The following is a 1,153,433-nucleotide window of genomic DNA, read 5'->3' as shown; positions in this document are numbered from 1 at the left end:
AGCACAGTTTAAACAGGCCTTATCGCTATGTGTTCAATCAAGGTTTATGAGGGCTGATAAAGATGTCACCTAGTTGCTTCGTAGGTTCATTAAAACTCTATTCCCTGGTGGGATGGAAACGCAAGGGGGTTTGTTTAATTTTATTTTTTTAAACACAATTTTGGGGATAAATACATGTTGTTCTTGTTTAAATACGGCACTTGTGGACAGGCTCATGTGTGTAGTCAAATCCATTTGCCGGCGAGGAGGGGGTGAGGCTGACCCCCTCGGGCAGCGCCCCCTGAAAACAATACAATAGGCTTTGCCGACACAACAGTCTTTAATATCATAGGTTATCATAATTGCTCATTTAATAATTCAGTAAACATCACTACCCCTGGCTTAGGGGCACCAATAAGCCATTGTGTGCTTTTAATTTTGTGTCCTTTTATGTTACTGGATCATTATAAGAAAAAAGATGTTTGCTTTAGTCTTTCATTTTAATAAGAGATTTCTAACCAAATGCGTTTGACATCATTCCTCTTTCTATGAGTTTTTCCACTTCTGTTAGAAAGAAAAAAAAAAAAGCAAAGTAGCCTGTGTTACCTTTATTCACCTCTAATTGTGTATAAGTAATCAGAGCTGCAGCAGCATAAAACAAGCATAAGAAACAGTCCCAGCTCAGAAGAGCTTTGTGCTCTGTGAGCTTTATTACTGCTTCTACTGAGACCTAAACACTGGCCCAGAACTTGCACAGAGAACACCTCATGGCTCATTTAATATACTTTCTGTCTATTAATAATAAAGCAGAATTGCAGAATAGAGGGTGAGAAATGTTTTAACTTTTCATATCTCCCCTGCCCCTGCTTCCAGTTCAAAAAGTGCCACTGCTTTTTTATTTTTATTTTAAATCGTGGTGAAATACACACAACATAAAATTTACCATCTTAACCATTTTAAAATGCGCTGTTCAGTAGTGTTAAGTGCATTCATATCATTGTGCAGCCAATCTTCAGAACTCTTTTCATCTTGCAAAACTGAAGCTCTTTCTCAATGAAACAGTAACTCCCTATTTCCCTCTCCCCTCCTGCCCCTGGTAACCACCATTCTACTCTCTGTTTCTGTGAGTTTGACTATTTTAGACACCTCATAGAAGTGGAATCATGCAGTATTTGTCCCTCTGTGACTGGCTTATTTCACTTAGCATAATGTCCTCAAGGTTCATCCATGTTGTAGCATGTGACAGGATTTCCATTCTTTGTAAGGCTGAAAAATGTTCCACCGTATGTATATACCACATTTCGTTTATCCATTCATTCATTGTTGAACATTTGTGTTGCTTCCATGTTTTGGTTATTGTGAATAATGCTGCTATGAACATGGATGTACAAAATATTTGTTCTAGTCCCCACTTTCATTTCTTTTGGTAACCCAGAAGTGGGATTGCTGGATCACATTGTAGTTCTATTTTTACTTTGTTGAGGAACCATCATACTGTTTTCTATAGCAACTGCACCATTTTACATTCTGACTAATGGTGCACAAGTATTCCAGTTTTTCTACATCCTTGCCAACACTTATTTTCTGTTTTTTTTTTTTTTGATAGTAGCCATCCTAATGGGTGTGAGGTGATACCTGCTATGGACTGAGTCTTTGTCCTCTTCCCCAACCCCAAATTTGTATGTTGAAACCCCTAATCTCAGTGTGATGTTATTTGAAGATGGGGCCTTAAAGAGGTAATCAGGTCATGAGGATGGAGCCCTCATGAATGGGATTAGTGCCATTCATAATAAGAGGCCAGAGAGCTAGCTTACGCTCTTTCTGCCATGTGCGGATCAGATGAAAAGACAAACATCTGCAACCTAGAAAAGTGAAAACCTCGCTATAACCTGACTATGCTGGCACCCTATTCCTGGACTTCCAGCATCCAGAATTGTGTGAAATAAATATTTGTTGTTAATAAGCCACCCAGTCTGTGGTATTTTGTTATGCTAGCCTGAGATGACTAAGACAATACCTCTTGTGGTTTTGATTTGCATTTCCTTAATGAGCATCTTTTAATACACTTGTTGCCCATGCTTCATGTCTTCATGCCTTTTGATAACTCCGATTGACCACTGAAGGAGATTTGTTTGCTAGCAGGCTGCACGCATTCTGAGACGTTCTGAACATCTCTGCTGCATGATGACCATTTAACCTGAGTGTCTTTGGGATAAAATCACTTGTTCATTTAATATTAATTAAAAAAATTAATTAATAAAATTAATAAATTAATAAAACTTAATACTTTTTAAAAAACTTGTGGACATACCTCTTCTCCACCACAGAAGGTCAGACTCTATATAGAGAATTTTCTGCTCATCATATCCCACAGTGCAGTTTTTGGAGGCACTGGAGGGAAAAGAAGCAAAGTCGAGTTTGTGATGAGGAGGGATGAGAAGATGGCGGTGGTAATGGGGAAGAGAGGCGAGAAGCTGAGAGGTCAAAGGGAAGACTGGGCAAGGAACACAGGGACAAGTTAGAAGGAGGTGACTTTCGGGTTCAAATCCCAGGGAAGAGAGATCTACTCCTGGTGAGGACTGGGGAGGGAAGCTCATGAACTTTTTGTACCCAATGATGGCCACATGCTACAAGGTTTTTAGATAAGATTTGTTCACTCTCTTCGGTTGCATCTACCTAGAAGCAGGCACTGAAGCGAGGGTTTGAATCCAAGTAGTTTATTTGGGAGGAGATCTCAGGAAGCATCAGTCAGAGGGTGGAGATGGGATGCAGAGAAGAGAAGGAAGCCACTCTCAGGGGTGTTTGAGCAGGCTGGGGCAACTGGACCTCAAGCCCCCCGGGGAGCTCTGGGAGATGATGAAGAACCAGCCTCAGAGCCACTCCCTTGAAGGGTGAGGAAGCTGAGCTTCTTGTGCTCTAACGTTTTTGGCTGACAGCTGCTCCCAGGAGTGTGAGCTCCTCACCACTTTTGGCCTGCCGTGAGAGCAGGCACAGACTGAACACAGAATACATCAGGAGGCGTGTTCTGGAAAGTGGAGGGGAGGGAGCAATGGGTGCAACACTGACAGCTTCTACCACACTTAAAACTTCTACTGATGGGACTTCTCTGGCGGTCCAGCTGTTAAGACCCTGCACTTCCACTGCAGCAGGCGTAGGTTCGATCCCTGGTGGAGGAACTAAGATCCCTGCACGTTGCATGGTGAGGCCAAAAAAAAAAAAAAAAAGCTTCTACTGAAAGCTTCAAAAAAATGTTATGTTATTATTATATAATCATATTATTTCTTTATTATTAATATTTTACTGTGTTCATCAATTCTAAGTAGACACCCCCTGCCCCCATTCTAACACTTCTAAAGTTAGAACTCCACTCATCAACCATGGGCCATCTTTCAATTGCTCTTGGCCAGCTGGTGGTTGTGACAGAGTTTTCCTTACCTGTGCATGAATGACCTTGAATATTATTCTTGGTGGCATGAGTGGACAGCTGCAGTCTCTTGATGATTCCAGTCAAGAAGGTATTTAAGAACCACCTGAAAAAGTAATACCCTGATTACTGTCTGGGGGAAAAAAAAACCCTTCCATTGATCTCTTCTGGGGAGAACAAGAGAGCACCAGTGTCAAAACTTGCAGAATGGGTGTCAGCAGCTTGGAAGAAAATTCTGGCTCTCATGTATTAGGTTGCATTGTATGAAATTGCCATTCTTTTGGTCACAGTCAAAGGTCAGCAATTTCATTTGGTTCCTTTTATAAGAAAAGTTGCATCACTAACATTCTTGTTGAGGATGAAATTGTGTGCAAAAGTATGGGCAGTGATGAGTCTGAATTAAAAATCTGGAAGAGTAACCAATTTATTTCACTTATATCTTCTTTCTCTTTATATATGACAAGGATAATATTTGTTTTTAAAAAATATTTTATTTATTTATTTATTTGGTTGCACCGGGTCTTAGTTGTGGCAGGTGGGCTCCTTAGTTGCAGCACGTGGGCTCCTTTATTGCAGCTTGCCAGCTCCTTAGCTGTGGCATGCGAACTCTTAGTTGCAGCATGCATGTGGGACCTAGTTCCCTGACCAGGGATCGAACCCAGGCCCCCTGCATAAGCAAGGAGTCTTATCCACTGCACCACCAGGGAAGTTCCAACAAGGATAATATTAAAAAAAAAAAAATCATAGGGAATACTCTGGTGGTCCAGTGGTTAAGACTCGGGCTTTCACTGCCGTGGACTCAGGTTCGATCCCTGGTCAGGGAACTAATATCCCACAAGCTGTGTGATGTGGCCAAAAAAAGAAAAAAAAATTGTCCCAAGTAAGTCTAAAAGCACTTGCCAAAATATAAAATAAAATTTTACATGATAACAAAACATTGTGTCCTAATGTAAGTTGGTAGTTTTCCTTTCTTTAGTTTTACTTTCCTTTCATAAAATGATGGGACATCTTACAATCTTAAAGTGTCTGAGATTTGGTGAAATATTTTTTTCCCATGGACCTCAGATGCAGAGAGTGAGGTTAATCATAATTCTCAGTTCATGTCACATTTTTACCAGTGGTTTGTAGTAGGCCCATCTCTTATTTTATTATCTAATTCTTCCCTTTTATCATCTCATGCTTACAGATATTTATCCTTTGTTGGTTTTAAACATTGCAAATATCTTCTCCCATTTTATCATTCTTTTAACTTTGTCTATGGTATCTTTGAGCAGAAATCCCTAATATTGAGGTAATTAAGTTGATTTTTTGGTCATTGCCTGATAGCTCATGTTTTTGAAATTTTGTTTAAGGAGTGCTTTGCCCCTAGGTTACAAAGACTTTCTCCCATATTTTCTTCTGTTGACTTTATAGTTTTACCTTTCATACCTAGGCTTGTGAATCCACCTTTGTTTGTGGTGTTAGGTGGGGACTGAGTTTTGTTTTTCTCTCATAGTGAGCAAGTTTTCCCCAGGTATCTACCTAACAATCAGATGTTCCACCAATGATTTGTGGTGCCACCTTTATCATATAAGTCCCCACATATGCATCGGTCTAATTCTGTTCTATTGGCCAGTTTGTTCATGTATACATTACACTGCATTTATTATATTGGCATTTAAATATATCTTAATATATGCTAGGGTAAGTCCCCCTCTTTAATTCTTTATAAAGTCAATTAGCTATTTTTTGTGGATACCTCTTCCGTATAAATTTTTGAATAAGCTTATTGAATTCTTTAAAAAGTCCAACTGGAGGACTTCCCTGGTGGCCCAGTGGGTAAGAATCCACCTGCCAATGCAGGGGACGCGGGTTCGAGCCCTGGTCCGGGAAGATCCACATGCTGTGGAGCAACTAAGCCCATGAGCCACAATTACTGAGCCTGCGCTCTAGAGCCCATGAGCCACAACTACTGAGCCCGTGTGCCACAACTACTGAAGCCCGTGTGCCTAGAGCCCATGCTCTGCAACAAGAGAAGCCACTGCAGTGAGGAGCCGGCACATCACAACAAAGAGAAGTCCCCGCTCACTGCAACTAGAGAAAGCCCGTGCACAGCAACGAAGACCCAACACAGCCAAAAAATAAATAAAAAATTAAAAAAAAAAGTCCAATTGGAATTGTGCTGAATTTGTAGGTTAATTCGGGGGAAAATTCAGGCAATCCTTCCAAGAGCATGGACTATCTTCCTGTTAATTCAGATTATTTTGTACATCCTTTATTAGAGTTTAAATTTTTTTCCTACAGAGGATTTATGGATTCTTGATTTAGTTACTTCTTAGATATTTTATAATTTTTGTGGCTATTGTGAATTGTGCTCTATTTTTTAAAGTTAGATTTTTCTAGTTGATTACCCTTGGTTTGGACCAGAAATAGGGACACTTTTTCTATAAAGGATCAGATAGTGAATATTTTTGGCTTTGTAGCCACATAAGGTCTTCGTTGAGTATTCTTTGGGTTTTTTTTAACAAGTTTTTTTTATTTAACTTTTTTTTTTTGGATGCCTTTGGTATTTGTTGCTGCGTGTGGGCTTTCTCTAGTTGCCGTGAGCGGGGGCTACTCTTCATTGCGATGTGCGGACGTCTCATTGCGGTGGCTTCTCTTGTTGTGGAGCATGGGCTCTAGGTGCACGGGCTTCAGTAATTGTGGCACATGGGCTCAGTAGTTGTGGCTCGCGGGCTGTAGAGCACAGGCTCAGTAGTTGTAGTGCACGGGCTTAGTTGCTCCGTGGCATGTGGGATCTTCCCAGACTGGGGCTCGAACCCGTGTCCCCTGCATTGGCAGGCGGATTCTTAACCACTGTGCCATAGGGGAAGCCCTACAAGTTTTAAAAATGTAAAAATTATTCTCAGCTGGTGTAGGCTTATAAAAACAGATCTTTGAGTGGATTTGGCCCTCAAGGTCTTAGTTTCCAATTCCTGACATAGAACAATGCATTGATTTACATAAGTTGCTCTTTTATTCTATAACTTTGTTGAGCTCTCTTATTCTAATGGTTTTGCTGATTATTGTGTTAGTGTTTTGATCATCTGCAAATGATGATAGCATTTTTATATTTTCCCTTTTCCTTTTTATCCCTCTCACTTTTTTTTTGTTGTTGTTGTTAAGTTGGGTAGGACCTTCACTGTAATAATCAACAGCTCTAGTGATAGTGGGCATCCTTATCTTGCTCTTGTCTTAAAGGGAAGGCATCTCAAGATTCTCTCTTAAGTATATGTTTAGTGAAGACTTTAGTATATAACCTGTACAAAGTAAAGAAATTTTGCTTCTATTCCCAGTTTGCTAGGGTTTTTAAGAAAACTCATAAATGATGAATTTTATCAGAAGCTTTTCCTTCATCATTTGAGATAATGTAATTTGCTTCCTGTAGCCTACTAGTGAGGTGAATGAATTTGATAAATTTCCATATATTGAATCATCCTTGCATTCTTGGGAGAAGCCTTATTTGATCAAAATTCAATTTAGCTATTGTTTTATTTAAGATTTTTCATCTACATTCATAAATGAAAGAGGCCTATGAATTAATTTTCTTATCGTGTCCTTGTCTGATATTGGAATCAAGATTACACTTTATTCTTGCTTTTTTTTTTTTCCACTTGAAGAGCCAGTATCTTTAATAAACAAAGGTGACAATGTTCATTTTCCAAAGCAAACTTCAAGCAAAACAACAACAACAAAAAACTAACAAGAAATGGGATTTTCCAGATTTACCTTGATGGTTTATGCACATTTCTCAGTGAATCATACCAAACATTTACTAAAGATAAAATATATAAATATATCTGTGGACTGAAATTCCCATAAAACTTACATTTTTTCATGATAGTTGTAGGTTATGACTTTATTATGTATTTTTGCCCAGGATGCCGCAGCAGTGATAATGTGTCTTGTGTGCTTCAGTCACCTGATAATCATTTGTCCCATTACACCTGATGTTCACGGGTTCAGGTGCTTTCTTCAAGCTTCCTCCCCTATGAAGTTTATATATTCTTGCTTTTTAAAGTAAAGTTTGTTCTGTTGTGCTTTCTCCAATTTTTTGAGTTGAACTCTTATCTGATTTGCTTATAACCTTTCTTATTTTCTGATAAATGTGTTTAAAAATACACATTTCCCTCTAGTGCTGCTTTAGCTGTGTCCTCCAAAAATTGACATATAGTACTTCCTTATAATTTAATTTTAAATAGTTATTAATTTTCTTTAAAATTAAGTGTTACTTAAAACTTTGCGGGAATTCCCTGGTGGTCCAGTGGTTAGGACTCTGGGCTTCCACTGCAGGGGTCACAAATTTGACCCCTGTTTGGGGAATTAAGAGCCTGAATGCCACGCAGCCAAAAAAAAAAAAAAAAAACTTTGCAAAAGAAGTTACAAAACATAGTATTATTTTAAAATATGCTTTTTAGTTCCAATACTTATACTATTTTTAAGGAAATATATTGTTTTTAATTTCTAAGTTTATTACATTATGGTTGGAGACATAGAATTTATTGAGGCTACCTTTATGGTCTAATAAATGATCTTGTTTTGTAAATGATATGATGTCTTATAATTTATTTATGCATTCTCCTACTGATAAACATGTTAGTTTTTTCCAGTTTTTATAAATATAAAAAATACTGCAACAAATATCCTTGGATCTGTTGGTTGAAATGAATGGAGTCCAGAAGTAGCTCAAAGAATATATTGCAACCTGATACCACCTAAAAGTAATATTTTGATTCAGGGGAAAAAGATGAATTCTTTAATAAATAATGCTGGCATAATTAACAATTTTATATGGGACAAAAAGTCATATTCCTTTCTTACATCATGTGTAGAAATAATCTCTAACTACAATGACTTAAATGTAAAAAAATTAAAATATTAGGAGAAAAGTTAGTAGAATATTCACATAATTTCAGAATTGGGAAAAAAATTTTAAGACATTTTAGAAACCTGGAAATAATAAAGGAAAAAAAAAGTGAACAGATTTGAATGTATAAAAAGTTTTAATGTTTTATGTCTCCATATGACACAGATAATGCTAAAACTTTTTCTATGTCATCCTAAGGTCAAATAAATGTTTAGGTCCTGGATTTTGTCTGGTGAGGACTGGCGAAATCTTAATACAAAGTCTATGTAACTATATCTGTACATAACTATACCTAACTATATAGCTATATCTACATAACTATATCTGATGTTGTTGTAATGGGATTTTCTTCTAATAATTATGTCTCTTGAAATCACATCTCTGCAGTCTGGAAATTTAACAGACCCTATAAAATAATTCTTTACTGGAGATTATTGTGAGGAAAAAGTTTACATAGTTCATACTGCTCCAAGTTCTAAAATGTTTATATATATGTGTGTATGTTGAAGTTTCTTTTAGAGAGAATTGTGGAAATCTCATTAAATGAGGGATGGAGGTGGTATGATGGCCGAAAAGAATTTAAGAGTAATTAGAGTTCTTTTGTTTGGCATTTAGGTAGCAAAATATTTAGCTGTGGCTGGCATGCAAATATAGATTTGGATATTTCTTTTAAAAACGTACTTTGTGGGCTTCCCTGGTGGTGCAGTGGTTGAGAATCTGCCTGCCAATGCAGGGGACACGGGTTCGAGCCCTGGTCTGGGAAGATCCCACATGCCGCGGAGCAACTGGGCCCGTGAGCCACAACTACTGAGCCTGCGTATCTGGAGCCTGTGCTCCGCAACAAGAGAGGCCGCGATAGTGAGAGGCCCGCGCACAGCAATGAAGAGTGGCCCCCACTCGCCGCAACTAGAGAAAGCCCTCGCACAGAAACAAAGACCCAACACGCTAAAAATAAATAAATAAATTTATAGAAAAAAAAAACAAAAAAAAACGTACTTTGTTAACAGACACCAGATTTTTTCTTCTTTGCTCTGATCAGTTGTAAATGGATCAACAAAGTATTGCTTTGCCCCACTGGCACAATAAAGGAACATCCACTCTTTTAAATCACTGGAAAGACATTTATTGCCCTAATTCACTAAGATCAATGGTTATAAATTAGGATGTTTCCTCCGAAGTTAGCTTTATAACCAGAATCTCATTTAATCAGGAAAAGATGATCTAGCTCTAGTCCAGTCTTACCTGTGGATGAAGACACTGGGGCCAGAAAGGTTAAGTAACTTCTCTGAGTTATGAAAAGCACAGCTGGGACTGGAGCCTCCCCATTGCCGTTATCTTGATAGTGAACCAGGCTGCCAACGGTAGGTGGCAGAAAAAGACAAAGGCCAAAGACATTGTCTCAAAGGCACTTAACTTGGGAATGTAATACTTGTCTCCCTAAAGATTTCATACTGTCCTAATATATGATATTTTATAGGCAATACCCACGTCCTGAAACTTTCTTTTGCTTTCCGGGAGAGTCCACTGAAAGCTGGTGTCTGCCAGGCAACATCCCAACTGTATATACAGAGTCCTGACACTTCAAATGGCAATGTTTGTGTGCATTTGGGGAATTGTAGAGTGAACAGATAAGGGCAGGGAGAAGTGACTTATAGGATTTGACTGGACAGCATAAAAAGAGGGGGATGCTTGTTTCATATACCCGTGTTGAATCTATCCTACATGGATCATTAAATTACCTACTTAATTTTAATAATATCGTTATCCTAGTGGAATGTACTTGGGCTTCCGATTCAAGGTTAATTGTGATTTCTTCACACATCAAGCTCAAGAGGCACAAGACGGAGATGAGGAAGTGGAAAAAGCAAGTGGACACTTCTTTATAAAAGTGAGTTGGCTGTGAAGATGAGAGGGAGGATAATTAGGAGGAGGCTTGTGTAAGTTTGCATGGGGTCTAAGAGGAAGAATTATACGATGCATATTGGGTCTCCCACAGATTGCTCCATTCTTTCTCGTAATGGTATACGTTGGTCAGAAGTTTTCAAACGCACACGATGTTGGGGCAAAATGATATCCTGTCGATTCAGTCTCTTGTATCTGCCCCTTGCTTTCTGTCCGTGCTGTTATATCTGTATTTTAGTCATTCATCATCTTTCGCTTGGAAGATTTCAGTAGTCTTCTTATTAGTCCCACCACTCATCACACCTCTTCCTATCCATTTTCTATGCTACGTCCAGTATGGTATTTCAAGAAATACAAATCCTATTCCATTGTTTTTTGAAACCCTTCCAGGCCTCCTGACTGCCTAAGGATAAGGTTTAAAATTCTTAGCCTAGTAGTTAACTTCTGGTCCCTGAACGCTCCACCTGTATCTCCCATTGCACTCCTCTGGTTGGCCCCATACTTCATTCAGTCATTCATTCAATAGCTGTTCATTGAGTGTCCACTGCATCCTTGGATGTCATGGGAACAAGACAGTGCCCCCAAAGGAGGAGGATAGCTGACCCACTTTTCTAGTCCCTACTGTGAGTGTAGTAGAGCTAACCCAAATCACACACCCTTATACGATCCTATATCATAACTCAGTGTAATGTGAAGTAAAAAGGTCCTTGTTTAACACAGTTAAGGAATGAAAAAATATTTGCAAGTCACATGCCTGATAAAGGGTTTGTATCCAGAATATACAAAAGAGTCTCAAAACTCAATAATAAGAAAACAAACAAACCAATTTAAAAATGGGCAAGAGATTTGAACAGGCACTTTACCAAAGAAGATATAGGATAGCAAATGCACACATGAAAAGATGTTCATCATCATTAATTATTAGGGAAATGCAAATTAAAATCACAATGAGATAATACACCTATTGGAATGAGTAAAAGTAGAAAACAAAACAAAATAAAAAAAAAAAACCCTGACAGTACCAACTGCTAGTGAGGATGGAAAGCAACTGGAACTTTCATACATGGCATGGGGTAGGGGAATGCAAAACAGTGGAGCCCTTTGGAAAACAGTTTTGCAGTTTCTCATAAAGTGAAACATATTTACCATACAATCCAGCAATCATACTTACGTTCATTCCAAAACCTTTATGTAAATGTTTATAACAGCTTGATTGGTGATTGCCCCAAACTGGAAACAAAACCCAAATGTTCTTCAGCTGGTGAATGGTTATACAGACTGTGATACATCCACACCACGAAATACTACTCAGCAAGAAAAAGAAATGTGCACAATAACATGGAGGAATCTTAAGTGCATTATCCTAAATGAAAAATGCCAGGCTTTTAAAACTATGCACTGTGTGATTCCATTTGTATGACTTTCTGGAAAAGGTAAAGCTATATGTTCAGGAAACACATCAGTGGTTGCCCGGGGCTGCGGGGAGGGAGGAGTGGTTGACTACAAAGGGGTCAGGTAAAGTATTAGGGGTTGATGGAACTGTTCTATATTTTGATTGTGGGAATGGTTACATGACTGTATACATCTGGAAGAAGTCACAGAACTGTACACTAAGAAGGGTGAAGTTAATGTAGGTAGATTGTGTCTCAATGAAAAAACTCTTTGTTTAGATATAAGAGCCAATGAGCTGTATCTGCAGTTTCAGCTTTGAGTCAGTCCCTCTCTCTGCCGTTTTTGTTGGGCTGTGGGGTTGCTCCGGCTCGTGGTCCACTCCTTCCCTGCAGGGGGAGGGGGCAGCATACTTAGGCAGCTGAGCGAGCCTTGCAGATGGAGCCCACATACTCCCAACCAACTTTGTACCCACTGTACCCTGACCCCAGGTGCCGGAGCCTGTTAAATAGTCTGATGGGTAATTTATTAAATTTGAATGATAAATTAGTGTCATCTTTTTTTCTTTAATCCCACTGAATTAGTAATTCAGATGCATTTTAGGGATTACATTTTCTATCTTTTGCATACTAATGACTGTTCCAAAGGAAATGAGGTAGCTCCTTGGAGCCCTTAGCTTCCAACATCGTTCATTGTTCTATCAGGGTTTCCTTTCTTTTTTCTGGGATTTCTGGTCTCTACCGAAGAGTCCAGGGGAAAGTGCAGATGTAACTAATAGGAGAATTTCTTATCCCTTCATTCTTCTATCCCAGTGCCTGACGTTGGTCCTGAGTTTTGCCTTGGGAGCCGTGATCATCTTACCTACAACTCCTTTGGCTTCAAAGCTGAGTAGGAGGTTCCAAGGACATCTTGATTCCAGAACAAGCAGCAGATTTGCCTTTTCCTTGAATGTGCTTCCCATTTTCTGCTGTCGGGTTTGAATTTACCAGGTGTTAGGAACCAGTACTAAATGAACGAAAATATAATTCTGACCTAGAGAATTACGTTGCTTAAACAGGGACATTTCCCACGTATCCTGGGCTCTTTCTCAATTAAGATGAAAAGAGATGTAATCATTAATTACATGATTATTTTGTTTTAATTTTCTTGGTTTAATCAAGTATCAATATAATTTTAATCTATTTTCTCCAAGCTGAATTTTAGCATTTCCCAAGATGCATCTGGATTCAGTTCTACTGAAACAAAATATTTCCAATCTTAATTCTTTCTACATTAAAGTAGGACTCAGATTTCTCTGTGAGCGTAAACAAGTGCGTTCACTGTCCAGAGCAGCACAGAAGAGAAAGCCGAGGGGCCTCCTTCCCACCCGCTCCCAGTTTAATGGCATGGTGAGGGGGCGGGCAGAGGCCAAGACACAGCGTTTCCTGGAGCCCCGAGCCCTCATGGAAGTGGCTTTCGAGCACTTTCCTTTCCTGCAATGAAGGCCAGCATTCTTTCACAATTCCACAGCTGACCCTGCTGCACAGATTAATTTATTTTTCCTGAATCCATCTTGTCAAAAAATTCCAGGGCCAGGAACCTAGCTATTTCCAAATCAACCTCTCACCCTAGCGTTTCCCAGTGATGTTCTTATTTATTTATTTATTTATGGCTGCGTTGGGTCTTCGTTGCTATGCGCAGGCTTTCTCTAGTTGGGGCGAGCGGGGGCTACTCTTTGTTGCGGTGCGTGGGCTTCTCATTGCGGTGGCTTCTCTTGTTGGGAGCACGGGCTCTAGGCGCGTGGGCTACAGTAGTTGTGGCTTGCGTGCTCAGTAGTTGTGGCTCGTGGGCTCTAGAGTGCAGGCTCAGTAGTTGTAGCACACGGGCTTAGTTGCTCCATGGCAGGTGGGATCTTCCCGGACCAGGGCTTGAACCCATGTTCCCTGCTTTGGCAGGCGGATTCTTAACCACTGCCCCACCAGGGAAGCTCGCCCAGTGATGTTCTTAAGGCAGAGGGAAATATGGTTTGTTTCAGACCAGGTGACTCGGCTGACCCAGGGCAGGTTGTGGGTAATTGTCCTGCAGCTGCTGCCTTGAGTGGACCACTCTGTGAACCAAAGCTTTCTTCAGCTAAGCCAGTGACATGGCAGCTCACAAGAAACGTGCCAAGTGCTCACGCGAGCATTCTTCCTGGTCCACCATCTTCCTTGGCTCAAGGTCAGCTTAATCCTATCTTTGCCAAGACGTTTTCTCTGAGAAATGACGTCACGGGTGATGGTATGTTTCTCCTCTAAGGTTGAAGCTCCTAGCTATATATCTTCGGACACCTCACATAGTGCTTAACATAATACCCGACACATACATTTGCTCACAAATACTTGGGGTCAGTCCGGTGGTCTTCTGAAGCTTGGAGCTGTTTCATCTTTTTAGGAGCATGGATCTACTTTGTGGGCAAGTAGGTGCTTCCCAGGCTTAGAGGCCCCGAACTTTCTGGGAGGCTTGGCTGAGTGTGTCCAGATTTTCACCTCCACTACTATGGTGTCCTGGACGAACTTAAAGCTCTTGTTGTCTTTGCCCACCTATGTCTGTCTCTGCCTCCTTCAGTTTCAACACCATTGAATGGTATTGACACTGATCATGAAAATGATAAAATGGCAACAAGAGAACTGGGAGGCTGCTTAGCTAGTGTGGATTCTGCAGGCAGAGTGCCTAGGTTTACATTCTGTCTCTGCTGCTTAGATGCGTGACCTTGGGCAAGTTGCCTGACCGCTCTGTGTCTCAGTTTCCCATTTGTAAAACAGGGATAATAGTCTCTATTTCATAGGGATGCTGTGAATAATGAATTAATGTATGTAAAGTTCTTAAAATGTCCTTTGTTCTCTATCATTATTGTTGGTTGCATAGCTACCATTCCTGAATGCTTACAAAGTGCCAGGTACAAGTAAGGTCATCTCACATATTTTATTTAAATCCTTACAATGACCTCGTGAGATGAATATCCTTACACCTATTTTATAGGCAAGGAAACTAAGGTTCAGTAACTCACTTAGATCCTTCTGCTAATAAGTGGTAGAGCCAGCATTCAAACCCAGCGCTGGCTGCATCTGAAGCCTTGACCTTAACCAGGTAGCTAATACATCTTCTCATGCTAATGTGGTTAATCATAAATGTGGTACATTTATTCTGGTAGTTAACTCTCTTTTTAATCTGGACTTGGAGGGAAATGCAGACTCCTATTTTTTTTTTTTCCTCTCTGCTTCCATGACCTCTTGTTTCCCATCAGGGGTGGTGAGATACCTTGCCAACATCTTGGAGAGAAGTGGAAATTGAGACAGCCATCTTTATCATAGCTTTCGAATTCTTCAGGATGGCTGGATGTTTGTGAAATCTAGACGGCCTGGGCTGGGGGAATTCTGTGGTTGTACTTTTGTTTTTATTTCCAAATTGCTCCTATGACTGGTTAATCCAGTTGTCTAGAGTTGAGGCTGCAGACATACCTGACTCACTTCTACTATCTAATTAGCTATGGTATCTGACACAGGTCCAGTAGATCTAGGCTTGAACACTTCTTTCTGCCTTACAGGGTAAGCCTAGAGAGTCATTTAACCTCTATGAAGTTCTCTGAAAAGAAATAGAGTAACACTTGAATGTGTTGGAGGGAATTAAAAATATATGTGATGGCTCTTAGTAGGCCCTCTGTTAACTATTTCTTTCAGTCTAGAGCCAACAAGTATTGGCAAGACTTTTGCAATGAATATCAGAAGGGCTTTTTGATGTATCAGACTTATCACTAAGTAGAAAACATTCCAGTATTCTGTGTGTGTCCTCCAGACCCGCATTATATCTAAGCACTAGCCAGCCACTTGTCTGAAATACATATTCATCCTCTCAACACCCATGTAAGATAGGGGTTGTCTCTACTTGGCACTTGAGAAAACTGAGGTTCAGAGAAGTCATTTGCCCAAGGTCCCAGGGCTGATTGATGAGGAGGGTCAGGATTGACCCCTATGACTCTAAAGTTGTGTCATCTATGAAAGGGAGAGCACAAATGTCATTCATTCATTCATCAAATGTTTGTTGGTCATTTGCTATTTGCTTGGCACAGTTTTGGAGGCTATGTGTATAATACAAAGAAATATATGTGGGACCTTATACTTTAGTTGAAGAAACAATCACACAAATATTGCAAACTTAAGAGCCCAAACTCTGCCCCTCCCCCTACCTTGTCACTAAAAAACACTTGAAAATTCTGGATAAAATAAACAGAAATATTTTTTTAAGTAGATAATTATTTTTTAATTCAATAATTTAAAAAAATCAGAAATTTACAGAAAAGTTAGAAGTACAGGATAAGTAATTTTTTCCCCTGGACCATTCGAGATTAAGTTGCTGACCTGATGCCCTAACATCCCTAACTATTGGGTTGGCCAAAAATTTCATTTGGGTTTTCCCATGAGATGTTATGGAGAAACCCGAATGAACTTTTTGGCCAACCCTATGCGTTGGTATTTAGACAAAGAAATTCTCCTATATAACCAAACTACAACCATTAACAACAGGAAATCAACGTTAATACATTGCTACCATTACTACTTTAAGTCTGTGATGATAGAGCACCTCACAGCACACTTTGGCTTTTGCTGGGATGGGGACGAAAAGTTTTACTTCTGGCCTAGAATTAGAACGACAGCAAGGAAATTCCTGGCCACCTCGAGGATCTGACTGTCCCTTCTTTTTTTTTTTAAAGATTGGTGGGGTTTTTTTTTGTTTTTTGTTTTTTTAAATTAATTAATTAATTTATTTATGGCTGTGTTGGGTCTTTGTTTCTGTGCGAGGGCTTTCTCTAGTTGTGTCAAGTGGGGGCCACTCTTCATCGCGGTGCGCGGGCCTCTCACTATCGTGGCCTCTCTTGTTGCGGAGCACAGGCTCCAGACGCGCAGGCTCAGTAGTTGTGGCTCACGGGCCTAGTTGCTCCGCGGCATGTGGGATCTTCCCAGACCAGGGCTCAAACCCGTGTCCTCTGCATTAGCAGGCAGATTCTCAACCACTGCGCCACCAGAGAAGCCCTGTCCCTTCTTTTTTTTAATTGAAGTAACATTGATTTATAAAATTATGTGAGATTCATGTGTACAACATTATATACCCTACAGTGTACTCACCACCAAAAATTTAGTTTCCATCAGTTGATCCCCTTTACCCATTTCACCCTCCCCCCAATCCCTTCGCCTCTGGTAACCACTACTGTGTTCTCTGTATCTACGTGCTTGTTTTTAAACAGAAATGTTTAAATTGTGTAAAAGAGCTCATAGAAATGTAAAGGAAATCCCCAAGGTCCAAAACAAGGAGAGGATGAAAAGCAACATCAACACTGGCGTTGATGTTGGGTCCCTCCTGGGGACAGGAGAGCTGGTAGTGTCTCTAACCTAGAAGCATGGCTGTTAATGCCCAAGCAGTAGAGGGGACCTGAGATCTGCATAAATCTGGGACACTCGAAGGGCCACACTCTCAATGAAAGGGTGAAATTGAGGAGGGGAAATGAACCTAGCAGCAAAGTAAGTCAACAAGGGCACTTGGCCTAGAATCAAGGTGGAATAAGATGTGTCCTGAATCTATAACAATAGGTCCCTCACACGGGTTTGGGGTTTGCGTTGAAACTACCCACGTGGTCCAGGAGCACCCAGAACCCCCACGCCAACTGCCTAATGCAAATATAGTGCTTCTATGATACGACCCCTGGGGCACCTGGTGGAAGCAAACGCAAGATGGATCTGGAGGGAGATACCGTCAACCCAGGCTACACAGGGTTCATACAGACAAAGCCCCATAGAGTATGAGCTCACCGCCCCAAACCCCCAAACACACACACACACACACACACACACACACACACACACCCCCTACACCATGAGCCAGCATCAGCACACACAGTGTCCGTGGAAGACGCCACGGAGTCGCATGAATCTGAAGACTCTGTGAGTTGGGCCTTAAAGGCTGAAGTGACCTGGGCCTGGCAGCAAGTGGACGGCTGCCGTCCTCCGCGTGAAAATCTGACTGCACAAAGACAAGGAGGCAGGTCTTGGCAAGTCCTAAGGCTTAAGGATGGTGAGTGGTTAAGACCAGCAGGAGGTGAAAGTTTTGTCTGGGGGTCAGTGAAAGATAAAACTGAAATATTAAGGCCAAGCTGTGAAGGACTTTGAAAGTCTTACCAAACCTGGAGGGGTGACATGATGGAAATTTTAAAAGAAGTCTTCCCGGAATGTCTGGTGATGCTCAGAAAATGCAAGGAAGGAGTTACAAAGGAGGACCAGGACTTGTATCTGGTGGGACACGTGGCAGGTCGGAAAAAGGGGTATGGGAGGAACATCCTGACTGTGAGGGCTGGAGAAAAGCTTGTAGAGACCCTGCATTTAATCCAAAAGTTTCAAACTGTGTCCTGCAGTGCAGAGCACACCTGAGATTCCTCGGGGGGCCCACGAGGGAGAACAGGTTGCTTATTTTATTTCATGCAATTTGGCCCTACATAAGCTTTCATTTGGAAAAATAATTTTGCAGCTTTGAAAAAAAAAGTAGAGCTTTAAAAAAAAAAATTTACTTTTAAGTAAGCTAAAGTCTTAGGCCAAAATATCCTGGGTGGGAAGGTATTGAGATGGAATAGTTCTCCCTGTAGAGGATCCTGTACAAATAGGTACTTAATACGTAATCTTCTTTGGGGAAGATGTGATAACAGTTGGTCAGCCCCTCTGTCCAGATAACTGTGTCCAGCATATTGTCAGCTTTGCGGAGGTCATTCCCACCCCTCTCAGGTCCTCCAGAACCTTGGCAAAATCAAAAGGAAACGCCCAGGTGTGGTGACACCTGCCCAACCACCCAGGCACTGGCTGGCATCAAAACTAGGACTCTCTTTATTCCATGATATCAAAGGAGAGCGGAGTTCTGCGTTAGAGGTGGCACGTGTACAGGTTGGGGAAGGGTCCCTGCGTCTGGATGAACCATCTTTTCAGCCCTCCGCCTGGGCTGTCGCTTCTGCTCTGCGGCTGGGGATCGCCAAGCAGTTTGAAAGGGAGCAGGATGAAAAAGTACGGGGCTTGCAGGAGCTTCCCGTTGGGGGTGCCTAAGCCAGCTTCGTTAAGCCCTTGGCAAAGGAGGTAAAAGGAGCAGGGACACAGGGGGAGTTTGGGCCTCGAGTTGGGTTGAAACTGCTAGAAGATGCAAATTGATAAATAAACATGAAAACAATGAGGCTCTGCTAATGCTCTGGACAAAGGACAAATTGCTAATCTAACCTCCCTGCCAGGCCGGCTGCCTCAGTGGAACAAAGGCGGCTTTTATAACTTCTGTTTTATTTGTAAACCGGTCCGTTAAATGGATTTATTCTCACCTGCCTCCGAGGGGGAGGGGAGGCGGCAGCTAATCCTTTCTTTCTCTATGAGGCTCAGGGAAACGGTCACCTGATCTGAGCAGGAAAGGTCTCGGAGAATGTGCCAAACTGTAGCCACTTTAGAGCAACCGCCAAACTGCTGGTGGACAATGGGCTCAGTGTCTGAGGGAAGAGGGCTGGGGAGAGGCCAGCCTCTGGCTCGTAACTCACGAGAGGTAACTCTCGAGAGGCCTTGGCTTGCCCGCCTCTCCCCAGCCTCCCAGCGCCAGGGTTCGAGGCCTCCCCGGGACAAGAGGTCGTGAGCGCTCGCTGGCGCTCTGAGAGGGGATCGGTCACCAGGCTCCTTCCTACTGGAGGCAGCCTGCTCCCCGACTTCCCTCTGGAGGGCTGTCCCCCCGGCTCACGGTGTCACCTCATTCATTATTCCACTTGACCGCTGGCGGAGGGAGGCTGGCACTGAGGCCTGACAGCCACGCAGACGGAGCTGGCCCAAACCTAAGCCCACGGGAAATCACAGATCAGGACGGGTCTCCAGTGGCTTCTGGCCTCCTGTCCCCGCCCATCACTCTGCCCCCCCCCCCCGTCATCCCACTCCCTCCAGCTTAAAGGTCAAGGTGTTCTTCTGGCTGGCGTGAGGTGCAAGCCACCCAAGAGGAAGACGGTAACCGCCTCTCTCATGACATGTCCTGCTGCTGTTTCACACACAGGGCCACAGGCTGGCTCTCTTTAAGGTGTTAGAATCGCAGAGTTCTTCACAACCTCGAGATTGAGGACCGGGAGGAAACAGAAGCCATGACCAGAGATTGCTGCCAGAGCCCCAAAGCAGACACAATAAAGGGGTGATTTCAAATACAGATGCAGAATTAACCAGGAATGAGTGGGAGGTCGCCCAGAGGGGGCCTTAGAGATGGGGACAAGGAGGCTTTGGGGCCCTCCCCCACTGTGCCAGCCACTGCAGCTGCTTGAGGTGCAGACATGCAATCCCCAAGGCTATGTCCTCATTTGACAAGAGGCATCAGGGCAAAGACTCTTGGTCCCAACATCTGACTGATGCGTTAAGACTCACAAAGAATTTTCTCTGTGGAGATTTAGATGCCTATTTCAAGGCCCCAACTCCAAGGTCTGGGCCTGGGGCTCGGTCTCCAGGGGACAGTCTGCATTAGTGGAGGGAGAGGACGGGCTGAACAGGGCTGAGCTGGTGTCATCTTACGCAATTTGGATCTGAGGCTTAGCTCACAAAGACCTCGCCCCTCTGTGAGGGGTACCTCCTTTGATCCTGTTGGGTTTTTTTTACGAGTGTCTACACCTCCTTTAAGTATCCCCTGTAATACATTTTCATGCGTGCATCACCCTGAAACTGCTCTAGTTCATGTCTCTGGGACGTCTGAGTGGCTGAATCCAGGGACCCTTTCCGGTCTCCATCTGAGTGGCTGAATCCAGGGACCCTTTCCGGTCTCCATCTGAGTGGCTGATCTCTTGCCCTTGGACCTCTCTCTCCCTGCCTTCCCTGACCCCACACACTCCTGTTTCTCCCCCTCCTCTCAGGCCCCTCAGCTGGCTCCGAAGCATCCTTCAGGGCTCACTTCTCAAATGGAGCTTCTCAGAGAGGAATCTCCTGACATCTCCGTATCTGCCTCGGGCCCCAAATATGTTCCCTCTCTCATTCCTCACTGCACCCTGTTTTTTCCCTCCATATCACCTCAATTTGTGATCAGCTTCTCTTTTATAGGTTTACTGTCTGATTCCCCTTTCCAGACTCGACTCCATGGGGCCACCATGTCTGTGTTGTTCAGACTCTACACCATTGCCCAGTGCCGTTGTTGGCACATAGCAGATGCTCAATAAACGTTTGTTGGGTGAGTGAATGAATGGACAGATGACTGCTTACAAGGAGCTAGGTATGGTGCTGAGCACCTAGTGGCATTTAGTGAACAGGGCTGTTTCTTACCCTTTTATGTGTCTGTATTTACCCCAACCTGTGTTGTAAGGTTTTGAGGCTGTGGCCTTAAGCTTTTTACCATTCTCACAGCTCATGGTGAGGGCCTACTTATGAGACCAGCAGGTGCAGTGTTTAGGAGGGAAGGCTCTGAGTTTACAGTCCAGCTTTTCCACTTCCCAGCTTTGTAAACTTGTTTTTGTTTAATGTCTTTTGCATTGACTAGAATGTTTAGCACAATATGACATGATAATGCTAATGCTTGGTATTTTTCTTTTGTTTCTGATTTTAATGGAAATACTTTTAATACGACGGTGGGCTGTGTGTTTAAGATAGATGTTCTTTGTTGTTTGAGTGTCCCAGTTCTCCAAGTTGAAAATCTATTGAATAGATTTTTAGTATCTCTTGGGATGAATATTTTTTTATTAAAACACAATCTAAGTCTCCATGTTAATAAATTTTCTAATATTAAACCATCTGGGTAATCCTAGGCGCATGCTATTTGGACACACTAATCTATTATGTAATTTACTGCTTTAATTCAATATTCTGAGATTTCGCTTAGAACTTCCGCATCTCTATCAGAGTGAACTTTCGTAAACGTGAGCAAACGGTTCCCACTTCAGGTTTGCATTGTTTCCTAGGCTTCTCTTTGCTGCATGTTCTGGAACCTCTTCTTCTCACTGCATTTAACTCTTCCTTTGCCAACTACACTTTAAGCTGAAACCACACCCAGTTGCTCCTGGTTCTCTGCGTTCGTTATCCTCTTTCATATTAACGTGCTTTCAAAAGGCTGTTTTCTTTGCCTGAGAAGCATCTCCAACCCCCACGTCTGCTGGCAAAGTCTCACTCATGCTTCAGGTCTCCCCGGGGGTCATTGCCTTCATGCAGCCTTCCTCTTCCTCCTCAGCAGAGTTCCCTGCTCCCTCTTCTGTGCGCTTTTAACTTCCCACTTACAGGACTTATCACATTTTATACAAATTATTTGCTTACAGGTCTTTCTTATCCACTAGCCCAATAGTGGATAAGAAAGGCCTGGGATTTGCACATCCTGGGGGTAAAGAAGAGGATTCATGGTGGGGAAAGGGAAGAATATGTTATAACTTCTATTTATATTGTTTATCGCCTCCTTTTCACGTTGCGTATGTTTCATTTGTATAAGTATTACTTTACGTATTTATTTATGTAAATATAAGTGTGTTTTATTATACATGTATGTATATTTACACATTTATATGTACACATATACAACAGATTGCTATTATATATGGTAGGATATGTATATGATTAATAAATGGTTAAATTTACAGAAACTGGGGGTATCTGCTCAATTTTCTTTTTGACTGATGGGGCAAATGATAAAAAACAATGTTGGAGACCACTGCACTAGACAATGTAGAGTCCTTGAAGGTGGAGTTCTGTTTTAGCCTCGGTTCGTATCCTCCACCACTATCACTATAGGTGAGACAAGATATGTGTCTGGTAATGTTTGAAAGGTTGACTGAAAGGGTTGGGAAAAAGTAGACACCTGATAAGTTTTTGTGCTGGAGTTTCCTTAATATGAGTTATAGGGGGCTTCCTGGTGGCGCAGTGGTTAAGAATCTACCTGTCAATGCAGGGGACACGGGTTTGAGCCCTGGTCCGGGAAGATCCCACATGCCGCAGAGCAACTAAGCCCGTGTGCCACAACTACTGAGCCCATGTGCCACAACTACTGAAGCCTGCGAGCCTAGAGCCCTTGCTCCGCAGCAAGAGAAGCCACCGCAGTGAGAAGCCCGTGCACCGCAATGAAGAGTAGCCCCCGCTCGCTGCAACTAGGGAAAGCCCACGTGCAGCAACAAAGACCCAACGCAGCCAAAAATAAATACATAAATAGATTTAAAAAAAAAAAGAAATCTTCAAAGGGAGAGGAAATGAACCATTGTGAATTAGATTCATGTCATTAACTCCCCATTTTCAAATGGGGAAACAGTTTTAAGTGACTTTTATGTAGTATGTTTATATTTAAGGTTAGGTCCATTTGTATTAGACAGAAGGTTACTTTGGGGATCTTGGAGTTAAGTTCTGCTGCCTAAAACGCCCGCGAGAATGAAGATCTTTCTGCAGTGCCTCTGTAATGAGGGAATTTATTAATTGCTATTTTATTTACAGTGATTCACCAACACTTGTAAGAAATATCCAGCTACTGAGACAGGATGCCATATACGAAATACAGCAGCTTTTATGATGATAGGAACAATCTCTCCTGGGGCTGATGTGTAGAATTATTGCAAAGGGTGGTGCTGGAGAGTCTCCCCCCACTGCTGTGCCCACAGGTATCACAGTAGAAGCCGAGAGAACATGGCAGACAGCAGAGGTCTGAGGGATGGACAGACCTGAGACTGCACCCTGGCTCTACCACTCATCAGCAGTTTCACAGGACACCTGACATCTGTAAAAAGGGAAGGATGAAACCTCCGTCACTGGGCCATGGTGAAGATTCATTGAGACAGAATGTGTGAAAGCCCCTCACGCAGCACCTGACACATAGTGAGTGCACTGGTTAAGATGTATTCAACTGTAAACAGAAGAAACCCCAACACACACTGACCTAAATAACAAGGGAGTTGATTGCTTCAGGTCATTGAAAACCCAGAGGGCAGGCTTCAGGGTTGTTTTAATCCAGTCGCCCAGTGATGTCGCCAAGGCCCTCATCCCAGACAGGCTCCCTCCTTCTTGCAAGGTGGGTACCCTCGCTGTGCAGGCCTGCATACTTCCTCATCATAGTCAGAGAGAAAGAGAGAATGTCTCCCTCAACCATGGATCCAAAATCCTGGGCTTCCTTCTCATGAAAGTGAATTTGGTCATGTGCTATCATGCCCTGAACCAGTGGCTATGACATGCCAAGTGTTGACTGGCTCAGGTCTGCATTGGGTGCTTATCCCTGAACCAATCACGGTGCCAAGGGGGATGAAATAACTGATTGGCTCCAACCAATCAGGGCTCACACCTTGAGCTGGGGGTGGGTAAATCCTACTCAGACTTCATGACTGGAAGGGGTTGGAATTCATGCTAGCAAGATACCCACAGGATTACTGCAGCAAGTGCCTAATAAATATTGTTATTGTTCTTTTTGTGTGTGTGTGTGTGTGTGTGTGTGTGGCCATGCCACTTGTAGGATCTTAGTTCCCCGACCAGGGATTGAACCCCGGCCCCCTGCAGTGGAAGCACGGAGTCCTAACCACTGGATCGCCAGGGAAGTCCTGTTATTGTTCTTATCAATGATGAAATTCCACCTTCTGGAGAATGTTTCCTTGAGGCTGATACTGAGTAGTTCCCCCTTTAAATAGTAACCATTGTCTTTTGGGTTCTAAGAAATATTACATTGCTTTATTCAGACCTATCCCCCAGTCAGAGATCCACATTCCTCAAGTGCGTCCTCAATGAATGGTAAGTGGATTTTTATGTCATAGCTGGCCGAGATCCAAAGCTGTCTTTTCTCTGCAGGTGGTGATAGTGATGGTGGTATCCTCATCCATCTGAAGTAGAAAGAGCTGGAAAAAATTTATACGCCATCAGCTCTTTGGACCTGCCACCCAAACTGCTATGGGGTCTTTTATCATGTGGAGTTACCCTCTGTGGGCCAGCTCCACGGAGTGAACATATTACACGCATTAGATGTGAGGCATATTGGGGGCTTTGAAAGAGGATGGACATGAAGCAAAACCACATGCAGACATTTCAGCTGATGAACGGCCTGCGGCTGGGCAGGTCCTGCCAGTTGCTGCTGAGCTCTGGGAAAGGGGTCGGGAGGTAGAATGAAGCAGGGGGCAGTTTTAAACTTCTCGGCCTTTCAGCTGCCACCTGAAGGTAGTAACACTGCCAGTGGGGATAAGAAAGAAGCCCGTTGGCTTTGGTTTCTGCAGATCTTGTTCAGTCTCTGCGAAGGGTAATGATCTCTTACGTTCTTTACAAGACTTTCGAGTCCTTTCTGTCATGTATCTTTATCCAACAGGACTTAGAGCTCAGTATTTCCTCTGGAGGTGTGTAGGAGACAGGATAGATCTTGGGTTACTTTGCCACCGACATCTGTTACACCTCACAGGACAATGAGACTCTGCCATCTGTGGTTCATTTCCCTCCTCAGGGATTTAGAAGACATGTGAGATGCAGCTGTGTTTCCTGAGTGGGAAGCATCGATGAGGAGGTCATTAGGCAATACTTTGTACCGGAGGGAGCAGCACACTTGTGGCTGTATTAGTTTCCTACGGCTGCTGTAGCACAAACTCAGTGGCTTAAAATAATACCAGTGTATTATCTTATAATCCTGGAAGTTAGAAGTCTTCAAATCAATGTGTCGCCAGGGCTGTGTTCCTTCTGGAGGCTCTAGGGGAGAATCTGTTTCCTGGCCTTTTCAGCTTCTAGAAGCTGCCTGCATTCCTTGTCTCAGAGCCCCCGTCCTCCATCTTCAAGGCCCACACTGTAGCATCTTCAAGTCTCTCTCTCTGACCTTTGCTTCCCTCATCATATCTCCTTTTCTTTTTTTAAAAATTTAACCATAGTTGATTTAAATATTGTGTTAGTTTCAGGTGTATAGCAAAGTGATTCAGTTTTATATATATATACATATATAATGTATATATATATATATATATTGAGATTCTTTGCCATTAATAGGTTATTATAAGATATTGAATATATTTCCCTGTGCTATACAGTAAGTCCTCGTTGTTTATCTCTTTTATATATAGTGGCGTGTATCTGTTAATCCCATGATTCCTCTCTTCCCTTTCCCCTTTGGTAACTGTAAGTTCGTTTTATATGTCTGAATCTATTTCTGTTTTGTAAATAAGATCATGTGTATTATTTTTTATATTCTACATATAAGTGATAGCATAAAATATTTGTCTTTCTCTGTCAGACTTACTTCAGTCAGTATGATAATCTCTAGGTCCATCTATGTTGTTGCAAATGGCAATATTTCATTCTTTTTTATGGCTGAGTAATACTCCATTATACATACATATATATATATATATATATATATATATATATATATATATATATATATAGTGACATAAATATCACATCTTCTTTATCCATTCATCTGTTGATGGACACTTGGGTTGCTTCCGTGTCTTGGCTAGTGTAAATAGTGCTGTGATGAACATAGGACATATGAACATATCTTTCTGAATAAGAGTTTTTGTTTTTTCTGAATATATGCCCAGGAGTGAGGTTGCTGGATCATAGGGTAACTCCATTTTTAGTTTTTAAAGCAACCTCTGTTCTGTTCTCCATAGTGGCTGCACTAATTTACATTCCCACCAATGGTGTAGGAGTGTTCCCTTTTCTCCACACCCTCTCTAACATTTATTATTTGTAGATTTTTTGATGATGGCCATTCTGACTGGTGTAAGGTGATACATCATTGTAGTTTTGATTTGCATTTCTCTAATAATTAACAACATTGAGCATCTTTTCATGTGCCTGTTGGCTATCTGTATGTCTTCTTTGGAGAAATTTCTATGTAGGTCTTCTGCCCATTTATTGATTGGGTTGTTTGTTTTTTTGATATTGAGTTGTATGAGCTGTTTGTATATTTTGGAAATTAAGCCCTTGTTGGTTGCATCGTTTGCAAATATTTTCTCCCAGTCCATAGGTTGTCTTTTTGTTTTGTTTATGGTTTCCTTTGCAGTGCAAAGTCTTATAAGTTTGATTAGGCCCCATGTATTTATTTTTGCTTTTATTTTGTTTGCCTTGGGAGACCGATCTAAGAAAATATTGCTATGATTTATGTCAGAGAATACTTGCCTATGTTCTCTTCTAGGATTTTTATGGTGTCACGTCTTATATTTAAGTCTTTAAGCCATTTTGAGTTTATCTTTGTGTATAGTGTGAGAGAGTGTTCTCACTTCACTGATTTACATGAAGCTGTCCAGCTTTCCCAACACCACTTGCTGAAGAGACTCTCTTTTCTCCATTGTATATTCTTGCCTCCTTTGTTAAAGATTAATTGACCGTAGGTGTGTGGGTTTTTTTTCCTGGGCTCTCTATTCTGTTCCACTGATCTATATGTCCATTTTTGTGCCAGTACCACGCTGTTTTGATTACTGTAGCTTTGTAGTATCGTCTGAAGTCTGGGAGGGTTATGCCTCCAGCTTTGTTCTTTTTTTAAGCATATCTCCTTTTCTGACTCTGACCTCCTGCTTCACACTCATAAAGTCCCTTGTGATTACATCAGGCCCACCCCAATAATCCAGGATAATCTCCCCATTTTATGGTCATTAACTTAATCATATCTGCAAAGTCCCTTTTGCCAGGTAAGATAAGATACTCATAAGTTTCAGGAATTGGAATGTGGACACCTTTGAGGGCCATTATTCTGTCTACCGTAGTGGTTTAGTTTCTCCTTCTCTTCTGCCTGATCTTTACTTTTTCCCTTTTAAAATACATTTATTTTTGTTTGTTTGTTTCAAATAGATAATATATTTATAGGGTTTATAAAGAGAAAACAATACCGAAGAAGATATACAGATGGCCAATAAACACATGAAAAAATGCTCAAGATTATTAGTCATTAGGGAAATGCAAACCCGAAACACAAGATACTATTATACTTTACATCCATTAGAATGGCTATAATAAAAAATACAGAAAATAACAAGTGTTGACAAGGATGTGGAGAAATTGGAACACTAGCACATTGCTGTGGGAATGCAAAATGGTGCTGCCACTGTAGAAAACAACAGTTTGATGTCTCCTCAAAAAGTTAAACATAGAATCGTCATATGACCCAGCAATGCCACTCCAAAATGGCATATACCCCCAAAGGATTGACAGCAGGGACTCAAACAGATACTTGTACATGGATGTTCATAGCAGCATTATTCACAATAACCAAAAGGTCCATCAACAGAAGAATGAATCAACAAAATGTGGTCTATACATACAATGGAATATTATTCAGTCATAAAAGGAATGGAGTATTGAAACATGCTACAATGTGGATGAAACTTGAAAACATTATGCTAAATGAAAAAAGCTAGACACACACACACAAACAAATATTGTATGATTACATTTACACAAAATATCCAAAATAAGTGAGTCCATAGAGATGGTAGCAGATTGGTGGTTACCAGGGTCTTGGCACAGGAGGAATGGGGGTGATTGCTTGGTTGGTACAAGGTTTTCTTTGGGGTAATGGAATGTTTTGGAACTTGATAAAGGTGGTGGTTGCACAACACTGTGAATGTACTAAATGCCATTGAGTTGTACACTTTTAAATGGCTAATTTTATATGTGAACTTCACCTCAATTTTTTTTTAAAGGAAAGCAATAAACAAGAAATACATCGAAAACTCTTACTCCTACCTCTGCCCTATCTGCCCCATTTTCCTCCACCCACATAGATAACTACTTTACTTAGTTCCTTGTGTATCCTACTGGTGATGCTTTATGCAGAAATAAGCAGATGTGAGTAATATGTCCTATAATTTTGTCATCTCAAGAGTGCTATATAAACAGAATCATATATTGTATAAGCTTTAGAGATTGGCTTTATTCACTCAGCATAATTCCCTTGAGACCCATCTAAGTTGTTGTGTGTATCAATAGACCATTCCTTTTTTGCTGAGTAGTTTTCCAAGGTATGGATATACTGTAGTTGGTTTAACCATTCACTGGTTGAAGGACGTTTGGGTTGTTTTCAGCTTGGAGCTATTATGAATAATGCTGCTAAAACCATTCACGTACAGGTTTTGTGTGGACATAAGTGTTCATGTCCCTCAGATAAATGCTACATCCTTTTACTTTCATTCTTTCCTATACCATTTTATTTCAAGTGAGTTTCTTATAAAATAGCACATAATTTTATCATTAAAAAAATCCATTCTGCCAATTGATTTGTTTAGACTATTTGCATTTAATGTAATTATTTCTATATTTGGATTTTTATAATAGCTGCTTTAAAGTCTTTGTCAGGTAATTCCAACATCAGTGTCATCTCAGCATTCCAGTTGAGATTCTCCTAGTTTTTTCATATGACAAGTAATTTTGTATCATATTCTGGACACTTTGAACATTATGAATCCCAGGGTCTTATTTAAATCCTATGGAAAATGTTGATCATTTTGCTTTAATAAGCAATTGACCCAGTTGGGCTCAGGCTGCAAGTTCCAACCAGCCTTCTGTGGGTTGTGGTTTCAGGGCCAGTTCCACTTTCAGTCTTTGCAGTGCTATTCAGATCCTTCCTGCACGTGCGCCACCTGGTGGCCAGTGTGGGATGTGGGTGATGGTCTACCTCAGTTTATATTTCCGTCTCAAAGACTTGGGGGTCAAGTTCACACATGTGCCACTTGAGGGTGAGCCCAGGGATTTATCAACAACTTTATCAGGTCACTTCCCAAACTCCTTTCTCTCTCCCATGTCCCCAGTACTTTCTGGCTCCTGGAGTTCCCTTTTCAGTCCTCCAGCCAGAAGAAAAACAGAAAAGAAAAAGGAAAATTCTCCCATTCTCTTTGAAAATTCTCTTTCCTGACCCTTGAGCCGGAACCAGAGGCTTTCTCCTGGAGCCCATGTCCAGCTTCAGACTACCTTATGTCCAGACTGGGCAACACCGAAGCTGACAACATGGTAAACTCGCCCTTGGTTCAGAGGTAATTTGATCTCTGGTCTTCCTGCCCAATCCATCTGCTACTATTTACAGTGTCCTCACAGAACTGCTCCATGCATTCTGCCCAGGTTATAGCTGCGTTCAGTGGGAGAGGTAGGGTGGATTATGATTATTCCATCTTTCCTGAAACCTGGGGCTGAGTTTTGAGTCACATAGTTAATTTGATTAATACCCTATTAATGGCCACTTGGGCTATTCTTCTTGCCTTTTAAATTGTGGTATTTCTGAGAATTCTGTCTTCTCTTATTTCTTCATAACAGTGGTTTTCAACTTGGCTTCTCCTTAGAATTACCTAGTGAGATTAAAAAAACAAAACAAAACAAAACTCAATGTCTAGACTATATCCCAGACAAATTAAACAGAATCCCTGAGAGTAGGACCCAGGCATCGGTACTTAAATTTTTTCTTTTATATTTTACACTCTTTACCCCGTTCCCCAATCCTCCAAACCTGCTCTTCCTATAAATGCCTTATTTCATTTAATATTGTCACCATCCACCAGCCTCTCAAGTTAAGACATTTCGGAGTTGGCCTGAACTCAGCTCCCAAATCCTGCCCGTCCAGTCTACTCTCCATCCTAACAATGCTGACGCAGAAACGTTTTCAAACATGGCTCCATCTTCATTCCCTTAAATCAAGCCCATCTTCCATCTGGATTACTACATAGCCTTGTCAGTTTCCCTCTTATTTCTCTCTCTCTTCTTGGCAATAGCTCTCACTGATGTCAGGGGATCTTCCTAAAAGAAGAATCTCATCATGTTACTTCCCTTGCACAACCTCTGTGGCACCTCCTTGCTCACAGTATAGAGTCTCCACTCGAGCAAGAGACACAAGGCCTGCCATACCTGTCCTGGACTTCTTCTCCTAACTCTTCTCCTATCACCTGTGTACCTCTGCTCCCCACATCCCAGAGTCACACAGGCGATTCCTGAAATACTCCAGGCCCTATCATGCCTTCTTCCTGTTGCTCCTACTGAAATGCTCACACCCTACCTTGATACCTCACCAATGCTTCCACGTTGATGTCATTGCTGGATCCTCTGTGTTTCTCCAACTTTGACCGGAAGTGTATAAAAGTGTAAAATAGTGGCCACAAGCGTGTAAAACTGCACTGAAATTGTCTGTTTGCATGACTGTCATCCCCACTAGACTGGGAATACCTTGAGAACTTATTAATATTTGTCTTTCCAGGGAAGAACACAGTCCCTGACTCAGAGCAGACCCTCAGTGGACATTCAAACAAATGAATGAATTTATAGCAGGTAGTGGCCAAGGCAGCAGCTTTGTGAGTTTAGAGAAGCGAAGGAAAGAGGGTGAAATGTACATATTTTAAAAAATGCAGGAGTGTTTACAAAATGCAATGAGATCACCGAAGTATCTTAGCTAAAAGAGAGTAGTCATTTATGATGTAGGTGAAGGTGTCAGTACTATTTTGAAAAGCATCTTGGACGTTTTCTTGTCTGAAGGAGAAGGAGATACCAGGGAAATAGAATAAGTTTGTAAAACAAGTATAAACTAAAACTCTAAGGAGCTGAGGAAATGCCTCTAATTTGGGAAGCAGCAGCATTTTGCCATATTTGAGTTCAATTCCCAGCTCACCATTTGCTGCTTGGTGACCTTGGGCAAGTTAACTAACCTCTCTGAGTCTTAGTTAACCTGTGTAAAGAACACAATACTTCCTAATATACAGAATTATTTTGAGGATTGAATGAGTTAACACTTATTTCTGGCATGTAGTTAAGGGCCCAATAAATAAAAACATTTTTATTTTCTGGTGATTTAGGGAACAAGTTGGCAGAAGTAGATGGAAAGCTCCTTGGAGAGAGAGCCTCTGGATTCCCGAAGTCTGAAGTCCAGGGATGGGCTGATAAGCCAGTGGTCCTCCCCTGGCTTTGGCCACGGCTCTTGGTCCAGTTGGACTACTCCTTCACTTAAAGAGCTGCAAAACTGACCAAGATCCCGCACAATCCCTTCATACAGGGAGTGACTTTATTTCTCATCTAAGTGTCCTTGACACCTGAAATAATAGAGCAATATTGTAACATGCTTTACCTGGACAGGCCCTATTTGCCAAGGACATTCTAAAAATATACTGTTGGGATTAAAAAAAAAAAAACTCTCACAGGTTCTAAAGTTCTCTGCAAGTGCTACCTTCTAAATTTATGTTAACAGAAATAGCCAGATTTGACATGTCCATTCATAGTATATGAAACATTCAGTTACAAAGATCACTAGCTTACATTTCCAGCATACAGCTCTGATTATATTATTATTGCTGTTCCTTCTGCTAATTTTATTTTTTATTACTAGACCATCATTGTTTACCACTTGTGATAATTATGTTCTCTGATAACTGTGAAAAGTACTGAGTAGCTCAATAAATCAATCAAATCAAAGCAATCAATGTCCCTGAAGACAGTCTTATTGTATCTGTCTGTCCATAATTTCTCCTCTTACTGGGCAGGAGAAAAGAACCTCATCTTGTCAGCATCTCAGTTTCAATAGAAAGAAAGGAAGGACAGAAGGAAAGAAAGAGAATGGACATTAATGGAGACCTTACTATGTGCATTTTCTGTATCTTCTCATTTAAATTCCAGAAGAAAAGTCTTATTATTCCCATTCTTACAGGTAAATAAACTGAGACCAAGAGATTAAATGTCTTTGCCCACTCAAGAGGCAAAGCTGAGTTTTGAATCGCAATCAGCCCACCCTGAAACCTCTGAAACTGACTTTCAGTCCATCCCCAGGCAGCAATAGCAATTTAATTTTCACCTACTTCTCATTTGTCCCTCTTTAACATCTTCTTCATCTGCTTTTCCCTTCTACAAGCTTCCCCACTGTGACTTTCAACTGCGTGATAATTCTCCAGCTCCCAGGCAACAATACATCTATAGGAGTTAATGGAGGACAGACTTGACAATGCATTCAATCCATCTGCAGACTCCACTGTAATGTACATCTGTGTGTGTGTGTGTGTGTGTGTGTGTGTACCACGGAGGCACACAACTATATTTCAAATTAGCAAGTCAGTCATGAGTTACAGCTCCATGCCAGGGACGTCTTTAGATAGCCAGACACACAGATAATCAAGGCATAGATTAACTTGCTCTGACTGTGCAGTAATTTAAAGCTCTCAGCTTATATGGCCAGTTTGTGGTGGTGAAACATTCCTATGGCATATGGTAACCTTTAGTAGAAAGCTCGCAGTGAGAAGTGCGGGATCCCCTCAGACATGCAGAGAACATGTGGTTGGTATTAGAGTGTGGAGTTGCCCCAAGGGTCCATGGGACTCGGCCCGTTTTCTCTCCTTTCCCAGGACCAGCTCAGGACTGGCTTCTCTGTATTTAAACAAACACGCAAGCAAGCAAGCAAACAAACAAACAAACAACCCCAGAACCATGAGACTCTTGGAATTGTAACTACTTGTCAGAATTTTCATGCTGATTTAAATTAAACAGTAGCAAAGGGCTTTAGACTGGGAGCGAGGAGGCTGGATTCTCATCCCTCCTGAGTGGCTCAGTCACAGGGACCCCTCAAGTATATGAGCTCAGTATTTTCTGAAGGATCCCCTCCAGCTCTGAAAACAGTGATTCTCATCATTAGGATCAGAGGGAGTAAAGCTCCCTGGGCTGGGGACTCGAATGCTCAGGCTCTTAGATATTTGCTCTCCCTGAGGAGCAGAGGCCACCAGGCAAAGCCTTCTGACTTCCTCACCCCACCACACCCCTCTCCTACATCTCTTTTCCCATCCTTCTTAGAAATCCTGACAAATGTCCTCCCGGGCAGGGCTCCTCAAACACCCGGGGATCTTGGGAAAGTGCAGATTCTGGTTCTAGTGGTCTGGGGTGGAGCCTGAGCTTCTGTGTTTCTAACGAGCTCCTAGGTAATCCTGATGCTGCTGGCCTATGGATCACACTTTGAGTGGCGTTCTAACTTGCTAGGGCTGCCATGACGGAACATCATGGCCTGGGGGGCTTAAACAACAGAAATTTATTTTCTCACAGTCTGGAAACTGGAAATCCAAGATCAAGATGTCAGCAGGGTTTATTTTCTGGTAAGAACTCTCTCCTTGGCTTGTAGATAACTGTCTTCTCACTGTGTTCTCACATGGCCTTTTCTCTGTGCACCTGCATCAGGTGTCTCTTCCTTTTCTTATAAGGACACTGGTCCTATCAAATCAGGGCCCCACTTATATGATCTCATTTAACCGTAGTTACTCCTTTAAGGCCCTATCTCCAAATACAGTCACACTAGGGGTTAGGGCTTCAACATATGAATTTTGGGGGTGAAACAATTCAGTCCATAACAGAGTACAAGTGTCTAGAGCAGCTCTGGCCCTAGACATAACATGCAAGCCACATATATAATGTAAAAATTTCCAATAGACACATTAAAAAAAGTAAAAAAGAAATAGGCAAAATTAATTTAAATAATTTATTTTATTTAACCCTATATAGCTAAAATATCATTTCAGCATATAATCGATATAAACATTATTGAGGTTTTTTAATACTAAATCTTTGAAATCTGGTGTGTATTTTACACTTAGAGCACATCCTAGTTTGGACCAGCCACAGGTCCAGTGCTCAGTAACCAGTTGTGGTTGGTGGTTATTGTATTGGACCATGTAGATCCAGAGGTAGCCGGTGTGGAGCCTAGGAGGATACATACATGGCTGAGGTAGATTCTAGAAAGGATATTTGACCATTAGAGAAGACCCACTTTCACCAAGTTCACATATTGGTCACAGGTCTACCCCTGTTCCTCCCTGACCTCTACGTTTTCCACCTAGAACAGTGTGATGATTCAAATTCTCTGACTTTTCCACCTAAAAATGTGTGATGGCTAATTTTTTGTCAACTCAGCTAAGCTATGGTGCCAGTTGTTTGGTCAAACACCAGTCTAGATGTTGCTGTGAAGATATTCTTTAGATGTGACCAACCAACATTTCAATCTGTGGACTTTGAGTAAAGCAGATTTCCCTCCATAATGTGGGTGGGCCTCATCCAATCAGTTGAAGGCCTAAAGAGAAAAGATTGAGGTCCCTGGGAAAAGAAAGAATCTTGTCTCCAGACTGCCTTCAACTCAAGACTCCAACATCAGTTCTTGCTGGAATTTCTAGCCTGCCCATCTGCGCTGCAGATTTCAGAGTTGCCAGCCCTCACTGTCACAGGAGCCAGTGCCTTAAGACAAATCTCTCTCTCTCTCTCCATTTACACACACACACACACACACACACACACACACACACATGCACGTACACTCTATTGGTTCTGTTTCTCTGGAGAACCCTGACTAACACAAACAGTGATTCTCAAGCTTTATATATGAATCACCTGGGGATTTTGTTCAGTAGCAGATTCTGATTCAGTAGTTCCGGGGTGGGACCTGAGACTCTGCATTTCTAAGTTCCCAGGTGATGCTGATACTGTGGGTCTGTGGACCTCACTTTGAGTTGCAACAGCACCTTCCCTGAGTTCTCAGAGCATTTGTGAGTGAGGTTAGTTCTTCTAAGAACTTTCTAAAATTAAAGAGTTATTTCATTCCTCAGGAGCAAGGGTTGGCAAATATTTTCTGTCAAGGGCTAGCTAGTAAATATTTTAGGCTTATGGTCATATGGTCTTTGTTACAGCTACTCTACCTTGCCATTGCAGCATAAAAGCAATCACAGACGATAATAATGAGCATGGCTGTGTTCCAGTAAAACTTTATTTACAAAAAACAAGATGTGAGCTGTATTTGGCCCAGGGACCAATGTTTGCCAACAAATGGTTTATAGAATCACTTGAGAGTGAGGTTCCTTGGGGAAGAGTTTTTTTTTTTTTTTTTTAATTTTATTTATTTATTTATTATTCTTTTTGGCTGTGTTGGGTCTTCGTTTCTGTGCGAGGGCTTTCTCTAGTTGCGGCGAGTGGGGGCCACTCTTCATCGCGGTGTATGAGCCTCTCACTGTCGCGGCCTCTCTTGTTGCGGAGCACAGGCTCCAGGTGCGCAGGCTCAGTAGTTGTGGCTCACGGGCCCAGCTGCTCCGCGGCACGTGGGATCTTCCCAGACCAGGGCTCAAACCCGTGTCCCCTGCATTGGCAGGCAGATTCTCAACCACTGCGCCAACAGGGAAGCCCGGGAAGAGTTTTTATTCATCTCGGCACCTCTAGGATCTCACACATAAAAGGCATTGGATAGATGCTTAATGAAAAAATGAATGTATTGAATGAGGTCATTAAGATTTGACTACTCAGGGACTTCCCTGCTGGCGCAGTGGTTAAGAATCCACCTGCCAATGCAGGGGACACAGGTTCGAGCTCTGGTCCGGGAAGATCCCACATGCCGCAGAGCAACTAAGTCTGTGCGCCACAACTACTGAGCCTGCACTCTAGAGCCCACGAGCCACAACTACTGAAACCCACACACCTAGAACCCGTGCTCCGCAACAAGAGAAGCCACCACAATGAGAAGCCTGCACACCGCAATGAAGAGTAGCCCCCACTCACCTGAACTAGAGAAAGCCAACGTGCAGCAACAAAGACCCAACACAGCTAAAAATAAATAAATAAATGTATTAAAAAAAAAAACGATGTGACTACTCATAATTTGCAAAGTGCAGATCCTCCGTTACCAAGTAACTATCTTTTATTGTCTTTTCAGTTTCCGTTTCAGATAGGAAATAAGAATGTGTCATAATTTTTGCATAAGTGAACTTTCTGGCACCTGCTTGCTACCTTCTGGTGCCCTATTACTTAAGCCAGAGAATTAATAAGAAAATAAATTGAATTCATCAGAAAATTCACTAGTTCAGGGTATGATATGGAAATGTGTAATGGAAATATTGTGGCCAAAAAAATGGAAAAATAACAGTGTAAGAATAGCTAACGCATACAAATTAATTCTTAAACTTGTGAAATATTTTACACATATAAAATGTATAACGTAATATATGTGGCATAAAAATTAATATGACCACCAATGCAAGTGGTTTTTATATGTTAAAAATGATTCAAATAAAATGCGCTACATTTGTTTCATTTAAAATATAACATAGGTTCACTTGAAAAAATGGAATTTAAAGCTCTGTGTAATTCCACAAGCCAAGATCAGTAAAAGGCTGTGAAAACTGCAGTTTGGAGTGGGATTTGAAAGTCCCACGTGTTGGCATTATTGAATGATGGATGGTGTTATGAGGTCGCTGCGGCAGGTCGCGAAGCAGCTCTATCGCCTGGGTTCACCTTCTGGGGGATCAGCTGTCATAGGTTGTGCTTCTCACCCTACTGTCCTCTTCCCACTATAAGCTCTAAGGATTTGGGGGAGGACGTAGGGTGGAGTCAGTGAAGGCTCATAGCTCTTAATGCCATCCTTTTGGACGCCATGGTCAGGTACAATGGGCCACATTCTAGCCTCAGGACTATGGCTTTGCTCAGAACAGCAAATTTAACATTTATGCTTATTTCCCAAGAGCAGAGCAAGTTTGGTCTCTATGGTTGCACCTATATTTGCACGTACACCTCACACGAAATTGGCTCCCTCACTATCCAAATACTCCATTTCCACATACTGGGTGATGGCTGGTGATGATGGAAAAGATCTATTAGTAAATGATTATAAAGTACTTGGCTAATCAAAATGAGGGCTAAGTAACCCTTTGATAACCCGGGCCCCGGCGGCCCTTTGTGCGGTCTAGCCATGGCCGGAACCCACGTGATAAGTGTTACCTGTGTCCCCAGCAGTCTGTATTGATTGGATGTACCCCAGGTGCTGAGCACGACGGGAACGGAGCAGAACCCAGAAAATGCAGGTCCTTGGCTCCTATCTTAAAACTGATCATTATGATGGCGTATCCTAGACCGTTGGTCAGTTTTTACTAGCTTTTTAGATAGACACAAGGTAGTTTGTGCATTTGGAGAAAAACATACTTTTATTTTTTAAAATATTTATTTATTTATTGGCTGTGTTGGGTCTTCGTTGCTGCGTGCGGGCTTTCTCTGGTTGTGGCGAGCGGGGGCTACTCTTCGCTGCGGTGCGCAGGCTTCTCATTGCGGTGGCTTCGCTTGTTGCAGAGCACGGGCGCTAGGCGCGCAGGCTTCAGTAGTTGTGGCGCACGGGCTTAGTTGCTCTGCGGCATGTGGGATCTTCCCAGACCAGGGCTTGAACCCGTGTCTCCTGCATTGGCAGGAGGATTCTTAACCACTGCGCCACCAGGGAAGCCCAAAAAACAATTTAAAACGTTTAAAAACACTACCCATCAAACAGATATTTGTATACCCATGTTCGTAGCAACATTGTTTCCAATTGCCCAAAGGTGGAAACAACCCAAATGTCCATCAACAGATGAATATATAAACAAGATATGGTATATATGCACAATTGAATATCATTCAGTCTTAAAAAGGAATGAAATTCTGATACATGTATAACATAGATGAATCTGGGAAACACTTTGTTAAATAAAATAAGCCAGACACAGAAGGACAGGTATTGTATGGTTCCACTTGTATGATGTACTTAGAATAGTTAAATTCATAAAGGCAGAAAGTGGGATGACGGTTGCCAGGGGCTGGAGGGAGGGGAGAATAGGAAGTAGTGTTTAATGGGGACAGAGTTTCAGTTTGGAATGATAAAAAAGTTCTGGAGATGGATGGTGGTGATGGTCGCACAACATTGTGAATACTTAATGCCACTGAGCTGTGTACTTAAAAATAGTTAAAATGGGGGGAATTTCCTGGTGGTCCAGTGGTTAGGACTCTGTGCTTCCACTGCAGGGGGCACAGGTTCAATCTCTGGTTGGGGAACTAAGGTCCTGCAAGTTGTGAGGCACGGTCAAAAAAAAAAGATAAAAAAAAAAAGGTTAATTATATGGTATGCACAATAAAAAAATGTACACACACACCACTACTCAAAGCATTTTCTTCGATGATTTCCATTTAAAGTTAGGAAAACCAAAGACTTCATCTTCAATTTGAGCCTCACCTTCCCTTTTCCTCTCGATGGCTCATGTCCATCCTGGGTGGTCTTTGACCCAGTGCACAAGACCTAAGTCAAAGGCATGTAACCCTGACCTCACCTTGTCTGTGGCCAGAGAGACAGGCTGATGTCAGGTGTTGGCAAAGTGGGGAGGAATGAGAATGGGAGTCTGTGGGGCTGGGATGGGGAGAAAGGCCTCTAAGGTCATAAGGAAGAAATTAATTGATAATTAAAGAAAGATGGCGGCTGGTAGACACGACTGGGACAGGAGACCTCTGGAAGGACAGGAAGTGATCCCTTTGGATCCTAATGAGGACTGCTTTGGGGGAGGCTTTGCGAGGCTCCTGGAAGCGTGGATAAACTGCAACCACAGAGTGGGCCGAGGGGGTGATTTGTGATGCTTAAAATGGTTTGGTCTAGAGCAGAGCTGGAAGCGGCCATACATAGAAGCACTGTGCTCTGTGCTTCCCATGTTTTTGTCTCCTCTTGAAATTCAATCTATTTTCTTAAAAGAACTGGGCCTGCAGTTTCCGAGGTATGAATTGGAAAATTTGTGTCTGTGTAGCTTCTTCCCTCACTCCTCAGAAATCTCTGGAAATTTGTTTCCTAAAGGCTGGAAAGCAGAGCTACAGTGACTGCATCGGTTGCCAAATGACTTGGGTAGTCATCTGAGCCTGTGACTCTGTTCTCTCCGGAAGTGACACCAAACATTAGGTGCTGAGGGCTCCTGGCAGGTGCTGCGGAAAGTGCGGGAAGCCCCTGGCCCAGGGCACCGGAGATTTGCTGCTGCCGCAGGTAGCGAGCAGGAAAAGGGAGAATTTGACAGCTGGTCTAAGCTTCCAGCCCCACTCACCTCCTGGGGTCTCTGCTGCCTAGGATTTCATGCTCAGACTTTTGCTGAACTCCCTCTACTGAAAACCGGCCACTCATCGTTCCTTATGTCCCTCCAGCACCGTCTCCTGGCAGGTGAAACCGAGTTTCTTTTAAAAATGTTTCCTCTGGAATTTCCATTTCAGACACCAGCAAGGCTTACTTAGACCACAGACAACCCAAGAGAAGCGTCTGCAAAAGACACAAGCAGGCATGTCACAGAAAATACATGTGGCCAAGATCCAGAAGCCACCGCAATGAGAAGCCCTCGCACCGCAACAAAGAGCAGCCCCCGCTCGCCGCAACTAGAGAAAGCCCTCGCGCAGCGAAGACCCAACACAGCCAAAAATAATTAATTATTAAGTAAGTAATTAATTAAAAAAAAGAGAGATATCCAGTATCCTCAGGGGTCAGTGAAATGCAAATAAAGTTCACTGCGACATCCTTTCAATTGGCAACAATCAAAAAGTCTGACAATACTAAATGGAGAGGATTCAGATCTAAAGAGAGATCTCTAACGCTTGGCTAGTGGGAGTAGATTCGTACAACGAACTTTGAAAAGTTGATTGGTCGCTAAAGTGCACCGTTTACAGACTTTATAACAGAGTTCCACTCTGTGGTATGCACCAAAGAGTGATGCTTGCATAACAACAATGACAACGACAATAACAACAGTAGAAGGCATGCGCAAGAATGATCAGTCCTGCTCACAATAGCAAAAAACTGGAAACATCAGGAAAGTGGATGAATAAATATTTCACTGCAGTCAAATGTATGAACTAAACAATATATAACAATGTGAATGAATCTGCACATATATTAAGTGAAGAAATAAGTTCCAAAAGACTACAAACAGCATAATACCCACTCCACCCCCTCTTTTTTTGACCACGTCAGGCGGCTTGCAGGATCTTAGTTCCCCGACCAGGTATTGAACCTGGGCCCCGGCAGTGAAAATGCCGAGTCCTAACCACTGGACTGCCAGGGAATTCCCATAATACACTTTTTATAAAAAAAAAAAGATCTTTGTTGGAGTGTAATTGCTTCACAATACTGTGTTAGTTTCTGTTGCACGACAAAGCGAATCCGCCATATGAATACACATGTCCCCGTTTCCCCTCCCTTTTGAGCCTCCCTCCCACCCTCCCTATCCCACCCCTCTAGGTCATCGCAAAGCACTGAGCCGATCTCCCTGTGCTATGCTGCTGCTTCCCACCAGCCAATACACTTTTTTAATAATTAAAAATAACTAAAATAGGGACTTCCCTGGTGGCGCTGTGGTTAAGAATCTGCCTGCCAATGCAGGGGACACGGGTTCGAGCCCTGGTCCGGGAAGATCTCACATGCCCGCGGAGCAACTAAGCCCGTGCGCCACAACTACTGAAACCCGCGTGCCTAGAGCCCGTGCTCCGCAAGAAGAGAAGCCACCGCAATGAGAAGCCCGTGCACCGCAACGAAGAGTAGCCCCTGCTCGCCGCAACTAGAGAAAGCCCACGCGCAGCAGCAAAGACCCAACGCAGCCAAAAATAAATAATAAATAAATAAATTTATTTTTAAAAAATAACTAAAATAAAGCTATATACTTTAAAATATACATATACAGATCATCCTCGACCATCGTTAAGTCAGGGACCATCTGTAGAGTCAATACAACTATTTATAAAGAAGAGTGAGGACGTGGTGATCAGGAGAGGAGGAAGGGGTCGAGGATGCGGTTATCTGGTTAAACTTGGGTTTATTGTCCAGTCGCTTTTATTCTGGGTGGTGGGTTTGAGGGTTTGAGGGTGCTTGTTGTATTGGCCTGAGAATATCTGCACATTTCACTCATCAAGACCCACTTCTTTTTGCTTCACACACCCTTGCCTTCTATTAACATGCAAATAGTCTAACTGCAGGAGCAGCAGAGTATGACTTATGAGTCTTGAATGTGTTTTTAGAACCATCTCAACTGTCTTTCCGTGTCTCTCTCTATAGATTTATTTCATTCCTTGTAACGGCTGCATAGATTTATCTGCCCCATAGTTTATTTAACGTCATTCTTTCATGGGTAGGCATTTAGATGGTTTCTAGGTTTTGCTTTCACAAAAAGATGCTACAGTAAATAAAAATGCTGTAGGGAATATTCTTACACACATAGGTGAGAATGCTGGTACAGTGGATTTCTAGAAGAAGAATTGCTGAATCAAAAGAAACACATATTTACATTTTGGTAGCCATGGCCAGATTGCCTCGAAAATGGTTACACCGGTTTCCAGACTTACCCAAAGTGTGTCATAGTGGCTATGATCGGGTATGTCAGGAAGCCAGATTTTTATGGCTTTCTTTGTTTTCCCTGAGCTGGCCCCGTAGGAGGAATGGTTCTTTGACCAGGGACCAGGGGAGAGTAATGCTCACTCCTGACCTTTAACCTCTCTCCTCTGTGTCCTAATTGGTGATGGGCAGAGACGTGGTACTTCCCTTTGGCAACAGCAGGGGCACTGTCTCTCCTCGGCCCCTGGTCGCAGGCAGGGCCTTAGAACTGGGAACCTGTGTGAGCACTTCTCTTCCCTGGCCTCAAGGGATGCTCTTAGGATTTGTGAAAATGCCTTTGGGATGAAAGATGCAAACATACATAAGTCCACACTTACAAGCATAACTCCGTAAATAATGGCACCGGGGGAGAGGCCGGAATAGAATGTCACAATGTCAATAAAAGCTTCGTCACTCATTCAGAAACTCGACATCTCTGCTTTTGGATTCAGACTTCCCAGGTTTGGTTTCAAGCAATGTGTCCCTCCACCCCTCCTCCTCCGAAGGTCACATTCATTTTTTCAGCCTTGTTTGCAGTTTGATGACAGAAAAGAAAAGACTCTCTCCTCTTGTCCCAACTTTACCAGTTTCATCAAGGTCCATTTTTCACACCCACACAGAACTTTGCCTTTCTGAGGGTAAAGTTTATTTATTTATTTATTTATATTTTTAATATATTTTTTATTATAAATTTATTTATTTATATATTTTTCGGCTGCATTGGGTCTTTGTTGCTGCACGCGGGCTTTCTTTAGTTGCGGCGAGCGGAGGCTACTCTTCGTTGTGATGCGTGAGCTTCTCATTGCGGTGGTTTCTCTTGTTGCGGAGCACGGGCTCTAGGCGCGCGGGCTTCAGTAGTTGTGGCACATGGGCTTCAGTAGTTGTGGCTCGCGGGCTCTAGAGCGCAGGCTCCATAGTTGTGGTGCACGGGCTTAGTTGCTCCGCGGCATGTGAGATCTTCCCAGAGCAAGGATTGAACCCACGTCCCCTGCATTGGCAGGTGGATTCTTAACCACTGTGCCACCAGGGAAGCCCCACTTGGGGAAAGTTTTATTAAGATTCTGGGAGCAAACATCCTCAGTACCGGCCAGTGACCTCACCTGACTGACTTGCCTGGACCTTGGTTAGGCCCTAACTCCTCCCGGACCCAGTCTCCTGGCACCAGCCTCTGTGGGCTTGAAAGCAGGGCTGGTGCCGACACATCACCCCACTAGCTCCGGGGGCTCTGACCTGGGGCAGTTGATTCTTCGCTCTTGTTTTGTCCTTTCAAAATAGAGTAATATAAATAACGGCACTTGGTTTTCCTGCTGGTAAATAAAAATCGAATAATGCCCAAAGTCAGGATGCAGTTGTGTGAGCCACTGGCACCACATAACCCCTGGCAATGTTGATACACAGGCCACCGAGCTGTGCGGTGGCTCCTCGGGCCAGCTTGGACCCGGTGTGGCCCACGGCTCACCTCCTGAATGATGGCAGTTTCTGCCCTGTCACACCAGGAGCCACAGGCAGGCTGTCTTAGAGGTCAATGACACACCAGAGCCAGGGTTTGAGAATCACTTTTCTAAGCCTAGAGGCCTGTGTGTTGGAGGTGTGGCGGGAGGGCTTGTTGAAGGAGATTTGAATTATGTCCGGAGGTGACTCCCACCCTTAGTCTCTCTAGCTTGTTAAACAATATCTAGAACTGATCTGGCCTTGGGTATGATGAGGGTTTTAATTAAGGAGGTGCTATGCGTGATGACTTTGAGTGGCATGGAAACGCAGTGTGTGTTCTTTGGTATTAAATATCACCTTCTTGAGCATAAAAGCCCAGCATGATTAGCAATAATTTAGAATAACATTAAGATAGTAAGCTTGATAATATGATTAGTTTTTACATTTAATACTATAAGTATACAACTATAATATCATGCCATTATAGTTTAAAGGTTATAGTTTACACGATGCAAGCTACAAGGATATAATATGATATTGAGGGAATTCCCTGGTGGTCCGATGGTTAGGACTGTGCGCTTTCACTGCCGAGGGCGTGGGTTCAAACCCTGGGTGGGGAACTAAGATCCCACAAGCCTTGTGGTACAGCCAAAAAAAAAAAAAAGATATTGAGTGCTTACATGCCCCTGGTACTAGAAGCGCTTAATATGTATTATTTCATTCAATCCACAAAGTAGTCCTATGAGATAGGCAATAAAATTTACCCATTTTACATTGTATGCACATAGTAAAGGTCAATAAAGATAAGTCTAGTAGTAATAATTAAAGTAAATTACACTTATTTAGTGTTTATTATATTCAGGGAGCTAAACTAAGCACCTTAACACATATTATTTCATTTATTCCTCCTTATCCCTTGAGGTAGATATTATTATCCCTACGTACTATTTAACTTCTCAACCAAGGAGGAAGTTAAATAATGTACCTAAGGCCACTGAACTATTAAAAAGCTGAAGCTGGGATTTGAAACATTAATACATGGGGTAAAGCAAAAGCCATCATTCAGTTAAGCAGCAGGAAGCTTAATTTGTCTTTTTTGGGCAAATAGAAATAATTTTCTTTCAATTTCCATTGTATTCATAGGTATATAAGGCAAAAACACAGTACAACTGAACATTTTATGTTCAAGGGAGCTGCTCTCTATCTTAAAGTGACCTGTTGGAAAGTAAATCACGTTTCCCACAGGAGCAATGTTGTAATGAAGGACCTTGTTTTGGCCAAGAATTTCACATTAAATAAATCAAACCAATGACCAATAATATGGGGGAAGAGCAGAACCAAACAATAAAATTATACTACTCCAAAGTCAAAGGATTTTTGAGCTCAAAGGGGTCTCAGAGGCTCTATAATAAGTAGTTTTAAGAGTGTTTGTAAAGCAGAAGAACCCGTTTTTCAGCAAAATCTTATTGGTCCCATGTATGAAACAGCTAAAAAATGAGCCAGGCCATTGGTACAGGATGGGGGATTTTACATGTATATTTATATAAAATATATATACTTTTATGTGTATAAAACACACATGTATTTATATTATATATAATACAAATTTATATTTATATATACTTGCTATGTGTATAAAACACACATATATTATAATATGTATCATATATTATATATTATACCGTATATATATACATGCTTGAGTACCTCTTAGGGAAACCAAGCAAATGGTGGCAGCAAGTGGGTTGGGTTGGAGGAATCCTTACATGCCACTCTATTCCTTTATAGTGTTTGAATTTTTAAACAAGCACACATAAATATATCAAGTTGCTTTGCTCTGTTCTTTCTTTCTTCCTTCCCTACCTTTCTAGCTCTACATTGTCCACTCCAGCCCTGGAAACTGCCAAGATGCAGTGAACCCTTGAAAACTTCATCTTTCCTGTTACTTAACCAGCTGTGGGCTGTAGGCATAGGAGTCCACTTTACTAGGTCTTCACTTTGTCATCTGAAAAATGAAGAAACAAAACTCACATGGTTGCCGGGAGGATTAAAGAGAGTCTGTGTACAATAGAAATATAAGGGGAGCTACAAATGTGAGCCACACAGGTAATTTCAAATGTTTTTCGTAGTCACTTTAAAAAACAAGTGGACCATTGTAAATCAACTATACTTCAATACAAAAAAAAAAAAAAAGAAAGAAAAGAAAGTGAAAAAAAGTGACCCATTAGGAGAGTTAGGATTTTTAAAGTATTTTCTGTTTATGTAGTAAAAAGCATTTGTGTGTTGTTAAAAAAAAAAGGAACAGGTGAAATTAATTAATAAATCTTCTCTATTAATTTATTAGATTTATTAATTTATTAATAATTTATTAATTTATTAGAATCTAATTCATTAGATTTGTTAATCTATTAATTAATAGATCTTCTTTAACCCACTGTGTCCAGCATGGGATCATTTCAACATGTAATCAATATAAAAGTGATTACTGAGATATCCTACGTTCTTTTCTTTAAACTAAGTTGTTGAAATCCTCTGGGATTTAACAATCTCAGTTCGGACCAGCATCCTTACAAGTGCTCAAGAGCCTGGATTTTAGTACACGCTTAATAAATGCTAGCTATCATTAATGTTGTACCTTTGCGTGTCTTCACCTCCCACTTCTCTGCTGAACCCTTGCTTATAGCTTAAGACCCAGCCAACTGGCCACATCCCCTGGAAGGTCTTCTTGAGACATCCTGTCCAGATCCCTCCTCCACTCCCTGCTCCCTCAGTGCCTATCTCTCTTGTAGATACTTTATTTGTTTATCTTCACAGACTCTAAGCGCCTTAAGAATTATGACCCACTTTTTGTTCTTTATAGCCCTGGGGCACATGGGAGGGACTGAATAAACGTCATTTGAATGAATAAATGTCATTTGAATGAAGAAGGAGTTGCATGCATACTCCTTTGCTTTGATGGCAGGATGGTTATGCACTGCTTGTTTGTTTCTCTTTCTTTTTGTCATTTAATTTTTATATACTAGCTGGCAGAGCCAGCTCCCCCTTCCTTCTCAGACTTCCTCTCAAGGTCATTTCCCTCAAGCTGGGCCTGGCTGCAGAAAAGTCACGATAAGAAAAGCAAATGTCTTCCTTAAACAGTGGGCCCAGAGGGAAATCATGAAATGTAAGCAGGATCACCCAAATACCTAAGTACCTTTCGTGTACTCTGTTACTTACCTATTATAAACTTTTGTGAAATGGAAAGAGACACTTTTCAATTTCCATTTGGTTCAGGGATTTGAGGCCATAAATAAGAAGGTTTGTGGGCTTCCCTGGTGGCGCAGTGGTTGAGAATCTGCCTGCCAATGCAGGGGACACGGGTTCGAGCCCTGGTCTGGGAAGATCCCACATGCCACGGAGCAACTGGGCCCGTGAGCCACAATTACTGAGCCTGCGCGTCTGGAGCCTGTGCTCTGCAACAAGAGAGGCCGCGATGGTGAGAGGCCCGCGCACCGCGATGAGGAGTGGTCCCCACTTGCCGCAACTAGAGAAAGCCCTCGCACAGAAACGAAGACTCAACACAGTCATAAATAAATAAATAAATAAATAAATAAAAGATCGTGAATATCTTAAAAAAAAAAAAAAAAAAAGAAGGTTTGTGAAATGGTTCAGAAGACGAGAGTGCCAAGGAGAGCGGGAGGTATTTTACTGAGCGTTCTTTCTGGGAACCGACCTTTCTGCAGGGGGAGTTGGGGGCGGGGCACCAGCACGGGAGGGAGGGGCGATTTCAGAAGTAGTGTTGCTGTGTCCTTTGCTCACATTCTCTTTTTCTGTAGCCCAATTCTCACGCTGTGTCTTTTCCATCCGGTTTCTGCCCCTGAGAGTGGAGTTGAGGAGGAGTGGGAATGGATACTGAGGCATCCTGACCCAGGGCTCATTTTCACCTTTTGTCAAAGCCGGGTGTCTGGTTTGGCTGCCATCGGCGCCCAGCCCATCCACGTCTCCTGTAACTTTAAGGAACTGCGGAGTTTCTGCGTTTGATGTGTCTTAACTTTAACACAAAGCACACCAGAGCTGGTTAATGATCATGAACTGTCATGGCAGCCACTCTGCAAAGGTGACAGTGATGGATGGGGCCTGCAGCACGGAGGGAGGTGGCTGGGTGCAGGGGCAGAAGGTTTATTTAAGCCAAGGCTGATAATAGAGGGGGATTCTCAGTCCCTGAGCAGCGGGACTTTAATGGGATAAAAGGGGATGAGAGCCCTCTTTCTGCACCGCCCTTGGAAGGGACAGTTCTTGCTCTCCTCATCTGGTCTACCAAATAAAAGCATTCCTTGGAGATTCAGATCTATTTGAAATCTACTAGGAGGGAGAAAAAAGCCCATTTCTGTGATCAACCTTGTCATCTTTCTTGATTAGGCCTCATTTATCTAAAAGCCCATGTTTGCCGTATTTAACCATTGGAAGAGAAACTGTAGGATGAATTCAATCCTCTGAATAGGCTTGATCCCCTTGGGATTGCCACTGAAATGTGAACAGGAGTACAGAATTCTACATGTCAGGTGGTAACTCCTTAAGTGATTATTGTATCTGGGAAAACAAAATCTATTAAAAAAATAATTTAGTAAAATTTTAACATCCATCCTTGTTTTTGGATTTATTGATCATCCCTAGTGCCCAAACTAGGGACAACATCTATGTTTTCTTTTGGTAAATATCAACATATCAGTATCAAGCGTAAATCTAGTCCTAGCAGACAAGCCACAACATGATGCTTAGCTTCCCTCTTGCCTCAGATGTGGCTCATTAAAATAAGCTCTATGGGGACTTCCCTGGCGGTCCATTGGTAAGACTCCAGGCTTCCACTTCAGGGGGCTCGGGTTTGATCACTTGTGGAGGAACTAAGATCTCGCATGCTGCATGGCACGGCCAAAAAATTAAAAAAAAAAAAAAAAAAAAATGTCTAGGGGAATGGCCTGACCACAGACCCCTTCTTTGGAGACACCAAATTCAGATCACCTGGGAATCTTTAATCTCCCAGGGAGAGACGAGCTATCAGGGTCCACTGATAATTCTGTAGTGGGAGGGCTAATGCCTGATGGAGATGTTTAGTTGTCTCCCCAATTACTAAATTCAGCAGCCCGTGGCCCTCCCCATTGCTGAACAGCATAAACATCAGGTTTTGGTAAATAAACTCAGGCTATCATGCAACTGTCCCACACGCACTTAAGCTGTGACTGACAGCTCGCTTGGGAAGACTTGGAGCCTAGAGACGAAGCTTTTGGGTGCAGAGGCTCCAAGGTTCCAAGATAAACAAACCTGTCGGTGAGAGTGACCAGAGTGTTAGGTCAGTCCAAGGGTCACTTATAGGTCATCCTGCTGGGAGCTTGGTCTCTGCTTTGTGTTTATCCTGGGAGGGGAAAAGCAGGAGGGGCTGGGGGTAGCGGGATTGGTCTCTATTGGGAAAACATCCCTGGCCTGCTCATCAGAGCCTTTGGAAGTGAATCAGCGCCCATCCCTCTCTGAGTAATCCAGTAGAAGGTATGGACGCAGGCTTCTGGTTTTTTTTACTGGAGTTAATGAACAAGTTCTTTTGGAAATACGGATTACAGGATATTCAGGGCCCCACTCACCTGAGCAGTAGGACCAATCAAGGGATTTTCAGAGCCCAGAGTGAGTTAATAGTTTACTGTTATGAAATTGTAGCGGTCAAAACTAGAAAAGTCAATTGAAGGAATGGAAAAACTTTCCTATCTATTCCTCTTCTTGATCTTACCAATTTTCCTGGAAAATATTTCCTCAGTTTTACATTCCTTACCAACTGGGGTCTTTTTAAAAGAATGATCCTACATTTTCTTATTTCCTGCATGGCTCTTTAAGATTGATAGAGAGGTGAAAGTGGGGGTGTGTATTACGACCTCCTTAGTTGATATTTAGCAAAGTAAAGACCTTCACCTTCCCATAGATCCCTCTGTTTGGTCACCTTCCAATTCTCTCTCATTTGGAGGACAGTCTGGCACAGGAGGAAGATGTGACATCAAATGATGGACATTGAGAGCTGATGGCACTTTTTTTGTTTCAAGATTGTAGGTGAAAAAGACTTTTTAATCCAAGATTCAGTTGCATTCTCTGGAAAAAAGCCTTATCTAATAAAAAGTCTAAAGGGACGGTGTTTTCAGATAAACAGAATGCTGGAAGTATTCACAAATAAGCTCTTGGGGATATTGGTAGACAGCATTTAAGTAAGCTCAATTTACAAAATATATAATACATTAAAGATGCATTTAAAGATACACATAGAGATACATATAAAGACATTGGGTTGGCCAAAAAGTTCATTCAGGTTTTTCTGTAACAGCTTATGGAAAAATCCGAACGAACTTTTTGGCCAATCCAATCCAATTAAAAGAACTGAAATCCTATGGAGTATCTATGACCACAATGGAATCAAACTAGGAATCAACACCAAAAAGGTAACAGGAGACTCTCCAACCATTTGGAAACTAAACACAAAGATAAAAGTCCTCTTTTGGAAGTCTCAAAAACAAAACAAAACAAATAGATTGAACTGAATGAAAATGAAAATACAATATATCAAGATTTGAGGGGTACAGATAAAGCAGTGCTGAGAGGGAAATTTATAGCATTAGATGTTTCCATTAGAAAAGAGGAGGGACTTCCCTGGCGGTCCAGTGGTTAGGACTCCACACTTCCGCTGCAGGGGCCATGGGTTCAATCTCTGGTCAGGGAACTAAGATCCCGCAAGCCATGCAGCATGGCCAAGAAAGAAAGAAAGAAAGAAAAGAGGAAAAGTCTCAAATTAATAATCTAAGCTCCCACCTCAAGGAACTAGAAAAAGAAAATAAACCCACAACAAAAAGGAGGAAGGAGGGACTTCCCTGGTGGCTCAGTGGTTAAGAATCTGCTTGCCAATGCACGGGACACGGGTTCGAGCCCTGGTCCAGGAAGATCCCACATGCAGCGGAGCAACTAAGCCCGTGAGCCACAACAACTGAGCCTGTGATCTAGAGCCTGCCCGTGAGCCACAACTACTGAGCCTGCGTGCCACAACTACTGAAGCCCACGTGCCTAGAGCCTGTGCTCCGCAACAAGAGAAGCCACCACAATGAGAAGCCCATGCACCACAACGAAGAGTAGCCCCTGCTCATCACAACTGGGGAAAGCCCGCGCACAGCAACGAAGACCCAACACAGCCAAAAATAAATAATAAAATAAATAAATAAATAAAATGTTTAAAAAAGAAAGAGGAAGGAAATGAGCAGAAAATGCTGAAATTGAAAATAGAAAACAATAGAGAAAGTCAATGAAATAAAGAGTTGATTCTTTAAAAAAAAGTCAATGAAATTGACAAACCTCTAATAAGAGAGACAAAAAAGAGATAAGACACAAATGATCAATATCAGGAATAAAACAGGAGCTCTCACTACATCCTGTTGGCAGGTTGGAAAGAAAAAGAACCTATCAAAAGGGCAATAAGGGGACTTCCCGGGTGGTCCAGTGGTTGACTCCGTGCTCCCAATGCAGGGGGCCCCCGGTTCGATTCCTAGTCAGAGAACTAGATCCCACATGCCGCAACTAAGACCTGGCACAGCCAAATAAATAAATAAATAAATAAATATTTTTTTTAAAAAGGCAATAAGGGAATACTATAAACAACTCTACACCCATAAATTTAGATCTGTGACAACTTAGATGAAATGACCAATTCCTCAAAAATACAAACTACCACAACTCATCCAATATAGAAGAGATAATTCAAATAGCCCTATAATTATTAAAGAAATTTAATTTAGAATTAATTCTCCAACAATAACAAAAATCTTTAGGCAAAGACGGTGTCACTAGAGAATTCTGCCAAAGTTTTAAACAAGAATTAACGCCAATTTTACACAATTTTTTTTCCAGAAATAGAAGTGGGAACACTTCCCAATTCATTTTATGAGGCTAATGTTACCATGTTACCAAAATCAGACAAGGAAAATAGAAAACAAAGAACAAAAAACTACAGACCAATATTTTTTATGAATACAAATTCAAAAATTGTTAATAAAATATTAGCAAATAGATTTCAGCAATATATGGAAATAATTGTACACAATGATGCAGTGATACTCCTGTGATGCAAGACTGGTTTGAGGGGCTTCCCTGGTGGTGCAGTGCTTACGAATCTGCCTGCCAATGCAGGGGACATGGGTTCGAGCCCTGGTCTGGGAAGATCCCACGTGCCATGGAGCAACTAAGCCCGTGTGCCACAGCTACTGAGCCTGAGCTCTGGAGCCCGCGAGCCACAATTACTGAGCCCACATGCCACAACTACTGAAGCCCGTGCGCCTAGAGCCCATGCTCCGCAACAAGAGAAGCCACCGCAATGAGAAGCCCACGCACCGCAATGAGGAGTAGCCCCTGCTCGCCGCGACTACAGAAAGTCCACGGGCAGCAACGAAGACCCACCGCAGCCAAAAAAAAAAAAAAAAAAAGACTGGTTCGATATTTGAAAAATCAATCAATGGAATCCACCATGTTAATAGACTAGAGAAGAGAAATCACATGATGGTATCAATCAATTATATCAGTGAACATATTTGACTTAAGTTCTACATTCATTCTTGATAAAAATCTTTCAGAAAACCAGCAATAGAGGAGAACCTCCTCAACTTGTTAAAGAACATCTGTAAATACCTCCAGCTGGCATCATATTTGAGTGAAGGCGTGAATATCTTCTCCCCAAGATCAGGAACAAGGTAAGGATGTCTGCTGTGACAAGTCTCATTCAACATAGTGCTGGAAGTTCTACCCAATGCATAAGGCAAGAGAAGGAGATAAAAGGCATACAGATTAAAAAGGCAAAAATAAAACTGTCCCTATTAGCAGATTGCAGCCTTCAAGGACTGACCCAAAGGGCTCCTCCCTGAAGAAGCTGATCCGTTTACCTCCACTCAGCCAGAAGTCATCTCTTCTCTAAGCTCCCAGTGTCCTTATTTGCTCCTCTCTTAAGATACCTAACACTTTCTATCACATGTGAGAGTCTAGACTTCACCTTTGTTGCCTCTCCGTGCACTATTCTGGATTGGGTCTAAATAGATAATCTAGAAATTCTTGTGTGAGTAAATGAATTACAGATGGTACCCATCAAGCTGTCTGTCCGCTGGTCCTTGCAGGTTTGGTGGCAGCCCTTGTAGAAATGGCCTGGAGAGACTTGGAGGTTAGAATGATATGTTCTTTTTCTTTTCATCGTGTCAACAGGAAACCTAAGGCATTGGGCATTGACTGGGATTTCACGAGATGTGGGCTGCCCAGTGGGGAGGTATAGTCAGTCCTTCCACAGGGACCTGTGCATCTCCTAGTTTCAGCCCAGCAGCAGAATTGAAAATTGCACCCGTTCCTGTCCCAGTTGTCTTATTTAGGAAATGCTTTTAAAATCCCACCAACTCCCTGATTTCACACTCTGTAGCATACGTCCGTCCAGTCTTGGAAGGGAGAGTGGGAGTGGAGAGAGGGACTCAGGTATTCCCTGTTCCAGTGGAATTGGCCCCAAACCTCCCGCAGCATCGCCATCGCCTCTAGCCTCTTTTCAAGAGAGGTGGCAACCGTCTCTTAGCTGGGATCATCGGCTGCTTAAACAAACGCAACATGGAGGTATTATCCTTTGGAAACTTGGCCTGGGACACTTTACCAAGTGTCTGCAAACATTTAGATGCACAAAACTACCCACTGTAAACGTAGAGCCATTGTCTTGCCTGAAAGTGGCTTAGGGTTGGGGGGTGCGGGGAGAGGAGGTGGTGAGAGTGGGCCCAAGGGAATCCCTCAGCTGGGGCTCTGGGCTGGGGAGTTGTGCTGCTGTTTGTTTAAACAACCGGAGTGTAATTGGGATTGTTTGAGACGCCCAAGATGTTTGGGAAAGTGGGGGAAGGGAGTCAGCTTGCTGGGGGAGAGAGTCACCAGCAGGGACTTTGACAGGTGGCTGGCTGGGTGGTTGTCAGCCTGCTGATTGCAAAGCCAGTGGGAAGGGTGGCCCTTCCGGCTTGACGTGGGCACATCAGGACCTGGGTCAATAGGTCGGACCTCAAAGTCTACAAAATATGAAAGCTAGCCCTAGAGGGCTGGATAGGATACAAGGAATATGTAACTTAAAACCAATTGTCTCTTCTTAATCATAACAATTTGAGGGCAGCACAAACACATAGATATTTGTTTGTTTGTTTTCAGATCTGATTTTTTACAATCCCATAAAAGTAGTTGTAACGACCAACCCAGGTTTCAGCAAGGGAAGGTAAGAATGCTGGCTGAGAAATTCCTTAGGGGGTGTGCTTACGTCATTTCTCAGCACACAGAGGGGCAATTCGGGAGTATTCGACTGGCTGGCCAATCAAAATGTCTGTTTTTTTATTGTAAAGGTCCTACCCTTTCCTTTGACCTGGGGTAAAGGACAGAAAGCGTTAAACAATGAGAAGAATTTGGGAATAATAGAAAGCATCTCTGCAATGCGGGGCCTGGCGAGCGCCACCCTGAGTGATCAGGCCTCACGGGAACCAGCTTCTCTTGTCAGACGCACGTGGGACTTGGGGAGACTCAAACTAGGTGTGACTACTTATTAGGGATACTTACCACAGGGAAGGATTAGAAAAATTTGGGGGCTCCTATTGCATGGCAGTCCCCAGCATACATTGTTTTATTTTACTACCACTACACACCTGTGACACCAATTTGTAGAAAAATAGACAGTGGCTCAGAGGGTTGAAATTAACTGGCCCAGAGGACAAAGCATGAAATGGTCAAATGTGAACGTGAATTAACATCCTTCTGTTTTCAAAACCCTCCTTCCACTGCACCCTCCTCAAAATATCTCCCCTCACAAAGAATGAAAATGTAGAATTCATCACCGCAAGTTAGAAAACAAATGACTCTCTTTTGATATGCTAACGAACATCACACACGTAGGCCTTCAGCTAAATAAACAAGCATTAAGGAAAGGATAGAAATGTTAATAACTATAAAACCTACTGATCTTTCGATTATTTGTCGTTAGAGTGCTTGTCACCTCCTTTTTAAGACGGCTATTGGTTTTCGTTTTTTTTAATGAAGGTTTTATTTATTTATTTTTGGCTGCATTGGGTCTTCGTTGCTGCGCGCGGGTTCTCTCTAGTTTCGGCGGGCGGGTGCTACTCTTCGTTGTGGAGCATGGGCTTCTCATTGGTGGCTTCTCTTGTTGCGGAGCATGGGGTCTAGGCTCGCGGGCTTCAGTAGTTGTGGCACCCGGGCTCAGTAGTTGTGGCTTGCAGGCTCTAGAGCGCAGGCTCAGTAGTTGTGGTGTACGGGCTTAGTTGCTCCGCCGCATGTGGGATCTTCCCAGACCAGGGCTCGAACCCATGCCCTGTGCATTGGCAGGCGGACTCTTAACCCGTGCGCCACCAGGGAAGTCCTGGTTATTGGTTTTTGGATTGCCCCTTACACTTCCTTAAAATAAAGTTAGAGACAACTATTTTGTAACAGATTTAGTAGAGCAGCACTTTACAGAATGCAATGTTCTTTCACCGTTAGCATGAACATCTCTGTAAGGTGAAAATAGCTTTGCAAAGTCTAAAAAATTCCTAGTGGTATTTTGATGAATACTTGAAAACATTGCTTTCAGGGAAAAAGGCTTTGTGTACTTCCTGAGCAGCTCGGTTTTGTGCACACCTGAAGGTCGGCCACTTTTTTTTTAATTAATTAATTAATTAATTAATTTTTGGCTGTGTTGGGTCTTCGTTTCTGTGCGAGGGCTTTCTCTAGTTGCGGCGAGTGGGGGCCACTCTTCATCGCGGTGCGCGGGCCTCTCACTATCGCGGGTCGGCCACTTTTGTTGCTCTGGGTGGCCGGGATCATTTCATGGGCACAGCGAACCACAGAGCAAACAGTGGTATCACAGAGCACAGAACAGCCACTGTTCTGATTCCATGTGGCAACACCATGCTCCTAGGCTCTGAGGGCTTCTTAAGCTATGAGCCAAAGAGCTTTTCAAACTCAGACCATGACCACGCTTGTTTCAGTGGAAGCTGGGAGCTTCTTCTAGCACTTCAGGTCTTTGACACCGGAAGGCTGCCTGACTCCAAACACTTAAAAATGAAAGGTCTCAGCTAAGTCAAGGGGGTATTTACAATATGGATAAAAGTAAACATGGCGAGGCTGGCAGTAGTGTACTAGAGAGTCAGACAGTGTCTTTTTGTCGATCTGTGCAGTTTGTAAAGGATGTGGAGAGTGAGTCTTGGGGACTTGAGGGGCTGTGACGCTGAGCGCTGCTGTTGGGTGGACACTGCTGGCCTCCCTCCGTGCCACGGAGATCACATGGACACCGGGAATGCACCTCCCATTGGCCAAGCTGGGGATGTGAGCTGTGACGGGTGAGCCAGACTTTCCATTTCTTTTCCCCGTGTGAAAATGTCATACTGATAAATTTAAAATAATAATTTTTTGGCATTCTACTGTTCTCACTAAGGCGTACATGGATCCTTAAAGGTTAGGAAATTTTCCTTAGATTAGATGGACGTTCCTTCCATACTCTTTTAAGGGATGCTACGTCCTCCAACCTCCACCCCAACTCCCCAAATTCTAAACTCCAAACGCTCGAAAGGTTTAAACTTTGTTGGTTTTAATGATGGCCATTTACAATGGACAAATATGTTGGTAATGGGTGTTCTTTCCTGGAGGTTTGTTTAGAAGTGAAAACAATGTGGCTAGTCATAAAAGTTTCTATTTATTTTAGGTTGGGTAGCTCAGTTGTTCAGAGGAAGGATGGCCCTTGCCAGCAGACAATTAGATTTCGCATGATGTGTTTAACGAGTTTCATGGCTGAAGACTGAATAGAGACTAACGTCTACAGCTCAGGAAGAATAATCACCATCTTAGTGGATTCAAATTCTGTTGCACAGAATAATCGTGGGTTAGTTTAAATAAGACTCTGCTTCACAGTTATCAGAACATATACTGATATATGAAAATATACTGAATCAAGAGGACTCAGATATCTGGCTGGAGCAACTGGGTAGATGGTGATGCCGTTTTCCCTAGAAAGGCCCTGGGAAAAGTTTATTTATCATGTGTTTCTTCCCTGTTTTGATTGTTTCCAAAATGTCATTCTTCTGTTACTAGTGAGCATTTTTAAAATGATTAAGGAAGTAGGGAGAACAGGTTGGGGTGTGTATGCCTGTGCATCAAGTCCAGTGCTTAACACTGCGTACCCTGGATTCAAAGTTCACGGGATTCAAATCCCACTTTCACCACTGAAAAAGTGGGATTTTCAACTACTACCCCTGTGACGTTGGGCAAATGGATTTATCTTCTGTGTTTCAGTATCCTAAGCTATAAAATAAGGATAATTATAGAAGTAAATAAGATCATATATGTAAACTCATGGGCTGAGCACACAGTAGATGCTCAGTAAATGAAAACCATGTTTATTAGTAGTTGTGGTAAAGGTAGTAATAGTTTTCCTTGGGAATAGCTCAGGGGACAGTCTAAAGAGGTAATGGTAGGTGTGCCCTGACGGGCAAACACAGCAGGAGGGAACACTTAGTACAAGTTCCCAAACGTTGCGTGTGGCTATGAAAAAAACTGGAAGCAAGAAAGCTTTGATTTTGGTGTCTTGGAAAAATTGGTGGGCTGGGCTTGGGAGAGACTGGGGAACGAATCCTGGAATTTGGAGCAAATTCCCTGAGCCCTAATGTCATCGTTTTTAAAATGAGGATTAAAAATATCTAAATGACAGGGTTGTTGTGATGGTAAGTAGTATAATTATGCAAACCACTTGGATGAATATGCAGGAAATGTTTGTTTTCTAAATAGAATCTGCCTTGTACTGAATAATGAATCATTGAAGGCTCACGGTGCTCTGAGCCTGCAGGCCAGAGCAGCCTTTGAAATCTACCCGGAAGGAGCCGGTCACTCCCAGCCTGGCCACAGAACTTTCATCCAGCTGGCCTTTGGTCCTTGTGCTTTAGGGGCAGGAACCTCAGACTCAAGTCTTCTCTGGCCCAACCCTTTCTTAAACCCATTGTTCTGAGAGCCCTTGTGCTATTTGTCCGGTCTAATCCGTTAGCAAAAAGACAAGCTGAATATCCTTCACTTGGATCCCTGGCTTGTGTCCCACAAAGAAAAGAAGTGTTGTGCCTGCAGTGGCCAGTTGCTCTGCCTGTACTTACTCCTCTCTGGCCCCTCTGGAAGGCCCTGGGCAAGGAGCGGTGGCAGGTGCCCGGGGAGAGGTCCGGTGTCTCTGCCTCTTCAGGCCTGTTTGGACTTTGTTCCTTCCTCTCTGATGCCAGGCAGGGCCCAGGAAGGCCCTGGGACAAACATGTCACTGAAGAGCTTGTCACCCCTCCCTCACCCCTACCCTTGGGGATACACTGGACCTAGGACAGCTGACCGAGGGTCCCCTGGACCAGCTCTGGGACCGGGCTGTGAGTCGCCACATTGAAAGTGACCTGTGGGTCAGAGAAGGCAGGGGCCCAGTTGCCTGTCACCCCCCCTCCTCTGTGCCACTAACATCCCCTTCACCTAATTCTTTTATTCATCATTATTTTTAACCAAGACCAGCAGAAAGAATACTATGAGAAACAATTATTATGCCCAAGTTATAAAAGTATGTAAGGCTCGGGAGTTCCCTGGTGGCATAGTGGTTAGGATTCCGGGCTTTCACTGGGAACTGAGATCCCGCAAGACGTGCAGTGCAGACAAAAAAAAAAGAAAAGTATCTAAGGCTCACACAGGTGTGATGTGATTCTTCCCATTTTTTACATATTAAATGGTGAAGCCAGGATCCAAAGCCACTTTTCCTGACTATAAATGCCCCGTTTACTACTCATCACCCTGCCTGCTGCTTTTCCTAAGCCAACCCTTACTGTACGACACCCACACTCTTGGCCTGGCTTGCAAAGACCCCAAGGTAATCAACCCTCCACCTGGGAACCCACCAGGTTTCTCTGCTCCGTCTCCTGGGTGGGGGTCCCTCTGCCCTCTCCTCTCCTCCCTGAGAACACACTGCACTCACTTCTCTGTTCCCTGGGCCTTTGTCTGCAGCATCATTCCCTCCAAATCCCAATATTCCTGAAGTCCTGCTGATTTGGGCTCTTGTACCCTCTACACTGCTGTCCGTTGGTAATCTTTTGTGTATTCGTTGCTTTATCTTTTGAGTTTTCTGTTTAATTTGTATCTTCCTGTTCCTCCCTTTCACTCTACACACATATTGAACTAGATTATCGGGCCCCCGAAGGCATCCAGCATCCGGACTAGCTTATGGTCGCTACAGGGGTTTCCCCTCCTTAGAGCTGCAAAGGCTGCGCCCCTTTCTTGCTAAGTCTACAACATCCTGCTTTGTGAGACAGAGGTAACTCACCATTCATGATCCTCATTATTCATACCCTTACTCTGGTAATTCACATTCGTGATGAAATGCCCGTCTTTCTGAGGTTCTCTATGGGACTGGATTGCTTGAGGAAAAAAGGTGTTAGAGTCAATAAGTTTAATCAGTAACACAAGTAATGTTTGGTGCTCCAAGGAAAAACTCTGGAAAGGCCTCCCCGGGGTCTGCTCATAATGAAAGGAGCAGGCCTCCCATGTAACAGGTCCTCAAACATTCCTACTCACACCTACAGACTTAATGCTTATTAAGTGCTGACAACGTGCAGGGCTGAAAGTTTTCTCCTGCCGTTTACGAGTGTTCATGTTACTGAAATGAGATGGACAGTTAAATATCTTCAGTATCATTCCACATATATGTATTGATACACACACACACATATACACATACACACATATGTTTATCTGTTTTTCTTTTCTTTCCTTTTTTCTTTTTCGTTGTATGAAGTCAGAAAGGTCTGGCTAGTTTCAGAACCCTCCTCTGCTACTCACTTGCTCTGGGACCTTGGGTCCTTCTCTTCACCTGTCTTAGCCCATTTCTCGTGTGTAAGATGTGGACAATATGCCTTCCTTGAAGGGGTGTTGAGAGGCATAATTGAGATAAGGTGTGTGGTCAGGGACCAGCATCTCCAGGAGGTTTGTAGAAATGCAGAGTCTTAGGCCTCACCCAGAGCCACAAATCAGAATCTGCATTTAACAGGATCTGCATTTAACAAGATTCCCAGATAATTTGCATGCACATTAACTCTTCAAGAATCCCTGTCCTCAAGGAAGGAATAATCAGTGTATGGATCTATGTGGAGAGGATAAGAGCATTGTAGAGTTCTTTTCAGCCCTTTTGAGGTGACTTTGGACTCGGAGCGGTGCTGGTTGGAATTAGGTCTTGATAAGGTTCAGAGAAATAGCCTTGGTGGCAGATAGATTCTGAGACAGGTCTGGCGTAGGTATGGCAGAGGCAGAAGGGGAGGGTGTGTGGGCTTTTGGTGAAGGGAGAAGTGGGAAAGGCAGGAATGGTATGAGAAGGGGGAGGTACATGAGCTGGAGGAAGAGTTCTTTGGAGGCTTTGGGAGCAAAGGGAGGAGAGACACAGACAGAAATGAACCTACTTACATAGAATTTGCTAGAGCAAAAACGTTTATAAAAGTCACAATAGCTTATATATTAAACTCAATCCAATATGATATATTCACATATACAGGAGATGGTAATAAAGTGAAATTATGATCAGTTTAGAATCATAGGTGTTGGAGCTGGAAGGAAATTTTACGAATCATCATCGGTCTAATCCTTTTGGCCACAGAAGCCCAGAGAGTTTCAGGACTTCCCACATTTGCCACGTGTAGTGTGATCTAGGTTAAGTGATCTCCTCTCATTAAACCTTTTTTTCTGGGCTGTGAAAATGAGAAAATAAAAGTACCTGAGTTCGTAGGTTGTTATGTGGATCCAATGTGGTAATGCTTGGACGGTACCTAGCACAGGCCTGCTCCCAATTAAATAATAACACATAGTTTTATCACAGCTAGTGACCCACAGGAGGTAGAGAGGGGGAAATCTTCATCAGTACTACTACTAGTACTAATAAATATTAAGACAGTACGTTTAAGATTCAAGGACTTGAATAAATTTCTTGTTGATATCAGTCTGGATAATGGTGATGATTATTATAAAAAATCAACAATAACCGTAACAAAAATTATAATGTCATAAATAACACCCATAGTCAACATTAATTGGGTGCTTATTACATGCCAAGCACGAAGTAAAGCACTTCACTTGGATGATTTCATTTGATTCTACAAACATATATGTTGTTGCTAGTACTACCCCCAGTTTATAAACAAGAAACTGAGGCCTAGAGAGATTAGTAATTGGCCCAAGGCCCAGAGCTTGCGAATGGAGTTGGAATTTGAATTCAGACCAACTGCTCCATAAACCGTTCTCTTAAGCACTGCATTAGCTCCACGCTAAAAAACCCAATGAACGAAATGTTCTTTCCATTGGGTGGCAACATATGTATGTGCTGTTTGTTTTCTGGCCTGATTCTCTAATAGGTTTCAAAGAAAATGCATTGGTGCAGGATAAAGAAGAGAGTAGCTTGAAATCAGAAGGAGAAGGAGAGGAACATCTGTTAACCCACCGTGTGCTGGGCCTGGTGCAGTCACATGCATGAACTCGCCAATGTTCATGGTTCTCCGTGGATGTGACCTAAATATTCACAGGGGTACAATTAAGGCTCAGAGGGATTCAGCCACTTGTTCAACTTTACAGGTTAGTAAGTGAAGGAGCTGGGATTTTAGCCTGAGACCAAAACCCAAGCAAGCTCAGAAAAGGCCTGGATTCATGACTTGTGTTTGTACTTAAAGGAAAATTACAGCCCTCCAAATTTCCCAGAGTCCCTAAGACCCGGTTGTACTCCCAAACTCCTCCATCATAAAACCTACAAATAGTTTGAAGAAACTTCCCCTAGAATTGTCTGAAATCTCATCGTGGAAGGGCACCCACAAAAAACTCCTTTCTAGAAATATTTTATTCTTTAATATTCATTTTATTTATTTATTTATTTGGTTGCACTGGGTCTTAGTTGCGGCAGGCAGGCACCTTAGTTGCAGCTCACGGGCTCCTTAGTTGAGGCACATGGGCTCCTTAGTTATGGCATGTGAACTCTTAGTTGCAGTGTGCATGTGGGATCTAGTTCCCTGACCAGGGATTGAACCCGGGCCGCCTGCATTGGGAGCGTGGAGTCAACCACTGCGCCATCAAGGAAGCCCCTAGAAATATTTTATTCTTAACTTGTGGTTCATCCCTTGCCGATAAGAATTTCAAGTAGCTTACACATGATCAGCTGAACTATAAGAGAATGGGAAACTGAGGTAGGAAAAAGAAGTTTAGGCTAAGAATAAAGTTAGTTGCTGAAATATTTGCCAAAGGGCCTTGAATCAGGTGAGGCGGTCTGTGAGGCATCTTTAATTGAACCGGAGTATGTATTACTCCCAGAGGAACTATAAGGAGAAAAATCCAAGTAGCTTCCAGGGGAATCCCTCACAAATCCACGGGTCATGTGAATTACTATAGGAACTGGGGGTTATTTCAAGGCATATCCTTGCCTTCGACCTGAAGTCTAGGGTGGGTGTCAGGCCCTTCCCTTGTCTGGTAGGTCTCATGATGAGATGGGGGTTCGGCTGAAGAGCCATAAGCCTCAAGTTGTGCAGCAGTTCTTAAGTTCTTACTTCCTTTCTTCTTTGGTACCAATTGCATGGGATGTTTCACTAAAATACCTTTTCTTTGTAATGTGCTCTCTCCGCTGACCGTGCATGTCGTTCCACTGGAGGGTAAGGCACAGCTCTTCCCACAATGCACAAAACCTCATCTCCAAAAAAATGTAACTCCCAAGCTCTGGGCAAAGGGGCCCACCCATAGTGCTTCCCTCATTTACGGCTATCAGCAAAATAGGGCGGGAATCAGCCTATATCCCACGGACTCCACCTTGTGTCAACAGCCCTCATAAACAGAGGGGCCCAGCAGCAGCCTTTGACACCGCCTGGTACTGTACACTGGAACCAGCTTGCACGCTCAACAGAAAGGAAAACAGGTGCCGGCCCTGTTCCGATGGCAGGCCGATAACGCTGCCCCACCAGTCAGGGCGCTATTGTTCTTTCCCTCTGCTCCTTCCCTCCTTCATTCCAAGCAGCCCTGATAAGTTTGTGCATGGGGCAGGCTTGTGTTTGTGTTGGGGTGGTCAAACCCATTACTCAAAGGGAGGACGTGGACTTGCTTTGGGAAGGGCAAACTCTGGTCTCAAGGAGTAGGAGAGAATAAAGATGATTTATGATTAACTAAGTGGCCACACTGTTAAGTTGGGTCTCATTGACCACTGTTTTGAGTCATGGCTCCTTTGTGTGGTTGGTGTGTCTCCATGGGGTGTGAGGCAAGAGCGACCACAGAGAAAGTCAGGCAAGACATTAAAATATGATGAGCGTTAGGGCAGCCTTGCATGTTGTCTCTGAGTGAAGGGAGAGAGGCTTTTTGATTTGATAGGGACCCATTAAACAGGTCTTGTACTACTTGAATGGGTCTAACTGGGTTAGATCCTGTGGGTGTCGCCGGAGATGTAGGGAAACTTATCTGTAAAAGAGTTTGAGTGAGGATAATATTCTCCTTAACTCTCTCCACTATCAAAACTTTAGGCTCCTTTGTGAATTTTCACTAGGAGTGAAGAAGAAGCAAAAAAGGGGGGTTTTCCTCGTACCAGCTGGTATTAGAGCAACAGAGGGTGGGAGCTGGCAGAGGTGTGGAGGTTGGCTGTGTGAATTGCCAAGTGCCCTGGGACTTACATAATTTTTTCTGTTTTGGCCTCTTGGGGGATGTTAAAGTTTAAAGAGTTCGTTTTCCTCCAGAGTTGGCAAGCTAGTAAAATGTGTGAACACATTAAAGAAGCCAAAGTATTACACAAAAGAAGGCAGTATTATTATTTCATTTTGTGCTGACCACAGCTCTGTGAGGATCCCATATCAGATGTTACTCTCCTCATTTTTAATTTGAGTAAATTAGGCCCACGGAATTGAGGGTGCCCATCCAAAGCCACACAACTGGCAAGGGGCTGAGCTGGGAGCAGGACCCAGCTCTCAGAGGGGTCAGCCTGGCTGGTATGGCAATAATATAAAATTTAGGAGCATATGTAGGGAAGGTAGGAATTGACTGACAATTTCCTCTATCATTTAAGAAATGAAATAGGTTTTTTCCTAAATTAAAAATCCCTGATGTGGATACATCCTACACATGAGAACCACCAGCTTTTTCTCCCCCTGGAATCCCCCAGAACAAGAAGCATTCCCTGAGTGGGCAGGTTCTGCTGCACCATACGGAGTGTGTGTGTGTGTGTGTGTGTGTGTGTGTGTGTGTGTGTGTGTAACTTTATCCCAAGTTCCATATTCTAAGATGGAATTCCAAACACCCTTGGCCTTGAAAACACTTTAACAAGTTAATTTCCCAGGGTAGCCTTTGTAATTTTAGTTCAGCTGTAACCCATAGTTAAAACATCATAATTTGCCAAGAAGTCATTTCCAATATTATATATTTTTCATTGCAAATTCATACACGATATTTAGGAACTTTTTTTTTTTTTTTTTTTTAAATTTTTTAATTTAATTTAATTTAGTTTTATTTATTTATTTATGGCTGTGTTGGGTCTTCGTTTCTGTGCGAGGGCCTTCTCCAATTGCGGCAAGTGGGAGCCACTCTTCATCGCGGTGCGCGGGCCTCTTACTATCGCGGCCTCTCTTGTTACGGAGCACAAGCTCCAGACGCGCAGGCTCAGTAGCTGTGGCTCACGGGCCTAGTTGCTCCGCGGCATGTGGGATCTTCCCAGACCAGGGCTCGAACCCGTGTCCCCTGCATTGGCAGGCAGACTCTCAACCACTGCGCCACCAGGGAAGCCCAGGAACTTTATTAAATAGGTTTTATGAGCTAGTGCCGGGACCTAAAGTCTTTTTGTAACACTGTTTCTGTTACAAGAGGTGTTATAGGTTCCAGAAAGCTAACTTACACATTTTGAGAGCACAGACGATTGCCACTAGAAGTCTGTATAGCTGTCTGTACTGACTGTACGGCTGTCTCTGCAGACTAACTTCCCTTATTATAAATTTCTCTGGTACCCAAGGGCATTATCAGGGTGGAGCGTGCTAACATTTATGCTCAAAGATAAGCAACAGGAAAACACATCAAATGTAAAAACAGATGGTACATTCCAAACTTTCTGAAGTCTTGTTCCTGATTATTCTCAGTTAGCCTGTCATCTTCTGTGCTCTTGGCATCTTCTCTTCTAATTTTCCAGCGCCTTAGACACCAACCCCAAGCTCTCTCTGTGGTCCTGCATCCTTGGAAAGTGAAGAGAAGAAGAAAAGACTTCCAAGAAGGCGTGTGCATTAGAAATCGAAGAGTTCCAGGGACGCAGAAGCCCTGTTGTCAGGCATGACTACTCACTTCTCCATCCATCTGGTGTCGCCCAGCCTGTCAGAGAAGAAGAAACACATAGTGGCAGATGTGAAATAACGTTTGATATTCCTTCCAATACTGACATTTAATTATTTGTTACATTTTGATTCACGAACTCTACAAATAAAAGAACTGGCTCTAGTATAACAACAAACAGTTTCGCTGTAGGTGGAGCATTTAATCGTTGCTCATTTTTGGTATTCTGAAAATTGATCTTTAAAGGTGACCTGGTTGATTAGACTATCCATCACTTTACTCTTGATCTTCTTCCTTACTTCATTGAAGAATACAGTATTTACAAACTAACTTATTTTTTGCTGTTAGAAATTGCAGATACACTTTCCCTTTGATCTGTTATTTTAGACACTTGAATTTACATTGAAGACCAAACATCTCTTTTGTTACCTTTAATATTACTTTAGATAATTATTATTATTTTTTTTTAATAAATATTTTAGGTTACAAATACAAATTGACTCTTTTTTTTTTTTTTTAAATTTTATTTATTTATTTATTTTTGGCTGCGTTGGGTCTTCGTTTCTGTGCGAGGGCTTTCTCCAGTTGCGGCAAGTGGGGGCCACTCTTCATCGCGGTGCGCGGGCCTCTCACTATCGCGGCCTCTCTTGTTGCGGAGCACAGGCTCCAGACACGCAGGCTCAGCAATTGTGGCTCACGGGCCCAGTCGCTCCGCGGCATGTGGGATCCTCCCAGACCAGGGCTCGAACCCGTGTCCCCTGCATTGGCAGGCAGATTCTCAACCACTGCGCCACCAAAGGAAGCCCTTAGATAATTATTGATTCTTCCTAGGACTCCATAGGACATGTAGAAGAGTTATGTCAGAACTTTTTTCAGTTGAATTTATATTCTGTGCTTTATTTATATTTGGCTTTTTGAGACTTTAAAGGTGATCAGCCTACATTTATATAACTTTGATAAAGAATAATAGTTATAACTTGGGCTTCCCTGGTGGCGCAGCGGTTGGGAGTCTGCCTGCCAATGCAGGGGACACGGGTTCGAGCCCTGGTCTGGGAGGATCCCACATGCCGCGGAGCGACTGGGCCCGTGAGCCACAGCTGCTGAGCCTGCGTGTCTGGAGCCTGTGCTCCGCAACGGGAGAGGCCGCGATGGTGAGAGGCCCGCGCACCGCGATGAAGAGTGGCCCCCGCTTGCCGCAACTAGAGAAAGCCCTCGCACAGAAACGAAGACCCAACACAGCCAAAAATAAATAATAATAAATAAATAAATAAATAAGCTCATTTAAAAAAATAAAAAATAAATAAATAAAATAAAGGTTGGTAAATGACAAATTAGGGGAGCTAATTAAAAAAAAAAAATAGTTATAACTTATGGCCATTGTGAGAATTCTCCCAGTCACTGCACTAAGAGTACAGCAATTAATATTTTGGCACTCACAAAATGTTAAAAGACGGAGATTTGTCTATATTTTTGAATCCTCTCAACATGGTTGTTTTCTCATATTCTGCTGTGTAGACTGAATTTCAAAACTAGGAATCAAATTTATGTAGTTGCTCACATCTGACTTGAACAAATAAATAAAGTCTGAGTTATTGCCTCGCCAGCTAACTTTAGCCCTGCATCCATCTTCCCATCATAACTTTCCCTTCTGCTTTCTTTGTTAACCCCTCCTCCATTGTGATCACTGTCTTCCCTTTACTGTTGTTCTCATCCTTGTGGGACAAGAGCCTATTAATTAGGAGCTGGTCCATGGGCCCCGATGGGAGCTAGTTTGGACTCAGCTCATGAAGCATTCTTACTTGAGTTGATTCATGACGTGGCCGGGGGCCAGTGGTTCCGTTTTGCTGCAGCCTTTCCGTGAAGGAGCCCGAGCCCGGGGCTGGGGAGCACTGCCGGCTTTTGGCTCTGCTGAGCCTTCCTAATGTGTTTGTAAATCTTTTGAGCTCTATAAGTAGCTTAGCTTACTAGATGGCTTAAGCACAGACCTGGAAATCAGCCACTCTCAAGTTCTGATTCTATATTCCTCATCCAGACTCGAGTGTATCCATTTATAAAACAGTTACGAGTCTTAGTCCCTTCCCAAGGTCCCTAATCAGGTATTTTCCTATTAAGCCTCTCTTTGGAGCCTATGCTTATGTGGAATACCTTCACTTTCTTCTTACAAGTCTGGCATTTCAGGGTCTCTCCAACCTGACTCCAAACCAGTTCTTCCTATTTTCATGCTTCTACATTTTGTTCTGTCCTAAAGGGACTTCACTCTATTTCTTTGTGTGTGTGTGTGTGTGTGTGTGTGTGTGTGTCTTTTTTTTTTTTTTAATTTTTTTGGAGTATAGTTGATTTACAATGTTGTATTAGTTTTGGGTGTACAGCAAAGTGAATCAGTTATACATATACATATATCTACTCTTTTTTTTTTTGATTCTTTTCCCATATAGGCCATTACAGAGTATTGAGTAGAGTTCCCTGTGCTTACAGCAGGTTCTTATTAGTTGTCTATTTTATATATAGTAGTGTGTATATGTCAGTCCCAATCTCCCAATTTATCCCTCCCACCCCTTCTTCCCTGGTAACCATAGGTTTGTTTTCTACATTCGTGACTCTACTTCTGTTTCGTAAATAAGTTCATTTGTACCCTTTTTTTAGATTCCACATATAAGCAATATCATATGATATTTGTCTTTTTGTGTCTGACTTACTTCACTCAGTATGACAATCTCTAGGTCCATCCATGTTGTTGCAAATGGCATTATTTTGTTCCTTTTCGTGGCTGAGTAATATTCCACTGTATATGTACACCGTATCTTCTTTATCCATTCATCTCCTGATGGACACTTAGGTTGCTTCCATGTCCGGGCTATTGTAAATAGTGCTGCCACTCTATTTCTTGACACTGCTTTTTTTTCTGGCTCAAAATCTTGACTCTCTGGGATCTGGACACACTCTCCAGTAAATGCTTTCTTGAACCTCAGGTATTGCAGACAGAAGGAACCTGGAGGACCAGAAAAATTTCAAGGAGAGGGGGTGGAATGTTCTGGGACAGTGAGGTCACGCACCTCAGATCTCTCGCTACTCTTTGAGGGCTTTTCTTAGGACCACACAACAAACTACTTTGGGATGTGCTATTGCAAGTGACTCTGTGTTTTCTTCTTTTGTGTATGTGTCTTATCCATTCCCCTGCCCCCATTATGCTATGAGTCAAGACATTCTATGCTTATATTTCAAAACAAATGACTCCTGAAAGAAAACTATTTCCTCCCTAGAGAGGGTCAGATCTTTAAAACATGAATGAAGTGAAGGTGATATTTATAAAACCCTTTGGAATGAAGGGTGAAAGGGCCTTTAAGCAAACACTCAATAATGGAAAAATCAATGAAAATGTTCTTAGGAAAAGAAACTGGCCAATCTGTCTTTCTCTGTGGGTCTCACATTTCTTTGCTCAAACAGCTTCTCTTCCATCTGATATTTGCAAGGTCTGCTGTTGGAAAAGGTAACATTAAGATGGCAGAACAGTGAATGACTTTTCAGCTTTGTCAACCACTTGTTTTACGTGTCAATGGATTTCCACGTTACCTTGTTTTTGAGGATTACATCTATATTAAGAACATTTTTACTGATGATCATTTTAGAAAGTTATCCGATAAATATTAAATTGCTGGTTAGCTTACTTTACCAAGCCTTCACACAACGGTCTCAGATGCAGCCCATGACCTAGGACAGGGACAGAAAAAGGCACAGATGCACGACAGGTGTAAAAAGAATTTATAAATGGTGGACATTAAAATGGATTGGGTATCTGAAAAGAACTTCACTACAACTGCAGTCCATGTGCACTGATTGGCACTATTAGTCTCCAATCCTGGCCTCAGTTTTGGCTGATACTACACCAGATTGACAAAGAGCATTAATTATAAGGACATTCATGTGTGTGCAAGGCTATTTGTAGGATTTAAAATAGCAAAATTTCAAAATAATCTAGGGACTTCCCTGGTTGTCCAGTGGTTAGGACTCGGCATGTTCACCGCTAAAGGCCTGGGTTCAGTCCCTGGTGGGGGAACTAAGATCCCACAAGCCGTGCGGCATAGCCAAAAAAAAAAAAAAAAAAATCTAGATGTCCATCAATAAGGGTTAGTTAAACAGATAATGGTACATCTACACAGTAGAATAGTATGCAACTGTTAAAGAAAAAAAGGGCAAATCTTCATATATTGATATGGAAAAATTTCCAAGATATATTGTTTGGTTAAAAATAAAAAAGCAAGGGGCTTCCCTGGTGGCACAGTGGTTAAGAATCTGCCTGCAAATGCAGGGGATGTGGGTTCGAGCCCTGGCCCGGGAAGATCCCACATGCCACAGAGTGGCTGAGCCCATGTGCCACAGCTACTGAGCCCACGTGCCACAACTACTGAAGCCCACGCTCCTGGAGCCTGTGCTCCACAACAGGAGAGGCCACGACAATGAGAAGCCCGCGCACCACAACGAAGAGTAGCCCCTGCTCGCAGCAACTAGAGAAAGCCCACGCACAGCAATGAAGACCGAACACAGCCAGAAATAAAAAAACAAACAAGTAAATAAATAAATTTATAAAAAAAAAAATAAAAAAGCAGGATGTTGATCAATGGGTATAGTATGTGACCTTTTGTGTAAAATAAGCCATATGCTAGATATTTGTTCATATTTGTATGTGCACAGGATAATTCAGAAAGAAAACACAAGAGACTGATACTGATAACCAGTTGTTTGGGGGAGGGAAATGGAAAGACTAGGGTGTAAGGGCCATTTTTCAGTGTGAACTTTTTTTTTTTTTTTTTTTCAGTGTGAACTTTTTGTATGGTTGGCAACTTTGTAGTGGGTCAGCTTGGCTAGGCGGAACTACATTTCCCAGAATTCCTTTTCCTGCATGTTCCAATTAGAGTAGGTCCCCAAAGAGATGACTGTGTGAGCTTTGGAGGGTGGAAGTGAAGCAGAAGCTGTTCTGTAGCTCAATATATTGTCTCTTCTCTGCTGGCGGCCCTTGTTGGTGGGGGGCAGCAGCTGGACCCGTGATGAATCAACTTCCCTTGGATCCTTTTTCAGCTTTCCTGACTTCTGAATCAATCTGAATCCTGTGTTTAGCTGTGTGATGAGGGCACCAGATTCTCCTGCAAGACACCAAGATCAGAGGCAGTGAGAATTGACACACGTTTCAGTCCATCCTCGTGGGTTCTAGCACATACTTGTGGGTTCCTGCCTGTTTTTGCTGTCCCCTACTTTACATCCATCTTCCTGTGGACCTCATACGCCAGCATCAGATATGAAGACAACAGTCCTACGGAGACTACTTAACTAGCTCCTGCAATTGTGCATAACAAATCCTTAAGTGTGTGTGTGTGTGTGTGTGTGTGTGTGTGTGTGTGTGTATTTCCTAATGGTTCTGCTTTTCTGATTGAACCCTAATACAGAATTGTTAGATTTTTCAACATGTTCAGGTATTATCAATTCAAAAAGTAAATAAAAATTTAAAATAGAGATTTAACTGTCAGAGACTGAGCATACTATTCAATTCATGTTAGGGACTGAAGGAAGATAGCCTGGATTTAAGTTGGGAAGGTTTGAAGCTGTTACAAAACTGCTGGGGGAAGTCACATATGGTTGGGTTAATATGAAATTTAGAACCTTCTAAGAGAAAGAAATGGGGCTCCAAAGCATGCTGTTATGTTCCTGTGATAGAAAGTTGATCATGATGTGCCTGGGTGTGATTTTCCGTTTTTATCCTGGTTGAGGTTTGTAGAGTTTCTTGGATATGTAGGGTGACTTTTTCATCAAATTTAGGAAATTTTTTGCCATTCCGTATTCAAAATTTTTTTTCTCTCCTGATCTCTGTTCTACATCTGGGGCTCCAATTACCTGTATGTTAGATCACTTGATATTGTTCAACAGGTCATTGAAGCTTTGTTCATTTTATTAAGTCTTGTTTTCTCTCTGTTCTGTGTTGATAGTTTCTAATGACCTATCTTAAAGTTCACTAATACCAACGATCTAATTATTTATCCTCCTCAGCGCTCCCTTGTTCATGCAGGTCCTCTTCTTTCACATTGGTGCAGCACGGTAACAGAGACAAAAAAGAAAAAAAAATGAACAAGCAAATAAATATCCAATTACAGAAGTAAACACGATGGAGAAAACGAACATGATGCTAGGACAGAGAGTAATGGAGTGGGGGGTGGATGGGGAGGTATTTAGAAAGGGTGGCCAGGGAAGGCGTCTATGAAGAAATTGACCTGGAGACTTGAAAAGGAGTTGGCCTTTGAAGAGGAGGAAGGGGTGTTTGAAGAACTGAAAGGAAGCCAGTGATGCTGGAGTGAGATGGACAAGCAGGAAGAGCCTGGCTCTGGATGAGGCTACACAGGTGGGCGAGCCAGTCCTGCAGGGTCTTTCTTTTTTTTTTAAGTTTTTTTTTTTTTTTTTTGATGTGGACCATTTCCAAAGTCTTTTATTGAACTTGTTACAATATTGCTTCTGTTTTATGTTTTGGCCTTTTGGCTGCGAGGCATGGGGGATCCTAGCTCCCCGACCGACCAGGGATCGAACCCGCACCCCCCCCTCACCCCGCATTGGAAGGTGAAGTCCCAACCACTGGACCACCAGGGAAGTCCCCTGCAGGGTCTTTTAAGGCTGCTGAGATCTTGAGACTTTATCTGAAGTGCACGGAAAGCCATCAGGAGTAGGGGGTGGGGAGAGTTTAAGCGGGACCGGGACATAGTGCCTGTAGCCCTGCCTTGTAAATATCACTGCCCATGCTTCGTGTAAAATGGATTAGGAGGTGCAGGTAGGAGTCGAGGTAGGGGGACAGTCAGAGGGTTATTGCAGCAGTTCAGGTGGGGCATGCGGGGTGGTTTTGACTGGAGGGGGCAGCAGTGGAGCTGGAGAGAAGTGGATGGAGTCGACGTTTATTTGGGAGGTAGACTAGACAGGATTTGTGCAGGACTGAGTGTGAGGGGAGAGGGAGAAGGATGAAAGACACACGGCGGGCTGTAATGACCTCCCGCAGCCCTCACAACTTGCAGCTGAGATGCTCGTTTCCTTGTATTGGCCGTCCTAGGACAGGTCCACACGTCCCTGTGCTGAGGGATTGGAGGGCTCTGTACCGCTCAGCCAGGCAATGGGGGTTTTGAAAAGAGGTCTGCGCTTACGTCAGGGCACCGCTCCCAGGTTGTGGGGGAAAGATGGTAATGATGAAAATGATGACGACGGCGACGACGACAACAGCTAGCATTCGTCAGGAACACACCGCACTCTACGAGAAGTCAAGGATCTTGTCCTAAGTCTTGAGGTAGCACATGGATAAGGTAGGATGTGACCCCAGACAGCCTGCCTCTAGAATTTATTGCCTTTCCCATTCTACTATTTAATTAGCTCTGACTGTAGGCAGACGAATCTTCCCCGAAATTGCCACCCAGCACCCTTTTTGGGTGTGGAACCGGTAAGATCAAGTTCAAATTCAATCAGTATTTGAGACAGAGCTTAGAATTGTGAAGCCAAAATTAAAAACCACCACCACCACCACAAAAGCCAAAAAAAAAAAAAATCGGAAAAGGGCGTATCCTGGCCAGCCTCAGAAGTAAGGATCCCTGTCAAAGCCTGGGGTTCCCACTGGCTCTTGCCGAGCCGGGTCACCCCCGCACCCCCACCCCTCCTCCGGCATCTCAGGTAACTCAGCCTCCCGCTCTCCCCCTGCCCCGGGATGAGGACGCGTCAGCTTCGAAACCTTCAGCTGGGAGCTAATCATTAACTGGCCCGACTTCTGCGCTCCCCAGGCCTTAGCTCCCACACTGGCGCAGACACAGGACAGTCTGGGACGCACCCCCCAACCTTGGAGATGGCAGGCCTGTACGGTTTTAATTACAGGGAGATACCCTTATCTCTGGCCAGTCCTCTTCTCCATTAATTTACACCTTCCTTTATCTTTTCTATCTATTGTCTCTGCAATGACCGGTCTCCTCGAGGTGCTCCCGCGCTGTCACTGCCTCAGCCTGTAGGCAGCCTGTCCCTCGGCTGACCCCTCGGGCAGCCTCATTTGTCTCCCTGCCAGCACTCCCTACCCCGACCCCATCCAGGCCCTCTTTGATCTACCTTTGCTCCCCTCTGCCTCCGCCTAGAGCTCTCCTTTCTCTGGTTCAGGCGAGGTCCCTGCCCATTCCAGGAATTCTCCTCACTCTAGGAGACAGGGTTTCTGCGCAGAGCCCCTTTGTCCCCCCCCAAAAGGACGGGAAGGCGAGAAGGGGAAGTGGTCGTTTGCGTCCCCCGAGGAGTGGGCCTTGAGAACACAGAAGACGGGGGCCTCTGGGTTCCTAATCACAAGTAAGGGGTTGGGCAGAGAGGCAGGAAGCAGAGCCAGCTGGAACTCACGCTTCCCACAAGCAGGCGCACGTGGAGCACCTACTGTGTGCCGTGCTGTGTGATGTGGTTCAGACACGAGCCCAGAGGAGCCCTGGGCTGCCAGCTGACGGGCCCCTCCCTACCCCGGACACTGAGAAGGAACTTGGCCTTGGCGGGCGGAAAGCTTCCCCGGGCACCCAGTTGTCGACTCCTGGTGGGGCTGGCCTGTGAAGAATGCCCAGCTCTCTGCTTCTGACTTGGCTTTGTTTTGGCCTGAACCCACCCTCAAGCCTCTTGCTAACCTCCCCTGTTTCCAGTCTCCTTCGAGCCGCAGGATTTCCATGCCCCCCTTTTTCTCTAGGTGTCTCTTCAGTCTGGAATTTCTCCCTGGAATGCCGGTGCTGGGCCGGTCCTGGGCATTCTGCCACCTCCAGCAAATTGAAAAAGAAAGTGTGTCCTTCCTGTCGCCACCAATGTTTGCTGTGGCCTGCAGGGGAGGGGCGGGCTCGCCTGCTTGCTGGAGGGGACCCTCCAGTACCCCGGCCCCCCTGCTGGGTATGTGAGGGAAGTCAAGCCCTTGCCAAGGCCTGTGAGGACCGCTGGGCGGCCCTTGGCAGTAACCCTCTGTTCATTTACAGGTCAAAAGCTTGAGATTAAAAACAAAACCCAAAAAAAACCCCGAAACCTGAACTCCCAAAAGATATATACACAACTGCCACCAGTGGGTGGCAGCCCGTGTGGCTGGAGCCAGACTGGGTGTGGGAGTGAAAGGTAAGGGAGGTACAGGCCTTCCCTTTGGCTCTTCTCTGCATGAGCTGGGGGCCATGGGAAGATTTGGAGCAGAAGAGAGACATGGTCGAAAAGCTTAAAAGAATTGCTCTGATTATTGTTGGAGAATAGACTGAGGAGGCCTGGGAAGGAGGAGGGGAGCCCCCTGGGAGGCCATTGTCATAATACAGGAGGGTGGTGACGGCTTCACCAGGGGTGACCAGAAGGGATGAGATTCTGGGTCTGTTTGTTTTTTTTAATTAATTAATTAATTTTTGGCTGCGTTGGGTCTTCGTTGCTGTGTGCGGGTTTTCTCTAGCTGCGGTGAGCGGGGGCTACTCTCCGTTGCGGTGCGTGGGCTTCTCATTGTGGTGGCTTCTCTTGTTGCGGAGCACGGGCTCTAGGAGCGCAGGCTTCAGTAGTTGCAGCATGCAGGCTCAGTAGTTGTGGCTTGTGGGCTCTAGAGCTCAGGCTAAGTAGTTGTGGCACACAGGCTTAGTTGCTCTGCAGCACGTGGGATCTTCCCGGACCAGGGCTCGAACCCGTGTCCCCTGCATTGGCAGGTGGATTCTTAACCACTGCGCTACCAGGGAAGTCAGGAATGACTTTGAGAGCTTGGCCTGAGCATCTGGAAGGATGCAGTAGTCATGTGCTGAGAAGGTGAAGATATAAACCCATCTCCTGCGCCACGTTTGCATCCGCTTCTGACTCTACAGCAGCTGCATTCACGAAGGGATGGAGGGAAGAACGTGCCTTTGGTGCCTGGCATGGAGCTTCACGCGTTGTCAGCAAGCACTGTGGAGGCAATGGAAAAAAGTGAAAAAGAACAGAAAAGGAGAGCAAATATTTGCCTAATGGTGAGCAGATCTTGGGCTTCCGAGGGCTGAGGACCCTACAGTTTGGGACAATGAGTCAAGGAAATGTTGAGGTTAGTATGAGCATACAGGATTCTTGTTTTGGTGTTTGGTGTCTCTAACTTTATTTAAAAAGTTGTAAAGCGGGACTTCCCATGTGGCTCAGTGGTTGAAATTCCGTGCTCCCAATGCAGGGGGCCCGGGTTCAATCCCTGGTCAGGGAACTAGATCTCACATGCATGCCGCAACTAAGAGTTCACATGCCACAACTAAGGAGCCCATGTGCCGCAACTAAGGAGCTGGTGAGCCGCAACTAAGGAAACTGCCTGCCACAACTAAGACCCGATGTAACTAACTAACTAAATAAATATTTAAAAAAAAGTTGTAAAGCTGTCATAATAATGTCTACTAACAAGAGCTTATCACAGAGATGTAAAGATAAATAAGGTGCTCACTTATAAGCGTGTTTGTTTCTGAACAAATTCTAGGATTGATGCTGTGTAAAAGCAAGTATTATTCCAGGGAGAAAAAAAAAAACCACCTTAGTTAGCCAGCTTTACTTTTTCAGCAATCTTAGCTATTTCAACTATGTTGAGGACAAAGAAGTCAGCAAAGAAAGGACATCCACTAACGCTCAGGGACTTTACAAATCGATGAACCTATGAAGAGCTTCATAGGTCCTCACTTGGAGCCTAGGAACTCTTAGTTTAGAAACATTTGTAACTGACTGTAATTGTCTGGTAGACCAGGCCACAGCAGGGGTCAGTACAGAAGAGTGGTGAACAGTATGAGCTCTGAATTCACACAGCATTATCCCCCCTCTTGCCTCCAGCTGTGTGAAGAAAGGCAAGTTAATTTCTCTCTAAGGCTCTGTGTCCACATCTGTAAATGGAGAATAATGATAGTTCCTGCTTCATAGGGAAATAATGTCTTCATTTAATCCTGAAGTGCCTAGCACAGTGCCAGGTATATGGTACCTGCCTAATAAATAGCTATTAATATTAGGATTATTTGTTATTATTATCAATATCAGCAACAAATTAAGTGCTATAAATTGGAATGCTAAAAGCAATTTTATTTATGTATTTATTTCTTAAAATTAATTTTTATTGGAGTATAGTTGATTTACAATGTTGTGTTAGTTTCTGTTGTACAGCAAAGTGAATCAGTTGTACATATACATATATCCACTCTTTTTTTAGATTCTTTCTCCATATAGGTCATTACAGAGTATTGAGTAGAGTTCCCTGTGCTGTACAGTAGGTCCTTATTAGTTACGTATTTTATATATAGTAGTTGTATATGTCAATCCCAATCTCCCAATTTATCCCTCCCCTCCCCCTGCTAGCTAAAAGCAATTTTTAAAAGTTACAGCCTAACACTGAGGGAAAGAGGGAAAAAATTATTCAAACATAAGCATAAAATTAAAAAATAAAATCAGTGTCAATGTAAAGGAAAATAGCTCAATGCACTTCCATAGCACTTGGAGGCATTATGTTGTACAATCATTACGTAATTAATAATACCCTGAGTCATCGAGGTAATGTTCAGGTAGGGAAGAGGCAGCACACTGTGTTATAAGGCATATTTTAGCTAAAACAAAGTTTTTGTGCAGGCACTTGCGTGCAACAGATTGTGAACCAATAATGCCAAATAAATGAAACTCCCTTATTTGAAAATTTCCAGGGATTTACCTCAATGATGACTTGAAAAATTATTACACATGGGATATGATTGTTTTTGGAAAAATACGTTTAGAGTACATCACAGTCTCCTTACATATAAGCCAATGTAGTCATCTCATGTTTTAAGTATGTTAGGTACAGAACCCTTAAAACTTTACACAGAGAGTTTCCCATGAGATGCATAGAATTAACTGAAGCGTGTGGCGAATAAACTTCTCAGGGTGTAAGTCAGAGACAGAACTGGTTAGAGGCAATAGGTTTTCAAGTATATTAACAACACACACCACACACACACACTGTCACATGACACTTATCTCAGGAAAACATTATTATCAAACCACAAATTAGGATCTATCAGATGAGAAGTCCTGAAGCGGGGAATGGAATAGAATATTTACATTATAGAACTTCCTTGGACCACGTCCTTGCCTGGTGTAGCTCTTTCCCGTTATCTGGGCAAAACCTGGGCTTCCCAGGGCCACGTGGTCCCTCCAGTTTGGGCTCTTGGGCTCATTTCTTGCTCGTTGTCTATTCCAGTAATTCCCTTCTGGGAACTATACTCAATATCTTGTAATAACCTATAAAGGAAACAAATCTGAAAAAGAATATATATGTATATATACATACATATGTAATAGCTGAATCACTTTACTGTACACGTGAAACTAACACAACATTGTAAATCAACTGTACTTCAATTTAAAAAAAAAAGAAAAAAAGAGGAAAAACAATTCCCTTCTGATTCCCAGGCAGGGCCCCCGTTGAGCTCTGTCAACCCAAACAACCACGTGTTGGCTCTTTCGTGGCTGGCGGGGACATGTCACTCCTCTTCAAATCCCAGGTCCTAGCAGAGAATTTGGTCCGCGACAGGCTCTCAATAAACGTGTGTCGAGTGGGATTGAATTAGCACGGCTGAGAATTAGCCGCGCCTCCTCACTTCCTGAGCCACCTGGGTTAGTACCTCCCCGCAGACGGCCTTATCCTGTGCTCCGCCCCTGGGGGAGCCAGGCCGGCTGCCTTCTTCCTCCTGGGGACGCAGGGCCTGGCTGCTTGAAGGCCACAGAGCCAGCTGAGCACATGTGGATTGCCCTGAAGCCGCGTTTTCCCAAGGCTTGGCTGTGCTAATTATTCCTTCCCCTGTTGGTGCTAAAACCTTGGACTAGAAAATGAAATCAAGGGAGGGGGTGGGAAGGACAGAGGGGAAGGAAAGCAGTTACAAGTGGAACAAGGTCACCCATCTGCAGACGCTGTCCACACTCCTTATCTGTGACGCCACCAGCCCCAAGGTCCCCTCTCTTCATTAAAACAGTTGAATCACCTAAATGATAAAATTAACTAAATTCCGGCCTTCTGCCTTAGACACAACAGAGCTTGCCTTGATACGGAGGCTGCCCTGCCTGATGGGATGCGGCTTCTCTCCTCCCTGCAGCCCTGAAGTCGGAGAGGAAACCCAGCTGAGGGTGGGGAAGCTAGTGGGATGCATGGACCGGGACGGTCTGCACCGTTGAGGGGCTGGTGACAGTTTTCCTGCCTGGGCAGTCAGACTGCATGTCTACAAGGTTCTGTTTCCTGGGCAGGTGAGAGACAGAGCTGCCGGCTCCTGCTTTGTGAAAGGCCTGTGACAATACCTCATCATTCCACACCTCTGCGGGGGACGGGGGTGAGCGGGCCAGGTTCCTCTAAGCCAGGAAGCCAGAGCGCCTTGCAGGCCATGATCTGTGTACCAAGGGGAGACGCAGAGAAATGCATGGGCAAACTCTGCCCTTGACAGAGGGACTGGGACGGAAGGGTAAGGTCCAGGAAAATCCAGGAGTTGTGTGATCCTGGGCAAGTCATCAAGTCTCAATTTCTCCAACGGTGAAATAGGAATAGTGACCACTATGTCCTAAGATTTAAGGGAACAGTGTATCTAAAGGTTCTAGCACCTGCTTGGCATATTGTGGTGCTCAGTTAATGTTTGGTTGTTCAATTATTGCTAGGCAAACCCATTAGATAAATATTAATGCAACCACCAAACCCAAAGCAAAAAGTTGGGAATTTCCTGGTGGTCCAGTGGTTAGGACTCAGTGCTTTCACTGCTGGGACCCGGGTTCAATCCCTGGTTGGGGAACTAAGATCTCGAAAGTTGCAAGGCGTGGCCAAAAAAAAGCAAAAAGTTAAAGCAGGGGCAAGGCTGATGTAGAAATGCCTTGTGATTTTTAAAAAAACAGGGAAGCATGAGCATGATAAATGTTATATGCACTTTCCATTCCTCCCCCAACTTTATTGAGCTATAATTGACATATAACATGGTGTAAATCTGAGGTATACAGCGTGATGATCTGATAGACGTATATATTGTGAAATGATTATCACAACACAGTTAATTAACACCTCCATCACCTCACATTATTACCTTTGTGTGTGTGTGTGCGTGCATGAGTGTGTGGTGAGAATATTTAAGATCTACTCTCTTAGCAACCTTAAAGTATATAACGCAGTATTGTTAACTAGGGTCACCGTACCATGATTAGATCTCCAGAGCTTACTCAACTTATAACTGGAAGTTTGTACCCTTTGACCAACATCTCCCCGTTTCTCCCACCTCAGTCCCTGGCAACCACCACTCTACTCTCTGTTTCTATGAGTTTGGCTTTTTTAGATACCACACATAAGTGAGATCATACAGTATTTGTCTTTCTCTGTCTGACTTATTTCACTTAGCACAATGCCCTCAAGGTCCATCCATGTTGTTGCAAAAGACGGGATTTAATCATCCATAAAAAGAAGAAAATTCATTTTTTAATCTAATGATACATCTTGGAGATATGTGAAATCAGTACCTATATATCTGTCTCATTCTTTTTAAAACATGACTGCATGAGAGTCTATTATATGAACTGATATCGATTGACAGATGCATATAATCTTTTTTTTAATAAATTTATTTATTTTATTATTTTATTTTATTTATTTATTGTTTCTGGCTGCGTTGGGTCTTTGTTGCTACGCACAGGCTTTTCTCTGGTTGTGGCGAGCGGGGGTTACTCTTCGTCGTGGTTCGCAGGCTTCTCATCGTGGTGGCTTCTCTTGTTGCAGAGCACGGGCTCTAGGTGTGCAGGCTTCAGAAGGTGTGGCACGTGGGCTCAGTAGTTGTGGCACGTGGGCTCAGTAGTTGTGGCTCGTGGGCTCTAGAGCGCAGGCTCAGTAGTTGTGGCGCACGGGCTTAGCTGCTCTGCGGCATGCGGTATCTTCCCGGACCAGGGATCGAACCCGTGTCCCCTGCACTGGCAGGCAGATTCTCAACCACTGCACCACCAGGGAAGCCCAAGATGCATATAATCTTTTGCTACTTCCAAACTTGTGACCATGAACAGACTTGTACATATTTCATGGAGCACATGCATCAATATACATATAGCCCTGCACTTTCCAACACCTTAACTAGCAACTAGGGTGAAAACATAGAAGGCACACTTTTCAGTTTTGCTGAAAGGGAGAGATAGTATAATTGGTGGGCAGAATTCCATGTCTGTCTCCACTAGACTATCATTTATATAGTTATATATATATGTATGGAAATTATATAGATATAACATATATGTATATAAGTTATCTCTCTCCTTTATGTATTGAGTACCTACTATGTGCCAGATACTGTTGCAGGTACTTGGGCTCCATCAGTAAATAAAACCAACCAAGGTCCCTGCCTTCATGGAGGCGATAAGCTAACAGGAGGAAGACTGTCACCAATAAACATGATAAATAAGGAAATTACATAGTATGTCAGAAAGAGATAAGTGCTGTGGAAAATGGGGAAAAAGTAGAACGGGGTAAGGGGGATTGTAGAATCCAGGTGTGACCTTGACGCTCTCTAAGTTTCATGATGTATTTTTGTGATTTAAAGCATGGCACATAATGGCCAAAGACATTTCAATTGGATTGAACGGAATTCAAACAAATGAAAGTTCTCTAACTGGCCAGGTCTGTAGACTCTCACTAGTCTAGCCACTCTCTGCTGGGAAAATGCCAGGATGCCAGCATTCCACTTAAGATGTGTCACCCACAGGGCAGGACGGGGTGGTAGTATTCTTGCGGATGGTGACATCATACTGTTGTCACAGATGAATTTACAGTCGTCAGAAACCTCTAGGGTAGCTGTTTTTCAGGAATAGTTATTAAGCAGAATAAGCTATCCTTATTCTGTTCCACTTAAGCTTATATTTTTCAAATTTAATGCAGGACTTTTGTGAGTCTCTTCCCTAATAATTTCCTATTTTAGTTTTATTTCATGTTTCTACTCTGTTGAGATGCTGAATCTCAACTTTTGTTGTTGGGCTCTGGAGGCCTAGTTTTTTCCCCAAACTAAGGATTCTGGACTTTATTCTGAGAGCTATAGGGAGTCATTGATGGGCTTTGGGCAGGGGAGTAATGAGGGCAGATTTGTCTTCTAGAAACATCACCCAAGGAGCAAGTGGGAGGGTTGGTTAGAGGGATGCCTGGTGCCAGGGAGGGAAGCCAGGTGCGCTGTGGAGAGGAGAGTGGGGGTGGGTCTTAGCCAAGGCAGCAGTGGTCGGGTAGGGAGAAGCGGGGCGGGGGACATGTGGGGAATGGGATTATACGGCTGTGGAGCTGCGGAGACTGCCTCCCCCCAGAGGGTGACTGGATGAAGCCTTTTACCAAAATTAAGAATATGGTGGAAGAAGTTGATGGGCTTGACTTTGGGTGTGATGATGGTCAGGAGTCTGGACCAGATCCAGATGATGCCGTCTCCCGGGCCTGGGAGATGGGTCTGGCCTGGGGATTTAGATGTGGGAGTTTCAGCTTACTGGGGGAACCAGGAAGGTTACATGCATAAAAGCAGCTTTCAAGGGCTGTCACATGGAAGAGAACTTAGAAGAGCTCTGTGCAGTGAGGGTGGAAGTTGTAGGAATGTGGCTCTCAGGTCAACAGCAGAAGAACTTTCTAATAGGAAGATTACCATGCTATTGCAGGCCATGGCTGACAACCACACAATAGGCAGAGATGACCAGATTGGTCCCTGCTCACAAGGAGCTCTTAATCTTGTAGGGGATCCCAAAAGTGAGATGACCACTGAATGGCCTGTAGGTCCACTAGGAGCTGAGAAAAATCAAAGATTAGCATGAACTAGAAAAAGAAAAAACAATGACTCCCATCAGGATGGGTAATGTTGAATGAATGAATGAATGAATGAATAAGCAAATGGATGAACCAACTCATGGTCTGCACCGAGGGGCCATAGAAGATGAGACGGCATAAAGCACGCTGTCCAAGTATGGTGTCCGGCGTGGAAGTTTGAATTAACACAGGTCAAAACATGCAGCCTCTTTGTGTTTTTCCCTAGAGAGACGACATGAAAATTGTGTTTTAGAAGGAGAAATCCATGAAGGAAAAGAAAGCAAGTCTCCAAGGAGAACTGGATTCTACTTTCTCAGTCTTGGAGTAGTCAGTTCATTGACCAGTTCTATTTCTCCAGTCAAGTTTCTTACAATCAGCAGCCTAGATCCAGTTACAAGTTTTTCCAAGAGCCCGTTGTGCTTTACACCCTACTGCGTTTTGTGGGAGGCCTCCAACATAGGGGAGTGTGTAAACCTTCAGCAAACAGCGGGCAAGGAAGGCAGCGAGGCCCCTCACAGCCCCAGTGATGCAGCCAGAGGAGTCTGGAACACCTTTAAAAGACTCCGCCCCGAAGTCTTTCAGCATAAACATGGGCGCTTTGCCAGGAGGGCAAGGCCTGATGTGGCAGCTCCGAGACTGCCGGTGGGGAGGTGGTGGCCTGGGAGCTCTATCCGAACAAGGAAGGACTCTCCAGGAAGGGGACCAGCCCCGCTCCCCATGCCCCTGCCTTGTGATTCTTCACTTCACCAGCAAGATGCCGTGGGAGGCAAGGGAAGGTGTCAGGATGCATCACCCCACCTTTATTCCTGTAGTCTCTTACCTGTGGGTCCCCTCTGAGATCCGAGGAGCGCGAGGGCCTCCGCTCCCGGGAGCTCTCGGGCACACAGGCAAATGTTGCCAGCAGTGTCTGCAGGTCATGGACCTGGGGCCCATCTGGTGGCCTCAGTTAAAAACCCATGCTGAATCTCTGTCCCCTTTAACACTAACTCCCCATTCCCTACCCCCTGGCCCCTGGCATCTACCAATGTACTTTCTGACTCTGACTTTGACTCTTCTAGGTACCTCGTGTAAGTGGAATCAAACAGTATTTGCCTGCACTTAATGTATATTGGAATGCATTTTTAAGGTTAACTTAATATATTTCCTGCAAACAGATGGTACCTTCTTTTTTTTTCCCCCTGTGTTATACAGTAGGCCCTCACCAGCCATCGACTTCATACATAGTAGTGTACATACGTCACTCCCAATCTCCCAATCCATTCCACCCCTCCTCCCACCTTGGTGTCCGTACATTTGTTCTCTGTGTCTCTATTTCTGCTTTGCAAATAGGTTCATCTGTACCATTTTCCTCGGGAGATGGATGATGGTGAGAGTTGCACAACAATGGAATGTCCTTAGGGCCACTGAACTGTACAGTTAAATATGGTTAAAATAGTATGTTTTATATTATGTGACTTTTACCACAATAAAATAAATGAATAAAGAGTAAACAAGGAGAAAAAAAAAAAAACCTGTGCTGTTGTGATAACAATTTCCTCTGCCTTGTAAAGTTCATGTTTGCACAACGATTGCAAATTTTTTGACAATGGGCACCAGGACTTAAATCATGGTATTCTCCCTGATCTCAACAGAGTTTTGGACACATTCTAGAAGCTCATTAATTATTTGTTGAATTGAATTCTACTTTAGCTACAGGGACAACTGCTTTCTTGTTAACATAGAGAAACTGGGCTTTTTTTTTCTTCCTCAAATGGAATTAATATGCCTCAAAGGGAGAAAAGTACAGATCTACAGAAGAAAACAAACATGCCTTAGGCGGGACACGTCGTAGCACAATAATGGTTCTGCTTCTGCCCTTCCTGATGCAGGCGAACTACGAGGAAACACAGTGCACAGCGGATCTATAACAAGGGGATCTTTACCTGTTTTTTTCTTTCGCCCCACACCTGAGCTGTGCACTTGAATAATCCTGGTTTCTGGAGAGCAGACTACTGTAATGATAATCCAGGAAGTAAATTGCCCTTTGAAAAGCAAGGAAGAAACCAATCGACTAAGTATTTATTTATATTTAATGCTCCAGGGCTTCTGTTTCCAGCTTTGAAGAGTTCCTGGCCAATGCTTCTTGAAGTCATTAATCCTGGGGGCAAATCTAAATGTCTGTCGGGCTGCTCCTGGCCCCTGGAGCCTGGCACACTGTGTTTATAACCCGTGGGCTTTCCAGAAAGACGGGAACGTGCAGAGGGAGGGGCTGGTGGCCCCGGAAGAGAGAATAAGGAGTAGATCTGTTTTGAGTCTGTGCTGGAATCTTTGGTCAGAAATGAATTTTCCAGAATGGATTGATTTGGGTTTTTTTCAAATGGGGATGACCTGTCCACATCCTTCTCCCTGAAGTCAGGCACCGACCCTTGGACTCGCCACTCCTGTCTGCCTCTGGTTCAGTCTGTGGGTCCCTGTTGAGTGACATCAGCTCTGGTCCACTTCAGGGTGACTGACTTCAAAAGCACTTACCTTTTTCTTTTTTTTTGTAATGTGCAAGCAATCTTTGTTCACTATAGAAAAATTAGAAACTGCAAATATGCAAAAGAAAGGAAAAATTCTACGTGTACGTGATTCTCTCAAAGATAATCATGCTTCCCACATTTTATTTATTTATATATACACAGAGACATATAAACAAAAAAGTATTATTCTATGCATACTATTTTATAGCCTGTTTCCCTCACTTTAATATTTTATTAGAGGTCATTATATATATACCGAGACCATTGTTTTTAAAGGCTGTGTAGCTTATCATTGAATGGCCGTGTCAAAATACATTTAACCAGTTCCCCTATTTGGTGATTTAACGGCTGCAGTCGTTTGCTAGGGCTACTGCAACAAAGTACCATAGACTGGGTGGCTTACACAATGGGAATTTATTACCTCACAGTTCTGGAGGCTGGAAGTCCCAGGTGAAGGTGATGACAGGTTGGTTTCTTCTGAGGATGCTTTCCTCGGCCTGTGGACGGCCGCCTTCTCCCACAGTCTTCCCTCTGTACCTGTCTGTGTCCAAATCTCCTCTTCTTATAGGAACACCAGTCATACTGGATCAGGGCCCACCCTAATGACCTCGCTTTAACTTAACTACTTCTTTATTTTTATTTTCTAAGATTTTTTTTGATGTGGACCATTTTAAAAGTCTTTATTGAATTTGTTACAATATTGCTTCTGGTTCTTTTTTTTTTTTTTTTTTTTAATGTTTTGGTTTTTGACCTCGAGGCCTGTGAGATCTTAGCTCCCCAACCAGGGATGGAACCCACACCCCCTGCATTGGAAGGCAAAGTCTTAACCACTGGACCACCAGGGAAGTCCCTTAACTACTTCTTTAAAAGCCCCTATCTCCAAATACGGTCACATTCTGAGATACTGAAGGTTATGACTTCAATATACAAATTTTGAGGGACATCCTTCAGCCCATTTTTAGAAGGCTTACCGTGGGCCAGGAACTGTGCTGATTGCTTCACATACGTCATCTCATTTAAACCCTTAACAACCCTAAGATATAGATACTATTATTAAGCCCATTTCACAGATAATGAAACCGTGGCACAGAGAGGTTCAGTAACTTACCTCAAGGTCACACAGCTAGGAAGTGGTGGAGTTGCATTCAAACCTGCCATTTCAGCTTGAGTCTGTGCTTTTAGGCATTTTGATACCCTTATAAGGTATCACTTTGTAAGTTACTATTTTTACTATTATTTCCTATACACTTATTTGATTCCCTAGGATAACATTTCAGGGTGAATGTGTTTGAGCATTTTTAGCACTTTTAACACAAAAATGCCTTCCACAACACTTGTTGTATTTACATTTCCAACAGCAGTACGCAAGAGGGGCTGCAAAGACTACTCTTGGTGGTTGAGTCCAAATCACCTGTGAGGTGTGTGTGTGTGTGCGCATGAGTGAATGTGCACATGCACATCTGAGGTTTTATAAAACGCTTTACTGAGGAGAGGCACAGACCTAAGAAGAGTGAGCTATGATCAGGCTCTTTGAAGTTTGTCTGTTAGGCCTTCATTCTCAGTTTGTTCATCCTGTTGTGCAAAGAAGAATATAGAACTCCGACTGTTACAAATGAAGTGGGCGGTTTTGATGAACAATGCACATAAACATTATCTTGGAAGTGAAAAGGGAAATCCCATAAAAGTGCTTTTTGGTATATTATTCCCCTTAAGTTGAGTTTATTGAGATACACTTTACAGACACTAAAATTCACCTGTTTTAATTACAGTTCTGTGAATTTTGATACACACATACAGTCGCATAACCACCACCACAATCAAGATATAGGACATTTCTACCAAAAGTTCCTTTGTGCCCCTATGTCATCAAGCGCCTACCCCCAGCCCCTGGCAACTACTGATCTGTGTTCTGTCTTAATAGTGTCGCCTTTTCCAGGATGCTTCATAAATGGAATCTTATAGCGTGTGGCCTTTGGAGTCCGGTTTCTTTCACTTAGAACAATGCATCTGAGATTCACCACCTTGCCGTGTGCATCCTCTTTATTGCTCAGCAGTGTGGACGGAGTAGCGTGGCAGTTAGCCTGGAAATACCACAGGCACATTTTTTTATCCATTATCCAGTTGAGCAGATTGTTTAAAGCTTTTTAATATTGTGAATAAAAGCCACTATAAACATTCCTGCACATGTTTTTGTGTGAACACATTTTCATTAATCTTGGATATATACCTAGATGTAGATTTGCTAGGTCATATGCTAAGTGTATGTTTAACTTTTTTTTTTCTGGCCACGCCGCACAGCATGTGGGATCTTAGTTCCCCGACCAGGGATTGAACCCGTGCCCCCTGCAGTGGAAGCACAGTCTTAACCACTGGACCACCAGGGAAGTCCCGTATGCTTAACTTTATAAGAAACTGCCAAACTCTTTTCCGAAGTGGCTATGTCATTTTGCATTCCCACCTTCAATGTGTGAGAGTTCCAGGTGCTTTGCTCTCTCATCTGCACTTGACATTGGCGATTTCCTTTCCTTTCCTTTCCTTTCTTTTCCTCCCTTTCTCTCCCTCCCCCCACCCCTTTCTTTTTGGTTCAGCCATTTAAATAGGTGTTTCTGTTTCATACATAAGTTCATTTGCACCACTTTTTTTAGTTTCCACATATAAGCGACATCATATGATATTTGTCTTTCTGTGTCTGACTTACTTCTCTCAGTATGGCAATCTCTAGGTCCATCCATGTTGCTGCAAATGGCATTATTTCATTCTTTTTTTATGGCTGAGTAATATTCCACTGTATATATGTACCACATCTTTATCCATTCATCTGTCGATGGGCATTCTTCCAAGACGGGTTGCTTCCATGTCTTGGCTATTGTAAATAGTGCTGCTATGAACATTAGGGTGCGTGTATCTTTTCAAATTATAGTTTTCTCCAAATATATGCCCAGGAGTGGAATTGCTGGATCATGTGGCAACTTTATTTTTAGTTTTTAAAGGAACCTCCATGCTGTTTTCCATAGTGGCTGCACCAATTTACATTTCCACCAACAGTGAACATCTTTTAAAGTGTTTTTTTTTGCCATCCATATGTCTTCTTTGGTGCAGTGTATGTTCAGATGTTTTGCCCATTTTTAAATTAGGTTGTTTGTTTTCTTATTACTGAGTTATGAGAGTTATATTTTGGAAACCAAGCATTTATCAGCTATGTCTTTTTCTCCCAGTCTGTGACTTGTGTTTTAATTTTCTTAACCACATCTTTGGAAGAGAAGACATTAAAATTTTGATAAAGTCCAATTTATGAACTTTAAAGAAAAATGGCTTCATGCTTTTGTGTCCTACCTAAGAATTTTTTGTGTAACCCAAGACCAAAAAGATTTTCTCCCTATGTTTTCTTTTAGAACTTTTGTAGTTTTAGGTTTCATGCTTAGGTTCGTGGTCCTTTTAGAGTTAATTTTTGTGTATGATGCAAGGTATGGGTTGAGATTTTTTTTTTTTTTGCTTATGACTATTCAATTGTTTCAGCTCTATTTGTTGAAACATGAAGGCATCTTAATGACTGACCTGGAGGCAGGTGCTGAAAGGCTGTAGTTCCACAGAAGTCGTGCCGAGCCCAGCATCCTTCCTCCTGCTCAACCCTCACGTGTGACCTAAAGGATGCTGAGAGGGAGGACTCCCACCTGGAGCACGTCTCAGGGGCTCATTAAAGAAGGCACCTGAGATTGAGCACCATCAGGGGTTCTGGGGGCTGGCGTGGGATCCAGGGTTGGCCTCAGGGCTGAGTGGGAACTACATTGGCATCCTGAGTGACATGGTACCTTCAGGTCTGCTCCAGGGGCCTGGAGATGGGTGTCTGGGGCTCTTTCTCATGCAAGATACAGTTGGAAACACTCTTCTGTGTGGCACAGCATAAGAAGGGTTTGGTGCGTCTGGGACCCTCCCTCTAATGTGAGGGAAGCCTGTTTGCAGCCATCCTCGGCCCCCCAGCGATGCACTCTCTGTGCTCCCAGAGTCACATATGAATCTGCTCCTTCCTTGTTCGGATGGAGACTTGGAGGCTGAGAGAGGCCAAGGCGCTTGTTCAAGGTCATGCAGCATGTGAGTCCCGCGGGCCCTGATTTCGTGTCCCGCTGTCTGACTATCCAGCTGCCCCCCAGGCTCGCCACTGACTGGCATCTCAGCTCCTCAAATACACCGTGTCCAGGTCGGAAGTCCTTCTCCTCCCTCCTGCCCTTCACTCCCCCACTCTGCTTCCAACTGCTCTTCGTCCTGCATATCCTCTCTTGGTAATAGTTTACCAACCACTCCGTTGCCCAAACAAGAAACCAGGAAGCCCCTTGACATACCCTCCCGTTCCTCCTGCACCAGCTCAGCCGCCTTCTCCTTCCAGCCCCTCTTACCTGCGTGCCTTGCTTTTTGTCCCCTCCCGGTACTCCGTTGGTTCAGAAAGACACCATCTATCATCTGGACTTTGGAAATGTCCCCCCAGCTGGCCTACCTTCTCCCCAGTCTTAATCTATCATCTGCACCGCAGCCAAAGTGATCTTTCCAGAATGCAGTCTTGATAACGTCCCTCCTCAGCTTCGAACTCCGATCTCGTGGCTCCGTGTCACCTCTCTGATAAAGATCAGACTCCCCAGCTTGACACCCAGGTCCCAGTGTAGGCTTGGGCTACACACCCCTTTGCCCCTTGTACTTTAGCAATAAAGGGCTCTTATTATACGTCTGCTTCTCCTCCTGTATGACCGTAATCTCACTGTAATCATGTGTTTACACACCTGTCTTCCTCACTAGACTGCAAAGTGCTTGAGGGCAGGGACTGTATTTTGCCTATTGTAGCACATTGCACAGGGCCTGGCATGCGGTCACTGCGGTCATTCACTTGATAAACATTTGTTTAATGTCCGCCATCAGGTGTCAGATTTATAGCAAATATTAGGATGTCATTTTGTCCCTTTGCCAGAGTCTCTTAATAATTTTATTTTTAAAATGAATGAATGAATTAATTAATTATTTGGTTGCAGCAGGCAGGCTCCTTAGTCGTGGCATGCGAACTCTTAGTTGTGGCATGCGAACTCTTAGTTGTGGCATGCATGTAGGATCTAGTTCCCTGACCAGGGATCGAACCCGGGCCTCCTGCATTGGGAGCACGGCGTCTTATCCACTGCGCCACCAGGGAAGTCCCCAGAGTCCCTTAATAATTTTAAACTGAAGATTAGGAGGGCCGTGTTTTAGGACAGTCCAAAATCCTGACCACTTTGGAGTCATTTTCCACAGTGAAGACTGGTTGTCAATGAAAATGCCATCAGTGCGAATAATCCTGTTTCGTGCTCAACTGACCATTTTGCTGCCTGGAAAATGTGGTAGATCAAGTGACAAGGCTTTGGGGGGTCTTTCACACTGCTTTGGGAGGAGGGTGAAGAGCTGGGTGATGAAAGACAAGCCTGTCCCAAACAGAATTCATCATTTTGCCACCATCTCTCCACCCCATCCGGGTTGCTTTCCCTGGGTCCCCATTGTCCAATGATGGCTTCACAGGACGACCAGTCTGCTCCCTGGCTTTCCCCCTCACACCTGATGTTCCAGCCTTTCAGAGCTTTTCTGAGCTCTCTGAGAACATCCCAGACACTGTCGTACCTTCCTGCTTTTGTATGAGCCATGCCTGTGGCCTGTAATGTGCTTCCATGTATCCTTGGCTTGGGGGGTTCCGCATGCCCCTTTGGTGTGTGTGTGTGTGTTTATGTGTGTGTATATGTGTTACGTGTTTGTGTGTGTTTATGTGTGTGTATATGTGTTACGTGTTTGTGTGTGTTTATGTGTGTGTATATGTGTTACGTGTTTGTGTGTGTTTATATGTGTGTGTATGCGTGCACATGTTTTTACCCTCCTCGATCTTGCACAAATGTCTCCTCATCCATGGAATTTTCCCAGTTCCTCCTGGAAGAATCAATCCCTAGTTCTTCTTTTCTAGGACCTTTCTCATTGTGGGGATTATCTGTCTTCATGTTTCTTCACATAAACTGTGGGCCAAAGCACAGGGACTGTTTTCTTTTTCTTGATGGATGTTCCCTCCCAGCACAGTTAGTGGTAAAGCCGCTCCCTCCCGCCCTCCCTCCATTCATTCACTCCATTGGCCACTACCAGGCTGGTGTCTGTTTTTCCTAATCTATCTCCCTCCCAGTACAGGGACTTCACAGACAAAAACCACTCCTGGGGGCTGGGCCAAGGCTAACGTCTTAGCCCCGCCCTTGCTTGCCATCAATGCCCTACATTCCTTCCTGACCACCTCCTTGAGTGGTTTCTTTTCCCCTTTCCTTCTTTTTTTTTTTTTTAATTTATCGATTTTTGGCTGTGTTGGATCTTCGTTGCTGCATGTGGGCTTTCTCTAGTTGTGGCGCGGTGCGTGGGCTTCTTGTTGTGGCTTCTCTTGCTGCGGAGCATGGGCTCTAGGTGTGCAGGCTTCAGTAGTTGTGGCTTATGGGCTCAGTAGTTGTGGCTCACAGGCTCTAGAGCACAGGCTCAGTAGTTGTGGCGCACGGGCTTAGTTGCTCTGTGGCATGTGGGATACTCCCGGACCAGGGCTTGAACCCGTGTCCCCTGCATTGGCAGGCGGATTCTTAACCACTGCGCCACCAGGGGAGTCCCCCCTTTCCTTCTTTAGAATGCCCTTGTCTCTCCTTTTATTAGAATTTTCCCTGTTCAAAAACCCAGAGTGCGCAATGAGAGGCGTGCGTAATGAGAGGCCCGCGCAGAGCAAAGAAGAGTAGCCCTCGCTCACCGCGACTAGAGGAAGTCTGTGCGTAGCAATGAAGACCCAGTGCAGCCATAATTAATTAATTAATTAATTAATTAAAAAAAAAACTCCAGTGTGCTCTGAGGGCTGGCCTTCCGGAAACAGACCACTGAAGCTTTCACAGACAAACCTCCCCATGGTGTCCAAGGCTCAGGTTTCCATGCTGAGAACAATCTCATGGGTGCATCTGTTTTTCAGCAATATCAACTCTTCCTCAAAAATGAATAACCAGTCATTTGAAGAGCGAGAAAGATTGAGTAGGAAGGAAATCTGGGGCAAAATGAGGCTAATTTGAGAAGCAGGAGAAAAGGAGATCCTGAGTCCAACAGTAGGGGAAGCAGGAGTGGGGAGTCTCTCAGAGGACCCCGGGGGCCGAGATTTCAGCAGGTTGCTGGTGACCTTCCCTTCTCTCCTGATCCTGTTTACCCCCAGCCCATCTCTCAAGATAGAGTCAGCGCCATCCCCTTCCCTCTCGCCACTACCTTCCACATCCTGCCTGTCCCCATTCTGTCTTTTGCTTCTTCAAAATGTCTCTAAGATCGGTCTTTTCTTTTCCACCCCATCACTTTCCATCCCCAAGGCTGATCTCTTTCCTCTGCATTGGCTCTGCATCTGGGCCACCGGCCCGTCCTCCAAACACACCCCTTTAACGACGCCCCTCTCCGGTTAAAGAAACGCGATCAACCCTCAAGGCCCTCCGGGGCGGGGTGTATGTGTCTCCTCCCCACTCTGCACACTGCGTTCTTCCTCCAGCCTGAGAGAAACACTTCACTGCAGCCCACGGAGCTGTCCCGTCTCCGGCAGCTGCCCCCTCCACTGCTTCTCCCGATGCTTGAGATCATCCTTTCTCCTCTCCTCACACCTGCATCCTGCCATCCATGAACCCATCCTCCAATCTCCTCCTTTGCTTGCATGTCTGCCATGGCTGTCGATCTGTCGCCATCCTGCTACTGGTTAGAATTGTACCGCTTTCAACCGAAAGCCTCTGCAAAATTCACAGGGCCCTGTGATCTGTAACATCAATTGCAAAGACCCAAATGGAACCCAAATTTCTAAGTGCAGGGTTGGTAGTTTAGCGTAAGGTTGTTTCAAGTGATCCCACGGTTGTTAGTTTTGTCCGTCCCCCGCCCCCCCCGCCCCCGACCCCGCAATCTGTCTGCAGCTGCTGGAGGGGCGTCAAGTCTCCCACAGAGTGTGACTCAGGGCGGGGCTCAGGGGGCCTCACTAAACACACCTTAATTGATTTATTGATTTCTTCATTCTGCCTTCTACAAACATTTATTTACTGCCTGCAGAGAACTCCCAAGTAGACTCTTACTTCTCTGCCCAAACTGCGCTGAAATGCAGTGAAAGCCCCCCAGCGCCTGCCTGAAAGGGGACTTTGACAAACGGAAGCAGCGGGAGAGCAGGTCTCGCTGCCTCTAGCTCCCCTGGAGCAGCTCCGTGGGCTGGGACGCACAGAAAGCACGCTTGCCGCGTGCTGTTTGCTCAGCAATAACCTTCCTGAAGCACATGTCTGTTGGTGAGAACTCAGCCTGAAAAAGTCAACAGCTGGCTTCTGGCTGCTTCTCCAGGAGCACAGGGCCACTGCTGCCCTTAGCACGGATCCAGAACTTCCTGTGCTCCGTTTAGCAATTGCACAGCACAGGGAGTCCTGGCTCGGCCTCCCCCTCTCACAGGCCACTGAGGGTCAGGGCTCATGCTAGCTGTCAGGGCTTCCTTGAGGGAGGGAGCCTGGAAACCTATTTCTAGAAGTGGATCCTCTAGTTGCTGCCCCTCCCCACCCGGATGCAGCTCCCAGGGGCTCAAGCCAGAAGCCACATCTGAGTGCATAAGTGGACAGTGGACACTGAGGGCTACGGGGTGGCTACCGGGGCAAAGGAGGGGACAGTGGGAATATTTATTGGCAACAGAAATGCACACGTATCTTTGGTTCACATGGAAAGGACTAGTCAATGATTACATATTTTTATTATTTACCTGGTAAAAATTCCCTGGGGGAAAAAGAAAAAGAGCGAGAGAGACAGGAGGCTTGATGTTTCCCCTGAATTTTAGGCTCTGTTCAGTGCCTTTGTGGCCGTGTTCGTCCCTCTGAAATCTCTGGCTTCTGGGCTGGGCTCAGAGCGGGGAAATCAGTTGGGAGGTCTAAGGCTTGCCGACTTTGGCCTGGAAGAGGGTCTGCTCAGAGCAGAAAGTTCGGAGCCAGAGGGAGGTTGCAGCCCAGCAAGGTAATTCTCCCAGCCTCCAGATGACAAAGGTTGCATTTACACCTGGCCGGGAGGTTTAATCATCTACCATTTCCAAACACAGCAGGCTAACAACCGGCTGGGCTGAAAAATCATAAATTAAAAAAAAAAAAAAAAAAAAATCACCAACAAGAGGAAGCATAAGAGGAAGGAGGGAAGCAGCGGGTCAGTGTCTTTGCTCCAGAGGCCCCTGGGTGGGGGGCCCAGGGTCAGGGGGTCGTGGGTGAAGAGCCACGGGTGGGGACCCTTGTGAAGGCCCAGCGTGAGAGACTGAGCCAATGTTCTCCAGACAAGCACGAGCGGCCCAGTTGCTACGAGCCCCATGAGAAAGTGGCCACCTGCCCACGGTCTGTCTTTCTCACCGTGGCTGTGAGGAAAGATGTCTCTGCCAAAAAGATCTTCCCTGGGGAGCTGGCAGAGGGGGCTGTGCCATGCTGCCGGCTCTTATACGCCATCTCCTTCTTCTTAGAGGAGGCCCAGTTGTCTTTCGGACACCAGATCAGGCAGTCTGGCATAGGGTTGCCCGCTCCCCACCTTGTGCCAGACTGTCTGGGTTCAAATCTCAACTCCAACACTCACTCGTGTGGCTTTTTTTTTTTTTTTTCGGCCATGAGGTGTGGCATGAGGGATCTTAGTCCCCCCCACCCCCACTCCCAACCAGGGATCGAACCCCGTGCCCCCTGCAGTGGAAGGGCGGAGTCTTAACCACTGGACCGCCAGGGAGGTCCCTCACTTGTGGCTTTGAGCAAGTAACTTCAGCTCCCTAAGCCTCAGCTTCCCCACCTATAAAATGTGAATGGTAACTGTCCCTGCCTCATAGGGTGTTGCCAGGGAGAAATGAGATCCAGTGGGTTTGTTACTTCTCGGAAAAATGTAGTTCGGGGGACCAGTGGTCAACTTTGGTGTAGATTGATGGTGGCCGAGCTCAAGGTGTGTGAACCAAAATGATGGTGAATTTCCAGGTGGGGGAGACTTGGAGGCACTTGTGCCCATGGGATGGTGGTTATGTGTTGATTTTTCACGCATTGCTTTGAACACACTGAGAAAGAGCCCATAGATCCTCACTGATGAATAGGAGCTTCATAATAAAGTTTTTATTGCAGAGGAAAGATCAATCTCTTCAGTGATTAGCAGTAAATATTACTGAACGTCTGCCATCTAAATGACACACTGGGTAGTTAAGGGGACGTGGCAGAATTGATCCAGGCCCTCCTCCCTCAATAAATTTACTATCTTGATAGAGGACAAGACATACATGTAAATAGATAACTAACAACTCAAGATAATATGTGTCAAATGCCAAAAGAGTTGTACTGTAGACAAACGAACTTGTGTCTTATCTTCTACTCACTCCTCGAAGACCAAAACCACATCTGTTTTGTTTACCACAATGTCCCTCTGCCCACATCTGCATTATTGCTAAGATTTACTGAGCATTTACTATGGCCCAGGCACCTTTGCCCTTTCTAGGCATTAACTCCTCTAAGCTTATAATACAGACTATAATCGAGATACATTAACAGCCCCATTTTTTTTTTTTTTTTTTTTTTGGCTGCGCCTTGTGGCATGTGAGATCTTAGCTCCCTGACCAGGAATTGAACCTGTGCTCCCTGCAGTGGAAGCTTGGAGTCCTAACCACTGGACTGCCAGGCACGTCCCAACAGCCCCATTTTTAAGATGAGGAATGTGAGGCACAGAGAGATGGAAAACTTGCTTTTGTAATGTCAGACACAGACAGCTGCTCTCTCTCCGTGCCTGGCCTTGTGCCTGGTGCTGTGTCTGGCACAGGGAACGGGAAAACGCGTTCACAGGGGGCCCCCAACGTCCCAGGTGCTGTGCTAGGCACTTTAGGTATGCTACCTCACTTCGTCTTCACAAAACTCCCTGCAGGAGGATCTCGTGATGCTCATGTTAAGGAAGAAGCAGGTCAGGGAGGCTAAGGTCACACCCAAGTTACAGGCTGGCAAGGGGTACTGCTTGAATCTATTCCTGTACCAAGGGACTGACCTGGACCGGGACAAATGTTTGGAGTTCAGAGGACGGGGTGGTGAAGGAAGTCTTCTCCAAGAAGGAGTGGATGGATTCTCCAGGAGGAACCAGATCCACATCAGCAGGGAATGTGAGAGAGAACTGGAAATGAGGCCGGAAGACTGCACAGAAGCCTTGTCATGGGCTCGTGCCAGCAGGCCGGCTGGAGGGAATGACATGTGTGGGTCGGCAGGGGCTGGGACTGTGCAAAGAGGAGAGCAGGGACAGATTATAAAAGGCCTTGAGTACCCGGCAAAGGAGGGGAGATCCTGAAGGACAAGACTCCACAGAAACAAGCTGGCCACATTTTGAGGGCTTAATGTTCCTGGATCTCTAGCTGGGTCCAAACATATGATAAGCCTGGCATGGCCTTTAATTTCTTCAAGCTTTAGTTATATTGAATTACATAACATCTTTAATCAAGGCCACTGGAAAATTACACAAAACGTTTGTTTCATATGGCATGGGAAAATTTTAAAGCCTTGCAGAGAAATGCCAGCACCCGCCCTCCCTCCCTCCCTTCCTCCCTTCCTCCCTCCCTCCCTTTCTTCTTTTTGTACTTTTCACTTAATGGGGACTCTGCAGTTGTACTGCCTTATGATTATGGAAACGGAGTTGGCAGTGAGGCACAGGGTGTGGACTTGTAAGGTAGCAGGAGAGCTCAGTGCTGCTAGAAACCGGTCACTTCAGTGCCAGGGACCCTGGGGTTCTTGCCCCACAGCTCTCTGTACCACTGCCACTAATTTGGGTTCTGACTGTGTGTGTGACCTTTAACAACACCAAGGTTTTTGTTTGTTTGTTTGTTTTTAATTTTTAAATTTATTTATTTTTATTTTTATTTTTTTGGCTGTGTTGGGTCTTCGTTGCTGTGCATGGGCTTTCTCTAGTTGTGGCGAGCAGGGGCTACTCTTTGTTGTGGTGCGTGGGCCTCTCATTGCAGTGGTTTCTCTTGTTGGGGAGCACGGGCTCTAGGTGCGCGGGCTTCAGTAGTTGTGGCACGTGGGCTTCAGTAGTTGTGACTTGCAGGCTCTAGAGCACAGGCTCAGTAGTTGTGGCACATGGGCTCAGTTGCTCCACAGCATGTAGGATCTTCCCGGACCAGGGCTCGAACCCGTGTCCCCTGCATTGGCAGGCGGATTCTTAACCACTGCGCCACCAGGGAAGCCTGACTCCAAGGTTTTATTTTTCTAGCTGTGGAAAGAGGATCTGGTTCTGCTGCCTTTGCTTGAATGAGCATGGGGATGAATAAATCGGTGTTTGCTGAAGGCCAGTGGGAACCCAGACATCACACAAGCACCTCGAGTTATGACTCTGGGTAGAATCCAGATGGTGGAAGTGCTTCTCTAGCTGCTCTGATATGAAAGCAGAATCTCACTCAACACCCAGACTCCTCTCTGTCTGTTACAGGGAAGCCAGGATGGGGATGGAGACAGGGGGAGGAGGGGGAAGTGACAGAGGAAATGAAGACATCTAGACTGTTTTTTGCTCTTTTGTTGGCTTTTCTTATTTTGTTTGCTGTGTTTTCCAGACCTTTGGAAAGTTAAAAAAAAAATGTATGTAACTTCGGTATCTGACAACCTGTACTTCGATGAAAAGTGTCTAAACTTTGCCAACATTAAAATTCAGAAAATGGGGCTTCCCTGGTGGCACAGTGGTTGGGAGTCTGCCTGCTAATGCAGGGGACACGGGTTCGATCCCTGGTCTAGGAAGATCCCACATGCCGCGGAGCGGCTGGGCCCGTGAGCCACAGCTGCTGAGCCTGCGTGTCTGGAGCCTGTGCTCCGCAACAAGAGAGGCCGCGATGGTGAGAGGCCCGCGCACCGCGATGAGGGGTGGCTCCCGCTTGCTACAACTGGGGAAAGCCCTCACACAGAAACGAAGACCCAACACAGCCTAAAACAAATTAAAAAAAAAAAAAAATTCAGAAAATGGAGGTGCTGGTATTTAGCTCTCTAATTTATTATATAACTCTTTGTATTTCTTTTCTTTTCTTTTTTAAATTTTTTGGTCGCGCCCCAAGGCATGCGTGATCTTATTTCCCCGACGAGGGATCGAACCCGTGCCCCCTTGCAGTGGAAGCATGAAATCTTAACCACTGGACTGCCAGGGAAGTGTCTGTATTTCTTTTTCATTCCTTTTTGGAAAACACATTTTTTTAAGGGAGAAAAGGCAAAAATATCTCCTTAAATTACCAAAAAATAATTGTTAAAATGTCTTTCATAGCTATTGTGGAATCTTCTCTCACTTGTTCTAAGCCTCAGAAAAGTCAAATCTGAGGGAGACACGGTGTTGATGGAGGGTCATGTGGAACTTACAGTGGAAGAGCAGACTCTGCTGAAAATATGTTTGGGATTTTCCTCAAAACTCTATTTTCCAAATGGATATTTGAAAACCTTTGATTAAGCAAGCCGGCTTTCTTGTTTTCCTGTCCTCTTACAAGATTCAAACTCAGTTGGCCACCCACCGATATGAATCTGTAAATAGATGAAATCCTCCCTTTGAACACACTGGTCCCTTGCTTGCTATCTTATGAAGATGTTTGGGGTATGACAGCATCAGAGGCTCAGCAGAGACCAGTGTGTCTGCCCTTTGCTAAGGAGACCTGGAAAGCGATAGGTCTCTTGAAGAGGATGGGAGTGCCAGGGAAGGACAGACCACAAAATATTCCTGCAGAGTCTGGCTCCCTGACGCCTTCCTATCACTGTGTGTGTGTGTGTTTGTGGTGTGTGTGTGTGTGTGTGTGTCTGTGTGTGGTGTGTGTGTGTGTGTGTGTGTTTGTAGTGGAAGATACTGATTCTGTAGAGATCTATATTTTCATTTAGACTTGTGCCTTGTGCCTTGCGGTGGCAGGGGAGAAATGAGGAAAACAGAATTTTAAAACATATTATTTTTATCGAGTTAAAATTGACATATAACATTATATTAGTTTTAGGTGTACAACATAATGATTTGATATTTGTGTATATTGTGAAATGATCACTACGTCTGTCACCACACATAGTTACAATTTTTTTTTCTTGTGATGAGAATTTTTAAGATCTGCTCTCTTAGCAACTGTCAAATATACAACTCAGTATTATTGATTATAATAACCATGCTGTACATTACGTCCCCATGACTCATTAAAATTTTTTAATAAAATTATCACACTACCTAAGCCCAATTTTTCTTTCTGCTCCCTTTCCTCACCTTCCCGTGTTCCACATTTTCTCTCATTTCTTTATTTCATTTTTTTCTTTAAATGGATCCTTTCTGCTCCCATTTTCTTTCATTTTTCTCTCATCATCTCCTTATTCTCTAGTTTTGAATTTTTATTTTTTCCTTATTTCTCCTCATTCTACCAGTAAACTTCCTCCCTCCTATCTATTTTCTCTCTTGCTACTCTCCCTGGGAGCTGTAAGTCGGAGAACTTGAACTTGACCTAGAGCACAGCCAGAAGCATCAGTTATACTGCTATCACGTTTCTTTAAAATAAAGTCTGCCAGCACGAGACTTGTGGAGTTTATTGTAGTACACGTGCCCAGGTTCTGCTTTTGTTCTGAATTCTGAATTGACCTTTTGATTTTAAGAGCTGCTAATCAGATGGAGGTGGCTGGCTTTCCAGCAGGTGGTGAGCTGGCGAAGAGCAAAAGGGCCAAACGGGCGACGAGGAGTTGGTGAGAAGATTGTGTGGAGGCCAGTTCAGACTGACTTGCAATCTCTTCATCCGATGGTTACAGCAGGAATCCCCAGAGTTTATGCATGTGAAGGGAAGCTTTAGAAGTAATTTGCAAAAGATGTCACAACTGCAGAAAACTGGCAAAATAATCAAGTTGGGGGTATGGGAGTCTGGAGAAAAGAGCTAACCTAAGCTAAGAACCGTCTGTAAGTTTTTTCCAGAGTCAGCCTTCAGCACCTCTGAATGCCCCCCCCCACCCAATCACTATTTTCTACCTGCCTCTACATTTGTGTTCTTGTGCCAGCAAAGTCGTGGCTTCAGCACAGTAGTGAAAGCTCAAGGGCGAGACTAAGTTTGAATTCCAGCTAAATAACCTCTCTAAGGCTCGCTTACCTCAACCGCAGATAGGTACAGTAGGGCCTGTTGTTAAGGTAGATGATCCAAGGAAAGCGCTGGGTGCTGTGTCTGACCCTAATAAGTGCTCAGGTTGTAATCATTATTCTTACCCACTACTGAGGAAGTCCCGAGTCTCAAAAGGAGTTAATGTTCCTCCCTCCTCCGGGGAGAGTCACAGAAACTCAAGCTCCACCCCAGGCCCGAGCCCAGACTAATTTTGCCCACTTCATCGTGAGCCAGGAACTATGTTGAAGGAAGACGAAAAAAAGTCTTTTACTGTTGAGATAGACTTCCCCCCCTTTTATCAGTTATCTATTACTGTGTAACAAATCAACCCCAAATGGCCTAAAACAATAACAATTTTTATCTACTCATGACTCTGTGGGTCAGCAATTTGGGTTGGGCTCAGCCGGAAAGTTCTGCTGGTCTTGCCTGGGTCTGCTGGTGGGTCAGTGGGGCGAGGGGTCCATCATCCTCAAGGAGGCAAGCCTGGGCTCCTCCCCAGGGGGCAGCCTTCCAAGAAGGCAAGAGCAGAAGCTGCAAGACCTTTGGAAGCCTAGACTGCAACGTCGCACGTCTGCCACAATCTACTAAATCAGATTCAGATTGTGGGTAAGTAGGCTTTAACTCTTGTTGGGGAAACACAGCCAAGCCCTCCTGAAAAGGGACGTGCGTGCAGGGGTGGGAGAAATTATTGTGCCCATTTTTGCAAATCATATACCAAAGTCCACCTCTGGCCATAGTCAGTCACATCCCTCCTCCATAAAAAGCATTTCTCCCTGGGAATTCCCTGGTGGTCTAGTGGTTAGGATTCAGCGCTTTTACTGCCATGGCTGGGGTTCAATCAAAACAATAACAGCAAGCACTTCTCCCTACAGGATTCATTCCATTTGGGTATTAAGCTTGAAGTTCAGGATCTAGTCATTGAAAGTAGGTCCACATCTGGATGAACCTCCTCTGGTATATCATAAAAAACACCATAGTATGTTTAGGGGCAGAATGCTGCAGAGAACTTGTATTTTTAATTTACAGGAATCTGCACCATTCTGCCCCTAAATATACTATGATGAGAGACCAGACAACCACTGTAGACATTTCCATTCAGAAAAAGGGAACAACTAGAGACACGTAGCAGTCACTGGTACATGACAATTCTGAAACCTAGCTGGATACATGCTTTCAGCTCCTTCTACTCTAAGGCAGGAAATATTCTTGATTAGAACCCAGTTTTTTTTTGGTTTTGGTTTTTGGTTTTTTTGGGCCACGCCGCATATCTTGCAGGATCTTAGTTCCCCAACGAGGGATTGAACCCAGGGCTCCAGCAGTCTATTGTTCCCTAGTCCTTGACTCATGGTTCTGTGCAAGCACATACTGGGCCTTCTATAGTCCCTCTAAATTCTACTTGCAAACTGAGTAGTTCCTCCTTTAGCTTATCTCTCTCTCTCTAAGACAGAATCTCCTTACTCAGATCCATAGTTCATTAGGTATATTTTCTATCTTCCAAGTTACCGCAGGCAATATTTGACCAATTGTTTGGTCACTACTGAACACAGATTGCCTTTTCTCCAGTCTCCTTTAGCAGTTTCCTCACTGCATTTCTAGTGCAGTTTGTTCACTAACAATTTTCCTTACCATTTTTCCAGCCTCTGCCCTCTATCTGGTCCTAAAGCAAATGCCACTTATTTTAGGTTAATTATCCCAGCATCCCACTTCTAATACCAACTTCTATATTAGTTGTTTATGGATGCATAACACACCTTCCCAGAATATAGTGGCTTTAAATGATAACCATTTATTTGTTCACATTTCTGTGGGTCAGCAATTTGGGCTCAGTTGTGTAGTTCTTCTGTGGGTCTCACTGGGGGTCACTCATGACTGCAGTCAGATGGCAGGTAGGCTGGGACTGGCTGCTCTTTTGGCCTCACTCACATGGCTGGAACTGGTGTTGGCTCCAGCTGGGCCTTTCTCTCCACGTGGTCTCTCATCCTCAAAGAGGCCAGCCTGGGCTTCTTCAGAAGGGCAGCATGGCAAGAGGGCAAGAGTGGAAGCTGCAAGTCATCTGGGCCCAGAAGTTGTAAATGTCACTTCTGCCACATTCTATTGGTCAAAGCAAGCCACAAGCCTGGCCCAGATTCAAGGGGTAGGGAAATGCACCTCACCTCTCAATGGGAGAAGTGGCAAAGTTGCATTACAAAGGAGTATAAGACAGGGATGGAGGAATTATCTCAGCTATTTTTGCAAAAAAACCTCCCATAACCTTAGTCTTAAACATAATGTTCCTCTTTCCCGTCCCGATCCTGTATGTCACATAAAATATTATTCCTCCCCATATTTATTTATTTATAAGCAGATATTCATTTTTATTTATTTATTTATTTATTTATTTATGGCTGTGTTGGGTCTTCGTTTCTGTGCGAGGGCTTTCTCCAGTTGCGGCAAGCGGGGGCCACTCTTCATTGCGGTGTGTGGGCCTCTCACTACCGCTGCCTCTCTTGGTGTGGAGCACAGGCTCCAGATGCGCAGGCTCAGTAGTTGTGGCTCACGGGCCTAGTTACTCCGCGGCATGTGGGATCTTCCCAGACCAGGGCTCGAACCCGTGTCCCCTGCATTAGCAGGCAGATTCTCAACCACTGCACCACCAGGGAAGCCCCCTCCCCATGTTTATTAACCTGTGTATCATGACCTGAGCTGCTTCCACCATTCAATTCCCCATTGGTTGCCTAGGCTAAAATGGTCAGGCATCCACTTAAAGCCAAAACTCCTCTGCGTCGCTCCCCATTCCACACCTTTTTCATGAAAAGCCAATTAGAAGGTAAGGCCTGGCTGTAGTAAATGCTCTCTCAGGCGCTCCTGTCTATATTTCATAAGAGTGCGCACACACAAGTCACTGTTTAACTTCCCAGGTATTGTATTTTATTGTCTGATGTCTTAGTCACTTCCAGCATCCTGGGAATAAAGTTGGAGGTAGGTGAGAATTACTATCCCTCACATTCTGCCCAGTCTCTGGCTTAGTTAGAAAGAAAACCAGCCATTCCCGATTCCCCATTGCCTCTCCTGTTTGAGTTCGAACGTGGATAAAACGTTGTATTCAAATGTTTCTTCAGCATTTCGTGGATATTCTGATCATCATAAAGTTTCTCAGTCTACCATAGCTTCTCAGTCTTTGTTAACAAAGCTGGCTTACACTGTGAAGTCATTTTCTTTTCTTTTTTTTTGAAGCCATTTTCTTAAGGTGTAAAAATAAATTAGTTGTGATGGTTAAAAATGCTTATAAAAAAATCCTCTTCCATAAAGATGAAATGATTTCAAACCTTTAGAAGTGACCAGAGATCAAGTGGGAAGTTTGGAGCATTACAAGGGATTCATGAAAAAGGCCCATTTGACTGTATATTAAGCTATTGTGCAATTTTCCTACCAAAAAAGAAGAAAACCCCAAAACACTTTCTACCCAAAACAGCCTCAACAATGCTGAGTTTTTCTCTGCACCCTGACTGTCCTTGGTCCGCATTCCCAGCTGCTTTTTGTGGCCCAAATGTCTGTTTACTTCCAGAAGAAACATGTAAAAGGAAACACTCAAGGGCACCTCTTTCAGCATTGACCTTTACAACATTTTGGTTCATTCAGCTCAGCTTCTCTTTATTAAGAACTGACCAGACACCCAAACTCTGTAAGGGCCCTGGAGGAGGCAACAGGAGTGAGAACGATTAGGAAGCACTTGTGCACTTCTACGAGCGCCTCTCACAACCTTACACAACTCTGCAAAGCCAAGAACTTATTCCGCATCGGCGTGAGTTAGCCTCTAACATTTCCCAGGCAGCTGTACCGTGTGGACCAGGTGACACCGTGTCATGGCCAAAGTCTGGACTCAGGAGCCTGACTGCCTGCCTTTGAATCCTCTGGGGTCACAACTTACTAGCTGTGTAACTCTGGACAAGTTGTCCAACCTCTCTGTGTCTCAGTTTCTTCATCTGTAAAATGGAAACAAGAATAGTACCACCCTCTTCGGGTGATTGTGAGGATGACATAATTAGAAGCTTGCCTGGTGCTCAGAAATGTTATATGTATTTAATAAATTAGTTCAGAATGAGAAGAAATTTAAAAAATCTCTTTGATGAATCTATTCATACAAAAGGAATATTAATACATGAAAACATCCAATCAATGCGAAGCGGTGTTGTGAAGAGAGGCTTTGTTTCCAGTAAGTGTCCTTGCTAAGAAAAACTCCTGTTTTCTGGAGTGTAAGATGAGACGGTATAATTATTATAATAACTATAAAATATTATGTCAATACATAATATTTTATGACCCTCCTTGAGGAAAGAGCACATATTATTCCATTTTCTTAGGCATTTCATTCTCCCACACCCATTCTCCCATGGATGATCATTAACGTTTTTTATTTTTTAGGTCGCACGGTGTGGCATGTGGGATCTTAGTTCCCTGACCAGGGGTCAGGCCCTCGCCCCCTGCAGTGGAGATGCAGAGTCTTAACCACTGGACTGCCAGGGAAGTCCAGATCATGAATGTTTAAGTGTAAGAGCTTTGGAGTGAGATACACATGTGTCACTCAGGCTCTGTGACCTCTGAGCTGGTCTCAGTTTCCTCATCTGTAAAATGGGTGTGGAGTTCAGTGAAAGCATTAGAAGAGACAAACAGGTAAATCTTTTAACAGTTGGCTTAAAAAAATCTATTATTGTTATTATTATTATTATAAATTTTTCCCCTAATCTCAAGTCATGTTCTCCAGACTGAAGCTCTGTGAAAGTGGTTACTTTATCTCACTCTTACAAAGGTCATTTATGATAATCAGCAAGTGATAGTTGTTGATAATATAATGATGACTGATGGTAGAAATTCTGGAACTTTTTTGGAGGGCCAAAGGCAGAACAAGAAAAATCCTGGCCTGGAAGAGCCCAGAAGGTCCATTCTGAGGCCAAAAGGGAAGTGGAAGATATGGATGAATCCTGTGCTTTCCATTTCCAAAAAATTCTTTGGTCAAGAGCCCCATTCTTGGCAGTTACAGATTTTGTGATGTTGGTCAGCTTTTAAAATTCGTAACTTGTGATTTCTTTCCTTGGTTGAAATAAATATAATTTTTATATCAAAAAAAAGAAGAGCCCCATTCTTGATCATAAGGAGCTATTCATTACTTGATTCATGTTACTGTTGAAATATCGACTCTGTGATGTTATATTTAAACTTAGTTTTTTCAAGATCCCATTTTCTAGCTTTATGTGAACAGTAATTAACGTTAATAAATGAACTCATTTAAAAGAAAAAAAACCCTATCCTTGGCTTTGCCACTGAGTTGCTGGGAAAACCATCTGCCTTCTTCTGGGTCCTGGTTTCCTCATTTAAAAATTGTGAGGTTATTGTGAAGGTCCTCTTTACCTCTGAGATGCTTGGGGAAGGTCCCAGATGAAACTGGTTCCAGCTGGGTCATCCACTACTCAGTACTGGAAAGGAAACCAAACAGCCAAGACGAGGAATTTCCTTTCAACACGTATCTTGTAATTATGCTGATCTTTAAGCCACATAATCAGTCTGAAAGCAAATCCCATCTCAATGGAATTTATAAAAGGATTAGGAAATGGAGAAAATGGGGGCATGTTAGCAAAGCTCATTTGATTTCATTTCCCTTCCTCCTTTGCTATTTTTTAACTGAATAGGGTGGAGACCCCAAGCAATTCACTGGCTCTCGCACCTGTATTTAATTTTCTCTATTCCTGGCTGGTTAGTGTCTGACCTACTTTTAAGAGGCTCATCCCTTCAGTCATGATTTGCACAACTTTTGTCATCGTGGATTGTGGAGATTAAATATATTAACCAGTGATGCAGTCGATTTAGCCAAAGTCGGCCGCATCAAAATCCCCTCCCTGAGATTTGGCCAAACTCTGAGTCACATTGTCCTGTACGAAAATAAGGCACTTTGAAGGGGACAACGTCCAGCTGTTCAGCTTTGACTTTTGGCTTTAACCTTGGAGAAGGTAAGACAGGACGTTAATTGATTTAAAACGGTGCAGACGTTTGCGTAGCTCTTCAAGTGTTGAAGCGCCCTCACAGGCATGACATCAATGTATCCTGGTGACAATTCTCCGAGGTAGGTCCTGGGAGCATGCTTCTTTTTTAGATAACTTATTTGTGTACACTTTATAATTTTCAAACTGCAATTTAAATTCTCTGGGCAAATTAGTAATTTTGGTGTTGTCATCACAATTTTTTTTTTTTTTTTTTGGCTGAACCAATCAGCTTGCAGGATCTTAGTTCCCCCTACCAGGGATTGAACCTGGGGCCTCGGCAGTGAAAGCGCGGTGTCCTAACCACTGGACCGCCAGGGAATTCCCTTTCATCACTATTTTAAAATGAGCAAATTATGATGTGACGTTTCAGTGGCTTTCCTAAGTCTGCTGCTGCTCAGCGCCTGTCCCCTGTGAACCCAGGTCTCAGTCCCAGCTTGTGGGCCAACACCAAGGTGTTCTGATTCCACACGGGTCGAGGTCAACTCCAGATCAGCCCCTGAGCCTCAGAACCTCAATTTCACTCGCTACTGTCAATCTGATGCCCTCATCAAAGTGCTTCCTTTATAATATCTTAATTGCTGGCCTGCCAGTCTCTACTCTGTTGGTGAATTTAGGACAGGAAGTGTCTCTGTTTCTCTGATGCCCAGAATAGTGTCTGACGTATATGGGAACTCGATACATGTCTATCAAGAGACAAACGGAAAATTCCCTGGCGGTGCAGTGGTTAGGACTCTGCGCTCTCACTGCGGAGAGCCCGGGTTAGATTCCTGGTTGGGGGAACTAAGATCCCACAAGCCGAGTGGCGTGGCCAAAAAAAAAAAAAAAAAAAAAAAAGGAAACGAATAAACAGCTGAATTCACCTCACTAGGCAGATTTTAAACCTTATAAAATATTTTATAGATACCACAATTTTTACTTTTAAATATTTTAGTGTAAATTAGAATTTTGACCGCTCCTGATAAGGAGAATTAAGAGGTTTTGTATTGCAAACCATTCAGTTTTCCTTAGACAAATGTTGTCCATTCACTCCAATCTGAGTCTTGGAATCTTATCAATCAACAAATATTTGAGTATCTACCATGTACCAGACACTGTGCTAGGCGCTGTAGGGGATCAAAGAAATACAAGAGACCAGCCCTTCTTGCAAGGAATTTATAACTTTGTGGAAGGATTGGCTTTTCTTTGTCCACTCAAAGGTCTTCCCATGGAGTTTATAGTACAGATAATAGTCATAGGGGTGGGAAGAACCATGACAGAGTGAACGTGAAGACTTTTTTTCAGAAAGCCATCCAATTGTCCTTTTAGGGTCCTTATATATCAAGGCCCTCAGCTATGGCTGGTTAGCGAGATGAGCATATCCTTTAGAAGTTAAGTCTCCAGATAAATAAGAGGGACACTGCAGAAGCCTACATCCCACAAAATGCAGGAGATGGGGAAGTGTGGAGAATAGTAGTAACCCTTTCATCTTCAAGGCAGGAAAAAATATTGCATGGGTCCAGGACAAACAAGTCATAAATTTCAGGCTTGAGCCCCACCAGAGCTGCCTCCTAAATACGGCCCAAATCAAGGCTGCCAGGACTGAGTCACTCTGGAGCCACACGACATGAAAGAGAAGCTCTTCTCTACAGCTCTCAAGCTCTCAAGCTCCCGGTGGCTGATCCTGTCCCTTCTGAATCCAGCTTAGACGCTCAAGGGCTCCAGCATCTGAAAGTGACAAAGAAGCAGAAAATCAATGACGACGGCCAAGAACATCTTATACGTCTTAACTGGGGGGAACAGGGTCCCCCTGGAGCCAGAACTTGTTGTAAACCCCTCAGAGCCAGACCGAGAGAAAGAAACAGATTTCTTTGGGGTTCTGTTGTTTATGGCTGTGTTTGGTCTTAGAAGCCCAAGATGGGCCTGTAAAGCTCTGACCCTTAGAGATTACAAAGAGAATTACTTTGGTGTAGCCAGACACATCATCTGTTTCTCTTCATTTTCTTTTTAACGTCCCAACTTTTCTATGCTGACAGTATCAGAAGTTATGTAAATGGATTTGTAGGTTCAGATCCTATATGTATTTTAAACAATGAGGGCCAACACTTATTAGGTGCTTTCTCCTGCCAAGCACTGTTCTAAATACAACAGCCTGGGTGGTGGGTACTATTAAATTTGCTATGCCCGTTTTACAGATGAGAAAAATGAGACACAGGAGTTGAGTACAGCTGGTAAGTAGTAAAATTGGAATTTGAACTGAGGTTGTGTGTTTCCAGAATCTGCCCACATAACTACTAAGTTATAGTGATTTTTAACAGTATATAGGCCAGGTTCACATGCATAAAAAAGGAAAAAAAGCAAACCACGCAGTAGAAAATTCTTTCTGAAAGTGTCCTTGGAGACTTAGGATCTGAGTGCACAAAGCCAAAAGGAATTGATAGATCCCTTCTTCTTCTTCTTCTTATTTATTTATTTCTTTATTTGTGTCTGCGTTGGGTCTTCGTTTCTGTGCGAGGGCTTTCTCCAGTTGTGGCAAGTGGGGGCCACTCTTCATCGCAGTGCACGGGCCTCTCACTATCGCGGCCTCTCTTGTTGCGGAGCACAGGCTCCAGACGCGCAGGCTCAGTAGTTGTGGCTCATGGGCCTAGTTGCTCCGCGGCATGTGGGATCTTCCCAGACCAGGGCTCGAACCCGTGTCCCCTGCATTGGCAGACGGATTCTCAACCACTGCGCCACCAGGGAAGCCCGATAGATCCCTTCTCATGCTGCCTGTCACAGTGCAAGATGTCAGAGGGTAGAAGGCAGCCTGCTCCCCCAGCCTCACATCCCCAGGTGCAACCTGCTAGACGCGTTCATGCAAAAACAGAGCTTGCCTCCAATGGGATTGAAAGTGCGCTGGCGTATTGCGTGTCGTGGTGGGGAGTAGAGGCAACTGAGGTGTTGGGGACAAGGTGAGTCTACACTGGTGGATATAAACTATGGAATTCTGTCCAGCATTGGGAAGTAAGGAATTTGATATCGATACACCAGCATGTATTTAAAAAGCATACTGTTGGTTGAAACAGTAAGAAACAGAACAGTCTCTAATCCCTCCATAATTAAAATACATTAAAAATATGTACACAAAACACCACAATGTATCTTTACAAAGACATGTATTCTTAGAGGTTTAAGACAGGGAAAGGATTGGGATTGAGAATCTAAAAAAATAATAATAGGGAATTCCCTGGTGGTCCAGTGGTTACGGTTCCGCGCTCTTACTGCCCAGGGCCCGGGGTTCGATCCCTGATTGGGGAACTAAGCTCCCACAAGCCGCAGAGCGGGGCCAAAAAATCAAATAAAAATAAATAAATAAATAAACTAAAAAGAGGAGAAAAACACAATTCGGAAGTGACATGGTCCACGTTGGGACTGTGGATGGTAAGTTGTTAAACGTCCTATCATTCCTTCCTTCATTCATTCACTCAATCACCTAACAAACACACTATTCACAGCCAAGGGGATAAGAGGCAGGTGGTGTGGGGAAAGTGCAAAGGCTCTGGGATCAGGGGGACCAGGGTTCCAATCCTGCTTCCATACATATTTGCTGGGTGGCCTTGGTTAACCCCCCTAAGGACTAAATTTCCTAATTTGCAAATTGGAAGTGACATCTAATTAATTTATAGGGTTGGTGTGAATAATGTGTGCAAAGCTCCTTACACGAGCTACTTGACCCAGAGTATATACAGCCGGCCCGTAGTAAACAGTAACTTCTAACTCTGCTGTACCGGTGATGGAGACAAAGAAAGTCCCTGCGGTCCAATGGAAGAGAGAACCTTAGACAAATCTGTGTACAAAAAAGTTTACTTACCAAAATTAGTGCAACGAAGGTATAGGGTGCTACGAGATCATTTAAAAAGTTCTGGACTTATTCTGGGGGCTCACTGTTAGGACTTTAGAGATTTTAAAGATATTGAATAACTTAGAAGTCAAATTGAGGAGAACGACCGTGAACACCTACATAGCAGTGTTCAACACCCGCGTGGCCCGTGGAAGTGATGACACCAGGAGCAAGTGAATGTTGAGGGCTGGGCGCGGCGGCCAGTGCAGGGTTCAGAGGAGGGTAGGGGCCTCAGAGAGTAGCCTGTGGGCTGGTAGAAGGGCTGGAGGGCTGGAGGGAAGCATGGACACACGCTGGAGGGACGAGAAAGCAGGATCTGACCAGCTCTGGGAGTAGACCTCATGGCCAGAGAAAGTGGTCTTGTTCAACCCTGCCCCTTTTGGCTAAACAGAAGAATCTCATACCCTACTCACCCCACCCCCAACCCCTGAAGATGCTCATTAACTCGAAATTAGGCTGGTTCCTAGTTATCTTCTGTGGATCTCCATTAGTCAAGATTTTATCGAGCTTTTCTTTCTGTAAGCATTACTGGGACAGCATAGGCATTTGTTTTCATTCCCCCAGACCCCACCCATACATAAAATTATCATACAAACTATGCTTTTCAAGTTTCACCCACCCCTCCCCACCACTGTCTACCCCTAGACCATTGATTGCAAAATAAGTAGTGTAGGTGGGAGAGAGATAAGCTCCCCAGGAAAGTAGGTTAGGGCCAGATAAGAGGGCCTTAGATGTTGCTAATGTCCCTGCTACTGTAACCACTCCCACCCGAGGCACAAATTCTTCCTACAAGAGGTGGGCAAAGGAAGGCCATTTAAGGGCATACAGGAATGGAAGGAGCCCACCTCTGTAGGACCCCCTTCAGATCTCAGTCCTTCTTGGATGGGGAGGAGGGAGCCAGACATATAAAAGAATTTGGCTTGGTCAACCCAGAGGCTGCGGAGTTGGGTAGCTGTTTTCCACACGGTCTGTCTCAGCCCACTAGCTTTTCTTATTCCAGAAAACCAGAAGAAAAGAATTCTTCCCATTCTGCAAGCTCCAAAACCCTCACTCCTTAAAGAGGACCTCAACTTAATGTCTTCAGTTCTAACTTGGGGTCTCTAAGTAGTACCGGGTGGGTGGGTATGGGGGGAGAGGACATTCTCAATTATTTTAATATTACAAATGGCAGAATATAAAAATATAAAGTTATCGAAATTATGCATTACAAAATTTGCATAAAAATTAATGCACTGACCCAGGATAAGATGCATATTATAAAGAGGCTCAAGTCCTTTTTGCTTTGGGCTAGACTTCTGTCTACCCAGTGTGGTGACATTGGTCATCTATCCTGATTGCAAAGGAGTATTTCTTAACAAATGCAGCTTGTTTGGTAGACCGGATCTTCAGTACGTGGAGTCCATGGAATAATAATAATAACAACAGCAACAACAACAATAATAATAATAAAGGGTAGTGGGTGAACAAAGATTGGTAAGTAATTGAAAGAGAAGCAAGTTCTGCTAAGCAAGGGGGAATAAGGACACGGGAGAGTTGCATAAGCCCGGCAGAGCACCTTCTATCCAGGAAAGAGCCACAGTCAAGACCGTGGCATCTGGGAGAGAAGAAGACAAGGCAGAGGTGTCTTGCAACTCATTTCTGATTGACTTTGAGTGGAGGTCACCATTTGTAACCAACCTTAGGAAGAGTTCTGAGTCTCTATCAGGCTTCCTATCCAAATCTGGTGTCAGTTGGTACCTTCTCATCGATGCACATGTTTGCAAGGACAAGCTAAGCACCCTGGAACCCCTTCCCCGTCCTGTCCCCACCCCACTCTCAGCCTAGAGCAGCCACATGCACGTTAGCTCTGTCCAAGACTTGATATTTATTCTCATTCAATTTTCTTGATGAGAAAGACTCTTCATCCACCCATTTTCGCATCCAGTCATTCAACAAGTGTCTTTGCGCAAGGTATTATGGGGCCTGGGGGCCTCCATCTCTGAGCGCAAGGTCTATGAAGTTGATGATGCCCTAAACATTGCACTCCCAGCTCAACGGCAGTGACAGGGATGATGATTCTGACACTAGGACAACTGCAATGATGAACTGTATGTAATTAGCCAGAGTTTGGCCCGGTGGCTGGACGCCTCCTAAGCCTGACTGGCTAGGAGAGGAGGCTGGCTGGGGAGGGCAGGAGCTCCAAGGGGTGACTGTGAGGGGTGGCGGGATAACTAGTTTTAAAGAAGCGATCTGGGCAAACTCAGCCTGAGACAGTGGTCTCTCCCAGAGGTGCACCTCCCTACAGCTTCTGCTTACACACCTGGATTTGGGCTCCCTCCCGTCCTATTTCAGGAAGTGGACCAAGTATCAGTTAGCAGTGCAAAATTCTTGCACATAATGCTTTTCTGAGCTGTGGGCGTCCTAGTGGGTAGTACTCAGGAGACCAGAGATCCAAGGGTCCTTTGACATCTTGCCTTTGTCCCCTAAAATCCCCCAAGTCTAGGTAATTGAGCTTCTGACAGGTGCTGCCTGCCAACGGAGCAGTTGCCTGTACCGCTGGGAGGGTCAGAGCAGGCTTCCTGGTGTCAGCTGACCCCAGTGCTTCCCGAAGGGCAGTGAGTGAACATCGGTGCACTTGACTGAGAACAAATCCCTGTCTGCTCCCCGTCCAATGAGCCAATGGGCCGGCCGACCGGAGGCTTCCTCACAGGTGAGGAGGAAGGAAAACAGGGGTCCCATTGAGGACCTACCGAGCTAGCTCCCACTCTGGCACCTAAAATGGTCAATTTTAGCTGACCAGTTTCATTTCGCAACTCGGTTATGTGATTCCTGAGCATTACCTCTTATCTCTAAAGAGAGGTGTGAAAACAGAACCGACTTGGCACAGACTGGCTGCCTCCAGGAGGGTCTTTGTGTGAGACTCAAGGCTGGTAGGGTGGAAGGGGACCCAGGTGGCCACCCCCTATGCTCCCTGACTTGGCTCTTCCCTTTTTGCTTCCTTTCTTTCAAATCAGATCGGACACAGGTTCACCTGCATAAAAAAGTCGACCCTGCAGGTAGGAGAGAGAACACCTGGGTCACAATGTGGGGCTTTGGCCTCTGCCTGGGGTGAACCTGCAGCCCCAGTCGAACTACTCAAATAGCTCGTGGACACCTCCCAAATGTGCAGCGAGGCTTACACACAGATGTGCGGCCCGCACTGCTCGCCGCCTCTCGGGAGTGCGAAGCAGGATGGCGCCCCGCCAGCAACCTCACAAAGCAGCCTTGTTAATGCTCCTTTAGATGCTCCCGTGTGGCTTCGTCGGAGCAGAGGAGGATCTGTTTACGACGCTGGCTCCTACTGATTCTCCTGGGGGATGGGAACGACAATGCTGGCCTCTGTTAGTCTCTGGGGTGTGTTGGGAGCACTTGGCCAAGGCTTGAGGGCGACCTGTGATCCTTCTTGTTTGGGGTGATACTGAATTACACCCCTGGAGGGTGAGCTCATTCCTGGGTCTCTGAGAACAAGTTTCTGACTAGGTTTGGGGCAGAGGGAAAACTTCAGGCATCGGGTTCATGGAGAAGTCGACCGTCTCCTTGGGATGAGTTGAGGGCAGTGCGCCTCAGAGTTGGGTCCCTGGAAAGCTGGGGCCGCAAGAGTTCACCCAAAATATCCCTGACAGCGAGATCTGTGCAGCTGAAACACATCTTTCTCCACAGTCACTTTAATCGTAGCAGTGGTCTCTCATGTTGAAAAACTCCAGCAGCTGTTTTACTGTAGTTTTAGTTTTCCGCCTCCAGAAACGCTGTGGGCATTTCAGGCCCTTTGTCCTGCTAAAGGGATTATAAACTGAGTAAAAAGAAGCTAGATCAGGAGGTAGGGCCGCAGGTCAGAGAGGACCCCAGGTCAGCCTCCTCGAAGGGCTCAACAGCCGACTCAGTCTTGGATCTCCTCCCACATTCTTCCAGAGATTGTGCTCACCCTGGGGCTCTGCCCTAAGACATACTCCCTGCGCATTCTTATAGGACTTGCTTTCAGCAGACTGAGGGGTCTAACGCAGCTCTTCCCTGATCGTTCTTCATCAAGGGCAATTCACAACGTTAGTGAAGTCAGTGTCTTCCGGGGTGACCTAAAAGGTACCCTTTCAAGAAACTCCCATCTTTCCCCCTTGGCCCCTACCCCCCAGCCCAGTAAGGCCCAGCACCACGCTTCCGCCTTGCAAGCTCTCCAGTTTGGCCAGGGGTCCCTCACTGGGTCCCTCTGTGCAGAGCTCTGGGACCTCTTAGCCCACCTCCTCATCTCCTGTCGGGTCTCCCTTCACCCAGGCTCCACCCCATGGCCAGAGTGAGTTTCCCCGCAGTGAAAAGCTGCATGTCATTCCCCAGCTTAGAAAGTTCTAATAGTTTCCTATAGTTTTTGCAAAAAGCCCTCACAAGGCATTCAGGGTCCTTAAGGATATGGCACCCCCTCCCTCTCTCTTTCCTTACCCTGTGCCACTCACAGGTCGGATTTCTCCAGGTTATTTCTGCTGCACGTCTCTGGCTGTCTTATGCAACTCTGCAGCCCTGCATGACTGTTCCCCTGAGACCAGATCTGCCTTTTCTTCCAGTTTGAATAAATGAGGCACCTTACAGAGGTGGCAAAATACGGGTGCGCAGTAATTGTTTTCTCAGTCATTTTAAATAGAAATCTTCCCAATATGCGTTAGATCTGCCTTCTCAAAGCATTCTTGACAGCATGTAACTATTTTTGGTTGGCTCAGTGGTTCTCCTGAAAAGACTGTGTTGGGTATGGTGGAGAGGGCGCTGGGCCTGGAGTCCTCGTGTTCCAGACCTGCAAAAAGAAAGGATTTGCAGAGGGCATTCTTGTATTAACAGCTTTAAACAACGAGTTTGATCGAAGAATTCTACTTCTAGGGTCCTATCTTAAGTGCGGTTCTCGAGAACAATGTATCGGAGCTGATCAATGGTCAAAAGATCCAGGGAGATTGACAGCACAGAAAATGAGGTAACTCTTTGTAAGAAGGGCGTAGACTTGTATTGCTGACATGGCGGGATGTCCTTGGTACCGGATGAGAAAGTGAGTTGAAAAACGTGAACAGGACCATCCTCAAATATCTGCATGTTTCATGCCTATAGGAAGAGGTCTGGAAGGATACACATCAAATGGAAGACTAGGTTCATTCCTGGGAATGGGACCTAGAAAACAGTGGGAGGAATCGTCATTTTTACATGCTATTTCTTGGAGTGGCTTGAGCGCTGTATTACCCCAGCCCGGTGGGGGCAGTGTAGGGTTACAGTACATGACCTTAATGCTCTGACGTCATTCACACTGACATGATTGAGTTTTCTCTGCCTCCTGTCTGCTTTGTCTGTCAGCTGTCACTGTTCTGCCTGTATCGTGTTTAAATAGGGAATTCTGGAAAATGGGGAGGGTTTTCCAAGAAGCAAAGTCAGAGCCCGCCAGTGGGCAAGGTGATGGCGGAAGGAGACCCTTGTGGTCAAGGACTTCCCTGACATGACCCTGAGATGGCTGGTGTGGGTCTGAGGCTCAACAGCTCATGTTTGAAGTGTGGCGGGCTGTGCAGCTGCAGCGCATTGTTCCTGGCCGTCGTGCTGTCGGGGAGAAAGTCTGGGTTTGGGCTCATGTGCGGGCGTGTGCTGGGGAAGGAACCATAGAAACACAGTCACTGCCGTTTCCAAGCTCTTACTGTGTCAGCACTGGGCAAAGGGCTTTCTATACACGCGCCCATCTAAGCCCGCGATTAATTCTCTCCATGAAGCTAACAGATTAAAAAAAAAAATTCTCTCTCTTTTCTTTCCTCATGACATGAAAATTAGAGCTTACAGAGGACTTCCCTGGTGGTCCAGTGGTTAAGACTCCACGCTCCCAAGGCAGGGGGTGCGCGGGTTCGATCCCTGGTCGGGAAACTAAGATCCTGCGTGCCACATGGCATAGCCAAAAAGAAAAAAGAAAAAAAAAGAAAAGAAAGTTAAAGCTCACAGATAATAGGTGATAAAAGCAAGTCTGACTGTATCCAAATTTCATGCACATTACCGCTCCATGGCCTAAGCTCACAAACCTCGGGGGGCAGACAGTGAGTGAACAGAGACAGTTACTGTAGCCACAATCACATGGGAATTCCGGGGTTTGGGGGAGACGTGTGTGTGAAGATGCTGCCATAACACAAAGAGACAGTGCGGTATGGCCAGTGCGATATGGTGGAAAGAGCGCAGGCCTCGCAGGCAGACAGACCTGGGTTGAATCCTGTCTCTAACTTGATAACATGCGGGCAAGAGCCTCTCTGAGCCTTAGTATTGTCATCTATAAAGTGGAACAACAGCCCCTATCTCACATGCTGGTCTACTTACAGCACTCGGGCCTACCTGGCTTGCAGGAAGAGAACGATTGGCGATGTGGATTTGGACCCCGCTTCGTGATCTAATAATAATAATGAGCTAGTCTGTAACCGAGCAGCAGAGCTACTTGGGCCCTTTCACATACTTTATCCCATTTGACCCTCTCAAGGAGTCATTAAGCTATCTCCCTCCTCCCTTTCATCGTTCTGCTTCAGGCAAGAGTTTTTTACATTCAAGTCTTTGCCTCCTCACCTCCATTTACACCTCAAACCTCTGGAATCTGGTTTGGACCCACCGCTCACTTGGAACTGCTCGGGTCAGGGTCACCTGAGACCTGCTTGGGGCAACATCTAGCAGATGCCTTTCTGTCGCTGTCTTACCTGACTCCACAGTGACGTTCTTCCCTTATGGGTTGGCTCTTTCTCTCGCCCGGTTTTCTTCCTGCCTCTCTGGCCACTGCCTCACTGCCCCCTTCACGGGCTTCTCTTCCCCACGGTCCCTTCCATGTGGTTGTTTCTCGGGGTCTGTCCTAGACCCTACCCTGATCACTCCGAGTTCCTTAATAGCTCCAGAACCCACTGATCTCTGTTCACCCAGCAGCTGGATCCACCTCCAGATCTGACTGGGTCATTCTCTCCTCCGTCAAACCCACCCTTGGCTCTTAGGATACAGACCACAATCTTCACTCAACACGGCTACCAGGCTCCTGACTACCTTGCAGGCCTCATCTTGCCCCAAACCAACTTCTAGTCTTAGCTAATGATCACTTCCTCAGGAAGCCTTTTCTGATACCCCAGGCTGGGTCCTCCTGGTTGTATGTTTTTCTCCACACACCGTACCTCTCCTTCCCAGCATTTATCATAATTGTAGTTAATTACTTGTGTAATCATTTATTTAACGTTTTAAAATAATTCCCTCTAAAATGTAGGCTCACTGAAAGTAGTCCCCATGGGTCTTATTCACCTTCCATCCTGCTGAACTGTCACTCGACCCCTGCGGGTCAGATGAACGGCTCTGTGCCCATTCTCTTCCCCAGCTGTCTGCTTCCTCCCTCCCTCTGGTCCCCATCCATCCTCCAAACTGCAGAGTTATCTTTCCAAACACAAACCTTGATCGTATCATTTCCCTACTTAAAAACCTCCTCTGGCCTCCCACTGCCCCAGATAAAGTTGAGCCCATTCTGCTTCTCTCTCCAGTCTCTTTTTTTTTTTAAATTAATTAATTAATTAATTAATTAATTTTTGCCTGTGTTGGGTCTTCGTTTCTGTGCAAGGGCTTTCTCTAGTTGCGGCAAACGGGGGCCACTCTTCATCGTGGTGCGCGGGCCTCTCACCATCGCGGCCTCTCTTGTTGCGGAGCACAGGCTCCAGACGCGCAGGCTCAGTAGTTGTGGCTCACGGGCCTAGTTGCTCCGCGGCATGTGGGATCTTCCCAGACCAGGGCTCGAACCCGTGTCCCCTGCATTAGCAGGCAGATTCTCAACCACTGCGCCACCAAGGAAGCCCTCCAGTCTCATTTTTAACAAATAAGCTCATCTTTGGAATTCTAAGTTCTGTTGACTTTAACTGAACTCCTAGTTCCTGTAATTGGTCATGCCCTCTGTCCTCTGTCAGGTTTCATATGCCTTAGCCCTTGCTGTCTCCTCTGCCGAGAATGAAGACACACCCACACACCCATTGCTCTGGCTTCTAACAAATCCTTCCAGTCAGCACTCATAGATAGTAAGGAGAGTAGAGAAGTCTCCCTGGCCTGGCTGGGGTGTGTCTCCCTCCCGAGTGCCCCAGTGAAATCCTGTGCTCCCCCAATCATAGGAGCAGCTCAGTGTCTGGGACACGTCTGTCTCCTCTGCTGGATGGCAAGCTCCTTGGGGGCAGGGCCAAGACTTGCTCAGTACTATGTTCTCAAGCCCCTAAAACACAGAGCCTGGCACACAGAGCAGATGCTCAGTAAAGTTTGCTGAATGAAGACTTCCCTGATTTATACAGTCTGTGGCTCACAAGTTAAGCCTGATAGCATTAGAATCGTTAGGGGCCTGTCCCCCCAGTATCTGATAAACACATTGTTTTCTCTAGAATATGGAGGAACAGCCACTTGAAAGGGAGGACACCTGCTCTGTTATGCATTATTTGGTGGTGTCGGGGGTTGGAAGTGGTAAGAGAGGAAAGAGTACTTTTCAGGATGCTCGTGTCTCTAGCTCTCCTTTAAATGCATGCTATTCCTCCCTTTGCTAACATAAAATGAAGTATCTTTCCGTGTTCTCTCTCTGCTCTCCTTACTATCTATGAGCGCCGGTTGCAAGGATTTGTTAGAAAAAGTGGTGAGACCTGCCACTCGATTACCAGCTTAGGACTCTCTCTAGGTCTGAGATGTGTAAAACAGCTGCTTTTGTTTTCTGTCCTAGACGACAGGGAAAGATGTGTCCAAGGAGAAGAATGCTTTCAGTACTTGGGAACTGGATCGCAGCGTCTTGGTCAATGTGTCCCTGACTCTGCAGGTTCTCCTCCGGCCCACCCCGCTCACCTCCTAAGCTCAACTTCAAACAGTACAGCTCACGGTCCCCCCAAAGTCGCCAGCACACCCCTGCTCTGCAGAAGTAGTTCTCAGCCGAGGCTGTGCCTCAGAAAAACCAGGCGTTTAAGAAATACAGATGCCCAGGGCATTCCCTACATCATGTGAATGAGAATTTCTGGACTGGGCTTGGGTGTAAATTTTTTTTTTAATATTCATTTATTTATTTTGGCTGCACAGGGTCTTAGTTGTGGTACGCGGGATCTTCGTGGCGGCAGGTTTAGTTGTGGCATGATTAGTTGCGGCATGGCGTGCCGGATCTTTTAGTTGTGGCAAGCGGGATTTAGTTCCCCGACCAGGGATTGAACCCGGGCCCTCTGCATTGGGAGCGCAGGGTCTTACCCGCTGGACCACAAGAGAAGTCCCCGGGTATGAGTAATTTTAAGAGCTTCTCAGCTGCTTCTAATGTGCAGCCAGTGCTGAGAACTACCACCAAGGCCTTTGCTGCTCCTCCCGACAGAAGATCCTCTCTGCCGGACCCAGGCTCCTGCCTAAAAGATGCTACTTACTTCGTAACTTCTTTCCCGAGGCACCCAAATCCAAATGGTCCTTTTGTGTGATCATGGGTGATGCTCCGTTTGGACCACTCTTATGATAGCTCATTATGGTTCTTTGGGATGGATGTCTCCTCCAGAATATCAGCTTCTGGACTACCCTTGGTAGCATAGATCAGAATGCCCAGAGTATTGTGGAGTTTTAATAACTGTTGATTAGACTGAATGCATTGGAAACCTCAGCTGCTTCTGGTGGGTTGTCGGAGAGTTAGATTCTTTTCTTCATCCACGCTGGGCGGAGAGGCTGCACCATTTTCTCTCTTGCCCTGATAGTTTGCCCTTCATGACGTGGGCCACACTGACTGCAGGAAGTCCAGATGGGCACAAACATTAATTAGAGGATGGGTCTGAGGGCCTTAGAATGCACTTGGAATGGTTCAGGCCAACAAATATGAAGATACTAAAGCAGTGAACTGAACGCTGGCTTGCAGATAGATTGATCAATTGATGAACCTCATAGACTTTATCCTAAGAAAAGAAGTCCCCCCAGTCTCATTTGCTTTGGCACCTGAAGTTTCCTTTTTCAAACTCAGAGCTGCCTATCATACTCCTAACCAGCTTCCACTTTAAATATTCTATCTCAACAAACCTCTAGCCACTCTGCTAGGACCGTGCACATTCTTCCCTGACCTGGAATGGATTTCGAGCTCTCACTGAGAAAATCCTACCTACCATTCAAGGTCAAATTCAAATGTCAGCTCCTGGATGTCCCCCACCAGAAATAATCTCCTTCTCATCTGTGCTTCTAAAATGCTTTCTTACCATCTAATCACTTGTTCATTCTGTAAATATTTATTAAGCACAAAATATGTGCCAGCTTCGCTTATCTGTGGTCTCATTCTATATTATAATTATTTTTGCTTTATCCTCTTGAGGGCAGTGGCTGAATCTTGTCCCCTTTCCTCTCTCTCCTCTGCCCTCCATTCTAAGGACAGGGCTTTTCATAAGGTCACATGCAATAAGAATGCAGCTGACCGAGTTGGGTCTTGTTAACAATATTCTTAGTAATGTGAACTGGGCATGGGTTTTCTTCTGGATAAAGGTATCTGTTTTGACCAATCAAGGCTCTGTAAGTCACGACATCTATGGAAGGTTGGGGAGTGACCTTAGAATGAAAGGAAGCCTCCGGTTAGGGCTCGTCACATGGCACCCCCTCCAAATTCTTCCAACTGCTTTTGTGATGGGTGAAGAAACGACTACTCCAGAGTCTCTTCCTCGGCAGCTAGGACCTGAGTAGTCTGGCAAGTGAGCTGTGATGACTTCGCCGCCATCCAGCTTCCACCGTTTCCACTCACTTCATGTGATCTGTACCCGGCTGTTTCCTGCCAGGTGGGCTCCGTATGAACACTCGTCCACAGACGTTCTGATCTAAGCGGCTGGGGTTTTCCCTCTCCAAGCAAGTGTACAGTGGAGTGTAAGTGCAGACCTTCACGAACCGAAATTCACCCGAGCGCTCTGGCCCAACATCTCCCTTGGATTTCCTCTGCTTGTCTTTCACTTCACCTTTCGCTGGCCATCAAGGGCTTCTCTGGCAAGGTGTTTGCTTTCCTGGTGACTAGGTGAGATCTGCTATTGGGTTTCTTGATAACTAGATTGGGATTTTTCTAATTCTTATGAAGGACTACCAAACCCATTTTCCTAAAAGGGTAGACATAAACCCCACGCTACTAACTGCAGATTTGGAACGTAACAAACCCAAGCCCTGCATCCCTTACAAGGTCTGTCCCAAGTGTACAAGGTCAGGTTCTGCCTTTCTCCTTCCCAGCCTGGAGAGTGCTTTCAGCTCTCAGGGACTTGTCAAGGACAAGAGAAGGAAAGAGACAGACACATAGCAAAACTATGACAAGAGCTGGGAGAAATGAAGGTTGCTGCATGGAAGGGTGGCCTTCGTGTGACTTTGTGCAAAACGTAATTTCTGTGGGAAACAGTTTTTACAAAGTCAAGATGAATTGGTGTGTTAGTACAAAGATTTTTTTCTTCCTTCTACAAATAATCAAGGAAAATGGATTTTTAAAATGTAAACATTCTCTTGTAGTATTTACAGCTTCTCTAATGTTGGGGGACAAAGGTCTCAGAGTTTAAAGTAAAAAGCAGGCACAAGGAGATAAGAGTTCTTTTACAGTTTGATTGTAATCTAAATATAACAGGAAAATCACTCTCTACATAAAGCACCGTGATGGATAAATATCTGGGTGAGATTATTGCGTCTTTTTCTCTTTTTCCTTCCTTTTTCTTTCCTGTGAGTTTTCTTTGTCTTTGAGAAAGGCCTTTCGTGATGAAGACAAATAGCGGTTGAATGAAAAGCCAGTGTTGGGCTTTGCTGATAGAGGGTTTGGGGAAACGATTCGTTTGGGCAGAGAAGCTAATAGGTTAAATGTGAGACCTCAGAGATCACCCAGTCGAATCCTTCATTTTACACATAAGGTACTGAGCGCAAAGCTTCAGCTCATGACATTTCAGGACTCACCTGTGTCAGGAGACATAAGGAATACACTTGCTGGAATACACTTTCCAGCAACCTGGTGCTCTAATGAAAATCCCCTTAGGAAGAAATCCTTCAGTTACCTCGTCATGACCTCTACTGTCTGCATTGTCTTCGGTAGCAGAGTCACTTGCTGATGGAAAGCTCGTTGTTGGGGGGAGGTGTTATTTCCCCCAGGCGTCTAGTTTAACGTCTAGTGAATTGGGGCTGTGCTAGGTCTCACGCTATGGTTGATCCTTCAGAGGGGTCGTATTTTTAGGTTTTGTCGCTGCTCCCTCATCACCCAAAGTCTCACCCCATAGGAAAGCGTTTGGGGAGCCCCGTGGGGGCAGTGCTCATGCAGCTGTTTCCCCCGGGGGCTCAGGGCAGGAGGCTGTGGGCTCACACGCTCAGCAGGACACGCAGACTTCTCCTGCTCCACTCGGCTCTGGGGCTGCTGACAGCACTCGGCTCTGTCCACTGGCCCCAGCTCCCAACCTCAGCCTCTGTTAACCCTGTCTGTCGGGGGTCAGCATGGGCGGAGGGGGGGGATCTTTTGTGAGAAGTGTGAGCCCCCTTCAGCCCAGGAACACAGTGGTGAGTTTGGCCATGTTTTCCCTCCAGGGAGGGGGGCCCAGCCATCCTCCCGACTCCTTGCCTGGACTTCCTATAGCAACTCTTCCAGAGCTGCTTCCCAATCTGCCTGTCGCCGTGGAGCCTGGGATGACAGTCACCATGTCTCATTTATCTCTGCATCCCCATGTTTAACCTGGGGTGAGTATTTAAGAGATATTTGTTGCAAGAAGAGAGGCTAACCGGCCATTCGAGTCTGTGAAAAATAAAACCAAGCCAAACTATAGCTTTCATTTTGATCACTTATTAGTAAGCGGTATTGAGCCCATCCTCCCGGCGTGCCAAGTAGCGCTGGAAATGCAGTTTCCAGTTAACTAATATGACAAACAGAATGGAGTCACTCAATCCAAATGCGTTCACCAGTGGCCTCGTGGTGGGGACTAGACACTCCTCTTTGCCAGAAAGTCACTGGGAGAAAGTCAATGACCTCAAAGTCATCTTGGATATCGTTGTTGCCGTTGGTAATGTCCAGCTGGCGTTAGGTGATGCGTAGGTGAAAAGCAATGGTTGGTCTAGTCATTCTTGGTTTAACCACCCATTTGTGTGTATACTCTGTGTATCTCAAAGAATTTCTCCCTGCAGGGGAGAGAAAGACTCCAAGTTTCCAATCAAGCTGCCTGGTGTCTCAGATGCTCTTTTCCAAAGTCTTTTATTGGTTATGAAGACACTGACTTGTCTCCTGTGTCCTTCTCTATTATAAATCTTCAAGCAATTGTCTGGACGATAGTTTACGTTCTCCTGGAGAAACTACTCTTTACAAGAGATATTGTGTGACACCAGCAACCAAACCCACAAAATGTGTTCGGACCCCCAAATGTATAACGTTTTACTTAAGAAAATAAGCATCAGATATAAAATATGTTTTAGAAAATGCACCCCCCTGTCCCTGCCAAATATTACTGGGTGGAGAGCAAATTCCACCCTTGCCCTCAGGCTTTCAGGCAGGGAGACTCAGGCCGGTGTGGGGGGGGGGGGGTTTATTTGCTCAGCATCCAATGCCAGACCATGCTTGTGACAGTCCAAAACGCGCCGTGAATAGCAAGTATATCACAAGGGTTCTCAAATATGAAAGTGGAGTTGGAACAAAGAGCAGGCACCAGACAGACTTCCTCTGTTAAAGATTATCCAACGTGTCCCCTGGGTGCCAACATTCCCATAAATCCCAGCAGCTCTATCTCACCTAGGGTAACTTAACGGCTTTGAAACCCTGCCCGGGACCTAGTAGCATTCCATCAAACGACCTCATCACAGGGGAATGAACTTTATCTCCGAGACTGTAAGTGTGTTTGCTTGAAAGATGATTTACCGTGCTCAACAATTACCAAATTTCCTAAATTGAACCTGATCTCTTGCTATAATTATATATCTCACAGTTTCATCTAGAGGAATAGATCAACTCTGGGAGTGTAAATCTCTCTGGGTTGGCTTTTAAATGAGTCTGCAGGCTGATTCCCAGTTCAGGAGAAGCAAAGAGGGGAAGGTTTTTCATTTGGGAAAGGTGGAAACCAGAACTGGTGCCCGGTCAGAAAGGCAGGTTGGAAGAACCTCCCTCCCAACTTCTGTCCCATCTTCCTCCTTCCAGATCCTAATTCCTTGTCTCTTTTGCTTTTGGAAAGTGAGGATTTCGAGGTCCATGATTTATGATAGAGAACACTAGTTTCTCTTTTTCCTTTGCCTAGGCCAGTTGGAGAAGCCAGTCACTGGCAGAGACTCCTCTGAACTCTTGGGAGGGCCAGACCCCTCACCCGTCACCCTCTTGATTGTTCTGTCCCTTTACTGGCAGCTCCAATGGCTGCAATCACATAGCCTGGTTCTGGGAAGAGAATAGCCCATATGCCTTGCTAAACTGTGTTCCCTTTGCTGCACTTGCTTTAAGGCACTTACAATCCTGTGAAAGGATAGGGGCTAATCCATGAAAACCATTAGAGAACAAATATAAGACAGTAGAATTCGAAATGAGGGTGGGTAGTCCATGGGTGTGGAAATGGCCTGAAAGGCTTTGTGGCGAGAGTTGATCCTTGAGCTGGGCCTTCGAGAGTAAGTAGGGTTTAGACGGATGAGGAGTGGGCGTTCTAGAAGAGGGAAATGGCACACCATCAGTAAGTGGCAGGCACACGCTCATTTTATAGACGTAGGTCTTCTGTGACATTTCGTAGAAACATGACAGAGCTGGGTGTTTTCGAAAGAGAAAAACAAATACAGTATGCTAACACATATATATGGAATCTAAGGGAAAAAAAAAAAAGGTCATGAAGAACCTAGTGGCAAGACGGGAATAAAGACACAGACCTACTAGAGAATGGACTTGAGGATATGGGGAGGGGGAAGGGTAAGATGTGACAAAGTGAGAGAGTGGCATGGACATATATACACTACCAAATGTAAAATAGATAGCTAGTGGGAAGCAACCACATAGCACAGGGAGATCAGCTCTGTGCTTTGTGACCACCTAGAGGGGTGGGATAGGGAGGGTGGGAGGGAGGGAGATGCAAGAGGGAAGAGATATGGGAACATATGTATATGTATAACTGATTCACTTTGTTATAAAGCAGAAACTAACACACCATTGTAAAGCAATTATACTCCAATAAAGATGTTAAAAAAAAAAAAAGTAAAGCCGATATGCTGTGCTTCTGGAATTGGGCAGTGGGTCTTGGGTGAGAGCTGGATTAGAGAACCACGGAGCTGCTTTCCAGTTCTAAAACATGGTCGCTTCCAGATGCATAGATATGAGTGGGCTCTAAATGTCCAACGGGCATTGTGCCGACCTGAGGTCACGTATCTTTCTTTAGCTGAGGCCACTTATTACAGGTGGCAGCAAGGACCGCGGGGTCAGACACAGCCAGGAAGGGATTCTGACTCTACGCTTAAGAGCTTGGATACCTGACTTACGCTCTTTATAGAAGGGGAATAATGATGTCCTCTTTCCAGAGTTAATCTGCAGGAAAATATGAGGTAATGTACAAAGTGCCAGGGGCTCCATAAATGCTCGTTTCCTTTTCTCCTTCCGGTTTCGCTCTTCTGGTGGGCTCTCTCTCCTCCCGTCTTTTATTTTGCCTGGCTGGAACTTCCTTTCTCACCTCCCCCCACCCACCCCAAATTATCCCTGGGCTCCGTTTGAAGGACCCAAGTGTGTGTACGGAAAGATTAAGCTGTCCTTCTCATAAAGGAGAAACGCATTCAAAATGGGGCACATCAAAAGTGAATGTAGGTGACAAATGTTTATATTTGGAAAGTGCTTCTGCTTTGATCCTGGTTTCTATTTTTTGAGAGCTTGACAAATGTGCCCTCTGGGCCTTGGCTTCAAACATCTTCAGTCAGCAGAGCACTTTGGAGGAGGTGAACTCATTTGATCCTCCACTCTGTGCTCCTCCCAGGCCAGGGGATCCGCCGCCACAGACGAGGCCTCCTGTCTCCCCGGAGCACCGGCCAGAGCCAGTGTGGCCGAGGGGCCGCCTGCCTCCCTCAGGTCTGGCTCTTAGGCCTGCAAAGGCCAGAGGCCCTGGGGGCCCAGCTCCCTTCTCCGGAAGCTCTGGAGGGTTCCTGCCATCGGGAAGGGTTCCCTGACCCTCGGCCTTCCTTCCTCTTCCACGAGGTCACCCCGAACCCTCGCTGAACACCCTCTGACCCATCACTTGGGAAGGTGATTCCCCAAGGGGGGAGTTCCTCAGGGGTGGCTGCCCGAGGAACTGAATTCGGGGAAAAGTCTCCCTAGAATCAGCAACAGGACTGACTGTGCCAGGGTTTCCTAGACATCTTGGACGAAAAGTCTTGACAGAATGTAAGGAACGTGTTTAGCGGCCACGTCTCGCCCAGTTCTTGCAGGTAGGTTATAAAGCCACTCCGCGTGTAAGGTGTCTCAGCACAACAGAGGCGCTCGCGGCTGTGCTGGTTTTCAGCGCCCCAGTCCTGGGGAAGCTGCGGCCGGCCGCGAGGAGGACTTTCACGGGAAGGCTTCCTTGTCCAAAACGTGGTTTCTTTCAGTCCAAACCCATTTCTTCCCACTTTTGGATCTTTGAACTGCAAATGGGACCGAAGGCCACGGAGATGGTATCTGCTGGTCCTGCCAGGGTGAGCGTCCAACCAGTGAGGAGCGGACCCACCCTGAGCATTTCCAGCAGAGGGACTTCAGTGCCGGGAATCGGTTAAGTCGGTGAAGGAACGGCTGAGAAGCCCAACAGGGGACAGTGAGGCAGCCAAGGGGTTAGCTAGAGCAGGGAGCCTGGAGGGACAAAAGAAGGAGGTGGCATTACTTGAGTGTAGGGCTGGGTCATCCGGCAGAAGCTAGGATCACAGTGAGTCCATCTTGCAGGAGCTGCCTCCTTTACTGGCTGAGAGGGAGGTGGGGAGAGTTGCTCGTCTTCCTCCCCATCTCCCACTGGAAGCTCTCATCGGCCATCGCTGAACCCAGAGAGAAGCCAGTTGGCACTGATCTTGGGAACCACCGCCTGCAAGCCTCAGCCACTCTCCCCTCCCTGAAGATTCATAGCAGAGCAGGGGAGAGTGAGAAGGCGCTCCAGCTCCCAGTGTGCAGAAGCCTGCTTTGGGACTTCGTCCTTCTTGGAAAACCAGAAAGTCACAGGACAAGGGGAGAAGGCCAGGGTCCTGGAAAGAGAGTGGTACGAGATTCTGCCAAGCCTGTGCTCAGTGCAGACAGAACAACGCTCCCGTGGAGGTGCTTGCAAGGCACCAATGTTCTCGCAGAAACACTCATCCCTAAATAACTTCTCCAGCTCCCTCACCGACGACTGTGATCCACGCCTCTGTTCTCAGAACGGTTGGCTTTGGCAGGTGACATTTCCAAGAATGCTCTGGCTAGGATTAGCAGGTTATGAATTCCCCCAGGGGGTCACTGAGAAATGTGACTCTTGCATACCTTGATAACTAAGAGGCACGATTGTTTGGCTTCTTATGGTAAATGCTGGGTTGCGGTGACATTTGGGGTATAAGGACACCACGGATTCTGGGAATCTGCAGTCTAGTCCACATCTTTTATTTGATCACGCTTATGCAGCTCTACAGAAACTGCCTGCTTTCTTATCTACATGCATCCTGTGTGTGATGTGTGAGAATATATTTATTGAGAGGTTGTGGCGGGCATGGGTTGCTAGGCAACTCTCTGGAAAGGCAGGGCTACAGAGTTTACACTTCTGGGTCACCTTGGGAAAGACGTTCTGCTGCTCTGGGCCTCGGTTCTCTCTCTTTGGCAAATGGGAGTTATAGATGCTTCCTAATAACCCTGCCACCCTCAAACATGCCCCTCAAATACACACTTTTTGATGGCATTTAGCAGTGACACATTTTTCCCACTTATTTGTAAATATATGTTCATCATAGAAGATTTGGAAAACAGAAATATTTTAAATAGAAATTACCTATGATTCCATAACCCCCAAATAACCATTGTTAATAGTTTTGTGAATTTACCTGCAGCTTTACTCCCCCTAATTGAATATATATTTTATTTTATTTTATTTTTGGCTGCACTGCACAGCTTACGGGATCTTAGTTCCCTGACCAGCGATTGAACCCAGGCCCTGGCAGTGAAAGCGCCGAGTCCTAACCACTGTACTGCCAGGGAATTCCCTTGAGTATATATTTTAAATTGAGGTCATACTGTATGTAGAGTGATATACTTTTCCATCTAATATTTGGTGAGAAGGTGTATGAGTATTTTACTTTTATTATGGAACACGATTTTTTATTATTTATTTATTTATTAAAATTTATTTATTTATTTTTGGCTGCATTGGGTCTTCGTTGCTGAGCACTGGCTTTCTCTAGTTGCAGCGAGCGGGGGCTACTCTTCGTTGCAGTGCGCGGGCTTCTCATTGCGGTGACTTCTGTTGTGGAGCACTAGCTCTAGGTGGGCGGGCTTCAGTAGTTGCGGCACATGGGCTCAGTAGTTGTGGTGCACAGGCTTAGTTGCTCCGCGGCATGCGGGATCTTCCTGCACCAAGGCTCAAACCCGTGTCCCCTGCATTGGCAGGCGGATTCTTAACCACTGGACCACCAGGGAAGTCCCTAAGGAACATGATTTTTAAAAAATCAATGAATAATATCCTCGTCAAATGGATGCACTGCATTTCGTTTAGTTACTATATATTATTGGATGTTCATACTGTTTCCAGTTTTTTCTCTCATAATTATATTGTGATCAACATTCTTCCCATAAATTTAGAGCATAGCACAACTAGAAAGATAAATACAATTAAGAGGTGTTGAACTATGAAGAAGAAAATATTTGCAAAAAAATGACAAAGGGTCAATGTTCTTAATATATGAAGAACTCTTTTAAATAATTATGAAAATAACCATTGCCTTTCTGGTAAAATGGACACAGAAATGATGTAGATGGATTATCCAGTACCTATAAATACATGAAAATATTTTCAAAATCACTGGTAATCAAGAGACACAAATTAAGACAACAATGTGATCCTGTTTTTGGTACCTGTAAGGCTGGCAAAGATAAAAGCAAAACAAAAACCAGAAAGTGTAATGCTGGTGACAGTAATAATGCAGGTGAGAGAGATAGCAGGTTATAATATTCCTCGTGGAAAAGTAAATCGGTATGTCCTTTTTGTTTTTAAAGAGATTTTGTTTATTGATTTATTCGTCAACAATGATCAGGTCCCTACCATATCCGAACATGTTTTTCGTTGTTGGGAGTCATATAAAAATATATGGGACTGGGAATTTCCTGGCGGCCTAGTGGGTAGGACTCTGTGCTTTCACTGCCGTGGCCCGGATTCAATCCCTGGTCAGGGAACTAAGATCCTGCAAGCAGTGCAGCGAGGCCAAAAAAAAAAAAAAAAAAAAAGTGGGATATACACCCAATCCTTATGGAGGTTATGATCAAGAAAGAGGGATCACAGGCGTCCAAATAAAGAGAATACAAGGTAAAATGGACAGACAGTAAGAGGATTGGATTTGGAATCAGAAGACTTGGGTTCTAACCTTGGCTTTGGCCTCTTACTAGCTATGTAACTTTGGAAAAGTCACTTTATCATCCTAGGCTTTAATTTCTTTTTTGGGGGGGAGGGGGTGGTTAATTTCCTTACCTGCAAAATAGGTTGTAGGAGAATTAAGTGAAACTAGGGATCTCAAAATATTTTGTAGATTGCTCATGCTTTCGCATGTAAACCTGGTATCTCTGCGATTTCAAAGGAAGAAGTCATCATTTCCTGTTGGGAAGACTCAGAGGACTAGTGGAAGAGGTGAAATTATCCTAAGTGTTGAACGGGGGTGGATTTTGACATTGTGAGATTGTAGAGAAAGGATGGGCCAAGTGGCAGGAATTGAACAAACAGAGTTGGGGAGATGCAGGAGGGTAAGAGGATTTGAGGACCTTGTGAGTATCTGGGTGAGGTATAAGAGACCTGTGGGGAGTTAAGATAAGCCCCAAGGAAGCTGGATTGGGAGCTAATTGTAAGAGAGCCTTGATGCCAAGTCCGTGAGTCTGGACTTCATTCTGCAGATAATCAGAACTACAGAGACTCTTAAGCAGAGGAGTTACTGAGAGTTAAGGTTGAGGTCCAGGGTAGGGACAAAATGGTAGGTGAACCCAGCACGCAGATCCTGGTTTCTAATACCATTGTCCAGTAAAAGGAACAAGAGCTCCTTGGAAAAAAGGCTGATGCTAAGGCTGGAGCAGGGAAATACAAGATAAGGCTGAAGCATCTTGCAGTGCTGGAAAGTAAGGAAGTAAAATGAAATGAAACGAAACAAAACAAATCAAAACAAAACGATGGGGCACGTCAAAGGGACACAAGACCCAACCTGAGAGAGCTCCCAGTGGCTAAAGCTGGAATAATTTGTGCAATAAAATAAACAATGTCGTATTGGATTATAACCCAAAGTATAAAATAAATATCCATGAGTCCATACTGATATAAATAAATGAGGAGAGAAGAGGCAAATCTTTGTAGAATTCCAAATAATTTACATAGAAACTTCTGCCAGGGGGTGGAGCTAAGTTCCCCTCCCAGCCTCTCCCCACCTGGAGTGTGGGCTGTGCTGAGTGACTTGCTTCTGACTTGCTTCCAAAAGGTAGAAGGGGGAGGGGGTGTAACTTCACGGTGGAGGAATCTGGCAAACATTACCTTGGCTTGGTGATCAAGGTCAATATCTTCAACGATAAGTCGTGTTGATAGCTTGTACTTCTGATGTGATGTGGTGAGAAGGGCACTTCACTTCCATGGTGGTCTTACCCATAACCCCATATAGCCATAAGAAAATTATCAGATAGACCCAAATTGAGGGACATTCAACAAAATACCTGACAGGTACTCCTCAAAACTGTCAAGGTCATTAACAAACTAGAAAAGTCTGATAACCTGTCACAGACCAGAGGAAACAGAAGAGGCATGATGACGAAATGCAATGTGGTATCCTGGACCAGTGACAGGATATCAGTGGAAAAGCTAATGGAATCAGAATAAAGCATGAAGGGACTTCCCTCATGGTCCAGTGGTTAAGAATCTGCCTTCCAATGCAGGGGACGCGGGTTCGATACTGGGTCGGGGAACTAAGATCCCACATGCCACGGGGCAACTAAGCCCGTGCTCTCTAGCCCGCACACCACAACTAGAGAGAAGCCCTCGCCCCACAATGAAGAGGTCTCGTGATGCAATGAAAGATGCCACACGCCCCAACGGAGATCCTGTGTGCCGCAACTAAGACCCGATGCAGCCAAATAAATAAATAAATAAATAAATAAATAAATAAGAAAAAGAAAGCTGGCTAACAGCTCATAATTCAAAAAAAAGCAAGAAAGAAAGAAAGAAAAAAGAATAAAACATGAAGTATAGTTGATAGCAATGTACCAAAGTTGGTTTCTTAGCCATGGGGATCTTGTTAAAAGGCAGGTTATGATTCAGGGGAACTGGGGTGGGGCTGGAGAGTCTGCATTTCTGACAAGCTCCCAGGTGGAGCCGATGCTGCGGGACACGGATGCTGAGCAGCAAAGTGGCAGAGTTTGGAGTCGGCCCTTCATCTTCTAAAGCGCCATCCCCTTCCTGTGAGCCACACCTGGAGTGCTCAGTACTACCCATCCTTAGTTACTGTTACTTGAATTCGCAGCTGGTCAGTGGTTTTCAGTCAATCCCAGCTACACCTTAGAATCATCTGGGAAGCTTTCAAAAAAGCCTCGTCCCAGAATTGTGAAATTAAAATTTCTAGGCTGCTGTCTGGACATTCTTTTAAAATTGAGATAAAATTCACAGAATATTCAGTTAACCACGTTAAAACACACAAGCCAGTAACTTCCAGTACATTCAAAAGATAAGTGCAACCATCACCACTCTCTAGTTTCTGAACCTTTTCATTACCCCCAAAGAAATTCCCTACCCATTAAGCAGTCACTGCCCATTCCCTCCTGCCCTCAGTCCCCAGCAACCATTAATCTGCTTTCTAAGGGTCTGCCTATTCTGGACATTTCATGTAAATAGAATCATACAAAATGTGGGGGAAAGACTTGGTTTCTTAGTCATGGCAAATTTACCGTGGTTACAGAAGATGTTAACAGTAGGGGAACTGGGTGCAGAGTATACGGAACTCTCTGTACTACCTCTGCAACTTTTTCGTAAGTCCAAAACCATTTATTTTTATTTTTTTAAAGTTCATGTTGTTTTAAAAAAACCCTCCTTTTATTTATTTATTTTTGGCCGTGCCACGTGGCATGTGACATCTTAGTTCCCCAACCAGGGATCAAACCCATGCCCCCTGCAGTGGAAGCACGGAGTCTTAACCACTGGACTGCCAGGGAAGTCCCTAAAACCATTTTAAAGTAAAAAGTTTATTTTACAAAAATTTTTTTAAAAGATAAGCGCATACTGCAAAATTCATTGTTGAAGGTGATGAAAAATTCTATGGCAACTTTGATGGAAGGCACTCCCTGGGGACAGATACAAGGAATGAGCTGACTGGAAAGAATTCCTACTCTGGACACCCAATAATTTGACTCCCATGTCCCTTTATTTGATATTAAAGGCTGTGTTTTTTTCCCCATAGCTTAGAAATTTAACCTGGAAAAATAAAACACAAGGACACCACAATGTCTTAACAAAACCCATTCAGAAATTTCAAGTAATTTTCCCTTGTAACACTTCAAGACTCCTTTGATAATGGCTAAAGATATAACTAACCAAGTTTTCCTGGACCCTCATCTCTGTAACCATCTTTTCTTTTTCTTTTTGGAACCGAGAGGATAAAATAAGACAGGAAGAATCTATAGGTTCAGTTTAGTGCCATAGTACATTGTATAACTTCCATTCCTTACCTCCTTGAAGCCTATGATTCTTCCATTGAAATGTCTGTTTACCATTAAATTAAGGGTAAATTAAAAAAAAAAATTAAGGCAAAATGGTTTTTCCCTTGACTCCACCACTCAACCATCACAACTTAAATTTCTTCATGTTTCCTGCCAACAGACCTCTGTGTCAGACCCAGAAAGGGTCACAGGCAGCAAAGAATGTGTCCTCTGGGCTCACCACCTTTCTTCCAAGAAGAAAAGACTCATTTCCCCCAAGTTTCAATTTACAGATACTTCCTGTTTACAAGCTGGCCAATGATGAAAGTTAACTTGGGACCTTTTTTTTTCTCCCCCAAAGACATAATTTGATAAGCACACTTTGATTTCGCTCTTCCATTTTCTCGTTGTTAATGCCCTGTGCCTGAGAGACAGGACTGCTACCTAATTTGCAAGACCCAGGGCCCAGTGAAAATGCAGAGCCCCCTGTTCAAGAATTATTAAGAGTTTCAAGAGAGTGAGAGCAGAGCACTGAGCCAAGCGTGGGGTCTTTTGAAGCCCTGAAGCCAGCCCTGCCTGGGGTAGTTAGGTTATGGGGCTTCTCATTGTGCCCATTGAACCCTATTTCAGAAGAAAAGGGAGGGAGAATTTTAGACCCCATTGTCTCTCATGCATTCAGAGAGGTGCGTAGGGGCACAGAACCAGGGAGGCGGGCTGCATAGAACCAGGGGTCCTTTCTCCAGTAGCTCAGCCTTCTCCTTGTGATCAGAGAGGCTGGGGGTGGGGATGGGGGGAGGGTTCAAGGAGGGACACAGGATGGCCTGGAGTTAAGTTTCTTTAGGTAGGTGACAGGCCCTTCCTCACAACATCAGCGAGGGGGAAAGAGGGGGATGTGCAGGCCTGCTGCGACAATCTGGGCCTCCCAGGAAGTCAACCTCAGTTCCCCAGCTCAATGGATTTTGAGCAGCTACTGAATGCCTGGGACAGAGCTAGAAATTAGACGTAAAAGTAAATGAAGGAAGGGAGGAAGGAAGGGAGGGAGGGAGGGAGGGAAGTAGGGAAGAAGGAAGGAAGGAAGGAAGGATCTACTCTCAAGGATCTGGCGGGGGGAGGCATATGTAGATAGATAATATCAAAATAAATGTTAGATATTTTAAATTTGCTTATTTATTTTATTTATTTATTTTTGGCTGCGTTGGGTCTTCCTTGCTGCGCGCGTGCTCTTTCTAGTTGCGGCGAGCGGGGGCCACTCTTCGTTGCGGTGCACGGGCTTTTCATTGCGGTGGCTTCTCTTGTTGTGGAGTAAGGGCTCTAGGAACGCGGGCTTCCGCAGTTGTGGCGCGTGGGCTCTAGAGCTCAGGCTCAGTAGTTGTGGCGCACGGGCTTCATTGCTCCGTGGCATGTGGGAACTTCCCGGACCAGGGCTTGAACCCGTGTCCCCTGCATTGGCAAGCGGATTCTTAACCACTGCGCCACCAGGGAAGCCCTGTTAGATGTTTTAAAAGCCCTCCTAACCTTGCCTTGGTCTTGGGGACCTGAGACCTGCTGATCTGACCAAAGAAACTGCCCCCTGGCTCTCCACACGCCTGTATTCAACTTGGATATGGCAGGTCAGAGGTGCTGCACATCCCCCAACATCAGCCGGGAGAAATACTCTCGTGGGGTGGACAGCAGGGCCCCCCCACGCAAAACCCTAGTTTCCATGTTTTACGCAAGTTCTGTCTAAATGTATCTTAAAGGTGCTAGGTACACATATGACTAAAAACCTAACATATGCCAGAGTTGGCAATGGATTAAATTTATTATTAAATTCACCAGTTGAGATGATTAAAGTTTATTGCTTTTTAAAAAAATAACAAAGAATCCCATTGAATTATGAAAAAAGCATTTTCCATGAGTCTCTATCACAACTTTACAGTGTCTTCTCAAAATCAGGTTCTTCTCTGGAGCAAGTAGTTTGCCATTTCACATCATAGGATAGGTTGGGGCTATAAAAAGGAACCGACAGATGGTTCCACCTCAGTTGTCATCAATTCAGTTGGCTTACCAAGGTGACTGGTCCCACAACAGATCAGAAGAGTCACCTCTCAGGCTGTAGGGCCCAAGTTTTCCCGATCTAAAACTGATAACGAGGATTTTTATTTGACAATAACAAGCACCCGCGTAGGGACAAAGTCAGAGGGTTTAAAACCAGGACTGTTGCTCACAGGTCTTCATAGCTGGGCTCACACGAGACGGTCACCTCTCTCCTCCCCTGTAGCTGTTCCCCTGCACCTCTCTGACCTGAGTGAGGCTCATTTGATGGCACAGCAAGACTGTCTAAGGCTCCAGGATCCCTCACATCTCCTCATCGTTGTGCCAGGCAATGCGTCTCATACCCATGGTGGCCCACGTGAAACGCTGATTGAACGAGTGAATGAATGATTCCCATCTCTTTCTTGCAAGCAGCTTTGCCAGTACTCTTTTAATCTTGCAATGGCCCTGAGTTGTGGGTAGGGAGGAAGAAAGTCTATTTTGCATGAAGAAATGAAGACCCTGTGGCTAAATGAATTACCCAGAGTGACATAGCAAATTGAGACAGTGCCGGGGCTGCTGACAGCTGCCTGCTTCTTCTCCGTGGCTCTGGCCTACAGACTGGAGCCATTGCCTTGTGTGAAATAACCAAATTATAGTTAAAGTAACAAATGTGGGCTATAAACTCTCCTGATACGATTGGTTAATTATGGAACTTGCTAACTAAGAGTAGCATCAAAAGTATTTGACAATTGACCGCTAACCTCCCCTGAGAACGCATTTTTGGAAACAAGATGTTAAACCCTCCATGAGAAGAGCTGACACCCAATCCATGCTTAGGTATTAAACTTCTCTTACTATCTACTCCTCTCCTTTTCTTTTCTTTTTTTTTGTAAACAACACATAGACACCAGGAACAGTATGTCTAGGATTAGTAACTCCATTTTCTGTGATTTAAGAAGTATTAAAAAAAAACAAACAACAACCCAAGAAGATAGTTTGAGGAAATAAATGTGTTAACCCTCATGACGAAAGAGGTCATTGGTGGTTCCAGGTGTCTACAAAGGGGAACTAATACATCCTTGTTACAAAGAAATGCAGAAGGAGAACCATACTGTGGCCGTACCCTGGAGGGCAGCAGAAATGCCCAGGCTTAAAAAATAAAAGAGTAAACAAAATCAACCAGTCACCATGGAAAAGTGTAAGGTGTACGGGGTGGGGGCAGGGGGTGGAGAAAAGAATGAAAATATGATGCTTAAATTTTTTTTTCTGAAATGAAGTTTGTAAGTAATACTACTTCATATATATGAAATGTAAGTGGCAATAGAAAAATACATATGAATGACCCAGGCTTTTGGGAAAGAGTCAGGGGGCATCCCCATCTCTGGTAGATAATGGGTAACCCATTGCCTAGAATGGTTCGGTTGTCCATTTGCCCAGCTGCAGTAGCGGACTGTTCTAGGCCACCCTGGGAGCAAACGGATGGCACCATGCCAAGGGGGAAGCAGCAGTTATGTGGCCCTGGGGACTTCATTGTTTACTGTTTTCTTATCAGGTGACATTACAATTGCCACTCTACAACAGGATTTACTTCTCAGATCTAATAGCTATGCTTTTTTTTTTTTTTGAAAAATATTTAACATCTTTTTATGGGCAGGGTTGCAAAATGAACTTTCAGTCAAGGATGGAAATACAGAAAGGCCTATACACTTGGCGGTGTTTTGGAAGGTAAACCTTTCCCTCTGCCCTTCCGTTGGCTCTTTTGTTCGTCTCACTTAGCAGATCTGAGAAGAACCCAACCCCCTCGTCAGAAAGAAGGGTCGCTTCCCGACCCTCTGGGCAGAACAGAGGCTTTCTGATGGGCTCCTTTGTGGTGGTTTATGGAGAGGAGGCCTGAATGGGAGCCAGTGCGGGGAATGTTAAATGTGAAAGGTTTAGAGAAGAAAGTCAGAGCGGTTAGTGAAATGCTGACTCAGCTCAAGACTCAGAGCGAGGCCACCGAGTCGTCCTTCTCCCCTTGGAGCTGTGTCTGGGTGGATGTGAACACTCTTCTCGGTGGGGTTGGGTTGGGGGAAATTAAAACCACCCCCCAACCCCGAGTTTGCTCAACGGGCATCACCATTCTCATGAGATGAAGTTCTGCCCCAAGCCTGTATTTTTTTAAATTGAGACGTAATTGACATATAACATTGTATTCGATTTGGGTACCTAATGATCTGATATATGTATACACTGCGAAATGATCACCACAATAAGTCCAGTTAACATCCATCACTGCACAGTTACAATTTTTTTCCCTTGTGTTGAGACCTTTTAAGATCTACTCTCTTAGCAGCTTTCGAGTACACAGTACCGTATTGTTAACTACAGTCACCGTGTTGTACGTTACATCCCCAGGACTTATTCATCTTATACTGGAAGTCCAAGCCCCTATTTTACAGCTGAGACCTCTTTCCATTCTAGTTCCATATCCCCTCTTAGTGCAACTAATGACTGTCGTCATTGCCTCTGTGTGTGTGTGTGTTGGAATGTGAACGGGGGCTAACCATCACTGTGATGGAAGATGGAAGCCTCTTCAGGCTTGAGTCATTCTTGGTTCAGGGGTCTTCATATAATGAGGTGACCATGCTTTCTCATCTGCTCACACAAGCTGGGGAGGCTTCAAAGGAAAGAATTCCTTTCCAATCAGAAGTCTGAGAGTTTTGGTAGGCATGCACCTCTACAACATTTCTTTGACTCACAGAGTTTTGAGAAAGTCCCTTTAGATGAAAACACCTGTATCATAGTGGGCTGGTACACTGGTAGATGCCACTGATTTTATCCTGGGCAACTTATGATGTAATCATATGTTCCAGAATTAAAATTTAAAAATGAAAGTTCATCATATTCTTCCTATCAAATGGAGAAAACAGGCTTCTTTTCATGAGTTAGTTTTTATTTTCTTGTATCTTTTTTTTTTCTTTCTTTTTTGGTCTGGAGGTCGGAAGTGCCTTGTGTAACATATGCTTCTGATGAAAGGTGTTCTTAATTTAAAAAGTGAAAGATAATGTTAGAAATTCCCCCACTTCACTTAAGTCTTTCTGAGCTTTCTAGGCTTCCTGAAAAACCAAACACCACAAGAAGAAAACACCTACAAACCCTTATTTCTTGACATTTAAATCTGCTGTCTCTCTGGGGTAATTCATGTCAGGTTTAACAGTCTGATTCAGAGACCTGGTCTTCCTGGAGATCTCGCAACTCACCAGAAACAGGGCTCTTGAAATACCCACGCCAAAGTGCTGTCAGGACAAGTTGGGTTAGAGACAAGTTATCTTGAGCAGAAAGTCCTGATAAAAAGTCCTAGAGATTTCAATCCTCTTTACCTAATTGCAGAATGGGGTGGGTGGGGAAGAGGTAAAATGGTAGGGGGATTGAACAGCAATCTCATGAGTAAGTTTAATTTAAGCTTGAAGAATTTATTAACCTACTATTGGGTTGAAGTTCTAACCTGAGATCTGAGTCTTTCTCAGTCATATGCATGACTTGGGGGTGGGCAGGGTGGCAGGTCCATTAGTCATGGGTTCGGTTATCAACGGAGCTCAGCATCAGGACAGTGGGGCTCTGTATGCAAGTGTCTCCGCTATCAGTCTGCTTGATATTCGGACTTCGCATTGTTCTCCTTGGAGATTACACCTTCCAACCCACCACCTGATCCCCTTTCGAGTTTCTGTTCTCAAATTCCTCTGGAAAGAAGGACCCCGGAGGTGGCAGGCAGGCAGCTGCCATGTCTGGACAGCTTCCATGTTCTCTTAGCCAGAAAGTGGTGGGAACAACAGCAGTGGCCGCCCAGCCCTGCGCCGGGGAGCCTACCTGGCTTTGCTGGCTGAGGTGTCCGGCTCGAGCAATAGGACAGAGGGGTCGCAGAGGCGAATTAGTCAGGTCGGGTAAGCTCCGGCCAGCAGGATGCTTTGCCGATTACCCAGCTTTCCCCTTTCTTCCATTCCAAGGGGCAAAAAGGTCACGTCTTCATGATAGAATTCTCTGGGGGTCCCCGCCCCTGGACTCCCCCCACTGCAGCTGCCAAGTCTCAGTAAAGATCCAGAAAGGACTTCAGGAATTCTATGACTTTTGTGGGGACAGTCCAGCTGCTCCCTTTTTGGCTAGTTGAACACCCATGATGCGTGGAGGTGAGGGGTAAAGATAACAGGGAGAATGTTCCAGATGCGGGCAGCCAGCACCCGCCAGCTCAGTGAAGGAGGCAGTCACTGGGCGAAGGCGAAGTGAGGGGCCTGGTCGGGATGAAAGATGCCCGGTTGAAAGGGGTCTCATCTTCAAGCAGAAAGCATTTAGCAGCCGTCTGGGCGATCATTTCGGGGAGGGGGAGATATTATGCCAATAAATCGAGGCAATCGCATCTTGTTCCCCACGGTAAACCCTGATAAAATTGCCTGTCCAGGGGAAGGAAAGTATTTCATTATTGTACCTTTGAAAAAGGCTAATCCTCTCTGCATTTCCTCTCTGGGGGAGGGTGTCCTTTGTTCTTGTGCCTCTGACACACAGCTCCTCCCCACCTGTAGTTTCAAAAAAAAAAAAGAGTGTGATTAAATGACCAAGCTGTTCCGTGCAACGAGGCAGGACTCATCTCAGGGACCCTCGTCCATAACCCAGGGCTGACGCCATGGTGCTCTCAGCACAAAGGCAGTCTCCTTTTGGGTGGGGGTCACTCCATCCTCCCAGGGGCTTCCTGGTGGGCCCTGCAGAGCTGACTCTCAAGGGGCAGGCATTCTGAGCGTGGTGGACACACGACCTTCAGGAGACCTTTTAGATTCAGGGGCCACTGGTTACCACTCTGATGACTTCACTCCAGGCCCAAAAGCGTCACAGGGGAAGTCAATGCTTGCACAGAATCCCAGAACTTTGGAGGGGGAAGGGATTGCAAAGCTCATGAGCCCAAGGTCTCCATTTTACAGCAGAGGACAGAGGCTGGGGCTGATTGAGCAGCTTTCCCAAGCTGGATCTACACGTGACTGCCTGAGTACAGGGTGCTTTGCAGCCCACAGGGCTGTGGCCAGAGTTTGCAGGCTCCAGGAGTGTTAGAGAGCAACAGGGAAGATCAGAGACCCCACCTAACATAGCTCCCCAAGTCACTTGAGTCCTCAGCACAGTCAGGAAGTTTCAAGCATCCTTTTATCAGCATTAGAGGTTGTCTTAATCACAAAGTGTCTCTCACTGAGGACGAGAGCCTTTCCAAGCATGAGTGAAGAATGTCAATTTTTCAGTGTCCTCTGTCTCCAGGGTGACCGTTTCTTTCAGGTGAAGCAAAGACTTTACCTTTGCTTAGACTTAGGGTAAATGGCTGAGACCATGTTTTCCAGACTCTGGCCACCGCCTTAGTATGGTCCTAACTCCAAAGCAGTGGTGACAATCAGGTTTCAGACCAGAAAGCTGGGGCTCCATCCCACTGCAGGGGATACCCTTCCTGGGAACAGACTGCATATCCTTTGGGAGACTTACTAATTGTTACTGTGTTGGGGGCAGTGGCTTTCCTGGGGGGCCTGACCACAGGCATCTGTGCCAGTCTTCACTGTGGGGTGAATATCCAGGAAGGTTGATTTTTGCATGAGCAGTTGGCTGGGGAGGTTTGAGTGTGGAGGGAGTGGGGAGGGAAGGGGGATACTGGCCTGGTCCTGGACTAAATCTTTTGGGAAGAGAATGTACTGGAAATGGTAGTGGGATGGGGGTGGGGCTTGCAGAATTAGCATCTAACAGCAGATGTTCTTGGAGCAATAAGACACAGAAATCTCCAAGTACTCAGGCTTCCCCACTCAGCCCTCAGTACTTCAGTCATGCCCTGCCTGTTGTTAGGATTTGGAGAATATTTTGGACCCTCCTAGGGCATTTATCCTCGAGCCTCTCTCATCAAAAATCCTACCAAATTGTCTTCCTTCAAAAAAAAAAAAAGTTTAAAAAAAAAAGAGGTAAAATATCTGAGATCCCTGTTTTACTTTTATTTGGAGTTAAGAGTAATTTTGATACTTTTGATATTAAGAGGATAGTAAAGGATAAAAGATGGAGAAATCTTCAGTGCCTAACAACTCCCCTATATCCTTTTTAGCTCAGAAGTAGAGCAGAGGGAAACATGAGAGCATAGTAGCACTGCCGGGCGGAATCACGGGGCCGGGGAAGACACCCATGAGATCACGCTTCCCTCCTGGGTAAGTCCAAAGATGCAGAGGTCACTGTCCTAGCCATGACCTCTGCGTCGCTGGACTTCCCCAGGAGGGAAGACAGCAGTGCTGAGAGGCAAGGGGAGAGGGCAGGGGGGCAGCTGGGGAAGGGTTATGTGAGCCACTTCTCGGCTGCGTAGGCAGTGGCAGAGCACCGAACTACTCTGAATCATGGATAGTGTGGTCACCACTCATGAGAAGCCCAAGTAAGGCTCCAGCAGCCTAACCAGAGTTGATCGCTTCTCCCAGCAGATAGATCCATTCCCATTTTCTGAATCTCACAGAATTCCAGGTTGCCTTAAATCACCAGAAAAAAATCTGTTTTAAAACCCCAACAGGGGGGCTTCCCTGGTGGTGCAGTGGTTAAGAGTCCGCCTGCCAATGCAGGGAACACGGGTTCGAGCCCTGGTCTGGGAAGATCCCACATGTCGTGGAGCAACTAGGCCCGTGTGCTGTAACTGCTGAGCCTGCGCTCTGGAGTCCGCGAGCCACAACTACTGAGCCCGCGAACCACAACTGCTGAGCCCGCGTGCCGCAACTGCTGAGGCCCGTGTGCCTAGAGCCTGTGCTCCGCAGCAGGAGAGGCCACCGCAATGAGAAGCCTGTGCACCTCAACGAGGAGTAGCCCCCGCTTGCCACAACTAGAGAGGGCCCTCACGCAGCAATGAAGACCCAATGCAGCCAAAAATAAATAAATAAAATTTATTAAAAAAAAAAACGAAAAAACCCAACAGGGAGGGATTTCCCTGGTAGCTCAGTGGTTAAGAATCTGCCTGCCAATGCAGGGGACACGGGTTCGAGCCCTGGTCTGGGAAGATCCCACATGCCTGTGGAGCAACAAAGCCTGTGAGCCACAACTACTGAGCCTGCGCTCTAGAACTCGCGAGCTACAACTACTGAGCCCACATGCCATAACTACTGAAGCCCACGCGCCTAGAGCCTGTGGTCCACAACAAGAGAAGCCACCGCAGTGAGAAGCCTGTGCACCGCAATGAAGGGTAGCCCCCGCTCGCCGCAACCAGAGAAAGCCTGCGTGCAGCGACAAAGACCCAATGCAGCCAAAAACAAACAAACAAACAAACAAACAAACAAAACCAAAAACCAACAGGAGGACTTCCTTGGCGGTCCAGTGCTTAAGACATTGTCTTCCAGTGCAGGGGGTGTAGGTTCAATCCCTGGTCAGGGAGCTAAGATCCTACATGCCTTGCGGCCAAGAAATCAAAACATAAAACAGAAGCAATATTGTAACAAATTCAATAAAGACTTTAAAAATGGTCCACATCAAAAAAAAAAAAAACCTTAAAAAAAAACGATATATGTTTCAAAAAAATAAATAAAATAAAACCCCAACAGGGAATTCGCTGGCGGTCCAGTGGTTAGGACTCTGTGCTCTCACTGCCGAGGTCCTGGGTTCCATCCCTGGTCAGGGAACTAAAATCCCACAAGCCACGAGGCACAGCCAAAAAAAATAAATTAATTAAAAAATAAAACCCCAACATATCAGTGCAGTGCGTCACCCCCGGAACCATCTTCAACCCTCACGCTCTGGCTCGTGACTAGCCTGCAGGAGGTGAAAGATCAGCCTTCTATTATTTGTTAAAGCACTCAGCAACCCAGAAATAAACATGGATGCTGATGTTGATCTGAGAACTAAAGGATATCTTTCAAGTCTAATAAATGTGATAAAAATAAACAACATCCTTTCATAAATTTAATGGAGCATGGCTCTGTGTTTATCTTGTGTCATGTACTTGAGATTACCCCATTGGAAGAAGAAAACACTTGATTAATGCAGGGAGTCTGCAGCGGTTGGAAAATATTTTTCTACTTCCTGCCATGCCCTTTTTTTCTTCTCTAAGGAAGTTATTAGTGGTATACTTTACAATAATGGAAATGCAGCAATTTCTAGTGAGAGGTCCAATACATTCCTGAGTCATGGCTGCTCTCCCACTTGGTAATTAGTTAAAAAAGGATTCCATGTCCTTTTTCTTCCATCCTGTGGCTGAAGAGTTTTACTTTGGGTGTTTATGACACCTGAGAATAATAATGATAGCAACAATAATAAATTTATCACTTATTGAAGTTCTGGACAGAATACTCTCTAGAAATTATTTAGCCACACAATCCTATGAGATGGATACTGTTATTAATCCCATTTTACTGATGAGAACCTAAGGTTTTGAGGTTAGGTGTCTTGCTCAAGGTCATACAGGTAGTAAATGGTGGACAAGGGTGTTTAAGACCAGTTCTAACTCCTATTCTCACTTGAATGATTATGCCCGCCTCCCACAGGACTGAGGCATTGAAGGAAGGGTTTTTGAGCCAGAGTATGAGCCTGAATATGATTAGAGCATCTCCTGGGTACCAGACATTGCTCCAGATGCTGGAGATATAGAACCAAAGCAGACAAGACCCCTGCCCTTCCAGAGCTTGTATTCTAGTGAGGTCAGTGAGATGAGATGTAAAATCAACAAAATAAATGATCAACTACATACTAGTTAAGTGGTGACCTATGATATGGAGAAAAATAAATCAGGACATGTATATATAGGATATGAGAGCAGGGGTTGCAATTTTAAATACAACAGTCAGGAAAGTCTTAGTTAAGATGGTGAGATTTCAAGAAAGAGCTGAAGGAGGTGAGGAAGTGAGCCTTGTTGCTGTCTAGAGAAGGACCACCTAGGCAGATGGAATGTGCAAAGGCCCTGAGGTAGCTGTTCTTGGCAGGTTTGAGGAACCCAAAGAAGACTAGTGTGGCTGCAGAATTACCTGAGCGAGGGGGAGGATGGTAGATGAGGTGAGAGAGGTACATGGAGGCTGGGTGGTGTAGGGCTGTGTGGGCCATACAGTTGCCCCCCCCCCATGCTCAGGGGATACGTTCCAAGAGCCCCCAGTGGATGCCTGAAACAGCAGATAGAACCCAACCCTATATATGCTATGCTTTTCCTATACATACATACCTGTGTTTAAAAGGTATGTATGTATTATAAAGTTTAATTTATAAATTAGCCAGAGTAAGAGAATATCCGAATTGCCAGCATAACTACTTTTGTGCTTTGGGGCCATTATTAAGTAAAATAAGTCACTTGAACACAAACACTGTGATACCATGACAGTCATCTGTTAACTAAGTGACTCATAGGTAGGATGATTCACGTCCTGGGTGGGAGAGAGCAGATTTCGTCACACGACTCAGAACAGCGGGCAATTTAAAATTTATGAGGGAATTGCCTGGCGTTCCAGTGGTTAGGACTCGGTGCTTTCACTGCAGGGGTCTGGATTCAGTCCCTGGTTGGGGAGCTAAAATTTAAGTTCCCGCAAGAACAAAACACAAAACAAACAAAAAAACCCACTTATGAAGTGCTTATTTCTGGAATTTAATATTTTATATTTTCCGACCGTAGGTAACTGAAGCCACGGAAAGTGTAGCAGCAGATGAAGGGGGCCAACAGGGCACTTCACCATCTACTCAGAATGCGATGGGGACTCACTGGAGGGTTTTGAGCAGAGAAGTGACGTGCTCTGACTTAAGTTTTAAAAGGACCCCTCTGGCTACCGCATGAGATGAACTCAAGAGGGGCGGGGTGGAGGCGGGGACCCCAGTTAGGAGCTTCCTGCAGTAAACTGGGTAAGAGATGATGGTGGAGAGTCCCAGGGCAGGAACAAACGAGGGGACGACCAGCAGATGGGTTCTGAACATAAATGGAGACGAATTAGAATTTGCTGATGAACTGTGGGATATGAGATAAAGATAAATGTTAGGATGCCCCGGAGATGTTCATTTTGGGTGAGTCCCACGTGAGGAGTTATGAGAAAGTGACTTAAAATCAAACTAGAGATGTATTTTACCGTGGCTGAGGTCATAGAGAGGCTTGAGGAAGGAAAAGCTTATTTATAAAACAGGCTTCTGGGAATTCCCCGGTGGTCCAGTGGTTAGGGCTCTGCACTTCCACTGCCATGGGCCCTGGTTCAATCCCTGGTCGGGGAACTAAGATCCCACAAGCTGTGCAGCGAAGCCAAATAAAAAATGAAAAAAAAATAAAATGGGCTTCTGTGAGTAACTTTTACTCCATGCAGGCAGCTCATTGCCAAGCAGGAGTCACTGGAAGGGCGGCTTCCAAGAGTATACTTGGTGGATGCAAATGGACAGGAGGTTATCCAGTGTGATAGAAAATTCTGTAAAGATAACTTCTTTTCCTGTCTTTTTTCTTCTAGAGAATATCTTGTCTAACCCAGCCTGAGGGAAGAACATTTGTCACAAACCCTCATCAGGCAGAAACCTACAGTGGTGCCTGAAAGGGGATGGGTCAGTTAGTGGCTCACAGAGGAGAATATTCTGAGGGTGAGGGTGGGCTCTGAGATATGCAAAGCCTGACTGTGAATGGAAATAGGCTTATCAGACCGGAATCTTGCCAGTTCCAGAGGAAGTCGGGAACAAGGAAAGGGGAAGGTTTAGGGGTAGCTGGAGTAGGGCAGAAGGACCTTTATCTACATTGGGAGGTCTAATCCAGAAGCCATGGAATACTCGAAAAGCCAAGGAAGGCATGGAGGTCATTTCCATGGATAAAGGTAGTTTGGGGATTGGGAAACAAAATTAGGCTAGAATTTCCAGAAAGGGCTCTTCTTCTATCCCCACCCCTCCCCTACCAAAGTGCTCTAGACTCGCACATAGATTTTAAAACGAAATCTATTTTTGGAGGGCCTTGGGAGACTTTCTTGACACTTAGTGGGAATAACTGCAAAACTCTGCGGTGTCCCACGACTGGAAAACTCTGGAAAAAACCAGTGGTCTGTGGCACAGTGATAATCATAGCTCACCTTTATGGAACCCTTGCTAAGTGCCAGGCACTGGGAAGGCAAGGAAAGTGCATTTTCTCATCTAATCCTCACTCAATTTGAGGAGGCAAGTGCTATTTTTTTAAAGTAATTTCTTCACTTTTTAAAATGTTAACTATTTTATTCGGCCACGGGGCATACGGGATCTTAGTTCCCTGACCAAGGATCGAACCCATGCCCACTGCAGTGGAAGCGCAGTCTTAACCACTGGACTGCCAGCGAAGTCCCCGACAAGTGCTATTGTTATCCATAGTTTGCAAATAAAGAAAGGGAAGCTTGGAGAACCAGGTAATTTGCCCAATCCCACTGAGCCAGTTAGAGGCAGATCTGAGAGCCTAACCTCCATCCATCACAACCTAAAACCTGTGTTCTCTCTCACTCTGAGGCTGGGCAGGGGACCCGCAAGAGGGAGACTGAAGGGCTTTTGTGGAGGAGTAACTTCTTTTCTCTGTGTTCTCAGAAGTGGGCCACAAAAGGCTGGAAGCCAGTTAACCTTGATTTCAAATTGAGTCGTTAGTTTTCTCAACATTTGACTCAGAAAGAAACACCTCCCTTCTTCCTTCTTGAAGTAATTTAATTTTCACATTATAGTTGAAGGGAAATCCTCTATTTACCTAATGCTTTCCTGTTCAGTCCTTTCAGGCTATGAATCTTGTATATTTTATATACACAAAGGTGACTTTTCCTTCCTTGAATGACCAACGCTTATCAGCACAAGCAACTGATACCGAGCTCATAAATATGTCACTCGGAGTCAGCCTCAGCCTTTCTCTCCTCTAAGCCTAATTCTCATGCAACAGTTTTCCTCCGCCTTTCTTTTCCTGACCCCGTGGAGACTGCTTGCACTCTGGCCCCCCAGCACCCTTGGAGTCTACTTTGGTTTCACTCCCCACGGGCAAATATAAAAATGAGTGACCGCTGCTTCCACGCCTAAGCCATTGCAGCAGGAGCCCGCAGACAATATAAAACAAGGTCCGTGGAGCCAGTGCCTTCCGATTCCAATTAAATATTTCCTGTAAGTCTGTGCCAATTGTGCATCTTGGAAGGACATTTGAAAGCAGAAGTTTGAACTCACGGGGACCCCGTTGCCTTAAAAACCTGTTTCCTGTTTGACAAGATTTTACTAGCAGGAGCAAAGTAGCACATTCAGCAATTGTTAGTGGTTCAGATGTGCAAAGGTGGTGGTTTCCTCTCCTGAGGGCCCACCAGCACAGCCTCATTGAGCTGCAGATTTCTCTCTTCCAGATAAATCTCTCTGAACATTAGACCCCTATTCCAAAGGGCCCTAATGACATTTCCAGGATTACAGGAAATATTTGCTTATCTCCCTATCTGTACATCCTCCCCTGTGCTATCTTATAAAGTTTGAAAAGCTCTTCAAGACAACTTCACAGATGTTATTATCTCCATTTTACAGATGAGGAAAGTGAGGCACAGGGTTCAGATGAGAATCAGTTTTGTGTAGAGTATTTCAGATAGCCAGGGACTAGGTGTTCAAGGTGCTCCTTCTGTCATGACTTTGCCCAAGTTCCTAAAACGTTCTTTGTTTCGGTTTCCCAATTCATAAAATGAGGTAAATGGCAGCAGGAATTTGACATCACAGATTGGAAAGACCTTTAAGTTGGTCCTCAGAAAGGCACCCCAGTAATCACAAAGTGTTATTATTACTTTAAAAATTATCATTATCACTAGTGAAAAAATTATCTTAGGCCTGAAACTCAAAGCACTCCATGATCTAGCCCTAGTCTACCAGTCCGTCAGTCTTTTTTCCAGCCACAACTCCCTCTTCCCGCTCCCCCATCACACACACACACACACACACACCCCACAGAGGTTATCCCTTTTGTCGAAATTTATTTACCCTCTAGATCTTTGTCCACACGGTGCCTTGTACCTGGGACACTCCATCCTCCTGACTGTGGTCCCACTACCTTCAAGAGGGCTCCCCATCCCGCTTGGGGATCAGGCTGGTGTCATACAGAGCATGAGTATCACAGTTGGAAGCCTCGTGTATCATCAGTATGGTTTCAGCAAGTGACTTAGCCTCTTTGAGTCTCCACGCTCATCTCTAAGATGGGCTGACACCCTTTACCTCACTATATTATGAGGACTAAACGACATACCCACGTAACCCCCAGGCCCAGGACAGGCACAGAATATACCTGAGCCCCTACCTCCCATCCCTTCAGCCAAAACTCACTCCTTCCCTTGTGATGTGAATGGACTTTGCTTGTACCTGTCTGACAACAGTCACCAAAGTCTAGCTTGTGTTGTTGTCCTCATGTCTGTCTTTGCTGCCTGCGTGAAACCGTAGGCTCTTTGAGAGTCAGGAAAATGTTGATTTATTTTTGCGTCCACCACTGTCCTCACCTCATAGTAGGTCCTCTGCGCTGGTGATAGAACTTCAGGAATGTTATCGACAGGCTCTCCTGGACCTGCTTGCCTTGTGGGGTGGGTGTGACTAATACTCCTGGTGAATTTGCAGAGCATGGAAGCTGAGCCTTAGAGGGGCCAAGTGAGTGAGAATTCCAGGGCTCATTCCAAGGCTCTGCCTCCAAACTGCCTGCTCTTACCGTGTCCGCTTTGCACAAATTTAAACAGGAACTTTCTGCATGACCACGTGAGTAAAATTTGATAGAGTGAGATTCAAGCATTCAGTTAACAAACGTATAATACTGATACTTTTAATGGATTCATTCTAGGTAGCTAGACCTCTTATTCATATGACATTAATCTCATGAAAGGCCTGAGAGGTGGCATTCCACCCCGCCTCTGCATTTGGCAGCACAATGATGCTTAGTACTTGTGATGTCTTGTGCTAGGTTCTAGAGGTATCCATTAGTGAACACCAAGTTCCTGTTTGTTAAGATCGCAAAGCAGTGGCAGAGACTGGCAAACAGATCATTAAATGCATATACTAAGTTATAAGCTTTATTCTCCACAGAAAGGAGAATAATTTCTCATTTTGGGGAATGAGAGATTATCAGGAACCAGGCAATATTTGAACAGAATCCTGAAGGATGAGAGTTCAGAGGTCAGATAAAGGAGAAAAGGCAATTCTGGGAATAGGGAACAGTGTGTTCAAGGTCAAGGAGGAAAGAACAGCACGGATTTTAGTTGTGGTGGAAAGAGGAGGTGAAACTCAGGCTGGGGCAGGACTATGTGTCAAACCAAAGAGCTTGGCGTTTTTTTCTGTAGGTGATGGGGAGCCATCAAGGGTTGCGCACAGGGGTGGTTGGGGGAATTACTCTGGTGTTTTGTGATGATCGCTTTGGAGGTCTTGGAGCAGGAGGAGATCATGAAGATGCCCTGGGCTATAAAATTTTATCAACATTGAAAGTTATTCTAATACAAATATAAATTAGTTATTATGATTATTATCCCTGGATATTATCAAAATTAAGCTTCTTCCATTTTATTTTATTTATTTATTTTTAAAATTTATTTATTTATTTTGGCTACGTTGGGTCTTCGTTGCTGCGCGTGGGGCTTTCTCTAGTTGCGGTGAGCGGGGGCTACTCTTTGTTGTGTTGCACGGGCTTCTCATTGCAGTGGCTTCTCTTGTTGCGTGCAGAGCACAGGCTCTAGGCACGCGGGCTTCAGTAGTTGTGGCACGCGGGCTCAGTAGTTGTGGCTCGCAGGCTCTAGAGCGCAGTCTCAGTAGTTGTGGCACATGGGCTGAGTTGCTCTGAGTCATGTGGGATCTTCCCAGACCAGGGCTCGAACCCGTGTCCCCTGCATTGGCAGGCGGATTCTTAACCACTGCGCCACCAACGAAGCCCAAGCTTCTTCCATTTTAATGCTTCTTCTTTGGATAAAATTGAGAAGAAATATGCTGTGTATCCAAAACACTTCCTTAAAGGGGCAAAAGATCAAGAAATTTCGCCTTGCGGTATGTTTTGGCCCACAGTATGGTAACTGTTAATAAGTATTTCGTTCATTAGCAGAAATAAGGCTTGTCTGAGGGTGTCTCTCAGGACAGTGTCTCCGGCATTCTCTTTGTGGAGCTGGCCATCCCCAGCACTGCTGCAGGCAGGGCACCGCGTAAACATCCACCCATCTGGCTCAGCCCCACTTGCCCGAAGGAGTGAAATCTTCAGACACCTACTACACATGCGTGTGTATTCTGTGCTATGTATCTGTATATTTTTAAAATAGGGGTGGAGAAGAATACATAGGGTACGGGGGAAAGAAAATCCAGAAACTATCACTGAGCCCAAAGTTTCCAAAGGCTTCCCTTGACCCGCCCAATTCCTGTGCAAGCAGGTCCTGGCTGCCGAGCCCCTGGGTTCCCACCCGCGCAGCCCCGGGGAGGGCCCGGGGCTCCTGTCCCTATCGGTCCCCTGAGGCTGCCTCACCTGACCAAGCCTGCGCAGAAAATGTCCTTGAACAGCTTTTTTTTTTTTCTTTCTTTCTTTGTTTTTTAAACAACACCTGACTGATCCCACGTGAAATATCCTTAACGAAGTGAGCTCACCAACAGATGGTGCTGGTGGGACCGGTCCCTGTGCAAACCCCTTCTCACCCTGGACAGGGCTGGCTCCTCCTGGCTTTCCGTGCCAGGTTTTTAACCTTCCATTTTCAAGGATTGAGTTTCTTGTTTGTTTGCACCTGCTTGCAGTGGCCCATGAGGAAGGCCATCATGTGTAGTAGGGCAGACGCTTCCTGGGAGTATGACCTCCCCAAGGTTACATGGGTGGGCTCACTCCTCCTTTGGGGTCCCCACCTCCAAACCCCACCTTCCCCATGTGCGGCCTGAACAGACCATCATAAAGTTCTAGAGGCTTATTCCAAGGACATCAGGCATTGGCTTTTGGATCAGTGAAGCTTCCAGAACCTTGGAATTGTGCCCCGAGGCCTGGTGGCATTTCATGGTGGTTGGCAGAGCTGATGCAGGCTTGATGATGTCTTTACATGGGGAAGAAGGCCTCAGGGTGACTGACCACCAGGCTGGACATTGGCCTAGGTGTGGTACCTGTGGACGTGGTGAGTCCCAGCCCTGGTCACTGGCCTGCTCCTTTATACGTCGGCCTAAGTCTGAAGGGTCTCACTTCCTCCTGAAATGGAGAGAGAAAGGCCCCAGGGTGCTGGAACACAAGCTGCTTTGGCTCTGCCTAGTTATTACGCCTCCCTCAACTCACCTTGCCTTTCACCAATCTCCACCATTGCCGCCTGGAATCTCCCAGAGAAGGGAGGATGGGAGTGGGGAAGAAGGGTGAGTGTGCATCCCAAAGGTCTCTGGGGACACTCAGGTAAGTACTGAGCCAGTGCAGAGAAGCAGGAAGAGAGCCTGAGCCCGGTTCTTGCTTTGGGTGGAGGCAGCTGGTATGGGAGGGAGAGGCGTTGGAATCCTTTGCTTTTCCACTAATGAGCCTCCGTTTCCACTTCTGTAAAGTGAGAGGGACAGTACTTTTCTCGCAGATGGCACAGGTATGCTCCTCCTATCATTGGTCCTGGCTCCAAGCTTTCCGGAACGTGGACAAGACTGTCGGGAGAGCTCCCACCACCTCCTGTCTGTACCAGAGCTTTCTGAGGCTGAAAGGACTTAAAGGTCATCTGGTCAGCTTCCTGCACTTGGTAAGCGCTCAGGTTAACCTGTGAAGGAAAGCCAGGGTCGTGTTCGAGAGGGCTACCAAAGGCGAGTTTGGAGGGAGTGGCCTGAGTAGGCCCGGGTGATGGAGAACCTTCCGCTTGATGGTGGCGTTCCTGCTGAAGCCCGTCTGCTCTCCACCCTCGCTGGGATAACACGTCAGAATGATAACTCGCGTCCTCCTTCAGACTTCTTTCCCATTCCTCAGAGTCCTTTTCTTTATCCGCAGTGCCTTCTTTTGGATGGCATTTCTTAAGCTTTTAAATATCTAAAAGGCTTTTAAATGTCTAGTTCTGTTTAAAAGGCAGACATGTATATGTGTGTAAATTCAAATAATTCTTAGCTAGAAAAATGAAGTCCAGCTGACTGAATAAGGACAATATTCAGTATTTCACTGGATAATTCATCTGATTTCTTGGAAGGCATGTTTGCTCAAGAGCCAAGCCTTAGTGGTTGCTTGTTTAATTTTGATTTTTTTTTCAATAAAAGACATTACAATGATAAACCAATGAGCTATATATGAGTTTTTAAAATTAAAAATGACAACAATCAAAACCCATTGCAATGCACTGATTATATATAAAGAGGGTGGTTTAACAAACACCTTCAAAATATGGCACAAAAAGGCTGTAAAAATAAGATGTGGAACCAGAGTGGCAAAATGAAAAACATTTTTTTTCCGGACAATTTAGATTTGTGGGGAGATATATTTGTGTTAAACATTTCAAGGAGCCTGCAGCAAGGGTATTTTCTGAAGATATTATTAAAATTTTATCTAAGTATTATAGATTGATTAATCTTATGTTTACTCTCTAGCCCCTCCGCTCATTATTCTGGCACTGCTTACAGTTGACTCATGTTTCTGTGAAATTTTGAGCAGAAATCTGGTTCTTGTTTTTTTTACTTTCTTGTTGTTTTTACTTTATACTGGCGTATAGTTGATTAACAATGCTGTGTTAGTTTCAGGTGTACAGTAAAGTGGATTCAGTGACACATATACATGTATCTATTCTTTTTCCAATTCCTTTTCCATTTAGGTTGTTCCATAATATTGAGCAGGGCTCCCTGTGCTATACTGTAGGTCCTTGTTGGTTATCCATTTAAAATATAGCAGTGTGTACATGTCAGTCCCAAACTCCCTAAGTATCCCTCCCCACCACCCTTCCCCCCTGGTAACCATAAGTTCCTTCTCTAAGTCTGTGAGTCTGTTTCTGTTTTGTAAATAAGTTCAAGAAATCTGGTTCTGGTGATCACCACTCACCTGTCCCAGCTCGAGGTGACTTTGGGGGTCCCTGCTTCACTTTCCATCGGCGGTGCCCCCCCATCCGTGAGCCTGGCTTGACGGCCTTTCCCTCACTGGCTCTTGCTCTGTTGGGATCTTTGCTCTTGCCCCAGGCGCTCACCTGTGTCGTGGGAAGAGGTAATGCGGTGGCGCGGGCCCAGCGTGAAGAGTATGCGTCTCTTGAAGATGCACGTCCCCACACTGAAAGCAGGTACTCCTTATTCTGGCGTTACCCTAAGAACACTCACGGAATAAGCAGCAGTGGGACCTTCATCCAGGGAGGCGGAAGGAGCAAGCCTTCGCTTGGTTTTGGGGGAGCGGCCGTAGGGAGCAACGATGGAGGGGCAGTTACCCTCCCCCAGTGCCTTCATGGCCAGCACTCGCTATCAGCACTGACGAGTTCCCCCCTGGATGACAATGGGTTTGAGCACTGAGTGTCCTACGCCTCCAGGATGTGGGTGTTCATTGCTGTGTGGGTAAAGCACGGCTCAAACTCCCAGTTCCAAGTAATTTTTCAAGCACCACATTTCATAATAAGGCGAAGCTTGGTTTCCTTATTTCATTATGTTTAAAAAAATTTAACTTTACTTATTTATTTTGTGCCTGCACAGGGACTTGAACCCTGGGCCCTCAGATTAAAAGTCTGATGTTCTGCCGACTGAGCTACCCAGGCATTTGTCATTTTTATTAAGACCTCTTAGCATATCCAAAAGGTATTTATGAGGGGTTTAAAAACCATTGAGTAAAAAACCCAAAGAATAAAAGAATAAACTAGAGGAAGAAAGGAAGGATCTCGTATTTCTTGAGTACTTACTATCAGCACTGACTACGTGTCCAGCACTTTACATGATCTTACTTAAGCCTCGTAAGAACCCTGAAACGCAGGCTTTCCCATCTCCATTTTACAGATGGAAGGGGTCCAGGACTCCAAGTGGTTAGGCTGTTTACATGGCAGTGGTGAGCTGTAGAGCAGGATTTTAACTCAGGCCTGAGCAGCTCTGCTCCTCCTTCCTGTCGCCCCCTAACCAGGAAGAGGGCAGCTAAACGCATGGGCAGGTGAGGCGTACATGGGGACATGGGGACACAGGCATTTCTCTGGCCCTCAGTGTCCTCAGATGGGGTTAAATTAGATACTCCTTAAACTGTTTTCAAGCTATAAAAGTATTGCCTATGTAGATCCTCGATAAATGTTGACTGAACCACATTGTATATATCCAAAATTATATAATAGAATTAGATGGAATGGGCACGGCCCAGATAGGAAAGGAAATAATATAATGTCGTGAATACACTAACCTGCATTTAAAGTGTTCATTCAGGGACTTCCCTGGTGGCGCAGTGGTTGAGAATCCTCCTGCCAGCGCAGGGGACACGGGTTTGAGCCCTGGTCCGGGAAGATCCCACATGCCGCAGAGCAACTAAGCCCGTGCGCCACAACTACTGAGCCTGCGCTCTAGAGCCCACGAGCCACAACTACTGAGCCTGCGAGCCACAACTACTAAAGCCTGAGTGCCTAGAGCCCGTGCTCCACAGCAAGAGAAGCCACCGCAATGAGAAGCCAATGCACCGCAACGAAGAGCGGCTCCCGCTCGCCGCAACTAACGAAGATCCAACGCAGCCAAAATAAATAAATATATAAAATTTAATAATAAATAAATAAAGTGTTCATTCATGTGGACCTGAACCATAGAGTAGTTGTCAGTTTTATTATGTATTTGGTCATATTAAAAAGCCATTTTTCTATTGTATAGAATAGGGAACTATATTCAATATCCTATGCTAAACCATAATGGAAAAGAATATGAAAAAGAATATATGTATGTATAACTGAGTCACTTTGCTCTACAGCAAAAATTAAACACAACACTGTAAATCAACTATACTTCAATAAAATTTAAAAAAAAAAGACATTTTGGGATTTCCCTAGTGGTCCAGTGGTTAAGAATCCGACTTCCAATGCAGAGGGACACCAGTTCGATCCCTGGTCGGGGAACTAAGGTCCCACATGCCGTGAGGAAACGAATCCCACATGGGGCAATTAAGCCTGCACGCCGCAACGAAAGATCCCGTGTGCCACAACTAAGATCCAACACAGCCTAAATAAATAAATAAATAAAAAGAAATTTTTTAAAAAAATTAAAAAAGACATTTTTACAAAAGTAGAGTTTGAGCACTTTTTAAGTAAATGAATATGGTTGGCTCCTTTGTTATGCTTTTAAATACACGTCTGGGATTGACATTATAAATCAAATTAATTTTTCCTCAGGTGTATATTTTCAATGGTTTCTATTTACAACGAGGATTAAAAGGTCCCCAGGCTGGTATTACCTGATGTCTAGCAGTATTTGTGTGCAGGCACCTGCTTTATACGTGTATTGGGCATCTCCCCAGATGTCTGAGATGCACAGTGTTCAGTGGGAGCATTTCCTACACGATGCTACGGCTTACTTTGTATGAACTGTTGCCACACTTGTTTTATCTAGAGTTATCTGGAACATTTGGGGCCCCTTGATTTATATGAATGAATGAAAGAAAACCTTTACTGTATCTAAACAATAAAACGATAGCAGGCGAGACAGCCAAACCTGGTAGTGAGGAGACCAGATTCCTGCAGAGTTTCCTGCCTGCCATGGACACACTGGAGATGACTGGCATCACCCCCGGGGTCACCAGTCTAGAGCGCTCTGGGTGTCTGGGGGACCTGCTTTCACCAGAGAACCATGGAGAGGGCGTGTGGCTTCCTGTGATGGGTGGCTCATTCTCCCTACAAGATGAGTGGCACCTGGCTACCCTGGGGTCTAAAGAAGATCTCAGACTTAGCTGGACTTTTGTCATTAAGCTCAGGGGAAATACACACACACACACACACAAACACACACACACACACGAACATAGTATCATAGTATCAATCCCTTGGAGTGCCAAAGAAAATGGGAGAGAAATTCTGAGGCTTGTCTCCCTGAATTTGAATTTCTATCTACAAGGCAGTCTGGAAAGGGAAAATGATATGGCTCCAATATTTTATTTAATAAATGACAGGGCATCCAATTATTCTGGGATGGGTTCTGTGTATATAGGTTGTAGGTCAGAACCATCCCATAATAATCAGCACCCTGGTCCAGGAGGCAAATGCCCTGTGCTCCTCTGCACCCCTATGACTTAGGGTTGTTCTTCTGAGGCATCTTTCCTCCCTTTCGGCTCCAAGTTCACTTGCAGCAGAGCTCATCTGTAAGAACATGTTCATGGGAAGGAGGGAAGTGATGGGTGCCCTGTGCCCTGCCAGGGATGGCTGCTTCTCTGACATACTGGTTCTAGGATTGGGAGCAAGTTTCCAGAAAGTACCTGTTTGAATACACCCAAAGCGTTGTGGACTTCCTTGATGCTCTTTCATCAAATATCTTTCAAAGCCTTATCAATAAATAGAATGATTAATAAATAGAATGGTAGGTGTGGACCAGTGGTTCTCAACTCTGGCTGCCGGTTAGAATCTTCTGGAGAGCTCAAAATCTCAAGGATTTTATAGTTAATTTGATGAATTGAAAACAGAGAAAATGGTGATCCTAGCAGGATATTTCTTTCTGAAACCACCCTCCAGTGCCTCACTTGCCCTTATTTAATTTTATTGGAGTTGACCCAAATAAAAACCTATCTCATCGCATTCACTTCCCCTACCTGCCACCCACTGACAGTGTTAGGAAACAGAATCTGGCACCATGCCTGCCGGATGACACACAAGCCAATGCGGGATGCTATGGCGAATCAGAAGTAGCCCTTCCCTCAGCTGGAGATTCCTCCCACAGGGTCTGAAGCGCTAGCATTTCTAACCCAGCCCCTCTCCAGATCCGCACACCTGCCTGAAATCACTTCGGTGGGAAGAAAGGTCAAGAGCAGGAAAACAGCCCCTTACTCTTGCATAGCCATCTCAGTGACGGAAGTGGGATTGCCTAATTGTCATTTTGTGCTTCTCCACAAAAGAAAAAGAACCCTGGAGTGTTCCAGAGAAGAGGGGTAACTTTCTCTGCATCCTGGCTGGGAAGGAATCTCCAGGGATGGATGGCTGGAGAATCAGAAGTAGGGAGAGCTGGGGACTTGTTCTTCTCGACGGCCGATTTTTAAGTCTGTTTGGCTTGTGTTTCTGCAGAGTAAAACATAAGTTAAAAAGAAGGGGAGGGAAAATTAGGTCTTGAGAGAACTAGAGACTCAAGGAATTACTTTTGTTGTTGTTGATGCTACAGTTAGTCCCTAAAAGAAGACAGAGTCGTAAGGGGGATGTAAACCCTCGCGCCACTAGTTTTCTGAGCAGCTTAGTTTGAGTGGAGCTTTAGCTGCCTGGGAAGGTACAGCAGGTGGTCTCTATGGAGAAACACTCTTTCAGATGGGTTTGGGAATCCAGTGCGCTTTTTTTCACTCCCAAACATATTTATTGTCATCCCTCTACGTAACTGTAGTTTGACAAATGTCTTGGCGATAATGTTGTAAAGGAAAACCTGAGAGACAGACTGCTTAGCTTAATTGCTAACAGCATTCACATCACTTTGAAACTGTAGGACATTTAGGAAAATCTAGCTTAATTCACAAAGAAGATGGTTTCACACCCTGGTTGAGCCGGATCATCGACAAGATTAGATATTGTCACAGTTAGAGACAGAGCAAAAAACAAAACTAATTCAAAACAAATAAAAACAAAATAAAGTTCAGCATGGACTTCAGTAAGAAGTATAAAAGGGTGGCAAAGGCACTGTGGTCATGTGACTTCCCAGCTTCCGAAGTCTGTGCTGGTGCTTTGTGAATATTTAGGTAGGAAGGAAGGGTTTGGTCAGGCTGGAGGGGAAAACAGAGGAAAGGGGTGGGGGAGCTGCTTGTTGCCCTGGGAATGTGAGGGGGAGGGTGGCGCTTCCTAGGCTGAGCGGGGCACCCAAGACAAGGTCCAGGTGAAGGCGCAGGTTGTGTAACCCTGAAACACCTGTACGGTGCTACTGGGAGGGGGTTCGTCCTGTTAATTGAGCCAGACAGGATGCTCGGGGATGTGTGCGACCCCTTTGAGCTGCCCAGAACCCTGCATCTTTCTCAAACACTTTCCAGATTCCAAAATGAATACTTTCAAAGAGGAGTTAACACGTTTGGGGGACAAAAATCAAACTTTGCTTTACTCTTTTGAACATGGAAATTTAAAGAAAGGTATTACTGTGATCATAGATGCACAGGGAAGGTAGACTTAAGAATCTTCATGCATCGTCCCACGTTGTCTCTTGCTCCGTGTTTTACAGTTGAAAACTATAGATTTAGATGGTTGGGAAATATTAAATAAGGAAATCCATGAGCCTCTTTGAGTGTTTAAGGAATGGGGCGGGGAATAGAACAAAATAGAATTGCTATGTTTCTTAGCAGTCAGTAGCAGTTTCAAAATATTCCATGATCCGGGACTTCCCTGGTGGCGCAGTGGTAAAGAATTCGCCTGCCAATGCATGCGACATGGGTTCGAACCCTGGTCAGGGAAGATCCCACATGCCGCAGAGCAACTAAGCCCGTGTGCCACAACTACTGAGCCTGAGCTCTAGAGCCCGTGAGGTACAACTACTGAAGCCCACGCGCCTAGATCCTGTGCTCCACAGCAGGAGAAGCCACCGCAATGAGAAGCCCACGCACCACAACAAAGAGTAATCCCCACTTGCCGCAACTAGAGAAAGCCTGTGCGCAGCAACGAAGACCCAACGCAGCCAAAAATAAATAAATAAAAATTTATAAAAAAAAAAAATTCCAGTTCCAAATATTCCAGTTTCCATGTCATATTAAAAAAAAAAAAAGACTTTCTAGGGCAAGTGTATTTCTCAGACTTATGAAGTAATGTAGGAAAGTAATTGTATCCCCATAAAACAACTCCATTCAAAAGAAGAAATAAAAATACCCTTTAGGAATGGCAAAGGAAGGAAGCTGTGCCTTGTGTCCAAGCACAAATGGGTGAGATTAGCATGATTAAAAACCAATTCTAAAGGAACAGTGTCTCACCACACATCCAAATAGTTCTCATTTCCACTGCTTTCCTCCTCAAAAATTGGATCTTCTAAGGAAAGAAAACTTAAAGTAGATGTTGCTTTAAATTCTTTCAAACTCATGGTCTCATGTTCAACCAAAAGCTCTAATACAGCAAGATAAGTAATAGGTTCATCCAGTGTCCTGACTGGCTGTTTCAAGTTTGACCAGGGGGACTCTCAGCCACCAACCTGCCCCTCTATCTATCCGCCACTGGCTTTAGTCCTATTGGTCCCAAGAAGGAAACAGTGACTCCTGGGCTTGCTGAAGCATCTGGATGTCATGGCAAGTGAGTGATGACCCAAGGAAAATGGAGAAAGCTGAAGAGCTTAGACAAGTATTGCTTTGCCTTGGAGACTCTCTCTTCCATTCACAGTGTTATCTCCTGAGGGCTTTCCAGTAGACTTTAGGAATCCTCTATTTAAATTTTTGTTTTCTAATAATAAGATGAGAAACTCCTTCTTCATTTCAAATGGTAAAATCAAATTTGTTTCCTGGATTTTTTTTCTTTCTATTTTATCTTTATCATCATCATTAGCATTTCATGATTTCATCATTAGAGTCTAATATCATTAGCTTTAAAATAGAAATGTTATTATTTATAATGAGAAATAAAAGTTTAGGAAAATATTAAGAAGTGAAAATAAGAAGAAAAGAGTCACATATATTTCCACCAATCAAAAGATCTAAAATGATGTTTTGAGGTTATTTGTGCTATCTTTTCTCCATATAATGATTTTCTAAAAATTCAACCTAGACATAATATATAGAGAGTGAGAAGGCAAGACACAGACATTCTTGGGAAAAGATATTTGCAATAAAAGTGTCTGACAAAGGACTCATATCCAGAGTATTGAAAAGTTCCTACAAATTAATAAGAAAAAGACAACCCAATAAAAAATGGGCAAAAGACTTGAATGGGTACATGTCTAAAAAACGATATTCAAATGTCCAATGAACATATAAAAAAGTATCCAACATCCTTAATCATAAGGGATATACAAATTAAAACCACAGTAATATAGTCCTACACACCTACCAGAATGACAAAAGTTAAAGTGACTGATAATATCAAGTGTTGGTTAGGATGCGGAGCAACTGGAACTCTCATATACTTCTCATAAGAGTGTAAATTGGCACAGTTCTTTGTAAATGATAGGATTTCCTATTATATACCCAACTATTTTATTCATTCATCCACTGATGGGCATTTAGGTTGTTTCCATGTCTTGGTTATTATAAATAATGCTGCAATGGACATGGGGTACAGATATATTTTCAAGTTGGTATTTTTGTTTCCTTTAGATATATTCCCAAAAGTGGAACTGCTGGATTATATGGTTGTTCTATTTTTAATTTCTTGAGGATCCTCCACACTGTTTTCCATAGTGACTACACCAACTTACAATCCCACCAACAGTGCACAAGTGTTCCCTTTTCTCCACATCCACACCAGCATGTATTATCTTTTGTCCTTTGATGATGGCCATTCTAACAGGTGTGAGGTGATATCTCATTGTGGTTTTAATTTGCATTTTCTTAATGACTAGTGGTGTTGAGCATCTTCTCATGGATCTATTGGCCTTTTGTATATCTTCTTTGGAGAAATGTCTATTCAGGTCCTTTGCCCATTTTTAAAATTGGGTCATTCATCTTTTTTTTTTTTTTTTTGCTGCTGAGTTGTATGAGATTTTGGATATTAGCCTCTTATCTGATAGATGGCTTGCATTTTTTTCCCATTCCACAGGTTTTTGTTTCACTTTGTTGATGGTTTCTTTTGCTGTGCAGAAGCCTTTTAGTTTGATGTAGTACCACTTATTTATTGTTTATTTTGTTGATTGTGCTTTAGGTGTCATATCAAAAAATGATTGCCAACACCCATGTAAAGGAGCTTTATTCCTATGTTTTCTTCTAGGAATTACATGATTTGAAATCTAACACTTAAGTCTTTAATCTATTTTGAGTTAATTTCTGTGAGTGGTGTAAGATATGGGTTCACTTTTATTTTTTTACCTGTGAATATTCACTTAGCACAATTTATTGAAAAAAACTGTCTTCTCTCCATTGAGTAGTCTTGACTTTCTTGTCAAATATTAGTTGACTGTGTATGCTTGGGTTTGTTTCTGGGCTCTTGATTCTGTTCCATTTGTCTATTTGTTTTATGTGGGTACAATACTGTTTTGATGATTATAGCTTTATAGTATAACTTGAAATCAGGAAATGTGGTGTTTCCTGCTCTGCTCTTCTTTTTCAAGATTTCTTTGGCTATTCAGAGTCTTTCATGGTTCCATATAAATTTTAGGAGTGTTTTTTCTACCCCTGTAAAAAATGCCTTTGGAATATTGATGGGTATTGCATTGAATCTGTAAAGGGCTTTTGGTAGTATTGACATTTTAACCATATTAATTCTTCCAGTTCATGAACATGGGATACCTTTTCATTTATTTGTCTTTGATTTCTTTCATCAATTTCTTGTATTTTTTAGAGATCTTTCACCTCCTTAGTTAAATTTATTCCAAAGTATTTTATTGTTTCGGTATGTTAATTCTAAAGTCATTATTGACATCCCCTCAGGCATTCTTATGCCCAGAGCCTTAGAGGAAAACTGTTTTTGATGGTTTGTTTATTTTGTTTTTTGGCTGTGCTGTGTGGCATGTGGGATCTTAGTTCCCCGCCGACCAGGGATTGAACCTGGGTGACAGCAGTGAAAGTGAGAAAGCGCCGAGTCCTAACCACTGGACCGCCAGGGAATTCCCTCTACACTTTTAGAACTAAAATTACTCATTCCACTTCAAAATAAGTTACTTAGGAAAAGAGACTTTAGCATAATGCATGAAGGGCACAGATTTTGGAAACAATGACCAGCTTCAAATTCTGGTTCTACCACTTATTGACTTCCCTATATCTCAGTTTTCTTATGTGTAGGATAGAAATAACACTCACCAGAAAGGACCTATGTTAGAATTCAGTGAGAAAATTAAGGTAGCACTAACCGGTCCTTGGCGCATAGTAAGTGCTCAATACATATCTAATACTATTATTATTAGTGCTTAGCAAACGTGAGGCTATTAGAGCTCAATAGATGATAGCTAATCATTTCACTAGGAAAGAATTCTCAGGGAAAGTGTTTTGATTTCTCAAGTGTTCTTCTGTGGCTACTACTGACATCGACCAGAGAGCTCACTATTAGAGGAGGGAGCTATATTCGGAAGGGCTCAGGTATGTTGTGAAGGCCAGGTCACCAGGACAATGTCACTGTTTGACATTAAGTAAAAGAGAAGAGGAGGTTGAGTTTGGGGCTGAAGATTTCTAAGATGTGAGCAAAGATATACTGTGAATTCTTTTTTTTTTTTTTGATACTGTGAATTCTTAATTTCTCAAGAGATAAACAATACAAGTGTTCCCAGTCTCTGAAGTGGAGGTTCAGGGTTGTGGTAGTGGAATGGCCAGATCAAGGCTGTAGGTGACCTTGACTTACTCAGATTAGTAGGCACAGCCTGGTAGCTGAGGGCTCTGAACCTGAGAAGGTGATCCCCGAGGTGGAGACCTGTGGAGCCAGGCAAGGTGGCCCCTTCCCAGGGGCAGGTCTTGCTGCACCTGTGGCAGTGTATAGAGAGGTTGGTCCTTGGGATGGAGTGGTTGGAGTTCTGTATCTCAGATTTTTGCTCCACTTACAATGTCCTTATTCAAGCCTTCCTTGGACAGAGCCCAGACTGGGGAGGGACCCCTCCCCTGATGGAAGCTGGGATATTTTACTCCATAATCATGCCCCTGCCCAGTGGCTGCTGCCCATCCCTCTCCCGCCCACTCCAATGCACACTCACACCAGACAGAGCCACCTTTGAACGTTTCAGAGGCTTTTAGATCCTGGAAGGACTGCTGCTCTTTAGGAAGAACTAAATTTATCAAACTTAATGTCCTAGGCACCGTGACTCAGGAATTTAGTGACCACCCCCCCACCCCTTTGAATTCATCTTTTTTCCTCGACGTTTTTTTCTTGAAAACTTTCAAGCCTATATAAAAGTTGAAAGAACAGTACAAGGGACATCATGATATCCTTCACTTAGACTCACTGATTCGTTCTGTTGACATTTATTGAGCATCCACTGTATGCTTGGCACTCTGGTAGCCTTTGTGTAAACAAATATGAGTGAGTTCTGTTGCTTGAGCTCAAGCTGCTCATGGTGTATGGGACAAGGTAGAGCATAAGACAAAAAAAACTCTAATATGGCCTGACCATGGTGGTATTCCAGGGAAGTATATTTCAGGTAAAGAGAGCAGCATGGCTGAAGTCATGGGAATTTGACAAGGCCTGGAAGATTTGGGGAACTGCATCTCAGTGATGGAGCAAGTGATTCTGAGCAGAGAGAAGCCCAGGCACCAGTGTAAGATCCATCCACAGAGTAGAGCCAGCTCTGGAAGATACTGAAGCTGACCACTCTAAAAGTTTGAAGCCCAAAATGCTTTCTGAAATTAGTAAAGAGGTTGCCTCTACTTTTTTGGGAAAGAAAAAGAAAATGGTTCCCAGGGCTGGGGTATGCCAGGAATCCTGCCTGAAGTTTCTTGGGCTTGCTCTGCTGATGAGTCAGCCCTGGTGTTGGTAATGCACAAGTTTGGGGACCCCTGGTCATAGTGAGATCTTGGGACCCCGTCCTCTAGAAACAACTTGCTTCCCATTTCCTGGAATCCATCAGAAGTGAGCCTTGTAGTATAATTACCCTAAGTTGTTACAACTAAGTTTTGAATGCAAGGGAATGAACCCTCCTTACTTATTTGAAAAGAAGTGAAGGATGACACTTGAAATGTAAGAAGACTTTTAAAAGGATGCAGGACTCATTTCTCCTTCAAAGGAGAACAGCATCTCCTAGTTTTTCCAAATGACTCTTACATGATTGATGGTACAGGGTAGTCATAGCTGTGATTTCTCAAGTCTAGGGAAGATTTAACTGCTTTTCTCATATTGCAGTCAAGGCAACTAAGTCCTCCCATGCGTATCCCTATTTGCTTTAACTTTTTCATTTAACACTTGAGAAACACATAAGAAAACAACGCATAAGGACGAAAATTTGTGACCTCTATCACCTTTCCTCAGATATCTAAATTTTATATTGTACTGTTGCAGAGAGTGGGGCAGAGGTTGCTGGAAGAAACCTTACTCTTTCTGCTTCTGGGGTTATAAAGAAATTCAGTGGCACTGGACTTATTGGATACGACCTCTTCTCTGTATCTGAAATTTGAGTGTGCCACCCAAGTGGGGTGGGGGGGTCCCACTTTGGCCCTCAAGCTGTATCACAGTGTTTTGCGGGCACAGCAGAGTAGATTTACTAGGCAGATGGCAGCTCCAGATCCACAGGGAAAGGCTACTTAACATGAGAATCTCTGCTGAGAGCCTGTGGTTCCTTCTTATACTGTGCGGCTCCAGGCTGGCGGGGCAACAGAGGAAGAGACGGAAAGTTTACCTAACTAAAGACATGCTAACTGATGAAAACACAGCACTCTCCCTTGTGTTTTACTCCCTAACTGAGGCACTGCAGTGCAGAAAAAGGAAGTTGTCCTTTATATAAAAAAATGAAGGAAAAAAGCCCAAAGTGCCTATTGTTTGCATACTTTCATATCTAATGTTATATTCAGACAGCACTGGATGATTCCTAGCAAGTTTTGGATTGAAGAATTAAACCACTGACATTCTGGAGGGTCTGTTCTTTTTATTCTATTCTATTAAATTTTTTTCCAGCTTTGTTGAGATTAATTTGACATATAGCAGTGTATAAGTTTAAGGTGTTCAACGTGATGGTTTGATACACGTATGTATTGCGAAATAATTACTGCAATAAGGTTAGTTAACGCCATCATCTCATATAACTAACTGCCTTTTTATGTGGCGAGAACACTTAAGAACTTCTCTCTTAGCAACTTTCAAGTATACAATACAGTATTGTTAACTCTAGTCCCCGGGCTCTACATTAGATCCCTAGAACTTACTCATTTTAATGAGGGTTGGCTGTTCAGTGGAAAATACAGGCATTTAATGACACCTTTCTCCAAACAGCTTAAAATCTTGCTAACACAAGGCACACAGAAGTTAGAAAAGATGTAGTGGGTGCTGAGGGAGATGAGAGGAAAGTCACAACACCGACAGCAGGGGAAGTCTGAGAAAGCTTCACGGCTGAGCGACGATGTGCCAGCAGACTTAAACGCAGCAAATGCTACAATATATAAAACATGTGAAAAAGGGTCTGGAAGATATACACCAAACAGTTTAGTTCTGAGGAGGATACTAGGATTAAGTATGGGAGATACTAAAGGGTTCATTGATTTTGATTGCACTCAATCAAAAATTACTTGTATTACTTGTATAATCAGTGGTGTGCTGGTAAATGTTAAAGAAGCAACTCTTTCCAAAAAAAAAAAAAGAAAAATTCATATTGTAGTGTTGTCCTACCACAGAGTTTTCCATGGTGTAAGTACTCCCACTATGGCTAATTTCAAGCAACCAAAGTAAAGTCAACTAGCTCACAAATTCTGAGAAATTTAACAATTCAAGCAATTGTTATGTGCCAGGCTCCAGGTCAAGTATGGGGAAGATGGAGAAAAGATTATGATGCAATCCTTGTCTGCCAGACAACAGACATACAGTGGCAGAGCTAAAAGAGGAACTAGAGGAAGAAGAGATTAACTTTGGCAAGGTGTGGGGAAGGAGGAGAATCAGAGAAGGTTCCCTGAATGAGTTTTGAAAGGTGGAATAATAGGTAACTAGCGGATGGGAAAAGGCCCCAAAGCATGGAAGCACGTGATACATTCAGGGAATTGCAAATTGCTCACTTTGCACAAGATTACTGGCACAAAATGTAGGATGAGGCCAGAAAAGAGGGCTGGGTCCATATTGTCAAAGATGATGAATTTCACTGTGCAGTAGTAATGTGAGCTACTGACAATTTTTGAGAAGCGTCAGGCATTAACTCTGATAGCAGAGTGGACACTAAACTGTAAAGGAGACCAGTGCAATGTTTCAAACGGGACTATACAGTAGAGATAGAAATGCGACAGATCCAAGAAGCCTTTATGAGGAAGAATGAACAGGATAATGAATTGGCTGAAGTGAGTGGAAGAGATTGGTTGCTTGAAGGTTATACCTAGGACTTTGAAAAATGATCACTCTGCTTCCTGTGGGAACGAATGACTTTGTCAGCAAAGAAAGGAAGCATTTTTAAGAGACTATAAAAGTTAGGACTTGGGAGCCCAATTGGTTATTTATCTTGTATCTTACGAGTGACGTTTGTAAGTTTGAAGGTCTGAGACTTGAGTGGCAGGCCATGAAGATGGTTTCGTTTTATTGTATTTGGATTTATGGATCTTATTTCTGGGTAGTTATGTTATGAAAATGATGCACTTTTGATCTGGGAGGGAGGACATCTCAAAAAATTGGGAAATAATAATTAACCCAGGAGTTTACTGGATAAATAATCATTTATCCATGGAGCTTGAAAAGAGAATAAGTAAGGGAAGGGAGGAAAGCACCCAGGTAAGCCTGTGAATCCAGTTACTCTAAAGAGTAATACGCATAATACAGAAAGAATAAGGGAGCAGGGAGGTGCCTGGTGATTCACATGAGAAACCAGTTGGGAAGGAGGCCAGAAACAATACTCAGGGCCTTAGATGTCTATGTACAAACACACAGGGCATAGGTAACAAGCAAAGTAAACTTGAGATTGTAACACCAGGGGTAAACAAGGTGATCTCATTGGAACTTTGTAGACTCAAGACTGACATACATACTTTGCTGTACAGCAGAAATTAACACAACATTGTAAATCAACTATACTTACATAAAAAAATAAATTAAAAAAAAGATTAATAAAAAAAAGAAACGAGACAACTCCTTGTATATCTACATAGAAGAACATGAAAACATATTAAATAAACAAAGTAAGTTACAAATAGATGTACATAATATGATCTAATTTTGGTAAATTAAAGAAACTATTACTATTTTCAAAAAAAAAAAAAGACTGACATACAGTGATGAAATCAAATCTATGCCCATTCAAAAGAAGCATATTTATGAGGTGGGGAAGGAGACTGGTGTGTATTGTAGAGGAACTAAGTGGAAGAGCATAAAGATGAATATTCAGGAGGAGAGGATCAGAGCATTAAAGCAATTACTACACACCATTTGGCCAGAAGGTAATAGGGAAAATATTAAACAGCAAACTTGTATAAAACATTCAGATAAAATCCTTTCAACATTTTTAATGGAAAATCTGACCCTGATTTCTTTTATTTATCTATTTATTTGTTTGTTTATTAATTTATTAATTTATTTATGGCTGTGTTGGGTCTTTGTTGCTGTGGGCGGGCTTCCTCTGGTTGCAGAGAGTGGGTCTCTCATTGCGGTGGCTTCTCTTGTGGAGCATGGGCTCTAGGTGTGCAGGTTTCAGTAGTTGTGGCTCGTGGGCCCTAGAGTGCAGGCTCAGTAGTTGCAGCACGTGGGCTCAGTAGTTGTGGCACGCGGGCTCTAGAGCGCAGGATCAGTAGTTGTGGCTCACAGGCTTAGTTGCTCCGTGGCATGTGGGATCTGCCCGGATCAGTGCTCAAACCCGTGTCCCCTGCACTGGCAGGCGGATTCTTAACCACTGCACCACCAGGGAAGCCGCCCCTAAAAATTAAATATTTTTATAAAGATTTAAAATTTTTAAAAATTTAAAAATTTTAAAGATTTAAAAGTCTCAAGACCTGAGACTATAGAAAATCAAACAGTACTTCCTTTTTTTTCATTGACAAATGTAATGTTAAAATTCATGTGACAAGACAAACAGATTCTTTACAATGGGCAGATGAAACAGGAGGGAAAGGGGCAGAGCACAACCTTTAAAAGAGTGACATAGCCCGAGGACATGACATAAACTGATTAGAACCAAATAGGTCCAAGATGGCAGACCTCGAGCCTCACTATTGCTCATTGTAACACATCAGCTAAATGACACACCCACAGGCGCCATGACAGTTCCAAGGCTGACCATAAAGGTCAAAAAGTGGGTGGTTGCCCAATTTCTGGAAATCCCCACCCCTTCCCCAAAATAGCTGGAATACTCCTCCCACTCATTAGCCTATGACATTACCCACCCCTATAAAAACTGACAACCCCATACTCTGGGGCCACTCTTGCCTTCTGAGATGGCCCATACTCTGTCTGTGGAGTGTATTTCTCTCTAAATAAATCCACTTCTTACCATCACTTTGTCTCTCACTGAATTCTTTCTGCATCAAGAACCTGAGCTTCATTAAGAACCTGAGCTTCCTTAAGTCCTGAGACCAGGTGTGTGATCTCAATTAAAAGACTGTGGGTTCAAGTCCCAATCTGGGTTACACAGTTTCACAGATACACTTGCAGCTCACCCATGGGGTAAACCTCCTAGCCAGGTTAATAACCCCCTATAGCCAAGAATCATGAGTCTGTTAAAAAGGGGTCTGATAAAAAATTCATTATCAGTGGGGAATTCCCTGGTGGTCCAGTGGTTAGGACTCTGAGCTTTCACTGTCAAGGGTGTGGGTTTGGTCCTGGGTTGGGGAACTAAGATTCCACAAGCCATGCAGCCAAAAAAAAATTCACTGTCAGAGAATATCTAGAAAGTGTCAGGCCAGAGGCATGTTGATGCTCTCAGGTGGTCTAATCTCATTTAGAGCCATAGTCCTTCAGTGCCTGGGGATGTTATGGGTTGAACTGTGTCCTCCTCTCCACCCTACCTCAAGTTCTTATGCAGCAGTCCAACCCGGGGCTTCCCTGGGGGCCCAGTGGTTAAGAATCCGCCTGCCAATGCAGGGGACATGGGTTCGAGCCCTGGTCTGGGAAGATCCCACATGCTGCAGAGCAACTAAGCCCGTGCGCCACAACTACTGAGCCTGTGCTCTAGAGCCCGCGAGCCACAACTACTGAAGCCCACGTGCCACAACTACTGAAGCTCACGTGCCTAGAGCCCGTGCTCTGCAACAAGAGAAACCACCACAATGGGAAGCCCGCACACCACAACGAAGAGTAGCCCCCGCTCGCTGCAACTAGAGGAAGCCTGCGCAAAGCAACTTCAACCCCACGGAGGAATGAAAGTGAAAAAGGGGAACCAAGATAAAGCCTAGTGAATTTGGGGCAAACTCAGCGATGTTAAAGCTGCACTCACGGGCTTTCCCAGGACTCATCTCCTAAACATAAAAGATCTGACATCAAATCCGGGGCAATAAGAGCTTAAGAAGGCTGGTTGCCTCCATGGGAATGGCCCAGTGTCTGGGTCAGGTTGGCATGTGTGTGAAAGTCCCCAGTATCTATGGCTGAGTGGGTGTAGGCAAGGCAGTCGTTTGAAAGAAGATTTAGAATTTATCATAGAGGAGGATAAATTTTGGCTCAAAGTTAGGAGAACTTTCATTTTTTCTTTTTTTAAAAATAAATTTATTTTACTTATTTATTTTTGGCTGCATTGGGTCTTTGTTGCTGCGCGCGGGCTTTCTCTAGTTCCTGCGAGAGGGGGCTACTCTTCGTTGTGGTGCGCGGGTTTCTCACCATGGTGGCTTCTCTTGTTGCGGAGCATGGGCTCTAGGCATTCGGGCTCAGTAGTTGTGGCTTGCAGGCTCTACAGTGCAGGCTCAGTAGTTGTGGTACACGAGCTTAGTTGCTCCGCGGCATGTGGGATCTTCCCGGACCAGGGTTCGAACCCGTGTCCCCTGTGTTGGCAGGCAGATTCTTAACCACTGCACCACCAGGGAAGCCCCTGATTTTTTCTTTTTAAAAACATTTGATATTTAAAATATCAAATGGAAATTTGGAAAATAGGAAAAGAAAACAATTCTCCCCACAATCCCACCATCTTAACCAAATTCACCATGTATTTCCTTTGCCTTTCTTCATGTATGTATACTTTAGGTATTGGATTTAGAAAGTGTACATATAATTTGCGTCCTGATTTTTAAAGGAATAAAATTTTCGTACAAACATGTTCCCATTTTGCTACATGATTTCTCATAAGGATAACTTTTAATGGCTGCAGAAGTCCATGGAGTATGTGAAGCATAATAACTGATTCCCCTATTGTTGGATGTTAAGGTTGTGGCTAGTTTCTTCCTTATCAATATTCTCCCTAAGGTTCCTTCCAGTACTGAGATTCTATGATTCTATGTTTAGCAAAGGGAAAAGAAAACGACTTCTCAAATTATCTTCTCCCTCTCTAATTCTTAAGAGGGGCCTTTTGAGACGCCCTGACATGGTATATCAAGCCGCCTTTCTTTTTTCTTTTTTTTTGGCCACACCACATGGCATGCGGGATCTTAGTTCCCTGACCAAGGATGGAACCTGTGCCTCCTGCAATGGAAGCCCGGAGTCTTAACCCCTGGACCATCAGGAAAGTCCCCATCAAGTCATATTTCTGTTTATTTCCTCTGAGTATCACTTTCATAAAAACAATTTTAAGAAATTTCTATCTAGTTGCCTATCTTTGACAGTTTTTTTTCCAGATGTACCAAAAAAAAAAAAAGAAAAAAGAAAAAACCACCAAATTAGAACAAAGAATTCCTATATACCTTTCATCCAGATTCCCCCAAAGTTAACATTTTACATAATACAATGACCAGAATTGGAAAATTATCTTTGATGCATCACTCTTATCAAATCTACAGACCTGATTCAACTTTCACCATTTGTTGCTGGTCTCAGATCCAATGAGGGATCACAGGTTGCAGTAGCTGTGTGCATCTCCTTAATCTCCTTTAATCCAGAACATTTTCTCAATCCTTCTTTGTTGTTCACAACTTTGACACTTTTGAAAAGTACTGGCCAACTATTTAATAGAATGACCCTCAATTTGAGTGGTCTTGTATTTCCTCATGAATTTTTGTGTACCACCAGAGTGATGTTAGGTCCTTTTCAGAGCATCTATGTGGGGAGGCACGTGATGTAGATCTGTCTCATTACAAGAAATGATAACTTTAATTACCTAGTTAAGGTGGTCTTTGTCAGGTTTCTCCACCATAAAGTTACTGTTTTTTCCTTAGTAAATATTATAGGGATGTACTTTGAGACTATGTAAAAATCTTGTTTCTTACCATACTTTCACTAACTAATTTTAGCTTTCGGTGATGATTCATCCCTGAACCAACTATTGTGGTGTTTTCCAGATGGTGATTTTCTACTTTCATTATTCTTTCTATGAATATTAGCTGTGATTTACCTTGGGCAGGCTTTATAGATTTTTTTTTTTTACCTATACAGCCCTAGATTATACTTTTGTTAAAGCAAAAAAAGAGAATATTTACCTACTGCTTATTCTGTTGTTCTTGTTATCCAAACACCTGGGGACCGCCAAAGGTGGAGGTACCCAGACAAAGGCTTGGAGATGATGGGGCATCTTCATGTATCTGCACTGACTCCCGATTTTCTGAGTTTCAGCTAATTATAGATCGTTCTGCAAAGGAATCACAGGCACTTTTTACTACGTGATTTATCCTTAAATAATCGCTGTAAAGTAATAAGAAAGTAGCCATTGCCACTTCCACTCTACAGATGAGAAAAATGAAACGGAAGAGTGTTCATACTCCCCCCAGATCACACAGCCACAGTGCCTGGAGTTTTTTAGTTCCTCTCTGGGACTGTCTAAAAATTACATTACTTCTACTTGTATTTGATAATATGATATGTCTTCAAGAAAAGATGTTGCTTTTGAACAAAATTATTATCAATAAGACTATCATTCTTTTGGCTAATTATTATGTAAATTTTCACCCATTGTAATCCAATCTATTATTTGCAAGCAACAATAGTTATTTAAACAGAAGCTTCTTGCAGACATAAATTACAAAAATTATTTTTATCTCAAGCTGAATTCTTCACGATGACCTGACATTCTAAATACAGAATCTTCCATTTATCCAGAATGGTTAAGAGGTTCTAGTTAACTAAACATTTCTATATGTAGCAGGATTCCCACTCTTCAAAGAATCCAAACACAAAGATGTAGGAAAAGTATTCTTTAAAATCAAATACACATTTTAGGCCACTCCTTAGATGTGCAGGATTAGTCAAGTTACTATAAATAAAAAGAGAATGAAATTTGGCTGGAAAAAAAATTAGACAATATCTTACATTCATATGAAAGGCAACTCTTATTGCACAGTCCCATTAAAAAGGAGGTAGGAGATGAGCGGATTTTTAACAAAATATTCACTTCCTATGTTACCTTGTTTTCTTATCATTTATTTTTTTCTCCTAAAAATAGCATATAGGAGAAAGAAATTTTAGATTAGGTGAACTTTCTGGTGATTGGTATCTTGGAGTTTTTTTTTTTTTTTGCTTCACCATATGGCTTCTTGGGTCCTTTGCTGTGAGAGCTTGGAGTCTTAACCACTGGACTGCCAGGGAAGTCCTGGTATCTTGCATTTTAAAAAGTTCCTAGACAGCTGCTGTTACACCAGCTTCTTATCCTTAGGGTTCCAGTAATTAGAGTTGACCAAGGGGGCACCAAGCATCCACATTTGTTCACATAATCAAGACTCGTGAACCCCGAGTGCCTCAGCCCAGCCACTCCTGCTGATTGACATCGTTTAATTTTATTTTTGTCATTTTTGTATCCCCAGTATTCATCCCTGTGCCTGGTACAAAGTAGGCTCTGGATAAATATTGCTCCCTGATCCACTGACCCACTGACAGCCAGACTTCACACCCAGGGTGAGGGCCCAGCCTCAGCCTTCCTGAATTCCTGGAATTTTTTTTCTTATTTCAAAAACAAGGCACGCTCATTATAGATACATGTAAAATAGAGAAACTCACGCACACACGAAAGAGAAAATAAAGCCTCCCTATCTCACTAGCCACAGAGATGACTAGGCCATAAAGATGAACATTTTCCCATTTACTAAATATTCTTCAAAAACATGTTTTTAATGGCAATAGAATGGTCCATTGTGTGGATGTGCCATGTTGAACCATTTCCTTGTTGTGGGTCGTAGAAATTCTTTATAGTTTGCCACCATTGGCAAGAGTGTTGCAGTGTTGCACAATAAACTCTCTGGCTATTAAAACTGATTATCTCGTTACTTTCCAAAAGATTATGTCCATTTAAGTCCATTTGCGACTGCCCCATATATTTTAAATGCTGACAGTTGAGAAATGAGGGTTTCGAAACAGCTCCTTTCCATTTAAACAGCCTCCAGTGTGATGAGAGTGAACTAACCTTTTCCTCCAGGCTTAACTCTGGGCCCCTGCGAAGGGTAAATCACAGGGGAGTGGATAATTTGGAAAACATTCTTGGAAACCGCAACCCAAATGGAGGAGAGAGAGTTCGCCCTTTTAAAAAAAGCTTGTGCAATAAAGCGAAGGGGCAATGACACCCCAAATTGAGCGATAATAACACAAAACAACCAATATTGTTGTGCTGATTGTTGTCCTTGTATTCATGGCCCCAAATTAAAAGCGATTTTCTCTTTACAGAGGATAAAATCCTGCTAGTGAAAAGGCGAAAGTATTTGGGAGAGGAATCAGTCAAAAAGAGAGAATACTTTTAAAAAAATTTACTTTTACTCTGAGGAATATATTTGTTTCATTCGGAAACAAAAACCTCATTTTCAAAAATGATATATAATAAAAGCCAAATCTTTCAAAAGTTATGTGCCATTATCAGAAAGAAAATTCCATTCTGGGGCTTGTCTTTTTCTGCGACTGCATATTCCACCTCCGAGACTGCAGAGCAGGTGTCAGCTTTGCTCAGGACCTACGGCAGGTATGGTCAGTTTCTAAATATAGCACGTGCCCATCTCTTTATTAAGTCAGCATTTCAAATGACCGTGAGCCATTACAAACAGCTAAATTATTATTATCGCAATACAACAGCTTAACTCTTTTCCATTTAACACTTAATGGGACAATTTATTTCCAGCCTTCCACTTCCAGTCAAGCAAAGGCTGCATTACTTGGAACTCTGGGGAAAGCTCTAGAGATACAGGCCTGGGCTCTGAGCCAGTCCTGCAGTGGGAAACCACCATTTTAGAAAGCGGGATTTTTGGAGTACAGTGGGAGTGAGATTGAAATCAATCTTTATGTGGGGCAATTTTGCTGAAAAGCCTGAGTAATTGACCCTTTCTTTATATTACTTCTGTGTTTTCATTGATTGTCGTGAATCTAATTCCAGCCTATTTTCCAATCACAAGCCTGTTTATTATACTTTATAGCTTCATGGCTCAGGGATGAACACTGTACCCAGTGTTAGTCAGAAAGAGGATACCCTGCCAAAAGTTGGGTATATGTAGTTTTATTAATATGAGGTTGAGTCGGGAAAGCAGTATTAATCCCACTTTCTTTATACATTTCTTTAGACAGCCTCATGGTTGAACTTGCAGTTTTTAGTGAGTGATTGACTACAGACAGATGATTAAAGAGTAGATTCAAAGCCACCACAGTTTCATCTCAAAGCATGCTGGGAAGTCAGTGGGTACCAGAGCCACTTTGTCAGAGGAGAAAGCATGAGTCGAATTCCTAGGGCCCTTGAGTTTTCCTTCGACAAGGAAGTGGAATGAAGAGGGAGACGGAAGACATGTAGCCACTTTTAAATGATGCAGGAAAAGATATATTTTTCTGTTGATATTTTCCTTTTTAGTGGTGGTGGTAGGTCCTAAAGTTCTAAGGTGGATTGAAGGTCTAGTAGCTGGGATCCGAGACAGAGTGGGGATCTACGGGGCTCCGAGAGGATGGGGGTAGAGGGTACTCGAGGATGGAGTGAACAGAGCAGAACATTTCCATTTCCTTCCTCTGATCCCCACACTTGTGTGCCTGCCCCTGCTAATCTAGCTTCCTTAGCTCCACCATGCCATATAACACGTTCCTTCAGTGGCAGGGGCTGCGGTCAACAGGGAAAGATGGTTTAGTGGGTATTGTTGGTTATCTATCCATTTCTCCCCTTCATCCAGCTTAGTGGGCCCACATTTTCATTTTAGTTTACATCATCACCCATGTACTTTGAGGGGAGATGATCTCAACCTTAACTCTTGATCGGCTTAACCCAATCAGCCCATTCCATTCCCAAGCTAAGGTCAGTGGTTCAGGGTTGCATATGACTTACAGGGACCAATCAAAGTGAATTTCAGGACTCCTGCTTAGAGTCCTGGGACCAGGGTTTTCTTCCTCTTCTGCTGGATGCCAGAAGAAGTCCTTTTGCCACCTGAGAGAAGTGACCTCAAGATGAAGTCAACAAATGGGAGAGACACATACGGGGGGAGTGGCAGAGAAATGGGGCAGGAGCTCCTGGATTAAACTGACTCTGAACTTCAGTTACATCAACACATGACCATTCTCACTGCTCAATCCAGTTAGAGAAGAGTTTCTGCGTCTTGGGACCTTTACAGAGGGTTGGGGGTGTCTCGTATCTAGGCATCATATGGTCCATCTCCAGGGGCTGTATCTTCCTTCTGACATGTTATGAATGGCAGTCAATTGCTCATATTAACCAGGAATGTAGATTAAATGGTATATACTTGCAGTGAACAATACTAGAAAACAATGTTCACGCATACAATACTGTATAATGATGAGGGGAGGGGTGGTATTTTGGGCTCTAACCATCATTTATCACATTATCTCTATAAGAAAATCTGCTCCAACTTCTTGGAAGCAACTTACAAATGAACTTTTGGGGATCATCTGGGTCTCAGGTTTCTCACAAGGGTGAGAAAGTAAGTAAAAGTGAGCTCTTGTAACAGGGCAGCATTCTTGAATAATATGGCATCTGCCAATTGTTCGTTTGCCGTTCAGCAAGCTGTATCTTGTTTGTTTTCACAGCAGTTGAGGATTTGCCGTCATTATTTTAACCAGTTTTGAAATTCTAGCATAGTGCTCACATCTTGCCTCTAAATACTTATATACCTTATTTCCTACAGCAAACTCATTTTTTGAGTTGTCAGATTTATGGAAACTTGAGAGATCCAAACAGGCTCATATTTCTAAGCAAAAGCAAATAGTAATTTTCTCCTTCTCTACCCATGGGTTAGTCAAAGCAGGGACTTTTTCTAAGAGCAGAGATATCTGTCATCTTTAGATGGTTTCAACACAAAAATGCAACGGTTCGTAATACTTTGGGCTCAACACTTAAGTTGTAGATTGAAAAACAAGTGGTCAAGTAAGCAGAGAGAGTGCCTTGAAATGAAAGGATGCATGCTTGGAATCGTGATTGGGTAAAACTTACTTCACATATAGGTGGGGCAGGTGATGGCCTACCTGAATTAAATGTTACTAAAAGACTCTTCCCCCAAAATCTCTCCCACAAGACTGCCAAGGAGTCTGAAATTCCACCAATCACGCCTTTTAGAAACCATACTATACAAAGTCTCCGCTGAAACAAGAGTGTATCACCTCTGATGGCCTGGTTATTAGCCCATGAACTCCCAGTAGCCTTACTTAGATCAGCCTGGTGTCTACTTGTTTGGGGCGGGCTGTTGGGAAAGGGAAGAAGGGAAGGATTGAATGTGAGGTAATTGATGACAGTCCCTGTTGGCTACACAGCACTGGGTAGGGGAACGAGAGACCTTTGAAAGATAATCTGACGTATTTCATAGCGTTGCCTTGGACTTTCCCTATATATCTCGATTCAATAGATCTCATTTTCCTTCTTGAGGTTCAGAGGGTGTGGACTGGAACAGCTCTTTCCTCCACATCAATCCCCGTTCTCTGCCCTGTTGTTGCTCATTGTTTGGTCACCTACAAAGAAGTCTCAACAGGACCCCTGTGTGTGGCCCTGCAGTTGCTCCATAGGCAAAAGAATAGCTGTTTGGATGCTGCTTTCCTTGAATGAGTTCCTTAGGTTTATGTCCAGATCTAATACGGATGCAGTGAACCCCTGGTTTGGTACATGGAGGGAGGAAGAGAGAGACAATTCTTTTTTCTTCCTCACGGCCAGCCCACAGTCCCTGCCTCAGTGTGAGAGATGAAGCAAATAAGAGAAAATATGATACTGATGTTTGCTCTTGATGGTTACAGAAGAAGTATAGTTGATCTGATGTGGGTCTGGGACTGTGCTATGAATCTCATTGGGGTGCTTCTAATTAGGTAGGATGTCTTATGGTGACAATTCTTTAAAAAAGGATCCTGTAGGGCAGGAACTTTATCGACGGTATTCTTGTAAGGTGCTCTATATTTTGTGGTGTTGTGTGAGAATGTTTGAACTTCATGTCCTTAGCGTGTCTTGCCCTGTTTCCCATGTATCTGGGTGCTTCCAGGGAGGGAGGACCATGGTGCAGTTGATGGCTGGTTTTCTCCAGATAGGGCACCCGCTCTCACAACAGGCAAGTGCCCACAGCTGAAAAGCAATCTGCACTGCCCCGACCACACAGTGGAAAATGTAAGTGAAAGGAACTTGACATTGGACTCAAATGCATCCTTCAGAAGGGACCTTGTTTCTCTCGTGCTGTTTAACTTTTTTTGGTGTGACCTTATCCTATTGTATTTTTGGTAGGTGCCAGTTATAAATCTGTTTCTTTGTTATACCTACTGGCAAAAGGCAGTTGCTCTCAGGACTGACATCTGTTCCTTAACGTTAGAATGATGGAAACAAAAGAGGACTATGTGGCCAGAACTCAAAACGGAATTTACACCTCCGCTTTGTATTCATGGTGCTGGAGATGCTGTTGACTGTTTGCCATTGATTCTTCTTTTAAAGTGCTCTTTCTAATTGGCTTAATAAATTATTGGCCAATATAGAATTCTGAACACAGACAATATAATGTTCTCAAGTGGCTGAATTAAGAGAGAAAACTGTGGAAAGTATTTTGAAGTTGGAAGTAGTAGAACATAGCGAAATATAAAGTCCATAAAAACTGAGACAGAGTCTGGGAAGTAAAGGAACACGTCTGCTGCAATAATAGCCTCACAATAGCTCCTTTAAGGACCAACCATACAGTACTTGGGATTAGTGAATTTCCACAGGCTACAGTCAGGTTTCGTTTGTATTAGGATTATTGGATCAGAAAGTGGCTTATAAAGATATCATTTGATAATCAACACTATTCAATATAGAATCCCGCCAAAAGTCAACGTTCAAACCTTCTGGTTGAGAATTCTATTTAGGAGGATGTAGGAGAAAAGAGTGAATTTTAAAACTTCAAATAAAGAGATCATTATCTCTAGTGTAGAAAAATCTGATATTAATAATGTTGGAACTCATGCTTTGGGCTTGGAGCGTGGTATCTTAAAACTTTCAAAATGTTCACACTCAAGAGTCTGGCTAGACACTACGTGTGTCCATGAGGATACAAAGATGAGCAAGATGTGATCCGAGCCCCCAGGTGTCGCAGACCAGAGGAGCACAGGGACGCAGTAAAGATGACCCACCTATGACCCACCTCATGTCCCAATGACCACAGTGCTGCCTGAGCATCAAGAAGGCAGCCATAATCGTGAGAATGTGATGGGGTGAGTGGAGAAGGAAGAGGGCCATTGTGTGGTGGAGAAACACGTGTTAGCCTTCGTTGGTTTTAGGATGGATCTCATGGCCATTAGAGTCATACCAGTTGTGACTGTGGACACTTGGGGAGCTCACGAGGACAGAATCGGTGCTGCAACCCCAGGGCCAAGTTCTAGCCATCATGCAGGGCTGCCTCAAGTGAGAAAAGAAGAAGAAGAAATGCGCCAGAAAGAAGAAATGTGCCAGAAAGAGGAACTTTTTACATGTGTTAGCTGTTAAAATATTTGCACCCTGAGAGTTTTATTGCCTCTGCAACCTTCACTTTTGCCTCTGATATAAACACGATATGCTGGGCAAGACCTTATGACTCCATTCACTGATCAAGATATTGGCCCGTTTGTCATTGTAAAGACAGCATGTTGGAAGGTTTTATACACAGAAAGGGTGAGTTTATGACGTTAAATAATCCCCAGTAGGAAATATCTGACATTCTTAAATGTTTCTTCTCATATCTTTTCTTTATGCCTTTGATTGCCTTCCTACTTAACTTTTTTGAGGACTTGGGTCGTCCTCCCTTCCCCCCTCATCTCTCTTCCTCTACGAAGGCAGCCTGAAATAGAAGTTTTTGTTTTTCCTTGTTTATCAAATGGTTCAAATAGTCTGCATGTTGAGCCAGACACTCTTCTAAGCATTTAATAAATATTAACTCATTGAGACTTCATCAAAACTCGTTGAGGAGGCTACTATCCTTACCACCCCTTTTTTTACAGATGAGGAAAATGACAAGTTAGAGGGATTAAGTAGCTTGCATAAGGACCCAGAGAGTGAGCTGCAGAGCTGGGATTCGAACCCAGACCCCCAGCTCTCAACCTCCACGCAGGAGCTTAATCTAGCCATAGTGCTGAGGTGTGGACGGATTCTGCTGCCGGCCCACCAGCTCAACCACTGGGTAGGCCCTTTTCTATTCACCAAGTGTTTTTCACTTCTGCCCAGAGCAAGCCCAGCTCTCTACAGAAAGGTGCCTTTGAAATGCAAAGGCTGACAGCTTTATTTGTGGATCCACACTGTGGTTTTTGGCTAGAGCTGGCTGGGCACCCGCTATGTGGTAGTCAGTCTTTTAAAAAATGGTGTAATATTCCCACTGTTTTTGTTGGATAATTGCACGTCTTTAATTTGTGGGATTATAAACAGAGTAGTCACCTAGCTCAGGAGTAGCCAGAAAAAGTTATTTGATATCCACTAAGTCAAGTTTCTATTTTTATTCACCTCTGTAGAAGTAAACATTGTTATGGTCAGGAAAAAAGCAACATCGTAATATACTCTAATCGGTGTCTCCTGATTGGTTAAGTTAAAAATATGCCTTCTGAAGAACGTAGACAATAATTCAGCTTCTTTCCTAACAGGTGAATACAATTTTCCTCTTAGATATGATGACAGTTTAGCTTTCTAGAATATGAAAAAAAAAGGAGGGAAAAATCACACCTTTTTAATTCATGGATTTGGAACCGTGATTTAAAAAAAAAAACCTGCTTAAATCTCTGCTTACCTTACTCAGAAAATTCTGATAGTTCAAGATAAATGAAAACATTAAATCATGTAAAATAATTACTTATGTCATAAATATTAAGTCCCCATATAGTCACCATATTGGAAATAAGGACATTCATGGTCACTGATTGCTTTTTCTCACTGTTCTGTGATTTAGTTGACTTATGACATATTTATAGGCAAAGAATAGATTATTTAGATAGCACCTTCCATCATAAGACATTTCAGCGGTTTGAAAACTTGAGCCTAATTTAACTGATCAGTCTTTGGAGATGAATCATTCCTTTTGTTTAGCCCATTGGTATAGTATTTAGATTAACTTGTAGGTTTGTGTTTAACCTGGGAGAATCCAAACAGCCAGATCAGACAGGTGTTAGTGGTCTTACTGGGGCCCTGACGGAGCTACACACAAGGAGGAGGACGCAAGTCATTCGTTTGTGATGAATGTCTGTAGAAAGTAATATTTCTACCATTTTATGGATGGAGCAGCTGAGGCACTGAGAGGTTGAGTGTCTTGCCCTCGATCACAAGGCTGTTTAGTAGATCCAGGAAAATCATGTAAGCTGACCAGGATTTTACATCCAATTCTCACCAACTGTAAAATCTGCAAGTTACCATTCCTGTCCCTGCCCACAGGCAGGTTAAAACCGGAAGTTGGAACTAAAATGAGAGAATGTTGACATCACTTTTTAGGGGGAGGAAGCCACCAAGGTTCGCTTTGACTAACAGAGTTGACATTTAGGGGGATGTCGTTCTCTGGAGATCCAGCCCTCGTGGACCTGCTGGCTTTCTACTGATCCCCCATGGCTTTTGTCCATGAGGATTCAATCAGCCGGGGGACCACTGGCTGGGGTGGGGGGCAACAGGACTGTAAATCTGGGAAAGCTGCAAGTATTCAGGGTCTTGAACTTTATCAGGTTTGAATGTGTGATTGTGAAAGTAAAGAGCAGAGAAATGACAGCACTCAGTAAATCAAGTGGAGAGAAGATCACGACTGTCAGAGAAAGAGAAAAACAGGCTCTGGGCACAAACGTGGTGGAAACCTGCACAGTGTGGGAGACTTTTATGTTCCCTCCAGACTTTGCCTTCTGAAAAACAAAGCTCTTTCCCCATCATTTTATCTAGAGAACAGTATTCTTTGTTATGTCCCATGGATTTTTTTTTAAGTTTTCGTTATTGCAGTTTAGATCTTGTTTTAGAAGATGGGATGCTATAAGAAAAAGAAAAACAGAAAGAAAGAAAATCAGTTGGAAAAAGTCTGGAACGGTCTAGATTTTCCTCTGTCAATATTGGGTCCCCTAGCTTCTCACAGATCTTTATTTATTTATTTATTTTATTCCTTAACAAAATGTGATTGATGTAGAATAAGTCTCCTGCATAAACAGCAACACCAAATTGAAAGGCAAAAAGCATGAGAGTAGTTAGATGACCAGGTCAATTTAATTAATTCTTTTTTCTCCCTTATATCTAATGCCAGTCCTCAAGGTTGCCCTCCTTCATGGCCCCATCTGTTAATTCACTCCTATCTCCTGCCAGAAAGAAGCTTCCAGGGAGGGGGCTGCTTCTGAGGACTGGAGTTCTTTTCTCGGAGCGGAGGACAAGCCTTAAGGTTACTATCTTTGTCCTGTAGTCTGCTGCTGGCATTTGCAAGGGGGACAAGGAATTTTTCCTCTTCAAAGGAACCAAAAAAAGTAGATCTACACTTGTCTCCCCCATCATCCTTTCCTACCATAATGCGATAAATAAAGTCCTCACTGCTGGTACATAGAAAAAGCCCAAGACCTCTGGTGAATGGCAGGTCTCAAAGTTGAGTGAGTGCTCAAAGAAGTTCTTTCCTGGGAGTTAATTTAGCTCTGGGAGATAGGTGGGTCTCCCAAAAAATTGAAATCTGATGTAGTAGGTGTGAGTCTATTACAATATAGATATTGGTAAAAACGGTTCATGCTTACACAGTGCTTACGATATGCTGGGTACTCTTAGCCCTTGATACGTAAGACATCTTTTAATCCTCTCAATGATCCTGTAAGGGAGGTACTTTTATCAACCCCATTTTAAAGATGAGGAAACTGAAGCAGAGACTTTAGGCAATTTGTCTTGGTCACTCAGCTAGGAAGGGGTGGGGTCACGATTCAAACCCAGGAAGGCTGGCCCAGAGTCTGGGCTCCTAGGAATTCCCTAGTGTTTGAGCTAGAACACCACCCTCCCCTTTTAATAAGCTCATTGTGAAGCCTAGAGGAAAATCCGAGCATGGGTACTTTTCTAGAGAAAGAAAAAAGACTCAGACATCTCCCTCCATCTTGAAAGTTGTCTGTGGTACTTTGCCTAACCGGCTCTACAGAACTGCAAACCTTCTAGACTGTAAACACTTCAAAACTAGTAGCTACCTCTTCTAGTTCTTCTTTGTGCAGTGCATACTCAGTACTGTCGGGCAAGTGCAGGAAACTGGAGGACTGCATGTGAGTAGACAGCCTTTTGGTCCTAATTCTCTGCATATTTGCAACACAGCTGGAGAGGTCATATTTCTGGGTGGCAAACGCAGTAAATTTTTTTTTTTTAATTTCTTGGGTACTTTTTTTCTTTAATTGATTCAAGGAGGACATTAGTCACTTAGCAAATCTCCAAAAGCCTATCATCTCATTTCTTCTGCTTCCCCAATGCCCCCTGCCCCACTAGGAAACCAGTCACAAAGGTCTCTGAGCTGAGCCAGCTCTGGGGCAGTGGCATCTGCACCCTGACCCTGGAATGGGCATTGCCTAAACACTTAGTGATACCTGCAAAGCCGAGAGAAAGCCCAGGTTTTGCCTGTCTAGTGGGATGGAAATTTCTGCATCTCTCTCACTTTCTTGAGAGCATAAATGGTCCCTTTCCCTCTGATGCTCTGATTTTTCTCACCTCCAGAGGCTGGGTAAGAGGTTAGGATTAGATAAGGTGAATGATTTGGGACTTCACCTTATTTGGAGGGAGAAGTGAGAAGAAAGACATTTTTAACTTCTGGGGCCCAGCATGAGAGGATAGACAGACGCTGAAGATACTGGATTGCCTTTTGGAATTCAGAGTCCTGTCTCTGATGTTGCCAGAGAAGAACAGATGGGAAAGGCAGAAGATGTGGGAAGAAGCCCCACAGCAGTGAAGCCAAGAGTGGTCTCATCTGTTACCCCCCGTTTCTTATCCTGCTGTATTTCAAAGTGGTAGAAAAGGCTTAAGTGGGCCTGGAGTACGGTGGATTCTCCATCTACTTAAGGGGAGAAGAAGCAGCTCTGTGCAGGAAACCGAAAACGTGGCATCTGACTCCCCAAGCCCACTTCTCAGTCCTGGATCAGGAAACTGGATTATATTTTGCTTCACCTTTGGTGCAAGGGAAGGGATTACTCCAGGGTCAGGGCCTCAGCCCAGCTGGCAGCCCGAGGCTTTATGTAGTGAAGCCCGTAGTAATTAATAGTACTAATAATAAATACCACACTTCATAACCAAACTCAACCTGAGGATGGCTGAGTATTTGGACGGCTGCCTCCAACCGCGACACTGTTATTCTGCCTGTCCACACCCTCCCCATGAGCCTCTGTATGATCCCGACGCCGAGTTCCTTCCACCCACCACGTTCTGACTGGGGTTCAAAAGGTCTGCTTCGGACGACCAGAGATGGGAAGTAACACTGCCCCTCGCTCGGCAAACCGCGGGGAGCGGTGCGCGAGGTTAGGAGTGGTTTGGCTTTGCAGTATTATTCGGTATCAGAAAATAATCCAAATGGGAGGTAATTTGGGTCCCACTGAGTTCGGTTTAGTTTTTCTGCCTAGTGCAGGGGGGCTGTGCTGGGGAGTCCAGCTCCGGTCTGGAGTCCCCGGCTCCCGGGACCCCAGGGCTTGGCACTCCCCACTTGGCGGCCATCCGAGATCGGGGCCACCAAGTGGGGTTCTCAGGGTGTCGGGACGCAAGCAGGCCTCGGGGAGGGAGGCCGGCGCCGGTGTGGAATGTCTTATCGGGATCCGAGAGCCACAAGCTTCTCCTTCGCTTCTTTAAGCGATCACGGAAAGACACCTTTCGATCTTTTGTCAGACATCTTGGCCCTTAATAGCTAAATTTATTTGGTTTAAAGCGGCCTTGGGAGAAGCAGGGAGGGAAAATCTTTCGTCGGTCATTGGGTGGCCTAGATAACAAGCTTTAAAAGAGAGAGGGAAGAAGAAAGTAAAAAGGTTAATGGATGAGGGGAGGGCTGGAAGGCGCCCAGCGTGGGGCTTTTACAGCGACCCTCCTCCGGCCGCCCCCTTATCGCGGCCCTAACTTACCCGCGGCGGATGAAGTACATTAAGTCACGTAAACAGCGCGCGGAGAGGAATGCCACCGCGGTGACCTTTCGCGCGCCGCCGCCGCGAGCCCACCTCCGCGCCGCGCTGGCGGCCGCCGGCGGCGCGCGGGGTCGGCGCGGGGCTGCGGGGCCGCGATCGCGGCCGCCCGGGGTCCGGCGTGGGCGCTGCGCCTTCCTGAGTCCGGGGACCAGCGGCGGGCAGGGGGCGGGGAGCCGGGGCACGCGGTTGGGGCGACCTCTAGGCTGCGCACGTCCCGCGCTTCCGCCGTCACCACCTGACATTTCTAAGGAGTATTTTGGGATTTTCGAGAATTAAAAAACAAAACAACGACAACGCCCCCCCCTCCCTCCAACCACTGTCAGGGCTCTGGGCGATGGCCTGCGTCGGAGCGACAGCCACCGAGCTGAATCGGAGAACGCGCCGCCCCGACCCGGCTAGTGGGCCCGGGCGCTGGCGGGGGTGGAGGACGCCGAGGTGACCCAGTGTCCTTTGGCCAAAGCGTCCCCGGGACGGGAAGAAATATGGTACAAGCGAGAAGGCCCCATAAATCCGGTTAAAAACAACAACAACAACAAAAACCCTCTCAAGTTAAAACCTATGCTTTAAAGTCAGAAATCGTATGTATTCTTTTCCTTCCTGAAACGTCGCTGGAGCACCCAGGAGCTTGGTGAAGTGGTAAGAGGATGAGCTTAAGTTTGCGGGCGTAAAGGCGGATCCTCGGAAGACGCGGGTCCTCGTCGGGGTCTCGCGGCTCGTCCGGAAGCGGCGCACAACTGGGCTCCCAGACACCCTTCCAGTTTGGCCGCCAGGCCCCCGCCCCCTGCCCTATTGGCGGCCGGGTTCGGGCTGGATTCGAGTCGCGAAGAGCGGGGTGGCGCGCGCGGCCCAAATAAATCAGCCCTGGGGACAGGCCGCGCCCGGAGCCACCCCGCCCCCCTCCGAGGGTGAGGAGGGCCGCTCGCGGAGGCAGGCTCGCTCCGGAGGGGCCACTCCTTGGGTCTCAACAGTCCCGAGAGAAACAATTTCGTTCCAGATTAGCAAATCCACCAAAAAGAGAGAGGCGTTAGGAAAAGAAATGGAAAAAAAGAAAGGAAAGGAAACACGGAGAAAACTTCTAAGAGCATGACCGTCTACCTGAAGCACTGTGGGAGCCATCGCCAGCTCTTGGGGTGCACTTCTTCCTCTGCGCCCCCCCTAATCCCCCCGGCCTTCCCGGACCAGCTGGGGCGCTCAGAGGAAGCTCAGAGCGCCGGGCCTCGGGTCCCTGGGGGGTGGCTTTGAAAATGTGCCGCTCCCCGGGGCCCCGGGGGTGTTGTCCCCAAGGCCAAAGCCGATGCGTTGGGAAAACTGCAAACTGGAACAGTCAGGCAACCTGGCATTCTGTCTGAATAAACTCCACGGGTCAAACAGTTTTGTTTTATTTCTCTGTTAACTGACAAGAGAAACAAGACCAGTCTAAAAAACCAGAAAACAACTTGTGACCCTGCAAAAGAGCAAACAATGACCTCCCTGCCCCCACCTTTGTTTTAAGCAATGTTCAAAACTGATTGGGAATCTGGAGGGTAGAATGCCTTGTCCTTTCTCGAGCCTGAGAACTCGCACGTTGTGGAGTCGGTCTGCGTCCCGCCGCTCACCTCTGTCTCAGCCGTGCCGGGGCCAGCGCACCCTGTCCCCGCTGCTGCGGATTGGCGGGAAAAGCCGGTCCGTGGGGGTCAACTATTGTCCAAGGAAATTCACACGGTCACCCACGTAATTGCAAATATAAGAAACACACACACGGCAGGAATCAGGTTCGCGCCGGGGGCTCGGTCTCCTCGGGGCTCAGGCTTGGAGGCCGTTCACAACCCGGACTCCAACTCAGCCAAAGGATTTATTTATTTGTTAACTTGTTTTCATTAGAAATCACCTCACTGAGATATGAATTTTTAAAAAGAAAACTTTGCTTTTGAGAGCAAACCTCAGAAATATTTAAGAACAGTTGGACTCAAAGGAAATCAAATGCCCACATCCTTTCTGTAACGGCTTACAAAGGAGCTTCTGCAAAACTCAGTCTACGTAAAAATTTGATCGGAACTCACGTAAAAAACAAAAGAAAGGCATTGGAAGCCCTGGTCGCAGTTAAGTGGACGGCGGACGCCAGGTTATCTGCTTGGTAGACGCATTCGATCGAACTCAGGTTAAATTTTAAAGCCCCTGGATCCTGCTCCAGTCGCCAGCCTCCGTTCCAGAGTTTTCTACCTTCAGTCTTTTCGGAATTGCGGCCACGCTGAAACTGGGAGCCGCCGCAGTGATTGGGGGAGGCAAAGAGGAATGTAATAAAAGTGACTAAATTGGATGAGAACGGTTTATGGACCTTTTCGGTAGCAATTTAAAATTCAAAAGTGTTTAGCAGCAATTTACTACGAAGAATGAAAAAAAAAAAAAAAAGAATCGCCGACTTCCTCGATTCCGCTCTTTCCTCCCCCGCTCTGCCAGGCCCTGTCCCCTTGTCCCCCAGGATTCACAGGTTCATAGCTCACAGTCACATAGAGAGGAAACATACATTTAGCCAGGAGGTCTCACCATCTCTCGAAACCCTATTTTACTATGGCCCTACCTACCCCGGCTCAACTCTGCTCAGGCTCCTCTCTCTTCCCCAACTGGAAACATACACACACACACACAAACACACACACACACACACACACACACACACACACACACACACACACACACAGAGCCCAAACGCTTTCAGGGAGACTGACCTTTAGAAAATCATTTACTTCGATTTACCTTAAAAAAAAAAAGTGTAAAAATCCATTGCCACAAAACAACTGCTCCTGCCCTAGTTAAAATTCTCTCTCGACAGTCTTCTGGGGTCACATCTGTCGGAAGAAATCCTTTTTGTGAGAGAAAGGGAGCGAGACATATATCACGGCTCCTGCCGCGGACGAACCTGCGGCCGCGCGACTCCCCGCTGACAGATCGGCGCTGATAACCCCGCGACGTTCATTTCCAGTCCCTTTGCTGGCTAAGGACCGTATCAGTTTGTACACAGTTGTGATAACCATTTGGAGGGAGCGAAGAAGGGGTGTGTATGTGAGGATGGGGGTGGGGAAGCGGTATTTCGCGCTGGGACCAGGGAAGGTGACCCCTCTTCTTTCCAACGACTTATCTGAGACTTACCTGAAGTTCTCCAGGGAAAGCTCAGAGCAAACGGGACACCAAAACTCGGAGAGCACCTCCGGGGGTGACCGGCGTGGAAACCCTTTTCCGTTCTGCACACTTCATGGACTAAGCTTTACGTACACTGTGACCCCCAAAGTTCCCGAAGGTTAGGTGGGGAGGGCTGACGTGAACCTCCCGAAACTTCCCAGGAATTTAGTACATTTCTAAAAAGCAGGGCAGGGATAGGGAGCTGGGCACTCGAGTTCCTTTTTTCCTAGATCACAGGAGACGAGACCCCCGACGGCCACCACGACCTGAGTGAGCCTCAGGGTCCCGAGAAGAGGTCGGGAAAGTTTAAGGTCGGTCACACACAACTGCGGAGCTAAAAGCTCATTTAATGTGCAGGGAGGAGCGGGGAAGGCCAGCGGAGGAAAGCACTTTCCCCCCTTATTCTGGGGGGCGCGCTGACCAGGGAGCTGGCACGTCTCTCCCGCTGCGGTGGCTGCGTGGGGCTGTGCACGGTCAACTCCTCCAGCGCCACCGCCGCCCCCCCCCGCCCCCCTTGAGCGCGCGTGTAACTGGGGGAGGAGGAATGGGTGTGGGTCGCCAGCCAGGTCAGGCGTTCTGCCACCTCCGCCCCTCCCCCCGGCGTCCCCGGGATCGGCGCCCCCTGTATGGACTCGCCCCTACTCCCAGGATGGTGCTCGCGGCTTAGCCCACACCCGCAGGCTGCGCGGGGCTCATTGTCTGCTCGGGCGGCGCGCTCCCCTCCCCCCGCCGCCCGCCGTCTCCTCCCCACCCTCTTTTCTCTCCTCCCCTAGCTCCCTCCTCCTCCTCTTCCTCCTCCTCTTCACCTCCAGCGCCCAGCTGCTCGCAGAGCGCAGTTCCGACCCACAGCCTGGCACCCTTCGGCGAGCGCTGTTTGTTTAGGGCTCGGTGAGTCCAATCAGGAGCGCAGGCTGCAGTTTTCCGGCAGAGCAGTAAGAGGCGCCTCCTCTCTCCTTTTTATTCACCAGCAACACCGCGCAGACCCCGGACTCGCGCTCGCCTGCTGGCGCCCTCGGCCTCTCTCAGCGCTCTGGAGCCCCCTCCGCCACGGCTGTTCTCCATGCGCAGCGCCCACCCGAGGTTCGGCTGCTTCCTCTCTTGCTCGATCTCTCCTCTTTCCTCCTCTGCACCCCCCACCCGTCGCTGGCCCGTCGGCCTCGGCTCTCCGGCCCTCTGCGGGCCGCGATCGGCTCCGAGGGTTTCTACCTTCTCCACTCCCAGCAGGCACCCAGGTTCCCGGGACACCGCGGACCGACTTCTGGTGTCTTTTCCTCTCCCCGAAGCGCTTATCTGCGCGCAGCCTTATCTCCGAGTTATCTTGGCGCAAAGGGGCGGGAGCCGGCAGTCAGGCGGGCAGAGACTTCTTTCTTGCTATCTAGTCCCGGTCTGTGTGTGGGTATTAATTTTAGTATGGTTATCTGCGATGAGCCCAGGCGATTTGGAAAAGCAGCCCCGAGAAGGCCAGTCCGGCTGTATTTCGCCTCCCTCCTCCACCCCTTCCTTGTCTCCCTGTCATTCTTCCTGCTCTCCCCTTTGGGGTGGCCTCGGCTCCGGGGCGGTCTCGCGTCCCCCCTTACATTTCCCCCTCCTTTTCTCTGCGCTCCGCTCCACCCCGCTACGTCCGATTCCGGAACGGTCTGGCCTTTCCGCGGCTGGGGATGACCGCGGGGTGGGCCGGGGTGGTCTGGCCGGCGTGGCGCGGCCGGCGTGAGTGCACGCGCTGGCGGCTGCAGGGGCGAGCCGTGTCTAAGGTGTGCGGCGCCGCGGGGACGCGGGTTGGGCAGGAGACTCCGGCCCCGCGCGCACCCCGAACTGCCTATGTCCCGAATGTCCGAGACTGCGGTCTCCGCCCTGCGGCCCCACCTTCCAGGGCTGGGTTGCATTTCTCTCTGGGGCTCGCGTTCTGTCTCGTCAGCGCAGTCCGGGAAGCTCTGGGAAAGCCAGTATGGGAGAACGCGGCGGTTTCGTTTTCGGGAACAGGTTGCCTTCCCTGTGCTAATGATTTTCACGCGGGCAGCTCTCATATTGAGGCATTCCGGGCGAGCGACCCCCGTACAGAGGAATGATAAGGCAGCGCCGACACGCACGGCTACTTAAAAAGTTCCTTTGTGTGCCATCGGCCGGGAGGGAGCCACTTCGGGGCGGAAGGAAAACCTCGGCCAGCTTCGCAGTCACCCTTGGGGTCTGGCGCGCGCGCTCATGAAGGATGCTGCGGAGGGGGTGGGAGGGGAGGGCGAAGGGACCCGAGCCGTGCGGGTGAGGGAGAGCTGGTATCCGGGTCCTGGGAAGATCCTGTGGCGGCTGCGCAGGCCCCATGCCCCTCTCCTTACCCACCCTTTGAGCCCGGGGCAGAAACGGGATCTCTGAGGAATCTCATTAGCTAGAGAGGGGAGTGGAGGTGAGATGTTGTGCAGCCTGCGCTTTGGATAACTCCTTTTTTATTTCTCCTCCCGACCCTGTCTCCCTCCCCATCCGGTCTCAGGAGCTAGAAGTCAGCTAGGAGCGGCGCCGGACCGTGGATGGCCTTGACTGACGGCGGCTGGTGCCTGCCGAAGCGCTTCGGGGCCGCGCCTGCGGACGCCAGCGACTCCGGAGCCTTTCCAGCGAGGGAGCCCTCTACGCCGCCTTCCCCCATCTCCTCCTCTTCTTCCTCCTGCTGCTCTCGCGGTGGGGAGCGCGGCCCCGGCGGCGCCAGCAACTGCAGGACACCACAGCTCGACACGGAGGCGGCGGCGGGACCCACGGCCCGCTCGCTGCTGCTTAGTCCCTACGCCTCGCATCCCTTCGGGGCTCCCCACGGACCTTCGGCGCCGGGGATCTCTGGCCCCGGGGGCGCCCTGTCGAGCTGGGAGGACCTATTGCTCTTCACTGACCTCGACCAGGCCGCGACCGCCAGCAAGCTGCTGTGGTCCAGCCGCGGCGCCAAGCTGAGCCCTTTCGCCCCCGAGCAGCCCGAGGAGATGTACCAGACCCTCGCCGCCCTCTCCAGCCAGGGGCCCGCCGCTTACGACGGCGCGCCCGGCGGCTTCGTGCACTCGGCGGCCGCCGCGGCTGCGGCCGCGGCCGCGGCGAGCTCCCCAGTCTACGTTCCCACTACGCGCGTGGGCTCCATGCTGCCCGGCCTGCCGTACCTCCAGGGGGCGGGCGGCGGGCCAGCCAATCACGCGGGCGGCGCGGGCGCGCACCCCGGCTGGCCCCAGGCCTCCGCCGACAGCCCCCCGTACGGCAGCGCAGGCGGCGCGGCGGCCGGCGGGGCCGCGGGGCCCGGCAGCGCCAGCTCAGCCGCGGCGCACGTTTCGGCGCGCTTCCCCTACTCGCCCAGCCCGCCCATGGCCAACGGCGCGGCTCGGGACCCGGGGGGCTACGCGGCGGCCGGCGGCGGGGGCGCGGGCGGCGTGAGCGGTGGAGGCGGCAGTCTGGCGGCCATGGGCGGCCGCGAGCACCAGTATGGCTCGCTGTCGGCCGCGCGGCCTCTGAACGGGACGTACCACCACCATCACCACCACCACCCGAGCGCCTACTCGCCCTATGTGGGTGCACCGCTGACGCCCGCCTGGCCCGCTGGACCCTTCGAGACCCCGGTGCTGCACAGCCTGCAGAGCCGCGCCGGAGCCCCGCTCCCTGTGCCGCGGGGCCCCAGCGCAGGTAAGGGTCGCGCCGCGGCATGGGAGTCGGGGCATGAGGGGGTGTGGAGTAGCTACTTGACTTGCGCCCTGTTTCCAGGGCATTCCTGTCTGGGTGCCCGGAGTCTGGCCGCGTTGTTGTGGTGCTTCTGTTTTGAACGAGAGAGACTAGATGCGCAGATATGCCTCAGTGTCCGGGAGGAGGTCCAGGGACTTGATGGATAGTGGGCAGTTGGAAGAAATGAGCCCAGGATGGAACGGACAGGGCCTGAGCTTGGTCGCAGACTCCAGTTTGCGTGGGTGGAAGCGTGAGAGTCCATTTGGAGGGTAACTTCAGGAGCGTGTTGGGCATACGATTCACCCTCTCCTCCAATACACACAGTTTCACCCAATTCAACTCTCCCAAGGTCGGGAGTTGCGTGTGTTTTCCTCAAGGAGAGTGTTTAAAGAGGTCCATGGTGGAAAAGGACCTAGTTGGCATCTCCCTGACCCTCAGTGAGAGGGAAAGAAGAGAGGTCAGCCTTGTGACTGTCCCGAGGGAAAGCTGGTGCCGGGGCCCTTTTGCTTGGCATCCGCAGGCTGGCGGGGTGTCGGGCTGCTGCTCCCGCCTGCGCCCCCCAGGCTGGGACCAGGGGTCCAGGAGAACTCACACCTATTCTTCCTCCGGAGTTCAGGCCAACAATGTTTCAGTTTCCAATCCCACTCATGCTTTCCATTCCAGTGTCTGGGGGCAGTTTGGAGTGAACTGGGAAAACACAATTGTCAAAATTCCTGCAAATGCCCCATCTTGAAGAGTGTTTGTCCTGCTCTTCAAGGACAAGGGAGGGTGTGAACTGTTGTCTGGCCTGACAGACGCAAGTTGGCTTCTTTCCTCAGCTTCAGCGTTCTGGGTCCTTCTTCATGCTTTCAGAGGTCTCTCTTTGTATTTAACCTGTTTGATATAACCTGACAGTCTCCTAAGACAAAAAATGGGCTTTTTTGGCCGTTGTTTCTTTGAGGGGAGCTGTGGGAGTCAAGAAGTGGCAAAGATAAGGAGGCACATCAGCCTAAGGTACCCTACCTGGCGTTCTCACGCCCCAGGTCTGGGCTTTGCGGGAGAGCCCTTCACTTAGGGACAGCAAGTCTTTTAGAGACCCTAATTAGTGAGGGTCAAGTGAGGCTCTGCCAGCCTTTTGTTCAGAGACAGCCTGGGAATGCTAGTGGCCTGAAGGTGTGAGGGACCTTATTTGAATTGCCCTCTCTCAGTAACATTGGGCTGAAAATCCCCTCTCCTCTCCCTGCAAAGCTGGTCCTGGAGACCATCTTTATGGTCTGTGTTTAGAGTGGGGCGGTGGGGAGGGCTCTGTTTAAGTTTGGAGACTTGAGAGCACAGAGCCCTGTCACCCTTCCTGCTGCATAGGGACCCACATCTGGCTCCCGGGAGCAGAGAGACAGGGAGAAGGATCTTCAAAGGATGGAAGGGGGTGGTGTTTAGGCTGTGAGGTTTCTGTCAGTCAGGAATCCAGCAGGGAATCCGAAAGGTTGTGTGAGTTGGGTAGGGGGCAGCTCTGCCTGCTTGGCGACGCACCTTAGCGTGACCTCCGTTTCCCTTTGCCCTCTTCCAGCATTACACAGGACAGAGAAGCAGCCCAAAAGACATAATCGGAGTCTTTGGATGTTTAAAGTAATTGGTTTTGTGAGAAAAATCCTTTTAGAGGTGGTAGTGTGCAATTACAGACAGGTTGTAAGTTTTTCAATTTAAACTTAGCCTATCCTTTCACTAATTTTTTTCCTTTCTGGGTAGAACACTGCAAAGTTAGAAAAATCTTGTGTAGACTCAGAGCATGTTTCAAAAAAAAAAAAAAAAAGGAAAGGGGTTTGGGAACACCCAGCTTTTGCATAAAGAGTCTTTAAAGAAGGCAGGAAGCTGCTGAGAATAAGCCAGTCTGGGGGTGGGGGAGATGAATGACCCTAACTTTGCTTGTCCATTACAGGTGTTCCCATGCTAGAGAGACCTCGACCCCCAGCGCCTCTCCTCCCGGCTTCCTAACTGATTCTCTGCTTCTCCACTTTGATTTTTTTTTTTTTAAACAAACCATTTTTGGAGGCACTCTTTTTCGAGCAAATGGGCAGGGCTAAAACCTGAGCCCTGAGCTTTCTCAGCCTGCACAGTGCGGGGTGGAGTAGGGGGCTGTTCTCTGGGAACCTGCTCCATTCACCTCTCCCTGGTGCTGGTGATGGTGGGGAGTTTTGGGGTGAGTTCTGTCTCCAGAGGCCAGTGCCCTCCCAAGCTGCCGCTGAATTGGGTTCCATTCTCGGTCCTGGGATGACATTCGCTGGCTTTGCCCTTCTCCCCTGAGTCTGTCACTGCCCAGGGCCACCCAAAGCAGCCAGGTTAGGAGACACAGGATGAATTGGGGGGAAATGGTGAGAGAGCTTCCAGCACCATCAGATTTCGTGATTTATAAAAAGTAGCTTTTTCTTATTTTAGTTATAGGATTGCAGCTGCTGAATGAGGAGTGGGGAAAAGTGTGGAGGCAATGGGAGCTGTAGATTTTACTTTATTAAAAATAAGCAAACTTCCTAAATTTTATTTATCCAAAGTAGACTTGTAAGTTTTGTCTCTGGGTTTTCAGCTGACTAAAGAGATTTACCTGGGGCGTTCACACTGTCTTCTCCGGGACGTCTTTATTGTTCCCAGCCCGGGAGAAGGAGGCCAGGCGTAGGGCTGGGTTCTCCAGGGAATGCCCCAGTTCTCCATGGAGAGGGGCTCTGATAGGTAACATTTTAAAGTCAACAACAAAGACAAATACCTTGTTTAACTTCAGTGTCCTTGAAGTCCTGAGCATTTTACTGATTACCGTAGTCAATAGTGGCTTTTAGGGCGGAGAAGAATAAATCTTTGTGATGTGTTCTAAGTTGCAGTATCCCCATGACAACTTTGAACTCGAGTTATGTGGGAGGCTAGTTTCTTTTAAACTTATTTCTTGAGGAGGAAGGAGACTTGTTTTGCAGGGTAAATAATATTAATGGAATGAAAGATTTTTGTATGTCCAAATCCCGTTTAAAAGTTGATGGTAGACACAAGCTGTAAACTGCTCGTGAATAGAAAGAGAAAGAATAGAAAGGCTTGCTCCATACTCTTCAAATAAGCTTTAAAGTGTAATGTTTATTTACTTTAAAAATTGATTCAAAAATGCTCCTTAAAGAAAGCCAAATTGTAACATTTAAATTTTCTGTAATATAAATAACTCTAGACTGGAGATATTTTAAAGTCTATTTAAAAAGTGCTTGATAAGAACCTATCTCATTTTAGATAATTATTCATATTTAACTGATTCAAGGGGAAGTAATAAATGTTAAAACCATTTACTCTAAAGGCTTCTTTAGAGTAAATTAGCAGGTTTAGGTTAATTGTGAACTCCGGAAAACTAACCAAGTAGCCAAATGACAAATATAATTTAAATAGATGACATAAGTTCAAATTTTAGCGCAGGAAAATAGGAAAAAATTTATTTAGCATTGGGACAGTCCGAGTAATTTTCTGAATTGGTAAAGCATCAACCATTTGTAGACGTTTTGTAGATTGAAGCAGTAAGACCCACTTTGAAATCATAATATTTTAGTATTTGGTCCTTGTGGCATGAAAATCAAGCTTAACATTTATCTCTGTGTTTATTAATCTCTTAGTGATATCCCCACCCCCTGAGGAGACCTGAATCATTTCTAATTAATTGGCAAAAGTGCCCAAGAACAGTATTTCTAATTTCACTTGTCTATTTTTTTACTGAGGAAGAGGAAGAGTAGTAGATACAGCAAATACCTTCAAAAAGTTAACTTGAGATAGAAGTAAAGAAGACAGCCTCACTTTGTCCGGGTGTATTTGTGGGTTAGGGCAGGGGTCAGTGATCACTGTTAATATTGCAAGGCTTGCTGGGGTTTGGCAAGTGGTATATTGTAATTATGATGGATTTCAGTTTTGAAAAGCTTGGGAACAGCCGGAAAGAAGGGGTCAGAGGACCCAAACCGACCTCCCCACGGCTCAACTCTGAGGTCCTTGGAGACGGTAGGCAGATGATTCGGGCCGGGCTTCCAGCTCTGTCTCCGACTGCCCTGGGGTTTGCACTGGGCGCGCCCAGGGGTGCAGAAGTATTGGACAAAGTGTTGGTCAACAGGTCGATCGCGATGACATCAACAGCCGGCTCCCGGCCGGGCCGCCGAGCAGAAAGCACGGTGGGGAAGGCCGGCACTGGGGCTCGGGGTGCTGGGGTGTCGGGGAGGCCCGCGGAGACGGACGGACGGACGGACGGGCGGGCGGGACCTCACCGGCTTCTCGTCCCCGCAGACCTGCTGGAGGACCTGCCTGAGAGCCGCGAGTGCGTGAACTGCGGCTCCATCCAGACGCCACTGTGGCGGCGGGACGGCACCGGCCACTACTTGTGCAACGCCTGCGGCCTCTACAGCAAGATGAACGGCCTCAGCCGGCCCCTCATCAAGCCGCAGAAGCGCGTGGTGAGTGCGAGCGCCGCCCTCCCCTGCGGCCCGGCCCCAAGCGGCGCTTTTCCCCTGGGGCCGGGGTCTCCCCGCCCGGCCCCGCCCGGCCGCACCTGTCCCCGCGGGGGCACCCGGGGCGGGCCGAGCGCCGGCCCGAGCGGTACGCCCGGTTCTCCGGTCGTTTGAGCGTCCATGAGCGCAGGTCCCGAAACCTGAGACCGGGGAACGGAGGCAGCCCTCCCCCCAAATTTACACAAGGAGAGTGACGTCCTTAACTGAAAAAAAAAAAAAAAGGTGTAGTGTGCTACCATCTTTTAAAAGTACCAAAACTCCCTATATTTACAAATTTCTAGATGTACTTGTAAATGCACTGAAATAGTTTTGGAAGGAGATAACATGGAATGAGTAATGTTAGTAACCTCCAGGGAGAAAAACTGAGGCTACAGCCCCAGGTCAGGTGAAGGAAGGAGATTTTTTTTCACTGTGGACTCTTTGGTCTGGTTTGGAGTTTATTCTTGAAAAAAATCATGCTTCTTTGTAACATGCCCCCTCAAATGGATATGACAACAGCGAACCCACAGTCCCTTTCTCCCCACAGCCTCATCCTCTGGGACCCCTTTGACTCTGTCCCTTCTACCTCTGGGCCCCTTCCACCTCTTCTCGGAGCCAGACTAGTTTTAGCTCCAAATTCCATCTGTCTTTTGGACTGTCCTTGAGTCGGGTGAAAAATTTATTTACTCTAACCTTTGTTATTTTGAAATGTAGCTGTTCAGAGAACTACATAGAACTTGAGAAGAAAATGCAGTCTGCTTGTTTTTTGCAAGTAGAGGATTTTCACCATCCCGACACATTTCACTATGTTTTATTAAAGTGTGGGAATTCTGATTTTCTTCAGGGATTAATCTCTTATTGTCTTGTGTGTTGTTAAGAGGGAAAGGGTATTTACTGCTGTAGTGATTGGAGAAAATACATGAAAGCTTTCACAAGCCCCACCGTAAGGCTAACATTTGTTTAGCCAAGCACTCATACTCTAATACCTTTTAAAGTAAAATATTTTACAGTTAGATGCCAGACATCTTAAGTATCCAAGTAATTTATTTAATTGTTATACTCTAATTAGCAGGAACAAATGCTACACATGTTGTTTGTGTTAAATAGATTAGAGTGAAATTGCATCACAATGTAAGTCTGACACCTTAAAGAGAAGCAATTAGTTTTATGGTTGTTTTGTTTTTAATGCATTTAAAATAAAGTGGCCTAGGTTAATTTAATGAGTGTATGTGTCTTAAACTTGTTACAGTCTCCCACAGCTTAAACTTTTCTTCAAAGGGCATCCTTAACTTCAGTGCCTGACTCCCTGTGGTTTTCATTTTTCTTACTTGCATCATATTTAAAAAGAAAAAGTACTGCCGGAAAATATTCCAAGGAAGTTCCTTGTTTTCATGTATTAGCCAATGTATGAACAATGAAACTGATTATTATTTTTTTGGAAAGGCGCATTGAGCTGAGTCCAGAAGGTAACATTTTCTCAAGATTGAGCAAAAAAACTGGCAGAATTTAGGTTCTAGTGGCATTTTAAATTTGATCTAGTAACATCCATATTTAGATGGCGGCATTAGTTTTGTGCACTTACCAGTAAAAATAACTGTTAACAGGAAAAAAAAACCCAGTTTTTAACATCTCTGAATCTATTAGTTTTCCTTCTGTGTAGCAGGTGTCTTGGCAGTGACCAAGGTCAGCCAATGTGCTTTGTAAATGTGTTATAAATGATACCAATTGAAGGGTGTGTCTATCAATTAGTTCTCCTTGTGGGCTTCTTATTTATTGTTTTGCTGGATCTAGTTAGTTCTCAGAATGTTGAACCCAAGTTTGTTTAGCTAGCAGTACAGAACCAATCACTGAATTTGAACTTGTAATACATTGCAAAATAAGAGATTTATGGTGTAACTTGAATTCCTTGTCAGTGATGAATATAGCTGAGATCACTTGTTACAGGAACTTTTATAACCCACTCACCTTCATTTCACATGTTTATGGGGACTGGCTTCACTTATGATCTGCAGTTGACAGTCATAAAGTTCTTTGTTATAATGGCAAATTCTGATAACAAGTTTGCCTCACATTGGCTCCAAATTCCACTGGAAACTGTCATAAATGACCTGTTTATAAAATGAAACTTCCTGTCCCTAGTTTACTGATTTCACATTTATGAAGAGAAAGGAGTGCTCTTCTGGGAAATTATTTTCTTTTAACCATAAAGAAAAAAAAAAGCCCTGATGTGTAAGATTTTATGTTTTCATCATTTTAACAAGCAATTTCCCAAACAGTTCTGTCAGCCAAACATATTCATTTCAACCAAAAGTCAAATTGATTCTTTCTTAGCACCGATTTCTTAAAAAGGTGGCAGTACTAAAAGGCTTCCCAGTGTCTCTTTGGTTTTACAACTTGTCTGTAAAGAGTATGCTACAGCAATACAACAGGATGTGAGTTATAAAAGCAAAATTCAGTTTTAGCTTTTAGATTTGCCAATGAAGATTTTGGAACTCTCTGTCTTTTAATCTGAATATTCAGTGCATGCTCAGTCTGTGTTTTTGTTGTCCATTCTTTATAACTTCTTTTCTTAAATTAATCATCATGGCCAACTTCCCTAATTCTGTATCTTTCAACTTGCTTTGGTCCCTGGATTTTCCCCATAGCTTTTTTTTTTTTTTTTTTTTTAACTGAAATCACAGCAGGTTTTTAGTTGCCAATCTAGGTAATTTAAAAGCAAACTTAGATTTTTGTCATTCTAGGCAGGAACTTATACTAGCTTAAATAGCCCCTCTTTATAATTCACACATAATAATTTAGAGGAAATAAATTCCTTATAAGGATGTTATGGGTATAAAGGGAACATAGAAATCAGGGTGACAGACTGTTGGCCTTTTCTGATAAATTTAACCCTTTGTATGAACAAAAGTTGAGTACTATATTGACAGGCTAAATAAAATATAGCAGCATCACCATATATAAGACAATGCCAGCACTAACACAATGTTGTAAAATTTGCTAATCCTTTGTAAAACGGATAATACAAAAATTCACGCAATAGGCAGTCATGATGATAATTAATGAGATGTATTAAAATATATTTCTTGCCAAAATTTTTGTACATTTTCCAAAATCCATTTCTGTGACTATATATAGACCCTTCTGCAGTTTCTGGTTTATTCCTCTGCATAGATCTGAGAAATAGATTGATATCTCAGTTTTCAGGTGAAGCAGAGACTCCCCAAAGCCACTTAACATGTTGGCAGGCGGTTTGTGACTGCATTTCTTTCTTTTTTTTAAAAAATAAATTTATTTATTTTATTTATTTATTTTTGGCTGCATTGGGTCTTTGTTGCTGCAGGCGGGCTTTCTCTAGTTTTTGTGAGCGGGGGCTACTCTTCGTTGCGCGGCGCGGGCTTCTCATTGCGGCGGCTTCTCTTGTTGCAGAGCACGTTCTCTAGGCACGCGGGCTTCAGTAGCTGTGGCACGCGGGCTCAGTAGCTGTGGTTCACGGGCTCTAGAGCGCAGGCTTAGTAGTTGTGGAGCACGGGCTTAGTTGCTCCACGGCATGTGAGATCTTCCCGGACCAGGGATTGAACCCGTGTCCCCTTCGCTGGCGGGCGGATTCTTAACCACCGTGCCACCAGGGAAGTCCCCTAGAACATCTTTTAAAAACAGAAAAAATCTAGACGTTTCTCCTCAATGAACAATTTCCTCATTTGGGACCAGGTCTGCCAGAGCCTCTGACAAGACACACAGATAGAAAACATTTCTTGTCCAGGAAGCTTGGTTTCCCTTGTGCGAGCAGAATTCCAGAGGAGGGGGCACAGAGAAACTCATTTCTTTACTCTTGTGTCTCAGCCCTCTGACAACAGTGAGTGCAGGCATTGGCCAGCATTGTGACTGCTTTAATCTATGCTAATGGGCTGGAGCAAATCAATCTTATGTATTGGATGGAGCACACTTTGGTCCAGGAAGGTCAACCTAATTACACGTCAAGGTTTTTTTCTCAAGGGACCTCTTATTTGTAATAACCAGGTACATGCTTGTTGATGGCAGGGACGTGATACATTGATGTATGTAGCATATGCATAAAAATCACTTATATGTGTACACTTACTTTCTTGTGCTGCTTTCTAGCCTTCCTCCCGCCGGCTTGGATTGTCCTGTGCCAACTGTCACACCACAACCACCACTTTGTGGCGCAGAAACGCCGAGGGTGAACCTGTGTGCAATGCTTGTGGACTCTACATGAAACTCCATGGGGTGAGCCACCTACTCTGCTCATGTGTATACACGTTCAGTGTCTTGTTTGTACATAGTTTCAGTTAAAAAAATCAGCAAAGGAGAGGGCATAAAAGTGAAAAATCTGATTTTCTATATGTACCTCTGTGACTCGAGGGTCCTGTTAATTATAATAGAAACTTTTATCTTACTAGTAAGAAACAAAAAATACTGCCAATTAAACTGTCACACAAATCCATAGTAAGACATCCCAATTTTAGAAATACTAAAATTTGGGAAAGTGCATTTTAGAATTGATAAGATGGTAGTAAGCTTTAAAAAAAAAGCTGTAAAGTCGAAGTATAGTTGATTTATAATGTTCTTGTTAGTTTCAGGTGTACAGCACAGTGATTCAGTGATACATATGTGTGTGTATAATATATATATTATATACATATAATATATATGTATTCTTTTTCAGATTCTTTTCCTTCATAGTTTATTACAAAATATTGAGTATAGTTCCCTGTGCTATACAGTAGGTCCTTGTTGGTTATCTATTTTGTATATAGTAGTGTGTATATGTTAAAAAACTGTACACTTAAAGAGAAAAAAAAGCATGGAACCAACTAGAAATTCACACTAACTAGTTTATACCTTAAAAAATGCGAATGCAATCAAATACATTTATACTATACAAAAGAGGAATAGCTATATTTGATAGCTATAGTTAGATTCTACATTTTAAGGGTAGCACAAGATATATATGTCAATTTTAAAAAGAAAATTATCCTTGGTGCATGTAAGGAGAAGAATACATGATCTCTTTGAAATAAAAATATTTATTTTTATTGTACGTATTCAGTGTTTTTACACTGAATGTATTCAGTGTTTTTACTCTGTAATTGAAGTTGTTTAAAACAATAACCATTAAGTTGAAGGAGTAAGTTCTCCCTGGCAAATCACCCTCCCTGTTTTTTTTTCTGGAGGAGTCTCTGCATTTGATGGGGAAAGTGTAGTCTTTGTGCAGTTCGAATCTACGAAGTGTGTGCAAAAATTGGATTGACATTTATGCCAAGTTCTTTTAAATGAGGGCTTTCAGTACTGAGGTTGTGTCTAGTTAGTTTGGTTTTTCTTCAATATAATATTTATTAAACTCATGGCCTATGTGAACAATTTTTTAGGTGCCTCGACCGCTTGCTATGAAAAAAGAGGGAATTCAAACGAGGAAACGAAAACCTAAGAACATAAATAAGTCAAAAGCTTGCTCTGGTAAATATAACAAAATACTATTTGACTGTCAAGTATTTGCCAAACTTAGCAGAGTATATGTATATTTATGACGTTAATTTTGACTGTTGCAGGTAATAGCAATAATTCTGTTCCCATGACTCCAACTTCCACCTCTTCTAACTCAGATGACTGCAGCAAAAATACTTCCCCTACGACACAACCGACAGCCTCAGGGGTAAGTGTTAAAACAGTATAGACTCCTTCTAGGCTAGTGGGTTGCTGTCCCGGTATATTATCTCAAATTTTATCTTATCTGGTAGTACAATAATCTAAACCAACAGTTCAGTTTTGTTAGCTGATACCTAAGAATAGTTTTTAGAGGAAATTACATTTAAATGTCAACAAAATGACAAACTTAAGTACTTTACAAACCTCTTAATTAAGATCTACATCATTTTTTTATGGTTAAATTAACCCAAGTAAAGGCAAGAAGTTTTGGTTTGAAGTGCTTTAAATTGTTTTATTTCCAGGTTTTTATCTGAGTTTATATATGTATGTATATGTATATACATTTCTAATGTATATACGTGTATTATGTATTTCTAATGTAGATCAGGAAAAGTACCAGCTCAGTGGTTTTATATATCCCAGTGCCCATGGCATTTAAATTGCTTTTGCTTATCTTATCAACTCCAGCCTTCTTTCTTCTCTTCCTTCTTTACATTAAAAAAAAAAAAATCATCCACCCAAAGCAAAGCTCATCACAATTAGTCATGTGATGTGCTGCTGTATTCACTGATGTTCACCTAACAGTCCTCTGCTGGGCTGGGCAGCCTTGCCATCTTCTAATGCACCTTGATTGTACCCAGGCTTATTTCAGCCTGGTGATCAGCCTGTGAGCAGTTCGGTTTGTGCGTGATTCGCGCCTCTGAGGACAAGGGTGCCTGGGTCTTTGTGAAGAGCACAGACTTCGTTTCAGTAAAGCTGTAATTGAAACTCAGTTTTTCTCAAATGAAGAGCACTTTCCCACCCTAGCGTTTCCCAAATTTACCTGGAATGCCCTTTTAAAATGACCGGGCCGCACCCTGGTCCTCAGCGATCCAGGGCCCGACCTGTGCGGCAGCATTTCACAGCCCCGGGTGAGGATTACACTGAGACTGGTTTAGGACGAAACATTAGCATTAAAATTCCTACTTAGTAATTCTTTTCTACATTTAATTTTGCTTTATTTGGGGTACTTTGAAATACTACAGATTCCTGGGCTCCACCCTGGATTTTCTGAGTCAGCGTCTCTGGGGGTGGGGCTTGGAAATTTGTGTTTTTGAACAATCGCCACAGGTGAAATTGAAACTACTGCCCTCGAGGTGTCTTTGAACCAGGAACCACGGAGCTGGTATTTTTACTGGCTTAAACAAACAAAAATTAAACATTAAAAAAAAGTTGTTAACTGCTTAAAAGTATATTTGATATTTTTCTTTGACTCCTCCAATTCAAACTCTTTTGGACTCTTTTTCTTTAATGAACAAGAAGTTTGTTCAGAGTTTCCAAAGGGAAAAAGCCTTTTTGCTGTTTTTGTTTGTTGCAGACACATGTTCTTAAAGAACGTTTCTAGCCTTTATAAAGGTGAACTCTGGTGAATGACTTTTTTTACAGGAGGGTAAGATGTAACTTCAAGGGTCTAAAGTGGTAAATAGAAGTTGTGAGGAAATGAAAAGGTCAATATTATTTTAAAATATCCTTTATTGTACCCTAAGTCCTCAGAAGCAATTACGCAGCTTAAATCAGGCGAAAGGATGTTCTGGTTTTCTGAAGCGTTGAGGGATCAGCTAGGGTTTCAGCCTCAGTATCTGTCTCCTGGCTAAAAAGTGGATTGCTGCCAGCTCCAACTCACTTTTGTTGGCGCTACTGTCCAAGCTTAGTGTGGCAAAAGCTAAATTTGAATGATAAATGGCACAGAAATAGAGATATTTGCCCAACAATGGGCTTTGGAACCTTAGTGGGCGGAGTCTGTTTTGCCCTTGTGGTTTTGTGATGTAAAATTTCAAAATTGGCTATTTGCAAGTCCAATCAATTTTGCCCTCCAGGGGAGGAACAGTGCAAAGGCAGTGACAGAGTCAGGCCCAGGCTTGTCTGGAAGAAGGACCTTGGGAGTCCAGCAGCTTGTCCCACGGCAGCTTTGGTGTCCCTGCATCTGTCTCTCACTTGGGACCCAGCATGCCAGGGGCGGCTCGTCGGCCAGTGCCTTTGGATGAAAGGCTCCGTTTTCTACCGGAGACCAGGAGGCAAAGCAATTTTAGTATTAAAAATATATATTTTAAAAAGTACTTTAGAGATTGGGGGAGTTGGAGAGCACAGTTCCTTACAAGGTCTTTGGCTGCACGCTCCCCATCATTCCCGGAGCCCGGGCAGCCTCTGTGGGAACCAGCGGTGTGAGCTGCAGACCGGGGGGTGGGCAGTTCTCCGAGCCCAGGTGGCCTCAGAAATGCTTCCTGACAGCTTTTCCCGAAGCTGGTGGGGTGAGGTCAGGGCTTGGCGGGGGAGGGGAGGGTGGGGGGGAAGGATTGCCCATCATCCCCTCCTCCCTCCAGGGACCCGCCCTTCCTGGCCTGGGCTGGCACTGGGCTCGTGGGTTTTCTCCGGATGGCCAGCCCATCATGGAGTCTCCCAGCATCGGTGCCTTCCTGATGTGGGTGTTGACTGCCTGGCAAAAGCCAGTAGACTGGCTGCCTTGGGAAACTGTCCCCTCCAAGGATAATTGTAGCAGACTCAGTGGTTTCCCCAGGAGTGCCAGTGTGTGTCCGTTGATCCCTGGACACTTTTCAGACCCTCCTGGGCCGGCTGGTTCTTCGTGCACGTGGCTAGCGTGGCAGTGGCGGTGCCGTGAAGAGCCTGCTGGAGCCGTTATCTGTGAGCAACTGGCAGAAGCATTTGTGAAAGGTGTCTGTGTTGACAAAGACGTGACATTTTCCCATTTTGGTCCCAGTTTATCACGTTGGAGGGCAGCTGGCGTTGTGAATGACTGCTTTATAGGATTTTGTGAGCGCTGTAGGTGAGGGGGATGTTATTATATCCACACAGCAAGGTTGGGTCCTTCTTTGGCTTGGCGTTTAAAACCTCCAATGATGATGGGTCTGCCCCGTGGATCTCCAGCGGCCCCTGTGACTGACGGGGTGGAAATTAGTCATGCAGGGTTGTCCTCGTTTAATAGGGACAGCCAAGCTACAAAACAAAGGACAATCGTAGGCATACTCCCAGTGGAACAAGGAAACGGGCCACAAGCTCTACTTAGAGACGTAAATGGCAACACACCTGCTCCTCCACCTTTCCTTAATGACTGTGATTTAAAGCACGGAGACCGTTGCAGAGACCGTATGAGACTTGCTGTTTTAATTCCCCTCTGAGAAGTCAGCTGTAGGAGATCACCAGTAGGCATTCCTAGAGGACTTCTTTTAAGTTCTGACGGTCCTGCATGTGGGCATATTCAGTGGTGGTACTATCGTGACCTGGCACCTGAGCAAGCCTGGCTGGAGCTGAGTATTCTGGAGCACACGAAAATCATTTTTGCACTGCTCTGAAGTCTCATTTTGTTGACTTTGTGGCATGTCTTAGCTTTCTGTACGTGTTGCTCCTTCGTGTTTTAACTAGACCTCTGTCTCATTTCTTCTGATGGTCATCAGGTTGCTGACCCTGCTCCCTTATGGCTCAGTTTCTCTGTTGCAGGCTGTGCAGGTGTGGTGTGTAACTTTTGGAGGTGGAGGGAGGGCAGTTTGTCTCCTGTATGAGAACAGGAAGACCCGTTGCTGCTGCCGGGCAGCCTGGTATTAAAATAGCCCCTGTCTTGTTCCTTTGGAATTCTTTTTTTAAATTATTGCAATAAATGATTTATTTGCTTGCATTTATATAATATTTACTATTCATTAGACCTTATTATTTTTCATTTTTCTTTTCCTTATTTTCTCTGTATTTAAAAATTTTTTTTAATTATTTATTTTTGGGGGCCTTGCCATGTGGCATGTGGGATCTTCCCCGACCAGGGGTCGAACCCGTGACCCCCTGCGTTCGGAGCGAGGAGTCCTAACCACTCGACCACCAGGGAAGTCCTATCAGAATTTTATAATCAGTTTCTTGTATGGAATTCTTTGTGTTTGTTAAGAAATGTGTTGAACTTAATTTTTGATACAGTTGATTAATTTTGTGACTTTTGAACTTAAAGATAAATTTCCTCCAAATGTTTTTTTTTTTTCATTCAGTCTGAAGTCTTCTTTATCTGTAGATTTACTGAAAAATGTTTATTTAGTTGACCTAAACAGACATCAGATTTTCTTTGGCATTTATAGGCTCTGTGGATTGTAAGAATATTTAAATTTTTCATTGAATTCCATTTATTGACTGATGTTTTATGTTTGTTGTTATTAGGAGGCAAATATGGTAACATTCTATTTCAGCAGTTCCCAAATAAGATTTAATAAGTAGTCTCTATATATTCTATCCCTCTTAGGACTTGTAACTAAAAATTTGTAAAACTGGGGAGGATACTTCACATATATACACACATATATAAAATGCGTATGTATATTGTATATATGTATGTAACATATAATATACAAAAACTTTATAATTCATCCCCCAACTTATAAAGTTATCTCTTAATTTTCTTTGGGACAGGAAGGATTAATTTGATAAAGTGAGCAATAAGACAATGGCTGAGGATAAAAAAATCACTGAACATATTTTGCCTGCCTAAAAGTAGTTCTGTAGATAGTTATTTAACAAAAATTAAAGCCTACTTAAGTTTATATTAAAACTGCAAATATAATGTTGACATCATCATTAAACATATAATGTTGAAATAAATGGAGATGAACTCCATCTGACTAGCCCTTGCTTTATGGTCATTGTTCCATTTAAGAAGCATTGTGCTACGGGATGCCCTGTTTTCAGTGTAGTAAAACAAGGTCCTGGACATCAGATTGTTGGTAACGTGGTGGTCGTGGTGGGGACACGTGTGTGTAGACAAATCTTCCTGCTGGTCAGATTTGAAAGTGTTTTAAATGAGCAACAAAGTTGGGAGTCGAAAGTAGGGAGCCGTGAATTTTGACCGCAGGGTTGGAAATGGCTTCTCAGAGGAGAGGAAGTTAGAATTAGTTGCGTTGGATTTTTTGCGGGGGAAAAATCGGGATAGTGGTTTCCAGGAAGAAGAAGAGCATGGTAACTATGATGCTTCAGGGACATAGTTTTAGGAATTCAGTGTGGCTGGAGTGTAGGGTATAAAAAGCCAAAGGCAGGAGCTGAGATGGATAAATTAGGTGGGAGGCAGATATTTAAAACTGTTTCAAGTCAATTTTAAGTCAGCCTTAAGTAGGGTCCACACTATGTTCATTTCTAAACGATGGACTTTCTCTACCACCCACTGTGGTGTTTCTGTCCAAAAATGTGTTGTTATACTCCAACAATTAAAACATCCTTAACTGGGCACATTTTGATAATTGATGTAAACAAATGCTAGCATGCCTGTTTGTACATTTTACAAGCAGGGTTTCCTTTCACAATTAATAAGGAAAACTACCTCCTTGGAGCTGGTGATGTGTCCTGACCTGAGGGGCTCCTTGGGGCAAGATGGTTTCAGGGTGGCTGCCAGGTGACCCTTCCAAATGGAGATGTGTTAAGGATGGTGTGTCTAAGTGTAATTCGTTTCCTCACTTTGTGGTTTGTTGTTGGTGACAGACAGCTTCCACAGAGAGAGGGGCAGGCATCCTTAGACTGAGACAAGGACCACATCTCAGATTCCTCTGCTGGCTGGTTCTCTGCCTTTGGGTGGGCCTTGCCCATGTTTGGTCAGTTTCTCAGTGTTGAATAGGTGTCTTCATTCCTGCCTCATTTATCCTTCTGGGACGCTCTATGCCTAGCGGGACCCATTTCCCTACTGCAGTCAGTCCTAGGTAATAGCTTTATTCAATGACCTTGTCAGAAGTAATACCTCTGAGCTGCATGGTGCTAAATCTCATGCTAGAAGTGGTTTGAAAGAGTTAAGTGCTTAAGTGCTCCCGAAGCTGAGGGGCAGTGATTTAGGGACTGACATTTGTTGGGATATCTGGATGTCTTTATAAGGCCTTCTGAAGAAAGGTTAGGTACTTGGCAGGTTAATATTTTATATTCTTTGTATAGATTTTATTTTATATGTTAATATTTGCATCCTGTGATGAAAATTGTAAAACACTGCTTGAGTCACGTAGCTTATTTCTTTATTAGCAAGTTTATATTGCACTGTCTTTTTCTTTGAGTAGCTGAATCACTTTGGATTTACTTGACACTATGATTGGTCACAAAATAATAACTTCTATTATTATTAACTATTTCTGTAGTAGTTAAATACTTGAAAGGAACATTCATGAAGGACCTACATACAGTATGAGTTGCTTTCACGCAGGGGAACTTGAGTGTGAAGAAGAGAAGATTCAAGAGACTGCTGGAGTGGGGACCAAAGTTCCTGCTTAACTCTTCTCTTTTTTTTTTTTTAAATACATTTATTTCTTTACTTATTTATTTATTTTTGGCTGTATTGGGTCTTCGTTGCTGAATGCGGGTTTTCTCTAGTTGCGGCGAGCGGGGGCTACTCTTCGTTGCGGTGTGCGGGCTTATCTTGTTGTGGAGCACGGGCTCTAGGTGCACGGGCTTCAGTAGTTGGGGCACGCGGGCTCAGTAGTTGTGCCTCACGGGCTCTAGAGCGCAGGCTCAGTAGTTGTGGCGCACGGGCCCAGTTGCTCCGCGGCATGTGGGATCTTCCCAGACCAGGGCTCGAACCTGTGTCCCCTGCATTGGAAGGTGGATTCCTAACCACTGCGCCACCAGGGAAGTCCCCCTGCTTAACTCTTACCTTGAATGTTCCATGCTCGCCTTTAGGGTACTTGAGAGCCAGGCCTTAGTGGATTAATTACCGTATGGTTGCTTTGGGGGAGTTTCCTCTCTTTCTCGTATTTTCTCATAAGATTGTGGATGTAGGAAGGCAGGAAACTAGCTTCTGTCAAGTACCTTTTAAGTGCCAGATGTTTTATGTACCCTTTCTCTTTTATTCCCAATTATCACTGTACAAATGAAGTGTTTTTATTTACATTTTCCATTTGGGGGAGTGAGACCCAGTAATAGGCCCAAGGTTATCAGATTAAGAGGCAGGGCTTGGGTTTGGACGCAGGTCTGGCAGAGGCAGAGTCAGTGTTTTTACTCCTATGGCATACTGGATTAATATGCGATAGTATATGTGCTGCTGAAGCTTTTAGAGAGAAGAAATAACATGTTCTTAAAGAAATCTGACTAATTTTGGTTAGTAACTTCAGCATCAAGTACAGCTAGGAACATAGCACTAGGGAAGTGATTTTTCTCATGACCAAATACACAAGGCACATTGTATAAATTTTCTTGTTAAACATTATACTTATCAATAAAATGTATTATAATTCTAAGGCTTTGTTAGTTGGGTGACAGAAAAAATATAATAAGTAGTAAAATTTACTGTTGTTGATGTGCATGTGATGGTAAAAAGTCTCCCTTAAATTATGAAATACTTTAAGATCGTGGTATTAAAATCCTTCTGATGGTGTGATTTAAACCCATACACAGTGAGTGCCAAGTTAGTTGGAACTTTTAGAATGTCCAAATTGCCTTCAATTTAATTTTTACAAAATCATTAAAAAAGCATTTCTTAAGAGGCAAGTGTCCATTTTCCCCCCAGAGTTTATAGTCCAAGATACTTTTTTCTAAATGAATAAAAAGAGTTAAAAAGGCATTAATCTCCCACGAGGGTCGGCGAGAGAGTTGCACTTAGGTATTATTATTGCCTCATTTATAAACCAGGATCCGGAGTGACTCCGTAAGGTCATAAGACAAGCCCGCGTTGCAGCCGGGGCTGGAGCCGATGTCTCCCACCTCTCCCAGGGAGTTGGCAGTCATCACAGTTATTAATATCCCACTCGCCACTTGCTGCTAGCCATGAACATAAATATTTTGTTGGCATTTTATCTTCACTCTCCTTACGTGCCAGGCTCCCTTTCTTTTCTTCTTTCACAGACCCTTCTAATAACTCACTCACGTTCCTGTCTGACCACATTGGCCTTCGCCGTGAAAGTCACACGTCACCCTGGCAGGGAATGTGAAAGCATGTGGAGTTTGCATACTTTCACTTTGATCTGAAGGCCTTTTCTAGACTTCCCTCTTTTTTTTTTTTTTTTTTCTTGTGTGCGTGTGCGCGTGCGTGTGTCATGGGGAGGATGGTGATTAGAAATACATTTACTACATTAATATGACAATGTCCCTGTATGTATATTAGGAAACAGTAAAACTGTATTGCTCTTTAAATAGTTTATAACATATATGTCCACCCAGTTTATCACAGGACTGTGGTTTGTTTAATAACTGACTCATTATCACAATCTGAAAGGCAGAATACTAGGTAAAGAATAAGTGTGGGCTGCCTTTTCATATGGCCTCAAGTGAGAAGACTTCATCTCAGAACACAACTTTTCTTTGCGGATTACAGATGCTTTGCAGTTTTTTTTTTCCCCCTGCCTCTATAAGAATATACAAAAATTGTCACAAAACATGAAATAATGTTACGGAAAACACAGCCAAATTTAAGAAATCTGGCTTAGGATACTCTGAAATGTTATTGTTAAATGAATCTTCGAAGAAAATGAATTCCTTTACTGGAACAAAAAGTAATTTATTATGCGTTTCGTGGGTGTCTGCCAAAAGAGTTACTAGCAATATGAAGATCTAATGGATATGAATTAAATACAATCTGTTAACTCTGTTTAGACCTATTTGTTAATTTTCTCTGAAACTTTAATAATTAAAAAAAGCATCTCCAAAGATAGGTGTTGACATATGTGATCATTCGTGATTCAGCTACCTATCATATCAGGGCCAGTACTCAAAAGAGTTTGTGAGCCTGAGCAAAAAAATTATTTTATTGACCTCAGATTTTAAGAAAGCTTTGAACAAATAACAGGTATTGATTTCAATGTCATGTTGGAGTCTTCTGAGTGAACAATTCCAAGTCATTATCTGATGATATTTAAATGATAATTTACTTGGTGTACTGCCCCTTTTGGTAGTTGTTAGCGTGGCATGGTTTCACCAGAGCTGGTGCACACGCTCCAGAATCATATTTTTATCCTATTAAACACAAAGTACTTTTAATTTAAAGCTCTCATTATGTTTAGTCCCTTGATTCATGGTGAAGCCTGAATACGGTCTGAAGTTTATCCTGGGGGTTCACGGATTAGCAGCTGGAAGGAAGCAGTCAGGCAACCAAGCGCTAGCTCCAGCTCTGTGTGTGACTATAGCAAACTGCCAAGGTTTTCCTCCTTCTACTAAAGGGGAAGAGTAATTCCTACCATCTGGTCCTTAGGAGTGTAGTGTAGCATAAGTGGGAGATGCCTGCAGACCACTTTGAAGCTCAAGAAGAATAGCACTATTTAAATATGACCTTGGAAGTTAATAGCGATGTGCTTTATTTGCATGGCATTTTTTTCATCCCAAGACATTAGACATAAATGTCATTCCCTTTCTTAATGGGGGGAATTTAGAGATGTAAAGCTATTGTGTTAACAAAGTAACCATGTTTAGATACTTGTATTTCCCTGATAGCAACAATTTTTCATTCGTTATGATTCCTAGCACTTTCATAATGCCTTCTTGTAAATGCTGCTTGGTTCTTGGACCGTGGTCTGCTTTGTCTAGTAGATATGGCCAGAGGAAGATGCTCATCTAAGCTCCTAAAAAGCCAGTCTTTAATAAGATCATAATCCACCAGGTTTTAAATCTTACCTCTGGATCTTTTACCACTGAATTTGACTAGAATAAAGCCATCCATTTTGATTCATTTCCAAAGATAAACTTTTTCTTTAGTAGGCCAATGACTTCAAGTTGTGGGACAAACCCTTCTTCTTGCAATTTATATTTGTACGTCAGTGTTTTACTGATAATCCCAGAGTACTTATAAACTTGGGGCCATGCCTTTCTTTATCACAACATTTTTGCTGTGTGTATGTACGGATGCATAAAACAGTTTGCTTCTTTGTCCAGAGTAGAGTGTGTGTAGAATAATTCTTTCCCTCCTTGAAAAGAGCAGCATCCTAGCTATGGATATAACCCTGCCAGCTCAGGCCCAGAAGGGGCACGAGGGGTCAAGGGGACAGCCAGTGAGCTCTCCTCAGTAAGGAATTTGTTTGCTAAATTACAAAAAAATAAACTATTCTGCTAAACACTGAGTTGGGTCATCGGCTGAGGTGACCGTGACTCTCTCTTCTTGAGCTTTATTGAGCCGTTGCGGGAGACTTAGAGGGTTTTGTTGTGATTGATGGTTTTCACGTGTCCTGGTGGAGACAGAACCCGTGTGTGTTTGTGTATCTTCCTAGTGTTACCTCCTCAACTGTTGGGTCACTTTTGTGTCTGGTCCTGTTCCCTCCATCCAAACTGAAATGACCTTGGTTTTTAGAGTGGAAGTTAAGGTTTATCTGAAAGTATTTCTCCTTTGTTAGGAACTTAGACTTAGTTTTTAATTTTTCTTTTGAGGAAGGATGCTATCAAACACCAGAGAGTCTAACCTAGAGGTGAGAGAAGAGAGCTTTGGCAGTGAGGGGCGGCTGGCTTCCCCTCACACAAGGAAAAGCTGTAACCACAACTTGCTTAGATGTGTAGGAAGGACAGACCAGAGGCCATGGAAGCTGACAGACAGCCCGAATCCAAACTGAGGAGGCAGCGTGATCATCTTCAAAATCCTGTGCTCTGGGAACGATCGCTCACCCCCCAGCCTGCCGGGGGTGCCGAGGTTTGTTTCTCCAGATTGTGAGGCGGCATTAGGAGAGATTATAGCATGGCAGGCAGACAGAGCGCACCCCAGCCGACTCCTTTTTGGTTTTCTTCCTCAAAACTGAAATTCATGTTTATAATTCACAAGCCAGAGAGCCTGTGTAATTCTTCTGGAAAGGCTGTGTCCTTTAAGGGTTCCCTTTGCTCTGACGTGTCACCTTTCCAGAGCTGCTTGGTGGGTATTGCGGGAGGCTGTCTCTGGGCCTGCCTGTAATGGGACGTGACAAGTAAAGGAAAAGAAAGAACTGACACGGTTGGTGAGCCCCGTGTGAGCCAGACACGGCTGGGCATCGGCTAGAGGAGCTCATCAAGTCAGAAATCCTTGACTTCTAGATACGTGTCCGAAAATGAGCGAAGGCTTATTTTCACAGCAGAACAATCTGGGTGATCCAAAGATCACTGTGCTGCCTCACGGGCCAGTGGAGATTTTCCACGTCCAGGTCTGCAGCCGCGACTTGTCCCTGAAGTCATTTATTCCTTTAGGAGGGGGGCGTCCGGCCAGTTAGTTGCTGTGGGTCCCCCACCTGACCCGGCCTGCTTGCGGTGCTAAGCCCGGCCTGGGTCGGTGCTGATAACACATTCTTTCAACAGGAAGTGCCTCCATTTTCAGTCGTCAGTGGGAGGGTGGAGGCCGATAAGCTGGGAGTGATAACACAGAACAGATTTCTGCCCCACCCTCGTCTTGCACTTTGATCAGAGAAAGAGCCAGGACCTCGCCTGTCGGAGCTGCCTCCCAAAGAAGGAAGGATGGCTCGGCTGTGGGCGTTCGGCTGTGGGCGTTCGGCGCACTCTCCTCTACTGTTGTTCAGGAACTTTCGGGGGGATTAGGCTGGTTTAGGTTAGTGACGTGCCTGCTTTGGCTGTGTTGAGATGTCTGCGATCTGATCCTTTCAGGGATTTAAGTAGACGTGGGAAAACCTTAACCAATTGGCATTTATATTGTGTGTGTGTGTGTGTGTGTGTGTGTGTGTGTGTGTGTGTGTGTGTGTGTGTGTGTGTGTGTGTACTGGGTCCAGGGTCCTAATAAGTTATCTCTGATTTTTTTCCCCCAGATTGAACTGATTCTTGAGAGGTAGCTCTTCAATATCCCCAATGAAGGGAAGGCACTTAAGATGACAATGTGACAAGCCAGGTTTCTTAAGGAGAGTTGTGCTAATTCTAGTCTTCTTCTGCTGTTAGAATGCCAGTTTCAAGAGCTCAGGTTATACTGACGCACCCATCTGTGTACTGTGTTCGGTGTTTTCACGTACCTGGAACTGTGTTTCACACGTGCATGGCTGGCTGGGTTCCAGCCTATGCCAGGTGGCTCAGAGGTGACCTCAGGGGTGCATGGGGGCCCATCTGACCCTCCCTCCACTCTGATTCCCCCTGTTTTTCGTGCTGCGTTATGACTGTCCAGGCTGGCTCATTTCTCAAGTACTGGTGCCTCATGTTTCTGTTCCTCTCCCCCAGAGTTACATTGCAGTAAGCCACTCAATTAAAATATTCAGAAGGAAGGTATAGATGGCTAACTGGTTGGGCCCTCTCAGGTGGTCCCCAGTCTCCCACCCTACCACTGGGTTCTCTTGAAATACTTTTGCATGCACATGGGTAAGTTGTAATTATGACCTAGTTAGAATTTCTATCCTGCTGTTTTTCACTTAACATTGCATTACAGGATTTTTTCCATTTTGTTACATGATCTTATTTTTAATAATTGCATAATAGTTCATTAAGCGGATATCCCTTCGTTCCCAAACCAGCCTCATATTATGAGACATTATATTATCTCCATGGTTTCCACTATTATAAGTAACCCTGCAATGGATGTCTTCCTGTGGGGAGCCTTTCCGTCCCTTTGAATTTTTTCCTTGTATTCCATTTCCAGAAGTGAAATTACAGAGCTAAGCAGGGAAGAAAGTTCTTGATGGCTTTGCTAACTACCTTCTAAGGCGTGCGCCAGAGTATAACCCCGCCAGCCAGGGATGAGGGGGCTGGCGTTATCCATCCCATCTGATCTCATCATGATGATCTCATTAGGCATTGTGACATGAAATTTCAAGTTATTTTTTACTGAGGTATGACTGACATAGAAGAAAACGCTGTGCATTGCAGCATTCCGTGTTTAAATAGTATATCCCCACTTAAAAATAAGGTTCTCAAACCTTGGGCACAAGTACTTGTTTTATTTTTTTCTGACAAACTCGGATGTTGCTTTTGATTTCAAACAAGCTGATATTTTTTTCAGGAGCTCATCACTCACGTAATTTGGGGTTTGCCTGCCATACAGCTTAACATTTTTGTCTGAACAGAGAAGACAATAGGTATTTCAACAGTAGCTTTTGGGACTGTTGTTCAGGTGTAAGACTAATATTCAGGGTATTAAGGTTTCTTTAATGCGGCTTATTTGAAAAAGGGCCGATGAGCCTTTTTTTTTTTTAATTTTTATTTATTTATTTTTATTTATTTATGGCTGTGTTGGGTCTTCGTTTCTGTGCGAGGGCTTTCTCTAGTTGCAGCAAGTGGGGGCCACTCTTCATCGCGGTGCGCGGGCCTCTCATTATCGCGGCCTCTCTTGTTGCGGAGCACAGGCTCCAGACGCGCAGGCTCAGTAGTTGTGACTCACGGGCCTAGTTGCTCCGCGGCACGTGGGATCTTCCCAGACCAGGACTCGAACCCGTGTCCCCTGCATTGGCAGGCAGACTCTCAACCACTGCGCCACCAGGGAAGCCCCCCGATGAGCCTTTTGAAGGGCTGCAGGAGCACCTTGCTTTCTCTCTGCGCAGAGCTGTCAATGATGATTAGAATAAGGTCACTGTTGAGGTGGTTTTCACTTAGCTCTGGCTGAGTTCGTAGGGCTGCTCCCGCCCAGTGATGGCGGCACCTTGCCTGGTGAAGGATGACATTGGGGAGATTCAGTTAGGTCCACGGTCCTTCACTACAATAACAAAATTCTCATAGTATCAATAGCATATACATATGTAGCCTTGACTATTGTCAGACACTTTCACGAGGGCTTTACGTACACTAATTTAATTCTTTTGCAGCAACCTTCTGACATATGTGCCTCTTTATTTCCATTTTCTAGGTGAGGAAACTGAGGCACAGAAAGTTCTAGGTCAGACCCTCTAGTTTCTCTCTCCCACAGAATCTTTTCTGACTCATTGCTTAATATCCTTCCCTTTCAGCTGTCTTGTCTTGTGCACAGACCTCTCCACATCCTGCATGCTTCCAATTTTGAACACCCTTTCCTCACCCACAACAATAGCTTCCCTTCATGGAAAGTTTAACATGGCAAGGCATTCTGACGCGCCTGCACACATTAGCTCACTTAATCATCACAAACATACATGAGGTAGGGCCAGTTTCCCGAGGAGGGAGCTCAGGAGGTGGGTGGCTGAAGCAGGGTAGGATCTGAAAGTCCAAGCTCGTCCCCACCGTGCAGGCTGCCTGCGGCTGTCCCCGGGCATCCTTTCCCCTCTGCGATTCCTTCTCTGACCTCTTGTTCCACCTCCCTGTCTCAGACACTCATAAACTCACGATAACCGTTGAGTGGTCTTACTTTCGAGTGCGTGCGTGTCCTAGTTCCCCACACAACCTGGGAATGACTGTCTCTCGGCCCCAGGGCCGAGGTGCCCTGCTCATGTTTCTTGTTGCGACTTGTGGTGACGGCGGACCCCTCTGCTGTCTCAGCATTTCTGGCCATTTGGGGTGGGCTGCTTCCTGGGCCAGTCCAGGCACCCCCTCCATTTCAGAAAATAGCACTTGCTGTGGTGAAGTCAGATTTAGTCAGATAAATGCAAATGTGCCTTTTTGGGGAATAGGTAGATAATAACCAAGCTGGGTATGACATTAGTCATTTATAAGGGAGCTCACTCTTTCTACTAGTTGTATGATAGCTCTTTTCTAAAATGAAGACTCTTTTTGTAATTGAATATCATCCTTTTGTGTATTTCTTTGGGGGTTAAATCTGGATCTATGTTGAGTCTGCTTATAGCCGAGGTTATGAGCTAAAAGTAATCACCGTATTTGTACGTGTAACTAAATCCATAGCTTTAGTTTGTTTGACAGGATTATTTCATCTATTTCACAAGAATCTATTTTAAATTTTAGACATCTCAGTGAGTTTGTGAAATTTGCTTCTTTAGGCACCCAAAGCCCTTGGTTTACATCTTTAAGTCTGTATTATTTAAAAAGAAGTTTGGGGGCAGGGGTAGGGATTATTGTTGCTGGATTTGCACAAACCTCCGTTTTTGCTAGGAAAGGGAAGGATTTGTTAGCTGTGGAGGGGCCACACTTGGTCTGTCCAGCTGGGAGGGAATTGGGATGGGCGGACAGGGAGTTCCATGGTCAGACCTCCCGAAATCCTACCTCTCAGTCCCATAGAGTTATTGTGAGGATCAGAGAGAAAACCAGATCTTCTCCGGGAGAGGGTAGGACCACGCTGACTACTAGGCCCCTGAGTGGAGCCACGGAGGGTCTGCGACCCTTCCATTCAGTTCGCTCAGTGTCTGGTGCCCTGTATTTCTCTGAAGTGGAGGTAACATCAACTTGGCCAGACAGATGGATGTTTCAGGATTTAATGGGATTGTGAATGTAGAAAAGGAATGCTTTGAAAAGTACAAGATGTTCTACCTGTGTTAAAAAACAAGTATCAGTAGTTTATGGAATGGAACCCTGAAAGCTCAGAAGAAATAATGGGCTTCAGAGCTTTTAGAAGGAAAGAAAGCATGATTCACAAGTATGTGATTATGGCTAGATTTAAAAGAAAAAAAAGTCAAATGCAACTGTTTTCTCAAACAATAGTCTAAACATGATTTTAGTTATTTTGGTTCGATTTTACTAAATTATATCATGTTTGCTATTTGGCTTTTCTTATTTGGATGGAAGGAAGGAATGAAACAAGAGAAAGGTGACCTTTTGCTTCAAGAAATAATTGCCACGATCATGACAGATATAGGATGTTAGCATTTTCTTTATCACATGGTCTGCTTCAAACATGGCCTGTGCTTCTTGGGAAGAATTAAATCCTGTGTATGCATGGGTTAATTTTCCATGAAGTCAGTGCTCAAAAATTTCATTTATCAGGTCTTGCTGAACTGTGTATCTTTCCTTCTCAGACTTTGATAGAACTGCTAAGCCTCGTGGTTCCGCTGTGTGTGTGTGTGCGCGCGTGTGTGTACGCGCAGTGCTCTGCCTTTTCTCTTTTGCAGTGATTAGATTGTGTGGGCATCCTTAAGGCCTGTTGACCTACGTGGTATGGTTTATTTCACCGTCAGAGATCTGAGCGTTTGGCACTTTTTACAAATAGGCCACCTCCAGTTCCCCTTTCCTACCTGCGTCCAGCTGCGCATCTTGCCTGGTGGTTCCTGCCACGAGTTAATGACGTGAATAGGATGCCGTTTCTAAGAGCAGAAATCGCCAGAGTTAGGTCAAGGGCACCGTACCGCCCAGTGAGCAGCTCTGCCAGCTGTGCTACCGTCTCACTTGTCCCCGAATGTTTACCTAGCAGGGACCAGCTGCCTGACAATTTATTGGTAACTGTCTCTCCCCTTCTCTCTCTCCTTCCCTCTGTCCCCCTCTTCCATCAGGCAGGCGCCTCGGTGATGTCTGGAGCAGGGGAGAGCGCTAATCCCGAGAACAGCGAGCTCAAGTACTCAGGTCAAGATGGGCTGTACATCGGCGTCAGCCTGGCCTCGCCGGCTGAAGTCACGTCGTCGGTGAGACAGGATTCCTGGTGTGCCCTGGCCCTGGCCTGAGCGGCCACGGGGAACAAGAGGAGGACACGGCCGGGGCCCGCGGGACCGCCTTCATGATCTTCTTGGCAAGCAGTCCGGACTGGGCTGAGGATGCTGATTGGACATCTTCTTCTGACACAGGATTTCCGTGCCTTTATTTGAAAGAGATGTATCTCCCACGAGGCTTGCTCAGCCTTTACCACCCCAGCCCTGTCTTGAAGACCCAGGGAGAAGATGGACCGCCTCGGGAGAAGGGCCGGAGCAGCTCACGGCCTCCCCAGCCATGGCCACTTCCGGGGTCGGCCAGGGGATTTGATGCCCAGTGTGCCACTTCCAGAAACCTGGGCTGGGAACCGGGGCCTTGCCTGCTAAGGAATATTGAGAGAGATTTTTAAACAAAAGTTTTATGTGTATTGCCCCAATTCATGTGCGTCTTCTGATCGGTTTTGGTTATTCCAGAATTTCTTCATACCTTTTCCGCCCCCAGATTTCACATGCGTTCGTGGAGAAGACCATTCGTTTGGTACACGCCTCTGGAGGCTGGGTCGGTTCTTGAGGTCTCCTGTCAAAAATATCACTCGGTTTGCAGGACTGCATCGTAACTGTAACATACACTGTGACTGATGTTTCTCTAAGTTCATATTGTGTGACTGACCTGAAGTCAGTCTGAATTTGTAAACAGGGTAGCAAACAAAAGATATTTTTCTTCCATGTATACAATAATTTTTTTTTAAAAGTGCAATTTGCGTTGCAGCAATCAGTGTTAAATCATTTGCATAAGATTTAACAACATTTTTTTATAATGAATGTAAACATTTTAACTTAATGGTACTTAAATAATTTAAAAGAAAAAATGTAAACTTAGACATTCTTATGCTTCTTTTACAACTACATCCCATTTCTATATTTCCAATTGTGAAAAGAGAAATATTTCAAGAACAAATCTTCTCTCAGGTAAATTGCCTTATCCATTTGTTAAGAATTTTTGTACAAGAACACCAATATCTCCCCTTTATTTTACTGTGGAATATGTGCTGGAAAAATGGCAACAAAACTTTACTACCTAACAGATAACATTTGTAAATACTCTAGGCATCTGTACACACTATGATGCGGTCTCTGTAGTGTGACTAACCCACAGGCAGGTTGGTTTACATTAATTTTTTAAAAAATGGGATGTCATATGGAAACCTATTTCACCAGAGTTTTAAAAATAAAAAGGGTATTGTTTTGTCTTCTGTACAGTGAATTCCTTCCCTTATAGTTTCATTTTGATACTGTATGTGGCTATAGCTATTCATATAAAGAAAGTGCATGTGATGTTTGCAAATTGCCTTACGGCCTTCTTTTCAATGAATTGTCCTTTTGGAGCTGTTTTGTACCTTGGTTCATTTGAAGTTGGCACATGGAGTCAAGTTATCAACTTTCAACTTGCATTGGGGACAACTTTATAAGTGAAAAGGACCCAGTATTATAAGGCATTATCTGTGATTATAAGCATTCTGTTTAGGATCAATCCTTAAAAACATTTAAAAAGGCCAGAGTTTCTTTTCCTCTGAATGAAAAATACTCTGTGGCCCAGAAACAGAATGATTTCCTTTCTAGTTCCTCCCTTTTACAAAGTGCTGTGATATCTCAAAAGCTCATCTGAAGTTAAAGTCTTTACACTCAGCGGAAGATATAAAATGATTTGAACAGCCCCTTTGTTTTTTCTATGTTGCTGCATGGATTTCAGGAAATCAGGAGGCTGTTTCACAACACAAAATGATGGCATTTCATTTTGGCTCCCTAACTGTGGCGCATTTTTCATGTACTGATTACAGCGGTCTATGGCGTCCAGTCTGAATCAGGAGAAGGGAAGTCTTCCTTTGTGGTGGGGTGGTGCTGGAAGCCAGACTCAGGCCTGGGATGTGTGTGTGTGTGCGTGTGTGTCTGGGGAAGTCGGGGAAGCTCACTTGTACCCTGACACCCTACGGTGGGCTGGGACAGTGGTTAAGAGAGCAGGGTCTGGAGTCAGACCACGAGGTTTCAAGTCCGTGCTCTCTGTGACCTTGGGCAAGTTACCCAGCTCTCATTTTCCTCATCCGTAAAATAAGGCATATAACTCATGAGATTAAGTGAGATAATCCATGTGAAGTGCCCAGCATGGTGCCTGGCACGTAGCCAGCACTAAGTGTTAACTTGACTTTGAAGGAGGGTGGCGTGAGCTCTTAGCACATGGGTGTTTGGATGTCTGACTCCATGTGGAGTGTCTGAAGTTTATGGCCTGTGAGAGTCTGATCTCCCTTGGCTTACCTGCACTTTTGAACAAACCTGGGGAGAATGAAATGAGGGATCCCCACCAGCCCAGGTGGTGGCAGAGATGGTTGCTTCAGAGATATTAGTCTGAGTTTGGCAGATCGTTTTACAGAACAGGGATGGTCTAACAGCAGAAGGAAATTACCCCCACTGACTCATTTTTTCCCCCCTTCCTCTTCTTACGGTTCTCATTACTTTGAGTGCTTTCTGGTGGGTTGGGAGATGTTAGAGTTAATATGTTTTGATTGGAAAATGAATTTTTCTTATTGGGTCTTCCAAAGGATCTTTTTTTTTTTTTTTCTGGGGGTGGTCTCAAACAATCCTAAGATGCCATTAGGTTCTAAAGTGCCTCTTCTTTTTTTTTTTTTTTTGAACACAAAGTGGAAGGAATTTGTGAAATAAATTACAAGGGACAGAAACGGGGAGAGGGCTTCTTGTGGCCTGTCCTAACACAATGAACTCCACTAACCTGGGCCTTTTCAATAACTTGTTTACCTGTAATTGTATAAAGCGTAAGTTTGATAATTTTTTCCAAATACACAATTTCAGCACTCCTCCCCCAAAGTATAACATACAAAAAAACAAGTTATTTCTCACTAGGGAGTACATTTAAATAGAGGTCCAGTCTGGATCTTGGCTTAAAGGCTCCTCAGACCCATTACTGTGCATTGCAGAATTTATGTCCTCTGTCAGCCCTGGCTGATTTTAGGTCATCTTACATAAGTGAGGGCTCTGTCTGGGGTCTCTCCTCAGGGTCACTTCGTGTTGTTTCCCGGTGCCTATGGGAGGGTCAGGAAAGCAGAGGGAACCATTCATTTTCCCCTGCAAATAAATTAACTTCTTGCTCATGGGAAATGTTTTCCCCAGTCCTTGGAAATTTGATGTAATTTCAGATTGTAGATAAATTTTGCTGCTGGGAGGGCAATACAGCAAGTCTTTGGCTCTGCCAGATTCCAGGCTGCTTTCAATTTGAGGCAGTGTGGTGGCTTCAGTATATATACCGGCATTGCCCACGGGGTCTTCGGATCCCCGTGACTCTGAGAAGGTGTGTGGAGAGAGGGCGGGAGGGCAGAGCAGGGATCAAACATTTATTCAGAATAAGGCAGCTCAGGCTAATTAAAATGCGTTTTGTTTCTGGGTTGAAAGAGCAGGTCAGTTTGGTGACAAAACTAGTTACCTTCTGTTGTTTGGAAGCTCTGATGGGCCATCAGATAAGTTTGATTATTTAAAAGGAGAAACAAATATTAATAAATTTGCTAGGCCAGATCTTTCAAAACACAGTCCATGGGCAAAAATTTGGTACCTGCAGCTCTGGCCAGTTGAGACCCCAGGATGGATTCTGTGTGGCTGAATCTTTAGCTGGGGCTGGTTCTGAGCAGACCTCTCTGCGGTGGCCTCTGGGGAGGAGTGTGTCAGGGACAAAGGGATGGCTGTGGGGACCTGCAGAGGAAAGGAATCGTGGTGTTTTCAGTTGGTTCAACTGCAAGATATTAGGCTAAGAGCCTAAGTAAGTTCATAGGAACTTTGGATAAATAAATTACGGTTGGTAGTTCCAAACAGCTTCGAAATGAAAGCTAGGATGATGGAGGTACAGCTCTGAGATTCAGGTCAGAGTGGGCAACCCTTCCAAGCACTGTATAACATCTCCCAAGTCTGCCCTGGAGAACTAGGGGGACAGCTGCTACTTCACCATTTTTCCGGCTCAGCAGCTGTTACAGGGAAGAGATGGTTCCACAGCTGAAGTCACTATTTTAACGAGATACTTATTTTACGTAGTGGGCTTTTTCTTTTTTTTAAAGAATGAACATTTTAAGAATGGCTAAAATATGGCAATTAAAGATGAAATAATGCTTAATTAGTAGAAGGGCTTCTGTTTCAGTTATCAGTGGTCCCTGTGGTAAGATAATCATCTAGGTATCACTGAACTTTGGGACAGGTCATTTCTTCTTTCTGGACCTTAGTCTCCACAGCAAACATAAAATGGAGAAATCAGGCAGTGTGGTCTCAGGGGTCCCTTCCATCTGCATTTGCTGCCCACAGTCCCATGTGCAGATGGTATGCAATGAAGTGATGGTGGGTCTGTGGTCTGGTCTGGGCTCCCTGAGTCCATGACCAGGGAAGCTGGTGGGTTTGGGACTCCCTCTGAGCTCTTCCGGTCCCTTCACCACCTCGGGTTTTTCTGTGGAGGCAAAGGCCTTCTGTTGCCTTAGGGGACAGTGAGGGTGACAGTCTTGGTCATATTTATGAGCACAGGCGCTTGGTAAGAGGTGCTGCCACCCCCAACGCCAAACCTGCTTGGTTTGGGGCTCCTGACATAAAACTTATACAGCGATACAGACCCAGACCGGAAAATGGAAACGTCTGGCTGCCGAGCAGTCCACAGAACTAGGAAAAAACAGCTTTGCTTTGCTTGGCCCATTGCTTCAATATCTTGTAGTTGGTTTTTTATTTCTTGGAAACAACCAACTTTTCATTGTTGTTTGCCTTCTGTGTCTTCTCTTTAGCCATTACAGAGTTTTCCCTCCTGTCTCTCCACCCCTTCCCTGGGTTTACCCTTATTTTTGTGAATTCTTTTCCTTTAGTACGCCAAGACTGGTCTGAAATAATAATAGCAAATATTTATCTAGCACTTACTATGTGCCAGTTTCTATACAAAGTGCTGCACATGTATTGATTTATTTAATCCCCATACCAAGTGAGTGAGGTGGTACCATCCCCATTTTACAGATGTGTCTGCGGAGGCACAGAGAAATTAAGTAACTTGCTCAAGGTTACACAGTGGCAGAGCTGGGATTTGAGCCCAGGCATTCTAGCTCCAGAGCACATGCTCTTAATCACTCCACCATATTGTTTTTTCACCTTGATTTACAGAGGAATAAATTGAAGAACACAGAGGGGGAGCCAGAACTGTCTGAGCCTTGAGGCTATGCCCTTTCTCTCTCCCCTAGCATCTCAGAAATACACAACTGTGATTTGTAACACAGCCATGCCTAGATTGAAGAAACCTAGTAAGTGTATATGTTTCTTCTAGACGTAAGTTTCTTTAGAACACAGAAGGTGGGTGCGTAGTTGTTAGCTGGAAAGTAGTGAATTTGGAAGTGTGCTGTTTTTGAACATTTCACTTATCTCTTTTTCCTGTAACTTCAAGTAAGGCTTGTTATGCTCTTACCTATTTCAAAAGATTAGGGTAAAGCATTTTGCAAGGTATAAAACGCTAGTGAAATGATTAACAGTGGTTAAAGCCGAACACCAGAGAGAACAAGCAATACTTCGTCGTGGTGTAAACTCTTTCTATGCTAGGTTGTGCCAGAGCATTTTTTTTCAGGAAAACGTGCGCAAGATTTTGGCAGTGGTGTCTTAGGCTTTATCTTTTTAAATAGGTGTTCATTACTGCTTACATCACTGTTGCTATTATTATTTTGATAAGTTGCATTACCAGTGATGCTCTCTGTTGGGGCTTCTCAAACTTCTCTGCATGAGAATCACACACAGTGCTTGTTAGAATTGCAGCCCCTGACTCCTTCCCCAGAGAATTTGATTCTGCAAGTCCTGTGTAAGGCTGAAGAATCTGCAGTTTGTGGGCCTTTGCGTTAATTGAAATTTCTTGAATAGTACACAATTTAAAAGTTATAAATGCGAGTACAGTGAAAAACAATTGCCCTTCTCATGCCTGTTTCCTAGCTACTCAGTTCCTATCCCAGATATAACTTCTTAGTTTTTGTACTGATTATATGCATTGACTATCCGTGCATATACAAGCATATGTAAGTAATACTCAATATTTTTTTAAAACACATGTGGTAGTGTACTGTACACATTGCTTTGCATTTTGCTTTATTCACTTAGTATATCTGGGTAGTTCATTATTTAATCAGTGCCCTACTGAAGAACATTTGTTTCCAATCTTTTGCTATTCAAGCAATGTTGCAATTATTATCCCATATCTGTGTCATTTCACTCATATACAAATATACCTATGAGTTTCTAGAAGTGGCATTATTGAGTCAAGGGGTATCTCTACTTTTTAAATTTTGATAGAAATTGCCAAATTGCTCTTAGAGGATTTTCCTACTTGCACTCTCACAGGCAATTTTGAGTGCCCTTTTTTTCCTTAGTCAAATGAGCCTGTTATCCAACATTCTGGTTTTTGTCAATTCTGTATCTCTGAGATTTGTTTTGCATTTATCTTATTGTGACTGAGATTGAACATCTTTTCTTATGATAAGAGCCATGTGTAGTTCCTTTTATGTGAACTCTTTGCCCATTTCTGTTCATATTTTTACTTCCTTTTTCTACTGGGTTATTTATCTCGTTGATTTGAGAAGTTCTTTGCATGAAGGAAATTAGCCCTTTGTCTGAAATATACTTTAAAGATATTTATTCCTGGTTTTTCATTTGACTTTGTTTATGTTTTTAAAAAATCATGATGATCTTTTCTTTTTTTAAAGGTAATTCAGTTTATCAATCTTCTCTTTTATGATTTTGGAATTTTGTATAATATTTGGGAAAACCTCCTCCACTGTTAAGATTATTTTTAAAAATCCCATGTTTTCTTCTAGGACTTCTGTGGTTTTGCTTTCAAGGTTTACATTTTGTTTTCACCTGGAATTTTTGTTTTTGGTTGTTTGTAATATGTAGAGTATACATATATTCAACCTTATGTTTTTCCAAATGGCAACCTGATTGTCCCAGCGTCATTTCCTGAATAATCTATTTACCTCCCACTAATTCAAAATGGGAATTAAAAAAATGTAGATTCTCATATGTCTATGTATTCTTGTATAAATTCTTATGTGGATATATATTTAACATAAATTTTTATATATATTTGGGTTTATTTCTGGATTTTTCTATTCTGTATCAATAATCTGTTTATTCATGCTTCGATATCAAATTGCTTTGACTATCATACTTTGCAATATATTTAGAGGGCTAGCCCCTTCTTATTAATCTTTTTAAAAATAAGAGTTTGATCACTATTTTTGCTTGTTTATTTTTCCATACAAAATTTAGAACCATCTTGTTCAGTTAAAAAAATGTCCCATTGGTATTTTTATTGGGATAATATTAAAAATTTAAATTAACTTAGGGAGAATTAATATCTTTTTTTGTTAAGTCTTCCTGTGCAAGATGAAGTGTGTGTTTTCATTTGTTCAAATATTTTTCTGTGTCCCTCATTAACATTTTAAACTTTTTTTCATGTAGATCTTGTGCATGTTTCCAGGGAAGTTTATTCCTAGGTGTTTCACACTTTTTGATGTTAGTATAACTCTTCTCATTGGTTGTTAGGTATGCTGAGTATATTAAGCTTGTTTCCCAGAATCATTCTGAATTTTGATATCTTTTTTTCAGTTGATTCTCTTGCGTTTTCTGGGGCAATATGCAGTTTCTACTTGCACGGCCAGTGTATTGGGTGTTGGTGGGAAACCCCTGCTCTTGGTGTTGTCTGATTAAGGAAATACATAAGTGCACTTGTTCACTTAAATCATGGATTTGTATAGCTTTAGAGATAGAACGGACCTTGCTGAGGTCCTGCTGAGGAAACTGAGTCTCGAGAGGTTAAGCCCTGTGTATCAGTATGGAACCTGGGTTTCCAGAGTCCTTGCTCAATGGTCTTGGCTCTGGGCTAGGCTGAGAGATCACTGAGTGAAACTTGAGAACCAACCACTGTGAGTAAAAGCTTGGCCTTTGGCAGAGCCTGGCAACTTCTTACTACTCTGAGCATTGCTTCATTCATCAGTTTAGGAATGAACAAGCTACTGAGACTTGGGCCAGTCTGGTTTTTCAAAGATTGCGTACATCCCCAAACACCAGCTCTGAGTTATCTCCAGGGAGCAGCACAAATGACCATTGGTCTCCAGTGAATCATCAGGCTGCATCTGCTGGAATAAGTGAAAGCATTGTGAGAGCAGGAAATCGGGACAAACACCTACACTTGCTAACCCAAACAGCTTCCCTTTCTGAGCCCCTGGAGATCAGTTATCACCAAATGGAGAGATAGACTCTGCAAAGTTTTTGCAGGCCTCACAGCTTGTAAATAAGAGACTGCATTCTTCATTCTCCCCTCGTGTTGAATCTGGCAGAGGGGAGATCTCTGGCTCCAATCAGCTGGGCAATGACCAGTAGCTGGGCTGGCTGGGAGAGAGTGATGACTCCAGTTGAATGAACTTTGTAAACCCGCTCTACTTAATTCAGAGCACCCTGTATTTTGAGAACACAAGGCATCTTTTTCATGGAAAATCATGCTGGGAGCACCTGCTGTATATTTCCTATCACTTATAAAGCCAAATACCAACTGGTCCCTGTGGAACACACTGCGTGATTACACGATATTTAACATTTCTATAACTCTTATCCTATTTACTCTTTCTTACACATTTATTATTCTTTGTACTTTTACCAGGACTTCCTTTTTTAAAAAAAATTCTATTCTTCCATTTACATTTTGTTAATGACTTGAGTCTACAATGAACATTTCTGACTCTTTGATACCACTAGATTCAGTGATGGACTTTCCAGTTGGGTCCTTCTAAGAGAAATTCCCAAAGGTGCCTCCCCTCATTTACAAATGGGCGAGAGATTCTTTTATTTTGGAACTGACGGTAGGAAGCCTTTATATCTTGGATCGGGGCTGTGGAAGGAGCTACTCCCGGTTCAGCCTTCCTTCCTTGACCTCTTTCAAGCATTTGACATTGTGGCCCACTCTGTTCTTCCCGAAGCCCCCCCTTTTGACTTTCATGATGTTATAGATAAATCAGGGGCTCGATAAAATGGAGACACTGTGGACTTTGGAGCCGTGCAAACCTGGGTTAGGATCCTGGCTCTACATACCAGCTCTGTGGCTTGACCTGGTTACTTAACCGCTCCAGGCTTCAGTCTCCTTACTTCAAGATGAGCAATGTTACCACCTGATGGCAAGGCTGATGGCATCAACCTTGAAGCCTCACTCAACTTCAGCTTTGTGAGGGGAGGAGCAACGTTTGCAACCCCAGGCATGGGGCTAGCGTGGTGCCTTCACGAGACAGACACTCATTGCTTTCTGCTCCCTGTGTGCAGCCTAGAACAACAACATCATTCATTCATTCATTCTCTATCTTTTAGTCAGGATTCTCCAGAGAAACAGAGCCATATGTGTATGTTTATGTGTATATATATATATATATATATATATATATATATATATATATATATATCTTTCTCTGTGTGTGGATATCTATCTCTTTCTTTCTTTCTTTCTCTCTTTCCTTTCTTCTTATCTAAAGATATTTATTTTAAGAAATTGGCTCACTCGATTATTGTGCGGGCTGCCGAGTCTGAAGGTTGAGTTGATGTTGGAGCCTTGAGTCTGAATTCTTGCTAGAAACTCAGGCAAGATTTCTATGTTGCATTCTTTTTTTTTTTTATTAAAGTATAGTCGATTTACAGTATTGTATTAGTTTCAGGTGTACAGCAAAGTGATTCAGTTATATATATATATATAACATACATATATATACGTATATATATAACCTGTATATATACTTTTTCAGATTCTTTTCCACTATAGGTTATTACAAGATATTGAGGGACTTCCCTGGCGGTCCAGTGGTTAAGATGTTGTGCTTCCAATGCAGGGGGCATGGGTTTGATCCCTGGTCGGGGAACTAAGATCCCACATGCCGTGCAGCCAAAAAAAAAAAAAAAAAAGATCCTTAGGTTGTCTTGTATTTTCTATGGTGACAATCATAGTATCTGCAAATAAAGGACAATTTTAAAAAAAGATACTGAATACAATTCTCTGTCCTATATAGTAGGTCCTTGTTTATCTATTTTATATATAGTAGTGTGTATCTGTTAATCCCAAACTCCTAATCCCTCCCCTCTCCTTTCCCCTTTGGTAACAATAAGTTTGTTTTCTTTTTTTTTTTAAGACAATTTTTAAAAATAAATTTACTTATTTTATTTATTTATTTTGGCTGCATTAGGTCTTCGCTGCTGTGCACAGGCTTTCTCTAGTTGTGGCGAGTGGAGGCTACTCTTTGTTGTGGTGTGCAGGCTTCTCATTGCAGTGGCTTCTCTTGTTGCGGAGCACGGGCTCTAGGTGCGTGGACTTCAGTAGCTGTGGCATGTGGGCTCAGTAGTTGTGGCTCGTGGGCTCTAGAGCACAGGCTCAATAGTGTGGCACATGGGCTTAGTTGCTCCGCGGCATGTGGGATCTTCCCAGACGAGGGCTCGAACCCATGTTCCCTGCATTAGCAGGCGGATTCTTAACCACTGTGCCACCAGGGAAGTCCGGATAAGTTTGTTTTCTATGTCTGTGAGTCTGTTTCTGTTTTGTAAATAAGTTCATTTGTATCATTTTTTTTAGGTTCCACATATAAGTGATATCATGTGATATTTGTCTTTGACTTACTTCACTTAGTATGATAATCTCTAGGTCCATCCATGTTGCTGCAAAGGCGTTATTTCACTCTTTTTTATGGCTGAGTAATATTCCATTGTATATATATATTACCACATCTTCTTTATCCATTCATCTGTCGATGGACACTTAGGTTGCTTCCATGTCTTGGCTATTGTAAATAGTGCTGCTGTGAACATGGGGGTGCTTGTATCTTTTCAAGTTAGAGCTTTTATCTTTTCTGGATATATGTCCAGTAGTGGGATTGCTGGATCGTATGGTGACTCTTTTTTTTTTTTTCTTTAAAGGAAACCTCATACTGTTTTCCATAGTGGCTACACCAGTTTACATTCCCACCAAAAGAGTAAGTAAGAGGGTTCCCTTTTCTCCACACCCTCTCCAGCATATATTATTTGTAGACTTTTTTTTTGAATTTTTGAATTTTATTTTATTTATTTTTTTATACAGCAGCTTCTTATTAGTCATCAATTTTATACACATCAGTGTATACGTGTCAATCCCAATCTCCCAATTCATCACACACACCCCCCCCACACCACCACTTTCCCCCCTTGGTGGCCATATGTTTGTTCTCTACATCTGTGTCTCTATTTCTGCCTTGCAAACTGGTTCATCTCTACTGTTTTTCTAGGTTCCACATATATGCGTTAATATACGATATTTGTTTTTCTCTTTCTGACTTCACTCTGTATGACAGTCTCTAGATCCATCCACGTCTCTACAAATGGCCCAATTTCGTTCCTTTTTATGGCTGAGTAATATTTGTAGACTTTTTAATGATGGCCATACTGACTGGTGTGAGGTGATACCTCACTGTAGTTTTGATTTGCATTTCTCTAATAATTAGCAATGTTGAGCATCTTTACATGTGCCTGTTGGCCACCTCTATGGCTTTGGAGGAATGTCTGTTTAGGTCTTCTGCCTCTATGTTGCATTCTTGAGGGGAGTTTTTTCCCTTGTGAAACCTCAGTCTTTGCTCTTAAGGACTTCCACTGATTGGATGATGCCGAGCCACATTATAGAGGGTAATCTACTGTACTCAGTCCAGAGACTGGTATTAGACCAAACAACTGGGTGCCATAGCCTAGCCAATTTGACACATAGAGTTAACCGTCACATTCTACAAGCTTGGCCATCGAACCTTAGTAACTGGGCTTCAGTCTAAGGTTAAAGGGCTTAATTGAAGTAGACATTGTGATGACACAGCTTGGAGAGGGCCTTAGGGATCTGTTAGAACTCACTCAGGATCAGTATTCTGTGTTGGGTATTACTTGGGGACTCTCTCAAGGTTCTTACCAAGGGGGAGTTTTGTAGAAGGGGTGCTGTGCAGAAGTGTAGGAGCTGCCTATTGCCATCCCGTCACTTCTGGGCTCGGCTCTTGCGTGGTCTGGCTGTGTGACCCGGGGCAAGTCACTGGGCTCTTCTGGGCCTCAACTTACTTGTTTACAAAGGGCGACATTTAGACCTGATGTACTTTAAGTTCCTTCCTCACTTTTCAGCACTGGATTTCTCTACTCCTCTTTTGGTACAAGATTTGCAGAGACTTGGTAGGAATTTACAGCTTGTGATTGCTTCACTTCTTTTGAAAATGGTCCCATGTTTTCAAATAGCATTAAGAATTGATGTCACATGTGTTTATTGCCCCAAAAAGTGATGCCTTTTTTATCACTGTGATGTGATGATGTCATTCATCTAGTGAGTACTTCACAGGTATTTTTAAAAATTAATTAATTAATTTTTGGCTGCATTGGGTCTTTTTTTTAAAATATAAATTTATTTATTTATTTATTTTTGGCTGCGTTGGCTCTTCGTTGCTGCATGCGGGCTTTTCTTTAGTTGTGGCATGTAGGGGCTACTCTTCGTCGCGGTGCGCGGGCTTCTCATTGCGGTGGCTTCTCTTGTTGCCGAGCACAGGCTCTAGGTGTGCAGGCTTCAGTAGTTGTGGCTCGCGGGCTCTAGAGAGCAGTCTCAGTAGTTGTGGCACACGAGCTTAGTTGCTCCGCGGCATGTGGGATCTTCCCGGACCAGGGCTCGAACCCGTGTCCCCTGCATTGGCAGGTGGATTCTTAACCACTGCGTCACCAGGGAAGTCCCCATAGGTATTTTTTGGATTAAAAATATTTTTAAAAGTATGTCTCATTAAAAAGACATGTTCATAGTGGAAGCTCCAGGGTAAGGGATAGGTAGACTCCAGGGTAATTATAGGTAGACACACCCTCTGCATTCATTTTCTTGAAGTTTAGCAATCTGTAAAGTATATTGGAAAGAACCAAGGCTTTGGAAGAAGACTGAACTGGACTTAAACCTAAGCTTTTCCACTTACCAGCTGTGTGAACTTGGTCATAGAATTTAACTTCCCTGAGCCTCAGTTTACTCACCTATAAAATGGGAGTAATGGGATGTCACGACAGGGTTGTCGTGAAATTAAATGAAATGCTGTGTGTGAACTGCCAAGCATAACACTTGGCACAGAGTAAACTTGAAATAAAACTGAGTTCCTTTCTCTTCCCTTGGATTTTTTCTGATGTTCTGGAACCCTGCAGTGCCACTAGTAGGTCTGAGGCAAGATGCTCACTTTCAGAGATGTCAATGTCTGCCTTCTCTTAAAAAAAAAAAAAAAGAACCCCACATCAGGATGTGGTCACCTTCTGAGCTTGTCAAACGTGAAAAAGGAGGGTTAAGTCATGTTGCTTTACTTTTACAACAGACGGTCTGTCTTCTAGGAATTGGCCGTTCTTCCATTCTAGGAAGAAGTGATGAATCATTACAAGAAATACTGTTTTCTTTCTCAAGTACCTTATCAATGTAAGTAATTAAAAATAGAACCTTCAGTTGAGAACAATTTTGGGAGGCATCAGAGTGGAGATTGCCATCCCAGGGTTGGAGTCAACATCTTTGAGTTAGTTAATCCTGACTTTTAATCCCTGTCACTCTCTCCCCAAGGCCTCGAAAGGTTCGTATATTGAAAAAAAATTACTTAAAATACAACTTTATGGGGGAGAATGGATACATGTATATGTACGGCTGAGTCCCTTTGCTGTGCACCTGAAATTATCACAACATTGTTAATCGGCTATACTCCAATATAAAATAAAAAGTTAAGAAAACAAAACTAATCACTGGCACAAAAAAAAAAAAATACAACTTTACATCAAAAGACTTAGAATACCATCAGTGAAAGAAATAATGGTAAATAGTGTTCTAACTAACTAAAAACAGGACTCTATGGGTACTGGAGAAAAGCCCTGACTTGCCTGGAAAGTGCCGTGGTGCTGGGGCACTGAGGCCAGCCCACACTGCCCTCTGGCAGGCTGAGCACCAGGGCTTACAACACTTTTTACAGCATCATTTGTGCTGGACCAGGATGGGCTCACTCTCTCTCTCCACCTGGTTTCATTCAAGCCCTAAATTATTGTTAGTTACCATTAATCACTTTCTTTCAACCTTTCTGCTCTTCAGAGAAGATAGGTTCTCAGTTATTCTTTCCTTTGATTGTGGCTGGGGGTCCCGTCACTGCATTCTAAATGTAATTGTAATGGGGACTTCCCTGATGGTCTCGTGGTTAGGACCCCGCGCTTCCACTGTAAGAGGCCTGGGTTCGATCCCTGGTTGGGGAACTAAGATCCCACAAGCCGAGCGGCCGGACAAAAAAAAAAAAACCCCAAGACAAAAGTCACCTCATTAAATGTGATTGTAATGGACACTCCACAGGTAGCTGCAGTAGGGACTTGGTGTCACGTGTGCCCTTAGATCCACATCTTCTTCAGGTTGGTTACTAACCAGCCACCAGTCTCAAGTCCAATTTTACGTGGAGTAAATGAAGACGTTTCCAACAGAGCTGATTGTGACCAAGGGCCAAGGGTTTTGGGTTCTTTCTCTTCTTTTCCAAAGTGGAAAGGCAAGCTCCTCCTTCACCAGACTCTGGATCTCTCCCTACAGTGGATGGCTGACATTTATATGGCGAGAAAAGAGAGAGAAAGAGCGCTAAAGAGGCCTTGAGTGGGTGTTTCTGTAGAGCCCGTGCCCCGTGTTACCCCCCATGTAGTTTGTCACCTGTCCGACAGCTTCTGGACTCTCACCTGGGTGGAGGCCACGGTAGGCGGGACCCCAGGAGGGAGTCCTCCGTTCTGCTCACCTGGTCTGCCTCTCTCTTTGGGCATGGAGGGCAGGGGTCCCGGTGGCCCAGCCTCTGTCCTGAACACACAAAGGCTGGGACTGGCCCAAGTTCCGTTCACAAATTCTTGAAGGTTCACTGCTCACATTCCAACAGGGTCAGGAAACAGGAAGCCACACAAAGGAAAGAAGTACAGAGGGAGAGACCTAAAGACACAGAAAAGATACTCTCTCAAAGCTGGTCTAGTAATTGGCATTCAGCTAACTTCAGGTAGAGAGGACAAGGGAAACAGAGAAGACTGTTTAGATGAAATTTTTTATTTTAATGAAATATACAATCAAAAGAGCATATATGTTGCGTATAATCAGTTTAAAGAATAATTATAAAAATAATGAGATACCACGGTACCCACCACCCAGCTTAAGAAATAGAGCATTACCAGTATTTTTGAACCCCTTGTGGGGCAGAGGGGCAGTTTTCAGTTACCTGTGGCTAACTTAACCCACAGCCAGATGTCTGCATCCACCAGACATTTACATTTAAATATGTCAAATTATCACCTCTTTTGACATTCTCCAGGTAAGAGCTGGTTTTAGCGGCTTGAAAGATTCCCTACTTCCCCCAAACCTATTCATTAACCTCTCCCTGACCCCTGCCACTATTAAGGATTTCCCCCAATTTCTGTCTGCCAAAAAATAGGTTGATAATCCATATAGGGAGACCTATTTCCAAGAATAACATCCATTTAGCTACCCAATCCTTCCTAAGTTCTGTGATGTTGGAGCAATGAACCCTTACAGACTTGAGGAAGCAGCAATACCCCCCTTGGCAGCACAGATGAGGGACTTGACATTTTCGGGCCTTTCAAGGAAGAGGGATGGAAGGGTAAGTGGCAAATAACGATTTTCCTCTCTTTCATATGCAGAATTGAGGCTTGCAACCAAGAATTCTCTTCTTCCTTGTCTGGCCTTTTCCAGAGGGAAGTTGTAAATGGTTTCATCCGTTCTGCATGGGTGACCTTGGGAACTACAAGCTGGGTGTTTGGATGGTGCAGGTAGGTTAGGTCATCCTCAGACAGGTGGCTGAGAGGCCATTCTGAGCAGCACTGACGTCTACCTGCCACTCAAGGTCAAGAAGCATCTTCCATTGCTCATCACTCAAAAGCAGTGATGATGTCACCCACACACATCACTTTATGAGTGTACCTGCCAATCCCTTATTTCCTAGGTGTCACCAGACATGGTTTCTAGGATTTTTAGGTGCCCCTCACCCCATTCCTACACCCTTGCCTGCCGGGCTGAATCTGGACTGACTTTTAGCTCTCTTACCTTTTGCTGCCTCTTCCATAGGACTTTGAGAATGATCTGGATATGAGACCCAGATGGACGTAAATCTGTGTTCCTTGATCTTGTTTTGGAGTGACTCTCCCTCTCCCTGGTGTACTTCCCAGATTCCAAAGACCTTACACTACCAGGTGGAGCTTTTTGGTCCTGGACTCAGATGAACTTCTGGGCTTGGGGCTTTTCTGGGGAGATCTTTTTGGGTTTGGCAGTATCATTGATGGGCTGGGTCCAGGCAAAAGGATAAGAAGCTCCATCTTTGTTATTCCTCTCATCAAAATGTGTGCCACTGTGCAGAAGGCTAGTCCTGAGAGCCTCAGGGCCTGAGTGTGGGACCTTGTCCTGAGTCTACTACAGCTTACAGAGGGCCTCAGAGCCATTAGTGATGACCGGAGGATAAAGTCATTAGTGAGTCAGGTAGAGGCTAAATTGTCAGCTAAGAGCAGGTGATGTGAAGTTTTATACGAATATAGTAATGTGCATTTTTCTGGGGAAAGGTTCATTCATCAGATTTTCAAAGGCACTTGTGACTCAAAGTAGATTAAGAACCAGTGATCACTTCTGATTGCTGGTTTGCAATAAAATAAGAAAAATAAGGAGATACCATTGAGTTTTTCATAAACCTAAAAATTTTAAGAATGCCCTTTATTCTAGGATTATGTCTATTCTATTTTTTTTTTGGCATTAAAATATTCTTTCCTTTTACAGGATAATGATAATAGCGAATAGTAACTGTAGAAAACAGTTCTTTCTCAATAAAGTATGAAGTTGATAACACCCCGAATTACAATTTCTTTTTTCTTTCTCCCTTCCCTTCCCTTCTCTTCCTTTCCCTTCAGAGCTGAGCTATGACTTTAACCTAAACCCACTTAGCTGGAAAGCTCCCAGCCCTGCAAACACAGCTTGAAGCCAGAGTTTTGCTTCTCAAGGTGTGGTCTGGCAGAATGGGTGTCACCTAGGGACTTGTAGGAGCATCTTGGTGCACCCCCGAGACCTATTCAAGCAAAATCTGGATTTAGTAAGATTCTCAGGGGACACATATTCACATGAAACTTTGAGGAGCACTGGTTTAAATGACTTAAAAAAAAACAAACAAACTTGTCCCACATGTTAATAAACATCAAGTGTTTCCTGGCTTGATGGTTGAAGAAGAAAAGCATCACACTAAGAATGACAGAGGGGTGTTTTGGTTGTGGAGAGTGGAGTCCTTGCTTGCTGACTGGTTTGTGAATTTCCTATCCCCTTTTGCAGGCTTCCTTCCTTGAAAACGGAATCTGTCACAGAATGCACAACACCAGGAGTGAACCTAATGTCAACCTTGGGCTGTGGTGATGAAGGGGTTCAGGTGTTGTTACTGATGTGACACCCGGGTGCAGACATCTGCAGTGGGGGGCTGTGCGTGTATGGGGAAGGGGGTACGTGGGAACTTCCTGTACTTTCCACTCAATTTTGCCCAAAACTGCTCTAAAGATATATGTTAAAAACAACAACTACAATTGAATATGTGAGCCCTGAGCTTTGCCAAAGATGGGGCAGCCAGTAAGATAAAGCCTGTTAAATTCTTTTTTTATCCGTTTGGATAATAGGTGCTTTTGAAAGAGAGGATTTTGTCAAGTGCCATGATCTCATCATCTGGCAACATCAGTGGGAGAGGATCCAAGGGAAACCCAGGGTGTTGACATGTGGGTGACTCAGGGCCCGCACCGCTGACGGTGAGCAGCCCGGGCTTGGAGTTGGTGGGAGGGGGCCATGCGGACGGTAATGAGGCCTGGAGGCTCTGGCCGTGGGCTCCTACCCGCCCACAAGTGCCGGGCGCTGGCCTCGGCTTCTCTCCACTGTTCTGGGCTGCGTTTCCTCTTTGTTCTTCAGTGGATGGTTGTGACCCGTGGTAGCTCTTTCAAGGGCTCTGCTAACACCAGGCAGCCCGGACCTTAGTTTATAGACATTCCAGCCCAGTTCCCACGCTGTGCCCTCACCGTCAATTCCTGGGGCAGTTAACATGCCTGAAACACGCCCTTTTATGAGTTTTGTTCAGTTTTTTGGTTTATTTAATAATATTACTAACATATGTATAAAGCTTTTAAAAACGTTTTATTCCTGTATCTCATTTGATTCTCACGACGGTGTCTGGTAAACGGAGGGGTGAATGATAGCATCAGGGTGGCTGGTGCTTGTCCTGCAGATAATGAAGAAGCAGGCATCCAGCGAGGGGAATGACTAGACCCAGCTGCATGCTGGTGGGCGACATGGGTGACGTGGGTTACGTGGGTGATGTGGACAACATGAACCACGGTTCTCAGGACTCTTCCTCGGGCATCCCAAGGTCTCTGGTCTTCTAAGCCCTGGGGTCCCACTTATGCTGCTTAAATACTAACTAGGTCAGCAAAATAGGTGACACTTTACTGGTTAGCCATCGAGGGAGAAAATTAACCCCGTGTGTGTTTGCATTTGCGGGATTTTTCCAAAGATAGAACTTTCAAAGAGATTTAGGATCAGGGTGGAAAACAATATAACAAAGCAATTCTTTAAAAGGACTTTTTTTTTTTCATTTGGCTATGCTGTTGTTGCCAAGCGCTTAAATAAACCTTATTTTTATCCACGGAGCTAAGTTTTAAGAAACAAACTACCTGGGAAAACAAGGCTGAGTGAAATGTTTAGGCGGGGCTCAGGGATGCCAAGCTAAGGTCTCATCTGAACAGAGAGGAAACTGGGTGAAACCACGAGGCCCTCAGGGAAGCCCGATTATCAGGATTTGAGGCAAATGGTCCAGGTGGCTGTTTAGCGTCTTCGAATTTACAGCTTCCATTCCAAGCCAGTAACTCAGCTGGGCCCCCCCCCCCCCCCCCCCCCGGTGACCTGTGTTCCACACCTCGGACCAGTTTTCCCGGAGGTGGCGTATTCATTAGCAAATGTGAGAAATTACTAATTAGCACCCCTCTACCAAATTAAAGCAGTGGAGGTTATAGGTGGGTGTTTAAAAAGAAGACCGATTCCTCCTCCCGTTCTCTTCCCTTCTGAGCTGCTTGGATTAACACGGGAAGAATGCCTCCACTAATGAAACCACCATAGCATTCAAGACTTTTAAAACCGAAAAGATGGATGTAAAAAGAATGCTAAGAAAGTTTGAAAAAAATGAAAAAACTCATAACACTCCCATCCTAATGTGATTGTAGCATTTAGCCTTTGTCCACACGGGGCATTTGGTATTGTGGCAACCTCACTGTAACATAACTATTTAGTACTGTACTTTTCTCTCTTAATATGATATCATACATATGCGTTGCCTTCATCATGATAATTTTCAGTGTCTGCGCCATATTGATCACGTTGACACTTTGAATGTACTAGCCAATTCCTTTGATGAACATTTTGATTCTTTCTAGATTTTCTGTTATTGAGCTGGTCAGCAACATTTTGGTGTGTCGATTCTTTGTCTTCTTTGAAATGGTTTCCTTAAGGAAATACCGGCAGCGACAACTGAAAACAAGGCAGCTGGGCAGATGGTGCCACTCTTCTGCTTCGGTCCACACTAGAGGGAGATGCTCAGTGCTTTCAAACCGTCTCACGAGGCTGCTCTTTGAAGTGCTTTTTCAGTCGCTTTAAAATATGTGTCCTAGGTTCCTACCTACGCTTCTGCCTTCATTCTCTCCTACTCCCTCTCTCATTGGCATTCCTCAACCCAAATCTGCCTCTTGGACTCCTCGCAAACATCTGTCTCCCCATCCCTGGAAGGGTCTCGTCTGACTGATCCATCTTTTCACTCCTGGCTCCTTTCTGAAGATCTGTTCTCGGAGGGATGGAGAGGGTAGGGGAACAACATACATTTGAATTGTATCAGTCTCTGGATCTGATGTCTTAGCTCAATATTATTTCTTATCCCACTTACATCACGAGCCCTCAAGGCAAGGGCCTTGCCTCTACATGCACCGTGGAGAACAGAGAGCCCTGCTGCCACCTGGCCAACGGGGAATGTTGTCGTTATAAGGTGTCAGTGATCGGAGGATGTGCAGAAATGTTCAAGGAGGCTGGACCTGTGCTAGAAATGAATGGGGCTTCCTGGGAGGACCACTAAGGGAAGAGGCTTCACAGGAAGGGGGCGGTTCTGAGCTGTCATCTGTGTTTTCAGAAAACGCGATGTCTGGGGCTTCTGCTACTGGGGGATATTGCCACTCGAGAAGGTGCTTGGATGGGGTGCTGGCCACTCAAATATCGCTCCATGGAGCATTTTGAGTCCCGCCAAGTTGAATTCAGGGGAATGACAAGCAAATAGCTTTGGGATAATCCTTCAATGACGTTGAACAGTGGGACCGGAACTCCTTGACAGTTTCTATATTTTAATACTCGAAGTTTCAGAACGGAGGGTGAACTTGAGAGAGGATTTTTTCAGGTATAAAAATCCCTTGTTGGGTCAAGCCAGCGGGACCATCCATTCTCTGTTGACATCCATTCTCTGTTATCCTTTTTGACTTTATCCTAAGATATTAGTGATATATACCTAACCTTCCTAGATAATTTTAGCTAAGGTCTCTCATGAGTTGAACAGAAATTACATCAAGTAGGAGAGAAATCAAAACCCTATCGGGTAAGGGCCCTTACTTCAGGTTTTACAACAACTTAGCTGAGTAGGATGCTTCTACAAAAGGGTTCTTTCTAATGCAGAATCTGTTTTTGTATTTGAAATGTGTTGGTGGTTATGAATTTGCTGTTATGTTTCTATAAGTTGCATAGGAGGGGTACCTATACTTCTATTTACATATTGTTCTATAGCTCAACAAACATTTTAATATACATTTTCTCTTTATTCTTATAACAACTTGTGAAGTAGATATAGGTCTGCTTCCATTTATAGAAGTGGATGGTGAGGCAGAAGAAGGTAAGGGATTCAGGCACCCAGTTGTTAAGTCAGTTTGAAAGCAGTGTTATGTATTTGTCTAGTGTGCTGTCTCTCTGACATGGAAAGTGATGGTAACTTCTAGGGTAATCTCATCCTTTTTTGTCTTTGTGAGTATTCTGTGATTTGCTCGCACTGTCTCTTCTTACAGTCTTTCTGTCTGTCTCATGGGTATCATTCTTGTGTTGTTAAAATACCAGAGACCCCACTGGACTTTGTATTGGTGAAATGGTCAATACAGGAGGCCCAGAAATGACAGCCTTGGGTATTTTCAGGAAACAGAATTGGAAGAGGGGAGGAAAGGAAAGCCCGGTCAGCTAAAGAACCCATTAGACACCACGTGAAGCCCACGTGAGGTATTTAAACAGAAATGTTCTGACGTGTGGGTTGAAGGAGAGTTGTCACTTCTAAGGTGTTTCTGGAATGCTGTAACTGCTCCAGAAATGCTGCAGAGCTGCCGTGATAATGCTGATTTGATCTCCAGTAAATTGTGGCCCTACCAGGAGTGAACATTTTTACCTCTGCTAATAGAAAAGCATAAGTGTTTAAATTGCATTTTAATTGAATTACGTAAATTGCTCATCTTGTCCTTAGGGTCTCTTGGTACATCCAATATCACTACTGTGTGACTTTGGGCAAGTGACTTCACCTCTCTGTGCCCTAGTTTCCTCATTTATGAAATGGCAGTAATATTAGTCTCTACCACATATGGTTATTAGGTGGATGGATTGTGTTTAAGTGAGTCCCCTAGTCAATAAGTGTTAACTATTATTGCTATTATAAAGGCTAACTTGTCCTCACACATATTATCAATGCTAGGTTTGCTCTACCACTGGTAATGAGTACATTTCCTTTTTCATTTTAAAAAATTGTGGTAAAATATAAACATAAAATTTACCATCTTAACCATTTTTTAGCATATGGATCTGTGGCATTAAGTACATTCACAATGGTGTGCAGAACAGGTTATTTTAAGTGGGGAGTGGACCAGGGGAAGGATGGGCATGGGTGCTGTATGTGCAGCATCCAGAGTGAGGGTCTTGGCCGCCTGCCTTTCCAAGCATAGCACAGCGGAGGCGCCAGCAGGGTGACCGGGCCCTGCACAGAGATCTGGGTGACCGTCGTCTGGAAGTTCTGTGAGCCACTGAGAGGCTGAGCCTGACATTTACGTCGCGTCATCTCTCCACTTTGTTTTTCTTCATTTCACTGGCTTCTTTTGCTCAATCACTTTTTGAACCTGGGAAGTGAAGGCCTGGGTTCAGATCCATTTTGCGGATATTATTTGTTTGAAAGGTTAGCAAATCAGTAGCAGAGAGAACCGTTTAGAAGATCTATGTTCCACGATCAGAGGTTCATGACTCCGGTCTTCCAGGGCGTCTGGATTAAGCCTGGCGTGGAACTCAGTGATTTTACTGCATTCCTTGAAATTGACCAGGCCAGAAGTTTAGAAGGTCAGTTTCTGAAAATCATAAGGTTGTGGGAACAAGCAGACTTTAATAAAAATGGGAAGCCTATACGCCTATCTCTCAGATTACTTCTTCAAGTTGCTGGTGGCACCATCATCCCGTAGCTGGTGAGCATGAGAACAGCTGGAAAAGTGACTGATCTGATGCTTGGCACGTGTGTCTGCAAGTTCAGTCTCAGAGAGATGGTTTGAAATGCATTTATTCTTCCATGTATCCCTTCAACAAACATGTTCTGAGTATGTGCTAGAAATTGTAGTGGTCACTGGAATTCTGCTTTTTAAAAGGATCTCGTCTCCCCCAGAGAGGGTTTATTGCAAGAAGTTTCTAAAATGTAACTTCTCAGGCAAATGCCTTTTATCCCCAGTGTCAACTTTGTTATTTAACTCTTCTGGACCTGTTTAGTTTACAGGTGTCAAACAGACACAAGCTTTTTACTATACGTGAGAGATCCTAGGTTGGCAGACTGTTAAACATCAAAGAGCATCAGCTGTCTCCAAGGTGGCTGTTCTAGAAGTTTCTTAGAGCTCAGAAAGTGAACTATTGGCAAACTAAAGGGTCCAGGTGGGCACACCCAGATGCAACCACCTAGGGGCTAGAGATTTTAGTTTAATTTTTTCTAGCTTTATTGAGATATAATTGACATATATCATTGTGCATGTTTAAGGTGTACAATGTACTGATTTTATATGTGTGTATACCCCAAAATGATTGCCACAATAAGGTTGGTTAACACATCCATCACCTTATGTAGTTACAATATTTTTTTTATGTTGAGAACTTTTAAAATCTACTCTCTCAGCAACTTTTAAGTATACAACACAGTATTGTTAACTCTAATCACCGTGCTGTACATTACATCCCCAGGACCTATTCATCTTATAACTGGAAGTTTGTACCCTTTGACCATGTTCACCCATTTCCTCCATCTCCATTCCCCGCCCCTGGCAACCAACAATCTGTTCTTCCTTTCTATAAGTGTGGTTTCTAAGTTTTTAAAATTTATTATTATTAACTAAGCAAGGGCTTAGTTGCTCCATGGCACGTGGGACCTTCCCAGACCAGGGCTTGAACCTGTGTCTCCTGCATCGGCAGGCAGATTCTTTTTTTTATTTTTTTAAAGGATATTTATTTTACTTTTTTTTTTCTTTAAAGGAATTCCTTTTATTTTTATTTTTTATTTATTTATTTATTTATTTATTTATTTAGTTAGTTTTAGCTGTGTTGGGTCTTCGTTTCTGTGCGAGGGCTTTCTCTAGTTGCGGCAAGCGGGGGCCACTCTTCATCGTGGTGCGCGGGCCTCTCACCATCGTGGCCTTTCGTTGCGGAGCACAGGCTCCAGACGCGCAGGCTCAGTAGCTGTGGCTCACGGGCCTAGTTGCTCCGCGGCATGTGGGATCCTCCCAGACCAGGGCTCGAACCCGTGTCCCCTGCATTGGCAGGCAGATTCTCAACCACTGCGCCACCAGGGAAGCCCGGCAGGCAGATTCTTAACCACTGCGCCACCAGGGATGCCCAGATCCTCAGATTTTATTCAACTTTTTTTGTACCATTTTACCAACCTCTCCCTATTTCCCTCAGAGTGTGTGTTTTTTAGATACCACATATAAATGAGATCATACAGTTTTTGTCTTTTTCTGTCTTATTTCACTTAGCATAATGCCCTCAAGGTTCATCTGTGTAGTCACAAATGGCAGGATTTTTCCTTTTTATGGCTGAGTAATATTCCATCTCATATATATCACATCTTCTTTATTGTAAATAATGTTGCAATGAACATAGGGGTGCAGATACCTTTTGAGATGGTGATTTCACTTCCTTCCAATAAATACTCAGAAGTGGAATTATTGCCAGGTCATATGGTAATTCTATTTTAAATTTCTTCAGGAACCTCCATACCATTTTCACTGCGCCAATTTACATTCTTACCAACAGTGTACAGGGGTTCCCTTTTCTTCACATCCTCACCAACACTTGTTATCTCTTTTCTTTTTGATATAAAGATTTTTATTTAGCCATCTATCCATCTGTCCATCCATCCATCCATCCATCCATCTAGAAAGCATTGCATATGCTCGCAGGCATTAGGAATTTTCATGAGCAGGGAATCATATGTAGAATTTCCCCGTCGAGTCTGACCATGGAAACCCAGGTATTCTGTGGAACAGAGTTTTAGAGACACTAAAAAGTGAAGTGTGCAATACTCTTGCATTTGCTTTAGTGCCTCTCCTATAAAACCTAAACTGACTAGGCTTTATATCTACCGGGGTATTTTTCAAAGAGTAAGATTTTTGGAAAGCAGCAGCTAGACTTTGTTATATCCTAAGATGCTGTGAACTCTCTTCTTCTCCCAGTTATCTGTGGTGCTCAACTTTCAGTTTGGATGAAGAGAATAGAGACATGGGTATCTGAGTGTGCCAGGCCTCCCCTCCTGCATTTTCTAGATAAACAAAAACTGCCACCTTTCTTTCATGCAGAGCCACCTGGCCTCTGGCCTCACACCTGGGATGTTTCATCTCGAAGTATCTGGTGGACCTGCCTTTCCACTCTCTGCCTCCTACTCCTAATTGGAATCCGGGGAGTTGTGAATGTGTGCTTGGGTAGAAGCAAGAATTGTTCCACCACCTGGAGGTTCGGCAGGCACACCCCTGTGGTGTTTACGTTTGTGTGAAGGTGCAGAGGTCCTGGCCGGAAACTCATGTCTTGGATTGGGTCTAACATGCTGGTGATGCCCGGGGAAATGCACCCCCCAATTTCCTGGGGTCCCCAGCTTCTACCCTCTCCCTGAAGTCACCTATCTCATCCCACCGTGGATAGGGTGGTGGGTGATGTTGGGGAGAGGATGAGGAAGGATATCTCCCTTTACGTATTTAAGGGTCAAGGGGTCATAAATGTTTCCTTGGCTGAAGAACACTACTTCCTGATATGTTGCTTGCCTTGCTATTAGGTTTCTTAGCAGGAAGACATAGGTTCTCCTTCCCTCCCACAAATATTCCAAGGTGTGGAGATGGTCACACTACAAAGATATGTAATAGAAAAGAAGATGAAAATGGCTTCAAGTCCCTTCCTGCCTATCTGGAGGAAGTAGAAGAGTGAACCTACAAACAAAAATAGTTGTTTCCCTAAGTTCATAAAAATCGCCTTCAAAAATACAAATGGCTCCATTGTCCTGTATGATAACATGATGAGTGACGTGTTTAAAGAGCCACTTGGATGTAAGCTTTTAGTTTCACGCAAGTACATGTGTCAGTATCATCATTATCAAAATAAGACAATTTATGTGAAAGTGCTCTGTAAACAGTAAAAGAAGTATGTATAGGAAGTGACTCTTGTTGTTCTTGCCCTGTTACGAATGCCACCTATTAAAGCTCTGGTTTTGTGGGGTGGCTTTTCTAAGGCTGGCTTTTACTGCTTAAACCATGTGAATACCCACTCGATGGATCTCCGGAGGCTCCTAGGGTCAAAATATCTCTCCTTGTTGTGTTACCTCAAATTCCCATCATTTGTCCTGCTTGTATGTCAGCTGCACAGGACAATATAGTAAGGTATGCTCATTATAATGTAGCTTATTTGAAAATATAGCAGAGAGAAGAGTTTTAAGGTGTTGGGGCAAAGGACAGATTTATTTTGAAATGGGAAGGTAGGGAGAGGAAGCAGATGACCTGAGGTTGGTGGTGCTCTAGGAAGTAGAAGTCAGAGAAGCAGCAAGCACAGAGCAAAGGAGAAGGAACAGTGAAAACCCTATTCGCTATTTGTGGTTGTTCCCTGTTGTTCAGTTTCAGTGAATCTGACAAGATCCTTGCCATTTAGAAGTTCATGATCATTGGGACAATGGAGATATAGATAAACATAGTGTAGACATTAACACATATCTATGTTAAATAAAGTATTTCCATTATTGTGCATGCAGTTAGTAGGGTGACAGATGGTGGGGAATTCTATGAAATTCATTTTCACATAGGGTGCCTGAAAACGTCCTTGACTCCCAGGGAGTCAGCAGGAAAAAGCAGCCTTCAGGAGCCTTACAGCATGGGAGAAGTTCTAGATGCAGGACAGGGGAGTCCAGGCATAGGATGGGGTTGAAGAGAGGACTTGGACTCCCATAAGGTTAACAGCTGACCTTTCAGCAGAAACTCTGCAGGCCAGAAGGGAGTGGCAGGACATATTTAAAGTGATGAAAGGGAAAAACCTACAACCAAGATTACTCTACCCAGCAAGGATCTCATTCAGATTCAACGGAGAAATTAAAGCCTTTACAGACAAGCAAAAGTTAAGAGAATTCAGCACCATCAAACAGCTTTACAACAAATGCTAAAGGATCTTCTCTAGGCAGGAAACACAAAAGAAGGAAAAGACCTACAAAAACAAACCCCAAACAATTAAGAAAATGGTAATAGGAACATACATATCGATAATTACCTTAAATGTAAATGGATTAAATGCTCCAACCAAAAGATATAGACTAGCTGACTGGATACAAAAACAAGACCCATATATATGCTGTCTACAAGAGACCCACTTCAGACCTAGGGACCCATACAGACAGAAAGTGAGGGGATGGAAAAAGATATTCCATGCAAATGGAAATCAAAGAAAAGAAAGCTGGAGGAACAATTCTCATATTAGACAAAATAAACTTTAAAATAAAGACTATTACAAGAGACAAAGAAGGACACTACATAATGATCAAGGGATCAATCCAAGAAGAAGATATAACAGTTGTAAATATTTATGCACCAAACATAGGAGCACCTCAGTACATAAGGCAAATGCTCACAGCCATAAAAGGGGAAATTGACAGTCATAGTAGGGGACTTTAACACCCCCACTTTCACCAATGGACAGATCATCCAAAATGAAAATAAATACAGAAAAACAAGCTTTAAATGACACATTAAACAAGATGGACTTAATTGATATTTATAGGACATTCCATCCAAAAACAACAGAATACACTTTCTTCTCAAGTGCTCATGGAACATTCTCCAGGATAGATCATATCTTGGGTCACAAATCAAGCCTTGGTAAATTTAAGAAAATTGAAATTGTATCAAGTATCTTTTCCGACCACAACGCTATGAGATTATATCAAATACAGGAAAAAAACTGTAAAAAATACAAACACATGGAGGCTAAACAATACACTACTAAATAACCAAGAGATCACTGAAGGAATCAGAGAAAACCAAAAAATACCTAGAAACAAATGACAATGAAAACGTGACAACCCAAAACCTATGGGATGCAGCAAAATTAGTTCTAAGATAGAAGTTTATAGCAATATAATCCTACTTCAAGAAAAAAGAAAAACCTCAAGTAAACAACCTAACCTTACACCTGAGGCAATTAGAGAAAAAAGAACAAAAAAACCCCAAAGTTAGCAGAAGGAAAGAAATCAAAATGATCAGATCAGAAATAAATGAAAAAGAAATGAAGGAAGCAATAGCAGAGATCAATAAAACTAAAAGCTGGTTGTTTGAGAAGATAAACAAAATTGATAAACCATTAGCCAGACTCATCAAGAAAAAAAGGGAGAAGACTCAAATCAACAGAATTAGAAATGAAAAAGGAGAAGTAACAACCGACACTGCAGAAATATAAAGAATCATGAAAGATAACTACAAGCAACTCTATGTCAATAAAATGGACAACCTGGAAGAAATGGACACATTCTTAGAAAAGCACAACCTTCTGAGACTGAACCAGGAAGAAATAGAAAATATAAACAGATCAATCGCAAGTAAAGAAATTGAAACTGTGATTAAACATCTTCCAACAAACAAAAGCCCAGGACCAGATGGCTTCACAGGTGAATTCTATCAAACATTTAGAGAAGAGCTAACACCTATCCTTCTCAAACTCTTCCAAAATATAGGAGAAGGAGGAACACTCCTAAACTCATTCTATGAGGCCACCATCACGCTGATACCAAAACCAGACAAAGATGTCACAAAACAGAAAACTACAGGCCAATATCACTGATGAGCATAGATGCAAAAATCCTCAACAAAATACTAGCAAACAGAATCCAACAGCACATTAAAAGGATCATACACCATAATTAAGTGGGGTTTATCCCAGGAATGCAAGGATTCTTCAATATACGCAAATCAATCAATGTGATACACCATATTAACAAATTGAAGGAGAAAAACCATATGATTATCTCAATAGATGCAGAAAAAGCTTTTGACAAAATTCAACACCCATTTATGATAAAAACTATCCAGAAAGTGCGCATAGAGGGAACTGCCTCAACATAATAAAGGCCATATACAACAAACCCACAGCCAAAATCATTCTCAATGGTGAAAAACTGAAAACATTTCCTCTAAGATCAGGAACAAGACAAGGATGTCCACTCTCACTGCTATTATTCAACATAGTTTTGGAAGTTTTAGCCACAGCAATCAGAGAAGAAAAAGAAATAAAAGGAATCCAAATCAGAAAAGAAGAAGTAAAACAGTTACTGTTTGCAGATGACATGATACTATACATAGAGAATCCTAAAGATGCTACCAGAAAACTAGAGCTAATCAATGAATTTGGTAAAGTAGCAGGATACAAAATTAATGCACAGAAATCTCTTGCATTCCTATACACTAACGACGAAAAATCTGAAAGAGAAATTAAGAAAACACTCCCATTTACCATTGCAACAAAAAGAATAAAATACCTAGGAGTAAACCTACCTAAGGAGACAAAAGACCTGCAGAAAACTATAAGACACTGATGAAAGAAATTAAAGATGATACAAACAGATGGAGAGATATACCATGTTCTTGGATTGGAAGAATCAACATTGTGAAAATGACTATGCTACGCAAAGCAATCTACAGATACATTGCAATCCCTAGCAAACTATCAATGGCATTTTTCTCAGAACTAGAACAAAAAATTGCACAATTTGTATGGAAACACAAAACACCCCGAATAGCCAAAGCAATCTTGAGAAAGAAAAACGGAGCTGGAGGAATCAGACTCCCTGACTTCAGACTATACTACAAGGCTACAGTAATCAAGACAGTATGGTATTGGCACAAAAATAGAAATATAGATCAATGGAACAGGATAGAAACCCCAGAGATAAACCCACGCACATATGGTCACTTTATCTTTGATAAAGGAGGCAAGAATATACAGTGGAGAAAAGACAGCCTCTTCAATAAGTGGTGCTGGGAAAACTGGACAGCTACATGTAAAAGAATGAAATTAGAACAGTCCCTAACACCATACACAAAAATAAACTCAAAATGGATTAAAGACCTAAATGTAAGGCCAGACACTATAAAACTGTTAGAGGAAAACATAGGAAGAACACTCTTTGACATAAATCACAGCAAGATCCTTTTGGACTCACCTCCTAGGGAAATGGAAATAAAAACAAATGGGACCTAATGAAACGTAAAAGCTTTTGCATAGCAAAGGAAAGCATAAACAAGATGAAAAGACAACCCTCAAAATGGGAGAAGATATTTGCAAATGAAGCAACTGACAAAGGATTAATCTCCAAAATACACAAGCAGCTCATGCAGCTCAATATCAAAAAAAATAAACAACCCAATCCAAAAATGATCAGACCTAAATAGACATTTCTCCCAAGAAGATATACAGATTGCCAACAAACATATGAAAGGATGCTCAACATCACTAATCATTAGAGAAATGCAAATCAAAACTACAATGAGGTATCACTTCACACCAGTCAGAATGGCCATCATCAAAAAATCTACAAACAATAAATGTGGAGAAAAGGGAACCCTCATACACTGTTGGTGGGAATGTAAATTGATACAGCTACTATGGAGAACAGTATGGAGGTTCCTTATTTTTTTTTTTTTTTTTTAAATCCATTTTTTTTTTTTAATAGCTACTTTATTTATTTATTTATTTATTTTATTTTTGGCTGTGTTGGGTCTTCGGTTCGTGCGAGGGCTTTCTCTAGTTGCGGCAAGCGGGGGCCACTCTTCATCGCGGTGCGGGGACCGCTCTTCATCGCGGTGCGCGGGCCTTTCACTATCGCGGCCCCTCCCGTTGCGGGGCACAGGCTCCAGACGCGCAGGCTCAGCAGTTGTGGCTCACGGACCCAGTTGCTCCGCGGCATGTGGGATCTTCCTAGACCAGGGCTCGAACCCGTGTCCCCTGCATTAGCAGGCAGATTCTCAACCACTGCGCCACCAGGGAAGCCCTGGAGGTTCCTTATAAAACTAAAAATAGAACTACCATATGACCCAGCAATCCCACTACTGGGCATATACCCTTAGAATACCATAATTCAAAAAGAGTCATGTACCACAGTGTTCACTGCAGCACTATTTACAATAGCCAGGACAGGGAAGGAACCTAAGTGTCCATTGACAGATGAATGGATAAAGAAGATGTGGCACATATATACAATGGAATATTACTCAGCCATAAAAAGAAATGAAATTGAGTTATTCATAGTGAGGTGGATGGACCTAGAGTCTGTCATACAGAGTGAAGTAAGTCAGAAAGAGAAAAACAAATACCGTATGCTAACACATATATATGGAGTCTAAAAAAAAATGGTTCTGATGAACCTAGGGGCAGGACAGGAATAAAGACGCAGATGTAGAGAATGGACTTGAGGACCCAGGGAGGGGGAAGGGTAAGCTGGGACAAAGTGAGAGAGTAGCATTGATATATATACACTACCAAATGTAAAATAGATAGCTAGTGGGAAGCAGCTCATAGCAGGGGGAGATCAGCTCAGTGCTTTGTGGCCACCTAGAGGGGTGGGATTGGGATAGTGGGAGGGAGATGCAAGAGAGTGGGGATATGGGGATATACGTATACATATAGCTCATTCACTTTGTTATACAGCAGAAACTAACACAACAATGTAAAGCAATTATACTCCAATAAAGATGTTAAATTAAAAAAAATTTTTTAAAAAGAGAGGACTTGGAGCTTGGAATAGAAATTTGCAGGTTGATCACTGAAATATGCAGGAAATATAACATAAATTACCAAGACACTGTCCTGGGTTAACACACAAGGGTTTCAATGTGTTGTCAGAAATCCTGATAAATGTATCTTCTTTCCCTAAACTCAGCACAAATGCCAGGTCCTTTAGTGCATGCAGAGTCTTACTGAAGGGCTCCAGAAAATGTGTGCGGCTTCTGAGCAGACGTTCTGTGCAAGTGAAAATGTATTTGCTGAAATGTATGCCATCAAGTCAGAGCTGATCCTTGGAATATGGACTGTACATGCTGCTGTGTGCTGTGATTTTGGCAAAGACTCTGGGTCCTTCTGGATATTTTGCTTGCTGTATGGGTCTTGAAAAAAATACAGTCTAAGCTCTGTGGCATAGGAGCTGCCACTTACTGGCTGATTGCTTGACTAAGCTAGTTTTTATTTCTCTTTTGGCCTTTGGAGAAATCTTAACTGAATTTACTTTGAAAGGGTTATTTCTTTGAAGTTCATTAAAATATGTTCATTAAAACTATGTTTCCATATTCAACAACATGTTTAGTCAAAACCACTGAGATTCTGCCGCTTTGCGGCTTTGGCCAGATCCTGCCTATGTGGAAGTTGATTCTTAGAAATATGGAGGATGTGATAGAGAAGAAGGTTCAAATTCCCTGAGGCTCAGAGTTGTAATTTATAATCATGACTTCCAAATGGTTAAAATTTCAGAATATCCAAAGCCATTATTTTCATTAACTGATAATTGTTTATTGATGCATGTCTGAGCTCAAACTAAGGTGAAATTTTACCTTTTAATAGCGGTGTTTTAAGTGTTAAGTCCATTTCATCCACATTCAACAAAATTTGAACATCTCCTAAGTGTCAGGCACTTTTCTAGTACTGTCCCAGGCAGACAAAACCCCTCAGTCCGTTCTGAGTAACTTGCTTTTTTTTTTTTTATAAATTTATTTATTTATTTTTGGCTATGTTGGGTCTTCGTTTCTGTGCGAGGGCCTTCTCTAGCTGCAGCGAGTGGGGACCACTCTTCATCGTGGTGCGCGGGCCTCTCTCTATCGCGGCCTCTCTTATTGCGGAGCACGGCTCCAGATGCGCAGGCTCAGTAGTTGTGGCTCATGGGCCCAGTTGCTCCACGGCATGTGGGATCTTCCCAGACCAGGGCTCGAACCCGTGTCCCCTGCATTGGCAGGCAGACTCTCAACCACTGCGCCACCAGGGAAGCCCAGTAACTTGCTTTTTTAAAAGAAATACACGGGGATGTCTTTTGGGGCAAGAAAGTGAGTTTTCCATTGTTAGCATTCTTTCCCTGCCTGCCCTACTGAGTCCTCTTACTCTTGGGGGACTCGACAACTTGCTTGCCCTTATCTTTTATTTTTGGCTGCACCATGCAGCATGAGGGATCTTAGTTCCCCGACCAGGGATCGAACCTGTGCGCCCTGCAGTGGAAGCGTGGAATCTTAACCACTGGACCTCCAGGGAAGTCCCAAAGCTGATTTATTTTTTTGGCCACGCTTCGTGGCTTGCGGGATCTTCCTTCCTTGACCAGGGATCGAACCTGGGTCCACGACAATGAAAGCACTGGGTCTTAACCACTGTACTGCCAGGGAATTCCCATGCCCTCGTCTTACTGATTTTCCCCATTCAGGTCGGAGAACTGGAGCCGAGAGCAGGAGAGGTCACTTACCACCCTGCTGTCCTAAAACAGAGTCCACAACCACCCATTCTCACTCACAGGAGTATTGAGAGGAAGTTGATGGGATGCACTAGCCAGGCCCTTCACCCAGCAGGCACCTTACGTAGCCTGGCACGTGGCTTATTAGGCACGAGTGAATGAATGCACTCATGAACGAATGATGCAGGTTTCCAGAAATTTAGGCAATGGCAAAATGCATCCCAAACCTAATAGATTGAAAATGTTTCAGAAGTGATTTATGTCTTCTCAGGTTTGCTTGGAAATTTCATCTCCCAGTGGTTTGGCGTGCTGTAGATCCAGATCAAAGAGAGTGCTCTGTTATTTATTTATTTTTTTAAATGACCATTTTGTATTTATTTATTTATTTAATTTTGGCTGCGTTGCGTCTTCGTTGCTGCGTGCGGGCTTTCTCTAGTCGCTGAGAGAGGGGGCTACTCTTCGTTGCAGTGCACGGGCTTCTCATTGCGGTGGCTTCTCTTGTTGCGGAGCATGGGCTTTAGGTGCACGGGTTTCAGTAGTTGTGGCATGTGGGCTCAGTAGTTGTGGCCTGTGGGCTCTAGAGCACAGGCTCAGTACTTGTGGCACACGGGCTTAGCTGTTCCGCGGGATGTGGGATCTTCCTGAACCAGGGCTCGAACCCAAGTCCCCTGCATTGGCAGGCGGATTCTTAACCACTGCGCCACCAGGGAAGTCCCGAGAGTGCTCTCTTATTACATAGCTTTATTGTTGACAGCTTCTCACTCACATTATCTTCTTTATGTTGTGGAATTTCATGGTACAATCTAAACCTCTGTATAACCGGCTCCCTCCATACTTATGTGACGTAATCCAATGTACTTTAGGTAACATATTTTGGGTTCAAAGAAGCCTTAAAGAGTATGGAATCTGCGTGAATTCAAATTGTTTCCTGCTCTATTTCTTCCAGCTTGACACCAGGGCAGCTTTATGCTGGCCACAAAATCGAGCTCGTTTCTGAAATGGGGGCTATCTCAGTAACCAACAGGGGGCATATGTTCTTGCATCTTTCTTTTGTTTAACCCAAATATTGACACATTCTCTCTTAAACATTGACAATGCCTGTGAAAAAGCCAAACAGTATTACTCAAATTCGTTAAATCAATGATTAAAGATTTTTAATCTTGTCTTTCAAACAGTAAGAATGGCTGACATGCCTAGTATAGATATGAGTTGTACAGTAACTAAAAACATCTTTTCCACAAAATCCAAGTTAATTATTGCCTGATGTCGATTTACAGTCCATCTCAGCTTAATCCCTTTTGTTACTTAACACGGGACTTATACTGAAAAAAAAAAATATCCTGAAGTCAACTATTTATTATTTTTACCTGATAGAGAGTCATAGGAATTTAGAACTGGAAAAGACCTAGGAAACCTATGGTTTATCTCGGACCTAAACACTGGAGGTCCAAAGCGATCAAATAACTTCCCTGAAATTTCAGAGATAGTTAGTGATGACCCAGGAATGGAACCCAGTTTTCCTGACCAACACCAGTGATTCACGGCAATGCCCACTCCCAGCCGTGACCTCAACACTCCCTCTGAAGAAAGAATTCTCAGACTCACCTTGAGCTGGGAACTCATACAGGTGGGGCTGACCTGCAGAAGCTGCAGCTGTCCTCCTGGGTGGCCTGTTAAGAAAAGAGGAACATTTCTCTTTTTCTAAAACCCGTTCGTTCTAGAGTAGGGGCTGATAGTTTATTTCAAAAGTATTTATCATAGCCATCATCACCATTATTATATTTTGCATTTTATAGGATTAACATTTTCCCGTACTTTCACATGCCCTCTTATCCTCATTGTACCTTTGAGTGGCAGGTGCTAGTGTTCCCATATTGCTGGTGAGGCTTGGGGCTGAGTATGTCATTTGCTGGAGGTCACATAACCAGTAGGTATGAGTAGGTAGTAGGTACAAGCTCTCGCTAGAATCCAGGTCTTTTCACTCCTCTCCTTTGTCCGTTCACTTATATTAAACCTTCTGTTACTGAGATGACAAATCCTTGTGTAACTCTGAGGGAGGAATTTAAATCTTTGATTTATGTTGAAAAACATCTTGGATTATTTGATTCCTGCTAAGTCACTCTCTTTGGCTTCTGACTTTTGCAAAATCCTCACCAAAAGGCTAGTTCATGCCTGGGTTTCTGTTTGGAAGGTTCCCGTTCCAGGTGTCTGCTCTGTGGCCCTGGACTCGACTGCACTGCGTTTCCACTTAGGGAAGATCCCAGGCCAAGCTGGCGATGGTCCTTTAGTTCCCAGAAGACAACACCGGAGGCACCTGTCTCATCTTTTCTCACGTGCGCTTTCCAAATCCTGAAATCTGTGGCTTTCTGGAAGTTTCTGTTAAGATCTCAGGGGCTTATTCTAATGGTTACAAAGGGCTGGTTGGGTCAATTTCCTTAGGGCATGACCTTTCTCTCTGGGAGAATTCTGCACCTACAAATCATGGATGGAACAAGGAAGTATTTTTATTCGTGTGTCCTGCATTCCCTTTTTTCTTTTGAGTAGTCTCCCGAAGGCCTCAGGATTACCCCTCTCGCCCGGTCCTCGCCTCAAATGTAAACAAATCATAAATTCTGCAGTAAAGCAGTGCAAAGGTTTTAAAGACTGTGTTTACAACCTGGCTTGATCTTCTAAAAACCGAACTTTACCCGAGATAGAGAAAAATCCAAGGAAGAAAGAAAAGAGAGAAAGAGCTTGCATCGCCTAAATCTCTCTTTTCACCTCACCGTCCACCAGTCCTGGAGAAACGCATTCCTGGTACTCAGAGCCCAGCGTTCTCACCTACCGACATCTGCCATCCAAGTTAATGGCAGGTGGGTGTTTGTACTGCCCACAAAACCTGTTCCTGGTGATTAATGATCAGTTAGTTACATGTTTCAGATCTACAGGATGGCTTCTGTGGATAGGAGAGAATGTTCTGAGCTTCAGACTTTTTTGTTCTTTCGAGAAGTCTGGCCATGGACTCAAAGGCATCCAGAGCCGTGGATGCAGGGTGACCCTCTGAGATGGCCCTGCCTTTGGGTCCACTTGCCAAAACCTCCAAAAGGCTGCCTTTCGTGCTTCCATTCTTGCAGGAAAGATCATCAGAGAGACAGGCAAGTCAAGGCTATTAGCAGTCCCTGGAAAGAATGAAGGGCTGAACCTGGGAATCTGGGGGTGGCTCCATCATTTAGACTCTTTGGGGAGGTGTCATCGATTTAAAAATATTGAGCGAGTGCCCCATGACCACTTTAATCATCTACCTTGGCAAGAGGATCTGAAATAACATTTACCTTTCTTGTTGTTTTCAATTAGCAGCAAGCAATGAGCGCCGGGTCTGCTGACCTTGCCCCCTCCCCAGACTTCTTCCCCATTAATCCCAGCCGGCCCATCCCTGCAGCCACTCCTACAGTCCCTCACCACCGGGGCTACACAGCCGTGATGAGCTACATACTTTCTTTGGGCTGTATCTGCCTTTATTTTTCACGTGCGCTGGCTTTCTCTCCTGCTTGTGAGTGTAAGAGTCTCAGGATAGACAGAGAAGCACCTAATAGCACAGTGAAGGCAGAGTGACTGACTCTGCCTGGTCATTGGTTGGGAGCTGAATCTAAAAGTCTCCACAGTTCAGCTGGCGAGACAGGGCTCCGCTGGCATGAGAGTCGACTATGTGCCAGTGGCTGAGCCACCAGAGGTGGATTTGCCACCGTCATTGTCTCCATCAGTCCCTGCTAAAGTTACCCAGCAACGAAAATAGTCATCCTCATAATATCTTTGGATCTGGACAATGGTATTTTTGAATTCTGTATATAATTCTAAAGGAACATTGCTATTTTTATTAAACTTGCCTCAAAGATATGCTTGCTATAAAAAACACTTCTTCAAGACACATTCCTGAATTTTCTCCTCTTAACCTCATACTCTACTGTATAGAAATTCTGGACCCACCGCTGGCTACCTCCGTGGGTTACAAAGATGGAGTTTGAGGGGCTCACAGTAAAAGAAAACTGATGAGTCAATATTGGTCAATACGGAAACCCTATCACAAGGCCAGCAAATGTCAGAAACAAACGTTTTATTTGAGATGTCATACATTTCAGGGCGTAGTAGTAGGAGTGTGACTGACGGGTACTTGTTTCAGAAGGGGATGGAGGTAATTTTGCTGCACACATCCTGCCAAGCACAGGGTAAATAAATAACATTCAGCAAGTTAGAATTTGTTTAAACAGTGGGCGTCTCACCGGGTGTCAGAATCATAAATGTGCCTCAAGTTCCTTTTATCCCATCTTCTGCATATAACAATCCTGATCCCTAACTGCAACAGTTTTTTGGATTGCCTAATAAAGCAAACTGTCCTTTAAACACAAACTGTTAAGCGACAAACTCGGATGAAAGTTACGCTTTCAGGAATCCAAACCTCAATGATGCGCGGTGTAAATCCAAAATAATAGTGATTCCTCAGTGAGAACTTTGCTTCAACAACTGACCCCATGTGGTCTGATTCCCCCCAATCTGCATAACAACCTGTGAGATAGATGTGATCATCCCCATTATACACATGAGAAGACTGAGGCTCAGAAGGTAGATAATGTGCCCAGGAGCAGAGCTGTAAGTGCTGCAGCAGCACCTGCATCCAGGTCTGTCTGACAACAAAGCTCCTGCTTGTTGTACTTCACAATATTAATACATAGAATTGGGTTTGGCATGCAAGGGAGCCCGTTGGAATTATATTCCAGATATTTTCTAAACCATTTATTTTATTTTATTTTTTCCTTTTCCACTTGGCTTTTAGGAAATTTTTTAAAAATTGAAGTACTGTTGATTTATAATATTGTGTTAGTTTCAGGTGTATGGTAAAGTGATTCAGAATATATATCTATATTCTTTTTTTAAAAATTCCTTTCCATAGTAGTTTATTACAAGATAGTGACTATAGTTCCCTGTGCTATCCAGTAAATCCTTGCTGTTTCTTTATTTTATATGTGGTAGTGTGCATCTGTTAATCCCATACTCCCAACTTATCTCTCTTCCCACCCCGCCCCCCTTTCCCCTTCGGTAACATAAGTTTGTTTTTTATGTATGTGAGTCTGTTTCTGTTTTGTAAATATGGTGTCACTTCTTTCATTTGTATTATGTTTTAGATTCCACATGTAAGTGATATCATATAATAGTTGTCTTTCTATGTCTGACTTACTTCACTTAGTATGATAATCTCTAGGTCCATCCATGTTGCTGTAAATGGCAAAATTTCATATTTTGTTATGGCTGAATTGTATTCCATTGTATATATGTACCACATCTTCTTTATCCATTCATCTGTCGATGGACACTTAGGTTGCTTCCATGTCTTGGCTATTGTAAGTAGTGCTGCTGTGAACACTAGGGGTGCACGTATCATTTTGAATTATAGTTTTCCCTGAATATACGCCCAGGAATGGAATTGCTGGATCATATGGCAACTCTATTTTCAGTTTTTTCAGGAACCTCCATACTGTTCTCCATAGTGGCTACACCAATTTACATTCCCACCAACAGTGTAGGAAGGTTCCTTTTCTCCACACCCTCTCCAGCATTTATTATTTGTGGACAAGTCATTTATTTTAAAAGGGACAAGGGGGAGAAGGTCATATATGGCTTTATTGCTTTCTTCTCTTCACCTCCCATTTCACTGCTTTTTTTTTTCTTCATTCCAATTCCTCTCTTGGTCACCTCAAGTCCTGCCTAGATCCTATATTTTTTTTTAAGTAATTAATTAATTTTATTTATTTTTGGCTGCGTTGGGTCTCCGTTGCTGCACAGGCTTTCTCCAGTTGTGGGGAGCCGCGGCTACTCTTTGTTTCGGAGCGCGGGCTTCTCACTGAGGTGGCTTCTCTTGTTGCGGAGCACGGGATCTAGGCGCGCAGGCTTCGGTAGTTGCAGCATGCAGTCTCAGTAGTTGTGGCTCGTGGGCTCTAGAGCGCATGCTCAGTAGTTGTGGTGCACGGGCTTAATTGCTCCACGGCATATGGGATCTTCCCGGACCAGGGCTCGAACCCTTGTCCCCTGCATTGGCAGGCGGATTCTTAATCACTGTGCCACCAGGGAAGTCCTAGATCCTATATTTTAAAAATAATTTATTTTAAGATAATTTTAAACTTATAGAAGTTGTAAGAACAGTACAAAGAGACTTTGTATCGTTTTCACCCAGATTCCCCAGTTATTAATATTTTATATGTGCAAGCCCTTTCTCTTGCCTTCTGTCTCTCCATATATACAGTTTAATTACACATAATATACGTAGATAAATAATTAATACGTAGTCTTTTTCTGAGCCACTTAAGAATAACTTGCAGTCATGCTACTCCATCACCCCTCATTATTCCAGTGTTTATTTCCCCAAAGCACGGACACCCCTACACAACCAGCATACAGCCATCCAAGTCACTATCATGTGTTATCATTTCATCCACAGACTCCATTCTCATTTTGCCAACTGTCCCAATGATGTCACTTCTTTCTTTCTTGTCCTGTAGACAATTCAGGGTCCTGTGTTGCGTTTAGTGGTCAAGTGTCTCCAGTGTCTTTTGATCTGGAATGGCTCTTCAGTCTTTCCCTCTCTTTCAGGACCTCGAATGGAATGAGGACTGGCCTCTTGTTCTGTAGGGTGGGCCACCCCGGGGTCTGTCTGATACCTCGTCCTGTCCAGACTCAGGCCGTATATTCTTGGCAGGAATCCTGTAGAAATGATGCCGTGCACTGAGCAATTGTCAGCTATGTCACCGTGGGAGATGTTTCTTACCATAAAGTTTCCATTTTCCCTTCATAAATGATAAGGATTTTGTGAGGAGACCACATCAATATCCTGTTCCCACCAGCCTGAGTCTCCACTGATGACTGCCTTCTGAATCAACCACCTCTATGATGGTTGTCAAATAATGGTTTTCTGTTTTTATCATTCCTTCTGCCTTCTACTGACATTCCATTGTAAGCAGAACTTTCCCTTCTCCATTTATTTGCTTCTTATATATTTATGTATATATATACATATATATAAAGTATTCACATATATAATATATGTGATATAGAATATCCACATATATATGAATGAATGCTTAAATTCCTATGATTTAATGGGCTGTTTTTTTTATTGAAGTGTAATTGACATAAAATATTATGTTAGTTCCATGTGTACAACATAGTGATTTGACATTTGTATGCATTGCAAAATGATCACCACAGTAAGTCTGGTTACCATCTGTCACCATATAAGGTTAATGCAATATTATCAAGTATATTCCCCATGCTGTACGTTACATCCCCATGACTTATTTATTTTATAACTGGAAGTTTGTACCTCTTGATCCCTTTTACCCATTTCTCCACCCCTCCACCCCAATACCCCTCCCCTCTGGTGACCACCAATCCGTTCTCTGTATCTATGAGTCTGGGTTTTGTTTTATTTGTTTGTTGTTTTGTTTTTTGGAGTCCACATATAAGTGAAATCATGTGGCATTTGTCTTACTCTGTCTGACTTATTTCATTTAGCATAATGCCCTCAAGATCCATCCATGTTGTCACAAATGGGAAGATTTCATCCTTTTTTATTGCTGAGTGGTATTCTGTTGTAGGGCTATCTGTTATTATCATTATTTATTTTTGATGCTCAAAGTGCTACATGTTTGACCAGTGGGAACCTCTTCAAACTGGCACTGTAATGTCCCCATCATTCTTTTAGCTTTTTCTTACTTTGTGGCACCACATGTTCCAGACTCATTGCCTCAGGCTAGGAGTCAGTCACTTCTCTAAGGGACTGTTCTTTTTAGAGAAGAATGGAATTTAGAAGCCCAAGATCTGGTTCATACACAGACATATACACACATACACATCAATATTCCTGTACACATATAAAATGAGTGTACACTGATACACCCAATTCTAATCTAACACTTCCATTTCGTTTTTAGCCTTCTCCTTTTCAATATTCATAAGTTCCTTTTCTGATGATGAGAAACAGGTTCCCATGGTCCTTAATATATTTACTTCCTCAGACCCCCATATGTCATCAATCTCCCCACTACTCCCAATGCCTCCTTGGTCGGCTGCCTCTGTGGTCCCCCATTTTTCCCTTCCTGCCTCTGGCTTGGCCACTGGGCCTGGTACCACCTCTGTGGTTTCCCTTCACTCTCACTGCTGCTTCCTAGACACGCCTCCCTGCCCCGACCCCTCCACCGACCCCGCTGCCCAGGGAAGAGAAGGCTGCAGGTCCTATTCCATATGCTCACAATTTAAGCCAAAAACAAAGATATATAGGAGGGGCAATAAGCTTAATAAATACAATGGAGCTTTCTTTTCATTTTTCTTTTAGATAAGCAGTGTTCAGTATTTTCCGTAATGGTGCTGTGTTGCTGTTAAAATATGTTAATAACCACCTAGTAAGCTAGCACGTGGAACTACTTTCCAATTAATGAAGCAAACAAAAGGACTAATTTTTTTTCAATTTTTTAAAATTGAAGTATAGTTGATTTACCATGTTGTGGCAGTCTCTGCTGTACAGCAAAGTGACTCAGTTATACACATATAGACATTCTTTTTTTATATTCTTTTCCCTTATGGTTTATCACAGGATATTGAATATAGTTCCCTGTGCTATACAGTAGGATCTTGTTTATCCATTCTAACTGTAAGAGCTTGCATCTACCAACCTCAATCTCCCATTCCATCCCTCTCCCTCTCCCGCTCCCCGTTGGCAACCACAGGTCTGTTCTCCATGTCTATGTGTTTTGTTTTGTTTTGTAGATAGGTTCATTTGTGTCATGTTTTAGATTCCACATATAAGTGATATCATATGGTATTTGTCTTTCTCATTCTGACTTACTTCACTTAGTATGATAATCTCTAGTTGCAACCCTGTTGCTGCAAATGGCATTACTTTGTTCTTTGTTATGGCTGAGTAGTATTCCATTGTATATATGTATCACATCTTCTTTATCCATTCATCTGTCATGGACATTTAGGTTGTTTCCATGTTTCGGCTATTGTGAATAGCACTGCTATGAACATAGGAGTGTATGTATCTTTTTGAATTATAGTTTTGTTCGGTTGTATTCCTAGGAGTGGGATTGCTGGATCATATGGTAATTCTATTTTTAGTTTTCTGAGGAACTTCCATGCTGTTTTCCATAGTGGCTGCACCAACTTACATTCCCACCAACAGTGCAAGAGGGTTCCCTTTTCTCCACACCCTCTCCAGCATTTGTTATTTGTAGACTTTTTAATGATGGCCATTCTGACTGGTGTGAAGTGATACCTCACTGTAGTTTTGATTTGCATTTCTCTAATAATTAGTGATGTTGAGCATCTTTTCATGTGCCTACTGGCCATCTGTATGTCTTCTTTGGAGAAAAGTCTATTAAGGTCTTCTGTCCATTTTTCGATTGTTTGTTTTTTTGTTGTAGTTGAGTTGTATGAGCAGTTTGTATATTTTGGAGATTAATCTCAAAGGGACTAATTTTTGATCTCTTTTGAGAAGAATTTCACATGCATCTGTGTGGCACTCTTTCCTATGACCCACAATATGTTTTGAGTTTGGTTTCATAAAGTAGATACCATTTCCTGACAACCAGAAAAGCTCATTGTTCACTTTTTCCCCCTTACTTTTTATATGTGTACAAAGAACATTTCTATAAAAATTCTCACCTGGCCTATCTGGGAGGTCAGAGGGAAAAAAAGAAGTTAAAACTCACATATAACTAGGGAAAAAGTGGAAGTTATCAAGTTATAAAGTTGAAATCAGAACAACCATGGGGACCTCAGACCTATTTTTTACCCAGGACTTTTCAGGGGAGTGGGGGGCGGGGATGATGGAAATCTGTGATCTTAAGACTGTTTTTGAAATCCCTCCCAACCCCCAACAATATTACTTTAGCTTTTAGTAAAACTGGTTATTTCACTTTGCAATCTGCTTATTTTGAGGCTTTTTTCTGGTTATTTTGAGGGTTCTCCCATTCAGAGCAATCAGTAAAGAATTTTGAGTAAGTCTGATCTTGAGGTCCTGGCATGGGCATGGTGGTGGGGGGGAACACAGAGTCTAGAATCAGGGCTAAACATGCACGTGGCAGAAGTAGGCAGGCCTGGTCCCTGCTCTGTCACCTTGGGCCAAGTACCTCACTTCTCAGAGTCTCAGTTTCCTAATCTATGAAATGGGGATACTATTATGGAGGGTTGTGTTGAAGAACTAAGAGAGAGAGAGAGCGAGAGAGAATGGGCCTAGACCTCCTGGCACAGTGCTTGCATAGGGAGGGTCCAGTAAGTGGAGGTAATAATTATAAATAAAGTCTAATACTTGGCCCTTGACCTTGGTGGCTCACAATCCAGTTTAGTCAATGCGATTTAAGTACAGGAGAAATCAAAGCACCATTCTGTCATCTTACTCTCCTGGTGTTGCCAATACTCCCAGAACACAAAAGAACTTGGGTATTTTAGGAAATTACAAAGCCAAACAAAACCATGTTCCAGGTCCCCAGAGGAAGGCCTCCCGCACCTGTGATTTATCAGGACTTGCTCCCTGGGGAGACAGGCAAGGGAGCAGGAGAAGCAAGGCAGGGAAGCCAAGGTCCCCAGGCCAGGGTTCGGGTCAGGAGGTGTCCCCCAGGGAGTGGCTTCAGCCCAACTCTGTGGAAGAATCCTGGAAAGTGAGTTACGCCTCAGAATTATCCCAGTACCTGTCCTTCAGTGGGCAGGGCTGCCCTGGGGGGAGAATTCCCAGGCGCTCTTGCTCCCCGCCCTTTGGGTAAAGTGGTTCCAGTAACCTGAGGGCGGTCCTCCAGAGGAGAGCCTGAGGGCAAAGCTGTAGGATTGAAAGCTTCTTGAAGTGGGGGTGGGGAGGGAGGGCTGGGTGGGATGTGGGCGGAGCACTAAAGTTTCTGCCCTTAGACCCCTCTCCTGACCAGGCCTGAGGTGTCCCAAAGAGCTAGGCTGCCCGCCCTCTCCCACCCTATCCCGGCCAGATTGCTCCCTCAGGGGCAGGAAGGTGGCGAAAAGGCCCTGGTGCGTCTGACCTGGTTCCCTCCTCTCTGCCAGGCTGGACCACAGAAACCCGACTCCTGTCCTTTCAGCCCACTTCCCTTCCGCCTCCCAAGCCCTAGGTCCTGCTGACTGTAATTATTACCAGCAAATACGAGTCACGGAACTTCCAGTAAGAGGAGCATCAAGTGTCCCAGGAGGTGCACAGTGAATTGTAGTCAGTATAAGAGAAGGACTCTAGTGAGGAAGAAGAGGGCTGTCCAGGACGGTGGCTGGAGAAAGAGGGAAGTGCTGAGGCTTAGGCTGGCCTTGATGGCAGGCTTCAGACTGTGCAAGAAAGGGGCAGACCCTCCAGTGGTAGTGCTGATGCGGGTAGAGAGTGAGGTATTCACAGAGAACCATGAATCACCCTGTTAGTCAGTGGCGCCCAGTGGGGCGAGGAGGGAGGAGCTGGGAGGGGACCAGTGAAGAGGCTGAGCGGCAGCTGACCACACCCCCTTCCCTGCCACCACCCCCCCCCACCCCCACGGGCCCTGGCCTGGGTCAGGGTAGGCGCAGTGGGAACAGAAGGGACCTTCTTCTGGGACTCCAGACAACTTCGACCAATTTTCAAGCAATTATTTTAGGAGCTACTCATTAAACATCTAGACAAACTGTGACTAGAAATGAAATTGTGACTTTGTCCAGAGGAGGGGAATTTTGACAGAAGGTACATTCTACCGACTATCCATGCTTTGAAGAAGGTAGAATTAAAAATCAACATTCTATCCAACTGTATTCATTTGGTTTTTGGTCGGTGATGCTGGCACGTTTCAGAGACGAATGGGAGTGTGAACTGCCAGTCTCTGCACATAGTAGTCACTTGAATAAATAGAATAATTCTTGAATCGTTAGAATAATTTGCTTAGAGCACATATTGCGGTAGTTTGATTTGAGTCTTGACTCCATACAGTTTTATGCAGGGTGGGGGCTCTAGGCTGGATGTCAAAAGCATGGTGGGTGCTGAGAGCACAGGAGAGGAGTTGTGTTTCAGTCTTCTGAGGGGGTGTTTTCACAGGGGCCAAGGAGCATCCGCTCCCGAGCAAACACAAGGTTCTAGAACGGGAATCGTGTGTACATGTGTGGAGGGAAATAAACCACTTGATTCTCCAAGTTCCTTTAGGCTTTTAATCTTATTGTTGACATAATCTAGTCTAATAAGGAAGAGCTATATTTTAAAAATTAAAATAATTTAAAAAATTGGCTAGAAACTATGTACATATGGCACAAGATTACAAAATATTCAAATTGTACACCATGGAAGGAAATTTCCCCATTGATTGCTGCCTTAGCCACTCATTTTCCCTCCCATGGGGGGAACCACTGTGCCAATTCCACATAAAGCTTTTCAGAGAATCTCTGTGCATTCATGTGCACATTTCCCACAAATGGTTGCAAAATATACATACGATTTTGTCCCTTTTTAAACTAGCACTCTATCTTAGAGATGATTGATAACTATCGGTATGTGTAGAGCTGTTTCATTTTTAAATGTATATTTTTAATTACTAAACAATCATGAGTTATAAAACCTTTAAATAATATACAAATATACAGAATAAAAAGTGAAAGCCCCTTTCCATTCCCTTCCCACGACTTTTTAAAGTGTCTTAACTTATACACATGTGTGTATACACACACACGCAGGGTGTTTTTAAAAACATGAATGGTTTCATACTGTATATATTTTGTGTGACTTTTCTTATGTTTAATATATGATTGATACGTTTATTTCTATAGCTATAAATCTACCTTATGCTTTTAATTTTATTTTTTATTGATAAAAATGTACTAATTTGTTGGAATAGATAATATATGTAAAATTCAAAAGATGTGAAAGGGGCCACAGTGAGAAGTCTCCATCTCCCTCTGGTCCCAGGCATCTTTTTCTCCTTCCACACACAACCACTGTGACTATTTATGCTGTGTCCTTCTAGAGATAGTCTATGCATTTACAGACATATATTTAAAAAAATATGCACACAGATAGTAGCGTGCTATTCATGCTGTTCTGTTCCCAGCTTTTGTCTTCTTCACACAAAGTAGATGGTAGATACTTTCATATCCATATGTATATATATGTTTCACTTTTTTAACAGTCACATGGTGGTGTATTCCATAACAGGGATGTACCGTCATTTATTTAATCTGTTCCTTAGTCATCGGACATGTACGGAGGGTACCTGCTGGGTAAATTCTTAGAATACAAGGCTGTTTGCCTCCCCTGTTCCTCCATGTTTCCTTATCAGTCTGTTCACTCATGCGCTCACTCACTCATTTGTTTATTTACCAATTCTTTCAACCCAGAGCTTGTGTTGTGCTGCCTATCACTCTAAGTTCTTGACTGCTTTGAACCTAGCTTTCTGTAATTAAACATGAGGTTATTTTGCAAGCAAAGACTTGTTCAACTACAGGAGAATGTTAAAGGCCTTTGTATGGATTCCCTGCTTTTTACTCAGACCACCCATAAGCTCCCAATCAGCTGACAGGGCCTCTGGGGGCCCTATCTTCCAGTCCCACCCAAACTCCGTCCCCCTGCCTCTCCCGTGAATGAGTTTGCCAAGGGCTGGGAAGCCAATGGATTGAGTTCCAAGCGCCAGATGAGTAGGAGAGAGGTCTCCTGCCAGCCGGCCGGTAGGTAAGTATTAGTCACACTGGGGCACAAACAAGTTTCTAAAGCCACATTTAGCCAGCTGTGGCCAGCGGTGTCCCAGGGCTGGCTGCCTACAGACACCTCTGGGCCACATGAAGAAAGAGTTCCCATTTGTTGCGGCAACAAAGCCAGCTGCTGGGAATTAGGTGGTGAAGCCGAGAGGAGGAGGGGGTGGCCGCAGACTGAGAGGGAGGCCGAGCCACTCCCTACACAAACAATTCCTTTAAGTCTCCTCCAGGTGGGAGTTGGCACCAGGAAAGGAGGTGGGTCGGAGCAAAGGAAGGCAGCTCGCCAAACCCTCGCCACTTCTTCAATGAAAGAGGGAACCCTTGAGGATGGATGGTCCTGATGATGGAAACAGGGGTCCCCCAGTGAGAGAGGGAGGGGAGAGGCAGAAGGCCATGGCAAATATCACAATGCCCCAACTTCTTCTCTCTTGCATGTGAGATGGAAGAGCATTTTCTAACGTCTTGGTTCCAGTGCTCAACTCAGAAAAAAACTGTATCAGAAATACTGTGTGCTATTTCTCACCAAGACCGTGGACTCCGGGGTGAAAGAGTTAATTTCTCTCTACAGTTGAGGACTACGTTACCAATATTCCTTTCCTTGCTTTGGATGTGCTTCTTACATTCAAATCTCAGAGCACAATCTTTATATTTTTCAATTTCCAGTCTTTAGGAAGTGAATAGTAAGTCCCCCCCAAAAAGGTTATTTCCTTAGGATAGACTCCCAGAAGTGGATATTTTCAAAGCACTTAGAGAATGAAGGCTGTGCTTTCACCTTGAAGGACTTGTCCATGGTTCTTAATCTTTCATTCATTCACTGATTTTTTGATTTAATAGGCCATTAAGTGAACATTTATTTAGTGCTTATTATGTTCCAGGCAAAGCGTTCTCTATGTCTTATCTTACCTCCTCATAATAATTCCTCTAGAATGAAGCCTCCATGCGGGTAGAGCCTTTGCGCCTTGTTCACTGTTTTGGCTTCAGTATGATGTCCCTTTACAGATGATGAGACTGACTTAGATGGGTTAAAGACTTTGCTTAAGGTTTCAGAGCTCATACCAAGCTGAGTTGGGATTTAATTTCATGTGACTCGAAAGTCCTTAAGACGGCCTCCATTCTCTAAAGCAGGGGTCCCCAACCCCCGGGCCATGGACCAGTACCAGTCCTTGGCCTGTTAGGAACCGGGCAACACAGCAGGAGGTGAGCGGTGGACGAGGGAGTGAAGCTTCATCTGCTGCTCCCCATTGCTCCCCATAGCTCTCATTACGGCCTGAACCATCTCCCCCATTCCCCGGTCCGTGGAAAAATTGTCTTTCATGAAACCGGTCCCTGGTGCCAAAATGGTTGGGGACCGCTGCTCTAAAGCACTTACAGTTTAGGGAAGGAGAAGTTATGTGTTCAAATAACTCTCACACAAAGCAGAGGAAATGAGTAGAGGTAAGAGAAAGGTGTTGTGGGATCACAAAGAAAGGATGATTTTTTTTGTTGTTGGGAAATCCAGGAGGGCCTCCAGGAGGAAGTGGCATTTGGACCTGGATCTTGAGGGATGGGACTCCCACATTCGATCTCAGATGTTCATTGATGGAAAAAAAAGTTTGGACTTATTTTTCCCTGATTTAATAGGGAAAAAAATGCAGCCCCATTTCAGATGGCCTTATTTATATTAAGCCTTCTTTAGTGTAAATTCCTAGTGGAGACCATTCCATCCCTGGCTGTGATGGTATCGTGTCTCTGCACGTCTGATAGAAAGCTTGCTGTCAGTGTCCCCTTTCTGAAAGATTTTCCTAAATTGCTCTTCATAGCTTTCTGAATCATGGGGCTTGTAATCTTTTCAGAAGTCACTGTTTGGACTAAATGTTTTTGCTTGTCTGATGCCTATGAAAATCCCCATTTCTTACTAATGGTGGAAAACTGCTCTGACAGTGGACTTTCCCCCTCACCCCCACCCAGCCCCATCCTTCAAAACTGGAAGGGGAGCGTGGATACTCTTTGCTTTTGATCAAGACATGTCTCCCGCCAGGAGCAAGAAAGGATGTGTAGGAGGCAATGTCTCCAGTAGTAACAATAACAAGAGTAATGAGTAAAAGTTCTCCACAGGATCTTGGGCAGCTAAGTTACCCAGGCGTTTATACATGTTTACAGTGTGAGTGTTTTTTTCTCCAGCTAACAATGGTTCCCAAATGTCTTCCTTCCCTGGGCCCCCTCCCAAGCATGTGAAAAGGTCCTGTCTGAAATACAGAGAAGCAGTTTTCAAAACCAGACTTATTTTCCTGCTTGCTTTTGGCATAAAGCTGAGCGGGGTGCCCACTGGCCTTTGGTTATGGAGGCCAGTGCACTCAGGGTGCCTGGGTCCTGACTCTGGGGCTGAGAGCATCATGTGACCTTCTTGAGCCACGGGCAGCTCTTCAGCCAATGCCGCTGCTTCTCCAAGTGACTGAGGAAACTTTTCCTTCAATTCTCCCTTCTCTCTCAGCTCTAAGATAATCAGAGTTGTGACCCTTCTATTTAAGCAACAGACTGTGACTTGAGCAACAATTAACTGACTTCCTACACATCCCTCTGTGCCACCTCTTGGGTGACTTAAGAGGAAACAAGATTCCCTTCTCCCTGGCTCTTCTGGACAGAGCCTCCTCCAGCTCGGGTCAGCCCAGGCTTAGCTGTGTGGCCGCAGGAAGCCTCTCTCCTCCTCCTCACCCGCTTCACATCCTGCTAACAGGAGGATGAGCAGGAAGCGGAGAGTGTCAGGGCGAAGTCTTTCACGCTCACAGCCAGCTCAGGCAGCATGTGGGCCTCTAGGAAAACAATACAAAACTTTCCAAACGGCTCTGCTAAGGGCGCTCTGCAAATACTTTGCACAGTTGCATTAGAAATTGTTAGTCATGAAGACTCTGGGTTACTTTTCTTTTTTCATTTGGCTTAAAAAAAAAAAAAGTGAAGTCTGAGTGTTGCTCTCAGCAGCTCTTTCTGGTTGCTTGGGAGCCCTTTGTGACGGGTGGGACGGGCCACTGCGAGGCCTCTTGTAGGAGACAACCCCTCCGCTCAGGGCCAGGAATAAGGGTTAGCTCACAATGATGCTTTAAATTTGGGAAAATGCTCCTACATACAGGTGCTGGCTGCCGGTTTGTTCTGAACCTTTGGATAGCACATCACTTTTTCAGACCTCAGTGTCTTCGTTTGTAAAATGAAGGAGCTGGAATTTTTAAGATCTGATGTTCTCTGAGTCAGTGAGTCTCTGACGAGACCCACACAGAGGCCCTATGGACTCTCTGGGGGCAATAAACCTCAGGTGCCCCTCAAGCCCCTTCTCCAGGAGGCAGTTCCTCTCTCCCTGCGTGGGGCTGGCCTTGGAAGGCTCTTCAGCAAATCTCCACCCCCTTGGTGTAAGGCATGGTCTGGCGATTGAACTTTCACACGGTGGTCTTCCAGTCTTTATATTTTAAACATAAAGGTGATTAAAAAAAATTTTTTTTTTAGCTCTAGAATCACAAACTGCCCCAAAATGGCACCTGCTTGTAAACACTTTGCTTTTTCACTGACTTCTCTCATTTAAGCACTCTTGTCCTTACTTACTATTACTCCACTCCCTGCATACAGCCCAGCTGGAAAATAACCCCGGATGCTTCTTCCTGACCTCTCCCTACTGTCCATCCCTTTTCTCCTTTAGCTATTGTGGGAGTAATAGGAAAAGGGAGGGCTGCTTTTCAGGAGGTTGGCATTTACCAAAAATAACATTTTCCCTGACTAATTTCCAGGTACTGCCCATTCATTACCCTGGAATGTAAATATATTTGAAAAGCAGACCTGTCCTAAGGCACTCCTCAGCTCCCACGATTAGGAACCTCAGGGCATTCCCCTTTGACTTGAGGCGAGATTAGCCTTCAGAAGCTCCAGGCAAGGTGCAAAAACCCAACTTCCTCTGATTCCAAGCTAAAGGCAACGATCGTGGCAGAGTTACTTCTACATGGGGCCACCCTAAATTTAGAGAATAATGGACATGACAAAGAGAAATGATCAAACTGGAACTGAAAAGGGTCTTTTGGGAGTTATCTTTCTCTCTTGCTAGTGAAGCCCTTTATTCCTTGTTCTGTGTGAGATGGTCTGTGACAAGTGTCTCGCACAAAATGGGTCCTCGGTTAACGTGAACATCCTTCCCTGTTCCCACTGCTTTCTTTCCCACAATGGGTGGATGCAGCTGTTCCTAGTTGACATCCTAAAGGGCTGGGGAATGGAGGGGGAGGAGAGAGGAGACCCGTATCTGCTGGTTGAGAGCCCTCCTCTCCAGAATAAAATTGGACAAATGAAATGGTGAGGTCTCAGTGGATGCCCAGGGCAGCCTTCAAGGAGAAGAGGCAGTCTGAGCGATGTGTTTGAAGGGGAGAAGCCTTGACCTGCCTGATTTGCCCTGGTGGCCCGAAGGACTTTATATTTGATGTATATGAGTCCCAGGTCCTTTCAAAAGCATCACTGGGCTGAACCGTCCTCTTCTTCCTCTGCAACTGCCTTACTGAGTCATATATACTTGAGGGCTTCCCTAAGTGCAAACCATGGCCAAATCACAGAGGCTCTGCAAGGTCAGAGGAGGCCTGATCTCTAGAATTCCCTAAGTCAGAGCCCCAGTGGATAACCAGTGTCTATGAGATTGGAGGCCTGGAAGATTCAATTATGGGCAGTCACAGTAAGGGCATTAACATCAGGCTGAGATGATGACTAATTCCACTCTACTTTAAATTGTTTCTCCTTTAACTGTCCTTAGCTGAGTGTCTGTTACTCAGAAGTTTGGAAATCTAAATTGAAAAGTACCCAAATAAACTCTGCTCCATATTCTGTAATAATCTACATGGGAAAAGAACTCGAAGAAGAATAGATACATTTATACGTATAACGGAATCACTTTGCTGTACACCTGAAACTAACACAACATTGTTAATCAACTATACTCCAATATAAGATAAACATTTATAAAAAAGTACCCAAATAAAACTGGGGAACTTTGAAGAGACTACAGAAGAATTAGCTGTGGTATCCACCGCACCCCGGAGCGTGAGAGACGGGCCAGCCCTGGTAGTCCTGGTTCTCCTTGGCTTACCTGCGTGTCCTTGCTGATCTGGGTCTCCTACTGTCACTGCCCCATATTTACACTTAGGCCAGCTGCAGGGACAGGTCGCTTTTGAAAAGCGTGCAGCTTTCAACCTTAATTGCTACTGTTTTTCTGCTGCTGTGATGCTTTATTGCATCAGCACGTTTCTAAATTTGATGAATTTCTCTGTTTATGGGAGATACCCCTCTTTCTGTGTTCAGGAAAATTCCACCCTGGTCAGGCTCCCAGATCTCTGAGGAGCCCGTCCCTTGGCTGTGTGGCTGGTCACTGCCCTGGCAGGAGCCACGCCATTGGCTCTGGCAATTCAGCCTCCACGGCCTCCCTCTGGCTCAACCTGGGTGCTGCATCCATTGCTCTCCCCACTGACTTGGGAAGCAGTGACTTCTCTGGTTGCCTCTTTACAATCTCAGGAAAAGGCTACTCATCCTGCCTTATGGATTTGGAAGTGAAGTGGTTGCTTCTAAGCAACATGTGGCCAGGAAGTCTGTCTTCTAGGTCAGGTAATCAGAACATGGATTTGTTGAGAACCAACCCTGCGGTGGGCGCTCTGCTAGGCTCCCAGGGTCCAGAGAAGAAAGACCATCCCTGCTTTGAGGAGCTCTCAGTCTGGGGTGGGGGGAGACATGAACTTGTCATTTCAAGACAATGTGATGGATTGAGGGGTGAAGAAGGGGAGTTCCTCTGAAAGTCCCTCAGCCTGTTGGGTTTAGCCAAACCTGCTGTTGTGTCCAGCCTCCATTCTGACTGTTTGGGCTCCTGTTCTGAGTCGATGGTGCCCAGACAGACAGAACTGAATATCCCCCGGACCCAAGCAAGCAGAGCACCGGGGAGGCGGACTTAGCTCAGCCCTGGGACGGGGAGGAGAGACGCCTCGGAATCTGGGTTACTTAGTTGATGACTTGAAAGAGGAGGCAGAGTTGCTGAAGGGGGACGGAAAGGGTGTAACAGGCAGTGGCATCAGCTGAGCCAAGTGAGAAGTGTTAAAAGGCAAGGCTTGCGCAGGCATCCCCAGACGGCCAGGTCCGTGGGGTGGGGGGAGCAGTGGGGCAGAGGGCCCTTTTAATGGTGGGTAAGCTTGAGAGAGACCTGGTCAGATTTTTTAAAAGTATATCCAGTGGCGTAGAGGAAGATGGACTTGAGGGAGGTGAGGCTAGAGAAGGAAGCCTCGTAGGGACTTCATGCAACTAGGGGATCCAGGAAACAGGCAATCCAGCTCTTATGGGGGTTTGCCTTCTCTCCCTCTTTTTCCTAGTTCCCTCTTCATTCACAGCTTTGAGGCAAGTGACTGAAGGACCATCCTCTTCTTCTTCCTTCTCCTTTATTTTGTTTTGTACTTTTTATTTTGAAATGATTTTAGACTCACAAGAAGTAGCATAAATAGTACAGAGTCCTCTTTAACCTTCCCCCAGCTTCCCCCACTGGTATCATCTCTTATAACTTTAGGAAATTATCAAAATCAGGAACCTGACATTGGTACAAAACTGGTAACCAGGCTACAGGTTTCATTCAGCTTTCACCGGTATTTGCATATGTGTGTGTGTGTGTGTGTGTGTTTAGTTCTATGCAATTTTATCTCACATGCATATCTGGATGACCACCACCCTAATCAACGTGACCCCACCAGGGACCTCCTCGTGCTGCACCTTCTCTTTCCCCCTTTCCCTCCTCCACCCCATCCTGAAGGCCATTCTAATGCACTAAGCTAGAGCATTCAAACTGCTGCTGACTCAGAAAGAAAAAAAAGACCCTTCTTGGCACACTTAAGTCCTCTGAGTTTTTCTTCCTTACTATGAATAGGTCACGTCTACCTCCCTGGAGAGCATGGGTGTGGGGGGAGACCCTGTGCTTTGGGCCAGAAGCAGGACTGTTCTTGTCCCCTGGAGGGTTCAGAGTCCTGCTGGCTCCTGAGACTGAGGGCGGGGGCTCTTCTTGCCTCTACTTTATGAGATTTCTTAAATCCTCAGTAGAGGACAGAACTGAGGCTTGGTCAAAAGTGGATATGGTGATTTTAAACATATAATAAGGATGCACAAGAAGTAGATATATGGTCTAATACACGTTCATTTTGTAGACTTTAAATATTGTTCTATATTTCTTTGAAAAGGTCCAGTCTTTCCCAAATGATGAATCGTTAATTCAACAATAGCCTCTCATTCTCACTCAGTGTAGTGTCTATTTGAAGTTCATAAACATCACTTTTATGCAGACTGACCTCACCATAGGTGCATTTCGGAGATTTATATATAAAGCATATATTTCAATATGCAGTAGCAGGTGTAGTGAAACAAAGGGATTATAATATTGGAGATGTCATATAATAGCTTAGATTTAGAAGAGTCTTTTCATGTCATCTGGTATAATTTTTAACTTAATTTACGAATTGCTTCTCCAAAGCTCTGATCTTCGTGGACATCCAGGAATAGAAGCCCACTGGTTCACATGCAGCAGGTTCTTCCGTGTTAGACAGCTTGAATTGTTGGTGCATTTTCCTTTTATTTTGGTCCAAAATTTACTATCATATGTGTTTCATTTATTGGTTACAGTTTGTCCTTTCAAACTACTCAGAATAAATGTAATCCCTTTTCCACACACTGTCTTGTTGGGTTTGAAAGCAGTTCTTGTGTTTCCTTGAAGCCTTCTCCTTCTAGTATAAACACCTCCACTTCCTTTCACTGGTCCTTACAGGCCTTGTTTCCCATACTCTTGCCATCCCATCACTTCCTCAGGAAGTACTCTCGTTTACCCATGTCAGTCTTAAAATGTGGCATCCACATTTTGTCTGTTATCACACAAAGGAAAACAACAGCACAGTTTGACGGACCAAACTATGTAAACCACATGTAGGATATTAAATACTTTCAACAGTTTCCTGCTTTTGTGATGTAAAAATGTCTGCATTTAATCCTCCCTACAAACCCTGTAAGAAAATTAGTCAAATGAACACTTCCTCCATATAGTAAACACTTAATAAATGTTCACTTTCATTATTATTACTAATGTAAAACAACTAACACTATATATTTTAAAAACAGCAAAAAGACCCCACCCCCAAACAAAACCCCCAAACAACCACAAAGTCATGCATCAAAAGGCAAGAAATATAGGGAAGAGTGAATAACCTAGAACAATAAGGCAATTTCCCACACCTTTTTTTTTTTTCTATTGAAATATAATTGGGGAATGTCCTGGAGGTCCAGTGGTTAGGACTTGGCGCTTTCACTGCCGAGGCCCAGGTTTGACCCCTGGTCGGGGAACTAAGATCCTGCAAAAAATAAATAAATAAATAAATAAATAAATAAAATTAAAATTAAAATTAAAAAAAGAAATATAATTGACATATAACATTGTGTACATTTAAGGTGTACAATATGTTACTTTGATACATTTATGTATTGTAATATGATTGCCGTTGGAGTGAAAATTAGCAGTTCTCTCATGTTACATAATTTTCATTTCTTTTTAGTGACTGGAATAATTAAGTTCTAGTCTCTTAGCAAGTTTGCTGATTATACAATATTCTCTCTTTGGTTTTGTTTATTTATTTTTATTTATTTGTTTATTTATTTATTTAACATCTTTATTGGCGTATAATTGCTTTACAATGTTGTGTTAGTTTCTGCTGTATAACAAAGTGAATCAGCTATACATATACATATATCCCCATATCTCCTCCCTCTTGCGTCTCCCTCCCACCCTCCCTATCCCACCCATCTAGGTGGTCACAAAGCACTGAGCTGATCTCCCTGTGCTATGCGGCTGCTTCCCACTAGCTATCTATTCTACATTTGGTAGTGTATATATGTCCATGCCACTCTCTCACTTCGTCCCAGCTTACCCTTCCCCCTTCCCGTGTCCTCAAGTCCGTTCTCTACGTCTGTGTCTTTATTCCTGTCCTGCCCCTATATTCTTCATAACCACTTTTTTTTTTTTTTAGATTCCATATATATGTGTTAGCATACGGTATTCGTTTTTCTCTTTCTGACTTACTTCACTCTGTATGACAGACTCTAGGTCCATCTACCTCACTATGAATAACTCAATTTCGTTTCTTTTTATGGCTGAGTAATATTCCATTGTATATATGTGCCACATCTTCGTTATCCATTCATCTGTCGATGGACACTTAGGTTGCTCCCATGTCCAAAAATATGGAACGCTTCATAAATTTGCATGTCATTCTTGCACAGGGGCCATGCTGATCTTCTCTGTATCACTCCAATTTTTTAGTATATGTGCTGCCGAAGCGAGCATTTGGTTTTGTTTAGACTAGAATCTGTCCCATTTATTTGTTATTATACTAATGACAATCTTTTTTACTTCCAATATTTAAAATTATTTATATCCATTTGTTCATGTTTCATTTCTTACTGTTTTTGTCTCCTAATTTCTTATACTTTTAAAATGAAATTTATTCCTATATATATAATATATTTATATAGTATTCTAGAAGATGCATTTAATTTGGCATTGGTTTTATTCAGATTGTTGATTTTGTTGGCTTTCTTTCATTGAATTAGTTTTTCCCCCTTTGTCTTACCCTTCCCTCTCTAGTGGTTTTCAGATTTCCTCCACCTGTTCTCTGGGGCTCCCTGCCCAGACCCAGGCTTATCATGGTTCTTCAGAACTTTGGTCCTGCAGTGATTGGGGGCTATTACAGAGCTGGTCACAGAACTGGCAGGCAGCCTGGCTCAGTTCGTGGTGGTGGGGAATCTTGTTCTATGTCCATGTCCTTTTGTCCTCCTGGGGCTGTAACTTGCTCAAAGCTTCAGCACAGGCAGTAGTATGCATCAAACTTTTTCTTTTTCTTCCTCTCTTCTTTTCACTAGTGGAGGTGACCTTACCCTACTCTGTCCCCAACAATGGGGAGCATAGCTGTGAGTTCCTTGTCTGGGGCCTGTGGCTTCAGCCCTGCTCCCTCCTTTGCATTGATGATCCATTTCACTGCTTTGTGCTTGGGCTTAGGAATTACACGAGAGCCTCTGTGGACTGCTTCAGGTGATATATAATAACCACTGCCCCAGACCCACCTGCCGGTATCCCTCATCTGGATGTTTTGTGAGGGCTTCCCAGTAGGTCTCCACTGGTTCCTATGATCCATTTTCCATTAAAAATGCACATGGAAAAATGATGTTCCTCTAACTTAAAATCATCCTGACATCCCCTTGCTCTAAAGTTCAAAATCTAAGCGTACTTCACAAGGCCTTGTAAGAGCCAGCCCTGCCTCCGTTCCAGCTCTGTTTGTGCACTTGCCCTTGGATCAGGAATATCAGCTCACCTTTCACCTCCTGGAATCACTGGTCTCCAACATACCTTAGAGCCTTCACGTAGGCCTCGCCTCTGCTTGAAATCCTCTCTCCTCAACTGCATCCTCACCACTATCCTCCTGGTTAAATCCTCTTTATCTCAGATCTCAACTGGGATGTCTCGTCCTCAAGGAGACATTTCCAACCCCCCCTTCACCCCCCAGCTTTGGTGACGCTTTATATACCCTCAAGGGGTCCTATACTTTTTCTTTAAATAAGCTCATCTTTTTATTGGTAGAACTTATTCACATTTATTTTGTGATTGTTAATGTTGAGGATTTTATATTTACATTTTATTATTTCAACTTGAGGATATTTTTATTATATCCCCAGCACCACGTGTGGATTATAACTCACTACAGATTCATGAATGAAGCATGAGGGAATTCCCTGGCGGTCCAGTGGTTAAGACTCCACGCTTCCACTGCAGAGGGGCATGGGTTCGATCCCTGGTCGGGGAACTAAGATCCCACATGCCGCGGGGCAAATAAGCCCTCACGCCACAACTACTGAGCCCGCGTGCCTCAACTAGAGAGGCTGCGTGCTGCAAACTACAGAGCCCATGGGCCCTGGAGTCCATGCCACAACTAGGGAGAAGCCCGTGCGCTGCAACAAAGAGCCCGCATGCCACAACGAAAGATCCTGCATGCCTCAACGAAGATCCCACGTGCCTCAACTAAGACCCGATGCAGCCAAAAATAAAAATAAATCTTAAAAAGAAAAAAAGATCGTGCAGTGTGGCCCCCCCAAAAAACCATGAAGCCTGAGCTCTCCAAGCCCCCACGTGGTCTGACTCCTGTTTCCTCTCTGACCTCATGCACCACTGTCCCCCTCACTCACTCTGCTTGAGCCCCACTGGCTTCCTTGGGTCCCAAGCAAATCCAAAAACGAGCAAGGAGAATTCCATTAGATCTTAAGGCTCACGAATTTTCCTCTTTGGTTCAATGCTCTGCCTTCCGGCCACCCACATGCTCTAGGCAAGCGTCCCCAGCTCCGCTAGGTGCAGGTACCCCCTACCCCAGGCTCTGCCAAGTGACCCTGCCCCCAGGGGCTTTGGGTCATGGCAGCTCAGCCCGTTGAAACCACAGTGGTGGCTCCACCCTTTGAAACCAAGATGGAGGCAGCCCCGATGATCTGAGTCACCTCTGGGGTCATTCTTCTCTTCTCTTGAAGAGCAGCGAACATTTGCAGTCTTATTGTGCAGTCCTGAGGGATCCAAGAAATCCAACAGCCTTCCTTCATTTCATCTTTCGTTTCTCTCTCCCTGGTCTTGGCAGTGTTTCTGCTGGTATAATCCCATCTCTTCCAGGCTTCTTCTGAGGCAGTGGATTAAATTTGTGGTTCATACCCATATTAATCTCCTTAACAAAGAGTGAGTGTTTCAGCCACACCCTTAGTGTTCTCTTCAGAACACGTTCTTCTCATTTTTTGCAATATGAACAGGCTGAGAATTTTCCAAATCTTCAAGTTCTGGTTCTTCTTGGCTTAAATTTTCCTCAATTTCTCTCTCTCCTCTTGCATTTTACTGTAAGTGGTAAGGGGAAACCAATGCGAAGCCTTCTAAACTTTGCTTAGAAATCGTCTCAGCTAAATATCCAATTCGATCGCTTGCTTACAAGTTCTACCTCCCACAAAACACTAGAACACAATTCAGCCGAGTTCTTTGCCACTTTGTCACAAGGGTGGCCTTTTCTCCAGTTCCAATAACATGTTCCTGCTTTCCATCTGAGACCTCACCAGAGTGGCTTTTCGGGTCCGCATTTCCGCCAACATTCTTGCTCTGTTCTCTGAGAGGATGGAGACAGTCTCTCCAGTGCTCCTGTTTTCTTTCTGGGCCCTTATCAGCATGGCCTTTAAGGTCCATCTTTCTACCAATGGCCCCTTCATGGAAATGTAGGCTTTCTCTCACATGCGCCTCGAAACTCCTCCAACCTCTACCCATTTCCCAGTCCCGAAGCCTCTTCCACATGGTAGGTGTTTGTTACGGCATCCTCCTCCCCTCCACGGTACCCAAATCAAGTCTGCTTGGGCTGTCATAACAAAATAGCACCAGCTGGGTGGCTTAAACAACAGAAATGTATTGTCTCACAATTCTGGCCTCTGGAAAGTCCAAGCTCGAGTTTCCGTCAGGGCTCAGTTTCTGGAGAAGGCTGTCTTCCTGGTTGGCAGGTGGCCGCTCCCCGTTTTATTCTCCTCCGCAGCACTGAGCACCGACCAATATTCCATATTCTTCACTTGGTTGTTGCCTTCCTGCTCCGGGAGAGGAAGTGCCAGGAGGGCAGAGCCCTGCATCTGAGTTCACTGATGGATACTCAGTGTTTAGAGCAGGCCTGGCACATGGCAGGTGCCATAGGTATTTGTAGGTATTTGTCAAAGTGAAGGAATGAGTTGCCACCCATTTTGTGTGTGTGTGTGTGTATGTGTGTGTAATAAAATAAGGAAGAATCTTACTTAATATTTACTTTGTTCTTACTGATGAGGAAAGCAAACCTTGTCACACCTGCTTTACATCTAAGATTTTTCTTCTTCTCTTCCCCCTTCTCCCACTCTTCCTCCCCCTTCTTCATGATTTTAAATATTCTTGTTGGTTTTTGTTTCTAGAAGCCTAACAGACATTTCTTCTGGATATGTGTTTGGTTTTATGTCCCTGAGATGCTCCTCTTGAGAAAACACACATTCCTGGTTCTCTCATTATATGTCTTAAAATGGTACTGAGTGACAGGCATGTCCTAGCGCGGATAACATTCAAATCCTAGAAAAGTTTCCCATTGCAGGTGGCAGATAGCGTCGCTGAAGTGGGAATCCTTGCGGCGGTAGACATTTAGTTAAAACATACTAATGAAAGGATAGGAAGATAGTGTGTCTGGTAGCAGCTTTTGTGGTCAGAACCGCTGCGTGTTTGAGGCTTACATCCAAGTGCCAGCGAAGCCATCCTCAGCCCCAGCCTGTGGGCGGAGTCTCCCCCCAGGCCTGCCTGCACCGCCTCCCTCCTACACTCTGCGGGTGGATGGTGACAGACGCACATCTCCAGGCTCTGGCAGGTCCAAGTGGGAGAGTCTGTTTGCACAGGTGCGCCCCACAGCCCGGAGCTGAAATTTGGTTCATAGTGTGTCCCTGAATAGAAAAGCTAAATTTCTTTTGTAATGAATAAAAATCTCCCCCCAAAATATTGAAACAGGTCATAGAGCATTTGACATATTTGGATCCAAGGATGTTCTTGCCTTCCATTGTCACATGAAGGTTTCTTCCTGCTTCAGACAGAAATGGATGCTAATAATCGTTTTTTGAATCTGTTCTGTAGTTTGAAGTATTTAGGGATTGAGAAAAAAAACTAAAACAAACCAACATTTTCTTCCTTCCCAAGCTTACTTTTAGAAGAGTCCCCCAAATCACAGGCGTTCCTTGTCTTTTGGTAGTTAAAAAGGATCTGAATAAATGGTCTTACCTATATTGCCAGTTCAGATTCTGCCTTTGTTCAATTGTACAATTATATTACTATTATGATTTTTAACTATTTTAAAATCTTCATCGCTCACAGTATCTTTAGTCCCAGGTCTTAGAAGAGTTGACGCATGAAGAGGTTTCTGATTGCTGGTACCCAGGCTTCATCAACACAGAAATGCAGCAGTGTGTGATGGTTCGAAGAAAATCCTTCCTGAGTCAGGGTGACAGTCGAACTTTTAAAATTTATGTTATAAACGCATGTCACTTTTGATGTGCCAGGCCTTTTAAAAAGGTTTAAACTGTCAATATTCATTTAGTCCTTATAAAAATTCTACACACTGGATACTAACATTGACCTCCTTCTTCAGAGGAGGGATGGTTTGGGTGTCCTGTTAGCAAGTGGCAGAATTAGGATCCGAACCCAGGCAGCCTGAGCTCTTCCCCACTTCCGGCTTGTGGTGGGTGACCTCGGGTCACATACATTCTCCCCCTTCGTGGGAAGCTGAGGTCCGACACTGCACCCTTCCTCCTGGCACAGCGACATACGGGCTTGGTCACTTTCCCCTCTCCTGACATCACCTGTCACATGCTTGAGGGAAAGGGCGCTGCTCTCCTTGGCTGGGACTGAGCCTTGCTCTCAGCTCTTTCAGGTCATTTGGGAGTTCTATGAGTTCCCGGGTTTCAGTCCCTCCTCCTACACAGCAAGCATGTCAACCTGAATGCCTGTTCTCTTGATGGAATGTCTTCAAATATCCCTCCCTTAGGATGGGAGGCGAAACACTTACCTTTTACCTGGTTGGGATTCCTGGACCCAGCGTGTGCACGAGCCACTCAGTGAAGTAGGCGTTGGAAGCTGGTACTCCAGAGGCCAGAAAAGCATCTCTTTGTGATGGGACTAGATAACGTGACGTAATCCCCTCGCATCCCAAACAGAACAGGCTGTACTGTTTTAGAAATAGCACCCACCTCGGGGCTTCCCTGGTGGCACAGTGGTTAGGAATCCTCCTGCCAGTGCAGGAGACACGAGTTCGAGCCCTGGTCCGGGAAGATCCCACATGCCGCGGAGCAACTAAGCCCATGCGCCACAACTACTGAGCCTGTGCTCTAGAGCCTGTGAGCCACAACTACTGAGCCCACGTGCCACAACTACTGTAGCCCGTGCACCTAGAGGTCGTGCTCCACAACAAGAGAAGCCACCGCAATGAGAAGCCCGCGCACCACAAGGAAGAGTAGCCCCTGCTCTCTGCAACTAGAGAAAGCCCGAGGGCAGCAACGAAGACCCAACACAGCCAAAAATAAAAAAGTAATAAAATAAATTTATTAAAAAAATAAAAGAAATAGCACCCACCTCTTAATCAGTTATTTTAGGGTCTGTGCATCCTGAGCTGTCACCAGGAACCTCCTGAACTTCAGGGGTGACTGAAGGTGTCTGGAGAAGCAGTGTCTTCATGCATTCTCAGTGCACAGGCTCAGGGGGTGGGGAGGCACCCAGAGGTCTGGGTGGCCCATCAGGCGCTCTAAATAGCAACCAGTCAGGCTCAAGCTCTCTTCTTTGAATGCGCTTTGTCATTTCTAATCAGCTCAAAAGAGGATGAGGCATATTCTCCAGGGAGGTGAACTCCAGGGCGTTCTGGAGATAAGCCCCTGGGAGTTTTTATGATAACGTCTAAATCGTCCAACAGGAAATTCAAAGAGAATTGACTCATGCAGCGAGTGGTCCTGCCTTGAGTGTCTGAGGACAGTCCTTCTGCCTTGACCTCTGGACAAGCCATCCTGCTGGTTTTCCAGGTGGGTACGAAGGAGGTGTGCTCTGCAGTGGCTTCTTGCAGGTATTGTGTCCCATGCCCTCAGGGGACTAAAAATAAGTGATTAGAATAACGTGGGTCTCGAAACTGAGCCGGGAGCCAGCATGACTGAGGGAGAGTTGGGGGGCGTGGGGAGAGAAGAGCTGGGATCCCGCTGGGTGGCTTTGGGAAGCGCTCAGCATCCTCCCCTGCAGGCAGACATGGCCTCGGTTTACCGAGGCACTTCACTTGTTTTTGTTTTTTGGCCACACTGCGGGACACGTGGGATCTTAGTTCCCCAACCAGGGACCAAACCCGCGTGCCCTGCAGTGGAAGTGCGGAGTCTTAACAACTGGACCTCCAGGGAAGTCCCTCACTTGGTTTTCATAGCAGCCTTTCCTGCCAACCTCACACTATCAAATGAGGTGATCTTATGAAAGGACAAGGGAAGCCATAGAGCGGTATCTACATGTGCATGGAAGGTGTTGGTGTCATTTATTTCATTAGTTGAGTTTAGGATTACTCTGTCCCTACTTGGCCACTGACTTCCTGGCTTATTGGCAAAACTCTTCTTTTGCTTACTTGAAAATAAATATGACCATGCATGCTCTGCCTTGCTCAAAAGAGTATCCACTGTGAACCTAAAACTGCTCTAAAAATGTCTACAAAAAAAAAAAGTGTCCGCTTATTATTAGCTTCATTCATTCATTCATTCATTCATCAGATTTGCTTATGGCTTGGCAGTTCCTGAGAGTGGTAAGGCCCTAGAAGATTGTATTATTCAATGGAGAGGAATATAAAGATAATTATAATAGTGAGCAATGTCATAGTGGAGTTGTGTGCACACTCATATGGGACACACAAAACTTGTACACTAATGTTCACAACAACATTATCCATAATAGTCAAAAAGTGGAAACAACCCAAATGTCCATCAACTGATGGATGGATGAATGAAATGTGGTACATCCATACAATGGAATATTATCCAGCAATTATAAAGAATGAAGCACTGACGTATGTGTAACATGAATAGACCTTAAAAACAAGAAAAGAAGCCGGTCAAAAAAGATACTGTATGATTCCACGTATTCTATGATCCCATTTATATTGAACTATCCACAATAGGCAAGTCGATAGAGACAGAAAGTAGAGTAGTGGTTGCCTAGGGCTGGGCAGAGGAAGGAGGGGTGACTGCTAATGAGTATAAGGTTTATTTTAAGGGTAATGAAAGTGTTTTCAAATTAGATTGTGATGATAGTTGTATAACTGTGAATATACCGAAATCCATTGAGTGGTACACTTTAAATGGTTAAATGTATGGTATGGGAATTTTATCTTAATAAAGCTGTTAGAAAATGCTATGTAAATATAGGGAAGGAGAGATTAATTTTGGTTCAATATCCGATATCCAGATATCCAAAGTCTTCAAGTTGAAGGAATGTTCGAATCAGCTCTTGAGGAGGAAGTTTCCCAAGTGGAAAAGTATGGGACAAGCATTCTGAACAGAGGCAATGTGACCGCAAAGGCATGGACGAATGAAAAGGAACGGCACCTCTCAGGAGCAGCCAGGAGGCTGGAGTGGCTGGAGTGGAGGCCAGAGTGGCGGGTGGTGGCGGCAGGTGAGGCAGGAAGGGTAGGAAGGGGCTAGACTGTGGAGGGCATTTTGTGTGTGACCAGGAGCTGGGCACTCTCTTGTTCATGGTGCAAAGTCGCTGAAGGGCTTTAGTGATGAGCGCATCGTGATCAGATTTAAGTTGTAGAGCACAATGGAGAGGATGGTTTGTGGTGGAGTAGAAACAGATAGACAGTTATATAGTTTTTGTTGTCATCCAGACAGAAAATAATAAAATCTTGGACTAGTACAGTGTGAGTGAAATGGATTCAAGCCATCTTTGGGAGATAGAATGCTCAGGACATAAAGCCCAATCCTTTTGGAGTGAGGAGAAGGAGGGGGAGGAAGTAAAAGAGGAGGAGGAGAAGGGGGAGGAGGGGGGAGGAGGGGGAGAAGTGGAAGTGGGGAGGAGGAGAGGAGGAAGACATGAAGTAAGGTAACCTGGGTGATTGGGTGGGCAGTGGTACCATTAGACAGAAGCAGAATGCAGCAGACAGGGGGCAGATTTGGGCATATAGCTCATGAGTTCAGATTTAGACGTGTTAAGTTTGAGGACACTTTGAGATATCTAGGTACAGTTGCTCAGAAGACAGTAGGGAATGATCACAATCATTATGAATCAAAGAAAACCTTCCATCCAGTGGTCGTCTGCTACATATAACCCACTGTATAGGCACTTTATATAAATATTTCTGGTCATAATAAGCAGTCTCTACAGAAAGATATAGAACATCGCTTCCATTTTATACACAGGGTGAGAAATAGAGAGGTACTCTGGAAACAGAGATTCTGGAAACTTTGGACATATACATTTGTTTTCTGAAAACTGAGGGAATCATTCACCATTAAAAAGCGGTTTCCAAGCTTGTCAGTGAAGGCCTGGCTGCTACATTTGGGGAATTACCTGAGTGGTAGACAGTGGGGGAGGGGTGTTGGTGTGACACCACTCCTTTTCCCAGGACTATAATTCCATCTCCACTGGACATTTATCCCCTAGAGAAAGAAAGCAATACATTGTCTACAATAGTGAGTTGGGAGTCCAGACCCATGAGATGGAAGGTGGAAGGAGAGACATGAAATACAAACATTTTCCTTCTGTTTTTGGGTCAGTATCCAAAAGAGTTTAGTGACATGGAAGGCTCATTCTTTTATTTGTAAGAGCCCTTGGGTGAAATATAGAAGAGTGAATCTGATATTTTAAATTCCAGGAGATCCCGGAAACCTCCCATCATCTTCCTTTACTTAAACTTTATTTTAAATTGATTCAACATTACGGAAAAGATGGGATTTGAGTAGGGAGAGTAAACCCTTCAACAATAACTTTCCTCCCAAATAATATTTCTTTTCTGGCTATTGTGACTGCCTTCAAGAAAATAAGTAGAATCTGGCCAAGACTGTGAAAAGGAGGAAAGCCAACAGAAAAAGGGAAGCGTTTGTGGGGGGAGCTAGTGGCTGAGAGGACAGGGAGGCATGGGGGAGGATTCTGGAGGCTGAAGGCTCTGAGACGATGACCTCCCGCCATGGCCCTGGGCACCCACCATTCTCTGCCAGGAGGCTGTGCCTGGTGGATATTTCACAAAGCTCTAATCGTCCTCATGTCACCTAGCAGAACTGCCTGACTGATGACAATCTGGTACCCATTGGTCAGGAGCAGAAAAACTCACTCTTTGGAAAGAGAACAAAGTTATTAAGGATCAGAAGAGACTTCTCTAGTTACTTCTCTGATGATCTGAGTTGACTAGACCAGGACTTGAGATGGCAGTAAGTGGCAATTTAGAGAGTCCCAGTCTGAAATCTCCTCCTTGTCTTTCCTTCTCCACAGTCCTGCCCTGATGTTTTTCTTTTTCTGTTTCTCTCCCAGTGTTTGAGTGCTGTCATCTTTGCCAACTGTATAAGTTTTTTAATGCTGCTATAACAAATTACCCCAAACATAGTACCTTAAAACAAAACCCACTTATTATCTCGTAGTTCTGTAAGTCATGAGTGTAGGTGGGCTCCACTGGGCTTTGCTGAAATCAGATGTCAGTTGGCTGGGCTGCTGTCTGGAGGCTCTGGGGAAGATTCTATTTCCAAGCTGAAAATTCAAGTTGTTGGCAGGATCCAGTTACTTGTGGTTGTAGGATTGAGGTCCATTTCCTTGCTGTTGATCAACCTGGGCCACTCTCTGCCCCTAGGGGCTGCCTACCTTCCTTTGCAGGTGGTCTTCTTCATCTTGGAACCAGCAATGGTGCATTCCTTCTCATGCTTTAATCCCTCTGTCTTCTTGCACCATCTTCTTTTGCCACCAGCTGGAGAAAGTTCATTGCTTTCATTGGCCCATGTGACTAGAATAGAACAACCTGGATTATCTCCCCCTTTTAAGGTCAACAATACCATATAATATAACATGATATGATCATCCATCACATTCCCATGTTCTGGACATTTGCGTGTGGAATCTTGGGGGCTGTTCCTAAAAATCCTGTGTACCACACCAACCAGTGGAGTGAAATCAGGTGAGATGAACCAGCCAAAGCAGCATGGGGAGGTGTGCCTTTTTTAACTCCGGCCATAAGAAAGGAAAACTGAGAATCATCTATGTTCATTTGGTGACAGAGTGGAACCACTTCATTATCACAGGGTTCCTTTTAAGTACTTACCTGGTTTAGCAACTTCAAGAAAGTTTAGTAGTTCTTTCAAATTTTAAAAAAGGTGACTGGCCTAGAGGTGAATTTTCCTTCTTTTTGGATTATTTACATATTTGTTAGTTTTCTGCTAAGCTCTCAGCTCTCTTTTTAAACCTTGCTTTTGCTAAATGAAAGTGCAGTATAAGTCACGTTATGGAAAGTTAATTTTTTTTGGTCAAACAATATGGAACCAGACAATAAAATTCAGGAAAGGGGCCTGTTTAAAACTCATGGCCTTGTCTAAACCTCTAAGTGTCAATAAACAGCTTCCCAAGCAGGTGGGACATCGTTTGCCCGGCTATGGTCAAAGGGCCTGGTGTCCTTCAGGGGACCATGGATACCTGGTCTCTGCAGTCACATTCTATTAATGCCTCATTAGACCAGCTATTCAAGTCCTTGTCTTTACATGTTATGTGTTTGGTGAGGGGAGAGACAGATGCCAGTTTCCCAAGAGGGAAAAAAAAAGCAACTGGAAAAAAGGAAATGGCAGATCGTCAAAGAGATAACTTTTGTTTCAATTTTCCCTCCTTTGTTTTCTTTTTCAGCCCTCTGTGAATTACCGTACTTTCCCTTTTGGTATTTTGGGCCATAGATCTCTGCATTAATCTGAACTCCATTTTTTTTCTTTTCCCTAATATTCATCTGGAAAATACCCTCACACCTGACAGCCTTGTTCTAGTGAGACCCACTGCCCGCTTCCAGATTGATTTACCGAGGGAGAGTGGCGTGATCCCATGGCTGGAGTCCCATACTGGAATCCAGGAAAGCTGGGCCCTTTTCCCAGGCCTGTTCACCCCGCCTTTGCAGCGCCTCGAGGTCCCCGCTAACCTGCGCTGCGCCTGCGTGTGCGCGGGTGATAACTGCAGATAAGCAAAGGGCAGCCTTTGTCGGGCCATGGCTCCCAGCTCTGCCATGAACTGGCTGCGTGACCTTGGGCTCAACCAGTGTTCCTATTTCTGAGCCTCGGTTTGCTCTTTTGTAAACTGGGGAAGAGGAGCCAGTAGATGACAAATATTATATGGAGTTTGTGCATTTCAGCCTGGGTGGGCCTCACAGGACAGGCGGGATGTGGCCGGTGGCCCTTTAGGACAAGGCAGGGCTGGGCAGGAGTGGGAAGGGATCAAGCTGTGTTGTCAAGGGTGAGCCATCCTGCTCTGTTCCTGTCTTCTTGTTGTTTGGGGTAATACGAGGGGACCCCGGCTGCAGCCTCGGGTGTCTCCTGACACAAGCAGGCCTGTGGAGGAGAGTGGCTGTCAGAGCAGAGAGGAGCAAAGCCACAGCAGCGGGTAGGGGATAGGCTCAGTGACGCAGGTGAAGACACCCATTTATAGGGCTGGGACCTGGGGGTCTTTGAGGGGGACAGCGCCTCACTGTGGCGCCCTGTCCAGCTACTTTCCCAAATGTTATGCATGCATTTTTGCGTCTAGCACTGACGGCTGAGATTTTAAAAAATATAAGGTGAGCTAAAGGAGCACTGGACTTGGACTCAGACCAATGGGATCTTGGCTTTGAGTTTTGCTTTTTCCAATTCCGTGACCTCGGTTAATTGCCTTAACTTCGGTGCCCCAGTTTCCTCATCTGTAAGATGAGCATAATGCTACCAGCCCTGCCAATTTCTCTGGTTTGCTGTGAAATCACAACACGTGGGTGCACTGCGTAGGCTTTAAAGTGTGTGCTATCATAATTTGGCTTTTGTTTTCTTGTAGGACATTTTAAGGACAAGCTAAATGAAAGTGGCAGTTGGGTGTAGACATTGCAAGACCTTGGCGTGTTCTCTGTCCTCTGAGGGAACAAGGTCAAATGAACAAGTAGCTGAGAATGAAGAGGGTGTTCAGAAGGGCCCACCCCTTCCTCCTTGATTTCTCCTACTAATGGACATCTATGTTTCCACTCAGAATTCCCATTCATTTGTCAGGTACAAGGCCAGATACCAAAATAGCACTTGTGTAGGGCTGGAACTATTAGGGCCCAATCGTTTCTGGGCTTTACTTCTTTCTCTCAACTCCACCTCTCTCAGAGTGTCTGCAGACGTGTCAAGGATGTAGTACAGGCTGGGTGATGGTGCTCAGAGACGGTCCAAACATTACACATGGAGACAAGAATTTCAGAGATGTTCCAGGGCACGGGTGCAAGCTTCACCCATGCAGGCTGATCATCTAGTGCCAACATCAGTGGGGGCTGAAACGTTCCCCACATGCTGCAGGGGACCAGCTTATGCAGGAAAAGGAGGCCAATTCGACAGATGTTCAACTTCAAATGAAGAATTTCGAATACATTCCTGTACATGTGATGGATATCATGGGTCAGCAGTTTAAAATTCATCACTTACACTAACTAGTATATTCTCTTTTGTAAACACACAGGGGTTTTCTAATAGACATTGCCATTGAGTTTCATGGTTTTTGATTAACAGCTGCATCTAAATAATGTCAGGACCACTGAAAATGTCACTTTGAGAAGGTACAGTGGTCTGGAGAACAGGCACAGACTTTAGGCCACCTCTTACTTTCTGTCTTTCCAGTTGTGTGGCCTCAGCAAGCCAGCAGCCTTCTCAGTTTCCGTTCCCTCGTCCTGTCCTCAAAGTGGCGGAGATTATACTGAATTTAGGGGTCATTGTCATGGGTCAAGATAATGTGTGAAAAGAGCTGAACCTGGGTCCCATGGTGATAAGAAATTCGAAATGTGGAAACTTTTGTGGTGTTTATGATTTAGCATTGTAAACTACTGTCAGAATTTTTCCCTTCTTATATGGAATATGATGGACAGATTTAGTAGAACTTCTATGATTTTGTTTACTTAGTATCTTAGCTGATTTCCCTGTGGTGCTTTACCTTAGAAATTATCCGTAAAATAAAAGGAATAAAATAAACCAGTAAAATTTGTATTATGTGCCAGGTAAGCTGCACATTCTACGTGTGGAAAAAATTAATACTCAACAGACCGCAGGCAGTGGGAGCCACGGTCGTCCCACTTTGCAGATGAGAAAACTGCGTCTTGGAGAGAGTGGGTCATTTGAGCACGGCCACGTGGCGAGTGTGGGCAGAGCTAGGACTCAGAGGAGGGTTTTATGACACCAGAGGCCACATTCTCAGTCACTAAACTTTACTGACTCTACTCAAAAGCTGCCTGCTATTGGCACCTCCTGCTTCAGGGCAGTTGCTAAGGTTGTCATGGCCACACAGGGACTGGGGGAAAGTTTGGGGAGATGACAAAAAGGAGTGGGAGCTGTCAGTTTTGTGGGATCCACTTCAGGTGTTTTTCCTCCTTCTCTCTCATGGCTCAACTGCCACCCCATTCCCTCAGCAGATGCCCTGTCCTTGGCATCCCTCCTCCTACATTTATTCCGTATCCATCTCCAAGCTCACCTTCTCTTGGTCACTTTTGGTAGCGCCATCTTGCTCTTCGGAGCCTAGGTGACTTCCAGTTATCTTAAAGTCAGTTCAAGCCCAAGGGGTCTCACGATGGTGCCTACGGTGACCTTCCCTCCCCTTCTCATCTTTCGTCTTCCCTCAGTCCCCACAAGCACATCCCCTCGGGTGCCCTCTGTGAACTCAGCCCATCCCACCTTTGTGCCTTCTCCAGGCAGCACCGGGCCTGCGCTGGGTGCTGGCAGCTCCATCGGCCATAGGGGAGGACACCTTGGCAGCCCTGCAGGCATGTCCCAGGACACAGTCCAGAGGTGGCACTGGGCTGATGGAAAATCCAGAAGTTTTTTTATTCACTCATGTATTCATTTCTCCATTCAACAATTTTTTTTTTTAAATTAAATACCAGGTGCTGGGAACAAAACAAATACTCAGACATAAGCCTGCCCTCACAGTTCAGTGGAGGGGACAGACTCAGAAACAAAGAGTGACAGGTCGGTGGGACAAGTTGGAGTGGTAGCATCACACCATCACCGGGAGTGCGTAGAAGGGAATCAAGGAGGGTGAGCTCGAGGACTGGGGGTTTCAGGCAGAGGGGACAGAGCATATAAAGGCTGAGAGGCAAGAGGGAGCTGGTGCTTTCACAGAAATACACGTAAAACACCGTGACTGGGACAGACTGTGTGTGGAGAGAAATGGCAAAAACCTGACTCATTCTGAGAGCCTCGCCGGCCACCATCCAGCTCGCACTCAAGTGGAATAACTGAGACTTCACGGCCAATACTTACAGAGGTGTGGGCACGGCTGAAAGGAACCAGTGAGGGCTGAGGACACACCCTGGGGCCGGCATGCCTAGAAAGGAAGTGATGTTACCACTTCTAGCTGAAGGGGCAGGAGGAGGAAACGGTTATTAAAACCCCAAGAAAGCTGGGAGACTTCCCTAGTTGCCCAGTGGTTTAGACTCTGTGCTTCCACTGCAGGGCACGTGGGTTCGATCCCTGGTCGGGGAACTAAGATCCCACACGACGCACAGCATGGCCAAACAAACAAAACAAACAAACAAACAAAAAACCCCAGGAAAGCTATAGCTACGAGCCTCGGAGAAGGCGGCCAGATAAGAGTTGGGGACTTTGGTAGAAGAACGCAGCCACTGACAACGCACAGCCTGGCAGGTAGATACAGAGCAGGTGGAGAAAGATGGAGAGTTTTCTGAAGGGCAGCAGAAAACAGCCAGCATGGCAGACATCAATCTCGTCTCCTGTTTCTATCCCAGCTCCCATTCATTGTCTGTCTGACAGACAACACACCTCATTCTGCAAAGGATTGGGCCAGTGTGCAGCAAATCACACAATGAAGAAATAAAATTCAAAAATAGAATCCAGCCCACAGAAAACACAAAGGTCAAGTATGAGGAATGGGAGAAGAAGGCTGGATAATAAAACAAATATGTGGAGCTCATGTGGACTTACAGAGTCAGTGCTGTTGAGCCAGAAATATGAGTCTGAGCTTCCTGGTGGCCAAATTTTGAAGGAAGATGAGGTCAGTTACATAGTTTTACCTTGTCCAAGAGGTGAAAGCCTACGAGTTTGTAGTGGAAGTCTGATTTTCCCTAGACCTTAGCATGAATAGGAGTTTTCTCCATGGGGCAGTGTGATTTAAGCAGATTGTGACCCTAAGAAAATGCCTCCAGCAAATCCAGTTGATGCCCCACATCCGTGTCGTTCGCTGGTCGTGTTGAGCTCATCAGTGCTCATGGATGGCATCCAATCCCTGCCTCTCACTGGATTTCATGCTCCTCGAGATCAGGGACCACACTTCGTGTGTCTTTGCTACCTCCCGTTACCATACTATTTTGAATTTAATCTAGTGAAAATATTTTGAGTATTAACTTTTCTTGTGTCATTGCAGAAACAGCTTCTTATACACTGTGGAGAATAATTAGACCAAGCACAGCCAGCTCCCTAATCCTCCGAACATACCCCCGAGAAGTGGGTGCTCTGGGGTTCAAGGTGCAGTGGAGAGTTGGCATAGGTATTTCTGAAGTGCTATCATCCTCTGGAACCACGCAATGAGGCAGCAGTTCATCCAGTTCTCAACTCAGCCTGAATGGGGTGTAGCTGAGACCAGTGATGCTTAGCATTTGGGGGTCAAAGACTCTTTTGAAAAGATAATAAAAACTAAGGACTCTTTCTCCAGAAAAAGACAAAGGTACACAATTTTGATTTCCGCTTCAGGGAATTCCCAGACTTCTGGGAGCCCAACCATGGATTCCAGTTTAGAATCTCTGGTTTAAACTCTGGGCCTCATATTTCGCAGAAGGGATTTTTCTTCTGGACACTCTGTGGCCCCTTTAGTGATAGGGACAAAGTGATATGCAGGCAGCAAGTTCATCCTATAGGGGGTGAGAGGAGTGGGCCAATTACATAATCAGCCTCTTACTTCCCTCACACACACAAATATTCTACAGTAGCACACAATAAATATGACACATGGAATATTATTCAGCCATGAAAAGGAAGGAAATTCTGACACACGCTACAACACGGATGAACCTTGAGGACATGATGCTGAGTGAAATAAGCCAGTCAGGAAAGGGGAAACACTGTATGATTCTACTTATGATTCTCTAGGTAGCTAGAGGAGTCAAATTCAAAAGGACTGAAAGTAGAATGGTGGTTGCCAGGGGTGGCGGGGAGGAACTGGGGAGTTAGTGTTTCATGGTGACAGAGTTTCAGTTGTGCAAGATGAAAAAAGTTCAGGGGTAGGATGGTGGAGACAGTTGCACAACAGTGTGAATGTACTTGATGCCACTGAACTATGCACTTAAAAATGGTTAAGATGGCAAATTTTTTTTTTTATAAATTTGTTTATTTATTTATTTATTTTATGGCTGCGTTGGGTCTTTGTTGCTGCGTGCGGGCTTTCTCTAATTGCGTTGAGCAGAGGGGCTACTCTTCACTGCAATGCATGGGCTTCTTATTGCAGTGGCTTCTCTTGTTGTGGAGCATGGGCTCTAGGCGCACGGGCTTCAGTAGTTGTGGCATGTGGGCTCAGTAGTTGTGGCTCGCGGGCTCTAGAGTGTGCAAACTCAGTAGTTGTGGCACACAGGCTTAGTTGCTCTGCAGCATGTGGGATCTTCTTGGACCAGGGCTCGAACCCATGTCCCCTGCATTGGCAGGCGGATTCTTAACCACTGCGCCACCAGGGAAGTCCCCAGAAGGCAAATTTTATATTATGTGTATTTTACCACAATTTAAAAAAATTAGGCAAGAGTTTAAAATACAGGAGCCTAAAGATGGAGCGTGCAGCCTTAGGTGTGTATGGAGCGGGGAGGCCTGGTCTCACCTGCTAGCTTTGGCTGGCCATGGACCCCCCTCCACAAAAAAAAAGGAGTCCCTGGGAGCCAGCTCAGCCCTCTCTGCTGCCTGGTGGGCTCCCTGAACTGTGGTGGGTGGTCGTGGCATTGAACACCAGCATGAGGAGGACCTTGATTTGCTTTGGGATGCTTCTGCTGGAAACTTTGGACTAGTGGTTGCAGAATTTTATTTCAGTCCTCCACCTTGTTACTGACATAGAGTTTTCCTATACGAGGATGGCTCGTGATCACCTTCTATTTCCTAAGGCTCTGCACATAATTTCTAAAGGAAAACTGTGGCTGCATAAATGATTCACCATTCAGGAACTCTTCATTTTATAGCACCTATCTTTTTTATAACAGGAAGTAAATATGTGTTGCTAAGCTACTATGTCCACCAAAAAAAAAAAAAAATCACACAGTAGATTCTGTTGTGCTCTTTGTGTTCTGTGAGAGTTGATGATTCCTCTATGTTAATTCAGTCCTTTTGGGAATGAAATTGGGTCATCTGTAGAGAGGTGGATGGATCTAGAGACTGTCATAGAGAGTGAAGTAAGTCAGAAAGAGAAAAAGAAATATCGTATATTAACGCATATATGTGGAATCTAGAAAAATGGTACAGATGAGCCGGTTTGCAGGGCAGAAATAGAGACACAGATGTAGAGAACAAGCGTATGGACACCAAGTGGGGAAAGTGGCGCAGGGCGGGAGGTGGATGAATTGGGAGATTGGAATTGACATGTATACACTAATATGTATAAAAAGGGTAACTAATAAGAACCTGCTGTATAAAAAAATAAATAAAATAAAATTTAAATGATAAAAAAATATTCAGTCCTTTTGTTCTTGACCTCCTTTACCTAAAGTTAATTAGAGTTTGGCCCTAGTGTACTTGGGGTAAACAGAAAAAACAAAAAAAAGGCCTAAATCATAATTTCCCATGAGAAAACAGTGGGTTTCTTTAAACTTTCTCAAAGGTATTTTAAAAGCACTTATTGGCCCCTATTTTCAGTTCTGCACCTATCTGTCTGTCATCTATCTATCATCTATCTATCTATCTATCTATCTATCTATCTATCTGTCTATCTATCATCTATTTATCTATCTCTCATCAATCTATCAACCTATGGTTCAAAGACCTTGCACACGTCAGACTTCATCACATTATTGCAAAGGAAAGAAATACAGAAATTTTAGGGGTTTCAAGTACGTCTTTTGACCCCCTGGGGAGGGAGCATCAGTGCTCTACCTCTGAGAAGAATAAGGCAGGTAGGGATCATTTTAAGATGCAGCTTAAGGGATTTAGATGAAAGGGAAGGAAGAACTGCATGTCAGTTATCCCATTTCCCCAAGATGGAGATCTCAAAATAAAAATGGATATCATTGTCCATAACAGATGCCCTGACCCTCAAGGCCATGGGAGCATCCTGCTGTAATGGAATCATTCCTTCAGTGTATTTAATTTACATGAGCTCAAATACGCGTACGTTTGAGTGAGGAGGGAGCCTGACAACTAGGTCTTCCAGCCCACCCCGCGTCCCACAGGAAGACAGGATGGGGACAGAGGAATCTGCTATTTCGAACTGGGCTTTCTTACACGCTCTCTGTGTAAACATCTCCTCCTGCTGAGTGTGATTCTAGCAGTTTTTCTTCCCGTACAACATGGCTTCCACACGTAAGTCATCGCCTTCATCTGAAGCCAGTGGTCAGTTTCAACTCCAGTGCAAGAGCTGGCTGTGCCGAGCTTTCGGGAGACGGGATGGCCCTCTCCAATGTGATTCAGTGTAACAGGGGTCATAAAGATGGGCAAGAGAAAAGTCATCAAGCTGTGGTATCAAGTACTGAAATGTTTGTTAAGGAGACAAGTCAAATATGTAGAAGACTTTGGTGAAGACAGAAACAGCATTGGGCTTGTGTCTAGAGAGCCTGGACCATGAGTTGTGCCTCTGAATTACAACACAGGTTCTAACTTCCTGCCCAAGAGGTACAGATTTCTGATGAAAAGGAACTTCCAAGAGTAATTTCAACTCTACATGCTTTTCACCAGTATTCTCCCTTCTGACCCTAACTCTCATGGAAATTATAATGGTTAAGAGCCTGAACTTTGGGGTCAGATGTCAAATTCTAAATCCCAGCTCCAACAACAACTAACATTAATTTGACTAAGCCTCAGTTTCCTCAAATGTAATACTAGTTCTTACCTAACAGGGTAGTTCTGTGGATTAAGTGAGACAATCCGCGTGAAGCACTCAGCACCTGCACTTAATGTAATGCAATAGATGTTTACTCTGATTATTCAGGAAGCAGAAGCAATCCAATGCATTGGCTATGTGCCACTGATTTGTGGGAAGAACAAAGGACTGGTTCTGTGCTCTGGATCCAAAGCAATGAAAAAGTTTCAAAAACATATTTGTTTTTTACTCTTTCGTCTGCTATGTTCTCTATACCTAACTTCTAAACGATTTAAATATACGTTTCCTATGCAACTATTCACACAATGGATTCGGTGAATATTTGTTGAGCACCTACTGTGTGCCAAGCTAGGGGCTGGCAATGCAGAGGGAAGGCAGTCTGAACAGGGGGGAGGGGACAGACACATAAACTGGGAGTGATGAGCCAGAGTAGGGAATGGAGTGATGGGGGTACCTGAATGGACTGAGGTGCAGAAAGTGGTGAATGGATTAAGGAGGGTTTCTGGGATGAGAAAGGCATCAAGGTAAGAAACAGTAGGGAACGTTGGGGCAACCACAAGGAAGTCAGGTTGCCAGAGTGGAAATCTGTGCCAATCTGCGAATGGTGGGAAGAGGCTGATCCTGGAGACTTTCCTGCTCCACCAGGGCCCTTTAACCTTCACCATGAAGGCTGTGGGGAGCCACTGATTGACTATATATTCTCATCAAGATCGATCATTCTGTGTGGAGCACGGATTGGAGGGGGAGACCTGAGGTGAGGGTCTGCGGACAGGACCACTGCGGCCACAGGAGCGAGCGCTGGGGAGGGGATGTGGGTAGTTCCCCTGGGGAAGGAGAGAGGCAGGGCCACAGAGAAGTGAATACTAGGTGAACTCAGTAGGACTTGTGATTGCTGGGGTGCAAGTGAGGGGAAGGGAGAGTTGGGGGCGACTCCCAGCCGTCTAGTTTAGACAACTGAGAAAACGGCGGTGCCACCCACTGAGATATTTTTAAAATAAAAGAGGAAGAACATGTTTTGAGGGGGGAAGATGATTTTGCTCCTTTTGAAAGAACTTCCTAGACCTTACAGTCTAGGAAGATAATGATTCAAGTGTGCTTTTCTTTCATTACATCTGGAATTCAATAATCGAAAAAGTTATTTGTAATAACAAAATCTTCAGAAAGCATGTCTAAACAGGAAGTTGCATAGTCGCATATTCTCAGCCAGAACCAAGCAATATCCAAGCTTAAATGACCTTCATGATTTATCATAGGCAGGGGGAGAATCTTTGAAAAAATATTAAGAGGGAGGCTGGATAAAGGAAAACCAAATATAGTAATACTAGTTAAAAAAATATAAAAATCCTGACTTCAGGTATTTTCCACCTTTTCTCTGACATTTAATCATACGCATTTCAACCTCTCTTCCCCCCTCCGCCCCCATTATCCTGTGATGAAGATTCTAGAATAACTGGTGAATAGCAAAAAATGAAGTCAATAGAAGGAAGAGGAAGAAATAGAGCTTGAATAATGCATAAATTGACAATTCACCCACTTACATCAGATAGAGGTTGGAGTACCTAGTATGCAAGCCTGGGAGAAGTTAAGAAAGAATCTAAGGATATAGCCACAAATGAGCAAATCTATGGACTCAGACCCTTGTGTTTCTCTGCGTGGGTGAGCTCCATAAACTGCCTACGTGTCTTTCGAATTTCATGTCTTTTAGATTTAGTCATCTTATTTTGGGGGTGGGTTCTGAATAGTGGTGAGAGACGGTTTCGCCCCCAAATCTGGTTAAATAAGAAACTGAAAGTGGGTTGGAGAAGAGGCATACACGGGCCTTTGCTGGACATGGGTCGGCCAGCAGCGCCAGGCCGGCACACAAAGGACTTCTTAGAGCTATCACTTGACAAAGTGCCAGGGAGAGGGCTGACGTCAGCGGGGAGAGGGCCGCGGGTGGGTGTCCCCCGGACGACTTCCTCCCCTTCCTCTCCCTGCCAGAACCTGTAATCCCTGCCCGGGCAATTCCAGCTCTGGGTGTTTCTTAAGCAACTAGAGCAGGTCCTGCCAGTGTGAGGGGTTGCTACCTTTTACAAATTGTATTCCAGGGCGGCTGCTCGTGACTTTTTCTCATGATTCAGTATCGCTGCCTCACCTGTGCCTTTGATTTCTCCCTCCTCCAGCTCCTTGGAACCCTCACGTCTCTCTGTGTAGTTAGTACCTAGAAAATGCAGTGGTGTTTTCTAATTAGCTCCTCTGCGAAGTGGAGCACTTTCTTAGTTAAGTGCTGTCCCATTCTCCAGTGGTGTCTCAGGTCTGTGTCTTACTGCCCAGCGGTGCGGGGAGGTTTTCGGGACGCTGCTTTCTCTATAAGCATCCTCCTGACCTCCGTCTCCCTTCCCTCCAGCCACACACGCAGCAGGTATTCAACAAACGCTGTGGACGGTGAAGCGGTGCCTCCAATAGGGGTATCTCCTAGTTAAAAAATAAAAAAGTCATATGTCAAAGCACTGATCATAAAGCTTCTATGAGAAATGAAAACAAGCCCCTCCCCCTCAGAGGAGGCCTGGGCAATATTCACAGAAAGGATATAACAGTGACTCTCGGTAAGAGCTTGCTGTGCACCAGGCACCGTTCCGGACCCTTTACATGTATCATCACATAGTCCTCAAAGTAATCTGCTTATTTTTATCCTCATTTTACAAAGGAGGAAACAGAGGCACAGAAAGTTTAAATTACTTGCCCAAGATCGGAATCAGATTTCAAGTTCAGGCAGTTTGACTCCAGAATCACTGTTACATTGCGCTTTGTGTCCCATTTAAATCTGTTTCCACCGACAAGATCATTCTCCTATCATTTCTCCTAGAAGACTTATAGTTTCGTTGTACATTTAGATCGACAGCCATCGGGAATAGATTTTTGTGTCTGGTGTGAGGTCAAAATTGATTTTCCCCTTTGGGATCCCTGGTCGATAGCACACTATTTATTAAAAAGACCCATCCATCATTTTCCTACACTGTGGTAATGTCACCTTTGTCATAAGTCAAGTGACCTTATACATATGACCAGGTTTTAGATTCTCTATTCTGTTCTATCGCTCTATTTATCTTTGTGCTGAAATTACATTGTCTTAATTACTATAGCTTAATATTTCTTTCTTTTTCAAAAAATGAATTAAATTATTTATTTTGGCTGCATTGGGTCTTCGTTGCTGCGTGCGGGCTTTCTCTAGTTGCGGCGAGCGGGGTCTACTCTTCATTGCGGTGCACGGGCTTCTCATTGTGGTGGCTTCTCTTGTTGCGGAGCACGGGCTCTAGGCGCGCGGGCTTCAGTAGCTGTGGCGCACGGGCTTAGCTGCTCTGCGGCATGTGGGATATTCCTGGACCAGGGCTCGAACCTGTGTCCCCTGCACTGGCAGGCAGATTCTTAACCACTGTGCCACCAGGGAAGCCCCATTTGCCGTAGCTTTTTTAAAAAGATACTTAGTTAAGATTTTTACAGATATTTAGTTAAGTTTCCTCTATCCCTAGTAAGCGAAGACATAAAATTATTCACAAATGGGTGTTGAATTTTATCAAATGGTATTTCTACATCTATTGAAATGATCATGGTGTTTCTTCTTCATTCTGTTAATTGGTGAATTACGTTGATTGAATTTTCTGTATTACTTTTAAAAATTGTGGTAACATATACTTAACACAAGATTGACAGTTTTAACCATTTTTAGGTGTATAATTCAGTGACATTAAATACCTTCCCAATGTTGTATACTATTCAATTCCAGAACATTTTTGGCATCTTGAACAAATACTCTGTGCCCATTAAATAATAAATTCCCATTCCCCTCGTCCCTCAGCCCCGGTAACCTCTATTTTACTTTCTGTCCATATGAATTTGATTATTCTAGGTTTCTCATGTAAATGAAATCATCCAATATTTGTCCTCTTGTCTGACTTATTTCACTTAGCATAGTGTCCTCAAGGTTATCTATGTTGTAACATGTGTCAGAATTTCATTCCTTTTTAAGGCTGAATAATACTCTCTTGCATGTATATACTACATTTTGTTTATTCATTCATCTGTTGATGGATTTTTGGATTGTTTATATCTTTTGACTGTTGTGAATAACGCTACTATAAACATGGGTATACAGGATCTGTTGGAATCAATTCTTTTGTGTTTATACCTAGAGGTGGAATTGCTGGATCATATAGTAATTCTATGTTTAACTTTCTGAGGAACTGTCAAACTGTTGTCTACAGTTGCTGCACCATTTTACATTCCCACCAGCAATACACAGGAGTTCCAATTTCTCCACATCCTTGTCAACACTTGTTATTTTTTGTTTCTTTTTTATGAGCCATCTTATTTAGGGTGTGAAGTGATATCTCATGGCTTTGATTTGCATTTCCCTAATGACTAGTGGTGTTGAGTATCTTTTCATGTGCTTATTGGCTATTTGTACATTTTCCTTGGAGAAATGCCTAAGTCCTTTGTCCATTTTTGAATTGGGGTGTTTGTTTTCTTGTTGAGTTGTAGGCATTTTTAATATATTCTGGATATTAACCTTTTACCAGATACATGACTTGCAAGCATTTTCTCTTATTCTGTGGGTTGTCTTCTCATTTTCTTTTTTTTTTAAAAATATTTATTTTTATTTATTTATTTATTTATTTTGGCTGCGCCAGGTCTTAGTTGCTGCACACAGGATCTTTAGTTGCGGCATGTGGACTTTTAGTTGCGGCATGCTTGTGGGATCTAGTTCCCTGACTAGGGATAGAACCCAGGCCCCCTGCATTAGGAGTGCAGAGTCTTACCCACTGGACCACGAGGGAAGTCCCCTCATTTTCTTGATAGTATCGTTCGATGCACAGAAGTTTTAAAATTTGATGAAGTACAACTTATCTATTTTTTCTTTTTTTTAGAATTGAAGTATAGTCGACATACAACATTATTTTAGTTTCGAGTGTACACCATAGTGACTTGACATTTGAATACATTGTAAAGCTCTTAAAACCCTGACTCAGACTGCATCCTCCTCCTGTTCACAACCCTCCAGGACCCTCAGAACGAAGTCCAGCTCCTCAGCCCGCCGTTCCAGGCATGACTTTGCTCATACTCTCCATTCCTTCAGACACAAGAAGGAACCCAGGTTTCCTGGGTCTTCCCGGCTCAGTCCCACCTCAGGAGTGCCTGAAACACTCCTCCCACACTCCATTGCACTGGCTGTCAGAAACGGGACGCCACCCAGGAGAACCTCACAGGCCTGGGCACAGGGGCCTGGGCTGCAGAGATGTGAGCGGGTGCCCCTCACTTGTGGCTTTAGGATTTGGGTGGAGGTCAGGGCGGGCGAAGGCCTGGAGAACGAGGAGGGTCTGTCAGCCCAGCTGCTGCCATCGGAGACCGTGAGCAGAGCAGGGCCAGGTGACAGTCCCTATTCAGGCTCTGGTGTGGGTCAGCAAGCCCCTCAGAGCTGCCTCTGTGCAGGACAGTGATTCCTCTGGGACCTTACCAGCCCTGTCACCTCAGGTCCCACCCAGCCACCTGGAGCCACTGAGCCAATCTCTTATCATCATTTAAAGTCTATAGAATTGGTAGTGATGTTTCCTTCTATTTCATTAATTCACATTGTTATTTTTATTGTTTCTTACACTTTTGGATTCAGTGTACCGTTTTATGTACTAACTGCTTGAGATGGATGTGTAAATAGTTGATTTTCAGCCTTTTCCTTTGGCTAGTAGATGCACTTAACATGACACATTTTCCTTTAGGCATAATTTTAGCCACATTCTGAAGGTTGATGTCTATTTCCATTATAGTATAATTCAAAATATTTTCTAATTTTTTTGTGATTTATTCTTTGACTCAGGGTGGATTTTTAAAAATATTAATTATTTTAAAAGGTGAATTGCTCAATTTCCAAACATTCAGGTGTTTCACTGTGGTCAGCAGATATGCTCTGAATTATTTTAATAATTTGAAATTTCTGGAGAATTTATTTATGGAAAGCATAAGGCCAATTTTGTAGATGTTCCATGCATACTTGGAATGAATGACCACTTTTTTATTGTTGGGTGGAGTATTCTACATATGTCAAATCAAATTTGTTAATTTTGTTGTTCATATCTCCTATATCCTTACTGATTTATTAATTTTTTGCCTATTTTTTCTTTCATATGCTAAAAGAGATTTGTTAAAGTCTCCTACTGTCATTTCATTGTACATTTTTCCCTTAGTCCTTCAGTTTGTGAAACTATATTATTTAGAATTATCATAGTTCCCTGATGGACTCGAGTTTTTATCATTGTGAATATCTTTTATCTTTAGTGGTGTTTTTTGCCTTAAAGTTTACTTTTTTTGATATTAATGTCGTTATAATACATTTTGTTAGCATACGCGTGGTTTATCTTTTCCCATGTTTTACTTTCAATCTTTCTGTGATTGAGGACTTTCAATCATCTCCTCATATTAGGGCGTGTATCTTGTGAGCTGCATAGTTGTTTTGGTTTTGTTGTTCTTGTGGTTGTTATACAGATTGACAATATTTGTCTTTTAATTGGAGCTCTTATTCTGTTTATATTTAATGTAATTACTGAGATAATTTGGTTTATATCTATCTTCTTAACATTTGCTTTCTTTATGTTCACCTGTCTTATGGTACCTTTTCTCTCCTTTTTGTCTTATTTTCTTTTAATCAAGTGTTTTTTATGATTCCACTTTTCCTTTCATTAGCTGGTTTGTTATATATCCTTTTACTATTCTTTTAGTTGTTACCTTAGAGATTACAATATCATTCCTTGACTTATTGGCTTCTAATCTGATTTATATGCTTACCATTTCATGTTAAACAAAGCTTCCTAAAGAATAACGTAACCCATCTCGTCTTCTTGCCTCTTTTTGTTATTGTTGGTATGTATTTTAATTCTACATACATTGCCAACCCTACAAAACATTTTTATTGTTTCTTAATACTGTCAAAATTAATGTCACTAATTTACCCTTTCTATTCATGCATTTCTGTTTTTACCTGGTATTACTTTCCTTATGTAAGAATTTTCATTAATATTTCCTTTTTCTTTTTTTTTCATTGAGATATAATTGACAAATAGCATTATATTAGTTTCAGGTATACAACATAGTGATTTGATATTTGTATATATTGTGAAATGATCAGCACAATAGGTCTAGTTAACATCCATCACAACATAGTATTTCCCTTAATGGAAGTCTGATGGCAATGAATTCTCTGTCTTTATGTGCCTGAAATGTCCTTAATTTATCTTCATTTCTGAAGGATATCTTCAGTCAGTGGATATAGGATTTTCGGTGGGTATTTATTTTCTTTCAGCACTTTAAAGGCATCGTTCCTTTGTTTTTTGTTTGTGTTTTGGTCTGTTGCTCCCCTGAATGTAACGGGTCTATGTTTTCTCTGACTGCTTTTAAGATTTTGGTCTTCGTTTCCAGCAGTTTTATGAGGATATACAAAGTTGTGGTTTTCTTTATGTTTATCCCACTTAGGTTCTAGAGCATCTCTGAATTTTCCTTGATGACTTTTGTGAGTTTTTGAAATATCTAGGATGTTATCTCTTAATACATTGCTTCTGCCCCATTGTGTGTCTTCTCCCTTTTTAGTGAAATTTTCCATTTTGTCATCGATTTTCTTGAACATACAAATCCCAGTTATTTCAATTATTTTAAAGCCTGTTTCGTAACTCCAATATCTGGGTTACCTGTATGTCTGTTTTTATTGCCTACTTATTTTTTGGTCTTGTTTCTTTTCATGGCTGGTAATTATTTATTAAAGGCCAGGCATTTTGTATTAAAAAAATGTAAGAAGTATTCTGGGTGAAACAATCTTCCTCCAGAAAAGATTTACACCATCTTCCAATAGGCAGTTCAAGTAGGACTGTTCTGAGACTGATCTGCAGTCTCTGCAAGGCTTGTTTCTGTTTGGTTTGTTCCTCATCCTCATTTCTATGGTGTGAACGTCCAGATGTCCCAACTAATACCTACTATTTACTAGAGCATTTGTATTTACTAGAGGAGTCTCTTCCTGGAAAGTCTTAAACTCCAATCTTTTTTTCTTAAATCTTCATTGTAGTGAGAATACTATAGCTTCCCTGTGTAGCTTAAGACTTTGGAAAGTACCTCAAAGGTAATTGTCAAATGTTGGACTCACTTCCTCATGAATGGGATTAGTGTCCTTATAAAAGAGGCCCCAGAGGGATCCCTCTCCTCTTTTGTCATATGAGGTGACAGTGAGAAGATGAGGAAGCAGACTCCCACCAGACACCAAACCTGCTGGTGCCAGGATCTTGGACTGCCCGGTCTCCAGAACTGTAAGAAATAAATGGTTGCTGTTTACGAGTCACCCAGTCTATGGTATTCTATTATAGCAGCCCTAATGGTCTAAGACAGGGAGGAAAATTTTAAAAATTGGTATGTAATTGACGTATAACATTCGTTTCAGGTGTACAACATCGTGACTTGATATATGTATATATTGTGAAATGATCAGCACAACAAGTCTAGTTAAAACATCCATCACCACACACAGTTACAAGGTTTTTTCCTTGTGATGAGAATTTTTTATTTACTCTCTTAGAAACTTTCAAATATATAATACAGTGTTATCCACTATAGTCACCATGCTGTACATTCCACTCCATGATTTATTTATTTTAAAACTGGAAGTTTGTTCTTTTTACAAGCTCCCCCAATTTTAATTTTTGTCTTTCCAGTCCTGTGGGATTGCTGAAAGATCTGTTGGTGTCCTGCTTCTTAGCAGCTGTCATTTTTCTAGTTTTCCAGCTTCTTCTACCATTCTACCGAGAATCAACAAATGTCATGGGGGAAAAACAGCTGCATGCAAAATGTTGGGGTTACCTCAAAGACCTTCTCTTCATTCTAGAATCTTGGCTTCTCATGTCCTGGCTGTCCAAGCAGCTCTTTCGCGACCTCAAACAGTTGTTCCTTTGTATTACATTCAGCTTTCTAGTTGTTTTCTTTGGGAGTATTAGTCTGCTAAAACCTACTACATCATAGCTGGAAAGTTAAATTATCAGAAGCGATCATTTAATGTCAAATAATATGGACTTCTGTATTAGTTCTCCAGAGGAACAAAGCCAGTGTAGATACATAAGAGGAGATTTATTATGGGAATTGGCTAATGCAATTATGGAGGCTGAGATATACCACCATATGTCGTCAGCAGCTGGAGAACCAGGAAAGCTGGCGGGGTAAGTCCCAGGATGAGGCTGAAGGCCTGAGAATGGGAGGGCGGAGGCTGGGGGAGGGGAGAGGGGAGGGACAGTGTAAATCCCAGGGACCAAGGCGAAGACCAGGAGCTTGAGGTCCAGAGACAGGAGAAAATGGATGTCCCATGCCCTAGCTCAAGAAGAGAGGAAGACAATTTGCCCTTTTTCTGCCTTATTTGTGCTATTCAGGCCCTCCACCAATTGAATGATGCCCACCCACATTCGTGAGGGCAGATCTTCTCTACTCAGTCTACTGATTCAAATGCTAATTTCTTCCCTCAGACACACCCAGAAATAATGTCTTCCCAGTTCTCTGGGCATCCCTTAGCCCAGTCAAGTGGACATGTAAAATTAACCATTACAGCTTCTAAAGACTTTTGATATATATTATCAAGTTGCTCCCTGGAGGGCTATTCTAATCATGTTTCTGTCCAAAATGTATGATGTAATTATCGTGTACAGACCTCTAAGTTAGTTATCTGTGTGCATGGGATGTCCACTGTCCAGGGGTAAGCTGATGGATAGAAGAGACTGTAGCTCTGCTCTCCAGCTTACTCACAGCACAGGGCCTGACTTATAAGAATGTAGTAGAATGAGAACAGCAAAGTTTCATCACTTTTTAGCTGTGCAATCTTGAGTGGATTCATTTGATTCTGTGAGTTTTAATCTTCTTATCTTAAAAAGGTGTAAAGCTCCTTGTGTTGCTTACACGATTAGTTGAGCTGAAATGTGTAAAACTCCAGGCACGTGACATGTGTTCATCAAATGGGAACTATTTCTTAGAAGTAGTGAGTCATAGATATTGGCTGAATGAATAAATGAATGAATGAGTGAATAAGTTAATGATTTAAGGAGAATGAAGTTGCTTACATCAGGTTTCCATGGGATGGGAAACAGCATAAGGAAATTAAGGCATCTGCAGCAGGGGACGGACAGAGCAGACAAACAAACTTGGGGTGTGTGCAGTGCCAGTGATATTTCACAAACTTGCCGAAAGGCAAAAAGGTAATTGCTAGAAAATAGGGGAGCAGCTCATGGTTGTTCCGTGGGCCGCTTGGAATTGTGGGGGACTTCAGAATCATTTGTGCTATTACTTTCACCCTCTGTTGAATGCTGAGAAAGGGAATTTCTTTTCCTGTCACTTCAAATACAAGTAAATTTGGCTTGCCATAAAGCAAAGTTGATGATGATAGATTCTTTGGTAAAAACCTTTCTTCACATCACTTGCAAAATCATAGAAACCCAGAATCATAGAAATCTCTGAAATCCTAGAGCTGGAGAGACCTCATAGACCATTGGTGCCACTTTTCATCCTCATTGGATGACTGCAGCAGAATTCCCGACAGTTGATCATACACCTGCTGCCTGTTTGCTCTGTACCGTGCCATGAAGGCTCTATTTCATGGGAGGGCCTGTTCCATGTTGGCCTGCCAGGCACGGTGTTCTTCCAGGACTTGAGCTGAAATCAGCTTCTTCATAAAGCCCCTCCGTTGATCTGATGTTGGTTGGCCCTCTAAGATCCCATGGAATAATTCTAATCCTTTTTCCTAAAATGTCTTTTTCAACCATTTGAAGGTAGCCCTCCATGGAAAAAGCACTGGATGAGGATCACAAGACTTGAATTGTAAACCAAGTCCTATCACTAGTAATATGCCATTGTAGAATACTCATTTGATAGAATAGTAGCCCAAGGCTTTAAAAGTTAAGCAAATTGCCCAAGGTCACACAGCTATTAAGTGATGAACTTGCACTGTGAGTCCAGCTTTGCTGATGTTGAAGTTCAAGTTCTTGTCCACTATGTTAGAGGGCATCTGTGTGCTACTGTTGGTTTGTACTGAGCTTGTGGTCAATTAAACTTTAGTCTTTTCTCCCACAAATTTTGGTCAAGTCACATTTTCTCCATTTGGAACTTGTCTGACTCCCTATCTATCTACCTATCTATCATCTATTTATTATCTATCTGTCTGTCTGTCTATCTATCTGACTGTCATCTTGCTATCATCTACCCATCTATTTATTTTTACTTACATGTATAAGTAAAAATAAACTTTTCCTTCTTAAATCTAAAACTGAGGGGTAACCATCATTTCCTTCTTAAATCTAAAACTGAGGGGTAACCATCATTTCAGTCTGCCAAAATGATTACTGGTTTTTATTGTATAACATCTCCCTTCGAACTTTGAGTTATCCACAAAACTGACAATTTTCAAAGCTGAAAAAAGAAAGATATTGCTAAAATTTTTAATGGAATTATATTAGGCAGAGTCATATGACAGGCCATTGGCAACCAGTTGTGAACATATCCAACTGTCCAATTATTTCAATCACGTATTTTCAATTTGACCACAATGACATCCCAACAGACTTAACCTCATTTCCTAGTGGATATGTTTGATGGTTTGGCATCCTGACCTTAGTGAACCCGTGTTGGCTCCACGTGATCACAGCATTCTTTTCTAAGTGGTTCACAAGCCATCTAGTTAGTAATTTTATTCTAGAATTTTGCCAAGATTTGACATCAAGAATTTGCTTTGACCAAACTGTAATTCCCAGAATCTAGGCTTTCTCGAATTTCACAATCAAAAACTATTTTCCAGTCTTCTGGCACCTCTTTATTCTTCATGTTTTCTTCCCCCCAAAGATTGCCAACAGTGGTTGCATAATTACATCTTTGAGTCTTTCAGTACTTCGGATTATGATCTGTCCGGGCTGGAAGGTGTGATCCCACTTGAATCGTGTTGTAGTGAAAAGGGAAGCAGACTAGAGTGTAGACCTCATTCTTGTCTTGCTGCATCATTTGCTGTTATGTGACTTGCAGTAAATGACTTAGTCTATGTAGCCTCTGTTTCCTCATCTGTAAATGGGGATAAAACCTCACAGGGGCTTGAAAGGAGTAAATGAGTTAACAGCTGGGAAAGTGTCTCGAGTAGCATAAGCTTCAAAAATCTGAATTTCCCTTAATGCCTTATCTATCTTGGCGTTCAATTTATTCTTTATATTTTAAAATGTCCTTTAGAAGTTGAAAACAATCCTTCTTGCTGGAGAAGACAAAAGGGAACCAGAACTCTTTGTGGATGAAGATGATGTAGAGCACTGGACTGGGAGGAACACAAGTCACTTATCGGGAGGGTGTTTCATCAACTCACTGTGTGACCTTGAGCAAGTCATGGAATCACTCTGGGTTTTATTTTCATCTGTAAAATGAGGAGGAAGGACGGGGTGGTTTCTTAGTTCTTGTTCTTAGTTCTAAATCCTCTGAATCTAATTTTGCCTTTTGCCATATCCTTGGACTATAGAACCTTCTTCCTGTAGAGGGGTCTATCCTTTAGCCAGTTCTTGATCTGCTTTGTGAATAAATCTCAGGTATTTAAAAATCCCCAGCAGACCCCTTGCCACACCAAACGGTTCTGAGCTGAACCTCTGTCATCTGTAGGTTGATATGGGCTATTAGCCCAAATGAGCCCAGATTAGGATGACAAACCTGCTTGCTGTCTCCAACTCAGCTTATTATTCACTGTTTTGGATTACCCGGGATTTGATTCTATCACTAGCCTAATGATTGAGAATTGATGGCGTAATAATACTATGTCAACATATAGAGATGTTATGGAAATAATGGAAATAATTATGTAGTACTTCCAAACTAAAGTGTTTTTTGATAAATGAGGATGGATTTCAGATGTGAAATACAGCAATTACTCTTCACCCTAGAATGCTGGAAGAAGCCTTTGGATCTACACAGGAAGTCGCTATTCATCAGTTGTGATTAATTTGGAAAAAAATCACATTCCTTGTCTCCAAAATATGAATAATAAGAATTTTGTTTTTATTGTGCTTATTTTCTACTCTGGGAACATTATCCAAAATCTACAGAAAGTGTCTTCTGATCTCAAGGTAATTAAATACATAGATGTCTCTGCTCCTCTTTTCAGGGCAGATTTTACAACATAAATCTTATTTATTCATTTGCATGATGTATACATTAATTTGCTGAAGAAATATACATCAAACACTTATTGTATGCCATGTCACACATGAGCTCAGAAAAGAATTGAGGAGGCATTCCCTGCTTTTAGAGAGGTCTTCATCGGTTAGGGGAGACCTGCTAAGGCTGACAGAAGGGTGTAGTAGGGCTGTTAGAAAGTGAGTTCTGGATCCTGGACCTTTCAGGAGCCTTCTCGGAGACTTGCTCTTCTGTTAATCCTTCTCTCTGCATTCCTGACCTCTTGGCTTTATCACCCAAACACTCTCTCACTCTCTGTGTCTTCTATCTTAAAAATAAACAGCAAACCTCTACTAACTCATCATGTCTCTCCAGGATTACCCTGCTTTTTTTTTTTTTTTTTTTTGGTTGCACTGCACAGCTTGTGGGAGCTTAGTTCCCCCACCAGGGATGAACCTGGGCCCTCGGCAGTGAGAGCATGGAGCCCTAACCACTGGACCGCCAGGGAAGTCCCTTACCCTACTTTTCCATTCCCCATGGAAGAGCTGTCTGCATATGCTGCCTCCACTCACCTCCCGTTCATTCTTTATCCCTCCCTTCATCCCACCAAAACTGGCTTCCAAGCTACCAAATCTAATGGATACTTTTAAATTCTTGTCTTACTTGACCTCTCAGTATCACTTGAACCAATTGGTATTCCCTCTTGAAATACTCTTTTCCTTTGAAAATGTCCTCTCTGGTTTCCTGCTTCTTCTATGGCTGCTCCTTTTTCTTTTCTTCTGAGGGTCCATCTTCTTTTGCAGTTTCTACTGCTGATGTTCCTCATGGTGTGTTTTCGTTGGGCCTTCTTGTCTTGTCTCCTCTCCTTGGTTCTCTTTTCTTCTCTTTTTCTCCCTTTTTTCTCTCTCTCTTTTGAAGTAACCTCATCCTTTCTCATGATTTAAGTTCTACGTATATGTTGAAGAGTCTCAAATCCATAGCTGTAGCCCAATGTTCTTTTCTGAGCTCCAGATGTAAATATTGAACTGTGAACTTGATATTGTTATTGGAATGTCTTGTAAACATTTCAAACTTAACATCTCAAACATCTGAGTTCCAGATCTCCCTCCAAATGTCTGCTCTTTCTACAGGATTCTCCATCCTGGTGCACTACATCTCCGTATGCCCAGGTGCTGAAGGATATCTCTAGCCTACTCCTCCTCACATGTCTTACAGACATCTCAAACTCTACGTGTCCAAAACCGGTCTATTGATTTCCATCCTTGCCACCATCACTCTGCTCTCAAGAATCTTCAAGGCAAAACAAATTTTAAAACACACATACACAAAAGGAAAGAAGGAAGGAAGGAGAGAATGAAGGCAGGAAGGAGTGAGGGAGGGGAGGAAGGAAAGAGGGAAAGGAAGAAGAACAGAAGAGAGGAAGAGACAAAAATAAATCCAAAACCATCTGGTTTTGCTTCACAACTGTCTACTGTACTATTAGAGTCAGAACCTGGTGGTGAGTTTTGACTCTTCCCTTTCCTTTATCCCTTATATTAAATTCATGCAAGAAAAAGTCACTTCCACCTCTGGCCATGAAGGGATTAACAGGGGGTAGATTCACCCTTCCATCTTACAGACTGAAAACTGAATAAAATATATGAAATGATTTTCAGGAGGGTGGACAGCTGGTTGGTTGGAGAAGAAGTGGAACAGGACAGTGAGACCTGAGAGACGGGAAACAATTCATGGAGCCCGAAAATTGATTTCCCAGGCTCTTTCCGAGCACGTTAATACATGTATTTTTTAATTTATTTTTTGGCTGCATTGGGTCTTCGTTCCTGCATGCAGGCTTTCTCTAGTTGCGGCGAGCGGGGGCTACTCTACGTTGTGGTGCCCAGGCTTGTCCCTGCAGTGGCTTCTCTTGTTGTGGAGCACGGGCTGTAAGCACACGGGCTTCAGCAGTTGTGGCATGGGGGCTTCCGTAGTTGTGGCTCATGGGTGCCAGAGGCAGGCTCAGTAGTTGTGGCACACGGGCTTAGTTGCTCCATGGCACATGGGATCTTCGCGGATCAGGGCTCGAACCTGTGTCCCATGCAATGGCAGGCAGATTCTTAACCACTGCGCCACCAGGGAAGCCCAGAGCACGTTAATATTTTACCTACTTGTGTGCTTGTCCATTGTCTGTCTCCCTCCACTAGAACATCAGCTCCAGGAAGGCTGGAGACTTGGCTGTCTAGATGAGCACCTAGCCCAGAGCCCAGCCCATTGTAAGCACTCAATAAGTTTTCTGGATGGGATAAATAAGTGAGTGAACCCTTGATAACATCTGCTCCCTCACTAGCCAAGTCCTATGTATTCTGCTTTTAAGTTGACGTCTCCAATCCATCCACTTCTCTCCAGCTCTGCTGCTATTACCCTGATCCCAACATCATCGTATCTCCCCTGGACAAATACTGTACCTTCCTAGGTGGTCTTCTTACTTCTGCTCTTGCTTTCCTCCAGTCACTTTCTCCAAATTGGTTATTTAAAATGTGAACTTCATGCTGTCCCTAGATATTAAAACATATCAATGGTTTCTGCTCTTTGAAGAATCCACACTCCTTACAAGGGGGTGGTCAGCTCTAGCCTGTCTCCTCAGCCTCCTCCCTACACCTGTGGTTTCCTAATTCAGCAGCCCTTTGGATCCATGGCACACAATTCGAAAATCAGGGCGCTAGATGATTGCAGGTGTCCTTTTAGCCCTTCGTGCGATGATACGATGCTTAGACTTATTTGGCACAATCTAAATTATCCATTAAGATATGATGCTGCAAATTACCTGCAAGTTCAGCAGTTCTAAGCATAGTAACACGTACAAACAGAATGAGAGTGTCTCTCATTGACAATGGGAAAAATGAGCGTTGGGCTGTGAGAATTTATCATTGTCACTCTGGCACCCTCGAGAGAGAGGGACATATTCTAAATACTTGTCTTGGTTTTTCAAGCATAACAATCATGGGAGGCAAATTCTCAGTCTACCAGAACTTTCTAGAAATATCATGAGACAGTATTCTAACTCCTTTGCTTTGATTCTCTGTTGACAAGGCAATGCTTTGCTTTGTTGTTTGGCTTCCTGGGTGGACTTACCCCAAACACAATGTCCAGTTCAAATGTACGTCCTTGCTTTTCAGGCCAGTTTTATCTTTCTCTGTAACTTAACATATTGTTCTCTGAGCTCATGAATCAGCCTTTTGTGGGTTTAATTAGTGTGAATCAATTTACCAGCCATCAGGTCATACAGAGCAAACAGATAACGTGCATTGTGTGGTCCTAGACACTGAAGGACCGGACCAGAACATGAACTCCTCACTGAAGTGTAAGGCTCCCTTTGATGAAGAAATGAGGTCATGGCAGAGCACGGTCAGACACAGTGATATACAGAGTTGACTTAGGCAAAGTCAAAGGAGGTGCAAGTTCTAGACCATGGTCTCAGAGATGGATGGAGAAAGGGAGAAGGAAGTAATTCTAATAATAACCAATATAATTTGATATGACCCATTTCATGTATAGGAAGAGACACATAAGATCACATTCCACCTTTTTTAAGAAAATTAATACATTTTGTACTCCCCACATTCCTAGATAAGCAGGTAATCCAGTCTCTCTCTTTGCCCCTCTCTCCCCCTTATACGGGCAGTAATCCACAGGGTCTCGTTTGTACTTAGCTCCTTATGCTGGCCCAGAACCCAGGTGCCCCAGGCTGGAGGAACCCCCTTGCTGAGTTCCAAGAACACTTTGTTGTTGCTGGTTCTGTCCCCAAAGACGCACAGTGTCTGGTTCTCTGATTTGGGTCACTGCTGCAGGCACCCAGTTGTTCTTTGAAGGGTAAAGGGGTTCGAGTGCTGTCAGACCTGCCCTTCCCCCACAGGATCAGTGCTCCCCTCCTCTCACCAACATGCAAGCCAGGGCCACCCCAAGCTAGCCTGCTCCAAACATTCTCCTTTTAAAATCCTTGGGAGGGCTGGCTTGGGACAGGCCCCAGTGTCCACTGCCACATGGACCCTGAGTGGCCACTACCCTGAGGTCATTGACTTGCTCCCTTCCAGAACCAAGAAGAGCCCGCCCAGGAGACACGTTCTTACTTCCAGTTTTAGAGCCACAGGAAGAAAATTTCTGGAAGATTTCCAATACATCTTGTCCCTGATTTTACCCTCAGGCGTTCAGAAACGTTGAGATCTGGTCTTACAACACCCCATTACACACTCAAAATCTTTAATAATTTTAAAAGTGGATATTTGTGTTCCTTGTTGCTTTGTTATTTTGTGTGTGTGTGTGTGTGTGTTTGTTTTTTTATTCTTATTAGACAAGAAGCTGTAGTGCTGGCTTTAAGAGCTGGACACCCCACACTCTGGCTACATATGGTGAAAAGATGGAGTGTGTGTGTGTGTGTGTGTGTGTGTGTGTGTGTGTGAGAGAGAGAGAGAGTAGATGGACATGCTCCTGCAGAAACACAGGCAGGGAGAGGCTGCCACAGGAATCCACGCAGGCCCAGTGTGCCGAGTGGATAGGGTGAGGGAGAGTGGGTTAGTGGATGTGCAGGGGTGCCATCCACAGAGACAGAAAACTCAGGAAGGGACTCCCTCTGGGGAGAGATGGAGTCCATACGCGATAGTAGTTAGGAATGTGGATCCTGGAGCCAGACTAAAGAGCAGGGAACAGAAACGTGTTCTGCTAAGTAAGCTGGGTGACCTCAGCTTCTTCATGAATAAAAAGGGGAGGTGATGATGATGACGGTGATAGAGGGAAGGAGTTAATATAATATAGCAGTAATAGTAAATGCTGTTAACAAACGTTAGCTTTTGTTATTATCATCATTTTTTCCCATGTGCACAAAGATAGAACGATGTTTTAAGTTTTTTTCGAAACAATTTCTATCTTAATGACCGTGTGAATTGCGTATTCCTAAGAGCACAAATAACTGTAAGTAGTTAATGTTTTCAATGCCCTTGAGCTAGCGCTAGCCTTTTGGGTCTGAGCGGGTGATGGCGGTGAGGTGCGGAGTGTGCCGTGACCAGGATTTTGGAGAGACAGAGGGTGAAGAGGGGAGCCCTCAGGGCCAAGAGGGGTGGCAGAGGGATGGAGAAAGGACTGTCTGAGGGAGAAGGACTCGAGAAGAAAGAGATTGAAAGAATTCAGCACTTTGCTATACAATGTGTACACACATCATTCCTTCATCATGAAAAACAGTGCTGAGTTTTGTTGTTTTGCTCTCTTTTGTTTTTCAAAACAGGCCCTTTTCTATTACAGGCGTCCATGGAAAGAGCTTCAAGGCTCTAAATAAATTACGTCCATGCATTCTCCTTGTCTTCGTGTTTCTTTCTCTCCTAAAATATTAGGTTAACTTAGCATGATTTCCCCCCATTTTGGTACATTTAAAAAATAGGTAGGGTTTCTGCTTGGTCTATCTTCTACTAGTTAACCTGTTGTGTAAGCGAACCTCCTGTTTAGTTTGCATGTTCTTCAAGATTTTCATGTGGATCAGAATCTTACTGAGGGTCACGCTTTGATGAGGGTAACGGCTCCTTCAGAACCCTGAGTGACTGCTCTCTGGCTGTGATGACTTTTGTTCCATCAGCCATGTCTAGAACATTCTGGACATTTAATATCTCCCATCAGTGGATTCCCAAACCAAATTTGGGAAGCAAAATTTCCCTAAAAACTTCATTTAGTCTCTCTTTTCCCCTTTCATCTTTTTTTTTTTCAGTTTTATTGAGATATAATTGACATACATCACTGTGTAAGTTTAAAGTGTACAGCATAATGGTTTGACATATATATTGTGAAATGATTACACGCTTCATCTCATGCAGATACTCTAAAAAGAAAAAGCAAAAGAAAACAGAAAAAAAATTTTCTCCTTGTGATGAAAACTCTTAGGATCTACTGTCTTAACAACTTTCATATATATCATAAAGCATTGTTAACTGCAGTCATCACGTTATGCAGTGCGTCCCTACCACTTATTTATCTTTTTCTTTTCACACACACACTGTATTTTATTTTTACAAGAGATAAATAAACTGACACCAAGCATTGTAAATGGATGACCACAACATAAGCAACAATGATTGCAATTACCAAACACGACACACACTCATACCATGTCATAATATTGACATTCAGTCCAGTAATCCTCCACTGTAACAGCTCCTTTACACTTATTTATCTTATAACTGGAAGTTGGTACCTTTTGAGAACCTTCCTCCAATTCCCCACCCCCAACCTCTGCCTCTGGAAACCACAAATCTGATCTCTTTTTCTAGGAGTTATGTTTTGTTTTTGTTTTTTACATTCCACATATAAATGACATCATACAGTATTCATCTTTCTCTGTCTTCCCCTTTCATCTTGAATTAAATATTTTGCCCCATGATTGAGAGGGGTCCCACAGACTCCCAGCCGGGCTGTCATATTCTCTTACCCCCATGGTTGAAGCTCCCGACCAGGCTTTACATCCTTTTTGCCGCCCAATTTTTGGTTTACACCTGCCCCTCAAACTCTATGTCTCTCTGTCCCTCTCATTTGGTCAATCTTTACATGAAAAAAAAAAAAAGATACCCCTCCTAAAATAGAGGTGTTTGTTTGTTTGTTTGTTTGTTTTTAATAGTTAGTGGTTATACAGATTTTTTTTTAAATAAGTTTTAAAAAATTCATGGCAAATGCTTTTCTTGGGCTTCTAGTAATGTTTAAGCAATAACCTGGCTTTCTCAATTAATTTCTCCTTATGTGATTCCTTTTAACCTTTCCCATTTACTGCTTGTGGGTTGGGCACAGTTCCCTTTTTAAAGATGGGTAACTGCATAATGAATTTTGTTGAGTTTTCTGCCAGAACGTGGAACTAAACCGTGTTGTAACTACTATTACTTAGTGGTTCCTATGAAAATACTTCCTATGTAAGTTCTTATCTGGCACTCAAAGCCAAGACATGATATTTCCTTTGTTTGTGAATTCTAAAGAGCCATCCTTTGTTTGATCCCCGGCAGTGTTTCGTCAGCTTGTATGATAACACGAGATCCACCATTTTTCTGCCTCTCCTGATCTTGTGGTTTCTACACTTTCATTTAACATTTTTAGTTTCATCTCACAGATTTTGGCTTAGTAGACTCTGTAGCCCCATAGTCATGATTTAACCATGAAATTCTTTCTTAGCTCTGCAAGACTTTTCCAAGGTTGTGGTTGATTTTGTGCCTCACACACAAGGTACCTCTTTTCTGGAAACACGCTTCCCCCTCTCTCATGTTTGTAACGGAAAGCTCTTGGTGCATTGTTGATTTTTCTTCTACTAATGATTACCGTGTAAAGCCCCTCACTTTCAGGTCAAGAGCTGAATCCTTTTTAAATATTTTGCATGTTTCTAAGCACAGAAGGTACTTATGTATGTCAGCTTCATCTTCGCCAACCCCAACCCCGTCAGCTGTCTCATTAGGTGGTTCTATTACCTTATTTTCCTTTTTTTCTCAGTCTCAAGCTAAAACTCGTGTTTGTTTACACTGATCAGATTTACCCGAATATTTATTTCGAAAGGACCCTGTCAGCTTTCTAGTGCTAGAAGCCTCATACCAGTTTGTTTTGGATTGAGTCTGTCCTGCCTCTGTAAGTTCTAGTTACTCTCAGGATAACTTTATCAGTCAGGTCATTATCAGGGACTCACCAAGACGGAAGTTTATCTCGCTGTCAAGGAAACATTCTCTGTGGTTGGTATGGCGGTTCTGTTATCATCAGGGACCCCGGCTCCTTAGTGTGTGTGGCCTTCACCCCAAGGCCTGAGATGTCTTCTCCAGTCTCAGCCATCACACTTATATCTCAGTGACCAAGAATGAAAAAGGCACAAGAACAAGCCACGCTCCCTTCTTTTAAAGACATTTCCTGAAGGTGCACAAACACTTCTGCGTATCCATTGACCAAAACTAAGTCTGATGGAGCCACCTCAGCTACAAGGGAGGCTGGGAAATATAGTCTTTATTTTAGGCAGCCCTGTGCCCTGCTGACATATGGGAATTCTGTTACTGAGCAACAAGGGAGGATTAGATATTGGAGATCAATTAGAAATTCCTGATATATACCTTAATTTCAAATAAATTCCCAACTTCTCCCCCTTCTATCATCTCACCTATGGCATCTAAATTTGGGGAGCTATTTATTTTATTTTATTTTATTTTCTGGCTTTGTTGAGATATAACTGACGTGTAATATTGTGTAAGTTTAAGGTGTACAATGTGTTGATTTGATGCACTTAGATATTGCAAAATGATTACTACCATGGTGTTAGCTAACACCTCCATCACATCGCATAATTACCAGTTCTTTTTTGTGGTGAGAACATTCAGGATCTACTCTTTTAGCAACTTTCAAGGATATAGTACACTATCATTAACTGTAGTCACCATGCTGTACATTAGATCCCCAGAACTTCTTCATCTTTTAGCTGGAAGTTTGTACCCTTTGACCAACATCTCCCCTTTTCCTCCACTCCCACCCACACCTCAGCCCCTGGTAACCAACACTCTACTCTCTGTTTCTATGAGTTTGGCTTTTTTCAATTCCACATATAAGTGAGATCATACAGTATTTGTCTTTCTCTGTCTGACTTATTTCACTTAGCATAATGCCCTGAAGGTCCATCCATGTTGTCATCAATGGCAGGATTTCCTTGTTTCTCATGGCTGAGTAATATTCACATATATCTCACATCTTCTTTATCCTTTCATATGTTGACAGACACTTTGGTGGTTTCCATATCTTGGCTATTGTGAATTATGCTGCAATGAACATGAGAGTGCAGATATCTCTTCGAGATCCTGTTTCCATTTCCTTTGGATATACACCCAGAAGTGGGATTGCAGGTTAGGAACTATTTAATTCTACAGCCTTGCCTTTGGGGATACTATGGCAGAGATCTTGAACATAGTTCTTTTATTGAAGAACTTATTCCTGTTCCCATTGGCTCTCTTTTACCCTCCACGGCACCATGAATGATGCCACCTTTGCTCTGGCACTGAAGGTTCAAGAATCTGAGAAGAGATTCTACTCTTGACAGTGTCAAAGGCTAAAGTCTCTGCTAAAGATTTCATTTTCTACTTTTTGAATCTTCTGTTTACCAACTTTCTCTCTCCTAAATCCTCCGCTCACTGGTGGGAGGTTTTGCTCGTTCCCTGCCTTTCCCATTCCTCCTGGCAGATCTCTGTGTTTACATTCATTTCACATATGAACATTTCTTTCTTCCTGAAATTTGCATGCTTTGTTTTCACCAGGTTTTTAACATCTTTCCCAGTGTCTACCTTACTTTGGGCGGAGGGTCTATTTCTCTTTAGATTTTGCATTAGTTGCACCACTTTCACCTTGCTACAGAAGTAACTATAAAAAAGAGCAGAAAATGTCAGGTTTACACGATACTTAAAAGGTCAGTTAGCTGTCTTATACCAGTGATACTCATTCAAGAACCATTTTGGTTTTGAGTGCTGATTGCCTCTCCTAGTAAAATATGTTTTGATTACATGTAGCGCTGCTCTGCTATCCTGTTATAGATTAAAACATGATCTGGAGAGTATATACTATGTTGATGTGTATGCTCCACCCCCCTCTCCCCCCGCAGACACTTTGTAAATTTTAAAGTTATAGGAAACTAAAGCCAACAAGAATATTAATCTTAATTTTAACCATGTGTCTTAGAATTAGAAATTGAAAAGAAAGGTTCCACGATGACTAACTCAGTAATAAGTGTTACAAAATTTAATCTGAAAGATGCATCGTATACGTCAACAATTCCTCCTACTCGGTGCCACCACCGCTGCCCCGTCCAGGGTTCCACTCACTCCTTCCTCTCCTTCACATCTTGTGTACAATCATTCACAAGCACCCTTCCAAGAGACTTCAGAATCTCTTGGATTTGTCCCTGGGTGTCAGTTTCAGCTGCCACCTCTCAAAGCCAAGTCCCTATCAAGACCCATATAAATGACTGCAGCAGCCTCTTAATCAGTCTTTTCATTTTTTCACTTTATCTATCCCACAGGCTGCCGCCAGACTCAGACTCAGATGCTTTCAGCATCTCTCTCCCCTGATGAAGATCTTACACTAATTAATTCAAGTCTGGACTCCTTAACCTGCTAACAATAAGCCTTGCTCAGTAAATCATATTTTTACATTTTCTCTCACAGAGTATCTCACTAAACACGTCCTACTCCAGTAAGTTCGTTTTCCTCATGTTCCCTTCTCTCTTTTACTCGTATTTTTTCCATCTTCATGTCTTTGTTTATGCTGTACCTTCCTTGGAGAAGCTCCTCGCCTCCTCTCCCTTAATCCACATAATCCCTTCTCTTCAGAATCCTGAAGACTCCCTGCTCTCACCCCATCCCACAGTGATCTGTCTTTTATACGTAATATTTCTGACCATGGTTTGCATGTACCAAATTACTGTAAGTGAACTGAAGATTGCTTTAAGGTTGCTATATAGTTGTTCTATTTATACACATCTTCTCTCCTCAACTGGTCTGTTTTATCTGCTTTCCACTCCTAAATGTGTCTAACTGGATGTAATCTGATAATTTAATTTTATTGAAGAAAAATGATGAAATGGGAACCATGTAAGATTCAACACATTTATTTTCATGGGTTTGCTTTAATGTCTTCATACCTTTTCTTGGAGTGGGGTTAGGGTTAAAATTTTTTCATTTTATTCATAAAATCCCACGATGTTCTTGAATGTACCTTTGTTCCTTGTCTTTATGGCCTGGTAATTTCCATTAATTACTCAAGTCAAACAATTATGAGATGCAGATCACACTAAGCTCAAGGGTCAATGAGATTAAACCAGGAAAGGAGAGGAGAAAGTAAAAATGTCCTTACTGGGATCTGTGGCCTACCCTTGTTTGACTTAATTCCCCCAAAATTTGAGAATCTTCAAATCCACTCCTTTAGAACAAGGGACAGTTCCCTATTTGAATGTGTTCCCCTCCTGACTGCGCTATTGATAATTGATTCATGTAGGCTCTTTCCCATGATATTGGCTAAAATATCATGTATCTTAAGATCCCAGATAAGATATTGTGTATAGCCAAGCAAAAATAGTTAGGTTAAGTCTAAGATGAGTTAAAAGGGAGAGACCACTAGGAAAGATGATTTACCTTAAATTGTGGCTCTCGATAACCATTTGTCTTAGCAAGAACTAGGCCTCAAAATTCAGAGGCTCAGGTTAGCTGTTTGGCTTATGTTATGGCTAGAACTGGGACCCAAGAGAGGGTGGCAGTGCCAGGTCAGGCATGGCCTTTAGACCACAGTTAAAGGTTTGTATAGTACTTTATTGCAAGAGCACTGGGAACCATTTGTAGATTTTAAATAAGGGGACTGATTTGTGTTCTAAAAAAAATCACTTTCTGCGGTTTTGGAGACCAGATTTGAGAGAGAAAACAAGGAAGTTACTCAGGACACTAAGCAACAGTCCTGGAAAGATATGATGGTGGCATAAGGTAGGATAGAACTGGATGGATTTGGGATGGAGATGAAGGGATGATTTTTCAGATGGATTGAGCATGAGGCATCAGGGAAGAGAGGAATAAAGGTTTATTAATTAATTCAACAACTATTGATTTAACACCTACTGTGTGCCAGGCACTCTTCTAGGCTTGGAGACAGAGCCGTGAACAAAACAGATCAAGTCCCAGCTCTCCTCAACCTTACACTCCAGTGGACAGAAACAGATAGGGACCAATGCCACATGTCAGGTAGTGATAGTGAAGAAAAGTAAAGCATCATGAGGGGATAAAGAATGACATGGAGGACTAGTTTTAGATAAGATGATCAGGGCATCCTGTTTGCTGGGGTGATATTGGAGCACGGAGGTGAGGAAGGAAGTCCTGCTGCTTTCTGAGGCAAGGGGGCTCCAGGGAGAGGAGGCCCTGGGTGCAGAGGTCCCCAGGTCGAGGTGTGCGTGGCACATCTGAGGAGCAGCGTGTAGCCACCGTGGCCTCAGAGGAGGGAACAGAGAGGAAGTGGGAGGAGACGAGGGCACGAAGACGAGGGCACAGTGGGCAAACCATAGGCGAAGCTCAAGATTTGAGGTTATTTTGAGATGGAATGCCATTGAAGAATTTTGTAGAGAGGAACAGAAACAGAGAGACCAGCTAGAAGGCAGTAGTCTTGGCAAAATATGGTGGGTTTGTTTTAGCCACTGGTTGGGTGTTGATGCCATTTTTGAGAAGGGGAAGATGGAGGAAGAAATATGGGAGGAGAAATCAAAGTTCTGTGCAGGATAGATTAAGGTTGAAATGTCAGCTCGACACACAGTTAGAGTGATCAAGGAGATAGTTGGGTATTTGAGTTCAGAACTCTGGAGAGGGGTCAGGACTGAGATATAAATTAAGAATTGTCAGCCTACAGGTGGTCTTCAGCACCCCCGGACTAGATGGGGTCACCCTGGGAAAGGCTGTCGATGGAGAAAAGAACCGTGGCCCTAGTGTTCTCCCACTTCTAGAAAGTAGCACAGAGGGGAAGGAGATTGGGAAGGAGTGGCCAGCGAGGTTGGATGAAAATCAGAAGAGCTTAATGTTACAGAAGCCAAGATAAGAGAGCTTTTCAAGTTAGAGCCCTCAACTGGGTCTGACTGCCAAGAATCAAGGAGGAGGAAAGACGGGAAAGTGGCCATTGGGCTGGACGATGTGAGGTCACTGGTGACCTTGCCAAGTGGGGGTGAGCACGAAGATGTGCACCGGGGACAACGACCAGCTCTTGGGACAAATTTTGCAGGAAGGAAAACAGACACGTGGCAGTGAGTGGAGGGTAATGCAGTTTCTCGGGATCTAACTCTTTTTCCCGTTTATCTGATCTCTCCTAGATGTTAGGGGGTGGCATCGCCTTACATGGTGTTAGACCAATTTGTATAGGACTGTGGCTTAATGTATTGTTTCTTTCACATGTATTTGTGATTTAAAAGGAGGGACCTTGTCTTTCATATAGTAGATAGTCCAATATATGTGGGGCACCTAGAATACATGAATATTCTGGCTAAGGCAGCTCTGGGGTGTGTGTGCGCGTGTGTGTGTGCGTGTGTGTGTGTGTGCGTGTGTGTACATTGTCTTCACATCTAGGGGGCTGGAAATCTTCCTGACAATCTGTTCGGCATCAGGGATTTTTATCTCCAGATGGGTGTCCCCTTTTTCTTCTTGATAACCTCTTACTAACGAAGAGCCTGGGATGGGAGTTCCATTTACAAATGGTGAATCATTAGAAACAGATTTGTAGGCGGAGAAGCATCTCCCAGCAGCAGAACTTCACTCCTGCGGCACGCACTCAGTTTCTTGCACCAGCGGGCCCAGCGAGCACATCTGTGGAAGGGAAGACGACACTTTACCCGGGTCAAGCCCATCCCGCTCTAACCCCAGCCTTCATCGAAAACATCCTGAAGGCAAACGGACAACTGCTCTGTAGTCCCTGGCCTTGCCTCTCTTCCTTCCCTCCTTCTTTAACAGTTATCTGTGAGACTGAAAAGTCTGCTTGTGTTACAGCTGCCATTGTTGGGCTGTGTGACCCACTCTTTCAGCCCATCTCTGAGCTCCCTTCCCTTTCGGAGGCAGCCTTCGTGGGCGGCTGCTTTTCGTTTGCCTGCCCAGCCTGACAGGGGATCTGCTCCTGCTCTGAGGTGGGGTATTTTTCTGTAATTCAGGCAGTGGAGACAATGCCAGGATCTCCATGCCTTCAGAACCAGGGTGGAAGTCAGGCTGGACCAGTGGACTTGCAGGAAAGAAGACTCAGGCCCTGCCCACAATCTAGAATCTATAATGAGACTCCACCTTCCTGAATCCAAGCCCCTTATCCCTACGACGTTCTGACAGGTTATTTCATCCTTCCCCAGCCGCCTCCTTTTTTTTTTTTTTTTTGGCCATGCCACATGGCATGCGGGATCCTAGTTCCCCAATCAGGGATTGAACCCATGCCCCCTGCAGTAGAAGCGCAGAGCCCTAACCACTGGACCGCCAGGAGGGAAGTCCCCAGCCACCGCCTTCTAAATGCCCCTCACCTGTTCCTCCTTATCACTTTCCAGCCAACCACCAGACGAGCAGAGGTACCTCTTTTGTGATTTTTGCCATATGTATGTACCAGTAATGCTAACTATTTACCTAAAATTTTTCTTTAAATCAACTCACCATTTCACTGAAAATATTTACTTAATAAGGAAATTTTGTTACTATGTAAATAGAAATTCAGGGTAAATAAAAAATAAATACAAATAAAACACCAAATTTAGGTTATCAAATTCTAATTGTATGCTTATTTACCAAAGACTCTAAGCTTGCTTTCCCCTTTTTTTTTAAAGAGAGATCATAAAATATTAGAGTTATTAAAGATATAGCAGCACCAAAGAGACTAACCCCTTGACTTAGTCTGAAGGATTAAAGAGAAGTCCTGTTTGCACAGTGCTGTGAATGTACTAGAAGCTGCTGAATTGTACACTTTAAAATGGTTAAAATGGTCAATTTTACATTATGTTACATAACATAAAAATTTTAAAAATTTAATTTTTACCTCAATTAAAAAAAAAGAGAAGTGAGAAAGAATAATTTTGATTTGGTGATTTTATACCATATTATAGTACTGTGTAATATCTTTTCTCCATCATTTTGATAAAGCACCAGCCACACCAGTGAAGCTGTAATGCGCATGCCTCGGTCCCAAAGAAGCGTGGCTGTCTGAAGCCCGCTCGTCCAAAGCAGTCAAACTTAGCCAATGCCTTCACTTGAGTTGCTTGAATGACGTAGAGGAGGATATATAGAGCAATACTCTTCTAAAGCCCCTATTTGTTTGCTTTCCACTTCTGAAACCTACAACGTATTTGAACTTGAATAATCTACTTTTCAGAACTTAAATTTCTTTATCTGTAAAATAGAGATGCTAGTACCTGTCTCATAGTGTTGCAGTGAGGATTATACAAGAAAATCTTGGGACAGCCTGGCAAAATTCCTGTATGGAATAAATGTTAGTTCTTTGCTCCACACCACACTCAGTTGAAGAATATTAAGGAGGCAAACTCATATGGTTGTTTTATGAATAATTTGATGCTGATGTGATGTGATTTGCTAGAAATCCTTGTAATCTGGAAATGGAGCAACTTAGAGAGTCTGGAAAACAGTCACTATTGAGTATTAAACCAATACTGAAAACAAACAAACAACAACAAAAACAAACCCCTAAACAAACAAACCAAACAGACTATTCTGAGATTCATTTTCAGAATCGCTGATTGTTGAGATACAACTCATTATTTCTGCTAAGACGCGTTGAATCATTATTTGTATCTCTGTTAAGTTTCTACTGAATTCTCTCCTAGTACAGTTCTATATGTTGGGACTTTGCTAACCTGGTTTAATTAATTAATCTTCACGTAAAACCAAAGTATCTTTAGAACATATCTGGGATTTCCTTATGAAACATCATCACTTCTGGTCCTCTCACATTTTGCTGTTTTTGGTCATCATTATTTGTATTGTTGCATTTGGCAGCAATCCTGGAAATACTATTTACTTTATGCTAAAACCATGTCTAAGGAAAAACTGTGACTCCACTGTGGAGTGAAATATGGCAAACACTCCCTTGCATTGTGTTCTTGGTTTTGGATATACATCAAACTGGGAATGATGTATTCTTTCAAACTTTAGAACTTGAGTGCGGGGGGTAGGGAACTTTCAGATGCCACAAACACACTTTAAAAAACATTTCAGAGCCAGCGTTCTCTAGGAAGAGAGAGACAGTTAGATTCTCCAATCTTTTCAACCAAAAAGAAAGGTAAAAAAAAAAAATAACAAAAACCCTGGGTTGGAAAAAAGGAGTACTCTCAGTAAAGGTTTCTAAGGCATCTGAAAAGATGAGCAAGGTATAATTTTGTATACCTCAGGCATAGTTTGGCTTGTGGAGTAACTAAAGCCATATGAAGTGTTTTATGATGGGTTTTACAGTTCATTAGACATTCACTTGCAAGGAGGATCTGTTAACACTGTCGTTCCTGAGGCAGGCATTTTCCTTCTCAAAGTCCAGAAGAATGAAATTCTCTAGAATGAGAAGTGGGGGTTTGGCAAATTAAAGAGAGTTGGGTCTTTCTCTTCCAGGCTTTTAAACTGTGTTTTTAGCAGATGAAATCACTTGGGGAGCATTCTGTGTAAATCTCTCCTGTTCTCTGAGGATAGCAATTCACATCTTTTTTGAAAAAGAACTTTCTAAATGCATACATCTTAAAAATGAAGATGTGGATATATACGTATCTAGAGCTGATGTTAAATGTGTCCCTCGACTCACCATTATTCATCAATATCCCAGGTCTGGTCTGCACACAGAGACAGTCCAACTCTGTGGGTTTGTTACCAGTAACCTAAACCGACTATAAGTTTGGGAAATTCAGGCTCATCAAAGAGGTTTGGTTATGGTATAACTGTTTCACTTTGCTGTACACCTGAAACTAAAACAACGATACTCCAATAAAAATTTTAAAAAACATTAAAAAAAAAGAGGTTTGACTATGAATTATGGTTCTCTGGAATAATACTAGCTATAGGAAGCCAAGCAGATTTTTCTGAGTGCAATTTAATTAATTCTGAAACAGCTTCTCATCGGGGTCCCTGACCTGCAGTAGAACTGGACTGCTCTGAGTTTTAATCCCTTGTGAGTGTTGTGAAATCATCGTGTCACATAAACAAGCAAGCCTCTCGCGGGTTTGGGGTCCACCTTGTTGACAGGTCGGAGACGCAGCCCGGCGTGAGTACCGGGTGAGGCTTGCCCTCACAGGGCTTGAGGTCACGTTCTGTTAGACAAACACCGTCCACTTTCTTTCAGTGCAGAAGGTCTGTGTGTGATTAAGTAGACTGCAGGCTCTTGGCGGTACTCTAAAGAGGAATGAAGCTCTCTCGGTGATTGGAAGGACAGGTGTTGGCTTCCTCCTGCTTTGTTTGGGCAGCGCTGGTGAGCTCAACGTGCCGTTGTTCCTTGAGCATGTCGCCGCTTGGAGAGAAGACAGGCTGGGCGTCCAAATCAAGGGTCAGATCCTGAGCCACCCCCTGTCCCTGCCCCATAGCCAGGGGCACAGCGTTGAGTCCCCCCCCCCCCCCACTCCCATCCGATCCCAACAAGTCTGGGACAGCTCTTCATCCTCTCAGGTAGGCACTCCTGGGAAGAGGCGGAGTTTATTCATTTTCCGGCGCCCCTTGTGTTCCTTTTCTGTCCTTTTGTGACTTTCGGTTACTTTCTCTTCATCCTTAAGCATTTTTTTTTGCTCTGAGTTTCTTTCACCTTCTCTCCTCTAAAAACACTTGCTGGCAAAAGCTCTGATAAACACATTTGCACTGAGGTGTAAATGGCTGATTAAACAATGTGCTTCTTCTCCCAGGAGTATTTGCACTGGAGCAAAGATCTAAATGTCTAAGGGTGGAATTTCAGAGCAGCCAGCCTGGTGGGAGAGGGGCTGAGGGGTGAGGAATCTTCCTGAGGCCACCGTAGCCCTGATCCCAGAACCCCTCAGCTCCAAGGTAGCCGGGGCTGGTGATGGAGGCCTGGGCTGGGCTGCTGGCCATGGGAAGGGCTGGTCCCACAGCCGAGCCCCTGGCCTTGCTCCATGACCGGAGTTTGAAATCGTGAGGCCCCGTCTGAAAATCTTGAGCAAGAATCTTGCTTATCCCAGAGGAATGTTTGAAAACACTATGAGTATTCCATTTGTGGTAAATGTTTCATTATTTTACTGTTTTCTTCAGCTGATGTGACAGACACCTCTTAGTTTTAAGGATTCTTGAACTTGCCCTTTTGTGAAACATCCAGAGTTCCCACATGTAGGTTAGTTCCTGCTGACAGAACCCTTCAGGCTCATCATTCCTCGCTTGTCTGAGTCAGAAGTGTTTTCCATAGTCAAATGCTGACCTCTGGGTAAAAGAAAAATTGCAAAGTCGCAGTGAAAATCCTCCAGGCTTGGAGCACACATCCGTGGGTTGATCGCTACAGAATGGATTGCGGATTGCGGAATTCCTAGGGCTGCTGTCAGGACAGGGAACGCCAGCCCCTGGGGAAAAGCCTGCCCCTCCCCCCAGCTCTCCGACGGGACCTGCGAGCCCCTAGGCTCTGCCAGGTCCACACGTGACAGCTCTCAAAAACAAACAAACAAACAAAACCCAAACCTCCCCATTAAAAAAATCATCAAGCTCCATATAACTAAAAGCGAAGACTATTGGTTAACATTATCTTTTTTCCTAAAGAACAATTCACATCTTAGATTAGTTTTGGCTTCTGTTTTATCCCAGTGAGTTGAAAATTCACTCTGCATTTCCTCTTCTCTGATGTTTATGGGTGCTGAATAACCTGGCAAAACTATAGTGTGTCAGTTGTGTATTTGCCTGGTTTCTTTTTTGTTTGTTTGTTTTAAATTATAGTTGCTAAACAATATTATATAAGTTACAGGTGTGCAGTTAGTGATTCACAATTTTTAAAGGTTATACTCTATTTACAGTTATTATAAAATATTAGCTATATTCCCCATGTTGTACAATATATCCTTGCAGCTTATTTTATACATAATAGTTTGTACCTCTTACTCCCCTCCCCCTATATTGCTTCTCTCCCACTTCCTCTCCCCACTAGTAACCACTAGTTTGCTCTCTAAACCTGTGAATTGCCTGGTTTCTTTATCAGCCTGAGCTTCTTAAGGGCCATTGGCTGAATCATATTTATCTTTTCTTCCCTCCAGGGACTTATGTATAATAAGTTCTCATAAAAAAATTGAGAGGTGGAAAAATGAGTAAAGATGCTTATTTCTAACCCTATTTTTGTAAGTTAAACTCCTTCATTTCCTGGCTGTTTTGTCTACAACACTCTGAACTTCCTATATAGCCATAATAATATTGTTTATACTATAACACACATGAACCTCAGAAACATTATGCTCAGTGAAAAAAGCCAGTCACAACGGACCTCATATTGTATGGTTCCATTCATATGAAATGTCCAGAACGGATGAATCTATAGAGACAGAAAACAGATACGTTGTTGCCTAGGGCTGAGGGGAACAGGGGAAATGGTGGGGGGTGACTGCTAAAGGTATGCAGTTTCTTTCTGGGGTGATGAAAAAAGATCTAAAATTATATCATGGGGATGGTTGCCTAATTCTCTAAATATACACCCAGTGGTACACTTTGAATGTTATGGTATGTAAATTACATATCAATAAGCTGTGAAAAATGAATAAACTATAGTCCTGGGTGAAATGGAAAGAAAATGAGAGGTCTAGGCTCAGACTCCTACTATTCTATAAATGTGGAAAAAAGAAGAATGAATTTTAGAACTTTATAGACACAGTAAGAAAGTGCTTTGTGTGGATGTGAAAATGAAGATGAAATGGGACCTGGTACTGTTTGGGGAAGAAAAAGAAGTTGAGGTGGGGGAAGAATTAACTTTGAAGCCAAGAGACTTGTGGACACACCCCAGTATGAGCTTCAATGACCCAACTTGTGTAATTTCCTCTAACCAATAGAATATGACAAAGGTGATGGGCTCTCATTCCCTCAATTGTGTTTTGTTCTGTAAGACTCCATCCTCGCAGACTGGGGGAGAGATTCTTCTGCTGGCCTTGAAGAAGCAAGCTGCTCTGATGTGGGCTTCCCATGAAGAGAGCCATGTGACTGAGAACTGTGGGGGGCCTCTAGGACTTGGGGGGGTGGGCTCCAGCCAATAACCATCAAGAAGCCAAGGGCCCACAGTCCTACAACCACAGGAGCTGAATTCTGCCAACAACCACATGAGCTCCGAAGAGGACTCTGAGCTCCAGAAGGAATGCAGCCCTGCCAATACCTTGATGGCAGCCTTGTAAGACCCTGAGCAGAAGACCAAGCTCAGCCGTGCCTGGATCCCTGGCCTACAGAAACTGTGAGATAATAAATGTGTATTGTTTCAATCCACTAAATTTGAGATAATCTTTTATACAGCAATAGAAAACTAATACAGAGCTGCTACAAAAAGAAAAGGCAATTTCCAGGATCATTTTAGTTGAAGGACTGCTGGAAGAGAAAACTTGGGGCGATGACAAATCGAGGTTGGGATGGGGACCTTGTTATCGACATTTGCAGAAGGCAGTTAAGATAAGCAAAGATCAAATGACTCAAGGAATATGGGCTTCTGTCCACTCAGATCCGTGCTTGGAGTTCACATCCTACAGACGAGCCAAGAGATGCCTTGCAGAGCAGAACAATATTAAAATATTGACTATCATTAAAATAGTGGTAACAACGACAATGATAATATATTCAAGATTGCTGTGTGCCAGGCACTGGGCTAAGCCCTTTATCTGCATATTTTATTATTTCATTTTAAAGAGACAGCATGGGATGGGTTCCGGCTCTAAATTCAGTCCATCAGGTTCCAAGTTCAGGCTTTCGGTTTACCACGCACGCAACCTTCAGCGAGTCACTTAACACCCTTTCCTCTCAATCTACGCATTTGTAAAATGGGCTTTGGAATAGTATCTACTTCATAGAGTTGATGTGAGGATTAAATGAAACCATCCTTGTCCCGCTCCTGGACCAGTGCCTGGCACATGATAAAAGCTCAATGACCGCTAATTGTCGTTGCTACTGTTTATTATTGTTGTATCGCATGGTAACTAAGAGTCCCTCCTCTGCCACTTATTCATCAGGTGTCCTTGGGCAAGTTACTCTCAACTTCAGTTCTTTATCTCTAAAGGGGGGTAGAAACAATACCTTCCCCATAGGATTTTCTTGAGGATTAAATGGTGCCTGTGGTGCCGCGCTGTGTGCACTGGTCTGACAGGTGACTCAGTCTTCATTCCCCCCATCAGGGTGGAACTATGCCTCCTGCCAAGAGGCCAGGTGCCGAATAGGACCTTCTGGTCACTTCCTTCCTTCAGTAATTTTGCCTGCAAGCTTGGGAAAAGGCATCTCGCATAGCAATCAACCTGTGTCAATTCTCAGCCAGTGTTAGTTACTGTTATTACTGCATATAATCATCACAACTCTATCAAGTTAGGTTCTTTTTTTTTTTTTTTTAATACATCCACCATCTTGTCTCATGTTAGTTCTTTTTTTTTTTTTTTTAAACTTTGGGTTTATTTATTTATTTATTTATTTATTAATGGCTGTGTTGGGTCTTCGTTTCTGTGCGAGGGCTTTCTCTAGTTGCGGCAAGTGGGGGCCACTCTTCACCGCGGTGCGCGGGCCTCTCACTATCGCGGCCTCTCTTGTTGCGGAGCACAGGCTCCAGACGCGCAGGCTCAGCAGTTGTGGCTCACGGGCCTAGTTGCTCTGCGGCATGTGGGATCCTTCCAGACCAGGGCTCGAACCCGTGTCCCCTGCATTGGCAGGCAGACTCTCAACCACTGCGCCACCAGGGAAGCCCCTCAAGTTAGGTTCTTTACTACAGTCATTTTATATATGCAAAAACTGAGGCATAGGGAAGGCAGCTCACCTAATGCCGAACAATCAGAATTGAAAGGCAGACCTGCCTGATTCCAAAAGCAAGAGTGTTTCAGGAAAGCATATTTTGTATGGACGACAGAGGGTAAAGACCCTTAATTGGGGTCGAGCCAAAGAATAAATTTGGAGATGAGAGTTGGCGGAAAGTACGTAAAGAAGGACAGTCAGTAAATGTAGGTGATCACAGGGAAGAAAAGGAAACACAGGCTAAATGAAATTTTGGTAAACAAGCCCATGGCACTAAGATACATTGAATTCCTCTTATTTTTTACAAGTAATGTTATGTTTTTACAACAAAACAGTGACACTGGATTAAGAGTTCTCATTTCCTGGCTCAGGGGTGGAACGCGTGGACAGCCTGAGTGAGCATTTCTGTGTCTGATTTCTGTGGGCTGTGATCTGAGACAGACACGATTACAAAATCTCTCAGTCTAGCTGGAGTTGGTTGGGAAGAAGGAATCAATTGGCCTCTTTCTGAAGCTAAAAGAAGGAAGACAACAAGCAAGTGGGATGAAGTGGTGCCAGGGCCACATGCTCTGCTTTGGGCCAGCTTGTATCCTGGCTTGACTCTTCGGAATCCCAAGACCTCCCTTGACAGTCTTTCCTACTATCCAAGTATTAGCGTCGCACGAGATCGACCTTTGGGGCAGCCCCAGACGTTGCCAGATGAATACAATTTTATTTGTGCAACGAAGTTACCACCCCAGGGCTGACTGAGTAAACAGCCCTGCTAGAGCGATTTTGTAATAAGAGATAGACAGACATGGTGACATCCTGGATAGCGATGGGGATGGAGATGATGATGATGGAGATGATGATGATGATGGTGATGACGATAGTGATGATAGCTACCATTTATTGAGTGCACTGAGGCATTATCATGGGTGTTAAGAGCATAGACTCAGACTCCAGATTGTCTAGGTTTAAATTCCAGGTCTGCTACTTACTAGCTGTGTGACTTTGGGCAAGATACTTCATCTGTTCCATTTTCTTCACCTATAAAGTGGAGGTAATTACAGTACCTGCATTATAGACTTGTTGTAAGGATTATATGTTGTGGTAGGCAATATGTGTGTGTCTGTGCATGTGTATATAGTTACATAATGTATAAAGCACTTAGCACGGTGAGTGGTAGCAATGCTTGAGGGCTTCCTCTGTGATAAATGCTTAAAGATATGATCTCATTTAATCTTTACAACAGCCCTATGAGGTGTCACTTTTTCCATTTTACAGATGAGGAAACTGAGGCAGAAAGAGACGTGCTACAGGTCACATACTGATGGAGCCAGATTTAAACCTGGAGTGTCTGACTTCAGAACCTGACATATGCAAGGGTCATCTCGCCAGAGATTGAAGCAAAGGAAAACCTACCCACAAATATCACGGTGCCTGTATTTCTCTAAATTATCCTTAATTCATATGCCAGAAGAGAGAGTCAACTACGAACCAGACCAATATCTGCATGATTTTAGCACAAAATGAGTTACAGCCACTCTAGTAGAAACCTGAACTTTACATGGGATACCTAAAACACATGCCACTGGATCAATGAGTTTTACAACCCACAGAGAAAGGTAGATTGAGTCCGCTGGGGAGAGAAGTTTCATTGAAATGAGAATCTTTCCTCTTTTCTCTCCAAGTGTTCACACTTATCCAGGAATGGTGAAAATTTCAATGAGGTTGCAACTGGCGAGGAACAAAGAATCTGAATTAGGGGCTGTGCTTCCCCACCCTACCTGCACTTGGTTATCCAGAGGGTGTCATTTGGTGCCATGAGGTTTAATTTGTTCAGAAGAGAGATGGGCACCTGCAGTGCTGGGCCCTGCATTAGGCGCTGAGGGCTCAAAGGTGAGCCGTCCTGAGACCCACAGGTGAGGAACGCTTGTCCCACGGAGGGGCGTGTGCATGGAGCACAGCGGTCCAGGAGCGGGAGGGAGAGGTGTGTCTCTCCACAGACAGAGGAGTCCTCGGAAGCTTCATGGTGGAAGTGAGCTGGACCCCGTGAATGAATGAGGGCTCACGAAGCAGAAGGTAGGATAAAGGCCATCCAGGTTGGAGAAACTGTATTTGCAGAGGTATGGAGACTGAGTGAGACTGCAGTCTCAGGAAACAGAAGGAAGCTTGGTCTGGCTGGAGCTGAGAGTGAAGAGAGAAGGAGGAGGGAGAGGATGTGGGGGAATACGTAGCTGTTAAGGTTGATGGGGGCCAGGCTGGGAAAGGCATTGTATTCATGTCCAAGAGTGTGGACTATAGCTTTGGGAAATGGTACTGTCGACAGTCAGTGACCTGACTGTTTCCGCGTTAGACCATCTGAAGATTGCAACAGGGAAAGACTGGAGGAAGGGCAACCAGAAAGGAGGTAACTGCAATAGTTCATGACCAGAGATGAGGAGAGCTGGAATTAAGGAAACCGTAGGAGGTTGGAGTCGAGGCAGAGGGAGAGAGGTGGGTGGTGCTAAAGCAGCAGGGCTTGCTCTCAGGTCAGACGGGGAACTTGAGGGGGGAAGACACTAAGAGTGACTCTGAGGTTTCTACTCTGGACAGCTAGACACTAAACAGGACGCACAGAAGGAGAAGTGGCACAAAGAAAACGAAATATCGAGTTTGAGATGGATGTGGCAGAGTGGGCAGGGCGTGTGTCTTACCAATTTTTGTTGCAGGTGGAAGGCAATACATTCATGGTTGCTGAGTTTGCTGGATGCTGGTTTGGGAGCCAGTGGGGACACGGGCAGCGGCCCTGGGACCCAGGAGAGTTGAGGAGGAGAGACCCAGACTTGGGGTCACTAGGATACGGGTTGTAGATCAGCCACAGGTGAAGGAGCTTGACCAGGAGTGTTGGGGGCTGCTGAATGTGAGCACCCACGCTGCAGGAGGAGGAGAGGGGCTGGAGAAGGAGACCTGGGCGAGTCACAGAGGCAGGCAAGAAAGTGAAAGTCAAGAGGGTAGAAAGGTTTAAGAAGACAGGGGTGGGTTTTTACTGAGCTCTGACCGCCACAGCAACAGTCAGCTCTACCCACCACCAGAGCCTACCATCAAGCCTCTTAGATAGCCTCAACCACCAGAGGGCAGAGAGCAGAAGCAAGAAAAACTACAATCCTGCAGCCTGCGGACCAAAAACCACAGTTACAGAAAGATAGAGAAGATGAAAAGGCAGAGGGCTATATACCAGATGAAGGAACAAGAAAAAACCCCAGAAAAACAACTAAATGAAGTGGAGATAGGCAACCTTCCAGAGAAAGAATTCAGAATAATGATAGTGAAGATGATCCAGGACCTCGGAATAAGAATGGAGGCAAAGATTGAGAAGATGCAAGAAATGATTAACAAAGACCTAGAAGAATTAAAGAACAAACAAACAGAGATGACCAATACAATAACTGAAATGAAAACTACACTAGAAGGAATCAATAGCAGAATAACTGAGGCAGAAGAACGGATAAGTGACCTGGAAGACAGAATGGTGGAATTCACTGCTGCGGAACAGACTAAAGAAAAAAGAATGAAAAGAAATGAAGACAGCCTAAGAGACCTCTGGGACAACATTAAACGCAACAACATTCGCATTATAGGGGTCCCAGAAGGAGAAGAGAGAGAGAAAGGACCAGAGAAAATATTTGAAGAGATTATAGTCGAAAACTTCCCTAACATGGGAAAGGAGATAGCCACCCAAGTCCAGGAAGCGCAGAGAGTCCCATACAGAATAAACCCAAGGAGAAACACGCCGAGACACATAGTAATCAAAGTGGCAAAAATTAAAGACAAAGAAAAATTATTGAAAGCAGCAAGGGAAAAACGACAAATAACATACAAGGGAACTCCCATAAGGTTAACAGCTGATTTCTCAGCAGAAACTCTGCAAGCCAGAAGGGAGTGGCATGATATACTTAAAGTGATGAAAGGGAAGAACCTACAACCAAGATTACTCTACCCGGCAAGGATCTCATTTAGATTTGATGGAGAAATCAAAAGCTTTACAGACAAGCAAAAGCTAAGAGAATTCAGCACCACCAAACCAGCTCTACAACAAATGCTAAAGGAACTTCTCTAAGTGGGAAACACAAGAGAAGAAAAGGACCTACAAAAACAAACCCAAAACAATTAAGAAAATGGTCATAGGAAGATACATATCGATAATTACCTTAAACGTGAATGGATTAAACGCCCCAACCAAAAGACATAGACTGGCTGAATGGATACAAAAACAGGACCCATATATATGCTGTCTACAAGAGACCCACTTTGGACCTAGGGACACATACAGACTGAAAGTTAGGGGATGGAAAAAGATATTCCATGCAAATGGAAATCAAAAGAAAGCTGGAGTAGCTATACTCATATCAGATAAAATAGACTTTAAAATAAAGAATGTTACAAGAGACAAGGAAGGACACTACATAATGATCCAGGGATCAATCCAAGAAGAAGATATAACAATTATAAATATATATGCACCCAACATAGGAGCACCTCAATACATAAGGCAACTGCTAACAGCTATAAAAGAGGAAATCGACAGTAACACAATAATAGTGGGGGATTTTAACACTTCACTTACACCAATGGACAGATCATCCAAAATGAAAATAAATAAGGAAACAGAAGCTTTAAATGACACAATAGACCAGATAGATTTAATTGATATATATAGGACATTCCATCCAAAAACAGCAGATTACACATTCTTCTCAAGTGCGCACGGAACATTCTCCAGGATAGATCACATCTTGGGTCACAAATCAAACCTCAGTAAATTTAAGAAAATTGAAATCATACCAAGCATCTTTTCTGACCACAACGCTATGAGATTAGAAATGAATTACAGGGAAAAAAACGTAAAAAAGACAAACACATGGAGGCTAAACAATACGTTACTAAATAACCAAAAGATCACTGAAGAAATCAAAGAGGAAATAAAAAAATACCTAGAGACAAATGACAATGAAAACACGACGACCCAAAACCTATGGGATGCAGCAAAAGCGGTTCTAAGAGGGAAGTTTATAGCTATACAAGCCTACCTAAAGAAACAAGAAAAATCTCAAGTAAACAATCTAACCTTACACCTAAAGAAACTAGAGAAAGAAGAACAAACAAAACCCAAAGTTAGCAGAAGGAAAGAAATCATAAAGATCAGAGCAGAAATAAATGAGATAGAAACAAAGAAAACAATAGCAAAGATCAATAAAACTAAAAGTTGGTTCTTTGAGAAGATAAACAAAATTGATAAGCCATTAGCCAGACTCATCAAGAAAAAGAGGGAGAGGACTCAAATCAATAAAATCAGAAATGAAAAAGGAGAAGTTACAACAGACACTGCAGAAATACAAAACATCCTAAGAGACTACTATAAGCAACTTTATGCCAATAAAATGGACAACCTGGAAGAAATGGACAAATTCTTAGAAAGGTATAACCTTCCAAGACTGAATCAGGAAGAAACAGAAAATATGAACAGACCAATCACAAGTAATGAAATTGAAACTGTGATTAAAAATCTTCCAACAAACAAAAGTCCAGGACCAGATGGCTTCACAGGTGAATTCTATCAAACATTTAGAGAAGAGCTAACACCCATCCTTCTCAAACTCTTCCAAAAAATTGCAGAGGAAGGAACACTCCCAAACTCATTCTATGAGGCCACCATCACCCTGATACCAAAACCAGACAAAGACACTACAAAAAAAGAAAATTACAGACCAATATCACTGATGAATATAGATGCAAAAATCCTCAACAAAATACTAGCAAACAGAATCCAACAACACATTAAAAGGATCATACACCACGATCAAGTGGGATTTATCCCAGGGATGCAAGGATTCTTCAATATACGCAAATCAATCAATGTGATACACCATATTAACAAACTGAAGAATAAAAACCATATGATCATCTCAATAGATGCAGAAAAAGCTTTTGACAAAATTCAACACCCATTTATGATAAAAACTCTCCAGAAAGTGGGCATAGACGGAACCTACCTCAACATAATAAAGGCCATATATGACAAACCCACAGCAAACATCATTCTCAATGGTGAAAAACTGAAAGCATTTCCTCTAAGATCAGGAACGAGACAAGGATGTCCACTCTCACCACTATTATTCAACATAGTTCTGGAAGTCCTAGCCACGGCAATCAGAGAAGAAAAAGAAATAAAAGGAATACAAATTGGAAAAGAGGAAGTAAAACTGTCACTGTTTGCGGATGACATGATACTATACATAGAGAATCCTAAAACTGCCACCAGAAAACTGCTAGAGCTAATTAATGAATATAGTAAAGTTGCAGGATACAAAATTAATGCACAGAAATCTCTTGCATTCCTATACACTAATGATGAAAAATCTGAAAGAGAAATTATGGAAACACTCCCATTTACCATTGCAACAAAAAGAATAAAATACCTAGGAATAAACCTACCTAGGGAGACAAAAGACCTGTATGCAGAAAACTATAAGACACTGATGAAAGAAATTAAAGATGATACCAACAGATGGAGAGATATACCATGTTCTTGGATTGGAAGAATCAACATTGTGAAAATGAGTATACTACCCAAAGCAATCTACAGATTCAATGCAATCCCTATCAAATTACCAATGGCATTTTTTACGGAGCTAGAACAAATCATCTTAAAATTTGTATGGAGACACAAAAGACCCCGAATAGCCAAAGCAGTCTTGAGGCAAAAAAATGGAGCTGGAGGAATCAGACTCCCTGACTTCAGACTATACTACAAAGCTACAGTAATCAAGACAATATGGTACTGGCACAAAAACAGAAACATAGATCAATGGAACAAGATAGAAAGCCCAGAGATTAACCCACGCACCTATGGTCAACTAATCTATGACAAAGGAGGCAAAGATATACAATGGAGAAAAGACAGTCTCTTCAATAAGTGGTGCTGGGAAAACTGGACAGCTACATGTAAAACAATGAAATTAGAATACTCCCTAACACCATACACAAAAATAAACTCAAAATGGATTAGAGACCTAAATATAAGACTGGACACTATAAAACTCTTAGAGGAAAACATAGGAAGAACACTCTTTGACATAAGTCACAGCAAGATCTTTTTTGATCCACCTCCTAGAGTAATGGAAATAAAAACAAAAATAAACAAGTGGGACCTAATGAAACTTCAAAGCTTTTGCACAGCAAAGGAAACCATAAACAAGACGAAAAGACAACCCTCAGAATGGGAGAAAATATTTCCAAATGAATCAATGGACAACGGATTAATCTCCAAAATATATAAACAGCTCATTCAGCTCAATATCAAAGAAACAAACACCCCAATCCAAAAATGGGCAGAAGACCTAAATAGACATTTCTCCAAAGAAGACATACAGACGGCCACGAAGCACATGAAAAGCTGCTCAACATCACTAATTATTAGAGAAATGCAAATCAAAACTACAATGAGGTATCACCTCACTCCTGTTAGAATGGGGATCATCAGAAAATCTACAAACAACAAATGCTGGAGAGGGTGTGGAGAAAAGGGAACCCTCTTGCACTGTTGGTGGGAATGTAAATTGATACAGCCACTCTGGAGAACAATATGGAGGTTCCTTAAAAAACTAAAAATAGAATTACCATATGACCCAGCAATCCCACTACTGGGCATATACCCAGAGAAAACCGTAATTCAAAAAGACACATGCACCCGAATGTTCATTGCAGCACTATTTACAATAGCCAGGTCATGGAAGCAACCTAAATGCCCATCAACAGACGAATGGATAAAGAAGTTGTGGTACATATATACAATGGAATATTACTCAGCCATAAAAAGGAACGAAATTGAGTCATTTGTTGAGACGTGGATGGATCTAGAGACTGTCATACAGAGTGAAGTAAGTCAGAAAGAGAAAAACAAATATCATATATTAATGCATGTATGTGGAACCTAGAAAAATGGTACAGATGAGCCGGTTTGCAGGGCAGAAGTTGAGACACAGATGAAGAGAATGGACATATGGACACCAAGGGGGGAAAACTGCGGTGAGGTGGGGATGGTGGTGTGCTGAATTGGGCGATTGGGATTGACATGTATACACTGATATGTATAAAATTGATGCCTAATAAGAACCTGCAGTATAAAAAAACAAACAAAACAACTAATACTAAACTTTCATTGGGTTATTTGTATGGAAATATGTTAATATAAATGTTTCAGACATTACATGAAAAAAAAAAAAAAAAAAAAAGAAGACAGGGGTGGGAGTGTCAGGTGCCACCAAGCGGCCATCGAGGAGAGACCCGAAAATCGGTGTTGGGTTTTCTCATCAGGAATCCTTGGAGAAGCCAGCAGAGCACCTTGAAGTGTCACCGCAGGAGGAAAAAGGTGTGGATGGGAGGTTGTTAGGATCAAAGCCGGTAATTTATGTGGAAGTGCAGTCATTATTGTCCAAGGGTGGTTACCCGTGTCGGGAGTCCGGTATAACTTCATTCGCGTCATGGGAGCATTTTACAACCTGCCGTCACCAAATCCTGGAACCTGGGAAAAGATGTCGATTCTGCTGACATTGTTCTTGGCGTTGATGCTGATGGCTTGTGGAAGCCAATGGTAGAGGAGAATTTGGAGGAAATGCAAAGATGTGTTTGGTGAAAAGAAGAAAGGAAATCTTCTCAGCTGCGAGGAACAGCAAGTGGAAAGTGTCAGAGGCTGCAGGGAGCCGGGCGGGTGGGAAGTGAGGGTTTGCTGGTCTGAGGTGAGTGTCTGGCGTGAGGCGCAATGGCTCTGAAAGCCCGTGACTAAGGCCTTGGATCTGACCTGAAAGGCCACTGGGACCCACGGTAGGTTTCTGAGAAATAGAGTGACGTTATCAGAACAACATGGTATATGCAGCATCAAGGTACACGTTCCGGGCTTGGTCACCCAGTCTGCGACGGAAGTGACGGTGTTTGCTCTTGTCCCACAAACTCCACAAAGCATTTTTGGCGTGGGCGGCTGACACCACACTCAATTGCACATGCAAATACAGTAATTATGCCTGAAAAATCAGAGGTCAGCGGCAGGCCAGCAGAAGATTTGGCCTCTCTGCTTCCAGATTTTGAAATAGCAGATATGCACAACTCACTGTCTTCCACCGCCAAGACCTTGTTACACACGCTGGCCAGGATCTCATTTTACAATTTCCCTTCTTTTAAAGAGAAATCCCCACACAAAGGCGATTCTGGCCAACTAAGTGCCTTTCCCCCCAGCGTGTGGGTTGTCACAGGTCCCGCCCCGTCCCCAGGCTGCTCCCGTACCTGCCGGTCTCCTGGACCCGCCGCGTCCACGCCACAGAGGAACACCACCACGCAGACGATGCCAGGATTTCCTTAGGAGAAACGTTTTGGGAGAGGAGGATATCACGGAGTCCTGAATCTAATATGGCACAACAATCTTAAATATTCCAGACAGGAAAAGTTTTTTGTCAAAGCTTCTGACAGTTTAAACTTTAAAGCTTCAGCAAAACTTTTAAACTTTTAAACTTTGAACCTGTTTGAACCTCTCATGATTTATGAATTATTAAATGTACCACTGAAAATCATGGACTTTAACCAGTAAAGCTTTCTGCTTAAAAGCAACTGAGAAGATGGTGACTGTGGGAAAAGCAGAGGGAAGAGAGGGCCATGGGGTTTTTATCCCAGGGATACTCCTCTCGGTTGTGTAAAACCTAAACCCAGAAAATAGTTAGGCCATAAAAGGCTCAGACCAAGGCATACAATGGAGGAGAGAGAGCAAAAAGGAAAATGTAAACTGTCTGAAAATAGTTACATAAGTATATCTAAATAAGAGTTGAGCTAATATGTACATACACTATACATTTTATATATTGGTGGTGAAATATACACAACATAAAAGTCACCCCACGTTAACCACTTTTAAGTACACAGTTCTGTGGCATTAAGTGCATTCACAATGTTGTGCGGCCATCACCAGAATCCATGTCCAGAAATTTTTCATCTTCCCAGACCAAAACTCTGACCCCCCCCTTAAACACTAACTCCCCTTTCCTCCCTCCCAAGCCCTGCTAACTTCTGTCCTAGGAATCTGAATATTCCAGGTACATCATATAAATGGAATTTATACACACACAAATATTGTATGATTCCACTTACATGAGGTACTTGGAACAGACAATATAATATATATGTATATATATTGCTACATTTATAACATAATAATAAGCATGAGGAGGGTATAAGTCAAGGAAAAAGTTGAGGTTTTCCATGCATTACAGACAGAATTAAAAGGCAAGCCAAGTGAGTTCAGATAGAAAAAGAAGTTGGTTGTAATTTATGCTCCCAGAGGGCACAATTCATTTCAATCCCCAGGAGTCCGAATCCCAGTCAAAATGTCTGGGCTGAGTTGAGCCCTGTGACAGCCGGGTCTTGGGGACTCTGGAGGGATGACGGCGGCGGCCAGGCTGGACTGAGGAGGAGTCCGTGGAGCATGAGGCTGCCTGGAGCCCAGGCTCGTGTACGGCACCCCCTGCTCCCAGCGCAGAGACTTGCTTACTTCCTGTTAGTGTGTTTCCAGGGACTTAGTAACCAGTTCATAGCAACTGCCCTCGCCTCACAGCATCAACTGTAAACTCTTTTATTTCCCATTATTGTAATGATCGCTTTATATAATTTTATGTCTTTTAAAGAAGTTGGGAGGAGAAAGTACATATTTATCAATTTGTTATATTGGCTTTCTTATTTACGTCATGTAGCTCTCGTCATTTGTGTCTGTGGGTTTGAGTGACTGTCTGGTATTTTCTTACTCCGGTTCGGCTTCCCCCCGCAGCCTGCCCCTCTCCGCCCAGCAAGTGTGAGCTCTGCACACATCTTAGCAGCCCCCAGCAGAGCAGGCGAATTTAGGAATTACCTAAAGACTCTGTACAGCCACAGCTTTCACACATTTGACCCAGGCAGGCGTGGTGCCACCAGGAGGTGCAGCCCGAGAGCTGGCTGACAAATTAGCAGGGATTTGTTCCTTTAATAACTTCCATTGTTACCAAGATGAGCTCGAGCCCTCAAAAGTCTGGGGCGAGGAAAGGTACATCTCATGAGGAAGAAAGGAGCGAAGGCAGGACTGCTAAATGGGTGGGCGCTCCCACGTGGCACAAGGGCACGAGGTCCCCAGGAGGGAAGAGGGCGGGACCCTGAAAGGGGAAGGGTGGGGCGGTAGCGGCAAACCGCTTGCGTCACCATTTGCCAAGTGCTGCCCTTTACTTTACCTCTTGGAGAAAGCCTGTCTCCAGGACGTTGGTCTGTCGGGGAGGGTGAACAGATTTGCCCAGAGTTGCCTAAGTGATCCCTGCATCTACCCGGTTCCCCCGTCCTGGGGTAAATGTGCACACTCTCTGATGACTGAATTTCTGCGACAGCTGCAGGTTCCCGCTGGGATTCTGGCAATGGCCCAAAAGGTAGGAGGAGGACCGGGCCGGGCAGGGTTCCTGCTCCTCCTACCGCACCAGCTGGCAGAGGGCAGACCCCGACCACCAGCAGGTGGGGTCCACGGAGCCCCAGAAAATTGGACTGAGCTGTGCGAGCACCTCCTGCTCGTGGTAGAGTGGGGCAGGGTGAGAGGAGAGGTGCCCCAGGATGGACGCTCAGGGGACCACTCACTCCTCCTGCCTGTGCCACCATCATGGAGCCGCTTCCTCAACAGGAGAATTTTCCTTTCTTCTCTGGTGGTGGCTTTCCTAAATCTAACGGAGGTTTTGTTCCATGACGGATCTCTCAAGGATCTTTGTGCCAAGGGCAGCATACACGTTCCTGGGTTTAGCGGGTGGCCCCGCTGGCCGGACGTCCCTGAGATGTGTCTTACAGTCTGTTGCTTAACTCTGTCCCCACCCCAGGAGAGGGGCACCCACCCCCTCCACGTTCCCCAGTTGCCAGAGAGTGAGCTGCAGCTCCCTCCCCTTCTCTGACTCCCCACCCCCAAGCCCAGGCATCATGGTCACAGGACACTGGAGAGAATGAGAACAAGATGAAAAAGAGGGCAAGATGCCACAGGACACTGAATGGAACTTGAGCAGCCTGGACTTTTAAATATGGATTAATGTCAACAACCAGAGCATCTGAACTGAGAAAGAGGAAGGAGGAAAGGCATCCCTGAGGTCTGCAAAGGGGAAAGGTTTGGACGAGGGAGCCCTAGTTACCGTCCCACCATTTGTTGACTGCTGTGTAGCGACCGAGCGCTGGCTACATATTTTATTTATTTATTTTATTATTTATTCTCTTTTTTTTTCTTCAGAAAGCATTTTATTAAATCAGAACAAATATTCAGGCACAAAAATACATCAGTTTATTTATTCTCTTTTAATCTTGGGGGAATTCTGGAGCCAGACTGCCTGGGTTTAAACTCTGGTTCCATCACTTACTTCCTATGTGACCTTAGACAACTGTCATAAATAAAATACTTTCTGATTCAATGTCCTTGGTTGTAAAATAGAGATAATAATAATACCTAGCTCACAGGGTTGTTCTGAGGATTCACTGAGACAATATTCGTAAATCTTTTAGAACGGTGCCTCCTGCACAGTAAATGACATTTAAGTGTTGGATATATATGTCCATCCGTGTGGATAAAGAAACTGAAGCTCAGAAAGGTTAAGTAATTTGCCAGAGGTTGCCCAGCCAAGATTTGAACCTAAGCCTATCTGGCCATTTCGCTTGTGGTCACCTTAGCGAACAGGAAGGAATGTTTTCAGAAATAGGATTCTTTCTCTGAGATGATGATGGTGAAGACAAATGCTTAACATTGAGCTAGGTGCCTTATATACATTATTTAATTTAATTCTTTTTATGGCCCTTTTTGTTATATATCATCTTCTCCACATACCTTGTTGAATGATATCCCTCTGAAATTCATGTCTACCCAGAACCTCAAAATGTGATCTTATATTGGAATAAAGGGTCTTTGCAGATGTGACTAATTAAGATGAGGTCACACTGGATCAGGGTGGGCCCTAAATCCACTGACGGGTATCCTTATAAGAAGCCCATAAAAAGACACAGAGACACATGGGAAGAATGCCAGGTGAGACAGGGACAGAGGCAGTGACAAACCAAAGAACACCAAGGAATGTGGCAGCACCAGAAGCTGGAAGAGGCAGGATACTCCTTCCCCAGAGCCTTCAGAGGGCGCATGGCCTGTTGCCTCCTTCCAGGGTACAGAACTGTGAGATTTCTGTGGTTTTAAGGCCCCCAGTTTGTGGTTCTTTGCTACAGCAAAGTAGTCCCTGCGGGACTCATACACTCCAAGTTGACACTTGAGAACCTGAGGCTCAGGAAGCCACGGGATTTGCCTAAGGTCAGTGCACTAGTGGCAGCAGACCTGGGACTTGAACTTGGGTCTGTCTGCCTCCCTGCACCACTCTGACATCCTCCAGCGAGAGCCAGCGTCAGCATTAGGGCTCACCGTCCTGTGCGCCTGCCCAGCACCGTGGAGCCTGGTCTCTCCTGCACTCGATCCTGTGGTCCAGACAACGAACCGCAGGTCGCTCAGAGCACCGGCTGGAAGGAACTGAGAATAGCAGCCACAACTCCCACATTACTTGGGGGAGAAAAACCACCAAAACCTTTGGAGAGAACTTCTCAGTGAAGCAGGTATTAACTTAGAGGGTTTTCTTAAGTACGAGGTATATAGACATTTATTTCAGAATAAAGTTTTAGCCCCGGGGAATTACTTTCTCTCGCCAGTGCGCAGAATCAGATTAGTGAGCATTCCTGGCTCGTGACTCTTTATCATCTTCGGTTCATGCACGACTTTGCTGCTTACTTATTCCCTCCATAACGAACACCCATGAAGCCACCAGTAAACCCCAGGACGAGAATATTGACAGTAATTCACAGCAATCTATATTCTCCTCCTTGTCTTCCCCCCTCCCTCCTTGTAAATAACCACCCTCTTGAACTGTGTCTTTATTATTTCTCTTTAAAATAAATCCTCCTGTCAGATGTGCATATGTGGCCTGGCCATTTCTTCAGCCTTGACTTTTCCTCCCCTCCCTCCTTCACTGCACACCAGGCACAGGGGCCTCCTTCCTGTCCCTCAAACATGCCGAACACACTTCCACCCCAGGGTCTTGGTACTCACCCTTCCCCATTCTTCTCCCCATGCCGGGAATCCCTATTCACCTGCGTCCAGGCCCAAATGTCACCTCTCAGAGTTACTGTCTCTGACCCCTGCCATCTAAAATAGTGAACCCTTCACCCCCATCTCCTCACTCTGCTTTACTTTTCCCCTTAGTACTTGTCACTGGCTGACATTATATAGTTATGCATTTGGTTATATGGTTAAGTATTTGGTTATTATCCCACTATAATATAAACTTCAGAAAACAGTGGGGGGTTTTTTTCTGTTTTGTTCATTTCTGTTGCCCTAGTGCTGGGCATATCGTAGGTGCTCAATAAATCAATTCAGTTCTTCTAATAAACCAGCATCTCTTCTGGTAATAAACCAGCCCCTACATTCCAGGAAATGTGCTAGGATACACAGCTGGACAGAGTTCTGTCCTTGCTCTTCAGGAGTTTACCGTTTAATGGAGACACTGAAATATGAGCATTAATTCTGCAACATGATCAGGGTTTGCACAAATTGCTACAAGAGTTATGGTGGTACTGGAGGACTTCCTGGAGGAGATGGCATTTGAGCTGAGACTTGAAGGATGAGTAGACTTCATGTTCAGGAGATAAAAGTTAGGTGTGGCCTTGTGGGAAGAGGCAATAGTACAGGCAAAGGCACAGAGGTGCTAAAGAGCCTATAGGCACTTCTGCTTGGCAGGGCAGAGGTACAGGAGAAATGAGGCTGGAAATGAAGGCAGAGGCCAGATCACGCAAGGCTGGCTGTGCAACACGATATAGTCTGCACGTTCTCCTGCTTAGACCTGGGGAAGCATCAAGGGATTTGAAACAGAGGAACAACAGGATCTGGTTTGCATTTTGGACAGTTCACTGTTTGCTTCCCTGTGAAGATTGGATTGGAAGGAGCGGAGGATGAGGCAGGGAGAGTGCTGGGAAGGCTGTCACAGGTGGGCAGGAATCCAGGCAAGAAGCAGGAAGCAGACCAGGGGCCATCGATCACTGAGTGGACTCTGGTGGAGGTGGAGGGTGTGAGGGGTGCGTGTGCAGTGCTACCAAGTTCAGTTGTCCATGTTCTGGGTTTGGGGTCTCTGTGGGGAACCCAGGGCTACCCTGGTGGTGCCGCTCTGCTTTGTTATTCTTCAGGCAGAGTATTCGTGAGTGCTGTTTGGTAAGGAGGACTTTACAATTACGACCTCATTTTTATTAGCAAACCTTCAAGGGACGCTGTTGTTAGAGCTTGTGTCTGAGTGACTGAACGTCACAGACTGAAATTTAGACTTTTAATCCATTTGGGAAAGACTGCTGTGTGACCTTGGGCACTCTCCTTACCTCCCAGGACTCCACTTCCAGGACAGGGGAGGGTGACACCCACTAAGGTTCTATGACTCACTGCTGTTCCAGACACCACGCTGCATTCTCAGGAGGTGGGGATTTGAAGGCGGGCACGGTTTCTTGTCAGTTTCTTCCTCTTTGAATTAAGCTTTGCAAGAGTCTTGGGGGCTACCTGTACTCCAGTTTCTTCATCCTGGCTTGGTAACCGGTGGGTGTGGACTCGGTAGCCCAAATGGCTCACTGAGTAACGTTTCCTGGGTCCTTGTAAGCGCGAGGCACTGTGCGCCCGCTGACTGCATCCTCGGATTGTCCCATTCCCTTGCTCATCTTTGCTGGCCCCTCCAGCAGGCCTCGCTGCAGACCCCCTGATTGGAGACAAAGGCGTGACTTGCAGAGAAACAAGGGTCAATCTTGAGGCGTAACTGACCAGTGTACGAGGACAACAGAGGCTGTGCTCCAGATTAGGTTTCTTCTCGAGCCTATCAGGTCATCTGATAGCTCATTCAGCCCTCAGGCGCCCTTGCTATTTGTACAATTGCAGTTCTTTTTTAGAAGGGACCCAAACCAAGGCTTAATCCTGCGGCATTTTTACACACACAAGGGCTTTTTGTTCCAAGCTTTCCCGCATGCAAATAATGATTTCGAAGCAGTTAAACAAATCTCCTGGCAACACACTGAGGCCCGTGCCTGGCTCTGTATTTTGCAAAGGGAGCAGGGGATCAGGGGAAACCAAAGGAAATGTTTCATTGTTAGGGGGGCGATTCTGGCCAGGTTCTTCTGGGCAGGTGGATGACCCCTGACTTCAACCTCAACCCCTCTCCCAGGAAGGGGAAATGCTGGGATTGGCAGGAAGAGGGGATGAGGCTGGAGATGAAGGTAGCGAGGGGGGGGCTTTGGTCAACACTGTCGCTTTTTGAGGGAGGGGAGGAAGCGGGAAAATGCATTCTCTGCTGACTCGCAGAGAGAACTGACTGTCTGGCCATTTCCCTCATGATCATGGACATTCTCCTCCGTGAATAAACAGAGAAGGAGACAAAGCAGAAAGAAGACTTCTAAGTAATTCCAGTGAGCTGCGTCTCCAGCCAGAGCCAGCACATTTCAAAGACACCACGATGGCCTGTCAGCCGCAGTGTTTCTCTTGGTCCGAGGTAAAATATGATACGGAGGGATGAGGCGAAAGTGTTGGAAGGAGAGGATGAGAACTCGAAGCCAAGGAAACAAAGGTGGAGGAGGAGGAGTGATACTCCAGCAGGGAGACGGGCTCGGGGAATAGGGGGACAATTCTGGCCTGAACCTAGAAGGTAAAAATGTCATAACAGGCGAGCAGATGTCCTCTGGCCGAGAGATCAAAGCTGTTGCACTTGGAAAGTGGTCACGATCCATTTTAAAAGGCGGCCATCCTCCAAATGGATGTGCAGTAACCAGTGAGTGTGATGGCAAGAAGTACTTGGGTGGAAATCCTCAAAATCCATGAATTATGGAACTTTCTTCCTTTTCCTAGGAGATTAGTAATGGGTGGGGCAAGGATGGAGGCCAAAGGGATCTAAGGATCACAGGCGAGGAGTCCCCAGGGCTTCCGAATGGAAGCTGGGGTTATGTCTCGGACATGGTTGTTGATACTTGCACAGGTAGTGCTTACTCAGCACTAGTTCTGTACGTTCAGAGTCCCAAGATCAAAGGATGGAGGACGGGGCTTTCTGCCAAAAAAAGTAGCCCATAAAATGGTTTATTAAGCCCAGAGAAATGAGCTTTGGCAAGAACACTCTCTTACACGTGCAGAAAAAGTGATCAAGGTAAGGAAGCCAGTAAAAATCTCTAGCAGCTAGAATGGTGGACGGTTTTCAACCTAGATGAAAAGAAAGAACAGTCATCATGATGACAACCACAGTCAAGTGACATTTCTAGCAATGAGGGATCATGACTTCAGGCCATTTCCTCAAGGAAAGTTGGTTGTGGTTTGGGAAGTTTTGGCTTTTCTGGGGCTGCTCTCTGAACAGCGGGGCTGTTGATGGATTTGTAATGACTGAGGCCTGGTGGCAGCACCACGATTAGGGAACAACTCAGAAACCAGTGGGAAAGGCTGGGTCTCAAGGTGGGTACAGTCCTGCCTGACCCCCTCCCTCTCCTCCCCTCATCTGTCCTGGTTTTTCTGACAGTCAAAAGCAACCTTCTGCCGAAGCTTAGCTGATGGGTTTGGGGATGTCATCTGTTTGCGGTCAGGGGTGTTGAGTAGAGTTCAGTTGCACCTGTGCCAGTCTTACTGAGGTGTTTCTAAATGACAGGTGAGCCGGCACCTGTTGGGGGATGGAAACACAGAAAGGAGATTGGGAACTGACGGTGTGGGCCGTGTAACTCTAAGGAGGGGTCTCAGGGAGCAAAGGAGGCTGAAGTGATTTTCAGAAACGCAACAAAACCAAAAGGTGCATTTAAAGAAAAGAAGTGGAATCCACCTCTCAGAGGACAGTAACCTAGTTCGTTGGCTCCGTTTATGAAGCCCTCAGGGTCTCTACCTTCCTGCCCACACCGTCCTGCTTCTGCACCGCCCTCGGTACAAGACTGCCTGCAATTCCCCAAGTGGACTGTAGGAGGCAGACTCTCAGAGGCCCCGATGATCCCCACCACCTGGTAGAATCCCATCCCCTTGAGCATGCGCTGGCCTAGCAGCTTGCTTCTAATTATGATAAAGGTGATGAGATATGTCACTTCTGTCTCGCTGGCAGACTCTCTATTGCCCTCCTGGTTTGTACGTTTCAGTGGGGTCACTGGCCATGTTGGAAAAGACCATGTGAAGAGGAACTGAAGGCGACAACCAGCCAGAAACTGAGGCTCACAGTCCAAAAACCCCCAAAGAACAGAAATCTGCCAACAGCCATGTGAGCTTGGAAATGGATCCTTCCTTGGAGCTGGGTTGCTGCCTGTGAGAGGCGGTCACAGGAGAGAAACCCCCTAAGCTGAGCGCAGACTGCTGCCCCACAGACATGGTGAGATAATAAATGTGTGTTGTTTAAAGCCACCGAGTTTGCGGGTAATTTGTTAGGCAGCAATAGATATTAATAAAGAGTCCTTGAAATTTCATAAAAGTGAAGTGGTGTAAAGCGAACTTCCGAAAAGCAGGGGGTACCTGTATTAGGGGATGGATGAATGAACAGTGGATGAAATGAGTGTGTGAAGGAATGCATGACGACAAAAGATGCGCAGCTCAATTTGGGGCATTTTGGTGTGGGATGCAGGAGAAAGGTTCTTACGGGTTCCCTGTTGAGTGGCTCAAGGAGCCTCCTCAGAGCTGGAGAGGGCTTGATGTGAGCTGCAGGCTGGGGCCAATGCAAGAGCGTCTGGGGTGCAGAGAGGACCAGCCCTACTCCGAGGGCTTAGGAGGCGATGGTGGAAGGGTCCAGCCAAGGCTGGAGGTGAGTGGCAGGGGTTGCCAGGAAGCAAACAAGGTGGGAAGGTGACCCTTGCCCCACAGGCTTTGGGAAAGACCAGAGACAGAGCGAGAGAGGGGAAGATATGGCAGGTGCCCCTGGAAGGAGGTTTAATGCTCAGATGCAAGCCCAGCTCATTACGTAATGCAGGCTTATGCTTGGGACGCAGTTCAGTGCCATGAGATTGATGTTGTGCCCCTGGTTTAAAAATTCTTTTAAAATTTTACATGCTATAATATGTTTGCTTGCTTATTGCTCGGGGCACACAACACATCATCTTGTTTAATGCTGCAGCTGTGGATTTAGCGGAGTGGAAGGTTTGTGGTTGGTGTTCATTTAGAATGTGCTGAACAGCCGGTTTCCGGACCCAACCAGGAAAAAGAGCTGCTCAAAGAAAGTCTGAAAGCTCATGACACAAAAGCTTCAGACCTAGGAATGAGGAGGGCCTCACCCACCACCAGCAAGAAAGCGGTGAGCTCAGGGGGCTCACAGGAGGGATTCAGAAATAAAAGCACATCCCTTGACTACTGAAGCCTCTGGTTTAGAACCTGGGCAACTGACAACACACTGGCCTGGATTTGGGCTCCCTTTTGAAATATAGACAGCAGCAGGATCCTTAGGGTCTCAAGATTTCAATGAAGTGCCACTGATGTAGCCACACAGGCTGCCACTGAAGGGTCCTGGAGGCTGGGGAGTTAATAGAGTTCAGAAGCTCACTGCACTGTGGTCAAACAGCACCAGAGTTACAGTTTTCTTGCAGAGCATGAAGTTGAGTTTTCATATTTGGAAAAATGGCCGAGGTTATTCCTACAGAGTGAAAAAGCTAAACTTTGCCATGGGAGAATCACCTTCCTGCTCAAGATACTTCCTCACCCAGACTATTGCAACATTCTTCATTGAAGAAGACAGTACTTGAGCTTCTCAGAAAGGAATAATTAAATTTGTACCCAACGTAGAACACAAGCTAAAGAAGGACCATTTGAATGACATTCAATATATATATATTTTTCTTTTTTCTCTTTTTGTGAGTGTGTTGTGTATGCTTCTTTGCGTGATTTTGTCTGTATAGCTTTGCTTTTACCATTTGTCCTAGGGCTCTGTCTGTCCATTGTTTTTTTGTTTTGTTTTTGTATAGTTTTTAGCGCTTGTTATCATTGGGGGATTTGTTTTTTGGTTTGGTTCCTCTCTACTTTCTTTCTTTCTTTTTATTATTACTTTTTAATTTGTTTATTTTTAATAATTTATTTTTATTTTTTACTTTAATAACTTTTTTATTTTATTTTATTTTTTCTTTCTCTCTTTCTTTTTTTCTCCCTTTTCTTCTGAGCCGTGTGGCTGACAGGGTCTGGGTGCTCCGACCAGGTATCAGGCCTGTGCCTCTGAAGTGCGAGAGCCGAGTTCAGGACATTGGTCCACCAGAGACCTCCCGGCTCCACGTACTATCAAACGGCGAAAGCTCTCCCAGAGATCTCCATATCAACGCTAAGACCCAGCTCCACTCAGCGACCAGCAAGCTACAGTGCTGGACACCTGATGCCAAACAACTAGCAAGACAGGAACACAACCCCACCCATTAGCAGAGAGGCTGCCTAAAATCATAATAAGGTCATAGACACCCGAAAACACACCACTGGACGCAGTCCTGCCCACCAGAAAGACAAGATCCAGCCTCATCCACCAGAACACAGGTACCAGTCCCCTCCACCAGGAAGCCTACACAACCCACTGAACCAACCTTAGCCACTGGGGGCAGACACCAAAAATAATGGGAACTATGAACCTGCAGCCTGCAAAAAGGAGACCCCAAACACAGTAAGTTAAGCAAAATGAGAAGACAGAGAAACACACAGCAGATGAAGGAGCAAGGTAAAAACCCACCAGACCAAACAAATGAAGAGGAACTAGGCAGTCTACCTGAAAAAGAATTCAGAGTAATGATAGTAAAGATGACCCAAAATCTTGGAAATAGAATGGAGAAAATACAAGAAATGTTTAACAAGGACCTAGAAGAACTAAAGAGCAACAAACAATGATGAACAACACAATAAATGATATTCAAAATTCTCTAGAAGGAATCAATAACAGAATAACTGAGGCAGAAGAATGGATAAGTGACCTGGAAGATAAAATAGTGGAAATAACTACTGCAGAGCAGAATAAAGAGAAAACAATGAAAAGAATTGAGGACAGTCTCAGAGAACTCTGGGACAACATTAAATGCACCAACATTTGAATTATAGGGGTCCCAGAAGAAGAAGAGAAAAAGAAAGGGACTGAGAAAATATTTGAAGAGATTATAGTTGAAAACTTCTCTAATATGGGAAAGGAAATAATCAATCAAGTCCAGGAAGCACAGAGAGTCCCTTACAGGATAAATACAAGGAGAAACACGCCAAGACACATATTCATCAAACTATGAAAAATTAAATACAAAGAAAAAATATTAAAAACAGCAAGGGAAAAAAAACAAATAACATACAAGGGAATCCCCATAATGTTAACAGCTGATCTTTCAGTGGAAACTCTGCAAGCCAGAAGGGAGTGGCAGGACATATTTAAAGTGATGATAGGGGAAAACCTACAACCAAGGTTACTCTCCCCAGCAAGGATCTCATTCAGATTCGACAGAGAACTTAAAACCTTTACAGAGAAGCAAAAGCTAAGAGAATTCAGCACCACCAAACCAACTTTACAACAAATGCTACAGGAACTCCTCTAGGCAGGAAACACAAGAGATGGAAAAGACCTACAATAACAAACACAAAACAATTATGAAAATGGTAATAGGAAGATACATATCGATGACTACCTTAAATGTAAATGGATTAAATGCTCCAACTAAAAGACATAGACTGGCTGAATGGATACAAAAACAAGACCCATACATATGCTGTCTACAAGGGACCCACTTCAGACCTAGGGACACATACAGACTGAAAGTGTGGGGATGGAAAAAGATATTCCATGCAAATGGAAATCAAAAGAAAGCTGGAGTTGCAATTCTCATATCAGACAAAATAAACTTTAAATAAAGACTATTACAAGAGACAAAGAAGGACACTACATAATGATCAACAGATCAATCCAAGAAGAAGATATAACAATTGTAAATATTTATGCACCCAACATAGGAGTACCTCAATACATAAGGCAGATGCTAACAGCCATAAAAGGGGAAATCGACAGTAACACAATCATAGTAGGGGACTTTAACAACCCACTTTCACCAACGGACAGATCATCCAAAATGAAAATAAATAAGGAAACACAAGCTTTAAATGACATTAAATGAGATGGACTTAATTGATATTTGTAGGACATTCCATCAAAAACAACAGAATACACTTTCTTCTCAAGTGCTCATGGAACATTCTCCAGGATAGATCATATCTTGGGTCACAAATTAAGCCTTGGTAAATTTAAGAAAATTGAAATCGTATAAGTATCTTTTCCGACTGCAACGCTATGAGACTAGATATCAATTACAGGAAAAAATCTGTAAAAAATACAATCACATGGAGCCTAAACAATATGCTACTAAATAACCAAGAGATGACTAAAGAAATAAAAGAGGAAATCAAAAAATACCTACAAAACAAATGACAATGGAAATAGTACTGCCCAAAACCTATGGGATGCAGCAAAATTAGTTCTAAGATAGAAGTTTATAGCAATAAACTTCTACCTCAAGAAACAAGAAAAATCTCAAGTAAACAACCTAATCTTACACCTAAAGCAATTACAGAAAGAGGAACAAAAGAACCCCAAAGTTAGCAGAAGGAAAGAAATCATAAAGATCAGATCAGAAATAAATGAAAAAGAAATGAAGGAAACAGTAGCAAAGATCAATAAAACTAAAAGCTGGTTCCTTGAGAAGATAAACAAAATTGATAAACCATTAGCCAGGCTCATCAAGAAACAAAGGGAGAAGACTCAAATCAACAGAATTAGAAATGAAAAAGGAGAAGTAACAACTGACACTGCAGAAATACAAAGGATCATGAGAGATTACTACAAGCAACTATATGCCAATAAAATGGACAACCTGGAAGAAATGGACACATTCTTAGAAAAGCACAACCTTCCAAGACTGAACCAGGAAGAAACAGAAAATATAAACAGATGATTCACAAGCACTGAAATTGAGACTGTGATTAAAAATCTTCCAACAAACAAAAGCCCAGGACCAGATGGCTTCACAGGCGAATTCTATCAAACATTTAGAGAAGAGCTAACACCTATCCTTCTCAAACTCTTCCAAAATATAGCAGAGGGAGGAACACTCCCAAACTCATTCTACGAGACCACCATCACCCTGATAACAAAACCAAAGATGTCACAGAAAAGAAAACTACAGGCCAATATCACTGATGAACATAGATGCAAAAATCCTCGACAAAATACTAGCAAACAGAATCCAACAGAACATTAAAAGGATCATACACCATGATCAAGTGGGGTTTATCCCAAGAATGCAAGGATTCTTCAATATACGCAAATCAATCAATGTGATACACCATATTAACAAACTGAAGGATAAAAGCCATATGATCATCTCAACAGATGCAGAAAAAGCTTTTGACACCTTTTCAAAAATTCAACACCCATTTATGATAAATACCCTCCAGAAAGTAGGCATAGAGGGAACTTACCTCAGCATAATAAAAGCCATATATGAAAAACCCATAGCCAACATCATTCTCAATGGTGAAAAACTGAAACCATTTCCTCTAAGATCAGGAACAAGACAAGGTTGTCCACTCTCACCACTATTATTCAACATAGTTTTGGAAGTTTTAGCTACAGTAATCAGAGGAGAAAAAGAAATAAAAAGAATCTAAATCAGAAAAGAAGAAGTAAAGCTGTCACTGCTTGCAGATGACATGATACTATACATAGAGAATCCTAAAGATGCTACCAGAAAACTACTAGAGCTAATCAATGAATTTGGTATAGTAGCAGGATACAAAATTAATGCACAGAAATATCTTGCATTCCTCTACACTAATGATGAAAAATCTGAAGGAGAAATTAAGGAAACATTCCCAGTTACCATTGCAACAAAAAGAATAAAATACCTAGGAATAAACCTACCTAAGGAGACAAAAGACCTGTATGCAGAAAATTATAAGACACTGATGAAAGAAATTAAAGATGATACCAACAGATGGAGAGATATACCATGTTCTTGGATTGGAAGAATCAACATTGTGAAAATGACTATACTATCCAAAGCAATCTACAGATTCAATGCAATCCCTGTCAAACTACCAAGGGCATTTTGCACAGAACTAGAACAAAAAATTGCACAATTTGTATGGAAACACAAAAGACCCCGAATAGCCAAAGCAATCTTGAGAAAGAAAAACAGAGCTGGAGGAATCAGGCTCCCGGACTTCAGACTATACTACAAAGCTACAGTAATCAAGATAGTATGGTACTGGCACAAAAACAGAAATATAGATCAATGGAACAGGATAGAAAGCCCAGAAATAAACCCACACACATATGGTCACCTTATTTTTGATAAAGGAGGGAAGAATATACAATGGAGAAAAGACAGTCTCTTCAATAAGTGGTGCTGGGAAAACTGGACAGCTACATGTAAAAGAATGAAATTAGAACACTTGCTAACACCATACACAAAAATAAACTCAAAATGGATTAGAGACCTAAATGTAGGGTCAGACACTATAAAACTCTTAGAGGAAAACATAGGCCAAACACTTTATGACATAAATCACAGTCAGATCCTTTTTGACCCACCTCCTAGAGAAATGGAAATAAAAACAAAAATAAACAAATGGGACCTAATGAAACTTAAAAGCTTTGCACAGCAAAGGATACTATAAACAAGATGAAAAGACAACCCTCAGAATGAGAGAAAATATTTGCCAATGAAGCAACTGACAAAGGATTCATCTCCAAAATTTACAAGCAGCACATGAAGTTCAATGTCAAACAAACAAACAGCCCAATCCAAAAATGGGCAGGAGACCTAAACAGACATTTCTCCAAAGAAGATATGCATATTGCCAACAAACACATGAAAGGATACTCAACATCACTAATCATTAGAGAAATGCAAACCAAAACTACGATGAGGTATCACTTCACACCAATCAGAATGGCCATCATCAAAAAATCTACAAACAATAAATGCTGGAGAGGGTGTGGAGAAAAGGGAACCCTCTTGCACTGTTGGTGGGAATGTAAATTGATACAGCCACTATGGAGAACAGTATGGAGGTTCCTTAAAAAACTAAAAATAGAACTACCATATGACCCAGCAATCCCACTACTGGGCATATACCCTGAGAAAACCATAATTCAAAAATTCATGTACCACAATGTTCATTGCAGCACTATTTACAACAGCCAGGACATGGAAGCAACCTAAGTGTCCATCAGCAGATGAATGGATAAAGAAGATGTGGCACATATATACAATGGAATTTTACTCAACCATAAAAGGAAACGAAATTAAGTTATTTGTAGTGAGGTGGATGGACCTAGAGACTGTCATACCGAGTGAAGTAAGTCAGAAAGAGAAAAACAATCACTGTATGCTAACACACATATATGGTATCTTAAAAAAAAAAATTGGTTCTGAAGAACCTAGGGGCAGGACAGGAATAAAGACGGAGAGGTAGAGAATGGACTTGAGGATACGGGGAGGGGGAAGGGTAAGCTGGGACGAAGTGAAAGAGTGGCATGGACATATACACACTACCAAATGTAAAATAGATAGCTAGTGGGAAGCAGCCACATAGCACAGGGAGATCAGCTCGGTGCTTTGTGACCACCTAGGGGGTGGGATAGGGAGGGTGGGAGGGAGACGCAAGAGGGAGGAGATACGGGGATATATGTATATGTATAGCTGATTCACTTTGTTATACAGCAGAAACTAACACACCATTGTAAAGCAATTATACTCCAATAAAGATGTTAAAAGAAAAAAAAGAATGTGCCGAATGAGAGGGTGTTTGTACTGCCAGCTTTGGGTGGAGGTAACATGGGAAAAGAGAGAGCACAGAAGACCCTGCAGCAGAGGGGCGAATGCTGATGGCTGGGGAGGAGCCTCCCCTGCTTTTTTTACACCTGGATGGTGGGGACCCCCCCACCCCCGAAGGAGAACTTGGTTACTTACATATCCCCTGAGCTCTCCCCGACCATCTAATAAGCACCCAGCATTGTAAGGTTGGGGATACTGTGACGAGACAGGATAAGGTTTCTGACCTTTACGAGCTTACAGCCCACCAGGCAGGGAGAGCAGGTGGGTGAGGGTAGCAGACATGTAGACGATTCCAAGTCAGTAGGTAAGTGCTCCTAGCGGGGAAGGGCAGGCTCCGAACACAGACTGCAGGGCGCTGTCAGGAAGAACTTCCCAGAGAAGCTGCCCTGGGCTCAGGCCTGGAGGACCGAGGGGAGAAGGATGAAGAAGAGAGAAGAGAGGGGGTTGGGGAGAGGGAGCATGAGTGCACACAAGGCCTGCAAGTGTTCTGGAGGGCCGGGTGCACACAGGCCAGCCACCGTCAGCAAGGCAGACAAGAAGAGCTGCCCTGTCACGTTTGAGTGTGGTCTCTGTCCTGTAAATGATGGGACTCAGGAAAGCAGGGACGTGATCAGATGGAGGTGGGCGCTTTGGAGTGGGATGAGCCTGTGGAGGGAGCCTTGAGGAACCCGCAGGGGCTTCCAGCTGAGAATGGAGGAGGGAGGAGGAAGGGGTGAGTCGGGAACATTCTCTTTGTGGTCCACTAAGTAGCTGGAGGGAGAGTATCCTCATGTCCCCACTTGCAAAGGAAATTGTCTTAGTCAGCTTAGGCTGCTGTAACAAACTACCACAGACTGCATGGCTTAAACAGAAATTTCTTCTCTCATAGTTCTGGAGGCTGGAAAGTCCAAGATCAAGGTCTGGCAAGGTTTGGTTTCTGGTGAGATCTCTCTTCCTGGCTTGCAGACAGCTGCCTTCCTGCGATGTCCTCACACAGTAGAAAAGAGAGAGAGAGGGAGATTCCTCTTATTATAAGGTCACCAATCCTATTGGGTTAGGGCCCCACTCTTAAGCCCTCCTTTAGCCTTAATTATCTCCTAAAGGCCCCATCTCCAAATACTGTCACGTCAGGGGTTAAAGCTTCACCATACACATTACATGGGACACAACTCAGTCCCTAGCAGGTGTTTTCCTCTAGAGCCAGGCAGTGCACCCAGGCCAGAGATAGTCCAGGCTTCCCCCGATCTCAGGCCACATGACCAGGCAAAGGGCCAGGGCTCTTCTGGGCTTTGAGTTGGGCGCTGGGAGCATCTGCCTGGATCTGAAGTGACTTAATGCCCCAGGGATGCTAAATGACATTTCGAAGCACTGACCTTTCAGAGCTGACGGGACCCAGGCCCTGCAGCGGGCGTGATGCTCGTCATTAGAGGCGATCGACCTGCCTCGGTGGTGCCTGCTGGCCGAGAGTGCCCGTTCTGCTGCTTGTGTCCTTATACGAGGTCACTTCAGCCCCAGGGAGAGGAGAGCGTTCACACCCATTATCTCACCAGCGGCGTGGTGGACGGAATGCCTCTCTCCAGGATGGGCTCAGATGTCAGCCTGTAAAAACCTATCCAGAGGTTTGGGACCCAACAGACTTGCCCTGGGTTCCTGAGCCTCCCCACGTTGGGTGGACGGAAGTTCCTGAGCTGCCAGCAGACTTGCTTCAACCACAGAAAATTCCCCTTCTCAAGGCTCCCGCATCTCCACTCACTGGTTCGGTGGTACCTTTGGCATCTGGGAGTGGGGACAGTGTGTTAAGCAAGGGAGAGAGTGAGGCAGTGGCAGAGAGTGTGGAACAGATGCCCGTCCCTCTGGGGACCTGCAGGCCTGCGTAACCTAGCCAGACCCCATTTGGGGAAGTAGCCCACCTCGAAAACATAAACTGTTTTTCTATTGGAAAGGAATACAAGCACTTTATAAAAAGTTAGAGGGCTTCCCTGGTGGTGCAGTGGTTGAGAACCTGCCTGCCAATGCAGGGGACACGGGTTCGAGCCCTGGTCCAGGAAGGTCCCACATGCTGCAGAGCAACTAAGCTCGTGCGCCACAACTACTGAGTCTGCTCTCTAGAGCCCGTGAGCCACAACTAGTGAGCCTGCGAGCCACAACTACTGGAACCCGTGCACCTAGAGACTGCTCTGCAACAAGAGAAGCCACTGCAATGAGAAGCCCACACGCCACAACAAAGAGTAGCCCCTGCTCTGCAACGAAGAGTAGCCCCCGCTCGCCACAACTAGAGAAAAGCCCGCGCGCAGCAACGAAGACCCAACGCAGCCAAAAATAAATAAATAAATTTATAAAGAAAAAAAAGTTAGAAAATATGGCAAAGGATAAGGAAGAAAAAATTGTCCACAATCAAACTATTCAAAGCCCCCACTCTCATGATCATATGATATCTTGTTCATATTTTAATCTATGATATTTTTGTTTGTTTCATCAAGTTTTAACCATGTAATAAAAATAATTTTATCCTGGATTTTAGAATTTTCAGTTAATATAAGCATTTTAAAAGTTATCACAAACTTTGTAGACTTTATTATCATTGCCCTTTTTTAACTTCTTGAATTAAACTCAAATTGCTTTTATTTATTTATGTTTTTGCAATTTAGTAATGTAAATGTTTCAGGCAATGATTTTTCCTTTGGGAAAAGTCTGTTTGGGCAGTAGTGTATATTTACTAATAGTACTTTCTAAATTTTCTGTGTCCTCAATTTATATCTCCTATTTCACTTGAGTTGTTTATGAAGTATTTTTAAGCTTTCTAAATGGCAGGTTTTTATTCATTGAAGATCATTTAAAATGGCCAATATTCAAATTGGTAGATATATTATTCCACTTTGCTGTGCATCTTCAGTTGTTAACTATTTAATTAATGTGTGTTGAACATCTTTGTACATGAATTTCTTTACCTAGAACATGAATTCTAGTGCTAATCGCCCTTAAGGGAACTAAAGTTGATTCTTGGGGGTAAAATAAATCTTACTCCTTTAATGGATAAAGCACAGATATAAATGCAATACATAAACATATAGTGTATCTTGGACTTACCTGGTGGCACAGTGGTTAAGAATCCGCCTGCCAATGAAGGGGACATGGGTTCGAGCCCTGGTCCGGGAAGATCCCACATGCCGTGGAGCAACTAAGCCCGTGTGCTACAACTACTGAGCCCGAGCGCCACAACTACTGAAGCCCGTGTGCCTAGAGTCCATGCTCCACAGCAAGAGAAGTCACCGCAATGAGAAGCCTGCACACCGCAACAAAGAGTAGACCCTGTGCGCTGCAACTAGAGAAAGCCCTCACAGCAACGAAGACCCAACGCAGCCAAAAGTAAATAAATTAAAAAAAACAACATATAGTATATCTGTGGTATAAAATGTACTGATACATACTATCTCCAGCTATATAATTGTTTTATCCTAATTATCCCTTAGAAAAAAATACAATCTATGAAGTATCCACAAAAGAAGACTTTTATAATCCAATTCTCACTTTGAACATTTAATGAGTAGTATTGTTAAGAACACAAGCTTTTTTTTTTTTTAACATCTTTATTGGAGTATAATTGCTTTACAATGGTGTGTTAGTTTCTGCTTTATAACAAAGTGAATCAGTTATACATATACATATATCCCCATATCTCCTCCCTCTTGCATCTCCCTCCCTCCCACCCTCCCTATCCCACCCCTCTAGGTGATCACAAAGCCCCGAGCTGATCTCCCTGAGAACACAAGCTTTATAATCAAACAGGAATGAGCTGTGTGACCTTGGGCAAGTCACTTCACCTCTCTGAGCCTCAAATTTCTAACCTGCAATATAAGGATTTTAATCTACTGTATCAGCCAGGGTTCTTGGTTATAAATAACAGGGATTTATTCTGACCAACTGAGGTACAGAAAGACTTTTCTAATGGGATTTGAGTAGCTCAAAGAATCACTGAGAAGGCTGGATCAAACCAGGCTCAGAAAACATGCTGGAAACAAGGGACGATCCATCTGCCCTACTGCCTCTGGAATCCAGATGTTGCTACCAGGGCTGCTGCTGGAACAAATTCTCCCTGTCTGCTTTCTTTCTGCCACTTATTCCTGATTAAAATCTGATGGTTATACCAGGTCACATGTCCATGTCCTGGTTGCTGGGGGTGGGGGGTGGAATGGGGGAGGAGAAAGCAAGGGTCTGGGCTTTGCAGCAAAGGGTCTGGTCAGCAGTGCGAGAAAGGGAACCCAAAGCTCGTAGAGGGAGAACCTCCCCACACCTGAGAAGGGGGATCAGATGCTGGGCAACCAAGAACACAAACGTCAAAAGGTTTCAAGATGTCTTTTACACCACTTTAGAGGGTCTTTGGGAGGATTACATGAGCTGATGCATTTGGGAAGAACTCAGTAGATGGAGGCTGTTTCTACTATGTAACTATTCTTCGTTATAATTCAACTCCTGGCAAAACCCGTCTCCTGGAGTCAGCCCTACCACCTCCTCCACGTAGCCAATCCTGCAAAGTCCAGAGCAAGTCCACGTTCATCAATAACCCTCTCCAGACTCAATTTCTCTTCATCCTACCTTCGCACAGCCCTTTTCTTCCATTTAGTACTTAATTAGATATGGTCTCATCTTTCTCTGGAATTTTTTCCCCTAGGTGTGTATCATTCTCCTACATGGAGCAGGTCACTCAGCAAAAGGAGGTCGCTGGTGGCAGCGTTCAACCTCCCCACCCAAGGGCTCAAGAGCCTGTTTTCTCTGTGACCTTGAGGTTGTTGCCTTTTCTTTGGTCCAGTGCCATCCTTGGTGGTGAGCTCTGTGTACATATATCCTTCATTTGTCCACGTGTTCATTCTTCCAACATGTATTTATTGATGGCACAGGTGTAACGATTGAGGAAACAGAAAAAGACACCTGTTCTCAGAAGGCCTGCAGTCCATTGCAGGGAGTGTATTGTTTCCTTGCTGTCTTGTATTTCCAAGAGCAGAAGTCAGACCAGGCAAAAATCACGATGCGATTGAGGCTGCGTTCCTTTCTGGAGGGCTTAGAGGCGATTCCATTTCCTTGTCTTTCCTGGCTTCCAGAAGCTGCCTGCATTCCTTGGCTTGTGGCTCCCTTCCTCCGTCTTTAAAACCAGCTAGGATGCATTTCTCTGTCGTCACATCCCCTTCTTACTGACTACAGCACGAGAGGTTCTTTTTAAAAAAAAATTTTTTTTAAGGATTTGTGTGATTACATTGGGCCCACCCAGATAATTCAGAGAATCTCCCCATCTCCAGCTCCTCAATGCACCTTCAAAGTCTCTCCAGGCATGAGGATGTGGGCATCCTTGGGGGCCGTTTTTCTGACAAACACAGGTATGTGCACAGCTAACTAGTTCAATGTTATGAGATGTTCAAATAAGGAACCCTGGGGGTTTAGAGGAGAGAGGGGCCACCTGAACTGAGAGGAGGGAGTGGAGAAGGCAGAGGGGAATGGGGATCCTTCAGGTCCGTGAGCCATTTTTGACCATAAAGCTTTTTGTAGAGGGGTGAGCAGATATCGGGCACAGGAAGGTAAGTTACAGACATCCGTTTCCTGATTTATACTGATTCAGAAGATCTTTTCTTAGCCACTGTTACCTTTCACCTCACTCATGGGATGATGCTACTTTAGGGGTTCCAAGCAGTATCTTTTGGTCTTGAGCCCAAGGAGCTGTGACCTGGTGGAATGGCCTCTTACATCTTCATGAACAGCTCTTAAAAATCAGGTGGGCTTCTCAATTGTCTCTCTTCACTGGAAATTTTTCTGGGCCACCTCAGGAAAGTCTCCTGATTTTCCAACCTAAACATGAATCTTTCTTAATTCTCTGGTTATAGACAGCATCTATCTATCTAAATCTATCTATCTATCTATCTATCTATCTATCTATCTATCTATCTATCTGTCTATCATCTATCATCTATCTATCTATCTTCTATCTATCATCTATCCTCTAACCACCCAGGTCCTTACCCTGATTACATTTTCTAGCTTACTTGCTTTCCTGGAATCTCTAAAAATGTATTCTTAAAGCCTGCTCTATTTTTTTGGGGGGGATTAATTTTTATTGGAGTATAGTTGCTTCTATTTTTTTTCCCCCAATAATTCCTGGACTTATTCCTGGAACTCCCTCACTGCAGACAAATTAGAGAAGAGACCAGTTCCTTCCACTCCAGTGTTATCGACCACACCTTAAAGGGGGGTCTCAGAGAGACTTGTCCCTTATGCAGAGCCAGACCAGAACGAGGGGCCGAGCCTCTCTGACTCCAAGCTTGTGTCTCCTCAACTCTGCAGAGCTTACCCACTACTCCCGACAGGAGCTCCCACACCAGGACACACACACACACACACACACACACACACACACCTGTTTAAAGAATAATGCAGTACGTAGGAGTTCCATATAGGATGCTGGGAGTGCCACAAGACCACACCTGATTAAACGCCCAGTGGCTGGTGCAGACAATAGGAAACTGAGAGAAGGAGAAGGCACTGCGGGGGGCCAGGCTGGGAAGAGGCGGGAAGACACAAGTGATGGAACAGCGATGGCGAGATTGGCTCATTCCAGGGAGCCGCACATATCACAGCTCTTCAGCACAGGCCCAGAGTCCCCAGGGGTGACTTTCTTTTTCTCTCTTTCTTTCTTTTTTTAATTATGTGTAGGTATCATGCAATTGGGGTTTTTTTTGTTTTGGTTTTAATATTTATTTATTTATTTATTTTGGCTGCGCCGGGTCTTAGGTGTGGCATGCAGGATCTTTAGTTGCAGCATGCGGACTTCTTAGTTGTGGCATGCATGCGGGATCTAGTTCCCCGACCAGGGATTGAACCTGGGCCCCCTGCATTGGGAGTGTGGAGTCTTACCCACCGGACCACCAGGGAAGTCCCCCCAGGGGTGACTTTCAATTTGATCTGTAGCCTCCAGAGCTTGGGGGCTGCATTGCTGATATGGTCCAGGGTCACACACGCTGGTGGACCACGTGAGACCCTTCGGAAAGTCCCAAGTGGCTGCCAGATTGTCTGCGAATTTCAGCTCCTGCTGTAATATTTGTGTTGATACCTGTGATAATGGTGTCTATCTCCTTGGACATTAGATGCATACCAGCTCCCTCCTGAGGGGCCCTTCCAGCTCCTTCGAGCTATTTCCATTTCCTCCCTGAGGCTGGGGGCCTCCACACCTGCACACAATGAGCAAGACCCCCATCTCCTTGCCCAGATGGTGGGAGACAGCTTCTGTCTTTCAGTTTGAGAACAGAGATGAGTTGCTTTTTTTAGCTTTGCATGGGAAAGTCCAAGGAAGTGGGGAGAAAATGGATCCGCCAGGAACCTTTCCCAGCGTGGCTCTCCTCTCAGCCAACAGACAAGGAGTCAAGAGGAGAGAAGGGAGGCGGCGAGGTCTCGGCCACTCCATTAAACGCCGGCGACTTTGAGGTCCTTCCTGGAGCCGCCTGCTTATTAGGGACAGTGGAGAAACCATCCTTCTTAGGAGGGCAGATGTCCTTTGCCTGCGACAGGCCAAGAGGAAGGACGAGAAAGGAAGAGATGAGAGATTCGTTGTCTTTGGGAAACAATGAACCCCATCAGCAAGGCCCCGCGGCGGCTGCCGTGGGCACCGAGCAGGATGGGAGGTGGCCCAGAGCGCAGGGCCGGGGTCCAGCCACAGGGGATGGGAGGAGGCCCAGTAAGACGGACAGAGAGGAATTCCCTGGTGGTCCAGTGGTTAAGACTCCGAGCTCCCAATGCAGGGGGCGCGGGTTCAATCCCTGGTTGGGGAACTAAGATCCTGCATACCAAAAGGTGTGGCTGGGAAAAAAAAAAAAAAAAGATGGACCGAGAAAGTGTGACAGCAGACGGGAGGCAGGCCCAGCGATCAGTCGTCTTCAAAGGGAGGGACAGGCACAGCAGGGAGGTTGGCAGAGCGGGGAGCCCCCGGGCAGTGTGTGAGGTGTGCAGGGGGTCAGGGAGCCCACAGTCAGTAACGGGCCCCCGCTGTTGGGATGAAATCAGGGACCAGGCTCTCAGCCTGAGGAAAGGGACCTTGTAGCAAGACAGGAGGAAATGAGGTGTCAGGCAGGTGACTCTGGCCTGGAGAGACAGCTTGACATATTGGAGTGGGACTTCAGGCAGACCTGGGCTCAAGTTCCGATTATGATTCTTATCAGCTGAGTGAACCGGAACCAGTTACTGAGTCTCTCTTACTTCGGGGTGCCAATCCATAGGTTACTGCACGGGGGCAGTTGTATTCAATCGTATTTAAATGTCCTGTTTGGGGAACGATGCTGACACCCCAAGACATGGATGGCAGCCAGGGAGAGCCGGGGAAGCTGGGGGCTGAGCGGTGTGGGCCACGCCCCCTCTTCCCCTTGACCCCCTCCAGTAAAGTCTCCAGTAGTGTTGCTGACCCGGTGAATGATTTGGTGTGAAGAGATCTTTTGGGATAGCCAGAGGAAGGCGTACAACTGTGCCAGGGTTGGTGTGGAGTAAAGAAGCAGCATTACACTTGAATAGGGGGTTGGGGCCTCAGCTGACTTCCCAGGTTCAGGCAACAAAGGGCTCAGTGATACAGACTCCTTGCAGGGCACCTGCAAGAAGTCATAGTGTCGGGCTTCCCTCGTGGTGCAGTGGTTAAGAATCTGCCTGCCAATGCAGTGGATGCGGGTTCGAGCCCTGGTCCGGGAAGATCCCACATGCCATGGAGCAACTGGGCCCGTGAGCCACAACTGCTGAGCCTGTGCTCTAGAGCCTGCGAGCCACAACTGCTGAGCCCACGTGCTGCCACAACTAATGAAGCCCGCGCGGCTAGAGCCCGTGCTCCGCAACAAGAAGCCACCGCAATGAGAAGCCCGTGCACCGCAATGAAGAGTAGCCCCCGCACACAGCAACTGGAGAGGGCCCACGCACAGCAATGAAGACCCAACGCAGCCAAAAATAAATAAATAAATAAATAAACAAATAAATATATTAAAAAAAAAAAAAGTCATAGTGTCACTTGTTAGCCAGGGAAGCTGACCCAGGGTTAGATGGGACCCCTCTGTCTGCGCTTTAGGTTTAAGGAGGAGCTTCAGGCACTAAAAGGAAGCAGAGGCCCAGATACTGCCCTGGGTCTGGGTGGGGTGAGTCAGGTCAAGGATGACCTGGTGCTGAAGGCCCCAGGACCGGGCTGCTGGGTAGTCAAGGGAGGGCTGGGCGCAGGGCAGGGCAGGCTTTGCCATCTAGAACGGCATCGTGGTCTTCAAATGCTGCTTCCAATCTTTCTTGAATTTGACTGATGCCAGACTGAGAAAAGAAATTATGACTACTCAAAAATGATTTTAATGTTCACGTGTTGAAGCCAAACCTCAGGGTTTAAATAAACAGCTCAGGAATCTCTGTTGCTCATTCAGGGGACAACACGGCAACGTTGTATTTTTCCCTCTTATTTATTTAAAACTCTTGTTTTTGACTAACCTGGCGTTTCTTTTAACCTGGCAGCACATCCATGTAAAATACTGAAACATAAACGGAGGTAAAGCTCAGAAAGAAGAATGTGTGAACAATTTTGTACATTCGTAGCGTATAGACTTCCAAAAGCTGACCTACAGAAGTTGAAGGCTTCTCTTCTCCACCCGTAAACATTTGAAACTTTTTCCTTTGATAAATACCTGACATAGAAAATTAGGAGTACTGACCATTTACAACTTTATATTTCCTTGAATATAGATGCACCCCAAACACAATTTTCTCCCTCCAGGGACATTTTGAAAGATGCACCGTCCATTGGAGAACTGGATGGAATCATTCGCTCTCCTTTCCCTGACATGTTCAGTTCAGGTGGTGGGGACCTCTTCCTGGGGGTGGGGCATTGGGGGGGTTGGATGTGAGGCCACCTGATGCCACCGGATGACAAATGCACAAAAGCACCTGGCTTTGAATTCCTTTTGGAGGGGTTGAAAAATGAAACATCTCCTTTCAGTTAAAAATCCCCCTTTAGGGTTGGAAACTGTCTCAGAGTGTGCCCTCACCTCCCATGGCCGTGGTTTCCATGGCAATGCTGTGGGTGTGGATGGAGAGCAGGGCATCCCTCTCCCAGCAGAATGCTTGTTTCTGTCGGAGCTTTAGGACGCTGTCCAGGTTCCCCAGGCACAACCTGGAGACAGGAACCTTGTGCAAGTGCCTTTTGTAAGAGTGTTCCTGGGTGCGTGGTGTGGAGACAGCCAAGGGAAGATGATATGAAGCCAAGTCCTGCAGCATCTGTGAGCAGGGCAGGTGCACCTCCATCCGGGTCCTCCTGCTCAGGGCTCAGGGGATGGAGTGTTTGCTCTCCTGCGTCTGGCTAAGGGCCGCCTTCGGGATTGCAAATTCCCAGGCACTCCCCTCATGCAGGCAAAGTGGGCTCCGGCATCTGAGGGGCCCCCAGTAGAGGTGGCAGTGCCAGCCATGGGCAGGGAAAGCGCTGGGAAACAGTCATCGAAGGGAGATGCTCAGTGATGGCCGTGCAGTCCCAACAGTGAGACAGCCTTATCCTCTTTGTTACTGGTAAGTCTCTTCTTGTCTCCAGAAGTTTCTCGCTTGTTTCAGGATATGAACAAACTACCTCTTGTTAATCCTGATGAGAAACTGCTGACACAAGGTTAGCTCCCACCATTTGATTCTGCTGTCTTGTCATTGCAGGAGAATTCAAGACGGCTCTGGCCATCGGGGGTTTTCTCTCTTCTTCTTGGAGAAAATTCATGCAAATTGGGATGAGCTACCTCTGGCCCTGGTTCCCTGTTCTGTCTCCTCTTTCAGGGCTCGGCTGGGGATGTTGGTGATCTGCTCCAGCTTACCTTTCTGCTTTCATTTCACACCACTCTTCCTCTGTAGTCATGTTTAGTGCCTCCAGCAAAGCTGGATAAGGCACCTACTCTGTGCCTAACACTGTTTCTGGCCTGGAGAGACAAACAATAGGGATGCCATTCCTGCTTCCAAGGAGCTGGTGGCCCAGAATGGAATACAAACAAACAAACAGGTGATAACACTGGTGAGGAATAAGTGTTAGGTACCCAAGTGCAGGGTGCCAAGGGAACGAGCAAATGGGATGCCACCTGGGCTTGGTGGGCTAGGGATGCTTCCTGGAGGAAAGGACATTTAATTGGAGACGTAAAGGGTGAAACGTCATAAGCCAGGAGAGGGGTGGGGAGGGCGGGAAGCACGCTCCAGACAGCATGAGTAAAGGCTGAGGCGAGAAAGGAAAATTCATGTGATTGAACGATAGAAAAATGAGCCAGAAATTGAAAGCTAGAAGAGGTAGAGGTGGGCCTGGGTGAACAGGCAGAGGCCGGCTCTCCCAGCACGCGGTAAGCCAGCTCAGCGAAGATGGGAACCACCAGCAGCTCTGCATTATCACGTGCTCCCTCACCCTGTTCCGGTGCCCCAGTAATTCCAGGTGATGCATCTGCCATCCCAGGCCTCACACTGCACTGCGCTTGCCTGTTTCTTTGTGTGTCTCTTGCATCTGGGCTGTGAGCAAGCTGAGGCGGGACCATCCCTGCACCTCCGGCAGCCCCTCAGCCTTGCAGAGCAAATGCTGCCCATCTGGGGTTGAATGAACAAGGCAAAGCCCCCATCCTCACAGGATGCCCACGGGCTGGCTTGGTCTTGCCAATGAGCTCACTGGAGATGGTTTGGGGTCAGCTTAAGGTAGTTGACAAGAAGGGGAAGAGAATGCAGAGGCAGAGAGGGACAGAATACTGAGAGATGGAGAGAACTAGAAAAGGGAAAGAAAATAGAAGATTTATCTCAGCATTGGGGGCTTCTTGGGGAAAGGGAATACAAGTGCAGTTCGTACTACAACTGGAAAAGAACCACAGCAGATCACCTTCCAAACAAAAGAATACAGAAGGGAAACAGCGCACAAAAGAATAATGGGCTGAGTCAAGGTAAAAAGGCTATAACCGAGGCTGAGTGATGGTGGTGCCTTGAGTCCCTGCCCATCAGATAAGAGCACGACTCCTCGGAGTCCTCCAAGCAAATCAGAAGGGTCAGTACCCGCTGCAAAACTGTGGTTTGCTTTTATGGCTTTAATTAAATTGAATTAACTGTAATAACGAGGGCTTCTGTTTGCCTCACTCTCCAATTCAAGAGGGTCTATTTTAGCTGTTGAGCAGAGTGGTTGTGAGCTGAAAATCAGAGCTGTGTGCATTTGTTCTCATTTTTTCTTGTACTGGAAGGGCAGGCCAATCTTTTAAGAGCCAAATTATCGTCACAGGAATGGAAATGAGTTACACATGGCAGCCCTGAGTCCTTAATCCTGTCACTTCTCCACATCTGTGAGTCCCACGGCATTGGCCAGCAATCTGGGTAAAGTGCAGCGTTTGGATGCCGGAGACCCAGGTCTCTCCCTTTACTAGCTGTGAGATCTTGAGCAAAACCCTACAGAACAGCCTTAAATCCATAAAACGGGAATGATGGCAACACCTACTTCTCGGGGTTATTTGGGGATTAAGTGTTCCACATGACAGCATAAGCCATGCCTGGTATTCAGCAAGTGCTTAATAGGTGCTGCCAGTGACACACATTTGTGAAAAGTCCACAAAATCCCTCTTGTTCTCGGAGGGCTGAAAACAAGAGTCCGTTGCTAGGGAGGTAAAGCCTCTGTCTCCCCTTCTACCGCTTGCCGGTGCCTTTGCTGTTAATCCCGAAATAAGTGCTCATTTGCTCCGGGGTTGAAAGGGACGGTGCGGGCAGAGCACTGCTCTGTCCCCCCAGCTCGTCCCTCTCACTCCTTGGCTGAGCTGACACTCACTGTTGCCCCACGATGACAAGACTCTCCCTCCCTGGACCCCTGGTGTCTGTCTCTCTCCCCCGTGATCACCTCCTGGGTCTTACCTGCAGCTTCTTTTCTAGCTTTCCCTTGAATTTATTTGTATATATTTCAAAATGATCATCATCACAGTAAGTCTAGTTAACATCTGTCACTACACACAGTTACAGAATTTTTTTCCTTGTGAAAAGAACTTCTAAGATCTCCTCTCAGCAACTTTCAAATATGCAACACAGTGTTATTCGCTACAGCCGCCAGGCCGTGCATTACATCCCCAGGATGCATTTATTTTGTAACTGGAAGTTTGTACCTTTTGACTCCCCTCACTTCCTGGTTCCACGCCCTCCGGTGAAATCAGCCTGCTTTGAACTTCACCGGAGGTACATCCTCAATCCTTCTCCACATCTGAAACGTAAAAGCCCTGAACACTGCAAGTTTTTTCATATCTCATAATTCGCATGAGGCCATTATAACCTGCATTTGCCCACCTAGAGTGTCAAGCGGGTTGTGCAGAATTATTAATACGTTTGCTTACAGGATGATACTCAGGACTCCCAGACCTCGCCGTCGGGGGAGTTACATAATTCAAGGAATGCACGGAACTACTCTTCTAAATTTGGAAAAATTCTGAATCAAAAACGCAACTGGATCTCCAGGTTTCAGAAAGGACCCGCACACCCGTAATAACAATGGCCGACCTTCCCAGAGCATTTATGCCGCGTAATCCCCACACAGCCCTGTGGGTAGTTTCTTTTTGCTTCCCCCTTTGGCAGTGACTGACGTGCAGAAAGATTAAGAAACCAAGCAGAGGTTGCACATTTGACCAGCGCAGAGTCAGGGCTGGAGCAAGCAGTCTGGCGGCAGGGCCTCTGCCCTTCTCCACCTCTCTTTGCTGCCTATGTTTTCTGTTTCATCCTCACTGAGATATGAATTACCTGTTTAAACCAGAGAAACATGGTACTTTGTGGTGGTTGAGAACACAGACTTGGGAGACAGAATACCTGAGTTCAAATCCCAGCTCCACCACTTAGCAGCTGTGCGACTTTGAGCAAGTTACTTGACCACTCTACAACAAAAAAAAACAGAACAAAGAAAAATCAACATTCATTCTGTCTTGAAAATTCAAGTACAGAGGGCTGATATATTATAGTGGCTTGTGTTTCTCCTGGGGCTGACTCTTAATAGATCCGCAGTTCTCAAGGACTTTCTGGATGGTGATGGCAGCCTTTGGCAGTGGGAGGCGGGGCTCCGTGTGGCCAAGACTCTCCCATTGCGGCAGGGGGCGGGGTATGATGCACAAGCAAGAGCGGCACGTACTGTGGTTGGGCCCCTGGGCGGGCAGCCAGCCGGCCTGCACTCTACTGCAGCTGTCAGTTCACTCTGTACTTGGGGGACTTTGGGCAAGTAATTTATTCTCTCTGCCTCAGTTCCTCGGCTGTAAAGTGGGGAGAATAATGGCATCCTGTGCATTAAATGAGTGAAGACATGCAGTGTGTCTAAGGCCTGGGACATAACAGGTAATCACCGTGTTATTTATTACTGTTGTGTTCCAATCCTAGTTGTGCAAGCAACCTCTTTGAGTCTTCATTTCCTTCTTATAAAATGGAGCAAAAATACTTACCTTGGGGCCATTAAAGTTTAAATGAAATCGTATACAAAGTGGAGTTTATTGAGTTGGATTTGATAAATGGCAGCCTTCCCAGGAAGAGGTTTTTTTTCCTGAGTTTTCTACACTTTTTTAGATTCTCCATGACATCTTTTCAAATGCAAATCTGGTAACGCTTCCCTGCTTCCTGGACAAGACAAGGTGGGATCATTGCTGGGAATGGCTTGAAGCAGCAGTGAGGAAGGCAGGCAGCCGCCGCCAGCTGACTGAAACAACCACGGAGGGAAACATTTAGAAAGTTGCATGCGCGCTAGGCACTGTTCTAAGCATATAATATCTTATTTCAATCTCAGAGAACCCTTTGAGTTACAACTATCATTATTTCCATTTGCAACTGTGGTCCTCAAGCAGAAGTGGGATTTGGATCCCGGGGCATTGCGGCTTTGGCACTGGCCTTGAACAGGAGCTCTCTGAGGAGAGCGGCTGGGCATGCGTAGAAGGAAGTGAGAAGGGAGGCTGGTTAGAGCGCTGTGAACACCAGGCTCACCTTTGACTTAAAACAATTCCTTGAAGGAAACACGAGTCCATTTATTCTTTGTCACCAAAGCAGCTGCAATCTCTTGTCCTGCATGTCCTTATAATCTTTTTTTTCCCACTTCCTCTCCCGCCTTCCCCTGGCTGCCTCATGGACATGGGCAGGGACAAATGAGGCCAGAAAACTCCAGTGACCGCACACAATGTCCTTCTCTGTGGATCACCCACTCAGAAGGTCAGCACAACAAACACCCCACTGCAAGGACTGTCCCTGGGAAGCTGGGGGAGGTGGGGGGGGGAGTGTCCTGCTGGGTCTCCTGCCCCGCCCAGTCCAGAGCGAGGAGACTGCTGATTGGAGAAGGAACATTTGGGGGAGGGCAGGGATGAGGTGGGGGAGGAGCTGGGAAGTCAGCGGAACACTAACTTTGGGCATATTGGAAGATTATCTAGGAGGCCGTCATTGGAATGAGCTTTTGCCTGATGATCACTGAACACTTTGTTTCCGTAAGAACTAGAGTTTGAGTCAATCACCTTAATCCTCATTATTTTTAAAACCACAAATGTTAGAAATGTAATCCTGATTGTTAATGTTACTGTTTGGGGGAGGTGGGGAGAGATTAGCCAGCCTCTGAATCATCCACATGTCGTACATTCCGTGGTGTAACTAGATCTTATGTTCCTTTTCCCAACCAGAGATACACAGATATACAACATGATTCTTGAAGTAACACCTAGTTTATAAATTATTTTACATACTATTTTTAGGAGATAAAAAAAAAACATTTTGTTTCAGATTAAAAACACTCTCTAAATAAAATCTAAATATCTTTCTTCCTGGGCACAGGTTTCTCAGGTCATGGCTGTAGAATGAGGCTTTCGTTTCTCCCGTTATCGAAAGATTATATGAATCTCAGGAAAAGAAAGCCCGGCGAGTGATTTTAGGTGACTAAATCACCTAAAACCAGTGATTTTAGGTTCATTGATTTTAGGTGGCTAAGAGCAAAGATTTAGAAAGAAGACTTGTTTGGAAGATCTGCCTACTTTGGAGACGAAGAGAGTTTTACTTCTTAGAGACAGAGGATTTATGGATTTACGTTTCCTCCAAAAGACAAATGACCCAGGAACATTTTTTTTCATCAGCACTAGCTCTAATCAATGACCTTTGTTACTAAAGAAATAAATAATCTATAAAGAGTAGCAGAGTTAAAATGCACTGGGTTCTAGTATTTGGGGTTATTTGAAACTTTCTTTTTTCGGGGGAGGGGTTCTCTCTCTAGAGCTGAGCTTTAGCTAATTCCTCGTTATGGATTTATTTTTCCTTTTGCCTGGAGTCTTGATCCACAGGAGACAAATCAAAGAGGTTTAGAAGAATCACAGAATGTCAGGGCTGGGGCCCTTGCAAATGCCCTAGCCTAGTGCCCGGGTTTACAGTTAGGACACGGAAGCCCAGAGGGTTGGAGCGACTCTCCCGGCATCACCCAGCGGGGGCGGCCCAGGGTCCTCGGGGTCGAATCCGACCCGGTGTTCACGCAGCCCTTCTCTGCTCTCGACCCTGGCCTTTGAGCTGTCTGTTCTCTCAGCACTTCGAGTCAGAACCCACTTCTGCTCCATCGGCACTCCCACCCCCCCTATCAAACAAGGGGTCTGGGCGTTTGAAATATTTCCACGCTGGACTGGCCCGGGTTCCGGCTGCTCCGCGCCGGGCTCGGCGAGCACGCGGCGGGGCGCGGCCGGGCGTCTGCGGGCGCGCGCGGCGACGCCGGCCCGGGCGGCCAGTCTCAGCGCCCGGCTCCGGCGGGGCGGCCCCGGCAGCGCCGCTCCAGGCTCGCAGGGGTCAAGTCCAGGTTGCGGCGCAGGAAGGCGGCGGGGGAGGGGCGTCCCGGCCGCGCCCCTACCTCCTCCCCTCCGCGTTTTGCGCGGAATTTTGGGACCGTTCCACCGGCGTGGTATGTCTGCACAAACATCATCAGCCTCCGGAGCTGACACGTTGTGCATTTTTAATTTCACCTTACAAACTGCGGCCTCCTCGCGTTCGAGAAGAGGCTGGAGACCTCGCCTCTCCGCCTTTCTGTTGCATTTCTGGGCGCCGCCTTCTCAGACACAAAAGCGAGAGGCGCGCCTCTCTTTCCTGCACCCAAAGGTGATGTCCCGGCTGCATTCGTAACGCACCTCACTTGTGACATTATATTTGGCTCGGGAGGAAATCTTTTCTACTCACCTGGAACTGACAAAACGTGGCTTCATATTAAAGTTTACTTTTTAATCTCCCGGGGCGGGAGAAGGGAGCAGAATCCTCTTGCCACCAGGAGCCGTGACAAGTGGCGACGGCTGGACCGCCGTCTGGGGCCCAGAGGTCGGGCGCGCTCCTCTCTACTCCTTTGCCGGCGTCCACGCGTCTCCCTCACCTGTGTCCCTGCCACCTTCCATCGGCCCGGTCCTCCCCCCACCTCCCTGCCTCGCTCATTTCTCGGAGCACAAGCCGCATTCAGAACCTCCTTTCAAAGCCACTACCTTAAAATAAAAAAAAAAGATCGATTTCAGCATCCCTAAATCCTCTGCTTTTTTTTTCCCTCTGATGGGAGCGGCATCATTCTCCTCACTTCGGGTAAGAACCTCAAAGCTGAGGAGACTTCTTTCAGGGTTCGGATTTTGAGGCAGATCATACAAATTACGAAGATAAAATCCCTGTGGCAGTTTTGACTTTAAACATGAGGCGAGTTAACAAGGAAAGCAGCAATAAATTCAGTCCGGGGCGTGACCCCGTCTTACAGTGTCCAGATTTCTGGCTAAGTTGTCAATTTGATGTCCCCTTTCTCTGCCGGCCTCTTCGATTCCTCTCTCAGGTTGTGCTGTTTTCGTTGGTTCGCTTTTGTTCCACTGCCAAGTTATCTCTGCCATAACTCTCCACCCACCCCACCCCCATTTTCTGACTCTGTTTTCCGAGTTCCTTAAGCATGACCAGGATAATACACCCACACCTTCCCTGCGCAATCGCTCAAGTTGCTTCCCTGGTAGAAGTTTTGAAAGAAGCTTACACATCAGAACATTTTGTTCATCTCTCCCCACGTACAGGCTGGTGAAAGATGGAAGGACTTGGTATTCGCTGGAAACGAAAACACAGGGAACTGCTGGAACCGATACCAGGATGTTCTTTTCGTTCTTTGCACAAGGTGATGGCATATCCTTCACATTCTATGTAAGAACAGCCCATAAGGACATGTCGCCCCAACTGGAGAAGAGCAATACCAGCAAGGGTTAACCCAGAAGCACTTAATGTGCCTGAGTAAATGGATCAGACCATGTTAGACTAATAGGCTGATCATACTGATAAAGTTTTCCCAAAGATTCTTTCCACTTTATGATTAACAGTTACTTTTCTTCAAAGGCAATTGGGTAAACGGTGTTGGTTTTAGGGCTTGGAACCCTCCTTCAGACAGCTACACACAAGTCTGCATTAAACATGGTATTATCTTTCCTGCTCCATTAGATTTAGAAGGAAACCACAATATCATTACATACACATCACACAGTGTTTTCCTCTTGATGTTCTGCAAGTCAAAAGCAGGGAGATCAAACGCCATCAGCACGCTGAATAAGTGCTTCTTAGAATAAATTGTCCACAAGGCAGATAACTCCAACTGTCCACTGGACAGTGTAAGAAATGAAAGCCAAAGGAGGATTTTCCTCAGCACATGAAGGTTGCTCAAAGCACATCTCTGTTAGTGGCGTAAACTGTCCTCTGCTTCTTGCTCAGCCTTAATAATAACGACAGTAATAATAATAATGATAATAATAATAACTGCTAACATTTACTGGACACTTACGATATGCCAGCACCTGTGCTGAGTGCCTGCATATGTGATCTCATTTAATCCTCACAAAACTTCAGTGAGCTGGGCCCCTGTTATTCCAATTTTATAGATAAGGAAATGAAGTCAGAAAAAGGTTATGTCACTTCCCCGGGGCCACACAGCCAAGAAACAGAAATGACTTTAGAGCACCATTTTGAACTGCCTCCCATACGATTTCCTAATGAAAAGTCAGTGGCAAAGCAAATCAAGAAATGAAAACAGATCTATTAAATGGTTCTGAGAAAAGCTACCATGAAGGGAGCACTTAGTATGAACGAGGCACATTCAATCCTCCCAGCTGCCCCTCAAGGTAGGTACATAGTATCATGCGGCAAAGAGGCTCAAAGAAACAGAGCAACTTTGTCAAGGTCTGGGCCTTTCCTCTGCACCCTGGCTTATGGCCGTGTGTGCGCGTGTGTGTGCGTGTGAGCATGCGTGCGTGCGTGTGCTTGTGTGCGCGTGTGTGCATGCATGTGTATGTGTGTGTGCGTGTAGGGAGGAGGGAGACAGAGAAGTCCACTTAGGGTGAGTAGCAAGACATGAAATCTTTTCTTTACTAATCTGTCATCCTCCTCAAATTCATATCAAGTGACTGCAGTTGCTGAGGTGTCCCTGAACACAGAGAGATGGGGGCGGGGGTGGCCGGAAAGACTGCAGTAAGCCTCAGGAGACAGGGGTCAGGGGATTGTCTCCGAAGGACAGGTAAGGTCTGGATGGTGGGAGATGAAGGGGCACCAGCTTTGCAAAGGGCTAGAGGTAGAGATGGGTATGGTGGTGAGGAACGAGTCCGGCTGAGCTGGGATTCGGTTCAGTGACTGAGCCTGAGTCTAGTTCATCCTCGAACCCCCCTGGGCTAGTGCATGCCTGGCGAGTAAGTGCTCACTAAATGTCAAGTGGAGTTAAATCAGTGGGATCTCCTGGATCCTCTCCCATCACCACACTGTGCCCTGCTTCCTTCCCTCTTCTCTGCCTGCTCGTCTTGGATCCGTCAGTTCCTTGCCACAATCAAGAGACATTGTTAAAATAGAGAAATGGCAGAGCTCACTGGCCAAGTCCCTGACAAGCGCAGTGAATGGTGACAATTGTAAATGGTGCCTGCAGCCACCGTTCCAAGCACTCTATCTGCACTGATTTACTTTAATCCTCTGTGAAGTAAGCGCACCTGTGATGCTCATTTTACAGATGAGAAAATCGAGGCACAGAGCTTAAGTAAACTGCAAGTTAGGGACCGGCCCTGACTTAAACCCAGGAAATGTGGCTTCAGTGTCTGTAGAGCGCTCTGCCTTTGAAAAATAACTGAATGATGCCCAACCGCATCCAAGCCACACACAGCCACCTCTTTGACGTGTACAATTCTGACCGTCAAGTCAAGCAAATCAGGGTTAAGACTTGTCTCAATCAGTTCTCAGGCGTGCCGGCCGTCTCTCTCTCTCTCTCTCTCTCTCTTCTTTCAGCTTTCTTGGACTTTTTGTTTCTTCTCACTCTTAACCATCATGAAATAGCACCAAGTTTAGGCATCAACCTATGTCCTTTCTAAATCCCCCGAGACAGCAGCATGCAGCTCTAGATCATGACTGTTATGAGAAAATTTTCACTAAGATAGGCCCTGTGTGAATCAACCTCAAGTTCAGTGTCCTGCTCTCCTGCAAGGGACTTAAACCCAGGGAAGAGGTCTCTTCCACATGCCGGCGCATCTGTCTCCTTGTCTGCTTGTCAGAGCCTTGCAGAAGCTCAGGGTGAAGAAACGTCCTGTTCCAAACTTCAAACAACAGAGAGGGTTCACCAGCCACTTCACCACCTTGAGCTGTTGTGCAGTTGCAGAGAAATCTGACAGGTTCCTTCCAAACTGGAAACAGGAAGCAGCCACACATGAAATTTTGGACTCCTGAATGTGAGTTAATACATCAAGCAGCTGTACTGAATGTGACCATGAACTAGTGTTCCTCTAAATGCACTTAATAGCACAGCCAAATTTGAACTTCCTGCATTCCCCTGCAAGCATCCTTGCAAATCTGGCCTCTCGGTGACGTGGGTGAGCTGAACACTTTTAGGACTTGGGGACACTGTGTTAAAGTAGAGGCAAAGAACATGATAGAGAAGAGTGACATGTAACAGCAACAAGGTGATCCAGGGAAAGAGATGTGCCATTCTAGCCTCTGAGACGTATATGATGTTCCCGGACATTAAATAAGAGCAGGAAATACTTTGCAGAAGACCTAATAACATAGTGACTATTGTGTATTCCAGTCCAGTGCAGTGGTGGATTTATCAATATGAGGTACAAATGAACCTATTTACAAAACAGAAACAGAGTCACAGATGTAGAAAACAAACTTATGGATACCAAGAGGGAAAGCAGGGAGGGATAAACTGGGAGATTGGAATTGACATATACACACTACTATATATAAAATAGATAACTAATAAGAACCTACTGTATAGCACAGGGAATTCTACTTAATACTCTGTAATGACCTATATGGGAATAGAATCTAAAAAAGAGTGGATATATGTATATGTATAACTTGATTCGTTTTGCTGTACAGCAGAAACTAACACAACATATATAGTTGTAAATCAACTATATACCCCAATAAAAATTAATTTTAGAAAATCAAGATGAGGATGGGAATTTGTAACTGTTTAAAGCAGGGTCCCGGATTTATATTAACCTCTCGTTGGCCAAAGAGATGGACCGTCGCTGGCTCGTTTAGGCAAAGCAGGGAACTGTTTGAGGGATCTTCAAAATCCTTGGGATAAAAGTCCATATGAAACAGTATTCAGGCAACTTCCTCAAGGCTAGGAAGTCAGTTAGTTTTGTATTTCTGCCAGTTCTAGAAATAAATACAATACCTCGCATCTTATTTAAGCCTATGATCTCACTTTGCCCTTCACAACAGCTCCGTGAGGTAAGTGGCCCATAATCTTCTTGACGTCTGTTTTGCAGATGAAAAACAGTCAGAGGGAGATTTAGGGGCTCTGTGCAAGCTTCAGCGTTGTTTATCTATGGGGCCCGGGACCCAGGTCTTTTGTGGATACGTCTCCACTATAGTCACACAACACAGGCTGCTCGTGGTTGTCAGATATTTAATGCAGGATGAGTCCAAGAATGGCGGGGGTTCTGGTAATATCTGAGTATTGAATATCCAAGTATTGGGGTGAAGTAAAGAGAGCGGGGAGCCTCCTCACACCTGGGGATGATATCCTGCTTGTTCCCAGGGCTCCCTTGGCAAGGATAAAGGTTGAAGCGAGAGCATGGGGGCCCATGGGAGTTCACTCCCATCACAGGCTCTTTCCCTTTGTCCCCATAGCTGTCTCTGGGTGAGGATAAGCACCGTGATTCATGAGTTGCTGAAGACTTTGGAGGAAACTACTCTTATATAAACACCACTGATGTGGAATAGCTGTAGAGATCCAATTATTCAAAGTTGACTTTTATTGTACTTTCAAACTGAATTCATTGTCATTCCTCATCTCTTTTTCCTTTAGTTGAGCGTTTCTTTTCTTTTTTCTTCGTTTGCAGACACTCCCATCTCAGTAGCTTAACACAATCAGAACTTAACGTCTTGCTCGCATCAGATCGGAAATGAGTATTTCTGATCAGCGGGCAGCCCTTCTCCAAGCAGCGAAGGTGGGCAGGCGGTGAGGCCTGTCACGTCCGGGCACATCGACCGTGTGAGGTCTCCGGGATCACGGTGCTCATCTCCATGATGCCCAAGGAGTGAGGAGAGCCTGCAGCATTGCACGTGGAAAGGCTGTCGTGGGCCTTTCTGGAAATGGTACCAGCTACTTCTTCTCAGATCCATTGTCTAGAATTTGGTCACACGTACACACCTACCTGTGGCGTGTGCTGGGAAGACATCTAGCCGTGTGCCAGGGGAGAAGGAAACGGGTTTGGAGAAAAGTCAGCAGCTGAGTCACACTGCTTCACATAGGTGATGTTTTTCCTAACAGAGCAACGCTGGGCCATGAGTTTGGAAGCAATATCAGAACGTGCATGATTACTACACGTAAGGATGAACCACTTATGTTAAGTCCAAGATAGTATAGATGCCCTCTACTGCAAATAGACTCTTTTCAATTGAAAAAGGTTTTCAAATAATCAAGCTCATGAAAGAAAATATGGGAAAAACAGGCAGGCAAAAAGAAAGAAAAATGCCCATAGAGAACCACTATTACCATTTGATACATTTTCTTGTAGTCAATAGTTTTAAGATTTTTTTTTTTTTTTTTTTTTTTTTTGGCTGCTCCACATGGCTTGCAGGATCTTAGTTCCCCGACCAGGGATTGAACCTGGGCACTGGGCAGTGAAAGCACGGAGTCCTAACCACTGGACCACCAGGGAATTCCCAAGAATATTTTATAATTAAAATAATTTTATTTAAAATACGTTTCCAAACTATATTTCTATTTATTGATATTTAAACATAGATTTTTACATGATTGCAATAGAGGAGAAGTATAATTTTGAGGCTTACCTTTCTTCATTCTGTCATAACACTTTAATGTTATTTAGTGTTTATTTAGTGTTATAGTATGTTACAGCAGACAGGGGACATTTTTGCACCCATTTTCATGAACTTATTTAAGATTTTTGATATTTTTTTCACACATTTGTACAGTCTTCATAATTACAATCTTTAACACCTTGTAGTTTTAGGTAATTAAATTAAAAATTAAATAATGTTTTTGTTTTACATGTTGATTATTGCATTATTATTATTAAGATTATTTTGCATGTTGATTATTTAACATAATGTTTTAGCTCCTAATGACATTTCCACTTTCAGTAAAACTCGAGTTATAAGTAGAGCTGGAAATATATTAAAGAGAATAGAATGGGATTGTCTATGCTGCGAGGTGGAACTTCTGTCCCAGATTTTAAAATACTAACAACTTTATAAACAGAGAAGATTAGTGGGATAATTGCTATCTCTATGTTACATTGGCTGGTAAAAATATAGGAGTATTATCGGGCACATATTAAAATGTTTACGTGTTGTAACTTCTTAACCTAATATAAGATTCTTTAATATATTAAAGGCCATCTATTCAAAAATAAAAATAATAAAATCCACGAAATCAATGACTTCTTATGCTCCAAATGTTTAAAACCTGTTTAGTTCTTCCTGCATAAAACACCAGCATTCTCCTTCTCGATACTTCCAAGGCAGGGTTAGGTTTTCGTTTTCATGAAGTCTAAGCACGCTAGAGGAAGCAAGCCGTCTGGTCCACAGAGCATCCAGCTGTACAATGCAGGGAATGTCCCTCCTTACTATTATTTTGATCCTCATTTAGACACCCCCCTAGTTTGAAAAAAAATATGGCTAAAAGCTGGGAATCAGGAATTCTCTCTAAGGATCCATGGAGATCTGTTACTGAATTTTTCCTGAATTGCCTGAGGGGAGAAAAAAGTAATTGCTCTTTCCATAGTATCACAGGGATGGAGAAAGTTTTCATTTCCCATGTTAACTCTGACAAATTGGTACTTGTTTCTGGGTTGAGAAGAAGTTTGAGGCCACTTTCAATGTTGAGTTTAGTCCAAGTGCTCTGGGACCAGTATTTTGTGCTGGACTTCTTTCTGAGTTTACCGTATTTGGAAGATTAACCCTATGCAGGCATTTCTCCTGTTGCAAAAACAAAAATGTTAGGTGAAAAAAGTGTTCAGAAAATACTTTAAAATATACAGTTAAACTGCAAGGAAAGGGAAAGTCTTGGGTTTCAAAAACAAAAAGGGGACTCAGAGAGGAGGGAACTATAGCTGACACTAAGATGACCTGTGGGCGTAACGGACGTGGATGTCGTCTCAGCAGCTGGGCGCTGGGGGTGTTAGTGCTTACACGGTGACCAGCCATGGCCTTGAGGACTAACCCCTCAATATGGGACACTCAAAGGGCTCGCAACCTTCCAGAGGGGCTGTCAAAACAGTATCTTTGGGTCAGACTAAAAACTCTGGTTTAATAGAAGCAAAGATAAACATTTCTTCAAAGGGACCTTTGCCCAAGTAAGGGTGCATAGAACTCCTACTGAAAAACAAGTTTGGCTGAAGATAAGCTAAAAAAAAAATCACAAATTCTGTGAGAAACAAGGCCACCATGATGCAAAGTTTCCAGATGCCATAAATGAGAATACTGGCTCCCAAGAATCTGTGAAAATGGAACAATCTGAAAGGGACATAAGATAAAAATGTTTAAAATGAAGAAAAATAAATTATAGAAATAGTAAGAAAGAAAATGACCTTATAAGAAAAGAATAAGTAGATTTGAAAAATAAAATAGAAATTGTAAAAATGAAAAATATAGAAATTTAGAATTCAGTGGATGGGTCAAAGAACAAATTAGTCATAGTCAAAGGGAGCATTATTTAACTCAAAGGTAGAGTTGAAGAAATTGCCTGGAATATAGCACAGAAAGATAAGGAAATGGACATTTGAAGAATCATTTAGCTATATGGATGCTAGGCTAAGGAGACCCAGTACGTATCCAGTTATGGGTCCTGGAATGAAGGTACTTTGAGAATCAAGGAGATTAATATTTGAAGACAGAGAAGCTGATAGTCTTTTAGAAATGAAGAAAAAATTGAGTCCACAGAACAAAGCAGCACAGTCTCTCTTCAGCAATTGTTCTCTCTCTTCTACCCTCTCCCAATCAATTTTTCCCTCTCAGCAATCTTATTACTGTCAGCAAACAAACATATTGCAATAACATGTCATGGTAAAATAAAACAAACTTCTCTTGTCCCCCACCCTCCTCCAGATGCTATTCTATTTCTCTGTTCTTTTCACAACACTCATTCAAAGAGTTGCTTGTATTCCCCATCTACACCCTCTCCCCTCCTAGTGTTTCCTGGAGCCCCTCTAGTCAGAATTTCCTCTCCATCTGTCCACCAAGAGGCCACCCACAAACTCCACGTTGCTAAATCCAACAGTGCAATCTCACGTGTATAATCTCTCCTCACATGTATAATCAGCAGCATTTGACAGTCCATTGCTCCCCCCGCTTTGAAATGCTTTCTTCACTTAGCCCCGAAGGCATCGCTCTCTCTTGGTCCTCCTCATACTGCTCTAGCTGGTCCTTCCCAGTATCCTCTACTGGTTCCTTTTCATCTCCTGACCTTAAGTGGAGGAGTCATCAAAGGCTTAGTCTCTTTTTTTATTCTCTAAGGCGATCCCATCCCCGCATGTGGCTGTACGTGGTAAATGCTGACAACTCCCCAGATTTATATCTACAGTTGGGACCTCTCCTCTGAACTTAAAAGTTTCTATTTCCAACTTCCTATGCTACTGCACCACTTGGATGTCTAATACACATCTCAAACTTAACGTATCCAAAAGGAAACTCCTGATTTCCCCTGCTCTGCCAAACTGTTCTACTTTAAAGTTTCCCATCTTAGAAAATGCCTATTCCATTCTTGCAATTACTTGGTTCACAAAATTTGGTGTGATCTTTTTATCTCATACCCCACAATTAATTCAGCAAATGTTGTTAGTTCTACCCTCAAAATATCTCCAGAAGTTGACCACTTCTCAACACCTCCACCACTATTGCCACCGTTCAGATCTCCATCTTCTTTCTTCTGGACCACTACGATGGCCTGCTGATTGGTCATCCTGCTTCCATCCTTGCTTCTCTACATAATAAAAATGTCTGTTCTCCAGACAGCACACAGAGTGAGCCTTTTAGACATACATCGCATTCTGTTGTTGAAGACTTTGGTGGCTTCCCACAGCCTTTCCAAAGTCCTTACAAACGGACTGTAGGGTCCATGTGCTTTACCCACCTCTCCACTTGTCTGACCTGATCTACTCCCATTCTCTCTCTCACTTCTGTCTAGCCACAGTGGCTTCTGTGCTATTCCCTGACCGCACACCAGGCATGCTCTGACCTCAGGGCTCTTGCATATGCTGTATTTTCAGTCATAATGCTCTTTCCCCAGATAGTTACACAATCGGCATGTCCCCCTTTTCGTCAGTATCTGCTTAAATGTCATTTAGTCAAAAAGGGCTTCCTGATCCCTTATATAGTGCTTCCCCAGAACTCACTATGCCCATACCCTAATTAATTTTTCTCCATAGCACTTATCACTACCAGACATAATGTATTTGTATGGGACTGTTGTTTAATTCCTGTTTTCTCCCACCAGAAAGTAAGCTGCGTGAACATGGGACTTTGTCTGAACTGCTTTCTGCTGGTTCCTAGTGCCTGGATCTGGCATGTAGTAGATGCACAATAAGTGTATATTGAATGATCGGCTGGGTTCTGAGCAGAATATTACACATACAAATCCACACTTAGATGCATCACAATAGAAACTGCACAATAGCCAATAACCAACAAAAATATTAAAAGAATCCAGGGGAAAAAGACAGATTACCTACAAAGGAATGATAATCAGTTGAGAACAGAATTCTCAGATGTAATACCGAAAGACAGTGGAATAATATCGTTAAATTATGGAAGGCAAAACAGTCAACTTAGAATGAGTACCCAGCTAAGTTATTCAGAAGTGAAAGTAAAATGAAGACATTGCAGATAATATAGAATCTATTAAAGAGCCACTTAGGGCTTCCCTGGTGGCGCAGTGGTTAAGAATCTGCCTGCCAACGCAGAGGACACGGATTCAGAGCCCTTGTCCAGGAAGATCCCACATGCCACGGAGAAACTAAGCCCGTGTGCCACAACTACTGAGCCTGCGAGCCACAACTACTGAACCCACCACAACTACTGTAGCCCGCATGCCTAGAGCCCGTGCTCTGCAACAAGAGAAGCCACTGCAATGAGAAGCCTGCGTACCTCAGCAAAGAGTAGCCCCCACTTGTCGCAACTAGAGAACGCCCGCATGCAGCAACGAATACCCAACACAGCCAAAAATAAATAAATTTTAAAAAAATTTAAAAAAGAGCTACTTAAAAATATACATGCATTGACCACTTAAATCTGGTAATTTTTCTGAAAATCAGACATTCTAAATGAAAATACCGCCAAGCCTATTTCCCATTATATGAAATGGGAAAAATTCTTTTGATGTTTATTATATACCAACCCCAAACTACTCACTACTTTCCTAAAATACAACCAAAGCAAGCAAAACATTGACCTATAATAATCATGAAAAGCTTAAATAGACAAATGCTTAAAGCATCACTTCCTGATTACAGAATAGTGGGTATGGCTATTAGCAAACACCTGCTTGGAAGCCTCACTGCGATACACCTCTTTAGCGCCCATAACGTGCAGATGCACACTTCGCTGACTTTTCAATATGTCCTCACACGATTCTTTGTTTGTTTGTTTGTTTTTTGCCTTGCCACCCGGCATGTGGGATCTCAGTTCCTCGACCAGGTATTGAACCCATGCCCCCTGCAGTGGAGTCCTAACCGCTGGACCACCAGGGAATTCCCAATTCATTTTTGGTTTTTTGTTTGTTCATTTTTTATTCGTTTTTTTTTTTTTTTTTTTTGGCAACGCTGCATGGCTATCCTCACACAATTCTACCAGTTGAATTTGGAATAAAACTACAGACTCTTCTTTCACATTGCTTTGTTTAAAGTGTTAATTAGGGACTTCCCTGGTGGCGCAGTGGTTAAGAATCCGCCTGCCAATGCAGGGGACACGGGTTTGAGCCTTGGTCTGGGAAGATCCCACACGCAGGGGAGCAACTAAGCCCGTGTGCCACAACTACTGAGCCTGCACTCTAGAGTCCGTGAGGCACAACTACTGAGCCCACATGCTGCAACTACTGAAGCCTGCGCACCTAGAGCCCGTGCTCCGCAACAAGAGAAGCCACCTCAATCAGAAGCCCGCGAGCTGCAACGAAGAGTAGCCCCCGCTCGCCGCAACTAGAGAAAGCCCGCGCCCAGCAACAAAGACCCAACACAGCCAAAAAAAAAATAAAAATAAACAAATAAATATATCTATTTTAAAAAGTGTTAATTAGATTTTGAGATGTACATACACTTTTTCTATAAAAACACTAGCCAAAAAAAAAAAAAAAAACCCCACCACATTGTATTTGGAAATAGGTAAGTCTTACGAAGTTTGGGGATTAAAAACAGGAAAATGTTCATCTAAGTATCAGTTTTCAGGGTAGCCTGTATTTCAGTAAGAAGGAAATTGAAACCAATGGAGAACAAAGACATTAGTAAACATATTTGTCAAATAAATAAGCATTGATGTAAAAAGAACAACAATCCCAAGCCGGTAGCAATAGTACTGACTAACAGGAGAGGGTTAAAAATAAAGTGGGGCTAAGACACCAGATAAGAATATGGCTGGCAGGAGGGGTACGTCCCTCTTGCTTTGTTTGGAAGGAGGATACAGCCATTGGTGACTTTTGATTTTATTATGTGCTCATGTTGAAACTTTTTAGTAGTAACTTAGTAAAATAATAGAAGTACAATTTATAAATTCACATCAGTAAAAGGAAACAAAAAAGAATAAATGAAGCTTAATCCCATACAAGACAGGAACTTGGAGAAAAAGATACAGGAAATGTGGTCACAGAAAACACAAAATAAGATGTTAGAAATAAGTTATAGTATCAGTAAACAAATTCTTCAGTTAAAAGACAGGAAATCTCTGAGTGTATTGAAGAATATGCCCAACCATATTCTGTTTATGAGAGACATGCCTTAAATGTAATGATGCAGAAAGATACAAAAAGATGTGAAAGAATCTTGTAAATCATAAAGTTATCTCCAAGTGGGAAATACTGTTATTAAGTTACATCACTCACCAGTTGATTCCATGATTATCTTTATTAGATCATCTCTCCTGCTAGAGTGTGAACTTTTTGTATTTTCAACACTCTACCCTGGCGTCTGACACACAGTAGGCTCTGAATAAATATTTGTTAAATGAATATATGAGTAAATGAATGAATGAATGGACAAGATAATAAGCGATCCTTTGACTTTTACTATTTATCAGTGTTGGGGGGGGCGGGGGAATGTTCTCTTCTCAAAGTTGGTAAAGAGTTCCATGGATATTATTTAGATGTTGTCAATTTTATTTTTTTATTGCAGTTATTATGAATACCTAGATATTTTGTAATATATTAGGTCTTTCTTATTTTCCTCCCTTCCTCATTTAATTAAACTCAGTGTCACCAATTCTCTTCTTGAAAATGAAATGGTGCCAAACACATCAGATTTTGTAAAGCCTGCTTTGTTAGTGTATATTGCATCTTCTTTCAGTTTTTCTCATTTGTGTTGCCCAAGGTTGTGGTTATGATTATTTCTGAAAATTACAGAAATGTCTTAAAGCAGACACACCCTCATTTGTAAATAATGGTTGTGTCACTTAAAGGGTATGTACAGCTTGGTCACCACTGGAATCAGAACAGCTCCTATCAATGCGCGCTGTGAAGCCGTGTAGGATCGGGGAGGAGTTTGGTGGAGTTCTGTCATGTCCACGCTGGAGCCCCTGGGAGGCGGCCCTGTGCCGGCTTCAGGCGGGTGTGTGTAGAATGTAGTGACAGTTCTTAGTCCATCCTCTGGGAAACTAGAGACAGGAAACACCATGATATCCTATTAATAAAAGGCCAAAACCACTTGGTGGTAATTAGTATCATCCTCATGACTAAACATAGGTGTTAGCCAAGTTGTTCGGGCATGTTTGCTTCTTCTGGAGAAAATGTTATCTGGATTTGGCTTTTATCATTTTGCTATATTAAGTCCAGCTTTACATTTTTGTGTGTGAAATGCTCTAAGAGCATTGCCTCATCCCCTCCGCTTAATTCCAAATGATCAACGTTGAGGCCGAGACCACAGGACACTAAACATCTGGATATTCCCAAACATTCAGGTTTTCGACTGAAGTTTGCTTTTGTTGGTGTGGATTTGCCGGCCTTCCTTTCCACTCTTGACTAACAACCAGCAACAAAAGTTTCCCTAAATAATCCATCTAGGTGTTACTCAAACAAAGAGTCTCCTTACCAAGAATGGGTTATTTGTACAGAAAAAAAGTGACTTAAAATGCTGTATTTCTTGGCTTTGACATATACACACTACTATATATAAAATAGATAACTAATAAGAACCTGCTGTATAGCACAGGGAACTCAACACTCTGTAATGGCCTATATGGGAAAAGAATCTAAAAAAGAGGGGATAAAGGTATATGTATAACTAATTCACTTTGCTGTACACCTGAAAGTAACACAACATTGCAAATCAACTATACTCCAATAAACATTATTTTAAAAAAAAGAAAAAAATGCTGTATTTCCACGTTCTACATTTAAAATCCTTACATGCTTGTTGGTAGGCTCTGGGTCTGGCTGCTCCGGGGCTCCACGGCCTGGGCCTGGGACCCGCTCAGAAAAGGCCTGAGCTGGGAAGCCCAGCACCGCCGAGGGCTCTCGTGGACAGCACAAATCCAAACGGCAGCTCTGAGTCCTGCCGACTGGGACCTTCATCAACAGAGAAAATGGATCATGGGGCTACTGGCTCATCAACCATCCCTGTGCATCCGGGGTTTCGAGGCTTCCTGGGACACAGGACTTTCAGTGTTAAAGGCAGGAGAAGCCTGGGCTGACCCAGAAGGTTGGTCACCCTAGGGGGCTGCAGGGCCTTTCAAGGCTGTACACACATCACCTGGAGCCAGCATGTGATGACCTGAAGTGCCTTTCCTGCACCACCTCTCCCGTTTAGTGCTTGCTGATTCCGTTTACAGAAGATGTATATTCATTACGTCTTCAGTTTTTGAAACCCTGATGGTTCTTCCAGGTCTGGCTAAGATGTCATTTCCCTCGTTAACTCTCCCACGATCCAGTTCTCCATCCCCAATGGACTAGCTCTCTGCCGCCGGAACAGGCCCATGGATCCCTCTCTGAGCTTCTGAAATCCAAAATTTAGCTCCGAAAATGGAAAAATTTTAAGTTACTTGGCTGCAAAACCTGACCTAGCTGATCTGAAGCCCTGTATAGCTGTTATCTCACTAATATGAATAGTCATACATTTTTGCTGCAGAAACATATTAATGTGTATGATGACTGAGGGATGCCCAGACTCTGATGTGGGTGTTAGTTAATAAATGGTACATGAACTCCATTATCTGTCTAGAGTCTGAAAAATTCCTACATGCAAGTGGGCCCGAGGTTTCAGATAAGAAGTAGTGGGCCTGTACCTCTAAAGGGCACTGTCTCATTTGGCCTGTTTGTAGTTAATTATTTGTAAGTTTTTGAGCCTCAACTTCCTCATCTATAAAATGGGAATAAAAAAGTCTGTCCTGACATACAAAATGAAAAGTGTTGCAAACTAATAAAAGGCATCATTGCTGTTACTTCTCTCATCTCCCTTATTCTATCGTGCTTTCTATTTTCGTTGTTTTTGAGTTTCTGCAAAGAACCACCATTTTCATAGCTGTTGCTCAATGAACATTGTGAGACCCAAGTGTAGACAAGCACTCAAAATTACAAGTTCATGAATGATTTTCTCAGTGTCACATCTTGTAAGTCAAACTTAACATTAAAGTAATCCACAATGAATTTCCAGAAAGTAACCAGGATGTGGCGTTGAAATGTTGCCTCTGCCCTGTTGACCATGTGCAGAGCCTGGGTTATAATATATGGAAGTAGTTGCTCACAGAGCATCCTGGAGCATGATTAAAGGAAGAAGTTAATAGACTCTTCAGAGCACAGTGCAGTAATGGACAGTTTATCTGGGGCTGGTGAGAAGGTGCCATAACAGAAGACGAGCCCATTTGGCATTCAGCAGTCAGGAATGAGGTGGCTCATTCAGAGCAGAGGCAGTATCCTCACAATGGGAATTTGACCAGAACAGTCTTGTTCAAACAGTTGGTCTTTAATTTAAAAACAATCCATGGGACAACAAATTCATGCAACAAATCATGGGACGTTATTTGACTGGTTCAACACAAATGACAAGATGAAAGAACCTTGGAACAGAAACTGTATATTTTCAAATATCAAGAGATCTGATATCAGGAAGGCATTGTTCTTAATCCTGAGCAATCTAGAAAAATAATTGGTAATTTGTCACTCTTTTAAAGCCAGTTTTCTCATACATGACTAGCAAATATCAATAGTGTTTTTTTCAACTATAAAGCCAAAGTATTGGAGTTCAAAGGGACCTTGGAACCTCCCAACTCATGCAGATATTCCTTCTTGGGCAGTCAGCCACCTTCTGTTTGACTGTGTTTGTGATGGGGGGATCATTGATTCCAGGGGCAACCTCGTGTTCCAGCAATTCTATTTGCCAGAAAATGATTTATGATACTGACCCCAAATCTTCCATTTTGTAACTCACACTCTGTGGTTTTAGTTTTGCCTTCTAGAATGTGAGGATCAAATATATTTTTCTTCCATGACATCGGCTAGGAGTGTGTTTGGCTACAATGAACAGAATACCTAACTACTGTGATTAAACACATAGGAGCTTGGCTTTCTCACAAAGCAAAATACCTGCAGGTAGACAGTCCAGCTGTTGGAGCTCTCAAGGATACAGGTGCTTTCTATCTTTCTACACTGCCATTCTGAGTGTGATTTCCGCTGTATTCTCCAGTAGGAAAAAAAGAAGGAAGTGAAAGACAGGCCAGTCAACTCTTTCCTTCTTAAAGGACGAGGAAAGCCTGAAAACCTGATTCACCTTTCTCCTTAGCCAGAATTGGGTACGTGGTTACCCCTAGACCGGTCACTGGCCATGGGGAATTATTACTATGGCTGGTTTAGACCCATCATGATTCTATCCCAGGGCATGGGTGGGGCTTCCTCTTCCTGAGACTGAGGGGTCTCTGAGGCATCCTAAGCAGATCTGATTGGTTAGCAGGGAGGAAGGGGATAGGGTGGCGAGAATGGAGGGTGGGAAGGTCATAGAACAGAACCTGCCACAAGCACACATCAAATTTTCAAAGATTGCTCTCAAATCTCTCTACAATTTTTTATCTTCAAGGTTAAAACGCACTCAGTTTCTTTGCCCAGTTCTCCCACCTCCTTTGGTTGGCCCCTGTGTTTGGCTCTAGTGTGTGCCTGGGCCTCAGCCTGGGGCCCTCACGTGTCTGGCACCAGTGCCCAGCACAGCAAGAGTATCGCTCATGGTCAGACTCCGCATTTGCCATCCACATTTCATGGGCTGGTTCTTATCGAGTTTGCAGTCAATTCTTCAGTTTCACAGGAACTGCCCACAAGTCATATCTCTTCTCCAGTATCCGTGTAATTGATTTTTAAAAAAAACCTAAATGAAGCCTACAACATGCTGATTTGGAGGAGCCAATGTATTAAATTACAGTAAGGATTTATTTTGATGAACCTTAAACAGCTGTTCATTAATGGAATATGTTTAGAGGACTAAGACATGAATTTTATAAAGAGCCTTTAAAAAAACTTCTGTAATATCCATAGGTAGCATTGATATCTTTATTACTGCATATGAATTTAAAAGAAAAACTGTCACCTCTTCATGTTTCTTTTGCTTTTCCTAAAACACTTCTTTTCTGGTACATTATCATGTGCTACCACTAGGCCACACCAAATCAATTTGATTTATGCTGTAACCGAGTGGAAAATAGAAAGTAAGACACAATGACTTTAGCATGTTCAATAATAGGTGTGTAGTGGAGAATTAATAGTTTTGGAAATATATTATTTCATGAAATTTTAGGAAACATGGAATCCTAGTTCTAGGTGCTTTTTGGTCTAAAGCATTTTTTATCTAATATAGGATTAGTATGTCTTGAAAAGCAGAAGTGTTAACACTTATACTGTAATGATCACATTTAGTTTTGTGATACCCAGAATATATCCAGCTATCTCTAGGCTTATCATAAAATATTGATTATCAATGTCAATGATTTCAATTCACTTTAATTATATATAGGTGAATAGATATCAATAAAGCTAGATATATAAATGACATGTAGAATTTATAAGAAGAGCAAGGTATATTATGAAACTCTGTATCTAGCATAGGGTACCAAGTATCCAAACCATTATAAATCACAGTGACATATTGTAATGTGGCTTTATAAATATTGCAGTTACTCACTACCATAATAAGTGTGTGGGTCTTAAGGCCTGTCAAGAATATGTTTTGTACATTAGAGTTGCTTCACAATCTGTAAGAGATTGAATCTATAAGAAGCCACTGAGATAGCGACAGAATATTTATTTCACAAAGCTTATGAATAGCTCTGTAAGCAACCTGGAAAGAACAAAACTGGCTTCCAAACCCACATACAAAATTGAAAGGATCATGTGTTTGCAGACTTTTAAAAGTACAGTGCTTTAGAGAAATGTGAGCATGATGGTATTCTGTGAGTTATGCCAATGCGTTGAAATGAATACATAAAATAACAAATTTAAAAAACAGAATTCAAAGAAATACATACACTACTTATAATCATAAAATAAATGTAAGCATTAAAAATAGGAGAATGTATAGAGCTATACAGTAAGTATACTAGCTCGTCTTCTGTTATGGCACCTTCTCACCAGCCCCAGATAAACTGCACTGTGCTCTGAATGAAGAGTCTAAAAAAAAAAACTGTCTCCATTCACAAAATGCCACCTACATACGAACGAGATCTGTTCTGAGAGCACGTTCCTAAATCCAATTTGTTCATAAGTAAGTCCAACAAAGTTAGTCTAGGTACCCAACTAACACAATCGGCTATATACCTCTGCTTTTACGCTTGCTTCCAGACATCCTGGGCTTGAAATAAAGATACTGTACTACCGTACTTTATACAGTACTGTACAGTACAGTACACAAAAGCACAGCCACTTGTAGGGGGTGCACGCACATGACAATGTACACCAGACACATGAACTAACTTACGTGATTGGACATGCGAACGCATGTTCACATCTTTGAAAGTTCACAACTTGAAGGTTCGTATGTAGGGGACTTACTGTAATTAAAAGTTTAAGGTTTAGTAGGTTCTTTCTGTATTTTTCAAAACTAAGTTACTGGCTCCTCCTGGCTATGGCCAGGTGAGAAGGGTGCCAAATTTTGTCCCTAAAAAGCAATTATGGGCATGGACAAGTTGAAAAAACAAACAAACAAACCCATTCGGCACTCAGAGACCAACCACAGATATAATGAATCTGAGTAGCATTTATGCCTGTAACACCGCTAAACGTTGGTTAAGAAATATGGGAATCTGTGGTGTTCTGGCCTAAGGATGCCCCTATTTCTCCCTCACCCCACCCCCAAAGCTCAATCCACACAGAGATTCTGCCAGGGCCAGGTTTTGCCAAGTTAGGACTGGCAGCTTCTCTACCACAGTCGAAAGCAGCTCACTTGATTTAGGGATGTTGGTGTTGTCAGTGGAAGTGACAACCTCAGGGGCAGGTGAGTGAACGTGATGGCTCCAGTCTGATGTCACGGTGGTGAGCAAGACAAAATATTCCTGACTGAGGCTGCCTGAATGCACAGCAAGACAGGAAAGGGCTCAAGCCAGCCCTAGTGCTGACCAACCCTGAGGTTGTGCACGCACACAGAGGAGATGCAAAAGGGCCCAGTGGAAAGTGATGACTGGGAAGACTTGAAAATGACTTGATCTTTGAAACTTTTCTTCTATCCACACACAGGTCCACTGACAGAGGACAGAAGGCTTACTGGCTTGAGGTGGTTGTGTACTACCTCTCTCCAGTCACTGGCTGACCATTATGCTTTGCAGACACAGGAATGACCATAGGAAGCCAAGCTTAAAAACAATAAAATCAATGTAGCCCAAAGTTGTTCTTTGAAAAGATTGAAAAAAAAAAAAGAAAAACTTTTACCTAGACGGACCAAGAAAAACACAAAGAAGACACAAATTTCCAAACTCAGGAATGCAAGACAGGACATCACTAGTAACCTTATAGAAATTAAAAGGATTATAAGAAAACATTAAGAACAATTTTATATCAATAAATTTAAAAACTTTTTGATGAGTGAAATTTGGTAGTTTGTGTCTTTCGAGGAATTGGTTCATTTTATCAAATATTTAAGAAAGAAACAATACCAGTTATATGCAATGTCTTCCAGAAAAATAGAAACGGAGGCTCACCTTATGAGGCCAGTATTACTCTGGTATCAAAACCAGACAAAAATATAGCAGGAGAAGACAACTACAGACCAATATCCTTCATTAACATAGATACAGAAGTCCTCAAAATTTTAGCAAATTGAATCCAGTCATGCATAAAAAGGAAAACACATTATGACCAAGTATGGTTTATTTCAGGAATGAAGGCTGGTTCAATATTTGAAATTTAATTCATGTAGCCATGATATTAACGGACTAAAGAAGGAAAACTACATCATCTTAAGAGACACAGGGAAGCATTTGACAAAATTCAGTACCTATTCATATTTTAAAATTTCAGCAAACTAGGGGACCTCCCTGGTGGTCCAGTGGTTGAGAATCCATCTTGCAATGCAGGGGACGCTGGTTCGATCCCTGGTCGGGAAACTAAGATACCACATGCCACGAGGCAACTAAGGTCCCATGCCAACTAAGACTCGACGCAGCAAAAAAAAAAAAGAAAAAAGAAATTAAAAAAAATTCAGCAAACTAGAAATAGAGGAGAATTTCCTTAATCTGATAAACAGCATCAACAAAAATCCCACAGTTAACATACTTAATGGTGGAAGACCGAGAGGTTTTCCCCTAGGATCAGGAACAAGGGAACATCATCCTGGAAGTCCTAGCCACAATAAGGCAAGGAAAAGAAATAAAAAACATTCATATTAGAAAGGAAAAAAAAAAAAACTGTCTCCATTCACAAATGCCATGATTATCTACATAGAAAATCCAAGGAATCTTCTAGAAAGCTCTGGATTTAATTAGCAAGCTTAGCAATGTTGCCAGATATATGGTTAATACACAAAACTATCACATAATCTATCAACTATCAATGAACAATGTAAATAGAAATTCAAAAATAAGACCAGTTACAATAGCTCCAAAAAATGAAATCCTTAGTAATGAATCAAGCAAAATATATGCAAGTTTGGTATGCTGAAAATGATGAAATACTGATGAAAAAATAAACAAAGACCTAAATAAATGAAAAAATATACTTTGCTTATTGGTTGGAAGACAATATTAAGATGTCGATTTTTCCCATATTGAATATAGATCTAATGCAATCCCAAGAAAAATATCAAAAGGATTTATGTAAATATAAAGAAGCTGATTCTAAAATTTTTATGGAAAGGGAATCAGATAGCCAAACCAGTTTTGAAAATGAACAAAGTTGGAGGACTTCCTGATCTGAAGATTTAATATAAAATCATAGTCCTCAATGGAGTGTTGTATGGACAAAAGGAAAAACACAAAGATAAATGGAACAGAATAGCGAGTACAGAAATAGAACCACACAAATATCGTCAACTGATTTTTGACAAAGGTGCAAAACAATGCAATGAAGAAAGTGTCATCTTTTCAACAAATGGTATTGGAATAATAGAACATTCATTTACACAATAAGAACCTTGACCTAAACCTCACAACTTTTGCAAAAATTAAAATGGATCATAGACCTAAATGTAAGACAAAACCATAAAACTTTTAGAAGAAAACCTTTATGACCTCAAATTAGGCAAATATTTTCTAGATATAATATTAAGAGCATGCTCAATAAAGGAAAAAAATTGACAAAATGAACATCAAAATTAAAATCTTTTGCTTTGAGCAAGTCACCGCTAAGAGAATAAAAAGATGAGCTACTGACTGGGTGAAAATATCTGAAAATTACGTATGTGATAAAGGACTTGCACTTAGAATATATAAAGAGCTCTCCAACAATAATCAGGAAACAAACACTCAGTTATATACATTGGCGAAAAATATTAACCCTTCACCAAACAAGACAGCAAAAAAGTACATGGAAGGAAGTTTAATATCAATAGTCAGAAGGAAATGCAAATTAAAAATGGAATGAGATATTACCACATACTTATTTAGAATGGCTAAAAAAAAAACCCAAGAAAACAAATAAACCTGACAATACCAAGTGCTGACAAGCATTCCAAGCAACTGGAACTTTCATATGTTGTTGGTAGGAATGCAAACTGGCATAGCCCTTCTGGAAAAACTGTTTGGCAATTTCTTATAAAGTTAAATATACATTTACCAGATGACCCAGCAATTCTACTCTTAGATAGTTAACCTAGAGAAATGAAAAGTTATGTTCACACAAAAACCTGTACACGAATATTTATAGCAGTGCTATTCATAATGACCAAAAACTGAAAACAAGCCATATGTTCTTTAATGGGGGAGTGGATAAACAAATTATGGTACAGCCATATAATGAAATACTTCCTCATCAATAAAAATAATGAACTATTGACACATGTAACAACATGGATGAATCTCAAATGTGTGATACTAAGTTAGAAAAGCCAGACTCAGAAAGTTGCCTATTAGAAGATTCCATCTATATGTCATTCTGGAAAAGGCTAAACTATAGGGATAGAAAACAGATGAGAAGGTTTCTAGGCAAGGTGATCCATGGCCATGATTGACTGGGGTGACCCCAATTTTTGTCTAGCCTGCCTTTCTGTCTAGTTTAGTAATTTCCCTGATTTTTAAAAAGTTTAAATGAAGCAGTTTTATTATAGATTACATTAAATGAAGCTGAGTATTTGGTAAAATTTTTCATCCAGAGAAGACCTTCTTCCAAGGCCGTCTAGCAGTGATTGGAATTCTCGCTTGAACGTGCTAGAAATTTTGTAAGAAGACTGGAAATAATCCAGCTCTCTTCTCCTGGCTTTTTTTTTTTTTTTTTTTTCCTATTCTTTCTAGATGCAACACAACGAATACCTCCCTTTCAAGGACAGCATGCAGGGCACTCAGTGATAACTAAGTGTGGTGGCCATGAGTGGTTCAGAAGACCTAGTACATCCTCCTGGTCTAGGGTGGTATTTGCTACTACTGCCTATGCTGGGCACTTGGTGTCCTGCTGGCTGTGCCAGGGCCCAGGCTGTAGCACATGAGATGCAAGAGGCCAGTAGACCACCAGTCTGTCTGCTTCCGCCATGGGAAATGAAGCAAATATTAGGTAAGTTGTGTGTGAAAAATATGTGGGAAATAGATGGTAAGCAGTAGGTCATAGTCCGAATTCTATTCTTAGTGTTATTGTTACTTATTGGACAGTGTACATCACACAGGTTGCTTTATTTTTATTGGTTAACACCTTTCTAAAATTTTATAATAAATTCAGTGGCAAGAAGATTAAAAAAATCTTCTTTTAAAAGAAGTGCATAAAGTGCATGTTTAAGGAAAAATTAACTGCTGGATTTCTATATCTGAAGAAAATTGAAGATGAAAGCATAAGTGACACAAAATACTGGTTGCCATTCAAAGCACTATAGCGTTAATACTGTCCGAACAGCTGAAGAAATATTAGCATCTCCTTCAGGCAATGGATGTGTGCAGTCAGGCCCATTAGCGACAACTGCGGCACTCAGTAAGGCTGGCTGACTAACTAGCTAGCTAACTAACTAACTAACTACCTTTCTTCCCTTCTTCCCTCTCTCTCCCTCTTCCCTCCCTCCCTTCTTCTCTTTCTTCTTCTCTCATCATTTTACTATGTGCATTTTCAAAAATTACAAAAAAGGAGACTAGTAGAATGAACCCTTAAAGCCCCTGCCATCTGGGTTCAGTATCAATATCAATATCTTACCAATTTTGCTTCATCTATCTCCCTCCAACCTTTTATATTTGCTGAAATAGTTTAACATAAATCCCACAGTCATGTCACTTCATCCATAAATTCTACACTATACTTAATGATTCCTTTCTGCTAGCAAAACTAATGCATGTTTATTAAAGAGAATTTGGAAAAGCATAAAGGGGAAATTAAAGTTGCCTGCACTCCTACAATCTAAGTCACTGTTAACGTTTGATGTTTTTCTGTCTAGACCTTTAAATTATGCCTGTGTCTGCGCATGAGTGCATGTTTGCTATCCAATATGCATATGCATGTGTCTATACATATATTCAGAGGCATCTAACGTATCGTATCTATTTTACCACATGTTAATCAGCCTTCTGTAGCAAGTTACAGAAAACCTAGTTCAAACTTGCTTAAACAATAAAGGGGACTTTGGGGCTTTTATGAGTGAGAAGTTCAGGGGCAGGCAGGGGAGGTGCTGTGCCTGGTTTGATCAGCTCTCCGCTCAGTATCTCTATTATTCTTGGTCGTCTCTTGTATATTGATGGGCTCCTTTCTCAGCCTGGCTTCCCTACGCCTGTAAGACCAGGGCTACAGCCTCTCACAACCATCTTCATAGGGAAAAAGAGCATCACTTCTCTTAGCTTCTGAACAAGAGTTCTGAGCTGTGCTCTGATTGGCCCACTCCTGAGATAATCACTAAAACGGGAGACCTGGTATTACCCTGCCTGAACAACCAGCATCCTTCAGAGCTAGAGCTGGAGGGAGATAAACAATGTGTCAGATGTGCAGTGGGGGAGGCATTGAGAGGAGGAATGGATGTTGGAGAGGCAGCGTCTATGTGCCTTATTCTGTGTCTTTCTACTTTCACTGTGTATGTATGTATGTATCTATCGATCCAATCAGTCGATAGTCTCCTTCCCTTTAAGTCTTTGAAATTTTGTTCAAAGCCCCCATTCACATTCAGGGTAAACATACCCACTCCTTGAATGTCCCAAAAGAAACAACTCATGTAAAACCTTGGTGTGTCTGATAGACTCCACTAAAGGTTTGGGGCACATGGGGAGTGGGGAAGAGTTTACGTTGTAGCAGTACAAATCATTTAAAACAATATTAGATAGCTCTCTAATACTGTGGTTCTCAACCAGTGTATGGGGGTGATTTTGCCCTCCCCACTCCCAGGGAACATTTGGCAATGACTGGAGACATTTTTGGCTGTCACAAGTGCTACTGTTGTCGAGAGCAATGATCCTGCTAGACATCCTACAATGTTCAGGATAGCCCCCCACCCCCCCACCAATGAATCATCCAGCCTAAAATGTCAATAGTGCCTTTGTTGAGAAAGCCTGCTTTAAGATAGCTAAGAGTCCCCGGGCCATATTTAATGGTGCTTGACTCTTCCTGCTGGTTCCTTTCTACAGTTCCCTCTTCATTGCTCTCCCTCCTCCCAGATTCCTACTTATTTCTAATATAGAACACTTCAGATATTTCCTTTTTTCTTATCCCCCGATAGATTTTAGGCTCATACTTCCATCCCAAAAGGTTTAATAAAGTATACTCCTCTGCAAATACAGTACACCGTCTAAGAGGAATTTAATTGCCATTTGTTAAGATAATAATCATTTTCAGCTTATTACACACCCATGGGGTTATACTTGGGATAACACAGTGGATATTCTCTTGTTGCATGCTTTGTTCACTTTATAGAGTATCATGAATATTTTTCCATTGCTTACCTAGTATGATGCTGTTTGCCAAATATTTCTGGTCCTCCTTCCTTCTAAGTACAAAGTAGGATCCTACCTCCTGACCCCCTTGTGATGGGTGGGGCCGTATGCCTAGTTTTGGTGAATGAGTTGAGAGCGGAAGTGACTCACAATTTCCAGGTCAGAGTGTTTAATTGCCTAACACCTTCCAGAGCCCTTTATTTCCTTATGGTAGAGGGACCAGCAGTGTTTGAGATGGCACTCCCGCATCAGCCTGGATATCCGAGAGACCGTGATGAAAAGAGGACCTTGTTGGTGTGATCCACGTGTGGCATGAGAAAGAAATAGACTTTTGCTATTTTAAACCACTGGGTTTTGCAGTTGTTTGTTACTGCAGTATAACCCAGCCTATCCTGACTGATACATCTGATACCCAGTCATCACTTCTGCTCAGAGGCTTACTCCCCATCATCAGATGAGGGTGACTGTATTCAAGATCATGGGGGTTTATCTTCATTGCTCTACACCAATAATAGCCACCCTATTCTTCTTCCCAGTGATTAATTTAGGGGTAGGCATGTGACTCTCTTCTGAGATATAGTGGGAGATCTGCTGGGGGCTCCAGAGAAAAGTTTCCCTGATCCTAGAAAAGAGACCTGAAGAGACAGTCCTTTGGGCCTCTGGGCATTGATGTAATTGGATGTGGTGCCCGGAGCTTTGCAGCCATTCTGAAAAAGTGAAGGTTTTTCACTGAGCCACTGAAGATGGCAGAGCAGAGTGATGGAAAGAACCTGGTCCTTGATGACATTATCAAGGCGGGGAATCAACTGACCTGAAACTCTCCCTACCTCTGGACTTCCCGATGTGCGTGAAAATAAAAGCCCTCATTTTAAAGTCAGTTTCAGTCAGTGTTTTATGTTACTTGAAACTGAAAACATCCAAGTGATATATTGTTAGGTTGACTTCTGTAATGTTATTTTAATTGCCTCTAGAGCATGTCTAGACTATAATGTGTTTAATAATCCACTGCGACTTAACAGTTAGGCAATTTTCCACTTTCAGTCACTATAATATAAAGAGGGTCCCTTTCTGCAAATTGTGCCAAATAAAATTGCAAGCATTTTTCTGTTTCCTAAGAACAGGAGGCCTGCTTCCTTTGGAACCAAATCTTCCTTCATTCATCCATTTATTTTTATTTTGTGAGTGCCTACCATGCTGCAGACTCAGGATGGAACCGTAATTTAAAACTGACAAGATCTTGGTCCTCGTGTAGCTCATGAAACCTTGTGTTTCTTTCATTTGGAAAAACCAAGCAATAGATGTGAAACTAATTCCCACCTATTTGTTCTTGGAGAAAATGTGACAGCAGATGCCGTGGGCTGAGCGATTTTAAGTGTTTCGATTAGTAATACAAGGTAAACAGGTATTTTAGCATAAAGAGTTATGGCTCCAGACTTTATAACTTCTTAGGGAAATCCACAATTTTCCATGCATGAATTTAAATTACCTATTCCTTTAAATTATTTATTTGTCTTAAAACTACTTTATTGAGGTCTGACATACAAAAAGCTGTAGATATTTAATACATACAACTTGGTGTGTATGGAGATAAGTATACACCCATGAAACCATTTTCACAATCAATGCCATACACTTATTCATCACCTCCGAAAGTTCCCTCTTGCTCCACAGTCAAAACCATAATGAGATATCACTTCACACCTGTTCAAATGGCTATTATTAAAAAAAAGGACAAGTGTTGGCAAGGATGCAGAGGAAAGGGAACCCTTTCACACTGTTGGTGGGGATGTAAAATGGTGCAGCCACTACAGAAAACAGTATGGGGATTTCTCAAAAAATTAATAATAGAATTACCATTTGATCCAGCAAACCCACTTCTGGGTATGTTTCCAAAGGAACTGAAATCTGGATCTTGAAGAGATATCTGCACGCCCATGTTCACTGCAACATTATTTACAATAGCTAAGATATGAAAACCACCTAAATGTTTATCAAAAGATGAAGGGTTAAATAAAATATGATTTAGCACATACTTAGCGTGTAGAACCTAGATCTCTGGGGATGGTTCACAGTTCTGCTTCTCATTTGCTGTGTGATGTTGGACAAGTCAACACACCACTCGTAGTCCCAATAAACTCATTAACCGAGTGTTGAGATAAAAGTGAAGTCATTTAATTTTTGAGTTATTTTGAAAAATGGCATCATAATGCATGTGAAAGGGCATTATTGACTGGGAGACATATCAACTTTAGTTTTTGCTTGCTTTTGAGGTTAGTTAAGGGGAAAATACTTTGAAAGTTGAGTCCCTAGACATTTGTTATAAAAAATAACATGTTTCTATTTTTTATTACACAATAATATATAATCATTGTTGAAAAAAGAAAACACACACTCGCATAAATGTGCACGTGTGCGCGCGCACACACACACTCACTCCCAATGTCAAAGTATCTTCCCAGTGTCTCACTGACACCATCCTGACCTTGACTGCTGGTCAATGGAAGGCAGTGACACTGTGCATCTTGTCTTTATATAGAGTAAAATCTCTCAGCATTATCCTTTAACTTTCTTTCCTTGTGATTCCTCTTAGGAGGTCCTTCTCCACTCAGGTTGTGTAAATAGTCACCTGTATATTATTCCAGAAATCTGAGGATTTCTTTTGTAAACATTTAAATTATTAGTCCACCTGGAATTAATCTGATATAGGGTGGAAGAGAGGTATCATATTTTTGCAAATGGTAATCCATTTGCAAAATTGATATCTTTGCAAATGACACTCAACACCATTTTTGGAGTGACCCAGCCTCTCACCACTGATTTGAGTTGCAAATTTTTCCATACACTAAGCTACTAAATATCTTTGAGAATGTTCCCACATGAGCTATGTATGCCACTGAATTGACTGTCCTTTGCTCAATCAGTACCACATATTTTAATAAACTTTATAGAAGGTCTTAATGTCTTTATGTGAGGTCTTCAACCTTTCTTTTCCAACGTCAATTGGCTTTCTAGTATGCTTCTTTCTGAAGCTCTTGTAGAATCCTTTTATTTTCATATTCCAGACATCCATGAAAATGCAAAAAACTCCCCAAATTCACAACAACATAAAAATTTAAGGTGACAGACAATATAATGCCAGAGGCAGGATGTAAGATGCCCAAATCCTAAGGAAATTGGAGCTGGATTTAGAAAATCTCCAGAAGATTTGATCTCAGCTTGAAAGATTCCCCTATTTTGCTGCCTCTGAATATACTCTGATTAGGGGTGGCTGCAGGGACACAGTGACAGAGTCTAACTTAGCCCACTCGTCAGTAGAGGCTAATTCTCTGTGGTCAGCTGAAACTCTGGGATTGCCACACTTTTAAAGGAGGAAAGAAGAAAGAAGATTGAGTTCTCTCTCTCCTGTCTTCTCTGTTTTTCCATTGCAATTTTATTCGACTTAAAGCGGAACTTAAGAGAATTCCTAAAAGCCACCAGCACAAGTTAACCTTGAGGCTGGAGGTAATTTCAGTGCTTCCTGTTCTTACTCTGATGACATCTTTGTCTGGACGCAGCCAACAGCCTTCCGGAGACTCCCTGTCACAGCTCCAGGGTATGCTGATTCCCATCCTGCCCGGAGGTGCTCCTTCCCAGAGGTGCTGGATTCCAAGCATCCTCTGCTGCCCCTTAGACGACGAGCCCAGGCCCAGACCCAGCTGGATCATCGTCTGCACAGACTGACCAGGAGACTGAGCCACCTTCCTGTTCCGTCCGGTTTCTGCTTTGCTAGCTTTCCTGGTTGTTGGTGTTTGTTTGCAGCGGAAATCTTGACCGCTCAGCACATGGGAGGGTATATTCTCTCAGGCCCTCATGGCCCGTGTATCCTCTTTGAGAAGGAGAGGTGGAGGCACGTTGCTTTCCTCTCTAGCACATGGAGTGGGACTTTAAGGGCTTCTTTTGCATTGGGGCAGGTACAGAGAGCGCAGGCCTGGGGTTGGCAGCCTTGGGGGTGACAGTGTGGCCTTCTATTTGGGTATTGACCTCGGACCTCAGAGCTTAGGAGGGTGCACCTGACAGTCTGAAGAACGGCACCGCCTCGGATTGGCCGGGTTCATTTTTGACCAGGCCCGTACCTTTGCAGTGGAGGAGGAGAGGGCACTAAGGCCAGTTATGCCAAATTAATTCTGGTAACAGTGGGGTGACACGTTGTGGCCAGATTGCCGTCTCACTCAGGAACAGATAAAAAGTTGAACATCATATGGCAGACATAGGCGCTTGCCCCTTGTAGCCCTGGAGGTAAGTTAGGAACAGATGTCCAAGAGCTTTTCACGACTTCACTATGGTCCCTTTCTCCATGGATGAAATCTTGGTGCTTGGAACTCGCCAGGGCCCACCATGTTCAGATGTTACCTTGTGTCACTCTTATAAACCGTATCTTCTCAACAAAACTTACAACGTTTGTAACTTACGTAGTACTATTGCTCATTTCCCCTTTCCTTTCCTTTTTGTTATTTTTACCATTAGAGAAACTGAGGTTCAGAGAGGTGTAGCAACTTGTCCATGGTCACAGAGCAGAACTCAGATCATGTCACATACCTAGAATGAGGTCTATGAATGCTTGCTGGGAATAAAACTTAATTTAAAGGAAAGTAAAAGAGGTGATTTTGTGCTTTTATTCATTTGTTATTTATTTGTTTACTACCTATCAGGGGCAGAGAATTATGTTTTAGCATCATCCTAATTCATCATTCCTTTTAAGAGTGGTGTCTGTTGTAGTTTTTAATTTTTCTCTTTCATCTCCCATCCCCATTTCTTTCTCCCCTGGAGGCACCACCCTACTCTGTTTGGTACATGTTCTTGAGTGTGTGTGTATATGTACATATATTCTTGAACATACATATAGCATTGTCTTACATAGGGGTGCATGTTAAATTGTATACATAGCATTTCACTATTTCTTTCTTTGTTCTCAATGATTATAAGTTCTCCATAGATGCTTTCTATCCATCTGGCTCCTCACTGCTGAGCATGACATTGTATTTCACAGTACACGTCTACATTTCCCTAATGATGGGTAGACCTGGACCGCCTCTATCTCTCTGCTACACAAATAATGTGCTGGGGGGGCATCCTTGAACATGTAGGAGTTTCTCAGGGGGAAATATCAAGTCACTGTACTTTGTGTGGCAGGTCAAAGCATGAAAGGAGAGCTGGACAGCTGGAGATGGTGTAATATTTATTTTAAATGCAACCAATAGGAACCAGCGGGTACCCCCATTAAAGGGGCTGCTCTACAAAGAGAACCATTAAAATGAATGTAAATCACAGTAGCTTCAGGGACAGTTTAATAACTATCTGACTTTTTATTGGGTGAGCAGGAGATGTGCCAGCTTTCTCCTTACAGAGTCTTCTGGATCTTTTGCAGAGAGAGATTTCTATCTGAACCGCTCTTGAGATTACCGAGGGCAGAGGGCTGCCCTGGGAGTAATGGCCATAAATCCAATTAGTAACTCACTTTCTCTTTTGCCACAAGCTCCATTTCCCCCAAACACACAGAAGATAATTCCACACTCTGGAACCTGGTAAATCCTGAGGGCTCCATGAGAGCACGCCACCAAGACACAAAGGTTTCTTGCATGAGAAAAGGGCTGGAATGATATACATTAAACTGGTAACAGTGGAAACCTCCATGGAAGGGAGAGGGAAAGGTGCTGGGGTGGGTGGTGTGGGACCTTGTCACACTTTATTCTGTACACTTGTGTATCATTTCAAACAAAAATGTGTTCCTGTCTTACTTGTGAAATAAGGAAATGGGGGGAAAAAAACCCTTCAGGCAATCTCTAGAGAATTTCAGCAAGATTAGAGGTGAAAGAAACGGCTTTTTACAGATGAGGAAACTAAGGCAGCTGGGGCACCGAGGTCACGTGAGCCTGCTCCAAAGAGTGGGAGGCGTGGGGCGGGCACTGGGCCTCTGGATTCCTCCATTTGGGTCCAAAGTGGCCGTCAGCACAGCCACTTTGGGGGGAGGGTGTGAACCACAGGAGAAGGGTCTTGGATTCCAGACCAATACCCGTCTGGAAACTTGCCTACTTAAGAAAACAAAGCCTTTAATGACGAATCTTTATGAACCGAAATAAAGAATTGAGATGCCCAGGATAAAAATAAAACCTGTATCAGCTTAATTTTGACTTTTAAAAATTGCATAACGACTCTACTTTTGTCTCCTCTGAAATTGAAAGGATCCACCTTGACAGCAGCTTATCTGGAGGATGGAAGGCATCGTATAGGGTCCTTCCTTCCTCTTATTACATTTACATTTGTTACAAAGATGTTTCTTGCGGGTTGGTAGTTTTGTTAAAATTATGAGTGAAATAAAGATATAAATGACTAAATCATACTTCTGTATGAGCTTATAGAAAAAAGCACAAAGGATTTGGGCTTGAATCCCAAATCTGTCATTTACTAGTAACCTTGAGCAAGTGATCTAACCCTCTGAAGCTTTAGTTTTATGACTAAAAAATATGAATAATATGTAGTTCACACGATTACTGTGCGGATTCAGTAGGCTACTGTAAGGAGAGCTTTCAATACAACGCCTGGCACATAGTAAACACGGAATAACGACGTCTATTAGTATTTTAACAGGTGCATATTTAAAATTATTATTTCCCCTTGGACGACTCTAGGGATCAATGAAATATTTGTTAGGTAAACTGGTATCTTGAATTCCTCAAAAGCAGAGCCTGAGATAAGGATTTGTGTGCAGGGTGTTTATTCAGGTGATCCCAGGAAGTGTGGTGGGGAAGGGAGTCCAGGAAGAGAAGAAAGACAGTCAGTGTACCTCTGTGGGCAACTGGACACCAGCTGGCAATCTGCTTCACCAGCTCCTTCTCCATGACTTGACAGAGGGCATGGCTTATGTTCCAGCATGGTAAAGTCACCCACGACACTAAGTTTACCTCTCTATTTAAAGCTGAGGTAGCTTCTCTCTTAGGCTCCAGTTCTTAAAGTGTAAGTGAAGGAGCTTCTGGAACTCATGGTACTCTTTGCAGAGAACAACACACTCACTGCACAGCATCACATAATTTGGATCTATTTAATTCCAAACATAAATCAAAAACGATTGCAAGAAATATGACCATATTATGAAATTATTAGCACGAACACGCAAACACACATATCAGTTCAATGTAATTGGCGTTTCATGGGTTTCCACTAGTATTTGTTTGCTAATTGATCATTAACTTGTTATCTGCTGGAATTTGCCAGCAGATAAGCAATGGTAGGCACCACAGGTATAAGAAAAATATGTGGAGAGAAATATTAAACACGGATAAAAATTTACCCATTTTTACATTTATCTGAGACAAAGAATTCCTAATTCCTTTTCAGGGACAAAAGCCCTCTGCTTAATTCATAAAATACTGGCATTTGAGAACTCATTTAAAAGGTCAGTTAAATCACTGCATTGCCAGTTCGGGGCAAAGTTCACAAATCAAGGTGAGAAAATCCCATGATTCTTAGCCGCTCGGAAGTTTCCACGAGTGGCAGGTCACAGAGATTCTACTTCACAGCAGCTGTGAGAGCAACATGTGAACTTCTGACCAGACTAGTGGGCAGACACCTACTCTTCTCTTGGGTCACTTGAAACTGTCTATATATAATATGTTGCTTTTACCGGGAAAGTTTTATTTTAATATTTTGCTCTAAATCGGGCAGTAAGCAACTGAATATAACTAATACCACTGCCTCTTTTGCCTACACTGTTCCTTACTTCCAGATATCCATTTCTTAAAACTGGAATGCCTTCTACCATCTTTACTTAAGGAGTTGCTCAAATCTCATGTCCCCACAGAACCATACCTGGTCATCTCAGCCGTCTGCAACCGGGGTCTCTCTTGAATTCTTATGATATTTTCTATGCTGCTCACGTGACACTTAATGTCACCCTGTGTTGTTCGTGGCTTCCTTCTCTCTCTCTCTCTCTCTCTCATGCACGCATACATACCCTTCCTATCTTTCCAAACTAAACAAACACGGTTTGCATTTTATCACTGTTTGTGGCCAGCAAATGCCCTGTACACAGTGAGCTTTTGCAAATATATGTGAATCATGTAATTGGGTATTGCCCCCAACATTATTTACAGCCTCACTCTACCAAACCTCAGTGTTTCTCAAAATTGAATAATGTAGAGATCCCTTAAAGGAAAAGAAATTTGTGCACCTCTAGCGTTGGCTTAAAATATTAAAGTATTAAATATGTTTAAGTATAAAACAAAGCATAAACTCCTTACGTTTACATCTCTAATACAACCATGAAACTGAAAGTTTACAATTAAAGGAAAACAAACCCAATATAGTCAAATTAATATTAGTTTAATGTGACAGATGATACTGTTTTGGTGAAACTGAATCACTGTTCATAGCGTGAATACGGTACTGGCTGCCCTCGTGCAGGCTCTCTGATTCGGGGCGCATGTATGGAGGTTTGCTGTATGGCCGTGCCATTTCCCCATCCATTTGCTCTATTTGAACCACCATGTCATTTGAACTTCCTTTGGCACAGATATATCATTTAGGTGTTAATTCTAACCTCTCTTTTTTTTCTCATTTACCTATGACAATGAATGTACTTCTTGGCATCAACATGGGCTTAAACACAGATACTGTGAAATCTTGTGGCAGTACTTTGTGATAAGGTGACCGTCCAGGTGATGATGATGATTGTAATATTACTAGCTAATATTTACAGGCTATCTTCTTTGTGATAAAGTATATCTAGATTAACTCATTTATTTCTCACATTAACCTCCTGAGAAAGAAGCAATTATTATCTCTGTCTTATTGATGGGGAAACAGAGGCTCAAAGAAATCCAATAGCATTCTCAAATCCATGCTACTCATAAAGAATTAAAACCTAGAAAAGTCTGACGGCAGAACCTGAACACAATACTCATAATAATTTGTTTAGTGTATCATTAAAATGAACACAAACTTAAAATAAGTGTTGTGCAGAATCAACACACGCCAATGTTTGATATTCCCATATGCCCACAATTCATCATATGCTCAGAAATCATGCCTGTAGATTTTTTTGAACCACTAAGGACAGGAGCAGTGACAGCTAGGTAAAATATGAAAGAATTCAGCTTCGTGTCCACAATGAATGAGGTGCTTTACTGATAGAAATGTGTAACTTATTCTCAATAAACGTAATATATTCAAAAGAGTTGGATAATACGTGTTTCCTATTCTCTTCTACTATACTGTCCAAACAATGTCTTCATTCAGAAGTGAATTGACTCTCCCAACGCTCAGCTTCCGTGCAAGCCGCTGAGGACGGCAGAGCACCGAGCTCTCCCTCGAGTCGGGGAACACCCACGACTTCATGGTTTAACCTGCAGAAGCCAAGTTCTCCTGAAATTAGAGTTTGAACTTGTCTCAGCTTATTGATTCAAGTTTGCCAAAATTCAATATGTCCTCACTCAATTTGGGAAATAGGCAGACTGCTTTATTTCTTCTGATTTGCCAAACTAAACAGAAGGATCTCTTAAAATATGACTTATTACTGGTATCCTTCCTTGTTCAATTGACTGGTTCTGTTGGGAAAACATTTGGACACGAAAAGAGTACTGTATACCTTTAGTCCCACCCCCCAGTCCCCCACTCACCCCAACTACAGTGACATAGTACTGTAGATGTGGTCAAATCTCTTGTTATGCTTAAAAAAAAAAAATAGCATGGTTAGCTGACTGTTTTCTGTTTCCCAAATAGCCAACTTAGGAATGAGAAAAAAGCTTGTACATTTCAGACCTGTAAGGAATAGTGATCATTTCCTAATAATACTGCAAAAGACGTTGATTTCTCTGATTTATAAGTCATCTGCTATCCTCCCAGCACATTGCGCTGGCCATGGCTGGACCCAATGAAGTATAAGACAAGGTCTTTATCCTTAAGAATATTACAAGCTTTATGCCATAGACTGGAGTCACACACATCAACAAAAATAGCTACATTCAGAGTTTGGCTAGTATGCCTTCCATCTTAAAAACAACTTGGTAGGGTAAATTCGAGTGTTATAACCCTCACGTAGATGAGGCTATTAGGGTACAGGAGGTGAAAGCTAAGGTCATACAACTAATTAGTGGCTGAGACAAATCTAGAAGTCAGATTTCCTTGTTTGCAGTTTCTCCCACTAGACCCAATTGCTTCTTCAGACCAATGCAGAAACAGCATTCTAGAAGGTATTTAGATTTCTTTCTAAAGGTGATCTGGCTCCTTCACAAATCAAAAAAAACAACAAAAAGCCCAAACATCTGATTTGTAACCGGACCCTGGAGTATCATTCACTGCCTGAGTTGATGACTTCGTTACCAGCTGCTGAAACACTTCCATGCGAAGAGGTGAAATTCCTGCAGGAAATGACTCTAGGCAGTTCTGAATAAGTAAGGAAATTAAATGACTAACTTCAATGTTTCCTGGTTTTTGTCTATCTTAATTAACAATTTATTTTGGTAAAGGAAAAACTGACCAACTTTCTACCACTCAACATGTAAAACTTAATATCTGTTTATAGTAAAAACATGATTCCCACGTCTGCTTTTATTTAAAGAAAAGAAAAATAAATTTTTGAAAGTTTTCAGTAACCATATTTATTAAATGGTTCCTCTTAAAAAAAACAAAACACACCAATTACAGCATATGTGTGTGTGAAATATCAATTTCCTCCTCAGAGTCCCCAAAGGTGAAGGTGCACTTGAGAAAAATGTGTTGATTATTAACAGGGCTAATATTTTTGTGGTAATGTTATTACTGAACATCTACAATAATTAGTTAGAGTTTGGGGTCGATAGAGTAATTGCAGTCAGAATACATTATTGATTTCTGTATCAGATTAAATACAGCATGGACCTAATTGAAAATTTGTACTACTTTTGATCCATGTTTTATGTGATTCTTATTTTGCCTTCATTCATTTATTCAACAATATTTACCTAATGTCTGCTATGTGCCAGGCATTCTGCTAGGTGCTGAAAATACACGATAAATTAAGCAACGCTCTTGCTCCCATGGAGTTGAGGGAGACAGATGATTAACAAAAAGGCAGGGCAATATGTCAGGTAGTGGTAATTACTATGAAGCAAAACAGAGTGGGCTGAGAGTGAGGGAGCGAAGGGGTAGGCGGAGAGTCGGAATCAGTCCCTTTGCAGAAATTTAATGACTAAAGACTTCATAATTCATCGTGGACAAGTATCGTTGTGGCATTCTGTCCTGTCCTGGACTCTACAAATGTTTAAGATAAACTTTTTTGAGTTCAAGGATAATGGGAAGCAATTTTAAGAAAGCTGATTTTTATATCTGTGTGGCTTTTCTTCCCTCTAGCTTTCTTTACTAAATAACATCTCTTAGGAATGAAGAGAATGAGGCAAAATTAAGATTCTCATCACAGGGCAAGTTAACTTTACTACCAAGCAAACATGTACGCAAACTTCTATTGCTAGTGTAGAGGTACCAACTCTATTTTTACTGAATTTAAATAAAGGCAATTGTGCTTGCTGTGACCAGCATGGCTATTAACAACCGTGGGTGGTACCTTTTGTTGAACAGTATAACATGCCAAGTACAGAACTTCATGTATGTTTTTCCTTAGTCTCACAACAGCCCTGCATGAGGTATGATTGTTCCCATCTTATAGGTAAGGAAATTGGGACTCAGACATGTTAAATATGTTCCCTGAGTTTCCAGAACTAACAATGCCAGACATAGTTGGAGTATTATGTCACCTCTGCCTTCTGAAAGGAATGACGGAGATTATCTAATCTAACCCCTTATTTTACATACGAGCCAACAGACACAGCTCTTGTGACCTGCACAAGGTCACAGAGCCAGGGAGCTTGTGACAGGGTTGGGACTAGCTCCAGTGGGAGCTCTTCCTATGACCTGTGCTGCCTCCCTATGAAAGATGTGAAAGCCAAACTCTACAACTCAGCACCTTTATAATAAATGTCCATGGACGTTTATTGGTCAACAGATCCCCACCTGGGAAAAAGGTGAATCTTGACTCCTCCCCCCATACCATACTTAAAAAAATCAATACCAGGTGGATCAGAATTCTAAATACGAAAGGCAAAACAACAAAGCTTTTAGAAGAAAACATGGGAGAATATCTTCATAACCTTGGGGTTGGCAAAGAAGGGCTTACAAGAATGAAGGTTAAAAATGGGCAAATTGGGGCTTCCCTGGTTGCACAGTGGTTAAGAATCTGCCTGCCAATGCAGGGGACATGGGTTCGAGCCCTGGTCTGGGAAGATCCCACATGCTGCGAAGCAACTAAGCCCGTGTGCCACAACTACTGAGCCTGCGCTCTAGAGCTCGCGAGCCACAACTACTGAGCCCATGCACCGCATCTACTGAAGCCTGTGCACTCTAGAGCCCGTGCTCCGCAGCAAGAGAAGACACCGCAATGAGAAGACTGCACACAGCAAACAAAGAGTAGCCCCTGCTTGCCGCAACTAGAATAAGTTTGCGCACAGCAACAAAGCCAAAAATCATAAACAAAAATAAATTTATTTTAAAAAAATGGGCAAATTGCATTACATTAAAATTAAGGAATCCTGTTCACCAAGGGGTACCATTAAGAGAGTAAAAAGGAAAGTCACAGAGTAAGAGAAGATACCTGCAATACATATACCTGACAAAGGGCTCATTGCCTCTGTGTGTGTGGGGGTGTGTGTGGGGGTGTATGTGTGTATTCCTAAGATAATGGCCAAAAGGCAGCTAATCCAATAGATAAATGGATTAAAACGTTGAACACATACTTCACAAAAGAGGATATACCACTAGCTAAATAACATATGAAAGGGTGCACAGCCTCATTAGTTATTAGGAAAATACAAATTAAATCCACAATTTTATATGATTATACATTCCCAAGAAGAATTAAAATGAAAAAATATATTAGGTTGGACTACATGAAACTGCAATTTTTGCAGGTCAGAAGTAGTCAAATATCAACAATTTCATATATTTTAATCTATGCCAAATATTGATGAGGATGTGGAACTTCAGATCTTCAGACATTAGGTGAAGTGTCAGTGGCACAACTCTTTAGAAATCTGTTTAGCAGTGTGGCAGTTAGCTATTGCTGTGTAACAAACTACACTGAAGCTTAGTGATTTAGAAAAACAATTATTTCTTGTTTCATACAAGTCTATGGGTCAAGTGAGCAGCTCTGCTGATGTGGGTTAAGCTCAGTTCATCTCACCTGGGCTTGTTCACACATCTGTGGTCAGCTGGCAGGATGGCTGGGGGCTGGCTAGTAGGACGGCCTCATCCAGGATGACTCTGCTCTCCTCCTCACATCTCTCACATCCTCCAACAGGCTAGCCTGGACATGTGACCACAAAGAAGCAAGAGAGAAAGCCAAAAAAGGTAAGTACTTTTATGAGTTGTATTTACATTGAGTCTTCTGCTGTCCCATTGGCCAAAGCAAGTCACGTGGCCAAGCCCAGCATCAGTGTGGGAGGGCAATATGATGGCATGAATACAGACAGGCATGAAAAATTTGGTCAGTATTTATTCAAGCTGGACAGACATGTAGATACCCAATGACCCAGCAATTTCTCTCTTAGGTATATACCTGACAGAAAGAGCCACATGTGTTCACAAAGAGACATATACAAAAATATTCAGAGCAGCACTATTTATAATAGCCTCAAACTGAAAACAACTCAAATATCCATCTATGTAGAGTGGATAAGCAAACTGTACTATATTCATGTGATGGAACATTATACAGCAGTGAAACGAATGAATGTGACAACATGCAGATAGATGGATAGATAGATAGATAGATAGATAGATAGATAGATAGATAGATAGATTGATTGATTTAAAATATGTAAGCAAACAAACACTAAAACAAATCTATGGTGTTAGCAGTCAGGCTGGCGGCTGCCCTCAAAGGACTGAAGTGACAGGAAGAGGCAGGAATGAAGGGGCTTCTGTGATACGAGTCCTGTTCTATTTCTGATCTGGGTACTAGTTGCATGGTTGTGTTCCTTTTGCAAATGTTCATTAAGATGTACACAGGTGTTGTGTATTGTGTAGTTAGTTTTCTCTGTGTGTGCTTACACTCCTGAAATTTACACAAAAATCAGAATTTTATTTGTTTTTAAATTTGTGTTCTGTTGTCCTATAGAGAAACTCAGGTAATTTTAACTCCATGTATTGCTTCCTCTGGGAAGGCAGCTGCATTTCAAAATTAACAAGAAAATTAGTTGCAGCACCACGATGGCCATCACTTAGTCCAATTCAATTCAATTCAACAGAATAAACATTGATTGCGAAGCTCAAGCCCTGTGTCAGCACGATGGAAGCAAAAAGGTGAAAGAGGCCTCCTTGGTGGCTTTTCAGACCTCAGTGTGCACCTGACTCATCTGAGGAAATGGGAAGGTGTGCTGATTCCTGGGTTCCACCTCCAGAAATTCTGATTTTGTAGGTCTGAGGCAAAGCCCAGCATACAACTTTTAAAATTAAGCACCATGAGTAGAATTGATGCAACACATCTTTGGATTATATCTTTGGAAAAACTAGCAGGGACTAATTATCCAGTGGCAAAGAAATCTATGAATTAAAGAAAAACTAAAACAAGGTACAAAGTATTGATGTAATAGAGCAATTAATAATATTATCAGATGGAAGAATTACAGCTTCTTGAAAGAAATGGGCTTGAGTTGAGTTTGACTTTGAAACTATAGGGCTTTCATAGGAAAGGTTATAGATTTGTTCAAGAAAAATATCCTGAGTGCCTACTGTGTGCCAGACACTGTTTTCAGTACCGGGGATACAGTGGTGAACAGCATAGACCCATATCTCTGCCCCACGGAGCTTATGCTGTAGTGAAGCAGAGTCTTTCCGCAGGCAAAGGGCGGCGTCCACAGGGGAGTACCAAGAAATAAACCAGGAAAGGCAGAAAAGAATGGAGTTGCAGAAGACTTTTTGCATCTAGCAATATTTTTGTATTTTTTAAAAATTTTTTATTTATTATTTTTATTTTTGGCTGTGTTGGGTCTTCGTTTCTGTGTGAGGGCTTTCTCCAGTTGCGGCGAGTGGGGGCCACTCTTCGTCGCGGTGCGTGGGCCTCTCACTATCGCGGCCTCTCTTGTTGCGGAGCAGAGGCTCCAGACGCGCAGGCTCAGTAGTTGTGGCTCACGGGCCTAGTTGCTCCGCAGCATGTGGGATCTTCCCAGACCAGGGCTCGAACCCGTGTCCCCTGCATTAGCAGGCAGATTCTCAACCACTGCGCCACCAGGGAAGCCCTATTTTTGTATTTTAAATGAATATAGTTTCTTTCATTCCTTGGGCTTTATAACCTGCAGCTTTCCAAACTGTTTCCTCGTCAACCTCTTTACTTTGTGAATATTCAGCCACACGAGCATTTTTAGCATCTCATTTTCTAATGTCTATTTAACCTTTGAATATCTGTATTTCAGGTGATAACCCCCATCCCCATCCTTCTGACTAGCTACTTCTCTAGACAATTCTTTGTTATGTGGAAGTTTGGAGGAAGCCTTTTGCTGATGTGAGTGATACTAGTTAATTAGAAGTCATCTGAAAAAGGCACGAGCTTACATTTCATGGTAGTGAAACGTTCTTCAGGGTCGTTTGCACAGATATTTCATTAATAGTAGTAACAATGCACTTGATACTTTTCCAAAGTTTGATGGAAAAGAAAATAGTTCTTTATATTTAGTCTTCCATTCAGGTTTCTCTCCAAATGACAGGGAAATTTATTTCTCTTTTTCTCTTTTCTTTTAAAAATGTTATTGCAGTAAGAACATTCAACATCAGACATACCCTCTTATCAGGTTTTGAAGTGTACAATATTGTTATCTACAGGCACAGTGTTGTACAGCAGATCTCTAGAAATTATTTCTCTTTCATGACTGACATTGTATACCTGTTGATTAGCAACTCCCCATCTCCCCTTCCCCACAGCCCCTGGTAACCATGATTCTATTCTTTGCTTCAATGAGTTTGACTATTTTAAATACTTCATCTGAGTGGAATCATGCAGTATTTGTCCTCTGTGACTGACTTATTTCACTTAACCTAGTGTTATCAAAGTTCATCCATGTTGTCACATATTCTAGGAGTTCCTTCTTTTTTAAAGCTGAGTAAAATCCCATTGTGTGTATATACCACATTTTCTTTATCTATCCACCGATGGACAGTTACATTGTTTCCACATCTTAGCTACCATGAATAGTGCTACAATGAACATGGGAAGGATAATATCTCTTTGAGATTCTGATTTCAATTCTTTGGATAAACACCCAGAAGTGGGATTGCCGGATCATATGGTAGTTTTATTTTTAATTTTTTGAGGAACCTCCATATTATTTTCCATACAGGCTACACCATTTAAAATTTCTGCCAACAGTGTTCAAGGGTTTCAGTTTCTTCAAGTCTTTGCCAATACTTGTTGTCTTTTGTTTTTGTTTGTTTGTCTTTTGCTTTTTGTCTTTGTTTTTGATAATAGCCATCCTGACAAGTGTAAGGTGATATCTCATTGTGGAGGGGTATTTCTAAGTCAATAAGGATAAGTTTTCTTAAGCAAGAAAGTAATTCCTACCTATGAATCTATTGTACTAACATTTTAACGTGTTTATAAATATGAAGTGGAAAGTCAAGAGAGTTAAAGGGGCTCTGCAGTCTGTCTGACTAAAATTTGAATTGCTGCTCTGTCCTCTACTAGCTGTGTGATCTTGGGAATGTCATGTAACCTCTCGCTGGCTCAGCTTCCTTTTCTGTAAAATGGGGCTGTAAATAATCTTGTGAGGGTAACTACTCATTTTGAAAATTGGTTAATAAAGGGAAAGAATAAAGCATTTATCTTATTTTACTTTTAGGGTATTTCAGGGTAGGCAAATAGCTGATGAGGAAAAGTTATTTTTTATATTATAGCTAATAAAGGTGGAAGAAATGACAGAATTAGCAAGTCACCATTTGTTACCCTGGTGAAATTATGGCTCCAGGCAACAATCCTCAGTGGCCACCAAACTATTAGGTAAAATGTTGATGGGAATTTTATAATTGATGGATCAGACTGACACCCCTTCAACCCACTGGTCAATCTTAGTAGGCCCCAGAGTGGGGCAAGCACTCCTGATAGGATGAAAGTACAGAACTGCACTCATTAGCATTTGGCACTGCCTGCCAAAATTTAAACCTGATGTGAATCAGTCCCCTACCAACCAGGTTTTAAAAATGTGGAGGACAGAGGAACATGTTAAATGACACCAGGGGCTACAATTAGCCAAGTACCTAATTAAGGAAGACCTCTAGGAAAGATTACTCAGTTTCTACCACAAATAAACAGCATTAAAAATAGACAAAAAGTGGGGGAACTCCCTTAAGGGAGCCGTCAACCATATGCAATATGTGGATATTTTTATGATTCGATTCAGACTATTCAGTCATAAAAAGACATTTTTTGAGACAACTAGGGAAAACTGAAGACTGACTGAGAATGAGATGATATTGAAGAGTTATTGGTAATTTTGTTAGGTGGGGTAATGATATTGAAGTTTAATTTTTAAAAAGTCCTCACCCATTAGAGAATTTTGAGGTGAAATAACATGCTGTCTGGAAGTTGTTTTGAAAAAACTCCAGCAAAAACTGTGTGTGTGTGTGTGTGTGTGTGTGTGTGTGTGTGTCTGTCTGTCTGTCTGTCTGTCTGTCTGTCTATCTCTATCTGTGTGTGTTGGAGGAGACAGAAAGATGAAAGAGAAGGACAGAATGCTGATAATTTTTAGAGCCGGGTGACGATAAGAGGGGATTCACCATACTATTCTATTTTGTGTGTTTGAAAATTTCCACAATAAAAAACATGTTTTTATGCCAAAGCAAACAGATATTACACATCAAATCTGTATGTAAAATTTCTGTAAAGTTTCAAAACAGAACAAAACACTTCAAACAAAGTTTCAAGCTTTCAGTGGTTTCTTCTCACGCCCCAGACAACCGGGGGCGCACCGTGGTGGCTGTCCGCCGCCATTGGGGGTGGTTGGAAGGTCTGAGAAGCCCTAAAAGCATCAATGGGAACTTTACAATCGATGGGTCAAGCTCTGAAAAGCAGGTGAACTAACGGCGTGTTTTTCAAACCACTCCTCGTGACCTTTATTGAAAAGTAAATTTAGTGGTTCCAGCACTTTAAAAAAAGAAACAGAATAGACAGAATAATTGTCTGGCTGCATTTCCCATAATGGTCCTTCTCAGTTTTTTTTTTCATTAAAATACATTTGGCATATACCATTATGTAAATTTAACGTACACAACATGTTAATTTGATACTTTTCTATATTGTAATATGAGTGCCACTGTAGTGATAATTAGCACCTGTCTCATGTTACATAATTGTCATTTCTTTTTAGTGGTTGGAATAATTGTTCTAGTCTCAGCAAGTTTGCTGATTATACGACAATATCGCCTGTACTCACCATGCTGCGGATTAGATCTCTAGGGCTTATTTACTACAGGTTGCAAGTTTGTTCCCTTAAACAACATCTGTCCTATCCTCCCACCTCCATCCCCTCGTACCACCATTTACTCTCTGGTTTTTACAAGTTTGGCTTTTTTAGATTCCACATATGAGTGAGATCATACAGTATTTGTCTTTCTCTGTCTGACTCCTCTCACTTAGCATAATGTCCTCAAGGTCCGTTCATGTTGTTGAAAATGGCAAGATGTCCTTCTGAATGTGCTTGTGAATCGGCAGGGGATCTGGTTAAAAGGCAGATTTTGACTCAGCAGGTCTGGGTAAGCCTGAGATTCTGCGTGTCTAATGAGCTCCCAGGTGACATAGATGCTGCTGGTCTGAATCATACTTTGATGAGCAAGTGTTTATAGCTCACACACGTGATCTCATTCATATTTCCCCCCCCCCCCATCTCTCTCTCAGATTAAATCTAGGGTGTGATGAAACAAAGGATTCCCAAATCAAAGGGAAATGTATCTTCCTTCATCGATTATTTCCGTAGATCACTTGCTCCCTTATCAGCTCCAAATAAAGCCCTATTAAAAATTGTGACTGATATCCAATCAGCATATGCAGGACAGCTGGCTGCGCCGTAACGAGGCCGAGATGAACTGTTGTTGGGGTGGTTTACGTGGGAATGAAGGTGAACCCAAACGAGAAAAGTGAGCGCCCTTGGAGCAGCGCTCGTGGGAGGCTGGAGCTCCTGGCTGTGGTGCTGTGTGTCGGATGGAAGCCTGGGCTGTGGAGTCTGGGCCACGCCAAACCCTGCGCACGAAGCTGGAAAGACATGGCCCCTGCCCTCAGGGGGCTCACAGCCTGGGGGTGCAACACACAAGTCCCGCCAACGTTACAACAATGGCAGGAGTTACAGATACAAGTGGGAGGGAGGGAGCAAAGAAAGGAAACTAGTTCTGCCTGGGAAGTTCAGGAAGGTGTCACTGACCATGGAGCTGAAGCTTCGAGGTTGAATAGAAGTTTGTTAGAGAGAGAAACAGGTTAAGGGGCAGTCCAGGCAGCAACCTGCATGTGCTTCGCTTGGTGTGACTATGTCGCCCTTTCTTGTGTCTAATCTGCAGTTTTCTAGGCCACAACCTGAAGACAGTCGCCCTGGGGCTTGGGTAGCTCAGCCAGCGGGCATGTCCGAGGCCAATGATATCTCCCCTTTAACACCTAACACCTGCCGTTCTGGCAGCTGTCACCACACGGTGACTGACGAGCCAGCCTTCAGGACTACGTGGCATCTGCTTCCTTCCTACCTTTTCCAAAATGCCCCCGCTGCTCACAGACCTGCATCTGCGGGGAGGCCCTAAACGCGGTTATTTTCTCAGGCTCCCAGAGAACGTGGGCGGGGCCTTGCGAGCGACGAGTCCCCCATCCCTGCACCGCTCCCCTCGCGCCTCCTCCGCCAGCTCAACGTCGGCAATATGCCAATGACGGGAGGAAGCCGTGAACCCGCCACAGCCCCCGCCTTCTCTTCACCTCTAAACCCACCTCCCCCGTTTCCTCATCTCACCCTCTGGCCTCCCCCGGACCTCGGCTCCCTGCTGCGGTTGCTCCCCCTTCGAGGGCGCTACTCCCACTCGGCCTCAGGGGTGCTGTGGCCTCCTCAACACCTCGGTCCGTATCAGGTCAGACCATGCTTCTTACCCCCAGCACAACCAAGACCAGTCAGAAACCTCTAGACAAGACAGGACGAAGATCTGGGGTAAACAAACGGAAGGAATCACCTGAAACCAAATTATCCGCCCAACACTGTAGGACTTCCGCATGGACTTTTAGCTTGAGGGTGCCTCTCTGCTAGTTCTGTGTGCAGAGGGTATTTTCCTCTCTCTAGAAGTTTCTTCAGGTCCTTCTTAAACTCCTCTTAAAGTCCAGACTCAAGGAAGTGAGACCCACAGAGGTCCAGGAGCTCTCTCTCCTGCCCGCCTTCTGACCTTCAACATCCTCCCTGCACAACCGGCTTTCCTGACACTGCAACATCCATCCCATTCCTGAGGCATGGGGAGGGCCCTGACCCATGGCCGGAAAAGGCCAAGCCCTTCCCAATACAACGTAACAAACCCAACCTCTGTAAGAGACGCGGGCATAGCAGCACAGGTGTAGTTTCGTTACAGAATCACCATTGAAGACTACCACTGACCACTTACTCACCCGATTTACTGGTCTCCTTGGTTTTCCTTCTCCGTCTCACTGCAACATTGGACACCGCTGCTCCCGTTGACACTCTTTCACCTCTTGGCATCTGTGATGCTGTTCTCTTCTGGTTTTCCTCTGACCCTCAGACCACATTCTGTTCTTGCCACCTGTACTTCCTCCTCTTACCCACCAGCACTGCCCATGGTTGTGTCCTTGGCTCTCTTTTCTTTATCCTTCCAGCTGCTCTCAGCCGAGTAGGTGTTCGTCCCCAGGATGCCCTAAATGATGCCGGGACGCTAGAGGCACTGACTCTTCTCTCTGCACATGCAGTTCCTCGTCCCCCTGTGGAAAACTCACCCCTCAGACACCTCAGATACCACCTTAAAACACGTATCCTTTCTCGGTCCACCTCTCTCCACTCTAATGTCGCTCCTTCTTTTAAATCCACAATGCATTTTCAACGCTTTGTTTGAACAGCTCATATGTTCCAAGGCCTTATATCCTCACAGCACATCTGTTAACTAGATATTATTATCCCCACTCTACAGTGGAGACCGGGCCTCTCTGAGACCCAGCCACCTCCCCAGGGTCACGTGATTTGTATGTGATGGGCCTGGGACTCTGCATACAGGGCAACCACACAGCTTAGTTGGTGCCTTCTTGGGGGCACCTGTCTGAGAGCACCTTCTGCTAGAGTTATTTTTGTAATTATTTAATTTCTGTGTATGCAAGGCCTTGAAGAGCTTTTTTATTTTTCCTTTCAGCTCCTGGCACCAAGTTTATAATTTGGAACTTTGGAGAGAGTCTCAATTTCAAATATTTTATCTCACTGTACAAATAAGGACTCTTGACCCAATTTGGGGCTTGTAAAGCATGGTCAGTGTCTACAAATGCCTTGAACATTGCAGGAAATCAATAAATATCTGTAAAGCTGAATTGAATAATGTGAATAAACAAGCCAGGCTTAGTTTCAGATTTGAGAGAGAGGGTAAATGATCCCAATCCAAATATGATGCTTTATTAAAACAACACCATAAATTGCAAGTGGTCACTAATTACTAGCACCTGTATGTTTTGAAGGCCTGATGCAACATAGAAGAAGGAAGAACAGCTTTCTGCATCATTTCACTTCCAACATCAGAAAAGACAGGGAAAAGCTGACCATGGTCTAACTTCCTCTGTGTCTGTGACTTTGTTCTTACCATAAAATTATTGTTCCCATATAACTTCCCCTCTGTTTAACTCTCATCCTTTAATTTCAGGGTGAGTGTATCTGCTAACTTGTAACAAATGCTAGTTATTTTCTATTCACCGCTCTAAGATGCTCCTTTAAAACTGCTTCTTATGGGAAGTACACTTTTTCCTTCAAACTTGCTTCTTATGGGAAGTAAGCCTTTTTCCAGACATTTCTAGAAATTGAAACTTAGAGGTATGAACTTATTTCTTCCCTCAATTTTACCACTGATTACCTTTTATACGCCTTCTTTCCAGACAGCATACAGACAAGCTGTGTTCTCATTAGTAGCATTTCTCAAATCACATGCTTGGATGGTGAAGGGTTAATCTCATCAGTAGAATGTGAATTCTTAGTCATTGGAGACAGGCAGGGTGTGCTATCTTTATCATGACCTTTTCTCCTAGACCTTGGGCCTAGTTCATTTCAGAGTTCAGAGTTCAACTTCTGCCATTAAATCTCAACATGGAGTTGCTATCTTCAAATGCCAAAATGCAAGAGACTGTTGGTGTGGAAGGATCCTTGTCATCTATTTGTAAAAAATTGCAGGGTTTTCTTCTAACCCTTCCACTCTACTGGCCTTTTAAATTGTAGCATCCTATATTTCCCCCTTTGAAAGGAGATCAGTTTTTGTCCTAATAGACAAATGGGAGAACAGTTCTCAGAAGGTCTGACAACGCAGCAACAGATAAATTAAATCGCCCTACGTGTTGTCATTCAGCAAAGCCGTTTACAGACAGAGATATTTTGAAGCCATTAAAAAATGCTATTCATCTCGAACTTGCCATCTGCCTTCAGTTTCTGGATTCGTCCATCGTGTTAGCTAAGAGATTAGTCTCAGCGGCCCATTTCCCTCTAGTTCTCCCGTGACACTGCGGGAGCCTCTTATGGGAAGAAGCAATTTATTTTAGCTGAAGGACCACATGGCTAGCTATGCACAGCAATTATACAAAGCGAACGTGTCAACTTCTGCCACAGGAGGCAGGAGTTCCCTTTCTGCTCATTAATAATGAACATGCTTCAGTAAGTAGGAAAATATTTACCAAATAAAATGGCCTATTATAGATGATGCCCCAGGCCACAGAGAACCCGCGTGGCCATTGAGGAAAGAGTGAAGCCAACCAGAAGAAGTAGCCCGGTTACTGTGCTGGGCTGTCCTGGAAGCATCTCAGAACCGGCAGAAGGTGTGACCCGTTGGCTCTCTGCGCAGAAATGTCTAATCCGAAAAGAAGTGGCCTGGTCTTTTCTATATTGCAATTCCACTGCTTCCTTTCCTGGCAGCTGCATAATTGGGAATGCCGCGAAATCAAAAGTAGGAGGAAGGAAATTAGAGCCGGGAAGTGTCAAGTTGATCTACTGCAGCGCTGGGGGGCGGGAGTGCCGGGTAAATCCAACTTTCTCCCCGAGCCCCCGCTTCACCCGCCATTGAAAACTCTTGCTTCGCACACTCCTGAAGCTCTCCGGAGACTCCTGTTTGCTTAGACTGTGACTTGGCCTACATTCACTCAGTCCAAGGACTCTTTTGCAGCCGTTTTAATGAACAAAATCCCTGAAAAGGTGCTGACATTTTAATGCCTCCGATTGATACGTTACATTGAGACAACAAGCTTTGTACTGCATTCAAAGCCCTTGCAAATCCAAATGCTCCGAAGTCTTAGCCACCTCACTCGCACATGGGGTGTAATTTAAAGAGACGTGGAGCACGTGCACTTACACGCTGCTTTCAGTATTGAAGACAGCCGACCATTACCTAATTAATTTTCAACACCCTTATGAGGTAGGTGCGTATTGCCCTTGCTTCACAGATGGGTGACTTCAGGCAGTGGAATGAGAAAATCCAAAGCCTCAGGGCAGAGATTGTGCCTTTGATGAAATCTGCAAAGGGTGGAATGGTGACACAGTAATGATAAAGTAAATAAATAAATAAATAAAAAGCCATTAATAATAGTGTGATGAAACCTGCGGCTTCTCAGCTGGTTCAACATGTAACTTCGCTCTAGTGCTTTACCAAACTCCATTAAAATTTGGTCTACTTGATCACAGTTTTGTGAATTGAATGCATGCACACCCCCCTTCCAATAAACCACAAAGGATGGGATGACGAGAAACAACTTGGCAACTGTACACTGTTTTTGAACTTCAAAGCACTTTAAAAACTTTCAAAATGTTATGAAGTTTTAAAAAATGTAGCCATGAAACACATATTCATTGAGAGGCAATTGCGTGCCAAGTACTGAGCAGGGTGCTTACTGCCTTTCCTCCTGGACTTGCTGTACAATAGGAAATAAAAAGATGAAGGCAGTCACCATTCAGAGTGATCAATGCAAATCAGGGGTACAGACGGTGTGTCATGGGAGTGGACTCACATAAGGGGCCCCCAATCCAGTTCTGGGGAGTAGGAGAGGCTTCCCAGAGAAATCATATCAAACCATATCTAAACTGATAGCTTAAGGACCAGCAGAAGTCAAACAGGGGAGGGAATGGGACTTAGTCACGGCATATTGGGCATAGTGTCTGCTGTTTTAAAACCTTAGAGGAGATAATGAACATGGAATGTTGGTAAGACCAAGCAGCTCAGTTGGGTTAAACCAAGTATATTCTGGAAAAAGGCACCCTCTCCTCCTTCTACACCTTTAGAAGTCAGGTCTCCTTCTAAAGGAGATGGTGCAAGCAAGTGATTTGGGAAATGCTACTGTTGGAGACTTCTCTATGTGCTGTCGGGAAAGAAGGCATGTAAAAGGCAATCGCTGTTAAAACTGAGGGAAGAAATAAGTTTATACCTTTAATTTTCAATTTCTAGAAATGTCTAGAAAAAGGCATACTTCCCAGCAGAGGCAGGTTAGAGGAACGTCCTAGAGGGATGAAGAGTTCCCTTGGAAGTCATGGGAAACTTAACTGATCATAGAGAGGAGGGGAAAAGAAAAAGGAAGAAAGGAAGGAAGGAAGGGAAAAAGGAAAGAAAGAAAAAAAAAGAATTGGCAACTCAGTTCATATGTAATGCAAATAATTAACTTGTAAGAGAATTTGAGAAAAAGATTTCTTAAAGAAGAAAATAAAAATTGACATTAAGTATGGATTTTCATACTTGTTCATTATTCATTACTTTAACTGTCTTTTTAGTTTATAAGGTTGTAGTTCATGGAAAAAACTTAGTTGTCATTCAACAAAAGCAAGTATTCTTTCTCTTAGTAACACACAAGCAACATCAGACACAAGGAATTGAAAGTGGCATTTTTATTTTCACTTGGGCAACTTTTGGGGAGAGATGGCAAAGTAGATACAACAAAATTATGATATCCTCTCATCATGAACCTAATGAAATGGGATGAACAATAAATAAATAAAACCGATGAATCATATAAGAGCAGTACTCTGACACTGGAAAGTGTCTCAAAATGGAATACTCAGGAAATTGATGACTGGCCCAATATAAAACTCCTCCAGAGAGATTTCTGTGGAGATGAGGCACAGACAAAATTCAGAAAAATCTCATTAATCTTTCCCACCCCCATCCTCCTTCCATTTTGGGAGTGGGATATGCCACCGGGGGTGAAGATGAAGCATGCCTTTCCCAAGGAGTTCTTCCCTGACACCCTGGATAAATCATACCCAACACTAAAGAAGAAACCATGTCTCACTGCTTTCTTTTTCACTGACTGGAAGGAAAGCAGGGGAAATTCTGTGGAAAAATCTCCAAAAGTTAAAATTTTCCAACCACAAGTAAGGCTTTCAGCAGAACAGGAAGAGAAAAGAAACAAAACAAAAGCCACTGAAGATGGTGATGGTCCAAGGGAAGGCATAGGAAGCCCTCAGGGTGGAATAAGGGCCCATCATTTCCAAATCCCTTACTTTTATTTTATTCCACTCAAGCTGAGTGCATTCACAGCTGGGGAGAGGCAGGTGATCCAGGGGAACTTTTTTAAACTAGGGAAGATTGTCTCCAACAGAAAAAATGACTTGGTGGCACAGCTTGAATTGGGGGAATAATTCAAAATTTGAGGGCCCCTCTCTAGGGGGAACTCTTAACACAATTCCAGAGAAGAGAGCTGAACCAGAGATCAAATTCACCAACCACAATTAAACACAGTCCTAGATGTATTCCTTTTCCTTGCCTCAGTAAGAGAAAAGCAGAAAGTGGAAGACAAACTATTAGAACACAGACAGAGGTAAGAGATGGGAAAGGTGTCAGGGAAAATCCATATACAATATATACATACATATGTAATATATATATACAATACACATATGTATTATATATATACATACATATATATACAATACATATATGTGTGTATGTATATATATATGTAATACATGTATAATACATTTTATTTGGGCAAGTAAAAGATCTGGATAGAGCTATATCCATCAAATAAGGATAAGATAAAAAGAAATGACACCACAACTATGCAATGACTACAGCAAAAAAGGGAAGGAATTAGCACAGCTTTGAAAGGCAAATGGAGAAATCATTCTTGAGGAAGACAATAGACGGAACAGGAATACTTTCTGTTACTAATGTTTTATACTCTCAAAGTACTGAAAGAGGACAGGAAATCTATAAAACAAGAGATCTAAGTTAGATCTGGATCTTTCTTGACTTAGAGTGAAACATTCTTTTTAACAGTTACATGGGATGTCACCTTCCCATCAATGCTTATTTATGCAGTTCCCACATTTTTTGTTATTAAAAGACAGCATGCTGACAGCATTATTTAAAGGTCTCTGCATGACAAAAGCATTATAAACAAAGATAAAGACAAGTAACAGATTTTGAGAAAACATGCAACATATATAAACTGACAAAGGAATTTTATTCAGACTATATAAAGAACTCTGACAAATCATTAAGAAAAATGTAATCCATCTAATAGGAGAATAGACAAAGGGTGTGTGAAGAGGCAGGGAAATCTAGAAGAGGAAAAGGCAAATGTCCAGTGAATAGATGAAATGATCATCAACCTCACTAATAACAAAAATGCAAATTTAAACAACGGGGTTTGCATTCTGCTTCTGGAAAATATAAAGCACTTCTAGAAGTGCTTTTCTCTAGTCCTCCTGCTAAGTACAGATAAGAACCCTGGGTATTATATATAAAATGATATAAGAAGACTCTGAAAGGTAGCGAGAAGAAGGGAGACCAGCTAGAGACCCTGGAACCCGAGAACCAACAGGGCGTTGAGTCCCCTGGGTTTTCTTTTTGCCTCATACGTCCCAGACTGGGGGCTGGAGAAGTGGGCACCCAGGAAATACCAACAGGCACAGACCAAAAAAAAGCCCAAGAAGAGCCTGCTCTCTCTGGTCAGAAGCCAGGAAGGGGGGGCTTCCCTGGTGGCGCAGTGGTTGAGAATCTGCCTGCCAATGCAGGGGACACGGGTTCGAGCCCTGGTCTGGGAAGATCCCACATGCCGCGGAGCGGCTGGGCCCGTGAGCCACAACTACTGAACCTGCGCGTCTGGAGCGTGTGCTCCGCAACAAGAGAGGCCGCGATAGTGAGAGGCGCACCGCAATGAAGAGTGGCCCCCGCTCGCCGCAACTAGAGGAAGCCCTCGCACAGAAACGAAGACCCAACACAGCCATAAATTAATTAATTAATTAATTAATTAAAAAAAAAAAAAGTAGAAGCCAGGAAGGGGGCAGCCTGGAGAGACAGAACACTTTTAGACAGTAACTGCTCTACCGCAGCTGGATTCCACAGGCAACGCTGTGGCCCTGCCCTCACACCGCCAGCAAAGGCTGAGCGGGGAGCTTAAGCTTCCACTCTAGATGAGGTATAATGACCACCCCTCTGCGCCCCACAGCTCCTCCCCAAGGTTGGGTGGTGTCAGAAAAGGAAGTGAGGGGTCAGGCTTTCATCCCCACCTGGCGATGATGGGATGCCCACCTTTCCATCACTGGGACACTTGGGGATCCTGAACTTCCACCCCCAGATGGGGACTCATATCGAGAACATATAGAGAACACTCAAACCTCAGCTGTAAAAAAACAATCCAACTAGAAGATGTGCAAAAGATATGGACAGACGCTTCACTGAAGTGGATATACAGATGGAAAATAAGCACACATTTAACATACCTGGCTTCAGAGAAATGCAAATTAAGACCACAAAGCAATATCCCTACACACCAATTAGAAAAGCTAAAATAATTCCTAGTGACAACACCAGGCGGTGAGAATGTGGAGGAAATGGATCTGTCTGATATTGCTGGAGGGAATGTAAAATGGTACCACCACTCTGGAAATGAGTTTGGCAGTTTCTTAAAAAGCTGAACACTTACCATACGACCCAGCAATTGCACTCCGGGCATTGATCCCAGCGGAGTGCAAACTTGTGTCCACCCAGAAACCTATATGTGGTGTTAAAAGGCAGCTTTACTGGTGATAGCCCCAAACTGGAAGCAACCAAAATGTCCTATGGCAGATGAATGAGTAAACAAACTGAGGGAATCCTCATCATGGAATACCACTCAGCGATAAAAAGGAACAAATAACTGATAAAAGCAATAACTTGAATGGATCTCAAGGGCTTTATGTTGACTGAAAAAAGCCAATCTCTAAAGGTCGTATACTGCATGATCGCATTTATATCACATTTTCAAAATGACACATAACGACAGAGGTAGAGAACAGATTAGGAGTTGTCAGGGGTTAGGGCAGCAGGAGGGAAATCTTTGTGGTGATGGACTAGTTCTGTATCTTGGTTGTGGTGTTGGTTACATGAATCCATACATGTGGTAAGTGACACAGACTATACACACTTTATATCAATGTCAATTTCTAGTGCTGATATGGTACTGTACTTACATGAGATATTGGGAGATACTGGGTAAAGGGTACACAAACCTCTCTTAACTATCTTTGCAACTTGCTGTGAATCTACAATTACTCCAAAAGAAAAAGGAAAGAAACCCCTATGGGGTGCAATTTTTTGATCAGATTGGAAAAGACTTTAAAATTTGATAAAATTAACTTTTGGTAGAGGGCTAGAGAAGAGGGACAGTCATTCTGAAGGGTAGCTGATAGCATCTATGATGGCTAAATATATGCACAATCTTCCAAGAAATTCTAGGTGTTTCCTCTAAAGAAACACCCATGTGCAAAGGAGAGAGACATACAAGGATTCACTGCAGTATTGCTTGGATGAGTGAAAAATGAGGACGGACTAAATGTCCATCAAAAGTGGAATAATAAGTAAATATGGTAAAGTCATATAACGAAACAAAGCAGTTAAAAGGAATTATTACATTCATATGTAGCAGCATGATGAGATTTCAAAAACATAGTGTTGTATGAAAAAGCCAATTACAGAAGACACATATGGGAGAATACCATTTTTAAAGCTAACACATAAAACAATACTATATATTTTCTTTAGGCAAATATATGTGAATATAAAGATATTAAAAGCAAAGGTAGGGCTTCCCTGGTGGCGCAGTGGTTAAGAATCTGCCTGCCAATGCAGGGGACACAGGTTCAAGCCCTGGTCAGGGAAGATGCCACATGTCACAGAGCAACTAAGCCCGTGTGCCACAACTACTGAGCCTGCGCTCTAGAGCCCGCGAGCCACAACTACTGAGCCCACGTGCCACAACTACTGAAGCCCGCACGCCTAGAGCCCATGCTCCACAACAAGAGAAAACACCGCAACGAGAAGCCCCGCGCACCGCAACAAAGAGTAGCCCCAGCTCGCCACAACTAGAGAAAGCCCGTGCGCAGCAACAGAAACCCAATACAGCCAAAAATAAATAAATTAAATAAATGAATTTTTTTAAAAAGGCAAAGGTATAAAATACTTCACACAGAGTCCTAATCATGCTCACATCTGGTAAGAAGAGGGGAACGTAAGGAGAATATACTCATCAAGAATCACTAGGGTGATTAAAATGAATATGACCTGCAGTCATTTCTTATACAGTTTGTTTTATTCTTTCATTGTACAAGTAATTCACCCCCAAACAGTGACTACTAACATCTTGATTTCTTTTTTTACTTTTTTCCTGTGCATATTTTAACCTAGTTGTGATACTGTATGCGTGTGTGTTTGTGTGTGTGTATAATTTTGAATGCAGAGCTTTTAGAAACCCAACAGAAGCACTGTTCCCTGGTATAAACACTGCAAAGTTTATGCAAAAACAATACCTACCATTTATTGAGCACCAAATGATTTGCCAAGTCAGTGCCCTATGTGTATCACACACATTATTCCTAAATCTCACCCCAATCCTATAAATTTTTATTCTCTCCATTTCCTATGGCTAAACGGACAATAAATCTGAGGCTAGAAGAGGTTAAGCCATATGCCCGAGGTCACAAATGTGGCCAAAGAGTCTGGACTCACACCAGCTGAGGTGTCTCTATAGCTCATGCTACTATGCAGAGTCTAGCAGTCTTCATCCTATGGGGTTAGTTTGACAAACATTAAAGCTGGAACATTTCCACAAAGCCAACTGCGGAAATTCCCATGATTCCCTGCCAATATGAGAGACGGACCAAGGAAGTAAACAGCAGGGCTGCCTTTCCTCAGAAGGGAAAGGGGGAATATTACAGCAAAATTTTCCCTCAAGTAGCCAAAGCTTGGTAAATATCATTCTTCCAAAGCTCCCGTTACGCCACTGCTTAACTCAGGAGAGAGTTGAAGGAAGTAATAGATGACTCCTGACAACAGCCAACATCCAAGAGAGAATATGAATAGCCTCCACTGATAGACAGCCCTCAGAGATGTTAGATGGATAGTCTTGTATTGCCTTTCAGGTCCTTGGTCTAACAACAAGAGCAACAGCTAATACTTCCATAGTACTTACATGCATAAATGTGCCAAGTAGTATTCGAAGCACTGTTATATATAAACTCATTTAATTCTCCATGGTGCCAACTTACACATAATAGTAAAAGGGAAAGAATAAGGCAATAACATCATGTGTAGTATAGTACTGTCAGAAGCAAGAACTTGATCTCCAAATACCAGCATAATTTTTAAAAAATTGGCCAAGTTCTCTTATTAGCACACAGGCTCCACCCAAAGCCCTACACAGCTGACGGTCATCCACAGACCTGAAGGGGAGAAATGATGACACCAGGTTTCTGATGTGTGGCTGCAGTGACATTATCTCTGCCTGTGCAGAGAGAGGGGTGTGCTAAGTCTCCATCTGTGCAGGCCAAGTGGCGGCCATGATATTAATATTTATTGCCCCATTTAGCATTTGCAGCCTGGATGGCAATTCTGAATGATCTTTAACTGGGACACAGATAAATCGCTGATCTCAAGGCAGGGGTCAGTCCTGTAGTCCACGTGATGAGCTGGGCGGGGGGTTACTCCCAGTCTAATGCTGCACGTCTTATCTATTGTATTTATGATTTAATTCTACACAAGTGCTGACTATTAGCAATATGCTCCCTGCCCTGAAGAAATAATTATGCAAAAAGAGAAAGAAGGAGCAAGCAAAAGTACTCTTTGAGCCTCACCTGCCTTCTTGGAGGAAATAGAAATGTATTTTCTCTCCCTTGAGGATGATCTTCTGAGAAATAAAAACGCTTATTTCCAAACTGTAATTGACTATTATTAGCTCCACATATCCTTTGGAGATGTTAACTATCATGTGTTTTCTCTACTTAAGAAATGAGAGGATTAGTGATTTGCCCTCTCTTGCACAATTAAAAGTCAGTTCTAGGAGGTCTTTGACCCCAAGACCAGACGGTTCAGTTAAAGTTAAGTGAAGGATTGAGCAATGATCTAGCTTACCTGAGTGGTATATGGAGAGCAAGTACAGGTCACAGGGACCAGAATTCCACCAGGACCAGAATTTCTTTGGAATCTCAATCTGTGGATATCTCCCCCAAATGCTCCAGAGCAGTGATTCACACTCCAGAAGGGCATGCCCCCCACAGAAAGCATATCAGAATTTCAGGGAAGGGGGAAAGTTTGAAAACGCAAGTCGATTTCATAATGCCATTTTATATATGAAAAAGAAAAGAAGATGCCTCTTGATTTCCTGCATGAAGATAAGTAATCAAAATCAAAGTCTCTTTGAGGAGAGCAGGACATCTTGGTTTTCAAAACAGGGCTGTTGGTTTAGAAATACTGCTCTAATGTTTAAACTTTCAAGTCTAGATTGACGATGTTGTGTAGGAAGCTCAGAGATTAGGCATGCAGGCTTTGGAGCCAGACTGTCTGGGTTCAAATCCTGGTTCTACTGTCTGTGTGACATTGGCAAGTTGCCTTACACTTTCTAAACCTTCATTTCCTCACTTGTAAAGTGAAGATGTAGTAATAAGACCTCATTATAAGGTGTCTTGGGAATTAAATGGTATGATACATGGGAAGTATGCAGCAGTGTTAGACACAGGAAACAGTCAATGATTGTAACTATTATTACTAGGCATCATTTTTTGATTTCCCGTTTTTCTCTGGTCCTATTAAATCTTTTGAGGAACTTCAAGTTTTTGTCAAATGTTCAGGACTGTTCCAAAAGCATTTTCTCTAGTTTTAAGAAATAAATAGGGATAGTGAAGTTCATCAGACATAGTTCTAGTGATACAATAATGTACTGTGTGTTTTGTGCACCTCTCCCTATTTATAATGAATAAACTTTTGAAACAAAGAAAAATGTTCTGCTCACCCACCGTGGAGCAGACACTGCTGGTTGCTGACCCAAGATCTATTTTCCGATGCCTACACCCTTCTTAATGGGACCCCTGGCCATCTCCTATTGCCACATACTTCAGGGGAAATGAAATCTCATCCCCAGCTATAGTGGATGGATCCTGGGTAGTTTAAGGCAACCATGGTGATGTGAGAGAAAAACACGAGTCTCTTCCTTAACTGTAAGCCCAGACTCCTTTTGTTCATGGAAAGATGCATGTACCACAGCAAACACCACACAGATCCAAATGAAAGCCACTTCTTTTTAATTTCTATACCTTTCCTTCCTCTACTCCCACCCCCAAGTTATTCTTTTTTCTCTCTGTTTCTCAGTTCCATTTGAATAAACACATAATTGTTTTCCATGAGGCAAAAATAAAATAAAATAAAATACACAGACATGCAGCATGCTGAGAAGTCATTGGGGATCTTCTACTTTCTTTACTCCTAAGAAAGACACATAAGAAAGGATGCCTTTTCTTCCCCTTGTCATTGTCTTGTTCATATTTGACACCTGGAACTGCTGTTGCCACCTTAAAACCATAAGGACAGCCCATAGGAGAGCAAAGCTGATAGATTGAAGGGGACATAGTGGAAGGATGTTAAGAACCTGGGTCCTTGATTCCATGCTGAGCTGCTGATTGTACCAATATGAAGCCCTTACTGCCACTGGACTTATGAGAATTAATAGATTTCCTACTGTTTAACTGAGATTGAGCTGGTGTTTTCTATTATTTATAGCCAAAAGTATACTAATACACGGCACATAAAATCCACATTAGAATGTCTTAATATAAACTAGAAGAAGTCAGAAGTGTCTCTCTTATGGTCCTAAACACCCTTGATTTCCCTCAATAACCCCTTTCATTCCCATCACCTATAAAGTAATCCTACCCTACTCAAAATAGGTCTGAATCCAAACACTTCTCCCCGTCTCTGCTGCTGTCACTCTAATCCAAGCCCCCATCACTGCTTTCCTGTTCGACAGCAGTAGCCTCACAGCTGAATCACCTGCGTTCATGCTCGCCCCACTTCTGCAATCGATTCTTTTTCAAAGTGAGATAAAATTCACATGACATAAAATTCACCGTTTTAACCATTTTAAGGTATACAATTCAGTGGGTTTTAGTATATTACCAGTTGTGCAATCAATCACCACTATCTACTTCTAGAACATTATCATCAACCCCAAAACAAACCCCATATCCATTACACAGTCACTCCCCATTTCCTTTGCTCCCCAGCCCCTGGCAGCCGCTCATACCATCTATTCTTAGCATCTATTCCACAGCAGCTGGAGCGATATTTTCCGAAGATAAATCAGATCAGGCCACTTCCCTGCTTAAAGCCTTTCAATGGCCTTGAATAATATTTAAATTCCTTAGTTTACCCTGGAAGACCATTCATGACTTGTCAACCTCTCCAATTTCATCTTGCAATATTCTCCCACTTGCTTGCCAGGTTCTGGCCACACACGCCTTCTCGTGTTCCTTGAACATACTAGCTCATTCCTACCTCACTGTTCCCTGTTCAGATGCTCTTCACTACTTTGCAGGTGGCTGCCGTCTCATCCTTCAAGTGGCATCTCAATGTCACCTCCCCGGGGAGTCTTCCCTAAGTAGTGCTCCCTAAACCCACTGCTCTTTGGCGTCACTCCTTTTAATTTTCCTTAAAACTTTCATCACTCTCTGAAATTATGATGTTCATATTCATTTTTTAAAATTAACAGAAGTCCATAGTTTATTCCAATTTCCTTAGTTTTTGCCCAATGTCCTTTTCTCTTCCAGGATCCCATCCAGGATTGCACATTACACTTAGCTGCCCTGTGTCCTTCTGCTTCTTTTGGCTGTCACAGTTTCTCAAACTTTGTTTTTGATGACCTTGACTGTGTTGAGGAGTACTGGTCAAGTATTTTGTAGGATGCCCCTTTATTGGAATTTGTCTGATGTTTTTCTCATGATTAGACTGGGGCTATGGCTTTTGGGGATACAGCACAGAGATAAAGTGCCATTTTACTCATATCATATTCATTTTTTATTAGTTGGTTACCTGCCTCTTCCACTGTTAGAATGTTAAGTTCCATGAACTGTTCTGCTCACAGCTTTATTCCTAGAACCTAGAACAGCATCTAGCACGTAGTAAGCCTCTTTAATTACCAGTTGATTGAATTAATGAATAAACTAGAAAAAAATGACCAATGTACTGCCTTTACACATGCATTTCACTGTTTCACATGTGAAATGAAATACGGGTAAAGAAGATTCTTTGAGCATATGTCAAAGGCACTAAAACCCTTTCAAATAATCTGGCATATCCATGAGATAAATCTAAACCCTCATGTGAATAAATAACTAACCCAAGGTCAATGACGCATTCAAAATCATTAATGAAAATTGATTTTCCTTCTCTGTAGGGCTGCTTCTCTCTGCAGCACCACAATCCCTTCTGCAGAGTCAGCCACGATTCATGTGTTTTCATTCATTTCTACCCAGAGTCTTCTTTTTCCTGAATGATGCTAGCCTTTATGAATTTTTTAAAAAAAGATTTGGCTTGGTTGACCCATACATGAAAAGGGGATGGGTGATTTCATGTAGGTAAGTTTTGGAAGGCAGTAATTCTCCTCAGAACAATGAGCTAAAACATGATGGGAAGCTTGGCTTGCCCTGGAGAGAACGCAGGGAGAGGATGACGGAGCCCAGGCAGCTGAATCAAGGGCTTTGCCAACTGACTTCATGGATGTACGGGAGCAGGAGGCGTCTGTCGGCAGCCAGCTAAATGCCTTTCCAGGAACATGGTGGAAACTGATTAAATATATATGCAATCACATGAATTGATAGGGGGAACCTGGGGGACGTCTCAGCCATTAGAACACCAAACACCAATGGGGTCTCCCTGGTGGTCATGAAGGAAGTTCACTTTCTGGCACAAGCTCTCAGAGGATGAAATCCCTGAAAGGAAGAACTATTTGTATTCCACTCAGATTTCATTTAACCTTTTCTTTTGGAAGCCCCAGTAAGCAAAGGCACATTTGTCAAGGCTTCAAGATGAATGAGGAAAGCTTTTGTGCATTAAACTTGCAGATATTCAGAAGGACTTACTGGAAAGGCAGCCCTGGGCTGGGAGTAGGAAGACATTCACTGTAACTGGCCAGGCAGTGGGGGTCTCGGCTATCATCACCTCCAATGTGCCAATTTCCTAACTGTGCATAATCCCCCAATCAATTGATTTAATCATGAATTTCCCTAGGTAATTAACTGTGTTGAGTATCTCTGGTTAGTATATTCATTTTTCCTAAATATCCCTCAGAGTATGTGTGACTTATAGATCAAACACCACAAATTATAGAAGAAGTTTAACTTACATATCTCATTTAACTAATACTATTATGACATAGTTTGTGTTTCCTTGAGTTTAAGATGCCATCGATGGTAGCACTATGGATTTAATATACAGCATTTTGGGGAGAAAGAAAACAATCACAAGAAGACACATTCTGATTTCAGAAATGTTAATACATGGGGAAATTTACAATATGGAGCTGAAATTTGGGATGTCAAAAACCAAGTGAGTGTTTCTAGACACTGAGAATTCCTGGTGACCTCAGTCTGCAAAGCCTATTCATCTCCCTGGTAACCATGACGCTTCTTGGGTGCTGGGGTCAATGTTTAGTGTTCCAGATTTCCCAGGACTCCTCAATCAGAGCTGGTCTTGGAGGCGGCCTAGAAGACCATCTTGGTGCCACCTCCCCCCCCGATCCCTCTGCTTGCTCAGGCTGGACAGTAGGGTAGTAGCCCTCTCCGTTCCTACACCCTCCTCCAGAGGCACAAGAAGTCAACCCTGCTGCCGCTGCTGGCCACCTTTCTGTTTCTCACTATCCGGTTTCTCGTCCTGACGAGCATCGGTCCCCACCCTCTGTGAGTTCTCTAAGGTCCCTTCTGCCTGATCATTCACTCTTCAGTTTCCACCATTCTCCACATTACATCCTGTATGATAATCCTCATACACTTCCATTTTTACCCAAGATAGGCATTCTTCCTCTCTTACAGCCAAAGAAGAATTCTGGGGTTTTCCATGTTTGCTATAGCATTCTAAAACACCACCAACACTACCATATCAACAACTAGCATTTATTGAGCACTTACTGTGTGCCAGACACTGTACTATGTGTATGGTCTCGTAAGTCACTACAACAAACCTCTGAGGCAGATACGTTACTATTCTTTCTTACAAATGAGGACAATGAAGCCTAGTGGGTAGGTCACTTGCCCAAGATGATACAGCTAGAAAAGGAAGGGCCGAGACACCACCAGATCTGCCTGCTCCATGGAGCAGGGGCATGACCATTGCTCTGTGAGGCCTCTCCTTTGCTAGAAGCTGGTGTACAAGTAGCCCTGGTGAAGGGGCTCCTTGGTCAGATGGAGACGTGAAGGAGAGAGAGGATTTGAGGACCCAGCTCAGGGTCCCAGCTTGGATAACTGGGTAGACAAGCGGTACATTTTGCTCATGTTGGAAATTCAGGAGAAGAAGGTGTGTGAAGACTTTGGCATCTACCTTCTCCACGGTGAGTCCTGTCGTCCTCCTGATGAAGAACTTCAAAGCCCAACTCACAGGCTGGTCCAAACACTCCAGCCAATCCTTTTCTTGACCTCTTTGACTCCAGTGGCTTTCACTTGGACTCCATTTCAGCCATTTGCCCTCTTGGCTGTGCTTGTTCCTTGAGTTCCCTGGAACTTCCCCACAGGAGAAATCTCACACTGGAACAGCCCACTTTCTGTCTGCCTCTGGGGTCCTGTCAGCTCTCTCACTCTGGTTACTTGCACCACACGTGTGCTTCTGCCTCGGTAAGAGCGGCAAGACTTCAGCCTGCCTTTCTTCTCTGCATGTGCAAGTTCCATCCTGTCATACTGCTTTTCCTAAACAGCCTGACCCCACGGTCGTGATCCCTACTTCCTTCTGCAGCCTCTTCTCTTGCCAGGGTCTTGTGTCTCTGCCTCCTTGCTCCAGGCAGAAAAAGGGACTAGATATTTCTCTGATTCTAAGATCCCACCCATTGAAGAGGCAATAATGTTCAATAACAGATTTTCAGAAGAAAGCAAACTCTGCCACGTCGAATATACACAGTAATTGTAAGGAATCTCTGTATTTCAGAAATGGGAAAAATGGAAACAGATCTGTTTTAGGATGTAGGGATTAGGACACTTTCAGTTCTGGGGATTGACCCAGCTTCTTCCATGCTCAGGACTCTGCACATACTGTTTTCTCTCCCTGGAATAGAAATCTTGTCTCATTTATCTTTTTAGCAACACTGTAAGACGGGCATTATCATCTCCATTTTCTAAGAGGGAAACTGTTTTAGAAACTTGAAGTTATTTTCTCTCAGAAGGTTACATAAGTAATGAGAGAATCAAATCTCAAACGTAGGCTTTATATCTTCAATTCCTATTTTCCTTGTATTCTGCCATCCCACGGCCTGATTCATTAATTCCTACTTGTCCTCCAAGACTCAATTACAATACCTGTCCTGCGAAGCCCTCTCTGACCCCCTTTTCCAGGTGGAGGTGGGACTCAGTACCTCTTCTGTGCTTCCCTAGTACCTGTACATTCCTCCACTGTGTTTGGAATGACGAGGTACAGAGGTCAAGCATGTTTTAATTTTGTATCTTTAGGGCCAACTTGGGCTCGGCACATAGTAGCCCTTCAAACAATATTGGTTTCCCTTCCCCAAAGCTGTTCAAAGCCCCCATTGGGCACTGACAGTTTTATCTGTTTCAGGATCATTAGAACTTCAAGAACAACACAAATGTTATCGTTCCTTTTGAAACCTTCAAAAGCTCCCTAAACTATGCTTTCCGGAAGCCTTAAATAGTCACCTTAGAAAGCACTAATCAGTATTACAAATTAAATGTATGCTCTTCTGGCCATGCTATGCTACACACGCCCGAAAATCCTATCAGCTGGGGAGGAAACGAACGTCTACGTTGTTCGATGTTTGGCCCTGACTTTTTAAAAAGCCCACGAGTACGTTTTACTGGTAGGAGCAAAGCTGTGATGATAGCAAAGTCTCCTGAGATGGAAGCAGTAATAGGGGAAATGGAGTCAAAGAACTCTCCCCATGTTATTTCTTCTTTAAAAGAATTGGCCTGGCCGAAGCACTGCTTGGATGACTCATTGATCTCCCCCTTTGGCCCAGGGCAGAGCCTCGCCTGCCTGCTGGGTTTTTGGGTGAGTTTCTGGTGAAGTACACAGTACGCCATGCAGGAAGTGAGGTCACGACTGTTTTGGCAGTTTGGTTGGCGTTTATCCCCTGGTAGTGGCTGAAGTTTATCAGTAGGCTTAGCCTTTGTACTTTGAGAAACCAACTATTATCTCACCCACAATTTAGAATAATAAAAAAGTCCACGGCAGAAAAATGTGCAGTAAGTAAAGATAAAGAACAAACAAGGGAGAATCCAGTGTTCCTGTCGACATTGGCCTCCAGAGCACACATCCTATCCATGGTCTGATAGGGCCAGCAAGAAAGCTCCCCCTGCATTCTCTCCCTCTCTTTCTGGTCCTAGCTTCCAGTCAAGAAAAATTTTAGAGGTGGGCTGCGAGCAGAGAAAACAATGTTATATCTGTAGTTAATGGTTTATGTGCAGTTGCTTCCTGAAGTGACCCGTCATGGGACACAGGCTTAGGGAGACCACATGTTCTTCATCTTGGAGGCTTGTTTCCTCCCTGGGAGCTGTAATCAGAGCAGTTAAAAATGGCACGGCCTCCACAGCAGTTGCTAGAACTGACTAGAAGGACCTGGGCATTGCTGCTGGTCAGGGATCCTGCACCGAGGCTTCCAGCACCAGGCAAGACACCAACTGGATTTCTGATTTGGTTCGAAGTCTGAGATTCTGTGAGCGTATGCGTTACAAATACACAGAGAAGCAGGATTCTCCTGTAACACTTTGCCCCGGACAGGTCTCAAAGACTATAAAGTATGTAACTGCACAAAAAAGTCACTGCAAATCTTACTTTAAATAGCCAAAGCAATGGAAAAGTAACACGATATTGTCATTGAAATGATCTAAGATTGGTTAAACAGCTGAGCCACTGTATTATTGTTAACTGGAAAACACACACATAGATGAAGATGTTGAATAACTTGATAATTTATGGTCATTCATTAAGCAAGTTGGAGACTTCTGGTGCAAATATAGTACTTCTTCAAGAGATGTTGTTTTGTTTTTTGAATCTGGAATATATTGTGGGACTTTGAGTATGTGGTTATAAACTCAGAGCACATATAGGCATTTATAGTTTTTAGGACTATTGTTAAAATTATTGTTAAAAATGATTGAAGGTACATAATGTTGAAAGATAAAAATAAAGCTTGATATAGGATGTGGACCTTACAGATCACCCTGTTACCTGATGTTCTGCAAACATGCTCTGAGTGAGAGGATCACAGCCCACAGTAGCACTGGGACATCTCAGAGGGACTCGGAGTCTCTTAGTGGATCAGTCCTGCCCCGTCCAGGATTGGATCTCCCCTGCTGCATCCAGCTGCAGCTGGTCAGAGTTGCAGGATGGAAGTTACTGACAGTGTCTGTGGACAGTGCCCGTGGACGGTGTCTGTGGACAGTGTAAAGTGGTGGCTAAAGTGCTAGATGTGAAGTCAGGCAAAGCACATTTAAATCTCATATCTGCTTCTTGTTAGCTATGGAGCTTTGGTGAGTTAATTAATCTTTCTAAACCCCAGTTACCTTTTGAGATTATTGTGAAAATTAAATACATCTATGGAAGGCCAATTCACTAACAGCCTAATTTTCTCATTAGCCATTAGGCCCTCAGGTCCCACATCCTTCTTTTTCTAGATTGATTTGTATTATTCACCCTTAAAACTCTCTTGGGGCTTCCCTGGTGGCTCAGTGGTTGAGAATCTGCCTGCAGATTCTCAGGGGCAGGGGACACGGGTTCGAGCCTTGGTCTGGGAGGATCCCATATGCCGCGGAGCAACTAGGCCCGTGAGCCGCAATTGCTGAGCCTGCGCGTCTGGAGCCTGTGCTCCGCAACGAGAGGCCGCGATAGTGAGAGGCCCGCGCACAGCGATGAAGAGTGGCCCCCGCTTGCCACAACTGGAGAAAGCCCTCGCGCAGAAACGAAGACCCAACACAGCCATAAATAAATAATAAATAAATAAATAAATAAATAAATAAATAAAATAAAAAAAAACCCAACTGTTAAAATGTTATCTCATACAATTTCAATGACTAAGTCTAAACTTCTTATTCTGTAACTTGAAGTACAATATATTTAAAAAAAAAAAAAAAAAAAAACTCTCTTGAATCCCTTTTCCTTCTCTTTCCAGCGTCCTGGCCTGGAAATCCCCAACCTAAATGGACCCATCAAGTCACTGCTCAGGGTTTCATCCTAATCCTCTCACCTAATGTGTGGAAGAAATCATTCACACAAGCCTCACACTTTTCCACCCTCATCTCCCTCAGCTCTCAGCATCATTTGACATAATTGGTGCTCCCTTCTTCTTGATTTCTTAACGCCACTTTAAAATATACCTTAAAGTTCTTGGCTTCATTGTTTAAATTAAAACGAGAGTTTCTTTCCTTTTCAAAGGACTATGATACGACTTTTCAAAGAACCAGGACACAATAATTTTACTGAAGATCAAACCGTTCAGCGAATGGGAAGCTCCTTCAAATTTTGGACAGAGCCCTTCTGACCCTGTCTCGAATACAGGACCTATATTCTCACAGTAAATTCTAGAGTCCTGGAACTGTGTTTCCCGAGGACTTAAGAAAACTCAGAAGGCAAGGTCCGCAGTCCCTGTAACCCTCTGTGTCAGCCTCAGAGTTGGTTGTCAGCTGATTCCTCTTCATTATTCTTCAAAGCCTGAGACTTGAGGAGAGAAGTGGCTCGATTCCATTGGTGAATCACAGGACTCCAGAGGGATATATAAATACCTATTTGGTTTTCTTTCAGGTTCCAGCAAGGTCTAAGTGGGTAGGGGGCGGCGGGGGAATGCCCAGTCCCTAGGGTGTTGACTGACAGGGAGCAGACATGATTCATGGGCCCCGCCTCGCTGTGAGAGAAACTCATGGGGCTCCGGCTATAGCACCTGCACTTTCACAAGTGCTCCTCCAGTGCACTTTCTGTCTGCAAATGTCTGCATTCATTTGGAGAGTTTCTTTTTTTCAGTGTCTTTCGCAGCTATTGTAACTGCTAGCTCGAGGGAAGCGTGTGACGGAGTTCGTGTCTTTGCCAGTAGTCCTGGAGGAAAATGAAGCCGTCCTCAAAAATGAGTTACTCACGATGTGAATTCATTGAGTAAACGAAGGCTGAATGAGAATGGGAAGAGTTACTCATATGCTGTAACAGACACTCACTACCATCTGGCCTCTTCATGCCCACATGTTCCTTACTCTAAATGAGGTTAATGGGAATTAATACATATGTATTAGGGAAAGGAGAGCTCCCCGGGGACATGAGCTAACTATCAGCACAGCGCTCTTCCCTAGGTAGACAGCAAGGGTGCTTGGGGAAGCACTGAGTAATGGTGGAAAGATAAATTACATATAGATTCGTCAATATCTTGCCAACTAAGCTTCCTGAATAGGACATTTCTGAGAAAAATGCTGGCATCTCAGCAGTTCCAATAGTTGCCTTTCCTTGTGCTGTTTCACAGGGCAATTCTTTCCACATGGACCTTCCTGCAAATCGACAGTAGAAACATTTTTTTTTAACTTACAAATAAAATGCTTTGAAACTGTATCTGTAGGAATAGCCGTCATTGAGTAGGAAAATCGGTCATCACACGAGGTGATGCTTGATAAAGAATGTCCCTAAAATGTGTGATATGTGTGGCCAAGCTGTGCATTTCTATCCTACCATTAAGAGCAGAGTATAGGAGCAGATATTCTTGCATACTATCTCTCTTATTCATATCAGGGCTATCTCTAGTCCATGCTCTTAATTATTTATATAATGCCCATATTGTGAAATATATATCATGCATTATGAGCGTTAGATGGTGCTTCTCCATGGCTTCTATCATAGTACTCTATCAACCCACTGTATAAACAACCTCTCTCATACACAGGACTGCATGATTACCCTGATGAATTGATTTTGTTCAGACCCTGTGTACATATTAGAGCAATGTTTTATCACTATATAGATATATACACACACTCAATACTCACTGGTGTTAAAATAAATATTGTGACTTTGTGGAGAGAATAGCCTCATTGCATCAGATGGTCCTTATCAGCCACGCAGATAGGAGCGCGCCAGCTTGTAGATTGGTTGTCGTGCTGTTTGGGGTGCTTCCCCTCCTCATCCAAGCCAGGAAAGGGCTCTGTTCTTCATCAGATCAGATGGTCTAAGTCTGTGTGTACTGGAGAAATCTGAAAGCATTTTGTCTATTCAGTCAGTCTAGTTTGGCTACTCCATTGATTAGCATTTATTGACCACTTAGCCGTATATCTGATCACTGTGGGAAATATTAAAAAACGACAATCCTTTTAAAGAACGTAAGCGTGGATGACTGAAGATCGAAATTGTTCCTTCTTAAACTAGCTTTATTGAGATATAATTCACACAGTGTCCAAGTCATCCAGTTAAAGTGTACAATTCAATGATTTTTAGTGTATTCAGAGTTGTGCAACCATCACCACAATCAACTTCAGAATGTTTCATTACCCGTAAGATAGAACAAATGGCAATCAATCCCCCTCCCCCTCCCCCTAAATCTCCCCTCTCCAGGCAATCAGTAATTTACTTTCTGTCTCTATGGAATTGCCTGATCTGTATAATTCACATAAATAGAATCATACAATATGCGGTCTTCGTAACAATTTTTTTTCCCACTGGGCATAATGTATTCAAGGTTCATCCATGATGTCGCATGCAGGAATCAGCACTTCATGCCTTTTCATTTTATTCCCTTTTATTTTTTATTCCTTTTTACAATGGAATAATATCCACATATGTTTTCATTTGTCTTGGGAGGTATAAATATATAATTGCTGGTAATTCGACATTTAATCTTTTGAGGAGCTGCCAGACTGCTTTCCAAAGTGACTGCACCATTTTTCATCACCATTAGCAAACTACAAGGGTTTCAGTTTCTCCACATCCTTGTCAACACTTGTTATTATCTGTCTTTTTGATTATTGCTATCCAAGTGGGTGTGAAGTGTTATCTCATAGTGACTTTGATTTGTATTTTCTTAATGACTAATCTTTTTGTGTGCTTTTTGGCCATTTGTCTATATTCTTTGAAGAAACATCTATTCCTATTCATTGCCAATTTTAAAATTGGGTCATTTTCTTTTTATTATTGAGTTGTAAGGGTCCTTTATGTATTCTAGATACAAGTCCCTTATCAGATACATGATTTACAAATATTCTGTGGGTTGTCTTCTCACTTTCTAAATGGTCTCCATTGAAGCACAAAATTTTTAATTTTGATAAAATCTAATTTACCTAGCTTTTGTTTTGTCACGGTGCTTTTGGTGTCATAAGAAGACTTTACCTAGCCTCAGGTAATGAAGATTTAACTCCTATGTTAAAGTCTACTATTCCTTGTTGATCTTCTTTCTAGTTGTTCTATTATTAATAATTAGGTATAGAAGTCTCCAAATATTACTTTTGAATTATTTCTCCTTGAAATTGTGTCCATTTTTGCTTCTTGTATTGTGGGACTCTGTTGTTAGGTGGATATATGCTTATAATTGTTATAGCTTCCTGATGAATTGACCCTTTTATATTATAAAATGTTCTTCTTTGTCTCTAGTAACAATTTTTGTCTTAAAGTCTATGTTGTCTGGTATCACAATATTATAGCCACTCCAGTTTTCTTACGGTTGCTGTTTGCATGATATATCTTCTTTCCATTCTTTTTCTTTGCATCCTGAATATGTAAAAAATTCTACAAAACAATAAGAAAATGACAAACAATCCACATGCATTACCTATGACCCAGCAATTCCACTCCTGAGTATACACCCAAGACATATATGTGCATATATTTAAAAAGAAAAACCCAACATGTACTAGATTGTTCATAGAAGCAGTACTTGTAATACCCTCAAACTGAAAATAACCCAAGTGTCTGTCAATGGCAGAATGGGTAAGCATTCCTTAGTATATGCATACAATGGAATATTATATTCCAATGAGAATGAATTGTAATGTGGCTGAATACAATAATGTGGCTGAGTCTCACAAACATGATAGTGAGTTAAAGAACACCTACACAAAAGAGTACATATGTATGAGTCTATTTAGATAAAGTATAAATACAGATAAAATTTATCTACGCTCAGCCAGAGTAGTGGTTACCCTTAGGTCGAAGGGAAATTATCCTTACTCTCTAAGTTTACCTTAATTAGTGGAAGGGAAAGTGAGAGGGAATTCTGGGAGTGCTGATGTCAGTGTTTCTTGATCTGGGTGTTGGTAACTCAGGTGTGGTTACTTTTTGAAAATTAATTGATATGTGTGCTTGTCTATACATGTATTATACTTTAATAAAAAGTTCTTTAAAAGGACTATGACTTGAATAATATATGGAATGCTTTGCATTTTTTTAAAAAGTTAGCATATATTGAAACCTGACAAAGATGGCATGAAAAATTTTGACTAAACTCACACAGGAATACGATAAAAACAAATAAAACACTAGCAAATCTAATCTAGCATTATATTAAAAAAATAATGATCTAGGAAACCATGAATGATTCAACATTAGGAAATCTAAAAACATCCTTGAGCATATCAATAGGTCAAAAGAGACAAATGTTATGCTCATCTTGACAAATGTCAAAAGGCATTTAAAATTCAATATCTATTTCTGATAAAAAGTTAAATAAATTGCATATAGAATATTACCTCAACATGATTAAAAAGTTATCTCAAACCAGTAGCTTACATCATGCTTAAAAGCAAAATACTAGAGCAGTGTTTTCCAAATTTGTTTTGTCAAGGAACATTATTTAAATAATAATATGTTGAAGAACTACCAGTAGGAGCACATGACATAGTTATAAAATTATGTTAAGATGGAACTTCTCTTGTTGACTCAGAGTTTCAGCTAAGGCTCCCAAATCTGAGAACAAATCAATAGTAGTTGATTATCTCCACATCCTGCACCTCTTGGAAGATGCTAGATTGTCTGTGCAGAATGGGCTAAGAAATTGTGAAATCCTCTGCCAGCATTAGCCTACTCCCTTCTAGGCTGTAAAAGGGAAGACACAGAATTCATTGTAATTGAAGAGGCCTGTGTTGACTATTTTTTTGGAATGGTTAGTAGGCCATGTATCTCTCCCATGGAGGAGGGGAAGAGGGTCTTCAAGTCAAGAGGCTGGGCTTGTATAATTTGAAAAGCTTGACATGCATCCCCTTATTAGAGAGAGACAGGAACTGGTGAGTTCCCCATGGGCCAAATGGAATAAAGCTGAATTGTAGCATCTTGAAAAAGACTCTGGTCAAGGTGACTCCAAAGGAGAGATAAACCTTTAGAAATCAAGGAGCTGGTTACTAGCAGTTAAAGGAATGGAGCTGTAGGTGAGAGATTTTAGCAATAGTCATGGTGGGTTACAGAGGAAGAAGCCCTGAAGACATTTAAAGACATTTAAGTTGTTTCTACATCTTGGCTACTGTGAATCGTGCTGCAACAAATATAGGGCTGCTAATATTTCTTCAAGATCTTGACTTCAGTTCTTTTGGATAAATACCCCAAAGTGGGATTGCTGGATCATATGAAAGTTCTATTTTAAATTTTTTGAGAAACCTCCATACTATTTTCCATAGTGGCTGGACCTTTTTGCATTCCCATCAACAGTGCACAAGTGTACAATTTCTCCATATCCTTGACAACACTTGTTGCCCTTTGTTATTTTGATAATGGCCATCCTGACAAGTATGAGGTGGTATCTCCTCATGGACTTCATTTGCATTTCCCAGACAGTGAGTCATGTTGAGCATTTTTTCATATACCTGTTGACCAGTTGTATGTCTTCTTTGGAGAAATGTCTATGCAAGTTATTAGCCCATTTTTCAACAGGATTATTAGTTTTTTTGCTTTTGAGTTGTAGGAGTTCCTTATTTTGGAAATTAATTTTTTATCAGATACACTGTTTGAAAATATTTCCTCCCATTCCCTAGGCTTCCTTTTCACCCTGTTGATTTTTTTTCTTTGCTTGTAGAAACTTTTAGTTTGATGTAGTCTCATTTTTGTCCATTTTTGCTTTTGTTGCCTGTGCTCTTGTTGTTATATTCAAGAAATTGTCAAGACCAATGTCATGAAGATTTTCCATGTTTTCTTCTAGGAGTTTTATAGCTTCAGGTCTTACGTTTAAGCCTTTAATGCATTCTTTTTATTTTTGATAAAAAAAAATTTTTACTGTAAAATATACATAGCAATTTACTATTTTAAGCATTTTTAAGTGCACAGTTCAGTGGAACTAAGTATACTTAAAATGTTGTGCAACCATTAGCATCATCTGCCTCCAGAACCTTTTCATCATTCCAAACAGAAACTTCATACTCTTTAATAATAACTCCCCATTTCCCTCTTCCCCTGCTCCCTGGCAATCTCTGTTCTACTATCCATCTATATTCTAGGAACCTAATATAGGTGGAATCATACAATAATTGTCCTTTTGTGTCTGGCTTATTTCACTTAGCATAATGTTTTCAAGGTTCATCCATGTTGTAGCATGTATTGGTACTTCATTTCTTCTTATGGCTGAATAATATTCCATTTAATGGATAATACCACATTTTGTTTATCCATTCATCTATAGAGGGACATTTGGATTGTTTCCACCTTTTGGCTATTGTGAATAATGCTACTATGGACACTGGTGTACAAATATCTGTTTGCTTTCATATTTTGGGCATATACTCAGAAGTGAATTTCTGGATCGTACACTATGTTTAAATTTTTGAGGACCTGCCAAACTTTTCTACAGTGGCTGCACCATTCTACACTCTCACAAGCAATGTGTAAGGGTTCCAATTTTTCCACATCTTGGACAACATTTATTATTTTCCATTTTTTAAATAACAGCCATCCTAATGGGTATGGAGTGGTATCCCACTGTGGCTTTGATTTGCATTTCCTTAATGGCTAGTAATGTTGAGCATCTTTACATGTGCTTCTTAGCTATATGTATATCTTCTGTGGAGGAATGTCTCTTCAAGTCCTTTGCCCATTTTTGAATTGGGTTGTTTTTTGTTGCTGTTGTTGAATTTACACAACTGATTTTTTTTTTAACATCTTTATTGGAGTATAATTCCCTTACTATGGTGCGTTAGTTTCTGCTTTATAACAAAGTGAATCAGCTATACATATACATATATCCCCATATCTCCTCCCTCTTGTGTCTCCCTCCCATCCTCCCTAGCCCACCCATCTGGGTGGTCACAAAGCACCGAGCTGATCTCCCTGTGCTATGCAGCTGCTTCCCACTAGCTGTCTATTTTACATTTGGTAGTATATATATGTCCACGCCACTCTCTCACTTTGTCCCAGCTTACCTATCCCCCTCCCCATGTCCTCAAGTCCATTCTCTATGTCTGTCTTTATTCCTGTCCTGCACCTAGGTTCTTAGAACCACATTTTTTTTTAGATTCCATATATATGTGTTAGCATACAGTATTTGTTTTTCTCTTTCTGACTTACTTCACTCCGTATGACAGTCTCTAGGTCCATCCACTTCACTACAAATAACTCAATCTCATTTCTTTTTATAGCTGAGTAATATTCCATTGTATATCTGTGCCACATCTTCTTTATCCATTCATCTCTCGATGGACACTTAGGTTGCTTCCATGTCCTGGTTATTGTAAATAGAGTTGCAATGAACATTGTGGTACATGACTCTTTTTGAATTATGGTTTTCTCAGGGTGTATGCCCAGTAGTGCGATTGCTGGGTTGTATGGTAGTTCTATTTTTAGTTTTTTAAGGAACCTCCATACTGTTCTCCATAGTGGCTGTATCAATTTACATTCCCACCAACAGTGCAAGAGGGTTCCCTTTTCTCCACACCCTCTCCAGCATTTATTGTTTGTAGATTTTTTGATGATGGCCATTCTGACTGCTGTGAGGTGATACCTCATTGTAGTTTTGATTTGCATTTCTCTAATGATTAGTGAAGTTGAGCATCCTTTCATGTGTTTGTTGGCAATCTTTTTTGGAGAAATGTCTCTTTAGGTCTTCTGCCCATTTTTGGATTGGGTTGTTTGTTTTTTTGATGTTGAGCTGCATGAGTTGCTTGTAAATTTTGGAGATTAATCCTTTATCATTTGCTTCATTTGCAAATATTTTCTCCCATTCTGAGGGTTGTCTTTTCGTCTTGTTTATGTTTTCCTTTGTTGTGCAAAACTTTTAAGTTTCATTAGGTCCCATTTGTTTATTTTTGTTTTTATTTCCATTTCTCTAGGAGTTGGGTCAAAAAGGATCTTGCTGTGATTTATGTCATAGAGTGTTCTGCCTATGTTTTCCTCTAAGAGTTTTATAGTGTCTGGCCCTATATTTAGGTCTTTAATCCATTTGGAGTTTATTTTACACAACTGATTTTTGACAAAGCAATTCAGTTGAGGAAGGATACCTTTCTTTTTTTTTGTTAATATATTGGAAAATGTCTTTTATTCTTTTTTATTTTTGAATATTATTTTATTTATTTTTTATACAGCAGGTTCTTATTAGTCATGCATTTTATACACATCAGTGTATACATGTCAATCCCAATCTCCCAATTCATCCCACCACCACCACCCCTCCCCCCGCCACTTTCCTCCCTTGGTGTCCATACGTTTGTTCTCTACATCTGTGTCTCTATTTCTTCCCTGCAAACCAGTTCATCTGTACCATTTTTCTAGGTTCCACGTATATGCGTTAATATACGATATTTGTTTTTCTCTTTCTGACTTACTTCACTCTGTATGACAGTCTCTAGATCCATCCACATCTCTACAAATGACCCAATTTCGTTCCTTTTTAAGGCTGAGTAATATTCCATTGTATATATGTGCCACATCTTCTTTTTCCATTCATCTGTCGATGGGCATTTAGGTTGCTTCCATGACCTGGCTATTGTAAATAGAGCTGCAATGAACATTGGGGTGCTCGTGTCTTTTTGAATTATGGTTTTCTCTGGGTATATGCCCAGTAGTGGGATTGCTGAGTCCTATGGTAATTCTATTTTTGTTTTTTAAGGGACCTCCATACTGTTCTCCATAGTGGCTGTATCAATTTACATTCCCACCAACAGTGCAACAGGGTTCCCTTTTCTCCACACCCTCTTCAGCATTTGTTGTTTGTAGGTTTTCTGATGATGCCCATTCTAAGTGGTGTGAGGTGATACCTCACTGTAGTTTTGATTTGCATTTCTCTAATAATTAGTGATGTTGAGCAGCTTTTCATGTGCTTCTTGGCCATCTGTATGTCTTCTTTGGAGAAATGTCTGTTTAGGTCTTCTGCTCATTTTTTGATTGGGTTGTTTGTTTTTTTAATATTGAGCTGCATGAGCTGTTTATATATTTTGGAGATTGATCCGTTGTCCGTTGATTCGTTTGCAAATATTTTCTCCCATTCTGAGGGTTGTCTTTTCGTCTTGTTTGTAGTTTCCTTTACTTTGCAAAAGCTTTTAAGTTTCATTAGACCCCATTTGTATATTTTTGTTTTTATTTCCATTACTCTAGGAGGTGGATCAAAAAAGATCTTGCTGTGATTTATGTCAAAGAGTGCTCTTCCTATGTTTTCCTCTAAGAGTTTTATAGTGTCTGGTCTTACATTTAGGTCTCTAATCCATTTTGAGTTTATTTTTGTGTATGCTGTTAGGGAGTGTTCTAATTTCATTCTTTTACATGGAGCTGTCCAGTTTTGCAGCACCACTTATTGAAGATACTGTCTTTTCTCCATTGTATATCCTTGCCTCCTTTGTAATAGATTAGTTGACCATAGTTGCATGGGTTTATCTCTGGGCTTTCTATCTTGTTTCACTGATCTATATTTCTGTTTTTTGTGCCAGTACCATATTGTCTTGATTACTGTAGCTTTGTAGTATAGTCTGATGTCAGGGAGTCTGATTCCTCCAGCTCCGTTTTTTTCCCTCAAGACTGCTTTGACTACTTGGGGTCTTTTGTGTCTCCATACAAATTTTAAGATTTTTTGCTCTAGTTCTGTAAAAAATGCCACTGGAAATTTGATAGGGATTGCATTGAATCTGTAGATTGCTTTGGTTAGTATAGTCATCTTCACAATATTGATTCTTCCAATCCAAGAACATGGTATATCTCTCCATCTGTTTGTGGCATCTTTGATTTCTTTCATCAGTGTCTTATAGTTTTCTGAATACAGGTCTTTTACCTCCTTATGTAGGTTTATTCCTAGGTATTTTATTCTTTTTGTTGCAATGGTGAATGGGATTGTTTCCCTAATTTCTCTTTCTGATCTTTCATTGTTAGTGTATAGGAACGCAAGAGATTTCTGTGCATTAATTTTGTATCCTGCAACTTTACCAAATTCATTGATTAGCTCTAGTAGTTTTCTGGTGACATCTTTAGGATTCTCTATGTATAGTACCATGTCCTCTGCAAACAGTGACAGTTTTACTTCTTCTTTTCCAATTTGTATTCCTTTTATTCCTTTTTCTTCTCTGATTGCCATGGCTAGGACTGCCAAAACTATGTTGAATAATAGTGGTGGGAGTGGACATCCTTGTCTTCTTCCTGATCTTAGAGGAAATGCTTTCAGTTACTCACCATTGGGAATGATGTTTGCTGTGGGTTTGTCGTATATGGCCTTTATTATGTTGAGGTAGGTTCCGTCTATGCCCACTTTCTGGAGAGTTTTTATCATAAATAGGTGTTGAATTTTGTCAAAAGCTTTTTCTGCATCTATTGAGATGATCATATGGTTTTTCTTCTTCAGTTTGTTAGTATGGTGTATCACATTGATTGATTTGTGTATATTGAAGAATCCTTGCATTCCTGGGATAAATCCCACTTGACCATGGTGTATGATCCTTTTAATGTGTTGTTGGATTCTGATTGCTAGTATTTTGTTGAGGATTTTTGCATTTATATTCATCAGTGCTATTGGTCTGTAATTTTCTTTTTTTGTAGTATCTTTGTCTGGTTTTGGTGTCAGGGTGATGGTGGCCTCATAGAATGAGTTTGGGAGTGTTCCTTCCTCTGCAATTTTTTGGAAGAGTTTGAGAAGGATGGGTGCTAGCTCTTCTCTAAATGTGTCATAGAATTCACCTGTGAAGCCATCTGGTCCTGGGCTTTTGTTTGTTGGAAGGTTTTTAATCACAGTTTCAATTTCATTACTTGTGATTGGTCTGTTCATATTTCTATTTCTTCCTAGTTCAGTCTTGGAAGGTTGTACCTTTTTAAGAATTCGTCCATTTCCTCCTGGTTGTGCATTTTATTGGCATAGAGTTGCTTGTAGTAGTCTCTCATGATGCTTTGTATTTTTGCAGTGTCTGTTGTAACTTCTCCTTTTTCATTTCTAATTTTAATGATTTGAGTCCTCTCCCTCTGTTTCTTGATGAGTCTGGCTAAAGGTTTATCAATTTTGTTTATCTTCTCAAAGAACCAGCTTTTATTGATCTTTGCTATTGTTTTCTTTGTTTCTATTTCATTTATTTCTGCTCTGATCTTTATGATTTCTTTCCTTCTACTAACTTTGGGTTTTGTTTGTTCTTCTTCCTCTAGTTCCTTTAGGTGTAAGGTTAGATTGTTTATTTGAGATTTTTCTTGTTTCTTGAGGTAGGCTTGTATTGCTATAAACTTCCCTCCTAGAACTGCTTTTGCTGCATCCCATAGGTTTTGGATCGTCATGTTTTCATTGTCATTTGTCTCTAGGTATTTTTTGATTTCCTCTTTCATTTCTTCAGTGATCTCTTGGTTATTTAGTAACGTATTGTTTTGCCTCCATGTGTTTGTATTTTTTACGATTTTTCCCCTGTAACTGATTTCTAATCTCATAGCGTTGTGGTCAGAAAAAATGCTTGATATGATTTCAATTTTCTTAAATTTACCAAGGCTTGATTTGTGACCCAAGATTTGATCTATACTGGAGAATGTTCCATGTGCACTTGAGAAGAAAGTGTAATCTGCTGTTTTGGGATGGAATGTCCTATAAATATCAATTAAATCTATCTGGTCTACTGTGTCATTTAAAGCTTGTGTTTCCTTATTAATTTTCTGTCTGGATGATCTGTCCATTGGTGTAAGTGAGCTATTAAACTCCCCCACTATGACTGTGTTACTGTTGATTTCCTCTTTTAAAGCTGTTAGCAGTTGCCTTATGTATTGAGGTGCTCCTATGTTGGGTGCATATATATTTATAATTGTTATATCTTCTTCTTGTATTGATCCCTTGATCATTATGTAGTGTCCTTCCTTGTCTCTTGTAACATTTTAAATTTAAAGTCTACTTTATCTGATATGAGTATTGCTACTCTAGCTTTCTTTTGATTTCCATTTGCATGGAATATCTTTTTCCATCCCCGCACTTTCAGTCTGTATATGTCCCTAGGTCTGAAATGGGTCTCTTGTAGACAATATATATATGGGTCTTGTTTTTGTATCCATTCAGCGACCCTGTGTCTTTTGGTTGGAGCATTTAATCCATTCACGTTTAAGGTAATTATAAGTACGTATGTTCCTATTACCATTTTCTTAATTGTTATGGGTTTGTTTTTGTAGGTCCTTTTCTTCTCTTGTGTTTCCCACTTAGAGAAGTTCCTTTAGCATTTGTTGTAGAGCTGGTTTGGTGGTGCTGAAGTCTCTTAGCTTTTGCTTGTCTGTAAAGCTTTTGATTTCTCTGTCGAATCTGAATGAGATCTTTGCCGGGTAGAGTAATCTTGGCTGTAGGTTCTTCCCTTTCATCACTTTACATATATTGTGCCACTCCCTTCTGTCTTGAAGAATTTCTGCTGAGAAATCAGCTGTTAACCTTATGGGAGTTCCTTTGTATGTTATTTGTCGTTTTTCCCTTGTTGCTTTCAATAATTTTTCTTTGTCTTTAATTTTTGTCAGTTTGATTACTATGTGTCTCGGCATGTTTCTCCTTGGGTTTATCCTGCCTGGGACTCTCTGCACTTCCTGGACTTGGGTGTCTATTTCCTTTCCCATGTTAGGGAAGTTTTTGACTACAATCTCTTCAAATATTTTCTCGGGTCCTTTCTCTCTCTCTTCTCCTTCTGGGACCCCTATAATGTGTATGTTGTTGCATTTAATGTTGTCTCAAAGGTCTCTTAGGCTGTCTTTATTTCTTTTCATTCTTTTCTCTTTATTCTGTTCTGCGGCAGTGAATTCCACCATTCTGTCTTCCAGGTCACTTAACCGTTCTTCTACCTCAGTTATTCTGCTATTGATTCCTTCTAGTATATTTTTCATTTCAGTTATTGTACTGTTCATCTCTGTTTGTTTGTTCTTTAATTCTTCTAGGTGTTTGTTCTTTAGTTCTTCTAGGTCTGTTAAACATTTTTTGCATCTTCTCGATCTTTGCCTCCATTCCTGGATCATCTTCACCCTCATTCTTCTGAATTCTTTTTCTGGAAGGTTGCCTATCTCCACTTCATTTAGTTGTTTTTCTGGGGTTTTATCTTGTTCCTTCATCTGGTACAAAGTCCTCTGCCTTTTCTTTTTGTCTATCTTTCTGTGAATGTGGTTTTCCTTCCACAGGCTGCAGGATTGTAGTTCTTCTTGCTTCTGCTGTCTGCCCTCTGGTGGATAAGGCTATCTAAGAGGCTTGTGCAAGCTTCCTGATGGGAGGGACTGGTGGTGGGTAGAGCTGGGTGCTGCTCTGGTGGGCAGAGCTCAGTAAAACTTTAACCCACTTGTCTGTTGATTGGTGGGGCTGGGTTCCCTCCCTGTTGGTTGTTTGGCCTGAGGTGACCCAGCACTGGAGCCTACCAGGCTCTTTGTTGCGGCTAATGGTGGAATCAGGGAGGGCTCACGCCAAAGAATACTTCCCAGAACTTCTGCTGCCATTGTCCTTGTCCCCACAGTGAGCCATAGCCACCCCCTGCCTCTGCAGGAGACCCTCCAACACTAACAGGTAGGTCTGGTTCAATCTCCTATGGGGTCACTGCTCCTTCCCCTGGCTCCCGATGTGCACATTACTTTGTGTGTGCCCTCCAAGAGTGGAGTCTCTGTTTTCCACAGTCCTGTCAAAGTCCTGCAATCAAATCCTGCTAGCCTTCAAAGTCTAATTCTCTAGGAATTCCTCCTCCTGTTGCTGGACACCCAGGTTGGGAAGCCTGACGTGGGGCTCAGAACCTTCACTCCAGTGGGTGGACTTCTGTGGTATAAATGTTCTGCAGTTTGTGAGTCACCCACCCATAAGTTATGGGATTTGATTTTATTGTGATTGCGCCCTTCCTACCATCTCATTGTGGCTTCTCCTTTGTCTTTGGATGTGGGGTATCTTTTTTGGTGAGTTCCAGTGTCTTCCTGTCGATGATTGTTCAGCAATTAGTTGTGATTCTGGTGCTCTCGTAAGAGGGAGTGAGCGCGTGTCCTTCTACTCTGCCATCTTGAACCAATCAACGTCAATATTCTGGTTGTGATATTGCATTAGAGTTCTGCAAAATGTGATCTGGTGCCCCACCTTCATGCATGTCTGTGGGTGAATGCCACCTCAACCTGGGCCATCTGTGCCTCTGTCCCTTTCCGAACTCCTGGCCAATGCTTTCTGATTTAAGCCACAGTAATCAAGACAATACGGTATTGATGAAAGAATAGACAAATAAAGCAACTGAAAGAAACCCAAAAAAAACAAAGAGCCCAGAAACTGACCCACACAAATATAGTCAACTGATCTTTGACAAAGGAGCAAAGGCAATACAGTGGAGCAAAGATAGTCTTTTCAACAAATGATGCTAAAACAATTGGACATTCTTATGCAAAAAAAAAAAAGAATCTAGAAACAGACTTTACACCTTTCAAAAAAATTACTCAAAGTGGATCACAGGCCTAAATGTAAAATTAAAAGCTATAAAACTTCTAGAAGATAATGCAGGAGAAAATCTGGATGACCTCGGGTTTGGTGATGACTTTTCAGATACAACACTACAGGCACAATGCATGAAAGAAATAAATGATAAGCTGGACTTCATTAAAATTAAACATTTCTTCTTTGAAAAAGGTTCTGTCAAGAGGATGAGAGCCCAAGCCACAGACTGGGAGAAAGTATTTTCAAAGACATGTTTGATAAAGGACTATTATCCAAAATATACAAAGAACTTGTAAAACTCAACAATACGAAAACATGTAGCCCAGTTTAAAACTGGGCAAAAGATCTGAACAGGTATCTCAGAAAAGAAGATATGCAGATGCAAATAAGCATATGAAAAGATGTTCGGCATCATATGTCATTAAAGAATCACAAATTAAAACAAGAAAAACAAATAAATAAAACAACAAAGAGATACCACTACACACCTATTAGGATGGCCAAAATCCACCACACTGATGACACCAAATGATGGTGACCATATGAAGCAGCAGGAAGCCTCATTCACTGCTGGTGGAAATGCAAAATGGTACAGCCACTTTGGAAGATAGTTTGGCAGTTTCTTACAAAATTAGTTTCTGAGGTTCAGTTAATTCATCTAAAAAATCATGATAAAAATCGTCACTTGCTGACTGAAGAACAAATAAGATATTGTTCGTAAAAAGAAAAAGCTTAAATACATGTCTTTACATATACACATATATAAGTATATTATACATATATTTAACTTAATACAATAAAATTATGCTAAAATTTCATGAAATTGCAGGAGGAACTTGAAAAAATAATTTTAAAGTTAATCTTTAAAAATAAGATGCAATTTGAAGAATAAGTATGTAATAATACTAAACATTAAAAATAATTATAAACTAAAATAATAAAATAATAGTACAGAGTAGAGTTAAAAATCATACACACACATACATGTATATTTAGTATATAATAAAGTTGGTATCATAAATCAGTGTGGAAAGAATAGTTTATTCAATAAATTGTGTTGGGGTATTTGGTTATCCATTTGGCAGGAAATAGATTTAATCTCTTCCTTAAACCATACACCAAAATAAGTTCCAGATGAGTTAGCATCTAAATGTAAAGAAGTGAACCATAAAAATTCTAGAAGAAAATATAAATGAATGCAAAGGGCATCAAAGGCAGAAGCCATACAGTTTAAAAATGACAACACAAAAATAAATGCACTTCAAAAGCACTGAAAACAAAAATGAAAGGTGAACAAAAAACTCAAGGATCACTGCAACTTTCATAATGGGGAAAGGATCAATATCTTTAATGAAAAAGAAACTTTAAAAGTATTACAGTAGACAAATGTTCAATAGTAGATTGTGCAAAGGACATGAAGAGGTATTCTATATATTACAGAAGAAAGATCAAAGTGGCAATGAAAACGTCCTATCCCACTAGTAGTTATGAAAATGTAAATTAAAGCCACATCAAAAGATTGATTCTTCAAAACTGTGAGGATGAGGAAATGGAGGAAATGGCAAGTCAGCAGGGGCCTGGGGAACAGAAAAGTCAGGTTGGAGATAGAGGTGGGGACTGCCTTCAGGCGGACGGAACTACAGAGCAAAGGTAAATCATGCCAGGCCCAATTGGTATATGGTAAGAAGTATGGTGAAGCTGGGTATTTGGGTGGTAGAAGAGACTAGAAAGATATGGAAGATGTTGTCAATGGTGGGTTTTATTATTTTCTTGAGATGACTTATTGGTTTTTAGGGCTTGGACAGGAAAAAACAAAACCAACATACTAACATACAACAAACAATGAGAAAAGCCACAGCAGTAAAAAAAAAAAAAAAAAAAAAATCAAAATGTACCTTTTTCAGGAAATCCCATCATGAGAAGGTTTTGATTTTGAGGAATGGTTTTGACCCCAAAAGGCAGTTGGTGGACTAGATAAACCCCAAGTTGTGATGGTTCTAACCCTGGAGATCCTCGATCATTCCTCTCTGGAAGGAGAGAATTTTCAGGTTTCACCATTCAGGGGATCATTTTCTTTTACACTAGTGTTTGGGCTCAAAAGAACGGTGCTCAAAAGAATAAATGTCATTCATGAAGAATGAATGTCTTTTAAAGTCCTTTAAAAATTCTTTTTCAACATATTATTTCGGAGGGAGGCAACTTTATATTTGCAATCATCTATAGAAAACCAGTGGCTTCTAAATATTTTCTGAAGGTGACAAGTATGGGGAGGAGAGAGAGAGATAATGAGAATGAAGAAAATAAATGAGAATAATTGCAGAAACGTCAGTCCTGGTAAATCTCTCTTTCAGTCGTCAGAGGACTCTGCTGGACATTTCTGGGTGGCGGTCCCTCATGCTAGATGTCCCAGAGTCTGAGATGCATTCAATTCTCAGGCCAGGTTTCTCTCTGTAGCCACTGACAATCTACAATTGTAAATATGGCCCAACCAATTTCCTTTCCAGTAGTAGACCTTTGCTGCCTTTCCTCAACTTGCATTACAACACTTAGGTTAATTAACTTTCTAGATATTCATGTTACTGCAAGATGAATGTCATACAACTCTCCCACAAGGATTATTCCAAAATTCCTCAAAATTACGATGTACCTCATTTCTTAATAGCAGTTGTTTATGTTCACAGTTCTGTCTCATCTTGGAAATTAAATTCAGCCCTGCAAAGGTGTAGTCTCTCTTTTTAATAAGAAGCCATGTTATATGGGCACCAACTTGTTATTTTGATAGTTTAAGGCAAATTGATCCTAAATTTAGAAATGATTCTTAGCTAACAGTTTATTAAGAATGTGTTAGTGACAATAAGCTACTCACCCTGACCTCCATCTCAGAGGTTTATAATGAAATTCTACCAAGGCTCTGCCTCTCCAGACCCAGCGTGGCTGGAGTCTGGAGACTCCATTCAATGGAATCATTCAATATTGAATGATTGCTGAAAGAGGAACTTCAAAAGCACCGTTTTACAGAAGTGTTCTTCTCACTTCCGTAGCATCTACATAACCACCTTGAAGATTAGAAACCATTCTTGCTCTCTCTGGCTTTTCTTTACTTGACAAGAAAATCGGGATCCTCGTTGACTTCCCAAATCAAAAAATTCTCCAATACAGGGGAGTTTCTTTCCCTGGGAAGTTCTCAAGCTCTTAAACACTGCTTGATGAACTAGTGGAACACTTTTGTAAGTTCTACAATCTGGTATTGATTTACCTTCTTCACCTCAAACTCTGCCAAATTATTATTTCACTGGGGAGGAAAATAGGGATACCACAAAGTGACACATATTCCTAAGAAACTTTGGCAGGCAGCCCTTTCCAACCAGGAGACTACAGTGGCCCGCATCTGTCTCTCCCAGAGGTGACAACGTGTACCAATGTTTCCTTGCAGGGATACATCAGGATCAAAGAAATGATTATTCTTTCCTTGTGTTCATTGGAAAAAAAAAATCTGCTACACAGTTTCCTGAGTGATCTAGCCTGAGTGTCTGTGGGGTTTTCCTGCCATCTATTCTGCAATAGTGAATGACGAGGATCTTTCCTAACATAGTGCTTGATAACTTTCTGGTTGGATGACTCATAGCAAAAGGTGAGGATGAATGCTGACTCTAGGCTCTAATGAGAAGCAGAGACACAGGGGATGGTGAGGCAGTGAGTGATTTTCAAAGCAGACAGGTTTAGGATAACTCCCATTATGGTTACTGTTGACAAAATGCACGGTGGCCTTCAAATACTAGACAGGAAGGAGAACCAAGGATGGTGACCGTGCAAGAACTTCTTTTGAGACCCCCATTGGAGACACTCACAAACTCCCCTGTAGGTGCTGGGGTCCTGCTGACTAGTGTGAGGGGTAGCATCTCTGGCAGTGAAGGCAGAGCGCTGCTAGCAGGCTCTGATGGTACTGAGGGACAGGGAAGAAGCCACTCTTGGTTGGCAAACTCAAAAGGACGCTGGGGGTGAAGGACTTAAGAAGAAAAATTTCATCTTAAGATGGGGGGTAATAAGGATGCTGTGGAAAGGATTTTGGACTTAGGATCAAAGAATCTCGTTTGTAATTCCCACTCTGCCTCTAACTGGTTGTGTGCATTTTGGCAAACCTCATCCACACTTTGAGCCCCAGTCACAGCTTGAGGATGTTGACAGATGTTCAGGTTTCCTTCAGGAATGGTGATGCTATGACATCACTACGGCTGACTAGAAGCTCTTGGTGCAAGTGTGGCATGGTGGAACTGCTAAAGAGGTTCTGATTGCTGGCAGAGTTTGCAAAAATATTGTTATCATCCATTGTAGTCATGGAAGTATTCCTGCGCCTATCAAGTCAGTGGCCCATTGACTTTCTTTCAGTATCTTAGTATACGCCAAACCCTTTTCCCACCACAGGGCCTTTGCTCATGCTGGTCTCCCCACCTGAAATGCTACTTCCCCAAGTTGGAGCCTGGCTAACTTATCCTTCAGATTTCAGCTTAAATGTCAATTCCTCAGTTTAGATTTGGTGCCCTGTGTAACGTTCCCAGAGCACCCAGCACTCTACTTCATTGCACTTATCACAAATACAATTCCATTCTTATTTGTGTAATTATATTAGTTTCTCTTTTTCCCTACACTAGACTCCATGAAGACAGCAGCCATTTTCTGTCTTATTTAATATAATTTACTTCAATAGCCAACACCTGTGACAAGCATATATTGAGCATGCAATAAATATTTGGTATAGATTAAACTGATGGGAGCCCTAATTGCTTTTCTTGAGTTCCTGCAAATTTCAGGCCAAGTGAAGTCTTGGATTTACCCACTCTCTTCCAAAAGAAACAGCCACTGTGGTAACATATTTGGATTAATAACATCATTTAACGTTTTAGTTTGCATAGCATTTCTACTCCACTGGTGTGTTTGCAACAAAACCTGCTTATAATGGTTTCCAGAAGGCCAAAATTTTTCAAACTTGGGGATTAAGTCTGATGGATTGTAAGCTACTCTCAAAAGTTAGAACTTGATGGACTTTTTTTTTTTTTTATTAACAGCATTGAGCTAATCCTTAGTCAATTTGAAAGTGCATCAGCTTGCTCATTTGGTTTGAAGTAACCTAATGAGCTATGACACAGAAGGTAAGTAAAAACAAATAGCATGGCTAACTGAAAATGCTTATTTTATAAAACATTAGGGTTCAGTGGCTTAAAATATTGCCTATATGGAGAACTGGCATTTGAAGGTTTTTTTCCCCCCGCTGTAAATAGTTGTGCAGACAACAAACATACTGTTTTGATGAATAAAGCAACAAGGCTCATGAATACCACAGGGTTAGGGGGACCACCTGGGCTGAGCGTTTTCTAAGAAGAGGAACTTTTGGTGCTAAAACTGGAAGAGTCCCTAGCCAATCAGGATGATTGGTCACCCTAGTACAGAGCACCAACTAGGAATCCCCATCCTTGGGTTTTAGTTTCAGCCCTATCTGTGTGTGTGTGTGTGTGTGTGTGTGTGTGTGTGTGTGTGTGTGTGTGTGTGTGTGGCGGGGGGAGTCCCACCCTGGGCAAGTTCATGGAATTGTCTTTCCTTAGCTGTAAAATGAAGCAACTAAAGAATGACTGATGCTCCTGTCAGCTCTGAAATGAATGGTGTTCAAGATTCTAGGAAATAAGGAAGACAGTAGCGTAGCAATAGTGAAGGTGCAGAAACTAGTGGGAGATAACAATCTTAACGTTAGCACTTGTAAGCCTTGGTGGCCTTAGGACTTCCTGTTGGGGTTGGGGGCGGTGAGGGACTCTGTCCAGAGAGCTGACGGCGTGTGGAAGGCTCTACACACATTTGCTCATTTAATTGACTTACTCCTCATAACAAGTCAATGGGTTTGGTGACTGTGATGTTGTGATTTATAATAAATATATATTTGGTTTCAGTCCATGTTCCAGGCACAGAGGTCCTAAAACACTTAGGATTTCCTAAGTGATGAGAGTGGGAAAACTCTTTTGTTATGTTCATAAAGTGACTCTTTGAAAGTCTCTCAGTAATCTGGGTGGGGGGGGGCGGGGGGCTGGTTGCCTGGGGAACCAACCGCAGGCTTAGAAGATTGGAACTTTCAGTCCCACCCCAGGCCTCCACAGAACAGAGACGGGCTAGAGGTTGAATCAATCACCAGTGGCCAATGATTTCACCGATCATGCCTTCATAAAAACCTGAAAGGATGGGGCTCAGAGAGTTTCTGGATTGGTGAACACATGGAGATTTCGCTAGAGGATCAAGCTCAGAGATGGTAGAAGCTCTGTGCCCCTTCCCATATACCTTGCCCCGAGTTATATCCTTTTATAATAAACCGGTAAATGTAAGTAAATGTTTCTCTGAGTTCTGTGAGTTCCTCTAGCAAATTAATCGAACCCAGGGATGGGGGTCTTGGGAGCCTCTGATCGACAGCTTCGACAGGTCAGAAGCACAGGTGACAACCAGGACTTGCATTGGCATCTGAATAGGAGTCTTGTTAGAACTGAACCCTTAACCTGTGGGATCTGATGCTGTCTCCAAGTGGACAGGGTGAGAACTGAACTGGATTGCAGGACACTCAACTGGGGTGAGAGAATTGCTTGGTGGTGTGAAACTGGTGTCACATTGGTGACACACCCTGGTGCATGACACACTGGTGTCACGTTGGAACTGGTGTCTGAAGTGGAGTGGTATTCTCATGAGGCCTGTTTTACAGGTGAGGGTGTGAAAGAAAAAGAGGTTAAGAGCGAGCTTGCTTGGGGTGGTCACCCAACGGGCGAGCGGTGAACTGCAGAGCGTATCAGCCCCAGCCTTGGCCAGTCTTGCCTAAAAACCCAGGGGCTCCTTCAGAAAGGGCTGGGAGAACAGAAGCTGGATCTGCTGCATGTTCCCTTGGTGTCAACTCACAAGCACCGTCCTCACAAAGCAGCCAACAGCTGCCCAGGGACACGTGATCCTGCACTGGGTTTCCAATAAGAAGAGCCCCAGCCCCAGGCCCTGCCTGCTGAGAGTGTGCGTGCCAGCGTGCGCCCTGGGAAAAGACGAAATGCAGAAGAACACTGAAGACGATCAGCTTTTTCACACAGAGCTTGAACATTTTCAGTCCAGATTGTGACTCTCCCACAGCCAGGCCCTTTGCAGAAGGAGGGGGCCAGGAGCAGGCGCAATTCCACGGGCTGGGGAGCTCACCCCCTCAGAAACCCCCTCCGGGGGCTGTGGGAGTGAGCAGAGTCTCGGCCCAGAAACACGCAGAGCAGGAGAGGGAAGCCCAGAGGAGGAAAGGCACAAAGGTTAGTCCTGCTGGCAGGGAGAAGATAAGGTGGTGGGTGGAGGAGGAGAAAGCTGATGTCAGCCAAAGGCAATAAACAGGCCTTGCACGGTGCCTCAGGGCAGCGCCTCGGAGTCAAAGAAATAAAGCCGTTAATAAAGGAGAAGGGAAGGAAATGACTGCTTCAAGCATGTCTGGGCCACTCAACTCTTTTTAAAATATCTTGAGCAAGAGAACGGAGAGGCCTTGCCCGAAGAGCTAAGGCTTTGTGGGGACAGCAGAGCTCTCGCCAAGGAGCCAGGGGCCTGCTTGTCAGAGACGTGAGATGCAGAAAGCTGTCACTTAAGGAAAAATCCTCCGAGCTGGTAATTTTCTCAAGGGGAGAACTTCGCGGCAGCCTTACACTGATTTAGATAACGCCAGCTTTGAGCCCCTGTTCTAGCTCTGAGACGTCAGGCCGTTTTCCTAGACTCTTCACTTGGAAGTTTCCTCATCTATGACAGGATGCTTAGAACAACAGTACCTTCCCATGCAGGCTCCTGTTGGGATTATATGAGACCCTACAAACAAATGCTCGATAATAGGAAGCAACTTGCATTTGCAGGTCCACAATCTCTTCCCCCCAAAATCCCCAATCCTAAACAACTGAAAACCAAAAGGGCTTTGGTAACTCATCTGGCAACCGTGAAAGTCACGACAGTCAAAGCTAACCTGACCTGATGCTAGACTGTTTATGTTTCACATTTACCCCATTTAGTGGGAATATTCATATATTTACCTACAGAAATATTAATGTGTTTGATTGGTGGTGCCGTCCTAGACCCCAGTGGGAGATGTTACATGATACACAGTATATGCACATTTCTTCTCTGAAATCTAAAAAATTCTGAATCACGTTGGTTCAGAGGGCTTCAGAGACGAGCTTATGGACCCATATCATGGCGACTCTCACATCCACCCCCTCATTAGCAGCAGCAGAGCTCTGACACGGAATCCTGACCTTAGAGGCCAAGGAGAGGATCAGCCTGGGAAGAGGTTCCCGCCAAATTCCATGAGGTCTTGGCTCCATCAGCCCTGCTCAGGAAAATGGCAAAGGGGAGCCTAATTTATTAGCTGTTAATGTTATGCAACAAACTTGATCTCCGAGTTGCAAAAACCCAGTTAGAAGAGGTAAAAATGCAAAGTGATCATAATGACTAAACTGTTAAGCTCAGAAAATATATAAGTTTCACAGGAAGACATTTCCAGTAGTCAGAATGAGACAAAAGCTCATGAAAATTTTTTTAAAAAGAAGTGCTACTTTTATTTCACGTTAAGTTCTTTTTCTACTGTGGTTTAATTTCAGTGTTATCAATTTCAGCCAGGATTTTGAGCATAAGGATATAATAAGTAAGCAGCAAGTCTCTGTGTCTGCAGCTTTCAAAGAACAAAGAGAAATGAAGATCCAAGTTACAACTGGAAATCTGGATATCCAGATGATAGGAAGGAATATGCTAGCTGGGTGGTCAGGATTTGGGGGGTAAGACATGTGAGGATGGTAAGGGAAAGAAGAGTGTGCTACCCACGGCATTGGGCAGGAGGAAACTGGTAAAAAGGACTGAGCACCATCTTGCCTGGGGCTTCTTGTGGACACTGACTGAGTGTGTGTGGACACGTGTGTGTGTGTTTGTTTTTTTTTTTTGAAGTCCTTAATTTTATTTATTTATTTATTATTTATTTTTGGATGCATTGGGTCTTTGTTGCTGCGCGTGGGCTTCTCTAGTTGCGGTGAGCGGGGGCTACTCTTTGTTGTGGTGTGTGGGCTTCTCATTGCAGTGGATACTCTTGTTGCAGAGCACGGGCTCTAGGCGCCCGGCCTTCAGTAGTTGTGGCATGTGGGCTCAGTAGCCGTGGCTCACGGGCTCCAGAGCGCAGGCTCCGTAGTTGTGGCACACAGGCTTAGGTGCTCCGCGGCATGTGGGATCTTCCCGGACCAGGGATCGAACCCGTGGACACGTGTCTTGTGTGCTACATACACACTTTACCACTCCACATTCTATCCTTCACCAAGTCTCTCTCCTCTTCCCCATGAACATACTGGAATACCCGCATTTCTACCCGCCATGCTAAAGTAGGAAATGCACTTTCAGCAACCCTGATGTATCTCGGCCCTAGGACAGGGCTTAGGTAAATACCTCTAACATATCACTGTGTCTTCTTTCCGGGTTGCTAAAGAGGCCAGATGGCACAGTGGTTAGGAGCATGGCCCAGGAGTCCCTGTGCCAGAGTGGGAATCCCAACCCTGTATGAGCTTGGTCAAGTTACTTCATGTCTCTCCATTCAGTTTCCCCTTCTGTAAGATGGGAAATAGCCATAACACCTTACTCATGGGTGGTTTGTAAGGATTAACTGAGACAATTCCTGCAAAAGCTGACCATGGGGGCTGGCACATAATTTTTCCATCCATGGACTCGGTGTCCTCTGCTTCAGTCACACCAAGCAGCCCATCTTGCATGAACATCCCCATCTGCAAAGACAACTGAACCCTAAATAAAAATGGCATTTTGAGGTCTCCCTGGCCAACAGCTGTTAATTTGGGGATTCATTATTTTCTTAATCATATGAAGCCCTCAGTCCCCAAGTCTCTCAGCTAAATTGCCTTGCTGCTCCCTCCTTTCCCACTCACAGCAAACTCACTTCTGGCTCCTTTTTCTCTTCTTGACTCACTTGTCAGTTGTGATAGTGTCCAGGATAATCCCAGTTGTGCAGTTTTGCTTTGAGGGGACTAACAGAATGGGACCCGGATTGAGTTTACAGGCAACATGGCGGCACCACGTCTAAGATGCCGGCCCTGTTGGGGTGCTTGCAAAACTTCCAAGTTTTAATGGCAGACAGGATTCCAAGAATCTATTTTCCAACTTCAGATAAGAAATTCTGGAAGAGAGACCATTCAAACGATACCTATAGAATTTGAAAAATGCTCATTTGCCTTTCTCCTCCTTCTGATTTATGTTGAGAGACATTTCTCTGCTTGCCGGAGCACTCTCCTTTATTTTATGCTCCAGTGCAGTTGCATCATCAAAAATGGGAAGGGTGGGACTACTAGAGGACTCAGCGTACAGCTGGGGACGGGGCCAACACCACCTTGGTCTTTGACCTTGTCCTCCAAAAGCTGGTCAAGACACAGCAAAGGCATTACTTACTAAATCCTAATCTAAAAAGAGTATGGGAATTACTTCAGTAAAATAAACATGAAGGATTTAAAAACAGGAGACGAGAATTAGAAGATATGAGAGAATAGATCCATGGAACGAATATCGTATGTTTAGCAAAAAGAAGAAATGTCTTTAACACTTGCTAGAAAGTCATCCAGAGGTAATTACAACATTTGTTAAGCACTCCCTGTGCGAGGTACAGTGGCAAGCACTTTATGACATACTTCTACTGTGAATTCAGTGACATGGGTATGATGGCTGTTTCGACCGGCCTCAGAAAGAAGAGAAAACTGAGGCCTGGAGAGGTTTAGGAGGCTCATGAGTGGTGGGGTTGGGATTCAAGTTTAAGGCTGTCTGTCGCCAAAGCCAGCAAATTGCTATGTGCCTTTCTCAGTCATCACAGTTTTCTTAGGATTTACTATTTCAGTCACAGTACAACATCAGTAGTGAATGTACAAATGTAAACAGATTTTCTTCCTTCTTTTTATGTTATCTCCTATTTCCTGATGATTCCTTTTTGCAATTGTATTCATTTGTTCAGGTATTTATTTATCCACTCATTCACTCACTCACTTATTTGGCACACCCTACCCCCTCACACACACACACCAGCGATTACTATTATAATCGCTGTCCTTCAAGAATGCATAGTGAAATCTGTTCCAAGTTGGCTACAAAGTACAGATTCACACATTTTACTAGAAGATAAGAGCAAACAGAAATAGAGGAGGAAAAGCAGTTTAGAGAAAAAGGGAAGAGAAGACTCTTACCACTATGAAAATCTGCTCAATAAAATGTTATTTACTGATAGCCATTTGACCACATCCCCAGTGTTTGTAGGCTGCATGGGAAGTTCCTACGAAAAGGAGGAGAAGCTTCCCTGTGTGCTAGGTAGAGACAGTTCACCTGTCTCTGATAACGAGGGAGTCAGAGTCTGTTTGATGCATCAAATATCTTCTGAAACAGCACAAATGCTGCTCCCATACATTTTCTGAGAGAGGGCAGAGCTGGGTAAGTGTGATGCTTGACTGAGGGCCATGATAACTGTCTACAGATATTTAAAGGGTGTAAATGAAGACCTCAGTGCTTTAAAACGTCTTAGTACTCAGTTTACTAAAGATGCAGAAGAAGAGTCTGGTGAGGCATTTCTGAACCCCAGATCCCCAGAAATTTTGTATTTGGTGCCTGGGGGCTATAATCAGGCCAGAGAGAGGGACTTGGTCACTGAGTGCAGACAGACTTTGAAGATTGTGTCAAAGTGAGGAGGAGATGAAGCCACAGAAGACCGTGGTCCATCCGATGGCCTCCACGAATAGTGGAACAGTCGATGTCGAAGGGCGATTCTAGAGCAGTGGAAAGTACTGATTAACTCCACCGAGGAGAGAGGAAAAACAGAGGTACCCCCAACGGTAGGAAGAATCTAGAGGGATTCTAGACTCCAGCTCAGGGAAGTGGAAGGTGGACTGTCCAGCCTGCAGAGAACCAGAGACTCATTTCATCTCGTTCTCCTATGGCCGTCACCTTTCCGCTACGTCTCTTTGGAACTTCCGTGGAAGCGTGGGATGAGAGCGGAGTAAAGGCTCTCAAAGTAGTCAAGTTCCTTTTTGGCAACTCTAGTGAAAGGCTCTCTAGATTAATTTAGAACTATTAATTATTATGAAGTAGTTCAGGTTAAAGTTTCTTGGAACACTTATGGATATCATTTATCCAGATACAGGTCCCACGTTTTTATGGATAATTGGATTTTGGAGACGTGTACACTAATTCGGGGGTGGGAGGAGGATGCTGTCACACAACAAATGGAAACACGTGGAAGGGAATCATGTGGAGTCTTATCTGTTGTCCAAGATGAAGGCTGACTGTACAGAACTTAGATTTTTTAATGACCTGGAAATGCCCTTGGAGAGTCAGTGAGTTGATGAAGCCTTTTGACCCGAGTAAAGTCACATAATTAAGAGATGATTTGTAACAGACCCAGCCAACTACAAGGCATTCAGAGCAGACCAACCCTCCACCCCCCTCCCACCCCCCACCCCCTAAAAGAAAGTCCTCTGGTGCAGATGGCATGAAGATGAAGAGAATTTCCCTAAGCCTTACGTAAGAGGTGGCTAATGACTTTTTTACAAATACTGAAGAGTGTAAGTCCTAAACAAGAGGCAGAATGTCTTAGTTTCAACCAAACACTATAAATGAAGTTAAATGGGAACATACGGTTATTTAACATTTCTATAGGACTGTCTGTTTGCCAAAAGATTTATAATCACTTGTTCCTTAATATTCATAACATCCCTCTGAAGCACAATTTCCCATACTGGGACTTTGAGGCTGTGGGGATGGTGGAAGAATTCCAAGAGGGTCATGGGGATTGGAGCTGTAGTATTTCAAACAGCTGTCTGGTGGCGTTGGAAATTGCTGGCTGGAGGAGGGAGGTATGGAGCTCACAGCATTGTGAGTTCCCTGGGCAAGTCTCCCCCTGAGACCTGGGCCCCTTCTCAGGATCAGGCCTGCCTCCCTGCAGGATCTTAGGCTCTGCCCATTCTCCTCTCCTCAGAAGCACCAGCTCTTGCCTGAGCCTCTAAAGAACATGGCAAAGAAGATTTGGGGACCTGTGTTTGAATCCCAGCTTTGGACCTTGCTCACTGGATGACTCTGTCAAGTTTCTTACCCTGTGAGCCTTAAGTACTACATTTGCAAAATGTTGGATAATCACACATGCTTTGTAGAGTTGTTATAAAGAATGCATAAGAGGAATAATGCAATATTTTTCTTTCTGTGACGGCTTATTTCACTTAGCATAATATCCTCAAGGTTCATCCATGTTGTTGCGTATCGCAGAATTATCTTCTTTTTCGTAAAGGCTATTTAGCATTCTATTACATGTATAGACACATTTTCTTTATCCATTCATCTATCGATGGGCATTTAGCTCGTTTCCACATCTTGGCTCCTGTGAATAGTGCTGCAATGAAAATGGGGAGTGCTAACATCTATTTGAGATCCTGATTTCAATTCTTTTTGATAAATACACAGGAGTAGGATTGCTGGATTATATGGTAGTTCTATTTTTAATTTTTTGAGGAACCTCCATACTGTTTTCCATGGTGGCTGCACCAATTTACATTCCCACCAATAGGGCACGATGATTCCTTTTTCTCCACATCCTCACCAATGCTTGTTTTTTGTTGTCTTTTTGATAATAGTCATTCTGACAGGTGTGGTTTTGATTTGAATTTCCCAGATGATTAGTGATGTTGAACATCATTTCATGCGTCTGTTGGCCATCTATATGTCTTCCTTGGGAATGTCTGTTCAGGTCCTCTGCCCATTTTTAACTGGATCATTTGTGTTTTTGATATTGGGTTGTGTGAGTTCTTTATATATTTTGGATATTAACCCCTTATTGGAGATATCATTTGCAAATATCTTCTCCCATTGAGTAGGTTGCCTTTTTGTTTTGCTGATGGTTTCCTTTGTTGTGCAAAAGCTTTTTAGTTTGATGTAGTCTCGTTTGTTTATTTTTTGCTTTTGTTGCTCTTGCCTGAGGTGTGCTCCTGCTTTTATTCCTGAAAATCCTAGCTTTAGCAGCGGTTGGTGTCTTTTATTTTCCAGGATAATCTGTCTTCCCAGATGATATAACTGAAATGTGATAAGATATTTTTTAAGGGCAATAGGTGACTTCTTGACTTAAACAGAGAATTTACGCCTTCAGATATGCTGATGGCCATTCAATCAGGACCTTACCCTTCACAGAAGTCATCCCATTCTGGAAATTACTTCACACTTTCTTATGTTCCATGTCCTAGTCTTGAAGCTGGATTGAAGAAGGTGGTTGAGGTTACAGAGTTCAATAACAGTAGTGATGATGGTGCCACTAACAGATCAACTGTAGCTCTTTATTTTGGAGCATCACTATTCTAAAGGGAAGGGCCATGTGACCAGAGTTCCAGAAAACTGAGCAATCTGACGACTCAGATACTCAGTAATAATGAAAAAGTCATCATTTAGCGTGTTGGTGAGTCAGGGGAAGGAGAAAGATTTCCTTGCGTGCAGCCCTGCAGCTGCAGGAGGAGAAATGAAAAGCTGACAACTAAAAGTTGTCTCTCATCCATAAAACCTTATGTTTAAGGAGATTTCCTGTTAGCTTCAATTATAGACACGGCCCTCCCCCAACTTAAATTTCTTGCAAACAGCTGATTCAGAAAGCCTCACCTCACTTAAGATGAGTAATCAAAAAGGAACTAGCATGGTATCTATACATGGAGAAAGGATAAAGAAACTAGAAAAACAAATGAGTAAGAGTTGAAAAAGATTCACTAGAAAAATAGTGCCACAAAACAGATGAAATTTGTGACCCAATATACTGTCATGAATTTAATAAGAAAAAAAAAAAACCTAGTGAGGCAATCATCTTTAAAAAATAGAAGCTCAAGTAAAACTAAAAACAAAATAAAAGACAGATAATAGTTCAGAAAATGCTTAGTAAGACAAAAGGAGGTGAAACAAGCACTGGCAGAACTTAGCAAAGAAGGTGACTTAGAAATAAAGACCATGATGGAAGCAGCAGAAAAAAGATCAGTTCAGCTGGAAACACACCAAGTACTCACAGGATGGGAGTGAGGAAAATGAATGAAATTAAATGGAAATGAACAAAGATTTATAAAGGGTTAGCAGGAAGGAGATAGCTATGAAGGGCAGATAGTAGATAAAATATACTTGAAAAAGAATACAGAAAGTGTGGGACAGGAATAATATTTTAATAAATAAAATTTTAACACTTTCCATGTATAAATGACTGGATAATTCAGATTGAAAGGGGCTACTCTGTTGCAGGAAAAATTAACACAGAATGATGAACTATGAGACATATCCTAGAGAAGCTATTGGACTTTAAAGATACAAAAGAATCCTTTGGGCTTTCTGATAGTAACATCAAGTCACCTGTAAAGAGACTTGAAAAAATTCAAGCTGGTCTTAGGTTTCACCACAACACTCAGAAGAGCTAGAAGAGATTAGTCTACAATGCATGACCAAAGAATTTTATACCCAGCAAACCATTTCCAAGTCAAAAAACAGAAGACCAAACTGAAACATGCCAAATATACAAAAACTGAGAAAAATTTAAGTCCCATGTATGATACTTTAGTTCCCTTTTACTATGCTTTTCAGTGCTAATCCATATAAACTAATGTAATTGTAAAGTAAATATACTTGAAACACATAGAACTCTATACCTTGATAATATCATTTTCTAAGTACTCTTTGAATAGTCAAAAAATTGACTATGTTTACAAGGCCACAAAGAAACTTCAGTAAATTCCAAAAATTAGAGTGAATAACAGAAAACCTTCTCTGATCACAAAGCAATTATTTAAAAATTAATAATAAAATTAGGAAAAAAAAGAAAAACCCTTCTACCCGGAAATGCCAAAATACTCTTTCTTGTATAACTCTACCATCAGGGATATATCTGAATGATATTTTAAAAAATAAAAATAGTTAAGTTAGTGTACAGCAGAACCTACAGGACAGAACTAAAGCAGAACTCAGTAAAATTTAAAGGTTTAGTATTTATATTAATATAATGAAAAGAAAGAAGTGCTTAGGCATGTTTAATCAAAAAGTTAAAATTTAACAAAAAATATAAATGATATAGAAGACAACTTTGAAATGCTATTGAGAATCAAAAGATTTCAAGAAATAGAAAGGCATATCATATTCTTAAACAGGAAGATTTAAAGCAAAAACTTCAATTCTCCCTTTAAAAAAAAAATCTGTAAATGGAATGTGAGGCCAGTAAAGATAAGGATTTTTAAAAACTAAATAAGCTGCTTCTAACGCTTGTAAGAAAAATCAATAGGCATTATTCCATTTCTGGTAACAGTAGACTTTGTTATTTAGATTAACCTTTCCACTGAAAACAATGAAAAATTGAATAAAGTATTGAATAAGATTCTTCTTAAAAGCACTGAAAAGCTGACATATAACAAGGAGCTACCGAGTGATTAGCTTTTGCCATGAACATCTTTGTTGATCAGGTTAAATTGCCTTGGCTATGGTTTTAATAGAGTCTCAGAATGAAGACAGAATGCAAAGGCCAGGATTCATTCAAGGTAGAGTGGGGGATCTCATAGGACCCTTTCCCACACTAGGCTGGGAATTCCAAAGGTGAACCAGAGGTAACCCTACTCCCATCCCCCCTCCTCAGTGTACCATAAAGCGAGTTGCCTTGACACTAAGCAAAGCAGGGAAACGAAAAGAAAACAAAACAAAACCTGTCCCTGATAGGATGTCACCATTGAACCTCTGGGCAGCATCTGCACATATTTACAGCCCGAATGCATGCCACTGGAGTAGGCCCAGAAACTTCAAGCTATAAATTTAGTTTAAAGTGAAACCAAACCATAGTGCCCCCTAACACCCAGCGGAAGTAAACTTTAAACGTCTCTAGAGGTAGACACTTTCATCCTAAGCTTCAGGTAGTTTGTACAAATGATTTTTAATGGGCAGTAAACAGTGCAGTTGAAGTCTACTAAATACATTAGAAAGCAAGCCACCATTAGTTAGTGCCAGAAGAAATAAATAGACAGCAGAGGGAGTCACACAACTTCAGCGATTTGAATGATCAGCCACAGAGTGTAAACAGTTATGCTAATTTTATTTAAATAAATGAGAAATAAGCTTTGAAATATCTGCAAGGAATAGGAGACAATAAAAAGTGACTTAGAGGGTTTGAAAAAGACCAACTAGAACTTCTAGAAATGAAAAATATGAAATGAACAAATGAAAAAGTCAATGGATAGGTGTGGCAAAAAATTAGACACAGTAGAGGACAGAATTAGAGAACTGAAGATAGTGAGAATAAAATATATAGAATTGTAGTGCAGAGAGTCAAAGAAATGGAAAATATGAGAGAGAGGTTAGTAGATACGGAAGATAGAGAAGGTCTCTCTTCTTGAAGAAAGTCTCTCTTCTTTCTCAAAAGTGTAAATGGTATTTCAGAAGGCAAGAAAAGAAAAGAATGCAGGAGGGTGGACTGATAAAAAAAATAATAGATCTTAAATTTAAATGAAAATAAATTCACATCAAGGCACAATCACAAAGAAACTGTAGGGTATTATAGACAAAGAGAAGATCTTAAAAGCAGCCAGAGTTGAGGTGGGGTGGTATGTTCTGACTAACGAGTAAGACTAGCCCTACCAGATGTCAAAATACATCTTAGTTTAAATATGCATTTCTCTTTTTAAGAATGGAGTTAAGCATCTTTTAATATGGTTAGAAACCAGTTTTATTTTGGTTTTTGGTAAAATGTTGTAGAGGTTTTGTCCATTTTATATTTGATTATTTTCTGCACAAGATTATTGTTTGTACAAGTTCTTCATACATTAAGGAAAATTTGTCTTATTCAGTGATATGAGCAGAGCAATTTCACTTATGAAATTGTTGTGCAAGACACATTTAAAATATGCTTTTGGTAGTAAAAGTTACTACTATATTTTTTCATGGTTTTTTACCATGTATTTTGTATTATTACTAAGATGTAATACTACTCTTCCACTATCAGGTTGACAAAGAAGAAAACATCTGAGTATGTTGGGTTGGCAAGGATGTAAGCAAAGGGTTCTCTTGCACCTTGCCGGTGAGAATGTTAACTTGGTACTGTCTTCTTGGAGAGCATTTCTTTCTCCACACCAAGATTTTAAATCACATGCTCTTTGACCCAGCAACTTTACTTCTAGGAATATATCTTACAGATATAGTCACAAATATATGAAATAGAGTGCTCAGTAATATTCATTACAACATGGTGAAAACAAAAGCTTGGAAACAACTTAAATCCTTATCTTGTCTTTGGGGAACCTATGAGCCTCGTGCCAACGATTTCTTCCACCACCACCACCCCCCCGCCCCCATCTCTCTTACCACCTCACGTGCACATTACCTGGCACACATACTCTTCAGGCCCCTTGCACATGGGAGAACCTTCGGAGGATCCCTTCCAGCTCACCAACTAATTTTACAGACAGTTCCAGGAGACTGCTGAGGTTTCCAAGATCATAGAAGACTAGAAGAGTAGAGAGGAAGAATCACTAACGACAAGAGAGAGTTGTCAGCTTGATAACAGAAGGCAGCAAAAGTATAAAAAACATCAAAAGGAACCCACCCTGCCCCAATCTATAACCGCCATACACAGTTCAATAGCTTTCTCCTCTTCTGCCTGCAGGATCTTTGAACGTATGTTTTAAACATCCTAATATACCTATTCACCTTTATTTTACTCCACTACTCACATTTCTGCTCAAATTGCCCACAAGAGGGTCATTAACGAGCTTTGGTTTGCTGAATTTAGTGACCCCGCTCCAGCTCTTGGCCTGCCCTGTCAGCTTGTGGCCCAAGGCCCTGCTGCTCTGCCTTCTCTCTCCTGCTATCCTCACCGTGTGACACTGTCGTCTTTCCCCTTTCCACCGGGGATGCCCTTTCCCTGTCTTGCTGACTTGGAATTCTGGGGGCCTCTGGGGTTCTGCCCTCCACTCTTTCCCCCTGTGGGCTCTCTCTCCTGGCATTCTCACCCGCTTCTGTGGTTTCATTTGTCATCTGTAACGCTCCCATATCTGTGATTCCAACCAACCTCTCCTTGTGAATTTCACCTCAATTTAAAAACTGTTTATAGCATAATGCCCTTAAGGTCCATCCATCCTGTTGCAAATGGCAGAATTTCCGTCGTTCTTGTGGCTGAATAATATTCTACTGTATACATATATATATATGTCACAATGTCTTCTTTATGCTAAGTGAGATCAAGTCAGACAGAGAAAGACAAATATTGTATAATTTCACATACACATGGAATCTAAAAAAGCCAAACTTATAGAAACAGAGTAGAGTGGTGATCACCAGGAGCTGGGAGGAGGAAAAGAGGGGGATGTTGGTCAAATGGCACAAACTCCCAGTGATAAGCTGAATACGTTCTGGGCATCTAATGTACCCCATGGTGACTACAGCTAATGACACTGTGTTATATACTTGAAAGTTGCTGAGAGAGGAGATCATAAATATTCTCACCACAAAAAAGAAACGGTAATTATGTGACATGATGGAGTGTTAGGTGGTAGCTAACACTCTGTGGTAATCACTTTGCCATATATAAGTGTATGAACTCAACATGTATACCTTAAACTTATACAATGTTATATGGCAGTTATATCTCTATAGATACGCAAAATGAACAACTGTTTTTAACCCAGTCTCCAAAGCCCATTGCACATGCTTCTCTGCATGAAGTCTTCCTTACTCCCTGCTGGCAGGATAGTGTCAGCCCACCTCCCCTCTCTTCCTCCCATGCCTTCTCAAGGGGGCAAAAATGGGTGCTTGAGAGGCAAAAATCCTATTCTTTTTATGTACAAAGCACGGATCTATGTACAGTATATAAACAGATATATAGTATAGCTGTGGTATTCAGATTTCACATGGGCAGGGAGATTAGAGGAAAACAATTCTAAAAAAGGCTCCTAAAGGGGTAATAATGAAAGGAAAGCTGAGAAACACCACTCTTGACATTTCCACCAGGCTGAGAATGAGACACGCCACTCCTAGTTTGTCTGAAACCAAATGAGTGCTCCCACATCTTGCTCCCAAGTCCCCACCCTACTCCTCCCACGTTCTTGTCACAGTTAACGTCACTGTCAGTGACCCAGCGCCCTTGCTGGGACCCTCAGGCATATTGGCGAACCCCTCGCCCTCAGCGCCCACGTCTAGTCATGCCGAGTCTGCCAGCTGACCTCCCACCATCTCTCCCCATTCCAGCCTCTTGGTCTCATCATCTCTTGCCTGGATCACAGCAACAGACCCCTAAATGGTTTACATCCACTTCCCTACTCCAACCTATCTTTCACTCTGCCACTAGAGAGAATGTTCTAAAACGCAGACAGATCATTTAATTTTTTTTATAGGCTGCTTTTATTAAGTAAAGCATTACATTTCACAGTCACAGCAGTTTATATTTATTATTATTATATTTTTGACCGTGCCTCCACGGCATGTGGGATCTTAGCTCCCCGACCAGGGATCGAACCCGTGCCCCCTGCAGTGGAAGCACGGAGTCTTAACCACTGGACCGCCAGGGGAGTCCCTAGGTCATTTAATATTCATGTATTCAAAGTTCTATTCCTGTTTGCTTAAAATATCAAGTCTCTAGCAGAAAATACAAGCCCTCTGCCCTTTCCTGCATTCCCCTACAGTCATGTTCTATCCTAACACACTGACTGTGTGCTTTCCCTGGAACCCAATCTACACCTTCGTCCCTCCCTGTCTTTTTTGTACCAAGTCTTCTGCTCAGAATTCCTTTCTCCCTTCTTTTCACCTGAACTCCTATTCCTACCTGAAGGCCCAGCTCAAATGTTTCCACTTCTATTGAGTCTCCCCTCACATGATTCCTGGCAGGATCATTTGTTGCTTTCTTTGTGTGTCTACACCATGATGTCCATGTTTATATAACAGTAAATGTAGCACATTACTTTTCAGCTGGACTGTGAATTTTGAGAGTGAGGACGTGTACCAAATCAACACATTTATTGAGAAAAAGACTCTATTTGTAAGGCATTGTGCTGGGTGTCAGAGCAGCGGCAGTGATGAATGAGGATTGCCTCCATAAGAATCTGGTGAGGAAGACAGATTTCAGTAAATTAACAAGTGATCATTTAAATACAGTTGTGATAAGTGCAACAAAGGAAAATCACATGATGTTACGAGTGTAAGGAACAGGGAAATCCACCTGTACCTGAAGGGGTGGAGAGAGCATGCCTGGAGAAAAGACTTTTAAACAAAGAAACAAAAGAGTCAGCTGGGTGAAGAGTTGGGGGGGGCGGGCAGAGATACCCAGGCAGGTATCGCATGAGGATGCTCTGTGCTAAGAAAGCCTGAGATCATGGAAGACTTGAAATAAAACAAACCAGAATCCAAACACAATGTGGGTCTGAAGCACGGCGAGGCCAAGGGAGGTGGGTTTGGATGATACCGTGAACACCCAATACGTGACTGTTGAACGGATTTATGAAGGTGTGAGTTTTCAGGACAGTCCTCGATGCCTGGTCCCTGGGTAAAATGGTCCCCAATTGAGTAAGAGCATTTCCCTGTACCCAGAACTCTGGGGTCAAGTGTCAGTCACATGAATGTGAACAGGGGGCAAAGAAAATATGGAAACAATACGCTCGGCTCTACTTCTGGGTCATCAGCTCACGGGCAGCTTCATCCTGCAGCTTCTCTGTGGGTCGCTGTCATTTTGTACAGCGTGCATTTGGGGCCCCTGGGGGCCCCACAGCTAATCCCACACCAGAGTCTTCAGAGTGTTGCAAGTAGAGATGGAGTCGAGTGAACTGGTTTGTTACGCCAACCAGCCCCATGTTCCGGGAGTCATGAAACACGGGGCTAGCAACAGAAATGACTCACCCACGGAGGCATGTAGTTGGCTGTGGAGAGAGAGAGGAGAAGACTAAAAATAACACTTCCCCTGAAGGGTGGAGCTGGAGGCTCGCGTTGTGTCACACTGGCTGTTGTTTCTGAAAATTCCCGCAGTGGAAGTGGAGAGTGGAGTCATGGCTGCCAGTGGCCAGCCCTCGGCGAGAGAAACAAACCCAGAGGCGGCTCTGGGCAGGTCCCGCCCTCAGGAGAGCTGTGGAAGTGTCCATGCAGGCGGGGATTTCAGGGCATGAGGCCTTATCACTCTACTTCTTCCCAGAAGCCGATGCCTAACATCCTAGAACCCCACATCTTTCACTAAAAACTTTGATCCTCGGTAAACCAGAAGGACGACACATAGGCTGTTATTAACAAAACATTCAGAGGTCGTTGGCGTTTACAAGGATGTTCAGACTTTGTTTTGTTTTACTTTCTTTTCTCTTCCTCCCGCTGTTCCATAGGCTCCATGGGAGCAGGGACCTTGTTTGTCCTGTTCCCAGTTCCATCCTCAGTGTCTAGCACAGGGTAGGAGCTAAATAAATATTTGCTTAAGGAAAAATGGAAGGAATGTATCTAACTCAGCCCTCTTAGCTTGCAGACAAGGAAACTGGGCAGGGAGCAGAAACTTGCCCAGGGCCCCGCAGCCAGTAAGCCGCAGCGGGAGAGAAGCCCGGCCCGACTCCTCACCTGGCGCTCCCTCCACTCCAGCCTATTACCAGGACTCGGCACGGCTACACTGTTTCGCTGCGGGCGAGGGAGACCAAACGTGAAGTCACTGGCCACTGGATTGGGAAAGATTGCATGAAGAGGCTGCTGAGGGCACCAAGACAGTGAACTTAGAGGGGGAGCAGGTGGCACTGAGGGCTGCCCACTAACGCCCCAAGGGCACAGAGGTGCTCCTTTCCTAGCCTACTTTGTTTGCCTAGATTCATTTTTAGTGCAACCTTGGAGAAAGCCGAAGTTCCTGGAGCAGCAGAGGCTGACGGCTTGTCATTGGCGCCAGACCACATGGTCTCGACTGTATGTGGACAGTTCTATAGTCGTTAACACTGACGGCTTGTGTGCTTTTTTCTGTTTTGTTTTTTTTTCCTTTTAATAATCAGACAATAGTTTACATCTGTGTGTTGGCAAGGAGCCATAAAGAAGAGCATCCAAACAAAGGGGAGAAAAGCCAGACTGGCAAGGGGGCTGGGAAGGAAAACCCAGATTCTCCACCTTCAGTCCCCAAGGATGAAAGGATTTAAAGTTCACTGTGGAGGAAGGGGAGACAGGAGGAGGGAGGGGCCTTGAAGAATTACCAGTGGTTACGAAAATGGTCATTTTTGAAGCCAGTTTTCATTTAGGCTCACACTGTCTTGTGGTCTTAAAACTATCTCTCAAGTGAAAGGCTTCCGAGAGGTCGGGGCAGTGGTGGGAGCAGCCGGGAGCGACTTGGTGCTGAGGAGTGGAGTTGAGACAGCCACTTCCGGGGCCTCCTGGCCTGAGCCCCGTTCCCCCTCCTACCCCTCCCCACCCCCCCGTCCCTGGAGCCACCAAACAGAGGAGGGAACAGAGCCCTACCTGACTTGCTGTCCAGGTCCCAGAACAGACGGATTCTCTTTCTGTTCCCAGCCAATGGCGAGGCAGGCGTTGACTCTTGAGTCCTTAGAGACTGGGCCCCAGCTCTCAAGTCTGGGGGCAGCTTTGGACTTTGCTCAGGCCAGGTTGGACGCCGGGTGTAAGAACAGCACAAATATTGGATTACAGTTTTCAGTCCACCCCAGTCTGTGTTTTGGGGCATAGAATTAATAACGATTTGAAAATATCTACTTCTTTGAACAAGCTTCTGAATGGAAACAACCACAGGGATCCATGTGCCTGCAGGTTGCGGCCAGGGTGGGTTTTGGAAACTGGCGCTCAAGCAGCTTGTAGGATTTCTACTTAGACGTAGTGAAGCTCCATCAACTGAAGTCGGATGAGGCTGCTTAAGGGATATCCGTGAAATGGAAGTAGTTTATTATTACTGTTTTTACATTTCAATTTTAGAAATTAACAATCTTCTAATTGTCAAGGACATTACTTGAAGGAGTCTGAGAGGCATATTTATTTCGAATCCAGGTTGTAAACATAAACGTCCAAACCAACGGAACTCCCACACAGACTTCAAGGGTGAAGAGTTTGTTTGTTTTTAAAGCATCTTTAGCATAAGAACATATTCCAAACATACAACAGATAAGGATGTACTCGATAGTACCAGTAATGGCGATGACTTTAATGACTGAGAAAGAATAAAGGAAGCAGGGGAAAAAAATTAAGGCAATACTGACAGCTACTCAGATGGCAACCTACATAAATTAGTCAGTTTCCTTATCAGAGATTTACATGTTAAAACCACTTGATATAACCCAGCAGGAAATTGAACAAGTGATTCTGTGTCCAGACTTGGAAACAAAAATAACCACTCAGGGCCTACACACATTAGTTTGTTCAAACTTGCGCTGATAAAAGTCTTTTTGGCTGGGGCTGTACTGTGCGGTTGTGAGACTGGAGGGCTTGGCAGATGATTGATACTAAAACAATTGCAAATGCTTCATACAGGAAAACACGTTTGAGGAAAGTTTCAGCTGGTCCCCGATAGCCACTAAGATGAGGCCAAGGGAGAGACTGCCTGTGATTTAGTATCCTTCATACTGAAGGAGAAAGAGAACTGACTCCGTCAGCTTTACAAAGCACGTTTAGCCTCTTCATTAGGCGTATCGTCCTCTTACATCCAACACACACATTCTTGTTCACACTCATACACAGATACTTCACATTCTCCTTTTACACTTGTACCCATGCCAGTGTTTCTTAGTATTTCCCCAAGAATGAGAACACTTTTGAAATTTTTGACTTGTAACGACGTTAGGGACAAGCAGACATTTGCCTGTCCAACCCTTGAGGCCAAGACCCCACGGTTCCCCCTGGCAGCCCCAGACGCCTTTCCAAAACAGCCTCTCTCTGGTCTCTGAGAGTTCTCTCGCATACCACATGCATGTTCTATTTATGTTTCTTTGTCCTGAACAAGATTTGGCCCCATTGTGTGGGAGCAACACCAGAAAAGAAAAACAAAATCCATCCACTGAGAGAAAATGGATATTGTGGGAGCTTGGAGAAATTTACATACTTTGCTCATTCCATTTTCTGGTGATGTCAGAGCCAAAGAATATCCCTCTTAAAAAATCACACACGCATTAAAAATGCTGAGGCTCACCAGCTCTGTCCGTCAAGCGGACTGTCGTGCAAAGGAGAAGGAGAAATGTAAATACTCCCCTGCCTGCCCCCCTTCCCCGTCCCCCTTTCGTTTGCCTCATCAGCCTCCTAAAGAACCTAACAAATTAGTCCAGACTCCATTTGGACGGAATTAAGGGCCTGTCTGCAAAAGGGTGAGGGGTATTAATGGAGGGGGTGGGGGGATGGGAAGAGTAGTGGGAGGCGGGAATGTGGTGCTTGAGTCTGGGTGACCGGCCCTGGCGTTTTATGGAGACAGAGAAGGGTCGGCTGACACTTTACAGATTGGGTGTCATGTTCAGGGAATTTGGCATTTCTGCCACAGGGCTCCGGCTGCCCTGCTAACTGCCTTCTTTCTCCCTGCTGGTAAAAGTGCAGGAGAAAAGGGTTAAATAAATGTTTGTGATATGATAAGGTGCTTGTTTATTCAAGGAATGACAGATTATTGGCTCCAAAGGCAGCCCTGAAAAATAGTACAAAGGAACTGGCTCTCCCCTCGCGGATGATGTGATTTCCTCCTAAGATTCTGCTCTTTCCTAGGAACAACTTGCTCTGGGAATGAAGAAAGATGATTTTCCTGTAGTGGGAGACAGACAGCCTTGGTGCTGAGGTTTGGAGCCCCAGAAGCTGGCTGGGAACTGGGATGGCTTGTCTTGGGGGACGCTCATCCCTGCCCTGGTGCAGGCCCGGCATCCCGCGGGCCCTGCCTCCTGCTGTTTCTCAGAGCCTGGGAAAAGGATTTACTCGCTCAGGAGGGGAACGTCTTCCCTAGGAAATCCTGTGTGCAAGGTCTTCTTCCAGACACAGACCGCTGGGTCCATCCCACGGCCATCCTGGCTCTCTGTGAACACGTGATCGCCTGCACGTTCGTGTATTTACACGCAAGCACACCCTTGTCCCATGAGCTTTCTCCTGCCGGGCTCCAGCGATTTCATAGCTGGTCCCGGAGGAGAATTCAGCTCCAGATGCCCCAACAATGAGACATTTCCCTAACGTCTGTGCGCTTTTCTTGGGGGAGGAAACCCCAGTGACGGCCAACCCTGACAATCACCAGCAGGCCTGGCCTGGGGCCCTGGAGGCAGAGATGCCCCCCAGTGCTGTCTGAGCTGGGCAGGCCCTTGCTGTGCTGTACACTCGGTGCTGCTCAGCCCACGTCCCGCTTCCAGATGCCCTGGAGCTGGCTGCTGCCTGCAGAGAAAGAGCGCTGTACCTCCCGGCCTCCCACCAGAACCCTCCCCCCACCCCCCCTCCACCCTGCCCCTGGCATGCTACAGAGAGCTTGTTCGCATACTTGCTGAGTAGAAGGGTTTGGACAAGATGTTTGGCATAGTTCTCATTGAAAAGAACTCAGTGCCAAAGTCAAACACCAAGAAAAAAAAAAGTTGTGATTGAACTGCTGTTTTTCCAGGATCCTGGGAACTACTGTGTGATTTTCACAATAGTCCGCTGCCTTATCAGCCAAGGTGCTTTCTGTAAGACACAAGGCACTGGCCTGGGGAACCCAATGCCCTTCGGGCACGATGACTAAGGCTGACCGCAGGGGCGTTATCAAATATCCACGTTTGGGCTATTTTTATGATTGCATTCAGTACTAATAGGGCTTGTTGAGTGTACACAGCCGTGCGCTCATTCTTGAACTACACAAGATAAGATCCCTGTCCCAGGGAGCTTACTGCCTGACTTTTGCAAAAACCAGATGGTAGAAAATGGTTTCCCTCTGCCCATCAGCAATGATTGAAGGGGTGGAGATGAGAAGGGGTGCAGTCAATTCATAACTCTCCCAGGGTGGGACCTCTGCTTTGGCATTTATCCCATGTGACGTTTTAGTCATGGACTGTCTTTCGCCCATCATCTGCTACTCCATAAGCTGCATCTCCTGGAGCCTCTGAGAATACAAGCTAATTTGAATATCAACTTAATTAAAACATTGTTAGATACATAAAGACGCCTCCCACCAGACACAGACACACACTTTATGTACGTACACACTCACAAATATATCATGGATTCCAAAACTATCCGTGAATGGTTTTTGGTCTGCAGTGGGGACATCAGAACTTGTAGATTTGACCCATCATTGATGGTCATGTCTGAATTATATGCCATGATGCTGGATTAGGAAGGACCAACCGGGACACCCCATCACGTCAATCATGTCGCGAGGACAGCTTCTGAGTCTGCCCCCAGCTGTGCAAGTCAGTAGAGCAGTGGCAACAGGCTACCTGGACCCTCACACCAGCACCACTGTCCCCAGAAGAACTTCCCTGTCTGTGACCTCGTTTTTTTTGTTTTGTATTTTATTTTATTTTATTTATTTATTTATTTTTGGCTGCGTTCGGTCTTCATTGCTGTACACGGGCTTTCTCCAGTTACGGCAAGCGGGGGCTACGCTTCATTGCGGTGCGCAGGCTTCTCACTGCGGTGGCTTCTCTTGTTGCGGAGCACGCGCTCTAGGCGCGAGGGCTTCAGTAGTTGTGGCTCGCGGGCTCTGGAGCACAGGCTCAGTAGTTGTGGCCCATGGGCTTAGTTGCTCCGCGGCATGTGGGATCTTCCCGGACCAGGGCTCAAACCCATGTCCCCTGCGTTGGCAGGCGGATTCTTAACCACTGTGCCACCAGGGAAGCCCTGTGACCTTGTTTTTTTTTTTTTTTTTTTGCTTGTTTGTTTGTTTTTTGGATTTTTAGGGCAGTTTATTTACAGACTATCAAATACAGTCTTTTTTCTCCTGTTAAACAAATGGCTTATATTAAACACATTAGATTTAGGAGTTACGAGACTTTACTAAAAATTCTCGCAAAAAAGCACACCTTTACAACAAATTAACTTAATCGTGAAAAAAATTTAAAGAGTGATTCACTACAGAGCCTCATTTTCAATGTGGCATTTTCAATTAGAAAATTCTTTTTTAATGGGACATTTGATATGGTGAAAGGAATAAGACCCACAAAATGTTAAGTCTACACGATTCAGAGAGCCTGTCCGTGACCCTGTGTTTCAGGGTAGTCCCCTAACTCATCAGGGCATTTGCAACTGCATGAGTTTTCTTGGAGAGCAAAAATAACTTTTATGTCGACGCAGGAACCCTCTAACCAAGGGTGCTCCCCCACCCGCTTGAACCCCAGGAATGAGGCAATTATGTGTTACTTGGCACATGCTTTGTCTTCAGCTGGAAGCCAACCGGAGACTGGCATTTGAGCGGGAGGAGGTGATCTGGGAGGTGGTCTCAGGTAGCACCAGCAGGGGAGTGGGGAGGGAAGCCAAAACAGGGTGGGTGTGCTGAAGGGCAGTCACTGCTGTGGGCACCTGAGGAAGAGTGTAGGATGCATCCAGAGCTCTAGTTTTCTGGGGATATCTAGAAGCTGGGATATTGATCCACCAACTCTGTTTTGCCATTGGCTGAGGGTTGTTCCAGGGGCTCTCAGCTACCAGGCACTTCCAGCCTTGCTCCGCATGCAGGCTCAGCAGACTCCTTTAGCCAGAAAAGGCTCTGAGGAAGAGAGGTGCCGGTGCGTGCAGTGCTGCCAATGTGCAAGGGAATGGCGGGAGCCAAGCATACATAGGCAGAGACCTGACAGAGTCTGCCATGGGATCCCTCCCTCCTTTCCTTTCTTTTAATAAGGAACTCCTTTGAGGGAAGTTATAGTTAAGTACAAATTTGATTGAGGAAGGAATCCATATTGAGAAGTCTAGGACAAATAAATAAATCAGGGCTTCCCTGGTGGCGCAGTCGTTGAGAATCTGCCTGCCAATGCAGGGGACACGGGTTCGAGCCCTGGTCTGGGAAGATCCCACATGCCGCGGAGCAACTAGGCCCGTGAGCCACAACTACTGAGCCTGCGCGTCTGGAGCCTGTGCTCCGCCACAAGAGAGGCCGCGATAGCGAGAGGCCCGCGCACCGCGATGAAGAGTGGCCCCCGCTTGCCACAACTAGAGAAAGCCCTCGCACAGAAACGAAGACCCAACACAGCCAAAAACGAATATAAAAATAAATTAATTAATTAATTTAAAAAAAGAAAATAAATAAATCAATAAAGAAGAAGAGGGGAGAAAAACAAAGGGTCCAGCTCAGCTTTCATTTCTTCTGGGAAAATCCCAAGCCCCTCCTCCCACGTCTCGCCCCTCAGACTGTTCTATGGTTCCAGCAGCACACTGAAGTCATGGCTACCTACACCCATCACCCTGACTTGTAATTGTTGATTCATTTGTCATCTTTCCAAACCAAAGCATTCTTTCGTTTGTTTGTTTGAATTTCTGCATTCCCTATACCAACCCGCTTGGCACTGATAGGTACTTAATTCATCTCTAGGAAATGAATGAATGGTTCCTTTGAAGTATTCCACACTTATCTCTACCAAAAGCTGAAAGGTTTAGCAGTCAGGAAGAGAACTTCCAACCAAGTTCCCTTGGAGTTTTTGTGATTGAATTTGAGAGATCTTTGAATGCCTGTCCTAAAACTTAATCACCAAAGCTCAGTGATTTTTTCAATATCAGGATTCTTCTTATGGAGGAAAAAGATGGACTCCCCATGGAGTGTAAGGGGCTGAGTGAAGTGGAAAGCTCAGATACTCAGGTTGAAAGCCCCATCCCTCAAGGTGAGTGTCCAGCATAAAATAGTAGCTCATTAAACATTCAGTTCCATTCTTACAAAGAGAAAAGTAAAAGGCAACTTTATCATTTATCCTTCCTCTAATTATATAAAAAAAAAGCTTGAAAAAAAAAAAGAGGAGGAAAAAGTCCAGGGCAGGGCAGAACCTGGTCACCACCTCCAACCAAGTCTCCATGATTTGGGCTAGAGATGCTTTTATTCCAGGAACAGGTCTCTTCTCTATTGCAGATAATTTGCTGATACCATGGTGACCTTCACTTGTATCTCTCCTTCAGGGGATTCCACCTTTCTGGAACCCAGAGCCCATTCTGTCCTCAGATGGTACCCATCCCTGGGTTTCCTGCTGTCTGACCAAAGATCAGTGTTGTTCCAGACAAGGCCTCCCTGGGCTGGGTCAGGTCCAGGGGATTCTGCAGATCCCTGTGACAGGCCCCTAGAATCTTTCCCATTATTGACAAAGGAGGGAACTCATTCCTCTACTCCAGGGTTTTCAACCTATGCGCTATTGACATTTTGGACCAGAATATTCTCTGTGGCAGGAGTTGTCCTATGCATTATAAGATGTTTAGCACCATCCCTGGCCTCTACTCACTGGATGCCAGCTGCACCCCTTCCAATCATGACAATCAAAAGTATCTTCAGATATTACCACATGTCCTGTTGGGGTTCAGATCATCCCTGGCTGAAACCCACTGGTCTAATTCAAGCCTGGTGAGGAGTTGGCAAACCATGACCTCTGGGCAAAATCTGGCTTGCAGCCCATTTTTGTAAGGCTTACATAGGAATGGTTGTTATCTTTTTTTTTTCCAATATTTTATTATAAACATTATGAACATACTGCAAATTTGAAAGAAATGTATCTTTGTAAAGAATTATTAATAAAAAAATCAAACAGGGACTTCCCCGGCGGTCCAGTGGTAAAGAATCCACCTTCCAATGCAGGGGATGTGGGTTCGATCCCTGGTCGGAGAACTAAGATCCCACATGCCGTGGGGCAACTAAGCCCGGGCATCACAACTACTGAGCTCGCGCGCCTCAATGAGAGAGAGCCCGTGTGCTGCAAACTACAGAGCCCACGCACTCTGGAGCCCGCATGCCACAACAAAAGATCCCGCATGCTGCAACTAAGAACTGATGCAGCCAAAAATAAATAAATAAAAATAAAGAAAAATTTTAAAAAATCAAACAAAGAAGAACAGGTGACAGAGACTATATGTGGCCCACAAAGTCAAAAATATTTACTATCTGGATTTTTTAAAATGTTGCCAACTCCAGTTCTAGAATGAAGAAAAACATCTTTGCAGCCAAGAGTGGGCATATACCTAGCAAGTAACAATGAATTTTTCTTCTAGACTCCTACACTAAATGTTTCAGTGAGGAAGATTTACCATTCTCTCTCCTGGAGGAACTGTGACCCTCCACGGTGATCGCTTCATAAAGAGGTCAAGTTACATAGAGAACAAACGTATGGATACCAGGGGGGAAGGGGAGGTGGGATGGATTGGGAGATAGGGATTGACATATACACACTGCTATGTATAAAACAGATAACTAATGAGAACAGACTGTATAGCACAGGGAACTCTACTCAATGCTCTGTGGTGAACTAAATGGGGAGGAGATCCAAGGAAGAGGGGATATATGTATACGTGTGGCTGATTCACTTTGCTGTAGAGCAGAAACTAACACAACATTGTAAAGGAACTATACTCCAGTTAAAAAAAAAATTCCTTCCCAATAAAGATAATGTTCTACTTATATATAAAAAAAAAAGATCAAGTTAAACACTGCATGCTATGTGCTTTTCATCACTCAAGGCATGGAAAATGTGTCTTAATATAAAAGTTAAAGTAACTCTAAGAACTGTTAACGAATCTAAAATTTCTGAAGCTTAACACAAGAGTTTATTTCTTGTCCAGACACAGTCTAATTGGCTATCATTTAGGTACATGGGCTGAGGGAAGCTCTGCTGTATTTAACATGTAACTTCTCAAGTTATCCTGGATGTTGGCATCCCACTGGAAGATGGAGAAAGAGAGAATGATGAGACATCCATGGGAAGTTTCTATGGGCCAGGCTTGGAAGTGATGTTCCTCATGTCCACTCCCATGTCATTGGCCAGAACTCAGTCACATGGCTACACCTAACTGCAAGGAAGCCTGGGTGATGAAGTCTATATGTGGTCCCAGGAAGATGGGGGGATGGGATCTGGTGAACACAAAGTAGAGTGTTCCTTTGCTTTGCCACCAGAGGAAACCTTGGATAAAATTGGAAATTGGTCCTTCAGTGATGACAAAGAGACTTGATGCTAAGAGGAAAGCTAATATTTGAAAGCTGTATTCAGAACAAATGAAAACTTGATTGTATGTAATGTCATATAGAACTGCCTGCCTAGCCCTGATGCACTGGGCTTGAAGAACACAAAAGACACCACCCCCTCCCCTCCTCCCCCCACCCCCAAGCTCTGGGCCCAGGGCAAACCAATCCTCTGGACATTAAGTGTCTCTCAATCAAATGCAGGAGTTGGACGAGTTTTGGGATTTTATGAGTTCACATACAGTATCTAAGGACATGGGAGGACAGTGGTAGTATCAGGAAAAGACCCCTCATAGGATCCACCACATTCTCATCACAAAAGATTTTGATCATTAGTCAGACATTGTCTTTTCACAGGATACGGCAAAGGCTGTCTCGGGAAGAACCTGGAAGAATGGCTTGATCCTCTTAGAATCTACTGTGTGAGAAAGGTTACAGAAAACCTCTGTGACAGCCAACGATGCTCGTGCCAGTATAAGCAAAGATGAATGACACAAATGGTTCACTTGTGGGGAGACAGACAGGTAGACAGAATTTAAATTCAACATGGCAGGGGCTACACAAGTGTTCTGCATGGAAACTAACCTGTGGGGTCCAAGCAGGCTTCCTGGAGAGGGGATGTTCTCTTGGAAGCTGAGTCATGAAGGACTGGCTCCGTGAGGAGGATTGGCTTCCAGAGGAGGAGGGAGAAAGGCAGAGGAGGGTGCTGTACGAAAAGAACAGAGCATGAGCAAAGGCTGGAAGCGCTGAAGAGCCACGGGGAGTCTGGTGTGGCCAAAGCTAGAAGTGAGGAGTTGGAGAACAGACAAGGGTCATAAAGGGCCTCATAACTCACGCTAGGGAACCTGTCTTTTATCCCATAGGCAATGGGAAGTCACCAAATGGATTTTTCTTTTTTCTCCTCAGGAGTAACATGGTACATTTTAGATGTATCATTCTCCCTTGTTATGTTAGAATAGTCCCAGAATTGTCTTCTGAGGAAATCGATTTTCTCACTCTTTTGAATGATGAAACTAACACATATACGTTGTAGAAACTTTGGAAAGTGTACCAAAGCATAATCAATAATAGGATAAAAATTACACATAACCTCTTCTTTGCAGAGGTAAACATTAACAACTTGTGGGAACACATTCTTCCAGTCTTTTTTCTATCCATATTTTAAAATTGCTGAGATTACAAGTATATGGTATTTTGTTGTTGCTGTTTTTAAATTGATTTCATATCCATTTCCCTTGTTTCCGAAAATGGAACCAATAAGAAGTTTCCTGACTGGTCGCCCTCCTGGTCTCCTCCCCTCCCAACCTCCATTCTATTCTCAACACAGAAGCCAAAGTAATCCTGTTAAAATGTACAGAAAACTATAAATAACAATGAGGAAAAAAGTTATATATACACTGGCAGCCTAGAGTCCCACTGTTGACACATTGGTGTATCTTTTCCTAGTCTTTTTTTCTGTGAATATTTTAAAATAGCTTAGGTTATGTGGAATATAGTCATTTTTTTCCCTTTTCTTTTAGCATAAGCCCAACTTTTAACAGGAAGTCAATTGTACAAACTAATATTTATAAAGTGTTTCCTAAAGCATTTGCCATTCCTACAATCCTCCAAATAATCTAGACCCCCCACTCCTCCCCTGGCCCTGGGTCAAGAAAGTCCATCTTGGAGCAACAGAGTTGGTCTGAATTGTTTAAATCCACTGTAAAATTGTATCTTAAATTGTATTTTGGTGTTATGTTCTCAGCTTGTAAAAGAGATAGCATTTTTAATATGAAATTTACTGTCACGTTTGCTCTAAGGATGTTATTGAGGTCTTGTCTGCTACATCAGGCAATGTCTCCCTTAAGAGGTCTCAAGAGAAACATTCTTCTCATAGCTTATTGCTAAAAAAATGTTTTGCTTCTCTTTAACAGAGAGCATGAGTTTTAAGGAAACTTATTGACAATGCAAATCAGATCACTCAATGTATTCTCTTCTTTTTATCGGCAACTAGGAGATGAGAGCCGACGTTCTAGTGTATGAACCAGTCTATACTATATGGTATTGTGTAGTATACAGAACAATATTGCATTTTTTAAAAAAAATTTTATTACAGGAAATTTTGGTCCACACACTACACAATACCAACAGTATAAGTTTAATCTTTCAAAATCATCATTTAAACAGCCAAAGACTAAGAAATAAAATTTGAGTCAGTTGATTATTTTTCAAAATGTTCTCAGTGCACATTATCCTTAGTTCCCTTATTATAGCAAAATATACAAATACAGAAAACTACTTCATTTAACAAATAGTAGTGCTTTGTATAGTATCCACGGGAGTAGATACTAGCTCCCGTGTAGAACTTTAAGGCATACATTTGTGTCCTAAATTTTTATTTGGCTTTGTCTTATTCATTCTTATTTTCTATTTCCCCTGATCCCCTGATATATACACACACACACATATTTATACATGCACACACACATAGATACACAGGCACACCTCAGAGATATTGCAGGTTTGGTGCCAGACCACAGCAATAAAGTGAATATCACAATAAAGCAAGTCATACTAATTTTTTGCTTCCCAGTGCATATAAAAGTTATGTTTATACTATACTATAGTCTATTAAGTGTGCAATAGCATTATGTCTAAAAATGTACATACTTTCATTTAAAGATACTTCATTGCTAAAAAATGCCTAAACAATTACAATAGTAACATCAAAGATCGCCGAGCACAGATCATCATAACAAATATAGTAACAATGAAAAAGTTTGAAATATTGCAAGAATTACCAAACTGTGACACAGAGACCCAAAGTGAGCAAATGCCGTTGCAGAAATGGCACTGATAGACTTCCTTGATGCTGAGCTGCCACAGACTTTCAATTTGTAAAAAACACAGTATCTGTGAAGTGCAATAAAGTGAAATGCAACAAAGTGAGGTATGCCTGTTCATACATATCTACATTTATATAAAGAATATCTATACGCATATATTTCCATGATGCACTATCTCTTATGGTATAGTGATTTTTACAACATTTTTGGAAGGAGAAAAGGTCTTGGTAAGCATATTGTCATACAGATGATTGGGCAGGACCAGTCTGGAGGCACAGACTCCAGTTAGAGAAGTATGGCAAAGTGACAGTTTGAGCTGAGGCCATGAATGTTCACATGGAGAGAAGGAAATAGAACTGAGATTTGTAAGGCAGAAACATCCCAACTTAATGACTGACTAGTTGGGATGGAAAGAGAAATGACCTCAAGGTTTCTGGCTTAGACTATAGGGTTACCGATTGGGGCAGGGAGTGGTTTGGAAGGAAATGTGAAGCATTCATTTCTGAACACATTGATTTGAAGGAAACTGTCTAGGACAGCCAGATGGAGATGTTCAAGCTTTCTCTACCACTCCATTAATTTCCATGTATGTTCATTTGCTCTCATTATTTTTCTCTGCCTGAAATACAGCCACCTTTTCTTCTAATACTGACCACACTTGAGCCATCTTTCTGAGCCCAGTTCAGTTCCTACGCTTCCAAGAAGCATCTTTGCCCACATTCTTCTGACCTCTAATAGCACTTGTTGTCAGTATTATGTTTAGAGGAAAGACTTGAAGCCCCTCATATTGCTATTCCACTTGTTCAATCTCTTATCTCATAGGTCAATTCCATCTACTTACTCACTCAGCGAATATTTAGTGTGACCCATCCACACATCCTGTGCCAGGTGATGGGCACACAGTTGATTCAGGCATGGTCCCGGCCCTCAGACAGCTGGCTATCCGTCGGAAGAGAAGATAACACAAAATCAAGTCACTCTAGGCCTCTTGAAGGCACATGAGGTCCACCCTCTTCTTTACTGTTCCTCATGGTGGCTTGCTCAGGCTACACACAGAGCCTAACCTCAACAAATATCATATCAACCAGAAGATTATTGATTCAAGCTTGCAGAAGAGAAACTCCATAGCAAACCTTGGTGGATGAAATTTGATGTCCTTCTGGACCACCAAAATTTTCTTCTTATACAATGTGAGTCATGATAGCAAATAATGCAGGCTGTCCCTAAAATGTGGCTTTCATCTGCTTGGCCATGTTAGGTCTGCTCTGGCTGTGCTCACACCCCAAAAAGGCAAAATCTTATCTGGAGCTCTGACAGGACAGCAATTTTTTGCTCTTGCAGGGTGGACTTGATTTTTAACAGCAGCCTAGAGGAATTCCAGTCATGGCAGTAAAGACCCTTTCTGCTCAGATGCATGAGGCGTGAGAAGCAACTTAGTGGCAGAGTAGAAAGGAGTGAGCGGGGAGTTGGAAAGAGTTATCATCAGGCTTTGGATCAGACCTTAACTAACTGCTTTGACTTGGGCAAGCTGCTCCCTCCTTCAGTGCCCTAATTCATAAAAGAAGGTGGCTAGAAAGGTGATATTTTTAGGACCCTTTGTGTTCTTCTCCGTCTGTTTTCTTTTGTGTGATTAAAAAAAAAAAAAAAATCTTCCAGAATGATACACACTCAGAGTGAGTTCTCTTGTGTACCAGTCATGTTGATGGGAAGATCTAGACACGGACTACCAGCTTTAGAAGTTAGGCAATATTTAGGTGTGTTGTTGAAAAGAGTTGTCTTGGAGAAATTTTTCCACCACATGAGAATGATTTATCAGAAACGGCCAATGACACACACTGGTTGAGGTGGTGTCCTGAAGTCTCCACACCTCCAGGTTGTTGCCCCCGAGGGCGAGGGCGGGGCTGAGAGTCCTCAGTGGGGCATAATGGGGGAAGCTCCGGGCCTGGACTTGCTACTGATGGGGCTCCGGACAAAGTTTGAGATCTCTCTAGACCTCAGTCTTATTTTTTTTTTAACTTTTTATTTTATATTGGAGTATAGTTGATTAAAAATGTTGTGTTAGTTTCAGGTGCACAGCAAAGTGATTCAGTTGTACATATACATATAACCATTCTTTTTCAAATTCTTTTCCCATTTAGGTTGTTTCATAATATTGAGCAGAGTTCCCTGTGCTATACAGTGGGTCCTTGTTGATTATCCATTTTAAATTTAGCAGTGTGTACATGTCAATCCCAAACTCCCTAACCATTCCCCTTTTCACTTTAAAAATAAGGGTTTCTCTTCAATTTCTTGTCTAGCTCTAACATTTTATAAACTTTTGTGAACTGTGTGTGCATATGTGGGTATGTATGTGGTTTGCAGGAAATGTTTTGTGTAAAATTGTAAGCTTTTTTAGTTTTCATAATGACAATGTCTGACAGTTTCTAACATTCTGAAAACAAAGGACTTCTAGCTTTTCTTAGTGCACCATAGAATCGTGAAAAGCGCACAAGCTTTGAAGGCTAGGCGACCTGGATCCAAGTTCCACCACGGCCGCCTCTTACTGAGCAAGTCACTTCTGATTCACAAAGTTCATGTTCCTCCTCCATAAACTGCACATTACATATCCCAGGTGTATGTTTTTGTTGTGATAAGTGACTGGTACAGGTATTGGCACAGTCTGTCTTTAACAGACGGTAACTCTTATACTGTAATGTCTGCAGGCGTAATGAAGACATTTGAGTTTGCTGATGAAATGACTAATGGATGAGCAGTGAAGTCATTTTTGGATTTATTCTAAGAAAGAATGAGTTAACATCTTCTTGATGTAGGAGGAAAAAAACAAATGCACAAACTCTACGGGCTCAGTTTCTTTGTTTATAAAATCAAGGGATGCACCAGATGATTTTTAAGGCCTCTCTCTATGAGTCTATAATTTTGGCTCATAAACTGGATCTGGATGTAATTCCAAAGCAATTCAAAGAGATAAATTCCAAAATGGGGTTTTAAGTATAGCAGCATCATAGCGATAAAGTGTGACTACTTTAGGGGACAATATTCATTTGGATGTATAATTCAAGTCAGGTGATTTTTATAATACGTATTGAATGCTTATTTTACTACATTCCAGTGCATTGGTAACATTTTGTGGTTCCACCTCAGACATGTGGGGAGAACAGGAAAAGATAGCAGAAAGAGACGAAGACAGTATGAGGTAGAAGTTTAGGACAAGAGCAAAGTGATCAGGCCAGGTTGTTTCTGTCTTCTCCTGGCTGGATGATGATTCGCTTTTATAGTTTGTCTTACTTTATGCAATGAATATATTGTTGAAAGTAGCTTAGAAGCATTTGTAAATCGAATCATGTCTTAAGTGTAACATAGCCGTGTTCTACTGAAAACACTTCCATGATAAAACTTTTTGTAAAAAGAGATATTATTCTCTAATTCTAAATCTATATTGGATCTGTTTAAAGGAAAGTTCAACTCTAGTTCTTTTCCTGGAGAGGAAAAGTGATGTCAAGCTACCCTGATGAGGTCCCGTTGTGGGAACAGCTTGTCTGGCCTCCTGGGCTCTCTGGGGAAAGTAAATGGAGAGAAAGAATAGACACATATTCCAGAACTGGACTTTGAATGGGCCTTTGGCCAAACTTGGCCCAATTTCTCAACTGAGAGAGACCGCTGACCAAAACTGAATGCTGACTCAAAGCCAAGTTGCTTTGGACACATTGTCCTCTGCCAGGCAAGCCCAGCGCCCTTTCCCTGAGGTACTTACCCAGCCAGGGGAAGGAAATGCCGGGACAAGCAGCTTCACTCTTTCCCCTTCTACTGCCTGGTTCCAGCTTTTGTGTAGCTCTTACAATTAGGGGAGGGGGAAGAGAGGGGAGGAAAAGACTGGCAAGTGGAAGGAGAGGCAATAGGGCCACCCATGAAGATGCAGGGCTTAGAGAAAGCCAGAAAAACCAGGAGGGAGTTATTGGGGAAGAAGAAAATTTGAACAAACTTGGGCACTAAGGAAAAATGAGGAAAGCGTTCAAGGAAACCACATGAACATGATGGAAAAGAAGGAGGAAGGGAAGAATCCCAGGATGGAACGCGAGCTGGGAAGAGACACAGAGGAGGGTGGATCAAGCTGAGAGCAACTCCAGGTGCTAATCCAGACCCTAAGCTCAAACCTTCTTGATTTAGAAAAATGTTCTGTGATTAACCCTTCAATGTGAAGCCCAGTGTGTAGGAATTTCCTTTAACTGTAGCTTCTTTATATATTTCTGGAATGACAAGGAATTTAGGCATGACAGCTTATTTTCCAGAAAAATTCATGGTAGGACTTCTAACTCTGCAGAGGCTGCATTTGCAGAAATTATAGCAGGAATGGCATACTAAAATGTTGGTCGGGGTTGAAGAGGAGGAGGGTTACTATTCAAAATTTAGGTTGGTGTTCAATTTGAAATCACTGCTTTAGATTCAATATAACTGTAAGCAATTTTTGAACTGTATTACTGGGATACCAGGGTTCCAGTATCCGACATGCCCTGTCCTGGGAAAACCACAAACACACAGGACTCACGGATAATTCCAGTGTCCACTTTACTACTCCATGTGTAGCTATGTGACAGAGTAAGGTCGTTTGTACAGATCTTAGTTCTTTTTGCAGTACCTGTCTTCCTGGAGGTAGACTCGTCAGGCAGAAGAAACAAAGAGGAGCAGAATCAAGTGGTTTAAGCAACCCACACATTACGGAAGCCACCTTTGGGAGATAACCAAAGGTGAGAGTCAACATACTCAACTGCTAAGTCACAGGACCAACCAATCAGATTCGACCCTGTACATAAACAGCCCCTATCAGCCCCAGAGATAACACTCCCATAGCAGCTGATCCTTCTTCACAGAGGTATTTGCACACTTGCAACTATGTACCTAATCATTTGCTATTGTTTGTTCAATATCTGTCTTCCTCTCCAGACTGCCAGCCTATTGAGGGGTTTCCCGAGGTCCTCAATACATCTCTGGGATCAGACTGCAAATACCATACCAGTGACACAGGTAGAAAAGACCTCACCTCGCTGTATTGTGGCTAACTTAAACAGTGGCACAGAATCGTGGAAAAGTCCTTGAAATCAGGGCAGCAGCTGTGCTCATGCCCCAGCTCTGCTACTGACTTGTTGTGTGACTCTAGTCAGGTCACTTCCCCCTCTCTATCTCTGACTCCTTTGCTAGGAAATGACAGGATTGGATTCGATGACTTCTGAGGCCAATTCCAGCTCGAACAGTCTGCGACTCAGCTTGCTTATAAAGTGGACAGGGGAGGTTTGTTTGTGACCAGAACGATATATTAGGAACTGATAAAAGCTGCCAAGTACCACTTAGAGAAAAAAATAGGAACAGGATTTTGTATGAAATATGCTTGGGTTGCACGATGCAAATGTTTCTTTTGTGCGAGAGGAAGGCCATAGGATATGATTACTTGATCCGCCACTAAGCTTCCTGGGCAGCTCTGGCCAAGTTCAAGATACCTGTCACTCGTGTTCAAGGTCCACTGCCTACTGACTTGTCACACTGTTGAATTATGGTCGAGTTGAAGTCCAAAAGGGGAAATATTTTGCAATCTAGAGTTGGACCCTGGAGCTATACGATCATGATTACCAATACAGATTTTCCCAGAAACATTCAGGGCCATACTGAGGAGTCCTCACATTTCTCTGTGTGATTTTGTGAGCTTACTCTGCTAGTGGTGCTGTGGTTCCATGAACATTTTCCTGAACGAGCAAGTGAAAAAATTTCCCTTTGCCTCTTCTTGAACCATTTCTTTTCTTTAATTATGCATGAAATGAATTTTTAAACAAGACTTTTTTGATAGCTCAGTTTACAAAGCACTTTAGAAATAAGGTCATATTTGTCTTCACAGGAAGAGTCATCCGTGTATTGAGCCAGAGGAGAATAAGCCCAGAGCTTCCTGAATCTTAACACAGATGCTGTTTTGACTGTCACTGAGTTCTAAAACTCCCACCATCCTCAGAGAGTTCTTCTTTGTCGGGGTGTTGGCACACTTGCAATTATGTACCTAATCATTTATGATAACGGTGATTATAACACGATGTGTTCAAAGATCCCTGGATAGACATTCAAAAGCCCCAGCTTTTCCACCAGGTGGTGTATGAGCCTGAGCAAGTCCCTGCCTCCCTGAGCCTCAATTTGCCCCCCTGTGAACTATTCAGCTGGGCATCCAAAGCTCTGGGTTCTACAGAGAGCATCTGAGGTCCAGGTGGGAGATGGGTGGGAGGAGAAGAACCTAGAGAGAGAGGGGGTCCTGGGCTTCCATAGCTGGAGCTCTATTTATCCTTTGTACACGTTCAGAGTCTACATAAAGTTTCACTGAGGAAAGGACTCTGCTGCTTACAAAGAGTTTGAAAAGCACAGGATTTGATGACCTCTAAACATACTCTCAGTTCTAAAAAATGTCTTCTGAGTTCATGTTCATGTACACTTGGGAACCCAGATACATACACACTTACTCACACACCCTCCACAGCACAAAAAACAAGACTGCATAACATCCCAAGGCTCATGTTGAAAAAGAATCATATGCAATTTTCTTTTCATGCCCTATCTTCCCCCAAAGGCAGCCCCCAGGTGCTGCTAGGAGTTAGGGAAACACTGCATGTGACTGAGTCTTCAGCTAAAAACCAAGTCAGTTACAGGTGGAGCTTTAACTTTTCGAAGGGAAGCCTAGAGCTCATCTGTCTATCCCTTAACTTTATACATGAGGAATTTAGGGCTTGGAGTGACTTGCCCAAGGTCATGTAACCAGTTAGTGGTGGAGCTGCTATTACAGGCCAAGTCTCTATGTCCCAACCCTGTGTCCTTCCCAGCACGCCATGCTCTTGGAAAGGGATGGGACTACAAATGGGATATTTGGATATCCTGTATTGATGATCCAAAAATAAAAATATTCCCCATCCACCTCTGTGGTATGGGTTGATCTTTAGATCTACTAAGACCTCAAAAAAATATATTGCATGTGTACACACACACACACATACACACACACACACACACGTCCTCTGCCAAGGGGATAAGGGGTAATGAAAAATCCTTGGCAAGTGGATACTTCAAAGCTTCAGAGGGTTTATCTGAATAAGACTCTGAATAGAGTGCAATGTTTTATGAGTTCTCCTAATCCCCAGTAAATGTGCCTTGCCGAATAAGCAGAAACATTTTTAATGACTGCTAGAGAGCTATAGACACAGATCTGTGGCTAGAGCTGGGTTTCCTGGGACATTTAGTCTCCTGCATTACAAGCCTGGAGAAAGAATTTGTATCTGGTTCTGAGCTAATGAATTTAGAGAGCCCAAGGCTTTTCCCTCTGAAGGTTGGTGGTCAGTTACTCTTTATTCAGTGCAAACAACCACTACTTCTACCACCACTCCCTCCACCATTAAGAACATCCTTTCAGCTCATTTTAGCCTCACAATATCCCTGGGAGGGATGTCATATATGAGTCCAGAACCCCTTCTCCAGGTGGGAAGTGGGTGATGGGCCAGCACCTGAGATGGGTCCAGTGTAGTTTGTTGAGTTCAAGCCAGGAGGACGTCCCATTTCTGGGGAAGTCAAGAGGAGTCAAGCCAAGGTATGGGACACTAGAGCTCTAGAGAGACAAAGGTCTAAGGCCATGTGGTTCAAGATTCAGGGAAGGAGACTGACAGCAAGCTGAGAGCATGAAGCTGAGGGGCTGTGAGGGCAGTAGAGCTAGGAGGTCAATTTGAAGCTCTCCCAGCCTTGCTCTGTTGCTTCCCTGCCTCTCCTGCTTCTGGGGCCTCTGGACAATTCCATCTCAGGCAGCAGCTTCAATAGGGTTGGAATTGTAAAAATGTGTCCAGTCATTTAGAGCTTACACCCAGTGGGTAGATGAGCAAAATGGGGCATTTTCATGGCAGGCAAGGTTTCAAGCTCTCGGCTACAAATTCAAGAACTGTGGCTTTCTGAGGTCTGTTTCAGGGCTCACACTGGGTCTCTTAAACTCAGCCTCTCTCTGCAGCAGCTCCACGTTGGTGGAGTTCATGTCATGTCCTCAGTCTCATACCCCTCTTGACAATTAAAACTCCTTTTCAGTAGATGGGAGTTTTAATTGTTACTTAACCACTGTGTAGACTGAAATGCCAAAGCACATCTAGCATGGTTTAACAAAACCTATCAAAGAGCACAGGGTAAGAGAAAGTACCAAATACAGAGAGTGAAGCTAAGTGAAATAGAATTGCTGTTGCCTCTACCTTCTGCAACAAAGGAAACAAAACAGGAATTAGGAAAAGTCAAGGTTAGGTTGGGCATGGCCTCTCCCAAGGCTAAATCTGCAGAAAATTGCTGAATGGTGGAACGAAAATTTAGGAAGGAGAAAGATACACTTTTAAAAATATAATAAGTTCCAAAAGTGATTCATGCAGGATATCTGATTATTTTAGTGGAAATTTAAAAGGAAAATCAGAAAAATTACAATATCTTTCTACCTGAAGTGAAAATAACCTGTGTCCTTTCTTCCAACCTCTCAGGTATGGTAAGTCTTTATTCCACAAAATGGGGAATTTTGGCTCATATTCCATGCTGAAAGCTTGAAGATTTTCATGGCAAGAAGAAGTTGTGGGAAGACACATGGCATAAGAATAAAAGGCAAACTTACCCCAGGAATAAGAAGAGAGGCAGGGACTGCAGAGGGGAAGAGAAAAGAGAGCACTGAGAGAGGTGGAGGGGATCCACATAGAACACTTTTATCAGCCAAGGAGCATTCACATGAGGAGTCCCTGAAAGGCAGTAAGGCTCCACACTTAGATACGGAGCAAGAAGAATACTGAGATAGACAGAGACTGCATCCAGCTTTCCACTCCTCCCCACAACTCTCTAAAGTCTAACATTGAGCCCTTCCTAGAAGTTCTGAGTTTGTGATCCCTTGGACCAGCCGTCTACATTATGATAACTAGGTTATACCTAAGATATTTTCATTATGTGTCTTAGGGGGCCTTGGGAAAGTATCTCTTTTATTAAGAGAGGAATCCAGAGGGATTTGGTAGATGTTCTGTAGTGAAGTTCACGTACTGAGCATATGCTCCAAGGTCGCCTACTTGTTCTGCAGAGTCATGTGGCTTTATTTTGGGTTTGGAAGGTGGAAACACTGATATTATGTCAATTGTATTAGGTATTTATTACTGTGTAGCAAATTTTAAAATGTAACCCAACTCTATGCTGTCTACAAGAAACTAATTTTAAATATAATGATACAGTGGGGTTGAAAGTGAAATAAGATATACCATGCAGATGCTAATCAGAAGTGGTTATATTACTATCAGATAAAGTAGACTTCAGAACAAAGAACACTACCAGAGATAGAGAGGGGCATTATGCAAGAATGAAAGAATCAGTTCATCAAGAAGACATAGCAATCCCAAGTGTGTGTGCACCAAACAACAGAACTGCAAAATATGTGAAGCAAAAACCAATAAAACAGAAAGGAGAAATAGACAAGTCCACAGTTATAGTTGGAGACTTTAACACTTCTTTCTCTCTCAACAATTGATAGAACAACTAGACAGAAAATTAGCAAGAATATAAAAGAAGTCAACAACACCACCAAACAACAGGATCTAATTGACATTTATAGAATACCACCCAGAAGCAAAATACACATTCTTTTCAAGTCCCTAAGTAACAGACAGACCATTCCTTGGACATAAAACAAAACTCAAAAAATTTAGAAGAGTTCAAATTATAAAGACTGTGTTCTCTGACCACAATGGAATCAAGCTATTAATTAATAACAGAAAGATAACAAGAAAATCTCCAAACACTTGGGAATTAAAAAACACTAATATAAATAACCGTAAATAATGCATGGATCAAAGAGGAAGTTTCAAGATAAATTAAAAAATACTTTCAATTGAACGAAAACAAAAATACAACATGATAAAATTTGTGGGACACTCCTAAAGCAGTGCCGAGAGTGAAATTTATAGCACTAAATACATGATTATAAAAGAGGATAGGTCTCAAATCAATCATCTAAGCCCCCACTTCAAAATTTATAAGAACAGAACTAATAAATAAATTCAGTAAAGTCACAGGATACAAAATAAATATACAGAAATCTGTGGCATTTCTATACACTAATAACAAACTATCAGAGAAATTAAGAAAAAAATCCCATTTACAATTGCATCAAAAAGAATAAAATACCTAGGAATAAATTTAACCAACGAGAAGAAAAACCTTACAGAGAAAACCATAAGACACTAAGGAAAGAAATCAAAGAAGACAGAAATAAATAGAAAGATATTCCATGTTCATGGATTGGAAGAATTAATATTGTTATAATTTTCATACTCCACAAAGCAATCTTCAGATTCAATGCAATTTCTATCATAATTCCAATGGCATATGTCACAGAACTAGAACAAATAATTTTAAAATTTGTATGGAACCACAAAAGATCCCAAATAGCCAAAATACCCTTGAGAAAGAAAAATAAAGCTGAAGGTATCAGGCTCCCTGATTTCAAACTATACTACAAAGCTATAGTAATCAAAACAGTATGGTACTGGCATTAAAAAAAGACACACAGATCAATGGAACAGAATTGACAGCTCAGAAATAAACCCACATATATATGACCAACTAATTTTTGATAAAGGAGCAAAGACCATACAATGGGGAAAAGAATAATCTCTTCAATAAATAGTGTCGGGGAAACTGGACAGCCACATGCAAAAGAATGAAGCTAGATCACTATCTTATACCATATACAAAAGTTAACTCAAAATGGATTAAAGACTTCAATGTAAGACCTAAAATCATAAAATTTATATTGAGGGCAAAGGAATTAGAAGAGCTAAAATAATTTTGAAAAGAAGAATAAAGTGGGAGAATTCAGTCCACTCTATTTCAAGACTTATTATATAGTTATACTAATAAAGACTATGGTATTGGTGGAGGAATAGACACATAGATCAATGGGATGAACAGAGAACCCCCATATTAATCCCCACAAATGTACCCAACTGATTTTTGACAAAGGTGCAAAAGCAATTCAATGGAGGAAAGATAGCTTTTCAATAAATGGTGCTGGAACAATTGGACATAGGCAAAAAAATTAACTTTGACTTAAGTCTTCACCTTAGACAGAAAATTAAGACAATCTCAATCACAGGCTTAAAAGCAAAACATAAATCTACCAACTCAGGAAAAAAATAGGAGAAGCTCTTGGGAATCTAGGGCTAGGCAGAGTTCTTAGACTTGATGCCAAAAATATGATCCATAAAAGAAAAAATTAAGTTAGATCATACCAAAATATAAAAATTTTGCTCTGTGAAAGACTCTCTTCAGAGGATGAAAAGGCAAGCGACAGACTGGAAGAAAAAATTTGCAAACCACATATCTGACAAAGGACTAGTATTTCGAAAATATTTTTAAATTCTCAAAATTCAGCAGTTAAAAAAATCAAACAAATCCAAGTAGAAAATGGGCAAAAACTATGAAGAGACATTACACAGAAAAGGATATACAGATGGCATCATTTGCCAACAGAGAACTGCAAATTAGACTACAATGAGATATCACTAATACACATATCAGAATGGATAAAAATGTTTAAAAAGTGAAACACCATATGCTGGTGAGAATGCAGAGAATGGGGATCACTCATTCATTTTTGGTGGAAATGTAAAATGGTCACTCTGGAAAATAGATTGACAGTTTAAAAAAAAAAAAAAAAACTGAAACATACAACCCAGCAATAGCACTCCTGAGCATTTATCCCAGAGAAATAAAGGCTTATGTCCACACAAAAACCTGTACATGAATGTTTATAGCAGCTTTATTTGTAATAGCCCAAAACTGGAAATAACCCAGATGCTCCTCAATGAGTGAATTGTTAAACAAACCATTAAATCCATACCGTGGAATGTTTCTCAGTAATGAAAGGAACAAACTACTGATGCAACAACCTGCAGGAATCTCTAAAGAATTATGCTGAGTGAAAAAAAGCCAATCCCCAAACGTTACATACTTTATTATTCCATTTATATAACATTCCTAAAATAACAAAGTTATAGAAATGGGAACAGATTAATTACTGCCAGGGGTTAAGGAGTGGATAAAGACAAAAGAGAAATCAGTACAGCTATAAAAGGGCAACCTGAAGGATCCTTTGGTGACATTTTCTGTATCTTGACTGAATCTATGTCAATATCCTGATTGTAATGTTGTACTACAGTTTTCCAAGATGTTACCATTAAGAGAAACTTAGGTAAAGGGTACATGGGATCTCTCTGTATTATTTCTTACTGTTGCATGTGAATTTGCAATTATCTCAAACTAAAAAGTTTATTTAAAACAAGTCAATTTCATTTATAATAGTACCAAAAAAACCCATAAAACGCTTAAGAATAAACTTAATGAAAGGCAGGGAAGACTTTTACACTGAAAACTACCAAATGTTACTTAGAGAAATTAAAGAAGACCTAAGTAAATGAAGAAATATATCATGTTCATGGATAAGAAGACTTAATATTGTTAAGATATCAATTCTTCTGAAATTGATTCATAAATTCAATGCAACCCCAACCATAATACAAGCTGATTCTAAAATGTATACAGGGACTTCCTTGGTGGCGCAGTGGTTAAAAATCTGCCTGCCAATGTAGGGGACATGGGTTCGAGCCTTGGTCTGGGAAGATCCCACATGCCGTGGAGCAACTAAGCCCGTGTGCCACAACTACTGAGCCTGCGCTCTAGAGCCTGCAAGCCACAACTACTGAGCCCGTGCGCCACTACTACTGAAGCCTGCGAACCTAGATCCCATGCTCCGCAATAAGAGAAGCCACTGCAATGAGAAGTCCACACACCACAACGAAGAGTAACCCCTGCTCGAGGCAACTAGAGAAAGCCCGCATGCAGCAACGAAGACCCAACGCAGCCAAAAATAAATAAACAAATAAATAAATTTAAAAATCAAATAAAATGTATACAGAAATTCAAAGAAACAGAATAGCCAAAACAATTTTGGAAAAAACCCAACAATATCTGAAGACCGATTTCAAGTCTTACTGTAAAACTCATATAATCAAGACAATGTACCATTAGTGCTAAAATGGACACATAGGTTCATGGAACATAATAGTATGTCCAAAAGTGGATCCACGTATATGGTCAATTGACTTCTGAAAAAGGTGCCTGTGTAATTCAATGGAAAGAGAGAATATTGATGGAAATGTTCTGCATCTTGATTGTGGTGGTGGTGGTTACGTGGGTATATAAGTTTGTCAAAACCCATTGTACACTTCAAGTGGATGGAACTGATTGAATGTAAATCATTGTATGTAAATGAGCATGGGCCCCAAACTCACATCATATAGAAAAATTAATTTGAAATGGATCATAGACCTAAATGTAAATGCCAAACTATAAAACTTCCAGGAAAAAAAATAACAGGAGGAAATCTTTACAACTTTGGTGCAGGCAGATATTTTGAGATATAGAAATCCCTAATCATAAAAGAAAAAAATGGATAAATTTGACTTTCCCAAAATAAACCTTTCTCCTCTTAAATCAGTGATTTGTAATCCTGGCAGCACATTTGAATCATCTAGAGAGTGTCAAAATAAAACACCTATTCCATATTAGTTGAATCATAATATTTTCTTGAGAAACAATGATTTAAAGTATGTCTTTGACTCTATTTTCAAAACATAAGCACAAACATATCTCATGTACAGCTTATGTTTCCTTACATCTCTAACATATGATATACTTTTCTATTTGTATATGAATGTATAAATGGAGAGAGTATATTGCATATACATAAATTAATTTATTCAACTTGCATCCTTGATTATGTAGCAGGGTCTGTGTTAGATGCATGGTTACACAAAGAACTCAGACAATCCCCGATCAGAATTACATGGGAGTCAATATTATAGGTGTGATAAAAGTTGTGTGAATATATGGAGTAAGGTAGGGACACAAAGGGATAGATTCCACCTGGTGTGGTTGCCAAGGAGAGGAGTCAGAAGAAGGGCTTTCATCTGAATCACTTCTTGAAAGATGATTAGGTGTGGTCAGCTGTCCTGAGACACCTAGAGTGACCACACACCCTTCACACGCACTTTTGTGCATATAGAGGCAGCATATATACTTTTCAGTATTCCAAGTAGCCACGTCTACCTTGTAGTTGGGGAGCTTAAGGGAAAAAAATCCACTGTACCTTCAAATCAGTTCTATCTCTTATCTCAGGAGGTCCTGGGAGGGAAGAAGAACCTTTTCCAACTGCCTTCCTTGTACCCTCTATTCTCTTTTCCCAGCCAGTGAGCACCAACAGTCAGGGATTTTCCAACTCTAGTGAAGTCAGGACAGAATTTCTGATAAATGGCCATTTAAATTTTTTTTAATAATAATGTGTTAGTTTTCTTTTTTTAAGATTTATTTATTATTTATTTATTTACTTTATTATTATTTTTTCCCACCGCATCAGGTCTCAGTTGCGGAACATGGGATCGTTGTTGAGGCACGTGGGATCTTTCGTTGCAGCACATGGGCTCTTTGTTGTGGTGCGCGGGCTTCTCTCTAGTTGTGGCAGTGGGTTTTCTCTTCTCTAGTTGTGGCACGCAGCTCCAGGGAGCGTGGGTCTGTAGTTGTGGTGTGCGGGTTACAGAGTGCTTGGGCTCTGTAGTTTGTGGCATGCAGGCTCTAGTTGAGAGGCATGAGCTCAGTAGTTGTGGCACACGGGCTTACTTGCCCCGTGGCGTGTGGGATCCTAGTTCCCTGACCAGGGATCGAACCCGTGTCCCCTGCATTGCAAGGTGGATGCTTTACCACTGGACCACCAGAGAAGTCCCAAGTAAGTTCTTTATTAACTTTTTCCTCTGAGTTCTAGCTCTTATCCTCTGACTTGTTTCCTACAAGCTTCTGTCAAACTCATTAGCCAGGTTAGTTGGAATATACTGTTTCATACTGTGTGTCCTTTTTTTTGCTTTTAGAGAATTGGACTCTGTTATACAACTCCTCCATCTCCACAGAAATACAGATAGCCAAAAGGGGGCTTATTTACTTTTTGTGTTGCTATCAGCATATTTGGGAAAATATTCCATAGATAAACTGAATTCAGGACATTGGGGCATTTGATGGGAGGGAACTATCTATAAAAAGAGTGATTTTGTACAAATAGCGACTGCGAAGGGAAAAAGATGATATCCATGGATACTGATTCACATCCCCAGGGTAAGATATATATCTGTTTATCCACTGAATCAAACAAATAAACATACATGTGTCACAAGGCTCTTTCTTGTTCTCTGTGCCTGAGGAGAAGGGAGGCCTGTGATCCCTTTCTGTAGACTCCCAGTCACTCCTGAGAAACACACCCACATCATGTTTACATATCACAGCCTTCTCACTACTTCACCAAATGCCTCCTGGCCTTTGCTCAGTGAGCCAGTCGGGCTCCCAGAAAATCCCTCATTCTTTCCCAACTGTGCCTCCCCCGACAGATGTTCTATATCAAGAACACCAAGTCCTGCCCTGAGGTCTTAGCCAGCAAAAACTGACGAGTGGCCCTTGCCTTTGGGAGATGATGTAACGTGTTGTGGAGATGCATGCTACAATCTCCCCTCAAAGGCGGAAGACGGCGTGGACTCACAGGGGGCAGGGGCAGGGGAATTGGGTGGGCCATCCCTCTCTCTTATGACAAATGGCTACAGTATGTAAGCCAGCCTGGGAGAACGTCTCTTATCCCAGGCATCTCCAGGAGTGGATTCCACAGCTCTTTGACTAACAATCTAGTTCCCAATACCTCCTGTTTGCAGGACATTCTTCTTCTTAGGATAATGCTGCAGGGTGAGCCAGTGTTCTCTGCTGTGTTCAGCAGTGCTCCCAGCATGGTCCCACCACCTGTGCAGAAGCAAGGTCTCCCATGTCTACGGGGTCCTCTGGTAAGTTGAAAGACGTGTGAGAACCCAGCGGTCCAGGAGAAAATGCTCTGAGCAGCATAAAGTCCCAAAGCCAAGCATAAAGTCCCTCTACACGATTACATGATAGGATAGCCCTCGAGGCCCTCACTTACTTTATGTTCACTCACACATTCATTTACACAAACAACACGATGAGCCCTCTGATTTCTGAGCCCACAGCAAACAGAAGTCCTCAATTCTCAGGGGATCCTGGAGCCACAGAGACAGGCCTAGTGACATTGCCTAGAATGTACTAGATGCTCAATGCAAATTTATTGAACAAAGGCATCGAAAAAGACACAGTTAACAGCAAGAGAAGACCCCCCCAAACCCACCCAATCTGTTAAACTGGATGCTCTCATGCCTTGGGTCTCTTAGGACAAGGAAAAGATCCCTAAATTGCAAACTGCCTGCTCACTGTTAGGTACTTAATTTATTATCTTATTTACTTATTACACAGCCATCCTGTGAGGTATTCAGAACACCATTTCACAGACAAGGAAATGGAAACACAGAGAAGTGGAGTCCTTCAGTCAGTAAGGGGTAAGGCCTCCATCCCAGCTTGGATCTGCCTCTCAACCATAATTTACTACCTTGTTTGAATTGTTACCTATAACTGAGCTCCTCCTCTTCTCCTCCCTGGACACCTATCCCTCTGCGTTGTTTTAACAGATGCCTGACTTCTCTGTTTCTAGTCTGCCCACCATCCCATTCATCATTTTTCAGGTTTTCCCTGAGTAATCTTTATCAAAACCAATGCAGATCACACCACTCCCTGTTAGAAACCTCAGCTGCCCCTCCTTGGTACAGCACCCAAAGCCCTTGGTGAGCTGACCCCAGTTTGCCCCTCCAGAGCCATCTCTGCCACGTCCCACAGCACTGCCCATGCCCTGGCCCATTTCCGGTTCTCTAAACGTACCTTATGCTTTCTTCACGCCACTTCATCGGCTGCGAAGCTCTTCCTCCTCCTCTCAACCCGAGAAATATCACCCAGCCATCCACCACCACCCCATCACCAACACCACCTTCCTCCCCTACCATCAAGGTCCACTTTCGTCGTCTTATCTGTGATGTCCTCCTGAACTCACGTGAAACAGCCGCTGCATCAAATTCCCTCAACACAGCATATTTATTGGACGTATTAAGCTTAGTGTTCAGTAAGTTTTTTTCCTTCTAAGCTTACAATTTCTATCTGTTAGGGATTTTGATTAATTTAGTCCCAATTCCTAGCATAGAGCCAGATACATAGACAAATTAATAGTGACAAACAAATGAGAGAAAACAGTCAATGCTCATGGACTGAGTTATCAGGTTAAATGGAGCTTAGAAACACTGTTTAAGAATTCTGAGAGTGTACAATTTATTTTAAAATTATTTATGTTCACGCACATTTGCATTTGTGAAAAGTGTTGTGCCTAGAAGAGGTCAATTTCAGTAAAATGGAAATACACTTCTCTAGAACACCTCATTTCATCTCAGTTCCAGATGAATGAAGACGTTATTTTAAACAATAATGTGCAATTTTAAAGAAACTCTAGGCCCTGGTCCACAGCATTGGTTCATAGGTGATCTCTAAATAACCAGAAAGATAGAGTTTACATACATATATATAAATTCTATGTATACCTTTTTGGCGATCATCTCAGTCAGCAATGTGGATTTATTGGGATGGTCCCACGCTGGAGTCAGGCAGGCTGAAGGACACGTGACCTGGGCTGACTGGCTCTTTGATGTCCACCTGCACATTGTGGCTTACGGCTCAGTTTCCTCTGCTATAGAAAGGACACAACATTGCCTATCACACAGGATGGTATTAAAGCAACACAATTAAAACCCTTGGGATTAAGATCCCATTAAATTTGAATATGGACAGGATCTCAGGTGAAGTTACTTTCGTACTATTCATAAAAGGAAAGGTTTAGAAAATCAAGAACCATATAAACCACATTGATGGGAGGAGGAGTGTGAAAATATCTAAGCAAATAAACTGTCTTTAAGCCACATCAAACATCAGAAAAGCATTTATTTGCATGTAGATGAATGATATGACTGCCTCTACCTGGAACTATTTTTCTCTTTCTCCTTTTTTCTAACTTTTACTTACACTTGAAGTCATGCCTTAACTGTCACAAGTCTCCACTGACCCCTAGATTAAGTGACTCATTCCTATTATATATTCTTAGACTACCCTACGTCCTCCATTATTTTAATTGCTTGTTTACTATCTGTCTTCCATGCTAGGCAGCAAATTCCACAGGAACAGTAGCAACGATGTCCTTAGCACTTAGCACAGTCCCTGGCACACTGCCAAAAGATATTTATTAAGTGAATGTGTGAACAAATTGGTGATACACTAACTACAAATCACAGGTTTCTCTAAGAAACTTTTTCTGAACAAGTCACTAAATGGAAATAACATTCACCTCTTTAACTTTCTTTCTCCCTTTCTCCTTTCTTTCTTCCTTCCTTTCTTCCTTCCTTTCTTTCTTTCTTTCTTTCTTCCTTCCTTTCTAACAACTATTTATTAAATGCTTACTTTACATCAGCCTCTGTAAGGTAATAAAGTAGACACATTTCTCTGCCCAAAGCAACTCATTGCAACCTGTTCATGTGCATACAGAACCCCCATAATGCTTTGCAGCACTTATCTATTAACATATTGGTCTCCACAGCTAGGCTGTAAGCATCTAGAACTCAAAGTTGGGGTCTTGTTCGTCTTAAATCACCAGAACCTTGCACAATGAGTGGCACAGAGTTAAGTACTTCATAATTGTACTGAGTGGTGAATATTTTAAATGATACAGTTCTTTGGAAACCAACTTGAAAAAATGAATTGTGTCCCTTAAAATACTTATATCCAGTAATTCCAATGTTGCCTAAGTAAATCATTCAAATTTAAACAAAAATATCTGTATAAAAATATTCATTATTTATAATAACAAAAACTGGAAACCAGCTAAATGTCCATCTGCAGAGAGAAGCTTAAATAATCTATAGTATACATGTCTACATGTTGGGATATTGTCCAGGCTTTATAAATGATTCTAAGAAAAAGCATAGGTAAATGATTATGAAATAATGTTAAACTAAAAAAAAAGTATTAAAGTTGTATTTTAAATGCCATATTTATCTGTTGCTTTTTTTTTTTTAATAAAGCCAGCTAGTCATAGGAAACACAATACCTGAATGAAATATACCAAAATTTCATGTGTTTAGTGAATGATCAATGGGCATTTTGTCCTAATTTACTTATGCATAAGTAATTTCCACATTTTCTTAAATAAATATTTTCTTATTTCATAATAGAAATAATATCACTGAAGACTTCCAATTCCAGCCATTATGGAGTAACAGAAACCAAATTTTCCCTCTCCCGTTAAACTAATACAAAGCTAGACAAAATATATGAAATAACCTTTTTAGGTGATGCACAACAGGTACCATAGAGGATAATCCCTAGACAAGATAAATATATGAGGCAATCCCTATGAATGCCCCAGCTCACTGCCTGGAGAGAATTCCCAGGTCACAGCACAAGGAGACAGAACCTACATATCGCCTGAATAGCTCCCTGAGTTGAGGAAGCAGAGTTCAGAGTTTAGTTTAGCTTTCCTAGTAAAGTAACAGAGAGGAGGAAACTGCACAGAGGGAAAGAGTTTCTGAGAACTGCCAAGTTTCCCTTGAGTCTTTGATTGAGTTCTGATCTATGCACTTGTGTAAGAAAACTGCTAAGATTAAAGAAAGAAACACTGGAAAGAAGCAGATGGGAAAATTGCTAAAGCTCATACATAGCCTGGAATAGTTCATTTTCTAGATGAGAGAAAAGAGAGGAAAGATCTCCTATACCTGGGCATTTGGTAGAGTCCTTGGAAGCATATTGCCTCAGGAGTGGGCCAAATGATCTTCAGACTGAAAGTTGTTCCAAATCCACAAAATAGTGGCAAATTCTATAGCAAGCCTCGAAAGGATCAAGCCATTCCCAAGTGACTTAACTGCATTCCAGAACAAAGCATAATAATTTTTAAAGGACTACACCTTTTCCAACCTCATGCAGCTTCACTCATTGTTATAAAATTAACAACATCTGGCATCCAATAAAAAATTACTAGGTGCAAATCAAACAGAAGACATATAACTAGGAGATATATCAACAGAAACATACCCAAAGTGACATAGATGATAGACTTAATACACAAGAGTGTTAAAACAGCTATTATAAATATACTCCATGGTTTCAAAAATTAGGGGAAAGTATGAGAATGATAGGATGTAAATGGAAGATATAAGACCCAGATCAATATCATAGACATGGAAAAATAAATATCTAAGATGCAAAGATATACTTGATCAAATTAAGAAATTAGATACTGCAGAAGATATGATCAGTGAACTTGAAGACAAAGCAGTAGAATCTATCCAAAATGAAATTTAAAAGCTGGGGAAAAAAAAATAAACAGAGCATCTGTGAGCTATGAAATAACATCGAACTGCCTGATGTATATAGAATTTGAATTCCAGAAAGGTGTGGGGGTGATACAGAAAAGTAATAGTATTAAAAATTTTTCAAAAGTTTATCACCTTTTTGATCTTACAAAAAACTCAGGGAAACTGTTATGACATATGTCTGGACCACTATTCAGACCATAAGGAATAAAGAAGGCTTCTCTTCAGGGAACTTTATTTGCCCCTCTCCCCCAACCGCACAACTTCACAACTTTTTATTGAAAAAAACATGTTCAAACCTATAAAAAAGTTGCAAAAATATTACAATTAATGCACATCTACTCTTTACCTAGATTCACCAATTGTTGTCATTCTGCCATAGTTGCTTTCTCTCTCTTCTACCCCCACCCCGCCCTCCCTCCCTCTCTCTCTGTATATATATATGGAAGTTACTGACATCATGATACATCACTTCTAGATACTGTACCTCTTCAAAAGAAAACCCTTCCTGTATATAACCATAATATAATTATCACACACAAAAAATTAAATTTAACATTGTTACAATATTTTTAATAAACATTGCACATTCAAATTTCCCCACATTCAAGTTATCCCAATAATGTCCTTTATAGCTGAACACTTAGTTTTCTTATCTCTTTAGTCTTCTTTAATCTAGAATAAGTTCTTCAGCCTTTCTTTGTCTTTCACGACTTTAACATTTTTTGAAGAATACAGAACAGGTGTTTTGTAGAATGTCCCTCAATTTGGATTTGTCTGTTTATTTCCTCACTATTAGATTCAGGTTAAATATGTTTGGCAAGAGTACTGCATCATATTATGAGGCACATGATGTAAGTCTGTCCCATTGTTGGTGATTTTGATTACTTGGTTAAGATTATGTTTGCCAGATTTCTCCATTGTTAAGATACCATGTTCCCTTTGTAATTAGGAAATAATCTGTTTGGTGAAGTTTTGAGATTGTGTGAATATCTTATTCCCCAATGTGTCAGGGGTCCACAAAACTACCTCCAGTTTTGATATTTTGCTAGGAGGACTCACCAGATTCTGCAAAAATATTCCAAGCCAAATCAGCAAAGGGGGAAGGTGCATGGGGCAAAGTCCTAAGGAAAGTGACACAAGCTTCCAAGGGTCTTCTCCCAGCAACAAGTTGTGACAACACATGCAAAATGTTGTTACCAGGTGACACTCCTTAAAGACTCAGTGCACAAGGTTTTTATTGAAGTCAGGTCATGTAGGCACCCTCTGCATAGCATGTACCAAAATTCAAGAGTCCCAAAAGGAAAGCAGGTGTTCAACACATTGTTGTAAAAACAGTGTAGGCACAGTGAGCCTCTCTTATCCATTCTGGGAATGATGGGAACCCTCCTGAAGTCCAAGTTCCCAGATGCCAGCCAAGGGCCAAGCAGGCCTTTCTAAGGATAATAATCTTAGACCTACTGTGTTAGTTCTTTTCAGCACACCCAACAAATTTTCACCCTCTGATTCTGGCATCCACTGATGATCCTGGTTTAAGTTAATTATTACAATGGTGGTTGCAACGTGATGATTTCCTAACTGTCATTCTTTCTACTTTTATTAACTGGTATTCTTCTATAAAAAAGAGTTTATCTCTCTTGTCCCTACCAAATCATCCTTTTATTATATTATTTTAATTCAATGTGTAACGATCCATTACTGTCATCATTCTTTTTTGGTGTTCAAATTGTCCCACATTTGGCCAGTGGGAGCCCCTTCAAGTTGGCTCCTATGTCCTTTTCGCATATCCCAATGAGTCTGTGAGGACTTCCTTACTTTCTGGCACTGCAAGATGCTGCATGTGAGCATGGAAATTTTCCTCTACCAGATCTAGAATGGTGATTTCTCTAAGTATTTTTTTTTTTTTTTTTTGGTAGAAGGAAATGGTGTTTAGAAACCAAAGGTTATGTGTGCTTATTGCTACTGGAGGGCCATTGATTCTAAACCCATCCAGTGGACAGAGTTAGAAAGCATGATTTTAAAAAATCATTATGCCATACTAATTCCAATTCAATAACACAGGGTTCTTCCTCCCTTTCCCTCAATTCATATTTGTATTAGACTGAATAATATAAAATTTCCTTTTGATCTGACTTACTGCACTCAGTATATCAATCTCTAGGTCCATCCATGTTGGTGCAAATGACATTATTTCATTCTTTTCTATGGCTGAGTAGTATTCCATTGTGTATGTGTACCACATCTTCTTTATCCATTCCTCTGTTGATGGACATTTAGGTTGCTTTCATGTCCTGGGTATTGTAAATAGTGCTGCAATGAACATTGGGGTGCATGTATCTTTTTGAATTATGGTTTTCTCCGGGTATATGCCCAGGAATGGGATTGTTGGGTCGTATGGTAGTTCTATTCTTAGTTTTTTAAGGAGACACCATACTGTTCTCCATAGTGGCTGTACCAAGTTACATTCCCACCAACTACGTAGGAGGGTTCCCTTTTCTCCACACCCTCTCCAGCATTTATTGTTTGTAGATTTTTTGATGGTGAATAATGCCATTTGCAGCAACATGGATAGACCTAGAGATTGTCATACTGAGTGAAGTAAGTCAGACACAGAAAGGCAAATATCATGATATCACTTATATAGCGAATCTAAAAAAAAATGGGTACAAACGAACTTACAAAACAGAAGTAGAGTCACAGATGTAAAAAACAAACTTACGGTTATCAGGGGATAAGTGGGGGAGGGATAAATTGGGAGATTGGGACTGACATATATATACACACTACTGTATATAAAATAGATAACTAATAAGAACCTGCTGTATAGCACAGGGAACTCCACTCAGTACTCTGTAATGGCCTATAAGGGAAAGGAATCTAAAAAAAAAAAAAGTGAATATATGTATACGTATAACTGATTCACTTTGTTGTACACCTGAAACTAACACAACATTGTAAATCAACTATACTCCAATAAAAATCTTAAAAAATAAAAAAAGAAATAAGAAATAAAATAAAATTTCCTTTAGGGGTGTTAAGAACTATTGAATATCAGCAATTCCAAATGGTTCAACCTAGTATATCCCTTCTCCCACAGTGAAGATATTGGTTCTCCTGGGCATCAGTTTTTTGCCATTCGTCTTGTTCTATATCCATTGTCAGAGTAGTTGTTTGGATCAGTTCCTATTTTCTTCTGAATATTTTTATTATCAGATTGATATAATTAGGTTCATTTGTTTCCCTTTGTAGTCAATTTTCATATTTTCCTACCTTTATTATTTAATTTTATTTTTGAATATATAAAACATTAGCATGGTCAAAGTAAAATCATTATTTAAAAGTTAGAGAAGTCTCATTCTCTTTCCTATCCCTTTTACCTCATTCCCTCTCACTGTCTGTGCTTTACAATTTCATTAGTTTTTGGTTTATTCATTTTGTGTTTCTCTTTGCAAAAAAAAAGCATATTCATATATATTTTATAACATATATAACATTATGATATATGTCACATACCATACAATTCACCCTTTAAAAATATACAGTTCACTGGTTTTTAGTATAATCACAGAGATGTGCAACTCTTATCACTAACTCACTTGAGAACATTTCTAACACCCCAAAAGGAATCCCACGTCATTTGCAGTCATTTCTCATTTCTCCTATCCCCATCCCCTGGAAACCTCTAATATACATTCTGTCTTTTATATAAATGGATTGCACAATACGTGATCTTCTATCACATGCTTCTTTCACTTAACATGATGTTTTTAAGGCTCATCCACATTGCAGCGTATATCAATACTTCACTCTTTCTTATTGCCATATAACATGGCAATATGTATGGATATACCACATTTTGTTTATTCATCAGTTGATGACCATTTCAGATGCTTCAATTTCGGGGCTATTATAAATAATGTTGTACAAGTGTCATGTACAAGTTTCTGTGCAAACATGTTTTCAATTCTCTGGATATATATCTATGAGTGGAATTGCAAAATGGTAACTATACGTTCAACATTTTGTGGGGAAAGTTTTCCAAGGTGACTGCACCATTTTATATTACCACTAGCCAAGAATAAGAGCTCCAATTTTTCTACATCCTTATGAACATTTGTTATCATCTGTCATTTATTTTAGGCATCCTAGTGGTGTGAAGTAATATCTCATTGTGGTTTTGGTTTGCATCTCCCTAATAGCTAATGATGTTGAGCATCTTTTCATGGGATTATGGTCATTTGTATATATACTTTTGGTGAAATGTCTATTCAAATCTTTTGCCCATCTTTAAATTTGGGGTATTTGTTTTTTTATTTGTACCATTTGTTGAAAAGACTGTTCTTTCTCTATGGATTGTTCTTCCAATTTTTTAAAAGAGAGATTAGAGATTCTTCAATAACTGATGAAAACAGAACCAAAGAAATACAATTATTTACATCTAATGTGGTAATTTAGAAAATAAAAATGCAAGACATCCCATTAAATTTGAATTTCAAATAAGCAATGAATAATTTTTTAGCATCAGTATGTCCCAAATATTGCATGGACACTGTTATATTAAAAATTATTTGTTGTTTTTCTGAAACTCAAATATAACTGGATGTCCTGTAGTTTATCTGGCAACCCTGTGTAATGTGTCTCCATTTTATGTACCAGGCTGCTGAGGCCTGAAGAAACCATTTATACATTGCACAGAGATAACTGGAAATGTCACCATCATTGGAATGTTATTCCAGTATCTTGCATCATGCATCCAATGCTATGTGACCTTGAATCTGTTTGTCCCTGAATACTTGAGTTTCTCTTATTGCAAAATAGAACTCTTACTAGAGATAAGGAGAGCAAGTAATTGTACATAAGCCCTCTTTACACAGTGTCATATGTTTCCTAATTTAAAAAAAAAAAGAAAAACTATACTGTGATTTTGAGGTTTTTTTACACTCTCTTGACAGTTTTAGAGCCAGTTCTCCTCTTTCTTCTCCTATTCTATCTTTCTTAAAGGTAGGAAATTGAAAATTAACCAGCAGGCTTAGAGGACTGAGATGCAGTCCTGATATATTCTGTAATTGACATATATTCTGTTCAGGAGGAAAATCTCTCTTTGTCTTTCAAATCTGGGAAGAAATTTTTTGACAAGTTGACCAACATTCCCCTTCTCTCACAAGAGAGGACACACTATCCATTAGACTCCAAGTAGACCTGCATCCGTGCCCTTCAGATCTGATGTGGGCTATGAACCAGGTAGCAGAGGCTGCTTGGTAGACCAGGAAGCCACACTGAAGCAGGCTGTGAAAGCTTCTCTTTGTATATTAGGTTCTATGTCAGAATTGTGGTGGAGACCTTGACCTCTACGGGCTGAAACCAGAAAGGTTCCTGTGCCTACTTTGTAAAATCCATTGATTTAATAGATAGCACCACTGTACATCCATGAATGTTCTACTATTTTCTCCATTAAACAGACATGTTCAAAGATTCACAAATTGCTGCGTGACTCTCTGTAACAAATCTGTTTGGTCTTTTTGGAGGGCAAAACTTAAGTGCTACAGAAATGAGACATTTATGATTTTCCTATAAAATCTTTAAATAACAACAAATCTGAATGTCCTCCTTTTTTTGATGATTTCTTAAGATTTCAGAGCAAACCTTTTATGTACAGAAAAGGTCTGAATATGTATTCTCTCTCAGCACTTGATAAAATTCTTTCTTCATAGCCTTTCCCCCTAGGAAAATTTCAAGAAAAACTGATTCTTCTACAAGTTTTTACATAATCCATTCATGTAGCATTTAAGCATGATTGTGAGATGTTTACAGGTCTCAGGTCCCCCTGGAAAAATCCTGATAATGATTATAATAAAACTTAGTAAATTTTAATGAAAGGAGCCAAAGTAATAAATAATCCCAAGAATTTAGAATTCACAGGGTTGAGACTACTTGAAATTTTTACATGAACATCTATCTAGTCACCTAAAAAATAAACATACTGTTTCTTTGATTACTTCAAGAGCATTATGTGTGAAGAGTCAGCCTTTTAGAACTCCTTTAGAGTCTGAGATTTTTTTCAAAAGAAAAAAATTTTAGTTTCTTCTGATTAGAAACTATAAATTTTAAATATGGGTAAAGGGTAAGTTTCTCAAATGACTAATTCTAGTTTAAATTTTGAAATTGTAAGTTTAATTGCCATTGCACCTACTTTTACTTCTATTTCTTAAAACATAATGTAGACTGCTCTACAAAAATTGTTTCCTGCAATGAATACATTACCAGTGAAATCATTAAGAAGCAAAAGCCTCACAGAATAGGTGTTATTATTCTCGTTTTATAAGGAGACTCTGAAAAGCTGTGTCATTTCCAAGGGTCCACAGCTGATATTTTAACCAAGGTCATCAGCTTTGAATTCAAATACACACAACATTAGAAGAAACATTATTTGTAACCAATATTGGCTTAAATTAGCGTTAGCAAGATTAACAACTTTGGCTTTGATAGCTTTGGTGTGGTTGATATTAATGTCAATAATAAATAAGGAGAATGTTGATTTTGAAGGAAGCCTGAGACTTTGAAAGCAATAAAGACTTTGGCATGAAGGAAGGTTCCTTTTTGAAGGACACGTTTACAAGAGGCATGGCAGTTAGTTGATATTCTGAATTGTTGCCAGGATGATCACATACTCAGGGGTGTGTGGATGAGGATCCGTTTCTCCCAGCAGCCAGGGCTCAGACACCCCAGACTGTGGTTATCTCTGTCCTTGATGTTACAGCCTCTGGGGTCAGGAGTCCAGCCTGGAAACAGCTCCTCAATTACCCATTTACAGGAGGCTCTCAGTGTAGCACCCTTGACATGTCCAGATTTCATGTCATCTTCCCTTTGATCTATAACAGTGTTTGAGCTTTGTCGAAACACAGGAGTCAGTGGGGATGGATCTCTTCAGGCTACTATAAAAGCCAAGCTAATTAAGTCATTCAACCCTTCATAAAAATCACCCATGATGGTAATTTGGTCTTCACTTAGCTGAATAAAATCAAGAGGAATTCTGGTACAACTAGGAAGCTACATCCAACATCTAAATTAAGTACCTATCACCTCTTTCTCTCTCTTTACTTCTACTTTTAAAATATGCCTTAGAGGTTGGGAAGCTTTTAGATCAAAGTATACAAAAGAACCATTAACTATTTCTCAGTGTCGATTCTGCTCCACATGAGCCTAAAGGTGTACAGTAAATCCAGAGCAGGGGTGGCCCCTTATTCAGGCTTTGTCTGGAGAATTCTAACTCGGCCCTCAGGATTCTGGTCCTTGTTCTGCCTCATCACATACCCACTCCGGGCTCCACTTTCTTTCTCTGTTAAATGAAGGAATTGGATAAAATAATGGAACTCTAGATCATTTCCCACTCCTAGATTCTATGATTTCCAAATGACTACTGGGAAAATAGCTTCCCACTTTTACTGAAGCTCTCCTCCTATCACTTACGCTCAAGGTGCGTTTGAAGGTGGGGGAGTAGAAGGTGAGGAAGGGGGCCAGGAAGGTGAGAATAAAGTTCAAGGTCAATCAAAGCCCAGGCTGTGGTTTCCTGTCTGTTCTGAAAATAGGGTTTTCCCAAGCTTCAGAGCCAGAGTCTTACTTGTTCCTCTATTAGGGATAACAATCAGCATAATTAACAATGGGTGTGCACCATACAATCAAAAAGACCCAGTGGTATTTGGTAACAAATGTTTCATAAAGGGACTGTTGGCTCCCTTTTGCCTGTGGTTAGGTACAGATGAAAAATGGAAAAGTCAATTAAAATGATCCTAGAAGCTCTCCATTACTTAAAACAAGTAAAAATAACCCCAGACTACACAATGCATTTCAAGACACTAACGAGTAGCTGTTAGTGTTTGCAGATGTTTACTGAACACTGTGAGATGAGATGGTTGTTTACAGAACTTCCTCATTCCAGAGGCTTCTGTGCTACCTAAGCAGCTTGACTATCCCCTATGTGCAAAGGATGTGCTTTTTGAGCACACAAAAGAGCAGGCCCTCCAGTGTCTCCCATGCGGTACAGTGTAGGAGGGAAACTCAGTCTTAGCCAAACCACTGTCCCACAATGAAGGGCCTTCCATGACCTAGAGGAGAATGAGTCAAGTGGTATCAATTCCATGAGAACAGCTGTATATATAGCAGAAATCAGAGGACTGAGAAGACAGGGCCTGGATCAGGAGCCTGTATTAATGCTGAGTGCCTACTATGTGCCAGAACTATTCCTTGGGACTAGGAATCAATGGGGGAACAAGGCCAAAGGGTCCCAGCCCTTAATGGAACTTAAAGTTTAGCAAAGGAGGCAGATTTTAAGGGACTAGGTCCAAGCTATGATTTCCTGGCCATGCAGATATCCGGATTTCCCAAGCTTCAGAGATAGTTGGCATTAAAATCATGACAAGTGCAATGAGGGTGAAGTACAAGGTGAAAAGGAAGACAGATTGGTCAATTTTCAGTGGCATGAGACCTCAAACAACATCCATTTTCAGGGCCTCAGAGGGATTCATAGAACCCTCAGGGTAAATAATAGGAATAAGTGTTGCCACTTTCTGGGTCTCAGTGATATACTAGTGACCAAGTACTTGTCATACATTATCTCATTTAAAACAGGGGTCAGACACTGGACTCTCCACTTTGGAAAGGTTGAGGATCCATAAACTAGGGTATAGGGAAGGTAGAGTTTGGATACAGAGCATGCTTTCATTTGCAAGAAAAGAAAGACTCAGCAGGGTGAAGTGTAACTGAGTTGTCTTAGTATTAAGCTCAGAGTGTGGCCTCATTCTCTTTGCTCTCCTCTCCCGATACAGCTTCTTGGCCAGACATGGTATCACTGGGGCTTGAGTGTGGGGACTGTGTAATTTCACTAATGGCAAGATACTTTTGTAACCCACTGTGTAAAGAGTTAAATGCAAGTATTCAAATTCCCACTAAATATGGATTTTCTTGGACCACTAACAAAGCAGCTCAGTAGACTAAGCAAAGGTTTAGTTTTAAGAGACCTAAAAATAGTGTACCACTAGTATCTTTGTCCAATAACATTGATGATTAACAACAAATGAAAAGTAGAAATTCATTTGTGGGGTATTTATTAGTACCCATGCAAAGCTATTCTTCAGCATAAACCTCTGTTTCCCATTTTTGTTTCTTCAACGTATTCTAATGACAGGAAAAATTAAAAATTAAAACAAATATAAAAATTCTTATGGCATACTTACATTTAACATTAAATTCTAACCAAAATTTGACCAGAATAAAAGAGACTTGGGAAACCATGTAATATTCCAACTGTATGAGTGTGTAAGGGCGAAAGTGGGAGGCAGATAAAATAAATAGTAAGAAAGAGTGACTCATGTCGTTGATAAAAATAGTTGTCCTTTGAACCAAAAATTTTCTAATGCCTAAAATAAGTCATTGTCTAAGGAAGTTTAATAGGGTCAAAATCTTTGCTGTGCCTTTTAAATTATCAACAGATATTTTGGACTTCTTTTGGAGAAAGGAGTGGGTTTGTTTTTTTTTTAATGGTTTAAAAGTTTTCATTGAATTCCCTCCCACATAACACTTAACTTTTTGACATGTGGTCATTTAAAGATATTTTGGATTTTACTAAGTATTGGTGATGGAGAAGTAGGTAGTAGAAAGAATGAAGGTGGGGGGTTCATTGCCTTTGTTCCCTTAAATCTATGGGCAGGTCCCACAGAGATCCCTGAGGATGCTGGTCCATTAGAGTCTGGCTCTCCTGGCCATTGTGCACTAGTTTGATCAATTGGGACTTTTTTTGAGGAAATGGGAGAGAAACACCAATATTTCAGGTGTGCTGAATTAGAGGTAGGGTTTTTATAGATGAAGGAAGGGAAGGAGGAGTGTGCATTTCAGGAAGGAAACACTGTGAAAAGTTGTGGGCATGGGGTCAGGACAAAGGGGCAGCTTATGTAGCCCAGTTTGGCTGGTGCACACGTGAAGTGATAGAAGACAGGAGGGAAAGCAGGCTAGGGCAAATCTCTATGGTCTCCACCTCAATTAAAACATATGACCGAGCAGAAGCAAGAAGAACTACAATCCTGCAGCCTGTGGAAGGAAAACCACATTCACAGAAAGATAGACAAGATGAAAAGGCAGAGAGCTATGTACCAGATGAAGGAACAAGATAAAACCCCAGAAAAACAACTAAATGGAGTGGAGAGAGGCAACCTTCCAGAAAAAGAATTCAGAATAATGATAGTGAAGGTGATCCAGGACCTCAGAAAAAAGAATGGAGGCAAAGGTCGAGAAGACGCAAGAAATGTTTAACAAAGACCTAGAAGAATTAAAGAACAAACACCTAGAAGAATTAAAGAACAAACTAACAGAGATGAACAATACAAAAACTGAAATGAAAAATACACTACAAGGAATCAATAGCAGAATAACTGAGGCAGAAGAACGGATAAGTGACCTGGAAGACAGAATGGTGGAATTCACTGCCATGGAACAGAAAAAAGAAAAAAGAATGAAAAGAAATGAAAACAGCTTAAGAAACCTCTGGGACAACATTAAATGCAATAACATTCGCATTATAGGGGTCCCAGAAGGAGAAGGGAGAGAGAAATGACCTGAGAAAATATTCGAAGAGATTATAGTTGAAAACTTCCCTAACATGGGAAAGGAAATAGACACCCAAGTCCAGGAAGTGCAGAGAGTCCCAGGCAGGATAAACCCAAGGAGAAACACGCCGAGACACATAGTAATCAAATTCACAAAAATTAAAGACAAAGAAAAATTATTGGAAGCAACAAGGGAAAAATGACAAATAACATACAAGGAAACTCCCAAAAGGTTAACAGCTGATTTCTCAGCAGAAACTCTACAAGCCAGAAGGGAGTGGCATGACATATTCAAAGTGATGAAAGGGAAGAACCTACAACCAAGATTACTCTACCCGGGAGGATCTCATTCAGATTCAACAGAGAAATCAAAAGCTTTACAGACAAGCAAAAGCTAAGAGAATTCAGCACCACCAAACCAGCTCTACAACAAATGCTAGAGGAACTTCTCGAAGTGGGAAACAAAAGAGAAGAAAAGGATCTACAAAAACAAACCCATAACAATTAAGAAAATGGAAATAGGAACATACATATCGATAACTACCTTAAATGTAAATGGATTAAATGCTCCAACCAAAAGACACAGGCTTGCTGAATGGATACAAAAACAAGACCCATATATATGCTGTCTACAAGAAACCCACTTCAGACCTAGGGACACATACAGACTGAAAGTGAGGGGATGGAAAAAGGTATTCCATGCATATGGAAATCAAAAAAAAGCTGGAGTAGCAATACTCATATCAGATGAAATAGACTTTAAAATAAAGAATGTTACAAGAGACAAGGAAGGACACTACATAATGATCAAGGGATCAATCCAAGAAGAAGATACAACAATTATAAATATATATGTACCCAACATAGGAGCACCTTAATACATAAGGCAACTGCTAACAGCTATAAAAGAGGAAATCAACAGTAACACAATAATAGTGGGGGACTTTAACACCTTACTTACACCAATGGACAGATCATCCAACCAGAAAATTAATAAGGAAACACAAGCTTTAAATGACACAATAGACCAGATAGATTTAATTGATATTTATAGGACATTCCATCCCAAAACAGCAGATTGCACTTTCTTCTCGAGTGCACATGGAACATTCTCTAGGACAGATCACATCTTGGGACACAAATTAAGCCTCAGTAAATTTAAGAAAACTGAAATCATATCAAGCATCTTTTCTGACCACAATGCTATGAGATTAGAAATAAATTACAGGGAAAAAGATGTAAAAACACAGATGCATTGAGGCTAGAGAATACATTACTAAATAACCAAGAGATCACTGAAAAAATCAAAGAGGAAATCAGAAAATACCTACAGACAAATTACAACAAAAACACGATGATCCAAAACCTATGGGATGCAGCAAAAGCAGTTCTAAGGGGGAAGTTTACAGCAATACAAGCCTACCTCAAGAAACAAGAAAAATCTCAAATAAACAATCTAACCTTACACCTAAAGGAACTAGAGAAAGAAGAACAAACAAAACCCAAAGTTAGTAGAAGGAAATAAATCATAAAGACCAGAGCAGGAATAAATGAAATAGAAACAAAGAAAACAATAGCAAAGATCAATAAAACTAAAAGCTGGTTTTTTGAGAAGATAAACAAAATTGATAAACCATTAGCCAGACTCGTCAAGAAAAAGAGGGAGAGGACTCAAATCAATAAAATTAGAAATGAAAAAGGAGAAGTTACAACAGACACTGCAGAAATACAAAGCATCCTAAGAGACTACTACAAGCAACTCTATGCCAATAAAATGGACAAATTCTTAGAAAGGTATAACCTTCCAAGACTGAACCAGGAAGAAATAGAAAATATGAACAGACCAATCATAAGTAATGAAATTGAAACTGTGATTAAAAATTTTCCAACAAACAAAATTCCAGGACTAGATGGCTTCACAGGTGAATTCTATCAAACATTTAGAGAAGAGCTAACACCCATCCTTCTCAAACTCTTCCAATAAATTGCAGAGGAAGGAACACTCCCAAACTCATTCTATGAGGCCACCATCACCCTGACACCAAAACCAGACAAAGATACTACAAAAAAAGAAAATTACAGACCAATAGCACTGATGAATATAAATGCAAAAATCCTGAACAAAATACTAGCAATCAGAATCCAACAACACATTAAAAAGATCATACGCCATGATCAAGTGGGATTTATCCCAGGAATGCAAGGATTCTTCAATATATGCAAATCAATCAATTTGATACACCATATTAACAAATCGAAGAATAAAAACCATATGATCATCTCAATAGATGCAGAAAAAGCTTTTGACAAAATTCAACACCCATTTATGATAAAAACTCTCCAGAAAGTGGGCAGAGAGGGAACTTACCTCAATGTAATAAAGGCCATATACGACAAATCCACAGCCAAAATCATTCTCAATGGTGAAAAACTGAAAACATTTCCTCTAAGATCAGGAACAAGACAAGGATGTCCACTCTCACTACTATTATTCAACATACTTTTGGAAGTCCCAGCCACAGCAATCAGAGAAGAAAAAGAAATAAAAGGAATTCAAATTGGAAAAGAAGAAGTAAAACTGTCACTGTTTGCAGATGACATGATACTATACATAGAGAATCCTAAAGATGCCACCAGAAAACTACTAGAGCTAATCAATGAATTTGGTAAAGTTGCAGGTTACAAAATTAATGCACAGAAATCTCTTGCATTTCTATACACTAATGATGAAAAATCTGAAAGAAAAAATTAAGGAAACACTCCCATTTACCCTTGCAACAAAAAGAATAAAATACCTAAGAATAAACCTACCTAGGGAGACAAAAGACTTGTATGCAGAAAACCAGAAGACACTGATGAAAGAAATTAAAGATGATACAAACAGATGGAGAGATATACCATGTTCTTGGATTGGAAAAATCAATATTGTGAACATGACTATACTACCCAATCTACAGATTCAATGCAATCCCTATCAAATTACCAATGGCATTTTTTATAGAACTAGAGCAAAAAATCTTAAAATTTGTATGGAGACACAAAAGACCCCAAGTAGTCAAAGCAGTCTTGAGGGAAAAAAAACAGAGCTGGAGGAATCAGACTCCCTGACTTCAGACTATACTACAAAGCTACAGTAATCAAGACAGTATGATACTTGCACAGAAAACAGAAATATAGATCAATGGAACAGGATAGAAAGTCCAGAGATAAACCCATGCAACTATGGTCAACTAATCTATGACAAAGGAGGCAAGGATATACAGTGGAAAAAAGACAGTCTCTTCAATAAGTGGTGCTGGGAAAACTGGACAGCTACATGTAAAAGAATGAAATTAGAACACTCCCTAACACCATACACAAAAATAAACTCAAAATGGATTAGAGACCTAAATGTAAGACTGGACACCGTAAAACTCTTAGAGGAAAACATAGGAAGAACACTCTTTGACATAAATCACAGCAAGATCTTTTTTGATCCACCTCCTAGTGTAATGGAAATAAAACCAAAAATAAACAAATGGGACCTAATGAAACTTAAAAGCTTTTGCACTGCAAAGGAAACCATAAATAAGACAAAAAGACAACCCTCAGAATGAGAGAAGATATTTGCAAATGAATCAGCAGACAAAGGATTCATTTCCAAAATATATAAACAGCTCATGCAGCTCAATATTAAAAAAACAAACGACCCCATCAAAAAATGGGCAGAAGACCTAAATAGACATTTCTCCAAAGAAGACATACAGATGGCCAAGAAGCACATGAAAAGCTGCTCAATATCACTAATACAGAAATGCAAATCAAAACTACAATGAGGTATCACCTCACACCAGTTAGAAAATCTACAAACAACAAATGCTGGAGAGGGTGTGGAGAAAAAGGAACTCTCTTGCACTGTTGGTGGGAATGTAAATTGATACAGTCACTATGGAGAACAGTATGGAGGTTCCTTAAAAAACTAAAAATAGAATTACCATATGATCCAGCAATCCCACTACTGGGCATATACCCAGAGAAAACCATAATTCTAAAAGATACATGCACCCCAATGTTCATTGCAGCACTATTTACAATAGCCAGGTCATGGAAGCAACCTAGATGCCCATTGACAGACGAATGGATAAAGAAGTTGTGGTACATATATACAATGGAATATTACTCATCCATAAAAAGGAACGAAATTGGGTCATTTGTAGAGACGTGGATGGATCTAGAGACTGTCATACAGAGTGAAGTAATTCAGAAAGAGAAAAACAAATATCGTATATTAACGCATATATGTGGAACCTAGAAAAATGGTACAGATGAGCCGGTTTGCAGGGCAGAAATAGAGACACAGATGTAGAGAACAAACGTATGGACACCAAGGGGGGAAAGCAGCAGGGGGTGGGGGTGGTGGTGTGATGAATTGGGAGATTGGGATTGACATGTATACACTGATGTGTATAAAATGGATGACTAATAAGAACCTGATGTATTAAAAAATAAATAAAATTCAAAATAAATAAATAAAAGATATGACCTCAGGCATGTCTATAGCATTCAGCTGATTCATCCATAAAACTGTAAATCAGGAATCCACCTCTAATATTTTTTTCCAACTCTCACATTTTCAAATGCCAGACAACAGCTTCTGATACTGTTACCATGAAGAGCCTTATGGGGCTTCAGGTACAAATTCAAGTGTCATTCACATAGAAGTGGCATTTAAAGCAGTGGGTGGTGAATTTACCAAAGGATAATGTGCAAAGAGAAGGTGAGAAGACCAAGATAAAATTTAGGGTCACATCCATGGTCAGAGGAGAGAAGAAAGAAGAGGAACCACCAAGGAAGTAAAAGCATTATATGGAGAGGAAGGAGGAGAATCAGGATGGGACCCTCCTAACTGGGTCATCTGGTCAGTCAAGGAAGATGGAAAATGGACAGAGGAAACTGGATTTGGCACGTAAGATATGACTGCTGATCTTTAAGGGAACACAGTTAGTGATAAGCATGACTAAGGAAAACCAGCCCACAGATCCGGGCCACACTGAGAAAGAAGAGGCAAGGGGGACTCCAGGGCACCAGGTTCTCATGTGTAGCATTCCAGGTAATATGCCTGATGTCTGGAAGTAGGTAAGTCTGACAAGATCAAGAAATCCAGGTGGAAAGAACTGAAGCTCCTTAGAAGAACTGGATCAGCTTGCTCACCTTTTGGACTCACTTCAACCACTAGAGTCAGCTGGACCAAAGAGAGGTTGGACCCTGCCCATCTCAGGATCCATTTCTTGCCTCTAATGGAGAAGAGAGTTCACAGTGATGAGGCCTGATTTAGTAAAACCCTGAGTGTATCTCAGCCAGTGATTGGTGGCCCAGTACTTTCTTCAGAAACAAGGAAAACAGAAAAATAATTAGGAACAAATGGAAATGAGAGAGAGGAAGGGGGCACTGAGGAAGAAAGAGGGTAGAGGCCGGCTCTTTGCAATGACCCTGAATCCTTGGGTGACCATCTCCCCACAGAGATGAAGTGATGGAGCCATGATGGGGAGCAAGGTCCCCGGAAGTGAGCGGTACTTTCCTCCCCACGTCATTCTATACCCAATAATAAACATATATCAGATAACACACACGTTGAAGGCTGTGCTGTTGGAAGCAGACCCAGGCCTTTGAGAATCCCCTGCACCAAGGCATGAAAAACATTCTCTTCCTTAGCACCTGTAACACTCTCCCAATATGACTGTTTCTCTTAAAGCCATAGGCATCTGTTTTCCACTTTGCTCTTTGGAGACAGAGACAGGATTATGATGTATGATGTTTTCCCTCATTTCCTGCTACGTGCTCTTTTAAGTTTCTGTGACGGCTCTTTTATTCTTTTCTCCAAATGGTGAATCTATGTATGGCCACCCCACCACCCCTCGGGTTGATGGCTGGGGCACAGACTTACAATGGGAATGTTTAGAAGATGGAATGTTCTTTAACCAGCATTGTTTCATCTGCTATTTTTGAAAAAGATCTTTCTACAGATTTCAAGCCCACTTTGCTGGTACAATAGAATTGATCAAATAGAATCTCTCTTCGAAGATGCGGAATCGTGTTCAGCCTCAGAGTCATCGTTTGGTTCACCATGTGGGTCATCACTGACCTCAGTGCTGTGGCCGCGGGACAAACACTGAGGACTGGAGCCAGAGGACTGGCTCTGCTTAGAGCTGTGAGGTTCAGGGCAAGTTGCTTAAAAACAACACCCCCAAGACTCCAAGTCTCAGTTTCCTTCTCTGTAAAATGGGGGATAAAAAAGCAAATCTACCTACTTCACAGGACCACGTGAAGATTACAAAAAGCCTCTGTGAAAGCATTTGCATTAACCTAAAACACTCCGCGCAACTGTAAGGGTTTTACGGAACTAGAGACAATCGCCCTGGGGCATGTGAGATCAGACTAAATCTTGACAGAGACGGGACAGGTGAGTTTGACATGTTGGCTTATTAAAGAAACCCCCCAGTTGGGCTTGACTCCTTGTTATTTATCTCTTTGTCCTACCAGTGCTAGAAAAAAAAATAAACTGAAGTTTCCACTCAAGTTGCTTTTCAGTTAGCTTGAGGGTGTCCCCATATAACAGATAAGGAAACCAAGACTTAGAAAGTTGTTTGTTTTTTAGTGACTTGTCCCAAATCTCATAGCTAGCAAGTGTAAGCATCAGGATTCACACCCGAAATGAAGGCCTGCACAAATAGGCAGCTGGAGCTTCTATTTTCATAATGGCCTAAAGTAGAGAGTGTGCACAGAAAGGAAAATGAGGGAGTATCTGAGCCAATGCCTGGTGGCAGGACCCAAACCCTGAGGTTACGGCCCCCATGCAAGCTCCTGGCAGAGCTGCCCTCAGGAGAGGAGCTCATTCTGATGGGAGAAGCCTGAATGGGGACCTGGGTAGGGGTGCTGCTTGTGGATGCTACACTGTGGGTGTGTGTGTGGGGTGCCCCCCAGTCAGCCCCTTCAGCAGCCTGGGCCAAGGCCCCGGGCAGAAGGAGACGGTCATAACTCAATGCATGAGTCAACAGACGGAGAACTCGGAGCTCTGTGAGAAACAGACAGGGCAAGTCTGTAGAAAACTTCTCTCTCTGGTGGGAGAATGGCGCCGTGGCTGACTGAGACCACCACGACCACGCTGGTGACCAGGTCAGTTGCCGGTCAGGCTCGCATGGGTGACATCCCAAGACACAGCCTGGGACGGGAGCCTCCGCTGATGACGTGGCCATTTACGACTCCTGTTACTCACACACTTCCTTCCATTAAGGGACGGACGTGAGTTACACGGTATTATTATTGCACATGAATTTTTTCCTCTCATGTCATTCCTCTGCTCCCACCAGTGCCTGTTTTTGAGTCAAAAGTTTAGAATCTAACTTTGGATCTAAGCTTTTCTCATTATTCAGCCCCTGTAAAGATAAGCCCTGTTTTCTCTCTAGCTATAGCACCCCCTGCCCTGAGAGGACGCACCGTCAGGCACTGGGTACCAGCAGAGGCTTGGCCAGCAGACGGAAGTGGGCCTGACTTTCACCACCCCTGTGACTTGAGAATGTCATTCTGTGTCTGTGTTGTTAGATGAGAAAAATGAGAACGCAAAGTCTATGGAGTCATTGAAGGGACGACATGCAATCAGTCAGGCCACGCTTTGTAAGTACCCACTACATGGTGGCTGTTGTTATTAATGAATAGTAAGATGTTTCCATTAAAAACAGGACAGAGGATGACTCTTCAACCAAATCTCAAGGGACTGTAACATTTCTGTGCAAATAATGCCTAACTGTATAAGAATGGTCATAGAATCGGCTGCCCGTTCTCTCTCTCTCTCTCAAAGCACTCAAGATTTCTGCCACACCCACAATAAGGCCCTCTGTTGGCTTTCCCAAAACTTTTTTTCTTTAAATTTGGATTTCCCATTATTGTTTATTACCCCTCCCCTTTCTAACATCTGCCAAAGCCCCCTTAACATTTCCCTATCTTTGCAGTATAGTTGGTTTTTGTTGATGTTGTTCTTGTTGCTTTTAGGGAAATTTACATTTTCCTGTTAGGAAATCATGAACTTTGCCAGACACATATGAACAGATCAGTTTCCCATTCATGTTCTGCTTTCCAGGGATGCTGTGAGAATTAGTTAGATGAAGTCTGCAAGACACAGCCTGCTCTTGGAGAAATATGATATATTAATATCACATTTAACAGAACACTGTTTTCACATAAGGCAAGTGACCGTGACCATCTACCTGTTTCAAGTCGGCCCGACTCTGCCACGGGGACAAGTCTGATGGACTTGGTCACCTGTAGCGGCTGAACTCCTTAGGGACACACGATTCCACTCACCAGTAGCCAAGTTTCTGATTAGCAGTAGTGCCAGATTAGCAGCATTATTTCCCCAAATGTTACTAACAGAATGCTAAGAAACTCACTCAGATTTCCCTCCTCAACTTTGTTGCTACACTGCCTGTCTTCCCCTCTCACCATTCTGCAAAAAGCAGAGGTTTTATTTTCCTCTGAGAGAAGAGACTGGTTCTATGGTGGAAATTAAAGCACCCTTGAATTTCTTCCTAATTCTTACAGCGTTTCCCTAGGCTTGATTACCAATATCTGCTAAAGAACTGAATGACCTTAATCCCAAATCCCTTCCATAAAAATGGAATTTTGCTGTAATGAGAAACTGGGTCAAATAGTGTCAGCAGCAACTATTAATACCTGTGAAGGCTAAAAAAATAAACTTAATATTTGGACATGACTATTCTTTTACCATTCTATTAATGGCATATGTTCATAGAAAGTGACATAGCATTGGCCACAGTTATAATTATATAGCGTGATTTTTTTTTTATTCCTGTTTCTCCCTTGTGTGCTACTGTACCTACAACTCCAGGCTGAAAGGAAACACCTTCCAGAAATTGGCAGTGCTCAGAAAAGAGGAGATCAGGTCGACTTGGACAGCCAAAAAAACCATCTTCTTGGTAAAATACTGCACTTTACTTCTAACTAAAAAAAAAAAAAAAAAGCATAATTAGCTTAGTCAAGGCTATTGGAAGGAAAGCATCGCTGGCTCTGAAAAGACAGGCTCTGAGAAGCTGCTGCTAGCCCCAAACTCACTAGGCTGGATACCCGGCATCCCACATGCGGGGCTGAACTGAGCCTTCCCCTCCCGAAAAATGAGGTTTCTGTTTAGGCCTCTGGATGCTATATCAATTACTTTCTTTCCTCCTTTTTCCCTTCACTTTTACTCTCTTTCCTGACATGGCAAGTGATACCAATGTATCTTTTTTTAAATGTTAGTTTTGTTCTTCTTTTGGAGGAGATGAGGACAGGAGGGGGCCGTGAATGATGTCACCAATCTCGTAGGTGACAGTTCGCCCACGTCTAGGAAGCAAGCCATTCTCAGAATTGTTCCCAAGGAGCTTTGCTTTATTCTGTTTCCTCTATCAGCTTCTGACTTCGCTGTTGGGAAATTTGAACTCTTGATGGTATGACTATAAGGAAAACATTTTCTGTTTGTTTTCTTTTATTTCTTTTTATTCTGGGTCTGCTATAAAATCTCTTTGCAGGTCATTGTGTTTTCATAAGGAAAACCCAAGCTTTTGTCTAGCGGTCCTTCTCCTTGTTCCTGTAGGATGGAGACACTGGGAAGGTCTCCTGGTACCATCAGGAGACATCACTGACCTAGCAACAGCTCCCTGTGGTGGGCACATGATGACTGCAGATAAATTGTGAGTGGAACAGCGTTGCCGAGAGTACCTATGCGGGCAAGCCCGCAAAAAAGATTTCCAGTAGGACCCTTTATCTCCAAAGCAGATTAAGGTTCACTTCAAAGCATGACAGTTCTAGCCAAGGTTTTCTCAATAAAGCCATCAGAGCAGACGAGAGGAATCCTATTCTCTCGATGTAATTGGAAATGTGATCCTCAGTATGGTGACGTGGGGGGAGCTACTTTTTCAAACTACACATGACCTCACCCACCCAGAATCATCGCCCTTGAGGAGAAACGCCACCTATGAGAGTGTGCTACATACATGATGGTGAGGAAGTTAAAAAAAAAACTGTTGGGAACCATTAGAATCAGCTGCAGTGTGTGTGTGTGTGTGTGTGTGTGTGTGTGTGTGTGGCCCGTGAGAAAAATTATTCCCAGCCCTCAGACTTTCCTAAAGTATGAACAATGTTAAGAGATCCAACTTTTGATTTGGATTTGAGATTTTAAATTTAATGTGACATATTAATGAAAGCAATGTGTGGTATTTACTCAAATCATCGTTTTCTTCAGAGTAGTGCAAGATTCAGTCATGGATAAATCAGGAGAATACTCGGGACTCTGAAAGAAAAAGGGATCAACAATCAAAATGGGGGAGAAACAAAAAGACACGACTCACAAAAGAGTTATTTGTGAGGCAAAGGATACTGTTTGGGGGAAGTATTAAAAGCTCTGTAAAGTCATAAACTCTATGAAGGCATAATGGTTGCATACTCTTTGCTCACCTTCGGGGCACTGAAGGAAACTGCAGTGTGTGTAGAAGGTACTGGAGCCCCTTGTGGAGCTGGGCTGGGGGGGGGTGTCCTGGGGTCCTGTGCACCTCATCACTGAGCACGCTTCTTTCCTGGTGACTGAATGTCGTGCCATTTAATGACATAGTGCCACTTGATAGTATTTGAATGTAGCTAAGTTGTATTGTTCATGCATGTTAATGCAAGTGAATTGAGAACAACAAAGAATGGGCCTAACATTTTAGTGAGTTTCAATAATACTGGTTTTAGAAGGACTCACATTCTTCTATTTAAAAATTTTCTCTGAGGGCTCTAAAGGGTCAAGCACATTTTTTATAAAGGTGAAAACATATTCCCGAGCAAAATGAAAAAAGTTGTGGTGCAAATGTGAAATTTTTCCTGAAATCTAGGGACACGGAATTATGAGGATTCCACGGAAGCTTTTGGGGAGCTACCATTTATTGAGTGCTTGCTATGTGCCAGAGCAAGTGCTTTACAAATGTTGTTGGGTGAATGAATGAATGAATGAATGAACAATCTTATTGAGTACTTACTAATATTTCCACTTTGCCAATGAGGAAACTGAGGTTTGCGGAGGTTGTAAGAAGCCAACCCACCTGATAAATGTTGGAAATAGAATTCAAACCCAAATCTTTCCAGTTCTAATTTATGCAATGAGGGAGAGATTCAAAACAGAATGCTGGGAACAATCACATATCATAAACCCCTCTCCGCCTTGGGCCAGCTGATGAAGATAGCTTTTATTTTTCTCCTTGGGGTCCCTAATGTCCCCCAGTGAGTGCCAATCTCCTCATTTATTTTCTCACGTTACTCATCTCTTTTACCCACAAAATTCTGGTTGAAATTAGTCTTCATGCTTAAGAGCTTCTAATGAAATAGAGAACTGGGAATAAATGTTCTAATCTTTTTTAAAAGCCCAGACAGAAGAGAATATTGGCCCCAGTGGTCAAAACCCAGACAACTCCAGTTTTGATGGGACAGCTCCCAAAAAGTTCAGATGCTTCCCTGAACTTATCCAAACCTTGGGCGGTCTCCTGCTTTTCCGGAGGGAACATGCTTGGTGGATGATGCACCAAGTTTGAAACACATGGAGAATGCCCTCCGTGGGGACTCTTGGGTCTTATGTGAGGTTAAGTGCTGATTGCACATCAGGTCGCCATGGTATTGCTCCTCTGGAGAACTACAGACTGGCTTTGTTGTGTCAAAAATTAAATATCAACGACACAGAAAGCACTGGAAGTTATGTTAGGGGAAGTCATCAAACTTCTGTTCATAGTCTTCATTTATTAAGCACCTGGCTTCTGCCAAATACTTTCTTAGATGCTTCACCTGTTATTTCATTTAACCTTTTCAACTAACCTGCAAAGTAGTTGTTATCTCCACTTAAATGAGGAAATGGAGGCCCAGGCTGATTAAGCAACGTACCCAGAGTCATATGACTTGTCGGTGGCAGTTGGGATTTGAACTGACTCTGTCCATCTCCAAAACTTGTGCACTTAACCACTCTATGATGTCCCCTGACCAGCCCAGAAGGACATGAACAAAGATTAGATTTGTGGGTAGATGTGTACCCTAGCTTTATTTCCATTTGACTGCAGCCCCCCCTGGTCCATTCTGGAAGCAGGGATGGAAGCAGGGGAGCTGGCAGGCACCTCTGGTTCTCATGTAGCCAACGTGGGCGACATGGCCAGACAGCTGGGCAGAGGCCGCTGGCTTCAGGCCAAGTTAATGAGCTCCAAGGAAAAGCAAACCATCAACTGGCTGGAACTTTTGAGAGGGCATCAGAAAAAGCTTGACAAGATAGACTAAGAAATTCATGGATGATTTTAGAAATCAGGAAGAAAAAAAATCGACACGCAAGCCAATTCCATAAATGCTAGAATCTCATAGAATCATGAAAAGTCCCCCTAACTTGGGCCTGACTTAAACTGTGGTCCCTTCACTGTAGTAATTCAAACTCAACTATTTATTTTGGCTTCTGTCCTCAGTGACTTGTTCTAATCGAAATGCTTTGATGAGATGTACAAAAGGAATAGAAATATGATTGAGAAGCCAGAGAGTAATTTCTTGGTTTAAAATAATTGTGAACATAAACTTTAATCTTTGGCCATGTTATAAGGGCTATCTTTGACTGACTAGGACAAAGACTTTTAAAGATCTTATTTGGAAAAGCATTTTTAGTTTCAGAGTGGGTGTAAATGCACCCAAACACCTTACACAACATATTCCCACCAAAATGCCTCTTATTCTGTCTATAAATCAATGCATATTTGACTTCTAAAACTTCATTTCTTGGAGACTTCTATAACAAGACATGGCTTATAAAATGCTAAGTTTTACTTCATGCTGAGTTTGAACAATATTTATGGGACTTGGGCTCCTGCTTTTCCTACAAGCAAGCCAATATGTTTCTCTCCTGCTATATGGGAAGTACCTCTATTGATCTACATAAACTTCATCTCTTTGTGGTATGCTTACCTGAATTGGATATTATCTTCTTGAAGCCAATAGTAATGGTAAATAATAAGTGTTAATATTTATTAAAATATTAAAATATGACAGGTACCCTCTAGCAGAACTGGATTTAAAACCTGGCCAAGCTACTCGACCACCTATAAGACCATGGACAACTTACTTATCTCTCAAATCATCAGTTTTCTTATCTACAAATTGGTGATAATAACACATTGGTTTGTGCAGAGGAATCAATGAGATGACATATGTTGTATTAGTTTGCTTGGGCTGCCATAACAAATACCACAGACTGGGTGGCTTAAACAACAAACATGTATTTTTTCACAGTTCTGGATGCTAGACCTAAATCAAGGTGTCAGGCAGGGTTGGTTTCTTCTGAGACCTGTCTGCTTGGCTTGTAGCTGTCTGTCTTCTCCCTGAGTCTTCACATGGCCTTCCCTTGTATATGTCTGGGTCCTAATCTCTTCTTTGTAGAAGGAGACCAGTCAGGTTGGATTAGGGGCCATCCTATAACAACCTCATTTTAACTCAATTACTTTTTTACAGACTCTACCTCCAATACAGTCACATTCTGAGGCAGTAGAAGTTAGAATTTCAGCATATGAATTTTAGGGGGAAAACAATTTAGCCCATAACCTAGGGGAAATACCTAGGTTCCCTTCTCCCCACTTCCAAGGTTTGTTATAAAGAAGACACAGGGCATGTAGCACCGGCTCCTTGAGTGGGTTTTTCAGGTTCCTTGACAAAGATACTAAAATGAGATGCCCACTGCTGCTCCTCTAAAGGTCTTCAGTTTAAAAACAGAGGCAAACTGGACTTCACTGTACTTCTCAAAAAGTATATGTCAAGGTACAAAGAGGAGGTTTTAACACCAGAGCTCTGAGCTGCCATTGATTTAATTCCTGGTTAAAGGCAAGCAAAAAACTGCAATGATGATGACAGTGATGATGATGTGACAAGGGTGATAATAGCAGCTATCATTTACTGAGGACATACACATATGAAGCCCTTCCAATGCATCCTCCCATTGGATCTATTACAACAGCTTCTACAAATGGCTAGCTGTGTGTGTGGTCTTTCAAATAAACTGAAGATTTTTTTTTTAAAGGAGAAGACATTGGGAATGTCTACGTGTAAGAAAGGGTAAAATCAGTGTTGATTTCATGAGAGGACTTGCCAGCCCATATGATTATTGTCACTCTAGCCGTAGTTTTGCTGATATTTAAGGACAAATAAATCATGTCTGGATTGACTAGAGAACGCTGACTGACATCCACTTTGGGAACTGGAGCACTTTCTGGAGCACAGCGATTCCTTTACCGGTGCTGGCTGGCCTGGAGAGCTTGAGGCAGCCTGCCTGTGAGTGCTTCTTTACCTAGCACTCTGCATGCAGCCATGAAGACAAAGAAATATCTGTGGAATAAATCCACTGGACTCCGCTCGTGACTCTATGCTTTCAGGATCGGCATGGCTAATGGCTCTGATGTCACTGATCAAGCAGCTCTGTCTGTGCCCCTGTTATGGACACTCAAGAGACCCCCAAGAACGCACTGCTGTGGAATAAGGGGGACCACCACTTGGGCCCTTTGTAATTTATTCTCAAGTGCTTTGGGGCTTTTGAGCAAGAATCTTAGTCATGTGAACATATCCACAAAACAATTGTTGGGAAAGCAGAAAAACCAAACGTTGAAATTTCAAAGTTTTTACTTAAGGGTACTTCTACATCCGCTTCCCAGGAGAGACAGACGTTGCGGCTGCCCTGACGGTGATGGAAACACACATTTTGAAACGTTGCAAGTCATAGAACATCCAGGCCACGGTGATGGATTCTGCTTTGCCTATTTCTGTCAGAAGAGACAGGTTGTCTTTTTCTCATTGAGTTCAGTGCAACCACCTATCAACAAGGGTCAAGTAGGCATTGCTTTTGGTAACTCTTCCAGCTTGAACAATGGCGTAGGGGAGAGAGACACATGCAGGGCGCACACAGAGAACTGCCTTCCGTCAGCTCACTTTCTGGACATGCTCAGGCCTGCGGGCAGGGTTTTGAGTTTCTGGCCTGCTGTCAACCCCATTGAGCAGCAGCCTTGGCTGGGTCATACACAGCATTTTTTCTGTCTGAAGGATGACCTGGTTAGCAAAGGACAAATAGTGGAGTTCCCAAAAAATAATTAAGTCTTTGGACCCCTTTGTGCAAACACAAATCTGTGTGAGGTTTTCTGGAGCGAATGCTGTAGACTGCGTTCCAAAGGCCAAGAGGCAAAACACCACGCCGGTCTGTCACCCTTATTCTCTCCATAAATAGCACCAGGCCTTTCTGAAGCAATGAGACAGTGCATCAGGCAGACCCGTTTCTGGTACCAGCTGGATGGCGGCTTTAACTAATCGACATGCAGGTGACAAAGACCAACGGGCTAGACAGAGGGTGAATTCAGTCAAACCTCAGTATGTTGGACAAATCACTTAACTACTCTGTGCCTCAGTCTTCTCAGCTCTAATGTTAGGTTAATAACTCTTTTCCATAAGGCTATCCACGTAACACATTCACCGAGAACCTGCCCTATGCGTAGTACCATGCTAAAGAATGGTGGTGAGGATTAAAGAAAACAGTGTAAGTGAGGGCCCAGCAGAGCAGCTGCCTCATAAAATGCTCTTCATAAATGCTGATTGACTATGGGAAGGAACTGGGAAAAAGGAAGCCTTGGGCCCGAGTTCTTTGAAAATGTGGATATTTATCAGATTTCTGAATTTTTTTATGAAAAATATTAAAAACTGCTTTCTTCTATGGGAATTATGAATAAGCACCAGAAACAGACAACCAAGACCCAGAGAATTAAGACAGGAACGGTTAGCTCTGTTCCAGCTTAGGGGCACCTTGACTGAGCTTTGACATACGTGAAGAGACACCCAGAAGTATCTGTGGCTTTGGATTTAGGTTCAATTAGGTAGAGAGTGGAGGGGAAAGGTGCCAGTGGGTCAGGGGAAAGTGATGAAAGGAGCAAATTAATATTACAAGGTAAAGTATAGGAGCATTCTTGGGAACAATCTAACAGACATGTTTATCCTATGAGAAGTCTCAGTGATTTCAGCGGTTGGCTGGAGGGAGGGGAAAATTGAGCTAGCATTATTCATGCTCCCAAGTTCAACTCCAGCTTCTAATGAAATAGACAGTAACTGGTAACGCCACTCCTGGTCCTCACAACCCCCAGGGTCAAGGCCTGGCTGGAATTACCCAACAGGATTGCAGATCAAGCCTGGAAACTTGTGCATTTGAGCTTATTCTAGAATGCATGCTTCGGGCAGAAATGAATTTTTCTCAATCTAATTTTAAGAAAATCCAAACTTAATAAGAGAAACTGAGCGCTTTAGATTTTTTTTCTCAAAAGAAGCATTTCTGTGGCAGAGACCAGCCAATGGCACTAATCACACCTATCTCAAGCCCCAGGTTGGAAAGTAGCTTTTATTTTTCTTTAATAGAAAAACAGAAATCCTTTTAAATGATTATTTACCCTCTAGTTGCCCTTTTCTTGTGTTTTGTGATTTCTTTTGGCATTACGCTGCTCCACTAAGGGGTTAACAAAGATGACTTCCCCTAGTCGAGTCAGTGCTTCCAAACACCTCCTGGGTGGGGACTAGAAATGACCGGACAATGCCAACATCATTCAACTGCCTGGCACGCACCTCCCCAAGCCAGGCCCGCCCACGCTAAAATAAGGAATTGGCCCGTACTCAGGGAAAATCATAGATGCATTTCTTCTTGCAGTGATATATGTCCTAGAAGTCAAAGGGTGGAGGTTGAGTATGGAGAGAGTAGGAGACAGGGTGAGGCGTGGATGAGACAGGAAAAGCAAAGGCAAACCAGAGCATTTAATGCAACCAGCTTGTGAGGAGGAGAGCCTCCAAATGCTGGAGTGTCTTCCATGTCAAAGACTGATATTCAGGATGAGTCCAATTTTAGCCCAGGAGAAATAAATCAGCTATAGGGCAAAAGGTTTACGGAGAAAAAAAGTATCATTCCAAGTATGCGATGTCGTTCACATCCAAAAGTTCTAGGTCGACACAATGAGGAACTAATGTGGGAAAAAGAAAGCAGCCCAGCCCCAGCGGCTGTCCTGGTCCTCACACCACGGACGTCCTGGCCCAGCTGGTGGGCGATGGGAGGGATGCTCTGGCCTTGCACCTCTTGATGCTTGGGGAAGGTGGGGTGGGGAGGTTGCTGACTTGTATACCCTTTAATTAAAGGGAATACGACCTTTCCTATGATGATGATGTTAATAAAACATCTCAAAAGAGAATAGGGATGTGCACAGGCTTATATATTATCCAAGCTCTGTGGAAAGCAAGAGGGCTTGGAACAGTAAAATCTTGTTTGCTCACGCGGCTCTGAGTAACTTAAGGGGGGAAGAGCTCAGAAAATAATTGATTAGATGCCAATTCACATAGCTCACTTAGTCTGCTTTTTATTATCAGTATTTCTTTAAAAGGCTAATAGATCCTGTTCTTGACAAGCATGAAGCCAGAAGGTGGGCTCCTATCCAGTGTTTTCATTTTTCAGCCCTCAAGAGGCAATGATCAGATCTTAATATTGAATGCACAAACCACACTCACTGTGTGAACTCTCTAAGAGGGCTCCCCACCTAAGGATAAAAAAAGTAAAGAAGTTTTATTGGAAGGATTGTAAAAGGAAGGGGGAGGAGTCTCTTTGGGCCAACTGATTAGGGATGAGTTGATTTTCTTATAACCACTCTAAAACTGCCCTCCCTGGGGGAAGGGAAACCTGAGAAGGCTGGACTTCAGTGATTTAATTCCTGGTCTATGAATAGCCAAACCTGGGGTGGAGAGGAGCAAGCATAAGTCAACCACTGAAAGAGCATTTGCAAATTGAGCAAAGTCCTGTGAATCTTAGTGTAATAGCTGTGAGCAGAATTTCTTTCTTCCACATCTCATAAACTAGGACTGAACTTAGGAAAACATGCCAATCAACAGATGCTCTCCACAGATTACACGATCTGAAACTGATCTACAAGGAGCCAAACACGATTAAAATGTGCTTCCAGTCATAAGTTCATGACAATGCTTCTCAGAGGCATCACCCTGTCAAGTGAGCACTGAACACATTGTATTCATTACAACACAGTCAAGATCAAGTTGCCACACATTGCATCTGTGTCCGCCATGTAACCAGCCTCATCACAGACCAAATGTGCAGCCCTCTCTCCTTCACAATGGGACTAATGAGTGAGTCTCTGGGTGTGCCCTCGGGGCTTAGCTACTCACTTCACTTACCAGCCCAGTAAATCAAACTGGAAAAGATCTTTTCTCCAAGGAAAAAGACATGCAAGGGCATGGATGGCCTGAAACCTAACCTCTGGGGTTAGCTCCTAAGATAATCCCAGTTCCTTCTGCTGGTAGAATCTCCCTGTGAGGTGCTGGAGGGGCTGGCTGAGCTGGAGTTCCTTTCCAATGTTCAGCTGGTTAGATAAAAATACCTTTCAATATATACAGAATAGCATTCACAGCCTAGCCTCCAGTATAACTAATGTGTAGAAATGGCAACATGGATGAGTCCAGTCTGAATATTTTAAAAAGAAAAGCTGAAAGATTAGTAAATATTAGTATATTTCTGCCCATTAAAAAAAAAAAGGCAATACACAGATCAGTCTCATACGTTAAGGGCATTTGATGTTGCCCATCTATGCCGTTTTGCACTAAGTGTGAGCCCAAAGTGCTCCCTGGGAACCATGAGCAATGGGTGAAAACACTCAAGCCCAGGGAAGGTGATAGGTGAAGGGGTAGGGTGCAAACTCAGCTTTTCCCTTCTGTTAGGAGTGAGATGCCATGAACAGCTTTCCCCCCAGAGTACCTCACAAATATATTAGGTTTTTTTAAAGGGAAGTTAATGTTTGAGCCTTGGTACATTTGTTACTATAACCATAGCACAGTCAATGTGAAACCCAAACATCATTGTGCTTTATTATTCTGCTTTGTCTACCACGTTTTTCCCATGGCGCTTAATACAGAAGTGCTCAGCCAGGTTCTCACCCTTTGTCTGCCCCTCAATGGGATGCATAGTTTTGAAGGCTGATGTGTAGTTTGGAAAAGTAGCCATCACACTTTTATGTGGAGCTTAAAGAGTTGGCACCATCATGCCAACTACTAGTATTCTATATGGAATAGGCAACATTATTTTTTCTAATGTTTCTAATTTAAACCCTTTTATAGGATTGGGTTTGTCCACTTCCTCCACGGTGCCTGTTGTCTTCTCATACTCTTGGCTGACTTATCTTCGCCCCCTGGACCCCTGGGGACACACTCCTAGCTGGGTGGAGTGGCTTCTAAGAGCTGCCAGATTCAGATTGATTTTGTCCTTCACAGAAAAGTAGTTAAAATGTTCCAATGCAGTTCCTCTAAGAGGACTCGAACCTCTCAAGTTCTCTCCTGCTAGTTTAACAAAAACTCCTGGGTGGACATTGAATACCATTAACAGTGCCAAAATTAGATTGGTTTTTTTATAGGAATTATATATATTCTTAAGGCCAAATGAAAGTCCACTATTTTCTTTTTAGACATTTTGATTAGATGATATGTGTGTGTGTGTGTGTGTGTGTGAGAGAGAGAGAGAGAGAGAGACAGAGACAGAGACGGAGATAGAAAGACAAAGCCCACTGCAGAGAGCCAGATCTTGTCCTGGTCTAATGGGAAGTCCAATCTGTATGTTATTTTTCAAAGAGGAGTAGTGAGAATCCCTGAGAATTCACTAGTCTCTTCCAATTTTTATCATTTCACAGTTACTTTCAGAAGTGGCTTCCTAAGAGAATCTCGTTTAAGCCCAGGAGTAAGTCAATATACCAAGAGAAACATTCAAGACCTTAATGCCTTTTGTTTGTAATTTCCTTGTGTGTTTTACGTCCCCCAGAACAGATAAACAAGGGGTGTTCACTAATTAGAGTCAGAAACCTCTCAACCCAAAATGTCTAGAAAGTCCTGTGTTCTGTTAGTTCTAATATACACACATCAGCCATAAGGGATGGCTAATAGTGCAAGACAATAAAATCCCTTCATGTTTTCTGTTTTAGGGAAATCCTGCATGGTTGCACTAGGGTCATAAAAAATTACTAATGTGTTTTCTCATGGCACTGGGCCATAACATAAGGCCCTGTGCAATGGTATTGTGTGCAGCCTGTAATCACAAACAAATGTATTCCACCAGCAGATGAGATGTTATATGAGAAAGTGTGAGAGGTTAGAGCTTGAGCCTTGGTGTCAGCTATGAAGCAGGTCCCTCCACAGTCAAAGACCCCTGAGGCCACGCAAATGAAAACGACAGTGCCTGGGAGGAGGGGGCGGGAGGGGGATGCCAAGAGGGATGAGGTCACCACAATGAGCATCCAGCTTCTCTCTGAATGGGAAATAAGAAAAGACTTCAACTCTGGTGCTATCTGGACATAAAGGACATGGAATTTGAGGGTCAGGTTGGTGGAGATGAGGGAACCCCATGAGGAGGGGACAGGTGACATCAGTGAATGTCCCAGAGGGATGGGTAACCAAATACAGAGCCAGCCTTGCATCAGCTAGTGAAATGGGTGTCTGCTCCTGCCATCGCTTATCTGACGTGTCCAATGTCAGGTTACTGCATGAGGAGGCAAGTGGTCAATGTAATGCCAAGGTCTGTCACCCACTACATACCTGGCTTGGAAAGACACATTCGGGGCTGCTTTTAGAAACCACATATCATTGGGATCATTCTGTCCAGATGAAAAGAAATTCCCATAAAGACGTTAACGTGTTTTACCTTAGCTTTGAAAAGGAGTTTTTGAGGCTGTGAACGGTGACATTACTCCAAGGGAGTTCCTGTGAAAAGTAGAAGTGTTTTCCAGAATCCTCAGATGTGAAAAGAAAAATCCCATAGGAGTAATACAATCAGATTACTCGAAAACAGTGCATTTACCCAGAAATAGTGGTGTGAAGTAGAAATACACAGATTAAAAATCCTGGCTCCACCACTCCCTGATTTTGAGCAAGTTATTAATGCTCTCCAAATCTTGCTTTCCTCCTCTGAAAACAAGAGAAATATCTGCCTTAATGGTTGTTGTAAAAATAAATCTCCCACTTTAATCACTACCTTTATGCCAACAACTTCCAGGTCTTTTCTCTCCAGCCCAAATGTCTTTACTGAGTTTCACATTCATATACTCTCTCCCATCTCCCACAGGCTCTTCAAAACCAAATGCTCCAAACTGAAATCATCATCTTTCTTCCCTCTAACCTCACAGACCTGTTTTCTCCTCAGTTAAAGATGTTATCACGTGCCACCAGAAAACTGAGAGGTCTCTCTAATTTGTGCGCTCCATCACCATTCTCAAATCAAAAAAATCTCCAAATTTCAGCTCTTGCTTCCAGCTTTTTGAAGCTTTCTAGCTATCTCCATCCCTAGTTTGAGAGTCACCATTTCATGCCTAGATTTTTGTAAGCATCTCCTGCAACTAACGTTGGCCTAGTCTCCACACTCCATCCACCGTTGGAAAGAGCAAGTCTGTTTGGTTTGGTTCACTCCCCTTTCTAAATGGCTACTCACTACCCTCAGGATATGTCCTACTCTGACTAGCCAAGATTGGTTTCCTTCTTACCAACCCAGCGTCTTTAGTCTCCATAGTTCCTGGCACTATGAGTTCTCTCTAAACTAAATTTTGTTGACTTTCACTTGTCTCTGGGTTTTCACAGAGGTTGTTCTCTCTGCCTGGAGTCTGCTTCCCTTGCCCTGTCTCCCTCCCCCTTATCTGACTAATTGCTACTCATCCTTCAGATCCCAACTTAGATACCTCCCATGGGAGCCTTCCCTGTGCCCACAAGGTCGGATATGTGCCCGTCTCCTGTGCTGTCAAGTACCTTGTAATCTCCCTAACACTGGCACATGGACCTCATCATACTGGACTTTCCTGTACCGGTAACTTTCCTCCACTAGATTGTAAACTCTTTGAGGATACTGTATCTTCGGTGGTATGTATCAGACCACTCAATGACTATGTATAAAGGAAGGAAGGGAGAGAAGAAGGGAGGCAGTGGGGGAGGAGGTAGGGAAGGGAAGAAGGCAGGCAGGCAGGCAGGAAGGAAATAATTCAACGTGTTAAGCACCTAGCACAGAATTAGTCACATAGCAACAAATGTTAGTCTTCACTCTATATTGATAAAGCACACATATTTACTTTTCTTAACCAGGTCCGATAATTACTTTTCCCACACTTAGCAAAGTGGTAAAGTCTCTTCACACCTAGGTAGGCTAAAAATCTACAGTCAGCCAAGTGTTCCCAAAACCCAACAGGCTACATCAGTTTCAGAAGCCTCCAGATTGGAGGCTTTGCTTGTCTGATAAGGTCTTTATTCTCCTTCACTTTTTTAATTGATAGACTAGTTCCTAGAGCAGTTTTGGGTTTACAGAAAAATTGAGTGGAAATTACATAGTTCTTCTATACCCCCTCACTCCCCACCCACCCACGGTTTCCCCTATTATCAACAAATGGCACTGGCATGGTGCATTTATTACAATTAATGAACCAGTATTGACACATTATTTTTAAAAAAAATTTTTAAACATCTTTACTGGAGTATAATTGCTTTACAATGGTGTTTTAGCTTCTGATTTATAACAAAGTGAATCAGCTATACATATACATATATCCCCATATCTCCTCCCTCTTGCATCTCCCTATTGACACATTATTATTAACTAAAGTCCTTAGTTTACATTAGGTTTCACACTTTGTGAAGATTTTGGGGTTTTGACAAATGTATAATGACATGTATCTACTTTATGGTATCATACGGAATAGCTCCACTGTCCTAAAATGTTCTCTCATTCTCCCTCTGCATCCTCCCACACCTCTGGCAACCACTGATCTTTTGATTGTCTCTATAGTTTTGCCTTTTCCAGAATGTCATACAGTTGGAATCATACAGTATGTAGCCATTTCAGATCGGCTTCTTTTCCTTAGTAATTAGCATTTAAGGTTCCTCCATGATTTTTCATGGCTTGATAGCTCATTTCCTTTTATCATTAAACAATATTCCATTGTATGGATATAACACAATTTGTCGATTCACCTATTGAAGGACATATTGGATGCTTCCAATTTTTGGCAATCGTGAATAAACATTTATGTGAAGGTTTCTGTGTGGACATAGGTTTTCAACTTATTTGGATAAACACCAAAGGGCACAATTGCTGGACATATGGTAGAATATGTTTGGCTTTGTAAGAAACTGTTAACTGTCTTCCAAAGTGGTTGTACCATTTTGCTTTCTCACCAGCAATAAATGAGAGTTCCTGTTGCTCCACATCCTTGTCAGCATTTGGTGTCATCAATGTTTTGGATTTTCGCCATTCTAATAGGTGTGTAGTGGGGTCTCATTTTAATATGCAATTATCTGAAAATATATGTTGAGTATCTTTTAATGTGATTATTTGCCATCTGTATATCATTTTTGGTAAGGTGTTTGTTTGGTGCTGGTCCATTTTTTAATTGGGTTGTTTATTTTCATATTGTTGAGTTTTAAGACTTCTTTGCATATTGTGGATACAAGTGCTTTATCAGATATGTTTTTTGAAAATATTTTCTACCAGTCTGTGACTTGTTTTTTATTCTCTTAATCTCCTTCCCTTTTGAATGATAGTTTTGCAAGATATAGAACTTTAGGTTGGTGGGTTTTTCTTTCAACATTTAAAATATTTCATTCTACTCTTTTGTTGCTTGCATGTTTTTTGATGAGACGTCCAATGTAATTCTTATCCATTTTCCATGATAGGCAAGGTGTTTTATTTCTCTAGCCTCTTTCAGGATTTTCTTTCTGTCTTTGATTTTCTGCAATTTGAATATGACATGCCAAGGTGTGTACTTTTTAGTGTTTATCCTAGCTGGTATTCTCTAAGTTTCCTTAATCTGTGGTTTGGTGTTTGTTCTTGGCCATTATCACTTCAAATATTTTCTCTATTCCATTCTCCCTTTCTTCTCCTTTCGGTATTCCAACTTTGCATATGTTTGACCTTCTGAAATTGTCACACAGTTCTTGGATGTTTTATTCTTTAATTTTTTTTTCAAATTTTTTTCCCTCTTTGCATTTAAGTTTGGGAAGTTTGTATTGACATATCTTGAAGCTCCCTGATTCTTTCCTCATTCATGTCCAGTCTATGGGTCCATTGAAGGTGTTCTTCATTTCTATTGCAGTGTTTTTTATATCTAGCCTTTCCTTTTTATTCTTTCTGAGAGTTTCCATCTCTTTGCTTATATTACCCACTTGTTTTGCATGTTGTCTTTTTCCATTAGAGCTCTTAAAATATTAAAAATAATTGTTTTGAATTCTTTGTCCAATAATCGCAGTATCTATGTCATATCTAAGTCTGATGCTTGCTTTGTTTCTTGCTTGCTTTGTTTCTTCAGGCTGTATTTTTCCTTGCTTTGTAATTTTTTGTTGAAAGTCTGACATGTTGTATCAATAGACCTTTAATGTGAGATTTTATGTTAATCTAGCTAGGAGTTGGGTTGTATTTAATATTTGCTGTAGCTCTAGGTGCTAGAGGCTTCATATTTCTCTTTCATCCTTATTTTATCTCCCCTGTTAACTTTAGGCTTCTGTAAGTTATCCTTCTTAGAGAAAATCTGCATCTTGCAGTTCTTTCAGCTGGAGGCCACTGTTATTATAATGAAGCCCTCTTAGTGGCAGTGGTAGGGGGGTAAATGTGGGGGAGGGGAAGTATTCTATAATCTTATTATTAAACCTCAGTCTTTTAGTGGGCCTGTGTCCCTGAGCTGTGACCTTCACAGATGTTTCTTAGCTATTCCCTCTTCCCTCTTAGATGAGACAGGAAGGCTAGGGGGTGAGGGTGGGGTGGTGGTGGTGAGGGGCAGTCTATGAAAATTAAGTGTAGGGCAAAACTGTCTGTTTGGGGACTTATTTTATATTGTGTGCTCTTACAAGCAGTGTTGGGACCATAGGTGTTGAAAAGAGTGAGAAGGACAAGGCTTTATGGAATCTTAACTCTGTCAAAAGACTGTAGATGTTTGGATTGCCTCAAACAGAATCTGGAGAAAGAACATGGCAACTGGAGTGATCTATGTGATACTAACTGGCTCACGTTTCCAGTGGGTTAAAAAAATGAAAAGGAAAGTCTTGAACTAGGAGAAAAAAATGCAGGTGAAAGTGGTAAGGGAGGCTTGGATAATTCAAGGATTGTGATAGAATGAATGAGTCAACTAGCAGAAACTACAAGTAATGTAAATCATGGTCAGTAAGCTAAGCTACATCAAAGTACTGTGAGTGATCATGTGCATTATCATAACAGAAACTGGCAGTAACTGGCAGTGTGCGTGACCAGTAAAAACCATCCCATTAGAGTACATGAAGTTTATACATTACTGATCTGTTCTGGCTATTTTGTTGCCTTGGACATTTGACATGCAGAGTGAGAAGGATATAACTGAGAACTTTCCCAAAGCAGAACATATCAGATATTTAAATGTTGTGGTTTGAAGCATTTCATGATCCTAAATTAGCAATTAATATACCCAATTTACACCTTCATCCATCTGTTAAGTCCCATTCCATTCCTACCCTAACTCACTACATCTCATTCTTTCTTTTTGATTAACCCAAATTTGGTGATAATAACCATCCCTGTTTGTTCAAGGTCAAGAGCAGGAAAAAAATGGCTCCATGGTTTTCCAAATAATTTGGTTTTTTACAATTAAAAAATTCTGCTTCAGTCTTATTGCCTCATACTTATCTCTGATATACAGGCAAACTCTAAGATTTCTTCACATTTTAGTAAGATAGTTTTGCTCTTTAAAATAGAACTGACTATTCTATAGTGAAGAAACCATATGATAGAGGGAGAACAGAGCCAAGTAAGTGGGAAGGGACAGCTGTCTCATTATACAAGGACATGCTGTATACACTGTACAAGAACATGCTGTATACATTATACAAGGACGTGATGTACAAGGGAATCAAAACAAAATAAAGCGAAACAATACAGCTTCTTGTTCTCTGGGGTAGTGTAAGCAGATATGTGGTCATGGAGACAACTTCCTCAGAGCCTTACTTGAGGCTTTGAGCTTTACTTGAGGCTTGTTTCATGGCCTCGGAGTAAGATGTGACCATTCAAAAGTATTTGTTAATATTTTTCTGGCCTACTATGTGGCAGACATTGTTCTAAGGACTAGGCATATAGCAATTAAAGAAAACAGACAAAAATTTCTCTGTCCACACGGAGTCTACATTTTGTAGGCGGAATTGAGAGCATCAATAAACAAGTAAAATAAGTAGTGTATTGAATGATGATATATGCAATGGGAAACAATTAAAAAGAAAAGGGGAAGAGGGTGCTGGGATGGGGAATGTGGTTGCAATTTTAAGTTGGTTGGGGAAGCCTCCTCTGATTAAGTGACGTTTGAGCAAAGACCTCCAGGAGGTGTGGGATTCAGCCATGTGGCTCCATGAAGAGAGAGCATCGCAGGCAGAGGGAACAGTTAGTATAACATCCTCAAGTCAGGAGCATTCCTGGAATGTCAGAGAAACAGAAAGCAGTCATATGGCTGGAGAGGTATTAGAGGAAAAAGAATAGGAGATGAAATCAGAGAAGTTGTTGGTACCAGGTCACAGAAGGCCTTGTAGAGCATTGCAAAGATTTTGTCTTTTACCCTGAGTGAGATGGGGGTACTATCGGAGAGTTTTGAGCACAGAGGTGACAGTATTTTAAAGGTTCACTCTGCTGTGTTATGGGTAGACTTTAGAGGTACATGGAAGAAGCAGGGAGAAAACTACTGCCATCATCCAGGAAGGAATCATGGTAGCTTGGCTAGGGTGGAAGTAGTGAAGGTAGGTAGAAGGTGTCATATTCTGGATACATTTCAAAGGGAAAGCTGACAGAATTTCCTGACAGAGAGGATGTGGAGTGTGAGAGGAAAGAGGAGCCAAAGATGACTTCAAGCTATTAGCCTGAGCAGCTAGAAGGAAAGGGTTGTCATTTCCTGAAGTGGGAAAAACTGGATCACAAAAAAGTTTAGAGGAATGATCATGAGCTTGGTTTAGCGTCCAATGTTAGAAGGTGAGGAAGATGAGGAAGAACAAGCAATGGACAATGGAAAGGAAGAGCCAGCGAGGTAGGAGGAAAACAGAGAGAATGTGGTGTCCCAAAGATCAAGTAAAGAAAGTGCTTTAAGGAGGAGGGATTGATCAACTATGTCAGCTGTTCAGATAATTCCAGTAAAATGAGGACTAAGAACAGATCTGTGGATTTAGCCACGGAGGATACCAGTGACCCCGACAATCCCAGTGCCCACGATCATGCAGGGTAATACTTTAAGCAAGAAATGAAAATAAGCTTCATATAATTCCAGGCTGAGAAATGAGGAAATGGGATCAATGTCAAAAATTTAAAGTCTGTTTGGCAAGTTCTCTGAACAGTGATGGTGTGACTTGGACCCCATCTCATCTCCTGGCATAACCAATGCTCAGGAACTATGATTCAAGTTTGTTAGTGAGTTCAGGCATGGGGTTCATGCCCTCATCATGTAACCTTGAACCAGTGCCCAAAATGATTTAGATTTTCTCACTGTGAAAACAAATATAATGGTCAGCACTAAACTAAAATCTCAAAGCCTGAGACTTGCTAGCTTGAGGGAACAATGCTGGCACTGGATTTTCTGAAAAGGAAAAGCACATTCCACAACTACCTTTAAGCCTTGGAAATGGAAATTTTAAAAAATAGAGAAAAAAGAAAAACTGCCAATCCAAATGCAAAGGGTGGATTAGGTGGCTTCTGCAAACTACTGAGGTTCTGATAAGAATGGACATTCCTCACTAGCATAATCACCTACTGCCATTTGGAATTCAGGAAGGGTTTTACAGTGAATGAATGGATGACATGAATCAACAAACAGGATTCATTAGTTGCTGTTCAGTAGCTTTCACTGACTAATCTAACCACACACTAAACATTATTTCTTGTTCCTTTGACCCTAACAAAGTTCCTTGAGGATGTATCATGACATTTATTTCTTTATATTCTTTACCACACTTAGTTTAGTGTTAGAACTGTCACTTAATGTATTAGTCAGGGTTTTCCAGAGAAACAGAACCAATAGGAGATATATATATATATGAAGAGATTTATTATAGGAATTGGCTCACATGATTATGGAGGACGGGAAGTTCCATGATCTGCCCTCGACAAGCTGGAGAACCAGGAAAGTCAGTGGTATAATTCAGTCTGACTCTCAAGGTCTGAGAACCAGGAGCATCATCAGTATTTGAGGGCAGGAGAAGATGTACGTCTCAGCTCAGGCAGAGAGGGAGAATTTGCCCTTCCTCTGCCTTTTTGCTCTACTCAAGTGCTCAGCGGATTGGTTGATGCCCACTTGCATTGGGGAGGGTAATGGTCTTTACTCAGTCTATTGATTCAAGTGCCAATCTCTTCCAGATCCACCCTTGCAGACACATCCAGAAATAATGTTTTAGCCATTATCTGGACAGTCCTCAGTCCAGTCAAGTTGATACATAAAATTAACCATCACAGTGTACTAATTTACAGAGTAAAAATATTTTTAAAGAAATTGAACTAACTCAAGTCAAAAAAATAAATTTAGTTTAAATCTTCAAGACAAAGAGATAAGAGAAACAATTCAAATAAACCTTACGAAGCTCAGATTATTATGGTTTGTAAGATTAAATAAATTGGAGCCATATTTGTCATACATTCCTCTGATGTTTTGGTATCTAAGGAGCTTATCAGAAGGCTTCCAACCATTAATCACAAGCCATTATTTTCTGCTGCCAATCACTGGCTTCCGGTGTCCTCAGGGCTACAACCTCATCCTTCCAAGAACCCTGTGTAATTTTGTGTGATGCTTTCTGCCAGGGAAGCCAACTATTTTCTTGGTTGCACAAACTTTAGGGTATCCCAATGAGATGGTGTGACTTTAGCCCCCTGCTCCCCCCACCATACACCCACACACAACCTGACTCTATACGGGCTGCCATAGGAGATCTTAGCTAGCTTTCTTGCTTGCTTACCCCAAAATGGGTACATTTACATCATTGCTTATATCAGTAATAAGAAACAGACAAATGTTGAGAGGTTTGAGGGTGGCCAATCCTAGTCAAAGATAATTCAGGTCATGCTTTTTATTCCCATTCAAGATATGAGTTTATTATTCCTGTGATCGTCATCAGTGGCATTGGTAATAAGAAGGTTACTTTGGAAAAGCAAAATGTTAAACACTAACCTAAGACATAATTTGTGATCTTCTCTGAATTAGTAAAGCAAACACTGTGAACTTTAAAACAACAGAGATGTGTATTCGGAAATAGAATGTTGGTCTTTTCTGTTTTCCCCACTGCTGTGCTATTGGTAACGTGATACTTGAGGTTGTAGCAGAACTTCCAAAATAAACTTGATCTTTAGAGTTTTACAACAATGATGGGTGAACCTCACAAAGTTCAGACATTCTGTCCAAATGGAGAATTAATGTTCTTATGCCAATTTTCTTTACCTCTGAGTTACTGAGTTGAAGTTTTCACAACAAGGGCAATTTCTTGACTATTTCATGCTAGTGATAGGAAATTACACAAAAAGAACAAGTTTTCTCAACAGCCATTCATCCATTCAATAATAATTCACTGTAGTTTCTACTGGGTTGCCTGGGCCTAGATTAAAATATTGAAAATAGGGAATAGGCTGACAGATTTGCAAAGTGAGAAATGAAAGCCCACTCTTCATAGATCTGCAGCCTTACACACCCACTCCTCTTTTGTCCCTCTGTCTTTCATGGAGGCCATCTTTCAGAGACACTTACTCCTAGCTCATCAGCTATGCCCAGCAAGTGAGGAGGGTAGATTTCCCAGCCAGGGCTTACCAAGAAATGAGGAGGAATTTCCTATTCTTATTCTTTGCAATCATAGCAAAAACAAAAACCAAAAAAAAGGGCTTCCCTGGTGGCGCAGTGGTTGAGAATCTCCCTGCCAATGCAGGGGACACAGGTTTGAGCCCTGGTCCAGGAAGATCCCACATGCTGCGGAGCAGCTAAGCCCATGAGCCACAACTACTGAGCCTGTGCTCTAGAGCCCGTGAGCCACAACTACTGAGCCCGTGTGCTGCAGCTACTGAAGCCTGCGCACCTAGAGCCCGTGCTCCACAGCAAGAGAAGCCACCGCAATGAGAAGCCCACACACAGCAACAAAGAGCAGCCCCCGCTTGCCACAACTAGAGAAAGCCCGCACGCAGCAACGAAGACCCAACGCAGCCAAAAATAAATAAATAAAATAAATAAATTTTTTTAAAATTCAATGTAAAAAAAAAATAACAAAGATGTCACTAAAAGATGTTTTCATGATAATGGAATCAAATCCTAAAAACTCAAAAAGTCAGGCATCAAAATTATAGCTGGTATTCTTCTAGATATTGGGATACACTATTGAGACCTCAGAGCAGTGACAATAACGCCTTACATCGTAGGAGAATCTGATACACTCACACGTGCCCTGCTCAGAGGTGACATCTCTGTGAGGAGGACAGAGCAGGCTTAAATGCCGCCCCCCCGTACAGAACTTGAGGTTGTCTTCATGACCACACAGGCAGCAAACTGCAAAGCCAGGGCTGAATCATAATTTCCAACTTCCAAATCCATATTACTACTCTGCCTCTAGGGTGAAATCTCCACTTATGTAGATAGTTTCTTTCTATTTTACCAAATATTTTGAAAGTTAAATTTGAATTGTAAAAGCATAATTTGTGCTGAGGTTAAATCCTGACATTGCCATATATCAGTGGGCATTCATATATTCTCTTTAAATATCAGTCTCCTCAGCTATAAAAAGGGAGTAATAATACCAGCCTCTTAGAGTTGTTGTCAGAATTAAATAGAATAATTCATGGGAAGCATAGAGCCCAATAAGTGCTCGATAGAATATGGCTTTAATTATTGATAATAAAAACAAAATATACCCATTGTGGAAAATGCATCCAAGTATAAAGCAGGAAATAACAACCATCCATAAATCTACCATTTCAATATAATCACTGTACCATTATAACATATTTTCTGGTTTTCTAAATAAGGCTACATAATGCATTTCCTTGTTATAAAAATTTTCAAACATACAAAAGTCAAAAGATAATTACAATGAATACTTACATATCTTCTGCTTAGATTTAATCATTATAAATACTTTGCCATATTTGCTTTATTTACCTATATATGTGTGTATGTGCATGTTTTCACATATATCTGTATTTTTTGCAGAAATATTTTAAAGTAAATTGCATTAATCATTGCATCTCAACCTTAAATATTTCAATATGCATCCCCTATAAATAAGAACATTCTCCCACATAATCACTATACCCATACCACAACAGAATATTAGTGATTATTCCCTAATGTCATTTAATATTCAGTTCATATGCAGATTTTCTTAATTGCCCCCAAATGATATTTGCTGTTTTTCTTCCAGCAAACCAATTCATGCATTGTGTTTAGTTATGTGTCTTTTATTCCAGAACAATCTTCTCACTAATTTTCCATCCCTCTAAGCATACTTTTTAATGATGCATACATTCTAGCATAGACATATACACAGCCATTCTCTTAGCTTTAGACATATAAATTGTTTCTTTTTTTTCTCTCTATTACAAATCATGTTAAGATGAACATCTTAGTTCACTGACTTTTTTTTCACCTTTTCTGATTACTTCGGAATATTTGTTTCTCCCAAAATTTATAAAAATATTTAAGACCCTCCTTACGTATTAGCATATTGCTTTCTAGAAAGGTTTTAACCAGTGTTATCCCCCAAAGTATTTGAGTATGCCAGGATAACTGGGGTTCTCAATGCCTCCTCATCCTCTGGGTCCTGGTTTAAATGTCACCTCTCTAGGGGACATGTCATGGTCATCTACACTGGGTTTGCTCCCCTGTCGTGCTTCTACAGTGCATCTTTCCTAGAATTATTTAGTTATCTGGCTCTTCCCATGGAGGAACAACAAATCTCTACTTGAAAAGGCCACAATTTGTGAAACTGGAAGCTCTGTGAAACTGGTTGATTGCTTTTCTTTTTGTATTGTGCTGATTTTCATAAGATTTCAACATAAAACTTCTGGTTCTTTTAATTTTTGCCAACAGCATACTCATTAAGATTAAATATTACCATATGTACATTAAATATTGCCATGATTATAAAACCAATGAAAATTTACCCATGAGTGAGTATTCTGAAAACTCTTATTTTAAAATAAAATAACCCAAATAACCAATATTAGGTAAGTGGTTAAGTGAGGCAAATCTATATGATAGTACAGTCTGTAGACATTAAAAATAATATTCATAAAGAGTTATATTAACATGGGGGAAATACTTGTTAAATATGGGTAAAATAATTGTTAGAAATTCAGAACGCTAAATATAGCACAAAAAGACTAGTAAGATATAGTTAATGCTGCAGCTATGGGTGATCAAAATTTCTTTTCTTAAGTATTTTCTTTCTTTCTGAACACAGCAGAGCAATGAAGGAAGAAGCTTTGGAAAAACATTATTTAAGCATCCATCATTCCTGTTTACCAAACTATAAAAGAGGAAGGGAGTTTTCACTCATGGTAACTTCTAAACTTTTCAATCTGACTTTTGTAGCATGAATTTAATGTTAATACTACTTCAATATATAAAGAATCTAGCAAAAATAAGCCAACCAGCCAACCAACAAATAAATATTTTGGAATTCTCCATCTCCTTCTGAAGATCTTCAGCCATGTTCTATTACAACAGCATTTATAATTATTCCATTTTTTATTTGTAGTCTCTTTGATAAAACTTATCAGCACCTCTACTTAATCAGATGAAATGTGCATCAGTAGGCAAGCACGTAACAAATGCCTTCACTGTTTTCATCTCGAGCAGTAATTAAAGAACATTTGCTAAGCATTACTGGAGGCCAGCATTAGACTTGGTGTTATATAAAGCAGCTTGCACTTGGCCCCGAGCTCTAGAACCTCACAGCTAATGACCTGTGATCAACAGACTCATCTTCCGTTGAGCTACATGACAAACCCCCTGGACCCAAAGCCAAAGGAATTTACAGCTTTCCAAGGCAACTTGATATTTGCTTTGACAGTTTCACATAGCTTTATCCTGGAGCCAGACAAAGAGCTGAAGTTTCATCTTCACTCGCCTTTCCAGGGATCAAGCTCTTTGATGGAAGGAGATCACTGGGAATCCATCCCTAGGCCTGGAGGTGTTAGAGGCAGAAACCAGATGTACAAATCCTGCTCACTTTGGGCCTCTGGGAAAATACCTACCCATCATTACCCTGATCTACCAGTCTCAGGTTGCCCGTCCGGCTCCAATGTCAGCACAAATGCTGACTCCTCACACTCTGTGTGTCTGGGAGGTGGGAGAAGAGGAACAGGAGGACAAGAGGTGTGGAGAAGAGCCAGCTAGTGACGCCTGCCCAGAGCTCTGGCAGACCTTGTTAGACTCTGGGCTGGTTTTTGAAAGGTTCTACCGCTGCTCCTGCTTGGCACCCAAACGTCTACCATTTTAAAGTAAACTTTTAGCATTCCTTTCTTACTCCCAACCCTGCAAGGTAGGATCCTTGTTTTTCTCACAGCTCCAACATCAACACTCCTTTTGACCAAAACTTTTACAAGCAATAGATAGTCCTAGTGCCAATGTATCTTAGCTAGTTTCTGTAGTCAAAGTGAAACAAAGAAAGGAAACTTTATAAAAATTGGTGTTGTGTAATGGAAACAGACACAATAAACAATAGCCAGCGTGCACATTTAATAACCTAAAGTCTTAGCATCCCAAAAGACTTCTTGAGGAGTCATGTGTAGATTTTTGAGAGGAGGTGGCATTTTCTAATTGGAAGCCCAGGACTGAGGGATTCTCTGAAACAGAAATAGTCAAATAGGGCAGTCAGGTTGCCATATGGCAAAATGGGAAGAAATATCTAGCTGTGCATAAAATGCATTCTCAGAATGGAGACATGACTTGTAGGATATACATAAATATGAAGCAACCAGGCGTAGCCAATATGGCCATGTGTTGGAGCTCCTCCATCAGGGAACATGTGGTGTGTCAGAAGAACTGAAAGAGGTTTAGAGTCGCTAGAATGGGGAAGGAGGTGGTGGTGAAGGTTACTGTAAAAGACAAGTAAAAACAGGTAAGCAGGACAAGTTCCTGAAGGGCCTCATAGGTTCTTTTGAAGAGTTGAAAGCTATTTAACTGTTTAAGCAGAGCTGTTGAATGATTGGATTCATGCTTTTGAAAAATTATTCTCATTGAAGCATGGAGAGTGGATTGAAGGCAGGCAAAGGTAGAGGCAGAAAGACCAGTAGTAATACCCAAGCGAAGGATGACAGTGGCCATGAAGGTTGAGGGACATATATGGATTTGGGAGCTTTTTAGGAGGAAGAATTTACAGGTCTTGGTGATTGATTACAGCTTTGGGTGGAGGAGAAGTATGAAGGAAAAAGAAGAGCTTCAAATGACTGCCTGATTTTGGCTGAGTCATCAGGCATGAAGGATGGCAGCACCAAGCTAATAAGGGAGCCCAGGAGAGGCAAGAGGCACGTTAGGGATGATAATAATAAATTCAGGTTTTGGTGGGTTGAGTTAAAAATATGTTTGGAAAATCTCAGTCAAGATCTTTACTAGGCAGTTGGATATACAGCTCTGAAGATCTGTGTTTTACTTACAGAGTTGGGAGTGATTCATACATAGATAATAAATGAAGCTGTAGGTGTACTGGGGGTGAGGGGAGGTTGTCTAGTAAGGAGAGACAGAAGGGCACATGCCTGTTTGAATACTCTGTTCATTCTTGGCAGCTTAGTGTAAATTCATTTAACAACATTTCCCTAAGAGCTGGAGGGAAGCAGTATGTCACATGGGGCTTAAGGATGACGGAGGGGCAATTGCCCAAGTGGGGAAGAGAAATAATCCTCAGAATGGCCTTCATTACTGAGCACTTTCTACGTACCAGGCCCTGTCTGTGCTGAGAGCTTTATACGCATTGCTCTTTTGAATTTAATTCTTACAAAAATAGCTATTACATGCCATTTTATAATAACAAGAGCAAAACTTGGAGAGGCTAAGTAACTATATCTGCTGTTGGATAGCCGTTAGCTGTACTGGCTATTAAGAACTTGAAATGTGCGATTGAGGGAGTTTTACATTAAATTTAATTTAAATTCAATTTTACTTTATTTTGATTAATTTAAATTTAAAAACTAATACTGAATTCAGTTATTAGGAAACGTTTAAATATGTTTGGAACAAGTTGGGTATGTAAATCAACTTTTCCAACTGCAAGTTTTATGAACTCTAAATACAGATCGAGTACTTCCAATGGAAAACTAGTATCTAAATTGAGCTGTACTGTTAGCATAAAATACATGATGGATTTCAAAGACTTAGCATAACAAAAAGAATATAACATACCTCATTAATAATTTTTTATATTGATCATGTGTTGAAAGCATATTTTGGATATACTGGGTTAAATAATATTCTTAAAATTAATTTCACCTGTTCTTTTCACTTTTTCTGGTGTTGGCTATTCGAAAACTGTAAATCCTCTAAGTGGCTCGCACAAGATTTCCCCTAAAACTGACATGGGGCACACTCCCGCGAAGCAGTGTCCCAGCGACTTGATAGTTTAAGGAGCTGGGCTCCAACAGAGGTGGACGCGCACGTGCAGCCCCGCCTCAGTTGGACCGAATCTCGCCCGGTGCCTACGACGAGCCGGCTTTCCTGTTTGCCTTTTTGAGCTGTTTTCTCTGAGCCTTGAAGAGCCAGGGGCTGTGATGTCACTGTATAAACAGAGGGAAGGGTGGAGGCGAAAGTTGCACTGGAGAGGACCAGGCAGAGGAGGAGGATGGGGGTGGGCACGGGAGGTTTTCAAAGGTGGCGGGGTCTGGAGTGCGTGGGAGCAGCGGGAGACTTCAGGGTCGATAAAGAAACCTAATGGGACTGCCAGTCACTAAAGTGGGGCGGGGACGGGGACGGGGACGTGGCTGCAAGAGAGGGGGTTTGGAAAAATATGGGACGCCTAGAGCTAATTCCCCTGATTAAAAATGCATTAGTTTGGAGGTGTCAGGGACACGCAGCTGTTTTCAAGGAAAGCCTGGCTCCAAAAGGTCCTCCCCGGCCGGGCCGCCTGGCGGCTCCATCTCGGGGTGGATGTCAGCGAGCCCCCGGCCCGCCGACGCTTGTCCTCTCCCTGACAGGGCCCTGGCCAATGTCCTGCTGCTGAGGGTCGTGGTAATTTACATCCTTTCTGTGTACATTAACTTATCTGCAGCCGCGCTGGCTGCGCTCCTTCAGTCAGCCTGTCTCCTGTGCAGCCTGGGAGACTTCCCCCACCGACGGCCGGGGGCTGCAGGGGGAGCCGGGCGGGCGAGTTCCTGCGCCCTCGGAGTAACAACAAACGCCTCCGAGGAGAAGCCCCGCCGCCCGGTCCCGACCTGAGACGCGGAGCGCGGCGCGGGGCCTGGCGTGGGAGGCCGCGAGGGGACAGCGCGGGCAGGGCAGGGGCGGGCGGCCCGTGGCCGGAAGTGAAACACTTCGCGGCTAATTCATGACTCATGACTCATGCGCGGGCTCCTCTTCAGTGACAGCCGGGACACTTACTGGTTATTTGTAGCCCCCCGGCTTTCATTTCGCTGTAATTAAGCAGTCATTTGAGGGTCATTTCATACCAGTTATAGGTTTCCCTGTTTTAATAATGTTTTAAGTTCCAGGGGGGCAACAGGGAGTGGAAAGGGAGGTTGGGAAGGAGGCGTGGAGGGCAAGAGGGTAATCGTCTCTGAGAACGTGTGCACTTTTCATAACTCTTTCCCTGACAGGCCCCAGTGTGGAGTTTCCTCAGATGCCGCCTCCTAAGTTCTGTTTCACAGCGCGCAGGCCAGATCCTCCTGCATGACACGAACAGTCTGTCCTGAGAAGAGGTCTGGCCGGGTTTGAGTCAGATGTTGGATTTTCTTCTTTCCCCTCTGGCACCACACTAATCATTCTCTTTAATCACTGTAGCTTTTTAATGAGGCCAAGTAGGTATTTATGGAGCCGTCTACTCTCTAAACACTAATGCTTGATAAGTCATTTATAACTTATCAGTGGGCTTTGCATGGGCCAAACCCAGAAGAAAGGAAGTGAGAGTAAAATAGAGTCTGGAGTTCGCTAGGAAAAATGCAGCATATCTTCAGGTCCTAGATGGTACCAAGCCCTTGTGGGAAATGTTCAGTCCGTCAGGCATAAGAAGAATAAGTAACAACAGTCTGTCCCAATTTTGTGAAAATTCCCTGGCTGTCATTCCTGATTTTCTTCATCCCACCACTTTCTCCTTTGGCTGGTTCATGTATCTTTGGATATCATTTGAAGCTTCCATTCTAAGGCCAATTCTACAGAGTTCTTTAGAGAATCCTGGCGCCATTACATTTGGAGGGTGCACAGAGGCAAAATGAAAGGACTGGGAAGAAATAAAGGACAGAAACCAGATTTCCTGTCATTGCAAAAGTAGGTGCCACATGCTCCAGATTTCAGTAGAAGTTAAAGCTGGAATACGTAGCAGCAGCAGCAGGAGTGTAGTTGCCTTCCAAAGGGACTAGGAGAGAAAACCCTTCTTAGGGAGGGTAGGAGAAGGAGTGGTGAGGAAGAAATCAAGACAGTACCCCACAGACTAGAAAAAAAAAAAAAAAAAGCATCAATCCATCAACATATTAGTATTTAATATGCATTAAGGAGACTTTTAAAAAGTTTTCAGCCATAAAAAAGGACCATACTGATATATGCTACAATATGGACGAACCTTGAAAACATTATGCTAAGTGATAGAAGCCAGTTACAAAAAACCACACATTGTATGATTACATTTATATAAAATTTCCAGAATATTAAAATGTCTAGAGACAGGAAGTAGATTAGTGGTTGCCTTGAAGGGGGGTAGAGTGGAAAGAGGGAGAAGTAACTACTTCAGGGTATAGAGTTTCTCTTTGGGGTGCTGAAAATGTTCTAGAATTGATTGTAGTGGTGGTTGACCAACTCAATATACTAAAAATCATTGAATTATAAGCTTTAAATGGGTGAATTGTATGGTATGTGAATTGTATCCCAATAAAGCTGTTACCAAAAAAAAAAAAAAAGTTTTCAAAAAGTTAAATAGAAACAGGCCAAAAAAAGTGCTATTAAAAGATTATCTTGCTAAGTGCACTGCTGGTTTCTCCATGACAATGAAACCAGCAGGTAATGTCCATCAGGGCGGGGACTTTGTCATTCTCCACTTGGCCCCTAGTGCCTAGAACAGTGCTCCTTATTGAAGGTACTGGACAAATATTTGCTGAAAGAGAACTTGCAAATAACCAGACTGGCCTAATTCACATGTGTACCATGCTCTCCCTACCATCTCCTCTCTGCATCTTCTATCTAGCTTTCCAATATACCTATTATTATTATCATTACTAATACAGCTAGAAACAATAACTAATACACAAAATTTTATCATTTTGTCCCAGGCACTATACATATATTTGTCTCTAATCCTTATAAAACCCAGCAATGTAAACCTACTGAACCCAGGTCTGTCTGGCTCCCAAAGCTTTAGTCTATAATAAACACTGCCTCTGAAAACCAGTAACCACAAAGGCAAGAAGGAGCATTGATGAATATGTATAGATACTCTGCCAAAGTCACACAAAAAGGAAACCAATTTGGTTTCTGTTTAAACTGAAAGAAGTGTCAAGAAGCATCATAAACACATCACTTAATTGACGATGGATTTTCTTATTTAAAATTATTATATTATTATATTAATATATTTAATTTATAATTATATTATATATTATATTATTATATAATATTACCAACATATGTACTTACCATGTACATAGCCCTGAGTGAAGCACTGGGAAGAGCTATAAAAGCAATTAACAAGCTATAAAAGCAATTAACATAGGCGCTTATACTCACGCCTGCTACAAAGGCCATTGTCCCGTTCCAAATAAAAAAAAGAGTACTCAATATGTTTGTCTAAGTAGTATACAGAAGATTTAAACACACATAATCTGAAAAGTCCTGGTTTCCCAAGATTTGTTCCTAAAATTGAAATATTTTTGTGGAATGTGAAGGACAAGGCCCAGAGCTCTATGAAGAACTGCTTAAATGCTCCCCAAACATGGCTGGGGAGAAACACAAGTAAGAGTATATCCCATGTATTTGAAAGCTACCGTGGTGTCTGCATGGGCTTGAGCCTGCTGCCTGGGTGTCCATTAAATGGTTATTATTTCTCGTGTCAGTAATCCCAGATTCCACACCCACATCCCAACTAAGACTCAGACTCACTAACTTATCTCACACATTTTAGTATATTATGATACCAGCTGGAAATGCACAAAACCTTCTAATCAAAGGTTACCCTGTTTCGCTTTAAGAATTTTGCTCTAAGGTTTATAATACGTAGCCCACATTTTAGCCCAGGTAACCTCTCTGAAACTACTTACTGAAACTGTCACAAAGATCCATAACAGTATCAAGAAAAGATCACAAATAATTGCCAGCAAGCTCTCCTTCCAACTGTTGGGGAGTTCTCCTCCCCAATCTAAACTGATGAGAGGTGTTCCTTCTGCTTAAAAAACAAAAACAAACAAAAATACCTACCTATTTATCTATGTATCTATCTATCTATTTATTTTTCTTAGCTAAGTCTGAAAAGGAAGTACAACACAGCCCATAAATGTGAGGAAAAATCATAGTTCCTCCCCTCTCCTCCATATGGGAGATTCTAGAAGTGAAAGTCCAACCACTTAGGCTCATGAGCTTCAAGAAACTACTCAGGACTTTGGAATGTGCCTAGGTACCATGTCTATGGAATAGCCATCCATCCCTAAGCATATGTGGTTGTCACCCTCTAGTGGATGATCTATGATAACAGTTGGCAGCCTCCTGTGGGGCACAAGAGCAAATGTCATCCAAGACTGACCTATCTCGAAGAGGTAGATGACCGATAAGCCTGCAGCAGGACAATTCAGTCTTGGGTATGTATTTCCCAGGAAAATGGGTGGTCGTGGGCTGTTTATTCAGTCTGCAGTTCCTTGCTTCTTTTGAGTCTACTGTTTGTGTTTCCTACTGGTATTGTGGCATTTTCAAGAACAATACATATTCCCTCAAGACAGACTTCTCCTACAATTGAGATAGTTCTAAGCAATAGATTCCAAGAAGTTATTTGCCTCCAGACTGGCCTTGAAAGCTCTCTCGGTCTGCAGGCTTACTGAGTGTGCCCAACTGTTTAGCTGGTAACGTAGAACCTGCCAATTAAACACCACTCCTGTGTTGAATGGTCTGATCTGCCTAGGGAAGCTGTGGACCAATAAATATTGTCTCGATATTTACTGTTGTATAAGGAGCCTAAATGTAGGGGCCTAAATATAACACTAAAATGAAGTATGGCTTTGAATGCGTACATATTATGAGATTCAAAATATAATAACATGATTTTCCTGCATCCATCTTATCAGGTACCTGAATTGCATTTTTAAATCTGGATGGGAATTGGATTTCTACATCATAGACAGTCTCTAGGAGGGAAGGATTATGGGTACAGGAAATACTCCACATTCTCAAAATCCTACATTTTTGGTGCTTGCATTTGCTCTGTGAGAATATTCTGAAAGAAACCATTTCTCCAGAAGACAAATGTAATTTCCTGAAGATCTGTTTATTCATCAGCAGAGGAGTTGAATGTTTCAAGTCAAGGATAACCTTGGTTCTAAAACTGAGGTCAAATAATGAGAGCATTGTAGAAATGAAATGCCCCTCTCCTCGTCTTACCCATTTGATAGAAGAAGAAACTGAGGTTTGGCCAGGTTAGGTAGTGTTAGCTAATTACAAAGCTGATACCCAGCAAGAGCCCCCTCTACACCACTTAGGCTCCTGCTCTTCCCCTTACATCACTCTCATCTCCCAGGTAGAATTTCCTTAGTGATTGTAAGGAAATCAGTTTCTTAACCTTGTTCATAGTAGTATATATTGTTTGGTTAGAAATTATTTTTTATGGTGGCAAAATATACATAACATAAAATTTACCATTTTAACCATCTTAAGTACACAGTTCAGTGGCATTAAGTACATTCACATTTTTGTGCAACCATCACTACCATCCATCTCCAGAACTTTTCTATCTTCCCAAACAGAAACTCTGCACCCATTAAACAATAACTCCCCATTCCTCCTCCCCTCAGCTCCTGATAACCACCATTCTTCTTTCTATCCCTATGTGTTAGGCTACTCTAGGTCTCTCACGTAAGTGGAATCCTACAGTATTTGTCCTTTCCTGACTGGCTTGTTTCATTTAGAATAATGTATTCAAGGTTCATCCATGTTGTAGCATGTGTCAGAATTTCCTTCTTTTTAAAGGTTGAATAATATTCCATTGTAAGTATATAACACATTTTGTTTATCTGTCAGTAAGCATTTGTGGAAAATATATTTCAAATGCACAAGAAAAACAAATACAAATCTTCTTTAAGAAGTGAACTCAAGAAGCTTCTTCTGCAAGAAACTTGAAACTATATATTTTTAAAGACTACTAGAGATTGCTAGAGTAATTAAAAAATAATTTAATAATTCCATGTAGACTTGTTTTAAATTAAAGCTATGGGATTTTGTTTTCTTATCTTTACAGTCTCTGCTATCACCTCCCATGCTATCCCAACATCAGCATAGGCTCACATGTAAGTACTCAATAAATGTGTGTTAAATTTCCAAGTCAAGCACTGGGAAAATCGAATGTGGTCTATGTTACCATGGTTTTTCTTAAAACATTTCTATTGATCATGTGACAGCAGGACACAAAGTTTCCTGGCAGAAATCTAGTAGAAAGAATATTCTCCTGAGAGAACAATGTGTCCATCAAAATTCTTAATTTCAAGCAACTGAAACTGACTCTAATGGAGCAAGTACCAAAGGAGTTTATAAAAGAATACTGTAGAACTCATTGAATTGCTGGATGGCTGGAGAACCAGGCTTGAGGCTTCCAAACCAGGTCCAAAATGGTATGAGGAGTTTCGTGGCCTAAACTACCAAAGTTTAGGCCAGCACTGAGCAGTGGGTGTCCCATGTGCATGGCTGCCAGAACTTAATTGCACTTAACCACCACCACATCTTCCGTTTCTGCCCAGGATGCAAACCTTGCAGCTCCCGCCATCTCCCAAACCTGGATGTCTGGACATCCACCTCAAAAGCAAAAAGGATTCCATAGAGCCCCTCCTTCAAACTGTAAGTCATGTCTCGGGTAAGTACAGTGATCGATGGGGTGCAGATCACAGGCACATGCCCAGCTACAAAAGTGGCTGGGCAACAAACACATGAAAGGATGCTCAACATCACTAATCACTAGAGAAATGCAAACCAAAACTACAATGAGGTATCACCTCACATCAGTCAGAATGGCCATCATCAAAAAATCTACAAACAATAAATGCTGGAGAGGGTGTGGAGAAAAGGGAACCCTCTTGCACTGTTGGTGGGAATGTAAATTGATACGGCCACTATGGAGAACAGTATGGAGGTTCCTTAAAAAACTAAAAATAGAATTACCATATGACCCAGCAATCCCACTACTTGGGCATATACCCTGAGAAAACCATAATTCAAGAAGAGTCACGTACCACAATGTTCATTGCAGCTCTATTTACAATAGCCAGGACATGGAAGCAACCTAAGTGTCCATCAACAGATGAATGGATAAAGAAGATGTGGCATATATATACAATGGAATATTGCTCAGCCATAAAAAGAAACAAAATTGAGTTATTTGTAGTGAGGTGGATGGACCTAGAGTCTGTCATACAGAGTGAAGTAAGTCAGAAAGAGAAAAACAAATACCATATGCTAACACATATATATGGAATCTTAAAAAAAAAAAAAAGGTTCTGAAGAACCTAGGGGCAGGACAGGAATAAAGACGCAGACGTAGAGAATGGACTTGAGGACACGGAGAGGGGGAAGGGGAAGCTGGGACAAAGTGAGAGAGTGGCATGGACATATATACACTACCAAATGTAAAATAGGTAGTGGGAAGCAGCTGCATAGCACAGGGAGATCAGCTTGGTGCTTTGTGACCACCTAGAAGGGTGGGATAGGGAGGGTGGGAGGGAGACGCAAGAGGGAGGAGATACGGGGACATATGTATATGTATAGCTGATTCACTCTGTTATAAAGCAGAAACTAACAAATCATTGTGAAGCAATTATACTCCAATAAAGATGTTAAAAAATAAAAATTTGCTGGGAAGCAAGTTCTGTGTTTTCTACCTGAGGGAGGTGGGACACTTGAGGAAGACAATTCACCACACAGAAAGGGTGTTCAAAAGGAGCTGGGCTGCCTCTACGGAAGATAAGAACACTGTGTACTCCCTAATATTATATGGCAGAGGAACACATAAAAATCCTAACTAGAATAATTATAATCAGCAATTATTTTCAAACACCATTAACACCTGATCTGGAGAAAGCAGAATGAATCGGCAAGTTTTCAGCCAGTTCATTCAGCCCACACTGCCATTATAAACCTACAAAGCATCACTGGAGAACTTCTCCCTCTAGAAATAGCTTCAGCCTTGATAAGGGAAACTAGAGCTTGATTAAGCAATAATTGGTAGCAGCTAAAATGTTTAAGGAAGGAGCCGTACCTGGTACTTAGATGTCTGAATTATTGTTCTTGCATTAATTCCTGTACATTTTCTTTTATATTGTGATAGTAAAATATGAATAATACATTATTTTAAAAGTATATTCAAGTTGGAAAAGCAGAAGATATATCATATGTCAAAACTTCTATTTTTATTATTCACATTTTATTAATTGACCCCTTTTCCCTTAGTGAAATACCACCAGGCAAAACAGATATATGTCTGGAAGGAAGTCACTCCCTAAGGGCTAGTATTGCTGGCTCTAACCCACTGGAGACACAAACACAAAGGCAGTCACACACATCACAATAGAAAAAAGCTTGGAGTAAGAAGAATCCAGTTTCAACTTACAGTGGATTTTCTCCCAAAATTACCTCAAATGGGTCAGTCTCTAAGTGTCACAAATTGTCATGATTTAAAAAAAAAAAAAAAGGAACTTCTATAAAAACCTATACATCTGAATACCTTCAAGTAACTCCATTCCTGAAAAAGTCACACAGATCAAGGAAATCTACCCACCAAGAGATATGTAAAATAACAAGCATTTTGCCCTACATATTAGTCCTTGGATTCTTCAACTACATATGGTCTATGTCTACAAAACTGGTTCATTAAATATACTAAAGTTGATGGAGGAAAAAAGTTTAATGTTTCAAACATTCCTGGTGTAATGTTACATAATTAAATAATTTGGTTCATTAAAATGTTATTTAGCAGAATTTTCCTTCCTTTAAATGGCTAAGAGCAATGGGGGGCGGGTTGGTGGTGGTGTGATGAATTGGGAGATTGGGATTGACATATATACACTAATATAAAATGGATAACTAATAAGAACCTGCTGTATAAAAAAATAAATAAAATAAAATTCAAAACTTAAAAAAAATTTTTTTAAATGGCTAAGAGCACTATATAAATTTTTACCTTTAAAAAGATCTAGTGTAATCTAATAAATGCACTATTTAAAAAAGAAAATCACGGAGTCCAAAGTAGAAAATAGAAATCATAGGCTAGAATAAAATAATGTTTAGCCTGAAATAAATTTTCAAGATCGTCTAAACTAGGGTTGACAAATACATGGGGGTAAGTATAGGCACTTTCCTAGTTTCTGTCCAAGGCAGACATAACTAATCAAACTCAGCAGTTTCCAGCTGAGCCCAGACATACGTAGTCTCATTATTCTTCTTCCAGAGCTCTGCAGCCTCTATCATTCACTCAGAGTGGGCATATGTAAAGAAACTATTTGCCATCCCTGGTATTCTGAGCTCTTCAATTTACATATAGGTAGAGGCTGAAAAGCATGAAATGACCAAAGTCTTGACCAATGTCACCCAGCTGACAAATGAAAGACTCAGCATTATAACACTGGTTATCTGTGCATGACTTGGATCAGATTCATAGTCAGAATACATAGCACTCAACTGATTGCAATCAAGTCCCTGAATTCCCAAGTTTAGTAATTATAATGCTCCTGAAAGAGTTTATATTACCAACTTTATAATTTCTATTGTGAAAGAAGCAAAATAGGGGAAAAAGGAATCTTATGGCTTATGATTGAGTATGTATAAGTTCATTTATTTTCACAAAAAGGGATTTTTTTGCCTCCTCACTCATAATTTAAAGGATAATGTTAAAGCTTTTACTGCACGTGAAATTATGATTAGGCTAAGGCGGCAAATTAAATGCAATGCCCTTACGAACAGAGAATAGAATATACAGAGACTGGGGCAAAAGAGCTCTTTTGAATGAAATCCTTTTTGCTACAACAAAAATCACAGTATACCACAACACCTGCAGTTTAAACAGCTATTTACCTTCATATAAAAATGATGATGATCAGAAGTGTCCTTTGGATTTAATAATATCTTGCCCTACCCATTAAGACAGCATGGTTATCTAGTGTAAGTTTGATACAGTGTATCCCGTAATACACAAAAACAAAACACAGAAATTAGATGCTTAGAAGTAAAAGCCTCCAAAAAGAAGAAAAAAGGAGAAACCACTCGTGTTTGATAATCACTTACCCAAGATCAAAATCTACATACTGACACATGCTGTTTCTAGATTATTTTTCCTCAAACATAATTTTGTTGTCTTCCTTTTTGGATATTTTTATCAATATAACTTACACACACATTGTTTTAAAAATCAAATTGTGCTAAAAATCTTTTAATAAAAAGAGCAGCAACTTCATTTTCCCTTCCCATACACACACACACACACACACACACACACACACACACATCTCATACCCGTTTATTCTAGTATGTATTTCTGTATTTCTAAATAATGTACTTATATCTCTTGATTTATCCATTTAGAGATATGATAGACAAAAATTTTAGCTCTTCTATATACCTTTTTTCTTTCCCTTTCTATTCAACCAATTTTTGGTTACATCCATAATCAGTGTTTTCATTACTATAACTATGGAAATATTGTTTACTATATTGCTGGATCTTCCAGCAAAGTAGTGTTCTATGATTTAATATTCTTTCTTGTAAAACTTTTAAATTTTCTTAAAGTTAATTGTTGCCTCATATTCACATTTATTTAGTTTTCTTTGAAGCTCTGGCCAAATCTTAAAACACAATCCAACAACTTTGTAAAATGACTCTCAATACAATTTTCCACCAAGTCAAACCTAGAAGTTGCTCTGTCAGTTTCATGTTGTTTTTTCTGGAAATATCCCTGCTCCACCTGCTCCAGTTTGCCTGGCTGCTCACTGGATTGCTTGCACAGCTGTTGCCCTGGTGTTTCCCTTTGCATCTCTGCAGTGCTGGATTCCCTCTTTCCAGGATTCTATGTCTTCCTCTTTCTTGGAATACCCCTTTTTTCTGGCTGTAGCACATCCTTCAAGAATTTCCTGAGAAAGGATGCATGAAAGATAACTTTTTCTGAGACTTTACATGTCTGAAAATGCCCTCACACTCGACTGGTAGTTTATTCAACCCTCACACTCAACTGGTAGTTTCACTGGGTATCAAATTTAAGTGAAAATGTTATTTTACTGATAACATTGAAGTCATTGCTTATTGTTGTCTAATTTCCACGGTGCAGTTGGAAAGTTCTTTTCCATTCTTATTCTTGACCTTTCGTAAATGTCCTTTGTCTCTATCTTTGGAAATTTTTAGAGTATTATTTTAATCCCCTGTATTCTTAAGTTCCACAATGATATGCCTCAGTGTGAGTCTTCTTTAATTTCACTGGTTTAGCACTTGGAAGGCTCCTGTCATTCAGTTGCACAAAAATTTGTCTATCGAGATAATTTGCTCTTCTCTTTATTTTACCTTTCTTTCCATAATGCTTATTAGTAAGCATTCTTAGTAGGCTGATTCTTTGATTTTCTTCTCTTCTCTCATTTCTTTTTCATCTCTATGTGTTTTGATTCTGCTTTCTGGATGAGTTCCTTCACTTTGTCTCTAGATCTTTCAACAGAATATTTTATTTCTGCTATCATATTTTTAATTTGTAAGAACTCTTGTTCTTTTCATATCATCCTTGTCTGTTTCATGGATACAATATCTGAGAATACTGATTATATTTTGCTTTCATGAAGTTTTCTTCTTCTCTTGAAATGTCTCTTTTTCCTCCAAGCTCCTTTGCCCTCCTGCTTATTTTGAACTCTGTCTTTTAAGTTGCGGGATTCCCTCAAATGCCAGGTGTTGCTGGCTGTCCAATTCTACTTAAGAACGAAGCACTAAACATCTGATTAGGAGCTCTGTGGGAAGCAGCCTCTACTGTAGAGTGACTGGGTGGCACCTGCATCTCTGCTAGATGCTCCCATATGTCTGTATCTTTAGGTCCCTCCTCTGAATGGTTTCTGGGTACCCAGAGAAGGATCGTCCTATCTCTTACCTGTGGTAAGCCTGGCTGCATTCTGAAGATCGGGGTATGGGTTTTCACTTCACCCCTTAGTTTTCCTTTTTCAGCCCATCGCTACCTGCTCTGTAATAGATGTCCTCAAATTCAGAGACTTTCTGATTCAGTCTCTTCAGGACCTAAGCCTCCTGTCTCCTGTTTAGAGGGTGAGCATGGGGCAGGGAGCATTCATCTGGCTGCATCAATTAGTGGAAAGAATTCTGAGGTCTACAGCTCCTTACGTGGACTTTTAAGAGACCCCTATCGTTAGCACACCTCCCCCAACCTTTGGCAGAAACTGCTCTGCTCCAGCGCCTTTCCTGGGGTGAATCACCTTGTCACTAAGAGTGGCCCTCTGAAGACATTTTTTGTTCCCTCCTCTCTCTTCTTTGTTGGATGGCTGATGATTACAGAGGTCTTGAAGTATCATTAGAAATGGAGCTTGTGTGTGTTTCTTGCTCTCCTCATTGGATGGTGATATTTGAGCAAAGAAAGAATGAGAGAGTTATTACTTGGCCATCATGAGAGGGGAGGTCTTGAGCACTTCTGGGTGATGTCCCCAGAACTGCTAGGGAGCAAGTTGTTGAGCATCCTGTATTAGTCTGGTAGGGCTGCTGTAACAAAGTACCACAGGCTACATGGCTTCAGCAATAGAAGTGTGTTGTCTCACAGTTCTGGAGCTGGAAGTCTGAGATCAAGGTGTCGGCTAAGTTGATTCCTTCTGAGGCTGTGAGGGAGAATCTCTTCATGCCTCTCCCCCAGCTTCTGGTGGTTTGCTGGCTGTCTTTGGTGTTCCTTGGCTCATAGATGCATTGCCCCAATCTCTGCCTTCATGGCCACATGGCATTCTCCCTGTATGTGTCTGTGTCCAAATGTGCCCTTTGTATAGGGACACCAGTCACATTGGATTAGGACCCACCCTACTCCAGTATGACCTCATCTTAACTGATTACATTGGCAACAACCCTATTTCTAAATCAGGTTACAAACATGGAAAATTTTGGAGGACACAATTCAACTCATAACACATCTCATATATATATATATATATATATCTCTTCTGATCAGGGTGATCCAACATCTCAGTTTGTTCAGGACAGTCTCAGTTTACACATGTCACCCTTGCTTCGTTACTAATTGTGCCTACTTCCATTCTCAATAGCGTCCAACTTAGAACAATCAATGATGTGGTCACCCTACCTATGGTCCATTCTACTTGCATGAAATTATGAAAAATAAAGGATTTTACTATCATTCCCAGTAGATTCTGAACACAAATCTAGGGAACAGTATTTTCATGTTGTCCTATATTTATTTTATGGATAAAAATATATGTATATAGATATATATGGTTTTTATAAAATCTCATATAAAATTAGAATATTACATATATGTTTGTATATATAACAAACTGTGTATATGGTTTTAAAACACACTGAAAGCTTACTGTGATAGAGTAGCATGGTATACAGCAGAATTTTGAGTCTTTAAAAAAATAAACATTTCTTTAAGAAAAGAAAGAAAAAGAAACAAAACAGAGTTTTATGTTACTAACAGTAAACAAACAAACTTCTAACAGCTCAAGAAAATTGGAAATTCAGAACTCCCAGGGTTCACAGAGGCTCTGAATTTGGCCAAATCAACTGCTTCGAACCCATTTTTGTTATGGGATCAGGGACAGCTCAATTTTTTCCATAGCAACCATCTGTGCTGTCATAAACACTACGGGATGGTCTTTAAATGATCCAGCAGTTGCTGGACTACAAGGGAGATAAGATCTTATTAAAAATACAAAAATTGGAGCTAACATACCAGAATATGGAGATGTATTGACAAGGGGATTTGCATTTATATATAAACAGTCCTTTCTCATTTGGCCTCATAAAGAATAGGCCCTGATGGTGAAAACCAATATAGATTAATGCTGGTCTTCCTTAATTAGTTCTTACACAAATCACCTATGAACAGAAAAGGTTGTAAAGAGAGGGAAGAGCAAGTCTAGACGGTCCCCACTGAAGTGTGTTCTGTGCCTTTGTCCAAAAACATTACCCCACTACTAAGGGTATTTCTTGGTTAAGAAATATTTTTCCCTTGAGAAGATAAAAACTGTTGTATTCTTTTCTAATTATAAATTACATTCTTATTTTATAAAAATTAGAAATATATGATCTATAGAAAACAAAAATTACCTGTAACTCTCCCAACCTGAGATCTTTTTAAACTGGAGTCATGCTGAACATAGTTTTATATCTTGCTTTTTTTTTTTTTACAAAGCATTAATACATCATGAGCTTTATCCTATGTCATAAAAAAATGGTTCACAAACATGACATTTAGTGAATGTCTGATAGTTTATCATATGAATGAACCATAATTTATATACCATTTTCATATTGTGGAAGGATGTTTTTAATAAACCTAATTTTTCAATATCATGAGTAATGCAGTGATGAACATCTTATAAATAAATCTTTATGTTTCCTATTATTTTATTAAAATACATTACAGGAAATGAAATTATTAGGAAAAAGGTTATGAACATTTTTAAGGTTCTCCCACTTTAAACAGCCTCTTCCAAAGTTTTCTCTATTCTTACTTGTTTACATTCCGAGATGCACTTTATTTAAATTTTTCACATTCTAGAAAACATTCTTTAGAATTTTTATTGGGATAATGTTAAAACCATAAATTCAAATGGGAAGAACTGACATTTTTACAATTTTCAGAGACTTGGTATGTATGTCCATTTATTCAAATCTTTTATACCTCAATAAACTTTTGTAGTTTTTTCATATTGTTCCCACACATTCCTTGTATTTTAAAATTTTTGTTGCTATTATAAATATAATCTTATTGTTTAACTGGAGGTTGCTGGGATACAAAAAATAGTTACTAATTTTAGAAATATTTATCCTCTAACCAATTTATTTAACTATCTTACTATTTACAACAAGCTTATAGTTGGTGTGTATGTTAACATATAATCATTCCAGCTGAAATTATTATATTTTGACTTTTTCTTTCCAATAGTTATACCCTTTTTTTTTTAATTTTTTTTCTGCCTTTATTTTTTTATTTTATTTTTTTAACTTTTAAATTTATTTATTTATGGCTGTGTTGGGTCTTCATTTCTGTGCAAGGGCTTTCTCTAGTTGTGGCAAGTGGGGGCCACTCTTCATCGCGGTGCGCAGGCCTTTCACTGTCGTGGCCTTTCTTGTTGTGGAGCACAGGCTCCAGATGCGCAGGCTCAGTAGTTGTGGCTCACGGGCCTAGTTGCTCCGCGGCATGTGGGATCTTCCCAGACCAGGGCTCGAACCTGTGTCTCCTGCATTGGCAGGCAGATTCTCAACCACTGCACCACCAGGGAAGCCCTATACCCTTTTTTTGAGTTCTTGTCTCTTCCACTGGCCACAGCTTTCAGAAAAGTTAAGTAGTAAAGGTGATAGATGACATTTTTGATGTGTTCCTAATAAGAATGACAATGACCTCTTATATATTATACTACTAAATATGATCTTTGTTGTTAAGTTTAATACTGGAATAGCGAGCTTGGTGCAAACTGTGACAAACTGGAGAGGGCTCTTTCTGAATGGAGCACACAGGAGATGCTCAGCTTAAGCCTATTATACCCTTTGAAAATGTGGATCTACTGCTAACAGATCTGCCATTTTTTCACACTGGAAACCCTAACCCTAACCCCTAAGGTTTTTTTGTTTGTTTTTTTTTTGCATAAGAGAAAACTTCTGATTTTTTATGAAATCTCTCAATTATAAAATGTTTATAACTAAAATCGTTTCCCCAAAATATATAGGACAAAACAAAAACATTTAAAACAATGGTCCATATTCAGTCCATTGGCAAACTCAGGTTTCAGACAAATATTCTTAACCATATTAAGGTAGGATCAGTTTATTCCAAATCTTCCAGGAGTTTTGTATTTTTAGAAGTGCATGTTATATTTCATCATACGTCTTTTTTTTTTTAACGTTTGTATTTTACTCATTGACTCCATTGTCTTCCTAATATTAAAAAAGTTGCATGTTAGGGATACAGTGTACAATAGTATAGAGTTGAATTTCATTGGGGATTTTTATATTTATAATCAAGTGCAATTCTTTTTAAACTTTCTTTTTTAATATTTGGTTTTGGTTTTGGCATATGTGAGTTTCATAAAGTGAACTGAAGATTTATAATATTCTGAAGTAGAACAGCATAGAAATTATCTGTTCCTTGAAAGTTTGGAGAAAATTCACCAGAATTATCTGGCATAAAGCCTTTTGAATTATTTCTTTAATACGTTTCTCATTTTTTCCTATGGTTGTTACTCTATTTATTATTGAGTTAATTTTGGCCACCTTTACTTTCCTTGAAATGATATTCTTCAAATTTAATATCAAAGAATTTTACATAAAATTCTCTTATAATTTTATCACTTCTTCTGTATCTGCTATTATATATTCTATCTTAAATCCAATGCCTTTCTGGTGGTAGTTCTTTGAATCAATTTTTTAGGGTTTTGTTTTTTTTTTCCCATAGTGCTATTTTCTTTACAGAACCATCTTCTACATTTATTCTACTGAGTTTGTTTTTTTTTTTTAATTCGGTAATTCCTGATCTCAGCATCATTGTTATGTACCTCCTTCTTTCTTAAGATGTATTTTGTTATATATCCAACTTCCTGAATTTGAAGATCACCTGTACAGCATAAAGTTTAATATAGATCAAACCTGACCTTGTAATATGATTCAAATTTCTTGTCCTTGTTTGACCTGACAAAGACTTAGAAAGCTCCCATGACAATTGTGCTTCTGATCATTTTTCTTCTGCCAAGAGCTTTTGTCTATATAGAGACAAAACTCACTAAAAGATAATAATTACTGTATTTCATTGTGAAATTTTTATTTATTAATAAGTGTTCTTTCATTTAATGCTTTTTAGTTTTTAATTAGATATAATAGCACCACCCAGCTATAATAATGGCTAACATTTTGGTCTCTTTTTAGTCTAAATTTTATTATAAAACATAAAATATGATTGATTAATATGTACATATATACATTTTGTTTTATGTTTTAGTCTTCCATATGTACAATGTACAAGGTAAATAAATATAAGTACATTTAAGTGTTATAAATGGTACTTATAAAATTAAGGTTATATTATATGTAATGTTTCCTTATGTACTTTTCCCACTTCACATTATATTTTGAATATTTTCTCACACCTTTAAATGTTTTCTAAAATACATTTTAAAATACATAGTATTCTATCATGGTAATATATCATAAGTTATCTAACCAATGTTCTTTTGGGGTTATTTAGATTTATCTAATTTTTTGTGTTATAAATATTACAACACTAAAAATTCATGTATATACATATTTGTACAGACCTCTAGTTAGTTCTTTTGGATAAATTTCTAGAAGTGAAATGACTAGACACAAGTATATGAATTTTTCAAGATTTGGATATATATTGCCAAATTGCCCTTCGGAGGTGCTGGGATAAGTTCCCACCAGTAAAATACAAGCTTGTTCATTCACTCTTACCTCACCAACATTGAGTATTAAATTCTGCCAATTCGGTGGGGAAAATGTTTTAATTTACATTTCTTTGATTACAAGTAAAGTTGAAATAAGTATTTTTACATATTTGGGGGGTTATATTTCTTCTTTTGTGAATTGTTTGCCTACATCTTTTGCCAATTTTTCTATTAGGGTGTACATCTTTCTTTTTTCTGATTTGTACTTTATGTATGTTAAGGATATAATGACTGTTAGTCATATATGTTTCAAATATTTATTTTCAGTTTATTATTTGTTTTTCTGTCAATGTTAGTTTATTTAATGTATAAATTAAAACTGTCAAAAGTCAAATATTTTCCAGTATTTGGTTCTTTTCCATTTGTGTTTAGGAAAGCCACTCCCACTCCAATATCAGATAAGAAAATCACCTATGTATTTTCTACTTTTTTAAAGATTTTTTTAAAATTTAATATTATAATCCAGCTTAATATATGCGATGGGGTGAAAGTAGGTATATAATTTTGGTTTTGTTTTATTTTTCCCTAAGCATTTAACAGTTCTCCCAGATTCATTTTTGCATGCTAATGTCACTTTCTTCATACAAATTTGGAAGGCTTTTTAAAAAAATAAATCGAATGCTAAGATTTGTAAATACTAGGATCTGTTTCAAGGCTTCTCAAGACTCACTAGTTTTGACTCATTGTGACACTCTTCAAATTATTACATCTATATAATGTGTTTTATTATGCAGAAATGTGAATCCTTGCTATTTAGTTTTGAAATTTTCCTGACCTATCAATAACTAGGTAAAGGTGCAAATCAACTTTGTTCTCTGTATCTTGTTTTACTCTACTTGTAAAATAGTGTGCAGGCAACATAAGCTTTATTTGGCAACAAAGCTAATTCTTCTGTACCACTAACTCCTTCTTCCTAGACTCAATTATTTATTAGAAAAATTAACCAACTTTGGGCAGGGGATACTGGTAATGCTCTGCTTTCTCACCTGGTTATTGGTGAATGAACCTGAGTTCACTTATAAGCCAAAACACCAAATACTTGCGAACTTTGCTGCAGGTATTTTATTCTTCAAGATAAAGTTTACCTTTTTTTTAAAAAAAGGGCACCCCTGAACCCCTGGTGCTCTGGATGGGACCACCCCTTTCCTCCTTGCTACCTGCTCCATACCATCACCACCACCGCCACAGGCAGGAGTTGAGAAGGTCCAGGACTGCCTGCTTGTGGCAAGGCCTCCACACCTCTGTGCCCACCCTGCCTACAATTCTCAGAGCCTTGCCACCGCGATGTGGCAAGGGACCAATGGGAAACATTTTATTATGCTTTTATCTGTGTTTACATTCATCACAAGAAACCCAAGTCCCCTGCACCATCACTCATCCCCTGTACTTTAACCCTCCATCTGTCTTTTCTTCTGACCCCATATCCCTCTCCAAACTTTGAACCTTTTTCACTGCTCCCCTCTGGAACTGAAAGATAGTTTCCAGCAAAATCCTCAAGTCTTCAGCCTCTTCTCTGAAAGCCCCTTCAGCTTCTCACTCTCACAGAACTGGCTCTCCTCCTGAGGACACACTGCCCCTGCAGCCCTCTCAGGAGGACAGCTTTCCCCTGCAACCTTCTCCCAGGGGGCCCGTGGTGGGGGAATGGTTACCCCTGCTCTGAGTTGCCATTTTCTAACCACCCTTCCTCTGTCTTTCTTAAAACTCGCAGCCTAGAATTTCACTTTTTCAGGCTCTAACACCCATCCTCTTCATTGTTGCATTCACCTACCACTCCCAGGTTACTGCTCTTACATCTCCATGTTTTTGCTTTTGCCCCACTGTCACTCTCTCCAACGCTCCTGCCATAATTCTTCATGTTTCAAGATCCACAGGGATGAGCCTTCTGGGATCTTGGCCAATCTGTTCTTCCATCTTTCTTTATCCAGGGATCTCCTCCTCCTGTCCTCAGCCCCTCACCCCCATGCTAACACCCCAGGCTTTACAATTACCTCAACTGCACCTCCTCCATCATCTCGATTTCAAGGATGGCTGCCCTCTGACTACCATCTCCAACCTTTCCGGTTCTCTCTCTATTCTTTTGACTTCAACACTTTTTCATCCCTTCCCACTGAGACCCACACAATACCGTCAGAGTCATGGCTCTTCATCTCTCTCATTTTTTCTTTCCAGCTTTATTGAGTAATAATTGACATATAACATTGTGTAATTTTAAATTGTACAATTTGTTGATTTGATACATTTATATACTGCAAAATGATTACCACCATAGCATTAGCTAACACCTCCATCTCATTATCTCCCTCATCGTCTTCCTTCCTTACCTAGCTTAAATTCTATGATCAGTAATAATTAAATAATTATTAATTAATTATAACCACTCTTTTACATATAGCTAGACTCTCTTGTCCTTCTCTCACTTTGTGGTATTAACCTCCCTATTGAAACTAGAATGTTTACCGAAGAAGAAAGGAGATATAGATTCAATATCAATTAGGTTGAGTAAAAACCCTGTAGACCTGAATTTGAGCTGGAAGTACTGGTATAAACTCATGATATAATTAATCTTTGAAACACCCACATGCATACATTTCCCATCTCTATCAACTGAAAAGGCTTACGAATGATGGCCAACACAATAGCAGTAAGCACCCCTAATGTCCAGACTGTAGTGTCTAAAAATAATTTCCCACTAAAAGTAACCAAGGCTTCTTGGAAAAATATCCATTTTTTGATCTGGGACAGGAAATGTGCAAGATAAGCCTGGAATATCTTTTTGTACAAGAAAGTAAAAAGCCATCAGTGATTTTTATCATGTCTAAAGAGCTCAAGAGCCAATGTCAATAGGTTACCACTGGCCAAAGATAGAACGATTTGAGCATCAATAAGGATAATAACTTCAATGGACTAAAACACATCAAACATGTTTAAAATCCATGTATTCATCATGATACAAAACAAAACAGAACAGATCTTGCTGGTCACCTTTGATAAATGTTAAGAACCAACTTGTTTTGAAAACTAATAAATAAAGGGAAAGAATGAAGTATTTATTCTGCCTTTCCTGTAAGAATGCACCTCAAGTTACTGTACCTCAGTATACATACAAATATCTCTATTTAGAAGTAGCCCAATCTAATAAATGAAGAAAACTGATAAAATTAGAATATTACTATTTGCAAGCCCTAATGAATCAATAGACATAGGAAATAATTATCAGTGACTTCTAATACCACAAAAAGAAAAACAATCAGATATTATGTAGTCTTCCTTCAGAAAAACCCAACTTGAATTTCATCACATCTCTAGATCCAATTACCAATTTATAGGAAATACAGAGGAATAAAGGAATATGATAACTCCATGGGGAGCCAATCAGAAAAACCCAAATTATGGGAAACTCTACAGGATAAATGATCCAAATTCTTCAACAAAAATTTGCAAGGTAAAAAAGAACTAGAGGATGACCCTATAGATTAAAATAAACTTAAGAGATGTATCAAACAACTGTGATATATGGATTTTATTTGGATCCCAATTCAAACAAATGACCCAGAAAAGACTTTAAAGATAAAGAAATATGTACATTCACTGAATCTTGAAGATATTAAGAAATTATTGTAAAATATTTTAAGATATAAAACTTATATGGCTGTATTTTTTTCAAGTTACTATCTTTTAGAGATACATACTTAAATATTTACAGGTGAAATGGTACGAAGTCTTGGATTTGCTTCACAATAACCTGGGTCGGGGAGGAAAGAGAAGTGGGGGATGGATGGAATAAAACTAGTTGTAAGTTGAAAATTATTGAAGCTGAGTGATGGGTACAAGGAGCTTCATTATCCTAGTCTCTCTACTTTTAACGTGTTAGAAATTTTCTATCATAAAATGTCTTAAATAGTTATCATGGAAGAAAAGATTCTCTTTACAATAGGAACAAAAATATAAAGCACCTAGAAAAATGGGTAGTAAGCATATGAAAATAAAACTTTAAAACATTACTGAAAGACACAGTAGAAGACTTTAACAAATGAAAAACATACCATTGGGTGGTAAGCCTCATTACATATAGGTGATTTTCCTAACCCTTCTCCAAAATGTAGTCTAAGAATAAAAGGCAATTCAAATAAAATACAGAAGTGTTCTTTTTAAGCCAGATAAGCTTCATATGACAACAAATAAGTATACATGACACCCCAAAAAATCAGGGGAGGAGGGATAATGGTGAGGGGACAAGCCCTAGTAGATATTAAATATTGTGATACTGGTGCAAGAACAGACAGATCAGTGAAAGAAAAAATAACTTTTAAATAAATTAAAAATACAAGGTAATATTGCATAGAATATGGGTGGCATGTTAAATCTGTAAAGAAAAGGTGGATTATTCTAAAATGGCATTGCATTACTGGATAATCATCTGAAAAAAAAAATTAAACTTGGACATATACCACTAAAATTCTAAGCATGATACAAAACTCAAAAGCCATGAAAGAAAAGATTTATAAATTAGCCTGTATAAATAGCAAACACAACAAAGCAAAACCAAAATCTTAAAAAAAAAAAAAAAAAGCCAAAGTCAAAATATCACACCTCACCTCACAATTTCCTTAAAATTTAAAGAGCTCTTACAATAAAAAAGAAAAGAATAACAATGCAATAGAAACACAGGATAGGATGTAGACACAAATGGTCAGGCTGCAGAAAAATTAATGCAAATGACACTTAAACATGTAGAAAGATGCTCAAGCTCACCAGTGTGAGTTCACAGCACACGGAGTTTTCACGGGTGTGAGGACACAGGGGCTTACATTTTCTGAGTGTGAGTGAAAATCATTAAACCTTTTTTAAGGGAAGTTTGGAAGTATTTCCAAATTTTAAAATGCATATACACTTTGACCCAGAAATGTTGGTGTAGAATGTATATTGTAGCTATACTCAAAATTGAAATGACATGTGCACAAGTTTATTTACTACAATGTTACTTGTCATAGCAAAAGACTGAAAACATCCTGAATGCTCCTCAGCAGGACTGGTTAATAAAGTGTGGTAGACCCAGACAATGGAATACTACAAAGAATGAGGCAGGGCTTTCTGGACCGTATGCAAGGATCGTCTCACATACTTAATATACTAAACATACTGTCATGTGAAAAAAAGTCAAGTGCAGAATACTGCACATAGTGTGCAGCCATTTAGTAAAAAGGAGGGAAAAAAAGTTTACAAGAAACTGGTAAATGTGATTGCCTTTTGGATTTTGCAGCTTGAGCGTAAGTTAACTCTTCATAAATAAATGAAATTAAACTGCCTTCAGATGGTTTTGTGAAGATTCATTTTTGTGAGATGATTTATAGGAAAGTCTGTAAACTTTAAAGTCTATGCAAATACAATTTCGAGAAGCAGTTTGTTACTGGGTATTGGAACATAAGGTCCTGGATTCAAGAACAAATTCTACTTTCTGTACAGTTATGTGTAAGTTACCCAATGTCTTAGAGTCTTGGTAACCATGTCTTGGTTTCTTTACTATTTCTCTGAAATGGTAATAAAAATCCCTTCCATTCTCACAGGCATTGCTGTGAGGACCGTTGAAGACAGTATATTGAAAGTGTTTCGTAAACCATAGTCTTCAAAACTGTAAGGTGTCATGTTTATCGAGTTAAAAGTCTCTGAGTGACACAGTATTACAAAGATGGGCTAGATCTGACAGACTAGATGTGCACTGTCCACTATGGTAGTCACTTGCCACATGTGGCTATTAGCTCTTGAAATGTTGGAAGTCCGAACTGAAATGTACTTTAAGTATAAAATAGACACAGGATTTTGAATACCTAATTTTCAAAAATGTACAATGTTTCATTGATCATAAGTTGAAATAATATTTTTGATATAGTGAATTAAATTAAACATCTCTGAAATTAATTGTACTTGATTTTTTAAATATGCCTAGCAGAAAGTTTAAAGTTACATATGCAGCTTGCATTATATTCTATAGGACAGCACTGGACAAACTTCAGGAGTGACTAGACTTGGAAGGACAGAGAAGATGAGTGAAGAATTTCAGGCATTACTAGCAACATATGCAAACACACAGGAAGATCCCGTGTAACGCTCAAGTTCATGCTACAGTGAAGAGACTGCCTGCCTTGTTGGGAGGGGTCCATGTAAGAAGAGGCAGCATTGGATAGGCAGTGTGAGTCTAAATAATGGCAAACTTTGAGGATCGACCAGAAGTTTGCATCTCACTGGGAGTGTTTATAAAGCAGGTTTGAGTGTAAAGCAAACTGAGGCAGTGCGATGCCTGCCAAGAACTGTCTGGCTACAGTCAACTTGTTATTATCCAGTTGCAGGATGTATGTTCACTGTGTTTGCTCTATTCCAAGATTGTCCAGATTTGAGATGTTCCACTATTGATGCAGAGGAAATAAATGGAGAAGAGAAAGGGGGGAAAGGGAGCTCATATTTATTGAAAGCCTAGAGCACTATGCTAGGCATAAGACATACACCACCCACCTTGTTCTTGTACAATCCTATGAGAACCTGATTATCATCTCCATTTTTCATAAGGTAGGATCATTCAGAAGTAAGTTGCCAAAGGTCATTCCAACTAGTCCATGCAGGACCAGCAGTGGAAGCCAGTTCAGTTGACCAATTCTTATTATACAATGTTACCTATTAAGAAGAAAAGAAACTGCAAACCATGCTTTTGAATCTGTTTTTTCACTTCTGAGCAAACACAGTAAAAAACTGAAGGGGAGAAAGATCCATGTATTCAACAAAATACTGGTAGATTTGAATAATGAACATTCTACTTGTTGCTCCATGACTATAAATAAGTAAGACTTATATGTACTCATGCATTAATATATCTGGGATGGAAGGGTAAATTTCAAATAGCGGCTTTTAACTAGATTGAAGGATTTGTTGTGTTTTTTAAACTGGCCACACATTTAGTGAGAAACTTAGAGTGGTATGACATCACAGTGGTTCAGATTTTGAATCTCTGTGGGAGAAATGGGGGAGGATGAGAGAACCAGAGAAGATGACATCAAGACACGGTGGGAGGGCAGGAAGTGGTTTCTCTCTTGTTCTTCCTCAGGAGGCTGTAAGAAAGTGGGCGGTTTAATATGTAAGAAAGAAATGAGATGCAGATGAAGACCAGAGCCTGAGGTTGTAGAGGTGGCATGAGGAGTTCTATCCACCTGTTATTTCTTTCCCCTTTTTGGAGGGGGGAAAATTTACATGTTCATGAATTTTTAATCTAGAAGATATACATGCAAACCAAAGACCATACACTTATAGAACAATATCATCTCTTCAAGGAAGGGACGTGTCTGGTCAAGCTGTCAGAAACCACCAGAAATCTCTCAGCATGTGCCCCTTTGCTGTTCTGGAAGCTGTGTCAGTTCTTTGAAGCGGACTGTATTTTTCTGGGCACCACACCAAAGAGTGATGTAAACCTCAGAGCCTGACAAGTTGGATCCCAGTTCTAGCTTTTTCTCAGAAAACTTTGTCTGTTAGAACAACTTTTAGAAGAGGCAGAGGAAGAGACTTTTATTGACTGGGATAGTAATCAACAGCCTTAGGATGTTAGAGAAAAACCAAACTGAGGAGATGTCTGCAACTCTTTGATGATAATAATTTTCCTCAATATTTTTTATGACTCTGTATAATAAATACCTAGAAAGGGTTTCTGCAGGACTCTGCAGAAGTGCAAAGAGTTCCGGGCAAAACAGATTTCATGGGAAACCACTGGTGTTTTCAACTGCATCTGTACATGAAAATGGTGATTTTTATAGTGCCTACTCTGTTCCAGGCACTAATGTTAGGGGAGTTATACAGAAGAATAAAACAAGTCGCTGCTCACAGAGAACACGTAATGTTGTAAAATACATAGACTCAAATAACATTACAAGATAATATAAAATAAGAGCACATGAATAGTGTAAATAAGTAGATTACCATAGTATGTAAACTTGTGTGTCATTTGCAGCAAAAAGACAAGAGAAACATGAGCCATTATCTCATTCCATGTAAAATTCTACCTTGAACCCATGGAAGCTGGGGAGGGAGGGTCAGTTCTTGCTGCTTCTTCTGATACCTTTGATGTTGGGAGCAAGATATATCATAGAAAATAGATTTCTATAGCTCTTCCAGAAAAATTCTCTTAATAATGTGGAATATAGATGTCTCAGAATACAGTAAACTCGGAGGATAGGCCCCTCATTGTGAGAAATAAAAATATTAAAACTAATGAATGAATAATTGTTTCTTTTTATTAAATTTATAAGAAGAGGAAAAATAATTGAAACAAACGAAAACTTTGAGGATTAAAGACAGAAAGATAGCCCAATCAGAGTATCTCATTTCTTTGTTCCTAAAGAATAATAATTCAGATTCCAAAAAGCACTATCACTTGGTAGGTTAAATACAGTGCAAAGAAAACATTTCTGAGTTGAGCAAATGAACAGGTGGGAAATACTGGGAAGTCTTGTATCATTCTTATAAATCTGGCTTAGAATTTTCTATCAGGAAAAAAAAATGTGATTTCAGTTCCTAAATGCTGTGAATAAAGTTAGGCAGTTTTGGAACTTTGACTTATGTATTGATTTGGTTTATACAGTCATATAAACTATCCCTTATGCTTAGAAATCAAGGCAGTAGAAATTATCAGTATTTTGGTTATAATTCAACATATAAGAACATATAAAGCCTGTTCCAAACCAGCCATTGGAAGAAAAATGGGAAAACCAAGAGTAATCACTGATGACCCCCAGGGCTAGGGTCAATTCCTAAAACTTTGTCCCTGCTACACAGTGGGAGGGGGTTGAATGTGTGATAGGACCTGACAGCCCTGGTCCTCTAATTTCCCCCATCTCAGTGGCTCCTGTGTCCACCAGCTTACTCAAGCCAAAACTGTAGAACCATTCCTCCTAGTCCCCTTTTCCTTGTCCCCCACATCCAGTGCAACACTAAATCCTATTATTAGGCAGAACTGTGTGAAATTGTCAATGTGACCTCTCTGACTTACAAAAATGACAATTTCACATGATTCAATGTATATTTCTATCTGCAAAATATTTCTCAAATCCTCTCATTTTTCTTCTTCTCTGCTTCCTGGTGGAAGCAACCTCATCCTTCACCTAGACAACTTTTATGCCATCCTAACCAATCTCCTTATTTCTACTTTTATTTCTTCTCCCTAGTTTAAAGCTCATCAATGGTTCCCTATTGCTCTTAAAATACACTGCAAATTTCTAGCCTAGATGAGAAAGCCCTGCATCATCAGACTCTTGCCTACAGCTCTGGTTTCCTCCCAGGACACTCTCCCCATCCCACTCTGTGCTCCAGCTTCACTGAACTCTTGTCACTCTCCTGTATCTTCCTTCCTGCCATGCCCTCTGCCTGGAATGATCTTCTCCTCACTCCAACTGACCAGTCCCACACATCCTTCATCTTTCCATTTCAGTTTACTTCCTCAAACCTGCCTTTCCTTATTTCCCAATCTAATTTGATTTTCCACATTGTTCTCTTTCATAATACTCTGTTTATTTCCTTTCTGGAAACAATTTGTAATTACACATTTATTTTGTTGTTGTATATTTGCTTACCACCTCTCTTTCTCCTAGATTGGAAGATACCTGAGGACAGAAATCATTTCTTCTTATTTGTTTCTTTTCATCAATACTGGGTACAGAGTAAAGTTTCAATAAATATTTGTTGAATGAATTATTTATGAATAAACAAATAAATCAATATTCTAGGTTAAATTGTCGATGAAAAAAATAGATTAGAAAATGGTGTGGATATTATCATTACAACCATTTTGTTAGACCAATCTTTAAAGAAAGAAAAGCTTAGAAGGAAATAAAACAATGTTAACAGTAGTTGTTTAGGTGATGGGACTAGGCGTAATTTGAACTTTGTCTTTTTGCTCTTCTGGATTTTCAAATTTTCCTCAATGAGAATATAAAACTTGAAAATTATATACTTTTAAATGTTGAGAACAATCTTTACTTCCTAGATCATTATCCTCCTTACTTAACAAAATAAAATAAATTTTTGATCTCCAAATATTTATTACAAAATGTTTCCATCTAAATTTTTGGAGGATATATAGTCAATTTACCTCTTTCTGGCATATACCATTTGAAGAGTACATAAGAAGTTTCTAAATAAATCCTTGCTCTATATGAATAGGTGAGAAGATAGTCACTAATTCCTGGTTCCAGAGGGTGGAGAAAAGTAACTCAATTACATAAAAATCTACATGACATTGTTTATTATAGACATGGAATATTAATGCATTTTCCATATAATTTAGTATTACTTGGCATTTCCTAGCAAATCATGCCTACACAGGGCTCTGAAACTATATCTCCAGGCCCCTCAGAACTCAATGTAATCGTCAGTAAAGGTTACTTCCTATTTTCTGAAAAAATTATCTATCTATTCATCCACACCAAATATTCCAGAAACTTTCTCTCCACTCTGACTTCTCCATTTTTAAAATATCAGATGTGTTCACTCAGATAAAAAGGAAATAGAGTGCAAGATTCTTTCACTTTCAAACATCTTTCAAATCCATCTACTTCTTGTCACTTCTCTCCATCTCCAGTGCCACCCCTCTAACTGAGACCACTATTGTCTCCAACATGGACACAGCTACAATCCCCTAAATGGTCCCTCCATCTGTCTTTTTTAAAGACCTTTATTAGGATATAGTTCATACAAAAGAGTGCAGAGGAGACCTCCAAGATGGCAGAGGAGTAAGACGTGGAGATCACCTTCCACCCCACAAATATATCAGAAATACATCTACATGTGGAACAACTCCTACAGAACACCTACTGAACGCTGGCAGAAGATCTCAGACTTCCCAAAAGGCAAGAAACTCCCCACGTACCTGGCCGTGTGTCTGACAGGGTCTTGGTGCTACAGTCGGGTGTCAGGCCTGTGCCTCTGAGGTGGGAGAGCCGAGTTCAGTCCACCAGAGACCTCCCGGCTCCATGTAATGTCAAACGGCAAAAGCTCTCCCAGAGATCACCATCTCAATGCTAAGACCCAGCTCCACTCAACGACCAGCAAGCTACAGTGCTGGACAGCCTATGCCAAACAACTAGCAAGACAGGAACACAACCCCACCCATTAGCAGAGAGGCTGTCTAAAATCATAATAAGGTCACAGACACCCCAAAACACACCACCGGACACAGTCCTGCCCACCCAAAAGACAAGATCCAGCCTCATCCACTGGAAGAGAGGCACCAGTCCCCTCCACCAGGAAGCCTACACAACCCACTGAACCAACCTTAGCCACTGCGGGCAGACACCAAAAACAACGGGAACTACAAACCAGCAGCCTGCAAAAAGGAGAACCCAAACACAGTAAGTTAAGCAAAATGAGAAGACAGAGAAACACACAGCACATGAAGGAGCAAGGTAAAAACCCACCACACCAAACAAATGAAGAGGAAATAGGCAGTCTACCTGAAAAAGAATTCAGAGTAATGTTAGTAAAGATGATCCAAAATCTTGGAAATAGAATTGAGAAAATACATGAAACATTTGATAAGGACCTAGAAGAAGTAAACAGCAAACAAACAAGGATGAACAACACAATAAATGAAATTAAAAATTCTCTAGAAGGAATCATTAGCTGAATAACTGAGGCAGAAGAACAGATAACTGAGCTGGAAGATAAAATAGTGGAAATAACTACTGCAGAGCAGAATAAAGAAGAACGAACGAAAAGAATTGAGGACAGTCTTACAGACCTCTGGGACAAGATTAATGCACCAACATTCGAATTATAGGAGTCCCAAAGGAAGAAGAGACAAAAAAGGGACTTAGAAAGTATTTGAAGGGATTATAGTTGAAAACTTCCCTAATATGGGAAAGGAAATAGTCAATCAAGTCCAGGAAGTACAGAGAGTCCCATACAGGATAAACCCAAGGAGAAACATGTCAAGAGACATATTAATCAAACTATCCAAAATTAAATTCAAAGAAAAAATATTAAAACCAGCAAGGGAAAAACAACAAATAACATACAAGGGAATCCCCAAAAGGTTAACTGCTGATCTTTCAGCAGAAACTCTGCAAGCCAGAAGGGAGTGGCAGGACATATTTAAAGTGATGAAAGGGGAAAACCTACAACCAAGATTACTCTACCCATCAAGGGTCTCATTCAGATTCGATGGAGAAATTAAAACCTTTACAGACAAGCAAAAGCTAAGAGAATTCAGCACCACCAAACCAAATGTTAAAAGAACTTCTCCAGGCAGGAAACAGAAGAGGAGGGAAAGACATACAATAACAAACCCAAAACAATTAAGAAAATGGTAATAAGAACATACATATTGATAACTACCTTAAATGTAAATGGATTAAATGTCCCAACCAAAAACACAGACTGGCTGAATGGATGCAAAAACAAGACCCGGATATATGCTGTCTACAAGAAACTCACTTCAGACCTAGGGACACATACAGACTGAAAGTGAGGGGATGGAAAAAGATATTCCATGCAAATGGAAATCAAAAGAAAGCTGGAGTAGCAATTCTCATATCAAATAAAATAGACTTTAAAATAAAGACTATTACAAGAGACAAAGAAGGACACTACATAATGATCAAGGTATCAATCCAAGAACAAGATATAACAACTGTAAATATTGATGCACCCAACATAGGAGTACCTCAATACACAAGTCAGATGCTAACAGACATAAGAGGGGAAATCGACAGTAACACAGTCATAGCAGGGGACCTTAACACCCCACTTTCAACAATGGACAGATCATCCAAAATGAAAATAAATAAGGAAACACAAGCTTTAAATGATACATTAAACAAGATGGACTTAATTGATATTTATAGGACATTCCATCCAAAAATAACAGAATACACTTTCTTCTCAAGTGCTCATGGAACATTCTTCAGGATAGATCATATCTTGGGTCACAAATCAAGCCTTGGTAAATTTAAGAAAACTGAAATCGTATCAAGTATCTTTTCTGACCACAACGCTATGAGACTACATATCAATTACAGGAAAAATTCTGTAACAAATACAAAAACATGGAGGCTAAACAATACACTACTAAATAGCCAAGAGATCACTGAAGAAATCAAACAGGAAATCAAAAACTACCTAGAAACAAATCACAATGAAAACATGACAACCCAAAACCTCTGGGATGCAGCAAAAGCAGTTCTAAGAGGGAAGTTTATAGCAATACAATCCTACCTCAAGAAACAAGAAACATCACGAATAAACAACCTAATCTAACACCTAAAGCAATTAGAGAAAGAAGAACAAAAAACCCCCAAAGTTAGCAGAAGGAAAGAAATCATAAAGATCAGATCAGAAATAAATGAAAAAGAAATGAAGGAAACAATAGCAAAGATCAATAAAACTAAAAGCTGGTACTTTGAGAAGATAAACAAAATTGATAAACCATTAGCCAGACTCAGCAAGAAAAAAAGGGAGAAAACTCAAATCAATAGAATTAGAAATGAAAAAGGAGAAGTAACAACTAACATTGTGGAAATACAAAGGATCATGACAGATTACTACAAGCAACTATATGCCAATAAAATGGACAACGTGGAAGAAATGGACAAATTCTTAGAAAACCACAACCTTCCAAGACTGAACCAGGAAGAAATAGAAGATATAAACAGCCCAATCACAAGCACTGAAATTGAGACTGTGATTAAAAATCTTCCAACAAACAAAAGCCCAGGACCAGATGGCTTCACAGGCGAATTCTATCAAACATTTAGAGAAGAGCTCACACCTATCCTTCTCAAACTCTTCCAAAATATACCAGAGGGAGGAACATTCCCAAACTCATTCTATGAGGCCACCATCACCCTGATACCAAAACCAGACAAAGATGCCACAAAAAAAGAAAACTACAGGCCAATATCACTGATGAACATAGATGCAAAAATCCTCAACAAAATACTAGCAAACAGAATCCAACAGCACATTAAAAGGATCATACACCATGATCAAGTGGGGTTTATCCCAGGGATGCAAGGATTCTTCAATATATGCAAATCAGTCAATGTGATACACCATATTAACAAATTGTAGGAGAAAAATCATATGATCATCTCAATAGATGCAGAAAAAGCTTTCGACAAAATTCAACACCCATTTATGATAAAAACCCTGCAGAAAGTAGGCATAGAGGGAACTTACCTCAACATAAAACAGGCCATATATGACAAACCCACAGCCAACATCGTTCTCAATTGTGAAAAACTGAAAGCATTTCCTCTAAGGTGAGGAACAAGACAAGGATGTCCACTCTCACCACTCTTATTCAACATAGTTTTGGAAGTCCTAGCCACGGCAATCAGAGAAGGAAAAGAAATAAGAGGAATCCAAATTGGAAAAGAAGAATTAAAACTGTCACTGTTTGCAGACAACATGATACTATACATAGAGAATCCTAAAGATGCCACCAGAAAACTACTAGAGCTAATCAATGAATTTGGTAAAGTTGCAGGATACAAAATTAACACACAGAAATCTCTTGCATTCCTATACACTAATGATGAAAAACCTGAAAGAGAAATTAAGGAAACACTCCCATTCACCATTGCAACAAAAGAATAAAATACTTAGGAATAAACCTACGTACGGAGGTAAAAGACCTGTGTGCAGAAAACTGTAAGACACTGATGAAAGAAATGAAAGATGATACAAACAGATGGAGAGATATACAATGTTCTTGGACTGGAAGAATCAACATTGTGAAAATGACTATGCTACGCAAAGCAATCTACAGATTCAATGCAATCCCTATCAAACTACCAATGGCATTTTTCACAGAACTTGAACAAAAAATCTCACAATTTGTATGAAACACAAAAGACCCCGAATATCCAAAGCAGTCTTGAGAAAGAAAAACGGATCTGGAGGCATCAGACTCCCCGACTTCAGACTATACTACAAAGCTACAGTAATCAAGGCAGTATGGTACTGGCACAAAAACAGAAATATAGATCAGTGGAACAGGATAGAAAGTCCAGAGATAAACCCACACACATTTGGTCACCTTATTTTTGATAAAGGAGGCAAGAATATACAATGGAGAAACAACAGCCTCTTTAATAAGTGATGCTGTGAAAACTGGACAGCAACATGTAAAAGAATGAAATTAGAACACTCCCTGACACCATACACAAAAATAAACTCAAAATGGATTAAAGACCTAAATGTAAGGCCAGACACTATAAAACTCTTAGAGGAAAACATAGGCAGAACACTCTATGACATAAATCACAGCAAGATCCTTTTTGACCCACCTCCTAGAGTAATGAAAATAAAAACAAAAATAAACAAATGGGACCTAATGAAACTTAAAAGCTTCTGCACAGCAAAGGAAAACATAAACAAGATGAAAAGACAACCCTCAGAATGGGAGAAAATATTTGCAAATGAAGCAAATGATAAAGGATTAATCTCCAAAATTTACAAGCAACTCATGCAGCTCAACATCAAAAAAACACACAACCCAATCCAAAAATGGGCAGAAGACCTAAATAGACATTTCTCCAAAGAAGATATACAGATTGCCAACAAACACATGAAAGGATGCTCAACATCACTAATCATTAGAGAAATGCAAACCAAAACTACAATGAGGTATCACCTCACACCAGTCAGAATGGCCATCATCAAAAAATCTACAAACAATAAATGCTGGAGAGGGTGTGGAGAAAAGGGAGCCCTCTTGCACTGTTGGTGGGAATGTAAATTGATACAGCCACTATGGATAACAGTATGGAGGTTCCTTTAAAGACTAAAAATAGAGCTACCATATGACCCAGCAATCCCACTACTGGGCATATACCCTGAGAAAACCATAATTCAAGAAGAGTCATGTACCACAATGTTCATTGCAGCTCTATTTACAATAGCCAGGACATGGAAGCAACCTAAGTGTCCATCGACAGATGAATGGATAAAGAAAATGTGCCACATATATACAATGGAATATTACTCAGCCATAAAAAGAAATGAAATTGAGTTATTTGTCGTGAGGTGGATGGACCTAGAGTCTGTCATACAGAGTGAAGTAAGTCAAAAAGAGAAAAACAAATACCATATGCTAACATGTGTAAGGAATCTAAAAAAAAAATGCTTATGAAGAACCTAGGGGCAGGACAGGAATAAAGATGCAGATGTAGAGAATGGACTTGAGGACACGGGGAGGGAGAAGTGTTAGCTGGGTCGAAGTGAGAGAGTGGCATGGACTTATATATACTACCAAATGTAAAATAGATAGCTAGTGGGAAGCAGCCGCATAGCACAGGGATATCAGGTCAGTGCTTTGTGACCACCTAGAGGGGCGGGGTAGGGATGGTGGGAGGGAGATGCAAGAGGGAGGAGATATGGGGATATATGTATATGTATAGCTGATTCACCTTGTTATAAAGCAGAAACTAACACATAATTGTAAAGCAATTATACTTCAATAAAGATGTTTAAAAAATAAGTAAAAAATAGAGTGCAGCTACTTAATTGTACATATCAATGAGTTTTGACAAATTTACACCTCAGTGCAAGCGCCACCACTATAAAGATATAGAAAGTTTTTATTACCCCAAAATTTCCCTTATGCCCCATCTTAGTAAATCCATTGTATGGAAATACCACAACCTTTTTTTATCCATTTACTTCTTGATGGACACTTGAGTTGTTTCTAGTTTTTGGCTCTTATGAATAACTATGCTATCAATATTCATGTATTAGTCTTTATTTAGACATGTGTTTTAATTTCTCTTGGGTAGCTATCTAGGAGGATTGCTGAATTGTATGCTACACATATATTTAACTTCATAAGAAACTGCCAAATTTTTTTCCAAAGTGGATGTACTATGTTGCGTTCCCACCAACAATGTATAAGAATTCCAGTTGCCACCATCCTTGCCAGTGCTAGGTATCATCAATCTTTCTAATTTTAGCTGTTCTGAAGGGTGTATATTGATATCTTATTGTAGTTTAAATTTGCATTTACCTGATAGTTAATGATGTTGAACATCATTTTATGTGATTATTAGCTATTTGTATATCATTTTTTGGTTGTGCCTCTTTAAATATATTGCTCATTTTAAAAATTGGGTTGTTTGTATACTTATTATTGAATTGTAAGTTTTTTATGTAGTCTGGATAGAATTCCTTTGGCGGCTAAATATATATAGTGAATACTTTCTCACAGTTTTTAGCATAAACTTTTATATTCTTTACAATGTTTTCCAAAAAGCAGAAGTTTTTAACTTTGATGACGTTCTGTTTATCAAATTTTTCTTTAATGGTTCATGCTTTTTGTGTCCTAAGAAATCTTTGGCCACCACAAGGATGTAAAGATTTTCATCTATTTTTTTCCAGAAGTTTTATAGTTTTTGTATTTCCATAAAAATTTTAGAATGAGGTTAGAAATTTTTGCTCCACCCAAAAAGTCCTGCTAGAATTTAACTGGGATTGTGTTAATTAGATCACATTGCAGAGAAGAGATATCCTAAAACTATTGAATCTTCCTATCCGTGAACATGGTCTATCTCTTAACTTATTTAGATCTTCTTTAATTTCTCCCAGCAGTGTTTTATGGTTTTTGTTGTAAAGACTCTGCACTTATTTTGTTAAATTTATTCCTAAGTATTTCATACTTTTTGATGCTCTTGCAAATGAAATTTTTAAATTTTATTTACAATTATTCATTGCTGGTATATAAAAGTACAAGTGATTTTTGTCTATTGACTTTGTATTCTGGAAACTTGATAAATTCATTTATTGGTTCTAGTAGCTTTTTGTAGACTCTGTAAGATTTTTTTCAAACATAATCATATTATTTGCAAATAAAAACAGAATTGTTTCTTCCCAATTTACATGCCTTTTTTGTTGTTGTTGTTTTCTGCCTTTTTGCAGTGACTAGAACCTCTAGCATAATGTTGAGTATAAATAGTGCCCATCCTTGCCCAATACTACTAAGAGATCATTTCGTTTTTCAGAATTTATCATGATGTTAACTGTAGGTTCTTCACAGATATTCTGTCAGTATCAGGTTGAGAGTGTTCCCTTCTATTCCTAGTTTGCTGAGAGTTTTTATCCCAAATGGGCATAGCATCATTTTATACATGATTGGATTCTATATTGCCAATATATTGTAAGGATTTTTGCATTCATGTCTATGTGGTATACTGGTCTTTAGTTTTCCCTTTTTGTAATATCTTTATCTGGTTTTGGTAGAAGAGTAAATCTGGTCTCAAAAATAATTTGTAAAATGTTCCCATCTCTTCTCTTTTCTGAATTAGTTTGTATATAATTTGTATTATTTCTTCCTTAAATTTGAATATAATACACCAGTAAAGACATCTGGATTGAGGTTGTGTGTGTGTGTGTGTGAAAGTTCTCAATTATTAATTCAGTTTCCTTAATATATGTAGGGTTCTTCCAATTTTCTCTTTCTTCTTGAGTCAGTTTTGATAAACTGTCTTTCAAAGAATTTTTCCTTTTCATCTAAGTTTTCCAATTTATTGACATATTTTTCAAAATATTTCCTTATTCTTTTAATATCTATAAGATCTCTAGAGATGTCCTTTTTTCTCATAGTCAGTGTACTTAGCATTTTAATTTTATTGGTTTTTCAAAATACCAGCTTTGGGTTTCATTCTCTTTTCTCTATTGTTTTTCTATTTTTTAATTCTATTGCTTTCTATTTCCTTTCTTCTACTTACTTCAGGTTTAATTTGCTTTTGTTCTTCTAATTTCTTACAATAGAAGCATATGCTTTGGTATGATCTTTTTTATAATTTATAACATTAATTTTATAGCATTATATCTTATGTTTTCCCTTACACTCTGGAGCATATTTATAATAATTATTTTAATGTCTTTTTCTGCTAATTCTATTTTCTCTCTTATTTCTATGTCTGTTTCTATTTACTTTTTTTTTCCTGGCTATGGGTCACATTTTTCACTGCTTTGTATGTCTAGTAATTGCTTAATGATTGTATATGTTGAATGCTGGATTTTGCATTGTTTTTAGGATTGCTCGACTTTTTCTGGTAGAGGGTTATTTGTAAAGTGGTTTAATCTTTTGAGGCTTATTTTTAAGTTCTTTTACAGTATATGTAAAGCACTTTGTCTGGAGGTAATTTAGCCCCATTTCCAAGGTATCACTATTCTGGGGTCTCCGTTAAATGCCTCAAATATTTAATAAGGTCTCTCCTCTTGGCTGAAGGGAATTAGAACAATTCATAGCTCTGTTTGAGCTGTGGAAATTACTTGTATCACAGCTTTCCAGTAATAACTCCTTGAGATTTACTCTTGCTTGGCCTCATGGGTTTTACCCTATGCATGTGTGTATTGATATTCAGTCAAAGCCTCAAGGGAACTTCCGTGCATATTTCTGGAACCCTTCTGAATAATTCTCTCCTCTTGGGTACTCTGATCCCAAAATTCTAAATGCTTCAGCTTCCTGGAATTTTGAAAGATTGCTGAGTTCTATTTGAGTTCATGCTTCCTACACCTAAGACTGGAAATAACCTCCAGACAGAATGCTTTAATGATGACAGGCCTTATATCATCTGTTTTCCTTTTCTCAGTGATTGCAGTCCTGTGCTGCCTGTTGTGTAATATCTGAAAATAGTTGTTTCCTATATTTTGTCCAGTTTTCTCATTGTTTACAGGGGAAGGATAAGTCTAAACCCTATTTATTCCTCATGGCTGAAAACATAAGTCTCTTCCCTCCACTTCTGACATTCGCCATCCATTCTTTACACTGTAGCCAGAGTGATTCTCTCAACACAAATCTGATCATATTAGCCCCAAATTGCAATGATGGCTGCTGACTCTACATGGTTTCATCCCTACCTACCCCTACAGCACCATTTTTCACCATTCCCCAAATTCCACTTTATGCTCCAGCATTATTAAATTACTTCCAGTGTTCTTCAAACACGCTGTGCTCTCTCTCACATCTGGACCATTGCAAATATTCTTCTCTTGATTTAGGATATTTGCCCTGTACCTCACATATTCACTATCCCTGACTAATATCTAGTTGTCTTTTATAACTAATTTATATGTCCCTTTTTCAGAGAGATCTTCCACAAAACTTAGAGTTGCTTTTATACCTGCCTGACACTCAAAGTACTCTGGATTTGACTTAACAACAGCCCTCATCATTTCATTATAATTATTTGTTTAATATCTGTCTTCTCCATTAGACTGTTAAATCCAAATGAAAGTTCAACATTTCTCTCACTAAATCTGCTAAAGCTCCAGTGCCTTGCACAGCAGCTGGCAGAGTAGATCTCAACAAATATTTGATGAATAAATTAATGAAAACATAAGGTAATTAACCAAAGAACTGATAGAGGGAGGGAGAGAGATAAAGGGAGGAAGGAAACAAACAAATAAGCAAACCCTAATGTTTAAAAAACCAGAAGGACCTTAAGGACAGCACTTTTCCATTTCGTTGACACCATGGGTCAAATTTTCCAGATGTCATTTAATTCCTCACTTTTGTTTTGCCTTTGTCCACAGAGGCACTAAAAATAAAAATGGTACATTTGATACCTTTCTCTCTGAGAATCAAGAAGACTCAGAGCAAATGCTTTTCCGTAATGGAGTTTTCAGAAGCAATCATGACGAACAAAGTTTCACAATAATGAGTGCAGTATCTGATGATTCTATTAGTCTGTCTTGGGTAATTCCATGTAAGAGGGAGATCCATTACGCCTCGACCTGTTCTTTGTCACCACTGTTGTTTTAGTGTCAAGGTAAATGAGTGTCCACAGACCTGATATGATATTCATCATCTTAAGTCATGTGAACAAACAAAATTAGGTTGTGGCAATCAAAGATCTGGGAAAGAATGTTTAGAAGAATTGAGAGATTTCATGTTTCATACAAAGCAACGATGCAGAGGTTGTAACATTTTAATTCAAAAGTTGTGGATCCATTGCCTACAATGTAGAAGTGGCCAGCTCATTTGTCATCATTCAGTCCTTATCATTTATCACTTTATCAAAAAGTAAAATGAAATAACATAAAATGTTTCCTTGTAAAGTGATATGCTTCAGTGTCATGTTTAGAATGCTCATAAAAGAGAGGCATTTCCAAACTAAAGCTAAGATTCCCTTATGAAACTTTCTTTGGGTGATAAGGAAGTCATTTATTCACCAAAGATTCAGTGGCATCATAAAATACTAGATATAGCTAAAAGTATTCTTACAGACCATTTGGTAAAATCTCCCATTTTAGAATCAGAAAGTGGTTTTTCAACAGCATCCACTGGTTCTTGAATATCATTTCTCCCTCTGCTGTTTGACTTCATTTGACCTCTGGACCATTCATGCTTTTCTTCTTTCTCCTCCATCAACTCCTCTGTGTCTCATTCACTCTCATTGGTAGCCCAAACTCTCCCAGCAGGCATTTCATCACAGCTCTAACTAGCAAAATAGGTCAACTAATATTCCTGACCTGCCCTGTCCACCATTCCCACCCCACAACTTTGGGCCAGGCTCATGTCCTCAAAGTCCTTTTGGACATTTCTCTGGCAGTCATCTCCTCTCCAGCTAACTTCTTCACGATGACCCTTTCACTGATTCACAGCAGCAAGTCATGCAATGCACTCCAGAGCCATGCTCTCTGACTTCAGGGGGCTCCCAGTGCTGATCGTTGGTTCTTAAACTCATCTCATACTGATGCTCCGTTACACTCCACACTCACAGCATCCTCAAATCATGGGATTTTGTAAGTACCTAGAATCCTAGAGTCCAGAAACTCCAAAGCCTTTATTTTACAAATAAGGAAAAGGAAGAAAGTCCAACATAGGAAGTCACACAGTTAATGATAAAGGTCTGACTGTAATCCAGAAAAGGGAAAACCAAACTCTTTATCCCACTTTAATTCACCTGTGCCCTGACCCTTCAAGTCATGGGTATTCATTTCAACACCTACTGCATCAACAAAAAAGAATCGAGGCGCCTTCAAGATGGCAGATTAATAAGACGTGGAGATCAACTTCCTCCCCACAAATACATCAAAACTACATCTGCATGTGGAACAACTCCTACAGAACACCTACTGAACACTGGCAGAAGACCTCAGACTTCCCAAAAGGCAAGAAACTCCCCACATACCTGGGTAGAGCAATAGAAAAAAGGAAAAACAGAGACAAATGAATAGGGATGGGACCTGCACCTCTGGGAGGGAGATGTGAAGGAGGAAAAGTTTCCACACACTAGGAAGCCCCTTCACTGGTGGAGACGGGGGCTGGGGTGGGGGGGAAGCTTTGGAGCCATGGAGAGGAGCACAGCAACAGGGGTGCAGAGCACAAAGCAGAGAGATTCCCGCACAGAGGATCAGTGCCGACCAGCACTCACCAGCCTGAGATGCTTGTCTGCTCACCCGCTGGGGCAGGTGTGGGCTGGGAGCTGAGGCTCGGGCTTCAGAGGTCAGACCCCAGGGAGAGGACTGGGGTTGGCTGCCTGAAGGGGGCTAGTGTGCCACAGCTAGCCGGGAAGGAGTCTGGGAAAAACTCTGGACCTGCCTAAGAGGCAAGAGGCTGTTGTTTCGGGGTGTGGAAGGAGAGGGGATTCAGAGCACTGCTTAAACCAGCTCCAGAGATGGGCACAAGCCGTGGCTATCAGCGCGGACTGCAGAGACAAGCATGAAACACTAAGGCTGCTACTGCAGCCACCAAGAAGCCTGTGTGCAAGCACAGGTCACTATCCACACCTCCCCTCCCGGGAGCCTGTGCAGCCCACCACTGCCAGGGTCCCGTGATCCACGGATAACTTCCCCAGGAGAACACACAGCATGTCTCAGGCTGTTGCAACGTCATGTTGGCCTCTGCTGCTACAGGCTCACCCCGCATTCCATACCCCTCCCTCCCCATGGCCTGAGTGAGCCAGAGCCCCCTAATCACCCGCTCCTTTAACCCTGTCCTGTCTGGGCGGGGAACAGACACCCTCAGGCGACCTACACGCAGAGGCGGGGCCAAATCCAAAGCTGAAACCCAGGAGCTGTGCAAACAAAGAAGAGAAAGGGAAATCTCTGCCAGCAGCCTCAGGAGCAGAGGATTAAATCTCCACAGTCAACTTGAGGTACCCTGCATCTGTGGAATACCTGAATAGACAATGAATCATCCCAAAATTGAGGCGGTGGACTTTGGGAACAACTGTAGACTTGGGTTTGCTTTCTGCATCTAATTTGTTTCTGGTTTTATGTTTATCTTGGTTTAGTATTTAGAGCTTATTATCATTGGTAGATTGGTTTACTGATTCAGTTACTCTCTTCCTTCTTTTATATATATATATATTTTTTTAAATTTTTCCTTTTTCTCTTTTTGTGTGTATGTGTATGCTACTTTGTGTGATTTTGTCTGTATAGCTTTGCTTTTGCCATTTGTGCTAGGGTTCTGACTGTCTGCTTTTTGTTCTTTTTACTATAGTTTTTAGCTCTTGTTATAATTGGTGAATTTGGTTTTTGGTTTGGTTGCTCTCTTCTTTCTCTCTCTATTTCTGTTTGCTTTTTTTTTTTTTTTTTACTTTTTTATTTTAATAACTTTTTTATTTTATTTTATTTTTACTTTCTGTCTTCTTTTTTCTCCCTTTTCTTCTGAGCCATGTGGCTGACAGAGTCTTGGTGTTCTGGCTGGGTTTCAGGCCTGAGCCCCTGAGGTGGGAAAGCCAAGTTCAGGACATTGATCCACCAGAGACCTCCCGGCTCCAAGTAATATCAAATGGTGAAAGCTCTGCCAGAGATCTCCATCTCAATGCTAAGACCCAGCTCCACTCAACGACCAGGAAGCTACACTGTTGGACACCCTATCCTAGGACACCTTGTCCTAGCAAGACAGGAACACAATCCCACCCATTAGCACAGAGGCTGCCTAAAATCATAATAAGTTCACAGACACCACAAAACACATAACTGGATGTGGTCCTGCCCACCAGAAAGACAATCCAGCCTCATCACCAGAACAAAGGCACTAGTCCCCTCCACCAGGAAGCCTACACAACCACTGAACCATCCTTAGCCACTGGGGGCAGACACCAAAATCAACGGGAACTACGAACCTGCAGCCTGTGAAAAGGAGACCCCAGACACAGTAAACTAAGCAAAATGAGAAGACAGAGAAATACACAGCAGACGAAGGAGCATGGTAAAAACCCATCAGACCAAACAAATGAAGAGGAAATAGGCAGTCTACCTGAAAAAGAATTCAGAGTAATAATAGTAAAGATGATCCAAAATCTTGGAAACAGAATGGAGAAAATACACGAAACATTTGACAAGGACCTAGAAGAACTAAAGAGCAAACAAACAGTGATGAAAAACACAATAAATGAAATTAAAAATTCTCTAGAAGGAATCAATAGCAGAATAACTGAGGTAGAAGAACGGATAAGTGACCTGGAAAATAAAATAGTGGAAATAACAACCGCAAAGCAGAATAAAGAAAAAAGAATGAAAAGAAATGAGGACAATCTCAGAGACCTCTGGGACAACATTAAATGCACCAACATTCGAATTATAGGGGTCCCAGAAGAAGAAGAGACAAAAAAAGGGACTAAGAAAATATTTGAAGAGATTATAGTTGAAAACTTCCCTAATATGAATAAGGAAATAATCAATCAAGTCCAGGAAGCACAGAGAGCTTCCCATACAGGATAAAACCAAGGATAAACACGCCAAGACACATATTAATCAAACTATCAAAAATTAACTACAAAGAAAAAATATTAAAAGCAGCAAGGGAAAAGCAACAAATAACATACAAGGGAATCCCCATAAGGTTAACAGCTGATCTTTCAGCAGAAACTCTGCAAGCCAGAAGGGAGTGGCAGGACATATTTAAAGTGATGAAAGGGGAAAACCTACAAGCAAGATTACTTTACCCAGTAAGGATCTCATTCAGATTCGACGGAGAAATTAAAACCTTTACAGACAAGCAAAAGCTAAGAGAATTCAGCAACACAAAACCAGCTTTCAACAAATTCTAAAGGAACTTCTCCAGGCAGGAAACATGAGAGAAGGAAAAGACTTACAATAACAAACCCAAAACAATTAAGAAAATGGTAATAGGAACATTCATATCAATAACTACCTTAAATGTAAATCAATTAAATGCTCCAACCAAAAGACATAGACTGGCTGAATGGATACAAAAACAAGACCTGTATATATGTTGTCTACAAGAGACTCATTTCAGACCTAGAGACACATACAGACTGAAAGTGAGGGGATGGAAAAAGATATTCCATTTAAATGGAAATCAAAAGAAAGCTGGAGTAGCAATTCTCATATCAGACAAAACAGACTTTAAAATAAAGACTATTACAAGACACAAAGAAGGACACAACATTATAATCAAGGGATCAATCCAAGAAGAAGATAAAACAATTGTAAATATTTATGGACCCAACATAGGAGCTCCTCAATACATAAGGCAAATGCTAACAGCCATAAAAGGGGAAATCGACAGTAACACAATCATAGTAGGGGACCTTAAAACCCCACCTTCACCAATGGACAGATCATCCAAAATGAAAATAAATAAGGAAACACAAGCTTTAAATGATACATTAAACAAGATGGATTTAATTGGTATTTATAGGACATTCCATCCAAAAACAACAGAATACATGTTCTTCTCAAGTGCTCATGGAACATTCTCCAGGATAGATCATATCTTGGGTCACAAATCAAGTCTTGGTAAATTTAAGAAAATTGAAATCGTATCAAGTATCTTTTCTGACCACAACACTATGAGGCTAGATATCAATTACAGGAAAAAATCTGTAAAAAATACAAACACATGGAGGCTAAACAATACACTACTAAATAACCAAGAGATCACTGAAGAAATCAAAGAGGAAATTTAAAAATACCTAGAAACAAATCACAATGAAAACATGACCACCCAAAACCTCTGGGATGCAGCAAAAGCAGTTCTAAGAGGGAAGTTTATAGCAATACAATCCTACCTCAAGAAACAAGAAACATGTCAAATAAACAACCTAACCTTACACCTAAAGCAATTGGAGAAAGAACAAAACCCCTCCAAAGTTAGCAGAAGGAAAGAAATCATAAAGATCAGATCAGAAATAAATGAAAAAGAAATGAAGGAAACAATAGCAAAGATCAATAAAACTAAAAGCTGGTACATTGAGAAGATAAACAAAATTGATAAACCATTAGCCAGACTCAGCAAGAAAAAAAGGGAGAAAACTCAAATCAATAGAATTAGAAATGAAAAAGGAGAAGTAACAACTAACATTGTAGAAATACAAAGGATCATGACAGATTACTACAAGCAACTATATGCCAATAAAATGGACAACGTGGAAGAAATGGACAAATTCTTAGAAAACCACAACCTTCCAAGACTGAACCAGGAAGAAATAGAAGATATAAACAGCCCAATCACAAGCACTGAAATTGAGACTGTGATTAAAAATCTTCCAACAAACAAAAGCCCAGGACCAGATGGCTTCACAGGCGAATTCTATCAAACATTTAGAGAAGAGCTCACACCTATCCTTCTCAAACTCTTCCAAAATATAGCAGAGGGACGAACACTCCCAAACTCATTCTACAAAGCTACCATCACCCTGACACCAAAACCAGACAAAGATGTTACAAAAAAAGAAAACTACAGGCCAATATCACTGATGAACATAGATGCAAAAATCCTCAACAAAATACTAGCAAACAGAATCCAACAGCACACTAAAAGGATCATACACCATGATCAAGTGGGGTTTATCCCAGGAATGCAAGGATTCTTCAATATATGCAAATCAGTCAATGTGATACACCATATTAACAAACTGAAGGAGAAAGACCATATGATCATCTCAATAGATGCACAAAAAGCTTTTGACAAAATTCAACACCCACTTATGATAAAAATCCTCCAGAAAGTGGGCATAGAGGGAACTTACCTCAACATAATAAAGGCCATATATGACAAACCCACAGTCAACATCATTCTCAATGGTGAAAAACTGAAACCATTTCCAATAAGATCTGGAACAAGACAAGGTTGCCCACTCTGACCACTATTATTCAATATAGTTTTGGAAGTTTTAGCCACAGCAATCAGAGAAGAAAGAGAAATAAAAGGAATCCAAATCAGAAAAGAAGAAGTAAAACAGTTGGTTTTTGCAGATTACATGATACCATACATAGAGAATCCTAAAGATGCTACCAGAAAACTACTAGAGCTAATCAATGAATTTGGTAAAGTAGCAGGATACAAAATTAATGCACAGAAATCTCTTTCATTCCTATACACTAATGATGAAAAATCTGAAAGAGAAATTAAAGAAACACTCCCATTTACCATTGTAACAAAAAGAATAAAATACCTAGGAATAAACCTACCTAAGGAGACAAAAGACCCATATGCAGAAAACTGTAAGACACTAATGAAAGAAATTAAAGATGATACAAAGAGATGGAGAGATATACCATGTTCTTGGATTGGAAGAATCAACATTGTGAAAATGACTATACTACCCAAAGCAATCTACAGATTCAACGCAATCCCTATCAAACGACCAATGGCATTTTTCACAGAACTAGAACAAAAAAAGTTCACAATTTGTATGAAATACAAAAGACACCGAATAGCCAAAGCAATCTTGAGAAAAAAAAACGGAGCTGGAGGAATCAGGCTCCATGATTTCAGACTATACTACAATGCTACAGTAATCAAGACAATATGGTACTGGCACAAAAACAGAAATATAGATCGATGGAAAAAGATAGAAAGCCCAGAGATAAACCCATGCACATGTGGTTACATTATCTTTGATAAAGGAGGCAAGAATATACAACGAAGTAAAGACAGCCTCTTCAGTAAGTGATGCTGTGAAAACTGGACAGCTACATGTAAAAGAATGACATTAGAACACTCCCAAACACCATACACAAAAATAAACTCAAAATGGATTAAAGACCTAAATGTAAGGCCAGACGCTATAAAACTCTTAGAGGAAAACATAGGCAGAACACTCTATGACATAAATCACAGCAAGATCCCTTTTGACCCACCTCCTAGAGCAGTGGAAATAAAAATAAAAATAAACAAATGGGACCTAATGAAACTTAAAAGCTTTTGCACAGCAAAGGACCATAAAGAAGACGAAAAGACAACCTTCAGAATGGGAGAAAATATTTGCAAACGAAGCAACAGACAAAGGATTAATCTCCAAAATATGCAAGCAGCTCATGCAGCTCAATATCAAAAAAACAAACAACCCAATCCAAAAATGGGCAGAAGACCTAAACAGACATTTCTCCAAAGAAGATATACAGATTGCCAACAAACACATGAAAGGATGCTCAACATCACTAATCACTAGAGAAATGCAAACCACAACTACAATGAGGTATCACCTCACATCAGTCAGAATGGCCATCATCAAAAAATCTACAAACAATAAATGCTGGAGAGGATGTGGAGAAAAGGGAGCCCTCTTGCACTGTTGGTGGGAATGTAAATTGATACGGCCACTATGGAGAACAGTATAAAGGTTCCTTAAAAGACTAAAAATAGAACTACCATATGATCCGGTAATCCTACTACTGGGCATATACCCTGAGAAAACCATAATTCAAAAAGAGTCATGGGGGCTCCCCTGGTGGCGCAGTGGTTGAGAGTCTGCCTGCCAGTGCAGGGGACACGGGTTCAAGCCCTGGTCCGGGAGGATCCCACATGCCGCGGAGCAAATGGGCCCGTGAGCCACAATTACTGAGCCTGCACATCTGGAGCCTGTGCTCCGCAACGGGAGAGGCTGCGATGGTGAGAGGTCCGCGCACCGCGATGAGGAGTGGCCCCCGCTTGCTGCAAATGGAGGAAGCCCTCGCACAGAAACGAAGATCCAGCTCAGCCATAAATAAATAAATAAGTGGATAAAAAAAAAATTAAAAAAAAAAAAGAGTCATGTACCACAATGTTCATTGCAGCTCTATTTACAATAGCCAGGACAGGGAAGCAACCTAAGTGTCCATCAACAGATGAATGAAGAAAGATGATGTGGCATATATATATAATGGAATATTACTCAGCCATAAAAAGAAACGAAACTGAGTTATTTGTAGTGAGGTGGATGGACCTAGAGACTGTCATACGGAGTGAAGTAAGTCAAAAGTGAAAAACAAATACCGTATGCTAACACATATATATGGAATCTATTTTTTAAAAAAGAGTGGTTCTGAAGAACCTAGGGGTAGGACAGGAATAAAGACGCAGATGTAGAGAATGGACTTGAGGACTCGGCGGAAGGGAAGGGTAAGATGGGACAAAGTGAGAGAGTGGTATGGACATATATACACTACCAAATGTAAAATAGATAGTGGGTGGGAAACAGCCTCATAGCACACGGAGATCAGCTTGGTGCTTTGTGACCACCTAGAGGGGTGGGATAGGGAGTGTGGGAGGGAGCGAGGTGCAAGAGGGAGGAGATATGGGGATATATGTATATGTATAACTGATTCACTTTGTTATATAGCAGAAACTAACACACCATTATAAAGCAATTATACTCCAATAAAGACGTTAAAAAAAAAAAGCACACAATAAAGAATCATCCAGTAAAAACTCCCTTAACTTTCCCAATCTCTACCCCCAACATGGTGGAGTGAAAAGAATATGGGCCTGGTGCCAGAAAGAGCAGGATCCAATCTCAGCTCTGTCATTTACTGTCCATGTGACAGTGAGGAATTTACTAACCCCATTTGGCCGTAATGTCTTCACCTGTTAAACAGCAACAGACTGGAAATCTACCCTGTAAGGTTTCTGTGATGGTTAGGGTTCATGTGTGTAAAACAACAAGTATAATGTATGACAAGGAATTGGTCAATGACAGTTATTTTCACTTTATCTCTCTTTTAGCATACTCTTCTCTCTGCTTCCAAAGTTGTCCTTATTTTCACCCACACCCTCCTCCTTCCAACCTTCTTCCCTCAAAAGATGTGGTTTTCATCCTTTTCATAATGAATCCCTCTTCCTTAGATTATGAGTCTGTTTTCTTCCCCTTGCTCTGGGCTCTGAGCCATTAGCTGTCTATTCTCTCCAGAATTTTATACTCCTCCTTCTCTGGGGACTCCCTTCCAGCTGGCTTCTCACCTGCACAGGACTCCCCTGGCCTTGAAAACATCCTCAGGGGAGAGGTTGCAGGAGAGTGGTTACAACTGGGGATCAGGGAGAAAGTAAGCGACAGTTCTGAGCATGATGTATATTTGACAACTCTTCAAGGGAATTTTGATATGCTTTCTTCCATCCACATTGGAGATATTTCACCTTATTGAATAGAAAAGTTCTAGCTTCCTTATTCCAGTTACAACCAATTTCTGGGGGAAAAAAGTAGGGGTGGGTATTAAACCTTCATATGCCATTTTATAATTACTCATTCACTCTTTAATACTTAGATGGCTTGTTAAAACAAAGGTTTCTGGGTCTCAACCCCAAATTTCTGATTAAGTTTAGATTAGGGCTGAGAATTTTACTTCTGACAACTTCCCAGGTGATGTTGACGTCCTTGTGCAGGGACACTCAAGAACCGCTGCTCCAGAGTCTTGCTACTTGAGGTGAGGCCTGTGAACCAGCCGCATCTCACCTGCGAGTTGTCACAGATGCGGGATCTAGTCCCCACCCACACCTACTGACCCAGAATCTGCATTTTAACAAGACCCATGTGACTCATATGCACATTAAAGTTTGAGAAGCACTGCTCCAGATCAGTGGTTCTTGTATAAATGTTAAAACCGCTGGGAAGTATTTTTTAAATACTAATTCCTGGACCCCACCGCTGAGATTCTGACTTAGTTGGACTGGGGTAGGGCTCCAAACATCAGTATTTTTAAATACCTGGGAATCTCTTTAAAGTGCAGATTTGGATTGAGTAGGTCTGAGGTTGGGCATTTCTAGAAAGCTCTGAGGTGATGCTGTTGTTATGGTCTGGGGATCACATGTTAAGTAGCAATCCATTCCAGAAAGGGCCGTTAATGCTCTCCTCATCCCCAGATTCAACCATCCTTTTTCAACCCTCATCCATCATCTCTCCGCAGCTGTTATTCATTCTTCCTGCTTTAAAACACTAGTTCTCAGCTTTGACTACAAATCGCTGTCACCTGAAGAGGTTTTAAAACTACTGGTTTTTGATCCCACCCCCAGAGATTCTGAAGCAATTAGTATGGGGTGCAGCCTGAGAACTGGAAGATCCACATCTCCCTAGATGATCCTAATGGGAGCAAAGTTTAAGAAGCACTAGTTTAAAACCATTGCCATACTCCTGAGATACAGCACTATTCTATATTTTCTCCTACTTCTCAATCACTTCTTCGTATTCATCACTTGCTACTTTTTCTATCACTCTGGTAGTTTCATCCATAATTACTACAAACATGTATCTGTATCTCTATCTGAAAACTTGACAAGTTCCCCAAATGTGCCACTCTTGACTTCCATATTTGGATTATAAATCTATTCATTCTCATAGTCACCCAGGCTCAAATCTGGACACATAGAAAAGTCTAAACACTTAGAGTTTGATTCCTCTTTCTGCTGTTCTGCCGTCTCCAGCCAAGACCAGGCTGTTTCTTCTCATCTCCTTCAGTGTCTCTGCTGCATGGCTTCTCAATTCCATTTCTACTCACAGCTGCTTCCAGGTTTCATAGTTTTTCACAGCTACTGTAAAAGCCTCCAAAATGTCTCTGCTTCTCACCTTTCTCCCTGACTCAGTTTACACACCTTGACCATGGAGTCAATTCCTCACCCCACTTCCATGGCGTATATTAACATCTCACTGAAGTAGCATTCTCAGGGTCCCACCATGGGAATATTCCAAGGACTTTTTTCCAAAATAATATTCCCACACACACACGTCCAGCCCACCTTACCTGGTGCATTTCTTTTCTTCATAGCACTCATCATCTTCCAACTTTATATAATTTGTTTGTTATGTTCAGTGTCTGTCTCCCACCATTAGAGTATAAGCTACATGAAGACAGATTTTTGTGTCTTTTGTTCTTTGATTTGTCTCAAGAACCTAGAAGAGTACCTGGCACTCAGTCACTATTGGTTGAAGGAATTAATACATTTCAACCATAGTTAGCAATATAGATATCAGCTAATTATTCATAAACTAGGTAAGTCCTGCTACCAAAGTTAGGAGCTCCCTAGCAGGATTCGGTCAAGGCCTTCTCCCTGGGGAGAACTCTGGGCTCCAGGAGGTGGGAGGGTACAAAAATGGTGAGAAGAAGAGGTCAGGGAGGAGGGGAGAAGAGAGGAGTTAGAGAACAGTCATCACACAAGACTGTCACTGTATTGACTTTTGCAGGCCTTCATTTGGTTTGTTCTGAGTGTGTTTATAAGATGTGGAAATCCCTGGTCTGGTCACTGTTCAGCCCTGACACAAACTGCAGAGACTTACAGGAGACCAGGGCTAACCTTGTTACTGGCTGAGGAAGGCTCAACAGGCAAAAGTGACTTCTTTAGGGCCCCCCGGCACCAAAGACGCGCCGCACGCAATCTTTCTTCTCTGAGATTAAGCTGGCCTAGAGCCATGGTAAACACCCAATCTCCCTTACAGGGAGGAAAGATTAAATATCTGATTAAAATTTTTGGCTGCTAATTTATTGAACTTGGATGGATGAACTGTTTGGAAGTCACATGACTTTCCCTGTGTGTCTGCTGCTGTTGTTCCCCAGAAAGAGGTCAGGTCTCCGCGTGGGCGTGTGGGGGCTGCTAGGCCGCGGGGCCATCTTTGAAAACTCGGGGGCCAGTTCTTTCCCAGTTCGTTCAGGAATGTCCACATGGACTGTGGCAGTTTCTGTTTCAACCTCTTTCTCTGTTCTGGCGCTTTGTGGATTTGGTTCGTCTCAGCCCTCCCCCGCCTATTGTTCTAAGCCGGCCAGCGAAATGATGTCATGGGCAGCTTAAAAGTATACGGGAAGTCTTCAAAGCCGAATGACTTCAATATACTTTATTCCGTGGACTCTGGCTGCTGGCTCTCTATGGAAACCACACCCCGCAGACCTGGGGGAGGCAGCCATAGGACTAGAGCCTCTCCTCTCCACCCACCGGTCCATTCTCTCCCCCACCCCCCACCCAACCCCTCACCTCCATCCCAGGGCCTTGGACAGAAGCCATCACCAGAGGAGCGAAGGGAAGCCAGAGGAATAGGAGGTCAAAGGGAGTTTCCTCAGAAAAACGGGGACACAGGATTCTCAGGAGAACCAGAGGTCACCTTTACCGACCTTTGGGTGATAGAGTCAGTCAGGTTAGCAGAACTGCCAGTCATGGCAATGTCCCCAGAGAGGGCAAAGTGACAGCAACCACAAGAAACTAGCCTCAACTTGTAAATGGCAGTGAGAGTGTTGCATTGAGAGTGCTGCCCTGTGATTTGGAGTAGAGTGAACAGGAGGCAGTTTGTAACAGGATAATAACAAAAATGTACACAGGGCTTTACAGTTTCTGCAGCAGGCCTTCATATATATTCCTGTAAGAGTCCATCACAGAAACCTTGTGAGGTATGAGCTCCATTTTACCAATGGGGATCAAAAACAAAAAGCAGAGAACTTTTTTACTTACTCAAGGTCACCAGCTATCAGGGGTGGAACTGGGACTCAAGTCCAAATCCCATGTACTTCCAAGTCCTCCTCTCTGTGTTCGAACTGGGGTCCTAGTTTCCTTTCCTCATTCCTAGTCTTCATAGAAATCACCCCAAATTAGTCTTTGTCCAGCTATCTAGTTTGTAGTACTGCTCCATCTTACAGAACTACTAGAACTTTCCTTTGCCCCCATAAATGACACAGAGTTTGTGCCTGGCCCTGGTGCCTTTGCCTGTCTGCGTCTGCTCAACCCTCCAAGATTTTGGAGGTAACTAATTTCACATGTCCACAGACTGGCCCTTGCCATGGGGCTGGGCATTGCCTTGTCATTATTACATAAATTGGGGACACTGTAGCTCTGTGATACTGGTATTGAGGTAAACAAAATTTACCCAGAACCAGGAACATGACTTTCTAAAGGCATTTGCCATTTTCCAAACACATAAGGTATGAAGTCTTAATTGAGGTCCATAGACAGAATTTAGGGGGTCTGTTGAAACAGGATGGGGAAAAAATCACATCTTTGTTTTCATTCCCTTTCGTTGAAATTTAGCATTTCCCCCAATTATGAATGTAGGCAACATACTACATTAGTATTACAGTATCTGTAACTTTGTCACCAGTAGAAATCACAAATTTTTCAAATCACATTTCAGTTGTAGCAGATACCTCAAAATACCATTTATGTTCATCACTACTTGGAATTATGGTAAATATTAGGCCTGCTACTAAGTCTTGTTGCTTATTGCATTATTGATGAAGCAACTATATTTTAATATCACAAGTTTAATTTTTAGACATTTTGATCACGCAGGCTCCTATCTGCAGAGAAGGAACCTAGCCTCCTTTCAGGATTCTTATCTCCACCTGGCCCTAATTATTTCTTGAAGTCCCTAGGATATTTCAGACTATATTTCCATGTAATTGGCTTCCTTTGTAATACTAAGTATAATATTTTATTCATTTAAAAACATCATTCTGATAAAGAGTCCCTAGGCTTTACCAGGCTGCCGAAGGGGTCCATGCACCAATGAAAGTTAAGAGCCCAGCTGCCATGTTGCTGGAGTTGAAGAGTTGAGGGGATAAAGGCTTGGTCACCTGAACTGGGTCTTCCCACCACCTGCTGGAACTTCACTCTGGGCAGGCAGAGCATGAAGGTCAACAAGCCAAGGCCATGTCTGGTGAGGAACTGAGGAGACGTGGGAAGGTGGGCTCATGGACACCTTGCGGGGCTGCTGTCTAGGCTGATTCACACCTTCACACTTCCCTCAGGAACTGCACGGCCCGTCAGCGTGTGCACTAGTGTCCCTTCTCACTAGCCTCACACCAACACTCCCCAGGGCTGCTGTGTGGCTCCATAGCCACACTACTCACCTCCAAGGCTTTGCCTCTGGCTATCTCGTTAACTTGAGAGAGAGCAGGGTCAGGATGAACTGCTCTGTGGATAGTCATCAAGCCTGATTTCACAGCACATTTAAGTGGCAACTGTACACCACTCTACACAGCAGCCAACTTGAGCACCTCTCCGTGGACCTCAACTGGGAAACAGTCAAGCCAGGTTTGGAGGAACCTGTGTTGTCGGCACCAGGGGGTATGCACAGCTATTAGGGATTTTTGCACAACCTACCTGGCTAAGGTGGTGTGATTCTACAAGGCACTAATACCTATTCACTATACACCAGCCATGCTATTCTATATTCTCATAGCTCAAGTACTAGAGTAACTCTAGGCCTTCCCTGGTCGATGCAGACATAGTAACATTAATGGCCACCTCTCATGGCTTCACGGCCCCCACGTGCATAGAAGGAACCAACCCTTTTTCAAGATCCTTTTCTCTATCCAGCCATAACTATTTCTCTTGCGGGATGTTTCAGACACTCTTGTGAATCAGTGTAGGCTGCATCTTGACTACCACCCCTGCAGCCCGAAACAGGGATCCAGGCCTCTCTTTACTGCTGACTTTGCTGCCCCATGCCACCATGCATACTCTTGCTGATCTCTGCCTCCCCTGACTGAGGATCAACTCTTGGGCACACATCTCAATCCTCTGGGCACTTGGCTACTCAGCAGTTGGCTGAGAAGAGCAGCACCACTGCCCGCAAGCTCCCTCTGCTAGAGGGCACCATGGCGGGCAGCCTGGGCTCAGAGATGCTGGAAGGCTGGCTCACGGAGCAACACCTTCTCTTACACAGATAACCCTTCCAACTCCAGAATGTGCATAGCCCTCCAGAGCAGTGGGGTAGGGACAGGTTCAAGAACGAACAAGCTGGCCATGCTTAGAACTGCACCTTCTTTCCAGCTTCAGCTTAATGTGCCTTTGCTGAATCAGATTCACCATGCCTGACACCCCTTTCCTTCTGCTGAATCCTCTCTTAGAAGGATTCAAAGATATTCCCTTGAATCTACCCTGCCCTCCCTATTATGTTCTCCAGACAAACCTGCGAACATCAAGACCCCTTTTAAGGACCTGTTTCAACTTCTATTACTGGGAACCTCCTCAGACCCCAGAACAATCCAAGACACAGTTGACTGGAGGGTAGAGGGGAAAAGATTACCCTAACTCCACGCCCCAGATCCATCTACATTCATTAGAATTGGTCTCCTTCTGTAGATACTCTTGAGGAAACTAAGTTGTGTAAGCCAGTGAGAGGTCTCTTGCTCTAGCGTTCTGGGCTTCCAGTACAATCTTGGCATTATGATGAAGTGGAAAGAACTTGGACTTTGGGGTTAGAGTGTGCTCAGCTCCAGCAGCAGTTGTTGTTTTTTTTTAAAATAATTTTGTTTATTTATTTATTTATTTTTGGCTGCGTTGGGTCTTCGTTGCTGAGCGTGGGCTTTCTCTAGTTGCAGTGAGCGGGGGCTACTCTTCGTTGCGGCGCATGGGCTCCTCATTGCGGTGGCTTCTCTTGTTGCGGAGCACAGGCTCTAGGCGTGCGGGCTTCAGTACTTGCGGCTCGTGGTCTCAGTAGTTGTGGCTCGCGGACTCTAGAGCGCAGGCTCAGTAGTTGTGGCGCACGGGCTTAGATGCTCCACGGCATGTGGTATCTTCCTGGACCAGGGCTCGAACCTGTGTCCCCTGCATTGGCAGGCGGATTCTTAACCACTGCACCACCGGGGAAGCCCTCCAGCAGCAGTTTTGACAGTTACTAACTGTGAGACTTGGGTAAGATCTCTCTGAGCCCACTTTCTTATATAGATGTGGGAAGTAGTCATATTTTCTTTGAGGGTTGTTTCGAGGATTAAATGGAATACCTAATATATAGCACCTAGTACAATGCCTTGCACATAGTTGGCGACTGATACATCTTAATTCTTATTTTGAATATTAAACTATGCTTAGGTGTACCAGTTGGATGTAAGATACATTGAGGGGAGGTTTCTGGAATTTCACAAGTTTATTAATTAGAAAAATATTTCTTTGCTATTCACTAAGTCCTAAAAAAGGAAATACAAGCAATAGGAAATTGTTTATATTATGAAATAACAAAAGATATATTACTGACTAATCTGCAGAGTAAAATTAAAGTTATACCATTTGATAATAGTATATAATAAAAAGAAAAAGCCAGGGAAGAAAATTTACATTATTCATGTAACTGTATTTGCCAAGAAATATGCCAACTTTTTTGCTGTATTCTCTAACGGTCACATTATAATTGAGGACACTGAGGCTCTCTAGATTAGATCCCTAGAAAATAATAAATGTCATTCTTTCTTCTTCTATCACCTTCCTCTGTGTGTCTAAAACTCAGGCTTAATTATCCACTTTCTACATAAATCCAATTCCATGCCCCACGGTTCCATGCCTCACTGTCTTTATTCCAGACATAAAGTACCCTGGCTTACTTGGAGAGATGAGTGTGGGCTGCCCTTCCTTGGGTTCCCACCTGAGACCAGCAGAATTCCCAAGCCTGTGCACCAAGAGAGCAGCACTGCTGCTATACACTGAAGGTATCCAGAGATCTGCTTTACTTGTCACTGTTGCTTCCTTTCTAGGAACCTCCAAGACAGCTTTCATTGTGACCTGCTTTGATTGGAACCTCCTGGAAATTGTGAGCAATGTTCTACTTAAATCTAGCAAAACCTCACTTCTAACAGAACTGGGGAGAAAGAGTGGGCAGGAAGACCGATGGAATGGGGCAATCTCCCTTCTGTGGCTCCACATGATTTGATTCTGTGACCTTCAAAGTCTGAAAAAGAAAATTGGGTTGATTCATAAACAACCAGGGACTAAAATACTTCTGGTTTCCTTTTATTGTACTTCTGGGAACCAACCGATTATGTTCAGAACTCTGGGTTATTGGTAGGGTTTTGTTTTGTTTTGTTTTGTTTTTTAAAGCTGATTCAGGAACCTTAATGAGTTTTCTGGGCTGTTCATTTTGGCATTTTTGTCTAGTTTTTGTCACCCAATCATAAAGGAAGAGAAAAGGTTCATCCCAAAAGAAGGAAGCCAATCAGTGACCAAGGCTGCCAGGTAAAACACCAAAACAAATATAAAGGGCTGAATTCTCACACATCACTACTCGGTCCATTTCCAGAACAGAACCTGAAAGGTGAGAGGCAGAAGGGAGGCTGGAGACACTGCTCTGCTGCAGGGCTTAGTATTTAATCTCAAGTGGCTGAAGTATGTCTGTGCTTGATTCAACTGAAAGGATGTTGAGGTATTAAACAAGGCCTGTGTAACCCTTAAATATATAGAGAAGGGAGCCAAGAGTTGGTGTAGTCATAATACCTTACACTTCTATAGCATTCATAGTGTTCAAAGCAACTTCATAAACACTCTATATTTTGATTGATTCCTCATCACGATCTAAATAGGATTAGCCCCATTTCTCACTATTTTGTGGCTGAAAGGCTGCTGAAAAGGTAGTCTAAAAACACTTAGGGAAACACTTTGGACCACCCTTCCCACAAAAGAGAAACTTTCCCACTAGTGCTACAGGTTCAGAAAAATGCTCTCTATCATCATCCTTCTAAAACACGAAAGTGTTGGAAAATAATTGTTCTACATTTTTTTACTCTAATGCTTTATATAAGTCAAAACTTGACGGATACTCCACAAGATCTATTAAAAAATACTTTCTTCTCCTTTCTTGTGTTCTATTAAATTTGGGAACCTAACATAAAGCTAACAGGTAAGATAATGGGAATAACATAGCCCCACATGTTTATAACTTATCTCATCTACCAGCAAACTGAAAACTAAATTTCATCTTCTGGGATTATAAGTGCTTGCCACCTAGAAGCCTGCTAACTATTTCTATGATTTAAGAAAAAACAAAAAGGTGTTTTACTCTGTAATGTGTATACAGTTGCAACATATTTTTAAATTTTTTTGGAAATTGATGTGGTATAAATCTTAAATAAACAGTGATAACAGAGGGCAACAAAGGTCTCTAAGAATAGTATTATTTTATATAAATAGATAGAGGTTTGAACTGATAGGCACAAAAATACAAACAAAAATGAGAGTTTCTTTTTTTTTTTTTTTTTTTTACCAGCTCACGGCAACGTTGTGGTTTTCTTTTCTCATCTACAAGAGGTGGTAAGGTGGAATCACGCTCTCTTGGGAGGCAAAGGACCAGGAATCTAGCCTTCCTGTGTCTGCAACTTTAGGTAACACATATGACCTCTGGATAGTGCTCATCAAATGAGGAATAAAAACACATTCTCTATTTGAAAGCAAGGAATTAGATCAATTTGCTTATAGTCCTTTTATTTCTTAAGATCTACAGCCCTTTCATCAAAGCATTTAACTCTAAAACAATTGTGTAGAGTAATTCAAACCCAAACCACAAAAATGTGCCTAAAATTTTTCTAACAGTCCAACCTGATTTTGCAGTGATGTTTGGGAGAGAAGTGAAGTAAGTCACAGTCTTTCTGTCTGGCTCTCATAAACTGTTGCTCATCCTAAAAAAGTAACGCAAGCACCCACTGTGGGTGCGGCACAGAAGATGAAAGCTTGCTGCCTTGTGACTAATATAAAAAGAAGACTGGTCATTGATCTTAGAGAAATTTTCACTTCTAAGTGCAGATTTTTAAAACTCCTTTGCTTTTATGTTTCCTAGGTTACCATAAGCTGAACCCACGCGAACACTTTTATGTATACCCTCTTCACATGTTGGATTAAAGTGCTATGCTATCTTAGATTCCTAACTAGCCTCTTAGCTCCCTGAGATAAGCATCTGTTCCTTCCTCATCCTTCTATCCTCCATGATACTCAACTCAGTGCCTCGCCTGCAGCAGAGACATAAAAACGGTTCAACTGAATTGACCTGACTTCATTATTCAGCTGACTCTTTAGCTTTTGCTCAATATTTCTTAGTTCTAGTTGGGCGCCAAAGCATTGAGAAGATTTTACTAACAACTAAAAATAATACTAAAAGTATCTTCTAGTCCAGAAGAGATTATGTCTATCTCAAATTAAGAACAGATGAGAAATATTAAAATGCCCATTAGAGTACTGTAAAATGTTCCAATTCTTTGTCTGTTTCTGTCATGAATCAGGGATCCCATTTGGAGTTCATCTGCAACTTCAAATTTGCATAAGAAAGGCTTCCACTGCAAAGCATCGGAATCATTTTGCAAATTCAAAATATCCAGATAAGTTGTTCATTCGTATTTGTATTTGTAAATATTTTTTCCAAAATCACTTTTAATAACATAGGCTCATTCTTAATAAAGTTTTGACTTGGGAATTTTTGACATTTCTGAAATAGAAGATGTAGGAAAATATGAAAGGTGTAATTTTCCCTGAAAATAAGTAAAGTGATGCCCACAGAAGATACACAGCCTGTTCAATATTTCCAGGTTGCCTGTGAGGAGGCTTAACTCACTATATTGACTGTAGGGTTCTAGTGGCTGGTTTTTCATCTAATACATTTTCAATAAAGGGATGCCGATCAATCCGCCATAACATCTCCCTAAACTTTGATAGTGTCTCCAGTACGATTTTGATGCCTCAGAGGAAAGCAGATTTGCTTTTTACAGAATCACTCTCAGTGGAGTGCTGTGAGAAAGCTACAAGCTCTACATATAAAACACGAGAGCTCCCTCTACAGTGGTTACCAGCAAAAGTGCCCTCCGGCTGGTTGCCCTATGCTGGGACCCAGATAGAAGCCCACAAACGAAATAAAAACAAAAGGAAGCTCTCTTGGTTTCTTTTCATGAGTACAAAATAGGGTGGGAATGAGAAGGTAGAACTACTCCATTTGCCAAGCAGAGGAGAAGAGTGATGAAAGAAAAGGGATTGTGTAAGAGAATGTAATATGTATAAGCAGATTATTGCTCGTATTTGGTATGAAGTTTTCCTGTAATAACAATGACCAATTTAGTTTATTTCTAGCTATTCATATCCTTGGGTTTTGCTTTGTCTTGTTTTGCTTTTTGTTTTGTTTTGTTTTGTTTTAAGGTGGGAAAGGAATGGTAGAAGGGATGTCATGAAGAGGAGGGAGAAATTATAACACAATACAGAGGCAAGCTGGGCTTCCCAGCACCACTGCAGAGGCACATCCCACCACATTCCTCTGGGCATGATCGACTGGCCAGATGAAGAGCTTCAAGGTCATCAAAGGAAGGAGAAATGAGGAGTTGCCTGAATTTGTGTTGATTGGTGCATTGCGCAGAGCAAGGATGAAACGTAAAACTCAAAGGGAAAGGGCAAAGCAGATGAGGAATTATATTCCTGAAGAAACCGTGCAGGCTGAGAACTGTGAAATGTCATTGGCAGGTAGCCCATTCCCTTTAAGAAAATGTGAAGTATGTGCATTGCAGACAGAGGGGACCCACTATAAACATGGCTCAATAACTCTTTCAAATGAGAGAGAGGGTTCGTATTTACCTTTCAGAGACGCTGGGTCACCCTGCCTTATACTGAGAGAAGGAAATGTCTCTAACACCTTAAAATGTTGAGTGCATACCGCATACCACAAAGCTCGAATATGGCTGATAATGGGCACAGCGGTCACTGAAAGGTAACCAGCTCAGCAGAAGAATTCGTGTGGGTACTATGTTCTGATGACTTGAATTTATGCCCCTTTCCCAGACATCAGAGTGTATTTCTCTATTTAAAAAGTGAATATATTAATAGAATCAGACTTTTTTTAACCTTCAGGCCCAAAATGAAAAGTGGGTGAGAACTTTCTGTCCACCCCCGCACCTGCTCCCCACCTACACAGAGACAACCTGAAGTGCTAACAGTGCTTCAAGACTTCAGTCAGATTCTCCTAGAAAAATAACAGCTGGGCATGGACAGAGATGGGATTCTGGAGTATGTTTGACAGTGTAATCTTCGATAGCACTCTTTATTGGGAGAGACAGAGGAGGGAGGGGCAAAGAAAAGTAAAAGGTTAAAAAGTGAAGAGATGACTGGTGAATAGCTGAATAAAATCTTGTACAGCCATAGAGTTGGACGCTATTCAGCAATCTAAACAGGAATAAAATACTGATACACACTACACCACAGATGGATTTTTAAAACACTATGTCAAGTTAGAGAAGCCAATGCAAAAAAAAAACAAAAACCCATATTGTATGATTCCATTTACATGAAATATCCTGCAAAGGTAAACCTATAGAGGTTTATAGAAGGTAAAATATTATTTGCCTGGGACTAAGGCTGGGAGTGGGGATTATCTGAAAATGAGAATGTGGGACCTTATTGGAGTGATGGGAATGCTCTGAGACTGAATGATGGTGATGGTTGCCCAGCTTCATAAATTTACTAAAAATCATGAGTTGTATACTTTATGCGGGTGAATTTTATGGTATGTAAATTATAGCTTAATAAAGTTTTTTCTTTTTTTAAGTAAATGAACAATTTGGTAGAAGCAGTCACTAATTTGATTTTGTAAGATTTTAAGAAAAGAAAGAAGATTTTCAAGAATGAAAATATATGACTACCCCTTAAACTTCCTTGGATAGGTCTACACCTAATCAAACTAATAATAACACTTTTTTTCTTAACTAAAGTACTTCACATGGTCCACCCCATGCTGGAGTTATTTGTGTACGTATCTCTCGTCCCCTAGACTGTGAGATCTTAGAAGAGAGGACCCCTTTTATATTTATTTTCTACCATCCTCAGTGTAATGCACATTAGCTTTCACAGAGTAGACACATAATGAATATTTTCTGATTTGAAAACAGGATCTTTAGGAAAGAAGAAAGAGCTTAAATGGGGCAAGAGAAAAGATGAAGCATTCAAAGGAGTTAGATAGTATGCAGATAGACGTTTTCTCTAGAAAACCAACTTCCAAATAAAGGTCTCTTCAAGAGAAAGCAACTTTAAAGAGAACCCAGGTCCCTGAGGGAACAACAAGAAGTCTAGGTAAAAATGAAATACCAGAAACAAAAATTTATCTGTAAATACACCACAATATAATCCCTCCACTTATGCACATATTTTTTCCTGAGTACCACCACCACTTAACACACACACACACACGTCAGAAACCACACACAGGAGTAGAAGGCAATGGTGAGTGGAAGGATACATCTTCAATTAATCAGTATTTATCAATGTATAAAATACAGTCCTCTGTGCATGACACTTTACTGCAATGACAACTCAGCTGGAACATGCTCTTCTGCGTCACAAAGGACACCTCTGGAACCAAAACCATCAACTAGAATGGTCAACTAAACATTGGTTCCTAGCCATATGTTTGGTCTGACCTCTTGGACAAAGCCTCGTTAAGACCTTAAGATTCAGGAGTTACTCCAAGGGGCAGAGTGCATGCAGCTACCCAAGTCAGCAGCAGTGCTTAGAACAAAGACTCACATATAGAAATAACCAAATAAACATCTGTCATATTTAAATTTGAAAAGGAAAGGGAGGAAGGAAGGGAGGGAGGGAGGGAGGGAAGGAGGGAGGAAGGAAGGAAGGAAGGGAGGGAGGGAGGAAGGAAGGAAGGAAGGGGGACAACAACCTATGAAAACAGAAGAACAACAAGTAAAGGGGTAGAAAAATAGCATCAATTCAATTTTACAGTTAATTTGTGTGGGAAGCTGGGGAAGCTAAAGATGACAATTACTGTCACATTTTTAAAAGAATTATTATGAAGAAATGTTAAATAATTATTCTAATTCTCCCAAGAGCAGAGAAACAAAGAAAATGCACTTAAATTGCAAGAAAAAGAAACTTCAATTAGCCACAAAGTAAGCTTGTCAATGAGGGTAACTCACAGGTTCCTAACAGAATTCACGCACCATTCATCCCTACAGACAGCTAAGAAGGCAATTATTATTTTTCTCAGTTGGAGTAAATATAGACCTGTCCAAGGCAAGAAGTTGAACCAGGAACCACTTCTGCTCCCTTCCTGATCTCTGATTTTATTCAATTTTCTATTGCTTATCTTCTAAATGTGCTTGTAATAACCTGCCCTCTTGCTAGCACCTTCTTGTAAATGAGATGCCTATCTGGGTTTATCCCAGCTAAATAAACTGAATTCAATAAAACCCATCCTGGGTTATCCTCCAGGAGAGTTATTACTCCACTAACATGCTACTGTTGCTACCGTTACCTAATACTTTAACTTCTCCTTTAGGCTTGAGTTATGCTACGTCGTTGTATATCTAAGATAAGAGGCTGTCTGGAATCTGTTCAATGTTATCGCATAACACGCAGTGACTTTTTTATTGAAGGCATTCCGTGAGTACCTCTGCACTGATGCAGGTTTTATTGAAACTAATTCAGAGATTGTGTGTGTGTGTGTGTGTGTGTGTGTGTGCATGTACATGCATATGTGTACAAATTCATATATACATATATATTTAAGAATATGTATGTATATTTTAAAGATAAATGCTGAACTGAAAAAAGAAAAGTCATAATGTTACTCTTCACGGTTAGTTAGCTAATAATCTGCATTAATCTGTCAGACCAGTACACCCTGTATTTAATCTAGTTTAAACCTTAAAGTGGCAACCCTATTCTCTTAAGTACACACCAGCCCAGTGGGAGTTTGTTGTCTCTTCCATGCTGAGAAACTCAGCCTCTGCCCAATTTCTGCCACTTCAGATCCCTGAAGATGCGGCAATTCCCAACCATGAGGTTCCCAGACGGCTAGGCCTTCACGGAGTTAGAAATTGGGGTGTTCTGATAGAGTGTCCATGTTTCAAAAATTCTAATGGAAATTTTACATCTCCTACAAAGACTACAATAGGCAAATGGTTTGCCTTCTTTGGTTTTGAGTTTTACCAAGTCCTTAAACAATTCTGATTGTCTCATACTTATCAGAAGCTCTGGTTAGCATCATACATGATTTTGATGAATCAATTATTGAGGTAAATTAATTATTCCTTAAACTGTAGTTTGATATAAGAAAATATTTGAAAACGTGGGACTCAAAAAAGAAAAATTATATAAGTTCCCTGATGACAAAAAGGTTTGGTATCCCTACCATGAAAACAGCATTGGGGAACACGAGAGTACTGACCTGGGAATCATCATTTATTAAATGAAGGCATACCCAGACACCTTATGAAATGAAAGTCCAACCTAAAAACAAAGGTAAAAATACATGCCATACTCCTTCCACTTCCTGCCCTGTGATTCAGGGCCCAAAGTCAACATGAATTTGAAACATTCTACAACAATTTCATTACATAGACCTAGATTTCTGAGGCAGCCAGAGAAATATTCTACATCTTTTTCTGTTGCCCATATTCTTACATGCATTCAGAGAACACAACTTCCAGGGAAAAAATGTGCAATAAGTAGGTAGAAGATTAGTGTTGGCATTTTTGTGCTTCCAACCAGGGGCGAAGATAGGAAAAATTTCTCTAGCTTTTTGCTGTGTGGAAACTATGGGTTTTCATGTACTCCATCACTTCTGAGTATCGAGGAAACAAGAGTAGAAAAAGATACCGCCTTAATAAAGCAACGTTGCATAGCAGAATGCCAGCTAGAAACTGGTAATTGGACAGTAGCCCACTGAAAAGCTGCCCTCTGGGCTGTAGATCAAATAAAGGAACGTGACTATTACATGATACAAAGGGGTCGAAAACAGGAAAATCCACACATTTTATGTGGTATAGCCATAGAACGAAAAATTATTCAGTCATAAAAAAGAATGAAATACTGACACACGCTACAAAATGGATGAATGTTGGAAACATTATGCTAAGTGAAAGAAACCAGAAGCAAAAACCACATACTGTATTATTCCACTTATACAAAATATTTAGAAAAGGTAAATCTATAGGCAGAAATTAGAATCATGGCTTCCTACGACTAGGAATGGATGGGAATGGGAAGTGACTGCGAACGGGCACAAGAGATATTTCTGGGATGATGCAAACGTTCTATCACTGGATTGTGGTGATGGCTGCAGAACTCTGTAGGTTCACTGAAAATCGTTGAGTTGTACATTTAAAATGAGTGAATTTTATAGTATGTAAGTTACGCCTCAATAAAGCTGTTAAAATATTTTAAAGTTTCTGGACTCATATGACATGTTCACTGCTGCATCCTCAGCACTCAGCACAGTTCCTGCCACATAGTAGGTGTTTAGTACATGTTTACTAAATAAGTGCATGAATAAGTGAATGAAGTAATAATCAAAGAGTTAGGATAAAAACCAGTTTTATGACTTACATAAAGACCTGTGCATACATGTTGAAAAGATTCATTATATTCCAAGCAAAAAAAACTTATGAAGCCCAAACGTAGATATTCCAATTTTTTTTAATATTATATTAAAGAAGAATTGCTACTCAAATTCAGAGAAAAGGAAAAAAGTTTACAAAGGGTAGCCTAATATTTTTTCTATGCAACAGTAAATATCAGAAGAGAGTGGAGGAACATATAAAAAATTTTGAAGGGAAAAGAGTAACCTCCAAGCATTTTCTTCCCCAGCTAACTTGTCTTTCATATGGGAAAGACAATTTCAAATGTGCAAGGCTTTACATATATATATAAACTACATACCCCTCTTGAAAATGCTATTTAATATTGTATCAGATGGTATAAGCTAAATGAAGCTATAGTTACTAACAACCCCAAAACCTCAGTGACTGAAAATAGCACAGGTTATTCTTTGATGACACTTAGTACCTATGGTGCGGGGGAAGGAGTTGGGATCATCTGCTGATTACTGTTACTCAGAGGTCCAGGCTGATGGAGAAGTTTCGTCTTGAACTTCTCCAGAGGGAAAGAGAGCTCTGGACAGTTCCCACTGGCAAGTCCATTCACAATTCACTGGCTAGAACTAGTCACATGGCCTCACCCAACTCAAAGTGGGTTAAGAAATGAAACTCTAGCACTAGCTTGCCCCCAAGGCAGGGCAGAGGGTGGAGTGAGGAATGCTCCAGTGGCTGCAGGTTTCCTGCATTCACCTGGGTTCATGCAAGCCCAGTTTATTCCACGTCACAATGTGGCACTGGACCTAGGGACTGCAACCAGGGAGAAAGCTCCACCATGGGCCGCAGATGCTACTCCGTCTTAGGGCAGTGTCTGGGTGGGGCAGCAGCCATAGTTGGCGTTTACTCAAGCAGCGCATCAGAAGCAGCCCAGAACTCTGATGGTGGCTGGTTCAACACAGCTCACCCCCAATACATGCCAAGAGTCCATGCGGGCCCACCTGCCCTGTGGTGTGGCTGCACAACAGAGCAGGGGGCAGTGGAGCCTGTGAGGAGTGATCAGCTATGAGGGACAGAGGGAACTTGGACCCAAGGCTGTGTCTGAACAGAGCAAGGGAAACATTATAAATAAATTTAAATGGTATCCTAAAAATATGTGCAGGTAACACATAGAAAGGCAAAAAAAGAGAAAAGAGGATCAAGAAACAAGGAGACAAACAGAAAACAGGTAACAAATGGCAGACTTAAGTCTTAACATACCAATAATTACCTTAAATGTAAATGGTCTAAATACACCAATTAAAAGGTAAAGAGTGACTATAACTAAACATGCAGTTACCAGAGGACCCAGAAACTACACTCATGGGCATTTATTCCAGAAAAGTGAAAACTTGTGTTCATACAAAAACCTGTATACAAATGTTCATAGTAGCTTTATTTATAATAGCCAAAAACTAAAAACAACCCAGAAAAACTTCAGTGGGGGTGAATAGTCCAACAAACTGTAGTACACCATACTATGGAATACTACTCAGCAAATAAAAGAAACAAACTATTGACACACATGATAACTTGGATGAATCTCAAGGGAATTATACTGAGTGAAAAAAGTCAATCCCCAAAGATTAAATACTGTATAATTTCATTTATATAACATTCTTAAATTGAAAAAACTATAGAAATGGCAAAAAATACACGAGTTTTATGAGATAAACAGAAATTTAAACACTGAGTGATAGAAAAAAATTAAGAAATTAATTTTTTAGTTGTGATAATGTCTCTATGGTTTTTTTTAAAGTTCTGATATTTAGGGATACATACTGAAATATTTATGAATGAAATATGATATCTGGGATTTGCTTCAAAACAATTTAGGGAGTGGATGGGAGAGGGAAAAGTGTAGGATTCACCATGGGTTCACAGTTGTTGGGACTAGAAATGGGTATGTGTGGGTTCATTATATTGTCTGTCTACTTTTGTACATGTTCAAAGTCTCAATTATTGTTATTATTAAATAGTAAAAGCACTCGGAAAAAAGTTTTTAAAAACTGAATGTAGATATTATATTATTTTAAATAAATGTACAACATATAAATTTAATACATCCTATCCTATCTAAAACCTAAGATAATATTAACAGAGGCCAAGAATAGTGAGGTGGGAAGGAGAAAGTTAAATTGCACTAAAGGATTTGTTTTAAATAGAGATAACTCAAAAGATACCTCTTAATTCTGACTCTATCAGAACATACTATTACAAATAATAAACCAAAAAAATTGGCAAACCTTACTACTCTAAAACTAAAACCGCAAGAAAGCACCACAGTAAGAAGTTTTCATAGGAGATTTGAACCAAAGCTTTAAGAAACAGATAACTCTTGTGTTAGTTAAACTTATCCAAAATATACACAAAGAAGGTGCATGAGTTATCCATTGCCGCTTAAGACATTGCCTCAAAACTTAGTGATTGCAAACAACAAAATTTATTATCTCACGGTTTCTGCTGGTCAGAAATCTAGGAGTGGCTTACCTGGATGGTTCTTGCTCAGGATTTCTCACCAGGCTACAATCAAGATGTTAGCAAAGGCTGCAGTCACTTTGAGGTTCAACTGGAGGTGGCTCTACTGCCAAGCTCATTCACATGGCTTTTGGTGGACCCCAGAAGATCTACTTCCAAGCTCACTCATGGTGGCTTCTCCACGGGGCTGCTGCATGACATAGCAGCTGGCTTCCCCCAATGTAAGCAACCTGAGGGAGAGTGTACAAGATGGAAGATACAGTATTTTAAGAACCTATTTTTAGAAGTGACATTCCATGGCTACTGCCATGTCCGACTCAATAGATATGAGTCAATGAATTCAGCCCACATTCAAGAAATGGAGATTGCACAGGAGTAAGAATACCAGAAAGTAGGGCCATTTTAGAGGGTGCCTATCATAGAAGGCAACAATTTAAATTCAATTTATGAAATCAGTGATACCAAAACCTGAAAAGAACAACAAAGGAAGATTACTGACTAATCTCACTTATGAATATCAAGGCAAAAATCCAAAATATTAGTAGACAGAATCCAAAGCTTATTAAAAAAATAATATACCATGGCCAACTGAGGAGTATTCCAGAAATTCAAGTAAGATTTCATGTTAGAAAGTATATCAATAAAAACCACCATACTAATACAATAAAGAATAAACAATTGGATTATTTTATACATACTGAAAAGGAATTTCATATAACTCAACACCTGTTGTTGTTTCATATAACAACAACCTGTTGTTGATGGAAACAAACTGCTCAACAAAATAGAAATACAAGGTTTAGTAATTAGTGTAGGCTAAATTGCTATAACAAATGTATCCAAATGATAATGGCTATATTACAATAAAATCTCACTTATAATTTATGTAAATAATAGCATGTGATGGATATTCTTGACCTGCTTCTCCACACCATGACTAATACAGAGGAAAAAGTAAGTTATGAGCAGTTATTAGTTATTGTGAGAACTAATACACAAATTCAGTAAAGTTGCAGTTTACAAAATTAATAAACAAAAATCTGTTATGTTTTTATACACTAATAACAAACTGTCAGAAAGAGAAATTAGGAAAAACCTTCTCTTTTACAATCCATCAAAAAGAATAAAATACCTAGGAATAAATTTAGCCAAGGATGTAAAAGGCCTGTACACTAAAAACTATGAGACATTAATGAAAAAATTGAAGACACTAATAAATGGAAAGATATTCCGCACTCAAGGATTGGAAGAATTAATATTGATAAAATGCCCATACTACTCAAAGCAATCTAAAGATTCAGTGCAATTCCTATCAAAACTCCAATGGCATTTTTCACAGAAATGGAACAAACAATCCTAAACTTTCTGTGGAACGACAAAAGACCCCAAAAAGCCAAAACAACCTTGAGAAAGAAGAACAAAGCTGGAGGCATCATGCTCCCTGGTTTCAAACTATATTACAAAACTATAGTAATCAAAACAGTGTGGTATTGGCATAAAAACAGACAAATAGATCAATGGAACAGAATAGACAGCCCAGAAATAAACCCACACATACATGGCCAATTAATTTACGGCAAAGAAGCCAAGACTATACAATGGGGAAAGGACAGTCTCTTCAATAACTAGTGTTGGGAAAACTGGACAGCCATATGCAAAAGAATGAAACTGGACCACTATCTTACACCATACACAAAAATTAACTCAAAATGGATGTAAGACCTGAAACCATAAAACTCCTAGAAGAAAACATTGTTGGAAAGTTCCTTGACATTGGCCTTGGCAATGACTTTTTGGATCTGACACCAAAAGCAAAGGCAATAAATAAATAAATAAACAAACAAACAAGTGGGAAAAAATAAACAAGCTTTTGCACAGCAAAGGAAATCATCAACAAAATGAAAATTCAACCTACTGAATGGGAGAAAATATTCCAATCATATATCTAATAAGGTATTAATATCCAAAATATATAAAGAATTCATACAACTCAATAGCAAAAAAATAAATAAATAAAACAATTTGATTTAAAAATGGACAGAAGATCTGTATAGACATTTTTCCACAGAAGACATATAGACAGGCAACAGGTACATGAAAAGATGCTCAACAACACTAATCATCAGGGAAATGTAAATCAAGACCACAATGAGATATCACCTCACACCTGTCAGAATGGCTATTATCAACAAGACAAGAAATAACAAATATTAGAGCGGATGTGGAGAAAAGGGAACCCTTGTATACTACTGGTGGGAATGTAAACTGGTGCAGCCATCATGGAGGTTCCTCAAAAAATTAAAAATAGAACTTGCATATGATCCAACAATTCCACTTCTGGATATTTATCCAATGAAAATGAAAACACTAGCTCAAAGAAATATATGACCCCCATGTTCATTGCATCATTATTTATAATAGCCAAAATATGGAAATGACCTAAGTGTACATGAACTGATGAATGGATAAAGAAAATGTGGTATATACACACACAATGGAATATTATTCAGCCATAAAAATGAAGGAAATCTTGCCATTTGTGACAACAATGGATGGACCTTGAGGGCATTATGCTAAGTGAAGTAAGTCAAACTGAGAAAAATAAATACTGCATCATCTCACTTATACATAGAATCTAAACAAACAAACAAAACAAAACTCACAGATACAGAGAACCAAGAAGAGAAGAGTGATGAAAGAAAAGGGATTGTGTAAGAGAATGTAATGTGTATAAGCAGATTATTGCTCATATTTGGTATGAAGCTTTCCTGTAATAACAATGACCAATTTAGTTTATTTCTAGCTATTCATATCCTTGGGTTTTGCTTTGTCTTGTTTTGCTTTTTGTTTTGTTTTGTTTTGTTTTAAGGTGGGAAAGGAATGGTAGAAGGGGTGTCATGAAGAGGAGGGAGAAATTATAACACAATACAGAGGCAAGCCTGTACATCTTGTGTACAGGGCTATTCATTCAGTATTTTCTGTTACAGCAAAATGTTGGACATAAACAAAATGTCCACTAAACAAAATGTCCACTAATAGGCCTCTGGTTAATTATGATAATCCATATATTCAAATACTCTGAAATACTCTTCAGCCATCAAAAAGAATGAGGTAGCTTCAATGTTTTGCTATAAATTGATCACCCAGACAAATTTTAACTTTAAAAAAATACAGAATATGTTATGCTAACATTAGTGTTAATTTACAGACCAGTTTCCAAAGCCAAGTAGGAATAATTTTTAAATTATATGTTTCTTTCTTTTTTCCTTGAATCATCAAAAGTTGATTACCACTACATTTCTGATACTAAATGTTATAACTCATCTTTTAGGCATGCTAATAGAATATCAAGCGTAAGCCAGCAGAATTTGTGTGGGTAGCTCCCCCTTTTCTTTCCACCTTTCCCTAGCAAGTATTCTGGGAAATGAGGCACTTTTTTTCCTGAACTAAGTGTTCTTCACCGTGACGTCATTCCTTCTTCCTTCATCCAATATTCCCAACTTGACCCACAACCCAAACTACATTCTTTTCCCATTGGAACTTAAAATTTCCCCCCAAAATGGTATTTTAACCACACAAAAAAGCCTTCAAACTAAAGGCTAATTTTCATAAATTCCTTAAATGTTATTGCAAAATCACTTGGCAAATGTCTGAGAATGGTTGTAGATCATCATCCTACCTGCCTTAGTTTTGAGAGATGCTGTATAGTATGAATAACTGGAAAGACAGACTTCCTGCAGTAGGCACGTTTGTTTTCAAAACCTATTTTCCAGAATGATTGTTGACTCCTTGGTATCTATTCTTTTTCTTTGCTTATTAGATATCCTGCATTAGAATATGACTCAGCAAAGTAATGCAGCTGCACTCTGTCTTTCACCCCTGATCTGGTTCATCCTCAAATCTTCAACTACCAGGAAATGTGATCGTTAAAATGAAAGTCCTGGAACTCAGATAAAGAATGAATAACACTCTTTCCGCAGGTATAGGCTTTTTACTGGAGCTACCCATGAATTTTGTTATTTGGCTTTATTTTTCATATCATTCACATTAGACATCATTCTTTGTAACTGTCGAGCAAGTGACACTTGTTGCCTATCACCAGGAGTAGAAGTTCAAACACTTCTGCCCACTGCATCTTGGTATCAGAGTCGCCAAGGAAAACCCAGTGCAGTCAAGAACTGGATGGAACACCTCATTACTCACATAGAGAAGACGCAGAGCAAGATCAGCTTCGGTAATGGGTGCTTGTCCCCCATAGCCAGAGGGCCCCTCCAGGCAGCCGCCATAGAGTGATTAGCCTACAGGCGTTCCTCCTGTGCCTCAGAATGAAGGACCCCATCCCCTCCCCACAGGGACAGATATAGTAGGGGTACCATTTGACACATGCTTAAACAGAATAAACGTCCAAAACAGGGAACGATATTCCCACTCAAGGAACCAAGCCCAGCACAGGCTGTGAGGATTCCTCATCTCTTGGTAAAGAAGTGTTCCAGGCCTGAGGCCCATTTTTATGTGGCCAAGTAGGGGTCAAAAGACTGCATGCATGAGGCTGCCTTTCCCAACAGTGACCCTGTAAGTGGTGATGGTTTCCTCCTTCTCTGGGAATGGCCCCATACACAGATCATGTCTATTTATAAGACTCTGCTCCTTTAGCCATAGGTATGGGTTGGTAGCTGACCTAATCTGGATTAATTAGTCCTTACCCCCAAATTCTTGTTGCAGAAGTAAAAAGAGAGGCAGCCTCTCTCTGGAGTGGGAAGCATAGACTGTGAAACCCAGGAACTTTTGGTTGCCATGGTTCCCACTATGTGGAGAAAGCTTATTTGCAATAGGCAAAAATTAAGGCTCCAGTGTAGAGATAAGCAAAAACAGACATGTGAGAAAGAGAGGCTTGGGAGCCTTGAGTCTTGGTTCCAGTGGACACTGCACCTCACTGCATCATTGTCTTTCCCATAGTCATGTGAGATATTCCAATAACCAATTCCAATAAAATTGTTGGCATAAAGATTTCTGTAATATTTTATTATCTATTTACTGGTTATTGGATCTGTAGTGATGTCATTTTTTTCATTTCTGATACCAGCTATTTTGCCTTCCCTCTTTTATCTGATCATTCTTGCTATGGCTTTATCAACTTTACTAGTCTTTCAAATAGAGAAATTTATACTGTTTAGAAGTTCTTTAGTTTATGTTTCTTTTCTCTTTTACTAACTTATTTTCTTATATTTGTTATTTTATTCTTTTTACATTATTTGGTTTTAATTTATGGTTCTTTTACTAACTTTTAGAAATAGATTCCTAGGCACTGGTTTTCAGCCTTTCTTATTTTCTAATGTATTCATTTCGAATGTTCCCCCTAAGTGAGCTTACCTGCAACTTTCAATATTTGATGTCACGTTTTCATTACCATTTAGTTCGAAAGTGCTTTACTGCCTCAGAAGCCTACTGTACTCACTTCTGTGGCATTTTCCTTCACCTTTTCACTTTTCTGAAAATTTTTTCTTAATCACTGGAGTCTATAATGTGAAAGAGTTTTGCTAGGACTTAATAAGGACACAAAAAGATTCCTATCCTCAAGAATCTTGTTGAAAAGTTAAGATGTATAAACATGAACATAAAATAATGAATACATTTGAAATATGGTAAATGATGCATGACTAGTACAGACAATTAAAAAAAAAAACCTGACTGCACTATTTGGAGAGAATTTCATGTAGAATATGGATTTTAGCTGAACCTGTATTTATGGGAGGGATATAGATAGAGGGAGGGGAAGGATAAGAGAGACTAGGGTGAGCAAAGACTTAGTGAATGGAAAGTTCAAAGAGATGTTTGGAGAAACAATGAGTAAATCAGTATGAGTAAATCATACAGAAGAATTTGTGTGATGAAATAAGAGAATTAAAGTTGAAAAAAATAGGCCCATCTCATCCTGTTGAGAAATGAGAGTTAAGTGCTCATGCTTTATTTACACTGGAGAAGAACTAAAAGGGTGTCTGTGTATATGGAGAATTGTCAATAAAAAGGCCTCAAGCTTCCTTAAAAAAAAAAAAAGAAAAAGAAAAAAATAGGCCCATCTTATATATCATTTTGAATATTAAGTTAATGAATTCAGTATTTTCTTACAGAGAATAGAGAATTATTAAAAAGTTTTTAGATTAGCAAACAAAGAATAAGTATTGTAGGAATATTTATCAGTAGGCTTGAGCTGGGTAAAGTGAAAGGGAAATAAGTTAAAAGCAAGAAACCATGAATGGGTACTAGGTCTTTATTGGGGTGATAGTAGTGGAAATTAGAAGATCTACGGGAGAACCTGCCTGGGGATATCTCACTGACCCTCACTGTCACTTTGACTTTAGTGAAGAAGAACAGAAGTATTTCTCTTACTACATTAAAAAGAAAAAACAACTATACATTTGATTTCAGGCTGAGATGAGAATTAGAAGTAACAATATAGGTAGCCTTTAGCATATGTTTTAGTGATTTTCCTTTTTTTGGAGAAAGCCCTTGCTGGTATTTTGAGTGTTATTTTTGTTGTTTCAGACAGTATGTGGGTAACTGTTGCAATTTTCACTTTGTCAATTACATTGGCCAAGAGATAGTGTGTTGCATTTCACCTGATGCCTTCCATATTTGTATAGATCCCAAACCCCAAAGTTCAGCAATAAGCCAAAAATATGCCATATCTGCGTTTAAAGGTCATTCCCCTTGAAATGCATCACACTAAATGGAATTTTACTTCTTGCCAAAAACATTGTGGGCGTCTGTCACAACATTTATCTTCCTTCCATCGACAGCAGAAGTGGCAGAAGCATCATAATACTTCATGTTCAACCTTGGATGACATCAGAAACTCTCCAGCCTGTTTCTATGGATTTTCACCATATGCCTGGAAACTCAGGGCCACTGTTCCCACATTCCCCATCTCTTCATCATCACAGGTCAAGATTCACTTTCTTCGGAAACTTTGCCTGGTTAACCCTGCCCGCTAGCAAAATCATTGACTTAACTCTCACTAGAATAAAATTTTGTACTTGCAAATGTCTATTTCTTTTGCACTGGTTAGTTTCTGTGTTCTCTTATAAACTCTTTATGAGCTGTGAGTGTTCAAAAAATGTCTCATAACTGACCAACTCCTATTCTTTGACAACATATGAATTTCATAGGACTGTATATGAATTTATCTTGTTCTTCATAACTTTATTCTCTTGTATCACCTTCAACGGGCTAATGTAATCAGATCACCTCCTGGAATTCTGAAAACACTGGAAAGCACTAACAATGCTGAGGAGATTATTACTTTTTAAACATTTATCTTCTCTGTTGTTATGCTATAGTCCCCAAAGCTTCCTGAAAAAGGCATAATTTTCTTATTGCTGATGGCGTCAATCATGAAAATGCTGGTGTCTATGCCGAGAGAACTTGTTAAAAGGAAGGAACACATCTTCCCCACTCCTTGTTTCTTTGAGGAAGGATTTTCTCCAAGTGCTTCTGGTTTCTTGGCATACCCCTTACTTTTCATTATGGATATAGAGTGAGTTACACAATTTGATGAGTCTGGGAGAGGAATTAGACATGTACAATTCAGCATCGTTTTATCATTCTTTTCCTCTTGGTAGTCAGCAATGCTCCTCTATGCCAGATGTTTTAGAGGGCAGACACCATAGAGGACAGCCTACAGAGGAGCAGCAGTGCCTGAGGCTGGGTAGGTCAGTCTCATTCCAAGTATTAAGTATTAGCATTAATCTGCCCATTTTTGCTGCATACCTAAGCTTCTAACATCTAGAGTCTCGGTTTCCATCAGAAACTCTTGGTTTATAATCTTGTTCTTTGTCATAAGATTAGTCAGGAAAGAAGTGTGTATATTGGGTCTCCCTACAACCTCAAAGTGCTATCAGACATTTGGCTAGTATTGGCAGATGTTAGTAAGATCCCAAGGCAACGCTGCTCTCTTTGATTGTGGGCATGGCAGACATCTATTTCCTCCCTGAAAGCCTATGCTAGAGTTAGTGTTCACAATGGCCACTGTGATCCCCTACACTTCTGTCTCTGATAAACTTCCAAGTTCCTCTCATTCAACTGCCATGTGGCCTAAAGCCACAAACCAATCTCAAGGAACACATGGCATCCCACAATGATCAATCAATGCCTTCCTTCATCAGGGCACAGCCATTTCCCAGCCTGCCTGATTCTATAATCCCTTTTTGAATAACAACCCAGCAGACATTGTGATCCTACCATGATACTTATCTCCTACTTTCACTAAGAACATTCTAAGTTATGCCCATTAAATTACATTTTTGTAGCCTCTTTCTTTTAAGGAGGTCCCAGCAAGTGGGATTATCACAGTGGAGTGCTTTTTATGCCTCAAAGGAAAGGAGTCTTCTAGTCTAGCCTATAAATGGATGCTTTGGAACTTCTCTGCATACTGACAATGTTTCTACCAATCTAGAGATCAGAAACCTAAAGACTCTTTTCTAATAAACCAGCCTAATTTAAATCCAATAAGAGTATGACCAGAGTCAATCTCAGCATGGACCATTACAACCTCAGAGCCTTACTTCCAAGTGACCTAGAGAGCCTTAAACACAAGTGGGAATAGCACAGGGAGATCAGCTCGGTGCTTTGTGACCACCTAGAGGGGTGGGATAGGGAGGATGGGAGGGAGACGCAAGAGAGAGGGGAGGATATGGGGATATATGTATGCATATAGCTGATTCACTATGTTATACAGCAGAAACTAACACAACATTGTAAAGCAATTATACTCCAATAAAGATGTTAAATAAAAAAACAAACAAACAAGTGGGAAAAGTAGACACAAGTGAAAGCCTCCTTTCACTAGTTCTTTCCTTCCAACTCCCACCCATACCTACCTAGTGTCCAGACCTTTCTTTCTTCTTCTATGCCCAGATCTGGCTGATGTATTTGGAAATAAAATCTCCCAACTTTCACTCACTAAGACCAACTGAGCTTATTATATGATCTCAGCTCTTGTTCCAAGAAAACCAAGATCAATCTCAAAAAGCAGTCTTCTGAACTTGGCAGACACTTGTGTGGGAAAGTCTTTAAACAAAAACAAATTTGTTGACATACTGGGACAAGAAACTCAGAGAACAGACAAAATGTTCCATGAGCCAACTCTGCCCTCAGCTTCAGCATTCATACTTTTCTCAGCCAACAGTCCTTGTTCCACTCTATAGATGAAGCCAACTCATCAGCTTATCATGATTAGGTCAAATGCCTTTACCAAAGGACCAAAAGAACACCAAGACAATCATAAAGAGAATCCCCAACTGCAGAAATCTCCAGCTGTGGTACGTAAAGGAAACAACTAATCAACAAAAGGAATGAAGAAAGGTATTGACAACAAATAATACATTGAGATGGTTTTTGTACTTCCAGTCTCTGTCAACCAATTAGTTTCCTCTGGCCACACTTCCCTTCTCTCCAAGGGTACATAGAGAAGGGTCCCTCTGTCTTTGTTACAGTGAGTGACAACATGACAAAACTTAGAGTTCTGCTTCAAAATAGAAATACAAATAAAGATTAGGGTCCCCCAAGGAAGGAAATTGCTTTTCCTTTCCCAAGCAACAGTGAAGGAGACAGGGAAAGGAGAGTTCTGGGGAATATCAAAATAGCAACAGTTCCTTAGGCAAAGGAAAACTGTACTGCTTAGGGATAGCCCCATACTGGGGAAAGAGATACTGTTAAGAAAACTGATCTTATAAAGGACCAAGGCAGCCAGAAACCAGAGTGAATCCCTTTATACCCAGTGGAAAACACTGGAGGCTCTTGGAAACCCAGTGGATTGACTTATTATTCAAAAGATAATGGAGACGTCTAGGATTTGTGCCTGTGTGCCTCTTTTTCCTCTTGGTTTCTTGGAGAACAGGATCTTTAAAATGGCATACAGGAGCCAGAACAGAAGATGCAAGAATGTCAAATAAATCACAAGCACAGTGCTGCATATTTTTTGTGCTGTGGATTTTCTTGGGTTGCTTTTCTCAAGAGTTAATGAGTGGAACCCAAGAGAATAGCTACTAAGATGCTCAGACTTGCTTGCTTACCCACACTACTTTCTGAGCAAGACAATTCTTTTCTCCCTCAGAAGCCCCTGTCTCCATTGATAGAAATCAATAATAAGAATTAATATCAAGTTCAGTGGCACTCTATCCAAGCAGAAAACTCTATTTTCCAGGGGCGCAAGTGCTTCCTAAACACCAATCCTGAGATTCACAATTCTGACCAGTATGCAGCTAACAAGATAGATTTATCTTCTAAATATCAACATTTGTGTTCAAATCAAGAATAGATCCAACCAATAGTGGAAGGATTAGAACATGCAATTTAATGTCCCATCAATATAACCCAGGACCATTATGTCAGTGCCACAAAAAATGATGTGAACTGATTAGGTGACCACCATTAATGCAAGACATGATGTGACGTCATGCATTGTTGTTGTTGTCCTAATGATTCATGCCATTCCTCTGAGCCTGGACCCAAAGCTATTGTCCACTCATGCCCATAAAATTAGGAGGACCCAAAAGACTGATATTATTTTCCCAGGTTCTCAAATAATAGTAATCCTCTTTGTTTCCTGTGAATAAACTAGTCTCTCCAAAGAGAAACTCATCTACAATAATTAGTTCCCTTATACCTTTTCACAAAGTACAGGACTAAATGTATCCTGTGGGGCTTGCAGCCCAAAACTAGCATTTTCATTACAATGGCATGCTTCAGTTCATTGACAACAATAAATTGCTAATTGTGGAATAATTTCTCTGGTATTTTATAGAATTCAAACATAATAGTTAATAATAATGTATCAATATTGGTTCATATTGTAACAAATGTACCACACTAATGCAACATGTTAAAAAAAAAGAGAGAGAATTGAAGGGGAGGAGAGGGCCTTTATAGGAACCCTCTATATTTTGTACCAAATTTTTCTATAAACCTAAAACTACTCTAAAAATTAAAGTCTGTTTTAAAAAATAGGCAATAATCTGAACAGATGACTCACCAAAGAAGATATACAGATAGCAAGTAAACATGTCAACAGATGTTCAACATTATTTGTCATTGGAGAGTTGCAAATTAAAACAATAATACCACACTATATACCTATTAAAATGGCTAAAATCCAGAAATGGCTAAAATCCAGAAATGGCTAAAACCAATTCTGGAGAAGATGTAGAGCAACAGGAACACTCATTCATTGCTAGTGGAAATGTGAAATGGCATAGCCAGTTAGGAAGACAATTTGGCTATTGATTACAAAGGTAGGTATAGTCTTATCATCCAGCAATCTCAGTCCTAGGTATTCATTCAACTTATTTTAAAACTTTTGTCCACACAAAATCCCACATGCGAATGTTTATAGTAACTTTATTCATAGTTGTCCAAACTGGAAGCCCCCAAGATATCCTTCAATAGGTGAATGAGTTAATAAGCTGGTACATCCATACAATGTAATATTAGTAATTGATTAAAAAATGAATTATCAAGCTGCAAAAGACATTGATGAACCTTAAATGCACATTCCTAAGTGAAAGAAGCCAGTCTGAAAAAGGCTATATATTTTATTAATTCAATTATATGACATTCTGAAAAAGGCAAAACTATGAAGACAGTAAAAAGATCCCTTGTTGCTGCTGGGTCACAACCTCAGGAGCTTCCTGGGTGAAATCTGAAACTGGCTCCCATAGAAAAAGGGCGAGAAATGGCAGATTGCTCCAAATTGGCAGGTGGCAGGTTTAATAAGCAAAGAAACTTTACAAAAAGAAAAAAACCGATTATATTCTTTCAGAAAGTTAACATAAATGAAACAAGGCCAAGTTTATCAAAATTCCTTAACTATAATCTACTCCACAGAATCCCAATGCTGGAAAGAACCTTGAAAGGACACCTAGTTCCTTTTCAAGCCTTCAGAAAAGAAAAGACCAAAAGAACTGGGAATAAAGAAAAAGGAAATTAAAAAAACCCGGATTCTAGTCCTGTCTCAGCCACTAATCCATTTGACCTGGAACACATCACATCATCTTCTTCAAATATAATGTTTTTATACATGTGATGCATACATCAAACCAGATTATATATAAGGTTCCATCCAAAGTGAACATCCATGATTATATGAAATCCAACTACTTTTAAGGTTGACTAGAGAGAAACAGTCTACATTCTGCTTTAGAGATATTTGCCAGGACTTTGTAACTCCAACTAGTGCAATACTAACTGTCATAGAGCTGACATCTGGGGTAATTTTAATCTACACCAAAGTCAAGCTTCTACATAATCATTAAAAAGTGAGAATAATTTTTCCTACTTGAGACAAACTAGGAGAGGGACAAAATGAGAAGACAGAAAATGTGTGTCACCATTTGCTCTTGTTGAATGCAGCATGACTAGAGAGCAGGTGAATAGTACACCTGACCAGGGAGCAGCTCAAATCTCTCTCCTGGTCATTCCTCTTTTGCATGAATTTCATGACAAGATTATATACAATAGAATAATCATTGATTATTCATATAGTAAGTTGAGGTTTTCTGGATCATGATTAGAAACGTATCAGAAGAACATGTCTTACAACTTTTCTGCTTCTAGATTTAATTCTTTATACTAGAACTAAAATACTCAGAGTTGAAATAACTCTAAAAATGAACATAAGTAATTTAAAAGAAAATGTTTAAAGGATATTGTCAATACAGCAGCATAAAATATAAAATCTACAGGTAAATACTGTGTGGCTTAAGATTAATATCATAGCTTTGCATGTTAACTCTTTGGACTAGCAATTTTTTTATGAGATATTTCCAAAATGTAAATTAGTCAGACAATATATGGTGAATGTATTTATATTCTATAAGAGTAAGAGTATTCATGGATATGGAAAAATCTCTTCCCTTTCCAAAAGGATAATTTATGTATTTAAAGAAAAACTTCAGGTAACGGACGAAGTTTCAGAGTTAAAACGTAAATCTGGAGAACTTCCAATTTAAAATGGTACATAGCACCTAATTAAGCCCTTCCCAGTTTGTCATAAAAATAACTTTGAAGACAATCCTAGTTTAAGGAAAACATCCCATGGAAGTACACAATTACTCAAAGATAAATGTATAAAGATATTCACTGGTGTGTTCTTTGTTTAAAAGCCATTAGAAATTACCTAAATATCATCAAGAAACATGTTTAAATAAGCTATGTAATACCAATGAATGGATTAATTTCTGGCCTTTATAAATATTGAAATCTGAATATTTTGACCTAAGAAAAATGCTCATTGCATAACAAAATTTTCAAAATGTCAGACTAGTATCTGTAGTATGTTCCCTTTTTAAAAATAATAATCATAAAATATGTATATATTTTGATAAAGCAAAGAAAAAGTCTAAATAAACATTTGCCAAAAATTATAGTATACTTTCCCTTCACTTTTTACTTATTCATTTATTTTTAACAGCTTTATGAGATATAACTTCCATACCATAAAATCTACCCATTTAAAGTATATCATCCAATGGCTTTCAGTATATTTATGAAGTTGAGCAAAAATCACCTCAATCTAATTTTAGAACATTTTGTCACCCCCTCAAAAAACCTCATATCCATTAGTAGTCACTCCCTGTTCCCAACTGACCTAGGCAACCACTAATACACTTTCTGTCTCTATGGATTTGTCTATTCTGTACATTTCATATAAATGGAATCATACAATATGTGGGTTTTTTGTGTCTGGTTTTTTTCACTTTGAATAACGTTTTCAATGTTCATCCATGTTGTAACATGTATCAGTACTTTATCCCTTTTTATGGCTGAATAATCTTCCTTTGTACGGATATACTACATTTTGTTTATCCATTTGTCAGTTAATGAACATTTGAGTTGTTTCCACTTTTTGGTCATTATGAATAATGCTGTTATGAAGATTTGAGTTCATTTTTGTGTAGATTTCATTTCTTTTGGGCAGATAACCAGGAATAGAATTGCTGGGTCATATGGCTACTCTATGTTTAACTTTTGAGGAACCATCAGATTGTTAACCACAGCAGCTACTATGGAAATTTTACAGCAATGTATGAGGATTCCAATTCCTCTACATTCTTTTCAACAGAGTTATTGTTTGTCTTTTTTATTACAACCATCCTAGTGGATATAAAATGGTATCTCATACTTTTATTTCCATTTCTCTGGAGACTAATTATGTTGAATATCTTTTCATGTGCTTATTGACCATTAGTATATCTCTAGAGAAATGTATATCAAAATCACTTGCCCATTTTTAATTAGGTTGTCTTTTATTGATAATTTGTAATCGTTTTTTATATATCCTGATTACAAGTCCCTTTATATATATATGATCTGCAGATGTTTTCTCCAGTTCTTTGCATTCTTTTCACTTTTTTGATGGTGTCCTTTGCAGCACAAATATTTTTAAATTCTAAGGAAGTCCAACTAAGCTTTATTTTTCTTTTCCCACTTGTGCTTTTAGTGTCATAAATAAGAAATCACTGCCTAATCCAAAGTCATAAAGACTTACTAATATGTTTTCTTTTAAAAGTGTTGTGGTTTTACCTCATATATTTAGGTATTTAATTCATTTTAATTGTTGTTTGTTGTGTAGGGTAGGGGTCCAACATTGGGGGTCCAACATTCTTCTTTCACATGTGGATATCCAGTTGTTCTAGCACCACTTGTTGAAAAGACTGCTCTTTTCCCATTGAATGGCCTTGGTACCCTTGTCAAAAATCAATTGATCGCAATTGTAAAGCTTTATTCCTGGACTCTCAATTCTGTTCCATAAGCTATATTTCTATTTTCATGCCAGTACTACAGTGTCTTGATTTCTGTAGCCTTATAATAAGTTTTGAAATCAGGAAGAGTGAGTCCTATTTTGTTATTCATTTTTAAGATTGTTTTGCCTATTCAAGTTCCCTTGCATTTCCATATGAATTTTAAGATCAGCTTGTCAATTTCTGCCAAAAAAAAAAAGGGCAGCTGAAATTTTGACGAGGATTGCATTTAAACTATGAATGAAAACGTTTCACTTAGAAGTGAGTTCTAACAAGCTGACCATATGAAGATATTATTTGATATTTCAACAGGAAAGTGTACCACACATACTGATCTAAGCCAAGATAGATAAATCTCAGAAACCTCAGCTTCAACCCTGACAATTGCCCAAGCTCTTAACTCAAGGCACTCTGGCTCTTTGGACTTGAACTTCATTTAATTTCACTGATTCAACCCACTCTCAACAGATGACTTGCCTCACCACTTTGGTTCTTCTTTTTCTATTTCAGGCAGTGTTATTTCTGCATCTCCAAGCCTAGCTTAAGTAGGAATTCAACTGATACTGATTTAAAGAGTGATGAGGATGGGAAAGAAATCTCAGTGAAGGAAGATATACTGGCCGTCTGCTCCAGGGCTCACCTCACCAAAGTAGCAGTTTTCCTTTCAATTTTTAGTATATTTTTCTGTTTAGGAAAATACTGATACCCAGTGACTTCTCATCCGCAGGATCATTCAAACAATCTTCAGTGTGCAAACAAGCCAGGGTGGCCCCTGCATCAGGCAGAATCAGGGCAACCCTGCAGGTTGCCTAATTATATTTTATTTCTAATAATCCCTGAGCAGTGCAAGAGCTCAGATAGAAAAATGCCTTCTTGGTGCCATTAAGAGCTTTTTAGGAAACAACCTAAGTGTCTGTCAATGGATGAGTCGATAAAGAAGATGTGATATGTATATAAATACAATGGAACATTATTCAGTCATTAAAAAGAAGGAAATCCTGACATTTGTGACAACATGGATGGAACTTGAGGGCATAATGCTAAGTGAAATAAGCCAGACAGAGAAAACTAAACACTTCATGGTATCATTTATATGTGGACTCTTTTTTTAAAAAAGTCAAACTCATAGAAACAGAGTATAGAAAAGTTGTTGCCAGGAGTTGGGAGGAGGGAAAAATAGGGGGGTAAAGGGCACAAATTTTCAGCTATAAGATAAATAAGGTCTGAGGATCTAATGTATAACATGGTGACTACTGTTGATAACAATGTATCGTATAATTGAAATTTGCTAAGAAAGTAGAACGTAAATGTTCTCACCAAAATGTGTGTGTGTGTATGTGTGTGTGTGTGTGTGTGTGTGGTGATGGGTGCGTTAACTAGATGGGAGGAACCCTTTCACAATGTGTACATATTTCAAATCATCACAAAGTACACTTTAAATATCTTACAATTTTATATGTCAATATAAAAGGCTGGCAAAAAAAGAGCTTTGTATTAGTGTGGAAGGAATGAATGGGGTGAGGGCAGAACACTCTCACCCTGGAGTGTTTCCTTAAAGAGCATCCATTGCTCCAAAAGCAGGGGATACTTTATGGCTGTACAAGACTATTTTTAACCAGGCTGTCTTCTAAACGAGAGAAAACCCAGATGTCGGACAGCATCCTGACACCAGAAGGCCCGTGTCACCATCGCTACGTAGACTGGTGCGGCAAAGCCCTGGAAGCTGGCCTGGGCGGTGTCAGGCACCGGCCAGAGAGAGGAGCTTCCTAGTGTACATCCCGGCTCCTGAGAGGACCTAACCCGTGTGAACCCAGGTCGCAGACCTCCTCAGAACCCTCCTGGGAAAGGCAGGAATACCACCAACCCAAGCACAAAGATCACGTGAGTACAACTGCAGCCCTGCTGAGAAGGTGCTGGAGACAGCTTCATTCCTTTAGAAAAATGAGCCTTTCCTCTAATTTTGTCTATAACCCCAAATTGTGATCGCTGGGTCCTTGATTCGTACAAGTAAGGGAAACGGTTTTGGAGAACAAACTGCCTTGGCCCTGAGAATCATTTCTTACTTGTGCAGTCGAGGACGGTTTATTATAGGTCTGTTTAGTGTCACAGTCAAGGGAGGGAAGGCATAAAACGCTGATCCAAGAAGCCATCTTGCTCTGAGGAGTGATGAAGTACATTTTTGTGTGCTGAGGCACTCTTATGGGTTAGATTTCTTTGCAGAACGAGCCCAAGTAGGCAGGTACAGGAATAGAACGGTTCACTGAGAGATTATTAGTGAAACCAGAGGCTTATCTGGCTCTGTGTCTCGGGGGAGATGCACAAAGAGGGAGAATTAATCCACTCCAAGAAGAAGAAAGCGATGGCGCCTTATCCCTAATTTGATATATCACTCATATGGTGGGTGGGAAAGTTCTTTCAAGTCCTTTTGGCCTGGGCAGTAAATTATCCTCCAGTTTCTGTTTTGTAGTGGTCGGTGAGCTGTGAGTCATACAGTGACTCACAGCGTCATCATCAATGTATATTTTGGGGTGCTCACTGGGTTCTTGGGTTCACACTGATAAGGAAAGCCAGCCTTTGTTGTGACTGATTCTTTTTCCGTGCTACGTGTTTTCTGTGTTTTCTTAGCTGCCACTGCCATCCTGATGTTGTCATAGCACTCAGAATGACAGAAATGTAAAACACTTTCTGAAACCAGGCAGACAAGAACATTATGCATTTGGGGAATTTTAAAATGCACACCCACATGTCGGGCTCACCAACTGTATTTGTAAAATCATTTTTATTTTTATCTTGATTTAGCAAAAGGAAGTACACTGATGCTTTCTTTACGGAAAGTACACTAATTCTGCTGCTCAGTAGCTATATGACCTGGGACATGTCTCTTAAGCTCCAAAGGCCTCGGTTTCCTCGTTTACTGTCTACTCCTCTGATTCTACAGTAACACATCACTGGCTTTCAAATGAAGCCTAGAAAGTACCAGAACACACATCTCTCTTTCAAAGGGCCTTCTCAGGCCATGGCTTCCCCAACCCAGGTTATGACCACTGATGATCTATCTCTCTATGAGCAAATGACTGTCTGAGTTTGGTTTATAGGATATTCACACAATATGTTGGCATTAGCAAGAAATCCCAGCTGGAAACATACAGCCCCACTCAAATGCGATCATCCATTCAACAAACACTTATCCAACACCTACTACTGACATTCTTCTAACAAATTTCTTTTTTTCTTATATTTAGGAAAATTGGTTACTTTTGCCCATAAAAAAATCCCTGCCTGGCACACCTACCATTACTTACCCAATATTGATTCCCCCATTATCCTTCCTACTTAAATCCAGATTTTTGAAGGGTCAGCCAGGTGATCAGCTCCAGGCAAGCTACTCATATCCTGACCTCCCATTTAGCTAAGTGTTTCCACATGACACAAATCTGGCTAATAAGTTGTAATCAGAAGTCTGCTAATATATCGTATTAGATAATCTTGTGTGTTTCCTCATATTCTTTCAGTGTCACCTGTCCCCCAGACCCTCAGCCACTTGCTCCATTTCAGCTGTTGCTGTGGGGACAAACTCCACACTGTGTGAAGTTCTACTGCCTGAATCCCACATCCAGAGTCACTGGCCCTGGCTCCTCCTCCACTCTCAAACTCAGAGGAAGGACCACATTTCAGGACATGGACATTGGTTTCCCTACTAGCTGTTGAAAAGGCCAGTTAACACAACCCAGAAATGTGAAAGAGTTAACTCTTCAAGGAGAGAGCTTCAACAAGAGACAGGAAATGGGAGAAAACCAGAAGATAAAGTCCTTTGCCATTCCTTCATCTACTGGACTATTCTAAGGCATGGTTTTTCTTTCTTTTTTTTTTTAAAGATTTATTTATTATTTATTTTTTTATTTTTGGCTGCATCGGGTCTTAGTTGAGGCACGGTTTTTCTATATTGCTTGTCTGGCGACATCTCACATGGCCAAGAGGGTAGACTTGCTCAAACAACAGTTCTGTCTCTTAGTGCTTTGTGCAGAGACATAGTGACAGGCCTTCATCTTATGAGAAAGAAAATGGAGGGCAGCTAGGACACCAGATTCATAGAAACACCAAAAAAACTATACCTTAATTCCATACAAATTTAACAGGTATAATCTTTGATACTCAGGCTATTTCTTTATTTCTCAATATTAATTTCAGAATTAGCTCAAAGTCCCACATACCAGATTGGCAAGAAGTCCATTATTCCATTTCAGGGCTTCCTTGTCTCTCCTGAACTACCCCAGAACCATGTCCTGGAAAGGAGGTCTGCAGAACTTTCCCTCCAAAATGAGGGAAATGAGAGAACCCTGGTGTCCACCTGCTAATGCTGTTACACAACACCAGGTCTCCTCTCCTGTCTGGCCTTGCTCATCTTACCTATAAAAGATTTTCGCAAGCTCCTGACCCTCAGCTCCTCAGAGTTCACCACGCTCCTCTAAAAGAGGTCACTCAAAGGTAATTTCACTATCCTACAACCTGGTAGCCCTTCACTGCTTTTTCCAGGCTCTCTATTCCCCTCCAAAGCCCCAGTTCTCTCAGAGGCACTATGCAGAGCTGGCTCAGTCCATTCTACAGTGGAACCCATGACCACTGGCCCACTGTTCAGTCCCAGAGACCCACCTAGGAGTTGGGTCACTTTGCTTTTCAATCCCCAAACACAAAACATTCTTTCCTTTCTCAAAGAACAAAGGAAGATGGGCTGAACCCTTCGAATCTTGCAGAGCTATCTACAGATATGTTCAGTGTAGACTGCACATGCCTAGAGCACCCTAATCACAAAGGCTTAATCCCTAGGTGGAGAAAATACCTTCTGATCCTCAAAGTGTGAATTACTACCTCTTATGGCTATCAAAGGAACGCTCAGGTATCCCTCTTGCCAAAAGCTATGAAAATAAAACACAAGTATAGTGTTTAGTAAGTTCTCTCCTACACACACAGTAGCCAGGAAGAATATTTCATGGAAACAAACACTCTGTTCTATAGGGGATCTATAGTAGATCCCCTATTGGTTGTCTGCACAGTCTCTCAAAATCTGGAAAAAAAAAAATCCCTCTACCATCCATAGGGTCAAACAATAGTCTTCCAGTCATAATGTTGTGCCATGGGACCTTGTACCCTTGGTTACAGGTATTGAATCAGAGTGTGGATAGCTGATTCAAGCTTGGGCAATCCAAGTCACATCCTTGGGAACTGGAACTGAGACACAGAGAGACATAAAATGTAAATTCAGCCATTTTCAAAAGCCAAATTTTATACGCTATGGACTGGAGAATAAAAGGAATTGGGTCCACAGAGAGAAGAGGAATAATGAGCAGATGTACAAAGAGAAGTAAAGATGAAAGAAGGAGGAAGAGTAGTTTGGGCATAAAGTTGCTATTTCCAGTTGACTCCTGAGGCTAGCTGTTTTCCCATCCTTAAATTCCATGAGATGCTCTTATAGTCTAATAATAAATTTCATATTTTGCTAAAGTTAGTTTAAGCTGCCTTATGTTATTCACAATCAAGGCTCCTATCAATTATACATTCATAATAGCAACAAAAGATCTAAAAACTTAGGGAAAAAAACTAAATAAAATAGATGCCAGAGCTATAATGAAGAAATCTAAGTGACTACAGATAAATTTAAATTTTTTTCTTATTTGAAGTTAGTTTCTTACAGACAACATATAGTTGGGTCTTGGGGGGGGGGGTTGTTTATTTTGTTTTTTGTTTGTTTGTTTAACCCACTCTGTCAGTCTCTCTCTCTTAATATATTTGGACCAACTGCTTTCTCCATCCCTTATAACATTGCTGTCATTCATCTCACCTGTCCATAAGCTATAATCACCCAATACATAATATTGTTTTGAACAGCTATATATTAGATAAATTAAGAATAAAAAATGAAAGGTTTCATTTTACTTTCATGTATAATTTCTCTAACATGCTTCCTTTCTTTACATAAATCCAAGTTTCTGACCTATTTAATATTTCTACTCTCTGAAGTACTTCTTTTAGTATTTCTTGCAAGGAAGGTTTACTGGTGACAAATTCCCTCAATTTTTGTTTGTCTGAGAAAGTCTTTATTTCTACTTCACTTTTGAAGAATAATTTCACTGGATACAGAATTCTAGGTTGGCTTCTTTCAAGACTTTAAATATTTCCCTCTACTCTCTTCTTACTTACCTGATGTATGAAGAGAATTTCTATGTATTTTTATCCTTGTTCTTCTGTAGGTAAGGTGTTTTTCCCCCTCTGGCTTCTTTCAAGATTTTCTCTTTGTCTTAGGTTTTCTGCAGTTTGAATATGATATGCCTAGGTGTAAACTTTTCGGTCTTTATCCTTCTTGGTGTTCTCTGAGATTCCTGGATCTGTGATTTGGTGTCTGTCATTGATTGTGGAAAATCCTCAGCCATTATTACTTCAAATATTTTTTCTTCTCCTTCTCTCTCATTCTTCTCCTTCTGGTATTCCCATGTTCCCATGAATACATGTATTCCATGAATACATGTACTTCTATTACATGTATTACTTTTGTAATTGTCCCACATTTCTTGAATATTCTGTTGCTTTTTTTTTTCATTCTTTTTTCCCTTTGCCTTTCAGTTTGAGAAGTTTCTATCAACATATCTTCAAGCTCACTAATTCTTTCCTTGGCTCGGTGCAGTCTACTGATGAGCCCATCAGAGTTCATTCTTTACTTCTGTTACAGTGTTTTATATTTCCTTTTAATTCTTTCTTAGAGTTTCCATCTCTCTGCTTATACTACCTATCTGTTCTTGCACATTGTCCAGTTTTTTCATTAGAGCCCTCAGCATATTAATCATAGTTATTTTAAATTTCTTGTGTAATAATTCCAAAATCTCTGCCATATCTGACTCTGGTTCTGTTGCTTGCTTTGTTTCTTCAGACTTTTTTGTTTTTGTTGTCTTTTAGCATACCTTCTAAATGTGGTTGAAAGTCAGATATAATGTACTGGGTAATAGGAACAGAGGTAAATAGGCCTTTTGTGTGAGGGTTTATCTGGCTAGATGTTACACTGTGCTTATTGTTTGCTGTAGCTATAGGTGTCTGAGGCTTCAGTCTCCTCTAGTGTCCTTGTTTTTGTCTCCCCTATTGTACTTTAGTTTCCCTAGAAACTCCTTCTTAAATAGAGTGTGAGCCTTGCAGTCCTTTCAGCTGTAATCTGTTATTATACAGGAGCCCTTTTGATGTCTTGATAAGGTGTGTGGTGGAGGCAAGCATTCTGTAATCCTATGATTAGATCTCAATCTCTACTGGGCCTGCATCCTTAGACTGTGACCTTCACAATGCTTCTCAGTCCCCACCTCTACTCAGATGAGACAGGAAGGTTAGCAGGGCCTACAGCTGGATATTCCCTTTCTTCCACTTCAGTTTGACTGTAAAGTAAATTCCTTTGAGAGCAAACAGAGAACAGAATGCCCCAGGCTTATTTCAAAATGGCTACTTTTCCCCTGGGCATATTTCCAAGTGGTTGCCTCCCCTCTCCGCCTTGCTGGAAGCATGGGGAATTTGTCTTCAGTCTTCACTGTAAGAGAGAACCTTTTGGGGCTTCTGAAGATATAACTTATGAAAGCCTGGGGAAGCTGCCACCCCACTAAGTTTTTCACTCAAGTTAATCTGTACTCAGTCTTCAGCAGTTCAGCAGTATCAGTTTCAGTTTTCCTAACAATTCCTGGCTCCTGTGGCTTCTGCTCCCGGTAAGCTGTGATTCTCTGTATTTTCCTGTCTCCCCAATTTTGGGAGTGTTGGTTTGCCCTGTGACCTCAATTCTCTGATGGATCTAAGCGGAATTATTGATTTTCAGTTTGCTCAGTTTTTTTGCTTGAGAATGAGAGTGACAACTTTCAAGTTCTTTATATGTTGGAGCAAAAACTGGAAGTCTAAATCTTTTTTTTTTTAATTTGGGGGAATAAATGATTTGTTCTTGGGAGGGAGTAATACAGTAGATGTCAATTCCTCCTTATTTAATCTATACGATCAATTCCATTCAAATTCCCATTTGGTTTTTTTTTTAGGATTTGAAAAAATATTTTAAATTCATCTAAAAGATTAAAGATGCAACAAAGAGCCTTTAAAATGTAAAAAATAAGAATTAAAAAGATCCTGTTCTACCAAATATCAAAATGCATTACAGAAGTATAGTAATTGAAACAGCCAGGAGCTATGCCAAAACGTACATCCAGATAAATAGCACAGAATAGGTGATGCAAGCATAGACCAAAGTTCATTTGAGAATTCATTCTATGATTGAAATGGAATTTCATATTAAAGAGTAAAATATGGATTATGTAATAAAAGTTATTGAAGCAACTGGTTAGATATTTTGGGGGAGAAAATGAAGTGAAATCCATCTTGATACCTTGAACTAAAATAAATTCCAAATTGTTCAAAGTTTTAAATAATACAAGTTAAACAGTAAAAAGTGCTAGCAACAAGGAAGATGGTGACTTGAATGCATTCCTGCTGTCCTCCCTTCCCAACTCCAATCCAACTGCAACTGTCTCCACCGTTTTCAATGTTATTTCCTTAATAATTAAGATTCTTAAGGCTATAAAATTTCCTTTGAGTTTAGCTTTATCTGTGTAACATAAGTTCTGGTATGAAGTGTTTTCCTCTAAATTATGTTTTAATTAGTTTGAATTTTCCATTTTTCTTATTCTTGGATCAAAGGGTTAATTAGAAGAGTATCTCTTAAATTCCAGATGGTTAAGTTTTTTGTCATCTTTCTGTTATTCATTTTTCAGAAGTTTTAAAGGAAATTTGAACCTAGAATCTTATACCCAGCCAAACTAGCATCAGAACTAAAAGTTCATAAGCATACAAATATTTAATAAACTGACCACACATTCTATGAATTATTTAATTACATACTCCATAAAATGAAAAATTATTCAGAAAAAAATGCAAAACTTGAAATTAAAAAGTGATGAGCAAATGAATCAGTATATTTTACAATTTTCTAAATGATTATTAGTACATAAAATTGTTACATAAAATAATTATTAGTATGAAAAAATAATAACTAAAAATTCTGGATAGTCTCAACATGAAAGGTTAGGGGCAGACTGAAAGAAGGCAGAGAGAACTGAAAGCATGCTAAATTTCTTGTCTTGATGCAGCAAGGGAGTAAGCAGGGGCTGATATAAATATTGATTAATTTGAGATATCTAGATAATGAGGTAAATTTAAATATGTCCTTTAAATTTTAAGTAAAACTACTAGAAGAATAGGAATAGGATCCTGAACTTCTAAACCACTAGAGAAAAATAGAATAAAGAAAATATGATCAACGTATTAAAAAACGGGGAAGGAATAAGAGAGAGAAAGAGAGGGGAAGATGAATGGGAAAGGGAAGGGAGCATGAGAAATGAGGAGGACAGCGTGGCAAATGAAACTATAAAGCAAGATGTCAGGAATGTATCCAAATATGTCATTAATCACAAGAAATGCAGCTGTGTTAAATTTCTCAATCAGATTGTGGGAGAATAAAATCCAACTCTATTTCAGTTACATGTGTTACACATAAAACAAAATAATTTTTGAAATTTTTTTCGAGATCTGAATTTTCAAATCAAAAATCAGAAAAATTAAAAACAAAGATAGAAGAGATAGCAAGCTAATGTTAGCTAAGAGAAAACAGGTATAAAAATATTACTATTATACAATAGGGAACTTAAAGCAAATAGTATTAAATGTGAAGAAAGAAATGTATTTCATACAGAAAAAAGGCTTACTCTGATGAGAAAATGTGAAAGTTTGAACCTTTTAATACCTAAAAACATAGCTTTAAAATATATAAAGGCTATCAAGCTTCATTAAGTATAAAGATTACCTGGAAAACTTGTTAAAATTGCTTTTTTTCAGGGTATATCTCCATCTCCCTACCACCATTCTAGTCTAACTTACCTGAATTACAAAAACATCCTCCTATCAGGTCAAAATTGCAGTTAAAATTTTAAACCTGAGGAATTAAGTGAGATTTAGAGAGGGAACAGTAACTGATTCAAGGTCACACAGATAATGACAGATCTGGAACTAAGATCCAAGAGTTGGGAGAATTTACTCACAAAAAAACAGCATTGACTCTAATATATTTCACATCAAGATTGGTTTTTCTACAGCTTAGCTTTTGCTCACAGCATTATTTTCTGCACAGAAGCTCTGTCTGGGCAAGACTGACCAAGTGAGGGATGGCCATGAGTCAGAGACTAGACAGACCTATACAAGGGAGTCAGGAAACCATGAAAGGTCCCACTATAGACAAAAAAAGAAGGAAATGAGGCAGAGGGTAAATGTATTGCAGCTGGTAAATAACATAGCCCAGACTCACATCCATTATATCATGCTGTGGAATCTGGAAAAAAGGTTACAGGCAAAAGTTTTGGCAGAATTTTTCATAGTCAGTCAGGTGGTTAAAGACAAGGAAATGTAGCCAAGAGGAATAGACAAAGTACAGCAAATAAATGGATTACGGATTGGATCAGGTGGAAGGTGGGGAGGGTGGTGCTGTGGAAAACCATGGAGAGCCAACTACAAGGAATGGAGTGAAAGACAGGATGTAGTCCTAACAACCTGACAGCACCCAAGTTCTTCAAGGACCAGAATCCAAGGCAGGAATCCCGGCATGAAAAGTGAGAACGGAAACCATCTACACCTACACAGTTTACTGATTACATCAACATGGCCTTACTCTTACACTGTCTTCATCAACATGACATCACTATTCCAGGAACCTCTTGCCCAGGAAGATAAGCATTCAGACAACTACATTATTTAAGTGAACATCAACTCATTCATTTCTACAATAAATAGTAGCAAATGATAATTTACTTTTGAAGACTCTTTGAATCTCTCACCTCAAAACCCTCATCTCTCTATGTCCCCCAGTTCTAAACTACTATATCAGGATTCTTAGCCAATCCTAACCAAGCCCTCATAATTTAAGACCCACATTAAACCACATTCTGAACACGCATAAATATGCCCACCTTGCCCTCCCACCCTCTGAGACACTGCTAAAACTCTCGTCATTGTAGTGCTCTCCTTAATAGCTTAGGGAAAAATAACTTTATCTGTTTTTTTCTTTTTAAGTTCTTTTATTTTTTGGCCGCATCACAGGGCATGTGTGATCTTAGTTCCCTGACCAGGGATCATACCAGCACCTCCTGCAGTGGAAACATGGAGTCTTAACCAATGGACCGCCGGAGAAGTCCCCAGAACAACTTTATCTTACTTATAAGTTGTCTTGGTGATACTTTCAGGGATCCAGCACTTGACAATGTTACAGGTCCATCAAAATCCAAACAAGACATTCTCACTGCCATGGCCCAAGACCCATCTTAACCCAGTTCTCCCCAAATTTGCACAGAACTTTCTTAAATCAGAGGCTAAAGAAAGACTAAAATTGATTGTATAAAGTCTAATAGAAAAAGGACTCAGCATACCTTATCCTGGCCCTTGTAACACTCCTGTCCTTCCAGGCATAAACCCCAATAGACAAGGTATAGATTCATCAGATCATGAGTAAGATAATCTTTCAAGGCTTCCCTATAGTATTGATACTAAATCCAATGCCATTTTGTGTTAAGTGCCTCCTGAGACTACATACTACACAGTTGTAGATCTGTGTTCTGCTTTCTTTAGTGTCCTTTTAGCTCAAAATAGTCAATACTTGTTTGCCTTCTCTAAGGCAAATCAACAATGCACCTGGACCGTGATGCTCCAGGGGTTTTCTGAGGCATCTGCTGCTTTCCATAAATCCTCAGCCAGGACCACAAGGACCTTAACTTTCCCTGTTGTCCTACTCTTTTGCAGTATGTGGAAAACCTTTTGTTGTGTTCTAAAATGAGGTAAACTCTAAGACTGTCTCCATCTATCTATTTACTGTTCTACCTCAGGATAGGCATATTTCCAAAGAGAAGGCAAAATGTTGTCAAAGTAACTTCATTATATAGGACAAGGATTGGCAAACTATAGCCACTAATCAAATCCAACCTGCTGCCTACTTTTGTAAACAAATTTTTTTTGGAAAACATTCACACCCATTCATTTATTTATTGTCTACGGTTACTTTAACACTACCACAACTCTAACAGTTGTGACAGAGACTATATTACCTGGTCCTTTACAGAAAACGTAAAAGTCATGCCCTGATCTAGGATATGATTTATCCCAAGGGAGTCAATCCTTTACTCATAACCAACTACAAGTCCTTCAAAATTTTACTGGGCCAGAGATAATTGAGAGGATTCTTCAATCTCACTGACTCAAGTGTCATGGATTCTCAAGTTTTCTAATTGCCACTCCATTATAGGACTTAACCAAATTCTCAGTAACCAAACCTCTTCCCTTAGAATCTAAACATGAACAGGTCTAATTAATATTATCTCTCCAACAACCTCCCAGTCTGGGCCTATCTAATTATCATAAATCTAATTAACTGGATACGTTCTTGGCATTCTGACTCAACTCTATGGAAACAATGAGAGATCAATAGCTTACTAACCGCCCCTTCCTGACCCAGTGGCAAAAGCCTACCCATCTCCTCAATAATCACAGCAGCTAAACCAGTAGAGATATCTGCTGACTTGGTTTTAGGGTATCCTTTAAATTTGATGGTCCTTCATGCTGTACAGTCTTTCTACTTACTGAAAATACACACTTCTTAGCGAACAGGCTTACTGCACATGAAATCCTATTTTCTCCCTCATATATTTCTAGTCATCATTATAGTAGTTTAAAATCCTGTTATTTTTCTTCCATTACTTAAAATAGGAAATTCGTGACTGTTTAACCTCTGTTCATAAAACATCTATGCCCTAAGTAGATTTATTAGAAACTCCTTTAGAAAACCCAGACTCAATATTGTTTGTTAACAGGTCATATCTTAACACTGATTCAGCAAAATTCTACGTAAGACTATGACTCCTTACCAGAAGCAAAGTCTGCTCAGATGGAAAAACATGGTGCACTCACCAGAGCTTGAAAGCTAGCTAGAAATAGAAGGGAAATTTCCACTGATAGTAGCTATGCTTTTGGATAGTCCATAATTTTGGAATACTTTGTAAATAAGCGTTCTTAAACCCCAACAGGAACCCCAATTCAGAATGGGGTCAACAAATTAAAGAACTTCTGGGTGGTCTAATGCTTCCTAAGGAGATGGCTATATAAAGGTAGGGGCTCATAGAAAAAGGGATAACATGGAGCAAATCCCTGCTACTCTTTATACCAGACGGCAGCACTCACTAAGATTCTAGCCCTAATGGTAAACTGAGAGATTAAATCTTGGGGTGGGGGGCGTTCAAAGAAGCTTTTATAGAATGCCAGTCATTGCATCCAGAGTCAGAAAAGGGTACTGGGAGAAATCCGGATATAAACTGCACAGAGATAATCTCTGGCACTCTGAGAATGGCTTCAAAGAAGTACCAGACAACCTCAAATGGAAACTTGCAAAAATATTACATGCCATGGTTCAGAAAATGCAGAAGAGTTCAATAATGCCACCACAGCCATAGAACTCCTTGCCTGGAAGCATCATGAAATCTGGCAGGTGTTGGATCAGAATAGAGCCATGTTAGATATAATATTGGCCTCTTGAGGGTAAACATGTACTATTTTAGGGGAAGAATGTTGTGCTTAGATCCCTACAGACCTCTCTAGGATCTATAATATTACTCAAAATTAGAAAGCAAAAATCCCAAATGTAAGTAATCTGGTAAATTATCTGAATCTGTGGGCACTTTGGATTGGGGATAGGCTCTATTCCCTTGGTTTAAATTCGGTGCCCTTTGTTCCTGGCTGAGAAGTGAACAATGAACTCTTGATCATAGAATCGGTCCATATTGCAATGTTTAGAGGTATGATCTCCAGAGTCTTAAATGTTGCTATATAACCACTATCAAATGATCCTTCTTTGTGTTTTGTGATGTCCATTACATGATCCATCAAAAAGAACAAGAAAACCCACAGGCATGATGGGTGAAATAACCATCCCCAGACTGGTCTTGATGTTAATGGTCTACCTTTTAGCTTAGGCTGAACAATGATCACAAAGTGAGACACTGAGAAGCAAAACCATTTACAACCACACAGCTTACTATCTACATCAACATGATGTTACTGTTCCCCAATAGTCATTAACATGGCTTTAATATTTTGAGAAACTCTTGCCCAGGAAGATAAAAGTTGCAAATAAACTGTATTGTTCATTTTAGGAACATCCCCCAAAACCCACTTAAATGAATATCAAATGGTTCAGTTCTTCAATAGGTAGAATCAAATGATAGTTTCTAAGATTCTTTGAATCCCCAGCTATAAAATCCTTGCCTTACTAGATTTTCCAGTCCTAGACTCTTATATCATGATCCTTACCCAACCCTAATCAAGCCCTGAGACTGAAAGACCTACATTGAACTAGACTCCAAAACCTCATAAATATCCCAACTTTGCCCCCTGAGGGCACTCCACTCTGAGACATCACTTAAAGACTCTCTCAAGGTCATGCTCTCCCTTACTGAGACAACAGTAAACTCAGCTTTGTTTTGGTGTTATTTTTGAGAAATCATTGTTTAACAAGGGTCACTTAGGGGAGGAGCTTGGTTTTAGTATAAAGAAATGACAGCAAACACTACAAGAATCAACCACAAGGCAATGTGGACCGATGGATTGAAGAGACTTTTTATTGGCTTTTATCAAAACCCTAACTGTTTCAAGCATCTGGAATGGCACTGAGCCTACAGGAAGGGGCTAAGTATTTCTGCTTACAGGCCATGGGGGAGCAAGGCTTCAGGGGCAGCGAAGTAGACAGGTCATTAAAATGTATGCCTCGGGGCTTCCCTGGTGGCGCAGTGGTTGAGTCTGCCTTCCAATGCAGGGGACACAGGTTTGAGCCCTGGTCTGGGAAGATCACACATGCCACGGAGCGACTAGGCCCATGAGCCACAATTACTGAGCCTGCACGTCTGGAGCCTGTGCTCCGCAACAAGAAAGGCCGCGATAGTGAGAGGCCCGCGCACCGCGATGAAGAGTGGCCCCCGCTTGCCACAAATGGAGAAAGCCCTCGCACAGAAACGAAGACCCAACACAGCCATAAGTAAATAAATAAATAAATTTAAAATGTATGCCTTTCGAGAGGGACAAGGACAAGAAAGTTAATTGGAATTTATAAATCTTATCCTATGCACATTTAAATGCTGGAAACTTGGAATCTTGTTTTGAAACTAGGTTTAGGGCAATTCAGGAAGGAAAGGGCCCAAGAGAACTCTCACCTGTATTTCATTCATGAGATAATTTCTCTCATCTCTCTGTGTCCAGGTTTTCCCCTGTGAAAAGTACAAATGGTAATTACTTGCTCTAGTTTCTTCATTGTTGATGCAATTGCTTTTTTGCCTTTGCCCTCTTGTCCTTATATTTCTCTTTTTTTTCCTCCCCTCTTTTTTCTAATTTGTCATACTTTCTTCATCTTTTGTTACAGAAACACGTCTTTAGGGAAACCAGTCATTAGGATGAAAGAACTAAAAACTGAAACGAAAAATTTCAATTTTCAAATAAGAACTTGTTTGATCTAACACGAATAAATCATTTGCACTCTGCTTTTGTTTCAATGCATGTAAAATCGGGTAAAGAGATCAACATTATCTCTAAGTGTTTCACGTTTTCCAGCCGACTTTCAAGTATTGAGAGGCTGATAATCTAACTTTCTTGCTTTGAAAACGGGTATAATGTAAGAAAAAGAACACTGGCCAAGCTTAACAAATCCTGGCCTTTTCAGTTATTACCTTTCTGCCTTTGGGCAAGCCACGGAACCACTGTGAAGCCCAATTTCCTTGCTGCTCAAGAGAGGCTGTCTGCCCCTCCGTGTGGTTGTGAAGAAGCAACAAGATAATGCCTGTAAAGTCCCGGATGCACAAATGGTAGCGGCTGCTATGATCACAGTGTAATAAATATTTATGGATTGGTGTTGGCTTCCTCATTGTAAAAAGAAAACGGAGACTGGGAAGTCATAAAACTGGACGGGCAGAACCATTGCAAAGTTTAAGAAAGTGCTTTGTAAACTAAAACAAGTTGCAATTTCAAACTAGGCTTTGTATTCTTTCTCCTTCTATGTATCTTAAGATTTTTATTGTTTATTAGCAGCTTCAAAGAAAGTGAACTTCAAATCAAGCAGTATTTCTCGTAAGTAATCATGAGGAGTTGCATCAACTGCTTAAAATGAGGTCTGAACTGTCTATAAATGTGGCTCCTCGTGGCATGCGTCTCTCCACCATTTTCACTGAAAATGGAGATTCCTTTCCATTCCCTTTTCTTCCCAGTAAGGTGTTATGAAAACAGGGAGGCTTTAGGCTTAGGCAAACCTAAATTCGATTCGTGATTCTACCTTAAAACAGGAAAATTAATATCTACTCTATAGGGAAACAATGAAGTAACTTTTGTAAAGTGTTCAGTAGCCAAGAGATTGACTCCTTTCCATACAAAGGACCTACAACTTAAAGCAACTTTAGTAAGTTCCTTGATTCTTGATACCACACACCTCAAGTTTTAATCACATTTAACAGACCTACTTTCAAATTCTTCCACTAAATAGCAAATTTTTCAACCTCAGTTTCCTCTTCTATAAAAGGGAGATAATAATAGAACCTAGCTCATAGGGTGAGCAGAACAGCTGAGAAAGTGCAGGTAAATGCTTAACCTGGTGTCTAGCACATAATACATTTTAACTGATAAAACTATAATAATACTAATAGCAATAACATTTCAGATATTTTCTAATTCTCACCGTAACAAACACTTAAATGGGTCAGTGGCAAAGCTATAGGGGTAGTTTGCCAGTTTTTCCTTCTTAGGTTTCCTTGGCTCTATTTCTCTCCTTCCCTTCCCAGGGCAGGTCTGTTTCAGTTCAGCTGCTCGCTGGAACACCTGGCAGTGTGCCCACCCTTGACGTTTTCTGTGTGTAGAGCCAACAGGGTGGGGAATTGGGGGTTTGATCATCTTCACCTCCAAGACATTGGAATCTGTTGAGTTAAACATTGCCCTACTGTTACCATGCCCTCCCTTGCTTTCTCCCCCCCGCCCACCACCACCCCCCCCCCGCCGCCGCGTGAATGAATCTGGAAGGAATGAACCTGAAGTCTATCTTGAACAGCTATAAAACCTTTATGGTACGTGGGCTGCTCCTCGGGGAGTAGGGCATTAGCCTCCCTGTTCATTCCTGGAGTAAACATAACGCGTCAGCGTATTCCCTAACACGGGGTCAACGTCTGAGGGAGCGGGGCTCTCTGTGCCTGGCACCTGCTGGTGTGGAGAGGCCTGCTGGCAGCAATACACCGCAATAAGCTTTGATGACGGCACTAAGGACAGAGCTCACTGCTCCAGTGCCTTTTAATTCGCAAGTAATATTTATCCTCTGATGGCACGTCTCCGAGACTCAACACTTCTGCTCAATCCTCTAAACTTACAGAATTCTGTAAGAATATACTCTATATTCTTGTGTAAGACTATATTATATAATAGAATACATACATATGTATTACAATGTATTATATGGTACCCATGTAGCCAACATTAAAATCACACTGATTTTTCTAAGTGATTTCTGTGAGAAAAACCCAAAGAAGAACTTCTCTCTTTCTTGGAGGCGCATGCTGATTCTTGACTCAGGCTTTGGAAATGCCCTGCTGTCCTGTTTTATGTCATCCATAAAATGCTAGCTCCCTGATGGCAACAGTCAGTCTCTAGACCCTCAGTCTATGATTTATTACAGGTGCCATCTTTGAAGGATCTATGGCACCGTATCATAACTGTTGTCTGTTTACCTGAAAGTTTTCCATTTGTGATAGCAGGTCTGTAACCCTTTTTGAATCTAGAAGGGATAAAGAAGAACATAACTCATTTTACTGGAGGTCACCATTATTCTTCCTTCTCTCTGTCTTTATCCCATGCCAATCAAACAGTCATGTTTTATCTCCAGTCAGTTCTCCAAAGGCTTTTCTGTCCACATAGTCGTCCCCATCTCTATGGCACATTCTTGTAACTTCATTGGGATTCTACTGAAGACTCAGTTAGACTGGTGTCTGGGTAGAAGGACTGTTCATTGCTTATAAGCATCAGGCCACCAAAAGCTGGTGACATCCAACAACCAGCTAGCCATAATGATTGATACATTACAATGACATAAACATGGGAGCTCAGTTTGGAGTGCTAGTGCCATTTTACTACCAAAGATTATGACATTGAGAAGTTCTGCCTCTTAATTGTGGTCACCTAATTACTCCAGAAGTCATGCCATAGTCAGTGCTAAAATAAGGACAGCAGAGGGAATCTCAGAAAAATCTCAAAACCTTAGGCAGAGGAGGAAATAGAAACGCCCTTGGTTGGCAAAAGTAACAATTACACTGAACATTTTACATCAACAAACAAAACTTAAAAAATATTGAATCCCCGATTACAATCCAGAGTTTGATTTATGGTAGATTTAATTACAATTCCTTTCTGAGATGCAAGATAACTGAGCTGTGTACTAATTTAGTCATCAAATATTTTCCATGAATAACCCAAACCAGAACCTATGAGTATATTTCCTCTGAGGTGTAAGTTTATTGTAAACCTTAATCCAATCTGTAGAGTCAAATTCTATAAATTTATACTTCCATTGTGAACAACTGTGAAATGGAAAAAATAGTCCTATTTTTGTATTTTGTATTTTTTGTATTTTAAGTACATTCTACTTTGTATTATTTGTTTTTTCTAAACACGTAATTTTTATATAAAGTTAATAATGTACTGAAAAGTACAAATAAAAGTTACCTATAGTCTCATCATCCAGATGGAACTGATAAGATTTTGCTGTCTTGTTATATGTATAAATACACATAAGTATTTTTTTTTTAATTTGGAGCATACCATTCATACTTTTTTTAAATTTGGAGCATACTATTCATACCTTTTTCACTTAACACTATGCTGAAAACATTTCCCACTTAATGAATATTCTTCTAAAACATAATTTTAAATATCTATAAGATAGTTGGCTATATTAATATAGTGTCTTTTTACTTTGTTTCTCTGACATCTATTTGTATGCCTCTGAAGGCTACAAGCATGCATAGTCTCAAGATTATGTAATTTACTAATCTAGTATGTTCCAAATCTCCAAATACAAAATTTCCAACACTGAGAATAAAATTAACTTCTACACACTCCCGCTACCAAATCTACCAGTGTATCCACATTTGTATACATGTACTCTGCCTTCTTTGCTGCCAAAAGAATGAACTGACCTAAGACCGGCCCCTTCACTTGTGCCCTGGATCCCACCCCCGCCCAGGACTTCTCAGGGACTTCACTCTTGCAACTGTCGCCTCTCTGTCCGGCATCATCAGCTTTTCTCCCTCCTATGATCACCTTCAAACATGCTGTAATGTGTCTCTTCTTAAAAAACTCTCCCTTTACCCTTCAGTCCCCCTCCAGCTTCCACCTCATTCCTCTGTACCCCTATTCACTGCTTCCAACTCCACTCCTCCAATTCCCTCTAGAATAAGAGAATCAGGCCTCACTCCTATCACATCACCAGTTGGTCACCAGAGACCTCCATGTGACCTAATCCAGTGATCCCTGCTCATTCTTTATCTTAATCTCTGAGCAGCACATTCCACAGTTGATCACTGTCTCCTTCTTGAACCAGTTTCTTCATTTGACTTCCAGGACACAACATCCTTTACCTCCCTGTCAGCTCCTACTCAGTCTCTTTTGCTGGTTCCTCCCAACTTCCTGATCTCTAAACACTGTAGGGGAGCAGGAAGCAGGTCTCTTCCTTTCTCCATCCACACTCACTCTCAAGGTCAGTGGTTTTCAACCCTGGTTTATGTTAGAATAACTTGGAGAGCTTTTAAATACTCCCAGTGCCGGGGCGGACCCCCAGCATTATACTCTAGGCCAGAGTTGGTCTAGGATGAGGCCCAGTCATCCATACATGTACGAGCTCTCACAGTGATTCTAATGTACAGCCAAGGTTAAAAACTATTGGCCTGGGCCCTATGTGATCTCATCCAGACCCGTGGTTTAAATAATATCAATACAATGGAAATTCCCAAATATTTATATATAATATACATATGATATATAAATATATAGAGAGAGAGATTATATACATCTATTATCTCCAGCCTGAATTCCAGATTCAAATATCTAACTACCATCTTGACATCTCCACTTGGATGTTTATTAGGCATCTCAAACTTAATATGCCTAAGGCCAAACTCTTGACTTTCTTGCTCCTGCCGTACTCGTCTGCATCTCAGAAAATAGCAACCCCAATCTTTCAGTTGCCAAACACTAAAATATGAGAGTCATCCCCAACACCTCTCTTTTTCTCACACTGCATTTTAATCCATCAGTAAATTCTGTTGACACTACATTTTAAAAATACCCAGAATCTGATCACTTCTCACCGTTTCCATCACTACTGCCCTAACCCAAGTCACCATCATCTCTGGGCTGAATTGTTGCTGTCGCCTCTTAACTAGTCTCACTGCTTTTGCCCTTACTCCCCTAAGTCTGTTCTCAACATAGCAGCCAAAAAAGTATATCGAATCATGTCACCCCTCTGCTCCAAACCCTTCAATGGCTTCCCATGCCACTCAGAGAAAAAGCCAGAAGTCTTTCAGTGACTGCCCTGATCTGCCCTGCCCACCGTGCTTCCCCAAGCTCATCTTCTGTCACTCTTCTCCTTACTCACTCTGACTCCTTACTCAAAGATGACCACTGGCATCTTTGCTCATCCTTGAACAAATAAAACATATTCCCACCTTAGGGCTTTTGCATTTGCTGTTCTTTCCACCTAGATTGTTCTTCCTCCCGATCTCTGCTGGCCATGCTCTCTCACTTTCTTAAGGATCTTGTGCAAATGTCACCTTATAAAAGAAAACTTCCCTGACCACCCCGTATAAGAGAACTCTACTGCCCCCCACCACTACCGTCTCTATTCACGTGTTGTGCTCTATTTTTCCTCATAACATCTCTTACCATTGACAAAACATGTATTTGTTCATACACTCATTGTCTGTCTATATGAGCTCTCTAAGAGAGAAATTTTGTCATTAGTGTTCACTCCTGAATCCCCACCAACTAGAACAGGCCTGACACGTAGCAGACATTTAGTAAATAACTACTGAGTGAATCAAAGAGTGAAGCTCTGGTGAATCAAAAGCTGGAAGACAGAATAATGCAATTCATTTTCATCTTTCAGGGACCTTAAAGGTCATTTGCTACAACCTTATTGTGTCATATTTGAAGAAACCGACCTAGAACTGTTGAAAGACTCACAGCTGGCTACGGGGGGGAGACAAAATAGATGTCACACCCTCTCCTGGTGTCCCCCATTCATTCTATTTTTTAAAATCATTCCTTTCATGTTAGGATAAGTCAACAATAAAATAAGGTACACTTACATTATCATCACTAAGCTAAATTATTGAACTCAACTCAAATACAGAAACTGAGGTCTGATGAAAAGAGGAATTTCAAAGACAGTAAAACCAATAACTAAGCCTAGAATCAAATGAAAAATGGGAAGCACCTTTCCCCCAACTTAACCCACATCCTGACTTCCATGCCACACTAAAATCATCGTTATATTGTATTCTTAATGCCCCTTCAGGGCCTTTTATTGTTCACATTAACAGATAGGAAATTCGAGCCAGAGACCAAGAGGAGAGAACTGTCCAGAAACATTGACATAGAAGTATAATTTTGAGGTGGCTTATGTTCATAATTAACTACACAGAGACATTTACTGAAGGGGAAAAAAGGAGGAGGCATTTCATATTTAATAATCTGACTTTTATCTCCAGTCACTTTAGGTTTTTAGTATGTGTGCAGGACAAGGATGCTAGAAAACATATTAAGCTGACCTATAGGCACCAGATCTGAAGAATGGAGGGAACTTTTTTAACCATTCACATTCTGTTCTTCGGTATAAGCAGCAAATCTGGCTCTGAGCCTGACTCATATAATGGAAGATTAACATGATAACCGGTTGCACTACTTCCTCTCTCCAAAGACTCATCCTTAACTTCCTTTGGCTAAATCACATGGTGTGTTTTTCATTTTCAGTTAAAATAGAGGGGAGTGGCAGAGAGAGAAAGAGAGAGAGAAAAAATGAAGTTTCTTTTAACCATTCCCCCCATTTGAAAAAAGAAAAGCACTCAAACAACAGTCAATTTTCAGTTTGTCTATAAAATAGAATAACTTATTTTTTATTACAGAGAAAAGTTTTTGTTTCTTTAAACACTGCTTGAAATAGTTTCAAAGTGTTGGGAAATCAGTGCATGAATCAAAGACACATCCAAGGAATCCTGTAAATTTCAATGAAATCCTGTTTGCCACAGATTTGGAGCATGTTTCCTCTGTCCTTTTGAACTTGTTCTGTTCTGCTGCTCTTGCAAAATATCCTTATACATACTTTAAAACCTCTAACAGGGCAGGTCTCTTCATAGCTCACTTGCAAATCATTTGGTCACTACGTAGGGACTTGCAGGTAAGTGGGGAACGGAGCTGGATAATCTTCATAGCAGCATTGTTCCTTTCTTCCCCAGAATCCTGAAAAGAGCATTGCAGACCCAGACATAGTGGTTTTATTTGTAAGAAGATCCAAATCTAACATAAGCTCCTGGCACAGACCTTCAAATCTCACTGGCCTTTAAGACATGATGTAAGTAGGACTAGTGGCTGTGAGTACAATGGAAATAGGTAAGCCGGAGACAGGTGGAGGGAAGAGGACTACAGGAAATAGATCCTGTTTTGACTTCAATTTCTGTTTTAATATGAAAGCCATGGAGTTTTTAACCACCCAGTCCCAGGCTGATGGCTAATATTCTGGCCACCCAAGAAGACATCTGAAAAACGTAACAAAATATATTGTTACCAAATGGCCTCATAAGATTTGGTAGTGCGTGCTCACACTTGTGGGGCTAGACTGCTCAGTTCCTAATATCAAGAATATCCCTAACCCATCCGGAGACCTGTCAGCACTACTTAAGAAGGTCCTCAGGGCCTCATCCCGAATTCAAGATCCTTTTCCGTCTTTGAAATCCAAAGGGGGAGCTAGTGTCACTTATCTAGAAAATATATGACTAACAGTTAACACTGGCATGATGTCAACTCAAGTATTCAGTTACTAGGCAGAGAAAAAGTCATTTGGAGAGGAAAAGACACCTGGAAGCTCTTCTATTTGACCTCTATTCAATCCATTAGGTGTTGATTGAATTGAACAATGCACAGTTCTGGGCATATTGACTTCTCCGCCACACCACAACCTCATGTTGACAAAGGACCTTACAGATGAAACATAGATAACTACCTCTGCTGCTGAAGTCAAACATGGGGAGCTCCCTATGGCCCTCAAAGTTCTGAGCTCCTAGTGCCTAGTCCAGGCATCATAAAGACTTCTGGCCTCCTGCTAGCGGTACATCATTAAGTCATAGTTAGCAGGTCTTTTCAGCAAGGAATGAGGGTTCTTCCTTTGGTGAAGTTAGGTTTGCCAGAACTGTCTACGCATAGAATGTATTCCATCACAAGTTACCACCGAGTCCAGGCAAGGGCGAAACCCAATCGACTCTCTCATGTAGGCATCACTGAAGGATGCTAACGAGACTCCCTTCCCGAGGTTGTGGACCAGGTGTTTTCCTGAGCATTAAATTTACGAGAGTTCTACACACGGACACCTTAGGCAAACTGTAAGCATATTTGAAGTTTACCTTCCCCTGACTGTCATCCTTCCTTTGACTTTATGGGTCCTCAGCACAGATGACACCAGGTTTTTCTGAATTTATATACAGGCTGCTGTCTATGTGCTCTCCAATCACTGAGCGGGTTTGTAATGTCTCCCATGCAGATGGGGACTGTGTCATCATTTCCTCCCAAAAAGAAACATCTGGGGACATGCTGAGTCTACAGCAGGTATTTAAACATTCTTTCTGGGCAGGTGAAGGAAAGAATGAATGAATGAGGTGAGTGGGGCAGTGAACGAATGACCACACCTACTTTCTTTTCGTCTCTAATAATAGGTCTTACCTGACTATCTTCTATGGCTTTCCTCGACTTAAAGGATTATCTCACATCTTTTTCTCTTTAGGGAACCAGAGTAAATTCTACAACTTCTTTGTCCTCATATTCTTTCTCTTCACCTCACCTACCCAATCTTACTTTGTAGTCACCACTTGTGGTTTCTTGTCTCACCACGTTATCACCCCATGTGGGTACAGCGTGATCACTTTCCCAGTGATCCTGAGCCGAACTCCAAGGGAGCCCCTTCCACTGCTACTCTCCTCATGGCAGCCTCCTTTGCCCGTGTTCTGATTGCACTATGAGCCTCCCACACCTGAATTAACTTGCCCTGTATATTTGCACATATCAGTATGTTAACATGACCCTCAAAACTCCTTCCAAACTAACGAAGATAATCTTCCTCTCACTGATCTACAAAAACACCTCCAAAAAGTATAAAGCTGGGTTTCAAACCATGATAGAATTGCACACAGTAAGAAAGGGAAAAGAATGTTCAAAGGCATTGAGATGATAATAGAGATTGTGTCTAGCAAAGAAAACCACTTATATTGTTACCTATATTAGAGGTCCTGTATCATTTTTCAAATTTTTAGTAATAATATAACTTTTATGACAGAAAATAAATGTAATTAAATACTACTCAAAATGTCAACTAACCAACAGGATTCATTTTCTCTAAATTCCCCTACGTGCCACAAACGATCAAATACCAGGGTTGCTAAGAATTTACAAAGGTCTTAGAAATACTCTCAGGTCATAGGTCTGCTCATTGACGCTAAAGAAAAGAGAAAACAGAAACTGGAGTCTTTTCCATCTAACTTCACTCATCCTTTGGCAAAGGATCCTCTCATTCTTCAGTAGGTTGTCCATGCGGCTGGATACCCCTCCCCCGCCCCCATCATCTACTTTTTCTTAACAACCACAGCTGGTGATGTGTTGTCCTGACTGGGACAGGCAGTGGTCACAGCTAGAGGACTAGCTGAGCCGGGTGTAAGATCCGGCTCTGACACTTGGCTGGTATGTAACCGGGGACAAAGATAAGCTCCCTGAGTGTTAGTTTCTTCATTTGTAAAGAGAAGCTTTATGAGGTTATTGGGAGGAGTGAGTGAAGTATGTGAAAACACTTTGTAAACTATTTGTAAAGCTAATATTGAATATTTATTGAATGTAGTATGTGACAGTCTCTGTGCTAAGAATTCACATGCCTCCTGTCAGCTAATCTAATGTCAGCACTACTACTTGGGAAAGTCCTTAGGGCTCATCCCAAAATCAAGATCCTTTTCCCTCTTTGAAATCCAAATGCGGAGCTATTGCATTTACCTAGAAAATATTTGAGTTATAGTTAAGCCTTCATTTTGCAGAACAGGAAACTGGGCCTGAGATAAGTTATTTACTTTCCAAGGTCACACAGCTAGCACGTTGCAAAACCCTGGATTAAACCAGGTCTATCTGACCCCAAGCTTTTAACCACCACCTGATTTTTTCTTGTAAAATTCCTTTAACAGCTCTGAACTACTAAGTGGTGACATGTCATGAAAACTATTATTTTCCTTTTTCAGAGTAATTATGACGAATCAAAATGGTAATGTACATTAAAACATTTGGTAAACCATAAAGAGCTAAACAATAGTAGGTTTCTTCAGTCAAACACCATTCTCCAGCAATAAAAGGGTGGCTACATTGTTTATAGGATTTATTATTAAAGCAAGTATATTGAGTCAATAGCATTTATTCCTGTTTATAGAAAGCATAAAAGCTACCAGGGGAATTGCCTATTTAGTTGTGAGCCATGGATTATTTCATGTTTTGTATAATAAAGTTAGAGCTTTTTTTTTTTAATCTAGAATTTCCTGCAACCGGCAATTACAGTGTTTCATGGCCTAAAATACCTCCATGCCCAGGCAGATTTGAGTATCCTTAAACCCCTCTCTCCATATGCTCTCCCGGCTCCAAGCACTGGCTACCTTTAAACTAAATCCTAAGTACTCCCCAAAACAAGAAAAAAATAATATAACTTTTTCCATCACTTTTACATTTCAAAGTCCTTTCTTTATCATTTGATACTCACAGGAATACTAAGTTTATTAGGGAAAGGTATTTTGGTCTCACTTTGTAAGTAGGAAATTAAAATGCAGAAAGGATAAAACATTCATATACAGTCTTACAGGTAGAGTGTCCTGGAATTGAGACTTGAATTCAAAGTGTTGCACTCCCAGGTATTTATCCACTTTGACGTGATTCCATCTTTGTTGCTATGGTACTTCTCCCAGAAGTATCTGCATCTATTCAATTCCATTCAATTCAACAAAAAAATTATTGAGAATCAATTTTGTACCAGGCATTTTGTAGGTGCTGGAAACTGAATGAGGAAAAGACACAGTCTCTGCACCAAAATAACTCCTAGTCTAAAGAGGGACAGACACACCTAGCTAGGAGGCAATCGACTGTAGTGTAGTAAACTAGAGGACTGCTTTAAAACTTTTCTAATTATGGCATAAAAGGCTCTATAGCAGCTAAAGGAGTTTCAGGCATCAGCCGGCAGCTGAGGAGTTATTTGGTAACAGGCTGGTAAAACAAGCTACCTTCAGGGAAGTATGGCTGGTCGTGTAAGGGTGCCTGGCAGGGATCAGGACAGATGAACCTGACATACCCCTCTCAGTTTCCCCATATTCCCTCTAGAATGACAAGCCCACCCGCTGTGACTGTTGGTAGCCTGGTTCTGGCAAATGCTCCATCTGCCTCTTCCACCCACAGCTCTCGCTCCCAACACAGATTCTGAGTCTACCAAATCCCTCTCTCTAACCCAAGACTCCCGAAGCCCAAGAATCCAGTGTGCTCTCTCAACCCTTCTTCCCTTTCCTCACATAGGAAAACCATGCCCTTGTCCTGGAAATCCTTACAGAACCAGCACATCAGGGCCTTGCTTTTTCCCTGGAGACAGAAAGAAGCAGAATCCACAGCCCAGGACCAATTCTGATGGGAAAACCCTGAATGGTGACTGAGAGCATCTCAGATGTGAGAAATTGGCAAAGGGTATGGGAATAGGGGATCCCAGGAATTGACTGCCTGCAGTTCACACACACACACACACACACACACACACACAAACACATCTGTGCTTTTTTTTTTTTTTTTCGTATTTTTATATTTAGGGGCCGCTCCATGCAGCTTGCAGGATCCTAGTTCCCCGACCAGGGATGGATCCAGGGACCACGGCATTGAAAGCACCAAGTCCTAACTACTGGACTGCCAAGGAATTCCCTATCCGTGCCTTTCAATATGCATAAGTGTGTATGGTGTGACCATGGAAATGCCTGGCTCAGCTCTCCTGCTACGGGGGCATAGCTAACTGATGGCCCAGTTGGATCCACCACGGTGGTCAAGCCTAGGCCATGCTTCCAGCTGACTGCTCCCAGCCAATGACCAAAAAGTGGGGCACTAGTGCAGGCCTGTTCCTGTGAGAGTTGGGACTCCTCTTAACATGTGCCTTGGGCTCCTCAATCCCACCCCCACCCCCGCCAGCCTAGCCACATCTTTCTTGAAACTGCTGTGCAGTCAGCGATTCTTCCCACCCAACCTTCCGTCTTCCTCCCCTGCCCTTCACAGGTGTCAGGGTGCATCTTGGTCTGAAGGCTCCCCGGGCCTGACCCTGACCCTGCCCCTTTACGCTTCACAGCCATTTCCCCCAGTAAATCTCCAGCACATCTAATCCCACCTTGGCATCTGCTTCTTGGAGGACCAGAGCATACACACTGTGCTTGACGAAATTTAAACTGCAACAGTGGTACTTTATAGGCCACTCCAAGCTAAGGAATTAAAAATTTTAAAAATCATAAAAAGATGCTTTGGTAGTATACAAGTAATAAGAATTACAGGAATTTATATGAACTGCTCACCATTTATGCCTAATTATCATGTGGAACAATCACAATCATGCAGATTATTAAATACAGGTCAAATTAACTTTATTGTGGATTTGATAAAGGCATTGAATTGTGTTCTTTGTATCTACTAAAAATGACTTTTAAAAATTTTTTTTTAAAGATTAGAGAAGACAACGTAGACAGAGACCAATTGTCTTCAAATTCCACATATCAGAAAGGGACAAACTTTAAGGCATCTCCTGAAGACATTTAGCAGCAAAGATTTGTCCTTTTGCGTCTCACCTTGGATGGTGAGACTTCAAGTATGAGGAAAGAAACCACCTTCATTTCCTATGTGTGATCCTTACAAATTTATTTTTCTTCCAACCAAATATTGCCTTTCTGGGATCGCTCCATATTCTCTAGTGAAAGTGGCTTCATAAAGCAGTTCACATTCTCCAGGGCACCCAAGCCCACGCCTGGAAATGTGGGCCCCTAGTTTGCTAACACTGAACGTGCCAGGCAGCCTGGACCACAAGCAGGCAACGGCTTGTGCTGCCTGAGTCACAGAACCCACAAGCCCAGGATTTAGTCTCCAGACCCTGGCAGCTGCAGGTGAGTGCAGTCATGCCCCAACTGTGAACACATGGGCTTTTCACCTCTTCATGAATCAACACAGTGCCGCTGGGGGTAAGACGGTGCTGTCCCTGGGTCGCAGATAGACAAGTGAGGCAGGAAAGGTCAGAAGTGCATAAGAGAATGCCAAACCCTCACCCCAGCTCCTCTGAGCTTTCTGGTTTGGATCCAATCTCCAAGGAAGCCTTTTTGCCTTGACTCACACTGAGAAGCCAGGGTCGGTAACTTCCCAGGGCTCTGGGGGGCTCCTAACCAGGGTGGAAATTGCCAAGTGGACCATTTTTGTGCAATAAATCTTCAGTGATCTGGTGGAGAGTTGGGGGGAACATTTCTTGGAGATCTATCTTGAAGGTAATCATCTAGGTATTACTCTGGGCTTTTTACATATCTTATTATATTTAACTCTCATTATGACCCCTTTTCCTGGAGAAAAACTTGGGGGTCACGGATGTTAAATAACTTATTTAAGGTCACACAGGAAGTGGCAAAATCAGGATTTGGACAATGATCTGTTGAACTCCAACTTCTCTTTCTCCTTCACCATGTTACTTCTCAGGAGTTTCCTTCAAAGAAAAAAAGGAGCTTTGGGTCACATGGGTTTCCATTTCCTATGGCTACTGTAACAAATCACCATAAACTTAGTAGCTTAAAACAATACAAGTTTATCATCTCACAGTTCTCAGAGTCAGAAAAGTCTGAAACAGGTCTCATTGGGCTAAAAGCAAGGCTACATTCCTTCCAGAGGCCCCAGGAGAGAGTCATTTCCTGCCTTTTCCAGCTCCTGGGGGCCACCAATATTCCTTTCCTCATGGCCTCTTCTTCCATAGTTACATGCATCACTCCAACCTCTGCTTCCCTTGTCACCTTCCTTTTCCTGACTTTGATCCTTTGCCACCCACTTATAAGGACACCGTGACTACGTGGGGCCCACCAGGATAACCTCCCCATCGCAAGATTCTTAATTTAATCACATTTGCAAAGTCCCTTTTCCCATGTATGGTAACATATTCACAGGTCTGAGGATTAGGACAAGGATATCTTTGGGGACTATTTTCTGTCACCACACATGTAGAGTGGGTCCTGTCCCCACCTTGTGTCCTCTTACATAGCCTGCACAAGATTCTTATCTGTGTGTCTAAATCACATAAAATCTCTTGGGGACTTCTATTGGAACCTGAAACTTCCAAGCCGAGTGACATTTCTTTGCATAAAATGGTACATATCTATCATCTGAAAAGCCGAAAATGTAGTTGGAACATTTCAACAAGCCCACATATGGGTACTTCTTGCTCTTTGGTTGTTTTGCTAAGGAGGATGGTGACATCAGAACCTGAAGAAGCTATTAGTTCTCCTTAAGGTAAATTAATTTCATGCTTGAATTTCTTTCTGCTTCAAATGTTGAAAAGTTGACATAACATTTAACTCTTCAGGGTAACGAAGGGCAGTAGTATAAATCATGTCCTTTCCCTAAAACTCTTTTTTTGCCTAAAAGCAAACTGTAATAAGCAGTTAATAAATAAAATAAATAACAAATCAATAAAATGAGGAGCATCATTTCCTACTGGATCAGAATTAACAATTCACCTTGACATTATAATACATACTTGTTTAATATTCTGTCTGTGCCTTGAAACCTGTTAGTTTATCTTTCTTTAGTGGTAATCACCACATACCAAGTATTATATGCATGTCTGGTTTGGGTTTTTTTAATATTTACTTTCCTAGGTTGAAGAAACTCAGGAAAAATAGCACAAACTGTGTAAAATAAGCACGTAAAACTGAATTGTATCTAAATAGATGGGAAATTTTGTTAATACTCTTACAAACCTGTGTTGCTTTAAAAATGGCCTCCACATAACTAAAGGATTTGTCCCACTTTAAGTCTGCAGTGTTGTTCTACCTGAATGCTGGAAAGATGAACTCAGTCTACAGTGTCAGCCTTCTTGCAGTATTATAGGTCCTAGGTGCTAAGTGGCATTCGCACACATGACATACCTCCATAGAGGACCTATGTGGTAATGAAACTCAAAATAACTTGGAGGGGAAGTAAAGCCATAGAGTGATTTATCACTACAGTTACTAACTCCAGTTCAATACCAGACAGAGTCCACTAGTTTTTGATGGAAATATTACAAGCTACAAGTTATATGCAATTCCAGAATGCCAACTGCTACCCTGTTCCTTTTTCTCCTTATTAAGAAATCATGGTGGAATAAAAGTGAGGAAGAATGAAGAATTATAAGAATAACCTTAAACCTTGAATTTGATTTAATTTACTTGAAAAAATAATTACAAATATATTTGTACAGATAACATAAATATGACACAAATATGTGTATGAATATTTAATGATTATAAACATTGATACTTTATTGTTAGAGATAAGTTACTTAATAAGGATCAAGATAGTTGATATAAAGCAGAAATGAGGAGGCCTGGGCTGTCTTCTAAGACCTTTTGTTTTCTACCTGACATTGTCTCTTTTTATGTCTGCTCTGAACAAAGTTGTAAAAGTAGATGAAACATACTTTTGATGTCTCCCACATCTTATATCTGGAGTCCCCCCCAACCTTTGACACCTTGACTCCTGACTCCCAGGACCTCTGCAGTACAATCCTGCAGCATTGGCCATACTTAGAGCTTCTTTTTCCCCAACAAAATTTAACTGCCCTGTGCTTTGTTTCCTAGGACTCTGTTCTCTGCAGTGTGAATATGATCACTAACGAATCAATGTGTTATTTCTCCTCTGGTCACAAATTGCATTTTAACAGGCACTTTCCAGAGTTTGTCTTAACCAAAGGAGTTCATAGGAGGCAGTAGATACCTTTGGTTGGGTACAGCCTGAAATCTCACCCTACAGTACTTTTCCTATCAGTGGAGTTTGTTTTTTAGCACTTTGTCCCTTCCCTTATTATGCCTTTAATAGTATAATGGTCTAGTCCCTGAGAAATGTTTAACTTTTAACTGAACACGCACATATACAGAATCCGGTAGAATCACATATGAGTTCCTTACTTCTGACTCAGGATACCCATTGTAAACCGTACAGAGTTTCACTAGCCTGTGGAGTGGTTCCTCTATCTTATTCAGCTCATTCTACCAGCTTCTCAAACTTCTTTCTTAATTTTGGGGGCCAACAATTTGGTCACCATGTCCCCATCCTTCAGGGATCTTCCCCCTTCTACAGAATCTCTCTTCCTTTATCCTCCACTACCAGGAGCCTCTCAGTCTCTTAAAATTCTCCCCCCATCCTGGGAATCTTTTCTTCACTTTGATCTTCAGAATGGGGTTGTCAGTCATTTCCTTCCATCTGATTTTATTTTTTTCTAGATGGATCTAGATAAGACTACACTCATGAAAACAGAGGAAGAAATGGAAAACCAATCCTATCAGGGTCAAATATCTTCAAGACAATCACACTTTTACATCTCCAAGAAAGACTCAGCATAATTCCCTTGTGTTTTTAGACTAAAAAAAGTCTTTGTCTCCTTTCCCTAGCTGAAGTTGCTCTAATTAGATACGTACATAACTTCAGAAGGGCGATGGACATAGCCCATGCTTCCTAGAAGGAGAGGGAGGGGAAAAATCTATATTGCCACAGTTCATTCATTGATTTTGCAAATATTATTGGTCACTTATGCCAAGCATTAAGGCTAAGGAGTAAATAAGTCAGACTTGGTTCCCTGCCCTCCTGGAGTTTCTGATCCAGATTCTAGAGCTGGACAGGCTTTAAAGACTTTTTAATTCAGTGGTTCCCAAACTATCTACCAAAGATCACTAATATTCTATGCAATGTTAACTGCTGTTTCTTGGGTGAAGTGAAGGGAAGAATTGTGTTCAATGGTTAAGTTAACTTTGAAATGACAGGTTAAACAAAGCTAAGACAGTTTCCTCACTCCAGACCTTTAATATGCTAACACACATGTGACTCTCTTAGGGGGTGGGCAAAAGGATGAGATGCACTATAATAATTTGCTTTCCTCAAACTTACTTCAACACAAATCCTTTTTGAAGAGTACCCACTAACGACAACTGTTGACAAAATATGTTCCTGTAATGCTTCCAAGATCCAAGTCCAAATGCTTCCTTCTGCACATGAGGAAACTGAGGTGGCCAAGAATGGTGAGGGGCAGAGCCAAGACAAGACTGGGTCTCCTTCTTATTATTCCCATGATCTTTTGACCATTCCATACTGTTTGTTTCTACTATCTTCTCTTCATCCTCTGGAAAAACATAAAACATCAATGTTTCTTCCTTCTTTGCTTCCCTCTTTCCTCTCAAATAATGGTCATGGTACTTGTCTTTTCACATGTTTGCTGGGTTTTTCCTGTTATTTATAACACTGGATCTTAAGCTCTTAAATGGCAAGGACCAGCCTTACAGACAATGAAATAATGGACAATTTGTGCTCAGTAAATGTTTGTAGCCAAAAGATGTTGACAACTTCCCGATGCACATCTCCCGCAGCCTCATACAGACCTTCCTTCTATAGAGACCATCCCTCTCCCAATCTAGAACCACTGAGGCATCTTGTCTGCAATAATAATACCTCCCCTAAAATGGGTTACTCTTGGTATACTGCCTTAAAAGTACCATTAACAAGTTTTTAAATTGACTTTGCCTACTTACACAAGCGATTGCATGATTATTAATATGTATGATTCACACATGATTAACTAAGTGCTGGACAGAATATACAGAATATTCAGCCTCTCATATGGGACAGGTTGTATGTGAGAATATTGTGTGAGTACTTGGACTTATGTGAGTATGTGATTAATTATGAAATCTACCTAACTAAAAATTAGGTCATAGGGATATGATTTTAGATTTTAGAAACTTAAGGGGGAAAAAAATCTCCTTTCACTGTCTCAGTTTAAAAGATATCCATGACCCTAATATGCAAGTAGGGGCTGTTATGCTGCCACCTTGTGGTAAGTATGCATAAGAGCCAATTAAATCAATACAGCCGACCCGTTTCTCTAGTGCATTATTACATAATGCCCCAAAGAGGAAAATACTTGAAGTAAGGAGTTATTCAGGAAAAGGAAATATTTTACCATTAATTAAGTGACTCTTGATGTATCATTTGGGCCCTTAAATCAGGTTTTGCTTAATAATCAAACAGCAAATGGTCACCACTGAACACTTACTGCATGTGTGACCCACCCACCCTGCGGAGGAATTTCCAAACTTCCAGTGGATAAAGATGGGAACATGACAGTGAGCTATGAAGCAAGACCTAGTGGGTTATATTAGGAGGTGTAGCCTCAGAAAGTAACTTTAGTTGTTGGATCTCTGTTCATTACCTGCTGGGAGAACAATGCTGATCTGGTCCATGGGTATCTGATAGGTTGGGATTGGCCATCGAACATTCTACTTGCGTGCGGTCTGATGGACCTCATGTGAGAGCAAAATGCCAAGGGCTGAGATGTTCTGCTAAGGAGAGACAGCTAAGTCTACCTCCTCAATTCTCGAAAATCAGCCCCCTTCCCACAGGGCAAGCAAGTCACCCAGAGCCAGATCAAGGTAATATTTGTTCATTCATTCTTTCATTTAACGAATAATTATTCATTCCACTAATAATTATTAAGCATCTACCACATGCCAGGCACTTGCTAACTGGAGGAAATATAATGGTGAGAAATGGTCCAACGGCGAGATACAGCCTCTGTTGTCATGGATTCACAGAGCACTAACTAGATTTGGACAAGGCGAAGGTCAATGAAAAGTGATCATTTCTCATGTGCTGTCACTCATGCCTTCCAACCTGCCCCTGAGGGAACTTATGTCAAGTTCTGAGAGAGAAGGTATCAATAACAACTCAAAAGGACTAGGCAAATAAGAGTTTTAACACTCAAGAGGCTGTAAGAAACTGGGAGAAGAGACCCTCCATGTTAGAGGCCCATTGAAAGATCACAGTTATGGGTTTATCCCACCTGACAGGTGTTTGCTGAGTCTGTAATATGAGCTTAGCACTGTGCTAGAAGATACAGACAAAACCCAGCCAATGCCTCCAAGTAGCTCAATTTTCATTGCAGAACAAGATATACATGAAAAATTAATTAACATGCACAATCACAAAGCAGCTTAAAATAAAATGCTAAAGGAATGGTATAGACAATATGGACTAAATAGAGAAAGCTCCATGAAGGAGGCAGCAAATCTGTCACGAGTTGGGCGTTAAAGAGGGGCAGGAGTTGGATAGGTGGAGAGGAAGGGATAAAGGAAACTCATCCTAGGTAACAGAAACAGTAGGGAGCAACAGGGATGAGATGTGACTGGAAATGTACACTAAAGACCATGGAAGGAATTTGAGACTCACGGTGCCTAATTATAAGTCCATTTTTCTGAGTACAAATAGAAATTTACAACGCTAAAAGAGTGGGTTCTAGTCTGAGAGTTTCTCCTCTGTTCCTTCCTAGCCTTAGTGGCAGATCTAGCCAGTCAGGTGAGCAGGAAAAGTGTCACCAAATAATAAGGTCATCCAACTAGAGCCGGAAGTGGGTAGAAAAAGGCAAAGACCTTTTTCTATCAAGTCTCCCAGCTCCTCTCCCCATCAAGGCTTCTGGTCTTGACCTCAGAGAAGAGCCTGCATTTTTTCTCCAGGAAGCAAGTTCCAGGATAACTGTCACATCAGAAGGGGGATGACACCTTCTGGGAGAAGTGCTCAGAGTAGAAAATGTAGGGCTTAGAGAAGGCATGACCAAGTCTCCAGTAAGGTAGAGAGCTGAGAAAAGATCCATGAGGTTCCCAGGGCACTCACACTGCAGAGGCACCTGGAAAATCAACTCATCAGCATCATCCACTTCCCTTATCTGCTGTGGGTATCTCCTGGGTACCTGTTACCTCACTATTAAGTAACCTGAGCATTGACTAGCTTCCCTGTGTTGTTTCCTTGTTATCTGAATCACATGAGGTTAAATTGTATTCCTTTACATCCTATTACTTAGTATCTACATTTTGAGAATTCAAACTTACAAAAGTATTTAGTAGTCTATGAATACTTACTCTTGACATATGGTCTATTACAGCTTTATGGCATAAGACAGGGATCTGCAAACTACAGTCCATGGGCCAAATCTGACCTGCAGCCTATTTTTGTTAATAAGGTTTGACTGGAACACAAACATGCCCATTATTTTGTGTATTGTCTATGGATGTCTATGGATGCTTCCATACTACAACAGCAGAGTTGAGTGGCTGTGACAGAGCCCATGTGGCCCACAAAGCCTAAAATATTTTTAACCTGGGCCTTTACAAAAGAAATTGCTGACCCCTGGCATAAAATAGATATAATTGATGATTATAAGACAGGTTCAGACTTACTGGCCGAGGTCTTATAATCACTCAGAATCTGAGTTTATCACCTCAAAACTGGGAATGATAATGCCTGCTTTGCCCATCTCATGACACTTCAGTGAGGAATGAGTGAAATAACACGTTAGTATTTATAAACCTTAAATGTAGGGCTCCAGGGCTCCAGAGTCCCTAATCTTCCCATTGCAACTCTGAAGCTGTTCCAAGACACCTTCCTTCCTCTCCAGGTAGAGTGAGCCCAATCTTCCTCTTGGCTGGATTACTCACCTTGGTTGGATTCTCATCCCCTCTCCCACTGCTGCTTCCAAAGGGCTTCCAAATATGCCTTTAGACCCTGCCTGCCCTTTGGTATTTTTGTCACCCACAACAAATTCAAAGGAAGGGAACTCAGTCATTCATCAATGGGTGACAAAGTTTTAAAAGGGATAAGGGAGAAAGCCAAATGAAGATATCAGAAGACCACTGTGGCTAAATCTAAGAATCATTAGGAGATATGCCCAGATGTTTAAAGCATAATGAGAAGACTTTGAAGACAGTGGCCAGAAGTTTATATTTGATTCAATGAATGGTGGGAAGTCCCCAGAGGACTGAGTAATAAGACTAAAGCAGCAGGTGCAGGGAAGGCTCTCAGCTATAGTAGGAAGGCTCCCAAGGGGCTGCCATTCTGTATGGGGCTCCTTCCCAGCCTCCCTTTGACACTGGAACCAGGCCTAAGGGTAACTTTCATGGCCTCCCCACCCCTCACCTTCTGGTTTCCTCGATGATTAAGAGCCTGGCTCTGGGCCTGACAGTAAGCTGTAGCCTCCAACTCAAAGGAAGCTCAGCAAGAATGACCTTGGTAAACTCACTCTGCAGAGCACCGTGGATGTCAGCAAGCATCTCTCGGAGATTTACGGCCCTGAACCTAGTCTCCTGTTACTTAGCAATTCCACTGAATTTTCCATTGAGCAATAAGAGCAGGATAACAGCCCAGCCGCCCAAGGTTAGCAGCCTTCTGAAGTCCACCCAGTTCCACACAACTTCTTCCTAATGGTATACAGAGGAGATTTATTGGGATGTTTTTGCAGGCCAGGAAATTGCTACATGATTTTGTCATTGAAAAAGGAGCAAACGTCACTGCCCAGTTTCTGTTGGACTTTATCCACCTCATTAACTCTTAAACTGGAAATGATGAAAATAGGCTGATTTCTTTTTCAGTTATCAGGTTGGAGGGCAACCCAAACAATATTCTAATTTTATTGTTTTCACTTCAGGGATTATTGATGGCAACGTTAGGGTACAGCTTATATTTGGATTTCCACTTGGTTTCCTGTTCTTGTGGGATTCATTTGAATTGCTACTTGGTTGGACATTCAACATTTCTCTTATTATGTTGGTTCTAAACTAGTGAGGGAAAACTACAATGTCAGAAGTAGTTTTATTTCCACCATCTTTGCAGATATGTCAAAGCTAGAGATCAAAACTGGTTTTTCTGCAAAGAAGGGAAATCTGTAGCTATGCCATCAATTCTAATTTCCATAGAATATCTGTCATCTACTCTTCCTTATAATCAAGGAATTCCCAAGCCAGGCATATTTGTTCTAATACTATTTATGTCTGCCTTGGTGTAAAAGCAGTAAAAAAAAAAAAAAAAAGCATGAAATAGTAACAGTACCATGGATAGTACACACTATATTGGTAATAAGTGAACTGAATGCCCATGACAGCATTCATACATGCCACATTCTCTCCATGACACCAGTTAGGACCAGTGATACAGGGCAAAACAAGGAGGGGATGTAGTCAAAGATGACTTTTTGAACTGGTAGATTAGGAGAATAGTGGGGTCACTACTGGTAGAAGATTGAGAGATTGGAAAGGTACGCCATTTTTTGTGCTTTCCGGTGTTCCTTTTCGTTAGCCATCTTTCTTAAATGCCACCTGAAAAATATGAACACTTTTCTATAATTGCATTCAATATGGTATTTTAGCACCCACTGAGCCAAGGGTGCAAGGAGGAGAGGAAGTACTCCCAAATTTGTGAAAGAGCTCTGGGTTACAGGAGGGAGGGATTCAGCTACGGATGCCTAGGTCCCAGCAGCTGCCCTGAGTCACTTATTCTTTAAATCATAGTTCCTATCTGTCAAAAAAAAGTATGAATAACAAGTTAATACCGTACCTTGTTTTAAGAATTAGAAAGGAGACAGCTTTGGAAAGCCCCTTGGAAGCTCTAAAGTGTAATGATACCCTTTGACCCTCCTCATTCCAATGGAAGTTAAACAGAAAGTAAAACTAGAATATTTCACATAGAAAGGCGAAACAGCTTCCTCTCTAACAACTATCAGCTAGTAATGGACCAAATTATCCATATTGGGTCCCGACGTGTCGGGCCTTCTCAGGAAAGCAGCCCTGTCTGGCTGGAGATGGCCTCCTGGAGTCCTCCCCGGACCTCTGTTTCAGCACAGTCTCCCACCTCCCTCCCTCACACACACATTCTCTGTGGTTGAGGGCTGTCTGCGAAGCTCCACTCCCTTCCTTTTCCCAAGTCACAGTTACAGGAACTATTGCAAGATTAACTCTGTTGTATTAAATTTCAGTCAACAGAATAGCAACTCAGGGTTTTGGCTTCTGGAACAAGACTAAAAGATCTTCTACAAAATATTAAGTTCCTTGGAAAGAATCTTTTAAAACAATTTCTTGTTGGTGAAAAGTGTCAGATCAGCAGCCGCAAAGTCTGAGTTTATGTTGATTCATCTAATAGGTAGTGATTCACAATACTATACAAATATCCCACCGATTTACAAGACTAGGATAAGGTAAATTCCATGTAAAAAGGTAATTTCTTATTCTCATATCGTTATCTTCACATAATGTGGTGCCTTCTAAGTACTTTCACATGAATTATGTCATTTATTCTTGTGAATCTTTAAAATAATAGTGATAACAATGATGATGTATAAACACACCACTTAACCTGCTTTAGCCAAGAGTGTTTATATCTTTTTTTTAATTAATAGACTTTATTTTGATCAGTTTTAGGTTTACAGAAAAATTGAGTTGTTTGTGTCTTTTTTTTTAGAGCAGTTTTTCTTCTTAAAAGCTAAGGTGAATTTTACTGTAATGAAAGTAACTTATTATCCAGAGTGAGAGGCGATGTATAAGATAGTAAGCATGGACCCTGGAACCAGATCCTAACTCCACCCTTATGAGCTCTGTGATCTTTGGTAAGTGAATTCCTTATCTTCTCTGAGCCTCAGTTTTCTCATCCCTAAAATGAGAATAATAATAAACAGCATAATACAGAGGACTATAAGAATTAAATGAAACAGCAAAGTTTAGTACCTAGCACAGGGCAGAGCACAAAGTAGATGCTCAAGAAATGTTTGTTTTGTTTCAATTCACATTGTATCCTTGGAGGCTGAGACATTACTGGATCAAGGTACACCTCCTCTGGGAATCTCCTCTTTTACGTGAGTTTACTCTGCCTGAGGGCTTTTACATTAGACTAAAAAGGAAGAAAAGGTTCCTGTGATCTGCACAGAAGCAGGGGATTGGAGACATCTGGTTTTCCACCCAACCTTGTTAACTGAGCTTTTTGATCTGCTCTGAAGAGATGGGATTAGAGGGAAAAGCCAAAAGAAAATTGAGAGACAGCCTCTGAACTAAGGTAGGGCTATGCCTGGCAGAGAGGAATGGTGAAGGAAACAGCAGTGCACTGGACAGAGCCCAGCTGAGTATACTAAGTGCCCAAGTTGACCACCTAGAGGCCCAGAGGGAGCCGAGCCCAGATGGCACTGACACAATCTGGTAAAATGCAAGACAGTCCAGGAAACTGCCAGGAATGCGTAGGGGAGCCTTGCTGGGCCCTACATGAGTCAAGTGTAAAATATTGTGGGCAGCAGAATCCAGGTGTTAATGCTGTGACCTCATTTGTACTCAAAGGCTATGGAACCTGAAGACACTCAGGTTGTGTCCTCAGCCAGGCCATGGATAGGTGGCTGCAAATCAGTCAGCCGACTCTGAAAGCCTTTTTCTGCCCTTGATGGAGGGAAAGGAGCAAGAACTTTGGAGTCATGCACGTGAAGGGAGGATGATGAGCTAAGAATACAGAAAAGAAAATGAAAAGAGTAAAGATTTATTTGCTAACCAAGAGGGCATTCACAAATATTTCTCCCACATCCCATCCAGAAAGATTTCAAGGCCAGGAAAATAAAAGCACCTGTCAGATATCAACTGATTAAAGCTCCAGGGAAAACCAGCAAATGTCTTCATTTTCTTATTCAAGGACTCTTTTATAATCAAACATAAGAGAAGAAAGTTTTGAGTGGGTGCCTAAATTATAAGATATATGAAATGTTTGACATGTGGCTTAGTTCTACAAAGAGAAACTTCCAAATAATTTATAATGCAATTTTTTTCAGATTTCCACTTTGGAGGAGTCTTAAAATCTTATAAACAACTATAAGGACTACAATTTTTTAAATGTTAAGAAGAAAAGGCTTCCCCATACACTAATTAATACAATTATGTATCTGTGACTTCAGACTTAAAAAGACAATGACTTGTAAAGCAATTAAACTCCAATAAGATAAATAAATAAATAAATTTTAAAAATAAATTCCACTTAACAATAAAAAAAAAAAAGGCAATGACAAGTCAAGGGTCAACTATTTTTGGATCCTCCAGTCTCCTTCCCTGTGAATAATACTTTCACTGAACCAACACAACTCTCTGAGATTGATACAAGTCTTCCGGCTTAGACAAGCAGTTCAGCAGTTCACTTCCTTCCAGTTCTTTCTTTCAGAGGGCAGGTCCTAACATATCCTTTAAAGATGCTATCACCAATACCCTAGAACTTTTCCCTGATGATTCATTAGATAAAAGAGTTCTGTGTGGACAGTTTCTCACAAAGAAGCCAAAAAAAAAAAAAAAAGTGAAAGGTGTAGTAACAAAGTCCCTTAAAAGAATGATCTGATGGTCTTGGAAGCGACCATTTTCCGTGTTCCCTTCTTATATCAAGTCTTAAAGCCAACCACATTAAAAAAGTTTCCATCTATCTCGAAGTGATTTAATTCAACAGTTGGTACCAAGTGACAAAAAAGAAATAACTTCTCTTCAGGGAAAAAAAAGGAGGCGAAACCATACTTTTAAATATGAATTTTCATCTTTACCCTTCCCTCTGTGTGTACAGACTACCTTGACTCAAGGCTAGAAATGGTTTGGCAAGATCAGTTCATCAGGGCTTCCCTGGTGGTGCAGTGGTTGAGAATCTGCCTGCCAATGCAGGGGACACGGGTTTGAGCCCTGGTCTGGGAAGATCCCATATGCCGCGGAGCAACTGGGCCCGTGAGCCACAACTACTGAGCCTGCGCATCTGGAGCCTGTGCTCCACAACAAGAGAGGCTGCGACAGTGAGAGGCCCGCGCACCGCAATGAATAGTGGCCCCCGCTCGCCACAACTAGAGAAAGCCCTCGCACAGAAACAAAAACCCAACACAGCCAAAAATTAATTAATTAATTAATTTAAAAAAAAAAAAAAAGATCAGTTCATCAGTGTGAACAGCTGCCTTGAACTCCCAACGTGGTTTGGTTGAAATTAAGCTTAGAGTTGAATCTTCAAAAGTTGTTAGATAGTGAATGGTTCATATCATGCTTTTCCTCATTTATATACGAAAAAATGTCCTTTGTAATTCTCCCGTGTAGAGTAAGCAGCAAGGTATTATTTGATTTCGGTAAATTCATTAAAAGGACAAAATTAAAGATAAAAAATACAGATAAAGTAATTGAAATATTTGGTAACACAGAACACTTTGGTGTCGACCTGAAGGCACATTTACATTTAAGTTTAGATTTCTTCTTACCTACACCTGTTGAAGTAAGTCCTCTGAAGAAAAAAAAAAAAAGGATCTATTGTACTTTACTAAGCTGTATTCATTTTTGAGTGGGTTTTAGAGAGAACTGGTGAAATTCTCCTTGACTGAATCATAAATAGAGCTAACAAGGTAGTCATAAGTTTCAAAAGTTAATGCAAAAATCCTGTAAAAAGTATTTTGTTTAATAAAAGTTTTTTTTTTAATCATGTAATACTAATCCTTGCAAGAGCACTGTTGCAAAATATATGTTGACCTGAAATAACAATCAGTACAAGATGATGGAAGTGATTTTTCTTTCCATGATATTAGGCCAGATCCTGTCAGATGGTCAACCTATATTTTACAAGCAAAGCAAAGGCACACTCAAGAATAGTTCCATCCTCTTGGGTTCTTGGGACACAGTTGAGTAACTACTCTGTCACATGGTGGTCAGTAGCCTCAGTAGCTGCTACCCCGCTGCCTGTGTTTGACCCACCATAAGGACATGTCACCTCATGCATTGGCAACAATTCTGTATGTGGGTAAAATACTACCAGGGCCTCCCATTCTCACCAAGTAGCAGCCACTCTTCCATCCCCCTGTTAGTCCTTCAAGTATCCCTCCTTCCATCTAAGTGTAATTCCTCCACTTTGCCCCAGATCTCATGCTCTCCTGCCTACCTTCTTGAGAATCCCATGTCAGCTATCACTCCCTCTCTCTGGGAGTTTAAACTTCCCGCTCTTCAGTGGTACCTTCTTTTTATCAACATTTAAATCAGACTTAAGTCTCTTCCACCTTACAAAACCCTTCCCTTCAGTGGCTACTCTCTCTTCTGCTCCTTTCCACAGCTGTGGAATAAATAAATGAATGAATCTCCAACCCCCTCACTCCCTAAACATGCAATTCATCATTTCAGTAAATGGCACTCCCATTTACCCAGCTGCCCAATTTACCCAGAAACCCAGGGCTAGCTTGGACTCAGCACAGTTGTTCTTACCCCACATTAAACCATCGCTCAGCCGTGCAGTATCCCCTGAAAATCATCTTCCTCTCCTACCTCCTGTCACATAGTTATTTCCTATTCATCCTTCAGGTTCCAGCCTGAACATCATTTTTACAGGCTATGCCTGTTATGTTTCCTTTTAAATTCCCAACTAGGCCTAACACATGTCTGGCTCATACTAAGGGTTCATCAAATATTTTGTTGAATAAATAAATGGCATTTCTCAGAAATGCCAGATTAGGTCCCCCTGCTCTCTGTTGTTATGGCACCCCGTAAATTTCATATAACACTCATCTCACTTTTTGATAATTACTTTTGTTTAATGTCCTTCTTCTCCACAAGACGATAAGCTCCCTGAAAACAGAGACCTGCATGAAGGTGGGAATAAGCAAAGGAAGGTCCTAAAACACAGAGATGACTGGCCTGACTATACCTTACTATTACCTTACTGTGCTGGTAATACAGGAAGTTGGTTGAATAAATTGGGGGCAGGAGCTTGATTACAGACGGATGGATCCAGAGAAAGGGACTTCATTCCATTTTCAGATATCACAGGGAGAGAGAGAATATAATAAAATAAGCTGGGTAGATTTGGCCTCATACTTCTATATAAATCATTACAGCACCAGTTAATTTTTAGTTTGACTTGATTATTAAATCACTGTAATTTAGCCAACACATTACTGGTTTTTTAACTTACCAATTTCAAACACTTCTAATTTCAAGCTTGTATATTCTGTATACCACATTGCAGTCTAATTGCTCAAATAATACACTTCATTAATTTACAGTTTAACTGCTAATTTAGAAGAATATCTACCTATATCAATGTAGATAGGTAGATAGACATTCATATGCATGTATACACACACACACATCCATTTTATAAATGAGGAAACTGATACTGCAGAATTTTTTATTTACCTCATGATGATATAATTCATGAATGGTAGAGCCAGGATTTGAACTGAGGTCGGTGTGACTTCAAAATCCATGCGGTTTTACTATTTCATAATATGATATAAATTCAGAGTGAAAAATATTTGTATGAAGAATTACGATTAAAATGAACACAAATTAAGATTATTTTAGCCCAATAATAAGTACTTATGGTAGCTCATGGGTGTATTTAATATTAATTTGCTCACAGGTGATGATAGAAATGTCTACCATGAGGATCTGTCAAATATTCTTTGAACTTTTGCTAGATACAAATGACAGAGCCATTACCTTCAACTTAAACTCATATCCTCCTCTCACCAACAATAATCCCCACTCAAGCCCAGCCAGCTTTATTATACTCTGAATATTTATCTCTACAATTTGAAGATAAAAGTAAGATTGTGCCTTCTCTTTGTTGTGCCCCACAGCAGCCTTTGGTTCTTGAATGAATAAATGAATGACCTGGAATGAGGAGAAAATAGAAACAAGCTCTTCTACCCACTTCCATTTCCAGCACAGGCTAATATCAATAACAAATCATATTCCCGAATTCCAGAAATATATCATCAAAGCAGTGTACATATGCATTGAGAATCCCGAATCTGTGTTTGTTATAATTTTGGTGAATATTAAGTATAAACGTATCAGTCAGTTTGATTCAACTCTCGAGTTGATTAGAGTAAATAACTATGAAGCATAAATCACATAAAACTGAGATCATCAACAGCTAGGATTTACCCCAATACATGAGGAATGGATTTCTAGGAATATTCAAAGTCTTGATGCTACATCACTATGGAGACATGACAGTAGTACAATCAAGTGTGATACAAATTCTCATGTCTGAATAAGCTACTTGACTTTCTAAGGTGAAAGCCCAATAAGTTATTTATAGGCATTCCCATCATAGTTATTTCTTTACTTTTAAAATTAAATTGCATTATTACTTTATAGCCTTGAGGGCACATACATGTTGTCACTAGTGTCTATTATGATCATCATTCCATTAGAGAGTGACCCAGGCAACACTTGGTTCTAACCTATTTAACTGCCTGATCTATTTAATTGCCCCATTAAGGACTTTTAGTCTGTTATTTAAATTATCACTGGCTTTGTCTCGAGGAGTAACAAAAGAAGTATAATTTATTGTTTTGATAGACTCAATGAGGAGTTTTGATGTTCTAACAGACTAAAATTAAAACAGCAACCACCAGATAAATAAGCCATTAGAATATAAACTGAAGAATATTAATAATTATCTCTGTAACTATTATTCTTTCAGCCTCCTGCCCTTCCCCTTCACTGGACACCTCCTCCTTATCCATCCAGACTCAGCATAAACAACCCTTCCTCCTGAATTAGGCCCCCTTGTTATGTGCTCCCTCTACTTTCCCTGTCGTAATACTCACCATGCTTTGCTGTAATTACATTTTTAATGTCTGACTTTGCTGCTAGCTTATAAGATCCTTGAGGACAGGGTTCATGCCTGTCTTGTTTACCACTCTGTACCCAACACCCAGCGCAGTGCCTGACCCACAGGAGGTGTGTGACACATGTCTGTTAAATTAAAATGAAGTTAATTCGATCATTACCAATGATTTGTAGTTTGGATCTTACTGAAACCTGTTAGATTTACTTCCTATTACCTGTAGGAAATTTATGTCTATGGGCAAGGAATCACATACAAAGATTTTCAGAACAGCATTATAATAGACAAAAATAAGAAAATGGATAATTAAATTATTATAGGGATATTAGAGGATATTTCAGTCTATATAAGGTTATATTTCTGAAGTGTTTCTGAATAACATGGGGAAATTCTCAGTATGTAATGCTAAATAATAATAAAACTGATATTTATCAAGTGTTATGAGCCAGCCATTCTTCTAACAGCTTTATATACATTAACTAACTTAATCCTCCCAGTAAACCTACAAGATCCCCAAGTGATTCATATATTCATGAAAGTTTGAGCAGCACTGACCATTCCCCTCATTTTACAGAGGAGAAAAATGGAGACCAAAAGAGTTAACATCCTTTCCCAAGGTCACACAGCTGGGAGGGTGTGGGGTAGGGGACGAGAACAGAAGAGCTGGATTCAAACCCAAGATGCTTGAAACTCAGACCAGTGTTCTTTCTGTTATAACGCATTGTAAAGCTTTGAATTTGATGGATGTTTCTTTTTCTCCCTTCTCCCACCTCCAAATGGTTTTCACCCCATGGAGTACCTAAAGCTTGGCAATGCACAAACGCTGTGTCATTCCCTGAGGAAATTTAAAGTTGGCAGAGGGAGGCTTAGAAATTAAGTGCCTGAAAGCCAGTAACTGGCCCCAGAGATCTCCAAGGACTGCTGTCCAGTCCAAGATTCCACGACATCTGCACCACAGCCTTGAATAGAAACCAGAATGCTGGTATCCAATGCAGTGAGAATTTATTTCATAGTTATCAAAGCAAACCAAAGGTTATCAGTGGGTTGGACATTTAAAGATTAAGTACAGCTGATCGCACTCAGCTCTTATGCAGGTAGCTTAACTTCAGTGGGTCTGGTCTCTCTCTGAAGGGAAAATGGAGGTGTTTATGATCCTGTATCATAATGGGTTCCAGGTGACCCAGGCTAGGCGGCTGAGTCAGGCCCTCTCTTCTTTGATTTACATGGCAGGATCCAGGCCATCCCTAAATTGAAAAGATATAGTAATGAGCAAATGCAGAAAAAGAAAAGAGAAAAAAAGAGCTGAGGGAAAACGTGGAGTGCTTTTCCAAGTCCAAAGTGAGCTATGGCTGCCCTCTCTGCCTCAGAAGGTATGATCATAAATTACTAGCTAATGTTTAGCACTGGGGCTCTGGCTCATGATATATTACAGAAGACAAGATGCCTCCAAGCAGAAAACACTGTAATTGGGGAGCAATAACATCTGTGTCAGTCATGGGACTGCAGTTAAAGTGAACTGAGATATTACAGGCTGGACTGCACATGCAAAGTAATGATATGCACATTTTTTAGCTAAAAAGATATGTCATCAAGATATGGCCCTCTTTAAGTTCTCTGGTGTCATGAGAGCCTGAAGAGTATCAGTAGGACCCCCAGATTTCTGTTTTAACGTTAGCACTATGTTAGCCAACACCTCAAGAGGATTACAGTTTAGAAGGCAAGGAAGCCTGAGGAAATCGGAGTTTGGGCTTAGTTTTCTGGGGTGTTGATTCTAGGTCGTTGTGATGCTTTGCTGCATTGAGCAGGTCACCTAATCTCTCTGAGCCTCCTAATGCAGCATGGTCAAAGAATTACACATGATGGAGCTGGGTCTCAAGCCCAGATCTTCTGGCTATAAATCCGGTCATCTTCCCAGTGCATCTCTGTTATGATGCTGATATTTAAGTAATTATAATACAGTGAGTAGATGCTTATTTATACTGGGACTGAAGTGTGTGCCAGGGACTTTTGTTCCTGGATAGATCAAATAAAAGAAAACTTTCTTGCAACCTTCCATTTAAAAATGTCTCCAGTCACATGATAATTGCTAAAAAGCCAAACCACCCAGAAGTGTTCAGGAAGAGACTGCCAGCTGGGGGTAGTCTATAGAGATCTAAATTGACTTAAAAATTCTGCCCAGATGGCCAGACTCTGAGGTCCCTTTTGACTCTGATAATTGATGATCTTGGTGCTCACTACTGAGCCCAAAGTCCACCTGTGACTTGAAACACCCTCTTTCTTCATAAGTGACTTCATAGACTGAGTCCCAGGCAAATGAGAATCACCCTACTCCTTACCACCATGCTGTGTCTCTTTGGCCCTTGTCCAAACCAGCACAGTGCTCTTAACTGCATCTCTCCACCCACAGGAAAGACTAAATCCACACTATAGAAAGTCCTTGCCACTACACCATGAATTTTGAGCAAACAAACCTCTAGGAGGCTTCATCTCACTTTCATTCCAACCTGCAAATTCAGGTCCCTGAGCAAGCACCTGGGTTTGTTTCTCTGTCTGGCCCTCATAGAGCAATGCCTCAGGTGAACCATCTGCTTGGATTCACCACCAAACACTGTCTTTCAGGTCTACCAGTTCCGTTCTCCTCCTCCTGTCAGGCCCAATTTACACATTTTTGTCGCTGGGCCCCCACTTATCAAAGAGGGGTGCTACGGGGTTACCCTTATGCCATTACTGCTGCCTAGTCCCAGCCAATGTGTGATCTAATCCAACATCAAAGCTACCGTATGGATTTCTTACCACCAAACTACTATAACAACTCTGTATCTACCACCAGAATTCTTTAAAATCTGGTTGTTGTAGACATGAGGTTTCCAAGGGCTCAAATACACCATTTTTATAAACTTATTTGTTTTATTATTTGCTGACTAGTGTTGCCTTTGCCCATATTGAATATCTGCCTCATGTGGTACATAAAAATTCCTTTACTTTTTAACAATAATCTAATTCTTACTATGAAAAAAAATCGTTTAGCATAAATTGACTTATCTCAAGAGCCAAGAGAATATAAAGTATGGTAGATTGGAAAGTCCAGTTTTTGCTTTTCACTGGACTGAAGCCTGGTGGTTTAAACTATTCTAAGGTTGTTTGTGTTTTACATTTATATCTAAGGCAATGCCGTAAGGGTGAAACTATACAGAATGGATCAATACTTAGCACAGAGCCCCAAACTATATATCCAAAATGCATCCTCTTCACTCCCCAAACTTAGGAACATTCTTGACAATTCTTAATGTGTTTTTTGTTTTAATTCATTTATGTCTTATCCTATACAAAAAGGACCTGAAACAGCCTTCTGGAAAGATGGACAACGTCCTCAGGCTCTTTCTTTGGAGCATCTAAAAGCGCTAGCCTTGTGGAGAGGTTGAAGAGAAGACGCTAAGCTGTCTCCAATTAAGAAAGTGTTTCAAATGCTTTGAAATCTCTGATCCCTACAAGCATCCACCTGACAAAAGCACTGGAATAAATTTCCATCGGTGGCAGAAACTTATTGCAGTCAGGGGTGACCAATGAGATGTAAGTGGAAGTTTATATAAGGAGCTTACTCAACTGGGAGGAACAACCCTGGGACCTTTCCCTCTTTCCTCGTTCTTTCTACCTCGTATGTGTCAGGTTGCCAGATTGAGCAAATAAAACTATAGGATGTCTAGTTAAATTTAAATTTCAGATGAACAACAAGTAATTTTTGGTCTAAGTATATCCTATGCAGTTTGGGAAATACTTATACTAAAAAATTATTTGTTGTTTATCTGAAATTCAAATTTAAGTGAGTATCCTGTATTTTATCTATTTTATCATGTCCACAAGAATTTGGACGTGAAGACTGAAGCTCCAGCAGCCATCATGGACCATAAAGAGAACTTATGGCCAAAAGCCACACACCATGGATGATAGAGAGGAAATATGGAAGAGTCCAGAAGACCAGGAAGTGCCATACTAACCCTTGGCCACCTTCCTCAGAACTTTTTCTACATGATATAAATAAAGCTTTATCTTGTTTAAGCCACATTATTTGGAAATTGTTACATGTAGCCAAACTCAGTCCTAACTGGGAAGCTACCATTTCCACATTGTTTTTCCTCTCCATACTCTTTCATGCTCCTTTTTCTCTCCCCAGTGCCCATCCTGTGCATTTTAGGTTGATTTTATTCATTTACGAGAATAAATGGGTAGAGTAAATCCTACACAGTTATTTGTACCCTTCCTACAGCTTAAGAAACAGTTTTAACTAACGAAGAAAATATAGAAATATGACTTGAAGTCCTTTAGGAAAAAAATGTCTGAGGGACTCCCAAAAGACCACCAAGCAATGAAGAGTTCCTTCTAAGGACCACCATGAACATATCGTATTTGGAGAGGTTTGTTTCAGGGAAGATGTGAAATTAGGCAGAGGTAGGAAGTACCAATGAAATTCTAAAGAGAAGGGAATACATTGGAAAATATCCAACACTGTTTTACCTCTAATTCCATGGCACTGTGCATTGCCTTAATAATTATAATTATAGCTAATAATTATTAAACACATATATCAGAACCATACTAAGCATTTTATTCATGTCTATATACATTATTTAACACCCATGCTGACCCCATGAGGTTGATATTATTAGTAACTTTATTTTCCATATAAGGAAACCAGGACTCAGAAAGGAAAAGAAACTTCTTCCAAATCAAAAATCATGCAAGATGTGCAGCAGGAGTTTGAGTCCAGGTCTTTCTGGCTCCAAAGCCCAGATTCTGTGCTCTTAATCATAAAACTGTACTGTTTCCACTTTAGCTGATGATTTGACAAAGACATTTCAGGACTCAGTTCAGTTCTTTCATACACATACGCATGTGTGCATACACACATCAAATATATATGCATATACATATATATAACTCCTGAAGTAGGAAAAAAAGTATACAACTTCACAGGCAAAAGGACTGAGCACATGTTAAATGAATTGGTGCCCCACTTCCCGATATCCTGCACTTAAACGCTGCAGATGAAAGGATGCTCTGCCTGGATCCAGGTCCCTTCTAAAAATTGCTAAAAGCACGATACAAAACACCAGATTTTTATCAGGTTCATTGTTACTCTGAGCCCCGCTTACTGCGTGGAGAAACTGATGTCCAGAAATCAGGGTACCCTAGGAGAGTGTTAGAAATGATAGAGGGTGAGGGGGGAGAGAGTACATCTGGAGAAGAATTAAAGTTTAACTTTGAGTGACCTGAGCATCACATGTTTAACCGTCTCTACCAACTTGCTCTTACCATGAGAACATTTCTGGTTTTATGTTTCTTAAAACCACAGATTGATCAGGCAAACCCACCACACAGGCTCACTTTGTTGTGACTTAGCTTTAGCATCCCCTGAGAAAATCCACAGAATTTGGACAGCACTTAGCCTCCTTGGACCCGCGGACACAGGCCACGATGGTATAACATGATGAAGAGCTACCTCTGAAGATTGCTGAATCACAGGAAAAGCACAATCCAAGCAGGAAAAACGTGCCTTGCACTTTTCCACAGAATTCACCTATTGCAACTGGGGGTGGTTAGGTTTCTATGAATAGGGCACCTAAGGAGAATAGCTAATAACAGACTGATCCAGAATTGAGAAAGAATAGCATGGCATCTTGCCCCAGTCATGAATAGATGACATAACAAAGAGAGAGGAAAAAGAAACAAGGAACTCAGGAGTAATGGGGAGACCAGGGCTCACCAGCCAGGCGTCTGGTAAGCACAGAGTGTGGGAACTTTTCCTTGCCTCTGAGACACATATTGTTGTCCAACAATGGCACGGCGGCTGACGTTGCAAAGCCTCCATTTCAGAGGAGAAACCAGCAGAGGTGTTCTGCTCCTCCTCTCCCCTTTGGGAAATCCTGGGAATTGCCAGCCAGCTTGCAGTATTGTTAAAGATGTGAGATAACAACATGCAGCAAGCCCTGTGTTTATAACGGGCAGAGAATGGGATTAACAGAATTCTCAGGGCCTCATGACAACGTCACGCAGTAAAACTTGCTCTGGACTAGGACGCCAGAGGATAGCAGTGGAGCCCGTGCTCAGACACCAACTTAACAAGAGAATTCGGCAAGTAACCCCACCTCTCTGGCCCTAGTATCCTCACCTGTAAAGCAAGAAGGCTATATTGCCGGATTAATGCAACTCTTCATTCAACAATATTTGTTGAGCTAGAGTTGCATAAGGCCTATGAAGGAAAACTATCATCATAAAAGGAAAGAGAGCAGTGAGTTAAGCTGGCACTAAAGTAAGGTAGTCGGGGAGGCTGCTCTGAGAGGAGACACTGAGCAGAAACTAGTATGATGAGAAGGAGGCAGGTGAAGATCTGGGGAAAGAATGTCCCAGGCAGAAGGAACAGCCATGTGCAGCCATAAAATAGGAGCATGCTTGGCATATATGAGGTACATCAAGGGAGCCAATGTGGCTGGAGTAGAAAGAACAAGGGGAAAAGTGGTTGGAGAGGAGTTGGGGAGATAAGTAGAAGCCAGATCGTGTGAGTTTAGAATCAGATTTTAAGCTTAATGTGTGATACAAAACCCCTGGAGGGTATTTATTGAGTCGAGAGGTGTCCTGAACCTTCTTAAAAGATCACTTTGGCTGATGAAAGTAGAGCAATCACTTACTCATTCAATAATAATTTACTGAGCATCAATATACCCCAGGCTTTGTTGCAAGTGCAGGGGGTTAATCAGTGAATAAAATAGGTCTGTGTTCTGATAGAGATTGCATTCCAGTGGAAGACTGCTTGGAAAACAATTATAGTGGTCTACTGAAAAATGGCAGTGACTTGGAAAAAGGCAGTAGTAATGGGAGTAATAAAGACTAGTCAGATTCCAGATTTGTTTTGAGAGCAGAGCCAAAATGATCTGTTGATAGATGGATGTGGGGGGTAAGAAAGTAAACAATGAAGAATTACATGATTGATTGATTGATAGATAGCAGGTAGATAGATAGATAGCAGGTAGATAGATAGCAGGTAGATAGATAGATAGATAGCAGGTAGATAGATAGATAGCAGGTAGATAGATAAATAGCAGGTAGATAGATAGCAGATAGATAGATAGATAGCAGGTAGATACATAGATAGATAGCAGGTAGATAGATAGATAGCAGGTAGATAGATAGATAGCAGGTAGATAGATAGATAAATAGCAGGTAGATAGATAGATAGATAGATAGCAGGTAGATAGATAGCAGGTAAATAGATAGATAGATAGATAGATAGATAGATAGATAGATAGATAGATAGCAGGTAGATAGATAAATAGATAGCAGGTAGATAGATAGATAGCGGGTAGATAGGTAGATAGCGGGTAGATAGATAGGTAGATAGATAGCAGGTAGATAGATAGATAGATAGCAGGTAGATAGATAGCAGATAGATAGATAGATAGCAGGTAGATAGATAGATAGCAGGTAGATAGATAGATAAATAGCAGGTAGATAGATAGATAGATAGATAGCAGGTAGATAGATAGCAGGTAAATAGATAGATAGATAGATAGATAGATAGATAGATAGATAGATAGATAGCAGGTAGATAGATAAATAGATAGCAGGTAGATAGATAGATAGCGGGTAGATAGGTAGATAGCGGGTAGATAGATAGGTAGATAGATAGCAGGTAGATAGATAGATAGATAGCAGGTAGATAGATAGCAGATAGATAGATAGATAGCAGGTAGATAGATAGATAGCATGTAGATAGATAGATAGCAGGTAGATACATAGATAGCAGGTAGATACATAGATAGATAGCAGGTAGATAGATAGATAGCAGGTAGATAGATAGATAGCAGGTAGATAGATAGATAGATAGGTAGATAGATAGATAGTAGGTAGATAGATAGCAGGTAGATAGATAGATAGCAGGTAGATAGGTAGATAGATAACAGGTAGATAGATAAATAGATAGATAGTAGGTAGATAGATAGCAGGTAGGTAGATAGATAAGTAGATAGATAGCAGGTAGATAGATAGCAGGTAGATAGATTGATTGATAGCAGGTAGATAGATAGTAGGTAGATAGCAGGTAGATAGATTGATAGCAGGTAGATAGATAGTAGGTAGATAGATAGCAGCTAGATAGATTGATAGCAGGTAGATAGATAGATAGCAGGTAGATAGATAGATAGATAGATAGATAGATAGATAGATAGATAGATAGATAGATAGATAGATATCCCTCTGTCTCCCTCTATTTCCCTCTCTCTCTTGCTCTTTAACCTGAGCTGGCTCCTGAATGCATCCTTCTCATCATTCTAATTTCTGCTCAAATGTCACCTCTTCAGAGAGGCCTTCCCTGACAATTTTAGTTTAAAATGCCACGTTAACTCATTACTCTCCTTCCTTTTACTACTGTTGTGCCATTTACTGAAATAAGGAAGATTTGGGGAGGAGTACAGTTTTATTTGGAGTCCTGATTTGGAGGTGTTAAGTTTAAGATGCCTATTTAATATCCAGGAGAAGATATATGTTCAGCTGGTTTGACATATATAGCTTTGGAGGTCAGGGGAAAGGCTGGAAGTGAACATACAAATTTGTGATATCACCTAAGAAAGACAGGCATATATTTAAGAGAAGAAGACACAGTATTTCCTAGAGTATTCCAAAAATTAGAGATCAAGAAGGGGAGGAGTAGCTAGTGAGACTGACAAAGAAGGTGAGTATGATGTCCCAGAAATCGGGTGAAGAAAGTGTTCCAGAAAGAGGAAAGCATCAGCTTTCTCAGCTGCTTGGGTGTTGAGTAAGTATTAGAAAAGAACCATTGGATTTGACAACATGGAGGCCACTGGTGACCTTGAGTGGCTCCAGTGGATATATAGGGACAAAATCCTGATCAAAATGGGTTAAAGAGAAAATGGGAGCCAAGGAATTAAGAGACAGCTCCTGTAAGTTTAGACAGCTCTTTTACAGAATTGGATCATAAAGGGAGTAGAAAAATAGGCAGCAACTAATAAGAGGGAAGTTTGTTTGTTTGTTTGTTTGTTTTAAAGATGGGAGATGCAATTTGAAAAACCAACTCTAAAAAAGATTTTTTGACACAATCATGAAAATTTGAATGAAGACTGGCATAAAATGATATTAAGGAATTGTTATTAATTTTACTAAAAGTGATAATGGAATTGAGACTGTGGTTTTTTAAATTCCGTGTGAAGGATGTATTACTAAATAAAATTAAATCTGGGATTTGCTATAAAATATATGAGCAAGGAAAAGAAAGTTTGGGGAGGTAGATAAAACTAGATTGGCAAAATACAATTGCTGAATTTGGATGATGGGTACATGGAGTTCATTATACTCTTTTCTCTTTCATACTTTCATGCATGTGTCAAAGATTTTAAAATGAAAAAGAAAAAGATGAGAGCTAGTTATATTATGGCAGTCTGCTGATGCCATAATGGTCCAGGGACCTACTAGGGTGATGTCAGAAGAGGCTGAGTGGGAAGCCAGGATTTCCACCACCCCCAGAAGATAGTTAGCCCCCTCTACCTTCAGTGTTTCAGTGGGGGGCATGGAGATAGCAGTAACAACATGCCCTCTCCCTTCCAACCAGCGTGATGTCAGCAGAGGCCTGGGGGAAGCCTGAGCCCATCCACTCCCAGCAATAACAGAGTGCCACCCCCTCCTCAAGAGTCATTGGAGGCTGAATGGGGAACTGGACTTCCAACCCCACTGGGCGGAATCAAGGCAAGACCCCCTTCCCCTCCCAGTGTGGAATCAGAGGAGGCCTGCTAAAACAGAGGATTTAAACAAGATTCATAGTCTCAACACAATACCCAAAACGTCCAAGATACAAATGAAAATACTTCGTCATTCCAAGAACCAGGAAAATCTCAAATGAGAAAAGACCATCAACAGAGGCCAACACCAAGATGACAGACATGTTGGAATTCTCTGACAAGGATGTTAAACCATCCATTATAAAAATGCTTCAACAAGAAATTATGAACACAATTGAAACAAATGAGAAAAATAAAAAGTCTCAAATAGCATATACAAGCACAGCAGGTTAGGAAAAGGAGCTTGCAGAAAATTACTATCTTCCACATTGTTCATATTAAAAAACTGAGTCCCCCAGAGTCAGCAGACGTGAAAAAGTCTTGTCCACATCTGGTCCAGTGCATCACCATCCCTGGGGTCCCAGCTGTTTAAACCATCACATATTTCCCAAAACTCAGGCCGCATTTCAGCAACTCCATAACCTATTGCATCACTGAATGTTTTCCCAGCCTGCTCCCTGGAAAGAAGGATTAAGATTTCAGAGTGTCACTTCAGTAAGAATGTTGTATCCAAAGTAATACTAAGTCCCAAAGACAAAGATTTCAGAGATTCCAAGATTTCTTCTGAAGTTTCATCCTGCTTCCTGGAGTTGTTAACTTGAAAACATTTATCAATACATTACAGAAAGGTCAGTTAGAAAACACTCCAGGGAGATAATCAGAAATGAATTGTGGGGCTCATGCTCTAACCATTTCAGAAAATGTTTGCATGCTTCCTTTCAGCACCACATCCATGGAAGAAAGGGGGTAGAGAAACAAGGAATAGAAACAACACAGCATATAAATCCTCAAAACTTGGTGTTTGTGTTATTTTGTCTACTTTTCAGCCTTGACTCACCGTTCACAGTGGCTATGTCTTTTTAAACTCAAAGTACAAATAAACTTATGTCTAAAATAAAGGGAAAAGGAACTAACATGTATTGAATACTTAAATACTTACTATATGCCAGACTCTATACCAGACACCTTACGTGTTATCTTTTTTATTCCTCAAAATAACTCCATGAAGTAATATTATTATCACCATGTTATAAATGAGAAAGCTGAAATTTAAATAATCAGATAACTTAATGTTTCACACTGCAAAGTTATGGAACTGGATTTTGAATACAGAACTGATGGATTTTTAGGCCACTATACCTCTACTATAACACGAAGTTTCCATACAGGTATTATATTCTCAGAAGGACATTCTAGCTGCGGGCAACTCCAGGCCTCTCTTCCTCTCTTCTACTTAGGGAATTTTTTTGTTTGTTTTTTTCCTTAAGTATCCATTCAAACCCCAATTTTAGTGATTCAACCTGTAGAGAAAATGGGTTTGACTGAACGTTTAGTACATAGACTATTCTTATCTGGGTACTAGACCCTTTTTTTCAGGTACCTCTATTGCTATATCCCCAAGGGGGGAAAAAAATGAAAACAAAAAAACAAAAACAAACAAAAAAAATGAAAACAGAGGAGGAATTTTTTTTAAGTATCTGAAGACAATAAGTTATATAGAGAGAAAATGGCTGTGCAATAGTAGGAGGCATATTTTGGGAAAACTAGGCCTATGATGTCCAAAGTACTGTGCGAAGTATCAGTAAGAATTAAAATACAGGGGCTTCCCTGGTGGTGCAGTGGTTGAGAACTTGCCTGCTCATGCAGGGGACACGGGTTCGAGCCCTGGTCTGGGAAGATCCCACATGCCGCGGAGCAACTGGGCCCGTGAGCCACAGCTACTGAGCCTGCGCGTCTGGAGCCTGTGCTCCGCAACAAGAGAGGCCGCCATAGTGAGAGGCCTGCGCACCGCGATGAAGAGTGGCCCCCGCTTGCCACAACTAGAGAAAGCCCTCGCACAGAAACGAAGACCCAACACAGCCAAAAATAAATTAATTAATTAATTAATTTTTAAAAATAAATAAATAAATAAATAAAATAAAATACAAGTTACAGTCCTGCCCTTCTGGAAGGCTTAGGAGGAAAACATATCACATAGAAAGCTACTGACCTCTAAGTGGTCCAGGAAATTCCTGACATAAAGACCCTGACACTGAAACAATCCAGCATCCAAGCAGCCCCTGACTAGATCTAGGTGCCACTGCCCCCAGGGCTTTCAATTCTCCCTCCTCAAGCAGATCTGATGGGAGCTGCCACTGCTGAGATCACCAGAACCAAGGATGCCCTATGCTCATGGGCAGGGCACCACAATAAGATGGGACCCCCGTGTCAAACTTTTCAAAAAATAACTTTACATATCATCATTAGGTTCCAGTCCTGAATCTTAACAATTCAGTTCCACTGTGAGTTAAATGTGCTTATACGGAGCAGCCGACGTACCACTTGGCATTGCCTGAGCCACCACGTGTAACATCATTCCTATGGTAGAATGCGCTCAAAGGTCTAAACAACCAACTTGCATATCTGTAAGTTAATGAGACAGTGGCCATGGAGGAGGCTGTCAGTATGCATCATCTGGGCAAGTGGACTGATCAGCAGCAGCTTCATAAAAGACCGGATTTTACCCAGGCTCTGGAAGACAGGATTCTGATTGGCAGATGTTGGATAGCTTTTGCAGGAAGGGGGTGATATAATCAGGCCTTCAAAATTGGGAATGGGAAAAATCCACTTAGGGGTCCATGGAAAGAGTAGACTTTTCTCATTGGAACAGAGGGTCTGGTTTGGGGTATAGAGTTTAAGCAGTCGAGGCAGTGGTTTGGTGCCTGTATCAGTGAGGTTTCCATCAGGTGACAAAAACCACATCAATTATTTCAACAGAGAGAATTTAATATAAACAATTGTTAACTAAGTATAAAGTTGTTAACTAAGAGTAAAAAGAGAACTCTAGGATATCACTGAGGTAGCAACTGCAGGAAGCAGCTATCACCCTTAGGCCTGGGGGACAAAAAGAAGAGGGATAATTAAAATGTAGAAACTTAGAGGAAGGGATCCATGTGCCTGGGACCTGAATCTCTGAGGAGAGGCTGGGACTGGAGTCTCTGAAGGGGCTCAAGAAGGCTGATTCTCCAAGGGTGAGGAAAATGGCAAACTGCATTCAGCTGCTACTACAGGAAGGCACTGTGGCAGCAGGAATGAAAAATGAGGCTGAACTACACTCATAGGACTCACAAGCAGACAGGAAAAAGAGAGGAAGCAGCAAGTCCCTGCTCCCCTCTAGCACACCAGTCTCCCTCTAGCGCCCTCTGTTGGCAGGGCCAACAGGAACCCAACTGGCAAAGCAGAAATATAGCCCTCAGTCTCCCAGCCTCAAATAGCAGAGTACGGGGGGGCCTTGAGCTGAGAGACAACAGCTTAAAAACCTCCACAGGGCCGACTTAGAGTGCCTTGAATGCTAGGCTCAGAAATTTTAATTGTCTCCTGTAATAAAAAGTGAGAATTTAAAGTTTTTTGTAAGAAAGTTATATGATAAAAGTGGAATTTTTAAAAAGTTTAATCTGGATGCAATATGTAGGATGACTTGAAATGAGGATAAAAGCAGGAAGACCTATTAGGACACCACAATACTTTAGACTAGAGTCTGAATAAAGCAGGCAAAATGGAAATGAAAAGGAAAGCATAAATGCAAGAGACACTACATACAGAAAACTAACAGCATGTTATGACTGATATTATGAGAAAGAAAAAGAGTGAAAATTCCAAGATGGTCAAATATTCTGCATACAGTTATGTATTATGAACTTGCAAATGCTTCTAGAGATAACTTCCTGGAAGCTCATAAGACTCTGTCCTATTTAGATTATGACGAAGATAGTAGTCCAAGTATGTGAATAAAAAATGAATTATTAGATAATGATATTGAGATAACTGGGTATTCACTAAAAATACAACATGAAACTGTTTCAAAGAGTTCAACAGAGAGACAGAGAGTCTTTAAATGTAATAGAAGAGGGTATAGAAGAGTTATACATAAACTCAGAGCAAGGAAAGCATTAGGCACAAAATCTAAAACTTCAAAACAAATCTGAAAAACAACTACATTTAAAAAAAATAAATTTTATATGAAAAAAACAATAAAGTAAATTGACAAAGGAAAGCTTGGGAAAATATTTGCAATATAAACAAGAGACAAATAATTTCTTCAGTATGTAAAGAACTCTTTACAAATAAACTTTAATGACTAAAGAAGAAAATCAACAAAGTAACAGAAAAACGAACACGAGCTATGGGCAGTTTGCAAATAAAGGAAATATAAACAGTTCTTAACCATGTGAAAAGAAGTCAGCCTTCCCCAGAATAAAAAAATTAAAATATAGTCATACTTAAATATCATTATTTAACTTTCACATTGACAAAGATCAAAAAGTTTGAAAACGGAAAAAGGGTGTGGACAAGCAGTGCTCTCATTCATTGTTGATGGTAATATCAACTGGTACAACTTTTTTGGAGGACAATTTGTGAATATCTTACAAAATTTTAAATGTACATACATTTTTTACCTAGAATTTTTACTAGGAATTTATCCTACTTAGATAACTCCACATGTATAAAAAGAAAAGAATATAAAAATATCATGGAGAGACATAGCAGTTGGTGCATTAGATGACCGTGGTGGTTTTCCTTCAGGTGGTCTAACAGCAAGAAAGCTCAACAAGAAGGGCTTCAGGATATCTGTCTGAAACCAACACCAATATGCAAGCTTTCCAAGCAACTGGCATCTGAGAGCAAGAGGTATCTCATGACAGCAAGGCTATAACTTTGAATGCAAAACTGAGGGTCTTCCAACTTACTTGAGTAATTCCTGACTCTTCCTTACAACTTTACAAATATTTGAGGAAGCAAAGGATTGGGAAACTTCTCCTTAATTACAAGCCATGGTGTGCTCAGTCATGCCCGGTCCAAGCTCGCCTTCCCACGTGTATTAGTTTTCTATTGCTGTGTAACAAATGACCACAAACTTAGCAGCTTAAAACAACACACATTTAGTATCTTGCAGCTTCTGTGAGTGTGAAGTCCAGGCACAGTTTAGCTGGGTCTTGTGCTTAGAATTTCATGAGGCTGTAATCAAGGTGTCGGCCAGGACTGAGTTCTCATCTGGAGGCTTAACTAGGGAAAAATGTGCTTCCCAGCTTATGGGTTGTTGGCAGCATTCAGTTCCTTGCATCTGTAGGATTTGTGGCAACTTGCATTTCACAGCTGGCAAGGGAGGGAGAGTCTACTAGCAAGACAGAGTCTCCTATGATGTAACATAACCATGGGAGTGACATCTCATCACCTTTACCACATTCTGTTGATTAGAAGCAAGTCACAGGTCCCACCAACAGTCAAGGGGAGGGGAGACTACTAGAACATGAATACTAGGAAGTAGGGATCTTGAGAGTCACACAAAAGCCTGTGCAACACACCATGTGATGGAAAGAGTCAATGGGGACCCGTACACTCTGCTAGACCTATGCCAGGGGCTTCTGCCTTGGATGAGCCACATGTTGTTTGTGCTATTGTGAGACAATATCTGTTGGAGCACTACTTGTTATAGTCGAGAATAGGAAACAACCTAAATGAATATCAGTGGAGGACTGGTTAAATATATTATGTTATAGCCAGACCACGCAGCGATTTAAAAGAATGAAGAAAAATACTATGTATAGATCAGAACAATCTGCAAGACATACAGCTAAGTAAAACTAAAGCAAAGCGTCCCTTTAACATGCTACCATTTGTGTTAAAAAAAAATAGTGGGACAGGGGAGAAAATATCACTTAAATGGTATAAATAACTGGTAAAAGCTGCTTTGGGAAAGGAAAATGGAGGATTAAGGAATAGGAGTGAGAGAGAAACTTTGCACTGAATATATTTTGTACTCATTTTTTAACTATGTGCCTATTGCCTAATTAAATTAATAAGAATTAAATTAATAAGAATTTTTTAAGGAATTAATATTAAAATGTTGCCATTTTAATATTAGAGTATACCAAGATAAATCAGTGTCCTGATTCAATTCAATTTTCTTCCATTATACTATGGCCCTGCAGATGTGTTCCTCGGGAAAGGGCTGGTTGGCTAACAATGTATTATCTCTCTGCAGTTGTTTATATTTTAGTAGAGCAATACTCAAAAGACCAAACCACTAATGTTGAATTTTTAGGCAACAAAATGAGCTGTTGGGAGTTATCTGGTGGAGAGGAACCCGCCTAGTGTCAGGAAAGGAAAACTCTCTGGTGCAGGTCTTCCAAACTATAGTAAGGGCTTAGATTTAAACCATTGCAAGGGCCTTAAATTCCAACTTAACTTAAATTTAAGCTGGATCTGGTATCTTCCACCACAGATCTAACTACAATTATATTGTCGTTGCCCTTAACCTTATTGAGAAGTCAATTGCAAACACTAGGGGCTTAGCCTCAGCTCCCGCACCTCCTGCACAAAACACCTATCAACACTTCTGAATGTCTCTCCCCAGCCCCATTCTCATAGGCATCACTCAATCATTCCATGGGACAGACAAATACCACCCAGTTGGTGGTGTGGACAGATAGGACAGGCCAGGATAACTGCCCACAGGCAATCCCTCCAAAGGTGAGGATTAGACTCACTTATCTGACATGAGTTGAATATTCTAATGCTTACCAGCCTGCTGAGAGGCCACACTTAAGACACTGTCAATCTGTGTCCCCAACTGATGTAGGTCCCACTTGGGGGATGCTAATAATTATAAACAATACTCCTTCCAGAGGCACCATGGTCATCCCCAGGACTGTACCTGTGATGACACTAGACATTCATCTGTATGCTCCCCAAGACCACAGCAACCTACACCCTACACTTGGTCATAAGCATCTTCAAGAATTTGAGGAACCACCAGTAGTAGATTATGCAGTCTTCAGACATCTGTGAGATTTCTCTGAAACACAACCATCCTTAGTTACTTGGGGAAAGTCTCCTGAAGGATAACTGACACATTGTTTATTCTGTGGGCGTTTATCCTTCCAGATGGAGTCATTCAATTAGAAAAGCTGTTAAGAAACTTGTTCCTGACTTTAACCAAAGAGATCAGTGACACTAGTTTGAGTCTTAAAGGCATTCAAGTCAGCCTCATCTCACTGGCCAGAGTTATTACTGATGAGAAAATTGCCTTAGACTTCCTCCTCAGAGGCCAAGGCAGAGCCTGTACAATCCAAATACACCCTGCTGCTCCTGGATTAATGCCTTGGGCCGAGTGGAAAGGTCAATACAGAGCCTTCAGGAGAAAGCCACCTGGCTTTCTGAAGTAGACCCTGGTGGTTTGTAGAACTTGTTCAGTTGAGTCCAGGGCCCTGGGAAGAAGTCTGTACTACAGTTCCATCCTGCTGCTTGATGTCCTGTTGATAGTTAGAAGTCTTAATTAAATGCTGTATGAAACTATTGAATGGGATTGGTCTCAGCCTTTGTTGGTCATATTTATCAAATCTCAGCCCTGGCAATTGCCTCTTTCCTCCTACCTGGTGGCTTCCCTGATGCCACTGAGGGGTAAGATACCAAGGGACCTGATTAATGCCACACACACCTAACCTATAAAAGCAGGGGCATTAATAACACCCCTGGGGGCAAACCTTGACCAATGGGAGATGGGAGATGGCAGAGAAATTCTTCTCATATCCTCCTTAAGAAAATCTTAGGACATCTATTCATCATTATATTTATTCTTTACCTATAAAAAAGTAATTAAACTTTACTCATATTGCCTGTTCATCTTAGCACTGGCCCCCACACATGGTCTGACTGGTCATGTGTCACACACATATACCACAGGAGACATCCCAATGGATGAATGGGAACTTCATGAAGGAAAGAAGTTTTCAGGGATATCTCACCCGTTTGCTTGTTTTCCCTATATGGCCACGTATTTCAGTTTATATAGGCCTGGAGGCATGAGCTACCAATTACATCATCTAGCTTTAACTAAACTAGCCCTCAAGAAATGGACAAGTGGCTTAAAAAGATTTCTGTAAAGAAACAGCAAATTGAGGATAATATTAATAACAAGTACAAACAAACAAGAAAATGGCAGAGCAGATTAATCTCTTACCTGTGATATACATTCCTTGTCTACCACACTGCAGTGCCAGTCCAACCAGATGTGGCAGGAAGCAGACCTCCTGGACAGTGCTCTCCTCTCAAGGTCCAGAATGATGTTGTGCAAGCTTTATGTCACCTCAACTCAATGGAAACCCACCACCACCACCCTACCTTAGGAAAAGGTTGAGGAAATCAGAACTGTACTTATCGGTAATCCCATTGGTTTATACATGGGCAGAGACCAAACAGATGGTACTCTCCTGCCAAAGGAAGGAGGAAAGAAGTGTGGGGAGAGGGTGGACTCTTCCTCCCCGGAACTGCTGAGAGGGCAGAAGTCTAAGCAGAGGTTCCCTTTTTATCGAAACATGAGAAGGGCAGATAGTAAACATCCTCCACTCACCTCCCACTGCCCCCAAACAGCAGAGCTCCAGTTAAAGAGATTTGGTTTTCTAGGAGCTTAGAAACTAAGACTGAATAAAAGTATATCCACAAAGAGCTATAATGTAAAAATATATTCCTTATATTAAATAACATCATATTTATGTCAGGGGAAAAGAATGTTCAGTGAGAAGAGCATTTGGGGTAGACTTAAAGGCAATGAAGATAGTCCCTATGAGAAGCAGAGCAATGATCCTGGTTGCGAGGGCATAGATAAGGAGCAGTTCAAAATAACCAGCGAAGGTCTTTATGCAGTAAGGATCCAGGCTCTGATGTGAAAGAAGACTTCTCTGAGGCTTCAGGATTAGCGTAACTCAGTGAAAGCAAGTTGTATAATAGATGGTGATGATATACAAGTATTAGAGGGTGGAAGTCTTGAAAAAATATTTCATATTTCAGGTAGGCTTTGGCAGAAGTTCAGATTCAGGTCAAAGTGAAGCAGAGTAGCATAATGAAAAGAAAATAGGCTTTGGATAGAACTGGGTTCAAATCCCAGCTCTTCCACTTACCAGCTGTGTGACTTCAGACAAGATGTTTAACCTCTCTGAGGCTCACTTTCCTCACAAAAGGGGGACAATATTGCCTACCTCAGAGTTGTTTTGAGGGATAAATAAGATAATAATGTAAAACACTTGGTACAGTGCTTCTCTCCACATGGGTCTTCAGTAACAAAGGCTGTTAGTAAAGAAAGCAGCAACAGCTGAGCTATTCAAGGACATAGACATAAGTAGTGTTAGACTTAAATGAAAAATGACTCTGGTGTTTGTTGCTGGGCCCTCAAGGAGAAGGTATACATAGAAGAAGAACACAGAGGGGATAAAGTGTGGACTTTTGTAGTTTGGCTATTTTCTTTGGAAATTTTTGCTCTGTTTTCAGTTTCCCTCATGGAGAATTCCCTGTGTTGGCCACTTGTGTTTGCCTGCCGCACATGCAAAATTGTCACAGATAAGATGGCATCTCCTTTAGTTGGAAATAGAGCCTCACCAAATGCCAAAGGCCTCCTCAGGAGAGATGTAATCTCACTGTCCAACAGACTGTTCAGGAAAGGTAGCAGAGCATCACTAAGGACGTTCTAGCTCACTTGGGGCCAATGTGTTATGATGCCACTTTGCTTATTCTATGTCAGTTTTACTCCAGTGCAGGCTGTAAGAAAAAAGAAGACTTTTCCAAGACAACACTACCCAGACACACACAGAACTAATTTCAAGGGTCTAGAAAAGTTTTTAAAATCTTTCTCAGAATACTAATAGGCTCCTAGACACTCAGCCATGAGGCCTTTAAAGACTACCAATGAAATGATATTTCACTGATGAGTGCATTCCAAAGGATGGACTGAGACCTGTTTTTTTTCTCCTTTTTGAAATGATTTTTAAATACATAAACACACCAGTGACCTACACATAATGAATTGGTGTCTGGATCTTTCTTGGAAGAGCCTTGGGTTGAAAATCCAAAGCATGTGTGCTCCAAGGCAAAGATCTCAGAACATTTATACACATGTTTTTGGCTACATGTAGCAGGGAGCAATGACACAGGAAGGGAGACAGGGGTCCATGTTCCAGGCTTCTTGAGACACCATCTCATACCAGCCCCATAAGTGTGTTCTTAATTGTGGATAAAGAGCCTGGGGGATCTCCTCAGGGTCCAAGGAAGGAGCCTTCTTTGTCTGAATCACATAATAACAAGAGGTGGAAGAGACTTAGAAATGACCTCTACTGACAACGAGCCCAGGAGAGAATTCTCATCCTCAGCAACTCCATCAGATGGCATGCAGCCTCGGTCTGATTACATCCAGCAACTGGATGCTCATTGCCACTTAGGACGGACCATTTCCATATTTAAACAGTGAAATTTTTCTGGAACCACTTTTGAAACTTGAGCCAAAGCCAGACACTGAGCTATAATCCCAGCTTTCTAGGAAGCAAAGGTCTCCTCCACCATGGGGGTGTGGAGAAACATACTATGAAATTAGAGTGACCAATAATTCTGGTTTGCCCTGGACTGTCCTGGTTTTAGCACTGAAACTCCTATGTCCCAGGAAACTCTAGGTGAAATATGACATAGGGCTAAAAATCACAGGCTTTGTAGTCATAAGGGACCTGAGTTAGAGCCCCAGCTTTACGATTTAACCTGTTTCAGAGCTTTAGGCAAATAAATTCTTCATTCTAAGCTTCAGTTTCCTCATCTATAAAATGGGGATAATAATGTTCGCCTTACAGAGTCTATGTAAGGATTAAATAAGTAGTATATAAGAAGAGTAATGTATCAGAAGAGCTTAGTAGTGTGCCTTGCACATGGTTTATAAATGCTAGCAAGTACAGTTACGAGTATACTTTGACATATATTGACCAAAACTTTCCTTTCAATTTCCAATCATATTTCTTTCATCCTTTGAAACACTGCAGAGCAAGTCTATTCCTCGTCCAAATGAAAACCCTTCAAATATTTGAAGGCTACAGCATGCTCCATGCCACCCACTCTCTACCTCCAACCCTGCACCATTCCAGTCTCCTCTTTTCCAGACTAAACATTCTCAGTACCTTTGACTATTGCTCATAAGACATGATTTCCAGAGCTTTGGCCTTCTTGTTAACCTTCTTCTAGATCTATCAGTCTTAAAGCACAGGCCAAGAACTGAGCACAATCCCTTGATGTGGTCCGCCCAGTGTGAGGACACTTGGATGATCACCTTGTTTCTTCTGGATGCTCTATTTCCAACACATGGCCTCAGATCACATTAGCTTTTTGGCAGCCTTCACCCTGTTGGCTTACATTAATCTGACAGTCAGCTAACACGCTTGGGCCTTTCTCTTATAAGCTCTTAAACGAGGTCTCCCTTGTTCTGGTTTCAGCTGATTCTTTAAGCACAAAAGCAAGAGTCTAAATTTGTCCCTATTAATTTTATCTTGTTGGTTTCAGCCTATCCTCCCCAGTTGTTGAGATGTTTATGGCTCCTTAGCCTGTCAGCCAACATATTAGCTGTTTTTGTCAGTTTTGTGTCATCTTTAAATTTGATAAGAATGCTTCAACCTGTTTATTAAAAATACTGAATTTGAGGCCAAGAACAGAACCATTCAAAAGTTCTGTAAAGGTTAAGTCTGGTTAATATTAAAACTTCTACCATTTGTACAGTAATTGCTGTGAGCCAGGGACCGAGTTAGATGATTATGAACATTACTTCATTTCACGGCACACGATTCTTTAAGGTAAATATGATTGTCCTCTCCTTACGAATGAGAAAACCGAGGCTCAGAAATGTCAAATGCCTTACTCAAAGTCAAACAGCTAATAAGTGTTGTAGCTAGTAAGTTCTGTAGCTGCTCAAAATTCTTTCTACACTGCCATGCTACCTTTGGAAGGGGAGTTGTTGAGACCATGAAAAAAATCTTTAAACCAAAGCCCTATTTGGAACCCCAAGGTTAGGTAAACCCCAATCACCTCCATCCCGCCTGTGGTCTTCATCTCAGTGACCCACAGTCACAACTTAGGGTATAAACCCTTCTCCTCATACTTCTCTCCTTTGATCAGGGCACTGTCCTTCCTTGCTCCATCCTCAACCCTGCTGCCTTCTTCCTACTCTATCCTTTAGTATTTCAGTTAATTTTCAAGAAACCCTCTCTTATGGTTTTACTCTTTTCCTAGTACATTCCCCCTTTGCAACATCTGACATTAAACTAAAACCTAAGGGCAAGACTTCCCTTATCAATTTCTCTCATAGAGACCTACTCATTAAATTCATCAGTCACTTTACAAATACTTACTGAGAAAATTCCCTGTGCTGGGCACTGTGCCAGTAAGAAAAATAGAACAATGGAAAAAAGTGGTCCCTGTCCTCATGGAGCTTATAATCTAGGGGAGGAATAGACATCGAACAACTATACAAGAAAGTACCTAGTTACAAATATAAGTCCTGCAAAGGAGAAGTTCAGTGTTCTTTGAGAATATACAGTACAAGCACCTATTCTAGTCTGAACAATAAGAAAGGCTCCCTCTTTTTTTTTCTTGGCCTCGCCGTGCAGCTTGTGGGATCTTAGTTCCCCGACCAGGGACTGAACCCGGGCCCTCGGCAGTGAAAGCATGGAGTCCTAACCTCTGGACCACCAGGGGATTCTTGAAAGGCCCCCTCTTTTAAAGGGAATATTTATTATATTTGTTGAGCATCTATTATATCTCAGAGAGTAGCAGCACGTATTATATATGACTATCTATTGGTACACAATGTTAATAAAAGACATGGAAGGAAATTAACTTTTATAATACAGTGTGATACCTGATATGTAATAGATAAGCACAAGAGCATTTGTATAGGTGCCAGGAATCAGGGAAAACTTCCTGTAAAGCACTCGGCCTCATTTTGATGCATAAAAATTATTGAGCCAGAGAAAGGGGGCATTCCAGTCAATGGGAAGAACATATGCAAAGCTTCGGAGGCAGTTATATCCTAACACGTTTGGAGATTTGCAAGGAGTTCACCATGGTTAAAGCACAGACTATGTTTCGGGGTAAGGATGATTTTGACCCATCACACAGACGATCCAAGCTTTAAAGGTAAAAAATCTTCAAGGATAGATGGTGCTTCACAAATATAATGTTCAGCTACAAATAAACTATAATTACAACATTTGTGCTAGAAAAAGCTATTTTTGACTGTCTGAAAGAGATAGATGTGTGTGTGTGTTTGTGTGTGTTTGTGTGTGTACATGTAGCAGAGGAGGATTGGAAGTTAAACTAGACTCCAAAATTATTTTATAAACAACCCACAGCAGTTTGACTAGGAATTTGTTTGCAGTCCAGGTCATAACATCATAAAACATGGCCAAAAATGTAGCTGTGACCCTGTATAAACAAAAGGAAAATAAAGTTCAATGATCCCATTACTGATCATTCATACTGGCATGCATCTCATTAATTAGACTAAGTTAAAGTGGGTTTAAGTACCCAACTGATGAAAGGAGTTTTTGTAAAAGTTGGAATGTAGTGCAGCAATTTGTCTGTCCTGGCTGTGTTGCCTACAGACCGTCATTAATCAGAAAGGGAACTATTACTTCCCTATGGAATTCAGCTTCAGTTATTTTCCTCTTGAACTTACCTGGGAATCTTTAACACGGAGAGTCATGCTACATCCATTCCTAATTGGAAAATTTAACTCATCCTTCAAATGTATCTCCTAAAGCTTAAATCCTTCTCTTTATTAGTCAGAATGTACCAACTGCAGTTGAGTTCCTTCCCATCTTTCACATACATCTTTCTGTCACTGTTAAGGATTATGGAAATTAATTTTAAGGGGAGGGCTGAAAGCCTACATGTGGGGCTGTTAAACAAAACCGTATCTTTAGCCACAAATTAACTGAACCAGATGATCTAGAAACTCAACTGTGAAAAGTTTACTCTGCAGTAAGGTTTTTGTTTGGTTTGGTTTGGTTTCTTAAATAAAATAACAATTGAGGTTTTGGGGAAGTGACCAGAGTCTCAAATAAAATCTTGGGCTATCTTTTTAAAAATGTTATACACCAACAAATTATTTTACTTTTGTTTTAAAGACTGCCTTTAATTTCTGACTTCTTTTTTGAATTAAGAAGCCATATCATAAGGAGTATAGGTTACTGAGACATCGATCTTTCCCACCACACCAGGTTCACTACAAAATATTACTCTATTGTTTAGACCCATAACTCATTGTTATTAAAGTAAATAGTAAGCTTATTTCATTATCGGACTGAAATTTTCATTTTCACTTGCCCTCTGTCCTTAGCTCTGCCCTGCTAATACCAATGAGTAAGATGCAAATATAGAAGTTATGCTACAAACAAATTTGTAGACAAAAAAATCCCAAAAGGACAGCAAATATTGTTGATAAAAGAATCAAGGTTCAGAAAGAGCATGAGAGGCTTGAACAATGGACCAAATACAACAAACAAAATTAGAATGAATAATTACAAGACCCTATACATGGGTTCAAAAATTAACTATGCAAGTAGCAGTAAGTATGTAAGAGACTCGGGAATTTTTTAATGATAAAATCAATGTGTCAACAGCATGATATGATTCCAAAAGAAATCTAATGGTGCTTTATGGTGCTCTCGTAAATATATAATATCAATAATGAGAAAGTAGATAGCTCAGTACTGAATTCAACTCTGGGCACACATTAGAGTATGCTTGGGATATGCTTGGTAAAAGAGCCTGAATGCACATTCCAAGAGAATGTGCTCAAGGGACTAGGTTATTTAACCTAAAGACAGGACTTGAGGAGCAAACAGTAGGTATCATCAAATAGTTAAAAAGGGATTCAACTTACTGTGCATAGACCCATGGGGAAGAATTAGGATTAATGAGACTACATTTTAGGAAGACAGGTTTCAGTGCAAAGGAAGGGACTTTTTTGTAGTCAGACAAATAGTGAGGCAAAGATGGAATGGGCTGCCTCCGAGTCCCCTGCCCTTCACTGGTGGTGTTCAAGTTCAGGCTGGACAACCCCAGCTAGGAATATCAGCAAACATCGCAGTGAGGACTCCAGCATTACGTGGATTATTGGACTGGATAGTCTATGATCCAGCCTTTTAGGACAAACTCAGCTATCACAAAGGGACTCATCTGGGCCCCCACAAGGCACAAGATCTCTTTCAGCTGTCATAAAATATAGCCTTGAGTGTGGTAAAGCTGAAAGGAAGCTAATACTTTAGTTGTTCTACATGGGATCTTAGCCAAAAGGTCAAGAAGCAATATATTTTAGTAGTGTGCAATGGTCTGAGAGAGGGACAATTATTTTATTATGTGACGCTTCTTCTAACTGGGTAAGATCATATTCATGTTTCCAAGAACACTGCCCAGAACTTGTGGGGACTGCAGAGTGAAGTAATGCCATACTTGAGCCCTTCAGAAGAATGGTGTGCTGAGAACAAACCCAACTTAGGATCCCTAAACACAAATCTAAGGACCCTTAGCCAGAGCAAAGAATACAAAGATCCATAAAGACAGAAGTCTCAGAGGTTAAGTGGGGAATTTATTTACCTAAAACATTTTCAGACAAAGTATCTTTAATGCTTGGATTTCCATCTTGATGATAAATGAAGCAAACCCACCATGATGTCCTGCTTCACTTTATACCATATCCTCTAATAATGGATGGGGTCTGGGGTGTGCCGTAAAACCTAGAATCCTCATTTCCTCAGATTTTGTTTATGGTATTTTTCTAATTCTGTGAAAATACCTCTCTCTCTCTCTCTCTCCCCACCCCCCCGCCCCAAGAAAATTGCTGTTCCTGATACTTGACACCGTGATCACTCTCAGAACTGCAGAACTAATAGCCAGAAGCATGAAAACTTTATCTCCCTCAAACCACAAGAGGAACAACTAGAAGAAAGGAAAAGCAAAAGGACTCTGTGCTTTAGAAACCCAGGGTCTCTTCAACCAGAGTTGTTATTTAGCTTAATTAAGTAAGAACTTTCTTATAGTCAGCTGTACCCAAGAAAAGAGACTCATAGAAACAAAGAGCAGAATTGTGATTGCCAGGGACCAGACAGAGGAGGGGAGAATGCGGAGTTGCTATATAAAAGTTTCACAAGGTAAAAAGTTGCAAGGTGAAAAGTTCTAGAGATCTGTTCTACAACATTGTGCTTAAAATAAACACTACTGTACTATACACTTAAAATTTTGTTAAGAGGGTAGATCTCATATTACATGCTTTTTACCGCAACAAAAAAAAAACTTTTTTAACAACCTCCTAAAGTTAAGTCCAGCTGGGTTGCAGATTATAAGATCAATGTACAAAATCCATCGCATTACTTTATACAGCAATGGACATAAGGAAACCAAAATTTAAAATAAGATGCCACTTTAAATTGCTCCAAAGAAAATGACACAAAACATGTACAGGATCTGTATGCTTTAATTATGTATATAATGAAAGAACTCAAAGAAGACCAGGATAATTGGAGCGTTCATAGGTTGGAAGATTCAAAATAATAAGGGTGTCAATTCTCCCCAAACTGATGTATAAGCTTAGCACAATTCCAATCAAAACCCCAGCAGGAGTTTTGTATACATAGACAAGCTTATTCTAAAATTTATGTGTAAAGACAAAGGACCTAGATTAGCCAAAACCATGATGAAACCATCAGACATTGTGGAAGTTGCTACTTCCACTTTATTCACTTTGATAATCACTTCTGTGTGACTGCTTCACCTGCATACAAAGGGTCAGGGAACTGATAGAACACAGAACCCACTCACAAATCAACCATTGAACCCAAAAGATTTTATGACCTTGTACCATGTTTTCTTACTCTCTGGTGTAAGATCGAGAATAAGTCTAATCATGAAAAATTCACAACTATTCCCATATTTCCAGAGGCCCTCATATTCCTCTGACTCTGCTGAGGATCAAATATAGAGTAGGTGGTTCTTTGTTCCTCATAATCCTTGAAAAAAAAATATTTTCCAGTGATCCAATCCAGTCAATTAATTTAATTTTTTGTATTGCTTTGAAATAAAAGGATTATTTGTGCATAAAAATCAATCTGTAGCTACGGGACTTGTGGACACTCAGTATTTGTCTCCTTTCCCAACTGCAGTCTTGATTTAGGATGTTTGTTTTGCTGTTGTTGTTGTTGTTGTTGTTATTGTTTTGGCCTTGCTGCGAGGCTTTTGGGATCTTAATTCCTCAACCAGTGATGGAACCAAGTGAAAGCGCCAAGTCCTAACCACTGGACCGCCAGGGAATTCCCTGATTTAGGAGTCAAAAGCATGGAGTTTGAACACACACAGTCTGAGTTTGAATCCTCTATATCCCAGTGACTCCATACTTACCTCTCCGTGCCTCTGTTTCCTCACCTATAAAATGAAAATTAAAATAACAGCCTCATAGGGTTGTTGAGGATTAAATGAATCAGTATTTGCAGAGCACTTAGAATAGTGCCTGGCACATTATTTCAAGACAAAATGTTATTGTTGGATCCCTCTTTAGGTGGAGATCACATGACTGCATTAAACCTTGTACTATTGTAACTTTCTGAAATGTGAAGCTGGCTGTTGTGATGACTGTGTTCAGAAATCGCACAGAGATAAACAGTACCAGGATTTGAACCCGACCTACCTGCTGGTAAGCTAATGAGAGCTGCAAAACCCAGACCACACCATGTCTCAAGCGGTGAAGAAATTTTCCCCTCTGTCCCCCCTGGAGGAGCCCTGGGATTCCTCCCACTTACTAAGGTGCAAAAGAATTGCATTTTGTAGCTGGCCCCAGGATTGTTACACCTGAAAATAAAATTTTAGCCCCATAACTAAAAAATGTAAGTTGTACTACATTCTACACTGTGCCTTCATTGCAAGGCAATGTTCAAATTAAACTAATAATAATCAATAATTATTCATGAGGGGCATAATAATGGCAGATTACATTTATGTATCTTTATCTTTACTAAAGTATTTCATGAATATTATCTCATTTGTTCCTGATGAAAACCTAACAGATAAGAAGTTGAGGTTTCTGCCTATCTTACAAGTGACAACTTCAATGTCACATTCTCAAAAAAGCCTAAGTTATGATTCCCACTATTATTCTCCAATAAAGCACTCTATTTACTCCTGATAATTAGAGGAAAGAGGGCCAGTTAATATAAAGGTCAAAATGGCATTAAAGCTTGTATTGATGGAACATAGAGAAGGGCTTTGTGACTGAAGCATGGGACACAAGATGAGGTTGGAGAGGTAGCAGTGGCCAGATTTTCATATAGGCCTGTAGGCCATGGTCAGGAGATTGGATTTTATTTTATACATAATAAAAAGTCAGTGAAGAGTTAGCAAGAGAACAAAATGGTCCAATTTACATTTTTTAAAACTAGTCTGTTTCTTATACAGAAACATTGTCTACTCATAAAAGGTCTTCTGTGATCACAAGTCACTGACAAACAATATCTACCACTTTTATTCTGCCAACAAACTTTAAAATCTAAAGAAAACAGATGATCTTCTATCAAAGTATAAATTCCTAAAACTGACTCGATGATAAGTTGAACACCTAAGCAATCCAACATCTATAGAATTTGAAAAAATATATACTATAGCTCTACCGTTAAAAATGGCACCAGATTCAGGAGGTTTGCAGGTAAGTTATCTCTAAATTCAAAGGACAATCATTCCCATGTTATCCTATTTCAGAGTCTAGGGGGAGAAAAAACAGAAGTCTTCCTATTCATTTTACAATTCTATCATAATACTAAGGCCAAAACTTGACAAAGCTATTCCAATAAAGAAAACTAGAATACTTACAGTTAACAAAAATTAAAATCTGAAACCAGATATTAACAAATCAAATCCAGGAATATGTTGAAATAGATATATTCTATGACTAAGTAAAGCTTATTCCGGAAAATCAAGATGTCCCAATTTTAAGAAATATATTAGTACAATTTATTAAATTAAAAAATTAAAGGAGAAAATATGCGATTACATGAGTTCAGGCCAGAAAAATTTTTGAGATATTGGAACAGATATTCCTGAGCTTAAAATAACTCTACAAAATAAGAATAGTTTCTAAACTTGATAAAAAATATTAAACAAATCAATAAATTTTGGGGGAAAAACCAAAAATAATTATTTGCAGAGGATTTGGCACATGCCTGGAAAATACAAAAGACTCAACCAAAAAGCTATTGACCCTAATTAAAGAAGTTAGTAAGTTGGCTAGATATAAGATAAGTATATAAAATTTATCAAATTATTTCTATATTAGAACTGATAGGTTAAAAAATAAAATGGTGTGTGTGTGGCGGGTGGGGGTGCATAGTTAGAAACTATTCAAACAATGACAAAACCTAGAAATGTATTTAACGATAAAGGTATAAGACCTACAGAAAATACAGAATAAATGAAGAAACACAAAATTCTAGGACACGATGATGGAAAGAATTAAAAGCATTAAAAAGTCTATCATTCTTGGGACTCCCCTGGCGGTCCAGTGGCTAAGACTCCACGCTTCCACTGCAGGGGGCACGGGTTTGACCCCTGGCCAGGGAATTAAGACCCCACATGCTGTGCAGCGCAAAAGTCTATCGTTCTCAAGCTAACACACAAATTTAACGTAATATCAATTCCGATCCCAAAATATTATTTTGTTTTTGGTATGAGGGTGGGGTAGAGGTTGGAACTGCATAAAATAATTCTCAAATTCACCAGAAGAATAAATGTCCAACAATTTTCTAAGAAAATTCTGAAAAAGAATAGTGATGATGGGACAAACTTGCCAGATATTGTCTACCATAAGGTTTGTGTAAACAAATACAGTAATTTTCGTACAGGAAAGTAGATCAGTGGAACAGACTACAGAACAAATTGAAGTATATTCAGAAATTTAACATTTAATAAAAACAGCACTTCAATTCAGTGGGTAAAGATGTATTCTTTAAAAAAACACTGGAGTTGGGACAAGCTGCTATCCATGTAGAAGAAAATGTTGAATCCTAAAATAAATTTCAGGCATAAGGAAGTAAATGAGAAAAAACTACAAAAATTTTTTTTTCTTTTTTTTTTTTTGGCGGCATGGAGTGTCATGTGGGATCTTAGTTCCCCGACCAGGATCGAGCCCATGCCTCCTGCAGTAGAAGCGTACATAAATATATTTTAAAAGTTGAAACATTTTCATAACCTTGAGATGTAGATCTTCCTAAACAAGATAAGAAACTCAGAAGCCATAAAGAGAAAAAAAACAGAGTAATGACCACATAAAAATCTGAAGTTTCTTTACAGAAAATAAGACTATAAACAATGTAAAAACAATAAAAGGGAGACAAATGGTTAAGTTTTCTAATATAGTCAATCCATGTCTGGAGTATTAGATGAATAGAGAGGAAAGCGATTGGTTCTTATTTTATATTCTTTTAAATGTTGTAATTATGGGTAGGGACTTCCCTGGTGGCACAGTGGTTAAGAATCCGCCTGCCAGTGCAGGGGACTCAGGTTTGATCCTTGGTCCAGGAAGATCCCACATGTTGCAGAGCAACTAAGCCCGTGCACCACAACTACTGAGCCTGCGCTCTAGAGCCCACGAGCCACAAATACTGAGCCCGCGTGTTGCAACTACTGAAGCCCGCGTGCCTAGAGCCAGTGCTGTGCAACAAGAGAAGCCACCACAATGAGAAGCCTGCACACCACAACGAAGAGTAGGTCCCGCTTGCCGCAACTAGAGAAAGCCCACGCACAGCAACGAAGACCCAATGCAGCCCAAATAAATAAATAAATAAATTTATTTTAAAAAAAGAAAAGAAAAAGAAATTATGGGTAACTTTTACTTTTTGAGGTTGTTCAGTAGTTTTCAAATAAAACTAAGAATAATTGAATTGGAAGCAGAAGTCAGATTATGATAGATTAAGGAAGCAAAGGGAATTGATAAAGTAGAAGAAAGTGGTGACAGGAAAGCATGAGATAGGGAAGTGAGGGAAGGTATTTTTTAGATTGTAGGTATTTTTTCATATAGAGGAGAAAGAGCCAGCGGAAGAGAGACATGAAAGATGCAAAAGCAGGAGGGAATGAGACCCAGGAAACAGGTGGAGGAATTACTTTAACATAAGGGAGAGACCTCTTCCTATGAGATGGAATAGGATCTCTCACAGACAAGTTTTAAGGGAGACAGGAATAGAACAGAGATAATGCCTTTCTGCTGATGGTCTCCACTTTCTCTTTGAAGAGGGAAAGACTATGAATATATTGCTGGCTGAAAATGAGAAGAATGAAAATGGATAGAATTCCTAAAGAAAGTAGTGCATTTTAAAATAGCTACTGTAGGGAAAGAAAACAAGCTGATCAAGGACAAATAAGAAGGTTTCTGAGCTTTGTGGAAAGCCTGGTTGGAGTTTGCATTAATGCCAGCCTGGCTGGTCATATAGTTTTCTCCAGCTGTATTCCTAAAACAGAGAGCAGAACACAAACACTGGAAGAAGGATTAACCTAGAGTGAAAGGCTGACTGGGTAGATGGGATGAGCGTGCAAGGGGTGGAAGGAATTGATGACATTACTACGACTATCAGTGAAATCTCAGCCTGGTGGGAAAAGAAATGAAGACGGGGGATCAGATAAACCAAGACAGTGGCTCCCAAACTATATCATGAACAGGGATCACCTTCAGAGGAGTCCAAGAACATACTCTGAACAATGCTAGTCCAGAAGGATAGAGGTGCATAGAAGCAGAGACTTGAGATTCCAAAAGAGTCAAAAATACGGTAGAGGGAGTAAGAATGTTCTGAAGGAAAAGTTAGGTGTGGCTTTGACCTTGGTGCATTTTCAGCAGAGGACGGGAGTTTGAGTTTTCTTCAAATGCTGCTACCACACATTAGATATTCTTCTTTGCTTTAATTTCTCCATTAAAAAAAAATTAAGATGCAATTTTTCCCTCCTTGTATTTATTTAGTCAAGGGTTAACTGTCATACTGAGAAGTTTGAGGTTTTTTTAAGACTGCAAAAAAATGTTTACTCCACTTGAGCCTGAGACCTGATGAGATAATATACCCAGGAGACTTCCCAACCTAACAGTTTTCATCATTAGGAAGCAGATGGAATTTTGTTTGTTGTGGCTTTGCTTTTTTGAAATATGGTTAAAGAATTGGAGCCTATAATGGTTAAGTTAATGTGTCGATTGACTAGGCTAAGGGATGCCAGATAACTGGTAAAATATTATTTTTGGGTGTGTCTGAGGGTGTCTCTGGAAGAGATGAGCATTCAAATAGGTGGACTGAGTAAAGAAGATGCCCTTGCCAGTGCGGGTGGGCATCATCCAATCCGTTGAGGGCCTGAATAGAAGAAAAGGAGGAGGAAAAGCAAATTTTTTCTCTGTTTGAGCTGGGCCATCCATCTTCTCCTGCCCTCAGACACCGGTGCTCCTTTGGACTCAGATTGAATTAAACCAGCTTTCCTGATTCACCAGTTTACATATGGCAGATCATGGAAATTCTCGGCCTCCATAGTCATGTGAGCCAATTCCTATAAAAAAATCTCCTCTTATACAGTCATTCTTCAGTATCCACAGGGGATTGGTTCCAGGACCCACCTTGAATACAAAAATCCAAGGATGATCAAGTCCCATAGTCGGCCCTATGTATCTGCAGTTCCAAATCCACAGATTTAACCAACAATGGATCACGTAGTGCTGTAGAACATACTTATTGAAAAAAATCCACATATAAGTGGACCCACACAGTTCAAACTCATGTTGTTCAGGGGTCAACTGTATATACATATATATTATTGGTTCTGTTTCTCTGGAAAACCCTAATACATTAAGTGATAACTCTAATACTAAACTAAGTGTGGTAAGGAATATAAAGAAATAAATGTCACGATATAGTCCTCAAGGAACTTAGAGTCAAGTTGCTACAGCCAAAGAAACAAGAAATAGTCAGTGAAAGCTACTGAACAGCAACCAATGAATCTTGTTTGTTGATTCATGTCATTTATTCATTCACTGTAAAACACTTCCTGAATCACGAATAATGGTGATTATGCTAGTGAGGAATGTCCATTCTTATCAGAACCTCACTAATTATGCAGAAGCCACCTAATTCACTCTTTGTATCTGGATTGGCAGTTTTTCTTTTTCTCTATTTTTTAACGTTTCCATTTCCATAGGCTTAAAGGTAGTTGTGGAATGTGGCTTTTCTTTTCAGAAAATCCAGTTCCAGCATTGTTCCCTCAAGCTAGCAATTCATAGGCTTTCAGATTTTAGTTTAGTGTGACCATTATATTTGTTTTCATAGTGAGAAAATCTATGTCATTTGGGGCACTGGCTCAAGGTAACATGATGAGGACATGGACCCCTTCCCTGAACTCACTAACAAACTTAAACCATAATTCCTGAGCAGTGATTGAGCCAGGAGTTGAGATGGTGCCAAAGTCACACCATCACCATTCAGAGAACTTGCCAAACTTACTTCAACTTTTTTGTTATTGTTGTTGTCATTAGCACAAAACTTTAATGGATAAATAAAGGACCAGAATATATAGCACCTAACTGCCCTCCAAACTACAGACAATGTTGTCACACAGGCTTTTGGCAATCCAAAAGGAATAGAGTTGAAGCAAGTAACAAGGGGAAATCAATATCTTATTCATGTTAAACCTATCCTAATGCCTCCCTATGTGACCCACCACACAGAGAATCACTCCATTTCTCTTCAGGTAGAACACAGGGACTCTAAACTTTTCATTTATATATATTAACTTTTAAGAACAGAACTTCACTTAATGAAGCTCTTACCTCTCTCTGTAAAACTGGTGGATTAATAGCAGAGTTTCCAAGCCCCTCATGTAGTTTTTTCATTGTACAACATAGTGATTCAATATTTTTATACATTACAAAATGATCACAGCCATAAATCTAGTTATCATCTGTCACCATACAAAATTAGGGAAGCCCAAATTAACAGTGGAGACAAAAGCAAGGACGAAAGAGGAATTTGAAGGCTCTGGCACCTACAGCTATAGCAAACATTAAACACGACCTAACTTACATCATTGGCTCCCCTGGTTCTCAGGCCATTTGGTTTGGACTGGACTACACCACTGGCTTTTCTGGGCCTCCAGCTTGCAGACGGCAGATTGTTGACCTCTCCATAACTGCATGAACTAATGCCTCATAATAAATCTTCTTCTATATCTATCTACCTATATCTGTATCTATATCGATAGATCTCTATCTCTAAATATATCCTATTGGTTCTGTTTCTCCGGAGAACCCAGACTAATACAGACCCTCTCATACTTTCAAGTGACGGTCATATTAAGAACAATCTACAGTACAGTATAGACCAGGATATGCTGGAGGCTCTCTAAATTAGTAGGAGGAAATTGAAATTTATTCATAGCCTAAATGAGCTGCAAGAACCCTTGAAAGTTCTTCTAGTCTACTTCTTGCTTTCTCTACCTCTTGATGCATCTAAATATCCATCATTATTAAACAAAAGGTAATTAAACACCAAACTCCACTTGCTAAGCAGAAACTGAAATTATACTATTCTAAGGCATTACAATTGGAGAAATGACAGCCCAGCTGCCTAAGATAAAGCACTGTCATACTTTCGGAAATTAAAAGATAAAAATATTCTCTCCTTTCTTGAGGTATCTCCTCTCTCCAGCCTGTCTGGAGGTGATGGTCTCCAAAGGCTAAGGCTTAGGGAGGAGAAACAAAGAGGACTATTAGAGTAAAGGCTTTTCCTCCTAAGGAGAGTTGGCCTAATAAAATTATTCTCTCTAAAATGCAAATCAAGACCACAATGAGGTATCACCTCACACCTGGCAGAACGGCTATCATCAAAAAGTGTACAAATAATAAGTGCTGGAGCAGATGTGGAGAAAAGGGAACCCTCCTACACTGTTGGTGGGAATGTAAATTGGGGCAGCCACTATGGAAAACAGTATGGAGGTTCCTTAAAAAAAAAACTAAAAACAAAAAACAAAAAACTAAAAACTAGTCAATATTATGACATAGTATGAGTGTGTTTCATGTATGGTAATTGCAATCATTGTTGCTTTTGTTGTGGTCATCCATGTAGAGTGCTTGGTGTCAGTCTATTTATCTCTTGTAAAAATAAAATACAGTGTGTGTGAAAAAAAAAAAAAACTAAAAACTAAAAACAGAATTACCATATGATCCAGCAATTCCATTCCTGGGTATATATCCAGAAAAAATGAAAACACTAATTTGAAAAGATACATATAACCCAATGTTCATAGCAGCACTATTTACAATAGCCAAGACACTGAAACAACTCAAGTACCCATCAATAGATGCTTGGTTTAAGAAGGCGTGGGATAAATATACAATGGAATATTACTCAGCCATAAAAAAGAATGAAATATTGCCATTTGTAGCAACATGGATGGACCTAGAGAATATCACACTAAGTGAAGTAAGAAATGCATGCTTAAACTATTTCTAAATACATGCGTTGTCTACACTGCATAGAAATCCAAGGGATCTGGGACAGAGTGGGGGTGTAGGGGATGGATGCATGTTGTAGAATGAAATAATATATGGTATGAGAGAGGCTTATAATATACAGGAAGAGACAAAATATTTACATCCTAAAAATCGCCAGTGAACGCGTGTCAAGATTTGTCAACTGTGCAAGTTGAATATATACAAAATGAAAAACAAATATTATAGGATATCACTTATATGTGGAATCTAAAAAATAATACAAATGAATCTATATGCAAAATAGAAACAGACTCACAGACATAGAAAACAAACTTAGGGTTACCAAAGGGGAAAGGGAGGGGGGAGGTATAAATTAAGAGTATGGGATTAACAGATACAAACCACTATACATAAAATAGATAAGCAACAGGATTTACTGTATAGTACAGGGAACTATATTCAATATCTTGTAATAGCCTGTAATGTAAAATAATCTGAAAATATATATATGTAGATTTATATATATATATATATATAACTGAATCACTTTGCTGTATAACTGAAACTAACACAATATTGTAAATCAACTATAGTTCAATTTTTAAAAAATTATTCTCTATAATGACCTGGGAATGAGAAAATTTCTAACTTCCCTTAAGTGGTTCTCCCCCATGCTCAATTTATTCATAGAAAGAATTTTCTTTCCTGTATATTTAAACAATAACACATAAATATTCCAAAATTCTGTGGGAATATAAATGAATTTAATGTAAAAGGAACTGGTCATGCATTTTTTTCACTTAACATATATTGAGTACTTCCTCTGTGTCTGGCACTGCAAAGAGATGAAAAAGGACATGAAGCATCACCCTGACTGGAGCAGAGTCACGGAGAGATGCAACATACAAATATGTGACATTTCACTCAGGACCCAGTAAGGAAAACAGAAACCACTCCAGGTTTTTCAACAAAGACCATTTGAAGTAAGGAATTGGTTGCACAGGTGATGGAAGCATTGATAAAAACAAAGAGGGGTGGTGAAGCACCCCAGACATTAACCAAATCAGGAAACCACTACCACACCTAGAGGATAGAGGAGATGTTAACAGAACCCAGAAACCTCAGAAAAGATGCAGCCCCTGCTGGAAACTGGAAAAACACTCTCAGAAACACAGAAAGAGAGAGAAGGAGAGAGATCCAGCCCTCCCTTCTACTGCCCCCCATTCCCTCCTTCCAGAGCCTCCCTTAGAACAGACTTAGTTGAAGTAGGTTAGTAAGGGAGCCAGAGAAATTGAGATTGCAAAACAAGGGTGAGGAATGGGCCTGAGAACAAAAGGAGACGACTGGTATATGAAGCAACACCCTTGTAGGTGAGCCTAATATGCACTCTTACTTTGTCATACCAAAGCAAGCTTCCAGAAGCCCTATTTTTGCAAGAGAATTCCATAGTCACATGTACCTCCTGGAGACCAGATTGTCCCCAACCAAATCTGATTACACCTCTTCTACGTATCCCATCAGCTTGTATATATTCAACTTGCCCAGTGGACAAATCTTGACACGCGTTCATTAGCGATTTTTAGGATGTAAATATTTTGTCTCTTCCTGTATATTATAAGCCTCTCTCATACCATATATTATTTCACTCTACAACATGCATCCATCCCCTACACCCCCACCCTGCCCCAGATCCCTTGGATTTCTATGCAGTGTAGACAACCCACGTATTTAGAAATAGTTTAAGCATGCATTTCAGGAGAATAGCCTAAGGTAACTGTTCATGAAAAAAATTATCCATGGCCAAGTAAGTTTGGGAAAACCATATATTGTATATTCCTCTTAGAGATTTACAATGAAGGTTGGTTAATTTAAAGACTCAGAGAAGTCCTCCAGGGTTTCCTATGTTAATTAAGTTAACACAGAACACATCTGTTTTACAATGCCTATGAATACACTTTGGTAAACGCTGATTCGGATCATGTCATCACAATGTCAGTCTAAGCATCGGTAGCATTTATTGTTCAGGGCATTGTGTGAGGTACTGCTGGATATATTGGATTGTAAGATACAATCTATTCCCACAGATGATTATAATAAAGTTGAACCAGAACATATAAATAAAGAGATAAATAATAATTTAAGGCACCACGGCATAAGTACCGAAAAGGGTGGTCCAAACAAAAAGTGCAGCTAGGGTGCATGGGAGGCAGGATTGCTATAAGCTAAGTGTTTAGGGAAAGTTCTAGAAGAATATGAGACAAGTTAATCCTCGGGAGAAAACACACACACACACACACACAGAGGCAAAACTATGGATGGCATATTTGCAATAAATAAGAAGACTACTTAAGAGTTTGTACAAGTACATAGAGTAAGAGTGTAACAGACCTTGCTCCAATTTCTATAGTAAGGATCTGGATCTTTATCATACAGGCCAAGAGGAGGTCTTTGAGTGAAGAGGAAACATTTCAGAGGCAAGTGTATTTACAGAAAGTTGTGCTGCCCTCAGCAATTAGAACAAAAACGGCTTTCTTCTTGATCTCTTAGCTTAAGTTTCCCCAAAAAGCAAAGCCTGAGACAAGGTCTGGTGTACAGGTACTTTATTTTGGGATGTGATCCCAAGGACCCAGAGCTGGAGACTGAGAAGAGCACAAGAGGGAAGAGGAGAAGCCAATGCAATCAAGCTCCTTGCCCCTGTGGGAAACTGAGGCTTGATCCCCCAGGACCCTCTAAAAGAACCGTGAAGAATGCATCTCTGAATTGTTCATCCAAGAGATTAAAGTGAGAAATATTTATCTATCAATTCCGATCACCCTTTAATTAAGGGTTGCTCTCACATCTGAAGGTTTGTGTATGCTCCAGAATGCCCAAATGGGTTTCTGCAGGCATCCCACTTAGTATAGGCAGAGCAGCCCTGGAGCAAAAAGTAAGAAATACACAGTGAGGCTCAGGTACAGTGTTTTCAAGTTAACACCTGCATGCAGCTGGTGACCCCAACTATGGCTGGAGTTAAGAGGGGTCCAAGAGGATATCTCCATAAGTGATGTATAATATAACCTCCAAAGGAAGATCAATCCAGTCCAAAACCTTATTTCTAGGTTCCTACCTGATTCCTTTTTCTTAAGTCCTTTGTACCACGGTTCTCGCAGGTGATCAACTCCAGGGTTTTCGCATTGTTTTTTTTTTCCTCCTTCCATTTTCCCCTATCATTCTAAAAAAAGAAAACAAAAATAACCAAATCTTTTGCTTCAACTTATTTATACACACAAAAAATGAATTTTCAGATTTGTTTAATAAGGTACATATGATGGCGAAAAGACCACCAGAAGTTCCCAGACAAGATGTGCATGCTCTGTACATAAACAATTACTTCCATAAGAAATTTTTCAATAACTTTTACACTTCTAGGACAGTTCTGCAACTCCAATCGGCACAAACCAAAGCACTGAAGTCACTGTCCTGCTCATCACTCCAGAACACGTCTGCCTTGGCAGACACCAGACTTGAAGAGGTAGCTCTTCAAAACTGCCAAAACCAGCAATACTCATCATCCATTCATTCAATAAATATTTGTTGAAGACCTACTATGATCCAGGCACTGTTCTAAGCTCTGGGAATAAAGTTTAATAAAATAGACTGTCTCCGGTCTCATGAAACTTACAATCTAGTTGTAGGGGAAATACACAAATAAATATCTAATATGTTGAGTGATAACACAAACTATGGGAAAAAAAAAACAGTATAAGAGAATAAAGGATTGCCATATGAGGAACGGAAGGATGGGTATTATCATTTTATATAGCATAGGTTATAAAATGTGATATTTGCACAGAGGCATGAAGGAGATGAGGGGATAAGCCATGTGGATATATGGGGAAGAAACCTACCAGACATAGGTAAAACAAGCACTAAGACCCTGAGGCAAAGCATGCTTGGCCTGTCCAGGGAAGAGCGAGGAGGCCAGTGCAGCTACAGTAGAGTGAGCAAGGAGGGATGTAAAAGGAGAAGGGTCAGAGAAGCAGCCTCTGGTAGATGGGATATGACATAGGGCCCTGGAGATCCTTATAAAACCAGGTTTTACTATGATTGAAACAGGAAGTCATTGAAGAATTCTGAGTAGAGGAGGCACAAAACAACTTATGTTTTTAAAGGATCATTCTGACTATGGAGAATAGATGTAGTGCACTGGGGTAGAAGCAAGGAGGACAGTTGGGAAGATACGCTAGAGATGATGATGGCCCAGATGAGGATAGTAGCAGTGGGCTTCCTGAGAAATGGTAGGATTCTAATTTTGAACATAGTTACAAGATTAGCTGATGGATTGGATGTGCAGTATAAGAGAAAATAAGGAGTCAAAATGACTCCAAGATTTTTGACCCGAACAACTAGAAGAATGAAGCTGTCATTTAACAAGACAAGGAGGATTGCGGGCTTGGGGTTGGAGAAAATTAAAAGCTCAGTTTAGGGCATGTTAAATATGAGATATTTGTTAAACAAGTGGGGATGTCAAATAGGAAGCTGAACATAGGCAGTCCTCCCCCTGCACAATTCTGAAACTTTGCACAAATTTCAGTTACCACAGTTTCATTAAATAACAGCAGTCCTCCAACAGTGTGGTTCAAATTCCAGTTACCCACAGCGTATTAACTATGAGTAACTGCAGAAAGTACAACTCCTCTGCTTCCTTGGCCCACAGATCACCACATGTTTAACAGATGCACATCATGATCAGCGACCAATCACATCACTTCTTTCAGAGTCTGTCTGTGATTGTCACTGCACATCTTTTTAATTTTTTTTATAAATTTATTTTATTTTACTTATGGCTGAGTTGGGTCTTCATTGCTGCGCGCAGGCTTTTCTCTGGTTGTGGAGAATGGGGCCACTCCTTGTTGCGGTGCGCAGGCTTCTCATTGTCGTGGCTTCTCTTGTTGTGGAGCACAAGCTCTAGGCATGCGGGCTTCAGTAGTTGTGGCACACGGGCTCAGTAGCTGTGGCTCACGGGCTCTAGAGCGCAGGCTCAGTAGTTGTGGCGCACGGACTTAGTTGCTCCACGGCATGTGGGATCTTCCCGGACCAGGGCTCGAACCTGTGTCCCCTGCATTGGCAGGCGAATCCTTAACCACTGCGCCACCAGGGAAGCCCAAGCCATTGCACCTCTTTTATTCAGTTCCCACACAGACTGCAAAGTGTGTTGTTGTGTTGTCTCCTTATCTCCCAGTGATAAACCCACATGACATTCCACCAAAATGGGTACTCAAAAGGGGAAACTGGTCAACCAAGATGAAAATGTAGCAAAGAAAAAAGTGGTAACTCTGGAAGTGAAATTTGAATCAAACATAAATGGAGTTATAGAAGGAATAGCTGACCTGGCTACCATCAAGAGACTCTACATATGCAGCCACAGGTGCCTAATGAAGGCAAGCTATGGACACAAAGGAGGAAAGCAGTTGTAACGAAAAAGATGAAGGTGTCCCGGAGGAGGTGATCCTGGCAAAAACCTTCACTTTAGAGAAACTCTTGGAGATATTTCACAACACTGAAAGCACAGAGGCTAAAATGTTGGAAGCTGATCCAAACTTAGAAAGGACTGTGATAATTTGCCAGGGCATAGAAAAGATGCTGGCTCTGTATCACATTATACAACAGGAAGATGGCAAGCATGGTTCAAACTACTCTTGATAAGTATTTTACAAAGAAATAAAAACTAATTCTCAATGTTTCTAATATTTTAAATTAGCATACTAAACTAAATTAAAAAGTTTTTAAATATCGGTTTTTATTTTTTCATTTCCCTACACATTTATAACTGACAGTAAGAGTTTTTACTTTCTGACAACATTTTTAAGGTTCCAGAAAAATCATAATTTTTCTCATTGATTATTAAGAACACTTTGCACAGTTTCAGTTTGCATGGTCATTTTTATGGTCCCCCAGTGTGCAAAATGAGAACTGCCTGTATGTGAATTTGGAGTTTAGGAGAAGTCCAGCCTGGAGACATAAATTTGTGAATTATCACTGGATAGATGATATTCCAGGATGAGATCACCTTGAGAGTGAGTGTAGATAAAGAAAAGGTCTAAGGACTGGGCCCCGGGGAACTCCAATGATTAGAGTTTAGGGAAAGGAGGAAGAATCAACAAAGAAAGCTGACAGAGAGTGCTAGTGAACTAGAACAAAAACAGAGAGAGAGGTGTCCCAAAGCCAACAAAGGGTTGCAAGGAAAGAGTAATCAACTGTACTGCTGGTGAGACAAGCAAGACAATACCTAGGAATCGACCATCGTATTTGGTTGGCAATATGAAGGTCACTGGTGCCTTGACAAGAGCTGTTCTCAGTAAAGTGATGGGATGAAAGCCTGATTAGAGTGAGTTCAAGAGAGAATGGGAGGAGAGGAAAGGGAGCAATGACCACAGACAACCCCTCTGAGGAGACTCTCTGTAGGTAGCTGGAATAGGATATGAGTCCAGAGAACTGTCTTTTTAAGACGGACACTGTCACAGAACATTTGTATGCTGACTAACACAATTAACTGGAGAGTTGATACTAGGAGATGTTGATGCCAGGAGAAGGAACAATTATTAAAGCAATGTCCTTGAAAGAGAGTAATATCTTATACTCAAGTGGAGAAGCTTCCCCTAGACTCGGACATGGCCTAGCAAGAGGGCCAGACTAAGGAATTCTTCAGGATTCAGTTGGCTCAACTATAAAATGAGACTGGATTAGACCAGAGGTTTTCAAAGTGTGGTCCCCAGACCACCAGCATCAACATCATCTGACAATTTTGTTAAAAATGCAAATTCTCAGGCCCCATCCAAGACCTACTGAATCAGAAATTCCATTCTGGAGGTGGGCCTAGCAATCTATGCTTTAATAAGCCCTCCTGGGGATCCTGATGCACCCTAAGGTTTAGAACCACTGGACAAGATGATCTTTAAAGTATCTCCTGGCTCTATCTTCTGTGAATCTTATGCTTCAGTAACCTATTCCTTCCAATATCTATTAAGATTTCATAATATTGAAATATTATTTTTAAGTAAAAGTTCAAGAACCCAAGCTGTTTTCTAATTTTTGTCAGTCCCCAAGAGCCAAATCAAACAATAATAACATTTATGCATCTTAAAATCATGTTTATTCCAATTTCCAACACAACTTTTTCATGGTAGAGTATTCAACTTAGCTTTGAGGACATCAGTAGAGACATATATCAGTAAAGTATACTTTTTATGAAAAATCTTTGGGAATTAAAAACTATTGCTCTCAAGTTGTTTGGCATTGTTTTGTATTGCTTGGACTACATTATTCCCCAGGAACAGAGCAGACAAGGAAAGACAGGTGACATTAATCCCGTCCCACACTGTTGTTCTTTGGGAACTTGGGTCTCTCCAGCCACACACTTAGAGGAAATTCCATACAAACAGAGGAAGCCAGACTCTTTCTGGGAGAACTTAGTAGCTGACTTACTACATTAGACATTGATGCCTGCTAAAGATAAAACCTGGGAAAAGACCTCAGGTCCTATTCTCCATTGTTGCTGCCTGGGCCAGTGTGTATGTCTCAACCACGCACATTTCCCTGGGTGGGGGGCGTCATCAGTGTGCAGCTGTGACAGGATTGCTGATGTTTACAGTAGCAAGTTAGCACTGCTTTATGCCAAATCATGTTGTTTCTTATTTTAAAGATGAGAACAATTCCTTCTCTCCCCCACTCCATTGTTATTTGGTTTACTAGGCTTGCAGGAGAAGGAAGCAGTAAATTACTAAAGCAAAAAAGTGTAAATCTCACCAGGGTGTGCTCCTCAAATTTGGATGAAGCTTAGCATACCAATCTGATGTGATGATACAGAAAACAGATCCTCTCTGCTTTGTGGTAAGTTGGTTTGGCAAAGTGAAATGAAAGTCATTAGACACTTTCCTGTGTCAGTGTCCGCACTTTTCTAGAAGCTCCAAGTCTAGCCACCTGTCCTAGTGCCTAGTTTGATGGCTCCAGAAAGCAAACTGGTTAGGGAACACTGAGGAGCTGGCCAAGGAGAACACTCTCTCTTGAAGCTTTTCCAAAATCCTTTCCTTATTTAATTCCATTAGTTAATAGCAAATTCTCCCATCAGTGTATGTTAATAATGATGTACTGGGGCGGGGGGAGGGAGGGGAGAATAACAATTTCCTTAATCACAAAAGAAAAAGAAAAGAAAGGAAGATTTACCTTAAAGCACAAATTATTTTCAAACCACATCTATAGAAAGCCAGTGTTAAAAAGAGGCCAGCGGATGCATAAACAACTTACCTATAATCTGAATAAGTCATCTACTTCCTCTATTCAACCATCCTTTCCTGAACAGTGTCAGTTCCAGCCTGGCTCAGCCACCTCCCTCTACTTTAGTGGGTCTCAACCCTGGCTGTACACTGGAGTCACCTAAAGAGCTTCAAAAAATACTGAGGCCTGGGTCCCACCCCCAAGGATTCTGAGGATTTGTAAAAGCTCTCCTTTGGTGGTCCTAAAATGCAACCAAAGTGGAGACACTGCTCTGATGCTTCTCTCTCTTTTCTCCTCAGCTTCCCATCTGCCCTTCAAGACCAGCACCTCGGGCTCCCCCCTCCCCGGGAGAGGATGAGATAATAAAGGCGGACCTAGTAGTTCTTAGGACACTGACTCCCAGATTGACTGATATAATAAGAACCACTCAGGGCACTTAACAAAACATACACATTCCTGGGCTCCTCCCTTGGAGATTCTGATTTAGTAATTCTGGGACGAGGATCTGGAATCTATATTCACCCCCATGAGGTTCATATGAATAGCAAAGTTTGGGAAACACAATTTTAGGTCTTTTCTACCCAAGAAAAAGGTCCATAGACTAGCAGCATTGGCATCACCTGGGACTTGTTAGAAATGCAGAACCTTAGGCCCCATCCCAGACCCACTGAAGCAAAATCTGCATTTTCACAAGCTCTCAGGTGATTCCTATCACATTACGATTTCCCTAGTTGGTTTCCCTTACTTTGATCTCCAAAGCTTTGATTCTTCATTTTCCCTATTAGATTAATTCAGACTCACCTCTCCATTGCAATGATAAAGGATTACTCATGAGAAATAATTATATTGAAACTGATAAAATACATTATCTGAATTATCATAAATGGGCCAATTACTTTACTCTGGTGTTGGTAATATTTAAGATGAGCCTTAGGGAGGCTCAGCATCAACTCAAGAATTGAATGTTGCACTCGGTTCGATAGATAATAATCTATTTCAAAGCATAATAAACACTAATTAGAAGCTCAGGGTTGGAAAGAACTTTAAAGATGACAAAGTCCTACCATTAGTCTGAATCACTACAAATCCCCAATCAAGCAGCTGTCCAGTTTAGACATGAACACCCCTCAATGACAGGGAACTCATTACCTCCCTAGATAGTCCATTTCGTCTTTGGTCAGCTCTGACCAAAAAAAAAGAAAATCATACATTGAAAAATGATTTCCCTGTATTTCTTTTAATTAGAAACGTTTTATTTTGTTTTTGGAAATTTTTGTAGAATTTTAGAGATCATGGGACAGTTTACAGCAAGGATGCAGCTTCTCCACATGTTTAACTTTTTGCAAATACTAAAAATGTTCAGTAGCTGGCAGGGAGCATGCTGGAACTATGTACACACTAGTACATGAAACACATTCCTTACCCTCAACGTACTTGTAGCCTAATGACATACAGAATAAATCAGGAGTTATATACTTTTTGATATGTGATAAAATAGGGGTAATGCAGGACCACAGGAGCTTATCAGAGGGTACCTAACCCAGTCTGGAGGAAGAAAGTCCCTGAGAAGTGACATCAAACCTGAGGCTGAAGCACGAGTGGCTGTAAATCAGTGTTGCCAATTTTTCCATAGTAGGAAATTGTTTTATCTTTTCTCCAATGCTATACTGAATCTCACTTAACTGGCAATAACTTTCTATCTACTTTTGGTTTTCAAAGCCTAAAAGAGGCCAATGCAAAAATGTAATCTTATATCTGACTTAAAGACTCCAGCACCTTCAATGTGTTAGGACTGGGAGGAGAATGAAGGAAAAGGGCAGGCATCTCTTTATCTAACTGGACACAGTAATGGTTTTCTCAGTGTGTCTCTGGTGAGCATGGACTTCTCTTGATGCAAGCTCTCTTATGTGCACATGTGTGAGTTCCTCAGAGGGCCCTGCAAGTCCTCTCCACCACACAGTTCCCAGACACTCCTGCTCTTCCACCCTCACCCATCCGTCCATCCCACAACCGGTGCCCCTTGCTCACAGGTAGTCCTCTTGGCTAGGGTATTGGCAAGATGTCTTAACTCAGCTACTTTCCATGGTGTTCCACTCTCTAGTTTGAAGGACACAAAATCAACACACACAAAAAAATCATATTTCTAAATACTAGAAATAAACAATTAAAAACCAAAAATTTTAAAACAATATCACTTAGAATGTCCCCAGAAGAAGTAAATACCAAGTTGTAAACCTAACAAGAATGTGCAGGTTCTGTGTGCTGAAAACTACAAAATGGTAATGAAATAAGACCTAAATAAATGGAGGCACATACGGTGTTCACAAATTAGAAGACTCAATGTACTTAAACTTCTCCCCAAACTGATCTACAGATTTAATACAATTACAGTCAAAATCCCAGCAGAATTTTTTGTAGATAAATACAAGCTGGTTCCATAATTTAGATGAAGAGGCAAAGGAACTATAAGAGCCAAAATAATTTTGAAAAAACAAGAACAAAGTTGAAGAACACACACTACTGATTTTAAAATTACTAATAAACATGGTAATCAAGACAAGATGTTAATGAAGAAGGAATGCAGCCATAAATCAATGGAACAAAATAGACACATGCAAATATAATCAATTGATTTTTGAAAAAGGTACAAAGAACACCAACAGAGAAAGAATAGTTTTTTCAACAAATAGTTGTGCAACACTTGGACAACAATATGCAAAAAAATTAACCCCTTCCTAAACCCTACACTTCATACAAAAATTAAATCAAAATTAGATCATAGAAATAAATGTAAAACAGAAAACTATAAAACATTTAGAATAAAACAAAGGAGAAAATCTTGATTACCTTGGGTTAGGCAAAGAGTTCTCAATCATGACACTGAACACACAATTCATTTATAAAAATTAAAAAATTGAACTTCATCAAAATTAAAAACTTTTCCTCTAAAGCTCCTCAAAAAGCTAAACATAGAATTACCATATGACCCAGCAATTTCACTCCTAAGTATATAGCCAAAAGAACTAAAAGCAGTAACTCAAACAAATACTTGTACATCCATATTCATTGCAGCATTATTCAAAATAGCCAAAAGGTGAAAACAGCCCAAGTGACCATCAAATGAATGAATAAACAAAAATGTGGTATATACATACAATGGAATATTATTCAGCCTTAAAAAGAAATTAAATTCTGATACATGCTACAACACGGATGAACCTTGAAAACATTATGCTTCGTGAAATAAGCCAGCCACAAATATTACATGATTCTGCTTATATGAGGTACCTAAAATAGGCAAATTCATAGAGATAGAAAGTAGAATAAAGGTTACCAGAGGTTGGGAGTGGGAGGGAATGGGAGTTATAGTTTAAAGGGTACAGAGTTTCTGTTTGGGGTGATGAAAAATTTTTGGAAATAGGTAGTGGTGATGGTTGTACAATATTGTGAATGTAACAAGTCATGCACTTAATAATGGTTAAAATGGTAAATTATATATATACATGCACATGAATTTACCTCCACAATTTTGAAAAAAAACAATTTTTAAAAAATGGGCAAAAGAGTTCAACAGATACTTCAGCCAAGAGGATACAGAATGACAAATAAACACATGAAAAGATGCTCAACATCATTAGCTAGGGATATGCAAATTAAAACCATGATAAGGTATCACTACACACCTACTAGGATTACTATAATAAAAAAAAAAAATCATGTCAATACCAAGTACTGGATGGAACAACTGGCACTCTCCTATGTTACTGGTGGGAGTTCAAAATTATAACAGCCACTCTAGAAAACAGTTTGGCAGGTCCTTATCAAATTAAACATATACATATCATATGACTCATCAATGCCATTCATAGTTATTTACCCTCGACAAATAGAAATTATATTCACCCCGATACCTGTACACAAATGTTTATAGCAGCTCTATTCATAATAGCCAAATCTGCAAACAACTGAAATGTACTTCAATGGGTACATGGGTAAACAAGCTGTGGTGCCTCTATCCAATGGAATACTAGTCCCATCCAATGCAATACTAGTCAGCAACAGAAAGGGACCAATTATTGATACTGTCTGAGTCAGCTCAGGCTGCTATAATGAAATACCACAGACTGGGTTGCTTAAATAACAGACATTTATTTCTCACAGTTCTGGAAGCTGGAAAATCGAAGGTCAAGGTGCTAACAGATTCAGTTCTTGGTGAAGGACCACCTCCTGAGGCAGAGAGAGGGGCTCTGATGGCTCTTCCTCTTCTTGGAAGGGCACTAGTCCCATCATGGGTGCTCCACCCTCATGACCTCATCTAAACCTAATTACCTCCCATAGGTCCCAACTCCAAATACTATCACATTAAGGGTTAGGCCTTTAACATATGAATTTTGAGAGGACACAAACATTTAGTCTATAACAGATACATACCACAACATGAATGACTATCAAAGACATTATGCTCAGTAAAAGAAGTCAGTCTCAAAAGGTTACATACCGTATGCTTCCATTTATATGAGATTGTAGAAAAGGCAAAACCACAGGGACTAAGAACAGATCTGTGGTTGCCAGGAGCCAGGGGTGGGGGAGGATATGACAACAAAGTGTCAGCATAAGGGAGTATTTGGGGTGATAGATCAGTTCTGTATCTTGACTATGATTGTTGTTACAAAATTTCATACACGTTAAAACTCTTAGAGCTGTATACTCTCCTGCAAAAGTCAATTTTCCCCATGTTAGTTTAAAAATTACATTAAATTAAAAATGTTAATGGCAGCAGATTCTACTCAGGGAACTAAGTACCAGGAAACAACATTTATTTAAAACTACAGGTGAGATCAGTACTAGTCTAAGTAGACTAGAGTGATGGTCTGTTTAAGGGAAATCACTTTTTTCAAAAAAGTACTGGAACTGTTGTTAACCTTGCAAATGTCAAAAGAGCAAAGTATGTGGAGACAAATTAGCACCAGCCTGTGAATCCAGCAGTGAGAAGAAGGTTCATGGGGAGGGAAGTAAGGGTTGTTGCTGAAATATCAGTGTCCAGTGCGGTCTGAGCTTGAGGAAAACTAGATTGACCTAATGCCAGAAGAACATGAGCAACAGTCAGATCTGAAGAAGGGAGAGGCAGTTCCTCAGTGTCCACTTTCAAAGGAAGTGATTCAGAGGGCCACTGACTGGGTGTCTGAGCCCAAGACCGTGCAGCTGCCAAGGGAATAGGGCCCCAGGGGAAGTCACTGGAGTGAGTGCTCCCTGGAAGTTGTCCTGTGGAGACCTGCCAGCATAAACACTAACATCCAAGTTAAACCTCCTCTGAATTAAGGGTAAAGGTGAGGGGGGAAGTTTCCAGTGGAATCCTGCCCAGTGGTTAATTACAAATGACAGAATTTAAATCTCCGATGCTTGGGTCTTCTCTGTTCGAACGGAAATAGAGATGGATAAACTGTTTATTTCTTTCATCTACTGGTGGGGATGGGGTGGGGGGACTCTCTTTAGGTGTTTAGTTACAAGGAGCTGTTAATTTAGACTTTCAAAGTGAGGGTAAATTCTTTGAAATAAAACAGAAGATTATAGAGGTGAGTATGTAATTAAAGAATTTTAATTAGGGCGTCCCTGGTGGCACAGTGGTTAAGAATCCGCCTGCCAATGCAGGGGACACAGGTTCAAGCCCTGCAGGGGATCCGGGAAGATCCCAGATGTCGCGAGGCAACTAAGCCTGTGCGTCACAACTACTGAGCCTGTGCTCTAGAGCCCGCGAGCCACAACTTCTGAAGCCCTTGCGCCTAGAGCCCATGTTCCGCAACAAGAGAAGCCACTGCAATGAGAAGCTTGAGCACCACAACAAAGAGTAGCCCCCACTCGCTGCAACTAGAGAAAGCCGGCGCGCAGCAACGAAGACCCAACGCAGCCAAAAATAATTAAAAATAAAAAAAGAATTTTAATTATTGTGTAGAAAATAGTAATGTGGACTTCCCTGGTTGCACAGTGGTTAAGAATCTGCCTGTCAATGCAGGGGACATGGGTTCAAGCCCTGGTCTGGGAAGATCCCACATGCCACAGAGCAACTAAGCCCATGTGCCACAACTACTGAGCCCGCATGCCACACCTACTAAAGCCCAGGCGCCTAGAGCCCGTGCTCCGCAACAAGAGAAGCCACTGCAATGAGAAGCACGTGCACCACAACCAAGAGTAGCCCCCGCTCGCTGCGACTAGAGAAAGCCCGCGCACAGCAATGAAGACCCAATGCAGCAAAAAATAAATAAATAAAATAAATTTATAAAAAAGGAAATAGTGATGCACATACAGTAGAAACTAACACAACATTGTAAAACAGCTAAATAAAAAAAAAAGAATAGTAATGAACAGTGATGGTGTCTTAAAATAGTTTTACTATGTGCACCATGTAGTCTTTGTGTATTTGTTTCTGAAACCCATCCCTTAATTTGGCAGAGTTGTATGTGGATGACTATAATCGTCCACCAGAGGGAGACTCATGACTGTGCTTTCCCCTTGGGGTTCCTTCAGGTTTAATGAGTACTTTGGTCAAAATCTCTACCACATGTTGGTACAGAGAGAGGCAATCCAAGATGGAGAAGAGATTTATGGTTCTGGAATGAGATAAAAGGATTCTGGTCTCCTTAACTGTCCTGCTTTTCCTCTGGGCCTTAGGTGACTTTCTCCTCCTGATCCTCTGGGGTCTGCAAAGCTGAGCTATTTGTCTGCCTTGTAAAGTAAAGCCCTTTGGATTCCTGGCACTGTCCAAGCTGAACAAACTGTATGGGAATACTGCCACCCCACCCACCCACTGCCAAAGGAACGTGTCAGCTCAAGGAGGCATTCACTAAATTTCAAGAGATCCCTCCAGGGATTATAAATGCCCCGATGGAGCCAAAGGCAATCCGACCCTGAGCCACACCATGGAATTTGGTGGACGATGGTTTTAGTCTTCTTTGGAAGGATTCTTTTGCTAATTCACTCAACAAAGAGGAAGACTTTACCGGGACACAGGTATTATTTCATATTTTAAAAGGGGTCTCTAATAATAGGAAAAATCTAACAATGAAATAAACCTGTCATTAGAAGCATGCAAAGGCTGTTCTGAAAACCATCTCTGGACTTCCCTGGTGGCACAGTGGTTAAGAATCCGCCTGCCAATGCAGGGGACACGGGTTCGAGCCCTGGTCCGGGAAGATCCCACATGCCGCGGAGCAACTAAGCCCGTGCGCCACGACTACTGAGCCTGCGTTCTTGAGCTCATGAGCCACAACTACTGAGCCCATGTGCCACAACTACTGAAGCCCTCGCGCCTAGAGCCCGTGCTCCGCAACGAGAGAAGCCACCGCAATGAGAAGCCCGCGCACCGCAGTGAAGAGTAGCCCCTGCTCGCCACAACTAGAGAAAGCCTGCGTGCAGCAACGAAGACCCAACACAGCCAAAAATAAATAAAATAAAATAAATTAATAAAAAAATAAAAAATAAAAAAAATAAAAACCATCTCTGAATAGAACATGTTGTTAATGTAGTTTACATATCAGATTCTAGGAAGTGTGTATACATCACCTTTTATCTGCAAAGGGAGATTCAAAACTAGAAAAGACTTCTTGACAAACAGCTATTAAGGAATGTACCAGTATAACTATAAAGTGCTGCTGGGATTTTTCTCTTCATCATTCTTTTAGAATAAATCAGACATATGTGGTTGCACAATTGCTTTCCATTCATGATTACCTAATTTCCCACATTAAACCCCCAAACCAGATCTTGAAAATAAAATAAAATTAGGCTTCAGGTTACCACGCATGAGGGAACAAACACTTTTGCATGGCTTGGCTGTAAACTTATTTTTTTTTAATGACTTTAAATCCCACCTTATTTTAATATCCAGGAATTTGGGGTCTTGGAGGTTGGGGTAAAAGCAGGGTCATAACAGAGGAGTGCTTTTCCCTTACTACTAGTTACAGCAGACTGGTATGGGGAAGCAGTGACTGGGGTTGGGAATGCAGGCTTGCAAGTCCGTAGTGGGAAAGAAGCCAGGGTCTTAGCATTCTTTTCCTTGGGCTCTAATCAGCTGAGGGAACCAGTGAAAGATGAAGAACAGGATGGGACTGCTTAGTGAGATCCTCTTCAGTCGTGGTTTGTAATGCAAAATGCTCACCCAGCTCAGATGACCGTAGATGTTGCTGCAGATGGAAACACTGGGCTTGCTGGGACAGCCAGGGCACTGCCATGGACCTCGGCACTGGGTACCCAGAGAGTTCTGAGAACATGGGCCCTGTGAAGCTGGCCAGCAGTCATATGAGTGGGAATTCATCTTTGGTTCCAGTGGACATAAAATGACCTGTTTCAGTAAAACAGAAACTTAAGGAGGAAAAACAAACCAACATAAAATGTGAACTTAGCTACATCTGTTTTGGTCCTAGAGGAGCAGAGGTGATCAGAATGACTGCAGAGACTCTGACACCTCACCCCTTTGTTTTGTCCATGAACAGACACAGAATTGTAAGAACTTTTAGAGCCAAAGGTTAATCACAGAAAGGGATCGTTTTCCATCTCTCAGGAACAAAATCTGTACAAGAAATCTGATGACATATCCCTGGATTGACCGTAAAAACCATTTTCCCAAATAACATCAGTAAATTCTGGATCCTATCTTTGGGACTATCCCCAAATTCATTGGGGAAATCATTGTATTAAATCAGTTCGGTTTTACCAGGATATGATACAATTTGCAAAGCTATGTCATACAACCACATAGTTAGCGTGGATGAAAATACTATTAATTAGAGATAAGCATTTGTCCAAGAACTTTCTGTAATCAGATCTTGTGGGGATTTAGCTCAGTACTTTGCCAATTAGAAATTTTAAAAATAGATTTAGTTGTGAGATGGAGGCCCCTGTCTTACAGAAGGAGGTTCTTGTGACTTTTTCTTTCTAAGAAAAAATTTGCTCATTTCATCACACTCACCTTCCTCTCTTCATTAAGAAATCCAATCTTGTAGGAAATAATAAGCAATGAGCTTTAATTTTTTGGTATTATCTTTTAAAAAGACTTTCTAAAAGTTTCCTTTTAAAAGTATTTTAGACTTGATCCCCCAAATAATTATACTTAGGTCAGAAAACTAAAATGTCTAATATACAGAATTCTTTTAGAAAGTCTTTTACAAGATAATAAAAATGTAAAGCTTACTGTGCATTTCTTTATAAAAAATGGAAATTAGACATGATAAAATGATCTAATTTCTTTGAAATCAACTTTTTAATGACTTTTTAAATGACAAAATAGATTTATTTCAGAGTATATTTATGCTTCCTAATGGCAAAGTTGTAAGATAAAGTCCCACAAGAATGAATTCTGGAAAGCTCAATAATAATACTTTTAATTTGTAAGTGCTAACTATACAGCTGTATGTTATAGCTTTAAAAATCATGTTATACTTTACTGAAATGAATCTGACTTAATACAGTCATTTCCCCAATGTGCCCTGGACAAAGCTCAGAGAAACATGTGACCTCACCAAAGGAACACAGCTAGAAGTTGAAGGTAGATCCAGGCCTGGAACACAAGCCTCCTGATTCAGTGCTCTTGCACAGTCATCATGATGCTCCCCACACCCCCAACCCTGCACCCAACCTAGCAGGTGTCTCACACCCTCCTCTCAGTGCTGAGACTGCACCTCCCTGGCCAGGCCTCTCTGATGCAGCCCTTCACATCCCACCTGGCTTCCCTCAGCTCATCCTTCTCTGATCATTCTTCCCTTGCCCTCTGCTAATAAGGCCATGCTAACATGTGTCTGACCTTTTTCTCCAACAAAAAGCCACATTCCCTTCCTTCAACTCCAGAGCTAGAGACTCTGCCTACCAAGGTAACAGTTAATTTGCCTAATAAATGTGTCTGTCTAACCCTAAGGAAAGAAGACTACAGTAGCTCTCCCCACTCCTTGGTGACATATGCCCTGTTTCTAGAGATAGAGAAGAGATTACAACAACATTGAGGCACCCTCCAGGTGTCCTAATTCTCCCTTAATTCTATGCCCATGGCCAGTTATGACCACTAACCATAGATCATGCCAATCCCAACAACCCACTGCCTACCCAGGATGACCTCTACCTTTGAGAATAAGTGTTTCATCACAAAAGGATTCTGGCCTTTGGTTGGACCGAGATGAATGTAACAGTATGGTTGGCAGCTTACAGACAAAATGGAAAATAATACCTTCTATACAGTGAGCACCTGTTATGGGCCAGACACTACTACTGATTAATTGATTAGCTGATTAATAAATTCAGAATATATTCAAGGACTTCCCTGGTGGCACAGTGGTTAAGAATCCGCCTGCCAATGCAGGGGACACGGGTTTGATCCCTGGCCCGGGAAGATCCCACATGCTGTGGAGCAACTAAGCCTGTGCGTCACAACTACTGAGCCCACAAGCCACAACTACTGAGCCCACGCACCACAACTACTGAAACCTGCACGCCCTAGAGCCACATGCCACAACTACTGAGCTCACGCACGGCAACCACTGAAGCCCGTGTGCTCTAGGGCCCATGTGCTGCAACAACTGAGCCCACGTGCTGCAACTACTGAAGCCCGCGTGCCTACAGCCTGTGCTCCGCAATAAGAGAAGCCACCACAATAAGAAGCCCATACATGGCAAAGAAGAGTAGCCCCCACTCGCTGCAACTAGAGAAAGCCCACCTGTGCACAGCAATGAAGACCCAATGCAGCCAAAAATAGAATAGAATAGAGTAGAATAGAATAGAATAGAATAGAATAGAATAGAATAGAATAGAATAGAATAGAAGATAAAATATTTAATTTAAAAAAAAAAAAAATATATATATATATATATATATTCAAGAGTAACCGATTGCATGCTGGCACATTTTGAGATCTGGAGATGAGAGAGCATGTTGTTTCAAGAGGTTCAATAAGATCAGAATATGGAGTTCCAGAAAGGACCAGAAAAATATGAGGCTCAAGAGGCAAGCCAAAGGGCAAATAACAAAGGCGTCTTGGTGCCATATGAAGGATTTTTGACATTGATCTTTTAGACAGAAAGGATGAGAACGTCAGTAAGGTATCAGGATTGAAGATATAGATTTAGTAGTTTTCAGTGCATCCATAATCCTCACCAAAGTATCTAGAAAAGTCAGCATTAGCATTCCTACTTGATATTGAAAGCCCATAGTGCACATCTATTGATTTTTATCTGCCAGAACCCCTTCCCTCTTCATCTAGTAACAGCCTCCCCCTTCTTTTAGGAAACTGCTTCTCCCCACCCCAGGCATGTGATTCAAGTAGAGTCAATGTAGAGCCCTGTGCCCTCCAAGACCAGTCACCCAAGGTGGGTCATTACAGTAGCTTACATTTCTGGCCACTGTCTTAGGGTGACATGACCAGAAGAAGGAAACTTTTACCCAGGTTTCTCTGAATTCTAACTGGGGTAAAGGGCACATAGCAAAATGGCACACATGTCAGTACCTTAATTACTGGCATATAGCACAGAGAGGCAGAACTGCAGTGGGAGGGAATCAAACAGGGGTCCGTAAGAAGCAAAGAGAGGAGCCCCAATCCAATAAGACCTTGGTTCCCGTTGTTCTCTGTTACACACCTGCCTTTCCAATTATATCAATAGTGAATCCCTCCCAGGCTCCAAGCTAGTTCTGACTAATATGGAAATTGAGACTTAGGTAGGTTAAACAACTTGACCAAGGCAGGTGGTAGGCAGAACCTGGAATCAGACTCAGGACATTCTGGCCACTGCACCACGCTGTAGAGTACAGGGTTCTAAGGTGATGCCCACTTTCTGGCTAGAGGAGAATCTCAGACTTTGTGGTTAAGTGAATAAAAAATTTAAAATGAGTCAAGCACCAGGTTCAAAATCAGACAAGCTCAATTACTGCAACAGTAGGCAAGTCAATTAATCTCTTTGAACTCCATTATAAAATGAAATAGATGTCTGTGCTGCTCAATTCATAGGTGTTTGGTTAAGGGGGCTAATACACATGAGAGCATTTTGAAAACAATAAAGAACCTATTCCAAGGTAAGTATTGCCAATCTCTACCAGCGATAGAAATGTGTATTAAATCCATTCTCTCTCTTGCTGCTTAAACTCACAATCGTAGGAGTGGGAAACAGAAATCCAGAATGTTATCTCATCCATGCTAATTTCCATCTGAATAAACAGTCACTTCTGTGTTATTGTTGTTACCAAACATTTATTGAAAGCCAGACAGGGTCTGGGTGCCCTGGAAAATACAAAATCTAGAGAAGTCTCTGGGAAAGTCAGGAAGCCCAGAGCAATGGTTGGCATGGTACTTGGGAACAAAAAATCAAGGTGTGGTCCCCAAGTCCCCTTCAGAATTAACATGGCAGTCTGTCCACAATCTGAGCCTGTTCTGCACTGCCTTTTCCATTCCTCTCTCTCACGGGGCATTTTGAAGACTGGTAAGATAATTCAATGTGCACGTCTTGGGGACAGAGCATGATGTTCTGTAATTAGGCTTGGTTCTGTTTATTGCAGACACCACTTCATTTTGAAAACAGAACCCTGTCTTTTCCTCTGGGGTATTTTTTATATCATAAGGATGTCACTGTTTTTTCTTTGCTGCACAGGTGTACCATGCTTAGACAATAGGAGATTCTTTGTCCTGGAAATGTACATATAAATTACATTTTGTCAAAATCAAATTATATCCAAAATGTAATAGGATCCCTGTAGAGCTCATATAGGAGGTGGTTGTGTGTATAGGAAAGAGTGAAGGGTAGGAGTCAGAAAATCGAGATTCAAGCATTAGTTCAATCATTTCTTACGTGTGTTATTCTCAGAATTCATTTAACGTCTTTGCCTGAGAGTTTTTACATCTGTAAAATGAGGATAAAATGAATCTTTTACCTCCACTATGGATTTTCATGAGCGCCCAGTGAAATGTTTTTAAGAAAGGTAAAGAAAGATTGAAGCCATACACCTGAAACTAACACAACATTGTAAATCAACTATACTCCAATAAAATTAAAATTTAAAAATAAAATAAAACAACAGGCTTTTACAAAAAAAGAAAAAAAAGAAAGATTGAAGCCATGTCCTTTAGGATTTCAATCCCTATTCATAAAACTCCAATTACAAGAATTGGAAACAATGAGGAAGGGAAGGCAATGGATATGAAAATGAAACCATCTCAAGATATAAACCATATTGCTGCCCCTAGTATTTCCTGATTAAACAAAAAGAAAATATAACTGCTTCAGCCACTGTTTACTATCCTGTGCACTGGAAATCACAAGCAGTCCTACACCCAGGCGGCACTCACTTATTCTTACGACAAAGGCCATCAGCAACCTATGAAAAAATAACTCATTCTTATTATCAGAGGTCACAGTTGCAAAAATCATTTGCATATCTTAAGTCATTCATTTACTTGAGGAGTCTTTTATTTCATATATATATGAAATAAAAGTTTATATATAAACTTTTATTTTTATAAACATATATATAAACTTATATGCATATGGAAACAGTATATATATATATATATATATATATATATACACACATATAAACTGTTTCAAGACGGTTCTCAGAATGTGGTTCCTGAGACACCAACATCAGAACCTACCCCAAGGTTACATTTTGAAAATGTAGAATCCTGAATCCCAGCCCAGATCCGGTGAATTAGAAACTGGATAATTTGCATTTTAACAAACATACACACACACACACTCACACACACACAAAATGAACCCACTCCTACACTGTAATTCTAAAGTTAGAGAGCGGTTTTCAAGTTTCCAGGAATAAGAAAAATTATATCTTTAGAAAAACCTGGCTCAGCAGAAATGCCTTCAAACCTCTGGGTTGTTTTTTTTTGATGATAAACATAATAAACAATTCTAGTGAGTCCTGGAAATTCATCATGCTATAAACAGTTAACTAAGACTGTATTAAACCTATTTAAAAAAACCAGTTCCTGCAATTCCAATGTTATATAATTATATATGTGCTCTGTGAAGTGTAATACAAATGTTATATATTATGTACCTAATCATCTGCTGGTTTTAGTTTTAATATTTGGATTATCCATAACACCTGATTTTTCCTAAAATGGGGCAAGACTGTAGTCAGAGCAAGAGCATGATGAACTGGGATCCCTCCTTCTGGGGGGTGGGGAGGGCAGGAACTACACGACTGTAGGAACCAGGTATCTACCAATTAGGCACTCACTCGGCGTGGTGACGGTCGAGAACTACAAAGGGTCTGAGATTTTACCCTGCTTGCATGCTAACCAGTTAGCCTGCCAGTTTCACGGGTGCTGCTAGAAGATACAAGATTCCTGGATCAGAGAAAAGGACTTTAGCACTCAAGCCACAGCAGCAGCATGAGCTTCATATTTGTATCAGTTTCCCTCGCCCCCCGGGTCCCACAGTGGCACAGGGGCAGGGGGATGCCCAGGTGGACGCTGTACATACCATGGGTTTGCATCACAGATGAGGGACCCCAGGTTTAGGAGACCCAAATCTCATAATGGCTGCAAGCAAACCTGCCCAACCTTTGCTCCAGGAGGAGACATTATTATACTGGACAAAAGCAAACCTCTGCTCTGAAGGGAGACACTATTTCTATTTTCCAAGACTGTTCACTATAAAACACCGTTGAAAACATAATCTGGAACAAAAGACTGTCAGTGCCTCTTTCACTAGATGTGCAAGAGACCCATGCAAAATTGTCTCCCAACAGTGACTTCCCAGGTTCTGGAAAAGACCTGGAGTCAGGTAGTAACATCAACCCGTTGTATCATTCATTTGCACCAAAGATTTAGTGAGAGAAAAACCACAACTCCACTCACTACTTCAAGAGAACATAAGCAAAGCACACAGCCAGGTACACAGTAGGCGTTCAGCAAATGCTAATTCCCTTCCCCAGTCTCCCTACCTATTTCTTTCCACATAATCTGACATATTCTCTTAGGTTCCCTGTTTTCAACTTTATAAAAAATATTAAAGCTGAAAGTATGAGCCACAAAGGAGTTTGTCCCAGATGGCCCTACCTATAATTTTCCCAAAGATCTAAAAAACTTTTTTGGATGTTTTGTCCTGGAGTTTGACTTTGTGTTTCTGTGCGTGTGTGATACACTAGGTGGTGCTAATGGCCTGATCTGAGCTGGGACACTTTTTCCAGTGAGGAAAAAGGCTAACTAACCTCTCATTTTGAATAACTGTTTTTATATGTGTAAATCCAAAGGAGTAATTCTCAATTATTAACAACTGTACTTCTTGAAAATATAAAGGGAAAATAACGCTTTAGGTTAAGAATAATCATGGGCCTTTACTTCTTGAAAATATAAAGGGAAAATAATGCTTTAGGTTAAGAATGATCATGGGCCTTTTCCTTCCCAAAATTATTTATAATTACCTACTTTGCTTAGGACAGAATTCAGCTATAATTCTGCAGAAACTGTCATATAATTTTTAACTTTAAAAAAAGCTGAGCCTGAGTGAAATCTTCTAAACTACAAAGTCACCAGTCCCAGAGGAGTGACAATATGGAGAAATGCTTTGTAGAGCAAGGCAGAATTTTCATTCCAGATCCAGGCATGTTTAGGCAAGAATTTAAGACTACAGCCAGCTGCAGGGGAAGAAAATTCCTCTGATAGTCCAGACCAACAAACAACTAAATCACTAAACTAAAAGGCTCCTTTACCAATCTGTCTAATATGGTCAGAAACTTTAAGAAAAAAGAAAGTCTGATCTGAGTTGATTGTTCAAAGACTAGCAGCTTACCAACTAGCATATAAACCAGTGCCAATATGAAACATAAAGGAAGATTCGCGTGAATCATACTTCCTCTGAACTGGATTAAAGGAGAAAATAGTTCTAATTTGTAAATGTTAAAACATCTCTCACCCTTAAATAATTTGCTTATTTGTACAATTAAACACACACACCATCTTTTACTGTCTTTGTCCTTTGTGGATGCTGGCACCATGTCAGGCAGCATCCTTTTAATACCACACTGATGTGCCCCTACTAAGTAAGGTCAAAATAATAACTGTTCCAAATCTTAGCCCCACCTCTGCCTGGTGGAATTTCCACACCAGGTCTTTAGATCTCCATTATATAACTCATGAAACTCTCTTCATGAATGGCTACACCAGGAAGTTTGGCGCCTGGAGGAATATTTTTTTATGAACTAGATTATATTTAAGTAAAGACATCCGCTTCACCTCATAACTGGCAAAGGTCTCATTGTTATAAATAAAAGGAGAAATTAAGAAATAAATAAGCAGAAAAGAAATACAGAGGGAGATAATTGATTGGGAACGTATTAGTTCTTGAGTGGGTAGTGGATTCATTGTCCATTATACTATAAAAAGCATAAATAGACAATTAAAATAAATTAAAGAGCCATTTATGAAACAATGACAGTATTTTATAAACCAAGGACTATGATGAATTCAATTCTATTCAAATAAATAAATAAAATCAAAGGCAGCATAACTTCTTCCACATCAGTGTGACTGCATCTTGCCCTTTGCCCTACCAGATCTTCAGCTCAGTCTTGGATAATAACCTGGGCAAAAATATTTCAGAATCAGGACATCTGGTTCTACCCAGAGCAAGAGGACAGGTGCCTCCTTCCCGAGGAATGAAGTGTGTCTGGGTCAGAAGAAACAACAGAATTGTCCTGGGAGAACATAGAAGCCCATTAAGCAAGGGAGCTAAGGGAGATCAAGGGATCCTTTTGATCCCAGGATGGGGTTGGGACAGAAAAGGACAGACACGGGGCACCCTCCCTGCCAGCGACCCTTGACGGTCAGACCAAGGCATGCAATGGGAAAACTTGGGACTAAGTTACAGAGAGACCCAGCTCAGAAGATGAAAAAGCCTCTGATTTTGCTCAAGGTTCACAAGCAAACACTTTCTATAACAATCCTTGATGTTAAAGGTCTTCTTAAAACTAAAGATCATGTCTTAGTTCCTTTAGTAAGTGCAGAATACTAAATAAAAGTTAAAGCCTTTGATTCGTTATCTGGGGCATACATCTATTTATTTGTTCTTGGGACTCTTCGGCATCATCAGGGTCACTGTAAGGAAAAGGGGATGGAAACACAGAAGTTAAACAGCAACAGACAGAATGGGTTCTGAAGGTTACCTTCATATCCCTAGAGCCCTTCCTATTGACATTTTCCTCACCCTCCTTAACTTTAAGTGTTTAAGATCATGTATATCAAAAGGTTTACTGAATTGGATGTCATCATTAATGTAGGATCTAGTTCAATTACATTTTTCTATACTGTACTGGTCCCAAATGTGAAAGCCTAAAAACTATCTTCATTACACTGTCTCCTGTGACAGCAGGGTACCTGATCCCCTCCCCAAGACTCTAGAATGCTACAGATGAGGATGATGCCTTGGAATCTAAAACAAACACATTAGCAAGTCTCTGGAAGTGTGCAGTAAACGCTAGTAGGGACTTCCCATGCTGTCGAGAAAATTCATCGTAGAACTTCTTAGCCCATAATTCTTTGATGACTTGTTAAAGGAAAACAAATAAATTGGGGGCTATTCAAAGGCAGGGACTATATTCTCAACTTTATTGTAATGCCTCACAGTAACCTAACAAAATGTTTAATTGATGGTTGTTCCTTAATTAACAATTAGCTTTTGTTGATTTATCCCTTCTATGTGCTTTTCAAACAAAGAATAGGGCAGTGTAATGGGGGCTACACAAGCAAGAAGATAACTTTTTTTTTTTAAACATCTTTATTGGAGTATAATTGCTTTACAATGGTGTGTTAGTTTCTGCTTTATAACAAAGTGAATCAGCTATACATATACATATACTCCATATCTCTTCCCTCTTGCGTCTCCCTCCCTCCTACCCTCCCTATCTCACCCCTCTAGGTGGTCACAAAGCACCAAAGCACGGAGTTGATCTCCCTGTGCTATGCGGCTGCTTCCCACTAGCTATCGGTTTTACATTTGGTAGTGTATATATATGTACATGCCACTCTCTCACTTTGTCCCAGCTTACCCTTCTCCCTCCCCGTGTCCTCAAGTCCATTCTCCAGTAGGTCTGCGTCTTTATTCCTGTCCTGCCCCTAGGTTCTTCATGACCTTTTTTTTTTTTTTTTTAGATTCCATATACATGTGTTAGCATACAGTATTTGTTTTTCTCCATCTGACTTACTTCACTCTGTATGACAGACTCTAGGTCCATCCACCTCACTACAAATAACTCAATTTCGTTTCTTTTTATGGCGGAGTAATATTCCATTGTATATCTGTGCCACATCTTCTTTATCCATTCATCTGTTGATGGACACTTAGGTTGCTTCCATGTCCTGGCTATTGTAAATAGAGCTGCAATGAACATTTTGGTACATGACTCTTTTTGAATTATGGTTTTCTCAGGGTATATGCCCAGTAGTGGGATTGCTGGGTCGTATGGTAGTTCTATTTTTAGTTTTTTAAGGGACCACCATACTGTTCTCCATAATGGCTATATCAATTTACATTCCCACCAACAGTGCAAGAGGGTTCCCTTTTCTCCACACCCTCTCCAGCATTTATTGTTTGTAGATTTTTTGATGATGGCCATTCTGACCTGTGTGAGGTGATATCTCATTGTAGTTTTGATTTGCATTTCTCTAATGATTAATGATGTTGAGCATTCTTTCATGTGTTTGTTGGCAATCTGTATATCTTCTTTGGAGAAATGTCTCTTTAGGTCTTCTGCCCATTTTTTGATTGGGTTGTTTGTTTTTTTGATATTGAGCTGCACGAGCTGCCTGTAAATTTTGGAGATTAATCCTTTGTCAGTTGCTTCATTTGCAAATATTTTCCCCCATTCTGAGGGTTGTCTTTTCGTATTGTTTATGGTTTCCTTTGTTGTGCAAAAGCTTTTAAGTTTCATTAGGTCCCATTTGTATATTTTTGTTTTTATTTCCATTTCTCTAGGAGGTGGGTCAAAAAGGATCTTGCTGCGATTTATGTCATAGAGTGTTCTGCCTATGTTTTCCTCTAAGAGTTTTTTTTTTTTTTTTTTTTTTTCCTCTAAGAGTTTTATAGTGTCTGGCCTTACATTTAGGTCTTCAATCCATCTTGAGTTTATTTTTGTGTATGGTGCTAGGGAGTGTTCTAATGTCATTCTTTTACATGTAGCTGTCCAGTTTTCCCAGCACCACTTATTGAAGAGGCTGTCGTTTCTCCATTGCATATTCTTGCCTCCTTTATCAAAAATAAGGTGACCATATGTGCGTGGGTTTGTCTCTGGGCTTTCTATGCAACAAGATATTCTTGACACACTTTCGTGGACCATCAAATTTACTCAAAGATCTGGAGGTATAAGACATGACATTTATATTTTTTAAAAATAGAGTGCGAAAATCAGTATGAATTTTTAAGATAAAATATGAAAATCAAAGACGACTCACACTTGCCGCTGGACATTTGAAGACATACGCTCAGACCCCAAGAAATGCAGGCTCACTCCTTCTCTTTGGTGGAAAAGAATGTGCAACATACTGCCTGATGCATGGTTACACACACACACACACACACAAACAATTTGCTTCTCCCCCCTGCAAAAAATAACTACAGATTTAAACCCAGAAATTCTACTTTTAGGAACTTACCTTAATAAATAATTAAATAAGTGTGCAAATATATGTGAGTGCAGCTGTTCCCTAGGATTGCTTTTGTTTGTTTGTTTGTTTGTTTGTTTTAGGATTGCTTTTATAATAATGAAAACTATTGAACATTCTAAATGTCTCTCCTTAGGAGACTGGTAAAATAAATTATGGAATAAACATACAAAAAAATTTTACTTAAAATAACAGTGTGACCCTACATTTATTGATGTTAAAAGATGTCCACAATATACTAAATGAGCTCATTAAAAAATAGTGTGGGGCTTCCCTGGTGGCGCAGTGGTTGAGAATCTGCCTGCCAATGCAGGGGACACGGGTTCGAGCCCTGGTCTGGGAAGATCCCACATGCCACGGAGCAACTAGGCCCGTGAGCCACAACTACTGAGCCTGCGCGTCTGGAGCCTGTGCTCCGCAACAAGAGAGGCCGCGATAGTGAGAGGCCCACGCACCGCGATGAAGAGTGGCCCCCACTTGCCGCAACTAGAGAAAGCCCTCGCACAGAAACAAAGACCCAACACAGCTAAAAATAAATTAATTAATAAATTAAAAAAAAAATAGTGTGAACAAGAGGATCTCAATTTGTTAAAAAATAGGGACCTCACTGGCGGTCCAGTGGTTAAGACTCTGTGCTTCCACTGCAGGGGGCACAGGTTCGATCCCTGGTCGGGGAACTAAGATCCCGCATGCCATGTGGTGCAGCCAAAAAAAAAATGTATATGTATGTGAATGACCATGTGTTTATATTCAGGAAAAAGTCTGGAATGACATGTAACAAAATAATAATAATTTCTGGGACGTAAAATTATAAGATTTTTTTCTTTATTGTACTTTTCTGTAAATTCTTAATTTTTCAAAATGAGCATATGGCAATTTTAAAGTAATGCTTATTAAAGATATTTATATAACACAAAAAAGTATAAAGAAAAAAGTGAAATAATCATCCCCAAATCCACAAATAACAATTTTTTTCATTAGGTGACCATTATCCTAGGTATGTCTATATGCATAAACACACATAGACATGTAAATTAGATAGATAAATGATAGGTATATAAGCAGATCAATTAGAATTTATTAAAATAGAATTACAGTATACATGTTACATTTTCATAAAGAAGCATTAAATACAACCGCCACTGATTTTAAAAGAAGAAAAAGAAATGGAAGTGCACTAAAAAAATTGCTGAACTTCAGCTAAATGTTTTTTATCACAGTAAAATCTATTATTTCCCCAAATACCTCTCTAAGGTTATAAAAAAATTATAAAATACAAACAGCTTAAATTATTAAATGATGATTAAACTATATGTTTAATATAGACAGTATAAACTGACTCCTTCCTAAGCAAGAAAAGAAAATTAGTAAGTTTCACTTTCCACAGCTTCATTTTAGTTAGTTATTACTTTTATACTCTCAGGGTTTATAATATTTACATTAGCTTAGACAGCTATAATTCCTCCAGTTGTTAAATCTTAGATTGATATATAAATGGATCCGACAATCACTGCCTGTTCTTTTACCTTATCTTTTCCATTCCTGAGTTCTAAATTTTTAATTTATTCTTTGATTATCAGTATTTCATCAGTCTTTCTTTTTTTCAGAGAGGCTTCATATGTTCTGGATTCACTGAGTTCTTGAATGTTTAGGAATAACTTCCTGTTACCTTTATACATGAATGGCAATTTGGCTGGGTATTACATTCTTGGATTGTGTTCTCTTCCTGCCATTGTCTTCTGACATTAAATCTTACTATATGGAATATATATATTCTATATATACTCTGTGTATATTACATATTTTTATATTATATTTATGAATACATAATATCAAATAATATTTTCTGGGCTATTTGTTGGGTTTTCTACTTTAGGGATTCCAATTATCTTTCCGCTATATCAGCTTTGTCTCCTCTATATTATCTTCTGTCTAATTATTTTAATGTATTTTTTGCTTTGATTCTATTAAGCCTTTCCTTCACATCAATAACTCAGTTTTAAGCCATGTCAAAGCTGTCCATTACTCTACCAGATAAATCAGCTCTATATAGTGTTTGTCCTCTGTTTTTTTAGCTCTGTGACCTCCCTTTTCATTTTATTCTTCTATTTGAAAGTTTATTATATGTATGTCATGTTCTTATTAAATCCTTCTATATGCAAAACACTCATGGAAAATTTTTTTCTGTTCCCTCTAATTATATATTTTCTGGACTAGGTTATTCCTCAGTCTTGTTATCCTATATATCTTACTTATAATTTATTGACTTATTTGCTATGTTATGCTTACATAACTGCCACGTTGTCTCTTTTCATGTTAATTAACATCAGAACTTCTGTTCATATCTTCTGTTTGTGTTAATGTGGATGAATTCTCTTTACTCTCTTTGCATCTTACCAAGAACTTGCTTCATTAGTTCTTAAGATGTCCGTTTTGTATTTTAGCATCTCTAAAACCTGAGGACATCTTACAGTTTAATTGGCAGCATTTTTTTTTCATTATTTTGTTTTCTCCTTCTGGGCTACAGTGTAAGAACATCTATTACAAACCTCTACTTTCCTCAAACTTCCAACTTCAAACCACTTTTCATACTCAGTCGATGACCACTTATCCTACTTCATAAAGATAATAAAACCCATCAGATGGGAAATCCCTCAACTTTCCATCACAGAGCTCAAAACTTCATAATTCTTCCCTCCAGTTTCTCCTGTCTAAGGATAACCCTTCCTCTATGTTCTGAATCCCAATTCCTCCAGACTTCTTTGGAATCTCAGCCTTTCACCCATCTCCTATCACTCACGATTCTTCAAACTCTTCTTCTGCTAGCTCCTTCCCATCAAGACTAGGCCATCCTTTAAAAACAAATAAATAACCTCCTTCAGCGTCACATTCATTTTTCTCCTTCAAAGCCAAATCACTTAAAGATCTGCCCAGACTCACAATCTCCATTTGTTCAACTCTGACTCATTCCCTAACCACTTCAATTTGTTTGTGACTCTACTGTTCCTGTAAAAACTGCTCTCAGCAGATCACCGACAACTTCCTTGTTGCTAAACACAACAAACTTCAGTCTGACTTGGGCTCTCAGCAGTATCTGTGGCAGCTGATCACTCCTTCCTCTCAACACTCTTCCCTTAGCTTCCATTATGACACACCCTTCCAGTTTTCCTTCTTCCTCTGATTACTTCTTCTCAATACCTTTTGTAGCATCCTCTTCCTCTGCCTGTCCCTGAAGGTGTCTGTTCTACAAGGATCATGCTTGGAATTTTTTTTCACTCTACATCCTCTCAAGTATATGAATCTATGTGCTTTGATGGTTCCTATTACATCTATAAACTTCTAAATGTATACCCTTATTACCAAATGTCTTTCCTGTATATCTAATTATTTGTTGACTATCTCAGTTTGTAATTTCCACAACCAACTCAGATTTGTCAGGTTCAAAAGTGAATTCAGGGCTTCCCTGGTGGCGCAGTGGTTGAGAGTCTGCCTGCCAATGCGGGGGACACGGGTTCGAGCCCTGGTCTGGGAGGATCCCACATGCCGCGGAGCGGCTGGGCCCGTGAGCCACAACTGCTGAGCCTGCGCGTCTGGAGCCTGTGCTCCGCAACAGGGGAGGCCGCGACAGTGAGAGGCCCGCGCACCGCGATGAAGAGTGGCCCCCACTCGCCGCGACTAGAGAAAGCCCTCACACAGAAACGAAGACCCAACACAGCCAAAAATAAAATATAAATAAATATAAATAAATAAATAAAAGATTACTATTAAAAAAAAAAAAGTGAATTCATAGTCTTCCATTCCAAACCTGCTCTTCCTCTTCAGTTCCCAGCTTCTCTAAATGTCACCAACCAGTTGTTCAAGTCAGATTCTTGGGAAACATCTTTAACTCTGTGTTTTCGTTCTCTCATAGCTAATCACCAGGCCAACTGATTTTACCTCTTAACGAAGTTCTCTAAGCTACTGTCTATCACCACTGCCATTGCCTATTTCAAGTTACTATTCTCTATTTCCACTGTTTCTACAATAGTCTCCAACTGTCTTTCCAAAGTGATTTTACTAAAATTCTGATCACACTACATCCTGTTCCCTATAAAATCTTTCAATAACTGGATGTTGCCATTGGGATAACCTCCAAACACCTAAACCTAGCATAAACGATCCTTCATGATTATGGTCTCTCCATACTTCTCCAAACTCATATTGTGTTCCTCACATTATATGCTCCAGTCATGTTGAACTATTTATAGTTTACTAAAAATAGGTTCCCTTTCAGCTGTGCATGTTATTCTGTCTACTACCATCACTCTTGCCACTCCCCTTGGTCTGGCTAAATCTTAATCATCTTTCCATTCTCAAGTCCCTTCTTCTAGGAAACCCTCTTGCATTCCCAGTTTCAAGTTAGATATCCCCTTCCTAAATACTCTCACAGCATTCTGGACTTCCCTTAACACATTTTACTATAAAAAAAATTGCCTGTTTACTTCTCTAAAGTTGGTCTGTAAGCACCATGAGAGCAAGTATTAAACTGGTGTTAAAAGGTAGGTATTGGTCCTAAATTTTCCTTATATCATCTCTTATTATTAACATGGTTGAAGTAGGCTGTGTATATTATAAAATAAACTGGAACACTGAGAAAAAACTAGCAAAATCAGGTAGTAACCAATCTGGATCATTTATGTTTCAAATGTTGGTTTTCATTCACCAGTGTTTTTTCCACCTGAAATCCTCAGATATAACCCTCTGCATAGGTGAAGAGTCATCCTAAATTGACATAATTCCAACACCACTAGTTGGATTGAACAATTCAGTGGAGTAAAACCCAGTCATTTGGGATTGTTTAATGAAACAACTGATTGAACTGATCACTTTTCAGGGAATGTGTGTTAACTTAACATGAATGCGACACTGTTATCACGTCAGGTCAAGTGCAGAAAGAATTCATTCCCTGTAAGGAGTGAGCAATTTTCACCCACCAGGATAGATGATTATTATAAAAACTTTCCCCCTTATAGTCTACCACCAGGCAATTTGAGCCATGGTGCTAAATTAATATCTGTATTAATATATAATATTCAGCCCAGAATGGTACTTTGTGAAGCAGGGCTCTTTCCTGTCTTGTTCACTATTGTTTGTCCAGTGCCTACACTGTAAGCATTCAGAAAATATTTGTTGAATGGGTTAATGAAAAGATTATCATCAGCTACCTATCTAACTAGACAAAACATTTTGTCATAAAAAATCTGACCAGTCACATTTCATGTCTCAAGCTCTCCCAACATAAAGACTCCTAGGTAGTTATAGAACTGAAAAAGTACTGTTGGCCTCAGTACTGATTTGGGTTCAAGACAGCAGTTTCCAAACTTTAGCATGCATCAGAATCACCTGGAGGACTGGTTAAAATACAGACTGCTGGGCCCCAGCCCTAGAGTTTTTGTGTAGTAGAACTGGGTAAGGTCTGAGAATCTGCATTTCTAACAAGTTTCAAGGTGAAGCTGATGTTGCTGGTACACAGACCACATTTTGAGAACCACAAATTAAGAGAACCAGACTATTTGGTAAGAATAGCCTTTTATTTTGTTGACTGATATATTTTCTGCAAAAATCATGTTTACAAGCAATGGGTTTCTTGCACATGTAACACAATCTTATCAGTTCTCTGGAATTCACATAGTCTCTGTTATCCTGTATGGTATCCAACAGTAAATCTTTCTAGCTCAATTAGTACCTGTCAATTCAGTGGCAAGAAGAAATTCTGCAAGCATGTCATTCTTCTTGATACTACAAGACTATCCAAACATTCCCAATTTTAATTTGCTTTGCTGGGCATTATTTCTTAGACTAGGTTTAATTGCCCTCCACATTATAAGACACTATCTAGATAACTTTTGTCAGTAAAAGCACTATATAACTGTAATTGCTCTTCATCAAACTGAGGTATGGCAGGTGCTTTAATAGTAAATACCTCCAAATGGTAACAAGCCATATGGACAAAATTTTGGCTAACTGGTAAAAATTACATTTACAGTAATATTGTTAAAGTTTCTAGCTTCATCTTTGAAGCCCTGCCTGTGGGACATACCTCTTTGTTAACGATTTTGCAGGTGCCTCTTAAAGGCTAAATAATACTCATCTTTTAGCAAAAGCATAACCTTTTGCAGGTTTTAGAAGTGTGAATCCATTAATACTTTTTTCACAAAAGAAGCATTAAATAGAGGGTAGGATCTTTAGCTGCTCTAGTAGAAAGTTTAATGCGTAATTAAAGAACAAAAGCCTAGTAGATTTGCTAGCCCACATCTTGCTCTGAAAGGTTTTGCTTTCTGTAGAAGCTTTATATACCTCAATAGACGAGTAAAATCGAGAGTTGAACATTTAATTTGGTTATTCAACAGAAGCTCCAAAATTGTTCATGTTGGAGGTGGGAGGAGAGATGGAGAGAATGCCTGAAGGAAAGAAATCACTCTGTTTTTCTCCTCAAAATATCACCTGTAGGGGCCACAGCTCTGCATTAGCCATGCCAACACCTGCTCGGAAGAGTCTTCCGCACCCACCCAGAGCAAGTGCTAAGCAAGAAATGATACGCCAAATGCTGCCAAGGTTGAGTTCCTAAAGACTGGTTTGAGTTGCACATCCAGCAAGGAAGCAGGTTTGGGGCAAGTGCAAGCATCTGAGGATAGCACAGGAAGGCTTTTTGACAGCCCCTAGTTGGGGATTTTCTCAAAAAGATTTGTAAGATGCCAAGTTAACCTTGAGGCTTCTTGCCTTACCTCCTTTTATGTCCCTCCCTGAGCATTCTTGTATAAACTTGTCCTCAGGATGTCTTTCTGCCTCCTATAAACTCCCACCTCTGGGCAGCCTTGGCACCTCTGCCTTACCCTGAGGCCCTTGAATTACTTGCCCATTTCCACATTTCTATGCTTTAAAACCTTTCTTTGAGGCAGGAATGCAAGATACACCACATTCTCCTTTCTAAGTCAGGCAGAGAAAGTGGTCATTTTCAGGCCATGTAGCCTTTCACTCAGGCTATAGACTCTTTGTCCCAGAAGACTTTCCTCCTCTCTGGAAATGAGAAAATGAACTACCTTGACAATTAATTACCTAGTAACGACTAAGTGAGGGACTCAATCTTTTGAAGAACCAGCTCCCAGACCATTTTGATTCACAGCAAAACCCTGAACTGAATCCAGAGAGAAAAGTGGCCAGCACCCCATGCTGCAGGTCGCACCCCTCCAGGTGCTACTGGCAACCAATATCCCACAATCTGCTTGGAATGCTGTAACAAAATACCACAGACTGTGTGGCTTCAACAACATAAATTTATTTCTCTTTTTTTTGTAAAACGGATAGGCTGAGAATTTTCCAAACCTTCAAGTTCCAGTTCTGGAATTGTTTAACAATTTCTTCTCCAATTCATCTCTCTCCTCACATTTTGCTCTAAGTAGTTAGGAGGAACCAAGCCACTCTCTCAACACTTTGCTTAGAAATCTCTTCAGCTAAATATCCAGTTTCATTGCTTGCAAGTTCTACCTTCCAATGCTAGAATATGAACACAATTCAGCCAAGTTCTTTGCCACTTTATAAAAAGGACTGCCTTTTCTACAGTTTCCAATAACATGTTACTCATTTCCATCTGACACCTCAGTAGAAAGGCATTTAATGTCCTTATTTCTACCAACATTAAGTTCATGATTAATTATGTATTCTCTAAAGAGATGGAAGCTTTCTCTCTAGCTCTCCTTTCTTTCTGAGCTCTCACCAGAATTTTCCTTACTGTCCATATTCTTCGATGCACCTCAAAACTCTTCCAGTCTCTACCCCTTATACATTTCCAAAGGCACTTCCACAGGTTTAGGTATTTATTGCAGCAGCACTCCACTTCTTCCTCCAAGCCCCACTTCTTACTGCCAGCCCCACATCTCCCTCCAAGCAAAGTCCCATAACCTACACTGGGATTTCACACTTTTCTTTGTTTCTCTTTCCACAGCCCCCAAAGTTTCTCATTTACCACATGAAATCACACTTGTCCTTCTTTTATCCAACCTAAATAAGATTCTGCCTTTATCTTTATGCTTTAGCTTGAATTTTTGCTCACGTTGGCCTCATAGTTTTCCCCCTATCTTTCTCTTTATTAATTCTTCATCTCTTTTTCAGGATCCTTTTTCTTGCTTGCCTCTTAAATATCTGTATTCCTTAGGTGTCTTTCCTTGGCTCTTATATCTTTTCACTCTAGAAGTTAATGGTTCTTCCCTTTGGGGAGTTAAAAATAAGACAAAAGCTATGGAAGCCTCTTCAAAACATATATTTATTAAATATTTTTAAGAGCTTATTATGTGCTGGGCATTGTCCTAGTTGCTGAGGATATAAGAAAAGAACAAAACACACAGATCCCTGTTCTCATGGGGAAATGCAGACAATAAGTAAATAAGTTTAAATATGTATATGATTTCAAATAGTGATAATTGCCATGAAGAAAAACAAAGCAGGGTAGGGAGAGTCATGGAGAAGAAAGACCTCTCTGAGACGGAAATTTGACCACATGTTATTTAAAACCATGACTCTGGATGAGATCACCTAGGGAGGACAGCAAATAGAGACCAGAAAGCTGAGGACTCAGCTCTGGGGTATTTCACCCTTTCAATTTCAGTAAGAATAGAAAGACCCCGTAAAGCAGACTCAGAAGGAAGCAGTTGGTAAGAAAAGAAAAGAAAAAAAAAAGAAAATATGAGGCTCTGGAAGCCAAAAACAACAAAAAAAAGTGTTTCAAGAAAGAGGGAGTAATCAACTGTGTCTCATGCTGCCGAGAGGATGACTAAGATGAAGATTAAAAATGGTTTATTGAATTTGGCAAGAAAGAAATCTTTGCCAATCATGAGATCGGTTTAAGTGGAATCAGAGGACAAGAGCCTGACTGGAGTGTGTTCCAGAAAAAATGGGAGGTGACAGAGTGATTATAGACAACTCTTTCCAAGAGAATTGTTATTACAAAAGAGCAATGGGAGGAGGGAGTTGTGGGATAGGAACGTGGGGTCACAAGAGACCTTTTTCAGATGGGACATATTACAGCATGGGGATGAGTATGATGCGTAAAGAGTAGAAAATTGATGATGCAAAAGAGAAAGGGGATAATTGCAGAAACAGAGTCCTTGAATACAAGAGAGGGGACAAGATTCAGTGCACAATTCTAGTTAGATAGGGGCTGGAACAGTTTACCTGTTGCAACAGGAATAAAAGCAGAGTATACAGATGCAGAGTAACTGGTAGGTTGGATGGTGAGAAGGTAAAGTAGTTCTCTTACAATTGTTCTTATTTTCTCAGTTAATTAGATGCAAAGTCATCAGCTGAGTATGAGGAGAAAAGAAAGGTTGTAAGAGGTTTGAGAAATAAGATTGCTGCTCTGCCGTAGAAGGATCACTTAAAATAGGTGGTCATAGATTTAAAGTGGGACCGATCAGCACAATTGGATGTTTTCCTCCAGCTACATTCAGCTGAACTTCAGATTAAAAGAACTTCTGCTCTACACCCTCTCTCTGAGTGACTTCATCCAAATTCATGACTTAGCTAACATTTATGTCTCGTGACTCCCAAATCTGTATCTTCAGCCCAAACCTCTTTTTGGAACTCCAAACTCATAATGTCTACTAGATTTTTCAACTTCAAATCTCCCACATACCTCTTAAATTCAACACATCCAAAACTAAAATAGTATGTTTAAAACTACTCCTATAATCCTTGACTCTGCTAATGACCGACCATCCATCTAATGCCTAAAGGAAGAAGCGAAAGTCTTCCTTATACACTCCAGTCAAAGAATCTTGTGGCTCTTACCTTCTTCACATCATGCATATCTGTTCCCTCTAATTTCACTGCCATTTGCCTAAATTCAGTCCTTTGTCACTTTTCACCTGAGTTCCCACAACAGTCTCCTGGCTCTTTGATGCTGGTCTATACCCCACTTAACCCATCTTCTGCACAGCTTCCAGGCTTCTCTCTGGAAATGCAAATCTCATTACCTCGCTCCCCTACTTAAACTATTTCAAAATTCTCTTTAGCTCAAAAAGTAAAATTCACTTCAAAGTGTGATGCTGACTGTCCTTTAGCCTAATATCCTACTAATTTGCCTCATGGTCTTTTCTTCCAGCCATTCCAAATTACTTGCAATTTGTACGTTGCATCACACTTATGTACCTTCAAACATATCCCTATTTTGAAAAATCTTCTCTTCACCTGCTATTACTGCTAGCTCCTAGACCTTCCTCTAAACTCCATCCTGATATTTACTGCAGGCAAATTTCTTATGTACTCCCAAAGCACTGTGAGTATACTATACTTATACTCACTTACCACACTGACCTCACTTGACCCTACATCCCCTCCAGCTACTTCCTCATTTTTCTGCTTTCCTTTGTAGCAAACCCCCTCAAAAAATCATCAATACTTACTGTCACCCCTTCCTCTCCTCCCTTCATCTCTGGAACACATTTAAATTGGTCTTTTCATCTTGACTCTTGTAGCAAAATAACTCTTTACAAAATCATAAATGTCTTTGACATGGCTATAAACAATGGTCAATGCTTAGTCCTCACCTCAGTGACCCATCACAGTTGCAGCATTTGATATAATTAACTACTCCTTCTTTCTTGGAAGACTTTCTTCTCTTGGCTTCCAGGCACCACTTTTTCTTGGTTCTCCTCCTATCTCACTGGCAGCTATTACTCCATCTCCTTTGCTTCTCCTGATCATCTTAATCTCTAAAACTTGGAGTGCTCTTTTTTATCTATTCCCATTCTAGGTGATATCATCACTATCATAGCTTTTAATACCCCTTAGAAGGATAACAGTGCCCAAATATGTATCCTAACCTAAACCTCTACCCTGAACTCTTGAATACCCAACTTAATACATGCATTTGAATGTCTAATAGGCAGCTTACTAAACTCCTTCAGCAATCCTTCCCTTTTTAGCAAAAAGCAATTTCATTCTTCCAGTTGCTCAAGCCAAAAACCTTGGAGATATCCTTGACTCCTCTCTTTCTCCCACGTTTCACATTTACACCACCAGTAAATCTTGTAAGACCTGCCTTCAAAATATATCCACAATCCAACCTACCATGTCTATTCATCACCCTGCTCAGCCCATTCTCTCTCACCTGGGTTATGTAACAGCCTCCCAGCTGGTGTCCCAGCTTCCACCCTTGTCTCCCTTCATACCACAGCCAGAGTGATTCTCTGAAAACGAGTTGTTTCATGTCTCTTCTCTGCTCAGAATCCCCAAATTATTATCATGTTGGAGGGCATAATGGTTTACAAGACCCTACATAATTTAGCCCCCCTACTAACTCCCTAAACTCATCTCCAACAACTCTCCCCAACACTCTGCTACAACTACACTGGCCAAACATGGTGCTGCCTCAGGCCCTTTACACCTGATGCTTCCTCTGCCTACTGTGTTCTTCCCTGATAGCCACATGCTAACTCCCTCACTTCCTTCATATCTCTGCCATCCTCTCAGAGGCCTTGTCTGATTAATTTCCAGTTATACTTATCACTATCTCTTACCTTGTTTGTTGACTGGTTTATCTTCTGTCTTACTCCATTACAATGTAGCGCTATCAGAACAAGTACCTAATTTTATTCACTGCTGTATCCCCTGCACATGTATAGTGCCAAGCACTCAACAGATGTTCCACAGTAAATCAACTAGATTTAAATACCTACTTATGTGTCTCCCCCAACTAGAATCTATACTCTTTTATTATTTTTCTATTCTTTTTTTGAATTTTATTTTTTTTAATACAGCAGGTTCTTATTAGTTATCTATTTTATATATATTAGTGTATATATGTCAATCCCAATCTCCCAATTCATCCCACCACCACCAAACACCCCCACCTGCTTTCTCCCCTTGGTGTCAATACGTTTGTTCTCTGCATCTGTGTCCCTATTTCTACCTTGCAAACTGGTTCATCTGTACCATTTTTCTAGATTCCACATATATGCTTTAATATACAATACTTGTTTCTCTTTCTGACTTCACTCTGTATGACATTCTCTAGTCCATCCATGTCTCTACAAATGACCCAATTTCATTCCTTTTTATGGCTGAGTAATATTCCATTGTATATATGTACCACATCTTTATCCATTCATCTTTCAATGGGCATTTAGGTTGCTTCCATAACCTAGCTATTGTAAATAGTGCTGCAATGAACATTGGGGTGCATATGACTTTTTTTTTTTAAACATCTTTATTGAAGTATAATTGCTTTACAATGGTGTGTTAGTTTCTGCTTTATAGCAAAGTGAATCAGTTATACATATACATATGTTCCCATATCTCTTCCCTCTTGCATCTCCCTCCCTCCCACCCTCCCTATCCCACCCCTCTAGGTGGTCACAAAGCACCGAGCTGATCTCCCTGTGCTATGCGGCTGCTTCCCACTAGCTATCTATTTTACATTTGGTAGTGTATATATGTCCATGACACTCTCTCACCCTGTCACCTCTCACCCCGCCCCCTCCCCATATCCTCAAGTCCATTCTCTAGGAGGTCTGTGTCTTTATTCCCATCTTGCCACTAGGTTCTTCATGACCTTTTTGTTTTTCCTTAGATTCCATATATATGTGTTAGCATACTGTATTTGTTTTTCTCTTTCTGACTTACTTCACTCTGTATGACAGACTCTAACTCCATCCACCTCGTTACAAATACCTCCATTTCATTTCTTTTTATGGCTGAGTAATATTCCATTGTATATATGTGCCACATCTTCTTTTTCCATTCATCCGATGATGGACACTTAGGTTGCTTCCATGTCCTGGCTATTGTAAATAGAGCTGCAATGAACATTTTGGTACATGACTCTTTTTGAATTATGGTTTTCTCAGGGTATATGCCCAGTAGTGGGATTGCTGGGTCATGTGGTAATTCTGTTTTTGGCTTTCTAAGGAACCTCCATACTGTTCTCCATAGTGGCTGTATCAACTTACATTCCCACCAACAGTGCAAGAGGGTTCCCTTTCCTCCACACCCTCTCCAACATTTGTTGTTTGTAGATTTTCTGATGATGGCCATTCTCACTGGTGTGAGGTGATACCTCATTGTAATTTTGATCTACATTTCTCTAATAATTAGTGATGTTGAACAGCTTTTCATGTGCCTCTTGGCCATTTGTATGTCTTCTTTGGAGAGATGTCTATTTAGGTCTTCTGCCCATTTTTTGATTGGGTTGGTTTTTTTTTCATATTGAGCTGCATGAGCTGTTTATATATTTTGGAGATTAATCCGTTGTCCATTGATTCATTTGGAAATATTTTCTCCCATTCTGAGGGTTGTCTTTTCATCTTGTTTATAGTGTTCTTTGCTGTGCAAAAGCTTTTAGGTTTCATTAGGTTCCATCTGTTTACTTTTGTTTTTATTTCCATTACTCTAGGAGGTGGGTCAAAAAGGTCTTGCTGTGATTTATGTCAAAGAGCGTTCTTCCTATGTTTTCCTCTAAGAGTTTTATAGTGTCCAGTCTTACCTTTAGGTCTTTAATCCATTTTACATGTAGCTGTCCAGGTTTCCCAGCACCACTTATTAAAGAGACTGTCTTTTCTCCACTGTATATCCTTGCCTCCTTCGTCATAGATTAGTTGACCACAGGTGCGTGGGTTTATCTCTAGGCTTTCTATCTTGTTCCACTGATCTATATTTCTGTTTTTGTGCCAGTACCATATTGTCTGGATTACTGTAGCTTTGTAGTATAGTCTGAAGTCAGGGAGTCTGACTCCTCCAGAATTCCTCCAGATTCCTCCAATCTTTTTCCCTCAAGATTGCTTTGGCTATTGGCGGTCTCTTGCATCTCCATACAAATTTTAAGATTTTTTGTTCTAGTGCTGCAAAAAATGCCACTGGTAATTTGATAGGGACTGCATTGAATCTATAGATTGCTTTGGGTAGTATAGTCATTTTCACAATATTGATTCTTCCAATCCAAGAACATGGTATATCTCTCCATCTCTTTGTATCGTCTTTAATTTCTTTCATCAGTGTCTTATAGTTTTCTGAGTACAGGTCTTTTACCTCCTTACATAGGTTTATTCCTAGGTATTTTATTCTTTTGTTGCAATGGTGAATGGGAGTGTTTCCTTAATTTCTCTTTCAGATTTTTCATCATTAGTGTATAGGAATGCAAAAGATTTCTGTGCGTTAATTTTGTATCCTGCAACTTTACCAAAATCATTGATTAGCTCTAGTAGTTTTCTGGTGGCATCTTTAGGATTCTCTATGTATAGTATCATGTCATCTGCAAACAGTGACAGTTTTAATTCTTCTTTTCCAATTTGGATTCCTCTTATTTCTTTTCCTTCTCTGATTGCCGTGGCTAGGACTTCCAAAACTATGTTGAATAATAGTGGCGAGAGTGGACATCGTGTCTTGTTCCTGATCTTAGAGGAAATGCTTTCAGTTTTTCACCATTGAGAATGATGTTTGCTGTGGGTTTGTTGTATACAGCCTTTATTATGTTGTGGTAGGTTCCCTCTATGCCCACTTTCTGGAGAGTTTTTTTCATAAATGGGTGTTGAATTTTGTCAAAAGCTTTTTCTCCATCTATTGAGATGATCATATGGTTTTTATTCTTCAATTTGTTAATATGGTGTATCACATTGATTGATTTGCATATACTGAAGAATCCTTGCATCCCTGGGATAAATCCCACTTGATCATGGTGTATGATCCTTTTAACGTGCTGTTGGATTCTGTTTGCTAGTATTTTGTTGAGGATTTTTGCATCTGTATTCATCAGTGATATTGGTCTATAATTTTCTTTTTTTGTGATATCTTTGTCTGGTTTTGGTATCAGGGTGATGGTGACCTCATAGAGTGAGTTTAGGAGTGTTCCTTCCTCTGAAATTTTTTGGAAGAGTCTGAGAAGGATGGGTGTTAGCTCTTCTCTAAATGTTTCATAGAATACACCTGTGAAGCCATCTGGACCTGGACTTTTGTTTGTTGGAAGATTTTTAATCACAGTTTCAATTTCATTACTTGTGATTGGTCTGTTCATATTTTCTATTTCTTCCTGGTTCAGACTTGGAAGGTTATACCTTTCTAAGAATTTGTCCATTTCTTCCAGGTTGTCCATTTTATTGGCATAGAGTTGTTTGTGATAGTCATAGTCATATGTTGCTCATCATAGTCTCTTATGATGCTTTATATTTCTGTGGTGTCTGCTGTAACTTCTCCTTTTTATTTCTAATTTTATTGATTTGAGTCCTCTCCCTCTTTTTCTTGATGAGTCTGGCTAAAGGTTTATCAATTTTGTTTATCTTCTCAAAGAACCAGCTTTTAGTTTTATTGATCTTTGCCATTGTTTTCTTTGTTTCTATTTCATTTATTTCTGCTCTGATCTTTATGATTTCTTTCCTTCTACTAACTTTGGGTTTTGTTTGTTCTTCTTTCTCTAGTTCCTTTAGGTGTAAGGTTAGATGGTTTATTTGAGATTTTTCTTGTTTCTTGAGGTAGGATTGTATTGCTATAAACTTCCCTCTTAGAACTGCTTTTGATGTATCCCATAGGTTTTGGATCGTCGTGTTTTCTTTGTAATTTGTCTCTAGGTATTTTTTGATTTCCTCTTTGATTTCTTCAGTGATCTCTTGGTTATTTAGTAACGTATTGTTTAGCCTCCATGTGTTTGTGCTCTTTACGGTTTTTTCCCTGTAATTGATTTCTAATCTCATAGCGTTGTGGTTGGAATACATGCTTGATATGATTTCAATTTTCTTAAATTTACTGAGGCTCCATTTGTGATGCAAGTTGTGATCTATCCTTGAGAATGTTCTGTGTGCACTTGAGAAGAAAGTGTAATCTGCTGTTTTTGGATGGAATGTCCTATAAATATCAATTAAATCTATCTGGTCTATTGTGTCATTTAAAGCTTGTGTTTCCTTATTAATTTTCTGTCTGGATGATCTGTCCATTGGTGTAAGTGAGGTGTTAAAGTCCCCCACTACTACTGTGTTACTGTCAAGTTCCCCTTTTATAGCTGTTAGCATTTGGCTTATGTATTGAGGTGCTCCTATGTTGGGTGCATAGATATTTATAATTGTTATATCTTCTTCTTGGACTGATCCTTTGATCATTATGTAGCGTCCTTCCTTGTCTCTTGTAACATTATTTTAAAGTCTATTTTATCTTATATGAGTATTGCTACTCTAGCTTTCTTTTGATTTCCATTTGCATGGAATATCTTTTTCCATCCCCTCACTTTCAGTCTGTATGTGTCCCTAGGTCTGAAGTGGGTCTCTTGTAGACAGCATATATATGGGTCTTGCTTTTATATCCATTCAGCGAGCCTGTGCCTTTTGGTTGGAGCACTTAATCCATTCACCTTTAAGGTAATTATTGATATGTATGTTCCTATTACCATTTTCTTAATTGTTTTGGGTTTGTTTTTGTAGGTCCTTTTCTTCTCTTGTGTTTCCTACTTAGAGAAGTTCCTTTAGCATTTGTTGTAGAGCTGGTTTGGTGGTGCTGAATTCTCTTAGCTTTTGCTTGTCTGTAAAGCTTTTGATTTCTCCGTCGAATCTGAATGAGATCCTTGTCAGGTAGAGTAATCTTGGTTGTAGGTTCTTCCATTTCATCACTTTAAATATATCGTGCCACTGCCTTCTGCCCTGTAGAGTTTCTGCTGAGAAATCAGCTGTTAATCTTATGGAAGTTCCCTTGTATGTTATTTGTCGTTTTTCCCGTGTTGCTTTTAATAATTTTTCTTTGTCTTTAATTTTTGTCAATTTGATTACTATGTGTCTCGGCATGTTTCTCCTTGGGTTTATCCTGCCTGGTACTCTCTGTGCTTCCTGGACATGAGTGGCTATTTCCTTTCTCATTTTGGACCATAATCTCTTCAAATATTTTCTCGGGTCCTTTCTCTCTCTCTTCTGCTTCTCGGACCCCTATAATGTGAATGTTGGTGCATTTAATGTTGTCCCAGAGGTCTGTTATGCAGTCTTCATTTCTTTTTATTCTTTTTTCTTTATTCTGTTCCATGGCAGTGAATTCCACCATTCTGTCTTCCAGGTCACTTATCCGTTCTTCTGCCTCAGTTATTCTGCTATCGATTCCTTCTAGTGTACTTTTCATTTCAGTTATTGTATTGTTCATCTTTGTTTGTTTGTTCTTTAATTCTTCTAGGTGTTTGTTCTTTAATTCTTCTAGGTCTTTGTTAAACATTTCTTGCATCTTCTGATGTTTGCCTCCATTCTTTTTCCGAGGTCCTGGGTCATCTTCACTATCATTATTCTGAATTCTTTTTCTGGAAAGGTGCCTATCTATCTCCACTTCATATAGTTGTTTTTCTGGGGTTTTATCCTGTTCCTTCATCTGGTACATAGTCCTCTTCCTTTTCATTTTGTCTGTCTTTCTGTGAATGTGTTTTTCGTTCCACAGGCTGCAGGATTGTAGTTCTTCTTGTTTCTCCTGTCTGCCCTCTGGTAGATGAAGCTATCTAAGAGGCTTGTGCAAGCTTCCTGATGGGAGGGACTGGTGGTGGGTAGAGCTGGTTGTTGCTCTGGTGGGCAGAGCTCAGTAAAACTTTAATCTGCTTGTCTGCTCATCAGTGGAGCTGAGTTCCCTCCTTGTTGGTTGTTTGGCCTGAGGCGACCCAGCACTGGAGGCTACAGGCTCTTTGATGGGGCTAATGGCAGACTCAGAGAGGGCTCATGCCAAGGAGTACTTCCCAGAACTTCTGCTGCCAGTGTCCTTGTCCCTGTGGTGAGCCACAGCCAACCCCCACCTCTGCAGGAGACCCTCCAACACTAGCAGGTAGGTCTGGTTCAGTCTCCTATGGGGTCACTGCTCCTTCCCCCAGGTCCTGATGTGCACATTACTTTGTGTGTGCCCTCCAAGAGTGGAGTCTGTTTCCCCAGTCCTGTTGAAGTCCTGCAATCAAATCCCACTAACCTTCAAAGTCTGATCATCTGGGAATTCCTCCTCCCATTGCCAGACCCCCAGGTTGGGAAGCCTGACCTGGGGCTCAGAACCTTCACTCCAGTGGGTGGACTTCTGTGTTATAATTGTTCTCCAGTTTGTGAGTCACCCACCCACCGGTTATGGGATTTGATTTTATTGTGATTGCACCCCTCCTACCATCGTACTGTGGCTTCTCCTTTGTCTTTGGATGTTGGGTGAGTTTTTGGTGAGTTCCAGTGAGTTCCAGCATCTTCCTGTTGATGATTGTTCAGCAGTTAGTTGTGATTCCGGCGCTCTCGCAACAGGGAGTGAGCACATGTCCTTCTGCTCCGCCATCTTGAACCAATCTTATACTCTTTTAAAAGAAGGACCATATCATATTCAACTTAAAATCCCCTTTGCCTAGCACAATGCCTAGTAAGTGTTCAATCTATTCATGAAAAATGAGTAAAAAGTATACAACTCAATTGCAAGCATGAGTATGTCTAACAGCCCTCAGAAAAAATGGTTAGCAAAACGATGACACTGTCAGCCAAGTGAAGGGAGAAAATGTACTCCTAAGAGAATCTGGGCTCCAGAGGTGGCAAGAGACTCAGGCCAGCTAATGGAGCTTTGCACTCCCTTGGCCACAGTGATGGTCTCAGACATGGATCTCCATCAGAACTATGGCATCTAGGACAAAGACAAGTGATCTGTCTACTAGAACACAAGCTGAGAGGATATAAGGTCTGAAGTCTCTGCCACCATCTTGCTACCACATGAAATTTTAAACTAAAGAAAACACCACAGAAGACAGAACTGGGAAACAGAGAAACCAAATCCTGAAGGCACTGCTTGAGCTCTGAATTCATACTGTCTGAATATCTACTCCCTAGACTTTTAAATTCTATGAGTCAAAACATTCCCTTTTTTGCTTAAACTCATTTGAATTAGGTTTTCTGTCACTTGCTACAGAAAAAAAAAAAATCTTTTTTTTTTTTTTTTTTTTTTTTTTTTTTTTTTTTTTTTTACAGTATTTAGCCAATTCTATTTATAGATATTCAGAAAGCTAAAATATTTTGAAGGACTTCTTTGCTGTTTAACAATAATTAATTAAATATTATATTTTGTAAAGAATGTTGAACATTTCTCCATTGGTATTAGGTTTGCCATTTAGGCTTCTTGTTGTGATTAGCCAGACAGTGCTGTGGATAGGACAGAAGCAGTATTCCTAGAGGAAAATGGAATATACTTTTCAACATACTCTGAAAGAAAATGGGAAGAACACATAAATCCTTTCTTTTTTTTTTTTTTTTTTTTTTCACACACACACACTGTATTTTATTTTTACAAGAGATAAATAGACTGACACCATCTTGCTACCACATGAAATTTTAAACTAAAGAAAACACCACAGAAGACAGAACTGGGAAACAGAGAAACCAAATCCTGAAGGCACTGCTTGAGCTCTGAATTCATACTGTCTGAATATCTACTCCCTAGACTTTTAAATTCTATGAGTCAAAACATTCCCTTTTTTGCTTAAACTCATTTGAATTAGGTTTTCTGTCACTTGCTACAGAAAAAAAAAAAATCTTGATTGACTCATGATCTTTAAAAATTAGTTTCCTGTGCCCCAATGCCAGATATTCTGATTATGTCTAGGCCACGGAATCTGTATTTTAACAAGGTCTCCAGAAGTTCCCAACACGTACTGAGTTCCAAGCAGCAAACCAAAGTCTAGCAGAACCAAAGCAAAAATAATCCATTAAAGACATTAAATATCTTATAAAATAAATAGGAGGGCTGAAAAGCCAGGCTTGGGGCTATGTAGTAAGGAATGAAGTCTAAAATTATGCTGGCAAATTCATCCAGTAGAGCAGTCACTGATGCTGCCAAAGAACATTAAACACTATGGTGTGCACAACTGTCCCCACAAATTCAATCTTGGGGCAACCATCATCACCTCTAGCATTGCTGCCACTACTACCCTGTAAATTCAGTCTGGTTGCAACTACTACTGCAAACCAGTCGACTGCCACTGTCAAGCCAGAAGCTTGATTTTGTTACTACTACCAATACTACTAGAAAGCCAGATACATTTTTCTATAATCCCCTCTCCTTTGCATCACTAGCTCCTCTGCATCACACTGGGATTTTCAAACCCTAGAAAAGAAAACAGTTTATGCCTTATAATAATATTCACAAATGGTCAGCCAAAATAGAATTGATCAACCAAAAGAAGTCTGTTACTCTCTTGCCAATGAGCAGGACATGAAGAGGCCCATTCTTTGCTTGGCAGTCCAGAGTTTAATTTATGCCACTGGCATTGTTTCCCTATTTCTCATACCAAAAGATATTATATTTCTGCTCATACCAAGTATACCATTTTTTTAAGTGATTATTTTATTTTACTTATTTATTTTTGGCTGTGTTGGGTCTTTGTTTCTGTGTGAGGGCTTTCTCTAGTTGCGGCAAGCGGAGGCCACTCTTCATCGCGGTGCGTGGGCCTCTCACTATCGTGGCCTCTCTTGTTGCAGAGCACAGGCTCCAGACGCGCAGGCTCAGTAGTTGTGGCTCACGGGCCCAGTTGCTCCGCGGCATGTGGGATCCTCCCAGACCAGGGCTCGAACCCGTGTCCCCTGCATTAGCAGGCAGACTCTCAACCACTGCGCCACCAGGGAAGCCCAAATATACCATTTTGATCAAACTATTAGAACAATCCAGGCTTATAAATAATTTTATTATTTTTTTCACCAAATTCTTTAGTGAATTTATAAGCTACACAACCTACAAATCCAAAGCCCACAAGCTAAAGATGAGAACCACCTGAAAGAAAATTATTTTAGACACAGGTTCCAGGAATTTGACATAATATTTGGCATACCTACCAAAAAGCTAGTAAAGAGAATTTTCTGTAATCTTACAATATAATTAAACATCAAAAATCTTTCTCTATAACCCCTGCTTTATTTCGCATGAGACTGGGAGATTTTCCTCTCCTTCCTCATGGACATTTGTCCTCAGCAATTCTGTTCAAATTATTCCAGCCAAACCATTGGTCCCATCTCTAATGATTCACTGCTTTGCTCTGCTATCTGTCTGTGGTCCTTCATGGTCTATGACCATGGAACTCTGGAAGAATGAGTTTGACCTCTTCATTAAACTCAATATGAAGTGGCTGTCATGCTCCCTGCTTCTTTCAACATGCAATCTTACCCACCGTCAGCTTTAAGCCAGAGACATGGTGAAAACTCTCAGGTGATGGGTCAGATCGAAAAAGAAGACTTTTCTAGTCCTCTTGCCACAGCAAAATCTGTTTCTCATTATGGCACCTGAACAGCTGACAAAGTCCCAGCAGAGAAATCATTTCGCAGACCTCCATTCACACATGCAGACCCACATGCTAATTAGTAACCTTCAGACACTTCCTTAATCACTGGTAACACTTTTGACTAAGGTCTCTGACCACACCCTATACCTAATTTGCATACTGTCACAATACCATTGGTGGAAGCTGTTGTAATCCACCTTTCCCCTTTGACAGTTTATTTCAGTGGATCCCATACACAGCTAAGGTTCTGAGTCACTGTCTGTCTGTTTTTCCATTGCATAAGCTCAGGGAAGGGCTTTGCATGTGTTTGATGATGGGGCTTTCACCAGCACATTGGTTGGATCCCCTTGGAACACTGCTAGAAGGTATCCCTCCTGAGCACTGAGCTTGTGCCAGCCCTTTGTCTTTTTTCTCATCTTTGCTCTCTGACTCCTGCGCCTTCCCTCACTAGCCTGTTTGGTTCTGGTTAAGTTATAGTTCCTCATGTGCAATTAGATTCGTACAGTCCTTTTCTGGTAGCAAAAGCAGACTATGGGTCTCTTTTATCCAAACACCTGAATTTCCTTGAAAATCTACAGGAGGCTCTGGGTTATAAGCCTTGAATCCAGTCTACAATGACACATTTCATATCCTGCTCTAATCGAACTGCAGGATACATAAGATTTATCAAATAGTAGAAACAGATGAATCTAAGAGACTTCCTAATTATTTTCCCTTATATGAAAATGGAGATTCACAGTATTATCTTAAACCAAAGCTCATTCTAAAAAGCCATTCAGTTCCTCAAGTCGTTTATTCAGTAGATTTTAAATCAAAGCTTTTTTGGATTTTTAACTTAAATATAAGAATTAAAAATTCTTTCCTGGAAAAAAAAAGAAAACAGAGATTCAGAGAGGTAAATTATTTTTAAAGATAAACAGCTATTGAAAAACAGAACTGGGACTAGAACCCAAGTTCAGGGTTATTTCTTCTCTACTACTCTGCCTTTTCTCTAAACTTTTTTCTTTTTGTCCATATGTAGCCTATCTGTTAAAGATAATCTTTGCTTGTAGTTACTTAGTAAGTGATTTAATGGGAGGGAAGGAAGAAGGAAAATATACAACAATGCTTTATACAATGGAGTGATAGGTTGAATAATGCTCCCCAAAGATGTCCTTATACTAATTCACAGAACCTGCGACTATGTTATGCTACATTGCAAAAGAGACAGGTGTGATTAAGTTAAGGACCTTGAGATGGGGTGATTATTCTAGATTATCTGGGTGGACCCAATGTAATTACAAGAACCCTTATAAGTGAATGATGGATGCCAAAGAGTCAGAATCAGAGAAGGAAATGAGATGACAGAATCAAGGTTATAGTGATATGATGTGATGTGAGCACTCAGTACATCATGGCTGGCTTGAAGATGGAAGGGGAACATGAGCCAAGAAATGTGGGAAGCCTCTATAAGATAGAAAAGGCAAGGAAATAGATTGTCCCCTAGAGCCTCCAGAAAGAATGCAATCCCAATGATGAATGCAATCCTGATGACACCTCTATTTTAGCCCAGTGAAGCCCATTTTGGACTTCTGACTTCCAGAACAAAATTTATGAAAAATTCTCAAAAAGGATCCAAGTGATATGCAAGTAACTTAAATGGTTGCCTAAACAAAGTCCAACAGTATTTAAAGAATACAACAAAATACAGCATACCACAATGTAAAACAATGTCCAATATTCAGTCAAAAATTACTAGCTCACCCAAGAAGCAGGAAAATGTGACCCATAATCAGAAAAAAAAAAAAAAAGGATCAATTAAAACAGACCTAGAAATGATAGAATTAGCAGACAGAGCATTTTAAACAGCTGTTATAAATATGCAAAAGTATTTAAAGGAAAGCAGGAATCTAATGAGGAGAAAAGTGAATAAATCAAAAACAAATGGAAACTTCTGAAGAAGAAACATACACACTCTAAAATGAAAAACTCACTGGGTGGAATTAAGAGTAGAATAGACACCACAGAGGAAAAGATCAATGAACTTGAAGGTACAACTACAGAGATTACCTAAACTGAAGTACAGAAAAAAGAAAGGCTGAAAAAAAAAATTGAACAGAGCTTCACTGACCTTTGTGACAATATAGATCTTACATATGTGTAATTGAAGCCCAGAAGGATAGAGGTTTGAGGATATTAAAAAAATATTTGAAGGAATTATGGCCAAAATTTTATGAAAACTCTAAACTTACAGACTCATAAGGCTCAATGAAAACCAAACAAAATTAACAGTAAGAAAACTACTCCAAGTCACACTGTAATCAAATAACTAAAAATAAGTGATTAAGAGAAAATCTTAAAAGCTATTGGAGGAAAAAGGACACATTACTACAGATGAATAGAAATAAAAATGGAAACAGATGTCTTGACAGAGACTATGAAACCAGAAGATAACAAAACGAAATGCCACCTTTAAACTTTAAGCTGATGAAAGAAAAAAACTGTCAACCATGTCATCTAGTCCCAGCAAAAATGTCCATCAAAAATGGAAGTGAAATAGAGTTCTTAAGACAAACAAAAGCTGAGATAAAATAGATAACTAATGAAAACCTATATAGCACAGGGAACTCTACTTGATGCTCTGTGGTGACCTAAATGGGAAGGAAATACCAAAAAGAGGGGATATATGTATACGTATAGCTGATTCACTTTGCTGAACAGTAGAAACTAACACATTGTAAAGCAACTGTACTCCAATAAAAATTAATTTTAAAATAAATAAAAACAAATTACAGATAAATAAAATAAAATAAAATCTTGTAAAATAAAGTAGACCAAAAAAAAAAAGCTGAGATAGTTCATATTCTGAAGACCTGCACTATAAGAAACATTAAAGTCAAAGGAAAATTATATTTGATGAAAACTTGGGAAGACCTTCAAGACAGCTGAGGAGTAAGACGTAGAGATCATCTTCCTCCCCACAAATACATCCGAAATACATCTACATGTGGAACAACTCCTATAGAACACCTACTGAATGCTGGCAGAAGACCTCAGACTTCCCAAAAGGCAAGAAACTCCCCACGTACCTGGGTAGGGCAAAAGAAAAAAGAAAAAACAGACAAAAGAATAGGGAAAGGACCTGCCCCTCTGGGAGGGAGCTGTGAAGGAGGAAAATTTTCCAAACACTAGGAAGCCCCTTCACTGGCGGAGACGGGGTTGGGGGGTAGCAGGAGGGAAGCTTCGGACCCAAGGAGGAGAGCGCAGCAACAGGGATGCAGAGGGCAAAGTGGAGAGATTCCCGCACAGAGGATCGGTGCTGACCAGCACTCACCAGCCCGAGAGGCTTGTCTGCTCACCAGCCAGGGCGGGTGGGGGCTGGGAGCTGAGGCTGGGGCTTAGGAGGTCAGATCCCAGGGAGAGGACTGCGGTTGGCTGCGTGAAAACAGCCTGAAGGGGGCTAGTGCGCAATAGCTAGCCAGGAGGGAGTCCGGGGAAACGTCTGGAACTGCCTAAGAGGCAAGAGACCATTGTTTCAGGGTGCGTGAGGAGAGTGGATTCACAGCACTGCCTCAACGAGCTCCAGAGATAGGCGTGAGCTGTGGCTATCAGCACAGACACCAGAGATGGGCATGAAATGCTAAGGCTGCTATTGCAGCCACCAAGAAGCCTGTGTGCAAGCACAGGTCACTATCCACACCTCCCCTCCTGGGAGCCTGTGCAGCCCGCCACAGCCAGGGTCCCGTGATCCAGGGAAAACTTCCCCTGGAGAACACACGGCATGCCTCAGGCTGGTGCAATGTCACGCCGGTCTCTGCCACCGCAGACTCACCCCACATTCCATACCCCTCCCTTCCCCTGGCCTGAGTGAGCCAGAGCCCCCTAATCAGCTGCTCCTTTAACCCTGTCCTGGGCAGGAACAGATGCCCTCAGGCGACCTACATGCAGAGGTGGGGCCAAATCCAAAGCTGAACCCCAGGAGCTGTGCAAACAAAGAAGAGAAAGGGAAATCTCACCCAGCAGCCTCAGGAGCAGCGGATTAAATCTCCACAATCAACTTGATGTACCCTGCATCTCTGGAATACCTGAATAGACAACGAACCATCCCAAAATTCAGGCGGTGGACTTCGTGTGATTTTGTCTGTATAGTTTTGCTTTTCTCATTTGTCCTAGGTTTCTGTCTGTCTGGTTTTTTTGTTGTTGTTTTTTTTAAGAATAGTTTTTTAGCGCTTGTTATCATTGGCGGGTTTGTTTTTTGGTTTGGTTGCTCTCTTCTTTCTTTCTGTCTTTTTTCTTTTTTTTACTTTTTAATTTTACTAATTTTTTATTTTAAAAACTTTATTTTATTTTCCTCTTTCTTTCTTTTCTTCTCCCATTTCTTCTGAGCTGTGTGGCTGACAGGGTCTTGGTGCTCTGGCCGGGTGTCAGGCCTGTGCCTCTGAGGTGGGAGAAATGAGTTCAGGATATTGGTCCACCAGAGACCTCCCAGCTCCACGTAATATCAAATGGCGAAAGCTATCCCAGAGATCTCCATTTCAACGCTAAAAGACCCAGCTCCACTCAACGACCAGCAAGCTACAGTGCTGGACAGCCTATGCCAAACAACTACCAAGACAGGAACATAACAGCACTCATTAGCAGAGAGGCTGCCTAAAATCATAATAAGGTCACAGACACCCCAAAACACACCACCAGACACAGTCCTGACCACCAGAAAGACAAGATCCAGCCTCATTCACCAGAACACAGGCACGAGTCCCCTGCACCAGGAAGCCTACACAACACACTGAACCAACCTTACCCACTGGGGGCAGACACTAAAAACAACAGAAACTACAAACCAGCAGCCTGTGAAAAGGAGACCCCAAACACAGTAAGTTAAGCAAAATGAGAAGACAGAGAAACACACAGCAGATGAAGGAGCAAGGTAAACACCCAGCAGACCTAACAAATGAAGAGGAAATAGGCAGTCTACCTGAAAAAGAATTCAGAGTAATGATAGTAAAGATGATCCAAAATCTTGGAAATAGAATGGAGAAAATACAAGAAACGTTTTACAAGGACCTAGAAGAACTCAAGAGGAAACAAACAATGATGAAACACAAATTAATGAAATTAAAAATTCTCTAGAAGGAATCAACAGCAGAATAACTGAGGCAGAAGAATGGATAAGTGACCTGGAAGATAAAATAGTGGCAAAAACTACCACAGAGCAGAATAAAGAAAAAAGAATGAAAAGAATTGAGGATAGTCTCAGAGACCTCTGGCACAACATTAAATGCATGAACATTTGAATTATAGGGGTCCCAGGAGAAGAAGAGAAAAAGAAAGGGACTGAAAAAATATTTGAAGAGATTATAGTTGAAAACTTCCCTAGTATGGGAAAGGAAATAGTCAATCAAGTCCAGGAAGTGCAGAGAGTCCCATACAGAATGAATCCAAGGAGAAACATGCCAAGACACATATTAATCAAACTATCAAAAATTAAATACAAAGAAAAAATAAAAGAAGCAAGGGAAAAGCAACAAATAACATACAAAGGAATCACCATAAGGTTAACAGCTGATTTCTCAGCAGAAACTCTGCAAGCCAGAAGGGTGTGGCAGGACATATTTAAAGTGATGAAGGGGAAAAACCTACAACCAAGATTACTCTACCCAGCAAGGATCTCATTCAGATTTGACAGAGAAACTAAAACCTTTACAGACAAGCAAAAGCTAAGAGAATCCACCACCACCAAACCAGCTTTCAATAAATGCTAAAGGAACTTCTCCAAGCAGGAAACATGAGAGAAGGAAAAAACCTACAATAACAAACCAAAAACAATTAAGAAAATGGTAATAGGAACATACATATCAATAAATACTAAATAACCAAGAGATCACTGAAGAAATCAAAGAGGAAATCAGAAAATACCTAGAAACAAATGCCAATGAAAACACAACAACCCAAAACCTATGGGATGCAGCAAAAGCAGTTCTAAGAGGGAAGTTTATAGCAATACAATCCTACCTTAAGAAACAAGAAACATCTCAAATAAACAACGTAAGCTTACACCTAAAGCACAGAAAGAAGAACAAAAAAACCCAAAGTTAGCAGAAGGAAAGAAATCATAAAGATCAGATCAGAAATAAATGAAAAAGAAATGAAGGAAACAATAGCAAAGATCAATAAAACTAAAATCTGGTTCTTTGAGAAGATAAACAAAATTCATAAACCATTAGCCAGACTTACCAAGGAAAAAATGGAGAAGACTTAAATCAGTACAATTAGAAATGAAAAAGGACAAGTAACAACTGACACTGTAGAAATACAAAGGATCATGAGAGATTACTACAAGCAACTATATGCCAATAAAATGGACAACCTGGAAGAAGTGGACAAATTCTTAGAAAAGCACAACCTTCTGAGACTGAACCAGGAAGAAATAGAAAATATAAACAGACCAATCACAAGCACTGAAATTGAAACTGTGATTAAACATCTTCCAACAAACAAAAGCCCAGGACCAGATGGCTTCACAGGCGAATTCTATCAAACATTTAGAGAAGAGCTCACACCTATCCTTCTCAAACTCTTCCAAAATATACCAGAGGGAGGAACATTCCCAAACTCATTCTATGAGGCCACCATCACCCTGATACCAAAACCAGACAAAGATGCCACAAAAAAAGAAAACTACAGGCCAATATCACTGATGAACATAGATGCAAAAATCCTCAACAAAATACTAGCAAACAGAATCCAACAGCACATTAAAAGGATCATACACCATGATCAAGTGGGGTTTATCCCAGGAATGCAAGGATTTTTCAATATGTGCAAATCAATCAACGTGATAAACCATATTAACAAATTGAAGGAGAAAAACCATATGATCATCTCAATAGATGCAGAAAAAGCTTTCAACAAAATTCAACACCCGTTTACGATAAAAACCCTCCAGAAAGTAGGCATAGAGGGAACTTACCTCAACATAGAAAAGGCCATATATGACAAACCCATAGCCAACATCATTCTCAATGGTGAAAAACTGAAAGCATTTCCTCTAAGATGAGAAACAAGACAATGATGCCCACTCTCACCACTATTATTCAATAGAGTTTTGGAAGTCCTAGCCACGGCAATCAGAGAAGGAAAAGAAATAAGAGGAATCCAAATTGGAAAAGAAGAATTAAAACTGTCACTGTTTGCAGACGACATGATGCTGTACATAGAGAACCCTAAAGATGCCACCAGAAAACCAGTAGAGCTAATCAATGAATTTGGTAAAGTTGCAGGATACAAAATTAACGCACAGAAATCTCTTGCATTCCTATACACTAATGATGAAAAACCTGAAAGAGAAATTAAGGAAACACTCCCATTCACCATTGCAACAAAAGAATAAAATACCTAGGAATAAACCTACCTAAGGAGGTAAAAGACCTGTGTGCAGAAAACTGTAAGACACTGATGAAAGAAATTAAAGATGATACAAACAGATGGAGAGATACACAATGTTCTTGGACTGGAAGAATCAACATTGTGAAAATGACTATACTACCCAAAGCAATCTACAGATTCAATGCAATCTCTAGCAAACTACCAATGGCATTTTTCACAGAATTAGAACAAAAAAATTCACAATTTGTATGAAACACAAAAGACCCCGAATAGCCAAAGCAATCTTGAGAAAGAAAAACGGAGCTGGAGGAATCAGACTCCCTGACTTCAGACTATACTACAAAACTACAGTAATCAAGGCATAATGGTACTGGCACAAAAACAGAAATATAGATCAGTGGAACAGGATAGAAAGTCCAGAGATAAACCCACACACATATGGTCACCTTATTTTTGATAAAGGAGGCAAGAATATACAATGGAGAAACAACAGCCTCTTTAATAAGTGGTGCTGGGAAAACTGGACAGCTACATGTAAAAGAATGAAATTAGAACACTCCCTGACACCATACACAAAAATAAACTCAAAATGGATTAAAGACCTAAATGTAAGGCCAGACACTATAAAACTCTTAGAGGAAAACATAGGCAGAACACTGTATGACATAAATCACAGCAAGATCCTTTTTGACCCACCTCCTAGAGAAATGGAAATAAAAACAAAAATATACAAATGGGACCTAATGAAACTTAAAAGCTTTTGCACAGCAAAGGAAACCACAAACAAAACGAAAAGACAACCCTCAGAATGGGAGAAAATATTTGCAAATGAAGCAACTGACAAAGAATTAATCTCCAAAATTAAAAGTGCTCATGCGGGCTTCCCTGGTGGCGCAGTGGTTGAGGGTCTGCCTGCCGGTGCAGGGGACATGGGTTCGAGCCCTGGTCTGGGAAGATCCCACATGCCACGGAGCAACTAAGCCCGTGAGCCACAGCCACTGAGCCTGCGCGTCTGAAGCCTGGGCTCCGCAACGAGAGAGGCCGCAACAGTGAGAGGCCCGCGCACCGCGATGAAGAGTGGCCCCCGCTTGCCACAACTAGAGAAAGCCCTTGCACAGAAGCGAAGACCCAACACAGCCAAAAATAAATAAATAAATAATTAAATAAATTTATGGAAAAAAAAAAAGTGCTCATGCAGCTCAATATCAAAAACACAAATAACTCAATCAAAAAAAAGGGCAGAAGACCTAAAGAGACATTTCTCCAAAGAAGATATACAGATTGCCAACAAACACATGAAAGGATGCTCAACATCACTAATCATTAGAGAAATGCAAATCAAAACTACAATGAGGTATCACCTCACACCAGTCAGAATGGGCATCATCAAAAAATCTACAAACAATAAATGCTGGAGAGGGTGTGGAGAAAAGGGAACCCTCTTGCACTTTTGGTGGGAATGTAAATTGATACAGCCACTATGGAGAATAGTATGGAGGTTCCTTAAAAAACTAAAAGTAGAACTACCATATGACCCAGCAATCCCACTACTGGGCATATACCCTGAGAAAACCATAATTCAAAAAGAGTCATGTACCACAATGTTCACTGCAGCTCTATTTACAATAGCCAGGACATGGAAGCAACCTAAGTGTCCATCGACAGATGAATGGATAAAGAAGATGTGGCACAGATATACAATGGAATATTAGCCATAAAAAAGAAACGAAATTGAGTTATTTGTAGTGAGGTGGATGGACCTAGAGTCTGTCATACACAGTGAAGTAAGTCAGAAAGAGAAAAACAAATACCATATGCTAACACATATATATGGAATTTAAAAAAAAAGTGGTTCTGAAGAACCTAGGGGCAGGAAAGAATAAAGATGCAGATGTAGAAAATAAACTTGAGGACACGGGGAGGGGGAAGGGTAAGCTGGGATGAAGTGAGAGAGTGGCATGGAAATATATACACTACCAAATGGAAAATAGATAGCTAGTGGGGCGCAGCCACATAGCACAGGGAGATCAGCTCAGTGCTTTGTGACCGTCTCGAGGGGTGAGATAGGGAGGTTGGTAGGGAGACCCAAGAGAGAGGAGACATGGGGATATATGTATATGTATAGCTGATTCACTTTGTTATAAAGCAGAAACTAACACACCATTGTAAAGCAATTATACTCCAATAAAGATGTTTAAAAAAAAAGGAAAGAAAACTTGGATCTACACAAAGGAATTAAGATTGTCAAAAATGGTAAAAAGAAAAGATATTTTCTCTTTTATTAATTTCTTTACAGGATAATTGAACAAAAGCAAAAACCATGTATTTGGGGGTATATAATATATGTAAAAGTAAAATGTATGACAATGAAAGTACAGAGGACAATAAGAAAGAAATAGAATTATACTATCGTAAGGATACTACATTAATGCATTATGTGTGAGGTAATACAGTATAACTGGAAGGTAGACTGTCATCACTTAAAGATGCATATTGGAAACACTAAAGCAACCACTAAAAAATAAAAGAGAGAATACAGCAAAATGGACACAAAACCAAATTTTAAAAATATGCAATTAATTCAAAAGAAAGGAAAAAAGGAGAAAAGAACATTGAATAGAAAACAAATAGTAATACAGAATAACACACAGCTTCAGAGACGTGGGACACCACCAAGTGTGACAACATATGCATAACATGTGTTCCAGAAGGAGAGGAGAAAGAAAGGAGAAAGAGTATCTCAAGAAACAATGGTTGAAAACTTCCAAATTTGATAAAAGATATGAATCTTCACATCCAAGAGGCCAAACAAACTCCAAGTGTAATAAACTTCACATACTGGATATGATCCACACCAAGACACATTATAATCAAACTGTTGAAAGCCAAAGACATGAAGGAATCTTGGCAGCAGCAAGAGATAAGTAACTTATCACATACAAGCGATCCTTAAAAAGATTAGCAGCTAATTTCCCATTAGAAACCATGGAGGACAGAACGCATTGGGATGACTTATTGAAAGTGCTGAGAGGAAAAAAAAAAGCTGTCAACCAGGAATTCTATAGTCACCAAAACTATCTTTCAAAAACGAAGGGGAAATCAAGACATTCCCAGACAATAAAGGCTGAAGGAGTTCATTGCTAGTAAATCTGCCCTACAAGAAATGCTAACGAGACTTCTTCAGACTAAAATGAAAGTACACTAGACAGTAACTCAAAGTCATATGAAGAAATAAAGAACTCCAGTAAAGGTAACTACATAAGTATATGCAAATAGCATTTTATTTTTGGTTTGTAACTGCTCTCTTTGTTTCCTGTATGATTAAAAGCCAAATGCACAAAAAGGAATTATAATTCTATGTTAAAGTGTATACAATGTATAAAATTACAATTTGTGGCAATAAAATAAAGGAAGTGGAGCTGTATAAGAACAGAGATTTTGTATGGTATTGAAACTAAATTGATATCAATTCAAACTAGATTATTATAAATGTAGGATTTTTAATTATAATTCCTATGGTAACCACTATGAAAATAACTAAAAGTCTGTACAGAAGAGGAAATGAGGAGAGAATCAAAATAATATGCTAGGAAAAGAATCAAACACAACTGAAGGCAGTATTAGAGGAATTGAGGAACAAAAAAAAAATATGATATATAGGAAAGTAATAGAAAAATGGTAGAAGTAGTTCTTCCTTATCAGTAATCACTTTAAATATAAATGAATTAAACTTGCCAATTAAAAGACACAGACTGCCAGAATGCAAGAAAAGAAAAAAAATGATTGAACTATAATGCTGTCTACAAGAGACAGTTTTGATCCAAAGACAGTTTTTGTCCTGAATTAGAAGCAAATAGTTGATACTAATTAAAATGGGAAAGATTATATGTAAGTATGTGGAGCACGGGTAGGGCGGAGATCTGTAGTTCAACATTGGACACCTTAGGTCTGGGATGTCTGTTAGACACTCCGATGAAGAAATTGAGGAGGGTGGCTATATGAATCTGAAGTTCAGGGGGAAAGTCCAAGCTGGAGATAAATATTTATAGTCATCTTTAAAGTCCAGGAATAAATGAGATGTAAAGAGAAAATGTGTATAGATAAGAGAAGAGGTCCAAAAACCAAGTTCTAGGTCATTTCAACATTAATAGATTGGGAAGAAGAATAGAAATCAGTATAGGAAACAGAAATGGTAGCTGAGATGAGGCAGGAAAATCAGGGAAGCACAGTGATGAATGTTTTAAAAAGAAAGCATCAATTTTGTCAAAGACTACTTTGTCTTTTCTTTTCAGGTCTGGTTTGGGATAGTCTCTCACCTCATAATTGGTATTTGCTCCTCAGAGGGTAGCTTATTATTAAATCCAAAGACTTGCCCATAAGAAACAATTATAATGGGTTACACATGGTTCTAATGCTACGTGTATGTGTGTGTGTGTGTGTGTGTGTGTGTCTGTGCGTCTGTGTGTGTATGACATTAGAGTCTAATACTGAGAAGTAGAATGGGAAAATCATGGACTTTGGAGCTAGTTCTAGCTCCACAACTTTCACACTGGTTTTGTGGCCTTGGGCAAATTACTTAAATTCAGTTTCCTTCTGTGTGCAATAAGGCTAATAATACTGCACCTGTCTCATAATCTACTATGAGAATTAAATGACTTTCTATGGTAGCAGACATTTGGTCCTGTCCAAAACATCCATAAGACATTTGGTCCACACCAAAATGTCCTTGATATTTAGTCCTATCTAAAACCATTAAGCATGAAACAAATGTCTTGGATATTTTGGATAGGATCAAATTTCAAGGACCTCTTGGCATTCACCAAATATCTTAAGGATATCTTCAAGGCTTTCTGTAGGTATATAGACACTATAAGAGCTCAAGAAAGTTTAATCCCTAGCCCTTTCCTGACATAAGAGGATATGCCCATGTCTCAGTGTTCCTTCAGCTACTGAATTGAATATCTTCTCCTAATGACTGGCTTTCCTTCTTCTGAATTAAAATGGTTTTATAAGGAAAATTTTATTACAAGTGCTGATATTTAGGAGATAATGATTTGATTTGCTCTATGAGGCCTCCTTTAGGAAAAGGGAATATTCTTTAAACAAGGTTGCTTTGATACTAAATGGGTGGGGAGGGAGAGGAGGGAAGAGAAAAAGAAAAATTATAAATGGGTCCATTTGGAGCAATGGAGCTCAAAATAACTCTTTGAATATAAATATAATGTAGCTCTTAAATCAAAGCTCCTTCCCCAACAGCTTCACAGCTCATTTACCACTTTTGTTAAAAATTAATTAATTAATTATATTTATTTTTTTTGGCTGCGTTGGGTCTTCATTGCTGCGTGCAGGCTTTCTCTAGTTGCGGCAAGTGGGGCTACTCTTCGTTGTGGTGTGCGGGTTTTTCATTGCAGTGGCTTCTCTTGTTGCGGAGCACGAGCTCTAGGTGCCCGGGCTTCAGTAGTTGTGGCTCGCGGGCTCTAGAGCGCAGGCTCAGTAGTTGTGGCACACGGGCTTAATTGCTCCGCGGCATGTGGGATCTCCCTGGACTAGGGCTCGAACCCGTGTCCCCTGCATTGGCAGGTGGATTCTTAACCACTGTGCTACCAGGGAAGTCCACCATCTTTTCTTAACTCCTGACAGTCAGACCTCTTTCCACATCTATTATCCCTATTAGCTTTTCCCATTCCAAAAGCATGAAGCCTCCACAGGGAATTTTTTTGCTTTTTATGATATTGTGATTTAGGGGGTTGGATTGAGTTGTACTTCTTTGTGAGGGGGGATATGAAGGGGTGAGAAGAGGATGAAGAAATTGTAGAAAAGAGAGGCTCATGAGATGAAACTGTCTGAGAGCCAGAACTCTCCTAGAAAGCTAAGGTGGTAAGTTCCTAACTGCAGTCTTCTCAACCTCTTTTGACTTGGTTTCTCCAGGATGCCTCCTTGCTTACACCATCTGGATTGAGTAATCAAGAAAAAGGAATATGAAAGAAAGTTTAAAACGTTTTATGATACACTGTCAGATCACAGAAAGGGCAGGAAAGTCTCAGTTATGTCACAAAAGATAAATAAGCTTCAAAAATCACATATAGTCTATCGCCCTATTTATTACAGTTTGAGAACTCAAAACTTAATAGTGTTTATCAGCTTACCTGCATATCCAACTGCTGACTCTAGCACATTGTTTCTGTTTTGACCCCTTAGGATCTTATCACACAGCTGTTTATTCATTAAGACTCAGGGAATTTCTACAGCCCTGAACAGGGGTCACTGAAGTTGTAATCTCTCCTTTCTCTGCCTTATCTCCATTATAAATCCAAGGTGTCTTTGGAGATAGATAGGTATCAAGCTATCAAACTTAGCTTGGCCATACAGGCGTCTGGAGAATTTCTCCTGATAATACAGTAAGAACAAAGGATTCTCAAAAGTACAATAGACATATGCAAAGTATGCTTCATCATTCTTGCTTTTTCTACCCAAGATTTATCACTACTCCCAAAATACCAAAGCAGAGACAAAACAGAGATACCAACAGAAGGAATGAACTTGGAGAAACATTAGAAACATAACGATTTGTCAAGATAATAGGAAAAAGCACATACTCCGGCAGTATAAAAAGGTTACCTAAGAGGAGGCAGGCTGAAGATACTTGCACTGCACTGCAGTCTGAGATACCTCCTACCCAATCCTCTGTCCTTCCCTCTTCCCTTCTACACTGACAGTCTGAAGCCTCTTCCTGCCTCCCACTGCTCCCTCCCCCAGTCTCTTTCACGTCTAATCCCACCTTGGCATTTGCCTTGGGTGGATTCAAACTAACACAGGTGGTACAGAGAGCAGTCTGAGAAAACAGGCAGGAAGATGGGAATTTGGAACCCCCTCATTCCCCAAAACAGTAGATTAAGAGAGTGTGATAGGTAGGGCACAGAGAGTCTCTGACACAGGGTGGGGTCCAACTGCTAAAGATTTCACCAGTGATGACCTGGGGAAATGTCCCAGTGGAAGACAACTCTGATACAGGCCCAATTATTCAGGTGTTTGAAAGACAACAAAGTGGCTACAAAGACGACAGAGTTGATGATAATTGCTCATTTGTATTGATGCCCTACAGGGGGTACTGGGAAATGAGGTCCATTGACAAGCAGTTAATGGACTGCTTTTACAAAGAGGCTCTTGTCTCTTGCAGTGGAAAAGAAGACAGGAGAGCAGCAGGCCGCAGATCTGATGGTTAAAGTTGCAGAGTTCTAGCGATGTTTGAATATCAGCCAAAGCAGTACTGTTATGCTAAAGTAAGGGCAGCAACATCTATAAAAAGTCACAGTCCTTTGCTCAGTTCACAGACCCAAGCAAATTTTCAGATCCAGAACCCCTTGGCTAAATCCTACAGAAAGTATATACTGTAATGATTCCTACGAGACCCACCGCAGCAACTTCGCAATTGGAGTGACCCCCACATTGAGTCCTTGGCCTATGGCGTAAGAGCTATCATAGTGGGGAAAGCCAAGTGAAAATCTTTGAAACTATCCTTTCTCACAGCCAACATAGTAAGTCACAAATGCAACCTGGAGATGATGCCAGAGATTAGTTCTGCCATTAATGATCTAAAGGAGGCAAAGATGGTGGCTATCATCATATCTTTATTTAATTCACAAATCTTGCCCTTGCAAAAGCCATCTTGGAGAATGATTATAGATCAAGCTCAACCAAATAGTATACTTGATCATGGCTATTGTGCCAGACATGGTACTACTACCCCTCTTCTAACTTTCCCCTCAGAAATAGGTACCCAAGGGAAGTTGCTCCCCAAACCAATGGAAAGAAGTAGATCTGTGTGGCATGAGGGTTAGACTGTAGCAGTCATGAAAATGCTCTCTCAGGACTCTTGTTGTGGGAGCATAATTGACTAACAGCCTCAGATCCTGTCTCTCTGAATCCATCACTACAATTGCCCCAAGGCCACAATCCCCATAGACTCTCCTCAGCCAGTGATGGAGCACAGCAGAAGTACCAAGACAGGCCCATTCTGGAAATATGCAGGACTCTTCAATGACTGCAATTCCAGGATTCCCCATCAACCTGGCCAAATCTTTCTTGGCACTGCACTGCAGTCTGAGACACCTCCTTGGTCCATCCGTCTCTTCTTCATAATCCGAAGACTCTCCCCCACTTTCTCCTGCTTGTTCTCTCACTAAATCTATTTCTTAGTGGCCCTGAACTAGCACACCCTGAAAGTCTGAGAGACAAGATCTGCATTTCCACTGGCAATGTTGTTTTTATTTATTTGTTTGTTTGTTTATTTATTTTTTGGCTGTGTTGGGTCTTTATTGCTGTGCATGGGTTTTCTCTAGTTGCAGAGATCGGGGCTACCCTTTGCGGTGCGTGGCTTCTCATTGCAGTGGCTTCTCTTGTTGCAGAGCACGGGCTCTAGGCACACAGCCTTCAGTAGTTGTGGTGCATGGGCTCAGTAGTTGTGGCTCCCAAGCTCTACAGCACGGGCTCAGTAGTTGTGGCGCACAGGCTTAGTTGCTCAGAGGCATGTGGGATCTTCCCGGACCAGGGATTGAACCCGTGTTCCCTGCATTGGCAGGCGGATTCTTAACCACTGCGTCACTAGGGAAGTCCCTGGCAATGTTTTAAACTACACAAAATCACAAGGTGATCAGAGACTTACTTTTTTGTGTGTGTGTATTTTGGCCACACTGTGCGGCATGCAGGATGGTTCCCCAACCAGGGATCGAATACCAGCCTCTGCAGTGAAAGCGCCAAATCCTAACCACTAGACCACCAGGGAACTTCTGAGAGACTTACTTATTTCTTTATTTTTACTAAAATAAAGGTAACCTACTAGAGTCTGAAGATGATTAAGAAAATAAACCTGGAAAAAAAATGGCTTTGTATCCTAAAATTTGCATAAAACAGAGCACAAAGGGGCAGATGCAGCCTCAATGCCAAGGTAAATATGCACTGTACTATTGGTGCCAGTCACACAAGTGGGATCTGCCCAGAGCTGGTCTTACTCGTGTGCCTAACTTGTCTGAAAATGTTTAGAGATTGTCATTCCTGCATCAGCATTTTTAGTTTGGGTCTTGGTGCCAACAGTACCTTTAATTTTGTGGTTTCCATTCACCAGCTATTGGCATGGCTGTTGATGCCTACAACCTCATCCAGAGAATAATACTCCACTTCTGGTGGAGTAAGCCTAGATTAGAAGCCATAGTTTGGTGGACTCTGCTCAGATGAGCCAGGTTCTGCCAGGTTTGTGGTTGATTTAACCTAAAATAAAGTGCAATAAAGTTCACTTTCCAGATATGTCCAGGATTTGGGGAGTGGTCTGAAGTTAATTTGGATCCATGAAAGATGTAGTTTTTCTGGAAGTCACCCAGAACTAGGAGATCCTACAGCTATTCTTATTCCTGGTGACTAACAGACAAATCATTTAATGTCTCTGTGCCTTCATTTCCTGATGGATATAATAATCCCTCCCTTTGAGAAGGTTCTGATGCTTTATATATTTATATGGAATGCCTTGAAATCCTTAATTGGTATAAGGGGGATAAAAAGTTCTCATCTGCACCATTTTTAATTTAAGGATAAAGAATTTGGTCGAACCTTGAGGCTTAGTTCATTAGGCTTTCTCGACTTAATTGATCTTATCTATGCTGAAGTCTCTTTAATGAACAATTTATTCACACATTTTATTTTATTTTTCAAGGGTGTGGACTGCATCTAACATATCTTTGGCAGCAGTACCTAGCACTATGATGGATATTTAATAAATGCACATCAACTTGTAGGAAGCAGTGTGGCAAAGTGAAGAAGTCATTGACTAAGAATCCCAAGACCAGGGTTTAAGTTTCAGCTCTACTACTGATGCACTATAGAATCTTCCACAAATCACTCGACTTTAATTTTCTCCTCTGAGGATGAGGACATTGGTGTTAATCATCTCTTAAGTAACATTCAGGTTTTTTTCAAAATAACCTATCACAATTTGTGAAGTTGTTACCCTTTTATATTATCTAATGAAGAGCCACTTTTTTAAAAAGAAGAAATATGGAGACATCTATAAGTAAACACTTTCATATTTCATTTTTCTAAAAATCTGTACTGCTTTCTAAAAGACACTGTGGTATAATTTAAAGAGTACTAGACCTGTGTTCTAAAAATGGATTTGTTATTAAATGTTTCAGGGAATTTGGAGTCCTACATTTGCAGGACTCAGTTTCTTATATGTAAAATTAGGGTATTAGGTTAGATTAATTCTTAAGACTCTTCCTACTAAGGTCTATTCCTGTCCTAACAGTCTATAATTCCTCTAGGTGATATTTTAAAATGTCTTTTTTTCCCTGATTATAATGTTAATTTTAAAATACTCATTTAAAAATGTTCAAAGGTTACAGAAATACATTAAGTAAAAAGTTAAGAGTCCATCATAATGACGTTGCTTAGAGATTAAGTGTTAAAAGCTTGGTGTACAATCTCTCAAAGTTTTCACTGATATATTTACATAGATGTATTGTTATATAATCTACTATTTTACAAAATGACAACATGTCATACATACTTTCATGATACTTTTTTTCATCTAATAATGGACATCTTTCAACCAGATATATGTAGCTCTATCTCATTCTTTTTCATGATTCTTTTCCACTGAATGAATGTATCCAATTTATTCACCTATCTCCTACTGATGAACATTTAAGTTGTTTTAAAATTTTTATAATAGGCATCCTGGGTCATGTATAGGCATCTTCGTTCATCTACTTTTGTACAACTTTGGAAATATTTCCAAAAAAGTGTAATTTCTGGGTGAAATGGTACAATTTCATATGTAGAGCCAAATTGCTCTCCAAACAAGTATTAACAATTTACATCCCCACAAACAATGTAAGAGATAAGAACACTAGGTGGTGCTAAGCATGCTAATTCAGGCTACCATGTGGCAAGAACTGGGGAGGTTTATTATCTAGTTTGGGCCTTTGCCTCAAAATACTGTAAATCTAGACTAGTGCTGACATAAAGGATGTACCCTTAATTTGGGTCTGGTTGGTCCACCATCAGGCATATCACATGTGGTCTCACAAAGCAGAACTAGTGCCAATGTATGGAAATAATAGATAAGTTCTGACTCAATAAAAAGAAAAAAACTTCCTAGCACCAGAATTTTCCCATAAAACAGTGCTCTGCCTCTTAACTAGTGAGTACCTGGTCAATATAGTATAAATGGTGATCAACTGATGTCTGGATGACCTTTTGTGAAATAAGTAGTTAGCTCTGATAACTTCTAAAGTTTCCTTCAGATTCTAAGGCTCAAGGACACACAGATTTGAAGGATAAGAATTGGAGTTAAATCCTCCCACAGATACTTGCCTCTCTGGACTCTGTTTCATGTCCAAATAACAATTTTTATGTTTTCTCTAACCTCCATATTTGAATATTTCATTAGGTTAATTTTTTGTAAGTTTAGATAACTATGTCTTTCAGAGCTCAAGGTTAATATCTCTATTTCCATTCAATTATTCAACAGATATGTATAGTGAGCCCCTACCATGTGCCAGGCAGAGTACTAGCTGGGGACCTGACCATGAACAAAACAGATGATTCCTGCTCTCATAGAATTTAAAGACTGTGCCTATAAACATAAGGCTATATTTGCAGGCAGCCATAAAACATTTATTTTAACTGACTATAAAATTAATTGGATAAGCTGTCCAGTAAATCTGAGTATGTTCATTAAGAAAGTCAGAAATCTGTGACCAATATTTTTAAACCATTTTTCACTGTTTTTTTTTTTCATACAAAAAGTAAAACAGAAAGCAGAAATAATTACCTGAACATTTGAGGTAAAGGTAAGAGCCGAAATAATTATCTAATCTAAAAGTAAAACAAACAAAACACATTTACTTTAGTTGTCTAAGAAACTGCATCTGTGTTCCCTTTTCACCTACAGATCTTCACGGGCCCAAATTCTAAGATTAGAAACCTCTGAATATTCAAAGAACATGAACATTCTCTGGCCCCAAGCCCAACGTCACATTTCCTCTGACAGAAAGGCTACAGAAAAAAGAGAAAACGAGGAGAGAAATGTTCAGAGGATGGCTTGGGTGGAACTGTATGCGTTCATGAAGAAAAGTGCCAACTAGACCACATATGTCAAGGGGAAAAACACCATAAAGAGATTTCCCAAAGAAATCCCTGAGCCAAACCTCACTCTTAGGTAAAAATATCATTGTCTCAGGAAACATTCCTCTCCTATCATGCATGCATGAGCACAATGCTTCCTGCTGAAAGCTCATTCTGAAAATAAAATGCAGTCCCATGGTAAGCCTAGCTTCCCATGAAGGCAGGACAGAGAAAACAAAATCATCCTCACTTTCAGTTACATTTCTTTATTTTAGGTAGGATCGAGAATGTTTGGGAAATAGAAATCCTTTGAGAAACTCTGGCCCTTTGATATACAGCCCCACCAATGAAACTTAGCCAAAGGTTTTTAAATCTCATTTTTAAAACACTCAGCAAGGGAGGTTCTGCTTCACAGTTGAAACTTTCTCTCTGCCCCATCCTGATTGTCTTACAGGGGTCCTTTCCAAGAGTGCTCTGCAATAAATTTCATGCACATCAACCTCTTTCTCAGAACTGTTTCCTATGGAACCCAATCTAAGACAAGATGCCAATAGATTTTGTCGTGAGGATCATTTTCTTTTCAGTGGTTTATTTGGAGTGGAGAATCAATAAATAACATCTAAATTCAATAAATCAAAAAAACAGCAGGGAAATTTTTATAGCTTGGGAGCTTAAAAAAAAAATTGGTCAATTATTTCTTTATAAGATTTCCAACCTGACATTCAGTGCAAACCATTACCTTTTACCCTATGGTCCAAATGCGTCCCTGATCACGTGTAACTAACTCGAGGCATATATAATCCCTCTTCTACAACTTGGAGGCTAACCCACTTGATGTTTCATTTTCACTTAAGACCCTAACTTCTTATCACCCTCAAGGAGAGTTCTATATCCTGATATGGAATGTATATTTTGACTTTTTTTAGGTTGCAACAAATGAAATTGTCAATTTTGGACCTACTAAAACAGCAATTTCATGTGGCTCAACCCAAGCCATAGCTCACTTTTCCAGGCCTCAGTTTCTTCATCTATAACCTAAGGATGTTCAACGAGATGAGCTCAAAGATCCTAGGTCTAAAATATTATGATTCTAAGAGTTACAGGACCAAGTTCATACACAGATACACAGGGGAACATATGCACAGGTGCCATCTACTACTGTAATTTTGCTACAGAAAGAAAAAAATTAATTCATAAACAAGTATTTATTGAACAGCTACTTTGGGCAAAGTGCTATTAAATAGGTACATTTATGATATGCAAATGCTAGAGTTTATTGGGCTATTTATGGAGACAAAATTCTAAAATATTTTGGGGGCTTGAATTCCTTGAGCTTTAAACCAAATTTAACTTTGTGTATGTCAAACACTTGGTCACGCTTAGGACTTCTAAGAGGAATACTTAACAATTACAGTCATAATTTTCTTCCAATGCCCTCTGGAGGCCCTGGGCTGAGTCTATGAATGAGAAGGAACAAGCTGACCCACAAGAGTTTCACAACTTTTTTTGGGCACTCACTTCATTATAAAGGATGATTTATGAAATTATAAATGTGCCAGACTCTCCCAGGGTAGATGCCCACTCTTATGAATAAGCGATAAACCACAAAAGTGCATTAACTCTTAGGCAATCAATCATTCATCCCACAAACACTGCCTGAGTGTTTATTATGTCAGGCACTGGGCTTGGATTTGAGATATGGAAATAAACAGTCCCTCTCTTCAAGGAGTTCACATTCTATTGGATAAAACAGATAAGTAAACAAATACTTGCACTACCTTTTGACAAGTACTTGTGCAAAGTACTATAATGACATAACATGGTAGGAGAGGGGCAATGGAGCACATAATTCACAAAGAAGGGAACATTTGGATTGGAATTTGAAGATATAAATTCCATGTGGTGGGGGTGGGGGATGGATACTATAGGCTAAGAGAACAAGATGTGCAAAATATGAAGACCTGGAAGAATATTCTTTATTCAGAGAAAGGTGGCAACACCTATAGGGTATAGAGTGTGAGGCAAAGATGTTCAAGGAAGTAAGATAGGTAAGGTAGATTGGGACTAGCTTCTGAAGTCCTAAGGCCAATTTAAGAATATAAACTGTTCTGTATGTAATAGAAAACCACCAAGGGGCCTTTAAGCAGGAGAGTAGCATAATCAAATCAGAAAAATTTGAGAGATTATCGAATGACAGTGTAGATGACAGTTTGAATGGAGTAAGTTGGAGTCATCAAGATCAGCTAAAAGTCCATTCTAACAGTATGGAAAAGAGAAGAAGGACTAAATTTAATAGAGTAAAATACTCTATAAACTACCACTGACTAACACCCAGAAACTTAAAATCATTCATGTGTATCATTCATTCCTGAGTTTCATCTATTCATAAATTGATCAATCTAAAATGTCAAAACATCTGGTTTAACTGATTTTTTTTCAAAAAATTGGCCAGTTTTGTGGCATAACATAGAGATAATTATCTGTTCATTAACTGCTACAAACTCATTTAGACTGGGGAGACAAAAAGCAAGTTTTTAGCTTATGGAAGCGTTTTTATGATAAAATGGATACCTAAAGAGTATCTGTTATAGGCAAGAAAAAATTCTAATATTGAATTTAAGTCCTCCTGCCTGAGTATCACATTGACTCAACATATTAACTCTTAATTTTCTACACAGAGAGGAAACTGCAGGGATAATCTAACAGTAGAGAAACAAAAATTCAGAGTTTATTCAGAATCTTTCAGGTAACTCTTTGCAGCAACAGTGCCATCTTCCTATGTTTTTGCTTACATTAATTTTAAGATTTATTTTCCTTATTTGGAATATGCCTATAAGAGGCAGGCCACAAGCAAACTAGGGTACAGAAAACCTGGGAGTCAGCATCTGCTACAGATAATCCACAAATGCACTATACACATAACAACAATAAAATTTTATTCTCAAATTCCAGATATCAGGTAACTGGTTGGTGATATTCTCATTCTAGTTACTTGACAACTATTTAGGATAGAAGGACTGAGGTTGTCAAATGAAAAGAGTGAATCAGCTGCACTCTCATGAACTATGAGTCAAAGGAACATGTTTTTCATGGCCCAAGGCAGGCCAGAGTAAGAGAGAGCCCCTGGGGGTATACCTATACATTGCCAAGAAAAAACTAGAGGTGGTTGCCCAGGGGATGAGTAAAGATGCATCCTGAGGTTGCAGGACTGAATTCTAGCACAGTGGAATAAAAAGGAAAAAAGAAATGGGTACCTACCTAAGTGGATCAGTAAATTTTGAGTAACATCAAGATCTTATCTTTCCATTCTTTTAACAGTGTCTTTTGCAGAGCAAAAATTCTGAATTTTGAAAAAGTCCGATTTATCAATTTTTTCTTTTATGTGTTATCCTCTCAGTGCTATGTCTAAGAACTCTTTGCCTAGCCCAGGTCATGAATAATCTTTCCTATATTTTGGTCTAAAAGTTATATGGTTTTATACTTTTCTTTTTTAACATCTTTATTGGAATATAATTGCTTTACAATGGTGTGTTAGTTTCTGCTTTACAACAAAGTGAATCAGCTATACAATACATATATCCCCATATCTCCTCCCTCTTGCATCTCCCTCCCACCCTCCCTATCCTACCCCTCTAGGTGGTCAAAAAGCACATAGCTGATCTCCCTGTGCTATGCAGCTGCTTCCCACTAGCTATCTATTTTCCATTTGGTAGTGTATATATGTCCATGCCACTCTCTCACTTCATCCCAGCTTACCCTTCCCCCTCCCCGTGTCCTCAAGTCCATTCTCTACGTCTGCGTCTTTATTCCTGTCCCGTCCCTAGGTTCTTCAGAACCTTTTTTTTTTTTTTTTAAGATTCCATATATATGTGTTAGCATACAGTATTTGTTTTTCTCTTTCTGACTTACTTCACTCTGTATGACAGACTCTAGGTCCATCCTATACTTTATACTTAGAGCTATGATCCATTTTGATTTAATACTTGGATAAGGTATGAGGTTTAGGTAGAGGTTAATTTTTTCTTGCATGTCTGTATCCAGTTGTTCCAACACCATTTGTTGAAAAGGACCCTTTCTCCATTGAATTGTCTTTGCAGTTTCATCAAAAGTCAACTGGCCAGGGCTTCCCTAGTGGCGCAGTGGTTAAGAATCTGCCTGCCAATGCAGGAGACAAGGGTTCGAGCCCTAGTCCGGGAAGATCCCACATGCCGCGGAGCAGCTAAGCCCATGTGCCACAACTACTGAGCCTGTGCTCTAGAGCCCGCGAGCCACAACTATTGAAGCCCGTGCGCCTAGAGACCGTGCTCCGCAACAAGAGAAGCCACCACAATGAGAAGCCAGTGCATCGCAACAAAGAGTAGCCCGCACTCACTGCAACTAGAGAAAGCCCGCGTGCGACGAAGACCCAACGCAGCCAAAAATAAATAAATAAATAAATTTATTTTTTTAAAAAAGTCAACTGGCTGTATTTGTATGGGCCAATTTCTGGAGTCTCTTATTCAGTACCACTGACCACCATGTCTATACTCTCACTAACACCACACTATCTTGGTTACTGTAGCTTTGTGTAGTAAGTCTTCAGATAGTGTAAATCCTCCAACTTTATTCTTCTTTTTCAAGAGTTTTTTGGCTATTCTGCTTTTTTTGTCTTCCCATATACATTTTAGAAGACAGATGGATAGATGATTGATTGATTGATTGATTGCTAGATGGATGGACAGTTAGATAGATAATTATATTAAATCTATAAATTGATGTGGGGAAAACTAAAATTTTTATAATGTCTTCCAATCCATGAACTCAGTATGTTGCTCCATTTATTTTATTTCTTTTCTTTCACAAATGTTTTATCATTTTTGGCATTCAGACCCTGCACATGTTTTGTTAGATTTATACCTAAGTATTTCCTTTTTTAGCTATTGTAAATGGTACTTTTATAAAAGAAATATAATTGAGTTTTGTGTTGGCCTTGTATACTGTGGCTTGCTAAACTCATGAATTAGTTCTAGGAGTTCTTTTTTTGTAGATTCCTTGGGATTATTCTAAGTGGATAATCATGTTTTCTGGGAACATGGGCAGTTTCATTTCTTCTTTTCCATCTTTTAGTACTTTTTCTTGCCTTACTGCAATAGCTATGACTTCTGGTATGATGCTGAATAGGAGTGGTAGAGTGGACATCCTTGCCTTTTTCCCAGTCTTAGGGGGAACATATTCAGTCTTTCACCACTAAGTATGATGTTAGCTGTAGGTTTCTGTAAATTCCTCTTATCAGATTGAGAAAGTTTGCTTCTCTTCTTAGTTTGCTGAGAGTTTTTTTTAATCATGAATAGATGTTGAATTTTGTCAAATTCTTTTTCCACATCAATTGATATGATCATGTGTTTTTTTCTTCTTTCAACTATAAATATAGTGGATTGTATTGTTTGATTTGCAAATATTGAACCAGCCTTACATTCCAAGGATAAAATTTACTTGATCATCGTGTGTTAATCTTTTTATGTATTGCTGAAATTGATTTGCAACTATTTTATTGAGGATTTGTGTATCTATCTTCATGGGGAATATTTTCTTGTATTTGTCTTATTTTGGTATATGGGTAATACTAGTCCCATAAAATGAGATTGGAAATGCTCCTTCCTTTTCTATTTTCTGGAAGAGATTGTATGGAATTGGTGTTATTTCTTCTTTAAATTTTTGGTAGAATTTGCCAGTGAAACCATGTGAGCCCTTAAGATTTCTTTTTGAAAAGATATTTAAACAAAATTCAATTTTTCTTTAATAGACACAGTTATCAGGTTATCAGTTAATTCAGATTATCTATTTCATCTTGGTATGCTTTAGGAGACTGCAGTTTTTGAGGCAGGGGTCCATTTCATCTAAGTTGATAAATCTATGTGAGTAGAGTTGTTCATAGCTCTCCATTATTATCCATGTAATGTATGCAGGGTTCTGTAAGGATATCCTCTCTTTCATTCCTGATATCAGTAACTTATGTCTTTTCTCTTCTTTGTCATTCTGATTATTGTTGAATTCATTTTACTGAACTTTTCAAAGAACGAGCTTTTGGATTCATTGGTTTTCCCCAGTTTCTTTCAGTTTTCAATTTCATTAATTCCCTCTCTTATTTTTATTAATTCCTTCCCTATGCTTGCTTTGGGTTTATTTTGCTAGTTTCTTTTGTTTTCTCGTTTCTCAAGGTGGACGCCTAGATTATTGATATGTGACCTTTCTTCTTTTCTAACATAAATATTTAATACTGTAATTTTCCCTCTACTCTCTGCTTTAACTGCATCTCACAAGTACGTTGTATTTTCAATTACATTTGTTCAAAATATTTTCTAATTTGCCTTGAGAATTCTTCTTTGACCCAAGGACTATTTAGAAATTATTTAATTTCCAAGTGTTCAGGATTGTCCAATTAGCTTTCTGTTATTGATCTTGGTTTAATTCTATTGTGGTTGGAGAACATACTTTGTATAATTTCAATTTTTAAAAATTTATTAAGATTTGTCTTATGAACCTGTCTTTTGGTGAATGTTCCATGTTCATCTGAAAAAAAAAATGTATTCTACTGTTATTAGATAGGTGATAAATGTCAGTTAGTTGATAGTGTTGTTTAGTTCTTATACAGCCTTGATGATTTTCTGTCTACTAGCTCCATTACTAAGAGAAAAGCATTGAATCTCCAATACTCCAACTTTGAAAGTCTGTTGTTAGGTGCATACACATTTAGGATTTTTATATCTTTTTTGGTGAACTGACTCTTATCATTAGATAATGTCTCACTTTATCCCTGGTGATTTTTGTTTGCTCTGAAGTCTACTTTGTCAGATATTAGTATAACTACTCCAGCTTTATTTTGATTAGTGTTTTAATAATATGTTTTTTCCATTATTTTACATTTAATCTTTCTGTATCATTATATTTGAAGTAAGTTTGTTATAGATAGCATATAGTTGGATAATATCTTTTTACCTATTCTGATTATTTCTATTAATTGGTGTGTTTAGACCATTTACATTTAACGTAATTATGGATATGTTTGAATTTAGGCCTAGCATTTTATTATTTGTTTATTCTTTCTTTGCTATGTTTTTCCTTCCTCTGTTACCCTATCCCTTCCTTCTTTTGGGTTATTTGAGAATTTTTTAGTATTCTATTTAATTTATCCATTGTGTTTTCAGGGTTTTTTTTTTTACTATTTTTCTTTGTATAGTTTGGGGGGGAGGGTCAGGAAGGGGTTGGTTGCTATAGTTATTACAGTAAACATACTGAACTTTTCTCAGTCTAATTAGAATCAATATTTTTCAACTTCAAATAGAATGTGAAAGTGTTTTTACAATATAGATCCCTTTACCTTCCCCAAATCATGTTGTAATTGTCTTGTGTATTACATCTACATACATTGAAAACCCCATCAGACAATATTATAGTTTTTGCTTTCAACTATCAAATATATTTTAAAGAGCTGAAAAGGAGAAGAATTGTCTATTATATTTACCCAGATATTTGCCATTTGTATTGCTATTCCTTAACTCCTGATGCTCCAAATTTCCCTCTGGTATCATTTCTGGTATTAAGAACTTCAATTAGTAATTCTTTTAAAGAAGGTCTGTTGGTGATAAATTCAGTTCTTTTTAGTTTTCCTTCATCTTGGAATATCTTTATTTCACCTCCATTCCTGACAGATATTTTCACTGGATATAAAATTCTGGGTTGACACTTCTTTCAGCTCTTCAAAATTGTTCCATTTTCTTCTTGCCTGTATGATTTCTAATGAGAAAACTGTAGTCACTTGAATAATACACTATTTTTCTTTTGCTGCTTTTAAAATATTTTCTTAGTCTTTAGTTTTCAACAGTTTGTGATGTGTCTGGGCATAGATTTCTTTGGATCTATCCTGGTTAGGATTCACTGAATTCACTGAACTTTTTGAATCTGTAGGTTTATGTCTCTCACCAAAATTGAGAAGTTTTCAGGCATTATTTATTGAAATAACGTTTCTTCTGCATGCTTTCTCCTCTCCTGGGACTCTAATAACATGAATGTTAGACGTTTTAATATTAACCCACAGATCCTGTGTTCTCTTTTTTTTCAGTATTTTTCTGTCTTTTTCAGATTGGCTACTTTCCCTTGATCAATCTTCACATTCACTGACACTTCCTTCTGTTATCTCCATTCTGCTATTAAGCCCATTCAGTAATGCTTTTATTTTAGTTACTAAATTTTTCAGTTCCACATTTTCCATTTGATTCTTCTTTACGTTATCTATTTCTTTGTTAGGACTTTCTATCTCTTCATTATTTTCAAGGGTGTATGTTGCAGATGACATGGTCTTATATATAGAAAACTCTAAAAAGTCATTAAAAAGCCTGTTAAAACTAGTAAACAAATGCATTAAAGTTGCAAGATACAAAATCAACATATGAAAATTATTTGCATTCTATACACTAACAACTAATTACCTGAAAAGGAAATTAGAAAAACAATCCCATTTATAACAGCACCAAAAGAATAAAATACCTAGAAATAAACAACTAAGTAGGTGAAAGACTTGTATATGGAAAACTACAAAACACTGATGAAAGAAATTAAAAAGACACAAACAAGTGGGAACATATGCACATTCATGGATTGGAAGACTTAATATTGTTAAACTATCTATACTACCCAAAGAAATCGACAGATTCAACACAATCCATATCAAAATTCCAGCGGCAATTTTTACAGAAATAGAAAAAACAATCCTACAATTCATATGGAACCACAAAAGACCCCAAATAGCCAAATCAATACTGAGAAAAAAGAACAAAACTGGAGGCATCAGACTTCCTGATTTTAAAGTGTATTACAAAGCTACAGTTATCAAAACAGTATGGTACTGGCATAAAGACACACATATAGACCAATGAAACACAATAGAAAGCCCAGAAATAAATCCACACATATACAGTCAACTGATCTTCAACCAGGGTACACAATAGGGAAATGATAGCCTCTTCAGTAAATGGTGCTGGGGAAACTGGATATCCATATGCAAAAGAAAGAAATTGGACCCTTCTCTTACATCATACACAAAAATTAACTCAAAATGGATTAAAGGTTTAAATGTAAGACCTGAAACTGTAAAACTCCTAGAAGAAGGGGAGAGCTTCATGCTATTGGCCTTGGCAACGATTTCATGGATGTGACACCAAAAATACAGGCAATAAAAGCAAGCAGGATTACATCAAACTAAAAGACTTCTGTATAGCAAAGGAAACAATCGTTAGAGTAAAAAAGGTGACCTACATAATAGGAGAAAATATTTGCAAACTATATATCTGATAAGGGGTTAATCTCTAAAATATATACGAAACTTCTACAACTCAACAACCAAAACAAACAAATAAACAAACAAACAAAAAACTGAACTAATGCCCAATTTAAAAATAGGCGAAGGACTTGAATGGACATCTTCAAAGAAGACATGCAACGGCCAACTATTATATGAAGAATGCTCAACATCACTAATCATCAGGGAAATGTAAATCAAAACCACAATGAGATGTCACCTCACATGTGTCAGGATGTGGCTACTATCAACAACAACAACAAAAAAGACAACAAGTATTGATGAGGATATGGAAAAATTGGAGCCCTTTTACACTGTTGGTCAGAGTGCAAAATGGTATAGCCACTATGGAAGAGTATGGAGGTTCCTCAAGAAATTAAAATAGATCTACCATATGATCCAGCAGTCTCACTTCTGGGTAATTATGCCCCCTTAAACAGAATCAGGATCTCAAAGAGATATTAGCCCTCCCATGTTTATTGCAGCACTTTTCACAATAGTCAAGTTGTGGAAACAACCTAAATGTGCATCAACACATGAATAGGTAAAGAAAATGTGGCTATACAGACAATGGAATACTAGTCAATCTTTAAAAAGAAGAAAATTTTGCAATGTGCAACAACATGAATGAACCTTGAAGTCAGTCAAAGAAATACAAATACTGTAGGACTCCACTCATTTGAATTTATAGAAATTCATAGTCAAATTCATAGAGTTGAAGAATGGAATGGCAGTTTCCAGGGGCTGGGTTCAGAGAATAATGGAGAGTTATTATTCAACAGGCATAAGGTGTCAGTTAAGCAAGACAAACTAGAGGTTTGCTGTACACCACTGTACCTATAGTCAACAATTATGTATTGTACACTTTAAAATTTTCTTAAGAGGGTAGATCTCATGTCAATTGTTCTTACCACAATAAAATTTTTAAAAAATTTTTAAGGAGGGCTTCCCTGGTGGCACAGTGGTTAAGAATCTACCCGCCAATTCAGGGGACACGGGTTTGAGCCCTGGTCCGGGAAGATCCCACATGCCGCGGAGAAACTAAGCCTGTGCACCACAACTACTGAGCCCATGTGCCACAACTACTGAAGCCTGCGCACCTAGAGCCCGTGCTCTGCAACAAGAGAAGCCCCCGCAATGAGAAGCCCGTGCACCGTGACGAAGAGTAGCCCCCACCCGCCACAACCCAGCTCGCTGCAACCCCGCTCGCCCCAACCAGAGAAAAGCCTGCGCGCAGCAACGAAGACCCAATGCAGCTAAAAATAAAATAAATAAATTTTAAAAAAAATTTTAAAGAGTGTATAGTCTTATTTCTTTCAACACATTTTGTCAGCTAATTCCAGCAGCTATGACACATTAGCATCTGTTAATACTTATACAAGTTGAGATTTTTTTGGTGTTCAGTTCTGTTCCATGTGTGTGCCACCCAGTTACCAGCCTGAGACTTGGGCTGTGGTCTATCCCTGAGTTCTGGTCTCAGAGTCTTTCAAATGATTAAAACTGCAGTACCACTTCCATTAAACTGATATTTGTTTTCTCCATTTGCCTAACTATAAGTAACCTAGTTCAATCACGTGTGAAGTTTGTTGTCCATTGACCCACTAGAGGTACTATTTTGTTTTCAGAAATCAGAAGCATTCTTATGGATAATTTCCAAAACCAAAGAAAACGTTTTGCCAATGTTGTCTCTACTTCCTCCTGCTGTTTTCTATTTCACTAGGCTGAAAGACTACAATACATTCATTCAATCATATAAAGACAAAATGTGTATTTAGGAGAATAAAATAATAGAGTATTTTGTTGCTTGACTCGACAGCAACTTGAATCCCTCCTTACATGGCTGGACCATTTAATTGTGCCATTTAAAGCAACTAATAACAACATAAAACGTCCCAACATACCAAAGACTAGTCAATTCAATGGCCAGTGACACAAATATAGAACTATGTTTGAAAGAATTTTGTGCCACCACCTAATATTTTTAATCACTCCACAGTGCTGAATCATTTAAAGAGATTTCTCTTTTTATGTGCCTAGTTTTTCAATGCTACTTAATGCTTATTAAATCCTAAGACCTCCATAGTCTTTCAAAAAATGAAAATCTCATGAAAGAAGTATAGGCAGGAGCTACTTCTTCCAAAGGCGTATGTCTTATATACTCATATAGAGAGCTAACTCGTTGAGAGCAGAAGTCACATCTTTGTTGATGTATGTTATAGGGCTAAGAATAATGCCTGGCAAATGGAACTGCCAAAGATAGAAAGGAATATGGATTACAAGCCTGGACATTAAAGAAGACAGATGAAGACAGACCATGCAGAAAGAGCTGATAGAAGAAGATTTCGTATGTCTCAAGGCACAATGGAATTGTCTAGACGTAGGGAGAAGTTGAATGAAATTTACCTGTCTTAAGAATATATGGTAGGAAAAGAGTGGCTGCACATGAACATAACTGGCTTTCCAGGTAACAAAGAGAAAAAAGTTATGATTCTGTCTTAGCAAATTAACCTGATGATGATAGTTTAATAAAAACCAGTTTATATAATTTTAGAAGTTAGAAATACAGCACATTTTTACTACATACAGCATTCCTTAACCAATTAAACTTTGATGTACAGCACAAATTTTAAAAAGAATTTGTACAAACTTTTCCCAAGGCTCCTTCTCACTCCACATGTGAAAGACAAATATAGTTTGAAATGGAGACACTAGATATATACTGTTTATTCCAGTAGATATTTACAGAACTATAATTTTTTTTTAATGCTGAAAGGGGGAAGATAGACTTCCACCAGTCACACAGATTGAAAGTAGGAAAGTGATCACAGCAAGAATGTATATGGAAAGCCCACAGATAACTATGAAGATTGAGATTACAACTTACCAATTTAGGGTTTTTAGAATGAGCTAGCTACCTGATACACAGGTTGGAGGTAAGACTCAGTAAAGGGAATACCTGTTTATAAGCAGAGCTATTCCCAAGAAAAAAATACACAGATTCCTCTTTGTGGAGCTGGTGAAGACAACTGTTCCCACACCAACCTACTTATTAGAGTCCAATTATTTTATTTCTAGGATTTCCTCAGAATCTAGAATGGGGTTCTACAATTATAAATTCTCAATATAAAAGAATCAAGTTCAGGGACTTCCCTGGTGGTGCAGTAGTTAAGAATCTGCCTGCCAATGCAGGGAACACGGGTTCCAGTCCTGGTCTGGGAAGATCACACAAGCTCTATGCTCTAGAGCCTGCAAGCCACAACTACTGAAGCCCGTGTGCTGCAACTACTGAAGCCCACGCGCCTAGAGCCCGTGCTCCGCAGCAAGAGAAGCTGCTGCAATGAGAAGCCCGTGCACCACACGAAGAGTAGCCCCCGCTCGCTGCAACTTAGAGAAAGCCCGTGCGCAACAGTGAAGACCCAATGCAGCCAAAAATAAATAAATAAATTTATAAAAAAAGAAAAAGAATCAAGTTCACTACTGTGTAGTCATATTATGTATATCTGTTGTTTGATTCAATCTAAAGTATGCCAGTGGATTTTCTCCAAATTGCACAAAGAATAGAATATGAAGTTTATCATTTATTGCCATTTCTAAATATACTATTTCACTTGCATTAATCACCAACAGAGTGCCTTTGAATATAAGCGGCATTCAATAAATGTCTGAAAGATAAAGGTATAAAAGAATGGGTTAGCTGGACTATAACCCCTGATGAAGGAAAGGAATTGGCACATTATTTCCTGTGGCTCCCTGCACCAAACTTTCCAAGCCAGCACGCCCACAGTGAAAGATCACCATCTGAATGAAGCTTCACAATTGCTCTCTTATTACCACTGGGCTTCTGGCACCCAGTACGTCTTAGATATCTAGTGTTAAGGAATGCATTCTGAGCCTCTGCCGGCACAGGCATGTCACAGTGATGCTTCTAAACCAAACCGGAGCTCAGATTTGTTTCAAGCCTTCACTTGCTTTTGATGGAAGGTGCGCTGGCAGTTGTTGTCATCATTAGCCTTGTGGCAATACTTTTTCCCTTAAGTGTCTTATGTCTCATATGAAAGCTTAAAGCTTGTTAAACAGGGAGGGACTTTGTAATATGTGCCAATGTCAAACAGTAAAGTTTTTATTTTCTCCTGTTGTAACAGCTTTCAAGGTCTGAATTTCCAAATCCTAGTCTCTAACACCACTCAGGATTTTAAGTTAGGTAATGGAGTGAGAATAGGAAGATCCCAATTCCTTTTCCTCCCTTTATGATCTTTATCATAGAACCAGTAAATGAAAGATCTAGAGCCTGCTAGGCACTTGGGTGTGGAATTCTCCTGTAATCTTGGTGTTTATGGGATGAGTGAGCTGTCCACCCACAGTTCTGTTACCTAGAGAGTCAAGATATCTGAACTTATATGAACAACCCAATACTTCAGTGGCATTAACATTTCCATGGCAGCTGACCCAAGTGACACGTAACTAGTGTGTGCACACGTATCTAATGTACGTCCACAGTAACTAATGTTCCTGGAGCACTTACTACGAGCTGGGCAATATATTAAATGCTTTACATCATAAAATATTCACGAAACACTCTGAATAGATATTTATCTCTATTTTACAGGTGAGAAAATCCTGGATTAAAGAGGTATGGAATTTGCTCAAGTTTTCATCCACTATAAGGAAGACTTTTTAAAAAGAATAATTAGCACTGCTTAATATTATGAAAACATCCACTCTACTAGACTGTATATTCCTTTAAGGCAAGAACTATTATCTACTTCATCTTCGTATCTCCCACAATATCTAGAACAATGCCTCACACATACAAACTTCTTAATAAAAGTTTACTGAGCAAATGAAGGCTTCATAGTTCTGAAATGACTGTGTATCTCTCTCTCTCTCTCTCTGGAAATTTCCAATTTTTTCTTATTAGATGATAAGTTTAAGTTCTAAAACCATTACAGTCATTCATACTCTCATACACACATACTTGTTCACCAAGTTTACCAGGATCCCTTTTTCTAATCCCAAAAGGAACAAGCCTTTGAGGCCAATAGCAGCAGCTGCTTAATAGGTGAACTTCAACACCAAGCAACAAGTTGGGACAGGTAATTAAGGATATGGAATCCATTTTAAATTGCAGGGGAAATTTTGGGAAGTAGAATGTATTTATCAGAGTTGGAATTTGGCCAGGATTCTAAGGAAAACACCAATTACTCTTTGATAATATAAAGCAGCATATAAACACTATTTAACTGAATTTCTGACTAAGGTAAGAATTTCAGAGACCCACAGAGGGGACACATCATCCCCAGACAAACTCTTCCATTGAGAAGAGTTCTTTGTACTTTCATAGTAACCTCTTGTATCTAACAAAGAAAACCTCTTGTCAGGTTAGTAGCAAAAGTGAATCCTAGTTAATGGAGTTGAAAGATGTAAGAGGTCTTTCCAGCAGTTCAATCAATTGTGCACATTAAATTCATTTATATAGCTCCTTTTGCAAAGTGTCTCCATAGCCTCAGATATTTCAGTGTAGAAGAGACCCTAAGAGAGCTGATTTTGTCAAAATGGAAACTTTCTCAGACAGCACCTCACTGTCTAAGATAGGTAGGTGTGATCTTGCTTGATGTAAAAGTGAGGGAGAGATTAAGTAACTTTCCAAGGTCTCTAACCACCTTCAAGATAGAAATTATATTAAAGGATTAAACCAAAACATAACAAATAAAAAAGAGTAAATAATCTATAGATTTAAGAGCTATACCAACTAAGTACAATATGTGGACCTCATTTGAAATATAACTCAAAGCAATTGGTTTCTTTTTTAATGAAATTGGAGAAATTAAACACCAATTTAATATTTGATGATATTAAGGAATTTCTGTTAAATGTTAAGTGTAATAATGATAAGTATATTTTAAAGATACATACTGCATATTTGTGAATGAAATTATATAATGCCTAGGATTGACTTCGACATGATATAAGGTGGGGAGAAGTTGGGGAGAGTCTGGATGAAATAAGGTTGTCGATGTTTTGATAATTACTGAAGCTCAGTTATGCGTACACGAGGATTCATTATATTTTCCTCCACTTTTGCATGTTTGAAATTTTTCATAATAAAAACTTCTTAAAGTAAATTAAAATGACTCTTCACAATAGGTTTGAGCATATGTGGTATAATGAGCCATGATGCAAGTGCAATTTCTGGTAACACAACAATCTTCTCTCCTTTCTACTGTCAAGTAATATTGTATCACTTCATATTAGTATGGAACTGTTAAAACAATTTACTTCCATTTCTCTCCTCCTGGTCTTTGTGCTATTGTTTTCATATGTTTTATTTCTGCATACGTTATAAAGCCCACAATATGTTGTTATTATGTCTGCTTTAAACAGTCAGTTATCTTTTAAAGAGATTTTTCTAAATAATAAAAAATGCCTTCTATATTTACTCACATAGTTACCATTTCCAGTGCTCTTCATTCCTTTGTGTAGATCCAGATTTCCAGTTTGTATCATTTTCTCTTTAACATTTTCTGAAATGTAAGTCTGTTAGTGATTAATTATTTCAAGTTTTGTGTATCTGAAATGTATTTTGCTTTCATTTCTGAAAAATATTTTACTTGGTATAGAATTATAAGTTGATAGTTTCTTTTTTTCAGCAAATGCTGCTTCACTATGTTCTGGTTTGCATTGTTCCAACAAGAAGTCTTGTGTCATTGTCACAAGGACATAAAATGTCATTGACATTCTTTATGTCAATAAAGAATACCTTTTTTCTTCTGGACATAATGTGTCTTTTTCCTTATTAGATGACTTTAATATTTGTATCAGTGGTTTAATATTTTCTCCTCATCACTGTTTTTTTGGAACATTTTCTCTTTGTTGATATTTTATTATGGTATGCATTCTTCATAATTCTTGTGCTTAGAATTTGTTGAGCTTCTTGAATCTCTAGGTTTATAATTCTCAGCTATTATTTCTCCAGATAATTTTTTTATTCCTCCCTCTCATTTCTCTTCTTTGGAGATTCCAAGTACATATATATTAGGTTGCTTGAAGTTTCCCAGTTTGCTGAATCACTGTTGATTTTTTTTTTCAGGCTTTTATTCTACCTGTGTGTATCAGTTTCCTAAGACTGGCATAACAAATTACCACAGACTGGGGCTTAAAACAGCAAAAATCTATTCTCTCATAGTTCAGGAGGCCAGAAGTCCAAAATCAAGATGTTGGCATAGTTCATTCCCTCTGGACAGTCTGAGGGAGAAACTGTCCTATGCCTCTCTCCTCCTTTCTGGTGATTTCAGCAATCCTTGGCATTTCTTTCTTTTTTTTTTAAAGAAATTCACGTTCTTTTATTTATTTATTTATTTATGACTGTGTTGAGTCTTCGTTTCTGTGCAAGGGCTTTCTCTAGTTGTGGCAAGTGGGGACCACTCTTCATCGCGGTGCGCGGGCCTCTCACCATTGCGGCCTCTCTTGTTGTGGAGCACAGGCTCCAGACGCGCAGGCTCAGTAATTGTGGCTCACGGGCCCAGTTGCTCCGTGGCATGTGGGATCTTCCCAGACCAGGGCTCGAACCCGTGTCCCCTGCATTGGCAGGCAGATTCTCAACCACTGCACCACCAGGGAAGCCCCCTTGGCATTTCTTGACTTGTAGATGCATCACTCCAATCTCTGCCTCCATCTTCAGGTGGTCTTCTTCCCTTCTTAGGGCTTTCCTCATCTGTTTCCTTTCTCTCAGGGATCACTGTGCTTCACTACCTGATGTCCATTGTCTGAAAACTGTCTCTTCAGATATTTTGTTGTGTTTTAGTTGTTTCAACCAGGAGAGTGAATACTGTGCTGTTCTCTGTCTTGTCCAGAGGAAGCAGTCTTCCACTATTCTTAAGTACAGTTGGCCCTCTGTAACCTTGGGTTCTATGTCTGTGGATATGGAGGGCCAACTGTACTATGCCATTTTATATAAGGGACTTAAGTATCCATGGATTTTGGTATTCATAAGGGTCTTAGAACCAATCTCCCATGGATACTGAGGGAGGCCTACAGTACACAATTGGTGTAAATACTCTCTCCATGAAATTTGGTATTTCTCATCCTGAAAATTACATGTATGTCTCACAAATGCAGTATCTCTTATACAACTAGATCACTAAAGAAAATGTCAGGACTGTTTATTATGATAAATAATTTGGACGATTATAGACTTACTCCTCTTTTGAAGAACTGAATTGCAAATCACTGAGTTGTGCATATCAGAGTTGTTGGAATACACACGATTTTGTTCTGGGGATTTTACCCTGTGGAATCCAATATACATAACTTTTCAGCCCCTTTAAAAGAGGGGAGAAATTGAGTTCAAACAGTTAAGTGTATTTTATCTTTAAACTTTTCCATTTTGCAAAAATTTCATTAGTGGTTTGTTTAGTTTCTCAAAGGCCCTTGTGTCAGGACAAAATAAAATTTGATACTAATAAATTCTATAAGGTAGGTAAGAATTTCTGCTAAGGCACACTGGTAGCTGCCTATAGCAAGACCTTTTAAAGTCTAGTAAATGACAGAAAATATTCTATTTAGGGGATGCCCTAAGCCCATCTCATCACAGTCTCTGTGCTCTCAAAGGGCCTCACTCAAAGTGTCCACTTTAGTGATTTATGAGGAAGGAATGGTATATCATTCACTCTGATTTGTTTTCTTCGAAACATTTGCTGAGTGGTTTACCAAAGGAGAAAATAGATACTAAGTTTGAATGTTATAAATTTCCTGTAGTGGAGTTCAATCAAGGAATACACGGAGAAAAGTTCTAGGTATAAGAACGTACTGAAAGGCAAACCCTTCAGCATTTAATTCTAGATGATGTAACCAAGCACCAGCATAAGAGTCCTTACAACTCTACCCACACATTGTAAGCCTCCAGAATATCTGTCCCTGAAAGCCCAGACATTTCTTTAGCTTACGGCTGCTTCAGGCAGTGAGATTGCTTGACTTGCCATGGCAAGGTTCTGCATATTATGAATATACAGTGGGGAAATTATTTGAATGGACCCAATTGTATATTATGCCATGTCCCACTAGGCCTGGTCAGAGTAAACGTAGTGACAGAGCCTGCAGTGCAAACCATAATTGAATAGACTGTTTCTTCACCATGTTGGGAAAAGACTGTCAATTGGCACATGTAGCTTTTTCTAAGATTTGTGCACTGGATGCCAAAAATGGAAATAGTGACATTCTGAGTCACCCTTATGTCAGGTATTAGATACTTATTCCTTCAGGAAATAAATTTTTAACCAGGAATTACTTCTAATTCCAGTCAAGGCTCAACCCTATAGAAAAAGTTTTCCCTCAAACCCAAGACATTTCTACTTCCAGCAACAAGTTTCGGTTATTCAGGGAAGATAGTCTCTGACTTTTTGTTATTATTTAGAGGATATCTACCTGTTGCTGTGCTACAAAGGACATCTCCTGTTTCTTATTTTGTTCTCAAAGAAAAACCTTCCAAAGAAAAATCTTTTCATTTGTGTGTCTAGTTTTGAGTCAGTCTTCAGGGTTTCGTTGCCTGATGAAATTAGAACAGCAATTCCTATTAGCACCTGAAATTAGCCTCTCAGCGTTTTCAACATAATCTTGAAGGCTTTGCATACTAGATGTCATTTGTTTCCTTATCTGTTACATTTGATTAGAAATAGTGATATAGGTGACACTATTTTTCAGTCTTTGAGAGGGACATATTTATTTAATACTGTGAGACCTGGGGTTTAGCATCTTTCATCTAGAAACCAGTATGAATAAAGCAATTATTAATAGGTATAATGACACTAACAATCAGACTCTATTTTTGATAGTGTTCATACTTACTTAGTCATCTTGAACAAATATGACCAGGCAAGAACCAGCTTCATAATTTACCAAATCCAGTGCAAAATGAAAAAGTGGGGCCATTGTTCAAAATGTCTTAAAAATTTCACAACAGAGCATCAAACCAAGCACAAGACCTTCTGAGTACAGGGCCCTCTGTGACTGCACAATTCACACACACATTGAGCCAAAATCACTGCTAAGGCCCCCTCACATTCTTTTGCTGAATTTTTTACCTATTCAGATGATTGCACACATCATTTTATGATGTCTTAATACCAATGCAAAGTTCACAGTCATGCTATTAGGAAGAGGAAAAATAGCTGTTTGTGATAAGGAAATTAAAACATTTCTACATATTTTATAAATTAGATAATAATCATTATTTAATTATTGAGTTTAATGGTATTTTGGGTCAGACTATTTAAAATGGGTTTTAATGTTTAACCCGTGGTCCCCAACTGTTAAACTCTTTTATGATTCTTATAATTCCTCCATCTGAACTCAGTTAATAAATACTGAAACCAGCTTTAATAATGGGAAGCCAAGGAGCTGAGGTGGAACAGGTGAGAGAAGGCAATGAGCTGAAGGCATTAGCATTTTGATTTCTCATGACTGCATACAGCAAAGACACTGTAACACCTCCTGTCTTAGTTCAGATGGCTATAGCAAAATAACATAGGCTGGGTAGCTTATACAAAGATTTGGGACTTCCCTGGTGGCGCAGTGGTTAAGAATCCACCTATCAATGCAGGCGACACGGGTTTGAGCCCTGGTCCAGGAAGATCCCACATGCCGCAGAGCAACTAAGCCCGTGTGCCACAACTACTGAGCCTGTGCTCTAGAACCTGCGAGCAACAACTACTGAAGCCTGTGTGCCTAGAGCCCATTCTCTGCAAAAAGAGAAGCCACCCCAATGAGAAGCCCACGCACTGAAACGAAGAGTAGCCCCCGCTCGCTGCAGCTAGAGAAAGCCCACGCAGCAACGAAGACCCAACGCAGCCAAAAGTAAATAAATAAATTTATTTAAAAAAAGAAAACCAAAAATTTATTTCTCACACTTTTAGAGGCTGGAGTCCAAGATCAAGGTGCTGGCAGATTGGGTGTCCAGTGAGGAGGGTCTGGTTCACAGATGGCCATCTTCTCACCGTGTCCTCACATGACAGAAAGAGCAAGAGAGCTCCTGAGGTCACTTTTATAAGGGTTCTAATCCCATCATGCGGACTTCACCATCATGACCTAATCACCTCCCAAAGACCCCGCCTCCAGATACTCTCACATTGCGGATTTAGGTTTCAACAAATAAATTTTGCAGGGACACAGACATTCAGTCACAGGACGAGAACTGAGAAAATAAATACCCAGATGTCACCCTCCTTCTTCCCTCAGATTTCCTGCTGGTGCACCCCATGGACTAAACTCAACAAGAGGCCACAGGATAAGGAAGCTTCACATGTAGTCCAGTGGTTCTCAAATCTTATCATGCATCAGAATCACCAGGAGGACTGGCTTCTTAAAACAGATTGGTGGGCCTACCCCAGAGTTTCTGATTCAGTAGGTCTGTATGAGGCCTGAAAATCTGCGTTTCTAATAAGTCCCCAGGTAATGCCGATGCTGCTGTTCCTCAGGCCACACTTAGAAAACCACTGATTTCATCTAAACAGGTCAGCCTCTTTGGGCAGAAAGCAGAGTAGAGAAGGGTGGAGTGTGCAGTTGGAAGACATCCAGCACAGGAACAAAGGAAGCAGGTTTGAAGACAACAGACGTATTCATTATCAAGAAAACAGTTGCCTCTGATGGTAGTTCTTCTGTTTGCTTGGTTTGGGGGGTTTTGGGGGTTTTTTTGGTGTTTTTTTGTTTTTTGGTTTTTGTTTTGCATGAATGCTAAAAGATTTATTTTGTTGCCTTGGTGCAAGCAAAAAGAAGCTTGAAGTATTTTCAACATACCTCCCAAATAGCCCCTTTAAGGGCCCCAAATTTCAGACAACATCTACTCTAGACTGCCACTCACCAATCATAATTGGTGCCTGCAAGGAGGGTGTTGATGGGCAGAGCAGTAAAGGTCCTTGACTTTTCCTTATACCAGGGTTCAAGAGCCGAGGGTGCTCTCTGGAAAGGAAAATCTAGAAAATTGATGGCTTCGATGCTAAATCTATGACAGATGCTTATGAATTTCCTGACTATAAGAAATTATTATTAGGTTTTTGGTGAGTGAGTGAGATAATCCATCAAGACTTGTAGTAACAAAATATAAGGCTAAAGTGGATGGTCAGTTATACATCAGTTATAATGCAGAGTTGGCTATTGGTGGTCTTTACTGTATTTTCATTAAAGGCCGACAATGAGATTATGCTAAAGACAATGGACTCCTTCCTAGCAAAGCAGAAATAGGATGTAAAACTAAAAACTAATATTTTACCCTACATTATGTAAACAAAGTAGAGCATGTCAAAATAATAAATGACCTACTTGGGAATACTTGTAGACAAGGGTTTGATGTGTGTTTGATAGTGGAAAGCTTGTATCAATTTCCAACAGAGATCTCAGAGCACCTATTTTATATAAAAAATTAAAAGCTTTCAAGAAACATGACAAGCCATAATGATTTATCTTTTCAGGTGCTTAACATCAGTTTTAGTTGTGTACTCAATATACACAGCATTTTTTGTTTATTTTGTGTGGGATTTTAAAATCTGGAAGATGTGCACATTTTTTTTCTGCCTTACCTGGGGAGAAACTGATGAGATGTCAGAAGTAGATTAGGTTTAGCTCAATATTTAAATAAAAATCCTAGTTGCTGCATTACTGGGGAGAAGGGAAGTGGTAATTATTAACCTCATATCCTCTATTTATTTACTTATTTCTAGGCAAATTTCTAAGGCTATAATTACCTTAGCATTTTAATTACAAATACTAGTTTAAGACTCAAACCAAATTCCAGAGGCCAGTTGATGAAGCTAAGCTAGTAGAAGCAAGGTGGGCACAGTTATCATAAGGAACAAGAAGTTCATTGTGGAAGTTGGCAGGTGGGGGGAGGCCTGAACCACAGAAAGATATAATTTTTTAATAGGGAACAGTACTCTTGGGGCTAGATAAATGGGCAGGCAAGAAAAGTACAGCTCAATCTCAATGATGGAAAGAAATCAAAGATGGATGAAACAAGAGGCTGATGGTAATTTCACCAATAAAAAGATGCAGTCCCTTGCTTGGTTCTAAGAGCTGAGCCAGTTCTCAGAACCAGAACTCACTGACAAAAGGAGAAGCTAGGGTCCTAAAGATCCTAAAACACCACAACAAGTATAGACAGGAATGATTCTCTTGTTCTTTCCCAAAGACTAGAAACAATATAAATATTAATCAATATGGAACTGGTTGGCTAAGCTGTGGTCCATCCAAACATAGAATACTGTGTAGCTGTGAAAAACAATGAGGCGTCTCTCTATATATTTTTATGTGGGGATCTCCAGAAGATATTATTAAATGAAAAACAAGGTGCAGATCACTGTATACGGTATGTTAACCTTTGTGCAAAAGGAAAGAATACTAAAATATACACACATTTGCCTTCATTTTCAAAGTGAATCAATGAAAAGCTAAACTAAAAACAAATATAAAAGATATTCTGGGGGCTTCCCTGGTGGCGCAGTGGTTGAGAATCTGCCTGCCAATGCAGGGGACACGGGTTCGAGCCCTGGTCTGGGAAGATCCCACATGCCACGGAGCAACTGGGCCCGTGAGCCACAAATTACTGAGCCTGCGCGTCTGGAGCCTGTGCTCCGCAACAAGAGAGGCCGCAATAGTGAGAGGCCTGCGCACCGTGATGAAGAGTGGGCCCCACTTGCCACAACTAGAGAAAGCCCTCACACAGAAACGAAGACCCAACACAGCAATCAATCAATCAATCAATAAATAAATAAGAACGTGAATTTCTTAAAAAAAAAAGAGAAAAAAAAAAAGATATTCTTGGGGTCAACAAATTTTTTTTTGCAACTCACATCAATCTTTATTGAAAACTGCAGTATTAAAACATAATTCTTGTTACAATAAACATACTTTTTAAAAATTTTAAATCAGAGCTCATCTACTCATCAGATTGCATAAAAAATTAAAACAGTATGAATTTACACGTAGTGAAATTGGCTCAGGATGGTTGTTCCATTCTTTTGTATTGAAAAGGCATGGGAACAAAATTTCTCCGTACCTTATTTTACAGCATCAAAAGGAACAGGAGTCACTTTGAAGAGTTTTCACTCGCCAAAGGACAATTTGAGCATGAAAAATAATACTGTCTCCAACTGATTAAAACACAACAAATATATATAAATCCATGAATTAATAATTAATAAAAAAAATTCATTTGTCACCATTAGAGGTTTGCTAAGGCACACAAACTTATTATTTGAAAAAATTAATGAATGAAAAGAAAGAACTAAGCATTTACCCTGCTTTCATACACAAATTATGTTTCAGAGTAACCAAATAATTGATATGGTAAAGTTTTTCTTTATAGAATTCCAGCTAATACATCACCATTTTGAAGCCCCTAGTGAAATAATGGATGTAAGCAACAATCATCAATGGGTACTAAAACCCTAGGTTAAAAGTTAATGGAAGCTTCCTAGTGGGTGGATCAGCCGAGCAGCACCAGCAATGGGACAACTGTTAGCTATCTCCTGATGTGATATAATAGGAAGTATAAGACACCATCTAAGAAACATCCTGCCCCCGCCCAAATCAAACCTGATTATAAACAAGACTTTGTAACTTAATACCAGTTTTTAGGAAATACAGGATATGGAAGAACACGTTAAATGACACCACGAGGTAAAAATGAGCCAAATTCAGAATGCAGAAGATTCTATGGAAGAATGAACCAGCTTCTCCAACAAATCGGAAAAGACAAAGAAGTAGGACCATTACAAATTAAAAGAAACTTGGGAAATATAACGACCCAACACAATATGTAGACTTTGTTTGGATCCTGTGTTTTCCTATGGCTGCTGTAACAAATTAACACAAATTTAGTGGTTTTAAAACAACACAAAGTGATTAGCTTATAAATTTATTATCTTCTGAAGGTCAGAAGTCCAAAGATGGACCTCACAGGGCTAAAATCAAAGTGCTGGGACTGCATTCCCTCTGGAGACTTTAGAGGTGAATCAGTTCCTCGCCTTTTCTAGCTTCTGGAGGCTGTCCACATTCCCTGACTAGTGGCCTCCTTCCAGCAATGGCATCACTCCAACATTTACTTGTGCCCTTATCTCATTCTGTGACTCTGACCTCCTACCTCTCTCAATAAGGACCCTTGTGATTACACTGAGAACACCCAGATAATCCAGGATAATGCTCTCATCCCAAGATCCTTAAGTTAATCATATCTGCAAAGCCCCTGTTGCCATGTAACATAGGTTCCAGGGATTAGGATGTGGACATTTCATGGGGATTGGGGAGGAAGGGGTATTATTCTGCCTACCACAGATTCTGATCAAAACAACGAAACTGTTAAAAAAGACACTTTTCATAGAATTGGGAAAATATGACCATAGGTTGGGTATCATGTATAAGAATTGTTGTTAATTTTTAAAGTTATGATCATGGTATTTTGGTTATGTTTTTAGTGTAGCCCATCTGTTGGAGATGCTTACTGAATTATAAATGAGGTAATATGATATCTGGTATTTGCAATAAAACGCATTTTAAAAGAATAAGAAATAAGTGAAACACGATAGGCAAAATGCTAAAAATTGTTAGAGTTGTACTATAATGACATAGGGTTCAGAATACTTTTCTCTCTACTATTGTGTATATTTGAAAATGTCCATAATTTAAAAGTTTTTTTTAAAAATCAAAGATAATTTAATACGGTTTAAAAGAAAAGGAATAGAAAGGAAAGGGGGAGAATCCAATGTTTCAGTGAAGAGTTCTTGTCTATATATCTTTGCATACCAGTGTGAATGTATGGTAGGATAAATTCTTAGACACAGAATTGCATATAAGATGTCGATAGTAACCTCTTTACATGTATACTAAAGTTGAACAATTAAGTGAACAGAATGTGGATGAGGCAGGTTTCTCACTGTCAGAGATGAAAGATGCAGATAAACAAGAAGAGAAGGATAGGATGAACCCTCTGGTGCTGGATCAGAGTCAGAGACATCAATATGAACTCATGTTCCAATTAATTTATATGCAGATAGATACAGGCCGATTATAAGTTTATGTGCATACATGGGTTAGTATGTATACATATATTACTTAGCTCTGTCTACTGAGAGGACCTAGAAGCAATCAAACCTCAGCAGCAAAGAGCAAATCCAGCACCCACATCTTGGTTTCTAAATGCCATTTTCCAATAAAAAGAACTAGGTATCCTTGAGAAAATGGCTAATTGTAGGATTGGGGCAGGGAAAGAAAATAAAAGATAAGCCTGGAGTTCTTGTAGCACCAGAAAGTAAGGAAGCTCACAAAAAACAAAAGGCTGGGGCATGTCAAAGCAACACAGGAGCCAACCTGAAAGAGATTCCAATGGCCAAAGCTGGAACAATTTGAGCACAAAAATAAATAACATGGTATTGGATTATAATCCCAAATTATAAAATAAATATACATGAGTCACTACTGACATATTTAAATGGTCAAATAAATATAGTGAATGGGGAGAAGAGACAAACTGTACTTACTGTGCATAAATTACTCCTCAATAAAGTTGAAAAGGAAAAAGTAATTGCTGAGTCAATTTACCAGCAGTGTTTACCGCTTAAGTAAAACTCTTTAGACATTTTGTGCAAATTGCATTTTCAAACATTAACTCCAGGATGCTGGAAAAATAGAGTTTTTCCCTTTCTCCATCTCAAGGAGTTCAGAGTGCTATTTCCCATGTATCTAGTGGGTAGACCTTTCTTTAGCTGTCCCAAGGGGACATTACATAGGAATTCGGAAATCAGCTGGCTCAAGAAGAAATAAGGAACCTTTGCTCAAACACAACTATAAAAGGAGAAATTGTTCTTGAGTTTAGGTTCCATATTATATGTTGCAAATTCACTTCAGCCATTGTAATCAAAATCTCAAAAACACTGAGTGTCTTGATTAATACTTTCCTTAAGGCCAGAGGCATGGCACTTACTTATAAGTAAAATCTCCTTAATATCTTCACGTAATGCTGAGTTCCATTCTAGAGTCCACATGAACTGTAGCCACAGTGTAACAGAGAATTGCCAGTAGTAATATGAATACCAAACTCTGGTCTAAAATCTATAGAATTATCAATCCTAAAATATAAAGTGAAACTGATTTTGAAATTGTTAATCCTACAAAAACAGCTTTTTAACACAACTGAAGAAACGGGCTCTTGTTTTTTAAATGAAGTTGCAACATCGTAGAGAAATTCTACAGACACAGGAGAATAATGTGTTTCACAATTAAGTTCAGATCAGTTACATTTGGTAAATTTGACAAAGAAGCAATAATACACACCACCAGTGTGTTACATTCTTCTTTTTAACCAACAAAGCATTGAGCACTTTGTATTAAGCAAAACACTGGAATAAGAAAAAGTAAAGAAGCTAGATTCGTTGCTGATTATTCACTATTTTCATGGAATGTTTCTGGAAAGTTTCTAACATTTACAATGGAAGATGAAGTTTTTAAAACTCTTAGACATGAAAGCAATAGGAATAATAAAATCCTAAAATATACACTATATTTTACTGAAGTACACCTCAGTAACAGTAAATGACAGAAAGGGGGGATTACGCAAAAAATCTAGAGGTATGAATAACAGTAGGAAATTGCTTGAAACTTCAAATTACACAGCTAGAAAATAGAAACTTTGATAAGTAATATCAATTACTATCATTTGCATTGAAGAGATGAAGACTTTAAGTAATTCTGCCCTCCTTTTTCCCTTCTCAGCTATAGCTTGCCCAGTGATCTGAGGTTCATACCGTCCTCTTTCTCTAGGGAATAACATGAAAGTGATTGTTTGAAAATAAAATGAGGGTTTGAAACCCTATACTTCAGAAGACAGAATCAGTTACCTGACATTCAATACCAATCCTCATTGTGTTGAGAATGTCAGTGTTTCACATGCCCCACTCAGGAAAATAGTTGTTTCAATACATGCTTCTGTGGCTTTATTCAGTTTGGTTACACCTCAGGGAGTTTAATTTCATGCAAAGCTTTCAGATAGTGCTTTCCAGTGATAGGAGCAAACACATACCATTATGCAGCAGTTGGAAGTTCAGGAAAAATGAAAGCAACCCAGACTGCTAATGCTTGATGAGAACTTTGGCCTTGCCCTCGAATTAGCTTTCAAGAACTGAGAAAGAAATAGTGTTGGCAACTCCGGAGATAATAAAAAATGTAAACATAATGGAATGAAAGAAGATCTGGTTGTATTTGGGGCTTATATTATGGCCATAAAGGGAAATGGCAACGAGAAATGGATGTCAGAGATTTAACTAAACTGAACTGATTTCACGAGAGGCTTAAGAATCAGCCTGACTGGGAAAAGAGAGGTAAAACACCTGCACTACTAGTCCACACATGAACAATGCATTTATTTTTAAACAAAGAGCAGATAATGCTCAAGCTTTGGAAGGGGAGATCTATTTTTCAGAGAAAGTATGGACACCTGAAAGAAACACAAGGGGCATTGTGTTTAGGAATGAAACATGTGATCTAGGGAAATGCCAGTTTATCCAAGCTTTGGCTGGGTTACTGCTTTGTTAAGAGAAGAGACATATTTTTGAAACAACTGTGATTAACTGAGGTTTAATGTGCCTTCTTGTAATTACCTATAATTTTAAAAGATTACATTGCAGCTTGTAAGCCTGGTTAAAGAACAAATCAAGTGATGTTTTCTTAAAAATACAACTGCATATGTGTTTTATTGTATAGAATTTATCCCCATATACAGAGGAACTCTTATGTTTTGCTATTTACTAATTTTACTAATAGAGTAATTTTATTGATTCAATCTGATTTCTCTCTCTGCCTTTGGTTTCTTAACACGGTCATATCACCATCAGTTATTTAATATTTCTCCAAGTTTATTAATCATGCTAAGTGACTGAAAAATCATTCCACACAATTGTGATTTCAAGTAAGATAAACTTTCACAATTTATCTTCAGTGGGTCTTCTTGCTCCATGTTCTCCTTAATTCAGAGGATAATACCTGAGTGAATTTTCCTTATACATTCTAGAGCTCATAGACACAAGAACTCTGAGTCACAACTTAGCTCAAAGAATGAACATAGATTGCTAGCACTGCTTTTTGAGTCTCATGCTATTTCTGAACAAGAGAGCATTCTCCTAGCTCTAGTCTTCTTCAGCTGTGTGACTTCATGCAAGTTTGATACTTAGCCTCTCCACCCTTATTTTCTCCATCTGTAAAAATGGGGAGCCAACTACCTCACAGGTGTATTCTTAGTATTAGATATTATAGTCAGCACTTACAAGAATTTACCAATACATTTACCAGTCCCTTTGAACAACACTGTTTCTTACACCTTACTCCTTTCTTTTGCATTGTTTTCTTCTGACTGAAATACATCACTTAGTGTTCTTCTGTCACCCATACATATCCCAGGGAGCTGAAAAATCTCTGCTTTAACCTATTTCTATTCTTGTTCCAAAACACCTGATGTTTGTCAAAGATGTTTTACAGTTATAACTCAAAGGAAACACAGTCAACTGCCCTGAACCAGTTCTAGCCTAACTGCAAGGGCAGCGTCTGTGCAGAGGAAACCTAGAAGTGTCCAAAAGTTGCCTTTGCTTCATTACCATGCTAGATCTCTGCCCAAAGTGGGGACTTGTACCTTGCTAGGCACAATTAGTGCCATGTGCAAGGAAGCCTGAGGGACTGCACGCGTCCCGGCTATTCCTGGAAATCTCCACCATTTTCCCCAGTTTCTTATGACACATCTGCCTCTTACCCCATAAAAGTCTCCCATTTTCCTCCCTTCTGGGAGAAGGTTTCTTTAGAGCATGAGCTCTCCCTTCTCCATTCCTTGATCAACGAATAAAGTTTCTGCTCTGCTTTGCCAAACCCAGTCTCGTTCAATTACAGCGATTGGCACCAGGCAAGGGAAGGACCAGTTGGTGTCCACCTGATCTGAGACAGTCAGTAACACTTTCAAAAAGGATCTATGAGACTTAAAAAGCAAACATGGTTACCAAAGGGGAAAGGTGGGGGGGAGGGATAAATTAGGAGGTTGGAATTAACATATACACACTACTATATATAAAATAGATAATCAACAAGGACCTACTGTATAGCACAGGGAACTCTACTCAATACTCTGTAATAACCTACATGGGAAAGAATCTGAAAAAGAACAGATTTATTTATATGTATAACTGAATCACTTTGCTGTACACCTGAAACTAACAACATTATAAATCAACCATATTCCAATATAAAATTTTTTTAAAAATTTAAGTATCTGTGAGTTTTGCTCTTGAATGATACTGACTTTTAAGTAAACAGTTAATTTTCCTCAGCTCTTAGAAGATATTTTGTTGCTGTATCATTGATGCTGATGAGAAATCTTCCATCAGACTGTCATTCACTTATAAGCAATACATCTTTTCTCTCTGTAAGATTGCAGAGGATAATTGGAATTAAAGTAATTTAAGGTTCCTATCTTGTTTACCTGGAGGATAGATGTTGATTAATTTTAGATTTGTTAAGAAATGTACATATTTTAAGAAAACCACTGAAATTAGAGAATATATAGCTATCAAACCAGTTGAGACAAAGAGAATAAACCAGTTGAGAGAAAGATCAAACCAATCAAGGAAGTGAGAAAAGGAAAAAAGTAGGGGGAAAAAAAATCCCCAGAGCACATGGAAGCACAAAATAAGATGATTAAAAACAATTCTAAATATGTCAGTAATCACTAAGTAGGGTAACTCACAAGATACAAAACAGAGACTCCAAAACTGGTATTTTCTTAAATCCAGCTATATGCTATTTATTTATTTATTTGTTTGTTTATTTGTTTGTTTTACTTTTGGCTGTGTTGGGTCTTTGTTGCCGCGCACTGGCTTTCTCTAGTTGCGGTGAGCGGGGGCTACTCTTCATTGCAGTGCACGGGCTTCTCATTGTCGTGGCTTCTCTTGTTGCAGAGCACAGGCTCTAAGCCCATGGGCTTCAGTAGTTGTGGCACACAGGCTTAGTTGCTCCCCAGTATGTGGGATCTTCCTGGGCCAAGGCTCCAACCCGTGTCCCCTGCATTGGCAGGCAGATTCTTAACCACTGTGCCACCAGGGAAGCCCCAGCTATATGCTATTAACAAGAGACATTTAAAACCTGAGAGCACAGAAAGTTTGGAAATAATATTATAGAAAAAGATATACCAGAGGATTCTGGGAAGATGGTGGAGTAGGAAGCACCAGGAATCTGTCTCCCCATCTAGACAACGATTGCACTGGCAGAATCTGTCTGATGTAACTATTTTGGAATTCTGGAGTCTATTGAAGGCTTGCAACTTCCAGGGAAAGATTTGGACAATAAATTGCAATTAATTTTAATCAATCTCAGCTCTCAGCTCCTAGCACAGTAATAGCTACCTATCCCCCAACCCTAGCCATGTGGCAGGGAATTGTGCACATATTCTTGGGGGCAGTTTGCACATAGCTTGTGGGAGCCAGGGTAGACAAAAAGAACCCTATCCTCTAAATATAGTGGATCTGTGCTCTGATCACTGACTGCTGCTTCTGGGCACAGAGGTGCAGACAAAGAGGTGGTCAGCAATTGCTGTTGCAGCTCCTCCCATTGATGCAATCCCTTTCCCTTCTGGCTGAAGTGACTTCCAGGAGGTTTAAAGGGCTAATGCCCTTCCTCCCCACTTCATTTTTCTCTCTTTCCCCTTTTGGGAGTCAGACATTAAAGGCAAGACATTCAAAAATGACAACAAACCCAGGGGAAGGGAAAGAATCTGATTTCCAGAATTACCACTTTATAATTCAAATGTCCAGTATTCAGCAAAATAATCACAAGGCATACAAAGAAACAGGAAAGTACGGCCCACTCAAAGGAAAAAAAAACAACAGAAATTGTCCCTGAAAAAGACCCAATGGCAGATATACCAAAGACTTTAAAACAATTGTCTTAAAAATGCTCAGAAAACTAAAGGAAGATGTGGAGAAGGTCAAGAAAAAGATGTAGGGAAAAAATGGTAGTATCAATAGATATAAAACCTAGAGAGAAACCAAAGAAATTGCAGAGGTGAAAGGTACAATAACTGAAATGAAAAATTTACTAGAGGGATGGATTCAAAGGCAAATTTGATTAGGCAGAAGAAAAAAATCAGTGAACTTAAAGATAGGACAATGAAAATTATCAAGTCTGAGGAACAGAAACAAAAAAGATTGAAGAAAAATGAGCAGAGCCTAAAGGAACTGTGTTACACTATCTAGCAGACCAACATAACACGTTTCAGGAGTACCAGAAGAAGAGAGAGAGAAAAGGGCAGAGAGAATATCATGAAAGACATGAATATACAGTTGACCCTTGAACAATGCGGGGGTTGGGGCACTGACCTACTGTCCAGTCAAAAATCTGCACATAACTTTACAGTCAGTCCTCCATTTCCTCTGTTCCACATCCACGAATTCAATTAACCACAGATTGTGGAATATTATAGTAGTATTTATTGAAAAAACTCTATGTATAAGTAGACCTGTGTGGTTCAAACACATGTTGTTTAAGGGTCAACTGTAAACATCCACAAAACTCAACAAGCTCCAAGTAAGTTAAACTGAAAGAGACCCCCACTGAGACACATTATAGTCAAACTTTCAAGAGACAAAGACAAAGAGAGAACCATGAAAGCAGCAAGAGAGAAGTGAATCCTCATATACAAAGGATCCTCAATAAGATTATCAGTGAATTTCTCAGAAATTTTGGACGCCAGGAGACAATGGAATGATATATTCAAAGTACTCACAACAATAACCAAAAACCTGTCGACCAAGATTTTTATATCCAGCAAAACTGTCCTTCAAAAGTGATGGAGTAATTAAGTCATTCCCAGATAAAGAAAAGCTGAGGTAGTCATTACTACTAGACTTGCCTTGCAATAAAAACTCGAGGGAGTACTACAAGGTGAAATGAGAGGACACTAGATAGTAACTCGAAGCTATATGGAGAAATAAAGATCTCAATAAAAGGTAAATACACAGGCATTTATAAAGTCCAGTATTATTGTAACTTTTTTGTGTGTTTTCTACATGCAATTTTTATGCACTTTTTGTTTTCTACATGATTTAAGGGACTAATACAAATAAAAAATAATAATAATAATTGACCTAAAGCTAGTATTATTGTAACTTTGGTTTGTAACTCCAAATCTTGTTTACTTCAATTTAAGAAAATAATGCACTTAAAATAATTATTAGTTTATGTTTTGGGGTACACAATGTATAAAGATGTGATTTCATAATATCAACAACTGAAAGGGGTGGGGATACAGCTGTAATAGAGCAGTTTTTGTATGTTATTGAAGTTAAGCTGACATAAATTCAAAATGGAGTGTTATAACTTAAGAATGTTAAGTGCAATCCCCATTGCAACCACAAAGAAAATAACTATAGAATATATAAAAGAGAAAATGAGAAAAAAATTTACACACTTCACTACAAAAAGTCAACTAAAAACAAAAGAAGACAGTGATGCAGGAAATGAGGAACAAAAAAACTATCAGACACATGGAAAACAAATAGCAAAATGACAGATAAAAGTACCTCCATATCAGTAATTACTTTAAATGTAAATGCATTAAACTCTTTGATCAAAAGACAGAGATTAGCATAATGGATAAAAGCAAATATGCTGTCTACAAGAGACTCTCTTTAGATCCAAAGACATAAATAGATTGAAAGTTAAAGGATGGAAAAAAATATTCCATGAAAATAGTAACCAAAATAAAGCAGGGGTATATATATTAATATCAGACAAATAGACTTTAGATGAAAAAAATTTACAAGAGATAATAAAGGACATTATATATTAATAAAAGGGTTAATACTCAAGAAGACATAGCAATTATAAACATTTATATACCTAATGACAGAGCATCAAAATATATGAAGCAAAACATGACAGAATTAAAGGAAAAAACATATAGTTCTATACCATTAGTTGGAGACTTCAATACCCCACTCACAGTAAAGGACAGAATAACTAGACAGAAGATATGTAAGGAAATAGGGGACTTAAACAACATAATAGACTAACTAGATCTAACAGACATGTACAGAACACTCTACCCAACAACAGAATATACATTCTTCTCAAGTGCACATGGGACAATTTCCAGGCTAGACTATATGTTAGGACACAAATTAAGTCTCAATAGATTAAAAGATAGATATCTTATAGTATCTTCTCCAACCACAACAGGCTGAATTAAGAAATCAATAATAAAAGGAAAACTGGAAAATTCACCAAATTGCGGAAATTAAACAGCACACTTTTAAACAACCAATGAATTAAAGAAGAAATCACACGGGAAATTATAAAATACTTAGAGACAAATGAAAATGAAAACACAACATACCAAATTTTATGGGATGCAGTAAAGATGGTGCCGAGGGGGAAATTTATAGCTATAAATGCTAACATTACAGAATAAGAAAGATTTCACATCAACAATCTAACTTTGCATCAAAAGAATAAAATACCTAGAAATAAATTCAACCAAAGAGGTCAAAGATCTGTATAGTAAAAACTACAAGACATTAATGAAAGAAATTGAAAAACACACAAATAAATGGAAAGATATTCTGTGCTCATGGATCAGAAGAATTAATATTGTTAAAATGTCCATACTACCCAAAGTGATCTATAGATCCAATGCAATCCCTATCAAAATTCCAATGGCATTCTTCACAGTAATGGAACAAACAATTCTAAAATTTGTATGAAACTATAAAAGACACTGAGTAGTCAAAGCAATCTTGAGAAAGAAGAACAAAGTTGGAGACATCACACTCCCTGATTTCAAACTACATTGCAAAGTTATAGTAATCAAAACTGTAGGGTATTAGCTAAAAGACAGACATAGAGACAAATGGAGCAGAATAGACAGCCCAGAAATAAACCCACAAATATAGTAAATTAAACTCCTGGAAGATAGAGGGTAAGCTCCATGACGTTGGTCTTGGCAATGATTTTTTTTTTTTGATTTGACGCCAAAAGCAAAGGCGCCAAAAGCAAAAGTAAACAAGAGGAACTACATCAAACTTAAAAGCTTCTGCACAGCAAAAGAAACCATCAACAAAATGAAAAGTCAACCCACTGAATGGCAGAGGATATTTGCAAATCATATACCTGATAAAGGGTTAATATCCACAATATAGAAAGAACTCATACAACCCACTAGCAAACACACACACACACACACACACACACAAACACACACAATCCAATTTAAAAAATGGGGGTCAAAACGCACAAACTTCCAGTTATAAAATAAATGAGTCCTGCAGATGTAATGTACAGCATGGTGACTATAGTTAATAATACTGTATTGCATATTTGAAAGCTACTAAGAGAGTAGATCTTGAAAGTTCTCATAAGAAAAAAAATTTTGTAACTATGTATGATGATGGATGTTAACTAGACTTATTATGGTGATCATTTTGCAATATATACAAATATCGAATCATTATGTTGTATACCTGAATGTAATATAATGTTATATGTCAAATACACCTCAATTGGGGAAAAAAACAGTTCCTGGCTTACAGTAGATGCTCAAAAAATATTTGCTGAGTGAAAAAATGAAATCTAATCAACAAACCTCTAACAAAATCTAATCAACAAACCTCGAACAAAAATAAAATCTAATCAACAAATCAAAAAATGAAATCTAATCAACAAACAAAATGAAATCTAATCAACAAACCTCTTCTTACTAAGTGTAGAATTGCTAATACTATGAGAAAAATGATGTACTAAACACTCTAACTTGCTTGATTTAACTTCACTCACTACTTGCAGAGGACTGTCTAGAAAGAGAAATGTAACAGATGGCTAAGTCCCCAACTTGATGCCAAAAAAATTTTTTTAATAGAAAACAAGAGAGATCTCTAGTCAACAACCTAAGTTTACAACTTACTGAACTAGAAAAAGAAGAACAAACTAAATCCAAACCTAGAAGAATGAATGAAATAATAAAGTTTAGAGCAAAGATAAGTAAAATGGAGAATAGAAACACAATATAGAAAATCAGTGAAACCAAAAGTTGGTTATTCAGAACAATCAACACAATTGACAATCCTTTAGCTAGATAGACTAAAATTCAATTACTAAAATTAGAAATGAAAGTGAGGACGTTATTACCAATTCTACAGAAATAAAAAAGATTGTAAGAGAGTACTACGAACAAGTTCATAGCAGCATTATTCACAACAGCTAAAACATGGAAGCAATCCAAGTGTCCCTTAACAGATGAACAGATCAGCAAATGTGGTATATACACACAATGGAATATTATTCAGCCTTAAAGAGGAAGGAAATTCTGCAATATGCTACAACATGGATGAACTTTAGAGGCATAATGCCAAGTGAAATGAGCCAGTCACAAAAAGACAAATGCTCTATGATTTCACTTATATGAGATACTTGGACAGCAAGCAAGGAAATGGGGAGCCCAGTTATAGTTCCACAAGGAACTGAATTCTGCCACAACCATATGAGCTTGAAAGAGGACTTCAGCTCTACGTGAAAAGACAGCCCAGACAACACATGGATCTTCATCCTTGTAAAGGATTTCTACCCAATAGAAATGAAAATACATGTTCACACAAAAACTTGTCCACAAGTGTTTTAGCAGCATATTCTTAATAGCCAAAAGGTAGAAACAACCCAAATGTCCATCAACAAACAAATGGGTATACAAAATGTGGTATATCTGTACATTGGAATATTATTTGGCAATATAAAGGAATGAAGTTCTGATAAAGGCTACACCATTGGTGAACCCTGAAAATATACTATGAAAAAAGCCAGAAACAAAAAAACATTTTGTGTGATTCCATTTATATGAAATGTCCAGAATAGGTAAATCTATAGAGACAGAAAGTAACTTAATGGTCTAGAGCTTAGGGGATGAGGGGTTGGGGGTGTTAGCTAAAGGATACAGGGCTTCTTTTTAAGGTGATATAAACATTCTAAAAATGATTGTGTTGATTGATGCACATATTTTTAGTGTCATATCTAAAATCCATCAAATTGTATACTTTAAATGAGTGAATTGTATTATGTGAATTATTTCTCAATAAAGCTATTATTTTTTTATGGATTAAATGTAAATCCCAAACTGGAAAGCACACAATAACTGAAAAGAAAAATTCACCAAATGAGCATAACAGCATATTGGAGATGGCAATTGAAAGAGTCAGTGAACACCAAGACAAATTAATAGAAATTTTACACTGTGAAGAGCAAATATAAAAATGATATAAATACGTAAAGTGGTTGAAAGTGAAAGAATGGAAAAATGCATGCCATGCAAATAGGAAACATAAGAAAGCTGGTATGGCTTTATTAATATTAGACAAAGTAGGACTCAAGATAAAGAATACTACAAGGGATAAGGCAGGAAATTTCCTGATGATAAAAAGGACAGTTCATTAGGAAGACCTAACAATCTAAATATGTATGTACCTACTAAGAGCTTCAAAATTCATTAAGCAAAAATTAACAGCAATAAAGAAACAGACAAATCCACAAACAGTATTGGACATTTTTAATAACCGTCTCTCAGTAACTGATAAGACAAGTAGACAAAAATTCAGCAAGGAAGTAAATGATAAATCATATTGACCTAATCAATGTTTATAAAACACTCTATCCAATAACTACAGAATGCACATTCTATTCAAGTGTACATGGAAAGTACACTAAGTTTAAAATCTTGCACAATGGAATTAAATTAAAAATTTATTATAGTAAGATATCTAGGAAACCCACAAACATTTGGAAATTAAATAACACAATTCTATGCAATACTGAAGTCAAAGAAAAAATTCACAAGTTAAATTTAAAACATTTCTGGTGTGCTCTGTAACACCCTTCTGCTGCCTTTTCCAGGGGTGGGAAAAGAGTGGAGACAAAGGCTGACGAGGGTCTAATCTAAATTTAGTCTTTTGCCTTCTTTTAACTCTTATTTTGAAATAACTACAGTTTCAGAAAAAGTTGCAAAGGTAGTACAGAGAGGTCTCACCTATCCTTCACTCAGTTCCCCCCAATAGCTACATCTTAGTAACTGTGTATAGTTACTCAAAACCAGGAAATCTCAGAATCAGGATAGTGACAATGTCACATGTATACATTCCTGTGTGTACATTTGATCATGTGTACATTCATGGAACCATTACCACAATTAAGATACATAACTATCACCACAAATAAGTCTCTTGTGCTATCACTTCATAGTCATACTCTCCCCCTACCATCCCTAAACCCTGGCAACCACTAATTTGTTATATCCATCTCATAATTTTGTCATTTCCAGAATTTTATATAGATGAAATTCTATAGTATGTGGCCTTTTAAGACTGATGTTTTTTCACTCAGCATAATGCTCTTGAAATCCATCCAAGTTACTGCATGTGTCAATAATCCATTCCTTTTTATTGCTAAGTAGTATTCCCTGGTATGGCTATACCACCATTTGTTTAACTAGTCACCTATTGTAGGACATTTTCGTTGTTTACAGTTTGGAGCTCTTACAAATAAGGCCACCGTGAATTTTTACGTAAAGGTTTTGGTGTGAACGTAAGTTTTCATTTCTCTGGGATAAATGCCAGGAGTGTGACTGCTTGGTTATATGTTAAGTATATGTTTAGTTCGTCAAGAAACCAATGAACTATTTTCCAGAGTGGCTGTACCATGTTACCTCCCCGCCAGCAATGTATGAGAGATCTAGTTTCTCTACATCCTCACAAGCATTTGGTATTGTCACTATTTTTTTTTTAATTTTAGCTAACGTAATAGGTGTGTTAAGAATATTTCATTGTGGTCTTAATTTGCATTTCCCTAATAGCTAGTGATGTTTAATGTTGAACATCTTTTCATGTACTTGTTTGCCATTTGTATAAACCCTTCAGTGAAGGGAAGAGTATCAAAGTCACCTTGGAAAAGAATTATGTGGAATGGGCAATATTGTTGCTGCCATTTTTAGAAAATACAGTCTGATACAGGCTACTTGGAAAAAGTGGATATTAAGCTGAGCAGGATTTGGATAGGCAAGTAGCAAGGAAAATCATTTTGAGTGTATAATGTTGTATGTACTCTATCATTAAGAAATATTAAAGAATGCAGCATTCTTATTTAGTCAAAAATGTATAACCAGAACAAAAGATATGGAGATATGAGGGACAGGGCACACCAATTTCACATAGTAAAACCTCCTGAAAAGATCCTTTATTAATCTATTTCTCCCAAAACTCACTCCCTCTGGTAATTGTCATATCTTTTCAACCTCCATTCCTTCTCCTCTCCTCTGCAGCCCTACACATCAACCTGTCTCTCTTCTCCTTCTTTATAAAAAGGAGAATGTTACTTCCTTAACTTCTCTCAAACTCTTCTAACATCAGTTCAGAAAAAAATAAAAGGATTATATCATAACCATTCATCCTTCGAATGTTAGGGGAGGAAACACATTCCATACGATATGCAAGGTAACCTGGGGGAGGAGCAGGAGTTTTACAAACAGAAAGAGATAATACCCTAATTTTTCACTGGTTTTCAGTATATAAGCAATGCATTTCTGTCTATACATGCCTAATTAAGTGCATTTATGGATTATTAAACGTAACCCTCAAATGATGGCTTGAAAAGGCAAAGAAAAGGCAAAACAAAGATAACACTAACAAAGCAAGCACGATACCAAACAACAAGAAAGCGGATAAATCTCTTCTTCATCAGCCTACCTTCATTTAAAAACAGTAACAGTATAATCAAATCTGGCAAGAAGCCAGCCAAAATAATTTTAAACTACTTCTTAAATTATTTAAATAATTGCAGTTATCATTAACAATGAATTTTATTATGCACTGAGATGTTACTAGTAATACAGGTACATGTATATAATTTATAAATAAATAAAAATAAAGATTAACAGTCAGAAAGGTTTAGAGACCGCTGGGCTAAGGCATGGGTAGCACCATTCTCTCCACCTCTCTTACCCTACACTACTCCCAGGTTAGACTACTTTTATGAAGGTCAGGCTGCTGCTTTAAGCACCTTCACAGATTCCTTGAGTTCCTAAGTTTCTCTGTTCCCTCTTCCCCCAAGGTGCCTGGAGGAAATCTGGCCTTGGGTACCAACTGAATGACTTGAGCCTGTTTTCCTTTGCCTCAATACTAGATAGATTTCCTGAGTTTCTACCTCACAGTCTAGTTCTTCCACTCAACTTCCAAAGCTGGGACCAGAGCCAATCTTCTAGGTTGAATATGGTTCATCATTTTGATCCTGATACCCACCTGGCTGTCCTCTCCCTGGTACCTAGGAAAGAGCCTGGCAGCCTATGTAGCTGGGACAGAACTGAGAACAGGGCAAAGAATGCCAACACCTACAGTTCTAATGAGTCATTTATGATAACTTGCTCTGAGGATAAAGTTCTTAAAATCTAAAGTTAAGAATAAACTTCATTTACAGGTATTTTTAAAAATAATAATGTAGCCTTAATAGAAAAATTAAGAACCATCTATCAAGTACCAAGTGCCTTCCCAATATAAAGATACATTTACACTGATACTTTTTGAGTCCCACATTCTATTGGTCTGTGAGTTCCTTCAAGACAGGGACCATGCCTCATGCATCTTTGTTTCCCCAGGCTTAGCACTGAAAATAATAATTAGTATTATTTGTAACTCTTGCTACTACTTTTTAAACATTGACTATGTGCCAGGCTCTTGCTAAACACAATGCAAATATCCCATTTAATCCTTTTAATAATCTTATTATCCCTCTTCATGGATGAAGAAACTAGTCTCACAAGCCCAGTAATTTACCTAAGAATTTAACAACTAATACATGGTTGAACAGGGATTTGAACACAGGCCTTTCTAATTTTGAAACCCAAACTCCTAACAACTATACTATAATGTCAAGGAGGAAAGAATTGGAGTGGTAGGAAGAGAGAAGCTTGCCACTGCCTTCCAAGCCAGAAGTAAAAGCATGTTGCTACTTAGAAAATGTGACCTCCAGCCATGTTTCCGGCTAATTACAACTTCTCTGGCACTAAAGACACTGGTCATTATACTCTCAGACATAGGAAATCTCTAACATGTGTCACAGCAAAAAATAAGTAGTAGTGACACAGGCATAAAGGTAAAGAAAAAAATATATGAACTTTTGTAAAGGTGGCTGAGGTTACCTTTCCTTGGTGAGTCTAGTTATTTATTGCTGGCACGTAAAGTGAAGCTATTTGCAAATTCATATCTCTTAATTTGGCACAAGGCAGCAATTTAAAGGAAGAAACTATGGGTGGAAAAAAAGAATCACTGCTTACAGCAGCACTTAGAACCAGAGTGACGCAATTTTCATTGCATGTCTCCTCAAGTTGGAGAATTCATTAGCATCTACGTAGTACTTAGGTAATTTCAGACAAAGCAAGTTGCAATATTTAACCATAAGTTCATTTTGCTTTGTAGTTCTATGACTTCACATTAGAAGTTTGAGTACACCAATTACTTCCACATTAAATACAGATATAAAATACCCATTTCACGTTCTTTCTCTAAGTCTTGATCAATCATAAAATTTTCTCAGTAATAAATTCTCAAGGGTTTATTCTATTTAAGTTAGTTTTAGTCATAAAAATTGGAAAATATACAATATTGCCCTTTTCAATTCTAAATAAATTTTAATTTACACTATTTACACTGGTTTTTTAATGGTAGATAATGCTTAAGGTGACTGACCAGCTCCTAACTGTTCTCACTTCACTGGAAACTAGTCAACAAGGATGGGCCCCATCAACCTGATATGTACTAAATAATCTCACGCTGGCAAGCGCTGACTGATCAGGGGTGGATATATAATCTCAATTCTGTCAATCTGATTCTCTGTCCTGGGGATTTGGAATTGGAACCCAATTCTAATCCGCTAAAGCTGCTTGCTTAAACTGACTTGCTATAGAGAGGACTTTTTTCCCCCAATAAACACTAAGAAGCAAAAGTAACAAAGGTAAAACTTATATACTATTTTAGAGACAAATACCCGTGCTATGGGCTAAATTATGTTACCCCCCAACCCCCAAATTCATGTGTTGAAATCATAACTCCCAGTACCTCAGAATATAACTGTATTTGGAGATAGATCTTTAAAGAAGCAATTAAATTAAAATGAAGTCATTAGGGTGGGCCCTAATCCAATATGACTGGTGTCCTCATAAAACCAGGAAATCTGGATACAGATACGTACAGAAGGAAGACATGGGGAGAAGATATCCATCTACAAGATAAGGAGAGAGGCCTGGAACAGATTCTTCCCTCATGGCCCTCAGAAGAAACCAACCCTGCTAACACCTTGATTTCAGAGTTCTAGCCTACAGACTGTAAGAATATAAATTTCTGTTTTTTAAGTCACCTAGTGGTTATCGTTATGGCAGCCCTAGCAAACTAATAAAAACATAAAGGGATGTGTCTTTGTTTGAGTTGCTTAGGATAGAGTATAAAACCCTGAGGGTGTAAGTATCAGAAGAGATAGAAACAAAGGAGATAGTAAAGCTGCTCTGCATGACATCAGAAAAAATTATTTCCCTCCAGAAAAGAGAAGGAGAAAGAATTCAGCAGGGAAGTTTGAAGTGGAAGGACTATTGTGGGTGAAGGTCCAAAGGAAATTTCTCAGGAGTGGTTAAAAATATTCTCAGCAAATAGTACTGATTATATTGCTGTGATATAAACCCCAAAATCTTCAACAAAGTGTATGACATATGGAAACAGGGACCCAGAGCCAGAGGTGACCAGGAGAGCATCAGCCTGGCATTCTCCCACCCCCTTATCTCACTGGCCCTCACTCAGAAATCTGTAGAAATCTCATAGAAGTCTCCAGAGTCTCAGTGGGTGTGGAATGTGGTTCATGCCAATATTATCTAAATCTCAAGCCCTGGGATATTTTAGCTGACATTTGGATCTGCAAAGAACGGAAAATGAAGTAGATTTGCAGATACATGCAGAAATGAAAGACCATGTGCCCCAAGGAGGGAGAGAATGAGAGAAGTGAGGCTCTCTATTTCCTGGTTCAAATTCCTCATTTCGCCAGACTGACTCCCTGCTTTCAAAATACCTACATCCCTTTATTCTTCTTAGGATACCTTTATAACCTCAAAATAAATCTCTGCCTTTTTTGGCTTAAAGTATCTCAAGTTAGTTTCATTTGCGACAAAAGAATTTAAGATTTGTAAAATACATGTAAAGGGGTATGAAAAATAAACAGCAAAACCAGGTAGATAATTATGGGAGGTTTTAATCACACCTGCTGCTATTCCAGGGAGAATATTTGATATTACAACATACAGTAAGTATTGGCACTATCTCATTTTTCCAAACTAGCGTCCTGCAGAATACTTCACACGGTAGTAGGTAGGAGGTTAACAATTATGATAGTATGCTATAAAAAAAAAAGAGTGTTCTCAGGTCAAATATGTTTGGGAAATACTAACACAGAATAAACAGCTTCTGAGAAGTAGAGGAAACTTTTTTTTTGGAGGGGGTGAATATAAAACTCTTCTTTCCCACTCACTGAGTGGCAGAAAAAAAAAAAGTATGTTATTGAAAGGAACTTTAAAAGTAATTATTTCCTTAACAATAACACATATAAATAAAAGTAGCTAAATAATAGAAAAAAATATCAATTTGAGGATCAAAATCTAGTTCACCTCTAAGGCAGTACAATGTAATGATTAAACACATGAGTTCTAGAGATGAGCTGCCAAAACCTCTTTAACTGGGACTTTCCTGGTGGTCCATTGGGTAAGACTCTGCACTCCCAATGCAGGGGGCTTAGGTTCGATCCCTGGTTGGGGAACCAGATCTCGCACGCATGCCGCAACTGAGTCTGCATGCTGCAACTAAAAGATCCCACATGCCGCAACAAAGATCCAGCATGCTTCAACTAAGACCTGGTGCAGCCTAAATAAATAAAATTAATTAATTAATTAATTTTTTAAAAAACTGTTTATTTCCTCATCTGTAAATATTTTAACACCTACCTTATAATGTTTTATGATAATTAATGAGTTACTGTATAAAAAGTGCTTAGAGGTGACAAGTACCCTAAATTATTAGTTATTATTATGAAAAAGCTATAGTCCCAACACAATATTGAAGGAGAACAAAGTTGGAGGACTGACACTACTGGACTTCAAGACTTACTATAAAGCTACAGTAATCAGGACAGTGTGGTATTGGCAAAAGAATAAACGAGCAGATTAATAGAACAGAATAGAGCCAAGAAGTAGGCCCACATAAATATAGTCAACTGATATTTGACAATGGAATAAAGGAAATACAATGGAGCAAAGAAGAGACTTTTCAACAAATTATGCTGGAACAACTGGACATGCAAAAATATGAATCTAGACACATACCTTACACTCTTCACAAAAATTAACACAACATGAATCATAGACCTAAATGTAACATGCAAAACTATAAAATCCTTAGATGATAACATAAGAAAAACCTAGATGACCGTGAATATATCAATGACCTTTTTTCAGCTAAACTGAGGTGATGATTTGATATATATATATATATATATACATTGTAAATGGATTCCCACCATCAAGTTAATTAACACATCCATCACCTCATATATTTACTTTTTTATTTATTTTTTAATTTTTGGTGAGAACACTCAAGTTTTACCTTTTCAGCAAATTTCAATTATACAGTACAGTATTATCAGCTATAGTCACCATGTTATATCTTATGTCTTCAGACTTTATTCATCTTATAACTGAAAGTTTGTACCCTTTTACCAGCCTCTCCTATTTCCCCAACCCCCAAGTTCCTGGCAACCACCATTCTACCCTCTTTTCCTATGTGTTCAAATTTTTTTAAAGTGATATCATACAGTATTTGTCTTTGGCTTATTTCACTTAGCATACTCATACTGCCTTCCAGGTTTACCCATGTTGTTGCAAATGGCAGAATTTCCTTCTTTCTCGTGGCTGAATAATATCCCATTTGTCTATTCTGTCCCATTGATCTATGTGTGTTTTTTTTGTCTTTTTTTTTCTTTTTTTTCCCTATGTGTCTATTTTTATGCCAATATCATTACTGCTTTGATTACTATAGCTTTGTAATATAGTTTGAAATCAGGGAGCATGATGCCTATAGCTTTGTTCTTCTTTCTCAAGATTGCATTGACTACTTGGGGTCTTTTGTAATTCTACACAAATTTTAGGCTTGTTCCATTTCTGTGACAAATGCTGCTGGAATTTTGATAGGGATTGCATTAAATCTGTAGATCACTTTGGGGAGTATGGACATTTTAACAATATCAATTCTTCCAATCCATGAACATGGAATATCTTTCCATTTATTTCTGTCTTCTTCAATTTCTTTCATTAACATTTTATATTTTCAGTGTACAGAGCTTTGTCCTCCTTGGTTAAATTTATTCCTGAGTATTTTATTCTTCTTGATGCAATTGTAAATGGGATTGTTTTTTTAATTTCTCTTTCCATTAGTTTATTGTTAGTGTATAGAAACTCAACTGATTTTTGTACGTTAATTTTGTGTCCTGATACTTTACTAAATAAATTTGTTAGCCCTAACAGTTTTTTGTTTTTTTTTTGGTGGAGTCTTTAGGGTTTTCTATATACTATATATCATCTGCATACAAAGACAATTTTACTTCTTCCTTTCTTATTTTCATGCCTTTTATTTCTTTTTCTTGCCTTATTGCTCTGGCTAGGACTTCCATTACTATGTTGAATGAAAGTGACAAGAGTTGGCATCCTTGTCTTATTCCTGATCTTAGAAGACAATCTTTTAGCTTTTCACTGTTGAGTATGATGTTAGCTGTGGGCTTGTCACATATGGCCTTTATTATATTGAGGTACGCTCCTTCTATATCCAATTAGATGAGAGTTTTTACCATGAAAGGATGTTGAATTTTGTCAGATGCTTTTTAGGTATCTATTGATATGATAATATGATTTATAGCCTTCATTTTGTTTAATGTGGTATATCACATCTATTGATTTGCATATGTTGAAACATCCTTGCATTTCAGGAATAAATCTCACTTGATCATGGTGTATAATTCTTTTCATGTACTGTTGAATTCGATTTGCTAATATTTTGTTGAGGAATTTTGCATCTATACTCATCAAGGATATTGGCCTGTAATTTTCTTTTCTTGTAGTGTCTTTTCTGGCTTTGGTACCAAGACAATGCTAGCCTTATACAATGAGTTTGGAAGTATTCCCTCCTCTTCAATTTTTTAGGCGAGTTGGAGGACTGGTATTCATTTTTCTTTCAGTGTTTGTTGGAATTCACGAGTGAAGCCATCTGATCCTGGGCTTTTATTTGCTGGGAGGTTTTTTATTACTGATTCAATAAGTAACTGGCCTGTTCAGATTTTCTAATTCTTCGTGATTCAGTCTTTTTTTTTTTTTAAATGTGATCTTTACTATTTATCTTTTTTTTAAATATTTATTTATTTGGTTGCACTGGGTCTTAGTTGTGGCAGGCAGACTCCTTAGTTGTGGCACTTGGGCTCCTTAGTTGTGGCATGTGAACTCTTAGTTGCGACATGCATGTGGGATCTAGTTTCCTGACCAGGGATTGAAGCCAGGCCCCCTGCATTGGGAGCACCACCGAGCCACCAGGGAAGTCCCCGTGATTCAGTCTTGATAGGTGTACGTTTCTAGGAATAACCATATCTTCTAGGTCATCTGCTTTGTTGGTGTATAATTGTTCATAGTAGTTTCTTAATAATCCTTAATATTTCTGTTATCAATTTTAATGTTTCCTTTTCCATTTCTGATTTTTATTTGAGTGTTCTTAGTTTAGCTAAAGGTTTGTCAATTTTTTATCTTTTGAAAAAACCAACTCTTAGTTTCATTGATCTTTTATATTGCCTTTTTAGTTTCTATTTTATTTATTTCTGCTCTGATATTTGTTATTTTCTTCCTTTTGTTAACTTTGGGCTTACTTTGTTCTTCTTTTTCTAGTTCCTTAATATGTAAAGTTAGGTTGTTTATTTGAGATCTTTCTTTTTCCATAACATAGTTGTTTATCACTATAAACTTCCCCCTTAGAACTGCTTTTGCTACAACCTGTAAGTTTTGGTATGCTGTGTTTCCATTTTCATTTGTTTCATGATTTTTTAAACTTCCCTTTTATTCTTTGAGCCATTGGTTTTTCAGGAGTGTGTTATTAAATTTCCATGCATTTGTGAATTGTCTAGTTTTCCTCCTGTTACTGATATCTAGTTTCATACCATTGTGGTCAGAAAAGATACTTGGTATTGTTTCAGTCTTCTTACATTTGCTAAAGTTTGTTTTGTGACCTGTATGTGATCTATCCTGGAGAATATCCCATGTGCACTTGACAAGAATGTATATTCTGCTGCTGGATGGAATGTCCTGTATGTCTGTTAGGTCCATCTGGTCTAATGTGAGTGGAATGTGCTATATATGTCCATTAGGCTCATCTGATCAAATGTGTAGTGTAAGACCAATGTTTCATTGTTGATTTTCTGTCTGGATGTTCTATCCATTGTTGAAAGTGGGGTACTGAAGTCCTCTACTTTTTTTTTTCCAAATGAGTGAGGATGTTACTGGGAGTGGGATTAAAGTTTAAGGAAAGTAAACCATGAAATGTCAGAACCGAAAAGGACCTTGGAGAGTATCTAGCCCAAAGCCCTTATTTTACAGAAATGGAAGCTAATGCTTAGAGAAAAGAACAAATTTGCTCAGGTCACCAAGTCAAATAGAATTTGGTTGAATTCATGCAATATACATTTATTGAATGCCGACTTTATGCCAGGAAGACCTTATGCTAGGTGTTGGAAGTACATTGGAGAACAGGCAGACATAGGCCCTGACCTCACTGAGTTTGTTTTTTAATTGAGCTATACTTGACATATACCATTTTATTCGTTTCACATGCACAACATAATGATTTGATATATGTATATATTGCAAAATGATCACAATAAGTCTATTAACATCCATAACCACAGTTACTCATTTTTCTTTTGATGAGAACTTTTAAGATCTACTCCCTTAGCAACTTTCATATATACAGTACAGTTCACAGCTTTTGAGTTTGCTGTGGTCCCACTTGTTTATTTTTGTTTTTGTTGCCTTTGATTTTGATGTCAAATGCAAAAAACATCACCAAGACCGATGTTAAGCTGCTTACCACCTATGGTTTCCTCTGGTAGTTTTATAGTTTCAGGTCTTACATTCGAGCCTTTAATCCATTTTGAGTTGATTTTTTTGTATAGTGTTATACAGTTGGTACAGTTTCACTCTTTTGCATGTGGCTGTCTAGTTTTCCAAGCACCATTTATTGAAGAGACTGCCCTTTCCCCATTGTACATTCTCAGTTCCTTTGTCATAAATTGACAACATGCATAAACTCCCCTAATATTACTGTACTGCTGTGTATTTCTCCCTAAAAATCTGTTAATATTTGCTTTATATATTTAGGTATTTATATATTTATGTTGGGTGCATAAATATTTACAATTGTTATACCCTTTTAATGAACTGACACTTCTATCATTATATAATGACCATCTTTGTCTCTTATTATAGTGACTGAAAGCCTGTTTTGTTTGAGATAAATATGGCAACCTCTGCTTTCTTTTGGTTTCCATTTGCGTAGAATATCTTTTCCCATTCCTTCACTTTCAGTCTATGTGTGCCCTTAAAGCTGAGGTGAGTCTCTTTGTAGGCAGCATTAGTTAGTTGGGACTTTTTTTTTTTTTTTTTAAAGATTGATTGATTGATTGATTGATTGCTATGTTGGGTCTTCGTTTCTGTGCTAGGGCTTTCTCTAGTTGCGGCAAGCGGGGGCCACTCTTCATCGCGGTGTGCGGGCCTCTCACTATCGTGGCCTCTCTTGTTGCGGAGCACAGGCTCCAGACGCGCAGGCTCAGTAGTTGTGGCTCACGGGCTTAGCTGCTCCGCGGCATATGGGATCCTCCCAGACCAGGGCTTGAACCCGTGTCCCCTGCATTAGCAGGCAGACTCTCAACCACTGCACCACCAGGGAAGCCCCATGTTTTTTTATTTATTCAGCTACTTTATGTCTTTTGATTGGATAATTGAGTCCATTTACATTTAAAGTAATTATTGATAAGTATGGACTCACTATTGCCATTTTGTTCACTGTACTCTGAATATTTTGTAATTCCTTTGTTCCCTCTCTTCCTTTGTGATTTGGTGATTTTCTGTAGTGGTGTGCTTAGATTCCTTTCTCTTTCTCTTTTGTGTGTCTACCATAGGTTTTTTGCTTTGTGGTCACCATGAGGCTTACATAAAACATCTCATAGTTAAAATAGTCTGTTTTAAGCTGATAACAACTTAACTTCAAACACATACTAAAGCTCTACATTTTTATTCTCCCCCCCAGCCAACATTTTGTTTTTGATATCACAATTTACATCTTTTTACCTTGTGTATCCATTAACAAATTATTATAGTTATAGTTATTTTTAATACTTTTCTCTTTTAACCTTCTTACTAGATTTATAAATGAGTTACCTACCACCATTACAACATTAGAACATTCTGAATTTAACTATATATTTTACCTCACAAATTTTAGTATGTTGTTTTTATTACCATTTATCTCAAAATACTTCCTAATTTCCCATTTTATTTCATCATTGACCCATGAGTTATTTAAGAGTGTGTTACTTAGTTTACAAATATTTGGAGATTTTCCACACATCCTTCTTGTACTGACTTCTAATTTAATTCTCCTGAGCTCAAAAACATACTTTGTATGATTTGAATCTATTTAAATTTGAGACATTTTAGAACACAGAACACGGTCTAACTTGGTAAATGTTCCATGTACATTTGAAGAAACACATGTGCATTCAGTTGTTTTTAGGCTGAGGGATCTACAAATGTCAATTAAACCAAGATTGTTGATAGTGTTGTCTTCTACACTCTTACTGATTTCTTGTCTACTTATGTATCAATTTTTGAGTAAGGGTTGTTGAAATCTCCAAATACAGTTACTAAATATAATTATGGATTTGTTCTGTTATCCTTTCTATCAGCCTTTGCTTCACATATTTTTTTATTTACATGATTAGATGCATAAATGTGTAGGATTATTAGGTTTCCTTGATGAATTCACCCCTTTATCATTTTGAAATCACCATTTTTGTCCTCAGTAATATTCTCTGATCTAAAACCTATTTTGTCTGATTAATATAGCCACTCCAGATGTCTTTTGATTACTGTTAGCATGGCATACTTTTTTGATCCTTTTACTTTTAACCTATCTGTGTCTTTATATCTAAAAATATGTTTATTGAGGGGAGTACACAGTTGGGTTTTGCATTTTTATCCAATCTGACAATCTCCATAAAGACCACTAAACTCTACCTGAGGAATCCCTCTCTTCTCTATGGCCTGGATACTCTCTCCTGGCAGTAAGCTGGAGTGATTGTGGGACTCACCTTGTTTACTCTCTCTCTAGAGATAACTGTTCTTTGTTGACTGATGCACAATGTCTTGAAAGCCATTGTTTTATACATTTTACCCTCGTTGTTCTTTAGGTGGTAGGGTAAATCTGATTCCTATATCTTCATCTTGGCTGGAAGCAGAAATATTAATGCTTCACTCTTAATGTTATAGCACCTACAACCTTCTTCAAAGGAATGTTCTCAGGTTACTAGAACCACTTCTCATGGAGAGCTGAAAGTGCCTGGAAGTTTACAAATCCCTGGAGCAGCCAGTAGGCAGTGACTGGTTCAGGAGTACGAAAGCCTGTTCCTTTGCCTCTAGGTGGGATAAATTCTTTCTTTGTAATTTATGCTCTAGAGCTCCCTGGCACCAGGTTGAGCTAAAATCATACCCTCGCTTTTCTTATTCTCCTTTCTGGTCCTTCCTTCCTCACTCCCTAATTAGTTTCATATCGGAGCACATTTCTAATAAATCACTTGAATGTGAATCCATATTTCAGTGTCAACTTTTGGAGAATATACAACCAAAAATTAACTTGCATTTTAAAATTTCTCTTCTGTAAAATGTCTCCTGGATTGGTCTACCTTGCTTTTGCTCCCATATTTTTTTGAATTGTTCACTTGCTCAAAAGAACTTTCGAATAAAAGTGTTGAGCTGAATAGATATTTAGAATATATCCAATCACACTCCCTCATTTAATAGATGAAGCAATTGAGGCTCAGGATGTTAAATAAATAACTAATCCATGTTTCCATACTCTAAGGACAATTGAGGCAAGCTCAAAATCAGGTTTTCCTGATTTGGGTTTATTCAAGTGAAACATGCTCTTAACTTCATTGTAATCAGGTTTTACTAGCTGTTGGATAGTATGTTGCAAACTTTTACGTATGAATATTGGCAGATATGAATGTTTATGCAAACTTTTTCTGCAGGTGCAAGTTTGTACTTGTACCAGTTTGACTGCCTTCCTCATTTTATGATCTGTGAACATTAACCCTTGGTAAAGGGTAAAGTGAACACTTGCATTTAAGAAAATCTTTTAAATTTAAATCTAAAACCAAAAACTAATCATATTCACATCTCTTTCTCTCCTCTTCTCTCTCTCTCTCTCTCCCCCTCTGCCCCACTTCCCTTTTCTTCTCTCAATCATAGCCAATGTGAATTTGAAGTAAAAATCACAGTCTTCAATAACTTACTAGTGTGCAGTGACCCTATAGAGTGCTGTGGTCTTGGGACTGGTGGCCATGTTGAACTTTAAGAGAAGACATGGAGCTACTTCTGGATTCCATATTTCATCTTTTTCAGTTTATTCTTATTTTGTAACACATCCTTCAGTACTTTCTTAATTTTACTTTCTGGTAGATTTCCTCAATTTTATCTTCCAACTCCTGTTGACTTTATTTCTGCCACCATATTTTTACTTTCCAATATCTCTCTTTTATTCTCCAAAAGTTCCACTTTTAGATAGACTTCTGTTCCTGTTTCATGTATTCAGTATCTTCTCTTGTTTCTTTGAAGAAATTCATATAGTGGATATTTTAAATTATTATTATTCTGTTCCCTACACTATTTTCTGTAAGTTTTTATCTACTGGTTTCTTTTTGTCTCTTTCATGTTAGATACTCTCTGTATCTTAGAATGAGGCATAAAAATACTGATCTGCAACTCTGTGTGCCTAGGTGGGACTTACTTATATTAGGGTGATGTTGACAGGTAGGCTTAACATTAGAGTAGGGTTTCTCATCTTTGGCACTACTGACATTTTGGATCAGAAAATTATGTAGGGAAGCAGTGAGGAAGGTGGAGGATGTGCTGTCCTGTGCATTGTAAGATGTTTAGTAGCATCCCTGGCCCTTATCCAATAGGTGCCAGTAGCACAACTCTCTCCTACTTTCCCCAGTTGTTTACAATCAAAAATTTCTCCAGATATTGCCAAATGGCCCCTGGGGGCAAAATCATCCCTAGTTAATAACCACTGCCTTAGGGTGATGAGAGTCTTGAGAGTTTCTTGGAGAGAAATTCTCCAGTTTTTTGCTTTCAGGGTGAGGAGTATGAACCTGGTTATCAGCATTCAGAAGCCACGCAGCGGAATGGATCTGGCCATCTCACTATTCAATATAGAAACTTTGACCTAATCTCTGTGGTAGGCAGAATAATGGTCGCTCAAAGATGTCCACATCCTAATCCTGGGAACCTGTGAATATGTTCTGTTACATAGTAGAGGAGAATTAAGATTGCAGATAAAATTAAGGTTGATAATCAGTTGACCTTAAAATGGGGAGATTATCCTGGATTATACAACTGGATTTAAATATGAAAGACGAAGGCAGCAGAAGCAATGTCAGAATGATGCAATATAAGAAAGAGTTGACTGGCCACTGCTGGCTTTGAAGATAGGAAGGGGCCATGAGCCAAAAACACAGGCAGCCTTTAGAAGCTGGGAAAGACAAGAAGACAGATTCTCCCCTAGAGCTTCCAGAAAAGAATTCAACCTGGCTGACTCTCTGTATCTTAGAATGTCAACCCTGCTGACAACCCTGCTGATTTCAACCCAGTGAGACCCATTTTGGACTTCCGACCCCCAGATCTGTAAGATAATAAATATGTGTCCTTTTAAACCACTAAGTTTCTGGCAATTTGTTACAGCAGCCTTAGGAAACTAATACAATCTCATTACTTTACCATTTACCCTCAGCTCTGCCCGGTATTCTCAAGTCCAAAACCAACCTGAGACAATCTCTCCCAGCATGAATCAACAAGTCCTACCTGTCTTTCATCAACGTTGAAGAGGGGCAGTCTCCAGGCTTCTGGGCTGGGGAAGGGATCTAGGGAGCAAACTGTTCCTTAAGCATATTTTCAACCAATCCTCTACTTCAAACTCCGCCCCCCCCCCAATACCCAAAGACTATTTAGAGGTACCTTATGCCTCCAGTTCCTGAAGTTTTGCAGGATTCTGCGGAAGAGACAGACTTGCTTTTATTATTGCAAGTAGACTTCCTCCTTCTCTGTTCTGCTAAATCAGTCACCACTCATCCTCATTCCCTCTTCCAAAATTTATGGACACCTCTCGTCTGCTACCTCTCATATTCTTTTTGATCCTTAAGAGTTCATGCTGTTTTGATTCTTTACTGTCATTTTAGTAGACTTTAAGAAATAATGGAAATAAACACCCATGTTCAACTACTATGTTTAACTATTCTTATTTTTAGCTGACAAAATTTTATTGGGCCCTCACTGTGTACTAGATTTTTGGATAAAGCCTCATGTGAGTTACATTATTTGAATTTTACAATAACCCTAGGGGTTAGATACTACCACTTACATTCACATTTTATAAATGAAAGAGATGCCTGATTTAGGTGACAAAGCTAATATGGAAGAGAACTGGGATGGAACCCAAGTCTATTTGACTTCCAAGCCTATTTTCCCAACCAATTATGCAATCTTGCTAATTTTCACAAGTTACACTCTAGAGCAGGGGTCAAATCCAGCCTGTCACTTGTTTATAAAATTTTATTGGAACACAGCCACCCCCATTCATTGACTACTCTTTATATCTGCTTTTGTGCTACAATGTTAGAGTTGAATAGCTAAAACAGAAACAATCTGGCCCACAAACCCTAAAATACTTAATCTCTGATCCTTTATGGAAAAATCTGCTGACACCTGCTATAGAAAATAACCTTATTACTAAGTGTTGAGGTCATGGTGTCCTCAGGTACCTAAAACTTTTGTTACTTCTATCAAAGGCATTCTTTTTATTGTTCCCTCAACCTTTTGTTATCCTGCAGATAGCAATCTTTGGTCATGGTTAAAAAGGAAATTCTCTAAACCAATCTCCTTTGTAATCTCCTATACTCAGTCATACTTGCTCCCTTTTCTGTGCTACTACCTCAGTTATTCTAATTACAGTACTTAATGCAGTTTGATTCATATAACACTTACTAGTTGTGATTCCCCTGGGATCTAGCAAGTGTTGTCCCTGAGTAGGTATTTCCTCAATAAGCATTTATTAAACACTTTCTAAGTGTCTGTGCTAGACACTAGAGATACAAAGATGAATATGGCAACTTGTGATTAATATAGTCTATTTAATTAGGCACAAAAATAGAAAAGAAGCTGAGCACCAGAGGCTGAGCCCATGCCCCTGCAACAACTGCAGCAGGATCACTGTAAGTATCAATACTTGGATAACAGCCCAGACCTACTCAATCAGAATCTCTGGAGGTAAGGTCCAGTAATCTCTGGAGGTGAGGTCCAGTATAAACTTCAGGTTATACTTAAGCAGGAAAGTTGTAGAATCACTCCATCAGTAGATAGAAAAGACTGTTTCTAAATGTGTATCATGAGAGAGTAAGAACAAATCTCACATGATCTCTCTTAATACAAACCAGTTTTTGTCAAAATGTGATCTTGTGTTGCTCACTTCCTCCATCCAAACGATTAGTAGACGTGTTTAACTGGGAATCTGGACATTGCTCCTATCTCTTACTAAATTTGTCTTTTTTCACCATTGTAACCCTGTACCTGGCACAGTTCCTGGCATATAGTAGTTATCATGAATTTGTGTTCAACTGTTGAATATCCAAAGTAAAACTTCTCCAAGTTGTCCTAGTATGTAGAAATAGGAGTTTTTCCAATTTTAAGACTGGAATGGTATGAGGATCATTTGAGTACAGGAAAGATAACACACCCAGGCAAATGTTTGGTCAATCCACATCTTGTTTTCCTCCCTCTAGAAATGCTTCCTTCAAACTCTCAGGGCCACTGCCCTTGTGGGGAATATCAACACCCCCTCAAGGCTGAGCTAGACCAAGTGGACTAGTGGAAAGGTCAGGCATTATGGATTCTTCTTCATTGTAATCTCTTTCTAGAGGCTTTAGTCTGCAGAGCCACGGAGTACATTTAAAAAAGGATTACCTACCTCTGAGGATGACAGACTCTCAAGTTATCTACAATGAGAGGTTTGTAACAATGGACGTTTGCTGTACCTGACACAGATCTACCCCTCCCACTAGAACTCTGAATTATTTTGCTGGAGGCTACAACATTCTGAGCAGTTTGTTGGGAGTTGACGGGAGGTGGGGATAACTCACCTGGTACAAGCTTAGCAGAGCTGAGCCGCTGCAGCTTGTTGGGCTAGCCTTTGATGCAGACTGGTTGGACGGGTTCTGGATCTAAAGAAGAACCGGTCTGACTGGCCTGTTGTGCCAACATATTCTGGTGTGATTCCATGTTCCACAGACGGTAGAAACCTGCCCAGCCAGTTAAATGAAAGGCATATTAGGTTATCCACTGCACGCCTTATATAGCTTAGATGCAGCAGAACTCTTCCACATAGCAGTAGTGTCTAGCAAACTCTAGCGTGGTCCACAGAGGTGTCTCCCACTGATTTACTGTGTAAGTTCATAGCTTCAGGGAAAGTCAGCAGTGAAACACCTTCTGCTTTTGGCCAAGAGGAGAAGTTTTCTAAACAAATGGAAGGGTAAGTTAATATATTTTTTATCTTTCTCAATTTTCTATGCACTTTTAGAAGTTTAAGTTCAGAAATGATGTTTAAGAAGATATCTATTTTTAACATGGTAATACCTGCATTATATCTTTTATATAAAGCTGGTTAGATATTTTTATAATACTTGCATATATGTTCATTGATTTGTTTGGATAAATGTTATTTGGTATATAATCACTTTTGCTATACTTTTTGTAAGTTGGGCATGGCTATGGTTATTAAGAAAGCTGGGTTGAATAATTTTGCTAAAAATATTTCACCTGTTAATGTTACATATTAAGCTATCTACTTCTTTGATAATATACTATTATGTTTTACAGACTGTTGCTATATGGTAACATTTTATATGGCAAATCTAATTGTGGATAAAATAATAATTGCCTTTTTAAGGCATTAAAAAAATAGTGCTGGCCTGCTTGGTGATCCTCAGTACATAAAAAGAACAATTCACAGCAAGAAGTGAGGAGTGTGAAAAACAAAGATTGTGGAATCTGGTAACTGATTAACTATTGGAGCTCAAAAGCACTTGCTGAGCTGAATAGAAAGGAATGAAGACAGGTTTTGTCATGCCTATTAGGTCTGAAAACCTTTTTAGGTTAAAGAATATTTGGATCTTCCTTTAATTTATATTATATTTTAAAATAATTCTTTTACCTCTCATTTTCATTGATCCAATTAATTTATTTTAGTAATTTGTGTCACTTGAAATGAAAGTTATAAATCCCTTTATTTTGGCATACCCTTAGTTATTAATATTAGGAACTAAATGTACACACCTTCTGGGCATTCAATCTAACATAACAGCTGACACATGAACTTTACCTGGGAATTAAAAATTGCTTTTTAAAACAGATTTATACTAAATACTTTCCCTTCAAGGACTATCTGTAGGCCATCATATGACTTGCCTTGAACTGAGCAAGACAGATGCATCCTTTTCATTGTCCCTTTAGAGTCTTCACTTTGTCATTATGTTCAGACTCAAAGGCTATAAGAGTTTCTTCAGGATGTTAATAAAGAATTTTTAAAAAGTGAGAATAAATGTTCAGATGAGATTGCAGTTTTTGCAGGGAAACCTTTTGGATGCTTGCCTACTCCAAGGCAATTCTGCATAAAACTTCTGATATTCAGCTGAATTTCTAAAACAGCTATGTAATGTTGACTCTGCAAAAGGAATGTGCTGATTCAGCAAACCAAAAATTAATTTTATTCAGCATAAACTGTATTTGGACAATTTTTGGAGAATATGGACCAAAATTTTTAGTTAGTTGAATTTTTCTCTTTTCAGTTAGTTTTCAGGCTAAATATAGATATATGTCACTAGAGTATAGTTTTAGTGGTTCTGGTAACTATATTATATATAGTAACTTAAAATTTTTAAATCTTACTATGTTTAAAATACAGGGCTTACTCTTCAAAGATAAACTTAATTTGGGATTCCAACTTATTTATTAAGCGTTTTTTATGTTTATGGTTTTGAGGAAAGCTATTTAGGAACTAGATATATACTTCATATAAAATGTGTGCGTAAAATTTCAAGTCTAACTCTACATTTTGGGGGAGGAGTCAACAGTTTTCACTTAATGGATTTTTAGTTTCAAATATATGAAAGTCCTATTAAATATGACTTTTATGTATTTTCCATAAATTGATTCCTTTAAAATATTGATACATTGTGATGTTTTGATTAAAATTAAGGATACGTGGATTTATCTATCAAATTAGGAGTCTGTGTTTGTACACGTATGTGCGTATGTATTTTATATAGCCCTGCATTATCTGAGGACCCAGGTCAAAAAGTGTTCTAGTCATTTAAAAATCTTTTTATTCTCTAAGTCTAGTTAGGGACGCATTCCTCTGTCTTTATTCCTGGCAACAGTTTCACACAATGACTCTTTTTGTCAACCATGCTAGCTTTCTTTACAACTATAACCTCTTTCCTTCCTGAATATATTCATGTGTTTCCTACCAAACGCACTTAGAATCATGACATTTTTGAGCTAGAAGGACTCTTTAAGAATAACTAATGAATTCAACTTCTCACTTTTTAGTTGAATGAAAAGCCCCCAAACGTAGCTAAATCACTACTATACAATCTAAGGTAGAGGTGGTACCAGAACATCCCAGCTTCCTGATAGCAGCCCAGACGAATATTTGTTTCACTGCTCTACATTGATTCTTCTGACTACTACATGAAATCTGTTGTGAGTTCTAAAGGATTTGTAAAAAGGTAACATTGTGTTGTATAAGTTATTTTAAGGAATATTTACTGAACCAAGACATTATTTGCTTTTATATTTTAATCTATATAATTATTGCCCCCAAACTTCTTTGGTATAGTGGAGGAACTTATGGGGTTGCCATTGGCAATGAAGATGACAACCTCTTCAAAACCTAATCTCTTAGTGCCGTCACAAAATTGTGAATCAAAATCATAAGAGTACCTCACATTCCTTTATATTTGCCCAGATTATTTGTGGATCCTGCTGTCATTTTCTGACTTATTATTGCTTTAAACTGTCTCAACTGTTTATTTTCTTAGTATGTATTATTCTTGTATTGTTTTAATCACTCTTATATGGATATAGTTTAGGATTTGCTTAAGAAGGTTGTACTTCTAAAATCTGGTTAGAATTGACAGGAAAATTTCAATAAGGTTATGAAGCCCAGAATTGCAGAACTCAAAACCTATCTTAGAGGGGACAAAACCTGTTATTTAAAGGGTGAGATCTTAATAGAGTGCTTTGAGCACAAGTGCTCAAAAATGCTTTAAATGTCTTTAACTTGAGGAATTCCAAGGAAATAGGACCAGAGAAAGCCTGAGAACCAAAGGCTCAAATTTTTCAATTCTGATTCTTGGAGCTAAAAATTAATTCTCCTAAGCCCCTTCTCTTTTTACAGGTAAAATCTTACCAGAGGGATGTTTCTAAATTTGGTAAATTTAGTTCAGTCCAAGTGGACTCTGGAAAATAATTACTTCCATTTGTTTCTTGTCTTTACAATCAAGAAAAAAGGTAGTATATTGAAAAACATATGGGTTTTTGAGCCAAACTGAGATGGGTTTGAATACTGACTCTGCTACAAGCTAGTTTACCCTTGGGAATTATTTAACACTGAGTTCTCTTTTCTCCATCTGTAAATTAAGGAAACAAATACCATTCTCTAAGAGTTGTTGGAAAGATCAAATGAGATATTCTGTGTAAACATCTAGCAGAGTTTCTAGAACATAGCAGGTGTAGCACGTCAATATTCTTCCCACCTCTTTAATAGAATATATAATAAATTTCAACAAATAGCTTGAGTAAGAGAAGTCAAAGCTTAACTTAGAATATACATTTTCTTTTGATCAGAGATAAAATTAAATCAGCAACCTTGGAAAGCATTAAGATTTAATATTGGAAAACATTTTAATCTTATTAAATTAAAAAAATTAGAAACCCATATAATTGCATCCAATTAAAGAATCACTTCAAAGATGCCTTTGTTAAACGTATTCTGAGAGCAATATACCAAGGTGATTAAAAGGCTTAATTTTTAAAAATTCAAATTTCAATCATCTATACCAAAAGAAGGAATTGTGACATAGTCCAAATTATACCTTGCTTGTGCCTAGTATCTGAGTTTTTCAAAGGCATTTTACATCTATTTATATCTATTGTATTATTTCATATATCAGATTAGTTGGCCAAGGATTTCTATATGCTCTAAGGATTGTGCTTTCTACTACCAATTGAATTATTTCTTCAGGGTTCTAGAGTATGTTTTTTCCTCCAAAAGATTCTCTTAGGAATTAATTTACTGTAGGTCAATATGAAATTATATTACATTCCCTTGATAGTAAATAATGATAGAAAGAGTGAATCCAAAATTGGATGTAAGAAGATAGAATAGGATTTAACATGTTCTAAAAATATTAAACTAGCCTCAGACAGATAAACTGATTAGGAGATGGAGCCAATAAGCAAAGTTCACACGTGAGATATTCATGAAATGCATGTTAGTCAGAAGGGAGTTCAGAAGAGTGTGAAAAAACATTTTAAGAGCTTATCTAATGAAAGCTGGGTCAATTGACACATCTTCCAATGTGTGAAGAAAGAACAGGAAAGAGGTTATGAATTCATATTAGAACCAACAAATAGACCCACTTCTAACACAAGCTGATCTTACTGAGCTCTTGCAGTCAACTTCCTGAAAAGTTCCTGAAAGATGTTTAACTGTTGTACAAATAAGTGTTATGTGAATACTATAATTTGAATTTATATCCATGGTAAATGCATTCTGTTTTTCTATTAGACTGAAAAGCGTGTATGTAGATGGTATACCTAAAGACAAAAGTACCACTTCACCAATTTAGCCCACTAATTATACATTCTTATTAAAACTATTAGATACATAAGCAATTTAACCTTATGTGACTATTCATTAAATTAGTATTTAATTTGCATTTAATTTTCATGCATACAGAGTGGATATTACTATAAACAATTGAAAAGCAGGCATATATTTTTTAAACATTTATATATAAATAGCTAATTTGGATAACACAGGACTAATAACCAAACTTGCTATGCATCAAAAACTGACTGGGAAATAGAGAATGGTATAGCTCATCGTGTTAAAGACATATAGTCTTAAAAGTAATCAGAAAACTATTAACTTAGAAATTATGTATTACTGACAAAGTGAAAATATAACTTACATGGCAAATTTTTTTTCAAAGTTCTATCTTAAGTCTACTCCCTTGAAGGTTCTGTGCCTATCCCTTCTACAATGATTTAGATTAGGAGTGAGAAACACTTCCTTCCAACATGAAAATATTTTAAATCTAATGAATTTCTGAATGCATCTTGAAACATTAAGAAATACAATATCGATAACTTTCTGTAGCTTGCAGTACAATATTTATGGACACAGAGCAATATTATAGAGTTCTGCGATGAGGTCTTCTAGAAAAAATTTACATTTAACATATACAGATTTTCCTCAACTTATGATGGGGTATGTCTCGATAAACCCACTGTAAATTGATCATAAGTCAAAAATGCATTTAATACACCTAACCTACTGCACACCATTACTTAGCCGAGTCTACCTTAAATATGCTCAGAACACTTACATTAGACTACAGGTGTGCAAAGTCATCTAACACAAAGCCTACTTTATAATAGTGTTGAATATCTTAAGTAATTTATTGAATACTGTACTGAAAGTGAAAAACAGAATGGCTGTCTGGGTACAGAATGGTTTACGTGTACCAGCTGTTTACCCTCGTGATCGCATGGCTGAATGGGAGCTGCAGCTTGCTGCAGCTGCCCAGCATCACAAGAGAGCATCATGCTGCATACTGCTAGCCCCTGAAAAGATCAAAATTCAGAATTCGAATTATGGTTTCTACTGAATGCGTATGGCTTTCACACCATCATAAAGTTGAAAGATCTTTAAGATCAAACCATCTTAAGTTGAGGACCATCCATACAGGTCTACATTTGGAGGTCTCCTAACTGAAAGTAGATGAAATTTAGTCTGAGATGAAAGGATCATTCGCATTTCTGAAGATATTAATATTGTGATCAATTTTCAATCATATAATAAGTAATGAATGATAAATACCATCTACATAGCAGTTTTGTGAGCTGTTACCTTCTGTTCTATTCACTGTCCAAGTGCTTGCTTGACAAAATTTAAAACAAATATATGTTGCTCAGGAACAAGTATACTGCTTTTTAACTATAATATAGAACTAACCACTGGAACCTGACTATAGGCCAGGAACCAGGAATCTGGAACATGGCTACAGTCCACTCAGCAAGAAAAGCTGTTCAGTCCATTCCAGCACAACAAAACCAGTCTCTTTTCCCACAGTTTTACTTTTTAAGATGAATGACATGTTATTCTAGTTCCACCAGTAAGTGTAAATTAAACACATCTAGTATAAATTAAATTCTCAGCAGTTCCTCTGGTACCATAACAAAACATGTGTTAATGCTAATGTTAAAGCCGAAAGTCAGGTGAGGTGTCAGGTTTTACCTGACAGGAATCTGGTTTGCACTGCAATGACTGATGTAAGCAGGGCCCAAGAGGAGTCCAGTATATTATTATTATTGAACAAATATGGTAAAACCACTTTTTCCTTGGTTTAACAATATACTTTTAACTAATACACTGTACAACTAAAATAGATTTTTTGAGAAATGAGTACAGCAATTTTAAATGGAAATAAGGAACTTTAGCCAATTTTTGTCTGACGTATTTGATCCATTCCCACAAAACCTGAGATGCACAGAAACTTGATCTTCTGTGAGAAAGGTATTTTCTAATAAACTACATTTCATTTCCTGAATTTGGCTGCCAATTTTTGAAGAGCCAAACAGCCACAAAATGAACAATCAGTACATACTCTGTAAATACTTTTATATCCAGCATTGATTCAAAGACTTTATTGTTTAAGTCTACACTGGTAAAACTGTAATAAAAATAGATTGACTATGTTGGACCCTCAAATAACACTTCTCACTATAGTAAAACACAGAATTTTGAATGCTACAAGTTTGTCTTGGACTATGTCCAATAGGGTCTGATTACAAGAACTAATTCATTATAACCTATACTGTGATCCTAGAGCATGGCTCTGAAGAATACGTTAGATGAAAGCTCTAGTCAAGTGGATTAAAAATAGAAAAGTGAATAGCCAGTTATGTGCTCTAATTAAGTAAATACCACATTTGCATAATGATAGAAACTTAGCTTAGAAAAATGAGGAAGAAACAGGTACAAATAAAAAAGAAATCTGATTAAAATCATATCCTTTTTTCATTTAACTTGAACTATGTTAGAATAGAATAATTATCTGAGTTTTAAAAAAACTCTTTCTTAGAAGGTGGTTAAATTAGCTAATGAACTAAAAAAGGGAAACTGGACTGAAGAGGGCATAGATATAAGAAAAAGTGGGGATACACACTACTGAACACAGCCCAATAATAGCAGATACTATTTTCAAAAGGATTTATCAAACATACTCAGGTCTTCACTAAATTAGCTCAGATCATAATCAGCTTGATACCAATGCTCCCTTTCTTGGACTTGAAGCTGAATAGGTCATAAATCTCTGTTAAATAAATGATTCCTTACAACCACCAATTTCTGAAATAAATGAATAAATTAGTTTCTCCTTTCTATACAATTCTGCAGTTCAGCTAGATAATGGTTAAAATCCCTTGTAATATAATGGAAATAACAATATAATAATTACCTATTTAACTACCAGACTTATTTAAACTTAATAATTTGAATCAAATAAGATGTGTAAAAGCACTTAACAAATTATTATTTAATCCAATCCCTTCTATAATTATAAATCTCTCACAATTTGCATAGCAATTCAACAGTTTCACTATAATTATATAATGTTAGCAATTGGAAAGATCTCTCTGATTAGCTGTAGCTCTTAAATTTATCTATTATTAACAACAGCTTCTTACACTATTTGAATACATATATATAATCATTCAATCCTTAACAATCTTGTGAAATACCCAAGGCTTATATTATTACCTTCATATCACTGATAAAAAACTGAGGCACACAGAAGTTAAATTACTTGCTTAATAGGATTATAATTACAAATTATAATTCATTCAAAAAATCCGGTGGAACTGCTGCTGATTTCCCACTATCAACCTATACAAATACATTACTATATACTTACACTTTCCAGAGCTCACAATGATTCCCCACAGCAGAACCTTTGCACATGCCTTCTGCCTGGAAAGCCTTCTACCACTCTGTTCCCAACTGGCAAGCTTTAAGTAATTTCACATATAATACCTCATTTTTACAACCACCCTTTTGGACATACTAAGTATGAGTATTCTCATTTTCCAGTTGAGGAAGTAAGACTTGTCTAGGAAACATGCAGATAACCAGAGATAGGGCCAGAGCATAAACCCTGATCATCTCTTACTCAGGGCTTACACAGTACCATTAGCTGGGAATATGGCCATATGCCATCGCTGACTGTAGAATAACGCCACAATTTTTGGAGCACTTCCTGCTCTGGTCCCTTCTGAGAGTACAACATAATTCAAGGCTCTTCAATCTATTTAGTTTTAAACTTACTACATGAAAGAATCTAGCTGGGAATCTAGTATAAACACTTCCACTAATTCCATTAGAAGTCAATTTATATTCATCTCTCAAATGTCCACATCTATTGTAAACCAAGTAAAAGGGCATATGTGCCGTAATTACTAAGAAATAAAATTATTATTGCAAAAAAGTCTAAAAAAACTGAGATTAATTCATAGAATAGTGCTTCATTCCAATCCTGACCAAGACAGCCCAGTTTATTTTCCTCTTCTCAATAAGACTTAAATTAAATTGCTATCAAATTTAAAAGTCCTTATAGTAACCTCATATAATATAAAGCTTTCTGAAGTAAACAGAAAAATGTACTGGGACTGCAAATTAGCCTTTAGGTAATAATTTTTAATAATTTTTCAGAAACATTATTTGGTTATTTTCTCAAAAGCATTTTCTAAATTAAAAACAGAAAAGCACAGAATAAGCTTCACAGAGATTCTATTTTTCAAAAATAGCATGGTGTACTGAAAAGATCATAGACACAGGACTCATGTCCAGAAGACTGGGTTTAAAGTCTTGGGTCAACTTACCTACTAGTTTGTACATATAGTGCTAGTCACACCACCTAATTTATCAACCTTTGTGAAAAGATGAAAACTGTACCTGTTCTACCTGTATGATACAGTTATTTTTAGGTTCAAAAGAGAAGTAGGAACAGTACTTTGTATTCTTATCATCACAAATTTTTCTTGAATCCATTTTCTATCAGTATTAAACAAACCACTTCCCAACTAATGGGAATTTCAGAGTACTAGCAATAAATCAAAAAGTGCAATTCTTTTATGGCTTACATTATCTATATCATAATATTCTTTAAAACGAGTTTAGATAAATCTGTACATAGTTGAGAAGAAAATACTCCTGACAACAAAAGGTCATTTGAATCTTCCCCTTTTTATTAGTTTATATTTCAAATTCCCTAAAGCTTCTGACCATTTGACTTATCACCCAAACCAGGACATTTTTTTAGAGTAAATGGGAGTCCTGTTAATAGTTAAGCCAGAAGAACAGACATTAACCAGAACTGTTGCTGGTAAGCCAGGGCATATGGTCATTTTATATAAGTGTACTAGATTTGGGAAGAGGAATTCTATCTATCCTAAATAGTCTGCAAAAACAAATTGTCCCAAAGGGTGAGAAGTGAATTAAAACATGATTTAATTTCACTATTCACTTCTAATACTTCCGATTATAACTTAAGTAAAATAGAAAAGTATTGGCTAAAACCAAAGGCCTCCTCTAAGAACTGAATTTTAAACGTAAAACATTTTTGGATCAGTAATTATCAAAGCTTCCTTAACCTTAGACTGACATATGGATTAGGAAAAGCAAAATGTCATTATTTTTTAAAAAGTCTATTTTTCTCAAACATAGTTAGAATAAGAAAAAAATGGAGGAAAAAGTCAGCCAGTGTGTTTGAAGACATATCTGCAATTTGTGACGCATGAGTACATTAAAGATCACAAATATTTGCCAGCAGTGAATAAATTCATTAATTCATAGATGGAAAAATTACCATTTAAGACGTGCATCATTATTTTTTTAAGTGGACAAAGCAATGAATGTTAAACGTGTTTGCTCCTGTGAACCCATCAAGGAATGCTTTAATTAATAGACTCCAAGTGTCAGTGACTTGTTCCTACAGTTAACTCTTCATAATATTTTCCATTTACATTACTGTAAATATTGTTCCCACAGTTTCCATCAGGGCAGCATTATACATATGTACACAGGACAATGTTGTATAGAACTACATTTACTGGATAAAAAGATAAAGATTGGTTTTTCAAGATTCCCAAAATACAATCCACTTTTCCACTCTACAGTCTTAGGGATCACTCTTAAATTCTTTTATCATCTCTGCAGCGGTTAAACTCTGAGGTTCTTACAAATGCCAGTGTTACAGAAAGGGCCTAAGGGCTATCTAACAAAATTCCTAGGCTTCATTAACCTATACTGCAGAGATATGAAATACTGCCCAAGCAGCCACTGTATACAAACTGATGACCTGGAAGAAAAAGATGCCTCTTTCCATTGACAATAAATAGCAGATCATTAACATCCTGGATCAGCCCACCATCATTTAAACCTATGCCAATAGGCAAGCACACAGTATACTGTATAAGACTATGTATCAAGTATAAAGTGATAGTTCCTAAATTGGGAAAATTATATAGCTAATAAAACTTTGCCCATTGCTGATGTGAAATGAAGTAGCTAAGTACTTAAAAACACAAACTACTTTAATAGTTTATAAAGGGAAATGAAGAAGGTATATGTAGCCATAGTGATAATCAAAATAAATAAAGTTTCTCTACCTAAGTTGGAAGTTGGCTAGACTACATGAGGCTAATTTTTCTAATCAGAAAGCAATGTATAATCTTTAATGTCTTTTATAAGCACTTTAATGACCACCTAAGACTGTCAAAAGAAAAACTGTGATACTGACATCCTCCATGAATGTTAAATATATCTTTTAAAACAATTATAAAACTGCTCAACCTAACTGGAATCTCAGCACCATCGACTCAAATCATAAAACATTTTGGCACTTGGGGCAAGATCACTAATTGATGTGTACCCCTAACCCCAAACAACACTTAGTAATTACTGTAAACAACTGTTTAAAAATTAAATCATGTTCATTTAGGTTGACACAAATTTTGACAGCATAATTTTCCATTATGTTACTACTTCTCTCCCCTCTTATCCCTCTTTATTATTTTTATCTTTCTCTTATTATCTCTTTTGTTCTGCTCTTAAAGTAGTTCTGACTGTAGGTATACAGCTCACTCCAGTTTACTAGTATTTTGTGTTCGTATTAAAGGTGCTGGACATTATTACGTAAATAATCATAATGGGTTTAATCACTAAATTTTTTGCCTGGGGATACAGGCAAAAAATTTGCTGGGAGGGGAAGAGAATGGCATGATGTGTAGAGTGGGAGAGAGATGGGAAATGCCCAGCACAAATAACAGAAATAGCCTTAGAGTAGGAAACAGCTCCATAGGAATCAGCTCCATCTTGGTTCTTCAGGTAAATCATGTAACCTCATTTGTTCATTATATATGCTAGGCGTGTTTTGTGCCAATATGGTAGCCACTAGCCACATGTGAGTTTGAGCACTTGGAATGTGGCTAATCCAAATTGAGATGTCCTATGAAGGTAAAATACACATCAGATTTTAAAGACTCAGTATGAAGAAAAATAATGTAAAAGGCCTCATTCATAAATCTGTATATGGATTACATGTTGAAATGATAATATTTTAGATAAATTAGGTTAAACAAAACATTAATTTCACCTGTTTCATTTTACCTTTTTAAATGCGGCTAATAGAAAATTTTAAATCATATATGTGGCTTTATTGGGTAGTACTGTTCTAAGACTCTCTGATAAGAACTAGGAATACCGAGAAGAATGAAGAAAGCACAGTCTCCGCTATCAAGAAACCCCTTGCAGCCTAGCTGGGTAAGATAAAAGATATAAACATAATTACAATATAATAGCATTAAATGCAGTGACAAAGATACATACAGAAGGGTATGGGAGAATGAGGAGGGCTATTTGTGGAAGGGGGTAGGAAGAAGGGGTGAAGAGAGACATTAAGGTAGTCTCCTGGAAGCTGCACTACCTGAGCTAAGTCTTAAAGGATAAGTAGAAAGGGGGTGAAATATAAAGGATCTGGGCGGAGGTAATTTCAAGAGAAGAGGATTGTATGAGCCAAGACAATGAAATAGCAAAGAGCAGGAAGGAGGAATATAAGCAGTCTCCTGTTTTAGAGGGAAAGGATAAGGTGCGGGGTAGAGGTGCAAGGTTAAGAAGGGCTTCTTTGACATTTTAAAGGGATTGAATTTTAATCTTTAGGCAATTGAGAGCCACTGAAGGGTTTTAAACAAGGGAGTGCCAAGATCAGAAATAATGGTTGGGCATTCTGGCAGCTGTGTGGAAACTGCATTTAGGTGCAAGATTGGAAGCATAGTCTAGGTAAGAAATATCAGGGCCAAAACTAGGGCAATAAGAGTGAGGATGGATAGGAAAGCACTAATTCAGAACTCTATTTAGGAGGTAACATCAGTAGAATACAGTGATTGACCTGTCCTGACTCCATGGAAAGGGGGTTGATATTATTCTAAAGTGATGGGAAGACCCTGGCATGTCTTAAGCTAAGGGAATGTCATGTTCTGACTTAGCTTTTAAAGAATCATTCTGACTGCTGTTGGAGAATACACTGTAAAGGGAAAACAGTGTAAGTAGAAAGATAGTTGATTATAAAAAAAAAAAAGGGAGGCTATTGCTGCAGAAGCGGTTTAAGTTGATGGTGGCTTGGCCCAGGGTGGATACAGACGAGGTGATGAGAAGCAATTGGATTAGGGTTGCATTTTTCTCTGCAAAATGGTATTGCCTAATTCACAAAGTTGAGAAAGGAAAAGGAAAGTTCAGGAAGATCACACTTGTTGAGTCCCATTGTCTTATTTAACCAAGAGGTGATGGTGTCAGCTGAGAGTGAGAATACTGTATAGAGGCTTGAGGAAAACAGTGAAGGTTTGGAAGACAGCAAAGGAAACAGAAGGAGCTAAATAAAGGCTATTTTAGAGATTAATTGGTGCCCTATATGAGGTCTGAAACCATGTAATTTTAGCGATATCAGTCTAACCTGTTATGTGATTTTCCCGTCACAACCCTCAGCTACCCAGCTGTAGGAGGTAAGCAGATTGTATAGAATGAATCAACAAAGAGTTTCAGTTGTAAAATGGCTTGAGTTAGATGATTTCAAAATCTACATAGTTCCAAAATTCTACAGTTCTAAGAATCCTAGAGTTTTTAGTACACAATTTTTCTCATTGTGGTTAAGTGTACATATATAAAAGTTACCGTTTTAACCATTTCACCACACAATTTTTAAATTGAGCAACCTAACCAAGGGCCTCCAATACGTATGCTAGGACATTAAACTCCCAACCCTCAAGGTGGCAGTGCTGGGCCTGAGGTGGCTGGAATCCTAGTTTCTGTTGCCTCTGGATGGAAGCAGTCTCATTTTTTATCACAATATGTAATACAAGTATTCTTTTACCAGGTACTGAAAAAGTTTGGGAAGCATTGTTCTAAGCCATAAAATTTGAGAAACCCAGTATTACAAAGAGTTCAAAATATCTGCTTCTCTGTTAAAGAAGTTTTCTCATAGGACTTCATAATTTATATGTAGGTCTTAAGGCTCCTTATTGGAGGCAGATATCTACACGTATGCCTACTGTTTCCACCGTTAAAGTGATTATCATAAAATCCCATAAAGAGAATCTAAGAATTTAGAATGGATTCAAAGATATTCTCCGCTTAAATGAAAGAGATGAATCCCTAAAGGAACGCCCAATTCATTCATTTTACACGGAGACTGACTCTCTGGCAAGCACTGGGTTAGTTTCTGGTGATAAAAAGGTGAACAAGACATGGTTTTGACCTTAAGAAACTTAATAGTCTAGGTGAGGAGACAGAATTAATTAAATAAATAATGAAAACTGCAATAAGTGTCAGATAGGAAGGTACATAGCACATAGTGCTATAAGAGGATCTGATAGAAAAGACTAAAACAAGATAAAATTTGTAAGTGAATGATACTTTAACAGGGTAATGAAAGTTCATCAGCTCTCTTTTTTAAAGATACCAACGTTCCTACAGCATTGCTAGGATGGTACAGAAACATCCTGTTATGTCCACTCGCAAGGAGTAAGCTGTGATACTCATCCCTTAAGACCGGGAATGAACGAGAAAATTATTTTACATTTTATATCTATGATTTCCCAAATACAATTCTACTTTTTAAAGTTTATAATATCCTCTGTCTTCCTCCCAGGTCTTATAAGTATTAAAGAAAAGTACTGAACTGGTTTAAAAAATATTATGATACTGTCTATTCTGTTTATTTTCTTCAACTTCATATATTTAGAATTTCTAACGCTAAAACGCTTCCTTTAAATAGGAAATATAAATAGGAAAATATACTAACAATTTGAATGTTTATAAACGAACAGCCACATAAAACGTTGACTTAAAAAAAAAAAAAAAACGTTGACTTAAAAAAATTACCTAACAGCATGTTGTTCCAATAAATAATGCGTCACTTCTGATTCCGTCTCATTTCAGGTTCGTCAGAAACTTTCTTTAACCTGTGCAAAATATACATCGTTCATTTTGCTACGCGGCCTCGCCACCCAGTCCCGTCAGGTCGCATCACTAAACTGTAGGTAAGAGCTACCAGCCGGAAAGCTACGTTAGATTTATCTGTATCCCTTCCCTCCTCAGTTAACTTTTACTTTCCATCTGGTACAGGCCGCTCCTACGTGCTTTCCCAGAAACGGGCTTAAGTCTGACACATTGATCACTTCTTAGGAGAACGTAAAGCTCCGCAGACAGAACAGCGTGAGCTTTCTCCGGGCCCTCTCAAAAACGCGGTGGTGGCCGCCAGCTCTCGGAGCCTCTTCTGACGGCTCAGAGGAGGAGCTCCACTCCCCAGTCACCGCCCAACGCGGTGGGACTCAACGCCGACCCAGCTCCTCCGCAGCGGTCGCGAGGGGCGCCACCTCGCTCCGCGGCGGGAGGAGGAGGAAGAGGCGTGACGTCGCGGGAACTCCCACGCGACGTTGCGTGACGTCGCGCGAGGTCCGGGCGGGGCGAGGGGAGCCGGCGGCTCTCGGGCCCTCCCCCAGCGCTGGAAAGCGCGGGCTGCCCCGAGGGGGCGGCTTGGCTGCTGGCGGTTTGGCAGATTAGTGAGGGAACAAGCAGAAAAGCGAACGGCCGTCTCTTCCCCGCTCCAGAGCGTGCTCGCGTTCCTGCTGGGGATTTCGAGAATCTCGAGGCAATCTTGCCGTGAGTAGAAGGAATCTCTTTCCCCGACCCAAAGCGCTGGGTCCTAGCGGGCTATTTCCGGTCTGGAGCTGCCGGCTGACCGAAGGCGTTTGGACCCGGGGTGGGGATGGCTGTATGGCTCTGGGGCTGAATCTGAGGAGTCGGCTGCAGCCGGCCTAAACTCCGCGGGAGGTAGACCGGATTGCGGACGAGCCAGCACTCAGTGCTGTTCCCTAGTCTTCGCACCAGCTGAGAACTTGCCTGCTGGCGCCGGGCCCGCCACGCGCATGCGCCGACCTGCGCCCGGGGTCGCCGCGCGCGCTTCCGGCGCCGGTCGTGCGGTTTGCTGGGGGAGCGCTTTGGCGAGGGCGGACCGCCAGCCCTTCGCGGCGCGGGAGGAGGCTGATGCCTAAGGGTCATGGGATGGGAGCCACTGGACCTCTGCTCTGCTCGTAAGAGCAGCAGTCAGAGTCCCTATTCAGTTTGTCCAGGGCCCTTGTGTGAACTGAGGAGCGGCTCTTGCCTCACCTAAGAATGTGTGTGGTGTGACAGGAAAGAAATCTTCTCTTGAGCACCTTCAGTGTGGTGGTTTATGGTTTACACTGCAACAGGAAGCATAGAAATGTGTTAAATTTTTGCAAACTGTGGAGCCCAGGATGCAACTTGAGAGGCGAGATGCACATTTTTGAGAAATTATTCGTGCAGCGAATAACGGTTCAATATCAAAAGAAATGCCAGCAAAAAGTGCTAAGCATGCAAAATAGATTGGAAAGGGTTTTAACTTTTGAGTTGATGTGGAATACAATATATTGAATCAAAAACTGGAAAACACTCTGAAATATTCTTGACTTAATAAGCATCTAGACACACAGACGCACACACTGTAAAAGAGCAAGAAAGATGATTGGCATAACACGGGTATCTGAACAGCTTAGTATTGATAAATTGTTATGTGGGGGGAAAAAAACATTTAACCTTTTTATTACCCCTGAAGGTAGATATATTTATTAAAGGAAGCTTATTTTACACTGTTGGTTTTAAACTATTTAATACTAAAATATACAATTTTAAATTGTTCATTAAAGTAACAAACTTTGTTTTGAACTTTCTGATTAATAAAAATAGTTAACTTTTTTTTGTTTTGTTTTTTTTGCTTCTTAGAAGTATTTTGGAGTTCATTGGCATCACAACTTGAGTTGCAGCGGGGACGTGGCCGTAGTAGCCGTGTCCTAGCGATGTGACCTTGGGCGAGTCACTTAGTCTCTTAAGCCTGTTTTCTTCAACTCTAAAATGAAATTAATAATATCAGTAGTAGCTGTTTTATACAATTGTGAAGATTAAATTAAAAGGGAATATAAAGCAGCACACTCCACTTAATAAATGGTGGCTTTTATTGACAGTAGTATAGACCCATTGATTTATCTTTTAGAGTTAATACATAGTTGAATACAAGCCTCTTTAGAAATTAAAAATAATTTCCTAATATTATGTAAAATCTAGTACTTGTTCAATTTTCACTGATTATCTTTAAAAAAAGTATAATCACAATTTTTGAAAAGCTTAATAAATGTATTTTTATTTCTGTAGTGCTTTATAGTTTACCAAGTGGCTCTGCACATAATATTGCTCCCTTTAGACATGCCATTGCTTATCTTAGCCTCTTCATCAGAGACCTCGGGAAATGGTTAGTAAAAGACACTTAAATCCGTTTGGGCACTTGTTAGCAATGGTAAGGCATTGACTAAGAAGCCGGATGTGAGGGTTAGTAGACTTGTTAATCATTTTATTTTTTTTTTTAGTAGTAGCTAGTTAATGGTTTCAGTTTAAGAACACATATTAAAATATTTATTAATCCACTTGAACTTAATAGCCTGTTGCTTCCTTCAGGGGCTACACAAATAATAAATTTAATCATTCACCTTTATTCTGAGAGACACAAAATAGCTTTACCCATATTTGCCTTGTTTTTAGATGTTTCTGTATTCATAGATCTTGGCTGTGTCTGTATCTTGCTCACTGATTTCATTGTTATGAGAAAGCTGTTCAGATACTCGTGTTATGTCAATCATCTTTCTTGCTCTTTTACAGTGTGTGTGTCTGTGTGTCTAGATGTGAATGCTTATTAAGTCAAGAATATTTCAGAGTGTTTTCCAGTTTTTGGTTCAATATATTGTTGTATTCCATATCAACTCAACAGTTAAAAAAGCAATACATTCTTTTAGAATGTGGAAACAATACTGACCATGAATGATTACAAACCTCTCTATATCATAATCCTTTCAACTTAACATAATGTAGGTAATTACTTCCTCATAGGTGGAATAAGAAAAAATTTGCCTGAAAGTGTAGCTTAACTTAAGGCCAGATAACTGAAATTGGGGCTTTTCTCACCATACTCATCTTTTTTCCTCACTTCCACCCCCTCAAATTCTGAAGTGATTGATCATAGGTAAATAAGGAAAACTTGAGATCAGCTGCCTGGGCTTGAAGTCATACTGATTTCAAATTACACAAAGATAAATGCAGAATTCACTTATGTTGCAATCTGTTGTTTCAGGTATTTGAACTGGCCAAAGACAACTTCAGACCTGTATAATGTAACAGAAAAGGTCAGAAAACATTAGGCAGTAGAAGTGTGAGCATATTAAGTAAGATGAACGTCTCGGGAAGCAGTTGTGGAAGCCCTAGTTCTACAGATGTATCTAATGACTTTAAGGATCTTTGGACAAAACTAAAGGAGTATCATGATAAAGAAGTACAAGGTAATTTTTTTCTGAAATACTTGGTAGCAGTATTCTGCTGAGACTATAATAGTAATAACTAATTTTTATGACAGTTCAAAGATCTCATTTTTAAGGGACCTTTACTATTCCAATTTTGGGAGATTCATTTTTATGGTTGAGTTGTTGCTTTTTGACTACAGACAACTACCACAGAATGTAGCTTTTGCACAGTTTGTAGTTACTTGTGGTAATATGTATGGTGTGGTGGAAGGGGCATAGAAATTGTTGACCGAAGATCTGGATTTGAATTCTAATTTCATTTATGTACTTGCTCTTTGATCTCAGCAAGTTACATAACCTCTAAACTTAATTATCTTCTGTAAAATTATTTGCAGGATTGTTTATTGACATAAAAATACTACCTAAGTCATTCGACAAACCTTCAGAATTTGTGTCTCAGTGCTTAGGTTTGCCACCAAGCCCTGAGACCCAAAAGTAAATGGCAGTTTGCCTTCAAAGAGCCTGCAGTCTGGTAGAGAGAGAGTCATGTGAACAGATAATTAACAGTATAGTGAAATAAGAGCTAAAAGGTTTATATGAAATGCAATGAGCATACAGAGAATTGAGCTGTTGCGGTTAGGTTGAGTATATAAATGTTATATATGATTGTGTTAAAATGTACTATTAAAAGCTAAACTATTAAAGCTAAACTCTAGGTTTGATAGTAAGCCTTAATATACCTATCTAATTCTGTGACTTTCATGTAATACATTTCCCCCATGTGTGGGAAATGCTTCATATTACATTTGTTTCTTGATTACCTACTGCAACCATAGGTTAATACTACAGTGCTTTATAGTTTTTTCTTTTCCCCTCAGTTGAATAGCTTTCTCTTTTTTTAAAATTGAAGTATAGTTAATTTACAATGTTGTGTTGGTTTCAAGTGTACAGCAAAGTGATTCAGCTACACATATATATACATATATATATTCTTTTTCAGATTCTTTTCCATTATAGGTTATACAAGATGTTGAATACAGTTCCCTGTGCTGTATAGTAGGTCCTTGTTGTTTACCCATTTTATATATAGTAGTGTGTATATGTTAATCCCAAACTCCTAATTTATCTCCCCCACCCCCGCCCCCCAGTCCCCTTTGGTAATCATAAGTTTGGTTTCTGTGTCTGTGAGTCTCTTTCTGTTTTGTAAATAAGTTCATTTGTATCATTTTTTTTGGATTCTACATGTAAGTGATATCATATTTGTCTTTGTCTGACTTACTTCACTTAGTATGATAATCTCTGGGTCCATCCATGTTGTTGCAAATGGCATTATTTCATTCTTTTTATGGCTGAGTAATATTCCATTGTATATATGTGCCACATCTTCTTTATCCATTCATCCGTCAATGGACATTAGGTGCTTCCATGTCTTGGCTATTGTAAATAGTGCTGCTATGAACATTGAGGTGCATGTATCTTTTCGAATAAGAGTTTTCTCCTGATATATGCCCAGGAGTGGGATTGCAGGATCATATGGTAACTCTTTTTAGTTGTTTAAGGAGCCTTCATACTGTTTTCATTTCCCTAATGATTAGTGATGTTAGCTTTTCATGTGCTTATTGGCCATTTGTGTATCTTTGGAGAAATGTCTATTCAAGTTCTTTGCCTGTTTTTTAATCATATTGGTTTTTGTTGTGGTTGAAGTTCTTTGTATATTCTGGATATTAATCTCTTACCTGATATATGGTTTGCAAGTATTTTCTCCCATTCTGTGAGTTGCTTCTTCACTCTGTTAATTGTGTCCTTTGATGCATAGAAGTTTTTAATATTGATATAGTCTAATTTATCTACTTTTTTCTTTTGTTGTCTGTATTTTTGGTATTATATCCAAGAAATCATTGCCAGATCCGTTGCCCTTAAGTTTTGCCTTGTGTTTTCTTCTAAGAGTTTTATAGTTTTAGATCTTATGTTTAGGTCCTTGATCCATTATGAGGTGAATTTCGTATATGGTGTAAAGTAAGGGTAAAACTTCATTCTTTTGCTGTGGATATCTAGTTTTCCAGCACCATTTGTTGAAAAGACTGTCCTTTCCCCATTGAATGGTCTTGGCACCCTTCTCAAAAACCATTTTTTTGAGAAGGGGGCCAAGGCTCTATTCTAATTGGTCTGTATGTTTGTCTTTATGCCAGTACCATATTGTTTTGATTATTGTAGCTTTTTATTAAGTTTTGAAATCAGGAAATATGTGACTTCCAACTTTGTTCTTTTTCAAGATTGTCTTGGCTATTCGGAGTCCCTTGAGATTTCATATGAATTTTAGGACATATTTTCCTATTTCTGCAAAAAAACATCCTTGGGATTACAATAGAGATTGCATTGCATCTGTAGATCACTTTGAGTAATGTTGACATCTTAACAATATTAAGTCTTCCAGTCCATGAACATAAGATGTCTTTCCTTTTTTAAATTTCTTTCAGTGATGTTTTGTAGTTTTCATCATACAAGTCTTTCATCTCCTTGGTTAAGCTTATTCCTTATTTTGTATTGGCTGCTCTTGGATGCTATTGTAAATGGGATTTTCTTAATTTCCTCTTCAGAGTGCACGTGGTTAATGTAAAGAAACGCCACTAATTTTTGTGTGTTGCTTTGTGTCCTACAACTTTGCTGAAAATGTCTATTTCTTAATTGTAGTTTTTGAATTCTTAGCTGAGAAAAATATTAGAAACTCTTTAATTTTATTATGAAAGGTAGGAGTTCAACTACATCTACTACTTCACTTGCATCTGTTACTGCTCTATTATGCTCATTCTTTGGTAGATTATTCTGATGCATGTTTCCATTAAAGCTCTCTTTCAGCATATTAGGATTGCTGATGCAGTCAGGGTACATTAGTGTTCGGTTAGAAATCCAGGTGTCAATAGAGTTATTATTGTTTTATCCATTTTTTTTTTAATTTAAACTTTTTTTTCTAAAATTGTGAAAACACAAAATAAACAGCAAAAATTTACCCTCTTCTTCCCACACACAAACAGGTAACCACTTTTATTATCTTTTGTGTGTGTATTCTTCCATTTTTTTTAATTTAAAGTTTAAGACTTTTTAATTTTAGGAAATATTATACATTTATAAAAGTAAAGAGAATAGCATAATGAACTCCTGTTTACCCATCACTCAGCTTCAACCATTATCAGTACAGAGCCAACCTTGTTTTACTTATGTTGCATTTGCATCTTTATCCCTCTTCCACTCAGTTATTTTGAACTTTCTGACATAATTTCATCTATAAATACTTCAATATATTCCAGTAGTCTTTTTTAACAAAAAAATGCCATTATTGCACTAACAAAACAAATTCTTTAATGTCATCTTATACCTATTAGATGATTGTGTTCAAATTTCCCCAGTTATCTGAAATGTCTTTTTATAGTTGGTTTGTTCCCATCTGTATCTAGAAGAATTCTCCATGTTGTGTTTGATTAATATATCTATTGATTATTTTCAGTGTAGTTTTAGTTTATATTTCCCTTATGAATGAGGTTAAGCATCTTTGCTTATGCTTGAGGGTGATTTGTATTTCTTTCTCAAGAACTGTTTATATACCTGATTATTCTTTGGTAGTTGGCCTTTTCCCTATCAATTGATAGGAGCTGTTTATATCTGAGGCAGATTAGTTCACTTCAAATATTTGAAAGTTTAGAAATTCAAGTTTGTTGTTAGTGATAAAGATCTGATTTTTAAGTGACTGTGCTTGTGGTCATATGTTCAGGGACAAATAGGAGTATTTTACATTAATTCTGCTCTTCATTTGACTACACTGTTTTCCCCCAGAAAATGTAGTGTGAAACATTGAGGAAGTATTCTGAGTTTTAGTATTCACTTGCTATTCATTCAGTGAGCAGTTATTGAATTATATGCTGGGAATGGTAGCAGTTGCTGAGAATACAACAGTGAAGAAGACACAGTAGGTTTTGGGGGCATTGTATTCATTCTCTTTAGGAAAATATTTATACAGTATAGTTATATAATGAAATGATAGCAAAAATAATCCAGATACAAGATATTCTGTCTTGTATAATGGCTACACTGATAATAACAATGTGTAATCAGCTACGTGCACTTTTAAAACTGCAAAGGAATAATAACATCTCCCAACTTCTGTTGAAGAGAAGCCATATCTTCCTCTTGGTTTATAATACTGTGAGCCCAGCATGTAAGTTTACTAATAGGAATAGTTTCAAGTTTAAACTATTATAGGAGATATACACTATAAAAAAGCTTATTCTTTGTGACCTGGAGGTAAAGCAAATACAATATCTTCAAATGATTTAAATAGGACCAGATGTACTTGAGTTTTTATTAAACATTTAACAGAGAAGAATTAGCATTCTGCCATCTTCAAGTATAAGGTTAAATTCTTTATCCTTCAAATGATTACTTTCCGTTGTCTTATAACAAGACATTAAAATTTTAAGAAGATCATTAAAATTTTATTATGCAGAGTCCCTATCTTACTCATCTTTCTACCTGCATTTCCATAGGTAAAAGTGCTTGGCACATAGTAAGAAATTAGCAAATGGTATCTGAATGAATTGCATAGTTCAGCTGCATCAATGAAACATTTTCTTGAACATAAGTTTTTAAAATCCCATAATATATGAAAATCTCAAAATTTTATATCTCTAAAACCCTGAAATGCTTTACTACCCATTTAATTTAAATTTTCATTTTTAGATGATACTGTAGAAAGTTGAGAAAAGAAAAATAAATCACCATTTTATAGGAATGGCATTTGTTTATTCTTTCCTAGTTTTAAAAGAAATGCATGTAGATTATTGTATTGTGTTCAGTGTACATACTGTTTTATATGTGACTTATTTTTTTTAATCACATTAGGATTTTTTTTAATTAATTAATTAATTTATTTTATTTATTTTTTAATATAAATTTATTTATTTATTTATTTTTGGCTGTGTTGGGTCTTTGTTTCTGTGCAAGGGCTTTCTCCAGTTGCGCAAGTGGGGGCCACTCTTCATCACGGTGCGCGGGCCTCTCTTGTTGCGGAGCACAGGCTCCAGACGCGCAGGCTCAGTAGTTGTGGCTCACGGGCTTAGTTGCTCCGTGGCATGTGGGATCCTCCCAGACCAGGGCTCGAACCCATGTCCCCTGCATTGGCAGGCAGATTCTCAACCACTGCGCCACCAGGGAAGCCCTAATTTATTTATTTATTTATTTATGGCTGTGTTGGGTCTTCGTTTCTGTGCGAGGGCTTTCTCTAGTTGTGGCAAGTGGGGGCTACTGTTCATCGCAGTGCTCGGGCCTCTCACTATCGCGGCCTCTCTTGTTGCGGAGCACAGGCTCCAGACGCGCAGGCTCAGCAATTGTGGCTCACGGGCCCAGCTGCTCCGCGGCATGTGGAATCTTCCCAGACCAGGGCTCGAACCTGTGTCCCCTGGATTGGCAGGCAGGTCCTCAACCACTGCGCCACCAGGGAAGCCCTATGTGACTTATTTTTGTGGTTATTTCATTACTTAACCAAACTGCTTGTTTTTCATAATCTTCATTTTAGAATTTTTAGGCATACCCATTTAAAACTGGGACAGTTTTATTTTTTAGGCTCTTAATTTAACAGGGATAAAGTATTTGGCAGCTTTCTTCCTCATGTTCATTGGTGTTTCAGGGTCTTCAGGAGACCTCTATGATGAGGAAGCGTCAAGAAAATAAATAACATATTGTTTGATAAGAACAACATGCCATTCGTCAGATTATACAACATATAAGACTCACAAATATTACATAATGGATAATTTTTTTTTAAAGTGTGTACTCCTCATGGCCATACTCTTAGTAGCCATCACACTCTCAGGAGCATTAGTTTATATACCTGGGAAAACTTTAAGGGAGGAATACAGCAGTTGTTGATGATTTTGATTAATATATATGTGCTTTATGAATGGTAGGTATTGGCTATATGTTTGAGCTGATGAGAGAAGATAACTTCCGGCATCATATAATATATTGATCAGGCTACTTTTACCAATTTCAAAATCACTTACAGATTCTTCAGTTTTAAGTGATCGCGCATTATTTTTTAAAAATTAGTATGTTATTTAAAAACATTTTGGTTGGGCCCAGGCAAATTTGTTGAAAGGAAGACTTTTTTGACAGTCCCTTGTCAATGTGTTCCAGATAGTTCCATATAAAATTAGATCCTGTGACTCTGTGATAGCATCAAAGACATGCCTAAAGGGTACTTAATTTTTTTTTTTTTTTTTTAAGTAGAGGATCCACTTGGAGAAACCAGTATAAGAGACTATTTGAAAGACGTCAAACATGGACTTGTCCAGACTTTGCAGGTTTTGAAGTATATATAGGAATCAAAATTCAGTCATTGCTTTTAAAACTTCATGACAGGTTAAAAAAAAAAAAAAAAGGAAAAGAAAAGATACGAAGGTAGTACTTGAGTTACATAATTTTTCTTAGATACGCATAAGAACTTAAATGCATCTGAACTTGTTTGGATACAATTTTTTTTTTTTCTTTCAAAATTCCTTTCAGTATCAGGTTTATTATTAAAAAGCACAGGTAATAAGATGGAATTTAGAATATTTTTCAGAATGTCACCATTTTAATAAATGGTTTTTGTCCATGCTATGGTTTACCATCAACATCTCATCTAGTAGTATTTTCTATATCTGGTAAATAAGGTAATCAATTTCATAGAAAACTAGGCAGATTTTTGAGGACAGAGTTGGAGCCCCATTGAAGAAACGGAAAGTAAAGAGGCTCTAATATGACAGGATAAATATTTTTTGATTCAGTTTTGGATTGCTCCATTTATTTTCTTAGATATTTCATCAAAAATTCCAAAAAGATAACATTCATATTAAGACTACACAAATTAGCAATGAAAGGAGTTGCAAGTAATTTTGATCCATAACATCAGTGTCCTACTCATTAAGAAAGGCTAGTCATCAGGAAAATGCAAATCAAAACCACAATGAGATATCACCTCACACCTGTCAGAATGGATATCATCAAAAAGAACACAAATAAATGTTGGCGAGGATGTGAAGAAAAGGGAACCGTCATACACTGTTGGTGGGAATATAAATTGTTGCAGCCTCTGTGGAAAAAAGTATGAAGGTTGCTTAAAAAACTGAAAGTAGAACTGCCATATATGACCCAGCCATTGTACTCCTGGGTATATATCCGAAAAAAAACAAAAACACTAATTCGAAAAGATACATGCACCTCAATGTTCATAGCAGCATTATTTGCAATTGCCAAGATATGGAAGCAACCTAAGTGTTCATCAACAGATGAATGGATAAAGATGTGGTGTGTATATGTACTCAGCCATTAAAAAAAAAAAAAAGAATGGACTACTACTCAGCCATAAAAAAAGAAATTTTGCCATTTGCAGTAACATGGGTGGACTTAGAGGGTATTATGCCAAGTGAAATAGACAGAGAAAGACAAATACTGTATGATGTCACTTATATGTGGAATCTAAAAAATACAACAAACTAGTAAATATAACAAAAAAGAAGCAGACTCACTCAGACTCAGATACAGAGAACAAACTAGTGGTTATCAGTGGGGAAAGGGAAGTGGGGGGCAATATAGGTAGGAGATTAAGAGGTATAAACTATTAGGTATAAAATAAGCTACAAGGATAGGGACTTCCCTAGCAATCCAGTGGTTAAGACTCCGCACTCCCATTGCATGGGGCTTGGGTTCGATCCCTCGTCCGGGAACTGAGATCCCACATGCTGCACAGTGCGGCCAAAAAAAAAAAAAAGGATATATACAACACGGGAAATATAGCCAATATTTTGTAACAACTATAAATGGAGTGTAACCTTTAAAAATTGGGAATCACTATATTGTACACCTGTAACAATATCAACTATATTGTCAATAAAAAAGAGTACTATCATTAACTCTCACATGTTATTTTCCATTTGTGTTAACATAAATTCGATAATATCCACAAAAAATTAATTTACCCATTTTGAGATAATTAAATCTTAAGAGTAAACTAAGCACACCTTAAATATGGCTGCATCTCATAAAGGCAAGTGTCTTTACTTTGGAGTTGAAATAATTGATTTGGCAGTTACAGAAATACTAGTAGTTGTGTTTTTGGTAGAAGCTTAATTATTTGAGCTATATATAAAGCCACTATTTATCAAGAAAAGTGTTATTAGGCTTACAATTTATAATTCAGAATCATAAATAACTTGCTGTACAGTGACAGTACATACATATATGGTTTGTTCTGGGTAGCGAACAAGAATGAGTAAAAATTAACATAGCAATGATTTTTATTTTGATTATCACAAATTGAATTCTTGGCTTATTTCTGAATTCTTATTTAAAGTTGTTTCTTGTATTATGTGACTACACACATGGGCCCTTAATTGTTTCATTTCTTTCAAAATTCACATACATGTTATAAGGTTAATTGTAGTGCAGCGCTTTTGGTCTTTTGAGCGCTGTTTCCTCATTAGGTGTCTCAGGTTGCCAGTGTTACAATCCTAAATACTTTTTTGAACAGACTACCTGTTCATACAGGAGCTGCATTGTTGTATAGCCTCATTCCTTCCGATGGGTGTGGAGCAGGATTAAAGCACACTTTATAGGGGTTCTAATTGTGGATGCCTAATTGACTTGATGAATGGCAAATGCTAAAATTTAAACACACATACATACACATACACACATAAACCTGTTTCAGGGCTGATCTGCATGACAGAACAAATGCCTCACAGGTGTTGAATGCTTACAAGATAAAAGAGTAGTCTTTACATATTTCCCAGGAATTTTCTTTTGAAGTTTATAAGGATTTTCTATCTCATTGTTTCTTTTCTTAAAATGGTTTATGGCAATAATCCATTTCATCTTGGGTGCACTTTTCACTTCTAAAGGCAGACCTGAGTTTTAGAGTCAGCCAAAATTAAAAAACAAGAAAATCTAACAGCAAGTAAATTTTCACACACTTTGGGAAGGGTAAAAGAGAGTGAAAAACTGCTGACTCTAGTCTTTGGCCTAGTAGGGTCACAAGTTCTTTTCTTAATTCTTCAAGAATGATTTGATGCTTTACTAAGTACTTTAAAGGTCTTGTGAGTTTGTCATCATTACCTGAAAAAGAAGGAAGCTTCTCCAGCTACGAACTTGACAGATGGAAAAGATTTTTTTAAAAATCAAAAGATCACACCAGTTTTTAACAGTGAAAAAATAATGTTTCCCTTTATTATAATAATTTGTATTTTAACAGTATTCCAACTCTTAGGGCAAATATTTTTCCATAATTGTTTTTTTAGCTTTTCATTTTGAGCTTATTGTAGATTCACACTGTAGTATATACCCTTTACCCAGTTCACCCCAGTGGTAACATCTTGTATAACTATAGTATAATAGTACAACTTAGAAATTGACATGGATACAATCTATCAATCTTATTTAGATTCTGTTACTTTTACATGCCCTCATTTGTGTGTGTGTTTTAATTCACTAACATGTGTTGATCCCTGTGACTACCAAGGGTCCTTAAAGCTACTCTTTTAAGTCCCCAACCACCTTCCTCCCACCTCAACCTCTCCAGCTTCTGGCCACCCATAATCTGGTCTCCATCTCTATAATTTTGTCATTTTAAGAATGTTATGTATGTGGAATCACATAGGGTGTACTTTTTGGGTTGGCTTTTTTTTCCAACTCAGCATAATTCCCTTGTAGTCCATCCAGGTTGTTGCGTATTTTAATACTTCTTTTCTTTTTATTGCTGAGTAGTACATGTGGTAGAAGGATGTACCACAGTTTTGTTTCATTTTGTTTTTTTTTAACAGTTCACTCATTGAAGGACGTTTGGGTTGTTTCTGTTTTTGGCTGTTATGAATAAAGCTGCTGTGAACATTTGATTACAGGTTTATTCATAACATTTTATTTATTCAAATTATAGGCCATAGAAATGAGGGTAAATGTATCATATCAGTTGGACATTTCCTAGAGGTGAAATTTGAGATATAGGGCAAAAGTATAACTAAAAAATTCTCCAGGGCCTTTATTTTTCTATAATAACTGGATTTCCTGGCATTAAATCCTTACCTCTTGGGCAATAAGAAAAGGTGACTTCCCATTAGTATCTATATGACTTTTAATTTCATCCCTAGTCAGCACCATGGAGGGGGAGATTGTGGAGAAATGTATAGGTCTGTTTTCTAAAACTCTTACTTAGCTAAATGATGTTGTTCAGACAGATAATGAAAAATCCTGTTCTTAGAAGTGACAAATTTATTAATGTTTCTATACAAATTATATGGAAAGCTTTTCTAAATGTATAACTTACTAGAAGCCGTAAACTACCAAAGACAGTCAATCTTTAATTTTTCATAAATTAGTTAACTAATAACCATTTATTGGGGATTAATTATGCCCCAAATAAAAGAAATTCTTAAGTAGATATAGAATTTTTAAACTTTCTAGGCACTATTTTTAAAAGTGAATATAATATCCACAAGTGGGAAAATTGTAGAATAGTAAAAAGATTGGTTTAGGAATCTGAAATGTAAACACAGAAGTTTTTCCCCCCTTTTAATAATCACATTGCAGAAAATAGCATAGAGAAAATAGAGAACCAAATAGTTTAGTGTTGCTAAATAGACTTATTCTTTTTTACTTAATGATTTTAATAGCTGTGTATTATTCTGTCTAGTGGTTACATCATATTTTACTTAAACTCGTCGCTATTTTAAGCATTTTATATTTCAATACATTGTTCAATATTTTTTGTGACTATCAGTTTCTCTGTAGTTTGGATTATATTCTTAGGTTAGAATCCAAGATGTGGGATATTGATGAAAAAGAGTCCCATTATATGTCACTAACTTGCTTTCCAAAAGAATTGTGCTAATTTATAATACCTCCTGCAAAGCATGGCAGTGTAGTTTTACAACACTTTTATCAACACTGGGTATTAAAATTTTTATAATTTTGCTAAGTAATTTTTTGGGTTTGGATTTATATTGCTAGTGGTGTTGGATGTATTTTCATGTTTGTTTAATGGTGGGTTTTCTCCTTTTAATTATTGTTTGTGAGACTGAGGAATGTCACTCTTATTTTGTTCATATCCTCTCTTGCAGTCTCAATGCTCATCAGCCTGCTTTCTTAACAATAATTACCCAAGTCCCATAGGCAGTGGTCTTCTATTTTGTATCAGACACAATTAAAATTAAAAATACATATAACACATGTAATACATATCTTGAGCTAAAAACAGTAGTGCCTTATGTTAAGTACTTTTTTATAAGCAGTTGTGTTCCTAGTCCAGGACTTCCTGACACAATCTATTTTAATCCCAGAAGATTTGAGCCTACATAAGCACTATTGCTGTTAGCAAAATACATAGGCTATGCCAGAACATAAACCTTCATTTATAGTGAACTTCTAGTTATATGCTTGCCCATGCTATTAGGAAATAACTCACTTTAGGTGGAGAAAATTTCATTCTATTTGGCTGTCATACAATAGACTAAGAGCAATAATGTTGCAAATACTCTTTTGTGACCTAAGGGTGCAAGTGAGGGAAATACACTCTTCAAACTAATGGAACCTGGCTCATTGTTCAGAGGCCAGGCTCAAGTAACTTAATAGTGTAGCATTAGATTCATAAAGAAACTTAGATTAACTGCTTTCGAAATGATAAAATGTATAAATAAAATACTGAGGATTTTTTTCTTTTTCAGGTTTACAAGTAAAAGTAACCAAACTGAAAAAGGAACGAATTTTGTAAGTATCAGCATATATAACACTGATGTCTTATTTATAAAGTAATTGATATTGATGTCCTATTTGAATTCAATGTTTTATTTATAAGGAAGTTAGCTTTACTTAGTGTGGACCTTGTGTAGTTGACAGTGAGTTATTCAGAATTCTAAAGGAAAAAGAATAATTTTGAGTATAGCCTTAGTTAATATTTGCATATATTTATATTTTAACATAATTTTAATATGTGTATAATCTTTTTCCTTAAAATATTTATTAAGATGGAAACTGATCTATAAATCATTTTGATCTGTTAGTGGCATTTTTTTCTCAACTATGATTAATACCTGGAATTTAAGATGCTACAAGATGGGGAGCAGGATAAGTCTGGGATTTCTAACTCATATAAGAAATGGGAACTAAATGGATATTCTGAGACCCCTTTTAACTAATTTGAAATTACCAGCAGTTCCCCTGAATTGTTTTGGTCATTAAGCCCAGAATCAGATCTGATTTTCTAAGTCAGGAGCAGATTTTACTCGTGGTTCTTTAGACCTTCTGCATTCAGGAATCTGAAACAGATGGCATAATAGAGTATTATTACTCATAACAAAAATTAATATCATTGTGACTAATAATAATTGCATTTGCTTTACAGTATCTACCAATAGGTCTCAGTTCCTTCACATTCCTAAAGCTTCCAAGACTGTAACCAGAAGCTGGAGTTACCAGCCACTCATCAAAACACACCTCACTATTTTTTCTATTATAATCTGAAAACAGAAATTGTGAAGTTTTCCATTACACCTGTAAAGTCATGTTTGGAAGATGACCTAGATACAGAAATGAGAAATCATAAATTTTTAAAACAGTTTTTTTGAAGAATAATTTTATGATTCTTAATTACTGACACTTTCAAATGCTTTGCATGTTGAAAAGGTACCTGTTCCTACCTTAAAGGTGTCCTTTAAACATTTAAGTTTAGGATGTATATCTTATTAGTTGATCATATTTTCTTACTGTGAGACCAAAAAAACACCAGAAGTGACTTTTATGGTAAAGAAGATGTATCCTTTCACATAGAAGGCCCAAAGTAGGGAGATTCTAGGACTGGTTATCACTTATTTCTGTCTTTCTTCTCTGCCATCTTTAGTGTTCAGACTTGCCCTGTTAGTCTTGACTCACTGCAGTATGGCAAGCTGGCTGTCATCATTCTAGTTATCACTTGCACAACATCTTTGTGTCCTTTTATTTTTACTAATTATAAAAGTTTGTCAGAAGCAGCCCCCAGCAGACTTCCTCTAACTCATTGACGATGTTCATTCCTAAATAATAACTGGCAAAGAGAATTGAATTAACATGATTGGCTTACACTAATTCTGACACTACTTTATATGTATTCTAGGATTAAGTGAATAAGTAAATATATTGTTGATAAGGGGGCTTTTCCTCAGTGGTGAAATTTTTTTTGAGTGGTTTGAGATTAAAAATTATGAAATACACTTATTCTATTGTTTTCATCTTCACCTTTGTTTATAGCCCAGCTAGTGATGGTTGCTACAAGCATTGTTAATCAGCAGATGAGTATGTACTATCAGTGACTTGGTATGCTCATTTAACACATACCACACTAAATAGCTAATTACTGTTTGTTGGAGTTATTCTACAGATCTCCTCTTTTATATATAATAATACTGTATAGGAATTCTTGTTCCCTCTTACCATTATAATACCCAAAGTATAATATTTTGGAGTTGATCAGTAGTTAGACAGTGAGCTCTTTATATTGTACCTTGGTTCAGTGTAGGAAGTAAATGACCTTGTAAATCCTAGATTAACAACCATTGATTAGAATGACATCCTTTAGAATCAAAATGTTGGTCAGTTTTTAGAAACATTGTGTTTGCTATTTGATTTTACATTTTAAACTACATTCACTAAATGTTTTTGAAGGAGTTTAGTTTTATTAAAAATGGATCCTTCTTGTAGACCTAGTAATTTTATTTTCTAAAATGTTACTATTTTAAATGATAGATTTATAGCTATAAAGTAATATTTCCTTTTAGCTAGAATCAGAATCATTTCCCTGCAGATTGAATGATTAGACATAGTTAGAAATGAGCTAGGGCCTTCCTGGTGATCCAGTGGTTAAGAATCCGCCTTCCAATGCAGGGGACGCGGGTTCGATCCCTGGTCGGGGAACTAAGATCCCACATGCCGTGGGGCAACTAAGTTCGTGCACCGCAGCTACTGACCCCACACACCACAACTAGAGAGCCCACATGCCACAACTAAGACCCAATGCAGCCAAAAATAATAAAAATAAATAAAAAATTTTTTAAAAGATCTAGATTTGCTTATAACAAACGTACTTTTTTTTAACTGAGACTTTTTGTACAAAATGTATTTCTCCATACCTCTAACCAAACAACTGCATGAAAAACCTTCTTTAATTCGTAAATGACTGTTGAATATTACTTTCTCAAAGATCACGTAAAACATTTCTGAATCTTAAAGAATGGAAACACAGCTGGTTGGTTGTTCAGTAGGTGATAATAATGGTTTACTTCACTGTATAGTTCTCAGTCATTTGATCCTCTTAGCAACCTTTTCATATATATTGTAATTACTCTGTACCTGCCTACCTTAGGTAGCTTGGGGTTACGCATTTTGGAAGCATGGCTAAGTAACTAAATCTCCTGAGTAATCAGAGAATTAAAGGGATGCTTTATTTTGTAGAGGATAGGTCATTGCATTGTGGGACCAGGAACTCGGATTTGCCTGTATGACCATAACTCTCCTTTCCAAGTATATTTTATGATAGACAGTCAGGGTACAGTAACAGGAGGTCTGGTCTCCATATTGTTAGAATAGCTTTATTTGTGAGATATCTCAGTCCTAGGGATTCCCACCTGGAAGAAGCAATTAGAAAAGAAATCAATAACTGTACTATATTTGTCTATCACTTAATTGCTTCAGACCTGTGTTTTGATGATAGTTGTCTCTGCACATGACTAATGCTCCTCTTTTACACAGGTTCATTTACAGAATTACACATGTATCAATAGAAATGTTGACTGTTGAATTTTTGTTGAATACTCCCAAAATAGGATAAGTGAAAACCTAGTGCTGCTTCTGAATTAAATGCATTTTCTAGAAGTATTAGAAAATTTTTTTATTATTAGCTTCAGCTATCTATTACTTCCAAAATTTCATATATATATACATATGCTACCAGAACAATATTTGTTGTATAGCAGGAGGCCACTCTTAGATGTATTGGCTTTTCATTCAATATCAAATATTCAATCAGTATATAAGAAGTACCCTTGTATTGGTATCTGACATTTTGACTTAGTTGTTTTGCTCGTCTCTTTTGTTGCCAGTGATATTACATTCTACGTTTTAGCAATTTTGACACAGTCATTTGGACATCTTTTTGTGGCAGACTGATTTGTCACCTTTATTTGATTTGATATTTCAGACCCTTGAGAGGGCTGGGGAAGGATATTTGAACCACGGTATTATCCTATATTTTCAGATTCCAGATTACACAGAGAATCCTGATTCAATTTCTAATGGGTTTTCATAGAATTAAAATATATGCATACTTTATATAGGTGATTGTTTGAAATATAATGATGAAGAGGTAAAATATGGCACAACCTTGGAAAGTAACCAGGTAGTTTACTAGAAGAAAATTTTAGGTGTCTTTCTTTTTTCCTGACTAAAATCAAAATGGTAATTACTTAAATAGAACTTACTGTGTGCCAGTACTGTTCTGTATGCTGTATATTCATTAGTACTTAGTCCTTGCAAATGTCTCATGAAGTAGATACTACTAATGTATCCACATTTTTTGAGGCACAGAGAGTTTAGATTACTTGCACCAGCTCACACAGCTGGTACGTGACAGCTGAGATTCAAACCTAGGCTTCAGGATGTAGGGTTTGTGTACTTCTACTTCACAGTAAACCCTGGCTTAAAAGTAATACCAGGTAAAAGTTTAAGCAACACAAAAATTAGTAAAATAGAAAGTATAAATCCCTCATAATTGGAATAGGAATGATATGAGTGGAGTTACCTATTTACATTATCGAATGTAGATAAAATAATTAAAATAACAGTAAGTGTACTTTTTTTTAAATTAATTAATTTATTTTTTTTTTAATTTTTTTATTTTTGGCTGGGTTGGGTCTCCCGTTTCCATGCGAGGGCCCTCTCCAGTTGGGGCAAGCGGGGGCCACTCTTCATCACGGTGTGCGGGCCTCTCACCACTGCGGCCTCCCCTGTTCCAGGGCACAGGCTCCAGATGCACAGGCTCAGTAGTTGTGGCCCACGGGCCCAGCCGCTCCGCGGCATATGGGATCCTCCCAGACCAGGGCTCGAACCCGTGTCCCCTGCACAGGCAGGCAGACTCTCAACCACTGTGCCACCAGGGAAGCCCGAGTGTACATTTTAATAGCAATTTTGACAATGTTGAGTCAGTGGTGGCATCAGAATTTACTCCTTCATCTGTGTTCCAGCATTGTATAATGAATACCTGGTGCTTAGGAAGATACTTCTGTAGAAAATAAAAACACTGTAGAGCAAATTCTAGTATAATTTGAACTCTGATTAACAAGATATTCAAACCTCACCTTCTAAGTTGTTTGTTTTGATACAACAAATTCATAATATGTAAGTGGTGAGATCATGCTTTGGAGTTCTTAATGACAGAATAGTCTTGTTAGAGTATTTTTCCATTAAAAAAAAATGACTTATTTCTTGACTTTTAGAGATGCACAGAGACTAGAAGAATTCTTTACCAAAAATCAACAGCTGAGAGAGCAGCAGAAAGTCCTTCATGAAACCATTAAAGTTTTAGAAGATCGGTGAGTCTGGTTCTTGGGTCTTCTTGTGTAAGAGGTGATTTCCCTCTTAATAGAGTATACATTTGTTTTCATTTGTAATCCATTCTGAGACTTAAAATGATCTTTTTTCCAACTCTATGTCAACTTTGGATAAATACTTTATGAAATTAAAACAAACTTACAGGTTTGTTTTTTCAATAATTACAGCAATCACATCAATTTACCCTTTAAATGATGTTTCTTTATCTGGTATTTGTTGTAGGACAAGCTCAAGAGTAGCAGTGTTCTAATACATCTGATGCTTTCATTCCATTTTTACTTCTAAGTAGGTGGAAACTGCTTCACAATTCTATTCCTGTCTTCTTTTTTTTTAGTTTATTTATTTTATTTGTTTTTTTTTTTTGGCTGTGTTGGGTCTTTGTTGCTGCGTGCAGGCTTTCTCTAGTTGCGGCAAGCAGGGGCTACTGTTAGTTGCGGTGCACGGGCTTCTCGTTGCAGTGGCTTCTCTTGTGGCAGAGCACGGGCTCTAGGCACGCGGGCTTCAGTAGTTGCAGCACGCAGGCTCAGCAGTCATGGCTTGCGGGCTCTAGAGCGCAGGCTCAGTAGTTGTGGCGCACGGGCTTAGCTGCTCTGCGGCATGTGGGATCCTCCCGGACCAGGGCTTGAACCCGCATCCCCTGCATTGGCAGGCAGATTCTTAACCACTGCACCACCAGGGAAGCCCTATTCCTGTCTTATTTTCTTACTCCTGCCATTCTCTTTTCTTCCTTGCATATTTCCCCACTTTCAGGCATTCTAGGGATTCTTTTTACTGAATATTCCCAAGATAATGCCTATTACTTCACCTCACGTACAGACTTTTTTCTTTCCCACTCCTATGAGGTTAACACTCTACATTAGAAAAGGCTTTCAGATTTTGCTGTTTTCCCTTGTCTGAACTGTAAGTGCTATTTAGGAACTTGAACTATTTATAGCAAACTACATTTCTTGCTTTATTTATAGTTAATATTTTTCCATTATTATCATTCTTGTATATGTTACGGGAAGGCTGGTGGTTTGAATTCGCCACTGTGTCTTAGTGGTGGAATAATCTGATATTCTGCATGATGCAAACTAAAGTTGAGTACTCTTTCTTCCATGACGGCTATCTCAGTGGATGCACATTTACTGGAATAGGCAGCCTATTGTGGGAAAAGGCTCCATATGCTTTGGAATCATAGATGTGAATTTGAATTCCAACTTCACACTATCTCCTTAATTGAATTCAACAATTAATAGTTGAGCGCTTACTACGTTCCAGGTGTTGTTCTAGGGGCTAGGAATACTATCCTTAGTATGTCATGGAGCTGATACTTAATTTTCAAAGATTGGGATTGGGCCTGCAAATAAGATGATTTCAGATTACAAGAGCTGAAGAAGAAATAAAAATGAATTATGTAATTGAGTGACTACGAGCATTGGGAAATGAAAGGCTATCGATGGATGTCAGGGATGACCTTTCTGAGGAGGTGCCATTAGAACTGAGACCTGAGTGATACAAAAAAGAGCCGTCACTTGAAGAACTGAAGATAAGAGGAGGACAAATGCAAAAAGCCTCTGGTGGAAATAGATTTTGAAATATTTGAGGAGTAGGACATCCACTGTGATTCTAACCTAATGAGTAAGAGGATGAATGATAGATAATATTGGAAAGGTAGGAAGTAACTAAATTCAGTAGGGACATCAGAAAAAAGTTTGGATTTTAATTGCATTGGGAAGCCATTGGAGGGTTTAAGCAGGGGAATGCCAAAGGAATACGAGCAGGTACTGACAACATCTGTTATATCCAAATGTAGGTGTCAAGTAGGTAGTTGCATATGTGAGTCTGGAACTAACGGGAGAGGTTAGAGCTAGAGAAACAAATTTGAAAATCATCAGCTGTATATAAACAGCATTTAAAATCTTGGCACTGGATAAGATCTCCTAAGGACATCTTTAAAAGTATAGGAAAAGCATAGAAGAGGGCTCAGGGCTGAATCCTTGGGCATACAAATTAAGGTTTAATGAAGAATAAGGGCCAGCCAGCAAAAAAGATTGAGAAAGGAATTACCAGAGTAGGAGAAGAGCCAAGAACAGATGACATGACACTAACAATACCTTCTTCACAGGGCTATTTTGAACGTTAAATGAGATAGTGCAAGTAAAAATACATAATGGAAGCTTAAAAAGACTTACAATATCCCTCCTGTTTGGTGAATATGGTTCCAACCTCTAGTGCTCTAGTCTGTACTCTACACACAGCCAGACTAGTCCCTCTCTCTAGCTGAGACATCCGGAAACTAGAAAGCCATCTGTCCGTCTCACTCTTCCCTAGTCCAGGATCAAAGAGGAAATCAGCAGTTACTCTTCCTTCAGTGTGGTGCGGCATTTCCTTCTGTTTTCTCTGGATATGTAGTACAGGATTGAGGAGGAAGGGTGGAGAGCATATGTTTCTCAGCCTTTAACTCTCCAGTGATTGAAGCACTTCCTTCTCTTACTTTACCATATTTTTTTCTCTCATCTCTACTGCTCCACTACTTTCTACAAGCGATGAGGTTCTTCCTTCCATATAATAATGGTAGTAATGGCAAGAGATTAGGAACTTGCTTTCTGTTCAGTGATTCCCAAGTATAGAAAATTTTAAGTCTGAGTTCTCTAAGAAAGCAAACATCAAGATGACATTAGATATTCAAGAGATTCTGGGGGGAAACACACCTGTAAGGTAAATGAAGAAGGAGCTGGAGGAGACTGGGAGAGCTGTGAGATATCCATGCATCTAACCCTTTTGAAAAAGAGAGAAAAAGGAAGGTCTTAGACTGCACTGCAGTTTTAAGAAAGCTTTGGCAAGGCCAATGGGGAGTTCTGGAGCCATAGTATCCCTGCTCTACTCATTCATTGGCTGGCTTCTGACTGTGGGATGCCTGGTGTGTTCACCTGTCTGGCGGGTAAAGGATTTCAGAGCACAACAGCTGGAGCCAGTGATTTTACTTCCCACAATAGGAGATACGTTTTCATGGTTGCCACACTCAAAGACTGATTGTGTTTATTTCCAGCATTCTTTCTGTTTAGTTGATCATTAGCAAGTTGTTTAGGACTCAATGCACTGAAAAAAAATCACAAGGTAAGGTTTTCATTATGTTTTGCACAAATCGGCTTAATACAGTTGGCTCTCCATTTCATCCCCAAGATATAGTGTTCTTCATCTTAGCTCTTGAAGACACTCCTTTCTAATATCTTCAGAACATTTCTTCACTTTATGATTTAAAGTTTTGGCTGTTCTTTTATTCTTTGCATCTTGTGCTTCTCTTCTTAAGTGAATTTTTCTTCTCCAGGCTCATTCTGAGAAGAAATGTTAGTGGATGAGTGCCCCTACCCTTCCCATTGGAGTATTTTCTAAATTACCATCCTTTATTCAGTTAATATATTTAATTGTTAAAATTATCATTTTTATTCTGCAGTTTTTAAAAACTAGATTCTTTTCTTTTTGTCATCTATTTTCACTAATTTCAGGTGGATGTCATACTTCTGTGCTGTTTCTTACCCTAAATGTTCTCTTGCCTCTCATTCTGTTCACCTTTACATTTTTAGGTAGGTGGGCCTGTAATTCATTACATGGTATTAATTTGGGGGTGGGACAAGGAGTGTAGCTCATTTCTTTATTCACATGCGTTTTCTTTCCTTTCTTTAAATCTGAAATTTCCTTCTGGGATTATTTTAAGATTTGTCCCTCATTTTATGAAGCATCATTTAATGAAACCAAGAACGATGTAGATCTAATCATTATTTTTTTAATGTAGGATCTGCTAGTTTTGAGGGCTCACGTTATACCCAGCCATCCAGCACTTAATCTTCACCTTAACTCTGTGAGGTAGATGATAAATCGATTTTACAAATGAGGAAACTACGCTGACAAAGAGTTAAGAAACTTTCCCAAGATCACATAGTTAATGGATAATTAGGTTAAATTTGCCCCTCAAACCTCCCAGTTTCTACTGTTTGACGATGCCTTGTCTGTGTGTTGTCTTAATTTTATAAATGTGTAAATGAATTACAACTTAACTGATTATCTCAAAGTATTTACGCTTGATATAAAGTTACCAAAACAAGTACTCTGAAATATTAAGTCTTCAACATTGCCTATTATCTAGTCTTGTTTTCTTGGAAGGTTGTTTTGCTTGTTTGTTTTTGGTTATTTTTCTTTTAAATTGCTACTAACTAAATCCTACCTTTAAATGTCAAAGTAGGTAACATTTAGTAAAGTTCTGCCTTACTTAAAATTTTACTTCAGTTTTGTCATATGTAAGAATGATAATCCTAGAGTAAGCTTTAAATATCTATAAAAATTAATGTTTTGCTGAGACCTTTTAAAAGCAACGTATATTTTGTTAAAATTTCTAAATGGTAATTCTGCAACTTGCTGTTTACCCTTCATAAGATGAAGTGATTCTTATTTCTTATGCTAATATTATGAAAACATCAGGAGATGTTTAGATGAAAGGAATTATTCAGTAAAGATAAATTAGATAATAAGAAGTTCTAATTTAATGTGGCTTGTTTGTGTTTTACTAGTACTGTTATTACATTACTATTTACAGGAACCATTTACAGGTTCCCTCAAGAAACCAAACTATTTCACTTAATCTAAGGAACAGTCACTGTACTAGATAGAAGGCATGTTAAAAAAAAAATCTGAACAAAGCAGTTAAACCATAGTTGTCTGATAGATTTTAATATTTTTAAAAGCATTTTTGTCAATATTAGGAAACTCATATTTCAACTGTTGTTAAAAGGGAAAATTGGTCCTCATAATCAGAGGATTTGTGGTTCTCTATTTTTGAAATACTGACCAAATGTCTCCTTTTGTCTTGCTAACTCTTCTTACTTATGGATTTGAATTTAAGTGTATTCTTCAGGAGACCTTCCCAGACTTCCTAGACTCGACTTAGTTGTGCTGTGTGGTTTCATAGTACCCTGTATTTCCACTTTAACGTTGTGAATCATACTTTATTGTAATTACTTTTTATTGTCTTTCTTTTTTTAGTACACTGTAAACTCTTTTAAAGAAGTGACATTATCTTGGCCACTGTTGTATGTTAGCACTTACAGTACTCCCTGTAGGTGTTTAGTAAAACCCTTTTGAATGAAAATGAATAAGTTTGAGGAAATCTTTTTAGGGTATAGCAAACAGTTGAGCATACTTGTTTATCTGGTAAGTTTTAATTGCAAACTGAAATCTTTTCTTTCTTCATCTCTATGAACAAGCTGGAATATAACTCAGAATGCATGATACTTTCAGCCCTTACAAGTAGAATTACTCTTCTTTCCTGTTTACCTGCTTATAGCTACTGAAATTGCATTCTCCTGTGAAATTGAGGCTGCTTTTTCTTTCTCTGACAGCAGCAGTTGAAGATAGGCAAGAAGAAAACAGTGGAATCCTGCTGATAGAATAGGAGCTAGCCTGTTTTCTCACATTCATTTAAATTTAAGCTAGGATCAGTGAACAATCAAGAGTTGACTCTTTTTCACAGGTATTATCAAGAGTGGCAGTTAACTGGAGAAAACTAGATGTAATAAACAAGTTAGGGAATATTGTTTCATTTTATAAGTTTATACTGTGGCATTTTTAAACTTGGAAACTAAGGGTTTCAAGAGGTTGTCTTCCATGATACCTTATGACATTGTAATATATCAGAGTTGATTTCTTGGAAACAATAAGGTGTTCGGTTTTTAATGACAAAGTGGTAGGGTGACATTTGAATACTTAATTAGGATTGATTAATGCCATTTAACTCCTTCAGTGTTTTTCAGTGACCTTTCAGTGTCAGTGCTCTTTTTGGCCTCTCTAGCTTAGTAGTTCTGTGTATACATTATTTACCACAATCAGGTCAACTATTTGAATGTTTATTGCATGAATCCAAAGCTATTAATTTGAATAGATCTTAAAAGAGAAATATAAAAGTGAAATGTGAGTATTTTAAACCAATAGTTAAAATTGAGTTTCTTCTTATAACAGTTTAACAATGTCTTGGTTTTGGAATAGTTTAGAGAGAACTTTATTCTTATTTCCTTTGGAATTTTAAAGGCATAAATAGACTTTACTACTAGCTTTGGAAATGCTTGAAAGTCTGAAAACATTAAGTGTTACAGCAGAAAGATAAGAAGGTGTATGTCCTTAGTACCTTAATTCTCAAAAAAATTTTATGTAAAGTTTACTAGAATATATTTCTATTAAATTAAAATGCTATGACGAAAAGGAGTATAACGTACTATTTAGCTGATTTTACGTTTTTCCTTTTATAATTTTTATTCAAGTAATACATGTACAGTAGTATAAAGTTGTATAGTTATCATCAACCAATAGTTTCCTGTTCCACTCTTTCCCACCCATGCCTGTCCCAGTTTTTAGTTCTCCAAAGTTCTAAATGATGTATTTTCACTTTAACACTTGATTTATCAATTTGAGACAATAGTTGTTTACTTCTTGCTATGAAGAGGAATAATTTTTCCCTCCCTCACCTATTTTTGAAGTTATTTTAGTGCTGTTTTATTTTTGGACCTTAATACATACATTTATGCAGATATACATATTTACATGAAGATATTTTAGAGAGAGATGTCTGAACAGTCTCCCTGATCTCACCTCTGTATCACAGGAGGATACTGATGCTTTCACCCTTACCTGCATCACTCTTCCTCTCTTTCTGCCTTCTGCCTTGTGTCAGCTGAACCAATAACCTATAAATATTGACAAAGTTGATAGTTGCTACGTTCTTTTCTGTTACCAGATTTCAATCCCTTGTATTTTGTTTACAAGTTAATTGTAGAAGTTGGAAAATAATGAACAATGTTTACTTATTGACTATTCACTGCTGAGCCAGGATTCATTTCCTTCTCTATAGATCCATTGTCATGACCCCTGTGCCACTCAAGGAGAGTGTTTCTAATGTCCAGGTCAGATAGATTCTTTTCTACTCTGTCCCAAATCAGTTGCTCAAGTCATCCTATAACTGTATTACGATAAAGACGTACTTGTGTAAGTTTGCTTTGTTTTTTTTAGAATTTCTAACTACCTTTTTTCTTAGTGAGATTAGAAATGTTTTCCTCATCGTGTCATTAATATTATTTAATGCCTGTTATTCTATTTGATTATAATCTTTTTTGTTGTTCTTTTTCTTGAAGACATACTTCTTGGGCTGAAAAACTTCCTGTACTAATTTGGACCATTTACTTTCTAGGCTATCCTACAACATCAGTTCTGGAATTTCTCTCACTGGATCCCTACATTAATTCCATTATTTCTTTCAACTCATGTTAGTCAACAAATACTTATGGAGCTCCTGTCTTGTACCAGGCACTATTTTAGACCTTGAAGATATACTAGTATATATGGTTGGAAAAATGTGGGCCTGTTTTTCCTTTTTTTTTTTTTCCTTATAGCTCACCCACAAGTAACTGCTTTAAAATGCACAGGAAGTAAATTTTCAAAGAGTCTTGCATATCTGAGAAAATGTTTTTATTTTACTATTGCATTTAGATGGTATATTGACTGGATATAAAATTCTAGGTTGAAAATAGTTTTCCCTCAAAACTTTGAAGGCATTTTCTCATTGTCTGTGAGCATCCAGAGCTATCATTCTAATGTTCATTCCTTTATAGGTAATAGATTTTTTTCCCATTCTGGAATGTAAGATCTTTTTAGCCTAATTCTGAATTTCATATGGGGGTGTGTGTGTGTGTGTGTGTGTGTGTGTGTGTGTGTGTGTTTCCTTCATTGTGCTGTCCAGTCATCCTGTTAACCTGAAGACTAGTATCTCTTAAGATACTATTTTTGTCTATTATTTCCTCTCTCCATTTTTGTAGGTTCTCTCTTTATGGAGCACTTCTTAGTCATAAACTGATCCTTTACAATCTTTTGTCTTGTTTCTGTTACTTGTTTTTTTCCATGTTCTGGGAGATTTCTTCTATTTTACTCTCCAACCCTATTATTGAAGCTGTTTTGGTAATCACATGTTTAGTATCCAAGAACTTTTTATTGTTTGTTGATCATTTATATGTACATGTGTGTATGTGTACCCTTTTCTTGTTTTATGTCAACATCACTTCTCATTTTTCCAGGGATACTAGCTCTTTTATGTTACTGGTTTGCTTCATACACTAGTGATCTTTGGTTGTCTGTATTTAGTAGTGTATTACTGCAATGAATTTTCTGCATTAGTTGGTATGATGCACTCTGCTTTTAATTGTCTATCTGTTTTACCCCGGCCATTCCCAATTCTCCCTCCCTCAGGAGTTTTCCTATGAATAGGAAAGTCAGCTGAGGACTCTGTATATGTTATGGGAGCTTTACTTTTCAATAAGAAAATGAGGAGCTATCCTTTGACCTGGGTAGGATTTTAGACTGGGGCACTCAGCTACAGCCCTATTATTATAATTTCCCGTGTGATTTCTTCTTTAACTCATTGCTTATTTAGGAGTGCATTGTTTTTAATATACACATTATTTGTGAATTTTCCAGATTTTCCTTCTTTTTTGATTTCTAATTTAATTCCATTGTGGTGAGAGAACATACTTTGTCTGATTTCAGTGCTTCTAAACTTATTGAGACTTGTTTTGTGACCTAGAAAATGGTCTCTCCTAGAGAATGTTCCAAGTGTGCTTGAGAAGAATGTGTGTTCTGCAGTTGTTGGCTGGAGTGTTCTGTAGATGTCAGGTAGGTTTAGGTGGTAGTGTGTTCAAGTCTGCTATATCTATGCTGATTTTCTGTCTGTCTTGTTCTATCCACTATTGAGAGTGGAAGTCTATAACTGTTATTGATGAATTTATATATTTCTTCAATTCTGTCAGTTTTTGCTCTGTGTATTTGGGGGCTTTCGTGTTGAATGCATGCTCTGCATATTTGGGGGCTTTCGTGTTGAATGCATGCTCTGCATATTTGGGGGCTTTTGTATTAAATGTTAATTGTTATATCTCTAATAAATTGACCCTTTTGTTATAGAATTCACTGTCTCTAGTAACACTTTTACCTTAAAGTCTCTTTTGTTTGATACTAATTAATTAATAACCAGCTCTCTTTTGGTTTTTGTTTGCATGGTATTTCTTTTTCCATCCTTTTGCTTTCAGCTTATTTGTATCTTCAGATCTAAAGTGTGTCTATTGTAGACAGCATATAGTTAGATCTTATTTTTTTTTGTCCTGTCTGACAGTTTCTGCCTTTTGATTGGAGTGTTTAATCAATTCATGATTAATGTTATTGATATGGTTGGATTTATGCTAGTCGTTTGGCTTTCTATATGTTTCAAGTCTTTTTTGTTCCTCTGTTCCTGTTTTTCTGTACCTAACCCCACCTTGCTCTTCGATATGATGGACCTTCTAGGATAATCTTCTAGTTTTTAATCTTCTCTCTTAATTTAATTTAATTTAATTTAATTTATTTAAATTGAAATAGCCACATGTGGCTTGTGGCTACCATTTTGGACAAGAGTTCTAGACTTCTCCCATAGTTAGCCTACGATTCAGCATTCTCAGGTCAGTTTCTATTTGTCCACCAGCTCCTTGCTTTTAATTCGTTTGTTTTTCTTTCCCATTCTCCCAGTTCTCATAGTCTTGTGTCTTTAAAAATATACACAGATCTTTACTGTAGTTTTGTGGGATTTGGGGAGGAAGCAACAGTAGATGCAGATGTTCACTTTGTCATCTTTACTTAGATCTTGATTGGCCTAATTCCTGTTTCTGGAATGTACTCCAATTAAACCATGTTGCCCAATTCTTTATTCCTTCATTCTAGAAATTTTAGTCCTGTTAATGCAACCTATGATCTCTAATCTTTATTTTTTACATCCATATCAACACTGTTGATACGAGTTTTACTTTTATATAAAAAATCTCTAGGTTCTTTTTGTTTGTTTGTTTTAGTTGTATAGTTTTCATGTTTTATCTCCTTATTTTAAAAGTCATGGCATGTACTACCATGCTGTGACTTCCATAGACACTCACGTACTTAGTATCTTATTGACTTAGGTCACTGAGTTAAAATGATTATCTTAGATTTTGTATTTTCTAAATTCCTAATGTGGGATATGTGTCATTTTTTTCAACCGTATGTCTTCCTGGTTATATAAATAATGAAATTAGAGAAATTTTGAAAAATATAGCAAAACACTAAAAAGAAAATCTTCTGTATTACTGGTACCTACAAGATAACTGTATTAACATTTTGAAATACACCTTTCTCTCCATCACCCACCCCTCCTGTGTAATATATGTATTTCCCTTTTCCCTTCAGCACTCACAAATAATTAGTAAAAGCTATTTTGTAATCTTTTTTTTTTTTTTTTTACATAGTAGTACACTGTGAATTTCTACTAACACTGGAGTCTTTTTTTAATGCTGAAAAGAGCATTACTTTTTTTAAACTTTGTATTCTTTGACCTTTAGTATTCATTCAACTAAAACTTAGTTGTTGAACACTCATTATGTGTTATATGCTATGCTAAGCAGATGCAAGCTTGCTTAAGATATAATTCTGTCCATTGGTACTAGACTGGGTTCATATTTTGGCTCTAGTAAAAACAAGGGAGCTTCAATAAATAAGTTCCCTTGAATAGAGTTTAAAATTGGCAGATTTGTACAGAATTGCAGTCTGTAGAAAATGATGTAGCATGATTTCAGCCTATTTGGGAATATGTTAAAGGTATAATAACTAGTTAATTTTCTCTGTATTTTCCAAGTAAATTTTTTAGTTCTTCATAAAGTATAAAAATCTTGAAATTCAAATATGAAGAAGTATCTTTTAGTAGTTGAAAAATTTTTTTAATTTCAGTTTTATTGAGTTATAATTGATAAATAAAATTATTTTTTTTAAGAAGTATTTATCATGATGATTTGATAAATGATATATATTGTGAAAGGATTCCCACCATCTGGTTAATTAACATATCCATCACCTCACATATTTTTTTATTTGTTTATTTTTTGATGAGAACATTTAAGTTCTACTCTGAAAATGTTCTGTTTTTGTTTTGTAGATTAAGAGCAGGATTATGTGATCGCTGTGCAGTAACTGAAGAACATATGCGGAAGAAACAACAAGAGTTTGAAAATATTCGACAGCAGAATCTTAAACTTATCACAGAGCTTAGTGAGTTTCCTTTCTTCATTTATTAAGTATGTAAAGCATAGTATGCTATTGTTAAAACCTGTTATTAAATTGGTTACAATCAGATGGATTGTTTACATGTTTTTCTTTATTTAGGCAAAAGTTCAATTGTTGTTTTTTCCCTTTTTGTAGATTTAATCTCATGCTTATTTTAGTAAGAAATTGGATACAGAAAGGTTGTGCAAATACTGTCCTCGTTGGCCTTAAAGTCTCACCAGCTGTAAGAAAAGAAGCAAATTTTCTTTGGTTATATCCATATTTGCTTCTTTGGTTTTATTTCATATTAATTCAACTATTTATATTTAGTAAATTTAAACACAAAACAGACAATTTACTGTTCTACAAAGGTGTATTTTTTTTTGATTTTCACTATTTTTTTGGACACACTATTACATGTACACCATTTTTAGTTTAGTCTACTTACCATTTTATGTAGGATTTTCTTACATTTATCTTCTTTTCCAAACTAATTTGGTATTTTGACTTTTTTTTTCTATTAATTATATTGCTGTCCTCTGGTTACTCAAGCAAGAATATATGAATGTATGCTGATTGTTTTAAAAAGAGATAGAAGGAACATAGTGTTATTCTGCTCCCAGAGGTAACTACTATTAAGAATATAATAAATATCTTTACAGGTCCAGATTTATCTATCTTTCTGTCTCTTTCCCTCATTTTACCCCCTCCTCTATCTTCTCTTTTAAATTTTTAATGGGATCATATCATACTTCTTGTTCTGACATATGTTATTTTATTTTAGACTATATATTAGAAGTCTTTACATGTTTATATGTTTGTTTATATATTTAGACCCATAGATTCTGTGGTGTGTATGAATGAATGCATGCATGAGTTTATTTAGGAATATAAGATTATCAATGAGTAGAAAACTATTACATTTCAATAGACATAGTTGAGATCCACAGTTATATTACTAGTAGTACTTGAAATAATCTGCAGTAATGTCTACATGTCTAATAGTCAGATTTCTAGCAACTTTTAACTGTCTGAAAAATAGCCCAAAATTCAACAAGCAAAAACCCTAGGTATTAAGGAATAAGACAGCATTCTTTTTCATGGCTGCATTTTGTAGATGCCATTTATTTACCCATTCTCATATTGATGAACAAGTCAATTTTTTGTTTGAGTGTTTGAGAATTTCAGTTTCCCTACATTCTCTTCAGTTTTGTGCAAAAATGTATTAATTGACAATATCCAGTTCAGTGGGTAAAGAATGATATACCTTTTTAATATTAGCATTCTCTTTATTACTATTCAGGTCAAGTATCTTTTTACTTGATCTTCAGTTTGCATTTCTTCTTGGGTGACTGGTTTGAATATCCTTTGTCTAATTTTCAGATAGATAAAATACTTCATGAGTTCATGTTGAAAATTCAAATTCAAGACTATAGAGCTTTTGCTAACCTCTTCTAATAACATCTGTATCCCCTTTCTTCCACACCAAGAATCATGGTTCTCAAGGACACAGGGATGATAGAATTAAAATATCCCCTAAGTACTCATTTTTTAATCTCATATTATAGCACAATAGTCTTAGAATAATACCACTAATAATACCCCCAATGTTTACTAATGATTACTGAAAAGTTGAGGAAAACTAATTTTACATTAAAATGAGCAACAGGAAAATCATTGAGGTCAAATCCCAAACAAAGTTATTTTATGAATAAAAATACTAAGGGCTTCATGTTTATGAATTCTTGGTGTTTCTATATTGTTGCTACCTTTTTCCCCCCGTCCTGCCTCTCTTTTTTGTTCTTACTTTTTCCAGTTATTGCATTTTGAGGATATTTATCTTCTTATTTCATTTTTATTTTATCCTTTACTTTTCTTTTAAACTCTTTATTTCTATTTTTTTTTTGATCAACCTTGAAATTTTAACCATGCTTTCCTAAAATATAAAGATAGTATCTTACCCTCTTCTGAATAATACCCTCTTCTGAATAATACAAGGACTTTAAAACACTTTCACTCTGATCATTTCCTTCTCCATTTACATACTGTTTATGGCCTGTATTTTTTTTTTTAAGCCCTGCAAGTTAGAAATGTCTTTAAAAATTACCTTATTCAGACAGTTTTTAAAAAACTTACCTACATGTACAGCAGTTTCTTTGCTTATTATTGCTTTTTACATCTCACTTTTCTTCTGGTATTATTATTTGGCCACGCCACACTGTATGGCATGTGGAGTCTTAGTTCCCCAACCAGGGATCAAGCCTGCGCCCCCTGCAGTGGAAGTGCAGAGTCATAACCACTGGACCACCAGGGAAGTCCTGAGATTCATTCTTTAAAAGTTCCTTTAGAGGATATTTGTTGGTTCTAAACCCTCAGTTTTTATCCTCAATGTTTTTATTTTACCGTTATTTTTATAAGGCTATTTTACAGGATAACAATTATTTTTCTCTGGCTACTATTAAGATTTTTTCCTTAGTTTTTGGTATTCTGTAGTTTTAGTGCAATTTCAAGTAGGTGTTTAAGAAAAAAGTCTGTTTAGTATACATTACAAAATCTGTTGAATCACTTCTTTAATCATATCTGTAAAACTGTTGGCTACTAGCTCTTCAAATATTGTGTCTTCTCCATTCTCCTTATTTGGGGGTTATGATGAGGCTTTGTCATTCGATCCTTTGGTCTCTTAACATCTCTTTCCTATTTTTCGTCCCCTCATTTCACTCTGCTGTGTTCTGGGTAATTTCTTCAGCTTTCTTGCTTATTATACTAAGTTCTTCAGCTCTGTTACACTGAGTTATTTTATTTCAGTAACCAAATTTTTCATTTTAAAAAATTCTGTTTGGTTCTTTTTCAAATCTGTGTAGTCCTTTTTCTTTTTAATGAAATTTCTTAAAAATGTAGAAAAGTAAGGAGAATAGTAAGGAACCCTCATACACCTATCACATAGATTTAACAGTTGTTCATATTTTGCTGTATTTTCATCATTTCTTTTCGAACTGAAATATTTTAATGTAAATTACATACATCAGGACATTTTTCCCCTAAATACTTGGATAATTTATACCTAACCACAATACCATTACCTTGCCTACCAAAGATTACCCATAATTTGCTCTGATATTCTTTAAGAACCGGTCCATATTCATATTTCTACAGCTGTCCCTCTTACGGTAGTTTGCAACAGTTTTGTTCACACCTGCCAATCACAGACCACACATTGCATTTGTCTTTTAATCTGGAATAAGCTCCCTTCCTATTTTTTTCTTTTATGACATTGACTTATTGAAGAAGTAGGGCTGTTTTCCTAAAATTATGCCACCTTCTGGATTTTTCTCATCATTTTCTTTATCTTGTTTCTTTATTTCCTATAAAATAGAAATTGTATCTGAAGGCTTGATTAGGTCCAGATTAAACATTTTTGACAGCAGTACTTAGTAGGTAAAATTGTCTACTTTATATTGTATCATATTAGGATATAGATATTGTCAGGTTATTCTACTCTTTGGGATTGGTGGCCAGATTTCTCCATTATAGAGTTATATTTTCCCCTGAGTACCACCAAGTAGTCTAAATTGGGAGGATGGATGTGTGATACTTTGAAATCTTGCAAAAATACAATTCTCCCTCAATCTTTCTTTAATGGTTTTAATATCCATTTGTGGTTCTGGCCTGAATCAATTATTTAATTCCAGACTACAAAATGATAATTTTCCATTTCTGTTATTCTTAATCAGCTGGCATTCTTCTATAAACAAGAATTCTCCCTCATCAGTTTGGGGCTATTGGTTACCTTGGGATGTAGTTCCTACTAGAAAGCCATGATACATCATAATATTTTCCCTTTAATTGCCAGTTTTCAGAGTAATATCTTGTATAATAGCTACCTACAATGGTGACAAATAAGGTTTTTTTTTTTTAACATCTTTATTGGAGTATAATTGCTTTACAATGGTGTGTTAGTTTCTGCTTTATAACAAAGTGAATCAGCTATACATATACATATATCACCATATCTCCTCCCTCTTGCTTCTCCCTCCCACCCTCCCTATCCCACACTTCTAGGCCATCACAAAGCACCGAGCTGATCTCCCTGTGCTATGCAGCTGCTTCCCACTACCTATCTGTTTTACATTTGGTAGTATATATAAGTCCATGCCACTCTCTCCCTTCGTCCCAGCTTACCCTTCCCCCTCCCCGTGTCCTCAAGTCCATTCTCTACATCTGCATCTTTATTCCTGTCCTGCCCCTAGGTTCTTCAGAACCATTTTTTTTTATATTCCATATATATGTTAGCATACGGTATTTATTTTTCTCTTTCTGACTTACTTCACTCTGTATGACAGTCTCTAGGACAAATGACATTTTGTTGTATATGTGACGTTTTGTTGTATATGTTACGTTTCATTTTGCTTTTGACATGAATGGAGCTTTCTCTTTTTTGAGCATAATAGACGTGGAATTTTATGTATTCAGTGTGTGTCATTCAGTTATGTTCATTATTTTTATTGATGCTCAAATTATCTCAATCTTGTCTGTCTACTCATTTTTGGTAATCACTTTTATCATGTTAGTTTTGAGCTTTCCATCTTTTAAATCTTAAAACATTTCATTATCAAATAATTCTGTTATCTGAAATACTTGGGAATCTGTATATGAGTTATTTTCTACTGACTCTAGTGGTAAGTGAATTCAGATCACTTTGGCTCATTCCAGGAGTTCAGGCTTAAACTGGAAATCTCAAGTTCAGTCCCCCCACCAGTGCTGATACCAGTATCTGCTTGCTTACATTGCTTGGGTTTTAGCTCACAATTTGTTTTGTTTTTGTTGTTGATTGTGGTGGTGGAGTTGGGAGGCTCTTGGATTTCTCTTCCTGTGTCCAGGTCAGTTGTCCTCTCAAATCCTTTCCTGATTTTTTCAACGGCTCAATGTAACCTTTTTCTCCTTGGAATTTCATTTTTTCTCCTTGGAATTTCATTTAGTATTTTATCTGTACCTCTCTAATGCCCTTGTCACTTTCAGTTGTAAAAAATATGTTTATATAATATCTTGTCTCTCATTAGACTACACTTTCCTCTAGGTCACTGTCATATCTTCAGGTTTTTGTTTTGTTCTGTTTTTTTCCAGATCCTCCACAGGAGGTAGTTTAGTAACCCTCACATATTGTATTGATATATAGTCAACAAATTTTTATTTACTCAGTGTAAGAAAATATGTTTGGATTTGTAAACCACTAAATTATTAACAGATTTTTGGAGTATGATTAACTTTTTTTCTGAGAGGTTAATTGTACTTACTCTGACTTGATTTCTTTGATATATCCCTCCTAGTAAAACACATGCTTAACCAGTGACATAATATCAAGGATTGATAATTTTGTGCTGGCAGCGGTAGAAATTATAGCCCAAAACTGAGTTTCTGCTTTATAAATAAGGATGGATAGGAAAATTTAGTCAAGGTAGATTCAAACAAGGAGATACTACTTCAATAGTATATTTAAGTTACTAATAACATAACTATTAATGAAACATAGAGTATGACTAAGGAAGAAAATTTACTTAAGTGTGCTTACATTATAAAAATTACACTGATATTCAGTGTTACATTTTATGATCAGATTTATTTCAATAAATGGTATTTGAAATTAGTAGGACTGAGTAACCAGATGGAATGCTTTCTTGCTCAGTATGAATAATTAAACTATACTCCCCAGTACATGAGGTACTCTTTCTTTTTTGCCCACAAGCATTACACAGAATTACCAGTTAATCATTTACATGAAACTTGCACAATATGAGATGTAATAATCACTACCTAGTAACAAATTAGTTTTGAACAGTAGCATTAACCCTGACTAACATTATGACTTAGAATTTGAAATCCTAATTCTCCATGATTGTTGTAACTGTTGAAAGAACCTGACATACATCTTATTATAGCTATAATTTGTGCTTTCTTTTTACATTATATTTAAGTGAATGAAAAGAATACTCTACAGGAAGAAAATAAAAAGCTTTTTGAACAGCTGCAGCAGAAAATTGAGTAAGTATTTTTTCTTAATTGTGGCAGAAAATTGAATATTTTCCCCTAGCTTCTCTTTCTTCATTTTACTTAGCTTTGCAAACTGTAAAGATATATTAAGAGTTAAAGGTTTCATTTTTAAAAATTATAAAGTACTCTGCAAATGAAAATATAAAGAAAATCACTATATTTTTGTTCTGGGAGTATATATGAAGAGTGTGTATGCATCTCTTAGCTTAGTGTGTGAATATATAAAAATCAAAACATTTTAATTTAAAGCATTTTAATTTTTATAACTTTATTATAAATAACAAATCATTCAAATAAATTATTTGAAATACTTATATTTTAAATATTTGAGTTTTGTTACCACCTTTCTAGGCCTGTCCCAGAAACTTTATAAAAGCAATCTGAATAATTATTTCCTCTTATACACTTCTCAGGCCTGGAGAACTTCCTCCTTTTTTATTTCTCATAATAAAAATAATAACTTTTATCTTGTGTTCCAGTTACTCTTCTTTGTGTTTTATGTTTATTATTTCTAATCCTCACTGTGACTCTTCAAGGTAGTTTTATTATCTTTACTTTATAGATGAGGAATCCACATCTTAAAAAAGTCAAGTAACTTGCCATGGTCTCACAACTAGTAGATAATGAGACATCACTCAGAACCCCATCTTCTGACTTAAAAGCCTCTGTTCTTTCCATTATTTGACAGCGTCTCAAAAAAAGAATCTGTTTTTCTGGGTCTAGTCTGACTGATGCCAAGAAGAGTTATGGCCAGTTCTTAGTTCCCATTTATGTAAAGCTTATATAATATTTTTTAAAAGTTAGGATTCAGGATAGTGTTAGTGGTTTATAGGGTTTTAAAGACTCTGTTGCATCTGAGTGGACATCTACAAAAACTTTGCTAAACTATGTAGACGTAACATTAATTTGGCTTACGAGTAGTTACTGTCTTATGTATAAACACATATCACAAGTGGAATTAACATCTTTATCATATCAGTATATTTTTAAGTAGTGGATGTCCAGTAGGATTTTGATATTTCTCCCATGTTATCATGAATATTGGTCCAATATTCAGCCCACTGAATATTGGTAGCCAAAGAGAATTTTGAGGGGGGATAATAGATGAGGAAAGAAGGCTATCAGGCCAGACGGAGGTTATCAAACGTGTGTATGAAAATGTCAACCCTTTCTCATTTTACTCATGCTGCATATTGAAGTGAAGCTAGAACACAAATTCACAGTCTTTTCTATATGATTCCAAAACACAAAGTTTTTTTTTTTTTGAAAAGTTACAACCTAATCTCACTTCAATTGACAAGATACTTTTTATTATAGTCGTTATTTGTCCCACTTCCTGTGAGCATTCCTATGCTTCACTGTGATAATATCAGTGTGTTTGACTACAGGATGATACCTGAGGCTCCACTGGAGGTGTTTTGTAACAAGCTGTATATGCTCTGCATCACCCTTCATTTTTTTTTTAATAGATCTTTATTGAAGTATAATTGCTTCACAATACTGTGTTAGTTTCTCTTGTACAACAAAGTGAATCAGCCATGTGCATATATATATCCCCATATCCCCTCCTTCTTGAGCATCCCTCCCACCCTCCCTATCCCACCTCTCTAGGTCATCACAAAGCACCAAGCTTATCTCCCTGTGCTATGCTGCTGCTTCCCACTAGCTATCTATTTTACATTTGGTAGTGTATATATGTCCATGCTACTCTCACATCGCCCCAGCTTCCCCCTCCCCCACTGTGTCCTCAAGTCCATTCTCTATGTCTACGTCTTTATTCCTGCCCTGCCACTAGGTTCATCAGTACCATTTCTTTTTTTTTTTTTTTTTAAGATACCATATATATGTGTTAGCATACAGTATTTGTTTTTCTCTTTCTGACTTAACTTCACTCTGTATGACAGACTCTAGGTCCATCCACCTCACTACAAATAACTCAATTTCGTTTCTTTTTATGGCTGAGTAATATTCCATTGTATATATGTACCACATCTTCTTTATCCATTCATCTCTTGATGGACATTTAGGTTGGTTCCATGTCCTGGCTATTGTAAATAGTGCTGCAGTGAACATTGTGGTACATGTCTCTTTTTGAATTATGGTTTTCTCACGGTATATGCCCAGTAGTGGGATTGCTGGGTCATATGGCAGTTCTATTTTTAGTTTTTTAAGGAACCTCCATACAGTTCTCCATAGTGGTTGTATCAGTTTACGCTCCCACCAACAGTGCAGGAGGGTTCGTTTTTCACTACACCATTTCCAGCATTTATTGTTTGTAGACTTTTTGATAATGGCCATTCTGACTGGTGTGAGGTGATACCTCATTGTAGTTTTGATTTGCATTTCTCTACTAATTAGTGATGTTGAGCATCTTTTCATGTGCCTCTTGGCCATCTGTATGTCTTCTTTGGTGAAATGTCTGTTCAGCTCTTCCACCCATTTTTTAATTGAATCGTTTGTTTTTTTGATATTGAGCTCCATGAGCTGTTTATATATTTTGGAGATTAATCCTTTATCCATTGATTCGTTTGCAAATATTTTCTCCCATTCTGAGGGTTGTCTTTTCATCTTGTTTATAGTTTCCTTTGCTGTGCAAAAGCTTTTAAGTTTAATTAGGTCCCATTTGTTTATTTTTGTTCTTATTTCCATTACTGTAGGAGGTGGGTCAAAAAAGATCTTGCTGTGGTTTATGTCAAAGAATGTTTTTCCTATGTTTTCCTCTAAGAGTTTTATAGTGTCTGGTCTTACATTTAGATCTTTAATCCATTTGGAGTTTATTTTTGTGTATGGTGTTAGGGAGTGTTCTAATTTCATTCTTTTACATGTAGCTGTCCAGTTTTCCCAGCACCACTTATTGAAGAGGCTGTCTTTTCTCCATTGTATGTTCTTGCCTCCATTGTCGTAAATTAGGTGACCATATGTGTGTGTGTTTATCTCTGGGCTTTCTATCCTGTACCATTGATCTATATTTCTGTGTTTGTGCCAGTACCATACTGTCTTGATTACTGTAGCTTTGTGGTATAGTTTGAAGTCGGGGAGCCTGATCCCTCCAGCTCCGTTTTTCTTTCTCAAGATTGCTTTGGCTGTTCGGGGTCTTTTGTGTTTCCATACAAATTGTAAAATTTTTTGTTCTAATTCTGTAAATAATGCCATTGGTAGTTTGATAGGGATTGCATTGAATCTGTATATTGCTTTGGGTAGTATTGACATTTTCACAGTATTGATTCTTCCACTCCAAGAGCATGGTATATTTCTCCATCTGTTTATGTCATCTTTGATTTCTTTCATCAGTGTTTTATAGTTTTCTGAGTACATGCCTTTCACCTCCTTAGGTAAGTTTATTCCTAGGTATTTTATTCTTTCTGTTGCGTTGGTAAATGGGATTGTTTCCTTAATTTCTCTTTCTGATTTTTCGTTGTTAGTGTATAGGAATGCCAGAGATTTCTGTTCATTAATTTTGTATCCTGCTACTCTACCAAATTCATTGATTAGTTCTAGTAGTTTTCTGGTGGCATCTTTAGGATTTTCTATGTATAGTATCGTGTCATCTGCAAACAATGACAGTTCTACTTCTTCTTTTCCAATTTGCATTCCTTTTATTTCTTTTTCTTCTCTGATTGCTGTGGCTAGGATTTCCAAAACTGTGTTGAGTAAGAGTGGCGAGTGTGGCCATCCTTGTCTTGTTCCTGATCTTAGTGGAAATGCTTTCAGTTTTTCACTATTGAGAATGATGTTTGCTGTGGGTTTGTCATATATGGCCTTTATTATGTTGAGGTAGGTTCCCTCTATGCCCATTTTCTGAGAGTTTTTATCATAAATGGGTATTGAATTTTGTCAAAAGCTTTTTCTGCATCTGTTGAGATGATCATATGGTTTTTATTCCTTAATTTGTTAATATGGTGTATCACACTGATTGATTTGCACATATTGAAGAATCCTTGCATCCCTGGGATAAATCCCACTTGATCATGATGTATGATCCTTTTAATATGTTGTTGGATTCTGTTTGCTAGCATTTTGTCCAGGATTTTTGCATCTATGTTCATCAGTGATACTGATCTATAATTTTCTTTTTTTGTGATATCTTTTTCTGGTTTTGGTATCAGGATGATGGTGGCTTCATAGAATGAATTTGGGAGTGTTCCTCCCTCTGCAATTTTTTGGAAGAGTTTGAGAAGGATGGGTGTTAGCTCTTCTCTAAATGTTTGATAGAATTCACCTGTGAAGCCATCTGGTCCTAGACTTGTTTGTTGGAAGAGTTTTAATCACAGTTTCAATGTCATTACTTGTGATAGGTCTGTTTATATTTTCTAATTCTTCTTGATTCAGTCTTGGAAAATTGCACGTTTCCAAGAATTTGCCCATTTCTTCATGGTTGTCCATTTTATTGGCATATAGTTTTTTGTAGTAATCTCTTATAATCCTTTGTATTTCTGCAGTGTCAGTTGTGATTTCTCCTTTTTCATTTCTAATTTGATTGATTTGTGTCCTCTCCCTTTTTTTCTTGATGAGTCTGGCTAAGGGTTTATCAACTTGTTTATCTTCTCAAAGAACCAGCTTTTAGTTGTATTGATCTTTGCAATTGTTTTCTTCATTTCCATTTCATTTATTTCTGCTCTGATCTTTATGATTTCTTTCCTTCTACTGACTTTGGGTTTTCTTTGTTCTTCTTTCTCTAGTTGCTTTAGGTGTACCCTTCATTTTTAAAAAACTGAATTCTGAATCACATCTGGTTCCAAAGATTTCAGATAAGTGGTGGTTGACCTACATTAATTTATGTTCTGTGAATTAATTTTGCGCATGTAGCTTATGGTATTTTGAACACATCAGCCCTGATATTTATGAATTCCAAAGATAAATAAGATAACTAGTCTGTAGAGATTATACAGAATTAGATGGGTGAATGCCTCCAAAACCAAGGTTATAAAGTGAATTGTAACTAGATAATGTCATTTGCTTGGTCAACTGTGAATTCTCATTTGTTCAGAATTAGTTTATTTTTAGTGTTCTCAAATTCACAGATTTTTCTGTTGAAGCTCATTGATACATTAGAAAAGAAGTAAAAGCTGAAGTTTGTAATAACAGTGAAGATCAGTCATATAGATGAGCTCAGGGCATGTATGTTTTATTTAGTACATGGCCTTAGTCAGAACAGTTTAGGAGGTAATCTGTTGTGTCTTTCAGTTCTCTCCTGAAATTTAAGATAGCTATTCTCATAAGCCAACTTCTTTTACAGCTTGTTCTCCTCAAATTCCCTTTCGCTTTCAGTCAGAAAAAAAAATAACAAGTATTATCTTGCCTGAAATTTCCCTGAACTTTAGAAAAAGTATTATTTTATTTATACTTGTTAAATGCAGTAATTCTGACTCACCTAATCTGGGTTTGATGTAACAGATACCTTCCTTTTTTGTTCTTGTTTTTGTTTTGTTTTGTTTGGCTGCATTGGGTCTTTGTCACTGCACGTGGGCTTTCTCTAGTTGTGGCAAGCAGGAGCTACTCTTCGTTGCGGTGCGCGGGCTTCTCATTGCGGTGGCTTCTCTTGTTGCAGAGCACAGGCTCTAGGCGCGCGGGCTTCAGTAGTTGCAGCACGTGGGCTCAGTAGTTGCAGCACGTGGGCTCAGTAGTTGCGGCACGTGGGCTCAGTAGTTGGGGCGCATGGGCTTAGTTGCTCTGCAGCATGTGGGATCTTCCCAGACCAGGGATCAAACCCACGTCTCCTGCATTGGCAGGCAGATTCTTAACCATTGCGCCACCAGGGAAGTCCCACAGAGACCTTTTATGGTAGGACATTTGTTTAGTGACACTATAGTAAGAAATTATTCAGAAAAAAATTTGCTGTTATAAAGTTCAAAGTATATACTCAGCTGTACCAGTCACAGAAAGCAAGTAATTAAATAAGCTAAGTGTTGAGGTCATGACTTGTTTTGGGGAATGGATGAGCTGGATGTGAAAGTTAAAGGAGTCTTCTTTTTTGTTTGTTTGTTTTTTAAAACCCAAGTCCTCGACAGTGAAAGCACAGAGTCCTAATCACTGGACTGCCAGGGAGTTCCCTCAGTGCTCTCTTTTAAATTGAATTCCTTGTATAACTTCTTTAACAAATAGCCATTGTTTGAATACCTGTTATACAGGTTCACTGTGTCCCAAGCCTATTTAATTTTAACAAGATTATACTGTTTAAAGTTCTAAGTTTGGGTAGAAATCACTGCACAGAGTGATATTTGTTGATTCTGATTTTTGCCTTCTGGGACCATCTGGAACAAGTTTACACCCCCCCCACCCCCCGCCTTCTATTTGATGGCCCTTTGTTTACATGAAGACAGGGTACGGGGCCCTCCTGAGTCTTAATTGTAAATAGGTAAATATACAGAGTAGATATTCTCTATTCATTAACTGTTCTTTGTGAGACATTACTTCAAGACTCTTTAAATTATCATTTCTCAAAAAAAAATTATCATTTCTCTTTAATGTTTCAGTTTGTCAATATTTTAATTAATTCAGTTGTCTTCTAGGTATAGTCTGACCAGTAGAGCAATACTGCTTCCTCCATTTTTCTGTATCTTTTTACTTATATTAATGTGATCAAAACATACATACATTACTGGTGGTTCCTTACCGGGTTTACTGCTAACTAGAACCTCTAAGTCAAAGTCTTCCCTATGGCTTTATAGTAGTTGTTATGGAAACCTTATATCAAAGGAGTCTTCATTGTAAGGTAAAGAGCACTATTGATTAAATACTATTTTCTGGGCATCACATTACATTTTTACATATATTATTTCTTTCTCACGACTTTCCCACAAAAACGAAGTAGGAAAGTACAGTACTGTATCTACTTTAATAGAGGCTCAGAAAGGTTAACTAACTTACCCAGTGTGACTAGTAAATGTCAGATGCAGGATTTGAACCCAGGTCTACCTCAACTTCAGAATTTTTAAACTCTTTGTATAGTTTTGTGCTAAAACAGCCTTAGAAGGTTACCTGCATGGTGTCACCCTGCGTAGGTGGATTCCCTGTCTTCTTACTCACTTCAGTGAGGCTTTTTATCTTGCATTTATCCTGTTCTATTTCATTTTGTTAGATTTGGCCCATTATTCCAACCTCTGGGGGTCTTTCGTATGTTGATTTTTTTCCTACCATGTATTAGGTTAGCTTTTATTCTCAACTTTGTGTCTTCCACAAATTCAATGAATTTGCCCTCAGCGCCCTCATCAAAATCAGTAATAAACGTTGAATAAAACCTGCCTGAGGATGGAGCCCTGAGGCATACTTCCACAGGTTTCCTCATCGATATAATTCTTTGTCTGATGGTGTTCAGTCAGTTTGGAGTCTGTCTTTCTCTATTAGTACCAAGTTTGTATTTCTCCCTTTTGTTTACAGTGAGAAGATATCAAGAGAGTCACTGTCAGATGCCTTCCTGAGAGCGAGATATGCAGTAGAGCATTCCTCAGAAAACTGGCTTAATAACCCTATTTTTAAAAATTAGTCTTATTTGAATTATTCATATAATAAACTGGTTCCAAGAAAACAGGGTATCAGACTCATTAGTGTATATTTCAGGGAACCCTCTTTTTTGAAAATCAGAATATTTAAGTTAACCTGATAGCTGTAACTACATTAAATTTAAATTATATTTTAACTGGAAGTGTAAGTTTTTGGAGGAGGAGAAAAGCTTGAATATTAACAGCTTTTTTACAGACTCATTATGAAGTGAGACCCTGGATCCTTACAGCTCTTAGAAAAATGAACAACTAAAATTGTTTTGACAGGAATTTAAGGGGAGGCTCTCAGGCCGTTAGAAAGAAAAGTGGAAGGAGAAAGATGGCCAATGTACATAATTAACCTAAAGCTGTGGCATAAAATTTTAACTTTTCTCAGAAAATCAGAATGAGACCTAATGCTTTAAAGAAGAAACTTGGTTAACACATGGAAAGTTGTTTTGTTTTGGTTTTTTTCTTTTTCTTTTATGACAAAGGACAAAGGAGGACAAAGCCAGCACTTGTTTACTTAGTTTGGACACCTCTAGTTAGAGCTGGTTTTGTGTGTGTGTGTGTGTTTGTATGTTTTTTCCTTTTGTGATCCCAGCTACTTCTAGATTGACTCTGCCAGGAAATCAGTTTCTTCTAGTGACTCATTCATGTTTCAGGTTGAATTTTTATGACTTAATAGGCAGGTAGCCTGTGATGTGATTAATTAGAGTGAGGTCAGATAGATTTCATACTCCATTAATTTGTAAGGGTTTCTCGTATGACTTTAGTTTACTTTGTTTTTTCCAGAATAAGATGGTAGAATTGTAGGTAGAGATTAGATATTAGCTCTAAAGATTTTACTCAGTGTAGAGTATAGGATTATAGACCACAAATAATATTCATATTATCTAGGAAATTAAGATACAAATCCATTAGGAAAAATTAATCTCTTTTAATTAAAAAAAATCTCTGTTGGTCATAATTTATAAAAATCTCATTATTCTTTGTTTGAAATATGTAGTATTACAAATTGATATGAGTATATTAGGACAGACTGGTTTTATCATGTAAAGCCTAAATGCCTGACAGACTGATAAAAATTGGTGGCAAATAAGGTCAGTGATGCTTGACATGGGAAAGGCAGTTGAGTTAAAGTGCATTAACTTTATTTTACTCAATACCCACAATTCAGTCCAAACCCAGTCTTTAGGTGCCTTCGGGCCTGAATTGAATTGGGCAAGAACATATGCCTAGATCAGCACAAATTTATTTTTCTAGTGAAATCTGGGAACCTCTCATATTCATTCATTCAATAAATATTTATTGGGCATGTACCAAGTACCCACTATTGCACACACTTGTGATGTATCAATGAACCAAAAAGGTCCTTATCCTCTTAGAGCTTACTTTCTGGCTGGTGAGCAATAGACAAATCAGTTATGTACTATGTTAGAAAGCAGTAACTGCTATGGATAAAGTAACAGCAGAATAACAAGGAACCAGAGTACTAGGGTGTGGGAAGGGGGTTGCAGTTTTAAATAGCATGTTCAAGGCAGGCATTGACGAGAAGGCAAACACTTGAAGAAGATGAGGTAGTTAGCCATGTGAAATCTGGGGATGAGCATTCCAAGCAGATGGAACAGCTGGAGCAAAGAACATAAAGTAGGGGTGTGCCTGGTGTGTTTGAGGAGCCTCGGGGATGCGAGGGTGGCTGGAGTAGAATGTAATAGGAGAGGAGTCAGAGGTAATGGGGGAGGGGGATGATCAGATCAATCATTATAAGGAGTTTGGCTTGTGTTTTCAGTGAAGCGGGGAGATGTGGCAGGTTTTAATCAGAAGAGTGACATGATATGACGTAAGTTTTAATAAGACTGTTCTGACTGATGTGTTGAGAGTACTGTGAGCGTGGATAGAAGCAGAAGTAGAAATTCAAAGTCTGAGTCCTACTTGTAGTCAGTCATCAGTCCCATGGTCTACACCAAGGATAACAGTGTTGTCCTGGGAGTCTGGCTGCCAGGGTTTAGGTCCTGCTTCTGTTAAACGTTTTTATTTTATTTTATTTTTTATAAATTTATTTATTTATTTTTGGCTGCATTGGGTCTTCGTTGCTGTGCGTGGGCTTTCTCTAGTTGGGTTGAGGGGGGGCTGCTCTTCATTGTGGTGCACGGACTTCTCATTGTGGTGGCTTCTCTTGTTGTAGAGCATGGGCTCTAGGCACTTGAGCTTCAGTAGTTGTGGCTCACAGGTTCTAGAGCACAGGCTCAGTAGTTGTGGTGCACGTACTTAGTTGCTCTGCAGCATGTGGGATCTTCCTAGACCAGGGCTTGAACCCGTGTCCCATGCATTGGCAGGCAGATTCTCAACCACTGCGCCACCAGGGAAGCCCTTACTATTTTATGTTAGTAAGTGATTTAACCTCTGTGTCTGTATTTTGTTTGTAAAATGAGAGTAATAATGATAATACCTTATACTTAAACTGATACATGTAACGCTTTGAACAGTGCCTGCCAGTGTAAACCTGCAACAAATGTTGGTATTACCAGTGTTAGTATTATTTATCACCCTGAATTTGTCATTTGCCAAGTCTTGTTTATTCTGTTGCCACAGTGTTTAACACTGGTCCCTTCCTTTCCATACCTATCTTCAGAAATCCAGTTCAAACCCAGAGAAGCTCCTGTCTGAACTATTACAGCCACTACTTCCTTTCTTTCTGTCCCAGTCAATCTTGCACAGTCTTGCTGCTAGATTGTCACATTACTTCCATGCTCTAAAACCTTAATTCCTTTCCTCTTGCTTTCTAAATTATGTATGCACTTAGTCGAGGCTCTCCTTCATGTAGTTCCAGCTTGTCTTTCTCTAACACAAGTACACATTACTGCCAGCCTTTACTCAAACTTGGAGGATCCTCTGCTGATTTTCTCTGCCATTTGAAATTCTTTTAATTTCACCTCAAGTACCACCAACTACACTTTCTACTTCACTTCTCACAGTAATATTCCCCACCTGGTACTCTAGTCATGTGAGTACTTCTCTAATCCTTGTATTTAGACTTGGAACATCAGATGCAAGGAATTATATCTCCTACAGCTTCATACCTGTGTTCTGCTGTCACTCATACCATATGCTAGATGTTTTAATAAACATTTATCAAACTAATTTTCATTCAGTTGTCCTTATTTTCCTCTAGGAATGATCAACCACAACAAGCAACCGATCTTGAAACTGAGGAAGATGTTATTCCAGATTCACCAATAACAACCTTTTCATTTTCTGGCGCTAACCGACTACGAAGGAAGGAGAACCTCCACGTCCGATACGTAGAACAAACACATACTAAACTGGAGCACTCTGGGTGTGCACATGGTGAGGATTGGAGTTGTAGTTTAGTTACCTGATTCTGTTTAAAAAAAAAAGTATTCATCGATTGTTAGGAAGATAGTCATTTTTCAGGTAGCTTACGTTACAACTGTAAGTTTAACTTCCATTAGTGAAGTGACTGGGAAGGCATCTACTGCCCGTATTATGTATCGATGTGTGTTGCTTATCTGAATATGTAAACACTCAGTATTTTACAAAGGTAGTGAATAGTTTTTTCCCTTTTTTCTTTTTATTTAAAAACTATTCCTGTGTGTATATATCTGAGTGGGATACATGGAAAGAGGAGATATCCTAACATTAAGTTCCACCTACTGTGTGCTGGTTATCATGCTGATTTGAATACATTATTACTGTGTTTTAATCCTCATGACAGGTTTGAGGTAGCTACTAGCACCTTCGTTTTATAGATGAGGAAAGATTTACTCTTTAGAGGGGTTAAGTAACCTGTCAAGTAAGTAGATGAGTCAAAATTCAAATATAGATCTTCCTGGCTCTAAACTTTTGTACTTTCCAAGTCTTATCCACAGCTACTCCCACCAACGCTTTAACTAGCTATTTTTATTTTTTATAATATGTAGCACTTGGTGGTAAATCAAGAAATGGCTTTATAATGTATCTACTTCGTGGCTTGTCAGTGGCATATTTCTAATTCCAGGCCAGTTTACCATTTCTCCTAAATGCTTTGGAACTACCTTTTCACGTAGTCCTGAAATTTATCCTGTGACGTGATACAGTGCTTATTCCTTTTAATATTAATCTAAAAGTAAATATTTCTAAAACTTTCATCTTAACCTAAACTGTTTGTAACAAGGAAAGCATTTGAGGGGAAGGAGTATACACAGTCTTGGAGATATTTTTCTAATGCAAATAAATTGTTGACAGTAGCTATGCCTTTTAAAGAAACAGTAGATCTTAATCTTTGATACTGGAAAATTGACACAGTTTTCCCCCATTTTATATGAGCTTGCGTCACCATCTAGTGGAAAACAAAAGAATTGTTAAAAATCTTACACGTAATTAGCTAAATTAAAATGTAAGATCATGGATTTAGAATGAACATTTGTGGGCCTTTTAGTCTGGTATCAGATAGAACATGAATCACTACAGATAAGCATCGGCATAATTTAGATCATGTTTAAATCCATCTGAAAGAATATCCAGAAAAACAAATCACAGCAATTTTCTTTTTTAGGAAAAGTCGTCTTTTGTATCTAGTAAAATGCTCTTGGTTTATTTCTTCATTGTATGAGAATAACCTGTAACTATTTAAAACTTTGTCAGTTTTAATCTTGTTCTGATCATTTTTACTTGGAATATGAAATTCTGCTTTTAAAATATGCTTTTGAGCCATGCAAATTATGTTAAAACTAATTTAATGACTAGTTACTCCTTTTCTCTTTCTAACCACCCATGCTTGTTTATTTTTACATGTATACTGCTTTTTAATGATAATTTCTAGTTATAATTAGTAAAAGTCTATTTCCCCTTACTTTGTCCTTCTTTTGGTTTTCTTTGAATTAAACCCTTAAATAGTGGAATGATTTCTGATAAAGCATGTTTCAGCTTTCCTTCCAGAAAATGAAAACTCTAAAACAAAGATTGAAAAAGCTGTATGATGCAATATTCATTTCAGATGAACCTACTGATTTGCAATGATACACAAGGAAAAGATACATTAAAATATTACAACTCTAGAAGGCTTAGGTCAGAAGGATTTATCTGTTCCAGTCCTCTCTACCCCACTGTCCTAACTTCCAACTTTGTTTCTCAGTGAAACTAAAGGAATAACCTTTTTAGAATATTAGTTACGTCAATAAAATGCACTTCTAGTGCATTTAAAGATAGATTTGTATTGGCTTATCATTTTTCATGATTGATTGTTTATATGTAATCTCTCTTCTTTTTTCCCTTAGAATTGAGAAAAGTACCAAAGTCTTCAACTCATCCACAACATAAACATAATGAACGTGAAATTCTAGTGGCTGACACTTATGATCAGAGTCAAGCTCCAGTGGCTAGTAAGCAAGATACTGAGATTACTTTATAAGTTTAAAATTGGTGGACAAGAGTGACCATCTGAATTAGACGACATTTTAAAATATTTTCCATATAATTTTGTTTGTATTATTTGTTGTTTAGCAGTCTTTTTCATATTGGAATGTAATGTTATCCTGTTATTAATTCATATTAATATCCCTATCCACATTAATTATAATTGCTAGTAATTTTAAGTAAATAAGGCTTTACTGTGGTTTACTCATTCATTCAGCAAATATTTGAATGCCTAATGTATACCAGGCACTAAACAAAACAAAATCTTTAACCTCATAGAGCTTACAATCTAGTTGGGGAAGAGAGAAAATAAATATATGTCAGATGGATCAGGGGCTCTGAAGAAAAATAAAGCAGGGTAAGAAGAGATACTAGAAAGCCTCACTTTAAAAGCAACATTTGAGCAGAGACTGAGGGAAGCAAGTGAGTCGTGTGGATTTCCGGGGCAAGGGCATTCCAGGTGGAGAAGTCAGTGAGCACAAAGGCCTTGAGGTGAGCGTGCTCTTTGGTTTGACTGAGGAACATTAAGGAGGCCTGTGTGGCTGGGGCGGAGTGAGTGAAAGGGAGATTGGTTTGGGCAACTCTGTTCTTCAGAGTTGCTATTTGCTAAGAGGAGAGAGACGGAGCAGGAGGTTTGCAGGGTGGCTGAGGGTAGGGGTTTGGTTTTGAGGATATTTTGTTTTCAGATGCCGGGTAGACATTCAGGTAAAGATTTTGGATGGGTAGGTGGGTGTGAATGTAGAGAAGTCTAGCATAGAGATACAAATGGAAGTTGTTAGCATGTAGGTGGTGTCTGAAGCCACGAGACTGGATGAGATCGCCAAGCAAGTGAGTGAAGATGGGAAAGAGATGTTCCAGTACTTAGCCCTGAGGCACTCCATTATGTAAAGAAGTGATTCTCAGCTTTTTTTTATTATCACTCCCACCTGGCCTTTTGAGACTCCCCCCCCCCCCCATCACTTCCCCCATGGGATTTTAATACTGCAGATACACTGTATTGAGTGTATGTATCTCTGTCTCATACATAAAAAGATTTTTCTGCCCCCCAAGAACCATTTTCACCTCCTCGGAGGCAGTATCGCAGCTGTTGGGATGGTGATTTAGAGATTGTGAAAATGAGGAACAACCAAGTAGCCAGAGAAGGAGCTGCCAGTGAGATAGGAGAACCAAGATAAAGTGGCGTCCTTTAAACCAAGAGAGAAAGGAGGGAGTGGTCACTGTGGAGAACAGTGCTGATAGGTCGCAGAAGATGAAGACTGAGAATTGACCGTTGGATTTGGTCCCCTGGGGATCACTGAGGGTTTAACTCTTAATGAGAACTGTTAAAGTGTAGGGGTGATCACCTAGACTATCACGTTCAAGAGAACGGGAAGGAGCACTTGTGAACAAGTCCTTCAGGGCCTTTTTGTGGTGAAGGGGGAAGGGAGAATGGACAGTGGCTAAAGAGAAACATGGGTCCAGGGAGGATTTTAAAAGATGGACTATTACAGCATATTCAGCATGTTTTTATGCTGATGGAATGATCTTGTAAAGAGAGAAATGAGTAATTCTGGAGAAAGAGGGAACAATTGCTAGATCCTTGAAAAAGTGAGAGGAGATGAAATGCAGAGCACAAGTGGAAGGACTGGCCATGGTTAATCACTTACCATTTTATATTAGTACAGAGCCTATACTCTGAAAGCTACGAATCATTTTATATTAGTGTACGTATGTTTGTGTGCATGTGTATAGACAGACTGTCAGGCAAAGGCTGCAGGGGATGTTAGACTGTGTCAGAACCTTGCTTCTCAGCACTCGGGAGCCCGTTTTCTTCCGCTGCTGCCAGAACTTTACTCCATCAGTTGTTCTCTTACCCTGTATCTCCAGCTTCTCTGCAGGTTCTTTCTTTTCAACATAATAATACATGTTGTCTTTTGTCTTTTAAAATAACCCCCTCTTAATTGTCTCCACTCTTAGCTAGAGCTTCTCTTCAAAGCTGAAAAAGCCGTCTGTGCTCAATTTCTCCTTTCTGTCAACTTCCATTCACTCCAGGAAGAAAAAGGGGTGCAGGGGAAGGGAGGAAGGAGGGCGGAAAAGGGGGAGAAAAGGGGACACATCCTCACACTCTCTTCTCTCACTCATTACATTGGAACTGCTCGGCAGTAGTCATCAGAGACCTCCTGGTTGTTAAATCTAGTGAATGCTTACCAGTCTTTATCTTACTTGACCTTTCTATGACATTTGACATTGCACACACTCTTTCTTGAAGTGGTGCCACTCTCCTGATTCTCTTACTTATTGTTCATTTTTCACCTTCCATTACTGGCTATTCTTTCTCCATCTGTCTTTTAAATGTCACTGTCCCCAGTATATATGATCCTTGGCCTATTCTTCTCTCATTTTCTGTTTCTGGAGGAATCTTCACTTAGAGTTAGTATTCTGCTACCACCTATATGATAATAAGTTCCAAATCTATCTCTTTCCAAGACTTCTCTCTTGAATTCCAAACTGATGTATCTGCCTGCTGTTGAACATCTATACCTGGATATCCTTCCACTTCAGCATGTCCAAAGTGAAGCTTTCTTGTCAGACCTGCTCATCCTTTTATTTATAGTCTCAGTGAATGACAGTTTACATACCTCTTTGAGTTGCCTAAATCAGAAAACTTCGAGTCATCTTAGATTCCTGCTTCTTCAACTCTCATATGTAAATAGTCTCCAAGTCTTATTGATTGCACCTCCTACACATCTGTCATGCACATTCTTCTGCACCCACATTGTAGTAGTTTAGGCCATCAGCATCTCTCATGAGACTCTTTTAGTAATCTAATTAGTCCCTTTGCCTATTAATGAGTGCTTCTTGTTCTGTCAGCCTGTCTGAATTACCTTTTTAGCCCAAATATTGCATCTGTCCTCCATTAAAAAACCCTTGGATATCTCTTCATTGCCTACAGGATAAATTTTAAATTCTTTAGCATAATCTGATCCCTTATCAACCTGTCTGCGCTCATGTCCTAACCACCATTATATCTTTTCCACTTTGATTTCCAGCAGTTGAACCACATGTAGTTGCCTGAACTGCAGTTTTGTTTCACATGTCGCACCTTCCACGTACCTAGAATCCTCTCTGCCCCCAGCCCAGTTTAATTCCTTTTTCTCTCAAGGGTCAGCTTAGTCATCACTTGGTGAGCTTTCCTTGATTTCTCAAGGCAGATTTAGGAGTCCTTGCTCTGTGTTTAAATCACCCCTTTTATTTACCTTTAATGTTTATCACATTTTATTGCAATTTTCTTTTTACCTTTCAACTATAGCAGCCCATAAGCTCCTTGAGGACAACAACCTTTTCTTTTTGTAGCACAATGCCTGAAACATAGTATGTGCTACATAAATACTTGTTGACTTATTGAAACTCTGTATACATAAAACTTTATAAAATATTTGAACACAGGTGAATTCTGTATAAATATGTGTTAGCTTAAAACTTGAAAATTAATGCAGTGCTGAAAATCTCTCTGCACTGTGAGAGTTTTCATGAAGTGAAACTCTCATGATTCATGAAAGGTTACTATATAAATACGGTTTGATACTCACGCTGTGCCTTGTATCACAAGAAATCCATTTAATTATATGTTTTTTATGATTTTTTTTTCAGTGGCACTAAGAAAAATAATCTACCTGTTAACATTCAATTCATTTAGGAAAAATAGAAAACCTAGCTGAAAAAGTTTGGCAAGAGTAGATGCTAGATACCTGCAACTTATTGCAATTTATAGTAGATATTTTGGACTTTACGTAGAATTTTAAAAATTGTTCAGTGCCATTTTGTAAAGTGGTCCTTTGAGCTTTTTCTTTCCTTTTACGTATTTTTTCATACATCTTGTTTCTACAATTGTATAATGTGTTTTTTTTTTTAAACTTAGATACACATGGAAAAAGCAGTTATCCTCCTGATAATTTAGCTACAGTTGTTGCTGAAACACTTGGACTTAGTGTTCAAGATGAGTCTGTAAGTAATTGTTTACTATGGTGATAATATGAGTTAATTAGTGTCTTTTGAGGTCAGTTTTTAGAGAATTGAGCAAGAGAAAAATTATTTTATCCAAAGATTATTGGATAAAGGCCTAGAACAAAAATTGATGTGACTAGAAAGGCCCATTTATATTATTCACCCCAGGCAGTCGCAGAAATCTAGAATCTTTAGAATTATTGGGATATATAGGTTGTGGGTTGAATCAAAATTTATATGGCTTAGAGGATTTAGCAACCCTCTTCCCCATCCCCCTCTCCTCCCTACCCTGTTCCAACTAACAGAAGACTTTAAGAGAAGTCTTAAACCTTTAGGTTGATTTCAGAATTCATTGGATCTTTTCAACATCCTTTAAACCAGGCTTTGATTTGGAAGACAGGCTGAATTCTTGGATCTACTATAGATGCTTTAATTCATCTTTGTCCTTATAAATGCCAATCCAATTAGACGAAAGCTTTAGGGATTGAGTCAGAAATTGACCCCATGATTTTCTTTTTGTTATTTTAGTTCTTCCTTGCATCAGACACATTTACTTTTTTTCTTAATTGATCCCTAAAAAATGGAAACCTTGAATTCTTCAATGTTAGGGAAGTTTCATTTTGGTACAGCTTTAAAACTATTCTTTTGCTCTAGTCAGTAAATGTATACATTGAATATACATTTAATATATGTAAATGTATATTCAAACCATTGAATTGGTTTTTCACTGCATTTGAATTTTTTTTTTTTTTTTGGTCCTTTCTAGTTTTAAATCTCTCTTCAAGTGATGGTGGGTAGTTTTTACCCTTTGAACTTTAAATGTTTTAATGGTTTTTAAATTCCGTCCTGCCCATAAACCTGGCAAGTCAGTAGTTTAGACACCAAATCTAGTAAGGGAACTGATCTCTAAAGACCTGCTGCTCAAAGTGTGATCCACAGGCCGACAGCATCTGCATCCTTGGAGGTTTGTTAGAGATAGAAAATCTCAAACCTAACCCCAGACGTACTGAAAGAGAACTTATATTTTCACAAGATCCTCAGTTGATTTGTATGCATGTTAAAGTTCGGGAAGCACAGCTCTCTAAAGGATCCTTTTAAATTTGTCTCCTATAAGTATAATCAGTCATCTCTATTCCCTTCCTCTAATCTAACTAATCTTGTTTTTTGGAATTGGCAACCACCAGTCTGCTTTCTGTCCTTGTGAATTTACCTATTCTGGATAATTCATATATAAATGGGATCATATATGTGGCTTTTGAGTCTGGCGTCTTTCACTTAGCCTTATCCACATCATAACGTGTATCAGTATTTCATTCCTTTTTAAGAATAAATAATCTTGGGGCTACCCTGGCAGTCCAGTGGTTAAGACTCCATGCTTCCACTGCAGGGGGCACAGGTTTGATCCCTGGTCAGGGAACTAAGATCCCGCATGCTGTGTGGCACGGCCAAAAAAAAAAAAAGAGAGAATTAATAATCTTCCATTGTATTTATGTACTTTATCTTTTATTATTGAAGGAATCTCGAGGTCCTATGAGCCCTCTTGGTGATGAGCTCTACCACTGTCTGGAAGGAGATCACAAAAAACCTTTTGAGGAATCTAGAAGAAATAGTGAAGATAGTTTAAGGTAATTTGGGGCACTTTGGTAAAAACTTATAAACTGTCAATGAAATTCCATTACAGTGAGTTCCATATATTTAAACTATTTCTCTCCCTCAGCTTTTTATTCTGGTTGTATTAATTTTTACTTAAAAAAATATTTCCCCCAGTTTATGACCAATTGAGGGCTTTTTGTGTTAATGTAGAGAGATGGATATTACTTTTAGATTCTTTCTGTACTTCTGTCAAGGAGTACTTAAGAGGTCCCAGCCTTATCTCCTTTAAAGATCCAATCATCCCTTCTGGGTTTGTATTTTCAAAAACTGGACATTTTATGAAATCCATCATTAGTTCAGATGAGCTTCCAAGATTGGGATACATCTTGTTTTTACTAATTTCAGAACATCCATTAACTAACAATACCTATATTTATGTAGCACTTTGCTTTTTAAAAGAGCTTTCAGTATTAGATACATGTATCACATTTAATTTGTCATCATAGTAACTCATTAAAGTAGGTTTTATTACCCCCATTTTTTACAGTCAACAAAAATGCAGCTTCACAAAGGTTAAATGTCTTTTTAAGACCACACAACTATTAAGTATGAGAGTCAGAGCTCTTAGCCATTCCACGTCTTCAAACTTAACCCTAATGCTCTTTCTACTGCCACAGCTGTCTCCTCTGCTACAGGCAGGCTGGGTCTTGAGTTATGTTCAATTCTGTAGTATAAGAATTTTGTTTCTTGGAGTTACTCATGATAAGATTTCGTAACAGCAAAAGAATTTGTGTCCCTAGTGGGATTTATTAAAATATGATTTTCTTATATAGTGAATTTATTTAAGTTACTTAGGAAAACTATTTATAGATAGGAATATCATTGTATTGAGATAGGTTTGCTGTTACATTTCCCTCTGCTTTTTGTCAGCCAAATAAAGAGAAGCCAGCAACTATATTGTATCTTAAATTTTGGTTAATGGTCTGCCTCTAAGATGTGGATAAGACCTTACTGTTAATAATTCTATATTAGCAAAAGTTTTCTCATTATGCTTGTTTTTTAATTTTTACTCTATTTCTTTAATAGGAAAAAAGCTTTACCACTCTTTATTTTTTTAGATTTTCAGATTCTAATTCAAAGACTCCTCCTCAAGAAGAATTGACTACTCGGGTATCATCTCCTGTATTTGGAGCTACCTCTAATGTGAAAAGTAGTTTAGGTTTGAATACAGGTTTGTCCCCTTCTCTTTTAGAGACTGGGAAAAAAAACCATCTGAAAACAATGCCTTTCAGCAACACTTCTAATTCTAGATCAGAGAATCCTAGATCAAAATCTGAAGATGGTGCCCTTTTCACACATCATAATATTGGGGCTGAAGTGAAGAAGATCACTAACCAGTCATCTTCTAATAAGCAGATGCTTATAATTAAAAATACAAGTGAACAGGATAGTATTGATCACATTAAAGGTACTGTTACTGATAAAGATAAACATGTGGTACCCCTGAAATCACTGGGAGGCCGAACCAAAAGGAAGAAAATCGAGGAAGAAAGTGAAGATGAAGTAAGCTGCCCCCAAGCCTCCTTTGATAAAGAAAATGCCTTTCCTTTTCCACCGGATAGTCATTCTTACATGAATGGAGACTATGTGATGGATAAACCTCTGGATCTGTCTGATCGATTTTCAGCTATTCAGCGTCAAGAGAAAAGCCAAGGAAGTGAGAACTCTAAAATCGGATTTAGGCAAGTGACTCTCTATGAGGTTTTGAAGCCTGTTCCAAAGGGCTCTTCCTCAAGCCGTAAGGCCTTGAGTGGGAGCTGTGGGTTAACCAAAGATTCCCCAGAAGAGCCCAGCAGTTTACAGGAGTCCCTCCTCCAGTCCTTGAGTAAATCTCCGGATAATAAAACACTGTTACAAATAAAGGAAGAAAATTCTATCTTTAAAATCCCTCTACGTCCACGTGAAAGTTTGGAGACAGAGAATCTTTTTGACGACATGAAGGTTTGTGTTAAATGTTCAAGGATTCTGATTAAAATGGTTGTTTGTGATTTCTCCTAGATGCTAATAATTCTTTCTGTTTTAGGGTGCTGGTTCTCGTGAGCCTATAAAAGTAAAAACCAGGTCAGTCCATGGAGCATGTGAACTTGCATCAGTTCTTCAGTTAAATCCATGTAGAATTGCTAAAACAAAGTCTCTACAAAACAACCAAGGTATGTACACTATAAATAGCATTTCTACTCTTTTTTAATGACTTTAAATTGAGTATTGTAATATATTATGTATATTCTTTGGATAGACTGAATTATTTTCAGAAAAAATATCTTATCCCTGTATGTTTCTGTGTTTATAGCACAATTCTTATTGGTTTCACTTTACATGTGATTTTCCTGCTCTTCTGCTTTTTGAAAAAATAAATTGACATCTTTAATACCTACTTTTATAGGTGATTTTATAGATTTACCTGTTCTATGTAGTTGTTTATTTTCTTTACAAAAAGAAAGCTTTAAAAAATTTAAACTATACAGATTTTTTTAAATATAGAAAGTAGAAATTTATCGTCCAAACCTTGTTCCTCACCCCATAGATAACCTGTCCTTTTCTTTGCATTTACATGTATATCTGTAAACATTTGCACATGCTAACTCTGTGTTTAACCTTTTGAGGAACTATCTAACTTTCTTCCAAAGGAGCTACAACGTTTTACATTCCCACCAGCAGCATGTGAGGGTTCCAGTTTCTTCACATTTTGCGGGTTCCAATTTCTCCACATTCTCACCAACACTTGTTACTGTCTGTCTCTTTGATTCTAGCCATCCTGTGGGTGTGAAGTTATATCTCAATTGTGGTTTTGATTTGCCTTTCCCTGATGGCTAATGATGTTGCGCATCTTTTCATGTACTTATTGGCCAGTTGTATATCTTCTTTGAATGACTGTCTATTCAGGTCCTTTGCTTATTCTCAATTGGAGTAATTGTCTTATTATTGAGTTGTGACAGTTTTTTATATATTCTAGGTACAAGTCCTTTATCAGACATATGATTTGCAAAACTTTTCTCTCATTCTGTGGGTCCCATAATGTTTTATTTTAAAGTGATGAGAATTTTTAAAATTTGTTTTTAATTGTGCATTTTTTTCTCCTTATCTAAGATGTATCCTTTGAAAATATCCAGTGGAGTATAGATCCAGGAGCAGACCTTTCTCAGTATAAAATGGATATTACTGTAGTAGATACAAAGGTAAGTTAGAAAATAGAACCAAAGCCCATGTGGTTATTCTAGTGTATTGTTAGTCACCCTGCTGTCCTGACTCTGTGACCTTGAGGTAATCACATACCTCTTACAGCCTTCATGTATTTATTCAGAAAACTATGAAATAATAACATTTATTATGCCAACATTATGGTATTTTTGAAAGTGTAATAATACTTTCTGACTTTAGAGAACTTTGCTGAAAAATATAGTTTTAAACTAATGTAAAATGCTAATTACATATTTTAAATAGTTTTATTTTTTATCAAAATAATCTGTCATATGCCTTGATTAACTTAAAATAATCTACCTTCAAGAAAACAATTTCATTTTTCCCAGTTGGCTAATTTTTTTAAATGCTGTGTATTTTTTCATTAAAATTCATAGCATAAATAAATTTTTTGGTTTGTATTTAGGTTCTTCATAGTTTGAGAGGTTCTCTTTCACTTGGTAGCATATTAATAAACTATTTAACAGTTGCTAGAGTAATAAATATCCATTAAGAAATCAAATTTGACTTACGAACTTTTCTTCTTGGTGTACATTGATGTTAATTTCTGTGAAGCAGATTAGGGAAGAAAGGAAGCTCCAGGGATCGTGGTAACACACAGTTCTCTCATGCTTGGCAGCAGTCCTTTTCCTAGGCTTGAGAGATGATGCTTGTATGTCAAAGCTAAAAATGGTTTACAGGCATTTAAACCTAAATGTATCTATATTCCTAAAGGGTAAAGGTAAATATTACTTAATGCTACTGAAATGTAAGTGTACACTTAAAAAATGATTAAAATGGAAACATTTATGTTATGTATATTTTACCCCACCCCCCCCCAAAAAAAGTAAATATTAGGCCATAACGGAATAATTGTTAAAATTTTGAATTTTTAAATATTTATTCAGGATGGCAGTCAGTCAAGATTAGCAGGAGGAGAGACAGTGGACATGGACTGTACATTGGTTAGTGAAACTGTGCTTTTAAAAATGAAGAATCAAGAGCAGAAGGGAGAAAAATGTCCAAGTAAGATTTGATTTTTTTTTTTAATTTTAATACAGATGTGGAGGGAAGTTTATAGACATACCATTGCACTGATGAAATAAGTGACCTCTTCACCATAAACCAGTTTTTTTTTCCCCCCTGTTCTCATAATACTAGATTTCTCTTTAGTAAAGCTTAGTGTCAATATTTCAGGAAAAAAATCTTTAGTAAAAATAATTTTTATTTCCAAAAGAATTCAAGTTGTTTCCAGGGGTCAGGAAACTAAAGCCAGCTGCCAGTTTTGTAAGTAAAGTTTTACTGGAACCCAGCCTCACTCACTTGTTTATTTATTGCCTATGGCTGCTTGTTGAACACAGCAGCAGAGCTGAGTAGTTTCTGCAGAGACCTTATGGCCCCACAGGCCTAAAATATTTACTGTCTGACCCTTTAAGAAAAAGTTTCCTGATCCCTGGTTTAGATAATTTTTTTATAAAAGGTGTAAAAGGAATCTTGAGAGTCCTGTTTTAGAAATATTCTTTTCCAAAACAATTTGATAAGGAAAAAAAGGGAGGATTCCACTGAGAAGTATTAGTATAGATTTGCAAATTAGCAGTAAACTAAGAATGATAGTATATATGATGAGTGAGTGACTGCCATATTCTACTTCTATAGAAGAGGAGATTTGGCAGAACTAGGAGTCTACAGCCCATTGTAGTGAGAAACTGTTAATTCTTCATCTAAAGCCTTGATTTTCTGAAAGAGGTGGGAACAATGGAAGGATTTCATTTGGCACCACCTTAGCAACATTCCTAACTACAGAGGCGTATGACATGAGATCAACTAGCCTGGGAATAGTTGTCATTCATCACTCTTATGTGTTAAAGAGTTAGGACCTGCCACGTGAGGATGCAGGGCTAAAAACAGAGGCCTTTTCCAATGATCGTCTCTTAGAAATTGAGGACATTCAGACTGTGTGTGCATTTTCTATGTTCTGCTGAATATTCTCTAGTCTACCTACTCAGGGCCCAGTAGTAAAACAGCCAGTCTTGTCCTTGCTTCTTAAGAAACACCTTATCTCTTGCTGCCCCAAATGCAGTAAGTGAGAGAAAATTTTAATAGCCTTTGCCTTAATTCTTTGTTCTTGAGTAATAACATCCATTCAATCAAGTACCTGGCTGCCTACGTTGAGAGGACAGTACCTATTAAAAGTAAACCTTAACCAGGTGTCCGCTCCTCTGGTGAGATGGGGCCAGAAGACGCTCTCCTCGGCTCCTTGCCTGGGTGGGCAAGTTAGGCTCTAGGGCCGGCAGAAATCCTCGTTTGAGGGTCCCACCGAGTTCCCCGGTCAGTGCTGCAGCTGAGCGGCGGCTTGGGACTACTGCTCAGGCGCTACAGAAAGCCTTCTTGGAATCTGACATGTTATCACTTTGGGACCGTTGGCCAGCTGCTCCTGACTTGGCCACATGAAGGCTCAGACTGTCCCAGTCTCTGAACTGAAGAGAACCAACACTATTAGCATACCTCTCACCACCATGAATGCAAGGTATTTCAATGAAGAGTATCAGGAGGACATCTACAAATCCCAGACAGGCATGTGCAAGTTCTGAGGAATGGTGGAATAACCCAATGTATCTGGGTGACCTTTGGAGACAGCTGCGACAGAGCTACAACAGGGCAGTGGCTGACAGCCAACTCATGGCCCACCTTCTCCTGCCATGTGGCTGACAGGGTCCTGGTGCTCCAGCCAGCTTTCAGGCCTGAGCCTCTGAGGTGGAAGAGCCGAGTTCAGGACATTGGTTCACCAGAGACCTCCCGGCCCCACATAATATCAGTCGGCAAGAGCTCTCCCAGAGGTCTTTGTCTCAATGCTAAGACCCACCTCCACTCAACGACCAGCAAGCTCCAGTGCTGCACACCCCATGCCAAACAACTAGCAAGACAGGAACACAACCCCACCCATTAGCAGAGAGGCTGCCTAAAATCATGCTAAGTTCACAGACCCCAAAAAACACCACTAGATGCGGTCCTACCCACCAGAAAGACAAGATCCAGCCTCATCCACCAGAACACAGACACCAGTCCCCTCCACCAGGAAGCCTACACAACCCACTGAACCAACCTTACCCACTGGGGGCAGACACCAAAAACAATGGGAACTACAGCCCTGCAGCCTGCAAAAAGGAGACCCCAAACACAGTAAGTTAAGCAAAATGAGAAGACAGAGAAACACACAGCAGATGAAGGAGCAAGGTAAAAACCCACCCAACCAAACAAATGAAGAGGAAATAGGCAGTCTACCTGAAAAAGAATTCAGAATAATGATAGAAAAGATGATCCAAAATCCTGGAAATAGAATGGAGAAAATACAAGAAACGTGTAACAAGGACCTAGAAGAACTCAAGAGCAAACAAACAATGATGAACAACACAGTGAATGAAATTAAAAATTCTCTAGAAGGAATCAATAGCAGAATAACTGAGGCAGAAGAACGGATAAGTGACCTGAAAGATAAAATAGTGGAAATAACTACCACAGAGCAGAATAAAGAAAAAAGAATGAAAAGAATTGAGGACAGCCTCAGAGACCTCTGGGACAACATTAAACACACCAACGTTCGAATTATAGGGGTCCCAGAAGAAGAAGAGAAAAAGAAAGGGACTGAGAAAATATTTGAAGAGATTATAGTGGAAAACTCGCCTAATATGGGAAAGGAAATAGTCAAGTCCAGGAAGCACAGAGAGTCCCATAGAGGATAAATCCAAGGAGAACATGGCAAGACACATATTAATCAAACAATCAAAAATTAAATACAAAGAAAAAATATTAAAAGCAGCAAGGGAAAAGCAACAAATAACATACAAGGGAATCCCCATAAGGTTAACAGCTGATCTTTCAGCAGAAACTCTGCAAGCCAGAAGGGTGCTGCAGGACATATTTAAAGAGATGAAAGGAAAAAACCTACAACCAAGATTACTCTACCCAGCAAGGATATCATTCGGATTTGACAGAGAAATTAAAGCCTTACAGACAAGCAAAAGCTAAGAGAATTCAGCACCACCAAACCAGCTTTACAACAAATGCTAAAGGAACTTCTCTAGGCAGGAAACACAAAAGAAGGAAAAGACGTACAATAAGAAACCCAAAACAATTAAGAAAATGGTAATAGGAACATACATACTGATAACTACCTTAAATGTAAATGGATTAAATGCTCCAAGCAAAAGACATACACTGGCTGAATGGATACAAAAACAAGACTCGTATATATGCTGTCTACAAGAGACCCACTTCAGACCTAGGGACACATACAGACTGAAAGTGAGGGGATGGAAAAAGATATTCCATGCAAATGGAAATCAAAAGAAAGCTGGAGTAGCAATTCTCATATCAGACAAAATAGACTTTAAAGACTGTTACAAGAGACAAAGAAGGACACTACATAATGATCAAGGGATCAATCCAAGAAGAAGATATAACAATTGTAAATATTTATACACCCAACATAGGAGCACCTCAATACATAAGGCAAATGCTAACAGCCATAAAAGGGGAAATCAACAGTAACACAACAATAGTAGGGGACATTTAACACCCCACTTTCACCAATGGACAGATCATCCAATGGAAAATAAGGAAACACAAGCTTTAAATGACACATTAAACAAGATGGACTTAATTGATATTTCTAGGATATTCCATCCAAAACCAGCAGAATACACTTTTTTCTCAAGTGCTCACGCAGCATTCTCCAGGATAGATCATATCTTCAGTCACAAATCAAGCTTTGGTAAATTTAAGAAAATTGAAATCGTATCAAGTATCTTTTCTGACCACAACGCTATAAGACTAGATATCAATTACTGGAAAAAAATGTAAAAAATACAAACACATGGAGGCTACACTACTAAATAACCAAGAGATCAGTGAAGAAATCAAAGACGAAATCAAAAAATTCCTAGAAACAAATGACAATTAAAACATGACGACCCAAAACCTATGGGACGCAGCAAAAGCAGTTCTAAGAGGTAACTTTATAGCAATACAATCCTACCTCAAGAAACAAGAAAAATCTCAAATAAACAACCTAACCTTACACCTAAAGCAATTAGAGAAATAAGAACAAAAAAACCCCAAAGTTAGCAGAAGGAAAGAAATCATAAAGATCAGATCAGAAATAAAAGGAAATGAAGGAAATGACAGCAAAGATCAATAAAATTAAAGATGGTTCTCTGAGAAGATAAACAAAATTGATAAACCATTAGCCAGACTCATCAAGAAAAAAAAGGGAGAAGACTCTAAGCAATAGAATTAGAAATGAAAAAGGAGAAGTAACAACTGTCACTGCAGAAATACAAAGGATCATGAGAGATTACTACAAGCACCTATATGCCAATTAAGTGGACAACCTGGAAGAAGTGGACAAATTCTTAGAAAAGCACAACCTTCTGAGACTGAACCAGGAAGAAATAGAAAATATAAACAGACCAATCACAAGCACTGAAATTGAAACTGTGATTAAACATCTTCCAACAAACAAAAGCCCAGGACCAGATGGCTTTACAGGCGAATTCCATCAAACATTTAGAGAAGAGCTAACACCTATCCTTCTCAAACTCTTCCAAAATATAGCAGAGGGAGGAACACTCCCAAACTCATTCTACAAGGCCACCATCACCCTGACACCAAAACCAGACAAAGATGCCACAAAAAAAGAAAACTACAGGCCAATATCACTGATGAACATAGATGCAAAAATCCTCAACAAAATACTAGCAAACAGAATCCAACAGCACATTAAAAGGATCATACACCATGATCAAGTGGGGTTTATCCCAGGAATGCAAGGATTCTTCAGTATATGGAAATCAATCAGTGTGATAAACCATATTAACAAATTGAAGGAGAAAAACCATATGATCATCTCAGTAGATGCAGGAAAAGCTTTCAACAAAATTCAACACCCGTTTATGATAAAAAACCCTGCAGAAAGTAGGCATAGAGGAAACTTACCTCAACATAATAAAGGCCATATATGACAAACCCACAGCCAACATCATTCTCAGTGGTGAAAAACTGCAACTATTTCCACTCAGATCAGGAACAAGACAAAGTTGTCCACTCTCACCACCATTATTCAACATAGTTTTGGAAGTTTTAGCACAGCAATCAGAGAAGAAAAAGAAATAAAAGGAATCCAAATCAGAAAAGAAGTAAAGCTGTCACTGTTTGCAGATGACATGATGCTATACATAGAGAATCCTAAAGATGCTACCAGAAAACTACTAGAGCTAATCAATGAATTTGGTAAAGCAGCAGGATACAAAATTAATGCACAGAAATCTCTTGCATTCCTATACACTAACAATGAAAAATCTGAAAGAGAAATTAAGGAAACAGTCCCATTTACCACTGCAACAAAAAGAAGAGGAAACAAAAGACCTGTATGCAGAAAACTATAAAACACTGATGAAAGAAATTAAAGACGATACAGACAGATGGAGAGATATACCATGTTCTTGGATTGGAAGAATCAACATTGTGAAAATGACTATACTACCCAAAGCAATTTACAGATTCAGTGCAATCCCTGTCAAACTACCAATGACATTGTTCACAGAACTAGAACAAAAAATTTCACAGTTTGTATGGAAACAACAAAAGACCCCGAATAGCCAAAACAATCTTGAGAAAGAAAACCAGAGCTGGAGGAATCAGGCTCCCTGACTTCAGACTATACTACAAAGCTACAGTAATCAAGACGATATGGTACTGGCACAAAAACAGAAATATAGATCAGTGGAACAGGATAGATAGCCCAGAGATAAACCCACTCACATATGATCACCTTATCTTTGATACAGGAGGCAAGAGTATACAATGGAGAAAAGACAGCCTCTTCAATAAGTGGTGCTGGGGAAACTGGACAGCTACATGTAAAAGAATGTAATTAGAACACTCCCTAACACCATACACAAAAATAAACTCAAAATGGATTAAAGACCTAAATGTAAGGCCAGACACTATAAAACTCTTAGAGGAAAACATAGGTAGAACATTCTGTGACATAAATCACAGCAAGATCCTTTTTGACCCACCTCCTAGAGAAAGGGAAATAAAAACAAAAATAAACAAATGGGACCTAATGAAACTTAAAAGCTTTTGCACAGCAAAGGAAATCATAAACAAGATGAAAAGACAACCCTCAGAATCAGAGAAAATATTTGCAAACGAAGCAACTGACAAAGGATTAATCTCCAAAATATACAAGCAGCTCGTGCAACTCAATATCAAAAAAACAAACAACCCAATCCAAAAATGGGTGGAAGACCTAAATAGACATTTCTCCCAAGAAGATATATAGATTGCCAACAAACACATGAAAGGATGCTCAACATCAATAATCATTAGAGAAATGCAAATCAAAACTACAGTGAGGTATCACCTCCCACCGGTCAGAATGGCCATCATCAAAAAATATACCAACAATAAATGCTGGAGAGGGTGTGGAGGAAAGAGGCCCTCTTACACTGTTGGTGGGAATATAAATTGATACAGCCACTATGGAGAACAGTATGGAGGTTCCTTAAAAAACTAAAAATAGAACTACCGTACGACCCAGCAATCCCACTACCAGGCATATACCCTGAGAAAACCATAATTCAAAAAGAGTCATGTACCACAATGTTCATTGCAGCTCTATTTACAATAGCCAGGACATGGAAGCAACCTAAGTGTCCATCGACAGATGAATGGATAAAGAAGATGTGGCACATATATACAATGGAATATTACTCAGCCATAAAAAGAAACGAAATTGAGTTATTTGTAGTGAGGTGGATGGACCTTGAGTCTGTCATACAGAGTGAAGTAAGTCAGAAAGAGAAAAACAAATACCATATGCTAGCACATACATATGGAATCTTAAAAAAAAAAATGATTCTGAAGAACAAAGGGGCAGGACAGGAATAAAGACGCGTGCAGAGTGGACTTGAGGATACGGGGAGGGGGAGGTGTGGGCTGGGACGAGGTGAGAGAGTGCCATGGACATATATACACTACCAAATGTAGAATGGATGGTTGGTGGGAAGCAGCTGTATGGCACAGGGAGATCAGCTCCGTGCTTTGTGACCACCTAGAGGGGTGGGATAGGGAGGGTGGGAGGGAGATGCAAGAGGGAGGAGATATGGGGATATATGTGTATGTATAGCTGATTCACTTTGTTATACAGCAGAAGCTAATGCACCATTGTAGAGCAATTATACTCCAATAAAGATGTTGAAAAAAAAAAAGTAAACCTTAACAGTGATTTATTGTCTTTTTATAGTAAATGACGCTTAAATAACTTTCTTCTTAAGAAGATGACTTTGCTTTTAAGATTAGTTTTGGGGGCTTCCCTGGTGGCGCAGTGGTTGAGAATCTGCCTGCCAATGCAGGGGACACGGGTTCGAGCCCTGGTCTGGGAGGATACCACATGCCGCGGAGCAACTGGGCCCGTGAGCCACAACTACTGAGCCTGTGCGTCTGGAGCCTGTGCTCCGCAACAAGAGAAGCCGCGACAGTGAGAGGCCCGCGTGCCGCGATGAAGAGTGGCCCCCGCTCGCTGCAACTAGAGAAAGCCCTCGCACAGAAACGAAGACCCAACACAGCCAAAAATAAATAAATAAACTTATTAAAAAAAAAAAAAAAAAGATTAGTTTTTTCCTGGGACCAGTTCCTGATAATGTTTTCCTCAGTTTTGTAGAAAAGGGAAAAACTAAAGTATGACAACTTTGGCTTCAAATTTATCTAGTTAATCTAAGAAGATGATAGTTTCCCCAATATATTTGAAGCAAGTATCATATGGAGGTGAAACTAGAACTTAAACTAATGAGTTTAACTAGGACTTAAACTAAAATTACCTAGATAATTTTGACTAAATAAGGTGTTGTGAGTACTATTGCTGAAAAATCAGTCACTCCAGTAATTTAGAGGATTAGAACAACAACCATTTTCTTATCTTTCATAGTTTCTGTGCCTCAGGAATTCAGGAAGGTCTGGGCTGGGTGGTTCTGTCTCCGGGTCTCATGCAGTTATAGACAGATGGTGGCTGGAGCTGGAACAGCAGAGGGCTAGACAGATGGGAGATACTTGGCATCTCTCTCTCTCTCCTTATTCAGTCTCAGGGCTTCTCCACATAGTCTTCCCACATGGGTTAGTTTGAGCTTCCTCATTACTTGGACATTAGGTTCCCAGAGTGAGCATCCCCAAAGAGCAAGGCAGAAGTGCATGGTATTTTTATGATCTGGACTCAGAAGTTGCTCAGTAGGAGGAGTTCCAAGATCACATTATAAGAACAGCAAATGGAATAGGAGATATTGTTGAGCCCATACTTGGAAAAAAACAGTCTGCCCATTTTACCCATAAGGTAGATCTTTTTCATACTTAGAATTGGTTAAAGATGAAACATACCATTAAACTCTCAATTACTACTATTTCAAGTCAAAACTGATTTTTATATCTCTACTCTGTGTTAGACTTAGTAGATGCTATGATAGAAAGATCAGTAAGGATATGGTCTCTGTCCTCAAGCACTTTACAATCAGAAGTCTGACCCGCAAAAAAATAAATCATTAACTTATTGTGATTTACTAACAGCATACACAGAATGCTTTGGGAATGCCTAGCATACTGCCTGGTACATAGAAGTTATTTTTACCTACAAATTTGACCCTCAAAATGAAAAGTGAACAAATGTTTAATCATTCAATAATTATCAAGACACAGTTCTGTATTAGGAATTGGAGATAATAGTGAACAGAACAAAAGTACCTAGCTCATGGAGCTTACATTGTAATAGGGGAGAAACAAACAAGTATGATATGCTAGATGATGGCAAGTGCTAGGGAAAGATAAAACGGGGTGAGGTGCCAGAGAAGTCTGCATGGGGGGGAGGTGGTAGTTACTTTATATAGAGTAATCTTGGTAGGCTTCAGTTTTGTCATATCTGTTAGCCAACTGAATCTATTTCTATTTTTAGTAAACTGGTGTTTTTAAAAATATAATTATATAATGGAAATGTAGTTAGTACTCTGAAGATGAAGTTAGCACTTTGCGTATCAAATATGGAATTGAATTCATTATTTCTGTAACACTGAACTTCCAAGTGTTAATGATAATGCAAGAAAATACTTTTTTGCTACCACATTAAAAAAATAAGCAGGTAAACAAAACTCTATAGAGATTTTGATGTCAGTTATTTATACATAGTTTATTTAAACTTCATATTTTTCACCATTTATTATGCTGTGTTTTCTGTTCCTCACCATTCCTTTCAGTAGTTCCTTTTGGTTTAGTATGAATTATATTGATACATGAGCTGATAGAGAGAAAAAGATTTTTTAACATTTATAATGGCAGTAACAAAAACTAGCATTCTCTTCACATGAGTAAAGGACATTTGAAGGCATAACATAAAACCTTTATAAATGTGCAGTAACTACCCAGGCTTGGGGTTTACTGTTGCCTCATACACATCTGAATTATTTTGTGGCAGTTCCTACAAGTTTCACATTGGTCTACATAGAAAGCAAAAAGCTTGCTTGTTGCCTAAGCCAATGCTCTTTCACATAGATGGAGAAAGAAAAATGAATGATAGCTTGGAAGATATGTTTGATCGGACTACACATGAAGAATATGAATCGTGTTTGGTGGATAGCTTCCCCCAAGTAGCAGATGAAGAGGAGTCGTCAACTGCTACAAAAAAACCAAACTGTAAGGCAGTTTCCTTTCTAATTATGGTTTTTCCAGTACACTGAGTTTAGTAAATTAAGTCATCATGCTTATTAACAGAGGCTTAATGAGGTATCTTAACCAAGTTTCATGCTTCTTGAATAAATTTTTTTCGTTTTTTTTAAAGATAATTTCAGATTAATAGAAGCGTTACCAAAAATAGTTCAGAGGGTTCCTATGAACCTTTCACTCAGCTTATAAAAGTTTTGAGAAAATTCTTTGTTAAGTGATACCATAATTAAGTGAATTATTGTAATTGAGTGAAAAGAGGAAGTTTTGCAGAAAATTCAGACCTGTTTCCTGCTTGAATACTTTACCTTCCCAGATAAAATACTATATCTGTCTTCTTCAGATCTGTTTTATTAGAAGCAGTAATTCATAATGTAGGATATCAATCAAAAGAAGAACAGTCTAAGTGAAACTCTTAAGTAGATAATCTGAATTGAAAATTAGTTAAAATTCTTGCTAAATATCTCATTTTCTTACTGTGAATAAAACGGTCAATTTTTAATTTAGTGCAAAGGTGGTTTTATAGTGGCTTAAATGAGCACAACTTCTGCTATGACAATAGTCAAAGCATTGAATATAAATCTATCTTGATTATGTTTTCCTTGTGCTTTTTAAAGTGACAGCCCACAGGATGAGACCTTAACCAAAGATACATAACAGCATGCTTTTGTTTGCTCAGTCCATGGCAAAAACTTGATCAAGCAAATTTCGTGATAAAAATTCACAACTGTTCAATTCATTTTTCTCCCCAAGCCCTTTGCAAATTGGTTTCATTTCAAAAAAAAAGATATTCTTTTATAAGGTATAATTATTAATTTCTATCTTTTTTTTTTTAAGTTGCTTTTCACACTGAACATCCCAGAATTTCTTCTCACTTAGCTTTTGTGGCAATGCTGCACTGCTCTTCTGATCTCTGGCAACTTCTGTTTCCTAGAGTATCCCCAAGACTCTGTTTTCTTCCTCACACTCATTTTCTCTCATGCTTTTATTAAATTACCTCTGAAAATAAAACTCCCAATCTGCATCTCTAGTTTGATTTCTCCAATGAATCCCAGCCCTGCATTTCTTAGTAATCCTACTTTTGCGTCTCTTCAACAGCTTAAACTTAAGATATCTAAACCAAGTTCCATTTATTTCCTACCAAGTGACCTTTCAGACTTTTTTATTTTTCCCAGTCACTCAGGCATAGAATTTAGGACTTTCTGTCCATTTATTTCATTTTCTAGACCCCCATATCACAAAATTCTACCTAGTCTTCCCTCATAGGAAGGAGTAGATTTCGGGCAGGATATCAAAAGCTCAGTTCTGGACATGTTAGTACTTACTAGATATTCAAGGGGAGGTGTTTGTAGGCAGTTGACATGTGTCAAGTTTGGACAGGAAATCCAGAATAAAAAAAAATGACTTAGTGGGCAGGAGGTGAACAGCAAGTAGATGGAGCTGAAAGTCATGACACTGAGTGAGAACACCCAAGAATTGAATATAAATAGAAAAGAGGAGTATTTCAAGTTCTGACCTCTAGGATATGGCAACTTTAAAAGGAAGAAACCAGCAAAGGAAACTGAGAAGGAGGTGCAGCCTATGAAGTAGGAAGAACACGAGAGTATGTCCTGTTCTGTAAGACGTTTCTGTATATTCATTACTCCCACCCTCGTCCATTCTCTTCTGAACCTCAGACTTTATTCCACTTACATACTGGACATCTTATAAGCACCTTAAAATTAATATATTCCAATTAGAAATCTTTATTTTTCTACCCAAATTTGATCTTCCTCTGCCTTTCTGGGTTTCATTAAGCCTCAGTTACTATCCTCACATTTACTAAAGATGGAAATGTGGGAGTCATATTTGACTTTTTTCACCTGACCTTCATGCCCAGTCTAATACCCTGGCAGCAGTATCTCCAAAATATATTTCATAACACTTCACTTCTCTCCATCTCTGTAGCCACTACCTGGTCTCAGCCACTCTGATCTCTACCTATTCTATTCCAGGCCTCCTAACTGGTCTTCTTATGTATCTCTTATCTCTAGCCCAGTCTCTACAGAGAATTAAAAGTGACTTAGTTTAAATTTAAGTTGGATTGTATTCTTGCTTAAAAATCCTTCAATGAAAAGAAGATATTTGAATGGCCAATAAGCACATGAAAAGACGATCAACATTCTTGGACAGTCAGGGATGGCGATAACAGTTCACACCCCCGGAATGGTTAAAAAGATTGCTAACATCTAGCATTAGCAAGTGTGAAGAGCAGCTGGAACTCTCATGCATTGTTGGTGGAGTAGAAAATTGACTATACTTTGGAAAAACAGTTCAGCAGGGGTTTTTTAACAGCTTTATTGAAGTTGTCAGTTTTTTGTAAAAGCTAAGCATATACCTGTGTTGTGACCCAGCAATTCCACTCCTAGATATATACCCAAGAAAAATGAAAACGTGTTCACGGAAAGATGTGTTCAAGAATGTTCATAGCAGTGCTATTTGTAATAGGTCAAAACTGGAAACAACCCAAATGTCCATCAGCAGGTGAATAAATTGTGGTATACTCATGATGGAACACTACTTCACAACAAAAAGGAGGGAACTACTAGACTCATCAACATGGATCAGTCTCTAAAACCTGTTGAGCTAGACAAATGCACAAGATGAAAAAGAATACATACTATATAATCTCATTGATATGAAGCTCTAAAACAGACATAACTAAGTTATGGTGATAGAAATTAAATCAGTGATTGTTGGGGAGGGGAGAGACATAAGAGAACATTCTTGTGCAGGAGAAACAGTGGAATAGGAAACTCATGGGAATGTTCTCTGTCTCGATTTGGGTATTAGCAGTTACACTGGAATATACATCTGTAAAAATTCATCATAGTACACTTAAAATCCATGTATGTAAATTATGCCTCAGTAAAGTAGATAATATTTAAAAGCCTTCAGTGGCTTCCCACTGCACTTGCAATAAAATTCAAACTCCTTCTCTTGGCCTCCATGTCCCATCATGATCTGGTACCTGCCCACTCCCCCCACCCCAGCCTCATCTTCCCCAACACTTCCGTTTTTTGCTAAATCTCAACCACACTATCCTCCTCTTACTTCTTATAATGTGCCAAACTTTTTGCCATCAAGGACCCTTACCTAGAACATTCCCCATTCGTACCTCTTCTCACGGCTGACTTCTCTGTATTCATCAGTTATTACCTTACATGTTCAGGTAGCCTTAGCTGTCTGCTTGCTTAATGTCTGTTTCCCTCACTGCAATGTAAACTCCGTGAGGACAGGAGACCTGGTCTCTCCTGTTCTACATTTTATGTCCAGAACTTAGCACAATGCTCAGTAAATTTTGATTATTTGAACAGATGATAGCAGTTAGCTATTTGAGTCTAGACAACTTGGGATTCACGTCCATGGGCTCTAGTTCTTATTTTGTCACCAATATTCTGATAAAATTTTAAAATATTTTTATTTCCTAGTTATCAGCTACCTTAAAGACACATTATAAAAATCAACGGGACTAATAAGTGAACAGATTAAAAGCCATCTTGTTATTGTTGTTTGGTGCCAGATGATAATGGACATCTGAGTAGTTCTTTTAAAGTCTAAAATACTTTTTATAGTTACGATTTTTATCTCTTTAGTAATTCTTAGGTGAGATAATCAACACTCTCCTTATTATGCAGAGGAAAAAGAAAGGAAGGAATTAGTTATAGAAAATTTAAACTAATTGCCCAGGGACCAGAGTATGAAACCCAATAAAAATAGAAGTTTTGGTATATGTCCTTTTTTTCCCCCAAAAAAGCTAATTATTTCTAAGTAAGTTCTACATTCAGTTTGTGGTATGATTGTTTTGTTTACAGCTCCTGGTGATAAAAAAGATAAAGTCAAACAGAAAGTATTTGTGGAGCCATATTTTAAAGATGATGAAAGGTAAGTTGGCCTTGGTTAATACCAGCAATGTGATTGGAAGTACCACAGAGCTATCTTTGTTTGAGGATCTCTGACCTATTAATATTGCTACTTTGGTTAAAATAGAGTCTGTATCATTTACTTTATGACCATAACAAAAATGGAACTCAAGTATAAAAATGACAAATTTTTAAAATAAGGAAATTTTTTTACCACCACTACCCTGTTTTGGACAGTGATGACAGTTATTTTCTCTGCTTCATTATAACATATTTTATTCTTATCCTATTTTATTGTGAACTTTATTTGAACTTCAGCAATTTATTGAATACTGTAACTTGTATATAGTATAGCCTTTGGGTGGCAGGCCTTAGGCTGTGCTTCAGAATTATCTTACGAGAATTTTTAAATTTAAAAAAAAAATTTAAGCATCTTGATTTTAAACCATAATGCTCCTTTCTGCCTTTTATGCAAATATGCAAATTCTCTAACTTTCAGTCATGTACTATTCATTCTAGAAGTGAATTAAGGCATAGCAGTTTATTCAAAAAAACTTTTTATGCTTTTTTTTCTTTAAGTTATGATGTTGGCAAATTCAGTCACTCAATAAGTAAAGTTATTGGTTATACTTTGATTAAGAATTTAGAAATCTGACAGGCCAAGATAAATTTCTACTGTTGCCTGTAAGACTCTAATAGATAAGAGCTGTCATTTTGTTGCTAAATGATCAATTCTTTCCCTTTATTCACCAGTTTTCCAAAGAAATAGTACCCTAGCATCTCAAATGTGACTAGAGAGAGTCTTGTTTAAGTATCATTATGAACTAATGGATTTAAATATGTTTGATGCATTTCAATCCATTGCATTTATCACCCTTATGATACTCAGATTGTCCCATCTTTGCCCAGCAGAAGCCTCTTTGAATGGACACTACTCTAGCTTTCTTTCATAGCTTCCTTGCTCTGGTATGAGAAGATGTTCTAGGCTCCTGCCATAGGCTGGAATCTGCCATTTCTCCAGGAGCCCTAGTTTAACAGTATTTAGGCCGCAGTCTGACTGCTGGGGTTGCTCATTGATCCAGTTACCCATTGTTTCTGGACCTTTTAGCTGGACAGAGTTAGAAGTAAAGTTTTTGTTTCATTTTGTTTTTTAAGATAAACTACATATGTTCATACTGATAGCTTCAATTCAAGTTCAGGACTACAGGATTTCTCTGTAACCTCCTCTGTTACATCTGTATCTAGTTCCCCGCTTACTGAAAATCCCACTTCTCAGTGCCACTAACATCATTCTTCATTTAACTTGATTCCACAGAACACTCTCAGAATAATTCAAACTATTATGAATAACATGATTTATGAAAATGGTTTAAGACTTTTTTGAGTCTTCTTGTCCTTACAATATATCCCATCAGAAAGGTACAGTCAAATCACTGTGTTTTCAGGTCACTTAGGATAATTATTTTCTCTGTAGTTGTGCTACCAACCCAGTATCCATGTTTGTGTAATTTTGCTTTTGATTTTTTAGAAATTGTTTTTTCTTTTTATCTTTAATTCTTTCTTTAAAATTAAGGAAATTATGTATATGATACCAGAGGCTGCAAAACAGGGTATATTCCGAAGTCTGTCTTCTATTCTGAAGTCCCCTTCATTTTGATAGCTTCCTATTCCTACACACGTAACCATTTGTTAAAAATTTATGGTTTTCCAGACATTTTAAGAAGTAAAAGCAAATTTCTATATATCTTGAAACTGATGTAGATATAGATAATTGTACTCTCTTCTCTATACAAATGGTAGAATGCTATATATGCTTTTCTCTACTTTGCTTTTTTCATTTAACTATATGTCCTGGAAATCACTCATAGTAGTATATAGTGATATTCCTCATTTCTTTTTCTAATTTCATGGTATTTTGTTGTTTGTACATAGTTTATTCCCTAGCAATTAGCATTTGGGTTGTTTACAGTTATGCTAGCATGCATAATGCTACAGTGAATAGCCTTGTGCATTCTCTTTTCAAATTTTTGCCTGTGCATCTTTGGAATAGATCCCTAGAAGTAAGATTGCACAGTAAGAACTGTCATTTCAGATGTTTCTAGTATAGGTTCACTAACTTTTTTTTTTTTTTTTTTTCTATTTTTGGCTGTGTCAGATCTTCATTGTGGCGCACGGGCTCCAGAGCGCTTGGGCTCTGTAGTCTGCGGCACGCAGACTCTCTAGATGAGACGTGCGGGCTTATTAGTTTTAGCACGCAGGCTTAGTTGCCTCGCAGTATGTGGGATCTTAGTTCCCCGACCAAGGATCGAATCTGCGTCCCCCTCATTGGAAGGTGGATTCTTAACCATTGGACCACCAGGGAAGTCCCATAGGTTCACTAACTTTTAAAAAAATACATGAGTAGTTTTATTTATTCTGAAACCATTAGATAGCTGGAGATGCAGGACGTGGGTAAAGATGTAGGGATGGTATAAGTCTCAGAGTTAGTATGGTCCCTTTCCCCACTGAGAGTACTAGCAAACCCTGGGAAGATGGGTTGTGTTATTTCAGGGACAAGAAGCTTAGTAACCTTTTAGGTGATGCTTGATGTCTACTGCAACTGCCAGTCTACTAGTGGATTCCCTGCTGCGTTATAGTACACTACAGAAAGAGGAAAGGATATGGCTAAATTATATTCTATATAAACCTAAGATTCCATAAACTATTTGAAAGTATAGTCATGGCAATATTTTTTTATCTGTTGTTTCTTGGTCTTTTTTAATTTACCGGTTGCTCCAGAGAGTTGTTGGATTTAAGCACAAAAAGGACCTATATAACCTGATATGTTTTGAAATAGAGCATTTAAAGCTTTTTTTTTAAGAACAGTACTTGCCAACTATCAAAATACCTCAAAGGAGTAGATGTGTTACCAACAGGTCATTTTAAAAGTCAGTTTTTGTGAGTCAGACTGTTTAAGTTCACTGGTGATGTTTCTATTATAAACAAATGTATATGGTGTTACGTAAGTCTTCATTTACTTGTAAATTTGGTGTTTTCTATATTGGGCTTAAGTAGGATGCAAGTATATTATAAAGAAATGTTCCATGCTTCCTGATTGCTTTTTCTTACTAAAGAACTGTATACCTCATCAATCCATACCTCAGTGGCTTTGACCCCTCCTAGGTTTCCAGTGGTTCACAATAGAATCTTTGTCTTTAAGGACAAGCACAAATGATAATTGTGCCTAATATTTTGAAGAATTTAAGGTAGACGGAAGCGACAAAAGAAATTGTTGGAGAAAATAGTAAATGACATGCAAACAAATGAATTTGTTCCTTAGGGAGGAGTAGGTTAGCCCTGATTTATGGGTTTTTAGTACTAGAAACCTAGTTAACAGGCAGTATTCTCTCAGTTATGTTATAGAATAGCAATTCCTGAGTTTAATAATACAGCATTCCTTTATAATTAGGTTATTTTATATTTTAACCTCCCAACCTAATAATTATTTTCAGCCAGCCAGAGGCAAAAATAGGAAGTAATAGTTATCTTTTTCAGTTAGAGAAAAATATCTATAAAAATACCTGATATGTAAAATACTATGTAAAATACTATGTAATATGTAAAATACTTAATATTTTAGTGGAGAGTGAATGAAGAAATGCTTGTTTTTTTTCACATTCTGGGGAAGCATTTCAAGTAAAATGAATGAATGTTTTGGGATTATTTCTCCTCTGGATGCTCACCTTTGCTAATTTAAAACCTAAACCAAAGGTCTCTATAGTAACAGATAAATTTAATTCATTTTCCCCCCAGAGAGACTAGCTTACAAAATTTTCCTCATATTGAGGTAGTCCGGAAAAAAGAAGAAAGAAGAAAATTGCTTGGACACACATGTAAGGAATGTGAAATTGTAAGTACTAATGTAAATACTGTCATTTGGGTTTTTATAAAGATGGCTTTATATGCATGATTTAAAAATCACATATACAAACCGTATTTGTATCTAGAAACAAGTTTGAGCCAGGAATAACAGAATGAATACACAGAGTATACATACTGGCTGGGACCTGAGAGATACAGATGAAAACGAAAGCTCTCAATTTCTCTTAGATTCTCTAAGTGAATCTGGAGCCTAAGCAGTAGTTCTTATTTCCAGCTTAAGACATTTGTGCCATTTGTCTTTTTTATGTTTATTTGTATATCTTTTAATTTTTTTACTTTGTGTTATGTTACAGCAGAGGCTCTAATACATATACTATCTGGGCGAAATTTTGACATTTTAGTTGGAAACTTGGCTATTTTATTTTTTACTTAAACACCAGCACTCTCAGGAAATGAGATGTACTCATAATTGTTTTTTCTAAATAACTAGTACAACCATAAGCTCTTTTTTTTTCCCCCCCAAACATTTTCCTTTCTAAACAAAATGTGATGAATAGGCTCTACTTCATCCTTAAAACACAATTGTATTTTCCTTTTATACATTGGGTGTCTTGGACTAGATAGTATATCTTGAAGTAGATTGTACTAATTGTCCTCTTAATAAATAGTGCTAGGCAGGTTCTGTGTCTTTTTGAAACTTACTGTTTTTATTTCTTCCCTTGCTATCCTTTAGCTGTTGGATACCTGCTTCCAGCAATATACTTCCCCTTTTAAATTTTCTTTTTAAAAACTATGGCTAGAGAATTTGATCACCAAGCACATTAAAGTTATATATGAATAGGTTACAGTGCAGGGAAGCATTTGGTGAGAAACATGCTGTCATATACTAACAGTGGGAGTGTAAATTGAGATCACTATTTTGGAAAGCAGTTTGGTGATACAAGCAAAACCTCCTCCTGTATCATGAGTTTTCATAACACGAATGTATCATGATTTCTTAATTAAGGAATATGGTCTATACTAAGTAAACCTCCAGTTTTTAGTTCTAATAGTGGAACTATTACTACCAGTGAGAATAAAGCTCTTTTGCTGGAAACACTGTTAATTTGCTTTCCTCCTCTCAGGAATCATTTTTTGTGCTGTTATCCAGTCTCTGAAAACACTGTTTCATGCATTTTATTCCATTTTTTCAGTTTTTTAAGGTAGAGGGTAATTCTGTTCCCTGTTACGCCCTCATGACCAGGAGTGAAAGTGCCAGTCCCATGTATTTAAATATTGTCTGTATGCTTACAATTACAGTTCGTAAATTTTTCCCTTTGCCTATTCCACATGTGGAATATGCAACATACATGTGGCTAATAGTCACCTCAAATTTCACGTGTCCTAAAGCACACACACAGTTTCTATCTCCAATTCTCAAACCTTACCTCTGAGCCTTTTATATGTCCATTCTTCTCTAGTTTAAACCAGAGATCTTGTAGTTACCTACTTTTTTCTTTCATATCTCAGTAATGGATCTATCAGCAAATCCTATTGATTGTACTTTCAACACAGCAATGAATGGTCTTTTTTCCAAATGATCTTTTTAGAATAAAAGTTAAATCATGTCACTCTTCTGCCCAAAATCCTTAGTTGTCTTCCTCTCTAAGAAATGGTATCAAAGCCCTTATCAAGGACAGCAGACTCCCACCCCACCTCCTCTCTGACTTTATCTTCTAACACTCTTCCGCTTGCTCGCTGCGTTAACAGCTACACTAGCCTACTGTTGTTTTCAAATATGTTGTAATTTGGTGGCAATGTTTCTCTAACACTGACTGATAACCATGATTCTCTAAGGGCAGTTCCCAGGCTAAGGTAACAAAGGCTTATATTCATGGCAATGAGAATGAAGAAAAAGATACCCTCCCCCAAAAAAGTTTCAGAGATACTCTAAAACCTTTAATTAACTAATCTATATAAAAGAAAAATATATTAGAAACCCTTTACTTCAAAAAATTTCTAGTCCTAAGTCTGCCACTTTTAATAGGTGATATCTTTGGTGAATTATCACTTTGATTTTCAGTTCCTCAAGTGTAAAATGGAATTAGCTGGATTATGTGATCCTATCATTTGTGTTCTATTAAACTTTACACTACTGCTTTATTTTCTTTAGATCTAGAGCTTGAAGACCAGTATAGTTTTCACATAAAAGTTTTATCTTTCTTTGCATGAAGTTCAGGTTCCTTATGATCACACTTGCAAAAAGTAATATGCCTTTGATCCTAATTGAAAGATCTAGTTTAAAGGGGGAAGTCGTGAAGCCTACAACATTCAAAGCTAAATTTTTATTTTAAAAAATTGTAGTGAAAGGAAAATTACTTCAAAACACACGTTATATTCAAATAACAATTGAGAAATGTGCTATTCAGAGTGCAGGCCTTGGCCTTTTTGTTACTGGTCTGAGAAAGATGAAGAGTTTGCAGCACCAGTATATAAATCAGCTGTACCACTAAGCACGCTGTAAAGTTCAGCTGGCATGTTTTTTTTACTTGTAAGACTTTACTGATGCAGGAAGCAGTATGTTTTTTTACATTGTGATACAGGCTCCTTTTCTTTATGGAGCAAACATTTCACAGACCAGCACTAATTATTATTAGTAATTTATATAGTAATTTACTTAGAGATAGTATTACTTACTAATATTATCATCAGTGAGAATTCAGTTTCCTTAGCATGCTGAATAATAGTCTTCTTAGCTTCTAGTTTATAACCAGTAAGTATAACACTCCATTTATTATTCCTAAGTGGAAAACTCACCAGTTTTATTATCAGTATTATGCAGATTTTCCAGCAGAAGAAAGAGAAAAGAAGTTGGCTTCCTGCTCAAGACACCGATTTCGCTACATTCCACCCAACACACCAGAGAATTTCTGGGAAGTTGGTTTTCCTTCCACTCAGACTTGTATGGAAAGAGGTGAGAATACAGATTGTAACATTTTGGAACTTCTTTTTTTTAAATACTGTGTATACCCGAGTCTAAACACTAAACTTTTTCTCCACGGTTCTCTACCTTCTGCTGTAAGTTGGGTGCCAGTTTTGTGACATAAATACAATTTTGTAAAGATAAAGGCTTAACTTTCAACTCTTCAAATAACTTCACTGGAATCATAGATTGTTTATAAGCACTTTAATGGGATTGTGTATGCATTATTCTCCTCTTTCATTCAGATTTCAGAAAGTAATTTCTGTTTTATCCAGTCATCAAAATGACTTTTCATAACTTTACAAAAGTTGGCAGCAAAGTTATATTGTTGAAAAGCATCTTTTTTTTTTTTTTAAAGAGACTACTCTGAATTTTAGATGTTAAAACCTCACTATCCAGAATGCTAATTATTTATAAAACATATTTGAGTAAAAAGGACTTTTGTTTGTTTGGGAGCCTGTTGACATGCAACTAGCCCCTTCAAATACAGCACTTACATTTAATGTAATTTGAGAACATATGCAGCTTTAAAGCTCCAGATATTTAGTGGTAAGTTTTTTCCAAAAGATGCAGAGTCTCTTACAGCTATTACCATACTTCCACTTTCCCCATTAACAAGTCCTCTTTGACATGATGTCTCTGCTTGGTCATCAAATAGAATTAGACAGTCTGGATAGAGCCTGTGCTTGTACCCCTAATATGGCCTAGGGGTATGGCAGAGCAGAATCCTCCCCTGAAAACTACGTGAATGGAGACACCTTAGGAGAATCGAATAGTCTGAAGAATATAGGAACATGTCATCTCATCAAATAGCTACTGAAAAAAGTTTTTGATAAGCACCTGGAATTTATCATAATAGTAAAAAGTTCATGTTTACCATTTGTCCCCATTTGCAACCAATGGGAGGCAGAATAGGAAAGTGCTTAAGTGCTCTGGTTTTGGAGTTAGATCTTGGGCAGGGCGCCAGCTTTCCTACTTCCTAGCTTTGGGAACTTGAGCGAGATATCAAACTTCCCTGCGTCTCCATTAGCTCAGCTGTGAAATAGGCATAGTGGAAGCTGCTGCAGAGGAGTGTGAGAGTTATCCTAGATAATGTATACAGCACATTTCATAAATGTTTGCTATTGTTTTTAGTATAAATGAGAAAATTGATGCTAAGTAGTGAAATCATTAATCAACACAACCAGCTAATAGAAAAATCATGTGATCTTAAAAGGCATTAAATGAGACACATGTTTACTGGATATATGCTGAAATATGTTGCAGATATTGTCTTTTAAATTTGTGATTTATTTTTAAGGTTACATTAAAGAAGATCTTGATCCTTGTCCTCGTCCAAAAAGACGGCAGCCTTACAATGCAATATTTTCTCCAAAAGGCAAAGAGCAGAAGATATAAATGTTGAAGCAAAAACAGGAGAGATGACAATATTCTTTTTATTTATAGTTAAAGTTGGTATTAAACATTGATTTTTTTGATCTTCTGAAAACTGATTTATAAATCATTTTTCTATTGAAAATGTTTTGAAATGGCATTTACCCATCACACAGACGACTATTTAAAAATGGATAAGTTTATGTCGTATTTTCTTGCTTTTGCACCTTTAAAATAATAAGGTGCTTTTATTTTGCACTCTAAGTTAAAAGTTGTTTATTACTTTATTTGGTAATACCTAATTACAATTTTGAAAATATGATAGTTGTAGTCTGATTTGTTGCCTTTCAGATATTTTACTCCATCTTCCCTTGGTATTCACATTCAGCAGTGACTTCATGTTAACATAGATTTTTATTCTGTTAACCAAGTTGCTCTTATGTAGGTCATTCCAATGTCTGGCATTCACGTCTTTTAAAAGGCTAAATTTTAATAATCCTTTTAACTTTCCAGCTTCTTTCTTTCATTGACTTGAAATGAAGTACTACTCGGTAGTGAATTCCTTTCAAGATGACTACAAATATCAACTTTCATTCCTTTGCCACGTACTATAAATTAACATCCTCTGATCATACTATTCCAGCTCTTCACATGTTTTCTTTTCATCATACTTGTTATTCCTAGTGCAGTTTTCAAACTGAATTTGAGTTCTTCTCCACCCACATGTTCAAATTCAGTTAGTTGTATTTCTCTGGATTGACTAATGTTATGAACTTCCAATTTGTGAACAAAATAGATTTCTGTATTTAGCAACTTTTTACTCCTCCAGAACCTAGTGTCTGAGTCATCAAGATGACTGACCGCATCTGTGTCACCTTTTCTAGTGGCATTTTATCAGTGTCTTGTGTATTCCTTTAATCCAGATCTTGACAGTATTACATAAGCAGGAGTACATGACACACTGAATGCAATGCCTCACGAAAATCTAAATTACCTTATAGATATAACCTTTACTTCTCAGAGTTTTTAAAAATCTGTTTAGTCTCGTCTTCCTCATTGATCAAGGTTTTCATGAATAAATGACATCAGTTTTTATGTTTTCACAGAGGGGACTGGAAAATAAATCACTTATATTTAGTATCTACTTTTATGTTAGACCCTCTTTGTACATTGTTTGGCTCTGAATGTGATTCTTAATTTTTTTTTTTTAATGGACCTATCATAGCTTCTATTCAGCACTTTTCTTCCCTTCCCAAATTGTTTATCCTATGTTTGATTTTTTGTTCTCTGCTGGCAGTCAACTAATCTCCCCCAAATAATAGCCATTCATTGGTCACTTAGTATATTCCAGAAACCGTGTTACACTCTTCACATAGATTTTTCTCTTTTAATCTTCAAATAATCTTGTGAATTTATGTATCAGCTTAACACTAAGCTGCAAAAAAATAGATCCAAAAAAGATTAAACAACAAATGACTAGTTTTCTTTTTCTCACATTAGAATGTCTGGAGATGGGCAGTCCAAAGCTGGTCCATGCCCTCGTAAACCCAGATTTCTTCTAGCTTTCTGCTCTTCCATATTTTGTATGTGGCCTTCATCCTTGTGACTATTAAATAGTTATGCCACCTCTGGAATCATGTCCATGTTCCAGGCAGGTAGAAGGGAAAAGAAAAAGGCACATGTCATTTGTTTTTGTCCTTCTTTTAAAAGTTTTCCAGAAGGCCCCTCTCAGTAACTTTCCCTGTGTCTCAATGGCCAGACTAGTCACTGAGAGACACCTGGATTGGAACAGGGCACCACAGGATGTGCAGTAAGAGCTGTATATCTCCAGTGATCTGTTTTTTTAAAAAGGTAGCCTAAGCAGACACAAGAGATTGTCTACCTGATAGTGGCTTGACAGAAATCCAAACCTTTAGCCAGCATTTTTCATTTTTCCTCAGTAAGCCTGTGAGGTTGGGTAAACTGAGGTCTCTTCATCTGCTGTTGACCAGCTCTACCTTTAAATGAAGTAATGTAATAGACACTTTTTAAAAACACTTGAGTCAGACAGATGCATTTAAACACAGAACTGCAGTTTGTGATTTAAGATAATTATATGAAAGGGCTTCTTCATTTGTAAAGCATTATATATGTTTGTTAGACAGTATTTTCATACAGATATGTATCAATCACTGTATGTAGTTACATATAGTTTCAGGTTGCCTGTGAGCTTTTTAAAGTTGAAGACCTGTGATTTAAACTTTGAAAGCATGCGGAACCTCGATTTCAGCACTTCACACTGGATTAACACCTTTCCTGCCTTTGACAGGCATCCCGATTAAACCATTTGAAATGTAAGGTTGTCAGAGGCAGCAGTTTGAATGAGTTAATCATAGGTATCCAAATGTACATAGAAGATACAACATGCTACCTTGAGAAAAGAACAAATGAAGCAGAAGAATATTCTTAACACCTCTCACGTAGTGAAAAATTTCCCAAAGTCCAACTGGAAAGGCAGCTTAACATATTAGTAACTCGATTTAAATTGCATCTAGCATATGTATTTAAAAACTTACAGAGAACATTCTTAGGCCCTCTAAAACAAATAACTCTGAAAAGATTCTTGCCCAGATCGTCTTTAATTTAGTTGTCAAAAAGGAATAGTGTTACGTAAAACCAAATAACACTAGTACATTTACTTAAACCTTTATCAAGCACTTTTATCTTTGCCAGGTATAATACAAGTATCAGAATCAGGCAAATTTTGACAAGTTTATTCCAAAGGGGCACGCTTTTAAAGAACACACCTAAGAATCTTATTCACTTATTCCCAACATCTTAACAAGCATGAGTTTAATTTTGAAAAATGCCACTTCAGAAATAAGCATTTAAAAATCTCTCAGGTTTTACCACTGTCTGTTCTCAGCAAGCCTAGCAGTTTAAGAGACATCTCAATCTTTCTCTTTGCTGAGCGGACGCTGTTAGAATGCTTCCTTGGAAAACTGAAGTGTCCTTACACTTGAATCCTTTAGTGTGCATTTAAGGAATCAGTGAAGCAGTGGTCTGCTGTCAAACCAGCAGAGGCCACAAGAGAGCCATTTTTGGAGAATAATCATGGAAACTAGGGGCTGAATAGGACTATCATAAAAAAGTTTGTAGGATAAGTAGGATATAAGTTGGAAACCTTTGGTACAGTCATGAGAGCTCGCTCAGCAAAAACAAGCTTTCAACATAGCTATTGTTGGAATAAAACAAATGGCAGCGGCCATAATTCATGGTCCTGAGAAAAATAACAAACATGGACTTTTATACTGGGCATTTAGGGATACAAAGAGATACGTGAACTCTGTTACCCAGTGGGAGACCAGACATAAACACACAAAGATGCCTAAGAGGTCAAAGAAGCTTGGACCGAGTGCCAAAGAAATGCTAAGGATAATTAGATCTTGAACTGTGCCTTTGGATGACTTATCCTACAGAAGAAGGGACAACACAGTCTAAGTTGGAAATGAACCTGAATGTGGAAATGCTAAAACACGAAGTCAGAAGGAGTGCTAGACATCATTCGTCGCTGGCCCCTCCCTTCGTAATGAGGAAACAAGCCAAAAGAGAGTTAGTGACTTGCCAAGGTCCAACAGGCTGGAACTAGACTGTAGTCTGGGACCTCAGTCTGGTGCTCTTTCCCCTTCCTAGGTGCTAGGAAGCATACTTCCTACAGGTATATTGGGTTGGCCAAGAAGTTCGTTTGTAAGCTGCTACGGAAAAACCCGAACAAACTTTTTGGCCAAGCTAGAGAGTAGGGCTATGCGGCATTAGTAAGAGAGACAATAAACTCGTGTTTTAAAGGCAAGACTGAAGGGTTTGGACTTGAGTCTGTAGGCTTGTGGTTTTCAAACCATTAGTAGCAGATCCCTTTATTCAAATTAAATTTGTCTACATAGAACCTCAATATCTTAAATGCACACGTTTATGTTAATAATTCAAACTTGTCACCATATAAATCCAATCAGTAAGGCTAGATAAATACAAAATTTTGAGATGAGTTATAGGTGGTAGGTTACATCAGCCTCAGCATCCATGATGATATATTAGTCAAATGCTTGCTGCGCCCCAATTCAATTAGAATATCTGGAGGTAAGGTCTAGGTATCAGTCTTGTTGTTTTTGTTTTTAAAAGTTCCTTAGATGATTGTAGCGTGCAGCCAAATCTGAGAACCACTGCCCTAAGTCACTGTTACAGGCTAGTTCAATGGTATTTGAACTTTAGTGTACATCAGAATCACCTGGAAGACTTATTAAATCAGATTGCTGGACCCCAAAGTGAGAAGGGGCCCCAAATTTACTTTTTCACATGTGATACTAATGCTGCTAGTACAATAACCACAAGTACTTAATCATAAAAGTCACCCGGATGCTTGATAAATAGAGATTCTTGGGGTCCTTCTGTGGGAATTTTGATTCAGGTGTAACGAGTTTTTTTTTTTTTTTTTTTTTAAGTTCTCAGATTATTAGTAAGAGTCAAATCTAAGAAATATTGCTTAAGACAACAGGGAAAACTAAATAGCAGCATGATAAGCTTTCAAACATCCCCTGACTGAAAATACTGAGTTGGGTACTAACGTATTAATTTATATATAATCATCAGGCAGCAATATATAATACATAAAATGAGGGTTTTGGGGGGTGCTGGGCAGGGGGTAGTCAAGCATAGAATCAGGTGTGCAATAAAGAAATTTAGTAATATTCCAAGCATGAAAAACATTTGGGCCAAGAAGGTGGCAGTAGGAATCGGAAAGAAATTTAAGCAATTGAATGATTGTTACCAGAACTGTGGCAGCTGAGGGAGGATACAAAGATGAATATGACAGTTTCTCCTCAGTGAGCTGATAACCAATTCAGTGGTAACAAGGGACATAACGATCAATTGGATGGGGTCTCGCACTGGAAATGGGAAGAGACCCTTGTTTTACACATCATTTATAACTAAAACTATTAAATAGGAATACATTCATCTCTAATTCTGAAGTGAACTTTCACACATTAAAGAATCCAGCAACAGTTACATAGTGGACATTTGCCCAACAAACCAGTTTATGAAATCATAGGCCAGATTATAGGGCAGTAACAATTGGCCTCTAGTATTCTTTCTAAGGCATTTCCCTCGTATATGTTACTCTCCACTCAAATTCAGGGAGGCCCATTATCCAGTTGAAGGTTTGTCCAAGAGGTTTTCTTTTGTACTGATCCTTCTATTTATTCACTCAGATAATCATTCATTCATGCTGACTCTGGACCCTTTCAGTGTTCTTTAACATTTCCAAAGGTTGGCAGGAACTAATAAGAGATGAAACTCAGACCAACCTTAGGCCATTTTGGGCTGCACCCCACAGGCCTGCAAGCCTTGTAGTTGCCCAGCCTCGAGACTGAAGAAAGAGCCCCAAGGCAGGTACAGAGACGATTTATTGGACGCCCGAAACAAGGGGTCACCCTACCATGTAGAACAGACAACAGGCAGGCCATGGCAACAATCTTTGCTAGTCAGGGGAGAAGGAGGCTGCCATTTAAAGGGGGAATTGACCGCAGATTGGCTCATCAGTTACCAGGGAAACTAGCAGCTGGGGCAGGTCCCTCCCAGCCCCTCAGGGTAACAACCATCTCCAGGGCAGATGTTTCCCTTTAATAAATTAGCAGCTGGAGCCGTTCTGGCCTAAAGACTAGAACAATCACTAGCTGGGGCAGAGGCCAAGCACGTTCGTGTGAGCAGAGTGTAGGTGAAGCAGGCACTGGTCGAGCAAGGGATGTACGAAGAGCAAGAGAACAGCCACCTTGAGTGGCCTGGCCATATACCCCACCCCACATACCCTGCACGACCCTTACAATCTTGGTTCACCCCTCTTCCGAGATACCCCTGGGGTCAGGTACGTAGTGGTGCCCTGCAACCGAATACCGCAAATGCAATACAGACAACAGAAGCTAAAGAGTATCAGGAGTCCAGGAGGTGGGCAAACTTTAGAGCCAGGCAGCTCATCAGGTCAAATTTTCATGGAATTCCAGAGGACAACAACTGCATCCTGCTGTAGTTCCAGCAATCAAACTCATTTCGCAGTGAGGCCACCACTGTTGCCCAGTCCACAAACAGATTCCCTCCATTCAGACTAGGGACAAAATGTAAGATGTTTTAACAGGCACCATACAGGGAAGGTCATGACCATTAAGCAAAATACAAGCAGTAACAGCATTCTGAGAGAACACTACCTCTGCCGCCACGTCTGCCCCCATGTCCTGGCCTGCAGTGCTATACTGCTTGCCCACCCTCAGTCCTCAGAGCCTGTGCCGAATGCTGGAGAGGTGGTATAACAACTGACCACAGGCTAATACAATGGTGCCTTTCTCCAGTAGGGGGCCTGGATTGTTTTAGCAGTCTTAGGTGGGGCTGGGTAGAAGACAGGTGAAATCTATAAGTCCCTTTCGAATCCTATTCCTCATGGGGTGGGAAAAGCAAACCACCAGGGACTTACCTGCCAGTCCCAGGGCCATTTTATAACGTGTTCCTGGGGATAGACCCCGTGGCAAGGGCAAAAGTAAGTTACTGTCCTGACCAATAGCTGGCAACGGTCCTTCAGTGGCCAAGAGGTGAACTCGGCTTGTGTTGACTAGTTGCTTCTGGGTTAACATGGTGTAGGCACTGGGACAGTTGCTCCTGGGATGTGTCACATGTTGAGAGAGCCGGTTTCCCATCTCAATTGTTCAGTAGTCTGTTCATAGCCCAGCAGCAGTGGGGTAATAAGGAAATGCCAGTGTACGTCATTCTTAATCAGCTCATTCCTGAACTTCATGGCTGGTAAAGTGGGTTCCTTGGTCACTATCGATGTCCATGGTGGGGTCCCATATGTCGTACACAGCTGTTCTAGACCCCAGATAGTGGGTTTTTGTGTGTTGCTCGATGACTCAGGTAGGCCTTTTGTAATGTCCTCCACCTGCTGTAACGCATTGTCGGCAGCACAGAGCTGTTGTTCCATCACACGGTATCGTTGCTCTGCCCCCTTCCACAGCTGGGGCCAGAAGCCCAAGAGTACCCTTTCATTATTTTGCCGCTGCCTCAGACCCCCACCAAACCCTTCTGGGTAACCGGCCACATTCAATTCATAAGCCTGTCCCTGAGTTAACATCCCTAAAGCTGGTGTCTGTAATTGTTTAGGAGTGGTGGGTCAGGGGTATGCTTATCTTACCTGACCAGATAACACCCAATTATTTGATAGCGAATCCAGGTCCTTGCATCTTGTCTGTATTCACCAGCCATCACCCTGCAGTCAGATGAGGCACGAGCACGGGGCTGCTACCTTTAAACTGGAAGGAGACTCCGAGGTTAACAGGATATCAATATAACAGAAGAGGAAGACATCTCTCATGGTAGTCAGCTACCACAGGGCCCCAGATGCTAGGGGCCAGCCACCTTGGGATTGCCCCGGCAATGTTCCATTCCCCGTCCTTATTTCCCCACATCTCAGGGCTCACGGGAGTTTCCTCAGCCTCTTGGCTGGCTCACCAATTGTTGGGCTGCAAGCCTTGGAGGTGCCCAGTCTCGAGACTGAAGAAAGAGCCCGGAGACAGAGACATCAGTGACTTATTGGACAGGGGGATCTTACATGTCCAAAACAAAGGGTCCTGGAGCGACACTCCACCCCGCCAGGCGGGTAGGCAGGCCATGGCAACTAGCTCGCTACTTGGGGGGAAGAGGCTACCATTTATAGGGGGAATTGACCTCAGGTTGGCTCATCAGTTACCAGGGAAACTAGCTGCTGGGGCAGGTCCCTCCCAGGCCCTCAGGTTAACAACCATCACAAGGGCAGATGTTTCCCTTTAATAAACTAGCAGGTGGAGCCGTCTGGCCTAAGGACTAGAACAGTCGCTAGCTGGGGCAGAGAGCAAGCACGTTCGTGTGAGCAGAGTGTAGGTGAAGCAGGCACTGGTCGAGCAGGGGATGCACAAAAAGCAAGAGAACAGCCACCTTGAGTGGCCTGGCCATACAGACCATCGATCTATTTCAATAAGATATTGGGAGGAAAAAAGTGGTCTCAAAATAAGGGTGATATGGATTTCTAGTGATCCTAACAAACCTCAGTCAGCAATTCTTACAAAGAGAGAGAGGAGGGCAAGCTAGGGAAAGCCTCTAAATTAGAGAAGGGTATTCAGCTTTCCAGGTGGGAGAGATTAAAGATCATCTCTAAATGCCCTAGAGAGCTGCTGAAGCAACAATGGCTGGAGATACTAAGGTGAGAGAGAGAGAGAGAGAGAGAGAGAGAGAGAGACAGACAGAAGACTCCAACAGGTGAGCTGAATTCTGCTAACGGTACTTCCCTGGGGAAGGAGGCTGAGAAATCCAGGCCTCACCAACCAGAGGGTCACTTCCAGGAAGGGGAGAGCCTGACAGAACCACTGGGGGTCTCCCAAGGCGGCAGCGACAGAACTGGAGACCTGAGGAGCCTCCTTCACAGTTCTGTCCTCAAGATGTTAGTCAAATGTTGAAGTTACACGGGATGGAGGCTAAAAAGCTATGCTAAAAACCTTAAGAAAATGGTTAAAATGGTAAATTTTATGTATATTTTACCACAATAAAAAAAAAATTTAACAGTTTCAACAGACTATTGTTGGTGCTAAAGAGACGCTCAGGACTTACCCTGACTCTTAGTTGAAACTAACTAACTTACCAGATTAACTAACTAACTACCAGACTCTTAGTTGAAAGGCCTGGCGGGCTATGATGTAGGAACAGGGGCTGTTGATAGGGGCTGTCAGGGAAGGCCTTGCTGAGAAGATCAGAAGGAAGTGAGGAGGTGAGCTCAGGAATATCTGAGGAAGAGCTTTCCAAACAGAACAGCAACTTAAAGGCCATGAGGTAGGAGCATGTTGTTAGCATGTTGAGTCTTCATCTGGAGCGCAGCAAACCAGGGAATCTGGTGGGAGGTGTGGTCAGAAAGGAAGGCAAGGCCAAGATGATGTACTGCCTTGTGCCCAGAAAGGACTGGGTTTTAGGCTAAGTGATAAGGGGAGGGGATGGGATTTGACCTGGCCTGTTTTAAAAGGATTATAAGCTGATGTAAGAAAGGGCTGAGATAATAGGGGGGCCGAGGTGGGAGCAGAGAGTCGTAGATTACTGCAGCTGTCCTGTGAACGATGGTAGTTTGAGAGGGTAGCAGTGGAGTTGGTTATTTGAAGGTCGAGCATCCGGAGGATTCACTGGGTGATTTTAAAGGGTCTAAGGGAAAATGAAGAGTTAGGTATCACTCCAGAGTTTTTGGCTTGTGCAGCTAGGTGAACGAGGAAGAAGCAGATTTGCAGTGGAGCAACAGGAATTTGCTTTGGACCCGTTAAGATTAAGATGCTTAGCAGGCTTCCAATCTTAATTCCAAGATTAAGATGCTTAGCATGAGGTAGAGAACTGAATATGTGACTCTAAAGTTCAGGGGAGAGGCCAAGTAGGTGATATCAAGTTGGGAGTCCAACCTCTAGGTGTTACTTGAAGCAACTGACCTGCATGAGATCACCAAGGTTTGACTGTAGATAGAAACAAGAAGAGATCTGGAAGCTTGAGGTAGATTACGGTTATATGAATCTGTACTCATAGAAGCATCAGGGTGAGGAGGGTTGATTGCAGTTTGGGCTTCTAGTAACAGAGGTACTGGGTTTTAGGGCATGTTGGCAGGAATCCTGATGGTCTTTTAGAGCAGGTGGCCAATCAGTGGTAGGTACAGCCTTCTTCTTGGCCTTACCTGTCAGGAAGTTTGTGTTAGGAACGGGGGATGTTGGGAGCGGAAGGTGGTCTACCTGGGGCAGACTGAGCTTTGTGGGTGCTTCCCAATCATGAAGCATAAAAGCTTCACAGCCCAAGGGCCAGGCTCCCTACAGGCCGATGTCTGGCCCCTCTAGATCACCGCAGGCTGCACGAGAATGTGATGCACAACAGGATCCTACACAGCAGAGTTCCCCAGTAGACGCAGTTTTCAAAAGGGCTGTTTGTGTGCAGTCTGGTCAGTCACCCTTGTTTGAGTGGAAGGTGACAAGATAAGTTGCAGTCGCATGCTGCCGATCCGGTCGCCAGTCTTGTTCCATTACATCCACGTGCATGTCTACCTTTACTCTGACCCTAGTGTGTGTTGCCATTACTGTTTAACTCTCAAGGAACAACTGCATTTCCTTTCAAGTTCTCAAACGGGACCTCATTGCGTCCCCCAAGTCCTGTCAGCTCATTTGAAAGGGTTTTTCGGGCATCTCCAAGGATCCTCAGCCAAATCTGCCCATGAAATTAATAATAATAAAGCCAGACATGGTGCCAGGATGGGAGACACCTAAGAGGACAAGCTTGGTGACTTCTATATATATATATATATATATATATATATATATATATATATACACAAACGACAGCAAAAGAGAGACACATCCTTTGGAATTGGATTAGACTTAGTTGGCAAAACCAGGAGTCATGCTTCCTGTTTTCTAATGCTTGTTCTTGAAACAGTTACTGGAGCAGCACTGAATCATTTTCATAAACCGGGCCTTTCTGCACTTTTCACATTACCCCGTAATCAAACACCCTCCCCTCCAGTCTCCAGCACACCCTCCCCTATGCAGCTGCTCTGAGTGTGGGACAGGCCAATGACAAGGGTTCCATGTTGGGGCCTCAGAGGGGCATGGCGCGTCTACACAGAGCCACACTAAGAGGAGGCAGGGGCTTACCCAATCCCCATCTTCAGGCAGCTTTGGGTGTGGATTCATTAAGCTTGCAAAAGGGGCACCCAGAGAATGTGCAGCAGGAAAGATACTCAGGGCACAACACGGTGCCTTAAATGCGGAAGGATTTAATACATGTTTGTTGAATGAAAAAAGGATCAGTGAGGGCTTCCCTGGTGGCGCAGTGGTTAAGAATCTGCCTGCCAATGCAGGGGACACGGGTTCGAGCCCTGGTCTGGAAAGATCCCACATGCCGCGGAGCAACTAGGCCCGTGAGCCACAACTACTGAGCCTGCGCGTCTGAAGCCTGTGCTCCGCAACAAGAGAGGCCGCGATAGTGAGAGGCCTGCGCACCGCGATGAAGAGTGGCCCCCGCTCGCCACAACTAGAGAAAGCCCTCACACAGAAACGAAGACCCAACACAGCCAAAAATAAATAAATAAATAAATAAGTAATTAGAAATCTCAAAAATCATTTAAAAAAAAAAAAAAAAGGATGAGTGAGATTGAGAACCAGAAAAACCGGTACTTGCTAGGCTGGGCCACCACTTCACCGTGTGCAAGTCTCTTTGCATTTGGGGGCTTTAGGGTCCTCACCTGTAAAATGAGAGGACTGGACAGTATGACCGTCATCAGCTAGCTTCATCAGCTTCTCACAATTAGATGATTAACCCCTTTCAGGAGGGCAGACTGGGGAACAGTTAAACGCGTGGCCTTCAGAGCCAGGCAAGTCAGGGCAGGAATTCCAGCTCTGTCACTTGGGGTATGACATGGCCAGGGCACTCAAATTCTCCAAGCTTTCTGCACCTTCAAGTAACAAGGTTATTGTGGGGATTGAATGAGATGCTACAGGAACTTATTACAGAGCCTGGTATATAGTAACTGTTCACTTACTGATAGCTGTTATCATTATTGTCAGTATTGCAGAGATGGTGGTGCTGGATCAGAAAGAAAGCCTCTTGGAGAAGTCAGAATTTGAGCTGAGCCTTAACAACTAGGTGGGATTTAGAGAGACCCAGGGGGTAGTAAGGTGGGAGAGAGGGGCTCATAAAGGGCAAGGGTCATATAGAGGCAGTAGAACAGGAGGGGTATTTCAGGCAGTGGTGGGAGCTGCAAGGAGAAGAGAATTACCCGGTAGGAGAGACCAGGGAAGTCACAGCCCATAGGGCACACACGGGTGCTTACGTCGGGATCTCTAAGGAAAACTGCACACAGGAGGCTCCATGACCCCAGTACTCTTTCTAAGCCCCTGGATCCTCCCTACTCCCTAAATGTTCAGACTCTGGAGGAGGAATAGAGAGCAGCTGTCACTTCTAGGCCATAGAGTCATTTCAAATGCTGTCATTTTTCAAAAGTGAATTTAATTCTGTAAGTTTTATTCCATAGATATTAATTGACCTTATTTGCTCATACTGAAGTCAGCAGAGACTAGAGGCAGAAGTGGAAAAGCCTTCCCAGTCCCAGATGAAAACCAAAAGACCAAATTAGTACTTTTAGAAGAACACCCACAAAGGGATTTTCCAAAACGTGCACCACCTTGTTTTATAATTCAGGGCTTGAAAGAGAAGCCAGGTTGCCTGTCTGCAGATGCAGCACACAGAAGGCTGATAGCTCAGCTCGTGAGTGTGCATTTCAGGGACAAGGTGTTTGCTGGGTAGCACCACCTGTACCCCAACTTACTTTCCTGGGCACCCCATTCGTTCCAGACAAGAGGGGTAGCCAGGTCAATCTGACACAGCTGCTGAATTATCTAGACGCTCCCAGCACAGCCCACCCTCTCTCCCTGCGTAGAAAATAGATGAAAGCCTCCTTAATCAAGAAAACTACAGTGGGAGGCATGTCGAGGAGACTTCCCCCCAAACTACTAAAACATGACCTACTTAAGTAACGTCCAAACACCTGCAAGGGAGAACAGTGTGGAAATGTTAGAGATGGAATCACCCATGAAATCAGCTGTGTAAATGAGGATGTACATCATGGTTCTATTTGTCCTTTGACAACCTAAACATTGCACGTTTTTCATTCATTAGAGACTGAAATAAAAACCTACAGCCTTCGTCTCACGAGGAGATAAACCACTGCTGTGTGGATTTCGTCTCCCTCCTCCAATCATTTTATCATCCAATTCCTCTGACTTGCTCTCAGCTGAGGAGACCCCCTGATGTAACTTCAGGGGCTCCAGAACCACCCCCATTTGACTGTGATCCTAACGAAATGCTCCTCAACACAGAATTATTTCTTCATGGTCAGGTTTCCTACAGAACTCCAGGAGGCTCCTGTTCAAAGGTGAACACGCCTACCCACAACACTGAACACTTTAATGGCCATTCTCACCTGTGCAGCAATTCACTTCTCAGGTAACCAGCTGCCAAGTTGGCAAAGGAGAACAGGGTCTTGGGGAAGGGTTTTCTGGAAAGTGAAATGTTGAAGAGAAGAGACCAAGACACAATGTACTCCACACAGAGCAGAGAGCTCAGCCACTGCCCAGGAAAGCCAGCAGAGTGGAGTCTGCTGGGCATCCCAGAGTTTGTTCCTTCGGGTTCCTAGAGTTGTATTTCTGTGCAGTGAGCACAGCAATGGCGGTGGCAGGCTTGCTCTTTCCACACCTGTTCTTTAAAGCTACACCACACAGCAGGGGCCCCTCTTGTGTGGCCTTGGGCAGCAGGAAGCCCAGAGCACCTGGGATATTGGGAACAAGACACTGAAGAGAATGTTTCATGATGGTTCCTGTTGGCTCCTGGTTTTGATATTTCGTCTGGGTGGAAATTGTGCACATCTATGGGGACTTTTGAATAAATATGCCTCAGCTGTCCGTGTTGCTGCACCAACCCTGGCAGGTTTGAGGCTAAAAAATAAAATCTGAGAAGCTCTACCTCAACTGGTAGAGGTATGATATGGTATGGTCCATAGCCCCTAGGGGGTCCTTTGATGTCCTTTTCATAATAATACTAACATCATCTGCCTTTTCCTCTGTGTTGGCACTTTTACTGAGAGCACAAAACTGGTGCTAGGTAGGTAGGTAGGTAAAACTGGTGTCTTAACACAGTCAAGGCAGTATTCTTCACTGTATTCCTCACTGCCAGGCACCGGCAAGGAGAAAAGCCATTTCCACTTAAGAATGTCCTTTCTGGGGCTTTCCTGGTGGCGCAGTGGTTGAGAATCTGCCTGCCAATGCAGGGGACACGGGTTTGTAGCCCTGGTCTGGGAAGATCCCACATACCGCAGAGCAACTGGGCCCGTGAGCCACAATTACTGAGCCTGCGCGTCTGGAGCCTGTGCTCCGCAACAAGAGAGGCCGCGATAGTGAGAGGCCCGCGCACCGCGATGAAGAGTGGCCCCTGCTTGCCACAACTAGAGAAAGCCCTCGCACAGAAACGAAGACCCAACACAGCCATAAATAAATAAATAAATAAATAAATTTAAAATTGATGTGGTGATTTCCTTAAAAAAAAAAAAAAAAGAAGTCAAAATCTTTAAAAAAAAAAAATGTCCTTTCTGAAGCAGTAAAAAAAATATTAATTTTATTAAATATTAACATCTTTTTAATATTCTGCATAGGGATGGTTGTCTTGAGGAAAAGCACTTGTACAGTTGAGCTGCAAGCTGAACCTTCCGTTCTGCATGGAATGCCATTTCAAAAGAAGGAATAACAGAAATATGATTATTCAGACTTGATTATTTGGCAGACATTTTTTCAAAAATTAATGAAGTAAGCCTGTCACTGCAAGGAAAACAAATGTCCATATTTGTTGCCAGTGATAAAATTTGAGCTTTCAAGTAAAAATTAAAATTTTGGAAAGCCGGTACTGCTACTTAAAGACTTTTCTGATGAGGTCGGTGATGGTGTAGATGAATGTGATCTTTTTTATCTATACTGAAACACGTTTCAGTATAGATTAAAAAAGATCTAAATACCTCAGCTGAATCAATATTTTTCAAATGACCAATGATTTGTTATGAACCATGCATGGGTAAAAGAACCAAACTGCAAGATAGACCTATGGATTTTAATACAACAGGGTACAAAAAAAAATTCATTGATATGGTTTCAGATTCCTCACTGTAACTGACCTTTAAGAAACTACCACTTGTCGAGTACTGATATAGCATCAAAGACTAATATCCAAAATTATCTGGAAAATCTATTTAAAAAACTGTGCGAGACCTAGTTTTCTTCCTATACCTCACCAAAACAATATATCGCAAACAAATTAATGCATAAGCAGACATGAGAATCCAACTATCCTCTGCTAAGCCAAACATTAAAGAGATTTGAAACATCTCTTTTCACTAAGTTTATTTTTTGGAGATATATAGTTATTTTTCATGAAAATTTTATATTTTACATCAAAATGGGTTTATTTTTGTTATTTTTAGAGGAATTAATAAGTATTTAAAATATATCACTTTTAATTTCTAATATGGTAAATATCAATCAATATAATCCACATTAACCAAAGCGTAATTTTTAAGTAAGTTAAAAGGGGTCCTGACACCAAAAAGTTCGAGAACTGCAGGTCTGGTGGGGACTTTGGGTCGAATCAGCCGAGACCCCAGTCATGACTCTGCTACTAATGAGCTATGTGATCAGGTGACCACCACGTGGCTGGTCCTCAGTTTTTTACATATGTAAGATAGCAAAACTAATCCTCCCTCAGAGGCTTGTTAAGAACATGAAACAAAGCAAAGTAATATGCCTCATGTCTGGCACATAGTAGGAACTAAAAAAAATTAAAATTAAAAAAGTTAGTTTCTTTCCTATAAAAAGATTTTATTTCCAGTATGTAAGACTTCTCTTTTAGTAGGTCTAAAGTCATAATCTTTTTAATGCTTTGAGGATCATCTGCTAGACAATTTCAAGACCTCCAAGAAAGGAAATCTCTTCATATGAGATTTTAGGAGCTGGAGGGCCATTAAGGGCTGCAAGTCTCAGGGTCACATTAGCTACAGATTAGTTCACCAACCTTCAAAGAACACAGCATCTACTCTAGGGACTTCCCTGGTGGTCCAGTGGGCAAGACTCCATGCTCCCAATGCAGGGGGCCCGGGTTTGATCCCTGGTCAGGGAATTAGATCCCACATGCCGCAACTAGGAGTCCACATGCCACAACAAAGATCCCATGTGCTGCAACTAAGACCTGGAGCAGCCAAAATAAATAAATAGATAAATAAATATTAAAAAAATAGAATAAAATAAAAATTATTTTAAAAATAATCTCTACTCTAGGATGGGGTGGAGGGATTAGGATGGGGTGGAGGGAGGGTGGCGGGACTAGAAAGGGAAAGAAAAATCTGCTTCAGGGGGAAAAAGTATGCAGGTGAGTACATCCAAGCTGCTGTATAGGAAGAGGGTGATCTGACGTGTGGCATCCCATAAGAGAATTGAAAGTTTGGCCCGGAGTTTTCCTGGACTTACGCTTTTTAAAGAAAATGTTGTGCTATGACTCATGTTCTTTTAATGAAAATTTGGGGGACTTCCCTGGCGGTCCAGTGGTTAAGACTCCACACTTCCAATGCAGGGGGCCGGGTTCAAATCCCTGGTCGGGGAACTAAGATCCCACATGCCACACGGTGTGGCAAAAAAAAAAAAATTAATTAAAAAAAATAAAATTGTACTGATATAAGTGTGGATTCACATGCAGTTGTGAGAAATAATACAGAGATCTCGTGAACACTTCACCCAGTTTCCCACAGTGGTAACATCTTGCAAAACTAGAGCTCAATATCACAGCCAGGATACCGCCTTCAATACCATCCACCCATCTTAGATCTCCCCAGTTTCACCTATACACCTTTGTGTGTGTGTGTGTTTAGTTCTATACAATTTTATCACACGCTCAGGTATCCACCACAGTCACCTGACAACTGTTTTCCATTTCTAAGCTTTTCTCATTTCAAAAGTGTTACATAAATAGAATCATACAGCATGTCACATTTGGGGATTGGCTTTTTTTCACTCAGCATTAATTCATCCAAATTGTTGCATACATCAATACTTCATTCCTTGTTATTGCTGACTGCTGTTCCACAGTGTGGATGGACCGCAGTTTGTTTATCCTGTTGAAGGACATCTGGGCTGTTTCCAGTTTGGGGCTATTACAAATAAAGCTGCTATGAACATTCACATACTGATTTTTGTGTGAACACAAATTTTCATTTCTCTGGGAAAATGCCCAAGAGTGTAATTACTAGATTGTATGGTAATAGCATGATTCATTTTATAAGAAACTGCCAAACTGTTTTCCAGAATGGCTGTAGCTTTTACATTCTCAGCAGCCATGTATGAGTGATCAGTTTCTATACATCCTTGCCAGCAACACCAAACACCAAATTGTTGTCACTATTTTTTATTTTAGGCACTCTGATAGATATGTAGTGGTATCTCATTATTGTGGTTTTAATTTGCATTTCCTTGAAGGCTAATGATGCTGAATATCTTTTCATGTGCTTATTTGCCATCTGTATATCATCTGTATTCAGAAACGTCTCTTCATATCTTTTGCCCATTTTCTGATTGGATTTTTTTTTTTTAACTGTTGAAAATGGTTTGTCTTGAAGTGGAAATCTGCTTACTTTTGTCCATAGGAAGCCCATCTTGCAAAATTTATTTAAGTGGAAGTTAGCTTTACCCCACAGCAATTTCAGAGGTGCTAAGGGTTGTTTATGCCCACCTGGTAAGTACCAGTTTTTAAGATAGGGTCAGAAAATAATAAAGCACATTGACTCCCTAGATGCTTAGATTTTCCTGCCTTCTGGGGATACAGATTCACACACACTCTCACACACACACAGCTCTGCTGATTCATACGCATTTTTTTGAGCAAAAGGGTGCCAAGCCCAGTATGAGCTGCCTCAGGTGAAGACGTGGACTGAAGGGGCTTGCTTCCATCTAGAGCACCTGGCTGTCCCACGTGATGGTCTTGAGGACCGCCTGGGCACAACTGAGAGGGCTGCCCAGGTTGATTACTGGCTCAGTCTATAGATACTGGGCCCGGAACAGACTCAGCTTCCAGAGAGTCACGTGGCCAGCGGGGTGTGGGCAAGAATTAAGGAAGGGACTGCAAATGCCTCTAAACTGGGGGGGGCTGGAGGATAGGAATTGGAGAGCAGGCGGTGTGGAGGAAGGTGGCTGCTGTGTATTATTCGACCTTAGTCAGCAATCCCAACATTTCAGTCCTCTGCCCCTACCTACCTTATCAAGGCTCTTAACATATCAGCACCGGCCAGCACTCCACAACTTGGAAAGCTTTTCTAAGCCTAACCAAAGACTTTAAAAATTTATCTGGAAGTGCTCTTCATTTCAAGCTTTGATTCCACTGTCTGCACACCATTTGATGTCACATAAAAAGACTCGTCGCACTGACCTTGCCCTGCTGAACACGGCTCGACCACTTGCTCAGAGGAACTGAACATATCTGATTTCTCCTTCAGAAAAAAAAGACAAAACTTTTCCCATTTCCATTTTCTCTTCAGTTCCTTTTAAAGGATAAGCTGACAGTGAAACACATTGATTGGATATGTTATTTTTAACCAAATTTTTAATAGCAAATAATTTGTTCCATCTGAGAAAAGGCCAATGGCATTGTCACCAACCAGGCACAAATCGGGATGGGTTATTTCCAGCATTTAAAAAAAAAGTTTATTTAGATCCACATGGCACTGGTCACTCAGTGTCATTGGCATTTCCTGATGCTGAAGAGGGGCCAAGCCCTTGGCTGCTCCTCTCATCCCTTGAGGCCACTTGCCTCTCACAATATCAAAGACCTTTTGCTCACCACACACCCACCCCTCCGTGGTTTCCGCCAACAGTTTCAGGGTGGCCATGGTGGTTCCCGTTGTGGGGACAGTTCACAGTGAACCTAACCCAGCCATTGGCGAAGGCATTAGGGGGTGTCACGTATCAACAGCCAAGCTTTGGGTACTTCTCTGGGTACTGTTCCCAAAGCACACAGCCTCTCTTTTGAGAAGAGGGAGCAGAAACAGCCAGCAAACATTTAGGGAGGACAAGAGATAAGATGGGTCTAGGGCCCCCATGTTGACCCATCCAGCTCTCATCTGCCCTTCAGGGGCTCCAGAATTCAAGACATCCATAAAAAGGAAGGAAAGAACAGTTACTTGCACACCCATGTTTATAGCAGCATAGTCACAGCAGCAAAAAGGTGGAAACGACCCAATCGTCCCCAGATGGATAAACAGATAAACAAAATGTGGGGTATAACTGTAGGTGGGAATGTAATTTGGGGCAGCCACTATGGAAAACAGCATGGAGGTTCCTTAAAAAAACTAAAAATAGAGTTACCACATGATCCAGCAATCCCACTCCTGGGTATATATCCAGAAAAGATGAAAACTTTACTTTGAAAAGATACATGCACCCCAATGTTCACAGCAGCACTATTTACAATAGCCAAGACATGGAAACAGCCCAGGGCCCATCAACAGAAGATTGGGTTAAGAAGATGTGGTGTAGGGTGGAGTCAAGATGGCGTACTAGGAGGACACGGAATTCGCATCTCCGCACAACTAGGGCACCTACCAGGCACCAGTGGGGGACCACAGACACCTAAGGTGACGGGAGGAACCCCCAGTGACTGGGTAGAACGTGGGGCATGGGGGGAGTGAGGGGGGAGGAGAAGTGGAGGCCGGATGGGACTGGCACCCCTGAGGGGCGGCTGGGGGAGGGGAAAGGATCCCACGCCCGAAGGGGGAAATTGGGGAACCATCGGGAGGGCAGAGGATCAAAAGGGAGCGTGGCCAGGTTTCCCCTGCCCCCATGGGCCCACAGGAGCCTGCTGAGATCCTGGGCCTGGTCTTCTGCCCAGCTAGGCCCCCTCCAGCCGTGTGGGTCCTGAGGGAGTGGGAAGGAGGGAAAGGGAGCAGAAGTAAAGGCTGGACCTCTGGGACCGGCACCCCTGAGGGGCGGCTGGGGGAGGGGAGGAGTTCCTACACCCAACGGGACCCACCCACAGTTAGGGGTCCAGTGGCGAAGGGGGAGACCCTGGGGGAGACAGTGGGAGAGGGTGCGGAGGAACGGAAGGGAAGGTGACCAGCGCTTTCCCTGTCCAGTTAGGCACCAGGAAGCCTGTTGGGCTCCCGGGCCTAATCCTCTGCCCTCCGAGCCTCCCTCCTGCCACACAGAGTCCAAGCCCCGCCCCTACACCCCCACCCAGGGCCACACCTCTACACTCGGAGACCCCCTCTGAGACCCCCTGCAACGCACTGGGCCTAAACCCCACCCACACACCCTCACTCAGCGCCCTACCTCCAAACTCCAGAACTCCACACTCCAGAGGTCCTCCTTTCCACGTGCTGCCTCTCCCCTTCCACGCAGGTCCTAAGCAGAGGCCCCGCCCCATGCTTGAACATCGCCCCGCCTAGGCCCCACCCTATGCTCAAACGGCACCCCGCCCCACCCTAAACCCAGCCCCTGCCTAAGTTCCATCCCTTGCCTAAACTCCGCCCCCATAGTCTAGGCTTTTTTTTTTTCTTTTCTTTTTTCCTCTTTTAGATTGGGGTTCTGTTTTACCTTGTTGATTCATTGTTGTTGATTCTTTTATATTTTTATTTTTCCTAATATATTTTTTATCATTCTAATTTTATTTTATACTTTATACTTTGTTAGTAATCTCTCCTTTTGGCTTGCTCCCCCCCTCCTTTTTATTTTTTTTTTCTGTTGTGGTTTTATTTTACCTTGTTGCAGTTATTTCAATTATAGTTTTATTTTTCCTAATATATTTTTTATCTTTCTAATTTTATTTTGTTTTTTATTCTTTGATATTGTACTGCTCCTTTTTTTCTTTCTTTCTTCTTTTTTTTTTTTTCTGCCACACCACGAAGCTTGTGGGATCTTGGTTCCCAGGGCGGAGGTCAGGCCCGAGCTCCTGTGGTGGGAGCTCCGAGTCCAAACTGCTGGACTAAGAGAGAACCTTAGACCCCAGGGACTATCAATCAGAGTGAGTCCTCCCGGAGGTCCTCATCTCAGCACCATGACCCAGCTCTATCCAACTGCCTGCAAACTCCAGTGCTGGACGTCTCAGGCCAAACAACCAGTAAGGTTGACAGGAATACAGCACCACCCATCAAAAAGAAAAAAAACGAAATGACAAAAAAATTTGTTACAGACGAAGGAGCAAGGTAAAAACCTAAAAGACCAAATAAATGAAGATGAAATAGGCAAACTATCTGAGTAAGAATTCAGAGTAATGATAGTAAAGATGATCCAAAATCTCGGAAACAGAATGGAGAAAATACAAGAAACATTTAACAAGGATCTAGAAGAACTAAAAAGCAAACAGTGATAAACAACACAATTACTGAAATTAAAAATACTCTAGAAGGAATCAATAACAGAATAACTGAGGCAGAAGAATGGATAAGTGAGCTGGAAGATAAAATTGTGGAAACAACTGCCAGGGAGCAGAATAAAGAAAAAAGAATGAAAAGAATTGAGGACAGTCTCAGAAACCTCTGGGACAACATTAAACGCACCAACATTCGAATTATAGGGGTCCCAGGAGAAGAAGAGAAAAAGAAAGGGTCTGAGAAAATATTTGAAGAGATTATAGTGGAAAACTTCCCTAACATGGGAAAGGAAATAGTCTATCAAGTCCAGGAAGCACAGAGAGTACCATACAGGATAAACCCAAAGAGAAACACGTCAAAACACATGTTAATCAAACTATCAAAAATTAAATACAAAGAAAAAATAGTAAAAGCAGCAAGGAAAAGCAACAAATAACATACAAGGGAATCCCCATAAGGTTAACAGCTGATTTTTCAGCAGAAACTCTGCAAGCCAGAAGGGAGTGGCAGGACATATTTAAAGTGATGAACAGGAAAAACCTACAACCAAGATACTCTACCCAGCAAGGATCTCATTCAGAGTCAATGGAGAAATTAAAACCTTTACAGACAAGTAAAAGTTAAGAGAATACAGCACCACCAAAGAAGCTTTACAACAAATGCCAAAAGAAATTCTCTAGGCAGGAAACACAAGAGAAGGAAAAGACGTACAATAAGAAACCCGAAACAATTAAGAAAATGGTAATAGGAACATACATATCGATAATTACCTTAAATGTAAATGGATTAAATGCTCCAACCAAAAGACATAGACTGGCTGAATGGACACAAAAACAAGACCCATACATATGCTGTCTACAAGAGACCCACTTCAGACCTAGGGACACATACAGACTGAAAGTGAGGTGATGGAAAAAGATATTCCATGCAAGTGGAAATCAAATGAAAGCTGGAGTAGCAATTCTCATATCAGACAAAATCGACTTTAAAATAAAGACCATTACAAGAGACAAAGAAGGACACTACATAATGATCAAGGGATCAATCCAAGAAGAAGATATAACAATTGTAAATATTTATGCACCCAACGTGGGAGTGCCTCAATACATAAGGCAAATGCTAACAGCCGTAAAAGGGGAAATCAACAGTAACACCATAATAGTAGGGGACTTTAACACCCCTCTTTCACCAATGGACAGATCATCCAAAATGAAAATAAATAAGGAAACACAAGCTTTAAATGACACATAAAACAAGATGGACTTAATTGATATTTATAGGACATTTCATCCAAAAACAACAGAATACACTTTCTTCTCAAGTGCTCATGGAACATTCTCCAGGGCAGACCATATCTTGGTCACAAATCAAGCCTTGGTAAATTTAAGAAAACTGAAATCGTATCAAGTATCTTTTCTGACCACAACACTATGAGACAAGATATCAATTACTGGAAAAAAAATCTGTAAAAAATACAAACACATGGAGGCTAAACAATATGCTACTAAATAACCAAGAGATCACTGAAGAAATCAAAGAGGAAATCAAAAAATACCTAGAACCAAATGAGAATGAAAACATGACAACCCAAAACCTATGGGATGCAGCAAAAGCAGTTCTAAGAGGTAACTTTATAGCGATACAATCCTACCTTAAGAAACAAGAAACATATCAAATAAACAACTTATCCTTACACCTAAAGCAATTAGAGAAAGAAGAACAAAAAAACCCCAAAGTTAGCAGAAGGAAAGAAATCATAAAGATCAGATCAGAAATAAATGAAAAAGAAATGAAAGAAACAATAGCAAAGATCAATAAAACTAAAAGCTGGTTCTTTGAGAAGATAAAAAAAATTGATAAACCATTAGCCAGACTCATCAAGAAAAAAAGGGAGAAGACTCAAATCAAAGGAATTAGAAATGAAAAAGGAGAAGTAACAACTGACACTGCAGAAATACAAAGGATCATGAGAGATTACTACAAGCAACTATATGCCAATAAAATGGACAACCTGGAAGAAATGGACAAATTCTTAGAAAAGCACAACCTTCTGAGACTGCACCAGGAAGAAATAGAAAATATAAACAGACCAATCACAAGCACTGAAATTGAAACTGTGATTAAACATCTTGCAACAAACAAAAGCCCAGGACCAGATGGCTTCACAGGCGAATTCCATCAAACATTTAGAGAAGAGCTAACACCTATCCTTCTCAAACTCTTCCAAAATATAGCAGAGGGAGGAACACTCCCAAACCCATTCTACGAGGCCACCATCACCCTGATACCAAAACCAGACAAAGATGTCACTAAGAAAGAAAACTACAGGCCAATATCTCTGATGCACATAGATGCAAAAATCCTCAACAAAATACTAGCAAACAGAATCCAACAGTACATTAAAAGGATCATACACCATGATCAAGTGGGGTTTATCCCAGGAATGCAAGGATTCTTCAATATACGCAAATCAATCAATGTGATACACCATATTAACAAAATGAAGGATAAAAACCATATGATCATCTCAATAGATGCAGAAAAAGCTTTTGACAAAATTCAGCACCCATTTATGATAAACACTCTCCAGAAAGCAGGCATAGAGGGAACCTATCTCAACATGATAAAGGCCATATATGACAAACCCACAGCCAACATCGTTTTCAATGGTGAAAAACTGAAACCATTTCCACTAAGATCAGGAACAGGACAAGGTTGCCCACTCTCACCACTATTATTCAACATAGTTTTGGAAGTTTTAGTCACAGCAATCAGAGAAGAAAAAGAAATAAAAGGAATCCAAATCAGAAAAGAAGTAAAACTGTCACTATTTGCAGATAACATGATACATGATTCTTTAGAGAATCCTAAAGATGCTACCAGAAATACTAGAGCTAATCAATGAATTTGGTACAGTAGCAGGATACAAAATTAATGCACAGAAATCTCTTGCATTCCTATACACTAATGATGAAAAATCTGAAAGAGAAATTAAGGAAACACTCCTATTTACCACTGCAACAAAAAGAATAAAATACCTAGGAATAAACCTACCTAAGGAGACAAAAGACCTGTATGCAGAAAACTGTAAGACACTGATGAAAGAAATTAAAGATGATACAAACAGATGGAGAGATATACTATGTTCTTGGATTGGAAGAATCAATATTGTGAAAATGACTATACTACCCAAAGCAATCTACAGATTTAATTCAATCCCTATCAAACTACCAATGGCATTTTTCACAGAACTAGAACAAAAAATTGCACAATTTGTATGGAAACACAAAGGACCCTGAATAGCCAAAACAATCTTGAGAAAGAAAAACGGAGCTGGAGGAATCAGGCTCCCTTCAGACTATACTACAAAGCTACCACACACAAAAATAAACTCAAAATGGATTAAAGATCTAAATGTGAGGCCAGACACTATAAAACTCTTAGAGGAAAACATAGGCAGAACACTCTATGACATAAGTCAAGCAAGATCCTTTTTGATCCACCTCCTAGAGAAAGGGAAATAAAAACAAAAATAAACAAATGGGACCTAATGAAACTTAAAAGCTTTTGCACAGCAAAGGAAACCATAAACAAGATGAAAAGACAACCCTCAGAATCAGAGAAAATATTTGCAAACAAAGCAACCGACAAAGGATTGATCTCCAAAATATACAAGCAGCTCATGCTACTCAATATCAAAAAAACAAACAACCCAATCCAAAAATGGGTGGAAGACCTAAATAGACATTTCTCTGAAGAAAATATACAGATTGCCAACAAACACATGAAAGGATGCTCAACATCACTAATCATTAGAGAAATGCAAATCAAAACTACAATGAGGTATCACCTCCCACCGGTCAGAATGGCCATCATCAAAAAGTCTACAAACAATAAATGCTGGAGAGGGTGTGGAGAAAAGGGAACCCTTTTGCACTGTTGGTGGGAATGTAAGTTGATACAGCCACTATGGAGAACAGTATGGAGTTTCCTTAAAAAAGTAAAAATAGGACTACCACACGGCCCAACAATCCCACTACTGAGCATATACCCTGAGAAAACCATAATTCAAAAAGAGACATGTACCACAATGTTCATTGCAGCACTACTTATAATAGCCAGGACATGGAAGCAACCTAAGTGTCCATTGACAGATGAATGGATAAAGAAGATGTGGCACATATATACAATGGAATATTATTCAGCCATAAAAAGAAATGAAATTGAGTTATCTGTAGTGTGGTGGATGGACCTAGAGACTGTCATACAGAGTGAAGTAAGTCAGAAAGAGAAAAACAAATACTGTATGCTAACACATATATACGGAATCTAAAAAAAAAAAAAAAGGTTCTAATGAACCTAGGGGCAGGACAGGAATAAAGACACAGACGTAGAGAATGGACTTGAGGACACGGGGAGGGGTAAGGGTAAGTTGGGACAAAGTAGAGTAGAATTGACATATATACACTACCAAATGTAAAACAGATAGCTAACGGGAAGCAGCTGCATCGCACAGGGAGATCAGCTCGGTGCTTTGTGACCACCTAGAGATGTGGGATAGGGAGGGTGGGAGAGAGATGTAAGAGGGAGGGGATATGGGGATATACGTATGCATATAGCTGATTCACTTTGTTATACAGCAGAAACTAGCACAACACTGTAAAGCAATTATACTCCAATAAAGATGTTAAAAAAAAAAGATGTGGTGTATATAGAAAATGGAATATTACTCAGCCATAAAAAAGAATGAAATATTGCCATTTGCAGCAAGATAGATGGACCTAGAGAATATTATCCTTAAGTAAGTCAGACTGAGAAAAACAAATATTATATGATATCACTTATATGCAGAATCTAAAAATAATACAAATGAATCTATATGCAAAATAGAAAGAGACGTAGAAAAGAAATTTATGGTTACCAAAGGGGAAAGTTGGGGGATGGGGGGTGAAATTAGGAGTATGGGATTAACAGACAGAAACTACTATACATAAAATATATGAGCAACAAGGATTTACTGTATAGCACAGAGAACTATATTCAATATCTTGTAATAACCTATAATGGAAAATAATCTGAAAAATATGTGTGTATATATGTGTGTGTGTGTGTGTGTGTGTGTGTAACTGAATCACCTTGCTGTGCACCTGAAACTAACACAATATTATAAATCAACTATACTTCAATTTAAAAAATGCGGTATATACATACAAAAGATTATTATTCAGCCATAAAAAGGAAGGCAATTCTGATACATGCTACAACATGGATGAATCTTGAAGACATCATGCTAAATGAAATAAGCCAGACACAAAAGAACAAATATTATAATGATTCCACTCATATAAGTTACAGAGAGTAGTTAAATTTGCAGAAACAAAAAGTAGAATAGAGGTTATCAGGGGCTGGGAAAGTGGAGAATACACAATTGCTTAACGGGTAGAGAATTTCAGTTTGGCATGATGAAATGTTCTGGAGATGGATGGTGATGGTTGTGCAATAATGTGAACGTACTTAATGCCACTGAACCACACACTTAAAGATGCTTAAAGGGACTTCCCTGGTGGTCCAGTGTTAGGACTCCGTGCTCCCAATGCAGGGTGCCCAGGTTCGATCCTTGGTCCAGGAACTAGATCCCACATGCCACAACTAAAGATCCTGCATGCCTCAAGGAAGATCCTGAGTGCCACAACTAAGACTAGGTGCAGCTAAATAAATAAATAAATATTAACGAAAAGAAAAAGAAGAAAAAATTGTAACTTTGTGTGGTGACAGATGGTAACTAGCCTTATTGTGGTGATCATTTTACAATGTATACAAATGTTGAATCATTATGTTGTACACCTGAAACCAACATAACATTGTATGTCAACTGTACTTCACTTTTTTTAAAAAAGAAAATTTAACTTAAAAAATAAAAATTTAAAAATTAAAACTAAAATAGAAAAATAGAAAAAATAGTATTCCTCATTATAAATACCTACATATTCCAATTCCCACAAGAGAAAAATATATCATAGAAAAAGAAAAAATGGTAAATTTTATGTTATGTATATTTGGCCACAATTTTTTTAAAAGGCAGGAGAATATATCCGTGTTTTTCACTGCCTCCGGGTCTTTTTCTAAAGGAAGGCCTCTGGGTGTCATCATTGCTAAGTGAGGCAATGGTTAGTGACTAAACTAGCCAGTGATGTGCTGGTAAATGTTTAACAACTGGCTCTCCAACAAGAACAAAAAACACTTGTGTGCAAATATTGGTATTTAAGTTTATTATAAATTTTACTGATATAAAGGATGTGAGTCACCCAATTTACTATTACTTCTACTACTACTAATAAAACATACAACACTCTTTATTTTAAATTCCACATAGCAATTGATTTTCACAGAATAATTTCAATGACTTGACAAACTCTTGTGTCTGCAGCCAGCAATGGTTGCAATTGATGAACAAGTACAGTTGTGCCATGAATGTTGGTTGATATTTTCATGTAATAAGACAAAAGTGAAATGACGAAAATACTCATTCATTAATGATGTGAGCAAATTTTTTTATGAATCAGATGAAGGTTTTTGAATACTGGAAGAACATGTCCTCGTTTTCTTGTTATTCACAATGTAACAGCCACAGGCACAACACACTTTTAAGCTTAATCTACATTATTATTGTCTCCACCACGTTGTTACATGGTTGTTACACCTAGCCAATCAATAAGACAGTATTTTTAAGCCTCGATTTGTAGCATTTGCTGATTTGCATGGTGTAAATACTCCCACTGTGGCTGATTTCAATCTACCAATGTGAAGTCACTTAAAGGTGGAGTTGGGGCGGTGTATGCAGTGACAACCACTGTATAGTATTTCCACATAATAGACATAGATTGATAGATACACAGACAGTAAAATATACTAAAATTATCAGAATGTGATGAGTTTTTAGTATTACATGTTTTAAATGTAATTTAGTTAGTTGTAGGTTTATATAATTTAATTTTTTAAATAACCATGTTTAACAAAATTCCTGAAAATTTAGCAATCGGCTCTCACAGGCCAGTACCTGCCAGGTTTGGCAAACCATGAAACACCTTGTTTCTCAACGGGAATTAAGGAGCCATGGAAGAGCTCCCCACCTCCATCGCAATCCCAGGAAGCAAGGAACTTAGGGGTCCTGGTCACACTGGAACTCACGACGTCTCTCTCGGTTTTTCTTCTTTATTTTCTTTGTGCGTCCATGGATCTTGCTACTTTCTGGTACAGCGTTCTCTACACAGTATTTCTCACAGAATCCATTTTCTTCTCCATGTTTCCTCTGTGGCTCTCTTTGGTATTGTTGTCATTTGTTTGTTTCTATTTCCCTGTTTCTTTTACTCTCATTGTCTTCCACGTGTTCCCCTTTCCCTTTATCCATCCATCAGCACAAAACTTTTCAGCTGCCATTTTCCATGGTTTTTGCCAATCTTCCCCCTCTTTTTTATAACATAGTGGTGGCTTATGTTTAAAAGGAGGCCAGGGCTTCCCTGCTGGCGCAGTGGTTGAGAATCTGCCTGCCAATGCAGGGGACACGGGTTCGAGCCCTGGTCTGGGAAGATCCCGCATGCCGCGGAGCAGCTGCGCTCTTGAGCCACAACTACTGAGCCTGCGCATCTGGAGCCTGTGCTCTGCAACAAGAGAGGCCACGACAGTGAAAGGCCGGCGCACCGCGATGAAGAGTGGCCCCCGCTGGCCGCAACTGGAGAAAGCCCTCGCACAGAAACGAAGACCCAACACAGCCAAAAATAAATAAATAAATTTATTAAAAAAATTTTTTTTAATTTTTTAAAAAATAAATAAATAAAAGGAGGCCACAGGAATCCATGTCTGTCAGAACTATGAGGAAACCTACAGCAGACAGACTTCTGGGGCATCTTCTTCCTAATTTTCTGATACTCAATCCAGCATTTTAATGAACTCAACACTCAGAGAGGGGGAAACTCTACAGGATGTATCTTAAGTGAGATCCTTGGGGTGGCTGCACATTTAATGGGGTTTCATCAGTGAGAAAAGCATAGCACAGAAGGAACTGGTGGAAAAAGTTAGTAAGCCCAAGAGAAGGGCCGTGACCCCACTGGCTCATGCACTCTGAGACTCTGAGCTGATCTCTGCCCCATCCCGGCGTCCAACAGGAAGTCTCTCTGGACTCCTTGGCCTCAACAGAGTTGAGGGAGGCACGGGGGGTGGGGGACAGGGAGACCAGCTCTCTCAGGTCGTCTTTACACCTAGACCCGCTCTGCTGTCATTTCTGCCCATTTTCACAGACAGCACTCTGTGTAGCTGCTACCTTCTCACAGAGTTGCAGGTGGGAAGTGAGATGCAATACCTTGGCCTCCTAGCCCCAGCCCGCCCTATCTGGAAATTTTTCTGCACCCCGACTTCAGCCCAGGAAGGGTCTACCCGGCAGTTCACCTGTACTCTTTCCTCCTAGTCCCCCTCCTTCCAAAATCTCAACAACAGACTCTCTGGGAAAAAAGCCCTGGTTTGTAGTGTCTGCCAACTTCTGTGGTGAACACACTGCTACCACAGTTGATTTCAAGCTACTGAACGTGGAGTTGAGAAGACACGTCCACAGTCGGCTCTCAGGAACAGGTGCAGGCCCGCTCAGGCACACCCCCGGATGTTGAGGTCACTGTCTATTGATGGTCAAAGCCAAACTTTCAGAATTTAAAATCCTTCTCTGTCTTAAAAACCCAGCTCTTAACAACAGAAGCCTTGGCTTTCAAGACTTTTCCCCTTGCTGTGCATCTATTTTATTTTACCTACTTTAGAATTCTGAGCTAAGACTGTCTCTTTGTCAGCTCTCTCCTGAGGGTAGTGCATTTAGGATCCTACCCCTGTGTCCCCAGTGGTAGGAAAAGGTCAATGGGTAAAAGAAAGCATGGAGAAAGAGAAACCTCAATTATTATCTCAAAATATTATCCATCATACACTTATAACTTTTTTTAGTGTTTGAAATAGCAACTGTACTGCCAGTAGAGGCTACACTAAGAAACCTCTATCAAACTTGGTATGAAATTAGAGGAAAGGCCAGCTACTAGGCCCTCTCCTTGAATGAAGGAGGGAGAGAAAATGTAGGGAGAGAGAGGGAGAGGGTGAGGGAGAGAAGAGAGAGAATGGAAACAGAGGGAGGAAGGGGAAGTAGAGGGACAGTAGGAGGAAGAAAATTCCCAAAGTTACCAAAAATGTGATATATTTTGTTTACATTTAACAAATCAATGGTTTCAGCACATGCACTTGCTAAGTACAACTGTATGCCTAACCTCATTTGAAGCTGTCGTAAGACTCAATCAGAGTTCTTGAAGAAGGTGAGGCCCAGGTCTCGAGGGGCCCTCCCTAAACACCCACCAGGGGCTCTGGCCACTGGCGGAATGGGACTGGCATCTAGTCAAAGCTCAGTCGTTGTTCCCACTGCCTCCCCTCTTCCCTGCCCCTCCTGAGACTTAGTAGCAGAGTTTTGTACCTCACCCCAGCTTCCAATCTGGTGGGAGACCCTGGCAGTGAGAGAGCTGGGGTGCAGATGCTCTGGTCCTTTGATGCCGGACCCTGAGGTGTCTAATACCCCACCTGGAAAATGAAAGGTAAGAGAATCTTAAACATCAGTATATCTTCTGATCACTTGCAAATTGTCTCCTTTCCCCTCCCTCTTACTCTGACAGACAGGAGACTGTCTGAGGTACCTCAAAGTGTCTTTCACTTTAAACAGTGAGATATAATTAAAAGAAGTGACAAAGATGTCAGATTCCAATTAATCTAACTGGTGATTCCTTTTGGAGCCTGGGAATCAGGCATCAGGCCCAGGGACTTCTCTGTCTACTAGTTGCATGACTTTGCAAAAGTTGCTTGGCATCTCTTAGCTGTGGTTCCCTCATTTGTAGTGGAAATGATGCTTACACTGTAAGGTCAATGTAAGGAGTAAGTGACATTTTATGTAAAAGAGTGATATGCAAATTAGCGGGTTTTATTCTGGCTTGTTTTTGTGCCCTTTCATTGTTCCCCTCTCCAATGCCCCCTATCTTAGTCCTCTCTCTAAAAACAGTCACTATTAGCAATATACTATATATGCTTCCAGGCTTTTCTTCTAGGAGTTGCCCATAGAAAAGATATCTGTGTGTATGTGTTTTAACATAAGTGATGTATCTATTGTTTCACTTAACAATACGGCTTAGACAATTTTTTATGTCAGCACGATTAGGTCCACCTCATTTTAGAAAATTGCAGCATGGTCTTCCATAAAAGGGGTGTACAATTTTTTATTTAGCCATTCCTCCTTTTATGAATATCTCTGTTGTTTTGAATTTTTCACTGTTATAAATAACATTACAACGAAGAAGATCCTTGTACTTGCTTCCTTCAGCACATGGTTTAAGTTTCTCTCTGGGGTAGCTATTAACAGTAGAACTTTGGGGTGATGGGTTATAAAAAGTGACCTCAAGTGGCTGTACTCACACCCATATTCCCTCCAGCTGTGTATGAGTATACTGAACGAATTTGAATTTCCTCCATTAAAGTGAGGTCGACACAACATTGTAAAGCAATTATACTCCAATAAAGATGTTTTAAAAAATATATTCACTATCTAATGTACAGTTGAAGGAGAAAAAGTAAAAAGATGCCCAACTGTAAAAAAAAAAAAAAAGAGGTTGAGCACCAGTTTATATAAATGTTGACCATTTTTATTATTTCTTCTGTGAATTACCAGTTTATACCCTTGGCCCATTTTTCAATTAGATCATTTTTTCTTTCTTTAAATGATGTGTTAATTCTAATTTTTTGTTTTTTGTTGTTGCTCGTCAAAACTAGAGATCTATACAGACCATTGTTATCATTATTCAGCAATGATTTCCTCAAAGACAGAGATGCATTTTGTTTATCTTTTAACCACGGCATCAGCAAGAAGCCTCACCCAGAACTGCCCTCCATGAATGTTAGTGGATTGAATTATGGAAAGAGCCGCTTCTGTCGGTCAGAAATCATACTAGTTGTTTTGACCATCATGTAAAATGGGAATTGGTTAAGCAGGTTTTGAAGTGCAAAAAGGTCAGGCAAGAACACGAGGTCGCACAGATACACTCACTGCAGGAAGCAGCTTCCACCCTGCGGTGGGCGTGAGTAGAACCTGGAGCCAGAGGAGGGGCTGGGCTGGTGCTGGTGTCTCTGAAGCGAGTGGCTGGGTGGGAAACCTGGAAGCTGGAACTTCAGGCTTCTAGAATCAACTGTAGCTGCCAAGGTGGAGACTGCTGGGGTGATAAGCAGTACAGGAAATGGGCAGCGCCGCCCTCTAGCGCCCCCTTTGGCAGGGCTGAGTACAGCAGAGGTTGAGCTGACAGCGTAGTAACTGGAATCTCTCTTAATAAATCAGGGGACTTTTGCCTGTGGGTGAAGATGTCCAGGGCTATGGTTTGATGACTTCCTCCCTCTTTTTACATTGCCTGAGAGTGCTCAAAGGAAATGTGAGTGTGGCACATGAGTATCACAAGGGTCTGAGGCACTCGGAGCCCTGCCTGGACGAGGCCACCCTCATCCAGCGCAGGGAATCACACGCACATCCACACGGAGAAACCCACTCTCACACCGCGGGCCAGCGCAGGAGGAACTGCGAGAGCGCAAGGGCTATGGCTCAGACCTCACAGCCGGGACCCTGGGGGGAAGATACAGAGAGGCCCTTTACGTCTGTAGGAGGCACGCACATCCAGCTGGTGATTTGACCCGGCTCCCAGGGCAAACGCCGGACGCTGGCCTCAGAGGATTTAATGACAAGAAGAAATAGAGCACTTTCGGTGATTTCTTACACCCCTGCCCACCCCTTCTCCAAAGAAACACTGATTATGCTGAGGCTGGGAGAAGACCTTCCGGTCAGTAAGATATTAACTCCCTGGCTCAAACCTGAGATCTGTGTTTTCCTTTTTAAGTCAGAATCTAAATGAAAGTGTTCTTTCCTGCATGCCTCTTCAGCTGATGTTGAACAGTTATCGCCGACCTATCGCACTGCTGCAGACAGGTAGATAACAGATGGCCACGTGACTCAGGAAAGGAGGATAAATTTCTACCACTCCATGAAGAGTAACCATCTGCAGACACAGCTCTGATTCCCCCAGGAGGAAGTCAAGAATAGACGGAGTAGAGGCTATACTAACTTCTCATCTCAGCTGCCATGCCCTTCCAAATGCTTTGCATCTCTCTCTCGTGCCAAGGCAGGTGGCACCATTCAGCGCTGTCATCAACAGAAGCCACCCTGGGGGTTACAGTAAAGGAGGACAGTGCTGACATCTGCTCTCACTCCGCTTCTACCTCTTTGCAACAGGTAGTGTCCCCTCAGACCTCTGGGGAGTATGATGTGCTTTCCTGCTGGCCCCTGGCTACCTGGCACCCTGACCCCCACCCCAGCCCCACCCTGTGGTCAGGTCCTCTCTTCCTGGGCAGAGTTTTGTGCTCCAGACCGTTCTCTCACTCCATCCTCCTAGTGAACCATAACCAGTTTCCTATCTCAGTCTACTAGGGCTCTGTTCTCTGTTTCCCAAGGGCTTGACTGGTTATCTCAAAAGGCAGGGATGGGAGGGAGCGCTGCAATTCAATGCACAAGAGAAATTGGAGGTGGAGCCTTTCTTCAGACCATGGGCATAACCTACGTTAAGTGTTAGCTACAGTGAATTCCACCAAATTCTGTGGACCCCCATGACAAACCAGCACCTCCACTACTCCCTGAGTGCAAATGGTGAGTGGATCGTTGATGAGCATTGTGTTACAGCAGCCGGGAGAGGTAGCACCGGGAATACCTACAGGCACTGTCAATTACAATGGAAGCTAATGAAACTCAACAAAGAATGGGTAAGATACGAAAAAAGAATATGTGTACATATATGTATAATTGAATCACTATGCTGTACACCGGAAACTAACACGACATTGTAAATCAACTATACTCCAATAAAAAGAATATGTGGTTGTTTATAATGAATATCATATAATATGTGAAAATCTCGAATGTTCTAATCATTATCTTAATACTCAGGAATACCTTAAAGTTAAAAAGAACACAGAATATGGTCTTCATTTCCATGAACTCAGTTTTCAAATTTTTCTGGAATGGGTAATCCCTAATGTACAATGATTTTAAAAATGTAAAATTGGGTGTTGGATGAAGCAGTTTCATTGACATGTGCAAATACTAATGTAGAAAATAATTATGTCCGCTTTAGCTTAAACCAATAAAACTTTATTCTTTTATCATTTTCACAAAAATTAAAAAAAAAAAAAAAAGAATGGGAAAGATCAGCCACCTGCTCGCTGAAGCAGTGCACTTCAGAGCTGTAAACGCAGGCCAGCAGCTCTGCCAACTACAGTCAGGAGACAAGAGCACCTCTCCAGCAGATCAAGAGAAGGAGGTGTCTTTAGAGTTTGGGCCCGGTGCATCCTGAGGACAGGAACTTCTTTAAAATGACCTATTTTATCACATCATGACTGACTGCCTATTAGAAGGATGGTGCTCTGTATGAATTCTAGAACTGGGAGAGGAAGCCAAAGAGTAACTACTGGTCAGTGTTTATCCTGTGCTGCAAATACTATATGACAGGTCACTGGGTCAAATAAAAGCCAACATTTACAGGACACTTACTATATGTGCCAGGCCAGAGGTAAGTAAGCTTTATGTCCACGCTCTCATTTAATCCTCACACGCACATGATGAGCTAGGTTTATCCATCAGCCTTTTGCGAGTTTGATTACTGGGGATCAGTCTCCTAAAGCCTGATTTACTCTTGGGGATCTGATGATACTGCGTATCTGAACTTGCAAAGCTAAGAGTTGGGATCGTGGTGACTCCGCTAACATACAGCCACCCTGAGGGCGCCAGGCTGAAACAGATGGCTTGACTCTCTTAAATTTCTTGATTACCAAAGAGATCATCTGTTCCACCCCTTGGCTGACCTGGGCAGCTAATCAAAGTCGTGCTTTCCTTGCAAGATGCGAGGCTCCAAATGTGCAAAACCCAGGTTGGAACAGAGACGTGATACGTGGAGTTCAAACAGGACAGTCTCTGCAGAAACTCAAACTGTTTCCATCATACATGTGTTACTTTCATGCTTTATTTTCAGAAATAGAAACATAATGCATTCCACCAGAGACAGGTGACATGTCTCAAACAGCTTGCGAGGGACAAAAGTGGGTGTGGGGTGGAGAATGCATTGGCAAAGATTCTAACTGCCCAGGAAAGGAGAGGAATCCCCTCTCCCCGCACCCCCAAAAAAAGAACGGCATCTTGTGGGAAGATTTGAAACTTGAACCATTGATATTATAATCTTACTGCAAAGTGTAAATATCTAAAAGGAGAGAATTATAATCATTCTGACATTGTACAGCTTTCAGCCGAATTTCAGACTGAGCTGATGACTCCTGAGCTGATTGCCTGTGGCATGCGGAACACCCATCCACTGCCTTCACATAATCTAAACCAGCAGGGGCAGGAGGGGCTGGCGTGCTGTTATTGCACTAAGATGAAAGTGGCTGGCGAAGTGGGTCTGCTTTGGTAATTAAACACTTTATTGTAGCTCTCAAATGTAAAGCCAGGCCCAGCAACTTTCTTTGCTAGTAAAATATTCCTACCTTCTTCCAGACACCGATATTGATCTAAGAGGTATATGCTTATAGTAACAAAAGTACAAAATGTGGGGATTGAAGATGAAACTTGTACACGGTACATACCTATGACCTGAAAGACAGTGACTGCCTCCAAATATATACATCTGGATGAATGAATGGAGACCCCAGGATGCTGCATCGACATGGATATATTTTTCAACTATTAAATGTATATATATTTATATGTCATTTATACATATTTAGTATATACATTTTTAAAATACTCCTTTTCCTTCCAATCCATGTCTCCTTGAAATTCATGATGATGCAGTATCCTGGGGTCCTCATTCATTCATCCCTCCCCTTTCTCCTCAGTCAGATAAGATTATAAACAATGAGCATAGTATTCGTGGTATTTTAGTTTAAGGATGCGGGGAGGGGTACAAAAGGGCATCTATTTCTAAGACTGTCTCCGCACACAGGGACAGAATCCTTCCAACAACTATTCCAACTGTCTCTTTCAATCAAACCAAGCCTGGTGATCTGTCCACACCCCAGTGTGATTGGAACATCTAATCCTACCAGCTCTCCCTGGCTGTGTGGACAGAAAACATCGATCAGTCTGACCAAAAGCTACACCCAGAGTAATTCTGGGAATTTTCCTGTTGCAATTATTTTAAGAAGCAGTTTCAGAAGGTTGGCAATGACAAATTGAATGAAAGTTTGGATGAGTCGTGGATCACTGAAAATAACTTATAGGCAGAAAATGGTTTTTTAATTTTATATTTTTTTAGATTTTTTTAATGATGATTAAAGTAATACAGCTCATTGCAGAAAATACAGCAAAGCACAAAGAAAAACAAGAAGAATCACCAATAACCCTCCCCCGACCTTGGCTGTGAACAGCTTTTCCACCTAAAGCTAAATGAATCTGGAGCTAAATGAATCTTCCAGGATCAAGAAATGTCCTTAAGTGTTCTGGCATCTGCCCTTCACTCCAAGAGTTGCCCATCCACAGTCCAAAAACCCATGTTGACCCTTCCTGCGCCAGCCTTAGTCTTGGGCAGAATTGGTAGCCCCTATAAAGTGAATGTCCAGGGTCCCCAAGGAGGCCTCTGCCCAGATATAGTGTTTCAATCTGCTCCCCAGAACCAGAACTCAGGAAACAGCACTTGTTATTTCACAGTGAAATTTGGCTAAGTATAAATACTCACTGCCTTACACTCATTCGCACTAAAATGTAAATAAGGTCTGTGTGATGTTTCTACAAGGAGAAAGGGGGATACACCAGAACTCTAGGCATCTGAGTTAGGAAGCAGGATGCCATGAAAGACAGTCCTCATTCAGGAATGAGCTATTCTAATGTCAGGCAGCCCTTCTTGTTAGTGACTCTTTTAAAGCCTAAATGGATCCTGTCGTAACCTGAAACACAGCCATTCTTTGAACAAAAGCCACCTAAGGGGGCTTGTCCTCCAGTGAATTGCGCTATGGTACCCCCATCACCTGGGAAACCTGGCCTGGCACACAAAAGTCAAATCACAGACATCATTTTTTTTCTACCTTCTTCTCCGTTGAAAATAGCCTCTTTGTCTCACGTTTCCTAACTGTTCAAATGAATTCAAAATACGAGGGAGCCCTAGAAAGCCAAGCTGTCCAGTTTCACGTGAGAATTTCTCATCTTTCCAAAGCTCACAGACTTCTCAGTTTGTTTTCATGTTTGAATTAGACATGGTTTTGGGGTCATTGAACCCCAAATTGATTAAATCCCTTAAATTATCTTTGAGAAAGAGTCATCGTGTGTATTTATTAAATAAAATTATCTAGTGTCTTCTTTCAGATGCTTTTACAATGAACAAATTCCCTTGTTTCCTGGGAATTCTTTGATGTTCCAAAAGCTTCCGGCACGTTTTACATGAGACGTTTCTAGGTTCTTCTTCCCTAGAAACAGGAAGTTGACAAAAAGCCCCAAACATTTATTTTAGTTCCCAAAATTGGGATGGGAGATGTCCAATAGGTTCTAAAAATAGTAAAAGCCCTTCAACATGAATTTGGTCTTTACCAAAAGAGTCAATGGATTTAAATTTTGTCTGAAATTTGTCCAAAACCCACCTGGTTAGGTTTGGAGACATCTTCACTTTCAATATTCTTAGCCATGAAAATATTACACCTGGAAAATTGCTTTATTTCTGTTCCTTGATGGGATAAATGATTACAACAACAACAAACATTCTTGACAATAAAAACTCACTGTCACTGAACCATCCTAGCCTCTCTGTTATAACAGGAATTGGCACATTACTGTCCATGGGCCACATGCGCCTTGTTGCCTGTTTAGTTTTTTTTTTCTTTTTTAATAATTGAGGTGAAATTCAAATAACAGAAAATTAACTGTTTTAAAGGAAACAATGCAGACGTATTTAGTACATTCACAGTGTTGTACAACCACCACCTCTACCTAGTTCCAAAACATTTGCATCCTTCCAAAGCAAAATCCTGTACCCAGGGGCTTCCCTGTGTGGCGCAGTGGTTAAGAATCCGCCTGCCAATGCAGGGGACATGGGTTCGAGCCCTGGTCCGGGAAGATCCCACGTGCTGCGGAGCAAGTAAGCCCGTGCACCACAACTACTGAGCCTGCGCTCTAGAGCCCACGAACCACAACTACTGAAGCCCTCGCGCCTAGAGCCCTCCGCAACAAGAGAAGCCACGGCAATGAGAAGCCCGCGCACCGCAACAAAGAGTAGCCCCTGCTTGTTGCAACTAGAGAAAGCCAGCACACAGCAACGAAGACCCAACGCAGTCAAAAATAAATTAATTAAAAAAAAAAAGTCCCGTACCCATTAAGCAATGTCTCCCCATTCCCTCCTCCCCCAGCGCTTGGCCACCACCAATCTGTGTTCTGTCTCTACTTATTTATTTATCATTTATGTGAAATCTCCAGATTTATTTATTCTGGAGGTTTCCTATAAATGAAATCACACAATATGTAGCCTTTGTGTCTGGCTTCTTTCATTTAGCATAATGGTTTGGAGGTTCATCCACACTGTGACATGTGTCAGTACTTCATTCCTTTTTATGGCTGAATTATTCTCTTGTATGTGTATACAATGATTTGTTTACCCATTGATGGACATTTGGGCTATTTCCACCTTTTAGCTATTGTGAATAGTGCTGCTATGAATCTGTGTATATGTACTTGTTTGGGTCCCTGTTTTCAATTATTTTGAGTATATATCTAGGAGTAGAATTGCTGGGTCATATGGTAATTCTATGTTTAAATTTTAGAAGAACTATCAAACTGTTTTCCACAGTGGCTACACCATTTTACTGTTTTATTTTATTTACACTATTTTATTTATATATACCATTTTAATTCCTGCCGGCAATGTATGAGTTCCAATTTCTCCACATCCTTGTCACCACCTGTTGTTTTCCTTTTTTAAAAATTGCTATCACCATCCTAGTGTCATCACCTGTTTTTGTGAATAAAGTTTTATTGAGACATAGCCATGCCAGTTCATTTACTTGTCTATGGCTGCTTTTGCTACAATGGCAGAGACTGTATGTCCCACAAACCTAAAATATTTACTATCTGGCCCTTTGAGAAAAAGTTTGCTGAACTCTATTTTAGAAGATTAGCCCTTTTTTTTCTTTGTCATTTTATTTCACAGCTCCCCAAAATAAGACCAAATAATACTGCTGTGACCTTGAGTGAGTTAACTTATTTTCAGTCTTAAATTTCCTTATCTATAAAAAGATATGATAGGACTAGTTGATTTCCAAGTTCTCTTCTGGAATTTTATAATAATCTGATAAACTATGGTACTTCCAAAATGGGTAATTAATTTGCAGTTTATGCTTTCTTATGTAGTCTGTACCTTGCTCAGCTATCTTTTGGCTTAAATTAATGCTTTCCTCTGTTATCTCTTTGATCTATTCATTATACAAACAGGGAACAGCAGCCCATGCCTAGCTCATGGTTCTTTCTCTGTACCAAGTTGCAATGATGTGGTAGGGTTGTCTAGGAAGGTAGGAACAAACTATCAAGTGGAAATTCCTGGCTCCTCTAGTGAGGAGAAAAGGAATCCTGTCAAAACTGAATGGTGTCATTGATGGTTTCTTAAATACACAGCTGTGCCCAGTTTAAGACCAAGTCCTCTTTCTCCAGCTCCTCAACCTGACGAGGATGGGGCAGGAAGAAAACAAAGAGAAAGAGAGGGAGTGGGGGAGAAAGAATAGGTTATTTAATAACACTTCACTAAAGGAAGGCTGAAGTTGAACACTTCATATTAATAACCTGTTCCCCGCGTGAGAAGGCTGGGAGAAGGAGCAAGTTACTTAAGCGGGCACCTCGATCTGAACACGTTCACCAAGAGTTGGGTGTGGATGGGCCACTAATTTTCAAAATGGAGAAACAGAAGTGAAAGGCCTGGCCTGTACTCACCAGGGAAATTCACTGCAGAACATGGATGAGACCCAGGTGTCCTGACTGCAATCCAGGAAAAGGAGGAACGGGGGCAGCGTCTGCTCAGGAGAGAAAAGGAGATATTTTGACCCATTTGAGCGGCTGTAACTCGTCACGGTGAAAGGTACAGGGGGACATCCTGCTGGTTTGAGCAGAATCAACGTTGCCTGCCACGATCAGGAAGGACCCATCTGTCCACAGGTAACTGTAAAACACACCTGGGCGCTCAGTCCCTGTGGGTCTCTAAGCTGGCCTGGGTGAAGCCGCACCATGACCCGAGTGCCATGTTGCGGGTTACTCGTCACCTGGCTGAAGACCCTGGTGAACAAACTGCAAACACTCGGGAGAGGGCTCAAGAGGCTCACGTCCCTCCCTCCACACACACGGGAGGAATCGGCAGGTGTCCTGGGCCAAGCGCGGGCGGTGCCCCAGCTGGCTTGGTCTCACCCAGCAGACCCACTTCCGTCACCCGCAGGTTCCGCCTGTGTATCCCCTGCCGTCCCACCAGTGCCCTTCAGAGTTGGGGTGAGGCGGCTAATACCTGATATGGGGCTGTTATTACTACTTGGGAACATCCTTAACCTCTTGTTCTGAAATTGCTCAGTGTCACCAGCAAAGCCCACTGGGCTGGGGGAGGGGGAATAAGAGGGAATGGAGGCGATAAGGTCTAACCTCTTCCTTAGTGCTTCCTCTAGTTTCGCTTGCTCACAGGGGGCCTCTGCAGAGATGCTGCGCCCCGCACTGCGATCTGGAGTGTGAACAGCACAGCTGTGCCCTTCCCTTGAGAACCTGCCCCCTCCCCGCTGACGGGATCCCTGTAAAGCAGCCCGGCCCACGGCCTGGGGGAGACCTTGTGCTCTGGATCGCAATCCTGCAGCTCTCCATCCTTTGATCAAAGAATAAAGCTTTCCTTTGCTTCTGAACCCAACTTGGTCTGGTTCTATTGGTGCAAAAGACACCGGGCAGAAGGACCCCCGCTGGGACCCGACTTGAAAGTGTTGGTAACAAAAGTCCATTTTTTCCTGCTTCATTAAGGTATGATTGATTGACAAATAAAAATTGTATACATTCAGGTTGTATAATATGATTATTCTTTTTCTTTTTTAGTGTACAATGGGGCTTAATATATGTGTCCATCATGAAATGATTACCACGATCAAGTTCATTAACACATCCATCACCTCACATAGTTACCATTGTTCTTCAAAGTTCATTTTTAAAATCCAGGGTCACCTGTTTCCCGTTCCATGCACCTTGAATCTCTTTCTGGTCCCACTCTGCTTCCTCCCCACACTTTGCAAAAGCTGTTTCCTCTGCTGGAAGGTGCAGGTCCTATTCTTTGGCCAACTTCTACAAACCTCTCAAGAGCCAAGTCAAATGCCACCTCCTCCAGGAAGCCTTCCCCATTCTTTCCTGTCTCAATTTTACCATAGCGTGGATTGTACTGGAACATGCTTCCCCTGTTACTTCTTCCTTCACAGCTAGTCTGTGAGGCTCTGGAGGACGAGCACTGGCTCTCCTCCCTCTGCTTCCCTCCTTTAGCTCTGAGCCAGCATGTAGCAGGCACTCCATGAATGAAAGGATGAAGAAATGAATGAATGAAGTGCCTTCCTCCAAAGTTGAGCTCTGCCTGCTGCAGTTCCTCAGAAATCCCTTCCCTTGTAGTGGGGGAGCCTCTCCCTCTGGGAGCTCTGTCCCTGAGGCCCCCCTCACACACCGGATGCTCAGGGGTCCAGCACACCTCCCTGCTGAGGCTCTGGGAGCGGACTCTTCTCATGGGTGCTTTTTGAAAGAGAGTATTGTCTCTGTTATACTGCTGGGCTGTGAGCCTACGCTGTCCTCATCTGGCTTTTCCTTCCTCCGTTAAATGGTCATCACCTGCTCAGTCTCTCAACAGGAAACGCTTGCATGATTCTTTCCCTGAGTTTTCACCCCCACCACTCACCAAATCCTTATGATGCCGCCTCAGTCATTTCTCTTCAACTCTCCCTCAATCGCCTGCTCTAGAGGAGGCCACGGACGAATTGGGAGGGTCTCCTAACTGCTCCTCCGGCATAAACCTATCCCCCCACCGTAGCATCTGAATGTACTGCCTGAGGGAGTTTCTCCCAAACCAGTCCAACCACGTTGCTCTCCTCCTTAGTCGCTCGGACCCTGGCCTTGGGGATGGTCCAGGCCCCGGAGCACTGCACGTCCCTTCCGCGCAGCCCCGTGTCCTCCCCAGGCAGCCTGTACCACGTGCAGCCCTGAGCACTCACCAAGTGCTGGAAGCTCTGGGTCTTCTGTGACTCTGGCCTTTGCATTTGTGGTGGTCTCTGTTTTGCCCTTCCTCGCACCCCTCCCTGGCTCAAAACTCGCTCTCTGTGTGGAGCGCCCCCCAGTCCTCCTGCAGCTGAGCCACCCTTCCTCCTTCCACTAGCGTCACCACTCGCCACTCTGCACGCCCCTGCAGTATGGCTCTGTCCCCGGTTACACGTAAACTCCCCGAAGGCAGCGTCCTGCGGGCTTCACTCACCTCAGGATTCCTAACAGCTCATACCATGATTGGCCTTTAACATGAACATCTAAATCAGCTGGGTCCTTGGCCTTAGGCAGGCCTGACTGCTGTCAGAGGTTAAGGGAGCAAAGGGAGAAAAACAAACACATTGAATACCTGCCTTGTGCCAGCTAAGGGTCAGCCACGTATCTGCTAATTTTGCATGTGAAACAACACCATATCAAGCCCACCCCGACCTAGCATTGGTGATGGAAGCTGAGAGGGGCGAGGGGAGAGTTGGATGATGGTAGCAGCTGGAAGGCAACGGAGGGCGGCAGCCAGTGATAAAGGGGCACCCAGGCAACACTTGGTAGAATTACTGCACTCCTGGTTCTGTCTGCTGTGCAGCAATCACCAAGCAGGAGCCCTGTCTCACTCTGGCAGGGCACATTAGTGTCCCCTTCCTGGCTGACCCCTTGTGAGAGCATCATGGCATGATGGAAGGGGCAGGGGCTTCGGAGCCACGGAGACCTGGGCTCAAATCCCAGCTCAGCTATTGCTAGCTGTGTGATCTCAAACAAATTACTTAACCTCTCTGATCTTCAGACTCCTCTCCCAAGAAACAGAAATTTAAAAAAAATTATCACAGGATTATTTATTACTAGAACAAATATTGTTTTGAGTCCTCATTTGTATCGTCTCTGATCTAGTCAGTGGGAATACAGTAGCTTCCAATATAATAAATACAGTGGGAATACAGTAGCTTCCAATATAATACAGTGGGAATACAGTAGCTTCCAATATAATAAATACAGTGGGAATACAGTAGCTTCCAATATAATAAATACAGTGGGAATACAGTAGCTTCCAATATAATACAGACTTAAATATTAGTTTCTTTCCCCTCTGCTATTTATTCCCCAGTCAGAAGCACAGAATCCTTAGAGAAATCCCCTCCACTCTTTCTTTCCTCCAGTGCACATTATTCCATCCTCCAAGTAAAGATCATCTGATGATAATAGTAACACCTAACACTTACGAGGTACTTCCTATGAGCTAGGCATTATTGAAAGTACTTACAGTTACTAACTTAGTGCTCACAACACAGATTGGTTTTACAAGTAAGAAAAAAAAAGGCACGGAGAAGCTAAGGAATTTGTCACAGCTAGTGAATGATGGAGCTGGGATTTGAACCTGGGCACCCCAGTTCAAGTCCACAGCCTGAGCCAATACATTAGAGATTAGACATTCCAGCCCCTCTGGATGACAGTGTCTTCAGAGCTGTCTTTCTTCCCCATCCCTTCTTTTTTCTCTTTTCCTCTCTTCTCTTCTTTTCCTCTCAAATGAAGAAACCGAAGGTCACTTTGGACAGGGTTAGGTGACATGCTCAAAGTTACACAACTCCTTGCAGCATTTATCCTGACTCCCGTTCCTGTGCCCTTCCTATGACACCGTGCAACACTAGACGATCAGTATGAAGGCAAATGGCTGAAATTAATTACCATTTTGATTAAATAACTTATATGACTTTATCCTCCCAGTTAAAACAATCATTTGCAGGTATCAAATCTGATGGTAAAAAATATATATATTTCCATTAGATAGCATTATGTTTCTTTTACTTTAATTAATACCGATCTGAAAAGCGTGCTTTGTTTTTGCTAGCGTTGTTTGAATTTCTGCCCCCATAAATATTTGCACTGTTGTCTTAGTTTTAATTAGTTTCTGGTGTTTTCCTTGGACTGGTTTTACGATGGGATGGGAGTGGAGTATTTACAGTCTGACCTGCCATCTGTGAAGATTTGCATCCCCAAACCACTGTAGCCACAGCCCAGAGATGACATCGATGTACAGTCAAAACAAGCCAGGGGTGTTCGTGAGCAAGGCAGTGCTGTGTCTCAGCTGCTAAGTGACCCTGAAGCACCCAGAGGCAGCCATCACATAGGGACACTACAAACAAGCCTCCCCCGAATCTTCCAGAACTTTGCCCTTGAACTGACGCAAGGTCACCACAATCCAGAACCTAATTCCAGGAAGAATTTGTTCTTGGATCAAGGGGGTACTGAACCCAGAGGAGATAAAAGACTGAATAGATGCCATTGAGAAACTGGGGCATAAGTCTACAGAGGCTGGTGTAGGTGATACATGAGACACTGTAGGAAGAACACTATTTGCAGATAGAAGAATTTCCCAGCTTATCTGTGTGAGTCGATGAACTCCTCTGAGTTTCGATTTCCTCATTTGTAAAATGGGGATAATAATACTCATCTTGCTGATCACCTAGGGATCATATGAGGAAATTAGGTAAGTGAGATCAATCTGAAAACTGTAAAGTGCTCTAGAAATATGATGAATTGTATTATTGCTGTTCTGTAATGTATATGCAAAGGAAGTGGAGTTTCACTGGAAGAACATATATAACAGTGATTTCCACTTAAATGCACCAGAAAGAATGATGCAATTCATTATGACACTTCTACTGCATTTTTAAACCCAGGGGAAGCTTTGCAAGCATAAGATAACAAAAACACAGCAAGGTAGTGACAGATGGGGACTTGGCATCTGCACAGGCCCTGAGTGTTCCAGACACATGGAGGAGGGTGAGGCAGGTGAAATGTACAGCCTGGGAAGGGCTGGCTCCCCCATGTGCACAAGGGGGACCTGGGACAGTCACTGGGCCGCTGCCCCAGCTTACCTGCCAAGGCAAATGTCAGAGACTGCTACAGGCTGAACTGTGTCCCCTAGCTGCATGTGTTGAAGCCCTAATACCAAAGGTGACAGCATTTGGAAATAAGGCCTTTAAGAGGTAAATAAGGTTAAATAAGGGCATAAGGGTGGGGCCCTAATCCAATAGGATTGGTCGCCTTGTACAAAGAAGAGGTCTCTCTTTCTCTTTCTCTCTCTCTCTCCCCTCTCCCTCAGAGGAAAGGCTACATGAGGACAAAGTAGCCACCAGCAAGCCAGGAAGAGAGGTCTCACCAGAAACCAAACCCTGCTGGCACCTTGATCTTCAACTCTGCAGCCTCTAGAACTGTGAGAAAATAAATTTCTCTTGTTTAAGCCACCCAGTCTGTAATATTTTGTTAGGCAGCCCTAGGAGGCTAAGACAGTGACAATATCTTTATTTTCGTTTTACAACTAAAAAGAAAATCAAGTTTTCTTTGAGATATATTAATCTCTGCCACTTCTACCTATATACCCAATGAAAATGAAGAAAAAAATCCAATGGAAAAGTCTCACTGGGTACCATTTTGTCTTAAGATAACATACTGGAGAAAAAGTGTAATTTCAAGGGAAATTCTATCCATCAATTCTTATCAGAATCCATCTGCTCTTTTAAGAGTTCACTAAATCATCGGATGTCAGGGTTGCAAAGATCTTAAGTGTTACTGTCTAGTCATCCACCAAAGTTTCGATTTCAGTCCTCTAGTGGAGAGGCTAAAAACTCACATGTTGGATTTTGACCACCTGAGACCATATCCTGGCTCTTGGATTTCTTGGCTGTGGAAATCTAAGAAACTTAAAACATCTCCAAATCCCAGTTTCCTCATCTATAAAATGGAAATAATAATAATAACAATAACACATCTACCTCGGGCTTCTTGTAAAGAGGAAATGAAATAACCTACCCCCGTGTAGTGTCTGGAAGCTAGTAAGTGCCCAGTTAATGTTAACTATTACTATCTATCTTAGAAAAGTTAGATATAAAATATGAAATACTCTGCAATCAAGTTAAAGCCAGACCTCCCATTTGGGAGTCACCCCTGGCACTCTGTACCCACTCAGTAGCCAGCTATTGATCTGTAAAGTCAGTTATGTATTTATCAGTTAGAGTGAGGGGTATTAGAGGTATGAGGGGTGTTAAAGGTATTAGAGAATGACAATAAAATCCATTTAAGGAAATCCAATTCAGTAAATCCTTAAGACACGTGGAGCCATTGTGCACATGGCACAGAAAGGTATTATTTCTGCAAATACCGCCCCTTCAAACACTTTGCTCCTATGGTGTTTGAAGGGGATGTCAACACGGGGCAGGCCCCTCCCCAGATTGGAGTATGGGTGACCCTGGGGGATGCAGGGGACACCAAAGGCCACAGGAAACAGATATGGCCCAGCTTCCTGGAGCCCCGATTGAATGAAGCAGAATGCAAACATTTGCATGATTTTTTTAAAGACAAAATATGGTACTTCCAAGAACTTTCTGGCATGCCTTATTCCGTTTCCAGCCGTGCCTCCAGTTGGGCAGGGGCTGTGAACTCTGCTCTGCCAGTGGGCTCTGGGGTAAAAGAAGAGCCCAGACCAGGAGGCTGCGCCCCCGCAGGCCACCGCTTCCCTGGATTATCCCAGCAGCCTCCTCCTTTCCAGCACCGTGGTCTTCGCAAGCCCAGCGGGCACAGCCCATCCTCCCGGAGGAAATACCTTCAACACCTCCCTCTGGCCTATGGGGTGAAGTCCACGTTTCTTTAACTTGGTACAAGACCCCTCACAGCCTGACTCCCGACAGCCTTGCAAGCCTATGATATCCACTCGCACCTGCGACCCCTGTGCTCCCCACTGCCTTCCCGGTGCCCCCTCCCCCAACAGCTCTGCGATCTCATTCCAAGGCCCCTCCTGTGCGATGCTTTCTCTACTCTCCCCTCCTCCCCGCCGCCACGGTGCTCAGAACGCGGTGCACATGCTAAATACTGTCTATTTAACCACCAGTGTTAACTGGCTCTTAAATTAGTATTTAACTGGCTGTCTGTACTGCTGACTACAGTTTTGTTCTCCTTCGCTTTTCTAATTTGCAGAGAAATTTTCTTCAAGAAGTCGAACTGCTCTTTTGAAATGAAATCTCAGCAGATTTTCTTATTTCCAGACAAAATTAAAACAGGAAGTGAGAATCCAAAGTGTGCTCTACTGTGACAAAAGTCACATTACGAAACCAAAGTGTCCTCATCTCCAGTCTCCCCAGGGGCAGAATACGTTCCAGGGCTCCCAGCTGAGACTCCCATGAAATTCACTTCAAGAGGTTCTCGGAGGCCCTTATTTCACTCCAAGGCCTGGGCAAAACGTCACAGGGTTTAGAATGCCAAAGAAAGCCCCTCTAGACTCGCAGTCAGATCGTGGGAAGACAGGGGCTGCAGAGAGCCAGGCTGGGGGCCAGCTGAAGCTTAGAAGACACAAAAGTGTTTCTTTCATTAAAAAAAAAATCTTTTGTGGAGGAAGTCCTGTGTCCCCAAGCAAGTTCTGACTTCACTAAAACAGCTGAGCTAAGCTTTGCCAGCCTCTTCCAGAAAGAGGGGGAAGCCTGTCTTCTCTCCACACCAGGGCACAGTGAATTGACAATGAATTCTGTTCGTCTCTTAAATAAATAACAAACCAGACTCTATTCACGTTTACCCCAATTTCTCAGTAGAAAACCAAAACTGCTGTCCTGACATCACCGGTTCCCAAATGCTGCTGCTTCTGGTTTTGTCTGATCTTGTTCATTTATCTTGTCGTTTTGTTTTTCCCACAGCTGGCAGTGAACAATGACCAATAAATTAATGAGCAGAGAAAAAGAAATCGACAACTGTTCTGGGAACACGGGAGTGTGCCAAAGTCAACAGGGAAAGCTGTGAGACCGAGCCCTTTTCGCCCATTCTTATAAATATGCAAATACTTTATCCTGTCCTGAACTCTACAGCAGCTCATTCATTTTTGTTGTTGTTGCTTTCGTTTTGTCATTTATCCATTCATCTAACAGTTACTGAGCTGTTACGGTATTGAAAGTCATCCATTCACACAACCTTAGTGGCTCTTAAAGGTTACTGTTTCACAGTCACCCCGATGACTTGCTAAAATACAGATTGCTGGCCCAGGACCCCTGAGTTTCCAATTGTGTAGCAATGGGGTGGAACCCTGGAATTTTCATTTCTCAAAAATTCCCGGGTGGTGCCGAGGTTACTCGCCCCAGGAGCACACTGTGAAAAGCACTGCGTGAATATATCCACCACCAAATCCCTAGAATGCCCAGAAGGTAGAAGATGCTCAATAAATATTCATTAAGCTGAACTGAAGCCGCTTTGAGAAAATCCTGGATTCTGAGATAACAGATTGGTTTGTATAAATATTTACACGTTTTCCCAGCTGAGACAGAGACACAAGTGAACAAGAACAACCATATAAAGCAGGGCGCTCTCATTTATAGATCAAATGTTAGGTTGAGGACAGAGTATACTGCAGCTGACTTACTGGTGAACTGACCTAGGTGTGGACACCTTGGGGATTATTAAGTAAAACAGGAAAATCATTTTATCATCTTGACCACATGCCCCTGCAGTCGCCTCCTTCCCTCTTCCTCGTCTTTCCCCCTTCACGGCCCTCCACCCCTTCTCCTCCATCTCTACAAGGCTATCAGTTAATATTTGTACACATACTTTGAGTTCTTGGAAGAGAGAAACTGTATTTTTGCCAAATGAAATAAAATTTCTCTCTGTTCTTTAAGAAGGTAGACAGGGCACCATTATCATCCAAAAAAAAAAAAAGTTTTCTTTATAAAGTCCTGTTTATCAAACTTTAGGGTAAACAAAAAGTCGTTTTTTTTTTTAATGACCTCGAAGGCCATAATCTAAGGTGATTTGTGGCATGGGTTTCCCAGTTGGCTATTTTAAATAATACTCTTAAATTTATAACGGTGTTTTCTATAAATAGCATCATATCAAATGACCTCTTGTGTTCTTGGGTCCTCTCACTATTGTCAAGTTATTTTATTGCTATTCACCAAGTAGCAAACTTGGAGAATCATAAATTATATGGGCTTATAATTTAGTTTCTGTCCCCTCTTGGTTATCTTGCAAAGAGAGAAAAGTAAGTTTATAATTCTTACAACTTAAAAAATATGGATATAGTGGGAAGCAGCCGCATAGCACAGGGAGATCAGCTCAGTGCTTTGTGACCACCTAGAGGGGTGGGATAGGGAGGGTGGGAGGGAGACACAAGAGGGAGGAGATACGGGGATGTATGTATATGTACACCTGATTCACTTTGTTATACAGCAGAAACTAACACACCATTGTAAAGCAACTATACTCCAATAAAGATGTTTAAAAAAAACCAAAACATGGATAAGCCATTCTGATCATGGTATTTGTCAGTCTCTCTGTGTGATTCTAATCCTTTTTATTTTATCGATTTCAAGGCTGCTTTGTAAGGCATATCAGTCGAGATTTTAAATTGCAAGCAACAGAAACTGACTTTGGCCAGTTTAAGCAGAAAAAATATCTCCCAGAATTCTTGGAAGACTTGAAACACTGGGCTCAGTGCTACTCAGACAAGAGCTGCAGATCTAGCCACAGATGAAGCCATGTGAGGAAGCTGCGGCTATCACTGCAAAGCTAGGGGTGCTGCCCCCCAAAGCCTGAGCAACTCAAGGCGACTGCTGCCATTCTGCAGAGCCATGACGCTGCCCCAGGAACTCAGACCTGCAGGAAATGAATCACTTGGCTTGAGGGCATGCAGCCTTAACTTTACAAGCAATAACCAAGTTGCTCTAGTGGTTGTACCAATTTACACTCTGACCAATTTTTTTTCCCATAGTGCCATGTAGTCCTCAACATTTGTAACTGTCAGCCTACTCTATTTTTTTTCCAATCTGACGAATGTCAAATGTTATCTCACTGTGATTTTAATGTGCATTTCTATGATTACTGGTGAAGTTGAGCATCTTTGCATACATCTCTTTGTCATTCTGAGTTTCTCTTTTTAGAATTGCCTGTTCGTGTCATTTGCCCATTTTCTACTGGCTGTTTTATGTTTCTTAATTGATTTGTAGGAATTCTTTATCTATTTTGAATACTAATCCTTTGTTAATTATAGTCATTACAAAGTGCTTCTCTCAGTCTGTGGCTTATTATTTCACTTTTTTATAATGTCTTCTGATGGGCAAAATTGTTTTTTAATGTTGTCAAATACGTGACAGATTTGGAATAAACACAAAAGATTATTGTGTGTTCTCAGTGGAAAATCATGCATTGTTTAGAGCACATGCTTCTGTGTTACTGGATTTTAGCTGTTCATTGTTTTGAGCTATTTTACAACTTTTAAGTTGCAGATACTGCTAGCAATGCAAAATAATTGTTGTTTCTTGACGTGAAAATAAATTCTGTCTGGTGGTGGTTCAGTTGCCTTCTTCTGCCCAAACCCCTTACTCCCCCTCCCACTACCTGCCTGCAGGAAAAGCCAGCTTCACATCCATTTGTAAATTTATTTCAACATTCCTTCATTCCATATAAACATGTGGTTCTCTGCTTTCTCCTTTTAACAGTTGTAACGCCTGCCTGGTTCCCTCATTAATAATGAAGTAAATAAAATCTTTAATACACGTTCATTTTATATCTGTATGAGTCATGAGTTTACCTTTTCTGAAAATTTCCTTTAACAAATGTATCGATCTTTTCCTTTACAGTCTGTGTTTTTGTGTCTTAAGAAATTATTCTGACCCTCAGCATTATAAACATATCTCATACCTATTCTTCTAGGCCTATTGAAGTTTTACTTTAATATTTAAGCTATCTGCAATAGATTTTTGCTTAGATGGTGTGCGATGGTGATGTAATTTAATTTTTTTCCCCGTGGAGAGCCAGTTTTCTCAGCACCATTTACTAAATTGCCCACTTTTCCACCACTAGTTGATAATTCTATCTCTGTTGTGTATCAAGACTCCGTTACGCATAAGTCTATTTCAGGGGTCCCCATTCTGTTCCAGTGGTTGGCACCACTGCCGTAATTCCTATAGCCTTAAAAGAAATCCTAACATTTGGTAGGACAAATCTGCCATGTTCTTTGTATTTAAAATTTCTATGGCTGTTATTGGCTCTTTACTTATCTGTATCAATTTTAGGATCAACTATGGGATTTTGCCTAGATTCTATTGGATTCACAAATTACTTTAGGGAGAATTGACTTCTTTAGGATTTGATGTCTTCCCATCCACAAACATGGGAGAGATATCTCCATTTGTTTAGATTTCTTCAAATATTTTTTTCATAGAGTTTTATAATTCTGTCCACACAAGTCTTAACACATCATTTGTTAGTTTAATTCTAGGTTCTTTTGTGGTTTTGTTGCTGTTGTAAATGGTATTTTTCAGATGCTTATTACTGGTGTATTTACAATTGATTTTTAATCTATTGATGTCATGTTCAGCAACCCACATATGTTCTTAAAGTTAGAATTTTAATGTGTAATCCTTCAGCCAATTCTTAAACTTTCTTGGACCCAAGGGACCTATTTTTGTTTATAAACTTTCTTGTGGAAGATATTTCAACTCAATACTGTGCAGAGTATCAGACACAAAGCAGACACATTCAAGAAACATTTGTTAAATAAGTAATGGCCAAAAGAAGACATCTTTATTTGAAGAATTGTGCATTTCTCTTATGATCTGCAAATTCGATATTCAGCTGTGTAATCCTAAGAATATGACATATACATCCCCTTCCTTCCTATCTTATATAGGTACAATCTAGTTAAAATAAATACCAAGAGCAGCCCTAAAAGAAAGGAGGGAGGAATGGAATATCACAAACTGATATCTAGGGGGAGGTGAGGAGAGGGCACTCTTGCTTGGCAATCGACTTCATTCCCAGCAGTTACCAACCCAGTTCTGTAAGGGTCTCCTGTCCCTCCCTCCTATCCATCGTCCGCTCCTCTTCTCACCTGATAGAGTCAAGGAAAAGATCACCAGGAAGAGTGTGAGTGAGGAGTGAGAGGTTTACTGAGCAAATCTCACATTTGGGACAAAGCTATGATCTGGTTTCTAAAACACACATTACAGATTGAGATTTATTTTCCCCTCTCGGAGAAGCCATGCTGGCATTAAACTGGGGTTGTGATATGCTTGTTCTGCCATTAAAGACTTGAGATCTGAAAGGATCCCCAGAGAACACTGGCCATATTTTTAAAATAAATTGTCCCCTGATCAGAAACTCATAACAGAATTTGGAATCAGATGGGGGCTTCAGGGTAGGAATGGTGGGTTCTGCTTTGATATTTGAAATGATTGTGGGATATCCACCTATTTATATCTGAGAAGTATGGAACTGAAGGCAGCTGAACTGTCTGAAGCAAAGGCATACATTTACAGGTCATCAGTGGGATGTAAGTGCAGGTTGAAGCCCAGATGGTAGACGAATCACCCCTGAGGGTTTGTAGTTGGAGAAGAGAAGAGGCCGGACATGGAGGTCTGGGGAACACCACCTCTTAAGAGGAAGGGAAGAGATGCCAGCCAAGGATGCCAACAAGGAGCAGCTGGAGAGGGAGGAGGTGAAGGAAAGAGGTGAGGACAGGAACCACGCAATGTTTTGAGGAGGAAGTGGGAGAGGGGCAAGTGCCAAAAAGGGGTCAAGGAAGATCGCAGAGAGTGGACTTAGCACAAGTTGGCCACAGGTGACCATAGTGGGTCAATGAGTTCTGTGCTCGTGCCCCTCATGCCTGGAGTGATGAGGCCCTGGTCTGGCTAGTTTGGTCAAGTCACTTAACTTCTATGGGTCTCTGGTGGCTCACCTATAAACTGGGCATGATAACAACTTCCTTCAGGACTGTTCTAAGGATCACTAAAAAGATTCTCAGTGTCTTGGTGATGCTCTGCCCTTCACTCCTTCTGTTTTCATCCTCCCTCACCCAACTCTCACCCTTGGAGCTCATCTGACAATCTCCTGCCTCTCACGTCATCTGAGTCTCTCTCTGCCAATTCCTTTGTGCTTAAATTTACTGTGAAAACCTTATTCTGATGCAAGTATGCATGATAGGAGAGCACTGCACTGCTTCCCCCATCTTGTACTCACCAAACCTCCTGCAAAAGCACAATCCCACCCACCCCAAACCTCATGTCATCCCTTTTGACCTGTCTTGTATTCTCTGGAAGCTGAGGGAACAAATGAGGTAAAAGTCTCCTTTGAGACAAACTGTCCTGTGAGTGGTTCTAAGTGGAGATGTTAAGTGACCCTTTGGTTTTCTCCACCAAAATGATGCATGGTTGCTAGGAAACCAACAGCAGGTGTTAACCACACCTCACATGAAAATGCTCCCAATCTAAAGCACTGTAATTATATTCAGAAGAATTTTTAGCTGCTGTTTCATTATCATCTCTCAAAAATTTAGTTTAACAAATACTTATTGAACTTGTGAATGCAAGTGTAACAGAGAAGAACAAACCTGAGTCCCTATTGGATCTATTCCTTTAGCTCTAACTTTTGTGCTCTGTTACCTGTGCTTAGTCATGCTGGATCTACACCTCTTGTAAAAGAATGCTGCCCATAGCCTGAAATATACAGGATAGCCCATTCTCAAGGTTCTGACCTTTAAATATATAACACTTTTCCATTCATATAGAGATAAAACGTTGCAGAACAGAGAATAACATTCATCTTGTCAGAGGTTTATAGGGACATTGTGACCAGACCTATGTGGAGAGATGCAAGAGCAAAGGATTCAGGCATCAAGAAGTTGGCAAAAGCCAGTCACACCCCCTCCCCTGTGAGTACAAAAGAAGCCTGAATTCTAACTCGGGTAAGGTGGTTATTTGGGACACTAGTCCACCATCTTCTCGGGCTGCTGGCTTTCCCAGCTCATCTCTCGATTTATTGCCCTGTCATGCAGAGAGCAGTATCAGCTTGGACTCCATAACACAAGGAACTTGCAAAGCACAAATCTGGTCATGTCATTCCTTAACTCAAAAGCCTTCGGTGCCCCCCGGGACACAAAAGGAAGTCGAAACTGCTTAATCTGACCTACCAGCATTGTCTTATAACCCTCCCCACTCCAGTCTCACCTGGCCACTGCTCATTCTTTCCACTCTATCGCTTGGGTCTTCCTGAAATCCTACTTTGCTTTTGCCTGCAGAATGACTTGCCATTCTTCAAAACCTCACTTAGAAGATACTATTAAGTCCGGACAGAAAGAATTGCTTGTTCATTGATGATTTCAGGTGTGCATGCCTTCACTCAGCAAAGATTTTGTCTGCTATGTACCGAGCACATCTTGTTTGCTGTCTTTCTTTTTTTTTTTTTTTTTTTTAATTATTTATTTATTTATGGCTGTGTTTGGTCTTCGTTTCTGTGCGAGGGCTTTCTCTAGTTGTGGCAGGCGGGGGCCACTCTTCATCGCGGTGCGCGGGCCTCTCACTATCGCGGCCTCTCTTGTTGCGAAGCACAGGCTCCAGACGCGCAGGCTCAGCAATTGTGGGTCACGGGCCTAATCGCTCCGCGGCATGTGGGGTCTTCCCAGACCAGGGCTCGAACCCGTGTCCCTTGCATTGGCAGGCAGATTCTCAACCACTGCGCCACCAGGGAAGCCCTGCTGTCTTTCTTTAGAGGGCACGGTTTGTAATTGTTCTATGCCTGCCTCTATCATAAGAATTTCCCATTGATGACAAAACTATAGCAACCGGTAATTCTTTTTTTTTCTTTTTTTATAAATCTATTTATTTATTTATTTATTTATTTATTTATTTTTGGCTCCGTTGGGTCCTCGTTGCTGCACGAGGGCTTTCTTTTAGTTGCAGTGAGCGGGGGCTACTCTTCGTTGCGGTGCACAGGCTTCTCATTGCGGTGGCTTCTCTTGTTGCGGAGCACAGGCTCTAGGCACACAAGCTTCAGTCGTTGTGGCACGCGGGCTCAGTAGTTGTGGCTCATGGGCTCTAGAGCACAGGCTCAGAAGTTGTGGCGCACGGCTTAGGTGCTCTGCAGCATGTGGGATCTTCCCAAACCAGGGCTTGAACCCGTGTCCCCTGCATTGACAGGCGGATTCTTAACCACTGCGTCACCAGGGAAGCCCCTGCAACTGGTAATTCTTTGATTTCACAAATTATGGTCCTGACTTATAGAGTCGAGAATTTTAAAATTTAAAAAGCACCTAGTAATTATCCCAGAGTGGTTTTTTAAAAATTATATACACTCTGTTACCCAATCATGCTTAGCACAGCCATGGGAGACGTCCTCTTATATTCAGACTTTGTTCAAGTTTTATTAAATTTAGGTCTTCCCAGAAAGTTTCTACTCAAGAGAATAAGTGTTGTTTGAAGCTCCATGGAATCAAAGCTGATTCCTAAGGAAATAAATGGCTTCTCCACATGCTCCATAAACAAGTCGCCAGGTATCAGCCCTCAGCCCTGAATTATGAAGATAGCCAACTTTTGTTTTTCTTTTGACACATGCTTAAAATTCTCTCTAAATCTCTGTGCATAAACAAGCCCCAGTCTATGCGGCCCCTGCGTTTTCCCTGCTGCCACTGCGACAAAATATCTGAGATGCAGTGGATCTTTGAAAACTCTCCACTTTTCTTCCCCTATGTATGTTCCCTTGAGCTGGGGTGCATTTCCCAGCATGAACCTAAATTATAACCAGCTGTATTGCCAAAGTCTAGTGAGAAAAGCAGAAACCAATTTGAGTATTTTGCAGGGAATTTAATACTGAGAATTTAATATATAAGTGATGAAAGAGTAGAGAAGCCAAACAGATTAGCGACAGCTGGAAGCTACGGAGGCTGGGAGTGCAAAGGGAGCCGAGGGTGTTGATGGAGCCCAGAATTCGGAATCGCCTGGCAGAAGCCAGTACCAAAAAGGAGGAAAAGCTATAACCAAAGACACCGCCCAAGGTACAGAGAGAGGGAGAAAAGTACCATGGCTTCTACCCTTCTCCCCCAGTCTTCCAGGAGCTTCCATTGGCCAAATGGAAACTACATCAAGCCAGAGGGCAAGGAATCTGAGAAGTGTTTTCCCTGAAATAGCAGATAGGAGCAGGGGAGAAGCAGGGAAGGGGTCTGACAGCAAACAGGAACACACTCCATGCCTTTGAGCCCCAGAGGTGAAGCTCTGTCACACACTGTCGCCCACTTCTAACTCAGGCGTGTTCACAGACCTCCTCATAATCCCACAGGCACCGAGCCCTAGCTAAGTAGGTCCTGACGAGGATGCCCTGCTCTTCTCCATGAAGGCTGGCCAACTTTTAGGAAATACCAATCTAATTTTCGTTTTGTTTTTCTAATTAAGTTTTTATTTTAACTGGAGTATAGTTGATTTACAATGTTGTGTTAGCTTCTGCTGTACAGCAAAGTGAATCAGTTATACATTACATATATCCACCCTTTTTTAGATTCTTTTCCCATATAGGCCATTACAGAGTATTGAATAGAGTTCCCTATACAGTAGTTCCTTATTAATTATCTATTTTATATATAGTAGTGTGTATATGTCAATCCCACTCTCCCAATTTATCCCTCCCCCCCCTTACCCCCTGATAACCATAAGTTTGTTTTCTACATCTGTAACTCTATTTTTGTTTTGTAGGTAAGTTCATTTGTAGCCTTTTTTAAGATTCCACATATAAGCAACATCATATGATATTTGTCTTTCTGTGTCTGACTTACTTCACTCGGTATGACAATCTCCAGGTCCATCCATGTTGCTGCAAATGGCATTATTTTTATTAAGTTTTAAAAATACTTTTCTAAGGTAGAAATCAATACCTCTGCATTATGATCATGTCCCATGTGTATGTTTCAATAGGTTTTCAGAGGTTTATCTCCAATTAATAAATGTCTTTCAACACTTAATATTCAAATATCTGCTCATAAAAATGCATCTTAGTCCTATTTTTGTCACATTTATTCCCTAGAGATTTTTATTGGTTTTGTTCTATGTTTAGCAAGAACTTTCAAGTAGCACATTGAGAGCTTTAGGCAAATTTAAATAATCTCCTTTAAATTAGAAGGAAACTCAATGCACTGCAGTAGTCCTTTGCTAGGCTGAGCCCCAGTCATCTGAAAGTCATTTGCCCAAAACATTTAGCAGGTATTCCTGGGAAATTCTGTGCATGCTGAGAAGATAAGAACCATGCAGTACAATAGGAATCTGCTAAAAAGCCCCTAGAATAAGGGAAAGCAGCGTAGAAAAATCAGATTTCTGTTCATAACTAAACAGGACTATTAAAACCACATTAACTTTGGAAACTATAATCTTCAGAAGCTCTTGCCTACATTTAAATCACAATATACAACCTCTTTACTATTTTACATCCATCTTCTTATTATAAAAATAATAAATGATCATTATAGAATATTTGGAAAGTAAGGAAAAGTATAATAATTAAAATTTTTGAAAAACTCATAGCTTCGACATCCAAAGATAACCTCTATTAACATTTTGATGCCTATTTTGTGCTGGTGTGTGTGTGTGTGTGTGTAAAACAACCTTAGGGGTGTACCACGCATACAGTTGTATACCCTGATTTTTATCATTTACCATTTTATTTTGAGGATTTCCCCACACTATAATTTTCCCCATCTAAAAATCATTTTAATTGGCTCATAATATTCTATTGTATAGCTGCACTATAATTTATTAAATTATTTCCATTTTGTTAGACATTTAGGAACCACGTTGCTACTTATGCCTTGACAAGCCAATATGAAAAGACTGGTTTTCCCACCTATAAAAAGGAAGCAACGTCATCCTGAAAGAAGCTGGCATTTCCTCTTCTCTGCCCCTAATTATCTCTTAGCTGTCTTTGGTTTCACACTAACTGCATTTGAAGGCTTCTCCTTTTGTTATACTGACGAGTAGGAGTGAGAAAAGAGACCACCACCTAGAGGAACTTGACCAAAGGTGTGGATAATTATTAAATTATTTTATGGATATATTTTATGGAATCTTTTAAAGGAATTATTAATTATTATATGGATAATTATTAAAGTGACCACTTGGAAGAAGCCTTGTTCTTGTTCTTTATAAATAGAAGGTCACTGCTGACATATTTAAGAGCACATATACATATTTATTTATATATATTTTAGAATATATCTAAATGTATGTATGTATGTGTATGTATATATATATACACATATATATATATGTGTATATATATATATATATATACATTTAGATGCTTAGAAACCGCTGTTAAGTGAGTGATGAATTACAAATGCCAGAGAAGGATATGGTTGAGGGTCTGATTTATTTGGGGGTGCCCATTGGGTTTTCTTGTTCCTTTTGTATTTTTTGGCAGAAATCAATGATTTGGAGTGGGATTGGTCCAGAGAAGTCTTTACAGCACTAAAAACTGTATTTTTTTATTAAGCACATTTATACTTTTGCTATATTGTCCTATACCATATATATTTATATGTAGATAGAAAAACAATAATTATGACAGAACATTCTAAGATTGGTGTGAGGATTAAATGAGATGATGCATAAAGGATTCAGCTCAATGATGACTGGCTAACTGAAAATACGCCGCAGGTGTCATATGCTATTTGTATCAGCATCCTTATTTTCCTTTGAATGGGGCTTTACAGCTCACAAAGAATTTTCATACGCATTTGCTCTTTTAGTTGCCACAGCACCTCAGAGAGGTAGGCAAGGATGAGGATCTTTCTTGTCTCAAAGTCCTTCTACTCTGCAGCTCACGATGGTGACTGGCTCGTTTGCTGACGGCCATGTAAATGGCCAGGCTGGACTGAATTATTACAGACTATGACTTTGGCAAAAGCAGATAGAATGAGTGGACAAGCTCGGCAAATCTCTCTCTATTCTAGCAGAGACATAGGCTCCAGACTCTGTACTAATAAACCATTTGATTTCAGGCAAGTTCCTTAAATCACCCTCAGTGTTTGGCCAAAATCAATAATAATGATAATAATAATACCACTGCACTCTCGAATCTAGGGCTAATGTTACAAGCACAAAAGAAGATAAAGCCGTCAAAATTACATCTTTTTAGTAGTGGAACTTTAAAAAGTACTCTTACAAGACTTTTCTAAACAATGCTGCACTTACTAATTGAATACAACCATCTAAGCGTTCCTTTGGGGTGCCTGGCATGAGCATTTAACATCCCCTTCCTTCTGCTGTATCTGCTTGCAGCCCAGGTATACAGGGAGCCTTCAAACTGTTCCTAACACAGATCTATACTCTTTTTAAACACTCATCTAGAAGCAAGAAGTTGGAGGGGAGTTACATTTGGGGGGAAAAAAATCCAAGGGGATAGCCATAATTCAGTGAGAGGCTGGCTGAAAAGTTGAATCCCAAGTCAAGTTCATTGCTCCCCAAATAAACTGAAGAGCCCCAGGGGCCTCAGAGTCAATGGTTTGGCACTTACGAGTGCTCCAGGTCAAGCTTAGTGTTTACATGGTTCATCAAATTGTTTTCAAAGAGCTGCCCCAAAGTCAGCAGGGTTAATCAATTCTAACCATTGGGCAATCAAATAGTCAGCAAAGGTATCCCATGAGGGTACAAAGGAAGAAGGCAGGACAGACCATGTGATTGTCCCAATCATTTAAGAACCAGTCATGACAGAACCAATCATTCTGATCTCCCGTTGCCGGATTACCACTCAACCATTACCTGACTCAACATGTGTTCCCCTTATTTTCAAAATACTTTTATAGTCCCAACTGAAAAGCAATCTCTTTGGCTTCATTTAGTGCTAGGATGGGAATTGTAACTCGAGTACATCAGCAGAAGGACATACCTTTTCCAAATGAGCAGGATAGGCAAAGAACAAAACAGGAGGGCCGGTTAAAGCACAGACTCAGATTCCCAGCCTGGTGGAGAGCTTTTCGGGGAATACAAAGAGAGGCAGAAATAGAAATGATATTTGGATGCTGTTAAACTGTATTAGAGAAGATGTGGATGCTAATTGCCTGTTACAGATCACCAAACTAGCACAGAGAAAACACGGAGCAACAGTGAGACTTGCATGCTCCGAACAGCTGCTTCAAGTCTCCCTCTGCTAAAAACAGAGCATCTGATAAATTCTTGACTTGTCTTGGCATTTTTGTCTCAGAATATAGAGGAAGCAAGGAAGTTAGCTGAATCAGAAGGAATGTGCAGGGATGCGGAAGGGTGGAGTCCTGGAGAATTAAGCAAGTGTTTCACCTTAACCCTTGTTGCCTTTGAAACACAGAAAGATATCCCAAAGTTTATCCAAAAGCTGCATACAATGAATGATGTCTGTAATTTGCTTCAAAATTATCTAATGGCACAGGACGTGGGTGGAGGGTGGTAGGTAAGGGTATAGAAACAAACAGGATTGTCTATAAGCTGATAATTGTTGAAACCAGGTGATAGATCCATGGGGGTTCATTTTGCTATTCTCTCTATTTGTGTATGTTTGACAATTCCCATAATAATAAGTAAAAAAAACAAAACAAAACAAAATAATATATGACTCATTCCAAAGCAAAAATAAACCCTCTAAAAGGAAGAATAACTTAAAGGTATGACGAGCTTTCAGAAAAGAAACAGTCTATTGGCAGATGCACAGACAATCCCATTCAGGGAGGAAGTGTGTGCTTTTGGAGTGCTGGGTGGCGAGACAGCATCGAAAACCATGTGACTCAACCAGGAGCCATTTGGAAATTGGTGGAGGCATTTTTGCTTGCTGTAATACCTGAGGGCAATGCTGGTTCTCAGTGGTGGAAGGCCAGGCATGCTGAAAGTCCTTTAATCCAGGGACCATACAATTGTTCCCCCAATACCAGTTGCGCCTCCACTGAATTGATGAAACCAAAGGAACTCTTCTATTAACCTGACCTTAAGAGCACATGGCCCATGGATGGGAAGAATAAACAGTAAAGGATGAATAACAAAGACCCACATGGAATTGTAAGAAAAGTTCCAAGAAAGCCAAAGATTGGATTATCAGACACTTGCCAAGATTCAAAAGTCAGCACCATAATGAGGCACAGTAACAATATAACTTTTGCAGGTTTCAGAAAGAGGACAGAATTTCCTATAATCTAGAAAGGGTAGCATAAATGTGGTTAAAAGAGAGCTGGAGAGCAAAATGGTAAGAGGGTAAATTGTGAGGAAGCACCACCAGGAACTTATGCCCAGACCCCAGGGAGGCTGCACCAAGACCATTCACCCGGGAAGACTCAACCCTCGCCTTAGGCTCTGGGAGCCATCCTGTTCCCACTCAGGAAAATCTAATAAACCACAGGCCGATGGCTCCATTGGTGGGTGAGCAAGACTGACCGCTGGAGATAAAGTTCCTGGTCTGGCCTCTCACACTATGGATCAGGTCTTAACTTCAAGGAGCTTCTAGTCTGGTTTGGGGAAACAAGATACGTTGAAACAACAATTCTGAACGTCAAAAAAACACCATAGAGCTTCCCTGGTGGCGCAGTGGTTAAGAATCCGCCTGCCAATGCAGGGGACACGGGTTCGAGCCCTGGTCCGGGAAGATCCCACATGCTGCGGAGCAACTCAGCCCGTGCGCCACAACTACTGAGCCCGCGAGCCACAACTACTGAAGCCCGGGCGCCTAGAGCCTGTGCTCCACAACAAGAGAAGCCACCACAATGAGAAGCCCGCACACCGCAACAAAGACACAACGCAGCCAAAAATAAATAAATTAATTTAAAAAAAAGAAAAAAGATTGTACCATCCTTGTAAAATGAATTAGTATGTGAAATAACTTTAAAAACAAAACAAAACAAAAAAACACCATAAGATTAAGTCCTAAATGAGTTGCATAGATGGTTAACAGCATAAGCCAAGGAAAGGAATAGCTGCGGCTCAAGTCAGCAAGGGGTGGAACAAAAGGGGATGTAACCCTGATCTTAAAAGAGGGGCAGGTTTTGAGTAACCATAAAAAAGAGAGAGAGTGCATTTGTGGAAAGCACAGAATTGGGGGACAGGGAAGAAAAGGAACAAAGGCCTCATCCTCTGACCACATCTTGACTTAGGACGTAGAAACCCTACCAACTTTCCCAGCAGGCGGGTGCTTGGACTCTGGACTTCTTGTCTTGCTCAGCCCCTGGATATTTCTGGGCTCTGGATTTCCGTGGTGCACCTGCCTCTGACTCATCGCTGCTCAGGCCTTTGGGTTTTCCTGTACTCTGACCTCAGATCTCTCCGATCTCTTCTGGCCAATTGCCTCAGTGCCTCGGCCTGATACAAGGGAGTGTCACTGGTCACCCTTGGACAAACGGCTCAGACACATTACCAAGAAAGAGAAGGATCACAGCATTTTACCTGGAGAGGGAAGTGACATCATGGTCTTTGGGAGCTTTCATGTAATCAAATCCAAGGGAAAAATCTGTCCAAAAATGTTCTCTTTTCCTCTCTAGGCTTTGATACATACCTTTTTATTTATTCATTTTTTATCTTCTAAAAATTGGCACCAGACTTGATAGAGAAATTGTATTAACTCATCATGAATGATAGACTGGAATGTTTTGGAATAATATTTACTAAAATGTTGGTAACTGAATCAGTACCAGTATGGTATCTGGAACCAGCTTAAAAAAAGCATTGATCCCGGGTTTTCCAGATCAAGATGGCAGAGTAGGAAGACCTGAGCTCACCTCCTCCCACGGACACACAAAACCTACAACTACATAGAGAACAACTATCCCTGAGAATGATCTGAAGACTAGCAGAAACAACTTTCTACAACTAAGGATAGAAAGAAAAGGCCACAGTGAGACAGGCAGGAGGGGCAGAGACGCAGTCTAGTCAGAACCCACAGCCCCGTGCAGCCACCCACAAAGCGGGAGGGAAAGCACAGCTGCGGAAGCCCCCCTGCAGTAGGGGACCTGCACTGCGAAGCCGAGCCCCCCTAAGGCCTGGCTTTGAAAGTCAGAGGGCTTACGTCTGGGGGAGCTGGAGGCCTGTGGGAAACTGAGACGCTGATCTTGAAGAGCTTGGGCACAAACTCACTGGCTCAGAGGCCCAGTGCAGAGGCAGCAGCTTGTAAAGTTCCCAGGTGTTTCATTGACTAATTTTAGGGTATGTGCTGGAGGGGCAGCGATCTGGTGGAACTGTCTCTGGGACTGAAATGCTGTTGGGCGCTGTTTAAAAAATTCTCCTTCCACCTAGCTGGCCTGGTGCTGGTGGGTACTACGTCTGTCATTACTCATCAAACTAGCTAACACCATGTGTCCTGCCCTGGTGTTTCCCTGAGGACCAGCCCTGCCCAACCTGCCCATCCCAGCCAGCCCCTCCAAAGTGGCTCCTGCCCTCCCCCACCCGGCAGGCCACCCTGGCCAGCACCAGTGCCCACTCCAGGGGGTGGCTCCAGCTCCAGGAGGGGCCAGCCCTGCACACCAGCATGCCTGCAACAGTCACCGCCAGGCACTGCAACACTGGGGGCCAGGACCGCATATCAGCACACCTGTAGCAGTTGTGACAGGACCTCTCAGCCAGCATGGCTAAGAACCAACCCTGACCACCAATGCACCTGCAGCAATCACAGCCCAACCACAACAGGAGGGCATACACTCCCCACACAGCTCACTGGAGCATGTGACTCTGATGACCGGGGGGGGTGGAATGTGCCACAAGGCCCCACAGTACACCTTCTACGTAAGACCACTCTTTCAAGACCTGGAGATGTAGCTGATATACTTAATACATAGAAACAAACACAACAGGACTTCCCTGGTGGTCCAGGGGCTAAGGCTCTGTGCTTCCGATGCAGGGGGCCCAGGTTCAAGGGTTCAATCCCTGGTCAGGGGACTAGATCCTACACACTGCAACTAAGAGTTCACATACTGCAACTAAAGATCCCGCATGCCGTAACAAAGATCCTGCACGCTGCAACCAAGATCTCACATGCCACAACTAAGACCAGCACAGCCAAATAAATAAATAAATATTAAAAAAAAAATAGAAACAAACACAAAGAGTTAGGTAAAATGAGGAGACAAAGGAACACCTTCCAAATGAAAGAACAGGCCAAAACTTCAGAAAAATAACTAAATGAAACAGAGACAAGCAATTTACCAGATAAAAAGTTCAAAGAAATAGTCATAAAGATGGTCACCAAAGTCGGGAGAAGAATGGATAAACTCAGTGAGAACTTCAACAAAGAGATAGAATATAGAAAAAAGAACCAGTCAGAACTGAAGAATACGATAACTGACATGAAAAACACACTAGAGAGAATCAACAGCAGAGTAGAGGATGCAGAAGATATCAGTGATCTGGAAGACAGGGAACTGGAAATCATCAAATTGGAACAGCAAACAGAAAGAGAACTTTTTAAAATGAGGATAGTTTAAGGGGCCTCTGGGACAACATCAAGTGTACTAACACTCATATTATAGGGTCCCAGAAGAGGAGAGAGAGAAAGGGACAGAAAACCTATTAAATAGATAATGGCTTAAAACTTCCCTAACCTGGTGAAGAAAACAGACACCCAAGTTCAGGAATCACAGAAAGCTCCAAGCACGAGGAACCCAAAGAGAACCACACCCAGACACATTATAATTAAAATGTCAAAAGTTAAAGATAAAGAGACAATCTGAAAAGCAGCAGGAGAAAAACAACTAGTTACATACAAGGGAACCCCCATAGACTACTAGCTGATTTTTCAGCAGAAACTTTAAAGGCCAGAAAGGCCTGGCACCATTTATTAAAAGTCCTGAAAAGAAAATACTCACAACTAATAAAACTCTACCTGACAAGGTTATAATTCAGAATTGAAGGAGAGATGGTTCCCCAGCCAAGCAAAAGCTAAAGGAGCTCATCACCACTAAACTGGCCTTACAAGAAGTGTTAAAAGAACTTTAGACAGAAAAGAAAAGCCCATAACTGGAAACAAAAAAATTATGAAAGAAAAAATCTTACTGGTAAAGGCAAACATATAGTAAAGGTGGTATGAATGTTAAAAGACAAAAGTAGTAAAATCATCTATATTTAAAATGATTAGCTAAGCGACACACAAAGTAAAAAAGTGTAAAATACAATGTCAAAAACATAAAATGTGGGAGGGGGAGTAAAAATGCAGGTTTTTTAGAATGTGCTCAAAAGTAAGCGACCATCAACTTAAAACAGACTGCTATATACATAAGTTATTTTACATGAACCTCATGGTAATCGCAAACCAAAAGTCTATAACAGAGACACAAAAAAATAAAGAGAAAGGAATACAAACGTAGCACAAAAGACAGTCATCGAATCACAAGGGAAGAGAACAAGAGAAGGAACAGAGAAGAACCACAAAAACAGTTAGAAAATAATTAAAATGCCAACAGATAACATACCTATCAATGATTACTTTGACTATAAATGGACTAAAGGCTTCCAATCAAAAGACACAGAGTGGTTGAATGAATAAACACTAACCTGAAAAGGTATCTGCACACCTATGTCCACTGATTGACAGTAGCCAAGATATGGACACAATATGTGTCGATCGATAGATGAATAGATAAAGATGTGGAGCTATATAATATCTATATCTATACACATAATGGAATATTACTCAGCCATGAAAGACAATGAAATCTTGCCATTTGAGACATGTGTGGACCTAGAGCGTATTATGCTAAGTGAAATAAGTCAGTCAGAGAAAGGCAAATACCATATGATATTACCTATATGTTGAATCCAAAAAACAAAACAGAAACAGACTCATAGATACAGGGAACTAACTGGTGGTCACCAGACGGGAAGTATGGGGGGTTGGCTGAAACAGGTGAGGAGATTAATAGGTACAAACTTTCAGTTATAAAATAAATGTCACAGGGATGTAATGCAGAGCATAGGGAATGTAGTCAATAATATCGTGATAACTTTGCGTGGTGACAGATGGTTACTAGACTTATTGTGGTTATCAATTCATAATGTACATAAATGGTGAACCACTAAGTTGTACACCTGAAACTAATATAATATTGCATGTCACCTATATTTCACTTAAAAAAAAAAAAAAGAAGCTTACAGTCCAGCCAGAAAGGCAATCCATGTTCATGGAGAAAACACCATATAAGTTTTTAAATGGGAGTTGGGGGACTCTTGTCACAGAAAGTGCTATTTATATACAGTATTTTAAAATTTAAATAGATGTGCAATTTATTTTTTTTTGAAGCATTGTTTCATCAGCTCCTTCAGGAGTTGGTAAATCTAGGTGAGTCATGCTACAAACTGTGACCAAAAAGACCCTGCTGTGTAATTCATGTATCTGCTGGGGCAGTAATACTCATGACAGCCTGAAATAAATGACTGTGTTCCTTCTAAACGTGATTTTTTTTTTAATTTATTTTTTTGGCCGCACTGCACGGCATGCAGGCTCTTAGTTTCTGGACCAGGGATCGAACCCATGCCCCCTGCAGTGGAAGTGCAGAGTCTTAACCACTGGACCGCCAGGGAAGTCCCCTAAATGTGATTTCTTAAAACCTCATATCATATATCTTTTTTGCCTTCATTAAGTGACTGACATTCACAGTTCTGTCTTTAAGAAAACACATTTTTTCTTCTAAAAATCAGAAACTGTACTTCCTAGTAAAAGGCCCAAGTAGACACAAATTACGGCAGGGTTGGCTAGCTAACAAAAATGCATTAGAATACAGTGCCCATGGTGGCGGATGAGGTGGAAGCAAACAGAACACCGCTTTTCTTTGTTTACTGGCTCTGCCAACACCATGTTTGGGTTCGTGCGTTGGTGCTTATCTGAAATCATGTTGACACAGGCATGAATGTTCTGAATTTTTGAAGGATAAGGGTGTGTGTGTGTGTGTGTGTGTGTGTGTGTGTGTGTGTGTGTCTGAGGCTGTGATTACTATCCTTGCTGGAGAACATTTCTCTTCATGAAGAGCTTTTGAGAAGCTGTAAAAATTTCACAACATAGATACTTGATAACAACAGCATGTTTTTCTTGGGAAAAACAACTGGCAACTCAAAGCAGTTGGTGATGTTTATGTACTACTGTTGAGCAAAAAAACACTCTGGGGCGGGGGGCGGGGGGAACTAGAGAGTTTCTATGAAGACAGAGGTTTCTAGACAGTTTCTAAGAAGACCACAGCTTGGACACATCACTTTAATGTGTTGATGACTGAGTTTTTAGAAAGCCTGTACTCAGCTCTTTATTATGAACTTTTAATTTTATTCTGTTCCGCATTTTAGTAGATTCTGAATTGCTAATACCAACATAAACTGATGAAGGGATTTCTCCTGAACACTAAACAAGAAAGAATACTTTTCTTTTCCATAGAGTCCAAATAGGGCACGAGATAATGATTCTAGCCTAGCATTTTCTACATCAAAGTTTCTTCAAGTAGTCACTCAAATATCTGTTGATTGATCATTATGCAAAAAGCAGATCAAAGACAAATATTAAAATGAATTATGATGTTCAGGCTTATTCATACCCCAAGCACATGGAGTTTTACTCATTGAAAGCAAGTGCGCTTCTCTCTAAAATCCTATTCCGGTTTCTTAACATTCTTCAGCTATGTTTAGAGAATATGTTGTCAACTCATCTTTGCATAGTGAACACACTTTGATTCTAAAAAACATAAGTGACAAACAGAATGTTATTTTTATATAGCATAACAATATGTGAAGAACTTTGAATGTGAGGTACATATCATCGATTTGTGACAACGGCCCCCTGCTGGACCTGCTTTTTCTACACTGGCTGCAGAAAGCGGAAGAACAAACCGGGACAGCGCACAGCCTCCCCTGGCCAGGCTGGGAAAACATTCCTCAAGTATGTGGTCTATGGCCCAGCTGTTTCTCCAGCGTCACCAACATAGCCAGCAGGTCACTTCTGGATCCCAGGCTGCTGAGTCTCTCCCACTGTTGCCGGAGCCAGGACAACAGGGCAGGCAAGAGCCCTACAACACGGTATAGCGGTTAATAGTTATTTATCTTAAAAAAAATAAAACAACCCTCCCAAAACCTCAAATGAACTAATAGTTTTATCAAACCGGCTGTTCAAAACCATCTTCTTTTATCTGCTTGTCCAAGAGTGAAAAAACAGACACAGCCGGAAGCCTATTAATTGTCCCTGCCTGCTCTATTCGAAACCCCAGTGTTCATTGTTTCAAGGTTGCAGAATTCTCAGTCCTCAACAAAGAACACTTGTAACAAGGTGTACCGTTTCCACTCATACCACTTCTGACACCAAATGAGCCGTTTTTTTCCCTCCGTACCAACCGATTTTCCACCTCTCCTCGTACCAACTGGGTGTCCTACCATTCCATTCCATTCAATTCTGACACTAACTCCACTGAATTAGTGCAGACCCCACAGGTTTAAGGCTCAGTCCCACAAAACCGCACTCCCCCCGCTTCAGATGCTGGCCATAGTCCCAGGTGGTCACCGGTACTTCTGACCAACCAGCTATAAATTTGGTGGTTCTTACAACCTCTTCCTCAGGTTTGATTATTCACTAGAACGGTTCACAGAACTCAGGTAAACTTTACTATTTACGGTGTATTATAAAGACTTCAACTGAGGAACAGCCAACAGAAGAGATGCATAGGGCAAGGTATGGGGGAGGGATGCAGAGCTTTCATGCCCTTTCTGGGTCTGCTGCCCACTGCGCCCCCCCAGCACCAAGACGTGTTCACCAACTCAGCAGCTCTCCAAAATCCATTGTTTAGGGGTTTTTATGGAGGTTTCATTGCGTAGGTGTGATCGATTAAGTCACTGACCATTGGTGGTTGAACTCCATCTCTAACCCCTCCTTTTTCCCCATAGGTCCATGCCTCTAATCATGGCTTGGCCTTTCCGGAGACTAGCCCCATCCTGAAGCTACCTAGGGGCCAGCCAAGAGGAGCCTAATTAGAACAAAAGAGTTCCTATCGCAGAACACCTAAACAGACATTTCTCCAGAGAAGATATACAAATTGCCAACAAACACATGAAAGGATGCTCAACATCAATAATCATTAGAGAAATGCAAATCAAAACTACAGTGAGGTATCACCTCACACCGGTAAGAATGGCCATCATCAAAAAAATCTACGAACAATAAATGCTGGAGAGGGTGTGGAGAAAAGGGAACCATCTTGCACTGTTGGTGGGAACGTAAATTGATACAGCCACTATGGAGAACAGTATGGAGGTTCCTTAAAAAACTAAAAATAGAACTACCATACGACCCAGCAATCCCACTACTGGGCGTATACCCTGAGAAAACCAGAATTCAAAAAGAGTCATGTACCACAATGTTCATTGCAGCTCTATTTACAATAGCCAGGACATGGAAGCAACCTAAGTGTCCATCAACAGGTGAAGGGATAAAGAAGATGTGGCACATATACACAATGGAATATTATTCAGCCATAAAAAGAAACAAAATTGAGCTATTTGCAGTGAGGTGGATGGACCTAGAGTCTGTCATACAGAGTGAAGTAAGCCAGAAAGAGAAAAACAATTACCATATGCTAACACATATATATGGAATCTAAAAAAAAAAAAAAATGGTTCTGATGAACCTAGGGGCAGGGCAGGAATAAAGACACAGACGTAGAGAATGGACTTGAGGACACAGGGAGGGGGAAGGGTAAGCTGGGACAAAGTGAAAGAGTAGCATGGACATATGTACACTACCAAATGTAAAATAGATGGCTGGTCGGAAGCAGCTGCATAGCACAGGGAGATCAGCTCGGTGCTTTGTGACCACTTAGAGGGGTGGGATAGGGAGGGTGGGAGGGAGACACAAGAGGGAGGAGATATGGGGATATATATATACGTATAGCTGATTCACTTTGTTATAAAGCAGAAACTAACACAATATTGTAAAGCAATTATACTCCAATGAAGATGTTTAAGAAAAAATAAAAGAGTCCCTGTAATCCAGGGAATTCCAAGGGATTTAGGAGCTCTGTGTCAGGAACCAGTGAGGAAGACCAAGTATATATTTCTTATTGTAATCACACAAGGTTTGTTACTTTTATTGATTCAGAATAGAGAGGAACAAAACACATAACTCCCTTCTTCTTGCTTCAATACCGCTGATCTCACGGGCAAAGCTTTCTGACAGATGAAAGCCAGCCATGAGAAATGGTTTTGTTTTAGGTAGCATTGCTTTCGAGAAGCCTCCTTCAGCTTCCCTTCCCTTCTGGCTCTTGTGAGCCAATTGTCTGTTGACTGGTCATTATGCTAAAAGCAGATCAAATACAGGTACTAAAAATGGGTTAGGATGCACAGGCTTATTCAAACCCCAAGTACATGGAGTTTCACTCATTTAAAGCCGCCCTTGGTCAAGGCTGCTTTTCTCACTGTTGCTGGTCTTCCCATTGGTCACCAGCTCCCAGGAGTTTCAGCTAGGAAACTGCTGTGACCCTTTGGTCACAGGAAAGCAGAGTTCAGACTCTAATGGGCCCAGCAAAGTCGGGAAACCTACCTAAGGGGGACGAAGGGAGAGAAGATGCCCCTACCCTCGAATTATTTCTACAGAAACCTTGAAGTCTCCTCCCTTCCTGCTCTTCCCCTCCCCCACCCCACGTTCACCAAAATGACTCATAGATTCTCACCTAAAAGTGGTTATTTCTGAATTTTACACGACAGTAACTTCTAGAGAGTGTATATTCACACATACATTTTGGGATACCTTTTTCTCAGAGTCTTTCAAACACTTCCAACTACACGAGTTGCCTCTTCTAGGTTCTTAAGACAACGTGAATTTTAAGCTTAGTTTATCGGTCCCCACCCGAAGTGTCAGTGAGAACTGAGAGGAACCAGAAGGGAAAGACCCTGGAACAGATGTGGGCTTTGAACCTCAGCAGGGCTGGAAACATTCCAAGAGCAGATGTCACAGTCCTTCCCCTCAAGACCTCCAAAAAAAAAGCAACGTGAGAAATAAAGCAACTGTGCAGCCAAGGCCGAGCCCTCACACAACTCCAGGGGGCACCATTCATGGGAAAACAGTGTGAGTGGTCCCCTGGCGCTGTGCAGATACAGGCCTCTGAGAACAAGAATGCTTTTTGTCCACAATGTGTGTGTCGCCGGAGACGCACACCACGGGGGGCTTCCTGGGAGAAGGGCTATTTCCTGTCCTGGGCATGGAAGCCGCTCGGTGAATCTAAGAGGATGTGGCTGTCGGTAAATAGGACTTAATTCTGCTCCTCATCCACCCAGAGCCCTCCCTGAGGACCTCCGCTTGTACTTTGGAAACAGCCCAAGCTTTGGAAGGAGGAATTTTGAAGGCTGGTTCTGCTACTCGAGGGCTGCACAGCCCTGGCTAAGTTACTTGCCCTCTCTATGCCCGGGTTTCTCATCTGTCCGGTGAGTTAATAGTATCTAATCCTTGGAGTTATCGCACCTATTAAGAGAATTCTACCTTCCCCGGGAGACCCTGGGCCTTTGTGTGTGGTGTTAGGGTTAGGGAGGAACATGAGAATGGCCAAGGTAGGCTGGTTTGCTTTACATGGGAAAGAACAGAGAGTTGCTAGAGAAGAAGAAGGAAAAATCCATTGGAAAAAAGATGAGAAAAAGGAGAGGAGAAAAGAGCTAAAGTAGGCCAGTTTCGGGGAAAATCGGGGAGAGTGTGGAGGAAAGGAAGAGAGAGATTCATGGTTCATATATGTGGACTATATTTAGAGAGAGACAGTTGGGGGACAGTGATTATTAAACTGTCCTTTAGCATTTTTTAGAGATAACTCAGTTGAATAAGCAAATAGTTTTATCACAGAGGTTGCTGAAAACCATTTCCTTCTTCGGCTTGTCCAAGAGTGAAATAAGAATGGAAACACCCAGAAGCCTATTAAATTAATGTCCCCTCCCTGGCTCCATTCTCACCCCCAGCTATAAACACCAGCAGGTCAAGGACTGTAACACACCACACCGTGACAGCTCGTGGGCATGGCTGCTGGCACAGGGAAGATGCCAATCTGATGTGTCATTGAATGTATGGTCTTCTGTGCTGTTTCCAGTTTTCAAGCCCAAAGAAGGCTGAGAGAAAATTACAGCCTCCTTTGATTTCATCATCATGGGCCACGGGGTCCCATGAGGTGTGATGTGGAGCTGACCACTCTCTGGGAACCTCAGAGATGAGCCATAAACCTTCTAGAAACATCTGTACAGAGCTCATTTATGTCATTCAAAGCTTCCTGAATTCAAAAGAAACCACATAAAAAGTCAGCAAAACCACTTGTGCATTTTAAGACATTTCCTGATCTCTTACACTAGCAATAATAAAATGGAAAAAAGATCCCTTGGAGCAAAGGAAATGTTTTTGTTTGTACCTGTGGGCAGGTGGTATTCTGCATTGTGAATTGACAGGTTTTTAACATTTGATGCAAGCATCTGAACACACATATTATTAAAACGTCTTCTTTTTTTCTATCCTATAATAGTCACCTGTTTTAGTGGTCCCCAAAGTGAAACGGGGTGGTTTTATATAGGGCTTATATTTGGAAATAGAGTCAGAGGGATTCATGAAGGCTAAATCAGTGCTGATGTTATTTTTTAGTTTTAGAGACAATTCCCATCAGATTTCTTTGTGTGATTTTTGTGTATCCTCGTAAACCTGAGAGCCAAATAAAGGAGAAAATCAGTAAATTTGCTTTCCTCTTGCTATCCAACTTCTCACGCCCATTTCATGTTTACTTTGCCTCAGAACGTTGTAATTCACTTAAGCTCCACCCCCACGTGCAGCGGACAGAACTAATTGTATCATCCCTTTATTTCCGTCGGGAGCAAATAAAGCAAATAAAGCAAACCACTTGCCCATGAAACTGAGATGCTCCTGATGGGGTTGCAGATGCATTCAGATGAATGAAACCCTCCACTCACAGATCCTTGCACATGACGGAGACAGAAGGACAGGAAACCTGACGTACATTCGCCAGCTCAACAGAGCGCAAAACACCTATTCCCACAGTCTTAAAGATTTACTCCAGGACAAGCTGCAAGTACAAACATTCACCAAAATTCCTCCCATCCTCACTCTATTCTCAGGAGAAAATGGGCTCTTGTAAATGTGTACCCATGGCACCTAGAGATATTTTCAAAGGAAATAGCCAGAACTGGCATTCCCACCTACACTGCAGGGGCAACTTCCACACCACCTAAAAGAAATAGTGGTATTTTTTTCCTGGATAGAAAAGAATGTTACTGTATAAAGTTGTTTTGCTTTGTTTTGTTTTTGGTCGCACCACACAGCTTGCATTGCTTGCGGGATCTTAGTTCCCTGATCAGGGATCAAACCCACGCCCCCTGCAATGGAAGCACAGAGTCCTAACCACTGAACCACCAGAGAATTCCCTAGAAAGTTTAAAAACACAAAAAAGAGGTGAGAAAAAGTAAAATCACAGAATCCTAAAATTTTTGATGTAAATCTTTCTAGGCTTCTTCTATGCATGTTCTTGATTATGGACATATATATGATGAAAAAGAAAACAACTCTACATTTGCTTGATAAATTGAAACTTTAAATTAACTATGTAACATGAATATGTTCCCACTTCATTGAATATTATTTCATATCAGCACTTGAAATGGCTATATAATGTTGTATCACAGGGTGGTGCTATGATTTATTTAACCAATTTAATCCCAATTGCTGGACATTAACCCCAATTTTCTGCTATTAAAATCAGTACTTCATGAAGTGTCTTTGTGTACAGATCTTGGCAAACCTCAGCAATAAATTCTTTGGCATAAATTGGGGATATTGAAATGCCGGGTTACAAAGCATGTCCATTTTAAACATCAATTTTCAGTCTTCCTAATCTTGCCAACATTGCAGATTATCTTAACAAAATAGTTTGCCAATTTGATAAAAGAAAAATGTTATTTCAGTGTGGTTTTCCTATGAATTTCTACGATTGCTAATGAGGTTAAAGGTTTTTTTTCTTCTGTTTATTAACCATTTATATTTTTCTTTTTGTTTTGAGTATTTATATCCTTTCCCTAACTAAAAAATGTTTGTCTTTTTCTTACTGACATAGAAGACCTCTTCCAATATTAAAGATAGTAACCTTTTGTTAATATACTGACAAGTTTTTCCTGGCTTTCCATTCGCCTTACTTGTATTTATGATTTTTTTTAATGTACAGAAGTGTTTCATTTTTATGCAGTAGAAACAATCAGTCTTCTCCTGTATGTTTTCTGACTTTGGCTATATAGGTTTAGAAAAGCTTTCTCTAAGTCCCACAGTCTTTTGTCAAAAAATCATAATCATGCCCTGCCTTGTGATAGCTCTTTCATTGTTGGGCAAGGTATAAATAGTAACTGAAGGCTGGGACCAGCTCTTATGCTTACTTCCCCCTTAAATGTCCTGTATTTAGTAGATCACAATCCATTCACCAAAAACATGTTTTAATTGAGCACCTACTACATTCCAGGATTATTAAATATAGATGAGACAGACACTGGACACAACTGCTTCTTCATGAATTCCACCAGCACACATTGCATAATTAACACATGTGAACAGTGCAAAGACCAGGGCAGAAAAGCAACAGTGATGAATCCAAAGAAAGTCCCTGTCCCTTGAGAAATTTATAGTTCAGTATACCCTGGAGGAATTAAAGAGAGGTAAGATTTAAAAGAGACAGATGAATAACTGAAATACAAGGAAGAAAGTATAAGTACCTTGTGAGATGGGGAAAAACTCAGTGTTCACACAGTGGAAGTCAGGGAGGGTCTGTGGAGAAAGTATCATTTGAAGCGAGCCTTATAGGTTGAGATGAAGGAGACATCATTCTCTTCTTCCTGCCCTCAGAGAGAAGAGGAAGCAGGCACATTAGACTCAATTTCCCTCCGCAGTATTAACAAAAAAAAAAAAGGGGGGGGGAATTCCCTGGTGGTCCAGTGGTTAGGACTCCGCGCTTTCACTGCAGAGGGCCCAGGTTCAATCCCTAGTCAGGGAACTAAGATCCCACAAGCTGCGTGGCGTGGCCAAAAAAAATGTTTAATAAATAAAAAATAAAATGTTAACCAGCCAAATATGCCTGTAATCAACCCACAAAGCCTAGAGGAGGGGCTCAGTGAGGGGCTTAGGAAAAAGAGTTAGCATTTCTTTATACTGTCTTTTCCATTTACATTATGCTTATGGAATTTTTTGGTGTACGGTTTTCTTTCTTATGTAGTTAAATCTTCTTGAACAGTGTGGCAGATTATACTTCCCAAGGATGGCCGTACCAATGTATATCCCATTATATATGCTCCTCTTAGAGTGTGACCCTAACAGGCTTCACTGAAAGGTGGAGTCTCTGTTCCCTGCCTCTGTACTTGGGTGGACCTTCATAACTGCCTCAGCCAGTAGAATGTGGCAGAAGTGCCGCTGCATGACGCCCAAGGCTAAATCCTAGATGCACTCCTAGCTGGCTCTCCTTCTCTCTCTTGGGACACTTGGTCTCTGAACCCAGCCACCACATTATGAGGAAGTGCAGGCCACATGGAGAGGCTGGATGTGAGTGCTCTCACCACCAGCCCCAGCTAGATCCCTGGTCAACAACCAGATGAGTGAACAAGGAGGAGCCGAGGCTCCTGCTGTGTTTTACATCTTGAGATGTTGATTGTGCCTTCTGGAGACTTGATGGAGGTGAGGACTACAGGCCAGGAGTGGAAGCAGGGAGACCAGATAGGAGGCTATAGCAATAATCCAGGACAGAGAAGATGCAGTTTGGGTTTGGGTTATACCAGTAGAGTAGGTGAGAAGTAATCCTATTTGGGAAATGTTTTGAAAGTAGAGCTGATGGGATTTGCTGATGGATTGGATGGGAGTTGGGAGAGAAAGAGAAGAGTCACTGACTATGTCTAGATTTTGAGTCTGAGCAATTGGGTTTCAGGGAAGTGACAGTGTCATTTACTGAGATGAGGACACCTGAGGGAAGGGCAGCTTTGCAGGGCAGGGTAGGTCAATAGTTGGATCTGGGGCATGTTCTATGAGAAGCCTGTTTGACATCCAAGTGAAAAAGCTAAATCAACAGTGGGATATGTGAGTCTAGAGCTCAGAGAGAGGCCCTAAGCTGGAGATATAAACTTGGGAGTCATTGGCATACAGATGGTGTTCCAGACTGTACTGCTGTATAAGAAATGACCCCAAAACTTAGCTTAAAACAGCTATTTCATTTACCCACCAATTTGTGGGTTAGAAATTCAGGGCAGGGCACAGCAGGAATGTTTAGTTTCTACTCCACAAATTTTGGGTCTGAGCTTAGAAGACTCAAGGGTTCGAAGCAACATGATGACTGGGGCTGGAATCACCAGGAAGTGTCTTCACTCACAAGTCTGGCAGTTGAGGCTGGCTATTCACCGGGACCTCAGCAGGGGCTGTCAACTGGAACACTTAGAGTGGCTTCTCCATGCGGCTTGGGCTTCCTTGGGGTAGCTGGACTACTTACATGGCAGCTCAGGGCTCCAAAAGTGAGTGTACCAGTGAACAAGGTGGAAGCTGCATCGTCTTTCCTAACTCAGCCTTGGAAGTCATGCAGCATCGTTCCCACCTCATCCTCTGGGCTACCAGAGAGTTAGAGCTTGCCAAGATTCAGGGTGGGATGGAGAGGGTGGTGGATATAGATCCCTTCTCTCCATGGAAAGAGTGTGAAGACCACATTGTAGAAGAGTATATGGGATGGAGATATTGTTGTGGCCAACTCTGGAAAACACAATCTGCTACAGATGGTATTGATTCAGGGCCTCGTAATTGCATGACATCACTTAGGAACTGAGTGCAGACAGAGAGAAGAGGTCCCGGACTGAACCCTAGGCCTCAACATTTAGAGACTGGGAGGAGGAGCCAGTGGGCAGAAGCAAGCCTAGAGCAAATGCTGTTTCTTGCAGGGCTGCCACTTTCTGCTGAAACTCCTCAGGGAACGGGGTCGGAACATGTTCTTGCGTCAGCATCAGCTGCAAGCCGGGGCCAGAACCGGTCCTCCCCCAGTGGGCACTGCCTGGGGGCTCAGCTGAGCACAACTCCTCAGGCCCACCAAGACGATCAGGTAGTCAGTAACTCTGGGTCCTGCAGGTGCTCAGTCTTCCATAACACAAGGCAAGGTAGAGAGGCTGGTGGACTTGGACCCCTCCCCTGTAAGGAGGGGAACCCCCAACCCTAGCCAACCCACCCTTTTAGAAAACCATTTCTGCCTCTTCTTCAAGAGCTGAAGTATCCTCCAATTTACTCAACTCCAAAGAAAATTTAACATCCATACAGTAGCATCTGGATTGAGATTAATTTGACTTCAGTTTTCTCTAAGTATTAGTGGGTGAAGGTTGTCTTACATCTTGGAGAGCTACCTAAACTAACGGTCCACCTCCAGGGAACTAAACTGCCAGAAGTTCCCTAAATGGCAGGTCCCAGGAGATAATACAAAAGAATTAAGTTCCTCTTGACAAAGACCCTGCTATAATAGTTAAAATAAACAGTCCATGTGTTGGAGTTGGGAATTCTGTTATTATATAAATGTCTTGCTGAAATGGATCTGACCTCTACAGAGATTTAAAAAGAATGAGGTATGTTCCTTTAACATTATTTTTGCTCATGCAAACGATGCCCTATTACACCCAGTAATGCTTAACTACTAAGTTAAAAGCAACTACATAGCAATTTGGACCACTCCAGGGTCGCTCTCACTGTTTTGTGGTTTTATGTAATTCGAATATTGTATACAAGAAAACTTGACCTGGAGCAGGCAGCAAGAAATATGTAATTAGAAACACTTCCCAAGGAAATTATGGTGACAAGTGAAGGCTTGAGGATTTCCGCGGGAGCCTGGAGCTGCAGATCTTCATTATAGGTACTTGGGAGGCTCAGCTGCCCTGCTGAAAACCGTGTCTAATTGCTGTGCGGCTGGATGCAGGCATGGAGGACAGCCCAGAGCCAGGAGTTGTGTCTATGGCAACACGACGCTCCATTTTTAAACTTTTCATTGCACAAGAAGAAATTGCTTAGGTTTTTTTTTTCTCTATTTCTTCCTCTCCATTTCAGAGTTTGTACCAGCAGGGATTACCCTCCAGGTCTAACATTTCCTGGTAGCTAATGCTAGCTGGATTAAGTGCCTTTTGCTTTACCTCTGGCGTTAGTAGCTCCAGCCGGTCATTAATTACTGCACCAGGAAGGATTTTCCAATCAAATTATTGTTTAAACAAAACAAAAGAAAATGAATGCTTGTTGCTGTCAACAATTATCAACTCTCCCTAAGAGTCAAAAGGGGAATACTGGAGGTTTTACACTTAAGGAGAAGTGTCCCTCTGGGAGGGAGGGTCAGTTAAGAAGGCCTTTGTCTAGATACAGTGAAGTTGCCTAAAGTACAGCTGAGAATGCTTCACTGTGGGCGGGGAGGATGCTGACCCCCAGGCAGGAAGACCCAGGAAGCTTATACACGCACTGTCCTGGGTCCCCAGTCATTCTGCTTTGTTAGTGTCCATATGACCTTGCTATTAGGCTAAATGCCCCAAATGCTTCTATGAGAGTGTCTGAGGGGAAAGGTTGCTTTCAGGAGCAGTGAATAAGTGAAATCCACCTGCACGATAACAGCCACACTTCCTGAGTGCAGACAGTGTGCCCTGTGGCTTACAAACACGAGTTAGTGACCCTCGTAATTCCCCCCCACCCCGAGGAGAGTACATCATTACCCCCGTTTCACAGATGGGAAGACTAAGACCCAGAGGGGTTAACCTGGCCAAGATCCGCAACAGCCTGGTAAACAGCAGAGCCCACACTTGATTCGTAGTCTTTCCATCAGCACCTTCCCTCTTTATTTGCTTTTAAAATTTTATTTGTGCTAAAATACACATAACGTAAAATCTACCATCTTAACCATTTTTAACTGCAGTACAGTGGCATTACGTGCATTCACACTCATCACCATCATCCACCTCTAGAACTCTCTTCATCTTGCAAAACTGAAACTCTGTCCCCATTCAACAATAACTCCCCATCCCCCTTCTCCCCAGCCCCTGGCAACCACCATTCCACTTTCTGTCTCTCTGCATTTGACTTCTCTAGAGAGTGGAATCAGACAGTATCTGTCTTTTTGTGACTGGCTTATTTCACTTAGCATGATGTCTTCAAGTTTCATCCATGTTGTAGCATGTGCCAGAACTTCCTTCCTTTCTAAGGCTGAATAATATTCCATTGTATGTATGTAACACATTTTTTTTTGTCCCTTCACCCATGGAAGGACACTTAGGCTACCTCCACCTTTTGGCTATTGTGAATATGCTGCTGTGTTTAACTCCTAACCACTAAGATACATAGAGACTTGGAGAATGAGTCTTAAAGGAAGGCGCACTGCCATGGGCTGCCTGACACGCCTCAACCTGAGCAGATCAGCCAAGTACCATGTGGCCCATCACCCACTGGAGAAGGCACCACCTCACTGGCAGGGGAAAGCGATGCCCAAGGCCAAAAACTCCCACAGGTTGGCCAACTGGAGAGCCACAGCTCCATGCTGGCACACCCAATGCCAGTGTGTTTCCCTGAGCCTTAGATTCTGGGAAAAACAAGGTTCTTCAAATCCAAACTGCTCAGTCCAGACTTGACTGCAGGATTCCCCACCTGGACGGAGCATGCCCTGGGACTCCACTGGCGCATCCGCCAACCCTGCCGGCTTCTCCACTCGGTGGTTCCGAGTGCGGCTGGGGTGAGCTGTGTTCCCTCCTGAGGTTACCACCCTAAGGTTTTTGGAAATGTGAGGAGCATTTCTGGTTGTCATAACCATCTGTCTGGGGAATGCTACTGACATTTAACACGTGGAGCCAGGGACAAGAGGCGCCCTGCCATGTGTGAGGCAGTCACCCACAACAAAGAATTGTCCTGCATCGTGAATCACTTCCAAACGTCTCATTAAAACGTATCTTGTAAGCAAAGAACCTCATTATAATCATCTGGGCCTAAAACCTAATTACGTTTTGCAAATGAACACAAAGTAATTCTGCATGGTTTTTATATGCACCAGATTTTCCAGGAATGCAACTATTGAGTAAATTGAGGGAGACTGTATTTTTTTTTATATTGGAACTTTCCCGAGAGTTGTTCACCATTTTGGAAAATCATGGCAATGCCACTCCTAGTATTTTTTTTTTTTTTTTTTTTTTGCTTTTACTTTTATTTGCTTTTTTTTTTTTTTTTTTTTGCAGCATTTATTCCTGGGCCATAAGTTTTTGTTTCTTCAGTTTCTTCTGGGATATCTTTGTCTTCTGTGCAACCTCCTCTTCGGGTTTAGGAATAATCTGTTCTTTTTCAGGAAGGTTCATCTCAGTGTGGCAGGGAGAGCTCATGTATGGGTTGATCTGACCATGAGCTCTGTTAAGTCCTGCGTGGCATCTTGGGTGCTTTGCTCACCTGGATATGCTTAATGACCAGAGAATCTACATCTCTAAGCCCTTAAGTTCAGCATTACTCTCTGCATTTTTGAGCAAGTGCAGTAAAAATTCAGCACTTTTTTTGGGCTACCGACCCTGTGTCCAGCCCCGCTCTTTGGCCTGGGCACACCTACCAACTCCACCATTGTAACGACAGACTGGCACACATCGCTTCTGTAAAGTCACATCCTTCAGATATGTGGTGGCTTTTCAGATATGCATACCCTGAATGGCCTGGGCAGTTTCATGAGTGTTCTTAAAGTGAACACGAAGATCTGAGCCTCTTGATTTGCACGATTCTGTGGGGTTTTCTGGGTCAAGTAAATAGTGAACCATTTTTAGAGATCACCTCAGACCGCTTACCCAAAAAGGACTCTTAGCATTTGAGTTGCAAAAAATATATATAACTTTATCAGTTTTATTCAAATTGCCACATTCAAAGTCCACTTTAGAGGCAACCCCCCTCCACAGGAGGGGTCTATGTCTGCCACTCACCACCGCCCCCCACCCCCGTCTTCTGGTATAGTCCTGCCCCAGCATTTACGTGTTGAAATACATATTCTGTTTTTATACATTTCTATTCTTTTATTTCTTCTTTTACACCCAGGACATTATATTACTTTTATTTTTAAACGTTTTGTGTGTTGGTCGATTATGTTAGACCACAAATCCTGATGCAAACCTTTTGGGGGCCAGATGTGTTTCAGAATTCAGAATTCTCCAGATTTTAAGTACTAAAAGTAGTATGGTGCGCCTACAATATGTTATATAACCCCTCAGCGGGGTCTAGAACAGCATCCTGTCATCATTCACACATATTTCTACAGCAAAACGTATATACGGACACGTAAGAGTGCGATGAATTACGTCTACGTGTAGCTTCAGATCAGCTCAGGGCGGGTTTTGTTGACAAAATTTTAAAAACCGATTTAGGATTTTCGAAGCGTTTTGGATTCTGGATAAGCGATCGTGACCCTCTATTTTGTGGCTCTCACTGGGCAATAATATAATGAAGGGGGCGGTTTAAGAACGAGGCACTGGATCTGATAGGCTGCGAGCATGGCTCCACCCACATCTCACAGTCAGTCTTTGGAGGGGTGTGTGAGGGTCCACCTGAGGACCTCCCTTCCCAAAGCCTCCTCTGGCTTCAAGTGAATGGGACCTGGTTACTCTCTTTCCTGTCTGTCAGCTTTTGGACCTTTCCCAATTCACTTTGTCAGACAGCCGCCAACACACGTGATGCCCCCATGGTAACTGAAAACATCTGATGGCTGCTCCAAGCAGGGCGGATAGGTGTTCTGTGATCCCCAATCCCTCCACTCTTATGCCTAAAGGTAAGCTGTTCTCTCTGCCTGAAATCCTGCTTTATCCCCCTTGTCCTCCAGGTGAGGGATTCCTTCTTAAAGCCCCAGGTTAGGGACTTCCCTGACGGTCCAGTGGTTAAGGCTCTGTGCTTCCAATGCAGGGGACACCGGTTCAATCCCTGGTGGGGGAACTAGGATCCCACATGCCCCATGGCATGGCCAAAAAAAAGAAAATGAAAAAGATAAAGCCCCAGGTTAAATGTCATCTATTTATGGGACTTCCCCAAAGTTTCCCAACAGCATTTGTCACTCCCTCAGGCGAGATTCCCGTTAACTCTTGGTATGTTCATTCATTCCAGAAACATATTTTTTTGAGTGCTTACTATGTGCCAGAGACTGGGCTAGGCTGAAGAATGTGGACCCTATATGACCTTGGATTTCCAGGTCTCCCAAGGTCCTGATCAGGGCACAAGACACTCATCAGCCTCTTGTCCTTGCCAGGGGAGCGGAGGTTCCCTCCAGCCCCTCTCCCAGAACAGTTCCGTTCCTGCAGAGACAGGAACTCACATTTGTAGGGCAGCTACTTAATGTGCCAAACACTCTACAAAGTTCTGTTCTCTTCAGAAAGGGGCCACTTGTTGGTGTGCCCAGCAGACAAAGTCCTGGGATAAATGTGCTGCATCTTTCTAGAATTTTAATTTCACTCAAAGATTTGGGAGGGAGAGTTAATTAGTGTGAGGTAAGTAATGTAAAACATGATTTTTACATTAATCAATAGTGGATATATAATAGCACAGAGCAGAATGCTAAATTAACACACGTTCTTAATTTATTATTTGAAGAGGTAATACATGTTTGTGAAGCAAAATTTGAAAAGTATAAAAAAGTTTAGAATGCAAATTTACCCCTCTGTTCTCCAACCACCCAGCTTCACTCCCAGGAGGCAACCACTATGCCCAGATTCTTGGGAATCCTCCAAGAAATCATCTATACACAAGTCCAAGTAAGTACCCATGTATGTGGGTTGTTGCTGCTGTTTAGTATAATGAGCATAAAATACACACTGCCCTGCATCTTGCTTTTTTCAGATAACACTACATCTTGGAGACCTTTTCATAAATCATAGAGACTTATTTCAACAGCTGCACAGTTTTTCATTGTATGGGTGTACCAGAATTTGTTAACCAGCCCTGTGATGATTATTTCCAGTATTTTCCTATTGCCAACAACACTACAACAAATATAACCCTGAATATTCTTCATTTGTACATGTGTTAGTATATCCGTAGGAGAGATTCCTGCAAGTAGGTCACAGGGCATATTGCATGGTCCACTTGCCCTCTGAAGAGTGCTCCCAATCTACACTACATCAGAGTATCTGTTTCCTGATCCTTTAGCCAATGCACAACAGACAACAATGTGTTCTTAAACTTTCTGACCTTAGCCAATCTGATGGGTGAAGACTTGTATCTCATTAGAGTTTTTATTTGCTTTTTTTAAATTATGAAGGAGGCTGAATATCTTTCTTTTCTTTTTTTTTTTTTAATGTTCAAGACCCATTTGTATGTCTTATGCTGGGAACTGCTTCTTCATATCATTTCTCCATGTTTCTACTGGATTGTTGGCTTTTTTTTCTTATCAACATTTAGAATTTCTTTAATTAAGGAAGGGTCCCTTTTGCTATGTGAATTGCAAATATTTCCCTCCAGTATGTTTGTCTTTTGATTAGTTTGGTTCCCTCCCCTCCCCCCCACACCTCATTTGTTTTATACATATATATGGTAGCTAAATTTACCTTTGCTTTTATAGCTCCTGGGTTTTAGATCATCTTTAGAAAAGCTTCTCCCCTATCTGAGGTGATTTAAGAAATATTCTCTCATTAATTCTTTCCACGAAAAGTTTATTAAGTCCTGGCTCTGTACCAAGCGCTGCTTGAGGGAATGGAGTTGCAGTGTTGAACGAGGCAGACCATGAGGACATGTTGAGTTCTTTTGCTAAGGTCTTTCGCACTTTTCCTAACTACTTTTACGATTTCATTTTTTGCATTTAAATCTTTCTTCCATCGGGAATTTAATCTGCTGTAGACTGTGAGGGATCTTTTTTTTTTCCCCCCAGCTGGCAACCCAGTCAATCCCGACATCACTGACTAAATAATTTATCTTATCTTTACTAATTTGAGATGTCAGTTTTATCATATGCTAAATTCCCATAGCCAACACATTTTTATGCTAAAAACAAGACCTCAAATCAATGTCCTGCTTCCAGCTTCACCAAGAGACCCCCTCAGGCTGTCAGTCTCCTTTTTATTTATTTATTTATTTATTTATTTATTTATTTATTGGCTGCACCGCGCGGCATGTGGGCTCTCAGTTCCCCCACCAGGGATCAAACCCGCGCCCCCTGCAGTGGAAGCGTGGAGTCTTACCCACTGGACCGCCAGGGTAGTCCCAGTCTCCTCTTTTTTTGCCTTTAGGAGCACTTAGTGGGAAGTCTGAATATCACCAATGTCTTTTTATCCTCTTTACTCTTCACAGTAGTAACCTCCAAGGTAGAGAGTGTGTCTCCATTTCCCAAGCAAGGAAATTAGACCTAGAGATGTTACGACCCACACACCATCCATCTGCCTCTGGGAGTGAATGCCTGTTAGTTGAGAAGTCCAAGGCCAGCTCCACACAAGCTGTGCTTTCAGTCTTTCTTTGTAAATTTGAAATGGAAACCCGGAGGGTCCAGGCTCTGTAGGTTATAAAGGTTGTAAATGGTCAGAGGCCACATTTCTTGCCCCGTAGATTAGAGGAACAGAATCTGCAGAGGGAGATGATGGAGTCTGAACCAGGCACCAGAGAAGGTTAGGGGGCAAGAAAAGGCAGGCCCACATCCACGGTTCTCTGTGTGCTGTATTCCTGTTTCTGTGTTCCTTGAGACCTTCCTATATCTTCAGATAAATTCTCCTTAAGCTGCTTTCACCTGGGTTTCTGTCACCTGCCATCAAAAGGATCCTAGAAAATGGCTGAAATGAGCCCAGTCCTGGGATGGTTTGTTTCCAACAGCTTCTCTCGCGTACATCACAAAAGGGGGCCAGGATGCTGTGTCAGCTCTGAATTGTGTCTCAAAGGGCAAATGGAATGTGTGGTCATGGCCAGTGTAGGGGCTCCAGAGACCAGGGCCCTCAGCCATCCACCATGTGAGCCCATCTGTAACCAGACTGGAGGGTTGTGACAGTACAAACACAAAGCCTACTTCTCTTTCCACCTGATTAAGGTGTTATTTAGAAAAATGAGACCTTCTTACTCCTTCTTACTCTCCCCTGGGCCCCTGTGTGACGGTGTAGACCAGGAACTCATGCCAGAACGTAGCCAGCATCTGACCCTCTCATCTGTTCTCCCCTCCCCAGGGTACTGTTGGTTCTTTCAGGAATTACAGCTGCCCCCCAGCTTGGAAATCTGGAAGCCAGTTTCTCCTCAGTGCCTCTTGCCCTTGACCCTTCTTTTCCATTCTCACTGCCAATTCCAAGTGTTACTGCCTCGGGCCCAAATGGTTGTAATAGAGTCCTAACATTACTGACCCCATGCCTGTGCATGGCCTGAAATGCCCTATCTCACATGTGCACTAGAGTCCAAGTTCAAATATCACCTTCACTGTGGGGCCTCTCTGACCACCCAGGATTCGGCCTCTCCCTGTGACACAGACCTCTACCCTAAGATGTTACAGAAGGAATTATCCAGGGATCAGCTGTGTGACCAGAAGCACGACCCCATGCTTAACTTTTTTGAGCCTCTGTTTCTTCATAGGTCAGATAGGATAAATAGCGGGGCTTTGGTGAGAATTCAAACTAGAAGGTAGAAATGACCATTTCAGGGCTTGCTCATAAAAGGGAACCCACACTTGTGTCCTTTGCTCTCTTTCTCCAGTTTTCACAGCAGACTGTTAACTCTTTGAGGCCTGGGATCTTGCCTTACTGGGTGCCTTGCAGAGGGCATGGCATAAAGCAGGAGCTCAATGCATGCTGAATGAATAAATACATAAATGGAAGAATGAAGAAAAAACCCTCTCCGATCTTAAGACTCTCTGTTCAATCCCATGTGCACCTTTGCCAAATTAATACTCCTTCAGTTTGGCTTTTGACACATGTGTCACTTATTGTTGAAAAATCACCTATGGGGACTTCCCTGGCGGTCCAGTGGTTAAGACTCCACGATTCCACTGCAGGGGGCACGGGTTTGATCTCTGGTCTGGGAACTGAGATCCCACATGCTGAGTGGAGCGGCCAAAACAAACAAACAAACAAACAAACCGGATGAAACTTAAAAAAAAAATAAAAAACAAAAATCACCTATGGCTCTCTAGGGCCCATAGGTTCAAATTCCTTCCTTCAGATTCAGGGCTCCTCGTGATCTGGCCCTACATACTGTTTTTTTGGTGTTATTCCTCATTATTCACTGCTACAGTCCTTTTAATGTAGCTGTTCTGGGACGTCTAGTCATTGCCAGCCCTTCCAAAAAGTCCTTTCCTTTCTAATCCTGTCTTTGCACCTTCATTCATACTTGGTTTCCTTACTAAAAGGCATTTCCTTCTCTCTGCCTAAACACCTCCTACTCATCGGTGGCAGAGAAAGCTAGTTGCTTCCTAATATCCCTAAAGAAATTGAAAAAAGTTCCCCAATAATTCCACCATTTAACATTTGGATATAGTTTCTTCCAAGCTTTATTTCTACGTATTTAAAAAATATTTTAAAAAATATTCATTGGGAAGCAGTTTCTATAATGACCACACACTTATTTCTACTTGCATAAACAAAAAGAAGCAAATAAAAATCACCATAATCCTACTATCCTAGCCAGTGATTTACCCCTCTGGTCACGTGTACGCTTTAGGCACATATTAGTATTTAAAACAATTCCATTCAATTTTTTCACAAAGTTGAGATATTGTGATCTATCTAGTTTCTACTCTATTTGGTTAGCATTGTTTCAAAACACATTTTTCATGTCATTAAGAAAGCTTGGTAAACATAATTTTTTAAAAAATAGAAGCACAATATCCCATTGTTTGAGTAAACCATAATTTACTTAGTTTTTCCATTGCTCCACATTTAGGGTTTCTTTTTTCAAGTTTCCTTTATTTTAAACAATGCTACGATGAATATTTTTGTGCATAAATGTTTGACCTTGTTTCTCAATAGCTCCTTAGGATTACTGCAGTAACTACATTTCATGAGTGTTTGCCATGTACCAAGCATTAACTGCAACGTTACTGAACTGATTCCTTATAGCAATGCTATAAAAGGTAGATTATCATTCCCATTTCACAGATGAGAAAACTGAAGCACAAAGGGTAACGTGCTCAATGTGCTCAAAACCATGAGAGTGTGGCCAAAATTTAACCCAGCCAGTGTGACTCCCAAGCCCATGCTCTCAGGCGTGAACGTTTTAAGGCTCTTGATACATTTGCCAAATGACTTTCCAGAAAGGTTGTTCCAGTCTACACCAGTAATATAAGAGTGTCCATCACTCTTATTTCTCCTTTTTTCAAGTGATTGGTAGGCATTTGCATTTCAGTTTCTCTGGGCTGTCTCTTCATGTGGTTTGCCCATCTATCAGTGAAGGTTACCACAGACCACTAATTAGCTCAGCTAAACTTCCAGTGGCAGGCAAAGTGGTAATGTTTCCCCCAGAATCTGGCCACATTCGTCCCACTCTGATGTGAGAGTGACCTAACAAACGCAAACACTATAAAATAACATTTTTATACTGGGAGACATAGAGCCTTCTAGGCCTATCGATTTGTGCACAGTCTAGAGGAGCTTTCATCTGGAAGCCAGCGCCATATGTAATTTGCATGTTCAGGAAATTACATAATTACATAAGAAGTGCTATAATTACATAAGAAGTGCTTTCTTCTTTGTACGTGAGATGCTTATTCATGCATATCAGTATAATTTCAAAAGAAATAAAAACAGGTTAATTTCAAAGAGAATCAAGAGTTTGCTATAATTGAAGTATAAAAGTAACACAATGAAGAAAATTCATTGATTTTTCTTTAAAATGCCAATATCATAAAAATTCTGCAATTGGATTTTGGGTGGCATTATGGGCATGAACAATCCCCTTTTGGAAGACTGAGGCCATCTCAGGGTAGCATCTGAAATGTATTTTTTTTTTCTTTTTTTAAAATTTTTATTTATTTATTTATTTATTTATTTATGGCTGTGTTGGGTCTTCATTTCTGTGCGAGGGCTTTCTCTAGTTGTGGCAAGCGGGGGCCACTCTTCATCACGGTGCGCGGGCCTCTCACTATCGCGGCCTCTCTTGTTGCGGAGCACAGGCTCCAGACGCGCAGGCTCAGTAATTGTGGCTCATGGGCCCAGCTGCTCTGCGGCATGTGGGATCTTCCCAGACCAGGGCTCGAACCCGTGTCCCCTGCATTGGCAGGCAGATTCTCAACCACTGCGCCACCAGGGAAGCCCTGTATTTTTTTTTTTAAAACACAGTATATTTATTGACTTATTTATTTATTATAAATTTATTTATTTATTTATTTATTTTTGGCTGCGTTGGGTCTTCATTGCTGCTTGCGGGCTTTCTCTAGCTGCGGTGAGCAGGGGCTACTCCTCGTTGCGGTGCGCAGGCTTCTCCTTGCGGTGGCTTCTCTTGTTGCTGAGCACGGGCTCTAGGCATGCGGGCTTCAGTAGTTGTGGCGCACAGGCTTAGTTGCTCTGTGGCATGTGGGATCTTCCCGGACCAGGGCTCGAATCCATGTCCCCAAACCCATGTCGCCTGCATTGGCAGGCGTATTCTTAACCATTGCTACACCAGGGAAGCCCTGAAATGTATTTTTCTTAACACAGTTTGGACGCCACGTTCCTTCCAGGGCAGTTAATGCCTTGGGCAGTGGAACGGGACATCCACTGCTCACCAGTCTGGCGTGCTTCTCTGGGGTCCCTTGTATACTAGCATCAGCCACCATTCACGAGCACCCACTATGTGTTAGACAGTGGGAGGTGTTCTACACATGCCTTGGTTCTCATCTGCACAGTAACCATGCGAGGTGAACAGGATTTGCTCCAGCCTTGAGATGAAGAAGCCGAGGCCCAGCAGTCACAGGTTAGCAGGAGAGCTCGGAACCTGAAAACCCGAACCTGGGCCCATTGGCTGCACCCCGCTGGCGGAGGGCTAGTGGAATGGACCACTTATTATGAATGGCTATCCCTCCTCCTTCACAATTGGCTGGGCTGCATCCAAGCGAGAATTTTGGTGGATCAGAAGAAATCTAAAGAGTAGATGCATTTGCACTACTGTTTTGGGGATTTACACTCTAAAGACACTGTGACAGTGACGAAGGGTTACTGGCACTTGTCTCCCCAGACTGACAGCTATCAAAATCCATTCTTGCCCTGAGCTGTCGTCCTTGAAAAATTAGTAACACACACTTACATGACCATTCATACAGTCCAATGGACATGCTCTATTGCCTACTTTTCTCAGCTTCTCATACAAGTTATAAAAGTCTGAAGGCGCTCCATTGTGCTAGGCAGGTACTGTGGTAAAACGTCCTTCTTCCTCTTTCCTCCACGTAGTGTGAGGGGTCTGGAGACAAAATGATCCTGTTTGGGCCGATGAGTTAACAATGCCAGGAGCTGCTGGTGCCAGTTACTGAGGGATGGACAGGTCCCCAGACAGGAAAAGGAGACTTGGAGGATGGGATCATGGCCAGTAGCAGGAATGCCATTTCCTCTGGGCATCTTCTCCTGCGTAGGGAGAGGAGAGTGCCCTAGATGGGTGGTGCTGGGGGGCAAAAGTTGAAATAGCCCCTACTCTAGGAGGTATGCCGGGGGTTGGTTGACCCCTGTGCATATAGCTCTCTCTCTCTCTCTTTTTAAAATACCTGATATATTTTGGTGAAAATATTTCCATGCCTTTCCTGCTATTAGCTTGAGGGCTCCAGGGTAGGATCATTGCTACTCACAGAACATAAGCCAGAACCGAGCATGGGATTGGCATTTAGGAAATATTGAGACGAGGACTATAAGGAAGTCATATTCTGTAAGTTGCTCTATGTGGCTGTCTGTTACTCATTGAGTTTATTTCTTCGTTAAATATCCCTGAGCTTTTAGTCAAGTCATATTTAAATGTTGCATCTAGTCTCAGATGTCTCGGAGAATTAAGTAAGGAAATTAAGGTATCTATGCCAAACTGTAAAGGGGGAAACAATACCCCCCCATCGATTTCCCTCCCCTTCTCCCAGGATAACAGAAATGATGATTAAGAGTCCCCACAGGAAGGTGAATTTCAGGGAGAACAGCTGGGGTGTTAACGACTGCCTCTTGGATATTCTCCATTTCTAGTCTTGGAATATCTAACTTTCATCTGATTAAGGAAAGTAGCAGGTTTCTCATCGGCACTATGCCTGTATTTTATGCCTATAAAAAGCAGGCAACAGCCTGCACTTTTAGGGAACATGCCATACAATAATCTGTTCTGAACTGGAGCTGACATCTGAAGCTTCTCATGGGCCTACCTGCCTGACAGTAGTGAAAACTACAAAAACCTAGAACCGAAAACATCCTGGCCTTTGTTAGGAGCACCTTCTATATTTTGTATTTTTCGAATAATAGCTACCTAAAGATACTCTGCTAGTTACATCATCATACTGTCACTAATCCTCACAACTCTGCAAGGTAAAATATTACACTAAACCTAACTTTACAGACGAGGCAACAAACACAAAAATTTTGTAATTTTCCCAAGCAGGAGGCCCCAAAGGTCATAAGCTTGTAAGGGCCTAAGCTGGCATCAGAACCCCTTGTTATTGCCACTTATGTCAGATGGCTTCTGATATGACTGATATCCACTGTTTTCTCTAAGCTAATTTTCAGACTTCTTGGTCTGCGGAATTATTTTTTTTAAAGGATCAGTGATTACTTGTAGGTTCTTTTTTCTTTTTTAAATTGACTCCCATGTATGTCAGTCAAAACAGTTTGTGCATGCAATTACAGTTTTCAGAATGAGTGCTTGGAATGGAGCAATATGAAAAGAAATGGAAAAAAAAATCAAACCTTGGCAACTGGTTTAGTAAGAATTATACTTCTAAGCTTGCAATCCATGAGGAATTTGCAGAATTTCCTCTTCCTGAACTGAACTTCTTCCTTCCTTCATTTCCCAGGTCAGCTTAAATCCTGGCTCTTGCTTGAGGCCTCCCCTCAAATGAAAAGCTCCTCTTTCACACTATGATAATATGTATAGAGTGTCCCAGTCAGATTGCTCATTTGATCACTTCATCAGAGTCTGCCTTACCATTTTACTGAACTGTGTCCTGAGCTTTTGGTTTTCATTACTTTCAGTGTCAAGGGCACAAGGGCTAAAGGTTACACTTCTTTTTACCCCTTTTGTAGCAAGATGGTGCTGTGCACCTAGAAGTTGCTCAGTAATACTTGATGCATGTGTAAATAGGTGAAAAATAAGTGAATTTGGAAAAATTCAGGGAGTAAGTAGATTAGGATGGTATAGTAACAGACATTTTAAAAAGTACTTTAAAGTTTATAAAATGCTTCTCAAGCAACCTCATTTGTACCTCAGAATAACCCAGAGGAAACTGGCTTGGAGAAGTTAAGAGACTTACTCTTGAAACCCAGATCCCTCTCCTCCAAAGCTTGTTTTATTTCCATTATAGTTGACTCTTTATTATGAGTATGAGATTAAATGTGGAGACAGCCCCCCCATAAAACATCCTCACCAGCAGAGGGCGCAAGAATATGTATGGGTCTTGGAGTAAGATTTGCATACTGGCCCAGCCACTTTTTTTTTTTAATATAAATTTATTTATTTATTTATTTATTTATTTATTTTTGGCTGCGTTGGGTCTTCGTTGCTGTGTGTGGGTTTTCTCTAGTTGTGGCGAGTGGGGGCTACCCTTCGTTGTGGTGCGCAGGCTTCTCACTTCAGTGACTTCTCCTGTTGTGGAGCACCAGCTCTAGGCGAGCCGGCTCAGTAGTCGGGGCTCGCGGGTTCTAGAGCGCAGGCTCAGTAGTTGTGGCGCACCGGCTTAGTTGCACCGCGGCATGTGGGATGTTCCCGGACCAGGGCTCGAACCCGTGTCCCCTGCATTGGCAGGTGGCTTCTTAACCACTGCGCCACCAGGGAAGCCCCTGGCCCAGCCACTTTAAGAGCTAGTGACCTTGGGCAAATCATTTTATTTTTCTGAGCCTCATCTGTAAACTATTGATGATAATCTCCCCTCCCCCCAGCACTGCAGAGTAGTCATAAGGATTAGAAATATTCTGTGGCTAGCACATAGTAGATGAACAGTAAATTGTATCTCTCCTGATCCCCATAAGAAGATCACAGGAGCGGTTTGGAGGTTAAATCGATATTAATTCTTGTTTGATGTTTTAATAAATATTTGAAATTAGTTTGCATATTTGACCCTTAAAATAGCTTAAATGGGCAAAGAAATGAATATTGATGAAAAAATTTTAATACCCAATGCTGGCAAGAGTGAGGAAGCCAATTGGAACAACTTCTCTGGATAGAAAGCCTTAAAAATATGGTATGTCCTTTGCCCCAAAATCCATTTAACCTAAGAAAATAATATTGGATGGTAGCAAGATTTAGCAAAACAAAGGATGTCATCATCACTCTTTATAACAGCAAAAGAGGAAACAACCTAAATGTTCAATGTAGGGCACAGGCTTAATAATTATAGTTTCTCCATCAAACTGAACACTGTGCAGTCATTAAAATGATGTTATAGAAGAATATTCTAAAAGGAAGGATGATCACAACACAGCAAGCAAAGATCACAAGACACAAACAGCCCGCTTTAACTTTTGTTTAAAAATATACACAGGACAGAAATCAAAATTTCCATTGGAGATGTGATTGTTAGTAAAGCTTTTTTTTTTCCTACTTCTCTTTATCTTATTCTCTAAATGTTCTGCAATAAACATGCATCACTTTTTTGATAAAAATAGTTTTTTCTTTTACATGTGCAGAGTTGGTTTTTTTTTAAACACTGCCTGTCAGCACAACCAGACCAGTGGTCAAGTAAATTAAGTTAGTTGTAATAAAGTAACTTGGAAGTTTCAAGTAGTTAGTTGAAGAGAGTAATTAAAATCCTAATGAAATTACACAGCACTGGTCGCTTAGCTGCAGTAAGGCTGCTCTAAATATAGACACTGGGTTCCACTTTCTCAAAAGGCCTAAAAATGGCATAACATAAAAAATGAACAATTGTTCATGTAAAGGGCCATGTGCCATGTTTGTCCTAAACCACTGTAACCCGAACTCACCCATATCTCATCCTCCAGGCTGGCTGCATGTCTCTGGAAGGGTGTATTTGCTCTACATTACTCAATTTACTTTCTTGAACTTGAAATGGAGTGGAATTTCAATGTACAGTTACCCATTAGCTCCAAGGCTAAATTTAAACCTTTAATTAAATTAATCCCTTGATCTTAAACACATTGCTTCTCCCTCAGGAAAGTGTAGAGGGTTTCTTAGATGTCACAGAACTCAAGTCAGTGTGACAATTGTTCCTATTGCATTTGGTAAGTCACCCGAACCGCATAGGGAAATCTGCAGGCGTTTTCGGATGGCCCATGGTAACCCCCCACCACTCCCACCCCCCCAGGACAGGCATTTGTTGGGCGTGGGTTTGGGGTACAGAATTCTGCCACCCCTCGCAGATCCAGAGCTGCAGCTTGGACAGGTACTCATCTTTACAGAAGACATTGTAGGTACCAGACGGATGTTTATGAAATAAATGACAGAAAGTAGCTGTGCATATTGTTCCCAGTTTATATGGGAGGAAAAGAGATCATAACCCACAAAAATTTGCAAGGTGACAAGGGGAAAAGGTTGTGAGGCCATCTTAGCTTACCTTGGTCTTCATGGAAAACGGAGCACGTTTCTGGGCCGAAGTAAAAATTGATGTTGGCCTTTGCTAAGAAAGAGATGAAAAGTGACAGCACCATCAAATGGAGATGTGTCAATTAGTCTGGCCACACGTTTGATGTTCGAGCCTGGGTTCTGACGCACTCTCGGGTGTGCATTTAAATCAGGGGCTGCATCCTCAGTCTGCCAATGAATGAAACACAAACTCAACGGTTAGCGACAGCTTTATGGTGGGACTGTCCACATAAGGGGTGTGTAACTATTAATAAGGATGTATTTCTCGGGGCCCAACAGCAGCGCGGGATCCAGTTAACAAGCTCGCGGGCCAAATCTCCGCGTCGCTCCAATTAATTGTCCCGCAGACCCACAACTCTCCCGGGACCACATTTTCACGCGGTGACTCATGGGGTTCTGCTCGCGCCCCCAGTTCCCAGTCCAAGCGCTACGAGGAAACGTGCTACCTCCCTCACCTGGGCGCGCGCCCTGGGAGCCACCAACTCCCCCCGCAGTCGGCCCGGACTACCTGGACCGCCCGGCCGATCCCTCGCCCCGCCACCCGCTCGTCTTTCCCTTCCTCCTCCTCTTCCTCCTCCTCCGGCCCCCCGCCTCCGGCCGCCAGCCTCCGCGGCTGCCGCCTGCGGCTTTGTTTTCCTCCCAGGTTTCATTCCCCACACGTGATACAGTGTTTTTGCAAAGAGCGCTTCGGAGCGCGAGCGCGGGGCGCGCGCACCTATAAATACGGACACCGGGGCCCGAGAGTCGTAGACTGCGGGGTCTGGGAGGGCCCGGGACCGAACCCCCAGGCTGCTGGCGGGCGGGCAGACGGCCAGCGAGCCAGCGAGCCGCGCGCGTGGGCCGGAGCGGCGGCGCCCCCCGCCCGAGCACCGAGGGGCGAGCATGGCCCGCCCGCTGGGGGGCCGGGCCGCCGCGCACGCCGCCCGCGCCCCGCGCCCTGCCCAGCCCGGGTCACCGGCGCTCGCGCCCGCCGCTTAGCACTCGGGCGCCGCTCGCTTCTCCGGGCATCGCGGAAATATCTCCGCAGACGGACACAATGGCGGCGACTGCCGCCACCACGGCCGCCACCGCCGGCAAGGCCGTCCGCAGCAGCAGCAGCAGCAGCGCCGGCACCGACGCCGCGGGCACCAGAAGATTGCAGCAGCCGCCGCAGCAGCAGCCTCAGCCCGCGGCCGCCGCGCCGGCCCAGCCGCCGCCGCAGCCGCCGCTGCCGCCGCCCGAGCCCCCCAGGAAGCCGCGCATGGACCCGCGGCGCCGCCAGGCTGCCCTCTCCTTCCTCACCAACATCTCGCTGGACGGACGGCCGCCGCTGCACGACGAGGAGTGGGCCGGCGGCGAGGAGAGCGGCGCGGCCAAGCCGGGCGCCGGCAGCGCCTGCGGCGCGAGGACTCGGCTCAGCCTGCTCGCCGCCGCCGAGCGGGGCGGTTGCGGCGCGCTCGCCGCGGCGGGCACGGCGGCGGCGTTGGCAGCTGGATCGGGCCCCTGCCACCCGCCGCCCTCGCCGCTGCCGCCCCTGGTCCCCGGCGGCCACGCGACCGTGCTCGGCCCCGGGGCGGCCCGAGGGTTCGCGAGCCCCCTGGGCGCGGGCCGGACATCGGGGGAGCAATTGCAGCCGCCCCGGCCCGCGCCTCTCACCGCCTGCGTTCAGCCGCAGCTGCCCGACGGGCCCGGGGGCGCCGGGCAGGACGAGTTGGAGGAAGACGACGCCTTTATCAGCGTGCACGTGCCGGCGGCCGCTTTCTTGGGCTCCGGGACCCCCGGGAGTGGGAGCGGTAGTCGGGGCCGCCTCAACTCTTTCACTCAGGGAATCCTGCCGCTCGCCTTCTCCAGGCAGACCTCACAGAACTACTGTTCCCTGGAGCAGCCGGGCCAGGGGGGCAGCACCAGCGCCTTCGAGCAGCTGCAGAGGTCCCGGTGAGTATCCAGGACGCCACGCGCGCCTTACCTCGCGTCCCTCCCGGCCCGCTCTCTGCTGCGGGACTCGGTCGCTCCCAATTCCCGCGCGCTGCCGGATCCCTGGGCTTCTGGCGCGAATTCCAAACTACGAGGGCACGCGGAAGAGGGAAGGTCTCTAGGGAGCGTGTGTGCGTGTTCACACGTGTGTGCGTGTTCACACGTGTGTGCCCGAGCCCGGCACTCACAGAGCAGAAGCACCATGCTCATGCAGTGGGTCCCGAGTTAGGGCTTGTGGGAGCCCACTAAAAAGCGGCACCAAAACCTCCCACTGCACGGAGGAGATCACGAACTTCCAGAAACCCGGTCTGGACCCGGAGAAGCACTCTCCTTGAGCCAGGCAAGACTAGGCGGGGCGCGGAGTTGAGCCGTGGGTCCGGCCGGCGGCTAAGCGGCGCGTGTGAGCCTGAACTTGTCGCAGACACGCCGTGAATCCCTCCTGAGAAGTTCTGCCTGCGCTGAAAGTATTCCAGTGTCCCAGAAGAACTTGGCGTTTTCCTTTTGCTTTTCTAAGAAAAGGGAAGTCTTTATGTTCCCTTGAACCAGGCCTTGGGGGTGGGGGACAGGGAGGAAATAGGGCTTGAGGATCCTTTTTTCCATTCCAAGGTGAATTTGCTGAAATTAGTGGAAAGGTGGTTGTGTTCGCTCGCTTAAGTCATCTGCGGGTATCAAGCATCTTAGCAAAACCGTGAAATGTTGGACACTTGCTTATTCAGGAAATGGCTAGAGCTTGTCGCTTATGTTCCAGGGACAGTAGGGGAGCTAGGTCTGCATCAGGCAGTGGGACTGGAGGTTGGGAGAGAACAGGAGTGGGGAGCCCCAAGGAAGTGCAGACCTGTTCCCTGGGAGGCTTATTACTTAGGAAGGCCTCTTAGGCTCCCTATGGCTCAGTTATTTTAACCTCCTGGGGCTTCAGTTTCCCCTTCTGGAATGGGACCTTGCCAACATGTTGCAGGCCTCAAGGTGAGAAGGGGGAGCCTTTCCTGTTACAGCCTCTCTCCTGTAATGCTCATCTGAACACTTAGGCTTTTTCTGGCCTAAGTAAGAAGGTGGCCTGTTGGAAAACTTAACTTCCTCCTGCAGTGGACAGATGGGAAAGAGCAAGCCAGGCTCCTGCAGAATTTTGTTCTGAGTCTGTTTCTTCCCAAGTGGTGAAATCATGACCCTGCTTGGTACGTAGCATCCTAGCTGAGTGCACATGGGCTGCGGGCAGGGGTGTGGAGCGGTCGAATAGCTCTGTGACTGCATGGCTGATTAGTGACGCTGGGCACAGGTGACAGCCTGGGCCTGGCATTTCTTGTCAGAGCATGCCTCTCCCCGTTACTGGGCCAGTGCACAGGAGGGGAGGGGAATCCCTTCCGTTCTGGGTGAGTGGTTCAGACTCAGCAGTTTCTGGGCAGCTTGACATCATGCACTGGCTCTTAATGACTCTATAGTTTAAGCATGAGCCCAGCTTGTCCAGCGGGTCAGGACAGGAGTTGTAATAAACATACATGTTATTCTAAGCCAGTGTGCAAGATTGGCCTGTGTCTCATAGTAGACAGATGTGTTCCCATGCTCAAAACATCTGGAGATCAAATTACTTCACACTTTGTCTCCAAAAATCTCATTTCAGAGGACACGGAGGATCTTGTGTGTTGATATTTCTGATACAAAAAATAGCCAGATTTAATCTCTGAACCTATAAATATGAACCCCTTGGATGTTTTATTGATTCCCCCCCCCTCAACACACACATTAAGATGAGTTAGTCAGTATAAGATGCTTCCTTAACCTGACAGTCACATTCATCTTACTACTTCGGAATTATCCATATCCGGCAACTTGACGGGCGTTTAAAACATTACATCTGTCAACAGAAATAGTGTCAAATTTAATGTGCAGAGAGGCAGTAAATGGGTAAAACAGAGATTTAAGAAAGGCCGTGAAGAGCTAGCATGGCCGCTACTCATGGAGTGGCCAGGAACTTGGAATCTCCTAGGACACTTTGTTTCCTACACCGCCCTGCTTGCAAGAATTTTGTCAGAAGTGTGGTGCTTTTGTGATCACTAGAGAGTACTTTCACCTGCCTAGATGAATGGTGATGTGGAGTACAGACTCATATGAATAAGGCCCAGGCCAACTTAAAGAATGTCATTTGTTTTCCTGGTATGCCTCCCTTTAAGAAATTCTCCTAGCCTGGGTGGTTCCATATACTACTTCATAGATGTTCTCCTGGGGTGTTGTTTTTAAATCATATTATGCTTTCCTTGGATTTGTTGCTTGCAATGTAAAGAATTCCAAACAACCTTCCTGCTCAAAACTGAGTTCTTGGACCTTCAGAGCTCTTACAAATGCAAACGCTCAGGCCCTACTCTGGACTACTTGAGTGCAAACTTGCATTTTAACAAGATCCCCAGATGATTCATATACAAGTGAAAGTTTGGAAAGCACTGCCATAGTTAATTGAAATCTGCCTTTTTTTTTTTTTTCATGAATTTGGGATTTCATATATCCAGTTTGTTATGGGTATATAAAAATCAGAATCTCCTGATCTGAAATCTTGAAACCCTTTCTTTTTTGTTACTTCCACCTGGACACTTGTAAAACTAATCACAATTATTACTTGTACTTCCAAATCTTGAAATATGACAGGAAAATTTCTGTGCCCAGGCCTTGGCACAGATGTGTCCATGGATTGATGACTCCATCTCTGTGCTTTCGGCTGGATATTTGACATTTATCCCAGTGAATCCTCACAGCCACCCTATGTGTAGATTCTTTCTCAGACCCAGTGTTGGCCAGGATCTTTGAGATCCAAGCCTGATGTCTTTCCTCCGCCGCTGCACGGTATCACTGTGCCTTGCATGCAGTAGGCCCCAGGAGAATTTTGGAGCTGTTGGCTGTAAATGTTTGTCCGGGATACAGCAGGTCAGTCGTGCTGGTGTGATTCTGTACTCCCTTTCCTAGTCCTCACATTTAGCCTTGCTACTTAACCAGTCTCCACTGAAGTGTATAGCGAACTTAGGACCACGGGCCTCGTGCATGGGGCTCCAGGCCTGCCTGGAGTTTGTGCTGGGGTTTGCTCTATGGCTAGGTGTCAGAGCTGGGAAACCAAAACGATGCCTTCTAGCTTGACATTCTGTTGTGTTCTCTGCCCGAGGAAGGTGTTAGTAGGCGAAGGGGAGTGTAAATTTATACGGTGTGTTTTAAGGCTTTCTTTCACTTTAAAAATTTCACCTCAGGTAGCAGCTGGCAGCGGGTTACTCCACTTCGTAGAGCTCCTGAATTGCAGAATGGAGCCCAGGTGAACAGACGTGCACCATCGGCCCTGATGAGAGGGGCACACGGGGACCAGTGTATTAATTTAAAACGTGAGGGTTTTGCTTCTTAGAACACCCGTGTTAGCGTGTGACTTGTGGAGACTTGGGTGTTCAGTGGAAAGAGAGCGTGTGGTGCAGAAGAGTCCCAAGCCTGGGGTTCGAATCGGGGTGCACAGCCTTGGGCAGTAAGTCAGCCCTTCCGGAGAGCCCCGGCCTGTGTTCCAGACCCTTTCAAGTGCAGACTGAGCTTACATTTATTATCGGGGGGCCGACTTTGTGGGTGGGAGCACATGCTAAGTGCTGTATGTATTATGTATGTAAATGAGTTTAGAGTCGCCTGGGGATCTTGAGAAAAGGCAGATTCTGATCCTGTGGGTCTGGGGGTCCCTAGTCTGCATTGTTAACTAGCTTCCTGGGAGGCAAATGGGCCGCACCTTGAAGAAGACTTTACTGGTACTATGATTGTTCCTACTCTAAGGACCAGGAAACCAGGGCTCAGAGAGATTAAGTAGCCTGCTCGAGGTCACTTAGCCTGAGCTCTGCCCCAAGGGGTAACACTTGACTGCTCTGGAGCTTCTAACCAGCCCTCCCTTTGCAGGGCCCTTCCTGGGGTGAGACCTGGACTGGTACTGGGTCTGTGGTGTCCTCTTCACTGAAAAGAAAAATGTGAGCTAAATAGGGGATCGCCAACCAGAGTAAAAGAGGGGGGATGGACTTCTCTCCCCACTTTGTCACCTCCCTGCTTTGTGACTTCAGGCAAGTCACCACACTGTGTTCCAGCTGGAAGCCACCTGACCCTTCTGGATTTTAGAAGTCAGGAGAGGACTTTGACCTCCTCTGCGGTAAGCCAACCCAAGTTATTGTTGAGCCACCTTTCCAGCAACATGCATTGTGGAAGCCAAAGCTGCAGTCCCGGGCCAGGCCACGCCCTGGTCAGGATGCTCACCCAGGACTCCTGCCAGGGCCTGAGGCGAGAGCCCAAGGTTCACCCGCTGCCCCCTTCCTTACAGTCACCAAGTTGTCATGCCGTGGGTGAACTCAGCAGGGGAAATGCATCGGAAGCCTGCCCGCTGCTGGCAAGTGCCCAGCGAGGGCAGTGAATTCAAGTGTGACCCTTTGCCCTCCAGGAAGGGTGGGGGAAGCCACAGCCTGGCTTTGCAGTGTGTCCCCGTAGCCGGGCTGGGGAGCTCCGCCTGCTGGACGCTTTTCCCCAGGAAGGAGAGTTGTTAGGTAGGGAGAAGGCCAAGGGCAGGTGGCCTTTGAACACACTGGGAAGGAGCAGTGGGTGAGGCCGGGTGAGGTGACACGATGTCGATCAGGAATGCCCAACCGGTACCCTGCCCCCCTGGGCTCTGGACCTGCCCCTGCCCTGGCTGGTAACCTCGGGCAGGTCGCTTCACCCCCCCCAGCCTCTCCGTTTCCTTCTGGGATGAAAGCGCTGGGACAGTGGAGTGCTGTGTTCTTCCAGCCTAGTGCCCTGGGTGTCCACGCCCTTGCGCCTGGGGATGAGTGGGTAACTGAACCTGTGTCAGACGCAGAGGTGGAGCTAAGTTTATCCTGGGAGGCTCCAGCTGGCAGGACGTGCACTAATGAATGAAGGAATGGGTTTCCCCGGGCGTAAGGGAGAACTTTAAAAGACATGTTCAGCTGTGCTTCCTCTGGCTGGGGCGGTGTGGCAACTGGCCTGCCGGCCCCAGGCGGCCATCCAGGCTGGAAGCCAGGACCACCACCCCTGTCTCGGAAGTGATCTGTGGTCCCCACCTCTGTCGCTTTTAAAAGGCCTTCAGGTTTACAAAGTGCTTTTGTAGACGTTGATTTCAGCCCCCAACAGCACGGAGGGGCAGGAATCCAAGGTCACAGAGTCAGTAGAGGGTGACCCTAGGTGCTCTGTTATCTGTCAGGTATGTCGCAGAGGAAATTCTAGTTTGGGGACCTAATGCCTTGTATGATTTATTCAACAAACATGAACATCATGAATATCAATTATGGAGCGCCCCTCTCAGTTATGGGAGGTACAGACATGAGCGTGGTCCCTGCGTGTGTTGGGAGATGCAGGTAAATGGGCTGATTTTTCCGGTGATGAGAGCTTGGTTAGAGGTGAGCCTGCTGTTTGAGCCCTCACCAGGGCAGGGACACTTCACGCTCCCCACCGTGGGACCTGGCTCAGTGCCTTGATGCAGTATTTTTATTTAACTACCATGTCCCAGGTGTCGTTCTAAGCACCCTATGGAGGTCAGGCGAGTTCACATTTATAACAGCCCTTGGACAGCACCCCTGTATCGCCCCTAGTCTGAAGCACAGACAGGTTAAGTTACTGGCCCAGGATCCCTCAGGCTGTCCGTGGGAGCTGGGTTTGAACGCAGGCATTCTGGCTCCGGGGTCTGGGCCTTGTAACCCGCTTGTCTCTGCTCCACTGTGGTTTGAGCCAGGCTCATAAATGCTTGTTCAACTGGCTTCAGCTGAACTGGGGTGAAGGTGGCGTACGTGACCTCGAAGGGCACTGCTAGCCCTGCGGTTTCCTTATGTAGGTGTCTGCCTCTCTGTCCCTCAGGGAGGACCTCTGTGCGTGAGAGCCCAGGGGACAGCCCAGGGCGGACAGGATTTCGTGACTACAGTGATGCAGTTTTGCCCAGGGCCTGCCTGCACCCCCCCACCCTTCTCGACCGCACCTAAATTCCTGTCACCTTTGTTATCTCGTCAGTGCACCTGTGCTTTCTGTGCCTTCCATCGTTCACAGGGAGCTGGAAGAGGAGCAGGAGCCTGGCACCCCCAGGAATGGGGTTTGTGGCCCTAGTTCTGCCACTTAACTCTGGGATGAGGTTCTCATCCATGAAATGGGAATAATAATACCACCTCCCTCCTGGGCGTGTTTCCTTTCTTTGGACCCTCTGTATCTTCTCAGCGTCACCCCTTCCCCAGCCCAAGGGTTGGCAGACTATGGCCCATGGTCTGTTTATAAACAAGATTTTCTAGGACACAGCCACGCTTGTTCATTTCTGTATTGTCTTCGGCGGCCCTTGTGCTACCAGAGCGGAGTGGTGTAGTTGCGGCAGAGACCATGTGGCCTGCAGAGCCTGAACTATTCATTCTGATTCCTTACCGAAACACGTGAGATCTCTGCCCCCCCGCACAGGGCTCTGTCCCCAGAGATGTGGGCTGGTCGCCTGGTCCCTCCCTGTCCTTGTCTCCTGGAGGCTCCTGGCTTCTGTTTGGACCTGCCAGCCCTTCTCCCCGGCCGACAGAGGGGCCTTTCTGAGGCCCAGACCCGATCTGGGCCGTTTTAAATTCCTTGTATTTCATGTGTGGCCCTCCTGCTACCATGGCACCCTCTCTGCTCCCCTGCATGCCTGTCATCTCCATGCTGTGCTGGCTTTGCAAAGGACACCTGGGTTCTGGCACCCACAGGCTTCTCCATGGGAAGGGTCCCCACCAGACGCCCTTCCTCCCTTTTGGACCCATCACCCTGCAGAATCACCCCCCCGTCCCCACCTCCCCGGGTATGGTACTGAGCACACCCTCCGGGGTGACTTTCTTACTTCCCTGTGGGTCTGTGTGCACCTGCCCCTGGCCCCTCGCTGGTTGGGGGACTTGCTGGAGACAGGCCTGAGGCTGCCCCTCACCTCAACTTTCTAGGTCTTTTATTTTCACGCAGCAGTCACTCCCGAACTTTTATTTGGTAAAGTAGCCAACCTACCACCTCCTTCCGCAGTCCTGCAGCAATGAACCTTCCTCCCTGAATGTTTCTTCCCCATCATCCACCCACCCACCCACCAACCCCACCCCACGCTCAGCAGCTTCTCCCCCTCCCCAGGGAGGGAAGATAGCACCTTCCCGCGTGCTGTGGGCTTCATATGCATTATTTTGTTTTATTCGTGTGGCAATCCTAAGGCACTGGGATTATACCCATTTTAGAGCTATGGACACTGAGGGTTGGAGGGGTTAAGGAAGCTGGTCTAAGGCCTCATAACTGGAATCTAGAGCTAGAATTTGAGCCCTGGTCTCTTCCAATCTGGCTTTCTGCCAGAGCCGGGAGCATGCTGGACTGGCTCCTATAACTCGGTAGGAACCGGCCGATGAAGAATCTGAGCTGATCAGTAACTGAAATCGGTCATGGTGGGAGTATTTACACCACAGGAATCAGCCAGTTTTACAAGCCAGAGTTTTGCTTTTTTCCTTCCGGAGACCTGGTTTGTCAGCACGTGTACGAGGAGCCTCACCACACGTCTCTTTGTTCCTTTGTCCCCTGGGGGGCTGTGCAAAATGTCATCAGAGGAAGAGTGTTGAAAACCAGACAGTTTTATCAGAATTTATTATTTCACATAATTCTGTGAATTTCCCAAAGGGTCACCACCACCTATTTTCCACCTCAAAAAAATATCTAACAACCCCCCGCCTCAAGTTTCAACCTGTGTGCAATTTAAAAACCAAAGTTTTCAGACACTGGGGCTCAAACAGACTGCTCAGTATTATCTGTAGGAATCATAAAATCATTAGCTGTTGCCCTCCTTTACAAATTGTGTAATGTATTTTTATTTTTGTTTGGTTTTTAAAAGTCTCCAAGAACATACAATCAATCAGGGTTTCCTGGGTTTTTTCCCTTTTTGTTTGTGTTAGCATTTTGGATAATTGCACACTAGTTTATATTTAACGGGGTTATCATTGATGTGGTTTGAGGTTTATTGCTGCACATTTGGTCACAAAGACAAAAACTTGTAACACAGAGCATGCAAATACTAGAAGTTTAGGACTTGGAATATTGTAATAATGTGTGTGTGCGTGCATGAAAGGGCCCAGTCTTATCCCTGATTTAAAGGCTAGGATGAGGGACTTCCCTGGCGGTCCAGTGGTTAAGACTTCGCCTTCCAGTTTAGGGGGTGTGGGTTCGGTCCCTCGTGGGGGAGCTAAGATCCCACGTGCCTTGCGGCCAAAAAACCAAAACATAAAACAGAAGCAATATTGTAACAAATTCAATAAAGACTTTAAAAATGATCCACATCAAAAAAAAATTTTTTTTAATAAAAATAAAAAACATAAAGGCTAGGATGTACTTAGTATCTAAGTTTAATTTCATGACAAATAGATGACAAGCCATTCAAGAAGAGACTAATAAAATATGTGACAATGCCAAAGATTTGTGTGTCTAGCACATTGATTTTTATTTTAAAGCAGTTTACTCATTGACCCAGTGCTTTATACAGCGAAATGTCCGCTTTGATCATCTTAGGAAGGGGGTGGGAGGATGTGAGGCACTGGAGGACAGGCAAAGTCTATAATGTTTTGCTGAAGGACTAAAATTAGCCTGTCGGGGTGGGGGGATGGGCAAAATAGGTGCAGGGAATTGAGGTGCAGACTTCCATGTTTTTAAATGTCAAACCACTATGTTGTACGCCTGCAACTAATATAATATTCCATGTCAACTATATTTCAATTAAAAACTAGTAAAAAAAAATTGGAATGTTAGGAGATAAATGGTTGATCTGATGTTGTAAGGTAGTTCTTGAAATTTTTTACATTTTTATTGAGTTGAATAAAGTTTGCTCTCAGAGAAGACCTGAGGAAGGAAGATGAGATTACAAATTCCTAGGTGATTGTGTCAGTAATTGAGGGATTCAGTTTATCCATCCTAAGACGAACATCTGATAATTAAATTCTACTTACTTGTTTGGGGCTTTACAGTTTACAAAGTGCTTTTCTATAGATTAAGTCGTTTTCAAAAAGGCAATGTGGTAGCTGTTTTATAGACTAGAAAATCAAGACCATGAAGAACGAGGTGACACATCCATGGTCACGTACCCCATACATGGCAGAGCTGGAATTTTGAAACCTGTGTTTTCTGATTCCGAGAGCTTTAAAACAAACCACAAATTCTAATGTAGTTGTATCACTTCAGAAAAGCAAAGAACTCTGTAACATGCTGTAGCATTTTATTCTCCTTCCTGCCCCAAACCTTCCGCTGTATATTAGTTAACCTCCAGAGAACAAAAATGCTAGGGCCTCATCCATTTCAGACCTATGGGCTAGAGTCAGTCAAGGTCAGAATGTTAAAGTACAAAGAAATATTGTGCTATATTTTTGGCCAGTGGTGCCTTCTCGTCAAGCAAGGATGCTGATTTTCATGTGATAACCTCAAGGGACAGGCCAACCGAGAACCCTGGTTTGGGGCCTAAGTTGTGGAAAATTTTCCCAATAACAATAGCTCTCTCCAAATCATAGTTTGGTGTCGCTTGCTCCTTTCCCAGAGCCCTGATGCTCTGCCTCCTTCTCAGCAAATTGGGTGAACACATTCTAGAACGGAGAGACCAGCCTTGGAGCCAGGCAACTCTGCCCCCTAGCAGCACCTTTTGGGGAAACTCATTTAACCCTCTGGGCCTCAGTAGCCTCATCTGTAGGATGGGGATAATAATTCCTGCCCATTTGGGGTGTGTGAGCATGAAAATGAGAAGCACCTAGCAGAGGTTTGGTCCTCGGTGATTGCTTGGCAAAATTGTAGCTGTTCTGTTCACACACCATCAGTCAAGAAGCAGTTGAGAAACTTGACAGGGTCTTCTAAGATCATCCAGGGTGGAGCTTTTTGCTTGCAGACAATTTGCCACATTGTTTCAATTTCAATTTCATGGTAAAGTAAAATCAGAGCAGCTGAGGAAGACAACAGCCCGGCCGTCAGGTGCTGCATTTTGCCCCATTTACACTGCAAAATGACAGTCTCCGGGACAGGGAAACAAGAAGGGGCGAATTCACTTGTTCAGCGTCGTACCCTTTGAGCAGCACAGCAGTGAGGTTAAGAGCAACAGCTGGTCTGGCCCACACGCAGGCGTGGAAGACGCTGCCCTGCCCTTTGGGGCCCACGGGAGGGGAGTGCTACCTGCCAAGACAATTCTGGAAGACGTACCTTTGCTTCCTCCCGCCCTTTGCAGAAGCCATGGCCCTCATCCTGTGGTCTGAGTGCTGCCTGCTCGGCCTCCTTTTCTAGGCAGGACACCCCTGGAGTGTGAGGGCTCCTGGGGGGGGACCCTCGGGGTCCCCATGGCCGTGACCCTGGAGTCGGTTGTATGCTGCTCTGGTGACTGACTCGGCTTCCCCCGTCCCTGCTCGCAGGTCCCTCCGCACCGGGCCCCCGCCTTTGCTCTTTGATCCCGCTGGGCAGACAGAGTTGGGGCCTAACCAGGGTCCGCAGTATAGCCCGCATGGCATGGGGTCAGCAGCAACCCACACCCCTCCGCGTGCCGGGTTGTTCACACGCCTCTGTGTGAACCATCAAGTCGCTTGGTGGTTCAGGGATCCGTGGGACCAGCGCCCGCCTCCCGGGAGAGAGGAGAATTACAGGCCGAGGCAGCCCGGCTCCCTGTTTCTGCTCTGGAGCGGGCGGCTGTCCCGGCGGTGGCCCTGGAGCCGGGCCTGCAGGCGGGTGAGGGCCCAGCGCTGGGCGCCCGGCCACGGAGGTGAACTTTATTTCAGAGGAAGGAGGGAGGCTGTTGAGCAGGGACAGGTGTGAGTACAGCTGGGTTTTGAAAGCTTGGAGGCGGGTTGGATGGAGGAGGGAGAGCAGTGCCTTTTGTTTTTAACCCTTTGGCATCTTAGTTGTCGCTTCAGAAAGATGGACTTGGGCACGTCCAAAATTTTCTGTTCTGGGGGTTCGTCTATTTTTACACATAGAGAATTTTAGAAAGAGTTTTGGGGGTTCGTGGATGCTTGGAAATTTCTCCCGGAAGGAGGGAGACCAGCGAAGAAGCTGGTGTTAGGAGTCCCAGAGAGAAGTGGGGGCCTGAGCGTAAAGGCATGCAGAGGTGCCTAACTTACCACCGTGAGGCTCGATGCCCACACGGTTTGGGGCACTGCCTGTGCTCCCTGAAGTCCTTCGGGCCACCCATCTCTGCAGCTCTTGTGGTTACGGGGTTGAATAGTGTCCTCCAAAATTCATGCCCACCTGGAACCTCAGAGTGTGACCTTATTTGGAAATATAGGCTCACCTCGGAGATACTACGGGTTCAGTTCCAGACTAGGTGGAGGCAGTGAGGGGATGATTGACTCAACTTGAGACGGAATTGACAGGACTTGTACGTTACTTGGGTGGTCCCTGCCGGCATGGAGCTCTCCGTGGAGCTGGAGAGAGACTCTTGAATAATCACCCACAAGTGTAGGGCTGCGGCTGTGGTGCGTGGACAGAAGGGAAGGCCTTGGTCCTCTCGGAGCCTGTGATGAGTGCCCTGGTGGGTTTGACCCGCTTCTGATGGGGAGGGCTGGCTTCTGGAGGTGTCTAAAGGGTGAGCAAGGGCTGGGAGGACTGGTGCAGACCGCAGGACCAGCCTGGGCAGGGTCTCTGGTGGGAAGAAGCAGGGAGATGTGGAGAAAGTAGATGAAGGGCAGGCAGTGTGTTTGGAGGGAAGCCATAGGTGGGAGGAAATCAGAGTCTATCGCCACAGTCCAGGCAGGAGATGGTGGCCCCTTGGGCTGGAGTGGTGGTGATGGGGGTGGGGAGAAGGGGATGGATTCCACAGAGATTTAGGATGCAGCAGAGTGGACTTGGTGATGGACTGGCTGTGGAAGATGGGGGAGACAGAGGCGTCAAGGGAGACCCTCCCACCGGGTTTTGAGTGTGTGGACTGATTGGATGGCAGAGCCGTCTCTGTGACAGAGAGGCGGGTATTGGCACAATCTAATGCTATGCGTTTAAGAAACTCCCTAGAAGAAAAATTTACAGACCTGAAGATGACCCTGTTTCTTCTCATTGTCTTTTTTTCACATAATCTTGTGCCTTTACTCTCCACATAGCTCAAGGTGATGTATATAGGGTCCTAAATAACTTTTCGACCGAGAATGTGTACATTTTCTGCTTGAGAGAGATCATCTCAAGGTTTACACTCATTTCCAACTCTTGGTCTAAAAAGTCTGATGTTACCTTTTAAGGTAAATGTTGAACATGTCAGTTTCAAAAACAGATCAGATTTTGTTCATTTAATTTCAGTTAAAGACATATAATTTCTTTTTATTAAAGAAAAAAAAAATACTCGAGCAAGACCATGAGATTTTTTTTCAAACAGTTCCTGGTTCAGCTTGTGCGTATTTGCAACCAATTACCAGGTGTTGAAGTCTGAGTGATCTAGAGTGTGAAGGATAAATATAACGTTCTCAAGAAAAAGAAAAGATACCTTTGCAAAGCTGCATAGCAGTCTGCTGCAGTAACTAAACACTACCCAGTGTCCAGTGATTTTGTGTTTGCTCTGTGATTGACAGTGAGGCTGGGATGCAGTCTTAATATTCCAGCAGCAATTGCATCTTCTTCTTGTTTTATAGGTGGTTTTTCATAATAATGGCATGCTTATTGAACACTAATGTTACGAGCTGCAGAGCCATGTGGAAATCGCTTCACATCCCAGATCTGTTGTTTCCCGGGTGAGATGGTAGGCAGAATCTGGAAACTCCACGAGCCTCGGTTCTCATCTCTAAAGAGTGGGAAATATTAATAATCAGATATCTGATAGCATGACAGCCAGGATTAAATCTGATTATTTCTGTGAAGCACTTTGCACAGTTCTGGGCACACAGGTAGTTCTTAATAAATATCCGATGTGATTATTATATCCCAGCCACGCTGCTGGTGCTCTGCATGTTTGTAGGGGCTGACATCACTGTGTAGATGAGAATTGAACTCTGGGGAGTTTACTTTTCTTTCCAAGGTAGAGCTCGGCAGAGCTGGAATCATATCTAACCCCGAACCATACTCTTGCCACTGAGCTTTATTGCCTTTGTCAAGTGTAACATTTTATCCAAACAAGTTTTGTGACCTTCCTGAGCAAAAAAACAGGTACTGTTTTAGGATCCAGTTGGTTTTCTTGACACTTGCACTGTCCAAGAATATGTTTGTGTCAGTTACCTATCCAGCCCATGTTTGACTATGGATGTGTCAGCGGGGAGCTGCTATGTGTATACAGAGTGACTCAGCCAGCTTTTTTATCTGACCCTGTTTGCTCCAAACACAAGTGAGCAGTTGAGGCCAGGCAGATTGGAAGAGATGGTAATGGTATATTTCAACCCAGTCATCAATCTAGATACACCCTCCCTGCAAGCTGTATTTCACAGACCTGAAAGGAATTTAGCCAGTAGAGCTTTGTTAAGAGGTGCAACATTTGTTATACGTACCTTTAGTTCTTTGGAGCCAGGAAAATATAACAGTCAAGACTGAAATATAAGGAAATGGGTAAAATACATGCTGGCTGGTGAAATCTGGAATTTTTTTTTTTAAGCATATTTACATGGGAGTTCAGCTTTGATTTTATATTGTCACAAATTGATACCAGATGCCTGCCTTTCAGACAGACTCCCCAGCTAATCCGAGAGTGTGAGTTGGAAAACAAATCACTGTGCCATTTGGAATGACGATTGATATTTTAGAAGTTTCGTTTTGTTTTCAAAGGGAAAATAATGCATATTACGGGCCCAGCCAACAGAACTTTTATAAATGGCAATTAACAGAGGATGCCCAAGGGAGGAAGTCTCCAGTTTCTTATTATAACCCTGGCAGAAGGAATCGAGGTGACATTTTATTAGTATTGGCATCTCCCACTTGCCCTGGGAGCTAGTTCAGCCTGTGTAGCCATGTCCAGAACCAGTAGTTTCATTTCTGTTCTACTTCAACCTTAGGTCAGAGGAGAAACACACGAGCACTGCATCTGGGGCAGACGGCCTCCTGTGGTCTCCACAGGACCCCAGGCTCATGGGGTGACTTGCACATTTTCCCCTAGTGGCTTAAAAAAGTTGGTTTTTCGTTTTGAGTCTTTGGTCTCAGCAGCGTTCCCTTCTCCTCCAGGCCGTTTTTCTTGCTGGCGCTGGGAATGACTCATAAAATGAGCCTTGAGTAGCCTGACACCTCTGCCGCGTTCCTTGAGTGCTTTCTAAAAGGTGCCTCTGTGTGAGAATATATGCTGATTTTCCCATTCAAGTTGTTGGAGAGTCTCCCGGGTGACCTGACGGGGAGAGATGAGTCTGGATTCTGGCTCCTCACCCTGGATGCCGTGGTCAGACTTGGGTGAGAATCTCTCTTGGAGGCTCAGCCTGGAAAAGAGGACCGTCCAGCCATCCTCCGGATGTCCAGCCATCCTCCGGGTGGCTGGAGGATCCCAGGAGTGGAGTGGAGTAGGGTCACCTAGGACAGAGGGGCTCCACGCCCCCCCAAAATGGGCCTTGGTGTTTCCTACAGCAGCCGGGCCGTGGACGTTCAGGTGGACGAGAGGGACCTTGAAGAGGCCCAGAGCAGCGAGGCTGCCATGGGATGAAAGGATGAGAGCCCACGACCCTGCTCCCTGAGGCTAATATTGGCCAAAGGCTTATGGGCTGTGGATGGAGACCCAGGGAGGGCCAAGACTGAGCTCCAAGTACTTAAGCGTTTCCTCTTTAGAGATCAGCTTTGTCCACCTAAGTTAACTGCCTCTACTCCAAGAGAGTGAATTTGTATTATAACACTTTTGGCTTATATGGTAGTGCATAGTTATGTTCTATCAAGTGGCCGTGAACCCTGAGTGAGCTGCAAACACTGAACACTGGACCGTTGCTCCAGGGAAGCACCCTGCCAGCCTCTGGTCACATTTTCATCATCCAGTCAATGTATAATCTGGTTTTACGTGTGCCTCTGCTTGGAGATACCTTATTTAATATATATTGTTAATTCATTAGCATTGAACTCACGGCCAGCAGTAACTCATGCGTGGACAAAGCTTCTTTGTCACAAGTTTTCCCCGTTGGTCACATACTAGACAGCATTTGGCCTGGGGACCATTTTAAACAGCGAAAGTACCAACAACAAGCACGAAAGTGCAAAAAAATGTGGCAAGGATACAGATAAATATTAGCAAGAGGGCAAATTTGCAGCTACAGAATCTGCAGATAATGAGACTTGCCTGTACTTTGTCCAGGTATAAGTACGTGCTGTGTGCTAGAGGCTTCCTAAAGCTGGCCTGTTTTGGGGGACGGGGGGGGTCCATTTTCTGTTTTACAGAGGCCTGCCCCATCCATTCTCATATTTATTCCTGATCACACCCTTGATTGGGGAAGGGCTGGCGTTTTTGCCTTCCCTGTATTGATGAGGAAACCAAGAACCAGAGAGCAGACTTGACTCGGGGGTCCCAGCAGAAAGTGGAGTCTGGCTTTCTGGCCATTTTCTTCCCACTCTGCTGTGCAGGCACAGTTACGAGATGGGATGAGTGCTTTAAACAGCAGAATTTGAATGCTGACATCACAGTTTCATACCGTTGAAAAAGTTATCTTCCTAATGATTTCTCTGTGATGTAATCAGATAAAGGCGGTGTAGCATTGTGACTAAGAATGTGAATTCTGGAGCCAGACCTAGGTTTGAATCCTGGCTTTGCTACTCCCTACCTGCATGACTTCTGGCAGTTTCTACATAAAGTAAAACCTTTTCTGGCTTTCGGTTTTCCTCGTTTGTAAAGTATAGTATTAACACCAAGCATGTGTGGTTAATGTGAGAATTCTGTGTAATTCGTATTCAGTGCTTAGACCTGCTCCTGCCTTAGACCTTCTGTGCATGAGCCATGATGATTATTTAGCTGACAGGTGCTCAGAAAATGAGTGTCCGGTCATCAACTATGGCTCTTAAATTAGGCAAATAGTAAAGTATGGTTGTAATTGCGTGGCCCAGAGCCAAGAGGAGATTTTGCGATTTTCCAGTCCTTTTGATCCATTTGGGTTATGTAGTTCAGACCTGGAAAATCTGTTTTGGAGCTTTATTTATCCAGTTTGACTGTCAGCAGTCAGCAGATTAAACAGACTTTTGTCAAGTTCCTGCCATTTTTGATGAGTGGACAGCTAATCAGACGAGCAAATATTAGCGGGCACCTGCTGGGTTTTAATAGTCCCTGACTGTGAACATTCAAGTGGTAGAAGACAAGAACATGAGATGTCACAAGGGGAGAGCATAATTAAGGCATGTAAAGAGCAAATTTCTGTGTCACCCCAGAACCTCCATCTTTACAGCTAACCAAGTGTATTTAAAACTGCCAGAGTTTTCCTTCCCTTCCTTCTGCGACTCAGCAACTGGTCAGATGTTAGTCAAAAGCAGTCCTGTGTCCCACAGGAATGGGGAGACCAGATTGTGTGGAGGGTCCCCAAACTGGAGTCATCCCAGGACCCATCAGACACGTACCTTTCTAACCAGACCCCAGGCAGCCCGCCCATCTCCTTGGTAATGCCTTTCATGTCACCAGCAGAAGGTAAAAACAAAGGATGTAACATTATTTTCACATCTGGGTAATTACGATATGGTAGTGATTTGGGAATCGATTCTTTTTTTCTCTCTGGAAACCCCACTCTTGGGCAGTCAAGTTACTTTCTGCATTTCTTCCCTCCCGTCACAGATCTGGGTCTCACAATTGAGTGGCACAAAATTAATCTTTTTTGGGGGGGGGACGCTTCAATTAGGAACAAGGACAGATAGCAGCAGACTATGAGAGCAATGTAGGAAATTTCTGTTTGCTTTCTAGAAACAGAGTTTGGAACTTTCCAGCCCTGGGGCGTGAGGTGGGGCTTTCTGTTATTTGCTTATAAAAAATGGCAGAGCTAAATTCATATTTGTGTTTGTATCTGATATCTGTGTTTGGTTTGTATCAAACCAAACTTTGCTTTGCCTAACCTGCTTGCCTTTATTTTATTTTATTTTTTTAAAGATTTTTTTGTTGATGTGGACCATCTTTAAAGTCTTTATTGAATTTGTTACAATATTGCTTCTGTTTTATGCTTTGGTCCTTTGGCCCGGAGGCATGTGGGATCCCAGCTCCCTGAGCAGGGATTGAACCCGCACCCCCTGCATTGGAAGACGAAGTCCCAACCACTAGACCGCCAGGGAAGTCCCACCTGCTTGCCTTTATAACATAAGCTCGCCGGAGTTCTCTTGTTAGAAAACTTCTATTTTGAGGTTCCTCAAAAAATTAAAAATAGAGTTGCCATATGATCCAGCAATCCCACTCCTGAGCATATACCCAGACAAAACTATAATTCGAAAAGATACATGCACCCCTGTGTTCATAGCAGCACTATTTACAATAGCCAAGATATGGAAACAACCTAAATGTCCATTGACAGATGAATGGATAAGGAAGATGTGATACACATACACCTACACACACACACGCACGCACGCACGCACGCACGCATGCAATGGAATATTACTCAGCCATTAAAAAGACTGAAATAATGCTGTTTGCATCTACATGGATGGACCTAGAGATTATCATACTAAGTGAAGTAAGTCAGAAAGAGAAAGACAAATACCATATGATATCACTTATATGTGAAATCTGAAACATGACACAAACGAACATATCTATGAAACAGAAACAGACTCACAGACATAGAGAACAGACTTGTGGTTGCCAAGGAGAAGGGGGTTGGGGGAGGGAAGGATTGGGAGTTTGGGATTAGCAGATGCAAACTAGTATATATAGGATGGATAAACAGCAAGGTCGTATTGTATAGCACAGGGAACTATTATATTCAGTATCCTGTAATAAACCATAATGGAAAAGAATATGAAAAAGAATATATATAACTGAATCACTTTGCTGTACAGCAAAAATTAACACAGCATTGTAAATCAACTATACTTCAATAAAATTTTTTTAAAAAGAAAGAAAACTCCTATTTCCTTAAGGGGAAAGGGCACCTTTCCTATAAGCAAGTATTTTGTGACACGTTTCAAGTAGACCTTTTACCCTAGATGGTTTTTTTCTATGTATACACTTTTATCAGTGAACAAGTGATTCTTTCTTCCATGTCAGTGTTTACTCAGCCCAAGGCGTCAGTGCAAGATAGGCTGCTAAATAGATTCCAGTCAGATGATCCTGGCCGTGTGAGCTTATAAAAGACATCTGTTGAAGTTTAAAAATAAATAATTAAAACACATGCACAGACAAAAAGTTAGTTGCTCCTAGCGAGATTAGAATTAGTCTGCTGTTCCAAAGGCTCTTTATATTTTTCTCAAAAGAATTTATGATTTTTTTCCCCATTTTTATCTCATCCTAAAAATCTAGGTAGAGAAAATGATAAAGATTTGACTGGTTTTTTAAACTCATTGTCAAGTTATACCTGTTAAAATAACCTCACCAGGTGCTAGGATTCTTGTCGCCAGAGAATTGTCAGGTAATTCTTGTCTGTGGCTACTATGAAATTATGTAAATAAAAAGAGATTCTCCCAAGTGAGGACTTTTCAAAAAGATGTGTTGATTCTCAGATAGCTGTTTGGATAGGGGGTGGGTTACTAGAGAGAAACTGAGAAATGAGAAGAGACAGAGGCAGAGTGGTCTTCCAGTTTTCTTTTGCAAGACCCTCTGCCCCAGGTGCAATGCCAGGTGCACGGTGTGTGGAGCTGTGGACAGCTGTGCTGCCCTGTGCTGTCACGTGCGCTGCCGTGTGATGCCTTTGTGGCCTGTCCATCTGTCCAGCGAGCCCTTCCAGGAGGGACCTCAGACACATCTGTTGTCTGACACCATTAAAACAGAAGGCCCAACGTGTGTGGGGGAGAGGTGGGCACGTGCATCCCCCCGGCCCCACCCGCCAAATGTTCTCTGTAGGGGCCATATGCCCGGTTTGGACTTCATCCTGAGACCCCCTTGTCAGTGGAGGCCCCTTGTAAATACGAACTGGCCTGCGGACTGTGATAAAGATCCTGCTTTGAACATTAAAACCAATCAATCAATCAATCAATCAACCACCAACTCTCACTTTACCTTCATACTTTCTCCTAAAACACTTTAGTGGTGCTTTTTGGAAAGCTGTGTTTCAGAAAAGTTGTCTCTAAAGTTGTGTTAAAAATGAATGACAGGGCTTCCTTGGTGGTGCAGTGGTTAAGAACCCGCCTGCCAATGCAGGGGACACGGGTTCGAGCCCTGGTCCGGGAAGATCCCATGTGCCATGGAGCAACTAAGCCCGTGTGCCACAACTACTGAGCCTGCACTCTAGAGCCCACGAGCCACAACTACTGAAGCCCATGCGCCTAGAGCCCATGCTCTACAACAAGAGAAGTCACTGCAGTGAGAAGCCCGCGCACCATAACGAAGAGTAGCCCCCACTCACCGCAACTAGAGAAAGCCCGCACACAGCAACAAAGACCCAATGCAACCAAAAAAAAAAAAAAAAAAAAGAATGACAGTTAAAAAGTAACCAGTAAAACCATGTGTAATCCCATCACTGCTAACATTTTGGTGCACTTACTTCTAGGGTCAGGTTCTATCTTTCTTCCACCCAGGAAAAGAGGGATTTCTGTGTGCCAGAAATTGCTCCCTGCATTCATAAACCAAACCGGATAGAGTGTAAACCCACCATAAATTTACCCTCTTATCCATTTTTAAGTGTACAGTTCAGTAGTGTTAAACATTCACATTGTTTTGCAATTAATCTCCAGAACTCTTTTCATTTTGCAAAACTGTAAATCTGTACCCATTAAACGATAACTCCCTATTGCTCCCTCTCCCCAGCTCCTGGACACCACCATTCTACTTTGTGTCTTTATGAATTTGACTACTCTAGGTGCCCCATATAAGTGGAATCATGTAGTATTTGTCCTTTTATAACTGGCTTATTTCACTTAGCATAAAATCCTTAAGGTTCATCTATGTTGTAGCACGTGTCAAGAGTTTCCTTCCTTTTTAAGGCTGGATAATATTCCATTATATATATATATACCACATTTTGTTTATCCATTCATCTGTTCATGGACACTTGGGTTGTTTCCACCTTTTGGCCATTGTGACTAATACTGCTTTGAACATGGGTGTACATCACTCTAAATATTTTGCTCTTTTTTCCCCGCCTATCTAGAAGCAATCTCTCATTTAGAGGTGATTTACAAAAGGAAAGGGAAGGTTGGTTTGAATGCAATGATTCCTCATCAGACTTGGTGCCTGAAAGTTCACATTTCAGGGGAAATGAGTGATTTCCTGTCTGCTGGAAAGAAGCAATTCTAGGGATTTTTTGATGTGTGTGCAAGCAGCTGGCCAAGAAATCACTTAATCAAAAAGGGTTGTCTTATCAACCTTTTATTTCTTGCCCGTCCACCTATTTTCTTCAATAATGGCGCCAGTTGATTCTTTACTACCACCCGGAATACAATCACAGTGCACATACACACACATACATATTTATGTCTCTGTGTATAATATGAATACGTTTTTCTTAAAAACTATGTATTTTTCCCCTGATAACAAAAAGGAATACCTGTGTGAAGCATTTAGAAAAAAACAAATTTAAATTACCCGTAAACCCAGAAATGACCAGTTAATGTTTTGGTGTAGGGCATGCGTGGATATGGGTGCGTTAGAATCTGTCAGTTAACATTGGTTATGGTGTGGATATATATTCTCTCTCTCTTTTTTAATACTAGAGAACAAACTGCACATACCATTTTGCAAGTTTCCTTTTTTCACTCAGTAATACATTATGAACACCCCCTCTTGTCATTAAATTGCATCCTGCACACGTCTGTTGGTGGCTGCTTTTCTGGGAGCTGATTGAATTCTCTCCATGGTGTCAGAAGTCCGGGCATCCTGCACGTTCTGTGAGGAGCACAATTTCTTTGCTGACGGAGGAGGAAGGGTGGCATTTCCCTTGTTTTAAAGTAGAAAAAGCAAGGAGTAGAAGTTATTTCTGAATGACTGAACCAGGGCGCGGGAAGCTAGAAATAGAAGCCAAATTCCCTTGCTCACTGCCTGGTGCTTGATTCACTCGACAAAACTAATCTCAAGATCACTATCAGCGGAAATTATTTTCCCTAATCTCCTGGGAGTGTGCTTTCATATTTTTATGTTTGCTTAATGGTAATTTCAATTCCACGTCTTTTTTTTTTTTTCCACTTAAAAAACAAAAACTTTCCAGGCTTCTTTGGGAGACTTCCTGGATCTTTCCCCTCACGTGTCTGGAAAAGGGGCCGCAGAACAGACGGAGCCTGGGACGGCCCCTACCACCCCCACTGAGAACCCTCGGGCTCCGGATGGTCCAGCTGCAGGCCGAATTTTTCAAGAAGTTGTTTGGAAGTTCAGGGTCTGTGTTATTTACCAGATGTCTCATTTTTTTTTGCAGTTGTATTAGCTCATTCAAAATACACTTTAAAAGGCTAGCAAGGTGCCATCCTTAGGAAACTCACATTGGGTAGATGCTGTCGGTTATAATTTGTGTAGTGTTCATTTGGGGCTGTTTTGGGGGTTTTGAGGGGGCCCCGTCTGCAGAGGGGGCGAGAGAGACGGAAGGGGGGAAGGGGCTGCTCCACACCAGGGCTCCAGCTGCCCACGTGTGCCCTGGGGGGCTCAGCGGGCAGCTTTGCCGCTGTGGAGGGAAGGGTGTGTTTGAGGTGGGGAAGGACACGGGCACGCAGGGGCTTGTGCCCTTCTGTTCATTCCCATGCTTAAAAGCAACAGGCCGGCTCCCATAAACACCGGAGCTAGGCTGGCAGCCCTCTGGGTGACACCTCTGTGTGGGCAGCTCCCGGATGCCTCCCTTCTATTCACACCTGTGGCGCCTCCGGGCCACCCAGGGGCAAGCCCTGGGGCATCTGATGGGACTGATGCCAGTTTGCCCTTTCAGAGTTCAAAAAAACACACAAAAAAAATCCAGGCATAGAACTGGAACAGATATTTGCCCACCCATGTTCATAGCAGCATTATTCACAATAGCCAAAATCTGGAAGCAACCCAAGTGTCCGTCAATGGATGAGACTCAACAAAATGTGGTCTATACTCCTATTCAAAGGAAGGAAATTCTGGCACATGCAACATGGAAGAATTATGCTAAGTGAAAAAGGACAAATACTGTGTGATTCCACTTAGATGAAGTACCTGGAAGAGTCAAATCCACAGAGACAGAACGGAGAATGGTGGTTTCCAGAGGGGGAGAGAGGAAAGAGAGTGAGTGTTTAATGAGTACAGAGTTTAAGTTGGAGGGTAGTAATGGTTGTACAACAGTGTGAATGTATTTAACACCACTAAATTGTACACTAAAAAATAGTTAAAATGGTAAATTTTATGTATATATTACCACAATAAAAAAAAATTTTTTAGTCGGGGGGAAAAAAAAAATCAGGGCACAGAGCAAAGCTGTGTCCAAGATGGCGCTGACAGTTGAGCCTGGAAGAAGAGTCCCCGGCCTCTCCCCCCGCCCTGTGATGAGGCCCTCACCTGTACCAGAGGGCTCCCCCGACAGGTGCCCACGATTCGGGATCTCCACGAGGCTCCAGCCACCTGAAGACCTGATGTAATGATTAAACACATTAAGCCTAGTCTGTGAGGGGACTTCCCTGGCGGTCCAGTGGTTAGGACTAAGCGCTTCCACTGCAGGGGGCACTGGTTCAATCCCTGGTCAGGGAACTAAGATCCCTGCATGCATTGTGTGGCGTGGCCAAAAAAAAAAAAGAAAAGAAAAGCCTAGTCTGTGAGGAAAACTCAGTTATTTCTAATGTGAATGGGGCCTTAGAGTTCCAAGAGTGAAGCTTCCCCTACACCCAATCCAAGGTTCCAAAGTTAATTTTTTTTTTTTTGAACCCACCATTCCAACCTAGTTGGGTAAAGCTGTCTTATTTCTTTGGCAAAATAGCTTTCACTTTGAAGTAAAAGAGCTTTCTTTCAAACCTAGCAGAAACTGTTAGAGCTTCACTTCTTTTGAAACAAACTGTCTGGAGAACTCATCAGAATTTGAAAGGACCATGGGGGCAGATGTCCTGTTGCTCAGATAAGTACATGAGGGGGTTTAAAGCGGCATGTGACCTGCAGAGGCTCTCCAGAGACTCCTTTGAAACCTGTTGGTTTCCCCTCATTAGAGCCAGCCGTCGTGGAGTCACAGGCAGCTGCGGGGCAGGTGTCTCCTGCCTGGGCTTGATGGTGGCCCTGATAGGGCAGCCAGCCCCGTGGGAAGGAGGGATCCCTGAGCAGCCCTCCCAGCTCTCCTGTGGAGGACAGCCCGCTCCTTCCTCCATAACGTGAGCTGCTAGTTCTGGAAGAGATCCAAGAATGAATCTCCTCTGCAAAGTGCCACCTCAGAGTGTCCAGTATGGAAGTTGCCCTGTTCCTTATCTACCACCTCCCGGCTCTGGGGCCTTGGGCAAGTTACATACCATGTTGGAACCTCAGTTTCTCCATCTGTGAAATGGGAGTCAGAATAGTACTGACCTTACAGGGGCGTTGTGAGAATTAAACACAAAGATGTCTATAAAACGTAGAGAATGGACTTGAGGACATGGGGAGGGGGAAGGGTAAGCTGGGGCAAAGTGAGAGAGTGGCATGGACATATATACACTACCAAATGTAAAATAGATAGCTAGTGGGAAGCAGCTGCATAGCACAGGGAGATCAGCTCCGTGCTTTGTGTCCCACTAGATGGGTGGGATAGGGAGGGTGGGAGGGAGACGCAAGAGGGAGGGGAGACGGGGATATATGTATATGTATAGCTGATTCACTTTGTTATACGGCAGAAACTAACACACCATTGTAAAGCAATTATACTCCAATAAAGATGTTAAAAAAAAAAACGTCTATAAGGCTGTTAGAGTGCTTGGGATGTAATGTTCGCAGAATGATGGAGAAACAGGTAACGAGGGCCTGCCGCCTTTCGGTCTGGTCTGACATCCCTCCCGAGAGCCTGGGTGCTGTTGGAGGCGCTGTCCCAGGCGTACAGGATGCACATCAGCCTTCTTCCACACCTTCTCCCTGGCCTCTGGCAGGGTGGGCGGTGGGGGTGTTTCTGGGTTCCAGGACCACATAACCAAGGCTTCCCGGGTGGCATGTGGACGAGCCTTGGGTCCCTTTATGCCCGTTGTGCTTTTTATTAGTCTAAACGCAGAAGCCAGACTGCTGGGGTTTTATGAACCTGGGAAAGTGGGCTCTTGATGATTACAAGGCATTAAATCTTGGCGCCAATGTAATAGGCACAATCCAGCCTCAGAGTGCGCCTTACTTGTTCTGATGCTTGACGAGCTTCAGTTTCAAAGGACACGTGTTGAAATCCAGGAACAAAATCTCCCAGGCTGAGCAGGGAGCAATTTGAGGGGCTGCTCTGCGTTGTGGAGAAACAGTGAAGACCGCCTTCTTCATCTTGATACGTTTTGGTGGCAAAGAAGGGCAGAGGTTGATCTTGCCTTTGGAGATGAGCCAGGTGGTGTGGTAAATTACTGGGGCTTTGCTAACACGTGACCTGTGCAGCCGGGCCGTGCGTGGTTTCCTCACCTGGATGAGTGGTCGCCAAGGTCCGTCCCAGCACTGGCACTCTGGGAGCCTTCCCCGAGTCTCCTGGTTGCTCCCACGACACATCCATCCGTGCACTCTCCTTTTTAATCATCTCTCTGAAGGTGTCTCCCCATCAGGGTGTCCTTGAAGGCAGGGACTGAGCTCTATGCATTCTTGATCCCCCAGCACCTTGTCGTGGGGAGTTAGTAAATGGTGGATGGACGTTCGAATGCACGAATGCACGACAGTTGGTAGTTCAGGTGAGCTTTGTTCCAGGTGGTAGAGGGGCAGTTTCACGTGTGTTGGACCTTCCCAGAGTATATGTGCACTCTTCTCCTCTGCCCTGCATATCTTGATTCATGCCCCCATCTCTTGGTAAAGGTTTACAAAGTCCTTCTGTTTGGCTTTTCTCTACTTTCCTTTCGATAGATCAAAGTGTTATTATTTCTCCTGTGATCTTTAGGAATCTACCCAATTTTCAGAGAAGGCCCTCATCTCTGCTTTGGTGTTGCTTTGACTGTCATCCCTCAGCTTTTTCCAAGATTCCTGCCACCCAGTGAAACCCTAGTCACCTGGGCTTGACCCCCATTGAGCAGAGCCAAAGGCTCCACAGAGACTCACCTTCTACATGCACCCTCAATGGAGCTCTGGTTCCCCACGATTCCTTCAGCCTTGCCTCCCTGCCGAAGGGTGCACAGCTCAGAGCTCGCCTGCATTCCAAGCTCTGGCCTGTGAGTACTTGAGCAAAGTCTACAAGTTTCAGAGCTGTGTTTGCCCTGTCTCCATACTAGGTCATGAACCACCCAGAACAGGAACCGAGTCTTACATTTCTTTACTCTTCTCTGCATCCCCAGTATCTAGGACTGTGAATATTTGTATCTGTGCCGATGACACTGATAATGGTGACAGTGACATCTTGCTTAAAGTCACGTAATAGAGACAGAACTGGATCTAGAACTCTGCCCTGTCACCCCTGCTACCCCTGATAGCATCATTCTTTGCCTGATAACAGTGGTTTCTAATCTTTGCTTGGGATCTCATAGATTCTCTTTTAGAAAAGAGAGAAAATGGACACACACACGTGCTTTACATCTGATTTTAAAGGTGCACAGAACCCCTAGGAGGTCCAGAGACCCCAGTTTAAGGATCCTGCCCTAAAGAATGACACCACTGAGCATCCTTAGGAAAATAAAATGGCAACTGATTGCATTGATTTTAGTCTGTTGCTTTGTGAAAACATTGGTTGAAAATGGTAGGTCCCCCACCTTGGAAGTTTTTAAGAATATATTATTTGTGAGTATATATGTGCAATGGACTACTACTCAGCCATAAAAGACAATGAAATTTTGCCATTTGCAACAACATGGATGGACCGGGGGGGTATTGTGCTGAGTAAAATAAGTCAGACAGAGAAAGACAAATACTGTATGATATCACTTATATGTGGAACCTAAAAATAAAACAAACAAATGAATATAACAACACAGAAACAGACTCCCAGGTATAGAGAACAAACTAGTTGTTACTGACGGGAAAGAGGGGAAGGGGGAGGGGCACGATAGGGGTAGGGAATTAAGAGACAAACTATCATGTATAAAATAAATAAGGTGTCAGGATATATTGTACAGCACAGGGAATATAGCCAATATTTTTTTTAATTAATTAATTCATTTATTTATTTATGGCTGTGTTGGGTCTTGGTTGCTGTGCACGGGCCCTCTCTAGCTGCAGCGAGCAAGGGCTACTCCGTGCTGCGGTGAGTGGGTTTCTCATTGCGGTGGCTTCTCCCGCTGAGAAGCATGGGCTCTAGGTGCGTGGGCTTCAGTAGTTGTGGCACGTGGGCTCAGTAGTTGTGGCTCATGGGCTCTAGAGCGCAGGATCAATAGTTGTGGCACACGGGCTTAGCCGCTCCACGGCATGTGGGATCCTCCCAGACCAGGGCTCGAACCCATGCCCCCTGCATTCGCAGGCAGACTCCCAACCACTGTGCCACCAGGGAAGTCCCAGCCAATATTTTATAATAACTTTAAATGGAGCATAATCTACAAAAATATTGAATCACTATGTTGTATACCTGAAACTAATACAATATTGTACACCTGAAACTAATATAATATTGTAAATCAACTATACATCAATAAAAAATTTTTCTATTAAAAAAGAATATATTATTTTCCATAATAACCACGTGGTATCACACCAAAGCCCTGGCATAAAGGGCTACTCAGACCTCTGGGTTAGACTTTTGCCAGAGTATCCAATAAGTTGAATCCACAGAACATCTAAGTAAATATTCATGTGGTTTTCCGCACAGCTCTCAGGCTGCAAACTCACTTTGGAAACCTTTCCTGAACAGCCTGGTAATTAGAACCATGGTTGCTAAATTAGGTATACGGTGAGGCCAATGTGCTAATAATATATTTTCAAAGGGCTCCAAAATGAGCTGTTAAAAAATTAAACTACCTACCCAGACGCTGACAGAAGCACCTCAGAGGGTGTATTGTCTTGCTTCTTGCTTCTTGGAGGCCTGAAGTTGCTCCCAGGCTCTCTCCTCTCTAGAAAACAGGATGAGCCTTTAATAAAAAGGGAGTCATTTGCAAGTGTGTCTTGCACCAGAGGTGAGGGAAATGGGAAGTTAAGGAAGCCGAAGTCTCAGACTCCAAACAAATATGCCACTTTGACGTGGGCAGTAAGGAGGTCCCTTTTTGCCCTGCAAGGATGCAGGGAGAAAGGGGACGGACGTGTTGTCTGTCAGCAGTGTTGGTGATGCTGAGCTGGAGATGCCCATGGGAGATGGGGGAGAAAACGAGGCCCTGGTGAAAGTGGTGAGTTTGCCCCTATCACCGCCTTCTGTGCTCACCTGGTTCCTGTTGCCGAGGGCTGGAAACACCCCCTGAAAGGGCCAGCTTAAGCCACGTTAGAAAGGAAAGGAGCCAGCTCTGCAGTGAGATCATCTGGGCCCTGTCCTTGCTTTCTGACCATCTGGCCCTGGCCTGGGCAGGTCGGCTAAGCGCTCAGTGTCCATAGGTCTGGTCAAAGGAAAGGAACCGGTCCCATAGTTTTCATAATCGTATGATCTCAATAGAGCTCTAAGGAACTCGGCAAGGGCTTTAAGGAATTCCACAAACAGTTGGTTCATTTTGACTATTTTTTTCTCAGAATATAGTTTCCTACATATATAGATTTTCTATATCACTTTAACAGCTTGATTGAGATAATTCATACAGTCTCCATTTAAAGTGTACTGTTCGGCAGTTAGTATATTCACAAAGTTGTGCAACCATCACTACTCTCTAATTTTAGAGCATTTTCATCACCCTAAAAAGAAACCCTGTGGCCATTAGCAATCACTCCCCATTCCTCCCGCTCCCCACACCCAACCCTAGGCAACCCCTAATCTACCTTCTGCCTCTATGGAGTTCATATAATTGGAAGCATACACCATGTGGTCTTTTGTGACTCTCTTCTTTCACTTTGCATAATGTTTTCAAGGGTCATCCGTTTTATAGCATGTATCAGTACTTCATTACTTTTTATGGCTGAAGAATATTGCATTTTATTATCCATTCATCAGTCGATGAAATTTAGGTTGTTTTCACATCTTGGCTATTGTAAATAATGCTGCTGTGAACATTCATGTACGACTTTTTTTTTTTTAATTGATACTTCTTTTAATACAATGTAGTACCAACGGTGTCCATATTCATTCAACTCATAAAATTCACAGTGTGAAGAATCACTAGACCTTATGTTAAGAAAAAATGTTAATGATTTACAGTCACAAAGAATCTTCTCTAATCTATGTTGAAGTAAAGTAACTGAAAAATGGAATACTGATGAGCGGAATTCCCTTGTTCAAGAAGTCTATTGACTTCACTTTCACTCTGCCTCGACGGCTTACGTAAAACTCAAAACTCTGTTTCTTGCGTAGCTCAAGGGCATACTATTAACATATATAGCATTTCAATTAAAGTTGCATTTTTATAATACATATACTTATTCTAATTGATGCATCCCTATTTATTAATGTAAGTTGATAGTATAACAATTTTGCATATAAATTGTTAATAGTAAAATCATGTATGACTTTTTGTGTGAGTATAACCTTCATGTCTCTTGGATTATGTCTAGGAATGGAATTGCCAGTCATATGGGGTAATTCTGTGTTTAACATTTAGAGGTATAATTTATATGTGTGTATGGTACACACTTATATACATATATAAAGTGTTTTTAAAACTGTGGAAAAATGCAAACTCAGTAGTGTTCATAGCTGTCATGCTGGTGACTGTCAGTAAATTAATTTTGCATTAATTAACATGCTGCCACAGTAAGTTGATTTCGTGCAACTAAGCTTCACCTGCCACATCTATTTAATTGAAGTGGGTCCTGAGACGTTTAAAAATGGTTACCATAGGCACCTGCCTATCTGTATCAATTGGGATTGTCTCCATACTGTACAACCAAGACCAAAAGAAATAAGCTAGATGCTGAGATTGACCTTAGACTAGAAATGTCACCATAACTTCAGATTTGCTTGTACAGTGAGATAGCTTCACTGCTCTCATAGTGATTGAGTTATACATTTGAATATAAAAAATTTACTTATAAAATTTATAATTATTCTAATCTGCTTCATATGTGGAGACTTGATATAAGATTTAGTTTGGAAAAAAAAAACATTCTGCTGCTCAGAAGAAGTTTGACCACAGGTGATCTGGTGATCTCAGAGGTCCCTCCCAGCTTTCATTTGGACCTCATTCCTGATATGGTTTGGGCCTCTGCTGGTTTGGTGAGGGGTCTCAGAAGAGCCCCTCAGAGCAGTGTTAATCGGACTCCCTGGAGCAGTTAAGATCCATCCTTGCCCTTTGTGTGCCAGCTGTAGCTACAGACAGTTGTTCATGCTGTACTTAAGGATTTTTTGAGCACCTACTATGACCAGGTAATGTGCCAGTCACTGAGGGGGTTTCAGAGAAGGGAAGACATAGTTACCTCTTCAAGGTATTTGCAGTCAGGTTGGAGATACAGGGTGTAATAAGAATGAAATCAATCATTCTACAAGTATCTAGATATCAAAATTTCCACGTAATACAGTAAAGATACCAAATGTTGTAGGAATTCAGAAAATGTCAGCGGTAGCTTCGCAGAGCAGGTGGCACCGCACTGTGCCTTAGGAAGATGGTAGCATTTGGATGACGAGCAGGTGAAGCAGATTCTGAGTTTTCTTTTGAACTAAGATTTGGTCACCCCTGGGGCATTCCTTACGCTATAAGCCCCTTATGAGGCCAGCGATTCAGCTGTGCCCAATCCCCATCAACTTTCAATAAAGGGAATAAACCTCGGCAGCCAAGGAGAAGCAAGGCATTTTAAAAAGGCTTCCAGAGAGGAGTGAGATCATTTGGACCCCTCGTTAGGAAAAGGGAGGCCGATGATGCTTGAAGCTGGAAAGACAAGGGAGCATTAGTCTTCGTTTCCATAAGCTGCGACTGAGCGTGGGCCATGGTTAATCGGAAAAAGCAGAAAATAAAGATTGATGAAACCCCATCCATCCCGAATTTGCTATAAACAATTGCATGCTGTTTCCGAGCTGTCAGAATCCATTTCTACTGAAGGCCCTTCGGAACAGAGAAAGGTCAAGCTGGAAACCAAGGGAGAAACTCAGGGGAGCGATTATGCTGGAAGACAGCCTCTGAAAGTTTCAGTGAAATGCCAGCGGGGAAGTAACCAGCCCCACCTGACCCTGCTGTTCTAATTAAATTAGCTCCCATTGACATCTCAGCCCTTCAAGACGGGGGCGGGGAGCTGGGGAGAGGATGTCACCTCCCGGGGCGGGGCTTGGCTTCTTCTCATCCACCTCTAGCCTTTGTGCTGCAGACCCCGTAGCACTGACTATGTGCATAGAGGACACCCATTCTGCCATCTAACGGCTTTAAAGGTCTTCAGCATGTAAAGGCATTCTTGCAAAGCAACAGTTAAGTCCTCCTAATGACTGGGAAAGAACGGTGAGGTCACCGATGCTTGGGCTATTGTCAGGGTGGACTGTTTAAGAGAAGGCCCTGTCTTGAGTACAGAGAAGAGGGTCCAGGATGACCCACTCTTCCTGAAGAGGCTGGAGATGAGTGGAGGCCGAGGGTCCATGTGACACGACTCAGGTGCCTGTGGGCCTTTGGAAGGCTCAGAACCCGTTGCAATCAGCCTCCGTCTAAGGAAGCATCTCCAGCCAACTGTGCCTGCACCTCGCTTCCCCACATGTGCCCTGCAGGTGTTCCTGCACCTCCGTTGTTGTTCTGAGTCAGAAGGAAACACTGTGTAAATGCACACGCGAGTGCACACACGCTTATGGGTGCACGTGTTTGTTCCATCTCACTGTGGTGCCAGGCCCCAGCCCACCCATCTGCGTGTTCATTTGGCCTTTGGGGTCTTGCCAGCTCCTCCTGGAACTGACCTCAGCCATCTGATAGGGGCCTGTCTGGCTCCTGGCTCCTATTGGGCTCCTTCCTGGACTTTGCTTCAGGGAATTCCTCTGTGCCTTGCAAAACTTGGTGTTCCATCCTGTTCGGCTCCCATGAGGCATGTATGTCCCTCCTGAGTTTACCCTGAACCTCCCGGGCTAGTCCGGCTGCTCATTCTCCAGGAGGTCCTCTCCCAGTTTAATCCTGGCTCTCCTTCGAGCTCACTCGTGCCCTCCCCTGCCCACCCCCACCCACACTCCACACCTGGTCTGTCCTGGCCTTAAACTCCGGGTCCAGGTGCTGGGTTCCCAGCCACCCTCCTTCACCTGGCTCAGGGCACTCTTGTCACAGAAACACCTGGATTTGATTCCTTTGATTCTGGGGTCCACCCAGAACATACGAGAGTTGGCCCCAAACTCCTTGGGCTGGTTCTGTTCGATCCACAGGGCTCTTTCGTCTCCAGGATGAAAGCGATTCTTTAATTTTGAGTGGTTTTCCATTGCTCATGTCTCCTTTCCACCCTCACCCTGCCCTGGTGTGGGCCCCACTTGTCACCCCCATGGCTATCCAGCATGTTCTATTGCAAGGGTAATGTCGTTTTATCTCATCAGCCACACAAAACCCAAAACCTTTCTGGGTCCTGATTTTTTTTTTCAACCAATACACCTGCTCTTGGTTTCTCTTCTTCTGCACTTTTGGCCCAGCTTGCTCCCTCCAGCTGCAGGGCCAGGCCCTTCCCTCCGGGATGAGGCTGAGGGGGAATTAGAATGCGGCACTGTCGACTCGTGGCTCTGGCATGGCCCCTCTATTTCCTGGGATGCCCCAGGAGACTGGGAGGTGCCTTCGGGATGGCCATGTGTGCTGTGTCTGCTCTGTCTTCTCATCTCCCCATCTAGTCCCTTTGTCAGAGGAGTTTGAACTTGTTCCCAGAGGGAATCATTGTGGATCTTCAAATTAGGGAATGACATGATGGAAAGGGTGTTTTGTAAGATCAGCAGGGCACAGTGGGCAGGGTGGAGTGGGGAATCTGAGGAGTGAAAACCTGGCCAGTCATTAAATCCTGCCAACAAGTCTGTCTCTGCACAGCCCTAAATGCTGAGATAACCTCACACCTTGGTTTTCCAGGATTTGGTGAGTCTGATGATAACCTTGAAACAAACGTAGCCTCAGGCAAGCCAAGTGTCTCTGTATTCTTTGTAAACATTTGGAGTTGCTTTATTTCTTTTTAAAATTTATTTATTTATTTATTTATTTATTTATTTATTTATTTATTTATTTTTGGCTACATTGGGTCTTTGTTGATGCGCATGGGCTTTCTCTAGTTGTGGCAAGCGGGGGTTACTCTTCGTTGTGGTGCGCGGGCTTCTCATTGCGGTGGCTTCTCTTGTTGCACACCACAGGCTCTAGGCGCACGAGCTTCAGTAGTTGTGGCACATGGGCTCAGTAGTTGTGGCTTGCAGGCTCTGGAGCACAGGCTCAGTAGTTGTGGCTCATTGGCTTAGTTGCTGTGTGGCATGTGGGATCTTCCCGGACCAGGGGTCAAACCCATGTCCCCTGCATTGGCAGGCGGATTCTTAACCACTGTGCCACCAGGGAAGTTCTTGACACACATGCACACAGTATGTTTACAAATAACTGAAATGTATCCTGCTAGTAGCCCCACAGTATTATAGGTAGTTTGTTTTCTTCCTCCTTTGTGTTAATCTCTTTCACAACTAGAATTATTTTACTTGTTTAGTGTCTGTCTTCCTGACCATAAATTTAAACTCCATGAGGGAGGGATAGTGTTTACCTTTTTCACTGCTGTATTTCAGCATCCAGCTTGCTGCTGGATACTTGATATATCATTAATAAATAAATGTTTGCAAAAATAGGAAATAAATGGCTGAATATTTTTTAATGTAGAAACAGATCTTATTTGAGCAAGCTGATTGGCAATTCTTGGTGTATTGACTTCAGTTTGATTCTATGCCTGATTATCAGCTAGAGACTCTAAAATATAGCCAGATTCAAAATCAGTTTCCTAGCATTTTGTCTGTTTCTTGATCCACGCAGCCCTTCTTTCCTTAAAGATGATCTATTTTCCTTCCTTTACAAGGAAAATTCCATGACCGCTGGGGGGGTGTGAATTGTGTCCATCCGTATTCTGCGTATGGATCTGCCTTTAGAGACATATGCTGCCACAGGGAGAGGGTTTTTTTCCTGCACAAGCAAATCAGCCATGTACTCTTTGCTCAGTGGCATTGCAGGACCTGACTGGTCCAGGCAGGGTGCTCTGCAGTCACCCCAGCCTGGTGGCCTGGCCCAGCCGGTACGCCACTGCTATGTCAGATTCCACAGCTCTCCTCTGGGATTTCTTCCACAGTCTATCAAGCAGCCGTTGCCGGGCGAGCAAGGTAGGGCCTCACTCATTTTCAGCACCTTTGCTGCTGGATGAAGCTTTAGATCGTGGAAAGCATAACTGAGCATGCATCTAACAAACACGCCTTCAGGCTGAAGCCAAGGCCGTTTTTGCTTTCAGACTGTAGCTTCTGTTGAGAGGGGACAGCTGACTTTTCTTTCTCATCTGTGAACACATATGTACTGGTGCAAAACAGTTTGCTTCTTCAAGGAGCACAATCTGATTTGACTTCTGCTACAGGAGCATCTGGAATCCTGGCTTTGAAATTTGCCAAATCATGACCAGAGTTATCACAACTTAGTTGCTGAATCTGGAGATCAAGCTCCTGGTGCTGTGACCTCAACAACTTGAAGCTGCGTTAGAGAAATGAAGGAAAGAACAGTGGGGATGTTAGCATTTGACTTTGAAGCCTGGTATGTGAAAACGAGAATTTTCACAGAAGCTGTATCAATGAAAGTACGATTCTTGGATATATAGTGGTTCTTCTCTTTAGGGCTCCTTGAAATAGTGAGCTTCCTCTCGTACGTGAGATATACAAGCCAGGGGATGGGATCTTACGACATTTTGCAAAGGGATTTCCTAACTGCTAAAAAGGCCAGCTCTGCTTTCTAGGTTAGTGACCCTCACACCTTTTCTTGCTGGGCCCTGACTGGGACCTTGGAAGCTTTGTGACTCTGAGTCAGAAAAGGAGGCTGAGAGATGAAGACTCTCGTGGTCTCTAGGTTGAAGTGGGACTGCTTGCCGTCCAGCCCTGATTCCTTGCCTGCAGTACCTCTTTTACCTGAGGTAGTGAGATAGTCCTCCAGCCCTCAGAAAGGTCTCGGGCCACCATTCCCACATCTGCACCTCAGCGTGGGGAAGGCTGCTGGACCTGCGGGCATCAGGACCAAGCCCCAGCGGTGAGCTTGGAGCCCTAATCCTACTGGTGGTCCTCGATCCCCTTCTCCCTAGCTGGTGTTGCAAGCAATCAAGCACAGCCCCTCTGTGCTCACCGCTCCTCACTTGCTGGTCCAGAGCCAGAGAACAGGGTACCCAGCCCCGGGGGCTGCTTCCCAGCCTGGGAAGGACCCCGGATTCTCTCTTGGCTGCTGTCTCTCCGAGATCCCATCCTTATATCTTGCTCAGACACTGCACATGTCACCAACAGTGGAGCCGGATTCCAGCTTCACCCCATGGCAGGTTACTCTTCCTTGTTGCCTTTGTTTTTAAAAAAGCAAACCCTTCTTGTCTTTTTCATAGTTTCAATCACAGACACACAGACACACACACACACACACGTTTACAAGTTGATGTGGAAATAAGAACAAGTCTAAAAGGACATACACTAAACTCTTAGAAGGTGCTCTTTGGGCCCTGGGGTTTGCAGGTGATTTCCTCAGTTTCTACTTTATACGTTTCCTAATTTGAAGTTTTTTTTAAACAGTGAAACATAATACTCTTTTTTTTTTTTAAATAAATTTATTTATTTATTTATTTATTTTTATGGCTGTGTTGGGTCTTCGTTTCTGTGCATGGGCTTTCTCTAGTTGCGGCGAGCGGGGGCCACTCTTCATCGCGGTGCGCAGGCCTCTCACTGTCGCGGCCTCTCTTGTTGCGGAGCACAGGCTCCAGACGCGCAGGCTCAGCAGTTGTGGCTCACGGGCCCAGTTGCTCCGCAGCATGTGGGATCTTCCCAGACCAGGGCTCAAACCCGTGTCCCCTGCACTGGCAGGCAGATTCTCAACCACTGCGCCACCAGGGAAGCCCCATAGTACTCTTATAGTCACAAAAGCAGGGGGAAAAATCCATTTGGAAAGATGAATGTTTAATAAACTCAAAGAGAAGAAACCCATTTTAAACGGATCATGCCTTCTACCTGTGAACTGCTGGGCTGTGCTGGGGGCCCTGGCCCTTCTGCCCACCCAACCACCCCAGCCCTGCAGGATGAGGGTCTCCTGCCTCCCTCTTCTTCTCGCTGTCGTGAGACCATGGGAAGCTTTCTGAGGATTATTTCTGGGCTCCTGGTGATGAGATCGGGACCTTATGTGTTGAATAGAGAAGAGCCAGTAATAATTGTGCATAGAAAAGCATTGAGTGGAAGGTCTGGTGCTCTCTGGGAAAATCCCAAACAGCCACCGGCCGATGGTGGACTTCATTAGTCTATTCAGCCGGCCCTGATCGAGCCCCTGCTGTTTACTGAGCATCTCCCATCCCTGGGGCTATGCAGGTGAGGAGAGCCTCAGCAGCTCACTGGCTGGAGTGGTCAGTTTTGTCTGGGGGAGGGAGGTGACGTGGGCAGTGGGAGCAGGGCACAAGTAACACAGCAAATAAATGACAAGTGTGTGCGTGTCTCGAGGCTATAAGAGTAAGTTATTTTTATGGTTGGAGGTTTTGTTTGTTTGGGTTTTTTTGGGTCATAATAACTGTTGGAACAGATCTGAAGTAATTATGACCTCAGCTGGCCCATCTCCTGTGTAACTGAGGGATCCGTGAGGCCCTCATTCCCTCACGTCTGTGAAGAGGTAACCCTGCCCTCCAGCGGCCTGACAGCCAGGAAGGGGACTCCATACATGGGGGGAACCACACAGCTAAATTGCCTTTTTGTGAGGGTAGCAATGGTTGGCCCAGATGGTCAGGGTCCCTTCTTGCTCCCAAAGCTTGTGTTTTTCCCCCAGAGATTATTAATGTTCCCTGGGTGGCGAGCATTGATCCAACTCGACTTACTTGTTTGACACCAATGCTGAGGCTGGGGGTCACCTTCTTTATCCCAGCTTGGTCCTAAATGACCGTCCTAAACCCTGGGCCCAGCTGGAGCTCGGATGACCCTGCCCCAGCCTCACTGGTCAGCAGGGACATTAGTGAGCCCAGAGTCCACGCTGGTGAGGCTCTGCCGCCATAATTCCCACTGTGACCAGCCCTGGGTCCCGGGAGCACTCGGTGACTTGCACCACAATCGATCATTAGCCCTAATGACAAGTGGATTAATTTGGTCCAAGTAGGTATATCCAGATAGGCAACCTTGTCATGGATTAGAACTTCCTTGCCTAGGCAGAGTCCGACGTTCAAAGGGTAGTATTCTAAAATGAGTCTGGGGGCTTTAGGGAGGCTGACTTACATATGAGTGTTGAATGTGAACCCCATCGGCCTCAAAAGTGTTGGTGGCCAGAGTGGAAGGGCCCAAATTATAATTGTCAGACAAGATGGGGAACCCTGAATTCTGAGGACTCGATCTTTCATTTAGTGATTTCGACATATAATGCTTGGGCTCTTACTGAATGTCTTCTTGGTTAATAAGGGGGCATGCTGTTTTGGCCCAAGGCTAAGTATTCCTCATCAGTCATTAAAATATTCAAAGACCTCTGCTTGTTAACTGTGCCCAATGGTAAGGAGTCTGCACAGTAATGGACTTGATTTATGAGGCAGATTACAGGGTGAAAAGTGCCTGGTGAAGGTCGGTCACCCACCCTTAGCCTTCCCTTCCACTGTGGGCTTTCTGAAGATAGAAGGCAAGGGGAAAAGTTACTACACAGCTTGGAAGGATTTAGCAGGGTGGCAGGGGCAGAGGTGAGCTACCACCACAGGGCAGGCCCTCGTGCCAGGAAGGGCAGGCATCTCATCTTCGTTTTCCTGGTACCATATGACAGTCTCTTTTTTTTTTTTTTTCAAATGATCAGTTTTTTTTTTTTTAATTTACTTATTTATTTATTTTTGGCTGTGTTGGGTCTTCGTTTCTGTGAGAGCTTTCTCTAGTTGCGGCAAGCAGGGGCCACTCTTCATCGCGCTGTGCGGGCTTCTCACTATCGTGGCCTCTCTTGTTGCGGAGCACAGGCTCCAGACACGCAGGCTCAGTAGTTGTGGCTCACGGGCCCAGTTGCTCCGCGGCATGTGGGGTCTTCCCAGACCGGGGCTCGAACCTGTGTCCCTTGCATTGGCAGGCAAATTCTCAACCACTGCGCCACCAGGGAAGCCCTGACAGTTTCTTTACAATGATCCGTGGTAGTTCTTTCCAATCTCTATATGTGCATCTCAAAGAATGTATTGCTTAGTTCTGTTCATGAAGAAGGGAAGCACACATCTGCTGAATTTAAAGAAACAGGTGGGCATTTGGGTTTTGAATTTTTTTCCCTCTAAGGAATCCAGACCTTAAGTGCCTCTGTGTGTGTGAGAGGGAGAGAATCTATACCTGTTCAACTCATGAAGAGAATATCAAATGTACTGGCTTTTAGAAAACAAATCCTTATAAATATATAGAAAGATGTATTCTAATTTGATTATTTTCCAAGTAGCATCTGTCTTTTCCAGCATAGGAATTGCCGGATGTGGCTTTTAGATGGGGGAATTGTCAGATTGTGTGCTTTTATGAATTGACCTAGTTTTCTAGGGTGAACCCCCTGGTTTGAATGTTGGACGGGAGGCTGTGGGCCCCAGGGCGCCTGGCAGGGCCTCACGTGTCCTCCGTGGGTTCACTTGGACACATTTTCAGCTGGAGGGCTGGCCATGCTCTTCTTGGGGTGGGAAAGGGAGACAGCCTCAAATGCCAGAGGAGCTTGAGGGGTTGTTAATGGAATTCCCTGCTGGTGGTCCCACGGATTCCCCCTTGAATATGAGCTCCTTGAGGACAAGAGTTAAGCCGGGATCAGCTTTGTGGTCCCAGCAGGCCAGGCTTGGTCGGGTGGGTGGGCAGAAAAGGATACACCTGCCTGGCCTTTGCTGCGGCCTTGGTTGTATCTTTACTGCCCAAGGAGCTAACCACAGAGCTTCCCAGGGGACCTCTGTTACGATAATTGAAGGAAGGGAGAGCTTGAAGCTGCACAATTGCTGCAGTCGCCTCGGTTGCAGATTGAGCCAAATGTTAAATGTCTGTTTACCTGTCACCTGAAAATGCAGAGGTGACAGGTGCCTCTGCATTTGCCTGCAGAGGAAGGCTCAAAGTTTGACAGGATTTGTTGGGATTTTCAGGATCTGAAACCCATACATTTATTTCTGCCTGTGACTATGTTTTGTCTAATGACAATTTAGGGGTGCATACTTAAATTAATATTTCACTTTTGATTTAAAAACTCAGAAGAGGGACTTCCCTGACAGTCCAGTGGTTAAGACTCCGCGCTTCCACTGCAGGGGGTGAGGGTTCGATCCCTGGTCGGGGAGTTAAGATCCCACATGCTGCATGGTGCAGCCAAAAAAAAAACCGAAAAACGAAACTCAGAACATTATCCACAGATACACAGAGTAAATATCATTTTAATCACAACTGCAGAGGAGACATCGGTATCGAGTAAGAACAGTGCACGGAGGCCTGGGGCTCTAATTTTATAGGTGGCCAGTGCCTCAGCGAAGGTGACACCAAGTTAGCTCTGCTTCGAAGGGGGTGTAGGGGTGGAAGGAGCACGTGTCACGGGTTGGCTCGGGCACAAGGCATTTGGGAGTGACCTCGCCACTGGCAGGGCTTGGAGGAGCGGCCAGAGCTGGGACAGCCAGGCTGACCCCAGTCATTTGAGCGGGGAGGGCATCAGGTCAGGCTGCAGCCCCAGTGGAGGAAACTGGAGTAACAATCAAAATCCCAGGAGCTCCTGGTCATTAACTGTCCTGTGCCAAGGACTTCATGTCTCTTTGTTTCTTACTTACTCTCATTTTCCCGTGTCATAGGTGAGGAAACTGAGGCTCAAGGATTAAGGAGTTTTCTAAGGTCCCAGAGCCTCCAGACTCCAGGACTGAAATCTGAGTCTGTCTGACCCAGCACACGTGTAGCATCATACCGTCCCTTGGATGGGGAGCTTGGGGACACCTATCCCTGAGAGCTACAGTGGGTGGGAGTGTGACTAACTGGGGGTTTGTCCCCGTCCCAGCCTGGGACTCCGTCCCAGCCAGACCTGGCGCCTGGAGGGGCTGTGCCTCATGATGGCCTGGACACTTCCTTCAAAGCCACAGCCGCCGGGTGTTGTCACAGGGGTCCTGGCGTGCTGAGTCCCTGGACTTAGGGGGCTGCACAGGCAAGTCCTACTTACTCATGAATTGGCCACCTCTCAAATCCCCACCTATAAAATCAGTTCCCCACCCCCTCAGGTAAGACCAGTGTCTGCCTGGTCTGACTGACTGCTGGAAATCTAACAATACCATATTACAGAAATGGAAGTTTAGCATAAGTTAATTACAGAGTAAACTGGAGATCTTGCAGAAGGTCAGTGTGTCACGAAGACAGTGAAGGTGATGTTGGAGAGCTCCTGGTTCTCACATGTGGACAAACGAGGCTCATCCGAGGGAGAAGCAGGGAGGTGTGTGCTGAGTGTTTTAGAAAGGATTTGACTGTCAAAACATGAAGACAGGCTCTGAGAAAATTGGTGAAGCCCTCGAATGGTTTGCAAAAATGACCCTTCTGATTGTCCTATTAAAAACAAAACACGAAGCAAAAAGGTATCAGTGTGGTTGGTTAGAAAAAGTACACACAGAACAAAGCAAAGAACATTTGTTCCATTTTTTTATTCTTTAGAACAAATTAGAACATGGTTATAATTGCATGTTCTTAACCTAAGTGTTATCAAATGAACACAAAATAGACATAGTCTTCTAATTTTAGTCCCATTTATTTCCCAAGGTAAAGACCCAATCAGATATTTTTCTGTCCACACCACCCTTCAGCCAAATCATTTGCTATGAAGTGATGGCCCTTGTTCAAACGGATTTGCTATAAAATTACCAACCACCATCCCGCCTGGTCCCTGTACCAGATATTCTCAATTAACTAGGACCCATTCTTATTTCAATCTGACAAAAGAAACTAGATTGAGGAGGTTTGGGCAGGTGGTTTGCAGTTCTTTAGCAGATGGAAAGAGTTTGTGTTTTGCCTAATCACACCCTGATATATATTCTCACTGGTCTCGGAGAAATTCTCCCAGGGTAATAATGTCTGCCTTGTTTCTAGTTGCTTTCATAATTATGGCCCAGAGACCATAAGTTTTTTCTTGCCTCCTAATGATTTTGAGATTTTATTTAGTACGGTTTTAATATTTAATATTTATCAGCTAAAGCTGGTTCAGACCACTGATATCTGAATACTTAACAGGACTATCTAATGCTTTAGAAAAAGTGCACACAGTACCAAAGTTATACACTATCCAGAGGTACCTTGTCTTTTTTTGGTTTTAGGCAGCATAAAAAGTAGCCATCACTTCCCTAATCACCAAAAAGCAGCCCTACAACCAGGAAGAAAGCTCAGGATTCAGCAAGGCAAGATGGGCTTGGCATTCAGGGTACAGGCTGGGAATATGGCAGCCTCTTAAAACACATTTCGCCTGATTTTTTTCTTAGTGGACTTTATTTTTTAGAACAGCTTTAGCTTTACAGAAATGCCAGATCCATTTCACAATGCAGTTTTAACTCCTAGATTTTTTCTCCCTCTCTCTGCAGACGTCGCCTCATCTCCCAGAGATCGTCCTTGGAGACCCTGGAGGATATTGAGGAGAACGCTCCTCTACGGAGGTAAGTTTTCGGGTTGCATTTATGTGTGTGTGAATGGCCTGCAATACAAGGCGGCAGCCAAAGTGTGAATTTTTTTTTTAGTTTTTGATCTACAGAATTAAATTCTAAAAATGACAATCTGATCCCCAGACTCCGTTTGGAAACCCCAGTCCTCTGGAACATTAGAACTAGAACACTGTGAAATCCCGATTATGTATCAGAATAGTCCAGTTTGCATGTGAATTCAGGTGCGGTTACCTGTTCCTTTTGAAAATTGCTGCTTGATGAAGAAGAGTGCGTCACTTGCCCCTGCTTTCCCAGGCGCGGTGACACAGTAACCACAGTCCCCGACTTCATTAGCAGGTGGCACGATGTTCCTCCAGAGCCAGGTGCTGGGAAACTCAGGTAGGTCAGCTGTGAGTGTTCCCTTGGGGCTGAAAGCATTCCATTTCTCCCTCCGGATTAGAAAAGTGCTTTCGAAGCATCTTTTTTTGGGTGACAGCAGTTGCTGAGCTGTGCCGGGCCTCTGACTGGCAGCTCTCCTTCCTCTAATCTGCGCCTCGGTCCACCTGGCCCCCCTGGAGTTCAGGAGACACACACTGCGTCCCCTGCAGTCCTCACCGGAGCCCCAGCTGAGCTGGCTGTGCAGGAGGAGCTGAGGCAAGACGGGACCTTGTGGGATGCTGTGGCTTTACAGGGGATGCGTGGCAGGCTGCAGATGGGGCAGAGCCGAGGGAGGGTGTGTACTCTCATGCCCTCGCACCAGCTCCTACGGGAACCCACATCTGCACCCTTCATGCATGCTTTGGCTGCTGGCCAGGAATTGGGAGTCCCCGGCTCGTCCCTTTGAGCCTGGGAGGATGCTGAGTTGGAGGGAGGCGTCTCCCCCTGGAGCCGGCTCCTTCCCTGCCTGGAGTTTCACCCCCAGGTCACGGGTCTTGTCCACAGACCACCCGGATAGAGGGTGGAGCATAGACAGGCCTGGGATCTGATTGGAAGCATCAGTGACTGTGAATCTCACCGACATCATTCCAAAGAGAAAGTCAGGGCCAGACAGTCCGATTTCCACTTGTGAAGTCTTTTTGAAAACACACATAGCCTCTGGGACCATCTTAGGCTGATGGTGTGTGGCTGTGTGATCCACGTGGCCTGGGTACTAGTGTTCTTCTGTCAGTCTCTATTAAGTGGCCCAAAGTAATCAGCGAGCATCAGGGAGAAACGTTCTCCGGTGGCGCTGAGTGGCTTTGGCATTTGAGTACAGTTGATGCCAGTCAATGAACAGAACTGCAAAGGCCCTGGAATTTGGAGAGGATGCAAGGAGCCGTGGTCGTCTGAGCAATGTGGTAGCTGTGACCAAGGAAACCAGGTTAAAAAAAAGTCACAGGCTCTAAAATGTCACCTCCTCAGGGATTCTGGGTGGTAAAGGGGGACCAGAGAAGGAGCTGGGCGCTGTGTTCCTGGTCATGTGCCCCATCACCCCTGTACCCTCCTTTCAGAATCTGCCCAGGCTGGTCCTCTACCCCTCAGTCCTGTGATAGCACAAATGGGCAGAGTAAAAATGGCTTATCTGCCTTAACTGTAACTTCATCCAGCCCTTACTTACAGAATGCTATACTTAATTTCCAACAAATCTTGTGTAAATATAAAGTTTAAAAAGTAAGTCTGAAACCAAGGGAGTTGGCAGTTTAAGAAGTCCTTAGTTTCCCTAATGGACTTTTTTTTAATTGAAAAATTTCTGATATTTACTGCAGAAGCAAACTCACAGATATACAAAACAAATTTATGGTTACCAAAGGGAAAGGGGGTGGGGGAAGGATAAATTAGGAGTTTGGGATTAGCAGATACAAACTACTATATATAAAATAAACAACAAGGTCCTATTGTATAGCACAGGGAACTGTATTCAATATTCTGTAATAAACCATAATGGAAAAGGATATATATATATATATATTTATTTATGTATATACATATACATATATATATATATGTATATACATATACATATATATATATATATAACTGAATCACTTTACTGTACACCAGAAATTAACACAAAGTTGTAAATCAACTATACTTCAATAAAAAATTCTGATATTTACTTAGAAACTTACTTGTTCCTAAGAAATAAACATAGCAGAAGGGGCATTAGTTTGGGAGTCAGGGGACTTGCATTCTTGGCCTGATTCTTCTACCAACTGGTTATGTGGCTTTGGAAATTCATTTACCTACTCTGGGGACTCGGTTTTCCCACCTGTAAAATGGGAGAGGCAAATCAGCTGATCTCTGTCCTTTCCAGCTCCCCGATTCTGTGAAATGAATGTACCAGTAATGATGCTGAAGTGTTTTGGGAACTGCGGGGGCAGAAGGCTATTAGCCCAACTTGCATTTAAACTCAGCACATAGAACAAACTGCTCCAAGGCATCTAATAAAAACTTTTTGCATAATTAAGTGTATCCTGTAATCAGTGCTAACAAGAAAGAGCTAATCTTTCATTAAATTAGTTTTCAATTTAATTCTATCCTAATTTAATTTTGCATCACTTAAAATGTATGGTTTTAAATGGGTATTTTTACATGTCAATGCAGGTGGCTTTGAAATTAATTCCTTCTTTGCTTAACCTGCCATAACCTGAGTGCTTAGTCTTCCAGTTTCCTTGGCAATTGTTGGTAATGCCACAATTCTCTTAAAGCGTTTCTTAGGTGGGGGGTGGTGGAGGCTGAATGCTTAAAAAAACACAAGACAACAAACAACTTGCTGATCGAAGGGCTATATCAGTAGCATTTGCAGTTAGAATTGGATGCTGTTATCGAAAGAAAGCACCTCTGTTATCTTTTTAAAAGTCTTTCTTTTCTTTTGCACATCACAGGTTAGTTTCCTGTATCCACCTTGAACTCCAAGGACTGAGCATTTGCAATGAGAGGCTTTAGACTGAGGTTTTCCACTTTGCCTGGTGGTTACGTGGTATCCCAGAAATAAGGACCTAGGATGTCTCTGTTAGGTGTCCAGAAAAACCTCAGTTCAGCTGCAGCAAATGCGGCAGCCGTCACCACCTGCCCCAGTTTCCAGCCTGTCTCAGTTGATGTGTGCGGGCTGCTGTGCCATTAAGTAATTACTGGTGCCGAAAGCCACCTGTGCCCCTTTTGCCAACTTCCGGTTTCAGCAGAAGGCTGGGAGATTTTGTGCCCAAACCTGAGGGTAACAGCACCTCTTTCTGCAGATGTGGAGGCAGGGAGCAGCTTGGGGTCTTAGGAAGGTACCCTCACAGTCTAGCTCTTAGCCCACTGCCCTCAGACTGGGGGGCCCAGGAAGCTCTGCATTTTGGGAGGAAGCTGGGTAAGGATGTGAGGATGCTCCTGAACAACGGTCCAGCAACCAGTGATAGCACACATTTATGCCTTCAAGGATTCTCCTCTCTCCAGTGACTACAGAGTTCTAGAACCTTCTGCTGTGTGTGAGAGAGACAGTTGGGGACCTTGGGTGGCCTGCAGACTCTAACAGTCATTCTGGAGGTAGAACAGAGGCAGTTTGAGGTGCTGGGTCTGCTTCCAGAGAGCTGCCCCAGGAAGGCTGAGTGAGGCTGAATCTTCTTGGACAGCAAGAAAGCTGAATCTGGGCTCGGAGGCTTGGAGTAGGGAGGGGGATTAGTGGGTGCTTTTCCCTATTCAAACCCTTCCTGAGGTCCACAGGAAGCATCTACAAAATGCCCTCAGGCAGGGTTCTGCACGTCTTTTTTTTTTTTTTTGTAAATTTATTTTTTTATTTATACTATTTATTTTTGGCTGTGTTGGGTCTTTGTTGCTGCGCACTGGCTTTCTCTAGTTGCGGCGAGCAGGGGCTATTCTTCATTGTGGCGCATGGGCTTAGTTGCTCCACGGCATGTGGGGTCTTCCCGGACCAGGGCTTGAACCCGTGGCCCTTGTGTTGGCAGGCGGATTCTTAACCGCTGTGTCACCAGGGAAGTCCCTCTGCACGTCTTTAAAAGAATCTATTTAAAACCAAGAATTCAGGACCCTTAATAAGGGCTGTGGTTTTCAGAATATAGGAGGCAAACAGTAACAAAATATGCACCCTTTGTAGTAAAAGGTTTTAATAATAATCACACACTTGAAATGTGTATATGAATGTGTGTACATATGTATGAATGTGAATATTTGTATTTGAACGTTTCACTTGACACTGTACGAAGCTCTTGTAGAAATCATCACGTTTAATCCTCACAACAGCTCCAGGGAGGGATCTGAAATATTACTAGTGATAGGTCACTAGGGTTGGTAGTGAGTTTGTGGCGGATGCTGAGAGGGCCACTCAGGCTGCGGCCGTGTGCTGTGAACCCTGCTCCGGTGGAATGGACATGACTGGCAGGGGGCCTTCCTTCCTCTAGATCCAAGGCCCAGGGAACCCTGTTTCCCTGATGAAAACCACCAGATACCTGCTACCATGTCTTTGCTTTGACCTGCACTCATTCACTTTACTATATTTTTTTTTTCAAGTTAAATTACATTTTAAGGTGCTGTTTCTTAAGGAAAAAAAATAATTTTCAGCACTCTCTGGGAAGGGGCTTGTAGGAAGACCGGCCCTTACTTGAGGGCAGGTAAGGGGGTTTGGGAGCTGTACACCTAGCCTAGCCCAGGGCTATCCCCCAATTTCCCTTGAGGGGAGCCCTTGGAGGAGAGTAAAGATTCGAGCTGCTAGGCAGGTCTGTGAGGCTGCCCATTCCCTAATCCTTGGCCACCAGTGAGTCCACACACCCCACCTGCCCTCAGCTGTGCCTCCTCGTTGGGAGGTACATCTTGTTATTCTCTTACCTGAAGCCTCAAAGTTCAGGAGTGACTGAACTCGGGTGATGGCCTGGACCTTTGTGTGGTTTTGGGAAGCCGGGCACTGCTTCTCTGGAACTCGCTCTCTGAAGCATAAGGTCTCAGGCACCCACGTCTGATGCCAGGAGCCAGCCCTCGGGGTCCATGGTCAGAAAGGTAAACAAAAAAATTTGGTAGCAAAAACCCAACTAGAAAAGTCATTGCTCCCTTTCTCAATACAAGACCAAACTTCAGATTCTCAGTTGCTGGGATTTTTGCTTTTTTCCTAGTTGTTATTACAGTTGTATATCTTAGAATTTGCCAGGTACCTTTGAAAAAATAGACACAAATAAGATCTTTTCAGCCTGTGGTCTGTTCTGTCATTCCTGTAGTGCAAACACATGTTGTATATTCTAGGAAAAATTAATTGGAATCCAAGTCAATTTGTTCAACAAATATTTATTTAAAATTTATCTTTAAAAAAAAAAAAAAAAAAACAGCCACTAGCTGGGTCTCAGTCTCTGATTCTCATTCAAAGTAAAGCTGCGACTTCCAGGCAGAGCCAAGTTGAATGTTGAGGCAATCGTCCAGGTAATTCAGCCAGAGTCCTGCTACAGAAGAAAAATGATTCGGGGTTGTTTTTAAACTGAATTTTCCAGTGTTTTTCCGCCCTCTGGATTCTTAAATTTACAGTTTTCTGTTCCCGTTACCTGTGTTGATACAGGAGGATTCTTTTTAAGATGACAGGAACAAATAATGTCTTTGGAATTCGTGTAGGTTATGTTATTGTAACTGAGGACAATAGTTTTCATTAGCTGGCTCTTCAGAGACCCATATAAATTATTATCAGTATTATCGAGGAAGTTGTCTGTCGTTGGGTTTTTTTTTTTTTAAAGCTTCCTTGCTTCCAGCTATATAGTCCTCATTATCCTTGGGGTGACTCAAACCATTTGAGTCTGGTCTTTCCTTCCTGTCTTTGTGTGGAGATGTCTCAGCTGTCCACGGGCAACTGACTGTGTTTTCGAAATGGCTTTATTTTTCAGATGTCGCACTCTCTCAGGTTCGCCCAGACCAAAGAATTTTAAGAAGATTCATTTTATCAAGAATATGCGGCAACACGATACCAGGAATGGCAGGTATCATACTAACAAAAACTGCCCCCATCCTCCCTGCTGTAGGAGGGGGTGGGTCCAGCGGGGAAGGGAAGAGGGGACCCTTTGAATGGCCAGAACTCACAAAGTGAAGCCCGCTGTTCAGATGAACAGGATCTCATGTAACCTTCCCTAACAGACTACTATTTCCACCCCACTCCTGCCAGAATCATCCAAAGAAGTTTATAGAAAATACTGCTCTCTAATGGCAACCAAAGGCTTAGTTTTTTAGACTAACTAAAACTGAATTTTTAATAGTACTGAAATATATTTTTATTAGGAAATTTTGAACAGAAAAACAGTTGAGTTTTTGGGTGTTTTGTTATTGTTGTTTCTTTCTTTTTCCGCTTTTTTGGGTTTTGTTTTCTTTTTTCACCAGGGCTCTGTGCTCTGGTCAGTCAATATCCTGCCAGATCTGCACCTGAAGTCAGGTTTGGCTCTCTCTCTGATGATTTTCATTAAGAGGGGAGAATCACGACTTTGCCAGCAGATACTCCCTGGGTGCCGATTCAGATTCCTGGGCCTGCTGACATACGTCTGGACCATGTGTTTCTCCAGCAAAGAGTTGCTCTTTTGGAAAGGGCTGTTAAATGAAAATTATGGTTAAATGTATATGACCTTGGTATTAAAACCTTCCTGGTGACAAGCGGATGTGAATCCTTGTTGCCGGCACTGCTTATAATTGAATGGCGAAGCCCGTTCATGGCAGCCTCACAACAACGCTGGGAACAGGGCTCCAAGACCTCTTGGGATCCCCTGATGCCCTGTGCTCCTGGGGGTGGCTCTTCTCCACCGACCTGTGACCTGGATCATAGTTAGAGACGCATCCCAGAGCAGAGTTCCTGCCCCAAGACCATTTTGTTTGATCTCCTCCTGATTTACAGAAGCTCATATGGGCCCCACTAATACTCTCTAATCTATACCAAATGAAAATTGCTAAAAAGTTAGACTCATGGCATGATTAAGGCCCAGCATTACTATAATTTGGTGTAAAATACACTGTACAACCTGAATAACTAACAATTACAGTATTTAAAGACTTGTTTTCTTCAAGTTTTTAAACCTCACTTGAATAGAGAACATAATTTTATAGCTATTCAGCGATTTTAGAATGGCCAAATTGAACTCTCCCATCAAATAATTTTTACGTACTCAGTATGTATTCCTATTTTAAGTACAGAGCTTTTAGTTAAAATGAACCCAACTGTCATCTGTGAAATAGAATACCCTGAGTTTCTTTCTCTCACCCTGACTCTCACTGTCACAATTATTGTGTCTTATTCATTTAACCACCGTGTTTTTCTTTTCCTTTGTGGCTCTTACTGAATCCAAACCTTACTTATGCCATTTTTAGTATAATTATTCATCATTTATGTATGTTGGTGTTTTTGTCCATAATCTCTTGAACCATAAAATAAACATAGAAAGCCTCGACTTCCTAAATAAAATCAGTGATAAAGCCAAAAAGTGGGCCAAATTAATGGTATTCCCCACTTCTCAATGCTGTTGAGGACACAAAGTCAGATAATCAATCACCTGGCATGGTTTGTAGTGAGAGGATGTAGTTAGTAAAAGATTTGGACTAATGGGATCACCAGTGTATAGTATATTCCAAAGCCGCCTTCCCCGGCACACCCTTGACCCTGGAACAATGTCAACAGTCCAGAAAGCATGCAGTTGCTGGCAGTTTTGCTGGGGAATTTTCAGAGGGAACCAGGAGGGACTGTTAGCTTATCTGGAGATCTAAGAAATGGGCTTTAGGGCAGGAAAGCAAGCTCTCAGCACAGGCTATATATAATATAGGCAGTGGTGACAGCCGGTTGTACCTGCCTAGGTGAGAACTGCTTTTTCGGTGCCAGAGAAGATGAAAGGCCTAGAGATGCTCTCCTTCCTCCCTCCGGTTGATTTATTAGCAGGGATGGACTGTTCTCAGATAGATGAAAGAAAAACTCAGGAGGGCACCAGGAAGAAACTATGATTTCTGAGGTGACAGAAGGAAATTGTGGTCAGGAGCTGATGAGTGGGAGGAGGGGACCCACCGCAGCCGGGCAGCAGGCGTGAGGCCGTCCTGCTGGAGGTGGCCAGGGAGGGGGATGAGCTCAGAGCTGCGGTGGTGGGTAGGAGGGGGCCTGGACATGCTCTCGGGAGGGAGGGACTGGGGCGATGCCTGGGGGTCTCTGATGCTCCCACCTCGGGCGTGCGGGGTACACACACAACACCACAACAAAGGGGGCCTTCCTGCAGCCCACATGGGAGCCACTTGACTCAGGTTTGCCTGCCGTGTTGGGAGGAAAGAGGCTTTACTGAGAAGCCTGGAGATGCTCACTAAAGCACTTCAAAGGTCTGGACTGAGAACAGAATGGCCTGAGTACTGGTGTGTCCGCCTCTTCCTGTGCCGGGGAAGACAGACTGAAAGGGGGCCTGCTTAGCCCCCCAGGCCCGTGGGAGGCACCCTCCCAGCTGGGCAGGCTTGTCCCTACTCCAGCCCCAACTTCTGCCCGCTCACAGCTCTGCCCAGCTCCGGAGTCTCCTTGTGACCTGCGGGCAGCACAGACCAGCCTCCTGGACAGCAGGCCGAACCCAGGACCCGCTCACTGTTCTGGACCCAAAGACTTTGGTGTTGAGGCTCCCCCGCCTCCAAGCCTGCTGACCATGGGACAGAGGCACGGGCGTCAAGGGGCCCTTGGGCTCCAGTCTCAGCAAGGACTAGAGCGCAGCGTGGGAAATGAGTAGAGTGTCTGTTATAATGTTCTAGCCTGACCTGACTGAGAGTTTTAAGCAAAATTTTGAGATAGAAAGGGAAAAAACTATTAAATCTGAAAACCAAATACAATAAAAGACAATACTTGTGTCACTGAAAAAACAAAAAGTCCAAGTTAACCTCATGATCCGTAATATCAAGATAGCTACTTAGAAATAAACCTCGGGGCCCCAGCCGGTCCGTGCTCACCCACTTCATTCTGTGACATTAGACCGAGTCCAACGGCACGAGACGCGGAGGTGAGCCTCTTCCATAGAAGGTGTGGCTCCAATGGAGGATGGAGCCCGCTTTAAGTGAGAACCATCTTCCTCTGTCTGGAATCGGTGCATTCTGTGAGGCTGGCGCTGGGGACCTGCCAGAAGGCTTTGCTTCGGATCAAGAGCAGAGAACCACGCTGAGAGCGTGTGGGACTCGGGCTGCAGACCCTCCGGCAGGAGGAGCGAAGAAGGACAGAGCCTGAACACAGACTACGAATTCCGTGGTGGGAGCCTCAGCTCCGCTGTTAGAACCAGATGGCATGATGGGTTCCTCCCTGGCTGGCGGGTGTTTCCTCTCCCAGCAGGTGGGGCAGGTGGTGAGGGAGCTGGCACCCTCTAGGTCGACTTCTGCCTTAACACGAAGACAGGCTGGTGATGGGGAGGCCATGTTGGACTTGATAGTTACGGAAAGAAAGCAATGCTTGTCTGGGTTTTAGGAAGACAGATCTCAGAAGGTTCAGACTGAGAAGTAGATTATTGTGGCTGCATCCATATTGCCAAAAGGGATTATAAAATTAAGAGTAACATAAGGTGATGATGGGTAACATTTATTGAGTGCTTCCTGGGTACCAGGCTCTAAGTACTTCATAGGCTTTGTTTCGTTAACTCATCTCAATGGGTATTTGTTGAGTAAATTAAGGCAGAGACCTTCTATTTTATGTTTCTTCCAGTTTTATTGAGCTATAATTGACTTACAGCACTGTATAAGTTTAAGGTGTACAGCATAATGATGTGACTTACACACATCATGAAATGGTTACCCCAATAAGTTTAGGAAGCATCCATCATCTCATATAGATTCAAAGTAAAAGAAAAAGAAAAAACGTGTTTTTTTTCCTTGTGATAACACCTTCCAGGATCCACTCTTAACAACTTTCATACATAACACACAGCAGTGTTAATTATGTTTATCATGTTGTACGTTTCATCCCTAGTATTTATTTATCTCATAACTGGAAGTGTGTACCTTTTGACTGCCTTCATCCAACTCCCCCCCTCTCTCCGCCCCCCTGGAGAGACCTTTTAAATGAGTTCAGTCTTCAGGACTATATTTCGAGGTGTGGAGAGACTTTAGAAATACAAATAATCCTTGAAACAACCTCATGAGGAAGGTATTACTACTGTTGTGTTGGGCAGAATAATGTCCCCCAAAGATGTCACTGTCCTATTCTCAGGACCTGTGGCTATGTCAGGTACATGGCAAGGGGGACTTAAAGTTGCAGATGGAGTTGAGATTGCTGATCAGCTGCCCTTAAAATAGTAGCAGGATTATCCTGGATTGTCTGGGTGGGCCCGGTGTAATCACAAGGGTCCTTAAAAGCAGAAGAGGGAGGCAGGAGAGTCAGTGCTGGAGTGATGTGATGTGAGAAGGACTCAACTGCCCATTGCTGGCTTTGAAGGTTGAGGAAGGGGCCATGAGCCAAGGGCTGCGGCAGCCCCAAAGCTGGAAAAGGCGAGAAAACAGATTCTCCTTTCAAGCCTCCAGTGGGAAGCAGCTCCAAACACCTTGATTTTAGCCCCATGAGACCCATTTCAGAGTACTGATGTCCAGAATTGTAAGATAATTTTGTGTTGATTTAAGACCCTAACTGTGTCGCAATTTATCACTGCAGCCATAGGAAACAAACACTCATCATTTCAGTTTACAAAGGAGGAAACTAGAGCACGTGGCTAGAAAGTGGGGAGTGGAGTCCAGATTCAGACATCAGATTCCGAGTTGGAACCCTCATATGTTGCTGGTGGGAATGTAAAATGGTCCAGCCACTATGGAAAACAATTGGGCAGTTCCTCCAAAAGTTAAACATAAAATTACCATATGACCCAGCAATTCCACTGGCAGGTGTACCTAAAAAATTGAAAAGAGGAATTCAAACAGGTACTTTCATATCAATGTTCATGGTATTATCATTCACAATTAGCCAAAAGGTGGAAACAACCCAAGTGTCCATCAACAGATTGTGGATAAACAAAAGTGGTATATACATACAGGGGAATATTACTCAGCCGTAAAAAAGAATGAACTGCTGATACCTGCTACAGTGTGTATGAATCCTGAGAAACATCATGCTGTTTGAAATAAGCCAGACCCGGGACTTCCCTGGTGATGCAGTAGTTAAGAATTCACCTGCCAATGTAGGGGACACAGGTTCAAGCCCTGGTCTGGGAAGATCCCACATGCCCCGGAGGAACTAAGACCATGTGCCACAACTACTGAGCCTGCACTCTAGAGCCCGTGAGCTACAACTACTGAGCCTGAGTACCGCAACTACCAAGCCCACACGCCTAGAGCTGGTGCTCCACAACAAGAGAGGCTACCACAATGAGAAGCCTGCACATCGCAACGAAGAGTAGCCCCCGCTCGCCACAACTAGAGAAAGCCCACACACAGCAATGAAGACCCAATGCAGCCAAAAATAAATAAATAAATAAATTTATAAAAATAAAAATAAAGAAAGGAAATAAGCCAGACCCAAAGGGCCAAACACAATATATGATTCCATTTATACAAAATATCCAGAATAAGTAAATCCATAGAGGCAGAAAGTAGACTAGAGGTTACCAGGGCCTGGGGGAAGGGGGACAGAGTTTCTGTTTGGGGCAGTGGAAAAGTTTTGGAAACAGTGGTGATAATTGCACAACATTGTACATGTACTTGATGATACAAAATCATACACCTATAAGTGGTTAAATGGTATATTTTATATTACATATATTTTGCCATAATAAAATAAAATAAAACACCAGTGATAGCCATGGGGCTTTTAAAACCATATTCAGAAGAGGGAGGAAAGGCATGGTAAACTTCTTGGGGTTGATGGTACAAGGACAGAGCAGATGTCAGCTGCTGGGCTAGCATTAGCATCTTTAACAAGTAGAACTGTGAAGAAATGTAGACTGAACAAAACAAGGTGCTGGGCACACAGGAGATCCTCAGCAAGTGTTTGTGGAATAAATGAATGGAGAGGCCTTACATTTTGAATGTTTCAGTCTTCAGGACTAGATCAGGGAATGGAAAGAATTTAGAAATACAAATGATCTTTAAAGTGCCGGGGAGAATAAAAGAAGTTCTGAGTTGAATGCCAGGCACACATTGCCTTTAAAAAGTGAAAAAGAGGGACTTCCCTGGTGGCACGGTGGTTAAGAATCTGCCGGCCGATACAGGGGACACGGGTTCCATCCCTGGTCCAGGAAGATCCCACATGCCGTGGAGCAACTAAGCCGGTGCGCCACAATTAATGAGCCTGCGCTCTAGAGCCTGTGAGCCACAACTACTGAAGCCTGTGTGCCTAGAGCCCATGCTCCGCAACAGGAGAAGCCACCGCAATGAGAAGCCCGCACACTACAATGAAGAGTAGCCCCCACTCGCCACAACTATAGGAAGCCCACGTGCAGCAATGAAGAGCCAACACAGCCAAAAAAAAAAAGTCAAAAAGAGACAGGTGGTAGCAGAGGATAAGTTCTAATAATCGTAAACCAGCAAGCCTAGAGCTGATTGCTGGCAGAGTTCTGGAATGGATTGTTAAACAGATGGTTTGTGTGCTTTTAGAAAAGAATGGAGGTGGCCACAGCCAACATGGCTTCACTGAGAAAGAGTCATGTTAACTTCATCTCCTTATTGATGGAATAACTAGGCTAGTAAATTAGAGGACCTCCACGCTGACATTTCTTGATTTCAGCAGAACATTAGACTGTTCCATATTATGGCATCTCCCAGGGATGCTGGGTGACTGTGCAGCTGGAGAACCTGCAGGCAGCTGAGGTGTGTTAGCCAAGCTTCGTCAGCCTGAAGGGAGCTTGGGAGGAAGAGCACGTGGTACGCCCTTGAGCATCATCTCCTCTGCAGCATGAAGGCCAGTCAGCCTCGTGGTGGGCCACGTGGAAGACCAAAAGCAGGAGACTGTGTTATAGCGGGGAACCAAGGCTCAGTTCCTTCAACAGCTCCCCGAGGTTAAACTTAGCAGGGATAAATGTAACAGAGGTAGATGATCAATTACAGCACAGGGTACAGACTTTTCAGAATTTCATGTGAAAAATATCTTGGAATTTAGATTTTAAACAGTGTGCTCCATAGAGGCTAACGATGTGAGGTCACTACAGAGTGAGCTAATGGAGCTCGTCCTGATAGAAGGAGATAGCATCCCAGAAATGTATCACTTTTGCACCCAGCCAGGGTCAGTCACATCTGTTGAGCTTCGATCTGCACGAGTGTCACGTTTTAGGACACTGGATTTGTATTAGGACGGCCCCATTGTTGGACTAGGATTTTCCAAGCCCCCCCTCCCCACAGAGGGTGGGAGGCATGGCACATAGCAAATGGGAATAGCCAGATCTTCCGCCTCGTTTCATTGAACCGCCTATGTGTAAAGAGCCATTTTTCTGGAAGGAGACAAGTGCATCTGGATAGACGGCGCCTAATAAAGCAGTTCCTTAACTATGAAGAATGCAGTGATAACCTGTGTTCAGTCTTTCCAGCACCTAGGTGCTGACATCTGCTCTGCACTGGGACTATTTTAAGGGATGAGATTTATCTGTGCATAAAGCCATGATCCTGTCTCATGGAGTTACAGGCTAGTCGGGGAGGCAGATGATAGACAAGTAAGTGTGTCCTATCAGAGATGGGATAGATGTGCTCTGGAGGAAAACTGAGGCCCCCACTGGGGCGGGGGCAGGGCATGTGCTGGGGCAAGACTCCACTGATGGAGAGACCTTTGAGCAGACGTGGGCAGGAGGTGAAGGAGCCAGCCCCGTGTGGTCCCAGCGGGGAAGAGCGTTCAAGGTGGATGGAACAGCCGTTGCAGAGGTGCTGAGGCCAGAACGCAAGGGCTGTGCCTGGGGAACCATAGGAAATCCGTGTGGGTGGAAGAGAGGGAGAGAGGAGGGAGAGATGCACCCTGAGGAGTCCTGGGAGGGTGAATCGTGAAGATGTCTGCTTTCGCTGTGAGTGAGATGGGAGCTATGGAGGGTGGTAGGCAGACGACTGATGTGCTCTGGCTTGGCTTTGATCGGGAGCACTCTGGCCAACCAAAAATCAAGGGCAAGCATCACAGGTCTTCTTTTTTTTTTTTTTTTTTTAATCTTTATTGAATTTGTTACAATACCGCCTCTGTTCTATGCCTTGGTTTTTTGGCCCCGAGGCATGTGGGATCTCAGCTCCCCGACCAGGGATCGAACCCGCACCCCTTGCAGTGGAAGGCGAAGTCTTCACCACTGGACCGCCAAGGAAGTCCCATAGGTCTTCTTTGGTAACCTTATTCTTATAGAAAATTAGAGGGGGTGTGTGTATTGTGTATTCTCTTCTGAAAGTGAATTAATTTTGATACGAAGTTCAGAAATGACCTGAGGTCTTTCAAAAACTGTTCACACATGTATAAGCAAACCCTTTGTCATGATAGAGAGGAGTCCAGGACCCCCTGCCTTAGCGTCTGGAGGGGGCCATTGAACATCCTGAGGATGGTGGTTGGGGACTGGGAGCTGCCGCTTGGTTAGTCGAGAAGAGCCAGTCACCATTCACACTCATCTGCATCTTCACAGGGGGCACCGGGGGCCCCCGAGTCTCCTGGGTTAACCGGAAGTAAAGACAGATCTTGGCCCTCGGGGAGGAGACACCCTTGAAAATGACAACCATTATGAGGCTAGCTAGTGCCAACAGAGAGCTGATTGCTGGCCAGGTAGATCTGGGTCATCAGAATGGAAGGTGAGCGTGAAGACTGAAGACCAGCCACTGGCCGAAGACACATTATGTCCAGTGACCCTCATGGTCCTGTTAGGACAGGACCTTTCCTCTGGACGCTTGTCTTTGAGAGCAGTAGGAGACAAGAGCTCTGGTTTCAAGTGGACGTCACCCTCCCTCAGGCATTACTTCGCATCCTTTTGAAGTCATCTGGTTTTCGAATGTCTGCCTCGAGCACAAGTGATGGCTGCCACTTGCACCGGAAGCGCCCCCCTCCTGGGTCTGTCGTGAGAATCACTGCGTTCTGAACAGGCAGAGAAGTGATCTTTGCAGTGAGTGGACTGGTCTGTCTCATCCCTTGACAGGAGTTTTCAAAGAGACTTAAAAAGATTTGAGATAATGGACAGAGCATCGAGCTCGAGGGCTGTCTCTTTAAAGGGTGAACTCAGTAGGAAAAACAAAAATATAAAAGATTCCCGCAGCTTTTATCTACTTTGTAAAGTAAGATGGTAAAAAAAAAAAAAAAAAAAAAAAAAAAGGCAGTAACTGAAGTCAGGTTGTAGCCTTTCATTTTTATATTGAAAATTTTGGAGGGAACTGGGCGAATGGGTCATAACTAAATTAAAACCTCGTTTGTCATCTCATCAGTTCCGATCTGTCAGCCTAGTTTAGTTTGAAAAATGAGTTGGAGGAAGTGGCACGTTTCAAAAAACAAAACAGCTAGTTATGAACTCTGGACGGGCCTTCTAGAAAGAAGAAATATGTCATCGCCTTTTCTCTCTCCATCCATTCGATAGATGTCAGGCATCTTCTGTGAGGTTCCCTGAAACATCTGCCTCTTCCCAAGCACGCATTTCTACTCCCAGAACTTTTATTTTTTTCTTTTTGGCTGCGCCATGCGGCTTATAGGATCTCAGTTCCCCGACCAGGGATTGAACCCAGGCCAAGGCAGTGAAAGCTCAGAATCCTAACCACTAGGCCACCAGGGAACCACCCCCCACCCCCAGAACTTCTGTTCTTTATTAAAAGACTAGAACCCTCCATCCCCCCAGCAGCAGGAGGCTGGCAGGGAAGCATCTTTATCAGTATCATCATCGGTGTTTCTAACCAATTGTCAGCAAAACCTCAGTCCTGAAGGACAGAGAGTGGATAGACTTGAAGGAGCCTTAATAACCCCCAAACTTCACTGAGACTCCTGGGCACAGCGTGTTCTGCCACCGAAGTGGCCCCCAGAGCTGCTCTCAAACATGACTGCCCCATTGATTGTCCTCTGCTTCTTCCCTGGTGCCACAAGGGGAAGGAGGAGCTGGGCTGTAGACCCGGGGGCCCAGCTGGGGCTGGCGCTGGGTCAGCACCATATGCAGGGTTTATTACGGTTTTATTATCTGTACCTCTTTAAGGAGCACGGAGGGTATGCTGGCTTTTTCTGTGACTCTGCATGAGGCTTTTGAGAGAAACTGTTTTCAGTCATAAGCGACTGTGCTTGGTGCTTCTCCTGTGCGATGTACTGTGCTGAAAAGTGCTCGGCCTGGGAATGCTTGTTGCTTCTTTTCCACCAGTTTGATTTACAGGAAATAAAATGAGACACAGAAAAAAAAAGATTGAGAGGTTGGAGAGAACCTTCCCTTGGCGGTTCAGTTTCGACTCTCTGCTTGATGAGAGGGCCTGGGAGCAGGGGGGAGTCCAGACCTTGGTCCCCACCAGTGGTCCGCAGCAGTCTGAGAAGAAAACCATCATTAGGGCCATAGATGGGCGGGTCTGGGGCCACGCTTAGGACATACTCAGGACCAGTGCTGTCCTGGAAGAGCAAGGATGAGAGGGCTGCAGAGGGGACTTCTAACCTCTGTGACACCACGCTCAGCTTGTCTTCCTCCTTCCTACCTCCCTGTTATGGGCTGGATGGTATCCCCCCAAAATCCTTATGCTGAGCCCCAGCCCTCTGTACCTCAGAATGAGATCTTATTTGGAAATAGAGTCTTGGCAGATGTAATTAACTGGTCAGGATGAGATTGTGCTGCAGCAAAGGAGACCGTAAACAAGATGAAAAGACAACCCTCAGAATGGGAGAAAATATTTGCAAATGAAGCAACTGATAAAGGATTAATCTCCAAAATTTACAAGCAGCTCATGAAGCTCAATATCAAAAAAAGCAAACAACCCAATCCAAAAATGGGCAGAAGACCTAAAGAGACATTTCTCCAAAGAAGATATACAGATTGCCAACAAACACATGAAAGGATGCTCAACATCACTAATCATTAGAGAAATGCACATCAAAACTACAATGAGGTATCACCTCACACCAGTCAGAATGGCCATCATCAAAAAATCTACAAACAATAAATGCTGGAGAGGGTGTGGAGAAAAGGGAACCCTCTTCCACTGTTGGTGGGAATGTAAAATGATACAGCCACTATGGAGAACAGTACGGAGGTTCCTTAAAAAACTAAAAATAGAACTACCATATGACCCAGCAATCCCACTACTGGGCATATACCCTGAGAAAACTATAATTCAAAAAAAGTCAAGTACCACAATGTTCATGGCAGCTCTATTTACAATAGCCAGGACATGGAAGCAACCTAAGTGTCCATCGACAGATGAATGGATAAAGAAGATGTGGCACATATATACAATGGAATATTACTCAGCCATAAAAAGAAACGAAATTGAGTTTTTTGTAGTGAGGTGGATGGACCTAGAGACTGTCATACAGAGTGAAGTAAGTCAGAAAGAGAAAAACAAATACTGTATGCTAACACATATATACGGAATCTAAAAAAAAAAAAAAGGTTCTGAAGAACCTAGGGGCGGGACAGGAATAAAGGCGCAGACATAGAGAATGGACTTGAGGACATCGGGGAGGGGGAAGGGTAAGCTGGGACAAAGTGAGAGAGTGACATGAACATATATACACTACCAAATGTAAAATAGATAGCTAGTGGGAAGCAGCCGCATAGCACAGGGAGATCAGCTCGGTGCTTTGTGATCACCTAGAGGGGTGGGATAGGGAGGGTGGGAGGGAGACGCAAGAGGGAGGAGTTATGGGGATATATGTATATGTATAGCTGATTCATTTTGTTATAAAGCAGAAAATAACACACCATTTTAAAGCAATTATACTCCAATAAAGACGTTAAAAAAAAAGATGAGATTGTGCTGGAGCAAGGTGGCCCCTGATCTAATCACTGGTGTCCCTATAAAAGGGGGAAACTTGGAGACAGACATGCACATGGGGAGACGCCATGCGGCCTTGTGAGGGCTGGGGTTATGCTGCTCCAAGCCAAGGAGCTCCCAGAAGCTGGGAGAGCTGCCGGGAACAGGTCCTGCCCTCAGAGAGAGAACCTGGCCCTCCACACCTTGGCCTCTGGAACCCTGAGATGATTGATTTCTGTTGTGGGAGCCGTTGCCACGGGGCAAGGTGCATGGCACCTTGTTACGGCAGCCCTGGCAAACTCCACGCTCCCTCAGTCTCTCTCTCACTGCAGTCGTGCGCTCTGCTGCCTGTCCTCTCTCTGTCCCCCTCTCCTCACTGCACTCCCCACCCTTGGGGGCACTCACCCAGCCGAGGCTCTGTCACCATCACCATCCTACCCGCCCCAGGCCCCCTGAGCCCCAGGTCCAGCTCTGCTGAATTATTTACAGTAATCGCTTGGTCAAGGGAAGAGGTTAGTAAACGCTGGGAAAAATACCCACAGAAATGACATACATAGTTCAAACACCACACTTTCATTTCAGGCATGTTGGCGATCGCCCATTCCACAGGTTTGTGATGCCAGGTCTTTCTTTGCCTTGGGGCTCACGGAGCAGACTCTGTGGCACTGACCTCACACTATCGTCGTTCCCACCTGTTGCTTCCATGTCCAGATTGAACTTCTTTAAAGTGACCCAAGAAACTAAGTGTAGAATCCTTTTGGATTTTTACAATTCTTTCTTATCTTTTATAGATGTCTTGCCCATACCTGTTTCAACTGCAGGGGGTTTTTTTGTTTGTTTTTTTTTTTAGTGATTTACCTTGTTTGAAAAAATTTTAAAGCACTCAGTGTTATTTTTTATAGAAACAGCGTTTCTCCTTTTTTTGATTTTCACATGGCATTAGTTTGTGCAATCTTTAATGAACAAAGTATAACTAACAAATACAACTGGCAGAAACAGGTGGAGGGCATCCAGACCTGATCTTAGCAAGTATACGACTCAGTGTGGGTGTTCTAGAGAGCAGCCTACCAGCCTGAGCTTTGGGTGTGCCGTGAGTGTTGGTCAAAGTGATTTATGGAGGGGAGTGGAGACCCTGATGGGTTAGGCAAGGGAAGTCAGTGAAGAGTTTTACAGCACTCTCTGTTCCTCCAATAGGCCTTCCACTCCTCCTCCCAGCCTTGACTCATACCAATCCCTCTGCCAACGTATCTTCTCCTTGTAGCCTGTTGCCCCTTCTCAAGGTCTCAGTTTAGCCATCACTTCCTCCAGGAAGCCCACCTAGCCTCCCTCAAGCTAGATTAACTGTCCCTCCGATGTGCGATAGCGCCCTCTAGTCCCCAGTCAGAGAAGTGACACCCCTGTGTAACTACCTCCCACCCAACAACCATAAGCTTTGTGAGGATGAGCCCTTGTCTGTGTCATGCATCAGCGGGTCCCCAGCACCTAGCACCATGTCTGGCATGAGTGGGTGCCCCAAAAATATTTGTGGAAGGGAAGGAGGAGGAGAGGAAGATCCTATAACTTGTTTCTCAGAAATCTTCTACCCCTCCCTGGATTGTAGGACAAGGTACACCTTAGCAGGCAGTGGAGGCCTGCACTGTCGTCATAGTAACATTTGCAGTAATGGACGTGGTCGTGGACGTGGCCGCGGTGTTGGCAGTCATGCTGAGAAGACTAACTCCAATGCCTGCCTCTGTCATCACGTGGCCTTCTTCTCTCTGTATTCTTCTGGAAATCTCCAAACCTGGAGAAATCCAGTCATTGGATCTAAGGCCCACCCTAATATATTACGGCCTCTTCCTAAGTGATCACATCCACAACGACCCTATTTCCAAATAAGGCCACATCCACACGTTCTAGAGATTAGGACTTCAATACGTCTTTTGGGGGAACACGATTGAAACCACAATACCAGCATTTTAAAGTATGCTCTCTCTTGCTTCTTGGGCATGGAGGGAATGAAATACAGAATTTGAGAATGCGTTTCCACGTGTGTGTCCAGTACCCAACGTGCACCCCTGGGTAGTGGACGCTCCTCAGCTGTGTTCACGTATCAGTGTACTCACTCACCCACCATTGTTGCAACTGTGATTTTCTTTGCTCTGACTTTCGAAGTTCTTTGCATGTTTTTAATGTCCTTAAGTGAATATCATTGCTATAATAGAATATTCTACCTGGAAGAGATCAAAACTTGCCACAGCCAACAGAGACTCCCCAGGGTTCTGGGAATAGAACAAGAAGCCAGTTTTGGGCATAAGAGAGAACACTTAAGGATCCTGGATGGCGTTCGACATTGCCTGGTCAGACACTGTCCGCACAGGGCCAAAGGGCTGAAAGCAGTGCCAATGTGTACGTGTTACACCTTTGTGACAGGCCACACATGTCGGCCTTCAGCATCCTTTCTCGACCTTTCACCTTTAGCAGGCCTGTGTATTTTAGCACAGAGGTCTGAAGAGGTTCTGCATCCACAGACTCTGGTGGGAAAACTTACCTCGACCCAAGAAGGCAGTTCCCAGTAAAAATCATGAATATTTATTGAGCGTGTATTATTGGCACTGTTCCGAGGGCTCTCCCATATAGGGACTCATTTGCTCTTTACAACATTCCAATAAGATACCTACTCATTTTATCCCGTTGTTTTAGATGAGGAAACTAAAGAGTTGGTGGGCTGCTTGAGGTTATACAAAGGTGACAGAGCTGGTATTTGAACCTGGGAATGTAGCTTTGGTCCTGCCTTCCCAGGGATGGGTACTCAGGTGCTGCTCTGAAGCCCGACCTTGCCCAGACTGTGTTTCTGGAGGGGCTGCCGTGTACGAAACCCTCAACTCGTCCTCTAGAAGAGGGCAGCAAATGTTTAGCAGCACTTCGTGATCAGGGTGTTCCTGGAAGTGGAAATACGGAGTAGAGGCAGCACCCTAAAGAGAATGAGTAACTCCGTGAAAGGGGAGGAAATGCTTCCTGGGGAGGTGACTCGTGAGCTGGGTTTTGAAGATTAAATAGGAGTTCACCCAGCATACCTAGTAAGACACAACAGTCAGAAGAAAGAGCATGCAAAGGACAGAGATATGAAACAACAGGTTTTTTTTAAAGTATGGGTGGGGACTTGCCTGGCTGTCCAGTGGTTAAGACTCCATGCTTCCACTGCAGAGGGCACGGGTTCGATCCCTGGTGAGAGAACTAGGATCCTGCATGCATGCCACACAGCCAAAAAAAAAAGTCCCCACCAGGGACCTTATGAAAAAAAATTTTTAAAGGTGGGGTACTGCAAGTACTTTAGCATGGATGAGTGATAAAATGCAAGGGCAAATATCATGTGTGTTGAGACCAGAGAGACAGAAAGAGCCAGAAAACAAAGGGCCTGGTTTGCCTGCCAGGGAAGCTGACAATCCTGAGCATGTAGGCAATTTAATATCATAGTTTTAACACAAGGTCAGAATACCCAAACCTTGATGCTGTTAGTACTACTGCTTTTTTTCCCCTGGTTTTATTTTTATAATTATTGAGGGAAAAGATGACAAAAGTCAGTAAGCTCCATATCTGATGTGTGTTACTGTTGTGCTAAAGGATGTTGGTTTTTAATCTCCTCCACTGTTTCTCCAATTTTTCATCAGCAGTTCTCTTTGGCAAGTTATTCTCAGATGCCAAGATAAGTACTTTTGAGAGGTTTTTTTTTAATGTTTTCTTAAGTGCCTTTGATTGCATAAGAGCGTCATGTAGAACTGTTTCCAGTAGTATCTTTATAGCAGGAATGGAGGCTAAGACTGATTATGTAATTGTTCCCTCAATTTATTCTCAGAACCTAACACGCTGCCAGCATATGAAAAACCCTAATGATCACAGTGGCATCTGAGTGTCTTTCCTGCTCATGGTTTCTGGCACTATTGCTCTTGCATTGTTTACTGAAAAGTAGAAATTGATGGTTTAAATGTGGCATGACTGTTCCCCCAGCATTGGGCACCCCGGACCCATAGCTGCGTCTGCTCCATCTTGTATAATACATGCGGCCCACAGCCGGCCTCTCTCACCAGAGAATGGATTCACGTGAGCTCCTTGGAGACCCTCGCCAGAGTCTCACCATGTTAAAATTCGGATGAGGAGAGGCAGTGTAATTGTGCTGCGCTGAGGTTGCATTTTGCAAGGGGAGCAGAATACCATCTGTCAGAGGAGGTGGCGGGAGTGTGCAAATACTGCTGTGAATTCCATGAATGCTTAATTGCTATAGATTTTTAAAATTTATTTAAGAGGCTTTGCATTTAGTGTGTTTGTTATTTGTTCTTTTTTTTTTTTTTTTTAGAATAGTCCTTATCAGTGGCAGAAGATCCTTCTGTAGTATATTTTCGGTGCTGCCGTATCGCGACAGTGCCCAAGTTGGGTATGTATATGCATGCTTGTTTTGTAGTTCTCTGGGTGAAAACTTCTGACACCATGTGTATAATGTGACCACCCTTTCCATTTCAAAGAACTTGCCTTGCTTTGACACTGCAAATTTAGTATTTGTAAACTTGAAAGAAAAAAAAGTTCCACTTTCTTTTCAGCCAGGAAGCTTCCCTGTTATTGGTGTGTGTGTGCGTGCGTGTGTGTGTGTACGCGCGCATGTGTGTCCTTACCATATTGCCTGCTGTTTCTAAACGTGCATTTTGTCACCTCTTACAATTCTGTAAAGCAAGAGCAATCTGGGGCCCACCCATCCCTCTGGGCCTCATCAACTTTTGGAGAAAGGCAGCTCAGGAGAGGCATCAGACAAACCACGTGGCCATCCTGTGCCTCCTTGCGTTGTGGGCTGGGGGCTGGGTACTGACCAGCAAGCTGCACAAAGCAAAGTGGTATCAGGAACAGACCTGTGTGATTCGCCACAGGCCGGAGGACTGCACACTTCTCTAGGTCAACAAGCCCCTCCTTTGTTCTAAAAAGAAGTAAGTGAGGCTCTGACCTGGCAAAGCCCCCCCCCTCCTCATTCCACATCCCCGAAGTCTGTGCTGTTTCTCCGTCTGAGTCTGACTCCTTCGCCCCCTCACCTGGTCACTGCATCCGCTATTTGTGGTCAGGGAGCTGCTGGTATTTAGGGCAGGATGGTTCCCTGCGTAGGATGCCGGAAGCATCGTGAGATGTCAGCTCTGGTTTCTGCAGACTAAATACTGGTATTGCCCTCTGGTCATTGCAACAATGACACCCGAACACTGCCATTTATTCCTCTCCCGCCACCTTCCATGGGCTCTGCCTGGTCATCCCCCTTCACCATGACTTTCCCTTTCCCCCTGCAGACCTGTCAGACTTTCAGCCTGTTAAACTCACCATGGTCCTTATTTTTACTCTACACTGTAAGCTCCATGGGACAGAACATCGGGCATCTTTATTCATGGAATGCTGACTCAGCCATTTATTAGACGTGTGCCTTAAAGAGCAATAATAATCTTACTGTTCATTGAGCACTTACTTTGTGCCAGTCCTCTTCATTATCTGCATTCTCACGACAACCTTGCATACTAGGTGCTCTAAAAAATGTAACAGCAAATCCTGAGCTCTGAGGTTTGTAGGACCATCTGGGTGTGGCCAGCGGGCTGCCCTTAAGAGACTTCTACTCTACTGAGTAGAGGGGAAAAAAGAAAGGTTTTCTTTATCTTTTCAACCTGCTGTGGTCCTGGATCTGGCCACCCCTGAGAGCAGGCTTATTTCTTGGGTCAGTAGCTTGTACCAGCTCACAGACCTATGTGTGACCCAGAAGGCCAGTTCATTGATCTAATTACAAGTAATGGCCCCAGGGCTCAGAATGTTTGAGTGTGACTAGCCTGTAAGTGCACTTGCAGGAGATCTGAATCATCAGTCTGTCTGCAAGTACATCTTCTCACAGCAAGGACCTGCCTGCACACTGTGGTGCCAGCCTTATTTTTCTGGGCTTTCCTTGCTCACCTTTCTGATGAACGTATTCTGTCCTTAGCTATGTTCCATTTATTCATTTATTGAGGGCTTACTGTGTGACTAGGTCCTGGAGGTAAAGGTAGGGAAAGATGGATCTGGTTCCTGCCCTCCTGGAACTTACAGCCAAGAGGGAAGGCACATAAAAAATTCACATATGATTAATAACCACCTTTAATAATGGCTAAGAGTATTCAGTCAGGTGACTGCCATGTCTTCCTATCCAAGGACTCATTCTGTTTCTTTAACACAATCTGGCTTCTCCATATTTTCATCTTTGAAGTGTTCGTGTGAGTTTCATTCTTGAAAGATGATCTTATTTCCAAGTCCTGGGGTCCCCTCACTATGGTATCCAAGTGCTTATCTCCATTTTATAGGTAAAACCACTGATCCTCAAAACTTAACGTCTCAAACATCAACTTTGGGCCAGAATGGGAATTTTTAAAAAATAAATTTCAGGTGTGCAGCATTACAGTTCAGTGTCTGAGTGATCATCCCCGTGAGTCTAGTCGCCATCCGTACATTTCACCCCCTTTACCCATTTCAATCACCCCCCAACCACCTCCTCCTCTGGTAACCACTAGTCTGATCTCTGTAGCTATGAGTTTGTTTTTGTTTTATTTTGTTTCGTTTTGATTCCACATATGAATGAAGTCATATGATATTTGTCTTTCTCCATCTGACTTATTTCACTTGGCATAATAACTTCAAGGTTCATTCACGTTGTCACAAATCACAGGGTTTTTTATGACTGAATAGTATTCGTGTGTGCGCGCACGCGCATTTATGTGCCACATCTTTATCCATTCGTCCATCATTGGACATTTAGGTTGCTTCCATATCTTGGCTATTATACGTAATGCTGCAGTGAACATAGGAGTGCATATATCTTTTTGAATTAACATTTTCATGTTCTTCAGATAATACCCAGAAGTGTAATTGCTGGGTCATATGGTAGTTCTATTCTTAATTTTTTTTAGGAACCTCCATACAGTTTTCCATGGTGGCTGCATCAGTTTACATTTCCACCAACAGTGGAAAAGGCAAGGGTTCTCTCTTCTCCAATCCTCTCCAACGTTTGTTATTCCTTGTATTTTTGATAATAGCTGTTCTAACAGGTATGAGGTGATATCTCATTTTGCTTTTGATTTGCATTTCCCTAGTAATTAGTGATGTTGAGCATCTTTTCATGTGCCTGTTGGCCATCTGTGTGTCTTTGGGAAAATGTCTATTCATATCCTCTGCCCATTTTAATCAGGTTTTTTTTTTTTGTGGTTGGATTGTATGAGTTCTTTATATATTTTGTCAGAACGGGAATTTGAACCTGAGTCTGTCCAGCCTAGGGCATCCTGTGACTCTCTCTGGCCAACAGGTGAGACAAACTCTGTATTCACAGAAACCCGTCTGTGCAGTGGGGCTTTTATGATAACCGCCTCCCAGAAGTTAACTGAGGCTCGCTGGGTGCCTGGGATCCAGCACAGCGCCTGGCACAGAGAGGCAGGTGGGGTCCCTGGATTTCTTACAGCAAAAGAAATGCGGGGCTTCATGTGGAGAACTTAGAGACTTACAGTTTTCACTTGGGCAAATCACTTACCTTCTGTGAGCCTGTGCTTGGTCCTCTCTAGAACGAGGATGGAAGGTTACTACCTGTGCCGTTAATTTGAAGATCACTGCATTTTATGCAAAGCCCATAGGGATGCGTTGTAACTTAAATTACCTAGGAAGAGATCACCCAGAGTATCTCTGTTTGATATCCTTATGGAAATAAGAGGCCCTCCACATTTTGAACACCTCAGGGAAGTGCTAGCTGGCAGCCGGGATGCGGGGAAACGGGGCCTGTCAGAGCCCAGGTCTCCTCCCCACTGCTGGGAAGCCCTCGTGAGTTTCAGGAGGATATATCATAGGATGTGTCAGCTATTCTGCCCGATGGCTCCAGATAGAGAAGCAAAACCAGTGTGTGGGATCACAGGACATAACCTTTTACATCCTAGACATGAATAAACTCAAACACACTAGTTCTTCAAATTTTGTAGATGAGGAAACCATGGTGCAGAAGGGTTAATTTTCTGTAATAAAACACATAATCGGGTCCTGCATAATACCTAACAGAGGAAAGAGCATGCCTATTTCTGTAGCATATCCTCCTTAAGTTCTCACATAAGAAACTCTGAACAGAATTCAAAATACTGTAAATTAGAGGCAGGGTTAAGAAGCATTCTGCTTACGTATCAAATAGATAAACAACAAAGACCTACTGTATAGCACAGGGAACTATGTTCAACGTCTTGTAATAACCTATAATGGAAGAGAATTGGGAAAAGAATATATATATATATATTTATATATAACTGAATCACTTTGCTGTATACCTGAAGCTAACACAACATTGTAAATGAACTATACTTCAATTTTTAAAATGTAAAAAAAAAAAAAGCATTCTGCTTTTTAAATTTTTTTGATGAGCAGACATCCTATTTATGAATGTCTGCCGCATCATAATTATGATTTTTTCAAACTAATTATTGGGAAACAGCTGTGTTCAAATAATAAAAAATATTTATCCTAGTAAATTATACACATATATATTTTAAAGTACGATAGTCTGTGTGCATAGTAACTAATGCCTTTTCCACTGTGGAAAATTCCTTTGCTTTTATGCTAAAGTTCTCTCTGTGGCCAGGACATGAGTCTTAGAATTTCAGGGCTGGAAAGGGCTCTAGAGATGACATGGTATGGCCTCCATGCATCATAGCTCAGGCCCCTGGGGCCGCGGGGGGATGAGACTCACTCACACCGCCAGCAAACCCAGCAGCGCCAGAGCCCAGGACTCCGGCCACCCCGGCCTGCTGACATTGTGGTTTCCAGCTCCCGTGTTTCCGTTGTCCTTACACACGCATGTGGACTAGTTCGCATGTGCCGGATTATTCCAGACAAGCACAAACCCCCCGCTGAACGGGACAATGTACAGTTCCAACTTCACTGTAAGAAAGTTTTAAAAACAGGAAACTCAAGAGTTCATCCACTGTGTACTTGAACCTCCCTTACATGGAAAGCATCTATCAGGATGGCCTTATCTCTTTCCGGTTTTGTTTTCTGGCTTCTTGTGCTGTGCTGGAGCTTCCCAAGTCCTGCCCTCATATCTTGGTTCACCCTCCCCCCCGACCCCGACCCCAAAGCTTTGTTCTTGGCTTTAAACTGAACTGAATACTTATTTTGGCTCCCAACATCAGGTGACTAAAGCGGACAGGACAGTGTTAGGAGAGGTTTTACCATTCATTCTTGCATTCATGCATTTGGTCATTTCTTCTGCCCCTAGTGAGTGTGAGGCCCTGCTGGAGGCTGGGAGGGTGCAGGGGTGAGTAAGACCTGTTCTCCAGGAGCTTATTATTGAACAAGGAAGCCAGACATGTGAACGGCCAGACCAAGACAACTGGGGAGCCTCAAAGAGGCACTAGAGAGCGCTTTGCCCCCAAATCTTGATCAACATCCACATTTACAATAAATCTACAATCTTCAGTAAAAGCCAGATGTTTGCTCTGTAAAGTCTCTTCAGCCCCGCCTACCCCTCCAAGTACATTGCCATCCCTGCCTGCCTTCCACGTAGACATTCAGGTGCTAACACTGCACAGCAGACTTCATTCATTCACCGCACGAAGTCTGTTGAACCTACTGTGTTCTAGGCAGTATCCAGGGATACAGTGGTGAACAAGAAAATGCCTCTTTTCCCATAGAGCTCACCGTCTAATGGTAGGAGACAGAAACAAGCGGGTAAACAAACTAGCCGTCAAGCCAAAGAGCAAACAGTTGAGTCCTACGCAATGTGCAGCTGGAGCACAGAGGGAAGAGTTGAGTGAATTCGGACAGAGGGATCGGGGAGTGCTCCCCACAGAAGGGGGCGCTTCAGCTAGATTGCAAGTGTGAGGTGTCGGAGAGGTGGAGAAGGATATTCCAGCCTCAGCATTGACTTCCAAGGATGTTCGAGGACACTCTGGCTCATGAACTTCCGGGCAGGGTCTCCATAATGCCTGACCTGTTGAGAGAATTCCATAAAGCGCCATCCCAGCTGGAATCCCACTGCTGAGGACACTGCAGGGTTCAGGCCTGTGTAGTGAGGGGAGGGGGAGGGAGTGGGGACAGAAAGAAGGGAGCTGTGCTGAGAGGCCTGGTCCTGGGATGTCACTGTCACAGACCCACCACCCAGCCTTCCCTGGGGTCTCGGTTCCCTCACTGTCCAATGGTGAGGTTTGACTACACTCTCCAAAGATCCTGCCAGCTCAGAATGCTTGCCTCTGTGTTCGCATCCTCGTCCGCTTTGCTAATGTGGAAGCTGTTAAGTCTGGCTGAACAAGGAGTTTATGAATGAAACATACTGTTCACGTTGCCCATCCACCAGCCATCAGCTGCTTTTAGACCTCACATCTGAATAATTATTCTCTGTGCAGTTTTTTAAATGTACAGATCTAGTGACGTTCTGCAGTCTTATTTGGTACATTCTATTCTGGTACGGGCTAAAAGGACAGATACTAAAGCAACCCAGAGTTGAGAACAATGTGAAATGTTTGGAGTCATTTTGCATGCTACCAGATTTATACAAAGCTGACAATAGGCTTATTCACAAAGCGATTTCCAGAGCTTCTGCTTGAAGCAGACCCCTCTGATTGCTTACCAACTACAGCAGTCTCCAAACTGTTCTTCCCTGCCTTGATTTACAGATACAGCTATCGGAGGAAAGAGCGTATTTCCTTAGGATTAGCTGATTGTGTAGTCAAATATTGCGTGAACATGACAAATGCAGGTAATAACATAAGCTGAAAGGTAAATAATGCTTCCAGTGTTCCCGGCACTGTTCTGAGAGCTTTATAAACATTTGCTCATTTAATTTCCACAACAACCTCAGAAGGCAGATTCTCCAGTTATCATTTTACAGGTGCAGAGTCTGGGGCAGAGGGAAACATGGCTGCAGCAGCAGAGGGAGGAGGTGGGGCAGGCAGGCTGGCTGCAGGTGCTGCTCTGGGGCCAGCTGACCCCCCAGAGGCCGTCCCGAAAGCGCTAATGCCCAGTGGATTCCCTGCAGCATCTCTGCTTTGGGGCTGGGCTTGCTGGCTCAGGACCAGTGACACGCGGGCTTCACTGGCTGACAGATGAGCACTGGGTGACGTGGAGCTCTGTCATGTGCCGCGGGAGGGCCACCTCCTGGGGACCCGGTGGCCATGGTGCTGGGTGGTGGCTTTGGAGGGTGCCCATTTACACTGCAGCCTGGGCTCCTCCAAGGGCAAACCCCAGGCATCTCTGGGTGGCGTCTTGGGTGGAAAGTCATCTGTGTAATTCTCCCACCTGGGTATTTGTCAACTGTAGAACAGGAAGGCATATGGCGGGGTGCGGGGCAGGGGGTATAGGCATGTTCTCCAGGTGTCGACACTGTGCAGACACCTGGGCCGTGTGTGGGCGTCACTGGCTTGCGACCTTGATGGGCTGCTGGCTCACGTCTCCCCAAACCTTCGCAGCCATGCCCGGGTCACCCCACAGGCACCACCAGGAAGCAGTTCCGGGACAGGTAAGGGTCTTCTACTGTCTTCATACTATGCATAGAAAAGGCTTCTCTTTGAGAAACTGTGCCGAACAGTTACATTAGAGGATTATTATTCGCAGCACCAGATATGTCTTCACTTTACAAAAGGCTTGGTGACAGGGCTTTTGACGATTAAGAGCTTTGTTTCCTTCTTAATAAGCTTTCTTATTTTATTTCTTAAAATAGCGTTGGATCTACAGAGTTTGCTCACGCACAGCACTTCAGGAAGTCTTCCATTAGATGAAATAAGATGCTTTTAATCACTATCCTTTGTCGCCGCTCTTTCGCTTTAGGATTTCAGAGTCGTGCCTGTTGCCTGAACCCACAGGGGCGGTGATGGGCATGGAGGGGCAGAGCGCAGGGTCGGGTACACTCAGACAGCAGGATCCTCGCTGACGGTTGGGGTGGGAGGGAGCGGAGTTAGGATAGTTCACAGAATGTCCAGGAATGACAGAGAAACCAGTATGGACACCCAGGAACAACCCAGTGGGCGGCCGTGCAGCCGGGACAAACATGCAGCCCAGTCCGGGGCTCCTCCTGTGGAAACGCTGCCGTTGATGCCTCCACCCGATGCCCGACAGACGCCCTGATCTCCCCGTGTCTTACTCACTTCTGTCTCCCGGCTTCACTGAGTACTCCCATGCCAGAACCTGGGTCACCCGCGGGGGTATGGGAAATGCAGTTTTCAGCCCTCCTGGGACTTGTGAGCCAGCCTTGGGCTCTGCCACCGTGACTCCCTGCAGAATCCACCTGCCCCCGAACTGGACCTGGGGAGGCCACCAAGGGAGTCCAACCCCCAACCCAGCATCAGCCCTGGGAGGGAGCCCTCCGGGAGGCGAGGGTCCACAGGAAGGGTCCTCAGGGGGTCCCCTCCCTCCCCGCACCACGCCTCCCTGAAAGGAGACACGTTCTAATCAGACTCCATGGATAACTAAACCCCAGGACTCTGAGCTCAGCCGCAAGCAGCACCACCAACCTGCGGCCCTCCAGCCGGGACCAAACCCGGCCCTCTCCTCCAGGCCGCTTGCTCAGGCACCCCTCCCCAGGTCCTACCGCCCCCCCTCCCAGGCCCCGCAGGAGTCCACTCATGTTCTGTGGGGCCTTCGCTTAGGCCTGTCGTAGCGCTCACACATGTGTTTAACCTCTTTGTAGCTTGTCCTCACCCCCCTGAGGGCGTGACTCTGTCTTAGTCCAACAGCCGTCTCCACAGTGCTCAGTGCACAGTACTCCTTCCTGTTAAGCTTGTTGAACGAATGAGGAGAAGTGGTGTTTCTGAGGACTGTCCCCAGGCTATTAAAAGCGGCTAGTTTTATGAAGATGCATCACTGCCCCAGCAAGTGACGGCCACGCCCTCTGCGTCAGCAGGAGCAAGGGCTGTTTCTCAGGGGCCCTCAGCCCGGCACCTCGCCCCTGCGGCATCTCCGTAGAAGTGGTGCTGGGCAGTCAGGAGGGAGGCCCTGGGCGGTGCTATAGCAAGGGTGCTCTGACATGGACCTCAGGGCCCTGCTTCCCTGCGAGTAACTGTCACACCCTCAGTGAAAGCTGCTAAGCCCGGTGACGACAACAGAGGGCTTCCAGCTGCACCCGCGTGCAGGTGCCGAGCCCCATCAAGGTCCCCCAGCCCGACCTGCCTCGCCAGGTGTCTCTCCCACGTCCGCCTCACAGCCTGGACGGCACCACCAGCCGGGCACGCGGTGCTCCTTCAGAGTCACTCACAGATGCTGCACCCTGCACGTTAAACCCCAGAGCGCCGAGGCCTTTTGCTGAGGTCACGCCTGGCTTCTACAGTCTCTGCCAACCTCGGAGTTCCCTGGCTTTCAGCGGCTGGCTTACCCGGCCCTCAGCCAACTCAGGTTGCCAGAACGTCTCGGAACCGGCATCATGTGATCACAGTGTAAGTAACAGCCCCATTGTGAGCAGAGCGACACGTGATTTTCCTTTCACGTTTCCTGCTTTCGCTTATGGCAAGGGACACACTTCGGATTGAATCTAGCGTAGCGTTAGAGGGCCGTTTTCCCAGGTCAGTGCTGGGGGGAGGGGGGACCTTCATCCCGTCACTGGAGCCCCTCTCCATGTCTGGGGGGTGAACCGAAGCCTCTGCCTTGGTCCTTCTCACCACCACCCACGCGCACGCACGTGCACAACCTGGTCCTCACTGCCCTGCCCTTTCTGTGGCCCCGTGTGGCCATCTGTGCTCGGGTGCACGTGTCGGGAAGATGCTGGGATTTACTGGCACGCTTAGATTGAAGACGGGCTACAGGCTGTGCTCACTCCTGTCAAATAAACAGCACTTGAGCCCACAGTCCCACGAATCATTACCAGGGATGGATTGCCTTTCAAAACAGCAGGCCTACTGGCTGAGCTGGATGAGCAGAAGCTACTTCCGAGGGCGTGGAAGTCCTTGCTGGATGTAAGGGCATCGCAACTTCTTCTCGGGGTGTCTCCCAGCTAATTCGTTAAAGGACATGTGGCATGGACCATTTGCCAGCTAACGCCCGTTCACGTGAGCTCATTGACAGGGAGCGCTCTTCAGATCCGAAGACAGACTTTTAGAGCGAGAAGGACCTCGGAGACTGTCTAGTCCTGTGGTTTGCAGACTTTTTCTTTTTTCCCTGAAAAAAACCATTCTTCTGACACAGGTTTACACAGAACACCAGTAAATAAAACCCCTAACATCAGAGTTATTCCAGAAAAGTGGGAGTGGGGACGAGAAGCCCACTCATGTCCACTCTGTCCCTCATGGCCCCATCAGTGAAACCACAGCCCTTATCCATCCCTGAAGCCAGGAGCCATCGGCATGGGAGAGAGCTGGTTCGGACAGGATCCTTGGTCCCAGCAAATTAACTAACCTTTCTGGTCCCAGGCTTACTCACCTATAAAATCGGCTATAATGTCAACCTCAGAGTTCTGAGAACATTAACTGGAAAATTAGGTATGAACACTCAGAGAACCCGGCCAGCCTGTTAGTAGATACTCATTAAATGTTAACTTTGGTAACATTTGGTAACACAGAGCTACTTGAGCAGTCTTTCTAGATGTGCCCCAACATGGCAAATCTCAATCCTGTTCATAGTGAGGTAGCCAGTGAGTGTTTCTACAAACAAAAGGGATTCATCTGCAGCTCTGCTTTTTTACTTGGTCTTTACGTTGTTTTCCTCAATGGTACATGCTTATTTTTAAAAATCGGGAAAGTACATAAAAATAAAAGGAAGGCTAAAAATTACTGAGGCTCACCTCAAAGGCATCATTAACATTTTGGTCTATTTCCTTCCAGTCTTTTTTTTCCCCCTAGTGCATGGGCTTATAGGGAATATGACAAGATGATTGTTTTGTTTTGATCTTTCTTGCTAGTGCTAAGAGGCCCTGCCAAATCCCACCTTTCAAAACAAGCTATTAGAAGCTGGTTGCTGAGAAGAGGAACAGATGTTGCCTGCCTTTTTCACTATAACTGAAACATCAAACCCTCCATAGCTGTAAACACTCTTCTCAGATTAAGCTTGTAAATTATGCCATTTTCTGGGAAGAGTCCCAGCCTTAAACCAGCTCCTCTTCTCTCAACCAGTTGCCAAGGCCTGTCTGAGTCTCGTTGCCTTTTATCCACATTAGTCATTGCCTTCTCTTTTCTAGCGTGGATTTGTGGTTTGGCTTGGCGACCCTCCACTTATGAAATGGATTGCAAGCAAGATGCTCGACTTTCCTAAGTAGGCAAACCCCACTTGATCAACAGGTCATCCACACCTCTAAGACCACTGCCCCTTCTCCTGCTCCTTAGCCCTCACCCCATCCTCTGGGCTGCTGTGCCATCACCATGGGACCAGGAGTGGAAAATCTGGGAGCTGTAAAGGAATCTATGAGTTCAGAAGTAGAGAGAGCGAGAGGAAATTGTGAAAAAATAGGAACAGCTTGGAAGGAAGGATCCTGAGAAGGAAAAGGAGGCTCAGAGAGGGAGGTGGAAATAAGGCAAACTTGACCTCTTTTAAAATGTTATGGGGCTTCCCTGGTGGCGCAGTGGTTGAGAATCCGCCTGCCGATGCAGGGGACACGGGTTCGAGCCCTGGTCTGGGAAGATCCCACATGCCGCGGAGCAACTGGGCCCATGAGCCATAAGTACTGAGCCTGCGCGCCTGGAGCCTGTGCTCCACAACAAGAGAGGCCGTGATAGTGAGAGGCCCGCGCACCGCGATGAAGAGTGGCCCCCGCTTGCCGCAACTAGAGAAAGCCCTCGCACAGAAACGAAGACCCAACACAGCCAAGAATAAATTTAAAAAAAAAAAAAAATGTTATGGAGGGTCAGCCCCAAACCGGGAAACCACGAGACAAACCCAACTTTCTCTTATTTCTTCGCCCTCTTACCCCCTCTGACCTGCTGCTCCTGCAACCACAGCTCTTGCTGGTACTCTTGGGCTGGTTCAGTTACATTGTAGGCCAAAAGGGCATTGTGTGGGCTAATGGCCATTTATAACATCGTGTCAGTGGGAAGTGCATTCTGAGTTCCAGAGGGCCGACTCGTAAGCTTTGGGATAACAGCCCACTGCTGAGGGGGAGATGCAGGCATCGTATTGAGGACCAGCCCCAGGACTGTGCATAAGGGGAGTGACGTGGGTGCCCACATGCTCTTATTTCCTGAAACATATGGACATCAGTAGGCATTTCTGTATGTACGGATGCAAACAAAAGGAATTAGGAATGAACCCAGTTAACCTGTGATTCGGGGCTATGTAAAATAACCAAGCTAGTGATTTCAGCAAGAAACAGTTTCTGAGACGTGTGTGGGTACAGACCCACTCAGATAACCACACCTGATTGAAAGTCACTGGGTCAGTTTTATTATAAACACATCAGAGACCGTGTGATGAAGAAAATGGCGTCCCAGTGGAGCACAAGGTAGCTCAGGGGGCGTGTTTTAAAATAGCAGCCTCCACATGGTGTTTATGTCCTTAGCTTTCTGGCATTGGGGCATTTCAGATGAGGTCATCCTCTTGAGTCCATTTCCTGAGCTGATCATTTAGTGACACAGAGAACAGCTTCTTCTATTTTTAGAGAGGGCCTCTAGGCCTAAATGCTGCCTGCCTGGCTCCCAGCCCATCCCCCCCCCCCTTCCTCCCCACCCATTTTCCCCAAAAACATCTCTTTTCGTTGTGGAAAATTGCACATTCACAAATCGTGTTTCTTTCCTCACACCAAGCATATTTCCACCCAGAGACAGATTCAGGAATGAGCTCATGGATGAATCATGCTATTACCCCGCTGTTTATAGGAGCTGCCTTTAGACAAAGATTTTGGTGTAAGCTGTATCACGGTCCCTTCATGGTCTGCCAGTTACCGAAGGGGGGTAGAGGGGTGGTTTATCAATGAAGTGCTGAGTGTGTGAGGGGCTGGACTTCTGCTGGACTGAAAGCTGCTTGGATTTCACTTTTTCCTGTCATTCCTGGGCCTTGTTCCATCGACTGAACTGTGATATTATAATGCTCTGCTCTGATACAAGGAAGCAGACCCAATCCAAGATGGCAGCTGTACGGTATCTGAAGAAGCGACAATTAGGACCACTTAGACTATGATAAATGCTGTGTGGTTGAGTTCCAGTGGATGTATGATCTCTTAATTAAAATGAGCTCACAAGTGGTATTTTCTTTCCTAATCCAGCTTTCAAGCTTTGCTTTCTTTACAGCAAATCTCTCATTTTTTTCTTTTTTAGGACCCAGAAATCCTGTTAATATTTAACTGGCTTTTTTTTTTTTTTTGAATTTTTGAATTTTATTTTATTTATTTTTTTATACAGCAGGTTCTCATTAGTTATCTATTTTATACATATTAGTGTATATGTGTCAATCCCAATTAACTGGCTTTTACATTATTTACACATCAAAGTGCTCAACCTATTGTGGTTCTTTAAAGAGCAAGTGCCCGGTTTAGCTCCGGGCTGGCATTCCAAGGTCTTGACTTCGGGGCTCCATGAGAGGAATGATCAGAGACACAAGCCAGGCCATCCCCACCTTGGAAGCAGAAAGCCCTGGAAACTAGTTAATTGATCACACACACACTTGTTCCATCTACTTCCCAGGTGTTAAGTATTTAAATCTCTTTTTTTTTTCTTTTTTAAGTAAGAGGAATTTTGGTTCATTGCTCCCTAAGGAAAGGGCCTTAGCTTGAATTTCTTGTTATCTCATAGGGAATCTTATTTGATCAGTTCCATGCATTATGGCTCGGTGAGATTTAAAAAAAGGAAACGAAAGATCATTTTGCCTATTACACGAGATGAAATCAGGAGTTGGCCATTGTGTGATGAATAGCGACCTGGGTAACCCCTTTTGGGCACCAGGATATCTAGACTGGCCATCTGCTCGGACCGGATGACTTCACAACTGTGAAATCATGTACATTCACTTTATGCCGTGGGAGCCAAAACTAAGAGGTCCAGGGGGTTTCCAGCCATGAAGCTACAGGCTTTCAGGAGAGCTGCATTAAATGACTTCCAGTGCTGTCCTGTGAAGGATGGGTTTACACCCCCAGAAAGAACCAACCTACATTTCTGCTCCTTGCTTAAGGGTACAACTGCTGACTGGCTGTGTCCCCAAATGCGTTTTCATCTTCTGTTTTAATCTCCCCCCAGTCTTCTGAGAGCCCCTCCCCCATCCCCCCTTGAACCGCTGCCATCCACTCCCCAACCCATCGGCCACATGTTGTAAAAAAAATCTTTGAGCTGCGTTTTCAAAGCATGTTTGTTGCCTACAGCCTCTGCAAAAGTTAACAGACTTGAATAGAATGAGAAATGAGCTCTTGTACCTAAATAAGTCAGAGCCGTAGCATCACCCAGGCCTGTGGAAGAGAAGGAATCAGGCCTTTGCATTGTCCAGTTTCTTAACTAGTGGTCTGTTAGTGCATCTGCCCAAATGAGATTTTCTCCTATGATCTGACTGACCATGTTTGTCTCTGAGTGCAAGCTACAGCATTTAAACCTTAATGCATACAGTTTTGGACAATATCCACATCTGGTGTTTGAACTTGCCTTCATTCCATTTTCAGAAGGAGGTAGAACGTAAATAAATTAATATTTGAACTCTAGAGGTATCTGGGAAAAGATAATCTTCTTGGCTTTTCAAAGAAATAGAAAAGTCCAACTTCAGTTTGCTTTTAATTACTTTCAGCTGCAGTTCTGTTATCCAGCTCAACCTCTTGGTACTGGAGGGTTAATGCTGGCATTTGAGCCAAAGAGATATTTCTATTTTCATACACCATTTTAATGAGAATTCAAAAGGATCATCTTAGAAAACATCAAGGTTTTATCACTACTCCTCTGGAACTTCTGCTTAATTCTTTTTTCACTGGCGACTCTCTTTGGGTGAACCAGCAGCACCATTCAGAATTCCCTTCTGTGGTTGACTTCATCCCTTGGCTCCCAAAACAGTGGGGCATCAAGGACCACAGGTCTTTTGCTTGCTTTACACTTACATGTAAGTCCTGAGCAGTTACTTTGTCTGTAAATTAGGTGTCACGATGTGAAGTTACAGTTTATGTAAGTCACACAGACGACAGCAATTTCATATGGTTCTTATTTATGTAGTCATCCCTCAGTATCCACGGGGAGTTGGTTCCAGGACCCCCGGTGGAACCAGAATCCACAGATGCTCCAGTCCCTTATATAAAATGGCATAGTATTTGTATATAACCTACACACATCCTCTTGCATACTTTGAATCATCTCTAGGTTACTTAGACTACCTAATACAATGTAAATGCTATGTCAATAGTTGCCAGCATAGGGCAAATACAAGTTTTGCTTTTTGGAACTTTCTGGAATTTTTTTCCAAATGTTTTTGATCCAAGGTTGGTTGACTCCATGGATGCAGAACCTGCGGATACGGAGGGCCAACTGTATACGTTTCAGCAACTCTTATGAGAGCACTTAGCTAAGGCACCTCGAGAAGTTTGTCAGTCTCTTTTGAAAGAAGTATTTTTTAATATCCTAAGAGTCTCAATATATACAATTCAAAAGCTGTTAAAAGAGACCAACATTATGGAACTAGATTTGATGTGTTTCATTTTCCGAGCACACATAGCTGTGTAAGTGGATGTGTGTACGTGGGCACTCTTAATTCAATGCCGCCAAAACGGCAGCCCCGAAGTTAGTAACAACCTCTTCCTGAATCTGAGGCAGAAAAAATGGAAAAGTGTGCCCTCAACTGCCACCACAAAGCAGTCCATTTTCTAGAGCAGTTATATTTATAACCAGGTCAGTGAAGTTTCTGAAATGTGAGTGTAGCCAATACAGGTGCACCAGCTTTGGTGTACAAGAAATGTAGCATTTTTTTTTTTTTTAGTTTATGTAATATAAATCATATAAACTCCCTTCTGCAAGGCTGGAGGGAAATTCAGACTTAATTATCACTGGGCACCCCCTTCTCCCCTCCAGGGTGCACAAAGGACCTGGAATGCTGTGAACTTGGGGAGCACCGTTGCTCACTGTTCATTGGTGTGCTCTGGCTCCATCCACAGGGCCCTGCTTCTGTCCCCCCACCCACTCTGGGTCTCTTCTGTGAGCTGGGGCCTGGGATGGAGACATCCCCAGAGCCAATGGGCAGAAAGTGGCCAGGCCACTGCAAAAAGGCTGACTTATTAGTCCAGTACGGTAGCCACATGTGGCTATTTAAATTTTAACTAAAATTACCCCAAATTAACAATTCAGTTTCTCAGTCAACTGGTCACACTGCAAGTGCTCCGTTGCCACATGTGGCTCGTGGATGCCCTGCAGGACGGCTCAGATGGAGGAGATTCCCTCACTGGGGGAGTTTCTGTTGGATTATAATGAGCAGTGTGTGTTTTCTCAGTAGCCGGTGAGGGTGGATGCACTATCCTCCTGGCTTATTTTCTTTCTCAGCATGCCGTAGTTATTTAGAAAGTAGAAAGATACAAGTGAAGCGCCAGCGGGAAGGGTGGCTGCGATAAGCAGAAGGGCACAGTAATTCTCGAAGGATGGGTGCCCGCGGTCAGGGGTAGTGGAGTTTTGCCCGTCACGCTTTCTCTTCCGTGTGGTCCAAAGTGTCCAGGAGGTGCTTGGACAGTCTAAGAATCCCTGTTCCTTTAAATGGGACTTGGGGTTTATCTCATGGAGAGGAGTCTTGCATTTCATGTGTGCACAAAAAGTATAACTTTTGTTATGGCTCCATTTGCCACGGGGGAGGAGTGAAGAAGAAGAGTGTGGAGTGAAGGTGGCTGGTTTGGTTCTGCGAAGTGGGATGTGTGCATCCAGTATCGAGGGGCCAGCTGGCGAAGGCAAAGGCAGAGCTGCCCCAGGGAAGCAGTGAGCCTGGGAGCAAATTGAGACAGATGCAAAGGGGCACGATGGAAAAACACCCACCTTCTGTGCCGTCTTTATGAACCAGCAAAGAGTCAGACTAGCTCCGTTCAGTAAGCACTTCTTTAAGCATCTTCACACATCAGACACCAAGTAGACAGGATACAGACTCTGTACCTGCCTGTAGCCAGCTCTCCATCCAGGAGCGCTCTTTTTTTTTTAATTTGTATTTTGTATTGGAGCATAGTTGTCTAACAATATTGTATTAGTTTCAGGTGTACAGCAAGGTGATTCAGTTATACATATGCATGTATCTATTCTTTTTCAACAGGAGCACTCTTAATAGGGGCCTATTTAAATACTCCTTATTTCTTTTGGTCTTCTCATCCCATAAAGATATTCCCTGCTTTTGTATTAGTTTCAGTCCTAAATAATGTTCTCCATCTGGGTGAAGTGGAAACAAGGAGACAGTTCTTTGGGAGCTGGGAATTTGAGGCACGTGCTTGCTGGTTTAGGCTTTGGAAAAGCAGTAAGTCCGCAGAAGCACGTCGTGTGTCCTTTAACTAAATATCAGGCTCTGCTTCTTTGTACCAGCTCAGCCCCTGGTCTTCCGCCATTGGGCCTCTCCATCCTTTCCCACCACTGCTATTTTTGCCTCCATGTCTTGTTCGGGTTCTTGCTCTGAAGGCATTTCCCTTTGTTAGTTGCCCTGGTGCGGTCATCGTCTCCGTCCTTAATTGCTTGAGGAAGTCTTTTGAGAGCTGCCCCGATGGCTCATGTAGGAGGTGAGTCAGCTGGGCACGTGGTCTCTGGGTACCTGAGGTCCTGAGGTTCTGGCGGTCTTGCTGAGCCCTGCTCTGCTCCAGCCCACCTGGTCCTTCCAGTTTTGGATTTGAGGCCAATAACTGGAAAACAGGTGTCTCTGTTGGCATGGCATATTCATAAAGTGATATGACTCACATCAGCCTGGACCTCAGAGCCCTCGGTGTGTGTGGCCCCAGCAGAGGAGGCCCCTGCGGGAGAACTCAGACACATCCCGAGAGCACTTCTGTTGCTCAGAACATTTTAGGGGCTCTCGAGGGGGTGATTTGCACCTCCTAACGAAGTATTTGCAATTCTGTGGGTTACTGTGCTGTTCTGTGTTGTCCTTAAGGGGTAAGTTTGATGTTCGGAAGTACCTGAAGTCATGTACAGTGAAATCTGGTCAATTGGGGTGGGGGGACACTGATTCAAGTAGTAAGTGTTCAAGGTTTTAAAAAATATTATAAATACACACCCAAACACACATACATACACATGCACTGTATATATACATATAAAGTTTGAAGACTGGGATGGGTTGGTTGTTTTTTGTTGTTGTTGTTGTTTTCTGCCTGACGTTAGTGTTGATTCCAAAAGGGGCTCCAGAGAAATCCTGAGCTTGACACGACCTTGGCCTCCCAAGGAGACTACCTTAGAAAATATCGTACTTACTAGATGCAGGTCTTGGGTGTTTCTTACGGAAACTGTCATTAATCAGATAGGATTAGGGAGTCAGTTCATGCATGGGATGCCCGTAGACAAGGATGACTGCTCAACAAAGTGCGAGAATACTTTTTTTTTTTCCTCCTTAGAAGGTGGGAGGGGGCGGCCTCTTGTCTCTTCCCCACCTCTCACCCGGCTCCCTTTCTCTCTTTCCATGATTCCTTCACCTTTGGCCCGGAGAGTCTTGCCTTTACATTTTGTTTATTCTTGCTGAGGTTGTCGGAGACACCCCTGAATGGGGTGCCTCCCTCCAGGCCACACGGCAGGATACTGCCAGGCTGGGGCAGCTTTGACTGATAAGCACTGTGTAGTAGAGCCAAGCTGGAAGAGAGAGCTTCCAAACGTAGCTGCAATTTGGAATCACCTGGGGAGCGTTGAAAACTCCTGCCACCTGCGTCCAGCTGAATCAGAATGAATGTCTGGGGATGGAAGCCAGACACAGTACAGGCGTACCTCGTTTTGTTGTGCTTCACAGGTACTGCGTTTTGTTTTTGTTTTTTTTTCACAAATTGAAGGTTTGTGGCAACCTTGCCTTGTCAGATGATGGTGAGCATTTTTTAGTAATATTTTTAAATTAAAGTATGTACGTTGTTTTTTAGACATAATGCTATTTCACGCTTAATGGACTACAGCATAATGTAAACATAACTTTTATAAGCACTGGGAGACCAAAAAAATTCATGTGACTCGCCTTATTGCAATATTTGCATTATTGGGGTGATCTGGAACTGAACCCGCAGTGTCTCTGAGCCTGTAGTTTGTCAAAGATCCCAGGTCATTCGAATATGCAGCGAAAGTCTGAGAACTGCTGTAAGGAGGGGGATTGTCCATGAACATGTGAGCAGTTACCCCCGAGCAGAGGCACAGCCAGACCGAGGCCACGTGCTGCACAAGATACAGCGTTAGTTGCAAAACCGGTCTCTACAGCCCACTATTAGGGTGACCTTGGTGAGCTGTTTCCCTGCTCTGGGTTCTTTTTTTCTCATCTGTAAAGTAGGATAATAATTGCAATGCCTGTCTGATAGGATGATTTTAAAGAATGAAATGGAGGATGTGTGAAAGTCTTTGTAAATTGTGAAGTGCTCTGTAAATGCTTGCTGTTAACACTGGAGATTATTCTTTTATAGAAAGATAATCATTGTCTAAGTGGCCTGGCAAGGTAGCTGGGGTGGCTCTTGTGGCATTAATTCCTTCGTTACTAGTACTAAAGCTGAGAACTGTTTAGGGTAAGAATTTCTCTCTCCCATCTAATAAGGGGGTGGCAGGGAGAGCTGGTCTCCCCCTGGCTTCCGGTTAGCCGACCAGCTAAGAGCCAATGGCCTTGCCGAGCGGGAAGGGACATCGGTAATTCACTGGCTTCTGAGCCTGACTCTCGTCTTCAGGCTGTCTGTTCAATTGGATTTCGTTTATTTCAAAGTGGGTAGAACTGCCTACCCACAGAGTGTCGCTGAGAAGGAGGGACAAAGAGAGGGTCTCATCCGGCAAGGCTCTCTGTCATTTTTGCGAGTGTGACTGTCGTGTCCCGTCAGGAGACATCTCCGTGGCTCCTTTGGGTGCGAACAGAACCGTTTTTATCCTCGGCTTGTCCCCCCCCAGGGATTTGAAATTGGATGGAGGGAGACAGTCAGCAGGAGCCGTGAGCCTGAAAGAGATCATTGGCCTGGAAGGCGTGGAGCTGGGCGCTGATGGGAAGGTAAGGCTGCCTGGCTTCCAGGCCACCAGCTTGTTCGACAGACACCACAAGGGTCAGGAAGCAGAGGCTGTGTGATGGACCACGAGCTGCGCTCGTGCTGGGTAACCCAATGTGGGACACGCTTCTGGGTGCATGACGCCAGGCTGTCCCCGATCCCGGGTGTGCACATGGGTTAAATAGCAGCACAGCTATTTCGCCACTAATGCTGGTCCTGACCAGTTCAGTCACCCGCTCTTATCCTCAGGGGATATGTTCCAAGACCCCCCCATGGATGCCTAAAACCTTGGGTGGTACAGAACCCTATGTATACCATATTTTCCCCTATACATGCATACCAATAATAAAGTTTAATTTATAAATTAGGCACAGTAAGAGAATATCCGAATTGCCAGCATCACTCCTTTCGTGCTTTGGGGCCACTATCAAGTAAAATAAGGGTCACTTGAACACAAGCCCTGTGATACCATGATAGTCAATCTGATAACCGAGATGGCTACTCAGTGACTAAGGGATGGGATCAGCTGGACAGAGGGATGATTCACATCCCGGGCAGGACAGTGCTAGATTTCATCATACTACTCTGAATGGCGCACAATTTAAAGCTTATGAATTGCCTATTTCTGGAATTTTCCATTTAATATTTTTGGACCATGAGTAACTGAAATTGTGGGTAAGGGGAGACTACTTTATCACACACACACACACACACACACACACGTGCGTGCGTGCACACAGGTGCATGTTCCAGGATGGAGTGGCGGGTGGTTTGAACATGCATTAACTGGTGGTGACGGCAGGCAGCAATCCCACTACTAGACAGTGTTTTTTGCTACCCATGGTCCTGAGAGGCTGAGTCCCTCGGCCTGAGAGAGTGACTACCGAGCAGGGGGCTGTCACATCCCACTTTCATCCACAATTCACTGAGCTGCTAGGTTGAAGTCTAAGGAGGGAAGGTTGAAATATGAACTGGGCCTTTTTGTGCCAGATCCAGGCGGTCTTTGTAAACACTCCCAAAGCCTGTTTATGGAGACGACGCAAGGGTGTCTTTGGGGAAGTCGTCCAGTGTAGTTTGCTTGTAGGTAAAGCTGCTGGGGCAGCAAACGACCTACCCGTCACCCCTCCCGCAGAACAGCTGGTCACCCCTGCGCCCAAATGACATCGGCCTTGAGCTCACGTGTCGGGGTGTATGAGCCGTGTTTCTCCAAGTGGGTGAAAAGAAAAACACGTGTTACCTCTTCATTCCTGAAGGTTGAGTGTTCACAGAGGAAGGAAGGAGGATGAAGTGAGATGAGCGTCATAGACACAGCATCTGCCAGGGGAACATGGGAGGGCACAGTCCCTTATCCGAGACTCTTGGGACCTGATATTCTAGAATTCTGCACTTGGTGGATTAGAAAAAGTACCACGATGTATGCCTCTTGTGTTAGACAACATCCTAGCAGCCTCTGCGATAGTACCTTGTTATCAGACACACTAATATCTCTGCCCCATAACATGAATATTCACGCCAAGTGGGATAAATTAAAACTACAGATGGCCTCTAGTCAGTCCAGTTTAGGTTTTGGCACAAACGAGTGCCAAAACACATTTCATTTTTCGGATCTTGGATTTTAGAATTGCAGCGATAAGAATATGGACGTGAACTTGGCGTGGCAACACTGCTTGGTCAGAACGCAAACCTAACACTGCCCGGGGTTAATCACTGGCCCGTTTTTGTCTTCACCTTTTAGACTGTTTCTTATACCCAGTTTCTGTTACCCACGAATGCCTTTGGAGCGCGGAGAAACACCTTAGACTCCATGTCCTCCTTCTCCCAGCTCCGTACCCTGAGCCACCGCAGCCTCTCCATCGGCCGGGCGAGCAGCGCCCAGGGGAGCCTTGACACAGGTAAGCTGGGGCCTGGCTGGTCTGGGTGGCTTGCAGCTGGAGGTGCCTTGGTGGACAGTGTGGATTGGGTCTCCCTGTGCACATTGGGAGACAGGTGCCCTGGAGCGTGAGCTCATCCCGCAGGTGACGGGACTTTTGGGCAACCGGATTTCAGGCCAGGCAGGCTCACAACCCTGCCCAGGGGCGAGCTCTTTAAATGAGAGGCCTCAGTCGCCAGCCCCTGAGCTCCCACGAGGAGACACGCCCAGGCCGCCTTGCAGAGATGGGTAGACTCCCCGGCTTCTCTCCACCGCTCAGCTCCTCATCTCTCCAAATACCTGGTTCTTGCCTCCATTCTCCTAGTGCTCAGGTTTGGCCTTTCTTCAAATAACTGGGCCATAAACGTACCATCAGGTGTGAGAACTTCCTTTGTGAGTCTCACAGTGGGTGAGCTTACTCGGCTGCTGACGGGAGACTTGGATGCTTCCAGCTTGGCCCGTACAAGCCTTTGTGAGAATCCACACGGGCAGAAAAATGCTTTATGAGGCAGGATTATGTCCACTGTCAGAGGAATTCCAGGTGAACACGAAGCTCCTTAGGCCTCTCCAGGTGCTGAGTTCAGAAGCACTGTGCTGATGTTCGGCCACCCCTGGTCACTGACTGCTGTTTGCACTGGTGGCTGCTCTGGTTTGCATTCATTCAGACCACATAGCCTACCCGGAACCACTCACACCAAACGTGCTTCTCACGTGCAATAACTTGAGGCTCATTTGATCTGCACGTTTAGAAAATGAGCCTTTTCCGTGCCACGTTTTGTAATCTGTGAGTGTTCACGGCATCTTTCATGCTCGTGAGGTTCTGTGCTCTCCCGGGTCAGGGAGATTAATACATAATCTTTTTAAATGGAAAAAATGGCAGAGAGTGTGTTAAGTGTTTGGTGAACCCCTCTGCCGGGGCGTACACTTCACGGGCGTGCAGAGACGCCTACTGACGGTCAGAGCGAGCAATGTGACTCTGAGCTCAGTGACCTGAAGCCACCCTGTCTTCAGTCTAACTTTGTGCCAGGCATTCACCCGGCTACTTCTGCTTCAGGAGGTCCCGGGCCCTAGTTATCATTTTGCGTGTGATCCTCAGGTAGCGACCCGGGAGAGTTTATGGACTATGACCCGAATCTCCTGGATGACCCCCAGTGGCCTTGCGGCAAGCACAAACGAGTTCTGATCTTTCCTTCGTACATGGTGAGTGGCGGCGGAGGGGTGGCAGGGGAGCTGACCCCCTCAGCCTCCTCGGAGAACTTGGAGGTGCCATGCTCATCCTAACGGACAGTGGCTCTTCCTGGGGTTGGGGGCTTGTTCAAACACTGCTCTGCCTGGTTCTTCTCGAGGACCTCCCCCACCCCCCGCCGAGTGTGGGTCACTCAGGGAAGGACCAGCATCACATCCAGGATTCTGCCGGCCACCTGGCCCAGGTACACCACCACTTCAGAGGGCTTGAGAAGGCTGGATTGCCGGCAGCCGTGAAAGCTGCCAGCTCAGCGTGCAGCTTCACCTCTGAGGGTGTCCATGGACCCCACTAGGTAGGGGATCACCAATCATGCCCCATCACTGGCAGCACTGAGTTCAAGTTCAGCTGTTTGGAGTTCCTCGGTGACCGTAGGCCTCCGCACACACTCTGAGCAAACATTTGGCACTGGGTTCTGGATGACAGAATCATCTCCTGGGAAAGTGAAAGTAGGACAATGTGGGTGTTAAATGCAAAACCTTTCCTTGCTGTTTTTATTTCACAGGCTCTTCCTCTCTTTCCCTTTGTGTAATTTGGTTTCTGCTTTTGGCAGACCACCGTTTCCCACCACTCTGGCCGCTGTTTCTCCAGACACCAGTGGGGCCTGACAGGGTCCTGTGTACTTTCACTGGGCAGACTTGTCCTGACTTGGATGTGGGCAGAGCCTGGGCTGCTGTGGGATTGTGGGAGCCGGGCTTTTAGAGAAACCCACCGCGCCAGGCCTGCCACGCACACCATCAGGTAGAGAACACCGACCCAGGATGTCCCCACCGCCCCCCTGCCAGGCCTGGAGGGGCGAGTGCAGCTGAAAATGTCCTACTCTGGTTCCCTTGCTCCTCCCCTGCCGGCTGATGTCAGAAGCCCTGGCCCCAGGAGTGAGCAGAGGGTCCTTTTTCTGTTCTAGGCTCCTGTGTTTGCAAAGACCAGAGTGGGACCCCACCCCATGCACTCACTCTAAGCTTAGTGTTCTCAGCAGTGGGACCCCCCCCCCACCCCAACCCCCAGCTTCTCTTCTCACTGAGCATCTGGCAAGTAGCTGACGACAGAGAAACACCAGGCAGAACTCAGGCCCTCGCTGATCACTTTCAACGTATATCCTCTTGTAATTTGGCAGATAGCTCAGAGATCATTCTAAAATGCCACACTGAGGGACTTCCTGGTGGTCCAGTGGTTCAGAATCTGCCTTCCAATGCAGGGGACGCGGGTTCGATCCCTGGTCTGGGAACGAAGATCCCACATGCCACGGGGCACCTGAGCCCGCGCTCCAGCAACTAATGAGCCCGTGTACCACAACTACAGAGCACATGCGCTCTGGAGCCCGTGCACCACAATTAGAGAGAAGCCTGCACGCTGAAACGAAAGATCCTGCATGCCACAACTAAGACCCGACGCAGCCAAAAATAAAATAAATAAATAAATATTTTAGGGGCTTCCCTGGTGGCGCAGTGGTTAAGAGTCCGCCTGCCAATGCAGGGGACACGGGTTCGAGCCCTGGTCTGGGAGGATCCCACATGCGGCGGAGCAACTAAGCCCGTGCGCCACAACTACTGAGCCTGTGCTCTAGAGCCCGCGAGCCACAACTACTGAAGCCCGCGCACCTAGAGCCCGTGCTCTGCAACAAGAGACGCCACCGCAATGAGAAGCCAGTGCACCGCAACAGAGAGTAGCCCCCGCTCGCCGCAACTAGAGAAAGCCCGCATGCAGCAACGGAGACCCAACGCAGCCAAAAAATAAATTAATTAAATAAATAAATAAAATATCATTAAAAAATAATAATAATAAATAAACATTTTAAAACATAAAATAAAATAAAATGCCACATTGAATCAGAATGAATTGCCAAAGGCATTTTGTTTAAAATTGCCCCGTCTCCTCTCTCTCCTCTCCTTATTCTCCAACTCCTAACACAGAAAGCAAAACCAGAGCCATGTAGAGTTATTTTTTTTCTACCTATGACCTGTTAGTTTATTTACTTCTTTCTAAAAACGAGGGCTTATCCGTATCAGCTGGCACATAATAAATGTCCAGTAAATGACCAGAATCCTTACCCTGATGTCGTGGAGGGAGCAAGTGAAAGTTCGTGACTTGTGTAACAGGAAGGGTTCTTCATGTTGTTCACTGCTTTATTTATTAAAGTTCACTTTATTAAGTAATTTGGGCAGGAAACTGTGGCTCAGGGAGTCTGAGTGAGGCAGTCAGAGTTGACAGACAGGAAGTGAGGGGCTGAGGCTAGAACCCTGGGCTTAGTACTCTTCCCACTGTGCCTCTGAATCCACGTCCCTCAGCAGCCATTGGCAGAACCCCTGACCTCAGGGTAAAATGTGAAGATGATTCTCTGGGCCAACAGTTTAACAGATTTCTAGGTAACCAAGAGAATAAGAAGGTGCACTGTTTTTGATTGGCGTTGGGGTTTGGAGGGGCGCTCTTCTGTAGTCATGTTACGTCTGGTGATAACATTGACCTCTCCTTTTATAGGCCTGGTGTCTGGCCAGTGTGGCTCTGGTTGTTTTGGTTTTTTTTCTTTAAATGATTTAATTGTGAGCTCCGAGGTTCTGGGCTGTAGTCTACATGTGCACACCTGTGCAGACAGATCATTCCCCCGCTCCACCAGACAGTGTGCTAGATGACCTGCCAAGTCAGTGTGTATGTCCTACCCTCCTCGTTTTATGATCCCAAGTGGGTCATTTTTCAGTTCACTACATTGAATCTGTAGCCTGTGCTTCCTGTAACCGTCCATTTTTTAGAGAATGAAATTGCTCATGAACTGCATTTGCCTGGTCAGCTTCATAAGACCTACATCTCCTTCTGCTCTGGCCATAGATGTTGGTACTTTGATAAACGTGGGCCGTCCACTTTTCAGCACTGACGTGCATGTCATAGTTACAAACTGCCTCAGACTGGCTTCCAGGAGACTTCCTCTCTAGAAGCAGATGTGGCTTCACATGCATTTTGGCATTGAACTTGCAGGAGCAAGGGTAGGGGGTTTGGCTTTGGTTTGCTTGCTTTATTTTGTGTGTTGGGTAACAGGTATAGAATTTGTCCATCTAACCAATATTGACTGAGGCCCTACTATGTGCCAGGCCAGGTGCTTCCTTATACAGTGGAGGACAAACCAGCCACCGACCCCATTCTTCTCAACCTTAAAATGAGTGGAGAAGTCAGACAGCGAGTAGTACACAAGTCACTGTAGTGAGGAGGGTAAGGAAGGAATTGTCTTAGAAAAGTGGTGAGGAATGACAGGGAGGGTTAGGGGTTGGAGGTGGGCCTCAAGGAAGGCACCCCTGAAGACATGCAAAAGTGAACGCTGAGGGGAGAGAGGACTGCCAGGCCTTGGGGGGATGGCCCCATGTGCAAGAGCCTGAAATGTGCAAGAGGTTGACCTTGTGTAAAATGGATATTTTTAACAGTAACAGTCACTGCCCTTTATATACACACACACACACACACACACACACACACACACACACACACACACACACGAAAGTCAATAGAATGATGATCCTGACAAATTTTCTGTGCTAACTTGACCCCATGCTCAGGGAGCTGCACTTGTCAATAGGCGCCGCTACCAAGGTGGACAGAGGGAGCTACAGGGTTGTCGAATCCAGGTTGTTAAAGGCCCTCTTTGAGGGTCTGGGGTACATCTTGGCCTGTAGGTGGGTAGGAAGAGCTGACAGAGCTTGGAGCGTTCCTGCTGCGGGGTGAACCCTCATGGTTGGCAGGGCTCCCCCTGCAGGCGGGCTCAGCCCTGTGAGAAGCGTGTGCAGCCCCGCTCCTCCCTCCCCCTCCCCGGCTCCCTGCTGTGGAAGTTGGGGACGGGAACCAGCAAGTCCCTCACAGGCTGACTGAGCAGCGCCACACACCTCCCTAAATGGTAACCTCCAAGGCCTCTGGGGTCCTGCTGCCATATGCCTTTCCCCACGAGGCCCCCAGGGCAGTTTAAGTTCGGCCAGCCAAGCAGAGGCCCAGATCTGAGAACCAGGGGCTGTTGTCCTGGGTTTTGGGGTATCCTATACCTGTGGAATTTCAGGGTCTGAGGTGTTGGCGTGGCCTCTACAGAATCAAGCAAGCTTTACAGTGATGAGCTATAGTCCTTCTACCCCATCAAATCCTGCAGCAGCCTTTTTTTTTTTTAAAGATTTTTTTGATGTGGACCAATTTTTTTTTTTAAGTCTTTATTGAATTTGTTACAATATTACTTCTGCTTTATATTTTGGTTTTATGGCCGGGAGGCATGTGAGATCTTAGCTCCCCGACCAGGGATCGAACCCGCACCCCCTGCATTGGAAGGCGAAGTCTTAACCACTGGACCACCAGGCAAGTCCTGCCATTTTTTTCTCTTTTCATATTAAGGTATAACTTATAGCTAATCAAACGTACCAATTTTAAGTGTATAGTTCCATGAAGTTTGTATCCTCCACTCTGACCAAAATGTAGGACACCTCTATCCCCTTAGAAAGCTCCCTCCTTTCCATCGTGTTCTGCTTCATACCCCCTCCCAGCAAAGGCAACTGCTGTTCTGACTTTTGTCACCAAAGATTGGTTTTGCCTCTACTGGAACTTCATATGAACGGAATTGTGTACTGTGTTTTTTTTTTAATCCATCTTCATTCACACAACTTAATATCTGTAAGATTCACTCATGTTGCATGTGTCAGTAGTTTTTTTTTTTTTTTTTAATTGCTGAGTAGGATTCCATTGTATGGATATACCATCGTTTATCTACCCGTTCTCCTATTGATGGACATTTGCGTTGTTTCCAACTTAGGGATATTATGAATATTGCTGCTATGAACATTCACATACAAGTCTTTTTGTGGATATACATTTTCATTTCTCTTGGGTAAATACCTAGGAGCGGGCTTTCTGAGTCAGTGGAGGTGACGTTTACCAGTCAGGATGTAGTTGAAGGTATATTTTCGTTCATGTTTGTTCTCAGTAGAAGATAAAAAGGCCAGTCATTGCTACTGCTGGGACGTGCCTTAAAGTGGGAGGGTTCCAGAGCTGAACATTCCCCGAGGCTCAGAAAGAAGGCTGTTATTTACAGAGTTTAAGTGGAACCCTTTGAAACTGATCTTGCATTTGTAGTTACAGTTGTATTTTTTAACTTTGATCCAAGCAAGTCACTCCCAGTATTAGCCATTGTGAAAGGGCAAAGGAGAGGTTTGAACGGAAAAAAAAAAAAAAAAAATTCCTGGTGCAGATGTGGAAATCAAACTGCAGCTGCCCCCGTGGTTTTGGCCTTAAGGTTTCTAGAAGGTGACCACGAAACATGAAAGTATGTCGAGCCTCTTGGCTACATGCAGGTTCTTGTAGGGCCTGAGCTTCATATGGTTTCTCAATGCAGTGAGGGGGGCCAGAGGCCTCCCACTAGAACCGGTGCTTCCTGCCGTGTGCCTCCTGGCCTATAATTAAAGTTTCACTAGAGAGCGGTTATTTATCATTAGAACCTGGCAGCTGAAGTCGGTAGTGGTTTTTCCCCCCCTTATGGGTGTGGAGAGCAATCAAGAGGAGAAAATAGAGAGAACTGACTGAGATAATGCCAACAAAATTAACGTTCTGTGAAGGGATTTCTGGATCCTTCTCCTTTCCCAGGAAGAAAGCCCTCTCGAACTGTATTGACAACAGAAAGAAAGCTGACTCACAACCTTTGTGATATCTGTAGGTATCTCAGTCTCCAGAGGATGTCTCTTGGATTGATCTCTGTGATACAGTGCCCATTCTTTTATTAATATTACGATCTAAGGACTCATAGAAAAGCCCCTCCTTCCGTTTCAGCATCTCCCCAGGGTTGTGGGAATATATCTTAGAACTTAATTTTTCAGGACAGTATGAGATACTGAGCAGGAGGGAATAGAAGACAATAAAGGAGATTAGTCCAGGCTTCCGTGAGATTGGATTCTGCTTTCCCTCCATATTTCTTTTTCACTGAAAGCTGTCTGGATGACGTGGGCACTTACTTACCTGTCTGCAGGTGGATTTATTGAGAAGCTAAAGCACCTTGAGCCCAGGGGCCCCTCCCTTGCAAGGCTCTTTCCAGGCCCTCAGGTTTCCAGATGCCTGAAGCTTATTCAATTCGGGAGACCCTCTTTAAGAAAAGTAGTTCAGCGTTACAAAAACACCATTGCTGGGCCTCTCTGGAGAATTGAAGGGGCCCTGGAACTTCCCTGCCAGGCGCCTGCACAAACGCTGAGCAGTGGGGCTTTGAGGCCTGCCAGCTTTTGATGTAAGTGTAAAAATAAAATGCCTTATTGCATCGTGGTGGGTTTTGTTTTCTGTTTTGGGTTTGGGTTTTGGGATTTTTGGGGTTTTTTGGTATCAGTTTTATTAGATAAAATTCACATATCATACAATTCACCTCTTTAAAGTGTACAATTCAGTGGTTTTTAGTATATTCACAAAATTGTGCAACCATTACCACAGTCAATTTCAGGACATTTTCGTCATCCTCAAAAAGAGGCCCCCATACCCTTAAGCACCCATCCATCCTCTAAGCCCTAGGCAACCACCAGTGTACTTCCTGTCTCTATAGACTTGCCTATTGTGGACATTTCATGAAGATGGAATCATATACTATACGGTCTTTTGCGTCTGGCTTCTTTCATTTAACATAATGTTTTTGAGGTTTATCCATGTGGTAGCATGCATCAGTATTGTGGGGTTTTTTTTAATCTTTTTTTTCTTGTAAAAATAATATGAAATGAAACTTTGCTTTACATTTCAATCAAGATGTAGCATCTGCTCCCTTTCTCTGTATTTGTCTCAGATTTTTGATGATCACTTTGTGGTTTTTAACATGACACTGCACACACAGTTCATCAGCTCGTGCTCTGAGACCACCCTTTAAGAAGCATGCATTTAAAAGTGCATCCAAATACTATCTGGGTGTGTGTGTGACCTCAGGGCCACGTCCACCCACTGTTATCTCAGGTGGGTGGAAACACTACTCCAGAAGTTTCTGTAGTACCAGGTAAACACTCGACACATGTCTGAAACCGTGAACGTGCTTTGCACACCTGGCCAGTCCACATGGTGGTGTAATCCTGACGCAAAGGCAGCTTTCCCTGTGTGCCTCTCCTCGATTTGCGAACCATCTCATTTCAGTGAGAGAACCTGAAGAGCTGCTCGCCTAAGGGAAGGGGCAGAGGTCAGACCCAGGATCCTGTGTTTGGAATCCGATGGGTAGAAATAGCAACAAATGCAGCCCCAGGCCGAGTGGTCTGTGCACTCATTCCCGTAGTTTCCTTGTGATTTACAGTCCTCTCAGGGAAAAGGAATAAACACAGAACAGCCGAAACGCCCAGCTGTGTGTGGTGAGATAGATTTCGTCAAGGGCCGTGGCTCTGCTTTCCTTAGCAAGCAGGTCACGTGTGCTTTCCGGTGCCCAACTGGGCTAGGAGCCCCGTGGATGTCAGGCAAGTGCAGCGGAGGCTGGCTGTTGGCCCCGGAAAGGGCTGCAGACATCACTGCCTTGTATCCTCCGTTTCACAAGCCAGGAAAGTGAGGCTCAGAGAGGCCGCACACCTGCCCCAAGCTCCCTGCTGCCTCCTGGGTTTCAGGTAGCCCTGCGGCTGGAACCTGGCTCCTCTGGAATGTTCCTGCCCCCCGGAGGCTCCTCTGACCCAGAGGGGAACGTCAGCAGAGTCGACAGCAAGCTCACATCAGTTCAGAGCTGCTCTAAGAGTCCCTAGGGAGACGTGAGCCCTGGAGGTGGGGACGAAAGGAAGGAGAGCCTTACCAGGCCCCGAGTGGAAGCACGCAACCTGTCAGCTCTGAGCCCCTTGTTCTCCTCCAGCACTGTTACTAGGGTGCACGCACCCCCAGCGCACACCTGCTGCCTCCCACCCTCTCCTGTTGCACCCCAACCCCACCCTGGGAGGCCTTCCCTTTAGGGCATCCTGGTGGTGCCCTGGGCCAGAATGGGGCCCAAGGTCAGCTCTGTGGAGGCTCCCTCCCTTCTCTCATGATGAGTCCAAGCCTTTATTTGTTTTGGTAAAAAGCAAAGGGTGTCTCGGCGCGGCGCAGTAAACTCTTCCAGCTGGAGAACTAGGTTGTGGTCTTACCGTCGTTTCCTGTTATCTCAGAAGGGATGTGTGGCATCAGCCCCCATGCTGGGCCTTTCCTAACTCTGCCTGCCTCTCTGGCGGGGCAGGCCGGGCAGGGCTCCTTTCTGAATTGCATCTCCTGGACCTTCTGCGTTTCGTTGGAATGGTCTCCTCCTCCCAGCTGACCTTCCTTCTTCTCTCTGCAGCTGTGCACACACAGCTTCCCCGCAGCCAGGCAGCTGCGAGAAAGTGCATTTAAGTGATCTCTCGCTCCACCCCACCCTGCGAATCACAGGCGCCAAGGATGGAGCTGCCCATCCCTCACGCAGCCGGGCCCAGCTGTTGGCCCCTGCTGGGGCCGCAAGGACCCCTGCACTTGGCAAATCCCGTGGCCTGGAATTTGGTGGCACTGAGCACAGTGGTCACCCGGTCTGTTACCAGACCAGTAGGGGACCACAGCCCATTTATTAGCACTTTGATTCATAGGAACGCACGCGCACTGGCAAAACCCAGGCGTTGTGCGTCTTTGTAAACCATGCAGTTAGATTGATAGGGGACCTGGAACAAAGCATGGGCCTCCCGTTTCATTCATTCTCTCTCGAGCCAGAACGAACGGGTGGCTGGGGGCCCACCGTAACCCGCGCCGGCAGCTCAGCCTCCAGTACTGCCGCCTCGGCTCACCCCCGTCATTGGAAAGAGGACGACTGTCTCTCGGGGTTGGGGAGGGAGGGAACGTGGGGAGGTCCAGCCTCTAAAGGATGTTGTAAGGCTCCCTCCAGACAGATAGGACCATGCAGAGGAGTCGTGCTACGTTCCAGAAAGTGTTTCCTGGAGGGAACCAGAGCTGAGGGCAGTGAGGACTGTCATCCCTCTGGAATCTACCTGAAGGGCTCGTCCTGGGCTCAGGGCTATTCTTCCCACACTTGGCGCCTGGCCCGAGCAGGCCGGTCTGGAGCAGCAAGCTCCAGGTGCAGCGTGAGTGCAAGGCCCTGTCTGAGCAAGGGCCTGGGAGCAGATTGTCGCTTTGGGGGCCACCCATTCAGCCACCCTGATCACGTGCCCCGAGCAGCTGAGCACGAGCAGCCCGTACGTCTGGTGCCCTGCAGCCATCATCATAAAGCACGTGACGGAGAAGCCAGATGAAGAAATGGAGGCACAGAGAGTTTAGGCCGCCTGCGCTAGTGCCCACATGCTGAGTGGCCAAGCTGCGGTTTAAACCCAGGCATCTGGCTCCAGAGTCTGAATCCTCCCCACTGAGCTGCAGCTCAGAGAAGCAGAGATGAGAGCAAGAGTGAGCCAGAGCCATCTGGAGGTGGAGGAGGTGGGGGCAGAGGAGACGTGCTCCCTCAGACCAAGGTCAAGGCCAGAACCTGCTGCCTGGGGCAGAGCGGGGCCTCACAGGCAGGGGCGACGCTGCATCCAGCCTGGGATGGAGGGCTGAGATCAGAGTACAGCGAGGTTGCACAGCAGCTCCATCACAAGCGACACCACTGCTGTGGGTGGAATCGTGTCCCCCAAGAAGATTGGCTCAAGTCCTAACCCCAGTATCTGAGAATGTGACCTTACTTGGCAATGGGGTGTTTGCAGATGTAAATTAGTTAAGATGAGGTCATACTGGAGCAAGGTGGGCCCTAGCCCAATAGGACTGGTGTCCTTCTAAGAAGACAGAGACACAGAGAGAAGATGGCCATGTGAACACAGACACAGAGAGAACACCGTGTGGAGGCAGGGATTGGAATGATGCATATACAAGCCAAGGACCGCCTGGGACTACCAGAAGCTGGGAAGAAGCAAGGGAGAGTTTCAGAGAGACCGTGGCCCTGCTGATACCTTGATCTTGGATTTCCGGCATACAGAACTGTGAGACAATAAATTTCTGTTGTTTAAGACACGAAGTCTATGGTACTTTGTTACAGCAGCCACTGGACACGGATACAACCACTTTTGTGTTCTAAGGCACTCAGACTGACATCTGAGATTTACCACCATCCTCCTGCCATCTTGAATCTTGCAGCATTTCGTTGCCCCAGAAGCCAGCCTACCTCACCCCCCAAAATATGTGTAAGCAAGTGAACTAGAATGACTATTATTGGGCACCTGCCTCAGGTCCAGGTGTAGCAAGGCTTCAGAAGTCAGCACGCACAGCCTCTTTCCCCAGATGCCCTTGGATTTCCTGACGCTGCCAAACCCCTAGGAATGCGGGCCCAGCTGGCTTGTGTCCGTCCTGTACCTTTCCCAGTGGAGCCCCCCTCCCTCTGCCACACCCCCCTGGAGGACAGGGCTGCTGGCCACTTGGAGGTCAGGAAATGGGGGGCCTTGACAGAAAGATGGAAGTTTGCAGAGACCCTCTCACCCCCAAAATGTACTATATCTAGTTGAGGAAAGAGAGTAGCCGGGTGATGGCCAAAGAGATCGGTAAATGGAGAATCAGGCTGCCAGCCAGCCTTCTGCCCGGCGCGGGGAGCAGTCACCAGGACACGGCCCTGTGGCTGGAAACCCCGCACAGAAGGCATCACTGAGTGCCACCTCTGTACCTCCAGGGGCAGAGCTGGGGTTCAGAGGAATTCTGCCACTTAGAACATGAACTTGAGGGCTTGGCCACGTGCAGCCCTCGCTGGGGGCCGGGTGCTGAGCCAAGGGTCTCATAGCATCAGCTCACTGGCCCTCCTTCTACACCCCTCTCCAGGGTCCAGCATGGAAACAAATATAGCTATCCACTCATCCTGCTGCCAGGAAAAGTAGGTCCCAGCTCCGTATCCCAAGAGCTAGGATGAGGCTACTTGTAAAAATAAGAGCCTCTCTTGCAAGGTCTGGGCTTGGGGGTGGCCGGAGCCCTCCTTGCCCCACCTCCAGGGCTGCAAGCTGAGCTGGGTTGTTGGTGCTCACGGGGCCCTTCTAAAGCTAGGACTGGTCAGGAAGTGGCGTGGGAGGACCCCAGTGCTGCGGTGAACTGATGACATCAGTGCCTTTAGGGGAAGCAGAGCTCTGCCCTATCCCACATCCCCCCAGTAAGGTCCTGTTACAGTAGCAGTAAATGCCATCAGTGAAAACAGTGTATGCATCACTTATGGTTCAGTTATGAAGCACAGCATCCACTCGAGCTAGTTTAAGAAGAAAGGCGTTTTCTTCCAGGGTACTAAACAGCTTATAGAGTCACTGGGGAGGCTGACGAAACAGCCTAAGTTGGGGTTTCAGGAATGATCCCCAAACCATACTGCAGAACCAGGTCACTAGGGGAATCTGCACTGGCTGTCAGCTCTGGATGTAACAGTACTGCCCCCTCCATGGTCAGGAAGCTGCCACTGCTACTGGATCCAGACCCATGCTGCTCTACTGTGGTCTACACCCGCAAAATGGAAAGTGGGACTCTAGGGCTCCTGCAGCTGTTCTTCTTGGTAGCAGAAACAGCAGAAGCCCAGCCTCTGCTTCAGCTCTGCTTTCTGACACCAGCACATGGGATAGGAAGGACTGTAATTGTATTTGGAATCCTAGCTGCAAAGGAGTCGGGGAGTACGTCAAGGCATCCCAGAAGGGGGTTGGATATCCAAGCCATAGTGTATAGTGAAGGTGAATCACTGGGGTTTAGAGAAGATGATCCTGCAGAAGTGGCATTGCAGCCTAGGCAAGGAGGATCTGGTTCGCATAAAAATCACCTGGGCAAGATCACGGTGCGGAGAGCAGGGCGCCACCCTCAGACACTGACTCAGTGGGACTGAAGCGGAACTTGTTTGCTGCTGTCTCCCTGTTGTCCTCTTGATAAAATTCTTCAGTGTCCTTTACGTACATCGTGTTCTCTGTTTGATCTTTGAGATAAACCTCTGAAGCAGCCCGTCAGGTATTCTTACCTTGTGCAGGGAAGAGGAAGGTGAGACTCAGCTCAGGGAGGTTAAGCCACTTTTTGCAAGTTAGGCCTGACTCACTGGAGATGGACCTGCCAACCACCGTCCCCAACCCTTTCCACCTGCCAGCCTCTTGGAGCTACTCCCTGCTGCTACTAACCCGTGCTCTTTCAGTCTGATTAAGAGCAGGAAACCAGTGTGCCCTACCTCAGTGGGGGCAAGCCCCATCACCCCTCTGACCCTCTGTTTCCTCCTCTGTAAGGTGAGGTGGCTGGAAGGCACTCTTTTGACAGTGGGAGCCTTCTTTCAAGAGAAGCGTTGCGTGTATCTACGCTTAAGACAGAAAACAGCAGGGCTGCTGCGGTTGCCACAGGGAGGGATCCAGACACCTCCCACATAACCCCACCTCCTCCAGCCCCTGGCATATCCTTGCTGGGGGCTCACCCAGCTTTGGCCCCCAGCAAAACCTGGCAAATCTTTGCTTGAACCTGCTCACATCATTGCAAACCTCGCGACGGTCGTCTGCAGAGGAAGAGCAGGAGGGGCTGTCTCTGGGAGGTCAGGATGTGGGGAGGGGTGGGAGAAAGGGGGAGGGGGTACTGGGTATTTAGGAAACAGAAAACTTGGCTGATTGGCTGACGGGCCCAGCTTGAGGTAAGTGTGTTAGATGGGGTACCCCGTTCTGCTGCCTGTTTCCTAAATGAAAAATCTTACATCCTGTTCAGCCCAGAGGAGACGTTTGTTTGGGATGACAGGCACGGCTTCGAGAGCTGCCACAGGGAAGGCGTCCACTCTCCTGGACCTTGGTAGTAAGTGGCTTCCATAAAATGTGTGCACCCCGCTCCCATTGCCCAGCAGAGCAGCACTGCCCATGCGTGTGTGCACGCACGTGTCAACACGTGCTCCACGCTGGTTGCTACTTCCCGGCACGTTGCCGGGACACATGGCAGCTACCAGATGGGTGTGTCCTGGGTCGGCTGAGGGACAGCCTTCCTGATTGGGCTGGAAAGACCACAGCTCCGAGGCGGAAGTCGTGGCATTGCACCCACCGAGTCCACTTCCACCCAGAAGTGGAAAAGCTCTGAACAAGCTTGGTGGAATCGTGTGCGTTAATCGGACTGTGGTTTGCCTTTCTTGGCCAGAGAAGCAAAGAAGGTGCCACCGAGATCAGTGTGAATTTGGACGTGCAGGCTGTTTGCCTGCTCTTGGTTATAAAAGTGACACCAGAGACATTCCATGTGCCTGTTCTGAAACCGTGTCCAACCAAACATCTTCTGAATGGGGCTGTTCACAGAAAGCCACCAACTTTTGTTAGAGCTGCTGAGGAGACCTTGGACGTGTCTTCTGGAAAAGGCCAGGCACTCGCCTGAGAAGAGGCTGGCAGTAGCTGTCCACGGGAACCGGCCTTCTCATCACAGTGTGTGGTTTCTTCTTTCTCTGGCTTTGCCTGACAAAGGTTACCGCCCGTAACCAGCCAGGAGTGGCATCACACGTTGTTGCAGCCCTTGGAAAGTATGTTCCTGAGGAGGTGGGGTAAGATTACTCTGCTGAGATCCAGCCAGACTGAGTTTTGTTTTTTTTTAATTGGAGTATAGTTGATTTACAACGTTGTATTAGTGTCAGGTGTACGGCAAAGTGAATCAGTTATGTATATACATATATCCACTCTTTTTTTTATTTTCCCGTGTAGGCCATTACAGAGTATTGAGTAGAGTTCCCTGTGCTATACAGTAGGTCCTTATTAGTTATCTATTTTATATATATAGTAGTGTGTATATGTCAATCTCAATCTCCCAATTTATCCCTCCCCACCAGACTGAGTTTTAATTCAGAGTTAATAGTGTAAGGCACAGAGAAGCAAGGGAGATCAGGGTACGCAGAGAGAGCTCAAAGGAGCCGGTCTTTCAGGATGGATGGAATTAGGAAGGGGAAGGGGAGGAGGAGGAACTCTGGGTTCACGGCACTGTTAATAATAGCTAACATTATATACCTACAATGGAATATTATCCAGCCTTAGAAAGGGAGGGAATTCTAAAACGTGCTACAACATGGATAAACCTTGAGGACATCATGCGTGGTGAAGTAAGCCAGACACAGAAGGACAAATACTGTGTGATTCCACTTCTATGAGGAGTAGTCAAATTCAGAGAGACAGAAAGTAGAATGGTGGTTTCCAGGAGGAGCTGGGGGGAGAGAATGGGGAGTTAGCATTTAATCGGGACAGAGTTTCAGATTTGCAAGATGACAACAGTTCTAGAGGTGGATGGTGGTAATGGTTGTACAGTATGGTGAATGTACTTAATGCCACTGAACTGCACACTTAAAAACGGTAAAAATGGACTTCCCTGGTGGCGCAGTGGTTAAGAATCCGCCTGCCAATGCAGGGGACATGGGTTCGAGCCCTGGTCCAGGAAGATCCCACATGCCGCGGAGCAGCTAAGCCCGTGCGCCACAACTCCTGAGCCTGTGCTCTTGAGCCCGCAAGCCACGACTACTGAAGCACGCACGCCTACAGCCTGTGCTCTACAACAAGAGAAGCCACCGCAGTGAGAAGCCCACACATCGCAACAAAGAGTAACCCCCGTTCGCCACAACTAGAGAAAGCCCATGCGCAGCAACAAAGACCCAACACAGCCAAAAATAAATTAATTAATTAATTTTTTTTTAAAAAAGGTAAAAATGGTCAATTTTATGTCATGGGTATTTTCCCACAATTAAAAAAATAAAAAACCAGTAGCTAACATTTATTGAGCACTTGCTGTATACCAAGCACTGCACAGAGCACTTCTGACGTAGTTCTCCAAATGGCCGTATGAGGTAGGCGCCGTTGCTGTTTGCCTTTTACAGATGTGGAATCTGAGGTTGGGGGTCATTAAATAAATACACCTCTCACAGCCAGATGACTTATGATGGTCATGAGGATTGTACCCAGATCTGCGAGGGTCCAGATATCACACTCTGTGAACAACAGGCTGAAACACAGGCACTAAGAGAGTCTCCCTTTTCTGCCAGGCACAGACTCCTGACGATTTCTAAGTGTTGTCCTGCTGATGGACGGGGTTTGGTTTCCATCCACCTGCAGAGGCCCTGCCCGTCAGACTCCTGCATCCAGCAGAGCCCTTGAGGTGGCCCTCATCTGAGTTCCCTGTTGCTGCTGGTGCAGGGTGTTAGAAGTTGGCTCTAACTTGCACTTGATTATACCCATGACCAGTATTTTAAGGAGTGACCCGTGTCGCCCCATCTGTTTCAGACCACGGTGATCGACTACGTGAAGCCCTCGGATCTCAAGAAGGACATGAATGAGACCTTCAAGGAGAAGTTTCCTCACATTAAGTTAACACTCAGCAAAATAAGGAGGTACGTGGGGATGAACGCCCACCTAAACTTTCCCCCAGGCCTCTCTCCCAGCACGCACTGAGCTTGTGCTTTGTACCGTGGGTCTTCTGTTGTTCTGGGGAAGTGAAACATGGTCACGTTCAGCTAAAAGAGGCTCGTCCGGTGCTGGCTGACCGGTGCCCAGATGTGAGCGAGCCAAGGCAGGCAGGACAGAGGCGGAGCCCTTGACACAAGCTGACAAGGATCTGGAGTGAGGTTCCTTATGAAAGAATTATTTCATACTATCTGTGGCTCACAGTTCAGTAAGATTTATGTTATGGAAAACTGAGAATAAGAAACGTTCGGTTCCCTGCGTTCTCAAATGCATGCAAAACAGAACAGAGTTGGTATCAGAGGGTTTGAGATAACTCTTTACCCACAACCGTCTGTCCAGAGGTGACAGCCAAGTCCTGTATGTAAGCAGTCAGCAAAACGGCCAAAGCAAAATCAGGCCCAAATTTCCCCTGCAGCTGATTGGATCGACCTTGTGGTGACCCACATCTTCTGGCCCAGTAATCGAGAGGACTGGCCCTGCTGGGCTGGAGAGAAGCTGACTTGTGTTGTGTCTGTGTGCCAGGACAGCAAGATTTCAGGGCATGTGTGTGTGTGTGTGTGTGTGTGTGTGTGTGTGTGTGTGTGTGTAGTAATGGAGGCTAGGCTATACACAAACATAGTGTTGGAACATGTGCCAACATTCATACATTTATGTATCCCAATCCTGTTTTGATTCTGGCACGTTCCTAGCCAAAGAGGTGAGAAAAATTAAGTATTCATATTTTGTCTGGGCAGCTTTCCTAAGTAAGCTGGTTCCTGCACTCTTAGTCTAACCCCTCTTCGGCCATAGGTAGTGGCCATACGCGATCTTCGGCAGAGCTGATACCAAGTACCTAATTTATCCGAGTAACTGTCTCCCTGGAATGACCTTAGTTTCCCTCTGTCACTGTGGGCGGCTCTACTCCTAGTTTCCGGACCCTCAGCTATCCACCTGGGCTCAACATGGTCCCATCTGGACGTGGTCTGTACAGCTTGACCAACAGAGAAGGGTTCAAATTCCCAGCGACTTAAGTCTGTTGGCCACATATAACGTAACTTTCTCACTCATAGGGATTTAATCCCATTCCACGCCGCCCTTCTGGAAATGAAAGAGAAAATGCTTTCAAGACAGGGTAGTCTTTTTCTTTGGGATCACCCGAAACTCCAAGTTCTGATAAGACTCTTCCCTCCCTCCCGTCTTTTTCTAGCCTGAAGCGAGAGATGCGGAAGCTTGCCCAGGAGGACTGTGGCCTCGAGGAGCCCACGGTGGCCATGGCCTTTGTCTACTTTGAGAAGCTCGCCCTCAAGGGAAAGCTAAACAAACACAACCGGAAGCTTTGTGCCGGGGCGTGCGTGCTCTTAGCAGCCAAAATTGGAAGCGACCTCAAAAAACATGAAGTCAAGCATTTAATTGACGTAAGTGGGCTGAATTCTGATTGGCTGGTTGGGGGGGCGGGGGGGCCGGGGCATGCGCTCCAGGCGAGCGTTGGTCTCTCAGAAGAGCCTGGTTGGTGACCCAGCCCGGGAGACTTCTGTGCCTTAGTACCAGCTAAGGGACCAGGGCTGTGAGGTCGGCCCTTCTGCATCAGATGTCAGACCCCGCATCTCAGGCTGTCTTAGAACAGAGGGATAGGCCACTTTGATGAGACTGAAGATCCCCAGTATTGGGTCTGGCCATGAAATACACTTTTAGGCACCATGAGGGTGAGCTTATTCTCCAAGCCACAGAAGCCACTGTAATAGCCAGGGGGGTCTTGCGGGTGGAGTGACCTGCAGAACATCCATCAGACACACCTTGGCTTCCTGTGGCCTCGGCTGCTTACTTTTTTGGGGAAGGGCATGGGCTTGACTGAGTGGTATCTCCTTCCTTTTAAAATAGAGCCCCTTGGGGTTCCCTGGTTGTCCAGTGGTTAAGACTCTACGCTCCCAATGCAGGGGGCCCAAGTTCAATCCCTGGTCAGGGAACCAGATCACATATGCGGCAACTAAAGACCCAGTGTAGCCAAATAAATAAATAAATAAATTTTAAAAATAAAAAATAAAGTAGAGCCCCTTTAAAGCAAGGAAACACTGATCTTCTTGGACAGATACGAGAATGCCTGTTTTTAAAATTCAGTGTATTCTGGGAATTCCCTGGCGGTCCAGTGGTTAGGACTCCACGCTTTCACTGCCAAGGGCCTGGGCTCAATCCCTGGTTGGGAGAACTAAGATCCCACAAGCTGCGCGGCGCAACCAAAAAAAAAAAATCAGTGTATTCATAGAAAATTTGAGGTACAATAAAGCCAACAGATCAGGAGATGCATCAGAATTTCCTACCTTTTGAAGGCTGAATAATGTTCCACTGCATGTATACACCACATTTTGTTTATCCATTCATCCATCCATGGAAGAAATGGTACAGAATCATCTAATTTGTGTAGTAAACACTTTTAGGACCATGGAGGTGATGTTTGGATACCAAATCTGAGCTGAGAATCAATAGGGTTACATAGATAATAGCTGAACTAATGAATCTTTACGAGTGTGCTGTTACACACATTTCATAGTTGAGAAATATATCATCCAGCAATGCTGATAGTACCAGTGCAGAATATAAGGGTAATGATCTGACAGGCCGTTTGCAGTAGCAATTAACTGAACGCAAGATCCCGACCCAGTTATAATCTGAAAGTAGTCGCCTACTACTCTGGTGTTGAGATTTTTTTTTTTTTTTTAATTAAGCCAAAAGCTAAGTTTAAGTCAAAGCGGAATGTACTCTAGCTAAAATGAGGCCTTCCCTACCCACCCTCACCCTGATTGTTCTCCATTCCTACTCCGGCAGCAGCTGGACCGAGAGGCAGTGCAGGAGGGGAGCCCCTGGGCGTGGGCTCAGCCCAGTCAGATACACACAAGCCTCGTAATGCTCTGAAAGTGAGGCAGCCTCACCAGGACTTGGTCTTCGAGCGTAAAATGAAAAGACCAAACTACACATAACCAGCCCCCCCAATCCTAAACCTCCCACGTGGATATTGTTGTTATAGATGATTTGCTATGGTTTTAGTCTTACCTCTAAGCTTGAATAACCTAGTTGTGACAGGTACAGTTTGAGTCTCAGCTGAGTCTGAATCTCAGCATTTCAATTTGCTGCCCATGTCACCTTAGACAAATTCTTAACCTCTTGACCCTGTTTACCCATCTGTAAAATAGAGATAAACGTAACACTGACCGTGTGAGATTATCAAGAGATGTAATGAAGTCACGGGATGTATCTCAGGCTCCCGGCAGACTGTGGGTCCTCAGGGAGGTACGAGTCCTTTTCCATCAGGACTGAGAGCAGGAAACACAGCTGATGCCTCCGTTTCTTCCTCCACAGTCTTGCCCATAACGGGTTTCTCTGTAAACACTCTCTGGCTGATGGATACAGAGGTTACACGTGGAGAAAACCTAGGATTTTTATTTCAAAGCTAAAAGGCTTTTGGTTTCCTTTATTTCTGTTGCCAGAAACTGGAAGAGAAGTTCCGGCTGAATAGACGAGAACTGATTGCCTTTGAGTTCCCGGTGTTGGTGGCCTTGGAATTTGCCCTTCATCTGCCGGAGCACGAAGTCATGCCCCACTACAGACGCCTGGTCCAGAGCTCCTAGCACAGGCCTCCTAGGAGGGCAGGGGACCACTTCCCCTGAGCTCGCGGGAGCAGCGTGTACTACTGGAAATGCAAAAATAGAACTCAACACAGCAAACTTTTCTCCTCTCGACATGTTTTTGTGTAGAAGCAGTACCAGAAACTTTTCAGGGAGTCTTCCGTCTGGCCAGCCGAGATGGTCTATGAACCGTCTACTGCTCAGCCAGGAAGGGGAGACCCATGCAGAAGATGGCTCCCCCAGCTCTCCACTCACCAGATTTCCTAGCTGGCCTCACCCAGACTTCCTCGCGACCACACGCAGACCTGGCAGGCGTGGTCCAGGGCCTTCTCTCCAGCCCTGTTCCAACTCGGAGTGCAAAGTTCTAGAGCAGATTGGGGAAGAGAATTTGCAGAAGTTGGGAGAAAGCTTCTAAAAGATACCCTCAGTGTGTCAAAAGAGCGTGCCAATCTATTTTTGTATCCGCTGTTGGAAGTGCACTTTCCTCTGGAGCGGATGGCTGAGTGTGAGAGTACGTGTGTCTGAGAGATGCCACATCAGCCCTCCACCCGCAAAGCCAGCCCCACCCTCTGCAGAGCAGACCTCAGCCTGGGGTCAGGAGCCAGGCTGACCCTCGGCAATTGTTTCTAGATAATCTCTGGATAGCAGTCACTCTCTCCGTACCAGGTGGACACCTTCTGCCCTTAGAAAATGACATTGTTTCTGTTACTGCTCCTAGCACCAATGGGACAAAGAAGACAAGCTCTCACTCGGATGGGCTGCGTGGAAAGGTGTGGCACGTGACGTTCTATACCTTTCCGCCATCACGTCCTGCGTGTACACGAACCTTCGCACTTTCCCCACTGTGGAGATGGTGGGGCTGGGATCCGTGGTGTGTATTCCTGTGCTCTATGTTAGAGTGCATCACAGGCACATTTATTGTGCTATCTATCTATCTACCTATCTATATAAAGTGTTTTATAAAATCCAAAATAGGGGTAAGACGCATGATTGGTGTTTTGAGGCTTTTGGCAGCTGGGACCAACTGCACCTGGAGCTGAGGCTGAGTCAATCGAAGAGGCAACAGCTCTTAGCATCACCACGTCCCCAGGGCTGTTAGTGCAGAATTTTCGTTGCTACTTGCACCGATTCACTGGGACAACCTGTATGGAGGCACCTCATCACTCTGTCACCTCGTAGCTGCAGGAGAGAGGTGCCCGCTGTGGTTCACTGGACAGAAGGAAGTCTGTGGCCCTGTAAAAAGAGAATTAAAATATTTTATTGTTTCTATATCCATGTATGTGTATGTGTAGACGCCTAAGTCTCACCAGTCACCCTCGCCCTGCATTACAGTTCATCTGCCACCATCCCCGCCTCGATTTCACACACAGATTCGGAGCTTTGCAGTCACCCCAGAGAAGGGGCGACGGGGTACCCGGCTTTAGTCAGCAGAGCTTGAAAGAATCTGACAGTCACAGGTTGGAGGAATTCAAGGAGTGGCCAGGGGGAGAGCAAGCAGGACCCAGAGTAACAGAGTCTAGTCATAAATATTTTGCTAACAAATTTCCTTAGCTGGGTTCAGTTGTGAGATGATTTTGTTGAGAGGTATGATGAACATGATCTCTTGGGCTTGATAGATTAATTACTATTTCTGGGGCACCTACTGTTTGTGAGGCAAATTGGGAAAGAAACAGGAAGTGTTCAGAATGTCTCCATCACCTGACTATAACCCGCCCTTGACCTTCCTCTGCTGGTGTCTGTCACCTGCTTCTCCCTGATGAGCCCCCTGGTTCCCAGTCCACTCAGCTCCCCGGTGAGGGGCTGGTGGGTGGAAAGCCTCTCAGAGATGCGAGTCCACTGGCATCTAGAAATTGTAGCTCCCCGCCACCCATCTGCCTTGAGTCTCCCGCCAAGCTCAGGGGATGTCCAATGGGTGACCTGGGCCACCAGCCCAGCTGTGTGGAGGGCAGCACCCTGCGTCCTTCCTGTGTCTTAAAACCAGGCTAACGTTCTTGGGTTTGGGGCAGTTTGGTTTGGGGCATTTATGAGGTGGACTTAAGAAGTTGTGTGTCCATTTTTTTTAAGACAATTTAAACATCTATTTTGACCTGTGGGTTTGTTAAGTGGGGAGTTTATTGGTTTTAATTTAGTTGGGATGGAGGCTGAGAATGAAAGATTTTGTCCAGAGCTCTCCTTTTCCTTGTCCATCACATGAGCTTTCCGAAGGAAAAGGGGAATGAGGCGGAGGCCAGGGCACCGAGGTCACTGCCGGCGCCTCCTGGGATGTGGTGATTGCCAGTCACTTCCCAGCCTCGGGCTTTGGCAAGGAGTCGTGGAGGCAGCCTGTGCCTGTGTGGAGAGAAGGCGGCCGCTCGGCAGACTGTTCTAGAAGACCCCGAGGCTCTGCCCTTCCACCGTCCACCACAGCGGCAGGTTTGGACCCCTTGCAAGCCCTGCTCCCTCTCGGGCTGCCTGAAGCCTCTGCAGTTCTCCTCAAGGCCAAGGGTCTGGGGAAGCCCACACTCCTCGGGATGGCAGGAGCCGCCCCACCTGACTTGGTTTCCCCAGACTGGCCTGGTGGACCGGGGGTGTCTCTCCTCTGGTGCCCTGACTGTGAAGTCAGGTTAGAGATGGAAAGCAAGGAGCAGCTGCCCTGTCCCCAAGCAGTGGGTCCGCTGTGCGCCCTGCCCGGGAAGGATCAGTCCCCATCCCCCAAAGGCCTTGAGGCCTCAGGCCAGTGACAGTAGAGGTCACTCCTTTCCCTTCTTTCCCCCCAATCAAACCTGCATTAAAGCAGGAAATCCACACCAAAGGCAAAGCTGTTTGTTTTCCTTGGTTTTTTTTCTCCTGACCAGAACTTCCTCTATTCTTTTGGTCGCCCACCCAGCAGACCCATTCTGGGCCTCCTCGTACTCCGCACAAACCACTGCGTACCACGGGCCCCTCCGTTCCCCCAGCAGCACATAGGTCTGTTTATCGCCCTACCGCTGAGCTCTTTCTCAGACGTTTCCGGTTCAGTGCGGAACGGCCGGCCTTCTTGCCTCCGTTGCAATCTGTCTGTGCAGAGGAGGGGTAGGCTGGAACACAGCAAATGTGAGCCAGGTAGTTTTGTTACCTGTTAATTGTTTTCTCTGTGCGGGGAGGAGCATCCCAGGGCTCCCCCACCCCAGGGACAGCCTGAGTTTATCTCCTACAGGCTGTCGGGACCGTTTGGTTAGGGACATTGCTGGCCAGGTCCCAGCAGGGCCAGGTAGAGTGTTGAGGACCAGACAAGGGAGGAAACATCAAGGCTATAAATTTGGAGTCACATATTGTCAGCACCAACTTGAAAGCGTCTTCCAGGAGTGCAAGTGCAAGGCAGAACAAGGCAAAAAGCTATAAAAGAAGAAAATAATAATTCAAGGGCAATGGTCCTCTCACTGTCACAGCAGGGAGTGCTCGCTCTGACAGCCCCCATTGCACAAAGAGCCATGCAGACTTCTAAAGAGATATTCCAGAAAGTCTGCAAACACTGGGCTGGCTGAACCCTGAAGACACACCTGGCGAGGATGGCACTTACCTGTGTACCGTCTCCACTACCATCTTGCTACTCAAAGTGTGGTCTGAGGACCAGCAGAGTTGGCATCCCCTGGGGCCTTGTTACAAATGCAGAATCTGCATCTCAACAAGAGTCTGTGGACATTTGTATGCATTAAAATCTGAGAGGTATTATTCCTCCATATACGCATAGGAAATAAATTTTCTGTCTGAAAAAAGATACTACTCATGTATAAAGTTGTCTAAAACAGAGGAACTGTAGATTTTTTTTTTTAATCTAGTGGGAAGAGTGGCATTGTTTTACTTTTTTTACAAATCTCTGTAATGTCTTTTTTTCTTAATTTTATTTATTTTTGGATGCGTTGGGTCTTCGTTGCTGCGTGCAGGCTTTCTCTAGTTGCGGTGAGTGGGCGGCTACTCTCTTCATTGCGGTGCACGGGCTTCTCACTGCGGCAGCTTCTTTTGTTGCGGCGCAAGGGCCCTAGGCGTGCGGGCTTCAGTAGCTGTGGCACTCGGGCTCAGTAGTTGTGGCCCGTGGGCTCTAGAGCGCAGGCTCAGTAGTTGTGGACCACGGGCTTAGTTGCTCCGCAGCATGTGGGATCTTCCCGGAGCAGGGCTCGAACCTGTGTCCCCTGCATTGGCAGGCAGATTCTTAACCACTGTGCCACCAGGGAAGTCCTGTAGATGGTTTTTAATACCAAAAAGAACAGTGCCAGTCTCTCACTGAAAGGTAGTTTTGACACTTGTTTACCTAACTGCCTCATCTAACATTTTTGTGGATGCACATGGCCAGAAAGATTTAAATTGGATAAAGCTACAGTTAACCGATAGTAGGTCCCAAGCGCAGAGCTGGCTTATAGGGATCACTTCATCCGGTGTTGACTAAGGTCACTGCCTGGATGAGGCCTGGATCTCAGGTTCTCAGGTCCATGCCCGGGTGGAGAGTTGCGATAGTGGAGGGTCAGAGCCGCCGTGGGTGCTGGAGCATGAGCCCCCTCTACCAGAGCTGGGGAGCTGTACAGTCATGACCTTGGGACATCATGATGAACAGATCTCCAGTTTGCTTGCAGATTGACCTTCATTGAGGTCCATGTAGCATTTTATAAAATGTGTCTTACCCTGTGTTCTGTGGGTGACGGCAAGGACCCCAAGGGCCTGCCCCTGAGATGCTTCCAGAGGTTGGTGAGAGACCACTGGAAGTGAGTAGAAGGCACCCTCTCCAGGTGCCGTGGTACTGTTCTCCAGAGGGAGCCCCAACAGTGGGGATGCTCCGGGGGCAGGAAAGACTCCCCGGATGGACCTGGAATGGACAAGCCCAAGGCAACAGGGCTGGAAATCGCCACTCCGGAATCAGCCTGGCACACAGGTGACAAGGTGGGCAAGTTAGAGCAATTGTTTGGTCCAGTGAGTGAAGATCAAGAAGACAGGATGAAATCAAGGAGACTCCTTACTGGGGCACCTGGACAGATTGGTGAGAAACCAGAGACACAGATAATCCCTTGGACACAATGTTTGACAAGGGCCCTTAATCACCAAGCAGATAGCACCTGCCAGCCCTGTGCTTGGCCCTTAAAGCCCATGTTCTTATTTTACCCTTAACAAACAAACTGTAAAATTAGGTATCGTGCTCCCATTTCAGAGATGAGGAAACTGAGGCTCTGAAAGGTGACTTTGCTTGCCCCAGCCATGAAGTGGCAAAGGCAGAGGATTTCATATCCAGGTCTGTCTGATCCCCAAGCCCAACCAGCTGTGTTGCCTCAAGCTCGGGTCAAAACAGAGAAGCTAAGGAAGTGGAGAGGCCAGAGCCAGGCTGATGTCAGATGTCGCTCTGGACCTGCTGCACTCACGGCCTCTCCGATGAGGTGGGGTCTTCTCCCCACCCCACCCAGCAACCGCCAGCCCTTCCATGCAGCGGGGAGAAGGGATCCAGAGCTGCAAAGTCCAGACCGCCACCCTCTCAGGTATGAGCAGCCTTCATAGCTGATGTGGGACACCGTCCTGGGCCCTGGTAGAATGTGGGCTTTGGGGGAAATGTGATTCTGCAACAGGTGAGCTAAGAGGCTTTCCGAAGTAAGCAGAAGATCACAGTGAGGATAACACGGCCAGGGTGGGAGTCCAGCAGCGTTCGACCCATCGGTTTCTCATTGCACATGTATGGCTTTTCCACGGTGTGTCCCAATGAACATAAATTCTCTTTGCCCCTCTGCTCTGCGTGTTCCTTGGCCGCTGTTCCTCCTGTCTGTGTGTGGCTAGGAAATGCACATTTGTTTTGCTCTAAAGCTAAGCCAAGTATACCTCGGGCAGGCCGTCCACTGGCAGGGAAACTCACATCACACAGTGGAGCCAAAGAATGGCTTAGGGATTATGAGCTGTTTGAGACTATTCGTGCCTCAGCCCTCAGTCATCACATGCAGGACTCAAGCACTCGTCAGAGGTGCAGAGAGGTACTTTCACAGTCATTAGCTGCTACTCTAGACCACAGGGTTCAGGAGGGCAGGAAAGGTATCCATCGCCGTAACCCTAGGCTCCCAGCACAGTGCCTGGCACATGGAATTTACCAAATATTGGTTGAGTTGAATGAACCATCACAAAACAATCACCACACTGGGCGGGTTGTTCTCTGCAGCTCTCAATTCTCTCCTCGGGTCCCACCCAGGTTCCACCCTGCAGACCACACACCACCCAGGTGCCCTTGCCCTCCAGCTGCCGAAGAGGTTCTGACAAGGAGAGACACTGAGGGAGAGTGAGAGCAGGCGGAGAACCAGGTCCAGGGGTGTGTTCCACAGTCAGCCCCCCCACCACCCAAAGGACCCTGCTAGTCCCCGGGTCTCACCACCCCTTCTTGGTCCCTTAACCTGTCCACGCCTCCATAAATAGTTTCCTCGCTGAACTCACTTCAACTGCTGGTGCTAAGCCCGCCTGACACAGCCAGCTGGCAGAGTAGAGGACAGCGTGTCCCATCAAGGATGGCCTATCCAGGGCTGCCTATACTTCCAAAGCATTCTGGAAAGCAGGAGGACAAGGATGGGAAAGCTCAAGAAGATCACACGCCCCTTCAAAAAAGGCGGTTTAGCTACGGTGAACCTGACCCTGAACAGCCCTCCTCAGGGCACTGGTGGTATCCAGTCCCTCTCTGCCAACTGGGCTTTCCCTGGGGACCTCGGATTCTTGGTGGTTCTCTAATGAGGGGCTTCTGAACAGGAGCGCATCATAAACGATGACCAGAAAGAAACTTTGGGGGTCCAGTGGGGAGGCTGATGGCATCTCTGCCAGAACCACTCACTCTATATATTTTTTTACTGCCTTAAGAAAAAGGAAGCAGATCCCCTTTGAGGTGTATCTGGAAGTCCTGGTGAAAACTACAGACTGCTTTATGAGATTCTAAACCAGGTACAATTTTTTCCTAAGGCAGCTGCCTTCTCCCATGAAACCAATTTTCATTTTTATTTGCAAAATATAAACAAGACACAAATGGAATAGATTCCTTTCCCCTCTCCTTATGTATTGGACAGAGGGGCGGAAGCAGTTTTCAAGGGGAGACTGCGGGCAAGAGATTTTTCTGGGAAGAGCATGCAGCCAGAAGCAGGAGGGCCCAGAACGGGAGGGGTGATTTTCAGTAGCAGCCCATGGGGAGCCCAGAGGTAGTGACCCTGGGAGAGGCAGGCAGAGAAAGGAAGGAGGGGGCTCCGGGGCCGGCAGACCGGGTGACCTCAAGCCAGACACTGAAGGGTGCTGGCCTCCTAAGGGGGTCTTAATACCTCCCATCAGAGGGGTTCTGGAGGATCAAGTGAGATGCTACAGTAGACACCTGTAGGTGTTCCATAAATGGACATAATTATTTTTATAATTGAACTTCACTGAGTTAGCAAAGAATATAAATAAAAAGTCCTGCTCTGTAGGGGAGGCTATTGGAGCACAGATATGGCATCTAGGACCAGATGGGGAAGGTACAGTAACTCACTTGGATTCCCAGGGTCTAGGTGACCCAAGGTCTCCATGGAGTGCATAGCTGCGCAGCTGTGAGGAGGTGCTGGGTGGCAGGCTGGAATTCAGCTGTAGCTTCACCCACCAAGTTGTGTCCACGACACAAGCCTGCAGGAGAGGACACCTTTCTGACTGTTGTGCTCAGAAGATGACATTCTGCCAGGCAGCTGGAGAAACGTAGGTCTGCTCCTGATCCTTCAGAGGAGCTGGGTGGTAGGAGGGCAGGGAACAGAGGGTAGGAGGAGAGGGAATGCCGGGACCCCTACGAGCCCAATGAGATGAGCCCCGTCCCATGGGGCAGCTGGCTGCTGGAGCCGTGTGGTGCAGCTGGGTGATGTGACCCCTCAGAGGACCAGTAGGCCATGTTATTTATGGTCAGGGGTGCAGAGGGTGAATGAGCTCCCGACAGACCCGGAGGAAATGGAACGGCCTCTGTGCAGGGCGAGCAGGGGTGGTCAGGGCTGCTGTGCAGAGAGGCGGCAAGGACCCAACTGCCTGGGCCACTAGCCAGGGAGGGAAGAGGGCGGTGGAGAGGCCAGAGCATGGTGGTTATGGAGGAGTGGTACAGGGTGCAGGGACCCAGCTCTTGAACTATCTTTACCTGGCAGAGGCTGGGCAGGTGGTCCCCTCTTGGAAGGGGGTCAGTATGAGGAGTTTGGCAAAGCCTGTTAACACCTGGGAGTCCTATTTCACCTTGACTCCCAGACACTCTCCTGGGACCTCTCCCCCTTCCCTCACAAGGTCACTTTCCTGCAGGCTAAACTGGGGGAAAGACGAGGACAGCAGGGGCCTGAAGCCAGCACTTTACCCGCTGAGACGGGGGCACAGATGTTTCCAAGGAAGGGCCTTCTGTTCAATGAACCCCCGAAGCAGAGCCGACGTTGCACTTGACCTCTGGGTCACTTTCGTCCAGAGTTCCAGGCCACCCACCAACTTGGCCCTAGTCAGACCAGACCAGCCCTGGGCTGCAGAGCTTGGAGTGAGAGGCTGGGAAGGGCTGAGACCACCTGCCCTGGCCTGTGATGGACCCTAGACTTGAGGAGTTCGGATCTCAGGAGACTCGGAGAGATGACAAGGAAGTGTCCTTCCACAGCGATCCTCCAAGTGCCCTGATTCCATTTCCTGCTCCCAGCCCGTTTCTTTGGGTCCAGCTGGAAGTCTCCTGATTCCCATGGCATTTCACTCATTTACTCTCCGCCACCCAGCCCAAGGGAGTCGCTATGGCTCCTTTCGTGTCCCCACTGCTGGGCAGACACTGGTGTTGGCTGCCCCTTGGTGACCCAGCACCTGGGAGCGGTGGCAGATGGGCTCTGGGTGCCTTGCTGCACCCAAATTACCCCCAAGCGCTGCCCCCAGGAACTCGACGGGGAGACGATGAGGCCGCCGTGGCATCCAGGCTTTGGCGTAGTGAGCCCTGCTTTCCAGGGAGCCTGGAGTCGGGTTGCAGGGCTAAGGAATGAGTGGGAGGGGAGGAAATGGCCTCAGCAAGCAGAGAAGGTTTTTCTCAGAAGCGTAGTCGTGAACGGGAGGAAGGAGTGAGGGCAGAAGCTCGAGGTTGAGAACCAGAACGTTCTACCCATACTCAGCCTAGATGAGGGAAGTGAAACCACACCTCACTGCCCACCCACAGTTGCAAGACGGGGCCCTTCTGCTATCTTCATTAGCATTTCTTTACTCTTGGGGAGACTGTCCTCCCAAGCAAATAGTGTTTACTATGGAAACTTCCCCCAAGACAACTCTTCCGTGAAAAGCATCTCCAGTTTGTGCCTGAAGATTCTTTGAACCCCTCACCTTGCTGTCTCCACCCATCCTGGACTGTGGTATTGTGATCGTTACCTGATCCTAAATCCCCACACTGAGATACAGTACTAACTTCAAACCAAAATTCTGACCTTGTCTTCCTGGCTTTGAAATCCAAGCATTGCTATTCTCCCCTCCCTGCCAGGGCAGCAGCAGTGCCCTCGGCTTTGTCTTATCAGGAGGTATGTTGGTCATACCTGGGGAGCCAGCTTATGACAGCAAGGTTAAAGAAAGAAGTCAAGTTCGACATTTCGCGTTCTTGTTTTTTTGTTGCTGTGTTGAGAGACTTGAGGGTATTTAAAGCCAGCTGACAGGGAAAGTTCAAAGAACCAAGAGAGGGCAGGTCAGTTTCCTGAGGAGGCAGGAGGGGCTGGAATCAAAATGAGCAGAGGCGAGGGAGTCACGTGAAGATGGAGAGGAAGGACTTCTCAACTGGGGAAAGCAGGGAAGAGACGTGCCCAGGTGAGCAGGTTTGTCCGGATGAGATTGGGAAGGTGACAGTTCTCCTCTGACAGCTTCCATTTTCCCTTTAAGTGGCGGGGCCCACCCAAACGGGAAGGAGGAGGGCAAGAAGGGGATGGGGCTTGAAGAGAGCGAAAACGTTTGGAGTAGTTGTAGAGACAGGGAAAGTGAACCAGCCTGAGAAATGATCGTTTCCGTAGTGCAGGGAGCCGTTTGAGGTTGGTGCTTTTGAATGTGTAGAGAACGTAATCTGCCCTGTTCTGTGACTTCCTGAAGGAACGAATGAATGCATGAGGGCTTCTGGGTGACAGCATGTTCCAGGTGCTAAGAGATCTTAAAGTCACTTTACCTCGTCACACTCCATTTGCTCGGACACCCCAAGTCCCCTGCCACAGAAAGCCAAGTGCTAGGGAGAGTTCCAGATGATGATAAGGGTCAACAAGAACACTTATGGTTATGATGTACTGGGTGCCAGGCCAAGCACCATACATCCATAAGTGGTCTGTGTGTGGTGCACGTACATATACATAGGTACATACATGTGTGGTGGATGTGTGTTTACACATACATATCATATAGACATATATAACTGTTTCCTGTGTAAGTCTGCAAACCTACGAGGGGACTAGATTACCTTTCCCACTGTAAAGAACTGGGGCTCCGTGGGGTTCCTCAACTCCAGCCCAGAGCCCCCTGCCCAACAGAGGCAGCTACACACCCCCCTGACCAAGGGGGCTGGGAAAGACCACGCAGGAAAGGCAAGTAGAGAAGTCTCAATAATGAAGAATCAGCTTCAGAATGAAAGTAAAGCATGAAAATAAACTCCATGCCTGAGGACAAGGTGGAATTTACTGTCTGGTGCTCCTGCTTGGGGCGAAGTTGATGGAAGGCAACCTGAGAGTCCCCGGGGGTGAGACACAGAACAACAAGCCGCCAGCCCTTCCCCCTCCTGGTCCTCTCCCTTCCCCCCTCCCCCTCCCCCCCCCCAGCCCCCGCCTTGGGTCTCCGCAGGCCCTCAAGCCTCTTGAGGCCGCCTCCTCACCTCAAGGGCCGCTTCTGCCCCTGCCCACGGGCCGCCAGGTGCTGTCCCCAGGGTGCCAAAGGGCCAAAGCAGCACTGCGCTCTCAAGGAAGTGAGAGAAAACCACCTCTCCCTCTCAGGGTCACCTTTGATCCCACCGCTCACGGCGCCCAGGCTCCTGTAGAACACATCGTTGATTTATGCCCGGAGTAGCCCTCTCACCTCAGGCCTTGAAAACGTGCATCCCTGAGGCAGGTGTGAGCAAGTGTGTGAGTGCGTGAAAGAGCATGTGTGTGAGAGTGTGTGTGTGTGTGTGTGTGTGTGTGTGTGTGTGTGTGTGAGAGTGAGGCTGTGTAAGGTGCAGGGAGGAGCAGCAGAGGGCGGAAACGTAAATATTCTGCATTTTCCCCATCATCTCCTTTACCTCATTGACTCATACAGACAAGCTGCCTACAGACCTCAGGCTCCACCGGGCTGTTCTGACCCCCCTGGGCTGGTCTGATTCCAACCCACCTCAAGCCAGGGCTTCTGCTATTGAGGCTCAGCTTACTTGTGGAGCTTTTGACCTAAAACTGGGAGGGCCCCTTGGGGCTGCTCAAGGAATGTGGACCCTGCCCTCTGGGGGTCGGTTAGACAAACCTGAGGCTCACAGTGACCTCAATGCTCCCCATCCAACTGGAGCGAGCGCAGCCAGGGGTGCGGAGCTGGTGGTGAGAACAGCTGGGCCCAAAAGGCAGAAAGGAAAATGCAAGGCGGGGCATCCTCACAGGCCCTGCTCAGTGTGATCAGGAAGAGTGATTCGTTTGTTTTGTTTGGGGATTTGATGGGGACAGGGACACCCCAAGGCCAAGGTCATGTAACCCAACACTTGCAAGTCAAAGGAAGGGGGATGGGAATTAAAGAAAGTGCATATCCCTGGTGGGCTGCTTTTCAGATGTCTGGAAACAAAACTTTCGGTAAGAATAAAGGGCTGAGGGACTTCCCTAGTGGTGCAGTGGTTAAGACTCCTTGCTCCCCGTGCAGGGGCCCCGGGGTTCATCTCTGTTCAGGGAACTAGATCCCACATGCGTGCTGCAACTAAGAGTTCGCATGCCACAACTAAGGAGCCCAAGTGCTGCAACTAAGACCCGGCACAACCAAAAAAAAAAAAAAAAAAAAAAGAATAAAGGGCTGAGAGGCACAAAAGGACAAATATTGGTTGGCCCAAAAGTTCATTCGGATGTTACAGGAAAACCCGAACAAACTTTTTGGCCAATGAAATATATGATTCCACTCAAATGATGTACCTAGAATAGGCAAATCCATAAACACAGCGCCTAGAATAGAGGTTACCAGGGGCTGGGGGCTGGGACGCCGGGGAATAGAGGGAATGGGGAGTTATTATTTAATGGGTACTGAATTTCTATTTGAGATTTTTTAAAGTTCTGGAAATGGACAGTGGTGATGGTTGTACAACACTGTTAATGTACTTATTGCTACTGAATTGTACACTTTAAAATGATAAATTTTACCTTATGCATCGTTTACCACAATTGTAAAAATTAGAAAAAGAGTAATGGGCTGAGGAGGCAAGAGAAGCTGTGGGGAGGACAGGAGGCCCGGGCAGGGTGGAGCCCCGGACTGAGGAGGAGAACATTCGAGGGGCGACTTTGACTCCTGCACAGGGCGTGCTCCACCGCTGACACTGCAGAGTTCTTCACCTGCTATGAATAGCTCAGTCCCAGTGCCTTCACTTGAAGGGATTTGGAATACAGGACTTGGTTGTTCCCCAGCTGGCACATCCCATGAGGGCAGCCCCAGAGCTAGCCGGTCCCTTCCTGCCCAGTGCCCCATCCTCCCTCCCTTCTCTATTGCAGCCTGGTGCCTGTGGAACCCACACAGTCAGCTGCAGATCTAGTCCCTCCTTTCCGGGAGTGGCAGCCAAAGACACAGGGCTGTCCCTCACTATCGCTACGGGAATCATAACACCGTGCAGGACCCACGGTGCTCAAGACGGGGGGAGTCTTTCAAAAGGTCCTGCTCTGCTTTTCTTCCCTTTTCTTCTCCTCTGTACCCATAGGCTATTGACACAATATTGCTGCAAATCAAATCACCCCAAATCATAGTGGAATAAACTAACAAATATTTATTATTTCTCATGAGCCTTGGGGTTGGCTGGCCTGAGCCTAGTTCATCCAATCTTGACCCGGCTTGTTTATGTGACTGCAGTCAGCTGAGGGCATCTGGTCTAGGACGGCCTCAGCTGGGAGGACTTAGTTCTGTTCCACGTGGTCTCTCATCCTCCAGTAGGCTAGTCTGGGCTTGTTCTCATGGTGGAAGCGGTCAAAGAAAATGTGCATCAGGTAGAGTTAAACAGGCAAGGAAAACTTTATTCAAGACTATTGCAACAGGGGTCAATTGTAATAGGAGATAAAAATTGAATGCAACTCTGAACACAACAGAAGCAGCTGGGGATTTATAGCCAATGGGCAGCGTGAGCGAGTCAGTGGATGGAAAAATACCAAGAGGAACTCGGTTAGGTACCAAGTGGAGGGAGGGGGCATTCTTGCTAAACTGGCTTGGCAGGATTCTTGCTGAACTGGTCAAGAAGAGGGCTCAGAGAAGTCTAAGAATACAAGTGGAAGTGTCCAGACTTCTCAAGGCCTTAACACAAAATTGGCAGTGTAACTTTCACTGCATTTATCAGCCAGAGCAAGTCACAAGGCTAGCTCAGATTCAAGCAGTGGGGAAATGGCTCCATCGCATTGCAAATGGCCTGGGCACTGGGAAGGGTGGAACATTGGGGCCATCTCTGCTGCTCTCTTCATGGGAAGACCCTCTTCTATGACCAGGACCATCAGATAGAATGTAAAGCCCCCCATGCTCCCTGTGTCCTGACTTAGATGATCACCAAGCTGAGCATGGAAGGCTTACCTGCACTCAAACGGACAGACTAGGAGATGCCAGAATTGGAACCCAGGCAACCCAGGGACTTGTGTACCAATGAGGTTCTCAAGACCAAAAGAAGGCAAAGAGAATAAGACGGGAACCCAATGAATACAATGTGCGTATGTCAGAGACTTGCTCTTAGGACAAAGCAAAAGTCTGGTCATCAGAAGTAAATGGAGCATCACACTGGGCCTAGAACTAGGATTTTGTAGAAAATGTGGTCTTAATACTAATAAGGGCTACCGTTCCTTGGACATCCAACAAGTGCTAAATGCTATACATTTAATCGTGTTTCATCTTTAATACAGCCCTGGTATTATAACCTCCTTTTTTTATCATTAATGAAATTAAGACTCAGAGTCCAAGACCACAGAGCTGGTAAGTGTAGAGGATTTAAAATCTGTTCAGATCAACACTCAGTGAGCACTTTTATGTGCAGCTCTGTGCAAGGCACCAGGAAAACAAAGACAAACAGACATGGACCCTGCCTTTAAGGAGCTCACAATGTAGGGGTAGGACAGACAAGCAGAGAGGTCCTTTCTATGCTGTGAGACAACCGTGTGTATAAAGGGTCCAGAGGAGGGTCCAGACCCAATCAGGTCTGTCTCGTGCCAAAGTATTAGTACGTGTCTTCCCCACAGCACCATCCTGGCTCCTTGGAGGCTTTTTCCATTAGGGTTACCATCGGGGGCTAGTAACAGAGACTAGAAATAACAAAGGAGAATTTTTTATTTTCTCTCACTTAAAATGGTTGGAGGTGTGCAGCCCTCAGGTGGCATGGTGGCCCCATTATCTCATCAGAGACCCAGGCTCCTTCTAGCTTCTGTTCCACTATCCTAAGGCCACAACTTCCAACTTCAAGGTTGTCTCAAGGCCCAAGATAGATGCTAGAACTCCAGCTATCATGTCCTCAACCCAGGCAAGAAGCAGAAGGAAGGCAGAAGATTTACCTATCTGAGCTCTTTTAAGCAACTGTCCCCAAAGTCTCACCCACCAACTTCTGCTTACATCTCCTTGGTTGGAACCTACTCAAATAAGCGGCATGGTGACAAGAGAGGCTGGGAATGTATCTGTTAGCTTTATACACAGTCACTCAAATGAAACTAATTTCTATTACTAAGTGTTATGGGTTGAATTGTGTCCTCCCACCCCATAAAGATACGTTGGAGTCCTCACCCGCAGTACCTCAGTGACCTTATGTGGAGATAGGGTCTTTGCAGTGGTAATCAAGTTAAAATCAGGTCATTAGGGTGCGTCCTCATCCAATATGTCCTTATAAAAAGGGGGAATTTGCACAGAGAGGAGACCATGGGAAGAGATACAGGGAGAGAGGCCAGGAACAGAGCCACCCCTCTCAGCCGTCAGAAGGAACCAACCCCACCGACACCTTGATCTTGGACTTCCAGCCTCCAGAACTGTGAGACAAGACATTTCTGCTGTTTAAGCCATTCAGTCTGTGGTACTTTGTTACCGGGACCCTAGCAAACAAATACACTAAGGAAGAGGAAATGTATAAGGGGTTAGCAATTAGCCATCTGGATCCTGAGCTCGTCTGGGTCCTGGAGATGGGATTGGAGCCCCAGCACTCCTGGGGCAGCTGGGGCCAAGCTGAGCCGGAGCCTGAAGGACGGACAAATGGACATGGCTGGGAGGGGTGCGTGATGGGCAGCCGAGGGGGGAGCCACGGACCCTCCGTCATAGAATCCGTTCCCCATGCGCAGAGGTGAGGTTACCAACTGCCTCCACCGTGAGGCCAAGGCTGGGGCTGGGGCTGGAGACGGTCAAAATAGTAGCTTTAAAATGAAACATTGAAGAGGTGAAAGAATTTTCTGTAAGTTTTTTATCATTGGTCAGAATGCTGTTCTGCTGAATTACATTATGCAGCATAAATCTTAGGTGCTATTAGGAAGTAGAGAACTGCCTTTCTCCTCTAGGACTTCTAAGGAATTGCTACAAGTGATCATTTTTAAATGCTGCATATATCTTCATGATTTTCTATAGTTCTGTTAAACTCAACTATAGTTAATGCCAGAATCTCCTACTATGAGTGAATATTTGGATGTATTATTTAAATCTACTGAAAAGAAATTGTACTTCATGGGGGGATTAGGAGATGTGAAGAATATACATTCACTTTTAAGTTATTGAAAATATGTTCAATGTTCTAAATAATAGCAAATATTAGTTGGAGGTAATTTTCATGGTTTGGTTATTCCCCTTAACTTTGAACTGTGGCTTATTTCACACATGCTATTGATATACATTGTTTCTGATTGTTTTCTATGGTTTCAAAATTCTCACGGCAGTGCCCTCGGTTCCCCTCCTGGTCCACGTCCTCTGTCACCTGTGGGCATGGGTCTGTTCTGTCTAGGGCGAACCTGCAAACCCGCCACGTCTGTTCTCTCCTTTCTCCCGGGAGAGAGTGCTTTACTTAGAGAACGTGTAATGAGTAGTCGACACACACACATACAAATATAATGACGGGTTTGACTCCATTGTACCTTCAAGACCCCTGGAGAAATGAGGACAGATCTGGGAGCTTTTTAAAGTGGTACCACCGGCTGGATAGTGGTGACCGGGCCTCCTCTCCCCTGTCCAGCTTCACCACCAACGGGGGACCCAGGCCCTTTATTCCCCAGAGGACAGCCAACACCAGGCTGTGCTGTGTAACAGACTTTACTGAAGGCCTGGGGACCATAAAGGGCGTTGGCTAAAAAATAAACCTTAACCGTGGCCACCGGGCTCTGGAAGAGTATGGCCCACCCCCTCCCGCTGCCGCTCTCCGGAGCTCCCTCACCCACCTCCAGGTGCTGGGGGTCCCTTCTTCCCACCCCCAGCTTTTCCATGCTCCATGTTCAGGATCCCACCTCACCCCTCACCACCCCCCCCCCCCAGGCAGGGGCATGGCTGCCGGGGAAGGCAGCCTTTGGTAGAAGGACATGAACTGCTCAAAAACCGGAGTCCAACACAAGAGGCCGCATACTGCATGATCCCTGTTCACAGGAAATCTCCAGAACAGGCACGTGTGTAGAGGTAGAAAATGGATTTGCCTGGGTCAGTGGGAGTGCGGCGGGGTGGGGGGGGGAATGAGTGACAGCAGGTACAGGGTTTCTTTTGGGGGTGACGGAAATGTTCTCAAATTAGATAGTGGCGATGGTTGCAGAATTCTGTGAATATACTAAAAACTGTACACTTTAAATGGGTGCATTTTAGGGACTTCCCTGGCGGCCCAGTGGTTAAGACTTCACCTTTCAATGCAGGGGCTGCAGGTTGGATCCCGGGTCGAGGAGCTAAGATCCCACATGCCTCACACCCAAAAACCAAAAACGTAAAACAGAAGCAATATTGTAACAAATTCAGTAAAGACTTAAAAAAAAAAAAAAGAAACCCAACACTTTAAACAAAATGGTACATTTTAGGGTATGTGAATTATATCTCAATAAAGCTGTTATTTTTTTAAAATTCTCAGTCTGCAGGTCTTCTTGTCGAGTCAGGGCCTCCCTGAGAATGGGGAGGGTGTATTTGCTGTAGTCGACAGTCACATAGAGGGTGGCCAGAGCTGCTCTGCCAGGACAAGGGACAACTTGCAGGTTTCTCCATGCGAGGCAGACCCTGCCCACAGCCTCCCCTGTGCAAAGAGCCGGGCCTCTCCTCCAGCAGCGGCCAGCTCTGCTGGAGAGTAGGTATGTGATGAATGAAGGGAAGAGGAGGTAAATGAAGGAGTGATTGCTATCACTTGCCGGGGTGGTGAGAGAGCCTAGACAGAACCTAGGGGTCTATCTCCACTTAGAGCCCTTTTCGCTAAACAGCTCTTCTTAATGTGTCACGCAAATCCACTGGCCAGGGAATGGTGCCTGGATTAAGTCCCCACGTTTCCAAGGGCTCCACTGCTCTCCCGGAGGCTCACTCAGAGTGATGGGTGTGAAGACAAACAGGCACGGAGGCCTTGTGTTCGCCCGCCCGTGGGCCTCTTCACACAGCGAGAAGGAAATAAATGACTCAAATGTTCCTTTTGGCTCAGGCGGTTGTTTAAATGGGATTCCACCCTCAGCGGCCAAGGGAGGGGAGCTGGGGGGTGGAGTGGGGCGCGGTTCCTTCAGACCCCTCCCCGGTTGGGCCTGGATGGAACTGGATGAAGGTCTGTGTGCCAAGGTTTGCTTTCGCACAGGGCAAGCCTCTGCTGGCCAGGCCACCGAAAATCAGCTCACAGCAGGAGCAAAGGATCCCCCGTTCCACGAGGAACACAGGAGGTCTGAGTCCCTGAAACGTCTCCAGAACAGAGGGGAGCCCCGTGTGAGCTCCAGGATGGGCTCAGCCTTCCCAGGGGTTTACCGCCCAGGTCAGAGGACCCGGGAGCTGCCAGGCAGACGGGCAGTGTGGGGTCCGAGTGGCCGACGCCCACGGGGGACAGCACTGCCCTGGACCTTGTACGAGGGCCACCGGTGGCGAGCTTGGCTCCTCTGGTTTGTTCAGAACGCAGTGGTCCGTGGTGGGGGTGAGGTGGGCAGTGCCCACAGACAACGCATAACACAGGACGGGCCAGGGCAGAAGGGTCGTGAAAGCCATCTTGGAATCTTAGCTCAGGAGTGGTGAGCGTGGCGAGGTCTCCTGTCCGGTCAGGCTCTCGGAGGCGTCCTCTGTAAGTCCAGGGTTGTGAAGAGTAGGCGACGCAGCACGGGGGAGGCACCTGCACCCCATCTAGAGCATCACGGGTGCTCACGAACATAATTTCCCAGCCAGGCCTTCAAAACACCCCTTGCGGGCTTCCCTGGTGGCGCAGTGGTTGAGAGTCTGCCTGCCAATGCAGGGGACGCGGGTTCGAGCCCTGGTCTGGGAGGATCCCACATGCCGCGGAGCAACTGGGCCCGTGAGCCACAACTACTGAGCCTGCGTGTCTGCAGCCTGTGCTCCGCAACAAGAGGCCGCGACAGTGAGAGGCCCGCGCACCGCGATGAAGAGTGGCCCCCGCTTGCCGCAACTAGAGAAAGCCCTCGCACAGAAACGAAGACCCAACACAGCCAAAAATTAATTAATTAATTAATTAATTAAAAAAAAACAAAACAAAACACCCCTTGCCTGACCCAACCCACCTCCTGGCCTCTTGGGCCCTGCCTCGCTGGCGGTTACTGCCTGAGCGTGGCCGGACTCCCCAGCTCCGGCTCTGCTCACTCGGGTCCCCTGTCACTCGCGTGGGGAGACACGTGGGAGCTGACAGGCAGGGCTGGGAGGTCACAAACGCCCCTCAGATCCCCACGCACCCTCCACCGAGCTGAGGGCCTCAGGGACGTGACTGACCTTCTCCGTGTCTGCCTTCTCCTCTGCAAAACGAGGCCAATGGCAATTCCTCCGCCAAAGGCTCCTTATGAGGATTAGGTGAGACGTCTCAGGAGTGAAGCCCTTTGGGCAACACTCTGCACGGCCCACAGTAATTCTCGGTGCTGGGCCCCACAGCTGGGACCTCTCCCTCCCGGCATCTCTCCAGGTTCCTACCAGGTGCGTCATGCCCTTGAAATGGACCATGAGATCCATGTTCAAGTCTGCGCATCTCGCCCACACCAGCCTGAGAGTGCCCCCGAGGCAGGGCCGAGCCTTCTGTGGCCACCATTGTCTGCACAAGGCCCAGTGACCTGGCCTCCACTCAGACCAGTGGGGGGCGGCAGCACATTCCACTGTGGGCACCCTTGACTTCACCCCATGTCCCCCAAAGAGGTTCTCACTCAGTTGTTCTTAACCTGGAATCCAATAGAGGCCCAATAGATGGACTTCAGGGAGAATAAACCCCCCAACTACATGCTTAATTGTGTGTGTGTGTGTGTGTGTGTGTGTGTGTGTGTGTGTGTGTGACTGCATATTTCGGAAGAGAAATTCCTTACTTTTCATCAGATTTTCAGAAGACTCTGTGTCTCCGTCTGGGCTTTATTTTATGAAAAGCACTTAACTCTCTGAAATTCCATTATTTACTTGTTTATTGTCTGCCTCCACCCCTAGAAAGTAAGCTTCAGGGGGACTCATCTTATTCACGGATATATCCACAAGCCCAAAACAGAGCCTGGCACATAGTGGGTTCTCGGTATTTTTTGAATGAATGAATGAATGAGTGAATGAGGTTCTTTGACCCAAAGGCACAGATCCTGCCCTGTAACGGGGGTCTGGGAAAGCCCTGGACACTCAGCGGGGGCCCCCTTCTCCAGGCAGCTCCAGGGTGGAGGGCAGCTGGAGCAGACTGGTTCTCCTCGAACAAGTCTATTCAGGGGAGGGTCTCAGAGTGCTCAGATTGGATCTACCTGAGACGAAGGGCATTCGAGGCTCTCCATCGTTTAACAAGTTTTCCCAAAACTTAGTGGCTTCAAACAATTTTGCTGTATCTCATGATTTTGTGGTCAGGCATTCATGCAGGCTCTGATGCTTCTGCACCACGTGGCATTGACTGAGATCACTTGATGGCACTCAGCTGGCAGATGGGCTGGTCCTAGAAGGTCCAG

The 1,153,433-nt window shown here is 41.8% G+C and overlaps 4 protein-coding genes and 9 long non-coding RNA genes across 35 annotated transcripts; 7 read left to right on the top strand and 6 right to left on the bottom strand.

Moving 5' to 3' along the window:
• Positions 1-126,788: 126,788 nt before the first annotated feature.
• On the bottom strand, positions 126,789-186,454 carry LOC309640289. Its single transcript, XR_014252166.1, has 3 exons — positions 185,878-186,454; positions 137,958-138,045; positions 126,789-127,600 (listed from the first exon to the last, which is right to left on the bottom strand). It is a non-coding gene; the product is annotated as an uncharacterized lncRNA (long non-coding RNA).
• On the bottom strand, positions 151,984-185,635 carry LOC309640262. Of its 2 annotated transcripts, none has more exons than XR_014252139.1 (3): positions 183,847-185,635; positions 169,734-169,882; positions 151,984-166,095 (listed from the first exon to the last, which is right to left on the bottom strand). It is a non-coding gene; the product is annotated as an uncharacterized lncRNA (long non-coding RNA). The 2 variants fall into 2 exon arrangements; XR_014252140.1 differs by lacking the exon at positions 183,847-185,635 and adding an exon at positions 182,692-182,820.
• A 276-nt stretch (positions 186,455-186,730) lies between the features above and the next one.
• Positions 186,731-217,315, top strand: GATA6 (GATA binding protein 6). 3 transcript variants are annotated; one of them, XM_082418700.1, is made up of 7 exons: positions 186,731-186,987; positions 188,390-189,552; positions 193,855-194,021; positions 198,174-198,299; positions 199,442-199,529; positions 199,622-199,725; positions 215,927-217,315. In XM_082418700.1, the coding sequence occupies exons 2-7, from the start codon at positions 188,427-188,429 to the stop codon at positions 216,092-216,094; spliced, it is 1,779 nt and encodes a 592-aa protein (XP_082274826.1). In that variant the 5' UTR covers positions 186,731-186,987; positions 188,390-188,426; the 3' UTR covers positions 216,095-217,315. The 3 variants fall into 3 exon arrangements, with proteins under 3 accessions (XP_082274826.1, XP_082274828.1, XP_082274827.1); XM_082418702.1 differs by lacking the exon at positions 186,731-186,987 and adding an exon at positions 187,013-187,658; XM_082418701.1 differs by lacking the exon at positions 186,731-186,987 and adding an exon at positions 187,716-187,887.
• Positions 217,316-239,760: 22,445 nt separating this feature from the next.
• On the top strand, positions 239,761-254,953 carry LOC309639592. Its single transcript, XR_014251772.1, has 2 exons — positions 239,761-246,400; positions 246,775-254,953. It is a non-coding gene; the product is annotated as an uncharacterized lncRNA (long non-coding RNA).
• An 82,482-nt stretch (positions 254,954-337,435) lies between these two features.
• Positions 337,436-346,187, top strand: LOC309639894. Of its 2 annotated transcripts, XR_014251910.1 has the most exons (3): positions 337,436-337,796; positions 338,232-342,941; positions 344,548-346,187. It is a non-coding gene; the product is annotated as an uncharacterized lncRNA (long non-coding RNA). The 2 variants fall into 2 exon arrangements; XR_014251911.1 differs by having other exon boundaries at positions 338,232-346,187.
• A 36,281-nt stretch (positions 346,188-382,468) lies between these two features.
• On the bottom strand, positions 382,469-1,028,028 carry LOC309640245 (uncharacterized protein). Of its 13 annotated transcripts, XM_082418750.1 has the most exons (7): positions 850,967-851,084; positions 797,139-797,218; positions 715,834-715,938; positions 482,547-482,667; positions 468,279-468,401; positions 407,612-407,734; positions 382,469-382,515 (listed from the first exon to the last, which is right to left on the bottom strand). In XM_082418750.1, exons 1-5 carry the CDS (start codon positions 850,974-850,976, stop codon positions 468,295-468,297), a joined length of 423 nt encoding a protein of 140 aa, XP_082274876.1. In that variant the 5' UTR covers positions 850,977-851,084; the 3' UTR covers positions 382,469-382,515; positions 407,612-407,734; positions 468,279-468,294. The 13 variants fall into 13 exon arrangements, 2 of the variants coding, with proteins under 2 accessions (XP_082274876.1, XP_082274877.1); XR_014252096.1 differs by lacking the exons at positions 382,469-382,515; positions 407,612-407,734; positions 468,279-468,401; ... (2 more) ...; positions 797,139-797,218; positions 850,967-851,084 and adding exons at positions 866,243-866,783; positions 940,036-940,153; positions 972,887-972,966; ... (1 more) ...; positions 1,026,579-1,026,775; positions 1,027,889-1,028,028; XR_014252097.1 differs by lacking the exons at positions 382,469-382,515; positions 407,612-407,734; positions 468,279-468,401; ... (2 more) ...; positions 797,139-797,218; positions 850,967-851,084 and adding exons at positions 866,243-866,783; positions 910,502-910,624; positions 972,887-972,966; ... (1 more) ...; positions 1,026,579-1,026,775; positions 1,027,889-1,028,028.
• Positions 685,485-689,277, top strand: LOC309640263. The gene is made up of 2 exons (XR_014252141.1): positions 685,485-685,553; positions 685,664-689,277. It is a non-coding gene; the product is annotated as an uncharacterized lncRNA (long non-coding RNA).
• Positions 815,352-816,523, bottom strand: LOC309640280. The gene is made up of 2 exons (XR_014252158.1): positions 816,454-816,523; positions 815,352-816,417 (listed from the first exon to the last, which is right to left on the bottom strand). It is a non-coding gene; the product is annotated as an uncharacterized lncRNA (long non-coding RNA).
• On the bottom strand, positions 829,447-836,465 carry LOC309640260. Its single transcript, XR_014252137.1, has 3 exons — positions 836,328-836,465; positions 834,151-834,184; positions 829,447-834,056 (listed from the first exon to the last, which is right to left on the bottom strand). It is a non-coding gene; the product is annotated as an uncharacterized lncRNA (long non-coding RNA).
• Positions 851,608-933,150, top strand: RBBP8 (RB binding protein 8, endonuclease). Of its 5 annotated transcripts, none has more exons than XM_082418657.1 (19): positions 851,608-851,746; positions 854,283-854,487; positions 866,193-866,235; positions 870,990-871,085; positions 882,107-882,219; positions 888,183-888,249; positions 898,912-899,087; positions 901,016-901,120; positions 905,053-905,138; positions 906,654-906,763; positions 907,850-908,732; positions 908,815-908,941; positions 909,879-909,967; positions 910,877-910,994; positions 920,562-920,702; positions 924,584-924,653; positions 928,424-928,520; positions 931,304-931,445; positions 932,755-933,150. In XM_082418657.1, the coding sequence occupies exons 2-19, from the start codon at positions 854,379-854,381 to the stop codon at positions 932,850-932,852; spliced, it is 2,670 nt and encodes an 889-aa protein (XP_082274783.1). In that variant the 5' UTR covers positions 851,608-851,746; positions 854,283-854,378; the 3' UTR covers positions 932,853-933,150. The 5 variants fall into 5 exon arrangements, with proteins under 5 accessions (XP_082274783.1, XP_082274782.1, XP_082274784.1 ...); XM_082418656.1 differs by having other exon boundaries at positions 931,292-931,445; XM_082418658.1 differs by lacking the exon at positions 920,562-920,702 and having other exon boundaries at positions 931,292-931,445.
• On the top strand, positions 976,233-990,371 carry LOC309639591. The gene is made up of 2 exons (XR_014251771.1): positions 976,233-987,388; positions 987,700-990,371. It is a non-coding gene; the product is annotated as an uncharacterized lncRNA (long non-coding RNA).
• CABLES1 (Cdk5 and Abl enzyme substrate 1) lies at positions 1,027,507-1,134,510 on the top strand. Of its 3 annotated transcripts, XM_082418690.1 has the most exons (10): positions 1,027,508-1,028,521; positions 1,069,308-1,069,379; positions 1,075,202-1,075,294; positions 1,091,488-1,091,565; positions 1,111,088-1,111,184; positions 1,112,915-1,113,071; positions 1,114,185-1,114,288; positions 1,129,466-1,129,572; positions 1,130,832-1,131,039; positions 1,133,104-1,134,510. In XM_082418690.1, the coding sequence occupies exons 1-10, from the start codon at positions 1,027,644-1,027,646 to the stop codon at positions 1,133,242-1,133,244; spliced, it is 1,935 nt and encodes a 644-aa protein (XP_082274816.1). In that variant the 5' UTR covers positions 1,027,508-1,027,643; the 3' UTR covers positions 1,133,245-1,134,510. The 3 variants fall into 3 exon arrangements, with proteins under 3 accessions (XP_082274817.1, XP_082274818.1, XP_082274816.1); XM_082418691.1 differs by lacking the exon at positions 1,091,488-1,091,565 and having other exon boundaries at positions 1,027,507-1,028,521; XM_082418692.1 differs by lacking the exons at positions 1,129,466-1,129,572; positions 1,130,832-1,131,039; positions 1,133,104-1,134,510 and adding an exon at positions 1,115,805-1,116,163 and having other exon boundaries at positions 1,027,507-1,028,521.
• On the bottom strand, positions 1,127,877-1,133,097 carry LOC309640296. Its single transcript, XR_014252173.1, has 2 exons — positions 1,132,829-1,133,097; positions 1,127,877-1,128,398 (listed from the first exon to the last, which is right to left on the bottom strand). It is a non-coding gene; the product is annotated as an uncharacterized lncRNA (long non-coding RNA).
• Positions 1,134,511-1,153,433: the final 18,923 nt, after the last annotated feature.

Source organism: Balaenoptera physalus (assembly GCF_965194825.1).
Source record: "Balaenoptera physalus genome assembly, chromosome: 12".
In the NCBI taxonomy this organism is placed as follows: domain Eukaryota; kingdom Metazoa; phylum Chordata; class Mammalia; order Artiodactyla; family Balaenopteridae; genus Balaenoptera; species Balaenoptera physalus.
Note: the sequence above shows the minus strand (reverse complement) of the source record. Positions and strands in the feature narration are given on the sequence as shown.

Excerpts from the sequence above, each read along its gene's own strand:
- LOC309640245 (XM_082418750.1), bottom strand. Across the intron at positions 482,668-715,833 it reads ACTTAAGAAAAAGGAATCAG|CACCCTCCTCTGCCTTTCTC; the intron begins GTAGGAACCTAG and ends CTTTTCGTACAG. Across the intron at positions 468,402-482,546 it reads AGCCTGCTTGGACCCCACAG|TCTTCTATGATCTTGGAAAC; the intron begins GTTAGTTTCCAT and ends CTACTCTTCTAG.
- GATA6 (XM_082418700.1), top strand. The coding sequence starts at position 188,427 with ATGGCCTTGACTGACGGCGGCTGGTGCCTGCCGAAGCGCTTCGGGGCC. Across the intron at positions 199,530-199,621 it reads TAAGTCAAAAGCTTGCTCTG|GTAATAGCAATAATTCTGTT; the intron begins GTAAATATAACA and ends TGACTGTTGCAG. Across the intron at positions 199,726-215,926 it reads CACAACCGACAGCCTCAGGG|GCAGGCGCCTCGGTGATGTC; the intron begins GTAAGTGTTAAA and ends CTCTTCCATCAG.
- RBBP8 (XM_082418656.1), top strand. The coding sequence starts at position 854,379 with ATGAACGTCTCGGGAAGCAGTTGTGGAAGCCCTAGTTCTACAGATGTA. Across the intron at positions 909,968-910,876 it reads TTACTGTAGTAGATACAAAG|GATGGCAGTCAGTCAAGATT; the intron begins GTAAGTTAGAAA and ends ATATTTATTCAG. Across the intron at positions 924,654-928,423 it reads TATTTTAAAGATGATGAAAG|AGAGACTAGCTTACAAAATT; the intron begins GTAAGTTGGCCT and ends TTTTCCCCCCAG.
- CABLES1 (XM_082418690.1), top strand. The coding sequence starts at position 1,027,644 with ATGGCGGCGACTGCCGCCACCACGGCCGCCACCGCCGGCAAGGCCGTC. Across the intron at positions 1,075,295-1,091,487 it reads CACGATACCAGGAATGGCAG|AATAGTCCTTATCAGTGGCA; the intron begins GTATCATACTAA and ends TTTTTTTTTTAG. Across the intron at positions 1,131,040-1,133,103 it reads AAGTCAAGCATTTAATTGAC|AAACTGGAAGAGAAGTTCCG; the intron begins GTAAGTGGGCTG and ends TTCTGTTGCCAG.